Raw genomic sequence first — 846,858 nt, 5'->3', positions numbered from 1 at the left:
TGGCTTTTACATTTTTTTTTTAATCAAAATTATGTGTACCATATCATTATTTTCATGCACTATTGCTATTTATCTACTGCAGGGTATTTGCTTGTTTTGCTTTTCTCTTAGGTTTTGTTTGTTTAGTGGCCAGTGTGAACATGCGCCTACAAGCTGCATGCACACCCATTTATATTCCAGTTCATTTCTTTAAGTTTTCGATCTGCCCCAGATAAAATAGTTTGAAATCTAAAGTGCAGCAACCAGTAAAGCATATTGTATACTACTATAATCAGTGTCTCTACCCCTACACCATGCTGTTCTCAGATGGCTTAGCAAAAATCTTGCGACAGATTCCTTTTAAGGCCGGGGTCACACTTGCGAGTGCAAGGCGAATCTGTTCAGATGACTGATACACTGTCGGGGTATTTTTCTCCTTTAAATCAGATCAAAGAGTAGTTCAATTGTGGTTACAAACTAAAAAAAAATGTGATGAGCCGACCGACTATATGTAGATTTTTCCCCAGAGATGACAGTGGCAGCTTGTATTTAGAACTGATTTTACTGGAGGTAATCTGGTAGATATCTATATACAGTTGTGAGGTAAATGGGTCAGCCTATTCCTTACAGATGAACATTTGCAGACAGGCAGTTTCTCAGTGTGATATTGGCTGCTTTCAGGTTCTCTCTCTGTGGAGACCCTCACTCAGGTACACCTCGGTGGCTGAGCTGTTTTCTTCCCGCTGAGGCGACTTGCCCTCCCAGAGATGCAGTGAAAATTCTCTCACAATGAGGTCTGTCCGCTGCTTTCCCTTCTACTTCCCTGTGGCAGGGCTCAGATCCCTGTAGAGGCCTGTCTGCAGTCAGAGTCTCACATACCAATCCTTGCTGTCATCACCATTCTTTTCTGACTGACTCAAATCTTACCATCTCTTAACAGTTAGCTCCTCCCCATAACATGTGACTTTCCAAGAAGCAGTCATTGGTTGACTGCACTGTCAATACTCTTTCCCATAAAACTCACTAAAACCTTTACTGATGTTTTCCCTGTAAGAAAATTCACAATTAAGTAAGACAAAGCAAAGAAATGGAAATAACATAGGAAAAACTACATAGATTGAAAATGCAGAAATAACTTAATAAAAATACTGCATCCAAGACTTCTCCTGTGCTTCCCCCATACTCTGGAACTCTCTACCCCAACACATCAGACTCTCGCCCTACCATAGAAACCTTCAAAAAGAACCTGAAGACCTACCTCTTCCAACAAGCCTACAGCCTGCTGTGATCCTCAGTCTACTAAACCACCCCACAACCTGCTCTACCCTCTCCTAGTGTATCCTCACCCATCCCCTGCAGACTGTGAGCCCTCGCGGGCAGGGTCCTCCCTCCTTATGTACCTGTTAGTGCCTTGTTTTTTGCTCACGTTTAATGTATTTGTCTATATTTGCCCCGTACTCACATGTAAAGCGCCATGGAATAAATGGCGCTATAAAAAATGTATAATAATAAAAATACTTCCATCTCAGAAACTTTGTGATAGAGCAAAACTAAACATATTTTTGGAATCAGCACATCAAACTTCATAAAACAGACATATTACCTTTGCTAATGATTTTTTTGTGTTAACCAGTGTAATTATTTTTTCTATAAAATAGTTTTTATTATGGAAGAAGTGCCAAAAACAAAAAAAGAGATAATTGTGGTATTGCTGTAATCGTACTGACCCGAAGAATAAAGCTACCTTATCACTTTTACCACATGAGAAACGGTATAAAAAACAAAAACAAAAAACAATTCCTGAATTGCTGTTTTTTGTTGATTCTACCTCCCAAAAATCAGAAAAGAGACCGATCAAAAAATGTAATGTGCCCGAAAATGGTACCATTAAAAACATCAACTCGTCCTGAAAAAAAGAAGCCATCTCATGACTCTATTGGCCGAAATATGGAAAAATTATAGCTGTCTAGATATGGAAATGCAAAAACTAGTTTTTGCAATAGAGTGTCTTTTAGTGTGTGACAGAAGCCAAACATAAAAACCCAATGTAAATCTGGTATCGCTGTAATCGCACCGACCCAAAGAATAAAGTTGCCTAACCACTTATACAGCACAATGAACAGCGTAAAAATAAATAAAACCAATCCTTCACCTACTGTTAATTTGTTCATTCTGCCTCCCTTCTGCCGTAAGGCTCAGACCCTATTTATCCTGGGCTGAGCACTTACAACAGGGGTTTCTCTTAAATCTGTGAAATATGTGATTCAGATGGAAACCCCTGGAGGCCATAGGACCTGTGATTTGGCAGTGTGCATCTTTTTCGGTGTGCATAAATGCGCCGATGGCCACAGTTTTGTCCACTTCTGAAAAGAAGGACACAGCTGAACAGAGGCCAGACAGAGTCCAGAGTAACTCTGCTGCCTCATTATAGTAAATGGATCCCTTGGGGGTTTAATCTGTCACCTCACTCAGAGATTTGGATGGAAACCCCGATATAAGTGCTCAGCGTAGAGCGTCAGATAAAGTGATGTGATCCTAAATGTTATGTAAAATGTAGCACTTCAGGGGCTCTGCCAATATGACATGATACCCTCAAACCAGTGCAGCAAAATTTGCACTGGAATACTCCTTTCCTTCTGAACTTTGCAGTGTGCCTCAAAAGTAGTTTGGTGTACTCAGGAGAAATTGCACAACACATTTTGGGGTACATTTTATCATGTTACCCTTGTCAAAAAGCAAAATTTGGGGCTAAAAAACATTTTTGCGGGACAACGTCAAATCATCTGTGAAGCACATGGGGTTTCACAGCGCTCAATACACATCTAGATATGTTCTCTGTGGGGTCTGGTTTACAAAAATGGTAACTTGTGGGGGGTTTCCACTGTTTAGGCACATCAGGGGCTCTCCCTAATGCGACACGGTGTCCACTAATCATTCAAGCAAATTTTACGTTCAAAAATTCAATTGGTGCCCCCTCCCTTCCAAGCCCTGCAATGTGCCTAATTAGTAGTTTTCCTCCACATATTGGGTATCGGCGTACTCAGGAGAAATTGTACAACAAATTGTATGGTCCATTTTCTCCTGTTACGCTTGCAAAAGGTAAACAAATTAGGTCTAAAGGAAAAGTTTTGGGAAAATAAGTTAAATATACATTTTTTCCTTCCACATTCCACTAATTCCTGTGAAGCACCTGAAGGGTTAATAAACTTCTTGAATGTGGTTTTGAGTACCTTGAGGGGCGCAGTTTTTAGAATGGTGTCACTTTTGGATATTTTCTGTCATATAGGCCCTTCAAAGTCACTTCAAACGTGAGGTGGTCCTTAAAAAAATGATTTTGTAAATTTTCTTGTAAAATTGAGAAATCGCTGGTCAACTTTTAACCATTATAGCTTCCTGACAAAAAGTTTAAAAAATTGTGCTGATGTAAAGTAGACATGTGGGAAATGTTATTTATTATTTTGTGTAACATTGGGTACATTTTCAACATTTTCTCAAAATTTCCAATTTTTTCACAAATAAACTTGTCATATCAAATAAATGTTACCACTATCATGAAGTAAAATGTGACACGAAAAAACAAGTTGAGAATCACCGGGATCCATTGAAGTGTTCCAAAGTTATGTTCTCATAAAGTAACAGTGGTCAGAATTGGAAAAATTGGCTAGGTCAGGATGGTGAGAACAGATTTTGGGGTGAAGGGGTTAAATGTGGTGTACTCAATGTATTAAATCTTGATTTTTTTTGTCAACTAGTAAACAGTGCTAGCAGATCTGATGTGCCGGAGTCTGATGTTACATCGGTAAACTCCCATATACACTGTGTTCCAAATTATTATGCAAATTGGATTTAAGTGTCAAAGATTTAATTGTTTTGTTTTTCAAATAAACTCGTGGATGGTATTGTGTCTCAGGGCTCAATGGATCACTGAAATCAATCTTAAACACATGTGATAATTGGTTTTCCAAGTGATTCTAATTAAAGGAAAACTACTTAAAAATGATGTTCCACATTACCCCTTTCCGACCTGTGACGCCACGTAGGCGTCATAAAAGTCGGTGCCAATCCGACCTGTGACGCCTATGTGGCGTCATGGAATGATCGCGTCCCTGCAGATCGGGTGAAAGGGTTAACTCCAATTTCACCCGATCTGCAGGGACAGGGGGAGTGGTACTTCAGCCCAGGGGGTGGCTTCACCCCCCGTGGCTACGATCGCTCTGATTGGCTGTTGAAAGTGAAACAGCCAATCAGAGCGATTTGTAATATTTCACTATGAAAACTGGTGAAATATTACAATCCAGCCATGGCCGATGCTGCAATATCATCGGCCATGGCTGGAAACACTGGTCTGCACCCCCCCACCGATCTCCTCCCCAGTCTTCCATCCTGTGCTCCGCTGCCCTCCATCGTCCTGTCTGCTCCCCCGTCCTCCTGTCCTTTCCCCCCGTGCTCCGATCCCACCCCCCCGCTCCGATCACCCCCCGTGCTCCGATCCCCCCCCCCTCATACTTACCGATCTTCCCGGTGTCTGTCCGTCTTCTCCACGGGCGCCGCCATCTTCCAAAATGGCCGAATCTGCCGACCGTCAGATTCGTTCCAGCTACATTTTGATCACTGTGATAAAACCTATCACAGTGATCAAAATAAAAAAAATAGTAAATGACCTCCCCTTTATCACCCCCATCAGTAGGGACAATAATAAAATAAAGAAAATAATTTTTTTTCCCCCCTAGTTCTAGGGTTAGAACTAGGGTTAGAACTAGGGGTAGGGTTGGGGGTAGGGTTAGGGTTAGAACTAGGGTTAGCGTTAGAATTAGGCTATGTGCACACGGTGCGGATTTGGCTGCGGATCCGCAGCGGATTGGCCGCTGTGGATTCGTAGCAGTGTTCCATCAGGTTTACAATACCATCCGCTGTGCCCATGGTGCGGAAAATACCGCGCGGAAATGCTGCATTGTATTTTCCGCAGCATGTTAATTCTTTGTGCGGATTCCGCAGCGTTTTACACCTGTTCCTCAATAGGAATCCGCAGGTGAAATCCACATAAACACTGGAAATCCGCGGTAAATCCGCAGGTAAAACACAGTGCCTTTTACCTGCGGATTTTTCAAAAATGGTGCGGAAAAATCTCACACGAATCCGCAACGTGGGCACATAGCCTTAGGGTTGGAATTAGAGTTAGGGTTGGAATTAGGGCTAGGGTTGGAAATAGGGTTAAGAATAGGCTTGTGGTTAGGGTTATGGTTAGGGGTGTGTTGGGGTTAAAGTTGTGGTTAGGGTTGGGATTAGGGTTGGGATTAGGGTTAGGGTTGGGATTAGGGTTACGGTTGTGGTTAGGAGTGTGTTGGGGTTAGGGTTGTGATTAGGGTTATGGCTAGAGTTGGGATTAGGGGTGTGTTGGGGTTAGTGTTGGAGTTAGAATTGAGGGGTTTCCACTGTTTAGACACATCAGGGGTCTCCAAATGCAACATGGCGCCACCATTGATTCCAGCCAATCTTGTGTTCAAAAAGTCAAATGGTGCTCCCTCCCTTCCGAGCCCTGATGTGCGCCCAAACAGTGGTTTACCCCCACATATGGGGTACCAGCATACTCAGGACAAACTGGGCAACAACTATTGGGGTCCAATTTCTCCTGTTACCCTTGCGAAAATAAAAAATTGCTTGCTAATACATAATTTTTGAGGAAAGAAAAATGATTTTTTATTTTCACGGCTCTGCGTTATAAACTTCTGTGAAGCACTTGGGGGTTCAAAGTGCTCACCACATATCTAGATAAGTTCCTTGGGGGGTCTAGTTTCCAAAATGGGGTCACTTGCGGGGGTTTCTACTGTTTAGGCACATCAGGGGCTCTGCAAACGTAACATGATGCCCACAGACCATTCCATCAAAGTCTGCATTCCAAAACGTCACTACTTCCCTTCCGAACCCCGACGTGTGCCCAAACAGTGGTTTACCCCCACATATGGGGTATCAGCGTACTCAGGAGAAACTGGACAACAACATTTGGGGTCCAATTTCTCCTGTTACCCTTAGGAAAATAAAAAATTCTGGGCTAAAAATCATTTTTGAGGAAAGAAAAATTATTTTTTATTTTCACGGCTCTGCGTTATAAACTTCTGTGAAGCACCTGGGGGTTTAAAGTGCTCACTATGCATCTATATAAGTTCCTTGGGGGGTCTAGTTTCCAAAATGGGGTCACTTGTAGGGGAGCTCCAATGTTTAGGCACACAGGGGCTCTCCAAACGCGACATAGTGTCCGCTAGCGATTGGAGCTTATTTTCCATTCAAAAAGTCAAATGGCGCGCCTTCCCTTCCGAGCCTTGCCGTGCACCCAAACAGTGGTTTACCCCGACATATGAGGTATCGGCGTACTCAGGAGAAATTGCCCAACAAATTTTAGGATCCATTTTATCCTGTTGCCCATGTGAAAATGAAAAAATTGAGGCTAAAAGAAAGTGTGTGAAAAAAAGTACTTTTTCATTTTTACGGATCAATTTGTGAAGCACCTGAGGGTTTAAAGTGCTCACTATGCTCCTAGATAAGTTCCTTGGGGGGTCTAGTTTCCAAAATGGGGTCACTTGTGGGGCAGCTCCAATGTTTAGGCACACAGGGGCTTTCCAAACGCGACATGGTGTCCGCTAACTATGGAGATAATTTTTCATTCAAAAAGTCAAATGGCGCTCCTTCCCTTCCGAGTCTTACCATGTGCCCAAACAGTGGTTTACCCCCACATGTGAGGTATCGGTGTACTCAGGAGAAATTGCCCAACAAATTTTGGGATCCATTTTATCCTGTTGCCCATGTGAAAATGAAAAAATTGAGGCTAAAAGAAATTTTGTGTGAAAAAAAAGTACTTTTTCATTTTTACGGATCAATTTGTGAAGCACCTGAGGGTTTAAAGTGCTCACTATGCTCCTAGATAAGTTCATTGGGGGGTCTAGATTCCAAAATGGGGTCACTTGTGGGGGAGCTCCAATGTTTAGGCACACGGGGGCTCTCCAAACGCAACATGGTGTCCGCTAAAGATTGGAGCCAATTTTTCATTCAAAAAGTCAAATGGCGCTCCTTCCCTTCCGAGCCCTGCCGTGCGCCCAAACAGTGGTTTACCCCCACATATGAGGTATCAGCGTACTCAGGACAACTTGGACAACAAAGTGCATGGTCCAGTTTCTCCTTTTACCCTTGGGAAAATAAAAAAATTGTTGCTAAAAGATCATTTTTGTGACTAAAAATTTAAATGTTCATTTTTTCCTTCCATGTTGCTTCTACTGCTGTGAAACACCTGAAGGGTTAATACACTTCTTGAACGTGGTTTTGAGCACCTTGAGGGGTGCAATTTTTAGAATGGTGTCACTTTTGGGTATTTTCATCCATATAGAACCCTCAAACTGACTTCAAATGTGAGGTGGTCCCTAAAAAAAATGGTTTTGTAAATTTTGTTGTAAAAATGAGAAATCACTGGTCAAATTTTAACCCTTGTAGCATCCTAGCAAAAAAAAATTTTGGTTCCAAAATTGTGCTAATGTTAAGTAGACATGTGGGAAATGTTATTTATTACCTATTTTGTGTCACATAACTCTCTGGTTTAACAGAATAAAAATTAAAAATTGCGAAATTTTCAAAATTTTCGCCAAATTTCCGTTTTTTTTCACAAATAAACGCAGAAATTATCAACCTAAATTTACCACTAACATGAAGCCCAATATGTCACGAAAAAACAATCTCCGAACCGCTAGGATCCGTTGAAGCGTTCCTGAGTTATTACCTCATAAAGGGACACTGGTCAGAATTGCAAAAAACGGCCAGGTCATTAAGGTCAAAATAGGCTGGGTCATGAAGGGGTTAAGCAGGTCACAGTTTTCAAGTAACATGGGAAATAAAAAGGATCTCTCTGCTGCTGAAAAGCATCAAATAGTGCAATGCCTTGGTGAAGGGATGAAAACATTAGAAATTTCCCGAAAACTTAAGCGTGATCATCGTACTGTTAAGAGATTTGTGGCTGTATCTGAGCACAAATGTGTTTGTGCTGATAAAGGCATAATGAGGAAGATTTCTGCCAGGCAAGTTCATCGGATTAAGAGAGCAGCTGCTAAAAAGCCATTACAAAGCAGCAGACAGATATTTGAAGCTGCTGGTGCCTCTGGAGTCCCTCGAACCTCAAGGTGAAGGCTCCTTCAAAGGCATGCTGTGGTGCATAAACCTACTATTCGGCCACCCTTAAACAGTGTTCACAAGCAGAAATGGTTGTATTGGGCCCACACATACATGAAGACTAATTTCCAAACAGTCTTGTTTACTGATAAGTGTTGAGCAACCCTGGATGGTCCAAATGGATGGAGTAGTGGATGGTTGGTGGATGGACACGATGTCCCAACAAGGCTGTGACGTCAGCAAGGAGATGGAGGAGTCATGTTTTGGGCCGGAATCATGGAGAAACAGCTGGTAGGGCCCTTTAAGGTTCCTGAAGGTGTGAAAATGACCTCTGCAAAGTATATAGAGTTTCTGACTGACAACTTTCCTCCATGGTATAAAAAGCAGAAATGTGCCTTCAGGAGCAACATCATCTTCATGCATGACAATGCACCATCTCGTGTTGCAAAGAATACCTCTGCTATGGGCATAAAAGGAGATAAACTCATAGTGTGGCCACCATCTTCCCCTGACCTCAACCCTATAGAGAACCTTTGGAGTATCATCAAGCAAAAGATCTATGAGGGTGGGAGGCAGTTCACATCAAAACAGCAGCTCTGGGAGGCTATTCTGACTTCATGCAAAGAAATACAAGAAGAAACTCTCAAAAACTCACAAGTTTCAATGGATGCAAGAATTGTGAAGGTGATATCAAAGAAGGGTTCCTGTTGTGAATTAGACTTTTTTGGCTCCCTCTTGTGGTCACTAGTGATAGGACTCTGGGATTGTCTTTTCTCAGTTTGGCACCCACCTGGGTCGTTAGTCCAGGGGTGTTGCTATATAAACTTCCTGGATCCTCAGTCCAGTGCCTGGCATCGTTGTAATCAGATCCTTTCTGTTTGCTCCTGTCTGCTGTTCCTGGTTATTGCAAAATTAAGCTAAGTCCTGCTTCCTTGTTTTTTGGTTATCTGTATTGCTCTTATTTTCTGTCCAGCTTGTACTAAATGTGATTCCTGATTTTGCTGGAAGCTCTAGGGGGCTGGTATTCTCCCCCCGGGCCGTTAGACGGTTCGGGGGTTCTTGAATATCCAGCGTGGAAATTTTGATAGGGTTTTTGCTGACCGTATAAGTCATCTTACTATATTCTGCTATTAGTCAGTGGGCCTCTCTTTGCTAAATATCTAGTTCATTCTTACGTTTGTCTTTTCTCCTTACCTCACCGTTATTATTTGTGGGGGGCTTGTATCCAACTTTTGGGGTCTTTTCTCTGGAGGCAAGAAAGGTCTATCTTTTCCCTTCTAGGGTTAGTTAGTTCTCCGGCTGGCGCGAGACGTCTAGAACCAACGTAGGCACGTTCCCCGGCTGCTGCTATTTGTTGTGCTAGGATTAGATATACGGTTAGCCCAGTTACCATTGCCCTATGAGCTGGTTTTTTATGTTTGCAGACTTGGTATGTACTTTTGAGACCCTCTGCCCTTGGGGTCATAACAGTATGCCAGGCCAAGGTTGAATGTTTAATGCATTGCAGAAGTGGGATAATAAGAAAGGAAATTCTGAGTTTTTTTTTTTTTTCCTCTCTTTGTTCCTCCCCTTTACCTCTGAGTGGCTTGTGCTTGCTGCAGACATGAATGTCCAGACCTTGATTACAAGTGTGGATCGGCTTGCTGCTCGTGTGCAGGGCATACAAGATTTTGTTACCAGTAGTCCAATGTCTGAACCTAAAATACCTATTCCTGAACTGTTCTCTGGAGACCGAGAAGTTTAGGAATTTCAGGAATAATTGTAAATTGTTTCTATCTCTGAGACCCCGTTCATCTGGAGACTCAGCTCAGCAAGTTAAAATTGTTATCTCTTTCTTGCGGGGCGACCCTCAGGATTGGGCTTTCTCGCTAGCGCCAGGAGATCCGGCATTGGCGAATATTGATGCGTTTTTTCTGGCGCTCGGATTGCTTTACGAGGAACCCAATCTTGAAATTCAGGCAGAAAAAGCCTTGCTGGCTATTTCTCAGGGCCAGGATGAAGCTGAAGTGTATTGCCAAAAATTTCGGAAATGGTCCGTGCTTACTCAGTGGAATGAGTGTGCTCTGGCCGCAAATTTCAGAAATGGCCTTTCTGAAGCCATTAAGAATGTGATGGTGGGTTTCTCCATTCCTACAAGTCTGAATGATTCCATGGCGCTGGCTATTCAAATTGACCGGTGTTTGCGGGAGCGCAAAACTGCTAATCCTCTGGGGGTGTTGTCTGAACAAACACCTGATTTAATGCAATGTGATAGAATTCAGACCAGAAATGAACGGAAAAATCATAGACGTCAGAATGGGTTGTGTTTTTACTGTGGTGATTCTACACATGTTATATCAGCATGCTCTAAACGCCTAACAAGGGTTGTTAGCCCTGTCGCCATTGGTAATTTGCAACCTAAATTTATTTTGTCTGTGACTTTAATTTGCTCATTGTCTTCCTACCCTGTTATGGCGTTTGTGGATTCAGGTGCTGCCCTGAGTCTTATGGATCTGTCATTTGCCAAGCGCTGTGGTTTTGTTCTTGAGCCTTTGGTAAATCCTATCCCTCTTAGAGGTATTGATGCTACGCCATTGGCGGAAAATAAACCGCAGTTTTGGACACAGGTAACCATGTGCATGACTCCTGAACATCGGGAGGTGATTCGTTTTCTTGTTCTGCATAAAATGCATGATTTGGTCGTTTTGGGTCTGCCATGGTTACAGACCCATAATCCAGTCTTGGATTGGAAGGCAATGTCTGTGTCAAGTTGGGGCTGTCAGGGAATTCATGGTGATTCCCCGCCGGTGTCTATTGCTTCCTCTACTCCTTCGGAAGTTCCTGAGTATTTGTCTGATTATCAGGATGTATTCAGCGAGTCCAGGTCCAGTGCTCTGCCTCCTCATAGGGACTGTGATTGCGCCATAGATTTGATTCCAGGTAGTACATTTCCTAAGGGAAGACTATTTAATCTGTCTGTACCTGAGCATACCGCAATGCGTTCGTATATCAAGGAGTCTCTGGAGAAGGGGCATATCCGTCCATCTTCTTCCCCTCTTGGTGCGGGATTCTTTTTTGTGGCCAAGAAGGACGGATCTTTGAGACCTTGTATTGACTATCGGCTTCTGAATAAAATCACTGTTAAATTTCAGTATCCTTTGCCTCTGTTGTCGGACTTGTTTGCCCGGATTAAAGGTGCCAAGTGTTTCACCAAGATAGATCTTCGTGGTGCGTACAACCTTGTGCGCATTAAGCAAGGAGATGAATGGAAAACTGCATTTAATACGCCCGAAGGTCATTTTGAGTACTTGGTGATGCCTTTTGGGCTCTCTAATGCTCCTTCAGTGTTTCAGTCCTTTATGCATGATATTTTCCGGAAGTATCTGGATAAATTTATGATTGTTTATCTGGATGATATTCTGTTTTTTTCTGATGATTGGGACTCGCATGTAGAGCAGGTCAGGATGGTGTTTCAGGTTTTGTGTGAGCATGCTTTGTTTGTTAAGGGCTCAAAGTGTCTCTTTGGAGTACAGAAGGTTCCCTCTTTGGGTTTTATTTTTTCCCCTTCTGCGGTGGAGATGGACCCAGTCAAGGTCCGAGCTATTCATGATTGGACTCAGCCCACGTCAGTTAAAAGTCTTCAGAAGTTCTTGGGTTTTGCTAACTTCTACCGTCGTTTTATCGCTAATTTTTCTAGCATTGTTAAACCTTTGACGGATATGACCAAGAAAGGTTCTGATGTTGCTAACTGGGCTCCTGCAGCCGTGGAAGCTTTCCAAGAGTTGAAGCGCCGGTTTACTTCGGCGCCTGTTTTGTGCCAGCCTGATGTCTCACTGCCCTTTCAGGTTGAAGTGGATGCTTCTGAGATTGGGGCAGGGGCCGTTTTGTCGCAGAGAGGCCCTGGTTGCTCTGTAATGAGACCATGTGCCTTTTTCTCTAGGAAGTTTTCGCCTGCTGAGCGGAATTATGATGTTGGCAATCGGGAGTTGTTGGCCATGAAGTGGGTATTTGAGGAGTGGCGTCATTGGCTCGAGGGTGCTAAGCATCGTGTGGTGGTCTTGACTGATCACAAAAATCTGATGTATCTCGAGTCTGCTAAACGCCTGAATCCTAGACAGGCCCGCTGGTCATTGTTTTTCTCCCGTTTTGACCTTGTGGTCTCGTATTTACCAGGTTCAAAGAATGTGAAGGCTGATGCTCTTTCAAGGAGCTTTGTGCCTGACTCTCCTGGAGTCGTAGAACCAGTTGGTATTCTTAAAGAGGGAGTTATCTTGTCAGCCATTTCTCTGGATTTGCGACGTGTGTTGCAGAGATTTCAGGCTGGTAGACCTGACTCTTGTCCACCTGACAGACTGTTTGTTCCTGATAAGTGGACCAGCAGAGTCATTTCCGAGGTTCATTCCTCGGTGTTGGCAGGGCATCCGGGAATTTTTGGCACCAGAGATCTGGTGGCTAGGTCCTTTTGGTGGCCTTCCTTGTCACGGGATGTGCGGTCATTTGTGCAGTCCTGTGGGACTTGTGCTCGAGCTAAGCCTTGCTGTTCTCGTGCCAGCGGGTTGCTCTTGCCCTTGCCTGTCCCGAAGAGGCCTTGGACACACATTTCCATGGATTTCATTTCAGATCTTCCGGTGTCTCAGGGCATGTCTGTCATCTGGGTGGTATGTGATCGCTTTTCCAAGATGGTCCATTTGGTATCTTTGCCTAAGCTGCCTTCCTCTTCCGATCTGGTTCCTTTGTTCTTTCAGAATGTGGTTCGTTTACACGGCATTCCCGAGAATATTGTGTCTGACAGAGGATCCCAGTTTGTTTCAAGGTTCTGGCGATCCTTTTGTGCTAAGATGGGCATTGATTTGTCGTTTTCGTCTGCCTTTCATCCTCAGACTAATGGACAAACGGAGCGAACTAATCAGACTCTGGAGGCTTATTTGAGGTGTTTTGTTTCTGTAGATCAGGATGATTGGGTGACCTTCTTGCCGTTGGCTGAGTTTGCCCTTAATAATCGGGCTAGTTCCGCTACTTTGGTTTCGCCTTTTTTTTGCAACTCTGGTTTCCATCCTCGTTTTTCCTCGGGACATGTGGAGCCTTCTGACTGTCCTGGGGTAGATTCCGTGGTGGATAGGTTGCAGCAGATCTGGAATCATGTGGTGGACAACTTAAAGTTGTCACAGGAGAAGGCTCAGAGTTTTGCCAACCGCCGCCGCGGTGTGGGTCCCCGACTTCGTGTTGGGGATTTGGTATGGCTGTCTTCTCGATTTGTTCCTATGAAGGTCTCCTCTCCTAAATTTAAGCCTCGCTTCATCGGTCCTTACAAGATATTGGAAATCCTTAATCCTGTGTCCTTTCGCTTGGATCTTCCGGTGTCGTTTGCCATTCACAACGTGTTCCATAGGTCTTTGTTGCGGCGGTACGTTGTGCCTGTGGTTCCTTCTGTTGAGCCTCCTGCTCCGGTGTTGGTTGAGGGCGAGTTGGAGTATGTGGTGGAGAAGATCTTGGATTCTTGTCTCTCCAGACGGAGGCTTCAGTATCTGGTCAAGTGGAAGGGCTATGGCCAGGAGGATAATTCCTGGGTGGTTGCCTCTGATGTGCATGCGGCCGATTTAGTTTGTGCCTTTCACGTTGCTCATCCTGATCGCCCGGGTGGTCCTGGTGAGGGTTCGGTGACCCCTCCTTAAAGGGGGGGTACTGTTGTGAATTAGACTTTTTTGGCTCCCTCTTGTGGTCACTAGTGATATGACTCTGGGATTGTCTTTCCTCAGTTTGGCACCCACCTGGGTCGTTAGTCCAGGGGTGTTGCTATATAAACTTCCTGGATCCTCAGTCCAGTGCCTGGCATCGTTGTAATCAGATCCTTTCTGTTTGCTCCTGTCTGCTGTTCCTGGTTATTGCAAAATTAAGCTAAGTCCTGCTTCCTTGTTTTTTGGTTATCTGTATTGCTCTTATTTTCTGTCCAGCTTGTACTAAATGTGATTCCTGATTTTGCTGGAAGCTCTAGGGGGCTGGTATTCTCCCCCCGGGCCGTTAGACGGTTCGGGGGTTCTTGAATATCCAGCGTGGAAATTTTGATAGGGTTTTTGCTGACCGTAGTCATCTTACTATATTCTGCTATTAGTCAGTGGGCCTCTCTTTGCTAAATATCTAGTTCATTCTTACGTTTGTCTTTTCTCCTTACCTCACCGTTATTATTTGTGGGGGGCTTGTATCCAACTTTTGGGGTCTTTTCTCTGGAGGCAAGAAAGGTCTATCTTTTCCCTTCTAGGGTTAGTTAGTTCTCCGGCTGGCGCGAGACGTCTAGAACCAACGTAGGCACGTTCCCCGGCTGCTGCTATTTGTTGTGCTAGGATTAGATATACGGTTAGCCCAGTTACCATTGCCCTATGAGCTGGTTTTTTATGTTTGCAGACTTGGTATGTACTTTTGAGACCCTCTGCCATTGGGGTCATAACAGGTTCCTATGTTAACATGTAACTTGGCCTGTTAGGAGGTTTTGGAGTTAAATAGCTTTTTTGTTCAGTGAATGTGACCTCCTAATGCTGCAAATTCCACAAATGAGCATTTTCAGTTCTTTAAAACATATCAAATGTTTAGAAATACTACTGTGCCTAATAATTTGGAACAGTGCATTTTCAGTTTTTATTCATTTTGGAGATTATACTGTTATCATTGGGAGGTTTCTTCAATAAAATTTGATGTATACTCTAATGGGTGACTACTTTTATTAGACTGACTGTCATTTGTACCAACCATTTAGGAAAATCCGATAAAAATGTAATTTGCATAATAATTTGGAACATAGTGTAATGGTGAAATGATCACATCATAGAAGAACTGCAGTCCTGAAAATGAACGCAAAATGAAAAAAAAAAACTGAAAAAGGATTTTGTCTTTGTGGAAAACGCTATTTACCAGCAGATAACTGGGATAATCTATAGGTAAATAGTGTTACAATGCTGCCAGGTTGCTTTAGTTAAAGTGTGGCCACCAGGAGAAAAGGAACTTAACTCCTCCAGGTAGATGCTGCCTTTCAGTCATGGGGCATGCACAGAGTGGTTACAGTCCATTCTCACAGCACTGCTCACTATACTGTGAGAGGCAGCTGTAAGCACGCCCCAACACTTTGATTAACAACTTGCTCTACCCAGATGTGCTACAGAGCCAGCCGTCAATCACAGTGTTGGAGTGTTTCTAGCCACCACTAACAGTATAGTGATACTATGAGTGGTGCTATGAGCGGCGTCTGTAGCCACTCCAGGCACACTCCCATGACTGAAAACTGGTGGCTCTCGGGTGGAAATAAGTTAAATTTCTCCCAGTAGCTGCACTTTCAGTGGACAGGCAGGAATGTAATGCTATTTTCCTGCAGATGAACCCTTTATCTTCAGGTAAATAGCATTTTGCCAGGTGACAGGTTCCCTTTAGATGCCCTGGTTGTCTAAACTCTGCAGGCTTAGCATGCATGTTTATAATGCTAGGAAAATAAATTCAGGCCCATTGCACAATGTTCTGTGCCATTTCAGTACCAAGTCTCTGGTGATCACTCTTACTATATGGCAGCAATGCACAGCATCACAGGAAATATATGTCCATGATTTTATATGCTTGGACAATTTATGCATTTTTTTAAAGTTACATTTATGATAAATGAGACACACACCAATGATTTTTCAATATTAATAGTTTATAATTAAATGTATCTACTTTTAAATTACAAAAGTCCAGCAATTATAGTGGTCCAGCTTTTAAATTCTCGATAACAACAATTTAAATAGGATTGTGTCTTTATTATAAAGGTAATTGGATCATTTCCTGCGGTTCAGAACAAGAAAGCATCACATTTTCTGTAAGTCACGTCACTTAATTTGTTTCTCTTTCACTTAGCTGCTCTGTGTCAACATCCGGCAGGATCAGATTATAGCTTGGCACTGATTTTCCTTGGCACATTTTGGTCATCTTCTTTTGGCTGGGGGTAATAAGCCCACTGTGCCTTTGGGTTGGGAATGCCAGCAATAGGGGCTTGGATTGTGTCACGTGGTATGTTAAAAGCGGAAACCACCTTCAGGGCATCGTCTTTCACCAACCTGCACAGCTCCAGTAACTGTAAAACAAAATACAATCACATGTGAGACGTGATAAACTGGTATGGAGTCACAATGACTCACAGCTCGTGACGCTGCCTGTACTCTGAGCAAACACTACAGAAGACAAAGCCGGAACAGAAGGCCCTGCTGTACATTCAATCCTCTGCAGCTTCCATTATTTACTCTCCAGCAGATACATTAGGCAGTGAAATTCCAAAGCAGATCAACAACAAAACTTCAATATATCTGCTGAGCAAAACAAAAACTCTCATTCTTGTGTTATGACAAAATGGCAGAATGAACCTGGCCATACACCTTAGCTGTCAGCCACATGGTAGGTCGACTAACAGCTAGTCATCCTGATTCCCCCTCCCTCTACCCATACTGTCAGCCAACTGGTAGGTCGACCAACAGCTAGTCATCCTGATTCCCCCTCCCTCTAACCATACTGTCAGCCAACTGGTAGGTCGACCAACAGCTAGACATCCTGATTCCCCCTCCCTCTACCCATACTGTCAGCCACATGGTAGGTCGACCAACAGTTAGTTATCCTGATTCCCCCTCCCTCTAGCCATACATATGCATGGTCAGATCAGTGGTCTCAATGGAGAGAAGGGGAGAAGCTGCTGCCCATCTCTTCTGGCTTCAACTTATCACCCCTGGGAACAGAGAAACTGGTTTATTAAAACCCAACATTTCTAATCCTTCTTATCCTTGACATTTCCCCAAACCACCTTTAGATGATGTTCATTAAATGTGTACGGTCACCTAAGACTGCTTTGTGGGATACAATACTAATCATGGAGAGATAGGATTCATGTCAGCAAGTCAGCCTCTCATCAGTGGTTTTAGAAATACATTCCATTTTAGTTTTCACTTTCAGGGAAAAGCTAGCTTTCCTTGTAGCACAGCTGAGCAAACTGCGGCCCAAGACAGCTGGGGGCTATGTGAGGCCCATACTGTATATAGGGGCTATGCGGGGTCTCACACTGCATGTAAGGGTCTGTGTGTGGGCACTTACGGTGTATAGGGGGCTGTGAGGAGGTTCATAAGGCTTATAGGGGGCTGTGGTTGGACTATAATATCATATAGGGGGGTTGTATTTGGACTCCTGGTATATAGTGGTGCTGTGTGTGGACTCATGGCATATAGGGGAGCTGTGTATGGGATCATGCGGTATATAGGGGGATGTCAGCATACTTAATTCTACTTAATTCATATTTCATTCTGATTTCCATGGTTTATAGAATAAATCAATCCGTAAAAATTGGATGCCACTTCGATGGTCTGTGTGGTATCCAATTTTCCACACAAACCCATTAGATTTTAATTGGTAGATCTCATCCAAGACTCGGATGAAAGTAGTACATGCTGCCATGTTTTCTCACAGTCGGCCTGAGAAAGAAATCACTCATCTGAACAGCCCTATTGAATACCATGGGTCAGTGTGCTGTCCGATTCATACGCTTGTCTGTTTGAGCCCTTGTCTCATTTATCAGAAAACTCATCTAATGTGCTTAAAAATCTGTTTGCCAATGACAGCAGTTGATTCATGTCAGCAGCAACTGGGCAATAACTTAGACAACTTCATTATAGGAAATAGAAAGGTTTTATTTTAGGATAAATACAACAGAGGAGGAAGATGAGAGTATCTGTCCATGTAAATGGCAGACTGAGGCCAATCTGATAATCTGTCAGATTAGTTTAAATGATCAGAAATCAGCGATTAAACCCATCTTTAGTTTTAGTGAAGCTGAACACAGTCGCTGTGAAGGGTCGGACAGACGGCTACATGAAAATCTGTACTGAGAAATGGTCGTTTTAAAAACTTTGCTTATCAGAAATGAATCACTGTAAAACTTCGACCAGCAGACCAGATTCCTCATCTGAAGCTTTTGTAGGGCAGAAAACATTTAATTATGCCTGTGGTTTACAGCCTATGTATGAAGTGGCAGAAAATATTAACACTTTCCAAAATTAATATTTCTTTCGTTTAGAAATGAATGTATTCTGTCACCACAGATCTAAGAGCAAACACATTTATTTCACAAATGACTAACTGCCAGCTCATAAAAACCACCGAGAGGGACAGACATCTTCTCCTGCTCTAAATATTGCAGGATTTCCTGTAGATCATAATATATGATACGGTAATGTCAATCCTTCACAAAACAAAGGCCTGGGAAGACACGCAGGTGACAGTACCGATGGCACAGCTTACGTCCGTGTACACACACAAGATCTGTACAGCCGGGATCAGACCTAAATAACTAATGTAAAGAGTTTAAGGTGAGGATAGAGGAAAAAGGAATAATTAATGTTCACGTGCATAATGTCAGGAATCAGTAAGTCATTATTTCACTGTCCATGCTCTTGGCGTGGGATATTTTTTATTATATAGCCAGATTAGTGTTAAAAGCAATTTTGTCTATAAAAAGTTGTGACATATTGATAGGATATGCTGTTATTTCCTGATCCGTAGAGGACCGGCTGCTTAATTAAGATGTGAGATTACTAGCTATTTATTAAAGCTTATGTCTTATCTTATTTTTGCACAAATTGTACTTTTTCTCTTATTGATCTTGTCAGTTGTCTCCTATTGTTAGCTAATGAGTCCTAACACTTTAATAGCAAAATCCTGTTTAATTTGATCAGTTGCGGTAATTAACCCCTTCCCGACCCATGACGCCTATGCGGCGTCATGGAATGATCGCATCCCTGCAGATCGGGTGAAAGGGTTAATTCCTATTTTACCCGATCTGCAGGGAGAGGGGGAGTTGTACTTCAGCCTAGGGGGGGTGGCTTTGCCCCCACGTGGCTACGATCGCTCTGATTGGCTGTTGAAAGTGCAACAGCCAATCAGAGCAATTTGCAATATTTCACCTATGAAAATGGTGAAATATTGCAATCCAGCCATGGCCGATGCTGCAATAGCATCTGCCATGGCTGGAAATCATGTACTGGCCCCCCCCACCGCCCCCGATCTCCTCCCCAGTCGTCCGTTCTCTCCGGTACCCCCCTCCGTCCCCCTGTTCGCTCCCCCGTGCTCCTGTCCGCTCCCCCGTGCTCCTGTCCGCTCCCCCCGTCCTCCGATCCCCCCCCCTGTGCTCCGATCCACCCCCCCACCACCCCCTCATACTTACCGAGCCTCCCGGTGTCCGGCCGTGTCCTCGCTGGGCGCCGCCATCTTGGAAAATGGCGGGCGCATGCTCAGTACGCCCGCCGAATCTGCAGGCTGGCAGATTCGTTACAGGTACATTTTGATCGCTGTGGTAGGTTCTACCACAGCGATCAAAATAAAAAAATAATAAATAAACCCCCCCCTTTATCACCCCCATAGGTAGGGACAATAATAAAATAAAGAAAATATTTTTTTTTCTTTTACCACTAGGGTTAGGGTTAGAACTAGGGGTAGGGTTAGGGGTAGGGTTAGGGTTACGGGTAGGGTTAGGGTTAGGGGTAGGGTTATGGCATGTGCACACAGAGCGGATCGGCCGCGGATCCGCAGCGGATCGGCCGCGGATCGGCCGCGGATCCGCAGCGGATCGGCCGCGGATCGCAGTGGATCCGCAGCGGATCGGCCGCGGATCCGCAGCGGATCGCAGCGGATCCGCAGCGGATCGGCAGCGGATCCGCAGCGGATTGGCCGCGGATCTGCAGCGGATTGGCCGCGGATCGGCAGCGGATCCGCAGCGGATTGGCCGCGGATCTGCAGCGGATCGGCAGCGGATTGGCCGCGGATCCGCAGCGGATTGGCCGCGGATCTGCAGCGGATTGGCAGCGGATTGGCCGCGGATCCGCAGCGGATTGGCAGCGGATTGGCCGCGGATCCGCAGCGGATTGGCAGCGGATTGGCCGCGGATCCGCAGCGGATTGGCCGCTGCGAATTCGAAGCAGTTTTCCATCAGGTTTACAGTACCATGTACACCTAAGGAAAACCAAATCTGCTGTGCCCATGGTGCGGAAAATTCCATGCAGAAACGCTGCATTGTATTTTCCGCAGCATGTCAATTGTTTGTGCGGATTCCGCAGCGGTTTACACCTGTTCCTCAATAGGAATCCGCAGGTGAAATCCGCACAAAAAAACACTGGAAATCTGCTGTAAATCCGCAGGCAAAACGCAGTGCCTTTTACCTGCAGATTTTTCAAAAATCGTGCGGAAAAATCTCACACGAATCCGCAACGTGGGCACATACCCTTAGGGTTAGGGTTGGAATTAGGGCTAGGGTTGGAAATAGGGTTAAGAATAGGCTTGTGGTTAGGGTTACGGATAGGGTTAGGGGTGTGTTGGGGTTACAGTTGTGGTTAGGGTTGGGATTAGGGTTACGGTTGGGATTAGGGTTAGGATTAGGGTTGGAATTAGGGTTACGGTTGTGTTGCGGTTAGGGTTGTGGTTAGGGGTGTGTTGGGGTTAGGGTTGTGATTAGGGTTATGGCTACAGTTGGGATTAGGATTAGGGGTGTGTTGGGGTTAGTGTTGAAGTTAGAATTGAGGGGTTTCCACTGTTTTAGGCACATCAGGGGTCTCCAAACGCAACATGGCGCCACCATTGATTCCAGCCAATCTTGCGTTCAAAAAGTCAAATGGTGCTCCCGCCCTTCCAAGCCCCGACGTGCGCCCAAACAGTGGTTTACCCCCACATTTGGGGTACCAGCGTACTCAGGACAAACTGGGCAACAACTGTTGGGGTCCAATTTCTCCTGTTACCCTTGCAAAAATAAAAAATTACTTGCTAAAACATAATTTTTGAGGAAAGAACAATTATTTTTTATTTTCACGGCTCTGCGTTATAAACTTCTGTGAAGCACTTGGGGGTTGAAAGTGCTCACCACACATCTAGATAAGTTCCTTCGGGGGTCTAGTTTCCAAAATGGGGTCACTTGTGGGGTGTTTCTACTGTTTAGGCACATCAGGGGCTCTGCAAATGCAATGTGACGCCCGCAGACCATTCCATCAAAGTCTGCATTTCAAATGTCACTACTTCCCTTCCGAGCCCTGACGTGTGCCCAAACAGTGGTTTACCCCCACATATGGGGTATCAGCGTACTCACAACAAACTGGGCAACAAATATTGGGGTCCAAATTCTCCTGTTACCCTTGTGAAAATAAAAAATTGCTTGCTAAAACATCTTTTTTGAGGAAAGAAAAATGATTTTTTATTTTCACGGCTCTGCGTTGTAAACTTCTGTGAAGCACTTGGGGGTTGAACGTGCTCACCACACATCTAGATAAGTTCCTTGGGGGGTCTAGTTTCCAAAATGGGGTCACTTGTGGGGGGTTTCTACTGTTTAGGCATATCAGGGGCTCTGCAAACGTAACATGATGCCCGCAGACCATTCCATCAAAGTCTGCATTCCAAAACGTCACTACTTCCCTTCCGAGCCCCGGCATGTACCCAAACAGTGGTTTACCCCCACATATGGGGTATCAGCGTACTCAGGAGAAACTGGACAACAACTTTTGGGGTCCAATTTCTCCTGTTACTCTTGCAAAAATAAAAAATTCTGGGCTAAAAAAATATTTTTGAGGAAAGGAAACACTTATTATTTTCACGGCTCTGCGTTATAAACTTCTGTGAAGCACTTGGGGGTTCAAAGTGCTCACCACACATCTAGATAAGTTCCCTTGGGGTTCTAGTTTCCAAAATGGAGTCACTTGTGGGGAGTTCCTACTGTTTAGGCACATCAGGGGCTCTGCAAACGCAACCTGATGCCCGCAGAGCATTCCATCAAAGTCTGCATTTCAAAACGTCACTACTTCCCTTCCGAACCCCGACGTGTGCCAAAACAGTGGTTTACCCCCACATATGGGGTATCAGCGTACTCAGGAGAAACTGGACAACAACTTTTGGGGTCCAATTTCTCCTGTTACTCTTGCAAAAATAAAAAAATTCTGGGCTAAAAAAATATTTTTGAGGAAAGGAAACACATTTTTTATTTTCACGGCTCTGCGTTATAAACTTCTGTGAAGCACTTGGGGGTTCAAAGTGCTCACTACACATCTAGATAAGTTCCCTTGGGGGTCTAGTTTCCAAAATGGAGTCAATTGTGGGGAGTTCCTACTGTTTAGGCACATCAGGGGCTCTGCAAACGCAACCTGACGCCCGCAGAGCATTCCATCAAAGTCTGCATTTCAAAACGTCACTACTTCCCTTCCGAACCCCGACGAGTGCCAAAAGTCGTAGTTACTCACCGATAACGGTGTTTCTCAGAGCCCATGACAGCACTACCAGAGAGATGGAGTCCGCCCTTCAGGGACAGGAAACCCTACCGAATAAAAGGGCGGTACCTCTCTCCTGCCTCAGTTTAGTTTACAGAGCATCAGAGGTCCTCCAGGTTAGTGACAACAAGAAATACACATATTTTTAGCAAAATACTTATGAAGATCACACCGTGTCTAAATCAAACACACACTTCGTATACTAAAGTGCTCACCGCACACGTGATAAGGGGGGGAATAAGCAGGTGCTGTCATGGGCTCTGAGAAACACCGTTATCGGTGAGTAACTACGACTTTCTCAGTCGCCCATGACAGCACTACCAGAGAGAATTGCAGAGATTATTGCTTTAGGGCGGGACCACAGCCTGTAAGACCCTTCTTCCGAAGGTTAAGTCCGACGAAGAGGCTAAGTCTAAGCGATAGTGCCTAAAGAAGGTTGAAGGTGTTGACCAGGTGGCCGCTTTACAGATTTTATCTATTGGTACCTCCGACCTTTCGGCCCAGGAGGTCGCCATAGCCCTTGTAGAGTGTGCCTTGAGTCCTTCAGGAACTGCATTTCCCGTGGACGAGTATGCCAAGGCTATCGCATCAGTGACCCAACGAGCTATAGTGCCTTTGGAGGCTTTGAGTCCTTTTCTAGGCCCCTGAAAGCAGATAAAAAGACAGCCTTCCTTCCTACACTGACGGGATGACTCTAGGTAGTGTATAAGACACCTTCTCACATCTAAGGTGTGGAATTTTTCCTCCTTTTGATTTTTTGGGTTTGGGCAGAAGGACGGAAGGATTATTTCCTGGGATCTATGGAAATTGGAAGCCATTTTGGGTAGATAAGCAGGATCTGTCCTCAATACTACCCTATCATCCATTATTTGTGTAAATGGGGGGTTCGCAGATAGAGCCTGAAGGTCACTAATCCTACGGGCAGATGTTAGAGCTGTAAGAAGGGCCATTTTAAGGGATAAGATTTTAAGCGGTATTGAATCTATAGGTTCAAATGGGGGTTCAGTCATAGCTGAAAGAACCAAATTTAAGTCCCAGGACGGAGGGCTTTTGATTTTTACTGGCCTAGAACGTGTTGCGGCTTTAATGAACCTTGCTACCCATGGGTTAGTGGCAATACTATCATTATATAATGCCCCTAAGGCCGCTACTTGTACCTTTAAGGTGCTCACTGCTAGACCCATATCCAAGCCTCTCTGTAGGAATTCTAATATTTTGTTTATTGGAACCCCATCTTGTAGTGTTACACCAGAGGTGGACAGAAACTTCTTCCAAGTTTTACCATAGACTCTAGTTGTTACTGTTTTCCTACTTTTTAATAGTGTGGACACTACATTATCTGAGAAGCCCTTTGCCCTTAGCAGTGACCTCTCAAGTTCCACGCTGTCAGGTGTAGATTTGTCGACTGAGGGTGGAACACCGGCCCTTGAGATAAGAGGTCCGGAATATCCGGAAGGACCCAGGGATCCGTGACCGATAGGATTCTCAGCCAGGAAAACCAGGCCCTTTTGGGCCAGAACGGGGCTATTAGAATGATTCTCGCCCTGTCCTGTCTTATCTTCCGTAGGACTGCTGGTATAAGTATATGAGGGGGAAAGGCATATGCCAGACCGTGAGTCCAGGGAATCGAGAATGCATCTAGTGCTCGGGGGTTCCCTCTGTGGTCTAGAGAACAATACTGTTTTACCTTCCTGTTCTCTAGAGTGGCGAAAAGGTCTATTGTCGGTACTCCCCAGATTTTTGTGATCTGATCGAAGACCCTTTGGTTCAGAGCCCATTCCCCCTGTTTCAGCTGGGTACGGCTTAGGAAGTCTGCCTTTTTGTTTACTATGCCCCTTATGTGTAACGCCGAGAGGGATAGGAAGTGATGTTCGGCTAGGGCGAAGATTTGGGAAGTAGTGTCCATCAGGGCTCGTGATCTGGTTCCCCCCTGGTGGTTCAGGTAGGCCACTACTACTTGATTGTCCGAGAAAACCCGGACATGCTGTCCCCTTAGTTGGGGAAGAAAAACTGATAGAGCGTGGCTTACTGCGCATAGTTCCTTTTGATTTGAGGATACCTGGTATTCTCGATCTGTCCAGACCCCCTGAGTAACACTGTTTCCCAGGTGAGCTCCCCACCCCGTGGGACTGGCGTCCGTGGTGACTACTCGATGTGTATCTATCACCCATGGAACTCCCTTTGATAGATTGTTGGGATCTAGCCACCAGTCTAGGGAACGAATAGTGTTTGAACTTAGAGTCATGCGACCTTCCAGGCTTCCCTTCAGTATGAGCTGATTTTTTAGGACATCCCACTGGAGGTCTCTCGTGTGGATCTGAGCCCACTGTACTGCCGGGAGACAGGCAGAAAGGGACCCCAGTAGTGACATTGCTCCCCTTAAGGTCATATGAGGGTTTGAACGAGCTGCTGACACAATGCTTAGTATTTTTTGTATCTTTAAGTTTGGAAGGCGACATTCCTGTAAAACCGAGTCGAGAGTTAGGCCCAGAAACTCTTGTACCATGGTTGGTTCTAGTTTCGACTTTTCGAGATTCAGGAGCCAACCTAATTCCGTTAGAGTTTTTATCACTCTGCTGCACTGTTGGCGGCAATGTTGGGCTGTGTTGCTGATAATCAGGAAGTCGTCTAGGTAAGGTATTATAATCACGTCTTCCTCCCTTATGTGTGCCATCATTTCTGCTACCACCTTGGTAAAAACACGGGGCGCTACTGAAATGCCAAACGGAAGGGCCTTGTACTGATATTCTCTCACTACTCCCTCCATGACCACTGCTAGTCTGAGGTATTTCTGTGATTTTTCGTGGATGGGGACGTGATAGTACGCGTCGCTGAGATCCAACACTACCATGAAACAACTTGGAAACAGGTTTTTTATTGTGGATCTTATCGATTCCATTTTGAATGTTTGATTCCTTACATAGGTGTTTAATTTCCGGAGATTTATTATTGTACGGAAGGAACCGTCCGGCTTTGGAATCAGGAACAGTGGGGAAAAAAATCCTCTCCCTCTTTCCAGGAACGGAACTTCTCGGATCACATCTTTGGATAGGAGTTTTGAGATTTCTATTTCCAGGGCTTGTTGTTGTCTCCCTGAGGGTTTCAATGGAGTGACCACGTAGTGTTGGGGAGGAAGGTTGGTAAAGTTTAATTGAAGTCCCATTTTTATTAGGTTTAGAATCCAAGAACTGGAGGAGATTTTTTCCCAGGCCGGAAGGTAATGAGACAGTCTCCCTCCCACCCTGGGTGAGGTGTCATTTAGGGGTTTTTTTATTTCTGGGGGAGTTGCCAAAGAGGAAGCCTCTATCTTTATTTCTCCCCTCCTCCCACCTGTTCTGTTCTCTAGGGGGGCGTCTGCGGAAAAATTTCCTGTTCCGAAAGGGCCGCCTGACATATGGAGCGGCCAGGTTAGGGAACCCCTTCTTCTTATCCCCAGCTTTTTGTAAGATGTCATCGAGGGTTTCTCCAAACAGAAATTTCCCCTCACATGGGATTGAGCAAAGTTTTTGTTTCGTTTGTAGATCACCTGGCCAGTTTTTCAGCCACAGCGTTCTACGCGCTGCATTGGACAGGGCTGCCGATTTCGAAGTCAGTTTTATAGAATCCGCCGAAGAGTCAGCCAAGAAGGCTGCCGCTCCTCTAATCATGGGAATTGACTCAATTATTTTTTGCCGGGATACTCCATCCCTTAGCTGTTTCTCCAGATTGTCTAACCAAATCATCAGAGATCTGGAAGTACATGCGGCCGCTATGGCAGGTCTCAAACATCCCCCTGCTGACTCCCAAGCTCCTTTTAGGAAGGTGTCGGCTCTTTTATCAAGAGGGTCTTTTAGCGTACCCATGTCTTCAAAGGGCAGAGCAAACTTCTTTGACGCTTTAGCGACTGCCACGTCCAGTTTAGGGGCTTTATCCCATGCTATAGAATCATCTTCCGCAAAGGGATATTTCCTTTTAAGGGAGGGTACAGATGAGTTTTTTCTTTCTGGCTTCTCCCACTCCTTTTTAATCAGGGCTTGCACATTTTCATTAAGTGGAAAAACTCTGCGTTTTTTCTGGCCCAGGCCGCCAAACATAATGTCCTGCACCGTTTTATCAGGACGTGGGTCTAGAACCCCCATTGTAGATCTTACAGTCTTTACGAGGGCATCTATTTCGTCTAAGGGGAAACAGTGACGGCCTCCACTCTCAGTATCTGAGGAGAAGGAGGAACCTTCCTTGTCTGACACATCCTCATCAGAACTAGAAGGATCAGAACGAGACAGGGGGACAGGTGTTCTCTCCTTAACCCCCTCCCCTTTAAGGGATTTAAACGCCGTTTCTACCTCTGATCTAATTACCGAGCGTAATTCAGAGGCAAAACTGGGGGTTTCTTCACAGAGGACTTGACCTATACAGGAACCGCATAGTTTTTTATCCCAGCTCTGAGCTAGGGGTTCTCCACATAAGGGGCAGTCTCTATGTTTGGTTTTTTCCGTTTTTTTTCTTGCCAGTTCTGGAGGAGGCACGGGATCTTGAATGAGACCCGAAGTAGAAGGTGCCGGCTGGCTGGACATATTGGAGGCTTTACTCTGCGGCGTAGAATGGCTCCTGGAACGGGAACTTCGGGTGCCTGCAGATGTCCTTCCGCCCGACTTGCGCTGGTGACGCTGTGGTAGCTGCACTGGCTGTAAGGGCTGTGCTGACTGGAGCTGCTCATCGCTGTCCGCCATAATGGGACTGTATGCAGCGACGAGCGCTCACACAGCTGTGCTTTTTAAAATGCGCGCCGAACTCCCCTCCTCCAGGCTGCGTTTGCAGGGAAGCGCTGGTCCCCAGTGCGCATGCGCACTCCCCAGGACCCAGAAGTAGATGTATAGCGCTGGTCCCCAGTGCGCATGCGCACTCCCCAGGACCCAGAAGTAGATGTATCTATATCCGGTGCGGCGGCCATCTTGGTGCTCTCACACACCAGGCCGTCGCTCCGGAGCAGGCCTCTCTGCAGAGGCACGCCGGGTCCCTAAGCCCCTACCCCAATCTGGGGAGGCAGCGGCGCTTCCCTCCGCTCACTCTGCAGCCCCATCGGACCCAGAAGCGGCGGCGTCGGACACCGAGCCAGCGGTGACAGGGGCCTCCCCGCCGTCATACCCCCACTGGTCGGCTCCGGATCACAGGTACCGATCCTGAGGGTTCGCCTGTCAGGGACAGGAAACAAAACTGAGGCAGGAGAGAGGTACCGCCCTTTTATTCGGTAGGGTTTCCTGTCCCTGAAGGGCGGACTCCATCTCTCTGGTAGTGCTGTCATGGGCGACTGAGAAACAGTGGTTTACCCCCACATATGGGGTATCATCGTACTCAGGAGAAACTGGAAAACAACTTTTGGGGTCCAATTTCTCCTATTACCATTGGGAAAATAAAAAATTGTGGGCTAAAAAATCATTTTTGAGAAAAGAAAAATTATTTTTTATTTTCATGGCTCTGCGTTATAAACTTCTGTGAAGCACTTGGGGGTTCAAAGTGCTCACCACACATCTAGATTAGTTCCTTGGGAGGTCTAGTTTCCAAAATGGGGCCACTTGTGCGGGAGCTCCAATGTTTAGGCACACAGGGGCTCTCCAAACGCGACATGGTGTCCGCTAATGATTGGAGCTAATTTTCCATTCAAAAAGCCAAATGGCGTGCCTTCCCTTCCGAGCCCTGCCGTGCGCCCAAACAGTGGTTTACCCCCACATATGGGGTATCATCGTACTCAGGACAAACTGGACAACAACATTTGGGGTCCAATTTCTCCTATTACCCTTGGGAAAATAAAAAATTCTGGGCTAAAAATCATTTTTGAGGAAAGAAAAATTATTTTTTTATTTTCACGGCTCTGCGTTATAAACTTCTGTGAAGCACCTGGGGGTTATAAGTGTTTACTATGCATCTAGATAAGTTCCTTGGGGGGTCTAGTTTCCAAAATGGGGTCACTTGTAGGGGAGCTCCAATGTTTAGGCACACAGGGGCTCTCCAAACGCGACATGGTGTCCGCTAACGATTGGAGCTAATTTTCCATTCAAAAAGTCAAATGGCACGCCTCCCCTTCCGAGCCTTGCCGTGCACCCAAACAGTGGTTTACCCCCACATATGAGGTATCGGCATACTCAGGAGAAATTGCCCAACAAATTTTAGGATCCATTTTATCCTGTTGCCCATGTGAAAATGAAAGAATTGAGGCTAAAAGAAATTTTGTGTGAAAAAAAAGTACTTTTTCATTTTTGCGGATCAATTTGTGAAGCACCTGGGGGTTTAAAGTGCTCACTATGCCTCTAGATGAGTTCCTTGGGGGGTCTACTTTCCAAAATGGGGTCACTTGTGGAGGAGCTCCAATGTTTAGGCACACAGGGGCTTTCCAAACGCGACATGGTGTCCGCTAACGATGGAGATAATTTTTCATTCAAAAAGTCAAATGCCGCTCCTTCCCTTCCGAGCCTTACCATGTGCCCAAACAGTGGTTTACCCCCACATGTGAGGTATTGGTGTACTCAGGAGAAATTGCCCAACAAAATTTAGGATCCATTTTATCCTGTTGCCCATGTGAAAATGAAAAAATTGAGGCTAAAATAATTTTTTCGTGAAAAAAAAGTACTTTTTCATTTTTACGGATCAATTTGTGAAGCACCTGGGGGTTTAAAGTGCTCACTATGCTTCTAGATAAGTTCCTTGGGGGGTCTAGTTTCCAAAATGGGGTCACTTGTGGGGGAGCTCCAATGTTTAGGCACACGGGGGCTCTCCAAACGCGACATGGTGTCCGCTAAAGATTGGAGCCAATTTTTCATTGAAAAAGTCAAATGGCGCTCCTTCCCTTCCGAGCCCTGCCGTGCGCCCAAACAGTGGTTTACCCCCACATATGAGGTATCAGCGTACTCAGGACAAATTGGACAACAACGTCCGTGGTCCAGTTTCTCCTTTTACCCTTGGGAAAATAAAAAATTTTTCGCTAAAATATCATTTTTGTGACTAAAAAGTTAAATGTTCATTTTTTACTTCCATGTTGCTTCTGCTGCTGTGAAACACCTGAAGGGTTAATAAACTTCTTGAATGTGGTTTTGAGCACCTTGAGGGGTGCAGTTTTTAGAATGGTGTCACTTTTGGGTATTTTCAGCCATATAGAACCCTCAAACTGACTTCAAATGTGAGGTGATCCCTAAAAAAAATGGTTTTGTAAATTTTGTTGTAAAAATGAGAAATCACTGGTCAAATTTTAACCCTTATAACTTCCTAGCAAAAAAAAAATTTGTTTCCAAAATTGTGCTGATGTAAAGTAGACATGTGGGAAATGTTATTTATTAACTATTTTGTGTCACATAACTCTCTGGTTTAACAGAATAAAAATTCAAAATGTGAAAATTGCGAAATTTTCAAAATTTTTGCCAAATTTCCGTTTTTTTCACAAATAAACTCAGAAATTATCGACCTAAATTTACCACTAACATGAAGCCCACTATGTCACGAAAAAACAATCTCAGAATCGCTAGGATCCGTTGAAGCGTTCCTGAGTTATTACCTCATAAAGGGACACTGGTCAGAATTGCAAAAAACGGCAAGGTCATGAAGGGGTTAAGGTAAAACAGAAACATGAACAATACCTCTGTTTAAGTATAAATATAATAAAATGTGAATACTTTTCTCTTTCTTATATAAAGAAAACATTTTTGTGTTTTCTCTGGGAACAGTCAAATTATCAGAAAGGAACAGATTTTTACAGTTGTGACCTTCGTGGGTGAATTTCCTGTAAACATTGACTGCTTACCCATGTATAAATTATTTACATCATACAGAAACTCACCCCAGCAATCGTACAGAGCGCAGGCGTAAAAGGACAATTAAAACGCTGAGAAAATAGTGCACTGCTGCTAGGTAATACCAGATAAATGGTACAGTACACAGAGGTGTAACTGGAGTCTTTGGGCCCCAATGCAAAATTTGGACCTGGACCTCCACCAGTATGTTTTCCACATGTACAGACCCCTGTAGCTTTCTAAGATCATACTGAAATAGAAGTGTTTGCTCCCCATTAAAAAAAAGTACAGATAAATATACATATATCATAGAAAACACAGCAATAAGATCATTTTCTTACTAATACTTCTAAATAGTAGTCATCCAGTTACCAAATAACAAATGTCATCATACTGGTACTGAACAAGTCTACCATACCAAAACTAATATACCAATAATAAATCACATAAAAAGAGAAATACCAGCACACAATGTTCCCTATCCTTGCACCTCGGTGTAACATTGTCCCCCAGCCTTGTCCCTTTCTTAAAATGTCCCCCATCCTGGCCCTTCCTTGCAATTATGTTGCCCTTCCAGGCACCTTCCTGTAATAATGTCCTACATCCGGGCCCTTTTCTTTAATAATGTCTTCCACTGTGTAACTATTGTCCCCATCTTTGTCTCTTTCTGTAATAATTTCCGCCAACTTGGCCCCTTCCCGTAATAATGCCCCCCGCCACGGGAATCGTTCTCTAACACTTTAAAAGAAATAAAACAAAAAAAAATGAATTCTTCTCCCCACTCACATGATGTGCAGCGTTCTCTCCTTTATAGCCGCCGGCGCAGGAAGGTGGGACGGTGCATGGCAGTGACATCATGCGCTGCCCACGATGGACATGCTGATGTCAGCTGCGGCCTCTGATTGGCCAGTGACGTGTAGTGCTGCGCGTGCTAGGAGCTGTTGGCTCTCTGCCCTGTAAGGCTCTGTGCACACGATGCGGATTTTGCTGCGGGTCCGCCGAAGTTTCCCATGAGTTTACAGTACAATGTAAACCTATGGGAAACGGAAAACGTTGTGCACATGCTGCGGAAAAAACGTGCGGAAATGCAGCGGATTACATTCCGCAGCATGTCAATTCTTTGTGCGGAATCCGCAGCGGTTTTACACCTGCTCCATAATAGAAAACCGCAGGTGTAAAACCGCAGTGGAATCCGCATAAAAACCGCGGTAAATCCGCAGGAAAAATGTAGCATTTTAGCCCTGCGGATTTATCAAATCTGCTGCGGAAAAATACGCAGAGGACCATTCTACATGTGCACATACCCTAATGCATTTCAGCTGACTGTGTGGCTGAGGAGGTATGGCGACTCAATACACTATGACTGGCAATTACCACTATAAATGCATTATTATAAGGGTTGTGACAAGGAAGGAATCTTAACAAAAATAATAATACAAATTTTGCCTGCCCTTTAAATGCTGTTCGTTGACTTGCCCTGCAGTAAAGAAGTGTTGTACATTTGAACATGACCACCGACCTCCGCGGTCTCCTTCTGTACTTCCATCATTTCTGACCTAGTGCTGGAGTGGCGAGAGATTAGCCAGAGAATCAATAGGTATTTGAGACTTAACTGCTTTGTGGCAATGCTAAAAATATCTTGGACAGTCCCTTTGACCAATATGATTTTAAAGGGCTCACATGAGATAAAAAAAGAACAAATAAAAAACCCAGCACCACACAGCCATGGATTGTGTGGAGTTTTACAGCTCAGCTCTATTTACTTGAACAAAGTGATGCAGTTTCTGGAAGAAAGCAGGCATATTTTTCTAATCTCATGCAACTATTTAAAGGCATTATTTAAATGACTTTGCCCCCTTCATGCCATGGCCAGTTTCTCCTTTTTCATTTTGGGTTTTTCCTCCTCTTCATCCAAGAGACGTAACTTTTTTATATTTCCGTGTATAGAGCCGTATGAGAGCTTGCTTTTTTTGGGACAAGATGTAGTTTTGAATGGCAACATTGTGCTGATAAAAGAGCATAAACCGCACCTTCAAAAATTGATATAATCCCGCTAGGCAAAACATATATACAGTTGTGCTCAAAAGTTTACATACCCCGGCAGAATTTTTGCATTCTTGGCCTTTTTCCAGAGAATATGAATGATAACACCAAAACTTTTTCTCCACTCATGGTTAGTGGTTGGGTGAAGCCATTTATTGTCAAACTACTGTGTTTTCTCTTTTTAAATCATAATGACAACCCAAAGCGTCCAAATGACCCTGATCAAAAGTTCACATACCCTGGTGATTTTGGCCTGATAACATGCACAGAAGTTGACACAAATGGATTTGAATGGCTACTAAAGGTAACATACTTACCTGTAACCGGTTTGCTTGTAATCAGTGTGTGGCATAAAATCTGAGTGAGTTTCTGGGATCCAGACAGCGTCTTGCATTTTTTCATGCAGCCACTGACGTTTCTGGATTGTGAGTCATGGAGAAAGCAAAAGAATTGTCAACGGATCTAAGGGAAAAGGTAGTTGAACAGCATAAAACAGGAAAGGGATACAAATAGATATCCAAGGAATTGATAATGCCAGTCAGCAGCATTCAAACTGTGATTAACAAATGGAAAATCAGGGGCTCTGTAAAAGCAAAACCACGGTCAGGTAGACCAACAAAAATGTCGTCTACAACTGCCAGGAAAATTGTTCGAGATGCAAAGAAAAACCCACAAGTAACATCAGCTGAAATACTGGACTCTCTGAAAACTAGTGATGTGACTGTTTGACTGTTTCAAGATGCACAATAAGGAGGCACTTGAACAAAAATGGGTTGCATGGTCGAGTCGCCAGAAGAAAGCCATTACTGCGCAAATGCCACAAAGTATCTCGCCTACAATACGCAAAACAGCACAGAGACAAGCCTCAAAACTTCTGGAACAAGGTAATTTGGAGTGAGGAGGCCAAAATTGAACTTTTTTGGCCACAACCATAAACGTTACATTCAACAAGGTCTATGATGAAAGGAACACCATTCCTACTGTAAAGCACGATGGTGGATCGCTTATGTTTTAGGGATGTGTGAGCTAAAAAGGCACAGGAAACTTGGTCAAAGTTGAAGGAAAGATGAAAGCAGCATGTTATCAGCAAATACTGGAGGCAAATTTGCAATCATCAGGGTGGAAGCTGCGCATGGGATGTACTTAGAAGTTCCAACATGACAACAATCCAAAACACAAGGCCAAGTTGAACAAAGTGAAGGTTCTGGAGTGGCCATCTCAGTCTCCTGACCTCAATATCATTGAGCCACTCTGGGGAGATCTCAAGTGTGCAGTTCATGCTAGACAGCCCAGGAATTTACAGGAACTGTAAGCTTTTTGCCAATAAGAGAGGGCAGCTTTACCATCTGATAAAATAAAGAACCTCACCCACAACTACCACAAAAGACTTCAAGCTGTCATTGATGTTAGAGGGGGCAATACACGGTATTAAGAAATAGGGTATGTAAACTTTTGAAGAGGGTTATTTGGATGTTTTGAGTTGTCATTATAATTTGAAAGAGAAAACACAGTAGTTTGACAATAAATGGCTTCACCCTACCACTAACCATGAGTGGAGAAAAAGTTTTGGCATTATCAATCATATTCTCTGAAAAAAAGGCCAAGAAAGCAAAAATTCTGCCGGTGTATGTAAACTTTTGAGCACAACTGTATAACTGAACATGAGGTTCTTAGTGTAATATTGTGACCAGACTGTATGAAGCCCACTGCCATGTTAGAACCCACTAAGAGGTTTGCCGTGATGTGGCAGTGGGCTTCATACAGTGTGATAACAATGTTACATTAAGAACCTCATGTTCAGTTATATATATTTTTGCCTAGCGGCATTAGATCAATGTATGATTTTTGGTGGTGCGGTCCATGCTCTTTTTTTAGCGTATTGGATGCTGTGTCCCCTTTCTTGGACCAGTACTCCTCCCATTTGGTACAGGTGATAATAAATTAGCAGGAGACTGCAAAAGGGGTCCAGCTTATTTTTGTCCTCATTTGAGAGCTTGAGGAAGGAGAGTTTCAATGCTCCGTTCATTTGTTGTTGATGCTGTGTGGTGGCCATTTTTGCTGTGGCTTTGTGCTGGTGGGACGGTACGGTCTGGAGCCATGGGGATTCAGTCTCGCAGCATGGGCGCTGTGAGGCACTGGGCCGTCCGCCCTGCTGGTGTGCATTGTTGCTGCGGTGGTGGTCGGTGTGAGGCTCCACTCCGTTAGGGCGATAGGGACCCACTAAGAGGTTCTCCGTGATGTGGCAGTGGTCTTTATACAGTCTGATCACAATTTTACACTAAGAACCTCATGTTCAGTTATATATATTTTGCCTGGCGGCATTAGACCAATGTGTGATTTTTTTGGACATGCGGTCCATTCTCTCCATTTTGGCGTATTGAATGACACTATTGATTTTACCATATCATGTACTGGAAAACAGGAATAGACTTCCAAGTGCAATGAAATTTTTAAAAAAGTGCAATTCCACAATAGTTTTTTTAAATTTTTTATTTACCATCGTCATTGGATAGTAAAACCGACCAAGCAAAGTGATTCCCCAGGTCAGTGTGAGTACGCAGATACCAAACATGTATAGTTTATTTTTCTTTTTCTTTTTTAAGTGGTAAAAAGAATTCCTAAATTTCTATGAAAAAAGTTTAACCATTTGTCGCCATCTTTTTATTTCATTGTCCACTTGGGAGAGCTGAAGCTGTTATCATCAGATCACCTGTGCTATACATAAAAGGGCTTCAGGACTGCTATGTATAGCAGAAATTACGATCCATGAATGCCGGCCACATCATATGTCGTGAAGGGTCAGTACAGGAGACAAACAGTTAAAAATTCTCACAAAGTTTATAGCAACAGGCTCTTATTTTAAAAAGTTGGTTCAGATGTCAAAAATAACAAATCTAAAATGCATCCTGAGGCCCAGTTTATACAGGACATCTTTCAGGTTTTTTTGTTCTTACTCTGGAAAGTATATGCAATAGCCAAACAACTCATTCACACGCACCTGAAAAAAAAAACTTTACGACTTTTTTCAAATTACAGCAGGTCCTGTCAATCACATATCTACTGTATATATCTCTCTCATTCTCATCTCTATTAGCTATTTCATGCTAGCGCAACAACAATCTATTTTTTTAAATCATATAGTGGCTTGCAAAAGTATTCACCCCCTTTGCTTTTTACCTATTTTATTACAATACAACGTGTGTTTAAATATTTTTGCAATCTGGTTTGTGTGTGATGCATCAGCACTAAATAGTAGACATTGGTGAAGTCAAGTTAGACAAACATAGGCATAAATTAAATTGATGGGATCAAATAACTACAAATTGGCATGTGTATATGTATTTACTCCTTTTGCTACACAGCCCCTAAAAATTTCTGTTGTAAACAATTACCTTCATAAGTTACTTGTTTAGTGAAGCCCACCTGAGTGCAATTAAGTGTCATGTGGTCTGTCAGTATATACACACCTTTTCTGACAGACCACAGAGGCTGCAACACCAATAAAGGGGTTATCTACTACTAGGACAACCCCTTCTTAAACTAAATGTTTGGCCCCAATTAAATTAAAAAAACAACCATACTCACCTCCCATGCCGGGCACCACGTGTCACAACATTTTATTTTATCAGAGCCAAACATTTAGTTCACGAAGGGGTTGTCCTAGTAGGGGGCAACCTCTTTAAGAAAGAGGCATCACTAACCAAACAACACCATGAAGACCAAGGAGATCTCCAAACAAGTCAGGGACAAAGTTGTTGAGAAGCACAAGTCAGGGATGATCTCCCTAATGATCTCTCGGAGTGCCATCAAATCCATTATCATCAAATGGAAAGAACATGGTGCCACAACAAACCTGCCAAGACAGGGCAGCCCACCAAAACTCTCAGCCCGGGCAAGGAGGGCATTAATCAGAGAAGCAGCATAGAGACGAAAGGAAATCCCTGAAGGAGCTGCAGAGTTTCCAAGTAGAGACTGGAGTATCTGTCCATACAACCAAAATAAACTCCAGCAACGTGGCCTTTATGGAAGAGAGGGCAGAAAAAAAGCCTTTACTTACACACAAAAATTGTACGGCTCATGTGGGAGACTCACCAAATGTATAGAGGAAGGTGCTGCAGTATGATAAGACCAAAATTGAACTTTTTGGCCAGCAAGGTAAACCAACTTAACTCATCACCCAAAGAACACCAGCCCCACTCTGGAGCATCGTGGCGTCAGCATCATGCTGTGAGGATGTTTTCGGCAGCAGGGACAAGGAAAATGGTCCGAGTTGAGAGGAAGGTGGATGGTGCGAAATAAATGGATATTCTTGAGCAAAACCTGTTTCAGTCAGTGATTTGAATCTTTCACTGCCATACAGATATCTGTCTAGATTTGTCAGTCTGTATGTTTTTAGCTGCAGTTAGTCAGCATGAGTTCTTTTGTTTTTGTTTCCCTCTTTTCCACCCTTTTTCTTTGCCTTGGCTTTTGTTTAGGACTCACTTATAAATATCATTCTGCCCCCCCACCTTTTTGACTGATTATTTCTCTTTTTCCTTGGTGAATTTGTGCTTTGTTACATTATCCCATCCTGACAACTGATTTTCATCTTGTTTTTTTTACTGTATGTACATAAATATATATATTTTTTGCTTTTTATATGCAGCGTGACTGATGAAGGTCATTGTAGGATGGAAAAGTCTTCATTATTTTTGGACTGCCTACACACAATTAACATACTGTTATCTGCTTACAACATTTGCCTGAGTGCTATGTTTTCTACAAGATGTCAGTGATTTGAGACTGGGACGGAGGTTTACCTTCCAACAAGACAATGACCCAAAGCATACTGCTAAAGCAACACTACAGTGATTTAAGGGGAAACGTGTAAATGTATTGGAGTGGCCTAATCAGAGCCCAGACCTTAATCCAACTGAGAATCTGTGGTCAGACTTGAAGATTTCTGTTCACCAGAGGAAAAATCTAACTCGAAGGAGCTGGAGCAGTTTTGCCTTGGAGAATAGGCAAAAATCCCAGTGGCAAGATGTGGAAAGCTCATACAGACTTATCCAAAACGACTTGCAGCTGTAATTGCCATCAAAGAATGCTCTAGACCAATGTTCCCCAACTCCGGTCCTCAAGAGCCACCAACAGGTCATGTTTTCAGGATTTAGTATTGCCCAGGTGATTGAATGCTTGCCTGTGTAGGTGATGCAATTATCACCTGTGCAATACTAAGGAAATCCTGAAAACATGACCTGTTGGTGGCTCTTGAGGACCGGAGTTGGGGAACATTGCTCTAGACTTTAGGGGATGAATAGTTATGCATACTGAAGTTTTCAGTTATTTTGTCCCATTTGTTGTTTGTTTCACAATAAAAAGAAAAGCAAATGTTCACAGTTGTAGGCATGTTCTTTACATGAACTGATGCAAACCCTCATAAATAACAGTGCAATTCCAGGTTGTGAGGTAGCAAAACACAATAAAATGCCAAAGGGGTTGTGTGAATACTTTTGCAAGCCACTGTAGTTATTGACATTCAGGACAGGGGTATAGAAGTCTATGGCATATCACGTTTTATTTACCATATACAATGACTACAAGTAGTATTCAACCCCCTGCAGATTTAGCAGGTTTACTAAGATGCAAATAAGTTAGAGCCTTCAAACTTCAAACAAGAGCAGGATTTATTAACAGATGCATAAATCTTACAAACCAAAAAGTTTTGTTGCTCAGTTAAATTTTTATAAATTTTAAACATAAAAGTGTGGGTCAATTATTATTCAACCCCTAGGTTTAATATTTTGTGGAATAACCTTTGTTTGCAATTACAGCTAATAATCGTCTTTTATAAGGCCTGATCAGGCCGGCACAGGTCTCTGGAGTTATCTTGGCCCACTCCTCCATGCAGATCTTCTCCAAGTTATCTAGGTTCTTTGGGTGTCTCATGTGGACTTTAATCTTGAGCTCCTTCCACAAGTTTTCAATTGGGTTAAGGTCAGGAGACTGACTAGGCCACTGCAACACCTTGATTTTTTGCCTCTTGAACCAGGTCTTGGTTTTCTTGGCTGTGTGTTATGGACTGGTGATTTAGGAGCGACATGCGACTAGCTCTGAGCAGGTGGTAACTATACAGACCGCAGTTCCTGATCTTAACACAACACTAGCAGTAGCCGTGGGATGTTCCTGTCACTCCCTGGACACCTCGTCACAGCCGGAGAACTAACTACCCTTAAAGGTAGAAACAGGAAAGCTATCTTGCCTCAGAGAGAATCCCCAAAGGAAAGACAGCCCCCCACAAATAATGACTGTGAGAGGAGAAGGAAATGACATACGTAGTATGAAACAAGATTTAGCAAAGGAGGCCACTTCTAGCTAGATAGATAGTACAGGAAAGAACACTGTGCGGTCAGTAATAAAAACTAGAAAAAGTCCACCGCAGAGAAATGCAAAAATCTCCACACCTGACTAAAGGTGTGGAGGGCAAAATCTGCTGCCCAGAGCTTCCAGCTTAGCTGAGTAGATCCATACTGATAAGATGGACAAATGAGCAAAACATAGAATGTGCTGAACAATAAAGTCCACAACAAGTGGACTGCAAAAGGACAAGCAAGGACTTATCTTTGCTGAACTGGTCAGAGTGTCAGGGAAATCCAAAAGAGCAGTGACTCCAAGCAGGAACAATTGACAACTGGCATTGATTGAGGGATAAGGCCAGACTAAAATAGCCGAGCCAGAAAGACGATCAGTGGAAGCAGCTGCTGATGTTAAATCCAAGAAGCAGCTATACCACTCAAAACCACAGGAGGGAGCCCAAGAGCAGAATTCACAAAAGTGCTACTTACAACCACCGGAGGGAGCCCAAGAGCGGAATTCACAACAGTACCCCCCCCCCTTGAGGAGGGGTCACCGAACCCTCACCAGAGCCCCCAGGCCGATCAGGACGAGCCAAGTTAAAGCACGAACCAAATCGGCGGCATGGACATCGGAGGCAACCACCCAAGAATTATCCTCCTGGCCATAACCCTTCCACTTGACAAGATACTGAAGCCTCCGCCTCGAAAAACGAGAATCCAAAATTTTCTCAACCACATATTCCAACTCCCCCTCAACAAACACCGGGGCAGGAGGATCAACAGAGGGAACAACGGGTACCACATATCTCCGCAACAAAGATCTATGGAAAACATTGTGGATGGCAAAAGAGGCTGAAAGGGCCAAACGAAAAGACACTGGATTGATGATCTCAGAAATCTTATAAGGACCAATAAACCGAGGCTTGAACGTAGGGGAAGAAACCTTCATAGGAACATGACGAGAAGATAACCAGACTAAATCCCCCACACGAAGCCGAGGACCAACACACCGACGGCGGTTAGCATAATGCTGAGCCTTTTCCTGAGACAACGTCAAATTGTCTACCACATGAGTCCAAATCTGCTGTAACCTGTCCATCACAGAATCTACACCAGGACAATCAGAAGGCTCAACCTGCCCTGAAGAAAAACGAGGATGAAAACCAAAATTACAAAAAAAAGGCGAAACCAAAGTAGCCGAACTGGCCCGATTATTAAGGGCAAACTCAGCCAACGGCAAGAAAGCCACCCAATCATCCTGATCAGCAGACACAAAGCATCTCAAATAGGTTTCCAAGGTGTGATTAGTTCGCTCAGTTTGGCCATTTGTCTGAGGATGGAACACCGAAGAAAAAGACAAATTAATGCCCATCCTAGCACAAAAGGCCCGCTGTTGTGAAATTGGATTTTGGGCTCCCCCGGTGGCCACTGGTGGAATTGAACTGGTGTGCATCATCCTCTCTGTTCACCTGTTTCCATCAGGATGTGGGAGTCGCTATTTAGCCTTGCTCCTCTGTCACTTCCATGCCGGTCAACATTGTAATCAGAAGCCTTTCTGTGCATGTTCCTGCTGCTAGACAACTCCCAGCTAAGTTGGACTTTAGTCCTTGTTTGTTTTTGCATTTTGTTCCAGTTCACAGCTGTAGTTTCGTTTCTGTGTCTGGAAAGCTCTTGTGATCTGAAATTGCCACTCTGATGTTATGAGTTAATACTAGAGTCTTAAAGTAATTTCAGGATGTGTTTTGATAGGGTTTTCAGCTGACCATGAAAGTGCTCTTTCTGTCTTCCTGCTATCTAGTAAGCGGACCTCAATTTTGCTAAACCTATTTTCATACTACGTTTGTCATTTCATCTAAAATCACCGCCAATATTTGTGGGGGCCTCTGTCTGCCTTTCGGGGAAATTTCTCTAGAGGTGAGCCAGGACTATATTTTCCTCTGCCAGGATTAGTTAGTCCTCCGGCCGGCGCTGGGCGTCTAGGGATAAAACGCAGGCTACGCTACCCGGCTACTGTTAGTTGTGTGGCAGGTTTAGTTCATGGTCAGTTTAGTTTCCATCCTTCCAAGAGCTAGTTCTTATGTTTGCTGGGCTATGTTCTCTTGCCATTGAGAACCATAACAGTTTGACCGGCCAAAAAGGGTTAAATTAATTGACAGAGAAAGGAGAGAAAAGAGAAGTCTGCTGAAATTTTTTTTTTTTTTTTTTGTTTTTCCTTCAGTTCTGAGTGTGCTTGTAATTGAATCTCTTGCAAGTCTGCCTATATTGCAGCCTTTCTCTCTCTCTCTCCTTCTAATCCTGGAATGGCTCTGTGTTCACCTGTTTAAAATGGATATTCAGAGTTTAGCTGCAGGTTTGAATAATCTCACCACGAAAGTTCAAAATTTACAAGATTTTGTTGTTCATGTTCCTATATCTGAACCTAGAATTCCTTTGCCTGAATTTTTCTCGGGGAATAGATCTTGCTTTCAAAATTTCAAAAATAATTGCAAGTTGTTTTTGTCCCTGAAATCTCGCTCTGCTGGAGATCCTGCTCAGCAGGTCAGGATTGTGATTTCCTTGCTCCGGGGCGACCCTCAGGATTGGGCTTTTGCATTGGCTCCAGGGGATCCTGCGTTGCTCAATGTGGATGCGTTTTTTCTGGCCTTGGGGTTGCTTTATGAGGAACCTCAGTTAGAACTTCAGGCGGAAAAGGCCTTGATGTCCCTATCTCAGGGGCAAGACGAAGCTGAAATATACTGCCAGAAATTCCGTAATTGGGCTGTGCTTACTCAGTGGAATGAGTGCGCCCTGGCGGCGAATTTCAGAGAGGGTCTCTCTGATGCCATTAAGGATGTTATGGTGGGGTTCCCTGTGCCTGCGGGTCTGAATGAGTCCATGACAATGGCTATCCAGATCGATAGGCGTCTGCGGGAGCGCAAACCTGTGCACCATTTGGCGGTGTCTACTGAGAAGACGCCAGAGAATATGCAATGTGATAGAATTCTGTCCAGAAGTGAACGGCAGAATTTTAGACGAAAAAATGGGTTGTGCTTCTATTGCGGTGATTCAACTCATGTTATATCAGCATGCTCTAAGCGTACTAAGAAGCTTGATAAGTCTGTTTCAATTGGCACTTTACAGTCTAAGTTTATTCTATCTGTGACCCTGATTTGTTCTTTATCATCTATTACCGCGGATGCCTATGTCGACTCTGGCGCCGCTTTGAGTCTTATGGATTGGTCCTTTGCCAAACGCTGTGGGTATGATTTGGAGCCTCTTGAAACTCCTATACCCCTGAAGGGGATTGACTCCACCCCATTGGCTAGCAATAAACCACAACACTGGACACAAGTAACTATGCGGATTAATCCGGATCACCAGGAGATTATTCGCTTTCTTGTGCTGTATAACCTACATGATGTGTTGGTGCTTGGATTGCCATGGCTGCAATCTCATAACCCAGTCCTTGACTGGAAAGCTATGTCTGTGTTAAGCTGGGGATGTAAGGGGACGCATGGGGACGTACCTGTGGTTTCCATTTCATCATCTATTCCCTCTGAGATTCCTGAATTCTTGACTGAATATCGTGACGTTTTTGAAGAACCTAAGCTTGGTTCATTACCTCCGCACCGGGAGTGCGATTGTGCCATAGATTTGATTCCGGGTAGTAAATACCCTAAGGGTCGTTTATTTAATCTGTCTGTGCCTGAACATGCTGCTATGCGAGAATATATAAAGGAGTCCTTGGAAAAGGGACATATTCGTCCTTCGTCATCTCCCTTAGGAGCCGGTTTTTTCTTTGTGGCTAAGAAAGATGGCTCTTTAAGGCCGTGCATTGATTATCGGCTTTTGAATAAAATCACGGTTAAATATCAATATCCGTTGCCACTGCTGACTGATTTGTTTGCTCGCATAAAGGGGGCCAAGTGGTTCTCTAAGATAGATCTCCGTGGGGCGTATAATTTGGTGCGAATTAAGCAGGGGGATGAGTGGAAAACCGCATTTAATACGCCCGAGGGCCACTTTGAGTATTTGGTGATGCCTTTTGGTCTTTCAAATGCCCCTTCAGTCTTTCAGTCCTTTATGCATGACATTTTCCGTGATTATTTGGATAAATTTATGATTGTGTATCTGGATGATATTTTGATTTTTTCGGATGACTGGGACTCTCATGTCCAGCAGGTCAGGAGGGTTTTTCAGGTTTTGCGGTCTAATTCCTTGTGTGTGAAGGGTTCTAAGTGCGTTTTTGGGGTTCAAAAGATTTCCTTTTTGGGATATATTTTTTCCCCCTCTTCCATCGAGATGGATCCTGTCAAGGTTCAGGCTATTTGTGATTGGACGCAACCCTCTTCTCTTAAGAGTCTTCAGAAATTTTTGGGCTTTGCTAACTTTTATCGTCGATTTATTGCTGGTTTTTCTGATGTTGTTAAACCATTGACTGATTTGACTAAGAAGGGTGCTGATGTTGCTGATTGGTCCCCTGCTGCTGTGGAGGCCTTTCGGGAGCTTAAGCGCCGCTTTTCTTCCGCCCCTGTGTTGCTTCAGCCTGATGTTGCTCTTCCTTTTCAGGTTGAGGTCGACGCTTCTGAAATCGGAGCTGGGGCGGTTTTGTCGCAGAGAAGTTCCGATTGCTCCGTGATGAGACCTTGTGCTTTTTTCTCGCGTAAATTTTCGCCCGCCGAGCGGAATTATGATGTTGGGAATCGGGAGCTTTTGGCCATGAAGTGGGCTTTTGAGGAGTGGCGTCATTGGCTTGAGGGGGCTAGACATCAGGTGGTGGTATTGACTGACCACAAAAATCTAATTTATCTTGAGTCCGCCAGACGCCTGAATCCTAGACAGGCGCGCTGGTCGTTGTTTTTCTCTCGGTTTAATTTTGTGGTGTCCTACCTGCCGGGTTCTAAGAATGTTAAGGCGGATGCCCTTTCTAGGAGTTTTGAGCCTGACTCCCCTGGTAATTCTGAACCTACAGGTATCCTTAAGGATGGAGTGATATTGTCTGCCGTTTCTCCAGACCTGCGGCGGGCCTTGCAGGAGTTTCAGGCGGATAGACCTGATCGTTGCCCACCTGGTAGACTGTTTGTTCCTGATGATTGGACCAGTAAAGTCATTTCTGAGGTTCATTCTTCTGCGTTGGCAGGTCATCCTGGAATCTTTGGTACCAGGGATTTGGTGGCAAGGTCCTTCTGGTGGCCTTCCCTGTCTCGAGATGTGCGAGGCTTCGTGCAGTCTTGTGACGTTTGTGCTCGGGCCAAGCCTTGTTGTTCTCGGGCTAGTGGATTGTTGTTGCCCTTGCCTATCCCGAAGAGGCCCTGGACGCACATCTCGATGGATTTTATTTCGGATCTTCCTGTTTCTCAGAAGATGTCTGTCATCTGGGTGGTGTGTGATCGTTTCTCTAAGATGGTCCATTTGGTTCCCCTGCCTAAGTTGCCTTCTTCTTCCGAGTTGGTTCCTCTGTTTTTTCAAAATGTGGTCCGTTTGCATGGTATTCCGGAGAATATCGTTTCTGACAGAGGTACCCAATTCGTGTCTAGATTTTGGCGAGCATTCTGTGCTAGGATGGGCATAGATTTGTCTTTCTCGTCTGCTTTCCATCCTCAGACTAATGGCCAGACCGAGCGGACGAATCAGACCTTGGAGACATATTTGAGGTGTTTTGTGTCTGCAGATCAGGATGATTGGGTTGCTTTTTTGCCTTTAGCGGAGTTTGCCCTCAATAATCGGGCCAGCTCTGCCACCTTGGTGTCTCCCTTTTTCTGTAATTCGGGGTTTCATCCTCGATTTTCTTCTGGTCAGGTGGAATCTTCGGATTGTCCTGGAGTGGATGCTGTGGTGGAGAGGTTGCATCAGATTTGGGGGCAGGTAGTGGACAATTTGAAGTTGTCCCAGGAGAAGACTCAGCTTTTTGCCAACCGCCGGCGTCGGGTTGGTCCTCGGCTTTGTGTTGGGGACTTGGTGTGGTTGTCTTCTCGTTTTGTCCCTATGAGGGTTTCTTCTCCCAAGTTTAAGCCTCGGTTCATCGGCCCGTACAAGATATTGGAGATTCTTAACACTGTGTCCTTCCGTTTGGACCTCCCTGCATCTTTTTCTATTCATAATGTTTTTCATCGGTCATTATTGCGCAGGTATGAGGTACCGGTTGTGCCTTCCGTTGAGCCTCCTGCTCCGGTGTTGGTTGAGGGCGAGTTGGAGTACGTTGTGGAAAAAATCTTGGACTCCCGTGTTTCCAGACGGAGACTCCAGTATCTGGTCAAATGGAAGGGATACGGTCAGGAGGATAATTCTTGGGTGACTGCCTCTGATGTTCATGCCTCCGATTTGGTCCGTGCCTTTCATAGGGCTCATCCTGATCGCCCTGGTGGTTCTGGTGAGGGTTCGGTGCCCCCTCCTTGAGGGGGGGGTACTGTTGTGAAATTGGATTTTGGGCTCCCCCGGTGGCCACTGGTGGAATTGAACTGGTGTGCATCATCCTCTCTGTTCACCTGTTTCCATCAGGATGTGGGAGTCGCTATTTAGCCTTGCTCCTCTGTCACTTCCATGCCGGTCAACATTGTAATCAGAAGCCTTTCTGTGCATGTTCCTGCTGCTAGACAACTCCCAGCTAAGTTGGACTTTAGTCCTTGTTTGTTTTTGCATTTTGTTCCAGTTCACAGCTGTAGTTTCGTTTCTGTGTCTGGAAAGCTCTTGTGATCTGAAATTGCCACTCTGATGTTATGAGTTAATACTAGAGTCTTAAAGTAATTTCAGGATGTGTTTTGATAGGGTTTTCAGCTGACCATGAAAGTGCTCTTTCTGTCTTCCTGCTATCTAGTAAGCGGACCTCAATTTTGCTAAACCTATTTTCATACTACGTTTGTCATTTCATCTAAAATCACCGCCAATATTTGTGGGGGCCTCTGTCTGCCTTTCGGGGAAATTTCTCTAGAGGTGAGCCAGGACTATATTTTCCTCTGCCAGGATTAGTTAGTCCTCCGGCCGGCGCTGGGCGTCTAGGGATAAAACGCAGGCTACGCTACCCGGCTACTGTTAGTTGTGTGGCAGGTTTAGTTCATGGTCAGTTTAGTTTCCATCCTTCCAAGAGCTAGTTCTTATGTTTGCTGGGCTATGTTCTCTTGCCATTGAGAACCATAACAGCCCGCCAAAACCTGGAAACAAACTGGGAACCTCTGTCAGACACAATATTCTCCGGAATGCCATGCAAACGAACCACATGCTGAAAAAACAATGGAACCAAATCAGAGGAGGAAGGCAATTTAGGCAAAGGTACCAAATGGACCATTTTAGAGAACCGGTCACAAACCACCCAGATAACAGACATCCTCTAGGACACAGGAAGATCCGAAATAAAATCCATGGAAATATGCGTCCAGGGCCTCTCAGGGACAGGCAAAGGCAAAAGCAACCCACTAGCGCGGGAACAGCAAGGCTTAGCCCGGGCACAAGTCCCACAGGACTGCACAAAAGAACGCACATCCCGCGACAAGGAAGGCCACCAAAAGGACCTAGCAACCAAATCTCTGGTACCAAAAATCCCAGGATGACCGGCCAGCACCGAACAATGGACCTCAGAAATTACCTTACTTGTCCATCTATCGGGAACAAACAGCTTCCCCACAGGACAGCGGTCAGGTTTATCAGCCTGAAATTCCTGAAGCACCCGCCGTAAATCAGGGGAGATGGCAGAAAGAATCACCCCTTCCCTAAGAATACCAACCGGCTCAAGAACTCCAGGAGAATCAGGCAAAAAACTCCTAGAGAGGGCATCCGCCTTAACATTCTTAGATCCCGGAAGATACGAGACCAAAAAATCGAAACGGGAGAAAAACAGGGACCATCGAGCCTTTCTAGGGTTCAGCCGCTTGGCCGACTCGAGGTAAATCAGATTCTTATGATCGGTCAAGACCACAACGCGGTGCTTGGCTCCCTCAAGCCAATGTCGCCACTCCTCAAATGCCCACTTCATGGCCAACAACTCCCGATTGCCGACATCATAATTGCGTTCCGCAGGCGAAAACTTTCGGGAGAAGAAGGCACATGGTTTCATCAAGGAACCATCAGAATTCCTCTGTGACAAAACGGCCCCTGCCCCAATCTCAGAAGCGTCAACCTCAACCTGAAAAGGAAGAGACACATCCGGCTGACGCAAGACAGGGGCAGAAGTAAATCAGCGCTTAAGCTCCTGAAAGGCCTCAACAGCCTCAGAGGACCAATTTGTCACATCAGCGCCTTTCTTTGTCAAATCGGTCAGGGGCTTAACCACACTAGAGAAGTTGGCAATGAAACGGCGATAAAAATTAGCAAAGCCCAAAAATTTCTGAAGGCTCTTCACAGATGTGGGCTGAATCCAGTCATGAATGGTTTGGACCTTAACAGGATCCATTTCTATAGACGAAGGAGAAAAAATAAACCCCAAAAAAGAGACCTTCTGAACTTCAAATAGGCACTTAGACCCCTTCACAAATAGAGCATTATCACGAAGGATCTGGAATACCATCCTGACCTGCTTCACATGAGACTCCCAATCATTGGAAAAAATCAAAATATCATCCAAATACACAATCAAGAATTTATCAAGATAATTGCGGAAAATATCATGCATGAAGGACTGAAATACAGAAGGAGCATTAGAAAGCCCGAAAGGCATCACCAGGTATTCAAAATGGCCTTCGGGCGTATTAAATGCAGTTTTCCATTCGTCACCCTGTTTAATATGAACAAGATTATATGCCCCTCGAAGGTCAATCTTGGTAAACCAACTAGCCCCCTTAATCCGAGCAAACAAATCAGAGAGCAAAGGTAAAGGGTATTGGAATTTGACCGTGATCTTATTAAGAAGGCGATAATCAATACAGGGTCTCAAGGAGCCATCCTTCTTGGCAACAAAAAAGAATCCCGCTCCCAATGGTGACGAAGACGGCCGAATATGCCCCTTCTCTAAAGACTCCTTAACATAGCTCCGCATGGCGGCATGCTCTGGCACAGACAGATTGAAAAGTCGGCCCTTAGGGAACTTACAGCCAGGAATCAAGTCAATAGCACAATCACAGTCCCTATGTGGAGGAAGGGAACTGGACTTGGGCTCATCGAATACATCCTGGAAATCTGACAAAAATTCAGGAACATCAGAAGAGGGGGAAGAGGAAATTGACATCAAAGGAACGTCACTATGTACCCCTTGACAACCCCAACTAGTCACAGACATCGATTTCCAATCCAACACTGGATTGTGTACTTGTAACCATGGAAAACCCAGTACAACAACATCATGTAAATTATGCAACACCAGAAAACGACAATCTTCCTGATGTGCTGGAGCCATGCACATAGTCAGCTGAGTCCAATACTGAGGTTTATTCTTGGCCAACGGTGTAGCATCAATACCCCTCAAAGGAATAGGGCTCTGCAAAGGCTGCAAAGAAAAACCACAGCGCCTGGCGAATTCTAAGTCCATTAAGTTCAGGGCAGTGCCTGAATCCACAAATGCCATGACAGAAAAAGATGACAATGAGCAAATCAGGGTCACAGACAGGAGAAACTTAGGCTGTACAGTACTAATGGTAACAGATCTAGCAACCCTCTTAATACGCTTAGGGCAATCAGAAATAGTATGAGCAGAATCACCACAGTAAAAACACAGCCCATTCTGACGTCTGTATCCCCTCTGTTCCGCTCTAGTCAGAATCCTATCACATTGCATAGGCTCAGGACTCTGTTCAGAGGACTCTGCCATATGGTGCACCACTTTGCGCTCGCGCAGGCGCCGATCAATCTGAATGGCTAGAGACATAGATTCGCTCAAACCAACAGGCGTGGGGAACCCCACCATAACATCTTTAAGGGCTTCAGAAAGACCCTTTCTGAAAATTCCTGCCAGAGCGTCCTCATTCTATTTAGTAAGCACAGACCATTTTCTAAATTTCTGGCAGTATAATTCTGCCGCTTCCTGACCCTGACACAGGGCCAACAAGGTTCTTTCCGCATAATCCACAGAGTTAGGTTCGTCATACAATAATCCGAGCGATTGAAAAAATGCATCTACATTAAGCAATGCCGGATCCCCTGACTCAAGGGAGAATGCCCAGTCCTGAGGGTCACCACGCAGCAGAGAAATAACTATTTTAACTTGCTCAGTGGGGTCACCAGAGGAACGGGGTTTTAGAGCAAAAAACAATTTGCAGTTATTTTTAAAGTTCAAAAACTTAGATCTATCCCCGTAAAACAAATCTGGAGTAGGAATTCTAGGCTCTAAGGCTGGAGTCTGAACAACATACTCTTGGATACTCTGTACTATTGCAGCAAGCTGATCAACACGAGAAAACAAACCCTGAACATCCATGTCCGCGCCCAAATCCTGAACCACCCAGAGATTAAGAGGAAGGAAAAAGACAAAACAGACTAAAGAAAAAAAAATGGCTCAGAACTCTTTTTCTTTTCCTTCTTTTGAGATGCATTCACCTCATTTTTGGCCAGTTGTACTGTTAAGGACTGGTGATTTAGGAGCGACATGCGACTAGCTCTGAGCAGGTGGTAACTATACAGACCGCAGTTCCTGATCTTAACACAACACTAGCAGTAGCCGTGGGATGTTCCTGTCACTCTCTGGACACCTCGTCACAGCCGGAGAACTAGCTACCCCTAAAGGTAGAAACAGGAAAGCTATCTTGCCTCAGAGAGAATCCCCAAAGGAAAGACAGCCCCCCACAAATAATGACTGTGAGAGGAGAAGGAAATGAAAAACGTAGTATGAAACAAGATTTAACAAAAGAGGCCACTTCTAGCTAGATAGATAGTACAGGAAAGAACACTGTGCGGTCAGTAATAAAAACTAGAAAAAGTCCACCGCAGAGAAATGCAAAAATCTCCACACCTGACTAAAGGTGTGGAGGGCAAAATCTGCTGCCCAGAGCTTCCAGCTTAGCTGAATAGATCCATACTGATAAGATGGACAAATGAGCAAAACATAGAATGTGGTGAACAATAAAGTCCACAACAAGTGGACTGCAAAAGGACAAGCAAGGACTTATCTTTGCTGAACTGGTCAGAGTGTCAGGGAAATCCAAAAGAGCAGTGACTCCAAGCAGGAACAATTGACAACTGGCATTGATTGAGGGATAAGGCCAGACTAAAATAGCCGAGCCAGAAAGACGATCAGTGGAAGCAGCTGCTGATGCTAATTCCAAGAAGCAGTTATACCACTCAAAACCACAGGAGGGAGCCCAAGAGCAGAATTCACAAAAGTGCTACTTCCAACCACCGGAGGGAGCCCAAGAGCAGAATTCACAACAGCTGTGTGCTTTGGGTCGTTGTCTTGTTGGAAGATGAAATGACGACCCATCTTAAGATCCTTGATGGAGGAGCGGAGGTTCTTGGCCAAAATCTCCAGGTAGGCCGTGCTATCCATCTTCCCATGGATGCGGACCAGATGGCCAGGCCCCTTGGCTGAGAAACAGCCCCACAGCATGATGCTGCCACCACCATGCTTGACTGTAGGGATGGTATTCTTGGGGTCGTATGCAGTGCCATCCAGTCTCCAAACGTCACGTGTGTGGTTGGCACCAAAGATCTCGATCTTGGTCTCATCAAACCAGAGAACCTTGAACCAGTCAGTCTCAGAGTCCTCCAGTGATCATGAGCAAACTGTAGACGAGCCTTGACATGACGCTTTGAAAGTAAAGGTACCTTACGGGCTCGTCTGGAACGGAGACCATTGCGGTGGAGTACGTTACTTATGGTATTGACTGAAACCAATGTCCCCACTGCCATGAGATCTTCCCAGAGCTCCTTCCTTGTTGTCCTTGGGTTAGCCTTGACTCTTCGGACAAGCCTGGCCTCGGCACGGGAGGAAACTTTCAAAGGCTGTCCAGGCCATGGAAGGCTAACAGTAGTTCCATAAGCCTTCCACTTCCGGATGATGCTCCCAACAGTGGAGACAGGTAGGCCCAACTCCTTGGAAAGGGTTTTGTACCCCTTGCCAGCCTTGTGACCCTCCACGATCTTGTCTCTGATGGCCTTGGAATGCTCCTTTGTTTTTCCCATGTTAACCATGTATGAGTGCTGTTCACAAGTTTGGGGAGGGTCTTAAATAGTCAGAAAAGGCTGGAAAAAGAGATAATTAATCCAAACATGTGAAGCTCATTGTTCTTTGTGCCTGAACTACTTCTTAATACTTTAGGGGAACCAAACAGAATTCTGGTGGGTTGAGGGGTTGAATAAATGACCCTCTGAAAAGACTTTTCACAATTTAAAAAAAAAAAATAAACAAAGAAATAACATTCTTTTTTGCTGCAGTGCATTTCACACTTCCAGGCTGATCTACCGTCCAAATGTCACAATGCCAAGTTAATTCCAAATGTGTAAACCTGCTAAATCTGCAGGGGGTTGAATACTACTTGTAGGCACTGTATATATATATATAACCAAATAAAATAATTGTACGTCTATGTGAGTAATAGAGTGGAGCACATCAGACCTTTTGCTACTCCTGAGCAGTGGCATCACATCCCCTCTGATCTAAACCTAGCTGACAGTGGAATGAGACTCACAGCTGCATCCAAGCTCGGTGACATCATGTGGGTGACACCTCCAAGTATCTTATACGAGGATGCCTACGATAATTATGTCAGCAACTCAAATGAGGTGGTGGACCCAGAATATGACAAAGAAATTAGACCAACTATCTCCACACATTATACTTCAATTACATCAAGGCTGAAGTTGAAACCTCATGATTTTGAATTCTTTTTAAGTTGGTCATCTGCTGTACGAGCCGTGGCTTGTCTTACATCACTCATTGCTTTACCAACTACAAGTTTTCAGGGTGCTGTTGCTGGCACATATGCACTGGTCATCCTACTGTCTAAAACAAGGAACAAGCTGCACAAGTCATCAACAGGTGCGTACAACAAGAAGTATATTACTATGAAATTGACAGCATTGCGAAAGGTGTCAACCTCTCCAAAAACTGTACGCTCCTTGACCTGAATCCAGTCACTGAAGGAGGAAATCACATGAACTGAACATTGCTGCTGGACTCCGTCACTGTGAGGAGCATATTTCCCCATACCCCAGCCACGTTAGGACATAAAACGCTCTGCGTGCAACCGGACTTGAACACTTCTCTGTGGAATAAACGTTACCATTGGATTGTTTGGTTGATGGAAGAGTTAGCTTGTTGCAGCTTCCCCAACCCAAAGATGGGTTTTTCTACTGAACTCATAATAATTTTTTATTTCTTATTCAAGGACTACACGTCATCATGCAAGTATGGACTTGAATTGTTGCATTATTGTTGCATATTGTTTTCTCTCTTTCTCTTTTCAGGTTCCATGTTGGCGTTGGACACCAATGACCCATCGCATCATTCAAAGATATTATGAAATCTAAAGATTTCAGACTGGGAGTCTTGTGTCCCATGAATGTGAACAGCTTGTTGTGTATTTTTCTGTGTTATGCATTTATTTCAGTCAAGAATGGTCACAAAGTAGATCTGAAGCCACTCCTTTGTTATTTCAGCTGTGTGTTTAGGGTCATTGTCTTGTTGGAAGGTGAACCGTTGGCCAAGTCTGAGGTCCAGAGCACTCTGGAAGAGATTTTCATCCACGATTTCTCTGTACTTGGCAGTACTCATATTTCCTTTAATGACAACCAGTTATCCTGTTCCTTAAAAACGCCCCATAGCATGATGCTGCCAGCACCATGTTTCACTATTGGGATTGTGTTGGGCAGGTGATGAGCAGTGCCTGGTTTATTCCACACATATCGCTTAGAATTAGCACCAAAAACGTATATCTTCATCTCATGAGACTAGAGAATCTTATTTCTCATAGACTGGGAGTCCTTCATGTGTTTTTTAGCGAACTCTATGCGGGCTTTCACATGTCTTGTAATGAGGAAAAGATTCCATTGGGCCACTCTGCCACAAAGGCCTGACTGGTGGAGGGCTGCAGTGATAGTTGACTTTGTGGAACTTTCTCCCATCTCCCTACTGCATCTCTGGAGCTCAGTCACAGTGATCTTGGGGTTCTTCTTTACCTTTCTCACCAAGGCTCTTCTCCCACAAATGATTGCTCAGACGGTCAGGTCTAGGAAGACTTCTGGTGGTCCAAGACTTCTTCCATTTAAGGATTATGTAGACTACTGTGCTCATAGGAACCTTGAGTACTGCAGAAGTTTTTTGTAACCTTGGCCAAATCTGTGCCTTGCCACAATTCAGTCTCTGAGCTCCTTGGCCAGTTAATTTGACCTCATGATTTTCATTTGGTCTGACATGCACTGTGAGCTGTGAGGTCTTATATAGACAGGTGTGTGCCTTTTCAAATCAACTCCTATCAGTTTAGTTAAACACAGCTGGAGTCCAATGAAGGAGTAGAACCATCTCGAGGATCACAAAGAAATGTGCATGTGACTTAAATATGAGTGTCGGAGCAAAGGGTATGAATACTTATAACCATGTGATTTCAGTTTTTCTTTATTAACCCCTTAATCCCATATGACGTACTATCCCATCAAGGTGACCAGGGACTTAATTCCCAGTGACGGGATAGTATGTCATATGCGATCGGCCAGGCTCACGGATCGCTAAAAAAACATTTTTGTGGGAAATTTTTTTTTTCTTATTTTCACGACTCTGCGTTATAAACTAGTGAAACACTTGGGGGTTCAAAGTTCTCACAACACATCTAGATAAGTTCCTTGGGGGGTCTAGTTTCCAATATGGGGTCACTTTTGGGGGATTTCTACTGTTTAGGTGCATCAGGAGCTGTGCAAATGCAATGTGACGTCTGCAGACCAATCCATCTAAGTCTGCATTCCAAAACAGCGCTCCTTCCCTTCCGAGCTCTGCCATGCGTCCAAGCGGTGGTTCCCCCCACATATGGGGTATTAGCGTACTCAGGACAAAGACTTTTCGCAATTTAAAAAAAAAATAAAAAAAGAAATAACATTCTTTTTTGCTGCAGTGCAGTTCACACTTCCAGGCTGATCTACAGTCCAAATGTCACAATGCCAAGTTAATTCCAAATGTGTAAACCTGCTAAATCTGCAGGGGGTTGAATACTACTTGTAGGCACTGTATACTCGAGTATAAGCCGACCCGAGTATAAGCCAAAGCACCTAATTTTGCCAGAGAAAACTAGGTAAGCTTATTGACTCGAGTATAAGCCGGGTATGCATTGTCCCCTCATCCCTGTCCTGGTATGCTTGGCTCCACCTTCCCTGTCCTGGTATGCTTGGCTCCCCCGTCCCTGTCCTGGTATACGTGGCTCCCTCACGCCTATGGGAGTGGAGATACGTGCATATTCATTACCTTAATGAGCGGTGCCACCTGATCGCTCGGCACAGGAAGAGCTGCTGAAAGCCAGAACCAATAAGATGCTGCGAGGGCACGCTGGAGGGTGAGTGGGATTGTTTTTTGGAAGCTGGCGGCTGTGGGTGTCACTGTGCGCTTCAATATGAATCTGGATTTATCTTTGAAATTGGCTTTTGCTTTCACTGTGGCTTGTGAGGAAGAAAGGAGAAGAGAAAGATGGAGAAGACGTCGTCGTCGCTTTTGGCAACAACCTATTGTTGAACTCCATCAGAGCCGTGGAGCCTACCACTCATTGTACACAGAGCTTCGTGAAAACCAGGCGAAGTTTTTGGACTACACCAGGATGTCGCAACAGAGCTTTGATGAGTTGCTGCAACGTGTCCGAGGATACATCAGCAGGCAGGACACCCAACTATATAGAGCAATTCCTGCTGAGGAACGTCTGTTGGTGACCATAGGGTACGGAATTTTGAAAACTAAACACCTGTTACTATTATTGTTAGAAAACCCATGTCCTGATTTATTTGTTCCTTTGTCTGTTCAGCAGATTCCTGGCTACTGGAGAGACCTTAAGATCTCTACATTTTCAGTTTCGAATTGGACTGTCCACCCTTTCTGGGATTGTTGGAGACACCTGCCGTGCATTGTATGACGTTCAGCGTGTCGACTTCCTCCCAAACCCACAGCTGAACTCTGGATGAAAAATGTAGCAAAATTCAATGAAGTGTGTAATTTTCCTAACTGTGTGGGGGCTGTGGAAGGCAAACATATTCAGATTCTGAAACCTGCAGGAAGTGGATCTGAGTACTTCAATTATAAAAAATGCTTTCCCATTGTTCTGATTGCAATTGTGGATGCTGAATGTCGATTTGTCACCGTTGACATTGGCTCATTTGGATGAGGAAATGACTCACAGACTTTCAAAAACTCAGACATGGGACGATTGTATGGGAATGATTTTAATTTTCCCCTGCCACAACCTCTTCCTAACACTGAAGGACCGTCAATGCCGTTTGTTATTGTTGGTGATGAGGCCTTTCAAATGTGTGTGGCAACCTGCTAAAACCATACACAAGTCGGGACTTGAGTCACACAAAAAGGATTTTCAACCACCGACTGACAAGGGCACGAAGAACTGTGGAGTGTGCCTTTGGTTTGCTGGCATCTAAATGGCGCATTTTGGGAACAACCATAAATCTAAAAATAGAGACAATTGATGAGGTTGTGAAAGCATGCGTTTTTCTGCATAACTACATCCTGTTCTGTCTTGTATAATAAACACCTACTAACAGAAAAAAAATTTTTACAATTTTTTTTAAAAAAAAGGGAAAATGATTAATTACTTTCGCGGTCTGTGGGAGGGTGTAACATGGTGGACCAGGGGGGTGTCGGGCAGTGATGGTAGGTTATGAGTGGTTGATGAAGTTGTTACAGGGGAAGTGTAAGACAATTGGAGGATTGGGTCAGACACATTGGGGGAAGTCACATTAGGAGTGGAAGACAAGTTGGAAGGGATTGACACATTGGAAGGGAAAGAACGAAGCAAAGGTGTGGACAGACTAGAAAACACAGACACATTAGGAGGTGAGGGTTGAGGGGCTGCATGTAATATTTTTTTCCTGGTTTTTCTCCTCCGGAACTTTGTTTTTGCCACTTTTTTCCTTGGTGCTGCGTTGGTGGAGGAGAAGTATGGGCTGCTGCACTGGTCTTGATGGTGGAACCGGACAGCTGGGCTACTGCACTAGGCTGCATTGCGGTAGATGTGGATGGCTGGTCTTCTGCACTCGGCTGCATGGTGAAGCTTGGGATTCTTGGAAGTGTAATGTCCAGCGGGGGTGGTAGATAAGTCCCTTGGCGAGTCTGGGCAGGCGGATTCTGCCACTGATGCTGTGCTGGAGCTTGTTGCCCTGTAGGGAAAGAACTTTGTGCTTGCTGCTGATATCGGGACCGCTGCATGGCCTCGGTATAAGCATCCTGACAGGCCTTCATCACAAACAGCTGGAGATCAGGACTAAGGTTTTCTGTCACGCCCCGTTCTATAGTGGAAAAACAATGTTGCGCCGGTCTATTAAGGTCGCCTTACAGGCGGTCAAGGCATTTGTGGACTTCCTGGAAAAGTGTGTTCACATGAGTGAACCCACTCTCCATCATATCCACAACCGCTTTCATCCCAGCCTGGAAGACCGAGCTTAAGTGAATAAACTCGGGCATGACTGACCTCTCCCAGGCCCTCTGCTGCTGCTGAGCAGACTCAAGTAAAGTAGTGGCAGATGGCTGGGAGAGGGGAAAACCAGGAGGACCGGCTTCCTGTTCCCCAGCCTGTGAAGCCTGCCTGGCTGCTGCATCGCTGGTGGATGATTGGGATAATGCAGGTTCGTTGGTTGGTCGATGAGGGGCCGCTCCAACAGAGGAAGATCCAGGTTCTACAGTGCTGCTCCAGGTTCTGTGTGGAAATAAAATAAAAAAAAGATTACTTCAAAAAAGAAAAAATTAAATAATAGTGAGACAACACAAAAGATACTCACGTTCGCCAAGCAACCGCTGGCTTCAGAAAAGAAAGCTCATTATGATACTTGTATTTTCTGATTTTTCGAGTTGCACCACTTCGAACCTGAATCTCCTCTCTCCTGTTCTTATTGAAGCGATGCTTCATTGAACGCCAACAAACTTTTTCTCTCTTCTCTGTGAAGGGGGAAGAAAAATAAAATTGTTTAACGACACCAAAATTTACAGAAAAAAAGAGGCGGCCAAAATAGCAATACTTACCAAAATCCTTTCTGACTTTTGGCGTTGCATGGTCCCAATCATTCATCAGCGATCTGGCCACTTCTTTCCAGAGTCGTCGCATCAAGACTGAGTCGGAATGATTCCGATCACGAGGGTCCCACAATGCTGCTCGCTCTTGCACAGCTTGAATCAGTAGGTCATTTTCTGTGTCACGTTGTGGAACCTATACACTGTGTTCCAAATTATTATGCACAAAGAGTTTAGGAGTGATAAGGTTAGAATTTTTTTGTTTGTCATTTAAACTCATTGATGGTGATGTTTGTCAGGGCTCTTTATATCACTGAAAGCAATTGCAGATACCTGTGCACATTAGTTTGGCAGGTGTGTCCAAATAAAGGCAAGACTACTTAAGAAGGCTGTTCCACATTATTAAGCAGCCTACATTTTTGGCCAAAATGGGAAAGAAAAAGGATGTGTCGTCTGCTGAGAAGCAACAAATTGTGGAGTATTTAGGTCAAGGCATGATTACAATCAACATTGCCAAGACACTTCATCGTGATTATCGCACAATCAAGAAGTATGTAGCTGATTCCCAGCACACACGTGTGCGTGCTGATAAGGAAAAATTGAGGACTCTTTCCAACAGGTAATTGCGTAAGGTTAAAAGAGCAGCTGCAAAAATGCCTTGTCATAGCAGCAGACAAGTGTTCGAAGCTGCTGGTGCCTCCAACGTCCCAGTTTCATTTTGTAATAAGCTGATAATGCTTATAACTTCACAATTGACCATTTTTTTGTTCAAAATAAAAAAAAAAAAAGGCTGAAAACTCTGCTGTGCATAATAATTAGGAACATACATTTTAAGTGTTTATTTTTTTTAAAAAAGATACTGTTTTCATAGGCAGTTTGTTCCAAAACATTGCAATTATACTAGAATAGTAGATGACTGGAAAATAACAATGACTGCAATTCAGATAGGTAATTTAGAGAAAATATGAGGAAATATTATTTGCATAATAATTTGGAACACAGTGTAGATGAAATACAAAAAAAGAATTTGTTAGTAAAAATGACAACTAATTCAATAAAAACTCGGATAAAGGATACTTACACCCAGTCTTTCCTCCTCAGCAACTTGAGGCTGACGACCCTGGGAAGAATGATTTCCACTTGATTGCTCCTGCTCTTCTGCAGTGTCAGGTACCTGTAAAGGAAATACATGATTTAACACGTCTAGTATTGACAGTAAATACCGTATATACTCGAGTATAAGCCGAGATTTTCAGCCCAAATTTTTGGGCTGAAAGTGCCCCTCTCGGCTTATACTCGAGTCACGGTCGGCGGTGGGGTCGGCGGGTGAGGGGGAGAGGGCGCTGAGGCATACTCACCTAGTCTCGGCGATCCTGACGCTCCCCCTGCCTGTCACACTGTCTTCGGGTGCCGCAGCTCTTCCCCTGTTCAGCGGTCACGTGGGACCGCTCATTAGAGAAATGATTATGGACTCCACTCCCATAGGGGCGGAGCCGCATATTCATTTCTCTAATCAGTGGTGCCGGTGACCGCTGACAGAGGAAGAGCTGCGGCACCGAAGACAGTGTGACAGGCAGGGGGAGCGTCAGGATCGCCGGGACTAGGTGAGTATTTTATATTCACCTGTCCACGATCCACACGCCGGGCGCCGCTCTGTCTTCGCATCCTCTTGTTCTGACTGTGCAGGTCAGAGGGCGCGATGACGCATATAGTGTGTGCGCCGCCCTCTGCCTGATCAGTCAGTGCGGAGAGACGCTGGGACGGGACGCTGAGGAGCTGCAAGCAAGAGAGGTGAGTATGTGTTTTTTTTTTTAATTGCAGCAGCAGCGTTATATATGGCACAGATTTATGTGGAGCATCTATGGGGCAACGGTGCAGAGCACTATATATGGCACCGATTTATGTGGAGTATCTATGGGGCAACGGTGCAGAGCACTATATATGGCACAGATTTATGTGGAGTATCTATGGGGCAACGGTGCAGAGCACTATATATGGCACAGATTTATATGGCACATCTATGGGGCAACGGTGCAGAGCATTATATGTGGCACAGATTTATATGGCACATCTATGGGGCAACGGTGCAGAGCATTATATGTGGCACAGATTTATATGGCACATCTATGGGGCAACGGTGCAGAGCATTATATATGGCACAGATTTACATGGCACATCTATGGGGCAACGGTGCAGAGCACTATATATGGCACAGATTTATATGGCACATCTATGGGGCAACGGTGCAGAGCACTATATATGGCACAGATTTATATGGCACATCTATGGGGCAACGGTGTAGAGCATTATATATGGCACAGATTTATATGGCACATCTATGGGGCAACAATGAACAGTGCAGAGCATATATGGCACAGCTTAATAAGGAGCATCTATGGGGCAATAATGAACAGTGCAGAGCATATATGGCACTGCTTTATATGGAGCATCTATGGGGCCATAATGAACAGTGCAGAGCATATATGGCACTGCTTTATATGGAGCATCTATGGGGCAATAATGAACAGTGCAGAGCATATATGGCACTGCTTTATAAGGAGCATCTATGGGGCCATAATGAACGGTGCAGAGCATTGTATATGGGGCACAGCTTTATATGGAGCATCTATGGGGCCATAATGAATGGTGCAGAGCATTATATATGGCACAGCTATATATGGAGCATCTATGGGGCAATAATCAACGGTATGGAGCATTATATATGGCACAGCTTTATATGGAACCTCCTTTGGGGCAATAATGAACGGTATGGAACATCTATTTTTATTTTTGAAATTCACCGGTAGCTGCTGTATTTTCCACCCTAGGCTTATACTCGAGTCAATAAGTTTTCCCAGTTTTTTGTGGCAAAATTAGGGGGGTCGGCTTATACTCGGGTCGGCTTATACTCGAGTATATACGGTACATACCAATCAGTAAATCACACGTGATTACATAATCGGTGTCATGGACACTTTTGGAACCTTCAGTGGAGGACATGTTGTAAGAGCAGGCAGCAGTCAAGTGATACACTAGAGAAAAAAAATGTAACTTTGTAAAAGCAAAGCACAATGTAGAGAAAAAACATAAAAATTTGGAGAACAATACTTACATTACAGACAGTAGACAAAGCACACATCAGGCAGGCACCACACAACAGGAACCGCAGCAAAGCACCAAGACGGACTGAAGAACAGCACCAGGACAGCAACACCGGGACCAATACCGCAGCACTGGGACCAAGAGAGCAGCACTGGGACCAAGACAACAGCACCTAATCTACAAGGAATGGAAAAAAAAAATCTGTACGGAGTACAGAGTGCAAAACAGAAAGACATTTTCACATCTTCTATACTTACATATGGACGGCAGCACTAGGACCAAGACGGCAACACTGGGACCAAGACAGCAGCACCTAATCTAAAAGGAATGGAAACAAAAAAATCTGTAGAGAGTGCAAAGACAGAAATACATTTTCGCATCTTCTATACTTGTATATGGACGGCAGCACTGGAACCAAGACGACAGCGGCATCGGTATGGCAGCAACATACAGTCTAGAAGCAACAGAAAAAAAAACCATAAGTACAGAATGCAGTGAGAGACAGACTGACATTTTCAAAGCTTCTATACTTACATCCAGAGTCTTCTGCCTTCATCCAATGTCATATGCCCGCATCCAGAGTCTTCTGCCTTCATCAAATATCCTGTGCCCGCATCCAGAGTCTTCTGCCTTCATCAAATGTCCTGTGCCCGCATCCAGAGTCTTCTGCCTTCTTCTATTGTCCCGTGGCCGCATCAAGAGTCTTGAGAGTAATGGACTTCCTGTTTCCAGACCCCCTTTTATACAGCTGGCAATTTTCATGTGGTTACATCATTTCCAAGGCAAAATTAGTTAGAAGTAAGCATGCATATCGAACGCAAGCGTACGCATGTCCTTGCGTAACAATGCGTTCCCATAGACAGTAATGCGTTTTTTGACGCATGTGGACGATTGAGCAATATTTGCCGCCTCAAAAACGCAATATGTTGCGTTCGCTGCACCCCGCCGCACACTTCCAAATGACGCATGCAAAAACATGTCACTGCATACACAATGTTAAAGATATGTACGCATGCGGATCGTACGCTGCGCACACAGACGCAAATGTGAACCTGGCCTAATATACTGTATGAGTTTCCTTTTGTATTGAAGAACTGAAATCATTTTTGATGATATTCTAATTTTGTGAGAAGCACCTGTAAATAGACAGAGTGTAATCAACTGTGCTTGTGTCTCTATGAAAAGCCTATCACTCCTATCATTGAGTCTGAAAAGTTTTGTAAGCTAATCTATGACCATATCAAAATTAAACTTGGTCATAAATCATCTCAGAATTTTTTTTTAAGAGAACAAACATAAGGGATACAGACACTTGTCAAAATTGCTAATCAAATCCTACTAGAGATGAGTGAATAAATTCAAGTCTACCTACTGGCTAACACGGTACCCAGATATATTTCTTTCCTGTATCTAAATTCAAGTGTAGATTAATTCTGCTCAAACATTTAAAAAATCCACATTTGGCAAAATGCGTCTATGTTGTAATTAGCTTTCAACCGGATTCCACAAAATAGAGACCATTGGCCCAAATTTTTCTAAACCACAAAAGGCCATCAAAATACATATATAAAAAAAAAATCCTCACCTCTCCTCTTCAAATCGCTTCTGCTGAAATTCCTGGGCGTGAAAGGTCACGGTGTCATGATATCACGGCATGTGCCGTGACCTTGCACGTGCATGTGTAGAATGCCAGAAACTCAGGCTCAATTTGTGAGGCCTGGAGTTATAAGTACAAGCAGCAGTGATATGAAGATGTGGCAAGGATCGGAGAGGTGATGGTGAAAAGTCAAAGGGCCAGAGAGGTGAGCGGTGAGTTGAATATAAGAATTTTATTTTTTTCATATTAAGTTTAATATGTTCCGGGGTCTGGTGAGAACCTATAACATAGTACAGAACATTATTGGATTTCCTGTTACATTGAATTTCCTGGGAATAGAAAAAAAAAAAAAAAAAAAAAAAGCTGCACAGGTGGTGTCAATATCCTTTAAATTCGAGTGGACTGTCACTGGACTACTGTGGGCGCAGTTACAGCCGCCAACTTTTCAGTGAGTGATAACTGAAGCTGCGCTGGCCCACCATATGACTGAAAGCTCGAGGCTGCTGGGAGGAATAAAGTTAATTTCCTCCCAGCAGCGGGGCTCTCTATGCAGGCGCCGGCCAGGGTCAGAACACTATTAACCTACAGATTAACCCCAAATCTGCAGGTTAATAGTGCATTTTTTTTTACATAGCAGATCCTTTTAAGATAACATGTCAATTATACTGCACAGTAAACTCCATAAAAAATACAATTAAAAAACTATTTCAGATTGTTTTATGTTCATGCCTTATATTAAAAAACAATTAAAAAGTGATCAAAAAGTCCTTTGCACCTAAAAATGGTACCTGTAAAAACTACAACTTGTCTTGCATAAAACAAGCCCTCAAACAACTTCATCTATTGAGAAAATGTTATAGGTATCAGAATATTTTAACCTCCCCCAAAATTGGTTCTTTTAAAGTAATTTGTTTTTTAGCAAAAGTGGCAAAAAGTGAACAAACCCATATAAATTTTGCCTTGGTGTGATTGTGTGACAACGTAGCATAACAATTATGCCAAATGCTGAACAGTGTATAAAAAAGTAATAAATTATTCAGAATTGCATGTGCCACAAAATGGTACCAATAAATACTACAGTTTGCCATGTACATAATGAGCCCACATATAGCTCCATAGACACTGGAAATCGTCCATAGTACCCTCTTCTAGGGAATTGATTTCTGAACTAAATCATATGGAATGCATGGAATCTTTCATGGCGAAAGATCCTGACAGCTCGGACCTGTATTCTGGAGTTTGGTTCCTGTGTTCATCCTTCAAGGACGGACCTTTCTTCTCATCTTGGCTTTAGGCTAAGTGCACACGTTGCAGACGTTTCCGCGGCAATTCCGCAACTCCTGCCGCTGGTATATCACATGCGGAATTGGCATGCGTATTCCCGCTAAGCACTAGCGTTTTTAGCTTGCAGAATGCTATCGTATTCCAAGTGATCTGTAGCATCACTTGGAAAACTGATTGACAGGTGTTTCACAAGTGTGACCAATAGTGTTTGACAAGTGTGACCAACTTTTTACTATTGATGCTACCTATGCAGCATCAATAGTAAAAAGATAGAACGTTAAAAAATAATTAAAAAAATAAAAAATCGTGATATTCTCACCTTCCGGCATCCCCGGCAGCCTTCCAGCTCCTCGCGATGCTCCGGTCCCAATAATGCATTGTGGCAATGACCTCAGATGACATAGCGGTCTCACTAGACCGCTAAGTCATCACATGTCATTTTCGCAATGCATTACTGGGAACGGGAGCATCGCGAGGAGCAGGAAGACTGCCGGGGACGCCGGAAGGTGAGAATATCATGATTTTTTATTTTAATTCTTTTTTTTTTTTTGTTATTAACAATTATACGGTTCCCAGGGCCTGGAGGAGAGTCTCCTCTCCTCCACCCTGGGTACCAACTGCACATGATCTGCTTACTTCCCGCATGGTGGGCATAGCTACATGTGGGAAGTAAACGGATCAATGCATTCCTATGTGTGCGGAATCCCCGCGATTCCGCACAAAGAATGAACATGCTGCGGTTTTTCCTGCAATGTGATTCCGCCGCTGAAAAAAAATGCAACATGTGCACAGAAATTGCTCATTGCAGTCTAATAATAGGATGCTTAATGTATGCAATTTTTTCGTGGTTTTATTGCGTTTTCATAGCGAAAAAAATGCGAAAAATCCTGAACGTGTGCACACAGCCTAAAAGTTACACTTTAAAATCCCTAATTTCTATGTATAGACATAGCTCCCTTCCCCTGAGTTGAAGTGAAGGACAGCATCCAATCCAGGTGAAAGAAATCTTACTGTATTGTGCCAAAATGCGACGTTTCAACCACAAGGGTCTTTTTGAAGACCCTTGTGGTTGAAACGTCGCATTTTGGCACAATACAGTAAGATTTCTTTCACCTGGATTGGATGCTGTCCTTCACTTCAACTCATGGTATGTACTCCTCCACTCGGGTCCAGTGGAATTAGGATGGGCATCCGTTTTGTCAGTTGTGCTGTCAGCCTCAATTTCTCTATTTTGGAATAGCTCCCTTCCCCTTCCATTCTTTTCCCATGTCCCCCCCCCCCCTATTCTTTTGCCGTTATTTATTTTATACAATCTCTTATATGACCTCTACTGGTCTTGGATAAGAACTACTCTAGTGTCTGTATATTCTTGTATGATCACACTTCAGGTCTCTTTAAAATGTTTATATTTGATGCGTGATTATCACTCATTTGCAAAGGCTTCTTAAGGCTATGTGCACACGTTGCGGATTTGCCTGCAGATCCGCAGCGGATTGGATGCAGCGGATTCACAGCAGTTTTCCATCAGGTTTACAGTACCATATAAACCTATGGAAAACCAAATCCGCTGTGCCCATGGTGCGGAAAACACAGCGCGGAAACGCTGCGGTTTATTTTTCGCAGAATGTCAATTCTTTGTGTGGATTCCGCAGCGGTTTACACCTGCTCCTCAATAGGAATCCGCAGGTGTAACACCACAGGTGGAATCTGCACAAAAAACTCAGGAAATGCGCAAAAAAAGGCGCGGAAAAATCCGCACACGAATCGGCAGTGTGGCCACATAGCCTAAAAGTCCAACAAGCTTTATCGTAGACCTATGCTATATCATTATGTAAAAATGTAAGTTTCCTCTTACTGTGGTGTGCTTTTTTTGAAAATGTAATAAATATTTTTTTAAAGAAAAAAAAAATGTATTTTTATGCCATCTAAGTAGTGTATGTGATGCTAACACAATAAAAGACACCTCAGAGATGTCTGTATGTGGCTTGTAAGGATCAACAGAAGCATTACGGCAATGGCTCTCGTACTGAAAAATCAACAACAATGGATATACACACATGCGAACCTGTCAGCAGGATTGTGCGATCACCGATCGCTGCTACTTCGCAGGTGAGGCCGGCGCCATTTTCAGACTGTTTTATTTTATTATTATGATTTAATGTATACCATCAAATAAATAATTAACTGCACATTACACATATGATCAGGGGGCAGGTCACTGAGGGGTCAGGGACCTGTCAGAAGCCATACACATAAATATACCTAATCAGAGCACCACATGAAGACCCCCCACAGCCATCCCTAGAGCACGAGCATATCAACATGAAATTGAAAATAAAGATTAAGCCCTTTCTGACCTCAGACGGGATAGTACGTCCGAGGTCAGATCCCCCGCTTTGATGCGGTGTCCGGCGGTGAGCCCGCATCAAAGCCGGGACATGTCAGCTGTTTTGAACAGCTGACATGTGCCCGCAATAGCGGCAGGTGGAATCGCGATTCACCCACCGCTATTAACTAGATAAATAATACTGTCAAACGCTGACCGCTTCATTTGACTAGCGCTTCCGGCCATCGGGTCGGAAATGAGCGCATCGCCGACCCCGTTAGGGTATGTGTCCACGTTCAGGATTGCATCAGGATTTGGTCAGGATTTTTCATCAGTATTTGTAAGCCAAAACCAGGAGTGGAACAATTAGAGGAAAAGTATAATAGAAACATATGCACCACTTCTGCATTTATCACCCACTCCTGGTTTTGGCTTACAAATACTGATGTAAAATCCTGACCAAATCCTGATGCAATCCTGAACGTGGACACATACCCTCACATGATCGGGGGTCAGCGATGCATTGGCATAACAACCAGGTCTCCTTGAGACCTCTATGGTTGTTGATGCTGGACTGCTATGAGCGCCACTCTGTGGACGGCGTTCATAGCAATGCAGGAATTTTGCTACATAGGAGTGATCTGAGCTTTGCTCCTATGTAGCAGAGCCAATCAGGCTATGCCAGCTTCTAGCCTCCCATGGAGGCTATTGAAGCATGGCAAAAGTACAAAAAAAATGTTTTAAAAAATATAAAAAAAAATAAAAAAAATATAAAAGTTTAAATCACCCCCCTTTCGCCCCATTGAAACCTACACATATTTGGTATCGCTGCGTTCAGAATCGCCCGATCAATAAAAAAAAGGATTAACCTGATCGCTAAGCGGCATAGCGAGAAAAAAATTTGAACCGCCAGAATAACGTTTTTTTTGGTCGCCGTGACATTGCATTAAAATACAATAACGGGCGATTAAAAGAACGTATCTGCACAAATGTGGTATCATTAAAAAAGACCGCTCGGCACGCAAAAAATAAGCCCTCACCCGACCCGAGATCACAAAAAATGGAGACGCTACAGGTATCGAAAAATTGGGCAATTTTTTTTTTATTTTTTTTTTTTAGCAAAGTTTGGAATTTTTTTTACCACTTAGATAAAAAATAACCTAGACATATTAGGTGTCTTTGAACTCCTAATGACCTGCAGAATCATAATGGCTGGTCAGTTTTAGCATTTAGTGAGCCTAGCAAAAAAAAACAAAAAACAAGTGTGGGATTGCACTTTTTTGGCAATTTCACCCCACTTGGAATTTTATTCCTGTTTTCTAGTACACAACATGCTAAAACCAATGATGTCGTTCAAAAGTACAACTTGTCCCGCAAAAAATAAGCTCTCACATGGCCATATTGGCGGAAAAATAAAAAAGTTATGGCTCTGGGAAGGAGGGGAGTGAAAAACGAAAACGCAAAACTGAAAAAAGCTGGGGTCATGAAGGGGTTAAACAACCACAAGACAGATTTCATCAACTAAGGTATCATTTTAATCAGTATAACGGCGCCGACCTGACACTGTGTGTATGTTACTGAGCAGAATCCTGCTGACAGGTTTCCTTTAATTACAAAATAGACTGAACATAGTTGAGCTCCAGCTTAGTTAAAAACACAGTGTGGCTATAGTTCAATAGGCAGATTCCCATTAAAGATGATCAGTTACATAAATGAGACTAAGCTTCTGCAGGTGTTTCTAATAAAATGCCACAAACATTTCTTTACAGCAAGAATATTAGATCTTTGTTAACAACTTATTGATGTTCAGTATAAAGCTTTAAAATTCTTTTATAAACATCCAGAGCTGCAATCCTTTGATCTGACCATATCCTCAAATTTGATTGCATAAGAAAGATAAAAAGGGACATGTGCTAAATGATAAAAAATGTACAATTATTTAATGGCGTATGAAACAAAACACTACAAAGAATTGGCAAAACCATAGCTTTAAAGAAAAAGGAACCTCCATCTCAAATGAAATTATTACTGTTCAAGTACAATTTTAGGCTATGTGCCCACGTTGCAGATTCATGTGCAGATTTTTCCGCACCGTTTTTGCAAAATCTGCACTGCGTTTTACCTGCGGATTTACCGCGGTTTTTGTGCGGATTTCACCTGCGGTTTTACACCTGCAGATTCCTAATGAGGAGCAGGTGTAAAACGCTGCGGAATCCACACAAAGAATTGACATGCTGCAGAATATAAACCGCTGCGTTTCAGCGCGTTTTTTTCCGCAGCAAGTGCACTGCGGATTTGGTTTTCCATAGGTTTACATTGTACTGTAAACCGCATGGAAAACAGCAGCGAATCAGTAGCGGCCAATCCGCAGCCAAATCCGCAATGTGTGCACATAGCCTTATAGGTTTTCAATCAAGTAGAAGGACCTACAAAAACAATCTATCTTTATACAGCTGGTTTCATACATCCGTGAAACACAGATAATGCCCGTATCAGAATATCTGTCATGGCTACCAGGTCTACCGACCTGAGCTAACTGCCTCATATATGCTTGTGAAGCAGTTACCTCAAGTCAGGAGACACATCGGTTGAGCCATAATGAGGCAGTTAGCTCAGGGCTAACCCCTGTATGCCATCATGGCACTGTACCGAAGCACAGCCTGTGGAGACCATGATTTTTCCTATATACAGCAATACTGAAATGTATAGTCTAAGAGTCAACATTTCTGACCTTGAGAGCCACATTCAGCTCTTAGAGAGGGTCGCGAGCCACATTCAGCCTTGAGAGAGGGTCGGGAACCACATTCAGCTCCCACCCCCTCACAATAGTGGTAACCAAAGCTTTTCCACAAAAATCAATCACCCCAAAGCAGTATACAAAGATCTAGGGGTTCCTACAATACCCCCCATTCAGTATTCTCCTATAAAAGTTGTAACTCCTTTACGACCTCTGCTTTGATGCAGGCTCCGGTGTCATGATCAGCTGACATGTGCCCCTAACAGCAGCTGGTGGAGTTGCGATCCATCCAGCGTCTGTTAACATGTTAAATGCAGCTGTCAATGTCTAACAGTGGCATATAACATGCGAGCTACGGAAGTGCGTCATAAGACCCGTCCATCGACACCTCTCACATGATCGTGAGGCGCTGATAAGTTGGGATGATTACTGGGGACAGCATGCATGAGACCCCCATGGTTGTCATTGCAGATCTGCTATGAGAACCACCCCGTGGCCAGCATTCATGACAGATGATCATTTCTGCTACACATGGCTATCTGCACAAAAGCTGTTCCATTCAGCGTGTCCACATGGACATTTCCTGACTGAACCCTGCTCATACAGGTAATATACAGATGATCAGGTTTTTAAATACATCAGATAGGGATTGTATACATCAGGTAGGACTGCTCTATATGGGTATACCTTGACGTTTGGTGGAGCAGCTTAGTATACATTTTTCGCAAAAAACGTATCAACCAAATATCCTGTTTTTTTACATCTTTTTACTAGCACTTGCTGATTACTGTGATTTTTTTGCAACGGAGTGTCTTTGGTTTTACTGTGCTCTTTTGTGTGTTCATTTATACAGAGATGTAAATGTTTCAAGTACATTCATACCCATGTGTCAAAATTTATGATTGTGTTTTAAGATGAGGAAGAGTTTAATCCATAAACAAGTTAGGGCAAGGTTCTTTTTACTGTATTATAGCTGCCAAATGTGGTATTATGTAATGAATGTAATCAACTTGTGTGTCGTTCTAAATATATTCAGAGCTCTAGGAGATGCTGACACTATCAAAATCAATAATCATGAGACTAATAGATGACACAAAGTATCTGTTTTTTCTCAGCTCTTGTTTTTTTGTAACAAAAAATATCCAAGTCATTAGAATTTACAAACACTTTGAACAGTTTTAGGCTATGTGCACACGCTGCGGAATGGTGTGCAGATTTTTCCGCACTGATTTTGGTAAGTCCACAGGTAAACCGCACTGCAGATTTACCGTGCGTATTCCACCTGTGGTTTTACACCTGCGGAGTCCTATTGAGGGGCAGGTGTAAACCGCTGCGGAATCCGCACAAAGAATTGACATGCTGCAGAATATAAACCGCTGCGTTTCAGCGCGTTTTTTTCCGCAGCAAGTGCACTGCGGATTTTGTTTTCCATAGGTTTACATGGTACTGTAAACTCATGGAAAACTGCTGCAGATCTGCAGCGTCAAATCCGCTGCGGATCTGCAACATGTGCACATAGCCAAAGGGCTCATACTCATCTACATATAAAATGGATGAGTGCAATCCAATAAAAAAAATAAAAAAAATCAGATTGCACTCCGACTAATGTTGGTCAATGAACATGTGTTCATCTGCAATTTTTTTCTCAGCTCGGATCGGAGGAAAAAATTGCATCATGCTGCCAGTGGACATGTATATTGGATGAGACCTGCCAATGCAAGTCATTGGGTGTGAGAAAAAAAAAATTTGCATGTCACACTGACCATGCGCATGCCGTGCAATTTTTATGCACCCATCTCATAGGAAACATGACATTTCATCACCCGAGTACAGTAAATTCACAGAATGAACCATCAGAATACAATAGAAGAGATATATAGAATTTAAAAAAATGGCATGGGACCCCCATATTATTTTTAACCATCTGAGGTAAATCTATCAGCTAGGGTTTGATGTTTATAGTCTGGGAAGGGGGTAATAAACATGGAGCTTCCAATGCTATAAATATCAGATCCCAGATGTCTACTTCGCTTTTACTGGTTAATAGCAAGGGGGTGACCCCCCAAAAAATGATATGGTTCCCCTCTATTATTAATAATCAGTAAAGGCTAGGCAGACAGCTGCGGGATGATATTAATAGCTTAGGAAGGGGACATGGATATTGGCCCCCTCCCAGACTAAGAATATCAGCCCTCAACCACCGCACAAATGGGCATCCATTAGATGCACCATAATTCTGGTGCTTAGCCTCCATTTCTCCCACTTGTCCTGGTGCGGTGGAAAGTGGGGTAATAGCATTGGGGTTGATGTCAGCTTTGCAAAAGCCAAGGGGTAAGTAATGGAGAGGGGTCTATGAGACACCCCCATTACTAACTCCACAGTCAAATGTAATAAAGACACAGACCAATGTCATATGGATGCTAGGTGAGAAAAATTGGATTGTACTGTACTTGCGTGAAACTCATCCAACTTTTACGGAACAACATCAGACCGATTTAATTTACGCTGATGAGTGTGAGCCCTAAATGTGAGCTTGTTCACATCTTCAAAAGTGCAGCTTAAAATACATGTCTGCCATACTGCTCTGGTTGTGGGATATAATTGTAGCTCTATATGTTTAGTTCTATGATATGGTACTACCGTACTTGAAAAAGAAGACATGTATAAGCTGCATGTTTTTTAAAATGTGCATTAGTACATAATCACACCTACAGTATTAAAAGCAGAATAAACAAACAATACTTGTCATATATTTGGTAACTAATAGCTTCTACATTTTCCTTGTTTAAAGGGAAACTTCTTCGAAAGTCAATTCTCAAAGATTTATTACTTCTGATACCACTCTTTGTAGTTTTCTGAACTATAAATGTGAGGCAGAATATGAATACCAAGAATCAATGAAAGCATTGTGTGACAACCAGAAATTATCTTAACCGTGTATTTTGTTGTTGTCTGCTGATGATCTAAGGCTATTGCCAACTAATTATCTCAGTAATAAGATCAAGTTTACACACTGCCTTTGGCAAGAATACATCTGTACAGAAAAGAGTCTCCATATTCTCCTGTGCTTTTCTTCTACACTTATAATTAATATAAGATTGATGGAGGTGTTAGACACCCATGATCTTGCTGCTTCGAGCTTTCAATCCTTGACAATATTCCATATTTCTGCACAAATTTTATATAACTACATCATCAGATTTTCACTCAAGACCTAAAATTTGACAAAGAGAATCAAGTCAGTGAGTAAATAAAATGAACTAATATCCTATATCTGGGAGTAGCAAAAGTATGTGAACTTTTGCATTATCTTCAGTAGAGCAATAACTACATCTGAACATATCCAGTAATTGTTAATTAGTTCTGCACATCGGCTTGGAGGAATTTCTCTCATCAACTGCTCACAGGTTCTTCCACAGCACTTCTATAGAATTAATGTCAGACCATGACTTGGCCATTCCAAAATGTTTCACTTTATTCTTCGGCAAACATCATGGACAGATGTCTTGACATTTTTCTTTCTAATTTTCAGATAAAATTTAGAATTCATTTTTACATCAATAGTGGCAAACTGTTATGGCTTGGATGCAGCAAAACAGGCCCAAACCTTGATAATACAAACACCATGTATTACAGATGGCCAGTAGCATAGCTACCAGGGAAGCAGAGGGGGCCATCGCCCCGGGCCCAGCGCTCTGAGGGGGCCCACCCAGAGCTACGCTACTGTAACTGTATCAGCGTGTCCACAGCGCGCCAATACAGTTACATTCTGCGGCAGAGCAGGGAGAATTGATCTCCCTGCTCTGCCGCCTGGCCGCTATGGGGCCCCTGAGCAGTGGGCCTCTCGCCTGTCATCGCAGGTTCAGCTATATCAGCTGGATGCCGATACAGCTGACCACATTGATGAGAGAAGGAGCGTTACGCTCCTTCTCCCATCAGCCCCCTGTCAGCGTCTGACGTCACCGATGCCGACACTGACAGCGGGCGCGGTGACATTACTATCCAGAGCCCGCTGTCCGGAGATATGCGGGAGCTCAGAGCAGCGGAGGAACCAGGAAGAAGAGAGGTGAGTATTTATTTTATGGGGGCTGCTTTATACTACAGGGTCTGCCTATGGGGGCTTCCGTATACTACAGGGTCTGCCTGTGGGGGGCTTCCTTATACTACAGAGTCTGCCTATGGGGCTTCCTTAAACTACAGAGTCTGCCTATGGTGGGGCTTCCTTATACTATAGAGTCTGCCTATGGGGGTCTGCCTTATACTACAGAGCCTGCTTATGGGGGCTTCCTTATACTACAGAGTCTGCCTATGGGGGCTTCCTTATACTACAGAGTCTGCCTATGGGGGGCTTAGAGTCTGCCTATGGGGGGCTTCCTTATACTAGAGTCTGCCTATGGGGGCTGCCTTATACTACAGAGTCTGCCTATGGGGGGCTGCCTTATAGTACAGGGTCTGCCTATGGGGTACTGCCTTATACTAGAGGGTCTGCCTTTGGGGGGCTTCCTTATACTACAGAGTCTGCTTATGTGGGGCTCCCTTATACTACAGAGTCTGCCTATGGGGGGCTTCATTATACTAGTCTGCCTATGGGGGGCTTCCTTATACTAGAGTCTGCCTATGGGGGCTGCCTTATACTACAGAGTCTGCCTATGGGGGCTTCCTTATACTACAGAGTCTGCCTATGGGGGGCTTCATTATACTAGAGTCTGCCTATGGGGTGCTTCCTTATACTAGAGTCTGCCTATGGGTGCTGCCTTGTGCTATAGAGTCTGCCTATGTGGGCTGCCTTATGCTATAGAGTCTGCCCATGGGGCTGCCTTATGCCATAGAGTCTGCCTCTGGGGGTGCATTATACAATATAGAGCAAGCCTATGGGGAGTGCATTATACTATATGAAGGCCTATGGGGAGTGCATTGTACTATATTGAGGACTATCTGGTGCATTATACTATGTGGAGGCTATCTAGGGGGCCATCATACAGTGTGGAGATTACAGTGAGGGGGCCATTATACAGTGTTTGAACATCAAACAGTTTGGGGGCTAAGGGGTCAGTATACTGTGTGGGTGGTACTATACAGTGAGGGGGCATTATACTGTGTATGGGAGCATCATACTGGGTATAGGGGAACTGTACAGGGGGGGAGACTTGGGACATTATTAAATGTAAAGTGGGCACTTATTATTATAGGGAAACTCAGGTTACTGTGACTATCAAAGGGGCACACAGAGGGCATTATTACTTTCTAGGAGGCAAAATATGGGCACTGTTTTCTAGGGCACTTGCACCTGGCATTACTGTATTATAGATGGTTGCTTCAGAATTTAGAGGGCACAGAGAACCACACAGCAGGGGCAGTAATAGCGACACCTACGGCAGCAGCGGCTCAGTATTTGAATATCAGCAGGATGAGGAGTTTGTGCAGGTTGGGAATAGATGGTGATGGGGCTGGAATATGAGAAGTGAAACATGTCTTTGTTATATTCTCTGCAGCCAAGTCGTGGCTGGAAGAAGTTGTCATGTCGGTCTGGGCCAGATGGAAAAGACGGGAAAAATGAACGATTCAATCAGAATGAAGGTCAGCAGTAAGTCACTATCTGTAACTGCTGTAATCACTTATATGTTCTGTAGTACTGGTATCTACCACTGACCATATTGCGGTAATATCCATGTTGGTCTTTGTATAGATTATTTTCAGCAACATCACTGTCATCTGCTGAAGTCCTCCTCCACTATTAGGGTGCATCACTGAGTTGTAATCAAGGTTACCTGGTTAGAGCCCCACTGAGAAGTTTTGCCCCACCCTGAACACTAGCTACGCCTCTGCAGATGGCATAAGGTTTTCATGTTGTGTTTTTCTTTCTTCAAAACAAAACAAAAAAACATTCCTCATTTATACCAGAAATCTCAATTTTGGTTTAATCCGTCCAAAAAACATTGCTCCAATAGCCTTCTGACTTATCCAGGTAATCTTTAGCAATATGCAGATAGGCAATAATATTCTTTTTGGAGAGCAGATCCTTTCTACTTGTAGTCCTGACATGCAACACCACTGTTGTTCAGTGTCCTTCAGTTGATGAACTCATGATTGAGAAGATTAGATGATGTGAGAAGCCTTTAAGGTACCGTTACACTAAAAGACTTACCAACGATCACGACCAGCGATACGACCTGGCCGTGATCGTTGGTAAGTCGTTGTGTGGTCGCTGGGGAGCTGTCACACAGACAGCTCTCTCCAGCGACCAACGATCAGGGGAACGACTTCGGCATCGTTGAAACTGTCTTCAACGATGCCGAAGTCCCCCTGCAGCACCTGGGTAAACATCGGGTTACTAAGTGCAGGGCCGCGCTTAGTAACCCGATATTTACCCTGGTTACCATTGTAAAAGTTAAAAAAACCCAAAACACTACATACTCACATTCCGATGTCTGTCACGTCCCCCGCCGTCAGCTTCCCGCACTGACTGTGTCAGCGCCGGCCGTAAAGCAGAGCACAGCGGTGACGTCACCGCTGTGCTCTTCTTTACGGCCAGCACTGACAGTCAGTGCGGGAAGCTGACGGCGGGGGACGTGACAGACATCGGAATGTGAGTATGTAGTGTTTTTTTTAACTTTTACAATGGTAACCAGGGTAAATATCGGGTTACTAAGCGCGGCCCTGCGCTTAGTAACCCGATGTTTACCCTGGTTACAAGTGAACACATCGCTGGATCGGCATCACACACGCCGATCCAGCGATGACAGCGGGTGATCAGCGACCAAAAAAAAGGTCCTGATCATTCCCTACGACCAACGATCTCCCAAGCAGGGGCCTGATCGTTGGTCGCTGTCACACATAACGAGATCGTTAGCGGGATCGTTGCTACGTCACAAAAAAGCGTGACGTTGCAACGATATCGTTAATGAAATCGTTATGTGTGAAGGTACCTTTAGTTGCTTAGAGATTACCTTAGGTTCCTTTGTGACCTTGTGCAGTATTATCTGCCATGCTCTTGGAGTGATCTTTGTTTGACCATGTCCATACTCTATAGAGACGATTTCATAACTTTTTCCAGCCTGATGAGCATCAACAAATCTTCTCAGGCACTCAAAGATCTCCTTTGCTCATGCTATGATGCACTTCCACATATATGAAGATCAAATTTTGATAGATCCCTGTTTTTTAAATGAAACAGGTCACCCATTCACACCTGACTCCATTGATTGAAAACACTAGACTCAAATACTTTTGCCACTCACAGACATGTGATATTGGATTATTTTCATAAATAAAAAATGACAAAGTGCAATATTTTGTTTTGATCTGATTTGACTCTCTTCATGTACTTTTAGGACTTGTTTGAAAATCTGACCAGTTTTAGGTCAGACTTATGCTTAAATATGGAAGATTCTGAAGAGTTCTCAAACCTTCAAGCCCCCACTGTGTGACATATCAGTTGTAATCACCTATGATTATTTCTATACAGATTTTGGAACAGAGTCTGCTCCAAACTTCATGCAAAAAAATATTCTATGTGAACATACTCTAATATCTGTGTATATGAATCTCCACATACAACAAATATGGAAAACCCATTTAAGGGTACACATTCAATAGATAGCTGCTTTTCCACCATGATTTTGTGTCCAGATAATCCACCGAATATTTTTACTGCAATGTAATTACTGCTAATTTATCTTCAAATCTCAAATTATGCTACACATTTCAACTAGAGGATAGGAGTCAAAGTCCAAAATAGATTTTTAAAAGAGGAAGCCCACGCGAAACGTGCGTTGGGGCTGCGTTTGCTACACATTTCCACACGGGGCATCATGAGTAAGAGGTAGCCCTCTTGAGATGAACATTCCGCTTCTCCCTTTCAAACTTCTTTATGTTGCAATTGTTCCATATAAGATTGATGCTTGCTCTATATAATAATTTCTACCAATATCAATTGTAATATTGTGTTATCCATGTATACATAAGAATTGGGGAGATACCACTATGAGTATGTGGTGCACCATATTTGGTGTCTAAAGACTCATGTCTCTTGATGATCTTCGATCCTTACGTTATTGCCATACATGTGTTTTTTCAACCCAGACACTATGTGTTGGTCTATTTGTTGCCTATACCCGTTATTACATTGTGTATTTGAAGCATATTGATACCATGTGCCATCACTATTGACTGGTTTTTATATATATTTTGTGCCAGTATTTTGTCATTTTCTGTAATAAACTTTTCTGTCTTTTAAAAATCTATATTGGACTTTGACTCTTAGTCTCTTATAGGATATACTAGATGGTGGCCCGATTCTAAAGCATTGGGTATTCTAGAATATGCATGTCCACGTAGTATATTGCCCAGCCACATAGTATATTGGCCAGCGACGTAGTATATTGCCCAGCCACGTAGTATATTGCCCAGTCACGTAGTATATTGCCCAGTGACATAGTATACAGCACAGAGCCACGTAGTATATTGCCCAGTGACGTAGTATATTGCCCAGTGACGTAGTATACAGCACAGAGCCACGTAGTATATTGCACAGCGATGTAGTATATTGCCCAGCCACGTAGTATATTGCCCAGTGACGTAGTATATTGCACAGCGACGTAGTATACAGCACAGAGCCACGTAGTATACAGCACAGAGCCACGTAGTATATTGCCCAGCTACGTAGTATATTGCCCATCCACTTATGTCACAGGTTAAAAAATAACAAATAAACATACTCACCTTCTGATCCGAGAGCCCCTTGTAGTTCTAACATACTCACCATACTTGTAGTTCTGTCGCCTGTGCGCGGTACAGGCGGCAGCTTCCGGTCCCAGGGTGTGATGACGTCGCGGTCACATGACCGCGACGTCATGGCAGGTCCTTCTCGCGCAGGTCCTTGCTACTGGAACCTGCCGCTTGCAGGTTACCGGAGGGTCGCGAGCAGCAGGAAAGGCGGCGGAAGGTGAGAATATAATGATTTTTTATTATTTTTTTATTATTTTTAACATGAGATCCTTTTACTATTGACGCTGCATAGGCAGCGTCAATAGTAAAAACTTGGTCACACAGGGTTAATAGCGGCGGTAACGGAGTGAGTTACCCGCAGCATAATGCGGTCCGTTACCGCTGGCATTAACTCTGTGTGAGCGGTGACTGCGGGGAGTATGGAGCGGGCTCTGACTGCAGGGGAGTAGGGAGGGACTAATAGGACTGTGGCCGTCGCTGATTGGCCGTGGCAGCCATGACAGCCAGTTGGCGAGACCAAACAGCGAATGAATATCCTTGACGGAAGTTGCCGACAGACAAGTTGCCACCCCATCCTGGCGCGGTCTCTGCTTCTCAGATGGTCTCTGGCGCCGGCAGCTTGTTCCTGTGTTCAGGGGTCACATGGTACCACTCAAAGTATTGAATATGCGCTCAATGCATATGGGAGTGGAGTAGCGTCTATAATCATTACTTTAATGAGCGGTACCACATGACCGCTGAACACAGGAAGAGCTGTGGGCGCCGGAGACCAGAAGCAGGGAATTGTAGAGACCGTGCCGGGAGCAGGTGAGCATGATGTGACAGCTGCCACTCCCCCTCCCCCGCCAACCCCCTGGGACAATTACTTGAGTATAAGCCGAGAGGGGCACTTTTAGCCTAAAAAAATGGGCTGAAAATCTTGGCTTATACTCGAGTATATACGGTATTTAAGAAGAGTGTCATACTTTAATAGTTGGTATGGTATTTTTTACTTTTTGTTCAGTTGTGTATATTTTTGTGAACACGTGCATTCTTCTGCTGACTCCTGACACTTTATGCGCTGTACTCAGATAAATGACAGCATTACAGAAATAACAGGAAGTTAGAGATGTGTATGGTGTGTGGGCTTGTGAAAATAATGTTCTCCACAACACTTTGCTAGTTATGAAGCATGCCGCTTATTCACTTTTTTAGCTGAAACTAAAAGTTCACTCAATTCTACGTGCACTAGAATAACAGATATTAGGTTCTTTCCAATGTTCTGTGTGTAAAATCTGGACCTTTATGCTCCATTATATTACAAATGTGTGATCAATGTCGGGGTCTTCCCCTTGGGACCTCACAACTATAAAGGTGACTGAATGTGTGATCAATGTCGGGGTCTTCCCCTTGGGACCTCACAACTATAAAGGTGACTGGTTATTGTCCATTATCGTCTTTTTTTCCTGCACTTCCAAGCAATTTGACCCTTGTTTGGTTCCACAGGTGATGTGATTATTCAGCTTCACATTGTCTCAGAGTTGTGCCTGATCTTTGTACAACTAGAGTGAGTATATACTCTACAAATCACCCCCATCTTTCCCTTTGACTTTATACTATGTAGCAATCTATTTGATATTTTTTATTGATTCATTACGAGGCTGAATCAGTTTGATGAATCAGGGCCAAAAGCTTGATTTAAACAATTCTTAATTTTCATATACTGCATTAATAATAATAATAATAATAATAATAATATATATTTTTTATTTCTATAATGCCAACATATTCCACAACACTTTATATTTCAGAAGGGTCCTTGTACAGATAATAAAGACAGAGTAAGTACATAATTCAAGATATACCAAGACGAGTGAGGGCCCTGCTCACATGCTTACAATCTACACTTTGTCCTTGACCCTGCAGAACTGACAGAGGAAAGCAAGTAGTCACCTTGGAATTTCTTCATTACAAAATAGTAGTCCTGTATATATTGTAGGGAAGCCAAGTAAATCCTAGCACCTCAGGTCTTAGGTGCACCCGGCTAGCTTTGACTATCAATCAGGAAATGCATTCAACTTGAGTCAGTCTGCTGGATGCTGAGCAGGGTCAAGTGTGTCGAAGCTGGTGAGTGACCAGCCAAAATGTGAGCTGTAGATGGGAGAGAGACAAGCCAGGGACTCTCTCTGATTGGAGACTGCACGGGTCAGCTAGGAAAGCTGATCAGTCTGTATGTTGGAACTGCAGAGAGATGTATGAAAGCTGCAGTCTGTTCAATGTGAACTGGGCACGGAGTTGAATAATTCTGATTGATGCTAGAAGCAGCTGGAGCTCAGGCTGTAGGGGATACTGAGACTAGTAGGACCGTACTTCACCTGTGTATGACGTTTGCTCCAGGAGAAAGAAATGAATTAGTTCAGGTGAGCCCACACTGACATATGTGCCTACTGAATGGACTGTTTATTTGCGGTTATACCTTTGTGCCCAGAAGAGGCTGTTTTTTGTTTTGCATCCCTTGAAGGTTTATTAAAGCAATAAAACTGCACATATTTGCACCAAACTGTATTGCCCATGTGAACGCTACCTAATGTCTACGTGAGAGAGTGAGGCCTAATTAACTCCTTAACCCCCGAAACTTTTCTCAGTTTGCGTTTTCAATTTTTGCTCCCCTCCTTCCCAGAGCATAACTTTTTTATTTTTTGTTTTTCCATGTCGTGTACTAGAAAACGGGAAAAAAATTCCAAATTGCAAAAAAAGTGCAATCCCTCACTTGTTTTTTGGTCTGGCTTTTTTGTTAGGTTCAATAAATGCTAAAACTGACCTGCCATTATGATTCTCCAGGTCATTACGAGTTCATAGATATTAAACATGTCTAGGTTCTTATTTTATCTAAGTGGTGAAAAAAAATTCCATACTTTGCTAAAAAAAAATTGCGCAATTTTCCGAGACCTGTAGCGTCTCCATTTTTCGGGATCTCGGGCTGGGTGAGGGTTTATTTTTTGCTCACGGAGTTGATATTTTTAATGCTACCATTTTGGTGCAGATACGTTCTTTTGATCGCCCATTATTGTACTTTAATACAATGTCGCGACAACCACAAAAAGTAATTCTGGGGTTGTAAATTTTTTTCTCGCTACGCCGTTTAGCGATCAGGTTAATTCTTTTTTTTTATTAATGGATCGGGCAATTCTGAACGTGGCGATACCAAATATGTGTAGGTTTGATTTTATTTTTATTGTTTTATTTTGAATTGGGCGAAAGGGGGGTGATTTGAACTTTTAGATTTTTTATTTTTTTCACATTTTTTAAAAATTTTTTAAAATTTTTTGCCATGCTTTAATAGCCTCCATGGGAGGCTAGAAGCTGGCATAGCCTGATCAGCTCTGCTACATAGAAGCGATGCTCAGATCACTCCTATGTAGCAGAATTACAGCATTGCTATGAGCGCCGACTACAGGGTGGTGCTCACAGCAATCTGGCATCAACAACCATAGAGATCTTCAGGAGACCTCTGGTTGTTATGCCAACGCACCGCTGACCCCCTGTTCACGTGATGGGGTCAGCGGTGCGCACATTTCTGTCCCGATGGCCGAAAGTGCTTGTTAAATGCCGCTGTCAGTGTTTGACAGCAGCATTTAACTAGTTAATAGCGGCGGGTGGACCACGATTCCACCCGCCGCTATTGCGGGCACATGTCAGCTGTTCAAAACAGCTGACATGTCCTGACTTTGATGCAGGCTCACCGCCGGAGCCCACATCAAAGAAGGTTCTGCCATCGGACGTACTAATCCGTCCAATGGCAGAAAGGAGTTAATTATATATATTATATATACTGTGGTAATGCTACACAGGAATCATTTCTATTTAAAGTCCACCTGGTTTATTGCAATCCTCATAAACCATGTCACCAAAAAACGTAAATACAGCCTTTGTCCGGCAGAAGGTAAAACATAAAGTAAGTCCACACATTAGTGCTGGTTAGCCCACCTGGCATAGATTCCAGCTTCCATGTCCTTTAGCAAAGGGCATTCAATCCAGACCTACAATCTCTATACCTCCATCTTTCCTTAACACAAAAGCACATCTCCAGAGCTTGCACCTCTAGAGCCACCCACATTCAAATGCTTTATCCTCTGGACTCCTCCACTCTACAGCTGTTCAATCATCCTAGCACTAAACATGGCTGAGTAACCCCTCTCATCACTTAGTGTTCTGGATAATTTTTCCTAGGTTTATATTACTGAAGCTAACAAAGCAACTTTGCCAGTGACTTAGTCACAACACACACATATATTTTATTTATGTTTTATTTATTTACTATTCCTGTAGAGCCACTGATTCAAAGTAATCTCAAGGTAACTTTTTCAGCTGGTATTGCCAAGTGAAGAGATGCCTGTGCTCCATATTTGCTGTGCAACAAACATTTAGTTATATATGGCCCATTGCCGTAAATGGCTGTCTATATAATGCATAATCAGGCTCGCAATGATGTCAGTTTGGTCCAGAATGGAATGCTTGGCTTTTATCACAATATTGGTACAGCTCTGAAAAAAGAGGAATGCAAACAGTTTGCAATAGTAAATTTCACTGTGATGCTTGTTTCTGATCCTGGTCCCATGCGAAATCCCTTGACATTAGTAGAACCCATATCGAGACAGTTTAGCCACTCCTGTCCTACGACTTGTCTTTTTTTTCTTTTTTTCTGGATTTTATTTTTGATATTCTACCTCTCAATGTTAAAATTAACATACCCTTAAAATTATAGAATGTTCATGTCATTGTCAGTGGGCAAACTTACAAAATCGGCAAAGGATCAAATAATTATCTCCTTCACTGTGTGAATATAATATATATAATTTATCTATATACATAATTGTCTAAGGGGTACTTCCGTCTGTTTGTTTGTCTGTCACGGAAATCCCGCGTCGCTGATTGGTCGCGGCTGGCCGCGACCAATCAGCAACAGCCACAGTTCGGCCGCGAATTCGCCCCTCCCTACTCCCCTCCAGTCAGTGCCCCCTCCCTACTGCCCTCCAGTCAATGCCCCCTCCCTACTGCCCTCCAGTCAATGCCCCCTCCCTACTGCCCTCCAGTCAGTGCCCTATAGCGTTTTAGCAGTCCGTTAGACTGCGTTACACCGTGGCATAACGCGGTGTAACGCAGTCTGTTAACACTATTAACACTGTGTGACCAACTTTTTACTATTGATGCTGCCTATGCAGCATCAATAGTAAAAAGATCTAATGTTAAAAATAATAATAAAAAAAATCATGATATTCTCACCTTCCGGCGCCTTTCCCGCTCCTCGCGACGCTTCGGTACCAAGAATCCATTGCGGCAATGACCGGAGATGACGTAGCGGCCTCGCGAGATGATGACGTAGCGGTCTCGCGAGACCGCTACATGATCACGTATTATTGCCGCAATGCATTACTGGGAACGGAGCGTCGCGACGAGCATCGCTAAACGCCTGGGCTGGATCCGGGGGCCGCCGGAAGGTGAGTATATAACTATTTTTTATTTTAATTCTTTTTTTAACAGGGATATGGTGCCCACATTGCTATATACTACATGGGCTGTGTTATATACTACGTGGGCTGTGTTAGATACTACGTGGGCTGTGTTAGATACTACGTGGGCTGTGTTAGATACTACGTGGGCTGTGTTAGATACTGCATGGGCTGTGTTATATACTACGTCGCTGTGCTATATACTACGTGGGCTGTGCTATATACTACGTGGGCTGTGCTATATACTACGCGGGCTAATGGTAATGGTCTTCCAATAATCTTGAAGGAGTGTCCAGAGAAGCTTAGCACTTGTTGGCCCTTTAGCATTCACTCTGCGGTCCAGCTCACCCCAAACCATCTCGATTGGGTACAGGTCTGGTGATTGTGGAGGCCAGGTCATCTGGCATAGCACTCTATCACTCTCCTTCTTGGTCAAATAGCCCTTACACATCCTGGAGGTGTGTTTGGGGTCATTGTCCTGTTGAAAAATAAATGATGGTCCAACTAAACGCAAACCGGATGGAATAGCATGCCGCTGCAAGATGCTGTGGTAGCCATGCTGGTTCAGTATGCCTTCAATTTTGAATAAATCCCCAACAGTGTCATCAGCAAAGCACCATCACACCTCCTCCTCCATGCTTCACGGTGGGAACCAGCATGTAGAGTCCATCCGTTCACCTTTTCTGCGTCGCACAAAAACACGGTGGTTGGAACCAAAGATCTCAAATTTGGACTCAACAAACCAAAGCACAGATTTCCACTGGTGTAATGTCCATTACTTGTGTTCTTTAGCCCAAACAAGTCTCTTCTGCTTGTTGCCTGTCCTTAGCATTGGTTTTCTAGCAGCTATTTTACCATGGAGGCCAGCTGCACAAAGTCTCCTCTTAACAGTTGTTGTAGAGATGTGTCTGCTGCTAGAACTCTGTGTGGCATTGACCTGGTCTCTAATCTGAGCTGCTGTTAATCCTGGGGCGGTCCTCATGTGAGCCAGTTTCTTTATAGCGCTTGATGGTTTTTGCCACTGCACTTGGGGACACTTTCAAAGTTTCCCAATTTTTTGGACTGACTGACCTTCATTTCTAAAAGTAATGATGGCCACTCGTTTTTCTTTACTTAGCTGCTTTTTTTCTTGCCATAATACAAATTCTAACAGTCTATTCAGTAGGACTATCAGCTGTGTATCCACCAGACTTCTGCACAACACAACTGATGGTTATTAAACCAGACAGGGCACACCTGTGAAGTGAAAACCATTCCCGTTGACTACCTCTTGAAGCTCATCAAGAGAATGTCAAGAGTGTGCAAAGCAGTCATCAAAGCAAAAGGTGGCTACTTTGAATAACCTAGAATGTAAGACATATTTTCAGTTGTTTCACACTTTTTTGTTAAGTATATAATTCCACATGTGTTAATTCATAGTTTTGATGCCTTCAGTGTGAATGTACAATTTTTATAGTCATGAAAATACAGAACAATCTTTAAATGAGAAGGTGTGTCCAAACTTTTGGTCTGTACTGTATATATATAATCCATACGTCATTTTCCGATGATAGCAACACTTTAATGAGACTGCTAATATAAGCACATAAAAAACCATAAGAGGAAAACCTCCACTAACTATAGACAAAAAAACACCAGTACACAGGCAAATGTGCTTACCTGTCATGGCCTCTGACCAATTGCACTATCAAGGTGCAGTTAAGATGGCAACTGCACAGGTGCCATAATACCGATGAGGCAGACAGCCTACAATCAGAGACTGGCCGCTTGGTACACCAGTGCAAACAAATAATCTGTATGTGGCATGTTCACACAGAGAATGCAGAGCATATAGCTCAGCCTATTAATGACGCCATATGGCGGGCTCACAAGTGCTGACTAATAAATCCTGTGTGAACAGAGGTCACAGTTTACAGAGCCATCTAGGGACCAACTGCACCCTGAAAAATATGAAGTGCACAAAAACATAACAATGTATGCAAGGTATTGGTTGATATTATGGCCACAATACTTAAGCTGGCAACCCACGTCAAGGGACCTTTTGTGCAATTCATATTTTTCGGGGTGCAGTTGGTCCCTAGATGGCTCTGTAAATTGTGGCCTCTGTTCACATAGGATGCATTAGTCAGCACTGGTGAGCCCACCACATGGCGTCATTAATAGGCTGAGCTATATGCTCTGCATTCTCTGTGTGAACATGCCACATACAGATTATTTGTTTGCATTGGTGTACCAAGCGGCCAATCCCTGATTGTAGGCTGGCTGCCTCATCGGTATTATTGCACCTGTGCAGTTGCCATCTTAATTTGGCTCCGCTGCACCTTGATAGTGCATTTGTTTGGAGGCCGCGACAGGTAAGCACCTTTACCTGTGTACTGTTTTTTTTTTCTAGAAGTTAGTGGAGGTTTTTCCTCTTATGGTGTTTTTTGTTTAGAGTAGGACTGGCAAGATACAAGGACCTTTTGACGCGGGTTGCCGGCTTAAGTATTGTGGCCATAATATAAACCAATACGTTGCATACATTATGTTTTTGTGCACTTTATATCTTTCGGGGTGCAGTTGGACCCTAGTTGGCTCTGTATACTGTGGCCGCTGTTCACACAGGATGCATTAGTCAGCACTGATTAAGCCCGCCATATGGCGTCACTAATAGGCTTTGAGTCAGATGCTCTGCATTTCTGTGTGAACATGCCGCATACAGTTTATTTGTCTGCACTGGTGTGCCAAGTGGCCAATCCCTGACTGTAGGCTGGCCGCCTCATCGGTATTATTGCACCTGTGCAGTTGCCATCTTAACTTGGGTCCGCTGCACCTTGATAGTGCAATTGGTCAGAGGCCGTGACAGATAAGCACCTTTGCCTGAGTACTGGTGTTTTTTTTTTTAATATAAGCACATGTCAGATCCAGCTACCTACATCACAGATCTATGTCATATACATCTATCAATGTGAATTTTGAGAAATGGAGAAATGTGATGAACTTCATTCAAATCTATTTTTTTCAGGTTTGACTGGAACTTTTTTCTATATGAAATACTATACATCAAGAATGCTCAGCATATTGTAAAGAATAATATTATCCCAATCACAGAAATGAATAATTTTTGTATAGGGCATCATCCAAGTAATGACTGATGATGTATTATACTATGTGGTTGGATATCAAAGCCATTAAAGCTGGCTGCAAAAGATACATTTAGTGATTGTTGTGGAGTCCCAGCTTTGAAATAAGTCACAGCAGGTTATTACTACCATATGTTTGGAGGCCAAGCTCATGTCTCCTTTTGAAAAAAGAGCACTGTAAACACTATAGCTTTTAACCTGTGACTCATACTCACTTTCTTGTTCCCATACAACTACGAGCCAGCTCTGGCAGTGATATTGACAAATGAAATGACGGACTTGAGGCAAACAATAGAGAGGGACCTATGATCAAACTTTAGTTCTAGTGAGAGAATTCACACATAGAAGCTTATACTGCACACCACTTTGTTCTACTCACTCTCCCAAGAGGTCTGCTCTATTATTAGATGAGCCTTGTAGCTGCCATCTGCACAGGCTTTGCTTATTTGGGCAGACATACCAACACCTCCAGGGACAGGTTAATGAAATACAATAATCACAATTCAGATCTAAAACATTTATACATTCCAAACGCAATTATACTGCTGGATGCTAATAGAATAAAAGAATACTTAAATCCCTGGACAAATGGAAGAAAATAAAAGTATGTAATTATTGACGATGATGTATTATTATTATTTTACTCATTTATGCAGCACTATTAATTCCACAGCACTTTACATACATTATCATCGCTGTCCCCGTTGGGGCTCACAATCTAGAATCCCTATCAGTATGTCTTTGGAATGTGGGAGGAAACCGGAGTAACCGGAGGAAACCCACACAAACATGGGGAGAACATACAAAGTCCTTGCAGATGTTGTCCTTGGTTGGATTTGAACCCAGGACCCCAGCGCTGAACCACCATGCTGCCCCCAGCATTGTAAACAATGCTTCCAAAAGAGATGCTGTTACATAATAGATATAACAATAAATATGCAATTTGGGAAGAGGGACAGAAATAAAAAAAAGCTGCTATGAAAAATCGGAGGTGCTCCAAGCCTTTACTAGTGGCATCCACACGGTCACTATAAAGCCGCTTTCATCTAGAAGACCCTTCAGTTTGGGTGTTGGTACTCCAGATTAGGGAAATTAGGTGTAGTTCATCTGGAATCTGATTCTCTAGGTAACAGCTTGTACTCATCTAGCCAGGGTGAGACTAATATAATGCAGGAAAATGTTAATGGAAAAAGTCAAAAGAAGAGGCATAGTAACAAAAAAAACACTAAAAGGTTGCATAAACTATAAAAAACAATTAAATAAAAGTTATTTGAATATGTTTCATAAGCACAAGTACGTGCATAATTAGATACTAAACAGGAACTCTGACTTTTCAGGTGGCCACACATACATACAGGGCACTTGTCAGCTTGCAAACTTACGGCATACAGAGAAAGGGCCAGGATCTGGGGTCTGTATTCATTGCAGCAGCGCTGACATCTACGGTAACTACTTTACAGGCCCTTTTTAATTTTCCACTAGAAATCCCCTTATGAAAGCTGCGTTCTTGTGCATACAGCGCTATGTCAAGAAAATGGAGACCACATAAAACCCCAACAGACCCCATTATAATCTAATAAGCTCCATTATGCCATTGATGTCATGTCACAGATCCGCGGCTGCATTGTGGTTTCTGTTTATGATGGAAACCTACATGCAGATGTGATCAAAGCTTTAGCCACAATGAACAGAAAACCGGTAATTACTTACCAGTAATAGGATTATACAGAGTCCACAACAGCACCCACAGAGAGAGGGGATCAGCCCACCATCAGGACAGGAACCTACAGGTTAAAAAGGAGGGTGGTCCCCTTGCCTCCTCAGTTTGTGTTTCAGAGTATAAGAGGAACCGCTATTGGTTAGCACATAATAATCACTATCCTATTTACATTATCATATACCATCACCTCTACAGAGTGAAGCTATATATAAAAACAGAGGTGTATCTAGCCTTTCCAGCACCCGGGGCAAAGGATCAGTTTGGCCCCCCCCCCCCCAAACCCTCCCCCATTTGAACCTTAACTCTATTGAAACTGTATGACCAAGCCAAGGTACATTCCTGAATCTCCATAATGTAAAAATAGATACCAATAAAAGGAAAATGAATTGAGACATCAGTAGGTTAAGTGTTTTTGAATATCCATATTGAATCAGGAGCCCTATATAATGCTGCATAAAGGTTAATAATGGCCCCATAAGATGCTCCATAGACACATTTGCCCAATATAGTGCTGCAGAAACGTAGATTATGGCCCCATAAGATGCTCCATACAGACATTTGCCCCATATAGTGCTGCACAAACGTCATGGCCCCATAAGATGCTCCATACAGGCACTTGCCCCATATAGTGCTGCACAAACTTTATAGCCCCATAAGATGCTCCATACAGACACTTTCCCCGTTATAGTGCTGCACAAAGGTTATGGCCCCATAGATGCTCCATACAGACACTTGCCCCGTTATAGTGCTGCACAAAGATTATGGCCCCCATATAGTGCTGCACAAACATTATGGCCCCCATATCATGCTGCACAAACGTTATGGCCCCCATATAGTGCTGCACAAACATTATGGCCCCCATATAGTGCTGTACAAACGTTATGGCCCCCATATAGTGCTGCACAGGCATTATGGCCCCCATATAGTGCTGCACGAACATTATGGCCCCATATAGTGCTGCACAAATGTTATGGTCCCAAAGGTGCTCCATAAAGATATTTGCCCCATTTGCTGTTACTGCGATAAAAAAAGAAAAAATCACATACTCACCTCTCCGTCGCTCAGGCCCCCGACACTTTCAATATTCACCTGACTTCGTTCCAGCCGCCGCTCCATCTTCCACCTCCTCTGCACTGACGGTCAGGCAGAGGGCGCGCACTAAGTACGTCATCGCGCCCTCTGACCTCAGCGTCACTGCACAAGACGGACGGCGACTGGAACAAGGAGCAGGTGAATATCGCGCAGCGCAGCGCTCCCCTTCCCGCATACTCACCTGCTCCTGGCGCGGTGTAGTCCCTGCTTCCCCGGCGCTGCTGCTTCTTCCTGTACTGAGCTGTCACCGCTACCGCTCATTACAGTAATGAATATGCGGCTCCACCCCTATGGGAGGTGGAGCCGCATATTAATTACTGTAATGAGCGGTACCATGTGACCGCTCAGTACAGGAAGAAGCCGGGCAGCAGGGACCTGCAGGGACTGCGCCAGGAGTAGGCGAGTATAATTAGACAGCCCCCCCCTCCCCTGCCAACCCCCTCCTTGGACCGCTGCATCATCAGGCGGCCCGCTGGCGCCCCCCTGCCGGCTGCGCCCGGGGCACATGCCCCGGCTGCCCCCCCCCCCCCCCGGATACGCCACTGTATAAAAAATAAAACTACCCTCAGAGTGCAGGAAATTTAGCAAATAATTACAGGGTGGGAACGTGCAGATGCTGTCGTAAAATCCTATTACCGGTAAGTAATAACCGGTTTCCTATCACCACGACAGCACCCACAGAGAGACTTACAGAGACTAAAACTTGGGAGGGACCACAGCACCAAGAACTGATCGCCCAAAGTCTAGATCAGTGGCGGATGATAGGTCAAGCTGATAGTGCTTATAAAAAGGTAGAAGGTGATGCCCAAGTTGCTGCCTTACAAATTACATCAATAGAGACGTCCGCCTTCACTGCCCGCGAGGAAGCCATATCTCGTGCTGAGTGTGCTTTAATTCCCTCTAGTGGCGATTCTCCTTTTACTGAATAGGCCAGGCTGATCGCATCCCTTATCCAAAGGGCAATAGAATTCTTAGTGACACTTGACCCTTTCCGTTATCCCTGGAAAGTAAGAAAGAGTGCCCTACTCTTCCTCCAACTCTGAGTTCTTGCTAGGTACTCTAGAAGTACTGTCCTAACATCTAGTGTATGGAACCTTTGTTCCGCAGGTGTAGTTTGATTATCGTAAAAGGACGGCAAATAGATTTCCTGACTTCTATGAAATTTTGAAGTAACTTTCGGTAGATAGGATGGGTCAGGTTTTAAAACTATCTTGTCTTGATAGATCATTAGAAAGGGAGGATCTACTGATAATGCTTGAAGATCACTGATCCGTCTAGCTGAAGTTAGAGCTACCAACAGGGCTGTTTAAAGGTTAATACTTTTTCTGAAGCCGAGTCCAACGGCTCTAAGGGCGGACTCATTAACACATCTAATACCATGTTTAAGTCCCACGGTGATAGTCTGGCAATGTGCATTGGATTAGTTCGTTCACAGGCCTTAATGAACCTAGTTACCCATCTATTACCAGCCACATTATAGTTATAGAATGCCCCTAATGCTGATACTTGTACTTTAAAAGTGCTGACCGACAACCCCAATTCCCAACCTTTCTGTAAGAATTCTAGGATTGCAGGAATCGGAATAAAATCTGAGAGGGGAGTCGAGTAAGACATTAAGAACTTTTTCCATGTTTTACAATAAATTGTAGTGATTTCTTTCCTGCTTTTTAGCAACGTAGAAATTAGGGATTCTGAGAATCCCCCACTCCTCAGTAGCCCCCTCTCAAATTCCACGCCGTCAAGTGGAGACCCTCCACTCGAGGAAGATGGAATGGACCCTGAGAGAGGAGCTCCGGTGTCAATGGCAATACCCAGGGGTCGGTCACGTACATCGCCCTCAGCCATGAAAACCATGGCCTTTTGGGCCAGAATGGGGCTATCATTATTACCCTTGCCCCCTCTGCCCTGATTTTCCTGAGGACTAGAGGGACTAGACACATAGGAGGGAATGCGTACGACAGGGAAAAATTCCACCTGCCCTGAAGGGAATCCATCATCTCCGGACGGTTTGCCGCCCGCAGAGATGCGAATCTCCTGACCTGCCTGTTGTCCCTTGTGGCAAACAGGTCTATAACTGGGAGGCCCCACAAACGTACTATTTCCTTGAAGATCTACCTGTTCAAGGCCCATTCTCCCTGGCTTAGCAAATGTCAGCTGAGATAATCCGCCTGTACATTGTGTTCCCCTCTTATGTGGAGTGCAGACAGGGAAAGGAGCTGAGCTTCAGATAGAGTCAATATGTCTTCTGCGGTGGTGATCAGGGAATACGACCTTGTACCCCCCTGATGGTTTAGATAAGCAACTACTGCTGTATTGTTAGAGTATATTCGTACGTGAGACCCCCGTAGCTCTGGCAGATATTGAAGAAGCGCATATTTTACTGCCATCAGTTCCTTTAGATTTGAGGAATTTTGAGCTTCATTGGTGGCCCAACTCCCCTGGGCTAACTCGTTTCCCATATGAGCCCCCCACCCCCAAGGGCTGGCATTGGTCGTAACTACAATGTCTGGTTTTATTTCCCATAATACCCCTTTTGAGAAATGTAGTGGGTGCAGCCACCAGACTAGACTTTCTCTTGTATTGACCGAAACCTTTAATTTTTTTCCCCAGGCAGCCTTGCAGTCTCCTTTCTGCTTGAAGTACTTCTCGCTGTAATTTTCTGGTGTGGGATTGAGCCCACTAGACTCTTGGCATACATGACATCAGGGAGCCGAGCAGGGACATAGCATCCTTTAATGTTAAAACCGGATTGTTCCTTACTCTTTCGACCTTGCGTATAATGTTTAATTTCTTTTCCTCTGGTAGAAAGCACTGCTGCACATCTGAATCCAGGAGTATCCCGAGGAATTTTTGACAAGTTGCAGGGACTAATCTTGACTTCTTCAAATTTACTAACCATCCGAGATCCTGTAGTGATGATATTATATGTGTCAGTCGGGCCTTACACTGAGAGGCTGACCCCCCCACTGTCAGAAAATCATCTAGATATGGTATAACAAGGGTATCCTTTTCTCTTAGATGGGCCATAACTTCTGCAATTACTTTAGTGAATACTCTTGGGACCTTGGATAAACCGAATGGCATAGCAGTAAATTGAAAATGTCTAACCTGGTCGCCCATCTGCACCGCCACTCTGAGGTATTGCTGATGGGTGTGATGAATAGGCAGATGGTAGTAGGCATCTTTTACATCCAGGACTGTCATGTAACACCTGGGAAACAGAAGCTTAGTTGCAGATTTAATGGATTCCATTTTAAAGGCCTTATATTGTAGGAACCTATTCAATTTCCGTAGATTTAGAATGGTTCTGAAGGAACCATCAGGTTTTGATATCAGAAATAAGGGAGAATAAAATACTTTCCCCTCCTGGTATCTTGTCACTTCTGCAAGGACTCTTTTCTTTCAACTGTAATATTTCCAATTCTAGGGCCCATTGCTGATCTGGGACCCTCAGAGTTGTTAACAAGAAGGAAATCGGAGGAGTCCTCCGAAACTCCAGTTTTACTCCAGATGAAACGATCCCCAGGATCCAAGAGCTAGATGTTATATTAGTCCACTGATGATAAAAATAACTTAATCTACCCCCCCACCGAGAGGATGGGGCTAGCGATAATTGTGCCTCCTTTTATGCCCTGAGGACCCACTGAAGTAAGCACCTGTTATGCTGGATCCCAGTCCCGCTCTGTATATCTTCTTCGGATGGATTGTTGTCTCTTGAAGGTCTTCCTAAAAGCAGGGTTAAACATTTTAGGGAAATCCTTTTTCCTATCCCCGGATGTCATCCAGCAGGGGTCCAAACAGGTACTCACCTCGGCATGGAATGGCACATAATTTTGCTCTAATTTTGCTCTAGCCTGAGCATCCCCTTTCCAATTCTTTAGCCAGAGTGCTTGACGGGCTGCATTTGACAAACCCACAGACCTGGCCGCCAGTCTTAGAGAATCCACCAAGGCGTATGCCAAGTACGCTGCTCCCCCACGAATCTGTGAAGGGGAGTCCAACAGATTCTCTGTAGAGACTTTAGAATGTAATTGTTCTTCCAGCTGGTCTAACCATATCATCATGGACCTTATCAGTGCAGTTACTTGTGATCGCTGGTTTGAAGGCTCCAGCTAATATGCTCGTTTAAGGAGCATATCTGCCTTCCTGTCAGCTGGATCTTTCAGCATGCCCCCATCTTCCACAGGTAATATAGACCCTCTAGACGTGGAGGTTACAGCTGCATCCACTTTAGGAATTTTTACCCATTCTGCTAGTGCATTATCATCAAACGGCTACCTCCGTTATGCCGCGGAGCGTAAGAAATCTTTATTCGGCTTATCCTATTTCTCGCATAATGAGGTTTTTGATTGAGCCGTTTACTAAAAATGGTTTACGACTCCTTTGGCCCAAACCCGAAAACATCTGGTCTTGAACTGATTTGGGTTCCTTCCTGTCCGTGACCCCCATGGTGGTTCGCACTGCCCTAACCAACATGTCCATACTCTCCACCGGGTGGTTCACACTGCCCTAAACAACATGTCAATACTCTCCACCGGAAAACACGGTCTACCCTCTTTGTCAGAGGATGGTGACAAAGAGGACTCCGCATAATCCGATTGTTGCTCCCCTATAGACGGACTATAGCTCTTGAACTCACTCCCTCAATGTTAGCTGTTCCATAATTTACTCTAAGGGAGGGGATTTCCTCCCTGATTACAGCTCTTAGGTTAGATGCCCATAGGGGAGCTTCTTGTTCCAAAGTCTTTTGCTATAATTGTAAGGTAGAGGTATCTTGCACAAAGCACACTGCTTGTGTTTAGATTTTCAAAACTAAGGAGAACTATGAGTCAAAAAATAGCCAGAAAAAATTATTTTAGTTAAATAATCTAAATTTTATTAAAGAATAATTTTCATAAAACAGTATATACTATAATCAATACATGAGTGTGATGATGAATATATAGGTACATCAAAATCCCAGGCATATGGAGCGAGATACTGCTGACCAGTAACAAAGTACATCTATACAATGGCTATCCAATCTAACCATAAATGTGTGGGCTGCGGCACTCTGGCTGTAGTGAAATTAGTGCATTTACTTGTATGTAACTTAGCCACAAGCCCAATGGTCAGATTATAATATACACGCTAATAAATGAAGCATAATTACCCATAATGGTACAGCAGATCCAGTTCCAGTGCCAAAGAGTTACCCCAACGCGCGTTTTGCGTGCTAATAATAGCCTCGCTTCCTCAGGGCGCGTTGGGGTAACTCTTTGGCACTGGAACTGGATCTGCTGTACCATTATGGGTAATTATGCTTCATTTATTAGCGTGTATATTATAATCTGACCATTGGGCTTGTGGCTAAGTTACATACAAGTAAATGCACTAATTTCACTACAGCCAGAGTGCCACAGCCCACACATTTATGGTTAGATTGGATAGCCATTGTATAGATGTACTTTGTTACTGGTCAGCAGTATCTCGCTCCATATGCCTGGGATTTTGATGTACCTATATATTCATCATCACACTCATGTATTGATTATGGTATATACTGTTTTATGAAAATTATTCTTTAATAAAATTTAGATTATTTAACTAAAATAATTTTTTCTGGCTATTTTTTGACTCATAGTTCTCCTTAGTTTTGATACTCTTATTTTGAGTCGCCATTGAGGATATTTTGATTGCTACTTATACTGATGTTCTGTTGGTATATTGTGTTTAGATTTTGTTGTTTTTAAGCCTGAAACAGAGCATAGAAGGGGAACTATTCAGCTGTTGCATGTCATATAACACGCACCGTCCGAAGCTGCGCTCTCTGTGCAGTACCGGTTCCAGATGAGGGGATGCTGCAGATGATACAGAGGCCTCCGCCTGTTGGCGCCCTCGTTCATCTCTGGCACTTGTCGTCTTGTTACTAGAATGACTGCTGCATTTGCCCACTGCTCCACGTTCCCCAGAGAGGATTCCATATGCGCACATGGGGCTTAGCACTGCGCCAGATGAAAAATGGACCTGGCCATGCCCGGAAGTCATTCCTCCACTTCCGGGTCATAGGCACTTAACACCACCGCAGGCATCCGAGCGTCGGCGGCCTCTGGGATGAACGCAGAGATACCGCATCTCCTGCGCTGCACCCGCGTGACCCAGGGCACCCCCCCGGACCCTGGGATTGTGACATCCATGGACCAGATAAGGTGGGGTCTGCGTGCAGAACACCCCCGACGCTGCTTCGGGCATCCCAGGCTCTGCCGTTCTCTTGGACACCGCACAGAGGCTGTATAGACCCGGGTAAGACTTTTTCCCACAGGTTCCCACTTCAGGACAGGAACCCAAACTGAGGAGGCAAGGGGACCTCCCTCCTTTTTAACCTGTAGGTTCCTGTCCTGATGGTGGGAGGATCCACTCTCTCCGTGGGTGCTGTCGTGGCGATAGGAAAATAATCTATACATAAATGTTTTGATAGTACATGAAATATATTGCACTATATCCCACCATTCAGGAGACCAGACAGGTGTGGATTAGCAAAGATTTTTGGATTTTCTTAGGGTGCAGATTAGCTCACTCAGACAAAAGAAAAAATCTTGCAATTATTACCTAGAAGAGGAAACTTTAAGGGTATGTGCCCACGGTCAGGAACTGCGTATTCATGAAGCTTCAAACCAGCAGTGGCCAGATGTTACAGTATAGTGGATGGGATTTCATCACGCACTCACTGTGTCCCAGGCAGTGCAGCGGCAGCCGCCGAGACAGGAGCAGCGCGGGCACGAGGAGAGGTGAGGAATGTGTTGGTTTTTTACTGGATGGTGGGGCCATTCTCGGAGGGGGAGGGAGGGGGGGAGAGAGGTGGGCTGTGCTGTATACTACTGTGTGGGCTGTGCTGTATACTACTGTGTGGGCTGTGCTGTATACTACTGTGTGGGCTGTGTTGTATACTATTGTGTGGGCTGTGTTGTATACTATTGTGTGGGCTGTTTTATCTACTACGCGGCCAGATAGAGCTATATTCCGTATATGTCCGTGTAGCTGCACAGCCTATGTGTGTATGTCTATATATATATATATATATATATATATATATATATATATATATATATATATAATCATCTAAGGGTCTACGCGTCTGTTTGTCTGTAACGGAAATCCCACGTCGCTGATTGGTCGCGCCCGGCCGGCCGCGACCAATTGGCGACAGGCACAGTCCAGCCGCAAATTGGCCCCTCCCTACTCCCCTCCAGTCAGTGCCCCCTCCATACTCCCCTCCAGTCAGCGCCCCCGGTAAGGCAATGTGTAGCCCCATCCCGCACCCCTGCGCCCTCGGTTACCCCCAGTTCAGGTTCACGTCGGCGTACACACGGGCTCTGCTCCTGGCCTGCGGGCCCAGCATGGCGGCTGGGGGTCTGGAGCTCAGGCCCTGGGATAGGGAAGCTGACTATCATTGTGCAAGCATGGGATCTGCTGGGAGATTGCGGTGACGTAGGGAGCAGTGACAAGAAGGAATTATTATGCGATGGGCGTGGAGAATTTCAGAACGCATTTGATTGACTGTGACTGAAAAGCTAGATGTCCCCACCCCATGACTGAACAGTAGGTATGTGGGGAAACCAAAGTATGAAAAGTAATTTTGCGATAAATACTGGGACATCTTGAATAAGATAAACATGTTAGTGATGCTAAGTGCTTCACTAACAAGACATTGGGGGCAGTTTAATAGCAATAAATGATGTGACAGGTTCCCTTTAAAAGGGGGAATCTAAGATTTAAAACATATTCAGTTTTTCACGTTTTTCTTTACTACGATAATTGTTTCCATATTTGTTCCTTTATCATTTTCCTGCCTTCATTCCAAATCTACAAGGCGTACATTCCAATTAGGAAAACCATTGCATGCACAGGTCTGCCCAAACTGACAGGTACTGTACATTTGTTAATCCTTGGAAACCCAAGTCCACTAAATTACAAGCATGACTATAAAGAGGTGCAGTTGTGGTCACACCAGAGGTAAGAAGGAGACACAAAAGATTTCTGTACCACAAATGAGGAGAACTGTACTATAAACTACACAATGGCAGGTAAGGATGCCTGTACATATCTTACATTTGGGCAGTGATGCTTCAAGGAATATAGCATTTCAATAATTTGTTACAGAATGTGCTCTGATAATGAGCAATCTTCATCCTAGACACATCAAAGAGCTCACTAGAGACAATACCTTATGGCTTGGCCTAAAGTTCAGAGATGAATCATAACAAAATCATGGTTGCAATGGGACATCCATTTATTCCATAAAAAAGTAATTTAGCACAACATTGAAAACTAGGCATAACCAATCTCACTGTCAAAGGGGTGTGTCTACAGTCTAAAACAGTCAACCCTGATTGGACAATGTCAGACTGTGTGGGGACAACCCCCACCAACTAGTAACACTTAGTTGTCAACTTATTAATACATTTCCAGGAGGAATAACAGAAAAACGGCACAAAGCAGACACGATAATATGCAACATTGTCGATATGTCAATGGGAATACAATTATTTCCTAAAACAGATGTCACTAAAGCTGAAAGCTTCTCTGTAGGTTAATGAAAAAAATAAGCAACAGAAATCGAACATGTTGGGTGTGCTGTAATTTTATTACTGAATTTGTTTTTTTTTATAATCTCCCATATAGTTTCAGAGATATGGGCCTTTGTATTTACTGCTGTCAATATGATCATTTTATGGCCTTTAGTAAAAGAGAGTTGTTCATATGGTAATAATGCAAAGCAGCCTAAAGACCCCTCCCCAGGGAATATTGTGAGCAACGCCACACTGGCAAAGACTATAAAAAATAACATTTTATTATAATTTACTTATGTATTGGGCACATTAAATAAAAAGGCTCAAGGGCGGGCTGGGTGGCAGAAGGGCATGTGCCCCCCAAGCTGGTCTCCTAGAGTCAGTTTTGGGCCGCATGATGCTTTAGACATGATCTGACTGCACTCGTCTGCATTAGATACGGTTCTCTGACACTGCCGGCATTTGGAAATGAGCTACATATAGGTAAAAAACTCCTGCCACTCACATATAACGTGAATTTTGATTCTTTTATGTAGAACCTGTATGAAAATCTCATCTCCACACGAGAATACAACAGCACCACTAGTCACTGTCATTAAGGCCTGAGCGACATGTTGACTTTTCTAGCCATACTGATTGATACTATTTAGCTATAGCTTCAACCCAAAACAATACATTGGGTTGTATGGAACTGGCTGGACTGCAGCTTAATATATAAAATCAATCACTAGTGCTACAAAAAAGTCACTGCAGCCTAGGCCTTAATGTCTTGTAAATAAACGAAGGATGGGCTGCTCCTGGGCCAGTATTGACTGTTTGCCCCAGACTAAAATTTACCAGACTGAAAGGCTCATGTGTCTTTTACAAAACATGACATAAAACCTGGTGAAAGGATTTCTTTAAAAGCAAAAACACAAAGGCCCCAATTCATCAAAGAGTTTACACAAGAATTCTGATGTAAAACACTTTGAAAATTCACTGAATACAGAATTTACCCCCAGAATTTAGAATTTTGAGAATGAATGATCAATTCTGGCAGAGAAAGAAGCAGACTTTTCTGATGAGATACAACCCCTGGCAAAAATTATGGAGCCATCGGCCTTGGAGGATGTTCATTCATAAGTTTTCCCCTATGCTTGGTTAAAGAAAGTAACCATTACTAACTACCACATTTTTTGTTCTTGATTTCTTTTTAGTGTTTCTAATTTGAAATGACTTTAGTTTTGTGCCATGTCTGCGACCTGCTTTTTTTTTCTACAAAATTATACAACTGAATGAACATCCTCCAAGGCCGGTGATTCCATAATTTTTTGCCAGGGGTTGTATATTACAAAGTTTCTTATTTTCATGTGTACTATTGATTTATGAAATAAAAATGTAAATGGCCATTACTCTTTAGGAGGCAAACACCCTTAATGACTCATTGTGCGTCTGACTTCAGCACACACCGTCATCAAGACTGGCATGAACTACGACAGTCTTGATGAATCGGGGCCAATGTCTTCAAAACAACCCCTTTAGGGAAATGAGTAAAAGATTTTTATTTCATAAGCAGGTACCATGTCAATAAATTGCTACTTAATTACATAGTTAATAGGGTTGAAAAAAAGACACGTCTATAAGTTTAACCAAGGGATGGGAAACATTAAAGGGTCTGCCCTAAAATTGACAATTTTCAAGAGATAAAAATTACCTATCTGCTGGACCAAAACATTCAGAAAAATAACTTTATATATGTATGTATGTGCATACAAATTTGTGTTATTTTTTTTCTAAAAATACATTTCTTGAAATCAACAGCTCTCGTTGTGACCAGCTCTTGAGGTAGGCTTCACAGACTTAGGCATTATCCAGAAGTCACTCATTTCTCATGTACGTAAAAAAAAAAGACAGAGTGTTATCAGGATTTTTCATCTCATGTTGGTCAGTGTTTCTGTCACGTAATATATAATGACCCCACAGGGAGTCGGTCAGCAAATGGCATGACACACACACACACAAAGGGATGGTATAGGGGAGAGGAAGGCCCTACTGATAGGAATTAAGGGATGGTCACAACCTGTACTCAAACCGGAGTCTGTCCCTGCACTCCCCTAATGCTCTAAGTGGGTCCTTCCCCCCACCACCATCAGGAACCTCGGTCCCTCGCTGTCACCTCACACTGCCCTGGCTAGTGCACTGGCCGGCAAGAGCGCTAGTCTCACCATTGCAAATGGTAACAAACACAGGGAACAGTGACAAAAAAAGAGAGGGACAAGGAATAAACACAACACTTAGCTGCCAGACTCCGCTGCCAAGCACCACACCACAGATAACAAAAAACAGGGCTCCAAAACTCCAGAAATAGCTGACACCAGAGAGCTGCAACTGCACAGATGGTCTTCATGGAGAAACTCTATCACCAACAGTCAGCTGATGCATCAGGTGACCAGTTAAAGGATGTTGGGAGTGATCACAACCTACATCAGCTGACCCAGCAAATCTGAAGTTGCAGCAGATTGCCAGCAGGAAAAAACTGACACTAACCCCGCTGGTCCTGAAAGGAAAAAAGCTACATTTAACTAAAAATAAATAACTAAAGCAATTGTTACCATCCACCTCTCGTGTCTCCCCTTTTCCTCATGTTTGTAAGGTTGCGAGCAGGGCCCTCATTCCTCCTGGTATCTGTTTTTAACTGTGATTTCTGTTATGCTGTAATGTCTATTGTCTGTACAAGTCCCCTCTAGAAGTTGTAAAGCGCTGCGGAATATGTTGGTGCTATATAAATAAAATTATTATTATTATTATTATTTAAAACAGAGAGGAACCAGAGCTGCCACGAATCCAAAAATGGATCGTGACAGTTTCAGTATTTACAATCAGTGTTCCATCACTGATTCCACATATGAAAAAAATAAATAAATTGCACAGCATTTCCTACACATTGCAATATTAATATACGGTCCATGATTTTCACAGACACATAGTCTTGTACTGGTAATTTTGATCCTTGATGCAGAAAAAAAAGAAATGTCTCCGTGATAGTTTTGCAATCACACCGTCCAGAAAAAAAAGGAAATGCAAACAGCTCCTTAAATTATATTAAGTTTGTGTTCTATGAAAGCCAAGGCTAGAACATGTTCCTGAAAAAAAGGACGTCTGAATGAGGTCAAATAGTTTTTATGTAAAGAAGCCATTTTTCCGTGGAGAATGAACCTTTCTTTCTCCAGATGCAGCGAATGTTCCCCTTGTCTTTGAGAGGATTTTACATGAAATAGTTTTTAACCATACATTATGTATTGTCCATTTATGTTCTTGTATTAACTGTGTCCCACATAATTTCTTAAGGTTAATAAATTTCGTTATGTAAATTTTTCCTCATCAGTTTTATGGCTCCGCCTTGCACCTATTGTAGGATTTCACTGTCTGGTAGGCATTCGGCATTAGGTAGTGGTAACACAGGCAATGCAGCTTTGGTCCAAACACGTGCAATTTTCATTGCTTTCCACAGTTTGAACAGCACCAAAACATACTCAAATATTAATCCCTAGCCTTGTTCAGGCGCTATCTAAACAGAACAAATGCTGGCTACTCATACACGGCTGAGCTAGCCCAAGCTCAGTCAAACAGAACAGCTATTGTCCATAGCAACCACTGATATTTGCGGTTCTCTGCACACAGCCTGTGGAGACTCTTCTAAGAGAGGAATTCTTGTCTTTGCTACATCTAGCAGACTGACTGCCCAGTTACTCCATGTAGAGAGGGACCCATGGCTTGTCTCTCTCCCAGCTACAGCTCACATCTTGGCTGGTCACTCACCAGCCTTCAAACATTCCACTTTGCTACATCCAGCAGCCTGATCTTCGCTCAGGAGACTGCTCTATAAAAAATTATCTCCTGCTTCTTAAAGAAACCATGCAAGTGTTCCTAATCAAACACTGCATAGCTGGGATTTAACCCCGTCCTTCCAAGCTATGCAAAACTATTCTACCTGCTGGGCATCCTTTCTGTAAATTGGCACCCAGGACTGCACTACATATTCCAAGTGGGACTGCACTAATGCTTTGTAAAGTGGGTCCATATATATATATATATATTTACAGTACAGACCAAAAGTTTGGACACACCTTCTCATTTAAAGATTTTTCAGTATTTTCATGACTATGAAAATTGTACATTCACACTGAAGGCATCAAAACTATGAATTAACACACGTGGAATTATATACTTAACAAAAAAGTGTGAAATAACTAAAATTATGTCATATTCTAGGTTCTTCAAAGTAGCCACCTTTTGCTATGATGACTGCTTTGTACACTCTTGACATTCTCTTGATGATCTTCAAGAGGTAGTCACCGGGAATGGTTTTCACGTCACAGGTGTGCCCTGTCAGGTTTAATAAGTGGGATTTCTTGCCTTATAAATAGGGTTGGGACCATCAGTTGTGTTGTGCAGAAGTCTGGTGGATACACAGCTGATAGTCCTACTGAATAGACTGTTAGAATTTGTATTATGGCAAGAAAAAAGCAGCTAAGTAAAGAAAAACGAGTGGCCATCATTACTTTAAGAAATGACGGTCAGTCAGTCCGAAAAATTGGGAAAACTTTGAAAGTGTCCCCAAATGCAGTGGCAAAAACCATCAAGCGCTACAAAGAAACTGGCTCACAAGTAACGCTCCAGGAAAGGAAGACCAAGAGTCACCTCTGCTTCTGAGGATAAGTTTATCCGAGTCACCAGCCTCAGAAATCGCAGGTTAACAGCAGCTCAGATTAGAGACCAGGTCAATGCCACACACAGTTCTTGCAGCAGACACATCTCTGCCTGGACAAATGTACAAAGACTTTCTTAATAAAAATCTGCTGCTATATACCAGGATGATCAAGATGAAACGAGGGTGGACATTTTGGCAAGACAAACACACAGCCAAGGAAACTCTCAATTGATTTCCGAGAAAGAAAATAAAACTGCTAGAATGGTCCAGCCAATCATCGGACTTGAATTGAATAGAAAATTTTATGTTAGGAACTAAAGCTCAAAGTTCATAGAAGGAGCCCACGGAACCTTCAGGATTTGAAGAGTTTGTGTGGAAGAATGAGCCAAATTCACACCTGAACAATGCATGTTACTAGTTTCTCCATGCAGGAGGAGTCTTGAAGCTGTCACCACCAACAAAGGCTTATGTACGAAACAGTAAATACATTTCAGAAAGAATGTTCAATACTTTTTACTTGTGTCCTGTGTCATTTCCCTTTATTATACATACCGTACCTTAATTATGGACATCTATAGTTTGATTTATTTGCCTGTATAAGTTGGATGGGTTGTTAGCGATATTTGGTGAGAATTTCATGTGATTAGCACCTTTAGAAATATATTTACTTAGAAAATTGATGACGTGTTCAATACTTATTTCACCCACTGTAAATAATATAGGGTACTTAGGAAACACTATTTTTGATAAAAAAAAAAAAGCATAAAAGCCATGCCACCAGCAACAAGGACAACCCTAACATTAAGTTAAAACCTTACCATGTGTCAAAAATGATTCATTTGTCATTTTTGACACGATTTAACTGTCTTTTTTGATACATGGTAAGGTGTAAATACGTTTTAATATGTACTATTGCTTTTTTACTTACTTGCAGCAGGGTATATGTTTATTTTGTGTCTATATTAGAGTTTGTCTGTTTAATGGCCAATGTGAACATGCTCCTACACGTTGCATGTACCAACTGATACTCCAGTTCATTTCTTTCAGTTTTACTATTAATATAAAGAAGACAACTGCTTAAAAAGTACCTCAGGCCCTTGATGATGTTTTATCTGGCCACAAGCAAATTCCTGGGGACTGCACTATTTGGGCTTAAAGGGCCACTGTCACCCCCCTCCAGCCGTTATAAACTATAAGAGCCACCTTGTGCAGCAGTAATGCTGCATTCTAACAAGGTGGCGCTTTTAGTTTTTGGTTCAAGTATTCCCAAAATAAAGCGTTTTGAAACTTATCCAAAATACCTGTCTTTAGCCAGGGAGGCGGGTCCTCACTCCCCAGCTTGAACCGCTACTCTGCCGTCACTCAAATCTTCAGGGGCTTTCGGCGCCGCCCCCTCCGCGCTCTTTTCGCTTCAAAACCGGCGCCTGCGCTGTGTTTAAGCTCTGGCCGTCTGATGTCCCAGCCAGGCTTGCAGACTGCGCCTGTGCGGGCATTGCGGCCACCCACCTTGGGAATCCCAGCCCCGCAGTGTGTTATGCATTATGCACAGTGCAGGGCTGGGAGGCGGGGGACCTGGGGGAGCGTCTGACACACGCAGTGCGCATGCCCAGGAATCCTAGCCCCGCACTGTGCATAATGCATAACACACTGCGGGGCTGGGATTCCCAAGGTGGGTGGCCGCAATGCCCGCACAGGCGCAGTCTGCAAGCCTGGCTGGGACGTCAGACGGCCAGAGCTTAAACACAGCGCAGGCGCCGGTTTTGAAGCGAAAAGAGAGCGGAGGGGGCGGCGCCGAAAGCCCCTGAAGATTTGAGTGACGGCAGAGTAGCGGTTCAAGCTGGGGAGTGAGGACCTGCCTCCCTGGCTAAAGACAGGTATTTTGGATAAGTTTCAAAACGCTTTATTTTGGGAATACTTGAGCCAAAAACTAAAAGAGCCACCTTGTTAGAATGCAGCATTACTGCTGCACAAGGTGGCTCTTTTAGTTTATAATGGCTGGAGGGGGGTGACAGTGGCCCTTTAAAAAAAATTAACATTTTGCTGAATGCGTTTTTTTTTTTTTTTTAAATTCAAGTAGAATCCAAAAGCACTCAAATATATTTGCTAATCTATTGTTCAGAGCCATTTTTCTGGTTTAAGATGGGCGTGTTAGGTAGGTGGTTTTAATGTTATGGATGATCAGTGTCTGTTCATGAAACATGGAATATAATTTTGATATCAACAAAATAGACAATGAAAATGTATAACCTTGTCTTACCTGGTCTCTGATCTGGTGACTGGTTGCTGCGGTCAGGTATTTATGTTCTAGATACCAGGCTCTTTCATTATATATCAACTTTGTTCCATACAGCAGGCAAAACTGAAACAAAAGTAAGCAGTAATCACATTTATATTGTTCATTATACTAACATATATCATTTATGCCATATCATACTGTCATGCTTTACAACGTTTACAAAGCAGCAGAAAGGGATAAACTATGCATCGCACTCTGCGCCACGGAAAATCTTGTCCATGTCCCTGGTCACACCCATCCACCATATTTTTTATAGCCTGGCAGGAGGAGACGTCAGAGGGGGAAGAGGCAGTGAGGGGTATTGAGCAGACCACCCAGGACTGCAGGGCATAGACCCAAATCTGTGACTGTCCACTGTATCAAGGATGGTTGGTAATAGAGACGATGGGAGCGATGCATGAGACTTCGGTCCAGTGTCCGTCAGTAGTACCTGGCGACTAGACAGGAGGCCAGTGAATCTCTTACCTCCCAGCGCAGCCTCATATTGCACATCTGGCGTCATGCCAGCTGTGACAAATCAAATTCCGAGCTGGGAATGCGGGAAACAAAGATGTACAGACCTCCTGTCTAGCCGTCAGGTGACACTAGCTTAGACGCTAGACCAGAGACCTGCAAATTGATCCGCTCATCTCTAGTTGGGATCTATTGATTTCTTTTTGTTCATTCATTCATAGTTGAAAAAGCCATAACCTTCTCATTTTTACGTAAGCTTGGCATCTTGCGTTTGTGTTTCTGTAAGACCGTGTTCACACATTGCATAAATACTGTTTGTTTGTTTTTCACCACATTTCCTACAGAAGTCCACACCAAACTAAACAATCACATTTTTATCTGATTTAGTGCATTTTGCTGCATTTTCGAATGCGCTTTCTACTTATTTGACGTGTTTTTGGTGCATATTTGAAGAAGTGGTTTTAATGTGTTTTTTTTTTAAAGCACAGAAAAGTTTTGATAAAAAAAGCTAGTGCAGTTTTCTACGTGAGTTTTTTTCAGGCTCCCCATACAAGCGTGGAGAAAATAATAAGAACCAAAACCGCACAATTTAGCAGCGTCTTTAGATGCACAGTGGGCACAATTTTCATGAAATGACATCCACTCTGCTTGGACAGTTAAACGCTGCAGAATTTCTGCACAAAAGGCAGAGAAGAAAAAAGCAGCATTTACACTACATGTGAACACGGCCTAAATCTCCAAGCAAAGTTGATAAAGACGCTGCTGTACTGTGCAGATTTTTTGGTGCAATATACTTTATAATAATATTTTCCCTAGAACACAGGGACAGAGATACATTGCTATATACAGATGTCTCTATGTATCAGTACAATCTGTCTGTGATTTCACATCGTACAATGCACATTAAAAAAAAAATAAATGTAATAAGAAAAATATAAATACAAAAAATTCTCCAATGCTTGCTAGTGCAGACTATTGCCTAATATGATGCAGGTTGTGGGTTTGAATCCCCTCGAGACCAAATCACAAGAAAATAAGACCATTGTATATTTACCGTATTCGAGTATAAGCAGAGACCCCTAATTTTGCCACAAAAAACTGGGAAAACTTAATGACTCGAGTATAAGCCTAGGGTGGGGAAATGCAGTAGCTACTGGTAAATTTCAAAAATAAAGATAGATACCAATTAAAGTAAGATTAAAGGGAACCTGTCACCCCCCCCCCCAGTCGTTTTAAACTAAAAGAGCCCCCTTGTGCAGCAGTAATGCTGCATTCTGACAAGGTGGCTCTTTTAGTTCTGGGTGCTGTAACTTGAGAAATAATCAGTTTTATAATTTGTCTGAAGTACCTGGTCCTCAGTCAAGTGGGCCGGCATTTCCCCCCTGCTTCAGACAGCACACTGCTGTCATTCACATCTTCTTGGCGCCGGGCGCCGCCTCCTCCTCACTGCTGTTTTCAAAAGTAGCCGGCGCCTGTGCTCTTTTCCCCTGCCTGGTGCAGGCGCAGTGAGCGCTGCCCGTCTTTCCTCATATGCAGCCCAGCTGACCGCGCCTGTGCGGCCGCCCTGCTTGTGATTCCCAGCCCCGCAGTGACTTATGATTTATTCACATTGCGGGGCTGGGATTCACAGGCAGGGCGGCCGCGCAGGCGCAGTCAGCTGGGCTGCATATAAGGACAGACGGGCAGCGCTCACTGCACTGCGCCTGCACCAGGCAGGGGAAAAGAGCGCAGGCACCGGCTACTTTTGAAAACAGCGGTGAGGAGGAGGCGGCGCCCGGCGCCAAGAAGATGTGAGTGACAGCAGTGAGCTGTCTGAAGCAGGGGGGAAACGCCGGCCCACTTGGCTGAGGACCAGGTACTTCAGACAAATTATAAAATGGATTATTTCTCAATTTACAGCACCCAGAACTAAAAGAGCCACCTTGTCAGAATGCAGCATTACTGCTGCACAAGGTGGCTCTTTTAGTTTGAAACGACTGGGGGGGGGGGTGACAGGTTCCCTTTAATTGATACATCAGTAAGTTAAGTGTATTTGAATATCCATATTGAATCAGGAACCCCATATAATGCTCCATACAGTTCATGATGGGCCCTATAAGTTGCTCCATATTAAAATATGCCCCATATAATGCTGCACAAAGGTTAATAATGGCCCCAAAAGATGCTCCATAGACACGTTTGCCCCATACAGTACTGCATAAAGGTTAATAAGGGCCCCATAAGATGCTCCATAGAGACATTTGACCAATATAATGCTGCACAAATGTTGATTATGGCCCCATAAGATGCTCCATAAAGATATTTGCCCCATATAATGCTGCACAAACGTTGATTATGGCCCCATAAAATGCTCCATAGAGATATTTGCCCATATAATCCTGCACAAACGTTGATTATGGCCCCATAAGATGTTCCATACAGACATTTGCCCCATATAATTTGCCCATTTGCCTCACCACCACACTTATCCCGTCCCTAACCCACCTTTTCAACCTATCACTATCTTCTGGCACCTTCCCTTCTGCTTTCAAACATGCCACAATCACGCCTATCCTTAAAAAGCCAACCTTCGATCCAACTGCTATGTCCAGCTATCGCCCAATATCACTGCTCCCATTCGCTTCCAAACTTCTGGAGCAGCACGTCCACTCTGAACTTTCCTCTCACCTCTCATCTAACTTGCTCTTTGATAATCTACAATCTGGTTTCCGCCCCCATCACTCAACTGAGACAGCCCTGACCAAAATCACTAACGACCTACTTAGCGCCAAAGCTAATGGACAATACTCTGTACTCCTCCTTCTAGACCTGTCCTCTGCTTTAGACACAGTTGACCACTGCCTCCTACTACAGATCCTCTCCTCCTTTGGCATCAAAGACCTCGCCCTATCCTGGATCTCCTCGTAACTTTCCAACCGCATATTCAGCATCTCCCACTCCCACACTACCTCCTCATCCCATCCTCTCTCTGTTGGGAGTCCCTACTCTTCTCAATCTATACACTTGGCTTGGGACAACTCATAAAGTCCCATGGATTCCAGTACCACCTCTATGCTGATGACACTCAGATCTACCTCTCTGGCCCAGACGTTACCGCTCTGCTGTCCAGAATCCCAGAGTGTCCATCAGCCATATCCTCCTTCTTCTCCTCTCGCTTCCTCAAACTCAATGTGGACAAATCTGAAATCATCATCTTTCCTCCATCCCATAGATCTTCCTTACCTGACCTATCTATCGCAATCAATGACATCATGCTTTCCCCCGTACCGGAAGTCCGCTGCCTCGGAGTAACCTTCGACTCTGCCCTGTCCTTCAAACCGCACATCCAAGCTCTTTCCACCTCCTGTCGCCTCCAGCTCAAAAACATCTCCAGAATACGTCCTTTCATCAACCGTCAATCTACTAAAATGCTTGTGCATGCCCTCATCATCTCCCGCCTTGACTACTGCAACATCCTTTTTTGCGGCCTCCCTGCTAACACCCTTGCACTTCTCCAGTCCATCCTTCACCCTGCTGCCTGACTAATTCATCTCTCTCCTCGCTACTCCTCTGCTTCCCCCCTCTGCAAATCTCTTCACTGGCTCCCATTCACTCAGCGTATCCAGTTCAAATTACTAATACTGACCTACAAAGCCATCCATAACCTGTCTCCTCCATATATCTCTGAACTAATCTCCCGATATCTTCCCACACGTAATCTCTGGTCCTCTCAAGTCCTCCTTCTCTCCTCCACACTTATTCGCTCCTCATCCAATCGCCTCCAAGACTTCTCACGAATATCCCCCATCCTCTGGAATTCTTTGCCCCAACACGTCCGACTATCAACCACATTCGGATCCTTCAGACGGAACCTGAAAACCCATCTCTTCAGGAAAGCCTACAGCCTGCACTGACCCCGCTGACTCCTCATCACTACGGAAGCTACCGCCTCACCAACGCCGGAGCTGCAGCAACCCTCAACCTATTGTCTCCTTCCCCATAATCCTGTAGAATGTAAGCCCGCAAGGGCAGGGTCCTCGCCCCTCTGTATCAGTCTGTCATTGTTAGTTTGTTTACTGTAAGTGATATCTGTAATTTGTATGTAACCCTTCTCATGTACAGCACCATGGAACCAATGGTGCTATATAAATAAATAATAATAATATAATGCTGCACAAACGTTGATTATGGCCCTGTAAGATGCTCCATAGAGATATTTGCCCCCATATAATGCTGCACAAATGTTGATTATGACCCCATAAGATGCTCCATAGAGATATGTGCTCCCATATAATGCTGCACAAACGTTGATTATGGCCCCATAAGATACTCCATAAAGATATTTGCCCCATATAGTGCTGCACAAACGTTGATTATGGCCCCATAAGATTTTCCATAGAGATATTTGCCCCATATGCTGTTGCTGCGATTAAAAAAAGAAATAATGACATACTCACTTCTCGTCGCTCAGGCCCCCGGCACATGCAATATTCACCTGTCCTGGTTCTGGCGCCGCTGTGTCTTCCGCGTCCTCTGCACTAAAGTTCAGGCAGAGGGAGCGGACTAACCACGTCATCGCGCCCTCTAACCTGAGCGTCACAGCAGAGCACGCGGAAGATGGAGCAGCGCCAGAACGCGGACAGGTCAATATCGCGCAGTGATCCCCCTCCCCATTATACTCACCTGCTCCCGGAGCGGTCCCTGCACGTCCCTGGTTCTCCGGGCGCTGACCGCTTCTTCCAGCATTGAGCGGTCACCGTTACCGCTCATTACAGTAATGAATATGCGGCTCCACTCCTATGGAATGTGACTGCTCAACGCTGGAAGAAGCTGTCAGCGACCGGAGACCATAGGAAATTCAGGGACCCGCCAGGAGCAGGTGAGTATGTCACAGCCGCCACTCCCCCTCCGACCCCTCTGGGACAATGACTCGAGTATAAGCCGAGAGGGACTGAAAATCTCGGCTTATACTTGAGTATATACGGTAATAAAATGTATGTGCAAAGCAAAGAGGTGCCGGGCCTGCTTCAGAGGAGGAACTATGAAGTGTTAGGTTTTGTGCACACATTGCGGATTAACTGCGGATTCGCAGTGTTTTTTACCATGCAGAAACGCTGCAGATCTGCAAGTGATATACAGTACAATGTAAATCAATGAAAAAAAAATGCTGTGCTAATGGTGCGGAAAATTCCGCACGGAAAAGCTGCGGATTAAAAGAAGGAGCATGTCACTTCTTTTTTTTTGCGGATCTGCAGCGTTTTTGTACTCATTCCATTATAGAAATCCGCAGGGGTAAAAACGCATTAAATCAGCACAGAATCCGCAGTAAATCCGCAGCAATTCCGCATAAAAAATGCATCAAATCCGCACCTGCGTTTTCTGCCAAGAGATTCAGAATCCGCACAAAAAATTCCAGAGGCAAATCCGCAATGTATGCACATAGCCATAAAGACAGCCGGAGAGAAGACATCAGACAGAATGAGCAGAAACTTCCAGGACTGCTCTGTCAAATTGGGCTGATATACTGTATATGCTTCATATTTATGGTGGATATATATTAGTATATGTTAGTCCTATAGTTGTGGTTATATATTTATGATGGTTTAGATTGCGCATTAAAATTCATAATTTTGATTTTCCATGCAGGATGCATCCCTCAAATTGGGACAGTCTTGCTGGATCCAAGATGGTTGGGAATTATGATACTATGTTCTTATTTCTAGACTTCTTAAACCAATAGATTTAACCCATGATAGCCTCATGCAGGCTACAGATTGATTGTAACAATCACCCCATAGCTGCAGCCTAAAGAAGTTCATTGAGGTGCATGCAATCTTGTGCACTGCGATAATGCAACAAGTCCCAGTGTCCACAAGCCACTTTGCCCTCGTTCACACAAATGTATGAATTCTCAGGTAAATCCCATCCACAAATAGTGAACATGACTGTGTCTGTGTGCATCTCCATGTGCTCATCTGCATCGAGGACAGAGGCAGAGTTATGAGCCACTGAAAACTAGCACTGTCCCTTCCACAAAGCAGAAGAGACTGATGCATGCCTACGTTTTATTCACACTGACTTAAGATTCATGTGAATTAGTGCACTGATTACCGTATATACTCGAGTATAAGCCGACCCGAGTATAAGCCGACCCCCCTAATTTTGCCACAAAAAACTGGGAAAACTTATTGACTCGAGTATAAGCCTAGGGTGGAAAGCATTAAGCTACTTACGGGTAGCGGCATTTTTCGGAGGCCCATGACAGCACCACGAGAGAGGGGATCCGCCCCTTTAGGAACAGGAAACCCACAGATACAAAAGGGCGGCACCTCTCCCATGCATCAGTTGGATTACAGAGCCTGAGAGGACTAACCGCAGTTAATGACAAGCAAACACAATATTGCATACAATTAAACACAATGACTTTAATAAAGTAACACACGTGAGAAGATAACATCTCTTCTTTAAATTATTTAGTTATTAATAACCCCATGTGAAAAAGGGAGGGAACTAAGGGTGCTGTCATGGGCCTCCGAAAAATGCCGCTACCCGTAAGTAGCTTAATGCTTTATTCGGACTCCCATGACAGCACCACGAGAGATTTACAGAGATGTAAGACATTTTTAGGGAGGGACCACAGCCTGTAGCACCCTTAACCCGAAGGTGAGATCTGAGGAGAACCCCAAGTCCAATCTATAGTGTTTGAAAAAGGTGGAAGGGGATGACCATGTGGCCGCCTTACATATCTGGTCGACCGACACTCCAGACCTCTCTGCCCAGGATGACGCCATGGCTCGGGTGGAATGTGCCCTCAGATTCTGCGGAGCCGGACCCCCACCTGTCGTGTAAGCAAGAGAGATAGCCTCCCTAATCCATTTAGCTAGTATGTACTTAGATGCTCTAGCCCCTTTCCTTGGACCTTGGAAGGACAGGAATAGCGCATTGTCCTTCTTCCAATCATTAGTGACCGAGATATATTGAAGAAGGCATCTCCTGACATCTAAGGTATGGAGCTCCCTTTCTTTAGGGTTAGAAGGATTAGGGATAAATGAAGGTAAAATTATTTCCTGCGACCTGTGAAACTGTGATACTACTTTTGGTAAGTAGGCTGGGTCTGGTCTAAGGATGACTCTATCCTGAAGAAATTCTGTATACGGGGGATTTCTAGAGAGCGCCTGGATGTCTCCTATTCTGCGAGCTGATGTTATAGCTATTAGGAAAGCTGTTTTAAGAGACAACATCCTGACTGAGGCTTCATTCAACGGCTCAAAAGGGGGTTTTGTCAAAGAAGAAAGGACAAGGTTTAAATCCCAAGGTACCATTTTGTTTCTATAAAGCGGTGTAATTCTACCGACCGCCTTAATAAATCTCGACACCCAGTAGTTTCCCGCAATATTACATGAGAACAAAGCCCCAAGTGCAGAAATTTGTACTTTTAATGTGCTTGTGGAGAGTTTTAACTCTAACCCTCTTTGCAAAAATTCCAATATTTGAGTTATTGGTACACCGTCATTAATATTGAATTCTGAGGAAGTTAAGAACTTTCTCCAGGTTCTGGAGTAGATTCTTGTTGTTATTGGCTTTCTACTCCTTAAAAGGGTATCGACTAATTTAGGAGAGAAGCCTTTATTTTCTAATAATGACCGCTCAAACTCCAAGCCGTCAAATGAAGCCCCTTCACTTGTGGATGGAGTATCGGCCCCTGGGAGAGCAAATTTGGGATATCTGGAAGTACCCAGGGATCGCCCACTGACATCCTCCTGAGCCATGAAAACCAGGTTCTCCTGGGCCAAAAGGGAGCAATCAGAATGAGTCTCGCACAATCTTCTCTGACCTTCCTCACCACTAGAGGTAGTAGGTTCAGTGGCGGGAAGGCGTAGGCCAGAGAAAAATCCCATTTTATGAGGAATGCGTCCACTGCCAGTGGATTCTCCCTGGGATTTAGGGAACAAAAGTTTTTTACTTTTTTGTTTTCCCTTGTGGCAAATAGGTCCACTACCGGTTGACCCCACAAGCGTACAATCTGTCTGAAGATGTCTCCGTTTAGAGACCATTCTCCTTGCTTTAGCACATTGCGGCTGAGAAAGTCCGCTTTTATGTTGTCTCTTCCTGTGATGTGCAGAGCAGTCAAAGATTGTAAATTCTCTTCTGCCATCCGGAGGAGACGATCTGTGATCTGCATCAGAGCCTCGGAGCGTGTCCCTCCTTGATGATTTATATAGGAGACTGCTACTCGGTTGTCTGAAAGGATCCTGACGTGGTGGCCCTGCAGATACATGAGGAGGTTTTTAACTGACAATTCGATTGCTAACAATTCTCTCTGATTGGAAGAGGACGATGAGTATGGTTCCCATTGGCCTTGCACTACGATGTCATCCATGTGAGCCCCCCAACCTGAGGAGCTGGCATCTGTAGTCACAACCCGGGATACGTCTATCATCCAGGGAACACCCGCTGACAAATTATCCCTATCCAGCCACCAACTTAGGGATTTGAGAGTTGCTGGTTCCAGCGTTATTTTTTCTTCTAATACACCCCTCAATATCCTATCCTTAACCAAAATCTCTTTTTGGAGGGATCTAGTGTGAAAGTGTGCCCACCTTACCGCTGGTATGCACGATGTGAGGGACCCCAACAGGGACATAGCTTGTCGCAGGGTCATAGAGGGTGTATTTACTGCTTTTAGTACCTGATGCTGAATCTGAGATAGTTTGTTTTCCGGGAGATAACACTGCTGTGTAGTTGAATCTAGCAATAAGCCCAGAAACTTCTGAATTTTTTGAGGCTGTAATCGAGATTTTTCAAAATTAATTATCCAGCCTAGGTGTTCCAGCGTAACCTTAGTTAGATTTAGTTGGGACAAACAGTGTTCTACCGAGTTACCTATTATGAGGAAATCGTCAAGGTATGGGACAATAAGGACATTAGATTCTCGTAAGTGGGCCATCACCTCTGCCACTATTTTTGTGAATACTCTAGGGGCTGATGTTATACCAAAAGGAAGAGCTCTATACTGAAAGTGATGAATAACTCCTCCCATTAATACTGCTACCCTCAAGAACTGCTGGAAATCCACATGAATAGGTACGTGGTAATAGGCATCCTTTAAGTCGACTACCACCATGAAGCAGTTTTTGAATAGTATCTTTATTGTCGAGCTGATGGATTCCATCTTAAAGGTATGCTTAACCAAAAAACTATTAAGATGTCTGAGATTTATAATGGTCCTATATGAGTTATCCGGTTTCTGAATAAGAAACAAGGGAGAATAGAATCCTTTCCCTCTATCAGCCTCTGGAACCTGTGTGAGAACATTTTTGGAACAGAGAGACCAAACTTCTTCTTCTAGAGCAGATTGCTCTAGGGGATTAGAACGTAAGGGCGTTAACATAAATTTATCCCGTGGGGTATGGCAAAACTCAAGAGTAAGGCCTCGAGAAATAGTATCTTGCACCCAGACACTATTCGTGATCTCTGACCATTCTGAACCAAAATGTAAAAGTCTGCCCCCCACCGGGGTTCCTAGTCATTTGTCCTCCTTCTTCCTTTCTTTTGAGGAACGACGGAACATATATCCTGTACCTCGTCTACGTCTGTCGTCCCACCTAGACCGATCCCTCGAAGGTGAAAAGGTACGCTTCCCTCCGCGACCGAACCTTCTTTTATTAAAGGGACGACGGTAGGACCCCAGCAGGTTGGGAAACTTCTTTTTGTCATCTCCCGCTTTCTCTAGGAGATCGTCTAAGGTGGGCCCGAATAGGTACTCTCCTTTACATGGAATGATACAGAGTTTTGATTTTGACTGTATGTCGCCTGGCCAGCATTTCAGCCAAAGAGACCTTCTGGCCGCATTCGAGAGACCAGCTGCCCTAGCAGCCATTTTGACAGAGTCAATAGACGCATCAGATAAGAAAGCGGCTGCTTCTTGGATCAGTGGTAAGGCAGTTAGGATAGAATCCCTTGATGCACCCTCTTTTAATTGAGTCTCCAATTGTTCCAACCAGACCATCATTGATCTGGCTGTACAGGTTGAAGCCACCGCAGGCCTTAAAGAACCGGCCGCCATCTCCCAGGTACTTTTCAGAAAAGTATCCGCTTTTCTATCAAGGGGGTCCTTAAGGGTCCCCATGTCCTCAAAGGGGAGAGAGGCGCGTTTGGCCACCTTGGCTATTGCCGTATCTAACTTAGGGGCTTTCTCCCAGTTGGTGACCGCAGGATCATCAAACGGATATCTGCGCTTCTGCGCTGGGGGCAAGGAACCCTTCCTTTCAGGTTTTTTCCACTCTTTATTGATAAGAGCTTGGATTTTTTCATTGAGCGGGAAGACTCGGCGTTTTTTCTGCTCCAACCCACTGAACATTATTTCCTCCTTGGAAAGTTGGGGTCTCGGTTCCGTTATGCCCATCGTTCCTCTGACCGCCTTGACTAATTTATCCACTCGTTCGAGGGGTAGACAGAAGCGGGCGGTGTCCTCATCTGAAGAAGAGGATGACGCAGCCGAATCCGAAAAAACTTCCTCCTTATCCTCTTCTACTGAAGAATCGGAGGGTAACGGAGCTTTGGATTTAGAGCTTCCTCCTTGAGAAAAACCCTTTAAGGATTGTCTGACCTCCATCCTGATCATCTCCTTTAAGCTGGTGGTCATAGTAAGGGATTCCTCCGCCACCTGAGGGGGGTAAGTAAAGCAATCTAATCCCTGTAGATATAATGCTCTCCCCCTCTCCCCTTTACTGAGACCTCACCGTCTGCTGTATACAGGGGCCACATAACTTTTTAGGGCACGAATCAGGTAGGGGAACCCCGCAGATTCCACATTCCCTGTGTTTCGCCTTCCCGGCACATTTCTTCCCCTATAATGGAACATATGAGGGGAATCATGTTACTGAGTGAACTTTCACGAAGATCACTTACCAGCGCTGCCCAAGAAAAAGTACCGGAATACGAGGGGGATTTCTCCTGGCTGATGCTCCAGACCCCTGTCTGGAGGAGCTTTTGTGGCCAGACTCACTACTCCTTTTGTCGCGATCCTTCTCTTTGGGCTTCTGGGATACCTCTTCCAGCACCTGCACGTGCTCGTCCTCCATCTTCTCCAAATATGAGGCCAGAAGCAAGGGATCACGATCCGGAGTTCTCTTTATAGCCCCTCCTCCGGTCAGCAGCTGTACTCAGCGCTCCCCTGCTTGATTATACAGGCCTCCTTCTGGTGCAGGCGGTAAACCGTGGGGCTCAGAACGCCGGCGACGCTACACCGGTGGGCGCCGCCATCTTGGATGCACTGCGCATGCGCAGGACCCTGGAAACCCGGAAGTGACTGCCGGCTCCTCCCCCCGACGTCACCCGGTCTCCCAGCGCTTTCCATCAGCGCTCAGAGCGGCGAGGACGCCGGACAGAGCCGCAGCACCCCCCGGGTGGCGTCCCCAAGCGCCGCCGCAAACCGAGACCCCGGCCACCACAGAAGGACAGGGGACATACTCACCTAGCGCTGCCTTGGAGACAGGACACCACTGGTGACCGCTCCCTGCTGAAATGCCGCCGGCATGCAGTCCTGCCAGGACCATCGCGACATCTTCCAGGAACACCGCACCGGCCGAGGTAGGAGACCCCCTCGCTACCTGAGTCGGCCGGCCGGCCTGGGATCCTTTTGTAAAATCTGCAGGATCCCGTCCCATTAGGAACAGGAAACCAACTGATGCATGGGAGAGGTGCCGCCCTTTTGTATCTGTGGGTTTCCTGTTCCTAAAGGGGCGGATCCCCTCTCTCGTGGTGCTGTCATGGGAGTCCGAATAAAATGCAGCAGCTACCGGTGAATTTCAAAATTAAAAATAGATGCTCCATACTGTTCATTATGGCCCCATAGATGCTCCACATAAAGCTGTGCCACATATAATGCTCTGCACTGTTCATTATGGCCCCATAGATGCTCCAGATAAAGCTGTGCCATATATAATGCTCTGCACCGTTCAGTATAGCCCCATAGACGCTCCACATAAAGCTGCCCCATATATAATGCTCTGCACAGTTCATTATGGCCCCATAGATGCTCCATAGAAAGCTGTGCCATATACAATGCTCTGCACCTTTGATTATGGCCCCATAGATGCTCCATAGAAAGCTGTGCCATATACAATGCTCTGCACCTTTGATTATGGCCCCATAGAAAGCTGTGCCATATACAATGCTCTGCACCTTTGATTATGGCCCCATAGAAAGCTGTGCCATATACAATGCTCTGCACCTTTGATTATGGCCCCATAGATGCTCCATAGAAAGCTGTGCCATATAAAATGCTCTGCACCTTTGATTATTGCCCCATAGATAGCTGTGCCATATACAATGCTCTGCACCTTTGATTATGGCCCCATAAATGCTCCATAGAAAGCTGTGCCATATAAAATGCTCTGCACCTTTGATTATGGCCCCATAGAAAGCTGTGCCATATACAATGCCCTGCACCTTTGATTATGGCCCCATAGATGCTCCATAGAAAGCTGTGCCATATACAATGCTCTGCACCTTTGATTATGGCCCCATATAAAGCTGTGCCATATACAATGCTCTGCACCTTTGATTATGGCCCCATAGATGCTCCATAGAAAGCTGTGCCATATACAATGCTCTGCACCTTTGATTATGGCCCCATAGATGCTCCATAGAAAGCTGTGCCATATACAATGCTCTGCACCTTTGATTATGGCCCCATATAAAGCTGTGCCATATACAATGCTCTGCACCTTTGATTATGGCCCCATAGAAAGTTGTGCCATATACAATGCTCTGCACCTTTGATTATGGCCCCATAGATAGCTGTGCCATATACAATGCTCTGCACCTTTGATTATGGCCCCATAGATAGCTGTGCCATATACAATGCTCTGCACCTTTGATTATGGCCCCATAGATAGCTGTGCCATATATAATGCTCTGCACCTTTGATTATGGCCCCATAGATAGCTGTGCCATATATAATGCTCTGCACCTTTGATTATGGCCCCATAGATGCTCCATAGAAAGCTGTGCCATATAAAATGCTCTGCACCTTTGATTATGGCCCCATAGATAGCTGTGCCATATATAATGCCCTGCACCTTTGATTATGGCCCCATAGATAGCTGTGCCATATATAATGCCCTGCACCTTTGATTATGGCCCCATAGATAGCTGTGCCATATACAATGCTCTGCACCTTTGATTATGGCCCCATAGATAGCTGTGCCATATATAATGCCCTGCACCTTTGATTATGGCCCCATAGATAGCTGTGCCATATATAATGCTCTGCACCTTTGATTATGGCCCCATAGATGCTCCACATAAAGCTGTGCCATATATATATAATACTCTGCACCGTTGCCCCATAGATACTCCACATAAATCTGTGCTATATACAATGCTGCTGCTGCAATAAAAAAAAAACACATACTCACCTCTCTTGCTTGCAGCTCCTCAGCGTCCCGTCCCGGCGTCTCTCTGCACTGACTGTTCAGGCAGAGGGCGGCACGCACACTATATGCGTCATCGTGCCCTCTGACCTGAACAGTCAGAACAAGAGGACGCCAAGACTGAGCGGCGCCCGGCATGTGGAACGTGGACAGGTGACTATGAGATACTTACCTGCTCCCGGCGTCCCTGGCTCCTTCTCCCGGACCGCTGGTCTCCAGGTGCCGCAGCCTCTTCCTCTGTCAGCGGTCACCGTTACCGCTGATTAGATGAATGAATATGCGGCTCCACCCCTATGGGAGTGGAGTCCATATTCATTTCTCTAATGAGCGGTACCATGTGACCGCTGAACAGGGGAAGAGCTGCGGCACCGAAGACCGTGGGACGGGCAGGGGGAGCGCCGGGACTAGGTGAGTATGCGACACGCTCTCTCCCCCTCACCCGCTGACCCCACCGCCGACCGTGACTCGAGCATAAGCCAAGAGGGGCACTTTCAGCCCAAAAATTTGGGCTGAAAATCTCGGCTTATACTCGAGTATATACGGTAACAACGGTCCATGTTCAGCACATTAACCAAAATGTTTTTTTTACCAGACTTTAATACAAAAGAATCCATAAATACATATACTGTATAATAAAACCGTAAGGGGGCAAATCTCAGATACACCATTGATTGGATAAGAGGTAGCTCAAATATCTCCTTACCAGCATTACTACATATGGCCAATGATGACCTTATAGCAGACATAAGAAATCACCTCACCTTATGGCAAACTATACAGATGTGGAGGAGATGCAGGAAACTATGTCATCTGAGAAGCAATTTCTCTCCTTTTATGCCCTTTCTGGGTAACCTGGGTTTTGTGGGAGGTAAACCACCCTTATTATACATTGAGCTGGCTGGGCAGGGTTGCATCTTGGCAGCTGACCTATTAGATTATAAGTTCTCCACTCTTGCATTTGACATAGCAGCACAACGTTTCCCAACATTTGTAAACAAGCCCTTCCTTTTTCTTCAAGCAAGGAGCTTAACTTTGAAAAGTATAGCAACTAGGGGTGGAGATAGAGGGAGGAACGCTTTGGATGGCATTCTCAGGACCACCAGGACGCAGATAGCCTCGACAAGCAATATCTACACAATGTTGTGTAAGCAATGGTCATGGGAGGGCAAAAAGACAGGCCCAGCACGATGGGTTAATGATATCTGGCTTCCGGTCACACCACTCCACTGAAACTGCCCTAACTATGGTCACCAATGACCTATTAACCGCCAAGAGCAAGCGACACTACTCTATCCTCCTCCTCCTGGACCTGTCCTCTGCCTTTGACACAATGGACCATTCCCTGTTGCTGCGGACCCTCTCATCCCTTGGCATCACAGATTTGGCCCTATCCTGGATCTCGTCATACCTAACTGACCGGACATTCAGTGTCTCCCACTCACACACCTCCTCCTCACCTCGCCACCTATCTGTCAGAGTCCCGCAAGGCTCAGTTCTAGGGCCCCTGCTCTTCTCCATTTACACTTTTGGCCTGGGACAGCTCACAGAATCTCACGGTTTTCAGTATCATCTCTATGCTGATGACACACAGAACTACATCCCTGGACCAGATATCACCACCCTACTAACTAGAATCCCTCAATGCCTATCCACTATTTCATCCTTCTTCTCCACTAGATTTTTAAAACTTAACATGGACAAAACAGAATTCATCGTCTTTCCCCCCCATCTCACACGACCCCCCCAACGAACCTATCCATTACAGTAAACAGCTGCCCACTCTCCCCAGTCCAACAAGCTCGCTGCCTCGGGGTAATCCTTGACACTGATCTCTCCTTCAAGCCGCATATCCAAGCCCTTTCCACTTCCTGCCGCCTTCAACTCAAAAATATTTCACGGATCCGTACATTCCTAAACCAAGAATCTGCAAAAACCCTAGTCCATGCCCTCATCATCTCCCGCCTAGACTATTGTAACCTCCTGCTCTGTGGCCTCCCCTCTAACACTCTCACACCCCTCCAATCTATTCTAAACTCAGCTGCCCGACGAATCCACCTGTCCCCCCACTATTCCACAGCCTCTCCCGTCTGTTAATCCCTTCACTGGCTCCCCATTACCCAGAGACTCCAGTACAAAAGCCTAACCATGAGATACAAAGCCATCCACAACCTGTCTCCTCCATATATCTGTGACCTCTTCTCCCGATACTTTCCTGCACGCAACCTCCGATACTCACAAGATTTTCTTCTCTACTCCCCTCTTATCTCCTCTTCCCACAATCGCATACAAGATTTATCTCGTGCATCACCCCTACTCTGGAACTCTCTACCACAACACATCAGACTCTCGCCCACCATCGAAATCTTCAAAAAGAACCTGAAGACCTACCTCTTCCGGCAAGCCTACAATCTGCAGTAACCACCGATCAACCAAACCACTGCACGACCAGCTCTACCCTCACCTACTGTATCCTCACCCATCCCTTGTAGATTGTGAGCCCTCGCGGGCAGGGTCCTCTCTCCTCCTGTACCAGTTGTGACTTGTATTGTTCAAGATTATTGTACTTGTTTTTATTATGTATACCCCTCCTCACATGTAAAGCGCCATGGAATAAATGGCGCTATAATAATAAATAATAATAATAATAATAATATACAGAACATCACAGTCAGGGAAATCTTAGATGCCACTTTGATGCAACGGAAGGTGATCCCCTCCACCAGTTATGCAGACATGTCTTTGTTGCTCCTTCATAGAGCTTATATTACTCCACACATTAAGTCTAGGAGGTCTCCAGTGGGCACATTCACATGTTCCAAATGCGGAACAGGAAACAGACATATTTCATCATATGTGGGGATGTCTCAAAGTGCTAAAAATCTGGTAGTCTATCTACACCGAACTGCAGTATCTTGGTGGGATATTGTTTTCATTGACGCTGCAATGGGCAATATTTAATATTTTAGATAGCGCTCAGCACAAACTCCCAAAACATCTTAAGGCGATGTGGATAATACGGGCCTCAGCTACCAGAAAAAGTTTTTTGCAGCACTGGCTAAATCCACTGCCACCACCCAAATCTCTCATATACTCCAAAATAATGTATATTTTTCGAATGGACTGGTTAGACACCCTGACAAATAAAAAGAAATTGACTGGGAAGTTTTTATGTACATGGTCATTATTCATCCTATAACTATCTCAAGACACCAGGGACACATTTTGAAAACAGCCAGTGGTATCTTCTGAGGAAAATTAGCGGACATAACCCTATTCCTTGAGCTTATTGATCGCTAATCAAATGCAGAGTCGTTTAAGGGGTTTATATGTTGGGGGGAGATGGGAGGGTAAAGAGAGGTGGGCAACATTTAGGAGTATTATGCCTGTCAAATAAGCGCCGAATAAGCTTGATACCTTCAAACCTGTATGACTTACTTTTAGGCAATGATCTTTCAACCAATATTGTGAGTTTTACGCCTGTCAAATAAGCTTGATAGTTCAAGAATTGTATGATTATCTTTTATTGTAATGCTCTTTAAATCAATAAAACATGTTGGAAAAAAACGTAAGGGGTTTGTATTGCACGAGTGGTTACACAGCTATGCATTTACAGAATCATCATATACATGTTTTGGGCACGGACAAAACCACATTGGGTAAAAAGAGCAAACAAATCAAAACATAAAAAAAGAATAAATCTTTATCAAATGCATAATACTCAAAAGAAAGAAAAACAGATAGTGTTTACTTATCTACTTAATAAAGACTTAAGGCCCCGTCTCACATAGCGAGATCGCTAGCGAGATCGCTGCTGAGTCACAAGTTTTGTGACGCAACAGCGACCTCAGTAGCGATCTCACTATGTGTGACACGTAGCAGCGACCAGGCCCCTGCTGTGAGATCGCTGGTCGTGTCGGAATGGCCTGGACCTTTTTTTGGTCGTTGAGGTCCCGCTGACATCGCTGAATCGGTGTGTGTGACACAGATTCAGTGATGTCTTCACTGGTAACCAGGGTAAACATCGGGTTACTAAGCGCATGGCCGCGCTTAGTAACCCGATGTTTACCCTGGTTACCAGCGTAAAAGTTAAAAAAAAACAAACACTACATACTTACATTCCGGTGTCTGTCCCCCAGCGCTGTGCTTCTCTGCACTGTGAGCGCCGGCCAGCCGGAAAACACAGCACAGCGGTGACGTCACCGCTCTGCTTTCCGGCTGCTGTGCTTACACAGTGCAGAGAAGCAGAACGCCGGGGGACAGACAGCGGAAGGTAAGTATGTACTGTTTGGTTTTTTTTACTTTTACGCTGGTAACCAGGGTAAACATCGGGTTACTAAGCGCGGCCCTGCGCTTAGTAACCCGATGTTTACCCTGGTTACCTGGGACCTCGGCATCGTTGGTCGCTGGAGATCCGTCTGTGTGACAGCTCCCCAGCGACCACACAGCGACAAAACAGCGACGCTGCAGCGATCAGCATCGTTGTCTGTATCGCTGCAGCGTCGCTGTGTGTGACGGGGCCTTTAGGGTACCGTCTCACAGTGGCACTTTTGTCGCTACGACTGTACGATCCGTGACGTTCCAGCGATATCCATACGATATCGCTGTGTCTGACACGCAGCAGCGATCAGGGACCCTGCTGAGAATCGTACGTCGTAGCAGATCGTTTGGAACTTTCTTTCGTCGCTGGATCTCCCGCTGTCATCGTTGGATCGGTGTGTGTGACAGCGATCCAACGATGCGTTCGCTTGTAACCAGGGTAAACATCGGGTTACTAAGCGCGGCCCTGCGCTTAGTAACCCGATGTTTACCCTGGTTACCCGGGGCCCTCGGCATCGTTGGTCGCTGGAGAGCGGTCTGTGTGACAGCTCCCCAGCGACCACACAACGACTTTCCAATGATCACGGCCAGGTCGTATCGCTGGTCGTGATCGTTGGAAAGTTGCAGAGTGTGACAGTACCCTTATACATTTACCTACTGATTGCAATTTTGATTTTGGTTTTCTGGTAATCTTGTAGTTTTTTTTGCCTATAGGTGTAGGTTGGTAATATTTAATGCTGCCCAGTACTGTCTTGTGTCACGTTAAGACCCAAATGTTGACATATTGCAAGTGAATATCAGTGATTTACCCACATTAGAGCCGTCCCCTTCTTGAGTACATTTATCTTCACTAGAAGCTGCACAGCATTAACATTCCCGTTTTTCAAAGCTTGGTGCAAACAACAGAAATACTTCATTGTCTTTCATCTTTAAAATATGCAATGTTACATCATTACACCACGCAGGATTAGAGTGGCGTGAATCACTTCCCCTTGTTTGCTCCCAGCCTGGCATCAACTAGAAAAGTATCTTATGTCACAAAGAAATGGCATCTGACTGGGACACACTTGGATTTGTGTGTATTTGGAAGGATTAAGTCCTAGCCGATCTTTAGATATGATTGCTCCTGTCCACTACTGACTAACTATATATATATATATATATATATATATATATATATATATATATATATATATATATATAATATATATATATATATATATATATATATATATATATATATATATATATATATATCCACACACACACACATTATATATATATATATATATATATATATATATATATATATATATATCTCTATCTATCTAATATATAAAGCTGAATGTGTGTATGTGTGTGTGTATGTGTGTATGTATGTCCGGGATTGGCATCTGAACCGTCGCAGCTACAGCCACAAAATTTTGCACAGTCACACGTCTGGACCCCGAGAGCGTCATAGGCTATGTTGTGAGGTGAAATTTTAACCTTGCGCTTTCCAGTTCACCAAACAATTTTGCCCCTATCTACATAATGGGGAAAAAGTGAAAGGAAAAGTGTTGGAGGCGTCGCAGCTACAGGCACAAAATTTTGCACAGTCACACGTCTGGACCCCAAGAGCGTCAAAGCTATGTTGTGAGGTGAAATTTTAACCCCGCGCTTTCCAATTCACCAAACAATTTTGCCCCTATCTACATAATGGGGAAAAAGTGAAAGGAAAAGTGTTGGAGGCGTCGCAGCTACAGGCACGAAATTTTGCACAGTCACACATCTGGACCCCGAGAGCGTCATAGGCTATGTTGTGAGGTGAAATTTTAACCCCGCGCTTTCCAATTCACCAAACAATTTTGCCCCTATCTACATAATGGGGAAAAAATGAAAGGAAAAGTGTTGGAGGCAAATTAACAGCTGCCAGATGTGAACAAGGGGACTTAAAGAATGAGAGCGATGGCGCCAAAGAGTATATACTGTACAGTTGCTAAGGTGGGGCCCCGACATGGGATAATCACCACACCACCACGGGGATATGAACACACACACAAAATGCGCCACACACTACCACGTGCTCGAACACATATACCACCCTCAGCGCACATTTCACCACACATACACCAACCTCGCCACATAAAAGTTGAAACACAAAAGTCGCCGCTCAAAACTCGCCACGCGCAAAACTCTCCACATGCAAAACTCGCCACACGTGCAAAACTCACCTCATGGAAAACTCGCCACACGCAAAACTTGCACACGCGGAAAAATTGCCACATGCACAAAAGTTGCAACACATGCAAAAGTTGCCTCACACAAAACTTGCACATACTCAAAAGGCACCACACATAAAACTCGCCACGCGCAAAACTCGCCATGCACAAAACTTGCTGCACACAACTTGCTACACTAACCTGTCACATGCAACTCGACACACAAAAAATTGCTACACGCATGTCGCCACACAAAACTCATCTCACAAAAGTCGCTACATGCATGTCGCCACACGCAACTCAACACACACAACTTGACACACGAAACTCGCCCTAAAACACACACAAGTCTGGTATTATCCTTCAAAAATAAAAATCTGATTAATAAGCTGACAAACTACAAGAGCAACAAATGTACCATATAGGAATCCGGCAGCTGTCAGTCACATGACCAGTCTATTATGTGTATGTGTGAGCTAATATATAGTGCCAGGGGGTGGGCTTACTGTTGGCTGGGGATTTATCAGGCTGCTAATTTAGCTTACAAATACTGAGGTAAAAATACTGACCAAATAACGTGTGAACGAGGTCTAATACAGGAGGAGATGACATACAGATATATACTATATACAGAAGGAGATGACACACAAGTATATACTATTTACAGGGGAGATGACACACAGGTATATACTATATGCAGGAGGAGATGACACACAGATATATACTATATACAAGAGAGATGACACACAGGTATATACTATATAGAGGAGGAGATGACATACAGGTACATACTACATACAGCAGGAGATGACCTACAGGTATATACTATATACAGAAGGAGATGACACACAGGCATATACTATATACAGGAGCAGATTACCTACAGGTATATAGTATATACAGGAGGAGATGACATACAGGTATATGCTATGTATAGGAGGAGATGACATACAGGTATATACTATATACAGGAGGAGATGACACACAGATATATACTATATATAGGTGAGATGACACACGTATATACTATATACAGGAGGAGATTACATACAGGTATATACTATATATGAGGAGATGACATACAGGTATATACTATATACAGGGGAGATGACACAGCAGGTATATACTATATACAGGGGAGATGACATACAGGTATATACTATATACAGGAGATGACACACAGGTGTATACTATATATAAGGGAGATGACAAACATGTATATACTGAGGTGAAAATGAGAGGTGTGAGGTGAAAATGAGAGGTGTGAGGTGAAAATGAAAAGGTGTGAGTGCAAAATGAGAGGAGTGAGGGAAAATAGTGGAGTGATCGGAAAATGACAGATGTGAGGTCGAAATGACAAGTGTTAGGGGGGAATGAGAGGAGTGAGGGGGAAAATAAGCGGAGTGAGGGGGAAAATGAGAGGTGTGAGGGAGAAAATGAGAGATGTGAGGGGGAAAATGAAAGATGTGATGGGGAAAATGAGAGGCGTGATGGGAAAATAAGAGAAGTGAGGTGCTATAACTAACCACAGATATTTACTATGCCCAGGCAACGCCGGGCTCTTCAGCTAGCTTAGATTTACAATCTCCATGCTTTTCTCATGGTCAACTTTATGTGACCTGTTCAAGAGTTGGAACAGCCAAAAATCTGTTTGTCTTTGCACCTGAAGGAAAAACTAAGAATGTCGTTTATCAAAAGGCTCTCGAATAAGTAGTAGAAGATTACTTCACATTACTTGGCCAATGTAGTTAAATCTGTGTGGAATATCTCTGGTGTTGAAATATATGTTGTAAAATGCTTCTATTAGCTTAGTTTTTGCCTTTTAATAATTACATTTCTATCTATTTGTTTTGTGGTTTTTTTGTGCAGAATAAATTTTTGTTAACACATTCTATTTTGCTAACAGCAGTTATTACCCCGGGCGAAGCCGGGTAGTACAGCTAGTATATATATATATATATATATATATATATATATATATATATATATATATATATATATATATATATATATATATATATATATATATATGATATAGTTAATTTCTTTCTGTGGATGTCGCTAGTAAATGCACTGGAATCCTGGGTTCAAAACCCACTAAGGACAACATCTGCAAGGACTTTGTATGTTCTCCCCGTGTGTGCGTGGGTTTCCTCCGGGTACTCCGGTTTCCTTCCACATTCCAAAGACATACTGATAGGGAATTTAGATTGTGAGTCCCAACGGGGACAGCGATGATAATGTGTGCAAACTGTAAAGCGCTGCAGAATATGTTAGCGCTATATAAAAATAAAGATTATTATTATATATACAGTATATTTATAGAGTTCACATAATGCTAGCAGCAATATTTTTTATCTTAAATTATTGGGAGATACGGTTTAAGAATACAATCAAACTGAGTAAAAGCTTGCTGCAACGTTTGATCTGTAGCTGTGACTAAGGGTGGACACCCGAAACGCGTAGGATCTGCAGTTAATCATAACTGAAAAAATGACTGAACTTTTTCACTGGAATTTTATCTAGTTTTTGGATTTACTACCATTGATGCTTGGTCCGGGAGCTTCTGTGCACCAGCCTACATGAATGATTATAACCCCAGACTGTCCAACACACAAACTGCTAGTCTGCCGAGCTGTAGCCACCTTTTTCATTTATTTATATAAACCGAGTATTTCTATAGAGAACAAGGGGCAGGAGATTGTGGTTTATGGTGATATACAAGTATCATGTGTTGCAGATTACAGATCTAGACTGATATCAGAGGTGATAGGAGCTGTCGATGTGACATCACTGCTGCAGCTAAAAAACAGAGACTGGAGCAGCGGCGATGAGACAGCGCATGAGCAAGGGAGAGTACTGTCTTTATTTTACATTACAGGAATCATTTGGGGTCTAATTTTTTTAAAGTGGGAAACCACTTTAAAGTTAGGTGGACACTCTGTGCGTCTGGTGAAGGTTTTGCCTTCCCTTAATTAAACATTTAAAACAAGAGTGATAGAAATCCTACATAGAGGAATAAAACCACTGACAGATTCAATCGATTTTGATAAGCTTTTATGTAATAAAGAATAACTGTAGCCGGATCACACCTCCGTTGTTACGGACGAGTCAGAGGCTGCAGACCTTGCACTGCATCTGGCTGCAGAAGGTCTCAGCAGTTTGCTTTGCAGACTTCTGCTTGGTCCTTCTGACACTAGGACCCAGTGGCCACCTCCCCCCGGCTCTAAGGGTCACACCGGGATCTGGGTGTAACGCCCAACTTGCTGTTGGGAGTTGCGGGTGATATTTTCTATTTGCACTTTCCTGTTGAGGATTGGAGCTGCAGCAGTCGGCTAGCGTCCTCTTTGGAGTTTGAAGGATGACGGCGTTTTCCTCCTAGTCTACTCAAGCTAAGTTTCCCCTTGTTTTGTGTATCCTAGCTGTCTTAAGTGTTAGTGGGGTTCAACCAACGTTCACCCCTTCCTTCCCTAGGCAGGGCTTACCGCTAGGGTCTGACAGGGAATAGATATCCTGCTCAGCGATAGGTGCGGATCCTATTTAGGGTCTCTTAGGGCAGACAGGGTGACGTTAGATCTGCCTAGGGATCTCCACTTCCCGCTTCCCTAGTGTGGGGCCCTCCTTCCCCTTAGTGTTGCACTTAGTGTGTCCTACACTGTGCGTGATATCAGTTTTGTCATGCACAAGGGAAAATGGCTTTATTTTCATCAACTTTTTGGTCCTTGTGTCCATTTCTAATAGCTTTTTCCTTATGTGCATGAATTTTAAAACAAGAACTTCATTCCGAATATACTAAGTAAAAAAAATAAATACAATTGAAGTATAATCTAAATTGAATGTTTTTAATGTTTTTCTGTGTTTTCACATAACCTAGATTCATGCACATGTGCTGCTGTGTTCTTTTTTGTCTATATAATGCAGTTTTGCAGCATGCACGTGTTCACATTAGGAGTGCTGGTTGTTGTTTTGTTTTTTGTCTATTTAGTTATTGGATGCTGGCTGCCTTCAGACTGATCTTGCACTCCTCCCACTGACCTTGCAGGTGGCCGTAATCAGCTCTTCCTGCTCATAAATTGTAGGCTTAGCCCAAGAGTGACATGTATTGTCTATAGTTGTAGGTTGGTGGCCCAAAAGTAGCATGTATAGTAGAGTAAGACCCATCAGATGGAGATCACCTTGCCGTGGTTGATGGGCATACATGAATTGGCCAATTTATGTGCTTAGAACCTTAATTTTCATCTATTACTGAATATTTTTAATGTTTTTGTGTATTTACATGGCCTAGATTCATGCACATGTGCTGCTGTGTTGTTTTTTGTCTAGATAGATAGATCGATCCCATCACAGAAGTCTCCAAGCTCCTCTCTTCTTCTCGTCCGACTACATGCACTACTGACCCCATTCCCTCTCATCTCCTCCAGTCGTCACAACTCAACCAACTACAATCTTTAATCTCTCTCCTCTGGCATTTTCCCCTCCTTCAAATACTGTATCATTACTCCATTACTAAACAAACCAGCTCTCGACCCATCCTGCACAAACAACTACAGACCAGTCTCCACTCTCCCCTTCATCTCTAAACTCTTGCAGCGCCTGGTCTACTCCGGCCTTACCTGTTACCTCTCCACTCATTCCCTCCTAGACCCTTCACAGTCTGATTTCTGCCCCTACATTCGACAGAAACTGCACTCATCATGGTGACCAATGACCTTCTGACAGCAAAATGTAACAGTGACCACTCTGCTAATTCTTCTCAACCTTTCTGCAGCTTTCAACACTGTTGACCACCCCCTCCTACTCTCTAGGCTCCAGTCACTAGGCACTGCTCTCTCCTGGTTCTCTTCCTACCTTTCTGAATGTTCCTTCAGTGTTCTGTTTGCTGGCTCCACTTCATCTCCTCTTGCTCTCACTGTTGGGGTACCTCAGGGTTTAGTCATTGGCCCCCTTCTCTTCTCCCTCTATACGGCCCCAATTGGACAGGCCACCAGCATATTTGGCTTTCAGTACCATCTTTATGCTGATGACACACAACTATACATGTCATCCCCTGACCTTACCCCCACTGTACTACAGAACGCCACTGACTGTCCGCAGTCTCCAACATCATGTCCGCTCTCTATCTGAAACTCAACCGCTCCAAAACTGAACTTCTTCTGCTCCCACCATCTACTAACCTCCCTAAATCTGACATTTCCTTCTCCGTGCACCATAACAACACCCTGGCAGCAGGCACGCTGGCTGGGTGTTATGTTTGACTCCGATCTCTCCTTCACATCCCATATACAATCTCTTGCCGCTTACACCTAAAGAACATCTCTAGATCCGCCCTTTTCTCACCATGGAAACAACAAAAACCCTCATTGTCACCCTGATCCACTCCCGCCTGGACTACTGCAATGCTCTATTAATTGGCCTCCCCCTTACTCGACTTTCCCCTCTCCAGTCTAACCTTAATGCAGCAGCCAGGGTTGTCCAACTATGTAATCGGTATTCAGACGTGTCGGCTCTTAGCCAGTCGTTACACTGGCTGCCCATTCATTATAGAATCTAATTCAAAGTACTTATTCTCACCCACAAAGCTCTCCACAGTGCGGCACCCCCTTACATCTCCTCCCTCATTTCGGTATATCGGCCTAACCGACCACCGCGCTCTACAAACGAATTTCGACTAACCTCTGCACTAATCAGTACCTCCCACTCCCGACTCCAAGACTTCTCCCGTGCTGCACCAATCCTCTGGAATGCTCTACCCCAAGATATTAGGACCATCCACAATTTGCATAGTTTTAGGCACTCCCTTAAAACACAAAAACAGATTTGTTCAGAGAGGCCTATCACGTTCACTAATCAAAGTCATTTTATGTTTGTGTGTGTGTGTAGCCCTTTCACTATCTCCATCTATCCCCCACTCCCTGAAGATGGCTGGACCATCATTGTAAATACATAATTGTAAATACACACCTGTACTTTGTATCTCCCCCACCTCATTGTAGATTGTAAGCTCTCACGAGCAGGGTCATCTTATTTTGCTTTAATTATTGCATTGTTAATGTTGTTACTTATGACCGTTGTGTTTGAAACTGCTAAACTGTAAAGCGCTGCGGAATATGTTGGCGATATATAAAGATTATTATTATTATAGATACAGTAGATAGATATATTACTATATTAAAATATGCAACCATGGAACAAAATACAAAAAAAAAAAGAAAATTGCTTCTCACAGGGTAAAGTAAATAAGCAATTCGTACAGCAACTGATTTGCTGCTAAAATTTATCAAGCAGATGGATTGTAGTAGATTAAAAAATACTTTAGATACAGATCAAAAATAAATACCATGGGACCATATTGTAAAACATAGCAATAAATACGTTCAGCCAATTCTTAGATGAAGGGCTATGTAGTAGCAACTCTAGCTGGATTATCAGAGTCACTAAACCCCAAACAATATATTATTAATAACCTGCTTAGATAGAAGCATCCATCAATACGTCAGTACAACTACACATCTTGGTGGCTATGTTTGACAGATACAGCTGTAAATGACGACTAGTTGGAGTGGGCACTACGAGTGCTACATACCAATGTCAAATATCTATTACAAAAATGAAAGTACCACTAGTTGTAGTGGGGATTATATCGAAGCACAAACACTCAGCTTGTTGGTTATGCTGAACGTATTCCTGACTAGAATTTACCACCAGTTATAGTGGGCACTATTGGTGCTAAACACGGATGTCAATATGTCAACCATAAGTACTCTGGAGTATAAGCCCCACAAATGTCATCAATACTTTGTACTGAGTCATCAGGGACTAGTAGTGCGTAATGTTGTGGCAAGCAACCATGCTGACGCGTTATTGATACATATAATGAGATCTAATGAACTATATTCACGTTATGCACTGATAGCCGGAGGTCACAACCCAATAGAAGTTCATGAAAGTTCTGGCCTCGTTCTGGCTCTCATAGATTGCATTGAGAACTTGTGACATAGCTTATGACTTCTGGACATTCAGAAGTTGTGGTCAAAAGAAGGCACTGTAGAACCGAAGCAGAGCCAAAAGAAGGTGAAGATGCCAATGGGTGAGTATAAGGGGATGTGCAGCTGATCAGAAATTGGCAGCACTTTGGAAGTAGTACATGTCCGATGTGCCCAAAGCACTGCCAGCTATTGAATGCAGGTGAATCTGCATGTGTTCACTGAATCGTGGAGCTTTATGGCGTCCAATACATTGTACGGTTGAAATTTAGAAATAGACATGCTGTGGTCTGAAGAGATGCACCTTATGTCTGTCTCCGCGGAGAAGCCGTGGGCATCTCTGGACACATAGTGGGCATGGGATTTCTTGAAATCCCATCCACTATGCTGTAATAGCTGGACGTTGCGGGTTTGGCGCAGCACAAGTACACGGCGCCCAACCCTCAGAGTTTACTGATCGTGTGCACCTACCCCAAGACTGAGGCAGGGACAGTACATTAGAGGCACCACTCAAGTGCTGGAAAAAAAAACCACTGGAATTGTGCTTTAAGTAAATACGCAGCTAAAACACTGGTAATCACAGTGCATGTAGCAATTGTTTATAAGATGACTCCACTCAGGAACATAGAACATGGTGCCAAATAAAATAAAAAGTTGATATTACAAAGTGACTTCTATTTAACATAATTAGTAAATAATTTCATTTTTAAGAAATACAAGTTTATAAATGATGAACGTCTCTATGTACTAATGAGGTGACTTCCACTTTTACCTGCACTTTCAATATTTACTAAAATAAAAAAAGAACTTCGACTAAGTTCTGTTTTGCATCCTCACACTTTTGCAAACACGTGGTCGAATCATACGGAAATCCCCAGTTTCATAATTACACTACTTCATGCTAGAAAACTATAAACTATGCTTCTATCTTGTGTGCCAGAACTAATAATTTCTTACCTTATTATTCAGCACTATTCTTTCCCTTAATTTTTTTCTGTCGCCTACCTGCCCTATTATATGTTGGTGGGTTTGTGTGATCTGTCATCAAATAGATGTTGGTGGACATAAGACTATTTTCACTTTGCTGGATCTCAGCAGCTTGTCGCTCATGTTCTAAACTGAAAGAAACCTGCATCTGCAGAAGATTGTGTGTGTATGGCAGTCCGCTAATTATGAACATGACTTGTCCATATTTGTTCTTATTTCACCCTAAACTTCCTATCCTTGTTCATGCACTGCTTTGTACAATGGTAATTGTTTGCTCTCCTCTTTTCTGTTTCCAGGTGATCTATATCCTTTGGTGTGACATTGGCCAAGGCGATCATTCATTTCTATTCTGGCTGTTGGGCATCTTCTGTTTGTAGCCTTCTACCGGGTTGGTTTAAAACCATATTACGGTAATTATAATCTCTGAATTTAAAATAGTTGCTGCTCTGACATTTTCTAAATGATCTCCTATCAGTCATTATTATTAGACTGACCTAAGCATTTATTTTTATGTCTGCTCTCATAGATGTTCTGAGAATCTGTCCTAGTTGACTTCACAGTATTTCAGATGGTCTTTTTAATCTGTTCTTCTAGTTGGTCTGCCAATATTACTGGTGGTCTTCAGTATCTATCCTACTAGTTGGTCTTCAGTATCTATCATACTAGTTTTTTTATGTTACTGGTGGTCTTCTGTATCAATACTTCTAGTTGGCCGGCCAATGTTACTGGTGGTCTTCAGTATCTATCCTACTAGTTGGTCTGCCAATGTTACTGGTGGTCTTCAGTATCTATCCTTCTAGTTGGTCAGCCAATGTTACTGGTGGTTTTCAGTATCTATCCTTCTAGTTGGTCTGCCAATGTTATTGGTGGTCTTCAGTATCTATCCTTCCAGTTGGTCTGTCAATGTTACTGGTGGTCTTCAGTATCTATCCAACTAGTTTGTCCGATAATGTCACTGGTGGTCTTCTGTAGCTATATTTGTAGTTGGTCTGCCAATGTTACTTGTGGTCTTCAATATCTATCCTACTAGTTGGTCTGCTAATGCTACTGGTGGTCTTCAGTATCTATCCTACTAGTTGGTCTGCCAATGTTACTGGTGGTCTTCAGTATCTATCCTACTAGTTGGTCTGCCAATGTTACTGATGGTCTTCAGTATCTATCCTACTAGTTGGTCTGCCAATGTTATTGGTGGTCTTTTGTATCTATCCTTCCAGTTGGTCTGAAAATGTTACTGGTGGTCTTCATTATCTATTCAACTAGTTTTTCTGATAATGTTACTGGTGGTCTTCTGTATCTATACTTCTAGTTGGTCTGCCAATGTTACTGGTAGTCTTCTGTGTCTGTTCTTGTTGTTGCTCTAACAGTGTATTGTGTAATTTGGGGTATCTATCTTCATGGTTTGTCTGACAATGTTTAAGATGATATTCTGTATCAGTCGCGTCTGTTTTCTGTGATACCGAGACATAAATACTGATATCTCTTAAGACATGTGTATAGAATCGCAGCAACAATTCTGACAATTCTCCATGTGTTTTCCTCCTAATTTTGAATATATTATCACTTGTGTATTTATTTGACAGTTTCCCATTACATTGAATAAGGTGAAATCTGTAATGTTTCCTTCCAAATTATCAGCAAACATGTCATGGTGTGGATTCAGAAACCCACAAAATTACCTCAAATCTGGAGTAATGTTTAAAAGCAAATTAATTGGATTCTAACATAGTACTCCATGTTTTATATTGTTTCTGCAGCAGTGTGAACCAGACCCAACTGTTCTACCACAATACGACACATTTGATCTGCATCTATACTTATTGTACTGCTCCTATCTTCACTGCTTTGCTACACACAACTTCCTAATGACCTTACCTAGAATATAGAGCTTTGTCCTGACATGCCCAGGCATGTTACAGATATTTAAAACCTATGAAAAATGGAATGTTACAAATAACAATGCAATATTAAAAACAATAGAGCTACATCTTTCCATTATCTTTGTATCCTGCTTTATTTTAAATTCTAAAGTAAAAGCATCATTACTAACATTTGCTCTTTTGTCACAGTATTTTCTCCACAGTTGCATAAAAATGCAACCAAATGACCTTAGGGGAATAAACCATATGCAAAATGTCAAACAAGGATTTTTTTGCTTTGATCATAGCATCATTAAATGGGTTGTCCACTGCTCGGACAGGCCCTTTTCAATCATCATATTTCTCCACGTAAAATAGTAACAGCCTGTTCTCAGCTCCGCTGCAGCGCTATTCGAGTGATGTTCGGGACAGGGTCTCCCCAGATTTCCGTGATACTATGTCACATGAGCACTGCAGCCAATCAGTGGCCGCTATTTGGCTGCTTTACTCTCAATTAGTTTAGAAGAAAATAACATCCGGAAGTGAGGGCTGCTGCTGCTCTCTGACTTCTTCCACCTTTAATTTAAAATAATCTCTGGAGGCCAAGTTACCTGCCAAACAGAGTCCTCCCCAGAACCCAGAAGAGATCATTTATATAAAGAGATAAAAGATTATTCAACTACAAGGCATCTGATATGAGGCATACAGGCAGTGTCAGACTGAGGTGCCAAGGGCCCACCAGTAACCAACTCCAGGGCCCCACTTTTCAACTACATGCGAATGTGACATTATCCTCAATCATAAATTTATATAACTGTGAACTGAGTAGATTGGTAAATTAATAAGATGCAGCTTTTGTATGTATGTAGTGATTCAAGTATATTGTGCCAAGTACTGCTCATATAAAAGGGTGTTGCCTCACTACTATACTGAGTTAGGGTTGGGATTAGGGTTAGGGGTGTGTTGGGGTTAGGGCTGTGGTTAGGATTATGGTTAGGGTTGGGATTAGGGTTGTGTTAGGGTCAGGTTTGTGGTTAGGGGTGTGTTGGGGTTAGGGTTGGAGTTAGAATTGGGGGGTTTCCACTATTTAGGTACATCAGGGGGTCTCCAAACGTGACATGGTGCCACCATTGATTCCAGCCAATTTTGCGTTCATAAAGTCAAACAGTGCTCCCTTCCTTCTGAGACCTGCCATGCACCCAGACATTGGTTTACCCCCACATGTGGGGTATCGGCATGCTCAGGAGAAATTGCACAACTTTGGGGGTCTAATTTCTCCTGTTACCCTTGGGAAAATAAAAATTTGGAGGCAAAAAGATCATTTTTGTGGAAAAAATATGATTTTTATTTTCACAGCTCTACGTTATAAACTTCTGTGAAGTACTTGGGGGTTCAAAGTGCCACACATCTAGATTAGTTCCTTTGGGGGTCTAGTTTCCAAAATGATGTCACTTGTGGGGGTCTGCATCTGAGGTCAGACGGGCAGTGCTCACTGCGCCTGCCCCAGGCAGAACAAAACAGTGCAGGCGCCGGATTTGATTAGAAAACAGTGCAAAGGGGGCGGCGCCCGGCGCCGAAGAAGCCTTGAGTGACGGCAGTGTGGCGTGTGCAGCAGGGGAGTTAAGACCTGCCTCCAGGGCTAAAGACAGGTATTTTTGCGAAATTATAAAACGCTTTATTTCTGCTTTGACTGCACCAATAACTAAAAGAGCCACCTTGTCAGAATGCAGCATTACTGCTGCACAAGGTGGCTCTTTTAGTTTCTAACGGCTCCAGGGGGTGACAGAGTCCCTTTAAATGTTCATTTTTTCCTTCCACATTGCTTCAGTTCCTGTGCAGCATGTAAAGGGTTAATACACTTCTTGAATGTGGTTTTGAGCACCTTGAGGGGTGTAGTTTTTAGAATGGTGTCACATTTGGGTATTTTCTGTCATGTACACCCCTCAAAGTGACTTCAAATGTGAGGTGGCCCCTAAAAAAAAAAAAAGGATGTTGTAAAAATGAGAAATCGCTGGTCAACTTTTAATCCTTATAACTTCCTAAGGCTGGGTTCACATTGCGTTCAGTGACTCCGTTAAACGGACTAAGTTACACCGCGGCATAACGCGGTGTAACGTAGTCCGTTAACGCCGCCATTGAATGCAATGTCAGACGCATCGCTAGCGCATGCCCACAATAGGCGTGCGCTAGCGATGTGCCGTCATTGAGTGACGGACCCTAAGACGCGGGCTGCAGCGTTTCCGGGTCCGTCACTGCTAGCGCAGATAGAGCTAGCAGATGCTCTGTCTGCGCTAGTGGGATGGAATGTCGGCACCTACGTTAACAGCAGCCCGTTAGCGTATGTGCTGAACGGGCTGCTGCTAACGCAGTGTGAACTTAGCCTAACAAAAAAAAAAATTGTTTCCAAAATTGTGCTCATGTAAAATAGACATGTGAGAAATGTTATTAAGTATTTTGTGTGACATATCTGATTTAAGGGCATACAAATTCAAAGTTTGAAAATTGCAAAATTTTCAAAATTTTTGCAATAGTTCCATTTTTTTCATATATAATCGCAAGTCATATAGAAGAAATTTTTACCGCTAACATGAAGTACAATATGTCATGAAAAAACATTCTCAGAATCTGTGTGATCCGTTGAAGCGTTCCAGAGTTATAACCACATAAAGTGACAGTGGCCAGAATTGTAAAAATTGGCCTGGTCATTAAGTTCCAAATTGGCTCTGTCACTAAGGGGTTAAGACCAAAAAATGCTGTAGATTATGGAAAATATCTCTGAGTGATGTACTCGAGATGGGTGAGTCTAAAAAGTTGCAGCTTTCCAGTGATTTTGCTCATTCTTGACTGTTCTGTAGCAATGTTTCTAAATTGCACCATGAAATTGTAATTAAGTCATGACATCTGAGCTCACCCTTACAGGAGTTATCCTTTTTTTACTCTTTTTGTAATGAAAACATATGCACATATCTAATATACTTGGTGTTTCTGCACCTTGACATTTTCATCTGCATTTGATTTCTGTTTGCTGTTCGCGAATTAAAACATTTTGGTTTCAATCTTTAGAATGAAAAGCTGAAGAAGATAATGAAATGGCATTACATTGGGCAGCACGGTGGCTCAGTGGTTAGCCTTGCAGCGCTGGGGTCCTGGGTTCTAATCCCACCCAGGACAACATCTGCAAAGAGTTTGTATGTTCTCTCCGTATTTGCGTGGGTTTCCTCCGGGTTCTCCGGTTTCCTCCCACATTCCAAAGGCATACTGATAGGGAATCTAGATTGTGAGCCCCATCGGGGACAGCGATGATAATGTGTGCAAAACTGTAAAGCGCTGTGGAATATGTTAGCGCTATATAAAAATAAAGATTATTATTTATTATTACATATTACATATTACACAGCCTGTAAACAGATGGACGAAGGAGCATAAATTTCTCTGTGTGCAAAAGTAATTACTTTAAAAACTGAAAACTGGTTAAAAACTGAAACTGCAAACATCAAGTAATACAGCTGTAATGTGATGACATCTATACCTCCATTAGTAAGCTCTGATCCTCTGGTACAGGACAATTCTCCACAGCCAATGCAAACTGCTCCAAGGTCACTAGAAAATACAAAATAATGTTGGATTAATCCATGACAAATTATTTTAAAATGTGCGTGCGCAGTGTGTGTGGGACAATAATGAATGGTGCAGAGCACTATAAGGCACAGCTATGGGGCAATAATGAACGGTGCAGAGCACTATAAGGCACAGCTATGGGGTAATAATGAACGGTGCAGAGCACTATAAGGCACAGCTATGGGGCAATAATGAACGGTGCAGAGCACTATATGGCACAGCTATGGGGCAATAAGGAACGGTGCAGAGCACTATATGGCACAGCTATGGGGCAATAATGAACGGTGCAGAGCACTATAAGGCACAGCTATGGGGTAATAATGAACGGTGCAGAGCACTATAAGGCACAGCTATGGGGTAATAATGAACGGTGCAGAGCACTATAAGGCACAGCTATGGGGCAATAAGGAACGGTGCAGAGCACTATATGGCACAGCTATGGGGCAATAAGGAACGGTGCAGAGCACTATATGGCACAGCTATGGGGCAATTATGAACGGTGCAGAGCACTATATGGCACAGCTATGGGGCAATTATGAACGGTGCAGAGCACTATATGGCACAGCTATGGGGCAATTATGAACGGTGCAGAGCACTATATGGCACAGCTTTCTATGGGGCAATAATGAACGGTGCAGAGCACTATATGGCACAGCTATGGGGCAATAATGAATGGTGCAGAGCACTATATGGCACAGCTATGGGGCAATAATGAACGGTGCAGAGCACTATATGGCACAGCTATGGGGCAATAATGAACGGTGCAGAGCACTATATGGCACAGCTTTCTATGGGGCAATAATGAACGGTGCAGAGCACTATATGGCACAGCTATGGGGCAATAATAAATGGTGCAGAGCACTATATGGCACAGCTATGGGGCAATAATGAACGGTGCAGAGCACTATATGGCACAGCTATGGGGCAATAATGAACGCTGCAGAGCACTATATGGCACAGCTATGGGGCCATAATGAACGGTGCAGAGCACTATAAGGCACAGCTATGGGGCAATTATGAACGGTGCAGGACACTATGGCACAGCTATGGGGCAATAATGAACGGTGCAGAGCACTATATGGCACAGCTTTCTATGGGGCAATAATGAACGGTGCAGAGCACTATATGGCACAGCTTTCTATGGGGCAATAATGAACGGTGCAGAGCACTATATGGCACAGCTATGGGGCAATAATAAATGGTGCAGAGCACTATATGGCACAGCTATGGGGCAATAATGAACGGTGCAGAGCACTATATGGCACAGCTATGGGGCAATAATAAATGGTGCAGAGCACTATATGGCACAGCTATGGGGCAATAATGAACGGTGCAGAGCACTATATGGCACAGCTTTCTATGGGGCAATAATGAACGGTGCAGGGAACTATATGGCACAGCTATGGGGCAATAATGAACGGTGCAGAGCACTATATGGCACAGCTATGGGGCAATAATGAACGGTGCAGAGCACTATATGGCACAGCTTTCTATGGGGCAATAATGAACGGTGCAGAGCACTATATGGCACAGCTATGGGGCAATAATGAACGGTGCAGAGCACTATATGGCACAGCTATGGGGCAATAATGAACGGTGCAGAGCACTATATGGCACAGCTTTCTATGGGGCAATAATGAACGGTGCAGAGCACTATATGGCACAGCTATGGGGCAATAATGAACGGTGCAGAGCACTATATGGCACAGCTTTCTATGGGGCAATAATGAACGGTGCAGAGCACTATATGGCACAGCTTTCTATGGGGCAATAATGAACAGTGCAGAGCACTATATGGCACAGCTTTCTATGGTACAGCTATGGGGCAATAATGAATGGTGCAGAGCACTATATGGCACAGCTATGGGGCCATAATGAACAGTATGGAGCATCTATTTCTATTTTTGAAATTCACCGGTAGCTGCTGCATTTTCCACCCTAGGCTTATACTTGAGTCAATAAGTTTTCCCAGTTTTTTATGGCAAAATTAGGGGGGTCGGCTTATACTCGGGTCGGCTTATACTCGAGTATATACGGTATATATATATATATATATATATATATATATATATATATATATATATATATATATATATATATATATATACACACACACACACACACAGTTATATGAAAAAGTTTGGGCACCCCTATTAATCTTAAGCTTAATGTTTTATAAAAATTGTTTTTTTTTTGCAACAGCTATTTCAGTTTCATATATCTAATAACTGTTGGACACAGTTAATAGGGGTGCCCAAACTTTTTCATATAACTGTATATATAGCCGCCATGGTCACCACCCATCTTGAAAAGTTTTCCCCTCCCATATACTAATGTGCCACAAACAGGAAGTTGATATCACCAACCATTCCCCTTTTATTTAGGTGTATCCATATACATGGCCCACTCAGGTCAGTCCATATAAATGGCCCACCCTGTATGTGTGTGTGTGTGTGTGTATATATATATATATATATATATATATATATATATATATATATATATATATATATATATATATATATATATATATCTAATATATAATTGCCTAGAATACTACTTCCTGTAATTTGTGCCAACTTCCGTGGCTTTGTCCGGAGCTAATGTCCGGAGATAATGTCGGGAGCTAATGTCCGGAGCTAATGTCCGGAGCTAATGTCGGGAGCTAATGTCCGGAGATAAGTGACGTCACCAGTGTCCTACACCCAGGCAGAGCACAGGGGCCCCAGGCAGCATATGGGGCCCCAGGCAAAGCACAGTGGCCCCAGGCAGAGCACAGGGGCCCCAGGCAGCATATGGTTCCCCAGGCAGAGCACAGTGGTCACAGGCAGAGCACAGGGGCCCCAGGCAGCATAGGGGGCCCCAGGCAGCATATGGGGCCTGTTGTGATTTTGCTTTTTGCTCCCTCTAGTGGTCATTAGTGATTTGACTCTGGAGCGTCTGTCTTTTCCTATTTCCTCACCTGGGCCGTTAGTTCAGGGGCGTTGCTATTTAAGCTCCGTGGACCTTCAGTTCAATGCCTGGCATCGTTGAAATCAGAGCTAATCTGTTGTGCTCTTGTCCTTTGATCCTGGTTCCTGTATTTCAAGCTAAGTCTGCTTCCTTGCTTTTTGCTTTGGTTTTGTTTTGTATTTTTGTCCAGCTTGTTCCAATCTGTATCCTGACCTTTGCTGGAAGCTCTAGGGGGCTGGTGTTCTCCCCCCGGACCGTTAGACGGTTCGGGGGTTCTTGAATCTCCAGCGTGGATTTTTATAGGGTTTTTGTTGACCAGATAAGTTATCTTGCTTTATTCTGCTATTAGTAAGCTGGCCTCTCTTTGCTGAACCTGGTTCATTTCTGTGTTTGTCATTTCCTCTTACCTCACCGTTATTATTTGTGGGGGGCTTGTATCTTGCTTTGGGGTCCCTTTCTCTGGAGGCAAGAGAGGTCTTTGTTTTCTTCTCCTAGGGGTAGTTAGATTCTCCGGCTGGCGCGAGTCATCTAGCGATCACCGTAGGCATGATCCCCGGCTACTTCTAGTGTTGGCGTTAGGAGTAGCTATTTGGTCAACCCAGTTACCACAGCCCTATGAGCTGGATTTTTGTATCTCGCAGACTTACACGTTCCTCTGAGACCCTGTCCACTGGGGTCATAACAGTATGCCAGGCCAGTATTAAATGTTTAATGCATTGCAGAAGTGGGATTATAAGAAAGAAAATTTTGAGTTTTTTTTTTCCTCTCTCATTTTTTTTTTTTTTTTTTTTTTCTTTTCCCCTTTACCTCAGAGTGGCTTAAGCTTGCTGCAGACATGAATGTCCAGACCTTGATTACAAGTGTGGACCAGCTTGCCGCTCGTGTGCAGGGTATACAAGATTATGTTACCAGAAATCCTAGGTCTGAACCCAAGATTCCGATTCCTGAACTGTTTTTAGGAGACCGATTTAAGTTTAGGAATTTCAGGAATAATTGTAAATTGTTTTTGTCCCTGAAACCTTGTTCGTCTGGAGACTCTGCTCAACAAGTAAAAATTGTTATTTCATTCTTACGGGGTGACCCTCAAGATTGGGCTTTTTCGCTGGCGCCAGGAGATCCGGCATTGGCTGATATTGATGCGTTTTTTCTGGCGCTCGGTTTACTTTATGAGGAACCCAATCTTGAGATTCAGGCAGAGAAAGCCTTGCTGGCTATGTCTCAGGGCCAGGACGAGGCTGAGGTGTATTGCCAAAAATTTCGGAAATGGTCCGTGCTGACACATTGGAACGAGTGTGCACTGGCCGCTAATTTTAGAAATGGCCTTTCTGAGGCCATTAAGAATGTTATGGTGGGTTTTCCCATTCCCACAGGTCTGAATGATACCATGTCCCTGGCTATTCAAATTGACCGGCGGTTGCGGGAGCGCAAAACCGCAAATTCCCTCATGTTGTTGTCTGAACAGACACCTGTTGTGATGCAATGTGATAGAAAAACCTCAAATTCCCTCATGGTGTTGTCTGAACGGACACCTGATTTGATGCAATGTGATAGAATCCTGACTAGAAATGAGAGGAAAATTCATAGACGCCGGAATGGCTTGTGCTACTACTGTGGTGATTCTACACATGTTATCTCAGCATGCTCTAAACGTATATCTAAGGTTGTTAGTCCTGTCACCGTTGGTAATTTGCATCCTAAGTTTATTCTGTCTGTAACTTTGATTTGCTCATTGTCATCTTATCCTGTCATGGCGTTTGTGGATTCAGGTGCTGCCCTGAGTCTTATGGATCTCTCATTTGCTAAGCACTGTGGTTTTATTCTTGAACCATTAGAAAATCCTATCCCTCTTAGGGGTATTGATGCTACGCCATTGGCAGAGAATAAGCCGCAGTATTGGACACAGGTTACCATGTGCATGACTCCTGAACACCGCGAGGTGATACGTTTTCTCGTTCTACATAAAATGCATGATTTGGTTGTTTTGGGGCTGCCATGGTTACAGACCCATAATCCAGTCCTTGACTGGAAGGCTATGTCAGTGTCTAGTTGGGGCTGTCTTGGTATTCATGAGGATTCCCTGCCTGTGTCTATTGCTTCTTCTACGCCTTCGGAAGTTCCGGAGTATTTGTCTGATTATCAGGATGTCTTTAGCGAGTCCAGGTCCAGTGCATTGCTTCCTCATAGGGAATGTGACTGTGCAATAGATTTGATTCCAGGCAGTAAATTTCCTAAGGGAAGACTGTTTAATCTGTCGATACCTGAACATACCGCTATGCGTTCATATATCAAGGAGTCTCTGGAGAAAGGACACATCCGTCCGTCTTCTTCCCCTCTTGGTGCGGGATTCTTTTTTGTGGCTAAAAAGGACGGATCTTTGAGGCCTTGTATTGACTATCGGCTTTTAAATAAGATCACTGTCAAATTTCAGTATCCTTTGCCGCTGTTGTCTGACTTGTTTGCCCGGATTAAGGGTGCCAAGTGGTTTACCAAGATAGACCTTCGTGGTGCGTACAACCTTGTGCGCATTAAGCAAGGGGATGAATGGAAAACCGCATTCAATACGCCCGAAGGTCATTTTGAGTACTTGGTGATGCCTTTTGGGCTCTCTAATGCCCCTTCAGTTTTTCAGTCCTTTATGCATGACATTTTCCGGAACTATCTGGATAAATTTTTGATCGTTTATCTGGATGATATTCTGTTTTTTTCTGATAATTGGGACTCGCATGTGGAGCAGGTCAGGATGGTCTTTAAAATTTTGCGTGAAAATTCTTTGTTTGTCAAGGGCTCAAAGTGTCTTTTTGGTGTACAGAAGGTTCCCTTTTTGGGGTTCATTTTTTCCCCTTCTGCTGTGGAGATGGACCCAGTCAAGGTCCGAGCTATTCTTGATTGGACTCAGCCCTCGTCAGTTAAGAGTCTTCAGAAGTTCTTGGGTTTCGCTAACTTCTACCGTCGTTTTATCGCTAACTTTTCTAGCATTGTGAAACCTTTGACGGATATGACCAAGAAGGGCTCCGATGTGGTTAATTGGGCTCCTGCTGCCGTGGAGGCTTTCCAGGAGTTGAAACGTCGGTTTACTTCTGCGCCTGTTTTGTGCCAGCCTGATGTCTCGCTTCCCTTTCAAGTTGAGGTGGATGCTTCAGAGATTGGAGCAGGGGCCGTTTTGTCGCAGAGAGGCCCTGGTTGCTCTGTTATGAGACCTTGCGCCTTTTTCTCTAGGAAGTTTTCGCCTGCGGAGCGAAATTATGATGTGGGCAATCGGGAGTTGTTGGCCATGAAATGGGCATTTGAGGAGTGGCGTCATTGGCTCGAGGGTGCTAAGCATCGTGTGGTGGTCTTGACTGATCACAAAAATCTGATGTATCTCGAGTCTGCTAAACGCCTGAATCCTAGACAGGCCCGCTGGTCATTGTTTTTCTCCCGTTTTGACTTTGTTGTCTCGTATTTACCAGGTTCAAAGAATGTGAAGGCCGATGCTCTTTCCAGGAGCTTTGTGCCTGATGCTCCTGGAGTCGCTGAACCTGTTGGTATTCTTAAGGATGGTATTATCTTGTCAGCTATTTCTCCAGATCTGCGACGTGTGTTGCAGAGATTTCAGACTGATAGGCCTGATTCTTGTCCACCTGACAGACTGTTTGTGCCTGATAAGTGGACCAGCAGAGTCATTTCCGAGGTTCATTCCTCGGTGTTGGCAGGTCACCCAGGAATTTTTGGCACCAGAGATCTGGTGGCCAGATCCTTTTGGTGGCCTTCCTTGTCTAGGGATGTGCGGTCATTTGTACAGTCCTGTGGGACTTGTGCTCGAGCTAAGCCTTGCTGTTCTCGTGCCAGCGGGTTGCTCTTGCCCTTGCCTGTCCCTAAGAGACCTTGGACACATATCTCCATGGATTTCATTTCTGATCTTCCGGTGTCTCAAGGCATGTCTGTTATCTGGGTTATATGTGATCGCTTCTCCAAGATGGTCCATTTGGTTCCTTTGCCTAAGCTGCCTTCCTCTTCCGATCTGGTTCCTGTGTTTTTCCAGAACGTGGTTCGTTTGCACGGCATACCTGAGAATATTGTGTCAGACAGAGGTTCCCAGTTCGTTTCCAGATTCTGGCGATCCTTTTGTGGTAGGATGGGCATTGACTTGTCGTTTTCGTCTGCTTTCCATCCTCAGACTAATGGACAGACGGAGCGAACTAATCAGACTTTGGAGGCTTATTTGAGGTGTTTTGTCTCTGCTGATCAGGACGATTGGGTGACCTTCTTGCCGTTAGCTGAGTTTGCCCTTAATAATCGGGCTAGTTCTGCCACCTTGGTTTCGCCGTTTTTCTGCAACTCTGGTTTCCACCCTCGTTTTTCTTCGGGTCATGTGGAACCTTCTGACTGCCCTGGGGTGGATTCTGTGGTGGATAGGTTGCAGCGGATCTGGAATCTTGTGGTGGACAACTTGAAGTTGTCACAGGAAAGGGCTCAGCGCTTTGCCAACCGCCGCCGCGGTGTGGGTCCCCGACTACGTGTTGGGGATTTGGTGTGGCTTTCTTCCCGCTTTGTTCCTATGAAGGTTTCCTCTCCCAAATTTAAACCTTGTTTTATTGGTCCTTACAGGATATTGGAAATTCTTAATCCTGTATCCTTTCGCCTGGATCTTCCTGTGTCGTTTGCTATCCACAACGTGTTTCATAGGTCCTTGTTGCGGCGGTACGTTGTGCCTGTGGTTCCTTCTGCTGAGCCTCCTGCTCCGGTGTTGGTTGAGGGCGAGTTGGAGTACGTGGTGGAGAAGATCTTGGATTCTCGTCTCTCCAGGCGGAGGCTTCAGTACCTGGTCAAGTGGAAGGGCTATGGTCAGGAAGATAATTCCTGGGTGGTCGCCTCTGATGTTCATGCGGCCGATTTAGTTCGTGCCTTTCACGCCGCTCATCCTGATCGCCCTGGTGGTCGTGGTGAGGGTTCGGTGACCCCTCACTAAGGGGGGGGTACTGTTGTGATTTTGCTTTTTGCTCCCTCTAGTGGTCATTAGTGATTTGACTCTGGAGCGTCTGTCTTTTCCTATTTCCTCACCTGGGCCGTTAGTTCAGGGGCGTTGCTATTTAAGCTCCGTGGACCTTCAGTTCAATGCCTGGCATCGTTGAAATCAGAGCTAATCTGTTGTGCTCTTGTCCTTTGATCCTGGTTCCTGTATTTCAAGCTAAGTCTGCTTCCTTGCTTTTTGCTTTGGTTTTGTTTTGTATTTTTGTCCAGCTTGTTCCAATCTGTATCCTGACCTTTGCTGGAAGCTCTAGGGGGCTGGTGTTCTCCCCCCGGACCGTTAGGCGGTTCGGGGGTTCTTGAATCTCCAGCGTGGATTTTTATAGGGTTTTTGTTGACCAGATAAGTTATCTTGCTTTATTCTGCTATTAGTAAGCTGGCCTCTCTTTGCTGAACCTGGTTCATTTCTGTGTTTGTCATTTCCTCTTACCTCACCGTTATTATTTGTGGGGGGCTTGTATCTTGCTTTGGGGTCCCTTTCTCTGGAGGCAAGAGAGGTCTTTGTTTTCTTCTCCTAGGGGTAGTTAGATTCTCCGGCTGGCGCGAGTCATCTAGCGATCACCGTAGGCATGATCCCCGGCTACTTCTAGTGTTGGCGTTAGGAGTAGCTATTTGGTCAACCCAGTTACCACAGCCCTATGAGCTGGATTTTTGTATCTCGCAGACTTACACGTTCCTCTGAGACCCTGTCCACTGGGGTCATAACAGGGGCCCCAGGCAGCATATGGGGCCCCAGGCAGAGCACAGTGGCCCCAGGCAGAGCACACACCAAATCCGAGGCCGAGGGGCCCCGCCAACCAAATCGGAGGCCGAGGAGCCCCGCCCACCAAATCGAAGGCCGAGCGGTCCCGCCCACCAAAGCGGAGGCCGAGGGGCCCCGACCACCACATCGGAGGCCGAGGGTCCCCGCCCACCAAATCGGAGGCCGAGGGTCCCCGCCCACCAAATCGGAGGCCGAGGGTCCCCGCCCAGCAAATCGGAGGCCGAGGGTCCCCGCCCACCAAATCGGAGGCCGGGGGTCCCCGCCCTCCAAATCGGAGGCCGGGGGTCCCCGCCCTCCAAATCGGAGGCCGGGGGTCCCCGCCCTCCAAATCGGAGGCCGGGGGTCCCCGCCCTCCAAATCGGAGGCCGAGGGTCCCCGCACACCAAATCGGAGGCCGAGGGTCCCCGCACACCAAATCGGAGGCCGAGGGTCCCCGCCCACCAAATCGGAGGCCGAGGGTCCACACCATCCAAATTGGAGGCCGAGGGGCCCCGCCCACCAAATCGGAGGCTGACGGGCCCCACCCACCAAAGCGGAGGCAGAGGGTCCCCGCCCACCAAATCGGAGGCCGAGGGTCCCCACCCACCAAATTGGAGGCCGAGGGTCCCCGCCCACCAAATTGGAGGCCGAGGGTCCCCGCCCACCAAATTGGAGGCCGAGGGGCCCCACCAACCAAATCGAAGGTCGAGGGGCCCCGCCCACCAAATCGGAGGCCGAGGGTCCCCGCCCACCAAATCGGAGGCCGAGGGTCCCCGCCCACCAAATCGGAGGCCGAGGGTCCCCGCCCACCAAATCGGAGGCCGAGGGTCCCCGCCCACCAAATCGGAGGCCGAGGGTCCACCCCAACCAAATCGGAGGCCGAGGGGCCCCGCCCACCAAATCGAAGGCCGAGGGGCCCCGCCCACCAAAGCGGAGGCCGAGGGTCCCCGCACACCAAATCGGAGGCAGAGGGACCCCGCCCACCAAATCGGAGGCCGAGGGGCCCCGCCCACCAAAGCGGAGGCCGAGGGTCCCCGACCACCAAATCGGAGGCCGAGGGTCCCCGCCCACCAAATCGGAGGCCGAGGGTCCCCGCCCACCAAATCGGAGGCCGAGGGTCTCCGCCCACCAAATCGGAGGCCGAGAGTCCCCGCCCACCAAATCGGAGGCCGGGGGGCCCCGCCAACCAAATCGGAGGCCGAGGGGCCCCGCCAACCAAATCGGAGGCCGAGGAGCCCCGCCCACCAAATCGAAGGCCGAGCGGCCCCGCCCACCAAAGCGGAGGCCGAGGGGCCCGGCCCCGCCCACCAAAGCGGAGGCCGAGGGTCCCCGCCCACCAAATCGGAGGCCGAGGGTCCCCGACCACCAAATCGGAGGCCGAGGGTCCCCGACCACCAAATCGGAGGATAAGGGGCCCCGCCCACCAAATCGGAGGCCGAGGGGCCCCACCAACCAAATCGGAGGCCGAGCGGCCCCGCCCACCAAAGCGGAGGCAGAGGGACCCCGCCCACCAAATCGGAGGCCGTGGGGCCCCGCCAACCAAAGCGGAGGCCGAGGGTCCCCGCCCACCAAATCGGAGGCAGAGGGACCCCGCCCACCAAATCGGAGGCCGAGGGTCCCCGCCCACCAAAGCGGAGGCCGAGGGTCCCCGCCCACCAATTCGGAGGTCGAGGGTCCCCGCCCACCAAATCGGAGGCCGAGGGTCCCCGCCCACCAAATCGGAGGCCGGTCCCCGCCCACCAAATCGGAGGCCGAGGGTCCCCGCCCACCAAATCGGAGGACGAGGGGCCCCACCAAATAAATCGGAGGCCGAGGAGCCCCGCCCACCAAAAGTAAGTGCGGCCCCAAAAGTAATTGTGCCCCCGGGTGCAAAAGTAAGTGCGCCCCCGGGTGCAAAAGTAAGTGCGCCCCCAGGTGCAAAAGTAAGTGCGCCCCCGGGTGCAAAAGTGCGCCCCCGGGTGCAAAAGTAAGTGCGCCCCCGGGTGCAAAAGTAAGTGCGCCCCCGGGTGCAAAAGTAAGTGCGCCCCCGGGTGCAAAAGTAAGTGCGCCTCCGGATGCAAAAGTAAGTGCGCCCCCGGGTGCAAAAGTAAGCGCGCCCCCGGCCCCGGGTACAAAAGTAAGAACGCCCCCCAGTCCCGTGTGTGAAAAGTGCTGCTGTAAAGCTGGTAGCGCTGTTCAAGCACCATGTATTTCCTTCAGGAAATGCCCATCTAATATATAATTGCCTAGAATACTACTTCCTGCAATTTGTGCCAACTTCCGTGGCTTTGTCCGGAGCTAATGTCCGGAGATAATGTCCGGAGCTAATGTCCGGAGCTAATGCCCGGAGATAAGTGACATCACCAGTGTCCTACACCCAGGCAGAGCACAGGGGCCCCAGGCAGCATATGGGGCCCCAGGCAGAGCACAGTGGCCCCAAGCAGAGCACAGGGGCCCCAGGCAGAGCACAGTGGTCCCAGGCAGAGCACAGGGGCCCCAGGCAGCCTATGGGGCCCCAGGCAGAGCACAGTGGCCCCAGGCAGAGCACAGGGGCCCCAGGCAGCATATGGGGCCCCAGGCAGAGCACAGGGGCCCCAGGCAGCATATAGGGCCCCAGGCAGAGCACAGTGGCCCCAGGCAGAGCACAGGGGCCCCAGGCAGAACATGGGGCCCCAGGCAGAGCACAGGGGCCCCAGGCAGCATATGGGGCCCCAGGCAGAGCACAGGGGCCCCAGGCAGCATATGGGGCCCCAGGCAGAGCACAGGGGCCCCAGGCAGCATATGGGGCCCCAGGCAGAGCACAGGGGCCCCAGGCAGCATATGGGGCCCCAGGCAGAGCACAGTGGCCCCAGGCAGAGCACAGGGGCCCCAGGCAGAGCACAGGGGCCCCAGGCAGCATATGAGGCCCCAGGCAGAGCACAGTGGTCCCAGGCAGAGCACAGGGGCCCCAGGCAGCTTATGGGGCCCCAGGCAGAGCACAGTGGCCCCTGGCAGAACATGGGGCCCCAGGCAGAGCACAGTGGCCCCAGGCAGAGCACAGGGGCCCCAGGCAGAACATGGGGCCCCAGGCAGAGCACAGGGGCCCCAGGCAGAGCACAGGGGCCCCAGGCAGAGCACAGGGGCCCCAGGCAGCATATGGGGCCCCAGGCAGCATATGGGGCCCCAGGCAGAGCAGTGGCCCCAGGCAGAGCACAGGGGCCCCAGGCAGCTTATGGGGCCCCAGGCAGAGCACAGTGGACCCAGGCAGAGCACAGGGGCCCCAGGCAGCCTATGGGGCCCCAGGCAGAGCACAGTGGCCCCAGGCAGAACATGGGGCCCCAAGCAGAGCACAGGGGCCCCAGGCAGAGCACAGGGGCCCCAGGCAGCATATGGGGCCCCAGGCAGAGAACAGTGGTCCCAGGTAGAGCACAGGGGCCCCAGGCAGAACATGGGGCCCCAGGCAGAGCACAGGGGCCCCAGGCAGCATATGGGGCCCCAGGCAGAGCACAGGGGCCCCAGGCAGCATATGGGGCCCCAGGCAGAGCACAGCGATATTTTGGACCACTGTGCGGTGTTTCAGACCCCCTGTGTGATGTCTGGGGCCCTGTTCTTAAGTATATTAAAGATTAAAGTAACGTATATTAAAGTATATTATAGATCAAATTTGACACGTTTATGAGCACCATTGAGTGATATACTCAAGAATGACATAATTTTTCAACATTTTATGGTTTCAAACTGTAAACACTCAGAGTTTTTTTTACTTCAACCAGAAAACCTTAACGGTTTATAAAAAACTTGACTGTTCAGGATATGATAAAAGTCATAGTATTCTGAATCTTTAACTTATAAAGATACCTTTACATGGGGTGATTATTGGTTCCAGAGAGGCTTTCGGCCGATAATCGTACACATGGCTGGTGACAGGACAATACAATATAAACGTTCAAAGGTAAACACTGATAACATTAAAATCTAATATATAATTGCCTAGAATACTACTTCCGGCAATTTGTGCCAACTTCCGTGGCTTTGTCCGGAGATAATGTCCGGAGATAAGTGACGTCACCAGCGTCCTACACCCGCTCAGGGTGGACAAAGATATATGCCTTCGTGGTGCGCGGCACTTTTCTGATTGGTTGCCGCCTGCCGCGAGCGACCAATCAGAAATGTGCCGTACTGTCAAGAATTGTCAAGAGCTGGTGAGTGCAGCCATTTTTTGTTCTTTCTTACTATTATTTATTAATTGTATTATTCTTACATTTGAATAAATAAAGTATATATGGATTCTAGACTCCCGATTCTTTAGAATCGGGCTGCCATCTAGTATATGTATATATATATATATATATATATATATATATATATATAAAGAGAGAGAGAGAAAAGAACACAACAGCACATGTGCATGAATCTAGGCGATGCGAAAACACAGAAAAACATTCAAAATAGATTATACTTTTTTTTTTTTTTTTTTACAAAACTTACAGTGATATAAGAAAATAAAGGCTCTTAGCGCATAAATTGGCAAATTCATGTATGCCCATCAAGCATGGAAAGGTGACCTTCCTCTGATGGGGCCTACTCCAATGTACATGCCACTTTTGGGCCACCAACCTACAACTATGGACAAAACATGTCACTCTCGGGCTAAAGGTGCCGTTACACTAAGCAACTTACCAGCGATCGCGACCAGCGACGTGATCGCTGGTAAGTTGCTGTGTGGTCGCTGGGGAGCTGTCACACAGACAGCTCTCTCCAGCGACCAAGCGCCTTCGGCATCGCTGAAACTGTCTTCAGCGATGCCGAAGTCCCCATGTAAAAAAAACAAAAAAAACACTACATACGCACCTTCTGTCGTCCTTCATGTCCCTCGGCGCTTGCCGCACTGACTGTGTCTCAGCGCCGGCCGGCCGTAACAGCGGTGCCCAGCGGTGAACCGCTGTTACTGCAGGTTCACCGCTGGGCTCTGCTTTACGGCCGGACGGCGCTGAGACAGTCAGTACGGCAAGCTCCAGGGGACATGACGGACAACAGACGGTGAGTATGTAGTGTTTTTTTTTTTACTTTTACCATGGTATCCATGGTAAATATCGGGTTACTAAGCGCGGCCCTGCGCTTAGTAACCCAATGTTTACCATGGATACCAGTGAAGACATTGCTGGATCGGCGTCACACACGGCGATCCAGCGGTGTCAGCGGGAGAGTTGAGACGAAAGAAAGTTTGTCCACTCTCCCTGCAACCAGCGATATCCCAGCAGGATCCAGATCGCTACTGCGTGCCAAACATAGCGATATCGCTATGCAGGACGCTGCAACGTCACGGATCGCTGGCGATATCGCCTAGTGTGACGGTACCTTAAGCCTACAATTTATGAGCAGGAAGAGCTGATTACGGCCACCTGCAAGGTCAATGGGAGGAGTGCAAGATCAGTCTGAAGGCAGCCAGCATCCAATAACTAAATAAACAAAAAAAAAATCAACAACCAGCACTCCTAATGTGAACACGTGCATGCTGCAAAACTGCATTATATAGACATAAAAAAAAAACACAGCAGCACATGTGCATGAATCTAGGCCATGTGAAAACACAGAAAAACATTAAAAAATTCAATACAGATTACACTTCTCAAAAACATTTAAAAATAAAATTGTATTATTTTTTTTCTCACTTACTATGCTCGGAAAGAAGTTCTTGCACATAAGGAAAAAGCTATTAGAACTGGACACAAGGACCAAAAAGCTGATGAAAATAAAGCCATTTTTCCCTTGTGCATGGCTAAACTGATATCACACACAGTGTAGGACACACTAAGTGCAAGCACTAAGGGGAAGGAGGACCAAACACTAGGGAAGTGGGAGTGGAGATCCCTAGGCAGATCTAACGTTACCCTGTCTGTCCTAAGGTTTTTTTTTTACCTTGGTATTTGTAAGCCAAAACCAGGTGAGGAGCAATCAGAGGAAAAGTATAGCAGAAATGTCACCACTTCTGTATTTATCACCCACTCCTGATTTTGGCTTACAAATACGGATGTAAAATACTGACCAAATACTCAAATGTGTGCACTTGGCCTCAGGCTACGTTCCCATGATGAGTTTTTGATGTTCCAGAATTTCCGTCTCCAATATTTAAATGAGGTTACTTGTGTTTTTTTATTGCGCTTGTGTGCTTTTTTTTAACTTGTTTTTATTACGTTTTTAACGCTGCAGTTTTTGTCTCTTGTTGGGATGTCAAGATTAAAATAAAGCTGCTTTGTTTTTTGACACATTCTAGTATATGGCTTTGGCAAAACTTTATTGATACCAGTGCATTTGTGATGAGTTTCCACTGCAGAAACACACTTAGAACACGTGCATTTTAACCTGTGGATTTTCTGCATCTAATGTAAGTCTATGAAGAAATTACCCACAGAAAAGTCAACGTACCCGCAACAGAAACTGACATGCTGCAGACGTGAAACGCAGTTTATGCGGAGCTAATAAGAATCACAGTGGGCAGGAGATTTCTATAAATCTCATTCACTTTGATGGAACTGTAAGCATCAAAAATACACAGCATCAAAAACACACCAAAAGCTCATCATGGGAACTTAAAGGGGTGGTCCAAAACACATTAATTTTAATCCTAAATTCCTACGTATTTGATGTCATAATCTAATCTTTTTTTCTAATACACTAGCCGTCCCTCATTAGAATATCTAACTGCTGTGTCTAAAGGTACCGTCACACTAAACGATATCGCTAGCGATCCGTGACGTTGCAGCGTCCTGGATAGCGATATCGTTGTGTTTGACACGCAGCAGCGATCAGGATCCTGCTGTGATATCGCTGGTCGTTGATTAAAGTTCAGAACTTTATTTGGTCGTCAGATCGCCGTGTATCGCTGTGTTTGACAGCAAAAGCAACGATACCAGCGATGTTTTACAATGATAACCAGGGTAAATATCGGGTTACTAAGCGCAGGGCCGCGCTTAGTAACCCGATATTTACCCTGGTTACCAGTGTAAAATGTAAAAAACAAACACTACATACTTACCTTCCGCTGTCTGTCCCCCGGCGCTGTGCTTCTCTGCACTGTGTAAGTGCCAGCCGGAAAGCAGGGCACAGCGGTGACGTCACCGCTCTGCTTTCCGGCCGCTGTGCTTACACAGTGCAGAGAAGCAGAACGCCGGGGGACAGACAGCGGAAGGTAAGTATGTAGTGTTTTTTTTTTTTTTACTTTTACGCTGGTAACCAGGGTAAACATCGGGTTACTAAGCGCGGCCCTGCGCTTAGTAACCCGATGTTTACCCTGGTTACCCGGGGACCTCGGCATCATTGGTCGCTGGAGAGCTGTCTGTGTGACAGCTCTCCAGCGACCAAACAGCGACGCTGCAGCGATCGTTGTCTGTATCGCTGCAGCGTCGCTAAGTGTGATGGTACCTTTACAGTGCATGCTAGGATACTCAAACAATGTGTCATCAGGGGGCAGAGACAGCAATCTCTGCAGCAGCCTCTGTTCCCTCCCTGAAAAGAAGCATCATTAGTGACCTCTGTTTCAAGAGCTGGGCTATTCCCTACGCAGCATGTGCCGGTTGTAAATTCTGACAAATGTTCAGCAGATTCTTGTCACTGTGCAATAAGCACAGTGACAGTGCACTATCTATTGCTGGCTCTAATCAGAAGTAACGAGCCGGCAGGAAAGCGCACTGTCAGTGTGCGTAATAAGAATACCTAGAGTGTAGAGACCTGCACCACTGCCACAAATGATGTGGAAAACACAGACAGCACTCGATTCAATGTTATTCAATAGGTTAGTGCAGATGAGCAATTACTTTTAATGACCAAATATGTGTGAGAAAAAAAAATAAACAACAGCGTGCACTAGTTCCTTCCATAAGTCAGGTAGGTGAGTTTCACCCATTCAAGTCTGAGTGCACAAAAAAAAATATATGTCACCTGTATTCACAGTATAGCATCCAAATTTTAAGGATACATCACTGTAAATGATTAATAGCTGTAAAAAAAAAATCAGATTGAATACAGACTGCACACGAATGATGCATAAGAATTTTTTTTTTTCCCTTTTTCAATGAAACTCTGAACAATTTTTTTATATGCTTGTGAGAACCTACTGTGAGGCAGTGACCGGTGTTATGTAAGAGGGTCGCTATGTGTCCCCCAGGATGCACACAGAAGCGTATTGAGGACGCGGGAGTGCATTGCAGTTACAGGCATAGCTGTGATTGCAGTGCGAAATAAAAGTAAGAGTTGCTCTTTGCAAGCTATTTGCCCAAGGCAAATTTAACAAAACCCGCCATGGGCTTTTATTTTTGAAGCGGACTACAAGATGTACGTGGGGTGGTCCATTTCCTCCCGACTAAGTCTTACAAGTGGCCCATAGCCACAGTTTCCTTGTAAAAACCCTGCAGCAAAGAATTGGGTATATCAGTCTTGATTTGCAAACCTGCAGAGAAGGATGCTCGGCAGAATGTAAGTCTGTGTAAAGCAACACGGAGCTAAGTGAAGCCAAAAAGTTTGGCATCCCTCGTAATCCTCAGCGTACATGGTGGTGCAGTCGCCCACGGCAACCGGTCTCAGTTACAAACTGTCTTGTTTCCCGTCTGCGATCCGGAGGATACTATTTGCTTTCCTGTTTGTGAGTACGCTGACCATTAAAAAAACTTTGTTTTGAACTTTCCTGGGTCAATGCGGGCCAACCCACTGCACTACACTACCCTAAGAGTGTCTGTATGTCTGGAGTAGGGACATATTTACTAGGCACCATTATCAGAGCAGTAGTAAAGGGTCTACTACAAAGAACATCTCATCTTCTTTTTTAACTGCCCGAAAAGCTGAATTGTGCAGTAGGAGTAGGCAATATTCAATGTAATATTTCACGAGACTACAGTAGTATGTCAAAGTTTGGGTACCCCTTGTCAAAATTACTGTTATTGTGAATAGTTAAGCAAGTTGAAGATGAAATGATCTCTAAAAGAACTAAAGTTAAAGATGACACATTTCCTTTGAATCTTACTAAAAAAAAATATTGTGTTTTTTTCATTTTAAAAATCACAGAAACGGAAATGGGACGATGCAAAAGTCTGGGCATCCTTGGACATTAGTGTGCTCAGATAACTTTGACCAAGGATTCAGACTTTAATTAGACTGTTAGGGTTATGGCTTGTTCACCATCATCGCCAGGCGATTCAAGTTTCCCAGCCTTATAAAAACCCAGCCTGCTCGAACCTTGAACCAAAAAAAACAGCAGCTGCCTCGCATTGTGAAAATAAAAACGGTGGAGGATCACAAAGCAGGTGGAGTCTATAAGAAGATAGCCAAGCATTTTCAAGTTGCCCTTTCCTCTGTTTGAAATGTAACTAAGAAATGGCAGTTAACAAGAACAAGTTAAGGTCTGGAAGACCAAGAAAAATTTCAGTGAGAGCTGCTTGTAGGATTGCTAGAGAGACAGATGAGTACTCCCCCCCCCCCCCCCCCCCACACACACGCACCCTGCCTTAACTGCAAAAGAGCTTCAGATGACTTTGTAGATTCTGGAAGTGTGGTACATTGTTCTACTGTTCAGAAACTCATGCACAAATATGGCCTGCATGGAAGAGTCATCAGAAGAAAACCTCTCCTTCATCCTCTCCATAAAATTCAGCATCTGAAGTATGCAAAAAACATCTAAGCAAGCCTGAAACATTTTGGAAACAAGCCATGTGGACCGATGAGGTTAAAATAGAACTCTCTGGCCACAATGACCAAAGGTATGTGTGGAGAAAGAAGAGCACAGAATTTCAGGAAAAGAACATCTCTCCAACCATTAAGCATGAAGGTGTTGTAATCATGCTTTGGGGTTGTGTTGCTGCCAATGGCCCGTGGAACACTTCATGGGTAGACAGAAGAATGAATTCAATTAAATTTCATCAAATTCTTGATGCAAACATAACACCATCTGTAAAAAAGCTGAAGTTTAAAAGAGGATGACTTCTACAAATGGAGAACAATTGCAAAATCCACAATAGATTTTATCTCCGGCACCTGTGAATAGCAGTAAAGCTACCTCTATGCATAAGCGTTGGCTGGTTAACACACTCATCAGCATCACCTGCACCGCTGGTCACAGATGCTGATTCACATGCTGCCCTCTGTGTGACAGTGTGGGAACTGCAATACCCAGCAGCTGTCACCAGCGGTGACTTCAGTAAGGTTACCACCAGTCAGAACCGCTGGATGTTCGGGCCCCCCCATTTACTTGAATGTGGATTGGCATCAAGTTCAGGTACAGTTCTGGTACCTGAACCAAATCTTTTACAAGATTCAGCTGAACCTGACAGACCCAAACATCCACAGGTCTGCCCATCCCTAGTCATTAAATAATTTATAATTGGCACACTCCAGAAATGTGATGCAAAGGGGAATATTTAATGTACATACAGTAGTCACAAACGTTTCGGTCCGCGTGGACCTTCATCAGTGTGCTACAGGGACAAAAACCAATATATAATGTGCATAAACATAGATACAAAGGGAAAAACATAAGAAACAAAATAAAGAAACTAAAATTATATACATCAGGGAGAACAAAATACTTATTACTGAAATACAATCATATAAGAACACCTGCAACATAAAGAGCTGAATAAATGGAGCTTAAATGAATATTGCGGGACCTTGTAAGGCCACGAAGCTCATATGGACAGGAGTGCAATGTAACTTTAGTGGAGGTGTGCAGAGAGATACGTAGGTATTGGGGTATAGTAGGTAAATGACAACATACCTAGATATATAGCTGAGGTGATGTGAAGCATATAATGGGCCCCAATACAGTTAGTTTGCATCTGAGGAGAAAACAGGGAGTGATGCAATAACTAGGTGAACTGGAGAGTGTTGAGGAAAACACTAAATGATGTGGCAGACTGCCACATCATTTAGTGTTTTCCTCAACACTCTCCAGTTGGTATGTACTAGCTCTGGCCCTCCCAACCTATTGTTACCGTTCACCTAGTTATTGCATCACTCCCTGTTTTCTCCTCAGATGCAAACTAACTGTATTAGGGCCCATTATATGCTTCACATCACCTCAGCTATATATCTAGGTATGTTGTCATTTACCTACTATACCCCAATACCTACGTATCTCTCTGCACACCTCCACTAAAGTTACATTGCACTCCTGTCCATATGAGCTCCGTGGCCTTACAAGGTCCTGCAATATTCATTTAAGCTCCATTTATTCAGCTCTTTATGTTGCAGGTGTTCTTATATGATTGTATTTCAGTAATAAGTATGACCTTTTTGTTCTCCCTGATGTATATAATTTTAGTTTCTTTATTTTGTTTCTTATGTTTTTCCCTTTGTATCTATGTTTATGCACATTATATATTGGTTTTTGTCCCTGTAGCACACTGATGAAGGTCCACGCGGACCGAAACGTTTGTGACTACTGTATGTACATTAAATATTCCCCTTTGGATCACATTTCTGGAGTGTGCCAATTATAAATTATTTCACGTATTAAGGTTTGGGAACCTATATTTGTGCACCTCCCTAGCAGGCTGTGCTGAAACATTTTCTATACTATCCCTAGTCATTAGTCTTAGGTGTAAAATACTCATGACTGGTACTTTTTTTAAGCTCGGCATTTTTTTTTTATTATAGCTGTATAATCTGAATGCTGGAAATATAATAAAGATTTATTTAACAATTAAAAAAGAAATACACTTTTGATATTGCCGCATTCAGAAACGTTTCGATCTATCAAAATATAAAAATTAATTAGACCGGTAAACGAGGTAATGAGAAAAAAATCAAAACAGAATTGTTATTTTGGTTGCAGCAACATTGCAATAAAATGCATTTAACGCTCAATCAAAAGATAGTATCTACACCAAAATGGTATCAATAAAAACATCAGCTTGGTGTGCAAAAATAGGCCCTCACCCAGACCCTGAAATATGGAGACTCTATGGGTCTCGGAATATGGCGCTTTTTTTTTAAATTTTTTAATAAACTTTGGAAAAATTTTTTCACCACATAAATACCTATACATGATTGGTATTTGTAAATTCGGAATGACCTGGAGAATCATGGTGGCAGGTCCATTTTAGCATTTGGTGAACATGGTAAAAAAATAAAATAAATAAACAGTGGAATTGCACTTTTTTGCAAATTCACAGCACTTAGAGGGGTCCCTCTTCAATCGGACAGTCATCACCTATACTGTGGATTTGTGATAGTTTGTGAGTGTCAGACAATCCCTCTAGGTATTATAGAATGTGATGTACATCAGTCACTTGAGGACATTATTCTGTTAGTAATATTCTTACAGAATAATATCGTGCTCATCAAGGTTGTGATCTGGAAGTTCAGACCTCTGGGCCTTTGTACAACAACCCTCTTGGGGAAATCAATATAAACCAAAAATTACAATTTCAGTTTAAATGCATGTAACAATTATAATGTTCCTTTTTGATTGATTCCTCTTCTTTCTGTATGCCCTCCCTATTACCGTATTTTCCGGCGTACAAGACGACTTTTTAACCCCTGAAAATCTTCTTAAAAGTCGGGGGTCGTCTTGTACGCCGGGAATCGCCTTGTACGCCGGGTGTATATGGTGGGTGGGGGGGGGGGAGTGATCCTGATGACGACGAGGGGGCGTCTCACAGAAAAGTGAGTATCCCCCATTACCTTATCATAGCGCTGCAGCGTGGGGTCTCTGTGCTGGGAGCGGCGGCGGCTGCTGTGCTGTGCTGTGGCGGCTCCTCTTCTGCAGTGTGGGGCCTCTGGTGCTGTGGGGCGGTGGCGGCGTATCTTCATGCAGTCGGGGCTCCTCCGGCATCTCAGCCTGGAAGCCCCGCCGGCAACTCCATCGGTACAATGCGCTGGCCTCCGGGAAAATGGCCGCTGCTTAGATTCAGATCTCGTTGAGATCTGAATCTGAGCATGCGCAGCCCCCAGCGGCCGGGCCACCGCATCGCACCTATTGAGCTGCCTCCGGGAAAATGGCCACTGCTCAGATTCAGATCTCGTCTCCCGAGATCTCGGGACGAGATCTGAATCTGAGCAGCGGCCATTTTCCCGGAGGCCACCTGACCGCATTGTACCGATGGAGTTGCCGGCGGGGCTTCCAGTCTTTGAGATGCCGGAGGAGCCCCGACTGTATGAAGATACGCCGCCGCCACCGCCCCACAGCACCAGAGGCCCCACACTGCAGAAGAGGAGCCGCCACAGCACAGCACAGCACAGCAGCCGCCGCTCCCAGCACAGAGACCCCACGCTGCAGCGCTATGATAAGGTAATGGGGGATACTCACTTTCCTGTGAGACGCCCCCTCGTCCTCATCAGGATCACTCCCCCCCCCCAAAAGGCACATATTCACCGGCCCTATAAGACGACATAGGGTGTATAAGAAGACCCCCGACTTTTAAGAAGATTTTATTTTTTAACTGGTAAAGTTGGGGGGTCGTCTTATACGCCCAGTCGTCTTATACGCCGGAAAATACGGTACCTTTTTTTATAAAACCAATAAAGATTTATTTGATTAGAAACTGCAATGGGTCACTCATTATGGCCATAAGCAGCAGGGTAAATATGATGCTCTGACCATGCATGTTTACTGCAAACACTATGGCCCCGATTCATCAAACTTTTTTTCACCAAAATTTGACTTTAGAACTTATTTCTTTTATTTGTACAAGGGTAACAGAACAAAATGGACTCCAAAATTTGTGGTGCAATTTCTTCTGAGCATGACAATACCTCATATGTGTTGTAAAACTACTGTTTGGATGTACGACAGGGCTCATAAGGGAAGGAGCATGGTTAACTTTTTGAATGCAAAATTGTCTGGAATCAAGAGTGGACATCATATCGCATTTTGAAAGCCCCTGATGTGCCTAAACAGAGGAAACACCCAACACTTGACTAATTTGGAAACTAGACCACTCAAGGAACTTATCTAGATGTGTTTTGAGCCCAACCACCCAGGTGCTTCACAGAAATTTATAACATTGAGCTCTGAAAATAAAAAATCCAATTTTTCCCACAAAAATGTTTTCAGGACCAAATTTTTTTTTTCATAACAGGAAAAATGAACCTCAAAACTTGTTGTGCAATTTCTCCTGAGTACACAGATACCCCATGTGTGGGAGACAACTACAGTTTGAAACGAAGAGTGATGCTTTGGAATGCAGACTTTGATGGAATGGTCCGTCGCATTTGGAGAGCCCCTGGTGTGCCTTAACAGTGGAAACCCCCCACAAATGACCCCATTTTGGAAACTAGATCTCCCAAGAATTTTGCTTCGCAGAAACTTATAACATTGAGCTGTCAAAATTAAAAAAAATAAATTTTACACAAAAATGTTCTTCAAGCCCCAATTTTTATTATTTTCATAAAGATAACAGAAAAAAACAGACTGCAAAATTTGTTATGCAATTTCTCCTGAATACGCCAATACCCCATATGTGTGGGAAAACTACTGTTTTTGGTCATATGTGAGTAATGCAGTGTGATTAGGTTGGCATACGTGAGTTGTGCATGTCAAAAATAAATGTAGTAGTTCATGGATGTATGGTACAGTTTGAAGTATTCTTTTATACACAGGCCAGGTTTGTCGAGGCTGCTGTCGCATTGATAAGTCGTGCCCTTGCGGATATTCCTTCTGTAACACACTTGGCTCCTCATTGGCGACCTTCCTTTCTTTGTGTTTTGAAAGACCTCACAGGGAAAATGTAAAATTTAATTTAAAAACAAAAATAAACAAAGTATACATATTTGGTATCACCGCTTCCAAAACGACCCGATCTAAAAATCCGTCCCACTAGTTAACACCTTAACACAGTAATGAACATAAGAGAGGCAAGAAACTATTCTTTTTCATCCAACTGTCGAACAAAAAGTGGAGTAAAACGCAATTAAATAGTCGAATGTAAATAAAAATGGCATAACTGAAAACATCATCGTGTCCCAAAATAAACAAACTACAATACAGCTTCGTCAGCAGAGAAATAAAAAAGCTGTAGCTCTCGGAATATAGTGATGCAAAATCAATTCGTTTTTTAGAAAATTGTTTTTATTGTGTAAAAGTGGCAAAACATAAAAACGAGACATGAATGTGGTATTGCTGTAATCGCACCGACCCAAAGAGTAAAGTCACCTAATCACTTATACCGTACAAGAAATGAAGTAAAAAATAAATAAAACCATTTCTTGATCTGCTGTTGATCTGTTCATTCTGCCTCCCAAAGATTGCAGTAAGGCTTGGCTCACATTTATCTTGTACTCTACGCTGAGGGGTTACACTGAGGTTCCATGTAAATTTCTGAAATATGTGATTTAGATGGAACCCACAGCGGAAGATTCCCTATAATGAGGCAGATGGACACTGTCTGGCCTGTAATCCAGCAGTGTCTGTCTTTTTAAGGGTACATACAAGTGCAATCAGGCAGTTTTGTGCACTTCTGAAAAGAAGGACACCGCTGAATAGAGGCCAGTCGAGTCCATAGAAATGCCGCTTTCTCATTATATTGAATGGATGCAATCGGGATTTTCATCTGAATCACGTAATTGGAGAATTAGATGGAAAACCTCAATGTACAGTAAGTGCTCAGCATGGAGCTAAAGATAAATGTGATACAAATGTTATGTAGAATGTTCCCTGTAAAAGTTTCAACTCAATCCACAAAAAAGCAAATCCCCACTCAGCTACGTCACCTGTCAATGGAAATATAGGGGGTTTCCATGTTACTATTAACTAAAAGGCTCTGGAAAAGTGAAATGGTTCCCCCCAAATGAAATATAGTGAATTCTGCGCTCCCAAATACAAATGTTCCCCCAGTATGCCTATACTGCATTTAGCATCCACATGTTTGTCAGCACTGAAGCGACAAAAGTCTGCTTAATTTACGGGGTGTGTGTCTCCACAAGCACAAGCTAGACACAATGTACGGGCGCTACAATGTGCAGTACATAAACAACAATATTATGGGCACTACAACAGCAGATTTGCAATTTTCACTCAGCAACATCTATTGCTATTTGTTTTTGGCAAACACCTATTGAGTCAAAGTCATCACTATACCTGTACATAAATTGCCAGAGGGATGTAATTTTCAGAATTGGGTCACCTGAGGGGGATTCTGCTGTTCAGGAACATAAGAGCTCTGTATATGGAGTCCACACACTATTCTAGGAAAATCTGTGCTTCAAGAGTCAAATACAGTGTGTCCGTAAAGTCATGGTGCACTTTTGACCAGTCACTGGAACAAAAACGATAGAAATGTGAAATCTGCTCCAAATAAAAGAAAAAAATCTCCCAGTTTCATACTTATTCAGTGCAGTTCGATGTGGGCTCTATTTGTTGCACTACACACATCCAAACGATAGTGAAGTTCTTGCCACACACGGGTAAGGTTAAGGACGTTTGGTGTAACAGAGTGAACATCTGTGAATCTCTGTTTTAAGTGATTAATGTCGTTGATACGTTCAATGTACACATGTTGCTTCACATAACCCCAAAAGTAAAAGTCTAAGGGCGTCAGATCCGGGGATCGTGGTGGCCATGGCTTGGCAGAACTCCTGCCTATCCACCGCCAGGGGAATGTTCTATCCAGAAACTCACGAACAATGGTGGCATAGTGCGGAGGAGCGCCGTCCTGTTGAAAGATGACACCTTCTGGAAATTGTGGCACTGCATACAATTCCAACATGACAACAAGATACGTGTTTGCCGTCACATACCGCTCCGCGAAAAAAAATGGGCCTATCACCTTATCATGTATCAGGCCACACCATACATTCACTTTAGGGGTGTTACGTTCATTAACCTTCAATTGCTTATCCCACCGAGTAATGTTATTCCTATGTGGTGGCCTTCATTATAAATGCGCCGATATTCACATAGCACTTTGGTCACGGATTTGAATTTAGCGAGCCACAGAACACACTGAACTTTTCTCTGTGCCGTCCACATCTGGACTGGCATGGAAAACCACACAGCTGGCATAAGCTTGTGGTTGCATGATGTCACAGATCTGGCATTAATCAGAGTTCAGTTTATCAGGGGTTAATCTGACTGGGGGCACAGCAACAGCTTAAATGAGTTTGTGTTGTTTGATTGGTTCTTGTTATCTCTCCTCATGAACAGGTCTGATATGACTGGGCCAGAGAAAGCGCGCCAAAATGTAAACTAGAAATAAATCCTGTGACTGGTCAAAAGTGCACCATGACTTTACAGACACACTGTATGTTCTATTACTTGTTAGGAGTGACAAGTCACCCACCGAGTGCATAAATAGGGAGAGACTGATCACCCCACAGCAGTGGGTGGGGAAAAGCCGCTCGGGTCTCACCTGTCTAACTACTCTCTCATGCGGTGCGGTCCCGGATGGCTAATTAACTATGCTTTTCTCTGAAACGCCTCAGTGTTTTAGTGTTAAACATACATGGCTGAAATCGCGCAGCTACAGTTTGATACATGCTGCCTGTGGATCTCCTTTTATCCCCATGATTCACAGGCTTTATTAATCTTATAAGAAAACAATACAGCAAATGCACAAAAAAACCTGTAAAATGCAAAGATACATATAGACATCTTAGAACCAAGTATACGTGTTAGTCCTCAAAAAAACCTAAATACCCTAGGTCACACTCCGTACATGACTCATTTACTTAGAACCAATGAAGGCACATGAAGTGTATGTAAAAAAATCAATAAAGATTATTTCAAATAAATATATATTAAAATTTTTGTCAATGATATATAATGGATGCCTCAAAAATGACTAAAGACCATCAGCAGGATGACACACCAACTCACATAAAATAGATTATACACTATATAGTGTGGTCATATGGTAGCTACAGAAATAGAATATAGCAATCTTAACTGATATGGGGCAAAGTGCCATTCATCCAAACAAAATTGAACATATTGAAAGCCTGTTTCCCATAATCACCATCTGTAGGCACAACTCAATAAAGTGTCTATGTGCATAGTGCTACCCTATTATCATGAAGTAAAGTGCATGAAATCACATGATAATAATACCTAGATGGTGTGTCAGTGCTGCTGCGTCTCACCCCGACGCGTGTTTTGTCTAGTCCCAGAAGAAGACCATATGACCACACTATTTAGTGTGTAATCTATTTTATGTGAGTTGGTGTGTCATCCCTGCTGATGGTCTTCAGTCGTTTTTGAGGCATCCATTAAATATCATTGACAAGATTTTTTATATATATTTATTTGAAATAAACTTTATTGATTTTTTACATACACTTCATGTGCCTTCATTGGTTCTAAATTAAACATCTTATAACCAAGGTTGAGTCATGGCACAATCTATATACAGTTATTACCTGACTCGACTTATAGGACCAAATCTATAACTAACAACAGATCATATACACGCACATTTTAAGTAATTTACCTCTAAAGAAGATCAAACAATGTCCACTTTAAACATCATTTCCTTTTAACAGAATCACAGGCTAGTGTTTCCCAAGTTCACTGACCTTATATAACCTGCTACCTGCAGTAACCCGATCGTTGCCTAGTTTGTTTCTGCTTATCCTAGAATCTGTCCTGTTGTCATGATGGTTTCTCGGTATTGTAGAGAAGTCATCCCGTTCTAAATAACCAAACTGTACTGTGGGACATTCTATTAATGATGTGTTCATGGATATGCTGGACTATAGTAACTACATCTCATACATTGCCACCACTTAATGGAGTTTTCTAAAGTTACAAGACCCCAAGTAATGACCTATAAGAGTTGTGTTTTCTTACATAGCAGGATGGGAAGTGTTTCTGCGCTCTCTGGGATACAACACAGATATTGGAAATAAAATTGTAGGTTCCTTGGCACTGACTCCTTCAGGGCAACCATACATGAACCTGAGGAAGGAGTCAGTGGACTCTGAAACGAGTTGACAATAAACCTACAATTTTATTTACCAATATTTGTGTCGTATCCTGTAGAGTGCAGAAACACTTCCTATCCTGCTACTTAAATCTACTGATAATGGAAGCTGCTCTATCTGGCTCTCAGGCTCTGTGTTGTGTCTTACACAACCACACAAGGTGAGCAGTTCTACTAATAATTAGCAACCTCTTTAACGTGTCTAATACCATATTGCGCTCCTGCATTTCTGTACAATTATGTTTTCTTAATACATTTATACAAAAAATCAAGTTTAAAGATGCCTAAATGATAAAATAGCCAAAGTTAGAACTCATATATTTGGTTTTTTTTAGCCAATAAACATTATCAAATTGTTTTTCAAAGGGTTTAATGCCACAAAAGATAAAGCTCTGCTAAATACAACTAAAGTCACCACATATACTAGATGGCTGTTGGCCAAATGATGGTTTGGCTGAACGTTCGACTGGCACGGTTATACACAGGAGCGCTCATTTGGCCAAAAGCTCCAGTAATCTCTATGAAAAGGCTGTTGCCAAATGGAAGACCATATGATCGACAGTCCGAAATTGGACATCCCAGATTGATATTTCTCCAGACAATTAATAGTCCATGGTCATGATACAGATTAGACTGTTGGCATATCCCTAATTATATCGACGGGTGGGGCCAAAATTAGTCTAATGTGTATGGAGGGATTAAGTGTTATGGGTGCAGTTTTTAAGTGAAAAATCAGTTTTGATGCTAGATAATAATGACACATGCTATTGACTTATAATGGGGCTCGATCCATTGCTGTTTCTTTTGAGGGTAAGAATACCACCGCAGGCTGTTTCATTCCTGCTTCACAAATGAAAGGCAGACTTGAGGGTGAGTGTCTTTTCTTACCAGGTTTTCCAACTTAGCTATTCATCATCATCATCATCATCATCATTATCATCATCGCAGTTTCTTACACTAGACTTGAAAGAAAATCACTAGTGAAATAAGAGGTGAATTCACCAGTGCACCAGGATCAGAAATCTATTGGACCTATGAGCTGAACTTTCTGAAATAAATTGGGATATACTGTACATACTAGATAACTCTGAAATATAACAAAATTCTACTGAAACACTAAGGGTACTGTCACACTATACGATTTACCAACGATCACGACCTGCGATACGACCTGGCCGTGATCGTTGGTAAGTCGTTGTGTGGTCGCTGGGGAGCTGTCACACAGACAGCTCTCCAGCGACCAACGATGCCGAGGTCCCCGGGTAAGCAGGGTAAACATCGGGTTACTAAGCGCAGGGCCGCGCTTAGTAACCCGATGTTTACCGTGGTTACCAGCGTAAAAAGTAAAAAAAAACAAACAGTACATACTCACATTCCGGTGTCTGACCCCGGCGTTCTGCTTCTCTCCACTGTGTCTGTGCCAACCGGAAAGCACAGCGGTGACGTCACCGCGTTACTGCTGTGCTCGCTTTCCGGCTGGCCGGCGCTCACAGTGCAGAGAAGCAGAACGCCGGGGGACAGACACCGGAATGTAAGTATGTACTGTTTGTTTTTTTTTACTTTTACGCTTGTAACCACGGTAAACATCGGGTTACTAAGCGGGGCCCTGCGCTTAGTAACCCAATGTTTAGTAATCACCAGAAAAAATATATTCAGGGTATAAATTAGGTATAACCAAACAGGACTGAAAAAACCCTTTAAAATATAACTTTTAATATTCAGAGTAAAAATTACCCAAATTAATGGGTCAGGAGACAGTAACACCTTAATCTATACAATCTAATGAAAGGATAGAGACTAAAACGGTGGGGGGGGCGTGATCTGATCCCTTACTCACCCTACCTCACAGCGGAGGTTGGCACCCTAAGTTCGACATGGCGCCCCCACTCGTCGACGGCTCTCCCTTATGACCCTATAGGATCTTAACAAAATGAAACTTCCACCACACCACAAACCTTATATAAAGTGCAATAGTGCTTTAAAAGGTGCAATAAAAGCTGTAGAAATCTTTTTGTGGATAAATTTCCACAAGAGAAGGAAGTATGATTTTATTTCCCTTCTATTAGTCTTATATATATGGAGGTGCAAGGTGTCTACAATACAAGATAAATCAAAGCATCTGCAATATATGGCAACAGTAGTCCTGCCTACAGTCACAGAACATGCCTGACACCTGTGATATTATTAAACACCTGAGTTAAATACACAAAATATGAAAACAATTTGTATATACGTGTAGGCAGAGATATACAAAGTCACAATGCTATATCAGATATATCAGCATAATGATTACCCCCTGCCACACACTAGCACCTCAGAAGATTAAATTACAGACATAAATGGCACAAAAGAATAGTCAAGAAAAAATATATATAGGATGTACTCATCCATATGATGCCGCCCATCCCGACGCGTTTCCCCCTAGGACAATACGCCAGGGTTCATCAGGGGAGGAAGTGGGGCTTTGCACAGTCCGGGGAAGCTATAATAGGCTGCGTCTCGGAATGACCACTGTACAAGATCCGAGGCAGCTATAATGCACTGCGTCTCGGAATGACCGCTCACAATGAAGGGCTGCACGTGTCTCACCACATACCGCTTCTTATTTCTCCCGCCGCCATGATGGAGTGCCGAAAAAACCGGAAATAACGCATAATGCATAGCGCCATAGAGTTTCCGGTTTGTGGAACGCACAGCGCTCCACGTAATGAAACCTAACATTTGGGGCGGTGCCAGCAAGTATAAGCATACTAACTTGCTGAAAAAAGGACAGCGCTCATCCAAGTGCACAGATTAATGCCAAAGTTATCATACAATGAAAAAGGCTAAAAGGGCACCAGAGGCATAAGCTGCGGGGGAGTTTTTAGGGAAAAAGAATAATAATGTAAATGACCGTGCAGCCACAACATAAAATGAGAATGCCATGTGAAGTTAATGAAATTTCATTACAAAGAACCCATTAATGCTGTTTACACTATTTAGTGATAAACAAATATGTGGTCATCTGAAAGACCTATACATAAAGCAGTTAATGTCATATAGACCATAGTGAACACCAATTTAGATAAAGCTAGTAAAACTAAGCTGCTCATTAAGCCCTAAGGGGGACATAGACTCCAGAAGATAAATCCACCGGGTCTCACGCTGCAGTATTTTACGGTCCCAGTCACCTAGCCTAACGGATTGGGGGACGGTCTCTATCTCTTTTCCTTTCAAGAGATAGAGACCGTCCCCCAATCCGTTAGGCTAGGTGACTGGGACAGTAAAATACTGCAGCGTGAGACCCGGTGGATTTATCTTCTGGAGTCTATGTCCCCCTTAGGGCTTAATGAGCAGCTTAGTTTTACTAGCTTTATCTAAATTGGTGTTCACTATGGTCTATATGACATTAACTGCTTTATGTATAGGTCTTTCAGATGACCACATATTTGTTTATCACTAAATAGTGTAAACAGCATTAATGGGTTCTTTGTAATGAAATTTCATTAACTTCACATGGCATTCTCATTTTATGTTGTGGCTGCACGGTCATTTACATTATTATTCTTTTTCCCTAAAAACTCCCCCGCAGCTTATGCCTCTGGTGCCCTTTTAGCCTTTTTCATTGTATGATAACTTTGGCATTAATCTGTGCACTTGGATGAGCGCTGTCCTTTTTTCAGCAAGTTAGTATGCTTATACTTGCTGGCACCGCCCCAAATGTTAGGTTTCATTACGTGGAGCGCTGTGCGTTCCACAAACCGGAAACTCTATGGCGCTATGCATTATGCGTTATTTCCGGTTTTTTCGGCACTCCATCATGGCGGCGGGAGAAATAAGAAGCGGTATGTGGTGAGACACGTGCAGCCCTTCATTGTGAGCGGTCATTCCGAGACGCAGTGCATTATAGCTGCCTCGGATCTTGTACAGTGGTCATTCCGAGACGCAGCCTATTATAGCTTCCCCGGACTGTGCAAAGCCCCACTTCCTCCCCTGATGAACCCTGGCGTATTGTCCTAGGGGGAAACGCGTCGGGATGGGCGGCATCATATGGATGAGTACATCCTATATATATTTTTTCTTGACTATTCTTTTGTGCCATTTATGTCTGTAATTTAATCTTCTGAGGTGCTAGTGTGTGGCAGGGGGTAATCATTATGCTGATATATCTGATATAGCATTGTGACTTTGTATATCTCTGCCTACACGTATATACAAATTGTTTTCATATTTTGTGTATTTAACTCAGGTGTTTAATAATATCACAGGTGTCAGGCATGTTCTGTGACTGTAGGCAGGACTACTGTTGCCATATATTGCAGATGCTTTGATTTATCTTGTATTGTAGACACCTTGCACCTCCATATATATAAGACTAATAGAAGGGAAATAAAATCATACTTCCTTCTCTTGTGGAAATTTATCCACAAAAAGATTTCTACAGCTTTTATTGCACCTTTTAAAGCACTATTGCACTTTATATAAGGTTTGTGGTGTGGTGGAAGTTTCATTTTGTTAAGATCCTATAGGGTCATAAGGGAGAGCCGTCGACGAGTGGGGGCGCCATGTCGAACTTAGGGTGCCAACCTCCGCTGTGAGGTAGGGTGAGTAAGGGATCAGATCACGCCCCCCCCACCGTTTTAGTCTCTATCCTTTCATTAGATTGTATAGATTAAGGTGTTACTGTCTCCTGACCCATTAATTTGGGTAATTTTTACTCTGAATATTAAAAGTTATATTTTAAAGGGTTTTTTCAGTCCTGTTTGGTTATACCTAACCCAATGTTTACCCTGGTTACAAGCGAACGCATCGCTGGATCGCTGTCACACACAACGATCCAGCGATGACAGCGGGAGATCCAGCGACGAAAGAAAGTTCCAAACGATCTGCTACGACGTACGATTCTCAGCAGGATCCCTGATCGCTGCTGCGTGTCAGACACAGCGATATCGTATGGATATCGCTGGAACGTCACGGATCGTACCGTCGTAGCGACAAAAGTGCCACTGTGTGACAGTACCCTGAGTCATTACCACATTAACTACAAATTTAGATGGTGAAGATATTTACTCACCTCTATGGATATGCGCCAAAGCCAGAGTGACAACATGGTGCAAACAAGAATTCCAAGCTGAGAAAAACTCTTCCTTCTCTGTCATTACCTGATGTAGAATACAGTATGAAGTTAAATAATTATTATAGGATTTTGACACTTACATAAAAAATGTGCACAAAGTCTGTCACATAATATTGATTATTACTAGTTGAAAAAATAAACTATACACTTGAATAGGAGAAGTAGGTCATTAGATAATTAGGATTAAAAATAAAAACAAAGAAAAAAATACAAGAATGTTGAGTTTTGTTTGATTTCGCTTAAGCAACATTATCATTTGATTACCTTATTAAAGAAAAAAAAAGGTATTATATAATGACGACATGCAGCAAACTGAAAATAAATTGTAGACATGTAGACACATCAATAGTTGAACGTTAGGCTGCTTTCCGAAAGGAAACCACACTGCGAAAAAAATCAAAATAAAAAATGCGCCTATTGTATGCTGCGTTCTTCATGCCAAAACTCAAGTATTTGTAGCAGAAATGTCTGCAGCAAATACGTAACGTGTGAGGATGTCCTAACGTAGCAAATAGTGTGACATGTTGTGAATTCTGCTCTTGGGCTCCCTCCGGTGGTTGTAAGTGGTAGCGCTGCTGTCTCTGAATCGCAGCATTTATCAGGTGTGTTCACTTTTTGCAATTTTGACTGGGCTATTTAGTCTTGCTTTACCCTTTAGTCAGTGCCAGTTGTCCATTGTTCCTGGAGGATTCACATCCCTGCCTGGTCTCTTCTGCTTTGCAGTTCATTTCAACAAAGATAAGTTCTGGCCTTGATTTTTTGCTGTCCACATGCTGTGGCCTTATTGTTCAGTTCTTTTCCATGTTTTTGTCTTGTCCAGCTTGGTCTGTATAAGGATTTGTTTAGCCAAGCTGGTATCTCTGGAGATGCAGATTTACCCTCCATATCTTTAGTTAGCTGTGGAGATTTTGTATTTTCTGTGGTGGATATTTTTTAGTGTTTTAATACTGACCGCATAGTACTCTGTCCTATCCTTTCTATTTAGCTAGAAGTGGCCTCCTTTGCTAAATTCTCATTTCAGTCTGTGTATGTTTTTTCCCTCTCCTCTCAGTCAATATTTGAGGGGGGCTGTCTATCCTTTGGGGATTTTCTCTGAGGCAAGATAGTTTTCCCTTTTCTATCTCTAGGGGTAATTAGTGCTCCGGCTGTGTCGAGATGTCTAGGGAGCGCTAGGTACATTCCACGGCTACTTCTAGTTGCGGTGTTAAGTTCAGGGTCTGCGGTCAGTACAGGTACCACCTTCTCCAGAGTACGTCTCATGCTGTTCTTAGGCCACCAGATCATAACAGTGACATAAGGAAGAGGAGAATCCTGCAGTTTCTCGTCCACAGCTTGCTTTTTCTTAGACTTCAACTTATGAGAAAAAAACGAGACAGCAGAGATGGGGGGTGGGGGGAGGGGAGGTTCTCCTCCCTCTTACATAACAAGATTTATGGCACACCCCCTTTCAGAATAATGATAAAGTGACCCTCCACCCTGGGACTGAAAAGTGACTACGCATTTCACAGATACAGTCACCATCCATTTGCTGCCCACTGGCTTTTCATCTCAGAACAGCCTTCCACTCCTCCTGGTTTCAAAATGGCCTCCTCAGTGGGATGAGGTATGCAGTTATAAGTACGATCCACACCTTCCCTGCCTTTACTGTGATGTGTAATAAGAAAGCTAGGGAAGCCGAGGTTTAGAAACAACTGGATTTTTCACAAAGTTTGCTACTTCATGGTTTCAGATATTTTAGCCAGATGTTTCTATGGTTACTGAAGTAAAATTATAAAGATTCCATACATTTTTAAACATTTATTGAACCTCCTTCTTTGAAGTGCTTGACTATGCGTTAAATGGTTGATTTAGTGCCAATCTTACGAGCAGCAATGTCCTTGCCTGGAAAGCCCCTTTGATGCAAAGCAATGATGACTGCACATGTTTCCTTGGAGACAACATTGTTGAAAGAAGAAGACAGTTATTCCAAGCACCAGATCCCTTTCAAAGAAACGAGCCTGCTGTAATTCTGTCAGCATGACACAGTGGTATCTGCTGCCTTGTCCTCGTTAACACTTTCCTCTGAGCTAATGAAATCACTGAAATGATGAAAGCAGGTCATTTTTTGGAAGGCTGAAATTTAGTAGAAGTTATTTTATTAAACTAATTTTCATGAAAGAGAATAACTTTGGATTTTTTTTTCCACTTTATCTGATCTACTCTTCATAATAATCTAGAGTTAATGCAAATAACTATAAAACCTGAAATGGAAAACAAATTTTGCGCCTGTCCCAAAATGAGTCTATATAAGACAGTTATGGTCACGTTTCAGTTCCAGAGTGGAGAATTCCTTTAACTCCATTTCAGAAAGAGCCTAAAATTGAGAATCAGCATAGGCCAGGAAGAACCTGACGTTAAGTTTCAGCATAAACCCAGAATGAGTATAATGCTGGCATAAAAGTGAAGATTGTGGTGCTGAAAAACTGACCCAAAACATTTAAAGCAGATTGTATCTGCGGGCTGGAAGTTGTGAGGTGAGACAGCGTGCCTGAATAGCAAGCATTGCCTTGGGCACCATACAGTAGTGTTCTCATTTCATACATTCATGGTATACACACGGGATATGACCTAAATGTAAGGTAGATATTGATCCTACTAATGGCACCTACATTTATCTTGAGAATGAGGCAACATACACAGCTGTCAATAGGGATGTGCTCAGAAACCTGCATGTATATGGGCATTCTGAATATCTCTCTACTGATGGCAGAGAACCTGAAAAATACAGAGGTTACATTGGTGGGATCCATACCTACTGTCGTCTATTCCACAAATCAATAGTACAGGTGAAATAGGAAAATTTGAAATATATCTTTTTAGAGAAATCTACTTCACTCTGACTAAACTGATCATTATCATTTCTTCAATGAATACAGCTGATCCATTTGATCTATTTCCTCCCTCCTTGTCTCCTTCCCCCCTCAATATAATTTTAAAAGCACCAATTGTCATTTCCTATCTCAACAATGGAAATAAGTTTAATGCATCCGAATATAGATTTTAGTAGTGAAATGAGAGTGTAAAAATCAATCCAGAAGAAAAAAGAAGCAGATCTGTCTGACAAAATATAATACAAAATCACTTATTTTCATGCACACTATTGATTTAGGAAATAAAAATTATAACGACAGTTACTCTAAGTCGGTACAGTTATGTGATTCATCTATTTTGTGGGAACTCCTAAAGAGTCCTGAGTTGACTGTGTGAGCTTTTCAGTCCCAAAAGTGTGTATTTGGCCATGTACATCCTAAGGGTCAGTCCCAACTGTGGTCTGTTAAGTGGCCTTTGTGAAAAAGCACTGGAAGCTAGCGATGTGGTGGAATATGTTGGGAAAAGAACAGTCACGAGGAAAAGAAGAAACCTCATCCTGTGTACAATGAAAATGTAACTGTTGCACTGCAAGCAGAGCCGGGACAAGAGGTATAGAGAGCAGGCACTTGCCTACGGCGCTACCTCTTACCTATCGGAGGGGGGGCGAGCCTTAAAAAAAAATTGCTGAATGCTTGCAGCTGCCCCGGCACCTTCCTCTGACTGCGGACATTCAGCTCAGTGACGGCCAAAGCGCGGGCACACATGGGAACAGTGTCAGTCACTGACACCGCTCACCCCTCTCTTTGTCTGCACCCCATTGTACTCACGTCTGTCAGATGCGAATACAATTGATGTCAGAGCCGCCCAGGACAGGAGAAGAGGAGATGTAATCAGCCTCATGCTATGCCAGGATCTCAAGTAAGATGCAGGCCACTTCTTGCCTGTGCCATGTTGGAGAAGATGCAGGGAACGTTGGATGGCATGATAAGAGTGACATCATCGCGCCATCCAGCACTCACTGCTGCACAGAGGAGATGGTGAACAGGGAAGCTTGGATTCAGTGAGTATAAGCATTTTTTTTGTTATATTACTGTGCAGGAGGGGAAATAAGTGGATATGCAGAGTAGGGGTATTAAATAAGGGGCTGTGTAGAGGGTGGGGAATAAACTGAGGGGCTGGGCAAAGGGGGGCATAAAGTGAAGGGCTGTGCACTAGGGGGCATAAAGTGAGGGGCTGTGCAGATGGGGTAATAAAATGAGAGGCTGTGCAGATGGAGAATAAAATGAGAAGCTGTTCAGATAGGGACGGAATAAAATGAGGAGCTGTGCAGGGGAGGTCATAACATGAGGGTCTGTGCAAAAAGGCATAAAATGAGGGAATGTGCAGGAGGCAAGAAATGGGAGGTAATGCGGGGGGGTACAAAATGAGTGCCGGTGCAGGGGAGCATAGAATAAGGGGCTGCACAGGGGGGCATGAAATAGAGGTGCTGTGCAGGGGGCAATGATATAAGGGGCTGTGCGGTTGGCCATGAAATGTGGGGCTGTGCATTTCAGCCATGAAATGAGGGGTTGTGCTGGTGGACTGCAAAGTATATGAGGATCTTTTCCTACACTAACCCCTACACAACAAGCCTTTCTGGATGCAGACTTTACTTTGGAAGAGATTAACCTGGCTATAGCAGATATGGCCTCTAGAAAGGCACCAGGCCCAGATGGGTTTCCCATAGAAATGTACATAAAATATCGAGATATTTTAGTGCCAATTCTTTTCACAGTATTCCAGGGTATTTGGAAGGGGGGTTCTCTACCAGACTCCTACTATGAAGCAAATATTACAGTGTTAATAAAAGAAGGAAAATACCCACTGGATTGTGGATCATATCGCCCTATTTCATTAGTTAGTTAATGTTGATTATAAAATTTTTACTAAAATTTTAGCTACTAGAATAAACACGGTAATTTTGGACATAATACACCCAGACCAGACAGGATTTATGCCAGGTAAAAGTAAATCCATTAATATTAGGAGAGTTCAATCAATAGCCCAGTATAGTTCATTGGTAACAGAGAATACACTGTGTTCCAAATTATTATGCAAATAATATTTCCTCATATTTTCTCTAAATTACCTATCTGAATTGCAGTCATTGTTATTTTCCAGTCATCTACTATTCTAGTATAATTGCAATGTTTTGGAACTAACTGCCTATGAAAACAGTATCTTTTTTAAAAAAAATAAACACTCAAAATGCATGTTCCAAATTATTATGCACAGCAGAGTTTTCAACCTTTTTTTTATTATTATTTTGAACAAAAAAATGGTCAATTGTGAAGTTATAAGCATTATCAGCTTATTACAAAATGAAATCAAACAGTTTTCAAGTGAAAACTTTATTCTAGGTGATGTTACATTTGCACATAGGACCCCTTGTTCAAAAGAAGCTTCTGAACTCTCTCGTCCATTGAATTTGTCAGTTTTTGGATGGTTTCTGCTTCAATTGTTTTGCATGTGGACAGAATACCCTCCCAGAGCTGTTGCTTAGATGTGAACTGCCTCCCGCCATCATAGACACTCCTTTTGATGATGCTCCAGAGGTTCTCAATGGGGTTGAGGTCAGGGGAAGATGGTGGCCACACCATAACTTTGTCCTCTTTTATGCCCATAGCAGCCAGAGATGCAGATGTGTTTTTTTGCAGCATGAGACGGTGCATTATCATGCATGAAAATTATATTGCTGCGGAAAGCACGGTTCTTCCTCTTGAACCATGGCAGGAAGTGTTGTTTTAGAAACTCCACATAGATTATGGAGTTCATCTTTACCCCTTCAGGGATCATAAATGGGCTGACAATCTCCCCATGATTCCAGCCCAAAACATTACTCCACCTCCTCCTTGTTGGCGCCTTAGCCGTGTTTTCGTGGTCTGTCCATCAACCAGCCATCCTCCACTCCATCCATCTGGACCATCGAGCGCTGCACGGCACTCATCAGTGAACAAACAGTTTGGAAGTCAGTCTTCATGTATCGTTTGGCCCACTGGAGCAGTTTCTGCTTGTGTGCAGTGGATAGCGGTGGTCGACAGGATGGCTTACACACAGCTGCAAACCTCTGAAGGACCCTGCATCTTGTTGTTCTGGGGACGTTGGAGGCACCAGCAGCTTCAAAAACTTGTCTGCTGCTATGACAAGGTATTTTTGCAGCTGCTCTTTCAACCTTACGCAATTGCCTGTTGGAAAGAGTCCTCAATTTTTCCTTATCAGCACGCACACGTGTGTGCTGGGAATCAGCTACATACTTCTTGATTGTGCAATGATCACGATGAAGTGTCTTGGCAATGTTGATTGTAGTCATGCCTTGACCTAAATACTCCACAATTTGTTGCTTCTCAGCAGCCGACACATCCTTTATCTTTCCCATTTTGGCAAAAAATGTAGGCTGCTTAATAATGTGGAACAGCCTTCTTAAGTAGTCTTGCCTTTATTTGGACACACCTGCCAAACTAATTTGCACAGGTATCTGCAATTGCTTTCAGTGATATAAAGAGCCCTGACACACATCACCATCAATGAGTTTAAATGACAAACAAAAAAATTCTAACATTATCACTCCTAAACTCTTTGTGCATAATAATTTGGAACACAGTGTAGATGGGCCTTGTCCTAGCTGGATGCGGCCAAGGCATTTGACTCTCTAGAGTGGCCCTTTTTATCCGCATGCTTACAGAGATACCAATTCGGTCCTAAATTTCAAAGATGGATTAGTGCAATTTATCTGAAACCTAAAGCCAGGATAATTATTAATAACTCCATGTCAAACATTTTCCCTGAAAAAACGAACTCGTCAGGGGTGCCCGCTCTCCCCAGCCTTATTTGCTCTTGCGATTGAAGCATTAGCAATACATATGAGATCCACTCCATCTATTAAGGGTGTTGAGATAGCTGATCGCACGGGTGTCATTGGTTTATATGCGGATGATATGGTAATATTTATGGATAATGTAGAAGAGACCTTGCCGCATGTGATCACTATTATAAACGGATTTAGTAAGCGTTCGGGGTTATATATTAATTGGGATAAGTCTGCTTTGATGCCTCTTACCCATGATTCAACAGATCACCTTGAAGGACTCTCCTCATTACCGGTGGGATCTAGCTTTAAATACTTGGGAATAATTATACCAAAATATAGTAGGCTTGATTTACAATTTAATATTCTCCCGTTACTAGACTTGGTTAAATATAAATTTGCAGTCTGGAGTAAGTTACCACTATCTGTCTCTGGTCGTATAAATCTGATTAAGATGATATTGCTCCCGAAACTAAGGCTAGCAGAACCAGAGGTACCAGCACTGCACAAATAACAAGCTAGAGCTCAAGCAGATTAACACTGTTGTCCAGCAAGGACTGGAGGAAGGTGCTGGTTAATAAAGAGTGATACAAGCACCTGACCCAAGACAAACCCAGCACCAGAGGAAAAAGACCAGCAGCCAGAATTCCAAAAGAAAATGGTGGATAGTCACAAACTAAACAGATTCTAACAGTACTAAGCTTGGTTCTTGTATTCAAGTACTTTTGATTCTGGTCATGTATTAATGTACTTATGGTGGTTCTAGTAAAATATTAACTTAGTGATGGTGGATCTGGTGAAGTTGTCAAGTACTGATGGTGGGTCTGTCGATGTATTAATGTAATGATGGTGGAGCTAGTAATGTCTTCATGTACTGATGGTGATCCTGGTGATGATTTAATCTGCTGATGGTGGTTCTGGTGAAGTATTCATGTACTGATGGTAGTTCTGGTTACGTATTTATTTACTGACTAGATGGTTGCCTGAGTCTAACGCATCGGGTATTCTAGAATATGTATGTATGTATGTATGTATGTATGTATGTATGTATGTATGTATATAGCAGCCACATAGTATATAGCACAGCCCACGTAACACACACATCCACGTAGTATATAGCACAGCCACGTAGTATATAGCACAGCCACGTAGTATATAGCACAGGCCATGTAGTATATAGCACAGGCCACGTAGTATATAGCACAGGCCACGTAGTATATAGCAGACAAATACTACTTGGCCTGTGCTATATACTATGTGGCTGCTATACATACATACATACATACATATTGTAGAATAACCGATGCGTTAATACAGGCCACGCAGTATATAACAGTGGCCACGCAGTATATAACACAGTCCAAAGAGTATATAACACAGCCCAAGTACTATATAATACAGCCCATGCAGTATATAGCAGCCACACAGTATATAACACAGGCGACGTTGTATATAACACAGGCCACGCAGTATATAACACAGGGCACGTAGTATATAGCACAGCCCACGCAGTATATCACACAGCCCACGCAGTATATAACACTGCCCACGCAGTATATAACACTGCCCATGTAGTATATAGCAGCCACGCAGTATATAACACATCCCACGCAGTATTTAGCAGTGTGGGCACCATATCCCTGTTAAGAAAAATAATTAAAATACAAAATAGTTATATACTCACCCGCCGGGATCCAGCGAAGCTCTGGAGATGCGCACGGCTGCCGTCATCTTCCGTTCCCAGGATGCATTGCGAAATTACCCAGATGACTTAGCGGTCTCGCTAGGTCGCTAGGTGAGAATAGCAGGTTTTTTGTTTTTTATTATTTTTAACATTAAATCTTTTTACTATTGATGCTGCATAGGCAGCATCAATAGTAAAAAGTTGGGGACACACAGGGTTAATAGCAGCGGTAACGGAGTGCGTTACCCGCGGCATAACGCGGTCCGTTACCGCTGGCATTAACCCTGTGTGAGCGGTGACCGGAGGGGAGTATGGAGCAGGCACTGACTGCAGGTGAGTAGGGAGGGACTAATCGGACTGTGCCCTTCGCTGATTGGTCGCGGCAGCCATGACAGGCAGCTGGCGAGACCAATCAGCGACGCGGGATTTCCGTGACAGAAGTTGCCGACAGAAAGACGGAAGTACCCCTTAGACAATTATATATATAGATGATGTTTCTGTTGTACTATTCATGTGCTTTTGATGGCTCTGGTGCTCTAATTATATTCTGATGATTATTTTGGTTTCATATTCATGTACTGATGATGGTTCTGGTGATGAATATATCATATACAGTCAAGGGAATCCTTGAAATGCTGTATCTTTTGCTGGCAAGAGCATCATTTGGGACTTTGTGACAACTTGGTCGCCCAAGACTGGCCATCGTGTATATTTGCTGCCAAAGGAGCTCAGAGTAATTAAGTGGCAGACAGAGACTTTGAGGTCATAAGGACCTCCTGAGACACAAGGATTACCAATATGAAATAGCGGATGCAACCCTGTGAGTACTTCCTGAGTGAAGACTCAAAGTGGCACCGAAGAAGGGTGGAAGAAGTCAGTCACTCTGGGTGCATCCTACCCGAAGGACCAGTAGTTTTCACATATTGTGCCTGTTAGAGACTTTTCTGCCATCATCAAGCTTTATCAAACTGCTTGTGAATGGGACCTACTGCTATATATCAGCCTGTGCTATTTCTTAAAGGGGAACTCCACTGCCCCTTACAGATCTTGGACTGTCTCAAAACAGACATCACAAAAAGATGAAAGAAAAAAAAGGTACATTGCAAAAAGCAAATTTAAGGAAGATCAGACAGAAAAAATATACACAAATCCTTACGATTAAGACACATTTCTAAAAGGTACCTTCACACTAAACGATATCGCTAGCGATCCGTGACGTTGCAGCGTCCTGGCTAGCGATATCGTTGTGTTTGACAGGCAGCAGCGATCAGGATCCTGCTGTGATATCGCTGGTCGTTGCTGAAAGTTCAGAACTTTATTTGGTCGTTAGATCGGCGTGTATCGTCGTGTTTGACAGCCAAAGCAACTATGCCAGCGATGTTTTACAGTGGTAACCAGGGTAAATATCGGGTTACTAAGCGCAGGGCCGCGCTTAGTAACCCGATGTTTACCCTGGTTACCATTGTAAAAGTAAAAAAAACAAACAGTACATACTCACCCTCTGATGTCTGTCACACGTCCCTCGCCGTCCGCTTCCCGCACTGACTGTGATTGACGGCCGTAAAGTAAAAGCAGAGCACAGCGGTGACGTCACCGCTGTGCTGTACTTTACGGCCGGCAATCCTATCACAGTCAGTGCAGGTAGCGGACGGCGAGGGACGTGTGACAGACATCAGAGGGTGAGTATGTACTGTTTGTTTTTTTTTACTTTTACAATGGTAACCAGGGTAAACATCGGGTTACTAAGCGCGGACCTGCGCTTAGTAACCCGATGTTTACCCTGGTTACCCGGGGACCTCGGCATCGTTGGTTGCTGGAGAGCTGTCTGTGTGACAGCTCTCCAGTGACCACACAGCGACGCTGCAGCGATCGGCATCGTTGTCGATATCGCTGCAGCGCCGCTTAGTGTGAAGGTACCTTTAGCGACGCTGCAGCGATACAGACCACGATGCCGATCGCTGCAGCGTCGCTGTTTAGTCACTGTGTGGTCGCTGGAGAGCTGTCACACAGACGGCTCTCCAGCGACCAACGATGCCGAAGTCCCCTGGTAACCAGGGTAAACATCGGGTTACTAAGCGCAGGGCCGCGCTTAGTAACCCGATGTTTACCCTGGTTACCATTGTAAAAGTAAAAAAAAAAAACACATACTCACATTCCGGTGCCCGGCGTCCGCTTTCCTGCACTTCTCCTGCATCCTGTATCAGCGCCGAAGATCTCCGGCATCTCCCACAGAGCAGAGCAGTGACGTCACCGCTCTGCTTTACGGCCGGCACTTACACAGGATGCAGGAGGAGTGCAGGGAAGCAGACGCCGGGCACCGGAATGTGAGTATGTGGTTTTTTTTTTTACTTTTACAATGGTAACCAGGGTAAACATCGGGTTACTAAGCGCGGCCCTGCGCTTAGTAGCCCGATGTTTACCCTGGTTACCAGTGAAGACATCGCTGGATCGGTGTCACACACACCGATTCAGCGATGTCAGCGGGAGATCCAGCGACGAAATAAGGTTCTGGACTTTCAGCAAATGGACTCACATATTGTGACACATGGTCACAGAGGATCGCTCATTTCTGGGAGCACTTAGCCACTGCTGGTGCCCAACTTTTATGGACATTTGAGCCTATATCTGGGCCTGTTGGCCACTGAAAACTCCCCTGATGAATCTCCGTGATTGGAGAGGAAACGCGTAGGGAGGCGTTTTTGAGATATTTTGAAGCTGGGGGTGTCCATAGCTAGGCTTACTTGGGCCTGTCCTTGTAAGGACAGGAGCTATTGCTGGGGCACGACAGGGGTTTAGGGAAAAGGTCCCCACATCCCCTACCTCAGTCTGCTTTCGTGGACCCTCCCTGGACCCTGCATAACTATTGTGGGGATCCTCCTGTCTGCAATTGGTGAGACCATACCAGTTTTTTATTAGAGCACAGTTTTCGTCGTGAGCACTTATTTTGTTATGTGTATTTAGTTTGTCCATTTTAATTTTACAAGTAAAGGTTATGTTTTAATATTGGGTTAAACTCTTCTGGCTGCCGCAAATTATCTACCCTAAGAGGTGTGTAACAGTTCAGGGTTCTGAGCTAAAGGCTGAACTTTCAGCAACGACCAGCGATCTCACAGCGGGATCCTGATCGCTGCTGCGTGTCAAACACAACGATATCGCTATCCAGGACGCTGCAACGTCACGGATCGCTAGCGATATTGTTGTAAAGTCGCTTAGTGTGAAGGTACCTTAACTACACCATTTTCTTTTTAATGATAATCTGTATTTTTAAAGTGTACACAAAAAGACCATGTATTCAAGGACAAACTGTTAGTCAGTATTTGCTCAGCATATATTTGCTGTGTCACTTCCCTTTGCTATGACTGCAAGATAATCCTGTACTCGGTGTAAAATATATGATAAGTGGATGCAATATGGGACATATGATGTAATATTACCATAAAGAATGTTCAACAGGGCAGATAAGTACACCTGTGCAGGAGCGTAATGCCGGTGAGGTATGAAGCAACAGGAGGGCGGCGATCATAAGAAACTGGGAGGTGCCGGACCCAGACCTGCAACACCCATCGGACCGGACCGCCCCAGGGTCAGTATAATAAATCTTATTTTTCTTATCTTTCAGGTCGGATCGGGGCTTATCTACAGCATTATAGAATGCTAAGTAACTAGAACCACAGCACTCAAGATAATAATATAAAATCAATGAGTATAAAATATAATACAAAAACACGGGTATTACATACCTGGTAATGTGTTTTTTCATGAGACATGACGGCACCACGAGAGAGGGGATCCGCCCATCAAGGACAGGAAACCTTCAAGATAAAAGGGGCGGCTCCTCTCTCCACATCAGTTGTTTACAGAGTACGAGAGGAACTCCGCTGGTTAGTGTACACATAAATAATACATCCTATACGGTTCTATTCACCGATACCCCAGGGAGTGTATAATACAAATAATGCTAATAATGCACCCAACTAATGACGTGATCAAAAGGGTGGGAATATAAGGGTGCCGTCATGTCTCATGAAAAAACACATTACCAGGTATGTAATACCCGTGTTTTTCCATCATACATGACGGCACCACGAGAGAGTTACAGAGATTGTATTCTCTTTAGGGAGGGATCACTGCTTGTAACACTCTTCTCCCAAATGTGAGATCAGAGGTAGCAGATAGGTCTAGCCTATAATGTTTAAAGAACGTAGACGGAGAGGACCAAGTGGCCGCCTTACAAATCTGGTCGATGGTAGCATCTGCTCTCTCCGCCCACGACGTCGCCATGGCCCTCGTGGAGTGGGCTTTCAGACCCTGTGGAACAACCTTGCCTGCACTACTATACGCTAGAATAATGGCCTCTCACACCCATCTAGCTATAGTCTGTTTTGAGGCTTTAAGGCCCTTCCTTGACCCCTGGAACGAAACAAATAAAGCCCTCTGCTTCCTCCAGGATTTTTTCACCTCTAGATACTGTAGGATACATCTCCTAACGTCTAGGCAATGGAGTCTCTCCTCTTTTTGGTTACTGGGATTGGGACAGAAAGAGGGTAGGGTTATGTCCTGAGCCCTATGAAATCTCGATACCACTTTGGGGAGATATGCCGGATCTAATTTTAATACAACCCTATCGTCCATGATTTGTGTGTAAGGGGGGTCAGCTGACAACGCGTGTAAATCCCCCACCCTACGGGCTGATGTAAGGGCCACTAACAAAGCTGTTTTTAATGTTAGTATTTTATCAGAAGTTGTATTTAATGGCTCAAAGGGGCTTTCCGTCAGGGCTGTTAACACTAGATTTAGATCCCATGGTGGAGGAGTAGGAGATGGAACAGAGTCAGCTCTACTACAGGCTCGGACAAACCTCACCACCCACCTATTACTTGCCAGGTCACAGTTAAATAGGGCTGCTAAGGCTGAAATGTGTACTTTGAGGGTACTAACAGCTAACCCCAGATCTAAGCCCTTCTGCAGGAACTCCAGTATTGCCACTATTGGGACCTCCCCTTCCCGTATTGGCCCTGAGCTGGAGAGGAATTTCTTCCATATTCTCCCATAGATCTTGGTCGTTACTGGCTTTCTGCTGCTGAGCAAGGTGGATATTAGCCCAGCTGAGAACCCTTCTTTCTCTAGTAACGACCGCTCAAATGCCAGGCTGTCAAATGAAGCCCGGAGTTCTGCGGGTGGTTGAAGGGACCCTGCGTTAGAAGGTCCTGGTCTTCCGGGAGAACCCATGGGTCCGTCACTGACATCACTCTCAGCCAGTAAAACCACGGTCTTTTCGGCCAGAAGGGAGCTATGATAATTACCCTGGCCTTGTCCTCCCTGATGTTCCTCAGAACCGCTGGGATTAGACATATCGGTGGGAAGGCATACAGGAGTCCTGACGTCCATTCTATGCTGAAGGCGTCTACTGCCAACGGCCTGTCTGCTGGGTTCAGGGAGCAGAACTTTTGGACTTTCTTGTTGACTTTTGAGGCAAAGAGGTCTATCTTGGGTTTTCCCCACATGTGCACTATCCGTTGAAAAACGGACTTTTTTAGGGACCATTCTCCTTGCCTCAAGTGGTTCCTGCTTAAAAAGTCTGCCTTTATGTTGTCCACGCCTCGGATATGCAGGGCCGATAATGACAGGAGGTGCCTTTCGGCTAGAGACATGAGTCTTGTGGTTACGTGCATCAGAGCCCGAGAGCGGGTGCCTCCCTGGTGGTTCACGTATGCGACCGCTGTTCGGTTGTCCGATAGGACTCTCACATGATGCCCTGCCAAGTGAGGAAGTAATCTCTCTAGCGCTTTTTCTATTGCTAGGAGCTCCCACTCGTTTGAGGATAGATCTTTCTCCTCTTGAGCCCAGGGGTCTTGGACCCATAGTGTGTCTGAGTGGGCTCCCCACCCCCACGGACTGGCGTCTGTTGTGATCACCTTGGAGGCTGTGAATGTCCAGGGAACTCCTCTCGGGGATGACTCTATCTGTAACCACCATCTGAGAGATTGGAGCACAGAGAGTGGGAGAGGGAGCTTCTGCTCTAACTGCCCCTGAAGTTCCTGGTCGTTCTGCAGCACACACCATTGCAGTTCTCTTGCATGGAACTGGGCCCATTTTACTGCCGGTATGCAGGAGGTTAGGGATCCTAACACCGACATGGCCCTTCTTAAAGTCATTTCCGTTTTTTTTAAAGTGGTCATAATCATTTGTTTGATTTTTTCCTCTTTTCCTTCTGGGAGGCGACACTCCTGTGCCACGGAGTCTACCGTTATCCCCAGGAAATTCTGGACCATAGCTGGCTCCAGCTTGGACTTCTTGAGATTTAGTTGCCATCCCAGTGTCTGAAGAGTGTCCATCACTATCCTGACCTGTTCCTGACAGTGAGAAAAGTTCTTCCCCACTATCAGGAAGTCGTCCAGGTAGGGTATTATCAGAGTGTCTTTTTCTCTGAGATGAGCTGTGACCTCTGCTATCAGCTTTGTGAATACCCGTGGGGCTGTTGCTATCCCAAAGGGCAGAGCCTTGTACTGGAAGTGACGCAGCTGAGACCCCATCTGGACTGCCACTCTGAGAAACCGACGATCTTGTTGTCTGATTGGGACGTGATAATAAGCGTCCTTGAGGTCGAGGACGGACATGTACCACTGGGGATAGAGAAGTTTCACCGCTGATTTTATGGTCTCCATCTTGAATGATGGTATTACAAGAAATTTGTTGAGGCCTTTTAGGTTTATTATTGTCCTCCAGAAGTTGTCTGGTTTCTTTATGAGAAAAAGAGGGGAATAAAATCCTTCCCTTCTTTCCTCTATAGGAACTTCCTCCAAGACGTGTTTGTCTAGGAGTGATGTTACTTCTCCTTCCAGACTGTCTTGTTTCTCCTGAGAGGATTGTACTGGGGTCTGCATATACCTTCTTGGAGGCCAGTGGTGAAACTTTAGTTTTAGGCCTGATCCTACGATCTGCCGGATCCATATGCTGGATGAGATCCTCTCCCAGGCTGGAAGGAAGTGAGAGAGCCTCCCTCCCACCTGAGAAGGACCGTCACTGGGAGGGTTTTTTGGTGTCTCTGGGGGACTTGCCGAAATAGAAGCCCTTTCCTCCCCTGGGTCGCTTGTCCAGGTTGCTCCTGTCTCGGTCTCTGTACTGCTGTCTCCGGAATTTTTGACCTCTCCGAAAGGAGCGACGAAAGGGCTGAAACGGCTGTTTCGGGAAGTTCTTCTTTTTATCCCCGGCTTTCTCCAACACCTCGTCTAAAGCCGGTCCGAAGAGGAAGTTCCCCTCACAAGGCAAAGAGCAGAGCTTCATCTTGGCCTGAGTATCTCCTGGCCAGCATTTAAGCCATACGGCACGGCGTCCTGTGTTGGCTAACGCTGCTGATTTTGCTGCCAGCCTAGCCGAGTCCGCTGACGCTTCAGCTAGAAACACCGCCGCTGCTTTCATAGTTGGTATTGCCTCCAGGATAGTTTCCCTGGGAACTTTTTTCTCTACCTGTTCCTCCAGGTTGTCTATCCAGATTTTAAGGGATCTGGCTACACAAGTGGCCGCGATGGCTGGCCTTAGTGCTCCTGCTGAGGCTTCCCAAGCTGTCTTCAGGGAACTGTCCACCTTCCTATCCAGAGGTTCTTTTAGAGAACCTAGGTCCTCGAATGGCAGGGAGGATTTCCTGGCAACTTTGGAGACCGCCACATCAATTTTTGGGGCTCTGTCCCAAGATGAGGACGCCTCCTCTTCAAAAGGGTACCTTCTTTTTAGGGAGGTAGTTAACTGGGACCTTTTTTCTGGCTTTTGCCATTCCCTTTTAATTAGTTCTTGTAGCTGCTCATTAACAGGGAATGACCTCCGCTTTTTCTTTTGTAGGCCACTGAACATGAGTTCCTGGGCTGTCTTTTTGGCCTTCTCATCTACCAGCCCCATGGTAGAGCGAACAGCTTTAATAAGCCTATCCGTAGCCTCTGCTGGAAAGATGTCTTCTTCCTCTGAGCTACTATCAGAGCAGCGGGCTGTATCGGAATCCTGCTCTGACCCCGAGGAATCTCTTTGGGATCCTACTGAAGGGCTGGATCTGTCCCTAGATCTGGCATCTGTGTCAGCTGTCTGTAATGCGTTTACGGACCTAGAGACTTCGGTCTGAATCAGGGACCTTAGGCTGTCCGTAAAGGAGGGTGTTTCCTCCGCAACAGTCTGGTTGATACATTCCTGACACAGTCTTTTACCCCAAGATGTTTTTAAGGGTTTTTTACATAAGGGGCACTCCTTATTTTTAGTTTTTCCTCTACTCTTTTTGGGGACCTCCTATACTCCACCCCGCAATGTATGTAAGAAGAGAGGGGAGAGACAGAGATAAGAGAAGAGAAAAGAACAGACATTAGCGTGCTGGACTTTCTCGCAGATCACTCACCACTCGGACGCTTTCAAAGTACGGGTACCGGATCCGGAGGTTGGCTGGATTTCTCCATGTCTCCCACTGAGACTAGGGACCCCTCCTTGGCACGGCGATCCGTCCGTACGCTGTCCGAGCGGCTTCTGCTGCTGCCATGGCGGGACTGGCTCTTTTCGCTTGAGCGAGACCGCCTCTCCTGCATCTCTTGCTGTGGCATCAAATGCTCTGGTGAAAGACTCTCCATCATACACGTTAACACTTAGCAAGAGTAGTCACCTTCAACCTGACCTGGTTTTAGTGACACAGGGCAGCGTTTCTGGCTTGTTTAAATAGATTCACTTTTTTTTTTTTTTTTTCCTAATGAATCACCTGGTTGATCCTGTCTTACTGGCTGCTTCAGTGATCAGGTGTATAATCGCACCTGTCCTGAATGATTACCTGGCTGATCGTACCTGCACCACTTCCGGTGCTTCTATGTGCAATCAATCACCTGGTTGATCCTGCCGTCGCTAGCGCAATGCCTGCGCTGTATAATCATGCCAGCGCGCACCCGGCAACCACTTCCGGTGCGCGCTTTTAGAGCCACCATCTATCTGGCTTGCCGGCCGCCCTGCGCGCTTGCGCAGTAGGGTGATGTCTGAGAGCGCACCCCACGCTCCCATCTACCTGGTTGATCCTGCCGACGGCCTGTGCGCGCACCCGGACTCACTTCCGGTGCGCGCTTGCACTCACCTTCCAGGCGCGCACCCGGCTCTTACTTCCGGTGCGCGCTGAAGATTCCGATCCTCCTGCCCCAGTGCCCTGCACAAGCGTTCCGAGCGCTGCTGCCCGGCGATGTGCGCACGCGCGGCCGCCTCCTGGGAAGATGGCGCCGGCCAGGCAGGAAAGCTGCAGTGTCCACTCTGTCCGACACGCCACGCTCCCCCCAGATCCATGCTGCAGATACCGCTTCCATATCTTCTCCGATTGTATCAGGTACCAAAAAGGAAGGAGGAGGGGGGCGGGGGGACCATCTGCAGTGCTCAACAGGGATGGCATAATACCACCGAGGAGCCTTACCTAGCCTGGGCACCGATGTGCCTCACAGGCTGCATGGCCACCATAGTCAACAGGGAGGGAGCACCATTGTGACCTCCGAGGACAATAGGCAGGTGGATTTTTTTTTTTTTTTTTGCAACAGCTCCAATCTTCACCCGGGCGTCTGCCTCACGGGCTGTGGCCATGCTTCGCTCAGGGGGGGCATGGTATACATTGACCCCCGAGGCGACTACGGGTACCTGGTGACGGGTGCAGCAGACCAGCGCCTGCCCATATCCACCCGACCCAGGCCCCGGCATCCTCTTCAATCTTCAGACGTCATCCATCTTCATCATACGTCTTCCATCTTGAGGGTTCCCCGTCAAGGACAGGAAACCAACTGATGTGGAGAGAGGAGCCGCCCCTTTTATCTTGAAGGTTTCCTGTCCTTGATGGGCGGATCCCCTCTCTCGTGGTGCCGTCATGTATGATGGAAAAATCTATATTATTAGTTATATAAGATAAATAAGATATATCAAGTGTGTGGCAAAAAAACAAGTGGTGACCACTCAGTGAAAAGTGAAACCAAGGCCAAAGCACAAATTAAAAGGAGAAATACCAGACAAGAATCAGTATAATATTAATTTTTATTTATTATAGAGTGCTGTAGATAAGCCCTGAAAGGCAGTGGCTGTATCTTATATCGGCCAAAACAGCTGACAGGTTCCCTTTTGTAAAACTCTGCACTCTCCTATGTTATATCTCTCTCCAGAGGACTGAGCACCGATTTGATTTTTTTGTACATAATCTTCTTCTTTATTTAGGCTATGTGCACACGTTCAGGATTTCTTGCAGAAATTTCCTGAGCAAAACCTGACATTTTCTGCAAGAAATCTGCATGCGTTTTTACCGCGTTTTTGGTGCGGTTTTTTGGCGGATTTTTCCGGAGGTTCCTAATGCAATAATATAGTGGGAAATCGGCAAAAAATCCGCAAAATTAATGAATATGCTGCGTTTTTTACCGCGATGCGTTTTTTTTGCAGAAAAAAACCGCATCATGTGCACAAAAATTGCAGAATGCATTCTAAATTATGGGATGCATAATGTGTGCAGTTTTTTCGCTTTTTATAGCGAAAAAAAAAGCGAAAAATCTGCAACATGTGCACACAGCCTTAAAGCCAGATCAACAAAATAAATATCACTAAGGCTATGTACACAAGTTGCATTTTTCCCTGCAGGCAAAGCCTGCTCTCTTGGCAGTAAAGCAGCTGCTTACAAAAAGCAGTTTTTGCTGCTTTTTTTTCTTGCGTTTTGTTGTCTCTTGTGCATGTTGCACCAAAAACGCAACAAAAACTGATACCTGTGTTTTTTTCTGCATTTTTGTACTTACCCATTGTTTCCTATGGGTAGGAAAACACTGCAAACAGGCAGAAAAACGAAGGAAGTGACATGGGGAAGTTTGCAAAAACGCAGCAGTTTTTCAAACCAATGTGTGTGCATGAGATTTCTGAAATCTCAGACTTTGCTAATTCTGTAAAACACTGCTTAAAATTTACCTAAAAAAATGCAGCAAAAACACAACATGTGAACATAGCCTAAAAGTGGTTTTCTGAAATGTAGATTGGCTAAATACTTTGAACATTATTGAATCCATATCACCCTAATTAAACTATTCAACCCCCTGAGACAACACATACCCTACTGGTTGTGACGCAGCCTTTTTTCCTAATGTTTCTGACCTCAATACTAGGTTTAATAACTTTCCCCACTTTTTCCACTCGTCCCTGACACTACCTACCTGAGTTCATGATCCGATTCTCTGACAGTATACCAACCTTTATGACATAAACCTCAGATCCACACACACCACCAGAAGCTGGAGTGTCTCTGTATAAATCTAAATTCTGAGGATTTTAAGCACCTTCTAATGTGAGTAGGTAAACTACTTGAACACCAATGTAAAACACCAAATGATCACATCAGTCTTTATTTAAAAAAAAAAAAAAAAAAGATCTAAAGCAATGTGGAGAAAACTGAATTTATCTCACATAAAAGACCCTAAAGTCCTAAACTCCCTTTCACATTCTAATTTTTCATTTTGTTTCTGGATTTATCAGAACATACTTTTATTGGTAACTCCAGAAATAGCTCAAAATCTTGAAAATGATGGATATTTGTGTACCCGCGAGCTTAGACAATATGCGCAAAGCACAAGTTATCAGTTCAATTTTGAGTAGTCATCACAAGGAGGAAATTCCTCCACAACCCTCAGTTTCCCCAAATAAAGGTTTAAAAAGTTTTAAAGCACCAATCCAGCATTCAGTTTTTATTTTAGAGCTGGAGTGGTGTCGCTAAGAAATCTAAGGCTATGTTCACACGTTGCGTCTTTGCTGCATTTTTTTTTGTGTGCAAATTTTAAGCCGTATCAGCGGGAGCTCTAGAAATGAATGAAGGAATTAAGACTGCAGAGGAGCTTGGTGCAACTCTTCTTAACTCATGGTCACCACTAGTATAGGTAAAAATCATCACTTCCATTTGACAGGTATCCATAGCCTCCAATGATTAGCATAGTGTTCCCATTGGGAAAATCGAAGATAACTATCTGGCATACTACAGAAAGGGTTTAGTCATTTCTCGCTATTACACAGAAATGGTTTGGTTCATAAAGACTACTTATTTCCTGGCAGGAATCCAGATACTAATAAAATGTCCATAACAAGCAACGTAATCAAACATGACATGTGAATATGAATCCCATTTACTTCTAATGTTTGCAATAAAGAGTTAATTTAACGCATTACCTTGTTGTAAAGTCTGGCAGCCAGCCCACGCTGTAGTACCCTCTCCCGAAAATTCACAGCTTTCAAAAAGAATATCAAGTTGCTGATCTTATCTGAACCGATTGCCAAGATACTGAAGGAAAAAACTCACAATTAGTTAAAATATAAAACAAAAACAGAAGGCTAGATCAAAAATATAGGTATGTATATAATTAATGTATAGAATGTCACTACTCACAGCAGGTACATTCTCTGAAACATTAGGTACATGTGTACTATTATATTTCTAAATACGTATTTCTCAGTTCATGAATACAGTATAAATGCACTCAGAAATAATACACAATTTACTAGGCAGAAACACAGTAACAAGAGACACATTAAGGCCTCCGTCATTGGGTTTCACTTACAAATACTGTTGATGGAAAAAAAAATGGATTACAATAGGCACGTGTAATTGCGGTATTAAAGGGGTTATACAGGACTATTTGTTTCCCTATGGGCCTAAAAACTAACAGGCAGGTAATTGCTAACTACCTGTTGTTCTGCCCCGCGCCGGCACAGAGTGGCCATGGACCAATCCTGCCGGCGATTCAGCTGCTCAACATCAACAAAGCAGCTCTTCTTCCGGGTTGCTCTGTTGATGGTGGGTGACGTGCCAACTTCATGCTGATTGACAGCCAGCTCACACCCCAATCAGCATGACGTCAGCAGTTACACCCTGTCAACAGGACAGCGCAGAAGAGAAGTCGCTGCTCTGTTGACGTCACATCAGAGGAAGATGCTGAATCACCAGCAGGAGCAGTCTGTGACAGCTCTGCTCCGGCACTTAACAGGCAGGTAAATAGCAACTACCTGCTTGTTAGTTTTTCATCCCATAGTAAAAAAACAACAACAAAAGTCCCTGACAACCTCTTAAGTGATTACAGGTTCAAATGCCCATGACTAAAAAAAAAATTAAAATAGTTAACCATTTTTATTCACAAAAATACAAGTTAAATAACACTCATAAATAAACCTTTTAATGTAGTTTAAAGGGATTGCACATGACTACAAAATTGATGACTTCTCTCCAGGATAGGTCATTGATTTCAAATGGGTGAAATAAGGCAAAAAAATCAATAAAAGGAAATGTGTCATCAGAAACTTAACTGTATAAATAAAATCTTTGGGTTACATGTATTTTTAAAAAAATTTTGGCAATAAATATATATATATATATATATATATATATATTTCTTAAAAAGCAAAATTAGTAAAATTAACAGTTTTAACACAATCCACTAGGGCTATTTTAGACTTTAATTTGCTGTTGGAGTTCACAGCAGTTTCCTTAACATCAGATTTCAATTACGAACACCACCTCTAAATCACAGATTATAAAAAAGTCACCACCAGTCACAATAGGTAATGTCATAGAAGACCCAGTTCCCCTCCACACTTGCACATGTTCATTAGATGCTTCAATACAACAGATAGGGTCAAAGTATTTTCATTGCGGCTACTGTACTTGTGGATTTCCTAAAACATCAGAAAGTTACAGCCTAAAATAAAAAGCCACAATGGCCAGTGTGAAAAGTGAAAGACTTCAATTTATTTTAATAAAAGATTTATATATGGAAAAAAATGTCTTTGCTAAAAACCTTGTATCCTTCCATTCATTAATTTGGTACATATTGAACAATGACCCTACAAGCATAGCACATTTGTACGTGTCAGCTACTGGAGAGGAACAACAGAAAGACAGTGATCAAGACAACAGAAAATGTTCTACAGGTACACAGTTCATATGAGGACATGACTGATGATAAATGAGTGTTAGGGAAAACAGAAAAATGTAGATTATGGCCACACACCCACATCCAACTTCTCCTCTTTAGGAGAATCACTTTTGTGTCCTCAGGTAGATCTGCTGTGGAACATTTCAAACTATTTGTTGGAGCTTGGCCAATACAAGTGTAGTATTACCGTACTTTACAACAAATGTCATGTATATATAACACCTCAGTCATTCAGCCAACTGAGCAATAGCTATGCAAGGAGAATCCAAATTCAATTTGGAAATTCACTTATTTCCATGTTCCATATATACTATAATAATTAACTGCATTCAGTCAACTAAACAGTAGCTGTATGTGTCAGATAGCAATTACATTTGGAAATTCATGTATATCCAAGTATGAGTCTAATCATAAATCCTCCTTACTTTTTTTATTGGATTTACTTCTTCCACATGTTTTACAGGGGTTCTCCAGGACTTAATTTATTTTCCTACGGGGCTAATCAGCCATCGGCAGGCAGTTTTTAACCTCCTGCCTGTTCTGCCATGCAGTAATCTCTTCCGGCTCAGAGTGGTCACACACCACTCCTGGCAGCGATGGTCCTACTTCCTGTGAAGTAACTATGACACAGCAGTTCCTTCTCCTCTGGTCTACTCTATTGATGGGTCATCTCTGCCAATGTAATTTAGATTGACAGAAAGCTCTCTGCTGCGTTAGGCAAAGCTGGCTGTCAATCAACATGACATCGGCAGTGACGCCCCGTCAACTGAGCAGACCAGAGGAGGAGGAACTGCTTTGTCAACAGGATATCGCAGAAAAAAGGAAGGACATCACTGCCAGGAGTGGTCCATGACTGCTCTGAACCAGGAGAGATAGGCGCAGGGCAGAACAGATAAGTAGTTAACAACTACCTACCGATAAGTGCTTAGCCACACAAAAAAAAAGTCTGGATAGACGGAAGAGGACCCCTATGCAGGAACAATATATGGACCCTTTGCATTCCAATAATGTGTCTGTGGCCTATGCCGCTTTTTGCTTTAAAGGTGATGTGGACCCCCTTATCTCTTTGGCCCTTTTACGACTGCACAGATTGTACTAATGTTATGTCCACCCCTGATAACTGGGTTCCAGCAAGAGCACAAAGCAACAGCTAAAAGATGTGCTACGCTATTCCAGCCAGTTGAGTAGACATTCAGATCTTGATGTAGTTCTTTATCTTCTAAAGCTGTGGTTTGATGTTGTAGAATGGTTCCACACACAGTTTCACACAGTCTCAATATCTAAGTTGGTGTTCAAAAACTTTTCCCTGGACAAATACACCCTGTATTACATTTGGCCAACTGACTAGAATATAGGAGGTTTCTCCTGCCAATCCATTTGGTGACAAGAGAAAGGTGGTGTTATGGCTCACTCGCATACCTCTCAATACAAAGGCAATATGGAGACTATGAACCCCACTTGCCTTAGTAAGGCTAAGATGCAGCATGTCTTGCAAAACCATAGACAGGCATTTGCACCATACAATCTCTTCTCTTTCTCAGGCTGGGCTCCACCAAAAACTCGCGGTGACTTAATTGTCAGGCCTCAGTTTCAGAAGCCCCTGCTCTCGATGGCTACTTGCCAGGGACTATAGGTGTAGGAGTTGCAAACGCACCCAGATTCTAGAGACTGCGAAGGGGTGGAAGGGCAAAAGTCCCTTTGATCCATATGAAAATACTATTACCATTAAAGTCCTATGTTAGTTGGGGCCCCAATTGGAGATTCTGCATTGGGGCCTACAAGCGTCAGGTTACGCCACTGCTACAGACTACAAACAAACCCATGTGAAGTCTGATACTATAGTTATGATGAGTTATTCCATTCCATCTTCACTATTCACTTGGATGAATAGCCATGGTCCTGCAATGCCTTCACATAAAGAAAGAGACATAGCGATTCAAAAAACTATACTACATTTCTAATTGGAGGTATGTGCCGATATTCGTATTTCACTTACTACATGTTGGGAGAGGATCTTGGAGATGGGAATACTGCTTTAATGCTGCTGCTCAGAGGTAAGGTACTTCAGGTTCCATGTAACTATAGTTCTTTACAAGGCAGATTTACCACAGAGAAGTGAAGGAAATTAACATTTTTGCTTTCTACAGATCAAAAAAAAAGTTTTTTTCTTTCTTGGCCAAGAAAATTCATGGTGGTCCTGAGTACTCCAACTAGGGGCGGACATAGCGCCGAAGCATCTGCACCAGGGCCCGGAGGCGGAGGTGGGCCCTTGCAAGGCGGTTAATAATGAGGTCATTACCTCAGCAGTTGTTCCGGGGACCCACCACACCCGACGCGCGTTTCACGCTGACTGACCTGGATGAAGCATTTCAATGCGAGATGCACATCGGGTGTTGTGGGTCCCCGCAACAACTGCTGAGGTATCTACATATATGTTTGATGGTATCTTGCTCTCCATTATGTTTGCTCTATTACATGGATATGTGCCCTTGGGATCTCTGGTGGAAATACAGTCATAACACTGGGGGTATTATTATATACTATGGCTGGGCAGTTTATGAATGAAGGAATTAAGTTTGCATTTGAAAACTGAATGTGTAAAGGTTTTGTATTCACTGTCACCCAGCTTCCTGTTTGCTGTGCAACAGTACATTTTTTAAGACTGACAGTTAAGACCGGTGGCATGGTCACGTGCTGATCCGTACTGAGTGCTCGCCCCATGGGCCAGACCCAGCGATCAGTCCAACTTCAGAACGGCACTTGCAGCTTCTAAAGCACAAAAGCCTCCAAGTGGTGCACATTCCTTGCCAAGGTAATCAGCCACTCTGAAGGGTGGCTGGTATCCCTGGTACAAAGCTGTAAAAAATACAATTAAAAATCCCTCTGTTATTTAGAATGGAAAGGATTTTTAATAATAGATAATTTACTTGTTTTTACAAGCAGTTTTCTAATTTAGCCAATTCATGAAGATTAGACAGCCCCTTTAAGAAAACCAACTAACATATCAAATTAGTGTGCTCCACCTTGAAGATATCCTTAGTCTTAAAGCAGATCTATTGCCAGATTTCACAATACAAAGTGAATATGCTTGAATAGATCTCTTGGGCCTGATGAGGCTGGTGTATTTAGATTGAAAATTCATGACAGAATGGCTATATGATAATCAAAATAAAATAGCATTTTATGACTACAGCTAAAGCTTAAAAAGGGATGTATGCTATTCTCATAACAAATGGTATTGAGGGATATAAATAATCTAGATAATAATGATACAATTGTTGTATGCAAAGTGAACACCATAAAGAAGGAATCAAAAGTGAAAAGGTTTTGTGTACTCCAAAATGCTACCAAGGAAACTTACAAGTGCCGCAAAAAACCTAAAAAATACAAACAAACAGGCATATAGCTGCTTGTGTGGTTGAATGAGGTGGCAATTTTTTATTTTATTTACCGTATATACTCGAGTATAAGCCGAGATTTTCAGCCCAAATTTTTGGGCTGAAAGTGCCCCTCTCGGCTTATACTCGAGTCACGGTCGGCGGCAGGGTCGGCGGGTGAGAGGGCGCTGAGGTATACTTACCAGCTTCCGGCGCTCCCCCTGCCCGTCCCACGGTCTCCGGGTGCCGCAGCTCTTCCTCTGTCAGCGGTCACGTGGGACCGCTCATTAGAGAAATGAATATGGACTCCACTCCCATAGGGGCGGAGCCGCCTATTCATTTCTCAAATCAGCGGTGCCGGTGACCGCTGACAGAGGAAGAGGCTGCGGCACCGAAGACCAGCTGTCCGGGGGAAGGAGCGGGACGCCGGGAGCAGGTAAGTATTACATATTCACTTGTCCGCGTTCCACACGCCGGGCGCCGCTCCATCTTCCCGGCGTCTCTCCGCACTGACTGTGCAGGTCAGAGGGCGCGATGACGCATATAGTGTGCACGCCGCCCTCTGCCTGATCTGTCAGTGCGGAGAGACGCCGGGACGGGACGCTGAGGAGCTGCAAGCAAGAGAGGCGAGTATGTGTTTTATTATTTTTATTGCAGCAGCAGCAGCACAGCTTTCTATGGCACATCTATGGGGCAGTAATGAACGGTGCAGAGCACTATATGGCACAGCTATGGGGGCAATAATGAACGATGCAGAGCACTATATGGCACAGCTATGGGGCAATAATGAACGGTGCAGAGCACTATATGGCACAGCTATGGGGCAATAATGAACGGTGCAGAGCACTATATGGCACAGCTTTCTATGGGGCAATAATGAACGGTGCAGAGCACTATATGGCACAGCTATGGGGCAATAATGAACGGTGCAGAGCACTATATGGCACAGCTATGGGGCAATAATGAACGGTGCAGAGCACTATATGGCACAGCTTTCTATGGGGCAATAATGAACGGTGCAGAGCACTATATGGCACAGCTATGGGGCAATAATGAACGGTGCAGAGCACTATACGGCACAGCTATGGGGCAATAATGAACGGTGCAGAGCACTATATGGCTCAGCTATGGGGCAATTCTGAACGGTGCAGAGCACTATATGGCACAGCTATGGGGCAATAATGAATGGTGCAGAGCACTATATGGCACAGCTATGGGGCAATAATGAACGGTGCAGAGCACTATATGGCACAGCTATGGGGTAATAATGAACGGTGCAGAGCACTATATGGCACAGCTTTCTATGGTACAGCTATGGGGCAATAATGAACGGTGCAGAGCACTATATGGCACAGCTATGGGGCCATAATGAACAGTATGGAGCATCTATTTTTATTTGTGAAATTCACCGGTAGCTGCTGCATTTTCCACCCTAGGCTTATACTCGAGTCAATAAGTTTTCCCAGTTTTTTGTGGCAAAATTAGGGGGGGGTCGGCTTATACTCGGGTCGGCTTATACTCGAGTATATACGGTATATATTGTTTATATTTTGGGTACTGCACATCGGCCCCTAATGAACAGGAATGGATCTGCAAAACCCACTGTGGCCACTATAATGGCACACTCTACAACTGATAACATTCGGCCACTATAATGGCACACTCTACAACTGATAACATTCGGCCACAACAGGAACATCTTGAAGGTGTGGTGCCAATTGTCACACCCCCATTGATCTGACATTTGTATCCTATCCCAAGGCCTCCTGGTTTTGGCTTACAAATACTGATGTAAAATACTGACCAAATATTGAACATGTGAAGGTGGCCTAATGATAGTTCATCTATATAACAGCAGTGGACAACCCTTTTACTAAAAACCAGTGGTCATGGGCAATCTTTATGGACATGGACACAAACTATAATATTATGATTATCTAGCCAGTATCCCCATGTCCCACGCTTATAAATTGTACATATGCACTGTGGGTGCATCCACTGTCCTACCTGTCTTTTGTATTGAATTCTAATAAAGTTTTTCTATAGTTTGACATAACTTTTGGACTGTTGATCGTCCTTCTTTCTTGTTTGCTATGCCATGTTCATTATATAGTAAAACTGACTTGGCAATATGATTCTCCAGCTCAGTACGAGTACGCAAATGCCAAACATATAGTTTGTGGTTGTTTGTTTGTTTTTATTTAATTGGTGAAAATTTTTTGGGAAAATTTGTATGAAAAAAAAAAATGTTGCTTTTGTTACCATTTTCCGAGACCCATAACATTTTCATTTTTCAGGTTCTGGGGCTGGGTGAGTGCTGACGTTTATTCAGGATTGGATTGTTTCTGGTGCAGTTCTACTTTAATTGAGGAGGAACTGTAGTGGTTTGTATGCAATTCTGTACACGCCATGACTAAAACACCACTAGAAAAGGTGCAGGACTTTTGATCAGTCACATATCAAAGGTTCTGCACCTGAAGTCACCGCAGAGGACTGTATGCTTGTGTTAGTTCATAAATAAGCACTTCTCGCTCTGCAGGCTTGTCAGAGAGCTTTAGAATTGCTACTCGCCTGTCCTGGCTGCAGTGCAACTCTGCGTGCCTTCCGTCTCTGTCGGCTATCTTTCTGTACTCTTTTGCGATTCTGGTAATTTTGCTGACACAGTCTGCAACAATCTGCTGCGGATCCGCAGCCAAATCCGCAATGTGTGCACATAGCCTAAGTGTGCCTCCTGACAAATACTCCTCCATACCTCCTTCAAAGAAGCTGTCTGAACACTTTCCTCTGTTACATCAAGGTGCCTTTCTGCCATCTGATCTGTCATGTTCCAAGGTGCTGTCTGCACACTAGGCTCTGCTACAATAAAGTGCTGCTCTGCTGTTCCAAGGTGCTGTCCACAAACTCAGCTCTGCTGCAGTAAAGTAAGTGTCTGTCTACACAGCTGTGCCATTTTAAGCTGCCTATCCCGCCTGCACCACGCAGCATATCCAGCTCCACTGATCCTCACTAATTCACAAGTTGTCTGGACTATTGGATTCCACTGCAATAATGTCTCCGCTGCATACTGCTGGTCCTGACGAATCAGCCTCATCAGGTTAACCATAACGTAATACTCAGGCCATCGGTTCCAAAAGTGCAGTGGGAATCAACAACACTGCCATTGAGGATTTATCTGGCCTATTTTTGCAACTTGCTATGAGCAAATTCAGCCCAAAGAAGTAATTCTGGCCAATTGTCCTCATGGGGGTTAGAGAAAATTTGAAGATATTCTTCCATAGATATTCTTCCATTATACTCTACTGCTGCTGAGGCTGCCATTGGTGGCCCCACACAGCCAGACACCATCTTTCCTGTCCCATCATATTCCATACTGTGAGGTTGATGCTGCTGTCACTGCTGATAGACCGCCATACTTCCTGCCGATCTTCCTACCCAAGAAAAAAAACTGAGTATTGGAGAGCACCAAAGCCCTCTTCATTCTAGAAAAAGCTGAAGATCTCGATGAAATGTCAAATATTTAGAATTGAGAGTCCTCAGTGGTTGATACCGTTTAATGGCTTAAAAGGTATCAACTACTGACGACTCTCAATTCTAAATATTTTTCTATCTACTATCTACTGGCTAACACGGTACCAAGATATATATCTTTCCTGTATGAAATGTCATAAATTGTATTAATCTTGTAGATTTATATCAGGATATGAAATACCATTCACCACAGATGAGCTGGTATCGAGCCTGCAGGGTTCAACCTGGAATCTTCATCAACTAATTGAGCAGAATACATCTGTATGGCTTTATTGTAATCTATTGGCCTTTTTTGCGGTTTCGGTTATAGCTGAATGATTTCATTTCTTTTTCTCTTTGCACTGTGATTGCTTGTTTGCTTACTTTCAGTCCTATGACTATGAATCATAATGATAGTTTCAGGTAGGTTATGCTGGCAATTTCCTCTTTTGAATACAAATGAACAATGTCTATATCTTAGTACTATATCTGGATAATGTGCTATATCCAGCAAAGCAGAACACATGTTGTGAAATATAATTTAAAACCTGTTACATTGGATTAATAAAGGTAGATAGCATCAATATATATATATAAAAAGAATAGAAATAATTGTCCTGTAAATAATACAATCAGCATTACAGGAAATAGGTGAATGTATGCGAATGTGTGAGAATTGACAGAAAATGTTTCCTGGGCATTACAGAGACAGAATTCTATCATATAAAGCAGTAAAAAAAATCAAATCCTTAACTACAGTTCCCTGTTTCAGAATTCTACTTTACCAGCAGAAGGACTTTTCACATTTTATTTTGCGCCTGATCCTGACGTACAGTTCGTGATTATATGAATAAAGGTAATTTGATTCCTAGTCTAATTAATGGCTGCCCAAACAGTGCCAGACGGTGTAAAGACACCTTAGGGGGGCGATTCATCAAAGCTTTTATGCCAGGAAACTGTGGTATAAGTCTTTGAAAAACCTCACAATTTTGAGTCTTGGTATTTTCACACAAGTTTGTAGCAGCTCTGCCAAAATGGGCATAGTTTGGGGGAAGCCTGCCCATCAAACTCAGCAAAACTTCTGACGTTTTTCACACCAAAAATGCTACTCGAATCAGGTGCACAAAGATGCACACCACTGAGAAGATGCACTGAATTTATTAAGTGGTCCGCGCCCCTTAATTAATTTGGCGCATTATATCCTTCATTAAGGTTATCTGCACACTTTTAGGATTTGCAGCAGAAAAATCTACGGCAAATACTGAAGTGTTACAGGAAAAATACTGCATAAAATACGTGAGTTTTTATACTTACACTTTTAATGCATTTTTTACTTTCATTTTTCCCATGCATTGGAAAGGGTGCTAAGCGCTGCAAAAAACGTGAAAGAATTGACATGCTGCGGAGTTTAAACAGGTTCAAATCTGCAACGAAAAAATCGGCAACGTGTGCATGAGATTTCAGGAATCTCATTCACTTTTGTTGGTAAGGCTTCTTTCACACTTCAGTTGTTTGGCGTCAGTCTGCTCCGACATAGTGACGGATCCGTCACAATTGTTGAGAAAACTGTTCCAACGGATCCGTTTTTTTGACGGATCCGTTACTTGGGGGTTGTCTGGGAAAAGTATCTACTTTTTGGAGCATGCGAAATTGAAAAAGCGGATTGGGGCGACGGATCCGTCGAAATGACGGTCGCGACGGATCCGTCGCCCATAGGCGGCCATTCTATGGAATGACGGACGCGACGGATCCGCCGCGAACCGCCATTTCGGCGTTGACAAAAAAACGTTTCAATGTCCGTCTGTGTCTAGACAACGTCCGCTAAATTTCGACGGATCCATCGCATGACGAATGGAACGGACGACCATCCGTCACAATCCGTCACCAATGCAAGTCTATGGGAAAATAACGGATCCGCCAAAAAAAAATGACGGATCCGTTATTTGAGGAAACTGGCGGTTTTAGACTGACGCCAAACAACTGAAGTGTGAAAGAGGCCTAATAGGAAATCCGTCAGTTTTTGTGAAAACCTGCTTGAAAATGCAGAAAATACCATAATGACTGGTGTGCACAATGCCAGTCTTAACGAATCGGCTCCATAGACTGGTTTATATTTAGTTTGTTTTTCTAGGTCCTTACAATACTTTACAGAACAGTCAACTTTGACTAATTTTCCAGAATACTTTAAGGTCTGTTTTACACATCTATGTCTCGCAATCCATGCACAGACTGGCCGCAGATCTACTGAACTAAAATTGACAACTTCAGACATAAAGCTTACCAAACCTGTGTCCTGTTCTTTAAGAGACACTTACATTTCCAGTTATCTTGACTGTCAATGATTGCTTCATTGCTTGTAATCTTTAGCTAGGATAACCTAAAGGGGCCATCTGGGACTAATTCATTTATTTACTATGGGCCTAATAACTTACAGGCAGGTAGTTAACCACAGACTGTTCCTGCAGGCAAGTCGCATGGACATAGCAGCTGCTTCTCTTCTGCTCTGCTTTGTTGATGGGGTGTGACTGCTGATGTCATGCTGATTGACAACCGACACCCCACTGCCTAACCATGGAAGAGCTACACTGCTGATGTCAGCAGCAGGATCGCCCGTAGGATCAGTTTGGGTAGAAAAGGCAGGTAGATAGCAACTACTTACTGTTAATTCTTAGGCCCACAGTAAAAAATACATAAAATAGTCCTGGGAAACCCCTTTAGTGACCTCATCCTGTCCTGCCCACTTTGACATTTGGCTTGGGAACAAACAACAAGAACTGCCAGCTTAGACCTCCAGCAGCTAAATTCCTGCCTATAACAGCAGATAAAACCTTTGGGGTCTTCCATGAGTACAACATTATCAGCAGGTTCCATTCTCTAGAAAAGTCAGAGCAGATTTGTATAAATGGTTTGTCTCTTTTCAGAGAAAAATGAGGCCAAGCTTTACAATAGGCTTCAATGACTAAAGCTTCAGGAGGTGAAAGCTGCTTATTTTGTCATTTTCTTATTTTAAAGTACCACCTAGCAGTCACCTTTTATTTTTCTAAAAACAGACAACCCGTTTAATGGTTCATAAACAATGTGTTTAGGTGCTCAGTAGAGTTTCCTGTGAAATGATAAAATAACTTATAGAAAAGCTTTACTGTGACCACAGCCATGTAAAAAATACCATCCTGCATCATATAACCCATCTTATTAAAAGAGGAACCTAAGGCTGTGTTCATACATTATGGCTGTGTCGCATTTTTGTCCCTAAATCAAGGCAAAATATATCTCATTGCAAGGCAAAAAGCCGTAACGTGTGAACACAGCCTAAGAAAACCACAGTTTAACATAGTTAATACTCATCATAAGAGTGCCACTTTTCCCACTACTTTAGTAGAATAATGTGTAAAAATGATTGATGAGGAGAAAAGTTTGGCAAAGATCTTACTATGTCTGCAATCATGAAACAAGTCCGTTTGTTCACAAAACTACCAAAATCCAGAACATTACATTATCAATGATACTTTTTTGTAAATCTCAAAAAAATGTTATATAGGGTGGGCCATGTATATGGATACACCTAAATAAAATGGGAATGGATGGTGATATCAACTTCCTGTTTGTGGCACATTAGTATATGGGAGGGGAAAACTATTCAAGATGGGTGGTGACCATGGGGGCCATTTTGAAGTCGGCCATTTTAGATCCAACTTTATTTTTTTCAATGGGAAGAGGGCCATGTGACACATCAAACTTATTGAGAATTTCACAAGAATAACAATGGTGTGCTTGGTTTTAACGTAACTTTATTATTTTATGAGTTATTTACAAGTTTATGACCACTTATAAAATGTGTTCAAAGTGCTGCCCATTGTGTTGGATTGTCCATACAACCCTCTTCTCCCACTCTTGACACACTGATAGCAACACCGCAGAAGAAATGCTAGTCTAAGGGGGTCAGATTCCTTTGCTTCAGATACTGCACATCTCATATCTTCACAGCATAGACAATTGCCGTCAGATGACCCCAAAGATAAAAGTCTAAGGGGGTCAGATCAGGAGACCTTGGTGGCCATTCAACTGGCCCACGACAACCAATCCACTTTCCAGGAAACAACGAAAATTTGAACACAAAAATTGATGGTATAGTGTGGTAAGTGGGGTAGAAAGACAGTGGGGCCATTCTTCATCAATGGAAACCTCAATGCCACTGGATACCTGAAATTGCTACATGATGATGTGTTGCCCTCTTTATGAACTGAAGATGACACGTTACCTGAGTTTTTCCAGCAAGAAGGTGCACCACCACATTATGGGTGTCAGGTCCGAGCATTCCTACATGAACAGTTTCCTGGAAAGTGGATTGGTCGTTGTGGGCCAGTTGAATGCCTGCCGAGGTCACCCAATCTGACCCCCTTAGACTTTTATCATTGGGGTAATCTGAAGGCAATTGTCTATGCTGTGAAGATACGGGATGTGCGGCATCTGAAACAACGGATACTGGAAGCCTGTGCTAGCATTTCTTCTGCGGTGTTGCTATCAGTGTGACAAGAGTGGGAGAAGAGGGTTGCATTGACAATCTAACACAATGGACATCACTTTGAACACATTTTATAAGTGGTCATAAACTTGTAAATAACTCATGAAAGAATAAAGTTACGTTAAAACCAAGCACACCACTGTTTTTCTTGTGAAATTCTCAATAAGTTTGATGTGCCACATGACCCTCTTCCCATTGAAAAAAATAAAGTTGGATTCAAAATGGCCAAGTTCAAAATGGCCACCATGGTCACCACCCATCTTGAAAAGTTTTCCCCCTCCCATATACTAATGTGCCACAAACAGGAAGTTGATATCACCAACCATTCCCATTGTATTTAGGTGTATCCATATAAATGGCCCACCCTGTATAACTATTAATTTAAGGAGCTTTTACTTGGATAGAAGCAATGATCATGATATATATGTAAAGCAAACAGATAGATCTCTCTGTACACTGAATTGAGTGCTCGGATCTCTAATATTAGTGAAGGTCATGTGTTGAAATAATGTGCAGAATATTCATTCACTGTGCAGAAATCCAGGTTCTTGATAACTGACATGTTTAATGTAGGATTTAGGCAGAGCACACATAAAAAGAGCGCAGCATGCTGAGCCCAAAGGCACAACACACAATGTGTCAGGAATGTAGCCATACACATCCATGGTCTGAAGTGGTCCCTGCTGGAGGGAAGCGGCATTGCAGTTTCATTTTATACAATCACTTCACTTATAAATAACATTTGACAAAAACTGAACTAACTTTTCCTGAATAATTTGTACTAGACAAGAAATTGTGTTTTTATTGCAAATTCTGCCTTTTGCAATAAAATACCGATTAGCTAGTCCTAGTTGCAACTTATATTAATAACATACTACTATACACCTTTATTGTGGCAGCCAGCGCCAAATTCTCACTACCTTTGGCTACATTAGGAATTAATTACCAGAGCAATTTTTATATGACCATTGACATTATCATCAATTTGTTATGCTCATGTAGCTATATTCCTAAGCTACATGCATATATACGGAACATGAATTAGTAGGAGGTGGATCTGAAAGTCTGCAGACCGCTCATCTATGTCTGTTATCCTTAGCAGCAATACATCCCACACTATTCCAGGGGGCCGAATAACGCTGGATTGTAAAATAGAACGGTCGGAATTATACTGTAGGTAAGCATTCATAAATGTAGCTGAAAAAAATCCTCACAATTAAATCTTGTTGGGATGCAGTCTGAGAATTCACATTTTTCCATTGAAGGACACATCATTTCGGTGCATATTTTGCAAAATATTGTTCCTATTTTTATTTTTTACATCATCTTTTTATTAATATACAATTTCAAAGAAGATCCAATACACCATAACTACATTTAAAAAAATATATAAATTATAAAAAATACGGAAAAAATGCTGCAAGGCTATGTAAACTAAAAGCTGCTTTTTACAGTACCAGCAAAATCGATAAGATTTTAGTAATCTCATGCACACGCTTATTTTCTCCTGTCTGGATTTGAGAACTGCAGCATGTCAGTTCTTTCAGCATTTTTTCAGCCACAAAAAGCAATGAAAAAGTGCTAAAATGCTGCAAAAAAAAGTAACAAATGTTTTGCATCCTTTTCCAAGGCATTTTTGATTAATAAAACTAACTTTATTAAACATGTACTGTAGACAAAGCACACATGTAATCCACTTCCAAAAACAGCAAAAAAGGGATAAAATCCCTCAAAAAAACACTGCAAATGTGTAAAAAAAAAAATTGGAGTTTTGAATTCTGTGTTTTTCCTACCAAGGAAGCAGGTTTTGGCTACAGAAAAAAATCAAGCAAAAATGCTGAACACAGCATTAAAGGGATTATCCACTACTAGGACCACCCCTTTCTTGATTTAAATGTTTGGCGTCGATAAAATCAAAAAGCCTACATATACCTCCCGTGTCAGCACCGTTCCCGCGGTGTCGGCACTGACTCTCCCCAGGGCTCTTGTGGTGTTGTTGAGACACGTGACCACGCCGACCAATCAGCACTGGCATCACTGTCTGTCGAAGTGAATATGAAGAGGAAGTCAGAGAGCAGCTGCAGCCCGGACTGCCAAAGACATACTGATAGGGAATTTAGATTGTGAGCCCCATCGGGGACAGCAACGATCATGTGTGCAAACTGTAAAGCGCTGCGGAATATGTTAGCGCTATATAAAAATAAAGATTATTATTATTAATTGGAGAAAAGGCAATGACAGTGATGCCAGTGCTGATTGGGCGCCGGGTTCACATGTCACAACAATCACATGGGAGCCCTGGGGAGAGCGAGTGCTGACACTGCGGGAACGGCGCCGGCATAGGAGATGAGTATAAGCTTTTTTATTTTATCGGGGCCAAACATTTAGATCAAGAATGGGTCGTCCTAGTAGTAGATAACCCCTTTAAAGTTGTAAGTATAGAAATGAAAAACATGTATGTTGTCCATAGAAATAAATACAGCATCAAATTTCACATTAAAAAAAGAGGAAATATTAATGATTAAAGCATACAAATCAAATAGAAATCAACTCTGAGGAAAAGAAATGGAAGACTGGATAAATAAGAAGAACCCAAGCAACAAATGAGTGTCTGCTTTTCTTTAATATGGTAAGCCAGGGCCATTTTTGCCACTAGGCACTTGAACGCATGTGCCTAGGGCGCCAGGATGGGGGGGCGGCAACTGAGCAAGTTTTTTTTGTTTTGTTTAACCCCTTAGTGACAGAGCCAATTTGGTACTTAATGACCGAGCCAATTTTTACAATTCTGACCACTGTCACTTTATGAGGTTATAACTCTGGAACGCTTTAACGGATCCTGCTGATTCTGAGATTGTTTTTTCGTGACATGTTGTACTTCATGCTAGTGGTAACATTTCTTCGATATTACTTGCGATTATTTATGAAAAAAATGGAAATATGGTGAAAATTTTTTAAATTTTGCAATTTTCAAATTTTGTATTTTTATGCCCTTAAATCAGAGAGATATGTCACACAAAATAGTTAATAAATAACATTTCCGACATGTCTACTTTACATCAGCACAATTTTGGAAACACCTTTGAAGTCATTTTGAGGGGTCTATATGATAGAAAATAACCAAGTGTGACACCATTCTAAAAACTGCACCCCTCAAGGTGCTCAAATCCACATTCAAGAAGTTTATTAACCCTTTACGTGCTTCACAGGAACTCAAACAATGTGGAAGGAAAAAATGAACATTTAACTTTTTTTGCAAACACTTTAATTCAGAACCATATTTTTTTATTTTCACAAGTGTAAAAACAGAAATTTAACCATACATTTTGTTGTGCAATTTCTCCTGAATACGCCGATACCCCATATGTGGGGGTAAACCACTGTTTGGGCGCACCGCAGAGCTTGGAAGAGAAGGAGCGCCGTTTGACTTTTTCAATGCAGAATTGGCTGGAATTGAGATCGGATGCCATGTCACGTTTGGAAAGCCCCTGATGTGCCTAAACAGTGGAAACGCTCCACAAGTGACACCATTTTGGAAACTAGACCCCTTAAGGAACTTAACTAGATGTGTGGTGAGCACTTTGAGCCCCCAAGTGCTTCACAGAAGTTTATTACGTAGAGCCGTGAAAATAAAAAATCGCATTTGTTTACACAAAAATGATCTTTTTGCCCCAAAATTTTTATTTTCCCAAGGGTAACAGGAGAAATTATACCACAAAAGTTGTTGTGCAATTTCTCCTGAGTACGTTGATACCCCATATGTGGGGGTAAACCACTGTTTGGGCTCACTGCAGAGCTTGGAAGAGAAGCAGCGCCGTTTTACTTTTTCAATGTAGAATTAGCTGGAATTGAGATCGGATGCCATGTCGCGTTTGGAGAGCCACTGATGTGCCTAAACAGTTTAAACCCCCCACAAATGACACCATTTTGGAAACTAGACCCCTTAAGGAACTTATCTAGATGTGTGGTGAGCACTTTAAACCCCCAGGTGCTTCACGGAAGTTTATAACGTAGAGCCGTGAAAATAAAAAATCCTTTTTTTTCACTCAAAAATGATTTTTTTAGCCTGCAATTTTTTATTTTATCAAGGGTAACAGGAGACATTGGACCATAAAATCTGTTGACCAGTTTGTCCTGAGTACGCTGATACCCCATATGTGGGGGGAGGGCACTGTTTGGGCACCCATCAGGGCTCGGAAGGGAAGGAGCGCCGCTTGGAATGCAGACTTTGATGGGATGGTCTGCAGGTGTCATGTTGCATTTGCAGAGATCCTGATGTACCTAAACAGTAGAAACCCCCCACAAGTGACTCCATTTTGGAAACTAGACCCCCCACAGAGCTTATCTAGATGTGTGGTGAGCACTAGGAACCCCCAACTGCTTCACAGAAGTTTATAATGTAGAGCCATGAAAATAAAAAAAATCATATTTTTTCCACAAAAATGATCTTTTCACCCCCAAATTTTTACTTTCACAAGGGTAACAGGAGAAATTGGACCCCAAAATTTATTGGGCAATTTATGCTGAGTAGGCTGATACCCCATATGTGGGGGATAAACCACTGTTTGGGCGCATGGCAGAGCTTGGAAGGGAAGGAGCGCCGTTTTGGAATGCAGACTTTGATAGAATGGTCTGCAGGCATTATGTTGCGTTTGCAGAGCCCCCGATGTACCTAAACAGTAGAAACCCCCCAAAAGTGACCTCATTTTGGAAACTAGACCCCCCAAGGAACTTATCTAGATGTGTTGTGAGAACTTTGAATGCCCAAGTGCTTCACAGAACTTTATAATGCAGAGTCGTGAAAACAAAAAAAAATATTTTTTTCACAAAAAAGATTTTTTTAGCCCCCCAATTTTTATTTTCACAAGGGTAACAAGAGAAATTGGACCCCAAAAGTTGTTGTCCAATTTGTCCCGAGTACACTGATACCCCATGTGTGGGGGGGACCACTGTTTCGGTGCATGGCTGAGCTCGGAAGGGAAGGAGTGCCGTTTTGGAATGCAGACTTTGATAGAATGGTCTGCGGGCGTTATGTTGCATTTGCAGAGCCCCAGATATACCTAAACAGCAGAGACCACCCAGAAGTGACCCCATTTTGGAAACTAGACCCCCCAAGGAACTTATCTAGATGTGTGGTGAGAACTTTGAATGCCCAAGTGCTTCACAGAAGTTTATAATGCAGAGTCGTGAAAATAAAAAATATTTTTTTTTTCCACAAAAAAAGATTTTTTAGCCCCCAAGTTTTTATTTTCACAAGGGTATCAGGAGAAATTGGACCCCAAAAGTTGTTGTCCAATTTATCCCGAGTACGCTGATGCCCCATATGTGGGGGTAAACCACTGTTTGGGCGCACGGCAGAGCTCAGAAGGTAGGGAGCACCATTTTACTTTTTGAGCACAAAATTGGCTGTGGCGTTTAGAGACCCCCTGATGTACCTAAACAGTAGAAACCCCCCAATTCTAACTCCAACCCTAACCCCAACACACCCCTAACCCTAATCCCAACCCGATCCATAATCCTAATCACAACCCTAAGCCCCAAAACACCCCTAACCCTAATCCCAAAGCTAACCATAACCCTAATCAAAACCCTAAACCCAACACCCCCCTAATCCTAATCTCAACCCTAACCTCAAAACTTAACCCTAATCCCAATACACCCCTATCCTTAATCCCAACCCTAGCCTTAACCCTAATCCAAAACCTAACCCTAATCCCAAATGTAACCCTAATGCCAACCCTAATCCAAATCCTAATCCCAACTCTAACCCTAACTTTAGCCCCAACCCTAGCCCTAACCCTAACTTTAGCCCAAACCCTAACTTTAGCCCTAAACCTAGCCCCAACCCTAACCCTAACTTTAGCCCCAACCCTAGCCCTAACCCTAGCTCTAACCCTAATCCTAGCTCTAACCCTAACCCAAGCCCTAACCCTAAGGCTATGTGCACATGTTGCGGATTTTGCTGCGGATCCGCAGCGTTTCCGCAGCTGTGGGTCCGCAGCAGTTTCCCATGAGTTTACAGTACAATGTAAACCTATGGGAAACATAAAACGCTGTGCCCATGCTGCGGAAAAAACCACACGGAAACGCAGCGGTTTACATTCCGCAGCATGTCAATTCTTTCTGCTGATTCCGCAGCGGTTTTACACCTGCTCCATAATAGAAAACCGCAGGTGTAAAACCGCAGTGGAATCCGCACAAAAACCGCGGTACATCCACGATAAATCCACAGGAAAAACGCAGCGTTTTGGTCCTGCGGATTTATCAAATCCGCTGCGGAAAAATCCGCAGAGAACCATTCTATGTGTGCACATATCCTAACCCTACCCCTAACCCTAACCCTACCCCTAGCCCTAACCCTACCCCTAACCCTACCCCTAACCCTATTTGGAAAATAGAAATTCATACATTTTTTTAATTTTATTATTTTTTTCTTACTAAGGGGGTGATAAATGGGGGGGTTATTTACTATTTTTTTTTATTTTGATCACTGTGATAGGATCTCACAGTGACCAAAATAAAAAAAGAGGAAGAATTTTCTTCTGCCAGCCGGCAGATCATGGCGGGCGCACTGCGCATGCGCCCGCCATTTTCTTACCGGAGCAAGAAGCCGGCGGCCAGCAGAAGAAGCAGGAGGACCCAGGGACACCGGTAAGTATAACAGGGTCCCCGAATCCCCCTATTTCTCGAATCCCCCTATTTCTCTGTCCTCTGATGTGCGATCACATCAGAGGACAGAGAAATGACATCGCTTTTTTTTTTTTTTTTGCGGTCGCCGGTAAACAGTTAATTACCGGCAGTTGCAAAACAGGGGTCGGTAAAAACCGACCCCGATCATGTTCTTTGGGGTCTCAGCTACCCCCGGCAGCCGAGACCCCAAAGAACATCCGGGTGCCGGGCGGCGGGCGCACTGCGCATGCGCCCGCCATTATTTCCCCGGAAAAAGATGGCGGCGCCCATCGGGAGCCACGAGGAGCACCGGGGGAGGTAGGTGAGTATTGGGGGGCTATCTGGGACCACATTTCTCTGTCCTCCGATGTGCGATCACATCGGAGGACAGAGAAATTAAATGGCAAATCACGGTTTTTGGGTTTTTTTGCGACCGCCGGTAAACGGTTAATTACCGGCGATCGCAACTCGGGGGTCGGTAAAAAAACCCTGAATCATGTTCTCTGGGGTCTCGGCTACCCCCGGCAACCGAGACCCCAGAGAAAATCCGACTCTGGGGGGGCGCTATTCACTTTTTCCACAGCGCCGTTAATTAACGGCGCTGTGGTTTAAGTACCCTTAGCGGCCGCCGTTAAAAGGCGTATCGGCGGTCGTTAAGGGGTTAAGTCTGGGGTCGGCTGCTCGCCCACCCACCCTCCTCCCCACCTTCTTGAAGACATCATACTCACCCTCCTCCAGCGGTGCCTCAACTCCGATGGTCTCAACGCCGGCAGCTGTTCCTGTGCTCAGCGGTCATATGGTACCGCTCATTAAGGTGATGAATATGGACGCGTCTCCACTCTCATAGGCGTGGAGAACATATTCATTACCTTAATGAGCGGTAACACGTGACACAGGAAGAAGATGCCGGCGCCTGGACAACAAAGAGATGCAGGAATCGCGTGAGGACTTAGAGGGTGAGCCCAGCCAGAGGCGTATCTAGGGGGGTGCAGCCAGCAGGGGGGGCGCAGTTGGGCCGCCTAATGTAGCGGTCCGCAGTGTCTCCCCCGGCGGCTGCATTCTGCCGCCCCTTGGACTGAGAGTCGCCTGTTCTCTGTGCCGACTGTCAAGCTGACAGCGGGCACAGAGAAGCTGCAGCATGCCGGCTCTGTCCTGCTTCCTGTCCGCGCTTCCTGTCACACAGACAGCAGCGCCGCTGGATGACGTCATTATTCAGCGGCGGCTGTGCCAGAGAGAGGAAGGCGACAGAGATGCTGCGGCAGAGCAGTGAGTGAGTGGTTGTGTGTGTGCAGCGCTGCGGGGGAATGTGCAGAGAGGTAAATGGTGTTGTGTGTGTATGTGTAGGGGGAGGAGAGGGAAATGATGGGGCTGATGGGGAGAAGGAAATGATGGGATTCATGGGGATGATGGGGGAGGAGGAAATGGTGGAATGGGAAAGGATGGGGGAGGAGGAAATGATGGATGTGGTGTAAAGGACAATAATGGGGGTGGTGGGGAAGTGGAAATGATTGAGGTGGTGGAATGGGCAATGATGGGGGTGGGGGGGACAGAGAAGGCAATGATGGAGGTGGTGGAATGGGCAATGATGGTGGTGAGGGGAGAATGCAATGATGGAGGTGGTGGAAAGGACAATGGGTGGGGGGGACAGAGAAGGCAATGATGGAGGTGGTGGAATGGGCAATGATGGTGGTGAGGGGAGAATGCAATGATGGAGGTGGTGGAAAGGACAATGATGATGGTAGAGGAGGGAGAAAATGATGGAGGTGGTGGAATGGGCAAGGATGGTGGTGGTGGAAAGGACAATGATGGTGGTGGTGGAAAGGGCAAAGATGGGGATTGGTGGGAGAGGAGGAAATGATGGGTGTGGTGGAAAGGGCAATGATGGGGATTGTGGGGAGGAGGAAATGATGGAGGTGGAGAAGGTAATGTTGGTGGTAGTGGAAAGGACACTGATGGGAGTGGTGGGGAAGGAGGCAATGATGGTGGCAGTGGAGGAGAGGGCTGTGATGGAGTTAGTGGAAAGGGCAATGATGGGGTGGTGGAGGAAAAAGGAATGATGGAGGTGGTGGAAAAGGCAACGATGGAGGTGGTGAAAGGGCAATGATGGGGTGGTGGGGGAAAAATTAATGATGGAGGTGGTGGAAAGAATAATGATGGGGTGGTGGGGGAGAATGCAATGATAGTGGTGGTGGAAAGGGCAATAATAGGGGTGGTGGGGAGGAGGAAATGATGGAGGTGGTGGAATGAGCAATGATGGGAGTGTGGGGAAGGAGGAAATGATGGAGGTGGTGGAATGGGCAATGATATGGGGTGGTGGGGGAGAAAGTAATGATGTTGGTGGAGAAGGCAATGATGGACGTGGTGAAGAGGGCAATGATGGGATGCGTGGGGATGAGGACAACGAGGGGTGCTGGGGATTGGGATGGGAGGAAGGAGGACTGATAACGGACTTAGGAACAGGGGGAGGTGGAGGAAGACATTATTATCACATATGTCTAACACAGTTCCTTAGTATAGAGTGTACGTTCCTATTAAGTATAACACAGTCCCTTAGTATATAGTGTACTCGCTTATTATATATAGCACAGTCCCTTAGTATATAGTGTACTTACGTATTCTGTATAACACCATCCTTAGTTACATAGTTTCCTCTTTTATAATGTATCACTTCGTCCCTTATTACATACCATCCTCTCTGGTTATATATGGTGCCGTCCCTTATTATATAGCTTCCCCTGCTGTTATGTACAGTACTGTCTCTTACATAGAGTATTCTTGTTAATTTTGTTATTCACTGGACCCTCTTTTATTACATAGTTCCCTCTCTATTTAGATATAAAATGCTGATGGAGGAGTCGGCGACCAGACGACCAGTCCATCAGCTCCTCCATTAGAAAAGAAGCTTTCCCATTGCTCAGCCATCATTGCATTATACAGCTAACAAGAGAGGACGGTATGTAATAAAAAACAGGGCTCTATATAATCCAATATTTAAGGGACGGTACTGTACATAACAAGAGAGGGCACTGTATAATAAGGGATGGCAATATACATAATAAAGGAAATTATGTAATATACACACATGTATGTGTGTGTGGCTACATATATATAGCTTTGTCGCCATAAAAGGAGGGGGGCCCAGACACATTTTTGCGGGGCCCCAAGCTTTCAGTGTCTGCCCCTGCCCAGGGATCAATTGTACTCGCATCTTACAGAAGTGAGTACAATTGAGGCTCTGACTGCCGGGTCAGAGCGACACGAGCAGCATGATCAGATCATGTGATCACGCTGCTGACGTCGCTCACTCGCACTGCAGAGGCGAACACTGGTCGGTTCTCCAGTGGAGCTGAAGATACCGAAGATTAAGTGCACGGGGGGGGGGACAATTTGAGTGGGGATGGGGGGATTTATTATGTGTGGGGAGAATTTGAGTGGGGATAGGGGTATTGAATATGTGTAGGGACAATTTGAGTGGGGATAGGGGGATTTATTATGTGTGGGGACAATTTGAGTGGGGATGGGGGGATTTATTGTGTGTGGGGAGAATTTGAGTGGGAATGGGGGATTTATTATGTGTGGGGAGAATTTGAGTGGGGATAGGGGGATTTATTATGTGTGGGGAGAATTTGAGTGGGGATGGGGGATTAATTATGTGTGGGGAGACTTGGAGTGGGGATGGGGTTTTCAAATGTGTTTCTGGAGAATTAAAGTGGGGATGGGGTGTTTAATGTGTGGGGTGAGATTTGGGGTGGAGACGGGATATTTATTGTGTGTGGGGAGATTTGTAGTGGGGATGGGGGGATTTAATGTGTGGGGGAGATTTGAGGACACAAAATGAAGAGCAAAGGGGGAGATGGAGGGCATATATGAGGAAACAGTACGGGGGAATAGGGGGGCATGTATGAGGAAACAGTATGGGGAATGAGGGCATGTATGAGGAAACAGTACTGGGGAATGGGGGGGCATGTGCGAGGAAACAGTACTGGGAATAGGGGGCTTATATGAGTAAACAGTATGGGGGGGATGGGTGCAGACAGTATGGGGAGCGAAAGGGGGAATGAAAGTGGACACAGCATGAGTAGCGATGTGAAAAATGTATGTGGGCAGAGTACAGGGAGTGAGGGTGATGGGATGTGTGCAGACAGTATGGGGAGTCAGGTGAGCAGGCAGTATAGAAAGTGAGGGGGTAAATATATGAGGAGACAGTATGGTGAACAGGGGGATGTGAGAGGAGACAGTATGAGGAGGGAGGGGAATAGTGTTAGGAGATAGTATGGGGGGAGAAAAGTAAGTGGGCACAGAATAGAAATTGAGTATTGGGGGCATAGCATGGAGGGACAGTATAAGGGCACAGCCAGGAGGGGACAGTATACCAAGGAGGGGAAGTGTGATGAGAGTACAGTATAAATACTGGGCCCTATAAGGGGACACAGTATGAGAGGACAGTGTGAAGAGGGGGCCGGTATGGAAAGGAGAGGTCAGTGTAAAGAGCATGTACCATAAGAGGGACAGTGTGGGGGTCATATTTTGTGCAGACAATATAGTGAGGGGCAATTTTTTATTCAGGAGCATTATAATGACACTTCTATCTTTAAGGGCATCATGTGGAAATTTTCTGCAAAAGAGCGGAGAAGATGGAAGTCTGCAGCGACGAGCTGTGGATGAGAAAGCTCAACATGGGGTCTGAACAAGATGAAGAAAAGAAGGAGAAGAACTCCAGAGATGACATCATCTATAAGGTACCTGGATGTAAATGTTATTTGTGATACTAACGCATTCTCATTTTTATTATGTTAGGAGCATTAAAGGGGATGTCCAGATTTGTAATGAGTCTGCAGTCATTCTTTGTGACTACAGACTACTGAATTCTCACGTGCGCACTGCACGCTTTCAGGATTCTCTTGTGCTGGCGATTTACATACATGCAGTCATGCGCTGACTAGACATGTGTGGCCTCACTCAATGAAAATGAACTGAGTGAGGCCGGGCACATCTAGTTGGAATGTGGCCAGAGGTATACAAATCACATTCTTCTGATGACATGACTGTCCACCGGCAAGGGAGAATCCTAAAAGTGTGCCGTGCATTAGTTCTGAGCACTCAGAAGCCTGCAATGCCAGGATTCAGCTCTGCAGGTTCCAGTAGTCATCACATGGACACTTCACTCATATACGATTTTCACACTTGTGGTCCTTTGACAACGAGCTTCTCTTCTGCTTCTCTTAGTTTTTCACTGAACATTGAAAGGATTAGGGAGAGGGGCTTGTGGGTACATGACTGAGTGTGCAAATCGCATATGTCCTGGGGGGGTGCCAAAATTAATTCTTGCCCCGGGTGGCAGAAAACCTAGATACAGTTCTGCCGGTATGCTACTCCCGGTGGAGGGATGTCTGTGCACAGTGCAGCACAGTCAGTGCGGCAGGGACTGAGGGTGTTCACAGAGAGAGAATGGAGACCCGGAGACTGCCCATCCCAGTCTACGCCGTAGCCTGGAGCCCTCATTATCGTAGGAATATGTCAGTTTATAAATTGTTTTCTAAAGCTTTATAGTGTAGTTTTAGGTCAGAGCGGGATGGTTAGGGATGAGCTAGCAAGGTGCAGGGACAGGTAGTGATGGCTACTTGCGGATATGTGCGGCACTTGCAGTGAGATAAAAAAACACTGCTAGCAGCATTTTTTTTCCATTGCTGCAAGTACCGCATTTGCTGGATCGCAGAAAAACCGCAAGTGCCTCACATGTCAGCAAGTCCCATAGGGAATGAATGAGGCCGAACGCAGAGTTGCCGTAAGTGATCCGTTACATGGCAAATGCGGAAAAACTGCTGGATCTGCTGCAAAAGGCTACTTTCAAATCAGCGATTTTTGCCAAAGTCACTGCCAATAGTGTCATACTCACCAATGGGGGAGGCAGCACTTAAAGTGTCTAGGGCAGCAGAAACTCTAAATACGGCCCTGTGGTAAGCAGAAATGTATTCATGGACCAGTAGTCAGGTAAATATGTTCACACATGTAGGTCAGCCTAAAATATAGCAAGACCTTTTATTTTGACGTAGTTGTGTAATGAAAAAAAATATTCTTATGCACATAGGTGTAAATATCAATATGTAATAACCGGGTAAATTAATTAAAATAAACACTGAATATGCACACCTAGTTCTTAGCCGATCACCAATGGAGACAATCCAGTTTCTGAGAAGACCAAATACTGGGCTTTCCTCATATTGTCTTGTGTACTGTGCAAGGAGTTCTCGAACTACTACCTGAAAAACAAAGTTTTTACAATAAATTGTACTGTGTTTCCAAAAGTTGATACAATCATCATTGTGCAAAAAAGGCAAACAAAAAAAAATGCTTCAAGATACAAATAATGTGATCCAATGTCTTATTCGAGAAAAATACACGTTTTTCTAAATATGTAAATAAGCTGTTAAAGTCTATGGGCCGGACAGGGATCTGCATGAGAATCTGCCCCCAGAGAATGATATAAACGAAAGGAGATGTTACCAGTATGAGACCTGTAGATCCGGAGAGCGGACTGTCAGTCACTACATGTCTCACACTGCAAGTGTCCCCTTTTTTAATAAGCTCTGGAGGCAGATTCTCATGCAGATCCATAGATCTTAGCAGTTCACTTACATAATCACTTACATGATTTCAGGTCTGAGGCTTACAAAATGGTGAATGTAATTTTATACAAATATACAGGCTATACCTTAGTACAAGGTGAGTAAATGATAGCAAGTATTATTAATCCTACTCAAATTTTTATGTCAGTTATGAGAAGTAAAATAGTGGTAAAATATGGAGATAAACCTTAAAAAAAAAATTGGGCCATGGTACAGCACATCATTGTGGCGTTTTCAACAGCCTATTTGAAAAAATTAACCTAAAAAATGACAGTTTTCTATATACCATAGGTAGCAGATGGTTAGTCCCAGCGTTGCAGTCAAGCTTTCTTACAAGTATATAAAAGTTGATTTTTTTTTAAGCAAGTAGCAAATTGCAAAGTAAACAAATAAAAGATGTAAATCGAATTGATATTTGGGGTGATGACCATTCGCTTTCAAAGCATCAATTTTTTTTAGGTATACTTGCACAAAACTTGGCAGGGCAGAGCGGTCATCAAAAACAAATTGGAGAACTAACCACCAGAGATGGACGAACCCAAAAAGTAAAGTTCAGCGTCCATACCGGAAGCCTACTGTTTGGGCACTGGCACCAAACATGGACTTCACCAGGAAGTCAGTGTTACTGTTCGGGTTCGGCTACCAGAACACCGGGTGTTTGTCAAGCTGTCATGTGCATGTCAGCACGGCAAACACTGCTTCTGATCGGCAGTGAAATCATCCCCACCTGTCAGAGAGCCGCGGTTCCCACGCCGTCAAAAGACAGCGTTAGCACTCAGCTGTGATTGGAGGTATAAGGTTTACCTCCAGTCACAGGTATTAGTTGATGGGACTACAGCTACCATCACCTGCTGCCGCTAATAACAGTGAGAGCAGCAAGAGTGGTTGATGGGAGTATTCATCAGCAGCTCCTGTGCTGTAAATAATAAAAAAAAAAAAAAAAAAAAAAAAAACAGCATGGGTTCCGCTGTATTTTGATAACCAGCCAGGCAAAACTCACAGCTGTGGACTGCATACCTCAGTTGTCAGCTTCAACAAGGCTGGTCAGGAATAGAGGAGTCCCCACGCCATATTTTTATTTATTTTTTAATTATTTAAATGAATAATTAAATAAAAGGCTTGGGGTCCCCTCCATTTTTGACAACCAGCAAGCACAGTGTCAGTGACTAGCGGTGACATCACTGAGGCTGCATTCCTAGCCAGGCTGTGCTGTGGTGACCTTGGTGAGATCCCTGCTAGCAGCATGAGTAAAACGCTCATGACTCACCCTTGACACACCTAGCCCCTGGTGCTGTGATTTCCTCAACTGCGAGATATAATCCCTGAGTGTTTCTCTTTTTCAGTGCGTGAACGTGATGCTTTATTTGGACTCAGGAATATTTGATTATTATAAGCTGAACTGTTATATACTCAGAACCTTGATAAAGAACTTCTTGGTTGATGGTGCAATGCTGCTGAGAATACATTATGTTTAACTAGATGGTGGCCCGATTCTAACACATCGGGTATTCTAGCGTATGTATGTATATAGCAGCCACATAGTACATAGCACAGGCCACGTAGTATATAAAAGCCATGTAGTATATAGCAGACACGCAGTTTATAACACAGCCACGTAGTATATAACACAGCCCATGTAATATATAACACAGCCCACGCAGTATATAACACAGCCCACGCAGTATATAACACAGCCCACGCAGTATATAACACAGCCCACGCAGTATATAGCACAGCTCACGTAGTATATAACACTGCCCGCGTAGTATATAGCAGCCATGCAGTATATAACACAGCCCAAGTAATTTACATTACAGCCCACGCAGTATATAACACAGGCCACATAGTATATAACAGCCCACGCAGTATATAACACAGCCCACGCAGTATATAACACAGCCCACGCAGTATATAACACTACCCACGTAGTATATAGCACAGCTCACGTAGTATAAAACACTGCTCGCGTAGTATATAGCAGCCATGCAGTATATAACACAGCCCAAGTAATTTACATTACAGCCCACGCAGTATATAACACAGGCCACATAGTATATAACACAGCCCACGCAGTATATAACACTACCCACGTAGTTTATAACACTGCCCTCGTAGCATATAGCAGCCACGCAGTATATAACACAGCCCACGTAATATATAGCACACCCCACGCAGTATATAACACAGCCCACACAGTATATAACACAGCCCACGCAGTATGTAACACAGGACACGCAGTATATAGCAGTGTGGGCACCATATCCCTGCTAAAAAAAATTATTAAAATAAAAAATAGTTATATACAGTTGTGGCCAAAAGTATTCACACCCCTGCAATTCTGTCAGATAATACTCAGTTTCTTCCTGAAAATGATTGCAAACACAAATTCTTTGGTATTATTATCTTCATTTAATTTGTCTTAAATGAAAAAACACAAAAAGAATTGTCCTAAAGCCAAATTGGATATAATTCCACACCAAACATAAAGGGAGTGGACAAAAGTATTGGCACTGTTCGAAAAATCATGTGATGCTTCTCTAATATGTGTAATTAACAGCACCTGTAACTTACCTGTGGCACCTAACAGGTGTTGGCAATAATTAAATCACACTTGCCGCCAGTTGACATGGATTAAAGTTGACTCAACCTCTGTCCTGTGTCCTTGTGTGTACCACATTGAGCATGAAGAAAAGAAAGAAAACCAAAGAACTGTCTGAGGACTTGAGAAACCAAATTGTGAGGAAGCATAAGCAATCTTAAGGCTACAAGTCCATCTCCAAAGACCTGAATGTTCCTGTGTCTACCGTGCGCAGTGTCATCAAGAAGTTTAAACCCATGGCACTGTGGCTAACCTCCCTAGATGTGGACGGAAAAGAAAAATTGACAAGAGATTTCAACGCAAGATTGTGCGGATGTTGGATAAAGAACCTCGACTAACATCCAAACAAGTTCAAGCTGCCCTGCAGTCCGAGGGTACAACAGTGTCAACCCGTACTATCTGTCGGCGTCTGAATGAAAAGGGACTGTATGGTAGGAGACCCAGGAAGACCCCACTTCTTACCCCGAGACATTAAAAAGCCAGGCTGGAGTTTGCCAAAACTTACCTGAAAAAGCCTAAAACGTTTTGGAAGAATGTTCTCTGGTCAGATGAGACAAAAGTAGAGCTTTTTGGGCAAAGGCATCAACATAGAGTTTACAGGAGAAAAAAAGAGGCATTCAAAGAAAAGAACACAGTCCCTACAGTCAAACATGGCGGAGGCTCCCTGATGTTTTGGGATTGCTTTGCTGCCTCTGGCACTGCACTGCTTGACCGTGTGCATGGCATTATGAAGTCTGAAGACTACCAACAAATTTTGCAGCATAATGTAGGGCCCAGTGTGAGAAAGCTGGGTCAACCTCCTTGCTGTGGCACCTAGTATGGAATGGAAATGCATTCTTTGGGCTTCTGAAGCCAAGATTAACCTGTACCAGAATGATGGGAAGAAGAAAGTATGGAGAAGGACTGGAATGGCTCATGATCAAAAGCTCACCACATCCTCTGTAAAACATGGTGGAGGCAGTGTAATGGTATGGCTATGCATGGCTTCCAATGGAACTGGGTCACTAGTATTTATTGATGATGTGACTGAAGACAGAACTAGCCGGATTAATTCTGAATTGTACAGGGCTATACGCTCTGCTCAGATTCAACCAAATGCAGTAAGGCTGATTGGACGTCGCTTCACAGTATAAATAGACAATGATCCAAAACATACTGCAAAAGCAACTCAGATGTTTTTTTAAGGCACAGAAGTGGAATATTCTGCAATAGTGGAGTCAATCCTCTGATCTCGACCCTGTGAGCAACATTTCACATGCTTAAGACAACTGAAGTCAGCCGCAGTAAAATCCTACAAAAGCATCACAAAGGAGGAAACCCAGCATTTGTTGACGTCTATGACTTCAGGCAGTCTTTGCCTGCAAAAATGCTCTACAAAATATTAAAAATGAACACTTGATTTCTGGTAAAGTTATTTTGTCCAATTACTTTTGAGCCCCTGTGTTATGATCTGGTGGCCTAGGAGCAGCATTAGACGTACTCTGGAGAAGGTGGTACCTGTACTGACCGCAGACCCTGAACTTAACACCGCAACTAGAAGTAGCCGTGGAATGTACCTATCACTCCCTAGACATCTCGACACAGCCGGAGGACTAATTACCCCTAGAGATAGAAAAGGGAAAACTATCTTGCCTCAGAGAAAATCCCCAAAGGATAGACAGCCCCCCACAAATATTGACTGTGAGAGGAGAGGGAAAAAACATACACAGACTGAAATCAGAATTTAGCAAAGGAGGCCACTTCTAGCTAAATAGAAAGGATAGGACAGAGTACTATGCGGTCAGTATTAAAAAACTAGAAAATATCCACCACAGAAAATACAAAATCTCCACATCTAACTAAAGATATGGAGGGTATATCTGCATCTCCAGAGATACCAGCTTGGCTAAACAAATCCTTATACAGACCAAGCTGGACAAGACAAAAACATGGAAAAGAACTGAACAATAAGGCCCACAGCATGTGGACTGCAAAAATCAAGGCCAGAACTTATCTTTGTTGAAATAAACAGCAAAGCAGGAGAGACCAGGCAGGGATGTGAATCCTTCAGGAACAATGGACAACTGGCACTGACTAAAGGGTCAAGCAAGACTAAATAGCCCAGTCCGAATTGCAAAAAGTGGACACACCTGATGAATGCTGCGATCCAGAGACAGCAGCGCTACCACTTATAACCACCGGAGGGAGCCCAAGAGCAGAATTCACAACAGTACCCCCCCCTTGAGGAGGGGTCACCGAACCCTCACCAGAGCCCCCAGGCCGATCCGGACGAGCCAAATGAAAGGCACAAACCAAATCCTCAGCATGAACATCAGAGGCAACAACCCAAGAATTATCCTCCTGGCCATAACCCTTCCATTTGACAAGATACTGAAGCTTCCGCCTCGAAAAACGAGAATCCAAAATCTTCTCAACCACATACTCCAACTCCCCATCAATCAACACCGGGGCAGGAGGATCAACAGAGGGAACAACGGGCACCACATATTTCTGCAACAAGGATCTATGAAAAACACTATGGATGGAAAAAGAGGCTGGAAGGGCCAAACGAAAAAAATCCTATAAGGGCCAATAAACCGAGGCTTGAACTTAGGAGAAGAAACCTTCATAGGAACATGACGGGAAGACAACCACCAGACCAAATCCCCAACCCGAAGCTGGGAACCAACACACCGACGACGGTTAGCAAAACGCTGAGCCCCCTCCTGAGACAACACCAAATTGTCAACAACATGAGCCCAAATTTGCTGCAACCTGTCAACCACAGAGTCCACCCCAGGACAATCAGAAGGCTCAACCCTGCCCTGAAGAAAAACGAGGATGAAAACCAGAGTTACAAAAGAAGGGTGAAACCAAGGTAGCAGAACTAGCCCGATTATTAAGGGCAAACTCGGCCAATGGCAAGAAAGCCACCCAATCATCCTGATCAGCAGACACAAAGCATCTCAAATAAGTTTCCAAAGTCTGATTAGTTCGCTCGGTTTGACCATTTGTCTGAGGATGAAATGCGGAAGAAAAAGACAAATCAATGCCCAGCCTAGCACAAAAGGCCCGCCAAAACCTAGAAACAAACTGGGAACCTCTATCGGACACAATATTCTCCGGAATGCCATGCAAACGAACCACATGCTGAAAAAACAACGGAACCAAATCAGAAGAGGAAGGCAATTTAGGCAAAGGTACCAAATGAACCATCTTAGAAAACCGGTCACAAACCACCCAGATAACCGACATCCTCTGGGAAACCGGAAGATCCGAAATAAAATCCATAGAAATATGCGTCCAAGGCCTCTCAGGGACCAGCAAAGGCAAAAGCAACCCACTAGCGCGGGAACAGCAAGGCTTGGCCCGCGCACAAGTCCCACAGGACTGCACAAAAGAACGCACATCCCGTGACAAAGAAGGCCACCAAAAGGACCTACCAACCAAATCTCTGGTACCAAAAATCCCAGGATGACCAGCCAACACAGAACAATGAACCTCAGAAATCACTTTACTAGTCCATCTGTCAGGAACAAACAGTTTCCCCACTGGACAGCGGTCAGGTTTATCAGCCTGAAATTCCTGAAGAACCCGTCGTAAATCAGGGGAGATGGCAGAAAGAATCACCCCCTCCTTCAGAATGCCGACCGGCTCAAGGACCCCAGAAGAATTAGGCAAAAAGCTCCTAGAGAGGGCATCAGCCTTAACATTCTTAGAACCCGGAAGATACGAGACCATAAAATCAAAACAGGAGAAAAACAGGGACCATCGGGCCTGTCTAGGATTCAGCCGTTTGGCAGACTCGAGGTAAATCAGATTCTTATGATCGGTCAAGACCACAATACGGTGCTTGGCCCCCTCAAGCCAATGTCGCCACTCCTCAAATGCCCATTTCATTACCAACAACTCACGATTGCCGACATCATAATTGCGTTCTGCAGGCGAAAACTTACGAGAAAAGAAGGCACACGGTTTCATCAAGGAACCATCAGAATTCCTCTGAGACAAAACGGCCCCTGCCCCAATCTCAGAAGCGTCAACCTCAACCTGAAAAGGAAGAGAAACATCCGGCTGACGCAACACAGGGGCAGAAGTAAATCGGCGTTTAAGCTCCTTAAAGGCAGAAACAGCCGCAGAGGACCAATTCGTCACATCAGCGCCTTTCTTCGTCAAATCGGTCAGGGGTTTAACCACACTGGAGAAGTTGGCAATGAAACAGCAATAAAAATTAGCAAAGCCCAAAAATTTCTGAAGGCTCTTCACGGATGTGGGCTGGATCCAATCATGAATGGCCTGAACCTTCACCGGATCCATTTCTATAGATGAGGGAGAAAAAATGAAGCCCAAAAAATAAACCTTCTGTACTCCAAAGAGGCACTTAGACCCCTTCACAAACAAGGCATTATCACGATGGATCTGAAATACCATCCTGACTTGTTTCACATGAGACTCCCAATCATCTGAAAAAATCAAAATATCATCCAAATATACAATCATGAATTTATCAAGATAATTCCGAAATATATCATGCATGAAGGACTGAAACACAGATGGGGCATTATAGAGTCCGAATGGCATCACAAGGTATTCAAAATGGCCTTCGGGCGTATTAAACGCAGTTTTCCATTCGTCACCCTGCTTAATACGAACAAGATTATATGCCCCTCGAAGGTCAATCTTAGTAAACCAACTAGCCCCCTTAATCCTAGCAAACAGATCAGAAAGCAAAGGGTATTGGAATTTGACCGTGATCTTATTCAAGAGGCGATAATCAATACAGGGTCTCAAGGAGCCATCCTTCTTGGCAACAAAAAAACAACCTGCTCCCAATGGTGAAGAAGATGGCCGAATATGCCCCTTCTCCGAAGACACCTTAACATAGCTCCGCATGGCGGTATGTTCTGGCACAGACAGGTTGAAAAGTCGGCCCTTAGGGAACTTACAGCCTGGAATCAAGTCAATAGCACAATCACAGTCCCTATGCGGTGGAAGGGAACTGGACTTGGGCTCATTGAATACATCCTGGAAATCTGACAAAAACTCAGGAATTTCAGAAGAGGGGGAGGAGGCAATTGACATCAAAGGAACGTCACCATGAACCCCCTGACAACCCCAACTAGTCACAGACATAGATTTCCAATCTAATACCGGATTATGCACCTGTAACCATGGGAAAACCAGCACAATAGCATCATGCAAATTATGCAACACCAGAAAACGACAATCTTCCTGATGGGCTGGCGCCATGCACATGGTCAGCTGTGTCCAAAACTGAGGTTTATTTTTAGCCAACGGTGTAGCATCAATGCCCCTCAAAGGAATAGGACTCTGCAAAGGCTGCAAGGGGAAACCACAACGTCTGGCAAATTCTAAGTCCATTAAGTTTAGAGCGGCGCCTGAATCCACAAATCCCATGACAGAAAATGACGATAATGAGCAGATCAGGGTCACAGATAACAGAAATTTAGGTTGTACAGTACTGATGGTAACAGAACTAGTGATTCTCTTGGTACGCTTAGGGCAATCAGAAATAACGAGCAGAATCGCCGCAGTAAAAACAACCTATTCTGACATCTGAATCTTTGTCGTTCAGCTCTACACACAATCCTATCACACTGCATAGGCTCCGGACTCCGCTCGGAAGACAATGCCATAGTGTGCACAACTCTGCGCTCGCGCAAGCGCCGATCAATCTGAATGGCTAGAGACATAGAATCACTCAGACCAGCAGGCGTGGGGAACCCAACCATAACATCTTTAACGGATTCAGAAAGACCCTTTCTGAAAATTGCCGCCAAGGCATCCTCATTCCATTTAGTCAGCACAGACCATTTTCTAAATTTCTGGCAATATGATTCTGCCGCTTCTTGACCCTGACACAGGGCCAACAAGGTCTTCTCAGCATGATCCACTGAATTAGGTTCATCATACAATAACCCAAGCGCCTGGAAAAAGGTGTCTACATTAAGCAAAGCCGGATTCTCAGGTTCCAGGGCAAATGAGCAATCCTGGAGGTCACCACGCAGCAGAGATATAACAATTTTAACCTGCTGGATAGGATCACCAGAGGAACGGGGTTTCAAAGCAAAAAACAGTTTACAGTTATTTTTAAAGCTCAAAAATTTGGACCTGTCCCCAAAAAACAAATCAGGAGTTTGAATTCTAGGCTCTAAAACCGGAGTCTGAACGATATAATCGGAAATACCCTGTACTCTAGCAGCAACTTGATCCACACGAAAAGCCAATCCCTGAACATCCATGCCAGCGCCAAACTCCTGAGCCACCCAGACGTAAAGAGGGAAAAAAAACCACAACAGACTACAGAAAAAAAAATGGCTCAGCACTTTCCTTCCCTTCTTCTGAGATGCGGTTAACTCATTGTTGGCCAGTTGTACTGTTATGATCTGGTGGCCTAGGAGCAGCATTAGACGTACTCTGGAGAAGGTGGTACCTGTACTGACCGCAGACCCTGAACTTAACACCGCAACTAGAAGTAGCCGTGGAATGTACCTATCACTCCCTAGACATCTCGACACAGCCGGAGGACTAATTACCCCTAGAGATAGAAAAGGGAAAACTATTTTGCCTCAGAGAAAATCCCCAAAGGATAGACAGCCCCCCACAAATATTGACTGTGAGAGGAGAGGGAAAAAACATACACAGACTGAAATCAGAATTTAGCAAAGGAGGCCACTTCTAGCTAAATAGAAAGGGTAGGAAAGAGTACTATGCGGTCAGTATTAAAACACTAGAAAATATCCACCACAGAAAATACAAAATCTCCACATCTAACTAAAGATATGGAGGGTATATCTGCATCTCCAGAGATACCAGCTTGGCTAAACAAATCCTTATACAGACCAAGCTGGAGAAGACAAAAACATGGAAAAGAACTGAACAATAAGGCCCACAGCATGTGGACTGCAAAAATCAAGGCCAGAACTTATCTTTCTTGAAATAAACAGCAAAGCAGGAGAGACCAGGCAGGGATGTGAATCCTCCAGGAACAATGGACAACTGGCACTGACTAAAGGGTCAAGCAAGACTAAATAGCCCAGTCCGAATTGCAAAAAGTGGACACACCTGATGAATGCTGCGATCCAGAGACAGCAGCGCTACCACTTATAACCACCGGAGGGAGCCCAAGAGCAGAATTCACAACACCCCTGTAATGAAGAGGCTTTTTAGAGTAAAAGTTGCAATTAAACCCCTTCAATTAAACCTGAAACTTTATACTTCATTTGCATCTCAGTTGTTTAATTTTAAATAAAAAATATTGTCATGCAGAGCTCAAATCACAAAAATTCAGGCACTGCCAAATATTTGTGGATCTAAAAGTATAATATTATATATAATGGGTACGGAAAGTATTAAGACCCCTTTAAATTTTTCCCTCTTTGCTTCATTGCAGCCATTTGGTAAATTGAAAAAAGTTCATTTTTTTTTCTCAATGTACACTCTGCACCTAATCTTGACTGAAAAAAACCCAGAAATGTAGAAATTTTTGCAAATTTAATAAAAAAGAAAAACTGAAATATCACATGCTCATATGTATTCAGACCCTTTGCTCCGTATTGAGTAGAAACACCCTTTTGAGCTAGTACAGCCATGAGTCATCTTGGAAATGATGCAACAAGTTTTTCAAACCTGGATTTGGGGATCCACTGCCATTCTTCCTTGCAGATCATCTCCAGTTCCGTCAGGTTGGATGGTGAACGTTGGTGGACAGCCATTATCAGGTCTCTCCAGAAATGCTCAATTGGGTTTAGGTCAGGGCTCTGGCTGGGCCAGTCAAGAATGGTCACAGAGTTGTTCTGAAGCCACTCATTTGTAAAATAACAATGACACTAAGCTGTGTGCTTAGTGTCATTGTCTTGTTGGAAGGTGAAACTTCTGCCAAATCTGAGGTCCAGAGCACTCTGGAAGAGGTTTTCATCCAGGATATCGCTGTACTTGGCCACATTCATGTTCCCTTCAATGGCAACCAGTCATCCTGTCCCTGCAGCTGAAAAAGACCCTCATATAGCATGATGCTGCCACCACCATCTTTCACTGTTGGGATTGTATTGGGCAGGTGATGAGTAGTGCCTGGTTTTCTCCACACTTTCCGCTTAGAATTATCACCAAAAAGGTCTATCTTTGTCTCATCAGACCAGAGAATCTTATTTCTCATAGGCTGTGTCCTTCATGTGTTTTTTAGCAAACTCTATGTGGGCTTTCATACGTCTTGCACAGAGGAGAGGCTTCCGCCGGGCCACTCTGCCATAAAGGCCTGACTGATGGAGGGCTGCAGTGATAGTTGACTTTGTGGAACTTTCTCCCATTTCCCTACTGCATCTCTGGAGCTCAGCCACAGTGATCTTGGGGTTCTTTACATCTCTCACCAAAGCTCCTCTCACATGACTGCTCAGTTTGGCTGGATGGCCAGGTGTACGAAGACTTCTGGTGGTCTCAAACTTCTTCCATTTAAGGATTATGGGGGTCACTGTGCTGCTCTTAGGAACCTTGAGTATTGCATAAATTCTTTTGTAACCTTGGCCAGATCTGTGCCATGCCACAATTCTGTCTCTGAGCTCCTTGGCCAGTTCCTTTGACCTCATGAGTCTCATTTGGTCTGTTATGCACTGTGAACTGTGAGGTCTTATATAGACAGGTGTGTGTTTTTCCAAATCAAGTCCTATCAGTTTAAATAAACACAGCTGGACTCCAATGAAGGAGTAGAACCATCTCAAGGAGGATTACAAGGAAATGGACAGCATGAGACTTAAATATCAGTGTCTGAGCAAAGGGTCTGAATACTTTTGACCAGGGCTGTGGAGTCAGTGAGCCACAGTTGCGACTTCGACTCCTGGATTTTATCAGGTTCCGACTCCGGCTCTGACTCCTTCATAAATGGCCAATTCGTAACAATAAATTTACTGTTGTAAAATATTAACATCGTGCTTATTCAGTTTCTCACCATCATATAAGTAATCAGACCACTTAGAGCAAAAACTATATTTATTAGAATACAATTAGAATATAGCAAATAACTTTTATAAACTTTTCTAAACTCTTGTAAGTAAATATGCAATAAACACTTATGCAGTTAATAAGAAGAAATCTATAAATTTGTCCTCAGAAAAAGTATTGCCTCTGTCAGATCCTCCTTCATGGATGCCCTCAAATCTGATCTAATTATTTTGAGAGCAGAGAACAACCTCTCTACACTAACTTGGGTTGGTGGCAAAGCAGTAACCACTCGGGCAACATCTCTGACAATGTCAGGATACAGAGGAATCGCTTGTTGCACTGTTATTTTTGATGAACGGTCAAATTTCTCAATTTCTTTTAGTGCACGTGAAAAATTCTGCTGAAATGTACTGGCTGTGTTCTTTGATGGGGATGACTCTTCTTCTATGCGGGAACGCTTTGCACGGTCCTTGTGATCCAAATATTTTTCTAAATTAAATTCTTCATCAGTTGATGAGGGTGAAGATGTGGCAGGACGACCAAATTCTTCTTGTTCCGCCTGACTGTTCTGCAACCCATTCATCCTTACTGCTATTTCAAACAGAGCTTCTTTTTCTTTAGTTAGCTGTTGATCATCTAGAAGAATCCGATGCATTGGGTCTACATAAACAGCTGCCAAAAGAATGTTATTTTGTAATAGTAGCTCCTCTCTCCATTTCATTGATGTAGCAATGCCACTTGCAATTAACCCTCCTCTTTGGGACAGGCGAAACATCAGGTTCTTCCACTCCTTTAAAAAACATACCTGAAGTTGTCCTCTGCTTGTAATTTTTTAGTCACTGTAAATGGGTGCTCTAGCAATTTTTCCAGCTCAGTCACCTGATTCCACTGACTTTCATTTAGCGTCAGTTGAGGGTTAGCCATGTCTACAAGAAAGCTTTTCAGTTCAACCAAGCGCTGAATCATTAAGTACTGCCCCATCGTGTGGCTTGATCAATTGCCCCTTTTCCAGCACGTCTCTTCAAAATTGAGTCAACTTTAGGGGTTCTGGCAACAGTAGCCAATTTTCTCACCTTGCCAATCAGTGCAGCAGCATGTCCTTCTTGCAGACTGTCTCTTATAGCCAGCTGTAGCGTATGCACAACACAGCGCATGTGATGAATGAAAGAACGTATTGACACAGTTTCAACAAGATCATCTAAACTATCATGTTGCTGTTCATCTGAAGCAACTTCACTTTGCTCCTCAGTTACAATACTGTGTTCCTCTATTTCAAACATTTCTGTGTCTGTGGACCCAGAATGTTCTTCTAGCTGCTGGTCACCATCATTACTCTCATTCATTAGCTTAATAGTACTTATCATATTTGAAGCATTGTCAGTTACGATAGAAAGAACTTGCTCTTTTTTAAGTTCATAGTCTTGCAGAACCTTTTCCACCAAGACCTGGAGAAACTCACTGGTGTGATGAGCTTTGGTGTCTTTTACTGCCAATGTCTTGGTAACTATTTCATTTTTGTCACAAACAAATCGGACATTGATGGCAAAATAGTTCACTCTGCGACGTATGCAGGCATCCATTTTAAGAAACAGAAAGCGTCCCTTGAGAGTTTTTTTAAGTTCTTACTTTTGTTTAAAAGCTTCTTCGATTACTAATTTTCAATACTCAATTCTCCCCAGAGAAACACCAAGCTTGCGGGCCATTTCCCCATTCAGACACATAAAAGCTGGTCTTGAAAATAATGAAATAGGCACACTATCTTTTACAACAAGCTCTATGATCTGTTTTTTAAATGTATCTACTGTCATTGTCACAGTAACTTTGTCACTGACAAAATATCTTGCAACTGATGGCTGCAAAGTTCTCTACTCGTTTGTTTGGGTGGAAGAGCTGGGCACTGGTTCATTAGTTTGGATGCAGTCTTTCTCATCCACTGCTTTCAGTACTTCTGGATGAAAGCGCTGTAAATGTCTCTTTAGATTAGAAGCTCTGGTAGGAGCATTTTTATCTTTGCCTGAATATGCACTGATCTTGGCTTCACAGCATTTGTTTTCGTCTGGATCATTTGTCATACACCGACAGACATGATTTCTATCTTGAGTGATGGTAAAATGTTCAAATACAGCTGATTTAATGTGACGCTTCTTTGACATTCTCAGGTTTTTAATTCTGCATTCACAATCCAAATGACAATTGTTTTTCCTAAAAACAATTGTACAAAATTATTGCCAGGTCGTACAACTGATATAGTGGTCAGTAATACTGTTATTCCTCATGTACTCACAGTTAACTGATGCAAAGTTTGTTGAAAGGATAATACTTCTTACAGTCTTCCTCTTCTGAGTAGCAGCTGTGAGATGCTTGGAAGACGCACACCTAGTAAACATCTAGTCTAGAGGAGGAGCTTTACTACTAAGAATTTGCAACACATTTTCACTTTCAGTTTCATACATTGTAAGTAGGGGGGTTGAGGCACCATGAGGTTAACCAAGTATAAGATTAGATAAGGGCAGTGGAGAACAGTGACACACAAGAAGTAAGAAATGTCTCTATCTCCAGCAGAACTGCTTATCACTGTTGTTCATAGTTTGATAGAACATATATATTTGAGTAACATTTATAAAATTCATATGAAAGTTCAATTATGAAATATTAATACATTTTTTTTTAAAGCAGGAGTCGGTACATTTCTACCGACTCCGACCAAAACTAACTCCGACTCCACAGCCCTGCTTTTGACCATGTGATATTTCAGTTTTTCTTTTTTAATAAACATTCAAAAATTTCTACATTTAATTTTTTTTCAGTCAAGATGAGGTGCAGAGAGTACATTAGAGAAAAAAATGAACTTTTTTGAATTTACCAAATGGCTGCAATGAAACAAAGAGTGAAAAATGTAAAGGGGTCTGAATACTCTGCATACCCACTAACTAGTGTGTGTGTTTATGTGTAAGGAGTATATAACCAGCTAGTGCGTGTGTTACTTGCTATTTTGTAAACTACACTTTTTTATGTTGCCAACTTTAGGTTTCATGTATCATTAAATCCTATATATATTTATTTAGTTCCTGTAGGAACATCCTTTCTTCCAGGCATTAGCTTTCACTTGTGACACAAACACCTCTGTTCAATTGTGTACTGTCTAGACTACTGTCTGAATGAGTCACTATGAATCACCCAGCTAATAGTATGGATGTGCCCTGTCCTAGAGATATAGAATTTTTTTTATAGCTTTTTTTTATAGCTTTGTAATATTTATTTGTCTTGAGAAGTTCAGGTTTACACCATTGTACTAATTTACATCTGTACTCATGTTCTCCATGTTTGGCACTGTAATGTATAGGAACTGCAATTTGGTGCACTTACATTCCAGGGGTACACAACCATTTTTCAGTCTGAGGTTTGCACTTTAATAATGTTGTATTTAAAAGGGCAGCAATAAAACTTTTAATTCACAGAGTTCAGACAACCATCATATTTTTTCATGTACAAGGGTTTTTTTCCCCCCCAAGACGAGTTGTATTTAATAGCACTATTTTGGAATGCATATATCTTAACATTTAACATGTAGGGGTGATGCAAATGACATTTTCATGTAGGAGCATATTGTGTTTGATTTTATCACTGTAGATGCCACAGTGACAATTGAATGCTGCATATACCATAAGTTATGTAAATGTATAGTCCTGGTCCTTGATTGTCCACAGACCTGGAATATTGGAGCAGACTAGTCAATGCTAATTTAACTTGATGCTACGCATTTGTATTACTGGCTAAAGGGAACCTGTCACCCCCAAAATGGAAGTTGAGCTAAGCCCACCGGCATCAGGGGCTTATCTACGGCATTCTGGAATGCTGTAGATAAGCCCAGATGTAACCCGAAAGATGAGAAAAAAAGGTTAGATTATACTCACCTGGGCGGGCGGTCCGATCCGATGTGCGTCGCAGTCCGGTCCGGGGCCTCCCATCTTCTTAAGATCACGTCCTCTTCTTGTCTTCACGCCACAGCTCCGGCGCAGGCGTACTTTGTCTGTCCTGTTGAGGGCAGAGCAAAGTACTGTAGTGCGCAGGGGCCGGGAAAGGTCAGAGAGGCCCAGCACCTGAGCACTGCAGTTCTTTGCTCTGCCCTCAACAGGGCAGAAAGTATGCCTGCAGCGGAGCTGAAGCGTCAAGACAAGGAGAGGACGTCATCGTAAGAAGATGGGAGGCTCGGGACCAGACTGCAACGCCCATTGGATCGGACCGCAGCGGGACCGCCCCTGGGTGAGTATAATCTAACCTCATTTTCTCATCTTTCAGGATACATCGGGGGCTTATTTACAGCATTACAGAATGCTGTAGATAAGCCCATGATGCCAGTGGGCTTAGCTCACCTTCCATTTTCAGGGTGACAGGTTCCCTTTAACAGAACTATGGCCTTCCTGTGGCTTTTACTAGGCGACGTATGGCACAGCTGCTCTTAAAGGGAGTCTCTGTCAGCCCAAATTGGGTAAATGAGTATACCGAAACTAACCATGTACCCTTGTAATGGATGAAGGAACAATAATTAATGTTTTAATTTTCAAATCTGTTCCTCAATTACTCCCAAAGTTACCTTTATTGTAATATGCAAATTAAGGTACTCTGTCACACATACTTTAACAATTTTGTCCATGTTTGTAAGAAAAACCCAAAATTATCACTAAAATAACTTGAAACTGATGGCCAAAAATGATGGTTCCCTGGACTTAATATTTTGATGCACAATCTTGTCAGGTAATCACTGCAAACAAATGATTTCTGTAACTCTCAGTGAGACTTCAGCACCTGGTATTTTGGCCCTCTCCTCTTGAGCAAACTGCTCCAGCAGTCTCAGGTTTGAAGGTGCCTTCTACAGACTCTGTATTCCAGTTGCTTCCACAGATGTTCAATAGCATTTAGATCAGGACTCACAGAAGTCACTTCAGAGTAGTCCATGCTTCATTCTTAGCTAGTCATCCACTAAGCCTGACACAGAGCTCATCAGACTGCCTTAAAGGGTTACTGTCAACTTGATTTCACACCCCAAAACTATTTATACATGCTTTTGGCTCTTTCAAAGACAAGTCAATACATGTGCATGTCCATGGCCAGTACCTTCCTCCACTAATAAGAAATCACCATTTGAATTAATATGCTAAAAGACTATGGTAGATCAGAAGCCTCTGTCACTCTAGCTCTATACCACTCCCACAAATACCATTCAAATCTTTCTTGGCTCAAGAATTTTGGAAATATTTCACCTTTTCTAAGGCTATGTGCACACATTCAGGAATGTCTGCAGAATTTTCATGAACAACACTGGACTTTTTCTGCAGGAAATCCGTTCGCATTGTTTTCGCATTTTTTATCGTGTTTTTTGCGCTTTTCTTTGCGGATTTTTCCGGAGCTTCACATTACAATAATATAGTGTAAAAAACGCGAACAATCTGCAAAATTAATGAACATGCTGCGCTTTTTACTGTGATGCGTTTTTTTTGCGGAAAAAAAGCAGCATGTGCACGAAAATTGCGGAATTCAGTAAAATGATGGATGCTTAATGTAAGCTTTTTTTAGCATTTTTTCCGCGGAAATCGGCAGAAAAAACGCGAAAAATCCTGAACGTGTGCACATAGCCTAAAAGTTATTTTTCAAATTTTCAATGTGTACCATAAAATATTGAGTTTACAAACTTCTGGAATTGTAAAACACGTCCATGTACATCATCTATGGCATATATGTGCCAAAAGCTGCATGCACATCACTGTAAGTGCTTAAGGTACCGTCACATTTAGCGACGCTGCAGCGATCTAGTCAACGATCTAGATCGCTGCAGCGTCGCTGTGTGGTCGCTGGAGAGCTGTCACACAGACAGCTCTCCAGCGACCAACGATGCCGGTCCCCGGGTAACCAGGGTAAACATCAGGTTACTAAGCGCAGGGCCGCGCTTAGTAACCCGATGTTTCTCCTGGTTACCAGTGCTAATGTAAAAAAAAACAAACACTACATACTTACATTCCGGTGTCTGTCCCCCGGTGCTGTGCTTTCCTGCACTGACTGTGAGCGCCGGCCGGAAAGCACAGCGGTGACGTCACCGCTGTAATCTGCTTTACGGCTGTCCGGCGCTGACAGTGCAGGAAAGCACAGCGCCGGGGGACAGACACCGGAATGTAAGTATGTAGTGTTTGGTTTTTTTTTACATTTACACTGGTAACCAGGGTAAACATCGGGTTACTAAGCGCGGCCCTGTGCTTAGTAACCCGATGTTTACCCTGGTTAACAGTGAAGACAATGCTGAATCAGCGTCACACACACCGATTCAGTGATGTCTGCGGGAGTCCAGCGACGAAATAAAATTCTGGACTTTCTGCTCCGACCAACGATGGCACAGCAGGATCCTGATCGCTGCTGCGTGTCAAACTCAACGATATCGCTAGCCAGGACGCTGCAACGTCACAGATCGCTAGCGATATCGTTCAGTGTTAAGGTACCTTTAATCATAAGGGAGATTACCACAGGACCAGGGTTGCCAACCATCCAGAAATTCCTGGACAGTCTGTAAAAATAGAGAACTTTTTCCCCTTTTCCAAAAAAAAAAAAAAATTGGTTGGCTCCAATTTTTTTGTAGTTGGATTCTTTTTGTAGTTGGAGAGATTTGTACAGATTTTCTTTACTGTATTTATCACCCTTTTACAGTTCACAGTGAATGCATCTAATGTTTTCATATAGGATTCATTATGGTCTGTAGACATGCATCACTTCTTATAATCTTAATTTAATTTGGTCTTCTGTGTCAATAAAAAAGATGTCTGTCCATGATTTTTTTTGAGAAACTGTTGGCAGCCTTGTATAGGACCCCAGCTGTAAGTGACAGCCAAAGTCCCAGTGAAATGAGTGACAATTAATCTTCAATTACAGCCTCACATAGCACATAATGTCAAGACAAATTAAATTACCAAATTGTATGACTCACTGAATCAAAATAAAATAAACAGTGCCTGAATTGCTGTTTTTGCATGTCCTACAGAAAGTACTGTAAATAAAGAGTAACAAAAATGCCTAACATACCCCATGCTGGCACCAATAAAAACAACAGCTTATTTTATTTTAACTTATTAAAGGGAACCTGTCACCCCAAAAATCGAAGATGAGCTAAACCCACCAGCATCAGGGGCTTATCTACAGCATTCTGTAATGCTGTAGATAAGCCCCCGATGTATCCTGAAAGATGAGAAAAGGAGGTTAGATAATACTCATCTGGGCGGGCGGGCCGATCCGATGGGCGTCGCGGTCCGCTTCGGGGTCTCCCATCTTCATAGGATGACATCCTCTTCTGGTCTTCACGCTGCGGCTCCGACGCAGGCGTACTTTGTCTGCCCAGTTGAGGGCAGAGCAAAGTACTGCAGTGCGCAGGTGCTGGGCCTCTCTGACCTTTCCCGGCGCCTGCGCACTCCAGTGCGTGCCGGGCGCCGCCTCCTCTTGCTGCATTATCGTCCCGGCGCCTGCGCTGTAAGTACAAAGGGCAGCGCAACTGCGCATGACCGAAAAAAAAACTTAATGCGCAGGTGTCGGGATAATGCAGCAAGAGGAGGAGGCGCCCGGCGAGCACAGCTCTGGAGAGACGGCTGTGCTGCGTCTGATTAGTTAGGAAATAGGGATTTTTGTGTTACTCACCGTAAAATCCTTTTCTCCGAGACGCTCATTGGGGGACACAGGACAGTGGGTGTATGCTTCTGCCGCCAGGAGGCTGACACTAAGTAGACATAAAAAAAGTTTAGCTCCTCCTCCGTCGTATACACCCGACACTGGCTACCAGAGAATTCAGTTTGGTGCAAAAGCAGTAGAAGATCAAAAAACGAGGAATAGTATAAACAGCATAAATACAGAAAACTTATGCCTAGAAAAGACCTACTGCCTGATAAAATTCAGACACAACCAAAAGCAGGCATCAGGCTACCAGGGAGGGAGCTGTGTCTCCCAATGAGCGTCTCGGAGAAAAGGATTTTACGGTGAGGAACACAAAAATCCCTATTTCTCCTTCGCCTCATTGGGGGACACAGGACAGTGGGATGTCCTAAAGCAGTCCCTGGGTGGGGAATTAACTCACCGGTTATAATTATCCAAGCAGCTGTTGTCATAAGTGCGTTACTGCTGCCTGAAGAATCCTCCTACCCAGACTTGCATCTGCAGAGATCTGGGAATGGACATTGTAATGCTTGGCAAAGGTATGCAGACTGGACCAAGTTGCAGCCCTGCAAACCTGTTCTGCTGAGGCCTGGTGCCGAATCGCCCAGGAAGCCCCCACTGCTCTAGTGGAATGAGCTTTGATTCCAGCCGGAACTCCCATGCCCTTGGCGTGTTAGGCCTCCTGAATAGCTGAACGTATCCACCTGGCCAAGGTAGATTTCGAGGCCGCGAATCTTTTCCTGCGACCCTCTGGGAGGACAAACAGAGCATCCGTCTGTCGAAAAGGAGCTGTTCGAGAAATGTACCTCCTCAGCGCTCTCACTAGGTCCAACGTATGGAGAGCTTTTTCCACACGGTGCGTCTGTGCCGGACAAAAAGAGGGAAGAACTATATCCTCGTTAATGTGGAACGAGGAAACAACCTTCGGCAAAAAGGAGGGCGCTGGTCTGAGCACCACCTTATCCTGATGGAACCGTAAAAAAGGGGCACGACAGGAAAGGGCTGCCAGCTCTGATACCCGCCTTATGGAAGTTATGGCCACTAGGAATACAACCTTCCAGGAAAAAAAAAGTTAAGGAAACATCCTGAAATGGTTCGAAAGGAGCTTCCTGTAAAGCCCTTAAGACCAAATTAAGGTCCCAAGCTTCCAAATGAGTTTTATAAGGAGGGACCTTATGAGCGACTCCCTGAAAAAAGGTCTTTACCTGAAGGTTAGTAGCAATCCTATGCTGCAAAAGGACCGATAAGGCTGAAATCTGCCTCCTAAGAGTACTTGGAGCCAGCCCTGAATTCAGGCCTTCCTGGAGAAAGGCAAGAATATTTGGAACGGAAAAATGCAGAGGAGACAACCCACGCTCTCTGCACCATGAAAGAAAAACCTTCCAAGTGTGATAATAAATTCCGAGCCGAAACAGTTTTTCGGGCACTGATCATGGTATCAGCCACCTCTTGGGAGAACCCGGCTTGAGTTAACACCCAAGATTCAACGGCCAAGCCGTCAAATGCAGGATCCCTGAGTTCTGGTGGTAAATTGGCCCTTGAGATAGAAGATCTGGAAGGTCGGGGAGCCGCCACGGAGCTCCGGAGAGAAGCTGTATCAGGTCCGCGTACCACAACCGCCGCGGCCAATCCAGGGCGACCAGAATAGCTGGCACTCCTTCTGACTTGATCTTCTTGATCACTTTCGGGAGCAGTGCCAGAGGGGGAAACAGATATGGGAGATGAAACTGGCTCCAGGTCAGAACTAGTGCATCCACGGCGATTGCCTGTGGATCTCGATACCGGGCGACAAATCTGGGTACCTTGGCATTCTTCCCGGACGCCATTAGATCCACGTCCGGAGTGCCCCATTGATGGCATATTTGCTGAAACACTTCGGGATGGAGAGACCATTCCCCGGAAGCCAGGCCCTGCCGACTGAGGAAGTCCGCCGCCCAGTTCTCCTCGCCCGGAATGTGGACTGCCGAAATCACGGAGTGATTTCTTTTGGCCCAGCACAGAATTTGCTTTACTTCCTGCATGGCCACCTTGCTGCGGGTGCCCCCCTGATGATTTCATTGTCCGATTGAATCCGGACAGGGCGACCCGCCAGAAGATGATGGAAATACTGTAAAGCCAATCGAACTGCCCGAATCTCCAAGAGATTGATAGGAAGAGCTGACTCCGGGGAGGACCAGCGCCCCTGGGCAGTGTGGTGAAAGAACACTGCTCCCCAACCTAAGAGACTGCCATCCGTTGTAACCACAAGCCAATTGGTTGGAGGAAAGGGTTTCCCTCTTAGAAGGGAAGGGCTATTTAACCACCATGAAAGAGCCTGCCTGACCTGGAGAGGCAACGGATCCTGAGGTTGAGGGAGAATGGATTCCTGTCCCATGCTGCTAAAAGTGCATGCTGGAGAGGCCGAAGATGAAGCTGTGCAAATGGTACTGCTTCTATTGTTGCCACCATCATTCCTAAGACCCTCATGCAGGACCGGATTGTATGGAAGCACGGTCGCCGAAGGATCCTCACCTCTCCCCGAAGGGCTAGGATCTTGTCCTGAGGCAGGATCGAGAGGGCTTGAAACATGTCGAAAATTATCCCCAGAAATGAAATTTTCCGGGATGGTAACAGGGATGACTTTTTTAAATTCACTAGCCAACCTAGACGAGAGTGTGTCTAGAGAAATGCTGACATTCTCATCGCAGGCCCGAAAGGTCGGCCCTTTGATGAGAAGGTCATCTAAATATGGCAACACTACTATGCCACGGGAGTGCAGAATGGACACCACAGTAGACATGACCTTTGTGAACACCCTGGGGGCGCAGGCCAGCCCGAAGGGTAAAGTTGTGAACTGGAAGTGTAAGTTGTTTATGGCAAACCGGAGAAACCTTTGATGGGCAGGAAAAATGGGAATATGCAGATAGGCATCCTGAATGTCTACCGAGGCCAAGAACTCCCCCTTTTCCATTGACGCAATAACTGACCGGAGAGATTTCATTCGAAAGTGACGAATTTTGACAAACCTGTTTAAGCGTTTGAGATCTAGAATGGGCCTCACTGATCCATCCTTTTTGGGTACTATAAATAGGTTGGAATAGAACCCCTGAAATCTCTCTTCCCTTGGGACAGGAGTGATGTGTTATGATCCGGTGACCTTGGAGCCGCATGAAACTTTCTCTGGAGTAGGTGGAAACTATACTGACTGCAGATCCTGAACTAACACCGCAACTAGAAGTAGCCGTGGGGTGTGCCTAACAAACCCTAGACACCTCGACACAGCCGGAGGACTAAATACCCCTATAGATGGAAATAGGAATACTACCTTGCCTCAGAGCAGAACCCCAAAGGATAGGCAGCCCCCACGAATATTGACTGTGAGTAGGAGAAGAAAAGACACACGCAGGCAGAAAACAAGATTTAGCAAAAGAGGCCACTCTAGCTAAATAGGAAAGGACAGGACAGAATACTAAGTGGTCAGTATTAAAACCCTTCCAAAAATATCCACAGCAGATAATACAAAAAGTTCCACAATCTAATTAAAGACATGGAATATATATCTGTCACTCCAGAGAATCCAACAAGACTGAGAAAATACTGACAAAATCTAAGCTGGACAAGAAAACACAAAAGAATAGCACTGAATCATGAAGCACACAGCATGTGTGCAACAGAAAAAAAAACAGACACTTATCTTTGCTGATTTGGCAGAAAGGCAGGAGGAACCAGGCAGAGGACAAACACCTCCCAACAACAATTGACAACTGGCAAGGACTAATGAATCCTGCACACCTAAATACCCCAGTCAGAACTGCAATCAGCAGAAACACCTGACCAGGACTGCAACTCAGGGACAACTGCATTACCACCTACCACCACCGGAGGGAACCCAAAAGCAGAATTCACAACAGTGATGACCCAGCAGAGACGAAGGGAATCTATAGATTTGAACAGGGCTTGGCGCCGGGACTCGGACCCGGGAAGACGGGATGGGAGGAACCTTAGTGGGGGTTGGCAAACCAGCTCTATTTTGTACCCCGAGGACACGAGCTCTCCCACCCATTTGTTGTGAATTGACTGGAGCCAGACCTGGTGAAACAAAAGTAGGCGCCCGCCAACTCTGTCGGCGGCAATCCGAGGATGCCTCCAGTCACTTGGCTGAAAACCTTTGAGCCTTGGACCCCCTGGGTCTAGGCGGCTGGGAACTAATTCTTCCCCCCGGGTTTGCTCTATAGGAGATCCGATTGTCCCTGTCCAGATTGGGTTGAACCTGCGCAGCGGAACCTGACGCTGGAGTCCATCTGGTATTGCGAAAGTGCTTGAAACGGGCCTGAAATTGACGCCAAAACGGCTGTCTAACCCTCTGCTGTGGGAGAAAATTGCTTTTCCCCCTGTGGTATCAGAAATAAGCTGATCCAGCTTCTCTCCGATTAAGCGACCCCCCTGATACGGGAGGGTTGTGAGAGATTTCTTAGAGGTTGAGTCTGCACGCCAAGTTCTTAACCAGAGAGCCCTTCTAATGGCAATTGCATTTGCCGTTGCAGAAGTGCAACAGTCTGCTGCATCTAAGGATGCATTAATCAGATAGCTTCCAGCAAGGGTTATCTGACTTGACATTTCTGTCAACTCCGCTGGCAAGTCTCTCTCTTGAATAGCCTTTGTCAGAGATTCTGACCAAGACATCATGTCTTTAGCAACCCAACTTGCCGCAAAAGAGGGAAAAAGGGCTGAACCTGAAGACTCAAAAACGGAACGAGCCAAACTTTCTATAAGACGATCCGTGGGATCCTTAATAGAAGAGCCGTTGGGGAGGGATAATAGAGTATTAGAGGCTAAGCGGGACACCGGCGGATCTACCGAAGGAGATTCCGCCCATTTACTACGTAACTCAGGAGAAAAAGGGTATCTTGCTTTCAAGGCTTTTTGCCCTGAAAAGCGTTTATCTGGGTGTTCCCGGTTTCGCTGAACCAGGTCCTCAAACTCGGGGTGTGAGGAAAACACCCTATGAGATAGTCTGGCCCACTTAAAAGAAACCTTGTGATCCGAGGGTAAAATGGGTTCGTCTTCTATTCCCAGGGTCTGATAGCCTGATTGAGGCTGTCAATCTAATGACTCCTGAAATCTAGGAGTCTCTAAATTGAGGGACCCCTCCGAATCATAGTCTGACCCGAGTTCCCCGCTTTCCGCTGGGGAAGGACAGTGAGAAACGGAACTCCAGGATGCTGATGCACCTGATGGCCCGGGAGACGCTGTGAGATTTCGCTTCCCCCGCGTCTGCCTTGTGTGAGCGTGGCCCCAGCAGGCCGGAGGCCCCTGAGAATCCGAAGCTCTCTCTAAGATAGAGGAACTACTGTCTCTGACCCCAGCCGGAGTCTGAATGGACTCGATTGCTTTGGTTAGGGATGCCATGGACTGTGATAGTGACATGACCCATTCCGGTGGAACCACCCCAGTATCTGCCGGAGGGGCAGGATTAACTGCTGGGGAGATTGGCAGGGAACTAGCAGGGGGGGCTCCTGAGTGCGTTCGGAGTCACAGGCCTCACAGAGATGATTGCTCTGGGCATGCGGGAAGGCAGAACGACAGGCTGCACAGACGGTATATAGGACCGTGTGAGGTTTGATCCTTCTAGACATAGCATTCCATAAATGCTCTACCCAGGGCCTTAGACTGGGAAAAAAGTAATGCTTCTGCTGTCAGGCTGGAGGGAGATGCACTTACCCCAGTCCTGTGTCCCCCGCATACAGTGCTCAAAGATGAGTAAATGCGCCACCTTTATCCTTAACTGCCCTCAGGGGGGCGGAACCGCCTGGATTGCAGTGTTGATGCGGCCTGGACCAGGGCGAAGCCGGGACCTCGATTTTTCCTCCAGCGAGGAGAGGAGGTGGTGGCCGGAGGAAGACGCGTCGGAGGGGGCGGGGCCTAACAGCACGGTCTGCCCAGGATGGAAGTCGAACCTGCTTGACCCGGAAGTGCACCCGGAGAGCTAGGCTGGAGCCTGGTGCCTCTGGAGAGGTCGCGGCGCCGGCCGTACCGGACCCTGCAGCGCTGACCAGCACCGGCGAAGGGAAGCGCCGGCGAACAGAAGTGCCGACCGGAGCTCTGGGGGACTGCGGAGCCGCTACTAACCCGGCGCCAGACCGGCACAAGAACACTCAAACCTCTCTGCAGCGCTGACCAGCACAGGCCTAACAGGTAATCGGCTAAGGGTCTTTGCTGCATCAGGAGCCCCCCTTTTTAGCTTTCCCCCCTCTTACAAACTGGGAGAAGAGGATCAGTGTGGATGTTTTTTTTTTATCTAGCATGGGGAGAGGAAAAACCATGACTGTGCAGGAACTCAAACTCCATTTTCCGCTCTGGGATAAGGAGAGGGACCATCCACCACCCCTTTATCACCACAGCCAAAAAATAGGTGTAGAAAAAAACAGGGGGGTCACACGGACATCTGAGGGCACCTGTACAGCCTATGGTCTAAAATACCTTAGGGTGGTCAGGGCCAAATCCGGCGCAATCCCACGTTGCGGGAAAGGATACGTGGAGGAAACTCGCACGTGCCTGCCCGTTGCTGGTTTGGGGAGATCGGACCCTCAAAAGGGTCCGTCACCACCTCTCAATCCTCATGAAGTGAAATAAGGGTCCGAAGGATCCGAGACCCAGAGATGTGCCTCCTTCAGACACTAAGCAAAAACTGGGTTCTTTGGTAGCCAGTGTCGGGGTGTATACGACGGAGGAGCTAAACTTTTTTTTTATGTCTACTTAGTGTCAGCCTCATGGCGGAAGAAGCATACACCCACTGTCCTGTGTCCCCCAATGAGGCGAAGGAGAACGTCCCGCCCCGGGACGATTTCAGGGTATGAGGGGCACATTTTATAAACATTTATTTCAGCGTGTGCAGGCATCATAACTAAAAGAGCCACCTTGACAGAATGCAGCTTTTGTGCTGCACAAGGTGGCTCTTTTAGTTACAAACGCCTGAGGGGGGTAACAGGTTCCCTTTAACAAAAAAACACCTGCAAAGGTTTCCTAAACGTTTACAAAGGTCCCTTAGTCTTTTTCGATAGGCTCCACAAAGGTCATTGCTAAAGAAGCTGGCTGTTCACAGTCTTTTTCCAAGCATATTAATGGAAAGTTGAGTGGAAGGAAAAGCGTGGTAGAAAAAGGTGCACAAGCAACCGGGATAACCACAACCTTGAAAGGATTGTTAAGAAAGAACCATTCAAAAATTTGGGGGAGATTCACAAGGAGTGGACTGCTGCTGGAGTCATTGCTTCACGAGCCACCACACACAGACATATCCGGGACATGGGCTACAAGTGTCGCGTTCCTTGTGTCAAGCCACTCATGATCAATAGACAAAGGCAGAAGCGTCTTACCAGTGACAAAAAGAAAAAGAAGTTGACTGTTACTCAGTGGTCCAAGGTGTTGTTTTCAGATGAAAGTAAATTTTGCATTTCATTTGGAAATCAAGGTCCCACAGTCTGGATAAAGAGTGGAGAAGCACACAATCTAAGCTGATTGAGGACTAGTGTGAAGTTTCCACAATCAGTATGGTTTGGGGAGCCATGTCATTTGCTGGTGTAGGTCCACTGTGATTTATCAATACCAAAGTAAGCGCAGCCGTCTACCAGGAAATTTTAGAGCACTTCATGCTTCTCTCTGCTGGCAAGCTTTTTGGAAATGGATATTTCATTCTCCAGCAGGAGTTGGCACCTGTCCACACTGCCAAAAGTACCAATACCTGGTTTAAAAACAACAGTATCACTGTGCTTGATTAGCCAGCAAACTTGCCTGACCTTAACCCCATAGAGAATCTATGGGGTATTGTCAAAAGGAAGGTGAGAGCCACCAGACCCAACAATGCAGACGAGCTGAGGGCTGCTATCAAAGCAACCTGGGATTCCATAACACCTCAGCAGTGCCAAAGGCTGATCGCCTCTATGCTACTCCGCATTGATGCAGTAATTGATGCAAAAGGAGTCTCAACCAAGTATTGAGTGCATTTACTGAACATACATTTCAGTAGGCCAACATTTTGGATTTTAAAACAATTTTTCAAGCTGGTGTTATAAAGTATTCTAATTTACTGAGATAATGACTGTTGGCTTTTTATTGGTTGTAAGCTATAACCATCAACATTAACAGAAATAAACACTTAAAATAGATCACTATTTAAAATGACTATATAATATATGAGTTTCACTTTCTGTATTGAAGAACTGAAATAAATTAACTTTTTGATGATATTCTAATTTTGTGAGAAGCACCTGTATATACGTCATGGAGGGGAAGGACTTCCCGACCAATTAAGTATATGTACGTCATGGCGATAGCCCACGCATGGGAGCCGTGAGCGGGTGATCGCCGGCAAATGTTAAGTGAAGTTCACAGCCGACACCCAGTAAACATCGATTGCAGCATTTAGAAAGCAGAGAGAGGGAGCTCCCTCTCTCCTCGGCTATGTCCCTTGCCATGATAAAGGCCAAATCGTTGCCATGGTGATCTGAGGTCGTCATGACGACATCCAGGTCACTAGGCTACGGCAAGCCCCTTAGACCATGCGTAGAGCATGGACTAAGGGGTCTGTGTCAGTGCAGTACTGTGTTATGGTTCTCAATGGCAAGAGAACATAGCCCAGCAAACATACGAACTAGCTCTTGGAAGGATGGAAACTAAACTGACCATGAACTAAACCTGCCGCACAACTAACAGTAGCCGGGTAGCGTAGCCTGCGTTTTATCCCTAGACGCCCAGCGCCGGCCGGAGGACTAACTAATCCTGGCAGAGGAAAATATAGTCCTGGCTCACCTCTAGAGAAATTTCCCCGAAAGGCAGACAGAGGCCCCCACAAATATTGGCGGTGATTTTAGATGAAATGACAAACGTAGTATGAAAATAGGTTTAGCAAAATTGAGGTCCGCTTACTAGATAGCAGGAAGACAGAAAGGGCACTTTCATGGTCAGCTGAAAACCCTATCAAAATACCATCCTGAAATTACTTTAAGACTCTAGTATTAACTCATAACATCAGAGTGGCAATTTCAGATCACAAGAGCTTTCCAGACACAGAAACGAAACTACAGCTGTGAACTGGAACAAAATGCAAAAACAAACAAGGACTAAGTCCAACTTAGCTGGGAGTTGTCTAGCAGCAGGAACATGCACAGAAAGGCTTCTGATTACAATGTTGACCGGCATGGAAGTGACAGAGGAGCAAGGCTAAATAGCGACTCCCACATCCTGATGGAAACAGGTGAACAGAGAGGATGATGCACACCAGTTCAATTCCACCAGTGGCCACCGGGGGAGCCCAAAATCCAATTTCACAACAGTACCCCCCCCTCAAGGAGGGGGCACCGAACCCTCACCAGAACCACCAGGGCGATCAGGATGAGCCCTATGAAAGGCACGGACCAAATCGGAGGCATGAACATCAGAGGCAGTCACCCAAGAATTATCCTCCTGACCGTATCCCTTCCATTTGACCAGATACTGGAGTTTCCGTCTGGAAACACGGGAGTCCAAGATTTTTTCCACAACGTACTCCAACTCGCCCTCAACCAACACCGGAGCAGGAGGCTCAACGGAAGGCACAACCGGTACCTCATACCTGCGCAATAATGACCGATGAAAAACATTATGAATAGAAAAAGATGCAGGGAGGTCCAAACGGAAGGACACAGGGTTAAGAATCTCCAATATCTTGTACGGGCCGATGAACCGAGGCTTAAACTTGGGAGAAGAAACCCTCATAGGGACAAAACGAGAAGACAACCACACCAAGTCCCCAACACAAAGCCGAGGACCAACCCGACGCCGGCGGTTGGCAAAAAGCTGAGTCTTCTCCTGGGACAACTTCAAATTGTCCACTACCTGCCCCCAAATCTGATGCAACCTCTCCACCACAGCATCCACTCCAGGACAATCCGAAGATTCCACCTGACCAGAAGAAAATCGAGGATGAAACCCCGAATTACAGAAAAAGGGAGACACCAAGGTGGCAGAACTGGCCCGATTATTGAGGGCAAACTCCGCTAAAGGCAAAAAAGCAACCCAATCATCCTGATCTGCAGACACAAAACACCTCAAATATGTCTCCAAGGTCTGATTCGTCCGCTCGGTCTGGCCATTAGTCTGAGGATGGAAAGCAGACGAAAAAGACAAATCTATGCCCATCCTAGCACAGAATGCTCGCCAAAATCTAGACACGAATTGGGTACCTCTGTCAGAAACGATATTCTCCGGAATACCATGCAAACGGACCACATTTTGAAAAAACAGAGGAACCAACTCGGAAGAAGAAGGCAACTTAGGCAGGGGAACCAAATGGACCATCTTAGAGAAACGATCACACACCACCCAGATGACAGACATCTTCTGAGAAACAGGAAGATCCGAAATAAAATCCATCGAGATGTGCGTCCAGGGCCTCTTCGGGATAGGCAAGGGCAACAACAATCCACTAGCCCGAGAACAACAAGGCTTGGCCCGAGCACAAACGTCACAAGACTGCACGAAGCCTCGCACATCTCGAGACAGGGAAGGCCACCAGAAGGACCTTGCCACCAAATCCCTGGTACCAAAGATTCCAGGATGACCTGCCAACGCAGAAGAATGAACCTCAGAAATGACTTTACTGGTCCAATCATCAGGAACAAACAGTCTACCAGGTGGGCAACGATCAGGTCTATCCGCCTGAAACTCCTGCAAGGCCCGCCGCAGGTCTGGAGAAACGGCAGACAATATCACTCCATCCTTAAGGATACCTGTAGGTTCAGAATTACCAGGGGAGTCAGGCTCAAAACTCCTAGAAAGGGCATCCGCCTTAACATTCTTAGAACCCGGCAGGTAGGACACCACAAAATTAAACCGAGAGAAAAACAACGACCAGCGCGCCTGTCTAGGATTCAGGCGTCTGGCGGACTCAAGATAAATTAGATTTTTGTGGTCAGTCAATACCACCACCTGATGTCTAGCCCCCTCAAGCCAATGACGCCACTCCTCAAAAGCCCACTTCATGGCCAAAAGCTCCCGATTCCCAACATCATAATTCCGCTCGGCGGGCGAAAATTTACGCGAGAAAAAAGCACAAGGTCTCATCACGGAGCAATCGGAACTTCTCTGCGACAAAACCGCCCCAGCTCCGATTTCAGAAGCGTCGACCTCAACCTGAAAAGGAAGAGCAACATCAGGCTGACGCAACACAGGGGCGGAAGAAAAGCGGCGCTTAAGCTCCCGAAAGGCCTCCACAGCAGCAGGGGACCAATCAGCAACATCAGCACCCTTCTTAGTCAAATCAGTCAATGGTTTAACAACATCAGAAAAACCAGCAATAAATCGACGATAAAAGTTAGCAAAGCCCAAAAATTTCTGAAGACTCTTAAGAGAAGAGGGTTGCGTCCAATCACAAATAGCCTGAACCTTGACAGGATCCATCTCGATGGAAGAGGGGGAAAAAATATATCCCAAAAAGGAAATCTTTTGAACCCCAAAAACGCACTTAGAACCCTTCACACACAAGGAATTAGACCGCAAAACCTGAAAAACCCTCCTGACCTGCTGGACATGAGAGTCCCAGTCATCCGAAAAAATCAAAATATCATCCAGATACACAATCATAAATTTATCCAAATAATCACGGAAAATGTCATGCATAAAGGACTGAAAGACTGAAGGGGCATTTGAAAGACCAAAAGGCATCACCAAATACTCAAAGTGGCCCTCGGGCGTATTAAATGCGGTTTTCCACTCATCCCCCTGCTTAATTCGCACCAAATTATACGCCCCACGAAGATCTATCTTAGAGAACCACATGGCCCCCTTTATGCGAGCAAACAAATCAGTCAGCAGTGGCAACGGATACTGATATTTAACCGTGATTTTATTCAAAAGCCGATAATCAATGCACGGCCTCAAAGAGCCATCTTTCTTAGCCACAAAGAAAAAAACGGCTCCTAAGGGAGATGACGAAGGACGAATATGTCCCTTTTCCAAGGACTCCTTTATATATTCTCGCATAGCAGCATGTTCAGGCACAGACAGATTAAATAAACGACCCTTAGGGTATTTACTACCCGGAATCAAATCTATGGCACAATCGCACTCCCGATGCGGAGGTAATGAACCAAGCTTAGGTTCTTCAAAAACGTCACGATATTCAGTCAAGAATTCAGGAATCTCAGAGGGAATAGATGATAAAATGGAAACCACAGGTACGTCCCCATGCGTCCCCTTACATCCCCAGCTTAACACAGACATAGCTTTCCAGTCAAGGACTGGGTTATGAGATTGCAGCCATGGCAATCCAAGCACCAACACATCATGTAGGTTATACAGCACAAGAAAGCGAATAATCTCCTGGTGATCCGGGTTAATCCGCATAGTTACTTGTGTCCAGTATTGTGGTTTATTGCTAGCCAATAGGGTGGAGTCAATCCCCTTCAGGGGTATAGGAGTTTCAAGAGGCTCCAAATCATACCCACAGCGTTTGGCAAAGGACCAATCCATAAGACTCAAAGCGGCACCAGAGTCGACATAGGCATCCGCGGTAATAGATGATAAAGAACAAATCAGGGTCACAGATAGAATAAACTTAGACTGTAAAGTGCCAATTGAAACAGACTTATCAAGCTTCTTAGTACGCTTAGAGCATGCTGATATAACATGAGTTGAATCACCGCAATAGAAGCACAACCCATTTTTTCGTCTAAAATTCTGCCGTTCACTTCTGGACAGAACTCTATCACATTGCATATTCTCTGGCGTCTTCTCAGTAGACACCGCCAAATGGTGCACAGGTTTGCGCTCCCGCAGACGCCTATCGATCTGGATAGCCATTGTCATGGACTCATTCAGACCCGCAGGCACAGGGAACCCCACCATAACATCCTTAATGGCATCAGAGAGACCCTCTCTGAAATTCGCCGCCAGGGCGCACTCATTCCACTGAGTAAGCACAGCCCATTTACGGAATTTCTGGCAGTATATTTCAGCTTAGTCTTGCCCCTGAGATAGGGACATCAAGGCCTTTTCCGCCTGAAGTTCTAACTGAGGTTCCTCATAAAGCAACCTGTTGTGAATTCTGTTTGTGGGCTCCCCCGATGGTGTTTTATGGTATTGCCACTTATTTGCCTTCTTCTATCCTTGATCACCTGTTGACACCCATTAGGGGAGTTTCCTATTTAAGGCTGCTTGGCTGCTGGTCCCATGCCGGCCAACAATGTATCAGTAGCATTCTGTTGCATTCTCCTGCCTCAAGATCCTGTTCAGCTAAGTTGAATTTTGTTTCTAGTTTATGCTATTTTTTGTCCAGCTATCTGCAATGTGACTCTCTGTAGCTGGAAGCTCTCGTGGACTGAAATTGCCACTCCAGTGGCATGAGTTGTCACTGGAGTTTTAAAGTAATTTCAGGATGGTGTTTTTGAGTAGTGTTTTGAAGTTGACCGTGAAGTAACTCTTTCGTGTACTTCTTCTATCTAGTAAGCGGACCTCACTGTGCTAAATCTGCTGTTCATCCTACGTATGTCTTTTCCTCTTGACTCACCGTCAGTATCTGTGGGGGACTGCTATCTCCTTTTGGGGTTCATCTCTGGAGGTAAGGCAGGCCTGTATATTCCTCTGATAGGGGTAGTTAGATCTCCGGCTGGCGCGTGGTGTCTAGGGCATCGTAGGAAACACTCCCCGGCTACTTCCAGTGTCGTGTCAGGTTCAGGTCACGGTCACTTTAGTTCCCATCACCCGAGAGCTAGTCCGTTGTTATTTTGATTTCCCTGCCATTGGGAAAATCATAACAGTTTGGCCGGCCCACATGTGTTAAAACTATGCACTAAAGCAGGAAAGGATATAAAAGGTTTTTTTTTTCCTTCTGTGTTTGAAAAGTGCACCTTAGTGCTTATTTGTACTCCTTGCTTAAACTGCAGTCTTCAGCCTTTTTTTTTTTTTCTCCTCTCCTCTTAATCTCTGAATGGCTTTGGTTACACCTGTTTGAATCATGGATCCACAGAGTTTGGTTGCAGGTCTGAATAACCTGGCTTCAAAGGTCCAGAACTTACAAGATTTTGTTATACGTGCTCCAATGTCTGAACCTAAGATCCCTATGCCTGAATTTTTTACCGGAGACAGATCCCGTTTTTTGAATTTCAGAGAGAATTGTAAATTGTTTTTGTCTCTGAAATCTCACTCTGCTGGTGATCCTGCGCAACAGGTTAAAATTGTTATTTCTCTATTGCGGGGTGACCCACAAAGTTGGGCATTTGCATTGTCGCCAGGGGATCCTGCGTTATTAAATGTAGATGCGTTTTTTCTGGCTTTGGGGTTGCTTTATGAAGAACCTAATTTAGAGATTTTGGCTGAGAAAGCCTTGATGGCTCTTTCCCAGGGGCAAAATGAAGCTGAGATATACTGCCAGAAATTTCGTAAATGGTCGGTGCTTACTAAATGGAATGAGTGCGCTCTAGCAGCTAATTTCAGAGAAGGTCTCTCTGATGCCGTGAAGGATGTCATGGTGGGGTTCCCTGTGCCTACAGGTCTGAATGATGCCATGAAATTGGCTATCCAGATTGATCGGCGTTTACGGGAGCGCAAATCTGTGCACCATATGGCGGTATCTTCTGAGCAAAAATCTGTGCACCATATGGCAGTATCTTTTGAGCAAAAACCTGTGCACCATATGGCGGTATCTTCTGAGCAAAAATCTGTGCACCATATGGCGGTATCTTCTGAGCAAAAACCTGTGCATCATTTGGCTGTGACCTCTGAAAAGGCACCAGAGCATATGCAATGCGATAGTGTATTGTCTAGAGGCGAACGACAGAATTACAGGCGCAAAAATGGGTTGTGCTTCTATTGTGGAGATCCAGCTCATGTTATATCAGCATGCTCTAAACGCATAAAGAAGGTTGATAAAAAGGTTGATAAATCTTTTTCTATGGGTACCTTGCAGTCTAAATTTCTTTTGTCCGTGACATTGATTTGTACTTTGTCATCTGTTACTGTGGATGCTTATGTGGATTCTGGCGCCGCTCTGAGTCTCATGGATTGGTCCTTTGCCAAGCGTTGTGGGTTTGATTTAGAGCCTCTGGAGGTTTCTATTCCCTTAAAGGGTATTGATTCTACACCTTTGGCTAGCAATAAACCACAATATTGGACACAAGTGACTATGCATCTTTCCCCAGACCATCAGGAGATTATTCGTTTCCTTGTGTTATATAATCTACATGACGTATTAGTACTTGGATTACCATGGTTACAGATTCATAATCCAGTCTTGGACTGGAGATCAATGTCTGTGCTGAGCTGGGGATGTCGGGGGATTCATGGGGATGCACCTTTGGTTCCCATTTCTTCATCTACTCCCTCTGAGATCCCAGCATTTCTGTCAGATTTTTATGATGTCTTTCAGGAGCCTAAAACTGATTCTCTCCCCCCTCACAGAGAGTGTGACTGCGCTATTGAGTTGATTCCCGGGAGTAAATTTCCTAAGGGTCGCTTGTTTAATTTGTCTGTACCTGAACATACTGCTATGCGGGAGTATATCAGAGAATCTTTGGGAAAGGGTCATATTCGCCCCTCTTTGTCTCCATTGGGGGCAGGGTTTTTCTTTGTGGGTAAAAAGGATGGTTCATTGAGACCTTGTATCGACTATCGACTTCTGAATAAGATTACAGTTAAATACCAGTACCCGTTACCTTTACTGACTGATCTTTTTGCTCGCATAAAGGGGGCAAAGTGGTTCACTAAGATCGATCTACGTGGTGCGTATAATTTGGTGCGGATTAAGCAGGGGGATGAGTGGAAGACCGCATTTAATACGCCTGAAGGCCATTTTGAGTATTTGGTAATGCCTTTCGGTCTCGCGAATGCCCCTTCCGTTTTTCAGTCTTTTATGCACGATATTTTCCGTGAATATCTGGATAAATTTATGATTGTGTATTTGGATGATATTTTGATTTTTTCGGAGGACTGGGAATCTCATGTTCTACAGGTCAGGAGAGTTTTTCAGGTTTTACGAGCTAATTCTCTATTTGTGAAGGGCTCAAAGTGTATTTTTGGGGTTCAGAGAATTTCCTTTCTGGGATATATTTTTTCCCCTTCATCTATGGAGATGGACCCTGTTAAGGTTCAGGCTATTTGTGATTGGATACAACCTACTTCTCTAAAGAGTCTTCAGAAATTCTTGGGATTTGCTAATTTCTATCGCCGATTCATAGCGGGTTTTTCTGCCATTGCTAAACCTTTGACTGATTTGACCAAGAAGGGTGCTGATGTTGCTAATTGGTCCTCTGCGGCTGTGGAGGCCTTTCGGGAGCTTAAGCGCCGCTTTTCTTCCGCTCCTGTGTTGCGCCAGCCTGATGTTTCGCTCCCGTTCCAGGTTGAAGTAGATGCTTCCGAGATCGGAGCAGGTGCAGTTTTGTCGCAGAAAGGTCCTGACTGCTCAGTGATGAGACCATATGCGTTTTTCTCTCGAAAGTTTTCGCCCGCTGAGCGGAATTATGATGTTGGAAATCGGGAGCTCTTGGCCATGAAGTGGGCATTTGAGGAGTGGCGTCATTGGCTTGAGGGTGCTAGACACCAGGTGGTGGTCTTGACTGACCACAAAAATCTAATTTATCTTGAGTCAGCCAGGCGTCTGAATCCTAGACAGGCGCGCTGGTCGTTGTTTTTCTCTCGATTTAACTTTGTGGTCTCATATCTGCCTGGGTCTAAGAATGTGAGGGCGGATGAGCCTGATTCGCCTGGTGATTCCGAACCTACTGGCATCCTGAAGGATGGAGTGATATTGTCAGCTGTCTCCCCAGACCTGCGGCGCTCTTTGCAGGAGTTTCAGGTGGATAGGCCTGATCACTGTCCGCCTGGTAGACTGTTTGTCCCTGATGACTGGACCAGTAGAGTTATTTCGGAGGTTCACTCTTCCGCGTTGGCAGGTCATCCTGGAATTTTTGGCACCAGGGATCTGGTGTCTAGGTCCTTCTGGTGGCCTTCCTTGTCTCGAGATGTACGTATTTTTGTGCAGTCTTGGGATGTTTGTGCTCGGGCTAAGCCCTGCTGTTCCCGGGCCAGCGGGTTGTTGTTGCCCTTGCCTATTCCTAAGAGGCCTTGGACGCACATCTCTATGGACTTTATTTCTGACCTTCCTGTTTCTCGTAGGATGTCCGTCATCTGGGTGGTGTGTGACCGTTTTTCCAAGATGGTTCACTTGGTACCGTTGCCCAAATTGCCCTCCTCCTCTGAGCTGGTCCCTCTATTTTTTCAGAATGTTGTGCGTTTGCATGGTATTCCTGAGAATATAGTGTCTGACAGGGGTACTCAGTTTGTGTCTAGATTTTGGCGGGCGTTCTGTGCCAGGATGGGCATCGACTTGTCTTTTTCGTCTGCATTCCATCCTCAGACTAATGGCCAGACTGAGCGTACTAATCAGACCTTGGAGACTTACTTGAGGTGTTTTGTGTCCGCTGATCAGGACGATTGGCTTGATTTTTTGCCATTGGCAGAGTTTGCCCTTAACAATCGGGCCAGTTCTGCCACTTTGGTTTCTCCATTTTTTTGTAATTCAGGGTTTCACCCTCGCTTTTCGTCCGGTCAATTGGAGTCTTCGGATTGTCCTGGAGTAGATGCTGTGGTTGATAGAATGCATCAGATTTGGGGACAGGTTGTGGACAATCTGAAGTTGTCCCAGGAGAAGACTCAACAGTTCACTAATCGTCATCGGCGTGTCGGTCCTCGTCTTTGTGTTGGGGACCTGGTTTGGTTGTCTTCTCGATTTGTTCCTATGAAGGTCTCGTCTCCTAAGTTTAAGCCTCGGTTTATCGGCCCTTATAGGATTCTGGAGGTTCTCAATCCTGTGTCCTTTCGTTTGGACCTCCCAGCATCTTTTACTATTCATAATGTTTTTCATCGGTCATTATTGCGGAGGTATGAGGTGCCGGTTGTTCCGTCTGCTGATCCTCCTGCTCCTGTGCTGGTTGAGGGTGAGTTGGAGTATGTGGTGGAAAAGATCTTGGACTCCCGTGTTTCCAGACGGAAACTTCAGTATCTTGTTAAGTGGAAAGGCTATGGTCAGGAGGATAATTCTTGGGTGACAGCATCTGATGTTCATGCTCCTGATTTGGTTCGTGCATTCCATAGTGCTCATCCAGATCGCCCTGGTGGTTCTGGTGAGGGTTCGGTGCCCCCTCCTTAAGGGGGGGGTACTGTTGTGAATTCTGTTTGTGGGCTCCCCCGGTGGTGTTTTATGGTATTGCCACTTATTTGCCTTCTTCTATCCTTGATCACCTGTTGACACCCATTAGGGGAGTTTCCTATTTAAGGCTGCTTGGCTGCTGGTCCCATGCCGGCCAACAATGTATCAGTAGCATTCTGTTGCATTCTCCTGCCTCAAGATCCTGTTCAGCTAAGTTGAATTTTGTTTCTAGTTTATGCTATTTTTTGTCCAGCTATCTGCAATGTGACTCTCTGTAGCTGGAAGCTCTCGTGGACTGAAATTGCCACTCCAGTGGCATGAGTTGTCACTGGAGTTTTAAAGTAATTTCAGGATGGTGTTTTTGAGTAGTGTTTTGAAGTTGACCGTGAAGTAACTCTTTCGTGTACTTCTTCTATCTAGTAAGCGGACCTCACTGTGCTAAATCTGCTGTTCATCCTACGTATGTCTTTTCCTCTTGACTCACCGTCAGTATCTGTGGGGGACTGCTATCTCCTTTTGGGGTTCATCTCTGGAGGTAAGGCAGGCCTGTATATTCCTCTGATAGGGGTAGTTAGATCTCCGGCTGGCGCGTGGTGTCTAGGGCATCGTAGGAAACACTCCCCGGCTACTTCCAGTGTCGTGTCAGGTTCAGGTCACGGTCACTTTAGTTCCCATCACCCGAGAGCTAGTCCGTTGTTATTTTGATTTCCCTGCCATTGGGAAAATCATAACAGCAACCCCAAGGCCAGAAAAAACGCATCCACATTGAGCAACGCAGGATCCCCTGGAGCCAACGCAAAAGCCCAATCCTGAGGGTCGCCCCGGAGCAAAGAAATCACAATCCTGACCTGCTGAGCAGGATCTCCAGCAGAGCGAGATTTCAGGGACAAAAACAACTTGCAATTATTTTTGAAATTTTGAAAGCAAGATCTATTCCCCGAGAAAAATTCAGGCAAAGGAATTCTAGGTTCAGATATAGGAACATGAACAACAAAATCTTGTAAGTTTTGAACTTTCGTGGTGAGATTATTCAAACCTGCAGCTAAACTCTGAATATCCATTTTAAACAGGTGAACACAGAGCCATTCCAGGATTAGAAGGAGAGAGAGAGAGAAAGGCTGCAATATAGGCAGACTTGCAAGAGATTCAATTACAAGCACACTCAGAACTGAGAAAAAAAAAAAAAAAAATCTTCAGCAGACTTCTCTTTTCTCTCCTTTCTCTGTCAATTAATTTAACCCTTTTAGGCCGGTCAAACTGTTATGGTTCTCAATGGCAAGAGAACATAGCCCAGCAAACATACGAACTAGCTCTTGGAAGGATGGAAACTAAACTGACCATGAACTAAACCTGCCGCACAACTAACAGTAGCCGGGTAGCGTAGCCTGCGTTTTATCCCTAGACGCCCAGCGCCGGCCGGAGGACTAACTAATCCTGGCAGAGGAAAATATAGTCCTGGCTCACCTCTAGAGAAATTTCCCCGAAAGGCAGACAGAGGCCCCCACAAATATTGGCGGTGATTTTAGATGAAATGACAAACGTAGTATGAAAATAGGTTTAGCAAAATTGAGGTCCGCTTACTAGATAGCAGGAAGACAGAAAGGGCACTTTCATGGTCAGCTGAAAACCCTATCAAAATACCATCCTGAAATTACTTTAAGACTCTAGTATTAACTCATAACATCAGAGTGGCAATTTCAGATCACAAGAGCTTTCCAGACACAGAAACGAAACTACAGCTGTGAACTGGAACAAAATGCAAAAACAAACAAGGACTAAGTCCAACTTAGCTGGGAGTTGTCTAGCAGCAGGAACATGCACAGAAAGGCTTCTGATTACAATGTTGACCGGCATGGAAGTGACAGAGGAGCAAGGCTAAATAGCGACTCCCACATCCTGATGGAAACAGGTGAACAGAGAGGATGATGCACACCAGTTCAATTCCACCAGTGGCCACCGGGGGAGCCCAAAATCCAATTTCACAACAGTACTGACAGTTAAAAAGCATTGCAATGCTGGTGCATTGTAATGCTTTATAACAGCAATCAGAGAAATGAAGGTGAACGTTCCATAGAGGGACTAAGTAAAAAATAAAAATATTATATATATATATATATATATATATATATATATATATATATATATATATATATATATATATATATATACAGTGGGGCAAAAAAGTATTTAGTCAGTCAGCAATAGTGCAAGTTCCACCACTTAAAAAGATGAGAGGCGTCTGTAATTTACATCATAGGTAGACCTCAACTATGGGAGACAAACTGAGAAAAAAAATCCAGAAAATCACATTGTCTGTTTTTTTATCATTTTATTTGCATATTATGGTGGAAAATAAGTTTTTGGTCAGAAACAAACAATCAAGATTTCTGGCTCTCACAGACCTGTAACTTCTTCTTTAAGAGTCTCCTCTTTCCTCCACTCATTACCTGTAGTAATGGCACCTGTTTAAACTTTTTATCAGTATAAAAAGACACCTGTGCACACCCTCAAACAGTCTGACTCCAAACTCCGCTATGGTGAAGACCAAAGAGCTGTCAAAGGACACCAGAAACAAAATTGTAGCCCTGCACCAGGCTGGGAAGACTGAATCTGCAATAGCCAACCAGCTTGGAGTGAAGAAATCAACAGTGGGAGCAATAATTAGAAAATGGAAGACATACAAGACCACTGATAATCTCCCTCGATCTGGGGCTCCACGCAAAATCCCACCCCGTGGGGTCAGAATGATCACAAGAACGGTGAGCAAAAATCCCAGAACCATGCGGGGGGACCTAGTGAATGAACTGCAGAGAGCTGGGACCAATGTAACAAGGCCTACCATAAGTAACACACTACGCCACCATGGACTCAGATCCTGCAGTGCCAGACGTGTCCCACTGCTTAAGCCAGTACATGTCCGGGCCCGTCTGAAGTTTGCTAGAGAGCATTTGGATGATCCAGAGGAGTTTTAGGAGAATGTCCTATGGTCTGATGAAACCAAACTGGAACTGTTTGGTAGAAACACAACTTGTCGTGTTTGGAGGAAAAAGAATACTGAGTTGCATCCATCCAACACCATACCTGCTGTAAAGCATGGTGGTGGAAACATCATGCTTTGGGGCTGTTTCTCTGCAAAGGGGCCAGGACGACTGATCCGGGTACATGAAAGAATGAATGGGGCCATGTATCGTGAGATTTTGAGTGCAAACCTCCTTCCATCAGCAAGGGCATTGAAGATGAAACGTGGCTGGGTCTTTCAACATGACAATGATCCAAAGCACACCGCCAGGGCAACGAAGGAGTGGCTTCGTAAGAAGCATTTCAAGGTCCTGGAGTGGCCTAGCCAGCCTCCAGATCTCAACCCTATAGAAAACCTTTGGAGGGAGTTGAAAGTCCGTGTTGCCAAGCGAAAAGCCAAAAACATCACTGCTCTAGAGGAGATCTGCATGAAGGAATGGGCCAACATACCAACAACAGTGTGTGGCAACCTTGTGAAGACTTACAGGAAACGTTTGACCTCTGTCATTGCCAACAAAGGATATATTACAAAGTATTGAGATGAAATTTTGTTTCTGACCAAATACTTATTTTCCACCATAATATGCAAATAAAATGATAAAAAAACAGACAATGTGATTTTCTGGATTTTTTTTTCTCAGTTTGTCTCCCATAGTTGAGGTCTACCTATGATGTAAATTACAGACGCCTCTCATCTTTTTAAGTGGTGGAACTTGCACTATTGCTGACTGACTAAATACTTTTTTGCCCCACTGTATATATATACTAGATTGTGGCCCGATTCTAAAGCATCGGGTATTCTAGAATATGCATGTCCCCGTAGTATGTGATTCGCGGCAGACTGTGCCCGTTGCTGATTGGTCGAGGCAACCTTTATGACATCATCGTCGCCATGGCAACCATTATGACATCTACGTCGATACTGTGCCCGTCGCTGATTGGTCGAGGCCTGGCGGCCTTGACCAATCAGAGACGCGGGATTTCCATTATGACATCATCGTCGCCATGCTGTGCCCGTCGCTGATTGGTCGAGGCCTGGCGGCCTCGACCAATCAGAGACGCGGGATTTCCAGGACAGACAGACAGACAGACGGAAAAACCCTTAGACAATTATATATATATATATATATATATATATATATATAGTAGCGTTTCCCTAACTTCGGGTCTTGGGGGACACTCGCTTTGCACGGGAATAACGCATACAGGCACGATATCTCACACAAATTAAGTCCATTCCGGTTTATTAAAGCGTCATAAACCGCACCGTAAGCTAGGTTACACATCACCAGCTTACACATAGTCTGTTACTTTAACACGTGTGTTGTGTGTCACGCCTTATCTCTTCAGTCACCAGGTGACTGCACAGTTCAGCAACTGTCATATGTTAGCGCACAGTTCCTTACAGTTCATTGTTTGCATCAACGGAACATATTACCCACCGACAGTCTGTTCCAATGGCAGATACATCTCTGCCGTATATTACAGGTTTTTTTCCCATACCAGGGGTTACCTCTCAGGAGCTACGGCTCCACACACTGACTCCTGCCAGTGCTGGTTCACAGGGAAACTGCCTCACTGGGATCACCGTCCTTGGGATCAGGGCACCTCAATTAGTTCAGACCCACAGTAGGAACTGTAGCTTCCCCAACACATAAACCGTCTCAGGCTCTGTAGATGCAGCCTTTCCATGCGCTTCCAGGAAGTCCAATCACAGGCACCTCCAACACACAGGCCATCAGTCCATGATCTTTCCAGGTGCTTGCAGGACTCCAGTCCATCCCAGGACAATCCAACACCCTCGAGCATTCAGTTCATAGCCTCAGCAGTGCTTCCAGGACTCCAGCCCAATCCAGGACAATCCAACACACAGGACTCACTCTCTTCAGTGCTTCCAGGACATCTCCACTGCCAGGAGACTCCAACACTGACCGTCCACTAGGTCCATGGTCTCAGGTGCTTCTAGGAAGACTCCACTAACAGGAGCTTCCAACACCGACCGTCCAGGACCTTGCACATGGACCACACATGTAAACATAAAAAATTGGGGATAAAGTAACATTTTTGAGAAAAAAAGTTAAATATATTAATTGCATTAAAGGGAACCTGTCACCTCGTTTTGCCGCTATACGATGTGGCCACTGCCTTTCGGGGCTCATCTACAGCTATAATGCTGTACCACCCCTGGGTGAGTATAATAAAACTTGTTTTTCTTCTCTCAGGTCGGACCAGGGGCTTATCTGCAGCATTACAGAATACTGCAGATAAGCCCCAAAAGGCAGTGGCCACATTTTATAGCGGCAAAACGAGGTGACTGGTTCCCTTTAATTCCTGTGAAGCACCTGAAGAGTCAATAAACTTCTTGGATGTGGTTTTGAACAAATTGAGGGTTGCAGTTTTCTAGAATGGTGTCACTTTTGAATATTTTTTGTCATTTTCACGTCCCTCAAAGTCACTTCAAATGCAATGTGGTCCTTAACCCCTTAGTGACTGGGCCAAATTTTTTAAATCTGACCAGTGTCACTTTATGTGGTAATAACTCTAGAACGCTTCAACGAATCCCAGTAATTTTGAGATACCGTATATACTCGAGTATAAGCCGACCCGAGTATAAGCCATGGTACCTGCCACGGAAAACTGGGTAAGCTTATTGACTCGAGTATAAGCCAGGTATGCACTGTCCCCTCATCCCTGTCCTGCTATATGTGGCTCCCCCCCGTCGCTGGTATGTGGCTCCCCTGTCCTGGTATGTGTGGCTCACCGTCCTGTCCTGCTATGTGTGGCTCCCGCCCATTCTGTCCTGGTATGTGTGGCTCCCCCTGTTGTATGCATGGCTCCCCCGGTGCTGCATGGCTTACCCTCCGTCACATCGTTGTATGCATGGCTCACTACCCCCCGTCCTACTCACCCTGCCTTGTGCCGTCGCTGCATCACCGTTGACCCAGCCTGGCAGCTCTCCTGTGCTGAACAGTCACGTGGAACCGCTCAATAAGGTAATGAATATGCGCTCCACACATATGGGAGTGGAGAAGCGTGCATCACTACCTTAATGAGAGGAACCACGTGACCGCTCAGAACAGAAACAGCCGACTGCGCCGGGACTGAGATGCAGCAACGGCCCCAGGAGGGTATGATGTCTTCTGTTAGCCGGCTCCTGCCACTGCTCCCCTTCTCCCGCCGGCTTTTTGGACAATGGACTTAATTGTCCAATGTACAATGGCGTTTTCAGCACAAAAAAATGTGCACAAGGACTCCATCGATCAACGATAACTATCCCTATATGTCCCTATAATATTCTTATATACTCATAAAAATAATATTAAACGTATCACTCCTTCAATAGGTTATGTGATTTATATATAGTATCTTATAAACACTAAACTCTTCTGACAGGTCTTAGATATACAAATGCAATACTACTTTGAGACTGTCAGATATCCCCGAATACATAATCATACAGAAAGACAGTCCATTGCTGAACAGGACCACCCCACTGGTCTCCTAAACGCGAGGATTTAAATTAATGAAATACAATTTTCCCATAAATATTTTTCAAATGTAATTGTTCTCCTCTATAACAAACTGCAGATCAGAGATCACATGAAATCTCACAAAAAATAAAGGGCAAGATGATTCTCTCCAGGTTTCTACTTGCCCATTTAGCTTCTACACAAAAAAGCATGCAACAAAAATTATTATATATCTGAAAATCCTTCTGGAAGTATAAAGCTAGCCATACATTACATGTTTTATCAGGCTGCTTTGCAAATTACTTATTGATTTGTGTAAAGCAGGACGGCTCAATCTCTTTTCTGGTGCCTTGCGAGGCAAAATATATCAAAACATTTTTTTTTTTAAATATCATCACTCTATCTTACAATTTGTCTCCTGAACCCAGTGGAACATTAATATTAGCCCCAAATGAGCTGGTTATAATGCTTAATCAGAGATCGGCAAAAGCCCAGAGAACCCTTTACAACATACAGTATAAGCACTTCTATCAGAGCAGCTTCCCCAGCTGCACCTTACTACCTGGGTGGGTGGCAACGTCAGAAGTACTGGGCTCAAGAATAACTCTCTGACAATTGGCAGCTACGCCTGTGTGTTGTTCTGTGACCTGAGCGTGGCTTCTAGGAATTAAATCATAACACAATTCATTTTAGCCTGTCCCAATGTGCACGTGTTGTTTGACATGAACGACTTTCCAATTATGCTCAAAACTGCACCTGACAATAATTGTAACAATTAAACACAGCTGATTGACCTTGGCAAGAAACTGGCAATTGCTTGGTATTTATCACATTAGTTTGTGTCGCAAAATGGTGCCAACAGCAGAGGTGCAAGTAAAAATCATAAGGTCTCATAACAGAAGTCATTTCTTACCCTTCTCTTCTCACAAAAAATGGAGGATTAAGCACATGGCATGGCACACAGGCAAAGTCATGGGGGCACATAGCCAACTTTTAAAGACAGAGAGAAGGACATGTATTGCAGCAATTCCAAAATAATTTGGCCCTATTCAGCCTTTCAGAGTTCTCACCCACTGAGAAACCCCATTATGGTCTCCATAACGTATGATGCCAACAAAAAAATGACCACCACAGTGAATTCTTCCACAGGCACAGTGTGATGCCTCTATAGTGCCCAAACACAGTGATGTCCCTACACTTCTCCCACACAAATCATGAGGCCTCCAGTGACCTCAATACAGAAATATGGGCCCCACAGTCCCAAAACACAGTATAATAGCCCACCACATAGCCATTCACACTGTATAAAGGACCCCACACAGCCCTCCACAGAGTATAATGGTCCACCATAGCCCTCCACAGAGTATAATGATTTTTCAAAGTCCTCCACACAATATAATGGCTACCACACAGTTCCTCACACAGTATACAGTATAATGGCCCCCACACAGCACCGTCCCACACCCAGTTTTTTTCCCCCCCACATAACACCACACAAGTAGTCCTTGATAAAAAAAAAAAAGTCCTCACCTCTCAAGGTGTGCTCTTAAGCTTGGCACAGCGGGCACAAGGTAGTGGTATCATCAAGCCCGTTACACTAAGATATCAGAGCTTATACGCCAAGAGTTAATGATGGAACAATGAGCTAACATTTCCCTGCTTCATCATTGCTTTCATCTGTACCTGGATACAGGATGCAAATACCTCTAAGGCTACTTTCACACTAGCGTTAACTGCAATACGTCGCAAATGCGTCGTTTTGCCGAAAAAACGTATCCTGCAAAAGTGCTTGCAGGATGCGTTTTTTTATGCATTGACTAACATTAGCGACGCATTTGCGACGCATTGACACATATCGCAACCGTCGTACGACGGTTGCGCTGTTTTGTGGCGGACCGTCGGGAGCAAAAAACGTTACATGTAACGTTTTTTGCTCCCGACGGTCCGCTTTTTCCGACTGCGCATGCGCGACCGGAACTCCGCCCTCACCTCCACGCACTTCCCCGCACCTCACAATGGGGCAGCGGATGCGCTGGAAAAATGCATCCGCTGCCCCCGTTGTGCGGCGGAGAAAACGCTAGCGTCAGGGACCTCGGCCCGACGCACTGCGACGGACCGAGCCCGACACTAGTGTGAAAGAAGCCTTATAATTAAATGCCAGGTTTGTGCGTGAGGTGGAGGCACGGTGAAGGTATTGGCACAATGCCCCCCAAATCAGGGGACCCCATAGCAGCTATTAATTAACAGTAGTCCATTGGTCAATGCTCAGCAGAAAATGGTCTAAATAAGCATTTTCAGTCATCAAAAAAACTATAATGTATTGCCATCTTAGCTGCACATTATTACTTTCACATGATGAGATGACTGAACACTGGACACACATTTGCATTGGCTGAAAAAAATGGAAACATTGCAGCATGTTAAAAAATATTCATAATATAAATATAGTAAGTTATGTGCTAGACTAAGTGCTTCTTTTGTCCTGTTTGGCATGTGACCATAGTAGTGTGTCAAGAGGGCAGAATGTCACACTACTCGGGTCACGTGCCAATATATGAAACGTTCCAATATCAAGCAGAAGACTGGGAGCCTAGCTGCTGGGGCATGAAACATAAGTATATTTTATAAATTACTATTTACAGCTAATTTAAGATTTATTTATTTTTTGCATTTATATCAATATACAATTTCTGTCAAATTACAGAAAATTAGCTCAGTGAAAATTGTGTCCTAAAAGGAAATACTGTATGCAATTAGATACAGCGTTCCTTCCTGCTTTGCCAGGCATTGTTCCATTAGTCATCACAATATATGGAAATAAACAGGAAGAAACATACCTGTAGAATAACAACGTTGTCACCCTCAAAGGTGACAAATACATCAGAGTCACATTTTAAGCCAGGAATTCGGTTCTCCATCATATAACCCTGCAAGAACATGATAAAACATTAGTTTAATTTTTGTTTTTCATAAATTAGCAATCTAAAAAAATATTGTTTCATAAATGAACAATCCGTGTTAAAGGGAACCTGTCACCCTGTTTTTTCTGTATGAGATAAAAATACTGTTAAATAGGGCCTGAGCTGTGCGTTACAATAGTGTATTTTGTGGACCCCGATTCCCCACCTATGCTGCCAAAATACATTACCAAAGTAGCCGTTTTCGCCTGTCAATCAGGCTGGTCTGGTCAGATGGGCGTGGTGTCTTCCCCCAGATCTTGCTTATTTTTCCGTTGGTGGCGTAGTGGTTTGCGCATGCCCAAGTCCAGAATCCACTGCACAGGGGAGGGAAAAGAGCGCGATCTGCGCTATTCCCCTGATGATCGGTGGGGGCGGCCATCTTCCTGTGGCCGCGCGTGCACAGATGGAGCGCTCTGCTGCCCGGGGCTTCAGGAAAATGGCCGCGGGATACCGCGCGTGCGCAGATGGAGATCGCGGCGGCCATTTTCCTGAAGCAGAGTTCGCATCTCTGCTTCAGGAAAATGGCCGCCGCGATCTCCATCTGCGCACGCGCGGCATCCCGCGGCCATTTTCCTGAAGCCCCGGGCAGCAGAGCGCTCCATCTGCGCACGCGCGGCCACAGGAAGATGGCCGCCCCCACCGATCGCCAGGGGAATAGCGCAGATCGTGCTCTTTTCCCTCCCCTGTGCAGTGGATTCTGGACTTGGGCATGCGCAAACCACTACGCCACCAACGGAAAAATAAGCAAGATCTGGGGGAAGACACCACGCCCATCTGACCAGACCAGCCTGATTGACAGGCGAAAACGGCTACTTTGGTAACGTATTTCGGCAGCATAGGTGGGGAATCGGGGTCCACAAAATACACTATTGTAATGCACAGCTCAGGCCCTATTTAACAGTATTTTTATCTCATACGGAAAAAACGGGGTGACAGGTTCCCTTTAAACAAAATTAGTATTTTAAAGTTAACCTGACACCAAATTCATGATACCCGAACCATGAGCAGCAATAATCAGACAATGTCTGCATTACATACAGCCATGTACATTTTACTCTAAAACGCCGCTGTGTTTTCGAGAGAACATACTTTGATGAGCTGGCCTTGGTACATGGATCTGAAGTTACTATTCCTATAGGCCAGTCTGGAGGGCTTCTACCCTACCTTGCTCAACCAGACTGACAGATGACCACTCCCTGCACACACATAAGGGGCATCTGTCAGCCATGGGAGCTGGGTTGGGAGAAGCTGCTGTTGGGAACGAGCCTGTTGGGCTACTCATCCAAGACACAATCTACACATAAAATCGCCAGTTGGGACTTCCAGCCGCTTTCCCCCGAATCCTATAAGGCACCGCGGCAGTGTCACTTGCGAAGGCGCAATTCAGTTGACATACACGTCTACGCTATTCCCACGCAGGCGCAGTAACAGCCGCGTCGTTACTACGCATGCGTGGGAATAGCGGTGACATGTCACTTGCACAGGCAAAGTTTATGGCAGCAAGGCCATGAACTGCGCCTGCGCAAGTGACATTCACGTCACCTCTATTCCCGCGCATGCCAAGTAACAGCCACAACTGTGCGCTCTACCCGCGCATGCGCGGTAATGATGCGGCTGTTACTGCGTCTGCGTGGGGAATAGCGGTGACGTTTATGTTTTACTTGTGCAGCCGCAGTAACAGCCTTACGGCCACGAACTGTGCCTGTGCAAGTGACATACACGTCACGGCTATTCCCAGTAACAGCCATAACTGCGCATGCTTACTTACTACGATTTTTAAGCATACACAGATGTTAATTTCACTGCACTCCCAATGCGATAGCATCAGGTCTATTTCTAGTATCAAATAATCAGCTGATTTTCATGTGTGCAGAGTCGACAAGGAAGGATATTTACCATTAACAAGAAACCTAAAAGAAATGCATATACTTCATACATTAACAGGCAATTTCAGAATATGCACCAATAAGATCTTTTCCAGACATAACTCACAGTTTTCTTCTATTGAAAGATCATAAAAAACATAGCAGTGAATAAATTCAGAGCTTTAGCCCAGCACAGATGTTTTGAAACAATTTTTTATTAGTTAAAATAAACCACAAAAACAGAAAATGAACACGAAGTGCAGAAAGAGGTGAGGTGTAAGCAGCTGTGTGCATGGTGATGTGTAGTGGAAAATCTGAGGATAAGCAGCGAGGTCACGTGACTGTGGCAGATTTTGGCATTTCAAGCACACAATAAAATACAATATGTAAACAGAAAGGGACGGGATAAAGTGAAGCAATTTGCACTGTGTCAATTCCAGGAGAAATCATATTTAGAGGACCATAGCTTTGAATCAGCGATATTCTCTAGATCAGTTTCAGTCAATTATGAATTTGACCCATTGAAAACCATATAGCAACCAACATTTCCCATCTATTTAAAAACAATAAAACAAAAAAATCTGGTACTGATGTGCTTAAGCTGCACCCAGCATTACATAGGACTATTTTCAGATGAATATGCTCATTCATGGGCCTGGCAGGTCGGCATCTTGGCCAAGTGCATGTGGCATACGGACAGACAGCAAAACCTCGTCCACAAAATTGACGGGAATGCTGTAAAATTATGTCTCTAACAGATCATTGGAAAAAACTGTGAGACTGGTAAAAATGAAAAAGAGTCTAATTTTCCTGAAAAAAATTGCACTGGTGATTTGACTGACTGTTACAAGGTGGGAAAAATGTAATTAAAAATTGTCAGGGGAAGCAACTCCACTGCCTCCAATCATCATGACAATTACGCAGTAGACTACCGAGCGATGAACAAGACCGCAACCGCTTCCAAGTGATTGCAGGGTGCCGATGGGCTGTCATGCCAGTCAGGGGTTTGCAGAAGACCCCCGTACCCATCATTCTAAATCTCCTATGAACGCCTGAAGTACTGCTATGTGTAGCACAGGCGATTGGATGATCGCAGCTTCAAGTTTCCTAAGGGGACTAAAAGGCAGCAAAAAGTTAAAAAAAAAAAGATAAAAAAAATGTTACAAAAAAAAAGACCAACTCCTCTATTTTGCACTTATATTGGCTCTAGCATGACAGTTGAGGTTGCCACACTAATCAATAGTAATAAATGGTACCTTGTTTATCCTCGGCTGACACTATTTCACCCAACATACAGCTCTGGCAAAAATTAAGAGACCACTGCAAAATTGTAAGTTTCTCTGATTTTTCTCTTTACAGGTATATTTTTTTGAGTAAAATGTACATTGTTGTTTTATTCTACAAACTACTGACAACATGTCTCTGAAATTTAAAGCTAAAAATATTGTATTTACTTGCAGCAAATGAGAAATTGACAAAATAATAAAAAAGAAACAGTGCTTTCAGACCTCAAATAATGCAAAGAAAACAAGTTCGTATTCATGTAGAAACAACAATTCTCATGTTTTAACTCAGAAAGAGTTCAGAAATCAATATATGGTGAAATAACCATGATTTTTAATCACAGCTTTTATGCATCTTGGCATGCTTTCCACCAGTCTTTCACACTGCTTTTGGGTAACCTTATGCCACTCCTGGCTCAAAAATTTCAGCAGTTCTTCTTTGTTTGGTGGCTTGTAACTCTCCATCTTCCTCTTACATTCCAGAGGTTTTCAATGGGGTTCAGGTCTGGAGATTGGGCTGGCTATGAAGGTCTTGATGTGGTGCCCCTTCATTCACACATTGATTGACCTAGCTGTGTGGAATGGCGCATTGTCCAGCTGGAAAAAAACAGTCCTCAGAGTTGGGAAACATTGCCTGAGCAGAAGGAAGCAAGTGTTTTTTCAAGGATAACCTTGTATATGGCTTGATTCATACATCCTTCGCAAAGATTAACCTGCCCAATTCCAGCCTTGCTGAAGCATCCCCAGATCATCACCGATCCGCCACCAAATTTCACAGTGGGTGCAAGACACTGTAGCTTCTACGAATCTCCAGGTCTCCGTCTAACTATTAGAAGACCAGGTGTTATGCAAAGCTGAAAATTACACTCATCAGAGATTACCTTACTCCAGTCCTCTATGGTCCAATCCTTATGGTTTTTGGCAAACTTCAGCCTGGCTCTCCTTTGCTTCTCATTGATGAAATGCTTTTTTCTAGCTTTACATGACTTGAGTCCTGCCTCTAGGAGCCTGTTACAAACTGTTCTTGCCATGCACTTCATTCCAACTGCCATTCCTTTTGTAGGTCACTTGATGTCATCCTGCGGTTGCTGAGTGACATTCGAATAAGATGATGGTCAGCCCGATCAGTGGAGTCGTTTTCACCCTCTTCCGGTCTGTTGTTGTGAATTCTGCTCTTGGGCTCCCTCCGGTGGTTATAAGTGGTAGCGCTGCTGTCTTTGGATCGCAGCATTCATCAGGTGTGTCCACTGATGGCAATTCGGACTGGGCTATTTAGTCTTGCTTGACCCTTTAGTCAGTGCCAGTTGTCCATTGTTCCTGGAGGATTCACATCTTTGCCTGGTCTCTCCTTCTTCCTGTTCTTTTCAACAAAGATAAGTTCTGGCTTTGTTATTTGCAGTCCACATGCTGTGGGCCTTATAGTTCATTTAATTTCCATGTTTTGTCTTGTCCAGCTTGGTCTGTATAAGGATTTGTTCAGCCAAGCTGGTATCTCTGGAGATGCAGATATACCCTCCATATCTTTAGTTAGATGTGGAGATTTTGTATTTTCTGTGGTGGATATTTTCTAGTGTTTTAATACTGACCGCATAGTACTCTGTCCTATCCTTTCTATTTAGCTAGAGCGGCCTCCTTTGCTAAATCCTGATTTCAGTCTGCGCATGTTATTTCCCTCTCCTCTCACAGTCAATATTTGTGGGGGGCTGTCTATCCTTTGGGGATTTTCTATGAGGCAAGATAGTTTTCCCTTTTCTATCTTTAGGGGTATTTAGTCCTCCGGCTGTGACGAGGTGTCTAGGGAGTGTTAGGTACATCCCACGGCTACTTCTAGTTGCGGTGTTAAGTTCAGGGTCTGCGGCCAGTACAGGTACCACCTTCTCCAGAGTACGTCTCATGCTGCTCCTAGGCCATCAGATCATAACAGTCTGTAGCTTTGTTGTTGTCCCCAATGTCTGCTGCTTGACCTTGTTGTAACTGACTGCCATATTGAAAATTTTAAGGATGGAGGCAACATGACGCTCACTGTATCCCTCTGCTAGTAAAGCCAGAACTGAGCCCTTCTTTTCCTCACTCAAGACTTTTCTTTCAACTCCTTTGACATGGTTAAAAGTTCTTTTTTCATTCAAATTAATTTTGGGCTATTCCTAGCACTTGTTTGGCCATCCAGCTTGTCCTATTGCAAGAGGATTGTGAAGATTACATCAGTGTTTTTTATATTTTCCCTTGTTACATAAGATTTGGTTCAGGTGATCACTTAATCAGAAGCACATTAAACAGAATGAGGTGTACTCCGATTGGAATTCAACTCACACTGGAATGGAATGGCTGTCAGACATGTAGAGATGGTGATTTTTAGAAAACTCTGCAGTGGTCTCTTAATTTTTGCCAGAGCTGTATATACTTATATTATACAATGCTCAAAAAAATAAAGGGAACACTAAAATACCACATCCTAGATATCTCTGAATGAAATATTCCAGTTGCAAATTTGTATTCATTGCATAGTGGAATGTGATCAGAACAATAAAACATAATTATCAATGTAAATCAAAATGAATATCCCATGTAGATCTGGATTCGGAATGATACTCAAAATCAAAGTGGAAAATCAAATTACAGGCTGATGCAACTTCAGTGGAAATGCCTCATGATAAGGAAAAGATGCTCAGTATCGTGTGTGGCCTCCACGTGCCTGTATGACCTCCCTACTGTACAACGCCTGGGCGTGCTCCTGATGAGGCGGTGGATGGTCTCCTGAGGAATTTCCTCCCAGACCTGGACTAAAGCATCCACCAACTCCTGGACAGTCTGTGGTGCAACGTGACGTTGGTGGATGAAGCGAGATGTCCCAAATGCGCTCAATTGGATTCAGGACTGGGGAACGGGTGGGCCAATCCATAGCTTCAATGCCTTCATCTTGCAGGAACTGCTGACACACTCCAGCCACATAAGGTCTAGCATTGTCCTGCATTAGGAGGAACCCAGGGCCAACCGCACCAGCATATGGTCTCACAAGGGGTCTGAAGATCTCATCTTGGTACCTAATGGCAGTCAGGCTCCCTCTGGCGATCACATGGAGGGCTGTGAAAGAAATGCCACCCTACACCATTACTGACCCACTGCCAAACCAGTCATGCTGAAGGATGTTGCAGGCAGCAGATCGCTCTCCACGGCATCTCCAGACTCTGTCACGTCTGTCACATGTGGTCAGTGTGAACCTGCTTTCATCTGTGAAGAGCACAGGGCGCCAGTGGCGAATGTGCCAATCTATGTGTTCAGTAGCAAATGTCAAGCATCCTGCACGGTGTTGGACTGTGAGCACAACCCCCATCTGTGGACGTCGGGCACTCAGACCATCCTCATGGAGTCGGTTTCTAACTGTTTGACACATGCACATTTGTAGCCTGATGAAGGTCATTTTGCAGGGCTCTGGCAGTGCTCACTCCTGTTCCTTCTTGCACAAAGGCAGAGGTAACAGTCCTGATGCTGAGTTGTTGCCCTCCTACGGCCCCCTCCACATCTCCTGGTGTACTGGCCTGTCTCCTGGTAGGGCCTCCTGCCTCTGGACACTACGCTGACAGACACAGCAAACCTTCTTGCCACAGCTCGCATGGATGTGCCACCCTGGATGAGCTGAACTACCTGAGCCACTTGTGTGGGTTATAGAGGCCGTCTCATGCTACCACGAGTGTGAAAGCACAACCAACATTCAAAAGTGACCAAAACATCAGCCAGAAAGCATTGGTACTGAGATGTGGTCTGAGGTCCCCACCTGCAGAACCACTCCTTTATGGTGTGGGTGTCTTGATAATCGCCAATAATTTCCATCTGATGTCTATTTCATTTGCAAAACAGCATGTGAAATTGATTGTCAATCAGTGTTGCTTCCTAAGTGGACAGTTTGATTTCACAGAAGTTTTATTTACTTGAAGTTACATTCTGTTGTTTAAGTGTTCCCTTTATTTTTTTTAAGCAGTGTATATACAGGTGCTTCTCACAAAATTATAATATCAAAAAGTGAATATATTTCCTTTCTTCTATACAAAAAGTGAAACTCATTATGTAGAGCAGGGGTGTCAAACTGCATTCCTCAAGGGATGCAAACAGGTCATGTTTTCAGGATTTCCCTGTATTGCACAGGTGATCATTTAATCACCTGCACAGAATGATTCCAGCACCTTGTGCAATGAGAAGGAAATCTTAAAAACACGCATGGTTTGAGGCCCTCGAGGAATGCAGTTTGACACCCCTGATGTAGAGTCATTACAAACAGAGTGATCTATTTCAAGTGTTTATTTCTGTTAATGTTGAGGATTATGATTTAAAGCCAATGAAAAGCCAAAAGTCATTATCTCAGTATATTAGAATACCTTATAACATCAACTTGAAAAATGATTTTGAAATCCAAAATGGTGGCCTACTGAAATGTATGTTCAGTAAATGCACTCAATACTTGGTTGGGGCTCCTTTTGCATCAGTTACTGCCTCAATGCGGCGTGGCATGGAGGAGATCAGCCTGTGGCACTGCTGAGGTGTTATGGAAGCTTAGATAGCAGCTTTGATAGCAGCCTTCAGCTCGTCTGCATTGTGGGATCTGGAGACTCATCTTCCTCTTGACAATACCCCATAGATTCTCTATGGTGGTAAGGTCAGGCGAGTTTGCTGGACTATCAAGTGCAGTGACACTCATGTTTTTAAAGCACAAATTGGTACATTTGGCAGAGTGGACAGGTGCCAAGTTCTGATGGAGAATTAAATTTCCATTTCCAAAAAGCTTGTCAGCAGAGGGAAGCATGAAGTGCTCTAAAATTTCCTGGTAGACGGCTGTGTTGACTTTGGTCTTGATATAACACAGTGGACCTATGTCAGCAGATGACATGGCTCCACAAACCATCGCTGATTGTGGAAAGTTCACACTAGATCTTAAGCAGCTTGGATTGTGTGCCTCTCCACTCTTCTTACAGACTCTGGGACATTGATTTCCAAATGAAATGCAAAATTTACTTTCTTCTGAAAACAACACCTTGGACCACTGAGCAACAGTCCAGTTCTTTTTCTCCTTGGACCAGGTAAGAAGCTTCTGGCGCTGTCTATTGGTCATGAGTGGCTTGACACGAGGAATGCGACACTTGTAGCCCATGTCCTGGATGCATCTGTGTGGTGGCTCTTGAAACAATAACTCCAGCAGCAGTCTACTCCTTGTAAATATCCCTTACATTTTTGAATGGCCTTTTCTTAATAATCCTTTCAAGGCTGCGGTTATCCCAGTTGCTTGTGCACCTTTTTCTACCACACTTTTTCCTTCCACTCAACTTTCCATTAATACGCTTTGATACAGCACTCTGTTAACAGCCAGCTTCTTTAGCAATGACCTTATGTGGCTTGGCTTATCCTCCTTGTGGAGTGTGTCAATGGCTACCTTCTGGACATCTGTCAAGTCAGCAGTCTTCCCAATGATTGTGGAGCCTACTGAAACAGATTAAGGGACCTTTCTAAAAACTTAGGAAGCCTTTGCAGGTGATTTTTGTTAATTATTCTAATTTATTGAGAAAATGACTTTTCGGTTTTCATTGGCTGTATGCCATAATCATCAACATTAACATAAGTAAACACTTGAAATAGATCCACTCTTTGTAGTGACTCAATATAATGAGTTTCACTTTTTGTATTGAAGAACTGAAATATATTAACTTTTTGATGATATTCTAATATTCAAATTTTGTGAGAAGCACCTGTATATCTATAGATATTTCTATCTATCTATATACATATATACAGGTCCTTCTCAAAAAATTAGCATATAGTGTTAAATTTCATTATTTACCATAATGTAATGATTACAATTAAACTTTCATATATTATAGATTCATTATCCACCAACTGAAATTTGTCAGGTCTTTTATTGTTTTAATACTGATGATTTTGGCATACAACTCCTGATAACCCAAAAAACCTGTCTCAATAAATTAGCATATTTCACCCGTCCAATCAAATAAAAGTGTTTTTTAATAACAAACAAAAAAACCATCAAATAATAATGTTCAGTTATGCACTCAATACTTGGTCGGGAATCCTTTGGCAGAAATGACTGCTTCAATGCGGCGTGGCATGGAGGCAATCAGCCTGTGACACTGCTGAGATGTTATGGAGGCCCAGGATGCTTCAATAGCGGCCTTAAGCTCATCCAGAGTGTTGGGTCTTGCGTCTCTCAACTTTCTCTTCACAATATCCCACAGATTCTCTATGGGGTTCAGGTCAGGAGAGTTGGCAGGCCAATTGAGCACAGTAATACCATGGTCAGTAAACCATTTACCAGTGGTTTTGGCACTGTGAGCAGGTGCCAGGTCGTGCTGAAAAATGAAATCTTCATCTCCATAAAGCATTTCAGCTGATGGAAGCATGAAGTGCTCCAAAATCTCCTGATAGCTAGCTGCATTGACCCTGCCCTTGATGAAACACAGTGGACCAACACCAGCAGCTGACATGGCACCCCACACCATCACTGACTGTGGGTACTTGACACTGGACTTCAGGCATTTTGGCATTTCCTTCTCCCCAGTCTTCCTCCAGACTCTGGCACCTTGATTTCCGAATGACATGCAAAATTTGCTTTCATCAGAAAAAAGTACTTGGGACCACTTAGCAACAGTCCAGTGCTGCTTCTCTGTAGCCCAGGTCAGGCGCTTCTGCCGCTGTTTATGGTTCAAAAGTGGCTTTACCTGGGGAATGCGGCACCTGTAGCCCATTTCACCTGCTCACAGTGCCAAAACCACTGGTAAATGGTTTACTGACCATGGTATTACTGTGCTCAATTGGCCTGCCAACTCTCCTGAGCTGAACCCCATAGAGAATCTGTGGGATATTGTGAAGAGAAAGTTGAGAGACGCAAGACCCAACACTCTGGATGAGCTTAAGGCCGCTATTGAAGCATCCTGGGCCTCCATAACATCTCAGCAGTGTCACAGGCTGATTGCCTCCATGCCACGCCGCATTGAAGCAGTCATTTCTGCCAAAGGATTCCCGACCAAGTATTGAGTGGATAACTGAACATTATTATTTGATGGTTTTTTTGTTTGTTATTAAAAAACACTTTTATTTGATTGGACGGGTGAAATATGCTAATTTATTGAGACAGGTTTTTTGGGTTATCAGGAGTTGTATGCCAAAATCATCAGTATTAAAACAATAAAAGACCTGACAAATTTCAGTTGGTGGATAATGAATCTATAATATATGAAAGTTTAATTGTAATCATTACATTATGGTAAATAATGAAATTTAACACTATATGCTAATTTTTTGAGAAGGACCTGTATATAGAGAGAGAAAGAGACAGAGAGATCACACAAAAAAAGAAAGGTAACACTTGAACAACTTAATGCAACTCCAAGTCAATCACATTTCTGTGAAATCATCATATTCAGTTATGAAGCAACATTGATTGTGAATCAATTTCTCCTGCTATTGTGCAAATAGAACAGACAACAGGCAGAAATTCTAGGCAATTAGCATGATATCCCCTATAAACAAGTGGTTTTGCAGGTATTGACCATAGACAATTTCTCTGTTCTCATTCTTTTTGGCTGTTGTTTTGGGCATTTTTGCATTTTGTCATTGCTCTCACCCATAGAGATACAGTAGCATGAGTCGGTGTCTACAGTACAACCCACAGACATTGTTCAGGGGTTGTACATCAGTGGCAAGAAGGGTAGCTGTGTTTGTCAGCACAGTGTCTAGAGCACGGAGCAGATACTAGGAGACAGGCCAGTGTACCAGGTGACGTGGAGGGGGGCGTAAGGAGGGCAACCCAGCAGAAGGACCACTATCTCCTTTGTGCAAGAAGGAACAGGAAGAGCAGTGTCACAGCCATGCAAAATGACCTCCAGCAGGCCAATAACATCCATGTGTCTGCTCAAACTGTCAGAAACAGACTCCATGAGGATGGTATGAGGGCCCAACATCCATAAGTGTGTGTTGAGCTTACAGCCCGTGCAGGGTGATTGGCATTGGCCAGAGAACACAAAGATGAGAGCAGGTTCACACTTAGCACATGTGACAGAAGTTACAGAGTCTTGAGACACTGTGGATAACGTTCTGCTGCTTGCAACATCCTCCAACATGACCGATTTAGCAGTGGGTCACTAATGGTGTGGGGAGGCATTTCTTTGGAGGGCCGCACAGCCCTCTATATGCTAGTCAGAGGTATCCTGACTGCCATAAGGTACCAGGATGAGATCCGCAGACCCATTGTGATACCATATGCAGTTGCTGTGGGCCCTGGGTTACTTATGATGCTAGGCCTCATGTGGCTGAAGTGTGTCAGCAGTTCCTGTATGAAGAATAAATACTTGCTACTTTGTGTAGGTATATCACATAAAATCCCAATACATATATTTAAGGTTGTGGGTGTAATGTGAAAAAATGCAGAAATGTTCAAGACATTGTAATACAGGAAAGATATATATCTTGGTACCGTGTTAGCCAGTAGATAGAAAAATGTTTAGAATTGAGAGTCCTCAGTGGTTGATACCTTTTAATGGCTAACTGAAAAGATGGTAACAAATTGCAAGCTTTCGAGACTACTCAGGTCACTTCATCAGGCATAGACTAATACAAAATTCTGAAGAATCACATATTTATGCACAACATAGCACAGAACAAAAAAAAAAAAAAAAAACATGGATAAGACAGGTGGCATGAAGCAGAATTACCATGAGTGATAAACAGTTATGTCCATAAATGTTGGGCCAGTTCTTAGATAAGGAATGTTTTATTGTCCTGATTGGGGTCTCTGTTGTGATGACCCCTCAGTCTGAGGGGCAAGTTCCTTAGTTAATGTAAAAAGACATAAATCCATGCGACACATTCATTCCACCACTAAGACAGTCAAAGGTCGTCATCAGTTTATATTCCCAGACTCTGACCTATTGAATAAATTATCAGCAATAGGTCCTCTACCAGAAGGAACCATCCTGGCCACCATGGATGTGGAATCTTTGTACTCCAATATCCCACACCAGGATGGATTAAATGCCTGCAAATTCTTCCTGGAAAACACAGGGACTGATGCAAATTATATGGTGAAACTTATAAAATTCATCCTCACCCACAATTACTTTGAATTTGACAAGAAGATCTATCTACAGGAGACTGGCACAGCAATGGGAAGTAAAATGGCCCCACAGTATGCAAATCTTTTCATGGCCAAGCTTGAAAGCGACTTTTTGTCCTCATGTCCCATCAGGCCTCTGGCCTACTACCGCTACATTGATGACATTTTAATCATCTGGACAGAGTCTGAACCACAGCTAAAGACGTTCCATGAACAGTTTAATCAATTTCAGACTACCATCAACTTAACACTCAACTACTCCTGTACTGAAATTAACTTTTTGGACACCATCATTAAGCTGCAGAACAATAAAATAGAGACATCCCTGTATCAGAAGCCAATCGACAGTCCAACATACCTTAAATGGGACAGTTTCCATCCAAAACACATAAAAAACTCCATTGTCTACAGCCAAGCCATCAGATACAATCGTATATGTTCCAACCCAATGGATAGAGGTGAACACCTGGGTCGCCTCAGAAAGACCTTTTTGAATCAGGGCTACCATCCAAGAACAATTGAAAACCAGATTACAAGAGCCACCAGAATATCAAGGAATCATCTCCTACATTACAAAGCTAAAGAAGAAAATAACCGGGTACCTCTAGTAGTTACCTACAATCCAAATCTGGAGGTGCTAAGGGGAGCTGCACGGAAATTACAACCTTAACTACAAAAGGATGCCCGCTTACAATCCATTTTTCCAGACCTCCCACTACTGTGTTTTAGACAGCCCCCAAATCTAAGAAGCATCATTGTCAAGAGCTCCCTGTCCTCTCCAACAGCTGCAGGTACCTTTCCCTGCAATCAGAAAAAATGTAAAACCTGTCCATTTATAATGACCACGGACAAGATAAAGATCCCCAACTCACATCAGGACTACAAGATCCCAGGTACTTTCAGCTGCATCACATCTAATGTGGCGTACCTAATTATTTGTACTAAATGTCCAACTGGGGGTCTGTATGTGGGGGAGACAGGGCAAAAGCTTAGAACAAGAATGAATTCACACCGCCATACAATAAGAGAAAAAAGAATGGATCTACCTGTGGCAATACATTTTTGTCTCCCAAATCATAACATTATGGACATGAAATTACTTGTATTGAAAGGTAACTTCAAAACACAGAGAGACAGAAGAGTCTGGGAATATAAACTGATGACGGCCTTTGACTGTCTTAGTGGTGGAATGAATGTGTCGCATGGATTTATGTCTTTTTACATTAACTAAGGAACTTGCCCCTCAGACTATGAGGGGTCATCACAACAGAGACCCCAATCAGGACAATAAAACATTTCTTATCTAAGAACTGGCCCAACATTTATGGACATAACTGTATCACTCATGGTAATTCTGCTTCATGCCACCTGTCTTATCTATGTTTTTTTTTTGTTGTTTTTTTTTGTTCTGTGCTATGTTGTGCATAAATATGTGATTCTTCAGAATTTGTATTAGTCTATGCCTGATGAAGAGACCTGAGTAGTCTCGAAAGCTTGCAATTTGTTACCATCTTTTCAGTTAGCCATTAAAAGGTATCAACCACTGAGGACTCTCAATTCTAAACATTTTTCAAGACATTGTAGGCATACAATATATAAGCTGCCTGTTCAGTTACCATGTAAAGAATTCCCAAAAAAGTATAAAAAAGTATACTGTGAAATTATATACACATGTGATCAAAATTGTTGGTACCCCTCGTTTAATGACAGAAAAACCCACAATGGTCACAGAAATAGCCCTATATACAGGCCCACTCACTGATTCCAACATTGTAGACACCTGTGAGGCTAATTAGTGGACACTCCTTGATTTAACATGTCCCTTTTGTGACATTATTTTCAGGGGTACCATCATTTCTGTCCAGGCTTATTTAATGTTTTATTTTTTTATTTTTTTTGTAGAAGCATGGTTGAAAAGCAATGTCTGACTTTCATTTGTTAATTTTCATAGATTTTTTATTTATTATTACTTTTGTCAGATTCAAGTTATTTTTGTGACCATTGTGGGTTCTTCTGTCAATAAACAAGGGGTACCAACTATTTTGACCACGTGTGTAGTATACTTATCAAATCTTGATGCATTATCTCTCCAAGCATGAGAGGTTTATCAGGAGATATGAAGGGGTCAGTGCAAGAACACACGTCTACATTTCAGTCTGCATGACAGTCCTAAAAGAAGGCATGTGTTCCTTAGGCTAGGTGCATGCAGGAAAATGACGTCACCTGAGCAACCAACCACTGATTTAACCCATAACCATATTAACGGTATGTACACTTAGTTTCCTCTCATCAAACACGTCTAAAAAAAAAATACTCTTTTTAATAAATGACGTGGGCCCGCTGCTCCGCAGGATTATTTAAGATAGGTGTAGTGACGGTTTTGACTCAATGGATGTTTTCCAGAAACAAGCAGTAGTGGATATTGATGAGTGAAAATTGCAGATTGCAGTTGTAGTGGCCAGTACATTGTAGTGAACAGTATGTTATGTCCAGGTTGTGTTTCTGAAGAAATTAACCGGTAAATTAAGCGGACTGTCATCACAACAAAAATGCCAAACATGTGGATGCTAAATGTGGTTTAGGAACACTGTGGCGCTAAAAATGGAGTGAGGCATTTCAATTTGGGAGCTCAGAATTTGCTGGATTTCTTTTGGGGTGTGAGGAGCCATTTTGCTTTTCCACAGCCTTTGTACTACGAATACTGTGGAAGACCCCTATATTTCCACTGACAGGTGACGGACCTGAGTCGGGACTTGCTTTTTTTTTTTTTTTTATTAATTTGAAGCTTTTATTGAGAACATTTTACGAAACATTTGGAATCACATTTATGCGGCGCTCTACGCTGAGAATTTTCATCAGGGTTTACATCTAAATCTCCAATTGATGTGATTCACATGAAACCCCCGAAGGATCCATTCACTATAATGACACACCAGAGTTACTCTAGACTCCGTCTGGCCTCCTTTTCAGAAGTGGACAAAACTGTGTCCGACCGCGCTTTTATGCACGCCTAAAAAGACGTACACTGCCGAATCATAGGCCAGACAGCCTGCACAGTGCCTCAATCAGCCTCATTATAGGGAATCTTCCGCCAGGGGTTCCATCTGAATCATGTACAGTATTTCAAAGATTTACATGGAAACCCCGATGTAAGTGTTCAATGCAGGGTGCAGCATAAATGTGAGCCGAGCCTTACTGCGGTCTTTGGGAGGCAGAATGAACAAATCATCAGCAGGTGAAGAATTGGTTTTATTTATTTTTATGCCGTTTCTCATGCAGTATAAGCGATTAGACAACTTTATGCTTCCAGTTGGTGCAAATACTGCGATACCAGATTTATATAGGTTTTTTTAAATGTTTTGCTGGCTGTTGTCACAAACTACAAGACGCTTTTTTTTTTTTTTTTTTCAAAAACTAGTGTTTGCATCACCATATTTTGAGAGCTATAATTTTTCCAATCTTTAGGAGGCAGAATGAACCAACACCGGCAATTCAGGAATTGATTTTTGTTTTTTTATGCCATTTCGCGTGTGGTAAAATTGATAAGGCAATTTTATTCTTCGTGTCAATACGATTACGGCAAGTGTGTTATGGCGCTTTTACACAATAAAACTATTTTATAGAAAAAAAAAAAATTGCATCGCTTTAATCTGAGTGCTATAACTTTGTTATTTTTCTAATAATTGAGCTGTATAGCGGCTTGTATTTTGCGGGACTAGATGTCGTTTTCAGAGATACCATTTTTATTTACATTCTTCTGTTTGATTGCCGTCTATTCTTTTTGTTCGACGGCATTATAATCATTGTTATGTTGGAAGACAAATCTCCGTCCCAGTCTCAGGTCTTTTGCAGACTTCCACATGTATTCTTCAATAATGGTCCTGTATTTAGCTCCATCCATCTTCCCATCAATTTTAACCATCTTCCCTGTCCCTGCTGAAGAAAAGCAGGCCCAAACCATGATGCTGCCACCACGTTTGACAAATGGGGATGGTGTGTTCAGGGTGATGAGCTGTGTTGCCTTTACATTAAACATATCGTTTGGCATTGTTGCCAAAAAGTTCGATTTTGGTTTCATCTGACCAGAGCACCTTCTTCCACATGTTTGGTGTGTCTCCCAGGTGGCTTGTTGCAAACAATTAAACAACAATTTTTATGGATATCTTTGAGAAATGGCTTTCTTCTTGCCACTCTTCCATAAAGGCCAGATTTGTACAGTGTACGACTGATTTTTGTCCTATGGACAGACTGTCCCACCTCAGCTGTAGATCTCTGCAGTTCATCCAGAGTGATCATGGGCCCCTTGGCTGCATCTCTGATCAGTCTTCTCCTTGCTTGAGATTAAAGTTTAGAGGGACGGCCAGGTCTTGGTAGATTTGCAGTGGTATGATACTCCTTCCATTTCAATATGATCGCTTGCACAGTGCTCCTTGGGATGTTTAAAGTTTTGGAAATCATTTTGTATCCAAATCCGGTTTTAAACTTCTCCACAACAGTATCACGGACCTTCCTGTTGTGTTCCTTGGTCTTCATGATGCTCTCTGTGCTTCAAACAGAACCCTGAGACTATCACAGAGCAGGTGCATTTATACAGAGAATTGATTACACACAGGTGGATTATATTTATCGTCATTAGGCATTTAGGACAACATTGGATCATTCAGAGATCCACAATGAACTTCTGGAGTGCGTTTGCTGCACTGAAAGTAAAGGGGGCGAATAATATTGCACGCCCCAGTTTTCAGTTTTTGAATTTTCACAACAATTTAAAATAACCAATACATTTCGTTCAACTTCACAATTGTGTTCCACTTGTTGTTGATTCTTCACCAAAAATTTACATTTGGTATCTTTATGTTTGAAGCATATGTGGGAAAAGGTTGAAAAGTTCCAGGGGGCCGAATACTTTTGCAAGGCACTGTAAGAACATTTCACATCATATATTCAACACTACAGATTTTCAACACAAATTAACTAAACGATTACCCAAATATTGATAGTATTTTAATTTCAACTCATTCAAGAGCCTTTTGGTAAACAACATTTTAGTTTTTTTCTGTTGCAAAGATGAACAGATTTCACACACCATCCCGTCAGCCAGAGCCACCGGACTACAACCTCTAATATCCCACATCATCCCATCAATGCCAACATTGTCAGGTTGGCGCTGTTACACCGATTAAAATGATACGTGGGTTGGAGAAATCCATCTTGTGTTTCTTTTTTAATCTGTGTTTGAAGTTTGAAGTTAATGAGGATGCTTCATGCCAGACAAAGAGAAGTTCCTGATTCTGGGCTCCCCCTGCAGTGTCAGAGGGTGGTCTGTGTCGGCACGGTAATAAATCGTGTTATTTCCAGGTTTACAGAAGGACGATAGCACCATAAAAATGATAAGAATAATAGGCTTCAGTTACCACTACTGTCTACCAGGAAAACTGTTGCTCATAGCAACCAATCACAGCTCAGCTTCTTTTAAACAGCTCTGGTGAAATGAAAGATGCTTAGTGATTGGTTGGGGCTATGTGCAGCGGGCGTGGCTGATACACACACACATGCTTAGTGATTGGTTGGGGCTATGTGCAGCGGGCGTGGCTGATACACACACACATGCTTAGTGATTGGTTGGGGCTATGTGCAGTGGGCGTGGCTGATACACACACACACACATATATATATATATATATATATATATATATATATATATATATATATATATATAAACACGGCACTCTGTGTTGTATGGCTATTGGTACTCTAGTAGGGTATCCAGCCCGTAGCAGCAAATGTTCAAAATAACTTGGCACTCAAAATGTTATTGAAAAAAGTGAGTTCATTTATTACGCATCCACACAAAAAAAAAAAAAAAAACTAACGTTTTTGGTCCAAATTGGACCTTCCTCAGGACATTTTTTTTTATCTCGAGCTCTGGGTCCATTTATATAACAGAACTGTATGTACTTAGGGTGCGGTATGCGGTTGCCAACAATATGCGCGGCATGGAGGCTCAGCGCTGCTTGCGTACTACGTCGCTTGTGGGAAGCTATGGTTGTATGCATGGCTCACATTGCCCGCTCACCTCCCGTCATACTCACCCTCCTCGCAACTGCATCTCCGTTGTCCCGGCGCCTCTCCTCTGAGGTCACGTGGTACCGCTCAGCACAGGAGAGCCGATGGGACAACGGAGGTGCAGCAACGGAGGGTGAGTATGATCTCTTCTGTTAGCCGGCGGCAGCAGCTGCAGCTGTCACTGTGCCACAGCAGCCAGTTTCTGTCACCCGCTGCTCCGCTGCCACCCCTTCCATGCCGGCTTTTGGGACCGTGACTCGTGTATAAGCCAAGGGGGGCGCTTTCAGCACAAAAAATTGTGCTGAAAATCTCGGCTTATGCACAAGTGTGTATATATATATATATATATATATATATATATATATATATATATATATATATATATATATATATATACAGTTAGGTCCATATATATTTGGACAGAGACAACATTTTTCTAATTTTGGTTATAGACATTACCACAATGAATTTTAAACAAAACAATTCAGATGCAGTTGAAGTTCAGACTTTCAGCTTTCATTTGAGGGTATCCACATTAAAATTGGATGAAGGGTTTAGGAGTTTCAACTCCTTAACAGGTGCCACCCTGTTTTTAAAGGGACCAAAAGTAATTGGACAGATTCAATAATTTTTAATGAAATGTTCATTTTTAGTACTTGGTTGAAAACCCTTTCTTGGCAATGACTGCCTGAAGTCTTGAACTCATGGACATCACCAGATGATGTGTTTCCTCCTTTTTCATGGTCTGCCAGGCCTTCACTGCGGTGGTTTTCAGTTGCTGTTTGTTTGTGGGCCTTTCTGTCTGAAGTTTAGTCTTTAACAAGGGAAATGCTGCTCAATTGGGTTGAGATCAAGTGACTGACTTGGCCATTCAAGAATATTCCACTTCTTTGCTTTAATAAACTCCTGGGTTGCTTTAGCTTTATGTTTTGGGTCAGTGTCAATCTGTAGTATGAAACGACGACCAATCAGTTGGGCTGCATTTGGCTGGATCTGAGCACACAGTATGGCTCTGAAGACCTCAGAATTCATTCGGCTGCTTCTGTCCTGTGTCACATCATCAATAAACACTAGTGACCCAGTGCCACTGGCAGCCATGCATGCCCAAGCCATCACACTGCCTCCGCCGTGTTTTACAGATGATGTGGTATGCTTTGGACCGTGAGCTGTACCACGCCTTCGCCATACTTTTCTCTTTCCATCATTCTGGTAGAGGTTGATCTTGGTTTCATCTGTCCAAAAAATGTGCTTCCAGAACTGTGCTGGCTTTTTTAGATGTTTTTTAGCAAAGTCCAGTCTAGCCTTTTTATTCTTGATGCTTATGAGTGGCTTGCACCGTGCAGTGAACCCTCTGTAGTTACTTTCATGCAGTCTTCTCTTTATGGTAGATTTGGATATTGATACGCCGACCTCCTGGAGAGTGTTGGTCACTTGGTTGGCTGTTGTGAAGGGGTTTCTCTTCACCATGGAGATTATTCTGCGATCATCCACCACTATTGTCTTCCGTGGGCGCCCAGGTCTTTTTGCATTGATGAGTTCACCAGTGCTTTCTTTCTTTCTCAGGATGTACCAAACTGTAGATTTTGCCACTCCTAATAATGTAGCAATTTCTCGGATGGGTTTTTTCTGTTTTCGCAGCTTAAGGATGGCTTGTTTCACCTGCATGGAGAGCTCCTTTGACCACATGTTTACTTCACAGCAAAACCTTCCAAATGCAAGCACCACACCGCAAATCAACTCCAGGCCTTTTATATGCTTAATTGAGAATTACATATTGAAGGGATTGCCCACACCTGTCCATGAAATAGCCTTGGAGTCAATTGTCCAATTACTTTTGGTCCCTTTAAAAACAGGGTGGCACAGGTTAAGGAGCTGAAACTCCTAAACCCTTCATCCAATTTTAATGTGGATACCCTCAAATGAAAGCTGAAAGTCTGAACTTCAACTGCATCTGAATTGTTTTGTTTAAAATTCATTGTGGTAATGCCTATTACCAAAAGTAGAAAAATGTTGTCTTTGTCCAAATATATATGGACCTAACTGTATATATATATATATTATCATTTTGTGATTTTTTTTTACATTTTTACAATTTTTTTTGCTTGAGATTTTCACTTTCTGCAGTCTGATCGCAGTTATAATGCATCACAATGCAGGAGCTATACCTTATAAACTGTCAGCCCTGCAGACACAGATTAGTTAGATCATGCACTGTGCATGATCTACCGTAACTATCTTGCTGGTGCCTGGTGACCCAGATGTTGGATGACATTGGGTCACCATGGCAACAATTGGGCCCCTGCAATAGCGTCAAGGGGGAGCCGATCCAAGGGCAGAGGGGCTTTCTTCTCTCTGCCTGCTCGCTAAATGCTAAAATAGCAGCATTTAAAGGGTTAACCCCTTTTCCCCCAAGGGTGGTTTGCACGTTAATGACCGGGCCAATTTTTACAATTCTGACCACTGTCCCTTTATGTGGTTATAACTCTGGAACACTTCAATGGATCCTGGTGATTCTGATATCGTTTTCTCGTGACATATTGTACTTCATGATAGTGGTAAAAGTTATTTAATATTACTTGCGTTTATTTGTGAAAAAAATGGAAATTTGGCGAAAATTTTGGAAATTTTGCAACATGCAGCAACAACATGCAGTGACATAAAGAGACTTAAACTCGATAGAAATTGCCAAAATAATTTGACAAAAGAGGAAAAGTTGGCACTAAGTTGAAACAGAATTATACATTTGAAATTAAAGAAGCAGATAAAGGTGGGAACATAGTCCTGTGGCCTAAGGATATGTATTGTCAAGAAGCAACACGACAGCTAGACAATCAACACTACCTTAAATCACCTACCGACCCAACTTCTACCTTTAAGATGCAACTTGATAAATTACTATCGAGGGCTTTCTCCTGTGGAATTATTAATAAGAAGGAACGGGAATTCTTAACTACAACTCACCCTATAATTCCTACCTTTTATATGGTACCAAAAATTCATAAGTCCATCAATACACCACCAGGTAGACCAATTATCTCTGGGTTGGGGTGTCCGTATGTAAAACCATGTTCCTATCTTGATTATTTCTTGCAGCCCATGGTGAAAACTTTGGATTCCTATGTACATGACTCATCGCACCTTATGGAACTCTGTGAAACACTGGTGATCCCGGATAATGCAATCTTGGCAACTCTTGATGTGGAGGCCTTATATACGAGTATTGAACACAAGCTAGGTATGATGACAACCTCCTATTTCCTAAATGAACAATCTACAGGGGAAAGGATACCTTTATTCTGGAACTGCTCAAATTTATCCTCGAGAAAAATTATTTTGTATTCGATAGAACATTCTATAAACAAATCTCGGGGACCGCCATGGGGGCAAAATGTGCGCCCTCATACGCAAACCTCTTTATGGGGTGGTGGGAGGAGACCCATGTACAGAAGCTAGAGAGTTTTTCCACCCATGTGGTAAAATGGTTGCGATTCATAGATGACATTATTGTCATCTGGTCCGGGACATCTGAAGAATTGTGTATCTTTATTGATGAACTCAATACTAACTGTTGGAACATCAAACTTACCTCTTCTTTCTCAACCGTTTCAGTTGATTTTTTTGGATCTCAAATTATCGATTGACCAGAACCGCATTACGATCACGCTTTTCCGGAAACAGACGGCCTCAAATAATCTTCTACACTTCAGGAGTTTTCATCCAGCACACTTGAGAAAAGGAATCCCATAAGGCCAATTCCTTAGACTCAGAAGAAATTGCAGCCACACAGAGGATTTCCTTAATGAGTCTCGTTAACTTACCAACAGGTTCCGTGAGCGTGGTTATCCCCGAAGAGTCATCTCAGGAGCCTTTGAATTTTCAAGAAACAAATCAAGAGAAGAGGCCCTCCAACCCTGGGTAAGACCAACATCGAGTAGGATTAATTTGATCACAAGATTCAACAACCAATGAAGTGATGTGTATCGAATTATGAAAGCTAATTGGGGTATATTAAGGAGTTAACCGAGATTGAGACCTTTTATTGGGGATCAGCCTAAAATGGTGGCGAGGAGGGCAAAGAATTTAAAGGACTATCTATCCAATAGTCACTTTAGGCACCCCACCACCAAACTAAGAACAGGCCACTCAAACAAGGGCTCTTTCCCATGTGGAAACTGCTTAATCTGTCCACGCATGATCTCGGGAAGGGGTATAACTGTTCAACACTTGTCCACACAGATACAGTCAAGAGCATACTTTAATTGTCGATCAAGAAATGTGATTTATGCGCTGATCTGTGGTTGTGACAAAATCTATGTAGGGCAGACAACACAAGAACTGCGACGCAGAACTCAACAGCATCTATCAAACATTGCCACAGCTAGATCTGATAGATCTAAAGGTAAAACCATTACCTCTGTGGCAGCACACTTCCTAGATGCTCATGGGAGCTCTGCTGACTCTTTAAGGGTTATGGGTCTGGAAGGAGTTAATGTCAACATAAGAGGTGGAAACATCTCCGCGGAGTTACTCCGACGAGAAGCTAGATGGATTTTTGATTTGGGCAGTCTTTCACCAGATGGCCTCAATGAGGAGCTACTATATTCTGGTTTTTACAGAAAAAAATAGCCCTCATTGGTCGAACCCTTCAATATGGGGATACTCAAGAAAGGGGGATAACTTTTCTATTTGTTGCTGTCCTTTTACTCTCACATATGTTCGTGTCTGCATTCATATGTACATGCCTGTTTCACATGAGTATACGTACACATATGTATATATATTATACATGTCTTTTTCTCCTCTGGTCTTTTTACAGCCATTGCAGATAGTCCACAGTAGAACATAAATGAATCTGGAATCTCTGAGCCCGATGGCTTGAATAAATGAGGAACTTCTTTCAAAACCATCATACCTCTTAACCACAAATGCACCTGGACTCTTTTCTTTTCTACAGAGAACTAATTTATGAGCGCTAAATAATAGAGTCCACATATATTAGCTTGTATTATAAACTATTGGTCTTTGTTATATTCAAATTATGTACTAAAATTGTGTCAAAAGAGGAGGATGAATTAAATTGATGACATTATTTTGTGATCATGAACAGGGTCTTGTTACGCAAAATGATCTGGGTGCATTGTTTTTGCCATATTGTAATGCCCTCTACTATTGATAAGGAATAGGTCTATTGGTGATAGAGCTCTTACCCCATCTCGCGCTTGTATGTTCAGGCAAGGATATAATTGAAACCGTGTCTATAGCACCCTTAGCTCAAAACAAATTTGGGTCATTCTATACGCAAGCGCATTGAGGACCAAGTACCTAACACCTAGTGCGCAAGCGCATAATAAGTATTCACAGCGCAAGCGTAATTTTTCATCCATTCCACACGCAAGAACATTTGAGATGGAGCTCCTGCGCAAACGCAAGATGATTTGGGCAGCGCAGCCCACTGCGCAAGCGCATAAATGAGAATGACCTTTAGTTTCTAGTTCCGGGGCACCCTCCGACGCGCTAACCATGCCGGCTAAACTTGCCTTACAGCTGGTAAGATTTATGACCTAATTATGAGGCCTTTAAATAGATGGACTATGTTACACCGAGCACACTCACCTTGAGAAAGACACCTTGAATGTCAGAACGCGTGGGTCCTCTCTCCTTCTACCTGGCTATGCTCAACCACAAAAGAGAGAAACAGTATATAGTGCCAGTATATCAAATTTTTATTGAATCCATAAAAATTACACAAACATATATAAGGTGGCTACTTTAAAAGAGCAGGGACAGCCACTGCCGGTGTATTAGACCAGCTATACAATCATAGTAATGCCTGCGTACTTATGTATTAAATGATGCTAGTAATTTACATGCACACCAACTATCCAGTATAGGGGCATATCGCCCAGTAAAAATCACCGATGGCAATGCAAAAGGTACAACCAGTCATAAGCAGCACTTACATGAAAGAGATGTCTTTGTAGTGTGGCGTCCCCGCCGCCCCAACGCACGTTTCGCTTCTTCGTCAGGAGGCCTCTCTCTTTTGTGGTTGATATTATATGCAGTTTTTTGTGCCATATGAGTTGTTATGGGTTCAGTTGTGTAGTACCTGGCTATGCTGTTGCTTATGGGATCAAGAGGGCGACGTTAGTGGACTGGCAGGGTGAAGTATTGCACATACTGTTGTTGGATATCTACCCGTTTACCTTATACAGTCTCTGTTATAGGCACTATGGAGTTTAAGGTGTATACCTATGTTGGATCTTTGCTTGTTTATTTTGCATAAATCCAGGATATAGGGATTATGGGTTCCAGGATTTGAGATACTTACCTCATAAGGAACGAATTTAGTCCTATACCATATTATCCATCCTCCTCCACCTCAGTACAGTATTTTGTTGTCCCATTGATTTAATAAATGTATTTAAGACCACAAGATATTACTAAGCCTATAGGCCTTGTGCAAAGTTAATGCATAGCCAGGAGTTGTGTATATATATTATATTTCATTGAATATTATATTGTAACACTGGATTTACCATGTATGTTCTATCCTTTGGAATGTTTTACATCAAATTGTGTGTAGTGTCTTCACGGTGTGGAAATAAAATAATTTTGTAATTTGTGAATAAGAACTATTGTGGAGATCCTATTCTTTATGCATGTAACATTTTCTTAAACGTTTTTTGGTCTACTATATCTCACATGCATTTTAGTGATCCCAGTATTTGATTTAATTAATATTGGATGGTGCCTACTTCCAGAAAATTTACAAACAGTGGAAATTCCCCACAAGTGACACCATTTTGGAAAGTAGACCCCCTAAGGAACTTATCTAGATGTGTGGTGAGCACCTTGAACCCCCAAGTACTTCACAGAAGTTTATAATGTAGAGCCGTAAAAATAAAAAATCATATTTTTTTCACAAAAATGATCTTTTCGCCCCCAATTTTATATTTTCCCAAGGGTAACAAGAGAAAGAGGACCCCAAAAGTTGTTGTGCAATTTCTCCTGAGTACGCAGATACCCCATATGTGGGAGAAAGCTACTGTTTGGGCTCATGGCAGAGCTTGGAAAAAGCGCCGTTTTGGAATGCAGACGTTGATGGAATGGTCTGCGGGCATCACGTTGCGTTTGCAGAGCCCCTGATGTACCTAAACAGTAGAAACCCCCCACAAGTGACACCATATTGGAAACTAGACCCCCAAAGGAACTTATCTAGATGTGTTGTGAGAACTTTGAACGCAGAGCCGAGAAAATAAAAAAATCATTTTTTTCCCACAAAAATGTGATTTTTTTAGCTCCCAAATTTTTATTTTCCCAAGGGTAACAGAAGAAATTGAACTGCAAAAGTTGTTGTCCAATTTGTCCTGAGTACGATGATACTCCATATGTGGGGGTAAACCACTGTTTGGGCGTAAGCCGGGGCTCGGAAGGGAAGTGGCGTTTTGGAATGTAGACTTTGATGGAATGGTCTGTGGGCATCACATTGCGTTTATAGAGCCCCTGATGTGCCTAAACAGTGGAAACCCCCCAATTCTAACTCCAACCCTAACCGCAACACACCCCTAACCCTAATCCCAATCCTAACCATAACCCTAACCACACCCCTAACCCTAATCCCAACCCACCCCTAACCCTAATCACAACCCTAACTATAACCCTAACCACACCCCTAACCCTGACACACCCCTAACCCAACCGTAAACGTAATCCAAACCCTAACCCCAACTCTAGCCCCAACCCTAACTTTAGCTCCAATCCTAACCCTAACTTTAGCCCCAATCCTAACCCTAACTTTAGCCCCAACCCTAATGAGAAAATGGAAATAAATAAAAATTTTTAAATGTTATTTTTCCCTAACTAAAAGGGGTTTGATTTACTATTTTTAGTGAGTTTTTATGTTTGGCAGCTGTCACACACTAAAAGACTTTTTTTATTACAAAAAATAGTTTTTGCATCACCACATTTTGAGAGCTACAATTTTTCCATATTTTGGCCCACAGAGTCATGTGAGGTCTTGTTTTTTGCGGGATGAGTTGACGTCTTTATTGGTACCATTTTCGGGCCCATTACATTTTTTGATCGCTTTTTATTCTGATTTTTGTTAAACAGAATGAACAAAAACCAGCAATTCATGAATTTCTTTTGGGGAAGGGGGGCGTTTATACCGTTACGCATTTGGTAAAATTGATGAAGCAGTTTTATTCTTCGGGTTAGTACGATTACAGCAATATCTCATTTATATTTTTTTTTATGTTTTGGCACTTTTATACAATAAAAACTATTTTACATATAAAAATAATTATTTTTGCATCGCTTTATTCTGAGGGCTATAACTTTTTTTTTTCCGCTGATGATGCTGTATGGCAGCTCGTTTTTAGCGAGATAAGATGACGTTTTAAGCGGTACTATGTTTATTTATATGCGCCTTTTTGATCGCGTGTTATTCCACTTTTTGTTCGGCGGTATGCTGATAAAGCATTGTTTTTTGCCTCATTTTTTATTTTTACGATGTTCACTGAAGGGGTTAACTAGTGGGACAGTTTTATAGGTTGGGTCGTTACGGACGCGGCGATACTAAATATGTGTACTTTTATAGTTTTTTTATTATTTACATAAAGAAATGTATTTATTGGAACAATATTTACTTTTTTTTCTTTATTTACGATTTTAAAAAAATATTTTTACACAGTGTGATTTAATTTTTTTTTACATTGTCCCAGGGTGGGACATTACTATATAGTGTCAGATCGCTGATCTGACACTTTGCACAGCACTGTGTCAGATCAGCAATCTAACAGGCAGTGCAGGAGGCTTGCCACCGCCTGCTCTCAGCAGGCGCTCGTAAGCCACCTCCCTGCAGGACCCCCGCGGCCATCTTGGATTTGGGGCCTAAAGTGAGAACGGAGGAGACTCTCAGGGTAGCGCACAGGGAGCCCCATCCCTGCGAGATGCTTCCCTATGCCACCGAAACGCTGTGATCATGTTTGATCGAAGGGTTCTGGGGTTAATGAGTCGGGAACGGTCTGTGACTGCTCCTGGCACATAGTGCCGGATGTCAGCTGTAATAATCAGCTGACACACGGCTGCGATCCCCCCGTGAGCGCGGCTGATCATATATGACGTACTATCCCGTCGGTGGTCATACGGGCCCAGGCCACCACGACGGGATAGTATATCTAATGTCAGAAAGGGGTTAAAGTGCTGGGAACAATGCGAGCATTGCTCCTGCCACAAAGTGCCGGGTGACAGCTGTCTGAATAAGCTGACAACCGGCGGCGATAGCCTGGACGTATCGATACGTCCAAGGTCGGTAAGTACCTAGCGACTTGAATATTTGGATAAGTCCAATGTCGGGAAGGGGTTAATATTTGGTACAGAAAACTTTGAAACAGAAGCCAGATGTTTCCTGTAGTTCTTGACCAAGTTTGCACGCACTGCAGCAGGGATTTTGTCCCACTCCTCCATACAGATCTTCTCCAGATCTTTCAGGTTTCGGGGCTGTCGCTGGGCAACATTGAGTTTCTGCTCCCTCCAAAGATTTTCTATTGGGCTCAGGTCTGGAGATTGGCCAGGCCTCTCCAGAACCTTAAAATGATTCTTACAGAGCCACTCCTTAGTTGCCCTGTCTGTGTGTTTCGGGTCAATGTCATGCTGGAAGACCCAGCCATGACCCATCTTCAATGGTTTTACTAAGGGAGAGAGGTTGTTGGCCAAAATCTCACGACACATGACCCCATCCATCCTCCCTTCAATATGGTAGAGTTGTCCTGTCTCCTTTGCAAAAAAGGACCCCAAAATTATGCTTCCCTGCCATGATTCAAGGTTGGGACAGTGTTCTTTGGGTTGTACGTATCCATCTTCTTCCTCCAAACACGGTGAGTGGAGTTGATACCGGTAAGTTTTATTTTGGTCTCATCTGACCACATGACCTTCTCCCATAGATTTTGCATGGAGACCAATAACGATAAAGATTGACAGTCATTTTGTGTTTCTTCCATTCTCTAATAATTCTACCAACAGTTGTTGCGTTCTCATCAAGCTGCTTGACTACTGTCTTGCAGGCAATCCCTAGCTATGATAACAATTACAGACCTCTCCATTCTTAGGTGGGAAAACTTTGAAAATCATCAGTCTATAAAATACTTCATTTCCCCACTATATAGTATGATGGCCCCAACTGATTGATTATATATATATACATATATATATATATATATATATATATATATATATATATATATATATATATATATATATATATATATATATATAGTGTAATGACCCATCTGTTCCATATATAGCATGATGCCCCAATGCTCCATATACACAGTATGATAGCCCACTTCTCCATATAAAATTTGGTGGTCCCCACTGCTCCTTATATACAGTATGATGTCCACACAACTCTCTATTTACACTATGGGGTCTCTACAGTCCAGTATATACAGTATGGAGAGAATACACAACTCCCTATATGAAGTATAATGTCTAATACTGCTCCCTATATACACTTTGATGGCCCCACTGTTCCCTATATTCAGTATTATGACCTCACAGCTTCCTACACAGTATATACAGTATGATGTCCACACAGCTCTATATATACACTATGATATCCCTACAGCCCACTATATACAGTATGGTGAGCACACACAGCTCCCTATATACAGTATAATGGTACCCACAGCCTCCCTAATACAGTATGATTGCCCCGCAGGTGTAATACATATAGTATGATGCCCTCCACAACCCTTATATACAGTATATAGTCCCCACCTCCCCTATGTGTAGCATAATTAATGTTGCCCACATCCCCCTATATACAGTATGGTGCCTATATAAAAATGTTTTCTTGGCTCCCTATACAAAGTGTGGAGCCCCCACAGATTTCTTAAATAAAGCACGATGTAACCCACAGCGTCCCTTATACAGTATAGTATCCCCATAGGCATCTTTATGCTGTATGAAGTCCCCACGGTCCACTATATTCAGAATGATAAGCCCTACAGTCCCCTTTACACAGTATAATGGCCCCCATAGTACCATATATGGAGCAGAGAAAAAAATTCCAGCGAGGTAGCAAAATTTATTAATAGTTATAAAACCGGTGGCGGTTCCTTCAGTGGCACAATAAACCTACACATTTCGGCTTAGGGAGCCTTACTCTTCGTAACCAAGTCGTAAGGCTCCCTAAGCCGAAACACATAGGTTTATAATGCCACTGGATGGACAGCCACCGGGTTTATAGCTATTAATAAATTGTGGCTTTAATCTTCACATACCTGCTACCTCACTGGAATTTCTTTTTCTCTGCACCATGATTCAGCCTGTCCCAAGGCAACTCCGTGTGAGATCATCAGCTCGTTTCTGCTGCAACTATTTTGGTGAGCTGACTCTCCACTTCTCCTTCCCCACTTACTATAGCACCATATATAGTATAGAGTCCTCAGAACTCCTTATATACAGTATGGACCCTCCACAGCCCACTACATCCAGTTTTGAGCCCTTACACACAGTATGGGGCACCTACAGTCCTCTATGTACAGTATGTCTCCATATTCCTCTACAATATAGAGTCTACAAGAACTGATTTATGGGGCGTGGCTTAGGTGCAGGTGATGTAGGTCGCAAAACGTGCAAGCTCCTGAGGTACCCCTCTAATGTAACATATAATGGGACTTTTTTGAAAATTTTTGCTTCCATTCATATTTACTTTTATTCAGAAATTTATTGTGCACATTTTGAGACATTATTCGCCTTAATCGGATAATCGGTATATCCTGTTTTGAAAATGACAGACTTAAAATGGTGTCATCAAACGGCTTGTCCCTGTGAGTGACTAATTTTCTGAGGTAAAATAAACTACAGGACTACAATTTACATTGTGTTTTTTATTTTTTAAATACATTTGTGTGGATTTATGACATTTTTAAAACAATTTGTGCTTTTAGTGCCTTTTTTCTGGTTTACCTGTTTTACATGTTGCCTGTGAGGTCGCTATGATTACCTCAGTAACCTCTATTGCTCTGCTGAAGACTGTGTTAATTTCTATTAATAACACCGCTGGAGTTTTTTTTTTTTTTTCGGGGGGGGGGGTTGCCCCTGGCCATCTGGGGGGCTTAACCCTTTTTTTTAAATCAAATTTGTACCAGGCTCATCATCTTTGAGGGCCCTGTCATGGCCTGACATAAGCGCTGGTGGTCCAGCATTTATTTCCTTCAGTGACGTCGCCGCTAATCGGGTGGTGTGACAGACTACCAAGAAACACCTCCCTGGACCTTCCTTAGGTGTGCCCCTACCCAACCGGGTTTTTTCGCCCCCTTTTGACTATGTTTGGACCTGGCACACCGGGGGTGAGGATTCTGTCAGGGTCCGCTCCAGGCACCATCTTCCTTCATCTCAGTGACGTTACTGCTAATCGGGCAAACTACAATGGAACACCTCCCTGGACCTTCCTTGGGTGTGCCCCTACCCTACTGGGGTGATTTGCCCCCTTTTAACTGTATTTGCACCTAGCACACCGGGGTGAAGTTTCTACCACTGACAGCTCCAGGCACCATCTTCCTCCCCTTCAGTGATGTCATCGTTGCTTGCAATATTCTAGTGCTCAAATTGCTTCGGAACCACTTCAGAAGACTTCCTTGGGGTTGCCCCTTGTGAACCGGGGGGGGTCTGGGATCTATTTTGCTTCTGTTTTCATTGGGCACCCCACCTGGGAAGATCCTGACTAGGACCGTTGTTTCCATCTACTGGAGGCTGCAGAAGATTAAAGCTGCTCTGTCTTTGCATAATATTGACTGATTGCTTGCTTGGTTTCATTGAGGGTGGGGAAGGGGTGGGTATTTTTATTGCCTGAACAGGTCTTTTTGGTACGTTTCTTTTTAGCAGTTACTTTAATAAAGTGGGAGTTGGTTGTTATTAATATAATTATAAAATATATATACAAATAATAGAATAACTGAATATATTAAATACAATACAGATCAAATTAATACACAAATAATTAATAATAATTATATAAAGCTTATAACAAATTTGTATTGTATATTTATACATCTACCTATTTACATATTAGGTATTGTTTTGCTTTGGTTGGCACTTGCTCCCTCGGTAATCCTTTTGGCGGTGGGGCTGTAATTGCCTAGTCAATTGGTACTCATCTGAGCACATTGTGGTGGGACCTCGTCTTCCCTTCAATCACTTTTTTAGAATACCGCTGGACACCATGAGTCATCTCACCTCTAAATTGCCTATGGCTAAATCTTACGATTCTTCTAGAGCTCAAAAACAAAATAAGGACCCACAGGCTAATCGTGGTTCTTCAAGGGACTCGGTTAATTTGCTGAGTCCAGTTAAGTCTCGTTCTCCTATTGAGAGAGAGCTCTCACAGTCCTCTATCAAGGCCCTTTCTCATTCTGCGTCCACGCCTAAAGCTTGCTTAGCAGAGCTTGGTGTGGAACTTTCCTCTTCACTCATTTCTACTGAGACCATGGACCTCTCTTCTTCTTCAAAGAGGAAGGATTCCTTGAGTTGGGGGGGGGAACACGGTTCTCCATTACCAATTCTTCGGAAGAGGACTCTACTAATTACTCTCCCAATCCTAGTCCAAAAAAGTCCAAGCCAAGGACCGAGGAACCATCTGTGTCTTCCCTGTCTTGTACCTTTCATGATACAACGTCACTTGAGGCGTGTATGAATACTCTGGTTGACAAACTTAGCGCCAGATTGCGTCTTGATATAGACAACCAGACAAAAATATTTCAGGAGACTCTAGTTTTTCACTTCTCGGTTGGATAACCATGAAGTTAGACTGGGAGAATTGGAAAAGACACATGCACTATCCCTAAAGGAACAGTCTGACTAAGTCAGAGATTAGTCAGTTTAAGCTTAAGTTGGCAGATCTATCTCGCCCATTAAGCTTCTTGAGTTTGTTAAGGGGATTTTTAGGAGTATGATTCCCAATCTTTTGGATACGGATCTCATTATAGATCATATCCATTGTCTTCCTAAGCCTCCTCTTGTCCCTAAAGACCTCCCTAGAGATGTTATCATGAAAATTCACTTTTATCATATTAAAGAGAAAATACAAAACCTGGTCAAAATTAAAGGAGGATTCCTGGAACCCTATCACCATCTTAAGTTGTTTGCTGACCTGTCCAAAGCAACTATTGAGGGTCGGAGGCACTTTAGATCACTCACATCCGTTCTGAGAGAGAAAGGCCTTCCTTACAAGTGGGGTTTTCCTCTGAGGCTCATCTTTAATTATAGGGGGAAAAATGCAGTTTTTCTTACATCTGAGGAGGGTCTCCTATTTTTGAAATCCCACGGTGTTATTTCTTCCGTTCCTGCATCTATTTCCACAGGTCCAGGCCATGTCACTTGAGCTCATTTTGTCATTTTTTGATTTGCGTACCTGGGTTTTCTAATATTGTATGATATTGTGCTTCTATTATTCATTTGTTCAATCTTAAATATTTGTTATTGGTACTAATGAGGGTCTCCTTGGCCTTGCGCTGCAGGGACTTTTCCCCCGGTACAAAAAGGAGAGCCATTTTCTTGGTTTCCCTCTAATGTTCTAGTACTGAAAAGTTTAAAGTCTGTACTTTTCTTTGTCTATTTAGTCTTGGTAGTGATTTCTTTTTCTTGTTACTTTCCAACCGGTGATTGCCTACTAACGCTAATTTTTTCTTCCTTTTTCTCTCATGGTGCTTACTTTGGTTACCTATAATGTGAGGGGTCTTAATAGCCCAAATAGATGTTTTTCCTTTCAGAGGGAAATTAATAAATCTGTTGCGGATGTGGTGTGCCTGCAAGAGACTAAATTTAAGATACATAATCATCCTGCATTTGCCCTAAAAAATTACCCACATTTTTTGAAGCCTCGGGTCCCTCTAAAGGGGGCAGGCGTTATGACCCTGATCAGAGACTCCTTGTCGTTTGAACTATTGGAGGAATTGGTTGCTGTGAATGGTCATTTTCATGTCCTTGTTTGCAAGTTAAATTCCCAAATTTACACAATTGTAAATATTTATGCTCCTAATAAGGGTCAAATAAATTTTTTAGATAAGTTGCTGAAAAAAATTGAACCACTTAAAGGCATTCTTTTACTTTTAGGAGACTTTAATTTGGTCCCTGATAATATACTTGATGCCTCATCCTTAAATAGGCTTAACTTCCCCTCCTTAAATAATTGGCTTTTTACTCACGAACTTTATGACATCTTTAGATGTTTAAACTCCACTTCAAGGGAATACACGTATTTTTCGGACTCCCATTTGTCAGCTTCTCGCATTGATCTAATATTATCAGATGTGTTCTCCCTCCCTAGATTTTCCTCTATATCCATTGGTAATAAATCCATTTCGGATCATGCCCCTGTCATTGCCAAATTGATTGAAGGTCACTCTATTAATAATCAACCGTTGTGGAAGTGTAATGCTTCTATTTTTCAAAATCCTACATACCATGAGGAAATTTCTAAATCTCTTAACCTTTATTTTTCTGAGAATGTGTATGACCCTTCCAAGCCATTCCTCCAGTGGAACGCGCACAAGGCGGTTCTACGTGGCACTCTCATTCATATTTCCTCCCGTACTAAAAATTTTAACAGCCAAAAGATTAAAGGTTTACAAGCCTTGATTAAAGAGAAGGAGTTGGAGCTGGCATTGGCCAATAGCCCAACCCCTTGTTCCAAAACTTTGACTGATTTATCCCATCTTAGGAATTAATTGAGGGCCACAATTTTTTCATTTTATGACTCTGCGGTCAAACAATCAAAACTCAATTATTATATGTACCTTAACAAGCCCACTCGTTTTATGTTCAATAAAATTAAAAAAGGTTAGAATACGTAACCGAATCGACAAGATCATTTCTCCTCAGGGCATTTCTCTCATCCACCCACAGGACATTGCAAATGAATTTGCACAATATTTCAATCAAGTATATAATTTGCGGTCTGATCCCTCTCTTCCCATTCCAGGTGCGAGATCTATTGATGACTTTTTGTCTTCTGTCAATCTTACACAACTTGATTCCATGGATGCAGACTTTGTGGCTGCTCCTTTTACTGCAGAAGAGATTACTGACGATAAAACAATTGAAATCTTATAAGGCCCCTGGTCCTGATGGTTATAGCAATAATTATTATAAATCATTCCGTGAAATTCTTGTCCCCCATTTAGTTCAAATTTTCAATGCCGCTGCGTCTGTTGGTTCTTTCCCTAGGGAAAATTTGGATGCCACAATTATACTTATTTCCAAGCCTCATACTAGTCCTGATCAAATACTTAATTACCGTTCCAATTCATTAATTAATACTGATCTCAAAATTTATTCCAAAGTCTTAGCTAACCGCCTTAACCTTATTGTGCCCAAATTAATTTCCATGGACCAGATTGGATTTATCAAGCACCGGCAATCCATTGAAGGTACCAGGAGGCTGATAAATATTATTAAATTAATTAAGTCCCAAAAAATTAACTCCACTTTAATTTCCCTTGAAGCAGAGAAAGCATTTGATCGCTTAAATTGGACTTTTCTCAAATGTTCCCTACAAACATCTGGCTTTCATTTGGACTTTATAAATAAAATTATGGCTTTATATTCCGATCCTCGGGCAAAAATGTATATTAATAATCACTTTTCTTCCCCATTTCCAAACTCTAATGGTACCCGGCAAGGTTGCCCCCTTTCTCCATTGCTTTTTGCCCTTGCCATAGAGCCATTAGCCCAGCTTATTAAAGATAATCCCTCCATAGAGGGAGTTCGCACGGATCGTAAGGAATTTAAAATCAGTTTATATGCTGATATTCTCCTGTCCCTTACCAATTCTTGTCATTCTATTCCACATTTGCAAACCCTTCTTAAAAATGTTTCATTTTTTTCATATTTTAAAATAAACAAGTCCAAGTCCAAAAATTTTCAATTTAATCTCACTGATTCTCAAATCCAGAGTATAAAGGATATTTCGCCCTGGAGTTGGGCGGAGAGGGATATTGTTTATTTGGGTCTGAGGTTTTCTAGAAACCTTAGCTCCTTGATTCCCAGCAATTTGGATTCTCTTATTGCTGCCATTTCTAAAGAGCTTAGGTTTTATGATGGTAAAGTATTATCGTGGTGGGGAAAGTGCCTTATTGTAAAATCAATAATTCTTCCCAAGATTCTCTATGTCTTCAGGTCTCTTCCTTTACTTGATCCTACTTCCTATTTGACCAGTTTGCAGGCACACCTCAATCTGTTTGTTTGGGGCATCAAGAGAGCTCGTATAGCCTCTAGTCAACTGTATAAACATAAATTATGTGGAGGTATGGGTCTTCCTAATGTTTCGGCCTATTATTTCTCTAATTTAATTAATCAGAGTCTATATTGGAAGTCTGCAGATCATACACCTTCATGGGTGGAATTGGAATTATATTTTAATAGAAAGTCTCCACCTTGTAATATTATTATGAATTTATTCACCTATAAGTCTTTGCTTCGGTCTGATCATCCAATTTTTGTAGCTGTTCTTGTGGCATGGCGGAAATTTCTCAAAATTAAAAGCGGTTTTGCCAAGATGGAGCTGATGCTGAGACTTCCCCTCTCTTATTTGACTACTGTTTTCTCGTTTGATCTGCATTCAAATTGGGCTGACTAGGGAATCTCTAAACTACATGACATCTTTGATGGTAACAAGTTTGTGTCATTTACCCACCTTAAAGATAGGTTTGGTGTTCCCTCATCGGCTTTTATGCAGTTTACTATTTTAAAGGATTTTTTGAGGCCACTGGTGACTGGTCGCCCTCCTTTATCGGAGCCGGCGATTAATATTTTACGCAACTCCGGTCATAGCATATTTTGGTCTACTCAATATATCTACCAGTGGTTTAATAATGATTTCAAAATTATAAAATCCCCATACATGAGCAAATGGGAATCTACCTTGAATCTTTCTGTAGCTCTAGATGATTGGGAACTGGCCATGTCCTTGACTTATTCTGCCACCATGTCCATGGCTCTTCATGATTCTTATTTTAAGCTTATCTCTAGGTGGTATAATTCACCGTCTCGCTTAGCATTTATTAATCCTTCCAATTCCCCTCTCTGCTGGAGGGATTGTGGACCATTTGTTTTGGTTTTGTCCACGTATTAGACCTTTTTGGGATGAAATCTCTTCTCTTATTTCTATTATATTAAAGCGTTCGGATTTTTCTCAGTTGGCCCTGCTCTCGTTGAATGCAGATCAATGGACTCCACCTTTTAGGAAACTTGTTATACATCTGCTTTTAGTTTCTAAGAATGCTATTGCTTGTTTTTGGAAATCTTCTAAAGTGCCCTCTTCACAAGAAATGATTGACAAACTGGCTTTGCATAAATCCTATGAACAAAAATTGGAGTTACTGAATGGCTGCTTTCCTTCCTTTTTGAAAAAATGGTCTCGCTGGCTGGAAATATTGCCATAAGAATTTACTGTATTTATTGTTTTGCTATTTTTACTTTTATGCTTCATGAATGTTTCATGTCATTGCACTTATGTTAACCTTGCTCTCTCTATGTCTTGTTTTGGTTGAAAATGTTAATAAAGTTGTTTGGAAAAACAAGAACTGATTAATACAATAAAATTAATAAACCTTATATACTCCCCTACCCTTGAGTCCACCAGCAGAGTCAGCATCCAAACATAAGCACAGCAACACAGTGATGTCATCATGTCTTCTCTGCCAGGACACTGACATCATATGTGAACTCCCGGCGTTCTGTAGGCCGCAGGCATAAAGCAACTTGTGGCTTACAGAACAGAGGGAGGTTATGCAGGGTGGCCATGTCTTCTTCCTGCTCTATCGCAGAGTTTACCAGTATTGGCGTGCTGTGCAGACCAATACAGCTGTCAGCAATGATCCCTCTGGGTGAGCCAATCACACCCTCTGCGCCATTACTGCGCGAGACAATCTCAAGGATGAGGCCTCTGCACAACTGCCCCATTTTTCCCCCTCATAACACAATCCCAGCCCTGTATGCAACAGCTATATAGAATAATAATAACAGTGTATTTATTTAATAAAAAGTATTTTCCAATCATTGTCTAATGCAAAAAATGTTAAAGTTGGAAGTGACTTTGCAACTAGTGGCAAACTGTAGAAAAGTTGCTGTATCCCTTTTTTACAGTTTGTCACAAGTAAGGCTAGGTTCACATTGCGTTAATGGGTTAACGCTAACGGACTGCGTTGCACGGCGAAAATGTCGCAATTAACGCCGTGCAACGGGTCCGTTAGCGCACCCATTGACAGCAATGTGATTTTTCCCTGTAGCGCATAGCTAGCGCATGCCATTTTTGGCACGCGCTAGCGATGTGCTGTTCTTTTGTGACGGACCTCGGACGCTGCTTGCAGCATCCGAGGTGCGCCCGAGGTCCGTTCCTCGCTAGCGCAGATCGGGGATCTGCGCTAGCGGGGACGCCGAACGCGGACCCTAGAGAAACATTGCGTTAGCGCAATCCGCTAGCGCTATGCGCTTAACGGATTGCCCTAATGCAATGTGAACCTAGCCTTACAAAGTCACTTCCAACTCTGTACATCATGCCTTAAGTGTGGTCAGACTGCAATTGTGCTTTACCGAAAGTTTGTGTTCTATTGTTGCCCTAATCTCAATAGGTGATGGGCTATATCTTTTATTTCATCTTAATAGGACATTGGACTGGAGTAGTATCTTTAGAACGATCCCTTTAATGAATGCTACTAGCCAAGGTAATGTACATTTAGATATTTTTCCTTTAGCAACTGGTTTAAACCATGTTCTTCAAACAGCTTGATTTCTTCAAAAGACTAAGGAGGATTAAAAATGACAGAGGCCTGCACTATTCTGTAATTTGAGCACCGTCTCACAGTGTTTCTTGAGCTGTTTGTGTTGGCTGGGTCTTTTACCCAACATCTGTTTATAGCGTGTCCTAGTGTTTGAAAAAGCCGAACATAATCATATCATCATGTGCACAACACTATTCACCGTCATTCAATGGGCAAATATACTCTGCTGCTCGCTGACTCAGTAACAGCTCTGAATGCTTACACTTGCTGAAAAAAGGTCAACATGGACTTGTCACTACTGTCAAAAAGATTTTGTTAGTAAATAAAAAAGAAAAGTATACAGAATAACAAAATTTCCATTATGATTAAACAAAACAGTAAAGGAAGATTGTAAATTCTAAGCAATACAGTATATACTCCTCAACATTAAAATTGTTACACCATGAAGGAAATTTCAGGGCCTGGGGATCTGGATCCCACTGACCTGTGGCCTTCAGAATAGCAATAGTATGGTATTAAAGTATTTTCAGATGTGGCTAAATATTCTGGAAAAAATATATGCTATATAAATAATACTAAAGATTCAATAATGTACAATGTTGTCTAAAATTTCTATATTTAAGCACATGTGAATGGATTTTGTAAAACCCAATTAATTGACATTGCAGATTAATGAACATGGCCTTTGGGAAATTACATTTACAAGAATATATAGAATCCGGTTTGTGTGCTATGCCAGATATGACTGTTTTAGGCAGAATAGAAAGATGTAAATGTATTTACAATATTTTCCAACCTTGAAATTACATGTAGTTACAATAAAAAAACAGAATAATTTCTGCATTTATTTATGTCACATTTTTACTGAACATATAGGCTGTGGTATAAAGGTAAAACAGATGGGGCTGATCCAGACTCCTGACCCGGAGTAAGCACTGGATTATATATGATGAATATAATGTTCATTGTTGCTGAGAAGCTCTTGGGACATCATTATGGATAATTTTTAATGGCAATTCTCACATTCGTGAATGTGTTTATGGATTGTAATTAGATATAATCGCAAAAACACATTGAAATTTACTACAGGATATGATGTTGACACTACCAAAAAATGTATTAGTGATTGTTACTCACCTTTCCTGGTTACTCATTGGGTCCAGTATCCTCAGTTTTCTACTGTATGGCTCCTCTGCTCCCTTGCACATTATTAACCTGATGTGCCTCAGTGGCATCACTCTCCTGTGCCATCTAGTTCCACCGGCCTGAGTACTAAGTATTGAACCTCCATTCCAAATTCTGATAAATTGGATACTTATTGCTGAGTCAATTATGGTACATTGCTTTGACCAGCTTTCCTTCATTTAGCTGCCATTGGAAGCTCAGGTCTGCAGCAAAAGTTCAACATTTCTGTGTCAACTCGGCTGCAACAAGGTGACTACTCTACAAATAGTTGCCCATTGTCCCCAATTAACTTCACAGCTTGCCACTGTTCCAGTACAGCTAATCCAGTTGCCATTATTCCAGTTCTGCGACAATTGATACCATTGCTCCAACAAACTACTGTTAGTGCTGCATAAGAACTGTTATTCCAGATGAAAGTCTCTGAGGATCCACCTCACCAGGTCAGGCATAACGGATATATTTTTGTAGTTTATGGTACAAAATGGCCGGCTTCATTAATGTGCACGCAGTGGTGAGAGGGGGCAGCTCCTGGCACACAAGAAGAGGAGGAGGGTGCGTTACTAAGGGTACCGTCACACAGTGGCATTTTTATCGCTACGACGGCACGATTCGTGACGTTCTAGCGATATCGTTACGATCTCACAGTGTCTGACACGCTACTGCGATCAGGCACCCAGCTGAGAATCGTACGTCGTAGCACATCGTTTGAAACTTTCTTTCGTCGCTGGATCTCCCGCTGTCATCGCTGGATCGTTGTGTGTGACAGCGATCCAGCGATGCGTTCGCTGGTAACCAGGGTAAACATCGGGTAACTAAGCGCAGGGCCGCGCTTAGTAACCCGATGTTTACTGTGGTTACCAGCGTAAAAGTAAAAAAAACCAAACCGTACATACTCACCATCTGATGTCCGTCAGGTCCCTCGCCGTCTGCTTTCCGCTCTGACTGTCTGCCGGCCGGAAAGTGAGAGCAGATCACAGCGGTGACGTCGCCGCTGCGCTCTGCTCTCACTGTACGGCCGGATCTCAGTCAGAGCAGGAAGCAGACGGCAAGGGACCTGACGGACATCAGATGGTGAGTATGTACTGTTTTTTTTTTTTTACTTTTACGCTGGTAACCACGGTAAACATCGGGTTACTAAGCGCGGCCCTGCGCTTAGTAACCTGATGTTTACCCTGGTTACCCGGGGACTTCGGCATCGCTCCAGCGCCGTGATTGCAACGTGTGACCGCAGTCTACAACGCTGGAGCGATAATCATACGACGCTGCGACGTCACGAATCGTGCCGTCGTAGCGATGTAAATGGTACTGTGTGACGGTACCCTTACACAGTGATCGCATGCATCCTCCTCCTCCTCTGTGTGCAGATCTCCTCTGATGTCCCATCAGCCAGGACCTGGAGAGGGATGAGCATCAGCGTGCAGAGCAACACAGGACAGGATGAGAGGTAGCTGCCCTGTGTGCCCACTACCCAGCACATTCCAGGTAACCTCTCCTGCTGCCAATCTCAACTTTTGCTGTGCTAAGTAGCAGGGGGAGGGGGGCATTTGACAAATTAAACATGGCAGGTTAGAGTATGTGCTTTTTTCTGGGTATATGAGTTTTCCTATGTGTGTGTGTGTGTTTTCCTGTGTGTGTTTTCCTATGTGTGTGTATGTGTGCTTTCCTGTGTGTGTGTCATTATACAGTGGGCTTTGTGTGTGTGTCATTGGTGCATTCACTCTGTGTCATTCTATGTGACTGCAGACTTGTGAATCCTCACATTGCTCGCAGTGCTGTGGTTATTCGGCGGACGTGTGACTTCAAGTTTGTGATTTGCACACATGTGGTCACATGCCGACTAGACTTGCATGGCCTAATGCAACTGTATTGAAAAAGGCCAGAAACAGTCTAGTTGGAATATGGCTGGGAATATATATATCGTATGTTTGTGATCACAAGACCACCTGTTCCCGGTGCCAGCACCAGAGAATCTTTGCAGTGCACAGTGCGCATGATGTGAGGATTCACACATAGTGACTGTAGACATGTAGCTTAAGATCCATGAGCCGCTACTCATGGGCTGTGTGCTAGCCCCCCCAGGCTAAAATTTGCCAGCCAGCCCCTGATTGGTGGGAATCTCTGCATGGGAACCATCATCATCCAGATAGACAAGGATACACTAATACAGGACATCACAAGAAATGTAATTAATAAAGTGCTGAAACACAGCTAATGTGTTGCATAGTCTGAAACACATTACAAGATATTCACAGTCACCATAAGGGTATGTTTCCACGTTAAGGCTACGCGGCGGTATCGCCGCAGCGGCGAAGCCGCTCGGCGCTAAGCCCCGCCCCCTTAATGGGACGCGATGGTGCCGGATGTGTACAGTACACGCGTCCGGATGTGTACAGTACACATCCGGGATCATCGCACCCCTCGCCATAGGGCCCTGTGATATGCCTTGCGGGGACGCTGCGTCCCCGCAAGGTGTACGGACATGCTGCGTTCTGAAAAGACGCGCAGCATGTCCGGAGTCGCAGGGCCGCCGCGTGCGGGTTTCCACGCATAGTGGAGACGGGATTTCATAAAATCCCCTCCACTATGCTGGAACATCTGGACGCTGCTTGTTTGACGCTGCAGCGTCAAACAAGCAGCGTTTACTTACCGTGGAAACATACCCTTACGGGTGTTGAATGCAGTCTTCCATTCACCGCCCTTTTTAATGAGGACTAGGTTTTCAGCTTCACGCAGGTCCAATTTGGTGAAGATTGTAGCACCTTTAATCCTTTCGAATACTTCATAGATGAAGGGCAATGGATAATAGTCTTTCAGCGTGGTTTTATTCAGACCTCAGATAGTCTATGCAAGATGTCAGAGACCTGTCTTTCTACTTTACAAAGAACAATCCGGCACTGGCAGGATACATACTGAAGATTTTTAGATGAACCCCTTTTCCAGAATCTCATTAATGAAGGTGGACATTGTTTCAGTGTCAGAGAAATTCTCCCTCTGGGGCCTTTATACTGTGCATGCGAGCCATAATATTGCCCGCTTGATCTGTTGGTGACATCATATTGTGTGCGTTGGGTGGTGTGGGGGATGTTATACTGCGTTCAGCGACTGGGGCCTCATATTGCCTGTTGGGTCATCATGCTGTGTATAGAGGACTGTGGGGCCATTGTGTGCTGCAGTGGCAATGATATGACAGCTCCACTCAAATATCTGCAACGATCAGTAAGAATTAACAGAACTGGCGCTACCATCAGTCTTCAATTATACAGTCAAATCTAGGTAGAATATTGCACTCGCCAACAAAATGGTGAGGCACTGTCATTCTAAATTTCACTCTCCCTTATCCTTTTGCAAACACCCAGAAGGGGAGTAGAGGGGTGATACACATGAGAGCAGACCCTGCCCACATTTACTGCAGTCGTAATGTGAGCTAGCATAACACTAGGTTTATATAGCAAATTTCGGCTACTGGTCTGCCTAGTGTTTAAAAGTTGAAAATATCAAAACTTTATTAATAATTTTTCATATTGTATATCGGGAAGGGTCAGTAGGCCACCATACACATCAATGGTTGGTGGGTTCAGCTGCCTGATGTGTTTGAGGGCCTTTGGTTCAAAAGCTGATAGGTGAGGAAACCAGGGCTTTTTTGTGTAGAATCCAGAGCTTTTTTTTTTTTTTACACTAAATTCACAAATACATTTATAACTTTGTTAAATTGTGCAGATTGTTCCGCTATTATGTAATATATATCTATATAGTTAAGCAATTTGCAGAGATTTATTAATCTCCATTGTAATGGATACTTTTTATCCTAGCCTTTAACTGAATATAATATCACACAGGGAAAATATGAAACATTTATTGCACATAAAAAAAAATAAAAAAAAATAGTATGGTAAAGCGGCACAGAGTGCAACTGGGCTCAAATACATGGCCAATAATGATGCCACGAAATACTATGGCATGTCTTCCCTGCATTAAAAAAAAATGTATAGACTAGAGAAAATCTCAAGCTGGGAAAATTTCACCCACACCACTTTTCAAGAAATAAGGCAACCATGGGTGCCAATGTACTCCACACACCAGAAGGGCTCTACCCCTTTAACCTCCATCCCTCACAATTAGACGGTATCATTCTGACGTTATATTTCCCCTAATTATTCAGAATCCATTCTAGGTTATATCATGTAAACTCCTGACTTGAGGATTCAATTAATACCCTTAACCTCATTATTGTGTAGGAATAATATGGCTCCACTTCTTTCTATGGCTCTGTGGAACTCCCATCCCCTACTACTCCTCCATCCCCACATATTCATTTTTTATTATTAGTTTGTGTTATGTTTTATTGAATGCCATAGGCTTGGAAACTATTACTAATCATACATGTACTTCTGTTATCACCTATTTATCTTTGGGAATGGCTATAAGATTCTGCCTAGAGTCTTAGTCACAAGTTGCATTTTTGCCTCGGTTTGTCCAATCATTTTTGCCGTGGATAAAATGGAGTGTTTTATAATACCAGCAAAGTGGATGAGATTTCTGAAATTTTAAACACATGCTGCTTATGTTTTCCTTGGAGATTTGAAGCATTTTTTCAAATCTGGAATATGACAACTCTTGCAGATTTTCATCCATTCCAATACTTGGGAAATAACCAAAGAACGGTAACAATGCATCAAAAACAAGTGCAAAAACGTACTGCACTTTACCTGCCAACGCTTTTACATAAAAATCTATTGCCAATACTCAACATGTGCACACAGCCTGACTGCTAAGTGACTGCATGATTTTCCAATAAGTGATTGTCAGTGAGGGTGCAGCTGTGTGATAAACTGCTGTTTTCCAGCCATTGAAAAAAAAACACAAAAAAATAGCAAAATGTTATTTCATCCCATGTCTTCCCCACCTAAATGCCACCTTGTGTAGCCTTATATTTGGTCATCCCACAAATATGTAGCATTTAAAGCTTACCATTCCCCCAGTACATTCCCGGCAGTCTTGTAGACACGACACATTCTCCCATGTGCTGTAAGCTTTTAGACCTGCTACGAGGGCTTGTAAAGGACGATTATTTACCAGGTCTCTATTATGGAAAACATCCTCATCCAGAATATCCCCTGCATATCTACAAAATAAATTAAAGGATTAATAAATCTACTGGTAGTTTTGCAGCAAGAACAGTTATTGGGTCTAAAAAGGACGTTTTTTTCCCTTGGGCTTCCACCACATGTGCTCAGTGGTTGGAGACTATCATTTTAGCTTTCTGAGAACTGTTGAAGAATTAGAGTTGGGATATCCCTTCAAATGCAGCAAAATAAGAAGTGAAAGGTGGGCGAGAGGCTTCCACTACTACAACGACTTTTTTTTTCCATTTTTGATTAAATAACATATTGTTACAAATTCCATGAAACAGTGGGTGGTGATGAACAAAAATGCAACTGTTTCTCATGTAACGAGTGATCCCTTCCTATAGCCAACATAGAATAGTAAACAGGTCTATTATCTATTATTCCAAATTATATACCTATAAGAAACAATAAGATGCTTGCTTGAGCTGACTTAAAAGGGGTATTCCCACCTGCAAGATCCTATCCTAATATTTAGTAGGAATAAATAATAATAGCAAATGCTTCCAATTAGTAATGTAGTATAGTTCTTCAGATTTGCTATGTTGCTTACCTCAGGGCATTGCAGTAGCTTACAGTAGGTATCCATAGTTCTGACCACTGACCGCTAACTGTCACTATATGACAGGTCACAACCATGGATGCCCAAGCTACTGCAATGCCCTGCACATGGGGTAAGTGGTAAACAAATCAAAAGACCTGCACTACATTTCTAACTGGAGGTATTTGCTAATATTATTCTTATTACAGCTACTACATATTGGGATAGGATCTTGGAGATGGGAAAATCCCTTTAATGTGTGGAAAATGCTAGATGAAATCCCATAATGGAAGTCTTAACCTCTTGTGTAAAAAATTTTTATTAAAGAGGTAGTACCACCACAAAGAAGATTTTAATCAATAGATCTTAGAATAATAATAATTATAATAATTTCCTCAATTGGATGTGTTAAAAAAAATGTTCCTGAGCCAACCCGTGACTGAAACCGGAAAGCTGTTGGGGGAATAAAGTTCATTTTCTCCCGCAGTGTTTGGGAAAGTACAAGCGCTGGGCAGGTTAGGAACACTAAACCTGTAGATTAACCCAATATCTGCTGGTTAAGTGTTTTTCTGGTGACAGGTTCCCTTTAACACATCCATTTATGGAACTTAATATTATTCCAAGATCTATTCTTTAAAATGTACTTAGTTTGTAAGACAAAACCTTTAAAGTCATGGGATCTTACACAGGTAACAGAAGCAGGATGACACCTACTAAAGGTAGCACTAAAAGTCACACAGGCTTTCACTTTTGCTATTGTCAACAAATCCAATATTAAAATTTGTTTTCACCAGTTGTAGCATGTTAAACTGGCCACATCATGGTAGAGTTGCTTCAGAGCTAAAGAAAATGTATTTTTTTAAATTTCTCATCTCAATTTCTGACATAAAAGATTCTAAGATGTATATGCCAATTCCCAATATATCCAGTAGGGTATTGGCAGAGGTTCTTCTCCGGCGGCTTTAGCTTTTTTTCCCCCTGCATGATGATGACCAATGATAAGAAGGAAAACTCATGCAGGATAAAAGAAAGAAAATGCCCAAAGAGAAGTGGCTTTCTCTCTGTGATATGGTAAATCATAAATTCACAGGGATGTCCTCTCCTCCCCAGGTCATAAAGATTTAACAGTCAGCATTAATTGTGGTTATAAGTGGAGAAGGGGAGAGAACATAGCTTTGTGTAATTACAAACACCTCTCTGTCTCTAATGTGATTACAAGCGAATAATATCTTAATAGCTGGCACAGATCCAGAGCAGTATATGTGACATGCCGCAGCTCTCATCTCAGAGCACTGACAGTGTGAGGGGAGAGGGGGAGAGCAGAGCAGATACTGCTGTGAGATGAGAGCTGCTGCGTATCACAAACATTGCTCTGTATCTGTGCCAGCTATTAGGACATTATTCATCAATGCCTAGGATAGATGTAGAGGTGTTTGTAATGACGTAGCTTTGCTCTTTGCCAGAAATAGAATTGCTAGTTTGTCTATTTTTCCCCTTAGATAATGGGATAAAGAAATACAGGTGCTTCTCACAAAATTAGAATATCATCAAAAATATAATTTCAGTTCTTCAATACAAAATGTGAAACTCATATATTAGATAGATCACTCTGTTTGTAATGACTCTTTCAAGTGTTTATTTCTCTTTATGTTGACAATTATGGCTTACAGCCAATGAAAACCCAAAAGTCATTATCTCAGTAAATTAGAATACTTTATAACACCAGCTTGAAAATTGATTTTAAAATCCGAAACGTTGGCCTACTGAAATGTATATTCAGTAAATAAACTCAATACTTGGTTGCGGCTCCTTTTACATCAATTACTGAATCAATGCGGCGTGGCATGAGGCGATCAGCCTGTGGCACTGCTGAGGTATTATGGAAGCCCAGGTTGCTTTGATAGCAGCCTTCAGCTCGTCTGCATTGTTGGGTCTGGTGTCTCATCTCCCTCTTGACAACACCCCATAGATTCTCTATGGGCTTAACCCCTTCCCGACCTGAGACACAGCGTATGCGTCATGAAAGTCGGTGCCAATCCGACCTGTGACGCATATGCTGTGTTACAGAATGATCGCGTCCCTGCAGATCGGGTGAAAGGGTTAACTCCAATTTCACCCGATCTGCAGGGACAGGGGGAGTGGTACTTTAGCAAAGGGGGGGTGGCTTTGCCCCCACGTGGCTACGATCGCTCTGATTGGCTGTTGAAAGTGCAACAGCCAATCAGAGCAATTTGTAATATTTCACCTATGAAAAGTGGTGAAATATTACAATCCAGCCATGGCCGATGCTGCAATATCATCGGCCATGGCTGGAAACCCTGATCTGCCCCCCCCCCCGCCACCGATCTCCTCCCCAGTCCCCCGTACTGTGGTCCGCTCCCCTCCGTCCTCCTGTCCGCTCCCCCGTCATCCTGTCCGCTCCCTCCGTGCTCCGATTCACCCCCCCTGTGCTCTGATCCACCCCCCGTCCTCCCCCCCTCATACTTACCGAGCCTCCAGGTGTCCGTCCGTCTCCTCCCTGGGCGCCGCCATCTTCTAAAATGGCGGGCGCATGCGCAGTGCGCCCGCCGAATCTGCCGGCCAGCCGATTCGTTCCATGTACATTTTGATCACTGTGATAAAACCTATCACAGTGATCAAAATAAAAAAAATAGTAAATGAACCCCCCCCTTTATCACCCCCATAGGTAGGGACAACAATAAAATAAAGAAAATATTTTTTTACTATTTTTTTTCCCACTAGAGTTAGAACTAGGGTTAGAACTAGGGTATGGCTATGCACACGTATTCTGGTCCTGTGTGGATTTTTCCACAGCGGATTTGACAAATCCGCAGTGCAAAACCGCTGCGGACTTATCGCGGATTCAACGTGGTTTTTCTGCGGATTTCACTGCGGTTTTACAATTGCGGTTTTCTATTGGAGCAGTTGTGAAACCGCTGCGGAATCCGCAGAAAGAAGTGACATGCTGCGGAATGTAAACCGCAGCGTTTCCGCTAAGTTTTTTCCGCAGCATGTGCACAGCGGTTTTTTGTTTCCCATAGGTTTACATTGAACTATAAACTCAAGGGAAACTGCTGCGGACCCGCAGCTGCGGAAACGCTGTGGATCCGCAGCGTTTTCCGCAGCGTGTGCACATAGCCTTAGAATTAGGCTATGTGCACACGGTGCGGATTTGGCTGCGGATCCGCAGCGGATCGGCCGCTGCGGATTCGTAGCAGTTTTCCAACAGGTTTACAGTTCCATGTAAACCTATGGAAAACCAAATCCGCTGTGCCCATGGTGCGGAAAATACCGCACGGAAACGCTGCATTGTATTTTCCGCAGCATGTCAATTCTTTGTGCGGATTCCGCAGCGTTTTACACCTGTTCCTCAATAGGAATCCGCACAAAAACCACTGGAAATCCGTGATAAATCCGCAGGTAAAACGCAGTGCCTTTTATCTGCGGATTTTTCAAAAATGGTGCGGAAAAATCTCAAACGAATCCGCAACGTGGGCACATAGCCTTAGGGTTAGGGTTGGAATTAGAGTTAGGGTTGGAATTAGGGATAGGGTTGGAAATAGGGTTAAGATTAGGCTTGTGGTTAGGGTTATGGTTAGGGGTGTGTTGGGGTTAGGGTTGTGGTTAGGGTTAGGGATTAGGGTTAGGGGTGTGTTGGGGTTAGGGTTGTGGTTAGGGTTATGGCTAGAGTTGGGATTAGGGTTAGGGGTGTGTTGCGGTTAGTGTTGGAGTTAGAATTGAGGGGTTTCCACTGTTTAGGCACATCAGGGGTCTCCAAAAGCAACATGGCGCCACCATTGATTCCAGCCAATCTTGAGTTCAAAAAGTCAAATGGTGCTCCCTCCCTTCCGAGCCCCAACGTGCGTCCAAACAGTGGTTTACCCCCACGTATGGAGTACCAGCATACTCGGGACAAACTGAGCAACAACTATTGGGTCCAATTTCATCTGTTACCCTTGTGAAAATAAAAAATAGCTTGCTAAAACATCATTTTTGAGGAAATAGAAATGATTTTTTATTTTCACAGCTCTGCGTTGTAAACTTCTGTGAAGCACTTGGGGGTTCAAAGTGCTCACCACATATCTAGATAAGTTCCTTTGGGGGTCTAGTTTCCAAAATAGGGTCACTTGTGAGGGGTTTCTACTGTTTAGGCACATCAGGGGCTCTGCAAATGCAACGTGACGCCCGCAGACCATTCCATCAAAGTCTGCATTTCAAAACGTCACTACTTCCCTTCCGAGCCCCGACGTGTGCCCAAATAGTGGTTTACCCCCACATATGGGGTACCAGCATACTCGGGAAAAACTGGGCAACAACTATTGGGGTCCAATGTCTCCTTTTACCCTTGTGAAAATAAAAAATTGCTTGCTAAAACATCATTTTTGAGGAAAGAAAAATTATTTTTTATTTTCACGGCTCTGCGTTATAAACTTCTGTGAAGCACTTGGGGGTTTAACCCCTTTCTGTCATTGGACGTACTATTCCGTCCATGTGGGGTGGGCCCTACTTCCCAAGGACGGAATAGTACGTCCAGCACGATCGGCCGCGCTCACGGGGGGAGCGCGGCCGATCGCGGCCGGGTGTCAGCTGACTATCGCAGCTGACATCCGGCACTATGTGCCAGGAGCGGTCACGGACCACCCCCGGCACATTAACCCCCGGCACACCGCGATCAAACATGATCGCGGTGTACCGGCGGTATAGGGAAGCATCGCGCAGGGAGGGGGCTCCCTGCGTGCTTCCCTGAGACCCCCGGAGCAACGCGATGTGATCGCGCTGCTGCGAGGGTCTCCTACCTCCTTCCTCGCTGCAGGTCCCGGATCCAAGATGGCCGCGGCATCCGGGTCCTGCAGGGAGGGAGGTGGCTTACCGAGTGCCTGCTCAGTGCAGACGCTGGTAAGCCTGCAGCCCTGTCAGTGAGATCGGTGATATGACAGAGTGCTGTGCACACTGTCAAATCACCGATCTGTGATGTCCCCCCCCTGGGACAAAGTAAAAAAGTTAAAAAAAAAAATGTCCACATGTGTAAAAAAAAAAAAAAATAAAAATTCCTAAATAAATAAAAAAAAAAAATTATTCCCATAAATACATTTCTTTATCTAAATAAAAAAAAATCAAACAATAAAAGTACACATATTTAGTATCGCCGCGTCCGTAACGACCCCACCTATAAAACTACATAACTAGTTAACCCCTTCAGTGAACACCGTAAAAAAAAAAAAAAAACGAGGCAAAAAACAACGCTTTATTCTCATACCGCCAATCAAAAAGTGGAATAACACGCGATCAAAAAGACGGATATAAATAACCATGGTACCGCTGAAAACGTCATCTTGTCCCGCAAAAAACGAGGTGCCATACACCATCATCAGCGAAAAAATAAAAAAGTTATAGTCCTCAGAATAAAGCGATGCCAAAATAATTATTTTTTCTATAAAATAGCTTTTATCGTATAAAAGCGGCAAAACATAAAAAAATGATGTAAATGAGATATCGCTGTAATCGTACTGACCCGAAGAATAAAACTGCTTTATCAATTTTACCAAACGCGGAACGGTATAAACGCCTCCCCCAAAAGAAATTAATGAATAGCTGGTTTTTGGTCATTCTGCCTCACATAAATCGGAATAAAAAGCGATCAAAAAATCTCCCGTGCCCGAACATGTTACCAATAAAAACGTCAACTCGTCCCGCAAAAAACAAGACCTCACATGACTCTGTGAACTCAAATATGGAAAAATTATAGCTCTCAAAATGTGGTAACGCAAAAAAATATTTTTTGCAATAAAAAGCGTCTTTCAGTGTGTGACGGCTGCCAATCATAAAAATCCGCTAAATAACCCGCTATAAAAGTAAATCAAACCCCCCTTCATCACCCGCTTAGGCTACGTTCACATTTGCGTTGTGCGCCGCAGCGTCGGCGACGCAACACACAACGCAGGAACACCGCATGCACAACGCTGCGTTTTGCGACGCATGCGTCCTTTTTTTGCTTGATTTTGTACGCACAAAAAATGCAACTTGCTGCGTCCTCTGCGCCATGACGCGTGCGCCGCAGTGACGCATGCGTCGCAAAACGCAAGTGCAACGCATGTCCATGCGCCACCATGTTAAATATAGGGGCGCATGACGCATGCGGCGACGCTGTGGCGCCCGACGCTGCGGCGCAGAACGCTAATGTGAACGTAGCCTTAGTTAGGGAAAAATTAAAAAAAATTTAAAAATGTATTTATTTCCATTTTCCCATTAGGGTTAGGGCTAGGGTTAGGGTTAGGGCTAGGGTTAGGGCTAGGGCTACATTTAGGGTTGGGGCTAAAGTTAGGGTTAGGGTTGGGGCTAAAGTTAGGGTTAGGGTTTGGATTACATTTACGTTTGGGAATAGGGTTGGGATTAGGGTTAGGGGTGTGTCTGGGTTAGAGGTGTGGTTAGGGTTACCGTTGGGATTAGGGTTAGGGGTGTGTGTGGATTAGGGTTTCAGTTATAATTGGGGGTTTCCACTGTTTAGGCACATCAGGGGCTCTCCAAACGTGACATGGCGTCCCATTTCAATGCCAGCCAATTCTGCGTTGAAAAAGTAAAACAGTGCTCCTTCCCTTCCAAGCTCTCCCGTGCGCCCAAACAGGGGTTACCCCAACATATGGAGTATCAGCGTACTCGGAACACATTGGAGAACAACTTTTGGGGTCCAATTTCTCCTGCTACCCTTGGGAAAATACAAAACTGGGGCTAAAAAATAATTTTTGTGGAAAAAAAAAATATTTTTTATTTGCATGGCTCTGCATTATAAACTGTAGTGAAACACTAGGGGGTTCAAAGCTCTCACAACACATCTAGATGAGTTCCTTAGGGGGTCTACTTTCCAAAATGGTGTCACTTGTGGGGGGTTTCTACTGTTTAGGTACATTAGGGGCTCTGCAAACGAAATGTCACGCCTGCAGACCATTCAATCTAAGTCTGCATTCCAAATGGCGCTCCTTCCCTTCCGAACCCTCCCATGCGCCCAAACGGTGGTTCCCCCCCACATATGGGGTATCAGCGTACTCAAGACAAATTGGACAACAACTTTTGGGGTCCAATTTCTCCTGTTACCATTGGGAAAATACAAAACTGGGGGCTAAAAAATAATTTTTTGGGGAAATTTTTTATTTTTTTATTTTCACGGCTCTGCGTTATAAACTGTAGTGAAACACTTGGGGGTTCAAAGTTCTCACAACACAACAAGATAAGTTCTTTGGGGGGTCTAGTTTCCAATATTGGGTCACTTGTGGGGGGTTTCTACTGTTTAGGTACATTAGGGGCTCTGCAAACGCAATGTGATGCCTGCAGACCAATCCATCTAAGTCTGCATTGCAAATGATGCTCCTTCCCTTCCGAGCTCTGCCATGCGCTCAAACGGTGGTTCCCCCCCAGATATCAGGTATCAGCGTACTCAGGACAAATTGGACAACAATATATAGGGTCTAATTTCTCCTGTTACCCTTGGAAAAATACAAAACTGGGGGCTAAAAAATAATTTTTGTGGAAAAAAAAATATTTTTTATTTGCACGGCTCTGCGTTATAAACTGTAGTGAAACACTTAGGGGTTCAAATCTCTCACAACACATCTAGATGAGTTCCTTAGGGGGTCTACTTTTTAAAATGGTGTCACTTGTGATTTTTTTTTACTGTTTAGGTACATTAGGGGCTCTGCAAACGCAATGTGACGCCTGCAGACCATTCCATCTAAGTCTGCATTCCAAATAGCGCTCCATCCCTTCCGAGCCCTCCCATGTGCCCAAACGGTGGTTCCCCCCCACATATGGGGTATCAGCGTACTCAGGACAAATTGGACAACAACTTTTGGGGTCCAATTTCTCCTGTTACCCTCGGGAAAATACAAAACTGGGGGCTAAAATATGATTTTTGTGGGAAAAAATTTTTGTTTTATTTTTACGGCTCTGCATTATAAACTTCTGTGAAGCACTTGGTGGGTCAAAGTGCTCACCACACCTCTAGATAAGTTCCTTAGGGGGTCTACTTTCCAAAATGGTGTCACTTGTGGGGGGGTTTCAATGTTTAGACACATCAGTGGCTCTCCAAACGCAACATGGCGTCCCATCTCAATTCCAGTCAATTTTGCAGTGAAAAGTCAAACGGCGCTCCTTCCCTTCCGAGCTCTCCCATGCGCCCAAACAGTGGTTTACCCCCACATATGGGGTATCAGCGTACTCAGAACAAATTGTACAACAACTTTTGGGGTCCAATTTCTTCTATTACCCTTGGGAAAATAAAAAATTGGGGGCAAAAAGATCATTTTTGTGAAAAAATATGATTTTTTATTTTTACGGTTCTGCATTATAAACTTCTGTGAAGCACTTGGTCGGTCAAAGTGCTCACCACACCTCTAGATAAGTTCCTTAGGGGGTCTACTTTCCAAAATGGTGTCACTTGTGGGGGGTTTCAATGTTTAGGCACATCAGTGGCTCTCCAAACGCAACATGGCATCCCATCTCAATTCCAGTCAATTTTGCATTGAAAAGTCAAATGGCGCTCCTTTGCTTCCGAGCTCAGTCATGTGCCCAAACAGTGGTTTACCCCCACATATGGGGTATCGGCGTACTCAGGACAAATTGTGTAACATCTCTTGGGGTCCATTTTCTCCTGTTACCCTTGGTAAAATAAAACAAATTGGAGCTGAATTAAATTTTGTGTGAAAAAAAGTTAAATGTTCATTTTTATTTAAACATTCCAAAAATTCCTGTGAAACACCTGAAGGGTTAATAAACTTTTTGAATGTGGTTTTGAGCACCTTGAGGGGTGCAGTTTTTAGAATGGTGTCACACTTGGGTATTTTCTATCATATAGACCCCTCAAAATGACTTCAAATGAGATGTGGTCCCTAAAAAAAATGGTGTTGTAAAAATGAGAAATTGCTGGTCAACTTTTAACCCTTATAACTCCCTAACAAAAAAAAATTTTGGTTCCAAAATGATGCTGATGTAAAGAAGACATGTGGGAAATGTTACTTATTAAGTATTTTGTCTGACATATCACTGTGATTTAAGGGCATAAAAATTCAAAGTTGGAAAATTGCGAAATTTTCAAAATTTTCGCCAAATATTCGTTTTTTTTCACAAATAAACGCAGGTAATATCAAAGAAATTTTACCACTATCATGAAGTACAATATGTCACGAGAAAACAATGTCAGAATCACCAGGATCCGTGGAAGCGTTCCAGAGTTATAACTTCATAAAGGGACAGTGGTCAGAATTGTAAAAATTGGCCCGGTCCATAACGTGCAAACCACCCTTGGGGGTGAAGGGGTTAAAGTGGTCACCGCACATCTAGATTAGTTCCAAGGGAGGTCTAGTTTCCAAAATGGGGTCACATGTGGGGGAGCTCCAATGTTTAGGCACACAGGGTCTCTCCAAACGCGACATGGTGTCTACTAACAATTGGAGCTAATTTTTCATTCAAAAAGTCAAATGGTGCTCCTTCCCTTCCGAGCCCTGCCGTATGCCCAAACAGTGGTTTACCCCCACATGTGAGGTATTAGTGTACTCAGGAGAAATTGCCCAATACATTTTAGGATCCATTTTATCCTGTTGCCCATGTGGAAATGAACAAATTGAGGCTAAAAGAAATTTTTTGTGAAAAAAAAGGACTTTTTCATTTTTACGGATCAATTTGTGAAGCACCTGGGGGTTCAAAGTGCTCACTATGCATCTAGATAAGTTCCTTGGGGACTCTAGTTTCCAAAATGGGGTCACTTGTGGGGGAGCTCCAATGTTTAGGCACACAGGGGCTCTCCAAACGCGACATGGTGTCCGCTAAAGATTGGAGCCAATTTTTCATTGAAAAAGTCAAATGGCGCACTTTCCCTTCCGAGCCCTGTCGTGCGCCCAAACAGTGGTTCCCCCCACATATGGGGTATTGGTGTACTCAGGACAAATTGTACAATAACTTTTGGGGTCCAGTTTCTCTTTTTACCCTTGGAAAAATAAAAAAAAATTGTTGCTAAAAGATCATTTTTGTGACTAAAAAGTTAAATGTTCATTTTATCCTTCCATGTTGCTTCTGCTGCTGTGAAGCACCTGAAGGGTTAATAAACTTCTTGAATGTGGTTTTGAGCACCTTGAGGGGTGCAGTTTTTAGAATGGTGTCACTTTAAGGTATTTTCAGCCATATAGACCCCTCAAACTGACTTCAAATGTGAGGTGGTCCCTAAAAAAAATGGTTTTGTAAATTTTGCTGTAAAAATGAGAAATAGCTGGTTAAATTTTAACCCTTATAACTTCCTAGCAAAAAAAATTTGGTTTCCAAAATTGTGCTGATGTAAAGTAGATAAGGGGGTAAGGTTATTTATTAACTATTTTGTGTCACATAACTCTCTGGTTTAACAGAATAAATATTCAAAATTTGAAAATTGCAAAATTTTCTAAAGTTTAGCCAAATTTTCCATTTTTTTCACAAATAAACGCAAAAATTATCGACCTAAATTTACCCCTAACGTGAAGCCCAATATGTCACGAAAAAACAATCTCAGAACCGCTAGGATCCGTTGAAGCGTTCCTGAGTTACCTCATAAAGGGACACTGGTCAGAATTGCAAAAAACGGCCAGGTCATTAAGGTCAAAATAGGCTGGGTCATGAAGGGGTTAAAGGGAACCTGTCACCCCCAAAATCGAAGGTGAGCTAAGCCCACCAGCATCAGGGGCTTATCTACAGCATTCTGTAATGCTGTAGATAAGCCCCCGATATATCCTGAAAGATGAGAAAAAGAGGTTAGATTATACTCACCCAGGGGCGGTCCCGCTGCGGTCCGGTCGGGGGCCTCCCATCTTCTTACGATGACGTCCTCTTTAAGGTCAGGCGAGTTTACTGGCCAATCAAGCACAGTGATACTGTTGTCTTTAAACCAGGTATTGGTACTTTTGGCAGTGTGGACAGGTGCCAAGTCCTGATGGAGAATTAAATTTCCATCTCCAAAAAGCTTGTCGGCAGAGGGAAGCATGAAGTGCTCTAAAATTTCCTGGTAGACGGCTGCGCTGACTTTGGTTTTCATAAAACACAGTGAACCTACACCAGCAGATGACATAGCTACACAAACCATCACTGATTGTGGAAACTTCACCTGGGCTTTCATAACACCTCAGCAGTGCCACAGGCTGATCGCCTCCATGCCAAGCCTCATTGATTCAGTAATTGATGCAAAAGGAGCCCCTACTAAGTATTGAGTGCATTTACTGAACATACATTTCAAGCCAACATTTCGGATTTTAAAATCATTTTTTTCAAGCTAGTGTTATAAAGTATTCTAATTTACCGAGATAATTGACTTTTGGGTTTTCATTGTCTGTAAGCCATAATCATCAACATTAACAGAAATAAACAGTTGAAATAGATCACTCTGTTTGTAATGACTATCTAATATAAATAAGTTTTACTTTTTCCATTGAAGAACTGAAAGAAATTAACTTTTTGTTGATATTCCAATTTTGTGAGATGTGTTATGACCTGGTGGTTACGGAGTGGTACTGAGATGACCTGGTGGGTAAAACCAACCATGGACAAGCTCAGAGGAGGTGGCAGCTCTACAGACAGTAATCACCTATATGACCTAGTGATTACGGAGCAGCACTGAAATGACCTAGTGGGTAAAACAAATAATGTACTAGCTCTGAGGAGGTGGTAACTTTACTGACCGCAATCCCTACTCCTAACACCAACACTAGAAATAGCCATGGAGCGTTCCTATCTCTGCCTAGACGCCTCTTCACAGCCTAAGAACTAGCTACCCCTGAAGATGGAAATGGAAAACTATTTCGCTTCAGAGAAACCCCCAAAGGAAAGATAGCCCCCCACAAATATTGACGGTGAGTGAAGAGGGAAATGACAAACTCAGAAATTAAACTAGATTTTAGCAAAGGAGGCCACTACTATCTAAATAGACAGAGAAAGAAAAGGCTACTGTGCGGTCAATATAAAAACTAAATGTCCACGCAGAGTTTACAAAAATAACCTCCACACCGACTCACGGTGTGGAGGGGCAAATCTGCAACCCCAGAGCTTCAACTAGCCGGAATATTTCATGATGACAAGCTGGACAAAAGAGACATAACTTAAACTGAACAAAAGGTCATAGGCAGGGAAACACCCAAAAACTAGCAGAACTTATCTTAAGCTGAAATGGACTGGCCAACAGAGAACTTCCAGGAAAGGACTGAATCCACAGGAAGGAACATTGACAGCTGGCATCCACTACAGCCCAAGGCCCAGTTAAATAACCAGGCCAAGGAACCGATTAGTGAAAGCAGCTGCTAAGTTCCACTTGAAACCACCAGAGGGAGCCCAAGAGCAGAACTCCCAAAAATACCATTTGCAACCACAGGATGGAGCCCAAGAACGGAACTCACAACAGAGATGCACCTGTGTACATATAAAGGCAGTAAGTTTGTGCCTTTTTTCCGCTTCAAGGAGAACATGCAAGCCAGGAAAACAGTGTGGTTTCCATCTAGGCATTTATTGCTACAATACCTAGAAAAAATATAAGCAACTATCAACTGCAGCAACACCATGGCTGTATTGCCTATCCTGTAGTGTGCGGCTTTGAGCCATTATTGCCATTTCTGAATGCCCCGTAATCTTTATTAGTGATATTCTTCTGCTTGCTAGTCAAGTGGTGGTATGACTGGCTTTGCTATGTCTTCAACTGCTATTTCTTACACTGACGTATTTTAACTTTAATGCTTCTTCAATGCAAAGAAAACAAAACACTTTGCAGTACCTGCTTGTAAATGTTATAGCCAGTGCCGTGGCGAGATGTGGCATGAGTCGTAGATTTTGTGTTTGGTGATCAATTATTTTCACTTCATCTTTGTCTTTGGGGCCAAATTGTCTCCGGCTTTAAAAAAAAAAACAACAAAAAAACAACAACATTAAAAAAAAATAATTAAGCTTTTATGTTGAACAGTCAGTGCAATATCAGCATTATTTAGCATGACAAGCTGGCATTTGTTATGTATGTTCTTCTTTTAAACTAATGCAAATTTTTAAAGCTGGTGAGTGCAAAAATAACACTTTTATTTAGTGTCTTCAGACATAAGCTATGCAAATATACAGCCAAACAGCTATCAATGACAAGTGACTGTCCTGATTAAAGGGAGACTGCAGACAACATCAATGCTCAAATCCAGCACAGGCGCTCAGTGCACCCTTACCATGATGGAATAGTTCAGCGCATCTTCCCACCATTATGTTTTCTATCCATCTCTGACTTTCTCTACCTTGATTGACAGCATTGGCTTTATATGGGCCAGGAAGGGTGGAGATAGGTGGAAAAACAATTAGGTGGGTAGATGATGTGAACTATTCGGTGTGCACTGAGAACCTGTGCTTGGTTTGCACAGTCATTTTGTACTGAAACACTCCCTTTAAGCCATCAGTGCCATGCCCCAACACAAATCTTCTGCACATGCACGTCAGAATGCCTCAAGGGAACTAATAGGCACTTACATTTCCAATAGTTCTGCATTACCATATAGCAGAGACTCAGTATGCCAAATGTAATGGTTGCGAGCCAGTTAACAAAAAGGTGATGTTAACCATGCCTAAGGGCTGGACTGTGACATACCATAGCAAACCCAGGAATTGTAGAAAGAATTCCTGCATTAAAGACAAGTAAAATGAGGTCTCTGCTGTTCAGGGCAACTTTTGTCTCTAGTATGGTCTTCTCTTGTAAAATTTCAGAAAAATCACATGAGCTTTACAGACGACATCCATTTGCTCTAGTAGAAGCTAACTTCAGATATTACTACTCTTTTGGATACACATACAATAAAGTCATCATATAAATATTACAGGGTCCAACACATGGCATAAGCGTACAAACGTTTGTTAAATAAGAATCAAATCAAAAGCATATACAGTATATTGTGACAATTTGGAGTCAAGCTCTTAGGCCATCTAGAAGATGATGGTGATGATGATGATGATGATAATGATGAAACTCACAAGTGCTGATGCATCCTATCCTCTCCAAGACTAAGCCATGTCAGTTAGACCATGGTGATTTGAGGAACTCTTGCAACATGGCACAGACAACGTTATGTTGTGACAGCTTGTGGGTCACAACAGTATGCATTTGCTTTCATTATGGTGATGTAGCAGGAACATATCACAATCTTAGTCCACGCAATATGTTTCTCAGCAAGAGTTGCCATGCACAGTGTGCACAATTATCAGGCAAGGGATTATTCGGCACATATCATCATTTTATTATGCATTATGAAATTCTGCAGATTTTACAACCCCAAGCTGTATAAAATTGAATGCTAATTGGATGACGCATATCAGGTGATGTGTATGTGTGTAATGTGCGAGGGCGAAGCCTTCAGATACAACAGCCATTATCAACGTGTGCAGAATTATTAGGCAGATGTAGGGATTTCACTCACTCAGGTGCGACGGCTGACACGTAGGAGGCAGGTTCCAACAAAAGTTCAAAGGTTTATTACCTCATAAACCACATGGCAAAAATAACAGCAAACAAAATAGCCTTTAGTTCAGGAAAAGAAAAACAACTTGTCCAGTCCTTCAGGCTCAGTCCTATAGCCTTAACACACTCAGGAGGGTTTCACCTCCACACATATCCCCCTGTGTTAAGCATTAGCCTGTCTTATATAAAGCTAACCACACCCAGTAACCCATCACATGATTAGCCATGTGGTCTGACATCACCACAGGTCCTGAACACACATATATACATGGTTATATACAACAAAGAAATAGTCCGGGCTACATTACAGCAACAAGGCACTTATGTGGCACATACCTCCCATCGACTACACACCCTTTAGCCATGCTACATACCTCCCCCCTCTGCCTAAAGCCGTAGGGCTTGGCACTTTTCCCCACTAAACAAGGGACTCTTGATAGGGCATCCGCATTACCGTGCAGCTTTCCGGCCCTATGTTCCACATGGAAACTGAAGTCCTGCAGGGCTAAGAACCAACGGGTGACCCTAGCATTTCTACCCTTTGTTTCCCTCATCCATCTTAGAGGGGCATGGTCAGATATCAATCTGAATTTACGACCCAGCAGATAGTACCGTAAAGTGTCCACCGCCCACTTTATGGCCAAACACTCTTTTTCCACGACTGAGTAGTTCTTCTCAGATGAGGACAGCTTTCTACTCAGATAGAGCACAGGATGCTCCTCCCCATGTAGCTCTTGGGAAAGAACTGCTCCTACCCCAACATCTGAGGCATCTGTCTGAAGAATAAATTCTTTATTAAAGTCTGGAGCCATCAGAACGGGCTGCTTACATAGAGCCTCTTTCAACTCTTGGAAGGCTGACTCTGTCTCTTCGGACCATTTAACCATCACCAATTTTGTCCCCTTTAGCAGATCAGTCAGAGGCGCAGCCACTGTGGCGAAGTTCGGGATGAACCTCCTGTAATATCCCACGATTCCCAGAAAGGCTTTAACTTGCTTCTTGGAGAGTGGTTTCGGCCATGTTTGGATAGCCTCCACTTTCCTGATTTGGGGCTTTATTTCTCCACGACCCACTATATAGCCTAGGTATTTAGCTTCTTCCTTACCCAAGGCACACTTCTTCGGGTTTATTGTAAACCCCGCCTCTCTTAGAGCATCAAACACCGCTTGGACTTACTCCAGATGACTCTCCCAGTCCGGGCTAAAGATGACGATATCATCTAGGTATGCAGCAGCGTAGGCCTTATGGGGTGCAAGGACTCTATCCATAGCCCTCTGGAAGGTCGCCGGAGCTCCCTGTAGGCCAAACGGCATCCGGACATACTGGAAGCATGCATCAGGTGTCGAAAAGGCCGTCTTCTCCTTGGCTTCCTGTGCCATGGGGATCTGCCAATAACCCTTTGTCAAGTCCAAGGTGGATATATATCTGGCGTGCCCAAGCCTTTCGATGAGCTCATCAACGCGGGGCATGGGATAAGCGTCAAACTTGGAGACCTCATTCAACTTCCGATAGTCATTGCAAAACCTCCATTCTCCGTCAGGTTTTGGGACCAGGACAATTGGGCTCGACCAACCGCTCTTGGATTCCTCGATGACTCCAAGCTTCAACATACGCTCCACTTCCTTGGAGATAACTTCTCGACGAGCCTCAGGAATACGATAGGGCTTCACGTTCACCCGCACATGTGGCTCTGTTAGGACCTCGTGCTCTATGACCTTCGTGTGTCCTGGCAACTCTGAAACCAGGTCCCTGTTTTTCTGGAGTAACTCCCGGCACTGCTGTTTCTGGGACTTCTCCGCTATAGTAACCGCTCCAACCTCACCTTCTGGGTTGCTTAACAACGATGGAGATACTGTCGGCTCTCTATCTTGCCACGGCTTGATAAGGTTGACATGGTATACTTGGAATGGTTTCCGTCTTCCTGGTTGGTGAATTTTATAATTTACTTCACCAAGTTTCTCGACAACCTCATATGGCCCTTGCCATTTGGCCAAGAACTTGCTCTCCACCGTCGGAACTAACACAAGAACTCGGTCTCCCGGATTGAACTGCCTCACTCTTGCAGACCGGTTGTAGACTCTGGCCTGAGCTTCTTGTGCCTGGAGTAGGTGTTCTTTCACAATAGGCATCACCTTTGCAATCCTCTGCTGCATCAGGGCCACATGCTCAATGACGCTTCTGTGGGGCGTGACTTCGGCTTCCCAGGTTTCCTTGGCTATATCCAGGAGTCCTCGCGGATGTCGGCCATATAGAAGCTCAAACGGTGAGAACCCTGTGGAGGCTTGTGGAACTTCACGAATGGAAAACATCAGGTAGGGTAAGAGACAATCCCAGTCTCAACCATCTTTCTCTATAGCTTTTCTCAGCATGCTCTTCAGTGTCTTGTTAAATCTCTCAACAAGGCCATCTGACTGGGGATGGTACACCGAGGTCCTCAACTGGGAGATTTTCAGGGCTTTGCACAACTCCCTCATCACTTTGCTCATGAAAGGTGTCCCCTGGTCAGTCAGGATCTCCTTCGGCAGACCTGTCCGGGAAAAGACATGGACCAACTCGTGGGCTATACTCTTCGAGGAGGAATTTCTCAGAGGAATTGCCTCAGGATAGCGTGTGGCATAGTCCAGGATGACTAATATATACTGATGGCCCCGGGCTGATTTAACTAAGGGACCGACCAAGTCCATGGCAATTCTCTCGAACGGCACCTCAATAATGGGCAGGGGCACAAGGGGGTTCCGGAAATGAGGAGTGGGAGCAGTTAACTGACATGTAGGGCAGGACCTGCAGTAGTTCACTATTTTCCGGTGACACCCAGGCCAATAGAACCTCTGCACAACCCGTTCCTGCGTTTTTTCCACCCCTAGGTGTCCACCCAAGATGTGTGAATGGGCCATGTCCAACACCTTCCGTCTATATGGACCCGGCACTAACAACTGCTCTACCAACAACTCCCTTATTTTCGTGACCCGGTACAACAACTCCCCCCCTCATCAGAAAATGGGGAAATCTTGTGTCTGCCCCCGGCTCCTGTACCACCCTGTCAATAACTGTGACATTATTAAAGGCTTCCCTCAGAGTGGGGTCCCTATGTTGGGCAGTCCCAAAATTTTCACCGGTTACCTCTAACTCCAGAATGTCAGATGCAGGGGATACTTCCTCCTCATCCCCAACCAGCACACAAAAAGGAAACCTGTCTGTCTTTGGGTGTGGTGACACCCTTCCAGGGTTCACTGGTTCCCTACTCTTGCTAGGGAGCTCAGAACCTTTTCCCCACAAATCCCAAAACAGACAGAAATCCCGGCCAATAATTATAGGGTGCAACAAGTCCTGCACGACGCCGACTATGTGGGACTCTGTGCCACATGCCGTTTCAATGTCCACCCTGGCCAAAGGGTAGTCCTTGGCATCACCATGTATGCACCGCACGCCGACCTTCTTTCCCGGGAGCAGGTGTAGAGGGAAAGTGGCCCTCACCAGGGTCACTAAGCTCCCTGAGTCTAACAGCCCCGTTGCTGCTCGACCGTTCACCCTTACGGGACACGCTTGAGGTCCCTCGTTGGGCGGAGAGTTCACACTGCAGGCTGGATACGCATAGTATGAACAACGGCGTCCCATGCTGCAGTCCATCTGCTCAGTGGTCTGGGAACAACGGGCAGCTATATGTCCTGGCCCGTGGCACCTCCAGCAAATAATATCACCCGTAGGGACCTTGGGCACCACCTCCCCCACCCTTTGTGACCTTGGACGCGCCACCCCTTTTTGGGACTCAGCAGCTTTCTGGGACCCCCAGTACGGAACGGGCTGCCTCCCAAAGGAGCCTTCCATCCCTTGGTATCTCTCGACCAGTCCGATCAGTTCGTCGGCATTCTGGGGATCACCCTGGGCAACCCAAGTCTGTATGGACCTCGGGAGGGAATGCACAAACCGATCCATCATCACTCGTTCCACCATCTGTGCAGGTGTACATGACTCTGGCTGCAGCCATTTCTGGACCAGGTGCAACAGATCAAACATTTGAGAGCGAGGTGGTTTGTCCCGGTGATAGGCCCAGCTGTGAACTCGCTGTGCCCTGACAGTCAGTGTCACCCCCAAACGTGCAAGAATCTCGACTTTCAATTTGTGATACTCTTTGGCATCCTGCAAGGTCAAATCATAGTACGCCTTCTGGGGTTCTCCCGTCAGGTATACCGTCAGGAAGGCCTCAACATCATCCCCGGGGGTCATTTTCTGCAATGCGCGTCTTACCGTCTTCCGGACGTGGGTGTCATCAGCCAGACCTGGGGTTGGGGCACTCGTCTTGCCCTGGATGGCGGTTGCCAGAAGCTGCATCTGCTCCCGTTGCTCCTGCTGGCTCTGTTGCATCTGATGCCGTTGCTCCTGCTGGCTCTGCCGTTGCTCCTGCTGGCTCTGTTGTATCTGCTGCTGGCTCTGTTGTATCTGCTGCATCAACAGCCTGTTGGTCTCTTGCTGCCGTTGCTCCTGCTGTGACTGCAACTGGACCAAGTGTTTCAGCAGGTCCTCCATTTTCCCCGGCTGGCTTACAACAGACTTGACCCAGGACATTCAATAACAGACTTTCGTCTCCGCTGGGAACGCTGCCCGCATTCTCCACCAATTGTAGGGATTTCACTCACTCAGGTGCGACGGCTGACACGTAGGAGGCAGGTTCCAACAAAAGTTCAAAGGTTTATTACCTCATAAACCACATGGCAAAAATAACAGCAAACAAAATAGCCTTTAGTTCAGGAAAAGAAAAACAACTTGTCCAGTCCTTCAGGCTCAGTCCTATAGCCTTAACACACTCAGGAGGGTTTCACCTCCACACATATCCCCCTGTGTTAAGCATTAGCCTGTCTTATATAAAGCTAACCACACCCAGTAACCCATCACATGATTAGCCATGTGGTCTGACATCACCACAGGTCCTGAACACATATATACATGGTTATATACAACAAAGAAATAGTCCGGGCTACATTACAGCAACAAGGCACTTATGTGGCACATACCTCCCATCGACTACACACCCTTTAGCCATGCTACACAGATAATAATTTATCGGAATCTGGAAAGTCAAAAATTGTTACAAGTCTTACAGAGGGATGAAGCACTCTTGAAATTGCCAAGATATTGAGGCGTGATCATAGAACCATCACAAGTTATGTTGGAAATAGTCAACAGGATCGCAAAAAATGCATTGAGAAAAAAAGACGCACATTAACTGCCAATGATTTGAGAAGAATCAAACATCAAGCGACCATGAACCCATTATCCTCCAGTGCTGTCATATTACAGAGCTGCAGCCTCCCTGGAATGCCCAGAAGTACTAGGTGTTCAGTGCTCCGAGACATGGCCAAGGAAAGAAAAGCAAAAACCCGACCGCCACTGAACAAGACGCAGGCTGAAACCCGACTGAATAAGGCATGTACGTTGAAAGTCAAAACTGGCCCTGGAAATAACTGAAGACAGATTTTTCAAAGGTTTTGTAGACTGATAAGATGAAAGTGACTATTGACAGACCAGATGGTTGGACTTGTAGTGGGATCAGTAACAGGCATAGATCTCTACTTCAATTCAGAAGCCAGCAAGGTGGAGGTGGGACACTTTTATGGCCTGGTATAATTAAAGATGACCTAGTTGGATCTTCTGGGGTTGAAGCTGGACTCAAATTCAACTCCCAAACCTGCTGCCAGTTATTAGAAGGCATTTTCTTTAAGCAGTGTATGGAAAAAAAAGTCTGCATCTTTCAAGAAAGCCATGATGATTATACAGGACAATGCTCCATTGCATGCATCAGAGTTCTCCACTGCTTGGCTAGCCAGTAATGGCCTTAAAGGTGAAAGAATAAGGACCTGGCACATTCTCAACCTGACCTAAATCCAGTTGAGAACTTTTGGCCCTTTCTTAAACAGGAGATTTATGGCGAAGGAAAACAGTCGCCTCTCTGAACTGTGTCTGGGAGGCTGTGGATGGTGCTATCTAAAAAGTGGATAGCCAACAACTTAGGCTTATGACTGTTATTGAAATGAAGGGAGGCTATATTGGGCTCTGAAATATATTTTTTTAAATGTCATAAATGTATTTGTGTACATGTTGTGGCATTTGGTTATTATTCTCCCTTTATCAAATGAAAATAAACAATTGAGATGGAAAAATATACATACGATATTTCATTTAGCTGCATAATAATTTTGCACACTATTAGTTAGTTGCCCAATAGTTCAGCACATGTAAATATGCTCCTAAGAAAGACAAAACCTTAATTTTACTTTCTTGAATACTCAGATTTCAGGTTTATTAACTTTTTGGAACGACCAACAGCATTGTAGTTGTTCAATAATAAAATTAATCATCAAAAATACTAATTGCTCAAATTTCACCTTTTTAACCCGTTACCGACATATGATGTACTGATACATCATACGCTGCCTCCCTGACATTGATGTGGGCTCAGGAGCTGGGTCTACATATTTGGCGACAGATAATGGTTGTTACATTCAGCTATCATCTGCCTCTAACAGCCACACATGGAATGCAGCTCCAACCACGGTTGTTAATCAGTTAAAAATCTTTGACAGCAGCATTTATAGTGTGCCAGAAGAGGGGAGAGTCATTCTATGCGCCAATTGGTGCCCCCAAATTACTATCAACAAAAACATAGGCTCATAAACCAAGCCCTCGCACAGCCCAATCAAACAAAAATTTAAAACGTTGCTGGTCTTAGAAAATGGCGACACAAGCAAAACTTTTTTTTTTTTCACTTAAAATTTCCGATTTTTTTTCATCACAAATAAAAAAACGAACTATGTATGTTTGGCATCTCCGTAATCATACCGACTGGGAGAATCATTGCTGGATCATTTTTTACTGTATAGTTAACACACTAAATAAACAAACATTGTGGAATTGTATTTTTTTTCTATTTCATCACACTAGGATTTTTTTTTCCCACTGTCCTGTACATCACATGATAAAATCAACGGTGTCGCACGAAAGTAAAACTTGCCCTGCAAACAAACAATCTCTCACATGGCTATGTCAATGGAAAAAATAAAGGTATGGCTCTTGGAAGAAGGGGAGGAAGAAACGAAAAAAACAAAAATGGTATATTGCCAATGTAATGTGTGTTATTATATATAGGGAAGGGGTGTAAAAAAAAATAAATAGATTATACTTGCCTCGCCAATTCCTTAACCTGTCACTCTGCAAATCTAGCACACTCTTGTTCACTTTCCCATCTTCAAAGTGCTCTTTGGTGCCACAAGGCCTCAGGCAATGCATGTCATGATATCATGTGAGGCCTAGTGAGCGCCGGAGACACTGAAGAACCCTGAGAACATAGAAGACCAGATTGGAGGGAGTTAGCTGTGCAGACGACCAGGCAGGGAGCTCTGTATAAGGACAGTAAAGGACTGTGGTGAAAGGACCGGATCAGGTCTTATATTGAGGCTCATCAGTGGATCTATTAAGGAGCACTGCGATACTCACCTTGCTTCCCGGGTCCCTCGCCGTGTCCCTCCTCCTCTTCCGAGTCCTCGGCCGTGCTGGGGATCCAGTTCCCCGCGCATGCGCACTAGGCCACTGTAATAGTTATAGGGGATAACTCAGGAGACTCTTTGCGTGGAACAAGACAACTAGAGGACACAGTTTTATAAGTGGTAAAGTCTATATTATCACACGGTGATTCAAACAGGTGCAGAGAGAAACTCAAGTCCACAACACTTGGTGTAAATATTAAACGCAGCTTAGCAGTCTATAGGGAACTTCAGAGGAAAATGCTATCACGCAGAAAGTCTATGAAGCACAGTTATTCTTGAGGATACTTGACATGAATAAGTCCTTGTTTTAGTCCAAACACAGATAGATATGCTTATAAGGCAGTTCAAGCAATGTCTTATCTCAACCAGGAAGGCCTGGGTGATAATCTCAGGTTTAAGCAGAGCAGCAACAGCTTACATGTCCAGCTAATGCAGATGGAAGTAAACACGAGCAGCAGATGAAGGAGGATTACTGGAAACTGGTGTATGCAGCAGGAACTCAGAGCAGAGTAGCAGGATCACCACACAGGTTCACAGGAGCAGGTATATAGCCAGGGAGTCACCAGAGTCAGGAGCTGGATGCAAGGCAGAATACTCTAGCACAGAGTGAAGGCTGGGGTGGAGTTTTATAGCAGGAAGACACAGTGCACATGAGACCAAAGACGTCATCTTGGAAAAGGGCAGTAATGCACAAAAGGTAATAAAAATGTTCTGAGTCCTGACAGGCACTTAGTTCGCGCGCACTCCCGGCTTCTTTATGATGCCGGGTTGTACTGATCAGAAGGCGCTGTCCTGCCTGGGCAGCGACCTCCATGTATATCAGGTCGCTTCCTGCTAGAGGAAGCACTTGATTATTATTGTGACTTTCCGTGCTCCCTCCAGGTCCACTTAGGTTTCTGTATGTCAGGTCCCTGTACACTTCCAGTGTGTGCATGCTCTGCTCAGTCCCTGTATGCTTCCAGTGCGTGCTCTGCTCTGTCCCTGTACGCTTCCAGTGCATGCTCTGCTGTCCCTATACGCTTCCAGTGTGTGCGTGCTCTGCTCTGTCCCTGCACACTTCCAGTGCGTGCGTGCTCTGCTCAGTCCCTGTACACTTCCAGTGTGTGCGTGCTCTGCTCAGTCCTTGTACGCTTCCAGTATGTGCATGCTCTGCTCCGTCCAGGATCTGGTACCCTCTGCGTGAACCCTGCAGTGTCCTAAGTTCTGGCTTTTCTCTGTGGCTGCTCCGCCCATCTGGTCCTCGGTGAGTACCCTGATTCTTCTTGTTGTCCTCGAGACCCCTCTCTGGCACAAGCTATTGCGGTGTATCTCCCTCCTAGGCTTGACCCTAACGGTCCCTGTATAGGGGTCGGGTCCACCTGGTCAGCTCGCCTAGGAACGGTCTTCACCACGATCCAGTGGGTCTACTCCAGGAATCATAACAGGATCCATATTATGGTCAACTCCTTAAGTGATTTTGGTTGTCAGGAGCATGGAGAAAAACATTATTTGAGTGTCTTGTAGATATGTTCTGAACATAACATCGCAGTTATAGCAATAGTAACCTATGGAGTGGCTAATTTCACCTATTAACAACTATTGTTGATTCAAACAGACAAATACAATGGAGGTTAAGTCGAAAAGGGAACAGAAGCTGGGAGATCTTTCTTTGGAACAATGAAGAGAGATCCTTGAACTAATACCAAGGTTATTGGCTTGTGTATCCCAAATACTATCACAAATATATCTTTAAGCACAAATATTCCCAAAGAGGATATCAAGAGATTATGCAATAAGAAAAAAACTTTAAATATCAATGCTACACAAGCCCTAATTGGGTATGAAAAACCACAAAAGAAGGGTCAAGAGTATATTTACCAAAAAGTTATCATTTTATTAATAATAAAATTATACAAAATACATTAATCCAGGGTAGCACTACCAAAGCAGGTAACATGGGGATTTTGTGAATTAAGGTATGGCATTATTAACAACTGTAAAAACATAATATAATAGATTGCCATTACTATGCTCAAAAATAGTATGACAGCACATTAAATACATGGGAGTCACCATTACCACCATCCTAGTCCCATAAGGGATGAAACTCCAAGTGGAGAGAAAACATGGATATAGGTCACTTATTTAAAATAAAGTGCCACAGTGAGCATTAGTGCATATTGATTAAACAGAGTATCCATAGGCAAAGTACAAGTGCAAGCGCCATAACTTACTTGATATATAACAAAATTAACACCCAGGCCTGCCTCTACACGCGTTTCGCCCGTCTTCGTTTATTGTATTAATTTTTTTTCATTTGTTAATAATGTCATACCTTGATTCACAAAATCCCCATGTTACCTGCTTTGGTAGTGCTACTCTGGATTAATGTATTCTGTATAATTTTAATATTAATAAAATTATAACTTTTTGGTAAATATACTCTTGACCCTTCTTTTGTGGTTTTTCATACACAAATATATCTTGTCCACAGGGTGTACAGAATCCCAATGTAATGTTGAGTCACTTCATGCGGACAAGCCGCGAGTCAGGGTAGTCAAGGAGTCCAAAGTCAAAAGCCAAGGAGGGTACATCATAAACAGAGACAAAGGCGTAGTCAGGCAACGCTTCGAGGTCAGAATACCAGGAGGATAGCGGATCACAGGAAAGGGGGAAGGCAAAATGGAAGGTGAGAACAAGGTCCAAGTTAAGGCAGCAAAAACATACGGACGCAGAACACAAGTCATTGAGATACTAACCACACAGAGCTTAAGATACGTCTGACAGATTTCTGAGACTGACAGCCCAGGTAAATAGCTGGGCAATCACCTGGGACAGGGAACACTTAACGGCAGCTCAGAACCTCCCAGTCTCAGATTGGCTGGCCGGGCTATCAATTAAAACACAGACAGCTCAGAACGCTCTTGCACCAGATTGGACAGCTGAGATGTCAGTAAGTGCATCCCAGACACATTAAGGGGTGGAATCGTGACACACTAGCTTGCTTTTCAAAATAGGTGTCCGCCCAAACGCAAAATGCCATAGGTGTGGTAGCAAGTATGGTCACCTAATGCACATGATGTGGAAGTATGTTTCTATAAAAGACTTTTGGATCTTGTAGAGAGAGTATTTAGAGTCAGACTGGAACCGGAGTCCAGAAGATGTACTGGGTCTTCTGGAGAAAATATAGATGTAGACACTTCAATGGCTCTGGGCATCTCGAGGATTCTTTTCCACACATGTAAGCTGCTTACATATCATTGGCTAGATCTGAACCCTACAACCTTAACAGAATTGAAAAATAAAATGAATAAAATTATAATTATGGAGAAGGGAGTGTATCATAAGAGAAGCACCATGCATAAATTTGAGTCTATGTGGGGGCACTGGTAGGACACTACCAATTTGCCTTCATATATACTAAAGATAGAGAGATCCTTTCTTTTCTCTGTCTGTCCTCTAACACACCTTGAAAAAAAAAATAAAGAAGGAATAATCAAAATTAGGATCAGCTTCTGGTTAGATGGATGGATAGTATTTCTACGGAGTATCAGTGGTTAACACTGTTGCTGTGCAACGCTGGGGTCCTGGGTTCGAAACAATGAAAAACAACATCTGCAACAAGTTTGTATCTTCTCCTTGTGTTTGTGTGGGATTTCTCCCAAAACACTCCAAAGTCATACTAATAGGAAATCTAGATTATGGGGACAGTGACAATGTCTGTAAAGGGCTGTGAAATTAATGGTGCTGCATAGGTGAGAGAAATAAATAAAGTCGTGTTAATACTAGTGATGAGCGAGTATACTCGTTACTCGAGATATTCCGAGCATGCTCGGCGTCCTCAGAGTATTTTTTAGTGCTCGGAGATTTAGTTTTTATTGCCGCAGCTGAATGATTTACATCTGTTAGCCAGCATAAGTACATGTGGGGATTCCCTAGCAACCAGGCAACCCCCACATGTACTTATGCTGGCTAACAGGTGTAAAACATTCAGCTGCGGCAATAAAAACTAAATCTCCGAGCACTAAAAAATACTCGGAGGACACCGAGTGTGCTCGGGAAATCTCGAGTAACAAGTATATTTGCTCATCACTAGTTAATACCAATTCCTGTTGCTATATTGGGTTTTTTTTTTATCAACTGACATCTCTATATACAAGAATCATGATTTTCTTGAACTAATCTGTAACTATGTCAATCTCTTATGTTATATTGTTTACTCTTCTTGTTTGGAAGAAGAAAATGAAAAACTGTATGAATGGTAGTTTTGTTTCGTAAAGATTATTTAATTAAAAAAATAATCTTAGGAGTAGTTCACTGTTACATCTTTGTGTGTTTAGGTACACTGAAATAATTGTTAGCTAAGATTAGAAGACCCAGGGCTATATTACCAGGCAATCCTACAGGATACCGTCTAGACTGTAGTTTTACCCATCTTCACAATTAATCCTTAATTTCTTAATAATCTTGGCATTATTCTGCCATTACTGAAGAAAAGTTAAAAACAATGATGACAGACAGTAAACTGTACGTAGATGAATAAAAGCTAAAGACAAGAGCTTTAGAGAAATGAAAGGGTAATTGTCATTTTCCATCTCTGTTAGGATGTTGTATAATTACTACGGTAGCTCCTCTAAGCACCAGTTGTTAGAAATGGGCAAATGAAAATCTCCTTGCGTTTCTGTGCTAGCCCGCCAGCAGAACGGATCCAGCAGCAATCCGTTAGCAAAAAAAGTTGTGCAGACACAACTTTTTAGTCTGTTTTTAAATAACTGATCTCTGCTGGATCCTTTTTTTTTTTTTTTTTTTTTTTACATTGAAGTCTGTGGAAAATGAATCCTTTAATCAGCCATCCGTTTTTCTTTCGTTTGTAAAGGATTGTTTTTTGCTGACTGGATCCAATAGGATCTATAAATTACAAAGCCTGCACCCAGATGGCCTCAATGATGTAGTGGAACAAGTATAAATGTTTCCATCCCATCTGTTGATGTAATCTGGATGCAGGACTTTATTCCTTCCGTGTGATTCTTTCTTTCTTTCCCTCTGAAAATTAAATCCACAACACTTTTCCATAGCCTATGGAGCCTCATCAGCTTCTGTTATACGTGGATCACATAGGGGGAATATATAACTTTATTCTTCAATGTTTTTACATTATGTGGACATAGTTTTATACGGATAGCATCATTTATATTACCTACGGAGGTCAATTATATATATCTCAAATATGTTGTATTATATGTACAGTATATCACAAAATTGAGTACACCCGTCACACTGAAGATAAATGTAACTATTCTGTAACAGGATTTCACAGGGCAATGGGATCCTTCCCTGTACCTCAAGGTAGTAGGAACCTAGGCTAATGCTGGGGGCCTCATACCTTGGCATGCTCCTAAATGCACACTGATATATTTCCTCCCCCACCCAGAGAAGTATGAAAGTGTATTGGATAACACTAACATTACATACAAGGATAAAAGAAAACTACAATCATGGAAACACACTCACAAAACGACAGAGTGGGAATCAAGGGAATAGTAGGAGGGATAAACTAAATGGGAACGAGGAATAGGATAAAACACACAATACCAAAATCCATGCAGACAAACGAGTCCATGGTCTACAGGAAATTACCAAAGGTTGAAGACCCCTGGACGGAATAGTATGTGCCGTCTTAGAACGTGCACAAGTACTGAAGGTATCTACATATTCCCAAACATCCTGGTGCACCCTAGACAGCCAAAAACGAAGAGTAAGAAGATCTCTGGTGGCTTTACTACCAGTATGTTCAGTCAGGACCGAAATGCGAAGTTCACTCAAAATTCTAAGACGAAGGTTCCCAAGGACAAATCGTTTACCTGAAGGACAGGCAGCCGGGGATTCCACCTGATCAGAACATATAGTCATAACTACTCCTTTTTGTATTATAGGAACCGGCTCGCAATTACTTCCTTCCCCAGGAAAACAACAAGACAATGTATCCACCTCTATGTTCTCATCTTCTGGTCTATGTCACAAAAATGTTGAATGTGGTAAAAAACAATGACCATCATGCCTGTCTAGCTGTCAGATGTTTAGCAGATTCCAGATGTAAAAGATTTTTATGGTAAGTGATTACTATGACCGGATGAACTGCCCCCTTCAAAAAATGACGCAATCCTAAAAGGCCAATTTAATTGACAAGAGATCCCGTATTACAAGGTCATAGTTATTCTAGGCAGATGACAATTTCTTGGAGAAGTAAGCACACGGACGCCATTTACTTGGAGATGAACCAAGTGACAATACAGCCCCCACCTCCACCTCTGATGCGTCAACCTCTACAATGAATTGCTGAGTGATGTCAAGCTGTATAAAAATCGGTGCAGGAGCAAAACATCTTTTCAAAGTAGCAAATGCTTTATAGACTGGACTGGAACATTTAGAAAAGTCCATCCCTTTCCTGGTCAAATCCATATGTGGTTTTGCCACTAATGAAAAGTTCTTGATGAATTTACGGTAATTAGCGAAACCCAGAAACCTTTGTAAAGCTTAAAAATTTTAATAACGATTCCACTCCAGTACTACCCGGACTTTGGCAAGATCCATGTGAAAACCGGTAGCAGATACTAGATACCCCAGAAAAGGGATCTCTTGAACCGAAAACATACATTTCTCTGGTCTGACATACAATTTATTTTCCTTCATTATTTGTAGAACCTGCCTGACATGTACCTGATGTGACTCGAGGTACGGCAAATAAATCAGTATGTCATCCAGGTAGACTACCACAAATTTACCTGCCAGATGACTAAAAATATTGTTTAAAAGTGCTGGAAAAAGGCAGGTGTATTGGTCAATCCAAATGGCATGACAAGGTTTTAGTATTATCTCTCTGGTGTATTGAAAGCAGTAATTCATTCACCTCTCCTTAATATGAGGTTATAAGCCGCCCTGAGGTCCAGTTTGGAAAACCACTTAGCCCGGATGATCTAATTAAAAAGATCTGGAATGAGAGGAAGTGGATATGGATCCTAAATAGTGATCAGATTTAGTTCCCAGAAATCTAATCTGAGATGTAACTCCCCATATTTTTTCTTAAAGGGAACCCGTCTCCCCCAAAATCAAGGGTGAGCTAAGTTCACCAGCATCAGGGGCTTATCTACAGCATTCTGGAATGCTGTAGATAAGCCCCCGATGTATCCTAAAAGGTAAGAAAAAGAGGTTATATTATACACACCCAGGTGCGATCCCCACTGCGGTCCGGTCCGATGCGGTCCGGCGCCTTCCATCTTCATCAGATGACGTCCACTTCTGGTCTTCACGCTGCGGCTCCGGCGTATTTTGTCTGCCCTGTTGAGGGCAGAGCAAAGTACTGCAGTGCGCAGGTTTTGGGCCTCTCTGACCTTTCCCGGAACCTGCGCACTGCAGTACTTTGCTCTGACCTCAACATGGCAGACTAAGTACGCCTGCGCCGGAGACGCAGCGTGAAGACCAGAAGAGGACATCATCCTATGAAGATGGGAGGACCCGGACCGCGATGCCCACCGGATCGGACCGCCCGCCCAAGTGAGTATAATCTAACCTCTTTTTCTCATCTTTTAGGATACATCGGGGGCTTATCTACAGCATTACAGAATGCTGTAGATAAGCCCCTGATGCCGGTGGGCTTAGCTCACCCTCGATTTTGGGGGTGACAGTTTCCCTTTAACAAATAAAAACACTGCTGTGATGGGAGATGAGGCAGGACTGATAGGACCCTTAACCAAACATTCAGTGATATTCCTTTATGGCCTGCCTCTCCCGACCTGAAAAGTTATAAAACTTGCTTTTAGGCAACTTGGCCCCAGAAATTAAATTAATCGAGCAATCATATGATCAATAAAGTGGAAGTTCTTGACACCCGTGTTCTAAGAACACACCCTCAAAATCAGACAGGTATTACGACAGAGAACGAATGGTAAGCCTAGCTATGTGGGAGTGCATGCAGTGTTTTTGACAATAATCGCTCCATCTTACCTTCCAAGTCTGCCAGTTCACCACAGATTTATCTAACGTCAGCAAAGGTAGTCCAAGAACCACTGAACAGGGCAAGCCCTTTAGTACATTACAATTGATTGATTCCGAGTGCAAGGCCCCTTCCTGAAGACGTATATCTCAAGCGACCTGAGTAAAATATCCCTGGCTTAAAGGTGCAGGATTGATAGCTAATATAGGTATAGGCCTTAACAATTTATGAGGACGAATCGGGCGTCAACCAGATTAAACCCAGACCCACTGTCTAAAAAGGTTAGAATAACCTTACTTTCACCAAAATGTATTTCCTCGGGTAAAAAGAATTGAGACACATTCACAGAGGAAATATGTAGTCCCGGGTTGGTACCCTCCTCATAACTGGGGCTTTTTAGTTTTCCGACGGCATGTTTGTGACTTCATAAGGCTGGACAGATGCCCACATAATGTCCCTTGTCACAAAAAATCATGCTTCCTCTTCGTGCTGGACTGCAGGAGGACAGATGCAATGGGTTGTCCCACCCAACTGCATAGGTTTCTGGGTAGACTTAAACCTAGATTCCATTGATACCTGATCACTTGAAGATTGAGGTGTTTCTTTTTGTCTCCTTTGTAGATGGTGGCCTACTCAGATAGCTAAAGACAAGACAGCCTCCAGGGAGAAGGGGTCTCAAAGAATTAAGGCATCTTTTACCTTCTCTGACAGCCCCTGACAAAACTGGCTAGAGCGCTGGATCATTCCACATAGTATCCGTAGACAACCTACGGAATTGAGAGCAATATTCCCATGCTTGTCAGTCTCCCTGCAGAAGCCAATGTAATTTAGACTCAACCAGTGAGAAGTGTGAAGCGACTGGGAATAAGGTGGGAAAGAAAATACCCAGGCTTATGGGTCATCCTGGAGAAGAGCGATTACAATCTTCACCTGCTGTTCCTCGGTACCTTTAAATAAAAGGTTATATTTAATGAAACTTTTTTGCAGTCCTTTTTCATATGTTGGTTGTAGATTTGTTCCGGAGTGTGTCGCCGGAATGTTTTTTCCTTTGTTGCTCATTTTTGTGTTGGTATTTATCACTCAAGGAACTTGTATAGATGGGACATTCTGTTTGGTTGCACCTATGTTTCTAATATCTAAATTTCTTGTTTTAATTATATTTAATTAAAATGTTATATTTTATAAGACTTTTTTGCACTTCTTTTTCATATGTTGGTTGGAAGTTCCTTAAGTGGTCTATTTTCTGGAATGGGGTTAATTGTGGGGAGTTTCCACTATTTCGGCACATAAGGGGCTCTCCAAAACGCTAATTACTTCAGCAAATTTTCCATTCAAAAAGTCAAATGGTGCTCCTTCCCTCGCAAGCCCTGCAGTACAATAGTTTTACTACACATACTGGGCATCGGCATACTCAGGAGAAATTGCTCAACAAATCATACAGTGCATTTTCTCCTGTTACCCTTGTGAAAATAAAATAAAAAAAATGGGGTCTAACTAAAATGTTTGTGAAAAAAAAGGTGAAATGTTAATCTTTTCATTCCACATTCCATTAATTCCTGTAAAGCACCCGAAGGGTTAATACTTTTCTTGAATGTGGTTTGGAGCACCTTGAAAGGTGCAATTTTTAGTACAGTGTCACTTTTGGGTATCTTCTATCATAAAGACCCCTCAAAGTCACTTCAAATGTGATGTGATCCCTAAAAAAAAGTTTTGTGAATTTAGTTGTAAAAATGAGAAATCGCTGGTCAACTTTTCACCCTTCTAACTTCCAAACAAAAAAAAATGTGTTTCAAACATTGTGCTGATGTTAAGCAGACATATGGGAAATACTATTTATTAACCATTTTGTGTAACATACCTGATTTAAGAGCATAAAAATAAAAATTTGGAAAATTGCAAAATTTTCACCAAGTTTCCTATTTTTCACAAATAAATGCAAGTCATAACGAACAAATTTTACCACCATCATGAAGTACAATATGTCACAAAAAATCTCAGGATCAGTGAGATTTGTTGAAGCGTTTCAGAATTATTACCACATAAAGTAACACTGGTCAGAATTGTAAAATTTGGCCTGTTCATGAAGGTGAAAACAGGCCTGGGAGTGAAGGAGTTAATGACTGTGCTTTATCACATCAAAGTCGTTTTCAATAATAACTCTGCACAGGGGTGAACACTGCAAACCAATCAGAATACAACGACACACCATATCTACATGTTTATCCCGTAAGAAAGAAGTAAAATCTTAACTAATTGAATCACATAAAAATTAGTTTGTATTGAATAATTTATTTAAAAAAAAAACAAAAAACAGAAAAGGTGCTGCTATATAAGTGACACAGATTCTGAATATATTATATACAGAGCAGAAGGTGCACATCTGTATTATAGTGGTTGAAGGCATAAATCAAAGAGTACATTAGTGATTGACATTTTCTACTGTGGCACACAAAATTGGTCTATTCAAACATATCCATGCTAGGGTGAAACATGATAAATGCCCCAAGAAGAAGCTGGGCGAGACGTGTGTCTGGGCATAGGGACACAACTCTGTGTTCATACTTCTCACTAGTGGTACTTTTCTCATGTAAATATGTCCTTTGACTTATTCCCTCTATAGCTTGACTAGATGTTTCCAGCCAGCTAACGCTCGGCACGCTCATTACTATCTAATTAACGCTGCTGGTGATTAAACTAAAGTAAATAATGACATCATTCAATAGCGCTTACGCAGGTGGTAAATTAACTTAAAATGAAGTTAATAACAATAGTGTGGTGATGTGTTGGGGGTGGGATTATGTATGGTAATGGGGTGGGGGGCAGGATTATGTGTGGTAATGTGGTGGGGGGCGGGATTATTTGTAGTAATGGGGTGGGGGCGGGATTATGTGTGGTGATGTGTTGGGGGGCGGGATTGTGTGTGGAGATGTGGTGGGGGGCGGGATTATGTGTGGTGATGTGGTGGGCAGGCGGGATTGTGTGTGGTGATGTGGTGGGCGGGATTGTGTGTGGTGATGGTGTGGGGGGAGGGATTATGTGTGGTGATGTGGTGGGGGCAGGATTATGTGTGGTGATGTGGTGGGGGGCAGGATTATGTGTGGTAATGTGGTGGGGGGCAGGATTATGTGTAGTAATGTGGTGGGGGGGCGGAATTATCTGTGGTAATGTGGTGGTGGGGCGGGATTGTGTGTGGTAATGTGGTGGTGGGGCGGGATTATGTGTGGTAATGTGGTGGGGGTGGGATTATGTGTGGTGATGTGGTGTGGGCGGGATTATGAGTGGTAATGTGGTGGGGGGCCTGGATTATGTGTGGTGATGGGGTGGGGGGCCTGGATTATGTGTGGTGATGGGGTGGGGGGGATTATGTGTGGTGATGGGGTGGGGGGGATTATGTGCGGTGATGGGGTGGGGGGGATTATGTGTGGTGATGGGGTGGGGGGGCGGGATTGTGTGTGGTGATGGGGTGGGGGGGCGGGCTTTATGTGTGGTGATGGGGTGGGGGGCGGGATTGTGTGTGGTGATGTGTTGGGGGCGCGGGATTATGTGTGGTGATGTGGTGGGGGGCGGGATTATGTGTGGTGTGATTTTTATGTGTGGTGATGTGGTGGGCGGGCGGGATTATGTGTGGTGATGTGGTGGAGGGCGGAATTATGTGTGGTAATGTGGTGGGGGGGTGGGATTATGTGTGGTAATGTGGTGGGGGCGGGATTATGTGTGGTAATGTGGTGGGGTGGCGGGATTATGTGTGGTGATGTGGTGGCGGGATTATGTGTGGTAATGGGGTAGGGGGGCGGGATTATGTGTGGTGATGTGCTGGGGGGGCGTGATTGTGTGGTGATGTGTTGAAGGGGCGGGATTATGTGTGGTGATGTGGTGGGGAGCGGGATTGTGTGTGATGTGGTGGGGGGCGGGATTGTGTATGGTAATGGGGTGGGGAGCGGGATTATGTGTGGTGATGTGGTGGGGGCGGAACTACTGTGCAGGGGGCGGGATTAGCGAGTAATCAGGATGCCTCTTATATATATATATATATATATATATATATATATATATATATATATAGATTGCACCCAATTCGTTTTTTTCTAAAAGGGAGAAAAAAAGGGGAATAAAAGAAGAATGCTTTAACCCCTTAGTGACAGAGCCAATTTGGTACTTAATGACCGAGCCAATTTTTACAATTCTGACCACTGTCACTTTATGAGGTTATAACTCTGGAATGCTTTAACAGATCCTGCTGATTCTCCGAGTTTTTTCATGACATATTGTACTTCATGTTAGTGGTAACATTTCTTCGATATTACTTGCGATTATTTATGAAAAAAATGGAAATATGGCAAAAAAAATTAAAATTTTGCAATTTTCAAACTTTGTATTTTTATTCCCTTAAATCAGAGAGATATGTCACAAAAAATAGATAATAAATAACATTTCCCACATGTCTACTTTACATCAGCACAATTTTGGAAACCAAATTTTTTTTTGTTAGGGAGTTATAAGGGTTAAAAGTTGACCAGCAATTTCTCATTTTTACAACACCATTTTTTTTTAGGGACCACATCACATTTGAAGTCATTTTGAGGGGTCTATATGATAGAAAATAACCAAGTGTGACACCATTCTAAAAACTGCACCCCTCAAGGTGCTCAAATCCACATTCAAGAAGGTTATTAACCCTTTACGTGCTTCACAGGAACTGACACAATGTGGAAGGAAAAAATGAACATTTAACTTTTTTTTGCAAACATTTTACTGCAGAACCATTTTTTTTATTTTCACATGTGTAAAAACAGAAATTTAACCATAAATTTTGTTGTGCAATTTCGCCTGAATACGCCGATACCCCATATGTGGGGGTAAACCACTGTTTAGGCGCACCGCAGAGCTTGGAAGAGAAGGAGCGCCGTTTGACTTTTTCAATGCAGAATTGGCTGGAATTGAGATCGGATGCCATGTCACGTTTAGAGAGCCCCTGATGTGCCTAAACAATGGAAACCCCCCACAAGTGACCCCATTTTGGAAACTAGACCCCTTAAGGAACTTATCTAGATGTGTGGTGAGCACTTTAAACCCCCAAGTGCTTCACAGAAATTTATAACGTAGAGCCGTGAAGATAAAAAATCCTTTTTTTTTTCCTCAAAAATGATTTTTTAGCCTGCAATTTTTTATTTTCTCAAGGGTAACAGGAGACATTGGACCCCAAAATCTGTTGACCAATTTGTCCTGAGTACGCTGATACCTCATATGTGGGGGCCACTGTTTGGGCACCCATCTGGGCTCAGATGGGAAGGAGCGCCGCTTGGAATGCAAACTTTGTTGGGATGGTCTGCGGGGGTCATGTTGCATTTGCAGAGCTCCTGATGTACCTAAACAGTAGAAACCCCACACAAGTGACACCATTATGGAAACTAGACTGCCCAAAGAGCTTATCTAGATGTGTGGTGAGCACTATGAACCCCCAACTGCTTCACAGAAGTTTATAATGTAGAGCCATGAAAATAAAAAAAATCATATTTTTTCCACAAAAATGATCTTTTCACCCCAAAATTTTTACTTTCACAAGGGTAACAGGAGAAATTGGACCCCAAAATTTATTGTGCAATTTATGATGAGTAGGCTGATACCCCATATGTTGGGGTAAACCACTGTTTGGGCGCATGGCAGAGCTCGGAAGGGAAGGAGCGCCGTTTTGGAATGCAGACTTTGATAGAATGGTCTGCAGGCGTCATGTTGCGTTTGCAGAGCCTCTGATGTACCTAAACAGAAGAAACCCCCCACAAGTGACCCCATTTTGGAAACTAGACCCCCCCAAGGAACTTATCTAGATGTGTAAACGTCTACGTGAGCACCTCCCGACTATCATCGGGTTGCGGTCCTAAGGACTGATTACAGATCTGGTCTCTAACATAGGCTGTTTTTTCTGTTTGACATTATCTAGATGTGTTGTGAGAACTTTGAATGCCCAAGTGCTTCACAGAAGTTTGTAATGCAGAGTCGTGAAAATAAAAAAAATAAAAAAATTCCACAAAAAATATATTTTAGCCCCCAAATTTTTATTTTCACAAGGGTAACAAGAGAAACTGGACCCCAAAAGTTGTTGTCCCATTTGTCCTGAATACACTGATACACCATGTGTGGGGGGGACCACTGTTCTCGGAAGGGAAGGAGCGCCGTTTTGGAATGCAGACTTTGATAGAATCGTCTGCGGGCGTTATGTTGCGTTTGCAAAGCCCCTGATGTACCTAAACAGTAGAAACCCCCACAAGTGACCCCATTTTGGAAACTAGACCTCCCAAGGAAATTATCTAGATGTGTGGTGAGAACTTTGAATGCCCAAGTGCTTCACAGAAGTTTATAATGCAGAGTCGTGAAAATAAAAAATATTTTTTTTTCCCACAAAAAAGATTTTTTAGCCCCCAAGTTTTTATTTTCACAAGAGTAACAGGAGAAATTGGACCCCAAAAGTTGTCCAATTTATCCCGAGTACGCTGATGCCCCATATGTGGGGGTAAACCACTGTTTGGGTGCACGGCAGAGCTCAGAAGGGATGGAGCACCATTTGACTTTTTGAGCGCAAATTTGGATGTGGCATTTAGAGACCCCCTGATGTACCTAAACAGTGGAAACCCCCCAATTCTAACTCCAACCCTAACGCCAACACACCCCTAACCCTAATCCCAACTCGATCCATAATCCTTATCACAACCCTAACCCCAAAACAACCATAACCTTAATCAGAACCCCAAGTCCAACACACCCCTGTTATGATCTGGTGGCCTAAGAGCAGCATGAGACGTACTCTGGAGAAGGTGGTACCTGTACTGACCGCAGACCCTGAACTTAACATCGCAACTAGAAGTAGCCGTGGAATGTACCTAGCACTCCCTGGACATCTCGACACAGCCGGAGGACTAATTACCCCCTAAAGATAGAAAAGGGTAAACTATCTTGCCTCAGAGAAAATTCCCAAAGGATAGGCAGCCCCCCACAAATATTGACTGTGAGAGGAGAGGGAAAAAACATACACAGACTGAAATCAGAATTTAGCAAAGGAGGCCACTTCTAGCTAAATAGAAAGGATAGGACAGAGTACTATGCAGTCAGTATTAAAACACTAGAAAATATCCACCACAGAAAATACAAAAACTCCACAGCTAACTAAAGATATGGAGGGTATATCTGCATCCCCACAGATACCAACTTGGCTAAACAAATCCTTATACAGACCAAGCTGGACAAGACAAAAAACATGGAAAAGAACTGAACAATAAGGCCACAGCATGTGGACAACAAAAAAATCAAGGCCAGAACTTATCTTTGTTGAAAAGAACTGCAAAGCAGGAGAGACCAGGCAGAGATGTGAATCCTCCAGGAACAATGGACAACTGGCACTGACTAAAGGGTGAAGCAAGACTAAATAGCCCAGTCAAATTTGCAGAAAGTGAACACACCTGATAAATGCTGCGATTCAGAGACAGCAGCGCTACCACTTACAACCACCGGAGGGAGCCCAAGAGCAGAATTCACAACACACCCCTAATCCTAATCTCAACCCTAACCTCAAACGTAACCCTAATCCTAATACACCCCTAACCCTATTCCCAACCCTAATCTTAACCCTAATCCCAAACTTAACCCTAATCCCAAACGTAACCCTAATGCCAACCCTAATCCAAACCCTAACCCTAATCCCAACCCTAATCTTAACCCTAATCCCAAACCTAACCCTAATCCCAAACGAAACCCTAATGCCAACCCTAATCCCAACTCTAACCCTAACATTAGCCCCAACCCTAGCCCTAACTTTAGCCCCAACCCTAGTCCTAACTTTAGCCCCAACCCTAACTTTAGCCCCAACCCTAACTCTAGCCCTAACTTTAGCCCCAAACCTAGCCCTAACTTTAGCCCCAACCCTAACCCTAACTTTAGCCCCAACCCTAACTTTAGCCCCAACCCTAACTTTAGCCCCAACCCTAAAATTTAGCCCCAACTCTAACCCTAATTTTAGCCCCAACTCCTCTAGCTGCCGGCCGGCAGATCATGGCGGGCGCACTGCGCATGCGCCCGCCATTTTCTTACCGGAGGAAGAAGCTGGCGGCCAGGAGAGGACACAGGTGGACCCAGGGACACCGGTAAGTATAACAGGGTCCCTGAATCCCCCTATTTCTCTGTCCTCTGATGTGCGATCACATCAGAGGACAGAGAATTACACATCGCTTTTTTTTTTGCGGTCGCCGGTTAACAGTTAATTACCCGCGATCGCAAAACAGGGGTCGGTAAAAAACGACCCCGATCATGTTCTTTGCGGTCTGGGCTACCCCCGGCAGCCGAGACCCCAAAGATCTTCCGGGTGCCGGCCGGCGGGTGCACTGCGCATGCGCCAGCCATTTTTTGGCCGGAACAAGATGGCGGCACCCATCGGGAGCCACGAGGAGCACCGGGGGAGACAGGTGAGTATCGAGGGGCTATCGAGGGCGATCGGGGACCCCATTTCTCTGTCCTCTGATGTGCGGTCACATCGGAGGACAGAAAAATTAAATGGGAAATCGCTTTTTTTTTGCGATCGCTGGTAAACGGTTAATTACCGGCGATCGCAACTCGAGGGTCGGTAAAAAAAACCCGAATCGTTTTCTTTGGGGTCTCGGCTACCCCCGGTAACCGAGACCCCAGAGAAAAAACGACTCTGCGGGGCGCTATTCACTTTTTCCACAGCGCCGTTAATTAACGGCGCTGTGGTTTAAGTACCCTTAACTGCCGCCGTTAAAAGGCGTATCTGCGGTCGTTAAGGGGTTAAAGGAGCAAAAAATTTTGGTGGAAAAGGAATATACAGCAAAAATGAAATGGAAAAAAATGGTGCAATGTTAAGTAAATGTGGGAAGAAACCGACTGTGTTATGGACAGTTTGTTACAATGGTGTCAATGATGAGAATAGAATTCCCAGTCCGCTGAGTCACCATAACTGCAATGTATGAGAGAGCGATTAGCATATAAAGCAGTCTCCGTGTTTCACTCACAAATCTTTTTTTCTTTTCAAACATTCCTTTCTTTTCTTTTTTTTCCCCGTTTTTATTTCTTCCTTTTTTCCTTTTTGCCATTTCCCACAGAGATATATCCATTGTTTTTGTTCACACATACACACTTCCCCTTTTCTTTCCCCCCTCTAACATAACACCTTTTTATTTATCTACCCACTTCCATTGGTAGTGGGTAGATACCGTGGCTCACATCATGGAGATCCTTTGAAATTCATTATTGTATCTGAAACACTGAATCATTCCATAACCTGTTTGACCACAGTATAGACAGGAATAAGCAGATGCTTCAATTTCCATTCCTTCCTTGGACTCTCTGCAGGCCACAGTTTGCATCAGTTCTCCTGTCTCAATAAGATGAGAAGGACAGCTCACTAAAACACCCTCAAATGTGTTTTTATCACTATCACGTCTCTCCAAACGCACTTTGCATCAGTTCTCCTGTCTCAATAAGATGGAGGATTGTCTACTGAGGAAAACACTGAAGAATCCTCAGGCAGAGAAAATGCCCAAGTCTGAGGGATCTTCATGGAGCAACAAAAGAACAATGCCCACGTGCGGACTCTCCTCCGGATGAGGAAGGGCCAGACAAAAATACAATTTAAATTAAGAAAAACCATGAAAAACTAGCTTAGGTCCCCGACAAAACAATCCAGTAAATTTAACTGTTTTGGGTGGCGAAGAACTTGAGTAGCAGCTGATAAACACATGCTGTTGTTGCAACTTCATGTCTGCCACCTCCAAAGACAAGGACAGCATATCGTGTCCACAGCGTCCATGATGGCTTCTCGGCACACAAGAATGAAGTGGGCTGATGATAATGTTATGATAGTGTAGCAGCTCAATTGGGAAACTAGGCAACACACTAAAAACTGCCACTGACCCTGCAGCTTCCAATACGGACTAGAGATTCTAACCCCACAGTACCTAATGGTTCATGCATGAGCCGAGATAGCCCTAACCACAGACTAGTTGATGGCAACTCGGGCTTATGCTGCCTAAAAGGCCATAGAGCGCTTCATGTACCTTCTAAAGAACAGGAGGTCAGGGGAGAGCGCAAATTACTTACAGAAGTCCTTTAATTGAAATAAAGACACCAACACAGACACCTTTATCTTGAAATAAAAACAAAATATAAAGGCAATCTCACCTTCACATCTAATCCACTGAACCTCATGTCCCCTGTAAAAGAAAAAAAAACATTCCTCACCTGTCCAATGAGATGATAATCGAATTGTCCTGAGATGAGTGTAGCTCTGCTACATCTAATGCCATGCCAAACTTTGGCATGATGCTAGTGTTCAGCCTGGCAGATAGCATCAATGTCTCGCAATGACTATAAAAAGTGAGCGGAGTTCTTAGCCAATTAACTCTGGGGGAAATAAGTATTTGATCCCTTGCTGATTTTGCATGTTTGCCCACTGACAAAGACATGAGCAGTCTATAGTTTTAAGGGTAGGTTAATTTTAACATTGAGAGATAGAGTATCAAAAATAAAATCCAGAAAATCACATTGTATAAATTATATATATTTGCGTTTTTCAGTGAGAAATAAGTATTTGATCCCTCTGGAAAACAAGACTTAATACTTGGTGGCAAAGCCTTTGTTGGCAAGCACAGCAGTGAGACTTTTTTGTAGTTGATGATGAGGTTTGCACACATGTCAGGAGGAATGCTGGTCCACTGTTCTTTGCAGATCATGTCCAAATCATTAAGATTTTGAGGCTGTCGCTTGGCAACTCGGAGCTTCAACTCCTTCCATAAGTTTTCTATGGGATTAAGGTCTGAAGACTGGCTAGGCCACTCTATGACCTTAACGTGCTTCTTTTTGAGCCACTCCTTTGTTGCCTTGGCTGTATGTTTTGGGTCATTGTCTTGCTGGAAGACCCAGCCATGACCCATTTTTAATGTCCTTGCGGAGGGAAGGAGGCTGTCACTCAGGATTTTACGGTACATGGCTCCATCCATTCTCCCATTGATTAAGTAATTTAATACTGTCACCTTTGCAGAGAAACACCCCCAAAACATAATGTTTCCACTTCCATGCTTGACAGTGGGGACGGTGTTTTTTGGGTCACAGGCAGCATTTCTCTTCCTCTAAACACGGCGAGTTCGATTAATGCCAAAGACCTCAATTTTTGTCTCATCTGACCACAGCACCTTCTCCCAATCACTCACAGAATCAAGCAGGTATTCATTGGCAAACTTCAGACAGGTCTGCACATGTGCCTTCTTGAGCAGGGGGACCTTGCGGGCACTGCAGGATTTTAAATGTTTACGGCATAATGTGTTACCAATGGTTTTCTTGGTGACTGTGGTCCCAGCTGTCTTGAGATCATTAACAATTTCCTCCCGTGAAGTTTTAGGCTAATCTCTCACCTTCCTCATGATCAAGGATACCTCACAAGGTGGGATTTTGCATGGTGCCCCAGATCGATGTCGATTCACAGTCATTTTGTATTTCTTCCATTTTCTTACTGTAGCGCCCACATCTCTGCCTGCAGTCCCTCTCTCCCTGCAGAGACATCAGCGTACTCACCGCCGAGGATCATGTCCTGCTCCTTCCAAGTCTGCTGCTGCCCGGGTGCATGCACTACTAGCAGGTCTCAAGGCACTGTGCTTAGAGCGTACGCACACAAACTTCCTCTTTCTTAAAGGAGCAGTGCGCGCTCCTCTAAAGTGTCCCTAGACAGTATCTGAAGGTCCCTTACTATTTAAAGCGCCTCCTCCAGCATGAAGGTGCCTGTGCAATGTTGCGACTTTGTTCCCAAAAGGCTTCTCAGGTCCCAGGTCTTGCATCTCAGTCTGCTGCACCCGCCAGTGCTTCCTTCAATGGTAGCCGAGCCTGCTGCAGCCACTAGTGCTTCCTTCAACGGTAGCCGAGCCTGCTGCACCCACTAGTGCTTCCTTCAACGGTAGCCGAGTCTGCTGCACACTCCAGTGCTTTCCTCAAGGCAACCGAGCCAGCTGCACCCGCCAGTGCCCACCTAAACGGCAGCCGAGCCAGCTGCACCCGCCAGTGCTCACCTCAACGGCAGCCGAGCCAGCTGCACCTGCCAGTGCTCACCCCATTGGCAGCCGAGCCAGCTGCACCTGTCAGTGCTCATCTTTCCCTTAGACTGTGCTGTCTGCACCTGCAGTTCCTGTCACGGACCGCGATGTCGTTCGCTGCTGCAAGTCCGTCGTCAGATTGGGTGATTGTTCCTAGTCACACCCCTCCAGGTTTCCTTGGGCTTTGGCACAGTGGTTCCACCATCCAGCCCCTTAGGACTCATACTCATATGGGAGAGAAAAAAAAATGGTCCGTAATCTGGACCGAAAAAACAGAGGCAAAATATGTGATTGTCATACGAGTGTCATGCGAGGTCAATGCGATTTTTTATCGCAACATCCGTATGACATCTGTATGCAATCCGTGTGCAATGCAATTTTAACATAAGCTTTTACATACAGCAGTTCCCCGTCCTTTACACATCGTTTTAAAACAAAATTTTCTTCAAAACACACACATATATTTACAGTATATATATATATATATATATATATATATATATATATATATACACACAGTGGGGCAAAAAAGTATTTAGTCAGTCAGCAATAGTGCAAGTTCCACCACTTAAAAAGATGAGAGGCGTCTGTAATTTACATCATAGGTAGACCTCAACTATGGGAGACAAACTGAGAAAAAAAAATCCAGAAAATCACATTGTCTGTTTTTTTATCATTTTATTTGCATATTATGGTGGAAAATAAGTATTTGGTCAGAAACAAAATTTCATCTCAATACTTTGTAATATATCCTTTGTTGGCAATGACAGAGGTCAAACGTTTTCTGTAAGTCTTCACAAGGTTGCCACACACTGTTGTTGGTATGTTGGCCCATTCCTCCATGCAGATCTCCTCTAGAGCAGTGATGTTTTTGGCTTTTCGCTTGGCAACACGGACTTTCAACTCCCTCCAAAGGTTTTCTATAGGGTTAAGATCTGGAGACTGGCTAGGCCACTCCAGGACCTTGAAATGCTTCTTACAAAGCCACTCCTTCGTTGCCCTGGCGGTGTGCTTTGGATCATTGTCATGTTGAAAGACCCAGCCACGTTTCATCTTCAATGCCCTTGCTGATGGAAGGAGGTTTGCACTCAAAATCTCACGATACATGGCCCCATTCATTCTTTCATGTACCCGGATCAGTCGTCCTGGCCCCTTTGCAGAGAAACAGCCTCAAAGCATGATGTTTCCACCACCATGCTTTACAGTAGGTATGGTGTTTGATGGATGCAACTCAGTATTCTTTTTCCTCCAAACACGACAAGTTGTGTTTCTACCAAACAGTTCCAGTTTGGTTTCATCAGACCATAGGACATTCTCCCAAAACTCCTCTGGATCATCCAAATGCTCTCTAGCAAACTTCAGAAGGGCCCGGACATGTACTGGCTTAAGCAGTGGGACACGTCTGGCACTGCAGGATCTGAGTCCATGGTGGCGTAGTGTGTTACTTATGGTAGGCCTTGTTACATTGGTCCCAGCTCTCTGCAGTTCATTCACTAGGTCCCCCCGCGTGGTTCTGGGATTTTTGCTCACCGTTCTTATGATCATTCTGACCCCACGGGGTGGGATTTTGCGTGGAGCCCCAGATCAAGGGAGATTATCAGTGGTCTTGAATGTCTTCCATTTTCTAATTATAGCTCCCACTGTTGATTTCTTCACTCCAAGCTGGTTGGCTATTGCAGATTCAGTCTTCCCAGCCTGGTGCAGGGCTACAATTTTGTTTCTGGTGTCCTTTGACAGCTCTTTGGTCTTCACCATAGTGGAGTTTGGAGTCAGACTGTTTGAGGGTGTGCACAGGTGTCTTTTTATACTGATAACAAGTTTAAACAGGTGCCATTACTACAGGTAATGAGGGGAGGAAAGAGGAGACTCTTAAAGAAGAAGTTACAGGTCTGTGAGAGCCAGAAATCTTGATTGTTTGTTTCTGACCAAATACTTATTTTCCACCATAATATGCAAATAAAATGATAAAAAAACAGACAATGTGATTTTCTGGATTTTTTTTTCTCAGTTTGTCTCCCATAGTTGAGGTCTACCTATGATGTAAATTACAGACGCCTCTCATCTTTTTAAGTGGTGGAACTTGCACTATTGCTGACTGACTAAATACTTTTTTGCCCCACTGTATATATATATAATAGATAGATAGATAGATAGATAGATAGATAGATAGATAGATAGGTAGATAATGGAAGGAAAAGGGAAACAGCACAACGGACTTCCAAAAAAAGTTTAATGCACAAACGGCGTGGCGACGTTTCAGATACAATCCTTTCTCAAGCCTTGGGAAACTTTCTGGATATTTTCTCATGCTACAGTTCATATTAGTTTATGCCGTCAGGGGGCACAGCTTCGGTGACGACACCGCTAGTCACCGAAGCTCCGTTCCCTGCATTTCATTCATTTCCCAGTCTTTTACAGCTGGGAGCGGCCGCATTAGCAGCGATACCGATTGTAAATATAAATGCCCCCAGATATGGATTACTGCGTGGGACATGACTGTACGGCGGACAGGTATGGTATATTGTTGTTTATTATTTTGGATTTGTTTACAGAAGAACGAGTGCTTCTCTTTGGATTGAGCGTACAATTCAGATATTAAAAACCAATGTGTTTCTTTCTTTAATTAAAATACTTTATTCTTAATGTGTGTGCATTTTTAACCCTTTCTGACTAGTGGAATAATAATTGATAGGTGTCTTATTGAAACCTCTCCATTATTAACCAGGCTTAATGTCACCTTACAATAGCAAGGTGACATTGACCCCTTATTACCCCATATACCAATGCTACAGGGCAGTGGGAAGAAAGAAGCTAGGAGCTAGAAAAGGCGCATCTTACAGATGCGCCTTTTCTGGGGTGGCTGGGGGCAGATATTTTTAGCAGGTGGGGCCAATAACCATGGTCCCTGTTACAGAACCCCCCAGCACCCAGAATATGTTGTGCAGTCATTTGTATGTATAATAGGTTCCATGTGAGATTCATGTCCCTAATGCATCAGCCCACAGGCTGCGCCACCCTGGGCAGAGGGGACAAGATATTCTCCTTCTGACCTCCCCCACCTTTGTAATTCCCACAGTAAATATCGGCAGGCTCTGGCCACCTGCGGCTATTGTAATGTATGTCTGGCCTGCCACCTTTGAATTGGCCTGCCCTCTGTATCTGTTGTGATATATATTCTGTGTCCTGTGAGTAAAGTGTGGTCATACTGGAAATACGTGGAGAAGCAGTGATATTTTATATGCGCCCATGTAATCAAGGAATTCCAGCCAGCGTCCTTCATTCACACTCCAGCTAAAGCGGAGTGGACCTCCTGAAACACGGGGTGGTACTAAAGAGGTACTCCAGCACGGAAGACTCCGTTACACTGGTGGCAGACAGCGGGATGTGATACCCCATCTACAGAAGGAAAGGAATGAATGGAAAACAACTAACAGAAGTTAAAGAGGACTACATTAAAAGATCTGGTGGAAGCCCGAGGGTTAATCGCCAGCAACAAAACAAAAGCGGATTTGATAGCAGCCATCATGGAACACGACAGTGCTGCGCCCCCAATGTGAATGTGGAGGAGACTGAATTCCAGAGGGAGGTAAAGAACAGACTGGCGTTCTATGGCCCAAACCCTGCAGCAGAACTCATACGAGAGGTGATGGCTGATGTGCGTACGGATCAGAAGGAAAAGATGGCAGAGCAGACCAGGATAGAGCTGGCCAAGGTGGAGATGGCAGAGCGGAGAGAGGAGACTCAGCGAGCAGGGGGAGCTCTGGCCTCCGCCCAGGTACCTTCAACAGTAAGCCACAAAAAGATCCAGTATAATGCCTTCCGACAGTTGGGGGAGGCAGAGGAAGACATTGATGGCTTTCTGCAGGACTTTGAGCGGCAGTGTGCCTTGCATCAAGTGAAGCCGGAGGAACAGGTTCAGATTCTGGCCAGCAAGCTGACAGGCCGGGCAGCGGACGCCTATCGCATGGTACCTGATGAGGACTGTATGGACTACGAGCGGATCAAAGAAGTGATCTTGGCCCAGTACACCAGAGGCATACCGCCAAAAGTTCCGCGGACTTATAAAATGGGTAACCGATACCCACGCTGAATGGGCCTGTAAATTACGGCAGTCACTGCTACAGTGGGTACAAGGGAGCCAAGCAACCACTAAGGAGGATGTCCTCCAGCTCTTCTTGTTAGAGCGATTCTTTAATGGACTAACCCCGGAGACACAGGAATGGCTTCGGGACAGACGACCAACGACTCTTGAGGAGGCCGCTCGTCTGGCCGAGGAACACCATGATGCCAGAAGGTCTCAGTCGGCCGGATCAAAGATGGTCACTAGGGGTCCTCCCATGGGTCTGGAAGCCCCCACACCACAGAAGATTGTCGGGGGACCAGCTCAAAATCCGACCTACCACAGTCCCCCTGGGGCGTGATGCCACACCTGCCATCATCTGGGCCACCTGCAAAGACAATGTCCCAACCGGACTCAGTGTACCCAGTGGCCAAAGGCGGGAACAGCTACCTTCAGCCGGGCCGCTGTACACTGCTACCAAGGCGAAGCTGATCCGGCATTGGGGACTATGACTAACCAGGGGATGGAAGAGATGGAGAAAGTGCTGCATGAAGTAGACCCTGTGCAGGCGGCCCGGGCAGATAATCGACAACAGCATCGACAGGTCGTGTGGGTTAATGGGAAACGTATGCAGGGACTAAGAGATTCCGGAGCAACTTTGACCCTTGTGAAGCCTCATCTCGTCCGGGACCAAGAGAAGACGGACCGGACAGTGGCAGTCCGTGTAGCAGGGGGAGCCATACATTAACTGCCCACTGCCAGGATTTACCTGAACTGGGGAGTCGGGGATGGCCTGGTTGAGGTTGGCTTGATGGAGGAATTGCCTGCAGATGTCTTGCTGGGAAATGACTTGGGGCCTATGTTGTCTGCCTTCTTGGTCGGCCCTCTGGCTGAGACATATCCTGTGACCACCCGGAGACAAGCTCGAGCTGCGGAGGCGGAATCACACTCAGAGGAGGCCCAGGTAAGACACCCCAGCCCTACACGTATTCCCATAGCCAGACACATTTCTTGTTCCACCCCAGCTGAATTTAAGAAGGAGTTACTTGAGGATCCTTCATTAGAGGGATATCGTGGGAAGGCACAGGAGGGGAGAGGAGTACTGGAAGGGGAGCAGTTTGTATGGCAGCAGGGACTCCTCTATCGGGTTACCGAGCAGCACCACACAGGGACGAGCCCCACTATAAAACGACAGCTGGTAGTTCCCAAGAAGTACAAGCAGGAGTTACTGCGAATCTCTCATGACATACCCTTGGCCGGGCACTTCGGCGTCAGTCGCACCAGGCATCGTCTGACACAAAACTTCTTTTGGTCGGGGGTAACCTATGATGTTCGTCAGTACTGCTAGACCTGTGACAGTTGCCAGCGCATTGGCAAGAGAGGAGATCGCTGCCAGGCCAAATTACGCCCTCTCCCCATTGTGGAGGAGCCATTTAGCCGAGTAGCGGTCGATCTGATAGGGCTGTTAGCCAAACCCAGTCCGTCAGGGAAAAGGTATATAGTCACAGTGGTAGATTATGCCACACGGTATCCAGAGGCGGTTGCGTTACCTAACATATTTGCAGAGACGGTTGCGGCTGCCCTGCTCCAGGTTTTCTCACGGGTTGGATTTCCCCGGGAGATTATCTCGGACCAGGGTACCCAGTTCACAGCAGAAGTGACCAACCAACTGTGGAAGCTGTGCGGCGTAAAGTCCATTAGGAGCGCCCCGTACCACCCACAAACCAATGGGTTGTGTGTACGCTTTAATGGAACGTTGAAACAACTCATTGAGACTTTTACCAGGACCTATAGGGACTGGGAGAAATTCTTGCCACACCTCCTGTTTGCCTATCGGGAGGTACCCCAAGAATCCACGGGGTTCTCCCTGTTTGAACTGGTATACGGGAGGCGGGTAAGGGGACCCCTAGACTTAGTGCTAGAACACTGGGAAGGGGAGGGCACCATAGAAGGGGTACCTATTGTACCCTATGTGCTGGAATTCCGGGACCGCCTGCAAAAGCTGACCCAGGCTATACGTGGGAACCTGCAGGTGGCCCAATGGCGCCAACGCATATGGTACGATCGGAGGGTCAGAGAACGCACCTTTGAGATAGGACAGAAGGTTCTGGTGTTAGAACCCACTAGGCAGAACAAGTTCCAAGCTGCATGGCAGGGCCCTACCAGGTAGTGGGGAAAGTAGCCGACACCACCTATAATGTCGCCGATTGTGACGACCCCAGGGTTATCCGCATGTTCCACGTGAACATGCTGAAGCCCTACCGGGAGCGCCCTGAAGAGGTAGTGGCCATCTGTGCACCTGAAGCAGAGGATTTAGCCGGACTCCCCTTGCCTGATGTCTTAGGGGAGAAGACTCAGTCTAAAACATGGGACCAGGTACACTAGGGTGAAGACTTAGGTCCCCGGGAGAGACAGCAGGCAGAGGCGTTGTTGAGGCAGCGACAGAGGATGTTTTTAGGGAGACCTGGGTACACCCACCTGGCACAACACAAGGTTGAGACCCAGGATCAGACCCCCCTGAGACAACCCCCCTTCTGTGTCCCTGAGTCTGTATGAGAATGGATGTGACAAGAGATACGAGAGATGTTGCGCTTAGGGGTCATTGAAGAATCAGATAGTCCCTGGGCATCCCCATTAGTGTTAGTGCACAAGAAGGATGGGACTACACGGTTTTGTGAAGAATATAGCAGGCTCAATGAGAAAACGGTGACGGATGCGTATCCCATGCCGCGCGTGGATGAGCTGTTAGACCGGCTGGCGGGGGCAAAGTATTTGACCACCATCGATCTATGCAAAGGCTACTGGCAGATTCCCCTTAGTCCTGATGCTATTCCCAAGTCTGCATTTGTCACCCCGTTCGGCTTATTCCAGTTTTGAGTTATGATGAAGAATGCCCCTGCGACCTTCCAGAGGCTGGCTGACCAGCTTCTGGATGGTCTCCAGGACTATGTATGTGCCTACCTGGATGACATCACCATCTGCAGCGCGACATGGGAAGAGCATCTAAATCACCTAGAGACAGTATTAGACAGGATCCACAAGGCCGGAATCACACTGAACCCAAACAAGTGTCATGTGGGCAATGCGGAGGTTCAGTATTTAGGACATTGGGTGGGAAGTGGGAAACAGCGACCAGAACCAGCCAAGATTGAGGCCATAGCCAAATGGCCCACCCCACACACGAAAACCCAGGTCATGGCATTTCTAGGGACAGCGGGGTATTACAGGAAATTTGTCCCCAATTACAGCAGCGTAGCCAAGCCCCTCACTGATCTGACCCGTAAGAACCAACCCCGCCAGGTAACCTGGACCCCAGAGTGTGAGGAAGCCTTCCGCCAGCTAAAGGATGCCCTCACCAATACCCCTGTTTGGCCGCACCCAATCCAACTACACGGTTCCTTGTTCACACGGACGCTTGTATATTTGGATTGGGGGCAGTACTGAGCCAAGTCGAGCCGGACGGCCAAGAACACCAGGTAGCTTACCTGAGTTGGAAACTACTGCCCCGTGAAGTAAGCTATGCGGCCATCGAGAAGGAGTGCCTGGCAGTAGTATGGGCACTCAAAAAGTTGCAACCATATTTGTATGGACGACAGTTTAACCTCCTAACGAACCATAATCCCCTAGAGTGGCTTAATCGGGTCTCCGGAGACAACGGCAGATTACTGCGGTGGAGTTTAGCCCTACAACCTCTGGACTTCACCATCCACTACCGACCTGGCAAACAAAACGGTAACGCCGATGGACTAAGTCGACAAACGGAACTTGTACCAACCCCATAAACTTCGGTCATCCCCAAACCGATCCATTAAGGATCAGATTGTGTATGCCGATCGCGTCGCTGAAAGGGGGAGCCGTGTTACAGAACCCCCCAGCACCCAGGATATGTTGTGCATTCATTTGTATGTATAATAGGTTCCATGTGAGATTCATGTCCCTAATGCATCAGCCCACAGGCTGCGCCCCTGGGCAGAGGGGACAAGATATTCTCCTTCTGACTTCCCCCACCTTTGTAATTCCCACAGTAAATATCGGCAGGCTCCGGCCACCTGCGGTTATTGTAATGTATGTCTGGCCTGCCACTTTTGAATTGGCCTGCCCTCTGTATCTGTTGTGATATATATTCTGTGTCCTGTGAGTAATGTGTGGTCATACTGGAAATACGTGGAGAAGCAGTGATATTTTATATGCGCCCATGTAATCAAGTAATTCCAGCCAGCGTCCTTCATTCAGACTCCAGCTAAAGCAGAGTGGACCTCCTGAAACACGGCGTGGTACTAAAGAGGTACTCCAGCACGGAAGACTCTGTTACAGTCCCTCTCTAGGCTATTAATATCTGCCCTCAGTCACTAGCTTTCCCTCTCTGGCGGAGAAAAAAAAAACGCCATTTTTTTCCGTGAATTAACCCTTTAATTTAACACCTACAGCTCAGCTTGTTAGTGAGGGCCATATAAAAATCAAATGGATATGCAATGGTTTACTGTGTGTAAATCATGAGTCGTATCATGTCGGGTTCTTCAATGATTTTACAGAACCTGACAATTGAATTATCGGCTATTCTGCTATCTCTCTATGGAATCTAAAGATATATATATGTCTCACTGACATACATATATATATATATATATACAGTGCCTACAAGTAGTATTCAACCCCCTGCAGATTTAGCAGATTTAATAAGATGCAAATAAGTTAGAGCCTTCAAACTTCAAACAAGAGCAGGATTTATTAACAGATGCATAAATCTTACAAACCAAAAAGTTTTGTTGCTCAGTTAAATTTTTATAAATTTTAAACATAAAAGTGTGGGTCAATTATTATTCAACCCCTAGATTTAATATTTTGTGGAATAACCTTTGTTTGCAATTACAACTAATAATCGTCTTTTATAAGACCTGATCAGGCCGGCACAGGTCTCTGGAGTTATCTTGGCCCACTCCTCCATGCAGATCTTCTCCAAGTTATCTAGGTTCTTTGGGTTTCTCATGTGGACTTTAATCTTGAGCTCCTTCCACAAGTTTTCAATTGGGTTAAGGTCAGGAGACTGACTAGGCCACTGCAACACCTTGATTTTTTGCCTCTTGAACCAGGCCTTGGTTTTCTTGGCTGTGTGCTTTGGGTCGTTGTATTGTTGGAAGATGAAATGACGACCCATCTTAAGATCCTTGATGGAGGAGCGGAGGTTATTGGCCAAAATCTCCAGGTAGGCCGTGCTATCCATCTTCCCATGGATGCGGACCAGATGGCCAGGCCCCTTGGCTGAGAAACAGCCCCACAGCATGATGCTGCCACCACCATACTTGACTGTAGGGATGGTATTCTTGGGGTCGTATGCAGTGCCATCCAGTCTCCAAACGTTACGTGTGTGGTTGGCACCAAAGATCTCGATCTTGGTCTCATCAGACCAGAGAACCTTGAACCAGTCAGTCTCAGAGTCCTCCAAGTGATCATGAGCAAACTGTAGACGAGCCTTGACATGACGCTTTGAAAGTAAAGGTACCTTACGGGCTCGTCTGGAATGGAGACCATTGCGGTGGAGTACGTTACTTATGGTATTGACTGAAACCAATGTCCCCACTGCCATGAGATCTTCCCGGAGCTCCTTCCTTGTTGTCCTTGGGTTAGCTTTGACTCTTCGGACAAGCCTGGCCTCGGCACGGGAGGAAACTTTCAAAGGCTGTCCAGGCCGTGGAAGGCTAACAGTAGTTCCATAAGCCATCCACTTCCGGATGATGCTCCCAACAGTGGAGACAGGTAGGCCCAACTCCTTGGAAAGGGTTTTGTACCCCTTGCCAGCCTTGTGACCCTCCACGATCTTGTCTCTGATGGCCTTGGAATGCTCCTTTGTCTTTCCCATGTTGACCACGTATGAGTGCTGTTCACAAGTTTGGGGAGGGTCTTAAATAGTCAGAAAAGGCTGGAAAAAGAGATAATTAATCCAAACATGTGAAGCTCATTGTTCTTTGTGCCTGAACTACTTCTTAATACTTTAGGGGAACCAAACAGAATTCTGGTGGGTTGAGGGGTTGAATAATAAATGACCCTCTGAAACAACTTTTCACAATTAAAAAAAAAAATAAACAAAGAAATAACATTCTTTTTTGCTGCAGTGCATTTCACACTTCCAGGCTGATCTACAGTCCAAATGTCACAATGCCAAGTTAATTCCAAATGTGTAAACCTGCTAAATCTGCAGGGGGTTGAATACTACTTGTAGGCACTGTATATATATATATATATATATATATATATATATATATATATATATATATATATATATATATATATATACCTATTCTATGTGTATATATCTATTCTATTCTAACCTGTCAGTGTGATTTTACTGCACACCGCACTGAATTGCCGGCTTTTCGAAGAACACTGATGCGTAAAAATCGGACAGCACTCGCATTGTGCGAGTGCTGTGCAATTTGTTTCTCGCACCCATTGACTTACATTGGCGAGTCTCGTCCAAGAATTACTGCAATACGCAGCATGCTGCAATTTTTTTCTTAGTCCGATATCAGCTGAGCAAAGGTTGAACTAGATAGACTTAAAGTCTTCCTTCAACCTTAATAGCTATGTTACTATGTAACTCACTGAATAACATTGGTCCAAGTGCAATCCGATTTTTTTATCGAATTGCACTCGTCCGTTTCTCACACAAATGAGTATGAGCCCTTACTATTGCACCAATAGTTGTCTCCTTCTCACCCAGCGTCTTACTTATGGTTTTGTAGCCCATTCCATCTTTGTGCAGGTCTATGATCTTGTCCCTGACATCTTCATAAAGCTCTGTTGTCTTGCCCATGTTGTAGAGGTTAGATTCTGACTGATTGAGTGTGTGGACAGGAGTCTTTTATAAAGGTGACTATGTAAGATAGCGGTCTTTAAAGCAGGTAACGAGTTGATTATGCGCGTCTAACTGGTCTGTAGGAGCCAGAACTCTGAGGCCATGTGCCAACGTTCAGGATTTTTAGCATCTTTCGGTAATTTTCCGCTGCAAAAACGCTAAAAAAAAAAGCTTACCATTAATCCCTTCACCCCCAAGGGTGGTTTGCACGTTAATGACCGGGCCAATTTTTACAATTCTGACCACTGTCCCTTTATGAGGTTATAACTCTGGAACGCTTTAACGGATCTTGGCGATTCTGAAATTGTTTTCTCGTGACATATTGTACTTCATGATAGTGGTAAAAATTTATTCGATATAACTTGCGTTTATTTGTGAAAAAAAAAAATATTTGGCGAAAATTTTGAAAATTTCGCAATTTTCCAACTTTGAATTTTTATGCCCTTAAATCACAGACATATGTCACGCAAAATACTTAATAAGTAACATTTCCCACATGTCTACTTTACATCAGCACAATTTTGGAACCCAAATTTTTTTTTGTGACGGAGTTATAAGGGTTAAAAGTTGACCAGCAATTTCTAATTTTTACAACACCATTTTTTTTAAAGGGACCACATCTCATTTGAAGTCATTTTGAGGGGTCTATATGATAGAAAATACCCAAGTGTGACACCATTCTAAAAACTGCACCCCTCAAGGTACTCAAAACCACTTTCAAGAAGTTTATTAACCCTTCAGGTGTTTCACAGGAATTTTTGGAATGTTTAAATAAAAATAAACATTTAACTTTTTTTCACACAAAATTTATTTCAGCTCCAATTTGTTTTATTTTACCAAGGGTAACAGGAGAAAATATACCCCAAAATTTGTTGTACAATTTGTCCTGAGTACGCTGATACCCCATATGTGGGTGTAAACCATTGTTTGGGCGCAGGGCAGAGCTCGGAAGGGAAGGAGGGCCATTTGACTTTTCAATGCAAAATTGACTGGAATTGAGATGGGACGCCATGTTGCGTTTGGAGAGCCCCTGATGTGCCTAAACATTGAAACCCCCCACAAGTGACACCATTTTGGAAAGTAGACCCCTTAAGGAACTTATCTAGATGTGTGTTGAGCACTTTGACCCAACAAGTGCTTCACAGAAGTTTATAATGCAGAGCCGTAAAAATAAAAAATCATATTTTTTCACAAAAATGATCTTTTTGCCCCCATTTTTTTATTTCCCCAAGGGTAAGAGAAGAAATTAGACCACAAAAGTTGTTGTGCAATTTGTCCTGAGTACGACGATATCCCATATGTGGGGGTAAACCACTGTTTGGGCGCATAGCAGAGCTCGGAAGGGAAGGAGCGCTATTTTACTTTTCAATGCAAAATTGACTGGAATTAAGATGGGATGCCATGTTGCGTTTGGAGAGCCCCTGATGTGCCTAAACATTAAAAACCCCCACAAGTGACACCATTTTGGAAAGTAGACCCCCTAAGGAACTTATCTAGATGTGTTTTGATAGCTTTGAACCCCCAAGTGTTTCACTACAGTTTATAACGCAGAGCCGTGAAAATAAAAATTCCTTTTTTTTTTTCACAAAAATGATTTTTAGCCCCCAGTTTTGTATTTTCACAAGGGTATCAGGATAAATTGGACCCCAAACCTTGTTGTCCAATTTGTCCTGAGTACGCTGATACCCCATATGTTGGGGGGGAACCACTGTTTGGGCGCATGACAGAGCTCGGAAGGGAAGGAGCGCCATTTGGAATGCAGACTTAAATGGATTGGTCTGCAGGCGTCACGTTGCATTTGCAGAGCCCCTGATGTACCCAAACAGTACAAACCCCCCACAAGTGACCCCATATCGGAAACTAGACCCCCCAAGGAACTTATATAGATGTGTTGTGAGAACTTTGAACCCCCAAGTGTTTCACTACAGTTTACAACGCAGAGCCGTGAAAATAAAAAATCTTTTTTTTCCCACAAAACTTATTTTTTGGCCCCCAGTTTTGTATTTTCCCAAGGGTAGCAGGAGAAATTGGACCCCAAAAGATGATGTCCAATTTGTCCTGAGTACGCTGATACCCCATATGTTGGGGTAAACCCCTGTTTGGGCACACGGGAGAGCTCTGAAGGGAAGGAGCACTGTTTTCCTTTTTCAACGCAGAATTGGCTGGAATTCAGATCGGATGCCATGTCCCGTTTGGAGAGCCCCTGATGTGCCTAAACAGTGGAAACCCCCCAATTATAACTGAAACCCTAATCCAAACACACCCCTTACCTTAATCCCAACAGTAACCCTAACCACTCCTCTAACCCCGACACACCCAACCCTATTCCCAACCGTAAATGTAATCCAAACCCTAACCCTATCTTTAGCCCCAACCCTAACCGTAGCCCCAACCCTAGCCCCAACCCTAGCCCTAACCCTAACCCTAGCAATAACCCTAGCCCTAACCCTAGCCCCAACCCTAGCCCCAACACTAACCCTAGCCCTAACTCTAGCCCTAACCCTAACGGGAAAATGGAAATAAATACATTTTTTAATTTTTTTATTTTTCCCTAACTAAGGGGGTGATGAAGGGGGGTTTGATTTACTTTTATAGCGGGTTATTTAGCGGATTTTTATGATTGGCAGCCGTCACACACTGAAAGACGCTTTTTATTGCAAAAAATATTTTTTGCGTTACCACATTTTGAGAGCTGTAATTTTTCCATATTTGAGTCCACAGAGTCATGTGACATTTTTTGATCGCTTTTTATTCCGATTTTTGTGAGGCAGAGTGATCAAAAACCAGCTATTCATGAATTTCTTTTGGGGGAGGCGTTTATACCGTTCCACGTTTGGTAAAATTGATAAAGCAGTTTTATTCGTCGGGTCAGTACGATTACAGCGATATCTCATTTATATCATTTTTTTTATGTTTTGGCGCTTTTATACGATAAAAACTATTTTATAGAAAAAATAATTATTTTGGTATCGCTTTATTCTCAGGACTATAATTTTTTTATTTTTTTGCTGATGATGCTGTATGGCGGCTCGTTTTTTGCGGGACAAGATGACGTTTTCAGCGGTACCATGGTTATTTATATCAGTCTTTTTGATCGCGTGTTATTCCACTTTTTGTTCGGCGGTATGATAATAAAGCGTTTTTTGCCTCGTTTTTTTTTCTTACGGTGTTTACTGAAGGGGTTAACTAGTGGGGCAGTTTTATAGGTTGGGTCGTTACGGACGCGGCGATACTAAATATGTGTACTTTTATTGTTTTTTTTATTTTATTTAGCTAAAGAAATGTATTTATGGGAATAATATATATATTTTTTTCTTTATTTAGGATATTTTTTTTATTTATTTTTTTTACACACATGTGGGGAATTTTTTTTTTACTTTTTTACTTTGTCCCAGGGGGGGACATCACAGATCATTGATCTGGCAGTGTGCACAGCACTCTGCCAGATCTGCGATCTGCTGTGCAGGGCTGCAGGCTTACCAAGTGTCTGCTCTGAGCAGACACTCGGTAAGCCACCTCCCTCCCTGCAGGACCCGGATGCCGCGGCCATCTTGGATCCGGGACCTGCGGCGAGGAGGGAGGTAGGAGACCCTCGGAGCAACGCGATCACATCGCGTTGCTCCGGGGGTCTCAGGGAAGCCCGCAGGGAGCCCCCTCCCTGCGCGATGCTTCCCTATACCGCCGGTACACCGCAATCATGTTTGATCGCGGTGTGCCGGGGGTTAATGTGCCGGGGGCGGTCCGTGACCGCTCCTGGCACATAGTGCCAGATGTCAGCTGCGAGCTCCCCCTGTGAGCGCGGCCGATCGCGTATGACGTACTATCCCGTCGGTGGTCATACGGGCCCACCCCACCTCGACGGGATAGTACGTCAGATGTCAGAAAGGGGTTAAGCATCCCATTATTTTAATGCATTCCGCAATTTTTGTGCCCATGTTGCGTTTTTGTCCGCAAAAAAAAAAGCATCGTGGAAAAAAACGCAGCATGTTCATTAATTTTGCGGAAAATCTGCGGATTTGCCACTATATTATTGTATTGGGAAGCTCTGGAAAAAAAGCTAGCGGATTTCCTGCGAAAGGAGTCCAGTTTTGATCAGGAAAATTCTGTGAACAATCCTGAACGTGGGCACATAGGCTTAATGGTTTGTAGGGGATCAAATACTTATTTCTCACTGCAAAATGCAAATAAATTTATATAATTTATACAATGTGATTGTCTGGATTTTATTTTTCATATCTCTCAATTTTACAATTAACTTACCTTTAAAATTATAGATTGTTTATGTCTTTGTCAGTGGGCAAACTTACAAAATCAGCAAGGGATCAAATAATTATTTCCCCCACTGTATGTAACTGACATCTTTCTATCTATCTATTCTATGTGTATATCTAATCTATCTATTCTATTCTGATGGGTTACACAGTGAATTTAATGTATCGGCTGATGAAATGTCGGGTTTTCTAGGAGATGACTGAGTAAAAATCGGGCAATTTTTTTTATCGCACCCAATGACTTGCATTGGTGAGCCTTGACCGGTATATATTGCAAATCTGCTATTTTTTTCTGAGAAAAAAAAAATTGCAGGTGTGCAGGGAATCAAAGAAGAACATTAGTCAGAGTGCAATCCGATTTTTTATCATATTGCAATTGTTCGTTTTTCTCGCAAATGAGTGTTAGCCCTAAGAGTGTACGCTCACTACATTAGTGACCACAGCATTTGCTTGCTCCTACTGAGTTCTACTTGAACAGATGAAAAATCAGTTCATGTGGCACTTTGTACCAATGGACCTCTGTGCTTATTAATACAAAATATATGATCTAGATATACAGAGTTGTAATCTGCTTGGCTTGTGGGATCAATCAGAAAAATAAATTTGTGGTCAATTGATATATTTTATAACTGATACTTTATAACAAGCAATTGTCAAATTTAATAAATCAAAAAGAAAAATAACCACAAGGACTGGGGATTAATCAATAAACAATTGTGTCAACAGATCACTGGCCAGGGATCTTGTGTTTTCCTAGTGACCAGTAAATAGTAACAGCTCTTTAGTAGGATGACATCACTTTATTCAACCATCACCTTGAGGCCCATTACCTCTGAAGAGCGACAGTTTGTTTATTGACAGCGTATCGTGGTGATAAATGCAAAGAAGAAAAACAAGACTCAAACAAGGAGCCAGAGAAGATTTAGCCTGATTAGTGTGGAAATTTACCATAGAAGAGATACTTTGTATCCCAAATTACCTATTTCAAGTTTATGCATGATGACCTATTTATAAATAACAATGGGGAGAGAATAGGTGTTGTAATTATACCAGTCTTTTGACACAGCGGCATAAAAAATAACCACAATTATACTCAGACATGTTTATGAAGTCTGTCAACATTTGAAGAAAGTGGTCAACAACTGTGTTAGTAAAAGGTAGTCAGGGCTTTTACAGCTGCATCAAGTGTTCCCATTTTGTAGAACTTTTTAGCTAATTTTATATTTTGAAAAAGGGCAACCATAAACTTGTAAGAAAAATCTGTTTTTGTTCAGTAGTCTTCATCATATTGCTTAACAGGCATGGTCCCATTTTGTGATATGGTCTCAGACTGGAATACCTTTGCGCAATACAACAGACCTGTCCTCCATGGTACTATACTGTAAAATCTCAGGATAATCCCCAAAGCAAAGGCTAGACCATGAGAATGCCAACGCTACAGAACATTGTCATTCTTACAGGATAAATGAATTCACATGCGGTTCACATCATGTGATCCACCTGTGGTTTTGTTTGGAAGGTGCCTTTACAGTCCTAGCCTAAATCTAAATGATTTAAAGTGACCTTCTGACTGCAAACAATTGTATTAAGCCTGTAGATCCACTGGCTTTCCACTTGAGACAAAATTTTAAATAGATTCCCTCCCCTCATGCCCAGCGATACCTGGCAAAATCTTTTAAAGTGTCTCGGAATTGTCTTTAGTTGTTCCCCATCCTCCGCTTCCTTGGATCTCTCAAAGTCACGGACATGTTGTAGTCATTCCTATGTAACTTTTATTGCATGGACATTTAGCAAGATAAATCACCCCCTTTGAAGAGCAAGTCAAGCACTTTCTGATGGAAAATGTCTGAGTTTAATTCGTATTCTGGAATTCCTTCCTTCTAACAGTGTTGGCGAAGGTCTTACACCTCTTACAGGGAAAGAAAGCCTGAATCTCACCAAGAAAACCACTGTGTTCATTTTTCTGAGAAGAAAATAGAATTATTCTTACCGTTAATTCGGTTTCTAGGAACCTTCCACGACGGCATATGGAGGTTGCCTCTTTGCCCTAATGGGGAACAGGAAATGGAGAGGTTAAAAGGCCCTCCCACCTCCCTCTCACCAGTGACTTATAACTGAAAACCATAGCACCGGTTTACCTTGAATCCCAGATTTAAATCCAGGAGTATAGGGAGGGAACTAGCGCCGTCGTGGAAGGTTCCTAGAAACCGAATTAACGGTAAGAATAATTCTATTTTCTCTAGTCACCTTCCACGACGGCATATGGAGGAATACCAACTGATTGGCGCTAGGGAGGGACAACGGCCTGGAGTACTTTCCGGCCGAAGGCTAAATCCTTGTTGGGCATTACATCCAATCTGTAATGCCTGGAGAAAGTATGCAATGAAGACCATGTGGCTGCCCTGCAGATTTGCTCTGCTGATGCACCTGCTCTTTCTGCCCAGGAGACTGAGTTTGATCTAGTCGAATGAGCCTTGATTCCCACTGGAGGAGTTTTGTCTTGAGCAAGGTATGCCTCTGCTATTGCTTTCTTTATCCAGTTGGCAATAGTACTTTTGGCTACCTTTTTTCCCTTATTTTGTCCTGATGGATGGATAAATAGATTGTGGTCAATTCTGTAAGAACTGGTTTGTTCTAAGTAAAACAATACAGTGCGCCTGACATCCAGCATATGGAATCTCTCTTCTTTGGAATTTGCAGGATTTTGGCAAAAAGAAGGTAGAATAATTTCCTGGGAGCGGTGGAAGTCCGATACGACCTTTGGAAGAAAGGAAGGGTCTAGGCGCAGTACTATAGAGTCATCTCGAATGGTTAGGTATGGTTCTCTTATTGAGAGAGCTTGTAATTCTCCCACTCTCCTTGCTGATGTAATAGCCACTAGAAAAATTGTTTTGTAGATTAGGTTTTTCTGGGAGCAGGAGGATAATGGTTCGAAGGGGGGACCTGTGAGCTCCTGTAATACTAGGTTGAGATCCCACAGTGGTACTGTTATTTGCTTCTTAGGGTTCATTCTAGAAGCCGATATCATGAATCTCTTGATCCAGCGATGATTTGCCAGATCTTGATCAAATATTGAACTGAGGGCGGACACCTGGACTTTTAAGGTGCTAGGCCTGAGGCCTATTTCTAAGCCCTTTTGCAAAAAGTCTAGAATTTTTGAAATATTCGGGTTGAAGGGATCCGGCACCTCAGGGAGACAAAAGGATGAGAATTTCTTCCAGATTTTATTATATATTGCAATGGTTACAGGTTTCCTAGATTTTTGAAGTGTGGAAACCACTGCTTCTGATAGTCCTCTGGCTCTTAATATTTGGGCTTCAGTAGCCATGCCGCCAGATTCCACTTGTGGGCATCTAGGAGATGGATTGGTCCTTGAGAAAGAAGGTCTTCTTCTATCGGAAAGTGGAGCGGCCCATCCACCTGAAGGTCCACTATCAGGTTGTACCAACTCCTCTTGGGCCACAGCGGAGCTACCAATATGGTAGGCGTTTGTTCTTCTCGCACTTTCTGTAAGACTTTCGCCAGTATTGGGATTGGTGGAAACGCATAAGCCAGCCGGAAATTCCACTTCTGGACCAGTGCATCCACTCCTTTGGAGCCGTCCCTGGGGTTCAGAGAGAAGAATGCTTCGACTTTCGCATTTCGGCTGGATGCAAAGAGGTCGATTTCTGGGAGACCCCATTTGTTCACCAGCATCTCGAAGCTTCGGTTGCTCAGGCACCATTCCCCCGGATGTATGTCTTGGCGACTTAGATAGTCTGCCTGAATGTTGGACGAGCCTTTCAGGTGAACCGCTGTCAGAGATAAGAGATGTCTTTCTGCCCAGGAGCATATCCGGGCAGATATATTCTTCAGGCAATTGTTTTTTGAACTGCCCTGATGTCTGATGTGGGCCACCGTGGTCACATTGTCCGAATATATCCGAACGTGATGTCCCTTGATCAGATGACCTCCTACTAGTAGGGCTTCTTCTACAGCCTTTAGCTCTCTGTAGTTGGAAGATTTCTTGCTTGTTGACTGGTCCCAGAGACCTTGGAAAGGGGTGTGATTTATCATGGCCCCCCAGCCTCTCTGGCTGGCGTCTGTTGTTACTGTGGTCAGTGGGACTTGCGTCCAGCGGACCCCTTTTTGTAAATTTTTTGGGGACATCCACCATGCCAGGGAGGCTTTGACACGGCCCGACGTGTACAGTCTTTTGTTCAAAGAACTGGGATGGCCATCCCAATTCTGCAGGATATGTGCCTGAAGAATTCTGGAATGGGCCTGGGCCCATGGTACCGATTGAATGCAGGCTGTCATCGAGCCTACAAGAGACATGCCTTCTCTGATTGTAGGGGATCTGGTGTCCCTGAACGTTTTGACCTTTGATAAAAGGGTTTGACGGTGTTCCACTGGGAGGAAGGACATTTGTCTTGCAGAGTCCAGGAGAACTCCCAGGAATTTCCTGCATTTGGAGGGTCGTAGGTGTGATTTTTCCAGATTCGGCACCCATCCAAGAGATGTCAGGATTTCGAGAGTCTTGGATACATGAGACTCCAGGGCCTGTTTGGAAGGAGCTATTAACAGAAGGTCGTCTAGGTACGGCACTATACAGACGCCTTGCTTCCGGATAAAGGAGACTACCTCCCCCATTATTTTGGAAAATACCCTTGGAGCCGAGGAAATTCCAAATGGGAGGACGTTGAATTGATAGTGCTCTATCAGACGCCCTCTCTGTACAGCAAATTTGAGATATTGGCGATGTCTTTGGTGAATGGGGATGTGAAAGTAGGCATCTTTCAGATCGAGAGTGGCCATGAAGGAGTGTGGACCTATCAAGGGGATGGCATTCTTCACTGATTCTATCTTGAATCTTCGGTACTTTATATGCCGATTGAGATTCTTTAGATTTATAATGACACGGGACTCGCCCGATGGCTTGGGAACCAGGAATAAGCGAGAGTAGTGGCCTCGATCCCTCTCCGATTCCGGTATCTGGGATATCGCACCTGACATCTTTAGGGCTCTGAGACCGGACGCCAATTTTGACTGATCTTTCAGGGAAGGTAGGGAGGTGACTTTTAGACCCCGTGGGGGGGAGGAAATGAATTCTATTAGGAGACCCTCTTTGATGACATTGAGGATCCAGGGGCAAGAGGTGATGTTTTGCCACTGGGAGTAAACATTTGAAAGTCTCCCCCCCCACTGGATCGAAGTCACCGTTTCTCCTGTTGAGACTGCTGCTGCTGTTGTTGAGGGATGAGGATGTTTCTCCCCCCTCCCTTCGGGTAACTCCACCTCCCGGACTTGCCTTTCCCTCTCTGAGAGGTTTGGGCTTGAAAGGGACGAAAAAACTTCTTTTGGGGGTTTTTTTGTTCTGGGAGGGCTTTCTTTTTATCGGTTGCTTTCTCCAAGATGTCATCAAGAGAAGGCCCGAAGACGTAGTTACCTTTAAATGGTATGGCGCATAACTTGGCTTTGGAGGTGATATCACCAGACCACATTTTTAACCACAGCGCCCTTCTGGCCGAGTTAGTCTGTACTAACGACCTTGCAGCAATTCTGATAGTTTCCATCGAAGAATCTGCTAGGAAACCCGTGGCTCTAAGGAGACTAGGAAGGGAGTCTAATAATTCAGCTCTTGAAGTGCCCTGGGATATGTGAGACTCCAGTTCACCTATCCAGCGGAATAGAGCTCTAGCCACGCATGTTGATGCGATATTAGCTTTGAGGGCTACCGAGGAGGTCTCCCATGATTTCTTTAATAGACTCTCTATCTTCCTGTCCATCGGATCCTTTAATTGTGACGAGTCTTCGAATGGAAGAGCCGTTCTTTTAGCCACCTGAGAGTCAACTTTAGGGACATCCCATTTGGTCATTTCGCCTTCTAAGGGGAATCTACGCTTCATCTCGGATGGAGTACTGAGGCGTTTTTCAGGTAATTCCCACTCTTGGTCAATCATATCAGAAATATTCTGGTGGATTGGAAACCCCACCCGTTTACCCTTAGTTATGCCACCAAACATCTGGTCCTGTATGGACTGGGGTTCTGGCTCCTCCTCCAGCCCCATAGTACTGCGTACTGCGGCTACTAAGTCCTCAATCCAGTCTGAAGAAAAGAGATATTTTCTGGCCTCAGATGTAATAGAGGATGTAGATTCCTCCTGACGACCTAAGGATGAGGCATAAGAGAGGTCTGACTCAGATTCAGAATCCTCTTCCTGGATCTTCCTTTTTTTGGCTGGAGAGGGTGGCGGAGGGGGTGGCGGAGGGGGTGAAGGGGTAAAGGCTGCTAGGGAGGATTGCACCTCTTGCTTGACCAGGGACCGGATTTCCTCTAGTAAAGAAGGTTGCTCTGCCCTGACAACTTTGTCAGTACAGGTCCTGCAGAGTTTTTTCTCCCATGAAGGTGGCAGCTTAATATTACAGATGGCACACTTCTTTTTAACAGTAGTTTTGGGGGTAGACCTTTCTCCCTGCAATGAGAGGGGAGAGAGAGAGTGACCAAGGATACCCCAAAGTTACTATCTAAGGACCCCTGTCCCTGCGGCACTTACTGTGGCAGGGGCAGCGCTGGGCTCTGCAAGCGCAGGGCAGGTACTGCTCTCCATGATAGGAACGGTCTTACCTGCGACGTTTTCTGGCAGGTTTTATACGCAGCGGTATGCACCTGCCCCCAGCGATGTGGATACACCTCTTCCCCTCCATGGTCCAGCGTGGAGGACGCCGTCCTGCACGAGACACCGCCGGCGGAAGTGCCTCCAGGGAGCGCAGAAAGGACCGGAAGTGACGCGCGCGATCACTTCCGGGTTGCCAGCAGCATGTTGGAGGGGAAGGAGACCGGAGAGCTCCAGGAGGACTCCGGTCAGGAAACACTAGCCTGCTTTGCCCTCACGGGGGCGCGGGAAGGCTAGGCACAGGTCCCGAGGACACCGCAGCGCGGCGCGACGGGAGCAGCATAGGCGGGGAGGTAAGATACGACCCCATGCTGCCCGGTTACACACAAGCCGACGCTTGTTAGATGCAGCAGTCACCGGCCACCACTGCATACGAAAGTAAACCTCTCCTGTCCCATGGGGAACAGGAAAGACACTGGTGAGAGGGAGGTGGGAGGGCCTTTTAACCTCTCCATTTCCTGTTCCCCATTAGGGCAAAGAGGCAACCTCCATATGCCGTCGTGGAAGGTGACTAGAGAAAAATGGCTTCGGACTAGCAAATCAGACAAGTTTTTGGACCTCTTGGCAGTGATACTGGGTTTATCCGAAAGAGTTTTCTTAAGAATGGGATCAGCACGTAAGACATTCCAATGACTATGAATAATATTGGATAACTGTTTCCATTGTTCATTGAAAGGTGTGATTAGTCTCACTTTTTTGGGATCAATGTTCCCAGTGCAAGGAAGCGTAGGATGGGGAACAACTAAAGACCCTTCCGAGACACTTTAAAAGATTTCACAATTCTGAGACAATTGGTCTTCGGGTTATGGCTATAGACCAGGTATCGCTGGGCATGAGGGGAGGGAATCTATTTAAAATTTTGCCTCAAGTGGAAAGCTGGTGGATCTACAGACTTAAAGGGAACCTGTCAGCCCCAAAATGGAAGGTGAGCTAAGCCCACCAGCATCAGGGGCTTATCTACAGCATTCTGGAATGCAGTAGATAAGCCCCGATGTATCCTAAAAGATGAGAAAAAGAGGTTAGATTATACTAACCCAGGGGCGGTCCCAGTCCGCTTGTGGTCCGATGGGCGTCGCGGTCCGGTCCGGGGCCTCCTATCTTCATCAGATGACGTCCTCTTCTGGTCTTCACGCTGCGGCTCCGGCGCAGGCGTACTTTGTCTGCCCTGCTGAGGGCAGAGCAAAGTACTGTAGTGCGCAGGCACCGGGAAAGCTCAGAGAGGTCCAGCACCTGTCCCCAGACCGGACCGCGACGCCCATCGGACCAGAACCGGACCAGGACCGCCCTTGGGTGAGTACAATCTAACCTCTTTTTCTCATCTTTTAGGATACATCGGGGCTTATCTACAGCATTCCAGAATGCTGTAGATAAGCCCCTGATGCCGGTGGGCTTAGCTCACCTTCCATTTTGGGGGTGACAGATTTCCTTTAATACAATTGCTCCTGATAGCCTGAATGAAAGCCATGGGTTTGGTGTCCTTTTTATGAATTTGTGGGTATACTTTTATTCTAGCTTTGGTTTTTAAATGTTCCTTATGTGGTTTTCATATTATTGTTCTATTTTCACAGACTTTGTATTTCTGTTGCGCTGATGGATGTACGTTTTTTGAGGGTTGAGAAGATCATTAAAGTGATCCTCATCAGTACTCAAGGATGAAGAATGGACTTATTCTATACATATTTATCTAGTTGGATATAGACTTAACTATGAATAACTTTTTCATTAATAGGATATTGTACAGTATTATTATTACACTGTGGGCAATTTATCACATAATTATTTGATTCACATGATTTAGCACATCATTATTAGCTGACGGTCATGTGGGTGTGCACACGCCCATAGCGTGTATGCATCAGCATGCGTGTTGACATATTTAGATATCATTTTTATTATTATTTTATAAAAAAAAAAATTATTTCACTTTTATGTTTTTTGGTGCTGTGTTTTTTATATATTATTTTATTATTTATTAGTTATTTGAACTTAAATTCAATTATATTTCATCATTAGTCACTGAATATTATTATATGATCCACAATCATTATCAATTGTCACTGTGTATTTTTGCATGATGTATATTTATTCACCAGCATTATTAATATTATTTTGGCTATTTTGGTTAAATCTAGTCTTGGGTGGTTCAGATTCCAAATATTTGCAATTGAGTGTGGGGCCATGTTATCTTATAGCCTTACCATTTACATAGCCATGTCCATATCATATGTCCCTTATTTGTGGCTGAATTTCATAATTAGTCCTCCTGGGTCTGGTGCGCATGCCCAGAAATGACAATGTCTGGCCCTTCCCAATGCGCTCCACTAGTTTCGCAAGCGGCCATGGTTGCTACGCAACCTGGTTGCGTGCGTTCCAAGGGCGCAGGAGGAAGTGACCTTGTTCGAGACAGGTTTGCTTCCGCGAATGCGCCATACATGACCCGGTGCTTGTACACATGTGATGCTCATCATTGGACGCGGGACCTTATTTATACTCATACCGGAGCTAGTGTAAGCCACGCCTCCTGACAAAGTTGGGGCGAAACACGCATAGGGCTGTAGGCTTGGGGGAACTCTTTGCTGATCATACATGTAAGTACGGGTCTACTGCTGTTAGGCTGTCACAAGACTATTTATACAGTACAGACCAAAAGTTTGGACACACCTTCTTATTTAAAGATTTTTCCTATATCAATGGCCCCTTACCACTCCCATCCACCGCTCCTGCTCTCACTGTAATTAGCGGCTGTAGGTGTCAGATGATGGGAGCAGTAGTCCCATCAGCTGACACCAGTGATCAGAGGTGAGTTACCACCTCCGATCACAGCTGAGCGCTCCCGCTGTCTTCTGACAGCGTGGGAGCGGTGGCTCTCTGACCAGCGGGGAGAATCTCCCCGCCAATCAGAAGTGGTGTTTGCCGTGCTGTTATGCATATGACAGCATGTCAAACACTGTAATGTCGGACCCCCCATTCAAGTGAATGGGGATCGGGTCCGCTCTGCTGGATGATAGGCTGCATGGACGCATCATGCAGCCTGCCATCTAGATGTAGCAGAGCCGAGTGTGACGTCACATCCGGCTCTCCTTGACTTTTCTGCAGCAAATACGCTGTAAGAAAAGTCAACCTTGCGTATTTGCAGCGTTTTTTCACCATCCATTCAAGCCAATTGGTGAAAAACGCTGAAAAAACGTTAAAAGTGACATGCCCTATGTAAAAAAAAAAACGCTGCAAAGCACAAAATACTGATCACACAAAAACCCAATGTGTGTGCATGAGATTTCTGAAATCTCATAGGCTTTGCTGGTAGTGTAAAAAGCAGCTGAAAATTAGCATAAAATAGCAGCAACAACGCCCTGTGTGAACCTACCCTAAACATGTGGCTAGTGTATTGTGTTTTACATACGGTGACCTTTGTGCGCACAACTGAGTAATCATAGTGGATTTTTCCCCTTGAGTTTTTGCCTGCTTTGTGAGTGTTGTTCTGATTTTTAACCATGTGATGTATTTAATCATGTAATAAAATATGCACTGTAATAATATATGTAATAAAATATATTTATTTTATCCAAATATACTCTTAGATCCTTTTTGCTGGAAATAGTGTATAAGAAATTTTTTGATGTCTATATTTCATTATTGCGTTATTGGATTTGATACCTGACCCCATAGGTTAAAGGAATTTTGTATGTAGTATAATAATATTTTTAATAACAATATGAATTGCAACACAATTTGAGGTAGCCACACATTGTCTGCATTTGCAACGTTTAGTCAATCGTTTTTTTTACATGAAGTAATGAACAAGATGATTTTTACAGCATGATGTAAAGTTGGCATTTCAAAAGATAGCATGCCCAATACATGGCATTTTTGTTACACAAGCCCAATATTATGCACAATAAGTGAAAAAAAAAAACTACTTTAAGAGCTCAGATCTAACACGTATTTTTCCACATAAGAAGGATTCCTAGAGCTGCTGCTATATGAAAATATGTTCTGCCAATCATTTTATGATACCAGAACCACGCGTAGTATTAGTGGCAAGTGTGAGTCTGAAGATAATACAGTTGTGCTCAAAAGTTTAAATAACCCTGAAGAATTTTTGCTTTCTTGGCCTTTTTTTTTTTTCGAGAAAATGAATGATAACACCAAAACTTTTTCTCCACTAATGGTTAGTGGTTGGGTGAAGATATTTATTGTCAAACTACCGTATTTTCTCTTTTAAAATCATAATGACAACCCAAAACATCCAAATGACCCTGATCAAAAGTTCACATACCCCATTTCTTAATACCGTGAATTGCTCCCTCTAACATAAATGACAGCTTGAAGTCTTTTGTGGTAGTTGTGGATGAGGTTCATTTTCTCAGATGATAAAGCTGCCCACTCTTCTTGGCAAAAAGCCTCCAGTTCCTGTAAATTCCTGGGATGTCTAGCAAGAACTGGGCACTTGAGATCTCCCCAGAGTGGCTCAATGATATTGAGCTCAGGAGACTGAGATGGACAATCCAGAAACTTCACTTTGTTCTGCTGTAGCCAATGACAGGTAGACTTAGCCTTGTGTTTTGGATCGTTGTCATGTTGGAATATCCAAGTACCTCCCATGCGCAGCTTCTGGGCTGATGAATGCAAATTTGCCGGCATTCATCTTTCCTTCAACTTTGACCAAGTTTCCTGTGCCTTTGTAGCTCACACATCCCCAAAACATCAGCGATTCATCACCTTGCTTTACAGTAGGAATGGTGTTCCTTTCATCATAGGCCTTACTGTCCTCACTCCAAATGTAACGTTTATGGTTGTGGACAAAAAGTTAAATTTTGGTCTTATCACTCCAAATTACCTTGTTGCAGAAGTTTTGAGGCTTGTCTCTGTGCTGTTTTGCATATTGTAGGAGAGATACTTTCTGGCATTTGCGCAGTAATGGCTTTTCTTGTGGCGACTCGACCATGCAGTCCATTTTTCTTCAAGTGCCTCCTTAATGTGCATCTTGAAACAGCCACACCGCTAGTTTTCAGACTACTGTATTTCAGCTGATATTAGTTGTGGGTTTTTCTTTGCATCCCGAACTATTTTCCTGGCAGTTGTGGACAACATTTTTGTGCATCTTGAAATAGCCACACCGCTAGTTTTCAGACAGTCCTGTATTTCAGCTGATGTTATTTGTGGGTTTTCTTTGCATCCCTTACAATTTTCCTGGCAGTTATGGACAAACATTTTTGTTAGTCTGCCTGACAGTGGTTTTGTTTTTACAGAGCCCCGGATTTTCCATTTGTTAATCACAGTTTGAATGCTGCTGACTGACATTATCAATTCCTTGGATATCTTTTTGTATCCCTTTCCTGTTTTAGGGCTGTCCCACACGTCCAGATAATTCCGGTACCGGAAAAAATCGGTACCAGAGTTATCCGTGTCCGTGTGCCCCTGCGTTTCTGGTGAACATCAGTGTGGCACACGTGTGCCCACTGGGTACCACACGCACCGTGCTGGGTACCACACGTACTACCAGCATCTGGTGCTGAATCCGCAATTCATATGTTCCCTGCAGCAGCGTTTGCTGCAGAGAAAATATGAATAATAGTGTTTAAAATAAAGATCTATGTGTCCGCCGCCCTCCAACCCCCTGTGCGCCCCCCCCCCCCCCCCGCTGTTCTGAAAATACTCACCCGCTCCCTCGTTGGCTGTCGCTGCTTCCTGGTCTGGCCCCATCTTCTCCTGTATGCGGTCACGTGGTGCCGCTCATTTACAGTCATGAATAGGCGGCTCCACCCCTATGGGAGGTGGAGCCACATATTCATGACTCTAATCGTCGGCCCCACGTGACCGCATACAGTAGCAGGGCCGGCCAGCACAGAACACTGCGAGGGAGGCGGGTGAGTATTTTCAGAACAGCGGGGGGGGCGCACAGGGGGTGGGAGGGCGGCGGACACATAGATCTTTCTTTTAAACACTATTATTCATATTTTCTCTGCAGCAAACGCTGCTGCAGGGAACATATGAATCGCGGCTTCAGCACCAGTGGGGGGGACAGCGCTTACTGTAGCGCTGTCTCCTGCACGCCACACGGACTGCAAACGGAGAAGGTCCGTGTGTGGTCTGTGTTTTACACGGACCCATTGACTTTAATGGGTCCGTGTAATACGTGCGCTCCCACGAACACTGACATGTCTCCGTGTTTGGCACACGGAGACACGGTCCGTAAAAAATCAATGACATCTGCACAGATGCATTGATTTTTATGGGTCTACGTGTGTCAGTGTCTCCGATACGTGAGGAAACTGTCACCTCACGTACCGGAGCCACTGACGTGTGAAACCGGCCTTATACAGCTCAACTACCTTTTCCCGTAGATCTGTTGACAATTCTTTTGCTGTCCCCATGACTCACAATCCAGAAACGTCAGTGGCTAGATGCAGGGCCGGTTTTAGGCAAAGTGGGGCCCTAGGAAAAAGTTTAAAATGGGGCCCCAAATGCTAACATATTGCACATCACACAAAAGCATTTCTGTTGTATTTACATGCGCTCAGTTCAGGCCACTAAACGAGTGTGATCGATAATACTGAAGTCGTTCAACACTTGTTTCCCGCCCTCTTTACCCCAACTGAGAAAGAATGATGGGAACACAACAAGCACTATTAGATCAATCTGTCCCCATACAGTATCATGTTAACAGCAGCACATCTACAGTTCACACAGGGCGATGTGCTGCTGAGCACAATGATTTCTGTTCCAGCATAAACAATCCAATCACTCGATGAACATGCAGCATTTTGTTTCTTTAGTATAATACATCCCATAGTCCTCCATATATTATAATGTGCCCCATAGTCCTCCATATAGTATAATACACTCCCTATAGGCCTTCATATAGTATAATACACTCCCTATAGTCCTCCATATAGTATAATATACGCCCTACAGTCCTTCATATATTAAAATACACTCCTTAGTCCTCCATATAGTATTATACACTTCCCATGGTCCTCCATATAGTATAATACACTCCCTATAGGCCTTCATATAGTATAATACACTCCCTATAGTCCTCCATATAGTATAATATACGCCCTACAGTCCTTCATATATTAAAATACACTCCTTAGTCCTCCATATAGTATTATACACTTCCCATGGTCCAAGAAAAAAGCCTTTTTAAGTGGGCACCATAGAGTAATATCCAATAGATAACATGGGTTCTCTACCAAGCATGTAGAACGTATACAGAAAATTTTTTAAGAGAAAGGTACATGCAAATAAGGTAGGAACACCACAAGTATATAGGCAAAAAGTACAAAAGTTTATTTCCACACAAGAATATTACACACAATTTTTAAAACCATCTAAAAGATACAATCCACTTGGTGGAGTGCATGTCCACTCCAATCTATCATAGTACAATATTTTTAAAGGTATATAGTTGTACATATAAAGTACCTGGCTTTGTAAACATATAATGCACCAAAAATAAATTATATCACAACATTGCTGCATGAATCACATAAATAATCTGTAGGTTCTAATATATGGACTCTTAAGGTGGCGATCCTATGACCAATGTCTGCTATACACCCTATTATGGTTTCCACCAGTATATAATAAAGAGCAGTAAATATACATAGGGCTCCTATTCTAGGTGCTGTTGGTCCGGAAGATGGGAATGCATACTGGAGATCAAATACCTGGCCACTTTAAATAGTATCTACAAATATGCTCATATTATAAGTGCCCTGTGCCTCCCTTTTGTCTGTACCAGAGGATGGAATGTCTGGTGAGAAGAGGAAAAGAGACACGTGCTATATACTTAGCCCTGTCCAGTCCACTAAGGTCGCCCCCTCGTCCCATGTGCAGCGGTGCAGCCAGTATAGAATGGAGTGTGAAGTATGAAGACCCACGCGTTCCGACACACCAGGTGTCTTTTTCAAGGTGAGTATAGTATAATATACGCCCTACAGTCCTTCATATATTAAAATACACTCCTCAGTCCTCCATATAGTATTATACACTTCCCATGGTCCTCCATATAGTATAGTGTACTACTCAGTCCTCCATATAGTATAATAAAATCCTCATAGTCCTCCATATATTAAAATACACTCCCCATAGTCCACCATATATTAAAATACACTCCTCAGTCCTCCATATGGTATTATACACTTCCCATGGTCCTCCATATAGTAAAATGCACTACTCAGTCCTCCATATAGTATAATACACTCCTCAGTCTTCCATATAGTATAATACACTCCTCTGTCCTCCATATAGTATAATATACTCCTCCGTCCTCCATATAGTATAATACACTCCTTATAGCCCTCCATATATACATAGTCATTAATGTAGTACAATTCACTTCCCATAGTATAATGCACCCCATAGTTCTTCATATAGTATAATGTATTCCCCATAGTCCTCGATACAGTATAATGGAGCCCAAATATAGTATAATGCAGCCTCCCCATAGAGCATGATGCAGCCACCCCACAGAGTATAATGCAGCTCTGCCATACAATATAATGTAACCCCCCCATAAAAATATAATGCAGCCCCCCTCATATAACATAATGCAGCCCCTCCATAGAATATATGGTAAGCCCCTCAGAGTATAATGCAGCCCCCCACAGATAATGCAGCCACTTTTTAGAATATAATGCAGCCCCCTTATATAGAATAATGTAGCCCCTCCATAGAATACAATGTAGCCCTCCTCAGAGTATAATGCAGCCCACATAGAATATTATGAAGCCCCCATACAATATAATGTAGCCCAAATTCAATATAATGCAGCCCCCATAGAATATAATGTAGCCCCCCATAGAATATAATACAGCCCCCCATGGAATATAATGTACCCCCATAGAATATAATACAGCCCACATAGAATATAATACAGTCCATCCATAGAATATAATACAGCCCCCCATAGAATATAATAAAGCCCCCCAAAGAATATAATGTACCTCCCCATAGAACATAATACAGCCTCCCCCATTTGGAACATAATGCACCCTCCATAGTATTTAACACAGCCTCCTCCAGAGAATATAATGTGCCCCCCATAGTATATAACACAGCCTCCTCCATAGAATATAATGTAGCATCCCCCCATAGTATATAACACAGCCGCCTCCTCCATAGAATATAATGAAGCGCCCTTAGAGTATTTAACACAGCCTCCTCAATGGGATAAAATGTAGCGCCCCTATAGTATATAACACAGCCTCCTCCATAGAATACAATGTGCCCCCCATAGTATATAACACAGCCTCCTCCATAGAATATAATGTAGCCCCCTTACCCTCCAATAGCGCCAAAGTCCAGTACTCACGGATATATATATAAAAAAAAAAATCCTCACCTCTCCTCGGGCCCCGAACTGCTCCTGGAATGAAGGGAGAGGGAGCGTCAGCTGACGCTCTCTCCTCCATCATTGCTTTGAACTGTACTGTACTGTAGTTCAATGCGGCGGCGATGGGGGGTGTCGGTGTTGTCGGCAGGAAGGGGCCCCATAGCGGCTGCTTGATGTGCCGCTAGCTGGGGGAGCGGGGGCCCTAGGCAGCTGCCTGGTCTGCCTGCCGCTAACGACGGCTCTGGCTGGATAAAAGATGCAAGAGTTTGTCTGGATCCCAGAAACTCACCCAGCTTTAAACACCACACACTGATTACAAGCAAACAGGTCACAGGTGAGGATGTTACCATTAGTAGCCATTTAAACCCATTTGTGTCAACTTCTGTGCATGTTAGGCTACTTTCACACTAGCGTTTTTTTGCATACGTCGCAATGCGTCGTTTTGGCGAAAAAACGCATCCTGCAAAGTCGTCTGCAGGATGCTTTTTTTCCCCATAGACTAACATTAGCGACGCATTGACACACGTCGCAACCGTCGTGCGATGGTTGCGTCTTGTTGTGGCAGACCGCCGGCCGCAAAAAACGTTACATGTAACTTTTTTTGTGCCCCCACTCCGCCCCCACCTCCCTGCACCTCACAATGGGGCAGCGGATGCGTGGAAAAACAGCATCTGCTGCCCCCGTTGTGCGGCGCTTGCACAGTATGCGTCGGTACGTAGGGCCGATGCAGCGCAACGGCCCCGTACCGACGCTAGTGTGAAAGTAGCCTTATCAGGCCAGTCACCAGGGTATGTGAACTTTTGATCAGGGTCACTTGGATGTTTTGGGTTGTCATTAAGATTTAAAAAGAGAAAACACAGTAGTTTGACAATAAATGGCTTCACCCAACCACTAACCATGAGTGGAGGAAAAAGTTTTGGTGTTATCATTAATATTCTCTGAAAAAGGGACAATAAAGGAAAAATTCTGCAGTGCTATGTAAACTTTTGAGCACAGCTGTATGTATGTACATAGAAGACATGACAGCAAGTTTCCTCAGATGTATTCCCAATCTTTTTAATTTCAATATATATTATGCTATTACTACTTTCTAGGAGTGTCCAATCAATTTGCCATTTATGTCTACATTATCAGCAGAGTGATGATGGTCATTTCAGGAACTGCTTGTAATAAAGTAGTGTTCAATAATCAATACATAGCAAAAATAGCTACTTGTGCCTTAAATCCCAGGCCACTTTCACTTCAACCTAAACTGATATGAAGCAGAGAACAGGCATCAAAAAGTGATATTTTTTACACTTATCGTACTTTTTCATTTGTATAAGCTGTGTAATGCTGGTGTCTGTGCATGCAACCCTCCCCCCTCCCCCCAGCAGGGACGACAACATACTCCCCACCACGGCCGACCAGCCGTGTCCTCTGTTCCAGGTCTCGCCACTCCTCCTGTGTCCCAGGGCCTGCGCACACCACACAAGTCTCTTGACAGCAGGCTTAGGGAATGCACATACATGCTCCATGTCTCTCAGTACTTAAGGCACCTTCACTTGTTGGAAGGTGCCTAAATAACATAACTATTTAGTTAGTCTGCAAGCTGCTATGTCAGTTGTCAGGTCCCTGTTCCTGCAACTGTCCTGTTACCCAGAACCTGAACCTGCCTATTCTGAACCAGTTCCTGCACCTGCTACCATCCTGTCTGAATCTATACCTATACTCTGTGTCCGTCCTGTCTGATCCTGCCATTCAGGTCTGCCTGAACCCTGAAGCAGACCTACAGTCCTGAATCCATTTTGTCTGAATGAACTCCCTTCTAGCTGCGATCCTGTTCTTGCGTTACCAGCTACTCCTAGTCCATACCTTCTTCCCTGTTCTCTTGGAGTCAGCTGGTGTAGTTCCAGAGTCTGGCCTGGAGTGGTACCTGGTGATCACCTACGGCTCAAGTCTAACCACACTATCAGAGGCTGTAGTGAAGAACCAGGTAGTTGCTTAGTTACGGGTCCTCCAGGCTTTTCCCCAGTCCGTGGTACAGTGGGTCCACACCCACCAACATAACAGGGTACATCTAACATGTGTTTACACTTACTAATGGCAGAATAATTGCAGAAATGTCTGCGACCTTGTACAGGCATTACAGGATTACGCATCCAGTAATCTAGTGAACTAACCAGCTTCCCCGACAAGACATTAGGCAACTCAGATTTCTTAAAAACAGCTTATTTTATGTATAGGTCTTCCAATAAGAAGGCACAGTACTTAATGTTCCTATCTTCAACTCTCGCCTTTTCCCATTTTGTGGTTTCTTTGGTGCTCCTGGGTACGCACAACCTCCATTATTAAGGCATTCTCTCACACAATCTGTGTCTCAGTGAGGCCGCCCACCTGGAATAATGTCTCAGGGTGGTCCCCTTATGGACTCTCATCTCCTACAGTTCTTGGGCCATCTTGTCAGTAACTGCTCCTGGGTGTTTTCTTACATCTGTTTGCCAGCTATCAGACCAGGTCTCTCATGTCTCAACTATCACAGGTTGGAGACTAAACCTCTTTTCCTTATGGTTAATATGACCTGTTTCTTTCGGTGTCGTTTCTCACTACGGGCATAACACTATTTCTCTACCCGGGTTACAGCAGAGGATCTTATAATGCCTCAGCATTGGCTAGTTAAACTATCCTCAATTGCCTTAGATTTAGTCCTGAAAACTGTTCCTCATTTATACACTGAATTATGGCGTTAAGAAGTCTCCCCTTCTTTCCCCCTCTCACCATTACATGATTTGCTGTCAGACACTGATTGCCTTGCACAACAAACGTGTCTTGTACTCTGCTTCAGACGGTTCCACCATTAAGCCCTGGTCATAACACTCGCAGGGAGAGTCTGGCACCACATTGCAAAGCAAAACATATTTTATGCAATGGAGTAGCAGTGGTATAATATGTACTGTGCATATTAATTTGTGGGTAACATACCCAGCTTAAACACCATGCCAACATTTCAAATAGGAATGAATAACAATGTGCATCAATGTTCACTGGGTGCATGGACTCAATCAAATTAAACACACAATAACACTCACATAAGGAAAGGAGGTAAAACATTTCTCCAATGTCTTACAACCAGTCCATTTATTGGAATGGGGCTTGCAGAAATCCAAATTCATGCCACCTCATTCTGTTGAAGAAACTCTAAGAAATCTGGTCATGTGAATATACATTAGGAAGCCGTCACGCAAGAGGTATGTGGACCCATTGTGCCACAGGGCCGGGAATACTTAGGAGCCAGGTACAACTCTTAGGCAGTAAGGCAGGGTAAGGTATGCAGACACAGGGGTGGCGAGTATGCTGGTGCCCCTGCATGGATGGGGAAGGGGAACAAGAAGGGGTGCCACAATAGTGTTACAGAAGCAATCTATAAAAAAAGCTACATAAACTTATTAAAACATTTTTTAGTAAGCTTATCATTTTGGTTTGATCCTGATGAAGAGATTTGAAAACATTGAAAAAACGTTGACAAAATAAACAAACATATTCATGTGATCGCATCTTTGAACCACCATATTCCTCATTATTTGCAACGTATCTCCTTGGTGGTCCTCCTGCAGACTTTACATGCTTCAATAGGAGTTGTGACTGTCACAACCCTATCAGGTGTGCATATCTGTAATATTTTATACCACTTGGTTATCAGATAAGACCCTATTTGCTCTTTTTGTCTCTCCAGTTTTACCATTTGAGCTAAAATTTATAGCAAGATGACGAACAAAAGAGCTATATTTATGGGGGATTCTTATATTACACTTAACTACCAGCTTAGTCTTCTACAGGTAAAGGTCAAAAGATGGAATGTACTTTTCTATGTCTAACCAGGCAAAACTCGAGGCCCCAAAAAAGACACTGCAGAATCACTCCAGCATACAAGACAAGCATAGAGATAAATCATCCTGACAAAGCCTTCATTTCCTCTGCAGGAGGCTTACTACACCGCAAATTCACTCTTCTAAGCTGTAATCTCCAATCGCACCATTCCCCTCCAGCCAGCACAGTGTCGCACAGCTGTACTGACATCAATAGGATAACCTTTATATGGTGTCATAGCTAACAAGGCTGGGTTGCATTTCAAAAAGTCAAATGCCAACACAGCACCACATAACATTTGCAAACAGTAACTGCTCACTAAAAAGGGTACAGAGTGCGCTTTCCACATTGCTTGAGTGACTTCTTTGTACGCTAGGCAGATATCTGTTCAAGTGTATTACATGCAAGAGGTAATTCAAAACATATTTAAGAAAAAAACTTTAGTTTCTTATACTGCAATTTAAAAAAATAAAATTACAAAAATATTAAGGCTCTCTTCACATGTGGAAGTCCATTAAAAGAAAGAAAAAATGCAGCAACACTTCAAAATCCAGTGACGAAAAAACCTTAGTCCTTTATTTCAAGCGTATTGCATGGACAAGGTAATGCAAGCAGGTACAGGGCAGATGGTACAGGCAGAGAAACAGGACGACGGCCATTTCGCGTTATACACGCTTCCACAGGTCCAGATAGACAAAACAGTATGTCATTTCCTTTTAACCAACATTGCATTACCTTGTCCATGCAATACGCTTGAAATAAAGGACTAAGGTTTTTTCGTCACTGGATTTTGAAGTGTTGCTGCATTTTTTTTCTTTCTTTTAATGGACTTCCTTATGTGCACTTCATGTCATGCACCTTCAACACCGTGAACTATGTTCCTGCATTGAGGCCTGTGATTCAGAGACCACTTCACCACACCAGTGAGTAAAGCACGCTACTCCGTGCAGTTCTTTTTTCCTCTCTTCACATGTGCATTACGGCTTCATTTTAGAATAGCCACAACACTGACAGATGTACTGTGTGGCAGGCACCAGCAGTGCCCAATGATGTCAGATTCTGTCAAGGTGTCCACTGTCTTGACCGAAAAATAATAGATAAATATTTATATGAAATCTGCATCAAATCTGGTTAGAAACATGCCTCTGATACAGAAGTAAAATCCTAAGTAGTATTTATGAAACTATAATTTATTGGTATTAGTTGAAGTGGAAGAACGGACTACAAAAATCACAATACTCCAGTAACCATATGTTTCAAATATTACGAGCTGCTACAATCTATTTTCTTCTCCATGTATGTCCACACACATAGCTGGGCAACAATGGAGTGCACTGAATTTTTTTATTTTTTTTAACAACTACATAGTAAAGTTTTAGAATGTATTTAATGTCCAGAGGCTGCTTGATCATCTTTATCTACATTGAGGGGCAGCAGAAAACATAAGCTGTGCAAAGCACTAACAGTTTTAGTTTAAGGGGTTGATTTGAGCTTCTAGAAGGGTTTTATTTATATTTTTACAATAACTACTTTTCAAACGATTTTTTATTAGCAGACTACCACACAACCTAATGGTTCTATGTTGCTTCGGCACCTCCCGAAGCATCATAGGTGCCGAAAACATTACGATTGTTTAAAGACTATGTGTACACGATGCCGTTTAGATTCGCAATGTACCTGCTGACTTTTGCCAGAAAAAGATGCTGCAGGACATGCCAGCGTCTTTTGTCCTGAAGTATCTTCTTCTGGCAAAACACAGTAGTTACATCAGCATCTAAAAGGCATCGTCTTATCCATCATTTTTTGTCTTTGTTGTCAGCGAGTTTGTTCTGTATATTTTAATATAAACATTTTGATATAAACTATTGAATGGCTTTCAAACCCTCAAGTGGTTAAAGGGGGATTCTTAGGTCATTAAATTGCTTTTGTTTGTTAGCATGAAAATAACCAAGTTTGTAATGGACTTTCTTTTTCGGCTTTTATTCTCCTGACATGACAGCTACATGACAGCTGTTGTCTCATGTAGTGTACAGCTGGTTTCCAAAGAGCTCAGCCACCAAAGCCTGGTCAAGTGTGCACAGGAGTTGCATTCCTGGAGAGGAGTTAACTCATAAGATCCCAGTCAGATTTTTCTAGTCCATTGATTACTTTACAGCTCCTTACAGGGCTTGTATCAGTCTTGCATAATCACAATCCCTTGCCCCAATCCACTGAGTTTTTAGATCAGTTCTCACACTTTCTTAAGCCTTGTGCTTGATCAAAGTCAGTATTATCTCTATATGCAAATACAGTGATTATAATTTATAGGCGCAGAACATACACTGGTAGACCCACCCCCAACCAACAAGGAATAAAAGAAACTGCAGAGCTCTGAGCTGCTCAAGAAAAAATAAAAATACTCTTTAAAAGAAGCTCAAAAGGACTGAATATATGCACACAAAGTAGTTTTAACACTGAAACGCAATCTTATTTTTCTATCTCTTTGGACATGAAAATAAGAAAGACCGCTGATGTGAGCTTTCTTTGCAAATACTGTGACCTATGACGTGCCAGATGTGTTGGATAGATGACAAGTCTGTAGATGCAAGCCATGATAGCACATTTAGGCTACACAGGCTGCTTACAGAAGCATGAGTAACATGCAACCTGGCTAGTTTGTGTGGGACACTTTGGAGAAATTACAGTAACACAAGCTACTCAACAAAGGCAATGCAACATTGAGTTGTAGGCACAACTGAAATGAAGACTAGAGAAATCTGAGTTCCATACACTAGTTGGCCCGTGTGAAATTTTCGCACATTGGTTCTCAGGGCCGCAGGCAATTTCAGGAAAATCAAGCTAGTCAAATGTAAATGTATTTAATGAGATAATGAACACAGAGAGGTATGTGTCTCCCTGACATACACTGCTCACAAAAATAAAGGGAACACTAAAATCCCACATCCTAGATATCACTGAATGAAATATTCCAGTTGTAAATCTTTATTCATTACATAGTGGAATGTGTTGAAAACAATAAAACCTAAAAATTATCAATGTAAATCACAACTAATATCCCACGGAGGTCTGGAGTTGGAATGATGCTCAAAATCAAAGTAGAAAATGAAGTTACAGGCTGATATAACTTCAGTGAAAATGCCTCAAGACGAGGAAATGATGCTCAGTAGTGTGAGTGGCCTCCAAGTGCCTCTATGACCTCCCTACAACACCTGGGCATGCTCCGGATGGTCTCCTGAGGGATCTCCTCCCAGACCTGGACTTAAGCATCCGCCAACTCCTGGACAGTCTGTGGTCCAACGTGACGTTGGTGGATGGTGCGAGACATGATATCCCAGATGTGTTCAATCGGATTCAGGTCTGGGGAACGGGCGGGCCAGTCCATAGCTTCAATGCCTTCATCTTGCAGGAACTGCTGACACACTCCACCCACATGAGGTCTGGCATTGTCCTGCATTAGGAGGAACCAAGGGCCAACCGCACCAGCATATGGTCTCACAAGGGGTCTGAGGATCTCATCTCAGTACCGAATGGCAGTTAGACTACCTTTGGCGAGCACATGGAGGGCTGTGCGGCCCTCCAAAGAAATGCCACCCCACACCATTACTGACCCACTCCCAAACCAGTCATGCTGAAGGATGTTGCAGGCAGCAGATCACTCTCCACAGCGTCTCCAGACTCTGTCACGTCTGTCACATGTGCTCAGTGTGAACCTGCTTTAATCTGTGAAGAGCACAGGGCGCCAGTGGTGAATTTGCCAATCCTAGTGTTGTGTGGCAAATGGCAAGCGTCCTGCACGGTGTTGGGCTGTGAGCAAAACCCCCATCTGTGGACGTTGGGCACTCAGACCATCCTCATGGAGTCGGTTTTTAACCGGTTGTGCAGACATATGCACATCTGTGGCCTCCTGGAGGTCATTTTGCAGGGCTCTGGCAGTGCTCCTCCTGTTTTTCTTGCACAAAGGCTGAGGTAGCGGCACTGCTGCTGGATTGTTGTCCTCCTACGGCCCCCTCCACATCTCCTAGTGTACTGACATGTCTCCTGGTAGCGCCTCCAGCCTCTGGACACTACGCTGACAGACACATCAAACCTTCTAGCCACAGCTCGCATTGATGTGCCATCCTGGATGAGCTGCAATACCTGAGCCACTTGTGTGGGTTGTAGAGGCCGTCTCATGCTACCACGAGTGTGAAAGCAAAACCAACATTCAAAAGTGACCAAAAAAATCAGCCGGAAACATTGGTACTGAGATGTGGTCTGTTGTCCCCACCTGCAGAACCACTCCTTTATTGAGTATGTCTTGGTAATTGCCAATATTTTCCATCTGTTGTCTATTCCATTTGTACAACAGTATGTGAATTTGATTGTCAAACAGTGCTGCTTCCTAAGTGGACAGTTTGATTTCACAGAAGTTTGCTGTACTTGGAGTTATATCCTGTTGTTTAAGTGTCCCCCTTATTTTTTGAGCACTATATATATATATATATATATATATATATATATATATATATATATAATTATATATATATATATACACATACATACACACACACAGCACAGACAGATCATGTATTTTCATGACTATGAAAATTGTACATTCACACTGAAGGCATCAAAACTATGAATTAACACATGTGGAATTATATACTTAACAAAAAAGTGTCAAACAACTGAAAATATGTCTTATAGTCTGGGTTCTTCAAAGTAGCCACCTTTTGCTTTGATGACTGCTTTGCACACTTTTGGCATTCTCTTGAGGAGCTTCAAGAGGTAGTCACCGGGAATGGTCTTCCAACAATCTTGAAGGAGTTCCAAGAGATGCTTAGCACTTGTTGGCCCTTTTGCCTTCACTCTGCAGTCCAGCTCACCCCAAACCATCTCGATTGGGTTCAGGTCTGGTGACTGTGGAGGCCAAGTCATCTGGCGTAGCACCCCATCACTCTTCTTCTTGGTCAAATAGCCCATACACAGCCTGGAAGTGTGTTTGGGGTCATTGCCCTGTTGAAAAATAAACGATGGTCCAACTAAACGCAAACCGGATGGAATAGCATGTCGCTGCAAGATGCTGTGGTAGCCATGCTGGTTCAGTATCCCTTCAATTTTGAATAAATCCCCAACAGTGTCACCAGCAAAGCACCCCCACACCATCACACCTCCTCCTCCAAGAGTGGTTGGAACCAAAGATCTCAAATTTGGACTCATCAGACCAAAGCACAAATTTCCACTGGTCTAATGTCCATTCCTGGTGTTCTTTAGCCCAAACAAGTCTTTTCTGCTGTTGCCTGTCCTTAGCAGTGGTTTCCTAGCAGCTATTTTACCATGAAGGCCTGCTGCACAAAGTCATCTCCTAACAGTTGTTGTAGAGATGTGTCTGCTGCTAGAACTCTGTGTGGCATTGACCTGGTCTCTAATCTGAGCTGCTGTTAACCTGCGATTTCTGAGGCTGGTGACTCGGATAAACTTATCCTCAGAAGCAGAGGTGACTCTTGGTCTTCCTTTCCCTGGGCGGTCCTCATGTGAGACAGTTTCTTTGTAGTGCTTGATGGTTTTTGCAACTGCACTTGGGGACACTTTCAAAGTTTTCCCAATTTTTCTGACTGACTGACCTTCATTTCTTAAAGTAATGATGGCCACTCATTTTTCTTTACTTAGAATTTGTATTATGGCAAGAAAAAAATCAGCTAACAGTCTATTCAGTAGGACTATCAGCTGTGTATCCACCAGGCTTCTGCACAACACAACTGATGGTCCCAACCCCATTTATAAGGTAAGAAATCCCACTTATCAAACCTGACAGAGCACACCTGTGAAGTGAAAACCATTCCCGGTGACTACCTCTTGAAGCTCAACAAGAGAATGCCAAGACAGTGCAAAGGAGTCATCAAAGCAAAAGGCTACTTTGAAGAACCTAGAATATAAGACATATTGTCAGTTGTTTCACTTTTTTGTTAAGTATATAATTCCACGTGTTAATTCACAGTTTTGATGCCTTCATGCCTTCAGTGTAAATTTACAATTTTCAGAGTCATGAAAATATATTAAAATCTTTGAATGAGAAGGTTTGTCCAAACTTTTGGTCTGTACTGTATATATATATATATATATATATATATATATATATATATATATATATATATATATATATATATATATATATATATATATATATATTGAATATTTGAGCCCACGGATGCATTATATGTCCATTTTGCAAGGCGATGAGAAAATCTTGCCATATGGATGTCCTACGCATGTCACACGGATGCTTACATGCGAGAAAATCGCATCCTCGAATTGCACACGGATGACATACAGATCACTGTTCAGGCAACATTTCTGCGATTCTCGTCCGTGTAAAACGGACCGATTTTTTTTATACGTTGTGTGTGACTCCAACCTAAAGGAGATCCCCCAACATTAAACAAAATGGTATTTTACTTACTGATCAGAAGGGGTCTGATTTTCAGGACCTTGCAAAAGAAAAGGGGCAGCAGCATGTTTTTCCCCTCCACAGCAGCACTGCCATATATCTGCAGTGTAGGGAAGTGCAACACAGCCCTATGTATGTGAACGGAGCAGCTCCCTGTACAGCAGTGCCACTGACAGTAAAAATGATGAAGGAGAATTGACTCCATAACTGAGTGTATTTATACAATTGTATAATAATTGGGAGTATCCCTTTAAAAAAAAAAAAGTAGTATCTGCAGATTATTTTTCCTTTTTTTTTCCCTACAGTTGGATTTTTTTTCTTTAATATTTGCAAGGTTGTTTCCACCAATCTCTACCATCAAAAAACAATGGTACAGTCTGAGTTATGTCAACGTTGCAGTTTTTTTACTTGGAACCATGGGTGACTCCAGGTCACCAATAAGCTGCAACCTTAGAAGGAAGATAGACTTTTCAATGACTGTCCAATAATACGGAAAATCTGATGGTTCAAAACCTGTCCAGTCCCATTTAGTCTGCATTCATTTATATCTTCAGTTTTAAAGCTGACGTCTTAAACAGGTAAAGTTTTACTTTTATTCTACTTCCACATATATAGCAAATATTTTATATGTACCTGCCTGAAATCGGCTGGGCAAGGAGATCGGCAAGCTGGAAAGCCCCCAAGGCAAATGTTAGGATTTATTTCAGCTTTGTGGTAGTATGCTTTGGGGTAATGTGTCATTTTTCCTTACTGCAGTTTTATGAAAATTAATGTTGAAAATGTATTTTGTGATCACATCATGGATGTGTGGTTTGTTTGGCTACTTTCTTGCTGAAGGGGGCAAGTTTACCTTTTAAATGGTGTATCATTTGTGTGTGTGGGTGCAGTATGAACAGAGATACAAAGGAATCACCAAAAAAGTGTTTTGAAATAATGTAGAAGGATTATGGGACCTCACACCATGATCCTGGGAGTAAATCTGGTGTGGCATTACCTAGTGAAGACCTGTTTTTGGCCTTTCCACATGGTCTCTTCAGATTCAAAGAACAGCATGTAGAGATCTATTCTGTATTACAAGTGAAATTACATGTCACATACCAAAGCCAGTGTCTACCATCTGAAGGCATTGGACCAAAACTGGGCAATGAGTCAGACGTCCAGCTAGACGTGTTCCACTGACCTCACATCACTGCTCTCAAAGATTACCCTGATGCAGAGAAAAAAGGAAAGGCAATGGAGGCTGTAATGGGGGACTATCCTCTTCAACAATGAGTCACACATTTCACTTGAAGATAATGATAGCTGGAGATTGGTCTGGAGACCACATGGACAAGAAAGGAAACGTGAAAGTGTCCCAAAATTAGGTTTACAGTTCCAGGCTGCATCTTATGCATGTTGCTTGTGCTACTGAGAGCAGCCTGCATAGCCTAATTGTGAAACCATGGCCTGTAGCGTCTTCCATTGAGCTCATCTGGTATATCATTGCTCAGCAATTGAAAAGGGAATTGCAAGCAGCGGATTTTAATAATTTTTGTACCCTAGTGAATTCAGCATGTCAGAATAACCATTATTAACCTCACTGATAACATGCCAAGTTGTGTAAGTGCGTTATTTTGTTCACAGGCCTCACACTTGATACTGATTAAATCAAGATTGCTTGAAAAATATGTCTCCATTTTTCATTATTTGAATATCATTAACATGTGTCCATCCTGTGATTTCCATAATTCCACAAATATTCCTTTTTAGCATTGCAATTTAAATTTCAATTAAATTAAATATACATATTAAAAATTTTTTTAAGGGATAAATGTTTAACTCCTTCACCACCTTGGGTTTTTCTGTTTTTGAGTTTTCTTTTTAGCTCCCCTTCTTCCCAGAGCCATCATTTTTTTTATTTTTCCATCAATATGGCCATGTGAGAGCTTAACTTTTGCTGGACGAGTTGTACTTTTGAACAACAACATTGGTTTTACAATATAGTATACTGGAAAACTGTAAAAATATTGAAAGTGCTTTTTTTAAATCATACTCACTAAATGCTAACACTGACCTGCCATTATGACATTATGATTCTCCATTTCATTACAAGTTTGTTTATTTAAGTGGCAAAAAAAAATCCAAAGTCTGTAAAAAGACAAAAAAAATGTTGCCATGTTACGAGACCAGTAGCGTCTCCATTTTTCGTGATCTGGGGTTGGGTGAGGGCTTATTTTTTGCGTGCAGTGCAATTGATTGATATATCGGACAATTCTGAATGCAGCGACACCAAATATGTGCATTTTTAAAATTGGTTTAATTGTTTTATTTTGAATGGAACGAATGAGGGTGATTTAAACCTTTTTTATTTTAGTTTTACAAACTTTTTTTTTTACTTTTTATGGTCTTTATTGCCCTGTTTCGTGTAGCAAAAATGCTCATCTGCTATGAGCGCCGATGCTCATAGCAGTACGGCAATGACAACCACAGGGGTCTCCTAGGTCGCGCCAATCTATCGACGACCCACAGTCATGTGACATGGGCGCTGATGGGATGGGTTTGTGGCGCACTTCCGGCGCGATCATGTTAAATGCCGCTGTCAGATATTGACAGTGGCATCTAACATTTAAACAGCCGTTTGTGGATCGGCTCTTAGAGGAACACGACATATGCCGGAAAAGTTGCGGGCTCATCACCGGAGCCCGAATCAAACAGAGGGATGCGATCTTGGATGCAGGTTTTTGCTACCTCATCTGAGAGCAGCCTGATGTATTCATGTAGTTCTGACACAATCAGAGGTTTTAGATTTAGCATTAAGAAGAGTGAAAGCTGCCCCGCCCACACCAGGATCTATATGTACAATGTCCATTGGCAGTGAGCTGGCTGTCACAAGAGAGGGCATGTGGGACCACGGCTCACACGACCAGTTAGTCACAGCAATGATCAGCTCCTGGTGCTAAAACAATCATTGTAACAAAATAAAAACTCTACCTCTGCTGTCTTCAGAGTACACAGCAAATACCTGCTGACTGATTCCCTTTAAAGATCAAACAAATTTCTCTATTTTCTACCTTTATACGTAATCACGCATTCACATTAAGTAGTTTTTTAATTACTTTGTCTCAGGAATGGTAGTGGATTTTATGTACTTATAATAAACCGATTTTATGTAACAATTACAAGGATTTACAATTACAAGTATTGATTCTTAAAAGGCTATTCCCATCTCCAAGATCCTATTCCAATATGTAGTATGTGTAATAATAATAATTTTAGCAAATATCTTCAATTACAAATGTAGCTTCTTTTTTTTATTTGCGATGTCTCTTTCCTCATGTGTAGACATTGCAGGACTTTAGGTATCCATGTATGTCCACTGATGAAGTGACGGTTAAGGTACCTTCACACTAAACAACTTAACAACAATATCACTAGCGATCCGTGACGTTGCAGCGTCCTGGATAGCGATATCGTTGTGTTTGACAGGCAGCAGCGATCAGGATCCTGCTGTGACATCGTTGGTAGGAGCTAGAAGTCCAGCACCTTATTTCGTCGCTGGATCTCCCGCAAACATCGCTGAATCGGTGTGTGACACCGATCCAGCGATGTCTTCACTGGTAACCAGGGTAAACATCGGGTTACTAAGCGCAGGGCCGCGCTTAGTAACCCGATATTTACCCTGGTTACCAGTGTAAATGTAAAAAAAACCAAACACTACATACTCACCTTCTGATGTCTGTCGCGTCCCCCGGCGTTCTGCTTCCCTGCACTGTCAGCGCCAGCTGGCCGTAAAGCAGAGCACAGCGGTGACGTCACCGCTCTGCTTTACGGCCGGCGCTTACAGTGCAGGGAAGCAGAACGCCGGGGGACGCGACAGACACTGGAATGTAAGTATGTAGTGTTTGGTTTTTTTTGCATTTACACTGGTAACCAGGGTAAACATCGGGTTACTAAGCGCGGCCCTGCGCTTAGTAACCCGATGTTTACCCTGGTTACCCGGGGACTTCGGCATCGTTGGTCGCTGGAGAGCTGACTGTGTGACAGCTCTCCAGCGACCACACAGCGATGCTGCAGCGATCGGCATCGTTGTCTAGATCGCTGCAGCGTCGCTAAATGTGACGGTACCTATAGCAAATTGCTAGTGGTCATAACCATGATGAAAAAAAATGATGACGATATGATGACATATTCAAAATTACGACCTAATCACATTATCCCAAGAATTTTGTGCAAAAAGACAATATTGTAAAAAATAAATATTTTATTGAAGGAATAATATTATATATTAAAATAATTAATATGACAGCTGATAGAAGCACATATAATAATCAATATGTAGGTATCAGAACATACAAAAATTACATTAGTACAAAAAACCAGGCGATGCAATAATAAAATATAAATAGCAGACACAGAGAGCCCCTAAAAAATGTATATATATCTAATAACAATACCAAATTAATATGTATACATATATCTGTGCATAAGCACCAAATCACAGAAATATTATAACCACACAATGTGTAAAAACCAAAGTGCACTAGTGCTGAACAAAGGAAATATAGGAAATATATATGTCCTATTAGGAATCAAATACAACCAAGAAAAATCTAATAAAGTGCCAATTAACTAAAGTGCAATTAAATGTGCAATATTACAAAACTATATTTACACAAAATGTGGAAGAAACCACAAAAGTGCTATAGTGCAATGATAACAAAATTGTGTAAAACATTTTTTTTAGAGGCAACCTATATCAGACACTCTAGGAACCTATGTATGTATCCTATAAAGGAATCTCCATATCAGACACTGCTAAAAAACCTGTGAAATGTGATACAATCCCTGTGGATATATCCTATATCTTCTATATAAGGCACTGCTAAAGACCCATAAAGTGTCGTAGTGCTAAATAAAACAAGACTGCAATCACCTGGCAGAAAATGTATGCAAAATTATAAAGAGTACATCATACCTAAATGCTCCTGGATCCCAGGGATTCTGGGATTCTCTCCCCAGGCCACAGCAGTCCAGGCAATTAAGAGTACAGAGATGCAGTTGTATTCCAACAGGGAAAATGCAACTTTTTATTGAACAGAGGATGAAGGATAGACATAAAAGACAATTTTCAACACTGGATTTCCTGCTCCCGCCCTGACATTTGCTGCAGTCGTACCCACAACTGCTGCAGCAGCTGAGGATCACAGTCGTCTAACCGCTGGAATCTGGGCACCTGAGACCCCTTCAGCGAAGGCCCCTCCAAAGTCCAGAGAGCCTGTGTTGTAGCCCTTTTTTAGTCCTTGGTGATCTTTAGCCCGGTGCAACAGACCTCTCCCATCTGGGGGGGTCTGGCAGTGCCCCATCTGTCTGTATGTCTGCACTAGTCAGCGATCCAGGCAGTTCTGAGGAAGTAACAGCTTCCTCTCTCCTGGTGGATGCAAGTCCAGCCTCTCCACTGCTGCTGAACCAGCCCCTATTTTAACTATTTCTGTCCCTGACAAGGGGAGTCACAAGAAAATAGGGGAGGACACTACTGAGGGGACCGGCCACCTCCTTACAGTTGCAGCACCAGTGTTGAGAAGATGGCGGGTGCGCCCACAGGTAGGACTGTGATATATGAAGAGACCAGATCAGCATTGAACAGGCAGAGGTGAGTAGTTATCTTTTTTATGTGAGGCCACTATACAGCATGGAGCATCATGTGGGGCTATTATACAGTATGGAGCACTATGTAGTGCCATCATACAGTATGGAGCACTATGTGGGAACATTATACAGTATGGAGCAGTATGTGGGGCCACTATACAGTATGGAGCACTATGAGGGACCTTTATACAGTATGGAGCAACATGTGGGGCTATTATACAGTATGGAGAGCTGTGTGGAGATTACAGTTGGAGAATCATACTGTGATGGGGTACTGTATAGAGCATCATGTGGGGCCATTATACTGAATGGAGCACCATGTGGGACCATTATACAGTATGGAGCAGTATGTGGAGCAATTACACAGTCTGAAGCACTATGTAGTGCCATTATACAGTATGAATCACTATGTGGGTACATTATACAGTATGGAGCACTATGTGGGCACATTATACAGTATAGAGCAGTATGTGGGGCCATTACACAGTATGGAACATCATGTGGGGCCATTATACAGTATGGAGAACCATGTGGGCCCATTATACAGTATGGAGCACCATGTGGGGTCAATATACAGCATGGAGCACCATGTGGGGCCATTATACAGTATGGAGCACCATGTGGGGCCATTAAACAGTATGGAGAGCTGTGTGGAGATTACAGTTGGAAAATCATACTGTGATGGGGTCACCATTCTTTGTTGGGGGAATTGAGAGAGGGGGTACAGTAGGCTCATTATACTGTGTGTGCGGAGCAATTCACTGTTGGGGGTATGATACTGTGTTTAGGAGCACTTTTGAATGCATCATACTTTATCTCTTTTATTCAAGGTTTTTTTTATCCGTTAATACATATTTTAATTAGGACATATGCTTTTTACTGCTCTTACATAACATATTATATTATTCCACTATAATTCCAAAAGATAATAGTTTTATTTGAAAAGGAAAAAACTCTCACTTGTAGACATTTTGTTTAAAGAAATATCAAGGTTGACCCGTGACTTTGTCCACGCTTATAACTTTGTCTGTGTATTTGAGTTTGACATCCCTGGATTAAAGGGTTATTCACATCATGGTAAAGGACTACAATTGCAAAGAAGTTGTAAAAACAAACAACTTTGCAATTTTACTTTTGATTCTCAAGAACAGACCTCCACTGCAATCGGTGGCTAGTATTAAAGGGAATTTGTCACCCAAAAATGGCCTATAAACTAAGGCCACCGGCATCAGGGGATTATCTACACCATCCATTCAAGTCAATGGGTGAAAAAAGCGCAAAAATGCTGAAAGAAGTGACATGCTCTAAGTAAAAAAAAACGCTGCAAAGCACAAAATCCTGGCTACAAAAAAAACAATGTGTGTGCATGAGATTTCTGAAATCTCATAGTCTTTGCCGGTACTGTAAAAAGCAGCTGAAAATTAGCATATAAAAAGCAGCAAAAACGCCCTGTGTGAACTTACCGTAATGAAGTTTTATTGATTAGTTAGAATTTTACTTTGGAGATTAGGTGGTTAATATAATAAATAATAACATTGTGGATTACGGTAAGTTAGCAACCTTTGGTGCTGACCACATGAACGCAATTATAGCAGATCATATGGTTTTTTGTGCTCTATAAAATGATAGGTTAAAAAAAAAAAAACACCTGTGTTTAAGTACTGTTTTTAACATTTAGGCAGGTGGCTTTAATGTTATGATGGATGAGTATGTGAATATATTATGGAATAACATTGGGTTGATTTATAATGATGTTTGATTAGTCATTAGAACTACACAAAACTATATAGTCCTGGAAAAGTTTTTGAAAAAGACATACTTTAACGCAAAATTTTAAAGTGATATAACTTTAGGCTTTTCTCAGTATTGCCTTAAAGATAGCTGTTCCCAGTATATAGCATGACACAAATGTGGCCATTTTCTGCTTCCTGACAGGAAGATATATATGAGTCAAAGGAAGGATCATATACACAGGTAGCATGGTTCTCAAACCACCATTCTGTGCTTCAAATAGGAAGGTTTTTTTTAGATCATAACAAGGTTCCTTTGAGAGGTTATCTGGTTTAGAAAACCCATTTTCAAATACTTTATTAGGCCGGTTTCACACGTCAGTGGCTCCGGTTCGTGTGGTGACAGTTTCCTCACGTACCGGAGACACTGAAACACATAGACACATTAAAATGAATGTGTCTCTGCAGATGTCAGCGTGTTTTCACGGACCGTGTGTCCGTGTGCAAAATACGGAGACATGTCAGTGTTCGTGGGAGCACACGGATCACACGGACCCATTAAAGTCAATGGGTGCGTGTAAACACGTACCGCACACGGATGCCGTCCGTGTGCTTTTTTTTAAAGTCATAGAGTTAAAATTGAAACAAATTGTTTCAATACATGGACACGGACAGCACACGGACACACGGATAGCACACGGATGGCCTACGTGCACACACGGACATGGATAGCTCAGGGACTGTTTCTTCCGGTACCGGAAAAATCTGGACATGTGAGACTGGCCTTAGAAGATTCTCAGTTAACAGGGGAGGTCTCCTACTCAAGACCCTTATTAATTTTTTTTTTTTTTTTTTTTTACAAGATTTGACTACACTAAGCATTTCACGCCATGAAGGGCTCAGCCTCTCCATACATTAACTCAGACAATCCATGGAGGATTTCAAAAGGAACTGGAAAATGTTTTATTACTTCTGTGGTGATGCTGCAAGGAAACTGAAAGCATACCTGGGATCCCAACATATTAAAGCTCCCAGTGATCCGCCATTAGTCAAGGTAACCTACTAACAAAAGGAGATTGCCCTGAGAGAACAACCTCTATAAAAAAGAAAACCCTATTTTAAAGAGGTTGGCTGTATTAAAATTATACTTATGCATAAGGTTACATACGCAGTCATGACCAAAAAAGTGTTGGCACCCTTGAAATTGTTCCAAAAAATGAAGTGCTTCGCCCAAAAAATTATTGTAATTACATGTTTTGTTATACATGTTTATTTTCTTTGTGTATATTAGAACAACCCAAAAAGAGGGAAAAAAAAGGCAAATTGGACATAATTTCACACAAAATCCCCAAAATGAGTCGGATAAGATTGTTGACCTTTCCAAAATTGTTGGTAAACGATTTTGATTTCAAGGATATGATGCTCATTCAAACCTGTGGCAAGTAACTGGTGTAAGTAATATGAAAATCACACCTAAACCAGATAAAAAGGGGAGACGTTGACTAAATCCTTGCATTGTGTGTCTGTGGGTGCCACACTATGTATAGAGAACAGGAAAAGGAGAAGAGAACTGTCTGAGGACTTGAAAACCAAAATTGTTGAAAAATATCATCAATCTCAAGATAACAAGTCTATCTACAGAAATCTTTTTGATGTTCCTTTGTCCACAGTGCGCAAGATACTCAAAAAGTTTACAACCCATGGGACTGTAATGCAGGATAATCCAGATGGTGGATAAACAGCCTCAATCAAGTTTCAAATAAATTCAAGCTGTCCTGTAAGCTCAGCTTGCATCAGTGTCAGTGCAAACTATCCGTCGACATTTGAATGAAATTCAGCGCTATGGCAGGAGACCCAGGAGGACCCCAATGCTGACACAGACATAAAAATTATAGACTGCAGTTTGCCAAAATATATGTGAGTAAGCCAAAATCCTTCTAGGAAAGCGTCTTGTGGACAGATAGACAAAGATAAAGCTTTTTGGTAAACCACATAATTATACCGTTTACTGAAAACAAAATGAGGCTTACAAAGAAAATAATAGTACTTACAGTCAAATATTGTAGAGGTTCAAAGATATGTTGGGGTTGATTTGTGGCCACTGGCACTGGGTGCCTTGATTGCAGCAAGGCATAATGAAATGTGAAGATTGCCAAACGATTTTGGGTTGCAATGTAGTGCCCAATGCCAGAAAGCTGGGTTTGTGCCCTAGGTCATGGGTCTTGAAGCAGGACAATGACCACAAACACACTTCAAGAAGCACCCAGAAATGGAGGAAACAAAGCGCTGGAGAGTTCTGAAGTGGCCAGCAATGGGTTTGGATCTAAATCCCATTGAACACTTATGGAGAGATCTTAAAATTGCTGTTGGGAGAAGTTGCCTTCAAATATGAGAGACCTGGAGCAGTTTGCTAAAGAAGAGAGGTCCAAAATTCCAGTTAAAAGGTGTAAGAAGCTTGTTGATGGTTATAGGAAGCAATTGATAGCAAATATTTATTTCAAAGGGTGTGCAACCAAATATTAAGTTGAGGTGCCAACAATTTTGTCTGTGCCCATTTGTGGGGTTTTGTATGAAATTTGGTCCAATTTGCCTTTTTTCCCTGTTTTTTTTTGTGGTTTTCCAATACGCAAAAAGGAAATAAACATGCGTATAAGGCTTCTTTTACACTTGCCGTGTCTTTTGCGGCCCGTTTTTGCGGGCTTTTTTGTGGGCCGTATTGCCGTAGTTTTCACAGTCTGCCTCAAAAAAATCTTCTCGGATTGCCATTTTTCTGATTTGGAATATTTCCATCTCGTGTCTCTGCAGGCCTTCGGAGTGATAAACAGGAAGTACATGGGAGTGTCCTAGTTAAAATACGGCATTCCGCAAATACCGTCTTTACGGTGTCCCGCAAAATCAACACACTGGGCAAGCTTCCATTATTTTTGCGGCCCCATTGATTTCAATGGCGGCCGTGTCCGTAAGCCGTGAAAAATATCGAGCAGGCTCGTTATTTTTTCACGACTGTAAATACGGCCCTTACGGCCATACAGTGTACGGCACTCTGACGATTTTTACGGCCCATTTTTGCAGCCCCATAGAAATCTACTGTGGCCGCAAAAACATGGCAAGTGTAAAAAAAAAGTCTAACAAAGCATGTGCAATTGCAATAATTTTCTGGTAGAACACTTCACTTTCTGGAACAATATCAAGGGTGCCAACACTTTCGGCCATGACTATATAACAAAAGGAGCAGTTACTAACTATTTCTGATCCAATACGGTCGCCTATCATTGGGCTCAGCGGCTCTGCCAACTTAGATGACACAAGCCTCTTACCCCAGTTTTTGGCTGCAGAGGTCACCGACACAATAGATGTGACGTTATTGATGCAGTCCGGAGCTGCAGCAATGGATCCGTGGATGGGGAGTTCCAGCTGTATTTGTTATCTTAAGTATCTGCAACCATATGAAAAAATAACGTATTAAAAAAAACAATCCATTTTAAATGGTATTGCATGTAAGCAAGTGATGGCTTATCACTAGGATATACCCCATTTTGAAGATTGTATAGAGGGTAGTGAAGCTTTGTTGCCTTCTCTTCTTTTAGGCCCATCATAGTGATTTGCCATCACTTACTTAGATGGGAATACTCCATTTAAAGAGCTTGTCATCTTAAGGCGATTCATTTCTGTTTAAATTGAATCTGTCAGTAGGATGAAGCCTCCTAAGTCGTTTTTATGGGCATTTAGGTCATAGGAAGCTGAATAAAATAATACCTTGATATCTGCGATCTGATGTCTTATTCCAGAGAAATTTTTGTTAATTTGTAAATGAGCTGTTAAGATCTATGGGTCGGACACTGAAGTACATGAGAATCTGCCTCCACAGCTTAATTTAAATCAAAGGAGACGTTACCAGCAAGCTTCTTTACTTGAGGATGTGAAAAGACGTTGTATTATTTCCTCTGAGATTGCAATGTTGGAGCTGCACCTCTCTTACCTAGCTCACACTGTGTGCCAAGCACGGACACAGTGGCAGTGTGAGCAGGATAAGCGGTTTTGAACGACTATATTAACTAAATAGTGACCGCATCATCTAAGGAGTTTGTCAAAGGGACTATTTCCCTCTGGCTAATACTAAATTGATAATATCCTTTAATAACAAATATAAAAAAAATACATAAAATTATTAACAAACATTGGTCCTTTTTTTTTTTACAGGACTAATTATTGGGTTCAGCTTTACCGTAAAGGGGTGGTCCGGCATGTAAAATTTATTTTGTAACTATCCATACACCTAACCACTTTTATAATTTTCCTTCATTACACAACATGCTACACTTCTCCATATCTATTTAACCGCTAAATGTGTTTTTTGTTTTACTGTACTTTCAATTACGTTTTGTTTGAGACTGCTGCACTGCGGCATACAGCACGTAGAGCAGCAGTGCAGGGACACTATGGTTCCGTACGCTACCGCAAAGTTTAACTGTATCGGCATGCAATGCAAGGGTGGCGGCTGCTAGGGGTTGGGCTCCTCCTGATAATAGTAGTCAATACACAGCTGCCATCATTTAAAATTATTCTCATCAATCCCACATAAAGTTTAGCTGTTCTAGTAGGATTTTACTGATATGTCCTTACATTTTACAGCAAAAGCCATAGTCCGTAAACCCTTTACAACAAAGCAGAGGAATCTCATTGTTTGCAAGCATCAGACAGTAGAAGGGTACCAATTTTTTTTCCAAGGAATTAGACATACCATTAAAGACAATCATCAAAAAGTAGCTGATATCTAGCACAACAGTAACAGTTCCAAGAATTGGGTGCACCTCAAAAATTTATGAAACAACAAGAAAATTGTTCTGGAAGGCTGCCAAGAGGCCTACAGCAATATTAAAACCCCTTCCCGACCTCCGCTGTACTAGTACGGCAGAGGTCGCATCTCTTCCTTTGATGCGGGCTCCTGCGCTCATAGCAATGCAGTAATTCAGCTACATAGGAGCAATCTATGCATCATATAGCAGAGCCGATCGAGTTGTGCCAGCTTCTAGCCTCCCATGGAGGCTATTGAAGCATGGAGAAAGTAAAAAAAAAAAAAGTTTTAAAAAATATGAAAAAAATTTAAAAATACAAAAGTTTAAATTAGCCCCCTTTCGCTCCATTCAAAATAAAACAATAAAAAATATATCAAACCTACACATTTGATATCGCCGTGTTCAGAATCGCCTGATCTATCAATAAAAAAAAAGGATTAACCTGATCGCTAAACGGCGTAGCGAGAAAAAAGTTCAAAACACCAGAAATGCGTTTTTTTGGTCCTTGGGACAATTGCATTAAAATGCAATGACGGGCGATCAAAAGAACGTATCTGCATGAAAATGGTATCACTAAAACCGTCAGCTCAGCACGCAAAAAATAAGCCCTCACCTGACCTGAGATCACGAAAAATGGAGACGCTATGGGTAATGGAAAATTGTGCAATTTTTCTTCTTTTTTTTTTAGCAAAGTTTGGGATTTTTTTTCACCACTTAGATAAAAAAGAACCTAGATATGTTTGGCGTCTATGAACTCAATGACCTGGAGAATCATAATGGCTGGTCAGTTTTAGCATTTAGTGAACCTAGCAAAAAAGCCAAACAAAAAACAAGTGTGGGACCGCATTTGGAATTTTTTCCCCCGTTTTCTAGTACACAACATGGTAAAACCAATGGTGTTGCTCAAAAGTACAACTTGTCCTGCAAAAAAATAAGCCCTCACATGGCCATATTGATGGAAAAATAACAAAAGTTATAGCTCTGGGAAGAAGTGGAGCAAAAAACGAAAATGCAAAAACGAAAAAAGCTCAGGTCATGAAGGGGTTAAAGTAATTGCAGGAATTTATGACAAGTACTGGATGTGTAATGCATGTAACAACAATCTTCCGTAATCTTCATTTGTCTGTCCTTTGGGGTAGTGTGGCAAGGCTGAAGTCTTTTCTTACAAAAAAACATCCAAGCCAAGCTAGGCTTTGACAAAGCCTACATTTAGTCTCCCAAATGCATGTTGGAAAATGTGTTATGGTCTGATGGGACCAAGGTTGAACTTTTTGACTATAATACCAAAAGGTATGTTTGGCGCCAAGATATAACACTGCATATCACCATTTGAACATGAGGAATAGAAAGAGAAAGGTCGCATTCACCGTCCTTTTAAAATTCTTTTCTGTATTGAAAAATTCTTAAAATAGCAGGTTGAATGAGAGAAAGGAATGCATAGTGAGGACGGGTCATTGCATATAGGTGAGTAGGAGTGACCCACCTTAAGTACACAAGCTTTTTTTGATGTAGATATCATTAAAGGGAACCTGTCACCCCCCCAGGCGTTTGAAACTAAAAGAGCCATCTTGTGCAGCAGTAATGCTGCATTCTGACAAGGTGGCTCTTTTAGTTATTGGTCCTGTAACTGCAGAAATAATCCGTTTTGTAATTTGTCCCAAATACCTTTCTTCAGTCAAGGAGGCAGGCGTTTCCCCCCTGCTGCAGACGCCACACAGCCGTCACTCAAATCCTCTTGGCGCGGGGCGCCGCCTCCTCAGCGCTGTTTTGAAATCAGCCGGCGCCTGCACTCTTTTCTCCTGCCTTGGGCAGGTGCAGTGAGCGCTGCCCGTCCGTACTCATATGCAGTGTAGCTGACTGCGCCTGTGCGGCCGCCCTGCCTGTGAATCCCAGCCCCGCAGTGAGAATAAATCAGAAGACACTGCAGGGCTGGGATTCACAGGCTGGGCGTCCGCACAGGCGCAGTCAGCTAGACTGCATATGAGGAGAGAGGATGGGCAGCGCTCACTGCGCCTGCCCAAGGCAGGAGAAAAGAGCGCAGGCGCCGGCTCATTTCAAAACAGCGCAGAGGAGGTGGCGCCAAGAGGATTTGAGTGACGGCTGTATGGCGTCTGCAGCAGGGGGGAAAGGCCTGCCTCCTTGACTGAAGAAAGGTATTTGGGACATATTACAAAACGGATTATTTCTGCAGTTACAGCACCAATAACTAAAAGAGCCACCTTGTCAGAATGCAGCATTACTGTTGCACAAGGGGGCTCTTTTAGTTTTAAACGCCTGGGGGGGGTGACAGGTTCCCTTTAACCTAATATGAACCATGTGAACCAAAACATTTACGTACCAACACAAGTAACAAAATATTAAAAGCACACAATATAATAATACAAACAACAACCCATTTTATTTCTCTTTAAGACCTGAATTACCTTGTGCCTGTGTATGCACCTGGCTTCTCTTCTCAGACGACATTTAATGTGATCACCTGCTATTTTTAAGAATTTTAAAGGGACTGTAACCATTCGCCCTCTATATATCATGGATTCATAGTCTGAAGCTTCATGGTATGCACCCGGAGTTTGAATTATCAGGCTCTTTTCATTGTTTCTACATTTAAGGACTAGCAGTGTGACTGTTTTCAGATACTGCCAGCACACACCTCTCAACATATTCACCAATAGAATATAGTTCCCACAGTGAAGCATAGTGGAGGCAACATTCTGCTTTGGGGCTGTTTTTTTTATTTTAAGAGGAATGAATAGGAAGTTCACCTTTCAACAAGACAATGACCCTAAACATACTTCCAAATCAACAAAAGAAAGGCTTCGTTAGAAGGAGATCAAAGTTTTGAAATGACCCAGTCATAGCCCAAACCTGAAACTAATTGAAAATCTTTGAAGAGGGTTGCACACTGGAGATGCCCTTGCAGTCTGACAGAATTGGAGTGAAACTGCATGCAAGATTGGATGAAGATTGTCAATCCTAGATGTGTCATGCTTAGACTCCTGCCCACAAAAAACCAAAATGAGTTATAAATGCAAATAGTACTTTAACAAAATACTAGTTTAATCGTGTGCCTACTTATGTAATCACATTATTTTAGCTCTGTATTTTTTTCCCACCTAAAAAGATTCCCGTTTGTTTCTCAATGCATTTGTACATATTATGGTGGTAAAAAAGTTCTGAAATTATTCTTATTTGTACATTTTTTTTTACATGTCAAAAACCTGGCATTTTAACGGGTGTATAGACTTTTTATACCCACTGTAAGAATATACACAGTACATACTGTACATTCTCTCTGTGAACTTATCTAATATGTCAATATGCAAGACATACAGTATATATTTTACTAGGTAAAATATATATTCTTATGTTACATACTTATACATATGTAACATGAACAATATATTTATATTTTTTTTACTAGGTAAAATACATATCGGTATGCTGTTCTCACAAATTATACCTCATAATTTTACACTCTGGTTACAAACATCCTCATTACATGGTATCTACCTAGAAAAAAAAAATCATACATGTCGCTCAATTTTCAGAAATTCAATTGCAGACCACTTTACCACAAGTCAAACACCTGCACCTAATGAGTATCTTTCACAAATATCTGATAAACCACAGCAAACACTGCAGGCAGCTCTTCTTTCTTTCAAGTTATAGAATGTAATTGCCAATTGCATAGTATCTTCTGAAACTCAGAGACATATGCCCATCCTTGGATCTGGCATACAGGAGGGGAACGCAATTACCGTATATACTCGAGTATAAGCCGAGAATTTCAGCCCATTTTTTTAGGCTGAAATTGCCCCTCTCGGCTTATACTCGAGTCATACCCAGGGGTCGGCAGGGGAGGGGGGAGCGGAGCGGAGCGGAGCAGTGTAATAATACTCACCTGCTCCTGGTACGGTCCCTGCATGTCCCTGGTTCCCAGTTGCCAGCAGCTTCTTCCTGTAGTGAGCGGTCACTTGGTACCACTTATTACAGTAATGAATATGGACCCGGCTTGACTCCCATAGGGGTGGAGCCACATATTCATTACTGTAATGTGCGGTACCATGTGACCGCTCAATACAGGAAGAAGCTGCCGGCGCCGGAGAACCAGGGACTGCACCGCGCCAGAAGCAGGTGAGTATAACGCAGTGCGCGATATTCACCTGTTCCCCTTTCCACCGACGGCCGCCGCTGCGTCTTCCCTGTCCTCTGCAGTGATGCTCAGGTCAGAGGGCGCGGTGACGCGATTAGTGTGCGCCGCCCTCTGCCTGAACGTCAGTGCAGAGGACGGGGAAGACACAGCAGCGGCCGTTGGTGGAACGCGGACCAGTGAATATAGCAGGTGCCGAAGGCCTGAGAGGTGAGTATGTCTTTTTTTTTTTTTTTTTTTTTAATCGCAGCAACAGCATATGGGGCAAATGTCTGTATGGAGCATCTTATGGGGCCATGTGAAGCATTATATGGGGGCAAATATCTGTATGGGGCCATGTACAGCATTATATGGGGCAAAAAAGCTGAAAGCAAGGACCTCCAACGTGGTATTTTCCGAAATACTGCCTGTACCACGTGCCACGCCAGAGAGGCAACGGGAGATTAGGGAGGTTAATAAGTGGCTCAAGAATTGGTGTAGGAAGGAGGGGTTTGGGTTCCTGCAGAACTGGGCCGACTTCTCAGTTGGCTACAGGCTCTATGCTAGGGACGGGCTGCACCTCAATGGGGAAGGTGCAGCTGTGCTGGGGGAGAAAATGGCTAGAAGGTTGGAGGAGTGTTTAAACTAGGGATTGGGGGGGAGGGTATTCATTTTATAGGAGGGGAAGATAGTGCAGATAGAGACCTGGGCACAAATAAGGAAGTTGGGGGTGGCGGTGGCATGGGGGGTGGGGTTAGAACAGTTAGTAATTTAAGAAAGAAAAGAGGTACAGAGAGGAACATCAAGTGCATGTATACTAATGCCAGAAGCCTCGCCAACAAAATGGACGAATTAGAATTAATGTTGTTGGAGCATAATTATGACATGGTGGGGATATCTGAAACATATATCCGTAATAGTATACCACCAAGTGGATACAGGTACGCGCAGAAAATAGCACAATCTAATAACAGGCTTGACCTTTAATTAATATGAGAGTCTTCCTACCTCCGTAGGTGAATGAAAGTCCGTAGTATTTCTGCTTTCGTTCTGAAGTCCAGCAGAGAACGTAGTAGAAACAGGTGGCTGCCCCGGCCGGCGGCAAGCCACCACTAACTAACCTCCTGTGAAGAGCGGGGTCCGGCAGAGTTTTGTGCCGCGAGGAGTTCCAGCGTTAAGTGCGAGCGATGTGCAAGCGTGCAGGACCTGCACTAAACTCTGCCGGACCCCGCTCTTCACAGGAGGTTAGTTAGTGGTGGCTTGCCGCCGGCCGGGGCAGCCACCTGTTTCTACTACGTTCTCTGCTGGACTTCAGAACGAAAGCAGAAATACTACGGACTTTCATTCACCTACGGAGGTAGGAAGACTCTCATATTAATTAAAGGTCAAGCCTGTTATTAGATTGTGCTATTTTCTGCGCGTACCTGTATCCACTTGGTGGTATACTATTACGGATATTTGTATTATTTTACAAACCGTTAGTGGAGGTTTGTTTGGTAGTGCTGCAGGAAATTCTTATTAGCACCTAGACTCTGCGCCACCTCTTTGATTTTTTATTTGATATCTGAAACATGGCTGGATGAGAGCCATGACTGGGCTGTTAACTTGCAGGGCTATAGCCGTTTCAGAAATGACCATACAGATAAGCGAGGGAGAGGTGTGTGTCTGTATGTAAAATCGACCTTAAAACCCATCCTGCATGATAATATAGGTGAATCTAATGAAAATGTAGAGTCCCTGTGGGTGGAGATCAGGGGAGGGGGAAAAAATAATAAATTACTGATAGGGGTTTGTTATAAATCTCCAAAAATAATGGAAGCAATGGAGAATATCCTCGCAAAGCAAATAGATGAAGCTGCGACTCAAGGAGAAGTCATTATTATGGGGGACTTCAACTACCCTGAAATAGATTGGGGAACAGAAACCTGCAGTTCCAGTAAAGGTAATCGGTTTTTGACAACTATGAGAGACAACTGCCTTTTACAACTGGTTCAGGACCCAACAAGGAGGGGGCACTGCTAGACCTAATATTAACCAACAGGCAAGACCGCATAGCAAATATAAGGGTTGGGGGTCACTTGGGGAATAGTGATCACAAAATAATAAGTTTTCATGTCTCCTTTAATAAGATGTGTAGTAGAGGGGTGAAAAGGACACTAAACTTCAGGAGGGCAAATTTCCAACGGATGAGAGAGGATCTTGGTGCAATTAACTGGGACGATATCCTGAGGCATAAAAATACACAAAGAAAATGGGAGACGTTTATTAGCATCCTGGATAGGACCTGTGCACAGTATATACCGTATGGGAATAAACATACTAGAAATAGGAGGAAACCAATATGGCTAAATAGAGCTGTAAGGGGCGCAATAAGGGACAAAAAGAAAGCATTTAGGGAATTAAAGGAAGTAGGTAGTGATGAGGGATTAAATAAATACAGAAAATTAAATAAATTCTGTAAGAAGCAAATCAAGGCAGCAAAGATTGAGACAGAGAGACTCATTGCCACAGAGAGCAAAAATAATCCCAAAATATTCTTTAACTACATAAATAGTAAGAAACTAAAAAATGATAGTGTTGGCCCCCTTAAAAATAGTCTGGGTGAAATGGTGGATGAGGATGAGGAAAAAGCCAATATGCTAAATGACTTTTTTTCATCAGTATTTACAAAAGAAAATCCCATGGCAGCCAATATGACTAGTGATAAAAATTCCCAATTAAATGTCACCTGCTTAACCCAGCAGGAAGTACGGTGGCATCTAAAAATCACTAAAATTGACAAATCTCCGGGCCCGGATGGGATACACCCTTGAGTACTGCAGGAACTAAGTACAGTCATTGATAGACCATTATTTTTAATCTTTAAAGAGTCCATAATAACAGGGTCTGTACCACAGGACTGGCGTATAGCAAATGTGGTGCCAATATTCAAAAAGGGGACAAAAACTGAACTCGGTAATTATAGGCCAGTAAGTTTAACCTCTACTGTGGGTAAAATCCTGGAGGGCATTCTAAGGGATGCTATACTGGAGTATCTGAAGAGGAATAACCTCATGACCCAGTATCAGCACGGGTTTACTAGGGACCGTTCCTGTCAGACTAATTTGATCAGCTTCTATGAAGAGGTAAGTTCCGGACTGGACCAAGGGAGCCCAGTGGATGTAGTGTATATGGACTTTTCAAAAGCTTTTGATACGGTGCCACACAAAAGGTTGTTACATAAAATGAGAATAATGGGGATAGGGGAAAATATGTGTAAGTGGATTGAGAGCTGGCTCAGGGATAGGAAACAAAGGGTGGTTATTAATGAGCACATTCGGACTGGGTCGCGGTTAGCAGTGGGGTACCACAGGGGTCAGTATTGGGCCCTCTTCTTTTTAACATATTTATTAATGACCTTGTAGGGGGCATTCAGAGTAGAATTTCAATATTTGCAGATGACACTAAACTCTGCAGGGTAATCAATACAGAGGAGGACAATTTTATATTACAGGATGATTTATGTAAACTAGAAGCTTGGGCTGATAAATGGCAAATGAGCTTTAATGGGGATAAATGTAAGGTCATGCACTTGGGTAGAAGTAATAAGATGTATAACTATGTGCTTAATTCTAAAACTCTGGGCAAAACAGTCAATGAAAAAGACCTGGGTGTATGGGTAGATGACAAACTCATATGTCAGTGTCAGGCAGCTGCTACAAAGGCAAATAAAATAATGGGATGCATTAAAAGAGGAATAGATGCTCATGAGGAGAACATAATTTTACCTCTATACAAGTCACTAGTTCGACCACACTTAGAATACTGTGCACAGTTCTGGTCTACGGTGTATAAGAAAGACGTAGCTGAACTGGAGCGGGTGCAGAGAAGAGCGACCAAGGTTATTAGAGGACTGGGGGGTCTGCAATACCAAGATAGGTTATTACACTTGGGGCTATTTAGTTTGGAAAAACGAAGGCTAAGGGGTGATCTTATGTTAATGTATAAGTATATGAGGGGACAGTACAAAGACCTTTCTGATGATCTTTTTAATCATAGACCGGTGACAGGGACAAGGGGGCATCCTCTACGTCTGGAGGAAAAAAGGTTTAAGCATAATAATAGACGCGGATTCTTTACTGTAAGAGCAGTGAGACTATGGAACTCTCTGCCGTATGATGTTGTAATGAGTGAGTCATTACTTAAATTTAAGGGGACTGGATACCTTCCTGGAAAAGTATAATGTTACAGGGTATATATATTAGATTCTTTGATAGGGTGTTGATCCAGGGAACTAGTCTGATTGCCGTATGTGGGGTCGGGAAGGAATTTTTTTCCCCAAGGTGGTGCTTACTCTTACCACATGGGTTTTTTTTGCCTTCCCCTGGATCAACATGTTAGGGCATGTTAAGTTAGGCTATGGGTTGAACTAGATGGACTTAAAGTCTTCCTTCAACCTTAATAACTATGTTACTATGTAAATATCTGTATGGGGCCATGTACAGCATTATATGGGGCAAATATCTGTATGGAGCCAGTCACTCATCAGCAGTCATGTGACTTACAATTAGGGGACAATGAGAGTAACCCCATTACAAGGCATGGGGCACATCAGTCACAGTGATGGTCATAGGTAAAGTAAGCTAAAGCACCCTCTGGTGAGTATTAATACTATAAGGGGGTAAAAAAGGCCATTTTTACTATATGGAACACAATTTAAAGCACTATTACTATATTAGGTATAAAAAGGGGCATTATTACTTTGTGAGACACAAAGTGAACACTTCTTTTGTAAAATGCGGTAATACCATCTGGGGCAAATGTAATGTCTGGGACACAATATGGGTCACTATGTGTTTGCCACCATTATCTGGCTTTGTCAAGATTGTTGTTTTTGTTGTGGTGAACTATAGGTTTACACCATTATTTCTGAAGTACCGTATTTAGGGGCACTGTGCAACAGAGCAGGTAGAGAAACAGTGGCAAAAGGTGAAGTGAAAGGCAGAGAATTGGGGGTATCAGCAAGATGGGGTAAACTTCAAAAAGAACCTGAAGACCCACCTCTTCCGACAAGCCTACAACCTGCAGTAACCACCGATCGACCAAACCGCTGCATGACCAGCTCTATCCTCACCTACTGTATTCTCACCCATCCCTTGTAGATTGTGAGCCTTCGCGGGCAGGGTCCTCTCTCCTCCTGTAACAGTTATGACTTGTATTGTTTAAGATTATTGTACTTGTTTTTATTATGCATACCCCTCCTCACATGTAAAGCGCCATGGAATAAATGGCGCTATAACAATAAATAATAATAATAATAATAACTTTCCCTTTAACCCCTTAGTGACAGAGCCAATTTGGTACTTAATGACCAGGCCAATTTTTACAATTCTGACCACTGTCACTTTATGAGGTTATAACTCTGGAACGCTTCAACGGATCCTGCTGATTCTGAGACTGTTTTTTCGTGACATATTGTACTTCATGTTAGTGGTAACATTTCTTCGATATTACTTGCGATTATTTATGAAAAAAATGGAAATATGGCAAAAAAATTTAAAATTTAGCAATTTTCAAACTTTGGATTTTTATGCCCTTAAATCAGAGAGATATGTCACAAAAAATAGTTAATAAATAACATTTCCCACATGTCTACTTTACATCAGCACAATTTTGGAACCAAAATTTTTTTTTGTTAAGGAGTTAAGGGTTAAAATTTGACCAGCAATTTCTCATTTTTACAACACCATTTTTTTTTTTAGGGACCACATCACATTTAAAGTCATTTTGAGGGGTCAATATGATAGAAAATAACCAAGTGTGACACCATTCTAAAAACTGCACCCCTCAAGGTGCTCAAAACCAGAAGTTTATTAACCCTTTACGTGCTTCACAGGAACTGAAACAATGTGGAAGGCAAAAATAAACATTTAACTTTTTTTTGCAAACATTTTGCTTCAGAACCATTTTTTTTTATTTTCACAAGTGTGAAAACAGAAATTTAACCATAAATGTTGTTGTGCAATTTCTCCTGAATACGCCGATACCCCATATGTGGGGGTAAACCACTGTTTAGGCGCACCGCAGAGCTTGGAAGAGAAGGAGCGCCGTTTGACTTTTTCAATGTAGAATTGGCTGGAATTGAGATCGGACACCATGTCGCGTTTGGAGAGCCCCTGATGTGCCTAAACAGTAGAAACCCCCCACAAGTGACACCATTTTGGAAACTAGACCACTTAAGGAACTTATCTAGATGTGTGGTGAGCACATTGAGCCCCCAAGTGCTTCACAGAAGTTTATAAAGTAGAGCTGTGAAAATAAAAAATCGCATTTGTTTACACAAAAATGATCTTTTTGCCCCCAAATTTTTATTTTGACAAGGGTAACAGGAGAAATTAGACCACAAAAGTTGTTGTGCAATTTCTCCTGAGTATGGCGATACCCCATATGTGGGGGTAAATCACTGTTTGGGCGCACCGCAGAGCTTGGAAGAGAAGGAGTGCCGTTTTACTTTTTCAATGTAGAATTGGCTGGAATTGAGATCGGACACCATGTCGCGTTTGGAGAGCCCCTGATGTGCCTAAACAGTAGAAACCCCCCACAAGTGACACCATTTTGGAAACTAGACCCCTTAAGGAACTTATCTAGATGTGTGGTGAGCACTTTAAACCCCCAAGTTCTTCACAGAAAATTATAAAGTAGAGCCGTGAAAATAAAAAATCCTTTTTTTTTTTTCCTCAAAAATGATTTTTTAGCCTGCAATTTTTTATTTTCTCAAGGGTAACAGGAGAAATTGGACCCCAAAATTTATTGTGCAATTTATGCTGAGTAGGCTGATACCCCATATGTTGGGGTAAACCAATGCAGACTTTGATAGAATGGTCTGCGGGCGTTATGTTGCATTTGCAGAGCCCCTGATGTGCCTAAACAGAAGAAACCCCCCACAAGTGACCCCATTTTGGAAACTAGACCCCCCAATGAACTTATCTAGATGTGTGGTGAGAACTTTGAATGCCCAAGTGCTTCACAGAAGTTTATAATGCAGAGTCGTGAAAATAAAAATAAAAATTTTTTTCCACAAAAAAAGATTTTTGAGCCCCCAAATTTTTATTTTGACAAGGGTAACAAGAGAAATTGGACCCCAAAAGTTGTTGTCCAATTTGTGCTGAGTACACTGATACCCCATGTGTGGTGGGGACCACTGTTTGAGCGCATGGCAGAGCTCGGAAGGGAAGGAACCCCATTTTGGAATGCAGACTTTGATAGAATGGTCTGCGGGCATTATGTTGTGTTTGCAGAGACCCTGATGTACCTAAACAGTAGAAACCCCCCACAAGTGACCCCATTTTGGAAATTAGAGCCCCCAAGGAACTTATCTAGATGTGTGGTGAGAACTTTGAATGCCCAAGTGCTTCACAGACGTTTATAATGCAGAGTTGTGAAAATAAAAAATATTTTTTTTTTCCACAAAAAAGATTTTTTAGCCCCCAAGTTTTTATTTTCACAAGGGTAACAGGAGAAATTGGACCCCAAAAGTTGTTGTCCAATTTATCCCGAGTACGCTGATGCCCCATATGTGGGGGTAAACCACTGTTTGGGTGCACGGCAGAGCTCGGAATGGAGGGAGCACCATTTGACTTTTTGAGCGCAAAATTGTCTGTGGTGTTTAGAGACCCCCTGATGTACCTAAACAGTGGAAACCCCCCAAATCTAACTCCAACCCTAACCCCAACACACCCCTAAGGCTTCTTTCACACTTCAGTTGTTTGGCGTCAGTCAGCTCCGACATAGTGACGGATCTGTCACAATTGTTGAGAAAACGGTTCTAACGGATCCGTTTTTTTGACGGATCCGTTACTTGGGGGTTGTCTGGGAAAAGTATCTACTTTTTGGAGCATGCGCAATTGAAAAAGCGGATTGGGGCGACGGATCCGCCGAAATGACGGTAACGACGGATCCGTCGCCCATAGGCGGCCATTCTATGGAATGACGAACGCGACGGATCCGTCGCGAACCGCCATTTCGGCGCAGACAAAAACGTTACAATGGCCGTCAATGTCTAGATGACGTCCGCCAAATCTCGACGGATCCGTCACATGGCGGATGGAACGGACGACCATCCGCCACAATCAGTCGCTAATGCATGTCTATGAGAAAATAGCGGAACCGCCAAAAAAAATGGCGGATCCGCTATTTGATGAAAATGGCAGTTTCAGACTGACGCCAAAAGACTGAAGTGTGAAAGAGGCCTAACCCTAATGCCAACCCGATCCATAATCCTAATCACAACCCTAAGGATAATCGCAACCCTTAACCTCAAAACAACCATAACCCTAATCAGAACCCTAAATCCAACACACCCCTAATCCTTATCTCAACCCTAACCTCAAACCTAACCCTAATCCCAATACACCCCTAATACCAACCCTACCCTTAACCCTAATCCCAAACCTAACCGTAATCCCAAACGTAACCCTAATGCCAACCCTAATCCAAACCCTAATCCCAACCCTAACCCTAACCCTAACTTTAGCCGCAACCCTAGTCCTAACTTTAGCCCCAACTCTAACTATAGCCCTAAATTTAGCCCCAACCCTAACCCTAAATTTAGCCCCAACCCTAGCCCTAACCCTAACCCTAGCCCTAACCCTAACCCTACCCTAACCCTAATTTTAGCCCCAACTCTTCTCTCCTGCCGGCCGGCAGATGGCAGCAGAGAGCGGGCGCACTGCGCATGCGCCCGCCATTTTCTTTTCATAGGAAGAAGCCGGCGGCCAGGAGAAGACACAGGAGGACCCAGGGACACCGGTAAGTATGATAGGGTCCCCGAATCCCCCTATTTCTCTGTCCTCTGATGTGCGATCACATCAGAGGACAGAGAATTACACATCACTTTTTTTTTTTTTTTTTGCGGTCGCCGGTAAACAGTTAATTACCGGCGATCGCAAAACAGGGGTCGGTAAAAACCGACCCCGATCATGTTCTTTGGGGTCTCGGCTACCCCCAGCAGCCGAGACCCCAAAGATCTCCCAGGTGCCGGCCGGCGGGCGCACTGCGCCCGCCATTTTTAAGATGGCGGCGCCCATGGGGAGCCAAGAGGAGCACCGGGGGAGAAGGGTGAGTATCGGGGGGCATCGGGGGCGATCGGGGACCCCATTTCTCTGTCCTCCGATGTGCGATCACATCGGAGGACAGAGAAATTAAATGGGAAATCGCTTTTTTTTTTTTTTTGCGATCGCCGGTAAACGGTTAATTACCGGCGATCGCAACTCGGGGGTCGGTAAAAAACCCCAAAATCATGTTCTCTGGGGTCTCGGCTACCCCCGGTAACTGAGACCCCAGAGAAAATCCGACTCTGGGGGGCACTATTCACTTTTTCCACAGTGCCGTTAATTAACGGCTGTGGTTTAAGTACCCTTAGCGGCCGCCGTTAAAAGGCGTATCGGCGGTCGTTAAGGGGTTAAGTTCCTAGATCAGATTACAGCATGCCCAAACTGTCAAACTCCCCTCACCAAGTTAAGGCATGGAGTATAGGATTATGTGTTCATACAAGAGTACTGGGAGGAGGTATCAGAAAATATTGGGAGGCTAAATGTTCCCCTTACTGCACAGGAAAAGTTATTTCACCAGCATAGACTCACGGAGGATGGTACAGCAGACAATGCCACTGTGCCCAAATAATCTTCGTTATTGCTTTACAATGTCTTTTCCATCATGGACCATCCTAAGTCATGTGACAAGGCTCGTTAAAGGGTCGACATTGACTTTTAGGATTGCTACTTCCAATAGATGGCACTAGAGTTCTAGTCCTCTTCCTCTCTGAAGAGACAATTTGCATATTTCCCAGAGGACCATTGCGGCTTTAAGTCTCCTCATCTCGGCATGTTTAGCATGTCAATCTCCGCAAGGAGAAACGGTACTTCTTGGATATCAGTCAGACGCCTCTCACTCAGCCAAACCAGATCTCCACTTTGCCCTGAGGAGGGGCAGTGTAGTGAAATCTCCACCAGGGGGAGCGGGTGAGGGAAGAGAGGTTAAACACGAAGTGTAGCAACACAGAGCAACAGCACAGGTGTCACAGGTAATGAGAGAGAGGTCAGACGAACCGAGTCGGCAACGATCAGGAACAGAAGTACAAGAAGGAGCAGCAATATACAGTGAAAATACTAAGCCGAGGGTCAAAGAGCCAAACATGAACGCGGGGTCCAAAATCGTGAGACGGAAGACGTGGTCGGGGTACAAGCCAGAGAATCAAAAAGCCAGACAGAGAACGTAGCAGCAGAGACAAGGGTCAGAGGTACAAGGGTCAGAGGCTCTAAACTAGAAGCTTGAGCTATCACTAACACTGGTCAGCAGGCTGTGACGGACTGATATAGCCCAGCTAGCTCCAGAACGAGGCTGAGGAGATTTACCCCAGCATAACCAGTCCCAAGAGAGGACAGCTGAAAATAAACTCCGGACTGGACCATGACAGGCAGTACCCCGAAACACTGTGGCTGCAAATTGAGATTCTGTTTTGGCTTTTATCCTAAGTCATGTGACAAGGCTCGCTAAAGGGTCCACATTGATTTTTAGGATTGCTACTTCCAATACGTGGCATTAGAGTTCTAGTCCTCTGCCTCTCTGAAGAGACAATTTGCATGATGGACCAATGACTGCAGATAAAGCAGCTCTCATGCTAGAATTAAAACAGCTGTTTGCTATAGACCAACATGATACAGAGCGACAGAATAAAATCAAAAAGATGCAAGCAAATTCCTAAAAAAGTATGTTAAAATCCAGTACACCAGGGAGGCGATACAAGATTTAGCCCATACATTTCAGTATACTGAGTGCACTGAGTGGTACTGAACAGAAGCCTTCAAGGGGAATGTGGGTTTCTTCATGCTTAATTCCTGAAATTAAAACAGAAATATGATTTTTGTCTATGACAATAGAATGTCACTTGGGTTTCAAGATGGAAGAGTTGTTAGATGAGTTTGATGATTTTCCTGCAGGGTTTAATGCATTTTATCATCTAAGTAATCTACCTCAGCATTCCATATATATCCTCGTGTACTTTTTTTTTTTTTTTTTTTTTAAATAAAGTACTTTTTATTAAGGCATATATCAAAAATGTAATACAGTCTGACACAAACTTCAGACACATACCAAAATTACAAAGCAGATTGATACATTTTCATTTAACATGAACTAGCCCCTTTACCCAGTACACCCCGCCTCCCCACCTCCCCTCAAAACCCCATAACAATATCCTTTATTATCAAACTGGTACATCTCCTCTTGATAAATGTATACACTGCTTCACAAAAGCTCAGCCGCACAAGTACAATTTCTGCAGAGGTAATTAACCGACTCCCAACCTACTCTGCAAAAGCTCAACAGACGCCACACCCGGATAATTTCAAATTTTGTATGTTGACCTCTCGTAATGTAAATATTCCTTTCCATGAGGACAATAAAGTGTATGTTATTTACAAACTCTTTTCTGACTGGTAGTTTTTCATCTAACCAGTGCATCGCAATAAGCTTCCTAGCATCATATAGCAATCTTGCAATAGCCAGTTTCCAACATTCATCCGTAGCAATATCATCCATACATCCTAAGAGGCAAGTCAGCGGGTATATCCTCGTGTACTTAATGTGAAATGGTTAAGGCTGGTTTCACATTTGCGGTTGTGTCCGCAGTGTCTTCATTTCATATCTTTAACATTGTGGACGCAGGTTCATGCATTTGCTTACGCATGCTTATGTTCGCGGTGTGCGGCTGGGCGCGGCCAACGCACCAAGTTAGAATTTTTGTGGCGTCAAATTTCCACCGCAATAAGCATACGGACGCTTCCAGAAGGAGTGCGTCAAAACAACGCATTATAGTCTATGGGAACGCATAGGAAGGCAAGGATCCCAAGAGACACGCCCATTGGGTTTGGCTTGTGTCAAGGAAATTCTCCTGGAAAATCTTTTCCGATTAAACGCATGCACATAAAAACGCAAAAGCATGCAAATAAGTGTGAAAACGTTGCTTTTTTTATCCATCATGCATAAGTTGATGCGGATAAAAAAACGCAGCGTAATCATGCGTTTTACCATGCGGTTGCGGTTACGTACGAAATGCTGCGGACTCAACCGCAAATGTGAACCTAGCCTAAATGTCTTTCCTTTCAGCTCCTGTAATTTATTCCATTTTCTTGGATATCCCAATATTTCGTAATTTGTAATAAGCATTTAACATTTATATTTTGTTGTGTCCTTGTATGCTTGTTACCTTAAAACTATTGAAAACCCAATAAAAATATATCTTTTTAAAGCTTTGGCTCACTCTTATGAAATTATTGATAACCTGCAGCCTCTTGACACGTGCCATTTCAGGTAGCAAGTTGTTTATAGATTTAAGCTGAAGTTACATAGCGACATGTATCACGTGACACTAAAATCAAAACCACACACTGGATCTAATGGTTTCCAGAGGAGTCGTGCTGTGACTTGAGTCATACTGCAGCTGTGACAGTCGCAAATGTTTCCAAATGTGTTGGATTTTGTGCTGCTGGTCGCAAGTCACACTTGCCATGGAAGTTAATGCAAGTCGCATACCACATGCAACTTGGAAGAAACTTGTCTGCAACTTGGCTCTTCTTTCACAGAGTAAGAGGAAGAAGTGATACTCCTGAAGAGAAGAAATGACCATAGTAAGGAAAGACAGCTATCTGCTGGCTGGGCGCAATTAGGTGGAACCAATTTGCACAAGAAGAATTGCAAAGGGGGCAGCTTCGATTGCTAGACCTGATCAGGTGACTTACAGGGCAGAACCCTGGGATATAAAGGCCCTCCGCGCCAAACCGCAAGTAGATTTTGCGTCAAGAGAGAGAGGGGCAGAAGTGGAGCAGGGATGGTGCGGAGGCAAGTCACGCTGGAAGTCTGCGCAACCAAGGTGCCGATCCCCGCTTGACAAGGTTCAGACTACATCCGGGACAACCCAGAGTTCCAACTGCGCCGATCAAGACCAGGTCCTGCAGCCTTCGCCGGTCATGACCAAGAAACCAGATGTTGCCTGTCAAGAGCTGAGCCTGTTGTGAATTCTGTTCTTGGGCTCCCTCCGGTGGTTATAAGTGGTAGCGCTGCTGTCTCGGGATCGCAGCATTTATCAGGTGTGTTCACTTTTTGCAATTCTGACTGGGCTATTTAGTCTTGCTCTACCCTTTAGTCAGTGCCAGTTGTCCATTGTTCCTGGAGGGTTCACATCCCTGCCTGGTCTCTTCTGCTTTGCTGTTCATTTCAACAAAGATAAGTTCTGGCCTTGATTTTTGCTGTCCACTTGCTGTGGGCCTTATTGTTCAGTTCTTTTCCATGTTTTTGTCTTGTCCAGCTTGGTCTGTATAAGGATTTGTTTAGCCAGGCTGGTATCTCTGAAGATGCAGATATACCCTCCATATCTTTAGTTAGATGTGGAGATTTTGTATTTTCTGTGGTGGATATTTTCTAGTGTTTTAATACTGACCGCATAGTACTCTGTCCTATCCTTTCTATTTAGCTAGAAGTGGCCTCCTTTGCTAAATTCTGATTTCAGTCTGTGTATGTTTTTTCCCTCTCCTCTCACAGTCAATATTTGTGGGGGGCTGTCTATCCTTTGGGGATTTTCTCTGAGGCAAGATAGTTTTCCCTTTTCTATCTCTAGGGGTAATTAGTCCTCCGGCTGTGTCGAGTTGTCTAGGGAGTGAAAGGTACATTCCACGGCTACTTCTAGTTGCGGTGTTAAGTTCAGGGTCTGCGGTCAGTACAGGTACCACCTTCTCCAGAGTACGTCTCATGCTGCTCTTAGGCCACCAGATCATAACATGAGCCCCAGTTCTCTCTGCTCCAGGTCCAGCAGACGTTCACCAACAATCAAGCAGCGAAGATCTGCGAGGAGATGACAATTAGAGGAACACGTGTGTAATGACCAGGCCGAACGTTTCCTGCTATCCACCCCCACACGGTGCCCGCAGCCGAAGGAATTATGACACACACCGGTCTTGGGGATAACAGTTGCTTTTACTTCAGCAGGAACGGGAATTATAACTTGGAACAAATAAGGAACAGTCTCATGAGTAGTCCATGTCAATTAAGGTTCACACTTAGATGCTGAGATGTGATTGGGGTCTGGAGCTTTAAGTGCACTCAACAGTGTCTTTTGGTAGTTTACAGAAGGAGGTAGACACAGCAATTAGAGGTTACAGACCTGTACTTGGGGTTAACTCCACAGTGTGTAACAACATTTGCACAAGTACTTATTGGTGAATGTAAGGGTATGTGCACACGTCCGGATTTCTTGCAGAAATTTCCTTAAGAAAGCCGGAAATTTTCTGCAAGAAATCCGTTTTTTTTGCGTTTTTTTCCCGTTTTTTTCGCGTTTTTTAGCATTCTGCAAGCGTAATTAGCTTGCAGAATGCTAAAGTTTTCCAAGCGATCTGTAGCATCGCTTGGAAAACTGACAAGTTGGTCACACTTGTCAAACATACTGTTTGACAAGTGTGACCAACTTGTTACTATAGATGCTGCTTATGCAGCATATATAGTAAAAGATAGAATGTTTAAAAATAATAAAAAAATTAAAAATGGTTATACTCACCCAGACGATCTCCTCAGCGGCGTCCGTTCCTATAGATGCCGGTGTGGTTCAGGACCTGTGATGACGTCGCGGCTTGTGATTGGTCGCGTGAGTCACATGAGCGGTCACGCGACCAATCACAAGACAGTGACGTCATCACAGATCCTGAACCACACCATCTATAGGAACCGAAGAGAGAGCATGCACCGGAGAGGCGGGAACACTTCGGCGGCCATCAGAGGGTGAGTATAGGACTATTTTTTATTTTAATTCTTTTTTTTGACCAATTATATGGTGCCCAGTCCGTGGAGGAGAGTCTCCTCTCCTCCACCCTGGGTACCAACCGCACATAATCTGCTTACTTCCTGCATGGTGGGCACAGCCCCGTGCGGGAAGTAAGCAGATCAATGCACTCCTAGGTGTGTGGAATCCCAGCAATCCGCATTTTTTAATGAACATGTTGCTTTTTTTTCCACAATGCGATTTTTTCGCGGAAAAAATCGCAACATTTGCACAAAAAATGCGGAATACCCTCTAAATAATAGGAGGCATATGTAAGCGTTTTTTTCGCGTTTTTATCACATTTTTATAGCGAAAAAACGCAAAAAAACCGCAAAAAATCCTGAACGTGTGCACATGGCCTAAAACTCGAGTGATTCCAGTCAGAAAGATTTTAGAATGATGTCTGTAGAGGTTTTAGAGGGAACCCAGGCTCTTAAGCCTGCAGGAGATCTTGTAGTGAAAACAGCCTCCACATGTATTCTGCTCTCCCTGAGGGCATCCCTCAGACTAAAGAGCATTCTAGACTTGCCTGGAAAACAGCTCATCCCATTGACCATGTGACTAGGAGCTGGCTAATAGGACACCGGATTCACATCTCAGATCCTTACAAAAGAATTAATATGAGTCATTGTACACTTTCACCATAGATGACGTCAGAACACAGCAAATGAGAAATGCACTGCATCTAAAATGGAGGCGACTAGAAAAGGAGAATTACAGCTCACAAATGCAGGGGATAATGTAGAGGGGCATTAAAGAGTGAGCTGTAGTGTACAGAAGCTACTCACAATGCAGGATTACTTAAAGGAAAGGACACACTGGACTGGGACACGTGCGATTGCAGAGGGACAGTGAGAGTGAGCAGGGCAGTCAATTCCAGTTTTAACACACGAACCGGGGCTGGACGGGGTCAGGACAACAGGTTGGGAGGGGATCGGTTGGTGTGCGGGAGGCTCAAAGCACCTTAATAGACTTTGCCAGAAAGACTTGTGGCCTAGAGGGAAAATCTGGTGATCCCCCCAGGGCCAGGGTCACACTAGCATAGTATATTGACGTGTGCTATGCGATAAAACATCGCATAGCACCTGGACCAGTGTTAATCTATGGGGCAGTTCACATCACCGTTATTTTTCAAGGGCATATTCAGCATTCGAGTGAAATCTCAGCATGCTGTGATTCTACGTGTATATTGCACGCATTTTACTCATTTCAGCCCATTGAGCCACTAAATTCAATGAGGAAAAGCAGAGAGAAATGTAAAGCCATACGCATGTCATAAGGATGTCACACGGATATATAGGTGCGAGAAAATCGCATCATCACATTGCAAACGCATTACACACGGATAGTTACATATAGTTACATAGTTATTAAGGGTTTAAGTCCATCTAGTTCAACCCATAGCCTAACCTAACATGCCCTAACATGTTGATCCAGAGGAAGGCAAAAAAAAACCATGTGGCAAAGAGTAAGCTCCACATTGGGGAAAAAAAATTCCTTCCCGACTCCACATACGGCAATCAGACTAGTTCCCTGGATCAACGCCCTATCAAGGAATCTAGTGTATATACCCTGTAACATTAAACTTTTCAAGAAAGGCATCCAGTCCCCTCAAATTTAAGTAATGAGTCACTCATTACAACATCATACGGCAAAGAGTTCCATAGTCTCACTGCTCTTACAGTAAAGAATCTGCGTCTGTTATTATGCTTAAACTTTCTTTCCTCCAGATGTAGAGGATGCCCCCTTGTCCCTGTCTCAGGTCTATGATTAAAAAGATCATCAGAAAAGTCTTTGTACTGTCCCCTCATATATTTATACATTAAAATAAGATCACCCCTTTGTCTTCGTTTTTCCAAACTAAATAGCCCCAAGTGTAATAACCTATCTTGGTATGGCAGATCCCCCAGTCCTCTAATAACCTTGGTCGCTCTTCTCTGCACCCGCTCCAGTTCAGCTATGTCTGTCTTACAGACCGGAGACCAGAACTGTGCACAGTATTCTAAGTGTGGTCGAACTAGTGACTTCTATAGAGGTAAAATTATGTTCTCCTCATAAGCATCTATGTCTCTTTTAATGCATCCCATTATTTTATTTGCCTTTGTAGCAGCTGCCTGACACTGGCCACTAAATGTAAGTTTGTCATCCACCCATACAACCAGGTCTTTTTCATTGACGGTTTTGCCCAGAGTTTTAGAATTAAGCACATAGTTATACATCTTATTACTTCTACCCAAGTGCATGACCTTACATTTATCCCCATTAAAGCTCATTTGCCATTTATCAGCCCAAGCTTCTAGTTTACATAAATCATCCTGTAATACAAAATTGTCCTCCTCTGTATTGATTACCCTGCAGAGTTTAGTGTCATCTGCAAATATTTAAATTCTACTCTGTATGCCCCCTACAAGATCATTAATAAATATGTTAAAAAGAAGAGGGCCCAATACTGACCCCTGTGGTACCTCACTGCTAACCGCGACCCAGTCCGAGTGCGCTCCATTAATAACCACCCTTTGTGTCCTATCCCTGAGCCAGCTCTTAACCCACTTACACATATTTTCCCCTATCCCCATTATTCTCATTTTATGTATCAACCTTTTGTGTGGCACCGTATCAAAAGCTTTTGAAAAGTCCATATACACTACGTCCACTGCATTCCCTTGGTCCAGTCCGGAACTTACCTCTTCATAGAAACTGATCAGATTAGTCTGACATGAACGGTCCCTAGTAAACCCGTGCTGATACTGGGTCATGAGGTTATTCCTCTTCAGATACTCCAGCATAGCATCCCTTAGAATGCCCTTCAGGATTTTACCCACAGTAGAGGTTAAGCTTGCTGGCCTATAATTACCGAGTTCAGTTTTTGTCTCCTTTTTGAATATTGGCACCACATTTGCTATACGCCAGTCCTGTGGTACAGACCGTTATTATGGAGTCTTTGAAGATTAAAAATAATGACCATACGGGAACACTTGTGCGACTCTCGTAGGGAGACTCGGACCGATTTTCCATACGTGGTAACTCCCATGAATAGGTGTACCATCTTCATGAAGAGAACATTAGTATTATATAGTGAAGAACTTTTGGGGCTATTTCACTCATATCGTTATTTGGTTTATTGTTTGATTTGCCCTATTACCACCAACTGTTTAGAATTACTGTAAATAACTATTGTATTTAACCAGTTCTATCGATCACTGACTGTTCTTGTGTTATCTGTGCGTTGCATCCAGTCACCGCATTACAACAGCAAAATCAGAGCTCTAAAAATAGCTGTGGCACAGCAAGTCTGAGATAAAGTACATCGATAATTTTGTTGCCGGACTTTTCTTTATATTGCTGCGGTGTAACATGTCTCCATGTAGCCCAAGCCTTATAGAGCATCACTGAATGCAGCAGATTAATCTATGTACAGTTTGTCTATAGAAATGCTTATGACTCACCCAATGGCCATCATTGGGAAGCAGGGGAGTTACAACATTTAAAATATAACTCTAAAATTAGAAGGTTACTTCCATAGTGGATATTCCCTATAACATGACAACACGATAATGAAACAAATATTCCTAATAACAGTGATCTTCCTCTTTTTAACTGGTTTCATTATGATTCTCATGACATGTACTAGCCGACCAAAGAGTTTATGGTTTGTAGAGAACGATCACTGCCATTGATATTTCACAACAGTTTTTGACATTTACTGTTTGTGGTGCATGCGTTCTCAACATTCTTAAAACATATTTATTATAGAAAAAAAATGTGTTGTGTTACATAGGATTTTGTCACCTAACAACAAATAGGAAAGGCCTTCACAGGACTAAACCACGGGGCTGCAGAGTACAGCAATTGGCTTTTTCTGGCAGCACCCTAGAAAATGAATGGAGTGGCGGTTGGGAATCCAACATGCCACTCCACTTTGTAACGGGGGCAAAAGTTCCCATGTCAGGAATAAAATTTCTCTAATCTGCTGATTGTTGGGTATCCCACCACTATCACCAATCAGCAAGTTATCACCAATCAAGCGGAGAGATGGTAACTTGTTTTCACTGAATAGTCCCTTTAATGATCTTTTCTATTTTGTCATAGAAATATGCCTAATTGGTATTTCAATTAACTAAGAGAGCCAGCAGAGCTGCAAAGATCATAGTACTAATTTATGACTATAGTATAATAATAGTAGTATATAATAGTATATCATATTACACTCCATCTTTATATACACAACACATCTATACACTATATGGACAAAGGTATTTGAACACACCCTCTAATTACTATATTTAGGTTAATAATTCAATCCCATTACCACTACCATTACATGTAAAGTGTGTGGAGGAGGGATAATGCTAGCAGGCTATTTTTCACGGGTTGGCTCAGTCCTCAGCTCAAGTGAAGTGAAATCTTAATGCTACAGCACATGTAATGGATGCGCCATTTCTGGGGTGACTGAGTGCTTGCTTGAATGTTAGAGTTCCTCAGGTCATCATGCCCAACCCCCTGATCAATGCAGGATTCACTAAACCATCTCAGACAGATGACTGTCCAGCCTTTGTTTGAAGACTTCCATTGAAGGAGAACTCACCATCTCTCGTGGCAGCCTATTCCACTCAATGATCACCCTCACTGTCAAAGTTTTTTTTCCTATTTTTTTCCTTAAAATTTGGGGTGTGTCTTATAATCCGGTGCGTCTTATAATCTGCAAAATACGGTAATTGGAATAATTTTCTGGGAGAAATACTTCATTTTCTGGAACAATTTCAAGTGAGCACTTTAGGTGATGACTCTATACAGTAACTATTACTATTATTTTTTAGTAAATCTGTGATTGCATATATTTTATATGGATTTATTTTTAATTTTTCAACCAAATAAAGAAAGTTAACTGTGAATTAATATGCTTACAAACCCGAGCATATGTTGAATCTGTGATATAATATTATATGTCCCATCTAGCATTGAAAAAGTAGAATTTAATCTTTTTTCCAAAATGAGGCTTCAATAATTCAAAAATCGCATAATTAAAGGTGCATTAAATATCAATTAATTATTTTAAGATCATTCTTACAACACCTAGTACTACAAAAATCATATAACATGTGCCTATTAAAAAGAAAAAAATTAGTTCCCTGCAAAACTCCTCCCCTTACCGCTTATTCCCTAATGATCATAATGATATCATAGTGATGACATGTTACCACATACAATAACAATTCATTTTTTATTATAAAGAAACACCCCCCCCCCCAGAAACCATTCTGTTATGAGTTGTTTTTAAAAATAAATCTACAAATTAGAAGTCTGCAAGACTCCAAATGTACAAAACCTCAGGTCTTCTACACCTGTCTTTGATGTTGACAAATTACTTTCTTTTTCGCCCACATTATATAGTTAGTAATAATCTTTTTTTTTGCTTTATATTTGTAAATCAAGAAATACTCGTCCCAATGTAAATAATTTACAAACAATTGACCTCAGGGACAAATACCTCATAACAGTAGTCTGAGAAGGAACTCTATGGGCAATCTAGTACAGGTTCGCCATCAGGGAATTACTGCCCTTACTTTTGTAGGGGCCCGGTGAGCAGAAGCAAAGAAGGGGCCTGGACACCCCCTCTTTGCTTCTGCTCACCGGGCGTCAGTGTATAATAATGTATTGTGTGTAGGCGTGCCACCACTGGCAGCGCACAGAGCTTTCCTGGAGCTCCACAGCTGTCAAAATGGGAATGCAGCTTCAGGGGAGCTTTCTGTGATGTGCTGCTGATGCAGCCTAGGCGATGACATCGCGTAGACACCAGCATGTACGAGTGCCGGGATACCAGAAGTATCTGCAGAGGATCATATGAGAGGTAAGCATGAAAACCGTTTTTTTTTTTTTTTCAATAAAATTAACTAAATAGATGTGGTGGGCAAATGATGATGAATTAAGGGGTGGGGGCCGGGGGACAATAAATGATGATTTACTGAGGTCGGGGAGCGCAAATAATGATGAATTGGGGATGGGTGGAAAGTAAATGATGACTTGAGGGTGGGGGACGGGAAACAGCATATGATCAACTAAACTGGGGGACATCAAATGACAATGAATTGAGGGTGGGGGTTGGGTGACAGCAAATAATGAAGGATTATATATTGAAGGTAGGGAAGAGCAAATGATGATGAATTGAGGGCAGATAACAGCAAATAATGATGAATTGAGGGTGGGGCAACAAATGTTAAATTGACGGTGAGGCGAGTAAAATATGCTGCATCGAGTCCTTGAGTTGCTTAGCCCAAAAATGTCTGTTCTTGTTTGTAGTCCTTAATAACAGCTTATTTTCACCAATTCAACAATGAAACCCGCTTCTTGAAGTCTATTATGAATAATTGATGTTGAAATGGGTCTGTTACTCGATGACTGTGCAATATTCATAAGGGCGGTTATCTGAGTTACTATCAATTTGAGGTTTCTGAGGCTCGTAACTCTTATGAGCACCTGCAGCATAGGTAATTATTTGTCTTCATTAATAGTGTGTTCACATGAGAGAGTTATCATAGCGATTGATGATACCTTAAAGGTTCTAGCAATTTGGGGGTGTGACCTAGCTGGCCATGTGAGTGTACACAGGGAAGAGTGCTCCCGCTGCTAAAGGGACAAATATCTTGTGCAAACGTTGATTACCGGACTTTTTTGCCACAAACCGGTTAGCTGAAGGTCTAGGGAGCAAAGCGGTGCTGAGTGGTGGATCCGGCATCAGAGGCAATGACCAGACGGAGGCAGAAGGATGCAGGTGCTGGCGATGCAGGAGCCAGCTAAGATGGCGCCGAGGTCAGAGAAGAAGCTGACAGGGAGAACGCCGCATGTCAACGGCCTATGGAGGTGGCGGCGAAGCTTCAGCAGTATGTCAGAGTGGAAGCTGCAGAGGAGGCAGAGCAAGGAACTGGAGCTGGAGCTGATAAGGAGGATACAGTCCTGGCTGCACAGCATGAGGTACAGAGGGGGAAGGAGAGAGGCAGCATGGTGGGGGCAGGGGGGGGACCTGAAGGCTTAATGCAGAAAGAGGAGCCAACCCTCAGAGACGTTGTTGTGCTGATAACCTCGTGCCAGCAATCCTTGAATTCCCTAGCCCTGCAGATGCAGGAGGTAAAAGGGGACACAGCACAGATTAATGCAGCCCTGCAAAAGATGGACAGACATATGGGAGCGGTGGAGGAGAGGGAGAGCACGGCAGAAGACCACATAGTTAAACTGCAAAAAGCTGAGAAAAAGTTCGCCCAAGCAATATCAGAGCTCGCTGCCAAGAATGAGGATCTGGAAAATAGATCCAGAAGGAATAATATACGTATAGTGAAGCTGCCTGAAAAGACTGAGGGGAGAAACCCCACAGAGTTTGTTGAAAGCTGGCTGCTGGAGAAAATTGGGGGCACAGTGCTGACAAAAGTATTTGCTGTTGAAAGAGCTCATAGGGCCCCAGGAGCGAATCCTCGTACCATGCTTGCCAAAATACTGAACTACAGGGACAGAGACATTATCCTCAGAAAGGCTAGAGAAATGGAGGATCTGACGGCTGGAGGTCAAAAGATTGCCATCTACCCGGATTATTCTGCTGCAGTTCAGAAACAACGGATGAAATTCACTGGGGTTAAGAGACAACTGAGGGAACTAGGAGTGCAATACTCTATGCTGTTCCCCGCAAAGTTGAGACTGGTGGCTTTTGATAAGACCCACTTCTTCCTGACACCAGAGGACGCTATCCAGTGGATTGATACTAATGCGAAAAAACTTAAGGGAAAGGGTGATAAACAACTCCTGTCCGGATCTCGCCGAGATGTCACTCTGTTGCTGGAGGAGGGATTTGAGTTTAATGGCACATTGGTTAAAGGGTTGAGCAGCTGTTGAGGGCTCGGCTGTGCCATATTGAGTGATTGACCGGAGGGGATAGTAACGATTAATAAGTATGGGGGAGGTGGGTTATGCCGGGTACTGCAAATTGGTTTGGTAATTTCTCTACATGTTTATTTAAGTTGGAATGTTGGAAAAAACAAAAACTGTGGGAAATTTGGATTGTTACTGCAGCGGGAGGCGCATGGAGAGGGCTAAGTAAGGGAGAGTGTTCGCAATGGGCGGTGGTGCGCCACTCTTGATGAGAGGAAGAATGTGTTGTATTGGGTGGGTTAGGGGGGCAAGTTGGGAGTTGGTAGGGGGGGTGGGAGGGATTAAACAGCTCATACTTGGAAAAGTGGATACTATGAAGGATGATGAACCGTATGATGGGGGACCGCATTAAAATATTGAGTTGGAATGTAAGAGGCCTAGCGGATAAAACTCGGCGGGCGGCAAGTCTGCAGTATGTTCGAGAACAGAGGGTCTCAATGATATGCCTGCTGGAGACACATTTAGTGCGGGAAAAGGTGGATGTATTGAACAGGTGCTGGATACAGAGGGCATACCATTCTACCTTCTCTACGTACTCTAGGGGTGTGTCGGTGTTGGTACCTGTGGGAGTGCAGTATGAAGAGGTGATGGTACAGGAGGATGTGGATGGTCAGTATGTGATGGTGCAATGCAAAATAAATGGAGTGTTGATGTGTATAGCGGCGATGTATATTCCGCCTCCATACTCAAGTAAGAAAATTAGGTGCTGGAGAGGGTGGAAAGCTGGGGCCCGATACCATTTCTAATTATTGGGGATCTTAATAATATATGTGATGACTTTTGGGATAAAAATAAGAACTCCCAGAATAGGACAGTGGGGCACATTACTACGTTTGGGACTTATATTAGTGAAGTGGGTATGCCTGATCTATGGAGAGTTAGGCATGTTGGGGAAAGGGGGTACTCATGTTATTCACAGACTTATGGTACTCTATCCAGAATTGATTTGGCACTGGCAACTGTCTGTTGGACACGATGGTAGGGGATGTGAGATATTTGCCTAGGGCCCTCTCGGACCATAGTCCAATTGAGGTGGAGTTTTGGCCGATGGGGACAGGGGCCGTGAACAGGAGAGAGTGGAAGATTCACCCTAACTGGCTGCACAGTATAGATTTAGATAAGATAATACGGGAGTTGGTGGAATTTTTTGAGCTGAATGATGGGAGTGCAGATGCTCTTACTGTATGGGAAGCCATGAAGGCGTACTTAAGAGAGCTGTTGTTTTTGTGTGTTGTTTGTTGTTATCAGGAGGGTGAAACTGTAGGTCACATGCTGTCGCTGGTGGCATCTGCACAGAGAAGTACTTCGTTTGTCCATTGTCTGGTTTCCGGAAGTGGTACGAGTGTCTCTGAGACTCCAGAGATTTTGGAAGTTTTTGCGGATTTTTACGAGGACCTATATTCCTCTCGGGTGGATGGGACGGTGGGAGACACAGTGGCGTTCCTTGAGGGTCTGGAGCTCCCGAGGTTGAGTGATGCAGATAGAGAGGGCTTGGAGGCTCCTATCACGGAGGAGGAACTGGGTCGGGCATTACAGTCTATGGCTAATAGGAAGGCGCCTGGAGTAGATGGGTTTCCTGCTGAGATCTATAAACATATGGGGGAGGTGCTAATTCCCAGATTAAAGGTGGTCCTAGAGGAGGCTAAGACTAGGCAGTGTCTGCCTACATCCATGAGAGAGGCCATAATAGCAGTGATTCCTAAGGAGGGGAAAGACTTGGGGTAACCTGAGTCATACCGGCCAATCTCCTTGCTCACTATAGATGTCAAGATTCTGGCCAAGATGTTGGCGATGAGGTTGACGAGTGTCATCTTCGGCCTGGTGCACCCAGACCAATCTGGCTTTATGCCTGATAGATCCACGGCGGTCAACCTACGGAGGCTATTTATGAATCTGCAGCTTAGGTCTGATAACTGTGGCCAGAGAGTTATTGCATCTTTAGATGCCCATAAGGCGTTCGACAGTGTGGAATGGGGATATCTCTGGCAGGTGTTGCAATATATGGGGTTTGGCTCGCGGCTTGTGTCCTGGAATCGGCTGCTGTATTCCCAGTCGATGGCCAGAGTCCGGGTGAATGGGGAGTTATCACGGACAATACAATTAGCTAGAGGGACAAGGCAGGGGTGTCCGCTCTCTCCTCTTGTTTGCTCTGGCCGTGGAGCCATTGGCTGCTAAACTTCGACAGTCTGACGAGGTGTCTGGGTTTAAATAAGGGATGATTGAAGAGAGGGTGGCGTTGTATGCGGACGATATTCTACTGTTTCTAGCTGACCAGGTTGCTTCCTTGGGGGGGGGGCTATTGGGATTATTGAAAGATTTGGCTCACTGTCAGGACTGACAATAAACTGGAGTAAGTCTATTTTGTTTAAAGTGGATGACGTAGGGGAGGAGGGGAGTGAGCTGCTGGAGGATGGGCGACTGAAGGTGGTAAGTCAATTTAAATATCTTGGGATATGGGTATCTATGCCGGTTACGGATTACATACATAGGAATCTGACTCCGATCTTAGGTGTTCTTAAGGCGAAAGTGGATGCTTGGGTTAAGCTGCATTTATCTGTGGTGGGCAGGGTGAATCTTAACAAAATGATTTTGATGCCGAAGTTTTTGTATGTTCTTCATAATGCGCCAGTTTGGATACCGCGCGGGAAATTTAGGCAGATTAACTCCCTGTTCAGGAATTTGGTATGGGGGAGACAACATCCACGTATCAGACTGGAGACACTTCAGCGACCCAAGGAAAATGAGGGCTTGGCATTGCCTAATCCTGAAGTATATTTTCTTGCAGCCCAGAGTCAGCACTTAAAGGGAAGGTGCCATCAAAAAATTTTTTTTTCCAGCAATTGAAAAATTGTAAAGAATTAATGTTTACATTTTCTTAAAAAATATTTTCATTTGTTTATAATTTAGTAAAATATGAAAAATAATTTTAAAAGGTTTGGCATTTCCACTTTTAAACACTAGGGGGAGCAGCTGCTGAAATTTGACAAAAACCTCGTGTACAACTAGCTCACATTACAGCACTGCAGTAATTATGGGCGGAGTCTGCTGACATGTGTGATGTCTCCTCTCCTCCCCTTCTGGGTGTCTGCTAAGGGATGAGAGGATGATATTCAGGAACACAGCGAGAAGCCATTTTGTTGGTGACTGCAGAGTAAGGCTGCCGTCACACTAGCAGTATTTGGTCAGTATTTTACCTCAGTATTTGTAAGCCAAAACCAGGAGTGGAACAATAAGAGGAAAAGTATAATAGAAACATATGCACCACTTCTGCATTTATCACCCACTCCTGGTTTTGGCTTACAAATACTGATGTAAAATACTGACCAAATACTGAATGTGCAGCCTTACACTGACAAGTAGACAGTCACCGAGGATGGCAGGCAGCAAGGATTCTGGGAGATATGTGGTGGAGGGAACAGGGTGACAGCAGCACAGAGTATTTCAGGAGAGCAGTGTGCTGGCCTATAGGGGGGCACCATGTTCAGCCAGGGATTGTACATAGAGCGCTGTCTTTTATACACATGGATGGACCGTCTGCTCCACAGAAATCCAGGAAACATTTCTGCGGATTGATGGCCTGTTCTGATCCAGACTTTGCATGCAGACCCCATTCCCCTCCTCAGATCCTGTCTTCTCCATCCTGTCCTGGCGATGTGTGAAAGTGAGACGACAGGCGAAATACGGGGTGACGCTGGGAAGGAAATGTAGCCATATAGTAACGATAACATGAGACCCCTCTCTTCAGCTGCCTCACCAGCCCTGACTGCACCTAACTGGAGGTCATGCTGCCCCTCTATTACCCCAGACCCACGTGCAGGTGCTCAGCCAGAACCACCGTAGAATGGGTCCCCTTTCTGAATATAATACTGCCATACAGATAACAACACATAATACCGCCATATAGATCACACATAAAACCACCATATAATTCTCACATAATACTGCCACATAGATAGATCACACATAATCCCACAATATAGTTCTCATATAATCCCATCATATAGTTCTTATATTATTGCACCATACTGATCAAACATAATACAACCATACATATCACATATAATACTGTCATATAGATGACACATAATGCCATCATACAGGTCACACATAATAATTAGCGGCATCAAGTGTGGTCTATATGGCAGTGCTATGTTAAAAATATACATTATATGGTGGCATCATGTGTGATCTATATGGCAGTTTTATGTAATAAATATATCCAGCAATATTATGTTTGATCTATATGGCAGCATTATGTAAAAAATATATATGGCAACATTACGTACGGTCCATATTACAGTATTATGTAATAGATATATCTGGCGGCATTATGTATAACCTATATGGCAGTACTATGTAATAAATATATGTGGAGGTATAATGTGTGGTCTTTATGAGTATTATGTTATAAAATATATATGGCGGCATTATGTATGACCTATATGGCAGTATTATGTAATAAATATATATGGTGGTATATTTATTATGCAAAGGCAGGAAAGTTGTGAGCTATGCCCTTCTGTGACCCCCACAATTATTATATTTTATTTTTTTTTTTTTTGGGGGGGGGGGCAACTAGACCATATGCTTTGTCGCCCTATGATTTGTATGTACGCCCTTGGTGATGATCCTCACAGCTTGTCCTGAAAGACACGAGGCTTGCGGTGTCAGTGAGATTGAGGTGGGTTTCAGGGAGCACGAGATGGGTGTCGGGGACTATGGGGTGGGTATCAGGGGGCATGGGGTGTCAGGGAGTATGGGGTGGGTGTCAGGTGGCATGGGGTGAGTGTCAGGGAGTATGGGGTGAGTGTCAGGGAGTATGGGGTGGGTGTCAGGTGGCATGGGGTGAGTGTCAGTGAGTATGGGGTGGGTATCAGGGGGCATGGGGTGAGTGTCAGGGAGTATGGGGTGAGTGTCAGGGAGTATGGGGTGGGTGTCAGGTGGCATGGGGTGAGTGTCAGTGAGTATGGGGTGGGTATCAGGGGGCATGGGGTGAGTGTCAGGGAGTATGGGGTGGGTGTCAGGGGGGCATGGGGTGAGTGTCAGGGAGTATGGGGTGGGTATCAGGGGGCATGGGGTGAGTGTCAGGGAGTATGGGGTGGGTATCAGGGGGCATGGGGTGAGTGTCAGGGAGTATGGGGTGGGTGTCAGGGGGGCATGGGGTGAGTGTCAGGGAGTATGGGGTGGGTGTCAGGGGGCATGGGGTGAGTGTCAGTGAGCTTAGTGTGGGTGTCAGGGGGCATGGGGTGGGTGTCAGTGAGCTTAGTGTGGGTGTCAGGGCCCAGCCACAGTCTTTCCTCTTCTGCTCCCTGGATCACTAGTCTCAGACTGCTGCCACCTGCCCTCTGCTCTGGAATGTATAGTAGGAAGATCAGGCAGGAGACCTGAGGAGCTGCAGGACTATGACACTTAGGAGCTCAGTCCTGGCATACTGGGACTTGTAGTGACACAGCAGCTAGAGCTTGCTGAGTGTCATCACCCCCTGGGGTCTGCCAACCATAGCCCAAGTGTTAGAACAATATTACTGTGCCAACCATAGCCCACCTCTTTACACTGTGCAGACCTTTCACCTGATCCATAGGTGAAGCCCCCAGACTGCTGCCTGTCTGCACACTGATCCCCCTGCACCATGCACAGCAGGCAGCGAAGGGTTAACCATTACTGGCCAGCCTGGGTGCCGCCCCTTGTAACCACCCAGGGATCCCGGGCTGCAGAGAGTTGCTCTATTTTTAGAAACACGGACTCCAGGCTGCACCTACAGTCACTGTGTGAGTGTGATGAGGTGCAACACATCCAGGCTCCAGCCATCAGTGCTGCACAGAGAAGCAGCAGACATAACGCTCCATATACAGGGAGACACGCTGCTGCTGGGGGATTTCTGGCCCCTGGACTGAGGGAGGAAGCTTTCAGCAAGACAGTGCAGGTCGGCAGTGATCGCAGCCTGTACTGTAATACTAATTACAGGCTGCGATCACTGCTAGCACTGCAGATACTTACCCTGGACCCTCGCTCCCAGCAGCTTCTCCCCAACATCTTCGGTCATCGCAGCCCACAGCAAACAAAATGGCCGCGATCTCCTCTCACAGCTGTGACGTAGCAGCTCAGTGGGCGTGGCCAAGTCACAGCTGAGAGGCAGGAGATGGAGTCGGAGCCCGACTGTTGGCTCCTATGTACATGGCTGCCGTAAGTGAGGAATGCAAGTGTCGTACCCAGACACTTACATCCACACTAATGAAAATGGCGGCCTCCAGTGGCCAAAGTAAAAGGGAATAAATAAAAAAGTATGAAAGTAGTACATTTAGTTTTGTATTAAAAATAATTGATTATATAATCAATAATTATTAATACAAAAATTAAAATCACGGCACCCTCCCTTTAAAGGGCTGGGTGCATGAAGGGTCAGCTGGGGCGGTACAGCATTTAATGGAAAAGGTGACAAAAAGAAGGCCAGCAGTACAATGTCTGGAGGATGGCTCCCTGGGGGCTTTGGGGAAATTGTATCCGACTATGTTATTGATATGTAAGCTGTGGGGTAGACTAAAATATATACGTGGGATTACGGGTCTGACCAGATTCTCCCAGCTATGGCATAATAATAATTTAAAGGAATTTGTGGCAATGGGGGCACTACCAGAATGGCAGGCCAAGGGGATTCAATATGTCTATCAGATAATTGAGCAGGGAGAGTTGAAATCCTTTTCCCAATAGCAGGTGGAATTTGATCTCGGGCCTACGGGGGAATATCATTATTTGCGGATGAGACAGGCATTTGGAGCTCAGAATAGGGACCGAGGCATCAGAATTCAAAGGGATATAGTGTTAGAGTATGTGTGTGGTGAAGGGACTACAGGGGGGGTTATTTCCACTCTTTATAAAGACTTGCTGCACACTTTCCTGTTAAAGTTTCCAATACTGGCGAGAGCCAAGTAGGAGAGGGATCTGGACCCAATGGAGAATGAAACTTGGGAGTCGGTGCTGGAGTGGGTTCCACGGCTGTCTCTGAGCGAGCCGTATAGGCTGTCACAGCTTTATGTAATACACAGAGTTTACAAATCTCCAAAGGTGTTATATAAAGCAGGCTTGCGTGATGATTCTGAGTGCCCGAGGTGTAAATCTACAGATGCAGATAAATTTCATATGATGTGGACGTGTCCGAGACTGGCTGCTTTTTGGTTGGTAGTTTTGAGTCGTGTGGAAGGAGCATACAGATGCACAGTATCAAGGGACCCGATAGTGTGCTTGTTGGGGTGCGTGGATGAGATTGGAGTGGATAACAACCTTAAGACAGCTATTGCCAGATTGCTGTATATGGCCCGGAAGGTAATAGCGCAAAATTGGATTAAGGACGAGCCGCCTTCAAGAAGAGAATTCCTCCAATATGTGAAGCAGGGCCTGAAGCTGGAAAAGGGGTTTTATCAGAAAAGAGGGAAAATTGAAATGTTCAATAAACTGTGGTCTCCGTGGCTTGCCATGGGATAGGTTTGTTATAGAGTATGGATGAATCAAGACCCTGAATTGGTGTAAACATAATACGTGGCCTATGGTCCTAACTGAGGGGATAGTCATCCTATAGATTTGAGTGTGGAGCTATTAAACAAGGTGAGCTGTCTTATTGGGGGGGCGGGATAAGTTGGGATTGCGGGGTTCGTTTGGGGGGAAAACTTTGTAGTGAAAACAAGAATGTAAGATGTCAATTGTAATGTTATTCTTAATAAAAATTTATTTGAGTTAAAAAAAAAAGGTTCTAGCAATTTCCCGGAATGACTTACCTTCATGTCCTAAATAAATGATAGACTGTTGATTCTCTTAGTTGATCGATTCTTGCCATATTATAGCTTAGAATAGTTGTGGAATAGGGCTTATTACTATATGAAGCTGCACCAACACTGCTCAAAAAAACACACCTGGTGGTCGCAGACACTATCTGAAGGCAGATTATTCCACAAATGCACTTTTAACAAGAATACCTGTTCATTAGAAGTCATTCCAGATGACTACCTGATCAACATGCTTAGCAGAAAGATAAGAGGACTACCAAATTGCCATCAGCATAAAAGGGAGATACTTTGAGGAATCAAAGGTTCAACACTTATTCTGGTTTGTTTCACAAATATTTCACATTCGGTTTCAGAATCTACAGTATACATGTTTTAATAAGTGCAAGAAAAACCACTGCACTAAAAGGTGTTTCCAAACTTTTGAATAGTACCGTAAAAAGCAAAAACAGTCAGCTATTTAAAAGTTAAATCAACATACAGGTGATTCTCCCAAAATTAGAATATCAAAAAGTTTATTTACACCCCCCGCACAAAAGTTGTGTCACTTATCCATGTTATGTAAATAAAAGCTTATAACCTGACGTTAAATTCATCCATTGGTTGTATAAATTATTCTTTTGAAAGCTGAAACCCTCCAAAATGTGGTTTAGGTTAAGAAAATAAATTGGCATCAATGCAGAAATATTGATAAGATAATGGACACAGAATGGTCAGATTTTGGCAAGACAAAAGTTTTGTCACCTGGTCATATAATACACCCAATCCTAGTTTACATCCTCACCTGTGCTCAGTAAATGATCGGTTAATTAGTGTGTGTGTATAAAAAGAAACCCAGCACCCCAGACCTTCACTTGAACTGCAACTTGAGCTCTGACAACATGCCAAAAATCCACTGTGCGACCAAAGCCTGGATTATCAAGAGGCTGAAGACCAGATCCACTGCAGAGGTGGTTGGCACCTTTAATGTTTCTCAGCATCAAGTACAAAGAATTAAAAAAATATTTGAAGAGACTGGAGATGTGTTTGACAAGCCCAGGTCCGGCAGACCCCCCCACAAGACAACTGCTCAGGACGAACGTTTGTTGGTTAGAAAATCCAAAGCAAACCCCTCCCTCTTCCACTGCAGCAGAGCTCCAACAGGCCTGATCACCTCAAGTCCCTGTGTCAACTAGAACAGTTTGTAGGATTCTGTCTCGAAATGGCTTCCATGACTGAATCAGTGCCCACAAGCCAGCACTAAACAAAAGGAAAATAAACTGTGTGGCATTTGCAAAGTCCCACAGCCTGCTAAACAGATGGACGCTGGGAAAGTGGCAGAAGGTGGATTTCTCTGATGAATCTTCAGTAGAATTACACCACAGCCGCCGCAAATACTGCAGGAGACCTACTGGAGCCCGTATGGATCCAAAATACACCCAGAAAACAGTTAAATTTGGTGGTGGGGGGCGTGGCTATGTAAGCTAGGAAGGAAGACGCACCTTGTGGAAGCTCCCGTTATCCTGGTCTTCATCCTGCCATTAATTCCCCTGATCCACAGCCTACACCGGCTGAAGCGGTGCCCTTGGACCTCGGGAGACCGGTGCCCCCCTCAGACAGCAACTCTGGAGTCCTGGGACACCGGTAAATGCGGCGGCCTGAAAGAGCGGCAAGGTCCCTGAGCTGCGGCGGCCATCTTTGAGCGCGGCTCCAGCAGACGGGACGCAGCGCCGGCAGCGGCCGAAGCCGGGAGAATCCCCCTGAGAGGCGGCGGACACTTACATACAGCGGGGACGCTGTGGAACACCGGGGAAAAAAAAAAAACAGGTGCCGGGTCTGGAGTGGCGGGCGGTGCCTGGGGAGACTGCAGCCATTATTACAGCGCGCACTCCAGCAGCAAGGAGTGCGGCACTATACAACACAACTGCGGTGCAGTTCAGGTGAGCTGTCAGCCTGAAATAATAGAGGGGTGGTGCGGTGTGTGCCCTGGAAGATTGGGCCCTGCACCCCCCTTATTAGACAAACTCCTGTTGGCGCCATAACTCTGGAGGGATTACCCCCCCTCCCTGCTGTTCTGCCTGTGGGGGCTGTGGGCTGCTCTGGGGCACGGTGCCTGGGCAAATCCTTAACTGTTACTCTTGCAAATATCTAGCAATTCTTTGCCTGACTGTCTGCCTCCTTGGGATATATCCCGGTGTTTAACCTTGCCCAGTTTGCTACTGGAGAATAGACTACCATAATCATAAGCTTGGTCCTTTTGTGGGGATCTTCTGTTACCCGTCATGCATCATTCTAAAGGAGCGGGGGCTGCTGAAAAGCTAAGGAAATATGCCAGAGAAGATGCCCCTGACAATGTACGTACCCTCAGAAATAATCCCACGCAGAATCAACGCAAAAATCATCTTTGACAGTAATGAAGAGGGAGAACAAGACAAACTGACTCTTAAACAAACATCTGAGCAGTTGATGCAAGCCATATCCCTCACCAGGTCTTCTCTCACTGAGAAAATAGAAGACGTACATACTGAAGTGGGCCGCCTGCGACATGATATGCAAGCTATGAGAGGGCGTATCTCGGAGGTTGAAACAAGAGTGTCTCAGATAGAGGACACCATTGCCCCAATGGAGGCTAAGCTGTCAAGGGCCGCCGGCTCTGTGAATGCCTGGAAGCAAAAGGCAGATGACTTGGAAAACAGATTGCGTCGTAATAACATCCGGATTATTGGCCTACCAGAACGCTCGGAAGGTCAGCAACCTGAGCAATTTCTAGAGGACTGGCTTAAAACCACCATGGGAGATGGATTCTCCTCAACATTTTCTGTGGAGAGGGCCCATAGAGTCCCAACGAGACCTCTTCCTCCCGGAACTCCACCCCGGCCCTTTTTGGCGCGTCTCCTCAATTGCAGAGACAGGGATGCGATAATGCGCTTGGCAAGGCAGAAGAGCCCTATTAAATTTAATAACGCTACTATATCAATCTTCCCGGATTTTTCCATGGAGCTTCAAAAGCAGCGAGTCCTTTTTATGGAAGTTAAAAAGCAGCTCAGGGATAAGAACATCATTTACTCCATGCTTTACCCAGCTCGACTCCGCATTGTCCATGAAGGCTCCTCCATGCTCTTTACTGATCCGGCGGAGGCAGCCGAATGGTTGCGGTCATACAGGGGGTTTAGTGTGCCGGACTCCTGAGCAGTTCTCCTTATCTAATGGCAACACAAATTGGAGCTCTCCGTATTGGTGCTGAGCTCATCAACAATACAGGACGCTGGTTTCAGTGAGGGTATCACCTTTTTTATCTGACTCTAGGAGTGTAGCATTATACTCCTCCACTGTTCAAATTCAGTTTTGTTTGGGTTTTTACACCAGTTTTGATTGTTTGGTATGTTTGTTAGTCGCCAATGATAACGTTATGCTCTGCGTGGTGTTACTGATCCCTGCTCAGGTTATGGTATATATCTTTCCTTTTTTTAAGCGTAGATATGGGGTCTTAGATTATATATATGACGTGGAATATACGGGGTATTAAGACTCCCCGAAAGAAAATCAAGGTATTTTCACAGATTAAAAGATATCATCCCCATATTGTAGCACTTGTAGAGACACATCTGACCAGAGACACCGTTAAATGTACACAAAAGCCATGGGTACAGTGGTCCCTTCACGCATTCCATACTAGTTACTCCAGAGGGGTCTCTCTGTTGATACATAATGTCAGATGGGAGGCTAGGGAGGCACGACGTGATCCCGAGGGTCGCTTTGTTTTTGTACACGCCTTTATTAATACGCGGGAATATGTGATACTATGTGTTTATAACCCACCCCCGGCTAATATATCGGTTCTCCGCATGGCAATGGGTTTCTCCCTAAATTATCCTAATGCTAGTGTTATTTGTATGGGAGATTTTAATTTAGTCATGGATAATCTTAAAGACAGATTGAGACTAGACGGTGAGATGTCCGGGGGGCCTCCTCCTCAATCCCCCTCTCAATTGGCACTATTTATGAGCGGTAGTGGATGGCTGGATCTATGGAGAACATGTCACCCTGAGACAAAAGAGTATACCTGTCATTCATCAACTAGACAGTCTCTATCTCGCATAGATTACATATTTGGATCTAGTGACCTGGCATTATGGGTGGATAGTATCGAACATGGTAATAGAGGGATATCAGATCACAGTCCAGTTATTCTCAAATTTAAATATGGTCAGCCAAACAATAATATACCTTGGAAATTGAATCCCTTCTGGTTGAAATTGATAGATTCTAGTGATAGAACGGCTGATCAGTTGAACTGTTTTGTCTCTACTCATCCAGACCCCTCGAATCTTAATCTGTTTTGGGACACTCTAAAAGCATACCTAAGGGGATGTCTGTCCTCCACAATCTCCTACATAAAAAGGGTGACGGCAGGGGAGGATGATTAGATGGAGCGGCGGCTGAAGGATTCGGAGGCCGCCTATGTAGCTAATCAAACCAGTGGCAACAGGGTGGAATGGCTTACTTCCCAAAGATTATATACCCAACATATAGACACTAAATCGAAACGTAAATTATTCTTTACCCGTCAATCCTATTTTGAATTGGGGAATCAGGCCAGTACACTTCTAGCCTTTTTAGTACGCCAGCATAATACTTCTAATACAGTACTACAGATTCGGGCACTTGATGGTTCGTTGGTATCCTCTACTGAGGAGATTCTTCGGTGTTTTTGTAATTACTATAAGTCATTGTAAAAATCTGGCAGTGTTTTTGGTGTCCCTGAATGTGCGGACTATTTATCGGACATAGCGTTCCCCTCACTGAGTCCAACCCAGCAAGCTTTTATGGAGGCAGAGTTTACTCTGGAGGAAGTGGAACATGCTATAATGGACATGGCCACCGGGAAGGCCCCTGGACCAGATCGGTGTCCCGCTGAGTTCTATAAAAAATATCGGAGCCACCTGGCACCACTTTTACTAAAGGTACTCCGGAGTATATGGGAGGGAGAATTTATGCCTGAAACACTTTACGATGCCAATATTATTGTACTTAAAAAGGAGGGAAAGGACCCCTTGGAGTGTGGATCGTACCGCCCTATATCATTAGTGAACGTAGATTATAAAATTTTCACTAAAATTTTGGCTACTAGACTAAATACGATCATACTAGACCTTATACACCCAGATCAAACTGGCTTTATGCCCGGGAAAAGTACCTCCATCAATATTAGGCGGTTCCAATCGGTGATTCAATATAGTTCTCTAGAATTGGATAATAATTGGGCACTGGCGTCACTAGATACAGCCAAAGCGTTCCACTCTCTTGAGTGGCCTTTCCTATCCGCATGTCTACAGAAATACGGTTTTGGGGACAAATTTATTAGAGGGATAAATACACTATATAGGAATCCTAGGGCACGGGTAATTGTGAATAACTCTATCTCTGATTCTTTTACCTTGCACAGGGGAAACCGTCAAGGATGTCCTTTGTCCCCGGCTCTCTTTGCCCTCGCGATCGAAGCTTTAGCAATACGCATAAGGTCCTCCATAGATATTAAGGGAATAAATATTGCGGATCATGTAGACACTATCGGTCTTTATGCCGATGACATGATCATATTTATGGATAAAATAGAAGAAACATTGCCACAAGTAATAACGACCATTGATAAATTTAGTAAATTCTCTGGTCTTTATATAAATTGGGACAAGTCTGCCCTGATGCCTCTGTCTCATGCTCCGATGCCCTGTCTCGAAAATCTCTCGTCACTACCTGTAGTCTCCAATTTCAAATATTTAGGTATCCATATGTCTCAATATAGTCAGCTAGACCTACAACTTAACATCTATCCACTATTAGACCTGGTCAAATCTAAATTTATAACCTGGAGCAAACTCCCTCTCTCTGTTGCAGGCCGCATTAATCTAATTAAAATGATATTGCTCCCCAAACTTAATTATTGTCTCCAACATAGTGCTGTGCCAATACCCAAGTCTTTCTTTGCAAATTTAAACTGCCTAACCACATCCTTTATATGGGGGAAGACCAGACACAAACTTAAACTATCTACTCTGCAGAGACCGAAAAGGGGGGGTGGGGCGGCTCTACCGGACTTTTATCTGTACTATCTTGCCGGGCAGGTTAAGGCATTAAGCAAATGGATGCCTAATAACTCCCTACCTAATTCAGAAAGTCATCTGATTCATTCTGCCCGGATTGATTGTCCATTGGGATTTTTGGAAATAGAGAAAGTCAGTGCTCCCCGTTTGCTGCCTTTACTTCGACTGGCGAGATTAATATGGAGACAAATCAAAAAAGTTATTAAATTTGCAGATATAACAGCCGAAATGCCACTCTGGCATAATAGTTATTTCACAGAATTACTGAATCACCCATCTACTTAGTTCTGGATCTCGTGGTGTTCTTTCGGTGGGCAATGTACATGACCAGGGGGTTTTTGTATCCTTCGAACAATTACGGGATACCTACAATATCCCAAGATCTCAATTCTTCCGTTATTTACAGCTAAGGTCAGCTTTTCAATCACATATGCGAAATGTGGGCACCGGTCGAGCGATCTCATCTCTACCTCTGATAGGCATTCTCAAATCACAGGGTCCTCAGGGACTCATTTCCTCTTTATATACATATCTACTATCCATGGGAGATGGGTCTACTATTAACTCTCTCAAAAGGAAGTGGGAGGGACTTCTCCCCGATACACTGGGAGAGGAGTGGGAAGATATTCTAGAGTCCCCAACTAAAGTTTCTCCTTCAGTTAATAACAGGATGACCCAGATGTATATTATATATCAGACTTATTTGACTTATTTAAGATGGGTCGCCTCCACTCGTCAGATTGTTTACGGTGTCATACACGAGATGCAGATTTTATCCATATGATTTGGAAGTGCCCGGTAATTTTTCACTATTGGAAAGAGGTCACGACATTCTTAACATCTTTATTATCAATCCCTGTCCCACTTGAGCCATTGACCTGCTTATTTGGGGTATGGGATACAGAGGCCTGGGATCACCATACTGGGATTTTTCATCGAGAGACGCTCTTCTTGGCACGGAAGATACTGGCGTTAAGGTGGATGGGTGGTTCCTCTCCGACTCTCAGAGCTTGGATTGACTTGGTGAACTCGGTCATTCCATATGAAAAAACACTGTACCAAAATAGAGGATGTTCAGGTAAATTCGAAAAAATCTGGGGTAGATGGAACTCCTCTTATCATACTCTGTAGTCTGCGCTGATTGGATACATACACAGGAGGATGGGCTTGTGGTTTTGGGACATCGCGTGCGGAGCAGGATTTAAATCTGTTTTTTCCTTTCGGCGACTTAATATTAACGGTTAAAGTTGTTAAAGTTGTATAATAGGTATTTTATAGGTACTAGTGATTCAACATGCACAGTTTATTACCCCTGTAAACTTTGGATATGATGATATTCTGTAATTATTTGCATCCGGTGGTATAATTGATAATGATAAATGTAAATGTGTGCATTGTTTGTTTATTCTGGAATTAATAAACGAATTAAAAAAAAAAATTTGGTGGTGGAAAGATCATGGTCTGGGGTTACATTCAGTATGGGGGGGGTGCGAAACATTTGCAAGGTGGAAGGCAATATCAATAGCCTAAAATATCAAAAAGTATTAACTACTTCTTACATTCCAAATCATAAAAGGGGTCAAATTCTGCAGCAGGATGGTGCTCCATCTCATACATCCATCTCTACAACAAAGTTCCTCCAGGCAAAAAAGATCAAGGTGCTCAAGGACTGTCCAGCTCAGTCACCAGACATGAACATCATTGAGCATGTTTGGGGTAGGAAGAAAGAGGAAGCTTGGAAGACAAAACCAAAAAATCTAGATGAACTCTGGGAGGCATGTTAGGCTACTTTCACACTAGCGTCGTACTCGGCCCGTCGCAGTGCGTCGGGCCGACGTACCGACGCTAGCGTTGTTAGCGCTGCACAACGGGTGCAGCGGATGCAGATTTTCAGCGCATTCGCTGCCCCATTGTGAGGTGCAGGGAGGAGGGGGTGGAGTTCCGGCTGCGCATACGCGGTCGGAAAAGACGTTCCCGACGTACCAAAAAACGTTGCAAGCAACGTTTTTTGCTGCCGACGGTCCGCCACAACACGACGCAACCGTCGTAAGACGGTTGCGACGTGTGTCAATGCGTCGCCAATGTTAGTCTATGGAGAAAAAAACGCATCCTGCAAGCACTTTTGCAGGATGAGTTTTTTGACCAAAACGACGCATTGCGACGGAGGACAAAAAACGCCAGTGTGAAAGTATCCTAAGACGGCATTCTTTGCTATTCCTGATTACTTCATTAATAAATTGTATGAATCATTGTTGAACAGCATGGATGCAGTCCTTCAAGCTCATGGAAGTCACACAAAATATTAAATATGACTCTAATAGCACCACAACTTAATTCACCAATGTTATGCAACATACTGTATATTTGTATTTTAAGTAAATTATTTGTTTGAATATCACATTACTTTCTGTGGGCGACAAAATGTTTGTCTTGCCAAAATCTGACCATTCTGTTTCCATTAATTGATCAATATTTCTGCATTGATCCCAATTTATTTTTTTAACCTAAACCAGATTTCGGAGGGTTTCAGCTTTCAAAAGAATAATTTATACAACCAATGGATGAATTTAACGTCAGGTTATAAGCTTTCATTTACATAACATGGCTAAAGCTAGGTTCACATTGCGTTTAGCGCTAGCGCTAGCGGATTGCGCTAACGCAATGTATTTGTAGGGGCCGCGTTTAGGGGTCGCGCTAACGTCCCCGCTCTTGCAGATCCCCGATCTGCGAGAGCGGGGAACGGACCTCGGGTGCGCCGCGGACGCTGCAAGCAGCGTCCGAGGCGCGCCACAAAAGAATGGCACATCGCTAGCACGAGCCGAAAAAGGCACGCGCTAGCGATGCGCTTCAGGCTGAAACAACATTGCTGTCAATGGGTGCGCTAACGGACCCGTTGCACGGCGTTAATTGCGACATTTTCGCCGTGCAACGCTGTCTGTTAGCGATCACCCACTAACGCAATGTGAACCTGGCCTAAGCGACATAACTTCTGTCAGGGAGTGTATTTCAGTTCTTCAATACAAAAAGAGAAACTCCTTATAAAGAGTCATTATAAACAGAGTGATATATTTCAATTGTTTATTTCAGTTAATGTTGATGATTATGGCTTACAGCCAATGAAAACCAAAAAGTCATTATCCCAGTAAATTGGACTACTTTAAAACACCAGCTTGAAAAATGATTTTAAAATCTGAAATGTTGGCCTACTGAAATGTATGTTCAGTAAATGCACTCAATACTTGGTTGGGGCTCCTTTTACTTCAATTACTGCATCAATACAGTGTGGCGTGGAGGCGATCAGCCTGTGGCAGTACTGAGGTGCTGCGGAAGCTGCATTGTTGGGTCAGGGGTCTCATCTTTCTCTTAACAATACCCCATAGATTCTGTGGGCATGAAATTTCCAGCTCCAAAAAGCTTGTCGGCAGAGGGAAGCATGGAGTGCGCTAATATTTCCTGTTAGATGGCTGCGCTGACTTTTGGTCTTGATAAAACTCGGTGGACGTAACAGCAGATGACATGGTTCCCAAAACCATCAATGATTGTGGAAACGTCACACTAGACCTCAAGCAGCTTCTTGGATTGTCTGTCTCTCCACTCTTCATCCAGACTCTGGGACCTTGATTTCCAAATGAAATGCAAAATGAACTTTCATCTGAAAACAACACCTTGGACCACTGAGCAAAGGTCCAGTTCTTTTTCTCCTTGGCCAATGTAAGACACTTCTGGCGTTGTCTATTGGTCATGAGTGGCTTGACACAAAGAATGCGATACTTGTAGCCCATGTCCTGGATACTTGCGTGTGTGGTGGCTCCTGAAGCAATGACTCCAACAGAAGTCCACTCCTTGTGAATCTTCCCAAAATATTTCAATGGCCTTTTCTTAACAATCCTTTCAAGGCTGTGGTTATCCCAGTTGCTTGTGCACCTTTTTCTACCACGCTTTTTCCTTCCACTCAACTTCCCATTAATATGCTTGGATACAGCACTCTGTGAATGGCCAGCTTGTTTAACAATGAACTTTTGCGGCTTACGCTCCTTGTGGAGTGTGTTAATGACTGCCTTCCGGACATCTGTCAAGTCAGCAGTCTTCCCCATGATTTTGGAGCCTACTGAAACAGACAAAGGGACCTTTTTAAACGCTTAGAAAGCCTTTGTAGATGTTTTTTGTTAATTATTTTAATTTACTGAGATAATGACTTTTGGGTTTTTATTGTCTGTAAGCCATAATCATCAACATTAACGGAAATAAACACTTGAAATAGATCACTCTGTTTGTAATGACTCTATATACAAGTTTCACTTTTTTGCATTGAAGAACTGAAGTAAACTAACTTTTTGATGATATTCTAATTTTGTGAGAAGCACCTGAATCTGTAGCTGCTTACTTGTTTATGCACTCAAAAGAGGAGCAGGCTCACATTGCTCAGACTAATTGTAAAGTCTAGGTTAGGTTTAAAGCTTTTCTTAATCAAAATGAATGTTATCGAAGTTCCATCCCGCACACGATTAGTGATGAAACCAGAATAGTTCAGAGTGTCTCCACAGTCTGTAAATGGCACACACAGTACAGTGCAAAAGATTTAGGCAGGTGAAGAAAAATACTGCAAAGAAAGAATCCTTTAAAAAATAAATGTGTTCATATTTTATTTTAGTAATTTTTCTTAAAATGCAAAGTGAACAAATAAAATAGAACTCTATATCAAATCAATGGCTCTCACAAAGCCCTGATCTCAACATCAACAAATCTGTCTGGGTTACAGGAAGGGACAGAAGGATTTATACAAGTTTATATCCACAGAAAATCTGTGGTTAGTTCTCCAAGATGTTTGGAACAACTTATTTGCCGAATTCCTTCAAAAAAACTGTATGCAAGCATACCTGGAAGAATTGATGCTTTGATGCAGTTTTGAAGGAAAAAGGCAATCACACAAAATATTGATTTTCGTTTTTGTTCAATTACTTTTCATTTTGTTAATTGATTAAAAAAAAACTATTAACATTTCTATTTTCGAAAGCATTACTACTTTGCAGGATTTTTTCTGCACCTGCCTAAAACCCTTGTGTAGTACCAACATGTCAATCCAAGGTGAAGGAACAGGGGGGCGTGGCCTGGCAGATGTGAGCGGACGTGTGCCGGACCTCTCCTAACGCCCGACAGGTGATCCTGCAATAGTAGTGGCGCCGCCGAACGCCAAATACCTGTGGAAGGAGCTTCTGAGTCCCCGAGGAGCGGAGGGAGCCGGCCGCGCTGTGGGGAAAACAGCAAGATGACGCGCAGACGGCAGAAAGAGCTTGGGATGGCGGGCAGCACGCGCTCACAAGATGGCGCCGACAGCGCTGCAGAAGAGGCGGCGAAGGCAGATGCTGCCTATCAGAGAAGACTTGAGGTGATCGCCCGGCTGGAACAGTTTGCCAGGGCGGAAAACTCAGAGCGGCTTGTACAAGAAACTGGTGGAAAGGTAACAGGAGAAGAGAGAGACTCGGGGGAGCGGATGGATGTGAGATCCGGGGCACAGGCAGAGGAGATAGTGAGTGGATCCCCCATAACAAATAGTATGGTGCCGGACATGAGGTCTGATCCTCTCAATGTAGCAGCTGAGCAGACCCAGGATTATGCTGCACAAATGGGGGCTGTGAGTGGTGATGGGGACGGGGAGCCGACTCTGAAAGACATATTTTCTGCAGTGTTGTTTTGCAAGTCCACTTTAACAACCCTAACTGTCCAGGGAGACGATCTGAAGGGGGAAGTTGCCTCTTTTCGTTCAGCTATGCACAAAATGGAGGGGAGAGTGGAAATTCTGGAGGAACGTGTGGGAGGTGCAGAAGATCAGATAGCTGAAATGGCAAAAAGAGAGAAGAAATATGTCCAGCGCATTGCGGAGTTGGAGTTTAAGACTGATGATTTAGAGAATCGTTCGCGCAGGAACAATTTGACAATTATTGGCGTACCTGAAAAGGCAGAAGGAAATAACCCCACTGACTTTATTGAGACATGGCTGAAAACTAAGGTTGGAAGGGACAGTCTCACAAAACTTTTTGCGGTTGAAAGAGCCCACCGGGTGCCGACCAGACCTCTGCCCCCTGGCTCCACCCCACGGACCTTTCTAGCCAAAATCCTAAATTACAGAGACCGAGATATTCTGCTAAGAAAAGCCAGGAATATGGAGGAACTAACTATTGACGGCAACCGAATATCTATATACCCTGACTATTCCACAGTTGTACAGAAGCTCAGGATGAAGTTCGGAGAGGCTAAAAGAAGCTTGCGTGAACTGGGTCTGGCCTACTCTATGCTGTACCCAGCTAAACTACGTGTGGTGGCCATGGAAAAGGTCCACTTTTTTCAAAATCCTGAGGAGGTGTCTCATTGGCTGGATTTAAATGCGAAACGTATTGGTGCAGAAAAGACCCGCTGAGGAGGATCAGATGTGGACTTCTGGCTATTGCGATGGTTTTGGGGGAGGAGAAGAAAGTTGAACTGTTGGTTGATTCTGAAATATTACTAGAGGAATCTGATGTATGGTTCCTGTGTGTTAAAGTTGTGTTCGGCGGCGCAACTGTTTCTATATTCTGTTTATATAGGGCGGGGGGAGGAACGACCGTAGGAGAGTGTTAACCTATTGGAGGTTGGTGTCGGCTTTTGAGCCACTGTAGAGACTGCGACAGCATGTTCCCCTTTCTCATACAGAGAGGGAGAAGGAGACTAAGTTGATTGTTATAAAGTTCTGGGGAGGGAAGTTATTGAGGGAAGGGAAGGGTAAGGGCAAGGTTTACTTTGTAATGATGAAGGTTGGGGGGGAATTCTGGGTAGGGGGGACCAGTTTAGAGGGACAAGGGAGACCAATGGAGGGAAGAGGGGAAATTTTACTATTATGCAAAATGATGGGAGATAGGGTCAAAATTTTGAGCTGGAACATTAGGGGTCTTTCGAGTGATACAAGACGTAAGGCTATTTTGCAATATATTTTGAAACAGAGACCCTCGCTGGTGTGCCTTCAAGAAACTCATTTAAAGAAAAAAACGGTATATTGAATAAGAGATGGGTGAGGAAGGCATACCATGCGACATTCTCGACTTATGCTAGGGGAGTGCCAATCCTTGTGCATACAAGCGTACCATTCGAGGAGGTAGAGGTGGTAATAGATAATGATGGACAATATGTATTCCTTGTGTGTAAGGTGTTCGCTAGTCTGATATGTGTCGTGTCAGTGTATATTCCTCCACCGTACTCGGGGAAAAAATTACAGGAAATCTTCAACATATTTGGTAGGTGGGGAGGAGTCCCATTGCTCATAATTGGAGATGTTAACAATATTATTGATGATCATTGGGATAGGGGGAAACATGCTATGTTGAAGAAGGAGGGGAATTTAACAGGGTTCGGCAGTTATTTGAGAGAAGTGGCATGGAAGGACTTGTGGAGGGTGCGTAATACTGATACATACTGTTTCTCCTGTTATTCGGCGACATATGGCACTTTATCCCGTATTGATATGGCCCTGGGTAATGAAGCAATGGATAGGCTGGTACAGGAGGTGGATTATATGCCCAGAGTAGTGTCGGATCACAGCCCATTGGTAGTATCATTGCAAATTGAAGGCCTTGGGGAGATGGCTAAATTGGGGTGGAAGATTAATCCCTTCTGGTTACAAATTCTTGATATGGTAAAGATTGGGGAAGAAATAAAGGAATTCTTTACATTTAATGATGGTAGTGCAGCGAAACATGTGGTTTGGGACACTATGAAAGCTTATTTGAGGGGAATATTATCCAAAGAGATATCTAGGCATAAAACACGAACAAGGGACGCTGACAAAGTGATATTTGAGGAATTGAGGGTGGCGGAGGCTGCACTGAGTAATTTGAGTACACAGGACAATATGAACCGTATGAGGGCGGCTCAGGAGGAGGTGAATAAATTGCACTTACGCAGGGCTGAGAGGACGAGAGCTTTCCAAAAAGAGGCCTTTTACGCGGAAGGAGAGAAGGTGGGCCACCTGCTATCAGTGATAACATCTGCACAGAGGGATTCGTCACACGTATATGCCTTAGAATTGGAGAGTGGTAATATTGTAACACAGGGGGTCCAAATCTTGGAAGGTTTTAAGGGATTCTATAGCAGATTGTATACATCACAAACGGGGCACAGACAGGGAGAAATTGACAGATTTCTTGAAGAGGCAAATTTACCTAGCCTAGAAGTTGGGGATAGAGATTGGTTAGATATGCCGCTTACGGTGGAGGAGCTGGAGGGTGCCTTGGGGTCCATGGCCGGGGGGAAGGCTCCGGGGACTGATGGCATCCCTGTTGACACCTATAGAACTCTTTCTGAGGAGTTGCTGCCTAAATTGCTGGGGGTATTTGAGGAGTCACTGGAGAGGGGAATATTGCCTACTTCCATGAGGGAGGCCATTATTGTGGTCATTCCTAAGCCCGGAAAAAACCCACGGTTGCCGGAGTCATAAAGACCGATATCACTTCTAACAACTGATGTTAAGATTTTGGCCAAGGCCCTGGGGAACAGACTGACCAGGGTGATAGAAAAGGTGGTTCATTCGGACCAATCGGGCTTTATGCCTAATAAATCTACTGCCATCAACTTGAGAAGGCTATTTCTTAATATGCAGATCCCGGCGGAGAATGCTGGTAGGAGGGTAGTGGTTTCCCTCGATGCACATAAGGCCTTCGATAGTATAGAATGGCAATACCTGTGGTCGGTGCTGAGTCGCTGTGGGTTTGGACCAGTTTTTATCTCGTGGGTGAGACTTCTATACTCCTCTCCAGTGGCTAAAATCAGGGTGAATAATGCGGCGGTTTCTGAAAGCTTTCAACTGTTTCGAGGTACGAGGCAGGGGTGTCCGTTGTCCCCGTTGCTGTTTGCTCTGGCTGTGGAGCCTCTGGCAGCAGCTATTAGAGGGTCACAGACAGTAAAGGGGTTTGTATATGGGAAGAGGGAGGAAAAAATTGCTCTGTATGCCGACGACATTTTGCTTTTTCTAGAGGGGCCTGGGGAACCTTTAAAGAATGTAATTTCAATAATTGAAAGATTCGGACAAATTTCAGGATTGGTTATCAACTGGGATAAATCAAGTGTTTTGCAGGTGGATAGGGAAGTGGATTGTATGAGGGAGGTGGAGGAAAGTACAGAATTAAGGGTGGTCTCACAATTTAAATATTTAGGGATCCAGGTATCCCTCCCCTTGACAAAATTTGAGGAGCTTAATCTTGAGCCAATATTGTCCAAACTACGAGCCAAGGTCTTGGCTTGGAATAAGTTGCATCTGTCAGTAGTGGGTAGAGTAAATCTCCTTAAGATGGTTGTGATGCCACAGGTTTTGTATGTTTTGCATAATTCTCCGGTATGGATACCACTAACCAGATTCCGTAGATTAAGAACATTATTTGGAGAACTGGTATGGGGCGGGAGGAGTCCGAGAATTAGGCAGGAGATACTACAGAGACCGAAAGATGAGGGGGGACTTGCCCTGCCTAATTCCTGGTTATATTTTTTGTCTGCGCAGAGCCAACATCTTAGGGGATGGGGGAAAGGGCTTGAGAGGGGTCAAAGTCATAGCAGTCTGGAATACATTATTGGTGTTTGGCCCTTATCCCAAGGTCTAGAAGCAGGACTATTTAGGAAATCTGGAACTTGTCTTCACACCATAAATTTAATTCATAAGGTTTGGCAGATGCTTAAACGAATAAGGGGAGTTACAAAATTCACAGAGTTTTCACCTATTTGGGATAACCCCTCTTTTCAAGAATTCAATCAAATGGAAGGAATGGGAGAGTGGAGGGAGAAAGGTATTTGGTTGATAGGTCAGTTGATTCATGAGGGGAATCTTAAATCTTATGGTATGCAGCAGGAATTTCAGTTCCCAGGGTTACAGGTATATCAGTATAGAAGGGTTCAACACGCTTTTCAGGCGCAAAAAAGGAGAGGGCCTATAAAGATTCAGATAGATTTAATGCTGGACTTTATATTAAATAACAACGGTACAAAGGGGGCAATATCCGGAATATATGGTGATTTACTACACACCTTTCTAATAGATTACCTTATTAAGGCCAGAGAGAAGTGGGAGGCCGAATTGGGGCAAATAGACGACGATAGGTGGGAATCTATATTGGAATACATACCTAGGTTGTCGATGAGTGAACCTGGGAGATTGTCGCAACTGTATGTGGTAAATAGGGCTTATAGGACACCTGATATGTTGTTTAAAGCCGGGTTGAGAGGTGATTCTGGGTGCCCTAGGTGTTCACAGACTCAGGCAGGTATACTGCACATGCTGTGGCTTTGTCCCAGACTATTTGCATACTGGACTGTGGTGCTGAACCAGATAGGGGTGATATATGGGTGCTCGATTCCCAGGGATCCGGTGGTTTGTGTACTTGGGTATGTGGAGGAAATCATGACCGATGAAACTACTAAAATGGCAATTGCTAGATTATTATTCATTGCACGAAAGGTGATTGCAAGGTATTGGATAAGGGAGGATGTTGTGAATTTGGTTTCTGGGCTCCCCCGGTGGTTTCTGGTGGTACTGCACTTATGTGCTTCATCTCCTCTGTTCACCTGTTTCCATCAGGATGTGGGAGTTGTCTATTTAGCCTTGCTCCTCAGTCATTTCTATGCCGGCCAACAATGTTACCAGAAGCCTTTCTGTTGCATGTTCCTGCTCCTAGACTACTATCAGCTAAGTTGGACTTGTAGTCCTAAGTTTGTTTTGCATTTTTGTTCCAGTTCTCTGTGTTTGAATATTTCTGAGGCTGGAAGCTCTTGTGAGCTGAAATTGCCACTCTGGTATCATGAGTTGATATTAGAGTCTTAAAGTAATTTCAGGATGGTGTTTTGAAAGGGTTTTCAGCTGACTGTGTAGTTCCCTTTTCTGTCTTCCTACTATCTAGTAAGCGGACCTCAATTTGCTAAACCTATCTTCACACTTCGTATGTCAATTTCCTCTAAAATCACCGACATTATATGTGGGGGCTACTGTCTGCCTTTTGGGGAAAATTTCTCTAGAGGTAAGCCAGGTCTGTATTTTCCTCTGCTAGGGTCAGTCAGTTCTCCGGCTGGCGCTGGGCGTCTAGGGATAAAACGTAGGCACGCTACCCGGCCACTGTTAGTTGTGCGGTAGGTTTAGCTCACAGTCAGCTCGAGTTCCCATCTTCCAAGAGCTAGTCCTTTGGTATGCTTTACTACGGTCTCTTGCCATTGAGAACCATGACAGTTTGGCCGGCCGTGGGTTAAAATAATTGGCAGAAGAAAGGAGAGAAAAGAAGTCTGCAGAGAATTTTTATTTTTTTTTTTTCCCTGAGTTTGCTCATTAGTTGATTCACTAGCATCTCTGCTTACTGCAGCCTTCGTCTCTCTCTCCTTCTAATCCTTGAATGGTTCTGATTTCACCTGATTAATATGGATCCTCAGAGTTTAGCTACAGGATTGGATAATCTCGCTGTGAAGGTTCAAAGTTTACAGGATTTTGTTATTCATGCTCCTATATCTGAACCTAGCATTCCTTTACCTGAATTTTTCTCCGGGGATAGATCTTGCTTTCAGAATTTCAAACATAATTGTAAATTATTTTTGTCTCTGAGATCTCGCTCCGCTGGAGATCCTGCACAGCAGGTCAGGATTGTAATTTCCTTGCTCCGGGGCGACCCTCAGGACTGGGCATTTGCTTTGGCACCAGGGGATCCTGCGTTGCTCAATGTGGATGCGTTTTTCCTGGCCTTGGGGTTGCTTTATGAGGAACCTCATTTAGAGATTCAGGCTGAAAAAGCCTTAATGGCCCTGTCTCAAGGGCAAGATGAGGCTGAAATATACTGCCAAAAATTTCGTAAGTGGTCTGTGTTTACTCAGTGGAATGAGTGCGCCCTGGCGGCGAATTTCAGAGAGGGTCTCTCTGATGCCATTAAGGATGTTATGGTGGGGTTCCCTGTGCCTACAGGTCTGAATGAGTCCATGACAATGGCTATTCAGATTGATCGGCGTTTGCGGGAGCGCAAACCTGTGCACCATTTGGCGGTGTCTACTGAGAAGGCGCCAGAGATTATGCAATGTGATAGTATTCTGTCCAGAAGTGAACGACAGAATTTTAGGCGAAAAAATGGGTTATGCTTCTATTGTGGTGATTCAACTCATGTTATATCAGCATGCTCTAAACGTACTAAGAAGGTTGATAAGTCTGTTTCAATTGGCACTTTACAGTCTAAGTTTATTCTATCTGTGACCCTGATTTGCTCTTTATCGTCTATTACCGCGGACGCCTATGTCGACTCTGGCGCCGCTTTGAGTCTTATGGATTGGTCCTTTGCCAAACGCTGTGGGTTTGATTTAGAGCCTCTGGAAGTTCCTATACCTCTGAAGGGTATTGACTCCACGCCATTGGCTAGTAATAAACCACAATACTGGACACAAGTAACTATGCGTATTAATCCGGATCACCAGATTATTCGTTCCTTGTGTTGTATAATCTACATGATGTGTTGGTGCTTGGATTGCCATGGCTGCAATCTCATAACCCAGTCCTCGACTGGAAAGCAATGTCTGTGTTAAGCTGGGGATGTCAGGGGACTCATGGGGACGTACCTTTGGTTTCCATTTCGTCATCTATTCCCTCTGAGATTCCGGAATTTTTATCTGATTATAGTGACGTTTTTGAGGAGCCTAAAATTGGTTCACTACCTCCGCACAGAGAGTGCGATTGTACTATAGATCTGATTCCGGGCAGTAAGTTTCCAAAGGGTCGTTTATTTAATCTATCTGTGCCTGAACATGCTGCTATGCGGGAATATATTAAGGAGTCCTTGGAAAAGGGACATATTCGTCCTTCGTCATCTCCCTTAGGAGCCGGTTTTTTCTTTGTATCTAAAAAAGATGGCTCTTTGAGGCCGTGTATTGATTATCGGCTTTTGAATAAAATCACGGTTAAATATCAGTATCCTTTGCCACTGCTTACTGATTTGTTTGCTCGAATAAAGGGGGCCAAGTGGTTCTCTAAGATTGATCTTCGTGGGGCGTATAATTTAGTGCGAATTAAGCAGGGGGATGAGTGGAAAACCGCATTTAATACGCCTGAGGGCCATTTTGAGTATTTAGTAATGCCTTTTGGTCTTTCAAATGCCCCTTCAGTCTTTCAGTCCTTTATGCATGACATTTTCCGTGAATATTTGGATAAATTTTTGATTGTGTATCTGGATGATATTTTGATTTTTTCGGATGACTGGGACTCTCATGTCCAACAGGTCAGGAGGGTTTTTCAGGTTTTGCGTTCTAATTCCTTGTGTGTAAAGGGTTCTAAGTGCGTTTTTGGGGTTCAAAAGATTTCGTTTTTGGGGTACATTTTTTCCCCCTCTTCCATTGAGATGGACCCTGTCAAGGTTCAGGCTATTTGTGATTGGACGCAACCCTCTTCTCTTAAGAGCCTTCAGAAGTTTTTGGGCTTTGCTAATTTTTATCGTCGACTTATAACTGGTTTTTCTGATGTCGCTAAACCGTTGACTGATTTGACTAAGAAGGGTGCTGATGTTGCTGAGTGGTCCCCTGCTGCTGTGGAGGCCTTTCGGGAGCTTAAGCGCCGCTTTTCTTCCGCCCCTGTATTGCGTCAGCCTGATGTTACTCTTCCTTTTCAGGTTGAGGTCGACGCTTCAGAAATCGGAGCTGGGGCGGTTTTGTCGCAGAAAAGTTCCGACTGCTCCGTGATGAGACCTTGTGCGTTCTTTTCTCGTAAGTTTTCGCCCGCTGAGCGAAATTATGATATTGGTAATCGGGAGCTCTTGGCTATGAAGTGGGCTTTTGAGGAGTGGCGTCATTGGCTTGAGGGGGCTAGACATCAGGTGGTGGTATTGACCGACCACAAGAATTTGATTTATCTTGAGTCCGCCAGGCGCCTGAATCCTAGACAGGCGCGCTGGTCGTTATTTTTCTCTCGGTTTAATTTTGTGGTTTCTTATCTACCGGGTTCTAAAAATGTGAAGGCAGATGCCCTTTCTAGGAGTTTTGAGCCTGATTCCCCTGGTAATTCTGAACCTACAGGTATCCTTAAGGATGGAGTGATATTATCTGCTGTTTCCCCAGATTTGCGACGGGTCTTGCAGGAGTTTCAGGCGGATAGACCTGATCGTTGCCCGCCTGGTAGATTGTTTGTTCCTGATGATTGGACCAGTAGAGTCATCTCGGAGGTCCATTCTTCTGCGTTAGCAGGTCACCCTGGAATCTTTGGTACCAGGGATTTGGTGGCTAGGTCCTTCTGGTGGCCTTCCCTGTCGCGAGATGTGCGAGGTTTTGTGCAGTCTTGTGATGTTTGTGCTCGGGCCAAGCCTTGTTGTTCTCGGGCTAGTGGATTGTTGTTATCCTTGCCTATTCCGAAGAGGCCTTGGACTCACATCTCCATGGATTTTATTTCTGATCTCCCTGTTTCTCAGAAGATGTCTGTCATCTGGGTGGTGTGTGACCGTTTCTCTAAGATGGTCCATTTGGTTCCCTTGCCTAAATTGCCTTCCTCATCTGAGCTGGTTCCTCTGTTTTTTCAAAATGTGGTGCGCTTGCATGGTATTCCGGAGAATATCGTTTCTGACAGGGGAACCCAATTCGTGTCTAGATTTTGGCGAGCGTTCTGTGCTAGGATGGGCATTGATTTGTCTTTTTCGTCTGCTTTCCACCCTCAGACTAATGGCCAGACCGAGCGAACTAATCAGACCTTGGAGACTTATTTGAGGTGTTTTGTGTCTGCGGATCAGGATGATTGGGTTGCCTTTTTGCCCTTAGCGGAGTTTGCCCTCAATAATCGGGCTAGTTCTGCCACCTTGGTTTCTCCTTTCTTCTGTAATTCGGGGTTTCATCCTCGTTTCTCTTCCGGTCAGGTGGAGTCTTCGGATTGTCCTGGAGTGGATGCTGTGGTGGAGAGGTTGCATCAGATTTGGGGGCATGTGGTGGACAATTTGAAGTTGTCCCAGGAGAAGACTCAGCATTTTGCCAACCGCCGTCGTCGTGTTGGTTCTCGTCTTTGTGTTGGGGACTTGGTGTGGTTATCTTCTCGTTTTGTCCCTATGAAGGTTTCTTCTCCTAAGTTTAAGCCTCGGTTCATCGGCCCGTACAAGATATTGGAGATTCTTAACCCTGTGTCCTTTCGTTTGGACCTCCCTGCATCTTTTTCTATTCATAATGTCTTCCATCGGTCATTGTTGCGCAGGTATGAGGTACCGGTTGTGCCTTCCGTTGAGCCTCCTGCTCCGGTGTTGGTTGAGGGTGAGTTGGAGTACGTTGTCGAGAAGATCTTGGACTCCCGTGTTTCCAGACGGAGACTTCAGTATCTGGTCAAGTGGAAGGGCTACGGTCAGGAGGATAACTCTTGGGTGACAGCCTCTGATGTTCATGCCTCCGATTTGGTCCGTGCCTTTCATAGGGCTCATCCTGATCGCCCTGGTGGTTCTGGTGAGGGTTCGGTGCCCCCTCCTTGAGGGGGGGGTACTGTTGTGAATTTGGTTTCTGGGCTCCCCCGGTGGTTTCTGGTGGTACTGCACTTATGTGCTTCATCTCCGCTGTTCACCTGTTTCCATCAGGATGTGGGAGTTGTCTATTTAGCCTTGCTCCTCAGTCATTTCTATGCCGGCCAACAATGTTACCAGAAGCCTTTCTGTTGCATGTTCCTGCTCCTAGACTACTATCAGCTAAGTTGGACTTGTAGTCCTAAGTTTGTTTTGCATTTTTGTTCCAGTTCTCTGTGTTTGAATATTTCTGAGGCTGGAAGCTCTTGTGAGCTGAAATTGCCACTCTGGTATCATGAGTTGATATTAGAGTCTTAAAGTAATTTCAGGATGGTGTTTTGAAAGGGTTTTCAGCTGACTGTGTAGTTCCCTTTTCTGTCTTCCTACTATCTAGTAAGCGGACCTCAATTTGCTAAACCTATCTTCACACTTCGTATGTCAATTTCCTCTAAAATCACCGACATTATATGTGGGGGCTACTGTCTGCCTTTTGGGGAAAATGTCTCTAGAGGTAAGCCAGGTCTGTATTTTCCTCTGCTAGGGTCAGTCAGTTCTCCGGCTGGCGCTGGGCGTCTAGGGATAAAACGTAGGCACGCTACCCGGCCACTGTTAGTTGTGCGGTAGGTTTAGCTCACAGTCAGCTCGAGTTCCCATCTTCCAAGAGCTAGTCCTTTGGTATGCTTTACTACGGTCTCTTGCCATTGAGAACCATGACAGGAGGAACCTCCTACTAGACGAGAATTTATTACGCAGGCGAATCATATTGTCCATCTCGAAAAAAGCATATATAATAAGAGGAATAAGATGGTTTTTTTCCAAAAGTTATGGCAGCCATGGCTAGATGGGAACGACTGAGAAATTGTGGTAAAATGATGCTAATAGTGGAATATGTATGTGCAGCGCCCCAGAGTCCTGGTCGTTGCAGAACTGTTGCTCCGCCACTAAGGGGGGCTATGGTACGTCTGATGGTACTGAAGGAGTTCACCTGACCAGGTATCACAGACACCAATACATTTCAGTCGGGCCTCCAGGGGGAGCTAAGGGCACTATGCATTAGGCCACTCCTCACAGTCTAGTAAAACTGGGGGTTGGATAGGAAGTTAGATCAGAAAGCTGACTGGGTTGGAACCAGGCAACACCTTGTGGCAGAGGGTGTTGTAGGGGAAGATTCAGAGGGGTCCCTGTCAGGGGTGGGATCCTGACAGAGGCCTAGCAACCAGAGAGAACGTTACGGGACCGCGCCTGCACGATATAGCGGCGGTACCCCAAGAAAGGACAAGAAGCGAGGTTTATTGTGCTGAGTGAGAAACGAGATCAACGCAACAAGGAGAATACCAGTAGGAGTCGTGCTGTAAGACGAGGCAACATCCTACTGAGGCGCGTAACCAGTGGCCGGAACGCCGAGGAAGTATAGAGCTCCAGGCCAAACTTCAAACCTACGGCAGGACAGTCAGTTATAGGCAGGCTGTCTCACCCAATTGACCTAGGAAGACACAGGGGGGTAACAACAGGAGTGGGGCGACGCTAGAGTCCCGGAAGAGCTCCGAGCCTCCCCGTCATACGGGTGCGTCCTAACCATAAGATCTGGGGGACGTGGAAGAAAATCAGAATCGAGTTGTGAGGGAACACGAGAAACAGACAACAGTTGTGGGGACTATCCCGTAAGCACAGCAGGGAAGGACCACAACACACAAGCGCAAGAAAGGTAGGCACAGATTTCCACCTGCAAAGGGAACTCTGGAGGTGCCATCGGACCGTCCGGACTTGCGCAGCCTGGTTAACCGTATTCCGGACTGAGGACCCTGAAGCCTTCAGTAAAGAGGTAAAGAGACTGCAACCTGGTGTCCTCGTTATTTACTGTGACCAGCACTGCACCGCACCATAACATAGTCACCATACTCCCACCACCATCAACATCTTTCATTGGGCGCCCCTCAGCAGGGTCACGGGCCGGGTCTAGCCACCGTGACAACCCCAGAGCAGAGACTCAGAGGCCCGGTACCGGGTACCCCTCGGCCCCCTACAGGAATATACAAAACCCATTCATGAACGGGATCCAGAGATGAAGTCCAGATATTAAACTCAGTTATGAAAGATTCAGCAGTTGTCTCATCAACTATGTAATACATCGGTGGACTAGAGAACTGTAGACCACAAGGACCACAGCATTGAGCTGCTAGTGGCTGAATCTTCAACCTTTTGGGTAAGTTCACACAGGGCGTTTTTGCTGCTTTTTTTCTGCAGTAAAAACTGATCTTGGCAGGAAAGAAGCTGCATCAATAACACAGGTTTAGGTGCGTTCTTCACATACTTTTTTTTCTCTTTGTGCATGCCAATAAAGTTGCTTGCCCCCAGAGAAAAAAAAAATTCCTGTAGATAGATGATAGATAGAATGAATAGATAGATAATAGAAAAATAGATAGATTGATAGCATAGATAGATAGATTACCTCTTCACTGGCATTTTCCCACGGTAGAGAAGTTACCTCAGGTGAGGCTGTGAGGCAGCGCAGGCTCGGTGACGTCACCGCTAGTTACTGAGCCTGAGCTCGCTCCGTATCATTCATTCCCCAGTGGTTTACAGCCGGGAGCGGTCGCATTAGCAGCACTCCTGGTTGTAAGCTTTATCTCCCCCAGATACTGCGTCGGACCAGGGAGTATTTGTGCTGGTTTATTATTTCTATTTTTACTACAGGAGATTGATGGCTTCGCTTAGATTACCTGAATAATAAAATGGTAAAACTGTGTGGTGTTTTATTTCATTAAAGAACTTTATTCTGGCTGTGTCTTTATTTACATGTAGCAACTATAGGATTAGTAATGGATAGATGTCTTATAGATGCCTCTCCATTACTAAGCCGTGGGCTAAATGTCACTGGTGACATTAACCCCACAAATATTACCCCGCTTGCCACCGTTACAGGGCAAGTGGGAAGAGCCGGGCAAAGTGCCAGAATTGCCACATCTAATAGATGCACCTTTTCTGGGCAGCTGCGGGCTGCTATTCTTAGGCTGGGGGGCCTATATCAATGGCCCCTTACCAGCCTGAGAATACCAGCCCCCAGCTGTGGCTGGTTGTCAATAATGGGGGGGGAACCCCACGCCATTTTTTAAAATTATTTATTTAAATAATTTTAAAAAAGCGTGAGGACCCCTCTATTCTTGATAACCAGCTTTCCTGAAGCGGACAGCTGGGGGTTGCAGCCCCCAGCTGTGAGTTTTGTCTGGCTGGTTATCAAAAATAAGGGGAACCCACGCCGTTTTTTTTAAATTATTTATTTATAGTGCAGGAGCAGCACATGAAAACTCCCATCTGCCGCTCCTGCTCTCACTGTAATTAGCAGTAGCAGGTGTCAGATGATGGGATCAGTAGTCCCATCAGCTGACACCCGTGACCAGAGGTAAAGTTTATACCTCTGATCACAGCTGAGCGCTACCACTGTCTTCAGACAGCGTGGGATTCGCGGCTCTCTGACTGGCGGGGAGGATTTCCCCACCGATCAGAAGTGGTGTTTGCCGTGCTGTCATGCATATGACAGTGTCTCAAACACTGTATTGTCGGACCCCCCATTCAAGTGAATGGGGTTCGGGTCCGCTCTGCTGAATGATAGATGTAGCAGAGTTGAGTGTGACATCACAACCTGCTGACCTTGACTTTTTTGCAGCAAATACACTGCAAGAAAAGCAACCTGCGTATTTGCAGCGTTTTTTCACCATCCATTAGAGTCAATGGGTGAAAAAACTCTGAAAGAAGTGACATGCTCTATGTCCAAAAAAAACTCAGCAAAGCACAAAATCCTGATGATACAAAAAAAAATGTGTGCGCATGAGATTTCTGCAATCTCATAGACTTTGCTGGTACTGTAAAAAAGCAGCTGAAAATTAGCATAAAAAAGCAGCAAAAATGCCCTCTGTGAACTTACCCTTTATATTAATATATACTAAGTAGCCATTTCTAAAACAAGATTCTAATATGGCATTAAATGCGAAATGCACACATTCAGGGGCAGCGATATTACAAAAGGATCCTGGCCACTTTCATGAGGTTAGCTTGAATTATTTATGTGAGAGGAGAGACAAATATACAGACGCATTACAGACTGTCACTTGTAAATAATATAAAAATGACATATGTTACTAGAAGAGCTTCTATTTGTTATACCACATACATTGCACCTGTTGCACATCTGCTCTAGATGTTACATTGAGATTGAGTTTACTTTGTAAACTTCAAGGTCGTACTGGGTTCAGCCTGTAAAGTGTGGTTTTATAGTATAGAAAAACCAACTCAATACCTGGTACATTCAGACTTTGGCGTGTGACCACACCAATAGGTTAGGACCTGTCATGGAGTTCCAAAATACATTTCCCAATCTTTTCATATACACTCTTCACTTTATTGAGAACTTCTTTGTTTCACATTTGAACAACAGCCCATTGGTAGTAATGAGCGAACATACTCGTTACTCAAGATTTCCCGAGCACGCTCGTGTGTCCTCCCAGTATTTTTTAGTGCTCAGCAGGGCTGTGGAGTCGGTAAGCCACAGTTGCGACTCCGACTCCTGGATTTTATCAGGTTCTGACTCCGACTCCTTCATAAATGGCCAATTCGTAACAATAAATTTACTGTTGTAAAATATTAACATCGTGCTTATTCAGTTTCTCACCATCATATAAGTGATCAGACCACTTAGAGCAAAAACTATATTTATTAGAATACAATTAGAATACAGCAAATAACTTTTATAAACTTTTCTAAACTCTTGTAAGTAAATATGCAATAAACACTGTTATACAGTTAATAAGAAGAAATCTATAAATTTGTCCTCAGAAAAAGTATTGCCTCTGTCAGATCCTCCTTCATGGATGCCCTCAAATCTGATCTAATTATTTTGAGAGCAGAGAACAACCTCTCTACACTAACTTGGGTTGGTGGCAAAGCAGTAACCACTCGGGCAACATCACTGACAATGTCAGGATACAGAGGAATCGCTTGTTGCACTGTTATTTTTGATGAACAGTCAAATTTCTCAATTTCTTTTAGTGCACATGAAAAATTCTGCTGAAATGTACTGGCTGTGTTCTTTGATGGGGATGACTCTTCTTCTATGCGGGAACGCTTTGCACGGTCCTTGTGATCCAAATATTTTTCTAAATTAAATTCTTCATCAGTTGATGAGGGTGAAGATGTGGCAGGACGACCAAATTCTTCTTATTCCTCCTGACTGTTCTGCAACCCTTTCATCCTTACTGCTATTTCAAACAGAGCTTCTAATTCCTTTAGTTAGCTGTTGATCATCTAGAAGAATCCGATGCATTGGGTCTACATAAACAGCTGCCAAAAGAATGTTATTTTGTAATAGTAGCTCCTCTCTCCGTTTCATTGATGTAGCAATGCCACTTGCAATTAACCCTCCTCTTTGGGACAGGCGAAACATCAGGTTCTTCCACTCCTTTAAGAAAATACCTGAAGTTAAGTCTTCTGTTTGTAATTTTTTAGTCACTGTAAATGGGTGCTCTAGCAATTTTTCCAGCTCAGTCACCTGATTCCACTGACTTTCATTTAGCATCAGTTGAGGGTTAGCCATGTCTACAAGAAAGGTTTTCAGTTCAACCAAGCGCTGAATCATTAAGTAAGTACTGCCCCATCGTGTGGCTTGATCAATAATAGCCCCTTTTCCAGCACGTCTCGTCAAAATTGAGTCAACTTTAGGGGTTCTGGCAACAGTAGCCAATTTTCTCACCTTGCCAATCAGTGCAGCAGCATGTCCTTCTTGCAGACGGTCTCTTATAGCCAGCTGTAGTGTATGCACAACACAGCGCATGTGATGAATGAAACAACGTATTGACACAGTTTCAACAAGATCATCTAAACCATCATGTTGCTGTTCATCTGAAGCAACTTCAGTTTGCTCCTCAGTTACAATACTTTGTTCCTCTATTTCAAACATTTCTGTGTCTGTGGACCCAGAATGTTCTTCTAGCTGCTGGTCACCATCATTACTCTCATTCATTAGCTTAATAGTACTTATCATATTTGAAGCATTGTCAGTTACGACAGAAAGAACTTGCTCTTTTTTAAGTTCATAGTCTGGCAGAACCTTTTCCACCAAGACCTGGAGAAACTCACTGGTGTGATGAGCTTTGGTGTCTTTTACTGCCAATGTCTTCGTAACTATTTCATTTTTGTCACAAACAAATCGGACATTGATGGCAAAATAGTTCACTCTGTGACGTGTACAGGCATCCATTTTAAGAAACAGAAAGTGTCCCTTGACAGTTTTTTTTAAGTTCTTCCTTTTGTTTAAAAGCTTCTTTGGTTACTAAATTTCTAATTCTCTCTCTCTCTCTCCAGAGAAACACCAAGCTTGCGGGCCATTTCCCTATTCAGACACACAAAAGCTGGTCGTGAAAATAATGAAATAGGCACACTATCCTTCACAACAAGCTCTATGATCTGTTTTTTTAAATGTATCTACTGTCATTGTCACAGTAACTTTGTCACTGACAAAATATCTTGCAACTGATGGCTGCAAAGTTCTCTGCTCCTTTGTTTGGCTGGAAGAGCTGGGCACTGGTTCATTGGTTTGGATGCAGTCTTTCTCATCCACTACTTTCAGTACTTCTGGATGAAAGCGCTGTAAATGTCTCTTTAGATTAGAAGCTCTGGTAGGAGCATTTTTATCTTTGCCTGAATATGCACTGATCTTGGCTTCACAGCATTTGTTTTCGTCTGGATCATTTGTCATACACCGACAGACATAATGTTTTCTATCTTGAGTGATGGTGAAATGTTCAAATACAGCTGATTTAATGTGACGCTTCTTTGACATTCTCAGGTTTTTAATTCTGCATTCACAATCCTAATGACAATTGTTTTTCCTAAAAACAATTGTACAAAATTATTGCCAGGTCGTACAACTTATATAGTGGTCAGTAATACTGTTATTCCTCATGTACTCACAGTTAACTGATGCAAAGTTTGTTGAAAGGATAATACTTCTTACAGTCTTCCTCTTCTGAGTAGCAGCTGTGAGATGCTTGGAAGACGCACACCTAGTAAACATCTAGTCTAGAGGAGGAGCTTTACTACTAAGAATTTGCAACACATTTTCACTTTGTTTCATACATTGTAAATAGGGGGTTGGGGCACCATGAGGTTAACCAAGTATAAGATTAGATAAGGGCAGTGGAGAACAGTGACACACAAGAAGTAAGAAATGTCTCTATCTCCAGCAGAACTGCTTATCACTGTTGTTCATAGTTTGATAGAACATATATATTTGAGTAACATTTATAAAATTCATATGAAAGTTCAATTATGAAATATTAATAAATTTTTTTTAAAGCTGGAGTCGGAGTCGGTACTTTTCTACCGACTCCGACCAAAACTAACTCCAACTCCACGACTCCGACTCCACAGCCCTGCTGTGGATCATCAGCTTCACCTCACCATGCTCCGCTCCATTGGCCTCAAGGACAACATTCTCTCCTGGTTCTCCTCCTATCTCTATGACCGCTCCTTCACTGTTTTGCTGGGTCCTCCTCTCATCTTCCCCTTACTGTTGGGGTTCCTCAAGGATCAGTTCTAGGCCCCCTCCTCTTCTCTACTGTTTATATATTGCCCCTATTGGTCAAATAATCATGACACCCAATTATACACCTCTTCTCCTGATATCACGCCTGCCTATTAAAGGGCCACTGTCCCCCCCCCCCAGGCGTTATAAACTAAAAGAGCCACCTTGTGCAGCAGTAATGCTGCAGTCTAACAAGGTGGCTCTTTTAGTTTTTGATTAAGTTATTACCGCAATAAAACGTTTTAAAAATTGGCCAAACGTACCAGCGATTGTACCGGGAGGCGGTCCGAAGCGTCCTCTATGAATCTTCAAACTGCCGTCACTCTTCTCTTCAGGGCCGATGGTACCCGCCCCCTTCGCGTTGTTGCTTCAAATCCGGCGCCTGCGCTGTGCGTGCCTGCCTGGGGCCTGCGCAGTCTTCTTTGGCCGTCATCACTCACACGCAGGGTGCCTGACTGCGTCTGTGCGGGCAGTGCGGCCGCCCTGTTACTGAATCCCCGCCCCGCACTGTGTTATTCATTATGCACACTGCGGGGCTGGCATTCCTGGGCATGCGCACTGCACTGCGCTGTTCAGGCCCTCCCCCAGCTCGGACGTTCTCCCTTGTCTGACGTTCCCCCTGCTCCCCCGCCTTCCGGCATTATTTTCGGCTGCCAGATTCCAAAATCTGGTGAGGATTAGTGTATATGGCGGCAAGCTGCTGTGTGCTTTGTCTCTCTCTATGTGTTTGTATGTTTTAATGCAAATGCATATTTACACCAGCAGCAATGAAAATTTGGTACTTGTGTGGGTGGCCATAAATTACAAAGCACTGATGATCAATACTGTTTTTTGGGGGAGCATTATAGGTTTACATTGCGTTCGGGCAATACGTTTTGCGAATATAGCTAGCGTATTGCACCAGCGCAATGTCTTTAGCGGGATTGCTTTTGCCGATCCCGCTATCGCAGATCCACAATCTGCGCTAGCGAGGAACGGAGCTGGGACGCTGAAAGCAGCATCTGAGGTCCGACTGAAAATAACGGCACATCGCAAGGGCGTGCCTAAAAAATGGCATGCGCTAGCGATGCGATCCAGATCCTAAACACATTGCCGTCAATGGGTGCGCTAACGGACCCGTTGCATGGCGTAACTTGCGACAATCACGCCATGCAGCGTACTCCTTTAGCGTTAACCCATTAACGCTTAGTGAACCTATTCGTAACGCACTGAACATCACTAAAGGAGGAGGGGTCTGCATTATACCACATCAAAGAACAATAAACGTTGAGGGGTGACCATTATTACAACGTACTGCAGATCAATGCATGGTCAGGGGTCTGCATTATTATACCGCACTGATCATCAATAAACGGTGAGGGGGGATCATTATTATTCCGCACTATAGATCTATAAACGGTCATGGTGGAGCATTGAGTGGAGCACTTAAATACGTGGCACTGAAATACGTGGCACTGAAATACGTGGCACGTGGAACTGAAATACGTGGCACTGAAATACGTGGCACGTGGCACTGAAATACGTGACACGTGGCACTGAAATACGTGGCACTGAAATACGTGGCACTGAAATACGTGGCACGTGGCACTGAAATACGTGGCACGTGGCACTGAAATACGTGGCACGTGGCACTGAAATACGTGGCACGTGGCACTGAAATACGTGGCACGTGGCACTGAAATACGTGGCACGTGGCACTGAAATACGTGGCACGTGGCACTGAAATACGTGGCACGTGGCACTGAAATACGTGGCACGTGCCACGTGTCACGTATTTCAGTGCCACGTATTTCAGTGCCACGTGCCACGTATTTCAGTGCCACGTGTCACGTATTTCAGTGCCACGTATTTCAGTGCCACGTATTTCAGTGCCACGTGCCACGTATTTCAGTGCCACGTGCCACGTATTTCAGTGCCACGTGCCACGTATTTCAGTGCCACGTATTTCAGTGCCACGTGCCACGTATTTCAGTGCCACGTATTTCAGTGCCACGTATTTCAGTGCCACGTGTCACGTATTTCAGTGCCACGTGCCACGTATTTCAGTGCCACGTATTTCAGTTCCACGTGCCACGTATTTCAGTGCCACGTATTTCAGTGCCACGTATTTAAGTGCTCCACTCAATGCTCCACCATGACCGTTTATAGATCTATAGTGCGGAATAATAATGATCCCCCCCTCACCGTTTATTGATGATCAGTGCGGTATAATAATGCAGACCCCTGACCGTGCATTGATCTGCAGTACGGTGTAATAATGGTCACCCCTCAACGTTTATTGTTCTTTGATGTGGTATAATGCAGACCCCTCCTCCTTTAGTGATGTTCAGTGCGTTACGAATAGGTTCACTAAGCGTTAATGGGTTAACGCTAAAGGAGTACGCTGCATGGCGTGATTGTCGCAAGTTACGCCATGCAACGGGTCCGTTAGCGCACCCATTGACGGCAATGTGTTTAGGATCTGGATCGCATCGCTAGCGCATGCCATTTTTTAAGCACGCCCTTGCGATGTGCCGTTATTTTCAGTCGGACCTCAGATGCTGCTTTCAGCGTCCCAGCTCCATTCCTCGCTAGCGCAGATTGTGGATCTGCGATAGCGGGATCGGCAAAAGCAATCCCGCTAAAGACATTGCGCTGGTGCAATACGCTAGCTATATTCGCAAAACGTATTGCCCGAACGCAATGTAAACCTATAATGCTCCCCCAAAAAACAGTATTGATCATCAGTGCTTTGTAATTTATGGCCACCCACACAAGTACCAAATTTTCATTGCTGCTGGTGTAAATATGCATTTGCATTAAAACATACAAACACATAGAGAGAGACAAAGCACACAGCAGCTTGCCGCCATATACACTAATCCTCACCAGATTTTGGAATCTGGCAGCCGAAAATAATGCCGGAAGGCGGGGGAGCAGGGGGAACGTCAGACAAGGGAGAACGTCAGACAAGGGAGAACGTCCGAGCTGGGGGAGGGCCTGAACAGCGCAGTGCAGTGCGCATGCCCAGGAATGCCAGCCCCGCAGTGTGCATAATGAATAACACAGTGCGGGGCGGGGATTCAGTAACAGGGCGGCCGCACTGCCCGCACAGACGCAGTCAGGCACCCTGCGTGTGAGTGATGACGGCCAAAGAAGACTGCGCAGGCCCCAGGCAGGCACGCACAGCGCAGGCGCCGGATTTGAAGCAACAACGCGAAGGGGGCGGGTACCATCGGCCCTGAAGAGAAGAGTGACGGCAGTTTGAAGATTCATAGAGGACGCTTCGGACCGCCTCCCGGTACAATTGCTGGTACGTTTGGCCAATTTTTAAAACGTTTTATTGCGGTAATAACTTAATCAAAAACTAAAAGAGCCACCTTGTTAGACTGCAGCATTACTGCTACACAAGGTGGCTCTTTTAGTTTATAACGCCTGGGGGGGGGGTGACAGTGGCCCTTTAAAAAACAACAGTGATTGTCTTTTTTTTTTTTTTTAACTCTTTTTACTGAAAGATTCCACAAAATAAGATAACAAGCATATGGTAACATGGCATATAATCAAAATAATCCATAGATCAACATTCACACTGACATAGATATGACATTATATCTTCAATAATAAAGCATACAAACAAACAAATTAAAAAAAACAAAAACATAACCTTCAGTATAATATATTTTAACAAGCATTGTACTTCCTAATCAACAGAGTTTTTACAAAAGTTTTAAAGCTTGCACCAGATCAGGTTATAATAGACATATGCTATTAATCCTACCCGGATCCTCACTTTCATAGTCCAGAATAGATTTACACATCAGGGACTATATCGCAAAATTGAAGAGACCATAACACCAGGAGCCAAACGTGTCAATGGCGAGTCACACCACCTTTCCAAAATCTTCTGAAATTTCTGGGGACATCCTCTGTTACTGTATAATATGTTTTCATAAGGAATTATGTCATTTACAAGTTTCTTCCACTGATTAATCGAAGGAGATTTCCCCCCATCCACCTCAACGCTATCGCTTTCCTAGCCATAAATAAGACCTGCCGAAAAAATATTCTATCATGGCGTACCCACATTTCCTCATCCAAGACACCCAGGATGCACAATTCCGGTCCACATTCGATCGGTATCCCCATTATCCGCTCCAATGTGGCTACGACCTCACTCCAATATCTCCGTATAATCCTACAGTTCCAAATAAGGTGCCAGAAATTAGCCCCCGAATCCCCACATCTGTGACATTCATCAGTCACCCTCCTACCAAATTTATGTAATCTACTTGGGGTCAGATAGGATTGGTGAAGAATATACAATTGTATTAACTTGTTATTTGCAGCTGGTGACACCTTGTATGTGCCCCCAGGATATCGCTCCACTGATCATCAGTGATAGAGGGTATTAGGTGTAGCCATTTACTCTCCACAGGGAGCTGAGATGATGCGATTTTAGAGTTTAACAAAAAGGTATAGATAGAGGATATCACACCTGTGGGCACTTGCGTTGATAATACTCCTATCAGTGGGTATTTAGATATTCTCATTCTAGGGAACGGGAACTGACCAGTGATTGTCTTACCGCAGTCTCTAACATCATGTCCTTCTATCTGAAACTGAACCTGTCAAAAACTGAACTTCTTGTGTTTCCTCCCTCTACTAATGTACCTATTCCCGACATCGCCATTTCCGTGCGTGGTTCCACCATTACTCCCCAGCAACATGCCTGCTGCCTTGGGATCATACTTGATTCTGAGCATTCACTCACCCCCCACATCCGATCACTAGCTCGCTCTTCTTATCTGCACCTCAAAAACATTTACAGAATTCGACCCTTTCTTACTTTCGGCTCTGCAAAAATTCTTACTGTTTCTCTTATTCATTCTCGTCTGGACTATTGTAACTCTCTACTAATTCGCCTCCCTCTTACCAAACTCTCCCCTCTCCAATCTGTCTTGAATGCTGCAGCCAGGATCATATTCCTCACCAATCGTTACACCGATGCCTCCATGGTTTAGCACCACCCTACATCTCCTCCCTCTTCTCAGTCTACCACCCTACCCATGCTCTCCGTTCTGCTAATGACCTGAGGTTAACATCCTCAATAATCAGAACCTCCCTCTCCCGTCTCCAAGACTTTCACCTGCTGCACCAATTCTTTGGAATGCACTACCCAGGTTAATAAGATTAATCCCCAATCTCCACAGTTTTAAGCGTGCCCCAAAAACGCATTTGTTCAGACTGGCCTACTGCCTCAACGCATTAACCCAACTATCCCTGTGTGGCCCATTCAAATTTTTTTTACCAAAACCAGGTTTCGTCGTATTATGTTCTCACATGCTTCATGCATTTAATAGCCCTCTGTGTCTGTACTGTTACATACTTAGGCTGATAACCGGTTCATACAGCATTACATGAACACCCGATTCTTACACTTTGGCTGGTCCGAACAATGAAAAAAATTGTTACCATCCACCTCTCCTGTCTCCCCTTTTCGTCATAAATTGTAAGCTTGCGAGCAGGGCCCTCATTCCTCTTGGTATCTGTTTTTATCTATGTGTATGTTATGCTGTAAATTCTATTGTATGTATAAGTCCCCTTTAAAATGTAAAGTGCTGCGGAATATGTCAGCGCTATAGAAATAAAATTATTATTATAATGGCCCCAGTGATTCAGATAGTCTGAATTGAAATCATATGACCCAGAAGAGGAGCGGAATGGCATTGGATTGACAATCGATGAGTAAATTAACAAACTTATAATAAACTACACTAACATTTACACAGGTTTAGGGAATAAAGAATTAACAAAAAGCGCTTCTTTAAAGGGAACCTGTCACCCCCAAAATCGAAAATGAGCTAAGCCCACCAGCATCAGGGGCTTATCTACAGCATTCTGTAATGCTGTAGATAAGCCCCCGATGTATCCTGAAAGATGAGAAAAAGATTATACTCACCCAGGGGCGGTCATGGTTCGGTTCTGGTCCGATGGGCATAGCGGTCCTGTCCGGGGCCTCCCATCTTCTTACAATGACGTCCTCTTCTTGTCTTCACGCTGCGGCTCCAGCTGTTGAGGGCAGAGCAAAGAACTGCAGTGCGCAGGTGCTGGGCCTCTCTGACCTTTCCCGGCGCCTGCGCACTGCAGTACTTTGTTCTGCCCTCAACAGGGCAGACAAAGTACGCCAGAGCCGCAGCGTGAAGACAAGAAGAGGACGTCATCGTAAGAAGATGGGAGGCCCCGGACCCCAGCGGGACCGCCCCTGGGTGAGTATAATCTAACCTCTTTTTCTCATCTTTCAGGATACATCAGGGGCTTAGCTCATCTTTGATTTTGGGGGTGACAGGTTCCCTTTAAGGCAGAATATGCACCCTATTTGAGATGAAAGTTGGCAATGCCATTCTTAAGAAAAAAATCAAAAGCATAGCTAAAAAAATAAAAGGAACTTTAAATTTTTTCTCCAAATACTGTATTTTTCAGACTGTAAGATGCTCTTTTTGCCCCCCAAATTTGGGTTGAATATGAGGGTGTGTCTTGCAATCCGAATGTAGCTTACCGGGGGGTGGGGTGGCTGGCTGCGATGGAGTGGGCTCCCAGTGTCACTGTTGCAGGAAGCTGGCAGAGGCAGCAGGAGAAGGGGGCAAAGCTGAGGGCCCCAGGCTGTGAGGAGGGGGTGTTAGGCGGTGCGATGCTGCGGCGGGCTCTGGGTTTTCAAAAAATGTTGCCGTAGCCCCCGCCTTTCCATTGTTTTCAATACGGTGGACTTCGGGTAAATGGCCACAGGTAGCAGCACATGCGTAGATTGAGGTTTCGTCACCCAGTGGCCATTTTCCCTAAGTCCACCCCATTGAAAACCATGGAAAGCATGGGGGCTTTGCGTACATTTTGTTAAATCTATGTAAGGCTACTTTCACACTAGCGTCGGGCTCGGCCAGTCGCAGTGCGTCGGGCCGAGGTTACCGACGCTAGCGTTCTCTGCACCGCACAACGGGGGCAGCGGATGCATTTTTCCAGCGCATCCGCTGCCCCATTGTGAGGTGCGGGGAAGTGCGGGGAGGTGGGGGCGGAGTTCCGGCCGCGTAACATTTTTTGCTCCCGACGGTCCGCCACAACACGGCGCAACCGTCGCACGACGTGTGTCAATGTGTCGCAAATGCGTCGCTAATGTTAGTCAATGCAGAAAAAACGCATCCTGCACTTTTGCAGGATGCGTTTTTTCGGCAAAACGACGCATTGCAACGTATTGCAGTTAACGCCAGTGTGAAAGTAGCCTTAAAGACAGTCCTTGCATTTAACAATTGCACATTACTCACGGGCTGCACGTTCTTGATATAGTTTATATACTCATATTTATGTATACATCATTACATTTTTTAAGGAACAAAAATTAATTGAAGTGAGAAAAAATATATATTTTAAAATACTGAAGTTTCTTAATTCATCAATGAAAATCTTTAAAAATACAGGAACAAATGGTGGGAGTACATTTTGTTAAAGCCTGGAGCTCGAAGCAGCGTAACACCCTCGAACACTGTCTACTCACAGCCTGGGGCCCTCAGCTTCGACCTCATCTCCTGCCACCAAAGCCAGTTTCCTGCAGCAGCCACCCTGGCTCCATTGCAGCCACTCACCCCTCCCCAGGTAAGATACAGTCAAAACAGATTATACATTTCCTATTTTCCTCCCCTAAATTTGGGGTGCATTTTATGATCCGGTGAGTTTTATAATCCACAAAATACGCTAATTCAATTATAAACATAGCATAAAGCCAATGGGATTTACCAACTAAGATCACAGAAAAAAAAACACAGACAATATGCAGCGGACCCACTTAATAAATTCCTATTGCTCCAATGGAATCGAGCAACCTAGAGTGTCTGCTCAGTAACTGCTGCTGCGGCAGCGGTGGAGCGATTGCATACCACAGCCTGTGGGCTGACAGACCATCATACCATGGGATGTGACACGGCCAAATGCATTGCTTGATCACCTGTGTCACCCCCCTCTTCTACAATTCTTATTGGTGCAATGAAACTATATTAACCACACTGTCCCCACCAAACATTTGCCCCCTGACAAAGACGGATGAACCGTGAATTGGGGAGGAAGACACAAATACCTAAACCAGCCACAAAGTAAGGGCTCATACACACTTGCGCGAGACTCGGATGACACAGTCGCACGCTCTGATCTGAGTGCCAGGTATAGACATGCGGGACACATCCGAGTTTCTCGCATGTGAGTATGAGCCGTAAGTCAGCATTTTTAGTCTTGCTGATAGATATCGGTCACACCTTACCTTATATGAGAGACACACAGTATTTCCTATCATGCAGTACACGTATTATAGCTACATGTAGCTGAACTGGCTTTATAGTATTGTGATTCCTTTTAAACTTTGATTGTGTAATTACTTATTAACTTGTTTTTTTTGATAGTTAATAAAACACTTTTTTGGGCATCATATACTCCAGTGTCTGGCTTGTTTTCATGCCCCATCTACCTTATGCTGTGTGCAGAATTCGTAGAGTTCTTCACCCAGGTCACTCCATTGGTGTATCTGATTGGGAAAGCTTTATGTGTGATATGTGACTGGAGAGAGAACAGTTTAAAGGGAACCTATCACCCCGTTTTTTTCGGTATGAGATAAAAATACTGTTAAATAGGGCCTGAGCTATGCATTACAATAGTGTAGTTTGTGGACCCCGATTCCCCACCTATGCTGCCGAAATACGTTACCAAAGTAGTCATTTTCGCCTGTCAATCAGGCTGGTCAGGTCGGATGGGCGTGGCTTCTTCCCCCAGATATTGCGTAGTTTTCCGTTGGTGGCGTAGTGGTGTGCGCATGTCCAAGGTCCCCAATCCTGCACGGGGGGGTGAAAATAGCAGCGATGTCCGTTATTCCATTGGTGGTCGGTGGGCGCGGCCATCTTCCTTTGGCCGCGCGTGCGCAGAAGCGGCGCTCTGCTGGCCGCGGCTTCAGGAAAATGGCCGCGGGATGCCGCGCGTGCGCAGATGGAGATCGCGGCGGCCATTTTCCTGAAGCCGCGGCCAGCAGAGCGCCGCTTCTGCGCACGCGCGGCCAAAGGAAGATGGCCGCGCCCACCGACCACCAATGGAATAACGGACATCGCTGCTATTTTCACCCCCCCGTGCAGGATTGGGGACGTTGGACATGCGCACACCACTACGCCACCAACGGAAAACTACGCAATATCTGGGGGAAGAAGCCACGCCCATCCGACCTGACCAGCCTGATTGACAGGCGAAAATGACTACTTTGGTAACGTATTTCGGCAGCATAGGTGGGGAATCGGGGTCCACAAACTACACTATTGTAATGCACAGCTCAGGCCCTATTTAACAGTATTTTTATCTCATACCGAAAAAAACGGGGTGATAGGTTCCCTTTAAGAACAGAGGGTATGTACCATATATACTCGAGTATAAGCCGACCCGAGTATAAGCCGACCCCCCTAATTTTGCCACAAAAAACTGGGTAACTGGGAAAACTTAATGACTCGAGTATAAGCCTAGGGTAGGAAATGCAGCAGCTACCAGTAAATTTCAAAAATAAAAATAGATACAAATAAAAGTAAAATTAATATTGAGAAATCAGTAGGTTAAGCATTTGTGAATATCCATATTGAATCAGGAGCCCCATATAATGCTCCATACAGTTCATGATGGGCCCCATAAGATGCTCTATAATAAAATATCCCCATATAATGCTCCATAAAGATTATGATGGGCCCCATAAGATGCTTCATACTAAAATATGCCCCATATAATGCTGCACAAAGGTTGATTATGGCTCCATTGAAACATTTGCCCCATATAATGCTGCACAAAGGTTGATTATGGCCCCATAAGATGCTCCATAGAAAAGGTGCCCCATACAATGCTCTATAAAGGTTGATTATGGCCCCATAAGATGCTCAACAGAATCATTTGCCCCATATGCTGCTGCTGCGATTAAAAAAAAAAAATGACATACTCACCTCTTGTCCTGAGCAGGCGGGGACACCGGCACATGCGCTATTCACCTGTCCCCATTCCACCGCTGCGCGACGCTCTGTCTTCCGTCTCTCTGCAGTGACTGTTCAGGCAGAGGGCGGCGTGCACACTATACATGTCATCGTGCCCTCTGACCTGAACGTCACAGCCAGAGGACGCGGATGACACTGAAGCGCGTGGTGGTTTAACAGGGATAGGTGAATATCGCAATTCTCACCCTCCCCCGTTATACTCACCCTCCCAGCGCGGTCCCTGCTTCTCCAATGCGATGGTATCTGACCCCGGCAGCTTGTTCCTGTGTTCAGCAGTCACTGGTACCGCTCATTAAAGTAATGAATATGCGCTCCACCCCAATGGAAGTGGAGACGCGTGCATATTCATTACTTTAATGAACAATACCAAATGACCGCTGAACACAGGAAAAGCTGCGGGTGACGGAGAAGCAGGAACATGCAGAGGCGCGTCGGGAGCAGGTGATTATGATTTGACAGCTCCCCCACCGACCCCCTGGGACAATGACTCGAGTATAAGCCGAGAGGGGCACTTTCAGCCTAAAAAAAAATGGGCTCAAAATCTCGGCTTATACTCGAGTATATACGGTACCTTAATTGCATGACAATGAACATGTCCTGTGTATGGCATTTATATTGGATACTTGGCTGACATTACATAGTTACATCGTTATTAAGGTTGAAGGAAGACTTTAAGTCCATCTAGTTCAACCCATAGCCTAACATGTTGATCCAGAGGAAGGCAAAAAAAAACCATGTGGCAAAGAGTAAGCTCCACCTTGGGGAAAAAAAATTCCTTCCCGACTCCACATACGGCAATCAGACTAGTTCCCTGGATCAACGCCCTATCAAGGAATCTACCGGACACTTAGAAATAGAGGGCACCATCAAACAAAATACTTTATGTGCTCAACCCGCAGCATGTCAAATATGCACAATGATAAACCAAAGAAAAGAGACATGCAGAAACGCAGGGATCAACAAAGGTATAACAAATTTTATTAATTCAAGGTCCTAAGACCACACCACTTGAATTAAAAACATTTAAAACCACAATCAAAAAAACAATATACCCAAGAAGACAAAGGGAAGACAATAAATTATACACACGAGAGAACGGTTCCTTATCAAATTACCTCCAAAATTACATACCATACTAGTAGTATAATATTTAACTCTCTTTAATGCCTTGAAATACTCCTATAGAAATAGATTGGTACCCAATATAGGAAACAGAGAGATTCAACAGTATAATAAATATATATAAATAACCATACCTTAGATATACAGATGCCAATATAATACCTTAACTAAATATACATCCTAAAAAGGATCAATGTTATTAGGCAAATAAACTGGAGAGCTCAAAATACATACTAGAAAGCTTATGATCAGAATAAGTTCCTAATGGACATGCTCACACCCTGTATATGGCTGAGGAGGTTAAGGTAGAAAAAGAGGAACCGGCTCCCATGCGGCCCACCCGACGCGTATCGTCACCTAAGTGACTTCATCAGGGGTAAAAGTAACGTAGTGGCTTGTGGACCCAAGTATATATAATACTCACAAATTATTGAATGCGGTACAGCTGCAGCACGAGTCACGCTGGAGTATACACAACAGCATTTTTCGCGTCCCGAAAGTCGCTAATGCGCATGGTCAGACGTTTCCAAGGATACATCGCGGCGCTTGTCCCATTGCGCAGGCGCACCGACTTAGAAACGCTCTAATGTGTGTCCAGCTATTACGCATAATCAAAGGGTACGACGACATCAGACTCCATTGCGCAAGTGCGGTAACCTGAGCGATACCCAAAACAGAGTCGCTCTACAGCTAATAAAGGAGGCCGCTAATGTACATGATCAGAAGTGCTCATAAAGCAATGATTCTTAGCTACAGCAGCTTCATTACTAAAGTGCGGTAAACCAGGCAACAATAAGGGTTTATAGTACAACATTGAGCTGCTGCATTTTAAGTTATTTACATATATCCCCTCATAGAAAATGGAGGCAAGTACATAGCAGTTAATTTCACACAAAAGATTTATAGATCAGCATGGATACTCAAAACATGCGGATGGGCCACATGGGAGCCGGTTCCTCTTTTTCTACCTCAACCTCCTCAGCCATATACAGGGTGTGAGCATGTCCATTAGGAACTTACTCTGATCATAAGCTTTCTAGTATGTATTTTGAGCTCTCCAGTTTATTTGCCTAATAACATTGATCCTTTTTAGGATGTATATTTAGTTAAGGTATTATATTGGCATCTGTATATCTAAGGTATGGTTATTTATATATATTTATTATACTGTTGAATCTCTCTGTTTCCTATATTGGGTACCAATCTATTTCTATAGGAGTATTTCAAGGCATTAAAGAGAGTTAAATATTATACTACTAGTATGGTATGTAATTTTGGAGGTAATTTGATAAGGAACCGTTCTCCCGTGTGTATAATTTATTGTCTTCTCTTTGTCTTCTTGGGTATATTGTTTTTTGATTGTGGTTTTAAATGTTTTTAATTCAAGTGGTGTGGTCTTAGGACCTTGAATTAATAAAATTTGTTATACCTTTGTTAATCCCTGCGTTTCTGCATATCTCTTTTCTTTGGTTTATCACTATCAAGGAATCTAGTACATATAACCTGTAACATTATACTTTTCCAGAAAGGTATCCAGTCCCCTCTTAAATTTAAGCAATGAATCACTCATTACAACATCATACGGCAGAGAGTTCCATAGTCTCACTGCTCTTACAGTAAAGAATCCGCGTAGGTTATTATGCTTAAACCTTTTATCCTCCAGACGTAGAGGATGCCCCTTGTCCCTGTCACCGGTCTATGATTAAAAAGATCAGCAGAAAGGTCTTTGTACTGTCCCCTCATATATTTATACATTAACATAAGATCACCCCTTAGTCTTCGTTTTTCCAAACTAAACAGCCCCAAGTGTAATAACCTATCTTGGTATGGCAGACCCCCCAGTCCTCTAATAACCTTGGTCGCTCTTCTCTGCACCCGCTCTAGTTCAGCTATGTCTTTCTTATACACCGGAGACCAGAACTGTGCACAGTATTCTAAGTGTGGTCGCACTAGTGACTTGTATAGAGGTAAAATTATGTTCTCCTCATGAGCATCTATGCCTCTTTTAATACATCCCATTATTTTATTTGCCTTTGTAGCAGCTGCCTGACACTGGCCACTGAATATGAGTCTGTCATCCACCCATACACCCAGGTCTTTTTCATTGCCGGTTTTGCCCAGAGTTTTAGAATTAAGCACATAGTTATACATCTTATTACTTCTACCCAAGTGCATGACCTTACATTTATCCCCATTAAAGCTCATTTGCCATTTATCAGCCCAAGCTTCTAGTTTACATAAATCATCCTGTAATATAAAATTGTCCTCCCCTGTATTGATTACCCTGCAGAGTTTAGTGTCAAATATTGAAATTCTACTCTGAATGCCCCCTACAAGGTCATTAATAAATATGTTAAAAAGAAGAGGGCCCAATACTGACCCCTGTGGTACCCCACTGCTAACCGCGACCCAGTCCGAGTGTGCTCCATTAATAACCACCCTTTGTTTCCTATCCCTGAGCCAGCTCTCAACCCACTTACACATATTTTCCCCTAGCCCCATTATTCTCATTTTATGTAACAACCTTTTGTGTGGCACCGAATCAAAAGCTTTGGAAAAGTCCATATACACTACGTCCACTGGGTTCCCTTGGTCCAGTCTGGAACTTACCTCTTCATAGAAGCTGATCAAATTAGTCTGACAGGAACGGTCCCTAGTAAACCCGTGCTGATACTGGGTCATGAGGTTATTCCTCTTCAGATACTCCAGTATAGCATCCCTTAGGATGCCCTCCAAGATTTTACCCACAGTAGAGGTTAAGCTTACTGGCCTATAATTTCCGAGTTCAGTTTTTGTCCCCTTTTTGAATATTGTCACCACATTTGCTATACGCCAGTCCTGTGGTACAGACCCTGTTATTATGGAGTCTTTAAAGATTAAAAATAATGGTCTATCAATGACTGTACTTAATTCCTGCAGTACTCGGGGGTGTATCTCATCCGGACCCGGAGATTTGTAAATTTTTGTGATTTTTAGACGCCGCCGTACTTCCTGCTGGGTTAAGCAGGTGACATTTAATTGGGAATTTTTATCACTAGTCATTTTGTCTGCCATGGGATTTTCTTTTGTAAGTACTGATGAAAAAAGTCATTTAGCATATTGGCTTTTTCCTCATCCTCATCCACCATTTCACCCAGACTATTTTTAAGGGGGCCAACACTATCATTTTTTAATTTCTTACTATTTATGTAGTTAAAGAATATTTTGGGATTATTTTTACTCTCTCTGGCAATGAGTCTCTCTGTCTCAATCTTTGCTGCCTTGATTTGCTTTTTACATAATTTATTTAATTTTTTGTATTTATTTAATGCCTCATCACTACCTACTTCCTTTAATTCTCTAAATGCTTTCTTTTTGTCACTTATTGCACCCCTTACAGCTTTATTTAGCCATATTGGTTTCCTCCTATTTCTAGTATGTTTATTCCCATACGGTATATACCGTTGTTTATGGAAACTAGAATGTCTGAAAAGTAAAATACTCCCTAAAAGATATCAAATTCCTAACTTATATCACTGAGCCATATTTTTTTTATTTTTTAAAAGTAAAATCCACTAGTTGAAATTTTAAAAATAAAGTAAACAATTATAATTATCTAGCAGTTCAGGCTATAATTTTGCACGTATGCTTGACAATAAATATGCAATTAGCCTCTTCAGAGGGGAAGAGGACTTGAACTCTGGTGCCACTTATTGGAAGTAGCAATCCTAAAAATCAACATTGACTCTTTAAAAAGGACCTTGACACATGACTTCGGATAAGAAGCCAAATCAGAAAAGTCCATTTGCAGACATGTGTTTCGGATTGTTGGTACTTCATCAGTGCAAAGAAGGGGAACTAATTTGGTTGGGTGAGAGGCCTCTGACAGGTGGTGTAAAGGGGTAAAGTTTCTCCTTGTAAAAAGAGTGCCAAGTTGGCATAAGGAGACTAAGGTATCATTGACAAATGTCCCCACAGACCACTCTAAAATCCTGTAAAACTCCTTCCATGAAAAATGGAAGCTGTTTTAGCTGCAAAATGGGGAATATGGATTCAGAATGGGATGTCATAAAAGCTCCTGTAGGTCTCCCCAAAACTTGTCCATATAGTGTAGTGACATGCAAATAATCAGGACTATGCTACAGCTCACTGCACAGTTAGTAGTATGGAGTGCAGAAGAGCAGATTTATTTATTTTTTTAAGTCCTCAGCTTTTCATACCTTTTAAGACATAATTCTAGATAACAGATAGAGTTAGGCCATATTAAGTACAAAAAATAAAAACGAAGATTAAAAACAAAATAAGCAAATACCTAGCAGTAAATAAATAAATAGCTATAGTGCATGAAAATATTGTAGGATACTTAGTTAACATACGGTAATTTTAATTTTAAAAAAAAGGAAAAGCATCCCACCACGTCATAGTGACCCTATTCGGGACAGTCCTAACCTTTAGTATTAAAACCTTACTATGCATCAAGTGACATAATGTGAATAAGTGCTGATCAAAATTATGTCCACTAAGTACCCTATATTATTTCCATGCACTATTGCTATTTACTGCAGGGTATTTGCTTATTTTGCTTTTCTCTTAGGCATTGTCTGTTTAGTGGTCAGTGTGAGCGTGCGACTACACCAACTTATATTCCAGTTCATCTCTTTGGGTTTTTATTGTAAGTATTAAAAAATACTGCATTTTTATTGTGTTTTCTATCTTGACAGTGCTAGTAATATCGCTAATAAACTGACCCAAAAAGACAAGTATTAGTTATATGATCTGCCAGTGGCTTGTCAAGGTAAGGAGGCTTATTTGCCGTACAATGCTCCTCTGGGAAATTAAATATGCAAATTGCCTCTTCTGAGAAAAAGCCTCTCACCTAGCCAAATCAGTTCTCATGCTTCGCACTGACGAGGGCCAACAGCCCGAAACACCGTGTCTGCGAATTGAGATACTGATTTGGCTTTTATCCTAAGTCATATTGCACGACTCGTTAAAGGGTTGATTGTGACTTGTAGGATCGCTACTTCCAACAGGTGGCGCTATAGAGTTAAGTCCTCTTTTTCTCAGAAGAGGCAATTTGCATATATGATCTGCCAGAACAGTTCTGACTCTGGTATCAAGGTTCAGTAATGTTCTCACATCAATAGCGTCTATGGCATATAATAATATCAAAAGCTGTAACAATTTGGGAACAGCAAAGTGGGGGCTTCCAAGCAACTGCTTGGGGAACACATAATGGGATCTGAAACTGAAGTATAGAGTTAATTCTCTACACAACACACAAATAATGCATAGGAGCACTGACAACACTCACTAAGTAAGAGATAAGGCACTGATCGCCTCCCAGTAAACAACTGGTCACGTCATGTAGACATGCTGGGGAATGTTGTTCAACGACAAGGACACTCAAGAAGAAAGAAGGTGCACGTGGGATACTTGGACTCGGAATTTTAATAACATAAGCGTAGAAGGATCATTCAATAAAGAAATGAGACAATTGTTTAGCAGGCAAAAAACCCTACAGCAACGGTATTACAGACCTTATGACATAGGAGCTTGTTTAATCGTTTCTCAAACTCTACTCAAATACATACCTTATCATAACCACACAGAACATTCTCTGTAAGCAATCATATCTGTACCTGGGAAACAGCGACGTGTGAAGTAGGGTAGACACAATATAAACCACCATATATGCTGACAATCTTCCTTGCAAGCATTATAGATAGAATGTGTAATTTACCAAAAATTACCAAATGTGTATTTCTTTTTTTTTACCTAGGTGAAAGTTATATTTTCCTTTCATTTGAAGTAGTGATGAGTTGACACATAACCCCAATCAGTATGCACTTATTACTGTCATACACCGAAATACAAGCATGACAATCTGTACGAGTGTCAGGCCTCAGTAGAAGTAAGTACATCCTACTAAGACAATATTCACATCTTGTAAGCCAACAAATGACTGATGCTTCTTAGATAATGTATTTTTGTTCCATTTCTTATTTGTCGGCTTTCATCTGAGAAAACCACCTTGGTATTCACTTGGTATCCCCAGAATCACCTTTCTTGATAAGATATCTCATTTAAGCCTCCGCCACCCACATACTGGGGATAGACTTCCTGATGCGTGGGTGTTTAAAAAAAAAAAAAAAAAAGAACGTTTGGTAAACATGTATCATAGCCAAATTGTTATCAAGCTGCCTACGTTTCATTTGTAAAAAAGAAAAAAATGTGGTTCTTTTCAACTTTTAATGTGGAACAATTTACTGCTTTGCTTTCGGTGCATTTATCAGACTGAACTCGAAACCTTAAAGCGGTGGTCCTTAATACAACATAATTTTCATCCTACATCCCTATCCATTTAATTCCATAATCTAAATATTTTCTAATCTAATTAAATTTACATTTCCCTATCTTTCCCTCACTACACTAGCTACCTGTTTTATATATTTTTTGTACTTCTTTATTGATGAAGCTTTGTTTGATAATCCTAGTGCAATGCTGCGGTCACTGCTGCACCCTCTGCCCCCTCCATGAAGCCCAAGTCATCAGCGCCCTTGTTTCAGGGGCTGGGCTAGTCCCTGTGTGATGTGCACAAAGACAAAGTGCTCTGTCACTGATCAGTAGTAACGAGCCGGCACCAGAGCAGAGCGCACTGTTAGTCTACATTGTAAGACGAATAGCTGGTGTGCAGAGACCAGCGCCTCTCCCGCAAGTGACGTCAATTGCAGGGGCAGCACTAGTCTCTACACACTGGGTCATCTTACAAAACACATTTAGGCACCCTACACATGTCCACTGGAAAAGAAAAGTACGTGTGAGATGGTCCGTTTTTACTGTGGTTTTCTGTTGGCTATGCGGGTATATGTGTGTGTACCATCTGAGTGCAATCGGAGTGCCACTTTCTGGAATAAAATGCATTCAAGAAATTGTTAATTTTTATGTGTTAATGATGTGCAAAGATGACAGATAGACAGATCTATAGGTACGTAGAAAGAAAGAATTGGAGCATCTCATCAATCCATTATATTTGAACATCTTCAATACATATTAATCAGTAATTTCTGAATGCATTTTATTCCAGTGAGTGTCACATGAACGGCACACGGATGGCACACAGATGTCATCCATGTGCTGGAAGTATTTACACGGACCCATTGACTTGGATTGGCCTTTGTCATCCACGCTACCAGTAAAAACTGCACATGTCTCTATGTGGATCACACAGACACACCGTCCATGTGAAAACAAGGGCATGTCAACATCACCATAGATCATACTGGGCAGATGTGGATACGTGTCTCCGGTATGTGGGAAAACAGATGCACAAGTACCAGAAACACATCCATGTGAAGGAGGCCTAACAGCGCGCTCTGCTCTGTTGCTGGCGAGAGAGAGCACGGTCTTTGTGGACAGCCCCTGGTACATGCACCATGAGGACACATGAATTCAGGGAGAAGGCACAGTTTGCAGCAGTGACTGCAGCCTCTGATGACGTTTTGCCTGAGTTTATCAGTATGCATTGCGATTCTCAAACAAAGCATTATCAAAAAAGAAGTTAGTAGGGAAGGATAGGAAATTTTTAATTCAAGTATATTAGAAAATAGTTTAGATTATGGCATTAAATAGATAGGGATTTAGGATGAAAATGAAGTTGTATTTTGTCCCATCCTTGTAAAGTCTGCTTCTTCCTTTTCTACCAAAAGTAAAATGAAGAGCAGAAGCTGCAGGGCTAGTATAAAGCATGTCATTGCATATATTACACATTTCCTTCTGAGTTTTGGCTTCTATTCTAAAACCAAGATAAGAGCAATGACCGACATCATGTGGCTGTACTAAAAGAAGATATAGTAGCTGCTTCTCGTTTCTCTCACCCTACTGAATATAAGTGTATTGAGATTGCAAAAAAGTATAATAAATACAGACTTGAAGTCCTCCAGTTACTTGCAGATGAGATGTTCTATCATTGTATTTCTGGATACTTTTACTGTGAGTATGTGTACACCTAAAAGCCTCATGTGCTGTCTGCTGTGGGACTGGGAACAAGCTGCTCTTACTTGCCACTAACAAACCTTGGTTATTGGTTGCTAGGTTAATGAGGAGTGAGCAGGCGCACGTCCTGAAATTATTTTAAGGGGTTATCAGGCACTTATACTATTTTTGCGCATGAGGCTAAGAGATAATAGGCAGCTAGTTGCTAACTACCTGCCTGTTCCGCATAGCACCGATCTCTGCAAGCTACAAGCGGTCATAGACCACTCCTGCCGGCCATTCTGCAGCTTCCACGGACGTCCTGTGAATGGGACAGCATCTTTTCGTCTACTCTGCTCTGATGACAGGAAATCTCTGATGTCATGAGTGACAGCTGGCTCCCTGCTACCCAATTGTGGGGAGCCAGCTGTCAATCCATATGATGTCTGCAGTGTCGCCCCATCAACAGAGCAGGCCAGAAGAGAAATAGAAAGTGCTATTTTGACGAGAGGTGAAATGAAGCAGGGGAATCAACGAGTGAGTCAGCAGAGATCATCCCCATGCAGAATAGCAACTACCTGCCTGCTAGTTCTTAGTCCCATACACAAAAATAATAAAAGTCCTGTATAGGTTTAAGCATGTCTGCTCCCAAAGCCTGCCTTCCTACTGTACCGCACCTCCCATTAGCTGCCTCTGCAGTGCCAAGTCACCACAGGCCATTTCCACCTCTAGTGACCTGCTGAGGTCATCAATAGGCTTGGGAGGGCAATCTTTTATTCAGGATCATCTTGACCATGTAGGCAACATCACTATAAATTATACTGTGAGCTGTTCCATTCAGTGTTATTAACTGTTCAAAGTGGCAATCAAAGCTAAAGATCAGGTGCCCTAATAATGGCATAGTAGTAAACATTATTTAAACAGGAGGCTAAGCGGATGCTGGCACCCACGGCAGGTGGTGGTTACAGACCACGCAGTGTGGACCTGTGGCCTGGTCTGATGCGTGAATCAAATGTCATCTTTGTGGGCAGTAGGTGTTTGCTATTTAATCTGAGAGCAGCATAAAATAGGAGAGCCCCTGATTCCAGGGATATGTCACTTATTAGGCTGTGTGCTGTACTTTCGATACAATCAGTGTATTATCAGCAAGAAATTACCACTGCAGGCCTATGTCTCACATGCAAACCAGTTAGGCAAATCTGTGTAGCCCGCCACCGATTGGCAGATTGCTGACAATTCACAGTGTACACAGGAATCTGAAGTCAGGGGTGTGGGCGGGGTATACACTGTCCAAAGTCTTAGCTCCACTACATCTACAATAGACTAAACCAGGATTCTATCAAAACTGCACCAAGCAGCCCAGTAAGTGATACATTGTTCGAATCAGGGTCTCTGTTCCTAAATCATGCTGCTATCAGATTCCATAGTAAAAACCTGCTGACAGATTCACTTTGACTTATAATGGGGTCCATCAGGATTCTACACATCGTGTCCATTGTTTTAACATAAAATGTACAACTATTCTTCCTAACTAATTGAAAGAAACTGCTGATGATTTATCTGACGGTAAAATGAAAAAAATCCTCAATTTGTAAAAATTATAAGAATCCACTTCCTTGGGGGTACTCAATTGTATCTTCTTGCCACTAAGGGGTACTTTGCTTGGAAGGGTTGAGAAACACGGATATAGACAAACCTACCAACCATCCGGGAGTTACCAAAACTGTCCCGAATTTGGGGAGCTATGTCCCAACTTCAGCAGCATCTGTGTCCTGATACAACTGAATACAATGGAGGAGCAGGAAGCCGACAAATTCTTCTTCCACATTTCCATCAGTACAAAGAATGTACATTCTGCCAGGACATTTGGGTCACATGACATTTTCAGGCCACATGCCCAGCAGCAGAAGAGGTGCAGGATACAGACGAGGTGTATGTGCTTTAGTGTAGCAGAGTTGTGTATGTTTTAGGCTATGTGCCCACGTTGCAGAAATGCTGATGAAATGTCCACAGCATTTCCGCAACTCCCTGCCGCGGGTAAAATGCATGCAGAATTCACATGCATTTTCCCGCAAAACACAAGCGTTTTGCAAGCGTCTTTAGCTTGCAGAATGCTTGCGTTTTCCAAGCGATTTTAAGCATCGCTTGGAAAAGTGACTGACAGGTTGGTCACACAAGCATAGTGCTTGACAAGTGTGACCAACTTTTTACTATTGATGCTGCCTATGCAACATCAATAGTAAGAGATAGAATGTTAAAAATAATAAAAAAAATAAAAACCATTATTCTCACCTTCCAGCGGCCCCCGATCTCCTTAGCGGTGCTCCCGGTACGTTCCGTTCCCAGGGATGCTTTGAGCGAAGGACCTTTGTGACGTCAAGGTCGCATAACCGCGACGTCATCTCAAGTGATTCATGCAATGCATCCTTGGGAACGGAAGCCGCCGCGTGCACCGCTGAGAGGCAGGAGGACTCCGGGGGCCATCGGAAGGTAAGTATGTCCATATTTTTTATTTTAATTCTTTTTTTTATAGAAATATGGTTCCCAAGGGCCTGGAGGAGAGTCTCCTCTCCTCCAGACCCTGGGTACCATCCGCACATGAAGCGCTCACTTTGCCACCATGCGCAAAGTGAGCGCTTCATGTGCGGATGGTAGCTGGGTCTGGAGGAGAGGAGACTCTCCTCCAGGTCCTTGGTAACCATTTTTCTGTAAAAAAAAGAATTAAAATAAAAAATATGGACATACTTACCTTCCGATGGCACCCGGAGTCCTCCCGCCTCTCGGAGGTGCACGCGGCGGTTTCCACTCCCAGGGATGCATTGTGCAAATCACCTGGGATGGACGTCACGTGACCATGACGTCACAAAGGTCCTTCGCGCAAAGCATCCCTGGGAACGGAATGTACCAGGAGCGCCCCTAGCATTATACTCACCAGCCGCTGTTCTCAGTTTTTCCCAGTGTTGTTCCAGTACCTCGCCATCATCCCGTGTCCGCAATTTCTGACTGATCAGAAGTCAGAGGTGACAGCCACTATTGCTCAATGCAAGTCTATGAAAGCCCAATTCCACCCCGCCACACGCCATATAAGGCCCGCCACCTCATACTGAACTTAGCCACGGCGTGAACACTTCCGCTCTGCTCGGATCCTCCATCAGTATACAGATATACCTGGTCAAAGACTGTGTATGGTCGAAATGTTGGTCTTTATTTTCTGTTCTACATGGGTTGGATTATAAAAAAAATTACCAAATTTCAACGTTCTTCCATCTTGCATGGTGAAGTATATAATTTTATTTGAAGACTGGAATATTCTTCTGAGCACCCACTCCCAGTTACGCAGTTTCAGCAAGTCTATCTATTTTTCTTGGTGAACAGGGCTGTTAGGTCATCTGTATAAATATACACTCCATCAGATGTCTCAAACATGCGGTCCCCGAGGCTCCATCGTACGGCCCCCATGTCACTTAGGTCTTGAGACCACGGAGTCAGGGGACCGCCAATGCCAGCGATTGTTTTCAGCTGAATGTGCATCCGAGGACACACATTCAATTGAATTGTATCCTGGTGCAGAGACCAGCTCTCTGCACCACAATACCTATACCATTCAGAGGCTGGCAGCTGACGTTAGTGTATGACATCACTGCCACGCGCCACCCCGGCTGGGAAGGTGGAAGAGGACACTATTGGCCAAAGGAGTGAGTTCAGCAGAGAATTTTTTTTTTATTGTGTATGTGAAAAACGGCATATTGGTGGACATCATTACAAGAGAATCAGAATGAGGACATGACACCAGGATGGGGAAATTACTACAAGATGTGACCAGGATGGAGACATTAGTACAAGATGGGGAGTTGTATGGGGGCATTACTACAAGCTGGGACATTACTACAAGAAAGCGATTAGGATGGGGAGCATTACTACAAGAAGGGGACTAGGATGGAGGACATTGCTACAAGAAGGGACCAGGTTGGGGACATTGCTACAAGATGGGACCAGCATGGAGACATTACTACAAGATAGGAAAAGATGAGGACATTAATATGAAAGATGGGGACCAGGATAGGGACATTACTACAAGATGGGGACCAGGATGGAAGACAACATTACAAGATGGGGGCCATTATTAAAGGAAGGGAAACAGTATTACAGGACGGGACATTATTACAAAATGGAGACCAGGATGGAGACATTATTACAGGGTAGGAGACATTATTAGGCTGTGTGCACACGTTCCCGATTTTTTGCGTTTTTTTTGCGCTATAAAAAAAAGCTCACATTAAGCATCCTATTAAAAGAATGCATTCCGCATTTTGTATGCACATGCTGCGTTTTTTTCCTGAGCGGAAACGCATTCCGGAAAAAAACGCAGCATGTTCATTAATTTGTGGATTCGGGGGGATTCCGCACACATAGGAGTGCATTAATCCGCTTACTTCCCACATGAGGCTATGCCCACTATGTGGGAAGTAAGCGGATCATGTGCGGATGGTAACCAGGGTGGAGGAGAGGAGACTCTCCTCCAGGCCCTGGGAACCATATAATGGTTAAAAACAAATTAATTAAAATAAAAAATCGTGATATACTCACCTTCTGATGGCCCCCAGGGTCCTACCGCCTCTCAGGGGTGCACGCAGCAGCTTCCGTTCCCAGACACAGCATCCCTGGGAACGGAAGCTGCCGCGCGCACCGCTGAGAAGATTGGGGGCTGTCGGACGGTGAGAATAACCTTTTTTTAAATTTTTTTTTTATTATTTTTAACATGAGATCATTTTACTATTGATGCTGCATAGGCAGCATCAATAGTAAAAAGTTGGTCACACTTGTCAAACACTATGTTTGACAAGTGTGACCAACCTGTCAATTGGTTTTCCAAGCGATGCTACAGATCGCTTGGAAAACGCTAGCATTCTGCAAGCTAATTACGCTTGCAAAACGCTAGTGTTTAGCGGGAATACGCATGCCAATTCCGCATGCGATATACCAGCGTCAGGAGTTGCGGAATTTCCGCCTTACAGGATTGTGTCCAGAATTATTATGTGGGGCTAATTGTCAAACAATATTACTGTATGGGGCTGACATAGGGACAAATAAAGGGAAAAAAAATCTTAGAATTAAAAAGAAATTCAAAATAAAATATTTTGCTAATAAAAATTATGTCTTATGGTACAAATGTTCTTTTTACTTCAGGTTTTACATAAAACATGTGATAAACACTATTAAAAAAAAAACAAGACAAAAATGGTTCAAAATGATCAAAAAGTCACATAGAATAAAGATGTTTTGACTAAACATAATCTTGTGCTGCAAAGTACGCGGCCCACCACAATCACATTTTTACCAATAGCAACTCATTTACCTGGCTGAGTTTAAGACCCTTGCTCTAGATATTGTTATCGTAGGGAGTATTTCTTCATTCAGCTGTAATCACTGTTCCTGCACCATGACTGACAGCCAACCCTGCACATACGTCTGACTGCGTAGTGAGCTGCAATTGTAACAGCTCAATGTGCTGCCTAGATGACTGGATGTGAACGGCTGCAGGGGGATATAACTTAATTTCCTCTTTGTAGCTGCTGCTTGAGTTACACTGCCAAACATTATTAAAATTCTTTATAAATACAGACTGCCAATATAGCTGCAGGTAAATAGCATTTCAGTAGGGACAGTTTTGTTTAAGTTGTATCAGTAAATGTTTTAAAAACCTGCAGTAAATAATTGTTAAATTCACCACATCTGCAGTGCTGTTGTCCTACTAGCCCCATGACAGTTTTTAATAACGACAGCAGCCATCAGCTAATGACTGCCCTCAGCTGTGATGCCAGTAGGCACAGAATGTGATCATCAAGCCAGTGATTGCTCAGAATGAGATTCAATAGGCGAGTACTGTTTCTTACGTTATAATAATTGCTACTAGAAGTTTTTGTTGCCAGTTTCAATACAATTTCTTGTATGACCACTCATAAAAAGAGCATCCATACTACTATTTTAGTAACAGTTCAACATAGTACAGTTTAAAGTATGATAAATGGAATTTCGTAAAAAAATTAAAAAAATTGTCAAATCTGTGTTTGCTGAAGAAAATCATTCCCATCTAAGCACAAGACACTATTTTAATATAATTCTATACAACAAGTTCAGTTCCTCCACATAGTAGACTAATGTCCGAATCCACTGATATAGTTGGGTTCAGCCAACATTCTAATATCCTTGGGGGCTCCTGACAACTGATCGGTGGGGGAGATGTCGATTGGACACATCTGATTTCGGACTACTGATGGCTTATCTCCGGCTATCGCCAGACTTCTTACGACTACTCTCAAAGAGAACACAGGAAAGCTCCGCTGAATGAGCACTATTGTGTATGGGAGAGAAGGCACAGATGGCAGTCATCGTTCAACTGACAGCCACCTAATATATATGGCAGGCTTTAGGCACTGCATAGCAACACTAGCAATTGAAGAAAAACACTGACAAAGATGGATATACAATTGAGTGAAAAGTGTTTGCATCCTTCCTGATTTCCTATTCTTTTGCATGATTGTTAAATTTAAATGTTTCAGATCACAATATAATAAATTATAATAATAAATACTAATAAATAATAATACTATAATAAATATTAAGAAAATATTAGTTAAAGAAAAAATAGTAGCATTCACTGGTCCTGTAAAATCCAATGTCTTTGTTCAGAAAAACATATTAAAACTGCCCATCGTCTCTTCAGTCTGCATTTCTATAGTTCAATATATTAATGCAGACTGAAGCGGTGATGGAGCTAATCCACCTCATATCTTTACTCACCTGTGCGTGTGTCAGAACTAGTGCACTCAGGATGCAGAAAACCCAGCATCCTGAGCGCACTAGTGCTGACGCCTGGGCAGGTGAGCATTGCTGACCACTGACATTTTGTGCTGTACTGAAATATATTTTTGGAGGATTTTCAAGTCCTCTTTGTGTTTTTGCCACCTCATAGCTCCATGACAGACACAAGAAGCAAAGCTGCAGTGTAAAGCAAATAAAGAAGAGGGGCAGCAGAATGTGTGTCATGGAGTTAAGAGGTGGCAAAAACACAGTGTGTGTAGACGGCGAGATGTGTGTTAACGGCGACGAAAGAAACAAAGAACAAGCAGTGATTGGGGAAAAACAACACAAAGTCCATCTATCTCCCAGCGCCTTTAGGCCATTCTGGAAGACCGAGCTCAAGTGAATAAACTCAGGCATGAGTGACCTGTCCGAGGCCTTCTGCCACTGGCGGGAAGAGCCCCCCCAAAAAAGAGTCAGAGGACTGGGACAGGGGAACATCTGAAGGACCAGCTGCCTGTTCTCCAGACTGTGACGCCGGCCCACTTGCTGCTTTGCTGGTGGATGGCTGGGACTGGCCCGTGGCTGTTCGATGAGGGACCGCACCAGAGGACAATCCAGGTTCGAGGGTGCTGCTCCAGGTTCTGTGAAAATAAAGGAGAAGTAAAACATTACTACCAAAAACTATCATGTGTAAATGGGCCAACTCCTGTGGAATAGAAAAATTCAGATTAGGGAATACAACACAATGGAATAGAAGACAAAAATACTTACGTTCTCTGAGCAAGGACAGGCCTCAGGAAAGCCAGCACCAGGTGGTAATTGTATTTCCCGATCCTTGCTGCAGCTCCACTGCGAACTTGGATCTCCTGTCTCAGGCCCTTGATGAAGCGATCCTTCATCGAACGCCAACGCGTTTCGACTTTGTTCACTGTGAATAGGGGAAAAAAAAAAAAATGTTAAACCGTACACTTTAGGCCGGGATCACACAACCGTGTGTGATGCGAGAAACTTGCATAGGTTGTGTGATCCCGGCCTTCAGGTTCACTGCCGCATCAGACCACATTGCGATACTTATGAAAAGCCTTTCTTACTGACTCGTGGTGTGGCGTTGTCCCAGTCATCCATCATCGCTTGGGCCACCTCATTCCACAGCCGCCCAATCACCACAGTGTCGAAGTGCTGCTGCTCCTGGGTGTCCCACAACGCAACTCGCTCCTGCACCAATGTGATGAGGAGGTCGTTGTCAAGGAATTCCTCCTCCCGTTGTAGAGTCTAGAAATGAAAGAAAGACATTAATGTTGGAAAGATAAAACATTTAAAACAAAAACAGTCAAAAAGGAAAAAAAAAGCCAAGAGTACCAAAAACCGTTAAGAATAAATAAAAACAGTCAAGAATACTTACACGCCGTCTTGCCACCAGAACTTGGGCCTCAGTCTGCTGCTAATGCTCATCTGCACTGGAATGGTTCTGTAAAGAAAAATAAATATTTTGCCACATGTGTTATAGTAACAGTGAAGACTTACCAATCAGTAGCAAATGTACTCACTTCAGTCTCCTGTCCACTCTGTGAGGTCTGCTCTTCACTGGAGGACATGATGAGGAATACTGCAAGAGAAACAGAAATAATTACAGACAGCAGGGAGAAAAACAGACAGGCAGACATATAGCTTGTATATATACTCACATTATAGTCAGAGTCTTCCAATGCTTCCAAAAAAGTCTTCCAATGCTTGTAGAGTCTTGAGAGTACTGGACTTCCACTGCCCAATCTTTTTTTATAACGTTTGATGGGGGGGTGGCTTAAAACAAGTTCCTAGACATGTTTGCGTTTGCGTACGCATGCGTTTTTATGAGTAATCGTACGCATATCCTTGCATACCAATGCGTTCCCATAGACTAATGTGTTTGACACACTCCTTACACAAGCATCCGCATGCCTATGGCGGTGAAAATTTGCCACCACAAAAAATGCAACATGGTGCATTAGCCATGCCCAGCCGCACATCGCGAAACGACGCATGCGTAAGCAAACGCAGGCGAACACATGCAAATGCATGAACCTGCGTCCACAATGTTAAAAATATGAAATCAAGACTCATGCGGATGTACGCATCAGAAACGCTGCGGACACAACCGCAAATGTGAAACTGGCCTAACTGCAGGCTTGACTGCTCAGTCCAAAACTCGGATTAAGGATACGTAAACACACAAGTTGAACAATGTCAGCTTTTCTCCTTTGTGCAGTCTTAAAGTAGTGGAAAACCCCTTTCTTCATGTTTCTCCTCTGTTCCAGCTCTGGCTGGTGGCTAACGTTTGGGGCTGATGATAATTACGTTTTCTCCCAGTCCTCCAGCCGCTTTTGTTGTTTTGCACCAGGAGCTTATTTAGACAAGGATATGTGATTTCTATAAGTGCTGGACAATCAGTCCCTATTGAAATCAGATCTTCTTGGCCAAATAAACTCCTGGTGCAAAACTGGCTGGAGGACTGGCCGTTTTTAGTAGAGGCACCACCCCTTTAATTTTTTCTTTATGTGGTGATAACATTAAGGGCTTGTTCACACGATTGATGATTGCCAAAGAATCAGATGGATCATGGTAATGACATTAATAACACTCTTATCCGAGTTTGATCAGTGTCAGTTTACTGTGATCTTATTGATCTTACTGATCTTATTGATCTTACTGTGATCTTGCCCTAATCCACTCCGGTCTGGACTACTGTAACGCTCTATTAATTGGCCTCCCCCTCACGCGACTTTCCCCTCTCCAGTCTATCCTTAATGCAGCAGCCAGGGTCGTCCATCTGGCTAATCGTTACTCGGATGCGTCCGCTCTTCGCCAGTCGTTACACTGGCTGCCCATTCATTACAGGATACAATTCAAAGTACTTGTTCTCACCCACAAAGCTCTCCACAGTGTGGCACCCCCTAACATCTTCTCCCTCATTTCTCTCTATCGGCCTAGCCGACCACTACGCTCTGCAAACAACTTTCGACTAACCTCTGCACTAATCCGTACCTCCCACTCCCGACTCCAAGACTTCTCCCGTGCTGCACCAATCCTCTGGAATCCTCTACCCCAAGATATTAGGACCATCCACAATTTGCATAGTTTTAGGAGCTCGCTCAAAACTCATTTGTTCAGAGCGGCCTATCACGTTCCCTAATCAAAGTCATTTTATGTTTGTGTGTGTAGCCCATTCACTATCTCCACCTACCCCCCACTCCCTGAAGATGGCTGGACCATCATTGTAAATACATCATTGTAAATACACACCTGTACTTTGTATCTCCCCCACCTCACTGTAGATTGTAAGCTCTCACGAGCAGGGTCGTCTTATTTTATCTTATTTTGCTTTATTACTGTATTGTTAAGATTGTTACCTATGACTGTTGTGTTTGAAACTGTTAAACTGTAAAGCGCTGCGGAATATTTTGGCGCTATATAAATAAAGCTTATTATTATTATTATTATCTTATTCTCTCGCATGAGATAATGGTATCACAGGTGCGGAGGAGACGGAGAACTTCATTTCTCCATTTCTCTTTTCTCTGTGTTCACATAAATCAGACTGTAGACCGATGTGTCATACGCACCCATACACTTGTATGGGTGCTTGTGATCAGAATTCCAGAGCCATTCGGAGCTTGCTGTGATTTTTTTTTCTTTTCAAAACCAAAAGTGTCAGCAGGGTCACAGGGCATAGGCGAAGTTACACAATACCGTATCTCCCAACTTTTAAAGAAGTATAATATAATTTTTTCACCTATTTAACTCTTAGATTAGCAAGAATTGACATTCTCTTACCTGTGACTGTATCGAATGGCTATAGTCAATCCGAGCTGTAAAAATTAATAAACCAATGTTACCTTTCACAGACAACAAGAGATTAAAGAAATCCTATTACTTGTCACAAATAAATTCTATTAAAATTTATTAAATTCTTTTAACCATTCTAATCAATAATGTCAGTTATAGAGTATGGAATTATAGAAGATGAATAATGGGCTAGTATACATACCGTTATTTATTCATGCATATTAAAAGGGTCTGGCAGTGGCTTACTCTACTCTTTATTTTCCATTGAGGACAGATACACATGTAGCCAATCATACAAGTAAAGTGTGTTGGTGTGTGGGGGGACGTTCATGAAAAAATGCTAACAGCCACGCAAACATTTGGTCAACAGTAATCTAAGGCTACTTTCACACTAGCGTTAACTGCATTACGTTTCAAAACGTCTTTTTTCAGAAAAAACGCATCCAGCAAAACTTTTTGCTGGATGCGTTTTTTTCCCATAGACTTGTATTGGCGACGTATGGCGACGGATTGGCATACGTCGTGTACGTTTTACGACGGATGCGTCGAAATTTGGCGACACGTCGTCTCAAAAAAACGTAGATTGTAACGTTTTTTGTCTCCGCCTAAAAAACGTGTCGCGACGCATCCTGCGGCATACGTCGTTGGCTGCAATGGAAGCCTATGAGCGACGGATGCGTCGGGACACGTCGTACGACGCAATGCAGCGCTGCAATACGTTTTTTTTACACTGAGCATGCTCAGAAGAAGTATTTTGTTGCCAATTGGCCAGACACCCCCAAATCTATATAAACCTGGCCTGGGCCTTGAACCCCACATATGCCAGCAAGACACAGAGAAGCAAAGAAGCCTGCCAGCAAGAGCCAGCCTGCCACAAGACCCCAGCCAAGCACAAGACCCCAGCCAGCCTGTCACAAGACTGCAGCCAGCCTGCCACAAGACTCCAGCCATCCTGCCACAAGACTCCAGCCATCCTGCCACAAGACTCCAGACATCCTGCTACAAGACTCCAGCCACCATAGCCAGTGTGAGTATTGCAATTTTAGTGTGCATCTGTGTGCCTGTGCATTTCTGTGTGTATGAGGTACTACTGACTACAGCAAGAGCTTAAAACCTGAAGAGAACCTGAGGCCTGCCATCGTCCTGCACCAGCCAGTGCCATGCTAGAGTCCAGATCCACCATGATGCCAGCCACTGTGAAGACCTGCTGCTTCAGCCAAAGGATTGTCAGCCTTTTGTATGTGTGTGTGTGTATGCGTCTTCTGATTGGTTTCACCTTTCTGCCTTTGTTGTACATATGTGTATTTGCATAAAGCTATGTGCGTGCATGTGTATGTGTGCATTTTTGGACGGCTGTGTGCTTTTGTACCATGTGCCTGCACCATATTATGCCTTTGCCAATTTTATGCCTGTTCATGTGGGAGGGTATGTGTCCATGTGCAGGATTGCATCAGGATGTGGTCAGGATTTTCCATCAGTATTTGTACGCCAAAACCAGGAGTGGGTGATAAAAGCAAAAGTGTGCCTGTTTTCGTATTATACTTTACCTAATTTTTACACTCCTGGTTTTGGCTTACAAATACTGATGGGAAATCCTGCCCAAATTCTGATGCGATCCTGAATGTGGACACATACCATGCATGTTTTTTGGGTACGTCTTGTTGATGGCATGTGCATTTGTCCATGCTGTATAATTGGTTATTTGCCTTTTTCTGATGTATTGACTGTATAGTGGTCTGTGCAGCATGTGGTTTAATTTTTTTTTTTTTTTTTTAAATCTGATGTGTTTTTTAAAAAAGTCTAGCGGTGTGCAGCTTGTGGTTTGAATGTGTGAGTGTGGGGTTTTTCTATTTAATAAAAGTGTTGAATTTTTTTTTATTACAGTTATAACCATTTGCAGTTGAAGTACTTGTATTTAAAATAAAGAGCATGTCAGCTCCTTGTGATTTTTAAAAAAAAAAGTGCAAAAAAAAAATTATAATAAAATGTTTATTAAAAAAATGTCCGTAGTATTATTTCATAAAGGTAAATTTAAAACTGGTGTATGTACCAATGGTTACACATGCAATACAGGGTTGGTTGAGGGCTCATTTTTTTTAATAAAGGTTAACCTGTAAAGTATTTTTTTTTTTTTTTTGGGGGGGGAGAGGTTATTTATTTTAAATAAAATGTGTCAAATATATTTTTTCATGGTGTTAACATTAAAAAATTTTGTTTTTTGGGACATGGAAATGAATGGTATAACGTGCAACTTTTTGGGGGGGTTTTGGTGTTCACCTGTATGAACATTTCTGACATCATTTTAGTAGGGTGTTTATCATTGAACATTACCTAGTTCAGGGGGTGGTCTAACTATAGATCCATTATACATATAACAGATAAACCAGGACACAGCCGCTGCCCACCAGGACACAGCCACTGCCCACCAGGACACAGCCGCTGCCCACCAGGACACAGCCGCTGCCCACCAGGACACAGCCACTGCCCACCAGGACACAGCCGCTGCCCACCAGGACCACAGCTAAAGAGCTAGAAGTAAGTTTTGAAGACCCCAATCTGCTACTTCAATGTGTCGAGCAGATTGCAAGTGTGTCTTTAACTTACAGAACCACCAGGACACAGCCGCTGCCCACCAGGACACAGCCGCTGCCCACCAGGACACAGCCGCTGCCCACCAGGACACAGCCACTGCCCACCAGGACACAGCCGCTGCCCACCAGGACCACAGCTAAAGAGCTAGAAGTAAGTTTTGAAGACCCCAATCTGCTACTTCAATGTGTCGAGCAGATTGCAAGTGTGTCTTTAACTTACAGAACCACCAGGACACAGCCGCTGCCCACCAGGACACAGCCGCTGCCCACCAGGACACAGCCACTGCCCACCAGGACACAGCCGCTGCCCACCAGGACCACAGCTAAAGAGCTAGAAGTAAGTTTTGAAGACCCCAATCTGCTACTTCAATGTGTCGAGCAGATTGCAAGTGTGTCTTTAACTTACAGAACCACCAGGACACAGCCGCTGCCCACCAGGACACAGCCGCTGCCCACCAGGACACAGCCACTGCCCACCAGGACACAGCCGCTGCCCACCAGGACCACAGCTAAAGAGCTAGAAGTAAGTTTTGAAGACCCCAATCTGCTACTTCAATGTGTCGAGCAGATTGCAAGTGTGTCTTTAACTTACAGAACCACCAGGACACAGCCGCTGCCCACCAGGACACAGCCGCTGCCCACCAGGACACAGCCACTGCCCACCAGGACACAGCCACTGCCCACCAGGACACAGCCGCTGCCCACCAGGACCACAAAACGATGTCCTCTTCTGACAGCCCTCCTCCACAGCAACAGCGTGTATCGGTAAGTTAACACAAAATTTTTTTTTTTTTTTAAATTTCTTTAAATTAAATTTTTATGGATAACTACATGCATACATTATGTTTCAACAGGAAGCTGAATCAGATGAGGAGCTGTCAGAAGGGGGCGAGACGGGTGGAGAGATGCAAGTGGAGGAGGAACCAAGTGTAAGTAGTGGTGAAACAGTTGCTTCGCACATCACACTGCACCATACACAAAACAGATTACTAAACACCTGCCTACCTTAACTGAGAATTTGTTTCCTTCATTTCAGGCTGCTGCTGCTGCTCCTGCTGCTGCCGCTGAAGGCTCTCCCAGACAGTCCCAGAGTCGGCGGACTCGTCGCCACGGTCGGCCATCAGTGAGTTTTTTTTTTTTTGGGGGAGGGGGATTCTATTGGTACTTTAGTATTTCAGTGTACTAATTTGTTTGTTTTCCTTTTTTTTTTTTTTGACACAGGCTTCACAGCGTGCTCCCGCAGAAGAGGAGGATGATGATGATGATGACATTGATGTAGACTGTCTCATCGAGGAGGTTCGTGAGCGGGAGCCGCTGTGGAACATGGCTGACCGCAGGCATGCAGATACCGGTGTCACCCGTCGGCTCTGGGACGAAGTGTGTCGCACCCTGTTTCCAAGGCGGGAGAGCCTTCATCCTCAGCAGCAGAGCAAACTAGGTAAGTATTCACTTTCCAGTGATGTTTTGAGCTGACTGTAATGTATTGCATTTACCAATTTTTTGTTTTTTCTTTTGATTCTTGTCTTCACAGTTGGAAAGGTTAGGAAGCGGTGGCGGTCACTGAGGGATCGCTTTAAGAGGGAATTCAATGATGAGATGAAGGCCCCGAGTGGCTCTGCAGGAAGGAAGAGGAGCAGATATAAATATGGCCAGGCCCTCTCCTTCCTGAGGCGAACAATGCTGAGCAGAGTGTAAGTATTCTACAGCCCAATTATAACCATGTTAACCTGTCTACTTAGTTTGCTTTCAGTCAGGGCTTTTTCATTCCAATGTATTAATTTCTTTTGTTTTTTCTTTCACAGCACCTTCTCCAGCCACCGGGCGCCTGCATCTTCCTCTGCGCCCTCTGAAGCGATCCCTCCTGAGTCCGCCACTGAGGGCCACGTCGGTAGGCCCCACACCTCTGTCCCCTCCTCTGACCCCTCTGTCCTCTCCTCTGACCCCTCTGTCCCCTCCACTTCATCCGCCCCAAGCAGTGGAGCATTATTGCAGGCTTCATTGCTCGCATCTGATGCTGAACAGTTAGCGTTCCCTTTACCCCACCCCTCTGATCCTGCCACCTCGACACCACCATTAGGTTCGTGGCGGCAGCGCCAGAGGGGTCAGGAAAGGAGCTATGCTCCTGAGTTCTTACACCTGAATGCATCCTTCCAAGGCTCTTTCAAAATTTTGGGAGAGCAAGTGACTGCTGGTTTCAACATGGTGCAATCACGCATCAGTGAAACAAGCCAGGAAACCAGCAGTCGCTTGGATAGGCTGCATTCAGCTGTAAGTCCCGATCCGGCCAACCTTTTTTTCCAATCCATGCTCATGAGCATGGAGAAGCTTTCTTTTGAGCAACAGATGCGGGTAATGAATACCTGCCATAATGCTGCACTGCAGGCCATTAATGAGTCGACCCACACACCTCACCACACCTCCACTCCAATTCCACACCATACCCCCCATTACCAAACCCAGCCCCAATACCCACACCAGCAGCATTACCAAACCCAGCTCCAATCCCCACACCAGCACCATTACCAAACCCCACGCCACTCCCACTACCCTACCCAGTCACAATACCCGACCCAGTCCCCACAACAATCCCGGCCCCTAGACCAAATTACTTCCCCAATGTTTTCCTTACTGAACTTTTCTCTTCCACCTACCCCAACACCACCCCCCTCTGGTCAGCCTCTTGGTTTAACCCCCACTTCCACTGCACCCCAAACAAGTAGGGTTTCCCCACCTATCGACGTGGTCCAACCTTCCGGCACATCCTCCTCTCATATCTCCACCCAACACTTTGAAAATTTGTAAAGTGTGTAAATAAGATTCTAAAAAATGTTCTAATTTTTCTATAAAAATGTTGGAAAATATATATATATTTTTTTGGCAAAACAAAAAAAAAAAAAAAAAAAAAGAGTTAAAATAAATTTCTGATTACAATTCTACTCTTTGTGTGTGTGTGGATTTATTAAGGTAATATAATAAAAAAAGGTTTAATAAAAACAAACACCAGACATGTAAAGGGTATAACATAATGGTTTTACTAGCAAGAAAACCACGCTTTTGGGCCTTTTTTTTTGGGGGGGGGGGCAGAAACACTTTTTTTACATAACCAAAACACATGGGAAACAGGTTACACATGGGAAACAGGTTACACAATCATGTCTTGCCACGGGATCCGCCCGACAGGTGAGACAAAATAATCGGCAAACTGGTCCCTCATCCTTGTAACTGAACTTGTAGAGCGAACCGAGCTGCTGCGGTAGTCCCACAAGGTGGTCTCCAACTCTTCATCATCCAAAGAAACGGGCTCCTTTGACAGGACAAAGTTGTGGAGCACCACACAGGCTTTAACTACCTCGTCTATAGTTGTTGTTTTCAGCTTGATAGCCGTCAGCAGAACTCGCCACTTCGCCGTCAATATGCCAAAGGAACACTCCACGACTCTTCGTGCTCTAGTAAGCCGGTAATTAAAGACCCGCTTGGTATGGTTTAAGTTCCGGCTACTGTACGGTTTCAGTAGGTGCAGCGACAGTTGAAAGGCTTCATCACCTACAAAGACATATTCCAGGGCTGGGTCATTTGTTCCTGGCAGTGGTCTGGCTGGCGGGAAATCGTAGCTCTCTCCATAAAGGCAACGACCCATCGGAGAGTTTTTAAACACTTGCGAATCATTGGACCGTCCATACGCTCCAATGTCCACGGCAAGGAACCTGCAGTTGGCGTCTGCAATAGCCATAAGGACGATGGAGAAATACTTCTTATAATTATAATACTCCGATCCTGTTCCTGCCGGTTTCGCAATCCTTATGTGTTTCCCGTCAACTGCACCCACACAATTAGGGAAATTGCAAATTTGCTGAAACTCTTCAGCACTTCGCAACCAGATTTCCGTGGATGGTTGGGGGATATACTCTGGTTGCAAAGTGGTCCAAACAGCCCGACATGTGTCCTTCACTATTCCAGAGATAGTTGAAATGCCCAGCCTGAACTGATAATGGAGCGAAGTCATAGATTCACCCGTAGCTAGGAAACTTTATAAAAAAAAAAAAAAAAAAAATGTTAAAAATTGTTTGTCTGTGCAATTTTTTATAATATGGCACTGTTAATTTTTTTTAAAATGACAGGAGACCCAATAAAACCAGCATGAATCCGGTGTAAAAAAACAGTGGAATGTCCGCCAAGAAAACCCAAATTACATGCTGCAGAAAATAGTGCGCAATATGTCAGCGCAGTATTGTCTGCAGCATGTAATATAACATTCAAAATGACCAATGACAGGAAAAAAGCAGTTGCATGTCATCAAACCCAAAAAACCCCAAAAAAAAAAAACTGCAGAAAATGCAACGCAATATTTCAGCGCAGTATTTTCTGCAGTCTGTTATCTAACATTCAATATGAGCAATGACATTTAAATAAAGCAGTTGAATGTCCGCCAAGAAAACACAAACTACATGCTGCAGAAAATAGTGCGCAATATGTCAGCGCAGTATTGTCTGCAGCATGTAATATAACATTCAAAATGACCAATGACAGGAAAAAAGCAGTTGCATGTCATCAAACCCAAAAAAACCAAAAAAAAAAAAAACTGCAGAAAATGCAACGCAATATTTCAGCACAGTATTTTCTGCAGTCTGTTAACATTCAATATCAGCAATGACATTTAAATAAAGCAGTTGAATGTCCGCCAAGAAAACCAAAACTACATGCTGCAGAAAATAGTGCGCAATATGCCAGCGCAGTATTTTCTGCAGCATGTAATATAACATTCAATATCAGCAATGAAATAAAAAAAAGAGGCTTACCGCAGGGTCACCATCAGCCGCTCCGCCGGTGTGATGGCAAGCCTCATCCTTGTATCCTGTCTTCGGATGACATCCTCCAGTTTTGCAAGCAAAAAATCAAAATGTTCAATCCTCATCCGCACGTAGTTGTGGAATTTGTGTGGATTGTGCCGCAACTCCAGGTACAGAGTGGACTGGACACCCCGGGTCATCCGTAGTTGATTAATCGGATGAATCCACATTCGTCTTCGTCTCCGTTGCTGCAGAAGCATCCTACGCCTTTCCGCTGCCGCCTCCTTCTCCCGCACTATGATATCCAGGCGATTTGTCTCAAAGATAACGTCGGTAACCAAACTAGCAATCCTCCCAAGAACACCTTCCATCGCTGCCACAAAACTAAAACCCACAAAGATGGGCTGTAAATACAGTACTATATAGTTTTTCAAATTTTCCAGTAGCCAATCAAATTTTGGGAGCCTCCCCTTTTAAAAACGGATCCGTCGGAAAAACGGATACAACGGATGGTAAAACGGATACAACGTATGCAACGCATCCAGTATTTTCGACGGAAACGTTTAGCGGATTTGCGACGGATCCGTCGAAATGCTGGATGCGTGGCATACGTTTGTCACCGTTTTTCACTTTTTTGACGCATCCGTTTTTTCGGCCAAAAAACGGATTTGCGACGTAATGCAGTTAACGCTAGTGTGAAACTAGCCTAAAGAGTATTACGGCTACACTGAATTTAATGGTCAAAGGGAACCTGATACAATGTTTTTGTTACGCCATCTAAGAGCAGCATGATACATGGGAAGAGATCATGACTCCAGTGATGCATCGCCTACTGGGCTATTTGCTGAAGTTTGGCTAGAATCAATGTTTTCTCTGCTGCAGATCTACTGCTGAGAATGCTGAGCTCTGTATAACCCCGCCCACACCACTGATTGGCAGCCTTCTGTGTACACTGTGCATAGGCAAAAAGCTGCCAATCAGTGGTGGGGGCAGGGTTATACAGAGCTCATGAATATGGAGAACTACATGGCAGCAGGTTTACTAGTCCACTAGAGATAATCTCCTGCTGATTAAACAGAGATTTTACTGAAACTACAACAAGTAAGCCAGTGAAGACACAGCGCTGAAATCAGAGTCCCTGTCTCTATATTATGCTCGTCTCAGATTAGGTGGCAAAAACCTAATGACAGATTACCTTTAATTGGTTGAAGAGCAGAAAATCCCTTTTCTAAGGTGGAGTGATTATGCAGCCCCTGTTTATTCTCCTTAGATTCCATAATCAGTAATAATCAGAGCATCCTCACGGCTCCTTATTCGGAGAACAAACTGATCAACAACATCTGCAATCTGACGTGAGAACTTTTAGCACATACACTGTGTGCACAATTATTAGGCAAGTGAGTATAATGACCACGTGATCATTTTTATGCACATTTTCCAACTCAAACCTGTATAAACTTGAATGGTTATTGGTTTGAAGCAAATCACGTGATGTGCATTTGTGTGAGGCCATGTGATGACATCATCAAGCTGGGATTCCGAAGTCCTATGAGTGCCTGGCACAATGACATCACCACGCTGGAGGTCCATACCTTGCAGCTATTGAAAGGCGTACTCTCCAAGATTCGAGGTTAGGAGAATATGAGATGTTTTTATTTCTATAGTACTTGTGGGGGATAGTGTGGGGATTACTGTGGTGGGTTCATGCAGTGTAAACTGTGGGGACCATAATACAGTGTGGGTTTTACTGTGGTGGCATCATATAGTGTGGAGCCTACTGGATGGGCCATCTTTCAGGGTGTGGACTACACGGAGTGTACAATTCTTAGGCAAATGAGTATTTTGAACATACAGCATGTCTCCGAATCTCCAAGCAATAAATGTAGTATTTTTCTTCTGAAAAGGAGACATGGTCAAAATTTAAAAAAATCCAGTGCTTTCAGACCTCAAATAATGCAAAGAAAACAAGTTCATAAACATTTATAAACAAAAATACTCATGTTTTAACTAAGGAAGAGTAAAGAAATCAATATTTTGTGGAATAACCATGATTTTTAATCACAGTTTTCATGCGTCTTGGCATGCTTTCCACCAGTCTTTCACACTACTTCTGGCGCAAAAATGTAAGCAGTTTTTCTTTGTTTGATGGCTTGTGACTATCCATCATCCTCTTCATTGCATTCCAGAGGTTTTCAAAGGGGTTCAGGTCTGGAGATTGGGCTGGCCATGACAGGTTTTGATGTGGTGGTCTCTTTATTTTTGCCAGAGCTGTATAACTTTTATACAGTTTTTCCAACGCTGTATAAACTTGGATGAAGCAGATCAGGTGATTATTGTTTGTGTAATGAGGGACGATGTGACCTATGGATATCTACGATATACAGGAGGCTATGTGCGGGCTCCTACTGTATACAGGAGGCTATGTGCGGGCTCCTACTGTATACAGGAGGCTATGTGCGGGCTCCTACTGTATACAGGAGGCTATGTGCAGGCTTATACTGCATGTAGTAGGCTATATAGGGGCTCAATGTACATAGGAGGATATGTGGGGGCTCATACAGTATATAGAGAGCTATGTGGGACTTAAACTGTTTATAGGGAGCTATGTCAGGGCTCATACTGTATCTAGGTAGCTATATGGGGGCTCATACTGTACATAAGAGCTATGAGGGGGCCCATACTGTATGTAGGGCACGGTCTGTGGACTCATACTCTATGTACGCGGCATATTGCCTGAGCGCTATTATCCTTATTGCAGTACGGCTTGAGGTCTCCTTTTCTTGTCCTGATTGAAGGAATTCCCTGATAAAACCCTGAATGACCAAAAGAAAGAAGAATATATATGATAGTCCATATGTCTATAGAAAAGTGACTGAGGTATATGGATGTTTTGTGGCTTTAATTGCACTGTCACTTCACTGCCATTTATGATCTGAAGGGTTATTATTTGTTTGACAAAGACATCTTATATGTTTCTTCTCGCACTATGTTAGCTTTTTTTTTCTGGTCAGATTGTGAAATATATTGAAGATACCCCACAGCCGACTAGTATCAAACCGGTATATATTTATATATGTTCATTACATATTATCTGATCACCTTTTGAGGATGCCCGGTCAGTCAGTAGTGGTAGGGCTACATAGGGGCAGTCAACAAGGAGTGGAGGCGCCATACTGTTTCAAATTAGGGTGCCAACCTCCGCTATCAGAAAGGAAATTGAGAAGGGCATTTCTGCTCTTTTTTAAATCACCGTTTTTTGTGCAAATGTGTGTGCAATTATGTCTTTATGTATTGGCTTTTTAAACTAACTAAAAAAAAGAAAACTTAAGCTTTTTTTTGTTTTGGTTTACATGTACAGTGGGGAAAAAAGTATTTAGTCAGCCACAAATTGTGCAAGTTCTCACACTTAAAAACATGAGAGAGGCCTGTAATTGACATCATAGGTAGAACACAACTAAGAGTCAAAATGAGAAAACAAATCCAGAAAAGCACCTTGTATGATTTGGCAAGATTTATTTTGCAAATTATGGTGGAAAAATAAGTATTTGGTCATTAACAAAAGTTCATCTCAATATTTTGTTATATATCCTTTGTTGGCAATGACAGTGGTCAAACGTTTTCTGTAAGTCTTCACAAGGTTGGCACACAGTGTTGGTGGTATGTTGGCCCATTCCTCCATGCAGATCTCCTCTAGAGCAGTGATGTTTTTGGCCTGTCTGTGGGCAACACAGACTTTCAACTCCCTCCAAAGGTTTTCTATGGGTTTGAGATCTTGAGACTGGCTAGGCTACTCCAGGACCTTCATATGCTTCTTACGAAGCCACTCCTTCATTGCCCTGGCGGTGTGCTTGGGTTCATTATCATGCTGAAAGACCCATCCAGGTTTCATCTTCAACTCAAAATCTCATGATACATAGCCCTATTCATTTTTTCATGTACACGGATCAGTAGTCCTGGTCCCTTTGCAGAGAAACAGCCCCAAAGCATGATGTTGCCACCTCCATACTTCACAGTAGGTATGGTGTTCTTTGGATAGCAACTCAGCATTCTGTCTCCTCCAAATACAACAAGTTTTGTTTCTACAAAACAGATCAACTTTGGTTTCATCAGACCATATGACATTCTCCCAATACTCTTCTGGATAATCCAAATGCTCTCTAGCAAACTTCAGACGAGCCTTGACATGTACTGGCTTAAGCAAGGGGACAGGTCTGGCACTGCAGGATCCAAGTCCCTGGCTGCGTAGTGTGTTACTGATGGTAGCCTTTGTTACGGTGGTTCCAGCTCTATGCAGATCATTTACTAGGTCCCCGGTGTGGTTCTGGGATTTTTGCTCACTGTTCTTCTGATCATTTTGACCTAACAAGGTGAGATCTTGCGTGGAGCCCCAGATCTAGGGAGATTATCAGTGGTCATGTCTGTCTTCCATTTTCTTATTATTGCTCCCACAGTTGATTTCATCACACCAAGCTGCTTGCCTATTGCAGATTCAGACTTCCGAGCCTGGTGCAGGGCTACAATTTTGTTTCTGGAATCCTTTACAGCTCTTTGGTCTTCACCATAGTGGAGTTTGGAGTGTGACTGTTTGAGGTTGTGGACAGGTGTCTTTTATACTGGTATTAAGTTCAAACAGGTGCCATTACTACAGGTAATGAGTGGAGGACAGAGAAGCCTCTTAAAGAAGAACTTACAGGTCTGTGAGAGCCAGAAATCTTGCATGTTTTTAGGTGACCAAATACTTATTTTCCACCATATTTTGCAAAATAAATTTTGCAAAATCAGACTAGGTGATTTTCTGGATTTGTTTTCTCATTTTGACTCTCATAGTTGTGGTCTACATATGATTTCAGTTACAAGCCTCTCTCATCTTTTTAAGTGGGAGAACTTGCACAATTGGTGGCTGACTGAATACTTTTTTTCCCCCACTGTATAAGGGCCCCATAGGTTGATTGCTTTGGTTGTTGACTGAAGGGGCTCATATTGTATGTAAGGGGGCTATGTGGTGGGTCATTCTGTTTGTAGGTGGATGTCAGCACATTTATTTCTGCTCAATATTAAGTCATACAATTATTCATATTTTTTTTTATATATTATGTTAATATTGCACATAATTCATTTCCGCCAATTAGTTCGGCTTCCTCAATAGTCACGATCTGTCATGTGGCCCCTTGGGAAAATTAATCTCACATCCCTGCTCTATTTTGTATAGCGCTATGTTATTTATAGTGCTGCACATAAGGGAAAAGCTTGCGTTTTCCGTGTACGGATGTGCCCCTGAGCACTTGTGTGTTACTCACCTGACCTATAACATAATCTATCTGGGGTGGGGGCATGTGACATTTCACATGATACATAGAGTATCTGGGGGGCTCACAACTTCTAAACTGCCTGGGGGCCCTGGCTACTCTTAATCCACTCCTGGATCAGAGTGACTTTTCATAGACCAGATACGGGCAGAGACTTCCACTTTGACTCAGATATCAGCAAGGTGGAGGTGGTTTACTGCTGTGGGCTGGTATAATTAAAAATCAGCTAGTTGGACCATTTCGGGTTGAAGATGGACTCAAAATGAACAACCAACCTTATGTCAGTTTTTATAAGACACTTTCTTCAACCAGTGGCACAGGAAAAAGTCTGCATCTTTCAAAAAAGTCATGTCTTTTCTGCAGTAGAATGCTCTGTAAGGGTGTGGACAGTGATTGTCATGATCTTGCCCCTGAAGACAACAATCACGTTTTAGGTAATAGTGCTGCTGTATAGGGAATGTAAGTGTAATACCTAGAGTGAGTAATATGCATTCCAGCAAGAGTATAGGTAAGCATAAAATAAGATATAGAATAAGATTTAGGACATAAGAAAGAGTGTGATAGGTACTGAAATTGTAATATGCTAAGTGCATACTGTTAGAATAAAGTAGCTGAAAGGTTAGATCAGCCCAGCAACAGGCTGCAGGATCAGATACAGTGAATGTTTGGTCTAGATCAAAGTGGGAGGTGTTGGGACAAGTAAAAAGGAGACTGCTTCCTATTTCTAGAGGAGAGTTTGTTTGCTAAGTGACAAAGTGAAGTTCCAGGTGCAGTGGGCTGATAGCACGGGGAGAACATATTGTTCTTGACAGTATGAGGCTTATAAAGACTCTCTATAAACATTTCTGCAATGTCTGGAACCTACGGCTTGATACAGATGCTATGTATAGCACCTGAACCCCTTCCGTACAGTGGAAGATGGACGTGGAACTGTGTGAGGGAAAGGTATTGGATCTTGATTTTAATGCAAGACTGAATGGGAAATTCCTGGGGCTGATAGGATTAGTGGATGTAAGAATAGTTCAGGAAGAATGTAAAGTAAAGCGGAAAATGTACTGTATTAGTGAAACAATAAATGTAAAGTGCTGTGCACAATACTGTGTCATATTATCTGATGCACTTGAATTGTCCAGTAAACTTATGTGTTAAAATGAACCAGGTGTCCCTTAAAATGTGTGCAGCTGTTCCTGAATATGGAAAATTGAAGACAGCGGAGACATGTGGCCTACAAGTGAATGTAATGCACCCAAACGAGACAGCACACTGGGAAGGGGACACAATTTTACTACAAATGGCCAGGGAGTTCTGGAGAAGTAGCTCAACCATGACTACTGCCCTATGGCACCTTACAGCTCCATCACAGGTATCAAAGTCTCCACTGTTTGGCTAGCGAGGCCTTAAGGATTAAAGAATAATGACATGGCCCCTTCCTCAACTGACCTGAACCCTACTGAGAACATCTCTCTGAACAGCATCTGGGAAACGGTGTTTGGCATTTCCCAAAAAGGTGATCATCAACAGATTAAGAATCTGATAGACTCCATGAATGGAAGGCTTATCACTGTTATTGAAAAGAAAAATATACATTTTTTTTAAATGTCAGACATGTATTTTTGTACATTTTAAGTTGTTTGGTTATTATTGTCACTTTGAATGGGATGTCTGGTACTAAAACTAAAGTCCGTAGTCATTCTATGCAAGAACTATCTCGGCTCACTAGCACCCATATAAGTCTATGGGTGTGAGTGACAACGCACATCACTCAGATATCCCCCGAGTGCTGAGCGATATGGAGCGATATGCGTCGACTCCGGCAGCGGAGGAGATGGAAAAATGATTTCCTCCACCTCAACAGCTGTGCTCTGATCCTCTGTACGAGTGGATCGGAGCACAGTAGCATGACACTCAGCTCCCACTCGCAGCACAGAGCAGGAGCCGAAGGACATTAGCATCTCGCATCCGATGCCATATGCTAGTCTGGCTCCAGTCTTAGAATGAAATTGTATCATTTAAAGGGTTTGTCCTGTCTTAAACTACAAGTCTGCAGTGCTGGAGACGGGAGAAAGTGGTCATGTGACTGCAAGTATGTGATATCCATACTCCTGGCCACAGCCTCGTTCAGTACACTTGCCTTGAGGGAGGCCGTGCCCATCTAGTCAGAATGTTGCCCGGAGTATTGATATTCAATACTTGCGGTCACATGATAGCCCACTCCCGATGCCGATACCGGAGAATATTCACAGCACACAGTGCACGCAAGGTGAGGATCCACAAGTTTGCAGTTACCCAAACACCGGACAAGCCCTTTAATCGATATGTATATCTGAAATGATTTAGGTTATACTCTACAATAAGTTTAGAAGTAACCAATTAAACATATACCTTCATAGCTCCTAGAGACTGAAATATTAATGCTAATCTTGTTAGTGTGAGAGCAGCAAGCATTGCATTAAACCGGGCACTCTTGTTCTCAATTGGCGAGCTGTATTCGCCATTAGCCGAAACGGAGCCGAATCTAAAGAAAAATAAAACAAATTTTGCTGAAACAACTTTCATAGTGTCATGTTATACTGGCATACATAAGATATCCTTTTGGAAAGCAATCAACCGTGGGTATTCTTAGGCCTATTTATCAGTCTCTGAATGTATACAATAATGTTAATATTTACTGTTAAGTAGTGAAAAAGGTGAGAAATTTAAACCAAAAGTATTAGAATGTTAAAGAACTGTTCATTATTTAGTGATGAAAGCGGTTGTCCACTACTTTTACATTGATGGCTTCTCCTTAGGATAGGTTATCAATGTCTGATCGCCCAGGTTAGACCCCCAGCACCCCCCGCCGATTAGCTGTTCTTGGTGTTGGTGGCCTGAAGTACTCACTTGCTGAACTGCGCTGTCTACTTGTAGTGTCCAGGGCTTGGTACTGCATAGGAGGCAGATGTGCAGTAACAAGCCCCGGCCACTACAAGTAGACGGAGCACCTCGGCAAGTGAAAACTTCTGGACTGTAGCCGTTGCCGCAGACACAGATAACAGCTGATCGGTAAGGGTGCCGGGTGTCGGACCTCAGCCGATCAGACATTGATGACCTATCCTATGAAAAGGCCATCAATGGAAAAGTAGTGGACAACCTTTTTAAGCATAATTTAGATCAAACCATGTATTTAAGTAAATATTCTAATGTTTTCTACAAGCATAAATGGATTCAAATCAATGTTCTTTATTCCCAAAGTAAAGAAAAAATAAATATAAAAAGTGAGTACATGAAAAATAGCAGGTTAATATTTACATGTTTTTAAAGCTAAAAAAAAAAAAAGGAAAAAAAATGTCAAAAGGGATATCAGGGACTTTACAAAAAAAGTTCCTAACCACTAACAGGCAGGCAATTGCAACCTACCTGCTTGTTGTGCATGGCGTCATTCTTCCAAGGCACAGTGTGGTCACAGACCGTTCCAGGGAGGATTGAGAAGCCTCTGCTGAGGTCACGTCTTCAGAATGGAGCCTTCTTTTATGGTCAGCACTGTTAACGAGGCGGGACTTCTGAGGTCATTCTGATTGACAGCTGGATCCCTGCTGCCTAACTGGGGGAGCCGGCTGTCAATCAGAATGACCTCAGAAGTCACGCCCCGTTGCGTCAGCCGAATCCCCACCAGGAGTGGTGTCTGTAACCACTGTGTGCCGGGGAAGAGCGGCGCCAGGCACAACAAGCAGGTAAATTGTAATTACCTGCCTGTTAGCACTTAGATACATATTTTATTTTTTGTAAAGTTCCAGATACCCCCTTTAAATGCTGATGCACCAAAAGTTTTGAATATTTTTAGCATAAATGTGCTTAATTTCTTATCTAGTTTTATTATATAGCAAAGTCAAAAACATTTTGATGAGTTAAGGGTGTTGTCCACTACTAAGCGGTAGTGCACATCAGCTCCTATTCTTTTCAATAAGAACTGATGTGTTACCCAGTAATGGACACTAGATGGATCTACAATGTTCCTCTCTGTTCACATCCGGCCGTTGCTGGAGATGGTCACATTTGATCAGGGCAGGCTGGGCAGGTAGTATAGGAAGACACTATAACAGCTTTTAAAAAAGGGTTGGATGATTTCCTCAATACAACATTGTGGGTTATAGTTAAATTAGTGACAAAATGAACAATTGGTGGAGAAAGGTTGAAATTGATGGACTTAGGTCTTTTTTCAACCTATGTAACTAAGTAGCATATCAGCAAAGGAATGATGTATATACGAGCAGCAAAGTGAAGTCATGTGACCACAGTGGTAGTAGGAGGATCCAAGAAGTCAAGCCACCTCTGATGATAGTACTAGTAATGCACAGTACATCTAACACTTTGTATTTGTCACATTTTTATTCTTTATTCATACTCGGGGCGATAGTAGCACAGATATACTCTATGTTTGTCACATTCACATACATACATACAATGTAGCTGCCTTCTTCTCTTTCATGATCTGTGTACAATGAGAATGGGAACTAACACTGAGAAAAGGGTGAGCAGAGACAGCTGTCAGAACCAAAATCAGTAATCCTCTCTGATTTATATTTACAAAAGCACTCAGCTAGATAAAAAACTTACAGTATTTTTCGGACTATAAGAAGCACTTTTTTCCTCCCAAAATTTGGAAAAAAATGGGAGGTGCATCATAGTCTGGATGTACCTGCTGTGGCTGTAGCTGGGGAGGTGGGACAGCGGGTCACAGGAGGCAACAGCCGGCTGCTACGTCTAACCCCTGTGCCCACTGTTAAAGTGAAATGAATAATAACTGCTCCCTACGACAATAATCCCTCCCACCTTCATGCACTGAAGCCGATGCCAAGAGATGGGAAAGACTATGGGCGTGAGCAGCGGTGAATATTCATGTCTCTTTAATAGCAGGCACACTTAGCAGCAGCCGTCAGCTTCAAGAAGCGGATGGGCGATCATGTGTGCCCACAATTAAACAGAATGAATATTCACTGCTCTCCACGCCCATGGGAGTGGAGAGCAGTGAATATTTATTCTCTTTAGTAGCAGGCACAAGTGATTGCCCAGCAGCTACAGGATGCCGGTGGCTGCAGCCAACACTGTGCCCACTATTAATGAGTAATAAATATTCACTGTTCCTTATTCCTACAGTCCTGTGCGTGGGGAGCAGTGAGTATTCCAGCAGCTGTCCTTGGCAAGTAAGCAGCGCATGATGTCACTGCGCTGCTTACAAGTATAAATCAGCTGCTGGTATCAGAACACTACGCTGCAAGGGAGCGCAGGGAAGGTAAGTAGAATGGTTTGGGGTCTTTTTTATGTTTTTCTGATGGGGGCCATGCATACCAGGATGGGGATAAGGGGGCCATGCATAACTGTATAGGGATGAGGGGACCATGCAAAACAGGAAAATTATGCGGGAGCCATGCATACCAGAATGGGGATGATGGAACCATGTATAACAGGATGGGGATGAGGGGACCATGTATACCAGTATGAGGGGACCATGTATACCTGGATTGGGGACATATATATACCAGGATGGGAGATATTGGTACAAAATTTTCCACATTTTTTGCTTCATTTGTTTTCCTATTTTCCTCCTCTAAAACCTAGGTGCATCTTATGGTCAGTGCGTCTTTACAGTCCGAAAAAAATACAGTACATATATTCTGCAGTAGCAAAATGGAAGGAAATTTTTAACTAAGAATATTTCAAAAGTTGCATCATTTTGCATTTAGGAGTTAGAAACAATTCACAGAAGTGTACGTAGCCTTTAAGGCAGCAACTCAAAATTATTGTAGAAAAAGTAAGAGTAGTACTTGACATGATGGAGACAATAATTTTAAATTATAACATCAGTATCAATGTAGATTAATGAGCTATCAAAACTGAAGAAAAGAAAAGCACAGTTGGTCATAGAAACCAATCAGATTGCTTCTTTAAGTCTCAAAATGTCTTCTAAAACATAAGAAGGGAAGCTTAAAAGACTGCTATAGGCAACGGTTTCACTTTTCCTCTGCACCAGTAAACTTCCCCCACTGTCGAGAACGGGAAAGAAAACATGCATATTTTTAAGAGCTCACTGTTGACCGTTTCATAAGAAGTCAACCTACTACAGTACATCAGAATCAATTATTACAATGGTTTTAAAATTATATTGCTCAGCCAGGAAAAAAATCAAAACAAGGACAAAAAACGATTGCTTCAGGTTCAGGTTCATATCAACTCAAGATTATTTTGATATGTTCCCTAACCACAATTAACTTGAAATTAAATCGCTGTTGATATACTAACTTGTCCAGCAGGTTTTCTCTTGGGATCCGAACTTGATTGAATGACAGAATACCATTGTCTACACCATGAAGACCTTTCATCAGAAGAAAAGATAAAAAAGTCACTAAACAGAAAACAAAAGGCTCTTAAAGTGTAATTGTGGTTTACATTTTTTTATTCAATAAACTAATAGCATACATAAAACTAAGAGAGATTGTAATATATAAGTGAATTCTGCTATCTGATATATTAGAAAGATGCTTAATTTCATGTGTGCTATTGATTTATGAAATGAAAATTTAAATTATGGTTAATCTTTAACTTTGGAATGGACATTACAGATTAAAAAAAAAAAAAAAAAAAAAACAACACACAAATTAACCATCATTTAGAATTGTGCAATGTATTGACACCAGCAACATATTGTGGCTAAAACAAATTTAAAAAATATTAGACAAAGATAAAATGAGTAAATACAAAATCCAGTTTATAAATGAAGGTCTTTATTATTAAGAGAACAAGAAATCTATACCTATAGAGTGCTGTGTGAAAAAGTGATACCATAAACCTAATAACTGGTTGGGCTACCATTAGCAACCACAACTGCAATCAAGTGTTTGCGATAACTGGCAACGAGTCTTTTACAATGCTGTAGAGGCATTTTGGCCCACTCATCACAGAATTTTGTAATTCAGCCGCATTGGAGGGTTTCAGAGCATGAACCGCCTTTTTAACCCCTTAATCCCATATGACGTACTATCCCGTCAAGGTGACCTGGGACTTCATTCCCAGTGACGGGATAGTACGTCATATGCTATCGGCCGCGCTCTCGGGGGGAGCGCGGCCGGGTGTCAGCTGACTATCGCAGCTGACATCCGGCACTATGTGCCAGGAGCGGTCACGGACCGCCCCTGGCACAATAACCCCCGTCACACTGCGATCAAACATGATCGCAATGTTCCGGCAGTATAGGGAAGCATCGGGCAGGGAGGGGGCTCCCTGCTTGCTTCCCTGAGACCCCCGGAGCAACGCGATGTGATCGCGTTGCTCTGAGCAGGGCTGTGGAGTCAGTAAGCCACAGTTGCGACTCCATCTCCGACTCCTGGATTTTGTGAGGTTCCGACTCCGGCTCCGAATCTTTCATAAATGGCCAATTCGTAACAATAAATTTACTGTTGTAAAATATTAACATCGTGCTTATTCAGTTTCTCACCATCATATAAGTGATCAGACCACTTAGAGCAAAAACTATATTTATTAGAATACAATTAGAATATAGCAAAAAACTTTTATAAACTCTTGTAAGTAAATATGCAATAAACACGGTTATGCAGTTATTAAGAAGAAATCTATAAATTTGTCCTCAGAAAAAGTATTGCCTCTGTCAGATCCTCCTTCATGGATGCCCTCAAATCTGATCTAATTATTTTGAGAGCAGAGAACAACCTCTCTACACTAACTTGGGTTGGTGGCAAAGCAGTAACCACTCGGGCAACATCTCTGACAATGTCAGGATACAGAGGAATCGCTTGTTGCACTGTTATTTTTGATGAACGGTCAAATTTCTCAATTTCTTTTAGTGCACATGAAAAATTCTGCTGAAATGTACTGGCTGTGTTCTTTGATGGGGATGACTCTTCTTCTATGCGGGAACGCTTTGCACGGTCCTTGTGATCCAAATATTTTTCTAAATTAAATTCTTCATCAGTTGATGAGGGTGAAGATGTGGCAGGACGACCAAATTCTTCTTGTTCCTCCTGACTGTTCTGCAACCCTTTCATCCTTACTGCTATTTCAAACAGAGCTTCTTTTCCTTTAGTTAGATGTTGATCATCTAGAAGAATCCGATGCATTGGGTCTACATAAACAGCTGCCAAAAGAATGTTATTTTGTAATAGTAGCTCCTCTCTCCGTTTCATTGATGTAGCAATGCCACTTGCAATTAACCCTCCTCTTTGGGACAGGCGAAACATCAGGTTCTTCCACTCCTTTAAGAAAATACCTGGAGTTAAGTCCTCTGCTTGTAATTTTTTAGTCACTGTAAATGGGTGCTGTGGCAATTTTTCCAGCTCAGTCACCTGATTCCACTGACTTTCATTTAGCGTCAGTTGAGGTTTAGCCATGTCTACAAGAAAGGTTTTCAGTTCAACCAAGCGCTGAATCATTAAGTAAGTACTGCCCCATCGTGTGGCTTGATCAATAATTGCCCCTTTTCCAGCACGTCTCTTCAAAATTGAGTCAACTTTAGGGGTTCTGGCAACAGTAGCCAATTTTCTCACCATGCTAATCAGTGCAGCAGCATGTCCTTCTTGCAGACTGTCTCTTATAGCCAGCTGTAGCGTATGCACAACACAGCGCATGTGATGAATGAAAGAACGTATTGACACAGTTTCAACAAGATCATCTAAACTATCATGTTGCTGTTCATCTGAAGCAACTTCAGTTTGCTCCTCAGTTACAATACTGTGTTCCTCAATTTCAAACATTTCTGTGTCTGTGGACCCAGAATGTTCTTCTAGCTGCTGGTCACCATCATTACTCTCATTCATTAGCTTAAAAGTACTTATATTCGAAGCATTGTCAGTTACGACAGAAAGAACTTGCTCTTTTTTAAGTTCATAGTCTTGCAGTACCTTTTCAACCAAGACCTGGAGAAACGCACTGGTGTCATGAGCTTTGGTGTCTTTTACTGCCAATGTCTTGGTAACGATTTCATTTTCGTCACAAACAAATCGGACATTGATGGCAAAATAGTTCACTCTGACGTGTGCAGGCATCCATTTTAAGAAACAGAAAGCGTCCCTTGAGAGTTTTTTTTAAGTTCTTCCTTTTGTTTAAAAGCTTCTTTGGTTACTAATTTTCTAATTCTCTCTCTCTCTCTCTCTCTCCAGAGAAACACCAAGCTTGCGGGCCATTTCCCTATTCAGACACATAAAAGCTGGTCGTGAAAATAATGAAATAGGCACACTATCCTTTACAACAAGCTCTATGATCTGTTTTTTAAATGTATCTACTGTCATTGTCACAGTAACTTTGTCACTGACAAAATATCTTGCAACTGATGGCTGCAAAGTTCTCTGCTCCTTTGTTTGGCTGGAAGAGCTGGGCACTGGTTCATTGGTTTGGATGCAGTCTTTCTCATCCACTGCTTTCAGTACTTCTGGATGAAAGCGCTGTAAATATCTCTTTAGATTAGAAGCTCTGGTAGGAGCATTTTTATCTTTGCCTGAATATGCACTGATCTTGGCTTCACAGCATTTGTTTTCGTCTGGATCATTTGTCATACACCGACAGACATAATGTTTTCTATCTTGAGTGATGGTGAAATGTTCAAATACAGCTGATTTAATGTGACGCTTCTTTTACATTCTCAGGTTTTTAATTCTGCATTCACAATCCAAATGACAATTGTTTTTCCTAAAAACAATTGTACAAAATTATTGCCATGTCGTACAACTGATATAGTGGTCAGTAATACTGTTATGCCTCATGTACTCACAGTTAACTGATGCAAAGTTTGTTGAAAGGATAATACTTCTTACAGTCTTCCTCTTCTGAGTAGCAGCTGTGAGATGCTTGGAAGACGCACACCTAGTAAACATCTAGTCTAGAGGAGGAGCTTTACTACGAAGAATTTGCAACACATTTTCACTTTCAGTTTCATACATTGTAAGTAGGGGGGTTGGGGCACCATGAGGTTAACCAAGTAAAAGATTAGATAAGGGGAGTGGAGAACAGTGACACACAAGAAGTAAGAAATGTCTCTATATCCAGCAGAACTGCTTATCACTGTTGCTCATAGTTTGATAGAACATATAAATTTGAGTAACATTTATAAAATTCATATGAAAGTTCAATTATGAAATATTAATACATTTTTTTTAAAGCTGGAGTCGGAGTCGGTACATTTCTACCGATTACGACTACAACCAAAACTAACTCCAACTCCACGACTCCACAGCCCTGGCTCCGAGGGTCTCTTACCTCCTCCTCCCTGCAGCAGGCCCGGATCCAAAATGGCCGCGGCATCCGGGTCCTGCAGCGAGGTGGCTTCACATCGCCGATCTGACACAGTGCATAGCAAAGTGCACAGTACACTATAACATGATCCCCCCCCCCCCCCGGGGCAATGTTAAAGTGTAAAAAAAAAATCAAAAAAAAAAAATCCCCCCCCCCCCAAAAAAAAATATATTGTTCCTGTAAATACATTTCTTTATCTAAATAAAAAAACAATAAAAGTACACATATTTAGTATCGCTGCGTCCGTAACGACCCAACCTATAAAACTGTCCCACTAGTTAACCCTTTCAGTGAACACCGTAAAAAAAAAACACAAGGCAAAAAACAATGCTTTATGATCATACCGCCAAACAAAAAGTGGAATAACACGCGATCAAAAAGACAGATCTAAATAACCACGGTACCGCTGAAAATGTCTTCTTGGCCCGCAAAAAAACGAGCCGCCATACAGCGTCATCAAAGAAAAAATAAAAAAGTTATAGTCCTCAGAATAAAGCGATGCAAAATAATTATTTTTTCTATAAAATAGTTTATATCGTATAAAAGCGCCAAAACATAAAAAAATGATATAAATGAGGTATCACTGTAATCGTACTGACCCAAAGAATAAAACTGCTTTATCCATTTTACCAAACGCGTAATGGTATCAACGCCTCCCCCAAAAGAAATTCATGAATAGCTGGTTTTTGGTCATTCTGCCTCACAAAAATCGGAATAAAAAGCGATCAAAAAAATGTCACGTGCCTGAAAATGTTACCAATAAAAATGTCAACTCGTCCCGCAAAAAACAAAACCTCACATGACTCTGTGGACCAAAATATGGGAAAATTATAGCGCTCAAAATGTGGTAACGCAAAAAATATTTTTTGCAATAAAAAGCGTTTCAGTGTGTGACGGCTGCCAATCATAAAAATCCGCTAAAAAAACTGCTATAAAAGTAAATCAAACCCCCCCCTTCATCACCCCCTTAGTTAGCGAAAAATTAAAACATTTTAAAAAATTTATTTATTTCCATTTTCCCATTAGGGTTAGGGCTAGGGTTAGAGATAGGGCTAGGGTTAGGGCAAGGGTTAGGGCAAGGGTTAGGGCAAGGGTTGGGGCAAGGGTTAAGGCTACAGTTAGGGTTGGGGCTAAAGTTAGGGTTAGGATTACATTTACGGTTGGGAATAAGGTTGGGATTAGGGTTAGGGGTGTGTCAGGGTTAGGGGTGTGGTTAAGGTTACTGTTCGGATTAGGGTTAGGGATGTGTTTGGATTAGGGTTTCAGTTATAATTGGGGGGTTTCCACTGTTTAGGCACATCAGGGGCTCTCCAAACGGGACATGGCGTCCGATCTCAATTCCAGCCAATTCTGCGTTGAAAAAGTAAAACAGTGCTCCTTCCCTTCCGAGCTCTCCCGTGCACCCAAACAGGGGTTTACCCCACCATATGGGGTATTAGCGTACTAAGGACACATTGAACAACAACTTTTGGGGTCCAATTTCTCCTGTTACCCTTGGGAAAATACAAAACTGGGGGCTAAAAAGTAATTTTTGTGGAAAAAAGTTTTTTTATTTTCACGGCTCTGCGTTATAAACTGTAGTGAAACACTTGGGGGTTCAAAATTCTCACAACACATCTAGATAAGCTCCTTGGGGGGTCTAGTTTCCAATATGGGGTCACTTGTGGGGGGTTTCTACTGGTTAGGTACATTAGGGGCTCTGCAAACGCAATGTGACGACTGCAGACCAATCCATCTGTCTGCATTCCAAATTACGCTCCTTCCCTTCCGAGATCTGCCATGCGCTCAAACGGTGCTTACCCCCACATATGGGGTATCAGCGTACTCAGGACAAATTGGTCAACAACTTTTGGGGTCCAATTTCAACTGTTACCCTTGGAAAAATACAAAACTGGGGGCTAAAAAATTATTTTTGTGGAAAAAAAAAAATTATTTTCACGGTTCTGCGTTATAAACTGTAGTGAAACACTTGGGGTTCAAAGCTCTCAACACATCTAGATGAGTTCCTTAGGGGGTCTACTTTTCAAAATGGTGTCACTTGTGGGGGGTTTCAATGTTGAGGCACATCAGTGGCTCTCCAAATGCAACATGGCGTCCCATCTCAATTCCTGTCAATTTTGCATTGAAAAGTCAAATGGCGCTCCTTCGCTTCCGAGCTCTGCCATGCACCCAAACAGTGGTTTACCCCCACATATGGGGTATCGGCGTACTCAGGACAAATTGTACAATAACTTTTGGGGTCCATTTTCTCCTGTTACCCTTGGTAAAATAAAACAAATTGGAGCTGAAGTAAATTTTTTGTGAAAAAAAGTGAAATGTTCATTTTTATTTAAAATTCCCAAAATTCCTGTGAAATACCTGAAGGGTTAATAAACTTCTTGAATGTGGTTTTGAGCACCTTGAGGGGTGCAGTTTTTAGAATGGTATCACACTTGGGTATTTTCTATCATATAGACCCCTCAAAATGACTTCAAATGAGATGTGGTCCCTAAAAAAAAATGGTGTTGTAAAAATGAGAAATTGCTGGTCAACTTTTAACCCTTATAACTGCCTAACAAAAAAAAATTTGGGTTCCAAAATTGTGCTGATGTAAAGTAGACATGTGGGAAATGTTACTTATTAAGTATTTTGTGTGAAATATCTCTGTGATTTATTTGCATAAAAATTCAAAGTTGGAAAATTGCAAAATTTTCTAAATTTTCGCCTAATTTCTGCTTTTTCTGCAAATAAACGCAGGTAATATCAAAGAAATTTTACCACTATCATGAAGTACAATATGTCACGAGAAAATGTCAGAATCACCAAGATCCGTTGAAGCGTTCCAGAGTTATAACCTCATAAAAGGACAGTGGTCAGAATTGTAAAAATTGGCCCGGTCATTAACGTACAAACCACCCTCGGGGCTTAAGGGGTTAAGATCATACCAAAGCATCTCAATCGGATTAAGGACTAGATCACTCCAAAGTCTTAATGTTGTTTTTCTTAAGCCATTCAGAGGTGGACTTGCTGGTGCATTTTGGACCATTGTCCTGCTGAGTAGCCCAAGTGCACTTCAGCTTCAGGTCACAAACAGATGGCTGGACATTCTCCTTCAGGAATTTTTGACAGCAAAATTCATGGTTCCATTTAGAATAACAAGTCTTCAATAAACAGCCCCATACCATCACACTATCACCTACCATATTTTACAGTAGGTATGATGTTCCTTTTCTGAAATGCTGTGTTTCTTCTACACCAGATGTAATGGGACATACACGTTCCAAAAAGTTAAACTTTTGTCTCATCAGCCCACAGAGTATTCTCTCAAAAGTCTTGGGTTTTATCAAGATATTTCTGGCAAAACTGAGATGAGCTATTATGTTCTTATTGCTCAGCAGTGGTTTTCGTCTTGGAACTCTGTCATGGATGCCATTTTTGCCCAGTATCTTTCTTATGGTGGAATCATGAACACTGACCTTAGCTGAGGCCTGAAGTTCTGGAAGTTGTTGTGGGGTCTTTTGTGACCTCTTGGATGAGTCGTCGCTGCACTCTTAGGGTAATTTTGCTAGGCCGGCCACTCCTAAGAAGGTTTACCACTGTTCCATGTTTTCGGTATTTGTGGTTAATGACTATTACTGTGGTTCACTGGGGTCCCAAAGCTTGAGAAATGGATATATAACCTTTTCCAAACTGATAGATCTCAATTACTTTTCTCTCATTTGTTCCAGAATTTCTTTTGATAGCGGCATGATGTCTAGCTTTTGAGGTTCTTTTGGTCTACTTCACTCTGTCAGGCAGGTCCATTTTAACTGATTTCTTGTTTGAGAACAGGTGTGGCAGTAATCAGGCCCGCGTGTGGGTAGAGAATTTGAACTCGGCTTCCCAAAGATGTGATAAACTACAGTTAATTTATGTTTTCATTGGGGGGCTATCACTTATTCAAACAGGGCCCTGTAAGTTTGGATTTCTTTTTCCTTTAATAATAAAGAACTTAATTTAGAAACTGCATTTTGTGTTTACTTGTTATCTTTGTCAAATATTTCAATTTGTTTGGTAATTTGATACATTTAAGTGTGACAAATATGCAAAAGAATAAAAAATCAGGAAGGGGCAACAACTGTGTATAATAAATAACATTTACCACATGTCTACTTTACATCATTTTGTGTCAGGAACTAATGACTAGAGTCACGTGTAACAATAGAAATTGCACAATAAATTGCATGGTACATTTTTTTCCTGAGTACACCAAAACCCCATGAATGTAGGAAAACTACTGTTTGGGCGCATGGCAGAACTCGGAAAGTGAAAGGTAGCAGACACCGTGTTGTGATTGCGGATCCCCTGATGTGCCTAAACAATGGAAACTCCCAATAAGTAACCCCATTTTGGAAACTGCATCTCTCATGGAGCTTATCTAGCGGTATGTTGAATACCTTGAATCCACATGTGCTTCACAGAATTTTATAATGTTGAGTCGTGAAAAAGAAAAAATACCGTATATTTTTCCTACAAAAATGATGCTTTATGAGAGCAAAAATCCCAGTTGCATACTGAATGCAAGGGTGGTGAAACTAATAGTGGCCCACCCTATAGAGGACAACACCAACTCCAAAGAACATGAGATTAGTAGGAGAATAAGGATTAACAGGTGAATAAAATAAAAGTATATATTTTTTTATAATAAAAGCATTGATAAGAACGGGTAACAAGATAAAGGTGATGGAACACAAAGACAAACAGATATAACAGGGACACCCATCATATATAGAACAGAAATAGAACATTATCTGTGCTAAATAACAATGCACAGAAAGTGCGTGTACAGCAGGTACTATATACTGGTAAAGTCAGTCCCCAAGTATGAGCAGAGGAGGCAAAAGCCAAAGTGGAAATTAACCCATTTGTATAAGCAAGTAGTACCAGGGAGCAGAGCTTTCCAGAAGTGAAGAGGTGACCCTGAGCCGGATGGCAGGACACCAACTTACGTTTCGAGAGTTCCAGACACCGCTTTCTCAAGGGGAGCTTTAGCATCAAATTTTTCTTTTTCTCAAGGGTAGCATGAGAAAATGGACCATACAATATGTTGTGCAGTTTCTCCTGAGTACAACAATACCCTATATATGGCGAATTTGGGACTGCAGTTTTGGCTAGAATAGATTGTGGATGCCATGTCATATTTGAAAAGTCACATTTAACAAGCTAGACCTCTCAGTTAATTTATCTACGGGTGCAGTGATCATATTGACACCATGAGTTTGTCACAAAATGTTATATCATTGGGCAGTGAGGAAAAAATAATTTAATTGTTACCACAAATAACAATTCATATAATATATGAGATTCACTTTTTGTATTGAAGAACTGAAATAAATTAACTTTCTGATGATATTCTAATTTTATGAGAAGCACCTGTATATCAATCCCACACCCATTATCCAACTTATTGCATAAAAATTTAAATGTCTCTTTAACTAAAAAAACACATCATATTATTCTGTGTGGTTTGAATAATTTTTTAGAATGTAAATCACGGTAATGCACTTTTATAGATAAGTGAATGCTCCATGGGCCCATAGAGATCCGTGTCAAAAACAAGGACTGATAGGCTTCCTGGTCAGAAAGTAGCGAAACCTCTTACAATTCCAATAGTACTACTTTGTCATCATATTGCCAGTATATAAAGCTGGAGATTTGCTAAGCTAACCTTCAACATCATTCCGGTTTAATGTGTGCAAAAAATCTTGTTTAAAACACTTATTCTGACTTGTTTGATTGCAAAGCATGACATAGTGAAGGGGTGGAAGGGAAGTGAAAGTGTGGTCAAAATGCATCGCCGTGAACCAAACTTTTGCCAAAATATTGAAGTTAAGTAGGCCAAGCAATAGATATGAACAGTCTAAATATACACATCAGCTTGAGCCACTTTAATACATTTGTCCCATTTTAAGACTATCAGGTCCAAGTTTCCACCATCTAAACTTTCCCCAATATGTGTCAATTATCAAATATGTCTATGAAATGACAATCAATCACAGCTTATCTATAAGTTTTTGAAAGCAGTTTGAGAAACAGAAGCTACACTGTGATTGGCTGCATTGGGTAACACAAATTTCTAGACCGTTTTGATAAATGAGATCCATTAATTTCAAAGTAAACCTGTTTTAGCCTTCATTTTTGACAAATGTAAATCAACAAAAAAAATAAACAATTACAGTGAACAAATTCATATCTTATCGATTTTGCCTAGTGATTTTGGAGAAACAGCCCTAACGAGAAATAGATCCTAGATAACAGATGGTAGATTGTTGACATGTGTCTGAGAGAAAATATCTATCATGGTAACTTCTACTCATGAAAATCACGCACGTATGCTCAACACTAATTCATGAGCAAATTGTCTTTGGGACCCAAGGTGATGATACCATAATAGTTGTGGGAATTACTAACACCATCTGGCCGTCCTTGATAGCAAACCTCTTTAGGTCAGGTAAATATTTATGATATACATACGTTGCCAGTGCTCAGTTACATCTATGCTTCGATTAAAAAACAGTTATATTAAAAAGATTACAGTTAAAATATGTAAAGAAAAAACCCCACAACCCTCCCCCTGAAATACACTGCTCAAAAAAATAAAGGGAACACTTAAACAACAGAATATAACTCCAAGTAAATCAAACTTCTGTGAAATCAAACTGTCCACTTAGGAAGCAACACTGTTTCACAATCAATTTCACATGCTGTTGTGCAAATGGAATAGATAACAGATGGAAGTTATTGGCAATTATCAAGACACACTCAATAAAGGAGTGGTTCTGCAAGTGGGGACCACAGACCACATCTCAGTGCCAATGCTTTCTGGCTGATGTTTTGGTCACTTTTGAATGTTGGTTGTGCTTTCACACTCGTGGTAGCATGAGAAGGACTCTACAACCCACACAAGTGACTCAGGTAGTGCAGCTCATCCAGGATGGCACATCAATGTGAGCTATGGCAAGAAGGTTTGCTGTGTCTGTCAGCGTAGTGTCCAGAGGCTGGAGGTTCTACCAGGAGACAGGCCAGTACACTAGGAGGTGAGGAAGGGGCTGTAAGAGGGCAACAACCCAGCAGCAGGACCGCTACCTCAGCCTTTGTGCAAGAAGGAACAGGAGGAGCACTGCCAGAGCCCTGCAAAATGAACTCCACTGCCAGAGCCCTGCAAAATGAACTCCAGCAGGCCACAAATTTGCATGTGTCTGCACAAACAGTTAGAAATCGACTCCATGAGGATGGTCTGAGTGCCCGACGTCCACAGATGGGGGTGGTGCTCACAGCCAAACACCTTGTAGGACGCTTGGCATTTGCCACAGAACACAAGGATTGGCAAATTCACCACTGGCGCCCTGTGCTCTTCACATATGAAAGCAGGTTCACACTGAGCGCATGTGACAGACGTGACAGTCTGGACACACCGTGAAAAGCATTTTGCTGCCTGCAACATCCTTCAGCATGACCGATTTGGCAGTGGGTCAGTAATGTTGTGGGGTGGCATTTCTCTGGAGGGCCACACAGCCCTCCATGTGCTCGCCAGAGGTAGCCTGACTGCTATTAGGTACCGAGATGAGATCCTCAGACCCCTTGTGAGACCATATGCGGGTGCGGTTGGCCCTGGGTTCCTCCTAATGCAGGACAATGCCAGACCTCATGTGGCTGCAGTATGTCAGCAGTTCTTGCAAGATGAAGGCATTGAAGCTATGGACTGGCCCACCCGTTCACTAGACCTGAATCCAATTGAACACATCTGGGACATCATGTCTTGCACCATCCACCAACGTCAAAGTTGCACCACAGACTGTCCAGGAGTTGGCGGATGCTTTAGTCCAGGTCTGAGAGATCCCTCAGGAGACCATCTGCCGCCTCATCAAGAGCATGCCCAGATGTTGTAGTGAAGTCATACAGGCACATGGAGGCCACACACTACTGAGCATCATTTCCTTGTCTTGAGGCATTTCCACTGAAGTTGGATCAGCCTGTAACTTCATTTTCTACTTTGATTTTGAGCATCATTCCAACTACAGACCTCCATGGGATATTAGTTGTGATTTACGTTGATCATTTTTAGGTTTTATTGTTCTCAACACATTCCACTACATAAAGAATAAAGATTTACCACTGGAATATTTCATTCAGTGATATCTAGGATGTGGGATTTTAGTGTTCCCTTTATTTTTTAGAGCAGTGTATATTTCCCGCGTTTATCTTATTCTGTCTGAAATTACTAACCAAAGGGTTCTTCTGTGAAGGCCATAGATCCTATAAACTATTATTTTATGGAAAGGTGAGCTGCCGAGTTTGCTTTATCTCTGGCTTGCATAGAGAAATTTCTAGTTACAATTCTAAATAAAGTAGAGATTACAGATGGGCGAACGCAAACAGTGAAGTGTGGCGTCCGAACTAAACACCTACTGTTCAGGCACGGACACTGAACATGGACTTCACCAGGAAATAAGTGTTACTGTTCGGGTTCTGGCCCCAGAACTCCGGTGTTTTTCACACTGTCATGTGCATGATAGTGCCGCAAACACTGCTGTTGATCGGTGGTAAAATCATCACCGCCGGTCAGACAGCCACGGTTTTCATGCTGTCAAATGACAGCCTGAGCAAGCAGCTATGATTGGAGGTATAAAGTTTACCTCCTGTCATTGTTGTCAGCTGATGGGACTACTTCTCCCATCAGCCGACGTCTGGTGCCACTAATAACAGTGAGAGCAGGTGGCGGCTGATGGGAGTATTCATCATCTGGCTCCTGCACTGTAAATACATAATAAAAAATTGTAATTAAAAAAAAACAGCAAGGGTTCAGCTGTAGTTTTTCCAGACAAAACTCACAGCAGGGGGCTGCAACCACGCATCTGTAAGGTTTAGTAAAGCTGGTTATCAAGAATAGAGGGGTCCCCAAACTGTATATTTTAATTTATTATATAAATAATTTAAAAGAAATGGTTTGGGGTCCCCCCATTTTTGACAACCAACCAAGCTAAAGCAGACAGCTGGGGACCGGTATTCTCAGGCTGGTAAGGGGCCATGGATATTGCCCCCCTCAACCTAAAAAAAGCAGCCTGCAGCCATCCAGAAAAGGCACATCTATTAGATGCGCCAATTCTGGCACTTTGCCCAGCTCTTCCCACTTGCCCTGTAGCGATGGCAAGTGGGGTTAATATTTGTGTCTATAAGACACCTATCCATTACTAATCCTATAGTTATATGGCAAATAAAGACACAGCCAGAATAAAGTATTTTATTTTAAACAAAACACTTTTCTATTTTAAGTTAAAAATAACAAACCCAGTTATACTCACCTTAGACCTAATTCTACTGAAGCCCTCTTCTCCTGTAATAAAAAAACAAACAAAAAAAAACAGTAATATCCCTCATCTGTCTGTCGTTCTGTCCCACACCGTAATCCATGTCTGGGGAATAAACAGTATTCAAGATGCTAAGATGTGACTGTCCAGGATGAGAATACTGGTGAATGAGCGGCTGCGACCAAAGCATCAGTGACTAGCGGTAACGTTATCGAGGTTACTGCCCATCACGGAGAATGCATTTCCACCTGAACTGAACCAAGTTAACCTCGGTGAGATCCCCGCTAGCACCATGAGAATTCATTGCAGTGAAATTCTCCCTTCTAGAGGAAGTAGGAAGAGCTGGGCAAATTGCCAGAATTGGCACATCTAATAGATGCGTCTTTTCTGGGCAGCTGCGGCCTGCTATTTTTAGGCTTGGGGGGCCCCCTACCAGCCTGAAAATACCAGCCCCCAGAAGTTTGCTTTAGCTTGGCTGGTTGTCAAAACGGGATAAATTTATGTCCTGCATTTTTGTTTGCTAGGTTTATTCTCTGCATAGATAAAATGCTTAAAAATGTATTAGCTAAAATAATTATGACTGAAACAGGACCTCCCTTAAGATGAAGCCTGGCTTTTTTAATTTGAATAAATGTAAGTCCTGCATTCTAGTTTGTTACGTTGTGTCTGCTTAGTTATACTATAGGTTCTGTATGCTGAGAAACGCTCACATTAATAAAGCAGTTGTCCGTTAAAAAACAATAAGTCTGCAGTCACTTTGAGTTATGAATCCCCCCAGCGCACAAGTGTATGGTGTGAGGCTGTTCCCACTGGCTAAAAATATGTATAACGCATACATACCCTCCGGCCCTGGCTCAGAAATGGGAGAATCCCCACAGCACAGAGTGACTGCAGACGTATCAATTTGGACCAGACAACCCCTTTAATACAACAAGACAAGAAGGCTCAATGTCCTGACCGTTCCCTAATCCTTATTACACAGTCTTGCACACAAAATGTATTCACTTTTACTTAAGATATGTCTAACATGGCTAGCACTGCTATGAGAGGATGTGGCTGCAAATGCCATAAAAAGGGGGTGCAAAGTTATCACATCATCATTACTGGGAAAAAAACGCACGTGATATGAATCTGTCAGCAGGTTTTGATATGAACAATACAAGAAACACGCTGGCGCTAGGCTATACCCCCGAAATAAAGCTGCAGGCACCTAGGCAGATTGTGTGCAAAACCTCTGCTGGACAATGATAAACCAGTAATAACAATTAAATAAGGATGCCACGCTAGAAACGGAAACTATGACTGTGGAGTGAGTAACCTCCAGTCCCCTACCTTACTGATGGAAGCTGGCGTGTCCCCTGAATTGTGAGGTCGGCTGCTACAATAATGTCCTCCATTTTGCTGGATGGATCGTGGTGTCGGTAGTGCACAGATCTAAAAGGGAGCGTCGTCCCGTGGTGCAAAATTCCACAATACGCTCGCCGCTGCGGGTATCGGCATGCAGCCTCGGCCAATGGCACCGCCGAGCAGTAGCGTAGTGAGTGGGGGGCGTGGCTGAGCGGTGACTTCACCTATCCGTGAGATGGACACAAGCAGGGGCCAATTCCGACGCGTTTCGAGGGAAGCGACCCTCTTTCTCAAGGTATGGCTCCCCTGCCAATACTGATTGTTATATAGCCACATTCTCAGATACCGTGCACAGCGTGGAACCACAGGACATGAGTGTGGGTGAACTTCTACCGGAGCATCCGAGGTTCATTTATAGAAGGGTTCAGAATATTGGGAGCATTCTAGCCCCTACCATTAAAATGGGAATGAGCAATATGGGGCATAAACCACCTGGGCACTAACAGTCCATGAACACAGGATTTTCCAACTGTGGTAGATGTTCGTGCTGTGTGCGTACTGGAAGCAAACAATCTGTTCAAATGCTGTTCTGGAATGCAGATAGAACCGAATCATTTACAATTAGGGATAATATTTCCTGTCATTCCAAAGGGGTCATTTATACAGAGAGATGCCCATGTGATAAACTTTATGTGGGCCGCACGAAGAGGCGGCTTAAAGAAAGAATCAAGGAACACCTTGACAATATTGGCAAGGGTATTATGGGGTACCCTTTGTCGCGCCACTTTGCGGGTAAACACAACCGGCCATGCAGCTGCACCTCCTTTTGTGGGATTCAAATTGTTTAAGAGAATCCGAGGGGCGGCGACTATCTGAGAAGCATGTCAAGAGTGGAATCCAAATGGATTTTCACATTGGATAGTATGGCCCCTAAGGGACTCAATTATGAAATCGAATTGTATGCCCTATAAGGAGAGGGTCCCCCCCCCCTCCGAGGGTTTCCTCCCCCCTCCCTTTACAGGAGGAGGTTTTAACGGAGTATGTAGTTTTAAAACGAGTAGTTTAATTTTATTGCAAGTAGGAGTATTAATACTGATTTTTTACTAGTTTTGTGCCGTTGGACTAGTTGCATTAGTTTTTAGAAAAAATTAGGGTCATTAAATATGTTTTTATTTATGGTTTTATTCAGTCTGTTATTTATGTTTATTTTAACATGATTGCACTGTGAGGAGATGCTCATCAAAGATCTTGTCTTTCGTTAATAGAGGAATGCACAGTGGCAATTAGTCAGTGTCATTTATAGCAGTAGAAAATGAGTTTAATTATAGTATGTATTTATGGGTTAGGGTATTCACTTTGTTTTTAAGGTTAATGATTAAAGGTTTATAGTTTTAATTAAAACTAAGGTCCAGGTACATTATGCCACCAGTCGGGAGTTAAGTGGGATTATCCATGTGGAAGGATGACACTACTGATATTTTCATTTGCATTAGGATAGGGTGCAGCATTCCTGTCGAAGGTCATCTGAGTTGTTTTGCCATGGTGCAGACTCTCACTGTTTGAATATGGAGGCGGTCTTAGTTGGAGGGTGGTTCCACGCTGTGCACGGTATCTGAGAATGTGGCTATATAACAATCAGTATTGGCAGGGGAGCCATACCTTGAGAAAGAGGGTCGCTTCCCTCGAAACGCGTTGGGATTGGCCCCTGCTTGTGTCCGTCTCACAGATAGGTGACGTCACCACTCAGCCACGCCCCCCACTCGCTACGCTACTGCTCGGCGGTGCCATCGGCCGAGGCTGCATGCCGATACCCGCAGTGGCGAGCATATTGGGGAATTTTGCACTACGGGAGGACGCTCCCTTTTAGATCTGTGCACTACCGACACCACTATCCTTCCAGCAACACGGAGGACATTATTGTAGCAGCCGACCTCACGATTCAGGGGACACGCCAACTTCCATCTGTAAGGTAGGGAACTGGAGGTTACTCACTCCACAGTCAAGGTTTTGATATGAAATCTGAGGGGGGCAGAATGAGGTACATGCTGAGACACTGATTTCAGGGATTTGTCACTTATTGGCCTGTGTGCGGTTTCAATGCAATGAGCGTTTATCAGCAAGAGATTATGACTGCCTGGACTCAAGTGCTTCTTTGTCCAACTCTGCCCCAGCACTAATTAGCAACTGACTTTCAATATACAATGAACACAGAAAGCTGCTAATCAGGGGTGTGGGTGACGTTACATCTAAAAACTTTGTGTCACAACTGCTGCACCCAGTAATTAAGTGATACATCACTGGAATCAGGGTCTCTGTCTCTACATTGGTATAGAAAATGTTCAGCACAGCCTAGGAGGGGAGGTGCACAGTCATAGGTTCCCAAACCTTGATATATTTAGAATATAGATAACTGGCACACTCCAATAAATTGTGATGCAAAAAGAGGGGGATTTATTTACATACAGTAGTCACAAACGTTTCGGTCTGTACTGGACCTTCATCAGTGTGCTAAGTATAGTGGTACGTTTGGTAGGACCCCGGTGGTAGTTACTTATATTGCATCAATATAGAGGGAACTTAACTTGGAAATATATGCCAGTACTGGGCAATAGAGCAATCGACTTGTGGGAGGGGAGAAAGTCTGGACGTTTCGCGGTGTCCACCGCTAGTAAGGACACCGCATAACGTCCAGACTTTCTCCCCTCCCTCAAGTCGATTGCTCTATTGCCCAGTACTGGCATATATTTCCAAGTTAAGTTCCCTCTATATGGATGCAATATGAGTGTGCCAGTTATCTATATTCTGTCTCTACATTATCTTGCTCTCAGATGAGTTATCAAAAACCTGGTGACAGATTCCCTTTAAGGAGTAGTAAAATGATTTAATGGATAGCCACAGTCCACAAAACCACAACAGATATCTTGCAAATAGCCAATGGCATATTTCCTGCTTGTGAGACAATTTTTTTACACAGTAAGTTACATAATACTTTAATTTACAGTAGGACAAAATGTCTGTATTTCCAGCCATTCTCTGTAGTATTCATTTTCTCCTATGATGCGGATGTAGAGGACACGATCATGGTAACACTGGGAAATACAGCATGTACACACGTGGTCAAAATTGTTGGTACCCCTCGCGTAATGACAGAAAAACACACAATGGTCACAGAAATGACATGAGTATGACAAAAGTAATAATAAATAAAAGATCTATGAAAATGAACAAATGAAAGTCAGCCATTGCTTTTCAACCATGCTTCAACAGGATTTTAAGAAAACTAAAACTCATTAAATAGGCCTGGACAGAAATGAAGGTACCCCAGAAAATAATGGGACAAAAGGGACATGTTAAATAATAATAATATAATAATAATAATTTTATTTATATAGCGCCAACATATTCCGCAGCGCTTTACAACTTATAGAGGGGACTTGTACAGACAATAGACATTACAGCATAACAGAAATCACAGTTCAAAACAGATACCAGGAGGAATGAGGGCCCTGCTGCTCGCAAGCTTACAATCTATGAGGAAAAGGGGAGACACGAGAGGTGGACGGTAACAATTGCTTTAGTTATTTGGACCAGCCATAGTGTAAGGCTCGGGTGTTCATGTAAACTTCATGTAAATCATGGTGTGTCCGCTAACTAGCATCACAGGTGTCTACAATCTTGGAATCAGTGAGTGGGCCTGTATATAGGGCTACAGATACTCACTGTGCTGTTTGGTGACATGGTGTGTATCACACTCAACATGGACCAGAGGAAGTGAAGGAAAGAGTTGTCTCAGGAGATTAGAAAGAAAATTATAGACAAACATGTTAAAGGTAAAAGGTATAAGACCATCTCCAAGCAGCTTGATGTTCCTGTGACTACAGATGTACATATTATTCAGAAATTTAAGATCCATAGGACTGTAGCCAACCTCCCTGAACGTGGCCTCAGGAGGAAAAGTGATGACAAATCAAAGAGATGGATAATACAAATAGTAACAAAAGAGCCCAGAAAAACTTCTAGACAGATTAAAGGTGTCATGATTCAGGACAGGGTTTTTTTCTCCCATCCTGGTTTGGTTAGAGTTAACTTTGTATGGCCTCTCTTTGGTTTGAGAAGGGTTATTTAGACCTGCAGCTTGCCAGGCTCTGGGTCAGTGATACTTCGGTTACTCAACTTGAGCAGCTGACCCTGGTTTCTCTGTAGGATATCGCTGTTCCTCTGTATGTGTGTTTACCCGTGTATTACTCGGCTAGTCCCTGGTTCTGCTTCTGCCTTCTGATTCGGTACTATTCTGAGCTATCTGGTCCTGATCCTCGGCTTTGTCTCTGACCTCCCCCTGTCTTACCCTCTGGATCTCGTGTTTCCGTCTGGATTCTGACTTTGGCTCGTCCCCCACCATTCTCCTGTCTCATCCTTCGACTCTTACACATTTCTCCAGCTTCTGACCTTGGCTCTTCCGACTACGTTTCTGGCACATAGTTTACAGCTGCCTCCTGTTCGCTCGCGTGGGGTGGCTCAGCCCTCCGGCTGCTTCCTCGGCAGTCACGTGTCCTGCCAGGTCCTGCTCCAAGTGCACATCACACGTCGCAGTGTACGCACGCCTCCTGGCTGGACTATGTTCGTGCAGAGCCCCTTAGGCCTTCTCTCTGGAGACACAGCTAGTGTGTCTTTACAAAAGGTGAACCTCAAGCTCAAGGAACATCAGTGTCAGATGGCACCATCCGTCGTTGTCTGAGCCGAAGTGGACTTCATGGGAGACGACTGAGAAGGACACCATTGTTAAAAAAAAATAAAAAAAAAAAAATCACAAAAAAGCCAGACTGGAATTTAAAAAACTACATGTTGACAAGCCACTAGCTTCTGGGAGAATGTCCTATGGACAGATGAGAGAAAAAATGAACTTTTTGGCAAGGCACATCAGCTCTATGTTCACAGACGGAAAAATGAAGCATATCAAGAAAAGAACACTGTCCCTACTGTGAAACATGGAGGAGGCTCTGATATGTTCTGGGGCTGCTTTGCTGCATCTGGCACAAAGTGTCTAGAATCTGTGAAAGGTACAATGAAATATTAAGACTATCAAGAGATTCTAGAGAGAAATGTGCTGCCCAGTGTCAGAAAGCTTGGTCTCAGTCGCAGGTCATGGGCCTTGCAACCGGATAATGACCCAAAGCACACAGCTAAAAACACCAAAAAATGGCTAAGAGGAAAACATTGGACTATTCTGAAGTGGCCTTCTATGAGCCCTGACCTAAATCCTATTGAGCATCTTTGGAAAGAGCTGAAACATACGTCTGGAAAAAGCAACCTTCAAACACGAGACAACTGGAGCAGTTTGCTCTTGAGGAGTGGGCCAGTATACCTGTCGAGAGGTGCAGTAGTCTCACTGACTGTTACAGGAATCGTTTGATTGCAGTGATTGCCTCAAAAGGTTGTGCAACAAAATACTAAGTTAAGGGTACCATCATTTCTGTCCAGGCCTATTTCATGAGTTTTTTGTTTTTTTTTAATTCTGTGAAAACATGGTTGAAAAGCAATTTCTGACTTTCATTTTCACAGATTTTTTTCATTATTACTTTTGTCAGATTCAAGTTATTTGTGACCATTGTGTGTTATTCTGCCAATAAACGAGGGGCACAAACAATTTTGGCCACGTGTGCACCTGTCTAGTGCTGCTTATGGCTGTATCGACAGACAGATAAAATGTCTGTGTACTTCTTTACATGTAGATTGTGGGCCACAGCTTTCTTCTGCATTTCGCTACCACATCCCCAACTTGCTAGATTGGCTTCTATGACTCACAGGACAAGATTTATATAATCACTACATTTTTCCACTCTAAGCAGATGTTTATGTATCACGAGACAAAAACTTTTTTTTTCTTCTTTTGTTTCTTTACTGTAAATGGCACTTAAAAAACTTAGTGATTATATAAAAAAGGACATGCCTTGTAAGCATTACATTTCTAATGATGGACAATAGGTCTTGTTGTATCGACTCTCCAAATGTAAAAAAAAAAAAAAAAATTGACTTAAAGGTCTTTCCATATGTTTCGGTCTATGCAGAGCCTTACAAGCTCTGTGAGAGGACTGGGGAGAAGCCTCAGGGAAATCTACCTTGGACTTGTCATCCAAAACATATAGTCCCCAATTCTGTAAAACTGATGTTTTGCATGCCAATATTTTTTTTTCTTCAATAAATTTTTATTGCATATATAAAAAAAAGAAAAAAAAGAAAACAAATGAACAACACCACCCCCAAAGTAGGGGTTTAAACAGGAGAATCATAAATATAAATGCGCGTACATCTAAATTGACATAATGTACAAACAGAAAATATATCGACACTTGCATAAAAAAATCATATGAAAAGACATATCTTTAATGCAAAGGGGCAGACCTCTGACTAAGTAACCACAGTTCCCATATTCGATCAACCTTTTTCTTGGTATCTGATGAGTGCGCCAGTGACAATTGCATATTGATTTTGTCCACCACTTCTCTCATGGTGGGGAGAGATATCCCCTTCCATTTAGCTGCAAAGGTGAGCCTAGCCGCAATCAGAATATGTTACACTATACGCCTAATATCTAAAGAAAAATTAGTTGTCCCCAAATGCATCAATCCCATTGATGGTGTCAAATGAGGGTGTGAAGGAATAATATGCTCTGAATACATTAAAAAAGGTACATATAATCATTTTTATTTCTATAGCGCCAACATATTCCGCAGCACTTTCCATTTCAGGAGACTTGTACAGACAATAAAGACATAACAGTGTATACACAATTCAGATACTTAATGATGCACTTAATGAATCAGTGGTCACCTGTGAGCCTCGCCAGAAAAGTTACTCACTTCAAATGCTGCAATAACATTTCTGGTCAAAGAAAAGCTGTCACTTTTGAAGAATTTGACAGGCGGGCACAGCCACAACCCCTCCACAGCTCTGTCTATCTGCCCAAATCAAGTGCCAACAGATGCAAAATTTTTGCGCAACCTTCAGCTGTGCAAGAATGTTTCAATTTTTCAAATAGCAAAAAAGGAAAAAAGTTCCAGCACAGGCGTCTCTTTATAAAATCTTCAGTATTTTATTCTCATGTCAAGAAAGAAAACATCATGAGGGGACGCAGCCCCTAAACGCCTGACACGTGTCGAACAAAGTTCTTAGTCATAGTCATATGAACAATACATAAAAACATCCTTCTATACCCAGTCCGTTAAGTAAAACCATGTACACCTGTTGCTTGACATGATTGGTTTACATTCATTACAAATTAAATGTGAGACAGCCGACTAGAAATCATGTCACCTACACAGATTATCGCCTCCTTGTCCACACAAAATAAGTTTGTGAGAGACGTCTCTACTTACTCAATATAACATCTCTATGGATCAAAAAAAAAAATCCATTGTGTATGCGGTGTGTGACAACTGAGCACCTTCTACAATAACATCCAATGTAGCCTGTGTTGTGTGTCACAGCTGAGCATCTGCCACAATAACATCTATTGCAGCCTGTGTATGATGTGTCACAGCTGAGCATCTGCTACAATAACATCCATTGCAAACTATGTATGATGTGTCACAGCTGAGCATCTGCCACAATTACATCCAGTACAACCTGTGTATATGTGTCACAGCTGAGCATCTGCTACAATAACATCTATTGCAGCCTGTGTATACTGTGTCTCAGCTGAGCATCTGCTACAATTACATCCAATGCAAACTATGTATGATATGCTTGTATATGCCGTGTGTCAAAGCTGAGCATCTGCTACAATATCCAGTACAGCCTGTGTATGATGTGTCACAGCTGAGCATCTGCTACAATAACATCTAATGCAGCCTATGTATGATGTGTCACAGCTGAGCCTCTGCCACAATTACATCCAGTACAACCTGTGTATGTGTCACAGCTGAGCATCTGTTACAATAACATCTATTGCAGCCTGTGTATACTGTGTCGCAGCTGAGCATCTGCTACAACATCCAGCACAGCCTGTGTATGAAATGCTTGCATGTGCCGTGTGTCACAGCTGAGCATGTTACAATAACATCCAATGTAGCCCATGTATGCTGCAGCTGAGCATCTACTACAATATCCAGCACAGCCTGTGTATATGCTTGTATGTGCCGTGTGTCACAGCTTAGCATCTGCTGCAATAACATCCAATGCAAAAAACAAACAAACAAACAAAAAAACATATACACTCAAACTGCCAACCGCTATTAATAAAAATAGCTAATGTCGCTGCGATAATTTAGCCATACAGGGAATCTAGCTCCCAACTCTATTATCCAATAAGCTTCACGACACCTCAAAGTGCGCTCCCAGTCCCCACCGCAGGCCGGCTTCCCGACTCTCTCTATGCCTTTAACTCTAACGGAACTTACATCTCCATTATAAGTCTTGGAAAGTCCCGACAATCCCCGACAGCTGACAGTGCTGTCAGGCTTAGCAGCCGTAATATGCTCTCCAATACCCCTTAATGACAGCCAATACGTCTTTTAACTGACCTAAGATATAAGAGAATAGCCTCCCCATACGGATGACAATCCAGCAGCTGTCGGCTGTGCACTACAGCTGACAACATGCTGCATCAGCCATGATCAGTGCTTGCACCATCCAAATCTGTATAACCCCTTAGATGCTGCTGTCAATAGTGACTACTTCATTATAAATGGTTAACAGAGTGTGGGGGCTTCTTCTTTATCCCAATTGGTGCCCTCAGATCATGATAGTGTGGCCCTGATGTTTGCCATGGCAATTCATGACCAAATAGCGGCCTTGGAGTCTGATGGCTGGTGGAACCTGTTCAGAAGTTAGAGGCATTTATGTGGTAAAAATACACATTTTCATTTCGGTCATGCCACTTTGCATTAATTCCTGCAAATCACCTGAAGGGTTAATAAACTACCTGACAGAGGTTTTCAATATGTCAGGAGGAGCTATTTTTAAAATGGTATCACTTTTGGGGGTTTCCCAATATATGGGACCCCTAAGGGCACTTCAAACCTGGATAAGTCCGTAAAAAAATAAAATTTGCATATTTCCTTGAAAAAATGAAAAATTACTGCTACATTTTTAAACCTCCTAAAATGCTAACAAAATAAAAGAATATTTTATAAATGGTGCTGATGTAAAGCAGACATGAGGGAAATATTATTTATTAACCCCTTTCTGACATCTGACGTACTATCCCGTCGAGGTGGGGTGGGCCCGTAGGACCACCGACGGGATAGTACGTCATACGCGATCGGCCGCGCTCTCGGGGGGAGCGCGGCCGATCGCGGCCGGGTGTCAGCTGCATATCGCAGCTGACATCCGGCACTATGTGCCAGGAGTGGTCACGGACCGCCCCCCGGCACATTAACCCCCGGCACACCGCGATCAAACATTATCGCGGTGTACCGGCGGTATAGGGAAGCATCGCGCAGGGGGGGGGCTCCCTGTGTGCTTCCCTGAGACCTCCGCAGCAACGCGATGTGATCGCGTTGCTCCGAGGGTCTCATACCTCCCACCTCGCCGCAGGTCCCGGATCCAAGATGGCCACGGCATCCGGGTCCTGCAGGGAGGGAGGTGGCTTACCGAGTGCCTGCTCAGAGCAAGTGCTTGGTAAGCTGTTGTGAATTGGATTTTTTGGCTCCCTCTTGTGGTCACTAGCGACATGACACTTTGAGTTTCTTTCCTCAGCTTGGTACCCACCTGGCTCGTTAGTCCAGGGGTGTTGCTATTTAAGCTTCCTGGATTTTCAGTCTGGTGCCTGGCATCGTTGTAATCAGTTCCTTTCTGTTTGCTCCTGTCTGCTGGTCCTGGTTCTTGCAAAATAAGCTAAGTCCTACTTCCTTATTTTTTGGTTATTTGCATTGCTCTTATTTTTGTCCAGCTTGTACTAAATGTGATTCCTGATTTTGCTGGAAGCTCTAGGGGGCTGATATTCTCCCCCCGGGCCGTTAGACGGTTCGGGGGTTCTTGAATATTCAGCGTGGAAATTTTGATAGGGTTTTTGCTGACCGTATAAGTCATCTTCCTATATTCTGCTATTAGTCAGTGGTCCTCTCTTTGCTAAAAACCTAGTTCATTCTTACGTTTGTCTTTTCTTCTTACCTCACCGTTATTATTTGTTGGGGGCTTGTATCCAACTTTTGGGGTCTTTTCTCTGGAGGCAAGAAAGGTCTATCTTTTCCCTTCTAGGGTTAGTTAGTTGTCAGGCTGGCGCGAGACGTCTAGAACCAACGTAGGTATGTTCCCCGGCTGCTGCTATTTGTGGTGCTAGGATCAGGTATACGGTCAGCCTAGTTACCACTGCCCTATGAGCTGGTTTTTGTGTTTGCAGACTTGGTAATAACTTCTGAGACCCTCTGCCATTGGGGTCATAACAGTATGCCAGGCCGAATATGAATGTTTAATGCATTGCAGAAGTGGTATAATAAGAAAGGAAATTCTGAGTTTTTTTTTTTTTTCTCTTTCTTCCTCCCCTTTACCTCTGAGTGGCTTGAGCTTGCTGCAGACATGAATGTCCAGACTTTGATTACTAGTGTGGATCAGCTTGCTGCTCGTGTGCAGGGCATTCAAGATTTTGTTACCAGTAGTCCTATGTCTGAACCTAAAATACCTATTCCTGAACTGTTCTCTGGAGACCGATTTAAGTTTAGGAATTTCAGGAATAATTGTAAATTGTTTCTATCTCTGAGACCCCGTTCGTTTGGAGACTCAGCTCAGCAGGTTAAAATTGTTATCTCTTTCTTGCGGGGCGACCCTCAGGATTGGGCCTTCTCGTTAGCGCCAGGAGATCCGGCATTGGCAAATATTGATGCGTGTTTTCTGGCGCTCGGGTTGCTTTACGAGGAACCCAATCTTGAAATTCAGGCAGAAAAAGCCTTGCTGGCTATCTCTCAGGGCCAGGATGAAGCTGAAGTGTATTGCCAAAAATTTCGGAAATGGTCCGTGCTTACTCAGTGGAATGAGTGTGCTCTGGCCGCAAATTTCAGAAATGGCCTTTCTGAAGCCATTAAGAATGTGATGGTGGGTTTCTCCATTCCTACAAGTCTGAATGATTCCATGGCGCTGGCTATTCAAATTGACCGGCGTTTGCGGGAGCGCAAAGCCGCTAATCCTCTGGTGGTGTTGTCTGAACAAACACCTGATTTAATGCAATGTGGTAGAATTCAGACTAGAAATGAACGGAAAAATCATAGACGTCAGAATGGGTTGTGTTTTTACTGTGGTGATTCTACACATGTTATATCAGCATGCTCTAAACGCCTAACAAGGGTTGTTAGTCCTGTCGCCATTGGTAATTTGCAACCTAAATTTATTTTGTCTGTGACTTTAATTTGCTCATTGTCTTCCTACCCTGTTATGGCGTTTGTGGATTCAGATGCTGCCCTGAGTCTTATGGATCTGTCATTTGCCAAGCGCTGTGGTTTTGTTCTTGAGTCGTTGGTAAATCCTATCCCTCTTAGAGGTATTGATGCTACGCCATTGGCAGAAAATAAGCCGCAGTTTTGGACACAGGTAACCATGTGCATGACTCCTGAACATCGGGAGGTGATTCGTTTTCTTGTTCTGCATAAAATGCATGATTTGGTCGTTTTGGGTCTGCCATGGTTACAGACCCATAATCCAGTCTTGGATTGGAAGGCAATGTCTGTGTCAAGTTGGGGCTGTCAGGGAATTCATGGTGATTCCCCGCCGGTGTCTATTGCTTCCTCTACTCCTTCGGAAGTTCCTGAGTATTTGTCTGATTATCAGGATGTATTCAGCGAGTCCAGGTCCAGTGCTCTTCCTCCTCATAGGGACTGTGACTGCGCCATAGATTTGATTCCAGGTAGTAAATTTCCTAAGGGAAGATTATTTAATCTGTCTGTACCTGAGCATACCGCAATGCGTTCGTATATCAAGGTGTCTCTGGAGAAGGGACATATCCGTCCATCCTCTTCCCCTCTTGGTGCGGGATTCTTTTTTGTGGCCAAGAAGGACGGATCTTTGAGACCTTGTATAGACTATCGGCTTCTGAATAAAATCACTGTTAAATTTCAGTATCCTTTGCCTCTGTTGTCGGACTTGTTTGCCCGGATTAAGGGTGCCAAGTGGTTCACCAAGATAGATCTTCGTGGTGCGTACAACCTTGTGCGCATTAAGCAAGGAGATGAATGGAAAACTGCATTTAATACGCCCGAAGGTCAGTTTGAGTACTTGGTGATGCCTTTTGGGCTCTCTAATGCTCCTTCAGTGTTTCAGTTCTTTATGCATGATGTCTTCCGGAAGTATCTGGATAAATTTATCATTGTTTATCTGGATGATATTCTGTTTTTTTCTGATGATTGGGACTCCCATGTAAAGCAGGTCAGGATGGTGTTTCAGGTTTTGCGTGAGAATGCTTTGTTTGTTAAGGGCTCAAAGTGTCTCTTTGGAGTACAGAAGGTTCCCTTTTTGGGATTTATTTTTTCCCCTTCTGCGGTGGAGATGGACCCAGTCAAGGTCCGAGCTATTCATGATTGGACTCAACCTACGTCAGTTAAGAGTCTTCAGAAGTTCTTGGGTTTTGCTAACTTCTACCGTCGTTTTATCGCTAACTTTTCTAGCGTTGTTAAACCTTTGACGGATATGACCAAGAAAGGTTCTGATGTTGCAAACTGGGCTTCTGCAGCCGTGGAAGCTTTCCAAGAGCTGAAGCGCCGGTTTACTTCTGCGCCTGTTTTGTGTCAGCCTGATGTCTCACTTCCCTTTCAGGTTGAAGTGGATGCTTCTGAGATCGGGGCAGGGGCCGTTTTGTCGCAGAGAGGCCCTGGTTGCTCTGTAATGAGACCATGTGCTTTTTTTTATAGGAAGTTTTCGCCTGCTGAGCGGAATTATGATGTTGGCAATCGGGAGTTGTTGGCCATGAAGTGGGCATTTGAGGAGTGGCGTCATTGGCTTGAGGGTGCTAAGCATCGTGTGGTGGTCTTGACTGATCACAAAAATCTGATGTATCTCAAGTCTGCTAAACGCCTGAATCCTAGACAGGCCCGTTGGTCATTGTTTTTCTCCCGTTTTGACTTTGTGGTCTCGTATTTACCAGGTTCAAAGAATGTGAAGGCTGATGCTCTTTCAAGGAGCTTTGTGCCTGACTCTCCTGGAGTCTCAGAGCCAGCTGGTATTCTTAAAGAGGGAGTAATCTTGTCAGCCATTTCTCCGGATTTGCGACGTGTGTTGCAGAGATTTCAGGCTGGTAGACCTGACTCTTGTCCACCTGACAGGCTGTTTGTTCCTGATAAATGGACCAGCAGAGTCATTTCCGAGGTTCATTCCTCGGTGTTGGCAGGGCATCCGGGGATTTTTGGCACCAGAGATTTGATGGCTAGGTCCTTTTGGTGGCCTTCCTTGTCACGGGATGTGCGGTCATTTGTGCAGTCCTGTGGGACTTGTGCTCGAGCTAAGCCTTGCTGTTCTCGTGCCAGCGGGTTGCTCTTGCCCTTGCCTGTCCCGAAGAGGCCTTGGACACACATTTCCATGGATTTCATTTCGGATCTTCCGGTGTCTCAGGGCATGTCTGTCATCTGGGTGGTATGTGATCGCTTTTCCAAGATGGTCCATTTGGTGTCTTTGCCTAAGCTGCCTTCCTCTTCCGATCTGGTTCCTTTATTCTTTCAGAATGTGGTTAGTTTGCACGGCATTCCTGAGAATATCGTGTCTGACAGAGGATCCCAGTTTGTTTCCAGGTTCTGGCGATCCTTTTGTGCTAAGATGGGCATTGATTTGTCGTTTTCGTCTGCCTTTCATCCTCAGACTAATGGCCAAACGGAGCGAACAAATCAGACACTGGAGGCTTATTTGAGGTGTTTTGTTTCTGCAGATAAGGATGATTGGGTGACCTTCTTGCCATTGGCTGAGCTTGCCCTTAATAATCGGGCTAGTTCCGCTACTTTGGTTTCGCCATTTTTCTGCAACTCTGGTTTTCATCCTCGTTTTTCCTCAGGACATGTTGAGCCCTCTGACTGTCCTGGGGTAGATTCTGTGGTGGATAGGTTGCAGCGGATCTGGAATCATGTGGTGGACAACTTAAAGTTGTCACAGGAGAAGGCTCAGCGTTTTGCCAACCGCCGCCGCGGTGTGGGTCCCCGACTTCGTGTTGGGGATTTGGTGTGGCTGTCTTCTCGGTTTGTTCCTATGAAGGTATCCTCTCCTAAATTTAAGCCTCGCTTCATCGGTCCTTATAAGATTTTGGAAATCCTTAATCCAGTGTCCTTTCGCTTGGATCTTCCGGTGTCGTTTGCCATTCACAACGTGTTCCATAGGTCTTTGTTGCGGCGCTACGTTGTGCCTGTGGTTCCTTCTGTTGAGCCTCCTGCTCCGGTGTTGGTTGAGGGCGAGTTGGAGTACGTGGTGGAGAAGATCTTGGATTCTCGTCTCTCCAGACGGAGGCTTCAGTATCTGGTCAAGTGGAAGGGCTATGGTCAGGAGGATAATTCCTGGGTGGTTGCCTCTGATGTTTATGCGGCCGATTTGGTTCGTGCCTTTCACACTGCTCATCCTGATCGTCCTGGTGGTCTTGGTGAGGGTTCGGTGACCCCTCCTTAAGGAAGGGGTACTGTTGTGAATTGGATTTTTTGGCTCCCTCTTGTGGTCACTAGCGACATGACACTTTGAGTTTCTTTCCTCAGCTTGGTACCCACCTGGCTCGTTAGTCCAGGGGTGTTGCTATTTAAGCTTCCTGGATTTTCAGTCTGGTGCCTGGCATCGTTGTAATCAGTTCCTTTCTGTTTGCTCCTGTCTGCTGGTCCTGGTTCTTGCAAAATAAGCTAAGTCCTGCTTCCTTATTTTTTGGTTATTTGCATTGCTCTTATTTTTGTCCAGCTTGTACTAAATGTGATTCCTGATTTTGCTGGAAGCTCTAGGGGGCTGATATTCTCCCCCCGGGCCGTTAGACGGTTCGGGGGTTCTTGAATATTCAGCGTGGAAATTTTGATAGGGTTTTTGCTGACCGTATAAGTCATCTTCCTATATTCTGCTATTAGTCAGTGGGCCTCTCTTTGCTAAAAACCTAGTTCATTCTTACATTTGTCTTTTCTTCTTACCTCACCGTTATTACTTGTTGGGGGCTTGTATCCAACTTTTGGGGTCTTTTCTCTGGAGGCAAGAAAGGTCTATCTTTTCCCTTCTAGGGTTAGTTAGTTGTCCGGCTGGCGCGAGACGTCTAGAACCAACGTAGGTACGTTCCCCGGCTGCTGCTATTTGTGGTGCTAGGGATCAGGTATACGGTCAGCCTAGTTACCACTGCCCTATGAGCTGGTTTTTGTGTTTGCAGACTTGGTAATAACTTCTGAGACCCTCTGCCATTGGGGTCATAACAGTAAGCCTGCAGCCCTGCACAGCAGATCGCCGATCTGACAGAGTGCTGTGCACACTGTCAGATCACCGATCTGTAATGTCCCCCCCTGGGAGAAAGTAAAAAAGTAAAAAATAAAATTTTCCACATGTGTAAAAAAAATAAATAAAAAATAAATTCCTAAATAAAGAAAAAAATATATATATTATTCCCATAAATACATTTCTTTATCTAAATAAAAAAAACAAACAATAAAAGTTCACATATTTAGTATCGCCGCGTCCGTAACGACCCAACCTATAAAACTGCCCCACTAGTTAACCCCTTCAGTAAACACCGTGAAAAAAAAAAAAAACGAGGCAAAAAACAACGCTTTATTACCATACCGCCAAACAAAAAGTGGAATAACACGCGATCAAAAAGACAGATATAAATAACAATGGTACCGCTGAAAACGTCATCTTGTCCCGCAAAAAATGAGCCGCCATACAGCATCATCAGCAAAAAAATTATAGTCCTGAGAATAAAGCGATACCAAAATAATTATTTTTTCTATAAAATAGCTTTTATCGTATAAAAGCGCCAAAACATAAAAAAATGATAGAAATGAGGTATCGCTGTAATCGTACTGACCCGAAGAATAAAACTGCTTTATCAATTTTACCAAATGCGGAACGGTATAAACGCCTCACCCAATAGAAATTCATGAATAGCTGGTTTTTGATCATTCTGCCTCACAAAAATCGGAATAAAAAGCGATCAAAAAATGTCATGTGCCCGAAAATGTTACCAATAAAAACGTCAACTCGTCCCGCAAAAAACAAGACCTCACATGACTCTGTGGACTCAAATATGGAAAAATTATAGCTCTCAAAATGTGGTAACGTAAAAAATATTTTTTGCAATAAAAAGCGTCTTTCAGTGTGTGACGGCTGCCAATCATAAAAATCCGCTAAATAACACTCTATAAAAGTAAATCAAACCCCCCTTCATCACCCCCTTAGTTAGGGAAAAATAAAAAAAATGTATTTATTTCCATTTTCCCATTAGGGTTAGGGTTATTGCTAGGGTTAGGGCTAGGGCTAGGGTTAGGGCTAGGGTTAGGGTTAGGGCTAGGGTTAGGGCTAGGGTTAAGGCTACAGTTAGGGTTGGGGTTAAAGTTAGGGTTTGGATTACATTTACGGTTGGGAATAGGGTTGGGATTAGGGTTAGGGGTGTGTCAGGGTTAGGGGTGTGGTTAGGGTTACCGTTGGGATTAGGGTAAGGGGTGTGTTTGGATTAGGGTTTCAGTTATAATTGGGGGGTTTCCACTGTTTAGGCACATCAGGGGCTCTCCAAACGGGACATGGCATCCGATCTCAATTCCAGACAATTCTGCGTTGAAAAAGTAAAACAGTGCTCCTTCCCTTCAGAGGTCTCCCGTGTACCCAAACAGGGGTTTACCCCAACATATGGGGTATCAGCGTACACAGGACAAATTGGACAACAACTTTTGGGGTCCAATTTATCCTGTTACCCTTGTGGCTTATTATGTATTGTTGAATAACATTAGTATTGATAAGTATCAGGAAATCTATTTCTCCGTAGATCTACCAGCGCAACCTATTTAATGAACTATCCAAAAGGTGTTATGTTCCCCTCTTTCCAAATGGGGTCATTTTTACCTTTATCAAAATGAGAGTCCATAATATTCATAACATCCCCAATAATCAAGAGCGGAGTGCCATTAGATGCAGATAAAGCTAATATTTTTTGCATAACCTTAACAGAATATGGAGGAAGGCTGTAGACGGAAATGATGGTTATTACTGTATCAAATATCTTACCGGTTAAATATACAAATCGTCCTTCTGCATCTATATCTACTTTAAATAGGTTAAAAGGTAAAGAACCATTATAGAGACACCCCTAAAATATAAAGAGAAGATGGAGTGGTAACATGCCTGCATCCATCTCTTCCACATAGTATAAAGCCTCTCTTTTGTGCAGTGTGTTTCTTGGAAACATAATATAGAGGGATTTTGTGATTGAATATATTGAAGGATCACTACTCATTTTGTCCCATCTGAAAGACCCCTGACATTTCAGCTTAAAATCTCAATTGTTCCTGACATTATTGCTAGGATTATATATTGTACAGTTGTGCTCAAAAGTTTACATATCCCGTCAGAACTTTTGCTTTCTTGGCCTTTTTTTTTTCAGAGAATATGAGAGAACACCAAAACTTTTTCTCCACTCATGGTTAGTGGTTGGGTGAAGTCATTTATTGTCAAACTACTGTGTTTTCTCTTTTTAAATCATAATGACAACCCAAAACATCCAAATGATCCTGATCAAAAGTTTACATACCCCATTAATTAATACAGTGTATTGCCCCCTCTAACATTAATGACAGCTTGAAGTCTTTTGTGGTAGTTCTGGATGAGGTTCTTTATTTTCTCAGATGGTAAAGCTGCCCACTCTTCTTGGCAAAAAGCCTCCAGTTCCTGTAAATTCCTGAGCTGTCTAGCATGAACTGCGCCCTTGAGATCTCCCCACAGTGGCTCAATGATATTGAGGTCAGGAGACTGAGATGGCCACTCCAAAACCTTTACTTTGTCCTGCTATAGCCAATTACAGGTCAACATGGCCTTGTCTTTTGGATCGTTGTCATGTTGGAACGTCCAAGTACGTCCCATGTGCAGTTTCTGGGCTGACGAGTGCAAATTTGCCTCCAGTATTTGCTGATAACGTGCTGCATTCATTTTTCCATCAACTTTGACCAAGTTTCCTGTGCCTTTATAGCTCACATATTCCCAAAACATCAGCGATCCACCTCCGTGCTTTTCAGTAGAAATGGTGTTCCTTTCATCATAGGCCTTGTTGATCTCTCTCCAAATGTAACGTTTATGGTTGTGGCCAAAAAGTACAATTTTGGTCTTATCACTCCAAATTACCTTGTTCCAAAAGTTTTGAGGCTTGTCTCTGTGCTGTTTTGCATATTGTAAGCAAGATATTTTGTGTCATTTGCGCAGCAATGGCTTTCTTCCGGCTAATTGACAATGCAGCCCAGTTTTCTTCCTTAATGAACCAGCCACACCGCTAGTTTTCATAGAGTCCAGTATTCCAGCTGATGTTATTTGTGGGTTTTTCTTTGCATCCAGAACAATTTTGAGGGCAGTTATGTTTGACATTTTTGTTGGTCTACCCGACAGTGGTTTTATTTTTACAGAGCCCCTGATTTTCCATTTGTTAATCATAGTTTGAACGCTGCTGACTGGCAGTATCAATTCTTTGGATATCTTTTTGTATCCCTTTCCTGTTTTATACAGCTAAACTACCTTTTCCCGTAGATCCGTTGACAATTCTTTTGCTTTCCCCGTGACTCACAATCCTGACACATCAGTGGCTGAATGAAAGGTGCAAGAGTCTGTCTGAAACTCATTCAGGTTTTATGCACACACACTGATTACAAGCAAACAGGTTACAGGTGAAGATGTTACCTTTAGTAGCCAGTCAAACCCTTTTGTGTTAACTTCTGTGCATGTTACCAGGCCAAAATCACCAGGGTATGTAAACTTTTGATCAGGACCATTTGGATGTTTTGGGTTGTCATTATGATTTAAAAAGAGAAAGCACAGCAGTTTAACAATAAAGGACTTCACCCATCTAGCAACAATGAGTGGAGAAAAAGTTTTGGTGTTACCATTCATATTCTCTGAAAAAAGGCCAAGAAAGCACAAATTCTGCCGGGTATGTAAACCTTTGAGCACAACTGTACTGAGGATCTTGTGAATGCCATTACATTGTGCCTTTACTATATGCCAATACTTCAAGGACTCATCCTGTGATTGCCCCCCCCCCCTCAGCACTGCTATATCTTCTTCCACCACTCAACTACTCAGCAGATTCAGGTGGCATGACGACATATTTGTCTTTCATGTTGATCTAGCCACTTCATGGCCTCTTCCAGACCTGAAAAAAATAGGTTTCTTTCAGAGAAACCAAACAGATGAGCCGGATACATCATGGAATATGACAATCCCAAGTTCCTTTGGCGTGTTTTAACCTCATAGAATTTCATCGTTTGTTTTTGTTGAATCTGGAAAGATTCAGATCTTATGTCCATTAATAGAGAGATCAGTCATATCTCTGGCCTTCCTCAGTACAGTATCTCGATCCCTATAGTGCAGAATTTTTACCAGCATTGGTCTAGAAGGGTGACCCGGTGGCAGGGGTCTGGTAGGGATCCGGTGGGCTCTCGCCACTGCAAACAGTGCAGACAGGGCTTCTGCGCTAAATTTGTTTTTAAGCCAGTTTTCAATTAATTTAGTGGTAGCGTTCCCTTCTGTTTTTTCAGAGATTTCCTATTATTCCGTATCAGGAGATATACAAGGGCACCTGTTTTAGCAATTAACTCATAAATATGCTGGACCGACCTCTCCTGGATCCTCTTAACATTAGCAATATCATCCTCATTTGTGCCCACTCTGTCGTCCACTGGACTTGTCCTCTCTGTTACTGTTTTAAGATCTGCTTTGATATTAGAAATGTCCACTTTAATGCCACCCATTTGAGGAGTCAGGGTACTTAATGCGGCTTTGCAAAAGGATACCACCGCAAATAAATCTTTAAGGCCAGAGTCACACTAGAGTATAATACGGACGAGAACGATGCGAGAAAAATCGCATAACACTTGGACCACTGTTAATCTATGGGGCAGCTCCCATCACCGTTTTATTTCTCGGCCGTTTAGTACGTGCAAGTGAAATCGCAGCATGCTGCGATTTGCAGCATATATCGGCCGAGTCTCGCTAATACAAGTCTATGAGTGCAAGAAAAAAAAATTGCACACCACACGGACCATCAGTGTGACTTGCAAGATATGCGCACCGGTGTCCTTTGAAAAGGACATGTGCGATGTACAGTAAAATCACACTGACAGGTTAAAATAGAATAGACAGAATACATACATATATATATACACAGTTGTGGCCAAAAGTATTGACACCCCTGCAATTCTGTCAGATAATACGCAGTTTCTTCCTGAAAATGATTGCAATCACAAATTCTTTGGTATTATCTTCATTTAATTTGTCTTAAATGAAAAAACACAAAAGAGAATAAAGCAAAAAGCAAAACATTGATCATTTCACACAAAACTCCAAAAATGGGCCAGACAAAAGTATTGCCACTTCTTTGGCAAACTGTTCCAGGTCCCTGATATTTGAAGGGTGCCTTCTCCAAACTGCCATTTTTAGATCTCTCCACAGGTGTTCTATGGGATTCAGGTCTGGACTCACTGCTGGCCACAATCGAAGTCTCCAGTGCTTTCTCACAAACCATTTTCTAGTGCTTTTTGAAGTGTGTTTTGGGTCATTGTCCTGCTGGAAGACCCATGACCTCTGAGGGAGACCCAGCTTTCTCACACTGGGCCCTATATTATGTTGCAAAATTTGTTGGTAGTCTTCAGACTTCATAATGCCATGCACATGGTCAAGCAGTCCAGTGCCAGAGGCAGCAAAGCAACCCCAAAACATCAGGGAACCGCCACCATGTTTGACTGTAGGGACCTGTATTCTTTTCTCTGAATGCCTTTTTTTTTCTCCTGTAAACTCTATGTTGATGCCTTTGCCCAAAAAGCTCTACTTTTGTCTCATCTGACCAGAGAACATTCTTCCAAAACATTTTAGGCTTTTTCAGGTAAGTTTTGGCAAACTCCAGCCTGGCTTTTTTATGTCTCGGGGTAAGAAGTGGGGTCTTCCTGGGTCTCCTACCATACAGTCCCTTTTCATTCAGAGGCCAACGGATAGTACGGGTTGACACTGTTGTACCCTCAGACTGCAGGGCAGCTTGAACTTGTTTGGATGTTAGTCGAGATTCTATATCCAACATCCGCACAATCTTGTGTTGAAATCTCTTGTCAATTTTTCTTTTCCGTCCACATCTAGGGAGGTTAGCCACAGTGCCATGGGCTTTAAACTTCTTGATGACACTGCGCACGGTAGACACAGGAACATTCAGGTCTTTGGAGATGGACTTTTAGCCTTGAGATTGCTCATACTTCCTCACAATTTGGTTTCTCAAGTCCTCAGACAGTTCCATCCTCAATGTGGTACACACAAGGACATAGGTTGAGTCAACTTTAATCCATGTCAACTGGCTGCAAGTGTGATTTAGTTATTGCCAACACCTGTTAGGTGCCACAGGTAAGTTACAGGTGCTGTTAATTACACAAATTAGAGAAGCATCACATGATTTTTCGAACAGTGCCAATACTTTTGTCCACCCCATTTTTTATGTTTGGTGTGGAATTATATCCAATTTGGCTTTAGGACAATTCTTTTTGGGGTTTTTTCATTTAAGACAAATTAAATGAAGATAATAAAAAACAATTTGTGTTTGCAATCATTTTCAGGAAGAAACTGAGTATTATCTGACAGAATTGAAGGGGTGTCAATACTTTTGGTCACAACTGTATATATAGTGGAAAATGAAATTACAGGCTGATCCAACTTCAGTGAAGTGCCTCAAGACAAGGAAATGATGCTCAGTAGTGTGTGTGGCCTCCACGTGCCTGTATGACCTCCCTACATTGCCTGGGCATGCTCCTGATGAGGCGGCGGATGGTCTCTTGAGTGATCTCCTCCCAGACCTGGACTAAAGCAGCCGCCAACTCCTGGACAGCCTGTGGTGCAACGTGACATTGGTGGATGGTGCGAGACATGATGTCTCAGATGTGTTCAATTGGATTCAGGTCTAGGGAACGGGCGGGCCAGTCCACAGCTTCAATGCCTTCATCTTGCAGGAACTGCTGACACACTACAGCAATAGTGTAGAGTAGCCACACCATAGACATACCCTCTGGGTTAGCAAATAGGATCAGCTGTGGAGGATTTCCACTATTAAACATAACTTTTAATAATATGAAATTAAAATATACTGTACACCCAACAACAGACACAAACAAAACCAAAAACAAGTGCTCAAGTGAACCAGTGCTCAAGAATAAAAATTGGATTGGTCTCACCAATGATGACGGACATATAATGGTATGCTTCCAACTGTAGGCACAGGGGCCGGGGTTGTAGAATAGAGGTAGGGCTCACAATATACTATCTACCCTGTGTACCCCTGTGTAGCTCCTGTCCTTACAAGGACAGGCCCCAAATGGACCCTACTATGGACAACCGCCACACCAAGTATAGATGAAAACAAAGTTCCTTTTTCTTCCTACGCATTTCAACTCCGGTCCTGGAAAATCCTCAGGGGAGTTTAAGTAGAGGTACGTGCCAATGGGCACAGATAGTCCAAACAAAAGTCCGTATGTGTCATGGGTCCCGCAGTGGCTGGGTGCCCCAGAATAGAGATGACTGTCTGTGTCCGCAGTCTCAAATGAGTCCTCACCTGTCTCAAAAGAATCTCTTTTTAAACAAACAAGCCCGCCCATAATAGATGGCGTAAGTATGATTGTAATCAATAAAGTAAGGAGTGGACCCAAAGTGCACCGCATTAAGGAAAGGTGGAAATGTGTATTCACAGTGCATATAGTTGCTGGCGTGCCAGTCCGGTAGTTGCGCCTAGTGCATGAGGCGCACGTGTACCGGAAGTTACGGCGCCATATTAAATTTGTCACATTCTGGACGGTATCTGCCCCTAACTCCGGTCCATGTGCTCCAAAGATGGATCGCACAGTGACCGGATGAGGCGACGTATTAGAGGTGGAAGTATGTACTCACCGCACATATGATCAATGGGGTGCCAGGTTGGCAGTTGCGCCTATGCACGTGGGGTGCGTGTACCGGAAGTTCAGACGCCATATTGTTTACGTCACATCCTGGCCGGTGTCGGCCTATTACCCCGGCCTGTGCGCTCCAATGAGTGGAACGCATAGTGGCCGGAAGCTGAGACGCCATATTGCATGCGTCACTTAAAAGGTATCAGCGGTCCCCAGTATTTACGCCAATGGTGCCGGGAAACTAGACCGCCGAGACCAAATAAGACAGACCGTCGGCGATGCAGAATTATTAAAATAGGGTCCACTAATGTGTTGTATTCGCAGAGCGGGCAACCGCAGGGATGGGATCATGTAGGGCCAGTTAATATATTTCTCAGGGCCCAAATACATAGTACACTCAATAGTAGGTCAAATATAAAGTGCTATGCAGCATTCAGAGACAAGTCCAATGGGCACAAAAAAGCATAGATGTATGCCTCATTTTGGGATTGTTCGCATACAGAGATAATGAGACATATGTTATCAGATGGTGGGGAGACCAGACCAAATATATAAAAGTCGTGTGCCAACATATATGATAGTCCAATATCACAGTTCTAGTGTCTAACCCTACAAGTAGATAGGGCTATCCTAGGGAATAGCAGTGGCTCAATCCCAGTAAGTCACTGTAATCCATCTCACAATCTAGCTTTCTTCAGCCGTTTAACCCACTAAGGGCCCATAATACAGAGCAAAAAAAGTCATCACAGACATAACGCATCATTACCGAGTAGAAACATACATGGAGCACGGGGGAAGAAAAAGAGGGGGGGGGGGGGGGAGGGTAAAAAAGAGGGGAGACTATATGGGGGAGGGATGACAGGTTAAGATGGAGATGTAGGGAAAGGAAAAACAATGCCTATCATAGAAAGCAGCCATAATGGAGCATACATCTATGCTTTGTTGTGCCTATTGGACTTGTCTGCGAATGCTGCATAGCACTTTATATTTGACCTACTATTGAGTGTACTATGTATTTGGGCCCTGAGAAGTATATTAAATTGCCCTATATGATCTCATCCCTGCGGTTGCCCGCTCTGCGAATACAACACAGTAGTGGACCCTATTTTAATAATTCTGCATCGCCGACGGTCTGTCTTATTTGGTCTCGGTGGTTTAGCTTCCAGGCCCCATTGGCGTAAATACTGGGGACGGCACTACCTTTTAAGTGACACATGCAATATGGCGTCTCAGCTTCCTGCCACTATGCGTTCCATTCATTGGAGCGCACAGGCCAACACAGGCCAGGATGTGACGTGTATACGTGTATATATATATATTATATATATTGTATAATATGGCGTCTGAACTTCCAGTACACACGCGCCCCGCGTGCATAGACGCATCTACCAACCCCATTGATCATATGTGCGGTGAGTACATACTTCCACCTCTAATACGTCGCCTCATCCGGTCACTGTGCGATCCATCTTTGGAGCGCATGGACTGGATTTAGGGGCAGATACCAGCCAGAATGTGACGAATTTAATATGGCGCCGTAACTTCCGGTACACGTGCGCCTCATGCACTAGGCGCAACTACCGGACTGGCACGCCAGCGACTATATGCACTGTGAATACACATTTCCACATTTCCTTAGTGCGGTGCACTTTGGGTCCACTCCGTACTTTATTGGTTACAATCATACTTACGCCATCTATTATGGGCGGGCTTGTTTGTTTAAAAAGAGATTTTTTTGAGACAGGTGAGGACTCCTTTTAGACTGCTGACATAGACAGTCATCTCTATTCTGGGGCACCTAGCCACTGCGGGACCCATGACACATACGGACTTTTGTTTGGATTATCTGTGCCCATTGGCACGTACCGCTACTTAATCTCCCCTGATGATTCTCCAGGACCGGAGTTGAAACGCGTAGGGAGAGAAAGAAACTTTGTTTTCATCTATATTTTGGTGTGGCGGTTGTCCATAGTAGGGTTCATTTGGGCCTGTCTTTGTAAGGACAGGAGCTACACAGGGGTACACAGGATAGATAGTACATTCTGAGCCCTACCTCTATTCTACAACCCCGGCACTTTCCTTTTCTTCCTTTCTCTGAGTGCTTTGAGTATCAATCCATATATATATGTGTATATATATGTATGTAGATATATGTATGTAGATATATGTATATATATTATATTTCCTTGAAATACATAAAATATATGATTCCCTGTTTCTTATCCTTCCCCCGGGGCTTGGGTTAGCGGGTTTTTTGTTTTTATTACTGTTTTTAATATATTTTTGTATATTTGTTTATTCTTATGATCTTTCTTGTTATCCCGGACAGGATACCTTTTTGAATATGGCCATCTACTATCGCCTTGCTTATAATCTAATATACTGCTGCCTTTGGAGTGTGCGAACATACACCACAAGAATGGGACATCATGCTTCATCGCATACTGATCTGGACTACACCGGAACTAATATATTCTTTTTCCACTATTATATGTACTACTATGTATACGGCGCGTCTTTATCCTCGTCCATGGGACGGGGGATTGCTCCTCCTCCCCCCTCTCATGTGACGACGTTGACGCTCCGCTCCTCTGGCCGGGAGCCTGGTTATCGCGGAGCGCATGCGCCGGCAACCCGAACTGTGATTGGACGGCAACACATCATGTGCCGGTTCAAAGGCTAATTTAAGGTCCTGTTCGGCTTAACCTCACATTCCCTTGACAAAGCGGGGTTTATTACCCGCGAAACGTGCGTCGGGCACGCACACCCGGCCCAGGACTCCCACACCGCCACTGCTTGGTAAGCATTTTACCCCTAGTGAGTTATCCTTTGCTATAGCACTATGCGGCATGTCATATGGTGATTGAGGATAATGTTGTCTAGTTGCGGCTTTGATTTTGCACTGTGCACTTTATGCCATGCCAAGATTGTTTGGTAAGCATCTTTTCCTCAGGTGGGCTAACCACCGTTATAGCACTATGTGGCATGCCATATGGCAACTGAGGGTAATGCTGCTCAGATGCGGCTTTGTTTTTGCACTGTGCACTTTATGCCATGCCTTGAACTTGGTTTTACCTAGCATCTAGTGACCAGACATTTGGTTTGGAGTCCTGCGCTTCCCCCTCATTGGGGTCTTTTCCTGTTATGTGCCATTCTACTGGCTTTTTGTGTATTTGTGGTTAATTTCTACCAATAAAATTTTGTCATATTTTTATAATACCTTATTGCTCTTTTTTTCTCCGGAGTCACAATATTTCTCATTGAGCGTGTTTTTTTTCTGTTGCTCTGTCATATTTTTTGTTTTAATGACATGTGTGACATTTATGTGATGTCATTGAGGTTGTGTTTTCTACCAACCCCGGCCCCTGTGCCTACAGTTGGAAGCATACCATTATATGTCTGTCATCATTGGTGAGAACAATCCAATTTTTATTCTTGAGCACTGGTTCACTTGAGCACTTGTTTTTGGTTTTGTTTGTGTCTGATGTTGGGTGTACAGTATATTTTAATTTCATATTAAAAGTTATGTTTTAATAGTGGATATCCTCCACAGCTGATCCTAACTGCTGACACACTCCAGCCACATGAGGTCTGGCATAGTACTGCATTAGGAGCAACCCAGGGCCAACCGCACCAGCATATGGTCTCAGAATCGGTATGAGGATCTCATCTCGGTACCTAATGGCAGTCAGGCTACCTCTGGCGAGCACATAGAGGGCCGTGCGGTCCTCCAAAGAAATGCCACCCCACAGCATTACTGACCCACTGCCAAACAGGTCATGCTGAAGGATGTCGCAGGCACCAGATCACTCTCCACGGCATCTCCAGTCTTTCACGTCTGTAAAGAGCCATGGAATAAATGGCGCTATAATAATTAATAAAAAGAATATATATATATATATATATATATACACACACACAGTGCCTAAAAGTAGTATTCAACCCCCTGCAGATTTAGCAGGTTTAATAAGATGCAAATAAGTTAGAGCCTTCAAACTTCAAACAAGAGCAGGATTTATTAACAGATGCATAAATCTTACAAACCAAAAAGTTCTGCTGGTCAGTTAAATTTTTATAAATTTTAAACAAAAAAGTGTGGGTCAATTATTATTCAACCTCTAGGTTTAATGTTTTGTGGAATAACCTTTGTTTGCAATTACAGCTAATAATCGTCTTTTATAAGACCTGATCAGGCCGGCACAGGTCTCTGGAGTTATCTTGGCCCACTCCTCCATGCAGATCTTCTCCAAGTTATCTAGGTTCTTTGGGTGTCTCATGTGGACTTTAATCTTGAGCTCCTTCCACAAGTTTTCAATTGGGTTAAGGTCAGGAGACTGACTAGGCCACTGCAACACCTTGATTTTTTGCCTCTTGAACCAGGCCTTGGTTTTCTTGGCTGTGTGCTTTGGATCGTTGTCTTGTTGGAAGATGAATTGACGACCCATCTTAAGATCCTTGATGGAGGAGCGGAGGTTCTTGGCCAAAATCTCCAGGTAGGCCGTGCTATCCACCTTCCCATGGATGTGGACCAGATGGCCAGGCCCCTTGGCTGAGAAACAGCCCCACAGCATGATGCTGCCACCACCATGCTTGACTGTAGGGATGGTATTCTTGGGGTCGTATGCAGTGCCATCCAGTCTCCAAACGTCACGTGTGTGGTTGGCACCAAAGATCTCGATCTTGGTCTCATCAGACCAGAGAACCTTTAACCAGTCAGTCTCAGAGTCCTCCAAGTGATCATGAGCAAACTGTAGACGAGCCTTGACATGACGCTTTGAAAGTAAAGGTACCTTACGGGCTCGTCTGGAACGGAGACCATTGCGGTGGAGTACGATACTTATGGTATTGACTGAAACCAATGTCCCCACTGCCATGAGATCTTCCCGGAGCTCCTTCCTTGTTGTCCTTGGGTTAGCCTTGACTCTTCGGACAAGCCTGGCCTCGGCACGGGAGGAAACTTTCAAAGGCTGTCCAGGACGTGGAAGGCTAACAGTAGTTCCATAAGCCTTCCACTTCCGGATGATGCTCCCAACAGTGGAGACAGGTAGGCCCAACTCCTTGGAAAGGGTTTTGTACCCCTTGCCAGCCTTGTGACCCTCCACGATCTTGTCTCTGACGGCCTTGGAATGCTCCTTTGTCTTTCCCATGTCGACCATGTATGAGTGCTGTTCACAAGTTTGGGGAGGGTCTTAAATAGTCAGAAAAGGCTGGAAAAAGAGATAATTAATCCAAACATGTGAAGCTCATTGTTCTTTGTGCCTGAACTACTTCTTAATACTTTAGGGGAACCAAACAGAATTCTGGTGGGTTGAGGGGTTGAATAACAAATGACCCTCTGAAAAAACTTTTCCCAATTTAAAAAAAATAAAATAAACAAAGAAATAACATTCTTTTTTGCTGCAGTGCATTTCACACTTCCAGGCTGATCTACAGTCCAAATGTCACAATGCCAAGTTAATTCCAAATGTGTAAACCTGCTAAATCTGCAGGGGGTTGAACACTACTTGTAGGCACTGTATATATATATATATATATATATATATATATATATATATATATATATATATAATATATATATATATATATATATATATATATATAGGTTATGAAGAATATTTGCTTTTAAAACGATGTGTACATTTGTGAATTTCAATGCGATCTTAACATGAGCTTTTACATACAGAGAACTGCTGTATGTAAAAGCTCATGTTAACCCCTTCCCGACATTTGACGTACTATCCCGTCGAGGTGGGGTGGGCCCGTATGACCGCCGACGGGATAGTACGTCATAGCCGATCGGCCGCGCTCACGGGGGGAGCGCGGCCGATCGCGGCCGGGTGTCGGCTGCATATCGCAGCTGACATCCGGCACTATGTGCCAGGAGCGGTCACGGACCGCCCCCGGCACATTAACCCCCGGCACACCGCGATCAAACATGATCGCGATGTGCCGGCGATGCAGGGAAGCATCACGCAGGGAGAGGGCTCCCTGCGGGCTTCCCTGAGCCCCCCGCAGCAACGCGATGTGATCGCGTTGCTGCGAGGGTCTTACCTCCCTCCCTGCCTGCTCCAGACCCGGATCCAAGATGGCCGCGGATCCGGGTCCTGCAGGGAGGGAGGTGGCTTCACAGACGCCTGCTCAGAGCAGACACTGTGAAGCAGCCTGTACTTCTCGCAGATCGGTGATCTGTCAGAGTGCTATGCAAACTGGCAGATCACCGATCTGTATTGTCCCCCCCTGGGGCAAAGTAAAAAAGTAAAAAAAAAAATTTCCAAATGTGTAAAAAAAAAATAAAAAAAAATATTCCAAAATAATGAAAAAAAAAAAAAAATTCCCATAAATACATTTCTTTATCTAAATAAAAAAAAACAAACAATAAAAGTACACATATTTAGTATCGACGCGTCCGAAACGACCCAACCTATAAAACTGGCCCACTAGTTAACCCCTTCAGTAAACACCGTAAGAAAAAAAAAAAAAAAACGAGGCAAAAAACAACGCTTTATTACCATACCGCCGAACAAAAAGTGGAATAACACGCGATCAAAAAGACTGATATAAATATCCATGGTACCGCTGAAAACGTCATCTTGTCCCGCAAAAAACAAGCCGCCATACAGCATCATCAGCAAAAAAATAAAAAAGTTAGAGAATAAAGCGATACCAAAATAATTATTTTTTCTATAAAATAGTTTTTATCGTATAAAAGCGCCAAAACATAAAAAAAATGATATAAATGAGATATCGCTGTAATCATACTGACCCGACGAATAAAACTGCTTTATCAATTTTACCAAACCCGGAACGGTATAAACGCCTCTCCCAAAAGAAATTCATGAATAGCAGGTTTTTGGTCATTCTGCCTCACAAAAATCGGAATAAAAAGCGATCAAAAACGGTCACGTGTCCGAAAATGTTACCAATAAAAACGTCAACTCGTCCCGCAAAAAACAAGACCTCACATGACTCTGTGGAGCAAATGTGGAAAAATTATAGGTCTCAAAATGTGGAGACGCAAAAACTTTTTTGCTATAAAAAGCGTCGCTGGTTTCACACTTCCGTTTTTGTCTGCAGCGTTTTTTGCACAAAAAAACGCATGCGTTTTTTCCCTATATTTAACATTGAAAACGCATGCGGTTTTTTTGTACGCGTTTGGTCGCGTTTTCAAACGCATGCGGTTTTTTTCTGCATGCGTTCATTTTCAGAAATACAACCTGCAGTATTTTCTTGCGTTTTTAAGCACATGCGTTTGTTTGCGTTAAAAACGCATGCATTTTTATCGAAAAAAACAGAAAACACACTGAAAAGCCACCCACCACCATCAAGGTGATAAAGGGATCCAAACCCTAACCCTAACTCTACCCCTAACCTCACCCCTAACCGTTTAATGAACATTTTCTGACAGTCATAGTGCCACGTATTTCAGTGCCACGTATTTCAGTGCCACGTATTTCAGTGCCACGTATTTCAGTGCCATGTATTTCAGTGCCACGTATCACGTATTTCAGTGCCACGTGTTTCAGTGCCACGTATTTCAGTGCCACGTATCACGTATTTCAGTGCCACATATTTTAGTACCACGTATTTCAGTTGCACGTATTTCAGTGCCACGTATTTCAGTGCCACGTATTTCAGTGCCACGTATTTCAGTGCCACGTATCACGTATTTCAGTGCCACGTGTTTCAGTGCCACGTATCACATATTTCAGTGCCACGTATTTCAGTGCCACGTATTTCAGTGCCACGTATTTCAGTGCCACGTATTTCAGTGCCACGTATTTCAGTGCCACGTATTTCAGTGCCACGTATTTAAGTGCCACATATCACATATTTCAGTGCCACTTATTTAAGTGCCACATATTTCAGTGCCACGTATTTCAGTGCCACGTATTTCAGTGCCACGTATTTCAGTGCCACGTGTTTCAGTGCCACGTATTTAAGTGCCACGTATCACGTATTTCAGTGCCACGTATTTCAGTGCCACGTATTTCAGTGCCACGTATTTTAGTGCCACGTATTTCAGTGCCACGTATTTCAGTGCCACGTATTTCAGTCACGTTTAGGGTTAGGGGTAGGGTTAGGGTTAGGGCTAGGGTTGGAGGTAAAGTTAGGGTTGGGGCTAAAGTTAGGGTTGGGGCTAAAGTTAGGGTTAGGGTTTGGATTACATTTACGTTTGGATTAGGGTTGGGATTAGAATTATGGGTGTGTCAGGGCTAGGGGTGTGGTTAGGGTTACCGTTGGGATTAGGGTTAGGGGTGTGTTTGGGTTAGGGTTTCAGGTAGAATTGGGGGGTTTCCACTGTCCAGGCACATCAGGGGCTCTCCAAGCGCGACATGGCGTCCAATCTCAATTCCAGCCAATTCTGCGTTGAAAAAGTAAAACAGTGCTCCTTCCCTTCCGAGCTCTCCCGTGCGCCCAAAAAGGGGTTTACCCCAACATATGTGTTATCAGCGTACTCGGGACAAATTGAACAACAACTTCTGGGGTCCAAGTTCTCTTGTTATCCTTAGGAAAATAAAAATTTGGGGGGCTAAAAATCATTTTTGTGGGAAAAAAAAGATGTTTTATTTTCACGGCTCTGCATTATAAACTGTAGTGAAACACTTGGGGGTTCAAAGTTCTCACAACACATCTAGATAAGTTCCTTGGGAGGTCTAGTTTCCAATATGGGGTCACTTGTGGGGGGTTTGTACTGTTTGGGTACATCAGGGGCTCTGCAAATGCAACGTGACACCTGCAGACCAATCCATTTAAGGCTGCATTCCAAATGGCGCTCCTTCCCTTCCAAGCTCTGTCATGCGCCCAAACAGTGGTTCCCCCCGACATATGGGGTATCAGCGTACTCAGGACAAATTGGACAACAACTTTTGGGGTCTAATTTATCCTGTTACCCTTGTGAAAATACAAAACTGGGGGCTAAAAAATCATTTTTGTGAAAAAAAAAAAAAGAATTTTTATTTTCACGGCTTTGCGCTATAAACTTTAGTGAAACACTTGGGGGTTCAAAGTTCTCAAAACACATCTAGATAAGTTCCTTGGGAGGTCTAGTTTCCAATATGGGGTCACTTGTGGGGGGTTTGTACTGTTTGGGTACATCAGGGGCTCTGCAAATGCAACGTGACGGCTGCTGACCAATCCATTTAAGTCTGCATTCCAAATGGCGCTCCTTCCCTTCCGAGCTCTGTCATGCGCCCAAACAGTGGTTCCCCCCCACATATGGGGTATCAGCGTACTCAGGACAAATTGGAAAACAAATTTTGGGGTCCAATTTATTCTGTTACCCTTGTAAAAATACAAAGCTGGGGGCTAAAAAATCATTTTTGAGAAAAAAAAAAAAATTATTTTCACGGCTCTGCGTTATAATCTGTAGTGAAACACTTGGGGGTTCAAAGCTCTCAAAACACATCTAGATAAGTTCCTTAGGGGGTCTACTTTCCAAAATGGTGTCACTTGTAGGGAGTTTCAATGTTTAGGCACATCAGGGGCTCTCCAAACGCAACATGGCGTCCCATCTCAATTCCAGTCAATTTTGCATTGAAAAGTCAAATGGCGCTCCTTCCCTTCCAAGCTCTGCCATGCGCCCAAACAATGGTTTACACCCACATATGGGGTATCAGCGTACTCAGGACAAATTGCACAACATTTTTTGGGGTCCAATTTCTTCTCTTACCCTTGGGAAAATAAAAAATTGGGGGCAAAAAGATCATTTTTGTGAAAAAATATGATTTTTTATTTTTACGGCTCTGCATTATAAACTTCTGTGAAGCACTTGGTGGGTCAAAGTGCTCACCACACATCTAGATAAGTTCCTTAGGGGGTCTACTTTCCAAAATGGTGTCACTTGTAGGGAGTTTCAATGTTTAGGCACATCAGGGGCTCTCCAAACGCAACATGGCGTCCCATCTCAATTCCAGTCAATTTTGCATTGAAAAGTCAAATGGCGCTCCTTCCCTTCCAAGCTCTGCCATGCGCCCAAACAATGGTTTACACCCACATATGGGGTATCAGCGTACTCAGGACAAATTGCACAACATTTTTTGGGGTCCAATTTCTTCTCTTACCCTTGGGAAAATAAAAAATTGGGGGCGAAAAGATCATTTTTGTGAAAAAATATGATTTTTTATTTTTACGGCTCTGCATTATAAACTTCTGTGAAGCACTTGGTGGGTCAAAGTGCTCACCACACATCTAGATAAGTTCCTTAGGGGGTCTACTTTCCAAAATGGTGTCACTTGTAGGGAGTTTCAATGTTTAGGCACATCAGGGGCTCTCCAAACTCAACATGGCGTCCCATCTCAATTCCAGTCAATTTTGCATTGAAAAGTCAAATGGCGCTCCTTCCCTTCCAAGCTCTGCCATGCGCCTAAACAATGGTTTACACCCACATATGGGGTATCATCGTACTCAGGACAAATTGTACAACAACTTTGGGGGTCCATTTTCTCCTGTTACCCTTGGTAAAATAAAACAAATTGGAGCTGAAATAAATTTTGTGTGAAAAAAAGTTAAATGTTCATTTTTATTTAAACATTCCAAAAATTCCTGTGAAACACCTGAAGGGTTAATAAACTTCTTGAATGTGGTTTTGAGCACCTTGAGGGGTGCAGTTTTTAGAATGGTGTCACACTTGAGTATTTTGTATCATATAGACCCCTCAAAATGACTTCAAATGAGATGTGGTCCCTAAAAAAAAATGGTGTTGTAAAAATGAGAAATTGCTGGTCAACTTTTAACCCTTATAACTCCGTCACAAAAAAAAATTTTGGTTCCAAAATTGTACTGATGTAAAGTAGACATGTGGGAAATGTTACTTATTAAGTATTTTGCGTGACATATGTCTGTGATTTAAGGGCACAAAAATTCAAAGTTGGAAAATTGCAAAATTTTCAAAATTTTCGCCAAATTTCCATTTTTTTCACAAATAAACGCAAGTTATATCGAATAAATTTTACCTTTAACATGAAGTACAATATGTCACGAGAAAACAATGTCAGAATCGCCAAGATCCGTCAAAGCGTTCCAGAGTTATAGCCTCATAAAGGGACAGTGGTCAGAATTGTAAAAATTGGCCCGGTCATTAACGTGCAAACCACCCTTGGGGGTGAAGGGGTTAAAATCGCATTGCATACGGATTTCATATGGTTACTAGATGCAAGGAAATTGCATCCTCGCATTGCAAACGGATTACATACGGATCACCATACGGAGAACATTTGTGCGATTCTCGGCTGTCAAAATTGGACAGATTTTTTATACATTAAGTGTGACTCCAGCCTATAGTGGGTTCTGGTGAATCTCCATTCTCCTCAGCTTGCTGTATAGAGTTATCACCCTGATTGTCAGATGCTGCAGGTTCTGCTGGGAGCAGTTGTTCCCAAAGCTGTGGAGTCGGAGTCGGAGTTAGTTTTGGTTGGAGTCGGAGTCGGTAGAAATGTACCGACTCAGACTCCAGCTTTAAAAAAAATGTATTAGTATTTCATAATTGAACTTTCATATGAATTTTATAAATGTTACTCAAATATATATGTTCTATCAAACTATGAACAACAGTGATAAGCAGTTCTGCTGGAGATAGAGACATTTCTTACTTCTTGTGTGTCACTGTTCTCCACTGCCCTTATCTAATCTTATACTTGGTTAACCTCAGGGTGCCCCAACCCCCCTACTTACAATGTATGAAACTAAAAGTGAAAATGTGTTGAAAATTATTAGTAGTAAAGCTCCTCCTCTAGCTTAGATGTTTACTAGGTGTGCGTCTTCCAAGCATCTCACAGCTGCTACTCAGAAGAGGAAGACTGTAAGAAGTATTATCGTTTCAACAAACTTTGCATCAGTTAACTGTGAGTACATGAGGAATACCAGTATTACTGACCACTATATCAGTTGTACGACCTGGCAATAATTTTGTACAATTGTTTTTAGGAAAAACAATTGTCATTTGGATTGTGAATGCAGAATTAAAAACCTGAGAATGTCAAAGAAGCGTCACATTAAATCAGCTGTATTTGAACATTTCACCATCACTCAAGATAGAAAACATTATGTCTGTCGGTGTATGACAAATGATCCAGACGAAAACAAATGCTGTGAAGCCAAGATCAGTGCATATTCAGGCAAAGATAAAAATGCTCCTACCAGAGCTTCTAATCTAAAGAGACACTTACAGCGCTTTCATCCAGAAGTACTGAAAGCAGTGGATGAGAAAGACTGCATCCAAACCAATGAACCAGTGCCCAGCTCTTCCAGCCAAACAAAGGAGCAGAGAACTTTGCAGCCATCAGTTGCACGATATTTTGTCAGTGACAAAGTTACTGTGACAATGACAGTAGATACATTTAAAAAACAGATCATAGAGCTTGTTGTAAAGGATAGTGTGCCTATTTCATTATTTTCACGACCAGCTTTTGTGTGTCTGAATGGGAAAATGGCCCGCAAGCTTGGTGTTTCTCTGGAGAGAGAGAGAGTATTAGAAAATTAGTAATCGAAGAAGCTTTTAAACAAAAGGAAGAACTTAAAAAAACTCTCAAGGGACGCTTTCTTTTTCTTAAAATGGATGCCTGCACACGTCACAGAGTGAACTATTTTGCCATCAATGTCCGATTTGTTTGTGACAAAAATGAAATAGTTACCAAGACATTGGCAGTAAAAGACACCAAAGCTCATCACACCAGTGAGTTTCTCCAGGTCTTGGTGGAAAAGGTTCTGCAAGACTATGAACTTAAAAAAGAGCAAGTTCTTTCTATCGTAACTGACAATGCTTCAAATATGATAAGTACTATTAAGCTAATGAATGAGAGTAATGATAGTGACCAGCAGCTAGAAGAACATTCTGGGTCCACAGACACAGAAATGTTTGAAATAGAGGAACGCAGTATTGTAACTGAGGAGCAAACTGAAGTTGCTTCAGATGAACAGCAACATGATAGTTTAGATGATCTTGTTGAAACTGTGTCAATACGTTCTTTCATTCATCACATGCGCTGTGTTGTGCATATGCTACAGCTGGCTATAAGAGACAGTCTGCAAGAAGGACATGCTGCTGCACTGATTGGCAAGGTGAGAAAATTGGCTACTGTTGCCAGAACCCCTAAAGTTGACTCAATTTTGAAGAGACGTGCTGGAAAAGGGGCAATTATTGATCAAGCCACACGATGGGGCAGTACTTACTTAATGATTCAGCGCTTGGTTGAACTGAAAACCTTTCTTGTAGACATGGCTAACCCTCAACTGACGCTAAATGAAAGTCAGTGGATCAGGTGACACACATCAAGGAAAATAGAAAAAATTGGAGTCCAACTCAACAGGACTGGATTTTCCTTTTCTTTTTCTTTTTCAAAAGAAAATACAGTGCATACAAAAGAAAAATGTACATGATGTGGGCTCAGGGCCGGAGGGAGTCCGGACATCGGCGTAGTATTAATCCCAATGTCGGAAAGGGGTTAAAGGGACCCACTGAGACTTTCGCCTGGGGCTCATGAAACCCTGAAGCCAGCCCTGGTTCTACCATTGCTCCCCAGCAGCACACCTGCTGTCTTGGGGTCATATTTGACTCCAATCTTTCCTTAACTCCACACATCCGATCATTGGCTTGCTCATGTCATCTACACCTCAAAAAATCTCTAGACTTCAACCTTTTCTTACCTTTCACTCTACAAAAACTCTTACTGTTTCTTTTACTCATCCTCGTTTCGACTATTGCAACTCTCTACTAATCTCTAATGTGCCTGTCGTTTTCAGTGGTTACCCATCCACTAAAGGTTCTAATATAAACTTTTCACTCTCAACAATAAAGCTCTCCACAGTTCTGTAACGCCCTACATCTCCTCCCTGATCTCTATCATTGTACCCGTGCCCTCCATTATACTAATAACCTAAGACTAACATTCTCAATAAGCCGAACCTCCCACTTCCGTCTCCAAGTCTTCTCATGAGCTGCCTTAATTTTGTGAAATACACTATACAGGACAATTCAATTTATTCCCAATACCAACATTTTTAATAGTACCCTAAATAAGCACTTCTTTAGACTGGCCTATCGCTTCACCTCACTTGTTTAACTATTCCAGTTGTGCACTTCCAAAATTTTCTTACAAATCTGGTCTCTCACAGCATCTGTTTACACAGACTGAATACATTTAATAGTACTCTGTATCAGTACATATACAGATACTGGCTGGTGACTGGTTCCTGCAGCATAACTTGAGCACCTTATTTATCATATTGATGGCGGGACCATACATACAATAAAAGCACTTTTTACCATTCTCCTTTCGTGTCTCCCCTATTTTTCATACTTTGCAAGCTTGTGATCAGGGCCCGCACTCCTTTTGTTATCTGTTGAATTATGTGTTTACTTTGATACGTCTCTTTTGTCTGTACAAGTCCCCTCTGAAATGTAAAGTGCTGCCGAATATTTTGGCGCTATAAAAATAAAAATTATTTGACATGTTTAATATCATAATCAGATTTATTACAGTAAAATGCAATACCTTCTTTGTACAGCATGTCTATGGCACCTACACCTGGATAGAGCTTCCCATTGTGGTCACGAATTGGTACAATAAAACAGTGCGGCCCTAGAGAAACAAAAGGTTACATTCAAGTCTACCTTCACATGAACTTATTACCCATTACACTTTACAAATCAATGCTGTGTAATTTATGTGACAGATCAGAACAAGCACTCACATGTTTAGTCTGCATTGGCATACATATTACCTGGCAATGTCTTTTAAGATAGAAAGATATATAATGCAAACATAACCTGAGCTCTAATTAACTTGCTGTCGCCTTGACTGAACCGTCTAGTCATAGAACTGAACAATTGCCTGCATCTTCCAGATGAATGAAGGCAGAGACAATCTTGCAACCCTACTTGTCTGAAGAATAACCAGAGGAACAAACCTTGAGATTTTCCATTTAGAATTAGCTGTGCAAACACAGCAGCATAATTCCCTTTCATTGTATTGCCAATATACATTTTCTCTGCATTCTCACAAGGGGTATGGATAATGAACTCCTGAAGAAACAAAAAAAACAGATAGAATGGTATAAAGATCATGTGGAGAGAGAGAAACAATAAGTTTCCTTTACTGTTATTGACTTTTCTGTTGTAGCCAAACAAGTCTTATTTCTACCTCCATAATGGTTTGTGACATTTTATCAACATATATTTTTATTAAAGTTAGGGTACTGTCACACTCTGCAACTTTCCAACGATCACAACCAGCGATACGACCTGGCCGTGATCGTTGGAAAGTCGTTGTGTGGTCGCTGGAGAGCTGTCACACAGACAGCTCTCCAGCGACCAACGATGCCGAAGGCCCCGGGTAACCAGGGCAAACATCGGGTTGCTAAGCGCAGGGCCGCGCTTAGTAACCCGATGTTTACCCTGGTTACCAGTGTAAAATGTAAAATAACAAACAGTACATACTCACATTCACGTCCCCCGGCGTCCGCTTCCCTGCACTGACTGAGCGCCGGCCGTAACAGCAGAGCGGTGACGTCACCGCTGTGATCTGCTCTCACTTTACGGCCGGCAGTCAGTCAGAGCGGGAAGCAGACGGCAAGGGACCTGACGGACACTGGAATGTGAGTATGTAGTGTTTGGTTATTTTTACTTTTACGATGGTAACCAGGGTAAACATCGGGTTACTAAGCGCGGCCCTGCGCTTAGTAACCCGATGTTTACCCTGGTTACAAGCAAACGCATCGTTGGATCGGTGTCACACACACCGATCCAACGATGACAGCGGGAGATCCAGCGACGAAAGAAAGTTCCAAACGATCTGCTACGACGTACGATTCTCAGCAGGGTCCCTGATCGCTGCTGCGTGTCAGACACTGCGATATCGTATGGATATCGCTGGAACGTCACGGATCGTACCGTCGTAGCGACAAAAGTGCCACTGTGAGACAGTACTCTTACAGTATATGTAGACGAGATTGTTGCAAATCCTTCATGTTAACAGTATTGAAGAAAAAGTGCAGACAGACTCATGTGGCCATTACAAGACTCAAGACAATATACAGACAACAGTTAATTCAGCATAAAATGCAGTGATGTGTAATCAGAAAGATACATATTGCTTAAATCAAGTTTTAAATATTAAACATATTTTTTAATATCACCATCTATACTTAAAAACCCTATACATGCTAATATAGTGTTTCCTCGAAAATAAGCAATAGAATGACTTTACAGGATTTTTGGAGTATGCTTAAGGGTATGTGCACACCATGCAGATTTAGTGCAGTTCTGCAGCGTTTTTTTCTGCAGCAGAAACGCTGCAGAACTGCACTGTGATTTACAGAACAATGTAAATCAATGTGAAAAAAAAAAGCTGTGCACATGGTGCAGAAAAATCCGTGCAGAAACGCTGCAGACTTCAAAGAAGTGCATGTCACTTCTTTTGTGCAGAACTGCAGCGTTTCTGCACCCATTGACTCCCATTCTGTGGGTCAAATCCGCATAAAAACTGCAGATGTAATATACCATCTGCAGATTTTATGCGGATTTGGGTGTCAAAACCGCAGCAGACGGAAGTGATGTCAGGAAAGGAGGAAGTGTGTGGGCGGAGTGTAGTGAAAATGGAGTCGTACAGTCGGATGGGGATCGATGTGAGGCGTATGGTAGAAATGGTATGTATAGTGTCTGTCTGTGTGTCTGTCTGTCAGTCTGTCAGTCAGTAGTGACTCATTGTAGTCATTCGTCGGATGGGACTACTGCTCCCATCGAAATGTGATGATGGGAGAGTTGTCCCATCGTCAGGCGACTGACTACAATGGGTTAAAAACACACACACATATAACATGTAGTACATACTCACCACATACGTCCCCGAAGGCCACCTTCCTCGATCATTCTTCTCCCCCAAAAAAGCAAAAAACTTTTCCGTCGTAATCCATTAATAGGTTGTCCCACGACGTCCTCCGGTGATACACTGCAGGAGTTAATCGCTCCTGCAGTGTATCGGAGCTGCCCGTTCTTTTCCTGGAGCTAAATGAACTCCGGGAGCTCACTTTACGGCAATTGAACTGCTGTATAATTTTTCAGCAGTGTCGTAAAGCGAGAGTCCCAGAGTTCATTGAACGCCGGTAAACTCGCGCGCATGCGCAGGCACACTGCAGGAGCTTTACCTCCTGTCAGTGTGTTTTGGCAGCCATGGAGAGCAGTCACATCTCCTGGTGTGGCTGTTCTCCATGGCAGATCGTCGTGGGACACTCGATATTAATGGACTACGTCGGAAAAGACTACAGATCATCAAGGGATTTGTAAGTATGGTAAAATTTAGAATATTAAAATACTTTTTCCTGTGTCTTTTTTTTGTGTTCAGTAATTTGGGGTTAATAATGGATAGGCGTCTTACAGACGCCTCTCCATTATTAACTGGGGTTAACGTCACCTTACAATGTCAAGGTGACGTTAACCCCTTCATTACCCCATATCCCACCGCTACACGGGAGTGGGAAGAGAGAGGCTAAGCGCCAGATTTGACGCATCTTAAAGATGCGCCATTTCTGGGGCGGCTGCGGGCTGGTAGTTGTAGCCGGGGGGGGGGGGGGGGGCCAATATCCATGGCCCCTCTCTAGGCTATGAATATCAGCCCGCAGCTGTCTGCGTAGCCTTTCTGGCTATAAAATATAGGGGGACCCCATGAAATTTTTTTTCTGGGGTCCTCCTATTTTAATAGCCAGTAAGGCCACGCAGACAGCTGTGGGCTGATATTCATAGCCTGGGAAAATTAACCCCTTCCCTGGCTACAAATTAGCAGCCTGCAGTTGCTGGCTTTCCCTTTCTGGACATGAAAATTGGGCGGGAGCCTACGCCAATTTTTTTTTAGGGGTTAATAATGGATAGGCGTCTTATAGACGCCTCTCCATTATTAACTGGGGTTAACCTTACAATGTCACGGTGACGTTAACCCCTTATTACCCCATATCCCACCGCTACACGGGAGTGGGAAGAGAGAGGCTAAGCGCCAGATTTGGCGCATCTTAGAGATGCGCCATTTCTGGGGCGGCTGCGGGCTGGTAGTTGTAGCTGGGGGGGGCAATATCCATGGCCCCTCTCTAGGTAATGAATATCAACCCTAATCCTAAACGTGACTGAAATACGTGGCACTTAAATACGTGGCACCAAAATATTGTGCCGCTTATATACGTGGCACTTAAATACGTGGCACTTAAATACGTGGCACCGAAATATCGTGGCACTTAAATGCGTGGCACTTAAATACGTGGCACTTAAATACGTGGCACTTAAATATGTGGCACCGAAATATCGTGGCACTTAAATACGTGGCACTTAAATACGTGGCACCGAAATATCGTGGCACATAAATACGTTGCACTTAAATACGTGGCACTACTTTCTTCCCTGTGTTCTTCATTACCAGTACTCATGGTAAGGCCTGTCAGAAAGTGGTTATGGCTTTCCAAAATGGAGATTGAGAAGAGGTTGGACTAGGAAATGACATCACGTAATTTTTTTTTTTTAATCTCTTTATTTAGCTTTAAAAAGCTGACAAAAAAAGCTGACAAATCAGCATAAAAAAACGCACAAAAAACGCACAAAAAAACGCACTAAAAAACTGCACTGAAAAAAACGCACTAAAAACGCATAAAAAACGCAGGTGCGTTTTCTGCCAGAAGATGCAGATTTTGTGCAGAAAATTCTGCACCAAATCTGCATCGTGTGCACATAGCCTAAAACTTAAGCCATACTCCAAAAGAAAATGGAACGCCCACCAGGGCCTGGGGATACTCTGTACCGGGTCCGGTACTTAACGGGGATGTCATGGTGGCTGCGACCCGGTTAGTGGCCCTGGGCGCCCATGTTAAAGGGAATGTCTTTAAAGGGGTTTTGAATAAAGTTTGTGTTTGTGACGCCACCTGTGGTTTTGATCAGTGGGGACCGACGCTTCTTAAAGGCTACTTTCACACATCCGTCTTTTTGTTTCAGGCTAAATCCGGCTCTTTAGAGAAAAACCGGAAAAACTAAAAACCGGAACCGGTTTCCCCCCATTGACTTGTATTAGCGCCGGATCGCGCCGCATGGCCCAGCGTTCCTTCTGTTTTTTTTCCGGATCCGGCTAAAGCATTAAGCTACTTACTGGTAGCTACTTACTGGTAGCGAGAGAGGGGATCCGCCCCTTAGGAACAGGAAACCCACAGATACAAAAGGGTGGCACCTCTCCCACGTATCAGTTGAGTTACAGAGCCTGAGAGGACTACCACAGTTAATGACAAGCAAACACAACATTATATACAGTTAAATACAATATCTTTAATAAAGTAACAATCCAGATACCACTCGTGAGAAAACCACTTTTTTTTTTTTTTTTTTTTCAATCTAAGGATGTGCAACCCCCACGAGAATAGGGAGGGAACTAAGGGTGCTGTCATGGGCCTCCGAAAAATGCCGCTACCAGTAAGTAGCTTAATGCTTTATTCGGACTCCCATGACAGCACCATGAGAGATTTACAGAGATGTAAGCCATTTTAGGGAGGGACCACAGCCTGCAGCACCCTTAACCCGAAGGTGAGATCTGAGGAGAACCCGTCCAACCGATAGTGTTTGAAAAAGGTGGAAGGGGATGACCATGTGGCCGACCTTACATATCTGGTCGATTGACACTCCAGACCTTTCTGCCCAGGATGATGCCATGGCTCGGGTGGAATGCGCCCTCAGAATCTGCGGAGCCGGACCCCACCTGTCGTGTAAGCCAGAGAGATAGCCTCCCTAATCCATTTAGCTAATGTGTATTTTGACGCTCTAACCCCTTTCCTAGGACCTTGGAAGGATAGGAATAGTGCATTATCTTTCTTCCAGTCATTAGTAACTGAAATATATTGTAAAAGGCATCTCCTGACATCTAATGTATGGAGTTCATTTTCTTTAGGGTTAGAAGGATGAGGGATAAATGAAGGCAAAACTATCTCCTGCGATCTGTGAAACTGTGATGCTACCTTTGGTAAGTAGGCTGGGTCCGGCCTAAGGATTACTCTATCCTGTAAAAATTACATATACGGGGGAAGTCTAGAAAGCGCCTGGATGTCTCCTATTCTGCGAGCTGATGTTATAGCTATCAGAAAAGCTGTTTTGAGAGATAACATTTTGATTGAGGCTTCATGTAAAGGCCCCGTCTCACATAGCGAGATCGCTAGCGAGATCGCTGCTGAGTCACAAGTTTTGTGACGCAACAGCGACCTCCATAGCGATCTCGCTATGTGTGACACGTACCAGCGATCAGGCCCCTGCTGCGAGATCGCTGGTCGTGTCGGAATGGCCTGGACCTTTTTTTGGTCGTTGAGGCCCCGCTGACATCGCTGAATCGGTGTGTGTGACACCGATCCAGCGATGTCTTCACTGGTAACCAGGGTAAACATCGGGTTACTAAGCGCAGGGCCGCGCTTAGTAACCCGATGTTTACCCTGGTTACCAGCGTAAATGTAAAAAAAAACAAACAGTACATACTCGCCTTTCGGTGTCCAGGTCCCTTGCCGTCTGCTTCCTGCTCTCACTGACTGCCGGCCGTACAGTGAGAAGTGAGAGCACAGCAGTGACGTTACCGCTGCGCTCTGCTCTCACTGTACGGCCGGATCTCAGTCAGAGCAGGAAGCAGACGGCAAGGGACCTGGACACCGAAAGGCGAGTATGTACTGTTTGTTTTTTTGGTAACCAGGGTAAACATCGGGTTACTAAGCGCGGCCCTGCACTTAGTAACCCGATGTTTACCCTGGTTACCCGGGTGCTGCAGGGGGACTTCGGCATCGTTGAAGACAGTTTCAACGATGCCGAAGTCGTTCCCCTGATCGTTGGTCGCTGGAGAGCGGTCTGTGTGACAGCTCCCCAGCGACCACACAGCGACTTACCAACGATCACGGCCAGGTCGTATCGCTGGTCGTGATCGTTGGTAAATCGCTTAGTGAGACGGGGCCTTAAGGGCTCAAAGGGGTCTTTTGTTTGAGAAGAAAGGACTAGATTTAAGTCCCACGGTACCATTTTATTTCTATGTAACGGTCTAGCTCTACCGACCGCCTTAATGAATCTCGGCACCCAATAGTTGCTAGCAATATTATGCGAGAACAGGGCACCAAGTGCTGATACCTGTACTCTCAGTGTGCTTGTGGAGAGATTTAACTCTAACCCCCTCTGCAGAAATTCTAATATTTGGAGTATTGGTAACCCTTCATTGATGTTAAATTCTGAGGAAGTTAGGAACTTCCTCCAGGTTCTAGAGTAGAGTCTCGTTGTTATCGGCTTTCTACTTTTTAAAAGGGTATCAACCAAATTAGAGGAGAAGCCTTTATTTTTTAATAATGACAGCTCAAACTCCAAGCCGTTAAATGGAGTCCCTTCACTTGTGGATGGAATACCGGCCCCTGGAAAAGTAAATTCGGAATGTCTGGTAGCACCCAGGGATCGCCTACTGACATTGTCCTGAGCCATGCGAACCAGGTTCTCCTGGGCCAGAAAGGAGCAATCAGAATGACCTTCACACGATCTTCTCTGATTTTCCTCACCACTAGAGGTAACAGGTTCAACGGTGGGAAGGCGTAAGCCAGAGTAAAATCCCATTTTATGAGGAATGCATCCACTGCCAGCGGATTTTCCCTGGGATTTAGAGAACAAAAGTCTTTTACTTTTTTGTTGTCTTTTGTAGCAAATAGGTCCACCACTGGCCGACCCCATCGGCGGACAATCTGCTTGAAGATGTCTCCATTTAGAGACCATTCCCCTTGTCTTAGAATAATGGGGCTGAGAAAGTCTGCTTTTATATTCTCCTTTCCTCTAATGTGGAGAGCAGTCAAAGATTGAAAATCCTCTTCTGCCATCCGGAACAGGCGATCTGTGACCTGCATCAGAGTCTCGGAACGTGTTCCACCTTGAGGATTTATATAGGAGACTGCCACCTGGTTGTCTGAGAGGATCCTGACATGGTGGCCCTGCAGATACATGAGGAGTTTTTTAACTGACAACTCAATTGCCAATAATTCCCTCTGATTGGATGAAGATGTTGTGTATGGTTCCCATTGACCATGAACCACAATGTCATCCATGTGAGCCCCACACCCTGAGGAGCTAGCATCCGTAGTTATCACCCGGGATACATCTATTATCCAGGGAACTCCTGCCGACAAATTATCCCTATCCAGCCACCAATTTAGGGATTCGAGAGTCGCCGGTTTCAAAGTTATTTTTTCCCCCAATACACCCCTCAAGATCTTGACATTAATCAAAACATCTTTCTGAAGGGGTCTAGAATGAAATTGTGTCCACCTTACCGCTGGGATGCAAGATGTGAGGGACCCCAGCAGGGACATAGCTTGTCGAAGGGTCATAGAGGGTGTATTAATCGCTTTTAATACTTGATGTCGAATCTGACTTAATTTATTTTCTGGAAGGAGACACTGTTGTGTAGTTGAATCTAATAATAACCCTAAAAACTTTTGAATTTTTAGGGGCTGCAACCGGGATTTTTCATAATTAATTATCCAGTCCAGGCTTTCCAATTTAACTCTAGTTAACGCTAATTGAGACAAACAGTGTTTCACCGAGTTCCCTGCTATGAGGAAATCATCCAGGTAAGGGACAATAAGAATATTAGATTCCCGCAAATGAGCCATAACCTCCGCAACTATTTTTGTGAATACTTAGGGGCAGATGTTATACCGAAGGGAAGTGCTCTGTACTGAAAATGGTGAACGACTTCCCCCCATTAACACTGCTACCCTCAGGAACTGCTGAAAATCTTCATGAATGGGCACATGATAATAAGCAACTTTTAATTCGACTACTACCATAAAGCAATTTTTTGAACAGCATTTTTTTTGTTGAGTTGATGGACTCCATCTTAAAGGTATGTTTAACCAGATAACTAAGATGTCTGAGATTTATAATGGTCCTTTAAGTCTTATCAGGTTTCTGAATAAGAAACAGGGGAGAATAAAATCCCTTCCCTCTATCAGACTCTGGAACCTCTATAAGGACATTTTTAGAACAAAGAGACCACACCTCTTCTTCTAGAGCAGATTGTTCCAAGGGAGAAGAACCTAAAGGAGTTAATTTAAAATTATCCCGTGGGGTACGGTAAAACTCAAGTGTGAGACCCCGGGAAATAGTGTTTTGTACCCAAACACTATTTGTGATCTCTGACCATTCTGAATAGAAATGTGATAGTCTACCCCCCACCGGAATTCCTAGTCATTTGTCCTCCTTCTTCCTCTCCTTTGAGGAACGACGGAACATATATCCTGTACCTCTTCTACGTCTATCATCCCATCTAGACCGATCTCTTACAGGTGAAAAGGCACGTTTTCTTCCGCGACTAAATCTATTCTTATTAAAGGGATGACCCAAATAGATTAGGGAACTTCTTTTTGTCGTCCCCTGCTTTCTCTAGGAGTTCATCCAAGGTGGGCCCAAATAAATATTCTCCTTTGCACGGAATGGTACAAAGCTTTGATCTCGTTTGTATATCACCTGGCCAGCATTTTAACCATAGGGCTCTCCTAGCCGCATTCGAGAGTCCTGCTGCCCTAGCAGCCATTTTAACAGAGTCAATGGAAGCGTCCGACAAGAAGGCAGCTGCCTCCTGAATCACCAGTAAAGCAGTCAGAATAGAATCCTGTGAAGCACCCTCTTTCAACTGGGTCTCTAACTGATCCAGCCAAACCATCATTGTTCTGGCTGTACAGGTTGATGATACCGCAGGTCTTAAGGAACCGGCCACCATCTCCCAGGTACCCTTTAGAAAGGTGTCCGCTTTTCTATCAAGGGGGTCCTTAAGGGTTCCCATATCCTCAAAGGGGAGAGAGGACCGTTTTGCCACTTTGGCTATTGCTGCATCCAATTTAGGGGCTTTTTCCCAATTGGTGACTGCCGGGTCATCAAAGGGTTACCTGCACTTCTGTGCTGGTGGTAAGGAACCTTTTTTCTCAGGCTTCTTCCACTCTTTATTAATAAGTTCTTTAATTTTTTCATTGAGCGGAAAAAATCTACGTTTCTTTTGCTCCAATCCACTAAACATAATTTCCTCCTTGGAAAGCTGGGGTCTTGGTTCTGTTATGCCCATTGTTCCTCTGAACGCTTTAACTAACTTATCTATCCTCTCAAGGGGTAGACAGAAGCAAGCGGTATCTTTGTCCGAGGAAGAGGACGATGCAGCTGAACCGGAGAAACCTTCCTCCCTATCCTCCTCCACTGAAGAATCAGAGAACAATGGAGCTTTATATTTAGAACTTCTCGCTTGAGATAGGCCCTTTATGGATTGTTTGACCTCCATCCTGACCATCTCTTTTAAGCTTGCGGCCATAGTAAGGGATTCCTCCTCTACCTGAGGGGGCAAGTAAGGCAATCTAATCTATGTAGATATAAGTGCAGCGCCCCAGAGTCCTGGTCGTTGCAGTAATGTCGCTCTCCCACCAGGGGGAGTGATATTACGTCTGATGGTACTAAAGGAGTTCACCTTGCCAGGTATCACAAGTCACACACTACACTTCACACTCCAGTCCACCAGGGGGAGCCTTGCTTCTATTAGGGCACTCCTCACACACAAGTAAAACTGGTGGGTTGGATAGGAAGTCAGTCAGAAGCTGCCTGGGTTCGACCCAGAGAGGACCTGTCAAGGGTGGGATCCTGACAGAGGCCTAGCATGAGACAGAAAGATACAGAGCTGCGCCTGCACCCATTGCGGCAGCATCCTAAGAAAGGACAAGAAGGGAATTTTGTGGAGTTTTGTGGAAAGTGAGAGGCAAGATCACAGCACAAGGAGATAACACTGGGAGGAGTTCTGCCCCAAGATCGGCAGCCTCCTTCTGAGGCACGTAGCCGGTGGTCGGAACACCGAGGGAGTAATAGGCTCTACGCATTACTCCAGAGACCGGCAGGACAGTCAATTCCAAGTTGGCTGCCCGACCTTAATACCCAAGAAGACACGGAGGCAAATTGTGGGAGAGGGGCGTCTCTAGGGTCCCTATAAATAAGCTCCAGGCCTACCCCATCATACGGGTTGTCCTATCCATACCATCTGGGGGACAGAGAGAGAGAGAAGATCAGAAACATCCACTAAAGTTGTGAGGACTATCTTTTGGTGCTCAGCAGGGAGGTACTACAACACACAGGCGCTAGTAGGAAGGCTACTGATTTCCACCTGGACAAGGGGACTCTGGATGTGCCTTCGGACCGGCCGGACTCAGGCTGCCCTGTGATCTGTGCTCTGGACTGTGGACGCTTTAGTCTTCAGTAAAAGGTAAAGAGACTGCAACCTTGTGTCCTCGTTATTCATTGCGTCTTACATCGTCCAGCATCACCACCTACACATCAGGGAAGCCCTGGGGATACACTTCACCTGTGGGAAGGTATGCCATCTAGCTGCTATTCCATCACTCCAGCGGACCCCTAGCGGCGTCGGTCACCCTGACCGAATACCACAGGTGGCGTCACGAACACCGTATAAACTACATCCTTTAATTGGACGCCCCTCAACAGGGCCATGGACCGGGTCGGGCCACTGTGACATTCCCCCGAACTGAGAAAGGATCCGGTACAGAGTTCCCCATTGCCCTTGGCGTGGGGGCGCTCCAACATGCTCTCACCCCCTCCCCCTTCCTGAGACCTCACCGTCTGCTGGATACAGGGGCCACATAGTTTTTTAGGGCACAAATCAGGTAAGGGAACCCCGCAGATGCCGCATTCTCTGTGTTTCGCCTTACTAACACATTTCTTCCCCTATAATAAAACATATGAGGGGGATCACATCACTGGGTGAACTTTCACGAAGATCACTTACCAGCGGCTGCCCAAAGAAAGGTACCGGAATATGAGGGGGATTCTTCCTGGCTGATGCTCCAGATCCCTGTCTGGAGGAGCGTTTGCGGCTAGATTCACTACTCCTTCTGTCGCGTTCCTTTCCGTTCTGGGACACCTCTTCCGGCAGCTGAGGCTGCTGTGCCTGCTCGTCCTCCATACTCACAATATGAGGCCAGAAGCAAGGAACCACGATCCAGAGTTCTTCTTATAACCCCTCCTCCGGTCAGCAGATATGTCCAGCGCTCCCCTGATTTGCTGCCTGCCTCCCCCCAGGTGCAGGTTGTCATCTCCGTGGTCTGAATGTTAGTGGCGTTCAACTACCGGTGGGCGCCGCCATCTTGGATACACCGCGCATGCACGAGACCCCGAAAACCCAGAAGTGACTGCCGGCTCCGCCCCTGACGTCACCCCGGCTCCACCCCTGACGTCACCCCGGCTCCCAGCGCTTCCTGTCGGCGCTTAGAGCAGCGTGGGATGCGGTTAACCAGCAGCACACCGGGCGGCGCCACCAAATGTCACCGCCGCCGTATGCCGAGCCCCCAGTCACACCATTGCACCGGGAAGAGAAGACCCAGGGGACATACTCACCCAGCGCTGGTTCCGGAGACAGGACACCACCGGCGACCGCTCCCTGCCGAATGTCACTGCCGTGCAGCCCTGCCAGGACCACCGTGACATCTTCCAGGATCTCCGCACCGGCCGAGGTAGGACCCCCCCGCTACCTGAGTCGGCCGGCCGGCCTGGGATCCTTTTGTAAATTCTGTAGGATCCCATCCCTTTAGGAACAGGAAACCAACTGATACGTGGGAGAGGTGCCGCCCTTTTTTATCTGTGGGTTTCCTGTTCCTAAGGGGCGGATCCCCTCTCTCATGGTGCATGGGAGTCCGAATAAAATTCCGATTCCGGCGTCTGAAAAAAACGTCTACTGCAACTTTTTTTGTCTCCGGCGCTTCCGGCTGTTTGCTACAATGAAAGCCTATGGGAGCCGGAAGGTACCAGATCCGGAAAAAGGTGGATCCAGCGGCCTCACCCGGTTTTTTTAAACTGAACATGCTCAAAATTTTTTTTTATCCAATAATCTAGATAGGCTAGCCGGATCTGTAAAAAAAAAAAAAACGGATCCGTCGCATCAGTTTTTCAAAATCTGCGCCGGATCCAGTTTTTCCAACATTCGCAGGATTTAGCCTGACACTGAAAACCTGATGTGTGAAAGTAGCCAAAGGGGTCCTCTGGGGTGATATTATGGCAGCTAGGATGGTATAACTTCCCACAGGTGAAGTAGGTCTCCAGGGCTCCCGGTGTATAGATGAGGATGGTGAGTGGTGCAGTAAAGAACGGAGGACACAGGTTTGCAGGCTCTTTACCTGGTTTACTGAAGGCTTCAGGCAACCGCAGTCCAGGGCACCAGAGCACAGGTACAGGCAGAGTCCCCTTTACCAGGTGGAGTTGAAAGCCTTTCTACCAGAGATTTAGTGTAGTCCCTTGCTGCCTGTGGTTTCTATCAAGGTCCTCACAGTTCTCTCTGTCCTCCATAAAGGTGGAACACTAACCCAAATGACAGGTGGCTCGAGTCTTTTTACAGGATCTCTATCACGACCCGGGCTCTATGTGCCACTGTGTCTCCTGGGTATTAGGGGGAACAGGTTACGTGTAATTCAGCTGTCCTGCCAGTTTCTGCTGTAAGTCTTGGAGCCCTTCACAACCCCGATCTTCCGGCTCCCGGGATCTGCGCTCTACAGAGAGGTGACCCATATATATATATATATATATATATATATATATATATATATATATATATATATATATATATATATATATATATATATATATATATATATAATTGTCTAAGGGTTTTTCCATCTGTCTGTCTTTCTGTCTGTCCTGGAAATCCCGCCTCTCTGATTGGTCGAGGCCGCCAGGCCTCGACCAATCAGCGACGGGCACAGTATCGACGTAGATGTCATAATGGTTGCCATGGCGACGATGATGTCATAAAGGTTGCCTCGACCAATCAGCGATGGGCACAGTCTGCCGCGGGGACATGCATATTCTAGAATACCCGATGCGTTAGAATCGGGCCACAGTCTAGTATATATATATATATATACACACTCACCAGCCACTTTATTAGGTACACCATGCTAGTAACGGGTTGGACCCCTTTTGCCTTCAGAACTGCCTCAATTCTTCGTGGCATAGATTCAACAAGGTGCTGGAAGCATTCCTCAGAGATTTTGGTCCATATTGACATGATGGCATCACACAGTTGCCGCAGATTTGTCGGCTGCACATCCCAAAGATGCTCCATACAAGGCAGGATGGATCCATGCTTTCATGTTGTTTACGCCAAATTCTGACCCTACCATCCGAATGTCGCAGCAGAAATCGAGACTCATCAGACCAAGCAACGTTTTTCCAATCTTCTACTGTCCAATTTCGATGAGCTTGTACAAATTGTAGCCTCAGTTTCCTGTTCTTAGCTGAAAGGAGTGGTACCCGGTGTGGTCTTCTGCTGCTGTAGCCCATCTGCCTCAAAGTTCGACGCACTGTGCGTTCAGAGATGCTCTTAGGCCTACCTTGGTTGTAACGGGTGGCGATTTGAGTCACTGTTGCCTTTCTATCAGCTCAAACCAGTCTGCCCATTCTCCTCTGACCTCTGGCATCAACAAGGCATTTCCGCCCACAGAACTGCCGCTCACTGGATTTTTTTTCTTTTTCGGGCCATTCTCTGTAAACCCTAGAGATGGTTGTGCGTGAAAATCCCAGTAGATCAGCAGTTTCTGAAATACTCAGACCAGCCCTTCTGGCACCAACAACCATGCCACGTTCAAAGGCACTCAAATCACCTTTCTTCCCCAAACTGATGCTCGGTTTGAACTGCAGGAGATTGTCTTGACCATGTCTACATGCCTAAATGCACTGAGTTGCCGCCATGTGATTGGCTGATTAGAAATTAAGTGTTAACAAGAAGTTGGACAGGTGTACCTAATAAAGTGGCCAGTGACCAGGAGACCGTGGGACAGGCAGGGGGAGCGTCAGGATCGCCGGGACTAGGTAAGTATGCCTCGGCGCCCTCTCCCCCTCACCCGCCGACCGTGACTCGAGTATAAGCCGAGAGGGGCACTTTCAGCCCAAACATTTGGGCTGAAAATCTCGGCTTATACTCGAGTATATACGGTGTATATATATATATATATATATATATATATATATATATATATATATATATATATATATATATATATATATATATATATATGTATATACTCGAGTATAAGCCGAGATTTTCAGCCCAAATGTTTGGGCTGAAAGTGCCCCTCTCGGCTTATACTCGAGTCACGGTCGGCGGGTGAGGGGGAGAGGGCGCCGAGGCATACTTACCTAGTCCCGGCGATCCTGACGCTCCCCCTGCCTGTCCCACGGTCTCCGGGTGCCGCAGCTCTTCCCCTGTTCAGCGATCACGTGGGACCGCTCATTAGAGAAATGAATAGGCTGCTCCGCCTCCCATAGGGGCGGAGCCGCATAATTCATTCCTCTAATCAGGGGTAATGGTGACCGCTGACAGAGGAAGAGGCTGCGGCACCGAAGACCAGCTGTCCGGGGGAAGGAGCGGCACGCCGGGAGCAGGTAAGTATTACATAGTCACCTGTCCGCGTTCCACACGCCGGGCGCCGCTCTGTCTTCCCGGCGTCTCTCTCTCCGCACTGACTGTGCAGGTCAGAGGGCGCGATGACGCATATAGTGTGCGCGCCGCCCTCTGCCTGATCAGTCAGTGCAGAGAGACGCTGGGACGGGACGCTGAGGAGCTGCAAGCAAGACAGGTGAGTATGTGTTTTATTATTTTTATTGCAGCAGCAGCACAGCTATGGGGCAATAATGGACGGTGCAGAGCACTGTATGGCACAGCTATGGGGCAATAATGGACGGTGCAGAGCACTGTATGGCACAGCTATGGGGCAATAATGAACGGTGCAGAGCACTATATGGCACAGCTATGGGGCAATAATGGTGCAGAGCACTATATGGCACAGCTATGGGGCAATTATGAACGGTGCAGAGCACTATATGGCACAGCTATGGGGCCATAATGAACGGTATGGAGCATCTATTTTTATTTTTGAAATTCACCGGTAGCTGCTGCATTTTCCACCCTAGGCTTATACTCGAGTCAATAAGTTTTCCCAGTTTTTTGTGGCAAAATTAGGGGGGTCGGCTTATACTTGGGTCGGCTTATACTCGAGTATATACGGTATATATATATACACACACACACACACATATATATATATATATATATATAGCCACCCGCAAGCTGGATCAGAGGTCCCCTTCTGGCATGGAGTATGAACATGTTGTATGCTTGTGGTTACCTGATAAAGAAGATCCTCGCTCGCTTACAAGTGTCACTCTCCCCGGGAGGAAAGCAATGCCAATGTGACATCCAGGACCCTGGGGTGTCAATTAAGCCCTAGTTACAGTTAGGACTGGTGTTTGGGGAGGGTGAAACTGGACAATCACCCACTCTCTTTGAGGACCCCAGCAATTCAATTCAGAGGTTAAAACAGGTTAAAATATTGGTGGCATCACGGTCATGTGACCGTGATGCAACCAAAGGTCCTTTAACTGCAGGAGTCTTGAGGAAATAAAGAGGAGACAGGCTAGTATGCAAGGCCTGCGTTAGTGAAAAGGGGAAGGGCAAGATGAGCAATTTCTCAGGGCCTCCACTCTTAGTACCCCATAGAATTTGTATTCTGAGGTTAAGCCTGTTTATGGACCTTTCGTGAAATCACAGACATGTGACCATGCTGTTACCAAAGGTCCTCTAACTGCAGAAGTCTTGAGGAACTGAAGAAGTGACAGGCTGTTATATACAGTATGTGCAGTGTGTTTGTGTGTGTGTCTGTGTATAAACATGTGTATGTGCAGTGTGTGCATGATGGAATGATTATATTTGAACAAATGTTGATTTTTTTTTTTAAGAATAAATGGAATTGTTTTTCATGGAAAAAAAAATACACATCTCCCTGAAAATATGCCCTAACCCATCTTTCAGACCATAAAATAGTATAAGACTTTCTTATTTTCGGAGAAATACGGTATCCTAATATTCAGAAAGGAGAAGAACAAACTTTAGTGCCACCTATTGGATGCAGCAATCCTAAAAGTCAATAGACACTTAATGAGCCTTGTTACATGACTTAAGGCCCCGTCTCACTTAGCGACGCTAAAGCGATCCCGACAACGATACGACCTGTCAGGGATCGTTGCTGAGTCGCTATGTGGTCGCTGGTGAGATGTCAAACAGTGAGATCTTCCCAACGATCACTGCTGCGATCTTACTGTTTGACATCTCACCAGCGACCTGTACAACGATGTCACATGGGAGCTATTATGACGATTCAGTGTCTGAGTCGTCAACGAGGTCGTTGGTAAGGTGTCAAACACAGCGATGTGTGCTACCCAGCGGGACCTCAACGATCAAAAAAAGGTCCAGGCCATTCCGACACGACCAGCGATCTCACAGCAGGGGCCTGGTCGCTGCTACGTGTCACACATAGCGAGATCGCTACTGAGGTCGCTGTTGCGTCACAAAACTTGTGACTCAGCAGCGATCTCGCTAGCGATCTCGCTTAGTGAGACGGGGGCTTGAGTTTAAGAAGACAAACCAGAAACTCCATTTGCACACACGTTTTGGGTGTTTGTACCCTCATCAGTGCAAAGCAGGAGATGTGATATTTGGCTAGATGAAAGGTCTCAAATAGGAGACTTAAAAGCCATTCAGTCGTCCTCTGGGAATTTACATATGTAAATAGTCTTAAGGAGGAAAAGGACTTTAAATTTTATTATAATTATTAAATTTTATTATAATTATTATTATTATTATTATTATTCAGATCATTTGAAATATGTTATTCAAGTGTGGTATTGCAGCTCATCTCCATTCACTTTAACAGGTCAAGATGCAATACCAGACAACCCAAGGTAAAGGGTAGTGGTTGCTAAAAGGAAGTAGCCAAACTTTTCTAATCCTGTAAATCTATAAACGGAAAATGAAAAATAGAATAAACGAAAAAAATGTTACACATTCAGTTTAAAAGCTTCAGCCCAAACATAAGTGACATCAGTATATGGTCAGCTTGTCCCCAAAAGAATTAAACTATGTCAAACTAATGAAAATATATATCCGTGGTCACCCTAGGCAGTTTCTACAAGACTACAATGGAAACAATGAAGCTCAGGTGGTGTTTTCCCTTTGTCATACTAATGTGAAAATTGAAAAGATTAGATTAGCCATATATTTCCTTGCAACCAATATTTTAAATACTCTGATGAACCTATACTAAAAACCATTGGTATGCTGCCTTCTTCGCTGAATTCTATAAGTGTTGAAAATAGCCAAATACTGTATTCTTGACTAAAGGTGGCAGTAAATAGTGGGAGTAAGGGTACCGTCACACAGTGAAATTTCCATCGCTACGACGGTACGATTCGTGACGTTCTAGCGATATCGTTACGATATCGCAGTGTCTGACACGCAGCAGCGATCAGGGACCCTGCTGAGAATCGTACGTCGTAGCAGATCGTATGGAACTTTCTTTCGTCGCTTGATCACCCGCTGACATCGCTGGATCGTTGTGTGTGACAGCGATCCAGCGATGTGTTCGCTTGTAACCAGGGTAAACATCGGGTAACTAAGCGCAGGGCCGCGCTTAGTAACCCGATGTTTACCCTGGTTACAAGCGTAAACGTAAAAAAACCAAACAGTACATACTTACATTCCGGTGTCTGTCCCCGGCGTCTCAGCTTCTCTCCACTGTGTGAGCGCCTGCCGGCCGGAAAGCGAGCACAGCGGTGACGTCACCGCTCTGCTTTCCGGCTATGGCGCTTACACAGTGGAGAGAAGCAGAACGCCGGGGACAGACACCGGAATGTAAGTATGTACTGTTTGGTTTTTTTACGTTAACGCTGGTAACCAGGGTAAACATCGGGTTACTAAGCGCGGCCCTGCGCTTAGTAACCCGATGTTTACCCTGGTTACCCGGGGACTTCGGCATCGCTCCAGCGCCGTGATTGCAAAGTGTGACCGCAGTCTACGACGCTGGAGCGATAATCATACGACGCTGCGACGTCACGAATCGTGCCGTCGCAGCGATGGAAATTTTACTGTGTGACGGTACCCTAATATTGGTGTCTCTGCGTTGGAATTGTAACATGAACCAAATATTTTAAGAGATAGCTCCAGAAATCATAAACGGTAGCTCTTTCAATCAAATAGTCTGCATCTCCTTTAACTAATAAGAACTGGTAAAAAAATCAAACACTTCATTATGTAAGTGGGAGGCCCCAATCGGCGGCTAGGGAGCTACATATGGCTCATGGGTCCATGACGCATGGCTCTCTGCTGTCTGCCCGCTTGGTGCATTGACACCAGATACAGCAAACCACTATGAGGAGAAGGTGTCCGGATGGTGACTTTTAATGGGTTAACACGGTCAGTTAGATGGGTGTTTGAAGCTAGATGCAACAGTGTGGTTAGTGCACCCAATGTGAGAATGTCAAATATAGGGTAAAGTGGGAATCCCTAGATGCAAGTATGCCTCCTTTAAGGCTATGTGCGCATGTTGAGTATTTGCTTGCAGAAATTTCGTCAAAAATGCACTTTTTGTATGCGTTTTTTCATACGGTTCTGTACAGCAATGAAGGCTTTTTTAGCTAAATAAAGATATTTAAAAAAAATGATTGTGATGTAATTTCTTGGTTCAACACCACGTTTTTCATGCTAATGCAGTGGTATCAGGGTAATGGGATTAGAACTTGGTGTCAGCAGCTGTCCTTGACACCAATCTCTAGGTTTAGGGTACTGTCACACAGTGCAATTTTGATCGCTACGACGACACGATTCGTGACGTTCTAGCGATATCGTTACGATATCGCTGTGTCTGAGGCTACTTTCACACTAGCGTTAACTGCATTACGTCGCAAATGCGTCGTTTTGCCGAAAAAACGCATCCTGCAAAAGTGCTTGCAGGATGCGTTTTTTCTGCATTGACTAACATTAGCGACGCATTTGCGACGCAATGACACGTCGCAACCGTCCTGCGACGGTTGCGCCGTGCTGTGGCGGACCGTCGGGAGCAAAAAACGTTACATGTAACGTTTTTTGCTCCCGACGGTCCGCTTTTTCCGACCGCGCATGCGCGGCCGGAACTCCGCCCCCACCTCCCCGCACTTCCCCGCACCTCACAATGGGGCAGCGGATGCGCTGGAAAAATGCATCCGCTGCCCCCGTTGTGCGGCGGGGACAACGCTAGCGTCGGGGACCTCGGCCCGACGCACGGCGACGGGCCGCGCCCGACGCTAGTGTGAAAGTAGCCTGACACGCTACTGCGATCAGACATCACGCTGAGTATCGTACGTCGTAGCAGATCGTTTGGAACTTTCTTTCGTCGCTTGATCACCCGCTGACATCGCTGGATCGTTGTGTGTGACAGCGATCCAGCGATGTGTTCGCTTGTAACCAGGGTAAACATCGGGTAACTAAGCGCAGGGCCGCGCTTAGTAACCCGATGTTTACCCTGGTTACCAGCGTAAACGTTAAAAAAACAAACAGTACATACTTACATTCCGTTGTCTGTCCGCCGGCGTCTCAGCTTCTCTGCACTGTGAGCGCCTGCCAGCCGGAAAGCGAGCACAGCGGTGACGTCACCGCTCTGCTTTCCGGCTATGGTGCTTACACAGTGCAGAGAAGCAGAACGCCGGGGGACAGACACCGGAATGTGAGTATGTACTGTTTGTTTTTTTAAAGTTTACGCTGGTAACCAGGGTAAACATCGGGTTACTAAGCGCGGCCCTGCACTTAGTAACCCGATGTTTACCCTGGTTACCCGGGGACTTCGGCATCGCTCCAGCGCCGTGATTGCAAAGTGTGACCGCAGTCTACGACGCTGGAGCGATAATCATACGACGCTGCGACGTCACGGATCGTGCCGTCGTAGCGACGAAAATTGCACTGTGTGACAGTACCCTTAGTAATGAAAAGTACCAGAAGACCCAGAGTCAGTGATATGTGGACAGAGCACTATACATTCAGCCACAGAAAACAACACTCTAAAATAAGCATTATAAAATAGGAGGAGCACAGGAGTGTTTAAAAATGTACAAAAATACTTTATTAGCACCTAAAATATTACATACTAATCACACACAAACAAGTGCAAAATAAGAACACACTTTTATAATTAGTAATGAAAAGGTATACAAAAAAAGGTTGCACTCTATCGTGTCAAAGCATGTCGAATATGAAATACGAATAGCAAAATGGCTTTTTGAACATTAGGAAAAATATTTATGAGACGCTTTGCACAGAATTAGATGTAATTAAAAACTACATGGTGAAGGGAGGAGTGCTCAGTCAGTAAGCTAACATAGAAATGACAGAAAAACGACTGGCACATCCAAACCAGTGTGAATAGGTGCATACCAGGAGCCGCTACCTCCATATACAATATACAATGTTGTTTTTAATTACATCTAATCACACTTGGTTCCGGCCAACCCATATATGTAGGCTTTACTGAGAGAGGTGTCCATATTCACCCATGCATACAGACATTAGCCTTCGGTAAGTGTTCACATTTCGACAGGGAGGTCAGGGACCCATCAGATTAATGAGACCACCTTGACAATGGTTGATGGGATCACACTATTTGGCCAAATTCTGTGCAAAGCGTCTCAAATATTTTCCTAATGTTCAAAAAGCCATTTTACTATTCATATTTCATGTATTTCATATTCGACATGCTTAGACACGATAGAGTGCAACCTTTTTTTGTATATTGTATATGGAGGTAGCTGCTCCTGGTATACACCTATTCACACTAGTTTGGATGTGCCAGTCGTTTTTCTGTCATTAGTAATGAAAAGGTGTCAGCTCAACACCATCATTATTAAGTCGATAAGCAAATACAAAAAAACAAAATAAAAAAAACCCCACAATATTCCACACCTGTCCGCACAGAAGATAACCTATGATGTCCCAGGGCAATCCTGATCACTTTGAGAGCAGCCATGTGACTGCTCTCAAAGACAGCTGGCGATATACTGACTGGAGGTAATCATTCCCGCAGTGTATAGCAATGAGTTGCGGTGAAAGAGTGCTCATGCAGCGGTGCCAAAAGTGAGAGCACCGGAGCAGATCAGCTGATGAACTCCAGTGAACTCTCTCACGGCAGCTCAGTGATACACTCAAGAGAGATTACTTCCTGTCAGTGTATCTCCGGTGGGCTGGGTAGAATGGTCACATCTACTGATGTGACTGTTCTACACGTGAGATCGCTGTGGAACACTCGGGATTATGGCAGACAGGTGAGTATATGGTGGTTTATTATTTTACATTATTTCTAGGAGATGAGAGCATCGGGGATTTGGTGTTAGGTGAGTATAATGGTTTTTTTTTTTAAAATTATTTAAATATGCATGGAATTATTTTACTTATTTTTTTTTTCTTTTTTTATTAACTGTGAGCACAGGCGCCAGTAGATGAGACTACGTCTCCCATCAGCGGCACCTGCTGTCACTTATTAGTGACAGAAAACGAAGCCCTATGTGAGCAGCAGTCTCATCAGCCCACACCGGCCTGAGCTGCAGTAATCTTTTTACCGCAGGTCCTCTCTGTGAGTGACAGTCACAGCTGCGGGGTCACGCTGACATCTGTCAGCATGATCCCGCACCGCTCTTACTGACTGTCTTACCGGTGGTAGCGTTACCACCAATAAGAACCAAACAACCATTGCGCCGCTGTTTTCCACACTGACACACAAATTACAGTGTGGGAAATACCATAGGAAGCCAGTATAATGCAAAGAAAAACTCAGCAAATCGGCAAACATTTTTATATCTGCATTTTGCTGCGGAATTGGCTGACTCAATTGAAATCAATGCAAAACGCAAAAAGAATTGACATGCTGCAGAAAAATAAAACAGACTGCAAATACTTAAGGAAAATTAGTTATCATGTGCACAACACTTCTGGATTGTCATTGAATTAGTGTGCATAAGAATTCCATGGCGTTTTTGGCCCATTTCCATGTGGAAAAAATCTTGCGAAAACGCATAAAAAACACACTGTGTGCACACAGCCTAAGGGAGAAGGGCACAAGGTTTTGATGTGCCTTTTTTGGAAAGCTTTGGTTGTCATTATACTGGTAATACCTGGGAGTCACTACAGGGAAGGGGAGGTGCTGATTTCTCAGGGCTGAATATGGCTCTCAAAGTGAGAAATGTTTGGGGTCTACTGACATACCTTATTTAGAATGTGTTGGACATAAAGGTTAGATACGTGAAATCTCACTTGACAAAAAAGCAATGATTGCACACACAACTCTGCTTAGAACATAAGACTTAATGGCTTTTGCATTGACCCGCTGACAAAGCATCTGGTGTGAAATGCACATTGGGCAAGGTCAGGCTTTTGTCAGTACATCTTTATAACCATTTCCATTGTTTATTTCTAGGCTGTTTTGGTATTTTATACAGTATTACTTTGTTAAAAAGATCCTCTATAAATGATTATTACTAACATATTTTTTCTGCCATACCTTGCAAGACTAATACACATTTGTAGCAATTCAGTTTATCCCATGACATATTGGTAACCGGGACCATTTTTGGTACTGCATAACCTAGCAGCTGATTTCCTCTGTGGAAGCTTATTATTTAGAATAATAATTTTCATTTATAAAGCATCAACATATTATGCAGAATGTTACAATTGCATAGATACAGTGCCTTGCGAAAGTATTCGGCTCCCTGAAACATTTCAACCTTTTCCCACATATCATGCTTCAAACATAAAGATACCAAATGTAAATTTTTGGTGAAGAATCAACAAGTGGAACACAATTGTGAAGTTAATGAAATGTATTGTTTTTTTAAATTTTTGTGGAAATTCATAAACTGAAAAGTGGGGCGTGCAATATTATTCGGCCCCTTTAACTTAATACTTTGTTGCGCCACCTTTTGCTGTGATTACAGCTGCAAGTCGCTTGGGGTATGTCTCTATCAGTTTTGTACATCGAGAGACTGGAATTCTTGACCATTCTCCCTTGGCAAACAGCTCGAGCTCAGTGAGGTTTGATGGAGATCGTTTGTCAACAGCAGTTTTCAGCTCTTTCCACAGATTCTCGATTGGATTGAGGTCTGGACTTTGACTTGGCCATTCTAACACCTGGATACTTTTATTTGTGAACCATTACATTGTAGATTTTGCTTTATGCTTGGGATCATTGTCTTGTTGGAAGATAAATTTCCGTTCCAGTCTCAGGTCTTTTGCAGACACCAACAAGTTTTCAATCAGGAATGGTCCTGTATTTGGCTCCATCCATCTTCCCAACAATGTTAACCATCTTCCCTGCCCCAGCTGAAGAAATGCAGGCCCAAACCATGATGCTGCCACCACCATGTTTGACAGTGGAGATGGTGTGTTCAGGGTGATGAGCTGTATTGTCTTTACGCCAAACCTATAGTTTGGCATTGTTGCCAAAAAGTTCGATTTTGATTTCATCTGACCAGAGCACCTTCTTCCACATGTTTGGTGTGTCTCCCAGGTGGCTTGTTGCAAACTTTAAATGACACTTTTAATGGATATCTTTGAGAAATGGCTTTCTTCTTGCAACTCTTCCATAAAGGCCAGATTTGTGCAGTGTACTACTGATTGTTGACCTATGGACAGACTGTCCCACCTCAGCTGTAGATCTCTGTAGTTCATCCAGAGTGATCATGGGCCTCTTGGCTGCATCTCTGATCAATCTTCTCCTTGTTTGAGATGAAGGTTTAGAGGGACAGCCGGGTCTTGGTAGATTTGCAGTGGTATGATACTCCTTCCATTTCAATATGATCGCTTGCACAGTGCTCCTTGGGATGTTTAAAGTTATGGAAATCATTTTGTATCCAAATCCGGTTTTAAACTTCTCCACAACAGTATCACAGTCCTTCCTGCTGTGTTTCTTGGTCTTCATGATGCTCTCTGTGCTTCAAACAGAACCCTGAGACTACACACAGATTACACACAGGTGGATTATATTTATCATCATTAGGCATTTAGGACAACATTGGATCATTCAGAGATCCACAATGAACTTCTGGAGTGAGCTTGCTGCACTGAAAGTAAAGGGGCCGAATAATATTGCACGCCGCACTTTTCAGTTTTTGAATTTCCACAAAAATTTAAACTAACCCATACATTTTTCTCAACTTCACAATTGTGTTCCACTTGTTGTTGATTCTTCACCAAAAATTTACATTTGGTATCTTAATGTTTGAAGCATGATATGTTTGAAAAGATTGAAAAGTTCCAGGGAGCCGAATACTTTTGCAAGGCACTGTCCATAGTTACATAGGTTGAAAAAAGACCTAGATAGCGCCATTCTCCATAAATTGGACATTTCGTCACTAATTTAACTATAACCCATAATGTTACGTGTATTGATGAAATCATCCAGACCTTGTATGCCATTACTACCTCTTGTGGTCTGCATTCCACAGTATGATTGCTCTAACTGTAAAGAACCCTTTACTATTTAGCTGCCGAAACCACCTTTCTTCCACCCGTAATGAGTGCCCTATGGTCCTCAGTATGGTCTTTGGAAGGAATAAGTCATGTGCCAGTGTTTTGTACTGGCCACACATATACACTGCTCAAAAAATAAAGGGAACACTAAAATACCACATCCTAGATATCACTAAATGAAAGATTTCAGTTGCAAATCTTTATTCATTACATAGTGGAATGTGTTGAGAACAATAAAACATAAAAATGATCAATGTAAATCAAAATGAATATCCCATGTAGGTCTGGATTTGGAATGATATGGAAAATCAAAATACAGGCTGATCCAACTTCAGTGGAAATGCCTCGAGACAAGGAAATGATGTTCAGTTGTGTGTGTGCTGCCTCCATGTGCCTGTATGACCTCCCTAGAACACCTGGGCATGCTCTCGATGAGGCGGCGGATGGTCTCCTGAGGGATCTCCTCCCAGACCTGGACTAAAGCATTCGCCAACTCCTGGACAGTCTGTGGTGCAACGTGACGTTGGTGGATGGTGCGAGACATGATGTCCCAGATGTGTTCAATCAGATTCAGGTCTGAGGAACGGGCGGGCCAGTCCATAGCTTCAATGCCTTCATCTTGCAGGAACTGCTGACACACTCCAGCCACATGAGGTCTGGCATTGTCCTGCATTAGGAGGAACCCAGGGACAACAGCACCAGAATATGGTCTTCACAAGAGGTCTGTCTGAGGATCTCATTTCGGTACCTAATGGCAGTCAGGCTACCTCTGGCGAGCACATGGAGGGCTGTGCGGCCCTCCAAAGAAATGCCACCCCACACCATTACTGACCCACTGCCAAACTGGTCATGCTGAAGGATGATACAGGCAGCAGATTGCTCTCCACGGTGTCTCCAGACTCTGTCACGTCTGTCACGTGCTCAGTGTGAACCTGCTTTCATCTGTGAAGAGCACAGGGCGCCAGTGGCAAATTTGCCAATCCTGGTGTTACGTGGCAAATGCCAAGCGTCCTGCACGGTGTTGGGCTGTGAGCACAACCCCCATCTGTGGATGTTGGGCACTCAGACCATCCTCATGGAGTCGGTTTCTAACCGTTTGTGCAGACACATGCACATTTGTGGCCTGCTGGAGAGGTCATGCTCCTCCTGTTCCTCCTTACACAAAGGCTGAGGTAGCGGTACTGCTGCTGGTTTGTTGCCCTCCTACGGCCCCCTCCAGGTCTCCGGGTCTACTGGTCTTTATCCTGGTATCCACTTGTCTGGGTTGTAGAGTCTGTCTCATGCTACCACGAGTGTAAAAGCGCAACCAACATTCAAAAGTGACCAAAACATCAGCCAGAAAGCATTGGTACTGAGATGTGGTCTGTGGTCCCCACCTGCAGAACCACTCCTTTATTGTGTCTTGATAGTTGCCAATAATTTCCATCTGTTGTCTATTCCATTTGCACAACAGCATGTGAACTTGATTGTCAAACTGCGTTGCTTCCTAAGTGGACAGTTTCATTTCACAGAAGTTTGATTTACTTGGAGTTATATTCTGTTGTTTAAGTGTTCCCTTTATTTTTTTGAGCAGTGTATATATACATGTAAATGAGATCTCCTCTGAGGTGTCTTTTTTCTAAGCTACACAAGCCCAACTTTTCCAACCTCTCCTCATATGAGAGACCTTCCATCCCTTGTAATAATCTAGTTGCCCGCCATTGAACGGATTCTAACTTCTGTATATCATTTTTAAAATGTGGAGCCCAAAACTGGATTCCAATATTCTATATGTGGCCTCACCAGCGATTTATAAAGGGGTAATAATACGTTGGGATTGCAGGATTTTCGCTCTCTTTTTATACATCCTAAAATATTGTTTGCTTTTGTGGCTGCTCCTTGACATTGACAGTACTACTGCTCAGCTTACTTGTAACCAGAATACCCAAGTCCTTCTCCTGTTCTGTAGTCCCGAGTATACTCCCATTTAATGCACAGTATATGCAGCTATATGATTACTCCATCCTAGGTGCATTACTTTACATTTATCTACATTAAATCTCATTTGCCAAATGTTTGCCCATTCAGTCATCTCATTCAGATCATTTTGCAATATTGTAATTAAAAAGTATTTGATTCTATACTATTTTAATTGCTGCCTGTAACAGTATATTAACTAAATCTTATATTTTTATATGAAATTAATCAGTCCAATGTATGACATTCCTTGTGAATTTGCTTGCCATGCTCTTGTGACCAGTATATGTTCATATACTGTATGTTGTACCTAATACTAATTCCTTCATGATTTGTAAATAAATCAAACGTTAATAGAGAAGCTCAACATTTGCAGCACGCTGTGAATCTTTATAAATCACCAATACAACTTAAGCCACAGGTAATTAGAAAGTAGTACAAACATGTCTAATGTTACAGGTTATGCAATCCAGGCACACTATGCCATGCTTTTTGATGAGATTGCAAAGGGAACAAGAAGCAAAAATTGTAATCAGTAAAACTAAACATTGTCATTATTTCCCTAATATAAACAAAAGGATGGGAAACATTTACATTTACTCGCAATGTGCTGACTAATATTGACTTGTACATGCCAGAACATGGCTAAACACAGAAACATCACTTCCTCTTTTCATTTATTAGGAGTAAGGCCATGTTCACACGCTGCGGGTTCCTCTGCGGGTTAATCCCGCAGCGGAATTGAAAATCTGCAGGGCAAAACCGCTGTGGTTATCCCTGCAGATTTATCGCGGTTTGTTCCGCGGTTTCCGCTGCGGGATTACTGCTGTACTATTGATGCTGCATATGCAGCAATATGCAGCATCAATAGTAATGTAAAAAATAATAAAAATTGGCTATACTCACCCTCTGACGTCGCGATCTCCACGGCGCTGCAAGCGGCTGTGCCGACAAGGACCTTCGTGACGTCACGGTCATGTGACCGCGGCGTCATCACGGTCATGTGACCGCGACGTCACCACAGGTCCTGTTCGGCACAGCAACTGAGACCGGACGGCCGCGGGCAGCGCTGACAGGTGAGTATAGCTTCATTTTTTATTTTAATTCTTTTTTTTACACTATTTTATGGTTCCCAGGGCCTGGAGGAGAGTCTCCTCTCCTCCACCCCGGGTACCACCCGCACATTATCCGCTTACTTCCCGCAACGTGGGCACAGCCCCATGCGGGAAGTAAGCGGTTCAATGCATTTCTATGGGTGCAGAATCGCAGCGATTCTGCACAAAGAAGTGACATGCTGCGGGTTGTAAACCGCTGCGTTTCTGCGCGGTTTTTCCCGCAGCATGTGCACTGCGGTTTGCGGTTTCCATAGGGTTTACATGTTAATGTAAACGCTATGGAAACTGCTGCGGACCCGCAGCATCAAAATCGCGGCGGTTCCGCGGTAAAAACCGCAGCGTGTGAACATGGCCTAAGAAACCAGAAGCGTCCTGCACAATAAAACTATTCAAAATTTCAAAATATTTTCTTGTTTCAAAACATTACAGGAATGTGAAATTAGTTCCAACCTACCTGTGTTACTGGATCAAACACAGCCTCTGTTGTTATCCCTCTTACATTGCTGCCATGACCTCGTTCAGTCATTGCAAACATCCCTGTATACTCCTGATTCTGTCAAGAAAAAAAAATACCATATGAATTTTATTTTTATGTTACATACATTTTTTTACATACAATCGACTAGTGACATTCAACTTTTCATTACTAAATGAAAATAATTATTACATGAAAAAAATTACATTACATATACATACACACACTACTCAAAAAATCAAGAAAACACAAATCCCACATCCTAGATATCACTGGATGAAATATTCCTTTTCAAATCTTTAGTCATTACATAGTGGAATACGTTGAGAACAATAAAATAAAAATGATCAATGTAAAGCAAAACTAATATCCCATGGAGGCCTGGTTTTGGAATTATACCCAAGATCAAAGTAGAAAATTAAATTACAGGCTGATCCAACTTAAGGGGATATGCCTTAAGACTATGATGTTCAGTAGTTTGTGTGGCCTCCATGTGCCTGTATAATAACCTCCCTACAATGCCTGGGCATGCTCCTGATGAGGCAGCAGATGATCTCCCAGACCTGGATTAAAAAATCAGTCAACTCCTGGACAGCCTATGGTGCAACATGGCTATGGTGGATGGAACGAGAGACACGAGACACAGCTGCATTTATTTTTTAGAAATGTATTACAAGAATGTTTGCTTATGTACAGTTATATGAAAAAGTTTGGGCACCCCTATTAATCTTAAGCTTAATGTTATATAAAAATAGTTTTTTTTGCAACAGCTATCTCAGTTTCATATATCTAATAACTGTTGGACACAGTAATGTTTCTGCCCTGAATGAGGTTAAACCTAAAGCTACACGGGGGGGAACTTGTTAATGATCTGAAGGCAGCTCGGACTAAAGTCACCAAGAAAACCATTGGTAACACATTAAGTCATAAAAGGTTACAATGCTGCAGTACCCACAAGGTCCCACTGCTCAAGAAGGCACATGTGCAGGCCGGTCTGAAGTTTGCCAATGAACACCTGGATGATTCTGTGAGTGATTGGGAGAAGGTTCTATGGTCAGGTAAGACAAAAAATGAGATCTTTGGCATTAACTCAACTCGCCGTGTTTGGAGGAAGAGAAATGCTACCTATGACCCAAAGAAAACTGTCCCCACAGTCAAGCATGGAGGTGGAAACATTATGTTTTGGGGGTGTTTCTCTGCTAAGGGCACAGGACTACTTCAGCAAATAAATGGGAGAATGGATGGAGCCATGTAACGTAAAATCCTGAGTGACAACCTCCTTCCCTCCGCCAGGACATTAAAAATGGGTTGTGGCTGGGTCATCCGGCAAGACAATGACCCAAAACATACAGCCAAGGCAACAAAGGAGTGAATCAAAAAGAAGGACATTAAGGTCATGGAATGGCCTAGCCAGTCTCCAGACCTTGATCCCATGGAAAACTTATGGAGGGAGTTGAAGCTCCGAGTTGCCAAGCGACAGCCTCAAAATATTAATGATTTAGATACTTATTGACCCCACTGTACTTTAAAGATTCCCTCTACAAGAAACCTATCAATCACCTGGTGCAGTGCTGGGGGAAGCCTGCTGGGGGTGAGAATTACAGTACTGGAGGAACATATACAGTGCCTTGCGAAAGTATACGGCTCCCTGTAACTTTTCAACCTTTTTCCACATGTCATGCTTCAAACATAAAGATACCAAATGTAAATTTTTGGTGAAGAATCAACAAGTGGAACATAACTGTTAAGTTGAACAAAATTTATTGGTTATTTTAAATTTTTGTGAAAATTCAAAAACTGAAAAGTGGGGCGTGCACTACTATTCGGCCCCTTTAACTTAATACTTTGTTGCACCACCTTTTGCTGCGATTACAGCTGCAAGTTGCTTGGGGTCTGACTATCAGTTTTGTTCATCGAGAGACAAATTCTTGCCCATTCTAACTTGGCAAATAGCTCGAGCTCAGTGAGGTTTGATGGAGATCGTTTGTGAACAGCAGTTTTCAGCTCTTTCCACAGATTCTTGATTGGATTGAGGTCTGGACTTTGACTTGGTCATTCTAATGTGAAGGAAGAAATTAAGAAAGATTCTCCATTTTGTGCTTTTCGACTCCATTTTGTTGTTTTGATATAAATTTTGTTAGTAGGCTAAAGTTTACAGCTGTTATGAGACCTTGATTGTTGCAACCTGGGTAGGACATAAGACTGAGGGTGTATTGTTCTATGAAGCTTTGACGCACAGACTGTTCCTGTATTCTTATAGGTTAAGAACTGTGAGCGTGTTCTTATGCTGATTGGTTGAAGTATAATTTCTATGACTATGATAAGTCATACAAAATAAACGGGGGGCCAGAGACATCAGCTTGATCCCCCCCAAACAGAGACACACGTCTCCGTCTGGTCATTTTCAGTTCCCGGCAACACCATGTATATTAATTTGGAAATCACTGAGTTAACCGTGAAGGATCACCTTAGATCCTCCCTCAACACTAGCACCTGGATACGTTTATTTGTGAACCATTCCATTGTAGATTTTGCTTTATGTTTGGGATCATTGACTTGTTGGAAGACAAATCTCCGTCCCAGTCTCAGGTCTTTTGCAGACTCCCACATGTATTCTTCAAGAATGGTCCTGTATTTGGCTCCATCCATCTTCCCATCAATTTTAACCATCTTCCCTGTCCCTGCTGAAGAAAAGCAGGCCCAAACCATGATGCTGCCACCACCATGTTTGACAGTGGGGATGGTGTGTTCAGGGTGATGAGCTGTGTTGCCTTTACGCCAAACATATCGTGTGGAATTGTTGCCAAGTTTCTTTGGTGTGTCTCCCAGGTGGCTTGTTGCAAACTTTAAACAACACTTTTTAAGGATATCTTTGAGAAATGTCTTTCTTCTTGCCACTCTTTCATAAAGGCCAGATTTGTGCAGTGTACGACAGATTGTTGTCCAAAGGACAGAATGTCCCACCTCAGCTGTAGATCTCTGTAGTTCATCCAGAGTGATCATTGGCATCTTGGCGGCATCTCTGATCAGTCTTCTCCTTGTTTGAGATGAAAGTTTAGAGGGATGGCCGGGTCTTGGTAGATTTGCAGTGGCATGATACTCCTTCCATTTCAATATGATCGCTTGCACAGTGCTCCTTGGGATGTTTAAAGTTGTGGAAATCATTTTGTATCCAAATCCGGTTTAAACTTCTCCACAACAGTATCACGGAACTTCCTGTGTGTTCCTTGGTCTTCATGATGCTCTCTGTGCTTCAAACAGAACCCTGAGACTATCACAGAGCAGGTGCATTTATGCAGAGAATTGATTACACACAGGTGGATTATATTTATCATCATTAGGCATTTAGGACAACATTGGATCATTCAGAGATCCACAATGAACTTCTGGAGTGAGTTTGCTGCACTGAAAGTAAAGGGGCCGAATAATATTGCACGCCCCACTTTTCAGTTTTTCAATTTCCACAAAAATTTAAAATAACCAATAAATTTCGTTCAACTGAAATTGTGTTCCACTAGTTGTTGATTCTTCACCAAAAATTTACATTTAGTAAATCTTTATGACTGAAGCATGATATGTGGGAAAAGGTTAAAAAGTTCCAGCGAGCAGAATACTTTCGCAAGGCATTGTATATATAGTTGATGCTGCTGAGGCTTGGTGTCACACTGGGTGAAGGATAAGTGCACAACAAAGGGAATAGGGAGGGGGTGCTCAAACACTATGGAAAGGGGGAGTGGAGACTCCTAGGTAGATCTAAAATCACACAGTCTGCACTAAACATCTCTATATAGGTTCTGCACCTATTGCCGAGCAGTAACCTAATCCCTATAAACGAGCAGCGATGAAGAAGGAGAAACATGAACAGAAATAGTAAAATATAACAATTTTATTAGATATAGCAAGTAAAAACATGTATCACATATAAATACTACAGTGAAAAAAAAAAAACGTTAATTAGTCTTACCGGTAATTGTATTTCCAGGAATCCATCCTGACAGCACACTGGAGGACGTCCTTCTTATCCATCTTGGGACAGGAAACACGAGAGGTTAAAAGGACCCTCCCCCTACCACCCTTCAGTGCTTTTCAAAGTAACACATCTGGATGGATGCAAACACAAGGTTTATTTCAACATAATAATCCATAATACAAATGTTACATCACATGAGTATAAAGATCATACAACAGGGAGGGAACTAATAGTGCTGTCAGGATGGATTCCTGGAAATACAATTACCGGTAAGACTAATTACCGTTTTCCAGGTCACCACCTGACAGCACACTGGAGAAATACCAAAGGAGAATGGTATTTAGGGTGGGACCACTGCTTGAAGTACCTTTCTACCAAAAGCCAACTAAGGCAATACCACATCTAATTTATAATGTTGAGAAAAGGTACTAAGACTAGACCATGATGCAGCTTTGCAGATATGATCTGCCATAGCCCCCCCTTTCTTTGCACATGACGTGGCCATAGCCCTAGATGAATGGGCTCTAAGGTTAACCGGGGAACACTCCCCTTTAGCTTTATAAGCCAAATCGATCGTGGACTTAATCCACCGCGCAATAGTCGCCTTAGACGCTTTTTTCCCCTTATTTGGACCCCTGAACTGAACAAACAGGTTGTTATTCTGTCTCCAGGGTCTAGATAAATCAAGGTACTTAAGTACCGCCTCTCTCACGTCCAAATTATGGTAGAAACTTTCTTTTTGGTTTTTAGGGAACTGGCAAAATGACAATAAGACAATCTCCTGATTCATATTAGTATCCGAGACGACTTTTGGGAGAAAACCCGGATCGAGTCTTAGCACTAGTTTATCGTCGAAGATTTGTAAATACGGGTTCTGTACTGATAGAGCCCGTAGTTCTCCCAACCTTTTTGCCGACGTGATCGCTAATAAAAACGCAGTTTTAAGGGAGAGTTTGTTAATCTCTATGTCTCCTGTTATGTCCCACGGCTGTTCGCACAGAAAATTCAGGACCAGATTAAGATCCCACGGCGGGACCGATCTCCTAATTAACGGTTTTCATCTCTGAACTGCTCTCGAGAACCGACTAATCCAGGGGTGAGTAGATAGAGGGAAATCGAAAAACACACTCAGGGCCGCTATTTGGACTCTTAATGTACTAGGTTCTAAGGCCTTTTTGGAATCCCGCCTGCAGGAAGTAAAGGATTCTTGGGATATTTGGATGGTCAGTATCAACTGTCATCTCCCCGCAAAACGGTTTCCAGATTTTTGTGTAGATAGCAGATGTCACAGGTTTCCTGCTGGCTTGGAGGGTAGATATGACATCATCCGAAAGGCCTTTTGCTTTCAGAACCTTCCGTTCAGGATCCAGGCCGCCAAACTAAGAGCTCCTGGATTCTGGTGTAGAACTGGACCCTGCTGAAGAAGATCCTCTCTTTCTGGTAATAGGAAGGGTTCCTCTACCGACAGTTTTCTCAGCAAGGGAAACCAACTCCGTTTCGTCCAGTGGGGAGCTATGAGAATGACATTGGCCTTGTCCTCGCAGATCTTCCTGAGTGTTCTTGGAATCATCGCCAGAGGAGGAAACGCATACAGAAGACCGTTATTCCAGGGATGTGAGAAAGCATCGATCGCCGCTGGGTTCTCCCAGGGATTTAGGGAGTAAAAGGTTTTGACCTTTGCATTTCTTCTGGCAGCAAACAGATCCACCTCCGGCTTCCCCCAACGGTGACAAAGGCTTTTGAAGACCTCGTTGTTCAGTTCCCACTCCGTAGGAGATACTCTTCTCCTGCTGAGGAAATCCGCCAACTGGTTCTTGGACCCTTCCAAATGCACTGCCGAGATTGACAGTACCGATTTTTCTGCCCATTTGAAGATCCGTTCTGCTAGACCCTGCAGTGCCATATGTCTTGGGCTCCCTTGGTGCCGCAGGAAGGCTACAGTGGTCGTATTGTCCGAAAATACTTTTACATGTTTTTTTTCTGTTGCGCAGCCGTTAAGACCCTCCAAACTGCGTGTAGCTCCCTGTAGTTTGAAGATTTCTTGCTGTCCTTCCTCCCCCTACGACCTTGGAAATATCTTCCTTGAACATGACCTCCCCAACCTTGCTGACTTGCATCTGTCGTCATTGACACACTTGGGGTTTGAAGCCATGGTACTCCTAGCTGAAGGTTCCTGGAAAGAGTCCACCATTTCAGGGATATCTTGACCTGAAGAGATAGTCTCAGCTTCCGATTTAGTGATTTCTGTTTTCTGTTCCAGCTCGTCAGTACTCCCTGCTGAAGCTGTCGAGAATGAAACTGGCTCCAGCTGACGCAAGGGATACAGGCCGTCATTAATCCTAAGATCTTCATCCCGTCTCTGATGGAATTCTGGCCCTGGGCAAAGTGATGGACTTTTCCTATTATTATGCCCTTTAGCCTGTGTTCTGGTAGGTAGGACATTCTTGTCTCAGAGTCTAGCATGACACCCAAGAACTTTATTTTGGACTTGGATATGAGATCTGATTTTTCCCAATTTATGATCTGCCGCTATCAAAAAGTCGTCTAAATATGGAATTACCGTTATATCCTGATTTCTCAGACAGACGACCACCTCTACCATAAGTTTTGTAAAAACTCTGGGAGCTGATGTCATGCCGAAGGGGAGACAGCGAAATTGAAAATGGTAGATTCTGCCTTCCATTTTTAACACAAACCTCAGAAACTTCTGGTGATTTAGATGAATGGGTACATGGTAATATGCACTCTTTAGATCTAGAGTACACATTACAACACCCCTTCCTAACAGAGGCATGGTTGACCGTATTGACTCCATTTTGAATCTTTTGTACGTCACCCATTTGTTTAGGTGTTTCAGATTTATAATCGTTCTCGATTCTCCAGTTTTATTATTGAGAAGCGATTCGAGTAATGACCTCTGTACTCTTCCTGAGGGGGTACCGGAACAATTGCCGACATTTCCAGGAGGTCCTGTATATCTGACCACATGGGGGATGTTGATTTTAGATAGGAGCTGGAGACTAGGAATCTTTCAGGAGGGAGAGATATAAACTCTATTTTGCATCCCTGAGACACAACCTGTAGGGCCCAAGGGCTTGCCGTTACCTCCCGCCATCCTTCTAGGAATTCGGCTGAACAACCCCCCACTCTGATGCCGTCATTTTCTCCGGTAGCTAGATCCCGAACCGGAGTAGCTCGAGTCCTTGATTTTAAGCCTGTTTTCCCCACCTTTTTGATAACTCCATCTACCCTGTTTACCTTTACCCCTGTAATCTGGCTTTTGATTATAGCGGGGTCTACGAAAGGGCTGGAATTTTTTAGGTTTTTCTTCAGGGAACCCTTTCTTTACATCAGAGGCCTTCTCTAAGATATCATCAAGGACCGGTCCGAAGACCCTGCCCCTGGAAAAGGGTATCGAACACAGCTTGTTCTTGGAATGCACATCTCCCGACCAGCTTTTGAGCCAGATAGCTCTTCGGGCTGCATTACATAGGGATTGACCCCTAGCCGCAAACCTAACTGATTCTGCGGATGCATCTGCCAAAAAGGTGGTTGCCAATTTTAACAGAGGCAGGGATTTCAGAATAGTTTCCCTAGGAGTCTTGGCTGTTAAGTGATCCTGAAGATCCTCTATTCAGAGGTGCATGGAGCGAGCAACAGATGTCGCTGCTATATTAGCTCCAATGACTGCTGACGAACTTTCCCAGGCCCTTTTTAAAAGGCCGTCTGCCTTTCTATCCATGGGCTCTTTTAGATTAGAAGAGTCCTCAAAAGGAATTGCAGTCCTTTTAGACACTTTAGCCAGGGGTATGTCTATTTTTGGAACGTCGACCCATTCTTTAATCGTGTCTGGATCAAACGGCAAGCAGAGTCTGAAGTCCTTAGGAATAGTCAGTCTTTTCTCCGCTTCCTCCCATTCCTCCAAAATCATGGATCGGATGTGGGAATTTACAGGAAAAACCATAGAGGTCTGAGAGCGTAAACCTCTAAACATCTCATCCTGAACTGAACAGGAAGGATGAGGCTCCTCAATCTGCATAGTATGGCGTACAGCCTCTAAAAGTTCTCCTGTCTCTGCAGCGGAAAATAAATATCTTCTCCCTTTCTCCGGAGGCTCTCTACTTTCTTCCTCCTCATCTAGATCCGACTCAGCCGATGAGCAGTCACCTGAAGAATATTCTTCCCTTGGCCTTTTACTGGATTTTCCTGGAGGCGAGGTTTGAGGGAGAACTAGGCCTGAGACAGAAGCCTGAACCTCCTCCCTTATAATGGCTCTCATTTGTCATAAGAGACGCCTGCTCTTCTCCTATGATCCTGCAGGTGCATGCTTCACACAGGGGTTCTGCCGGGTATCCTTCATCTGAACTGCACAGATAGGGCACTTTTTATTCCTGCCAGGCTTCTTTAAGGATTTCTCTGGCAAGGAGGCAGCCTATAAGAAATACATAGCCTTTGCTAGTATAGTGGACAAAATCCCCTATTTTTTTTTTTTTTTACCGGGCTCCCGCCCCACTTACTGGCGCTATGGACTCCTGCCCTTCTGATCTGGCTGCGTCCTCCATGTTCCTTAGAACTGGACCCTGCTGGAGATCGCCTAATGCCCCAGGCACATACCTTTTTTATTCTGTTCGTCTTGATGTAGCGCTTCCGCGCCATCTGATCGCTGCAAGACTTCCTGTCGCTTGCAGAGATGCCGCCCGCCCCCCTCGGCCGCAAACCGCATGGAGACGCCGCCATCATCAGAGGCCACCGCCGGGATCGCATGCACCAAGGGGCGCGACGGAAGGGTCGAGAGCCCCCGGCAGGGGGAAGCGACCCTCATACCAGGAGCAGCGCTACACTGGTAGGCAGAGGGACCCTCGGGCGGGTGTCGGCCAGCAGGTGCCTCTTGGAGGGAAGGGTGAAGCAAAGCTCCCCCGATCCACACTCCTGCACAGAATGGTCAGTCTTCTCGTCCGTTCCTATACATAATGGGACAGGAAAAACACTGAAGGGTGGTAGGGGGAGGGTCCTTTTAACCTCTCGTGTTTCCTGTCCCAAGATGGATAAGAAGGACGTCCTCCAGTGTGCTGTCAGGTGGTGACCTGGAAATATATATTACAAATAGACTGATAAAGTAAGGACAGGGGACCTCCTGATGAAATTGACGAGGCGGTGAAACGCACGTCAAGGTGCGGTCACGGACCATACTTCTGTTCATATCATTGCTACAGGTATTTCACTGCTTACTTTACAGTGTCTCTAATTTAAATATGCCAGTTTACCTTTTATACCTGCACATATTATTACCAATGTGAGTCTGTATATATCTATGAATGTGTTTGTCAGCATTTAACTGGTGACTATATTTGCTATACATTTGCATGCTGCTATGTACATACATAGAGCTATTTAACCCCTTCATAACCCAGCCTATTTTGACCTTAATGACCTGGCCGTTTTTTGCAATTCTGACCAGTGTCCCTTTATGAGATAATAACTCCAGAACGCTTCAACGGATCCTAGCGGTTCTGAGATTGTTTTTTCGTGACATATTGGGCTTTCATGTTAGTGGTAAATTTAGATCGATAATTTCTGCGTTTATTTGTGAAAAAAACTGAAATTTGGCGAAAATTTTGAAAATTTTACAATTTTCACATTTTTAATTTTTATTCTGTTAAACCAGAGAGTTATGTAACACAAAATAGTTAATAAATAACATTTCCTACATGTCTACTTTACATCAGCACAACTTTGGAAACAAAATTTTTTTTTGCTAGGAAGTTATAAGGGTTAAAATTTGACCAGTGATTTCTCATTTTTACAACAAAATTTACAAAACCATTTTTTTTAGGGACCACCATTTGAAGTCAGTTTGAGGGTTCTATATGGCTGAAAATACCCAAAAGTGACACCATTCTAAAAACTGCACCCCTCAAGGTGCTCAAAACCACATTCAAGAAGTTTATTAACCCTTCAGGTGTTTCACAGCAGCAGAAGCAACATGGAAGGAAAAAGTGAACATTTAACTTTTTAGTCACAAAAATGATCTTTTAGCAACAATTTTTTTATTTTCCCAAGGGTAAAAGGAGAAACTGGACCACAAAAGTTGTTGTCCAATTTGTCCTGAGTATGCTGATACCTCATATGTGGGGGTAAACCACTGTTTGGGGGCACGGCAGGGCTCTGAAGCGAAGGAGCGCCATTTGACTTTTTGAATGAAAAATTGGCTCCAATCTTTAGCGGACACCATGTCGCGTTTGGAGAGCCCCCGTGTGCCTAAACATTGGAGCTCCCCCACAAGTGACCCCGTTTTGGAAACTAGATGCCCCAGGGAACTTATCTAGATGCATAGTGAGCACTTTAAACCCCCAGGTGCTTCACAAATTGATCCGTAAAAATGAAAAAGTACTTTTTTTCACACAAAATTTCTTTTAGCCTCAATTTTTTCATTTTCACATGGGCAACAAGATAAAATGGATACTAAAATTTGTTGGGCAATTTCTCCTGAGTACGCCGATACCTCATATGTGGGGGTAAACCACTTTTTGGGTGCACGGCCAGGCTCGGAAGGGAAGGCGCGCCATTTGACTTTTTGAATGGAAAATTAGCTCCAATCATTAGCGGACACCATGTCGCGTTTGGAGAGCCCCTGTGTGCCTAAACATTGGAGCTCCCCCACAAGTGACCCCATTTTGGATCCTAGACCCCCCAAGGAACTTATCTAGATGCATAGTGAGCACTTTAAACCCCCAGCTGCTTCACAGAAGTTTATAACGCAGAGCCGTGAAAATAAAAAATAATTTTTCTTTCCTCAAAAATGATTTTTTAGCCCGGAATTTTTTATTTTCCCAAGGGTAACAGGAGAAATTGGAACCTAAATGTTATTATCCAGTTTCTCCTGAGTACGCTGATAATTCATATGTGGGGGTAAACCACTGTTTGGGCGCACGGCAGGGCTCGGAAGGGAAGGCACGCCATTTGGCTTTTTGAATGGAAAATTAGCTCCAATCATTAGCGGACACCATGTCGCGTTTGGAGAGCACCTGTGTGCCTAAACATTGGAGCTCCCCTACAAGTGACCCCATTTTGGAAACTAGACCCCCAAGGAACTTATCTAGATGCATAGTGAGCACTTTAAACCCCCAGCTGCTTCACAGAAGTTTATAACGCAGAGCCAAGAAAATAAAAAATTATTTTTCTTTTCTCAAAAAATGATTTTTAGCCCCCAATTTTTATTTTCCCAAGGGTAACAGGAGAAATTTGACCCCAAAAGTTGTGGTCCAGTTTCTCCTGAGTACGCTGGTACCCCATATATGGGGGTAAACCACTGTTTGGGCACATGCCGGGGCTCGGAAGGGAAGTAGTGACTTTTTGGAATGCAGACTTTGATGGAATGGTCTGCGGGCATCATGTTACGTTTGCAGAGCCCCTGATGTGCCTTAACAGTAGAAACCCCCCACAAGTGACCCCATTTTGGAAACTAGACCCCCCAAGAAACTTATCTAGATGTGTGGTGAGCACGTTCAACCCCCAAGTGCTTCACAGAAGTTTACAACGCAGAGCCGTGAAAATAAAAAATCATTTTTCTTTCCTCAAAAAAGATGTTTTAGCAAGCAATTTTTTATTTTCCCAAGAGTAACAGGAGAAATTTGACCCCAAAAGTTGTTGTCCAGTTTCTCCTGAGTACGCTGATACCCCATATGTGGGGGTAAACCACTGTTTGGGCGCACGTCAGGGCTCGGAAGGGAAGTAGTGACATTTTGAAATGCAGACTTTGATGGAAGCTCTGCGGGCGTCACGTTGCGTTTGCAGAGCCCCTGATGTGCCTAAACAGTAGAAACTCCCCACAAGTGACCCCATTTTGGAAACTAGACCCCCAAAGGAACTAATCTAGATGTGTGGTGAGCACTTTGAACCCCCAAGTGCTTCACAGAAGTTTACAACGCAGAGCCGTGAAAAAAAAAATAATTTTTCTTTCCTCAAAAATAATTTTTTAGCCTGCAATTTTTATTTTCCCAAGGGTTACAGGAGAAATTGGACCCCAAAAGTTGTTGTCCAGTTTCTCCTGAGTACCCTGGTACCCCATATGAGGGGGTAAACCACTGTTTGGGCACACGTCGGGGATCGGAATGGAGAGAGCACCATTTGACTTTTTCAACGCAAGATTGGCTGGAATCAATGGTGGCGCCATGTCGCGTTTGGAGACCCACTGATGTGCCTAAACAGTGGAAACCCCTTAATTCTAACTCCAACACTAACCCCAACACACTCCTAACCCTAATCCCAACCCTAACCCCAACACACTCCTAACCCTAATCCCAACCCTAACCCCAACACACCCCTAACCCTAGTCTTAACCCTAATTCCAACCCTAACTCTAATTCCAACCCTAACCCTAAGGCTATGTGCCCACGTTGCGGATTTGTGTGCGGATTTTTCCGCACTGTTTTTGAAAAATCTGCAGGTAAAACGCACTGCGCTTTACTGCTGATTTACCTCAGATTCCCAGTGTTTTTTTGTGTGGATTTCACCTGCGGATTCCTATTATGGAGCAGGTGTAAAACGCTGCGAAATCCGCACAAAGAATTGACATGCTAAGGAAAATACAACGCAGTGTTTCCGCGCTGTATTTTCCGCACCATGGGCACAGCGGATTTGGTTTTCCATAGGTTTACGTGGTACTGTAAACGTGATTGAAAACTGCTACGAATCCGCAGTGACCAATCCGCTGCGGATCCGCAGCCAAATCTGCACCATGTACACATAGCCTAATTCTAACCCTAATTCCAACCCTAGCCCTAAGTGCAACCCTATCCCTAAGTGCAACCCTAAGTGCAGCCCTATCCCTAAGTGCAGCCCTATCCCTAAGTGCAACCCTAAGTGCATCCCTAAGTGCATCCCTAAGTGCAACCCTAAGTGCAACCCTAAGTGCATCCCTAAGTGCATCCCTAAGTGCAACCCTAAGTGCAACCCTAAGTGCAACCCTAAGTGCATCCCTAAGTGCAACCCTATACCTAAGTGCAACCCTATCCCTAAGTGCATCCTTAAGTGCATCCTTAAGTGCATCCCTAAGTGCATCCCTAAGTGCATCCCTAAGTGCATCCCTAAGTGCATCCCTAAGTGCATCCCTAAGTGCATCCCTAAGTGCAACCCTAAGTGCAACCCTAAGTGCAACCCTAGCCCTAAGTGCAACCCTACCCCTAACCCTACCCCTAATGGAAAAACAAAAATAATTATATTTTCTGTATTTTATTATTGTCCCTACCTATGGGGGTGATAAAGGGGGGGAGTTATTTACTATTTTTTTATTTTGATCGCTGTGATAGAACTTATCACAGCGACCAAAATGTGCAGGAACGAATCTGCCGGCTGATTTTCCAAGATGGCGGCGCCCATGAAGAAGACGGCCGGACACCGGGAGGGACATCGGAGCTAGGTAAATATGGGGGGGTGGGATCGGAACACGGGGGGGGGGATCGGAGGACCTGGGGAGCGGACAGGAGGACCGGAGGAGCCGACAGGAGGGAGGAGGGGAGCGGAACGGAGATCGGGGCAAAAAGGACAACTGGGGAGGCGATCGGTGGGGTGGGGGCAGATCGGGGTCTCCAGCCATGGCAGATGCTATTGCAGCATCGGCCATGGCTGGATTGTAATATTTCACCATTTTCATAGGTGAAATATTACAAATCGCTCTGATTGGCTGTTGAAAGTGAAACTGCCAATCAGAGCGATCGTAGCCACGGGGGGGTGAAGCCACCCCCCCTGGGCTGAAGTACCACTCCCCCTGTCTCTGCAGATCGGGTAAAATGGGAGTTAACCCTTTCACCCGATCTGCAGGGACGCGATCATTCTGTGACACAGCATATGCGTCACAGGTCGGATTGGCACCGACTTTCATGACTCATACGCTGTGTCACAGGTTGGGAAGGGGTTAAGCATTTATTCTCTCTTGATGTAGTGGTCTGATGTTTTATTGTTCCGTCACTGTTTACATGCTCCATCAGTAACAAGTCATATAGTACCCCTGTCCTTTATGAATCTATGTGAAAAATAAATGTTTTCACTTTAGTATTTATATGTGATACATGTTTTTACTTGCTGTATCTAATAAAATTGTTATATTTTAGAATTTCTGATCGTGTTGCTCCTTCTATATCTCTATTAGTTTACAGCAGTGTTCCCCAACTCCGGTCCTCAAGAACCACCAACAGATCATGTTTTCAGGATTTCCTTAGTATTACACAGGTGATACTTGCATTAGCTGGATGACCAAGAATCCGATCACCTGTGTAATCCTGAAAACATGACCTGTTGGTGGCTCTTGAGGACTGGAGTTGGGGAACACTGGTTTAGAGCATCTATTGTTGAAGGGATCTCTATCTGCATAAGAGGATCTTGAGGAACTTAATGCCTGCCTGACCCTAGTGATAGGCCCTACATAGGGAGGGGACGGGGTTGGCACTAGTCAGTCCCCACTAAAGCTTAAGACAGAGAGGGAAGACGGATGGGGAGGAAAACACTTAGCTTGAGAAGACAACCGAGACCTCACACCATAAATCCTCCAAGGGTCTTCAGGGAAAGACACTAGCTGACTGTTAGAACCTCCAATAAGACTGAGGAGCGTATGAGCAAAGAACCGCACCATGCTGCAGCAATTGACTGTATTTAAACCTTCAGCGCAGTTGTGTGATTAGCAGCAGAAGGTGGAGGTAACTATTGGATCCTAGAGGGAGAAGGTTTTCGCTCAATAACAGAGATGCCAATATCAAGAAGGTGCTTGAGCTAAATGCAAAGACCTTCTACAGCCGGATCCAGGGTGGCTGTCACACCTGACACACCCATGACACTTGGTTTGACTTTTCCATCTGTATGTTAAGAGTGATATGAAAGTGAGTGTTAAATAGGCAAGTAGGGAAGGAGAACGTGAGGATGATGAAACATTGTGGATGGAATCACAGAGGGATGCAAATATTGAAAGTCTCCCAACATCATTGAGGAGTTTAGGTCTCCTGCATAACCAAAAGGCTGGGCTACAGAGTTTTCTACAGTGGTAAACATGAGAGATTTTATCTACCTAGATATTGACTGGGGTCAGGGTTCTGCTTCCACTGCAAAGGGGAAATATTTCTCAGCATGTTGTAGAATCATTTTATGAGCCAGTTTTCTGGATAAATGCATTATTAAACCTGGTTGTTTCTAAAAATGCAGAGCTGTTTGGAAATGTCATTGGCCACGAAAACAGAGGATATTTGGTGTGCAGTGGGCACTCAATGGTGGGTATCTACATATTTTTAGTATTGTGGTTTGTTATTTCTCTTATTTTCTCTCTTTCATTTTTATGTTTTCCCTCCTTTTTTGTTTCTCCTTCGGTTTTTTTTATCATATATCCTCTTTTCTGGTACTACATCTTAATTTGTGTTTCACTTTTTATTTCCAGCTTTGCCCTATTCCTTCCTGCATTCTGCGCATGGTGCCCCACTTCTGTGATGGAAATATATATATATTTCCTATAGATCTCACTTGCATATAAACTCACAGCTAATATATACACTATAATCAATTGCTTAAAATGGCTGACAAACTGATATAAGACAGACTGTTTGGTGCTTTCCAAGCAAAAATCGGAACAGCACCAGATGTACTAAGGCTACGTTCACATTAGCGTTAAGCTAATGTGCGTCGGATTTGCGTCGGCGACGCAGCGGCGACGCATGCGTCATGCGCCCCCTATACTTAACATGGGGGACGCATGCGTTTTTTTTTGTTGCGTTGTGCCACACATGCGTCTTTTTTGCCGCAAGCGTCGGACCAAGAAAACGCAACAAGTTGCATTTTTCTTGCGTCCGATTTTCGGCAAAAACCGACGCATGCGTCGCAAAACGCAGCGTTTTTGCGTGCGTTTTGCTGCGTTTTTGCGTGCGTTGTGCGTTGCGTCGCCGACGCAGCGGCGCACAACGCTAGTGTGAACGTAGCCTAAGTGATGATCAGATGTCTCAACTTTGTCCTAGATGCAGAAAACGGAGACAGCTACACTTTAGTTGCTTAATCAGCATTCATATTTGCATTAATCACAATATTCCATATATATTTAGATAACCAATAACAGAGGAGCTTGACAATATGGTAATTAACTAACCACCATAGAATGTAAGTCCGCAAGGACAGGGTCCTCTCCCCTCTGTACCAGTGTGTCACTGTAAACCTGTTTACTGTAAATGATATCTATAACTCTGTATGTAACCCCTTTCTCATGTACAGCACCATGGAATTAATGGTGCTATATAAATAAATAATAATAATAATAATAATAATAATAACCACCCCCATACTATATGCAATTATAAAACCATGTATGTACAATAAACCATCAGTATTGATGGAATGTTATTCTGTCACCATAGTGTACAGTCCATTCTTGATGAGCGCTCAAAATACTCAGTCTTAGGAACGGCTGCAGCACACACAGGGATAGATTTATCCAAACCAAATTTCCATAACATCTGGCGCCCAACGTGGGGCAATGGACGAAACGCACAGTGACCCTGCTGACCAGAGAGATGGAGGTGTTGGCCACGGCCTCTGTTCACGGGACGGAGACTGAGCAGCTCCATAAGTAAGGTAAGAAAATCTTGTCATCTTACCTGAATGTCCCCTGTGCCCAGTCCAAGTCTGTACCTCTTGCCGGTCAGATGTGGTCACCACCGAAATCCCAGGTAGTGTAAAAAGTCCACACCCGTATACAAACCCTGGGATATAAGCCAAGGTGTCTGCTGTGTTCTGAGTATGTGTTTTATGTCTGTGTAGATCTGGGAGATAGTTGGAACAGTGACTGTTTTGTTTGTGGTTGCTGGGAAACAGATGACAGGAGGTCAAATCGTTCGATAAGTTATCACAGGATTCCCGTGCATAGGAGGGACAGGCGGTCCCAGCGTTCAGGCTCAGATGGTGATAACTTAGAGGGCTACCACAGATTCCCGTAGCCAGTGAGCCAGTCAGGGCGACCGGATGGGAGGGTGGTAGGATACCCACTTGTCGTGCTTGTCACGGGAGCGGCCCGAGCATATGCCGGCTCAGTGCGATTGACAGTTGTCTGTTCCCAGAGCGGCCTGCACGTGTCACAGAATAATAAAGAGGGCATCAATTTCTCCCGGACGTCTGTCTATCTGTTCTTGTTCATGTCACGTACTGTTGCTTTAAGTGCATAAAGTTGCAAAGGAAAGTTTTTTTTTTCTCTTTTCTGCACTTCCCCTTTTGCTGTTAGCAAGGATATATCCATTGTAAATCACACGGTCACATCTGTTTATGCTTGGTTTCCTGTTCTTGCACTCTGAGATAAGTGTTAGCTATAGCTTAGGAATATTGAGGAAGTGAAACTGAGTGGTATCTATCACTATTGCTGTGAGCTACTTGTTTTTAGATACGTGATTTTAGTTACTTTGGATACACCAGCATAAGAAAGGGGAAGTGTGTGTGTCTGCATCTGGACACAGACAGAAGTGTTAGAAGCTGTTGACCTTTTTTTTAGCTTTTGAAGTTTTTCCTTCTGTACTAAACTTTTAAAACTGTTAAGTTTGTGGTTTTTCTGTACCAACCTTTTTGAAGTTTTTCTTTTTTAGACCGACCTTTTTGAAGTTTTTGTTGTTGTTTTTTCCTTTTTTTTTTCCCTTTATGTTTTTGCCATAGGGAATAAGGTGATCAAGCAACAGGAGGGTCTTTTACTTCCTGATGAGAAAACAGCCCCCCAGATAGTGGCAGAACAAGAAGGTGTTAAGCATGTGAAGAATTTTAGAAGGTATAAAGTATGTGGGATTCATAAGAATGGCAGACTTCAGGTTGCAGAATGGCATGACGTATTGAGAAAGGAAAAACAGGGAAGTTAGTTTATGTTAAATTGCTGAATGCTAATAGATGATATAAAGTGGCAGAGCTACATCGTTAAGGAAGCACTGAACGATATGTGAACAAATCAGGAAGTGATTTTTATGTGTACAAGATGGGAAAAGGTGTTAAGCCATCAGCGCCTCCCCCATATAGGGACGGGAGATATTGGACGTGTGCAGTCTGCTCTCAGAAGAATCCATTGTGTAGGAAGACTTGCGCAGTATGTGGCACGCCCCGCCCATCCCTACAGGTAGAAGGCATCATTGTTCCAACCATGCCTCTCAGGTTGCACAAAAGGGGAGGAACTCTCTCCTCCTTCCCCTCCTCTGTCACTCCCCTCCCCTCCTTTTTCATTTCTATATCTTATATTCTATATCTCCACACCCTTTATCTCCTCCTCCCTCTTCACCTCTCCCTCCTCCTCTTCCTTCACCACACCTCTCCTCCTCCTCTTTCCTGTCCACCTGTCTCTCCTCCTTCTCTTTCTCTGCCACACCTATCTCCTCCTGTTCTTTCTTCTCTGCACCCTTCACCCTCCTCTCATCACCTCCTCCTTTCTTCTCTGCATCACCTATCTCCTCCTTTTTCACACCCTTCTTTCCTGCCAGCTGGGCAACCACCCAATTCAAAGTGTGTTGTCTCTGTATCCAGTGCTCACAGCACAAGGCACCTTCTATGTCCCAAGTACAGTCCAGCCTTTGCCAGTCATGATATCGGGGGAAGGTGACAATGCCCTCAGTACAGTAGGCAACCCCCAGATACATCAGGCAGGGGGGCAGCTCAAGCCCGGATGCAGAGGGGGAGGGCAGACATCCTCACCTGCTGACAACATACAAACTCTGCATCGGTCAGAGCTGCCCACATTTACACCATCATAGAACTATAAGCCTAATCCACAGTTCCAGCAGGGGGGAGGGAACACCCTCACACAAAAAGGCAAAAAGGCAACTTCTAAGACCAAACATCAGCCAGTCCTTGACCCCAGTATGCGCTATCACAACTATTCCTCTGATGAGGAAGGAGACAGAACGTCATATATGCTGCCTAGTACTAGAAAAAGAAACCCACATGCACCAAGGATGCAGGGGCAGATAGAAGCACCAACATTACACTATGTGCACATCACCCCAAGTCAGGTGACCAGCATTTTGAACAATCTTCAGTGCAGGCACCACCACAACCCAAGACCCTGCCCAGAGGAGCAGGCCAAGGAACAGACAAAGTAAGCAGTGAAGTACCCAGTCCATAGGACAGGGGCAAGCCAGGTCCACAAGACACTACGCTCCTGACATGCAAAACCCCTTCTTCAGGACCAATACCCCAAATTACCCTGGAAGTGGATGGCATTGTCAGATCTTTTCTTGTGGACATGGGTGCAGCCAGAAGTGTGGTGAGACATGTGGAACTCTCCGATCCCACCGGCCTATCAGAATCCTCTGTGTCTTGGGCATTGATGGTCAAATCAGACATTCCCAGCTTACAAAGCCCCTGAGCATGTGGACTCAGCCAGAACACTCTATTCTGGCCCAGTTTGTGGTGTCAAGGACCTGCCCACACAACCTACTGGGGGCAGACCTACTGCAGAAGCTGGAGGCGACCATAGTGTTCCAGGAAGATGGCATCGTGACACTTCCCTCACCCTTGACCCAAGAAGAGTCAGTCATGCTGGCGGCCCTACAAGAACCTCAAACAACCAATGGAGGACTACCCAAAGAGGTACTGGACGTAGTACCAGAAATTCTATGGTCTAAGGGACCCCAGGACATGGGAAAACTTCAAGTTGCCCCTGTACGGGTATCACTCAAGCCAGGAACTCCATATCCTCGTAAGGCCCAGTATCCCGTGTCCATCGCCCAGAGTCAAGCTGTCTCAGACCAACTGAAGGTTTTCCTTGAAATAGGGGTCATCATTCCCTGCATGTCTCCTTGCAATACCCCGCTTTTCCTAGTCAAGAAAAAGACTGTAAAATTAGAGCCAGACAAGTTCAGAATGGTGCATGACCTGAGGGCTTTGAACGAGGCTACGGTATTTGAAACCCCGGTTGTGCCAAATCCACACACTCTGCTCTCAAATGTGCCTTCCACAGCAAAAGTGTTCACAGTGATCGACCTGGCTAATGCTTTCTTCAGTGTTCCCCTTCATCCAGATGACCAGTTCCTGTTTGCCTTCACACACCAGGGGGCACAGTACACATGGGCAGTGATGCCCCAGGGGGCCCAGAACAGCCCCTCACAATTTACCAAGGCAATGTTCACAGTCCTCGCCAACTGGTTCACAGTGGAGAAGATGCCTCCTCCAACAACTATAAAGGCGCTACAGGCCTTCCTAGGTCTAAGTTTCGTATTGCAGGACCTAGATCCCTGATGCCTCAGTCCTAATGCAGCCTCTGTACGATTGAGTCTATGCAACCCCATTCCTCCTGTCAGATGCAGTCTTCAGCTCGTTCAAGAAGTTGAAAGACTCAGTAGTCTCAGCGCCAGCTCTAGGCCTACCTGACTAAGAGAAGCCATTCCGTCTCTGATGGAAAAAGAAGGTCATGCTACGGGAGTCCTGACACAGATTCACGGGGGAAAGCAGAGACCTATAAGCTACTTTTCAGCTCGCCTGGATCCAGTTGCAAGGGGAGCCCCCTCCTGCATGAGAGCAGTATTTGCTGCACACACCCTTCTGGACAAAACTGCTGTGACATCATTCTTGGACATCCACTGGAAATCCTGGCTCCACATGACATCTCAGCCATCCTCAACCAAACCCAGCCGGAACATCTCTCCACAGCCAGACATCTTCGCCTCCAGTGCTCTCTACTCTTGTCTGAGAATGCCACCATCTCCAGATCCCGGGTAACTGCCATGCCTACTTAACTGAGCAGCTTCTCCTAGACCACTGCCACACGTACATTCATCTTGTGAGGTTTGTGCTTAGTGCTCTCCTGTGACTTGAGTTCTATATATTTGATCCATTGCCTGACCTTAGACTTTGTTCTGACTATCCGCCTGTTTAACCTCTTCAGCTATGATCCGTTATCATAGTTACATAGTTATTAAGGTTGAAGGAAGACTGTAAGTCCATCTAGTTCAACCCATAGCCTAACCTAACATGCCCTAACATGTTGATCCAGGGGAAGGCAAAAAAAACCCATGTGGCAAAGAGTAGCTCCACCATGGGGAAAAAAATTCCTTCCCGACTCCACATACGGCAATCAGACTAGTTCCCTGGATCAACGCCTTATCAAGGAATCTAGTGTATATACCCTGTAACATTATACTTTTCCAGAAAGGTATCCAGTCCCCTCTTAAATTTAATTAATGAATCACTCATTATAACATCATACGGCAGAGAGTTCCATAGTCTCACTGCTCTTACAGTAAAGAATCCGCGTCTGTTATTATGCTTAAACCTTCTTTCCTCCAGACGTAGAGGATGCCCCCTTGTCCCTGTCTCAGGTCTATGATTAAAAAGATAATCAGAAAGGTCTTTGTACTGTCCCCTCATATATTTATACATTAAAATAAGATCACCCCTTAGTCTTCGTTTTTCCAAACTAAATAGCCCCAAGTGTAATAACCTATCTTGGTATTGCAGACCCCCCAGTCCTCTAATAACCTTGGTCGCTCTTCTCTGCACCCGCTCCAGTTCAGCTATGTCTTTCTTATACACCGGAGACCAGAACTGTGCACAGTATTCTAAGTGTGGTCGAACTAGTGACTTGTATAGAGGTAAAATTATGTTCTCCTCATGAGCATCTATGCCTCTTTTAATACATCCCATTATTTTATTTGCCTTTGTAGCAGCTGCCTGACACTGGCCACTGAATATGAGTTTGTCATCCACCCATACACTCAGGTCTTTTTCATTGACGGTTTTGCCCAGAGTTTTAGAATTAAGCACATAGTTATACATCTTATTACTTCTACCCAAGTGCATGACCTTACATTTATCCCCATTAACCCCTTCCTGACATCCGACGTACTATCCCGTCGAGGTGGGGTGGGCCCGTATGACCGCCGACGGGATAGTACGTCCAGCGTGATTGGCGGCGCTCACGGGGGGAGCGCGGCCGATCGCGGCCGGGTGTCAGCTGCCTATCGCAGCTGACATCCGGCACTATGTGCCAGGAGCGGTCACGGACCGCTCCCGGCACATTAACCCCCGGCACACCGCGATCAAACATGATCGCGATGTGCCGGCGGTGCAGGGAAGCATCGCGCAGGGAGGGGGCTCCCTGCGGGCTTCCCTGAGCCCCCTGCAGCAACGCGATGTGATCGCGTTGCTGCGAGGGTCTTACCTCCCTCCCTGCCTGCTCCAGACCCGGATCCAAGATGGCCGCGGATCCGGGTCCTGCAGGAAGGGAGGTGGCTTCACAGAAGCCTGCTCAGAGCAGGCACTGTGAAGCAGCCTGCACTTCTCGCAGATTGGTGATCTGTCAGAGTGCTATGCACTGGCAGATCACCGATCTGTATTGTCCCCCCCTGGGGCAAAGTAAAAAAGTAAAAAAAAAAATTTCCAAATGTGTAAAAAAAAAAAAAAAAAAATATTCCAAAATAATGAAAAAAAAAAAAAAATTCCCATAAATACATTTCTTTATCTAAATAAAAAAAAACAAACAATAAAAGTACACATATTTAGTATCGACGCGTCCGTAACGACCCAACCTATAAAACTGGCCCACTAGTTAACCCCTTCAGTAAACACCGTAAGAAAAAAAAAAAAAAAACGAGGCAAAAAACGGTAATTAGTCTTACCGATAATTGTATTTCCAGGAATCAATCCTGACAGCACCATGGAGGACGTCCTTCTTACCCATAGTGGGACAGGAAACCACGAGAGTTTAAAAGGACCCTCCCCACTCCACCCTTCAGTGATCTTCCAAAGTAACACATCTGGATGGATGCAAACAGAAAATTTATTCCGAACATAACAAGTTAAATACAAATGTTACTCCACATAAGTATATCACATATTTACATTAGGGAGGGAACTAACTGTGCTGTCAGGATGGATTCCTGGAAATACAATTATCGGTAAGACTAATTACCGTTTTCCAGGTCACCACCTGACAGCACCATGGAGAAGTACCAAAGGAAACTTCCTGTTCTAGGGTGGGACTACTGCCTGAAGCACCTTTCTGCCGAAAGCCACTTGGGAAGAGACTACGTCAAGTTTGTAATGTTTTGAAAAGGTGCTAATATTAGACCAAGATGCTGCCCTGCAAATTTGGTCTACCGAGGCCCCCCCTTTCTCTGCCCAGGATGCGGACATAGCCCTGGATGAGTGAGCTTTAAGGCCTTCTGGAGGATCCTTTCCCTGTGCTTGATAAGCTATGCCGATAGTGGATCTAATCCATCTAGCAATGGTGGACTTAGAGGCTTTTTTCCCCCTATTAGGACCCCCGTAAAGGACGAAGAGATTGCTATCTCGCCTCCAAGCGCTAGTCATATCCAAATATTTTAGTACCGTTTCCCTAACATCTAAATTATGAAAAAAAGATTCTTTGTGATTTCTAGGGAATTGGCAAAAGGATGGAAGTATGACTTCCTGGTTTATATTAGAGACTGAAGCTACCTTGGGAAGGAATCCCGGGTCAAGCCTTAATACCAGCCTATCGTCAAATACCTGTAGATAGGGGTTCTGAATGGACAGAGCCTGAAGTTCCCCCAACCTTTTGGCCGAAGTGATGGCTACCAAGAAAACTGCCTTTAGGGTAAGATTGGTGACGCTTATATCTTTTTTTATATCGAAGTGCTCTTTACATAATTCATTAAGGACTAAGTTAGGGTCCCAGGGAGGGGTAACTTTCCTAATTACGGGTTTTAACCTCATAACTGCCTTAGAGAATCGAGCGATCCATGGGTGAGCAGCTAGGGAGGTATCATAAAATACGCTAAGGGCTGAAATTTGAACCCTTAGGGTACTTGGACTAAGCCCCTTCCTAAATCCTTGTTGTAGGAAGTCAAGGATTTTGGGTATGTTAGGACAATCAATGTCGATTGTTGTATCTCCACAAAAGCTGCAGAATGTCCTCCAGATTTTAAGGTATATTCTTGAGGTGACTGGTTTTCTACTTGCTAGTAGGATAGAAATTACATCTTCTGATAAGCCCTTTGCCTTTAGGATCTGCCGTTCAGGATCCATGCAGTTAATTGAAGATTTTCTAGGTTCTGATGGAGGACTGGACCCTGGGAGAGTAGGTCCCTTAACTCTGGAAGATGGTACGGGTCGTCTACTGCTAGCTTCCTTAGGAGAGGAAACCAGCTTCTTCCGGGCCAGAAGGGAACCACCAAGATCACCTGAGCTCTGTCCTCGCATATCTTCCTGAGGACCCTTGGTACTAAGGCCAGAGGGGGAAAGGCATACAACAGACCCCTGCTCCATGACTGAGAGAGGGCATCTATCCCTGCCGGATTCTCCTGGGGGTTCAGGGAATAAAATGTTGTTACCTTTGCATTTCTTCTGGTTGCGAATAGGTCAACAACCGGCGTTCCCCAGCGTCGACACAGGGTATTGAAAACCCTGCTGTTTAATTCCCATTCTGTGGATGATAATTTTTTCCTGCTCAGGAAGTCCGCGATCTGGTTTCTTGAGCCTTCTAAGTGGACCGCTGAAATTGAGAGAACCGATCTCTCTGCCCAGGCGAAAATCTGATCCGCCAGGAGCTGAAGTTTCGGATGCCTTGGACCCCCCTGATGACGAAGGAAAGCTACCGTTGTAACGTTGTCCAATAAGACCTTTAGGTGTCTGTTTTTTAACAAGGTCTGGGCTGAACGTAAGACCTTCCAAACCGCATGAAGCTCTCTGTGGTTTGATGAATTGTTGCTGTCTTCTAGGCTCCATTGTCCCTGGAAGTATCTTCCGAGTACCTGGCCACCCCAACCTTGTTGGCTTGCGTCCGTTGTCACCGTGACTGCTGGAGTCTGGACCCAAGAGACACCCCTCTGGAGGTTTTCCGACACCATCCACCACTGTAGGGACCGTCTGACCTGGTGGGATAGTAGGAACTCCTTGTCCAACGAAGAATGTCTTCTGTCCCATAATGTCAGAACCGACTTTTGTAACTGACGGGAATGGAACGGACTCCAGCTGACACATGGGATACAGGCTGTCATGATGCCAAGGATCTTCATTGCATCTCTTATTGTCACGCGACTTCTTGTGAACCGTCGAATCTTGTCTATTAGGCCGGATTGCTTTCCCTCTGGAAGAAATGACTTTCTGATCTTTGAATCCAGTATTACACCCAGAAACTGTCTTCTTGATTTTGGAGTTAGATGTGACTTTTCCCAGTTCAACACCCAACCTAGTTTCTGCAGTGTGGAGATTACCAACTGGGAATCGACATTGAGTTGCGCCACTGAGTCTGCTACTAAAAGGAAATCGTCGAGATATGGGATTATCGTGATATCCCGTTGTCTGAGATAAGCCACGATTTCTATGACGAGTTTTGTAAAAACTCTTGGCGCCGACGCTAAACCAAATGGGAGGCAACGGAACTGATAGTGGAAGATTGACCCATCCTTTTCCACCGCAAACCTTAGATATCTTTGATGATGTGGAAATATTGGAACGTGGTAATATGCACTTTTTAAGTCTAAAGTGTACATTACCACGTTCTTTCCTAGTAGGGGAATTGTGGAGCGGATGGATTCCATCTTGAACCTCTTGTACTGTAGCCATCTGTTTAGAGGCTTGAGGTTTATGATGGTTCGGGATTCTCCTGATGGTTTTTTTATAGAGAAAAGACCCGAATAGTGACCCGTCCCTATTTGATGAGGAGGAACAGGACATATTGCCCCCATCCGGAGGAGATCCTGAACATCCAGCCACATTGGGGAGACTGAAGAGAGATGGACGTTGGACACGAAATATCTCTCTGGGGGAATGGATTCGAATTCTATCCTGTATCCCTGAGATATAACCTGCAGGACCCATGGACTTCTGGTAATCTCTTCCCACTCCCTCAGGTAGTTCAGTAACCGCCCCCCTATCCTAGTGGCGTCATTTTTTACGGTACTCTGATCTAGGATTTGAGGAACCCTGATCTCTACTTTTGTTTCTATCACCCCCTTTCTGGTAGCTCCATCTACCTTGTTTACCTTTGCCCCTATAGTCAGATCTCTGACTGTAATAGGGCCTGCGAAAGGGCTGGAATTTTTTCTTTTTCTCTTCTGGAAACCCCTTCTTTTCATCAGAAGCCTTTTCCAGAATGTCATCTAATATAGGCCCAAAGACTCTGCCTCCTGAGAAGGGAATGGAACATAACTTGTTCTTTGAGTGGACATCCCCGGACCAACTTTTTAACCATATGGCCCTTCGAGCTGCATTTGACAATGACTGACCCCTAGCAGTGAATCTTACAGACTCTGCAGTAGCATCTGCCAGAAACCCCGTTGCTAGTTTTAATAAAGGGATAGCATTTACGAGAGATTCCCTAGGAGTCTTGGCTAACAATTGTTCTTTTAGATCGTCCAGCCACAGATGCATTGATCTCGCCACAGAAGTTGCTGCTATATTTGTGCGTATCACTGCAGCCGAACTTTCCCATGCTCTCTTTAGGAGACCATCGGCTTTCCTGTCCATAGGCTCCTTTAAATTTGAGGAGTCCTCGAACGGAATAGCAGTTCTTTTGGACACCTTTGCTAAGGGGATGTCGATCTTCGGTATATCCTCCCAGTCCTTGACCTCCTCATGGTCAAAAGGGAGGCGAAGTCTAAAGTCTCTTGGGATAGAAATCCTTCTCTCTGCCTCTTCCCATTCCTCCAATATCATTGAGCGAATGTGAGCATTAACCGGGAAGACCATTGATGTCTGAGATCGTAGGCCCCCGAACATCTCGTCCTGGATAGACTGGGTGGTTGAAGGCTCTTCCACCTGCATAGTCTGTCTTACTGCCCCCAGGAGCTCATCAGTATCAGTAGAAGAAAATAGGTACTTCTTCCCCTTATGAGGAGTTTCTCTGTCCAACTCCTCTTCCTCCATGTCAGATTCAAAGGAACTGTCCTCTGAAGATGGATCCGATTCCCTCTGCCTTTTCTTAGACCTGGGAGGATCCTGGATATCAGACTGGATTGATTGGGGAGTAGATAAGTTAGAGATCGAAGCCTGCACTTCTTCTCTAACCATGGTTCTCATGCTTGTAAGTAGGGAGGCCTGCTCCTCTCCTACAATACGAGCCGTGCAGGACTCGCAGAGAGGCTTCTGCCATGAGACGGAAAACTTTGTGGCACATATAGGACATTTTTTAGACTTGCCAGCTTTCCTATCACCGGATGAGGGACGCCCCTCCGTGCTGGCTGCAGCTACGGGTACTGAATCCTCCATTTCTCCTGCTGCTGCTGCCCTAATGCACGTGCACATACCTCTTTTATCCAGGCTTTCATGTCCCGGATCTCCTCACCAAGGAGTGAAGAGGATGATCGCCCCTGCTGCTGGCCGCGACCCGGAAGTGACGCGCGCCGCAGCAGTGAACCGGAAGTGAGTCGCCGCCGGCGTCTCCGGCTGCTTCAGCGTTCTCAGATGCCTGAAACCGATAGATCCGCCTGCGGAGGGAGCGTCCTTGCAGGACGAATATGCAGGTACATCAGGGGGCTTCATCCCGGGTCGAGAGCCCCCCCCAGGGGGAAGCGACCCATCCACCAGGAGCAGCGCTGCACTGGTGCTGCTGAGGGACCCGATTAATTGGGTGTCAGCAATACAGAGGACACGCAGTGGGAAGGGAGAGGCCGAGCCCCCCGATCCACACTCTCTGTCTGGGACAGCGAATCTCTTGTCGTTCCCATCCACAGTGGGACAGGAAAAAACACTGAAGGGTGGAGTGGGGAGGGTCCTTTTAAACTCTCGTGGTTTCCTGTCCCACTATGGATAAGAAGGACGTCCTCCATGGTGCTGTCAGGTGGTGACCTGGAAAACAACGCTTTATTATCATACCGCCGAACAAAAAGTGGAATAACACGCGATCAAAAAGACAGATATAAATAACCATGGTACCGCTGAAAGCGTCATCTTGTCCCGCAAATAACGAGCCTCCATACAGCATGATCAGCAAAAAAATAAAAAAGTTATAGTCCTGAGAATAAAGCGATGCAAAAATAATTATTTTTTCCATAAAATAGTTTTTATCGTATAAAAGCGCCAAAACATAAAAAAATAATATAAATGAGGTATCGCTGTAATCGTACTGACCCGAAGAATAAAACTGCTTTATCAATTTTACCAAACGCGGAACAGTATAAACGCCTCTCCCAAAAGAAATTCATGAATAGCTGGTTTTTGGTCATTCTGCCTCACAAAAATCGGAATAAAAAGCGATCAAAAAATGTGACGTGCCCAAAAAGTTACCAATAAAAACGTCAACTCGTCCCACAAAAAACAAGACCTCACATGACTCTGTGGACCAAAATATGGAAAATTTATAGCTCTCAAAATGTGGTAACGCAAAAAATATTTTTTGCAATAAAAAGCGTCTTTCAGTGTGTGACGGCTGCCAATCATAAAAATCCGCTAAAAAACTCGCTATAAAAGTAAATCAAACCCCCCTTCATCACCCCCTTAGTTAGGGAAAAATAAAAAAAATGTACTTATTTCCATTTTCCCATTAGGGTTAGGGTTAGGGCTAGGGTTGGGGCTAGGGTTAAGGCTACAGTTAGGGTTGGGGCTAAAGTTAGGGTTAGGGTTGGGGCTAAAGTTACGGTTAGGGTTTAGATTATATTTACGGTTGGGAATAGGGTTGGGATTAGGGTTAGGGGTGTGTCAGGGTTAGAGGTGTGGTTAGGGTTACTGTTGGGATTAGGGTTAGGGGTGTGCTTGGATTAGGGTTTCAGTTATAATTGGGGGGTTTCCACTGTTTCGGCACATCAGGGGCTCTCCAAACGCGACATGGCGTCCGATCTCAATTCCAGCCAATTCTGCGTTGAAAAAGTAAAACAGTGCTCCTTCCCTTCCGAGCTCTCCCGTGTGCCCAAACAGGGGTTTACCCCAACATATGGGGTAGCAGCGTATTCGGGACAAATAGGACAACAACCTTTGGGGTCCAATTTCTCCTGTTACCCCTGGGAAAATACAAAACTGGGGGCTAAAAAATAATTTTTGTGGGAAAAAAAAGGATTTTTTATTTTCACGGCTCTGCGTTATAAACTGTAGTGAAACACTTGGGGGTTCAAAGTTCTTACAACACATCTAGATAAGTTCCTTAGGGGGTCTACTTTCCAACATGGTGTCACTTGTGGGGGTTTCTACTGTTTAGGTACATTAGGGGCTCTGCAAACGCAATGTGACGCCTGCAGACCATTCCATCTAAGTCTGCATTCCAAATGGCGCTCCTTCACTTCCGAGCCCTCCCATGCATCCAAACGGTGGTTCCCCCCACATATGGGGTATCAGCGCACTCAGGACAAATTGGACAACAAATTTTGGGGTCCAATTTCTCCTGTTACCCTCGGGAAAATACAAAACTGGGGGCTGAAAAATAATTTTTGTGGGAAAAAATTTTTGTTTTATTTTTACGGCTCTGCATTATTAACTTCTGTGAAGCCCTTGGTGGGTCAAAGCGCTCAAAACACATCTAGATAAGTTCCTTAGGGGGTCTACTTTCCAAAATGGTGTCACTTGTGGGGGGTTTCAATGTTTAGGCGCATCAGTGGCTCTCCAAACGCAACATGGCGTCCCATCTCAATTCCTGTCAATTTTGCATTGAAAAGTCAAACGGTGCTACTTCCCTTCCGAGCTCTCCCATGCGCCAAAACAGTGGTTTACCCCCACATATGGGGTATCAGCGTACTCAGGACAAATTGTACAACAACGTTTGGGGTCCAATTTCTTCTCTTACCCTTGGGAAAATATAAAATTGGGGGTGAAAAGATAATTTTTGTGAAAAAATATGATTTTTTATTTTTATGGTTCTGCATTATAAACTTCTGTGAAGCACTTGGTGGGTCAAAGTGTTCACCACACCTCTAGATAAGTTCCTTAGGGGGTCTACTTTCCAAAATGGTGTCACTTGTGGGGGGTTTCAATGTTTACGCACATCAGGGGCTCTACAAACGCAACATGACGTCCCATCTCAATTCCAGTCAATTTTGAATTGAAAAGTCAAACGGCGCTCTTTCGCTTCCGAGCTCTGTCATGCGCCCAAACAGTGGTTTACCCCCACATATGGGGTATCGGCGTACTCAGGACAAATTGTACAACAACTTTTGGGGTCCATTTTCTCCTGTTACCCTTGGTAAAATAAAACAAATTGGAGCTGAAGTAAATTTTTTGTGAAAAAAAGTTAAATGTTCATTTTTATTTAAACATTCCAAAAATTCCTGTGAAGCACCAGAAGGGTTAATAAACTTCTTGAATGTGGTTTTGAGCACCTTGAGGGGTGCAGTTTTTAGAATGGTGTCACACTTGGGTATTTTCTATCATATAGACCCCTCAAAATGACTTCAAATGAGATGTGGTCCCTAAAAAAAAATGGTGTTGTAAAAATGAGAAATTGCTGGTCAACTTTTAACCCTTATAACTCCCTAAAAAAAAAAATTTTGGTTCCAAAATTGTGCTGATGTAAAGTAGACATGTGGGAAATGTTACTTATTAAGTATTTTGTGTAACATATCTCTGTGATTTAAGGGCATAAAAATTCAAAGTTGGAAAATTGCAAAATTTTCAAAATTTTCGCCAAATTTCCATTTTTTTTGCAAATAAACGCAGGTAATATCAAAGAAATTTTACCACTACCATGAAGTACAATATGTCACGAGAAAACAATGTCAGAATCGCCAAGATCCGTTGAAGCGTTCCAGAGTTATAACCTCATAAAGGGACAGTGGTCAGAATTGTAAAAATTGGCCCGGTCATTAACGTGCAAACCACCCTTGGGGGTGAAGGGGTTAAAGCTCATTTGCCATTTATCAGCCCAAGCTTCTAGTTTACATAAATCATCCTGTAATATAAAATTGTCCTCCCCTGTATTGATTACCCTGCAGAGTTTAGTGTCATCTGCAAATATTGAAATTCTACTCTGAATGCCCCCTACAAGGTCATTAATAAATATGTTAAAAAGAAGAGGGCCCAATACTGACCCCTGTGGTACCCCACTGCTAACCGTGACCCAGTCCGAGTGTGCTCCATTAATAACCACCATTTGTTTCCTATCCCTGAGCCAGCTCTCAACCCACTTACACATATTTTCCCCTATCCCCATTACTCTCATTTTATGTAACAACCTTTTGTGTGGCACCGTATCAAAAGCTTTGGAAAAGTCCATATATACTACGTCCACTGGGTTCCCTTGGTCCAGTCCGGAACTTACCTCTTCATAGAAGCTGATCAAATTAGTCTGACATGAACGGTCCCTAGTAAACCCGTGCTGATACTGGGTCATGAGGTTATTCCTCTTCAGATACTCCAGCATAGCATCCCTTAGAATGCCCTCCAGGATTTTACCCACAGTAGAGGTTAAGCTTACTGGCCTATAATTACCGAGTTCAGTTTTTGCCCCTTTTTTAAATATTGGCACCATATTTGCTATACGCCAGTCCTGTGGTACAGACCCTGTTATTATGGAGTCTTTAAAGATTAAAAATAATGGTCTATCAATGACTGTACTTAGTTCCTGCAGTACTCGGGGGTGTATCCCATCCGGGCCCGGAAATTTGTCAATTTTAGTTATTTTTAGACGCCGCTGTACTTCCTGCTGGGTTAAGCAGGTGACATTTAATGGGGAATTTTTATCACTAGTCATTTTGTCTGCCATGGGATTTTCTTTTGTAAATACTGATGAAAAAAAGTCATTTAGCATATTGGCTTTTTCCTCATCCTCATCCACCATTTCACCCAGACTATTTTTAAGGGGGCCAACACTGTCATTTTTTAGTTTCTTACTATTTATATAGTTAAAGAATATTTTGGGATTATTTTTAATCTCTCTGGCAATGAGTCTCTCTGTCTCAATCTTTGCTGCCTTGATTTGCTTTTTACAGAATTTATTTAATTTTCTGTATTTATTTAATGCCTCCTCACTACCTACTTCCTTTAATTCTCTAAATGCTTTCTTTTTGTCCCTTATTGCGCCCCTTACAGCTCTATTTAGCCATATTGGTTTCCTCCTATTTCTAGTATGTTTATTCCCATACGGTATATACTGTGCACAGGTCCTATCCAGGATGCTAATAAATGTCTTCCATTTTCTTTGTGTATTTTTGTGTCTCAGGATATCGTCCCAGTTAATTGCACCAAGATCCTCTCTCATCCGTTGGAAATTTGCCCTCCTGAAGTTTAGTGTCCTTGTCACCCCCCTACTACCCATCTTATTAAAGGTTACATGAAAACTTATTATTTTGTGATCACTATTCCCCAAGTGACCCCCAACCCTTATATTTGATATGCGGTCTGGCCTGTTGGTTAATATTAGGTCTAGCAGTGCCCCCCTCCTTGTTGGGTCCTGAACCAGTTGTGAAAGGTAATTGTCTCTCATAGTTGTCAAAAACCGATTACCTTTGCTGGAACTGCAGGTTTCTGTTCCCCAATCTATTTCAGGGTAGTTGAAGTCCCCCATAATAATGACTTCTCCTTGAGTCGCAGCTTCATCTATTTGCTTTACGAGGACATTCTCCATTGCTTCCATTAGTTTTGGAGATTTATAACAAACCCCTATCAGTAATTTATTATTTTTTCCCCCTCCCCTTATCTCCACCCACAGGGACTCTACATTTTCATTAAATTCACCTATATTATCACGCAGGATGGGTTTTAAGGAAGATTTTACATATAGACACACCCCTCCCCCTCGCTTATCTGTACGGTCATTTCTGAACAGGCTATAGCCCTGCAAGTTAACAGCCCAGTCATGGCTCTCATCCAGCCACGTCTCAGATATCCCCACCATATCATAATTATGCTCCAACAACATTAGTTCTAATTCGTCCATTTTGTTGGCGAGGCTTCTGGCATTAGTATACATGCACTTTATGTTACTCTCTGTACCTCTATTCTTTCTTAAATTACTAACTGTTCTAACCCCACCCCCCATGCCACCGCCACCCCCAACTTCCTTATTTGTGCCCAGGTCTCTATCTACACTATCTTCCCCTCCTATAAAATGAATACCCTCCCCCCCAATCCCTAGTTTAAACACTCCTCCAACCTTCTAACCATTTTCTCCCCCAGCACAGCTGCACCTTCCCCATTGAGGTGCAGCCCGTCCCTAGCGTAGAGCCTGTAGCCAACTGAGAAGTCGGCCCAGTTCTGCAGGAACCCAAACCCCTCCTTCCTACACCAATTCTTGAGCCACTTATTAACCTCCCTAATCTCCCGTTGCCTCTCTGGCGTGGCACGTGGTACAGGCAGTATTTCAGAAAATACCACGTTGGAGGTCCTTGCTTTCAGCTTGCAGCCTAATTCCCAGAAATCATCTTTAAGGACCTTCCACCTACCTCTAACTTTGTCATTTGTGCCAATGTGCACAATGACCGCTGGGTCCTCACCAGCCCCTCCCAGTAATCTGTCCACCCGATCAGCGATGTGTCGGACTCGAGCGCCAGGTAGGCAGCACACCGTCCGACGATCCCTGTCTTTGTGACAGATTGCCCTATCTGTTCCCCTAATAATTGAGTCCCCCACTACCAGCACCTGTCTGGCCTGCCCTGCTCTCCTTTTTCCCTCCTTACTGGAGCAGTCACTCCTCTGGCTTTCAGAGGACATGCCTGGCTGCAGCAATGCTACCCCTGTACTGGCACCCCCCTCATCTGCCAACTTAGCAAACTTATTGGGGTGTGCCAGATCAGGACTAGCCTCCCTGGCACTCTTCCCTCTACCCCGCCTTCTATCTGTCACCCAGCTAACTGCCACACTGTCCTGCAGCTCCATCCTACCATCCCCCTCCTCATCTATCCCATTGAGCGTCTGCTCAGTGAGCAGAAGACTCCTCTCCATATTGTCTATGGATCTCAGTGATGCCAGCTGCACATTTAGATCCAGTATCTGGGTTTCCAAATGCACAATGTGCTCACATCTCGCACAGCAGTATGCACCCTCGACCGGCTGGTCAAGGACTGCATACATGTGGCAAGATGTACACTGGATGGCATTAACAATTGTGGAGCACATTTCCTAATGGGGATTGCACCACACAGAAACGTTAATTAAAAATAAATACAAAGTATTAATTAAACCAAAAAAAAAAAAAAAAAACAGAAGCAATTCCTCCCTTGGAAACTCCCTGATTCCAAAGTCACTGAATCACAAGTCACACACTTACCGCCGTTCACAATTACGCTCAGGTCACACTCAGCTCGCTCACACTCGCTGTGCTGAAGATTTATAGATTTTTTTTTTTCTCTCTATCTCCCCTCAACAGCAATCCACCTTTCTGTTCAGATGCACTTCCAAAAAGGACTTGAGCCCCAAACAGCTGCCCCTTATATCCCCTTAATTATGAGCCCCCACCCTAAGTTAACTCCTTATGAATATAGCTACTCCCAATTCAGCAACTCACTCCAATTCACACAGGTATTTGTTAAAGGCCTTCCAAATACCTCTTCACTGAATCACAAGTCACACACTTACGCTCAGGTCACACTCAGCCCCGTATCGTCCCGGTACTCTGACCTTGGAATGTTACCTGACTACGCTTTTATCTCTTCCTTCTATTTATGACGTACCCTCCTGGCTTCTGACCTTGGACTGCATGACTACTCTGACTCACGGCCGTGAGAAGTGACTAGCGTCTTAAATATATTTCTAATTACAGCTGCAATAACGGTGAACAGCCTCAATATATTCATAATATAGTCAAGAGATTTGTCAGTATGCATGGTCAGACTTTGTTCTAATATTAATATCTGTACCTATGTCGGAAAAGACTGATGATTAGTACGGTGGAATAGAATTTCTAATAAGGTTCTTAACCCCTTCATGACGCAGCCTATTTTGGCCTTAATGACCTTGCCGTTTTTTGCAATTCTGATCAGTGTCCCTTTATGAGGTAATAACGCAGGAACGCTTCAAGGGATCCTAGCGATTCTGAGACTGTTTTTTCGTGACATATTGGGCTTCATGTTAGTGGTAAATTTAGGTCGATAATTTCTGACTTTATTTGTGGAAAAAACGGAAATTTGGCGAAAATTTTGAAAATTTTGCAATTTCCACATTTTGAATTTTTATTCTGTTAAACCAGAGAGTTATGTGACACAAAATAGTTAATAAATAACATTTCCCACATGTCTACTTTACATCAGCATAATTTTGGAAACAATTTTTTTTTTTGCTAGGAAGTTATAAGGGTTAAAATTTGACCAGTGATTTCTCATTTTTACAACAAAATTTACAAAACCATTTTTTTTAGGGACCACCTCACATTTGAAGTCAGTTTGAGGGTTCTATATGGCTGAAAATACCCAAAAGTGACACCATTCTAAAAACTGCACCCCTCAAGGTGCTCAAAACCACATTCAAGAAGTTTATTAACCCTTCAGGTGTTTCACAGCAGCAGAAGCAACATGGAAGGAATAAATTAACATTTAACTTTTTAGTCACAAAAATGATCTTTTCGCAACAATTTTTTTATTTTCCCAAGGGTAAAAGGATAAACTGGACCACGAACGTTGTTGTCCAATTTGTCCTGAGTACGCTGATACCTCATATGTGGGGGTAAACCACTGTTTGGGCGCACGGCAGGGCTCGGAAGGGAAGGAGCGCCATTTGACTTTTTGAATGAAAAATTGGCTCCAATCTTTAGCGGACACCATGTCGCGTTTGGAGAGCCCCCGTGTGCCTAAACATTGGAGCACCCCCACAAGTGACCCCATGTTGGAAACTAGTCCCCCCAAGGAACTTATCTAGAAGCATAGTGAGCACTTTAAACCCTCAGGTGCTTCACAAATTGATCCGTAAAAATTGTTTTCACACAAAATTTATTTTAGCCTCAATTTTTTCATTTTCACATGGGCAACAGGATAAAATGGATCCTAAAATTTGTTGGGCAATTTCTCCTGAGTACGCCGATACCTCATATGTGGGGGTAAACCACTGTTTGGGTGCACGGCAAGGCTCGGAAGGGAAGGCGTGCCATTTGACTTTTTGAATGGAAAATTAGCTCCAATCATTAGCGGACACCATGTCGCGTTTGGAGAGCCCCTGTGTTCCTAAACATTGGAGCTCCCCTACAAGTGACCCCATTTTGGAAACTAGACCCCCCAAGGAACTTATCTAGATGCATAGTGAGCACTTAAAACCCCCAGGTGCTTCACAGAAGTTTATAACGCAGAGCCATGAAAATAAAAAATTATTTTTCTTTTTTCAAAAATGATCTTTTCGCAACAATTTTTTTATTTTCCCAAGGGTAATAGGAGAAATTGGACCCCAAATGTTGTTGTCCAGTTTGTCCTGAGTACGATGATACCCCATATGTGGGGGTAAACCACTGTTTGGGCGCACGGCAGGGCTTGGAAGGGAAGGCACGCCATTTGGCTTTTTGAATGGAAAATTAGCTTCAATCATTAGCGGACACCATGTCGCGTTTGGAGTGCCCCTGTGTGCCTAAACATTGGTGCTCCCGCACAAGTGACCCCATTTTGGAAACTAGACCTCCCAAGGAACTAATCAAGATTCATAGTGAGCACTTTGAACCCCCAAGTGCTTCACAGAAGTTTATAACGCAGAGCCATGAAAATAAAAAATAATTTTTCTTTTCTCAAAAATGATTTTTTAGCCCACAATTTTTTATTTTCCCAAGGGTAACAGGAGAAATTGGACCCCAAAAGTTGTTGTCCAGTTTCTCCTGAGTACGCTGATACCCCATATGTGGGGGTAAACCACTGTTTTGGCACACGTCGGGGTTTGGAAGGGAAGTAGTGACGTTTTGAAATGCAGACTTTGATGGAATGCTCTGCGGGCGTCATGTTGCGTTTGCAGAGCCCCTGATGTGCCTAAACAGTAGGACCTCCCCACAAATGACCCCATTTTGGAAACTAGACCCCCAAGGGAACTTATCTAGATGTGTGGTGAGCACTTTGAACCCCCAAGTGCTTCACAGAAGTTTATAACGCAGAGCCGTGAAAATAATAAATGTGTTTTGTTTCCTCAAAAATATTTTTTTAGCCCAGACTTTTTTAATTTTCCCAAGAGTAACAGGAGAAATTTGACCACAAAAGTTGTTGTCCAGTTTCTCCTGAGTATGCTGATACCCCATATGTGGGGGTAAACCACTGTTTGGGCGCACGTCAGGGCTTGGAAGGGAGGGAGCACCATTTGACTTTTTGAAAGCAAGATTGGCTGGAATCAATGGTGGTGCCATGTTGCGTTTGGAGACCCCTGATGTGCCCAAACAGTGGAAACCCCTCAATTCTAACTTCAACACTAACCCCAACACACCCCTAATCCTAATCCCAACTGTAGCCCTAACCCTAATCACAACCCTAACCCCAACACACCCGTAACCCTAATCCCAACCCTAATCCCAACCCTAACCCTAATCCCAACCCTAACCCTAATCCCAACCCTAACCACAACTGTAACCCCAACACACTCCTAACCCTATCCGTAACCCTAACCACAAGCCTAATCTTAACCCTATTTCCACTGCGTTTTACCTGCAGATTTACAGCGGATTTCCAGTGTTTTTTTGTGCGAATTTCACCTGCGGATTCCTATTGAGGAACCGGTGTAAAACGCTGCGGAAACCACACAAAGAATTGACATGCTGCGGAAAATACAACGCAGCGTTTCTGCACGGAATTTTCCGCACCATGGGCACAGCGGATTTGGTTTTCCATAGGTGTACATGGTACTGTAAACCTGATGGAAAACTGCTACGAATTCGCAGCAGCCAATGCGCTGCAGATCCGCTGCGGATCCGCAGCCAAATCCGCACTGTGTGCACATGCCCTAACCCTAACCCTAACCCTAGTTCTAACCCTAGTTCTAACCCTAACCCTAGTGGAAAAAGAAAAAAAAAATATTTTCTTTTTTTTATTATTGTCCCTACCTATGGGGGTGATAAAGGGGGGGGGTCATTTACTATTTTTTTTATTTTGATCACTGTGAGGTTTTATCACAGTGATCAAAATGTACATGGAACGAATCTGCCGGCTGGCAGATTCGGCGGGCGCACTGCTCATGCGCCTGTCATTTTGGAAGATGGCGGCGCCCAGCGAGGAGACGTACGGACACCGGGAGGATCGGTAAGTATGAAGGGGTGGTGGGGTGGTGGATCGGAGCACAGGGGGGTGGATCCGAGCAAGGAGGGAGCGGACAGGAGGACAGGGGAGCGGAGCACAGGACGGAGGGGACTACGGGACAGATCGGTGGCTTGGGGGGGCGATCGGTGGGGTGGGGGGGGGTCACTTCAGTATTTCCAGCCATGGCCGATGATATTGCAGCATCAGCCATGGCTGGATTGTAATATTTCACCAGTTTTTTAGGTGAAATATTACAAATCGCTCTGATTGGCAGTTTCACTTTCAACAGCCAATCGGAGCGATCGTAGCCACGGGGGGGTGAAGCCAACCCCCCCGGGCTGAAGTACCACTCCCCCTGTCCCTGCAGATCGGGTGAAATTGGAGTTAACCCTTTCACCCGATCTGCAGGGACACGATCATTCCATGACGCCACATAGGCGTCATGGGTCGGATTGGCACCGACTTTCATGACGCCTACGTGGCGTCAAAGGTCGGGAAGGGGTTAATAAAAGTTGAGTTTTATTTTATTGGGTTCACCTAAGTGATTTCTAAAAATATCTTTCTTATCCTTATACCCAAGGTCAAGCGGCTCTCCATTGCGTAGTCCCTGACTACCCCTTTTGAAACTTTTTGTTGACCAATGATTGTAGAAAACCCTGACAGTCTTTACGAATGGTCCCACAATCCCCTATGTTTTGTTCAACCAGACTTTTAAATAGTGGTATGCTGGTGTAGTAATGGTCTACATACAGATTGCAGCCGTTTTGTAAAAATTGAGTTAACTCCCAAATGATTTTTCCAGATGTCCCCAAATAAGTAAGGCATCCTGGTGGGTTTAGTTGGCTATCTTTCCCCTCATGAATGCAAAAAGCTGATGTGTATCTGGTCGAACGCTTGCACATTTTATACAGCTTTATCACGAACCTTGTCCTCTTAAAAACAATAAATTCCTTGAGGTGCAGTCTTCCTTTGAATTTTACAAGGGACTCATCAATGGGAATGTTTTCTGCTGAAGTGTAAAGTGTTAAGAACTTTTCTATCAAGTCTTCGATGATTGATCTGATTTTAGTCTATCATTTTCTGGGCAGCCATTTCATAACAGGTCCTAGAAAGAATGGCAGAAAACATAGGGGTGGCTTGAACAGGGCGGTTGGGCCAGCAGGACCAAATGCTCTTTTTTTTTTTTTTTTTTTTTTAAACTAGCCCAATGGTGAATGTAAGTCCTATTTTTTTTTCTTTTCCAGAACATTAGTTGGCATCCATAAATTGGTCCTAGCAAAATAGAATCATGGATTCTGGCTGATAAATTGAGACAAGTATAAATTTATTTGAAGAACAATATGCTCTAGCAAGCTGTCAAACTTAAAAAAATATTTGGTTCAAAATCCTCCACCTCCACATTTATAGAAGGAATGGCATTAAAATCAGGCATGAATGTAGTAATCAAATCCAAAGCCTACCATCTAGGAAATACTACATCAAGTGGCAAAGACCCTTGTACATTGACATGTGCCAATTCACTAGTACCACGGACAGCACTTAAACTGGGCATTGTTCCCTGACTTGGAGACGTTTCTCCAGTAGCACTATTTGCCTGTCATGTTGTACTGGCCCTTGTCGTATTTGAGGATGGACGAGAATCACTGCTCATTTGTGAGCTATCATTGTTTGATGTGGGCTCCGGCGGTGAACCCACATCTTTTCTGGCACAGGTCAGCTGTTTTCAACTGCTGACATGTGCCACTAACAGCAGCGGGAGGAATCGTGATCCCTCTGCGGCTGTTAACCTGTAAAATGCTGCTGTCAAACTGACAGCAGCATTTAACATGCGCTTCCGGCAAGCTGGCCGGAAATCCCGCCCATCAGCGCCCGTGTCACATGACCGCGGGTTGCCAATGGGTTGGCATGACAACCATAGGTCTCCAGCAGACCTCTATGGTTGTCACTGCCGGACTGCTATGAGTGCTGCCTGATGGTCGGCGCGCATAGCAAGTCAGCAATTCTGCTACATACAGGCGATCTGATCATCGACTGTATGTAGCAGAGGCGATCGGGTTATGGCAGCTTCTAGTCTCCCATGAAAACTATTGAAGCATGCCAAAAGTAAAAAAAATACATGTTTTTAAAAATATAATAAAAATAAAAAATATATAAAAGTTCAAATCACCCACCTTTCAGCCCATTCAAAGTAAAATTAAAAAATCAAACATGCACATATTTGGTATCGCCGCATTCAGAATCACCCAATCTATCAAAATAGAAAAAGAATTAACCCGATCGCTAAATGGTCTAACGAGAAAAAAAGTAAAAAAGCCAAAATTCCTTTTTTTGGTCGCCGCGACAATGCATTAAAATGCAATAACGAGCAATCAAAAGATAGTATATGCACCAAAAGGTATCTTTAAAAACATCAGTTTGACCTGCAAAAAATAAGCCCTCACCCAACCCGAGATCATGAAAAACGGAGATGCTAAAGGTATCAGAAAGGGGCACAATTTTATTTTATTTTTTTTTTAACAAACTTAGGAATTTTTTTTCATCACTTAAATGACATGTTTGGCGTCTATGAACTTGTAATGACCTGGAAAATCATTATGGCAGGTCAGTTTTAGCATTTAATGAACATAGTAAAAAGGCAAAACAAAAAACAAGTGTGGGATAGAACTCTTTTTGCAATTTCACCGTACTTGGACTTTTTTTTCCTGTTTTCCAGTACATGATATGTTAAAACAAATGGTATTTTTCAAAACTGCAACCCGTCCCCCAAAAAACAAGCCCTCACATGGCCATATGGACTGAAAAATAAAAAAAATATATGGCTCTGAGAAGAAGGGGAGCAAAAAGGTCAAAACTGGCTAAGACTAACTGACTAAGAGGTTAAGAAAGCACATACCGTATATTCTCGAGTATAAGCCGAGATTTTCAGCCCAAATTTTTGGGCTGAAAGTGCCCCCTCGGCTTATACTCGAGTCATGATCGGTGGTGGGGTCGGCGGGTGAGCACTGTCATATACTTACCTAGTCCCGGCATTCCTGGCGCTCCCCCTGCCTGTTACACGGTCTCCGGGTGCAGCAGCCTCTTCCCCTGAGCGGTCACGTGGGACCGCTCATTAGAGAAATGAATAGGCTGCTCCACCCCCCATAGGGGCGGAGCCGCATAATTCATTTCTCTAATCAGCGGTGCCGGTGACCGCTGACAGAGGAAGAGGCTGCGGCACCGAAGACAGGCAGGGGGAAGGAGCGGGACGCCGGGAGCAGGTAAGTATCGCATATTCACCTATCCTGGTTCCACACGCCGGGCGTCGCGCCATCTTCCCGGCGTCTCTCTCTCCGCTCTGACTGTTCAGGCAGAGGGCGCGATGACGCATATAGTGTGCGCGCCGCCCTCTGCCTGATCAGTCAGTGCGGGGAGACGCCGGGAAGATGGCGCCGAGGAGCTGCAAGACAGGTGAGTATGTGTTTTATTTTTTTTTATTGCAGCAGCAGCTATGGGGCAATAATGGACGTTGCAGAGCACTGTATGGTACAGCTATGGGGCAGAGCACTGTATGGTACAGCTATGGGGCAGAGCACTATATGGCACAGCTATGGGGCAGAGCACTATATGGCACAGCTATGGGGCAGAGCACTATATGGCACAGCTATGGGGCAGAGCACTATATGGCACAGCTATGGGGCAGAGCACTATATGGCACAGCTATGGGGCAGAGCACTATATGGCACAGCTATGGGGTAGAGCACTATATGGCACAGCTATGGGGCAGAGCACTATATGGCACAGCTGTGGGGCAGAGCACTATATGGCACAGCTGTGGGGCAGAGCACTATATGGCACAGCTATGGGGTAGAGCACTATATGGCACAGCTGTGGGGCAGAGCACTATATGGCACAGCTGTGGGGCAGAGCACTATATGGCACAGCTGTGGGGCAGAGCACTATATGGCACAGCTATGGGGCAGAGCACTATATGGCACAGCTATGGGGCAGAGCACTATATGGCACAGCTATGGGGCAGAGCACTATATGGCACAGCTATGGGGCAGAGCACTATATGGCACAGCTATGGGGCAGAGCACTATATGGCACAGCTATGGGGCAGAGCACTATATGGCACAGCTATGGGGCAGAGCACTATATGGCACAGCTATGGGGCAGAGCACTATATGGCACAGCTATGGGGTAGAGCACTATATGGCACAGCTGTGGGGCAGAGCACTATATGGCACAGCTGTGGGGCAGAGCACTATATGGCACAGCTGTGGGGCAGAGCACTATATGGCACAGCTATGGGGTAGAGCACTATATGGCACAGCTGTGGGGCAGAGCACTATATGGCACAGCTGTGGGGCAGAGCACTATATGGCACAGCTGTGGGGCAGAGCACTATATGGCACAGCTATGGGGCAGAGCACTATATGGCACAGCTATGGGGCAGAGCACTATATGGCACAGCTATGGGGCAGAGCACTATATGGCACAGCTATGGGGCAGAGCACTATATGGCACAGCTATGGGGCAGAGCACTATATGGCACAGCTATGGGGCAGAGCACTATATGGCACAGCTATGGGGCAGAGCACTATATGGCACAGCTATGGGGCAGAGCACTATATGGCACAGCTGTGGGGCAGAGCACTATATGGCACAGCTATGGGGCAGAGCACTATATGGCACAGCTATGGGGCAGAGCACTATATGGCACAGCTATGGGGCAGAGCACTATATGGCACAGCTATGGGGCAGAGCACTATATGGCACAGCTATGGGGCAGAGCACTATATGGCACAGCTATGGGGCAGAGCACTATATGGCACAGCTGTGGGGCAGAGCACTATATGGCACAGCTGTGGGGCAGAGCACTATATGGCACAGCTATGGGGCAGAGCACTATATGGCACAGCTATGGGGCAGAGCACTATATGGCACAGCTATGGGGCAGAGCACTATATGGCACAGCTATGGGGCAGAGCACTATATGGCACAGCTATGGGGCAGAGCACTATATGGCACAGCTATGGGGCAGAGCACTATATGGCACAGCTATGGGGCAGAGCACTATATGGCACAGCTATGGGGCAGAGCACTATATGGCACAGCTATGGGGCAGAGCACTATATGGCACAGCTATGGGGCAATGGTGCAGAGCATTATATATATGGCACAGCTATGGGGCAACGGTGCAGAGCACTATATGGCACAGCAATGGGGCAGAGCACTATATGGCACAGCTATGGGGCAATGGTGCAGAGCATTATATATATGGCACAGCTATGGGGCAACGGTGCAGATCACTATATGGCACAGCTATGGGGCAATGGTGCAGAGCATTATATATGTGGCACAGCTATGGGGCAACGGTGCAGAGCATTGTATATATGGCACAGCTTTATGTGGAGCATCTATGGGGCCATAATGAACGGTGCAGAGCATTATATGTGGCACAGCTTTATGTGGAGCATCTATGGGGCCATAATGAACGGTATGGAGCATCTATTTTTAATTTTGAAATTCACCGGTACCTGCTGCATTTTTCCCCCTAGGCTTATACTCGAGTCAATAAGTTTTCCCAGTTTTTTGTGGCAAAATTAGGGGGGTCGGCTTATACTCGGGTCGGCTTATACTCGAGTATATACGGTAATTCAGGAACATACACATGCATACAAAATTTTTGGAGCTAACAAATATGCCACCAAGCTATCCTAAAGAAGTCAATACATATGGGTTACAACTCTGTTCAACTTCATGCAAAAGAGAAATAAATGATAGTTCAAATGAAGCATTTTTATCTTCTGTTTCACCCCATTCCTTCAAAATTATTGTAAGTTTTTACCGCTCTTATTTTGAAAATCAGTTTAATACCCTATACATTTTGTTTGCACACGTATCTTATGAATTGTAAAGTGCAGATTAATAATAATCATTACTATTAGTAAACACTGTTCTTTATGAACAAATGGAGGGCTCACTGTGCATGTGTGCTCCTGCCTCATTGTTAAAGGGGTTTGGTGAATTATTACATATCACATCAACTATACAGATTCTAAAAAATGAAAAATATTTACTGCTAAAAAAAAAAAAAAAGTAAACCTGAGAAGTTTTGACTTTTTCTTATACATTATGGCGCCGCCTGGTGTTCAAAGTAAGTGGCAAAGAGCAGATCCATCAAGGGAGCTGAATGCTGTTGCTGATTAATTTAGTGTCACACTCCCTACATCCAGGTCTCTGCACTGTGGTCCTCACTGAAGAGCAACCAATAGGCACAACATTCTGCCATGCAAGTTATTTTATTGGCTGCGAGCAATTAATCGCTATGCACAGAACAGGCTGTGAGGATGTTTGCAGTATACAGTTTATGAGATATTCCCACACTTAACATTTAGTTGCAATGATTATTAATATATCACCTACACAGTGGATGTGATGTGTAATAATGGGACACTCTGTAACCTGAGAAAGGTTATTCACCCTATGGGGCTCAGGCCACACAGCAGGCATAACAGGGCCACTTGCTGTCCTCATGTCTATAGTTGGAAATCATAGTTTACAATCTGAATTTGGAAATGCCTTAACCCCTTCACCCTGAAGCCTGTTTTCACCTTCCTGACCATGCCAATTTTTTTTTTTTTAATTCTGACCAGTGTCACTTTATGAGGTCAAATCTCTGGAACACTTCAATGGATCCCACTGATTCTGAGACTGCTGTTTTTCGTGACATATTGTACTTCATGATAGTGGCAAAATTTCTTTGATATGACTTGCGTTTGTTTGTGGAAAAAAAACACAGAAATTTGGTTATTTTTAAACTTTTAATTTTTATGCCCTTAAATCAGAGAGTGGTGTCACACAAACTAGTTAATACAGTGGGTGCGGAAAGTATTCAGACCCTTCTACAGTTTTCACTCTGTTTCATTGCATCCATTTGGTACTTATGACCATGTGATATTTCATTTTGAATAAATATGCAAAAATTTCTACATTTCTGTTTTTTTCAGTGGAGATGGGGTGCAGTGTACATTAGAGAAAAAATGAACTTTTTTTAATTTACCAAATGGCTGCAATGAAACAAAAAGTGAAAAATTTAAAAGGGGTCTGAATACTTTCCGTACCCACTGTAAATAACATTTTCCACATGTCTACTTTACATCGGCACAATTTTTGAAACCGAATACTTTTTTTTTTAAGGAAGTTAAGGGTTAAAAGTTGACAAGCGATTTCCCATTTTTACACCAAAATTTACACAACCTTTTTTTTTTTTTAAGGGATCACATCACATTTGAAGTGACTTTGAGGGGTCTATATCACAGAAAATACCCATAAGTGACACCATTCTAAAAACTGCACTCCTAGTTTCTCAAAACCACATTCAAGTAGCTTATAAACCCTTAACTTGCTTCACAGAAATTAATGGAATGTGGAAGATAAAAATAAACATTTGCTTTTATTTCACAAAAATGTTCCTTTAGACCCAATGTTCTTTTACGTTCACAAGGGTAACAGGACAAAATGGACCAAACAAGTTGTGAAATTTCTCCTGAGCATGCAGATACACAATATGGTGAGAAAAACTACTGTTTGGGTGCACAGCAGGGCTTGGAACGAAAGAAGCGCCATTTCACTTTCTGAATGCAAAATTTGCTGGAATAATTATTGGATGCCATGTCGCATTTGGAGAGCCTCTGAAGTGCTTAAAGAGTGTAAACCCCCCACAAATGACACCATTTTGGAAAAGAGACCAGTCTAGGAAATTATCTAGATGTGTGGTGAGCACCTTGAAACCCCAGGTGCTTCACACAAGTTTATAACGTTGAGCTGTGAAAATAAAAAAAATACATCTTTTCCACAAAAATTATTTTTAGCCCCAAATTTTGCATTTCACAAGGGTAACAGAAAACGGACCCCAAAATGTGTGCAGTTTCTCTACACAGATAACCCTATGTAGTCAACAACTACTTTTGAGAGACAGTGCAAAGCTCAGAAGGGAAGGAGCACCATATTACAGTCCAGATTTTGCTGCACTGGTTTGAGGGTGCATGGTCACATTGGCAGAGCGCCTGGGCTGCCAGAACAGCAGACTCCACCCCATAAGTGACCCCACTTTACAAACTACATTTCTCAATGTATTCATATAAGGGTGCAGTGATCATATTGACACCACAGATGTGTCACAGAGTTTTATACAATTGAGCAGTTTAGAAAAAAAAAACATTTTTACCACCAAGATTGTGTGTTTTACATTTTCATGCAGGGAAATGGGTAAAAGTGTCATAAAAATTTTTTCCCACAATGTCTGCTGATTATAGAAATACCCTACACATGGCTGTACAGTACTGCTTAGCCACACGGCGAGACTCGGGAGGGACAGAGCGCTATATGTCTCCTGCAGCGCAGATTTTCCGAGAATAGTTTGCACACTCCATATTTAGAGTCTTTAAGTGCTAGAAGAGCAGAATCCCCCCTCAAGTGACTCCAAGATCTGAATTCAGTGAAGAGTTTCTCATTATTGAGATAGGATTGAATCAGTAGCACCAGCCATCTATGTAGGGAGAAGAGAGGCAAATGAGGAATAGAAGGCAGAGCTCCTACATCCTCTCTTCTACATAGAACTACAAAAACTAGCTGTCATCTCTTATTTCAGTAATGTAAAGATCTGTATTCACTGAACTCAGAGCTTACCCAGAATTGAGAATTCTGAGAATGAATGATCAGTCTTTGTGGAGAAAGAAGTAAATAACTCTGGATAAGATATATTACAAAGTTGCTTGTTATTATCATGAATGATGGTCATTCTTTAACCCCTTTACCCCCAAGGGTGATTTGCATGTTAATGACTGGGCCAATTTTTACAATTCTGACCACTGTCACTTTATGAGGTTATCAGGGCCGGCGTTTGGCACAGGCAGACCAGGCAGACACCTGGGGCCCCCACCTACAAGGGGGCCTTCTGCATCTGCAACCCCTGTATGAAGTGCCCAGAGGGTTTTCAGCAGTGAATAATGCTGTGCATTGCTCTGTAGTCCCAGAACGTGTCTCCCAAACCCCCTTGAAACCCCTTCAGTGCTGTGATTTACTCATGTGGTCCCAGAGCTCTGTGCTGTTTGCTGTAGGAACAGGTTTCACAGTCACATACAGAAGGGATCAGCATGGGCTCTGACCAGTCACTAAATCATTGCTTGTAATCTGACAGGGCGACCTGCTGTCACTACTGTCTGGATGACACAAGACAGGAATATTGTCTGCTGAATCAGGGCATTTATTATATAGAAATAAATGAAGGGTAAACCATACACATATATAGTACAGGTGTGCATAGGAATCAGCGTTTTTGGTGCATTTTTTTCCATCCAAAACCTGCTCTTTTGGCAGTAAAAACACTGCTTTCAAAGCACCCCTTTTTTAGGGTATGTGCAGAGGATCCGGAAATGGCAGCACTTTGGATGCAGCAGACATCATGCTGCGTCCAAAGTGCTGCCATGTTTTGAACACAGGTGATTCCGCGTGTGTTCATTGAACCGTGCAGAATCCTTGTGTCCTATACATTGCAGCGGTGAGATTTCTCTGGTGGAGACTCGCGTCTACACCATATAAATTGACATGCTGCAGCCTGGACAGACGCGCCCCATGTCTGTCTTTGCGGGTGAGGTGCAGGTGATAGTGCACGCATAGTAGAGATGGAATCTCTTGAAATCCCATCCACTATACTGTAACATGTGGCCGCTGCGGGTTGGACGCTGCACAAGTACACAGCAGCCAACCTGCAGCGTTTTCTAATTGTGGGCACACACCCTTAGAGCTTTTGCTGTTTGTTTTTTACAGTGCGCATATGGTCTACAGTACATGTTTAATAAAGTTAGTGTTATTCACAAAAAACGCAGTGAAAAACAACGTTGCAACATTTGCAGCATTTTTTTAAACTTTTTCATTGCTTTCTACGGGTGAAAAAAAATTGCTGAAAGTGACATGCTGCAGATTTTAAAAACGCTGCAGTTGTAAAATTCAGTCATGAGAAAATAAAAGGGTGCGCAGGAGATTTCTGAAAATCTCAGTTTTTGCTTGTGCTGTAAAATGCTGTAAACTTCTTATTTGCAGAAGAAAAAGCTGCAAAAATTCTGCATATAAACATGGCAAAAAGCTGCTTTTCAAAGTGCCAGCAAAACATAGGAGACTTCCGAAATCTCCTGCAGGCGCTTGTTTGTTTTCTGACTGGATTCCAGAACTGTAGCGCTTTTTAAATCTGTAGCGTGTCACTTCTTTCAGTGTGTTTTCACCCGTAGAAAGCAATGAAACAATAAAAAGCTGCAGATATTGCAACGACATTTTTCACTGCAATTTTTAAAGTGGTTTTGGTGAATTAAACTATTAGGTCTCGTTCACATGTTCAGTATTTCACATCAGTATTAGTAATGCAGAAACAGCAGTGGAACAATGAGGCTATGTGCACACGTTGCGGAATCTGACGTGGACTTAATAAGTAACATTTCCCACATGTCTACTTTGCATCAGCACAATTTTGGAACCAACATTTTTTTGATAGGGAGTTATAAGGGTTAAAAATTTACCAGCGATTTCTCATTTTTACAACACCATTTTTTTAGGGTCCACATCACATTTGAAGTCACTTTGAGGGGTCTATATGATCGAAAATACCAAAAAGTGACACCGTTCTAAAAACTGCACCGCTCTAGGTCCTCCAAACCACATTTAAGAAGTTTATTAACCATCCAGGTGCTTCACAAGAATTTTTGGAATGTTTAAAAAAAAATGAACGTTTAACTTTTTTTCACAAAAAATTTACTTCAGATCCAATTTGTTTCATTTTTCCAAGGGTAATTCCAGAAATTGGGCCCCCAAAGGTGTTGTACAATTTGTCCTGAGTACGCCGATACTCCATATGTGGGAGTAAACCACTGTTTGGGCGCATGGCAGAGCTCAAAAGGGAAGGAGCGCCATTTGACTTTTTCAAAGTAGAATTGGCTGGAATAGAGATAGGACGCCATGTCGCGTTTGGAGAGCCCGTGTGCCTAAACAGTGGAAACTCCCAACACGCGACACCATCTTGGAAAGTAGACCCCCTAAGGAACTTATCTAGATGTGTGGTGAGCACTTTGAACCCCCAAGTGCATCAGAGAAGTTCATAATGTAGAACCGTAAAAATAAAAAATCATTTTTTTTCACACAAAAGGTTATTTTCGCCCCCAATTTTTTATTTTCCCAAGTAACAGGAGAAATTGGACCCCTTGGACCACGCTGACACCCCATATGTGGGGGTAAACCAATGTTTGGGCGCATGGCAGAGCTCAGAAGGGAAGGAGTGCCGTTTGACTTTTTCAACGCAGAATTGGCTGGAATTGAGGTAATGTGCCTAAACAGTGGAAATCCCCCACAAGTGACCCCATTTTGGAAACTAGACCACCTAATGAACTTATCTAGATGTGTGGTGTGCACTTTGAACCCCCAATTGTTTCGCTAAAGTTTATAATACAGAGTCGTGAAAATTAAAAAAATCCTTTTTTTTGCCGCAAAAATGATCTTTTTGCCCCCATTTTTTTTAATTTTCCCAAGGGTATCAAGAGAAATTGAACCCCAAATGCTGTTGTGCAATTTGTCCTGAGTACGCTGATACTCCATATGTGGGAGAAAACTACTGTTTGGGCACACGTCGGAGCTCGGAAGGGAAGGAGCTCAGTTTTGGAATGCAGACTTTGATGAAATGGTCGGTGGGCGTCATGTTGCGTTTGCAGAGCCCCTGATGTACCTAAACAGTAGAAACCCCCCACAAGTGGCCCCATAATGGAAACTAGACCCCCAAAGGAACCTATCTAGATGTGTTATGAGAACTTTGAACCCCAAGTGTTTCACTAAAGTTTATGACGAGCCGTGAAAATAAAAAAATCATTTTTTTCCAACAAAAATTATTTTTTAGCCCCCAAATTTTTATTTTCCCAAGGGTAACAGGAGAAATTGAACCGCAAAATTTGTTGTCCAATTTGTCCTGAATACGCTGATAACCCATATGTGGGAGTAAACCACTGTTTGCGCATGTCGGGGCTCGGAAGGGAAGAAGTGGCGTTTTGTAATGCAGACTTTGATGGAATGGTCTGTGGGTGTCACGTTAAACAGTGGAAAACCCCAATTCTAACTCCAACCCTAACCCCAACACACCCTGATTATCCAGGTCATTACGAGTTCATAGACACCGAACATGTCTAGGTTCTTTTTTATTTAAGTGGTGAAAACAAAAATTCCAAAGTTTGAATAAAGTAATAAAACTTGCGCCATTTTCCGATTCCCGTAGTGTCTCCATTTTTCGTGATCTCGGGTTGGGCGAGTGCTTATGTTTTGTGTGCGGAGCTGACGTTTTGCTTTTAGGCTACGTTCACATTTGCGTTGTGCGCCGCAGCGTCGGCGACGCAACGCACAACGCAGGAACAACGCATGCACAACGCATGCACAACGCTGCGTTTTGCGACGCATGCGTCCTTTTTTTGCTTGATTTTGGACGCACAAAAAATGCAATTTGCTGCGTCCTCTGCGCCATGACGCGTGCGCCGCAGTGACGCATGCGTCGCAAAACGCAAGTGCAACGCATGTCCATGCGCCCCCATGTTAAATATAGGGGCGCATAACGCATGCGGCGACGCTGCAGCGCCCGACGCTGCGGCGCAGAACGCTAATGTGAACGTAGACTTAATGATACTATTTTGGTGCAGATAAGATCATTTTAATACAATGTTGTGGCGACCAAAAAAAATGTAATTCTGGCGTTTTGACTTTTTTCTTATTATGCCAAGTAAATTATTTTTTTATCTTGATAGATCGGGAGATTCTGAACGCGGCGATACCAAATATGTGTATGTGTAAACTGAAGAAAAAAATGCGGCAGCACTCACCAGTATGGTGCGATGACGGTCCTTTATTGGCAGACAAAACTTTAAAACGGCATCTTCATGGCATCGGAGGATGTGCAAAGGAAGAGGTGAGCAGGGAACGACGACGGCAACCGTTTCGCGCTAAACCAGCGCTTCTACGGGTCTAATGAGCTGGGAAGTGACGCCAGTAGAAATAGGTTGGTCAAAGTGACCCATCCCACTCCCACTACACGCCCACTTCCCACGCTCATAGTGGGCAACATGAACAAGACATCATCCACATACCTAAGATATAATCTAATATATTTGAGGAAGGGGTTCCGTTCAGAGTACACAAAATCTTCCTCAAATACTGCTAGATACAAATTTGTAAAAGTGCATGCGACCGGGGTCCCCATGGCAGTCCCCGTGGTCTGAAGATACCAGCTACCCGCAAAAGTAAAAGCGTTATGGGTGAGTATAAAACTCAATCCACAGCACACAAAGTCGTTGAAGGCCTGGCTCCTATCAGTCGTGTGTAAAACACGCCTGATGGTGTCGACCCCCAACTGTTGTGGGATGCTGGTATAAAGATTGACCACGTCAATGGATGCCAGGGAGAACCCCGGCCGCCAATGGAACCCCTGTATGCTTTTAAGGAATGAATTCGTGTCCCTGGTGTAGGACGGAACAACGTGCTGCAAGACATCCACTTGGCGATCCCGCCCCCTTTGTCGGTGGCGTCCCATCTACATACATGCCACAAATCCTTCCAGGGAATGCAGCTACTCTATTTGAAACATTAGTCTTGAAAGACATTGAAGCCTTAATTTATAGACAGGCACCAGACAATTTGAGAGCTTCTGAGAAGATAGTCTTGAAGGAGATGGCAGGATGGTCTGATGTGGTCATACGCCCAGCCGACAAAGGGGGGAAGAACCGTCTTGTTACCCAAGGAGGCATACCTTTTTGAAGCAGACCGTCAACTTTCAGACTCCAGTGTGTATCTTAAACTGTCTGGGGACCCCACACATAAATTTAAGGGGGAATTGCAGTCTTTCTTGAGGGGAGCAGTGGAGCAACAAATTATTACCCAGAAAAAAGCTGAAAAGCTTTTTCCGCAGTTCCCTACCAAACCATATTGGTACTATCTCCCGAAGGTACACAAGTCAATTACTCAACCTCCCGGGAGACCAATTGTGTCGGGGATAGGGTCTTTGACTGAACCCCTGTCCCAATATTTGGAATGGTTACTGCGTCCACTTCTCCGTGCTGTTCCGTCCTACACCAGGGACACGAATTCATTCCTTAAAAGCATACAGGGGTTCCATTGGCGGTCGGGGTTCTCCCTGGCATCCATTGACGTGGTCAATCTTTATACCAGCATCCCACAACAGTTGGGGGTCGACACCATCAGGCGTGTTTTACACACGACTGATAGGAGCCAGGCCTTCAACGACTTTGTGTGCGGTGGATTGAGTTTTATACTCACCCATAACGCTTTTACTTTTGCTGGTAGCTGGTATCTTCAGACCACGGGGACTGCCATGGGGACCCCGGTCGCATGCACTTTTGCAAATTTGTATCTAGCAGTATTTGAGGAAGATTTTGTGTACTCTGAACGGGACCCCTTCCTCAAATATATTAGATTATATCTTAGGTATGTGGATGATGTCTTCTTGGTGTGGGACGGAACCGCAGAGGATTTTGAGTCATTTGTTGATCATTTAAACGTTACAAACAATATGTGTATGCGTTTCACTTCCGTCTTTGGCCGAGATAGATTGGAATTTTTGGACGTTTTGGTTACCGTACAAGAGGGTGATATCCATACATCTATCTACCGCAAACCGACCGCTACCAATGCAGTTTTGCATCATGATAGTTTTCACCCTGTACACACTAAACGCGCTTTGCCCTACAGTCAGTTGTTACGAACACGGAGAATCAACAATACCCAAAGGGGGTTTGAACAGCAGTCAGGAGAGTTGTGTCAGAGATTACGCGAAAGGGGTTACCCCGACGCACTTTTAAAATCTGCATTGAACCGTGTAAAGGATGACTCCCAGGGGCAGAGTACAGTAAGTAATGTCTCTAAGGAACCGCGTTTTAACTTCTGTTTTCGTTACGGTCCCTTAGATCAGGCAATAAGAGCGTCCATTAGAAGACACTGGCACGTCTTAGAACAAGATAAGGATCTTTCAAATAGAACTTCCAGTGGTCCGTTAATTTCAAACAAACGAAGTACCCGTATTAGGGACATTTTGGTTCATAATCAGACATTAGGCCCACAGGGTAATTGGCTACAACAGTTGCCTCTTAAAGGAAATTTTCGTTGTGGTCACTGTAATTTTTGTAGTAGTCATATTACTGGTCAAACCCTAAATATTGGTCCAATTAGACACACGGTTCAACAATTTATCTCTTGCAGGACAGACTATGTTGTTTACGTCATGTTCTGTCCTTGCAAGAGATTTTATGTGGGCAAAACTAAACGTCAGTTATTTATACGCTTTAGAGAACACCTTAGATCTATTCATACCGGAAAAGGGGTACCAAGATTGATCAAGCATATACGGGATACACATGACAGTAAAGGTACCGTCACACTAAACGATATCGCTAGCGATCCGTGACGTTGCAGCGTCCTCGCTAAGCGATGTCGTTTAGTTTGACACGCAGCAGCGATCAGGATCCTGCTGTGATGTCGCTGGTCGCTGAATAAAGTCCAGAACTTTATTTGGTCGTCCGATCGCCGTGTATCGTTGTGTTTGACACCAAAAGCAACGATACCAGCGATGTTTTACACTGGTAACCAGGGTAAACATCGGGTTACCAAGCGCAGGGCCGCGCTTAGTAACCCGATGTTTACCCTGGTTACCAGCGTAAAAGTAAAAAAAACAAACAGTACATACTCACCCAGCGTCATACCTCCCCCAGCGTCTGCTTCCTGACACTGACTGAGCGCCGGCCCTAAAGTGAAAGCCGCTGTGCTGTTAGGGCCGGAGCTCAGTCAGTGTCAGGAAGCAGAAGCTGGGGGACGCTGGGTGAGTATGTACGGTTTGTTTTTTTTACTTTTACGCTGGTAACCAGGGTAAACATCGGGTTACTAAGCGCGGCCCTGCGCTTAGCAACCCGATGTTTACCCTGGTTACCCGGGGACCTCGGCATCGTTGGTCGCTGGAGAGCGGTCTGTATGACAGCTCTCCAGCGATCAAACAGCGACGCTGCAGCGATCGGCATCGTTGTCGCTATCGCTGCAGCGTCGCTTAATGTGACGGTACCTTAAGCCAGAGGTCCTCATGTTCGCAGGGATAGAAAAGGTAACACCATCCGTACGAGGAGGTGATTTGCATAGGTTTCTTCTCAGACAAGAAGCGCGGTGGATTATGCGGACTAGAGCCGCAGGACCTTCCGGCTTCAATGATAGGACGGACATGTCTGTTTTTCTATAACGATTTTGTAGCCTACCCAGAGCGTTCTTGTTTATTAATCATTATTTTGATCTCAGAGGAATAATCGCTCAGTTCGTTGCCTCTCTATTAGAGGATACTGTTAGCGTTTCTTTCCCCGTATGTTATGTGATTGTGAGATTACGATATGACAAAGTTATCTCTTTTGTATTGTTACTGCCATGTACTTTATTTGCATTTCCAGAGCTTTTTTTTATTTTGATTTTAATATTCAAATTGTTGTTTGTGTTTTTTATGTGTTGTTCATGTTGCACACTATGAGCGTGGGAAGTGGGCGTGTAGTGGGAGTGGGATGGGTCACTTTGACCAACCCATTTCTACTGGCGTCACTTCCCAGCTCATTAGACCCGTAGAAGCGCTGGTTTAGCGCGAAACGGTTGCCGTCGTCGTTCCCTGCTCACCTCTTCCTTTGCACATCCCCCGATGCCGTGAAGATGCCGTTTTAAAGTTTGGTCTGCCAATAAAGGACCGTCATCGCACCATACTGGTGAGTGCTGCCGCATTTTTTTCTTCAGTTTACACGTTGATATAGACTTTGTTTCTTGCGAGCACCTCCAGCGTTCTAGAAGAGTACTCATCTATAGACACCAAAATGGACTGAACGTCCTTCGCTTGTATACTAGTGGCTGTGCGGCTTCATTTTTTCTTTTGTTTATGTTTCAAATATGTGTATGTTTGATTTTTTTCTTGTTTTATTTTTAATAGGGCAAAAGGGGGTGATTTAAACTTTCATATATATATATTTTTTTTCCAAGTAGTAGTCTTTCTCCTTGCGGAGAGTGACATGTTAAGCATGCAGAGATGAGGAGACAAAGCCGCAATTGCTCCTCTGGGAAATATGCAAATAGTCTCTTCAGAAATGAAGAGGACTACAACTCTAGTGCCACCTATTGGAAGTAGCAATCCTAAAAGTCAATGTCGACCCTTTAATGAGCCATGTCACATGACTTAGGATAAAAGCAAAACCAGAATCTCAATTTGCAGACACTATGTTTCGGGGTACTGACCCTCGTCAGTGCGAAGTGTGAGATCTGGTTTGGCTGTGTGAGAGGTGTCTGACCGTGATCCAAGTAGTAACGTTCTCCTTGCGGAGCACGGTCAGACACATCTCATACAGTCAAACCAGATCTCACACTTTGCACTGACAAGGAGCTGTACCCCGAAACACAGTGTCAGCAAACTGAAATTCTGGTTTGGCTTTTATCCTAAGTCATGTGACAAGGTTCAACATTGACTTTTAGGATTGCTACTTCCAATAAGTGGCACTAGAGTTCTAGTCCTCTTCCTCTCTGAAGAGACTATTTGCAAATATTTTTAAAAACTTTTTTTTTTACTTTTTGCATGCTTCAATAGTCTCCATGGGAGACTAGAAGCTGCAGCTGTCTGACCGGCTCTGCTACATACAAGCGATGACCAGATTGCCTGTATGTAGCAGAAATGCTCACTTATCATGAGCACAGACCACTGGGCGGCGCTGATAGCAATCCGGCTATGACAACCATAGAGGTCTGCTGGAGATCTCTGGTTGTCATGCCTACTCATTGGTGACCCGCTATCACGTGACGGGGTCACTGATTGGTGGGATTACCAGCGCGCTTGCAGGAAGCGCAAGTTAAATGCCGCTGTCAGAGATTAGCAGCGCCATTTAACTAATTAACAGCCGTGGGTGAATCACAATTCCACCCACCGCTGTTGCGGCCACATGTCAGCTGTATATATCAGCGGGCTCAGCGCCGGGAAAGTCTGACATCGGCGTAATATTACGCCCGATGTCGGAAAGGGGTTAACATGGGCCGATGTGCATGCACGTTATAATCTCCGTCCATCAGCACACACGTGACTTGATCTCGGGTTGCCATGACAGCTGAGATTCAGCTGATGACCCCCGCGCTGGTCATTAAGCAATTTCCTTTGAAACCATGACTGTGGCAGAGCTTCACAGTGTCATGCTGCTGCAATGCAGGTAGGTGCAGGCTTCACTAGATGGCAGTAGAGAGGAGCAGGTCTGCACCTAAACAAAGCCAACCTGCAGTGCAACAGCGAGGCTACCACAGGTGGCAGCAGAATAGTCAAAACAAACCGGGTCAAATCCTAGACTGTAGCTCAGTACCAAAGGAATAAGCAAACTCGCGGTCAGAGGCAAGCCAGGGGGTCAGTAACGGTCAGGAGCGGATAAGCCAAAAGACAAAGGACAGAAACAGGTCAGGATACACGCCAAGTCAAACCAGGGAGTCTGCACACTAAAGTGAAACACTGAGTCAAGATGGGAAAACAGAGAAACGGGTTCTGACAGCAAACGCAGCAGGACAAATCGGACCAATCAGAGTCAGCTACAGCAGCACTAGGCTAAAGAGCAAACCAGAGACCAGACTGAGGCTGAGAAAAGTTAACCCCTGACATGATCGGATGATTGCAACTTCAAGAGGGGGCTAAAAAGATTAGTAAAAATAAGAAATATTTGAAAAAAATATTTAAAAAAATATCAAAAATCTATAAGTTTGTTGATAAAAAATACACATATGGGGCATTGCTGCTTTCAGAAAAGTTAGATCTATCCAAATCTAAAAACAATTAACCCCATCGGTAAACATTGTAAATGGAAAAAAAATTAAAGAAAGCCAAAATTACATTGTTTTTGGTCGCTGCAGTTCCCCAAAAATACTGTAACAAGTAATCAAAAAGTCACTAATAAAAACACTGTCTCGGCCTGCAGAAAGTAAGCCATCACACAGCTCCACCAAAAAAAATAATAAAATTGGACGTTTTCACTGTAATCATATTGATGAGGATAACCATATTGCATGGTCATTTTTACCAAAAAATGTACATTGAAAAAACAATTCCCAAAAAGGAATGTCAGCATTGTGTTTTTGTTTTTCACAATTTCACCTCAATTGGAATTTTTGTACTGCTTTTGAGTACACGATGTGGTTAAATTAATGGGGTCATTCAAAAGTGCAACTTGTCTCACAAAAAACAAGACCTCATATGTCAGTGTGGACAAAAAAATAAAACCGGAAACAAAAAAATGGAATTTGGCTGCGGGGTGAAGGGGTTAAGAGAAATATTTAATAAGGGCCAAAATCAAAAAGTAAGGTATGTGCGGCTTCAAACATAAAAAATTCCCTTAGATGCAATGTCCCATCTAAAATAAGATGAGAAAGATTCACTTGTCAGCTCATGCAATATAAAGTAGTATGGAAGGTGCAAAAGTGCATGTAATTAAACAAGATCGGGAATTAAGACTGAATAAATATTCTTTATTACGGGGATCAAAGCGAATAGCTAGACCAGTAACCCAATGGCTTGACACAATCAAGATAATGGCAGAGAAGACCCTGGTGGACTTATCTAGGCCTGCACAAGATCGATCTTCCTACAGAGCATTCATCTATCAAGTCACCATGGCTTGAGGTCGAGCTGAAGACCGTTATTATCGATAATTAAGTCTAACCCAGTCCCTCAGTATAAAGTGTACTCACTTATGTATAGCACAGTCCCCAGCACCGTGCTCCTGCGCAGGCATACTTATATTTACTGTTGAGCACAGATAAAACTACTGCAGTGCGCAGGTGCCGGGAAAGGTCAGAGAGGCCCAGCACCTGCGCACTGGAGGACTTTGCTCTGCCCTCAACAGTAAAGATAAGTACGCCTGTGCAGGAGCGCGATTCCGGGGAGCCTGTGTGAATGATGCAGGCACATGAAGCAAGCAGGAGGATGGCATTGCAAGAAGATGGGAGGTGCGGGACCGCCCCCCAGGTGAGTATAATAAAAGTTATTTTTCTTCTCTTACAGGTGGAATGGGGGCTTATAGACAGCATTATAGAAAGCTGGATATAAGCCCTGAAATGGGGTGGCCGTAACTCTTATCGGCCAAACCTGGTGACAGGTTCCCTTTAAGAGAAAATAATGAATTAAAGAGAATTAAGAGGTAGGAAGGAGTGGGAATAAGGATTAAATGGAAGGGATAGTGTATATTTGAAGATAAAATAGTAGTTATATGAATATTATTATATGAATGTTAAAGAGGTTCTCTGGTCTCACCAACTGGTAGCGACCTGACAATATTACCCTATGTGGCATTCTGCCTTTTTTTCCAAAAAATTCGTCACTGTATATATCGTAAATCTATTCTTTATAGCAAATTGGGAGTGGTCCTCAAAAAGACTCCCATAGAGAAGAGTTGAAGATCATATCGACTAGGCTAAAAGTTTACTTTTACATACAGGGTAGATTGGGCCAAATGGGAAAACAGCATTAAAAAAAAAGAAAAACAATGAGAGATTCAGGAGAAATGCGGCATTTAAAAATCACAAAAAAAACTACATAAATATTTTTTATCCAGAGAAAAAGAAAAAAGATCACCTCCGCACAGCTGCAGCCAAACTAACCACCTAGCATAACAGTCAAAATAATGCTGAGAGTCCCACACGGCAGCTCCAGTGGTGCAGTATTCAAGGAAAACAAGACGATAAATATCCAAATGTATAAGAAGAGAGGAACGCACTCACCGGACAGGTAAAATCCAATCCTTTATTGCAGCATGGATAAACTTAGCAGGGAGGGGAGTGGAGGATGATGGACGACGGCCGTTTCACGCTGACGAGCGCTTCTACGGGACCCGTCATCCTCCACTCCCCTCCCTGCTAAGTTTATCCATGCTGCAATAAAGGATTGGATTTTACCTGTCCGGTGAGTGCGTTCCTCTCTTCTTATACATTTGTTTCACAAAAGCAGGCAGCACTCCATGTTCTTTAAGACAATTTGCAGGTCTTTATTGAGCCCACATCTCCATGCAACGTTTCGGCTCTAACTGAGCCTTTCTCAAGCCTTGAGAACATGGAGTGCTGCCTGCTTTTGTGAAATATATGGACAGAGCAACCAAGGGACGGGTTGTTTGGGCTTTGCACCCAAAGATAAGTAAAGGATTTGTGCTGTTCCAATTTTTTTCTATTATTCTTATACATTTGGATATAAATATTTTTTAAATTATCACACTTTTTTCCCCAAAATTTTTTGGGAAAATTGGGGTGTGTCTTATAATCCGAATTGTAGCTGCGGTGGAGTGGAGTCCCAGGGTCGCTTCTGCCGGACGTTTCTGGCAGCGGTGGAGGCAAGAGTTGGGCCAAGGCTGCGGGCTCCAGGGTGGTACGATGAGGTGTTCGGTGGTGCGAGGGTTCCACCAACGTTTTGTGAAAGCCCGGAGCCCCTCACCTTCCATACTTTTTAATGCGGTGGACTCTGGGAAAATGGTTGTCTCCAGTGGCGCATACTCCAATTGAGATCTCGGCACAGAAATCTCAATTGTGCATGTGCTGCCTCCAGAAGCCATTTTCCCACCGCCATTTTCCACCGCATTAGAAAGTATGGAAGGTGAGCGGTTCCGGGCTTTCACAATATGTCGGCAGAGCCCGCGCACCACTGAACACCTTGTCGTACCATACTGGGGTCCAACTCCTGTCGCTGCCTAACACCCTGTCCTACGTGCCTGGGTACTGCATCATCTCTTGCCTCTGCCAGCAGAGACCCTACCACCTGGGACCCCACTCCTCCACGACATTTTTTTTCTATTTTCCTTGCCCAAATGTGGGGTGCGCCTTATAAACAGATGTGAGTCTTATAATCCACAAAATACGGTATTTATGGCAAGTGACAGGTCTGTTTTAAAGAGGTCCTGTTTTAGTATGTACGCATATTCCCAGTAAAATGATGAAGGCACCTTTTCTTAGAAATCTGTTGTCATTTTTCTCTAGGTGTCCCCCCTTTTGAAAATAACTTAAAAAAACTATGTTACTGTTCATATGGACTTATCCACAGAGAAATCAGCGTAATCACAACCTTCTAGGAGGAAACACAGAGCAACTCATAAGGCCTGTTTCACAAGTCCTGATATTTCCGGTACCGGTAAACATAGCACAGGAGATATCTGTGTGATATATCCGTGTGGCAACTGTATGCCGAATCAGTACCACATGGACGGCCGCTGGGGAAGAAGCGCTAAAGTAAGCGCTGTTTCGACCGGCGAGCAGGGGAGAATGAATGAAAGAAAAATCCGACGTGGGGTCTCCCCTATATTTCTAAATTAACCCAGCAAAATTCACAGGTGTGGGCTGGTATTCCCAGGCTGGTAAGGGGCCATGGATATGGGCACCCTCCAGCCTAAAAACAGCAGCCCGCAGCTGCCCAAAAAAGGTGCAGCTGATTTTCAGACGCTGAAGAGCTCATTTTAGTTCAGGCCGCCAGGGAGCGCAGCTTCGGTGACGTCACCACTAGTCACTGAAGCTCTGCTCCCAGCATTTCATTCATTCCACAGTAGTTTACAGCCGGGAGCGGTCGCATTAGCACAGCTCCCAGTTGTAAACTGTAAATTCCCCTAGATATGGATTACTGCGTGGGACTGACTATACGCCGGACAGGTATGGTATTATTGTTGGTTTATTATTTTGACATTTTTCCAGGAGATCGAGGGCTTCGCTTGGAATGGCAGACTAATGAAGATGGAAAAAGGTGTATATTGTTTTATTTCATTAACCCCTTCACCCCCAAGGGTGGTTTGCACGTTAATGACCGGGCCAATTTTTACAATTCTGACCACTGTCCCTTTATGAGGTTATAACTCTGGAACGCTTCAACGGATCTTGGCGATTCTGACATTGTTTTCTAGTGACATATTGTACTTCATGATAGTGGTAAAATTTCTTCGATATAACTTGCGTATATTTGTGAAAAAAATGGATATTTGGCGAAAATTTTGAAAATTTCGCAATTTTCCAACTTTGATTTTTTATGCCCTTAAATCACAGACATATGTCACGCAAAATACTTAATAAGTAACATTTCCCACATGTCTACTTTACATCAGCACAATTTTGGAACCAAAATTTTTTTTTGTGACGGAGTTATAAGGGTTAAAAGTTGACCAGCAATTTCTCATTTTTACAACACCATTTTTTTTAGGGACCACATCTCATTTGAAGTCATTTTGAGGGGTCTATATGATAGAAAATACCCAAGTGTGACACCATTCTAAAAACTGCACCCCTCAAGGTACTCAAAACCACTTTCAAGAAGTTTATTAACCCTTCAGGTGTTTCACAGGAATTTTTGGAATGTTTAAATAAAAATGAACATTTAATTTTTTTTTCACACAAAATTTATTTCAGCTCCAATTTGTTTTATTTTACCAAGGGTATCAGGAGAAAATAGACCCCAAAAGTTGTTGTACAACTTGTCCTGAGTACGCTGATACCCCATATGTGGGTGTAAACCATTATTTGGGCGCAGGGCAGAGCTCGGAAGGGAAGGAGCGCCATTTGACTTTTCAATGCAAAATTGACTGGAATTGAGATGGGACGCCATGTTGCATTTGGAGAGCCCCTGATGTGCCTAAACATTGAAACCCCCCACAAGTGACACCATTTTGGAAAGTAGACACACTAAGGAACTTATCTAGATGTGTGGTGAGCACTTTGACCCAACAAGTGCTTCACAGAAGTTTATAATGCAGAGCCGTAAAAATAAAAAATCATATTTTTTCACAAAAATGATCTTTTCGCCCCCATTTTTTTATTTCCCCAAGGGTAAGAGAAGAAATTAGACCACAAAAGTTGTTGTGCAATTTGTCCTGAGTACGACGATACCCCATATGTGGGGGTAAACCACTGTTTGGGCGCATAGCAGAGCTCGGAAGGGAAGGAGCGCTATTTTACTTTTCAATGCAAAATTGACTGGAATTAAGATGGGATGCCATGTTGCGTTTGGAGAGCCCCTGATGTGCCTAAACATTAAAAATACCCACAAGTGACCCCATTTTGGAAAGTAGACCCCCTAAGGAACTTATCTAGACGCTTTTCATTGCAAAAAATATTTTTTGCGTTACCACATTTTGAGAGCTATAATTTACCATATTTGAGTCCACAGAGTCATGTGAGATCTTGTTTTTTGCGGGACGAGTTGACGTTTTTATTGGTAACATTTTCGGACACGTGACATTTTTTGATCGCTTTTTATTCCGATTTTTTTGAGGCAGAGTGATCAAAAACCAGCTATTCATGAATTTCTTTTGGGGGGGAGGCATTTATACCGTTCCGCGTTTGGTAAAATTGATAAAGCAGTTTTATTCGTCGGGTCAGTACGATTACAGCGATATCTCATTTATATCATTTTTTTTATCTTTTGTCGCTTTTATACGATAAAAACTATTTTATAGAAAAAATAATTATTTTGGTATCGCTTTATTCTCAGGACTATAACTTTTTTATTTTTTGCTAATGATGCTGTATGGCGGCTCGTTTTTTGCGGGACAAGATGACGTTTTCAGCGGTACTATGGTTATTTATATCAGTCTTTTTGATCGCGTGTTATTCCACTTTTTGTTCGGCGGTATGATAATAAAGCGTTGTTTTTTGCCTCGTTTTTTTTTTTTTTTTTTCTTACGGTGTTTACTGAAGGGGTTAACTAGTGGGGCAGTTTTATAGGTTGGGTCGTTACGGACGCGGCGATACTAAATATGTGTACTTTTATTGTTTTTTTTTATTTAGCTAAAGAAATGTATTTATGGGAATAAAAAAATATTTTTTGTTTCTTTATTTAGGATTTTTTTTTTTCTTTTTTACACACGTGGAGAATTTTGTTTTTACTTTTTTACTTTGTCCCAGGGGGGGACATTACAGATCGGTGATCTGACAGTGTGCACAGCACTCTGTCAGATCTGCGATCTGCTGTGCAGGGCTGCAGGCTTACCAGCGCCTGCTTTGAGCAGGCACTCGGTAAGCCACCTCCCTCCCTGCAGGACCCGGATGCCGCGGCCATCTTGGATCCGGGACCTGCAGCGAGGAAGGAGCTAGGAGACCCTCGGAGCAACGCGATCACATCGCGTTGCTCCGGGGGTCTCAGGGAAGCCCGCAGGGAGCCCCCTCCCTGCGCGATGCTTCCCTATACCGCCGGCACACCGCGATCATGTTTGATCGCGGTGTGCCGGGGGTTAATGTGCCGGGGCGGTCCGTGACCGCTCCTGGCACATAGTGCCGGATGTCAGCTGCGATATGCAGCTGACACCCGGCCGCGATCAGCCGCGCTCCCCCCGTGAGCGCGGCCGATCGCGTATGACGTACTATCCCGTCGGTGGTCATACGGGCCCACCCCACCTCGACGGGATAGTACATCTAATGTCAGAAAGGGGTTAAAAGGCTTTTTTCTTACTGTGTGGTGTGTTTGATTAACCCTTTAACAACTATAGGATTAGTAATGGATAGGTGTCTTAATGACACCTCTCCATTACTAAACCAGCTTAATGTCACCTTACAATAGGAAGGTGACATTAACCCCTCATTACCTTACTTGCCACAGCTACAGGGCAAGTGGGAAGAACCGGGTAAAGCTCCAGAATGGGCGCATCTAATAGATGCGCATTTTCTGGGCAGCTGCAGGCTGCTGTTTATAGGCTGGGGGGGGCATATCCATAGCCCCTTACCAGTCTGAGAATAGCAGCCCACACCTGTGAGTTTTGCCAAGTTGGTTTTAAAATATAGGGGGAACCCCATGTCAGTTTTTTCTTTCATTCATTGTCCCCGCTCGTGCTGCTGCCGCCAGAGCAGGGAACAATAAATGAAAGCTGCATTCAGCACCACACGCAGGGGAACAGTGGCTTACAGTAGTGCTGCTTCCCCCGCAGCCGTCCGTGCGCACGGAGGACAGTGTACACTGCTCTCCGTGTGCACTTATGTGGGACATTTGGCGGGCCATGTGTCCGGGTAAAAACTAACATGTCTGCGTGTTTTGCACACAGACACACCATCTGTCAAAACACGCTGACATTTGCATAGAATGGGTCTCCAGTGTCTCCAGTAAGTGAGAAAACTGTCACTACACGTAGTGGAGGCACTGACATGTGAAACCGACTTAGCAAATATTTCTAAAGAAAAAAGTGCCTTAGTATTGTTATTTCATAGGAAATGTAAGTATTTCTAAAATAGACATGAACGGAGAACTGGCGGCACCTATTTATCATGCTGGAATAATGCAAACAGGTTATTCAATGTACTTCTCGCGTATTTGTGGATTCAAGCTGAAAAGATGACAGAAGCTTAGAAGGACCAAGGTCTGGCCAAATAGAACAGGCAGAATTGTTTATAGAAGACACTTGGTGAGAGATTTGTGCCACAGACATTTTCAATTCATCATTATACTTGAGTTCGAGAGCCTTGAAAAATAAACTGTGGGCTGCTTGTGACTCGGTACGCTCTGCTCTACACTTGGGAGGTTAAAAATTCTGGAGGCTGGTTGTAGAAACAAAGCATCATGTCACAAAGCCAACTATGGAAACGAAGCCACTATGAAGACTGTTCTTGGACAGGTTATCTGTGCGGTCAATCCTTTAGTTGTTTGCACAGGATTAGAAAAACATGGCTGCTTTCTTTCAGAAAGCTGCCACCTCTGACCATGGGTTGTCTGACATTAAGATGTACCCGTATTGATGTCAATGGTGCTCAGCTAGAAAGCCACAGAAAACCAGTGATCCCGGTTTTGGCATTTCTGAAAGGGGCTGTGCTCACTTGCAGGTCAGCACAAAGGATTATGTGACGTGTATTCAGAAGAGAGCAGAGGATCCTGAAGAGGACATGATGGCTGTGGCAACAGAGCTGATGCCAGGGGGGCAGGAAGTAAAGTACAAAGGAATAAAACAACAAGAAAATTGGCAGAATAGACAAATGCCGTTCTTTAGTGGCCCAACCCTTACATGCTTGTAACAATAACAGTAACAGTTAGTATTTCAAATATATTTTTATCTAAATTTTGGTTTTCTGAGAGCACATACAAAATGACGGGAAGAAAAAAAAACTTTTAATACATTTTTACTTTGCTGGGGCATGTCCTAACTGGCCATGTGAGCGGACACATAGAAGAGCGCTTCCGCTGCTAAACTGCCAAAATCCTGAGCAGACGCTGCTGAGCGGACTTTTCTGCCAAATACCGGCTGGCAGAGGGTCTGAGGAGTGCGGCGGTGCTGAGCAGTGGACCAGACACCGGAGAAAATGACCAGAAGGTGGCAGAGGGAAGCGGGAGCTGGCGATACAGGAGCCAGCCAAGATGGCGCCGAGGCCAGAGTGGACGCTGATAAGGTGAACGCCACATGTCAGAGGCGCATGGAGGTGGCGGCAAAGCTTCAGCAGTTTCCCAGAGTGGAAGGAGCGGAGGAGGCAGAGAAGGGAGCTGGAGCTCATATGGAGGAGGAGGATGTGATCCCGGCAGGAAAGCATGAGGTACAGAACGGGAGGGAGAAGAGCAGCATGGCGGGGGCAATAGGGGGACCTGAATATATGACACAGGAAGATGAGCCGACCCTCAGGGATGTTTTTGCACTTGTCTCCTCATGTAAGCAGTCCCTAAATACTCTGACCCTTCAGATGCAGGAGGTAAAAGGGGAAACAGCACAGATAAATGCAGCCCTGAAAAAGATGTACAGACGCATGGGGGGGGGGGGGGGTGGAGGAGAGGGTGAGCACTGCAGAAGGCCATATAGTAAAACTGCAAAAAGCAGAGTAAAAGTTTGCCCAAGCAATATCAGAACTGACCGCCAAAAATGAGGATTTGGAAAACAGATCCAGAAGGAATAATAAACGTATAGTGGGTCTGCCTGAAAAAACTGAGGGGAGAAACCCCACTGAGTTTATTGAAAGCTGGCTGATGGAGAAAATTGGTGGCACAGTGTTGACAAAGGTATTTGCTGTTGAGAGAGCTTGAGGTTCCCGCCGCAGCCCCCTGCGAATCCCCGTGCCAAAATACTGACTACAGGGACAGAGACATTATCCTTAGAAAGGCTAGAGAAACGGAGGATCTGACGGCTGGAGGTCAAAGGATTGCTATTTATCCGGATTATTCTGCTGGGGTTCAGAAACAGAGGATGAAGTTCACTGGGGTTAAGAGACAACTAAGAGAACTGGGAGTGCAATACTCTATGCTGTTTCCTGCAAAGTTAAGAGTGGTGGCTTTTGACAAAACCCACTTTTTTCTGACACCAGAGGACGCTACCCAGTGGATAGACACTAATGCTAAAAAACTTAAAGGAAAAGGCAATTGACTTTTCGGGGAGATCCGGATAGGAGATATCTCTCTGGCGCTGAAGGAGGGATCCGTGTTTAATAACATAACTGCTAAAGGGATGGGCAACTGCTGAGGGCTGAGCTGGGCCATATTGAGGGAATGGCCGGCAGGGGCAGTAATGGCATAAGTATGGGAGAGGACGGTTATGCGGGGTACTGCAAGTTTGTAGTTTTTCTACATGTTAATATAAGTTGAAATGTTCTGTTGTGTTTAAAAAACTGTGGGAAACTGATCTTTATGGCAGTGGGAGGTGAGCGGAGAGGGTAAAGCAAGGGAGAGTGTTCGCAATGGGCGGTGGAGCCCCACTCTTGATAAGAGGCAGGAGGGTTAGGGGGGTAAGTTGGGTTTTGGCAGGGGGGGTGGGAGGGATTAGACAGCTCATACCTGGGAGTGAAGATATTATGAAGGATGATGAGTCACATGATGGGGGGGTCGCATTAAGATATTGAGTTGGAATGTAAGAGGCCTTGCGGATAAGTCTAGGCGGGCAGCGAGTTTGCAGTATGCTCAAGATCAGAGAGCTTCAATGATATGTCTGCTAGAGACGCACTTAGTGCGGGAGAAAGTGGATGTATTAAATAGGCGCTGGATACAGAGGGCATACCATTCTACCTTCTCTACGTATTCTAGAGGTGTGTCAGTGTTGATACCCGTGGGAGTGCATTATGAAGAGGTGAAAGTGCAGGTGGATGTGGATGGTCAGTACGTGGTGGTAAGATGTAAAATAAATGGAGTGTTGATGAGTATAGCGGCAATGAATATTCCGCCCCCATACTCAAGTAAGAAAATTAGAGAGGTGTTGGAACGGGAGGAACGCTGGGGCCCGACACAATTTCTAATCATTGGGGATCTTAATAATATATGTGATGACTTTTGGGACAAAAACAAGAACTCCCAGAATAGGACGGTGGGACACACTACTACGTTTGGGACTTATATTAGTGAAATAGGTATGACTGACCTATGGAGAGTTAGACATGTTGGGGAAAGGGGATATTCATGTTATTCGCCTGCTCTGGTACTCTGTTCAGAATTGATCTGGCTCTGGGCAATCATCTGTTGGATACGATGGTGGGGGATGTGCGGTATTTACCTAGGGCCCTCTCAGACCATAGTCCAACTGAGGTTGAATTCCGATTGCTGGGGACACAGGCTGCGAACAGGAGAGAGTTGAAGATTCAACCTAACTGGTTGAACAGTATAGATTTAGATAAAATAAAACAGGAGGTGACGGAATTCTTTTTGCTGAATGATGGGAGTGAAGATGCTCTTACTGTATGGGAAGCCATGAAGGCGTACTTAAGGGGGCTGTTGTTCAGAGATATCAGTAGATGTAAGCGGAAGACAAGAGGTAGAGAAGGCAGCGATTGATGGGCTGAGGGCAGAGGAAGACGAGATGGTAATAAAGGGCACTCCTGAGGCCGGGAACAGGTTAAAAACAGCTCAAAATCATCTAGAGGAAATTTTGTTAAGAAAGGCAGAAAGGAAGAGGGAATTTCAGAGACTGGCTTATTATCAAGAGGGTGAAACTGTTGGCCACATGCTGTCGCTGGTGGCTTCTGCCCAGAGGAGTACTTCGTTTGTCCATTCAATGTTCTCCGGGAGTGGCACTAGAGTCTCTGAAAATTCGGAGATTGTGAAGGTCTTTACGGACTTTTACGCAGACCTATATTCCTCTCGAGTAGACGCGCCGGCGGGAGACACAGTGGCTTTTCTGGAGGGACTGGGACTCCCGAGGCTGAGCAACGCAGACAGAGAAGGCGGGGAGGCTCCCATCACGGAGGAGGAGCTGGGTCGGGCATTACAGTCTATGGCTAATGGGAAGGCGCCTGGGGTGGATGAGTTTCCCGCTGAAATTTATAAAAATATGGGGGAGGTGTTAGTTCCCAGATTAAAGGCGGTTTTAGATGAGGATAAGAGTAGAGGGTGTTTGCCAGCATCCATGAGAGAAGCCATAATAGTGGTAATTCCTAAGGAAGGCGAAGATTTGGGGCAACCTGAATCATACCGGCCAATTTGTTTGCTAAATGTGGATGTCAAGCTCCTGGCCAAGGTGTTGGTGACTCGTTTGACTAGTGTCATCTCCAACCTGGTACACCCAGATCAGGCTGGTTTTATGCCTGATAGATCCACAGCGGTTAACCTGCGGAGGCTGTTTATGAATTTGCAGCTTAGGTCCGACAACTGTGGCCAGAGAGTTATCGCATCCTTAGATGCCCATAAGGCATTCAACAGTGTGAAATGGGGATATCTCTGGCAGGTGCTGCAATGTATGGGGTTTGGCTCACAGTTTGTGTCCTGGATTCGGCTGTTGTACTCGCAGCTGGTGGCTAGAGTCAGAGTGAATGGGGAGTTATCTCAGACTATACATCTAGCTAGAGGGACGAGACAGGGGTGTCCACTCTCTCCTCTTTTGTTCGCCCTGGCTGTGGAACCGTTGGCTGCCAAAATTCGACAGTCTGATGAGGTGTCTGGGTTTAAATTTGGGATAATTGAAGAGGAGGTAGCACTATACGCGGACGATATTCTACTGTTTCTGGCTGACCCGGCCGCTTCCTTGGGGGGTGCTGTTAGGCTTATTGAAAGATTTGGCTTTGTAGGGACTGACAATAAACTGGAGTAAGTCGATTCTGTTCAGAGTCGATGACGTGGGGGAGGATGGGAGTGAGCTTCCTGAGGATGGGAGAGTTAAGGTGGTAAGTCAAGTTAAATACTTGGGGATACAGATCTCTGATGCTGAAAATACTATATGTTCTCCATAACGCGCCAGTGTGGATACCGTGTGAAAAATTTAGACAGATTAATTCCATGTTAAGGAAAATGATATGGGGGAGACATTATCCACGTATTAGACTGGAGACGCTTCAGCGGCCCAAGGAAGATGGGGGTTTGGCTTTGTCCAACCCTGAAGTATATTTTCTTGCAGCCCAGTGTCAACATTTTAAGGACTGGGCGCATGAGGGGTAGTCCAGTGCGGTACAGCAAATGATGAAAAAGGAGACAAAAAGAAGGCCAGTAGTACAGTGTCTAGAGGATGGATCCCTGGGGGCACTGGGGAAATTGTATCCAACTATATTTTTGATATGTAAGCTGTGGGGTAGATTGAAACAAAATCGTGGCATTACGGATCTGACCAGGTTCTCCCCGCTATGGCATAATAATAATAATCTACCTGAGTTTGTGGCATTGAGGATATTACCAGAGTGGCGGGCCAAGGGAATTCAATATGTGTATCAAATACTTGAGCAGCGGGAGCTGAAATCCTTTTCCCAATTGCAGGGGGAGTTTGATCTCGGGTCTTCAGGGGAATATCAGTATTTGCGGATGAGACACGCATTTGGGGCTCAGAACAGGGATGGATGCATTAGAGTCCAAGGAGACATAGTATTGGAATATGTGTGCGGTGAAGGGACTACTAGGGGGGGTTCTCTCCACTCTTTATAAAGATTTACTGCATACAATACCTTTTGGGATTTCCAATCAATGCGACAGCTAAGGCTTCTTTCACACTAGTGTCGGGCCGAGGTTCCCGACGCTAGCGTTCTCTGCGCCGCACAACGGGGGCAGCGGATGCATTTTTCCAGCGCATCCGCTGCCCCATTGTGAGGTGCAGGAAGTGCGGGGAGGTGGGGGCGGAGTTCCGGCCGCGCGTGCGCGGTCGGAAAAAGTGGACAGTCGGGAGCAAAAAACGTTACATGTAACGTTTTTGGCTCCCGACGGTCCGCCACAGCACGGCGCAACCGTCGCACGACGGTTGCGACGTGTGTCATTACATCGCAAATGCGTCGCTAATGTTAGTCAATGCAGAAAAAACGCATCCTGCAAGCACTTTTGCAGGATGCGTTTTTTCGGCAAAACGACGCATTTGCGACGTAATGCAGTTAACGCTAGTGTGAAAGTAGCCTTAGTGGGAGAGGGATCTGGGCCCATTGTAGAATGAAACTTGGGAATCTGTGCTGGAATGGGTTCCACGACTGTCACTGAGCGAACCGTATAGGCCGTCACAGCTCTATATAGTGCACAGGGTCTACAAATCTCCGGAGGTATTGTATAAAGCAGGTCTGCATGCTGACTCTGAGTGTCCAAGGTGTAAGTCTGCAAATGCTGGCATATTTCATATGATGTGGACGTGTCCGAGATTGGCTGCTTTTTAGTTGGTGGTCTTGAGTCGTATGGAAGGAGCGTATAGATGCAAGGTGCCAAGGGATCCGTTGGTGTGTTTGCTGGGATATGTGGATGAGATTGGAGTGGCAAACACCCTGAAGACAGCAATTGCCAGACTGTTGTATATGGCCCGAAAGATAATAGTGCGAAATTGGATTAAGGTTGAACCGCCTACAAGAAGAGAATTTCTCCAATATGTGAAGCAGCGTCTGACATTGGAAAAAGGGATCTATAAGAGGGAAAATAGAAATATTTGATAAACTGTGGTCTTCATGGCTTGAAATGGGATGAGGTTAGATATGGGGGATGGGAGAGTCAAGGGCCTGACTTGGTAAGAACAAATAGGAGGTCTGCGGTCCTACATGGGATGATATCCATTCAATAATATTGATGGTTGTGATTTTGGAAGAAGTGGGCTGTCTTCTTGGGCGGGATAACTTGGGAATGCTGGGGTTTGGTTGGGGGGGGAAAGTTGTATTGAAAACAAGAATATAATATGTAAATTGTACTGATATTCTTAAAAAAAATCTACTTGAGTTAAAAAAATTTTTTTACTTTGCTATAATCATTTGTAATTTACAAGTTAAATGGCAAAGATGGTTAACCAAATCCACCCAAATCAGCAGGCTCAGCCAACTCTTATCTAATGGTTATGGGGGTCTCAAGGCCAGCAGGATTTTGTCATATGAAAGAGGCATTGACTTGTGGGACAAGGACAGAATATGTGACCCTGTGCTGGAGCCTGTCCATAGCAAAGATCTGCTTTCATTTGATTTTTTGCTTATGGGAGTATTTTTGTAGGATTTATAAGACTTACAATTGATTTAGTATTAAGAACAGACATGTTAGGGGTTATCCGGTACAAGTATATGAATGGCAAAAATGCTGTTCCATGTAATACCCCCCTCCAAATTCAAGGGTGCACTCCCTCCATCTGTAAAAATAGAGATTAAAACTCCAGAAATGAGAAGCCATCTTTACTATAACTGTTAGTGTGTGGAATAGCCAGTCTCATCAGATGGTCACAGAAAAAAAAAAGGCTTAGATGACTTCTTAGAACAAAATGTTGATGCTGCTGTAAATGTGCAGATTTCTTATTCTGAATGTTGGTCCAGTTCTGACACTCAGGATCAGTAGGTGAAACCAGGACTAGTTCATATGTTATGGGTTTTTTTTCGCCTTCGTCCAGATGAATAGGGGGGGGGGGGGGGAACATTTTTAAAGTTTACACTTATCACTTATCTTCATGCACATCCTCTCCCATCCTTCAAGGAGTATTCCCATCTCCAGGATCATATACAAATATGTAGTAATTGCAATAATAATATTATTAACAAATTCCTCCAATTTGAATTGTAGAATAGTTTTTCCGATTCGCTATGACTCATCATGTTCAGGCATTGCAGGACCTTAGTTATCCATGGTTACGACTACTGATACAATGACAGTTATCTAGTTTCTAGTGGTCATAACTAGGGTTGAGCGAAACGGGTCGTTCATTTTCATAAGTCGCCGACTTTTGGCAAAGTCGGCGTCTCATGAAACCCGACCCGATCCCTGTGTGGGGTCGGCCATGCGGTACGCGATCTTGGCGCCAAAGTCGCGTTTTGTATGACGCGATTAGCGCCATTTTTTCAGCCAATGAATGAGCGTGGGCAGATAGGTGTTAGGGGAGTGAACGCCTATCGTCATGTTATCGCTTGTGCGCAGTAGCGATTTGGAATGTGCAAATCGAAATTTTCTGTTCTGGGACGGAGGAGAGAGAGAGAGAGAGAAAGAGAGAAAGAGAGAGAGAGAGAGAGAGAAAAAAATAAATAAATAATATCATCTTCACTGGGTTTCGGCCGAAACCCGACTTTTCACTGTGGTCGGCCGATTTCACTCGACTCGACTTTTAAGACAGTCGGGTTTCACAAAACCCGACTCGACCCTAAAAAACTAAAGGTCGCTCAACCCTAGTCATAACCATTGATATACAAAGTCCTGCAATGCCTGCACACGAGGAAAGACACAGTGAATCAGAAAAACTATACTACATTTCTAATTAGAGGTATTTGCTAATATGATTATTATTACACCTACTACATTGGATAGGATCTTGGAGATGAGAAAACCCCTTTAAGTTAAACTTTATAGACCTGTCTTTCTATCAACTATATTAACTATATAACTACTGTTTAGCTGCTATAATTTTGCTACATTGTATATAGTCTTTACATAATTAAAAAATAATTGTAATCAAGCATGTATTTATTAAGAGCATAGTTTATAACAAAACCAGAATTGTATATAAGTGCAGAGCTTATGGGAAGTTTTGAGGAGAGTAAGATCTTTTGATGTATAGCAAGTAGAAACTATAATTTCCTCTAGCAGAAAATGAGAAAAAAAAATAATCTAGTTATTCTACACAGCTCCTGCTGTCAGATTTCTACAGGAGCTGTTCTGCATTCCAAATCAAAAAAGACTATAGGATTCTCAAGAAGTTCTTGTTCTGGGAATTCCCTGATAAGAAAATAAGCAATACATATGGCACTGGAAATTATTTTGAAATGCAGGATCATTTCCCTCCCTGTAGATCTCACATTTTATGAGGGACCACGGGTTCTCTATGGGGTTCAGATCAAGTGAACAAGGGGGCCATGTCATTATTTTTTCTTCTTTGAGACCTTTACTGGCCAGCCACGCTGTGGAGTAGTTGGAGGCATGTGATGGAGCATTGTCCAGCATGAAAATCATGTTTTTCTTGAACGATACTGACATCTTCCTGTACCACTGCTTGAAGAAGTTGTCTTCCAGAAACTGGCAGTAGGTCTGGGAGTTGAGCTTCACTCCATCCTCAACCCGAAAAGTCCCACAAGTTCATCTTTGATGATACCAGCCCATACCAGTACCCGACCTCCACCTTGCTGGCGTCTGAGTCGGAATGGAGCTCTCTGCCTTTTACTGATCCAGCCTCTGGCCCATCAAGAGTCACTCTCATTTCATCAGTCCTTTGAAAAGTCAGTCTTAAGATAATTCTTGGTCCAGTCTTCACATTTTATCTTATGTTTCTTGTTCAAAGATGGTCGTTTTTAGCCTACCTTACCTTGGCCATGTCCCCGAGTATCACACACCTTGTCCTTTTTGTTACTCTAGTAACGTTGCAGCTCTGAAATATGGCAAAACTGGTGGCAAATGGCATCTTGGCAGCTTCACACTTGATTTTCTTCAATTCATGGGCTGTTATTTTGCGCCTTTTTTGCCCAACACGCTTCTTGCGACCCTGTTGGCTATTAGCCATGAAACGCTTGATTGTTCGGTGATTACGCTTCAAAAGTTTGGCAATTTCAAGACTGCTGCATCCCTCTGCAAGACATCCCACAATTTTGGACTTTTCAGAGCCCATCAAATCTCTCTTCTGACCCATTTTGCCAAAGGAAAGGAAGTTGCCTAATAATTAAGCACACCTATATAGGGTTTTGATGTTATTAGACAACACCCCTCCTCATTACAGAGATGCACATCACCTGATTTATTTACTTGGTAGTTGGTTCTCAAGCCTGAACAGCTTGGAGTAGGAAAACATGTATAAAAAGTATCATGTGATCAAAATACAACTTGCCTAATAATTCTGCACACAGTGTATATAGAGAAACCAATGTATTGTTTAGCTCTATAACCCCAATGTCTGCAAAGCACGTGGCGTTCCTGTTCTAGAAATAGCTATATTTCTTTAGTTAAATATTTGGTGCCGAGTCATAAAACAGATATTCTTTAAAATCCTTAAAAGAAAATGAGAGAGAAGGCAAAACTGGTGAAAGGGGAAATTGGAGCGGTCTGCCACAACCAATGATATTCCCTTTCAAAAAGTGAAGCTGACACCTGAGACATGCTGCCAAGTCCATGGTCAACATGTATCAGGCACAGGCTGTATAAATGGAGCCAGATATGTTTTCAGACACGGGAACAGAGTGTATGTACGAATTATACAAACCCCCGACCAGGGGACGTGGCCTCGCTCTCCATACACTTCAGTGCAAGTGTTACAAGTGTATGGAGCGAGGCCGGAGGTATGTATAACGCCTACATGTGTAGTGAGGGGGAAATAGTCAGCTCACCGTGTGTCTAGCACTGGATAGGGGAGGAAATCCATGCTCGGAGCAGCCCTGGCCCTGAGCGCTTCTTGAAGCAGAAAAAGAAAAAAATGTTCTTCAGCATAGAGGAGTAAAACTTCACATTTATTCCAAACTTGTTAAAATAAAAACATGTTGGCACACCAAAGAGATCCTGGGGGGCTTGACCGACACGCTTCAAAAGTATTTGTCACTCCAGGGTAGCGGGCAGGGACATGACGAAGGGACCCAGTTGTCCAACTAGTCTCTAACACAGCTTGGTCACCGGCAGGTTTAAAATTACGTTTATCTCTGAAATTCCACAACGTTTCACAGCCACACATACATGACTGAGATCATACAGCCAGTCTTGGATACATGATGCCTGATCCATGTACACAGACAATCAAAATGGTAGCACTAACAATGTTTTGAACTGTTGACTTTTGGCTCCATATCTCACCATTCATTAATGTTGCGAAAATAGAATTATTCTTACCGTTAATTCGGTTTCTAGGAACCTTCCACGACAGCATATGGAGGTTGTCTCTTTGCCCTAATGGGGAACAGGAAACACAGAGAGGTTAAAAGGACCTCCCACCTCCCACTTGCCAGTGACTTACAACTGAGACCATAGCACCGGTTTACCTTCTGAATCCCAGAATTATATCGAGGAATAGAGGGCGGGAATTAGCGCCGTCGTGGAAGGTTCCTAGAAACCGAATTAACGGTAAGAATAATTCTATTTTCTCTAGTCACCTTCCACAACGGCATATGGAGGAATACCAACTAATTTGGCACTAGGGAGGGACAACGGCCTGAAGAACTTTGCGGCCTAAGACTAAATCCTTATTGGATAACACATCCAATCTATAATGCTTAGAGAAGGTATGGAGTGAGGACCACGTAGCTGCCCTGCAGATCTGCTCCGGAGATGCGCCTGCTCTTTCTGCCCAGGAAACTGACGTAGATCTGGTTGAGTGGGCCTTAATCCCTACCGGAGGTATTTTATTTTGAGCAAGGTAGGATTCTGTTATGGCTTTTTTAATCCATGTAGCAATGGTATTTTTGGCTACCTTCTTCCCCTTATTTTGCCCTGAGGAATGGACAAAAAGGTTATGATCAATTCTAAGATCTCGAGTTTGATCCAAATAATGAAGCAGGATACGACGAACGTCCAGAGTGTTAAACTTCCTTTCCTCTGAGTTTGCAGGTTTGTTGCAAAAGGTAGGTAGAATGATTTCTTGAGAACGATGAAATTCAGAGACCACTTTTGGAAGGAAAGAAGGATCCAGACGGAGTACTATTGAGTCATCTCTAACCAGTAAATAAGGTTCTCTTATTGATAAGGCCTGTAATTCACCCACTCTTCTGGCTGAAGTTATAGCTACCAAAAAAACAGTTTTGTAAGCAAGATTTTGTGGGGAACAGGAAGACAGAGGTTCAAAGGGTGGACCCGTAAGACCTTGAAGTACAATGTTAAGATCCCATGGTGGAGCTATGATTTGTTGCCTAGGGTTTATTCTGATTGCTGAGGTCATGAATCTTTTGATCCAGCGATGGCCTGCTAGATCTTGATCGAACATAGAACTGAGCGCAGAAATCTGGACCTTCAGAGTACTGGGTTTCAGGCCAATTTCCAAGCCTTTCTGTAAGAAATCTAGTATCCTAGGTATATCCGGCCTGAGAGGGTCTGGAAGGATAGGTAGGCAAAAAGATGAAAACTTTTTCCAGATTTTATTGTAAATGGCGTTTGTTACTGGCTTCCTGGATTTTTGTAAGGTGGCTATGACAGGGATTGATAGCCCTTTTGCTCTCAAAACCTGGGCTTCAGAAACCACGCCGCTAAATTCCATTTCTGAGGGTCTGAGTGGAGAACTGGCCCCTGAGAGAGGAGATTGTCTTTTATCGGTAACATAACCGGCCCGTCCACTTGTAGTTGGATGATCAAGTTGAACCAACTTCTTTTGGGCCAAAATGGAGCAATCAGAATAGTTGGAGTCCCTTCCATCCGAATTTTCCGCAGCACCTTTGCAAGGATTGGGATTGGTGGAAATGCGTAGGCTAGATGAAAATGCCAATCCTGAACTAGAGCATCCACTGCTCTGGGATTGCCTGTTGGATTCAGGGAAAAATATGTTTCGACTTTTGCATTTTGATGGGAGGCAAAGAGGTCGACATCCGGGAGACCCCACCTGCTTACTAGAAGATTGAATGTTTGAATATCCAGACTCCATTCGCCCGGGTGGATATCTTGCCGGCTCACATAATCTGCCTGAATATTGGCACTACCTTTCAGGTGAGTTGCCGTCAGGGACAGTAAGTGCTTTTCGGCCCAAGAAAAGATTCGAGCAGAGACCTTCTTTAGGCTGGAGAATTTTGTACTGCCCTGGTGTTTGATATGAGCCACCGTGGTCATGTTGTCTGAGTATCAGAACATGTTGGCAAGAAATCTGACGATCTGCTGCTAAGAGAGCTTCTTCCACCGCTTTGAATTCCTGGAAATTCGAAGATCTCCCTCTGATCGTCTGGTCCCAAAGACCCTGATAAGGAACATGATTTATCATGGCTCCCCAGCACCTCTTGCTGGCATCCGTCTTGATTGTAGTTATTGGGGACTGAACACAACTCACACCTCTGAGAAGATTTCTCGATCTCATCCACCATGTTAAGGATGCTTTCACCCGACCTGGTGTGCGAATCCTTTTGGTCAGTGAGCTGGGACGACCATCCCAATTGTCTAAGACATGGGTTTGAAGAATTCTTGAGTCGGCTTGAGCCCAAGCCACCGACTGAATGCAGGCTGTCATAGAGCCTAACAGCGACATTCCCTCTCGGAGTGTAGGAGATCTCATCTCCTTGTATTTCCTGATCTTTACTACTAATGGCAGTCTGTGATCGTCTGGAAGAAAGGACATTTGTTTTACCGAGTCCAGAACCACTCCTAAAAACTTTCTGGTTTTTGAGGGTTGAAGCTGAGAATTCTTCATGTTCGGAATCCAACCCAGAGACTTCAATATCTCTAATGTAGCTGACACATGGGACATCAGGGTTGCCTCGGTGTTAGCTACTATCAGCAGATCGTCCAGATAGGGCACTATACAAACCCCTTGTCTCCGGATAAAGGACACTGCCTCTGCCATTACTTTGGAGAACACCCTCGGGGCTGATGAAATGCCGAATGGAAGGACTCCGAACTGATAGTGCTCCACCTGGTGATTTCCCTGTATAGCAAACCTGAGATATTTTCTGTGTCTCGGGTGGATAGGAATGTGGAAATATGCATCCTTTAGATCGATAGTTGCCATAAAGGAGTGTTGATTTATTAAAGGGATGGCTGATTTTACAGACTCCATCTTGAATCTTCGATATTTCACGTACTGATTCAGACCCTTTAAATTTATAATAATCCGAACTTCCCCTGATGGTTTGGGTACCAGGAGTAATCGGGAATAATGTCCCAGACCCTGTTCTGACTGTGGAACCGGGGAGATCACGTTTGATCTCAGAAGATCTCTGAGACCCAACGTTAACAAATTGTGATGTCTTGCGGGAAGGGAAGTAATTTTTAGACCCTGAGGGGGGGGGGGAATTAACTCGATCAAAAGGCCCTGTTTGATAACATTGAGGACCCAGTGGGAACTGGTGATGTTTTCTCACTGATCCACATATTTTGAGAGTCTTCCCCCCCACCGGGTCGGAGTCATTGTTTATCTTGTTGGGATGACTGCTGCTGCTGCTGTTGTTGAGGGACAAAAATATTTTTCCCTCTCCCTTTTGCATAGCTCCACCTGCCAGTCTTCCCTTTACCCCTCGGTTGAGAGGGCTGCGATATTGGGGCACGAAAAAAACGTTTTTTCGGTTGTTTTTGCTCCGGGAGCGCCTTTTTCTTGTCAGTCGCTTTGTGAAGAATGTCGTCTAAGGCTGGGCCAAACACATAGTCTCCTTTAAAGGGAATGGCGCACAATTTAGCCTTAGAGGTGATATCGCCACTCCATAGTTTGAGCCAGAGAGCCCTTCTGGCAGAGTTGGAGAGTACTAGAGACCTGGCAGCAATCCTAACGGATTCCAGAGAAGCGTCCGCCAGAAAACCAGTAGCTCTATGTAATATAGGAAGTGAATCCAACATTTCACTTCTAGGGGTACCCTGCGATATGTGAGACTCTAGTTTTTCTAGTCAACAGGAGAGGGCCCTGGCTACGCAGGTAGAGGCGATATTAGCCTTCAGGACAGACGTAGAGGTTTCCCAAGACTTCTTTAGGAGACTCTCAATCTTCTTGTCCATAGGGTCTCTCAATTGCGAAGAGTCCTCAAAGGGGAGTGCCGTTTTTTAGGCGACTCTGGCTACCTGCACATCCACTTTGGGAATGTCAAGTTTGACAAAATCACCTTGTATAGGAAATATATGTTTCATTTCCGAAGACATGTTAAGGCGTTTTTCAGGGAGTTCCCATTCCTGCTCAATCATGTTAACCACATTAGCGTGAACGGGAAACCCTGTTTTTTTCTCCGATCTGAGCCCACCGAACATATGATCCTGTATGGACTGTGGTACAGGTTCCTCTTCAAGTCCCATTGTGTTACGTACAGCAGAGACTAGGTCCTCGATATACTCTGAGGAAAAGAGGTATTTCCTGACCTCAGCCTTAGGGGATGCAGTATCTTCCCAGCCAACAGATGAAGTTTGAGAGTGGTCTGAATCAGAGTCCGATTCAATGACCTGTATCTTCCTTTTCTTAGCTGGGGAGTGTGGTGGCGGAGGTGGAGGTCTGAAAGCTGCCAAGGAAGATTGTACCTCCTGTTTAACAAGAGAGCGAATCTCATCTAGTAGCGATGGTTGCTCTGCTTTAATTATCCTGTCAGTGCATTGCTGACAGAGTTTTTTATCCCAGTTAGGAGGGAATTTAACAGCACAGACCGGGCACTTCTTCCTATAGTTAGCTTTAGGGGTAGACCTTTCTCCCTGAAATAAAGAGGGAGAGAGGAGTGAGGAGCTAAACCCCTTAAGGGAACTACCTCCCGAATCCCGTCCCTGCGTACTCACAGTAGCAGGGGGAGCGCTGGGCTCTGCAGACGCAGGGCATAAGGAACAGTTCATACTGAAGAATTTTGGTCTTACCTCAGTGGTGGTTCAGCAGGCTTTTATGGAGCAGCGCTCCTAGTACCTGCCTCCAGCAACCGAATCTCCCCCTCCCCCTCCGGGATCCATGTGTGGGACGCCATTGCTCCGACAATGCCGGCCGGCGAAACCCGGAAGTCCGGCTTCAGGGAGCATACGAAAACCGGAAGTGACGCTCGCGCGACCGCTGACGTCACTTCCGGACCGCCGAGCCGCATGGAAGGGAAGAAGCCGGGAAGCTCAAAGAGGATCCCGGCTGGGGAACCAGGCCTGCTTTACCCTCATGGGGGCGCAGGAAGGCCTGGAGGGGGTCCCGAGGTACCTGGTATACAGGACGACGGGAGCAGCATAAGGGGAGGCACGGAGCGACGCCAGCTGCCCGGCTAAGCAGGTAAAACCCGCCTAAAAGAAAAAAAACCACTGCAGCCGCCGGTCACTACAGCATATGGAAAAAAACCTCTCCCTGTCCCAAAGGGGAACAGGAAAGACACTGGCAAGTGGGAGGTCCTTTTAACCTCTCTGTGTTTCCTGTTCCCCATTAGGGCAAAGAGACAACCTCCATATGCCGTCGTGGAAGGTGACTAGAGAAAATAAGACTACCATAATTTTATAGACAATCATCTTGGCTATCTCATACATAAATTTGACTTGCAAGTATTTAGCATATAATTAGTCGTGCATTATGTTGTTAGTATTTTGTATATCCATCTTTGGCTTTGAAAACTGCCTGAATCCTTCTGAGCATGCTCTCGATCAGAATCAAGCATGTCTTGACCAAAATTGATCCCAGGCTTCTTCTACACATTCCCAAAGTTGGTACATACTGGTTAACTCACTTGGAGATGTATGCAGCTTTTCTTCAAGTCTACCCACAATTTTTTGATTGGGTTGAAGTCTGGGGACTGTGGGGGCCAATTCAGCCTCTCTCCTTCATGGTCATTGAGCCATTTCTTCACCAATCTTGACATAAGTTTCGTGTTCTTGTCCTGCTGGAACACTGTGTCATCCTTTTCATACCCATAGTACTCGAGTGTATGAAGTAACTCATCTTGTAGGATACTCACATATAGCTCAGGATTGAGACCACCATCGGTCCTGGTCAAGTACCCAATGCCTTTGGCTGTGAAACAACCCCATATCATCAGGCTTCCCCCACCGAACTTGACTCGTGTATCATGTATCGCACGGTGCAGGCATGTACATCTGTGATCTCACTATTACAAAGCATATGAGCTACCTCCACTGCCGTGTTTGTCGCATCAGATCTGATAAACTGTGATGAGCCGACTTGCTGACTCTGATATTATGGCAATTTTCTTGGCGGAGAGACCGCTATTGATGAGCTGGATGATGCAGTTTCTCTTTTTTTGGGAAATTGTCTTTATGGCTGCTCCTTGATTTGAACCAGTGACCTTTCACTTGGCAACCTAGTCACACACTGAGATATTAGGAAAATATGAGAACAGGTTGTATTTTGTAGTATTCAGGAAGAAAAAGATTTACCACCACCAGGAGCAAAACAGTAACAATGCAGCGACATAACAAGAATCTGCATAACTAATCATATGCTACATAGCAGCAAGTCACATTTATGTATGACACTGCCAAGACAATAGTCTATAAAATGACGGCAGTCTCACGTTCGTAGCAGTAGTGGGTGGTGAGATATGGAGCCTGAAATTCAAAAGTTCAAAATAATGTTCACCTTTAGAGTATCAGCTGTCGGGTTCACCGGGTTCAACACTATCCACCTATTTCTACCTTAGGAAATCCACTTCTGCTCTCTCTGTTTTTCTTTAAATACAGCTGGCAAGTGACTGCAGCAGTAATGCACCGTTGTTTGGCTGCAGCAGTCCCTGACTGGCTGTAGTGGTCAGGTGCTGAAATAACGTGAACAAACAGACTGTTGATGAGGGTCTTTTTAACAGTAATTACCTTATACACGCTGTATGCAGAGATACAGAGAAACTACGATATTAAGGAAAACTCCTTTCCCAAACTATGCTTTGCCTAGTAGAAGTCCAGAAGAGGTGGTGCATGAAACTCCTTTAAAGGGAAGGTGCCATCAAAAATTTTTTTCTACAGCAATTGTAAAAATGTAAAGAATTAATGTTTAACCCCTTAGTGACAGAGCCAATTTGGTACTTAATGACCAAGCCAATTTTTACAATTCTGACCAGTGTCACTTTAAGAGGTTATAACTCTGGAACGCTTTATCGGATCCCGCTGATTCTGAGATTGTTTTTTCGTGACATATTGTACTTCAAGTTAGTGGTAACATTTCTTCGATATTACTTGCGATTATTTATGAAAAAAATGGAAATATGGCGAAAATTTTTAAAATTTTGCAATTTTCAAACTTTGTATTTTTATGCCCTTAACCCCTTCATGACCCAGCCTATTTTGGCCTTAATGACCTTGCCGTTTTTTGCAATTCTGACCAGTGTCCCTTTATGAGGTAATAACTCAGGAACGCTTCAACGGATCCTAGCGATTCTGAGATTGTTTTTTCGTGACATATTGGGCTTCATGTTAGTGGTAAATTTAGGTCGATAATTTCTGAGTTTATTTGTGAAAAAAATGGAAATTTGGCGAAAATTTTGAAAATTTCGCAATTTTCACATTTTGAATTTTTATTCTGTTAAACCAGAGAGTTATGTGACACAAAATAGTTAATAAATAACATTTCCCACATGTCTACTTTACATCAGCACAATTTTGGAAACAATTTTTTTTTTTGCTAGGAAGTTATAAGGGTTAAAATTTGACCAGTGATTTCTCATTTTTACAACAAAATTTAAAAAAACATTTTTTTTAGGGACTACCTCACATTTGAAGTCAGTTTGAGGGTTCTATATGGCTGAAAATACCCAAAAGTGACACCATTCTAAAAACTGCACCCCTCAAGGTGTTCAAAACCACATTCAAGAAATTTATTAACCCTTCAGGTGTTTCACAGCAGCAGAAGCAACATGGAAGGAAAAAATGAACATTTAACTTATTAGTCACAAAAATGATCTTTTAGCAACAATTTTTTTATTTTCCCAAGGGTAAAAGGAGAAACTGGACCACGAACGATGTTGTCCAATTTTTCCTGAGTACGCTGATACCTCATATGTGGGGGTAAACCACTGTTTGGGCATACGGCAGGGCTTGGAAGGAAAGGAGCGCCATTTGACTCTTTGAATGAAAAATTGGCTCCAATCTTTAGCGGACACCATGTCGCGTTTGGAGAGCCCCCGTGTGCCTAAACATTGGAGCTCCCCCACAAGTGACCCCATTTTGGAAACTAGACCCCCCAAGGAACTTATCTAGAAGCATAGTGAGCACTTTAAACCCCCAGGTGCTTCACAAATTGATCCGTAAAAATGAAACAGTACTTTTTTTTCACAAAAAAATTATTTTAGCCTCAATTTTTTCATTTTCACATGGGCAACAGGATAAAATGGATCCTAAAATTTGTTGGACAATTTCTCCTGAGTACACTGATACCTCACATGTGGGGGTAAACCACTGTTTGGGCACATGGTAAGGCTCGGAAGGGAAGGAGCGCCATTTGACTTTTTGAATGAAAAATTATCTCCATCGCTAGCAGAGACCATGTCGCGTTTGGAGAGCCCCTGTGTGCCTAAACATTGGAGCTCCCCTACAAGTGACCCCATTTTGGAAACTAGACCCCCCAAGGAACTTATCTAGATGCATAGTGAGCACTTATAACCCCCAGGTGCTTCACAGAAGTTTATAACGCAGAGCCGTGAAAATAAAAAATAATTTTTCTTTCCTCAAAAATGATTTTTAGCCCAGGATTTTTTAATTTTCCAAGGGTAATAGGAGAAATTGGACCCCAAATGTTGTTGTCCAGTTTGTCCTGAGTACGATGATACCCCATATGTGGGGGTAAACCACTGTTTGGGCACACGGCAGGGCTCGGAAGGGAAGGCACGCCATTTGGCTTTTTGAATGGAAAATTAGCTCCAATCATTAGCGGACACCATGTCACGTTTGGAGAGCCCCTGTGTGCCTAAACATTGGAGCTCCCGCACAAGTGACCCCATTTTGGAAACTAGACCTCCCAAGGAACTAATCTAGATGTGTGGTGAGCACTTTGAACCCCCAAGTGCTTCGCAGAAGTTTATAACGCAGAGCCGTGAAAATAATAAATGTGTTTCCTTTCCTCAAAAATATTTTTTTAGCCCAGAATTTTTTATTTTTGCAAGGGTAACAGGAGAAATTGGACCCCAAAAGTTGTTGTCCAGTTTCTCCTGAGTACGCTGATACCCCATATGTGGGGGTAAACCACTGTTTGGGCACATGCCGGGGCTCGGAAGGGAAGTAGTGACGTTTTGGAATGCAGACTTTGATGGAATGGTCTGCGGGCGTCACGTTGCATTTGCAGAGCCCCTGATGTGCCTAAACAGTAGAAACACCCCACAAGTGACCCCATTTTGGAAACTAGACCCCCCAAGGAACTTATCTAGATGTGTGATGAGCACGTTCAACCCCCAAGTGCTTCACAGAAGTTTACAACGCAGAGCCGTGAAAATAAAAAATCATTCTTCTTTCCTCAAAAATTATGTCTTAGCAAGTAATTTTTTATTTTTGCAAGGGTAACAGGAGAAATTGGACCCCAACAGTTGTTGCCCAGTTTGTCCTGAGTACGCTGGTACCCCAAATGTGGGGGTAAACCACTGTTTGGGCACACGTCGGGGCTTGGAAGGGAGGGAGCACCATTTGACTTTTTGAATGCAAGATTGGCTGGAATCAATGGTGGCGCCATGTTGCGTTTGGAGACCCCTGATGTGCCTAAACAGTGGAAACCCCTCAATTCTAACTTCAACACTAACCCCAACACACCCCTAATCCTAATCCCAACTGTAGCCATAACCCTAATCCCAACCCTAACCCTAACCCCAACACACCCCTAACCACAACCCTAACCCCAACACACCCGTAACCCTAATTCCAACCCTAACCCTAATCCCAACCCTAACCCTAATCCCAACCCTAACCACAACTGTAACGCCAACACACCCCTAACCCTATCCGTAACCCTAACCACAAGCCTAATCTTAACCCTATTTCCAACCCTAGCCCTAATTCCAGCCCTAACCCTAAGGGTATGTGCCCACGTAGCGGATTCGTGTGAGATTTTTCCGCACGACTTTTGAAAAATCTGTAAGTAAAAGGCACTGCGTTTTACCTGCGGATTTACAGCAGATTTCCAGTGTTTTTTTGTGCGGATTTCACCTGCGGATTCCTATTGAGGAACAGGTGTAAAACGCTGCGGAATCCGCACAAAGAATTGACATGCTGTGGAAAATACAACGCAGCGTTTCTGCACGGAATTTTCCGCACCATGGGCACAGCGGATTTGGTTTTCCATAGGTGTACACGGTACTGTAAACCTGATGGAAAACTGCTACGAATTCGCAGCGGCCAATCCGCTGCGGATCCGCGGCCAATCCGCTGCGGATCCGCGGCCAATCCGCTGCAGATCCGCGGCCAATCCGCTGCAGATCCGCGGCCAATCCGCTGCGGATCCGCGGCCAATCAGCTGCGGATCCGCAGCCAAATCCGCACATGCCATAACCCTAACCCTACCCCTAACCCTAACCCTACCCCTACCCGTAACCCTAACCCTAGTTCTAACCCTAACCCTAGTGGAAAAAATATATATATATATTTTCTTTATTTTATTATTGTCCCTATCTATGGGGGTGATAAAGGGGGGGGTTTATTTATTATTTTTTTTATTTTGATCGCTGTGGTAGAACCTACCACAGCGATCAAAATGTTCTTGTAAGGAATCTGCCGGCGGGCGTACTGAGCATGCGCCCGCCATTTTGGAAGATGGCGGCGCCCAGCGAGGAGACGGCCGGACACCGGGAGGATCGGTAAGTATGAAGGGGTGGTGGGGGATCGGAGCACAGGGGGGGTGATCGGACCACAGGGGGGGTGATCGGACCACAGGGGGGAGCGGACAGCAGGACGGGGGAGCCGGCAGGCGGACGGAGGGGACCGGACCCCATAACGGAGGACTGGGGGGGGGCGATCGGTGGGTGTGGGGGGGGTCACTAAAGTATTTCCAGCCATGGCCGATGATATTGCAGCATCGGCCATGGCTGGATTGTAATATTTCACCTGTTTTTTAGGTGAAATATTACAAATCGCTCTGATTGGCAGTTTCACTTTCAACAGCCAATCAGAGCGATCGTAGCCACGGGGGGGGTGAAGCCACCCCCCCTGGGCTGAAGCACCACTCCCCCTGTCTCTGCAGATCGGGTAAAATGGGAGTTAACCCCTTCACCCGATCTGCAGGGACGCGATCATTCCATGACGCCACATAGGCGTCATGGGTCGGATTGGCACGGGTTTTCATGACGCCTATGTGGCGTCATGGGTCGGGAAGGGGTTAAATCAGAGAGATATGTCACAAAAAATAGTTAATAAATAACATTTCCCAAATGTCTACTTTACATCAGCACAATTTTGGAAACAATTTTTTTTTTTGTTAGGGAGTTATAAGGGTTAAATTTGAGCAGCAATTTCTCATTTTTACAACACCATGTTTTTTTTAGGGACCACATCACCTTTGAAGTCATTTTGAGGGGTCTATATGATAGAAAATAACCAAGTGTGACACCATTCTAAAAACTGCACCCCTCAAGCTGCTCAAAACCACATTCAAGAAGTTTATTAACCCTTTACGTACTTCACAGAAACTGAAACAATGTGGAAGAAAAAAAAAAACATTTAACTTTTTTTTGCAAACATTTTACTTCAGAACCATTTTTTTTAATTTTCACAAGTGTAAAAACAGAAATGTAACCACAAATTTTGTTGTGCAATTTTTCCTGAGTACGCCGATACCCCATATGTGGAGGTAAACCACTGTTTGGGCGCACCGCAGAGCTTGGAAGTGAAGGAGCACCGTTTGACTGTTTCAATGCAGAATTGGCTGGAATTGAGATCGGACGCCATGTCGCGTTTGGAGAGCCCCTAATGTGCCTAAACAGTGGAAACCCCCCACAAGTGACACCATTTTGGAAACTAGACCCCTTAAGGAACTTATCTAGATGTGTGGTGAGCACTTTGAACCCCCAAGTGCTTCACAGAAGTTTAACGCAGAGCCGTGAAAATAAAAAATCGCATTTGTTTTCACAAAAATGATTTTTTCGCCCACAAATTCTTATTTTCACAAGGGTAACAGGAGAAATTAGACCACAAAAGTTGTTGTGCAATTTCTCCTGAGTACGTCGATACCCCATATGTGGGGGTAAACCACTGTTTGGGCGCACCGCAGAGCTTGGAAGAGAAGGAGCGCCATTTTGAAATGCAGGCTTTGATAGAATGGTCTGCGGGCGTTATGTTGCGTTTGCAGAGCCACTGATGTACCTAAACAGTAGAAACCCCCCACAAGTGACCCCATTTTGAAAATTAGACCCCCCAAGGAACTTATCTAGATATGTGGTGAGAACTTTGAATGCCCAAGTGCTTCACAGAAGTTTATAATGCAGAGTTGTAAAAATAGAAAATATTTTTTTTTCCACAAAAAAGATTTTTTAGCCCCCAAGTTTTTATTTTCACAAGGGTAACAAGAGAAATTGGATGCCAATATTTGTTCTCCAATTTGTCCTGAGTATGCTGGTACCCCATATGTGGGGGTAAACCACTGTTTTGGCACACAGTAGAGCTCGGAAGAGAAGGAGCGCCATTTTGGAATTCAGACTTTGATAGAATTGTCTGTGGGTGTTATGTTGCGTTTGCAGAGCCCCTGATGTACCTAAACAGTAGAAACCCCCCACAAGTGACCAAATTTTGGAAACTAGACCCCCTAAGGAACTTATCTAGATATGTGGTGAGAACTTTGAATGCTCAAGTGCTTCACAATAGTTTATAATGCAGAGTAGTGAAAATAAAAAATTTTTCCCACAAAAAAGATTTTTAGCCCCTAAGTTTTTATTTTCACAAGGGTAACAGGAGAAATTGGACCCCAAAAGTTGTTGTCCAATTTATCCCGAGTACGCTGATGCTCCATATGTGGGGGTAAACCACTATTTGGGCGCACGACAGAGCTCAGAAGAGAGGGAGCACCATTTGACTTTTTTAGCGCAAAATTGGCTGTCGTGTTTGGTGACCCCCTGATGTACCTAAACAGTGGAAACCCCCAAATTATAACTCCAACCCTAACTCCAACATACCCCTAACCCTAATCTCAACCCTATCCATAATCCTAATCACAACCCTAACGATAATCACAACCCTAACCCCAAAACAGCCCTAATCTCAACCCTAACCATAACCCTAATCAAAACCCTAAATCCAACACACCATTAACCCTAATCCCAACGCTAACCCTAATCCCAACCCTAATCCCAAACGTAACCCTAATCCCAACCCTAATCCCAAACGTAACCCTAATCCAAACCCTAACCCTAATCCCAACTCTAACCCTAACTTTAGCCCCAACCCTAACCCTAACTTTAGCCCCAACCCTAACCATAACTTTAGCCCTGTCATCACAAAAAAAGTTCAATGTAACCTTTTTTTGTACGTCGCGTCCGCCATTTCCGCGCATGCATGGCCGTAACTCTGCCCCCTCCTCCCAAGGACATAGACTGGGCAGCGGATGCGTTGAAAAACTGCATCCGCTGCCCACGTTGTGCACAATTTTCACAACGTGCGTCGGTACGTCGGGCCGACGCATTGCGACCACCCCGTATCGACGCAAGTGTTAAAGAAGCCTAAGGCTACTTTCACACTAGCGTCGTACTCGGCCCATCGCAGTGTGTCGGGCCGACGTACCGACGCTAGCGTTGTAAGCGCCGCACAACGGGTGCAGCGGATGCTGTTTTTTTCAACGCATCCGCTGCCCCATTGTGAGGAGCGGGGAGGCGGGGGCGGAGTTCCGGCGGCGCATGCGTGGTCGGAAATGGCGGACACGTCACACAAAAAAGTTACATGTAGCTTTTTTGTGCCGACGGCCTGCCAATGCACGATGCATCCGTAGCACTTTTGCAGGATGCGTTTTTTCTCCAACGACGCATTGCGACGGAAGCCAAAAAACGCTAGTGTGAAAGTAGCCTAACCCTAACCCTAAATTTAGCCCCAACCCTAACCCTAGCCCTGGCCCTAACCCTAGCCCTAACCCTAATTTTAGCCCCAACTCAACTCGCCTGCCGGTCGGCAGATGGCGGGCGCACTGCGCATGCGCCCTGTTATGATCCTTAGTGGCTGAGGATCACAAATAGACCAGCAAGTGAATAAACTTAGGACTAGCTCTAGGGAGATGGTAACTGGACTGATCGCAAATCTGAACCTATCCAACACAACTAGAGGTAGCCGGTGAACGTGCCTACAAAATTCCTAGACGTCTCGAGCCAGCCTGAGGAACTAGCTACCCCTAAAGAGAAAGAAAGACCTCGCTTGCCTCCAGAGAAATAATCCCCAAAGAAATAGAAGCCCCGAACAAATATTAACGGTGAAGTAAGAGGAAGGCACATACATAGGGATGAAATCAGATTCAGCAAAAGAGGCCCACTAGTACTAGAAAGCAGAAAATAGAGCAGGGGTCTATGCGATCAATAAAAAACCCTTACAAAATATCCATCCTGAGATTTCAAGAACCCACGCACCGACTAACGGTGTGTGGGGAGAAACTCAGTCCACTAGAGCAACCAGCAAGTGAGGGAATCACATTTTAGCAAGCTGGACAAGAAAACATGATAAACACTGCTGATCAAAAAATGAGCAAACAAAACTTAGCTTGTCCTGGATGGACTGGGAGCAAGGTAGTCAGAAGGAATCTGAGTAGCACTGATTACATCGACAGCCGGCAACAAGTGGAAGTAAAACAGAGCTATATAGGAACCTCCCAGAGGATAACGAACCAGCTGATAGCCAGAGACCAGCAGGATAACAAACAAAGCCACCAGGGGGAGCCCAAAGCAAAAGTCACACCATACCACCAGTGACCACAAGAGGGAGCCTGAAAACAGAGTTCACAACAGCGCCCGCCATGAGGAAAAAGCCGGCCGGCAGGAGGAGACGGAAGAGGACCCAGGGACACCGGGTGAGTATGATAGGGTCCCCGAATCCCCCTATTTCTCTGTCCTCTGATGTGCGATCACATCAGAGGACAGAGAATTACAGATAGCTTTTTTTTTTTTTTTTCTTGCGGTCGCCGGTAAACTGTTAATTACCGGCGATCGCAAAACAGGGGTCGGTGCAAACCGACCCCGATCATGTTCTTTGGGGTCTCGGCTACCCCCGGCAGCCGAGACCCCAAAGATCTTCCGGGTGCCGGGCGTACTGCGCGTGCGCCCGCCATTTTTTCCCCGGAAAAAAGATGTTGGCGCCCATCGGGAGCCACGAGGAGCACCGGGGGAGATAGGTGAATATTGGGGGGCTATCGGAGGCCATCGGGGAACCTATTTCTCTGTCCTCCGATGTGCAATCACATCGGAGGACAGAGAAATTAAATGGCAAATCGCGTTTTTTGTTGTTGTTGCGACCGCCGGTAAACTGTTAATTACCGGCGATCGCAACTCGGGGGTCAGTAAAAACCCCCCCGAATCATGATCTCTGGGGTCTCGGCTACCCTCGGCAACCGAGACCCCAGAGAAAATCCGACTCTGGGGGGCGCTATTCACTTTTTCCACAGCGCCGTTAATTAACGACGCTGTGGTTTAAGTACCCTTAGCGGCCGCCGTTAAAAGGCGTATCGGCGGTCGTTAAGGGGTTAAATTATATTAAAAAATATTTTCATTTGTTTATAATTTAGTAAAATATGAAAAATAATTTGAAAAGTTTTGGAATTTCCACTTTTAAACACTAGGGAGAGCAGCTGCTGAAATTTCAGAAAAACCTAGTGTACAACGAGCTCACATTACTGCACTGCAGTAATTATGGGCGGAGTCTGCTGATGTGTGTGATGTCTCCTCTCCTTCTGGGTGTTTGCTAAGGTATAAGAGCGGATGCTATTCAGGAACCCAGTGAGCAGCCATTTTGTTGGTGACTGCAGAGTAAGGCTGCCGTCACACTAGCAGTATTTGGTCAGTATTTTACCTTCAGTATTTGTAAGCCAAAACCAGGAGAGGAGCAATTAGAGGAAAAGTATAATAGAAACATGTGCACCACTTCTGCATTTATCACCCACTCCTGGTTTTGGCTTACAAATACTGAGGTAAAATACTGACCAAATACTGAATGTGTGACCGCAGCCTTATACTGACAAGTAGACAGTCACCGAGGATGGCAGGCAGCAAGGATTCTGGGAGATATATGGTGGAGGGAGCAGGGTGACAGTAGCACAGAGTATTTCAGGAGAGCAGTGTGCTGGCCTATGGGGGGCACCATGTTCAGTGCGCGGAGCAGCCAGGGATTGTACATAGAGCACTGTCTTTTATACACATGGATGGACCGTCTGCTCCAAAGAAATCCAGGAAACATTTCTGTGGATTGATGGCCTGTTCTGATCCAGACTTTGCATGCAGACCCCATTCCCCTCCTCAGATCCTGTCTTCTCTATCCTGTCCTGGCGATGTGTGAAAGTGAGATGACAGGCGCAGTCTGGGGTGACGCTGGGAAGGAAATGTAGCCATATAGTAACGATAAAAATGAGACCCCTCTCTTCAGCTGCCTCACTGGAGGTCATGCTGCCCCCTCAATTACCCCAGACCCGCGTGCAGGTGCTCAGCCAGAACCACCATAGAATGGGTCCGTTTTCTGAAGATAATACTGCCATAGTGTTCTCACATAATACCGCCATATAGATCACACATAATACCGCCATATAGATCACACACACAATACTATCAAATAGATCACACAATACTGTCATACATTTCTCACATACCACCATATAGATCACACATAATACCGCCATATAATTCTCACCTAGTACTGCCACGTAGATCACACATAATCCAACAATATAGTTCTCATATACCACCGTCATATAGTTTTTACATCATTCCACAACACTGATCAAACATAATATTGCCATATAGATCACATATAATACCGTCACATAGATCACACAATACTTGGCGGCATAACGTGTGATATTATATATATATTATAATATCTCGGCATAATGTGTGGTCTTTACGGGAGTATTATGTGATAAATATATATAGCGGCATTATACGTGATCCATATGGTATTGTGCTGCTCTAGGGAGGTCACAGAGATGTATGGTGGAAGGAGCAGGGTGAAAGGAGCACAGAGTATTTCAGGAGAGCAGTGTACTGGTCTATAGGTGGGAGGGTGTGCTCACACTCACAACTGTATACTTATAGCCTTTACTGGCTATTAAAATGGGGGAAACCCCCCCCAAAAAAAAGACGTGGGGCCCCCTATAATTAATAACCAGCAAATACTATGCAGACAGCTGCGGGCTGACATTAATAGCCTAGGAAGGGGCCATGGATACTGCCCCCCCCCCCAAGGCTAAAAACATCAGCTCTCAGCCGCCTTTTACATGCGCCTTTTCTGGCGCTTTGCCTGGCAATTTCCACTTGCCCTGTAGCGGTAGCAAGTGGGGTTCATATTTGTGGGGTTAATGTCACCTTCATATTGTCCAGTGACATCAAGCCCACGGCTTAGTAATGGAGAGGCGTCTATAAGGCACCCATCCAAAAAGAAAAGGCCTACTGACAAATTATGCACACCAATAATAATACATGAGATTATAAAAATACAAAAACTGGTTTTATTGAACAATCCAAAACATCACAGACAATTAAAACATAATTAAAAAATGCACACCATCCATAATACACAGGGATAGAGATCAAATAACTATGAATAATATAGCCTCTCCCACACAAAATACTCCAAACCCAAAACTAATGGCTCATGAGGAATTGAAAATGCATAGAGAAATGGGCAATCATGCGTTGCAATTGGCAGACACACACCAACAGGCTGTGTAAGGCATATGAACCGTAACCCAGAATGATATATGCAAATAAAGCCAAGAAAGGGAAGGGAGGGGGGAAAAAATTGTATTGTATTGTAAATACTCGGCCAGAATAAAGTCCTTTATTAATCTTTTTTAAACCATACCGAACGCATAATCCTTGACGCCCTCATTTCCCACAACAAAAATAATAAACCACAATGGGGAAAGACACGCAGGGGGGAGGGGAGTGCATAGGAGAGGATTAGATACTGACTGCTGAGCCGTGTATCTAATCCTGGCCTGTGTGATACTGACTGCTGAGGACACAGTACACGGGACAGGATTAGCTACCCAGGACTAGATTAGCTACACAGGACAGAGGTAGCAGTGGTAGGTGTATATAGAGGCAGGCAGCAGTGGTATACAGAGGCAGGCAGGCAGTGGTATACAGAGGCAGGCAGTGGTATACAGAGGCAGGCAGTGGTATACAGAGGCAGGCAGACAGTGGTATACAGAGGCAGGCAGACAGTGGTATAAAGAGGCAGGCAGACAGTGGTATAAAGAGGCAGGCAGACAGTGGTATACAGAGGCAGGCAGACAGTGGTATACAGAGGCAGGCAGGCAGTGGTATACAGAGGCAGGCAGGCAGTGGTATACAGAGGCAGGCAGGCAGTGGTATACAGAGGCAGGCAGGCAGTGGTATACAGAGGCAGGCAGGCAGTGGTATACAGAGGCAGGCAGGCAGTGGTATACAGAGGCAGGCAGGCAGTGGTATACAGAGGCAGGCAGGCAGTGGTATACAGAGGCAGGCAGGCAGTGGTATACAGAGGCAGGCAGGCAGGCAGTGGTATACAGAGGCAGGCAGACAGTGGTATACAGAGGCAGGCAGACAGTGGTATACAGAGGCAGGCAGACAGTGGTAGACAGAGGCAGGCAGACAGTGGCAGACAGAGGCAGGCAGACAGTGGTATACAGAAGCAGGCAGTGGTATACAGAGGCAAGCAGGCAGTGGTATACAGAGGCAGGCAGTGATATACAGAGGCAGGCAGGCAGTGGTATACAGAGGCAGGCAGTGATATACAGAGGCAGGCAGATAGTGGTATACAGAGGCAGGCAGGCAGTGGTATACAGAGGCAGGCAGGCAGTGGTATACAGAGGCAGGCAGGCAGTGGTATACAGAGGCAGGCAGGCAGTGGTATACAGAGGCAGGCAGGCAGTGGTATACAGAGGCAGGCAGGCAGTGGTATACAGAGGCAGGCAGTGGTATACAGAGGCAGGCAGTGGTATACAGAGGCAGGCAGGCAGTGGTATACAGAGGCAGGCAGGCAGTGGTATACAGAGGCAGGCAGGCAGTGGTAGGTGGTATATAGGAGCTGGTAGCAGTGGTATACAGAGGCAGGCAGGCAGTGGTATATAGAGGCTGGTAGCAGTGGTAGATGCATAAGAAAATAAAAACCCTGTACTTACCTTCAGTCCTCTCCCAGGATGTGCTGAATCCTGTTCAGGGCAGAGCAGTGGGACGATCTCCCTGCTCTGCTCTGAACACGTCGGCAGTGATTGCAGCCTGTAATGTAATATTAAGTACAGGCTGCAATCACCGCTCCTCGCTACAGATACTTACCATGGACCCTCGGCAGCAGCTTCTCCCTGGCAGCTCCTGCTATCGCACGCACTGAGCTGTGTGTGCGATGGCAGAGGGAAATAAACAAAATGGCCGCGATCTCCTCTCACAGCTGTGACGTGGCAGCTCAGTGGGCGTGCCCAAGTCACAGCTGAGAGGCAGGAGATGCAGTCGGAGCCCGACTGTTGGCTCCTATGTACATGGCTGCCGTAAGTGAGGAGTGCAAGTGTCGTGCCCAGACACTTACACCCACACTAATGAAAATGGCAGCCTCCAGTGGTAAAAACAGCAAAACATGGCAGAGATGCTTACCTGCCTAGGCCTCCAAACAAATGCACTATCAAGATGCAGTGGACCTATGTGGTTAAGATGGAAAAAACACAGGTGCAGCATAACCGATGAGGCAGCCACTCACGACCTACCAAACTAATGGAGGGGGTGGCTGCTTGGCACATTGCTGCACATAAGACTTCAGCCTCCAGTGGTGAAAGTAAAAGTGAATAAATAAAAAAGTATGAAAGAGGTACATTTACTTTTGTATTAAAAATAATTGATTGTATAATCAATAATTCTCAATACAAAAACTAAAATCACGGCACCCTCCCTTTAAGTCCTCAATTAATTTAGACAAATGGTGATTTACAGTTTTTGTGAATTTATAAGCATCGGAGATTCCTACCTTTAATGGAACAAACCATTTATGGATGTGTTCTGGGCTACCAAGGTTCATCACTGCTCCTCCGTATAACCAGCATATGACTCCACACTACAATACACAGTAAAAATACAAAAGGTTTCCATTTTATTTAGTGTAAATCTGCAAATATGTGTATTTTTTTTCATTTATTTGATGAGTAATGCAACTGTAAAGGAAAAAAAAAACATATAAAAACACAGTAATAAAAATCCTGAACTTTTGCAGCTTTTATATGAGTCATGAAATAGATTGTCAAATATTTTATCATTTATGACTAGTGTTGAGCATTCCGATACCGCAAGTATCGGGTATCGGCCGATACTTGCGGTATCGGAATTCCGATACCGGGATTCCGATACTTGCCGCGTATCGGATACCGGAATCGGAAGTTCTAAGATTCAAAAAGCAGAAATTCAGCCAATGAGATTGATTCCAAGTGTGGGCACATCCTGTTTAGCATGGAGGGCATGAAACTACTGGCAAGGCTGTGATTGGCTGGTGTAATGATGTCATGATGCAGTTTAAAAGTCGCTGGCGCCATTTTGCGATCACTCTGCTGTGAATTCAGTTAGTGACAGGACGCTGTTTGCTGACTGAGGGACAGTTTAGAGATAGCGATTTGCTTCTTTGTGCTTTCCAAAGGCTAATTTAGCAACCGCTGTGTTCACCTACTATTCACCTTGCTTTTGCCTTGTAGCGCTGTTTTCACAGCGATCTGCAGGGTCTGTGTGTGTGTGTGTGTGAGTGCAGCCCAGTCTCCAGTCTGAGTGCAGCCACATAGGCCATCCATAGTTGGTTGTATTCAGTTCAGGGAGGGTGGTTCATTGCCTCATACTGTTCCTTTTTTTTTTTTTTTCCCAAGTAGTGTAGTCTGCTGCTAATTTATTCAAAAAAATCCTATTAGTGTCTTTCCACCCGTCTCCAGCTAATTTGTGGAAAAACACTACATAGGATAAAGTAGAGGAGGGTTTTTGGGCCTTGCAGCGCCGTTTACGGCTGTCTGCACGGTCTCCGTGTGACTGCAGCTCGCCCTGTAGTCTGTGAGCAGCCGTAGCCTGGTTGTCTCCAGCTCAGGGTTTTTCACTGCGTCATACCGCCAAATCAATTTTCTTTTTTTTCAAAGTAGTGTAGTCTGCTGCTAATTAATTTTAAAAAATCCTATTAGTGTCTTTCCACCCGTCTACAGCTAATTTGTGGAAAAACACTACATAGGATAAAGTAGAGGAGGGTTTTTGGGCCTTGCAGCGCCGTTTACGGCTGTCTGCACGGTCTCCGTGTGACTGCAGCTCGCCCTGTAATCTGTGAGCAGCTGTAGCCTGGTTGTCTCCAGCTCAGGGTTTTTCACTGCGTCATACCGCCAAATCAATTTTCTTTTTTTTCAAAGTAGTGTAGTCTGCTGCTAATTAATTTAAAAAAATCCTATTAGTGTCTTTCCACCCGTCTCCAGCTAATTTGTGGAAAAACACTACATAGGATAAAGTAGAGGAGGGTTTTTGGGCCTTGCAGCGCCGTTTACGGCTGTCTGCACGGTCTCCGTGTGACTGCAGCTCGCCCTGTAATCTGTGAGCAGCTATAGCCTGGTTGTCTCCAGCTCAGGGTTTTTCACTGCGTCATACTGCCAAATCAATTTTCTTTTTTTTCAAAGTAGTGTAGTCTGCTGCTAATTAATTTAAAAAAATCCTATTAGTGTCTTTCCACCCGTCTCCAGCTAATTTGTGGAAAAACACTACATAGGATAAAGTAGAGGAGGGTTTTTGGGCCTTGCAGCGCCGTTTACGGCTGTCTGCACGGTCTCCGTGTGACTGCAGCTCGCCCTGTAATCTGTGAGCAGCTATAGCCTGGTTGTCTCCAGCTCAGGGTTTTTCACTGCGTCATACCGCCAAATCAATTTTCTTTTTTTTCCAAATAGTGTAGTCTGCTGCTAATTTATTCAAAAAAATCCTATTAGTGTCTTTCCACCCGTCTCCAGCTAATTTGTGGAAAAACACTACATAGGATAAAGTAGAGGAGGGTTTTTGGGCCTTGTAGCGCCGTTTACGTCTGTCTGCACGGTCTCCGTGTGACTGCAGCTCTATCTGTTGTCAGTTCAGCCCCCAAAAAATAAATAAATAATAAAGTTCACCAAACACACCAGTTACACCACTTTACATTTCTGTAGGCCACATTAGCTCATATTAAAGTCTAGTCCACACTTTAGATAATTAGTGCTTCTTATACCTGTTAGGAGGAGTTGCTCAGGAATAAGCACACAAATCCGTTAGTACTTTTCTGCTTATCTTTATCAGTCAACCAAGATGAAGAAGGCAGTGAGTAAGGCACGTGGGCGTGGGCGTGGGCGCGGAGCAGGGAGGGGACGTGGGGATTCTGTGCCTGCTGCGGGCACCGGTGACTCATCAGCACCCACTTTCACCAGGCAACAGTCGTTCATGCGAAGCTTTGTGTCCGAGCGCCGTACACCGCTGCTGCGTGAAGAACAAATTGAAGCTGTTGTCGGATGGATGGCAGCTAATGCATCAACTTCCATTAGTGCCACATCCTCTCAGACACAGAGCACTGGAGAGCAGCCATCTGTCTCTTCACCACCTGCCAAATTGCCCAGGCAGACAGAGAGCCCAGGACAGGAGCCGTCTCTACTTCTGTTCTCTGAATCTCTTGGCTTGGAAACAGGGGGCCAGCCAAGCAGCATTGGAGAAATGGAAGAAGAGGCAGGGTGCAGTGATGCCCAACAGCTTTTTCTGTCTTCCTCTGAAGAGGCGGGTGGGCCAGTGGCTCCGGTCACCACATCGCAGGCCGCATCAGCTGATGATGACACTCAGGTGCCACTTACTGGTGCGTGCTCTGCTGCTGAGACTACCCAGGAGGAGCAGTTGGGGGCAGAGGGTAGTGTAGATGATGAGGTCCTCGACCCATCTTGGCGTGAGGGACAGGAAGGTGGTGGGAGCAGCTCTGAGGAAGAGATTCCCCGTACGGCCCAAAGAGGGAGAGGGAGGGGGAAGACTGCGGATCCTGCAGCCTCCGCTTTGGCACCCGTTAGGAGCATGTCTCTTCCAAAAGCCAAAAAGGGCGCTCCCAAGACTTGCAGTGCCTGGTCCTTTTTTGACACAGTTGCAGATGACATTTGCTATGTCAGATGCAACGTGTGTCATCAAAAAGTCAAAAGAGGGAAAAATGTCAGCAACCTCAATACCTCCAACATGTGGAAACATGTGCGCAACAGGCACCCGGCGGAGTTAGAAAAACACACTGAAGAGGTAGGCCAACCAACAGCGGCAGCTACCACCTCTTCAGCTCGTGTTGCCTCTTCCTCTACCTCACACGCAGCTGGTTCGGCGTCCTCCCAGGATCGCCGTGGAAGAACCTCTGCCCCTGTTGTCCAGAGACCCGCTGTCATTCCACCCGCAGCGCCACTTTCCCAGTCATCCACACACTCCCAGCCCAGTCTACAGCCATCGGTAGTACAGGCATGGGAGAAAAGGCGGCCTTTCTCGTCAAACCACCCACGAGCACAGGCTCTGACTGCAGGCATTGCCAAACTTCTGTCACTGGAAATGCTGTCATTCAGGCTGGTGGAGACTGACAGCTTCCGTGACTTGATGTCATTGGCAGTCCCACAGTACAATGTGCCCAGCCGCTTTTACTTCAGCAGGCAAGCCGTCCCTGCCCTGCAGAAGCATGTGGAGGGACACATAAAACACGCGCTACTGAACGCCGTCAGTAGCAAGGTCCACCTCACCACCGATGCGTGGACCAGTCAACATGGACAGGGGCGATACCTTTCCCTCACTGCCCATTGGGTTAATGTCGTTGAGCCGGGTACAGACCGTGCGAGTGGCGCAGGACGTGTCCTGCCCACTCCAAGGATTGCAGGAATCCATTCTGTACGCATTGACTCCTCCTCTTACACCAGTTCCTCAGAATCATCGCTGCAGGAGCCGTCACAGTCCACCTCCACATGGACCCGTGATGAACGTGTACCTGTTACGACCGACATGAGCACAGCCGTGGCCAAACGTCAACAGGCCGTCTTGAAATTAATTTTCTTGGGGAATCGTAGCCACACAGCGCAGGAGCTCTGGAATGCCATCAAGCAGGAGAGCGATGTGTGGTTTGTGCCAGCGAATCTCCAGCCAGGCATGGTAGTGTGTGATAATGGCCGAAATCTGGTGGCAGCTCTGGGCCTCGGCAACCTCACTCACATCCCATGTCTGGCACATGTGCTCAATTTGGTCGTGCAGAGCTTTTTGAGGGACTATCCGGATCTTGATGCACTGCTGCACAAGGTCCGCCTAGAGTGTGCTCACTTGCGGCGTTCCAGCACGGCAAAAGCGCGCATTGCGGCTCTGCAGCGCCGACACCGCCTGCCGGAACATCGCATCATATGTGACCTACCTACCAGGTGGAATTCCACGTTACATATGTTGGAGCGGTTGTGTGAGCAGCAGCAAGCTGTAATGGAGTACCAGCTGCTTCAGGCGCAAAAAAGTCGCAGTCAGCGCCGTACAGACTTCACAACCACAGAGTGGGCCACTATGAATGACGTCTGCCAGGTTTTGCGTCCCTTTGATTATTCCACGCGGATGGCGAGTGCAGATGATGCACTAGTCAGCATGACTGTCCCCCTTATCTGCCTGCTTGAAAAATCACTGCAAGCGCTAAGGGATGATGTTGTGGAAGAGGTGGAGGATGAGGATTCACCATTTCCATCATCTTCTGGACAGTCAGCGCCACGTGGTTCCTCACAAACGCGTAGGCAGGGGACCGTTTGTGAGGAGGATGAGGAGGAGTCAATGGAGGAGGAAGACATCCGTCCAGAGGAGGGAGTTACACAATTGTCCAGTAGTCAGTGTGTACAGCGAGGGTGGGGTGATGACGAGCGGGCAGAGATCACGCCTCCAGCAGGGGACAGCGTTTCTTGGGCAGTTGGCAGTCTGCAGCACATGGTGGATTACATGCTGCAGTGCCTGAGAAACGACCGCCGCATCGCCCACATTCTCAACATGTCTGATTATTGGGTGTTCACCCTCCTCGATCCTCGCTACCGGGACAACGTAGAAAGCCTCATCACACCGTTGAACCGGGAGCGAAAAATGCGGGAGTACCAAGACACACTGGTCAATTCCATCATCTTCTCCATTCCAACTGAGAGAAGTGCTGCTAGTGCATTCCAAAGCAGCTCAGTGCGTCCAGGCCGTGGTGGAGGCTCTGCACAAAGAGGGAGCAGAAGCAGTGCCTCTGCCCAAGGCAAGACCAGTATGGCCGAACTGTGGCACAGTTTTCTGTGCCCGCCACAAAAGTCTACACCATCACAGACGGCTCCAGTCAGCAGGAGGCAACGGTTCCGTCAGATGGTGACAGACTACATGTCTTGCCCTCTTGCTGTACTCCCAGACGGCTCTTCCCCTTTCAAGTTTTGGGTCTCAAAGCTGGATACATGGCCAGAGCTAAGCCAGTATGCATTGGAGGTGCTGTCTTGCCCTGCGGCCAGTGTATTATCGGAACGTGTCTTTAGTGCTGCAGGTGGTGTACTAACTGACCGTCGCATGCGACTATCCTCCGATAACGTTGACCGGCTTACTTTCCTGAAAATGAACAAGGCCTGGATCTCGCCGGAATTTGCCACTCCTCCTCCTGATTGAATAATTAGGTCACTGTATACGTTATCCAGGTCTCCTGTTGTGTTCATCTTTCTACCACCTGAACTTAAATTCCTGGGCTCCAACACCGCCAGTTGAGGCTCAGACGTGCCGTCTGCACAGTCAAAACATACGACCCAGTGTTATTGGGTTTCAGTAACGTCAGCTGATCCCCAGCTGTGTAGCCGGCAATGTGTCATGCGACCGCCACGCTGACACAACAACTGAAATGTAAGGGAATCTGTCCCCCCCCCCCCCCCCAAGGCGTTTGTTACTGAAAGAGCCACCTTGTGCAGCAGTAATGCTGCCCAAGGAAAAGGTAGCTATTTTTGTTTAGCTCCTTGCACACGCAGAACTTAACACTTATAAAATGTGTCCACTGATACCGTAAAACCGTCCCGGAGGTGGGACTTTCCTTCGTAATGTGACGCAGCCCAGCCGTCATTCCTACCCCCCCGGCGCCGCGCACCGGCTCCTCAGCGTTGTTTTATTCCGTCCAGGAGCCTGCGCTGTTATGTTATCCCGTGGCCAGGCACACTTAGCGCTGCCCGTCTTCTGGCATCATTTGGTGTCTGGATGGCTGCGCCTGTGCGGCCGCGCTGGCAGAGAGCCCGCCTCGCAGTGTCTTCTGATTTAATCCCACTGGGGGCCTGGGATCCATGGACATGCGCAGTGCATATCTGAACCTCCACCTCTCACTCATTTCCCTATGGCTTCTTCAGACTGTTCGGTGTCAGCTGGTCCCTAACAGCATGCCACGGCCGTGACACCGCACAGTCTGAAGAAGCCATAGGGAGATGAGTGAGAGGTGGAGGTTCAGATATGCACTGCGCATGTCCATGGATCCCAGGCCCCCAGTGGGATTAAATCAGAAGACACTGCGAGGCGGGCTCTCTGCCAGCGCGGCCGCACAGGCGCAGCCATCCAGACACCAAATGATGCCAGAAGACGGGCAGCGCTAAGTGTGCCTGGCCACGGGATAAAATAACAGCGCAGGCTCCTGGACGGAATAAAACAACGCTGAGGAGCCGGTGCGCGGCGCCGGGGGGGTAGGAATGACGGCTGGGCTGCGTCACATTACGAAGGAAAGTCCCACCTCCGGGACGGTTTTACGGTTGCAGGGGACACATTTTATAAGTGTTTAGTTCTGTGTTTGCAAGGAGCATGATGAAAAGAGCCACCTTTTCCTTTTGCATCTTTTGTGCTGCACAAGCTGGCTCTTTCAGCTACAAACGCCTTGGGGGGGGGTTAAAGGTTCCCTTTCGACTTTCTCAGGCTTCGGCCTACATTGTGTTCCTCTGCTTTTCCACCTGTCCCTGGGCTCCAACACCGCTAGTTGTTGCCTGGTAGTGCTGTACGCACAGTCCCAACAGTCGCTCCTCTGTTATTGGGGTTCAGTAACGTCAGCTGTTCCCCTGCTGTGTGTGTGGCAATCCCTCCTACCTCCTCCTACCTCCTCCAACCTCCTCCTCCTCCACCTGTCCCTGGGCTCCAACACCGCCAGTTGCCGTCCAGAAGTGCTGTACGCACAGTCAACAGTCCCTCCTCTGTTATTGGGGTTCAGTAACGTCAGCTGTTCCCCTGCTGTGTGTGTGGCAATCCCTCCTACCTCCTCCAACCTCCTCCTCCTCCACCTGTCCCTGGGCTCCAACACCGCCAGTTGCCGTCCAGAAGTGCTGTACGCACAGTCAACAGTCCCTCCTCTGTTATTGGTGTTCAGTAACGTCAGCTGTTCCCCTGCTGTGTGTGTGGCAATCCCTCCTACCTCCTCCAACCTCCTCCTCCTCCACCTGTCCCTGGGCTCCAACACCGCCAGTTGCCGTCCAGAAGTGCTGTACGCACAGTCAACAGTCCCTCCTCTGTTATTGGGGTTCAGTAACGTCAGCTGTTCCCCTGCTGTGTGTGTGGCAATCCCTCCTACCTCCTCCAACCTCCTCCTCCTCCACCTGTCCCTGGGCTCCAACACCGCCAGTTGCCGTCCAGAAGTGCTGTACGCACAGTCAACAGTCCCTCCTCTGTTATTGGGGTTCAGTAACGTCAGCTGTTCCCCTGCTGTGTGTGTGGCAATCCCTCCTACCTCCTCCTACCTCCTCCAACCTCCTCCTCCTCCACCTGTCCCTGGGCTCCAACACCGCCAGTTGCCGTCCAGAAGTGCTGTACGCACAGTCAACAGTCCCTCCTCTGTTATTGGGGTTCAGTAACGTCAGCTGTTCCCCTGCTGTGTGTGTGGCAATCCCTCCTACCTCCTCCTACCTCCTCCAACCTCCTCCTCCTCCACCTGTCCCTGGGCTCCAACACCGCCAGTTGCCGTCCAGAAGTGCTGTACGCACAGTCAACAGTCCCTCCTCTGTTATTGGGGTTCAGTAACGTCAGCTGTTCCCCTGCTGTGTGTGTGGCAATCCCTCCTACCTCCTCCTACCTCCTCCAACGTCCTCCTCCTCCACCTGTCCCTGGGCTCCAACACCGCCAGTTGCCGTCCAGAAGTGCTGTACGCACAGTCAACAGTCCCTCCTCTGTTATTGGGGTTCAGTAACGTCAGCTGTTCCCCTGCTGTGTGTGTGGCAATCCCTCCTACCTCCTCCAACGTCCTCCTCCTCCACCTGTCCCTGGGCTCCAACACCGCCAGTTGCCGTCCAGAAGTGCTGTACGCACAGTCAACAGTCCCTCCTCTGTTATTGGGGTTCAGTAACGTCAGCTGTTCCCCTGCTGTGTGTGTGGCAATCCCTCCTACCTCCTCCAACCTCCTCCTCCTCCACCTGTCCCTGGGCTCCAACACCGCCAGTTGCCGTCCAGAAGTGCTGTACGCACAGTCAACAGTCCCTCCTCTGTTATTGGGGTTCAGTAACGTCAGCTGTTCCCCTGCTGTGTGTGTGGCAATCCCTCCTACCTCCTCCAACCTCCTCCTCCTCCACCTGTCCCTGGGCTCCAACACCGCCAGTTGCCGTCCAGAAGTGCTGTACGCACAGTCAACAGTCCCTCCTCTGTTATTGGGGTTCAGTAACGTCAGCTGTTCCCCTGCTGTGTGTGTGGCAATCCCTCCTACCTCCTCCAACCTCCTCCTCCTCCACCTGTCCCTGGGCTCCAACACCGCCAGTTGCCGTCCAGAAGTGCTGTACGCACAGTCAACAGTCCCTCCTCTGTTATTGGGGTTCAGTAACGTCAGCTGTTCCCCTGCTGTGTGTGTGGCAATCCCTCCTACCTCCTCCAACCTCCTCCTCCTCCACCTGTCCCTGGGCTCCAACACCGCCAGTTGCCGTCCAGAAGTGCTGTACGCACAGTCAACAGTCCCTCCTCTGTTATTGGGGTTCAGTAACGTCAGCTGTTCCCCTGCTGTGTGTGTGGCAATCCCTCCTACCTCCTCCAACCTCCTCCTCCTCCACCTGTCCCTGGGCTCCAACACCGCCAGTTGCCGTCCAGAAGTGCTGTACGCACAGTCAACAGTCCCTCCTCTGTTATTGGGGTTCAGTAACGTCAGCTGTTCCCCTGCTGTGTGTGTGGCAATCCCTCCTACCTCCTCCAACCTCCTCCTCCTCCACCTGTCCCTGGGCTCCAACACCGCCAGTTGCCGTCCAGAAGTGCTGTACGCACAGTCAACAGTCCCTCCTCTGTTATTGGGGTTCAGTAACGTCAGCTGTTCCCCTGCTGTGTGTGTGGCAATCCCTCCTACCTCCTCCAACCTCCTCCTCCTCCACCTGTCCCTGGGCTCCAACACCGCCAGTTGCCGTCCAGAAGTGCTGTACGCACAGTCAACAGTCCCTCCTCTGTTATTGGGGTTCAGTAACGTCAGCTGTTCCCCTGCTGTGTGTGTGGCAATCCCTCCTACCTCCTCCAACCTCCTCCTCCTCCACCTGTCCCTGGGCTCCAACACCGCCAGTTGCCGTCCAGAAGTGCTGTACGCACAGTCAACAGTCCCTCCTCTGTTATTGGGGTTCAGTAACGTCAGCTGTTCCCCTGCTGTGTGTGTGGCAATCCCTCCTACCTCCTCAAACCTCCTCCTCCTCCACCTGTCCCTGGGCTCCAACACCGCCAGTTGCCGTCCAGAAGTGCTGTACGCACAGTCAACAGTCCCTCCTCTGTTATTGGGGTTCAGTAACGTCAGCTGTTCCCCTGCTGTGTGTGTGGCAATCCCTCCTACCTCCTCCAACCTCCTCCTCCTCCACCTGTCCCTGGGCTCCAACACCGCCAGTTGCCGTCCAGAAGTGCTGTACGCACAGTCAACAGTCCCTCCTCTGTTATTGGGGTTCAGTAACGTCAGCTGTTCCCCTGCTGTGTGTGTGGCAATCCCTCCTACCTCCTCCTACCTCCTCCAACCTCCTCCTCCTCCACGTGTCCCTGGGCTCCAACACCGCTAGTTGCCGTCCAGAAGTGCTGTACGCACAGAGCCAAACACCTCGCCAATGTGTTAGTGGGGTTCAGCACCGCCAGCTGTTCCCCTGCTGTGTATACGGCAACGTGTACTGCGACCGCCACGCAGACACAACAAGTTAAATGTAAGGGAACCTGACCCCCCCCCCCCCAGGCGTTTGTTACTGAAGGAGCCACCTTGTGCAGCAGTAATGATGATGCAAAGGGAAAAAGTGCCTCTTTTCGTGATGCTCCTTGCACATGCTGAACCAAACACTTATGAAATGTGTCCCCACACAGCGTTACACCGTCCGGTAGGTGGAACTTTCCTTTGTCGTGTGACGCAGCACAGCCATCATTTTTACCCCCTTGGCGCCGTGCGCCCCCTCCTCAGCGTTGTTTGAATCTGTCCCGGAGCCTGCGCTGTTAGGTTAGCCCTTGGCCATGCACACATGTTGCGCTGCCCGTCTTCTGACCTCATTTGGTGTCAGGCTGGCTGCGCCTGTGCGGGTGCGCTGGCCGAGATCCCGCCTCGCAGTGTCGTCTAATGTAATCCCACCGCGGGCCTGTGATCCGTGCCCGTGCGCAGTGCATATCCTCTCCTCTCACTCCCCTCCCTACGGCTTCTTCAGACTGTGCGATGTCAGCTGGTCCCTAATAGCATGCCACGGCCGTGACACCGCACAGTCTGAAAAAGCCGTAGGGAGGGGAGTGAGAGGAGAGGATATGCACTGCGCACGGGCACGGATCACAGGCCCGCGGTGGGATTACATGAGACGACACTGCGAGGCGGGATCTCGGCCAGCGCACCCGCACAGGCGCAGCCAGCCTGACACCAAATGAGGTCAGAAGACGGGCAGCGCAACATGTGTGCATAGCCATGGGCTAACCTAACAGCGCAGGCTCCGGGACAGATTCAAACAACGCTGAGGAGGGGGCGAACGGCGACAAGGGGGTAAAAATGATGGCTGTGCTGCGTCACACGACAAAGGAAAGTTCCACCTACCGGACGGTTTAACGCTGTGTGGGGACACATTTCATAAATGTTAGGTTCCGCATGTACAAGGACCATAATTAAAAGAGCTAAGTTTACCTTTTCCAGCATTAGTGCTGTACACAATGGCTCTTTCAGCTACAAACGCCTGGGGGGGGGGGGTTAAAGGTTTCCTTTCAACTTGCTCGAGTGCAGGCTTCGGCCTACACTCCGCTCCCCCTGCTCCTCCTGCTGACCCTGGGCTCTAACACCGCCAGTTTTTGCCCAGATGTGCTAGCTGCACAGAGAAAAACACCAGCCAATGTGTCAGTGGGGTCCAGCACCGCCAGCTGTTCCCCTGCTGTGTAGCCGGCAACGTGTCCTGCGACCGCCACGCAGACACAAGAACTGAAATTGAAGGGAACCTGTCCCCCCTCCCCCAGGTGTTTCTATGTTTTACAGCTACCTTGAACAGCAGTAATGCTGCATGTGTTCAAGGTGGCTCAGAAACTTATTCTCCTTGCCCATGTTGAAGTGAACACGTCTAAAATGTGTCCTCTGTGACCATTAAAACGTCCCTCAGGTGTGATTTGACTTTGTATTGACACACGCAACAAGCTCCTTGGTAACGCTGCCCGTCTTCTGGCATCATTGTTTGGCTGGCTGCGCTTCTGCGGCCGCCCTGACCCACACAACAGCCCTCGTTGTCTTATTTAATGGGACTGCGAGGGTGTGATTGATGGGCAGGATCAGTGCATCAGTTCGCCTGTCCCTCCTCTCCTTCCGCCTTCTTCGGACTGTGCGGCTTCATGGCCGTGGCATGCGATAAGGGATCAGATGACGCCGCACAGTCTGAAGCGGGTGTAAGGACCCGAGTGTGAGAGGCGAACATATGTGCTGCGCCAGGCCCTGAATCCCAGCCCCGCAGTGTTTTAACAATGTTAAGACACTGCGGGGCTGGGATTCATGGTCATCGCGAACCGCACCGGCCGACATTACATGATGCCAGAACATGGGCAGCGCTAACGGCGCTAGGCCAGGGGATAACACGACAGCGCAGACTCCTGTACAGCAAATAACAACGCTCGGGAGGCTGCACCCAGCACCAAGGTGGGATTCTTGACACCTGTGCTGCGTCTCATTACAAAGGGAACTCTCGCCTCCATTACACAGTTTGACTGTATAAAGGGCTAAATGTTATACGTGTTCCATTCAGCGTGTGCAAGGAGAAAAATTACAAGAGCAACCTTTGACTTGCGCAGCACTGCTGCTGCATAAGCTGTGGCTCTTCTACTTTGTAACCCCTGAGGGGGGGTTAAAGGTGACTTTTGAAATCGGTTCAAGTAGGCTTCGGCCTACACTCTGCTCCACCTGCAGAGCCCGGGCTCCAACAACGCTAGTTGCTGTCCGGAAGTGCTGGCTGCACAGAGCCAAACACCTCGCCAATGTGTCAGTGGGGTCCAGCACCGCCAGCTGTTCCCCTGCTGTGTAGCCGGCAACGTGTCCTGCAAAAGCCACGCAGACACAACACACCCAAAGCTGCCGCCTGTGCAGGCTTCGGCCTACACTCCCCTCCCCCTGCTCCTCCTCCTCCTGCTCCTCCTCCTGCTGTCCCTGGGCTCTAACACACCGCCAGTTTTTGCCCAGATGTGCTAGCTGCACAGAGAAAAACACCAGCCAATGTGTCAGTGGGGTCCAGCACCGCCAGCTGTTCCCCTGCTGTGCAGCCGGCAACGTGTCCTGCAAAAGCCACGCAGACACAAGAACTGAAATTGAAGGGAACCTGTCCCCCCTCCCCCAGGCGTTTTTACGTTATCCAGCCACCTTGTACAGCGGTAATGCTGCATGTGTGCAAGGTGGCTCAGAAACGTATTCTCCTCGCACATGTGGAACTGAAAACACGTCTAAAATGTGTCCTCTGTGTGACCATTTAACCGTCCCGGTGGTGTGACTTTCCTTTGTAATGACACGCTGCAACCCCCTTGGTAGCGCTGCCCGTCTTCTGGCATCATGGTTTGGCTGCCTGCGCCTCTGCGGCCGCCCTGACCCACACAACGCCCCTCGGTGTCTTATTTATTGGGACTGCGAGGGTGTGATTGATGGGCAGGATCAGTGCATCAGTTCGCCTGTCCCTCCTCTCCTTCCGCCTTCTTCGGACTGTGCGGCTTCATGGCCGTGGCATGCGATAAGGGATCAGATGACGCCGCACAGTCTGAAGCGGGTGTAAGGACCCGAGTGTGAGAGGCGAACATATGTGCTGCGCCAGGCCCTGAATCCCAGCCCCGCAGTGTTTTAACAATGTTAAGACACTGCGGGGCTGGGATTCATGGTCATCGCGAACCGCACCGGCCGACATTACATGATGCCAGAACATGGGCAGCGCTAACGGCGCTAGGCCAGGGGATAACACGACAGCGCAGACTCCTGTACAGCAAATAACAACGCTCGGGAGGCTGCACCCAGCACCAAGGTGGGATTCTTGACACCTGTGCTGCGTCTCATTACAAAGGGAACTCTCGCCTCCATTACACAGTTTGACTGTATAAAGGGCTAAATGTTATACGTGTTCCATTCAGCGTGTGCAAGGAGAAAAATTACAAGAGCAACCTTTGACTTGCGCAGCACTGCTGCTGCATAAGCTGTGGCTCTTCTACTTTGTAACCCCTGAGGGGGGGTTAAAGGTGACTTTTGAAATCGGTTCAATTAGGCTTCGGCCTACACTCTGCTCCACCTGCAGAGCCCGGGCTCCAACAACGCTAGTTGCTGTCCGGAAGTGCTGGCTGCACAGAGCCAAACACCTCGCCAATGTGTCAGGGGGGTCCAGCACCGCCAGCTGTTCCCCTGCTGTGTAGCCGGCAACGTGTCCTGCAAAAGCCACGCAGACACAACACACCCAAAGCTGCCGCCAGTGCAGGCTTCGGCCTACACTCCCCTCCCCCTGCTCCTCCTCCTCCTGCTCCTCCTCCTGCTGTCCCTGGGCTCTAACACACCGCCAGTTTTTGCCCAGATGTGCTAGCTGCACAGAGAAAAACACCAGCCAATGTGTCAGTGGGGTCCAGCACCGCCAGCTGTTCCCCTGCTGTGCAGCCGGCAACGTGTCCTGCAAAAGCCACGCAGACACAAGAACTGAAATTGAAGGGAACCTGTCCCCCCTCCCCCAGGCGTTTTTACGTTATCCAGCCACCTTGTACAGCGGTAATGCTGCATGTGTGCAAGGTGGCTCAGAAACGTATTCTCCTCGCACATGTGGAACTGAAAACACGTCTAAAATGTGTCCTCTGTGTGACCATTTAACCGTCCCGGTGGTGTGACTTTCCTTTGTAATGACACGCTGCAACCCCCTTGGTAGCGCTGCCAGTCTTCTGGCATCATGGTTTGGCTGCCTGCGCCTCTGCGGCCGCCCTGACCCACACAACGCCCCTCGGTGTCTTATTTATTGGGACTGCGAGGGTGTGATTGATGGGCAGGATCAGTGCATCAGTTCGCCTGTCCCTCCTCTCCTTCCGCCTTCTTCGGACTGTGCGGCTTCATGGCCGTGGCATGCGATAAGGGATCAGATGACGCCGCACAGTCTGAAGCGGGTGTAAGGACCCGAGTGTGAGAGGCGAACATATGTGCTGCGCCAGGCCCTGAATCCCAGCCCCGCAGTGTTTTAACAATGTTAAGACACTGCGGGGCTGGGATTCATGGTCATCGCGAACCGCACCGGCCGACATTACATGATGCCAGAACATGGGCAGCGCTAACGGCGCTAGGCCAGGGGATAACACGACAGCGCAGACTCCTGTACAGCAAATAACAACGCTCGGGAGGCTGCACCCAGCACCAAGGTGGGATTCTTGACACCTGTGCTGCGTCTCATTACAAAGGGAACTCTCGCCTCCATTACACAGTTTGACTGTATAAAGGGCTAAATGTTATACGTGTTCCATTCAGCGTGTGCAAGGAGAAAAATTACAAGAGCAACCTTTGACTTGCGCAGCACTGCTGCTGCATAAGCTGTGGCTCTTCTACTTTGTAACCCCTGAGGGGGGGTTAAAGGTGACTTTTGAAATCGGTTCAATTAGGCTTCGGCCTACACTCTGCTCCACCTGCAGAGCCCGGGCTCCAACAACGCTAGTTGCTGTCCGGAAGTGCTGGCTGCACAGAGCCAAACACCTCGCCAATGTGTCAGGGGGGTCCAGCACCGCCAGCTGTTCCCCTGCTGTGTAGCCGGCAACGTGTCCTGCAAAAGCCACGCAGACACAACACACCCAAAGCTGCCGCCAGTGCAGGCTTCGGCCTACACTCCCCTCCCCCTGCTCCTCCTCCTCCTGCTCCTCCTCCTGCTGTCCCTGGGCTCTAACACACCGCCAGTTTTTGCCCAGATGTGCTAGCTGCACAGAGAAAAACACCAGCCAATGTGTCAGTGGGGTCCAGCACCGCCAGCTGTTCCCCTGCTGTGCAGCCGGCAACGTGTCCTGCAAAAGCCACGCAGACACAAGAACTGAAATTGAAGGGAACCTGTCCCCCCTCCCCCAGGCGTTTTTACGTTATCCAGCCACCTTGTACAGCGGTAATGCTGCATGTGTGCAAGGTGGCTCAGAAACGTATTCTCCTCGCACATGTGGAACTGAAAACACGTCCGCAATGTGTCCTCTGTGTGACCATTTAACCGTCCCGGTGGTGTGACTTTCCTTTGTAATGACACGCTGCAACCCCCTTGGTAGCGCTGCCCGTCTTCTGGCATCATTGTTTGGCTGGCTGCGCCTCTGCGGCCGCCCTGACCCGCACAACGCCCCTCGGTGTCTTATTTATTGGGACTGCGAGGGTGTGATTGATGGGCAGGATCAGTGCATCAGTTCGCCTGTCCCTCCTCTCCTTCCGCCTTCTTCGGACTGTGCGGCTTCATGGCCGTGGCATGCGATAAGGGATCAGATGACGCCGCACAGTCTGAAGCGGGTGTAAGGACCCGAGTGTGAGAGGCGAACATATGTGCTGCGCCAGGCCCTGAATCCCAGCCCCGCAGTGTTTTAACAATGTTAAGACACTGCGGGGCTGGGATTCATGGTCATCGCGAACCGCACCGGCCGACATTACATGATGCCAGAACATGGGCAGCGCTAACGGCGCTAGGCCAGGGGATAACACGACAGCGCAGACTCCTGTACAGCAAATAACAACGCTCGGGAGGCTGCACCCAGCACCAAGGTGGGATTCTTGACACCTGTGCTGCGTCTCATTACAAAGGGAACTCTCGCCTCCATTACACAGTTTGACTGTATAAAGGGCTAAATGTTATACGTGTTCCATTCAGCGTGTGCAAGGAGAAAAATTACAAGAGCAACCTTTGACTTGCGCAGCACTGCTGCTGCATAAGCTGTGGCTCTTCTACTTTGTAACCCCTGAGGGGGGGTTAAAGGTGACTTTTGAAATCGGTTCAAGTAGGCTTCGGCCTACACTCTGCTCCACCTGCAGAGCCCGGGCTCCAACAACGCTAGTTGCTGTCCGGAAGTGCTGGCTGCACAGAGCCAAACACCTCGCCAATGTGTCAGTGGGGTCCAGCACCGCCAGCTGTTCCCCTGCTGTGTAGCCGGCAACGTGTCCTGCAAAAGCCACGCAGACACAACACACCCAAAGCTGCCGCCTGTGCAGGCTTCGGCCTACACTCCCCTCCCCCTGCTCCTCCTCCTCCTGCTCCTCCTCCTGCTGTCCCTGGGCTCTAACACACCGCCAGTTTTTGCCCAGATGTGCTAGCTGCACAGAGAAAAACACCAGCCAATGTGTCAGTGGGGTCCAGCACCGCCAGCTGTTCCCCTGCTGTGCAGCCGGCAACGTGTCCTGCAAAAGCCACGCAGACACAAGAACTGAAATTGAAGGGAACCTGTCCCCCCTCCCCCAGGCGTTTTTACGTTATCCAGCCACCTTGTACAGCGGTAATGCTGCATGTGTGCAAGGTGGCTCAGAAACGTATTCTCCTCGCACATGTGGAACTGAAAACACGTCTAAAATGTGTCCTCTGTGTGACCATTTAACCGTCCCGGTGGTGTGACTTTCCTTTGTAATGACACGCTGCAACCCCCTTGGTAGCGCTGCCCGTCTTCTGGCATCATGGTTTGGCTGCCTGCGCCTCTGCGGCCGCCCTGACCCACACAACGCCCCTCGGTGTCTTATTTATTGGGACTGCGAGGGTGTGATTGATGGGCAGGATCAGTGCATCAGTTCGCCTGTCCCTCCTCTCCTTCCGCCTTCTTCGGACTGTGCGGCTTCATGGCCGTGGCATGCGATAAGGGATCAGATGACGCCGCACAGTCTGAAGCGGGTGTAAGGACCCGAGTGTGAGAGGCCAACATATGTGCTGCGCCAGGCCCTGAATCCCAGCCCCGCAGTGTTTTAACAATGTTAAGACACTGCGGGGCTGGGATTCATGGTCATCGCGAACCGCACCGGCCGACATTACATGATGCCAGAACATGGGCAGCGCTAACGGCGCTAGGCCAGGGGATAACACGACAGCGCAGACTCCTGTACAGCAAATAACAACGCTCGGGAGGCTGCACCCAGCACCAAGGTGGGATTCTTGACACCTGTGCTGCGTCTCATTACAAAGGGAACTCTCGCCTCCATTACACAGTTTGACTGTATAAAGGGCTAAATGTTATACGTGTTTCATTCAGCGTGTGCAAGGAGCGAAATTAAAAGAGCAACCTTTGACTTGTGCAGCACTACTGCTGCATAAGCTGTGGCTCTTCTACTTTCTAACCCCTGAGGGGGGGTTAAAGGTTACCTTTGAAATTGGTTCAAGTAGGCTTCGGCCTACACTCTGCTCCCCCTGCAGAGCCCGGGCTACAACACCGCTCGTTGCTGTCCGGAAGTGCTGGCTGCACAGAGCCAAACACCTCGCCAATGTGTCAGTGGGGTCCAGCACCGCCAGCTGTTCCCCTGCTGTGCAGCCGGCAACGTGTCCTGCAAAAGCCACGCAGACACTTGCTCTTGTACCTTCTGCTCCCCATCCTGGTTCCAGTACCGTCAGCTGGTTCCGGGCAGAGCCTTTGGCTTAGGTGCCTCCCTCTGGGTATCCGAGTTCCACCAACGTCAGGTGGTCCTTGGTAGTGCTTTCAGGCACGGGTACCTCCTGCTTAGTAACCGGGTTCCAGTAACGTCAGCTGGTCCTCGGTAGTTCCATTGGCTCTTGGACCTTCGGGTAGCCATCCGAGTTCCAGTTCCATCAGCTGGTTCTCGGCATTTTCTCAGCCTTCTTGTACCTTCTGCTACATTTCCAAGTTCAAGAGACTAAACACGATGACCCGGAAGAACACCCCTAAGATGACGACGACACCAGAGACGACAACCACCGTGATGACGACGACCCTGGAGACGATGACCCTGAAGACCACCCCGATGACGACGACCCCGGAGACCACCCCGATGACGACGACCCCGGAGACGACGACCCTGGAGACGACGACGACCTGGAAGACCGAGAAGCAGAAGAACAAGAGGCTGCAGAACAAAGAGCAGAAGGACATTAAGCATAACACAAAATATCAGAGCAAAAAAATATTATGTAAATTATAAGCAGAAGAAGACTAAGCAGTGTATGGGGGTGAGTCCGTTCCTCCTCGTGGTGCCCCTGGATAAAGCCTGATGCTGCAGGCCAAACTGAACGCGGACAAATGTAACTGGTTTGTGACAGGCAGAACGGAAGGTGTAATCTTCAAACTTTTATAGATAACAACTACGGGAATGCCTGTCACAAATAAGAATATGATGAAGAAGTTGAATATGATGAAGATAATAGTAAAATAAAAAGAATATGAACAATGTAACCCAAAAAATAATAGGTAGAAGATGAAGAAGAAGATGAATAAGGTGAAGAAGTTGATGTCAAAGAAGCTGATGATGAGGATAATTAAGAAGAAAGCGTGGGAGAAGTAAAAAAGAAGGTGAAGGGCGTGGAAGTAGTGAAACATCAATATCTGACATAAAAAAAAAAAAAAATAACAGTCAAATTCTTTCTAACGCCGAACTTCATAAAAAAAAATTAAAAATCCTGCTATTCTATTACATTGGGCTAAACCTCTGTCCCTTTAATATCTCCGCCACGTCCCCCAATACATCCTACATTATTCTTAGTTGTTTTCCTTCATGTAGAATGAACCTACAAGTTTATAAAGGGTTTATTTTAATTCCGATATTTTCGTCCCATTGACTTGCATTGGGATCGGGTATCGGTATCGGATTGGATCCGATATTTTGACGGTATCGGCCGATACTTTCCGATACCGATACTTTCCGATATCGGAAAGTATCGCTCAACACTATTTATGACCTAACCTCGGGATAGGTCATTAATATCTGATTGGTGAGGATGTGACACCTGGCACCCCAGCGCTATTAGCTGTCCATAATGCTGCCGCCAGCCTTAAGTGCTCAGTTACAGAGCTGCTCGGTCTACGGAGAGTGGCTGCAGCAGGGTACGGCATATCCGCCCCATAATCAAATCAATAGCATGTATATATGTATGTATAGCAAGAGTCAAGAGGTGTTTATAGGGGAGCAGAGTTTTATGATTAATATTTCAAAAGCACCATAAACAATGATTACACACTTATCATGTAGTAAATAGCCTTACAAAGTCTAAATGACAAGGCCCAACGTGCTGTACTATTGCCCCATACCAGCTCAATTTCAACATTACTAGATAAAGATATTTGCAGACTATTAAGATTGTGTTTTTTTCGCCCTTTTACCTTTACTCCAGTTGCCATATCAGCGGTACAAAGGACTTCTCCAATTGTCAGACTTTTGTTGATAAAGTTCTTCTTTTTATCTATCTAAGAAAAATAAGGAAAGCAACATCACTTAAATATGTGACCCATTCCACTGTTACGGCCATAAAGAATATAAATTATTACTTTTTAATTAGACGTGACTCACAATGCTGATAATATAGTGTCTAATGTGCACGGCGAGAGTCATGAAAGAGCAGACGGATTCCCCCAATCCATGGTGTAGATACAAAGCACGCCGCACTGGCGACTCAATGTCTCTAATGACCCATTTACAGTGCCTAAAAGTAGTATTCAACCCCCTGCAGATTTAGCAGGTTTATTAAGATGCAAATAAGTTAGAGCCTTCAAACTTCAAACAAGAGCAGGATTTATTAACAGATACATAAATCTTACAAACCAAAAAGTTTTGTTGCTCAGTTAAATTTTTATAAATTTTAAACATAAAAGTGTGGGTCAATTATTATTCAAACCCTAGGTTTAATATTTTGTGGAATAACCTTTGTTTGCAATGACAGCTAATAATCGTCTTTTATAAGACCTGATCAGGCCGGCACAGGTCTCTGGAGTTATCTTGGCCCACTCCTCCATGCAGATCTTCTCCAAGTTATCTAGGTTCTTTGGGTGTCTCATGTGGACTTTAACCTTGAGCTCCTTCCACAAGTTTTCAATTGGGTTAAGGTCAGGAGACTGACTAGGCCACTGCAACACCTTGATTTTTTGCCTCTTGAACAAGGCCTTGGTTTTCTTGGCTGTGTGCTTTGGGTCGTTGTCTTGTTGGAAGATGAAATGACGACCCATCTTAAGATCCTTGATGGAGGAGCGGAGGTTCTTGGCCAAAATCTCCAGGTAGGCTGTGCTATCCATCTTCCCATGGATGCGGACCAGATGGCCAGGCCCCTTGGCTGAGAAACAGCCCCACAGCATGATGCTGCCACCACCATGCTTGACTGTAGGGATGGTATTCTTGGGTCATATGCAGTGCCATCTAGTCTCCAAACGTCACGTGTGTGGTTGGCACCAAAGATCTCGATCTTGGTCTCATCAGACCAGAGAACCTTGAACCAGTCAGTCTCAGAGTCCTCCAAGTGATCATGAGCAAACTGTAGACAAGCCTTGACATGACGCTTTGAAAGTAAAGGTACCTTACGGGCTCGTCTGGAACGGAGACCATTGCGGTGGAGTACGTTACTTATGGTATTGACTGAAACCAATGTCCCCACTGCCATGAGATCTTCCCAGAGCTCCTTCCTTGTTGTCCTTGGGTTAGCCTTGACTCTTCGGACAAGCCTGGCCTCGGCACGGTAGGAAACTTTCAAAGGCTGTCCAGGCCGTGGAAGGCTAACAGTAGTTCCATAAGCCTTCCACTTCCGGATGATGCTCCCAACAGTGGAGACAGGTAGGCCCAACTCCTTGGAAAGGGTTTTGTACCCCTTGCCAGCCTTGTGACCCTCCACGATCTTGTCTCTGATGGCCTTGGAATGCTCCTTTGTCTTTCCCATGTTGACCATGTATGAGTGCTGTTCACAAGTTTGGGGAGGGTCTTAAATAGTCAGAAAAGGCCGGAAAAAGAGATAATTAATCCAAACATGTGAAGCTCATTGTTCTTTGTGCCTGAACTACTTCTTAATACTCTAGGGGAACCAAACAGAATTCTGGTGGGTTGAGGGGTTGAATAATAAAAGACCCTCTGAAAAAACTTTTCACAATTAAAAAAAAAAATAAACAAAGAAATAACATTCTTTTTTGCTGCAGTGCATTTCACACTTCCAGGCTGATCTACAGTCCAAATGTCACAATGCCAAGTTAATTCCAAATGTGTAAACCTGCTAAATCTGCAGGGGGTTGAATACTACTTGTAGGCACTGTATGAATGCAGGCAAGAATATGATATGCACCCTAATTTTATACCTAAACCCCCCCCCCTGAAACTCTTACCATTTCATTAAACGCTCGCTGAACTTGTGGTAAACCCAAGGCAAACTTCACTCTGTCCATAGTCAGATCTCTAATCTCGTCCAGACTGAGGTCATATCTGTGAAGCACACACAAATAGACAAAGTTTTAAATACATTTTTTATGTCATTTTTCTGCAGAATTAGAGCATTTTCTAATGGGGTTATTTTTAGCAAGAGATGCAATTGTCCATTTAAGACAAGAAAACAACTGTGCTTCATCTGCTTCCACTTACTTGGCATTTCATCAGAACCAAAAATAAGTGAACTTTTACCCTTTATGTTAGATCGCCAGAATACATTTTGACAATAATGGAGTCCAGATGATTATGTGTAAAAGAGCAACAAAAATAAGTTCAGCCGCAATATAAGATGCATCTAAGAATCGACTGCTTCTAAAGGCCAGCACCAGAAATGTGTACATTAAAGGAAATCTGTCACTAGGCTTTTGAAAGCCCATTTAAGAGCAGCATGATATAGGGGCAGAGACCCTGATTCCAGAGATGGGTCAGTTACTGGGCTGCTTGCTGCAGTTTTGATAAAAATGAGTTTTCTCTGCTGCAGATCAAGCAGTTCTCTGAATGCCACTGATCGGCTGCTTTCTGCCTATGCACAGTGCACACAGGAAGCTGCCAATCAGTGTTCGAGACAAAGATCGTGAATTTGGAGAACTTCATGGCAGCAGGGTTGCTGTCCTCTAGTGATAATTTTGTGGTGGAAAACTGATTTTATCAAAACTACAACCAGCAGCCCAGTAAGTGACACATCACTGGAATCAGGGTCTCATTATTCTGCATGACCACTGACTGCAATTGGCAAGGCTTCATAAACTGCAGCATATTTTATATACGATTAATTGCAGGATAAAAAGTCATTTGAAGGGAATAAAAAATGTAAAGAAAAAATACTGTTTAAAATATACATTTTCATCATTCTAAGAGAACAGATAGAAGTATTAAAGAACCCCACATTTCCTTCACTACTACTACTACTAAATATAGTCTGTGTATATATATACATATATATCCTAATAAGATTGTTGTTTCCTGGAATTACCTTGCATCTAAAAAAAAAAACAACAGAATGTATGTAAAGTGGTACAAATAATCAAATTATTTTTTAGAAGTGACAAAACATTTACACACACTATAAGGTTTGTCATCGCACTAACAAACTGACCTACACAATAAAGTCACTATTGCATTTACTACTAAAGAAAAATAAGATTTGTGTTTCTTCCACCACTTCATAAAATGCTATATTCTGCGTTTACAACACACAATATGGTAAATCAAATGATGGCAATCTAAGCTACAATTTGTCCTGAAAACAAACAGTCCATTATAAGGTCATGTCGATGGGAAGCTCAAAAGAAAAAAGTTATTTCTCTCAGAAAGGGAAAGGAAACAAACACGCAATAAAGGCCTATTGGGGAAGGATTAAAAGTTGTAAATTCACTTCCTAATTATGGATTTCAATTTATAAATGCATAGATTAAAATACTAAACTCTACCACTAGATGGCGGCATACATCAATGTCATCCCAATCTGTGTCACACTACAGAAATAAATGAAATTCCATTAAGAGGAAAAAAGTTGCACTTTGTATATTTTAATGGTCTGTACATATCAGGATGTGTAGTAAATACCACAAACTTTACTATGAGCAGTAGATTGGAATGTTTTTCCATTTCACACGACTTGTAGTCTTGGTCTCCTGACGTGAACTCGACAGCCTGACGTTACATGATGCATGGACTGTCGGCAGGGCCGGCTCCAGGTTTTTGAGGGCCCCGGGCGAAAGAGTCTCAGTGGGCCCCCACCTTTAACACATACCCCGATTCATGATGCCCAGATACGGCAGAGAAATGTATAGTACAATGCCAGATTTCACTTCTTACATGAGTGACAGCTATTGTAAATTCTGCAGTGTATATATACACAGGACAGGAGGAGTGGTACTGTGCAGTGTATATATACAGGAGGAGTGATACTGTGCAGTGTATATATATACAGGACAGGAGGAGCGGTATTGTGCAGTGTATATATACAGGAGGAGTGGTACTGTGCAGTATATATACTGCCCTAGGCCTCGACCAATCAGAGACGCGGGATTTCCAGGACAGACAGACAGACGGAAAAACCCTTAGACAATTATATATATATATATATATATATATATATATATATATATATATATATATATATATATATATATATATATATATATATATATATATATATATATATACACTCACCGGCCACTTTATTAGGTACACCTGTCCAACTTCTTGTTAACACTTAATTTCTAATCAGCCAATCACATGGCGGCAACTCAGTGCATTTAGGCATGTAGACATGGTCAAGACAATCTCCTGCAGTTCAAACCGAGCATCAGTATGGGGAAGAAAGGTGATTTGAGTGCCTTTGAACGTGGCATGGTTGGTGCCAGAAGGGCTGGTCTGAGTATTTCAGAAACTGCTGATCTACTGGGATTTTCACGCACAACCATCTCTAGGGTTTACAGAGAATGGTCCGAAAAAGAAAAAAAATCCAGTGAGCGGCAGTTCTGTGGGCGGAAATGCCTTGTTGATGCCAGAGGTCAGAGGAGAATGGGCAGACTGGTTCGAGCTGATAGAAAGGCAACAGTGACTCAAATCGCCACCCGTTACAACCAAGGTAGGCCTAAGAGCATCTCTGAACGCACAGTGCGTCGAACTTTGAGGCAGATGGGCTACAGCAGCAGAAGACCACACCGGGTACCACTCCTTTCAGCTAAGAACAGGAAACTGAGGCTACAATTTGTACAAGCTCATCGAAATTGGACAGTAGAAGATTGGAAAAACGTTGCTTGGTCTGATGAGTCTCGATTTCTGCTGCGACATTCGGATGGTAGGGTCAGAATTTGGCGTAAACAACATGAAAGCATGGATCCATCCTGCCTTGTATGGAGCATCTTTGGGATGTGCAGCCGACAAATCTGCGGCAACTGTGTGATGCCATCATGTCAATATGGACCAAAATCTCTGAGGAATGCTTCCAGCACCTTGTTGAATCTATGCCACGAAGAATTGAGGCAGTTCTGAAGGCAAAAGGGGGTCCAACCCGTTACTAGCATGGTGTACCTAATAAAGTGGCCGGTGAGTGTATATATATATATATATATATATATATATATATATATATATATATATATATATATATATATATATATATATATATATATATATATATATATATATATATATATATATATATATATACACATACTAGACTGTGGCCCGATTCTAACGCATCGGGTATTCTAGAATACGCATGTCCCCCTAGTATATGGACAATGATGATTCCAGAATTCGTGGCAGACTGTGGCCGTCGCTGATTGGTCGAGGCAACCTTTATGACATCGTCGCCATGGCAACCATTATGACATCTACGTCGATACTGTGCCCGTCGCTGATTGGTCGAGGCCACCAGGCCTCGACCAATCAGAGAAGCGGGTTTTCCATTATGACATCATCGTCGCCATGCTATGCCCGTCGCTGATTGGTTGAGGCCTGGCGGCCTCGACCAATCAGAGACGCGGGATTTCCAGGACAGACAGACAGACAGAAAGACAGACAGAAAGACAGACAGAAAAACCCTTAGACAATTATATAGATATAGATATATATATAGATAGATAGATAGATAGATAGATAGATACACACACACAGGACAGGAGTGATACTGTGCAGTGTATATATACAGGAGGAAAGGTGCTGTGCAGTGTATATATACAGGAGAGGTGCTGTGCAGTGTATATATACAGGAGGAAAGGTGCTGTGCAGTGTATATATACAGGAGAGGTGCTGTGCAGTGTATATATACAGGAGGAAAGGTGCTGTGCAGTGTATATATACAGGGGGAGAGGTGCTGTGCAGTGTCGTGAGCAGGGCGTTGTTGTATCAGAAAATCTTTTGTTTTGAGTTATTCTATAAAACAAAGACTTTTCTACATAAACAACGTTGTTTGGTTTTGCGGCCCCGACAGATCTGTGCTACAAAGTAACAGGCGGCTCGGGCATTAATGAGGGACCTGATGCTGAATCCTTTCCACAAACCCTAATGATCCAATTAGTGCCCCCTCATTAGAAGCTCATTAAAAGCCTCCCTGTCCCGAGCAGTCATGTACAGTATGGGGGGATCCTGCAGCCCACACCCTGACTGCTCCATACCATACACTGCCCTCTGTTGCGCTCACTATTATCCTGTGCATTTCTCCTTCATCGTTACCCTTGTCACCCCCCACTTCAGAGTGGCAGGGCAGCCAATGTCACAGGTCACCCCCTCCCGGACCCTAATGGCAGCAGGAAATGTCTGCTCCTCTATTGGGTTGGAACCTGATTTAATCAAGGAATAATGTGGAATTGTTGCCGGTGGCTGCAGGGGAAGGGTTAAGTGACTGCCATGTCCGTGGTGGGAGCGGTGGCAGCTGCTGGGACCTGGACAGACACAACCAATGTTGCTGTGACTGCACAGTGTGATGTGGAGGAGAGAAGCTGAGACTCCGGAGCAGAAATCACCCACATACCAGCACTGGGCAGAGTCCCTCCAGTCACCAGCCTGGGGCCACAACGTACAGCCCACAGCTCAGTTTTATCCATGGCAGCAGCTCCCTTTCCTCCTGGCATCTGGTTAACCCCATTTATGCGGGTCGGATTGTTATCTTTAAGGTTCAGCAATAACCTTCATACAGATGGGAAGGGGTGAAGCTTCTTCCTCCTACCCCACTGGTGCAGGTTCGGGGGCGGCATGCAGGACTGGCATGCCATGGGTTAATCAGCAGTGGTTGCAGTTGGACTTGTGGCTCAGTCTGCTTCTGTCTGTCTTGCTGCCTAAAAATGTGGGTGATGTCTGGAGGAGCTGGTGGGGTGCAGCCTGCAACCTGCAGCCGCCCAGCTCACCCAGAACCTCAGAATACAGGGATACCTGTATATACCTCCGGATCCAGAATCTGCCTGATAAGTACAGCACTGCAGCCAGCCAGGGGCGGAGAGCAGGAGAACGTGCTCTCTCCGCCCACAAAGTCGGCTGGCTGCGTTCTCTTAACCCCTATGTGCCTGCTGCCTGGCTGCACTGAGTGAGTGAGAAGATGCTTGTGCCGGCAGCTGTATCTATGACAGCGTGAGTGGGCCCCCCTCTCTCGCCAGGGCCCCGGCACTTGCCCGGGTACGCCGGGTGCTGACGCCGGCCCTGACTGTCGGTTTGTCTTTTTACCCAACCTGCAGAAGATTTGCATTAAATCCGCTATTTGTGCGGGAACACTACTGCACACCAGCCTGCTGTATGCCAGAACCTATACATTAAAACCTCAGCGCCGTTTTAAAGTACCCTTAACTTCCGCCGTTAAAAGGCTTATCAGCGGTCGTTAAGGGGTTATATCGAGTCACTACAAACAGACTGATGTATTTCAAGAGTTTATTTCTGTTAATATTGATGATTATGGCTTACAACCAATGAAAACTTAAAAGTCATCTCAGTAAATTAGAATTATTAACAAAATACACCTCCAAAGGCATCCTACGCGTTTGAAAGTACAGTACCGTACAGACCAAAAGTTTGGACACACCTTCTCATTTAAAGATTTTTCTGTATTTTCATGACTATGAAAATTGTACATTCAGACTGAGGGCATCAAAATTATGAACTATGAATTAACACATGTGGAATTATATGCTTAACAAAAAAGTGTATAACAACTGAAAAAATATCTTATATTCTAAGTTCTTAAAATTAGCCACCTTTTGCTTTGATGACTGCTTTGCACATTCTTGGCACTCTCATGATGAGCTTCAAGAGGTAGTCACCGGGAATTGTCTTCCAACAATCTTGAAGGAGTTCCCAGAGATGCTAAGCACTTGTTGGCCCTTTTGCCTTCACTCTGCGGTCCAGCTCACCCCAAACCATCTCGATTGGGTACAGGTCTGATGACTGTGAAGGTCAGGTCATCTGGCGTAGCACCCCATCACTCTCCTTCTTGGTCAAATAGCCCTTACACAGCCTGGAGATGTGTTTGGGGTCATTGTCCTGCTGAAAAATAAATGATTGTCCAACTAAACGCAAACGCAAACGTATGGAATAGCATGCCGCTGCAAGATGCTGTGGTAGCCATGCTGGTTCAGTATGCCTTCAATTTTGAATAAATCCCCAACAGTGTCACCAGCAAAGCACCCCCATACCATCACACCACCTCCTCCATGCTTCACGGTGGGAACCAGGCATGTAGAGTCCATCCGTTCACCTTTTCTGCGTCGCACAAAGACACGGTGGTTGGAACCAAAGATCTCAAATTTGGACTCATCAGACCAAAGCACAGATTTCCACAGGTCTAATGTCCATTCCTTGTGTTCTTTAGCCCAAACAAGTCTCTTCTGCAGTGGTTTTCTAGCAGCTATTTTACCATGAAGGCCTGCTGCACAAAGTCTCCTCTTAACAGTTGTTGTAGAGATGTGTCTGCTGCTAGAACTCTGTGTGGCATTGACCTGGTCTCTAATCTGAGCTGCTGTTAACCTGCGATTTCTGAGGCTGGTGACTCGGATACACTTATCCTCAGAAGCAGAGGTGACTCTTGGTCTTCCTTTCCTGGGGCGGTCCTCATGTGAGACAGTTTCTTTCGGACTGACTGACCTTCATTTCTTAAAGCAATGATGGCCACTCGTTTTTCATTACTTAGCTGCTTTTTTTCTTGCCATAATACAAATTCTAACAGTCTATTCAGCAGGACTATCAGCTGTGTATCCACCAGACTTCTGCACAACACAACTGATGGTTCCAACCCCATTTATAAGGTAAGAAATCCCACTTATTAAACCTGACAGGGCACACCTGTGAATTGAAAATCATTCACGGTGATTACCTCTTGAAGCTCATCAAGAGAATGCCAAAAGTGTGCAAAGCAGTCATCAAAGCAAAAGGTGGCTACTTTGAAGAATCTAGAATGTAAGACAAAATTTCAGTTGTTTCACACTTTTTTGTTAAGTATATAATTCCACATGTGTTAATTCATAGTTTTGATGCCTTGAGTGTGAATGTACAATTTTCATAGTCATGAAAATGAAAAATCTTTAAATGATAAGGTGTGTCCAAACTTTTGGTCTGTACTGTATATATCCTCTTCAGCTGTTCATAATAGACCTGTCCCTGTCATGGCTGATTAACCCCTCTCAGCAGATAAGATGCTACAGCAAAACTTCCATGTTTATAACACTGCAGCTAATAACCTCAGTAAAACATGCATATTATTCTCTGCCTAAAGCCCGGGGGAAGGATTAGCACTATACAGGGAAGCCTCGACAGGGCATCTGCATTAGCATATAGTTTCCTTGGCCTATGCTCCAAACGGAAGAAAGGTCATGGAGCGCCAGAAACCGCATTGTCACCTGGGCATTCTTCCCATTCTATTCCCTCATTCATCTCAAGGGCGCATGGTCTGACATTATCCTAAACTTTCGGCCCAGCAGGTAGTACTTAAAAGTGTCATTCAGCCTCTTGCTAGCCAATCATTCTTTTTCCAAGATGGCATAATTATTCTCACAGGAGGAAAGTATCTTAATTAGGTAGAGGATTGTACATTCCTCCCCATTTATTTCCTGTGACAACACAACTCCTAACCGAACTTCTGAAGAGTCTGGACCACAAACTCCTTTTCAAAGTCAGATGCAAACAAGGCTGGCTGTTTACACAGGGCTTGATTCAACTCCTGGAAAGCAGTTTCCGCTTCGGAAGTCCACTTAGCCATCGATGACTTTGTGCCTTTAAGGAGATCATTCCAAAGATGTGGTTCATAGCGAAAATCTTGATGAACAGCCAATAGTATCCCACAATTCCTAGAAACGCTCTAACCTGTTTGTTGGAGACTGGTTGAGGCCAGTTTTGGATCGCCTCAACCTTGTTCTCCTGTGGCTTTATTTCACCTCTACTGACAATATAGACTAGGTTTTGGCCTCCTCCTTTCCCATGGGACATTTCTTTGGGTTTGCAGCAAACCTCACCTTCCGTTCAGTACAGCCTGGACCTTCTGCAGATGATTTTCCTAATCCTTGCTGAAGATCACAATATTGTCTAGGTAAGCTGTGGTGTGATTCTTGTGAGGAGTTAGGACCTGGTCTGTGGGCCTCTGGAAGGTGCCTGGGACTTGTTGACTACCAAATGGCATCCTGGTGTATTGGAAACACTTATCAAGTGTAGAGAAGGATGTCTTCTCTTTGGCCATTTTGAACATGGGAATTTGGCAATACCCTTTCGATAAGTCCAGGGTGGTGATATATCTTGCTGACCTCTACCTCTCAAATATCTCATCCACAGGGACATAAACATCAAACTTGGACATCTCATTCAACTTGCGTTAATCATTACAAAGCCGTCATTCTCCATTTGGGTTTGACACAAGAACAATGTTACTGGACCAGCTGCTCTTGGACTCTAGGATGACACCCAGGCAGGGCCGTATTTGCCACTAGGCACCCGAGGGCACGTGCCTAGGGTGGGGACGACGCGGGGGGCGGCACCAGAGCAAGGTTTTCTTTTGTTTTTTTTATAAAGTCCGGCGGGGTCACCTTAATTTTCCCGCCCGCGAGCCCTTGCCCCGACATCATACAGTATGAGTGAGTCATCATACATACTCACCTAGGTAGCTCCAGCGCTGCCTGGTCTGATCTCAGCGTCGGCCGACGGCAGCTCGTCCTGTGTGAGCGGTCAGGTGGTACCGCTCATTAAGGTCATGAATATGCGCATAATCATGACCCTAATGAGCGGTACCATATGACCGCTCACACAGGACCAGGGTGCTGTGTTGGTACAGAGGTGGAGAGGATTCCGTTCCGTGCGGTGTGGAAAAGGACAAAGGTGAGTATGATGACAGCCAGGGTGGGAGGACGGCGGGGGGAGGATGAAGGAGGATCGTGGACAGGGAGCAGCCGAGCCATACAAGATGGGAGCGCGGAGCAGCGGGGAGCCGATGAAGATGAGCCATGCATGGAGCCTGGGGATGGCTGGCCAGGGGGGAGAGATGACAAGCCATGCAAGATGGGAGCCAGCGATGAGCCACGTGTACAGGGGGGTATGGGAGATGAGCCAGAGCCACCCATGCATACAGGGAGGGGGAGATGAGCCATGCATACAGGGAGGGGGAGATGAGCCATGCATACAGGATTGGAGGGGGGGAGATGAGCCATGCATACATATGCCATCCATACATGAGCCTTTCTTAGGTTCATAATCTGGGTTATTTTCTTCACTGCTTCCTCTTCTCCTTCCTCATCATCCGCTTCTTCGCCTTCCTCATCATAATCATCGTCATCATCTTGAATAGCTTCTCCAGTAATGTAAAGAACAGATCGAGGAATTATACGCTCACGCAGGAAGTGTCCTATTTCAAAGTTCGCCTTAAGAATAGCTTCTGCATCATCATCCAGTTCTCCATTTTCCGGTACTTCAGGATGACAAAAAAAGTTGAAAAATGAGTCATTGGGAACAGTTTTTGTAACAGTCCATGCAGGATGGGAGCGGGGAGCTGATGAGCCATGCATGGGGGGGGGGGGGGGAGAAGAGACATGCATACAGGATGGGAGGGGGGGTGAGCCATTATACAGTATGCATGGAGCATCATATGTGGCCATTATACAGTATAGAGCATCATGTGTGGCCATTATACAGTATGGAGCATCATGTGTGGCCATTATATAGTATGGAGAATCATATGTGGCCATTATACAGTATTGAGCATCATGTGTGGCTATTATACAGTATTGAGCATCATGTGTGTCTGTTATACAGTATTGAGCATCATGTGTGGCCGCCCATTATACAGTATGGAGCATCATGTAGAGACACTATACAGTATGGAGCATCGTGTGGCTATTATACAGTATGGAGCATCATATGTGGCCATTATACAGTATGGAGCATCATGTGTGGCCAATGGCCATTATACAGTATTGAACATCATGTGTGGCCATTATACAGTATGGAGCATCATGTGTGGCCATTATACAGTATTGAGCATCATGTGTGGCCAATGGCCATTATACAGTATTGAGCATCATGTGTGGCCATTATACAGTATGGAGCATCGTGTGGCTATTATACAGTATGGAGCATCATATGTGGCCATTATACAGTATGGAGCATCATGTGTGGCCAATGGCCATTATACAGTATTGAACATCATGTGTGGCCATTATACAGTATGGAGCATCATGTGTGGCCATTATACAGTATTGAGCATCATGTGTGGCCAATGGCCATTATACAGTATTGAGCATCATGTGTGGCCATTATACAGTATGGAGCACTGTGTGGCCATATTTTTTTTGGTTATAATTATTGTATATGAAACAGTGTGATCAGCAGTGCTAAATGGGTGTGGTTTGGACTTGGATATGGGTGTGACTAGTTGTGAAATGGGTGTGGTCAGTGGCTTGGCCTAAAATTTGCCTAGGCGCACTACGTGTGCCGCAAACTTAATACCTCTTTCCCTTCTTCAAAAGTTGGGAGGTATGATACCGCATTTGCCAGATTCACAGCAAGCACCGCAAATCCCATAGGGAATGAATGAATGAAGCCAAACGCAGTGTTGCCGTAAGTGATCTGTTATGCGGCAGATGCTGAAAAACTGCCCGATCTGCTGCAAAAGGCGACTTTCACATCAGTGATTCTTGCCAAAGTCACTGCCGATAGTGTCATACTCACCAAAGGGGGAGGCAGCACTAAAAGTGCCTAGGGCAGCAGAAACTCTAAATACGGCCCTGCACCCAGGCTCAATATCCTTCTTACCTCCTTTCAAAAATCACGTCGTGGCGGGATTCAGGGATTCAATATGGCTTACCTGCATATGCAGGTCCATCAGGACTTTGTGCTCCACGGTCTGAGTACATCCTGACAACTCTGAAAACAAGTCTCTGTTTTGCTTGAGCAGTTCTCGGCACTGTTGTTTCTGAGCTGGTGATAAGTGTCTCTGCCACCTCAAAACTGGCTAGAGGGTTAGTCCACCAGACAGGGAGCGTCCCCCAGCTCTCTATAACGCCATGGTTTGAGAAGGTTGACATGGTAGACCTGACAAGATTTTCTTCTCGCTGGCTGGTGGACCTTATAGCTAACTTTGCTCAGTTTTTGACAAATTTGTATGACCCTTGCCACTTAGCCAGAAATTTACTTTTTACCATGTTAATCAGCGCTACAACTAGATCTCCAGGGATAAACTGAACCTCTTGTGCCTGGAGGTTCTCTCTCTTACAAAATCGGCATTACCTCTGCAATTCTCTCCTGCATCCGGGCCACATGCTCGATGATGCTTCAGTGGGGTATTCTTCCCAGGTCTCCTTTCCAACATCCAGGAGACCCCGAGGGCATCAGTCATACATCAGTTCAAATGGAGAGAACCCTGTAGAGATAGGCCTGTGGGACTTCCCTGATGGAAAACAGAACATAAGGGAGTAGGCAGTTCCAGTCTCGACCATCCTTCTCAACGACCTTCAGGGTCTTCTTAAACCTCTCCACCAGGCCTTAAGTATGTGGATGGTATTCAGACGTCCTGTGTTGCGTAATCTGGAGGGTATTACTCATCTCTAATCACTGTGAACATTAATAATTGGTCCATAAGAATCTCCTTCGGCAGGCCGATCCAGGAAAAGATTGACCAGTTCTCAGGCTATACTTCTGGCTGAAGAGTACCTTAGGGGTACCGCCTCCGGGTACTGTGTCTTGTAGTCCAGGACCAGGATATATTGATGCCCTCAGATGCAGTTAATGAAGGGTCCGACTAGATCTATGGCAACGGGGTGAAACGGGACCTCTATAATGTGAAACGGCACTAGGGAACTCTGAAAATGAGAGACTGGGGAAGTTACCTGGCAAGTAGGACAGGACCTGCAATAGTTGGAAATCTCTCAGTGACATCAGGGCCAGTAGAACCTTCGAAGAATCCGCTCTTGGGTTTTGTCTACATTCAGATGTTCACCCAAGACATTAGAATGGGCCAGGTCTAACATTCTAAGCCTGTAGGGCCTTGCTACTACTGGCTGTTCAAATACCTCTCTCCCCTTACTTAGTCACCCGATATAGCAGATCCCCATTTACTGCAAAGTGTAGAAACCTGGTGTCAGCTCCCAGCTCTTGAGCAACTTCAGTTAACAAGGTGACATTATCAAACACTCCTTTTTGCATAAGGACCTTAAGTCGAGCAGCCCCAAAGTTCTTGCAAGAAGCCCCCAACTCAGGGATGTCAGCCTCAGGAGTCGCTGTCTTGTCCTTAGCGCCCACAAGAACACAGAGGGGAAACCCCATCATTCTCGAACTGTGATGATGTGTTTTTAAGGGCAGCAGGGCTCTTATCTGAGGCACGTTACCTTATTTTGTTACCTATGATGGAAAGGGTAAGTCCCACCCTATTATAATTGGGTGTATCAGGACCTTGACCAATCCGACCTCATGAAACTCAATGCCACAGTTCATTTATATAGCTACTCGAGCAACAGGGTAGTCCTTAGCCTCCACGTCTATACAGCAAACACCCACAATCCTTCTGGGGATCAACTGGTGAGGGAGTGTTGCCCTTACGAGAATTTCTAGGCTACCAGTATCCAAGAGTCCCAACAACAGTACTCCATTTATCGTCACAGAACATGTCTGCGGCCCCTTGCCAGGTTGTCAGCCCACACTGCAGGCCGGTTAAGCGTAATACAAACCATGCTGCCCTAGGGCTGCAGTTCATTGGTTTGGGGGCCTAGTACCTCTTTTGATAGTCAGTCTCCTTTTGGGTACCCCAGTATGGAGGGGTGATGTACCTGGCTTCCCTAATTACTTGTTGACCACCTGTTAAACTTTCCACTAGGTAACCACGTACTATGCATTCTTAGGATCTCTCTGAGCAACCCAGGTCTGCACCGCTCTAGGGAGGGTATGAATACATCAGTCCATTACTACGTGCTTGATCATCTGGGCTGCGGTGAAGTATTCTGCCTGCAATCACTATTGAACCAGATTTAGCAAATCAAACATTTAGGAGCAAGGGGTTTTATCATCGAAATACAACCAGTAGTGGATCCACTGTACCCTGACAAAGTCACTCCTAAGCGTGCCAACATTTCTGTCTTTAGTTTGGCAAAATCCTTTGTGTTCTATAAGGCGAAGTCATAATAAGCCTTTTGGGGCTTGCCAGATAGATAAGGCACCAGCCCCTCTGCTCCAGCAACAGCCCTCTGCCGCTCTTTGACCCTTTCAAACATGACCAAAAATGCCTCAAAATCAACCCCATGGGTCATCTTTTGCATGGCCCATCTTACCACCTTCCAGACATAAGAGACATCATCTGTACTTGGGGGGGTTTCTCTGCTGTGGATATCCCCAGTCAGGAGTTCCATGTAATGTATCAGGAGTTTGTCTCTTGCTGGGCTTGCTGCTGCTGCTGTCTTTGGACCAGATGTTTGCTGAGCGCCTTCATTTTGTCTGACTGCTGTTCCATCCTTAAAGCCGCCTTAACTAGGACATGCAGTTTGTCCATAACCGTTATACTTGCATCCTGGAGATTTTGCCAGCATTTCTAGAACCAACTGTGATAGATCGGCACATTCAGCAGGTTAACAAGGTAGTCACAAGAATGCTTCTCAATGAAATTTCCAACTGGTTTATTAACACAAGTTCATAAACCAGTCCACACCCCACAAAAAATAGACATATTCAGTTCTTGACATCAACAAAACAGCATTCACTATAGTCCTTATAACTGCAGGGCTCGCCTGCACAGGAAACAGGATTCAGATCTGTTTACCAAGAGCCCAGCTCTGGAGGTCAGCTCCCCCCCAGAGTTCACAGAACAAGCATTAAAGTCCAAAGGCTTCAGTTTCAAGTCCTGGACTCAACCCTAGGATGGAGATATGGTGAAAAGCTGTCGCGCCCAACTATTCGGTTTTTCATAATTGACACTATCATGCCTGATTAACCCCTCTCAGCACATAATATGTTGGACCAAATCTTCCAGGCTTATACCACTGAAGCTAATAACCTCAGTAAAACATATCTCCCCGCAGCGCATTAGCAGTGACCCTTTTACATATCCCCCCTCTGCCCAAAGCTGGGTGATTTGGAACTTTCAGTCACTAGACCGGGAAGCCCAGACATGGAATCTGCTTTAGCATGTTGTTTCCCTGGGCTATGCTCCACATGGAAAATTATGTCCTGGAGTGTCATTGTTCTCACAAGAGGAAAGTATCCTGCTTAGGTAAAGGATTGGATGTTCCTCCTCACTTATTCCCTGTGACAACGTGGCTCACAACCTGACTTCTGAAGCGTCTGTCTGGACCACAAACGCCTTTGTCAAGTCCAATGAAACCAGACTATATTAAATATATATATATATGTATACACACACACACATACACCGTATATATATATATATATATACATAAATATATATATATATATATATATATATATATATATATATATATATATATATATATATATATATATATATATATATATATATATATATATATATATAGTGAAGTGACAGGGTCACTGCACATTATGTGAGGGGAGATGTGTGTTACGGAGGCTGATTTCCTCTGTGTTCTAGAAACCCATAAGTTACTTTTCAGCATGCTATGTACTGAAGGAGTTAAGCGGCCCTGTTATGGACGGGTTTCTAGGTGAGTAGGTAAGAGATGGGCGGGATGCCTACTCACCATATCACCACCTCAAGGGTGTGGCTGGGGAAAAAAATGTCCAGCCAGTTTTTTTTCCTCTGGCTGTGTTTGTGTTGTGTGGCGGTAGGAAGCCCCCTGACTGATAGCTCCTGCAAGAGCTGACAGAGAAATTGGGCAGGAATGTATGTGAACTTTTAATTTGAGCCAGACAGGATTTTTTCTGTTTCTAGTTTAGGTTTTTTGGTTTATGACGCAACAAAACCACCCAGACTTAAACCACACGTGTGCCTGTGTCTACCTCGAGGAGTGGCTAAGTGAGCCAACCTTCCACAAGTAAAACTTCGGATGCGAGAAACGTTCCAGGAACATGTGTAGCAGCGGTGGACAAATCATATGTCCTGGGTTAAGGAAGCTACAGAGATGGAACAGCGTTTGGACAAAATGGATGAGCTACTCAAGCAACCTGATCATGAGTGAGCAGCAACAACACAAGGTACAGCAGAAGACTAATAAACTCCTACCTAATACAACAGCTGCAACAACAGCAAAAGCAGATGGAACTCCTGGCGGGTGATGTCCGTAGCAGAGAAACCGCCCCTCCCGCACGTCAAGGTGATGACTCGTGTATCTGGAAAGCAGTAAGACGAGCCATGCAAAAGATGACCCAAAGGGATGATAGAGGCAATTTTGACTGTTTTTAAATGGGTTGCAGAGCGGGAGAGGCTGCCCCCGGAGCAGTGGGTGGAGGTGCTGGCCCCCTATCTGACAGGTGAACCCAAGAAAGCCTTTTTTGACATGGCCTTACAGGATGCCCGGGAACATGCAAAGTTGAAAATGAAGATATTTTCACGCACAGGGGTCACTATGTCTGTCAGAGCTCAAACTGTTGATCACTGGGCGTACTGTGGTGACAAACCTCCCCGCCCACAAATGTTTGACTTGTTGCATTTGATACAGAAATGGTTGCAGCCAGAGTTCTCCACTCCAGCCCAGATGGTAGAGTGGGTGGATGACCTTGTGGGCCTCTTAGAAAGGGGAGTCCGAGGTCCCAAGGAGCAGGTGAGGGCTACCAAAGGCTGCTGGTAAAGACCTGATCTGTTGGCAGTGTCACACAGTGTCCTGGACACATCGGCCCATTGTCCTACAGTTGTGGCAAAAAGTATTGACTCCCCTCCAATTCTGTCAGATAATACGCAGTTTCTTCCTGAAAATGATTGCAATCACAAATTCTTTGGTATTATCTTCATTTAATTTGTCTTAAATGAAAAACCACAAAAGAGAATAAAGCAAGAAGCAAAACATTGATCATTTCACACAAAACTCCAAAAATGGGCCAGACAAAAGTATTGGCACCCTCTAATACTTGGTTGCACAACCTTTAGCCAAAATAACTGTGACCAACCACTTTTGGTAACCATCAATGAGTTTTTTTACAATGCTCTGCTGGAATTTTAGACCATTCTTCTTTGGCAAACTGCTCCAGGTCCCTGATATTTGAAGGGTGCCTTCTCCAAACTGCCATTTTTAGATCTCTCCACAGGTGTTCTATGGGATTCGAAGTCTCCAGTGCTTTCTCTCAAACCATTTTCTAGTGCTTTTTGAAGTGTGTTTTGGGTCATTGTCCTGCTGGAAGACCCATGACCTCTAAGGGAGACCCAGCTTTCTCACACTGGGCCCTACATTATGCTGCAAAATTTGTTGGTAGTCTTCAGACTTCATAATGCCATGCACACGGTCAAGCAGTCCAGTGCCAGAGGCAGCAAAGCAACCCCAAAACATCAGGGAACCTCCACCATGTTTGACTGTAGGGACCGTGTTCTTTTCTTTGAATGCCTCTTTTTTTCTCCTGTAAACTCTATGTTGATGCCTTTGCCCAAAAAGCTCTACTTTTATCTCATCTGACCACAGAACATTCTTCCAAAACGCTTTAGGCTTTTTCAGGTAAGTTTTGGCAAACTCCAGCCTGGCTTTTTTATGTCTCGGGGTAAGAAGTGGGGACTTCCTGAGTCTCCTACCATACAGTCCCTTTTCATTCTGACGCCGACGGATAGTACGGGTTGACACTGTTGTACCCTTGGACTGCAGGGCATCTTGAACTTGTTTGGATGTTAGTTGAGGTTCTTTATCCAACATCCGCACAATCTTGCGTTGAAATCTCTTGTCAATTTTTCTTTTCCGTCCACATCTAGGGAGGTTAGCCACAGTGCCATGGGCTTTAAACTTCTTGATGACACTGCGCACGGTAGACACAGGAACATTCAGGCCTTTGGAGATGGACTTGTAGCCTTGAGATTGCTCATGCTTCCTCACAATTTGCTTTTTCAAGTCCTCAGACAGTTCTTTGGTCTTTCTTTTCTCCATGCTCAATGTGGTACACCCAAGGATACAGGACAGAGGTTGAGTCAACTTTAATCCATGTCAACTGGCTGCAAGTGTGATTTAGTTATTGCCAACACCTGTTAGGTGCCACAGGTAAGTTACAGGTGCTGTTAATTACACAAATTAGAAAAGCATCACATGATTTTTCGAACAGTGCCAATACTTTTGTCCACCCCATTTTTTATGTTTGTTGTGGAATTATATTCAATTTGACTTTAGGACAATTCTTTTTGTGTTTTTTCATTTACGACAAATTAAATGAAGATAATAATACCAAAGAATTTGTTTGCAATCATTTTCAGGAAGAAACTGAGTATTATCTGACAGAATTGCAGGGGTGTCAATACTTTTGGCCACAACTGTATGACTGCCGATCAGATGAATTATAGCCTAGGCAGGCGCTGCTCATACTAAACCCTACCCAGCCTGCAGTGTGAACTATCAGCCCAGAGAGGGGCCGCAGTCATGCCCCGTGATCATACACGGAGTACTGGTATCAGGACTCAGACTCCAGAAGTTTGCTGACCCTGATAAGGGCCACACATTCCCACCAGCTGATCCCAGGGAAACATGTGGGCATACGCTGTATCCACGGGGATGCCAAAGACTACCCTGTTGCCAGAGTGCTGATTAAAACGAGTCGGTCTAAAGTTCCATGGGGTTGGGGAAGTCAAAGGCTTACTACACCCCTTGATAACTGGGCCAGACTACAGCCTGTTCTGGGACTTGTGGGGAAAAGCAGGGGTGGAGTCAGCGCAACCCTAATGGATCCCCATCGCAGTGGGAAGAGTTCCCCTTGGGTGTACTAGCTTGTGATGAGGACGAAATGGTGACCAGGGAGGCTGAGGTTCCAAAGCTGGGGGTTTCCGGTAAAATTTTGGGACTACTCAAATGCGGGGATCTTACCCTAAAAGGGGCATTTGAAAATGTGTAAATGTGTCTGATTGATGAGGTTGCTCAAGAGCTGGGGGCAGACACCAGGTACCCACACTATGCAGTCAATAGCGAATTGTTGTATCGAGTGACTACACTGAGGGAAGGTGAAATAGTGGAGCAGCTGTTGGTTCTAGGGCAATACCAGGCAGAGGGTTCAAGACAGGGCCCATTCACATGTTTTGGGGGGACATCTGGGGGTGGAGAAAACGCAGGAGAGAATATTGCAGAGGTTCTAGTGGCCGGGATTTTATCGGGAGGTCCTGAATTATTGTAGGTCCTGCCCCACCTGCCAGATAAGAGCTCTCTCTGCACTTCCGAAGTCCTCTAGTCTCATTACCGGTAATAGAGATCCCGTGTGAGCGAATTGCCATGGACGTAGTATGACCTTTAGTTAAGTCTGCACAAGGGCACCAACATATCCTAGTGGTTATGGATTATGTGACCTGGAACCCTGAAGTGATACCCCTAAGGAACTCTTCAGCTAAGAGTATCGCCCAGGAACTTGTCCATGTTTTTGCTAGGACAGGCTTACCGAAGGAGATTCTGACAGACCAGGGAACCCCCTTCATGAGCAAGGTAATGAAAGAACTCTTTAGGGTCCTCCAGATTGCCCAGCTACTAACCTCAGGGTACCATCCACAGACCAACGGCCTAGTAGAGCGCTTCAATAAAACCTTGAAAGCCATGCTCAAAAAGGTCATTGAGAAAGACGGTTGAGACAGGGATAACCTGCTTCCATTTTTGCTCTTCTACATCAGAGGAGTTCCCCAGGCCTCTACTGGCTTCTCGCCGTTCGAGCTGCTATATGGTCGACATCCGCGAGAACTTCTAGACATCACCAAGGAAATGCGGGAAGCTGAGGTCATGCCACTCCAAAGCATCAAAGAGCATGTCACCCAGTTGGAGGAGAAAATGGTGAAAATGATGCCTATGGTGAAGGAGCATCTTCTCCAGGCACAGGAGGCACAGGCAAGTGTGTATAACTGATCAGCGAGGCGGAGGCAGTTCCAGCCAGGGGACCACGTGCTATTCCTTATCTCCACAGTGGAGAGCAAGTTCCTAGCCAAGTGGCAAGGCCCATTTGACGTGGTTGAAAAACTGAGCAAAGTTAATTACAAGGTACACCAGCCAGGGTGAAGAAAGCAACACCAGGTCTATCATGTTAACTTACTCAAACCCTAGCGAGACCAAGAATTGCTGGACACTCCTTGTCTGGAAGCCAATCCCAAAGTCACCATTGCAGAGACACTGATGCCGGCCCAGAGGCAACAGTGTCGGGAGCTGTTGAGCTGAATCGGGACCTATTCTCTGAGTGGCCGGGGCATAAGCAGGTGGTCGATCATGACGTGTTAATGGAACCACACGTAAGGGTCAATCTCAAACCCTATAGAATTCCGAAAGCATGGATAGAGGTGATATCCAATGAGGTGAAGAGGATGCTAGACCTCGGGGTGATGGAGTCGAAAAGTGGATGGTCGAGTCTCATCATCCACGTACCAAAGACTGATGGTGAGTGGCGGCTTTGTAATAACTACTGCAAGCTGAATCGGTCTCTAGTTTTGAGGTTTACATGATGCCTAGTGTGGATGAACTCATTGAGGGACTTGGACCCGCGAGGTACATTACATTCTGGCTTAGCACAAGAAGAATGCGGCAGCATACCTCGATGACATAGTGATCTTTAGCCATGACTGGGCTAGTCACCTGCCAAAAGGTACAGGTGGTTCTGGATGCTTTAAGAAATGCAGGGTTCACTATAAATCCAAAAAATGTGCCATATGGAAGGAAGCAGGGAGAAAAAGATGAGTCTCCAGCAATTAAAGGCTCAATTCCAAAATCAATTGAGCCTTTAATCCAATTAAATTCATACAACCATTGTGGGTCACTGAAGAGATTGAAACCAACATCTGTGTGAACTCTCTCTTCAGTGACCCACACTGGTTGTATGATTTTAATTGGATTAAATATAAGTTACATTTTTTTACCTGGAGACTCCCTTTTTTTTTCTGCCTCATTGACTACGTCTGAGACTGGGACGGCTCCATATGGATAATCTTCACAAACAAGGTGAATGGCATAATTGGTGAGCTGACTTTCCCTTTTCCCTCTTGCTATCTTTTATAGGGAAGGAAGAGGCCAAGTACATACATAGGTAACAAAAAAAACTCCTAGGAGTATAAAGAAGAGCAAATATGCACAACTCAAAACGCTATATTAAATAACAAAGAAAATGGAGTATATGTGCCATAAAAAAATACATTTTATTAAATATAGTAGATTAAAAAACAAGTTAGATTAAATACTCACAAAGGCTGCAATACCAAATATGATGGATGGGAAAAAGTACATAATATACAACTTGGTGTTTACCTGGAATAAATCTAACGTGCAAAATAGATCCTGAGTGAAACAATGCCACTATCAGCTAAAGTGCCTCAGGTATAAGGTGCTGTTCCGATGCGTGCATATAGAATATGTACCTGATGCAGTTTAGCTGATAGTAGCATGGTTCCACTCAAGATCTATTTTACACATTAGATTTATTCCAGGTAAACACCAAGTTGTATATCATGCAGTGTTTTCTATCCATCATATTTGTAATTGCAGCCTTTGTGATTATTTAAGCTAACTTGTTTTTAATCTACTATATTTAATAAAATGTATTTTTCTCTAGTCACCTTCCACGACAGCATAGGAGGTTGTCTCCACACCCTAATGGGGGAAAGGAAGCACAAGAGGTTAAAAGCCCCTCCCACCTCCATCTCTCCAGTGTCCTTCCTGTCCCCCATGGGGCATGGAGGTTATCGTATACTGTAGTGGCCAGTGACTGCAGCGTACCTTATCTTCTCAAACCGGGCAGTGGTGGTCGTGGGTTCGTCCCTCCTTCTCTGTTTCTGCTCCCATCGCCAGCGGCCTCGGGACCTTCCCGGCCCACCTGCGACCCCACATGGGGGTAAAGTCGGCCGGTGATCCCTGACCGGAGGCCTCCCGTAGCTTTCCGGTCTCTCTTCCTCCAATACACGCTGTTCGGCATCCCGGAAGTGGCGTCGCTATGAGAGGCGTGTCACTTCCGGGCCTTGCGTTCCACGGTGGAACGCATGCACTTCCGGGTCCGGAACTGCTGAATGGCATGCTGAGCACGCGAAGGTTAACCCGAGCCTGCTTCTGACCCCAGGAGGAAGAGAGGAAACACCTAACGCGCAAGGGGCAGGGTTTACATTTATTTAAACCTGCCTGAAGACACCTTCCAAGTAAGACTGATACCCAGTATGGATGGTGCTTCCTGCCCTGCGTCTGCAGAGCCCAGCGCTGCCCCTGCTGCTGTAAGTAGGATATGGGGAGGGTCCTAGGCTAGGGGTTTGGTAGGTTAAGGTCCCCTACTTACACTTCTCTCCCTTTTTTGTAGGGAGACAAGTCTGCCCATAATACACCTGCCAAAAGCCTCCAAAATGTGCTATCTGCAATAAGAAGCTTCATGCCTTATGGGAGAAGAAGCTCTGTCAGGCATACACAGATAAAGTAGTCAGGGCAGAACAGCCCTCTCTCATCGAGGAGATCCGTTTTGCTGGTCAAGCAGGAGGTTCAATCATCCTTAGCCACCTTTACCCCTCCTCCACCACCTCCATTCCTTCCAGGGTCATCTGCCTCTAAAAAATGGACAATTGAGATAGTGGACTCTGACTCCGAGTCTTAACACTCTTCCCTCATCCTCTGAAAAATGGTAAGAATCTTCGTCTTCCAGAGTTTCGGAGGCTAGTAAATATTTTTTCTCTTTATAATATATAGAAGAGTTGGCAAGCGCAGTGCGTGCTACTATGGGGTTGGAGGAGTCAGTCCCACAGTCCATTCAGGATGAAATGTTTGGGGGCCTGAAAGCAGGGAAACATATGGGTTTCCCAGTTCATAAAAACATTCTGGACCTAATAGCTCAGGAATGGGAACTTCCAGGAAAACTCCTTTCCACCCCCTCAGAGTTGAAACACAGGTTCCCACTGGATGATAAATCTACCTGGGAGACTCCTAAGGTGGATATTCAAGTGGCTAAAGAAACTGCACTCCCCTTTGAGGATTCTTCACAACTGAAGGATCCTATGGATAGGAAAATAGAGAGTCTCCTGAAAAAATCCTGGGAAACGTCCAGCTCTGCGTTAAAATGTAATATCGCCCCCACCTGTGTAGCCAGAGCTCTCTACAGATGGCTTGACATACTTGAAAACCATATATCCCAGGGTAATTCAAGGGGTGAACTACTGGATTCCCTTCCTATTCTCCTAAGATATTCTGGGTTTCTGGCGAATGCATCTATGGAATCAATCAGGATTGTCTCCAGGTCCCTAGTTCAAACTCAGCCAGAAGAGCATTGTGGCTCAAAATGTGGAGAAGGGATGTCACTTCAAAAGTTAAGTTGTGTTCAATTCCCTTTAAGAGCGAATATGTTTTTGGCCCCGCTCTGGCTGAAATATTAGAGAGAGTACAACTGACAAGAAAAAAAAGCCCTTCTTGAGCAAAAGCCTCTCAAAAAACGATTTTTTCGTGCCCCACAGTCCCAGACCACCCAGACAAGAGGAAAAGGTTAAACTGGGAGATGGAGTTATGCGAAGGGGAAAGGTAGGAACATCCTGGTTCCCCAGCAAAAGCCCCAGAAGGATAAGCAATGACTGACTCAGTGGGGGGAGGCTCGCAAAATTTTTTCCCCGTTGGCAGGCAATTTCCAACTCCCAGTGGGTCATCAATATCACGGAGTACCTCCTGATAGAGTTCGAGTCGTCTCATCCTCAGGGTCTGAGGGTCACCTCCCTTTCATCTCCGGGAGTCCAACTAATTTTATTGTTGGGCCTTTAGGATCTTCTAAGGTCAAACGCTATCTTCCCAGTACCTCCGGAGACCGGAACAATGTTGAACAAGGCCACTATTCCCGTCTTTTCTTAGTTAAAAAAAAAAAACCTTCAGGAGAGGCGAGAAAATAATTATAAATCTAAAAAAAATCTCAATCAGCACATCTTCTATCGCAGATTCAAGATGGAATCGGTAAAATTGGCCATTCCCCTGATAGGCCCACACTTCTTCATGGCGACCATAGATCTCAAAGATGCCTACTTCCATGTGCCAATCCATCCACGACACAGGAAGTACCTGAGGTTTGCAGTACAGAGAAATCAACAGTTGAAGCACTTCCAGTTCAACATGCTCCACTTTGGCATCTCCTTGGCGCTGAGAGTTTTTTCCCAAATAATGGCAGAAGCAGTTTCTTATAGCTAGAAACAGTTTCTTATAGCTAGAAACAAGGAATCTGCATAGTTCCTTATCTAGATGATTTGCTAGTTGTAGGTTCCTCTGCTCAGGTTCACAGGAGCCACGTGTCAAAAACTCTCGACATTCTGCAATCACTGGGATGGCTGCCCAATCAGAAAAAATCCCAGCTTCAGCCCTCCAAAATAAGGAAGTTTCTGGGTGTTCTGTTAGATTATGGGAAGCAGATGTCGTTTCTTCCGGAAGACCATCACCTAACGAAGATCCCCTACTTCTCGGGAAGCCATGTCAGTACTAGGCTCCATGACTGCCCCCATTCAGTCTGTGTCCTGGGCACAGGCCCACTCCAGAGTTATTCAACCCACAAGATGTGGAACGAGAGTCGCAGTTCTCTGAACTAGAGGGTGCACACTCCTGGACATGCAAGAGCTTCTCTAGCATGGTGGTTGAGCCCCAGAAACCTTTGCAGAGGGGTGAATTGGTCTCAATTCCCCCTAGTTACTGTAACATCTGATGCCAGCAAACGAGGCTGGGGTTCCATAGTATCCCGTGTTCCTTTTCAGGGTCTCTGGGATCAGAGAACAAGCAGCAAATCCTCCAACTTCAGGGAGCTGAAAGCAGTGGAGGAGGCTCTCCTGGCCGCAACCAACCTAGTGTCCGGATGTCTTGTCAGAATTTATTTGGGTAACATGACTACGGTAGCCCACCTCAAACATCAAGGGAGCTCAAGGTTCAACATCTTAAAGGGCATTTCAAATCAAATATTTTGCTGCGCCGAAAAACAACTTCTGTCCCTGACAGCGGTTCATCTGAAGTGATCATCCAATTGCCAGGTGTATTTCCTGAGCCGGCAGGACATACAGCCAGGAGAGTGGAGCCTGAACAAGAAGGTCAGATGGGGCCTACCCGAAATTGACTTACTTGCTTCAGGTCAGAACACCCAGGTCAAAGACTTTTCCCCCTGAATCCCAGGAACAACGCCAGGGCAGTGGATGCCTTTGCTCAAAAATTGAACTTTCGGTTGGCCTACGCCTTTCCGCCAATCCCGTTGTTGGCGAAGACTGTTCAGAAAATCCGGGAAGATCGGGTCCCAACCATCCTGATGGCTCCAGTGTGGCAAAAGAGAAGATGGTTCAACCTCATTGTAGAGCTGCATATAGACGGTCCAGTTCACCTACCACAGGAGGCCAACCTTCTTGTTTACGGACCCCTTCTGCTTCCCGAACCTCAAATATTGAATCTAGCCGCCTGGTTACTGAGGCCTAGGTGCTGAGAGCTAGAGGGCTTTCAGACACGGTAATTGCTACCCTACAGAGATCTAGGAAGACAGTTACCAATGCTATAAATAAGGTATGGAAGAAGTTTTCATCCTTCTGTCACCCAAACCTACCTGATCCGTTCCATCCTAATATTTCACAGGTGTTAGGACTTCTTACAAAAAGGGCTAGACTTTGGACTTCTGTCTAGTACTCTGAAGGTTCAGGTTTCTGCCCTAAGCTCTATGTTCAAACAAGATTTGGCCAACCACAGTTGGATTAAAAGATTCATATCTTCAACCCACAGATCACATCCCAGAAGGCAGACGGTTGTCCCTCCTTAGGACTTAAGTATCGTCCTCAAAGGGCTTACACAACCTCCGTTTGAACTCCTATCTTCCTGCACTCGTCACATTTCTGGCATACAAAGCTGCCTTTCTTGTCGCCACCACCACGGCAAGACTTGTAAGAGAATTACAGGCCCTTTTAGTAAGAGAGCGTTATCTAATAATAAGAGATGACTCTATAGTCCTTCATTTTGATCCATACTTCCTCCCCAAGGCTACTTTCACACTAGCATCGTACGACGCACGTCGCAATGCGTCGTTTTGGATCAAAAACGCATCCTGCAAAGTTGCCCACATAAAGCGTTTTTTCTCCATAGGCTTGCATTAGCGACACTGCCACACGTCGCATCCGTCGTGCGACGGATGCGTTGTGTTTTGGCAGACGGTCGGCACAAAAAAAACTCCATTTAACTTTTTTTGTGCGTCGTATCCGCCATTTCCGACTGCGCATGTGCGGCCGGAACCCCGCCCCCTCCTCCCCGGACATTACAATGGGGCAGCGGATGCGTTGAAAAACTGCATCCGCTGCCCCGTTGTGCTTTTATTTCACAGTATGCGTCAGTACGTCGGCCCAACGCACTGCGACGGGCCGACGCTAGTGTGAAAGTAGCCTAAGGTTGTGTCCAATTTTCCACCAGTCTCAAGAGATCGTCCTTCCCTCCTTCTGCCAGTATCCAGGCAATCCAAGAGAGGAAGAATTCCATACATTTGATGTTCGACATACCATCCTATTCTACCTAGAACAAACCAATCCTTGGAGAATTGAACAGAACCTGTTTGCACATCCATCAAGCCGGAATAAAGGGAAGGTGGTGTCCAAAACACCATCTCGAATGGGATTAAAAAAGCCAAATCTGAAACGTACCTAGCCCAAGACATGACACCCCCGTCCGGGGTCAGGGCCCACTCTACAAGATCCACATCAGTCTCCTGGGCAAAAAGAGCAGGCACTTCCACCGAGCAAATCTGCAGAGCTGCAACATGGTATTCACTACATACCTTCACAAAACACTATAGGTTGGACTTATTGTCCAACAGCGATCTAGTCTTTGGCCGGAAAGTACTCCAGGCCGTGGTCCCCACCTAGTGCTCTATTAGTTGGTATTCCTCCTATGCTGTCGTGGAAGGTAACTAGAGAAAATAGAATTAAGCTTACTGGTAATTCGGTTTCTAGGAACCTTCCATGACAGCACTAATTCCCTCCCTATGTTCCTTAGAGTATTCCAGGGACCTTAAAAGTAACCGGTGCTATGGTGTTCGTTAAAAGTCACTGGAGAGTTGGAGGTGGGAGGGGCTTTTAACCTATTGTGCCTCCTACCCCTATTAGGGTGTGGAGACAACCTCCTATGCTGTCGTGGAAGGTTCCTAGAAACCGAATTACTGGTAAGTCTAATTCTATTTTTATGGCACATATACTCCATTTTCTTTGTTGTTATTCAAGTATGTACCTAGGCTATGTCATCGGGAGAGGCGAAATTAAGCCGCAAATCAACAAGATCAAGGCAATTTAAGAGTGGCCGCAACCGATTTCCAAGAAGCAAGTGGGGGTGTTTCTTGGAATTGTGGGGTACTATCGGAGATTCATTCTGAATTTCGCTCCAATTGCCGTGCCATTGACAGATCTTCTTAAAGTCACCAAATCGACGATAGTTAAATGGTATGATGACACAGAGATTGCAGGAACTGAAGAGAACTCTGTGTAAACATTCGGTTCTGGTAGCACCAGACTTCAGCAAAGAGTTCGTGGTCCAGTCGGATGCGTCAGAAGTTGGCTTGGGAGCTGTGCTGTCTCAAGCAATAAATGGAGAAGAACATCCCAGCCGGTATTTGAGCCGGAAGCTCTCATTATGCGAGAAGAACTACCCCATAGTCGAGAAGGAGGGTCCAGCTGTAAAATGGGCCTTGGATACATTGAGGTATTATCTATCAAGCCAGAGGTTCAAACTTGTGTTCGATCAAGCCCCTATAAGATGGTTAAGGGAGAAAAAGGGTAATAACTCCCGGGTGACTAGGCTGCTTTTAGAACTCCAGGATTTCAAGTTCCCTCTCCAGAATTCCCTGTTTGGTGCCTGAAGGTGTCAAAGCAGACGGGGAGGGGAAGGGAATATGTGACAGGGTCACTAGCACTGTGAAGGGAGACGTGTCACGGAGATTGCTTTCCTTCGTTATATACAAACCCATACGTTTCTTTTCAGTATGCTATGTGCTGAAGGAGTTAAGAAGCCATGTTATGGGTGGGTTGCTACACAAATTATTCGTATGGGATCCAATTTTTTTTCACACACATTCATAAACTTGAATGGATAAGTCCCATCCAAAACTTTTAAGAGAAAAACCTGTCATCTGAACAGCCCAATTGAATTACATTGATCAGTACGCAGTTTATATTTTTACTTGGACAGCACACGTCCATAAAATATGCTGGTCTGACCCAGTCCATAAATTCGACTAACTCCACTACCACGACAAGAGATGACCACTCCTTTTTACTGCCTAAAGTCTGCTATTCAGTGCAGACGGCACAATGATCTAATGTCATTTGGCCTCCAGTGTCCTCTACATGTCGCCTGATGACATGTGGCAGGCCACAGACTTTTAGCAGGCAAAGCAGGGAGCCACCAGCTCTGTTATGCTACAGCTTGCAACAGTACTGCTGGAAGTGATACAGGCCCACTGTCATCAAAGTGGTGTTTAAGTACTTAACATTGCTTTTTAGGCTTCTTCTCCAAAGAAAAAGTTATCTTGGCTCTCACACGATCAGTTAAGCTCCTTTATTAAACATCTTTCATCCTTGAACGCTATTCATATAGAAAAGACAGATTTAGAGAAGATCCTGTCCCAATCATTCCTTCCCTCTATATGCAATTCTGTACCATACTAAATTCTTCTTGCCCACATCAGTTCAGTTACCTACCTTTCTTAGATAAATTGGACGAAAATTTAGAAGAAACCTCAAGTCTTCAAAGAAAAAAAAGGCTTAGCCCCTCACATGTTCCACGACTTTAATTAAGGAGTTCAACAAAGAAATGAGAAAATTATTTCCTGCTGGTAAAGATGCCCTGTGGTGGTGAATATCTTTGCCCTGTGTCACTGACATTTGCTGGAAATGCCTATCTGACAATCACCACATTAGACATTTGTTGGTTTTGTACGCCGATCAAATCTTTCTGGGTCATCCTAAATCAGATATTTCTATGAGTTAATGGGATTAGAATTACAAATACTCCAAAGAGAAAACTTTTATTATCCCTAGTTCTAAAAAAAAAAAACATTAAAACACGTGTTAAGAGTTGTTTGGCTGCTGCTCAAGCTGTCATTCCATATCATTGGAGATCGTTGACTGTTCCAACTAATTCTGAGTGGACTCTAGAGTTGAATGGAATAATGCGGATGGAGAAAATTATAGCTGAAGAGCAAAACAGACAGCAGGCATTTGTTCGCACATGGGCCTCCGAGAGATTTTAAGTTATCCTCACCTTGGGAGCTTCTAGTTGGTTACAGGCCATGAGCTGATTTTGCTCCACTATTCATGTTCTCTTTGCATGCTCTACTTTTCCCTTCACCCCACTTCCGCCACCCTTCTTTTCTTTTACCACTTAGAGATAATTATTTTGAATATTCACTTGTGTTTATTATGCATTATTACTTTACTCAATAGTAAAGTGAGGTATATTTGAACATGGGGTTAAACCACTATAAGCTCATGGGAGTTTTACAACTGCAGGTTTATCCAGGCCACTTACAATGTGCACCTTGCGTATTTGCTCTTTAACATTTTTATTTATTTCTCTAATATTTCATCTTCTATGTTTGTATTTAACGTGTGTTCTTGTTTTTGCAAAAAGATGCCTGCTTTTGTAGTTATATCTCCAACAGTAAATATTTTAAAATTACAAAGTTGATTGTATTTACAACTTTCTAATTTTAACCATTGTTGATGTTGGTGACCTTTATTTGCATAATCTAAGGTAATGTATCTATGATTTCATGATGTGCAATTTAGACATCAGGTTTTTTACTTTTCTTTTTTGTACACAGCACTTGTTTTCTTATTTTTAAGCTAAAACTACCACTTAAAGGGATTGTCCGGTCTCAGAAGAAAAAGTCACATGCCAATATGTGACAGAAGACTGCCGATGCAGTGCTGGTCACATACCGCTTAGTCTCATCCAGCAGGACTACTCGGTACATGTCCACAAGAATGTAAATCACATAGGTCATGTGACCATCCACTCACACAAAGAATACAGGGGATCACGACAGTGTGCACATCATACACAGTAAGGCTATGTGCAAATGATGCGGATTAACTGCGGATCCGCAGCGCTTTTTTCCGCGCAGAAATGCTGCAGATCCGCAAAGTGATTTACGTATGTAAATCAATAGGAAAAAAAATGCTGTGCTGATGGTGCGGAAAATTCCGCATGGAAAACGCAGCAGATTGAAAGAAGGAGCATGTCACTTTTGTGCGGATCTGCAGCTTTTCTGCACCCTTCCATTATAGAAATCCGCAGGGGTAAAAAATGCATGAAATCCGCAAGATAAACGCATCAAATCTGCACCTGCGTTTTCTGCCAGGAGATGCAGATTTTGTGCAGAAAATTCTGCTCCCAAATCTGCAACGTGTGCACATAGCCTTAGACTTTTCTTTTGAGACAGAACAATCCTTTTAAGACAACCACAAGAATCCTAATTGTAACAAAAAAGACAACACATTTGGCAAACCACCATGAATGAACCCAATCTAAGGCTAGGTTCACATTGCGTTAGTGGCAGTCCGCTGACGGAATCCGTTTCATAGGGACACTAACGCGGCACTAACGCTATGTAACGGATCCGTTAGCGCACCCATTGACTGCCATTATGTAGCGCATCGCTAACGCATGTCATAATCGGTATGCATTCGCGATGTTCTGTCATTCTGTGACGGACCCTCGGACGCAGTCTGCAGCGTTTCGGGTCCGTCACCCGCTAGCGCAGATAGAGCCGATTATGACATGCGTTGCGATGCGCTACATAATGGCAGTCAATGGGTGCGCTAACGTATCCGTTACATAGCGTTAGTGCCGCGTTAGTGTCACTATGAAACGGATTCCGTAAGCGGACTGCCACTAACGCAATGTGAACCTAGCCTAACAGAAGCTGAACACTAAAAAAGTAACAATAGTCAGATTTTAAAGCATGACAAATGTTTAACCCTTTTCTGCCATCAGACGTACTATTCCGTCCATGTGACCCGGGCCCTAATTCCCATGGATGGAATAGTACGTCTAACGCGATCAGCCACGCTCACGGGGGGAGCGCGGCCGATCGCCGCCGGGTGTCAGCTGACTATCACAGCTGACATCCAGCACTATGTGCCAGGAGCGGTCACGGACCACTCCTGGCACTCTAACCCCAGGAACACTGCGATCAAACATGATCGCAGCGTTCCTGTGGCATAGGGAAGAATTGCGCAGGGAAGGGGCTCCCTGCGTGCTTCCCTGAGACCCTCGGAGCAACACCGTCTCCTACATCCTCCTCCTTGCAGGCCCCGGATCCAAAATGCCTGCGAGGTTCCTTCTGCGTCCTGCAGGGAGGTGGCTTGCAAGCACCTGCTCAGTGCAAGTGCCGGCAAGCCTCCTGCAGTGCCTGTCAGATCGCTGATCTGACACAGTGCATTGCAAAGTGTCAGATCAGCGATCTGACACTTTACCATGATGTCCTACAATGGAACAAAGTAAAAAAATATATATATTTACATGTGTAAAAAAAAAAAAAACATAAATAAATATTGTTCCAATAAATATATTTCTTAATGTAAATAAAAAAAAAAACAATAAAAAAGTACACATATTTAGTATCACTGCGTCCGTAACAACTCGACCTATAAGGCTATGTTCACACTTTGCGGGTTTTACCGCGGATCCGCAGCAGTTTCCATTGCATTTACAGTTACATGTAAACCCTATGGAAACCGCAAACAGCTGTGCACATGCTGCGGGAAAAAACGCGCAGAAACGCAGCGGTTTACATTCCGCAGCATGTCACTTCTTTGTGCAGAATCGCTGAGATTCTGCACACATAGGAAAGCATTGATCCGCTAACTTCCCGCATGGGGCTGTGCCCACGATGCGGGAAGTAAGCGGATCATGTGCAGATGGTACCCGGGGTGGAGGAGAGGAGACTCTCCTCCAGGCCCTGGGAACCATATTAGTGTAAGAAAAAAAGAATTAAAATAAAAAATTATGATATACTCACCTCTCAGCGCTGCACGCGGCCGTCCTGTATCAAGGTTGGTGTGAGAGCAGGACCTGCGGTGACGTCGCGGTCACATGACCGTGATGACGCCACGGTCACATGAGCGTGACGTCACGAAGGTCCTTCTCGCACAGCATCTTTGGAACCGGACCGCCGCGTGCAGCGCCGAGGAGATCAGGACGTCAGAGGGTGAGTATAACCATTTTTTTAATTATTTTTAACATTACTATTGATGTTGCATATTGCTGCATATGCAGCATCAATAGTAGGAGTAATCCAGCAGCGGAAACCGCAAAACAAACTGCGATAAATCTGCAGGGATAACCGCAGTGCTTTTGCCCTGCAGATTTATCAAATCCGCTGCGGGAGAACCCGCAGAGGACCCTGCAAAGTGTGCACATATTTATAACAAAAACCGAACTTGTGGATGTGACTAAGAATACCACACTCCCTTCTATCTGGAGCGCCCATAACACCCCAAAGGGGAGAAAAACTCGGGAGCACCAGACTCCCAAGTATATACTTGTTGACAACAACCATGAACATCTGTGTAAAAAACTACATAATAGTAATTTTATCACAAAATGTAAACTTTATTTGAAAATACAACATAAAACACAAAATATAATGGGATGGGGATGAGGTGAACAACTATACTGGAAAGTAACTGCATGTAAGCACACTCATATGTATACCATGGGGGGTACATAGCCTAATAGCAATATGAGCAGTCAGTAGTCTAAGTGCCTGGCACTACATATAGACATTAGTGGAACAGGGGGCAGGGATAGTAAAAGGTCTCAGTGACCGGATGACCCTTGAGATACACCCACTCCTGACCCCACATAAGGAAAGTCCATATTGCACATACATCCATAAAGTGCTTAGTAATTATAAAAGCGCCAGAAAGAGCATACCGCAGTTGGAGCTTAGGGCTTACCCATGTGTGTGCAGGCCTGCGGTCAGATTCCAGTAAAAAGCCCCGACGCGCGTTTCGCGTGATGTGCTTCCTCGGGGGGCTGTCAAAGTGTGCACATAGCCTAAGGGTATGTGCACACGTTGCGGATTAGGCTTAGGAATTTCTGGTGCGGATTCTGTCTCTCCTGGCAGAAAACGCACCTGCGTTTATTTGTGCGGTTCTGCAGCATTTTTTTCTGCGTTTTAGCTGCGTCTTTCTTGCGGATTTGCTGCGGTTTTTACCCCTGCGGTTTTCTATAATGGAGTGGGTACAAAAACGCTGCAGATTCACAAAAAAGAAGTGACATGCTACTTCTTTTAAACCGCAGCGTTTCAGCAGCGGATTTTCCCTAAAGTGTGCACAGCATTTTTTTTTCTCATTGATTTAAATTGTACTGTAAATCAATTGCGGATCTGCAGCATTTCTGCACCTCAAAAAACGCTGTGCATCCGCAGAGAATCCGCAACCTGTGCACATACCCTAAAACTGTCCCACTTGTTAACCCCTTCAGTGTACACCGTAAAAAAAAAAACTAGGCAAAAAACAATGCTTTATCATACCGCCGAACAAAAAGTGGAATAACACAGGATCAAAAAGATGGATATAAATAAACATTGTACTGCCGAAAACGTCATCTTGTCCCGCAAAAAACAAGCCGCCATACAGGTCATCAGTGAAAAAATAAAAATGTTATAGCCCTCAGAATAAAGCGATGCAAAAATAATTATTTTTTATATAAAATAATTTTTATTGTATAAAAGCGCCAAAACATAAAAAAAAAAAAAGACAAATGAGGTATCACTGTAATCTTACTGACCCGAAGAATAAAACTGCTTTATCAATTTTACCAAACATGGTTTATACCGGAGTTAGAATTGGGAGGTTTCCACGGTTTAGGCACACCAGGGGATCTGCAAACGCAACATGACGTCCGATCTCAATCCATACAATTCTGCGTTGAATAAGTAAAAAGGTGCTCCTTCCCTTCCGAGCTCTGCCGTGCGCCCAAACAGTGGTTTACTCCCACATATGGGGGTATCAGCGTACTCAGGACAAATTGGACAAAAACTTTTGGGGTCCAATTTCTCCTGTTACCCATGGGAAAATACAAAACTGGGGGCTAAAAAATCATTTTTGTGGAAAAAAAAAGATTTTTTAAATTTTCACGGCTCTGCGTTATTAACTTTAGTGAAACACTTGGGGGTTCAAAGTTCTCACAACACATCTGGATAAGTTCCTTGGGGGGTCTAGATTCCAATATGGGGTCACTTGTAGGGGGTTTCTACTGTTTAGGTACATCAGGGGCTCTGCAAACGCAACGTGAAGCCCAAAGACCATTCCATCAAAGTCTTCATTCCAAAACGCCATTTCTTCCCTTCCGAGCTCTGCCATGCGCCCAAACAGTAGTTTTCTCCCACATATCAGGTACCAGCGTACTCAGGACAAATTGGACAACAACTTTTGGGGTCCAATTTCTCCAGATACCCTTGGGAAAATACAAAATTGGGGGTTAAAAATCATTTTTTGTGGAAAAAAAAGGATTGTTCTCATTTTCACGGCTCTGCGTTATAAACTTCTGTGAAGTACTTGGGGGTTCAAAGTGCTCACATACGTCTAGATATGTTTCTAAGGGGGTCTAATTTCCAAAATGGGGTCACTTTTGGGGGGTTTCCACCTGTTTAGGCACATCAGGGGCTCTCCAAATGAGACATGGCGTCCCATCTCAATTCCAGCCAATTTTGCATTGAAAAGTCAAATGGCGCTCCTTCCCTTCTGAGCTCTGCCATGCACCCAAACAGTGGTTAACCCCCACATATGGTGTATCAGCGTACTCAGGACAAATTGTACAACAACTTATGGCATCCAATTTCTCCTCTTATCCTTGGTAAAATAAAACAAATTGGATCAGAAGTAAATTGTGTGTGAAAAAAAGTTAAATGTTCATTTTTTTTTTTTTTTTTTTAAACATTAAAAAAATTTCTGTGAAACACCTGAAGGATTAATAAACTTCTTAAATGTGGGTTTGAGCACCTTGAGAGGTGCAGTTTTTAGAATGGTGTCATGCTTGAGTATTTTCTATCATATAGACCCCTCAAAATGACTTCAAATGTGATGTGGTCCCTAAAAACAAAATGGTGTTGTAAAAATGAGAAATTGCTGGTCAACTTTTAACCCTTATAACTCCCTAACAAAAAAAATGTTGGTTTCAAAATTGTGCTGAAGTAAAGTATACTTTGGGTAGAAGTAAGAAGATGTATAACTATGTGCTTAATTCTAAAACTCTGGGCAAAACCGTCAATGAAAAAGACCTGGGTGTATGGGTGGATGACAAACTCATATTCAGTGGCCAGTGTCAGGCAGCTGCTACAAAGGCAAATAAAATAATGGGATGTATTAAAAGAGGCATAGATGCTCATGAGGAGAACATAATTTTACCTCTATACAAGTCCTAGTTCGACCACACTTAGAATACTGTGCACAGTTCCGGTCTCCGGTGTATAAGAAAGACATAGCTGAACTAGAGCGGGTGCAGAGAAGAGCAACCAAGGTTATTAGAGGACTGGGGGGTCTGCAATACCAAGATAGGTTATTACACTTGGGGCTATTTAGTTTGGAAAAACGAAGACTAAGGGGTGATCTTATTTTAATGTATAAATATATGAGGGGACAGTACAAAGACCTTTCTGATGATCTTTTTAATCATAGACCGGTGACAGGGACAAGGGGGCATCCTCTACGTCTGGAGGAAAGGTTTAAGCATAATAACAGATGCGGATTCTTTACTGTAAGAGCAGTGAGACTATGGAACTCTCTGCCGTATGATGTTGTAATGAGTGATTCATTACTAAAATTTAAGAGGGGACTGGATGCCTTTCTTGAAAAGTATAATGTTACAGTTTATATATACTAGTTTCCTTGATAGGGCGCTGATCCAGGGAACTAGTCTGACTGCCGTATGTGGGGTCGGGAAGGAATTTTTTTCCCCAATGTGGAGCTTACTCTTTGCCACATGGTATTTTTTTGCCTTCCTCTGGATCAACATGTTAGGGCATGTAAGGTAAGGACATGGGTTGAACTAGATGGACTTAAAGTCTTCCTTCAACCTTAATAACTATGTAACTATGTAACATGTGGGAAATGTTACTTATTAAGTATTTTATGTGACATATCTCTGTGATTTAAGGGCATGAAAATTCAAATTTGGAAAATTACGAAATTTTCGCCAAATTTCCGTTTTTTTTTTCCACAACTAAACGCAAGTAATATCAAAGAAATGTTACCACTAACATGAAGTACAATATGTCACGAGGAAACAATGTCAGAATCACCGGGATCCGTTGAAACGTTCCAGAGTTATAACCTCATAAAGGGACAGTGGTCAGACTTGTAAAGATTGGCCTGGTCATTAACAAGCAAACCACACTTGGGGGTAAAGGGGTTAAGGTCTTGAAACTACGAAAAATAAAGATTGTTTACAAACATGTTCATTCATACATCCACACAAGAAGAAAATACTATAGATTATCAGAACTATATCTAAACAATTTAACATCAACAACAAACAGTAAATCTAGATCTAAAGGTTGAACATGGTATCATTCTCTCTCATCTCATGATCTGAGCTAAAGAAAGCTATTAGGTAATTTCCTGCTGATCAGACATTTCCAAGGTCACAGATATGTGACACTGCAAGATAATTATCTGCACAGATTGAAACAAGGTCTTCTGTAACTTCACACTGCCAAGGTTTCCCATTGTAACACATCCACAACCTTACAGTGGCAGCTGAACTCTATGGCCTTGTTCTATGTGCACCAAGTTACAGACTATAAAGCCAAAATGTTTGCCAAGTGGTTTAAAAGAAAATGTCATCATTCTCAAAACTTTCAGGTGGAGTAAAATATATCAATGTATGTAACAGGTGCTAATTTAAAAGCCATGTCCACATTGTTCCTACAATATTTTTGTATTGCTCCAATACATCTAAAATGAAAAATAAAGCAACTTTGCAAACAGTCTATGTTCACACTTGGCATTTTCTATGCAAATTTTCAGCTGTGTACAGCAAAGACTGAGATTTCAGAAATCTCATGCACACAGCTTGGTTTTTTTTTTTTTTTTTTGCTTGTTTCTTTTTGCACAATAGAGCTTGTCACTTCTTGAACATTTTGTTCAGCGTTTTTTCACAGGTATCAGGTTTTGCTGGGTTTAGTGAAAAAAACAAGTACAGCAGTATATGAAACCCATTTATTTTTTGTGATTTTCCCAGGTTTACCATCTTGTCTTGGTCCAGTGAGATGGCAGTTGGTATTAGTACAGTTTAATTAGTGATGCTTACAAAACAAACATTGGCAGACCAAGGTGTGAGATTGAACAATACTTGTGGCCAACCAAGGTGTGAGATTAAACAGTGCCGTCCTTTTCCATTTTTTTCTTTCTTCTCTGTGAGATTGAACAATGCCTGAGCAACTCAATAGCAGACCAAAGTGTGAAAGTAAACAGTTTCCTGCAAACTCAATGCACTGCCAGTGTCTTGGGTAAATTATTCCAGACCAATTCACCTCCCTCAGCTGTTACATTTGTACGTCCATTTTGTAATGAACATATGTCTTGCATTGGTGACCTGTGTTCATACTTCTGTGATAAAAGCAAAGTTGAACCTTGGGATCCTGAAAAACGCAGCAAAAAAATACCGAAACCTGCGTTTTTGACCCGGCTTCTTTTCTGCCAAGAGTGTAGGTTTTGCTGCAGAAAAAAATGCTGAAAAAGCCTAGTGTGAGCATAGCCCTAGTTAAAACTTTCAGTTTTGTGCTCGGTCGAAACTTAAAAGTCCATCTTGACATGTTTGGTATAGTTCTAGTGCATCAAAAAATGAAAAAACAATACAGCTATTCACTTGAATAGCTTCCCAGTAATACTACATTGCTCTTTCACGGGGCGCAGGTGCAATAATGCAGCGGGTGCCACAAGGTGGACTTTATCACTTAATTAAAAAGCTCCTATAATTTTATTTTTATACTAGCTGTACTACCCGGCTTCGCCCGGGTTAATGACTGCTGTTAGCAAAATAGAATGTGTTAACAAAAATTTATTCTGCACACAAAAACCACAAAACAAATAGATAGAAATGTAATTATTAAAAGGCAAAAACTAAGCAAATAGAAGCATTTCACAACATATATTAGCTTTGTTATACTGAGAATGTCTTTGTTGCCTATATTAACCAATCAGAGCTCAGGTTAATTAACTGTAGCAAAATAGAAGCTGAGCTGTGATTGGTTGCTATTGGCAGCCTGATAAATCCCCAGCCAACAGGAAGCCCTCCCCCCTGGCAGTATATATTAGCTCACACATACACATAATAGACAGGTCATGTGACTGACAGCTGCCGTATTTCCTATATGGTACATTTGTTGCTCTTGTAGTTTGCTTATTAATCAGATTTTTATTTTTGAAGGACAATACCAGACTTGTGTGTGTTTTAGGGCGAGTTTTATGTGTCAAGTTGTGTGTGTTGAGTTGCGTGTGGCGACATGCATGTAGCGACTTTTGTGAGATGAGTTTTGTGTGGCGACATGCGTGTAGCAACATTTTGTGTGTTGAGTTGCATGTGACAGGTTAGTGTAGCAAGTTGTGTGCAGCAAGATTTGTGCATGGCGAGTTTTGCGCGTGGCGAGTTTTATGTGTGGTGCATTTTGAGTATGTGCAAGTTTTGTGTGAGGCAACTTTTGCATGTGGTGCAACTTTTGTACATGTGGCAATTTTTCTGTGTGTGCAAGTTTTGCATGAGGTGAGTTTTCCATGAGGTGAGTTTTGCACGTGTGGCGAGTTTTGCGTGAGCCTAGTTTTGCATATGGCGAGTTTTGCATGTAGCGAGTTTTGAGTGGTGACTTTTGTGTTTCGACTTTTATGTGGCGAGGTTGGTGTGTGTGTGTGGTGAAATGTGTGCTGAGGGTGGTATATGTGTTCAAGCACGTGGTAGTGTGTGGCGCATTTTGTGTTTGTGTTCATATCCCCGTGTGTGGTGAGTATCCCATGTCGGGGCCCCACCTTAGCAACTGTACGGTATATACTCTTTGTCGCCATCGCTCTCATTCTTTAAGTCCTCATTGTTCACATCTGGCAGCTGTCAATTTTCCTCCAACACTTTTCCCTTCACTTTTTCCCCATTATGTAGATAGGAGCAAAATTGTTTGGTGAATTGGAACGCGCGGGGTTAAAATTTCACCTCACAACATAGCCTATGACGCTCTCGGGGTCCAGACGTGTGACTGTGCAAAATTTTGTGGCTGTAGCTGCGACGGTACAGATGCCAATCCCGGACATACACACATACATACATACACACATTCAGCTTTATATATTAGATATACCTGTATGTAATCTCCTGTATATAGTATATACCTGTGTGTCATCTCACCTATATATAGTATATATCTGTGTGTCATCTCCTGTATATAGTATATACCTGTATGTCATCTCCTCCTATACATAGCATATACCTGTGTCATCTCCTCCTGTATATACTATATACCTGTAGGTAATCTGCTCCTGTATATAGTATATACCTGTGTGTCATCTCCTCCTGTATATAGTATATACCTGTATGTCATCTCCTCCTGTATGTAGTATGTACCTGTATGTCATCTCCTCCTCTATATAGTATATACCTGTGTGTCATCTCTCCTGTATATAGTATATATCTGTGTGTCATCTCCTCCTGTATATAGTATATACCTGTGTGTCATCTCCCCTGTAAATAGTATATACCTGTGTGTCATCTCCTGTATATAGTATATAGCTGTATGTCATCTCCTCCTGTATTAGCCCTCGTTCACACGTTATTTGGTCAGTATTTTTACCTCAGTATTTGTAAGCTAAAATGGCAGCCTGATAAATCCCCAGCCAACAGTAAGCCCACCCCCTGGCAGTATATATTAGCTCACACATACACATAATAGACTGGTCATGTGACTGACAGCTGCCGGATTCCTATATGGTACATTTGTTGCTCTTGTAGTTTGTCTGCTTATTAATTAGATTTTTATTTTTGAAGGATACCAGACTTGTGTGTGTTTTAGGGCGAGTTTCGTGTGTCAAGTTGTGTGTGTTGAGTTGCGTGTGGCGACATGCATGTAGGGACTTTTGTGAGATGAGTTTTGTGTGGCGACATGCGTGTAGCAACTTTTTGTGTGTCGAGTTGCATGTGACAGGTTAGTGTAGCAAGTTGTGTGCAGCAAGTTTTGCGCATGGCGAGTTTTGCGCGTGGCGAGTTTTATGTGTGGTGCCTTTTGAGTATGTGCAAGTTTTGTGTGAGGCAACTTTTGCATGTGTTGCAACTTTTGTGCATGTGGCAATTTTTCTGCGTGTGGCAATTTTTCTGCGTGTGCAAGTTTTGCGTGTGGCGAGTTTTGCACGTGTGGCGAGTTTTGCATGTGGAGAGTTTTGCGCGTGGCGAGTTTTGAGCGGCGACTTTTGTGTTTCTACTTTTATGTGGCGAGGTTGGTGTATGTGTGGTGAAATGTGCACTGAGGGTGGTATATGTGTTCGAGCACGTGGTAGTGTGTGGCGCATTTTGTGTGTGTGTTCATATCCCCGTGGTGGTGTGATTATCCCATGTTGGGGCCCCACCTTAGCAACTGTACAGTATATACTCTTTGGTGCCATCGCTGTCATTCTTTAAGTCCCCCTTGTTCACATCTGGCAGCTGTTAATTTGCCTCCAACACTTTTCCTTTCATTTTTTCCCCATTATGTAGATAGGGGCAAAATTGTTTGGTGAATTGGAAAGCGCGGGGTTAAAATTTCACCTCACAATATAGCTTTGACGCTCTCAGGGTCCAGACGTGTGACTGTGCAAAATTTTGTGCCTGTAGCTGCGACGCCTCCAACACTTTTCCTTTCACTTTTTCCCCATTATGTAGATAGGGGCAAAATTGTTTGGTGAATTGGAAAGCGCGGGGTTAAAATTTCACCTCACAACATAGCCTATGACGCTCTCGGGGTCCAGACGTGTGACTGTGCAAAATTTTGTGGCTGTAGCTGCTACGGTTCAGATGCCAATCCCGGACATACATACATACATACATACATACACACACACACACATTCAGCTTTATATATTAGACTAGCTGTACTACCCGGCTTCGCCCGGGTTAATGACTGCTGTTAGCAAAATAGAATGTGTTAACAAAAATTTATTCTGCACACAAAAACCACAAAACAAATAGATAGAAATGTAATTATTAAAAGGCAAAAACCAAGCTAATAGAAGAATTTCACAACATATATTAGCTTTGTGATACTGAGAATGTCTTTGTTGCCTATATTAACCAATCAGAGCTCAGGTTAATTAACTGTAGCAAAATAGAAGCTGAGCTGTGATTGGTTGCTATTGGCAGCCTGATAAATCCCCAGCCAACAGGAAGCCCTCCCCCCTGGCAGTATATATTAGCTCACACATACACATAATAGACAGGTCATGTGACTGACAGCTGCCGTATTTCCTATATGGTACATTTGTTGCTCTTGTAGTTTGTCTGCTTATTAATCAGATTTTTATTTTTGAAGGACAATACCAGACTTGTGTGTGTTTTAGGGCGAGTTTCATGTGTCAAGTTGTGTGTGTTGAGTTGCGTGTGGCGACATGCATGTAGCGACTTTTGTGAGATGAGTTTTGTGTGGCGACATGCGTGTAGCAACATTTTGTGTGTCGAGTTGCATGTGACAGGTTAGTGTAGCAAGTTGTGTGCAGCAAGATTTGTGCATGGCGAGTTTTGCGCGTGGCGAGTTTTATGTGTGGTGCGTTTTGAGTATGTGCAAGTTTTGTGTGAGGCAACTTTTGCATGTGGTGCAACTTTTGTACATGTGGCAATTTTTCTGTGTGTGCAAGTTTTGCATGAGGTGAGTTTTCCATGAGGTGAGTTTTGCGCGTTGCGAGTTTTGAGTGGTGACTTTTGTGTTTCGACTTTTATGTGGCGAGGTTGGTGTGTGTGTGGTGAATTGTGTGCTGAGGGTCGTATGTGTGTTCAAGCACGTGGTAGTGTGTGGTGCATTTTGTGTTTGTGTTCATATCCCCGTGTGTGGTGAGTATCCCATGTCAGGGCCCCACCTTAGCAACTGTACGGTATATACTCTTTGTCGCCATCGCTCTCATTCTTTAAGTCCTCATTGTTCACATCTGGCAGCTGTCAATTTTCCTCCAACACTTTTCCCTTCACTTTTTCCCCATTATGTAGATAGGGGCAAAATTGTTTGGTGAATTGGAACGCGCGGGGTTAAAATTTCACCTCACAACATAGCCTATGACGCTCCCGGGGTCCAGACGTGTGACTGTGCAAAATTTTGTGGCTGTAGCTGCGACGGTGCAGATGCCAATCCCGGACATACACACATACATACATACACACATTCAGCTTTATATATTAGATATACCTGTATGTAATCTCCTGTATATAGTATATATCTGTGTGTCATCTCCTCCTGTATATAGTATATACCTGTATGTCATCTCCTCCTATACATAGCATATACCTGTATGTCATCTCCTCCTGTATATACTATATACCTGTAGGTAATCTGCTCCTGTATATAGTATATACCTGTGTGTCATCTCCTCCTGTATGTAGTATGTACCTGCATGTCATCTCCTCCTCTATATAGTATATACCTGTGTGTCATCTCTCCTGTATATAGTATATATCTGTGTGTCATCTCCTCCTGTATATAGTATATACCTGTGTGTCATCTCCCCTGTAAATAGTATATACCTGTGTCATCTCCTCCTGTATATAGTATATAGCTGTATGTCATCTCCTCCTGTATTAGCCCTCGTTCACACGTTATTTGGTCAGTATTTTTACCTCAGTATTTTTAAGCTAAAATGGCAGCCTGATAAATCCCCAGCCAACAGTAAGCCCACCCCCTGGCAGTATATATTAGCTCACACATACACATAATAGACTGGTCATGTGACTGACAGCTGCCGGATTCCTATATGGTACATTTGTTGCTCTTGTAGTTTGTCTGCTTATTAATCAGATTTTTATTTTTGAAGGATAATACCAGACTTGTGTGTGTTTTAGGGCGAGTTTCGTGTGTCAAGTTGTGTGTGTTGAGTTGCGTGTGGCGACATGCATGTAGGGACTTTTGTGAGATGAGTTTTGTGTGGCGACATGCGTGTAGCAACTTTTTGTGTGTCGAGTTGCATGTGACAGGTTAGTGTAGCAAGTTGTGTGCAGCAAGTTTTGCGCATGGCGAGTTTTGCGCGTGGCGAGTTTTATGTGTGGTGCCTTTTGAGTATGTGCAAGTTTTGTGTGAGGCAACTTTTGCATGTGTTGCAACTTTTGTGCATGTGGCAATTTTTCTGCGTGTGCAAGATTTGCGTGTGGCGAGTTTTCCATGAGGTGAGTTTTGCACGTGTGGCGAGTTTTGCATGTGGAGAGTTTTGCGCGTGGCGAGTTTTGAGCGGCGACTTTTGTGTTTCTACTTTTATGTGGCGAGGTTGGTGTATGTGTGGTGAAATGTGCGCTGAGGGTGGTATATGTGTTTGAGCACGTGGTAGTCTGTGGCGCATTTTGTGTGTGTGTTCATATCCCCGTGGTGGTGTGGCGATTATCCCATGTTGGGGCACCACCTTAGCAACTGTACAGTATATACTCTTTGGCGCCATCGCTGTCATTCTTTAAGTCCCCCTTGTTCACATCTGGCAGCTGTTAATTTGCCTCCAACACTTTTCCTTTCATTTTTTCCCCATTATGAAGATAGGGGCAAAATTGTTTGGTGAATTGGAAAGCGCGGGGTTAAAATTTCACCTCACAACATAGCTTTGACGCTCTCGGGGCCCAGACGTGTGACTGTGCAAAATTTTGTGCCTGTAGCTGCGACGCCTCCAACACTTTTCCTTTCACTTTTTCCCCATTATGTAGATAGGGGCAAAATTGTTTGGTGAATTGGAAAGCACGGGGTTAAAATTTCACCTCACAACATAGCCTATGACGCTCTCGGGGTCCAGACGTGTGACTGTGCAAAATTTTGTGGCTGTAGCTGCGACGGTTCAGATGCCAATCCCGGACATACATACATACATACACACACACACACACATTCAGCTTTATATATTAGATGGCTCCTATGGAGACCCATTTGTCTTCAGTATACTACACTCCATTTCAAAACTGCAACGTGTGCACATAGCCTTAGACTACACTCCATTTTTGGTATGTGCACACGTTGCAGATTTGTGTGCAGATTTCTTCCTTTTTTTACCCCTGCAGATTTCTATTATGGAATGGGTGCAGAAACGCAGCCGATCTGCACAAAGAATTGACATGGTCCTTTTTTTAATCTGCTGTGTTTTCCGTGCAGATTCTTTCCACACTATTAACACAGAATTTTTTTTTCCCATTGATTTACATTGTACTGTAAATCACTTGCAGATGTGCAGCGTTTTTGAGCGGAAAAAAAGGCTGCAGTTCTGCAGGAAATCTGCAAAGTGTGCACATACCCTAAATGAACAGCGGAGATCATCAACCCATGGAATCTCCAGGAGCTGCAAACTGAACAGATTTAACCCCTGCCCTGCTATGAGAAACCTGTACTGTTTAAGGCCAGTCTCACGCGTCCAGATAATTCCAGTACCGGAGTTATCCGTGTCTGTGTGCTCACGTGGCACACGTGCGGCAGCCGTGTGCCACCTGAGGGCAACACGGACCGTGCAGGAGAGACAGTGCTACAGTAAGCGCTGTCCCCTGCATGTGGTGCTGAAGGCAGCATTCATCTCTTCTCCCCTGCAGGAGAGAAGAGATGAGAAATCAAGTTTCCTTTTTTTTTGTTAAAAATAAAGTTTGGGGGTCACCTCCAGCCTCCCACCCCCGTGAGACCGCTCGCTTGTAGAGAAATGCTCACCCAGCTCCCGCGATGTCTCCTCTCAGCGCCGGCAGCTTGTCCTGTGTGAGCGGTCACGTGGTACCGCTCATTATAGTGATGAATATGCGCAAACTTTATTTTTAACAAAAAAAAAAAACCTTGATTCCTCATCTCTTCTCTCCTGCAGGGGAGAAGAGATGAATGCCGCCTTCAGCACCACACACAGGGGACAGCGCTTACTGTAGCGCTGTCTCTCCTGCGGGCGGTCCGTGCACACGGAGGAGAGTGCACACTGTTCTCAATCTGAACGTGTGCGGGACGCTTTGCGGACAGGGCTGCCGGAGAAAAACGGACATGTCTCCGTGTTTTCAACACGGACACACGGTCCGTGAAAACATGGAGACATGTGCATAGACCCATTCATTTATATTAAAAAAGGGGAAACAGCACAGCAGACTTCCGGAAAAAAAAAAAAAGTGAGCCAGAGAGCCGATCCCTGCTGGGTCCTTCTCTCCCCACCCAGAGATGAGAGAAGTCGACACACCCCTTCCCCTGTGCGATCCGTCACACATTGCAACAAAAGTGAGTACACCTAAGTGAGCATGGCCAAATTGTGCCCAAAGTGTGAAAATTTTGTGTGGCTGCCATTATTTTCAAGCACTGCTTTAACTCTCTTGGCATGGAGGTCACTAGAGCTTCATGGGTTGAAGTCCACCATATAGCATAATGTATTCCCCAGAGGCCACCATATAGCGTAATGCACTCCCCAGAGACCACCATATAGCGTAATGCACTCCCCAGAGTCCACCATATAGCGTAATGCACTCCCCAGAGTCCACCATATGGCGCAATGCACTCCCCATGGTCCCCCATATGGCATAATGCACACTCCATGGTCCTCCATATGGCGTAATGCACTCCCCATGGTCCTCCATATGGCGTAATGCACTCCCCATGGTCCCCCATATGGCATAATGCACTCCCCATGGTCCACCATATGGCATAATGCACTCCCCATGGTCCACCATATGGCATAATGCACTCCCCATGGTCCACCATATGGCATAATGCACTCCCCATGGCATAATGCACTCCCCATGGTACTCCATAAGGCATAATGCACTCCCCATGGTACTCCATAAGGCATAATGCACTCCCCATGGTCCTTCATATGGCATAATACACACTCCATGGTCCCCCATATGGAATAATGCACACTCCATGGCCCTCCATATGGTATAATACTATATGGAGGACCATGGGGAGTGTAAGTCATCTTTATTTAGAGCAACAATTCTTTTTATCAGATCCTTAGAGCATTCTTTGCCATGAGGTGCCGTGTTGAACTTCCAGTGACGACAGAGTGTGAGAGCGATAACACCATATTTAACACACCTGCTCCCCATTCACACCTAAGACCTTGCAACACTAATGAGTCACATGACACCGGTGAAGAAAAATGCCTAATTGGCAAAATTTGGCAACTGTCACTTAAGGGTGTACTCACCTTAGTTGCCAGCAGTTTAGACATTAATGGCTGTGTGTTATTTAGAGGTGTCACTAAATTGACACTGTTATACAAGCTGTACACTGACTACTTTACATTGTATCAAAGTGTCATATCTTGGGTGGTGTCCCATGAAAGGATATAAAATATTGACAAAAATGTGAGGGGTGTACTCACTTGTGCGATGTACCATATGTAACACATGCTCATAGTCTATATAGTCTATGGGGCTGTCCACTTGTTTTCAGCGGACTGTCAGTGCAAAAATCATGGAGACGTCCATTTTTTACCGGCATCACAGATTAAATGTATCAGTGCAAAGTCTATGAGCCAGTAACAATCACAGACAGCTCCCAGACTGTTTATCCATATGTGAAAAACGCTGATCAAAAACCTGATGACACCAACATTTGAATGAGGCCTGAAGCAGAAAACCTTGTGAAAACCAAACTTTGTGTCAGTCTCAAAACTTTTGGCCATGACTGTAAGTTGTTTTAACTCTTGCTTTTCCAGATTGCTCATCCTATAGGAAAGGCCTTTGGCAACAGAAGGCAATTTGATACCAGGAGCAATATGCTGTGTTTAGAGACAAAGTTCTGCAGTATTCCATATGGATTTACCATCTGCCAATATCCTGACGCTAATTAATGAGCATGGGATTGCTTATATTTGGCATGCGCTACCATGTAACAAACAACACTGTTTTTTACAGGTGCTCTGTATGTGCAGTATACAAACAACTTCTACTTTTGTGTTTGAACATTGCTAAAGATTCAGTCACTTATTTTTGTCAACGATGGGCAATAACTATAATTGCTACAACAGGGTCTGTCAACCCATCATTCTGCGGTGTTTAGAGTCAGCTTTATACATGAAGTTGCAAAAAATGAATAAATAAATCCAGCCATTTATCTGTAAAGTAAATGTACGTAATAAAAAACCTCCAATTCTAAAGTATGAGAGAATGCAAACAAAGAAGAAGAAATGTTGGTGTCCCAGGACTAATCCCCTGCCGCCTGTGTGCTCCAGCATGCACCCTCCCTCTGCCTCAGTCTTGGCTTATCTGTGCCACAGTTCAAGACCCGAGAGGGGAAATGAGAAATCACAAATGTCTTTTATGAAGTTAAGTGCATTTGAAAAATAAGTGGCCTTGTAATAAATGATCATGTGATACCTAAGAGCTCATGCTCGGCGTGTGCATTTAGTTTATATATACATTAAATATTCTTAGTGAATTATTTCATGTTGATGGCTGCCTGTTTTATATCTATAGTGCATTACATTGCTCTCACATATAAAACTCTCCGAGAGAAAAATAAGCCTCATTGTCAATAACAGGCAGAGTTACTATGTGGCAGCTATCAGGGGCTGGCTGGCAAATTTTAGCCTGGGGGGCAAGCACACAGCAGTGGCCCATGAGTCACGGCCCATCCTTAAAGGGGTTGTCGGATCTTACATGTCTACAGTCACTATGTGTGAATCCTCATATCGTGCGCACAGAGGATTCTCTGGTGCCGTCACCGGGAACAGGCGGTCTTGTTACTGCAAGCATGCGAATATATATATATTTATTGACACACACAGTCCTACTCTATAATGACAGTCACACACACAACCCCACTGTATAATGACAGGCACAGCCCCACTGTATAATGACACACACGCACAACCCTACTGTATAATTAATGACACACACGCACAACCCTACTGTATAATTAATGACACACACACACTGCCCCACTGTATAATGACACGCACAGCCCCACTGTATAATGACACGCACAGCCTCACTGTATAATGACACGCACAGCCCCACTGTATAATGACACGCACAGCCCCACTGTATAATGACACGCACAGCCCCACTGTATAATGACACACACGCACAACCCTACTGTATAATTAATGACACACACACTGCCCCACTGTATAATGACACGCACAGCCCCACTGTATAATGACAGGCACAGCCCCACTGTATAATGACACGCACAGCCCCACTGTATAATGACACGCACAGCCTCACTGTATAATGACACGCACAGCCCCACTGTATAATGACACACACGCACAACCCTACTGTATAATTAATGACACACACACTGCCCCACTGTATAATGACACGCACAGCCTCACTGTATAATGACACGCACAGCCCCACTGTATAATGACACGCACAGCCCCACTGTATAATGACACGCACAGCCCCACTGTATAATGACACACACGCACAACCCTACTGTATAATTAATGACACACACACTGCCCCACTGTATAATGACACGCACAGCCCCACTGTATAATGACAGGCACAGCCCCACTGTATAATGACACGCACAGCCCCACTGTATAATGACACGCACAGCCTCACTGTATAATGACACGCACAGCCCCACTGTATAATGACACACACGCACAACCCTACTGTATAATTAATGACACACACACTGCCCCACTGTATAATGACACGCACAGCCTCACTGTATAATGACACGCACAGCCCCACTGTATAATGACACGCACAGCCTCACTGTATAATGACACACACAGCCCCACTGTATAATGACACGCACAGCCTCACTGTATAATGACACGCACAGCCCCACTGTATAATGACACGCACGCACAACCCTACTGTATAATTAATGACACGCACAGCCCCACTGTATAATGACAGGCACAGCCTCACTGTATAATGACACACACGCACAACCCTACTGTATAATTAATGACACACACACTGCCCCACTGTATAGTGACACGCACAGCCTCACTGTATAATGGCACGCACAGCCCCACTGTATAATGACACGCACAGCCCCACTGTATAATGACACACACGCACAACCCTACTGTATAATTAATGACACACACACACTGCCCCACTGTATAGTGACACGCACAGCCCCACTGTATAATGACACGCACACACACTGTATAATGACACGCACAGCCTCACTGTATAATAACACGCACAGCCTCACTGTATAATGACACGCACAGCCTCACTGTATAATGACACGCACAGCCTCACTGTATAATGACAGGCACAGCCCCACTGTATAATGACACACACACTGCCCCACTGTATAATGACAGGCACACACACTGTATAATGACACACACGTACAACCCTACTGTATAATTAATGACACGCACAGCCTCACTGTATAATTAATGACACGCACAGCCTCACTGTATAATGACACGCACACACACTGTATAATGACACACACGCACAACCCTACTGTATAATTAATGACACACACACTGCCCCACTGTATAATTAATGACACGCACAGCCTCACTGTATAATGACACGCACACACACTGTATAATGACACACACACAACCCCACTGTATAATGACAGACACAGCCCCACTGTATAATGACACACACACACACTGTATAATCACACACAGACAGGGCCGGACTGGGACAAAAAAAACAGCCCTGCCACACAAATCCCACCAGCCCACATACTATAACACTCCCCATCCCCAATCAGTGAATTTTGCTATGCTTTGTCCTGCCCCTCAACACTCCTCTTAAAGGCGTTATTTGAAGAGCCACATGTGAATGGCGCCGCAGTGCGCATGATCGACCACAGGTCCATGTACATGGTGCTCATTACACTGCAGGCAGGCGCCGGGGACACCCTGGGGACGAGGAGAGCCCAGAGGATGGTAGAGGACTGAGGAGGACAGCGCCCAGTGACCACTCTGCAGAGGAGTCACAGCAGAGGTGGCATCTCCCTCACAGGGGACCAGCGCTCCTCCTGCCGCCCAGCAGTCTCTGCTCCGGAGCCAGGCGCCACCTCCTCTTCCTTCATTAGCATCCCCGGCGCCTGCGCTGTATGTTTGAAGGGCAGCACAAACTGCACATGCCCGAAAAAAACTTACAGCGCAGGCGCCAGGGACGCTAATGAAGGAAGAGGAGGTGGCGCCCGGCGCGCAGAGTACTGAGTGATGGCTGGAAGGCATTTGTGTCAGGGGGGAAAGGACATGCCCCCCTGACAAACTACAGGTATGACAGGCAAATTCTAAAAACGATTACGGTATTTCAGCGTTGGAAGGGACCCGAACTAAAAGAGCCACCTTCACGGAATGCAGCAGTAGTGCTGCACAAGTGGCTCTTTTAATTAAAAACACCTGGGGGGTTACAGGTTCCGTTTAATACAGGTGCTCATTAGGGTGGAATCACAGCAGCATATGGCATCCGATGTGATCTGCCAATGATACTTGGCTCTTGCTCTGCTGTGAGTGTGAGCCAAGTGTCCGTGCTCCAATGCTCTCGCAGCACAGGTGTGGAGGAGATGGAGAAATTAATTTCTCCATCTCCTCAATGGTCTGACTCGCCGTGTATCAGACTGCAACATTTGCTGAGAAAAAAAAAAAACTACTGCACACGGACAGCAAGTGAGAGGAGAATCAGACCACTTTTGTGGAAGAAAATGGAACAGTTTTTTTTTTATACTCTTTATTAGTCCATGTGGCAACATTTCACTTCCATATCAGAGAAATGTTCAGTTATGGATCCGAAATGTTGCCACATGGGCCAATAAAGAGTACGCTACTTTTCTCACAATTAATCGGAGTGATAGATAGACAGATACACACATACATAATAAGAATAGATACTGAGAATTACACCATTTATGCAGGACAGTAGAAGCATACACAGCTCCTTGTATGCATAGCTCCTCATCCCCATCCTTGACTGCATGGCTTCCCCGTCCTTATATGTATGGCTCCTTATCCCCGTCCTTGTTATGCATGGCTCCCTCGCCTCTTATTCCCATTTTTGCATGCATGGCTCCTTATCCCCGTCCTTGTATGCATGGGCCTCTTATTCCCATTCTTGTATGCATGGCTCCTTATCCCCGTCCTTGTATGGCTCCTTATCCCCGTCCTTGTATGCATAGCTCCTCATCCCCATCCTTGACTGCATGGCTTCCCCGTCCTTATATGTATGGTTCCTTATCCCCGTCCTTGTTATGCATGGCTCCCTCGCCTCTTATTCCCATTTTTGCATGCATGGCTCCTTATCCCCTTCCTTGTATGCATGGGCCTCTTATTCCCATTCTTGTATGCATGGCTCCTTATCCCCGTCCTTGTATGGCTCCTTATCCCCGTCCTTGTATGCATGGCTCCTTCATTGTTCATGTATGCATGGTTCCGATAAATAAAAAAAAAAAAAAACACATCCAACTTACCTTCCCTGCATGCCCTCGCGCAGCATCTCGTTCTGGTGCCAGCAGCTCCTGTAGCCGGGTGATCACGTGTCCCCCACTCATTAAGGTAATAAATATTTACCCACGCCTATGGGAATGGAGAGGGGTGAATACTCATTACCTTAATGAGCGGAAGACACGTGATCGCTCGGCCTGAAGAACTGCTGGCGCCGGAACGAGATGCAGCGAGGGTGTGCAGGGAAGGTAAGTGGGATGTGTGCTGGAAGGCTGTGGCTGTGAACGCTATAAGAGAAATGAATATTCACTGCCAGCGCAGTGAATATTCATTTCTCCTTAGCAGCGGCCCAGGCTTTAGCCACAGCCCCCACCGTTTTTTTGGGACAACGACTCGTATATAAGCCGAGGGGGGTGTTTTCACACAAAAAAAAATATGCTGAAAAACTCGGCTTATACACGAGTTTATACGGTATACTACAATCTATTAAATACACAGCGGCATATTATATACCGTGTTAAGGAATATAGAGCAGTGTATATATTATATAGTGTAGAGATGTGGCAGCAGTGTATATATAGTGTGAATTCCACACTATATACATAGCGCCATACTATATAAACATCTCTACACTATATAAACATCTCTACACTATATAAACATCTCTACACTATACAAACATCTCTTCTCTCTCTCTCTCTCTCTCTCTCTCTATATATATATACACACACACACACATCTCTACAATATACGGTAATTAGGACAGCATTATACTATACTAGATGGTGGCCCGATTCTAACGTATCTGGTATTCTAGAATATGTAGGTAGTATATAGCACAGCCCACGTACTATATTGCACAGTCACGTAGTATATAACACAACCGGCGAAGTATATAACATAGCTGCGTAGTATATAACAGCACAGCGCACGCAGTATATAGCACAGCCACGTAGTATATAACACAGCCACGTAGTATATTGCACAGCCACGTAGTATATTGCACAGCCACGTAGTATATTGCACAGCCACGTAGTATATTGCACAGCCACGTAGTATATTGCACAGCCACGTAGTATATTGCACAGCCACGTAGTATATTGCACAGAGCACGTAGTATATTGCACAGAGCACGTACTATATTGCACAGCCATGTAGTATATTGCAGTCACGTTGTATATTGCACAGTCACGTTGTATATTGCACAGCCACGTAGTATATTGCACAGCCACGTAGTATATTGCACAGCCACGTAGTATATTGCACAGCCACGTAGTATATTGCACAGCCACGTAGTATATTGCACAGCCACGTAGTATATTGCACAGCCACGTAGTATGTTGCACAGCCACGTAGTATGTTGCACAGCCACGTAGTATATTGCACAGCCACGTAGTATATTGCACAGCCACGTAGTATATTGCACAGCCACGTAGTATATTGCACAGCCACGTAGTATATTGCACAGAGCACGTAGTATATTGCACAGCCATGTAGTATATTGCACAGTCACGTTGTATATTGCACAGTCACGTTGTATATTGCACAGCCACGTAGTATATAACACATAGAAGTAGTATATAACACTTCGCATAGAGTATATAACACAGGTTACGTAGTATAAAGCATAGCGATTTAGTGTATTGCCCGGCTACATAGTGTATAGCACAGAGATGTAGTATATAACAGAGCCCACGCAGTATGTAACACAGCCCACGTAGTATATAGCAATGTGGGCACTATATGCGTGGTAAAAAAAAAGAATTAAAATAAAAAATAAACATATACTCATGTTCCGAAGGCCCCTTTAAGTCCTGGCGCCTCTGCGGTGCACGCGGCGGCTTCCGGTCCCAGGGTTGCTATGCCCTTAGGACCTGGGATGACGTCACGGTCACATGACGTCATTCCAGGTCCTGCGTGCATAGCATCCTTGGCATCCGCTTGCACTGCCATGGACAGCGGGCGACGTCGGAAGGTGAGAATAACCATTTTTTTTTAATATTATTATTATTATTATTTTTAACATTAGATCTTTTTACTATTGATGCTGCATGGGCAGCATCAATAGTAAAAAGTTGTTCAGACATGGTTAATAGCTGCGTTAACGGAGTGCGTTACACCGTGGCATAAGGCGGTCCGTTAACGCTGCCATTAACCCTGTGTGAGGGCTGACTGGAGGGGAGTATGGACGGGACACTGAGTGCAGGGCAGTAAGCAGCGGCCATTTCGCTGCTGGACTGTGCCAGTCGCTGATTGATCGTGGGCGTTTTGCCAGGACCAATCAGCGACTTGGATTTCCGTGACAGACAGAGGCCGCGACCAATGAATATCCATGACAGACAGACAGACAGAAAGACGGAAGTAACCCTTAGACAATTATATATATAAAGATTATGATGCACACATCACATAGGAGACACCACGACTGCTGAATATATATTACATTGAAACTACTGTATATACAATATATAGCTGATACTGCGACCGATGTGTATAGTTGTAGTATCACCTATATATTGTATGTGATACTGTGACTGGTGTACACACATTATATAGATGAAACTGAAAAAAAAAATATTATATATATATATACGTTTTTTTGGTCGCCGCGACATTGCATTAAAATGCAATAACGGACGATCAAAAGATCGTATCTGCACCAAAATGGTATCATTAAAAACACAACTCAGCACACAAAAAATAAGCCCTCACCCAACCCGAAATCACGAGAAATGGAGACGCTACGGGTATCGAAAAATTGCTCTTTTTTTTTTGTAGCAAAGTGTGGCATTTTTTTTCACAACTTAGATAAAAAAGAACCTAGACATGTTTGGTGTCTTTGAACTTGTAATGACCTGGAGAATCATAATTGCAGGTTAGTTTTAGCATTTAGTGAACGTAGCAAAAAAGCCAAACAAAAAGCAACTGTGGGATTGCACTTTTTTTGCAATTTCACCGCACTTGGAATTTTTTTTCCTGTTTTCAGCTACACGACATCGTAAAACCAATGTTGTCGTTCAAAAGTACAACTCGTCCCGCAAAAAATAAGCCCTCACATGGCCATATTGACTTAAAAATAAAAAAGTTATGGCTCTGGGAAGGAGGGGAGCGAAACAGCCCCACAGCATGATGCTGCCACCACCATGCTTGACTGTAGGGATGGTATTCTTGGGGTCGTATGCAGTACCATCCAGTCTCCAAACGTCACGTGTGTGGTTGGAACCAAAGATCTCGATCTTAGTCTCATCAGACCAGAGAACCTTGAACCAGTCTGAGTCCTCCAAGTGATCATGAGCAAACTGTAGACGAGCCTTGATGACATGACGCTTTGAAAGTAAAGGTACCTTACGGGCTCGTCTGGAACGGAGACCATTGCGGTGGAGTACGTTACTTATGGTATTGACTGAAACCAATGTCCCCACTGCCATGAGATCTTCCCGGAGCTCCTTCCTTGTTGTCCTTGGGTTAGCCTTGACTCTTCGGACAAGCCTGGCCTCGGCACGGTAGGAAACTTTCAAAGGCTGTCCAGGCCGTGGAAGGCTAACAGTAGTTCCATAAGCCTTCCACTTCCGGATGATGCTCCCAACAGTGGAGACAGGTAGGCCCAACTCCTTGGAAAGGGTTTTGTACCCCTTGCCAGCCTTGTGACACTCCACGATCTTGTCTTTGATGGCCTTGGAATGCTACTTTGTCTTTCCCATGTTGACCATGTATAAAAAATAAACAAAGAAATAACATTCTTTTTTGCTGCAGTGCAGTTCACACTTCCAGGCTGATCTACAGTCCAAATGTCACAATGCCAAGTTAATTTCAAATGTGTAAACCTGCTAAATCTGCAGGGGGTTGAATACTACTTCTAGGCACTGTGTGTATATATGTATATGTATATATATATATATATATATATATATATATATATATATATATATATATATATATATATATATATATATATATGTATGTATGTATGTATGTATGTATGTATATATATATATATATATATATAAACACAGATAGATAGTGCGACTATACACAGCAGTATCACCTATACAAAGTATATGCAGTAGTCTATACATTATACAGGTGATACTGCAAATGTTGGATACACATTATATAGGCGATACTGCTACTGCTGTAGAATGATAGTATCACCTATATATCATGTATACAGCAGTCTATACTGTATATATATATATATATATTATATACATTATATAGGCAATACTGCTACCAATGTGTATATACGTTATATATAGGTGATACTGTTGTGTATATATGTACGTGTTTGTGTGTGTATATACACACCAGTATCGCCTATATAACGACATATATACACAGCAGTATCACCTATATACACACATCAGTGTACACATCAGTAGCGGTATTGCCTATATCATGTGTATAGACTGCTATATATACATTATATAGGTGATACTGATGTATATAATCACTATACCACCTATGTAATGTATGTATAGCAGTCTACATCTTATATAGGTGACACTGCTACTGATGTGTACATACGTTATATAGGTGATACTGCTGTGCATACATGTACATATATGTGTATACATACGTGTGTGTGTGTATATACACACACACTGCAGTATCACCTATATAACGTATATACGCATCAGTAGCAGTGTCATCTATATAAGATATAGACTGCTATACATACATAATATAGGTGGTATAGTGATTATATACAGCAGCATCACCTATATAATGTATATATAGCAGTCTATACACATTATATAAGTGCAACTGCTGTACATACATTAAAAAAATCATCTTGGGACTCACCCAGGTCCCTGAGATGGGGGGGGGGGGGGGAGGTCGGGAGGATGAAGAGCTGAGGTGGGTCGGGTCCTGTCCAGCGTCGGCGGTGAAGACGATTCCAGGCATTGGTGAGCAGCAGTCTTCTCTGACGCTGGTGCAGGCGGGCCAGCGTCAGACAGTCAGGTGGAGGCGCCCTATGCGCGCCGGACTTTTCAAATATCTCCATGTGCGCACGTGGTCTCCTGCTTGCCCGCGCTGACACTGGCAGCAGACGAGCACGCGCAGGACTCAGGACCGCGGCCGTGCTCGCGCACTAGCGTGGGCCGCCGCGGCACTTATCAGCTCGGGCAATGCGCGCACACAGGACCTGGCTGAGTTTTAAAGGGCCGGCTGGAGGGATTCGGAGCGCTATGTATTAAAATCGCTGCCGGTCCTCCAGCGGCCCTGTGCACCTGCTCAGGCACTGGCCCGGGGGGCATATGCATTCCTGCAACCCGGGCCAGTCCGCCCCTGGCAGCTATATACATATATATGCTAGTATACCCGATGCGTTCGAATCGGGCCACCATCTAGTTGTCAATAACAGGCAGAGTTTTGGTTTCTCTTCTGGAGTTCAGGTTGAAAAATCAAGGTTGCTCTCTCGTGGGCTGCTTTGGGCAATAACCTGGCAATATCTTATCCTGAAAGCCAGAATGTAATAAAACAATATATTTCAGCTCCGGGAAATCTGATTTTCCAAACATATTTCTCACTGTAATTATTGCGCCTCTTCTGTTTGTAAGGGCTTGTGCACACAACCGATATTCTCAGACGAAGACTGTGGTTTTCACAGATCGCACTCGTACCAATAAAACTCTTGGGCTGTGCACATGTCCAATTTTTTCCTTGGACCAAGTGGTCCGCTGTAAAAATAATAATGAGAGATATGTCCATTTTTGATCTGTGTGTCAAATTGAAATCAGCAACGCAAGTCTAAAGGTACCTTCACACGAAACGACTTTGTAACGATATCGCTAGCGATCCGTGGCGTTGCAGCGTCCTCGCTAGCGATATCGTTTAGTTTGACACGCAGCAGCGATGAGGATCCTGCTGTGATGTCGCTGGTCGCTGAATAAAGTTCAGAACTTTATTTGGTCGTCCGATCGCCGTGTATCGTTGTGTTTGACAGCAAAAGCAACGATACCAGCGATGTTTTACACTGGTAACCAGGGTAAACATCGGGTTACCAAGCGCCGGGGCGCGCTTAGTAACCCGATGTTTACCCTGGTTACCAGCGTAAAAGTAAAAAAAACAAACAGTACATACTCACCTGCGCGTCCCCCAGCGTCTGCTTCCTGACACTTACTGAGCGCCGGCCCTAAAGTGAAAGTGTTAGGGCCGGAGCTCAGTCAGTGTCAGGAAGCAGACGCTGGGGGACACGCAGGTGAGCATGTACTGTTTGTTTTTTTTACTTTTACGCTGGTAACCAGGGTAAACATCGGGTTACTAAGCGCGGCCCTGCGCTTAGCAACCCGATGTTTACCCTTGTTACCCGGGGACCTCGGCATCGTTGGTCGCTGGAGAGCGGTCTGTGTCGGAAATGACGGTTCCGACGGACGAAAAAACGTTACATGGAACGTTTTTTCGTCACGACGGACCTAAAAAACACAACGCATCCGTCGCACGACGGATGCGACGTGTGGCCAAACGTCGTAATGCGTCGCTGATGGAAGTCTATGGAGAAAAAAAACGCATCGTGTGGGCAACTTTGCAGGATGCGTTTTTCTCCAAAACGACGAGTTCCGTCGTTTGGCCAATGTCGCAAGTGTGAAAGAGGCCTAAGGGTCCATGAAAAAAAAAATTGAACCACACTTGGATGATAACACAGTACAGTTCTAAATTTTTCACGTAGTGACAGAATGGAGAAAGTGAAGAAAGTATTTTTTTTTCTCTCAGCATGTGAGAAGAACTGATGCGACTGATCAGATTATCAGATCAACAGGGCAGTTTTCCTTGGATGTGGAGAAAATGGTCGTGTGACTATTCGAAAGTGAACAGTTCTAATTGTAAGAAAACAGTATGAATTGTGTCATATAATACATTAACCAATAAACACAAAACGGATATTCCTTGGCAAGCCGAAATCAAATATAGCAAACAAATCTCAGAATCATCAGGATCCTTTATAAAATAACCTCATAAAAGGACAGTGGTCAGAATTGTAAAAATTGGCCTGGTCATTAACGTGCAAACTACCCTTGGGGTTTAAGGGGCTAAAAATATTTATAAAATTTAAAAAAAATAAATAAAAGTTCAAATCACCCCCTTTTCACTCCATAAAAAAAACAAACAAAAAAATCAAACAAATACATATTTAGTATCGCCGCGTTCAGAATCGCCCGATCAAAAAAAAACAAATTCACCCGATTGCTAAACAGTGTAACGAGAGAAAAAGTCAAAACGCCAGAATTACATTTTTTGGGTCGCCGCAACATTGCATTACAATGCAATAACGGACGATCAAAAGAACGTATCTGCACCAAAATGTATCATTAAAACGTCAGCACAGCTTGCAAAATAAAAGCCCTCACTCAACCCCAGGTCATGAAAAATGTAGACGCTACAGATATCGGAAAATGGCGATTTTTTTTTTTGATTTTTTTTTAACCCCTTCACCCTTAAGGTTGGTTTGCACGTTATGGACCGGGCCAATTTTTACAATTCTGACCACTGTCCCTTTATGAGGTTATAACTCTGGAACGCTTCAACGGATCCTGGTGATTCTGACAATGTTTTCTCGTGACATATTGTACTTCATGATAGTGGTAAAATTTCTTTGATATTACCTGCGTTTATTTGTGAAAAAAATGGAAATTTGGTGAAAATTTTGAAAATTTCGCAATTTTCCAAATTTGAATTTTTATGCAATAAAATCACAGTGATATGTCACACAAAATACTTAATAAGTAACATTTCCCACATGTCTACTTTACATCAGCACCATTTTGGAACCAAAATTTTTTTTTGTTAGGGAGTTAAGGGTTAAAAGTTGACCAGCAATTTCTCATTTTTACACCACCATTGTTTTTTAGGGACCACATCTCATTTGAAGTCATTTTGAGGGGTCTATATGATAAAAATACCCAAGTGTGACACCATTCTAAAAACTGAACCCCTCAAGGTGCTCAAAACCACATTCAAAAAGTTTATTAACCCTTCAGGTGTTTCACAGGAATTTTTGGAATGTTTAAATAAAAATGAACATTTAACTTTTTTTCACACAAAATTTACTTCAGCTCCAATTTGTTTTATTTTACCAAGGGTAACAGGAGAAAATGGACCCCAAGAGATGTTATACAATTTGTCCTGAGTACGCCAATACCCCATATGTGGGGGTAAACCACTGTTTGGGCGCATGACAGAGCTCGGAAGCGAAGGAGCGCCATTTGACTTTTCAATGCAAAATTGACTGGAATTGAGATGGGACGCCATGTTGCGTTTGGAGAGCCACTGATGTGCCTAAACATTGAAACCCCCCACAAGTGACACCATTTTGGAAAGTAGACCCCCTAAGGAACTTATCTAGAGGTGTGGTGAGCACTTTGACCCACCAAGTGCTTCACAGAAGTTTATAATGCAGAGCCGTAAAAATAAAACAAACATTTTTTCCCACAAAAATTATATTTTAGCCCCCAGTTTTGTATTTTCCCGAGGGTAACAGGAGAAATTAGACCCCAAAAGTTGTTGTCCAATTTGTCCTGAGTACGCTGATACCCCATATGTGGGGGGGAACCACCGTTTGGGCGCATGGGAGGGCTCGGAAGGGATGGAGTGCCATTTGGAATGCAGACTCAGATGGAATGGTCTGCAGGCATCACATTGCAATTGCAGGGCCCCTAATGTACCTAAACAGTAAAAAAAAACCACAAGTGACACCATTTTGGAAAGTAGACCCCATAAGGAACTCATCTAGATGTGTTGTGAGAGATTTGAACCCCCAAGTGTTTCACTACAGTTTATAACGCAGAGCCGTGCAAATAAAAAAAAATTTTTTTTCCACAAAAATTATTTTTTAGCCCCCAGTTTTGTATTTTTCCAATGGTAACAGGAGAAATTAGACCCTATATATTGTTGTCCAATTTGTCCTGAGTACGCTGATACCTGATATCTGGGGTGGAACCACTGTTTGAGCGCATGCCAGAGTTCGGAAGGGAAGGAGCATCATTTGCAATGCAGACTTAGATGGATTGGTCTGCAGGCGTCACATTGCGTTTGCAGAGCCCCTAATGTACCTAAACAGTAGAAACCCCCCACAAGTGACCCAATATTGGAAACTAGACCCCCCATAGAACTTATCTAGTTGTGTTGTGAGAACTTTGAACCCCCAAGTGTTTCACTACAGTTTATAACACAGAGCCGTGAAAATAAAAAAATTTCCCCCCAAAATTATTTTTTAGCCCCCAGTTTTGTATTTTCCCAATGGTAACAGGAGAAATTGGACCCCAAAAGTTGTTGTCCAATTTGTCTTGAGCACGCTGATACCCCATATGTGGGGGGGAACCACCGTTTGGGCGCATGGGTGGGCTCGGAAGGGAAGGAGCACCATTTGGAATGCAGATTTAGATGGAATGGTCTGCAGGCGTCACATTGCGTTTGCAGAGCCCGTAATGTACCTAAACAGTAGAAACCCCCCACAAGTGACACCATTTTGGAAAGTAGACCCCCTAAGGAACTCATCTAGATGTGTTGTGAGAGCTTTGAACCCCCAAGTGTTTCACTACAGTTTATAACGCAGAGCCATGCAAATAAAAAATATTTTTTTTTTCCACAAAAATTATTTTTTAGCCCCTAGTTTTGTATTTTCCCAAGGGTAACAGGAGAAATTGGACCCCAAAAGTTGTTCTCCAATGTGTTCCGAGTATGCTGATATCCCATATGTTGGGGTAAACCCCTGTTTGGGCGCACGGGAGAGCTTGGAAGGGAAGGAGCACGGTTTTACTTTTTCAACGCAGAATTGGCTGGAATTGAAATCGGACGCCATGTCACGTTTGGAGAGCCCCTGATGTGCCTAAACAGTGGAAACCCCCCAATTATAACTGAAACCCTAATCCACACACACCCCTAACCATAATCCCAACCCTATTGCCAACCGTAAATGTAATCCAAACCCTAGCCCTAACCCTAGCCCTAACCCTAATGGGAAAATGGAAATAAATAAATTTTTAAATTTGTTTTAAATTTTTCCCTAACTAAAGTTACGTTCACATTAGCGTTCTGCGCCGCAGCGTCGCCGCATGCGTCATGCGCCCCTATATTTAACATGGGGGCGCATGGACATGCGTTGCGCTTGCGTTTTGCGACGCATGCGTCACTGCGGCGCACGCGTCATGGCGCAGAGGACGCAGCAAGTTGCATTTTTTGTGCATCCAAAATCAAGCAAAAAAAGGACGCATGCGTCGCAAAACGCAGCGTTGTGCATGCGTTGTTCCTGCGTTGTGCGTTGCGTCGCCGACGCTGCGGCGCACAACGCAAATGTGAACGTAGCCTAAGCGGGTGATGAAGGGGGGTTTGATTTACTTTTATAGCGGGTTATTTAGCGGATTTTTATGATTGGCAGCTGTCACACACTGAAAGACGCTTTTTATTGCAAAAAATATTTTTTGCGTTACCACATTTTGAGAGCTATAATTTTTCCATATTTGAGTCCACAGAGTCATGTGAGGTCTTGTTTTTTGCGGGACGAGTTGACGTTTTTATTGGTAACATGTTCGGGCACGGGAGATTTTTTGATCGCTTTTTATTCCGATTTTTGTGAGGCAGAATGACCAAAAACCAGCTATTCATTAATTTCTTTTGGGGGAGGCGTTTATACTGTTCCGCGTTTGGTAAAATTGATAAAGCAGTTTTATTCTTCGGGTCAGTACGATTACAGCGATATCTCATTTATATCATTTTTTTATGTTTTGGCGCTTTTATACGATAAAAGCTATTTTATAGAAAAAATAATTATTTTGGCATCGCTTTATTCTCAGGACTATAACTTTTTTATTTTTTCGCTGATGATGGTGTATGGCGGCTCGTTTTTTGCGGGACAAGATGACGTTTCAGCGGTACCATGGTTATTTATATCCGTCTTTTTGATCGCGTGTTATTCCACTTTTTGTTTGGCGGTATGAGAATAAAGCGCTGTTTTTTGCCTCGTTTTTTTTTTTCTTTTACGGTGTTCACTGAAGGGGTTAACTAGTTATGTAGTTTTATAGGTGGGGTCGTTACGGACGCAGCGATACTAAATATGTGTACTTTTATTGTTTGATTTTTTTTATTTAGATAAAGAAATGCATTTATGGGAATATTTTGTTGTTTTTTTTTTTTTATTTAGGATTTTTTTTTTTTTTTTTTTTTACACATGTGGACATTTTTTTTTAACTTTTTTACTTTGTCCCAGGGGGGGGGACATCACAGATCGGTGATTTGACAGTGTGCACAGCACTTTGTCAGATCACAGATCTGCCTCACAGCACTGCAGGCTTACCAAGCGCCTGCACTGAGAAGGCACTCGGTAAGCCACCTCCCTCACTGCAGGACCCGGATGCCGCGGCCATCTTGGATCCGGGACCTGCAGCGAGGAAGGAGGTAGGAGACCCTCGGAGCAACGCGATCACATCGCGTTGCTCCGGGGGTCTCAGGGAAGCCCGCAGGGAGCCCCCTCCCTGCGCGATGCTTCCTTGTACCGCCGGTACACCACGATCATGTTTGATCACGGTGTGCCGGGGGTTAATGTGCCGGGGGCGGTCCGTGACCGCTCCTGGCACATAGTGCCGGATGTCAGCTGCGATAGTCAGCTGACACCCGGCCGCGATCAGCCGCGCTCCCCCCGGGAGCGCGGCTGATCATGCTGGACGTACTATTCCGTCCTTGGGAAGTAGGGCCCACCCCACATGGACGGAATAGTACGTCCAATGACAGAAAGGGGTTAAACAAACTTTGGAAAAAATTTGTCACTACTTAGATAAAAAAAAAACAACCTAGACATGTTTGGTGTCCAAGAACTCGTAATGACCTGGAGAATCATAATGACAGATCAGTTATAGCATTTAGTGAACATGGTAAAAAAAACAACTGTGGAATTGTATTTTTTTTGCAATTTCACCACACTTGAAATTTTTTTCCTGTTTCCTATTACATGATATTTTAAAATCAATTATGTTGTTCAAAACAACAAATTGTCCCACAAAAAAACAAGCTATCACATTGACAGAAAAATAACAAAGTTATGGCTCTGGGATGAAAGAGCAAAAAAACGAAAACGCAAAAAATATTTTTTAGACCAGGAGATCAGAGTTGTATCATTCCAATTCACACACACTGAGATATCTAAGCTATGGTGGGTACCTGATCTTTTTCTGTGTGTTTCTGCCTGCTTATGATTCGGCAACTCATACTGGGAGAAGTACCGTATTTTCTGGCATATAAGTTGACTTTTTAACCCCTGAAAATCTCAAAAGTAAGGGGTCGTCTCATAAACTGGGTGTCGTCTTTAGTGAAGCAAGCTGCAGGCATCCGGGAAGCCCGGGGTATGAAAATCGGTATTAGGGTACGTTCACACAGGACTTTTTTGCTGCTTTTTTTTATGCTAATTTTCAGCTGCTTTTTACAGTACCATTAAAGCCTATGAGATTTCAGAAATCTCATGCACACACGTTGATTTTTTGTTTGATCAGTATTTTCTGCTTTGCTGCTTTTTTTGGACATAGGGCATGTCACTTCTTTCAGCGTTTTTGCTGCGTTTTTGCAGCGTTTTTTCACCCATTGACTTGAATGGGTGATGAAAAAAACGCTGCAAAAACGCATGTAGCATTATTTGCTGTGTTTTGTGTGCAGAAAATCATGGCCAGCAGGAAGGGATCTCACAGCCAAGAGCTTAGGGGTGTGGTTAGTGAGGTGTGAAGAGCCATTGTGAGCCATTGTGAGGTGTGAAGAGCCATTGTGAGGTGTCCTGATTGTGATCTATTGTGAGGGAGTTCCTGGTAGTAAGGTGTGAAGAGCCATTGTGAGGTGTGAAGAGCCATTGTGAGGTGTCCTAGCAGCTGAAAATTGGCATAAAAAAAAACTGCAGCAAAAATCTGCAGCAAAAAACTGCAGCAAAAATCTGCAGCAAAAAACTGCAGCAAAAATCTGCAGCAAAAAACTGCAGCAAAAATCTGCAGCAAAAAAGTCCTGTGTGAACGTACCCAAAAAACGCACCAAATACGCACCAAAAAAACGCACCTAAATTAGCATAAAAAAAAGCAGCAAAAAAAAGCAGCAAAAAAGTCCTGTGTGAACGTACCCTTAGTCTTACCGGTAATTATGTTTCCAGGAGTCCATACTGACAGCACATTGGAGGACGTCCTTCTCCTCCTTGCAGGGACAGGAAACACACGAGAGTTTAAATATCCGGCTCCACCCTCTAATCCTCAGTGTTGTAGCAAGAACCAATCATGGAATCATGCAAATAAAATATTTTTAATGACAGAATTATAATACAAAATAGTATATAGGCACAAATCCGAATATACCTGAGAATATTACACGTATGGGGGGGAACCGGTGCTGTCAGTATGGACTCCTGGAAACATAATTACCGGTAAGACTAATACCGATTTTCCAGGACGTCCCTACTGACAGCACATTGGAGAGTACCAAAGGACCTCCTCAGGGTGGGATTACTGCTTGGAGGACTTTCCTCCCAAAAGCCGTGTGCTGACCGGATGTAACATCAAGTTTATAGTGTTTACAAAAAGTGTCAGCCCTGGCCCATGTTGCGGCGTTACAGATCTGTTCTACAGAAGCTCCTGCATGCTCCGCCCAGGAGGCGGACACCCTACGGGTAGAGTGGGCTTTTAAGCCTAAAGGAGGGGACATACCTTCTGACTGATAGGCATCTGTGATCACCTCTGTGATCCAACGAGAAATTGAGGCCTTAGAAGCCTTCTTCCCCTTATTCTTTCCCCCAAACAGAATAAAGAGGTTTGGATCAGTACGCCAAGATTCTGTGGCCTTTAGGTAATCCAAAACCCCCTGTCTAACGTCTAGCGAGTGGAGGACCCTCTCTTTCTCATTAGCAGGGTTATTACAAAATGAAGGGAGAATTACTTCCTGATTACTGTTTTTAATAGAGGCTACTTTCGGGACAAAGGCTGGATCTAATCTCAGAATTAGACTGTCATCCCTGATCTGTAGATAAGGATCTCTGATACATAGAGCCTGAGGCCATGTGCACACGTTCAGGATTTTTAGCGTTTTTTTCGCGTTTTTTCGCTATAAAAACGTGATAAAAACGCGGAAAAAACGCTTACATATGCCTCCTATTATTTACAAGGTATTCCGCATTTTTTGTGCAAATGTTGCGATTTTTTCCGCGAAAAATCGCATAGCGGAAAAAAAAGCAACATGTTCATTAAAAATGCGGAATTGCAGGGATTCCGCACACCTAGGAGTCCATTGATCTGCTTACTTCCCGCACGGGGCTGTGCACACCATGCGGGAAGTAAGCAGATTATGTGCGGTTGGTACCCAGGGTGGAGGAGAGGAGACTCTCCTCCACGCACTGGGCACCATATAACTGGTCAAAAAATAAGAAATAAAATAAAAAATAGTCCTATACTCACCCTCGATGTCCCGCGCAGTGTTCCCGCCTCACCGCTGCACGCTGCCGTTCGGTTCCTGTAGCTGGTGTGCGGCGAAGGACCTTGCCGATGACGTCACTGTCCTGTGATTGGTCGTGAGCGGTCATGTGACCGCTCACGTGACCGTGACGTCACGGAAGGCCCTGTGCGCACAGACCAGCTATAGGAAGACGAACGGACGCCGCTGATGAGATGTCTGGGTGAGTATAAGCATTTTTTTATTTTTTTTATTATTTTTAAACATTCTATCTTTTACTATAGATGCTGCATAAGCTGCATCTATAGTAAAAAGTTGGTCACACTTGTCAAACAGTATGTTTGACAAGTGTGACCAACTTGTCAGTCAGTTTTCCAAGCGATGCTACAGATCGCTTGGAAAACTTTAGCATTCTGCAAGCTAATTACGCTTGCAGAATGCTAAAAAAACGCGAAAAAACGGAAAAAAAACGGAAAAAAAAAAATGCGGATTTCTTGCAGAAAATTTCCGGTTTTCTTCAGGAAATTTCTGCAAGAAATCCGCAACGTGTGCACATGGCCTGAATCTCTCCAACTCTCTTGGCTGTAGTTATCTCCACTAAAAAAGCAGTTTTACGAGTGAGAGTAGAAATAGGCATACTATCCCCCGAAGAATAAACTCCTTTACATAGTGCCCGAAGAACCAAGTTAAGGTCCCAGGATGGTGATAGCTGCCTAATAATGGGACGCATTCTCTGAGTGGCCCGAATAAACCTTATTATCCATGGGTGAGATGACAAAGGATAGTCCAGGAATGCGCTTAGCGCAGACACCTGGACTTTCAATGTGCTGGGTCGAAGACCCAAGTTAAACCCTTTTTGTAAAAAGTCCAAGATACCTGGGATGTCCAGGGAACCTGATACAACATTGGACCTGCCACCTTCTAAACAAAAACGCTTCCAGATTTTCTGGTAAATGGCTGAGGTAACGGGTTTTCTACTACCCTGGATGGTAGATATGACCTGGTCTGACAAGCCTTTTGACTTCAGGATGTCCCTTTCAGGATCCAGGCTGAAAGACGGAGTTTGCTTGGGTCTGGGTGATACACTGGACCTTGATGGATGACTCTCCCCTTGATAGGTAATTCGACTGGGTTGTCGACTGCTAATGACCCCAACACCGGGAACCAGCTTCGTCTCGGCCAAAACGGGACGATCGAGATGACCATTGCCTGATCCTCCTTGATCTTCCGAAGTACAGCTGGAATTAGTGCCAGGGGTGGGAATGCATATGACAGCAGTTGGTCCCATTGCTGACTCAGGGCATCCACCCCTTCTGGTAGATCCGAGGGGTTCAGGGAGAAGAATTTTGGAGTCTTCGCGTTGCTCCTGCTCGCGAATAGGTCGATGTTGGGGGTTCCCCATCTGCGACATAATTTTTGGAAGATGCTTTGTTCCAATTCCCACTCTGTTGGACACAGATTCCGTCTGCTTAGGTAATCTGCTATCACATTTTGGGATCCTTCTAGATGGATAGCTGTAATGGATAGCACGTTGTCCTCTGCCCACCTGAAGATCATCTCTGCTAGATCCTGCAGTGGTTGATAATTTGGACCTCCCTGATGGTTTAGGAATGAGACTGTTGTTACATTGTCGGAAAAGATTCTTACGTGCCGATCTGAGAGTATGGGCTGATTGTGCTTCAATGCTTGCCATACGGCGTAGAGCTCTCTGAAGTTGGATGATCTGCTTTTTATGCTTTCTGGCCACTTGCCTTGCAAGATTCTGCCCTGCAGATGAGCTCCCCAGCCCCAAGCGCTGGTGTCCGTAGTGATAACTACGTAAGGAGAGGTGACCCATAGAACTCCCACCTCTAAGTTCTCTGATCGTGTCCACCAGACGAGAGATTTTCTCGTTAGACTGTTCAGTCTCAATGGAGCCTCTAGGGAAGACTGGCGGCGATCCCAAGCTGACAAGATCTGCTTCTGTAGATGTCTTGAGTGAGACTGCGCCCACCTGACGGATGGTATGCAGGCTGTCATAAGGCCTAGAACCTTCATAGCCATTCTTATGGTAATTCGATGTTCCAGTAGATACCGGACCTGAGTCTGAATTATCCTTCTCTTGACTTCGGGTAGTAGTGATATTCTGCGTCTGGAATCCAGGTGCACCCCCAGGAAGGTTTTCTTTCGTTCTGGTAGAAGATCGGATTTCTGCCAGTTCAGTACCCAGCCGAGATGCTCCATCAGTGCGATAGTCCGCTCTCTGTGATCTTCCAGGAGCTTTACGGAATCTGCCACAAGAAGGAAATCGTCCAGGTACGGGATTATTATGATGCCCTGTTTCCTCAGGAAGGCCACCATCTCTGATACAAGTTTGGTAAAAACGCGAGGAGCGGAAGCCAGACCGAAGGGGAGGCCCTGAAACTGATAGTGGCAGGTCCGGGTTGGCAGAGCTACAGCAAATCTCAGCAGGTTCTGAGATGAGGGATGTACTGGGACCTGGTAATAGGCCCTTTTTAGGTCGATAGTACACATGACCGCATTTTGGTTTATAAGCGGAATTGCTGACCGAATGGATTCCATGCGGAACCTTCTGTATCTCACCCATGCATTCAGAGGCTTTAGATTTATTATTGTGCGGGTGTCGCCTGATGGCCGCGTGACCGTGAACAGGGAAGAGTAGTGGCCTTTCCCCAACTCTGACTGAGGGACAGGAATTATTACTTCTGTCCTGAGCATGTCCTGTAGGTCTTTTAGTATAGCCGAATCTGATTTGACTACCGTAGGTGTAATGTATCTTTCTGGGGGAGGTGAATAAAGTTCTATGCTGTAACCTTCGGAAACAGTACTGAGAATCCACTGATTCTGAGTAATCTGGGCCCAATTCTCTGCGAACATACGGAGCCTCCCCCCAATGTGAGTGGCGTCATAAAGATTTATTTTTATAGGATGGGCTAAAGAAAGATCCCCTGTTCCTATTACTCTGTCCACGGGAGCCTCTGTAGGATCCTCTGCTGGACCGACCCTGACTTTTAGGATCGAACTGCTTTCTGGAGAAGAAACCTCTCCGAAAGGGCTGTGAACGTTTAGGTTTGTCCTCCGGAAAACCTTTCTTTTTATCGGACGCTGACTCGAGGATAGAATCCAAAGCCGGTCCAAACACCCTCTGTCCTGAAAACGGAATAGAGCAGAGTTTGGATTTGGAAGCATTGTCACAAGACCATGACCTAAGCCAGACCGCCCTCCTAGCTGCATTGGATAGTGAGCTATTACGGGCTGAGAATCTGACTGATTCAGCCGTCATATCAAATAAGAAGGCCATTGCAGACTTCATTATGGGAAAGGAGTGCAGAATATCAGCTCGGGGGGTCTTATTGGATAACTGCTCTTCTAACTTCCCCATCCATAAGTACATAGACCTGGCCATCGAAGTGGCTGCTATGTTAGTTCTAATCAAAGCTGCAGAAGCCTCCCAGGCCCTTTTAAGAAGGATGTCAGCCTTCCTATCCATAGGGTCACGAAGACTGGAGGAGTCTTCGAAGGGTATCGCAGTCTTTTTAGTGACCTTTGCTACGGGAACGTCAATTTTAGGTATCTCTTCCCATAGCTTGACTTCCTCCGGATCGAACGGCAGGCGACTTTTGAAGTCACGAGATAACACTAATCGGCGCTCAGCCTCCTTCCATTCTTCTAGGACCATAGCTTTGATATGATCACTAATGGGAAACACAGTCAGGTTTCGTGCCACGAGTCCCCCGAACATCAAGTCCTGCCTGGACTGTGGTTTAGAAGTATCTTCGATTTGCATCGTATTTCTAACAGCCTGGACAAGTTCATCTGTCTCCTCGGACTGGAAGAGATACTTCCTGGCTCTGTCCTGGTTTTCTACGGGAATTTCTCCTTCCTCTTCTGATAGTGAATCCCTGAGCTCGGAACCTTCATCAGAAGAATACTCTGGCTCCCCCTGGACTTCCTCTTTCCTGGCGCGCTTGCGACCAGTTATGGGACTGGCAGGCCGAGAATGGGAAAGGCTGGATATAGAAGCCTGCACCTCTTCCCGTATAAGGGATCTCATCTCGGAGAACATTGATGACTGCTCATCCTTCATAACTTTAGACGTACAGGTGGCACAGAGAGTCTTGCCATGGGAGTCTGGGAGTTTAGTATGGCATACAGGACATCTGATGCTCTTCATTGTGGCCTTCCCAGATTTTTTGGCTGTAGCCGGGGGAGCAGCGGGGTTTCCCTTCTCCTAAACAATATAAGATAGGGAGTAATAGGCTAGAGGGAGCGAGGAGCTTAGATAATACAAAGGGTGTACTGCCCAGGGCAGGCTTACCCCTTCCTCGTCGTTTCTGTCTTCCATAGCCGGTTCCTGAGGCAGACGATACCGCTCCTGATGCAGGTGCTGGACGCTAACACCGAAGAGACCGCTCTGACAGCGTTCTCCAGTTGGAGCGTCTGCTTTCCCCGCTCATAGAACGCCACCGGAAGTGACGTTTCGCCGGCTCCTTGAGACCGGAAGTGACGCGGCTCCCCAGAACCCGGAAGTGCCGACTGGCTGTAGCGTCTCCTGACCGCGCGCTCTGCCGGATGGAGGCTGCCTGGATCGTCGCCGCATCCTGAACCGAGAGCCCCCCAACGGGGGGAGCGGTTCACTCCCGGAGCATCGTCCCACTCCGGGCCTCTGGGGTAGAGGGACTCCCCTCCGGGGAGTTTCGACCCTGAGCCGCTTGACAGGGGGAAGGATTGGAGGACCGCTCGATCCCCCTGAGCTCGGTAAGCTGCTGCTTCTCTACGTGTGTCCCTCCATGCAGGGACAGGAAAAACACTGAGGATTAGAGGGTGGAGCCGGATATTTAAACTCTCGTGTGTTTCCTGTCCCTGCAAGGAGGAGAAGGACGTCCTCCAATGTGCTGTCAGTAGGGACGTCCTGGAAAATAAGGGCTCATTTCCACTGGCGAGGAAAACGGACGAGTGCAATCCGATAAAAAATCGGATTGCACTCGGACCAATGTTATTCAATAGGTGTCTTTTCATTTCCGATTTATTTCTCTGCCGAAATCGGACTGAGAAAAAAAATCGCAGCATGCTGCGATTTGCTGCGAGTCTCGGACGAGACTCGCCAATGCAAGTCAATGGGTGCGAGAAAAAAAACGGACGGAATACGGACCATCCGTATTCCGTCCGTTTTTTACGGATACATCACCATTCTGTGGCCTAGAACACTGTTCATGGTCCTGTAAATGACTGTATAAAAATAGTTGCAGAGAAAAAAAACGGATTGCATACGGATATACGGATGTAAAACGGATGGTGCGATTAAACATCGCATTGCACTCGCATTACACTCGCATGACAATCGCATGACAATCGCATGACAATCGCATACGCTGCATGCCTTTTTTCGGTCCAGATTACGGACCGATTTGTCTCTCGCCAGTGGAAATGAGCCCTAAGAGAGAGAGAGCGGCCTCCACCACTTCACTGCAGTCCTCAGGAACAGAGATGGGCGAACTCGAACAGTAAAGTTCCGTACTGTTTGGGTTTGGCTGCCCGAACTCCGGGTGTTTGTCGCGCTGTCATGCGCGGCAAACACGCTACTGATTGGCAGTGAAATCATCCCTGCCGGTCAGAGAGCCGCGGTTCCCACACTCTCAAAAGACAGCGTGATCACTCAGCTGTGATCAGAGTATACAGTTTACTTCCGGTCAATGGTGTCAGCTGACAGGACAACTACTCCCATCATCCGACACCTACAGCCACTAATTACAGTTAAAGCAGGACCGGCGGATGGGAGTATTCATCTGCCGATCCTGCGCTGTAAATAAATACCATAATTTAAAAAAAGAAAAAAAAAAAAACTGCGTGGTTCCCCCTATTTTTGTTAACCAGCCAGACAAAACTCACAGCTGGGGGCTGGTTATCAAAAATAGGTACACACACCTCCTGTAAAAATCTGAACACACCTACTTGAACTTTTAAAAAAAGAAACTCAATAGGTGCCAAATACTTTGCCAATATCTCCGCAACAGAGAGGATAATTATTATTATTTTTTTTTTTAAACACATTTATTCTGATCTGCTGCCACTATCGCATCCTGTGTCCGCTTCAACATGAAAGATTTGGTAAAAGGCTCTTTAAGTGCCTCTGACACACTTTGATCCTACGATCTGAATGGTGCAGCCAAAACCAAGGTCCAAACAACAAAGTGATATTTATTCCAATCTTGATGTGTCCAAATTTGGTAAGTCCGTACCACTGTAGGCCTCCTGTCTTTAGCGGATTCAGATTGGAAAGCAGTGTGGTGTGGTCTTCTGATTATAGCCCTTAAACATACAGTGGCACGTAAAAGTTTTGGCGACCTTGATCAAAATTACTGCTATTCTGAACAGTCAACCAACTTGAAGAAGAAATATGACCTCTAAACGGCACATGTCCTTTGTATTTTATGCAAAAAAAAAAAAATATACACTCACCGGCCACTTTATTAGGTACACCATGCTAGTAACGGGTTGGACCCCCTTTTGCCTTCAGAACTGCCTCAATTCTTCATGGCATAGATTCAACAAGGTGCTGGAAGCATTCCTCAGAGATTTTGGTCCATATTGACATGATGGCATCACACAGTTGCCGCAGATTTGTCGGCTGCACATCCCAAAGATGCTCCATACAAGGCAGGATGGATCCATGCTTTCATGTTGTTTACGCCAAATTCTGACCCTACCATCCGAATGTCGCAGCAGAAATCGAGACTCATCAGACCAAGCAACGTTTTTCCAATCTTCTACTGTCCAATTTCGATGAGCTTGTACAAATTGTAGCCTCAGTTTCCTGTTCTTAGCTGAAAGGAGTGGTACCCGGTGTGGTCTTCTGCTGCTGTAGCCCATCTGCCTCAAAGTTCGACGCACTGTGCGTTCAGAGATGCTCTTAGGCCTACCTTGGTTGTAACGGGTGGCGATTTGAGTCACTGTTGCCTTTCTATCAGCTCGAACCAGTCTGCCCATTCTCCTCTGACCTCTGGCATCAACAAGGCATTTCCGCCCACAGAACTGCCGCTCACTGGATTTTTTTTCTTTTTCGGACCATTCTCTGTAAACCCTAGAGATGGTTATGCGTGAAAATCCCAGTAGATCAGCAGTTTCTGAAATACTCAGACCAGCCCTTCTGGCACCAACAACCATGCCACGTTCAAAGGCACTCAAATCACCTTTCTTCCCCATACTGATGCTCGGTATGAACTGCAGGAGATTGTCTTGACCATGTCTACATGCCTAAATGCACTGAGTTGCCGCCATGTGATTGGCTGATTAGAAATTAAGTGTTAACAAGAAGTTGGACAGGTGTACCTAATAAAGTGGCCGGTGAGTGTATGTGTATATGTATATATATATATATATATATATATATATATATATATATATATATATATATATATATATACATACATATATATATATATATATATATATATATATATACATATACATATATACACACAGTGCCTAGAAGTAGTATTCAACCCCCTGCAGATTTAGCAGGTTTACACATTTGAAATTAACTTGGCATTGTGACATTTGGACTGTAGATCAGCCTGGAAGTGTGAACTGCACTGCAGCAAAAAAGAATGTTATTTCTTTGTTTATTTTTTATACATGGTCAACATGGGAAAGACAAAGTAGCATTCCAAGGCCATCAAAGACAAGATCGTGGAGTGTCACAAGGCTGGCAAGGGGTACAAAACCCTTTCCAAGGAGTTGGGCCTACCTGTCTCCACTGTTGGGAGCATCATCCGGAAGTGGAAGGCTTATGGAACTACTGTTAGCCTTCCACGGCCTGGACAGCCTTTGAAAGTTTCCTACCGTGCCGAGGCCAGGCTTGTCCGAAGAGTCAAGGCTAACCCAAGGACAACAAGGAAGGAGCTCCGGGAAGATCTCATGGCAGTGGGGACATTGGTTTCAGTCAATACCATAAGTAACGTACTCCACCGCAATGGTCTCCGTTCCAGACGAGCCCGTAAGGTACCTTTACTTTCAAAGCGTCATGTCATCAAGGCTCGTCTACAGTTTGCTCATGATCACTTGGAGGACTCAGACTGGTTCAAGGTTCTCTGGTCTGATGAGACTAAGATCGAGATCTTTGGTTCCAACCACACACGTGACGTTTGGAGACTGGATGGTACTGCATACGACCCCAAGAATACCATCCCTACAGTCAAGCATGGTGGTGGCAGCATCATGCTGTGGGGCTGTTTCGCTCCCCTCCTTCCCAGAGCCATAACTTTTTTATTTTTAAGTCAATATGGCCATGTGAGGGCTTATTTTTTGCGGGACGAGTTGTACTTTTGAACGACAACATTGGTTTTACGATGTCGTGTAGCTGAAAACAGGAAAAAAAATTCCAAGTGCGGTGAAATTGCAAAAAAAGTGCAATCCCACAGTTGCTTTTTGTTTGGCTTTTTTGCTACGTTCACTAAATGCTAAAACTAACCTGCAATTATGATTCTCCAGGTCATTACAAGTTCAAAGACACCAAACATGTCTAGGTTCTTTTTTATCTAAGTTGTGAAAAAAAATGCCACACTTTGCTACAAAAAAAAAAGAGCAATTTTTCGATACCCGTAGCGTCTCCATTTCTCGTGATTTCGGGTTGGGTGAGGGCTTATTTTTTGTGTGCTGAGTTGTGTTTTTAATGATACCATTTTGGTGCAGATACGATCTTTTGATCGTCCGTTATTGCATTTTAATGCAATGTCGCGGCGACAAAAAAAACGTAATTTTGCCGTTTTTACTTCTTTTCTCGTTACGCCGATTAGCGATCAGGTTAATCCCTTTTTTTATTGATAGATCAGGCGATTCTGAACCCGGCGATACCAAACACGTGTAGGTTTTTCTTTTATTTTTATTGTTTTATTTTGAAAGGGGGGTGATTTGAACTTTAATATTTTGTTATATTTTTAAAAACATTTTATTTTATTTTTTTTTACTTTTGCCATGCTTCAAAAGCCTCTATAGGAGGCTAAAAGCTAGCACAACTCGATCGGCTCTGCTACATAGAGGCGATGTTCAGATTCGCCTCTATGTAGCAGATATACTGACTTGCTATGAGCGCTTACCACTGCGTGGCGCTCATAGCAATCCGGCATGGACAACCATATAGGTCTCAAGGAGACCTCTGGTTGTCATGTCGACAAACCGATGACCCCCGATCACGTGACGGGATCACCGATGCAAGTATTTCCGGCCCAATGGCCGCAAGCGCGATTTAAATGCCGCTGTCATTGTTTGAAAGCAGCATTTAACTAGTTACTGTATATACTCGAGTATAAGCCGACCCCCCTAATTTTGCCACAAAAAACTGAAAAAACTTAATGACTCCAGTATAAGCCTGGGGTGGGAAATGCAGCAGCTACTGGTAAATTTCAAAACTAAAAATAGATACCAATAAAAGTAAAATTAACTGAGACATCAGTAGGTTAAGGCTACTTTCACACTAGCGTCGTGCACTGCACCCCTATGAGAGTGCAGTCACCTCCATATTCATTGATTTAATGAGAGGTACCACCTGACCGCTTAACACAGGAAGAGCTGCGGGTGCCGGAGAAGCAGGGACATGCAGAGACGAGCCGGGAGCAGGTGAGTATGATGTGACAGCTGCCGCTCCCCCTCCCACGACAATGACTCGAGTATAAGCCGAGAGGGGCACTTTCAGCCTAAAAAAATGGGCTGAAAATCTCGGCTTATACTCGAGCATATACGGCAATAGTCACGGGTGGATGGTAATTCCACCCGCGGCTATTGTGGGCACATGTCAGCTATTCAAAACAGCTGACATGTCCCTGAAAAGATGTGGACTCACCACCGGAGCCCACATTTAAGCGTGGGATACTGACATCTGCATACTATTACGCAGATGTCGGTAAGGGGTTAATATTGGTACATACAAAACTAGCCAAAATTGGTCAACATACCAGAAAAAGTCAACTAACTACATGGTAGACAATATTTGGTCTGAAAAAAACAAAAAATTGAGAAATCATATGGGAAATTATAGGACCAATATAGTGTAAATAGTAAGGTACAAGTGTTCAAGAGACACAGTGGTCCTTATTTCATATATGTCCCCATTTTAGGCATCATACCAAGAACAAATAGAACCAAGAATTGCAAAAAATTAAATAAAATGTTTGATTTACCAAAGCTGGAGTGTGGTACCAAGTGCCCCTATGCGTGTTTATGAGCCAAAGTCTTCTTCTGGGGTCCTTGCTATTGGATATCATGTTAATGACTACAGCACATTGTTACGTATTTATTTGATACTATATACAAGTTGCTGTCTTTTTGCTCATGGTTAGTACCTAGTAGCACCCCCTTTTGAAAGTAGCATGTAAACGCTTTTTGTAGACAGCCAAGAGTCTTTCAGTTCTTGTTTGAGGGATTTTCATCCATTATTTCAGTTCTGTGAGATTCCTGTGGCTTCTAGCATGCACTGCTATTTTGAGGTCTAGCCACCGATTTTCAATGATGTTCAGATCTGGGCACTGTTATGGTGATTATAAAACCTTAAGCTTGCATCTTTTGAGGTAGTCTATTGTGGATTTTGACGTGTGTTTAGGATCATTATCCATTTGTAGAAGCCATGCTCTTTTCAACTTAAGCTCCACCCCCATGCTTAATGTTTATTTAGATGTTCTTTTGCATACTTCTAATGGTGACTTATGGTCAAGATGCAGGAGAGGTTTCCTCTGATGACTCTTCCATGAAGGCCATAATTGTGCAGGTATCTCTGAAAAGTATAACAGTGTACCCCAACTTCAGAGTCTGCTAAATCTTTCTGAGGGTCTTTTGCAATGAAGAGGGGGTTCTGATTTTCCTCTCTAGCAATCCTAGGAGCAGCTCTCACTGAAATTTTGCTTAGTCTTACAGATCTTATCTTGACCTCCATTGTTCCTGTAAAGGTACCTTCACACAAAGCGACGCTGCAGCGATACAGACAACGATGCCGATCGCTGCAGCGTCGCTGTTTAGTCGTTGTGTGGTCGCTGGAGAGCTGTCACACAGACGGCTCTCCAGCGACCAACGATGCCGATGTCCCCTGGTAACCAGGGTAAACATCGGGTTACTAAGCGCAGGGGCCGCGCTTAGTAACCCAAAGTTTACCCTGGTTACCAGCGTAAATGTAAAAAAAAAAAAAACACATACTCACATTCCGGTGCCCGGCGTCCGCTTCCCTGCACTCCTCCTGCATCCTGTGTCAGCGCCGATCATCTCCGGCATCTCCCACAGAGCACAGCGGTGACGTCACCGCTCTGCTTTACGGCCGGCACTTACACAGGATGCAGGAGGAGTTCAGGGAAGCGGACGCCGGGCACCGGAATGTGAGTATGTGTTTTTTTTTTTTACATTTACGCTGGTAACCAGGGTAAACATCGGGTTACTAAGCGCGGCCCTGTGCCAGCGCAAATCAATAAGAGATGCACTCCTTCATTCTACTGGGACAAGAGAGAGGGACATAGAAGGGTGGGAGCCGATGCTGCCACTACTGACAGGAGACAAGCACTGTAACTGAGAGGAGCCTGGTGTAGATGCCGCCAGGGCTGTGGAGTCGGAATCGCAGAGTCGGAGCCCATTTTGGTGGAGTCGGAGTCGGCATAAAATGGACCGACTCCGACAATATATAATAAATTGGGTACAGTAGTTTAATGCAGTTTGTGGGAAATATTTTTCATAAGAATTTGGGAAAGTTATGAAATGTCCTATAAATGTCTGTCCCATTCCTGATCTAAGGTCTAGACTCTGTGCTGCAGTTTATGTTCATGATAAGTAGTGAAGCTCCTCCTCTACAGATAAGGGGAAAAAATAACAAACACACAAGAAGGAATGCCTGCATTCATCTCAGAACTTCTGAAGTGAACAGGAAAGCAAGATTAGGCTCTGTGCACACGTCCAGAATTGCCGAGGAAATTTCTGCTGCAATTCCAGAACTCCATGCCGTGGGAAAAACGCATGCAGAATTGGCATGCGTTTTCTGCTAAACACTAGCGTTTTACAAGCGTAATTAGCTTGCAGAATGCTAGCGTTTTCCAAGCGATCTGTAGCATCGCTTGGAAAACTGATTGACAGGTTGGTCACACTTGTCAAACAGTGTTTGACAAGTGTGACCATCTTTTTACTATTGATGTTGCCTATGTAGCATCAATAGTAAAAAGATCTAATGTTTAAAATAATTAAAAAAAATAAAAAATCATGATATTCTCACCTTCCGGCGTCCCCGGCAGCCTTCCCGCTCCTAGAGTTTCCAATAATGCCTAGCGGCAATGACCCCTGATGACATTACGTTAGATGTGACATTAGACAGCTACATCATCACAGGTCATTGCCGCAAAGCATCACTGGGAGCGAGAAGACTGCCGGAGACGTCGGAAGGTGAGAATATCACAATTTTTTATTTTAATTCTTTTTTTTTTTTGACAATATATGGTTCCCAGGGTCTGGGGGACAGTCTCCTCTCCTCTACCCTGGGTACCAACCGCACATCATCCGCTTACTTCCCGCATGGTGGGGATAGCTACATGCAGAAAGTAAGCGGATCGATGCATTCCTATGTGTGCGAAATCCCCGCGATTCGGCACTAAGAATGAACATGCTGCGTCTTTTTCCGGAATGCGATTCCGCAGCGGAAAAAAAGCCTAATAATAATAGGATGCTTAATGTATGCATTTTTTATTTTTTTTTTATAAAACTTTCAATAAACTGTGCATAAATCAATAGTCCAGTATATGTGGTCTCTGTAAGCTTGATGTTTTAGTTAGTTTTTCCTCTTAGCTCCTGTTTGGAGAAATTAGATGCTCTGAAGACTTATGTACACTATGCATGGAATATAAGGGGAAAAACTGTTTTCTAACATCTCCTATTCGGAAATACAGTAACAAGATCGATGAGGACATATATTTGTGTTTTCTGGAATATGATTCAGCATAAACATGCTCCCTCCCTCCTACCCTCTTCATAGACTGTGATGAAATATGATGTGAAGCATTTAGTTCAAAGTACAGCTATCTAACAACATATTTTATTAACTTTGTAATTATGTGTCCTAATGATTTATGCAAAGATTGTTTTATTTCTATCCTAAATTATACAGTGCATGATTCCCTATTCTTGCAAGAATTTCAATATAACTTATTTTTTTACAAGACAAAATTATTTTAGAGCTAATTTACATAGTTACAAAATGTCTAAGAAGCATCTTATGAAGTCAGCGGTATTAGAGCATCAAGTTAAAAAAAACATTTTGTGTGTCAGTGTATAAGTTACTCAGATGAAAACAAATGTTGTAATGTCAAAATCAGTGCCTACTCAGGAAGTGATAATAATGTTCCTTCAAGAGCTTCCAATCTAAAAAGACATTTACAAACTGCCACCCAGAAGTTTACAAAGCTGTGATTGAAAAAGATCACAGCAGCACCAAGAAACCAGAGACCAGCACTTCCCACCAGGCAAAGGAGGAAAAAGCGTCTCAAACATCAGTTACAAGATATTTTGTAAGTGACAAAGTTACTGTAACAATGACAGAAGATGTGTTTAAAAGACAGCTCATCAAGTTTATTGTGAAGGACAGTGTACCATTATCATTATTTGCACGAACAGCTTTTACAGCTCTTAATGGAGAAATGGCCCACAAACTTGGTGTTTCTCTGGAAAGATAAAGTATTAGAAAATTAGTGATTGAAGAAGCCCTTAATCAAAAGGAAGATCTTATCAAGACTCAAGAGAAGCTTTGTGTTTCCTAAAATGGATGCCTGCACATGTCACAGAGTGAACTATTTTGCTATCCACATTCAATATTTGTGAGAACAAAAAAATTGTCACTAAGACGCTGGCAGTAAAAGATAAACCAGTTTCTCCAGACCTTAGTGGAAAAAGTTCTGTGAGATTATGAACTCACAAAAGAACAGGTTCTTGCTATTGTAACGGATAATCCTTCAAACATAAGTACAATTAAACTGATGAAAGAATAATGAAGGTGAACAGCATCTAGAAGAACATTTCACATACAGTATTGTGATATATGTGATGGTGTAGTGACCCCTGTGGCAGCTAGGGGGCGCTCTGGGAGCTCTGCGTGATATGCATGGAGGCGTATCTGTTGTGGTGATATTCGTGGTGAACCTGTAATCGGCACTGTTGTGAATGGCCGATATGTGTCGCAGAGGGAGTCTGCGTAGTAAGTCTGATGTTTTGTGTTTATGCTGGGACCTGTAGTCCCTCAAGAGTTTCTGTAATGTGTATAGTTAAGTTTGGGTGACTTACTAGGCTAGTCATGAGAGACGGGAGGGTCAGACTAGCCACACATCCACACACACATCCAGTGGTGTGGTTTCAGGTATATAATGTGACCAGGATGTGGGTCACATGGGAGGTGTGTCCGGCAGGTCCTGTGTGGTTCCTGTGTGGAACCTGTGTATGGACCTGACCGATGAAGTTGCTGGATCGTCCTGGGAATGACTAGGGTCCTGCAAGCACCTGGGAACGGTGCGGGATTGTCCTGGGAATGACTAGGGTCCCGAATGGTGCTGGATTGGCCTAGGAATGGCTAGGGTCCGGAGAGCACCTAAGACCGTGAGACTTCGGGACTGTCCTAGGAATGACTAGGGTCCCGAATGGTGCTGGATTGGCCTAGGAATGACTAGGGTCCGGAGAGCACCTGAGAACGTGGACTAGGCCACTGGCGTGATCCTGGTAACCTGAGGTAACGGGTGGAGGACGGGGTCCAGGACCTGTTGTGACAGGTGGAGGATGGGGTCCAGGACCTAAGCTGATAGGTGGAGGACGGGGTCCAGGACCTAAGCTGATAGGTGGAGGACGGGGTCCAGGACCTGTGGTAACGAGGTGACGACCAGGATCTGCGGAGCCAGTGTCCGTTACGGTGTGGGGAAGCTGCAGTCCTTCGGTGAGGTCCGGACTGACTACTGTGTGCCGGACAGGCAAGTTGGGGATCCCCGTTAGGCAGCTTACCCAGAAGAGTGTTAACAGAGTGTGGGGAAGCTGGAGTCCTTCGGTGAGATCTGGACTGACTACTGTGTATTGACCAGGCGAGTTGGTGATCCCCGTTAGGCAGCTTACCCAAAGGCTGTTGGAAGAGTCGGCAAGGTGGAGCAGGAGCTCCCGTCAGGTACCAAAGAGACTGTTGGTGCCTGTTGTATTCTATGTAATGAACTGTGCTTAACCCGGTTTATCTGGCTTAATAAACCGTATGGACTGCTTTCTTTTATAAACCCGTGCTGTGTGCTTAAATATCGCGGTCAAGCGAGTGTCCCCCAACACTCTCAGTAAGAGAAACCTTACAGTATGTTAGAGATGGAAGGCCACATTCCTGTTCCCATAACTGAAAAACAAACAGATATTACTACAGAAGAACAACAAAATGATTCTTTACAATTAGATGATCTTGTTGAAGCTCCTTCACACCTCTTTCCTATTCATCACATGTGCTGTGTTGTGCAAACGCTGCAGCTGGCCATAAGAAATAGCTGCAAGAGGGACACGCTGGAACTCTGATTAGCAAAATCAGGAAATTGGCTATTGCTGCCAGAACCGCTAAAATTTATTCCATCTTGAAGAAACATGCTGGAAAAAGGGCAATTATGATTCAAGCCACTTGGTGGGGGAGCACATATTTAATGATTGAGTGATACGGCTAATCCCCAGGTAACACTACATGAAGGTCAATGGACACAGGTGGCTGAATTTAAAAGGAATCTGTCACCCCAAAATTCACCTGTAAGCTAAGGCCACCAGCATTAGTGGCTTATCTACAGCATTCTGTAATGCTGTAGATAAGCCCTAGATGTCACCTGAAAGATAAAAAAAACAGGTTATATTATAGGGTCATTCCACATCAAGTGGACCAGTTTTAAAAATCGTCCCCACTCGACCGTCTCCGATTTTGCTGAAAATTCATAAGGATGTACATGTATGTTTGAAAAGAGGTTCTGTAAATTTTTAGGGCCAGATCTCACATACATTGGGCACTGTTGACCTTTCACTGGAGGTTCCACCAAGCCTGCGGCTTCAGCTAAGAGGATTTTGCTAACTTTGGCACATAGCCATTAGAGTTCTATACTGGCTATGATGCTGAAATTTGGCATACTAGCTCAACTTTTGCTGCTTAACACGATAAAATTATTACCGGCTATGACAAAACAATATTTCGGCCACAATTTTGTGTCAAAGTAGCTTGAAAAACGTGTTGCATAAAATTTATGCCAAACTTTGCCCCTATATAACTCAAGACCAAAAACCAATAGTAACTGGTGCTTTGCCCTGTACACCAAACATCTACATGACTTTGCATTGCTGCAATATCACGGTCAAAGCATATGTATTTGTGGAAATATTCACACCCACATATGATGAAAAACTTAAAAAAAACGAATTTTACCTATTTTTAGGTCAAATTTCCCAAAAAGGGTACCCCTAAAATATATTAATTCTGATATCATTAGAAAGAGCCCATTTTTCTCTACAATGATCATTGTTTTTTTTTTTGGAGTCTCTCTGTTTAAAAAATGAGAAATGCCACTGAACATGGTGTTATTTATTAATACGCAATGAATGGTAACTGCACTATTCAAACCCTTGCGTTGGTCCATGGTGGTTATACCACAACCAATTCCCTAAGAATTGGTATTATAATCCTATTAAGAATTGTAATAATGCTGTCTTTCGAAAATTGGCAGCCCCATCGCCTAGGAGCCATGGCCGATAGCCGTGCAAGGCGAGCCTCGGGCGGTCTCTTTATCGCAGGTTCCGAAGCCTGAGGGTGGGTGTCTTTGCCTAGGATCCCAAGCCTAAAATTGGGTATCTTTTGTTGGTTCCCAAGCCATAATGTTCAGTCTAAGTGGTCTGGAATTGTTGCTGAATTTGCAACATAATCGGTTCAGAGAAGCTGCATTGTCAGCCCATTGCTGTTGCAGCTGGTGCTGGAATTATTGCAATGATTGACTGCTCGGGAATCCAGCATGTATCATTTCTCACAGGCCAGTGAAAGAAGCTAGCTGGTCCATGAGGATGCATAAAATTTATTAATGCATCATGCTCGTCGACTGAAATTTCAGAAATATTTCCAATCCACCAGTTCCTATCGTAAATGCAGGCAATGTATTGCCCTGGCTGGAGGTTTGCAATTGGCACAAAAGGAATTTCTGATCTGACAGATCTATCTACATGGGCAATGAAAGATGATGGGTCATTTGACACCCTTGAAATGCGAATCTTTTGGTCATCAATTGGCACACACTGGTGATTTTCTCTTGTTCCAGCAATTGTATGTCCATCTTTGAACCTTTCCTCTTGAACTACCCGTATTTCGTCAATTTTTTCTTTTGGAACAAAAAAAAACTTGATTCCATGCAGTTGCTCGTTGCAAAAGTTGAATAAATCCACCGGGGTCAGTATTTGGTTTTCAGTTGGGCGTTGAAGACTGGCACGAGCTGCCAACCTCTTTGCTGTCCCTCCAATCCCATCACAGGGCGACTTTCCATGACTGGTACCCAAAAAAATTCCATTCAGCGCTGATATTGAAATCAGCATTGTGGTGGCACAAGTTGAGAAAAATTGTGAAATTTTTGTACTGGGCTGCAGATCCATAGCTGAAGTAGTGGATATGATGAATCCCATAGATGAGAGTCTTGAGATACTCCACAATTACTGTTAAGAAAGTGTGGACTGCAACTGTGTCATGTCGTGAGCAATCACTGATTATACACAAGCCGATGTTCTGCGCAGCTTCACCATTTAACTCCTTGAAGTAAATTACAAATGGGTGTACTGTAGCTTGACTATTTTCCCAGTGGAAACCTTGAATGACATCTTGAACAATAAATGAGTAATTTTCAGCAAAGTCCATAAGGATCACAAGCTCTCCAGGTCTCACATTTTCCTTCAGCGATTTCAGATAGCAACTTTGATGCTTGGCGATGTAGTGATGGCTACAAAGTTTAGAAATTTTCAAAACCAATTCTTTAATGAAATCTTCTATAGTCAGTTGTTTGGTATCAAGAGTTTCTCGATCAGTGTGAATCCATTGTTTGACCTCAATAATATCTTCAGGGTCACTGTTGACAAACACATTGACTAGAAATTCTTTTAAAACTTCAGGACCCGGGCATTTATCACAACGGCCAAGCATACAGTCCTTGGATTCAATTCCACAGACCATTTTGCATATGAGCTCTTTGTAGTCATCATTGATTGGGCATGCTGCAAGCATTAGTTTGACATTTTGGTGAATGGTACTCACACAAACGGAATGTGTTCCAGCAGATCCAACGGTTACGCACCACTTTGGCCGAAGCTCTCAAAACTTGGAAAATCCAATTTAAGGGCCATTCCGATCCCGATAGGCAACAAACATTTCCCTCATATTGCTCAGTAATAGTCGCTTTTAATAATAGCGACTAATAGTCGCTAAGGCTATATCAGACGAATTTCGGTGTCTCTGAACGAATGGTCAAACAAGCTCGAAAGCTTAAATGTGAACATGGGATCTTAGCCTTACCTAGAATCAAGTGTGGCAAGAAACTTTCTGAGAAGTGAAGAAAAAGGTGCAGGCATTTTTTGAGGATGATGAATTCAGTCGAATGTGCCCTGGTAAAAAAGACTATGTATCAGTGCGAATAGCAGGGGAAAAAAAAGCAGATGCAAAAGCATTAAGCTACTTACGGGTAGCGGCATTTCTCGGAGGCCCATGACAGCACGACGAGAGAGGGGATCCGCCCATTAGGAACAGGAAACCTACAGATACAAAAGGGCGGCACCTCTCCCCTGCATCAGTTGTATTTCAGAGCCTTGAGAGGACTACAGCGGTTAGTGGCACACAAAAATATACATTATATACAGTTTATATACAAAATTTTAACCCATATATTGGAACTGGGTATCATATGTGAGATATATACATTATAGGAGGTGCAACCCCCACGTGAAATAGGGAGGGAACTAAGGGTGCTGTCATGGGCCTCCGAGAAATGCCGCTACCCGTAAGTAGCTTAATGCTTTACTCGGACTCCCATGACAGCACGACGAGAAATTTACAGAGATGTAACACTACCTTAGGGAGGGACTATAGCTTGCAGCACCCTTAACCCAAAGTTGAGATCAGAGGAGGCCCCTAAATCCAACCTATAGTGTTTAAAGAAGGTGGACAGGGATGACCATGTGGCCGCCTTACATATCTGGTCGATTGATACTCCAGATTTTTCCACCCAGGATGTAGCCATGGCTCTGGTGGAATGCGCCCTCAGATTCTGCGGAGTCGGACCCCCACCTGCAGTATAAGCCAAAGAGATAGCCTCCTTAATCCACTTCGCTAGTGTGTACTTTGATACCCTGAGTCCCTTTCTAGGATTTTGGAAAGATAAAAATAACGCATTATCTTTCTTCCATGTATCAGTAACAGAGATGTATTCTAACAGGCATCTCCTAACGACTAGTGTATGGAGTAGCTCTTCTTTAGGGTTGGAGGAATTGGGAAGGAAAGATGGTAAAACTATCTCCTGTGACCTGTGAAACCGTGATGACACTTTTGGTAAATAGGCTGGGTCCGGTCTGAGGACTACCCTATCTGGCAGAAACTCTGTGTAAGGGGAAATTCTGGAGAGAGCTTGTATGTCTCCTACCCTACGAGCAGATGTTATCGCTACCAGAAATGCTGTTTTAAGGGATAAGGCCTTAATTGAAGCTGATTGTAATGGTTCAAACGGCTCTCTAGTCAATGCTGACAGGACTAGATTAAGATCCCAAGGCATAGATCTATCCTTATGTATGGGTCTAGCCCTACTAGAAGCTTTAATGAACCTTGAGATCCAATAAATATTGGCGATGTTACAGGAAAACAAGGCCCCTAGGGCCGAGATTTGTACCTTTAGGGTACTAGTGGATAGATCTAGCTCTAAGCCCCTTTGCAGGAATTCTAAGATCTGTTTAATAGGTATTCCCTCTTCTAAATTAAAATCAGAAGAGGCCAGGAATTTCCGCCAGGTTCTAGCGTAGATTGTTGTTGTAATCTGCTTTCTACTTTTCATAAGGGTTTCAATCAAATTTGGGGAGAACCCTTTGTCCTTCAGTAACGCCCTCTCAAACTCCATGCCGTTAAATGGAGATTCTTTACTTGAGGATGGCTGATCGGACCCTGGTAGAGTAAATCTGGAATGTCCGGAAGCACCCAGGGGTCCTCCACTGACATGATCCTGAGCCAGGTGAACCAGGCCCTTCTGGGCCAAAATGGGGCAATCAAAATAACTCTTGCCCGATCCTCTCTTATCTTCCTGATTACCAGAGGTATCAAGGCCAGCCGAAAGTTCCAACTGATCAGAAAAGCGTCTACCGCCAGAGGATTCTCCCTGGGATTTAAGGAACAGAATTTTACTGTCTTTCGATTGTCCCTGGTGGCAAATAAATCCACCTCTGGATGTCCCCATTCGTGGACAATCTGGTCGAACACGAGACCGTTTAGAGACCACTCCCCTTGTCTCAGGGTGTTGCGGCTTAGAAAGTCCGCTTTTACATTTTCTTTTCCTCTTATGTGCAGTGCGGTTAAAGATAGAAAATGGTCTTCCGCAGTCTGGAATAGACGATCTGTCACTCTCATCAGTGATTCGGAATGAGTTCCACCCTGGTGATTTATGTATGCGACCGCCACCTGGTTGTCCGAGAGGATCTTGACGTGGTGACCCTGCAGATATATGAGTAATTTTTTAACTGAAAGTTCAACTGCCATTAACTCTTTTTGGTTGGAGGAGGCTGATGTTAGGGGGTTCCATAGACCCTGAACTATCATGTCATCCATGTGTGCTCCCCAACCTGAAGGGCTAGCGTCTGTCGTTACAATACGTGTCGACTGTGTCACCCAGGGAACTCCTGCTGATAAATTGTCATTGATTAGCCACCATCTAAGAGATGTCAGTGCTTCTGGACCCAAAGTAATCTGACTTTGCAAGGACTTTTGTAAGACTATCATTAACCAGTACCTCGGATTGTAAAGGTCTGGTGTGAAATTGGGCCCAACGGACAGCGGGAATGCACGAGGTTAGAGATCCTAACAGTGACATAGCCTGTCTAAGTGTCATGGATGGATTATCAGTTGCTCTAGACACCTGTTGTTGGATGTGCAATAACTTGTCGGGCGGAAGACAACACTGTTGGGTTTCTGAATTTAACAACAGCCCTAAGAATCTCTGTATTTTCTGGGGCTGTAATCGGGATTTTTCATAATTCACAATCCACCCCAGATGCTCAAGTTTGGTTGTGGTTGTTTTTAGCTGAGAGAGGCAATGGTCTGCCGAACTCCCAACTATAAGGAAATCATCCAAATAGGGGACAATTAAGATGTCAGACTCTCGTAAGTGCGCCATGACTTCGGCCACTAACTTGGTAAACACCCTAGGAGCCGCTGATAAGCCAAAGGGAAGAGCTCTAAACTGGAAATGACGAATTTGTCCCCCCATTGACACAGCTACCCTCAGGAATCTCTGGAAGTCTTCATGTATTGGGACATGATAGTATGCGTCCTTTAGATCTACAACTACCATGAAGCAGTGTTTAAACAACATCTTTATTGCTGAACCAATTGATTCCATTTTGAACGATTCATTGGTCAGAAATTTATTAAGGCCTTTAAGATTTATGATCGTTCTAAACGATCCGTCTGGCTTCTTGATCAGAAAAAGAGGAGAGTAAAATCCCCTCCCTCTTTCTGATACTGGGATTTCAACCAAAACATTCTTGAAGCATAAGTTCGTGACCTCTGCTTCCAAGGCTGCTTGCTCAAGGGGGGAGGAAAGTAAAGGGGTTAATTTAAATTTATCTCGAGGCCAGTGATCAAAGTCAAGTCTTAGACCTTTTGCTATAATGCCTCGGACCCATTTACTGTTCATAATGTCAAACCAAGCTGAGGAGAATGCTGACAGTCTACCCGCCACAGGGATTGCTAGTCATTGGTCCGTTTTTTTCTGTTCTTTCGAGGAACGGCGAAACATATAGCCCGTACCTCTTCCGCGTCTATCCTCCCATCTAAAACTCTCTCTAGAGGGTGAGGATCTGCGTTTTTTCCTGCGACCAAATCTCCTCTTAATGAAGGGCCGGCGGTAGGATGCTGAAGACGGATTAGGAAATTTCTTCTTATCATCCCCCGCTTTCTCCAGCAACTCATCCAGAGTTGGTCCAAAGAGATATTCTCCTTTACACGGGATGGCGCAGAGCTTAGTTCTGGATTGAATGTCGCCTGACCAGCACTTCAACCATAAGGCTCTACGAGCCGCGTTGGAGAGTCCTGCCGCTCTAGCCGCCATCCTGACTGAGTCCACAGATGCGTCTGACAAAAAGGCCGCAGCATTCTGCATTGTTGGTAAAGCCTTCAGAATGGAATCTCTGGAAGCGCCGTCCTTGAGCTGGAACTCTAACTGATCCATCCAGACCATTAAAGACCTGGCTGTACACGTCGCGGCAACTGCTGGTCTTAGAGATCCCGCCGCCGTCTCCCAGGTTCCTTTAAGGAAGGTATCTGCCTTTCTGTCAAGGGGGTCCTTGAGGGTCCCCATATCCTCAAATGGCAATGAGGCTTTCTTTGATGCTTTTGCCACCGCCGCATCCAGCTTAGGGGCTTTATCCCATGTTTCCACAACCGGATCATCAAAAGGGTACCTGCGTTTCAATGCTGGCGGTAAGGAACCCTTTTTCTCGGGTTTCTTCCATTCTCGGAGAATCAAGTCTTGGATCTTTTCGTTCACCGGGAAAGATCTATGTTTTTTTACGATCCAATCCGCTGAACATCATATCCTGCTTTGAGGGCTGCGGCTTGGGCTCTTCTATCCCCATTGTGCCTCTAACAGACTTGACGACTTTGGACGATTCTGTCTACCCCTGGATAGAATTGACAGACTCCTCATCTGAAGAAGAGGAGGAAAAACTTGAGTGATAGGCACCCTCTTCTCTTTCTTCCTCCGAAGAATTAGAGTCCAGGGGGGTCCTATGTTTTGAACCTCCCGCTTGGGACAGGGACCGTAGGGATTCCCTTACTTCCAAACGGATAATTTCTTTCAGGTTAGCCGCACTCACAGATTCTTCCGCTACTTAGGGGAGGACAATATAGGTGATAACAACTATCTGACCTAATGTCACTTCCACCCAACCACTCCTGTAGACCTCACCGTCTGTTGTATACAGGGGGCACATAATTTTTTGGGGCAAGAATCAGGTAAGGGGACCCCATAGAGGGCACATTCCTTATGCTTTGACTTGTCCGTGCTTTTCTTCCCCTAGAATGATGAAGTATAGGGGGTCTGCGTCACAGCGTGAACTTTCACGTAGATCACTTACCCGTGCGCCAAAGTAAGTACCGGAATACGAGGGGGTTCTTTCCCAGCCGAAGCTCTGGATCCTTTTGCGGATGAGCTTCTTCGACTGGACTGGTCGCTTCTGTCCTTCTCCTTGGGCTTCTGACGCACCTCATCCAGCAGCTGCTGCTGCTGCTCACCACCACTCTCCATGATGACTTGCGACCAAAAGCAGGGTTCTGCAGTCGTCACCTGCTTAAATCCCCCTTGGATCCGGTCAGCAGGTAGGTCAGTGCTGCCCCATTGGCTCAGGATACAGCAGGGAGGGCAGGAAACCATGTGGGAAAAACCGGCAATCAGGATGCGATGGGCGCCGCCATCTTGGATAGACTGCGCATACGCAGACACCCGGCGACCCGGAAGCGGCTGCTAACTCCGCCCCCTCACGTCACCGCACCCGGAAACGCTCCAGCACACGCTGAGAGCGGTGCAGGACGCCGGGGACGGACCGCAGCGCTCCGGGAGTTCACCCACACAGCCCTGACGCCGCACCACCAATGGGATATACTTACCGGCGCCGACGCTGATGGAGGCAGGAAAATCCTCCGGACTCCGCTCCCTGCTGCGAACGCCACCGCGTGCAGTCCAGTCAGGACCACCGTGGCGTCTCCAGGGTTCTCCGCACCGGCCGAGGTAGGAGACCCCCCCGCTACCAGATTCGGTCCGGCCGGCCTGGGCTCCTTTAGTTCAATCTGTAGGCACCTGTCCCTTTAGGAACAGGAAACCAACTGATGCAGGGGAGAGGTGCCGCCCTTTTGTATCTGTAGGTTTCCTGTTCCTAATGGGCGGATCCCCTCTCTCGTCGTGCTGTCATGGGAGTCCGAGTAAAGTGACTATTACTGAGCAATATGAGGAAAATGTTTGTTGCCTATTGGGATCGGAATGGCCCTGAAATTGGATTTTCCAAGTTTTGAGAGCTTCGGCCAAAGTGGTGCGTAACCGTTGGATCTGCTGGAACACATTCCGTTTGTGTGAGTACCATTCACCAAAATGTCAAACTAATGCTTGCAGCATGCCCAATCAATGATGACTACAAAGAGCTCATATGCAAAATGGTCTGTGGAATTGAATCCAAGGACTGTATGCTTGGCCGTTGTGATAAATGCCCGGGTCCTGAAGTTTTAAAAGAATTTCTAGTGAATGTGTTTGTCAACAGTGACCCTGAAGATATTATTGAGGTCAAACAATGGATTCACACTGATCGAGAAACTCTTGATACCAAACAACTGACTATAGAAGATTTCATTAAAGAATTGGTTTTGAAAATTTCTAAACTTTGTAGCCATCACTACATCGCCAAGCATCAAAGTTGCTATCTGAAATCGCTGAAGGAAAATGTGAGACCTGGAGAGCTTGTGATCCTTATGGACTTTGCTGAAAATTACTCATTTATTGTTCAAGATGTCATTCAAGGTTTCCACTGGGAAAATAGTCAAGCTACAGTACACCCATTTGTAATTTACTTCAAGGAGTTAAATGGTGAAGCTGCGCAGAACATCGGCTTGTGCATAATCAGTGATTGCTCACGACATGACACAGTTGCAGTCCACACTTTCTTAACAGTAATTGTGGAGTATCTCAAGACTCATCTATGGGATTCGTCATATCCACTACTTCAGCGATGGATCTGCAGCCCAGTACAAAAATTTCACAATTTTTCTCAACTTGTGCCACCACAATGCTGATTTCAACATCAGCGCTGAATGGAATTTTTTTGGTACCAGTCATGGAAAGTCGCCCTGTGATGGGATTGGAGGGACAGCAAAGAGGTTGGCAGCTCGTGCCAGTCTTCAACGCCCAACTGAAAACCAAATACTGACCCCAGTGGATTTATTCAACTTTTGCAACGAGCAACTGCATGGAATCAAGTTTTTTTTTGTTCCAAAAGAAAAAATTGACAAAATACGGGTAGTTCAAGAGGAAAGGTTCAAAGATGGACATACAATTGCTGGAACAAGAGAAAATCACCAGTGTGTGCCAATTGATGACCAAAAGATTCGCATTTCAAGGGTATCAAATGACCCATCATCTTTCATTGCCCATGTAGATAGATCTGTCAGATCAGAAATGCCTTTTGTGCCAATTGCAAACCTCCAGCCAGGGCAATACATTGCCTGCATTTATGATAGGAACTGGTGGATTGGAAATATTTCTGAAATTTCAGTCGACGAGCATGATGCATTAATAAATTTTATGCATCCTCATGGACCAGCTAGCTTCTTTCACTGGCCTGTGAAATATGATACATGCTGTATTCCTGAGCAGTCAATCATTGCAATAATTCCAGCACCAGCTGCAACAGCAATGGGCCGACAATACAGCTTCTCTGAACCGATTATGTTGCAAATTCAGCAACAATTCCAGACCACTTAGACTGAACATTATGGCTTGGGAACCAACAAAAGATACCCAATATTAGGCTTGGGATCCTAGGCAAAGACACCCACCCTCAGGCTTCGGAACCTGCGATAAAGAGACCGCCCGAGGCTCGCCTTGCACGGCTATCGGCCATGGCTCCTAGGCGATGGGGCTGCCAATTTTCGAAAGACAGCATTATTACAATTCTTAATAGGATTATAATACCAATTCTTAGGGAATTGGTTGTGGTATAACCACCATGGACCAACGCAAGGGTTTGAATAGTGCATTTACCATTCATTGCGTATTAATAAATAACACCATGTTCAGTGGCATTTCTCATTTCTTAAACGGAGAGACTCCAAAAAAAAACCCAATGATCATTGTAGAGAAAAATGTGCTCTTTCTAATGATATCAGAATTAATATATTTTAGGGGTACCCTTTTTGGGAAATTTGACCTAAAAATAGGTAAAATTCGTTTTTTTTAAGTTTTTCATCATATGTGGGTGTGAATATTTCCACAAATACATATGCTTTGACCGTGATATTGCAGCAATGCAAAGTCATGTAGATGTTTGGTGTACAGGGCAAAGCACCAGTTACTATTGGTTTTTGGTCTTGAGTTATATAGGGGCAAAGTTTGGCATAAATTTTATGCGACACGTTTTCAAGCTACTTTGACACAAAATTGTGGCCGAAATATTGTTTTGTCATAGCCGGTAATAATTTTATCGTGTTAAGCAGCAAAAGTTGAGCTAGTATGCCAAATTTCAGCATCATAGCCAGTATAGAACTCTAATGGCTATGTGCCAAAGTTAGCAAAATCCTCTTAGCTGAAGCCCGCAGGCTTGGTGGAACCTCCAGTGAAAGGTCAACAGTGCCCAATGTATGTGAGATCTGGCCCTAAAAATTTACAGAACCTCTTTTCAAACATACATGTACATCCTTATGAATTTTCAGCAAAATCGGAGATGGTCGAGTGGGGACCACTGGTCCACTTGACATGGAATGACCCTATACTCACCCAGGGGCAGTCCCGATGAGGTCCGGTCCGATGGGCGTCGCAATCCAGGTCCAGCGCCTCCCATCTTCATATGATTATGTCCTCTTTGCTTCCTGCCGTGGATCCTGCGCAGGTGTACTTTATCTGACCTGTTGAGGGCAAAGTACTGCAGTGCGCAGGCGCAGGGAAAGGTCAGAAAGGCCCGGCGCCTGCGCACTGCAATACTTTACTCCGCCCTCAACAGGGCAGATAAAGTACGCCTGCGCAGGAGCGGCCGCAGATAGCAAAGAAGGTGACGTCATCGCATGAAGATGGGAGGCGCTGGACCCGGACCGCAAAGCCCATCGGACCGGACCGCAGTGGGACCGCCCCTGGGTGAGTATAATATAACCAGTTTTTCTTATCTTTCAGGTGACATCGGGGGCTTATCTACAGCATTACAGAATGCTGTAGCTAAGACCCTGATGCCGGTGGCCTTAACTTATAGGCGAATTTTGGGGTGACAGATTCCCTTTAAAGGAATTGCTTCATCACCCATTTACAGTGACTAAAAAGTTACAAGCTCAGGATTTAACTCCTGGCATTTTTATGAAGGAGTCAAAAAACTTGTTGTTTTGCCTGTCCCAAAGAGGAGATTTAATCGCAGATGGCATGAGAGAGACACTGTTATTAGAAAATAAAATTCTTCTGGCAGCTGTTTATGTGGACCCGAGTCATCGTATATTACAAGATGATCAACAGCTTACTAAAGGAAAAGAAGCTCTGATTGAGGTAGCAGTTAGGATGAGTGGGCTACAGGATGGCCAAGAGCAAGAGGACTTGGATCCTGCCAGTGCTGCTGCTGCCATTTCTTCATCCTCATCAGATCATACCTCCCAACTTTTGAAGATGGGAAAGAGGGACAAAGTTTGCGGCGCGCTTTGCGCGCCGCGGCAAATTTTAGGCCACACCTCTGACCACACCCATTCATAATTAGTCACACCCATATCCACATCCCAACCACACCCATTTAGCACTGCTGATCACACTGTTTCATATACAATAATTATAGACAAAAAAATATGGCCACACAGTGCTCCATACTGTATAATGACCACACATGATGCCCCATACTGTATAATGGTCACACATGACGCTCCATACTGTATAATGGCCACACATGATGCTCCATACTGTATAATGACCACACATGATGCCCCATACTGTATAATGGCCACACATGATGCTCCATACTGTATAATGGCCACACACAGTTCTCCATACTGTATAATGACCGCACATGATGCTCCATACTGTACGATGACCACACATGACGCTCCATAATATATAATGACCACACATGACGCTCCATAATATATAATGAACACACATGACGCTCCATAATGTATAATGAACACACATGATGCTCCATACTGTATAATGACCGCACATGATGCTCCATACTGTATAATGACCGCACATGATGCTCCATACTGTATAATGACCGCACATGATGCTCCATACTGTATGACCGCAAATGATGCTCCATACTGTATGACCGCAAATGATGCTCCATACTGTATAATGACCGCACATGATGCTCCATACTGTATAATGACCGCACATGATGCTCCATACTGTATGACCGCAAATGATGCTCCATACTGTATGACCGCACATGATGCTCCAGACTGTATAATGACCGCACATGATGCTCCATACTGTATAATGGCCGCACATGATGCTCCATACTGTATAATGGCCGCACATGATGCTCCATACTGTATAATGACCGCACATGATGCTCCATACTGTATGACCGCAAATGATGCTCCATACTGTATAATGACCGCACATGATGCTCCAGACTGTATAATGACCGCACATGATGCTCCAGACTGTATAATGACCGCACATGATGCTCCAGACTGTATAATGACCGCACATGATGCTCCAGACTGTATAATGACCGCACATGATGCTCCATACTGTATAATGGCCGCACATGATGCTCCATACTGTCTAATGACCGCACATGATGCTCCATACTGTATAATGACCGCACATGATGCTCCATACTGTATAATGGCCACACATGATGCTCCATACTGTATAATGGCCGCACATGATGCTCCATACTGTATAATGGCCGCACATGATGCTCCATACTGTCTAATGTCCGCACATGATGCTCCATACTGTATAATGACCGCACATGATGCTCCATACTGTATAATGGCCACACATGATGCTCCATACTGTATAATGGCCACACATGATGCTCCATACTGTATAATGGCCGCACATGATGCTCCATACTGTCTAATGGCCGCACATGATGCTCCATACTGTCTAATGACCGCACATGATGCTCCATACTGTATAATGACCGCACATGATGCTCCATACTGTATAATGGCCGCACATGATGCTCCATACTGTATAATGGCCGCACATGATGCTCCATACTGTATAATGGCCGCACATGATGCTCCATACTGTATAATGACCGCACATGATGCTCCATACTGTATAATGACCGCACATGATGCTCCATACTGTATAATGACCGCACATGATGCTCCATACTGTATAATGACCGCACATGATGCTCCATACTGTATAATGGCCGCACATGATGCTCCATACTGTATAATGGCCGCACATGATGCTCCATACTGTATAATGACCGCACATGATGCTCCATACTGTATAATGGCCACACATGATGCTCCATACTGTATAATGGCCACACATGATGCTCCATACTGTCTAATGACTGCACATAATGCTCCATACTGTCTAATGACCGCACATGATTCTCCATACTGTATAATGACCGGACATAATGCTCCATACTGTATAATGACATACAGGCACGCAGCTCACACGCACGCAGCTCACACACGCACGCAGCTCACAAACACATGCAGCTTTGACACAAATGCATCACACACGCAGCCATCACACACACACGCAGCCATCACACACACACGCAGCCATCACACACACACGCAGCCATCACACACACACACGCAGCCATCACACACACACGCAGCCATCACACACACGCAGCCATCACACACACACGCAGCCATCACACACACACGCAGCCATGACACACACACACGCAGCCATCACACACACGCAGCCATCACACACACATGCAGACATCACACACACACACATGCAGACATCACACACACACACGCAGACATCACACACACACACACACACAGCCATCACACACACGCAGCCATCACACACACACGCAGCCATCACACACACACACACACGCAGCCATCACACACACACGCAGCCATCACACCCACACACGCAGCCATCACACCCACACACGCAGCCATCACACCCACACACGCAGCCATCACACCCACACACACGCAGCCATCACACACACACACACGCAGCCATCACACACGCAGCCATCACACACGCAGCCATCACACCCACACACACGCAGCCATCACACACACACACACACACGCAGCCATCACACACGCAGCCATCACACACGCAGCCATCACACACGCAGCCATCACACACGCAGCCATCACACACGCAGCCATCACACACACAGCCACCACACACACAGCCATCACACACACACACAGCCATCACACACACACAGCCATCACACACACACAGCCATCACACACACACAGCCATCACACACACACACCCAGCCATCACACACACACACACACGCAGCCATCACACACATCACACACACACACAATCTCCTCTGTGATGCAGGGGCGGCTGATGTCCATGTGCAGCTCTCTGCTGAAGTCTTCAGTCTCCTGCTCACAGCTCTGCACTATCCCGGCACCTCCCCCGTCTCTCCTTCTCTGCCGGGATAGCAGCTAAGAGCAGAAGCCGGAGATCCGTGCACACACAGCCAGAGGTAGTGAATCGCTGACCTTTCTTCTTGATTGCTGCAGGCTCTCTCCTTCAGCGTGGCAGCGCCGCACAGGGGGCGGGGGCGGGGGGGGCTCGCGGGCGGTCAGGAGGCAGCTTTTATAAAAAAAAAAACAAAAAAACAGCCACGGGCTCTCTCTACGTCCCGGAAGTGGGCGGGGCTTCACCGGCGGCCGCAAAATCGGGATTTTAAATGCCCGAAGCGGGACAGCGGGACCCCGGTGCCAAAGCGGGACTGTCCCGCTGAAATCGGGACGGTTGGGAGGTATGCATCAGATAAGGAGTTTGTTTTCAACAAGTACCGTATATACTAGAGTGTAAGCCGACCCGAGTATAAGCCGAGACCCCTAATTTTGTCACAAAAAACTGGGAAAACTTAACCCCTTACCGACATCGGACGTACTATTCCGTCTGATGTCAGCTCCCCTGCTTTGATGCAGGGCTCCGCGGTGAGCCCCCATCAAAGCCGGGACATGTCAGCTGTTTTGAACAGCTGACATGTGCCCGCAATAGCGGCGGGTGAAATCGCGATTCACCCGCCGCTATTAACTAGTTAAATGCCGCTGTCAAACGCAGACAGCGGCATTTAACTACCGCGTCCGTCCGGAAATGACGTCATCGCCGACCCCCGTCACATGATCGGGGGTCGGCGATGCATCAGGAAGGTAACCATAGAGGTCCTTGAGACCTCTATGGTTACTGATGCCGGCCTGCTGTGAGCGCCACCCTGTGGTCGGCGCTCACAGCACACCTGCATTTCTGCTGTATAGCAGCGATCTTATGATCGCTGCTACATAGAGCCGATCGCGCTGTGCCTGCTTCTAGCCTCCCATGGAGGCTACTGAAGCATGGCAAAAGTAAAAAAAAAAAGTTTAAAAAAATGTGAAAAAAATAAAAAAAAACATAAAAGTTTAAATCACCCCCCTTTCGCCCCAATCAAAATAAATCAATAAAAAAAATCAAATCTACACATATTTGGTATCGCCACGTTCAGAATTGCCTGATCTATCAATAAAAAAAAGCATTAACCTGATCGCTAAACGGCGTAACGAGAAAAAAAAAATCGAAACGCCAGAATTACGTTTTTTTTGTCGCAGCGACATTGCATTAAAATGCAATAACGGGCGATCAAAAGAACGTATCTGCACCAAATTGGAATCATTAAAAACGCTGGCTCGGCACGCTAAAAATAAGCCCTCAACCGACCCCAGATCATGAAAAATGGAGACGCTACGGGTATCGGAAAATGGTGCAATTTTTTTTTTTTTTTTTTTTAGCAAAGTTTGGAATTTTTTTTCACCACTTAGGTAAAAAATAACCTCGTCATGTTAGGTGTCTATGAACCCGTAAGGATCTGGAAAATCATAATGGGAGGTCAGTTTTAGCATTTAGTGAACCTAGCAAAAAAGCCAAGCAAAAAACAAGTGTGGGATTGCACTTTTTTTTGCAATTTCACCGCACTTGGAATTTTTTTCCCGTTTTCTAGTACACGACATGGTAAAACCAATGATGTCATTCAAAATTTCAACTCGTCTCGCAAAAAATAAGCCCTCACATGGCCAAATTGATGGAAAAATAAAAAAGTTGGACTGACAGGAGACAAGCACTGTTACTGAGAGGAGCCTGGTGTAGATGCCACCAGTACTGCCGGGAGACAAGCACTGTTACTGAGAGGAGCCTGGTGTAGATGCCACCAGTACTGCCGGGAGACAAGCACTGTTACTGAGAGGAGCCTGGTGTAGATGCCGCCACTACTGACAGGAGACAAGCACTGTTACTGAGAGGAGCCTGGTGTAGATGCCACCAGTACTGCCGGGAGACAAGCACTGTTACTGAGAGGAGCCTGGTGTAGATGCCACCAGTATTGCTGGGAGACAAGCACTGTTACTGAGAGGAGCCTGGTGTAGATGCCACCAGTATTGCTGGGAGACAAGCACTGTTACTGAGAGGAGCCTGGTGTAGATGCCACCAGTACTGCCGGGAGACAAGCACCTGTTACTGAGAGGAGCCTGGTGTAGATGCCGCCACTACTGACAGGAGACAAGCACCTGTTACTGAGAGGAGCCTGGTGTAGATGCCGCCACTACTGACAGGAGACAAGCACTGTTACTGAGAGGAGCCTGGTGTAGATGCCACCAGTATTGCTGGGAGACAAGCACTGTTACTGAGAGGAGCCTGGTGTAGATGCCACCAGTACTGCCGGGAGACAAGCACCTGTTACTGAGAGGAGCCTGGTGTAGATGCCGCCACTACTGACAGGAGACAAGCACCTGTTACTGAGAGGAGCCTGGTGTAGATGCCGCCACTACTGACAGGAGACAAGCACTGTTACTGAGAGGAGCCTGGTGTAGATGCCGCCACTACTGACAGGAGACAAGCACTGTTACTGAGAGGAGCCTGGTGTAGATGCCACCACTACTGACAGGAGACAAGCACCTGTTACTGAGAGGAGCCTGGTGTAGATGCCGCCACTACTGACAGGAGACAAGCACTGTTACTGAGAGGAGCCTGGTGTAGATGCCACCACTACTGACAGGAGACAAGCACTGTTACTGAGAGGAGCCTGGTGTAGATGCCACCACTACTGACAGGAGACAAGCACTGTTACTGAGAGGAGCCTGGTGTAGATGCCGCCACTACTGACAGGAGACAAGCACCTGTTACTGAGAGGAGCCTGGTGTAGATGCCGCCACTACTGACAGGAGACAAGCACTGTTACTGAGAGGAGCCCGGTGTAGATGCCACCACTACTGACAGGAGACAAGCACTGTTACTGAGAGGAGCCCGGTGTAGATGCCACCACTACTGACAGGAGACAAGCACGGTTACTGAGAGGAGCCTGGTGTAGATGTCGCCACTACTGACAGGAGACAAGCACTGTTACTGAGAGGAGCCCGGTGTAGATGCCGCCACTACTGACAGGAGACAAGCACTGTTACTGAGAGAAGCCTGGTGTAGATGCCGCCACTACTGACAGGAGACAAGCACTGTTACTGAGAGGAGCCTGGTGTAGATGTCGCCACTACTGACAGGAGACAAGCACCTGTTACTGAGAGGAGCCTGGTGTAGATGCCACCACTACTGACAGGAGACAAGCACCTGTTACTGAGAGGAGCCTGGTGTAGATGCCACCACTACTGACAGGAGACAAGCACCTGTTACTGAGAGGAGCCTGGTGTAGATGTCGCCACTACTGACAGGAGACAAGCACTGTTACTGAGAGGAGCCTGGTGTAGATGCCACCACTACTGACAGGAGACAAGCACTGTTACTGAGAGGAGCCTGGTGTAGATGCCGCCACTACTGACAGGAGACAAGCACTGTTACTGAGAGGAGCCTGGTGTAGATGCCACCACTACTGACAGGAGACAAGCACTGTTACTGAGAGGAGCCTGGTGTAGATGCCGCCACTACTGACAGGAGACAAGCACTGTTACTGAGAGAAGCCTGGTGTAGATGCCGCCACTACTGACAGGAGACAAGCACTGTTACTGAGAGGAGCCCGGTGTAGATGCCGCCACTACTGACAGGAGACAAGCACTGTTACTGAGAGAAGCCTGGTGTAGATGCCGCCACTACTGACAGGAGACAAGCACTGTTACTGAGAGGAGCCTGGTGTAGATGTCGCCACTACTGACAGGAGACAAGCACCTGTTACTGAGAGGAGCCTGGTGTAGATGCCACCACTACTGACAGGAGACAAGCACCTGTTACTGAGAGGAGCCTGGTGTAGATGCCACCACTACTGACAGGAGACAAGCACGGTTACTGAGAGGAGCCTGGTGTAGATGCCGCCACTACTGACAGGAGACAAGCACCTGTTACTGAGAGGAGCCTGGTGTAGATGCCACCACTACTGACAGGAGACAAGCACCTGTTACTGAGAGGAGCCTGGTGTAGATGCCACCACTACTGACAGGAGACAAGCACGGTTACTGAGAGGAGCCTGGTGTAGATGCCGCCACTACTGACAGGAGACAAGCACTGTTACTGAGAGGAGCCCGGTGTAGATGCCACCACTACTGACAGGAGACAAGCACCTGTTACTGAGAGGAGCCTGGTGTAGATGCCACCACTACTGACAGGAGACAAGCACCTGTTACTGAGAGGAGCCTGGTGTAGATGCCGCCACTACTGACAGGAGACAAGCACCTGTTACTGAGAGGAGCCTGGTGTAGATGCCACCACTACTGACAGGAGACAAGCACTGTTACTGAGAGGAGCCTGGTGTAGATGCCGCCACTACTGACAGGAGACAAGCACTGTTACTGAGAGGAGCCTGGTGTAGATGCCGCCACTACTGACAGGAGACAAGCACTGTTACTGAGAGGAGCCTGGTGTAGATGCCACCACTACTGACAGGAGACAAGCACGGTTACTGAGAGGAGCCTGGTGTAGATGCCGCCACTAGTGACAGGAGACAAGCACTGTTACTGAGAGGAGCCTGGTGTAGATGCCACCACTAGTGACAGGAGACAAGCACTGTTACTGAGAGGAGCCTGGTGTAGATGCCGCCACTACTGACAGGAGACAAGCACTGTTACTGAGAGGAGCCTGGTGTAGATGCCGCCACTACTGACAGGAGACAAGCACTGTTACTGAGAGGAGCCTGGTGTAGATGCCGCCACTACTGACAGGAGACAAGCACTGTTACTGAGAGGAGCCTGGTGTAGATGCCGCCACTACTGACAGGAGACAAGCACTGTTACTGAGAGGAGCCTGGTGTAGATGCCGCCACTACTGACAGGAGACAAGCACTGTTACTGAGAGGAGCCTGGTGTAGATGCCACCACTACTGACAGGAGACAAGCACGGTTACTGAGAGGAGCCTGGTGTAGATGCCGCCACTACTGACAGGAGACAAGCACTGTTACTGAGAGGAGCCTGGTGTAGATGCCACCACTAGTGACAGGAGACAAGCACTGTTACTGAGAGGAGCCTGGTGTAGATGCCGCCACTACTGACAGGAGACAAGCACTGTTACTGAGAGGAGCCTGGTGTAGATGCCGCCACTACTGACAGGAGACAAGCACCTGTTACTGAGAGGAGCCTGGTGTAGATGCCGCCACTACTGACAGGAGACAAGCACTGTTACTGAGAGGAGCCTGGTGTAGATGCCGCCACTACTGACAGGAGACAAGCACCTGTTACTGAGAGGAGCCTGGTGTAGATGCCGCCACTACTGACAGGAGACAAGCACTGTTACTGAGAGGAGCCTGGTGTAGATGCCGCCACTACTGACAGGAGACAAGCACCTGTTACTGAGAGGAGCCTGGTGTAGATGCCACCACTACTGACAGGAGACAAGCACGGTTACTGAGAGGAGCCTGGTGTAGATGCCGCCACTACTGACAGGAGACAAGCACTGTTACTGAGAGGAGCCTGGTGTAGATGCCGCCACTACTGACAGGAGACAAGCACTGTTACTGAGAGGAGCCTGGTGTAGATGCCGCCACTACTGACAGGAGACAAGCACTGTTACTGAGAGGAGCCTGGTGTAGATGCCGCCACTACTGACAGGAGACAAGCACGGTTACTGAGAGGAGCCTGGTGTAGATGCCGCCACTACTGACAGGAGACAAGCACCTGTTACTGAGAGGAGCCTGGTGTAGATGCCACCACTACTGACAGGAGACAAGCACGGTTACTGAGAGGAGCCTGGTGTAGATGCCGCCACTACTGACAGGAGACAAGCACTGTTACTGAGAGGAGCCTGGTGTAGATGCCACCACTAGTGACAGGAGACAAGCACTGTTACTGAGAGGAGCCTGGTGTAGATGCCGCCACTACTGACAGGAGACAAGCACTGTTACTGAGAGGAGCCTGGTGTAGATGCCGCCACTACTGACAGGAGACAAGCACTGTTACTGAGAGGAGCCTGGTGTAGATGCCACCACTACTGACAGGAGACAAGCACTGTTACTGAGAGGAGCCTGGTGTAGATGCCGCCACTACTGACAGGAGACAAGCACTGTTACTGAGAGGAGCCTGGTGTAGATGCCGCCACTACTGACAGGAGACAAGCACTGTTACTGAGAGGAGCCTGGTGTAGATGCCACCACTACTGACAGGAGACAAGCACGGTTACTGAGAGGAGCCTGGTGTAGATGCCGCCACTACTGACAGGAGACAAGCACTGTTACTGAGAGGAGCCTGGTGTAGATGCCACCACTAGTGACAGGAGACAAGCACTGTTACTGAGAGGAGCCTGGTGTAGATGCCGCCACTACTGACAGGAGACAAGCACTGTTACTGAGAGGAGCCTGGTGTAGATGCCGCCACTACTGACAGGAGACAAGCACCTGTTACTGAGAGGAGCCTGGTGTAGATGCCGCCACTACTGACAGGAGACAAGCACTGTTACTGAGAGGAGCCTGGTGTAGATGCCGCCACTACTGACAGGAGACAAGCACCTGTTACTGAGAGGAGCCTGGTGTAGATGCCACCACTACTGACAGGAGACAAGCACGGTTACTGAGAGGAGCCTGGTGTAGATGCCGCCACTACTGACAGGAGACAAGCACTGTTACTGAGAGGAGCCTGGTGTAGATGCCGCCACTACTGACAGGAGACAAGCACTGTTACTGAGAGGAGCCTGGTGTAGATGCCGCCACTACTGACAGGAGACAAGCACTGTTACTGAGAGGAGCCTGGTGTAGATGCCGCCACTACTGACAGGAGACAAGCACGGTTACTGAGAGGAGCCTGGTGTAGATGCCGCCACTACTGACAGGAGACAAGCACTGTTACTGAGAGGAGCCTGGTGTAGATGCCGCCACTACTGACAGGAGACAAGCACCTGTTACTGAGAGGAGCCTGGTGTAGATGCCACCACTACTGACAGGAGACAAGCACTGTTACTGAGAGGAGCCTGGTGTAGATGCCGCCACTACTGACAGGAGACAAGCACTGTTACTGAGAGGAGCCTGGTGTAGATGCCGCCACTACTGACAGGAGACAAGCACCTGTTACTGAGAGGAGCCTGGTGTAGATGCCACCACTACTGACAGGAGACAAGCACCTGTTACTGAGAGGAGCCTGGTGTAGATGCCGCCACTACTGACAGGAGACAAGCACGGTTACTGAGAGGAGCCTGGTGTAGATGCCGCCACTACTGACAGGAGACAAGCACTGTTACTGAGAGGAGCCTGGTGTAGATGCCACCACTAGTGACAGGAGACAAGCACTGTTACTGAGAGGAGCCTGGTGTAGATGCCGCCACTACTGACAGGAGACAAGCACTGTTACTGAGAGGAGCCTGGTGTAGATGCCGCCACTACTGACAGGAGACAAGCACCTGTTACTGAGAGGAGCCTGGTGTAGATGCCGCCACTACTGACAGGAGACAAGCACTGTTACTGAGAGGAGCCTGGTGTAGATGCCGCCACTACTGACAGGAGACAAGCACCTGTTACTGAGAGGAGCCTGGTGTAGATGCCACCACTACTGACAGGAGACAAGCACGGTTACTGAGAGGAGCCTGGTGTAGATGCCGCCACTACTGACAGGAGACAAGCACTGTTACTGAGAGGAGCCTGGTGTAGATGCCGCCACTACTGACAGGAGACAAGCACTGTTACTGAGAGGAGCCTGGTGTAGATGCCGCCACTACTGACAGGAGACAAGCACTGTTACTGAGAGGAGCCTGGTGTAGATGCCGCCACTACTGACAGGAGACAAGCACGGTTACTGAGAGGAGCCTGGTGTAGATGCCGCCACTACTGACAGGAGACAAGCACTGTTACTGAGAGGAGCCTGGTGTAGATGCCGCCACTACTGACAGGAGACAAGCACCTGTTACTGAGAGGAGCCTGGTGTAGATGCCACCACTACTGACAGGAGACAAGCACTGTTACTGAGAGGAGCCTGGTGTAGATGCCGCCACTACTGACAGGAGACAAGCACTGTTACTGAGAGGAGCCTGGTGTAGATGCCGCCACTACTGACAGGAGACAAGCACCTGTTACTGAGAGGAGCCTGGTGTAGATGCCGCCACTACTGACAGGAGACAAGCACTGTTACTGAGAGGAGCCTGGTGTAGATGCCGCCACTACTGACAGGAGACAAGCACCTGTTACTGAGAGGAGCCTGGTGTAGATGCCACCACTACTGACAGGAGACAAGCACGGTTACTGAGAGGAGCCTGGTGTAGATGCCGCCACTACTGACAGGAGACAAGCACTGTTACTGAGAGGAGCCTGGTGTAGATGCCGCCACTACTGACAGGAGACAAGCACTGTTACTGAGAGGAGCCTGGTGTAGATGCCGCCACTACTGACAGGAGACAAGCACTGTTACTGAGAGGAGCCTGGTGTAGATGCCGCCACTACTGACAGGAGACAAGCACGGTTACTGAGAGGAGCCTGGTGTAGATGCCGCCACTACTGACAGGAGACAAGCACTGTTACTGAGAGGAGCCTGGTGTAGATGCCGCCACTACTGACAGGAGACAAGCACCTGTTACTGAGAGGAGCCTGGTGTAGATGCCACCACTACTGACAGGAGACAAGCACTGTTACTGAGAGGAGCCTGGTGTAGATGCCGCCACTACTGACAGGAGACAAGCACTGTTACTGAGAGGAGCCTGGTGTAGATGCCGCCACTACTGACAGGAGACAAGCACTGTTACTGAGAGGAGCCTGGTGTAGATGCCGCCACTACTGACAGGAGACAAGCACCTGTTACTGAGAGGAGCCTGGTGTAGATGCCACCACTACTGACAGGAGACAAGCACCTGTTACTGAGAGGAGCCTGGTGTAGATGCCGCCACTACTGACAGGAGACAAGCACGGTTACTGAGAGGAGCCTGGTGTAGATGCCGCCACTACTGACAGGAGACAAGCACTGTTACTGAGAGGAGCCTGGTGTAGATGCCGCCACTACTGACAGGAGACAAGCACTGTTACTGAGAGGAGCCTGGTGTAGATGCCGCCACTACTGACAGGAGACAAGCACCTGTTACTGAGAGGAGCCTGGTGTAGATGCCACCACTACTGACAGGAGACAAGCACGGTTACTGAGAGGAGCCTGGTGTAGATGCCGCCACTACTGACAGGAGACAAGCACTGTTACTGAGAGGAGCCTGGTGTAGATGCCGCCACTAGTGACAGGAGACAAGCACTGTTACTGAGAGGAGCCTGGTGTAGATGCCGCCACTACTGACAGGAGACAAGCACTGTTACTGAGAGGAGCCTGGTGTAGATGCCGCCACTACTGACAGGAGACAAGCACTGTTACTGAGAGGAGCCTGGTGTAGATGCCGCCACTAGTGACAGGAGACAAGCACTGTTACTGAGAGGAGCCTGGTGTAGATGCCGCCACTACTGACAGGAGACAAGCACTGTTACTGAGAGGAGCCTGGTGTAGATGCCGCCACTACTGACAGGAGACAAGCACTGTTACTGAGAGGAGCCTGGTGTAGATGCCGCCACTACTGACAGGAGACAAGCACTGTTACTGAGAGGAGCCTGGTGTAGATGCCACCACTACTGACAGGAGACAAGCACTGTTACTGAGAGGAGCCTGGTGTAGATGCCGCCACTACTGACAGGAGACAAGCACTGTTACTGAGAGGAGCCTGGTGTAGATGCCACCACTACTGACAGGAGACAAGCACTGTTACTGAGAGGAGCCTGGTGTAGATGCCACCACTACTGACAGGAGACAAGCACAGTTACTGAGAGGAGCCTGGTGTAGATGCCACCACTACTGCCAGGAGACAAGCACGGTTACTGAGAGGAGCCTGGTGTAGATGCCACCACTACTGACAGGAGACAAGCACCTGTTACTGAGAGGAGCCTGGTGTATCCCCCACTGGTGCCGCTCATCACTCTCCTAGTCCCCAGACAGTATGAATGGTAGGCACCGTGGGCAGACCTGTACCGGAGCTGGCATCATACCACCAGCTTCACAATGATGAGACAATAGCAGCAGAACTTCTCCAGATGCCACCTGTCCTGACAGCTCAGCTCTCCGCATCTCCTGGCAGCACAGGGGGCTAGGTACAGACACACAGCCAGGAGTAGACCCCCGGGGGGCGGTGACTGACACCTGAGCTTCCCAGCACACACCTGGGATGGGCGATGTTCAGTGTGACAGGCCCACTGTGGGCATCACACAGCTGAGCCCGGACCCACAGAACCCCTGCTGTGAACCCATTACCTCTGCTGGAAGAGAGGGCTCCCCGCGATCTGTCTCCGCAGCTCGTTCTTCATTTCCCAGAAGTCTCCGTCCAAGAATCTGGTCAGGGAGCCCATGTCCGCCTCCTGTCTCTCCATGTTGTGTGCAGGACTGGAGCCCGGGCGGCGGAGCTTCTCTGTGCTGCTTCTGTGTGCCGCTCCCGTCACTCCTCCTGCCCCGCGCTCCGGGCTGTGTACTCTGCCGTGGACGCGCCACCAAGCGGATCTGGTCATGGTGCGCGCGCCCCGTGCTCGGGCTCCCGGGCTCAGAGAGCTTTTCTGGCTGGTTACCACTTCCACAGAAACTTTTCTCTCAGGTCTCCACTTCCACGGAAGCTTTTCTGTCAGGTTATCACGTCCATGGAAGCTGTTCTGACGGTACGTAGGCTACTTTCACACTAGCGTCGTGCACTGCACGTCGCCATGCGTCGTTTTGCAGAAAAAACGCATCCTGCAAAAGTGCTTGCAGGATGCATTTTTTCTCTACAGACTCTGATTAGCGACGCAGTGCGACGGTTGCTTGCATCGGACCTTCGCCACCAAAAAACGTTGCATGTAACGTTTTTTGGTGCGTCGTGTCCAGCATTTCCGACCACGCATGCGTGGCCGGAGCTCCGTCCCCGCCTCCCCGCACCTCACAATGGGGCAGCGGATGCATTGAAAAACAGCATCCGCTGCCTCCAATGTGCGGCGCTTCCACAGTATATGTCGGTGCGCCGCAACATCGCATTGCGACGTGCAGTGCACGACGCTAATGTGAAAGTAGCCTTTGGCGGACCATCGTAGCAAATAAACGTTCAAGGGAATGTTTTTTCGTACATTGTGTCCTGCATGTTTTACTGCGCATGCCCGGCCGTAACTCCTCCCCCTCCTCCCTGGGACTTTACTATGGGCAGCGGACGCGTTGAAACACTGTGTCCGCTGCCCACGTTGTGCTAAAAAACTCCAACGTCCGTCGGTACGCGGCCGTCGCTAAGCGTCTGCGCGACATACTGACGGACGTTGTGAAAATTTTGTGCAACGTGGGCAGCGGACGCAGTGTTTCAACGCGTCCGCTGCCCATAGTAAAGTCCCAGGGAGGAGGGAGTGGAGTTCCGGCCGTGCCTGCGTACTTAAAATTACAGGACCCGACGTACGAAAAAACGTTCCCTTGAACGTTTTTTCGCTATGATGGTCTGCCAAAAACCGACGCATCCAGTGCACGACGTATGGAACGTACGTTGCAATGTGTCGGTAATACAAGTCTATGAGGAAAAACGCATCCTGCGGGCAACTTTGCAGGATGCGTTTTCTCACCAGAACGACGCATTGCAACGCTTGGCAAAAGACGGAAATGTGAAAGTAGCCTGCTACTTTCACACTTCCGTCTTTTGTGTCACGTCACAATCCGTCGATTTTTGAGAATGCAAGATCCTGCAAAGAAATTTGCAGGATCCTGCATTTTCTCATAGGCTACTTTCACACTAGCGTCGTTTGCAATACGTCGCAATGCGTCGTTCAGGAGAAAAAAACGCATCCTGCAAAGTTCTCTGCAGGATGCGTTTTTTCCCCAGACTTACATTACCAACGCATTGTGACGTATCGCCACACCTCGCACCCATTGTGTGACGGTTGCGTCGTGTTTTGGCGGACCGTCGGCATAAAAAAAGTTACATGTAACTTTTTTTGTGCCGATGGTCCGCCAAAACACGACGCAACCGTCGCATGACGGTTGCGACGTGTGGCGATACGACGCAAAGCGTCGGTAATGTAAGTCTATGGGGAAAAAACGCAGACAACTTTGCAGAATGCGTTTTTTTCTCCTGAACGATGCATTGCGACATATTGCAAACAACACTAGTGTGAAAGTAGCCTAAGGCTACGTTCACATTTGCGTTGTTGTGTGTTGCGTCGGCGACGCAACGCACAACGCATGCAAAACGCATTGTTTTGTGACGCATGCGTCCTTTTTTTTCATGATTTTGGACGCAACTTGCTGCGTCCTCTGCGCCCTGACGCATGCGCCCAAAAAGACGCATGTGTCACAAAACGCAACACAACGCATGTCCATGCGTCCCCATGTTAAATATAGGGGCGCATGACGCATGCGGCGACGCTGCAGCGCCCGACGCTGCGGCGCACAACGCTAATGTGAACGTAGCCTAACATTGACTTGGGGGCGGGGGGGATTTTTCACCTGCATGCAAACATTATACTACCTTCGTTCACAAATTTACGTATATCTCTATATAATAATAAACTGAGCAGTTTAATGAATGCTGAGATGCTGCTTTTTTCTGTTCAGAGTGAATCAAGTGAATTATGCCAAGTACTGCCCATACAGTGGGGTTGAGGGCCCAGATCTACACAGGGGCCCATCGGGGGATTCCCCTGTTACCCTGTGGGCCAGTCCGAGACTGAGTGTAAGGCTGGGTTCACACAGCGTTTTCTTCTACGTTCAGTGGCTTTGTCAGGTCTTCTGAACCCCCTGCAAAACGGGCATGTGTGTCCTACTGTCCGCCTCCAATAGGTGACTGTGTGCATCATTACAGTCTATGCCCTGTTGATGAAAGCCCCGGCAGAGCCACCGAGCATAGGAGAAAACGCTGTGCGATTAAACTGGGTAGATTGAATGATAAGATGCTGTCATCAGTCTGAAACTGATGAGCAGTACTTGGCACAATATACGGTACATGAATCACTATGTACAGACAAAGGCAGCATCTTATTCATTTACCAATCTACCCAGTTCATTGTTATATAAATGTGATTGAGGATGTTACTTTTGCATTTAGCTGAAAAGGGGGGCCCTGAAGTTGTATTCTGGTGGGTTCTTCGCACCCCAGTCTGACACTTGGTGGATAGGATTGCTTTTAGCTCTTTGACCACCAGAAAGGGGTAAATTATATTGCATGGGGGCCAGAAAGGGGGACATTATTCAGAATGGAGGCCAGAAAGGGGAAGCTTATACTTTATAAAGGGGGACATTATACTATATGGGGGCCGGAGAGGGTGACATTCTACCACACTGAGAATATTATACTGTATGTAGGCCAGAGAGAGGGACAATATATTGTAAGAGACCACATAGGTTGATATTATGACTATATTGTTATTGTGGGACAGAATCGTGGACATTATGCTATATTGGGGGAATTTATTAATGCATGTGGCCTCATAAATTATTCATTTATGGGGCCAACATTTTTGACATTTCAACTGTATCAAGGCATAATAGATGGCCTCTGGGGAGGGGTTCATTACTATTGTAGTTAAGCGTAAAGATGGACATTATAACTATAAGGCTGTGTTCACACATCACGTTTTTTGCCCCCCCCAAAAAAAAAACAAACAAACAAAAAAAAACGCAGCATTTTACAGTCCCAGCAAAGTGACTGAGATTTCTGTAATTTCAACCACATGTTGCTTATTTCTTCCTTGCACATTTAAAGCAGTTTCAAATGTGTACAACCCCTGGCAAAAATCATGGAGTCACCGGCCTTGGAGGATGTTCATTCAGTTGCTTAATTTTGTAGAAAAAAAGCAGTTCACACACATGCCACAAAACTAAAGTCATTTCAAATGGCAACTTTCTGGCTTTAAGAAACATTAAAAGAAATCAAGAACAAAAAATGTGGTAGTCAGTAATGGTTACTTTTTTTTAACCAAGCATAGGGGAAAAATTATGTAATCACTCAGTTCTGAGGAAAAAATTATGGAATCACCCTGTAAATTTACATAACTAAAAATAACACGTGCATCAAATTAGATCTGCTCGTGTTAGTCTGCATCTAAAAAGGAGTGATCACACATTGGAGAGCTGTTGCACCAAGTGGACTGACATGAATCATGGCTCCAACACGAGAGATGGCAATTGAAATAAAGGAAAGGATTATCAAACTCTTAAAAGAGGGTAAATCATCACGCAATGTTGCATAAGATGTTGGTTGTTCACAGTCAGCTGTGTCTAAAATATGGACCAAATACAAACAACATGGGAAGGTTGTTAAAGGCAAACATACTGGAAGACCAAGGAAGACATCAAAGAGTCAAGACCGGAAACTTCAAGCAATATGTCTCCAAAGCAGGAAATGCCCAACAAAACAAATGAGGAACGAATGGGTGGAAACTGGAGTGAACTTCTGACCGAACTGTAAGAAACCGCCTAAAGGAAATGGGATTTACATACAAAAAAGCTAAACGAAAGCCATCATTAACAGAAAAAAACAAGGTTACAATGGGCTAAGGAAAAGCAAACGTGAACTGTGGATGACTGGATGAAAGTCATATTCAGTGATGAATCACGAATCTGCATTGGGCAAGGTGATGATGCTGGAAATTTTGTTTGGTGCCGTTCCAATGAGATTTATAAAGATGACTGCCTGAAGAGAACATGAAAATTTCCACAGTCATTGATGATATGGGGCTGCATGTCAGGTAAAGGCACTGGGGAGATGGCTGTCATTACATATTCAGTAAATGTACAAGTATTATGTTGATATTTTGGACACTTCTTATCCCATCAATTGAAAGGATGTTTGGGGATGATGAAATCATTTTTCATTTCAATGGTCTTTTTATTGAAAGTATTAAATAGGTACAGAAACAAGAAAAACAGAATAGAGTGCAACAGATTATAATTACCTTACAAGCACCAAATATCGTACCCTGTTTTAATCCTAACACAGCCGCACAGGGTTGTACTAAAGGATGGAATAAGAAACCGTATTTTAACTAACCCCACAAGTCAATAGCATTAATATGCAACAGTTTAATGTCATCAATCTGACTAAAAATTTAACTAACTTGAAGATTTGGTTAGTTGAACAATAAAATAAAGTTAGTTGCACGAGTATTTTCAGAATCTTATTGTTGTAATTTAATTATGCTACTTTAGGCCTGCTTGAGTGTATAAAAAGTCCTGAAGTGGGTCCATGGACACCAGGTTTCTTTGAATGCCTTTTGAGTACAATTCACTGATGCCACAATTCCAGCTACCTAGTTGAACAGGTCTACGTTCTCATATAATTGGTGGGTGGAAGGTACAGTCGCTGGATGAAATCATTTTTCAAGATAATAATGCATCCTACCATAGAGCAAAAATTATGAAAACATTCCTTGAAAAAAGACACATAAGGTCAATGTCATGGCCTGCAAATAGTCCGGATCTCAATCCAATTGAAAATCTTTGGTGGAAGTTGAAGGAAATGGTCCATGACAAGGCTCCAACCTGCAGAGCTGATCTGGCAACAGCAATCAGAGAAGGTTGGAGACAGATTGATGAAGAGTACTGTTAGTACTGTTTGACACTTATTAAGTCCATGCCTCAGAGACCGCAAGCTGTTATAAAAGCCAGAGGTGGTGCAATAAAATACTAGTGATGTTTTTGAGTGTTTCTTTAAGGCTAGTTTCACATTTGCGTTTAAATCTGCAGCGTTTAAAACGCATCCGCAAGTGGTGGAAAAAACGCATGTAAATGCGTACAAACGTGGCTTTTTTTGACGCATGCGTTGACGCATGCGGTTAAAAAAACCGCCGCGTTTGTATGCGTTTACATGTGTTTTTTTCCTGCGTTTGCGTTTTTGGTGCGCATGATGAGAAATTTCACAAGAGAAAAATCAAGATAACCAGACACCGCCAATGGGATTACAGAGGGCGTGTATTATGGGATCTCTATAGATAGACCCTAGGGCTACTGAAATTTTAACAGTTTGCTACTGTGTCCTGTGTCATGATGGATCTTCGCATGGAGAGCTTTTATTTCAACCTGGATTTCAGCTTCAAGCTGTTTCTTGCCTGTGCTTTCGCTTGGAAGCAAGACAGAAATCACCAAAGATGGAGAAGGAGACAACGTGGCGTTTTTGTAGCCACCCCATTATCGAACTACGTGAGAGCCGTGGAGCCTACCACACGCTCTATGCCGAGCTTAATGCCAACACGGAGAAATTCCAGGAATACACACGAATGTCGCAAGACTCATTCATGGATTTGCTGTCTCGTGTCCAAGGAACCATACGGCGACAGGACACCCAGCTCCGTAAAGCGATTCCACCCGAGGAACGTCTGCTGGTTACATTAAGGTACGTTCCAAATCTAAACCAGTGATAGTCCAAATTTACTGTTTTCTGACATGTATTTTTTGGGTATTTTCCTTTCTTTAGCGTAACCACACCATAAAAAGAATAGATTGTAATGGTTTTTGTGTTTGTTTTTCGTACAGATTTCTGGCCACCGGAGAGAGTTTATCATCCCTCCACTTCCAATACCGGCTTGGAATATCCACCCTGTCCGGACACCTGCCAGGCTTTGTGGAATGTACTCTGGGATGAGTTTATACCCCTACCCACCTTGGACATGTGGCTAGAAATTGCGGAGAAATTCTGGAGTGAGTGTGATTTCCCCAACTGTTTAGGAGCGGTGGATGGAAAGCACATTCGCATTATCAAACCAGCCAGAACAGGATCGGAGTACTTCAATTACAAAAAATATTTTTCTGTTGTGCTCATGGCAATAGCCGATGCGAACTGTCGCTTCATCGCCGTGGACATTGGAGCTTTTGGCCGTGGCAACGATTCACAGACTTTCAAGAACTCGGATATGGGCCGCCATGTGTATGGCAAAAATTTCAATTTTCCCCCGCCACAACCTCTTCCCAACACTCAAGGACCACTGATGCCATTTGTTATGGTTGGGGATGAGGCCTTTCAGATGTGTGAAAACCTACTGAAGCCCTATTCCAGTCGGGACTTGAACCAGACTAGAAGGATCTTTAACTACAGACTGACCAGGGCCCGAAGAACAGTGGAGTGTACCTTTGGCATTCTGGTCGCTAAATGGCGCATTCTTGCATCAGCCATAAATCTAAAAGTGGAAACAGTCGACGAGGTGGTCAAAGCCTGTGTGGTTCTGCATAATTATATAATGGTTAAGGAGCAACCCAACATTGAACTGGATGAACCAGTTGCACACCCACTGCCCGATTTCCAGCATCACCCTCTGCGGTCAACTGCAGCAGTTGGCCACATGCGGGACCAATTTGTGGCCTTTTTTGATTCAGATATTGGACGTGTCTCATGGCAAGACAATGTAGTGTAAAAGTCCTGTTGTAATTCGATATGTACCAGTTATTTTCTACAATGATAATAATATTTCTCATTAATAAACTTTATAATATTTCTCATTAATAAACTTTAGTTTTGGTTGAGTTGACAGTGTCTCCTATCTTTTTCCTCTCCAAACCCAGGCTGTCCTAAAACTGGCAGTACTTGGTCTGTATTTAATATCAGTTTTTGTAATCCAAAACCAGGAGTGGGTGATAAAAGCAGATGTGCTAGTTATTATGTTAATATCATAATTTACCTCTAATTGTTCCACTCCTTGTTTTGGCTTACAAATACTGTTATACAACATGGCCACATACTGCTAGTAATGGCAGCCATGTTGCTTTATTGGTAAGCTTGTTGACGTCATTGCATCATGATTCTCTTCTCCTGTATCCATTGGACACAAACTGAAGAGACAATCACTGTCACACAATCTATACTCATCAAGTCAGGTGTCAGAAATAATGAAATCATGATAAACATACAGGCTCATGAATTCACTATTTCTGACACCTGTGCAGGTGAGCATAGATATGCAGTGTGTGACCACCATTGTAACTCAAGTTGTGTGTAATATAAGAAGAGAAAATGGTGGTTATACAAGGCAGTTCTCTACTCAACAGGTCAGGTGTCATAACTAATGAGTTTTTTGTTTTTTTCAAAATCTGTTTATTAGATTTTTCAAGACAGTACAAATCATACCATTCCAATAATAGTGCAATAATATGACAGTGTTAAATAACAATATAACTTCAACATCCCTCCCCCCCCCCTACAAAATCCAAATTAGAGACCCCCAAACTTTGCTTGCGCATAACCAAGAAGTGTCTCACTAAACTGGTGAGTTACCACCTATCCTCTGTAATAAGTACCATTGGGTGTTTTCAAAATGTGCTCTCAGTTTCTCCCTAGTTTCTAGAGGGAGCGAAGGAATAAAAGTAGCCCACGTAGAAAAGAATTTACCCACTTGTTTTTCTCTATTAGTCAGTGCGTCCAACCATTCCATTCTGAATATAAACTGAAGTTTAGTGCGAATGAAAGGAAGTGAAGGGACTAAAGGGCTCAGCCACTGGTGTAAAATACTCTTCCTAGTCGCCGAAGCCCAAATTATAAGTGTTGCCTTAATGTGTTTGGGCAGTTTGTGAGATGACTCGTCTAGGATATTAAATATGGCCCATTGTGGAGTAAGCGTGAAATTTACTTTACAAATATTCTGTAATTCTTTGTGTACCTCTCTCCATAGTTCCAGAATTTGCGGGCAACCCCACAAGTGATGGTAAATGTCAGTGTTACGAGACTTGCATTTTGAACACAAAAAGACGGTGGAGGGGGACATTTTAGATTGCATGCAAGGTGTAATGTAGGCTCTGTGAAGTATTAAAAGTGCCATGTCCGTGTAGCTGCTGTATGGCAGAATCTTTCTCTGTGACATAGTAGCCTCAAAGAGGTCTCCCACCTTCAAACACGGCATGTCCCTCAGCCATTTCGCCACTCCTGTAGTTTTCCCCTCCCCCACCCACCCTCTACGTAATAATGAGTAAATGTTGCTTATAGAAGCCGGGTTGGATTTTGCATTTCGAATAAACCCATCTAGATTAATTCTCCCCTCCACCCCCCCCCCCACTCCCCCCGACTGACATTTCTGTACCAAACTGCGTGCCTGTAGAAATAAGAATGGTCTATTACTAAATAGTGGGAATCGTTGTGACGCCAATTCAAAGGATAATATAGAGAAATTAGGATCTAAGAGATCCACTGCCTGTCTACAACCTTGGGAAGCCAAAAGCTTATAAAAAGAAGGTGCGGAGCCCCTCAAAAACCCCGGGTTTCCCAAAAAGGACTGGAAGGGGGACAGACCATGCTCTAAATTACAAATTTTTCTACATTGTTTCCAAGTTTGCAGCGTCTGCCATAGTGATGGGTGTTCATGTATTCCCGTTGGGAGATCTTCCCCATTTAGGTGTAACAAGGCCGGTAACGAGATATATGGGAAGAATTGTTGCTCTAGTTCAACATTTGCAAAGTGGGAGACACCCCTAATCCAATCAATTGCATATCTAAAATTGGCCGCTAAATTATATCTTCCCAAGTCAGGAAAATTTACTCCACCTTCTAATCTCGTTGCCTGCAGTCTTGCAAGACTTATTCGTGATCTACCTCCAACTCCCCAAATGAATTTACGAAAGTTTGAGTTTAATAAGTCCAGGTCTGATCTCGTCAGGAGAAGGGGCAGCGTCTGAAAGGTGTATAGCAATTTAGGAAATACTACCATTTTAATTAAGTGGCATCTACCAGAAAACGACAGTGTGAAGTGTTTCCATGAATGGAGAAGGTCAACTATGGAGGAGATTAATGGTTTGTAGTTAGCTCTATATAAAATAGATGGGTCTGCAGGCAGTCGTATCCCCAAGTATTTGATAGAATCCTGGCACCAGTGGAATGGGAATGAGGGGTCATCCAACCTCCCGGATCTAAAGACCGCCAGGGCCTCAGATTTACCATGGTTAACCCTAAACCCAGAGCATCTACCAAAATTCTCCAAAATTTGCATAATGGCCGGGATTGCTTTACTTGGGTTGGCAATAAATAAAAGAACATCATCAGCAAAGGCCGAGATCTTTATAGATGTAGCTCCCACCTTCACCCCCTCAAAAGCTGCCTCGTTCTGTAGTGTTCTTAAAAGGGGGTCTAGTGCTATATCAAATAAGAGTGGGGACAAAGGGCAGCCCTGGCGTGTTCCCCGCTGAATCTCAAAGGGACTAGATAGAACATTATTCACAGACATCCTGGATAGTGGGTGCCTGTAAATTGATTTGACAGCTTCACAAAACCATGGACCAAACTCTCGGAATAATAGCAGATCATATAGATAATCCCATGCTACCCTATCGAACGCCTTGTCAGCGTCAAGGCTGACCACTATGGTTTTCATCCGTTTGTGTGCTCTGCTATAAGATATGACACTTAAAGCTGTCCTAATGTTGTATGTGATGGATTTTCCGTGGATGAATCCAGTTTGTTGTGGCGAGATCAAATTTGGAATTATTTTCTGTAGTCTATCTGCCAGGATTTTTGTAAAAATTTTAAAATCCGAATTTAATAACGAGATAGGTCTATATCCTTCAACCCGAGTGTGGTCTTTACCTGGTTTTGGGAGAACAATAACCACCGCCTCGTTGAACCGGTCTGGTAAGTGGCCCGATTCAACTATATTATTAAATAACTCGCTCAAATGGGTAGCTATATGTGTTCCTAGGATCTTATAATGTTCATTGCTGAACCCGTCTGGGCCTGGTGCTTTAGAAAGTTTAAGTTTAGTCAAAGTCTGTAAAATTTCTGAGGGTGTAATAGGGGAGTTGATGGTTTCTCTCTCTTCTACCGTGAGCGCCGGGGCAAGGTGGCTTTTAAGGAAGTCCCCACTCCCTCCTCCTTCTCCCACCTCTGATTTATATAACTCGCCGAAAAAGGAACGGAATTCATCCACTATCTCTTCATTATTAAAGTGTGACCATTGCGTTGTTGTATTTTACATATTTTCGTTGCTTTCCTGTATGGCCTTGTAAGAGACGCTAGCAATTTCCCCGGTTTGTTACCCCATTTAAAATATTTTTGTTTTTGATAGTCCAAGTTGAACATAGCCATCTCATGGGCCAGAGTGTCCGCCTCCTCCTTTGCCTTCAAAAATTTTTCTTTTGTCAGTGGGGAGTTATTCAGTTTAAAATCTTTGTAAGCTTGGGTAACTGATTTTTGTGTTTCCATTGCTCTTTTCATAATTTCTTTTCTTTTATGACTGACATAAGAGATAATTTTACCCCTCAGCACGGCCTTAGAGGCCATCCAAAACAGGTGTGCGTCATCACAGTGAATTTGATTATCGTTTTTATATTCTCCCCAAGACATCTGCAAATATTTTTTAAAATCATCTGATTGGTATAGGTAAGAAGGGAAGCGCCACCTCCTCTCCTGACGAACTGGAAATGTTAGTTTAGATTGGAATGTCACCGGGGCATGATCTGAAATATGAATAGTTTGTATATTAGACTGTGTTACTAGGGGCACCAATGACTCATGTAATAACCAGCAATCAATCCTGGCGTGTGAATCATGTACGTGGGAATAGTGAGAATAGTCCCTCTCCAAGGGGTGTTGTAGTCTCCATATGTCAATCAAATCAAAGTGGTCTATTAATGATTGAATACTGCTCCCCTGCACCGGTCGATAAGTATCTTTAGGGTTGGATCTATCCATGGAGATGTCTGCTACCTCGTTAAAGTCGCCTCCCATGATCACCCTTGATGTATCCCACCCTGCCAACCTCTCTCTCAGTTTAACCTGAAACTGAACCTCAGGTGTGTTTGGGGCATAAATATTGACCAAACTAAAACACATTCCCTCAATTATAATTTTAACCAAAAGAAATCTGCCCAGAGGGTCTTCTAAGGTGTCAAGTATCTCATAATTGAGGCCATTGTATATCAATATAGCTACTCCTCGTTGTTTTTTTGTATATGAAGCCTCGGCACAAAGTGTGTATTTCCTACTTAACAGAGAGGGGTGGTTACCCCTGATCCAATGTGTTTCTTGGAGAAAAATGATGTGGAATTTTTGTTTTTGTAAACAATTTAGGACCTTTTTCCTTTTAACTGGGGAGTTCAGTCCATTGACGTTCCATGAGCACCATTGTAAGGAGCGGATAGTGGTATCTTTAGTGCCTGCTTGATCTGTTATTAACCTATCCCCTTTCGGGTGACCACCAGACCCACCTGCAGAAGCTGTAAGTGAGATCCCCACCCATCCCAGCGAGTGAGCGCGAGACCTCCCAAAACCTGAGGATTAAGTATACGCAAACAGAGCCCCTCCTGTTATGACCCCAATGGCGAGGGTCTCAGAGGAACAAGTAAGTCTGCGAAGTACAAAAATCCAGCTCATAGGGCAGTGGTAACTGGGTTGACCATATATCTACTCCTAACGCCAACACTAGAAGTAGCCGGGGAACATGCCTACGTTGGTCGCTAGATGTCTCGCGCCAGCCGGAGGACTAACTACCCCTAGAAGAGGAAAACAAAGACCTCTCTTGCCTCCAGAGAATAGACCCCAAAAGTTGGATACAAGCCCCCCACAAATAATAACGGTGAGGTAAGAGGAAATGACAAACACAGAGATGAACTAGGTTTAGCAAAGAGAGGCCCACTTACTAATAGCAGAATGTAGTAAGATAACTTATATGGTCAACAAAAACCCTATCAAAAATCCACACTGGAAATTCAAGAACCCCCGAACCGTCTAATGGCCCGGGGGGAGAACTCCAGCCTCCCTAGAGCTTCCAGCAAGGTTAGGATACAGATTATGTACAAGCTGGACAAAAATGCAAACAAAAACAAATAGCAAAAAGCAAGAAAGCAGACTTAGCTTAATCTAGCAGGAACCAGGATCAGTAGACAAGAGCACAACAGATTAGCTCTGATTACAACGTTGCCAGGCATTGAACTGAAGGTCCAGGGAGCTTATATAGCAACACCCCTGACCTAACGACCCAGGTGAGCATACAAGGGATGGCAGACATTCCCAGAGTCAAATCACTAGTAACCACTAGAGGGAGCCAAAAAGGCAAATTCACAACAGTACCCCCCCCTTAGTGAGGGGTCACCGAACCCTCACCAAGACCACCAGGGCGATCAGGATGAGCGGTGTGAAAGGCACGAACCAAATCGGCCGCATGCACATCAGAGGCGACCACCCAGGAATTATCCTCCTGACCATAGCCCTTCCACTTGACCAGGTACTGAAGCCTCCGCCTGGAGAGACGAGAATCTAAGATCTTCTCCACCACGTACTCCAACTCGCCCTCAACCAACACCGGAGCAGGAGGCTCAGCAGAAGGGACCACAGGCACAACGTACCGCCGCAACAAGGACCTATGAAATACGTTGTGAATGGCAAACGACACCGGAAGATCCAGGCGAAAGGATACAGGATTAAGGATTTCCAATATCTTGTAAGGACCAATGAAGCGAGGCTTAAATTTGGGAGAGGAGACCTTCATAGGAACAAATCGAGAAGACAGCCATACCAAATCCCCAACGCGAAGTCGGGGACCCACACCGCGGCGGCGGTTGGCAAAACGCTGAGCCTTCTCCTGTGACAACTTCAAGTTGTCCACCACATGACTCCAGATCCGCTGCAACCTATCCACCACAGAATCCACCCCAGGACAGTCAGAAGGCTCCACATGTCCCGAGGAAAAACGAGGATGGAAACCAGAGTTGCAGAAAAATGGCGAAACCAAGGTGGCGGAACTAGCCCGATTATTAAGGGCAAATTCAGCCAACGGCAAGAAGGTCACCCAATCATCCTGATCAGAAGAGACAAAACACCTCAAATAAGCCTCCAGAGTCTGATTAGTTCGCTCCGTTTGTCCGTTAGTCTGGGGATGAAAAGCGGACGAAAACGACAAATCAATGCCCATCCTACCACAAAAGGATCGCCAGAACCTGGAAACAAACTGGGATCCTCTGTCCGACACAATATTCTCAGGAATGCCGTGCAAACGAACCACGTTCTGGAAGAACACAGGAACCAGATCAGAAGAGGAGGGCAGCTTAGGCAAAGGAACCAAATGGACCATCTTGGAGAAACGATCACATATCACCCAGATGACAGACATGCCCTGAGACACCGGAAGATCAGAAATGAAATCCATAGAGATGTGTGTCCAAGGTCTCTTCGGGACAGGCAAGGGCAAGAGCAACCCGCTGGCACGAGAACAGCAAGGCTTAGCTCGAGCACAAGTTCCACAGGACTGCACAAATGACCGCACATCCCTTGACAAGGAAGGCCACCAAAAGGACCTGGCCACCAGATCTCTGGTGCCAAAAATTCCCGGGTGCCCTGCCAACACTGAGGAATGAACCTCGGAAATGACTCTGCTGGTCCATTTAGCAGGCACAAACAATCTGTCAGATGGACAAGAGTCAGGCCTACCAGCCTGAAATCTCTGCAACACACGCCGCAGATCAGGAGAAATAGCTGACAAGATAACTCCTTCCTTAAGAATACCCACAGGTTCAGCGACTCCAGGAGCATCAGGCACAAAGCTCCTAGACAGAGCATCGGCCTTCACATTCTTAGAACCTGGTAAATACGAGACCACAAAGTCAAAACGGGAGAAAAACAATGACCAGCGGGCCTGTCTAGGATTCAGGCGTTTAGCAGACTCGAGATACATCAGATTTTTGTGATCAGTCAAGACCACCACACGATGCTTAGCACCCTCGAGCCAATGACGCCACTCCTCAAATGCCCACTTCATGGCCAACAACTCCCGATTGCCCACATCATAATTTCGCTCTGCCGGCGAAAACTTCCTGGAGTAAAAGGCACAAGGTCTCATAGTAGAGCAACCAGGGCCTCTCTGCGACAAAACGGCCCCTGCCCCAATCTCCGAAGCATCCACCTCCACCTGAAAGGGAAGTGAGGTGTCAGGTTGGCACAAAACAGGCGCCGAAGTAAACCGGCGTTTCAACTCCTGGAAAGCCTCCACGGCAGCAGGAGCCCAGTTAGCTACATCAGAGCCTTTCTTGGTCATATCCGTCAATGGTTTAACAACGCTAGAAAAATTTGCGATAAAACGACGGTAGAAGTTAGCAAAACCCAAGAACTTCTGAAGACTCTTAACTGACGAGGGTTGAGTCCAATCATGAATAGCTCGGACCTTGACTGGGTCCATCTCCACAGCAGAAGGGGAAAAAATGAACCCCAAAAAGGGAACCCTCTGTACACCAAAGAGACACTTTGAGCCTTTAACAAACAAAGAATTTTCACGCAAAATCTTAAAAACCATCCTGACCTGCTCCACATGCGAGTCCCAATCATCAGAAAAAAACAGAATATCATCCAGATAAACAATCAAAAATTTATCCAGATACTTCCGGAAAATGTCATGCATGAAGGACTGAAAAACTGAAGGTGCATTAGAGAGCCCAAATGGCATCACCAAGTACTCAAAATGACCTTCGGGCGTATTGAATGCGGTTTTCCATTCATCGCCTTGCTTAATGCGCACAAGGTTGTACGCACCACGAAGGTCTATCTTGGTGAACCACTTGGCACCTTTAATCCGGGCAAACAAGTCTGACAACAGCGGCAAAGGATACTGAAATTTGACAGTGATCTTGTTTAAAAGCCGATAGTCAATACAAGGCCTCAAAGATCCGTCCTTTTTGGCCACAAAAAAGAATCCCGCACCAAGAGGGGAAGAAGAAGGACGGATATGCCCCTTCTCAAGAGACTCCTTGATATATGAACGCATCGCGGTATGTTCAGGTACCGACAAATTAAACAGTCTCCCCTTAGGAAACTTACTGCCAAGATCCGCTGCAACCTATCCACCACAGAATCCATCAGACTCAGGGCAGCACCTGAGTCTACAAACGCCATGACAGGATACGATGACAGTGAGCAAATCAAAGTTACAGATAGAATAAATTTAGGTTGCAAATTACCAATGGCGACAGGACTAACAACCCTAGTAAGACGTTTAGAGCATGCTGAGATAACATGTGTAGAATCACCACAGTAGTAACACAAGCCATTCTGGCGTCTATGAATTTTCCGCTCATTTCTAGTCAGGATTCTATCACATTGCATTAAATCAGGTGCCTGTTCAGACAACACCATGAGGGAATTTGCGGTTTTGCGCTCCCGCAACCGCCGGTCGATTTGAATTGCCAGGGCCATGGAATCATTCAGACCTGTGGGAATGGGAAAACCCACCATCACATTCTTAATGGCTTCAGAAAGGCCATTTCTGAAATTTGCAGCCAATGCACACTCGTTCCACTGGGTCAGCACGGACCATTTCCGAAATTTTTGGCAATACACTTCGGCCTCGTCCTGGCCCTGAGACATAGCCAGCAAGGCTTTTTCTGCCTGAATCTCAAGATTGGGTTCCTCATAAAGCAAACCGAGCGCCAGAAAAAACGCATCAATATCAGCCAATGCCGGATCTCCTGGCGCCAGCGAGAAGGCCCAATCCTGAGGGTCGCCCCGTAAAAAAGAAATAACAATTTTCACTTGCTGAGCGGAGTCTCCAGATGAACAGGGTCTCCGGGACAAAAACAATTTACAATTATTCCTGAAATTTCTAAATTTAAATCGGTCTCCGGAAAACAGTTCAGGAATCGGTATCTTAGGTTCTGACATAGGATTTCTGATAACATAATCTTGTATGCCCTGCACACGAGCAGTAAGCTGGTCCACACCTGTAATCAAGGTCTGGACATTCATGTCTGCAGCAAACACAAGCCACTCAGAGGTAAAGGGGAAAAGAAAAAAAAATGAGAAAGAGAAAAAAAAACTCAGAATTTTCTTTCTTATAATCCCGCTTCTGCAATGCATTTAACATTTAATACTGGCCTGGCAAACTGTTATGACCCCAATGGCGAGGGTCTCAGAGGAACAAGTAAGTCTGCGAAGTACAAAAATCCAGCTCATAGGGCAGTGGTAACTGGGTTGACCATATATCTACTCCTAACGCCAACACTAGAAGTAGCCGGGGAACATGCCTACGTTGGTCGCTAAATGTCTCGCGCCAGCCGGAGGACTAACTACCCCTAGAAGAGGAAAACAAAGACCTCTCTTGCCTCCAGAGAATAGACCCCAAAAGTTGGATACAAGCCCCCCACAAATAATAACGGTGAGGTAAGAGGAAATGACAAACACAGAGATGAACTAGGTTTAGCAAAGAGAGGCCCACTTACTAATAGCAGAATGTAGTAAGATAACTTATATGGTCAACAAAAACCCTATCAAAAATCCACACTGGAAATTCAAGAACCCCCGAACCGTCTAATGGCCCGGGGGGAGAACTCCAGCCTCCCTAGAGCTTCCAGCAAGGTTAGGATACAGATTATGTACAAGCTGGACAAAAATGCAAACAAAAACAAATAGCAAAAAGCAAGAAAGCAGACTTAGCTTAATCTAGCAGGAACCAGGATCAGTAGACAAGAGCACAACAGATTAGCTCTGATTACAACGTTGCCAGGCATTGAACTGAAGGTCCAGGGAGCTTATATAGCAACACCCCTGACCTAACGACCCAGGTGAGCATACAAGGGATGGCAGACATTCCCAGAGTCAAATCACTAGTAACCACTAGAGGGAGCCAAAAAGGCAAATTCACAACAGTACCCCCCCCTTAGTGAGGGGTCACCGAACCCTCACCAAGACCACCAGGGCGATCAGGATGAGCGGTGTGAAAGGCACGAACCAAATCGGCCGCATGCACATCAGAGGCGACCACCCAGGAATTATCCTCCTGACCATAGCCCTTCCACTTGACCAGGTACTGAAGCCTCCGCCTGGAGAGACGAGAATCTAAGATCTTCTCCACCACGTACTCCAACTCGCCCTCAACCAACACCGGAGCAGGAGGCTCAGCAGAAGGGACCACAGGCACAACGTACCGCCGCAACAAGGACCTATGAAATACGTTGTGAATGGCAAACGACACCGGAAGATCCAGGCGAAAGGATACAGGATTAAGGATTTCCAATATCTTGTAAGGACCAATGAAGCGAGGCTTAAATTTGGGAGAGGAGACCTTCATAGGAACAAATCGAGAAGACAGCCATACCAAATCCCCAACGCGAAGTCGGGGACCCACACCGCGGCGGCGGTTGGCAAAACGCTGAGCCTTCTCCTGTGACAACTTCAAGTTGTCCACCACATGACTCCAGATCCGCTGCAACCTATCCACCACAGAATCCACCCCAGGACAGTCAGAAGGCTCCACATGTCCCGAGGAAAAACGAGGATGGAAACCAGAGTTGCAGAAAAATGGCGAAACCAAGGTGGCGGAACTAGCCCGATTATTAAGGGCAAATTCAGCCAACGGCAAGAAGGTCACCCAATCATCCTGATCAGAAGAGACAAAACACCTCAAATAAGCCTCCAGAGTCTGATTAGTTCGCTCCGTTTGTCCGTTAGTCTGGGGATGAAAAGCGGACGAAAACGACAAATCAATGCCCATCCTACCACAAAAGGATCGCCAGAACCTGGAAACAAACTGGGATCCTCTGTCCGACACAATATTCTCAGGAATGCCGTGCAAACGAACCACGTTCTGGAAGAACACAGGAACCAGATCAGAAGAGGAGGGCAGCTTAGGCAAAGGAACCAAATGGACCATCTTGGAGAAACGATCACATATCACCCAGATGACAGACATGCCCTGAGACACCGGAAGATCAGAAATGAAATCCATAGAGATGTGTGTCCAAGGTCTCTTCGGGACAGGCAAGGGCAAGAGCAACCCGCTGGCACGAGAACAGCAAGGCTTAGCTCGAGCACAAGTTCCACAGGACTGCACAAATGACCGCACATCCCTTGACAAGGAAGGCCACCAAAAGGACCTGGCCACCAGATCTCTGGTGCCAAAAATTCCCGGGTGCCCTGCCAACACTGAGGAATGAACCTCGGAAATGACTCTGCTGGTCCATTTAGCAGGCACAAACAATCTGTCAGATGGACAAGAGTCAGGCCTACCAGCCTGAAATCTCTGCAACACACGCCGCAGATCAGGAGAAATAGCTGACAAGATAACTCCTTCCTTAAGAATACCCACAGGTTCAGCGACTCCAGGAGCATCAGGCACAAAGCTCCTAGACAGAGCATCGGCCTTCACATTCTTAGAACCTGGTAAATACGAGACCACAAAGTCAAAACGGGAGAAAAACAATGACCAGCGGGCCTGTCTAGGATTCAGGCGTTTAGCAGACTCGAGATACATCAGATTTTTGTGATCAGTCAAGACCACCACACGATGCTTAGCACCCTCGAGCCAATGACGCCACTCCTCAAATGCCCACTTCATGGCCAACAACTCCCGATTGCCCACATCATAATTTCGCTCTGCCGGCGAAAACTTCCTGGAGTAAAAGGCACAAGGTCTCATAGTAGAGCAACCAGGGCCTCTCTGCGACAAAACGGCCCCTGCCCCAATCTCCGAAGCATCCACCTCCACCTGAAAGGGAAGTGAGGTGTCAGGTTGGCACAAAACAGGCGCCGAAGTAAACCGGCGTTTCAACTCCTGGAAAGCCTCCACGGCAGCAGGAGCCCAGTTAGCTACATCAGAGCCTTTCTTGGTCATATCCGTCAATGGTTTAACAACGCTAGAAAAATTTGCGATAAAACGACGGTAGAAGTTAGCAAAACCCAAGAACTTCTGAAGACTCTTAACTGACGAGGGTTGAGTCCAATCATGAATAGCTCGGACCTTGACTGGGTCCATCTCCACAGCAGAAGGGGAAAAAATGAACCCCAAAAAGGGAACCCTCTGTACACCAAAGAGACACTTTGAGCCTTTAACAAACAAAGAATTTTCACGCAAAATCTTAAAAACCATCCTGACCTGCTCCACATGCGAGTCCCAATCATCAGAAAAAAACAGAATATCATCCAGATAAACAATCAAAAATTTATCCAGATACTTCCGGAAAATGTCATGCATGAAGGACTGAAAAACTGAAGGTGCATTAGAGAGCCCAAATGGCATCACCAAGTACTCAAAATGACCTTCGGGCGTATTGAATGCGGTTTTCCATTCATCGCCTTGCTTAATGCGCACAAGGTTGTACGCACCACGAAGGTCTATCTTGGTGAACCACTTGGCACCTTTAATCCGGGCAAACAAGTCTGACAACAGCGGCAAAGGATACTGAAATTTGACAGTGATCTTGTTTAAAAGCCGATAGTCAATACAAGGCCTCAAAGATCCGTCCTTTTTGGCCACAAAAAAGAATCCCGCACCAAGAGGGGAAGAAGAAGGACGGATATGCCCCTTCTCAAGAGACTCCTTGATATATGAACGCATCGCGGTATGTTCAGGTACCGACAAATTAAACAGTCTCCCCTTAGGAAACTTACTGCCAAGATCCGCTGCAACCTATCCACCACAGAATCCATCAGACTCAGGGCAGCACCTGAGTCTACAAACGCCATGACAGGATACGATGACAGTGAGCAAATCAAAGTTACAGATAGAATAAATTTAGGTTGCAAATTACCAATGGCGACAGGACTAACAACCCTAGTAAGACGTTTAGAGCATGCTGAGATAACATGTGTAGAATCACCACAGTAGTAACACAAGCCATTCTGGCGTCTATGAATTTTCCGCTCATTTCTAGTCAGGATTCTATCACATTGCATTAAATCAGGTGCCTGTTCAGACAACACCATGAGGGAATTTGCGGTTTTGCGCTCCCGCAACCGCCGGTCGATTTGAATTGCCAGGGCCATGGAATCATTCAGACCTGTGGGAATGGGAAAACCCACCATCACATTCTTAATGGCTTCAGAAAGGCCATTTCTGAAATTTGCAGCCAATGCACACTCGTTCCACTGGGTCAGCACGGACCATTTCCGAAATTTTTGGCAATACACTTCGGCCTCGTCCTGGCCCTGAGACATAGCCAGCAAGGCTTTTTCTGCCTGAATCTCAAGATTGGGTTCCTCATAAAGCAAACCGAGCGCCAGAAAAAACGCATCAATATCAGCCAATGCCGGATCTCCTGGCGCCAGCGAGAAGGCCCAATCCTGAGGGTCGCCCCGTAAAAAAGAAATAACAATTTTCACTTGCTGAGCGGAGTCTCCAGATGAACAGGGTCTCCGGGACAAAAACAATTTACAATTATTCCTGAAATTTCTAAATTTAAATCGGTCTCCGGAAAACAGTTCAGGAATCGGTATCTTAGGTTCTGACATAGGATTTCTGATAACATAATCTTGTATGCCCTGCACACGAGCAGTAAGCTGGTCCACACCTGTAATCAAGGTCTGGACATTCATGTCTGCAGCAAACACAAGCCACTCAGAGGTAAAGGGGAAAAGAAAAAAAAATGAGAAAGAGAAAAAAAAACTCAGAATTTTCTTTCTTATAATCCCGCTTCTGCAATGCATTTAACATTTAATACTGGCCTGGCAAACTGTTATGACCCCAATGGCGAGGGTCTCAGAGGAACAAGTAAGTCTGCGAAGTACAAAAATCCAGCTCATAGGGCAGTGGTAACTGGGTTGACCATATATCTACTCCTAACGCCAACACTAGAAGTAGCCGGGGAACATGCCTACGTTGGTCGCTAAATGTCTCGCGCCAGCCGGAGGACTAACTACCCCTAGAAGAGGAAAACAAAGACCTCTCTTGCCTCCAGAGAATAGACCCCAAAAGTTGGATACAAGCCCCCCACAAATAATAACGGTGAGGTAAGAGGAAATGACAAACACAGAGATGAACTAGGTTTAGCAAAGAGAGGCCCACTTACTAATAGCAGAATGTAGTAAGATAACTTATATGGTCAACAAAAACCCTATCAAAAATCCACACTGGAAATTCAAGAACCCCCGAACCGTCTAACGGCCCGGGGGGAGAACTCCAGCCTCCCTAGAGCTTCCAGCAAGGTTAGGATACAGATTATGTACAAGCTGGACAAAAATGCAAACAAAAACAAATAGCAAAAAGCAAGAAAGCAGACTTAGCTTAATCTAGCAGGAACCAGGATCAGTAGACAAGAGCACAACAGATTAGCTCTGATTACAACGTTGCCAGGCATTGAACTGAAGGTCCAGGGAGCTTATATAGCAACACCCCTGACCTAACGACCCAGGTGAGCATACAAGGGATGGCAGACATTCCCAGAGTCAAATCACTAGTAACCACTAGAGGGAGCCAAAAAGGCAAATTCACAACACCCTCCCCCCCTCCCAACTCGCCCCCCCAAATAAACTTTATAACTATAACAGAGACACTCAACCAAAGAGTGAGCATAACATAGAAAATAAACATGCCGCCTAAGGGCAAAAGAGTAATGGCATAAACACGACATCACTTAATAATGACAAATTAGAGCAGCTCTTCTTAATCAGGGTTTATCAGAGTTAGAATGAGCCCGGGGTGTATCCTGAAGAAATTCCAGAGCCTTTTCTGGGTCACTAAAGGACCGATTTTTACCCTCCATGACAAAGCGCAGAATCGAGGGATATTGCAGGCTAAAGCGAATGTTTTTATCCACCAAAATTTTACAAGCAGGGTTGAAGGCTTTACGTTTGGTCGCCATTGCGGCCGAGTAATCTTGGAACAAAAGTAGTTTGTGGTTCTCAAACAGCAAGGTGCGTTGTTTCCTAAATGCTGCCAAGATGCGGGTTTTATCTTGGAAATCCAGGATTTTAAAGATGACTGGACGTGGCCTATCACCCTCTCCTCCCCTCGGAGGTCCCAACCTGTGTGCTCTCTCAACAGCCATTACGCCCGAAGCTGGTAGCACCCCAAGAGCTTTAGGCAGCCACTCAGATGTAATTTTAACTAGCTCCGAGGGAGGGATAGACTCTGGGAGGCCTATAAGTCTCAGATTATTACGACGTGACCTATTTTCAAGGTCATCTACTTTGTCCAGAAGATCTGAAATGACCTTTTCTTTGTTATCTAGTTTGTCTTTGAGGGTCGTGGTAGAGTCCTCCAGGTCTGATATTCTTTGTTCCACTTCTGCTATGCGTGCGCCCTGGGTGTTAACTTGTGAAACTATTGTGTCCAATGAAGTTTGAAAAGCTGCCAGGCGATTGTCTATCTCAGGCATCAGCCGTTCTATGATTGCAGTTGCAATGGACTGTGGGTTTTCTATATTGATATCGTCTTTTTGTGACATAGGCGATGCGCCTGCTTGGTTACGTGTAGAGCTTCTGCCAGACTTGGCGTTTTTACCCACAAATTTGTCCATGATGAGGTGGAAGCCTAAGTTAGTTAGTAAAGTTGTCAGTGATGTCGTTATGCGTAGCAATTACATCCGGGGACGAATTTGGATATCTTTTAGATTATTGCCCTAAGTGGGCTTTCACTCATGACTTTGCATGAATTATACCAGAAGAGTTAAAAGTGCCTCTCACAAAGATGTTGTATATACACTTCAGACAATATAAAGCTGTGGCTTGAGCCAGTACAGAGCCCCAGCAGTGTAGATGTGCAAAGATCCCAGCAAACTGTAACCAATACCAGGTGTGCTTTCTGTAAGTTCATAGAAATGTCTCTCCCCACACTTCACACCCTCGCCGGTGTTATGATTATTAAGGATCAAAGATGCTACTCTCCTTCTCCCACACTGGCACTATGTCCTCCAGTGGGTCTCCAAAGAAGTATTGCCCGCAATGTATAGGGCTAATCTAGGACTTGCAATCGTCTCCCACTCCCTCAGTGCCTGAGTATTATGAGTGTCACCTGTGCCTCTCACCCTGTCACAGCGGCGGCAGTAGTAGCTTGATTTCTCTCTCCCCTCCAGCGGTGTGCGGCAGTAGTGAGGACCTGCACACTGTCTGGCAAGATGGCGCCGGCTCACCTCTTCTTCCCGCGCAGATCTTCCCGCACAACTGTGACGCCGCTTACCAGCCCGGGGTGCTTCGGATTCTCACCGGCAACTCCCGCTCTCCTCCTCTCGGCGGCGATCAACGCTGTCACATGCAGAGCGTCCCCTCTCCTCCGGTTTCTTTACTGCCCCCGGCCTCTGATTACCAGAAAGGAGCGGCGCCGCGTGTTATTAGGTATGTGGTGCTGCCTGCACCTGGTGACTCCCGGGGAATCCGGAGAGCCGGGACCACAATGGGTATCCCTTGTCCGGTCCCTATCCTGGGCTCAGTATGAGAAACGGGCGTTAAAGGAGATGTTCTGCGCCCTCGGTCCAGGAGCTCTGATAAGAAGCGGCCATTCACAAGCTCCGCCTCCCGGAGCCACTAATGAGTTTTTTGACACCTGACCTGTTCAGTAGAGGTCTGCACTGTATTTCCACCATTTTCTCTTCATACTGGCACACTAAGCACAGACCAAAAGAGATTATGGAGATACATGTAATATTTTTTGGGCCACCTCATATCTGTATACTAAAGACACATAAAGCTGCAGTCTTTTTATTTTTAACTAGGGGAGAAATGATGTGGCCCAAAAAATTAGTGTGTGGTGAAGTTTCATGGCGCACGGTGTGTGTTGCCGCCGGCAGAAGACACAATAAACCAAACATAATTGTGGCAAATCAAACTTTTTTTATTTTGTTAACAACTGGAAAAAAATTATTTTTTACTGCGCCTGCTTGGGGTAGAGTGATGTAAACGGGGGGTGTGAAGTACTGAGGCCTGGCTAACCGTGGATGACGCAGAGGTGGCAGGAGAAGGGGCAATGAAACTAGAAGGGTCTGGAAGTTCGGGGATGGGGCTTGACACATGAGAGGCTTCAGACGCACTGGAAGGGTGAGACAAACCTGACATTACAGACACATTGGGAGGTGAATGGGGAGGAATGCTAAGAGTCCTCGGTTTGTTTGTTTTTTGTGTGTTTTTTTTTTTGTTTGCCTGGTTGTGGGAGGTCTTGGTGGGCTCATATGGCGTGGCGTGGTGGTGGGTGACCTGTCAGGGTTCGGCTGCACTGTGTCAGTGTCCATAGTGCTCGTAGATCGTGCAGCCATGGCAGAGTCCATAGTGCTCGTAGAGCGTGCAGCCATGCCAGAGTCCATAGTGCTCGTAGAGCGTGCAGCCATGCCAGAGTCCTGCTGCATTGTGGAGGTGGCGGTACGGAAGGCCATGCCAGGGTCCTGCTGCATCGTGGAGGAGGCGGTACGGAAGGCCATGCCAGGGTCCTGCTGCATCGTGGTGTCAGTGGAGGAGGTCCAAGCAGGAGCAGCGGATGTCGTGGTGGCGGTGGGATGTCCAACTGCACTCGGCATGGTGGTGGTACTGTAGTGGTGTCCGGCTGTGGAAGGAATTGAGGTGGCCGTGCAGTGGAATGCAGCAGAGGTCGACATCAAGTGTGACAGTGAAGGCACAGGTGGATATGCCCCCACTGTCTGCTGAAAATACCGACTGCTGCATAGCCTGCACGTAAGCAGCATTGCAGGCCTGCATGACACTCAGCTGGAGATCAGGAGTAAGGTGTTCCGACATGCCCTGCTCAATTTGATTAAAAAAAGGATGTGCTGGCCTCTGGAGATCGGCTTTCACTTGATCAAGGCTTTTGCTGACCTCCTGGATACGTGCATTTAAGAGGTTATGCGAAGCATCCATTCGGTCACCCAAAGCCTTGATCGCATCGTGTAAAACCGAGCTCAAGTGCAAAAACTCGGGCATGAGTGACCTGTCCGAAGCCCTCTGCCGCTGCCGGGATGAGCCCAAAAAAAAGGGGGCAGTGGAAGAGGACTGCAAAAGGGGAAGACCTGATGGACCAGCTCCCTGGTCTCCAGTTAGTGTGGAAGGCCCACTTGCTGCTGCGCTGCTGGATGGCTGGGACGGGTCCGTGGCTGTCGGATGAAGGACCGCTCCAGAACCTGGGCCGACAGTCGTGCTGTATGTGCTGTGAAAAAAGGAAAAAGAAAATTAATATCAAAAATTTACCAGACGCAAAATCCTGTGGAATTTAAAAATACAGATTATCGCAATACAATACAACCTAATGCACGTGATAAATACTTACTTTCTCTGGGCAAGGACCGGTCTTAAGAATGACAGTACTCGATGGTATTTGTAGCATCTGATCCTTGCTCCTGAACCACTGGGAACACGACTCTCTTGACACAGGTCCTTGTTGAAGCGGTCCTTCATCGAACGCCAATGTGTTTTGACTTTGGATACTGTTAAAAAAAAAAAATTGTGGTCAGAAAAAGGACTTTTGGCTGTGCTCACACAACTGCGTGTGATGAGAGAAACTCCTGAGAGTTTCTTTCATCACACACAGTCGAGTGAGCACGACCAAGGTCTCTGTCTTTTTGATCATTGATATTGCTTGATGCCATATTGACATCTATGTATGGCAAATCTGGCAGCATACTCGTTGCTATTAAGTAACAATTGACAATTATGCTAGTGCAAGGACTGGAGGTATATTTGATTGCACTATGTGTCCTGCTTGGTCTTTTTGCTTATTTTGATTATATTTGTTTTTTCTGATATTTTTTTGTGACCATTTTTTTGCTTTTTTCATCTCTGTTCTTATATTATTGTTTTCCCACCTTTCCAATAGGGTGAGAAAGGGCAGTGAGGGATAGTCCACGTTGAGTGGGGGCGCCAAAAAAGCGTTATCAAGGGTGCCAACCTCCACAGCAAGGCAGGTGACAGATTAGGATATTGCAGGGTATGCGCTAGTTTGGTCACTTTTACTATTTTTGGCAGATCTTTTTCTCTGCCAGGTCAACACTGGGATGGTGTAATTTTAAACAGTATTTAATAAAAAAAAATTATTTTAAAGGGAATTTATGTTCACAATTGGCTAGGATATACTCACATTGTTCAGGGTCTTGTTTTCCTCCAAGATGTAGCCTGTCTGTGTCTCGTCTGCTTCAGAGTCTGGTGAGAAGTGACCTGCAACTGTCCACACCCTCCCTTTTATCACCTTGATGGTGAGGGGTGGCTTATCAGTGTCTAGACATGTTTTTCTCAATTGAAACGCATGCGTTCAAAAACGCAACCAAACGCATGTGCAAAAAACGCATGCGTTTACATAGACAGCAATGCGTTTTTTGTCGCAATCCTTGCGCAATCGACCGCATGCGTTTCCTGGCGGCAAATAGACGCCTCCAGAAATTACTACATGTTGCATTTCCGCGCCAAGCCGCAAACGACGAGACAAACGCGGCAAAACGCGAACAAAAAAAGCATGCGTTTTTAATGTTAAATATAGGAAAACACGACGCATGCGTTTATATGCGGTACAAACGCTGTGGCAACAAACGCAAATGTGAAACCAGCCTTATTTGTTTGTTTTTTCATGATTCCATATTTTTTTCCTCAGAATTGAGTGATTCCATA

At 44.3% G+C, this 846,858-nt stretch overlaps 2 protein-coding genes across 3 annotated transcripts; one reads left to right on the top strand and one right to left on the bottom strand.

The window, feature by feature from the left end:
- Window positions 1–15,760: 15,760 nt before the first annotated feature.
- Window positions 15,761–820,241, bottom strand: ACOXL (acyl-CoA oxidase like). 2 transcript variants are annotated; one of them, XM_077283133.1, is made up of 19 exons: window positions 819,930–820,238; window positions 714,083–714,179; window positions 712,106–712,189; window positions 692,406–692,492; window positions 597,398–597,496; window positions 569,394–569,508; window positions 568,979–569,065; window positions 516,788–516,860; window positions 512,894–513,026; window positions 497,816–497,850; window positions 321,382–321,498; window positions 307,917–308,070; window positions 263,531–263,620; window positions 216,360–216,469; window positions 190,378–190,489; window positions 169,760–169,847; window positions 137,054–137,124; window positions 103,271–103,372; window positions 15,761–16,198 (listed from the first exon to the last, which is right to left on the bottom strand). In XM_077283133.1, exons 1-19 carry the CDS (start codon window positions 820,178–820,180, stop codon window positions 16,013–16,015), a joined length of 2,091 nt encoding a protein of 696 aa, XP_077139248.1. In that variant the 5' UTR covers window positions 820,181–820,238; the 3' UTR covers window positions 15,761–16,012. The 2 variants fall into 2 exon arrangements, with proteins under 2 accessions (XP_077139248.1, XP_077139249.1); XM_077283134.1 differs by lacking the exon at window positions 103,271–103,372 and having other exon boundaries at window positions 819,930–820,241.
- LOC143804736 (uncharacterized) lies at window positions 500,707–503,315 on the top strand. The gene is made up of 6 exons (XM_077283130.1): window positions 500,707–501,183; window positions 501,273–501,347; window positions 501,455–501,541; window positions 501,640–501,856; window positions 501,950–502,109; window positions 502,221–503,315. Exons 1-6 carry the CDS (start codon window positions 500,974–500,976, stop codon window positions 503,218–503,220), a joined length of 1,749 nt encoding a protein of 582 aa, XP_077139245.1. The 5' UTR covers window positions 500,707–500,973; the 3' UTR covers window positions 503,221–503,315.
- Window positions 820,242–846,858: the final 26,617 nt, after the last annotated feature.

This window comes from Ranitomeya variabilis, chromosome 2, assembly GCF_051348905.1.
Source record: "Ranitomeya variabilis isolate aRanVar5 chromosome 2, aRanVar5.hap1, whole genome shotgun sequence".
Classification (NCBI taxonomy): domain Eukaryota; kingdom Metazoa; phylum Chordata; class Amphibia; order Anura; family Dendrobatidae; genus Ranitomeya; species Ranitomeya variabilis.
Note: the sequence above shows the minus strand (reverse complement) of the source record. Positions and strands in the feature narration are given on the sequence as shown.

Excerpts from the sequence above, each read along its gene's own strand:
- LOC143804736 (XM_077283130.1), top strand. The coding sequence starts at position 500,974 with ATGTGTCGAGCAGATTGCAAGTGTGTCTTTAACTTACAGAACCACCAG. Across the intron at positions 501,348-501,454 it reads AAGTGGAGGAGGAACCAAGT|GCTGCTGCTGCTGCTCCTGC; the intron begins GTAAGTAGTGGT and ends CCTTCATTTCAG. Across the intron at positions 501,542-501,639 it reads GTCGCCACGGTCGGCCATCA|GCTTCACAGCGTGCTCCCGC; the intron begins GTGAGTTTTTTT and ends TTTTTGACACAG.
- ACOXL (XM_077283133.1), bottom strand. The coding sequence starts at position 820,180 with ATGACCAGATCCGCTTGGTGGCGCGTCCACGGCAGAGTACACAGCCCG. Across the intron at positions 597,497-692,405 it reads AATGGTTTGTTCCATTAAAG|AATCAGGAGTATACAGGGAT; the intron begins GTAGGAATCTCC and ends TTTTCTTGACAG. Across the intron at positions 137,125-169,759 it reads TTTGGCGCATATCCATAGAG|TGACCTTGGAGCAGTTTGCA; the intron begins GTGAGTAAATAT and ends TGTATTTTCTAG.